This window comes from Symphalangus syndactylus, chromosome 2, assembly GCF_028878055.3.
Source record: "Symphalangus syndactylus isolate Jambi chromosome 2, NHGRI_mSymSyn1-v2.1_pri, whole genome shotgun sequence".
In the NCBI taxonomy this organism is placed as follows: domain Eukaryota; kingdom Metazoa; phylum Chordata; class Mammalia; order Primates; family Hylobatidae; genus Symphalangus; species Symphalangus syndactylus.
In genome coordinates, this window is record NC_072424.2 from 52,359,545 (window position 1) to 53,512,977 (window position 1,153,433).

At 37.3% G+C, this 1,153,433-nt stretch overlaps 7 protein-coding genes, 1 long non-coding RNA gene, 1 other non-coding gene and 3 pseudogenes across 33 annotated transcripts; 7 read left to right on the forward strand and 5 right to left on the reverse strand.

The window, feature by feature from the left end:
* The first annotated feature begins 37,778 nt into the window (after positions 1 to 37,778).
* LOC129462788 (spermine synthase-like) lies at positions 37,779 to 39,720 on the forward strand. Its single transcript, XM_063618667.1, is given in 2 exon segments — positions 37,779 to 38,795; positions 38,798 to 39,720. Coding segments are annotated over 2 exon segments (1,098 nt in total). The 5' UTR covers positions 37,779 to 37,855; the 3' UTR covers positions 38,956 to 39,720.
* Positions 39,721 to 54,872: 15,152 nt separating this feature from the next.
* Positions 54,873 to 79,121, reverse strand: SDHAF4 (succinate dehydrogenase complex assembly factor 4). Its single transcript, XM_055257062.2, has 3 exons — positions 79,027 to 79,121; positions 67,630 to 67,782; positions 54,873 to 58,236 (listed from the first exon to the last, which is right to left on the reverse strand). Exons 1-3 carry the CDS (start codon positions 79,088 to 79,090, stop codon positions 58,127 to 58,129), a joined length of 327 nt encoding a protein of 108 aa, XP_055113037.1. The 5' UTR covers positions 79,091 to 79,121; the 3' UTR covers positions 54,873 to 58,126.
* Positions 79,122 to 84,881: 5,760 nt separating this feature from the next.
* Positions 84,882 to 231,392, reverse strand: FAM135A (family with sequence similarity 135 member A). Of its 14 annotated transcripts, none has more exons than XM_055257130.2 (24): positions 231,101 to 231,379; positions 229,429 to 229,514; positions 221,731 to 221,824; positions 219,816 to 219,931; positions 194,093 to 194,172; positions 171,019 to 171,158; positions 170,835 to 170,905; positions 169,245 to 169,418; positions 165,548 to 165,674; positions 164,436 to 164,589; positions 160,338 to 160,415; positions 155,188 to 155,237; positions 143,314 to 143,469; positions 123,636 to 123,709; positions 122,101 to 122,255; positions 121,030 to 121,290; positions 119,523 to 120,357; positions 117,852 to 118,012; positions 113,093 to 113,184; positions 112,511 to 112,608; positions 109,983 to 110,134; positions 107,988 to 108,098; positions 89,156 to 89,269; positions 84,882 to 86,327 (listed from the first exon to the last, which is right to left on the reverse strand). In XM_055257130.2, exons 4-24 carry the CDS (start codon positions 219,890 to 219,892, stop codon positions 86,122 to 86,124), a joined length of 3,366 nt encoding a protein of 1,121 aa, XP_055113105.2. In that variant the 5' UTR covers positions 219,893 to 219,931; positions 221,731 to 221,824; positions 229,429 to 229,514; positions 231,101 to 231,379; the 3' UTR covers positions 84,882 to 86,121. The 14 variants fall into 14 exon arrangements, with proteins under 14 accessions (XP_055113105.2, XP_055113100.2, XP_063486574.1 ...); XM_055257125.2 differs by having other exon boundaries at positions 121,030 to 121,878; positions 231,101 to 231,353; XM_063630504.1 differs by adding an exon at positions 199,219 to 199,496 and having other exon boundaries at positions 119,523 to 121,878; positions 231,101 to 231,347.
* LOC129478042 (U7 small nuclear RNA) lies at positions 132,552 to 132,614 on the reverse strand. The gene has a single exon (XR_008656211.1). It is a non-coding gene; the product is annotated as a U7 small nuclear RNA (small nuclear RNA).
* Positions 231,393 to 231,503: 111 nt separating the features above from the next.
* COL9A1 (collagen type IX alpha 1 chain) lies at positions 231,504 to 427,560 on the forward strand. 7 transcript variants are annotated; one of them, XM_063630526.1, is made up of 42 exons: positions 231,504 to 231,616; positions 231,741 to 231,829; positions 327,821 to 327,946; positions 337,133 to 337,283; positions 339,326 to 339,374; positions 340,210 to 340,283; positions 341,891 to 341,968; positions 342,104 to 342,236; positions 347,921 to 348,317; positions 358,940 to 359,023; positions 359,846 to 359,866; positions 361,302 to 361,376; positions 361,720 to 361,755; positions 361,885 to 361,995; positions 368,028 to 368,081; positions 368,708 to 368,743; positions 370,647 to 370,670; positions 371,027 to 371,080; positions 372,369 to 372,422; positions 373,078 to 373,110; positions 373,882 to 373,938; positions 375,984 to 376,037; positions 379,473 to 379,526; positions 382,682 to 382,735; positions 386,519 to 386,572; positions 387,937 to 387,990; positions 388,116 to 388,169; positions 388,303 to 388,356; positions 388,787 to 388,840; positions 389,907 to 389,951; positions 391,018 to 391,071; positions 391,160 to 391,213; positions 400,580 to 400,633; positions 401,244 to 401,315; positions 401,832 to 401,867; positions 402,550 to 402,594; positions 404,048 to 404,080; positions 408,386 to 408,532; positions 408,733 to 408,787; positions 410,551 to 410,739; positions 417,290 to 417,367; positions 426,607 to 427,560. In XM_063630526.1, the coding sequence occupies exons 3-42, from the start codon at positions 327,926 to 327,928 to the stop codon at positions 426,789 to 426,791; spliced, it is 3,021 nt and encodes a 1,006-aa protein (XP_063486596.1). In that variant the 5' UTR covers positions 231,504 to 231,616; positions 231,741 to 231,829; positions 327,821 to 327,925; the 3' UTR covers positions 426,792 to 427,560. The 7 variants fall into 7 exon arrangements, with proteins under 7 accessions (XP_063486596.1, XP_063486598.1, XP_055113127.2 ...); XM_063630528.1 differs by lacking the exons at positions 231,504 to 231,616; positions 231,741 to 231,829 and adding an exon at positions 292,438 to 292,462; XM_055257152.2 differs by lacking the exons at positions 231,504 to 231,616; positions 231,741 to 231,829 and having other exon boundaries at positions 361,885 to 361,947.
* Positions 427,561 to 432,061: 4,501 nt separating this feature from the next.
* On the reverse strand, positions 432,062 to 770,799 carry COL19A1 (collagen type XIX alpha 1 chain). Of its 4 annotated transcripts, none has more exons than XM_055257198.2 (51): positions 770,566 to 770,787; positions 756,702 to 756,828; positions 737,629 to 737,703; positions 736,318 to 736,417; positions 708,985 to 709,108; positions 707,316 to 707,591; positions 704,164 to 704,244; positions 700,154 to 700,279; positions 698,957 to 699,019; positions 676,544 to 676,588; positions 673,725 to 673,769; positions 623,654 to 623,707; positions 613,142 to 613,195; positions 611,500 to 611,535; positions 582,859 to 582,912; positions 546,968 to 547,021; positions 526,812 to 526,874; positions 519,601 to 519,642; positions 512,087 to 512,149; positions 508,882 to 508,917; positions 507,947 to 507,982; positions 507,799 to 507,852; positions 507,056 to 507,109; positions 505,613 to 505,666; positions 504,869 to 504,958; positions 499,941 to 499,985; positions 499,755 to 499,832; positions 496,891 to 496,926; positions 496,726 to 496,779; positions 496,585 to 496,638; positions 495,192 to 495,233; positions 490,410 to 490,514; positions 490,272 to 490,325; positions 489,936 to 489,989; positions 484,343 to 484,396; positions 482,893 to 482,946; positions 480,303 to 480,347; positions 478,221 to 478,271; positions 478,075 to 478,119; positions 477,609 to 477,635; positions 474,277 to 474,330; positions 469,705 to 469,749; positions 465,604 to 465,648; positions 465,437 to 465,499; positions 461,270 to 461,305; positions 461,093 to 461,137; positions 457,986 to 458,156; positions 455,000 to 455,066; positions 445,366 to 445,494; positions 437,005 to 437,082; positions 432,062 to 436,832 (listed from the first exon to the last, which is right to left on the reverse strand). In XM_055257198.2, the coding sequence occupies exons 1-51, from the start codon at positions 770,665 to 770,667 to the stop codon at positions 436,705 to 436,707; spliced, it is 3,567 nt and encodes a 1,188-aa protein (XP_055113173.1). In that variant the 5' UTR covers positions 770,668 to 770,787; the 3' UTR covers positions 432,062 to 436,704. The 4 variants fall into 4 exon arrangements, with proteins under 4 accessions (XP_055113173.1, XP_063474747.1, XP_055113181.2 ...); XM_063618677.1 differs by lacking the exon at positions 770,566 to 770,787 and adding an exon at positions 770,201 to 770,414; XM_055257206.2 differs by lacking the exon at positions 770,566 to 770,787 and adding an exon at positions 769,535 to 770,171.
* On the forward strand, positions 547,324 to 550,829 carry LOC129463761 (large ribosomal subunit protein eL37-like; annotated as a pseudogene).
* LOC129469989 (transforming protein RhoA-like) lies at positions 769,641 to 790,967 on the forward strand. Of its 3 annotated transcripts, none has more exons than XM_063618689.1 (3): positions 769,641 to 769,855; positions 775,483 to 775,644; positions 789,416 to 790,967. In XM_063618689.1, exon 3 carries the CDS (start codon positions 789,651 to 789,653, stop codon positions 790,236 to 790,238), a length of 588 nt encoding a protein of 195 aa, XP_063474759.1. In that variant the 5' UTR covers positions 769,641 to 769,855; positions 775,483 to 775,644; positions 789,416 to 789,650; the 3' UTR covers positions 790,239 to 790,967. The 3 variants fall into 3 exon arrangements, with proteins under 3 accessions (XP_063474759.1, XP_063474751.1, XP_055113252.2); XM_063618681.1 differs by lacking the exon at positions 769,641 to 769,855 and adding an exon at positions 770,596 to 770,735; XM_055257277.2 differs by lacking the exons at positions 769,641 to 769,855; positions 775,483 to 775,644 and having other exon boundaries at positions 789,503 to 789,779; positions 789,840 to 790,967.
* Positions 790,968 to 849,652: 58,685 nt separating this feature from the next.
* On the forward strand, positions 849,653 to 973,508 carry LMBRD1 (LMBR1 domain containing 1). The gene is made up of 16 exons (XM_055257228.2): positions 849,653 to 849,928; positions 856,265 to 856,441; positions 866,143 to 866,203; positions 895,192 to 895,289; positions 897,950 to 898,017; positions 905,099 to 905,187; positions 908,981 to 909,054; positions 927,687 to 927,812; positions 933,231 to 933,383; positions 947,165 to 947,229; positions 947,570 to 947,672; positions 948,246 to 948,350; positions 949,922 to 950,071; positions 951,456 to 951,534; positions 972,824 to 972,915; positions 973,094 to 973,508. The coding sequence occupies exons 1-16, from the start codon at positions 849,860 to 849,862 to the stop codon at positions 973,205 to 973,207; spliced, it is 1,623 nt and encodes a 540-aa protein (XP_055113203.1). The 5' UTR covers positions 849,653 to 849,859; the 3' UTR covers positions 973,208 to 973,508.
* LOC129469977 (glyceraldehyde-3-phosphate dehydrogenase-like) lies at positions 900,448 to 901,321 on the reverse strand (annotated as a pseudogene).
* Positions 942,791 to 946,269, forward strand: LOC129469982 (nucleophosmin-like; annotated as a pseudogene).
* A 135,471-nt stretch (positions 973,509 to 1,108,979) lies between the features above and the next one.
* On the forward strand, positions 1,108,980 to 1,132,458 carry LOC134732606 (uncharacterized). Its single transcript, XR_010115923.1, has 3 exons — positions 1,108,980 to 1,109,115; positions 1,109,949 to 1,110,021; positions 1,132,416 to 1,132,458. It is a non-coding gene; the product is annotated as an uncharacterized lncRNA (long non-coding RNA).
* The last annotated feature ends 20,975 nt before the right edge of the window (positions 1,132,459 to 1,153,433 follow it).

Sequence of the window (1,153,433 nt, forward strand, 5' to 3'; positions counted from 1 at the left end):
GGCGCCATCTCGGCTCACTGCAACCTCCACCTCCCATATTCAAGTGATTCTTCTGCCTCAGCCTCCTGAGTAGCTGAGATTACAGACGTCTGCCACCATGTCCAGCTAATTTTTTGTATTTTTAGTAGAGACAGAGTTTCACCAGGTTGGCCAGGCCGGTCTCAAACTCCTGATCTCAGGTAATCCACCCACCTCAGCCTCCCAAAGTGCTGGGATTATAGGTGTGAGCCACCACGCCTGGCCTCTCTCCAGTATTTTTAAATTATCAACTTATTCTTTACTGATACCTTCTAGATAGCTGTGAGATACTCAAATCTCTCCATCTTTAAATAAGTACATACAGAACTTTCTCCTTCCCTCTGAAGCCAGGTACTGGAATAGTAGACTGACATCATTTTTTGGCTTTCTGACTTTTTCCTTTATCTTCCATCGGACTTCTATACTCAAAACTTTACCGAAATTTGTTTTGAACAAGGCCACCAAAGGCTTCTTGACTTCGAATCAAAAGGACTCCTTTAATTTTTATTATGGACTAAATGTTTATATTCTCCTCCTCCTATCGCCAAATTCATATATTGAAGCCGCAACCCCCAATATGATAGTATTTGGAGATGGAGTCTTTAGGGAAAGAATTATATTTAGATGAGGTTATGGAGCTGGACCCCATGATAGGATTAGTGTTCTTATAAGAAAAGGAAGAGAGACCAGAGCACTGTTTATTGCTTCCAACCACATGAAAACATAGCAAAACAGGGCTGTCTGCAAGCTGGGAAGATCAGTTCAAGGTACTGAATCAGTAGGCACCTTGATCTAGAACTTCCCAGTCTCCAAAATAAAATAAAAGTGAGAAATAAATGTCTGCTGTCTAAGCAACCCATTCTATGGCATTTTGTTGTGGCAGCCTGAGTTGACTAAGCTAATCCTTTTCTCACTTGGTAATTCCCGTTTCTTGAAATTCCTCCCTTAAATTCTGAAACACCAGCCTCTCTCTGTTCTCATTTTACTTCCAACCATTTTGACTGTTCATGGCTCCTTTTCATCTGTGCATACTTAATGTTATCCTCAGGTTGTTTTTCTCCTCCCTCAGCGTACTAAGAAATCCCAGTGCCCAGGCTAGAACAAAGTGATATGTGTTCAAATAACTTCTGAACTCATACCTTCAACCCAAACCTCTCTCTGAGCTCTTGACGCATAAATTTATAGCTTCCTGGGTGTCTTCACTGTGATATCCCTGGACACCTGGAACTCAGCCTGTCCAAGAGAAACTCATCTCCCCTCTATATTTGCTATACTCATCTTTATTTTTTGAGATGAAGTTTCGCTCTTGTTGCCCAGGCTGGAGTGCACTGGTGCGATCTTGGCTCACTGCAACCTCTGCCTCCCAGGTTCAAGCGATTCTCCTGCCTCAGCCTCCTGAGTAGCTGGGATTACAGGCACCCACCACCATGCCTGGCTAATTTTGTATTTTTAGTAGAGACGGGGTTTCTCCATGTTGTTCTGGCTGGTCTTGAACTCCCGACCTCAGGTGATCCGCTTGCCTAGGCCTCCCAAAGTGCTGGGATTACAGGTGTGAGCCACCGCACACGGCCCATTACGCCCATCCTATCTCAGGTGGTGGCACCACCATCCAAATGCACCCAAGTCAGAAAACAGAGGCATCCTTTACTCCCTTCTTTCCCCCATATTCAATGATATATCAAATCTGAGGGATTCTGCATTTTTAAGATTTCTTGGCTTTGTCCCCTCTTTCTCCGTCTCCATAGTTCTTCCCTCAGTTCAGGCCTTTGTCATCTTTCTCCAAGGCTATCACAATAGTCTTTCTTTTTAACTATTCCCCCTGCTCCAAGGGTGTGCCCTGTATAGCTTATCTTCTGCTTTGCTCTAAGAGTGATCTTTCTAACACAAATCAGCTTATGTTTTCCTCCACCTAAGACTTTTCATGATTCCTCATTGCTGCAAAATAAAGTTCCCTGCTGCCTAGTGAATAATAGAAGACCTTCCATATCTGGCCCCTGTGTATTTCTCCAGCTTTTATCTCTTACATCCCTTGTTCTCACTATGTTAAACTACTAGCAGTCCTCCAAAGATATCATCTTACTCTTTCTTGCTTTTAATTTCTTTTGCTGAGAAAGCTTCACCTTATTCTCTTACCCTCTTATTCTCCTCTACACACTCAGGGCTTCTCAAATGGTCTGCCAAGGACCACTAGTACATGAGATATAAAAGTACTCAGTCTCTGGAGCAGTCAGAGAAGAGCTGAGGGCGGCCCAAGATGGTAACAAATGGGCAAATTTTCTAACAGTTTGGGTGTGAGACAAAAGAGGAATCAAGATGACTCCAAGGCTTTTTGGCCTGAACAGTGGGAAGAGTGGAGTTGCCATCAATCTTGAAGGAGGAAGGCTGGGTGGTGTAAGTTTGGAAGAGCAGATAAAGTGTCAGTTTGGGATATGGTAGATTCGAGATGCTGACTAGATGGTTATATATAAGCTTAGAGTTCAGGGGACAGATCTGGACCAAAGGCAGAATCTAGGAATCATAAATATACATGCGGCATTCAATGCCATGTAGCTGGATCAGATCACCAAGGGAATGAATGGAGATAGAAAAGAAAAGTCCAAGGTCTGCGCTCTTGGATGTTCAGAAGGAATAGCCAGTGAGATAAAAGGAAAATCAGAAGACTGTGGTGTCCTGGAAGTTAAGTGAAGAAATGGGTTCGAAGATGAAATCCCTGACGGAGTAAAATGAGGACTGAGAATGATGAGATTTTGCAATATGGAGCTTCAGTGGAGTGGTGGTAAGGAAAGGCTGATTAGAGAGGGTTCCAGAGAAAATGGAAGGAAATTTAAAACAGTGAAGATTTTATCAACTCTTTAACAATTTTCTTTCTATAAAGGGAAAGAGAAAGAGGGTAGTAGCTTGTGGAGGGAGCAGGATGAAAAATGGTGATTTTTAAGATGGGAGAAATTACAACATATATCGTATAACAAGAAAAATCAAGAAAAGAGTTTGAAGAAACAGGGGTAGATGGGAGAATTGCTGGAGTGTTGTCCATGGGTGGTGAAAATGGAAGGTTTCGGAGCAAGTGGAGGAGCAAGGAGCACAGTGAGGGCATCACCGGGTCAGCACACAAGTGCACAGACGCTGAGGGTTAGTGATGGGTGCAGACTTAGGGAAGCTCTCTTCTGATTGCTTTTATTCCTCAGCCAAACATACAGAAAAATAGCTAATAGTTAGCTAGGAGTGAAAACCAAGGAGAAGGTAAAGATTTTAGGAGAGATGAGAAGGTCCAGTCACCACGGAAGGTGACAGAGTAATTTTGATGAGAGAAATATAATACCACTGCTGAGTAGAATTATAGGCATCCTTGAGCTGCTGAGTTTAAATTTAACATAAAACTAGTTTAGGCCGGGCACAGTGGCTCACGCCTGTAATCCCTGCACTTTGGGGGGTTGAGGCGGGTGGATCACCTGAGGTCAGGAATTTGAGACCAGCCTGGCCAGCATGATGAAACTCTGTCTCTACTAAAAATACAAAAAATTAGCTGGGCGTGGTGGTGCATGCATGTAATCCCAGCTACTTGGGAGGCTGAGGCAGGATAATCGCTTGAACCCAGGAGGCGGAGGTTGCAGTGAGTAGAGATTGTGCCGCTGCACACCAGCCTGGGCAACAGAGCAAGACTCTGTCTCAAAAAAGAAGAAAGAAAGAAAGAAAAAAATCTAGTTTAGTTGGATGTTTTTCTCCAGCCATATTTGGGACAAAGGGGAAGTATATGGAGAGTTCTATTTAAATAATGTTGGGGCTTTGCCAAATGAGCATGAAAAAGAGATGGGGCAAGGAAGTGGAAGCTATATTCAAGGGGATGATTGTGATTGATCAAGAAATTTAAGCTAGATAAGGAGGAGGTTGAAACAAGAGTGAGAAATATGAGAAGGTGGTAAGCGTAGTGTTAAGAATTGTTGGGATTGACAAAAAACACATGAAGAAATGCTCATCATCACTGGCCATCAGAGAAATGCAAATCAAAACCACAGTGAGATACCATCTCACACCAGTTAGAATGGCCATCATTAAAAAAATCAGGAAACAACAGGTGCTGGAGAGGATGTGGAGAAATAGGAACACTTTTACACTGTTGGTGGGACTGTAAACTAGTTCAACCATTGTGGAAGTCAGTGTGGCGATTCCTCAGGGATCTAGAACTAGAAATACCATTTGACCCAGCCATCCCATTACTGGGTATATACCCAAAGGACTATAAATCATGCTGCTATAAAGACACATGCACACGTATGTTTATTGCGGCACTATTCACAATAGCAAAGAGTTGGAACCAACCCAAATGTCCAACAACAATAGACTGGATTAAGAAAATGTGGCACATATACACCATGGAATACTATGCAGCCATAAAAAATGATGAGTTCATGTCCTTTGTAGGGACATGGATGAAACTGGAAAACATCATTCTCAGTAAACTATCGCAAGGACAAAAATCCAAACACCGCATGTTCTCACTCATAGGTGGGAATTGAACAATGAGAACTCATGGACACAGGAAGGGGAACATCACACTCCGTGGACTGTTGTGGGGTGGGGGGAGGGGGAGGGACAGCATTAGGAGATACACCTAATGCTAAATGACGAGTTGATGGGTACAGGAAATCAACATGGCACATGGATACATATGTAACAAACCTGCACATTGTGCACATGTACCCTAAAACCCTAAAGTATAATAGAAAATTTAAAAAAGGCAGTCTTTGAGACAGAAAAAAAAAAAAAAAAAAGGATTGTTGGGATTGAGATACTGGCGTGAATAAACTAGAAATCTGGAATGTGGTGATCAGAAAGTGGAGTGCTTGAAATTGAAATTATTGGAGTGCAGCATCTCATAGATATTCTCTCTTTATCAGCCACAGTGATCCTTTAAACTGTGTATAGTTTTTCTGTATATGAATTATACCTCAATGAAGCTGTTAATACAGATACACAAGATCATGCTCATTTCCTGTTCAAAACCCTCCAATGACTTCCATCACATTTAGAATAAAATCCAAACACTTCATCATTGCTTACAAAACCCTACATGATCTGATCTGAACTTCCTTCCCCCACTCCTCCCTTGAAACTTTTCACCTACCAAAAACTCCTCATAAATTCTTAATAACACTTGATTTTAAAGCCAACTCATATTTTGTAGCTGAGTAAACTTAGGCAATCTAGTTAGCCTTTTTGGATCTCACTACTGAAGGCAGAGGATATTTTGAGATCTCTCGTAGCTTTAAGAGTTTAATTAAAAATTTTTCAGAGTAACGTACTTAACCTGATACGATGATGTTCAAGGAGGGGGCAGTGAGGTGAGTGTTAAAATATTATGTGCCAATTTCTTCTACTTACTTTTTTTTGTATGATACTGGACTATTCTTGTTTATGAATTATAAATTGTAATATCTGTCCTTATGTGGAAGAGGTTTCTTAGGAATTGTTTTGTAAATACATGTCAGTTAAAGTATCAGGCATGTTTATCCTGCATTTCTGTTCCACAGCACTACCATGGAAGCCAGCTGTTAGGCTAGGTGCTGGAGATATACAATTGCCCAATCCTTAAAAACTGAGTGAGAGGGAAATGTAAACAGATGGTTAGAATATTTAATAAGAGACATATGTCCAAGATACAGAAAAGGTAAATGTTGGGATATCAGGAACCATTTTCTAGGATGTGCACCATGGCTCATGCCTGCAATCCCAACACTTTGGGAGGCTGAGGTAGGAAGATTGCTTGAGGTCAGGAGTTTGAGATTGGCCTGGGCAGCATAGTGAGACTCCCGCCATCTCCATTAAAAAATGAAAAAAAATTGGCCAGGCACAGTGGCCCATACCTGTAATCCCAGCACTTTGGGAGGTCGAGGTGGGCAGATCATGAGGTCACGAGTTCGAGACCAGCCTGGCCAATATGGTGAAACCCTGTCTCTACTAAAAATACAAAAATTAGCTGAGTGTGGTGGTGCACACCTGTAATCCCAGCTACTCAGTAGGCTGAGGCAGGAGAATAACTTGAACCCAGGAGGCAGAGGTTGCAGTGAGCTGAGATCACGCCATTGCACTGTGACAGAACAAGACTCCATCTCAAAAAAAGAAAAAGAAAAAGAAAAAAATTAGCAGGGCTTGATGGCACATGTGTTTAGTCCCAGCTACTCAAGAGGCTGAGGTAGGAGAATCGCTTGAGCTCAGGAATTCAAGGCTGCAGTGAGCTGTGATCACACCACTGCAGCCCAGCATGGGCAATAGATAAAGATCCTGTCTAAAAGAACATATTTTTTTAAAGGAAAGGTTTTTAGAGCAGAAATAACAGCATGTTAATGAAGATAAATAACAGAATACATTGGAGAGGAACATTCATGCAAAGAACACATTTACAAACATGAAATGTTGTATATTCAATGTTTGCGTATTTAAGAAAATGAAAGCAATTTTGTATTACTGGAGTTGAGTATAGGCAGTAGAGGGAAAGGAGGCAGGGTGAGGGGAGACACTAGGAGGTAAGGTTAGAAGAACTCTTAGAAGTGGTTTATTCCAAATTCCAGCCCAATCTGGGGATTTCTTCTAGACTCTATAGCTGCACTCTCCAATATAGTAGCCACTGCTCTATGTAGCTGTTTATATTTCAGTTACAGTGACTTAAGATAATTCAGTTCCTTGGTCATATTCAACTGGTCATGTTTGAAGGGCCTTTTGTAGCATGTGACTAGTGGCTACTGTATTGACAGAACAGAAATGGTACATTTTTGTCACCACACAAAGTTCTAATGGACAGCACTGCTCTAGAGCATCCCTGACAGGTGTCCATTTATCTACTGCTCGAATGGTGGGGAAATGGCTACTTTCCAAGATAGTATATCCTAAGATAGTCTGTGCCATTTAAAACATCGTTTTAAATAATTTAACCCATAATGTATTTCATTCCGATTTCTGTGCAACAAGCCTAGCTCTATGGATAAATATGAAACAAGTTTACGTTTTCTTTCACTTAATGGCTCTTTGTCTATTTTGCAACTTTTGTCCTGTCTCCCTCTTTTGTTTTCTTCCCCAGGTCAGCCCTTCCAGGCTTCCTCCCATGACTGTTTCCAGATTCTGGAAAATTTGATGGCCCTCTTCCATATTTCTCCTAGATTATGTTTTCCTAAACTGAACGCTTTATTTCAGCTGTGGTCTGATCAGCAGAAAACAGAACTACTACCTTCCTGTGCTGCAAGCATTTTATTTCCATATATGGAACCTAAGTTTATTTTGCCTTTTGGTTTTTTTTTTTTAAGCATCTGTCATTCTTCTGTGCATTTTAAGCTCATTGGCCACTAATATCTCACTTTATTTTTAACACAAGTCACTGTTCTAGTGAGTCTCTCTGAGCCTGTATCATTCAAGCAACAATTTTTTTTTTTAACAAACCTATGTTTGATTTCTTGTTGTTCCTGAAAGTCGGTTACATACTTCAGGGAAACAGAATTGGTAAGGGACAGCAAAAGAGTGAAAAAACTCAGAGAGGTAAAAAATAATTCAGAAATAATATGATTTATTAAATCTGTCTCGTAAAAATATTAAATTGGATATAGAGGAAAATATAAAATATAGAAGTGATAACCTTTGGCATAAAATGGTAATAAAATTACCAGCTGAAAATGGGCTGACAATAAAGTGCTCTTTTCCATAAATGACTTTTAAATCCTCCTTAGGTTAACGCATGTGCTGAATTATTAAGCAATACTGTATTTCTCTGCCACATTAATACCTCTTTAGTGCATACGAGTTTTAGCTCATCTTTGGGGATACAGATATATGAGTGACAGTGTGCTCACCAGTTGCATGGGAATGCACACACAGTGTTCTGTCCCTGTACCTGGAAGGCCCTCAAGAACTGCTCAGGGCTAGCTCTGTTTCACCTTCAGTCTTTACCTTACCAGGAAAAAAACTCCCTTTGTTCCTCTCCTTTGGAACCACATGTGGAAAGTGCATTCCTAACCATTAATTAGAGTTATGAGTTATTAAAATTGCCCTTTGATTAGGCCATCTGTCCCTACTCTTCTTGTACCAACCTTTGAAATGACAATTCCCCCAAGCAAGATGGAGTGGTATATTTATCACAGCAACCATGAATCTCTCAGGCCCCAGTAATTGAAGTACCTCAAACCTTATCCTGAGTATTTCTGTACCACTGCATAATCCTAAAATTGCATATTTGACAAACAGCTTCATCTCGGATGTTTGATTCAGGTGCCAGTTTACACACTTTAGTGAGCAATATATCCCTAGTATGTTCTAAGCCAGTAGGCCTGTGGTGGCTTCTCAGTTCTGTCTCCTCAGAAGACTCTAAAACCTGATAATTGAACGTATCTATCTATTGTATCCTTTTTAAGATGTTTTCAATACATACTCTACGTATGTTGAATAGGTAATTGATGTTTAGTGAAATGGATAACTCCTTGGACTTGGCAAGCCTCTTCATATCCATTATCTCACTAGATGCTTCCAACCCCTTAGGAGAGAAGTAGAGCAGAAATAATTCCCTCTTTTTATAAGAGGGACTTTAGGTTCAAAGAGATAAAGTCATTTTCTCAAGGTCATACAGAAAGTAAGTGGTGAGCCAGGATTCAAACCTCGTATGAAGAGCAACACGCTTTCTAGTCTACCATGATGCCTTCAGCTTTCTCACTTATTTCAATAAACTGTCCTTTGTAGATGATTCATTTTATCTTAGAAAGAAATAGCCAGACTTGTCCTGTGGTACATTCTATGACATCCAATCCTATGAGATGAAACTGAACACATGGTTTTTACAAAATAGCAGCACTCAAGTTTCAAAACACATTTATCACCATTTTCTAATGTTCGTACCTCAATTTATAATGGATTCTTGGACATTTTCTTTTGAACAGCTTCACAAAGTATGATGAGAAAATAGAATTTTGAGCCTGGAAGGCACTTTTATCTTTTAAACCTTTTAAAATTAGCTTTTTGTAATTGAAAAGTTTATATGTGCATACAGAGAAGATCCAAATAGGGTTAGAGGGTATATATTTTTTTAAACACACAAAAAAGCCCCTCATCCTAGTTCCTTAATTTTCCTCCCCAGGGGCAATTTATAGATACTCCCAAAATTGTCTAGGCACACACAGAATATAATTGCAAATGGAAGCATGCTGTACACACTATTCTCTATATTGCTTTTTTGTTGTTGTTTAAAAATATTTTTTAGGCCAGTCACAGTGGCTCACGTCTGTAATCCTAGCACTTTGGGTGGCTGAAGAGGGTGGATTGCCTGAGCTCAGGAATTCGAGAGCAGCCTGACCAACATGGCAAAAACCCGTATCTATTAAATATACAACAAATTAGGCGGGCGTGGTAGTTCAAGCCTTTAATCCCACCTACTCTGGAGGTTGAGGCAGGAGAGTCTCTTGAACCCGGGAGGGGGAGTTTGCAGTGAGCCGAGATTGCCACACTGCACTCCAGCCTGGGCGACAGAGTGAGAATCTATCTCAAAAAATATGTATATATTTTTTGAAGGGTGTTTCTTTATTTTCCTTGGCTGTATAGTATTCTATACTACAATTTATTCAACAAGTCTTCTAATGATAGACTTCTTTTTGCTATATTCAGTCTTTTGCTATTATAAACAACACTATAATAACCTTTACATATATATATCTTAATTGAAAGTGGAACTGTAGGTCAATGTGTATGAATTTTTATTATACCTGTTTATTCCTCTAAAGTCACTATCATTGTCTACTTTAATGCTTTTTCCTGTAAATTCAATCTTATCTGTTGTTTGTTTGTTTTTGAGACGGAGTCTCTCTCTCACTCAGTCTAGAGTGCAGTGGCGCCATCTCAGCACACTGCAACCTCCTCCACCCAGGTTTATGCGATTCTCCTGCCTCAGCCTACCAAGCAGCTGGGACCGCAGGCATGCACCACCATGCCCTGCTAATTTTTGTATTTTTAGTAGGGACGGGGTTTCGCCAGGTTGGCTGAGCTGGTCTTCAACTCCTGACCTCAGACGATCCACCCATCTCAGCCTCCGAAAGTGCTGGGATTACAGGCGAGCTACTGTGCCCCGCCGACCTTATCTGGTATTAATATTAGGGTCTCTATTTTCATTTTGTGTGATTTTTGGGACACATTTGTTTTTTTGTTTTGTTTTGTTTTGTTTTTTTGAGACGGAGTCTCGCTCTGTCGTCCAAGCTGGAGTGCAGTGGCGCAATCTCTGCTCACTGCAAGCTCCGCCTCCCAAGTTCAAGCAATTCTCCTGCCTCAGCTTCCCAAGTAGCTGGGACTACAGGTGCCCGCCACCACGCCCGGCTAATTTTTTGTATTTTTAGTAGAGACTGGGTTTCACCGTGTTAGCCAGGATGCTCTCGATCTCCTGACTTTGTGATCCACCCGCCTCGGCTTCCCCAAGTGTTGGGATTACAGGCGTGAGCCACCGTGTCCGGCCCTTTCTTTTATTTATTTTTATTTTATTATTTTTTTTTTTAGACAGGGTCTTGTTCTGTCACCCAGGCTGGAGGGCAGTGGCACGCCCATAGCTCAGACAGCCTTGAGCTTCCAGGCTCAAGTGAGCTCCCCACCTCGGCCTCCCAAATGCTAGGATTACAGGCACGAGCCGCTGTGCCTGGCCCATCCTTTTACTTTCAAATTGAGTCACTTTGTTTTATATGTGCCTTCTATTTGGTGCTTATATTTAGGTTTTGTTTTACAGTTCAAACCGATTTTTAATAAGTGAGTTTACCTGTTTTATATTAGCTCTGTTTTCCAATTTTGTTATGTTTTCAGTTTTTAATGCTTCTTTTTACTTGGTTGCTTCTGAAGTCTTTTCCTAAAAAGAAACACAGGAAAGATAACAAGAAATGAATGAAACTGGTCATATACAGGGCTTGGTTAGAAACGAAGTGGAAAGAGTAAAGGAAGGAACAACAGCTCTCTGAAATGTTTAATACTGATATTTAAATGTATATGAATATTTCAATATACAAATGTTTAAATATTCAAAAAGTAAAATTAAATCGATAAGGATGGAGAAAAAAGCCCAAACTGAATATAAACAAAACAAATGAACCTAATTGTGTCTCAAACAAACATTATAACTACAGAGAAAAAAAAACTAAGTAACTTATGAGCAGTATTTCATTATGCTAAGAGTTTATAAAGTACTGTTTATCTAAGAGTTTATAAACAGTACTATCTGTAAACTCTTAGCATACAATTTTTTTAAACTGCCAACAAATATTAAAGTCTATAATTGGTTAGGCATTTCAGTTCCTTAGTTTTTTACTTCAATTAAACATTTTCTTTTAAAAATAGCTTATAATATATAATTCATATACAATTGACCCATTCAGTGTATACTATTCAATGGTGTTTATTATAGTCAGAGTTAAACAACTATCATTACTATTTTTTTAAATTTTTTTATTTTTTTGAAACAGAGTCTCACTCTGTTGCCCAGGCTGGAGTGTAGTGGTGCAATCTTGGCTCACTGCAACATTCGCCTCCCAGGTTCAAGTGGTTCTCCTGCCTCAGACTCCTGAGTAGCTGGGATTACAGGCACCCACCACCATACCCGGCTAATTTTTTGTATTTTCAGTAGAGATGGGGTTTCACCATGTTGGCCAGGCTGATCTCAAACTCCTGACCTCAGGTGATCCACCTGCCTCGGCCTCCCAAAGTGCTGAGATTACAGACATGAGACACTGTGCCCAGCCTATCATTACAATCAATTTGGAACATTTTCATCACCTCCAAAGAAACCCCACACTCATTAGCACACGCTCCCCATTGCCCCCTAATCTTCCCGCTAGTTCTAGACAACTCTAATATACTTTCTATTTTTATAGATTCACCTATTCTAGACATTTCACACAAATGGAATTATACAATTTCGGTCATTTATGACTAGTTTCTTTCACTTAGCATAATGCTTTCAGTATCTTGTTTCTCTTCATTTGAATATATAATATATTCCATTTTACATATATATCACATTTTATTTTCAAGTAATCAATTTGACATTTGGGCTATTCCCTTTTTTTTTATTGTTACGAATAATGCTGCTATGACCATTCATGTATAAGTTTTTATGTGGATGTCGATTCATTTCTCTTGGGCATATATTCAGGAATAGAATTGCTAGGCCATATGGTAGTTCTACATTTAACATTTAAAGAAACTACCTAACATTTTCTCAAAGCAGCCACACCAATTACATTTCTACCAGCAATGTACAAGGATTCCAGTTTCTGCACATCCTCACCAACACTTGTTTTTCTTTATTTTTTATTTTGCTGTTTTATTTTATTTTGAGATAGGGTCTTGCTTTGTTGCCCAGGTTGAAGTACAGTGGCATAATCTTAGCTCTCTACAACCTCAAACTTCCAGGCTTAAGTGATCCTGCCATCTCAACCTCCCAAGTAGCTGAGACTATAGGCATGCACCAACACACCTGGCTTTTTTTTTTTTTTGCAACGGAGTTTTACTCTTGTTGCCCAGGCTGGAGTGCAGTGGTGCGATCTTGGCTCACTGCAACCTCCGCCTCTGGGGTTCAAGCAGTCTCCTGCCTCAGCCTCCTGAGTAGCTGGGATTACAGGTGCGTGCCATCACGCCTGGCTAATTTTTTGTAGTTTTAGTAGAGACAGGGTTTCATCATGTTGGCCAGACTGATCTCGAACTCCTGACCTCAGTGATCTACCCGCCTTGGCCTCCCAAAGTGCTGGGATTACAGGCATGAGCCAAAGCACCTGGCCCACCTGGCTAATTTTTAAAATTTTTTGTAGAGCTGAGGTCTTATTATATTGCCCAGGCTGATCCTGAACTTCTGTCCTCAAGCAATCCTCCGACCTGGGCCTCCCAAAGTGCTCAAAATTCAGGTGTGAGCCACTATGCCTGGCCTGTTTATCTTTTTGATTATAGCCATCATACTGGGTGTAAAGAGATATCTCATTGTCATTTCGGTTTGCATTTTCATAATGACTAATATTGAGCATCATTTCATGTATTCGTTGGCCATTTGCATATCTTCTTTGGAGAAGTGTGTATTTGGATCCTTTGTCTATTTCCATTTTTACTACTGAGTTAAAAATATTTTTCATATATTCTGGATACAAGCCCCTTGTCAGATAAATGAACTGAAAATTTGTTCTCCCATCCTCTGGGATGTCTTACGTTTGAAATTTTGATGAAGACCATTTTATCTTTTGTCACACTTGTGGTTTTGGCATCATATCTAAGAAACCACTCATTATTTGACTCCAGGTCATGAAGATGTGCTCCTATGGTTTTAACAGTTTTATAGTGCTAGCTATTCCCTAAAGGTCTGTGGCCAATTTTGAGTCTGTTTTTGTATCTAGTGTAAGGAACAGGTACAACTTCATACATTTGTATGTAGCTGTCAGTTGTCCCTGCATCACTTGTCGAAAAGATTATTCTGTCTCCACTGCATTGTCTTGTCACCCTGGTCAAAAATCAATCGACCATAATGTGAGGGTTTATTTTGGACTCTCAATTTTTTCCTTCCATCTATATGTCTATCCTTATGCCAGGACCACACTGTCTTGATTACTATAGATTTTAGTAAAATTTGTAATCAGAAAGTATGAGCCCTTTATATTTTGTTCTTTGTGTTATTGTTGTTAATTGTTTTGGCTATTCTGGGTCCCTTGCATTTCCATTTGAATTTTAGAATCAGCTTGTCAATTTATTCAAAAAAGGCAGACGAAGGCCAGGTGCAGTGGCTCATGCCTGTAATCCCAGCACTTTGGGAGGCTGAGGCAGGCAGATCATCTGAGGTCAAGACTAGACTGATGAAACCCCGTCTCTACTAAAAATACAAAAAAAAAAAAAAATTAGATGGGCATGGTGGCATATGCCTGTAGTCCTAGCTACTCAGGAGGCTGAGGCACGAGAATCAACTGACTCCTGGGAGGCAGAGGTTGCAGTGAGCTCAGATCACACGACTGCACTGCAACCTGGGCAACAGAGTGAGACTCTGTCTCAAAAAAAAAAAAAAAAAAAAAGGGCAGATGAGATTTTAATAAGGTTTGTGTTGAATCTATACATCAATCAGGAAGTGGGAAGTATTGCTATCTTTTTTTTTTTTTTTTTTTTGAGACAGGGTCTCCCTCTGTCACCCAGGCTACAGTGCAGTGGTATGATCATAGCTCATTGCAGCCTTTACCTCCTGAGCTCAAGTGATCCTCCCACCTCAGCCTCCCGAGTTGCTGAGACTGTAGGTGTGCACACCATGCCTGGCTAGTTTTTTGTGTATTTTGTAGAGAGGAGGTTTTGCCATGTTGTCCAGGCTGGTCTTGAACTCCTGTACCCAAGCAATTTGCCCACCTCAGCCTCTCAAAGTTCTGGGATTACAAGTGTGAGCCACTGCACCCAGGTAAGTATTTCTATCTTAACGATGTTGTCTTCTGATCCATGGAAATGGAATGTCCTTCCATTTATTCAGGGCTTTAACTTTTTCTATCAACAAACTCTTGTATTTTCCAAAGTACATGTTTTGCACTTTCCTTAAAGAAACAATCATAGGCCAGGCACAGTGGCTCACACCTGTAATCCTAGCATTTTGGGAAGTTGAGGTGGGCAGATTGCTTGGGCTCAGGAGTTTGAGACCAACCTGGGCAACATGACGAAACCTCATCTCTACCAAGAATAAAAAATTATCTAGGCATGGTGGTACGCACCTGTAGTCCCAGCTACTCAGGAGGCTGAGGTGGGAGGATGGCTTGAGCCTGGGAGACAGAGGTTGCAGTGAGCCAAGATCATTCCACTGCCCTCCAGCCTGGGCAACAGAGTCAGACTCTGTCTTAAAAATATATATATATATGTATAGTTACATACTTACAAGAATTATATTTGCTTTGATGCTATTGTAAATTAAATTGTTTTCTTAGTATCATTTTGATTTGTGCATTGATAATGTGAAATATAACTGATTTTTGAATATTGTTATTGTATCCTTCAATCTCACTGAACTTATTAGTTCTTACAGTTTTTTAGTCAATTCCTTGGGATTTTTTGGTATACAAAATCATGTCATCAGCGAGTAGTTTTATGCCTTCCTTTCCAATCTGGGTGTATTTTATTTTTTTCTTACTTAATTACCCTGTTTAGAACTTCCAGTGCAACATTGAATATGAGTGGAAAGAGCAGACATCCTTGTCTTGTTGTTGAGTTCCTAATCTTCAGGAGAAAGCATCCAGATTTTCACTACTAATGTTAGCGGTGAGTTTTTCATAGATTCACATGGAAGTATTTAGGGATGAGGGCATCCTGTCTGCAACTTACTCTCTCAAAGGATACAGACGATAATAATGGTGTGTGTGTGTGTATGTACACGTTTATGGAGAGAGAGAGAAAGAGAAAGAGAATGAATGAATGAATACAGTAAGGTTAATGTGGTAAAATGTTAACAACTGGGGAATTTTAGAGAGCCATACTCTTTAGTATATTTTCCTGAGCCCTTTTTTTCCAATTCAAAGGATTTACTGAGTGCTGCCTGATCTATCTAGGGCTCTAGCCATGGGTTTGACACTTGTATCCTTGGTTTCATCTTTGCTGAAAACTCAGTTCCTTTCTTATGTTTATCTTTCGTTATTTGGAGTTGAGCAGGATGTTCCTCTTCCAGTGCTATAAGTTCTAAATTTCTGTACTCTCGATTTTCTTTTGTTCTTGCTTATAAACGTGCCAGCTATTTCTGAACCCATCTGTCAAACGCAGCTAATGTTAACCAATCTCTTTCCTTAAAACTGGAAGTTCAGAGGCACAGCATCTGCCTTTGAAGTTATCACAGGCAATAGTTTTACCATACACTTTGCCACAGCATAACATGGATCACCATCTATGCTCAAAATGTTCCATTTTTGGCCAGTGGGAGACCTTTGAAGCTGGCTCCTGTGTCATTTTGCTTATTATTCTTTGAACACATTTCACATTTTTTTTTTTTTTTTGAGATGGAGTTTCACTCTTGTTGCCCAGGCTGGAGTGCAATGGTGCAATCTCGGCTCACCGCAACCTCTGCCTCCTGGGTTCAAGCAATTCTCCTGCCTCAGTCTCCCGAGTAGCTGGGATTACAGGCATGAGCCACCACGCCCAGGTAATTTTGTATTTTTAGTAGAGACAGGGTTTCTCCATCTTGGTCAGGTTGGTCTTGAATGAACACATTCTTACTTTCTGGCAAAACTCTATATTCCAGGTCCACCTTATACTTTCCCTGCCTACCCCTAATCAGGCATTTATTCAAGAGTCCTAGTTCCTTGGGTAAAGATGGTATTTACAAACCAAGATCTTACAGTTTTGTGTACTCATTGCTATAGAAATGTCATTGTTTCTAGACTTTTCACAGAAAAAGGTAAGAAATATATGTTTGTTTATACACACAACTGTCTATTTACCTATCATCAAGTTAGCTAGCTAGCTTGAAAACCGAATGTTTACATTGATACCTCCAATTCCAATTCAATAATCCGGCATGTATTCAAGCTTTCCCCCCTTTCATATTTGTACCTCCTTTCTGTAAGTAAAAAGCCTGGCTGCCGTTATCCTCAACATATTTGCTTATCTGCTCAATCTCTCCATATGGAATCAGCCTTCCAAACATTCATGCTGTCTTCTTGCCCCCAGCTCTTCTGGACTCACAGATCACATTGACTAAGTTCCTTTCACCCAGGCTCCAGTGCTTCTGAGAACTTAAGTCACATCAGCTGAGTGTCCCCAGTCCAAACAAAAGGGAAGGGGAAGTATATTAGTCTGTTCTCATACTGCTAGGAAGAAATACCTGAGACTTGGTAATTTATAAAGAAAAGAGGTTTAATTGACTCACAGTTCTCATGGCTGGGGAGGCCTCAGAAAGCTTATGATCACAGCAGAAGGCACCTCTTCAGAAGGTGGCAGGAGAAAGAATGAGTGCCAGCAGGGGAAATGCCAGATGCTTATAAAACCATCAGATCTCACGAGATTCACTCAATATCATGAGAACAGCATGGGAGAAACAACCCTTGATTCAATTGCCTCCACCTGGTCCTGCCCTTGACAGAGTATTATGGGAATTACAATTCAAGGTGAGATTTGGGTAGTGACACAGAGCCAAACCATATCAGAAGGGACCAAGTTTTTGAAACAATGCTACTATTAAAGAACTAATAATCCTTAACTGAAAGTGTTTGTGACTGTTGGTATCTTAACAAGACCCTTGGGTCTGCAACCCAAGGGCTATTTGTTACCCCAGCAGATGCTAGTCTATCCTGATGATACAAGCAATGAGTGGTGAAAATGGGGTAGGAAAAGAGCTATTTCCTAACAGCAATTTCCTGCTCAACTTTAAGAATACAAAATTTTTATTCCTAATGTGTATATTTTTTTATTTTATTTTATATTTTATTTTATATTTTATATTTTATTTTATTTTATTTTATTTTATTTTATTTTATTTTATTTTATTTTTTGAGATGGAGTTTCACTCTTGTTGTCCAGGCTGGAGTGCAATGGCACGATCTCAGCTCACTGCAACCTCTGCCTCCTGCATTCAAGTGATTCTCCTGCCTCAGCCTCCTGAGTAGCTAGGATTACAAGCATGCGCTACCACACCCAGCTGATTTTGTATTTCTAGTAGAGATGGGGTTTCTCCATGTTGGTCAGGCTGGTCTCGATCTCCTGACCTCAGGTGATCTGCCCACCTTGGCCTCCCAAAGTGCCGGGGTTACAGGCAGGAGCCACCACGCCCGGCTAATGTGTGTGTATATAAATATATGTTCTTCTGTCCCAGATGGCTGAAAGTATGTATTATATATGCAAAAATATACATATTACTAGAAGGCGAAAATTACTAACTGCATTCCATTTTGTAACAAAAGTGGATACAAACCCAGTAAAAGCAGTAACATATTTATTCAAAAAATAATGTTATTGTATCTTGTTTTCAATTTCAACACTCATAAATTGAAATGTAGCTCTGCTTGGAGTTGATGCATGTGTTGCTTTGGATTGGTATTTTTCTGCTCACATTTGAGATGATCCTGTCAAATGCTATTAGAGTAATAAATGCTAGTGAAAGCACAGTGTGTTAGTCCATTCTCACGCTGCTGTGAAGAAATACTCGAGACTAGGTAATTTACAAAGAAAAGAGGTTTAATAGATTCACAGTGCTGCATGGCTGGGGAGGCCTCAGAAAACTTACAATCATGGCAGAAGGTGAAGGGGAAGAAAGCCTCTTCTTCACAAGCATCAGTGAGAGGTGACAACGTGCTAGCAGCCCTCGCTTGCTCTCAGCTCCTCCTTGGCCTGGGCCTCCGCTCTGGCCTCGCTGGAGGAGCCCTTCAACCTGCCGCTGCGCTGTGGGGGCCCCTCTCTGGGGCTGACCCAGGCCGGAGCCAGCTCCCTCTGCTAGCAGGGAGGTGTGGAGGAAGAGGCCCCAGCGAGGGCCAGCACGGGTTCCCAGTGGGCGTGGGCTCAGCAGGCCCTGCACTCGGTGCCGGGCACCTGCTGGGCTTGGTTGGCGGTACGAGCTCCCTCTGGGCTGCCAGAGCGCCGGGCCTAGGTGCCGCAAAATTCCGCTGCCAGCGCCAGTGAGAGGTGAAGCTGGCTGGGCTTCTGGGATGGGTGGGGACTTGGAGAACTTTTCTGTCTGGCTAAAGGATTGTAAACACACCAATCAGCACTTGGTGTTTAGCTAAAAGTTTGTAAATGTACCAATCAGCACTCTGTCAAAATGGACCAATGAGCACTCTGTAAAATGGACCAAGCAGCTCTCTGTAAAATGGACCAATCAGCAGTATGTGGGTGGGGCCAAATAAGGGAATAAAAGCAGGCCACCTGACCCAACAGCGGCAGCCTTGTGCTTTCTTTCCTTGCAGTAAGTCTTGTTGCTACTTACTCTTCGGATCTGTGTGACGTTTAAGAGCTGTAAGGCCAGTTTGCAGCTTCATTCCTGAAGCCAGCGAGACCACGAACCCACCAGGAGGAATCAACAACCACGCCGCCTTTAAGAGCTGTAACACTCACTGTGAGAGCCCACGCTTCATATTTCAAGTTAATAAGACCAGGAACCCACCAATTCCGGACATACTGGGAAGGAGGATACGTGCAAGTAGCGGAACTCCCAGATGCTTATACAACCATCAGATCTTGGCCGGGCGCAGTGGCTTACGCCTGTAATCCCAGCACTTTGGGAGGTTGAGGTGGGTGGATCATTTGAGGACAGGGGTTTGAGACCAGCCTGACCAATATGGTGAAACCCCGTCTCTACTAAAAAAGTACAAAAATTAGCTGGCATGGTGGTACACGCCTGTAATCCCAGCTACTCGGGAGGCTGAGGCAGGAGAATTGCTGGAACCCGGGTGGTGGAAGTTGCAGTGAGCCGAGATTGTGCCACTGCACTCCAGGCTAGGCTACAGAGTGAGACTGTGTCTCAAAAAAATAAATAAAATAAAAGACAAAACAAACCATCAGATCTTACGAGACTCACTCGTTATCATGAGAACAGCATGGTGGAAGCTGCCCTTATGATCCAGTTACCTTCAGTGGGTCCTGCCCTTGCACACGTGGGGATTACAATTCAAGATGAGATTTTAGGTGGAGACACGGCCGAACTATATCATAGTTTCCAAACTTGGCAAAAATAGCCATTCTATAACCACTCAGTTCAGCAAATAAATGTCACTGTTTCATTTGAAAAGAGTTATTTCAAATTACAGTAAGAAATAAATAGTCCAGAGCCCAATCCAATCTCTGAAAACTTCCTGGGATGTGCCCCAGTCGGTATTTTGGTAGGTAACTCATCACTGCCTCTCAAGGGGTCAGCGGTCTCATCCTAGTGAGGAAGACCCTGATGAAGAAAAACTGAATCAAGGAGCACTGCTTTGGTTGGTTTTGTTGCTTTAGTCTCACGCTGGAGGTTGAGAGAGACTGTGCGATCATGTGTTTCCCACACACCCTCTCTAAGCCTCAGTTTCCTTATCTGTGAAACAACACTAGAAACATTAATTCTCTGGTTTCTTCAGGGTGTCAAGTTCTGCGATTCTTCTACCATTAGGGTTATTTATTTTCTTAAGTAAGACCTTCCGTCTTGAGCAGAAAAATCCTACCAGCTGAAAAGATTTGATGAAGTAGGATTCTTGACTTGCAGATATTAAATGGCGAGGCTTGGCACATGGCTCACACCTGTAATCCGAGCACTTTGGGCAGCCAAGGCAGGCAGATCGCATGAGGTCAGGAGTTCAAGATCAGCCCGACCAACATGGTGAAACCTCGTCTCTACTAAAAGTACAAAAATAAGCTGGGCATGGTGGCAGGTGCCTGTAGTCCCAGCTACTCAGGAGGCTAAGGCACGAGAATCGCTTGAACCCAGGAAGCGGAGGTTGCAGTGAGTTGAGATCATGCCACTGCACTTCAGCGTGGGCTACTGAGCAAGACTCCGCTTAAAAAAAAAAAAAAAGAAAAGCAAGAAGAAATTAAATGGCGAATTCATGTGTAGTGCAGGTTCTTGTTTAGTTACAGGGGATTCTCTGGAGCCTCTGAAGCAGTTTCACAAACGGAAGTATAAATATAATGATTTAACACGCTAATTATTCTCCTCTGCTCCAGATCATATTTAGAATTTATAATGCATAGGAGATGCCCAGTCATAACTTCTGAACAACTTGACAAGAGCTTGTGGTGCGTTTCTCTCCCATTGCTTTTTCTTCTTTCCCAGAGAAACCTGGCTTCTGCTGAGTGAGAATCTGGACCTGATGGTGATGCTACCATCTGTCAGAGGGAGTCAGCTCCTCTGAGATCTCTTTAGCTCCGGAAGCTCTGGTTACCAGAGCCATGGTACACCTCCCTCCTCCCATCACCCAAAGCTCCAAATGCTCCCCGCATGTAGTAACTCTCTCCAGTAACATCCTCTCCAACAATTTCTCCCAAGCAGAGTAGTTCCTCAAAATTGTCTTTGAAACCAGAGCAGGTGGGTTTCGTTTCAGTTACTGTATTTTTTACTTCTAGATGCTCTCATTGCTTTTCATATGTGCTCTGGCGTGGTTTATATTTTTGCATTCAGCAAATATGTTCAATTTATCATTTGTTTAAACATATTAAACTTATAGTTAACTTACAATCAATGTGTGGTTGTTCTACTCTCTGAAGTATGTGTAGGTCTGTTTTTGCTTTTGTTGTTTCTTCTGGTTCTTGCTCAGGTTACCTTGTTTCCTTGTGGACCTGGTTATCTTCAGTTGCTGGTCATTATCTTTGAAATATTATCTGTAGAATTTCTCTGGGATTGAGGATAAAGGTATTGTTTTTGTTTGCTTCTGCAGATATATGGTGGAACTAGCAGCTGGGAAACCACATCATACCAAGTTCAAGACTCGAGGTTCCTTGGCTCGCCCTGCATTCCCAATCTCTGAGGCTGATCTCTGGCACAATTCCTCACGAAGAGGGTGTTTTGGGTTTGATGTGGGTGTGTATGTGTGTGTGCATGTGTGTTCACGTGTGCATGTGTAAACTTTCCTTCGATTTTTTTTTCCTGCTTTTCTCAGGCCTAGTCTATATTCCTCTGAGTGTGAAAGAAAAGGATGAATTTAGTTCCACTTCAACCTAACCCTAAGAATATATATATATATATATATTTTTGAGACAGAGTCTCACTCTCTCAGCTAGGCTGGAGTGCAATGGTGTGATCTCAGCTCACTGCAACCTCTGCCTCCCAGGTTCAAGCAATTCTCCCTCCTGAGCCTCCCAAGTAGCTGGGATTACAGGCTTGCACCACCATACCCAGCTAATTTTGTATTTTTTTAGTAGAGACTGGGTTTCTCCATGTTGGCTAGGTTGGTCTCAAACTCCTGACCTCAGGTGATCCACCTACCTCAGCCTCCCAAAGCGCTGGGATTACAGGCATGAGCCACCGTGCCTGGCCTAACCCTAAGAATATACCCTTTTGAAAGGCCTGGCATAATGTAGGGAGGGTCTCTTACAAATTGAGTGACTAGACAATCTAGTTTATTCAGCATAGCCCTAGTTTATACCTGTTGTTCCAATGTAAGTATTAATTATACTCCCTGTATTTGTATATATGTGTGTATACATATGTATATGTAAATGTGTGTATGTATGTGTGTGTGTGTGTGTGTGTGTGTGTGTGTGTGTGTGTATGTTTATTATTAGATTGGCTCTCACTGTTGTGGAGGCTGAGAAATTCCACAATTTCCCATCAGTAAACTGGAGACCCAGGAGAGCTGATGGTATAGCTCCAGTCTGAATTTGAAGGCAGGAGAAGATGGATGTCCCTGACTGAAGACAAGCAGAGACAGCAAGCTGTCCCTTACTCAGCCTTTTGTTCTAGTCAGGCCTTCAGTGGATTGGATGAGGCAGACCCACCCTGGGGAGTGCAATTGGCTTTATTTAGTCTACAGATTCAAATGTTAATCTTATCCCAGAAATACCTTCACTGACATATCCAGAATAATGTTTAACCAAGTATCTGGGCACCACATGGCCCAGTTAAGTTGACATATTAAATGAACCATCTGACCTTCACACCCAAAAGATCCGATTTGGACAACAAATCATTTAATCACCCTTAAAAGATTCCCCACGTTGGGTAGATCCTGGGCCTTGACAAATATGTTAGGGCCAAATAGCTTCGCTGCTCTCATAGCCCACTTACTGCTCTGTCAAGTAATTCCCTACTACCTCCATAGCACTTGGATGCCTTTAGGATGATCATGCATGTGTGTATTGGGTGTGTGTGTTTAAGTTTTATCTAGAGTTTGTCATTGCTTTTAGTAGATACGTTAGTCCAAAAATTAATACCACTCAGCCCATTATTACCATTATAGATAGGTCTATGTACCTGTTAGCTGGAACTTAAAACCAGTTTTTCCATAGGAACTATAATAAGTGAACTTTTAAGTTCTATATGTTAATGAAGCTCATTTACAGGTTAAATAGTCTATTTTTGCCTGGCTGCCTACCCTTACTACTGTTTCAGAGGCAAAACAAATTCCAAGTTCCATTTTCTAAAGAAAAAAATTTTTTAAATAATGTGACCACCCTTTCAAATCCTGGATGCCCGATGGATGAGGCAGCTCTGACTGAAATGCCTGGGCAAAGTCAGGGCAGCCACCCTGCCCCTTCCCTCCTCCCGGAGTCCAGGCTCTTGCAGACTCCTCCCCACCAATGTCCACGGAACACTATTTGCAATAAAGGTAAATGGTTAAAAGTAAATAAATATAATACAATAGCAGAATGCAATATATCCAGGTAACAAACCTGCTCAGATACACTCTGATTCTAAAATAAAAGTTGGTAAAAAAAGTGGGAGAGACAGTAAAAAAATAAAATAGTGTAAAAATGAAGGAGTGAAAGTCTGTGTTATATACCTTCCCTGTATATAATTTTTCTAGTAATTCAGATTTGAATACCCTCCTCCCAGTATGGAACTTGTTTGTATCAATACTTTTAAAACCAATAAATAACTGATAAACTCTATGGAAATGATTTGCAACTAGGCAATTAAACTGCCAATGCTTATATTTCTTGGTGTTAGGGTATGATACACAGATGGTCCCCAACTTGAAATGGTTCGAAGTCCTATTTTTAGGCTTTACAATGGTGTGAAAGTGATTACACATTCAGCACAAACCATACTTCAAATTTTGAATTTTGATCTTCTCCTGGGCTAGCAGAGCGTGGTATGATACTCTCTCATGATGCTGGGCAGTGGCAGTGAGCCACAGCTCCCAGCTAGCCATGAGATCATGAGGCTAAACAACTCATGCTTGCAGTCTACTCTGTTGCCAGCATTTTCTGGATGTTGTGTTTTGTGATTCACATTTCATCATGTCTACACAATGCCCAATTTTGACATGATATTTTCAACCTACAATGGGATTATCGGGATTTAACTTTATCCTAAATCAAGGAACATCTGGAGTGCTAAATGCCCTTCAGAAGGCAATAATAGATACTGTAGGGAAATGAATTCAATCTGATAGCTGCTAGGACAAACAAGCAGTTGTAGTACTAAGTTAATAGTGTTAAGCCAGGTGCTGGAGGCCAAGATAACATATTCAGGCGAGTATGTATAGAATGGATCATTGACTACATCCCTTTAAGTTCTGTATGGAGTTAGGAAAACAAATGGACTTGAGAATTTTGGGAATGGAGGCTAGCAACTCACTTCTAATGTTAAAAAGATATTTGCTTGACTATCAGTTTCATCCATGTCATATTATACTTCACAATGGCTAAACACAGAGGAAAATATAACGTTAGTGATCGAACATATATTTCTCAAATAAAAACAAATTCAAACCAGAAACTTTCTTTTCTAAGTTAGAGATATTTTAAATTTAGTATCAAGAGAAGCAACGGTGGATGGGGAGAGTTAAAAGCACCAGCCAAGATAACTAAGCTCTGGCCTTGGAAAAAGCAGCTGCCTAACCTCAGCTAGGTGATGTATTAATACCTGTCTCTGCACCTCTGTTTACTCAGCTGAACACTACTTTCAACATCTAATGCCTGTGATCAGGATCTGATAGCTATGACTCTTAGACAAATATCTTACCCTCATCCTGCGTCCGTCCTCAAATGCATAGTCTCATTACTCGAAAGATAAACTGGAGCCAGGTGAGGTGGCTCACGCCTGCAATCCCAACACTTTGGGAGGCCATGGCAGGTGGATTGCTTTGAGCTCAGGAGCTCAGCCTGGCCAACATGGTGAAAACCTGTCTCTACAAAAAAAAAAAAAAAAATATATATATATATATATCTCCAGGGTGGTGGTGGGCACCTATAATCCCAGCTACTCGGGAGGCTGGGGCAGGAGAATGGCTTGAACCCAGGAGGCAGAGTTTGCAGTAAGCCGAGATCGCACCACTGCACTCCAGCCTGGGCGACAGAGGGGAGACTCAGTCTCAAAAAAAAAAAAAAAAAAAAAGGACAAACCTGATCCACTCTGGTTCTACTCTTCAGCAATAGACTGGAGGCACAGCTCTCAGTTCTTAAACAACTGAATCCAGGCATGATTCTATGGTTCCCACCCGCCTCCTGTGCTCTTTTACATTCGTTAAAATAATTAATTGGGAGGCATTAGGCTGAGACAGCTCCAGTGCCTTGGGTCCTACCTAACTGAAAGCAAACTGAAAACTGAAGCCTAACTCAGCATGAATGGTTATAGCCTAAGAAAAACAAAGCATAAGCTTAACCAATTAGAAATGGCCAACTAACCTCAACTGAGGACTTTCCATTTAACTAATCAAATATTTTCTTTGTCTTGCTTCTGCAAATGCATTATACAGGCATACCTCAGAGCCCAGAGATATTGTAGGCACAGTTCCAGACTATCACGATAAAGCAAATATTGTAAAAAAAAAAAATCATATAATTTTTTTTGTTTCCTAGTGCATATAAAAGTTGCCTTTACACTGTACTGTAGTCTGTTAAGTGCACAATAGCATTAGGTCTAAAAAATGTACATACCTTAAAAACACTTCATTGCTAAAAAATGCTAATGATTATCTGAGCTTTCAGCAAGTGGTACTCTTTTTGCTGGTGGAGAGTCCTTGTTTGATATTGATGGCTGTTGATCAAGCTGTTGGTTGCTGAAAGCTGATGTGGCTATGGCAATTTCTTAAAATAAGACAATGAACCGGGCGTGGTGGCTCACGCTTGTAATCCCAGCACTTTGGGAGGCTGAGGCGGGCGGATCACCTGAGGTCAGGAGTTCGAGACCAGCCTGACCAACATAGAGAAACCCCGTCTCTACTAAAAATACAAAATCAGCTGGGCATGGTGGCGCATACCTGTAATCCCAGCTACTCGGGAGGCTGAGGCAGGAGAATTGCTTGAACCCGGGAGGCGGAGGTTGCAGTGAGCCGAGATCACGCCACTGCACTCCACCCTGGGCTCGAAACTCCATCTCAAAAAACAAAAACAAAACAAACAAACAAAAAATAAGGCAATGAAGTTTGCTACATCAACTGACTGTTCCTTTCACAAAAAATATTTCTGTAGCATGCAATGCTATTTGATAGCATTTTACCCTCAGTAGAACTTCTTTCAAAATTGGAGTCAATTGGCCGGGTGTGGTGGCTCATGCCTGTAATCCCAGCACTTTGGGAGGCCGGGGTGGGTGGATCACCTGAGGACAGGAGTTCAAGACCAGCCTGACCAACATGGTGAAACCCCATATCTACTGAAAATGCAAAAATTAGCCAGGCGTGGTGGTGCACACCTGTAATCCCAGCTACTCGGGAGGCTGAAGCAGGAAAATCGCCTGAACCCAGGCGGCAGAGGTTGCAGTGAGCTGAGATTGCACCATTGCCCTGCAGGCTAGGCAGCAAGAGTGAAACTCCATCTCAGAAAAAAAAAAAAAATGGAGTTAATTCTCTCAAACCCTGTCACTGCTTTATCAACTAAATTGATGTAATATTCTAAATCCTTTGTTGTCATTTCACCAATGTTCACAGCATCTTCATCAGCAGTACATTCTATCTCAAGAAACCACTTTCTTTGCTCATTCATAAGAAGCAACTCTTCATTCGAGTTTGATCATGAGATTGCAGCAATTTAGTTCCATCTTAAGGCCCACTTCTAATTGTAGTTTTCTTGCTGTTTATACCATACCTGCAGTTACTTCCTCCACTGAAATCTTGACCCCCTCAAAGTTATCCATGAAAGTTGGAATCAACTTCTTCAAAACTTCTGTTCATGTTGATATTTTGACCTCCACCCATGAATAATGAATGTTCTCACTGCCATCTAGAATAGTGAATCCTTTCAGAAGCTTTTAAATTTACTTTGCCCAGATCCATCAGAAGAATCACTATCTGTGGCAGCTATAGCCTTACAAAATGTATTTTTAAAATAGTAAGACTTGAAAGCTGCAGAATGGATGTTGTGTTGTGGGCATTGAAACAACATTAATCTCCTTGTACATCTAAATCAGAACTCTCGGGTGACTAGGTACATTGTCAGTGAGCAGTAATATTAGGAAAGGAATCTTTTTTTCTGAGCTGTATGTCTCAACAGTGGGTTTAAAATATACAAGAGACTGTGCTGTAAACAGATGTGCTGTCATCCAGGCTTTGTTGTTCCACTAATGAAGCACAGGCAGAGTCGATTTAGCATAATTCTTGAGTGCCCTAGTATTGTAGGGAAGGTAAATGACTATTGGCTTCAACTTCAAGGCACCAGCTGCATTAGTTCCTAACAAGAGACTCAGCCTGTTCTTTGAAGCCAGGCATTGACTTCTCTTCTCTATCTTTGAAAGTCCTAGATTGAAAATCTGTTGTTTAGTGTAGACACCTTCATCAGTGATCTTAACTAGGTCTTTTGGATAACTTGCTGCAGCTTTTCCATCAGCACTTTCCACTTCACCTTGACTTTTATGTTCTGGAAACAGTTTCTTTCCTTAAACTGCATGAACCAACCTTTGCTAGCTTTAAACCTTTCTTCTGCAGCTTTCTCATGTTTCTCAGCCTTGATAGAATTGAAGCACAGTGGCTCACACCTGTAATCCCAGCACTTTGGGAGGCCAAGACAGGTGGATCACTTGAGGCCAGGAGTTGGAGACCAGCCTGGCCAACATGGTGAAACCTTGTCTGTAGTAAAAATACAAAAATTAGCTGGACATGGTGGCACATGCCTGTAGTCCCAGCTATTTGGGAGGCTGAGGCAGGAGAATAGCTTGAACCCAGTAGGTGGAGGTTGCAGTGAGCCGAGATTGCGCCGCTGCACTCCAGCCTGGGCGACAGAGCAAGACCCAATCTCAGAAAAAAAAAAAATGGAAGAGAGTTAGGGCCTTGCTCTGGGTTAGGCTTTGGTTTAAGGGAATGTTGTTGCTGGTTTGTTCTTCTGTCTAGACCACTCCAAGTTTCTCCATATCAGCAACACATTGTTTTGCTTTCTAATCTTTTTTTTGGTGTTTACTACAGTAGCGCTTTTAATTTCCATTGCATTCACATCTTGGCTAACTCTTTGGCACAAGAGGCCTAGTTTCAGCCTATCTTGGCTTTCTGTATTTTATTTATTTAGAGACAGAGTCTCACTCTGTCACCCAGGCTGGAGTGCAGTGGCACAATCCTGGCTCACTGCAACCTCTGCCTCCTGGGTTCAACTGATTCTCCTGCTTCAGCCTCCTGAGCAGCTGGGATTAAGGCACATGCCACCACGCCTGGCTAATTTTTGTATTTTTGTAGAGATGGGGTTTCACCATGTTGGCCAGGCTGGTCTGGAACTCCTGACCTCAAGTAATCTGCCTGTCTCGGCCTCCCAAAGTGCTAGGATTACAGGTGTAAGCCACCATGCCTGGCCCCTATCTTGGCTTTCGACATGTCTTTTAATGCATTTAATACGTTAATAAGTTATGGCTAATAAAGGTTTAAGTAAATGAGTCAACGAACCACAGTAATTTTCCCTCAGTTTGCTGTGGATATTTTCAGACACTGGATCACTCAAAGCCCTCAGGGAGGGTGTGGGAATATGTGTGTGTCTGTGTGTGTATACACACACACTTAAACATAAATTGATTTTCTCCTTGTAAACTGATCCTCAATTCAGATTGCTAAAACTGCCTTGATGACTTTCTATTAAAATGAGGATGAAGGGCCATTTCCTATAGCCCCATCTTCTCACTGTTTAAAAGGGGAATTAAAAAAAATTCAATAAGTAAAGTGGTTTAGCAATGTTATTGATAACTTGTTGTATTGCCAAATATAACTGAGATGCATTTATATAACTTATATAGTTTTATAGATATAGTTTATTTATATAGTTTTATAGTTTACCTTACTTCTTGGATTTTTCCTCTGTGCTAGATGCTCTGATTACAGAACAGTATAGAGAGGTTTCCATTTTGTCTCTGAGTGGGAGGTTGCTATTTATGGTATTTAAAATATTGCAGACAGATTTTAGTTTTAAAACTAAAGAATTATCAGTGATGATATTTCAAATGCATTTGAGAAGAAATGGGGCAATTCTCTGATTTTATACAATTGGAAGAAAAAAATCCAGACCCCCCATATTCTCAGCTCCTAGGCACTAACTCTACAGAGGAAAGGAAAACATTTTCCTATCCCTTCCCTGCTGCTTATCCAGTAAGGGAGTAAGTTCTCTCTATACATTTTATATAGGATGTATTTTTAAGTGTTAATATAGTATTTTGTTATGAAGCATGCTGGCTAGGAATGTGTAGCACTTTTGACTAGGAAGTAACCTTAGTTTTTTTGCCAATGCACATATATTTCATAAATGTTTCGACTGGGAAAAGAAAAGGAGAGGAATATAAGGACTGTATTCATGAGGGTTCTCTAGAGGGACAGAGCTAATAGAACAGGTGTATATCAGTGGTAGTTTATTAGAAAGTATTGACTGACACGATCACAAAGTGAAGTCCCACTTGAAGTCTGCAAGCTGAGGAGCAAGGAAACCAGTCCAAGCTCCCAAAACCTCAAAAGTGGGGAAGCCGACAGTACAGCCTTCAGTCTGTGGTCAAAGGTCCAAGAGCCCCAGGCAAACCACTGGCATAAGTCCAAGAGTCCAAAGCTGAAGAAATTGCAGTCTGATGTTTGAGGGCAGGAATCATCCAGCACAGAAGAAAGATGAAGGCCAGAAGACTCAGCCAGTCTAGTCGTCCATGTTCTTCTGCCTGCTTTTATTCTAGCAGTGCTGGCAGCTGATTAGAAGGTGCCCACCCAGATTGAGGTGGGTCTGCCTCTCCCAGTCCACTGGCTCAAATGTTAACCTCCTTCCGCAACACCCTCACAGATACACCCAGAAACAATACTTTACATCTTTCAATCCAATCAAGTTGACACTCAATATTAACCATCACAAGGGTAGAACACTAGCAACTGTGAAAAGTAAATAAAAGAATGAAGCAGTTGGAAACAAAAAACAGCCAGTGAGAAATGAGTAGAATGCAGACGGTCCAGGGTATGTTATTTGTTGTTGCTTTTTGGGTTTTGTTTTGTTTTGTTTTGAGATGAAGTCTTGCTTTGTCACCCAGGCTGGAGTGCAGTGGCGTGATCTTGGCTCACTGCAACCTCCGCCTCCCAGGTTCAAGCAATTCTCCTGCCTCAGCCTCCAGAGTAGCTGGGACTACATGTGAGTGCCACCACGCCTGGCTGATTTTTTGTAATTTTAGTAGAGATGGCGTTTCACCATATTGGCCAGGCTGGCCTTGAACTCCTGAGCTCAGGTGATCTGTCCACCGTGGCCTCCCAAATTGCTGGGATTATAGGTGTGAGCCACCGCACCAGGCTGGCCCAGGGTATGTTAAAAGCAGGGATGCCAAGTGTAATCATCTGAGTATGCCCCCATACACCCAGGGGCAGAATCACCAAATCAGTCCCTCCAGAGAATTGCAAGCACAGTCATATTATTTGTGGGGTGGGAGTGGAGTGGGGGTGGCTTCCTTCTCCTCTTCAAGGTTGTATAAGTGTCCCTAGGTGGGCACAGTGGCTCACGCCTGTAATCCCAGCACTTTGGGAGGCCGAGGCGGGTGGATCACCTGAGGTCAGGAGTTCAAGACCAGCCTAGCCAACATGATGAAACCCTGTCTCTACTAAAAATACAAAAATTAACCGGCCGTGGTGGCACGTGCCTGTAATCCTAGCTACTTGGGAGGCTGAGGCAGGAGAATTGCTTGAACCTGGGGGGACAGAGGTTGCAGTGAGCTAAGATGCCACTTCACTCCAGCCTAGGCAAAAAAGCGAGACTCCGTCTCAAAAAAAAAAGAAAAAAAAAGTCCCTACACAATCTAGAAATATGGGGGAGGGCTTCTGGTCTGCCATTAATCACTGCTGGGCATAGTCATCCAAGCCTGCTTGGCCCATTCAAAGGCTGGTGGCTGCCTTCTCCATACCAGGCTTGGTACAGGGATCTTGTGCTGTGGCTCTTGGTGGGTTGAGTTGTGTATCTCCCCCAAAAAGATATTTTGTGGCACTAAATCCTGGTACCTCAGAATGTGACTGTATTTACTGGAATAGGGTGGGCCCCTAACACAATCTGACTGGGGTCCTATTGCAGTCACATGCACACCTGCTGTGTGACAGACACTCGGGGAGAACACCGTGACTACAAAGGCGGAGAAGGGAGTTGTGCGCCTGCAAACCAAGGAATGCCAGAGATTGCTGGCATGCCATCAGAAGCTAGGACGGAGCAAAGGATTCCCTTTCAGATTTCAGAGCGAGCAGGGCTCTGCTGGCATTTTTGGAGTTCTAGCCTCCAGAACTATGAGATGTCACATTTCTGTTGTTTTAAGTCACGCAGTTTGTGGTACAGCAGCCCTAGACAACTAATTACAACTTTCAAAGTTGTGGATCTTGGCATTTAGCCCCCAGGAATCCCTACCCTAACCCCTGGAAGGCGATTCTACCAGGGATTCTGCCTGGCATGAGGTACAAATGGGCCATACTCCCTCTTTAAGCTAAAGTCTGGGTCCTCTTCCCCTCCACTTCAGAGGTGGTCCAGCTTAAAGCCCCCTCAAAGGACGTGAGTCACAATAACTGTTTACTACCCTGGTGGAGTAAGAGGAGTAAAAAAAGAAGTGGGACCTTAAAAACACAATACCGGCCTCTCTTTCTTGGATTGGTTGGAGGGACAGAGAAACTATTCTTTCCTGATGAGGCCGCAGTAATTCAAGAAACATCAAGAAATAGCCCACTGGTTTGTTTTTTTTTCTTAATAACTTACCCTGTCATGTTACCCAGTGTGCAATTGTTCCCTGTCCTGTGCTGTCTTAAGCACAATCTCAGTCACCCAGACCTTCAGTGAGAGGCTGGCAGGAGAAACTGGGGGCATCAGGAACACAGCAGTACAGGGAGGTGTGGCCTCCTATCACTGTCCTGTAGACTGTGGCCAGCGTGGTGACATCAGTATCCTACTGAAGGGACACGGACAGAGCTGTAAGCTGCAGAGGGGCAAGGGGGACACGTGCGTCGGCAACTAACCCACACACTGTCCTGCAACAAACCCCCTTCCCAAACTTGCTAGTGAATGGCGACCCTTAGCAGGAAGAAGAAGGTATCCATTTGGGTTACAGTTACATTTTACAATAGACAGGGGACTCTGAGAGACTGTATGCTGAATAGTTAGTGAGAGATTTGGGCTGGAATGGTGGCTGACACATGCGTGATCCCAGCACTTTGGGAGGCTGAGGCGGGTGGATCACTGCAGGTCAAGAGTTTGAGACCAGCCTGCCCAACATGGCGAAACCCCATCTCTACTAAAAATACAAAAATTAGCCGGGCGTGGTGGGCACCTGTAATTCCAGCTACTTGGGAGGCTGAGGCAGGAGAGTGGCTTGAACCTGGGAGGGGAAAGTTGCAGTGAGCCCAGATCACGCCACTGCACTCCAGCCTGGGTGACCAAGCAAGACTGTCTCAAAAAAAAAAAAAAAAAAAAAAAAAAAGAAAGGAAGAAAAAGAAAAGCTGTGAGATACATGTTTAAGGAATAAAGCTGTCCTCAAAGAGCCTGATCTCCACTTTTCCAAGAACTGGAAATAAATTACATAATACAAGAGGACTGAACCAATAATAATAATTTTCCTAAATATAAAAGATGATGAAACTTTTGAATGTATTTGCTAGAATTCAGCCAGGCACGGTGGCTCGCACCTGTAATCCCAGCACTTTGGGAGGTCGAGGCAGGTGGATCACTTGAGGTCAGGAGTTTGAGACCAACCTGGCCAACATGGTGAAACCCAGTCTCTACTAAAAAAATACAAAAATTAGCCAGGCATGGTGGTGGGCGCTACTTGGGAGGCTGAGGCAGGAGAATCGCTTGAACCCAGCAGACGGAGGTTGCAGTGAGCCAAGATGGCGCCACTGCACTCCAGCCTGGGTGACAAAGCGAGACTCCATCCCAATAAAATAAAATAAAATCCATGAAATCATAGCCCTTGGTCTTTAAAAGGAGTACGCTGTAAACTGGAGGACTGAGAACCAAGGAGTTACTATCTTGCTTACAACAGGGTGTTTAATCTCCATGTAATTATGAATCTAAAATAAATACCTTGCAGTACATGAATACAAGCATAATCTTCCTAAACTTAAGACGAAACAAAACCTTAAGAGAACAAGATCTTTTTCTTTTTTTTTTTTGGTTTGCAGTCAGATCAGTTGTTTCTCAGAAAATATACACTTTAAAAAATTCATTGAACTTTCAGTACTCTATCCCTAGGCTAGTGCCTCCTTCATCTGACAATACCCCTACTCCCCGCACCCCCACCTACCACCCTCAGCTAGTCAGACTGCCCAGCCAGGGACCCATCTCTGAAATTTGCTTTAATTCGTCTACATCAGGCCAGGTGTGGTGACTCACACCTGTAATCCCAGCACCCTGGGAGGCTGAGGCAGGTGGATCACTTGAGGTCAGCAGTTCGAGACCAGCCTGGCCAACATGGTGAAACCCCATCTCTACTAAACATACAAAACAAAACAAAACAAAAATAGCTGGTGGTGCATGCCTGTAATCCCAGCTACTCAGGAAGCTGAGGCACGAGAATCACTTGAACCCTGGAAGTGGAGGCTGCAGTAAGCCAAGATCATGCCACTGCACTCCAGCCTGGGCAACAGAGCAAGACTCCATCTCAAAAAATAAAAATTCATCTACATCAAAATTTACACATCCAGTCTGAAATCGTTTGCCTTAAAATATCTCAGAGAGGGAACAATTTGTAAGGGGATAAATTAAACAAAGTGAATAACTGTTGATAAACATTGACAACCATTAAATTTGGGTGATGGATACATGGGGACACACAGTATACTGTTCTACCTTTCTGTATTTTGAAAATTTTCATAATAAAAGCTTAATTAACAATAAAAAATGACATTTCTGATCTCTTTCCACAAGAGATTGCATAAGGCCAAGTGGCAATGAATATGTAAAACACAATTAGCATAGTCTCATAAGATACACAAATTCACTTGCACCTTAATACCTTAAACTGTAACAGGTGTGCATCTAGAGGGCCAACTCAGCATGCCTCTAATGTGAGCAGAATTGTAAAGTTCAGTGGGGAAAACTTGGAGAAAAGAAAGTTTTCTGAGAATGCTTAAATTAAATCATGATACATAGGTCTTAAACTCGTTCTGAGTGTGCCCTAAAAATGTTTCTAGTAGAAAAATAGGATATGTCTTATGCTTCAATTACTGGAATAGCTATGACATTTCACGCCTAAGCATCTTTCCAGTGACCTGACTCTGGAGTGGTGACTTGGTTCCCTTGACCGACTACAGAGGGGGTGGTGTGGAGGTGGGTAGGGGGCTGGATTTGCAGGGAATCAACGGCCCCTCATTTGCCCATCGGTGATCATGCCTGTCAGGCTGCTACACGACAGAAGAGGCAGCTTTGCTTTGGCAGAACATCTGAAAATGTCAGTCTTATTCTTTTCTGAAACTATTTTTGCCTTTTACATTTTAATTATTTTAAATTTTGGAAAGTATCTGAACACGGTGAGAATCTTTATTCTGTTATTTTGGCACTGGCTGTACTCATAGATTGATTCGCATTTCTAGTCAATTCTTTTCAGATTTTCTCAATAAAACCCGAATACAAATAATCTGGAGTGTTCTATTAATTGTGAAAAGTTAGTGATGTTGAGCATTTTTTTCATATACAAATGTTGGCCATTTGTATATCTTCTTTTGAGACTTGTCTATTCATGTCGTTAGCTCACTTTTTGGTGGGATTGTTTTTTTCTTACCGATTTGCTTGAGTTTGTTGTAGATTCTGGATATTAGTCCTTTGTCAGATTTATAGATTAAGAAGATTTTCTCCCACTCTGTGGGCTGTCTGTTTACCATACTGACTGTTCCTTTTGCCATGCAAAAACTCTTTAGTTTAATTAGGTCCCAGCTATTTATCTTTGTTTTTATTGCATTTGCTTTTGGGTTCTCGGTCATGAAATCCTTGCCCAAGCCAACGTCTGGAAGGGTTTTTCCAATGTTATCTTCTAGAGTTTTTATAGTTTTAGGTCTTAGGTTTAAGTCCTTAATCCATCTTGAGTTGATTTTTGTATAAGGTGAGAGATGAGGATCCAGTTTCATTCTCCTATATGTGGCTTGCCAGTTATCCCAGCATCATTTCTTGAATAGGGTGTCCTTTCCTCACTTAATGTTTTTGTTTGTTTTGTCAAAGATCAGTTGACTGTAAGCATTTAGGTTTATTTCTGAGTTCTTTATTCTGTTCCATTGGTTTATGTGCTTATTTTTATTCCAGTACCATGCTGTTTTGGTAACTATGGCCTTTAGAGTTTGAAATCAGGGCCAGGTGCAGTGGCTCATGCCTGTAATCCCAGCACTTTAGGAGGCCAAGGCGGGTGGATCATGAGGTCAGGAGTTCGAGACCAGCCTGGCCAACATGGTGAAACCCCATCTCTCTAAAAATACAAAAAAAATAGCCAGGCATTGTGGCAGGTGCCTGTAATCCCAGGCACTCAGGAAGCTGAGGCAGGAGAATCCCTTGAACCTGGGAGGCAGAGGTTGCACTGAGCTGAGACCACGCTACTGCACTCCAAGCTGGGCAACAGAGAGCAAGACACCATCTCAAAAAAGAAAGAGAGAGAGAGAGAAAGGAAAGAAAGAAAGAGAGACAGAGAGAAGAAAGAAAGAAAGAAAGAAAGAAAGAAAGAAAGAAAGAAAGAAGAAAGAAAGAAAAAAAGAAAGAAAGAAGAAAGAAAGAAAGAAAGAAAGAAGAAAGAAAGAAGAAAGAAAGAAAGAAAGAAGAAAGAAAGAAAGAAAGAAAGAAAGAAAGAAAGAAAGAAAGAAAGAAAGAAAGAAAGAAAGAAATCAGGTAGTGTGATACCTCCAGAAGTGTTATTTTTGCTTAGTCTTGCTTTGGCTGTGTGGGCTCTTTTTTGGTTACACATAAATTTTAGAATTGTTTTTTCTAATTCTATGAAGAATGATGGCAGTATGTTGATTGGGATTGCATTGAATTTGTAGATTGCTTTGGGCAGTATGGTCATTTTCACAATATTGATTCTGCTCATCCATGAGCATGGGATGTGTTTCCATTTGTTTGCGTCATCTATGATTTCTTTCAGCAGTGTTTTGTAGTTTTCCTTGTAGAGGTCTTTCAACTCCTTGATAAGATATATTCCTAAGTATTTTATTTTATTTTTTGCAGCTATTGTGAAAGTTGTTGAGTTCTTGATTTGATTCTCTGCTTGGTCGCTGTTGATGTATAGAAGAGCTATTGATTTGTGTACATTAATCCTGTATCCAGAAATTTTGCAGAATTCTTTTTTTTTTTTTTCTTTTTTTAAATTTTATTATTATTATACTTTAAGTTTTAGGGTACATGTGCACAACATGCAGGTTTGTTACATATGTATACATGTGCCATGTTGGTGTGCTGCACCCATTAACTTGTCATTTAGCATTAGGTATATCTCCTAATGCCATCCCTCCCCCCTTCCCCCACCCCACAACAGTCTCCGGTGTGTGATGTTCCCCTTCCTGTGTCCATGTGTTCTCATTGTTCAATTCCCACCTATGAGTGAGAACATGTGGTATTTGATAAATGTCCAACAACAATAGTCTGGATTAAGAAAATGTGGCACATATACACCATGGAATACTATGCAGCCATAAAAATGATGAGTTCATGTCCTTTGTAGGACATGGATGAAACTGGAAACCATCATTCTCAGCAAACTATTGCAAGGACAAAAATGCAGAATTCTTTTATCAGTTCTAGGAGCTTTCCAGAGGAGTCTTTAGAGTTTTCAAGGTAAAGGATCATGTTGTCAGTAGTGACAGTTTGACTTCGTCTTTGCCAATTTGGATGCCCTTTATTTCTTTCTCTTGTCTGGTTGCTCTGGCTAGGACTTCCAGTACTATGTTGAAGGAGCATGGTGAAAGTGGGCATCCTTGTCTTCTTCCAGATCTTAGAGAGAATGCTTTCAACTTTTCCCATTCAGTATTATGTTGGCTGTGGGTTTGTCATAGATGGCTTTTATTACATTAACGTATGTCCCTTGTATTCCGATTTTGCTGAAGTTTTAATCATAAAGCGATGCTGGATTTTGTCGAATGGTTTTTCTGCATCTATTGAGATGATCATGCGATTTTTGTTTTTGATTCTGTTTATGTGGTGTATCACATTTATTGACATGTGTATGTTAAACCATTCCTGCATCCCTGGTATGCAACTCATTTGATCATGGTGGATTATCTTTTTGATATGTTGTTAGATTCGGTTAGCTAGTATTTTGTTAAGGGTTTTAGCATCTATGTTCATCAGCAATATTGGTCTGTAGTTTTCTTTTTTGGTTATGTCCTTCCCTGGTTTTGGTATTAGATGATGCTGGCTTCATAGAACAAATTAGGGAGGGTTCCTTCTTTCTCTTTCTTGTGGAATAGTGTCAAAAGGATTGGTATCAATTCTTGTTTGAATGTCTGGTAGAGTTCTGCTGTGAATCTGTCTGGTCCTGGACTTTCTTTTTTTGGTAACTTTTTAATTACTATTTCAATCTTGCCACTTGTTATTGGTCTGTTCAGGGTATCTAATTCTTCCTGATTTAAGCTAGGAGGGTTGTATTTTTCCAGGAATTTATCCATCTTTTCTAGGTTTTCTATTTATGTGTATAAAGATACTCATAGTAGCCTTGAACGATCTTTTGTATTTCAGTGTTGTCAGTTGTAATATCTCATGTTTCATTTCTTAGTGAGGTTATTTGGATTTTCTTTCTTCTTTTCTTGGTTAATCTCGCTAATGGTTGGCACTCCCCACTGGCCGCAGCCTGACACGTCGCGCGGCCCCCCAGTCTCCCACGGCCGCTCCCCCAGGCATGGCACAGGGCCTCGCCTCACTATGGCAGCAGCGCGGCACAGCACGCTTGACTTCATGCTCAGCGCCAAAACTGATGGTGAGACCATTCTAAAAGGCCTGCAGTCCATTTCCCAGGAGCAGGGGATGGCGGAGTCGGTGCACACCTGGCAGGACCATGGCTATTTAGCAACCTACACAAAGAAGAACGGCAGCTTTGCCAATTTGAGAATTTACCCACGTGGATTGGTGTTGCTGGACCTTCAGAGTTATGATGGTGATGCACAAGACAAAGAAGAGATCGACAGTATTTTGAACAAAGTAGAAGAAAGAATGAAAGAATTGAGTCAGGACAGTACTGGGCGGGTGAAACGATTACCACCCATAGTGCAAGGAGGAGCCATTGACAGATATTGGCCCACCACTGATGGGCGCCTGGTTGAATATGACATAGATGAAGTGGTATATGACGAAGATTCACCTTATCAAAATATAAAAATTCTACACTTGAAGCAGTTTGGAAATATTCTCATCCTTAGTGGGGATGTTAATTTGGCAGACAGTGATTTGGCATATACCCGGGCCATCATGGGCAGTGGCAAAGAAGATTACATTGGCAAAGATGTACTCATTCTGGGAGGTGAAAATGGAGGCATATTGTGTGAAATAGTCAAACTAAAACCAAAGATGGTCACTATGGTAGAGACTGACCAAATGGTGATTGATGGGTGTAAGAAATACATGCGAAAAACGTGTGGCGATGTCTTAGACAATCTTAAAGGAGACTGCTCTCAGGTTCTAATAGAAGACTGTATTCTGGAACTGAAGAGGTATGCCAAAGAAGGGAGAGAATTTGATTATGTGATTAACGATTTGACAGCTGTTCCAATCTCCACGTCTCCAGAAGAAGATTCCACATGGGAGTTTCTCAGACTGATTCTTGACCTCTCAATGAAAGTGTTGAAACAGGATGGGAAATATTTTACACAGGGAACTGTGTCAATCTGACAGAAGTGCTGCCGCTCTATGAAGAACAGCTGGGGTGCCTGTACTGTCTTGTGGGATTTTCAAAGGAGATCCTCTGTGTCCCTTCATACTTGGAATTGTGGGTATTTTACACTGTTTGGAAGAAAGCTAAACCCTGAAGATCAGTAGCCCCTAATCACATGTGCTGCAAATAGCCTTCCTGACCTCCATATGCTGTACATGACATCAAAATGAGTCAGGCAATTGATTGTGAATTCCTTAAAATTTTCCTTTTTTTAATAATTATTTTTAATTTAAAAAAGCAAATGGAAAATGTATATTTTGATGAGCTTAGGATGTTATTTTTTTTGAAAGTCAGATGAAGGATGGTTAGGCAGCACAGCAAAGACTGCTAAATTCACTGACCCCCCCATTAGAATGTGATTTTTGTTCTTTTTTATTTCTCTGTGGGCTTTTGTTTTTGTTTTTGTTTTGGTAGATCTTCAATTTGGATATTTGGAGGAGTGAACATCATTGTTTTGCTGGAGGGAAGATCTTGATGGTGTTTCTTTCCTCAAAAATTGACTTAGATATTAAAATTTGGTGCTTATAAGAGAGAGTTTGAAAAAATAGGATTGCTTCAATTAAAATGACAAAAGAGACAAAAAAAACCTTGCTAATGGTCTATCAATCTTATTTATCTTTTCAAAGAACCTGCTTTTTGTTTCATTTATCTTTTGTGTTTTTTTTTTGTTTCCATTTCATTTAGTTCTGTTCTGATCTTGGTTATTTCCTTTCTTCTGCTGGGGTTGGGTTTGCTTTGTTCTTCTTTCTCCAGTTCCTTGAAGTGTGACCTTAGAATGTCAGTGTGTGCTCTTTCAGTCTTTTTGATATAGGTGTTTAGGGTATGAACTTTCCTCTTAGGATTGCCTTTGCTGTGTCCAAGAGGTTTTGGTATGTTGTGTCATTATTGTCATTCAGTTTGAAGAATTTTTTAATTTCCATTTGATTTCGTTTTTGACCCAATGCTCATTCAGGAGCAAGTTATTTAATTTCCATGTATTTGCATGGTTTTGAAGGTTCCTTTTGGAGTTGATTTCCAGTTTTATTCCACTGTGGTCTGAGAGAGTGCTTGATATAATTTCAATTTTCTTAAATTTATTTAGGCTTGTTTTATATTTTTTTATATTTTAAATAAATATATTTAAATTTTTTAAATAATTTAAATAAATTTTAAATAAATATATTTAAATTTATTTAGGCTTGTTAATTTATTGTCACATGGTCTATCTTGGAGAAAGTTCCATGTGCTGTTGAATAGAATGTGTATTCTGCAGTTGTTGGATGGAATGTTCTGTATATATCTGTTAAGTCCATTTGTTCCAAGGTATAGTTTAAATCCATTGTATCTTTGTTGACTTTCTGTCCTGATGGTCTGTTTAGTGCTGTCATTGGAGCATTGAACTCCCTCACTATTATTGTGTTGCTGTCTATCTCATTTCTTAGGTCTATTAGTAATTTTTTTATGAATTTGGAAGCTCCAGTGTTAGGTGCTTGTATGTTTAGGATTGTGATATATTCCTGCTGGACAAGGTCTTTTACCATTATATAATGTCCTTCTTTGTCTCTTTCAACGGCTGTTGCTTTAAAGTTTGTTTTGTCTGGTATAAGAATAGCTACCCCTGCTTGCTTTTGGTGTCCATTTGCATGCAATGCCTTTTTCCACCCCTTTACTTTAAGTTTATGTGAGTCCTTATGTGTTAGGTGAGTCTCTTGAAGGCAGCAGATGGTTGGTGAGTTCTTATCTATTCCACAGTTCTGAATCTTTTAAGTAGAGTATTTAGGCCATTTACATTCAATGTTAGAATTGAAATGTGAGGTACCATTGCATTCATCGTGCTATTTGTTTCCTGTGTACTTTGTTTTTTTGTGTGTGTGTTTGCTTTTTAACTTGTATTTTTGTTTTATAGGTCCTATGTGATTTATGCTTTACACAGGTTCCATTTTGATATGTTTCCAAGATTTGTTTCAAAATTTAGAGTTCCTTTTAGCAGTTCTTGGAGTGGTGCTTTGGTAATGGTGAATTCCCTCAGCATTTGTTTGTCTGAAAAAGACTGTATCTTTCCTTTATAGATGATGCTTAGTTTTGCTGGATACAAAATTCTTTGCTGATAATTGTTTTGCTTGAGGAGGCTGAAGATAGGGCCCCAATCCCTTCTAGCTTGTAGGATTTCTGCTGAGAAATCTGCTGTTAATCTGATAGGTTTTCCTTTATAGGTTACCTGGTGCTTCTGTCTCACAGCTCTTAAGATTCTTTCCTTCATCTTAACTTTGGATAACCTGATGACAATGTGCCTAGGCAATGATGATCTTTTTGTGATGAATTTCCCAGGTGTTCTTTGTGCTTCTTGTATTTGGATGTCTAAGTCTCTAGCAAGGCCAGGGAAATTTTCCTTGGTTATTCCCCCAAATATGTTTTCCAAGCTTTTGGAATTCTCTCCTTCCTCAGGAACACCAATTATTCTTAGGTTTGGTTGTTTAACATAATCCCAGAATTCCTGGAGAATTTGTTCATATTTTCTTATTCTTTTTTCTTTGTCTTTGATGGATTGGGTTAATTTGAATACCTTGTCTTTGAGCTGTGAATTTTTCTTCTATTTCTTTAATTCTATTGCTGAAACTTTCCAGAGCATTTTGCATTTCTAAAATTGTGCCCAAAGTTTCCTGAAATTTTTATTGCTTTTTCTTTTTTTTTTTTTTTTTGAGACAGAGTCTTGCTCTGTCTCCCAGGCTGGAGTGCAGTGGCGCAATCTCGGCTCACTGCAAGCTCCGCCTCCCGGGTTCATGCCATTCTCCTGCCTCAGCCTCCCGAGTAGCTGGGACTACAGGCGCCCGCCAACACGTCCGGCTAATTTTTTGTATTTTTAGTAGAGATGGGGTTTCACTGTGTTAGCCAGGATGGTCTTGATCTCCTGACCTCGTGATCCGCCCGCCTCGGCCTCCCAAAGTGCTGGGATTACAGGCTTGAGCCACCGCGCCCGGCCTTGCTTTTTCTTTAAGCTATCTATTTCCTTGAATATTTCTCCCTTCACTTCTTGTATCGTTTTTTGGATTACCTTGCATTGGGCTTCACCTTTCTCTGGTGCCTCCTTGATTAGCTTAATAACTAACCTCCTGAATTCTTTTTCAGGTAAATCAGCTATTTCTCTTTGTTTGAATCCATTGCTGGTGAACTAATGTGATTTTCTGGGGGTGTTAAAGAGCCTTGTTTTGTCATATTACCAGACTTGGTTTTCTGGTTCCTTCTCACTCATTTGGGTAGGCTCTGTCAGAGGGAAGGTCTAGGGCTGAAGGCTGTTTGGATTCTCTTCTCCCATGGGGTGTTCCCTTGATGCAGTACTCTCCCCCTTTTCCAAGGGATGTGGCTTCCTGTGAGCTGAACTGCAGTGATTGTTGTCTCTCTTCTCGGTCTAGCCATCCAGCAAGTCTACCCAGCTCCGGGCTGGTAATGGGGGTTGCCTGCACACAGTCCTGTGATGTGAACCATCTATGGGTCTCTCAGCCATGGATACCAGTGCCTGTTCTGGTGGAGGTGGCAGGGGGGTTCAATGGGCTCCATGAGGGTTAGCTTTGGTTTTTTGTTTTCGTTTTTTTTTGAGACCCAGGGTGGAGTGCAGTGATGCAATCCCAGCTCACTGCAACCTCTGCCTCTCGCGTTCAAGTGATTGTCCCTGCCTCAGCCTCCTAAGTAGCTGGGATTATAGATGCCCACCAACACATCTGGCTAATTTTTGTAGATTTAGTAGAGAGGGGGTTTTGCCATGTTGGCCAGGCTGGTCTCGAACTCTTGACCTCAGGTGATCCACCCATCTTGGCCTCCCAAAGTGCTGAGATTACAGGCATGAGCCACCACGCCCAGCCACTTTGGTGGTTTAATGCTCTATTGTTGTGCTGTTTGATCTCCTGCCAGGAGGTGGCACTTTCCAGAAAGCATCAGCTATGGTAGTATGGAGAGGTACTGGTGGTGGGCAAGGCCCTGGAACTCCCAAGAGTATATGCCCTTTGTCTTCAGCTACCAGGGTGGGTAAGGAAGGACCGTCAGGTGGGGGCAGGGGTAGGTGTGTCTGAGCTCAGACTCTCCTTGGGTGGGTCTTGCTGCTGTTAGGGATGGGGGTAAGATTCCCGGGTCACTGAAGTTGTGTACCTAGGAGGATTATCGCTGCCTGTGCCGAGTCATGCAGGTTGTCAGGGACATGGGGGAAAGCCAGCAGTTATAGGCCTCACCCAGCAGTTGTAGGCCTCACCCAGCTCCCACGAAAATCGAAGATTCGGTCTCACTCCCACCGTGCCCCACCCAACAGCCCTGAATCTGTTACCAGGTGGTGGCCGAGATGGGCATGAAAACTTGCCCCAGGCTACCCACCTCCCAGCTGTGAAAGAAAAGAGCTTGGTTCTTCCCCACCTGTGGAGTCTGCACACCAGATTTGCACCTTGCCCCAAGTTCTGGCCAAGAGGCTTCTCACCCCGCTCAAATTGTTACAAAGTTCAGCTAGAGCTTTCCTTCTCCCAGTGGAGTTTTACCCCTTGCTCCTCTGGCCACTCTTCCGATGGATCCCTGTGGTGCCAGGTGGGAATGGGCTGCCTGGGAACCCAGCAAGCTCCCAGGGCCTTTCTGCTGCTTCCTCTACCCCTGTATTTCACTTGGCTCTCTAAATTGACTCAGCTCCAGGCAAGGTCAGAAACTTCTCCCACAAACAGATCTTCAGCTTCTCCAGTGGGGGTGTGTGTTCTAGAGACAAGGGTCTCCCTTTCCCACCTCCACTGTTAGGGCACTCACAGAATATATTTGGGGTGTCTCCTGGGTCCTGCAGGAGCAGTCCACTTCCTTCAGAGGTCTGTGGGTCCTTTCAGGATTGCTGGTTTGTTCTTGCAGTTGATCTGGAGCTTAAATTCACAGTGCGGGCCTCCGCACACTGCTGTGTCCAGAGCTGCAATCTAGTCTTGCCTCCCATGTACCATGATGATCCCTCTCTCCTGCTACACTTTTAAACAACCAGGTCCCATGAGAACTCACTCACTATCACAAGAACAGCAAGGGGGAAGTCTACCCCTATGATCCAATTACCTCCTACCAAGCCTCTCTTCCAACATTGGGGATTACAATTCAACATTAGATTTGGGCAGGGACACAAATCCAAACCATATCAATTAGTTTGACCTCTCCCAGCCTCATCTTCCTCAAACACCTCCCACCTTTGTCAATCATCACTTGCCCTCTGCACTTCGAGGTGGAACTTTTTACTAGCTTTCTTGTATTGATATTAGAAATCTTAGGAGAGTCCAAATCTTTTAGTATTTTGAAAAATGGTGCATTTTATCTAATAACTAAAAAAATTTAGCATAAAACATTTTATAGCAATTTAAAGTTTTAAAGATTTTTCTCATATTTTCTAAATTAAAACAAATAGCAGGCCAGGCGTGGTGGCTCACTCCTGTAATCCCAGCACTTTGGGAGGCTGAGGCGGGTGGATCATGTGAGGTCGGGAGTTCAAGGCCAGCCTGGCCAACATGGTGAAACCCCATCTCTACTAAAAAATACAAAAATTAGCCGGGCATGGTGGCGGGCGCCTGTAATCCCAGCTTCTCAGAAGGCTGAGGCAGGAGAATCACTTGAACCCAGGAGGTGGAGGTTACAGTGAGCCGAGATCATGCCATTGGACTCCAGCCTGGGTGACAGAGCAAGATCCTGTCTCAAAAAAAAAAAAGAAAAAAAGAAAAAAAAAAGCATTATAGATGTTTTTTGAATGACTTTGAATAGGATTAATTATTCTGTATCACTTAAAAGGCCTAATTGGCCTAGTTCTAGTATCCTGAGCCCAATTCCAGAATGTTGAGCTACATAAACTAGAGAAGGGGCTGTTTGAGAAGGAAACACAACCACCTTCTGGGTGGTGAGCAAGGATCAGGCTGTATACAGCTGAGGGAAGTTCAGTCTAGCAGGCCTAACACAGTACATAGATATATATTACATATTATATTATATACATAAATTATATACATATAAGTTACTGCAGTAAGTAGTAGGTGTTAACTCTCACATATGTGGCTCATAGCTCATAGGGAAAGGGGATCTACTGTAAAGTAACAAGAGCAGTATATTGTATGTAGGCAGACATGGCAAGAAGGAATCCAAGAGCAGTAACTACTTAAACTATTGTTGATCAACAGGAAGCTGGCATATGGAAGAATGTCTGTAGGTAGTAGGGCTTCATTTCTCTTGAGAGAGATAGTGGCAAGAGTTCAGCAGAGCAAATCTTAGAGGGATTTTGTGTATAAATAATCAAAATAAGGATCCAGTTACCCAAATTACAAGAAAGGGGAGGACAAGGTCTTAAAGCCTGCCCAGTCATTGCTCTGGAGGTCAATGTCCTAGTAATAGCAATTTGAATACTGTAACACTTTTCTATTGTTGTCTAAGAAATCACCACAAATGTAGTGGCTTAGCACAGCACACATTTATTAGTTCACAGTTTCTTTTCCACAGGTCAGAAGACTGGGAATCAGTTAGTAGGGTCTTCTGCTCAGGGTCTCACTAGGCTGAAATCAAAGTGTTGGGCAGGGCTGGGACCTCACCTGAGGTTTGGAGTCCTCTGTGTTGAACCTCATTTAGATGGCTGGCAGAATTCACAGTCTTAAGGGGGTAGGAATGAGGTCCTTGCTTTCCTGCTGGCTGTTAGCTACAGATCATTTTCAGCTCCTACAGGCCACCCTCAGGTCTCAGCCAATGGTGCTTTCACAAGATGGCAGTTTACCTCTTCAAAGCCAGCAGGAGAATCTGCCTCCAATAGGCTACAGCAGAGTCTTATAAAAGGTAACACGATCCCTGGAGTGACTATCCCGTCACCTTTGCCAGGTAATGTAGCCTAATCAAGGAAATGACTGTCCCCACAAGACTAGTAACTACAGAGTGGAGTGCTGCTGCAGACAAATTCAAGATCTCCACAACTGTATCAGCCAGCGAGAAAAACCAGCAGTGGGAATGTAGTCTTCCCTCACATTCCCTTTCAAATCACAATAAATGCATCTAACTGGCAGAACTTAATTTGCATGCATAACTCACTAGAAATGTAATTTGTGGCATTCTAACCCCTTCAGAATGAAAATGCTCCCCAAAACGTTAGAATGGAGAACAAAGCCAGATGTGTAGAAGGGAAGTGTTCTGCATGCCAGCCATGACATCTACATGAGGGATAAGGGGTTGCTGCAGTGACAGGTTGACCAGGCATGGTCATTGTATTAGGGTGCTCCAGAGAAACAGAACCAGTAAGATACATAGAATCTATAAGAGATGCTTTGTTATAGGAATTGGCTCACAAGATTATAGAAGCCAACAAGTACCACATATGCCATTTGTAAGCTGGAGAACCGGAGAAACTGGTGATGTAATTCTTTCTGAGTTTGAAGGCCTGAAAAGCTGGGAGGCCACTGGTGCAAGTCCCAGAGTCCAGAGGCCTGAGAACCTAGAGCTCTGATGTCTGAGGGCAGGAGAAGATGGATGTCCCAGCTCCAGAAGAGGCAGCAAATTCATTCTTTCTCTCCCTTTTTGTTCTTTCCAGGCCCTCGACAGTTGGATGATACATGCCCACAATGGTGAGGGTGATCTTAACTCAGCCTATTGATTCGAATGCTAATTGCTTCAGGAAACACCCTCACAGACACAGCCAGAAGTAATGTTTTACCCACTATCTGGGCAATCCTTAACTCAGTCAAGTTGATACCTAAAATTAACCATCACAGCCAGGATTAATTAGCTGGAACAGCATTAAATGTATGACATGAGTCATACTTTTTTTCTTTTTTAAAGTAGAGAAAGGCACTTTATGTATCTAATTTATACCTATCCCTATTCCAGAAAGGACTGAAAGAAGAGAGAAGAGCTATGTGTTGGTAGAGAAAGAAAGGGGGCATTCTAGTCAGCATTAATCTATATAAAACTGGGCAATAAAAATACTTGGATTGTTTTGCCTAGGCGAAACATTTAGTACGTAGGTATGGAGGATGATAGAAGGCTGTGACTCATCTCATCAAGGGCTCAGGTTTGATATGAGACAATCTACTCAGAAATCCTGACATTTCCGAGCAGCAGAATTAAAATGAGGGATAACTATCAAAACAAAATCTCATGTAAGCACTTTTAAAAATAAGGAATCTAGCTGAGTCACTGACTTCAGGATGAGACAAAATATGAAAGTCTTCTGGCAAAGAATCCAAATTTTATATCCCATTAAAGTTTCAGATGCCAGTTAGCATACAGTGACTTCTTGTGCTAAGGAAAATACAATGTTTTAAGATAATGGTTACAGGCCACAGTCTATAACATCTCAGTTTATAAATTCAAATTTTTCCAAAGGAGCTACGAAAAGACAAGCCCTGCAAAAACACATTCCTAGTTTCTTCCTTGTGCATGTTTTCAACTCCCAATACTATAAGCTGCTTCTAAAAGCTGTTTTGTTTTTCATTTCCTTGTCACACCTGCATCAATAACAAACTCCATTCTCAATCTGTCCACGATTCCTTTTCACAAGCAACAGCTAATTAGGAGTATTTGTGGTTTCTAGGCATCAGATAAGATTCTATTTGGTAAAACTAAGTTAGAAATACACGGCCTAAATATATATAAGCCTTATTCCAAAAGAATATAGGATGTTACAGAATTTTAAGTAATGTTCATAAGTTATTATTGAGTAACCTTCATATTCATTAATCAATGCTGTGTAAGGCACACAAATAAATTATAGGCTCAAACCCTAATCTCTATGGAAGTATTCTTCAAAGGAAGAGGAATGGATATTGAAGATGCTTTAGGGATTATTTAAATCTTTTCTTTTTCTTTTTTTTTTTTTGAGACGGAGTCTCGCTGTCGCCCAGGCTAAAGGGCAGTGGGGCGATCTCGGCTCACTGCAACCTCCACTCCCTGGGTTCAAGGATTCTCCTGCTTTAACCTCCCGAGTAGCTGGGATTACAGGCACACGCCACTATGCCTGGCAAATTTTTGTATTTTTAGTAGAGATGGGGTTTCACCATGTTGATCAGGCTGGTCTCGAACTTCTGACTTGGTGATCTGCCCGCCTCAGCCTCCCAAAGTGCTGGGATTACAGGCGTGAGCCACCGCACCCGGCCTGGGATTATTAAATTTTATTTTTACATTTCTGCAACACATTTTATATATTTTACACATTTATATTGTATGCCCCAATGAAACTGATTCTCAACTAGATGATGATAGTGGACAAGTAACATTTGTATCCGTCTAAAATCTTTTGAACACCGTCTCTATATCTGACAATTCCTCTGTGTGAAGTCTGCCTTACCCACAGAGTTCAGTAAAACCACACCTCCCAGCCTCCACTGGAGTGCAAGCATCTGACTTCAGTGTTCATCACACGGATATATCAGTGTGATATATCCACACAAGACAGTCATTCAGAAATGGGTTAAACGTGGTGAAAAGGAAGTCACTGGGACACAGGGGTTCTGGGGCCCCTGTGGTGGTGGCTGCACACACAACAACACACTATAGGTTCCTGCCTATAGAGGTAAAACTAGCTCACATTATAGGCAACAGCTACCTTCTTCTCCAGCCAGTGCTGTAGTGGGGTGTGGCTCTGCTAGCTGTCCCAAAGATTCTTATTTAGTATCGCCATTCCTACTTAAACCAGCTCAGCAGTTCTTGGAAATGTGGTTGGAGGACCCTCAGCGCTACCAAACTCTTCCAGTGGATCTGTGAGATCTTCCCTTTTCCAAGTACATAACCATGTGAAGCCAGCTTTTCTTCATCATACCTTTCTGTCAAATACCACAGCAGATCAAATGCAGAAGCTATGAGAACACAGCTGTCGAAATGAAGGCAGAAATAAAGATGTTCTTTGAAACCAATGAGAACAAAGACACAACATACCAGAATCTCTGGGACACATTCAAAGCAGTGTGTAGAGGGAAATTTATAGCACTAAATGCCCACAAGAGAAAGCAGGAAAGATCCAAAATTGACACCCTAACATCACAATTAAAAGAACTAGAAAAGCAAGAGCAAACACATTCAAAAGCTAGCAGAAGGCAAGAAATAATTAAAATCAGAGCAGAACTGAAGGAAATAGAGACACAAAAAACCCTTCAAAAAATTAATGAATCCAGGAGCTGGTTTTTTGAAAAGATCAACAAAATTGATAGACCGCTAGCAAGACTAATAAAGAAGAAAAGAGAGAAGAATCAAATAGACGCAATAAAAAATGATAAAGGGGATATCACCACCGATCCCACAGAAATACAATCTACCATCAGAGAATACTACAAACACCTCTATGCAAATAAACTAGAAAATCTAGAAGAAATGGATAAATTCCTTGACAAATACACCCTCCCAAGACTAAACCAGGAAGAAGTTGAATCTCTGAATAGACCAGTAACAGGCTCTGAAATTGTGGCAATAATCAATAGCTTACCAACCAAAAAGTGTCCAGGACCTGATGGATTCACAGCTGAATTCTACCAGAGGTACAAGGAGGAACTGGTACCATTCCTTCTGAAACTATTCCAATCCATAGAAAAAGAGGGAATCCTCCCTAACACATTTTATGAGGCCAGCATCATTCTGATACCAAAGCCTGACAGAGACCCAACCAAAAAAGAGAATTTCCGACCAATATCCTTGATGAACATTGATGCAAAAATCCTCAATAAAATACTGGCAAACCGAATCCAGCAGCACATCAAAAAGCTTATCCACCATGATCAAGTGGGCTTCATCCCTGGGATGCAAGGCTGGTTCAACATACGGAAATCAATAAATGTAATCCAGCATATAAACAGAACCAAAGACAAAAACCACATGATTATCTCAATAGATGCAGAAAAGGTCTTTGACAAAATTCAACAACCTTCATGCTAAAAACTCTCAATAAATTAGGTATTGATGGGATGTATCTCAAAATAATAAGAGCTATCTATGACAAACCCACAGCCAATATCATACTGAATGGGCAAAAACTGGAAGCATTCCCTTTGAAAACTGGCACAAGACAGGGATGCCCTCTCTCACCACTCCTATTCAACATAGTGTTGGAAGTTCTGGCCAGAGCAATCAGACAGGAGAAGGAAATAAAGGGTATTCAATTAGGAAAAGAGGAAGTCAAATTGTCCCTGTTTGCAGATGACATCATTGTATATCTAGAAAACCCCATTGTCTCAGCCCAAAATCTCCTTAAGCTGATTAGCAACTTCAGCAAAGTCTCAGAATACAAAATCAATGTACAAAAATCACAAGCATTCTTGTACACCAATCACAGACAAACAGAGAGCCAAATCATGAGTGAACTCCCATTCACAATTGCTTCAAAGAGGATAAAATACCTAGGAATCCAACTTACAAGGGATGTGAAGGACCTCTTCAAGGAGAACTACAAACCACTGCTCAATGAAATAAAAGAGGATACAAACAAATGGAAGAACATTCCATGCTCATGGGTTGGAAGAATCAATATTGTGAAAATGGCCATACTGCCCAAGGTAATTTATAGATTCAATGCCATCCCCATCAAGCTACCAATGACTTTCTTCACAGAATTGGAAAAAACTACTTTAAAGTTCATATGGAACCAAAAAAGAGCCCGCATTGCCAAGTCAATCCTAAGCCCAAAGAACAAAGCTGGAGGCATCATGCTACCTGACTTCAAACTATACTACAAAGCTACAGTAACCAAAACAGCATGGTACTGGTACCACAACAGAGACATAGATCAATGGAACAGAACAGAGCCCTCAGAAATAATGCCGCATATCTACAACTATCTGATCTTTGACAAACCTGACAAAAACAAGAAATGGGAAAAGGATTCCCTATTTAATAAATGGTGCTGGGAAAACTGGCTAGCCATATGTAGAAAGCTGAAACTGGATCCCTTCCTTACAACTTATACAAAAATTAATTCAAGATGGATTAAAGACTTACATGTTAGACCTAAAACCATAAAAACCCTAGAAGAAAACCTAGGCAATACCATTCAGGACATAGGCATGGGCAAGGACTTCATGTCTAAAACACCAAAAGCAATGGCAACAAAAGCCAAAATTGACAAATAATTAAACTAAAGAGCTTCTGCACAGCAAAAGAAACTACCATCAGAGTGAACAGGCAACCTACAAAATGGGAGAAAATTCTTGCAACCTACTCATCTGACAAAGGGCTAATATCCAGAATCTACAATGAACTCAAACAAATTTACAAGAAAAAAACAAACAACCCCATCAAAAAGTGGGCAAAGGACATGAACAGACACTTCTCAAAAGAAGACATTTATGCAGCCAAAAATCACATGAAAAAATGCTCATCATCACTGGCCATCAGAGAAATGCAAATCAAAACCACAATGAGATACCATCTCACACCAGTTAGAATGGCCATCATTAAAAAGTCAGGAAACAACAGGTGCTGGAGAGGATGTGGAGAAATAGGAACACTTTTACACTGTTGGTGGGACTGTAAACTAGTTCAACCATTGTGAAAGTCAGTGTGGCGATTCCTCAGGGATCTAGAACTAGAAATACCATTTGACCCAGCCATCCCATTACTGGGTATATACCCAAAGGACTATAAATCATGCTGCTATAAAGACACATGCACATGTATGTTTATTGCGGCACTATTCACAATAGCAAAGACTTGGAACCAACCCAAATGTCCAACAACGATAGACTGGATTAAGAAAATGTGGCACATATACACCATGGAATACTACACAGCCATAAAAAATGATGAGTTCATGTCCTTTGTAGGGACATGGATGAAACTGGAAATCATCATTCTCAGTAAACTATCGCAAGGACAAAAAACCAAACACCGCATGTTCTCACTCATAGGTGGGAATTGAACAATGAGAACGCATGGACACAGGAAGGGGAACATCACACTCCGGGGACTGTTGTGGGGTGGGGGCAGTGGGGAGGGACAGCATTAGGAGATATACCTAATGCTACATGACGAGTTAATGGGTGCAGCACAGCAACATGGCACATGGATACATATGTAACAAACCTGCACATTGTGCACATGTACCCTAAAAAAAGTATAATAATAATAATAATAATGAAAAATAGCTAACAGACAACAGCAATATTCTGAACATTCAGTTAATTTACTATTTTGCCTTATTTTTAAGATTTCTTAGTGAGTATTTAATCTGTGATATATTATTTTTGTGAAAGTAGATATGATTTGGGGTCAATTATTTTTGTCTTTGAGAATGTTAGTATCATTTTTTTTTTTTTTTTTTTTTTGAGATGGAGTCTCGCTCTGTCACCCAGGCTGGAGTGCGGTGGCTCGATCTCGGCTCACTGCAAGCTCTGCCTCCCGGGTTCACGCCATTCTCCTGCCTCAGCCTCTCCGAGTAGCTGGGACTACAGGCGCCCGCCACCACGCCCGGCTAATTTTTTTTGTATTTTTAGTAGAGACGGGGTTTCACCGTGGTCTTGAGTTAGTATCATTTAAATAGTGTTATATAGTGTTTTTTTCTTTTTATTTCTATATAAATATAATTAATTTTGATAGAAACTAAAAAAAAAAAGAAAAAAAAAAGAGAACACAGCTGTCTTCTATTAAGTTAGACCCTGAAGAGAATAAAACAATGCCACTCTTTGCAATTTTTTTTTTTGTTTTGGAGAAGTCAAGTTTCAAAACATTTCATTTTATGTTAATATGTAATAGGTTGCTACTGGCTTATTTTTAATGAGTTAAGTATGTTAAATATTACTTAGCTTTAATTCCTAATACAGTAAGTGTGGATAGATATCGTACATAAAACAATATTCTTTGGGGTCCTAAACAATTTAGGGACCTCAAAAGCTTCTAAGAGTAAAGGGTCCCAAAACCAAAAAGTTTAATCACCACCAAAATAGATTATGTCGTCTTCATTTAAAAACCTTGCATAGAAACAGCTACATTTTTCTTTAATTTGCCACCTACACTTGGCTGATTACAAAACAGAAGTTGGTTTAGAGACAATAGATGATATTTCCTCCATAAAGAGAAGAAGGGGGGAGAAGGAGAAGCAGAAAGCAATATATGTGTTTTAGAACCAATGGTCAATAAGAGTATCGTGGAGAGGTATCTGTTTCTACAAATAAAATATATTTTATTTTTTCTTTATTTTTATTTTTTTGAGACAGAGTCTCACTCTGTTGCCCAGGCTGGAGTGCAGTGGCTCCACCTCAGCTCACTGCAACCTCTGCCTCCTGGGTTCAAGCAATTCTCCTGCTTCAGCCTCCCAAGTAGTTGGGGTTACAGGTGCCCACCAGCACGCCTGGCTACTTTTTTTGTAGGTTTAGTAGAACAGGGTTTCACCATATTGGCCAGGCTGGTCTCAAACTCCTGACTTCAAGGGATCCACCCACCTTGGCCTCCCAAAATGCTGGGATTACAGCTATGAGCCATGACATCCAGCCTGCACAAATGAAAGATCTTAAAGAAGACAGAACAAAGTGCCCACAGGACAATGAATATTGAATACTTGTTAATCATAAATATTTCTTAATTTCACACATGCCCTCATATTCATTGTTAGTTTGATAATCTTTTGTAATTCATTTATAGCAACCAGTTTTTGGGAAGTTGACAGCAGCTTAGTTCCAGAGGTTGTGGCCACCAAAAATGCTCTTCTTGGACCAGGAAGGGCTTAAAAATTTTTATATATCCAGGAATCTTAGTTTTATCACTCTGCCCACTCCATATCTTCTTGATCAATGTCCATGGAGGCTTATATATGGAAAAGTCAGAACACATTTGATTATAAAACGAATATTTAATTAATAAATATCCCACAGAGCCTGTTTAGATTTTAAAAGCTGAAAATCCAGGTCTCTGAAGAGTCATCTGGTACCAAAAGTTCAGAAAGCGATAGTCTCATTAAACTTAGGAAGTTCCCTTTGATTTGTTTGGAGTGAAGTATAGTCACCTGCAATCCTTCATAAAGTCTTCAGTCAGTTGTCTTCTAGAACTGTTTGCATGCACACATCAAAACACATCAGACTTTATGCTAAGGTGGCAGGGGATCTGTTTCATTAATCACCAAATAGAAAGAGCCTAGCAGTGGCCTGATGCGGTGCCTCATGCCTGTAATCCCAGCATTTTGGGAGGCTGAAGCAGGCAGATCATTGGAGGTCAGACGTTTGAGACCAGCCTGGCCAACATGGTGAAACTCTGTCTCTACTAAAAATACAAAAAAAAAAAAAAAAAAAAAAATTAGCCAGGCATGGTGGCAGGTGCCTGTAATCACAACTATTCGGGAGGCTGAGGCAGGAGAATCTCTTGAAACCAGAGGCAGAGGTTGCAGTGAGCCGAGATCACACTACTGCACTTCAGCCTGGGAGACAGAGCGAGGCTCACTCTCAAAAAAAACAAAAAACAAAAAAACAAAAAAACAAAACAAAACAGAGCCTCGCAGAATATCGGGCACGTAGTAGGCAATCACCACTGATTAAATAATCAGTTCAGTGAGTGAATGAACTCATTAGGCACTCTTCAGTTTACTTTCCCTTCTAATTGATCAGTCAGCACTCATTAATATCTCACTGCCATTCTTATCTTTTAATTAGAAAAATTACTGTCCTGTTCTGAAATTATCAAATTACTAATATACTATCATTAACAATTGCTATGACAAAGTTTTCTCACTGCAAACTATCCAATGAATGTTTGTTATTTACTAGCAGAACATGGCTTTATGCTTGCTCTTACAAGTTTAATAATAGGTAATATATATATTTTGACACATTGTAGGTCTCAGCAACTGGGACCTACTAGACATAATTCAATCTAACCAAACACTCAATATGTACAACACTCCATGGCATGAGCCTTGTACATAAAAGATCAACATATAATTTCCCAGAAATCCCCCAAGCGATATAAAAGTGTTTAAACTATGATTATACTAAAAAAATCACAAGCATTGTATGACGTTTTCTGAAAAACTGTCTATAAGTTGTTTTTAAAAAGTTATCCATGTTAATCTAGGTTCTCTACAAAACAGATGGCAAGATGGCGTTAAGTTTGAAAGAGATTTATTGGAGGAGATATCTGTGAATTATGAAGGAGGGGAGTAGGTAGGGTTTGACACCTGTGAAGGAGAGAGTGAAGGAAAGGAGTATGGGGTAGGAAGAATCTCAGACAGTAGCATGTTTCTAAGAAAATTCTGGGCAATCTAGTGGGAAGTCCTTGTGCCAATGTTGCCCATCAGGGGAGTGGGTCAGTGTTAATAGTCCTGCCATTCTCACTCATTGGCTGGGAACAGCAGGAATACAGTGGTAGATCCCATGGGGTAGCAGCTAGGGTTCTCAGTCAACTCTGCTTCTCACAGGAGGAGATCTGGGTGATGCATTTCCATGGCTACCGCATCATCTTTTGTAGGTACCAAATTGACAGTCTTCAAGTTTTTTCATGAATGTTTGATAGACATACAGACCACAAGTGTTTTCATGCCACCAAATTTTACCTATATATTTGATACTGTAATAAAACATGTTACTATTAACAGAGGTTAAGGCAGGAGAATCGGGAGGCTGAGGCAGGAGAATCGCTTGAACCAGGGAGTCAGAGGTTGCAGTGAGTGGAGATTGCACCACTGTAGTCCAGCCTGGGGACAGAGCAAAAAAAAAAAAAAAAAAAAAATCTTTCCTCTCACAATGCCTAGAGACTTGGAAAAATACATTCATAATTTAAAGAGAGTTAACACTTACTGAGAAGTATGTACTGTACTACACACTGCTCTAAGTGGCTAACATGTTGTGTTGGCTAATTTTATGTGTCAACTTGAGTAGGCCACAGGGTACCAGTTTAAACATTGTTTCTGGATGTGTCTGTAGGGGTGTTTCTGAATGAGATAAGCATTGGAACTGGTGAACTCAGTAGACTGTCCTTCCCAATGTAGTTGGGCATTATCTAATACATTGAAGGCCTGAATAGGACAAAAGGTAGAGGGAAGAATTCACTCCCTTTTTCTTGCCTCACTGCTTGAGCTAGGACACCTCTTCTCATCTTTTTTGCCCTCAGACTGGATTTATATCATAATTCCCCTGGTTCTCAGGCCTTTGGACTCAGACTGATTCACATCACTGGCTTTTTTGGGTCTTCAGGTGCTCAGCTTGCAGATGGCATTATCATGGACTTCTCAGCCTCTAGAACTGCATGAGCCAATTCCACATAATTTCTCTCTCTCCTATTGAAGAACCCTGACTAATACATGTTATTTATTCATTTAATCTTCTCAACTTCCCTGTGAAGTGAAAGTGAGACAGGAATAATACAGGGTGGTCACAGAAGAGCAGAAAATTCCAGGCAGCAGTTTTACAGGATTAGCAAAAAGGAAATTGTTGAAATGGCTGCATAAACTAGGGGCTGATAAGATCCTGAAAAGCCAGGGTGTGAGTCAAGTTGGCTAAGACTGACTGGACCCAGCATGGCACTGGATATGACCTAGGTTTCACCTAGGACCTCATTATATGCTCATTAACATACTAAAGCACACACAGAGAGTGCCATGACTATTCCGGGAACACCTGTATTTGGTGTAAAAGTCGGTGGCACCACAATTCCAAGAAATCTTCACCTTTTTCCAGGAATCTTCATGAATATTCCACCTCTTGGTTATAGAAACCCATGAAGGTAGAAGCTCTAAACTCCACTGAGTCACTCTCTCTTGAGTATGCCCACACTCCCCTTTCTTGAATGCGTGCTTTTCTTTTCTCTGCTTTTTATTTTTTTTTGAGACAGGGTCTTGCTCTGTCACCCAGGCTGGAGTGCAGTGGCACAATCTTGGCTCACTACAACCTCTGCCTCCCCAGTTCAAGTGATTCTCCTGCCTCAGCCTCCCAAGTAGGTGGGATTACAGGCCTGCACTACCACACCCAGCTAGTTTTTGTATTTTTAGTAGAGACGGGGTTTCGCCATGTTGGCCAGGCTGGTCTTGAACTCCTGACCTCAAGTGATCGACCCGCCTCAGTCTCTCAAAGTGCTGGGATTATAGGCATCGAATATGTACTTTTTACTTTGCAATAAATCTCAGTACTTTCACTATTTTCTGACTTGTCCTTGAATTTCTTCTCATGATGGTATCAAGAGCCTGGACATCAGCTGGAGTTAAGGTCCCACCAGTGTTTGGGGACCTCCTGCAGCCCACCAGTATCAAAAGTATTATTATCTCCAACTTACACATAAGGATATTGAAGCACAGAGAAGTTAAATAAGTTATCCAAGGTCACATAGGTAGTAAGAAGTAGAGTCAGAATTTGAACTCAAGTGATTGGGTAATTAATTAAGTCACTGGCTCCAAGTTAAAGATTTTCTGTTATTATTGTGGCCTTCTCAAACTATAATGTATTATTTAACTCACATGTTAAAAGCCACTATCCCCTAGCACACAGCAACACAATCATTTTTTAAAAATTATTTATGTGTCCATTTTATAAAAAACTGATTAATTTAAACTGAAAAATGATGAAGTAAAGGCCTACAGCTCTAAAAATCATTTCTAGGCTGGGCACGGTGGCTCACACCTGCAATCCCAGCACTTTGGGAGGCTGAAGCAGGTGGATCAACTGAGGTCAGGAGTTCGAGACCAGCCTAGCTAACATGGTGAAACCTTGTCTTTACTAAAAATGCAAAAATTAGCCAGGTGCAATGGTGGGTGTCTTTAATCCCAGCTACTCAGGAGGCTGAGGCGGGAGAATTGCTTGAACCTGGGGGGGCGGAGGTTGCAGTGAGCTGGGATAGTGCCACTCCACTCCAGCCTGGGTGAGAGAGAGAGAGACTCTCAAAAACAAAACAAAAAAAAACCAAGAATCATTTCTATACTCATTAAATTAATATATGTTAATGAAAAAATATTTTCCCTTTCCTATTTTTTTTTTTTTGAGATGGAGTTTCACTCTTATTGCCCAGGCTGGAGTGCAATGGCGCGACCTCAGCTCACCACAACCTCCACCTCCTGGGTTTAAGCCATTCTCCTGCCTCAGCCTCCAGAGTAGCTGGGATTACATGTGCATGCCACCACGCCTGGCTAATTTTGTATTTTTAGTAAAGGCGATATTTCTCCCTATTGGTCAGGCTGGTCTCCCTTTCCTAATTTATAGCAGCATATTTTCTTTCAAAGCCATTATATATATATATATATATATTTATTTATTTAAACACATTATAGAAACTACACGACACAAAGGATATAAAGAAAGAAAATAATCAGAAATAAGTTAATTGAGATGTACATATTCAGAAAACAATATTGAGGTTAAAGAATAAGCGACTTAAAAATCAATACAGCGTCCTTTTCGTTCCCAATCTCCATATCGGGTAGGTTCTGGGCCCCTGGGTCCACCTTTTTCTTTGGTCACTGGATTAACATCATCTGGAAATTCTAAGGAAAACGAGATATAAATAAAGCAGTTAATGGAGGCAGGAAAGGCCTTATAGTCAATTTAATTTAATTTATTTATGTATTAATTATTTTTTGAGACAGAGTCTCCCTCTGTTGCCCAGGCTGGATTGCAGTGGTATGATCTGGGCTCACTGCAACCTCTGCCTTCTGGGTTCAAGTGATTTTCCTGCCTCAGCCTCCTGAGTAGCTGGGATTACAGGTGCACGCCACCACGCCCAGCTAATTTTTGTATTTTTAGTAGAGAAGGGGTTTCACCATGTTGGCCAGGCTGGTCTCAAACTCCTGACCTCAAGTGCTCTGCCCGCCTTGGCCTCCCAAAGTGCTGGGATTAGAGGCGTGAGCCACCAAGACTGGCCTATGGTCAATTTTAAAGACAGGGTTGCTGATAGGCTAGATCTTACCAACGTGGTTACCATGCAGTCTTTAAATGAACTGTAAATGTGATTCTTTTTTCCTGAGTTTGAGAAGAGAATACAGAGTACAAATTTGTAAGACTTGAAAGGTCCTGAAATAAGATTACTTTGAAAGAGTCACTTTGACTTAATGCCACAGTTTTCTGACCAGTAAAATGGGGAGAACAATCATACTTCTCTCACTGTGTTGATAATTAAACAAGGTAATACATGTAAAGGGTTTAGCGTGGTGCCGGGTACATAGGAATGTCAATTAATCTTAGCTAGAGAATTACTGTTCCTCATCATAGGGTTTTGGCTTCAGCAACTGGTTGGCTGGTACTGCCATTTATAATCATAATAGTAATTATTCTTCTTAATACTATGTGTTCATAGTAGGAATCCCCATCACAAGCCAGGCTCAATTCTCAGCGCTTTATGTGCGCTAATCCATTTACTCTTCCTAACAATCCTGTGGGACAAGAATAATTATTGTTCCAACTTTATAGATGAAGAAAATGAGCCACAAAGGGTTAAGAAAGTTGCTTCGTATCACATAGCTTCTAAGTGATAAAACTGAGTTTGAATTCAGACATCCTGGCTGCAGTCTTGTTCTCAGCCCATACACTATACTGCTCTGTATATGGAAAAAACAGGAGAGGAACCAACTATTAGACAGAGCCCTAATTCTTTGTTTTGTTTTGTTTTTTGAGATGGAGCCTAGCTCTGTTGCCCTGCTGGAGTAGTGGAGTGGCGTGATCTCAGCTCATTGCAGCCTCTGCCTCCTGGGTTCAAGCAATTCTCCTGCCTCAGCCTCCCAAGTAGCTGGGACTACAGGCGCACACCACTATGTGCCTGGCTAATAACTGTACTTTTAGTAGAGATAGGGTTTCACTATGTTGGCCAGGCTGGTCTCAAACTCCTGACCCCAAATGATCCACCCACCTTGGCCTCCCAAAGTGCTGGGATTAAAGGCATGAGCCACTGCACCTGACCCCTAATTCTTGTGTGTGTGTATGTGTGTGTGTGTGTGTGTGTGTGATGGAATTTCACTCTTATTGCCCAGGCTGGAATGCAATGACATGATCTTGGCTCACTGCAACCTCCGCCTCCAGGGTTCAAGTGATTCTCCTGCCTCAGCCTCTCGAGTAGCTGGGATTACAGGTGTGCACCACCATGCCCAGCTAATTTTTTGTATTTTTAGTAGAGACGGGGGTTTTACTCTGTTGACCAGGCTGGTCTTGAACTCCTGACCTCAGGTGATCCACCCGCCTCAGCCTCCCAAAGTGCTGGGGTTACAGGCGTGAGCCACTGTGCCCGGCCACCTGGCCCCTAATTCTTAAACTATATCTATTTATTTATTTATTGTGGGCACTCTCCCAACACTTCCCATTCTTTCCCAGATTTACATTATCTTCAGCAATTATCACTAATTTAGTATATTTTTAAAACTTACTTTGATTATTGTCTGTCTCTCCCACTAAAATGTTAAGCTTCATTATGGTATGATTTTTTTGTGTGTTTTATCCATTGCTGTTTCAGCGTTTGGCTCACAGAGGATACTTAATACGTATCATACGGATGAATGAAGAGATTTATTCTCAACCTCATGGCCATCCTGGGGGCAGACAGTTTCATTCATTTATTCCACTATTACTCCACCAAGCCCTATGATAGCATGTAAAGGTGGGGTGAGGGATACAGTAGTGACCATGCAATAGAAGGCCCCTTCCCTCATAGGGCTCACAGAGTACTGAAGTAGGCCAAAAAAAAAAAAAAAAGGCAAACAAATACATACAAGAATAACAAACTCTCGCAAGGCTTTAAAGGGAAAGTGCAAAGTGCCCTATCATCTCAGTTTCTTCTCATAAGGGCATTCTAAGGCAGGTGTTAGAAGGAAACTGAAACCCAGAGAGTAGAAGCCTCTGAGAGCTCCAGTTCAAACCCAGAACCTAAGTATCCAAACCCCATGGTTACTTAGGTCTCTCTCACATTCAATCCCTAGAGAAGTCAGTTATACTCCTGAGACACAGACCAAAAGGCAACTAGACTTTTGGGGGCATGGGTGTCACATTCCCTCAAGGTGGGTATTCTCTGCTGAGGTAGTCATCGTAGCTACTTACAGATGTTAAAACCTGTTCTACTGAGGAAGCACATAGCTTGGACTCTGGGAGAAGGTGTAGGGGCCAAGGAGAAACATCCTCCTTGCCCTCTGAAGGTCTGCCAAAAATCAACTGACAAAAGACAGATTAACAGAAGAAAAGGCATACGGCTTTTATTTTATCCTGCATAGCACAGGGAAACTGCAGGAGAATGATTACCCAAACTATATCTCTTCAGAAAACTAAATGATCTTCACCAAAATCATAAAGCCCCTCTATAGGCAAAAGAAAAAGGATACAGAATTTACCGTGAAAATTTTTCAAATATTCATTCTTTTATTCTTGTTATATTGTGAATAAACTCTCCCCCATACTCATCATCATTCTGTTTTCAAAAGAATTCCATGCTTTACTGCAATGCAAGTTGGCTTTTTCCTACTCTACAAATTCCCTCGAAGGCCTCTAATGGAAGTTCTTCTTTCTCACATATCTCTGTGGCTCACTGGATGTCTTAGCTTGAGCTTCCATAACAAAATACCATAGACTAGGTGGAGTAAACAGCAGAAACTTATTTTCTTACAGCTCTGGAGGCTGGGAGGCTGAAATCAGGGTGCTAGCATGGTTGGTTCTCATGAGGGCTTTCTTCCTGGCTTACAGATGGTCACTTCTTGCTGTGTCCTCACATGGCGGAGAAAGAGAGACAGCAAGCTCTCTGGTATCTCTTTTTATAAGGGCACTATTCCCACCATGAGGAGATTCCCAACAGCTTTATTAAAGTATTGTCTGCTAATAATAAAATTCACCCATTTTAAGTACGCAGTTCAGTGAGTTTTAACAAATGTCGACAGTCATGTAAATAACACAAAGCGTAAAACAGTTCCATCCCGGCCGGGCGCGATGGCTCACGCCTGTAATCCCAGCACTTTGGGAGGCCGAGGCGGGCGGATCACGAGGTCAGGAGATCGAGACCATCCTGGCTAACACGGTGAAACCCCGTCTCTACTAAAAATACAAAAAATTAGCTGGGCGAGGTGGCGGGCGCCTGTAGTCCCAGCTACGCGGGAAGCTGAGGCAGGAGAATAGCGTGAACCCCGGGGGGCGGAGCCTGCAGTGAGCCGAGATCGTGCCACTGCACTCCAGCCTGGGTGAAAGAGCGAGACTCCGTCTCAAAAAAACAAAAAAAAAACAGTTCCATCCCTTCAAGAGTTACCCTACTCTCATGATCTAAACCTAATTATCTCCCAAGGCCCCATCTCCAAATACCATCACCTGGGGGGTTAGAGCTCCAACAGATAAATTTTGGGGGAACATAATTCAGTCCACAGCACTGGGGAAGAAAGAACAGGTCAAGATGTCCCTGCTCCTCACTGCTATTTCCAGCCTCTCATTCTAATGCCACACCTCTACAGCCTTTCCTTTTTGGAATTCTTACCATTTACTTATCCAGTGCTTTTCTCTAGTTTTATAATAAACTCAAAGATTCTTCCGTCTTCATGGATGGGATCAATATCTGGTTCATAGTTTCATCTATCTCTCCCCATCATCCCTAATATCAACATCCACATTAGTAAATCATCACACATCGAGGCCACAGAGGTCACCAATCTCTTTCCTGATGACTTTCATATCTACTTCTGCTGTCCGCTGGACTTTATTATTTTTTGAGTATGTTCCTCCTCCAAATCCTACACTCTTCTGAGCACTCTTCTTTCTGACCACACCCTTGTATCCTTCCATGTCTCTTCTTCCTCACATTTGTTAACCTAAGTTTTGCCCTTATAATAGCCTACAGTTTTCTGAAACTTTTTGTTCTCACCATTACCACCCTGGTTCCTGCTCTCAGTGTCGAATTTTAGAACTAATGCAACAGAATCCCTCTTCCACATTATACTATGTGAAAGGAACCAGACACCAAAGACTACATATTGTAGAGTTTCATTTATATAAAATCCTAGAAAAAGCAAAACTACAGTGATAGAGAACAGATCAATGGTTGCTGGGAGGAGGTGGGGACAGGATGAACTGCCTTGTACCTCTTTAGGGGACAGAACTATTTTACACTTTGTGTGGTTTCCATGGCTGTAAACATTTGTTAAAACTCACTAGCCAGGCGTGGTGGCTCATGCCTGTAATCCCAGCACTTTGGGAGGCCGAGGCGAGCGGATCACGAGGTCAGGAGTTCGAGACCAGCCTGGCTAACACGGTGAAACCCCATCTCTACTAAAAATACAAAAATTAACCGGGCGTGGTGGCAGGTGCCTGTAATCCCAGCTACTCGGGAGGCTGAGGCAGGAGATTCGCTTGAACCCAAGAGGCAGAGGTTGCAGTGAGCTGAGATCATACCACTGCACTCCAGCCTGGGCAACAGAGCAAGACTCCATCTCAAACAACAACAACAAAAAAAACCTCACTCAACTGTATATTTAACATGGGTGAATTTTATCATATGCAGACTATATTTAATAAAGCTAATTAAAACAACCTCTATCCAAATACATTTCCTCACTGCTCACTGCATAAAGCCCTTACACTGTAACCTGGGATTTCAGGCCCTCCCAGATTTGAGCTGAACCTGCGTGTTTAGCTTTATATTCAATTAATCCAAGCCTGTCTAACCCATGGTCCACAGGCTGCATGTGGCCCAGGATGGCTTTGAATGTGGCCCAACACAAATTTGTAAACTTTCTTAAAACATTGAGTTTTTTTGTGTGATTTTTGTTTTGTTTTGTTTTTGTTTTTGTTTAGCTCATCAGCTATTGTTAGTGTATTTTATGTGTGGCCTAAGACAATTCTTCTTCCAATGTGACCCAGGGAAGACAAGAGATTGGACATGCCTGTATTCATCGAATATATATATAATTTACACTGAAGCCAAAGAGGCCCATTAGCTGTGTCTTATAAGTGTTAATGTTCTGCAGCCTCTTTTTCTTTGACCATAGCTTTCTCCAGTTATTTTGAAATGTCTCCTCACCACACCTTATCTACTTATAAAAATTTTACTTTTCCGGCCAGGCATGGTGGCTCACACCTGTAACCCCAGCACTTTGGAAGGCCAAGGCAGGTGGATCACCTGAGGTCAGGAGTTCGAGACCAGCCTGACCAACATGGTGAAACTCCGTTTCTACTAAAAATACAAAAATTAGCCAGGTGTGGTGCCAGACGCCTGTAATCCCAGCTTCTCAGGAGGCTGAGGCAGGAGAATCGCTTGAACCCGGGAGGCAGAGGTTGCAGTGAGCTGAAATCATGCCATTGTCCTCCAGCCTGGGTGACACAGCGAGACTCCAACTCAAAAAAACAAAAAATTATTTTTCCTTAGACCCCAGCTCAAATGTTATCTCTTTTGTCGACTTTTCTCTGATCTTTTTGTGTATCTCTTATGCTAGTTACCACATGATGTCCTGTTCATCGTTATTTACATTATCTCATCTTCCTTTCTTATTCATCTTTATATCAAGCAGGGTGCCTAGCTACAAACATTTTCCTTTATGATCTTAATAATGAAATCTACTCTTTTCAAGGAGACAATCCACACAGTTTTCTTAGAATAAAGTACATACTAGAGGCAGGGAGACAAGACTAGAAGGAAGGAAACAAGGAAGCAGAGAGGCTTGTTAGGAGACCAGTGGAGCTAGAAACAGCTTGAATTTGGGCCTTACTGGTAGGATGAGTAAGAGGGAATAAATTTGAGAGATGTTAAAAGGGTAGAAGCAACAGGACTTGGTTAGTGATCAGTCACAGGAGACAGGAAGAGGCAAGAGTGAAAGATTATCCCCGGATTTCAGGCTTGGGTGACTTGGCAGATGGGGTGGACTGGAAATCCAGAAGGAAGAGGAGGATATGAGATCAGGCAGGTGGGAGGGCTGAAGGTGAGTTGGAACAATGGGTACAGGATGACTTTAGTTTTAGAAATATTAATTTTGGACTTCTGGAATGTGCAAAGAAAGACATTCAGGAGGCAAATGGAGATAGGAGGGTGATGCTCAGGAAAGAGGTCTGATTATAGGTATAAATGTATGAATCACTAATACATAGGTGATATTTAAAATCATTTTAAGCCGGCCATGGTGGCTCACGCCTGTAATCTCAGCACTTTGGGAGGCCGAGGTGGGAAGATCGTTTGAGCCCAGGAGTTCAAGACCAGCCTGGGCAACATACTGAGACCCTATCTCTTAAAGAAACAAACAGAAAAATTAGCCAGGTGTGGTGGTGCGTGCCTGTAGCCCCAGTTACAGGAGAGGCTGAGTAGGGAACCCCAGGAGGTTGAGGGTGCAGTGAGCTGTGATGGCGCCACTGCACTTCAGCCTGGGTGACAGAGTGAGACTCTGCCTCAATCAATCAAATCAATCAAATCATTTTAGGGAAATATGAAATCTCCCTTGGAATACTTAGGGGGCTAAGAACAGAGGCCTGGCAAATACCCACATTTAGATGTTGGTCAGAGGAGCTCAAAAACGATCCCAGGAAGAAATTGGTGAAGAAATAGGGTGAGAAACTAAAGAAAGCATGCCAGGAATGGTGGCTCACACTTGTAATCCCAGCACTTTGGGAGGCCGAGGCAGAAGGACTGCTTGAGCCCAGGAGTTGAGGCCAGCCTGGGTAACATGGCAAGACCTTATCTCTACAAAAAAATTTTTTAAATTAGGTGAGCATGGTGGTATGTGCCTGTGGTCTCACTTACTCAGGAGACTGAGGCAGGAGGATAGTTTGAGCTGGGAAGGTTAAGGCTGCAGTGAGCCATCTGTTCATGCCACTGCACTTTAGCCTGGGCAACAGAGCAAGACCCTGTCTCAACAAAACAAAACAAAACAACACACACACATACATACACACACAAAAATGAAACTAAGGAAAGCATAATGGAAATCAAGGCAGGAGATTTCCAGAAGCAATAGTTAACACTGTCAAAGGTTGTGGATTGTTCAAATAAAACAAGGATTGAAGAGTACCTGCTGTATTTGGTGATGTTTGTCAGAAATTTCTAAGGGATGGTAGGTTCAACATAAACTTGAGTGATACAAGACTTATGCTGAATGCCTACCATTATGTCAAATAGATGATCAGCTTTTGAAATGTGCTGGTTTTTGCTTTCTTTTTTTTTTTTTAACTGTGGTAAAATATATATAACATAATATTTCTCATTTAACCATTTATAAGTGTACAATTTGGTAGTATTAAATACATTCACTGCCAGACACAGTGGCTCACGCCTGTAATCCCAGCACTTTGGGAGGCCGAGGTGGGTTGGTCACTTGAGGTCAGGAGTTCAAGACCAGCCTGGCCAACATGGTGAAACCCCATCTCTACTAAAAATACAACAATGAGCCAGTGTGGTGGTGTGCCTGTAATCCCAGCTACTCGGGAGGCTGAGACAGGAGTATTACATGAACCTCGGAGGCAGAGGTTGCAGTGAGCCGAGATTGTGCCACTGCACTCCAGCCTAGGTGAAAGAGTGAGACTCCATCTCAAAAACAAAAACAACAACAAAAATACATTCACAAGGTTGTACAACCATCACCACTATCTATACCTAAAACATTTTCATCTTCCCCACAATGAACTCTGTACCCACTAAACAATGACTTCTCCCTTAGTCCCCGGAGTCCCTGATAGCCTCTATTCTACTTGCTGTCTCTATGGATTTGCCTATTCTAGGTACCTTATATAAGTGGAATCATATATTTGCCCTTCTGAGTCCAGCTTATTTCACTAAACATAATGTTTTCAAGGTCCCTCCATGTTGTAGCATATATTAAAATTTAATTGCTTTTTACGACTGAATAGTTTTCCACTGGATGTATATGCTACATTTTGTTTAACGATTCATTTGTTCGTGAACATTGGGTTGTTTCCACCTTTTGGCTACTGACTGTTAATAATACTATGAACATAGTTACAGAGATATCTGTTCAAGTCCCTGCTTTCAATTCCTTTAGATACACACCTAAAAGTGGAACTGCTGGGTCAAATGGTAGTTCTATGTTTGATTTTTTGAGGAATGGCCATACTGTTTTCCACAGCGGCTGCAACGTTTTACATTCCCACCAGAAATGCCTGAGGGTTTCAATTTCTCCACATCCTTCCCAACACTTGTTCTTTTCCATTTTTTTCTATTATAGCCATCCTAGTGGGTATGAAGTAGTATCTCATAGTTTTGATTTGCATTTCCCTAATGATAATGATGCTGATGCTGAGCATCTTTTCATGTGGTTGTTGGCCATTTGTACATTTGTATACCTTCTCTGGAGAAATGTCTACTCAAGTACTTTGATATTTTTTATTTTTATTTTTTGTAGATTACTGGAGTTCTACACATACACACATACATATAATATACACATATATCTGTCATTTATTTATCATACCTCATTATTCATACAGCAAAATATGTAAGTTAAGACTCAAGTGCTTTGCTATTTTTGACTTTTTGTTGAGTTATTGGAGTTCTTTATATATATAATATGTGTACATTACATATATAAAGTGGTTATATTTATTATACCTCATTATTCACATAAGACCTTCTTTGATACAAATAACATAACCTTCTTTGATACAAATAACATCACCTTCTTTGATACAAATAACATCATTTATTTGTATCAAAGAAGGTCTCAACTTATATATTTTGTTATGTGAATAATGAGGTATAATAAATAAAACAAACATTATCAAATACCTGTCAGAGTCTTGAAAATCCTTTTTATTAAGAAATCTACATGTACTGATGGTCAATATGGTGATTTTACTCATTGTTGAAATATGCTTTATTACTACAGAATTTAAGCAATAACATATTTCTTTCCTTTCACTCATTTTCTCAATAACTAAAACACTTTCCTTGATACTTCAAAAACTGAGAGGTGCTTTATTATACTTACTTTCCAGTGGTTCTTTCTCTACGTGGGAATCCTCTGGTGCATCAAAACGACCTTCTGGTAACTTCGGCTTCTTAAGGGACTGTTTGACAAGTTCAGACTTTCCTCCTTGAGAAGAACTTGTTTTCCTCAGAGAATGACACAGAATGGGTGATCCTAGAAGAGTGGAGATAATAGAAAAATAGGAGCTGTTCATTTATTCCACTTTAAACATTTATAACATTTTATTTTTTTTTAGTTTATACATTCACATTTCTCAAAGTTCAAAAAGTACAAAAGGACGTAGAGTGAAAATTCTTCCTTCCTCTCCAGCCATTTCCCTTCCTGGAAGACCACCAGTATGAAAAGAAGGGCTATGAAATAAATTAGTTAATCGTTATCAATATTGCAGAAACTTATATTAAAACATTAATTCCTATCTGAAGCAATGCCAAAAAACCAGGAGTTCAAATATTAAGAGTAACTTAGTAGTACAAACTTTTCAACGACAATATTTAGTATTCAAATCTCTAAAAGTCAGAAGTGGCTACATTTAAATCCTAATCAAGGTCCTCTTTTCCTGTCAACTAAAACTTAAAGAATACATCAAGTTGGGCACGGTGGCATGCACCTGTAGTCTCAGTTACGCAGGAGGCTGAAGAGAGAGGATTCCTTGAGCCCAGGAGCTCAATTCTAGTCTGGATAACATAGTGAGACCATGTCTCTAAAAAAACATTGTTTTATGGGGAAAGAAGTCCCTATTTGATAAATGGTGCTGGGATAGTTGGCAGCTATGTGCAGAACAATGAAACTGGACCCCTATTTGTCACCACACACAAAAATTAACTCGAGATGGAGTAAAGATTTAAATGTAAGACCTCAAACTGTAAGAATCCTAGAAGAAAACCTAGGAAACACTCTTCTGGACATTGGTCTTGGGAAATAATTTATGACTAAGTCCTCAAAAGCAACTGCAACAACAACAACAACAAATTGACAAATGGGACTTAATTAAACTAAAAAGCTTTTGTAGAGCAAAAGAAACTCTCAACAGAGTAAACATACAACCTACAGAATGGGAGAAAATATTTGCAAATTACACATCTGAGAAAAGTCTCATATCCAGAATCTATAAGGAACAACTCAACAAGCAAACAACAACCGCACTAAAAAATGGACAACAGACATGAAGAGACATTTCTCAAAAGAAGACATACAAATGGCCAACAAACATATTAAAAAATGCTCCACATCACGAATTGGTAGATAAATGCAAATTAAAATCATAATGAGAGACCATGTCACATCAGTCAGAATGGCTATTATTAAAAAGTTAAAAAACAACAGATGCTGGTGAGGCTGTAGAGAAGAGGGAATGCATATATACTGCTAGTGGGAATGTATCTTAGTTCAGCCACTGTGGAAAACAGTTTGGAGATTTCTCAAAGTACTTAAAACAGAACTATCATTTCACCCAGCAATCCTGTTACCGGGTATATACCTAAAAGAAAACTACTCATTTTTCACACCAGAAAGACACATGCACTTGCGTGTTCACTGCAGCACTATTCACAATAGCAAAGATGTAGAATCAACCTAGGTGATCATCAATAGTGGACTGGATAAAGAAAATGCGGTACATATACACCATGGAACACTATGCAACCATAAAAATAATGAAATCATGTCCCTTGCTGCAACATAGATGCACCTGGAGGCCATTATCGTAAGTGAACTAATGCAGGAACAGAAAACCAAATATTGCATATTCTCACATATAATTTTCTAATTCTACAGAGTGAAACACTGGATACTCAAGAACATAAAGAAGGCAACAACAGAAACTGGGTACTACTGTCAGGGAGGGAGGAAGGGGATGCAAGGGTTGAAAAACTAACTTTTAGGTACTATGCTCATTACCTGGGTGATGGGATTATTCGTATCCCAAATCTCAGCATCACACATATACCCAGGTAACAAACCTGCACATGTACTCCCTGAATCTAAAATAAAACTTGGGATTTTAAAATATACTGGGTGTCTGCAACGCGTAAATGAGATAATTTTCACTCTAGTTTCTAAAGAGAGTTGAACTTTGAGTGCTATGAAAGTTATCCAAACCCTCGTTGGGATAATATTCAGCAAGGGCAAAACCACAGGGAAAAAAGTGATCTCAGTGTTAGGGGTTTCCAGCTTCCTAAAGAAACTGCTTTAGAAGCAGATAAATTTGAGTACAGTTCTAGCTACACTTCTGTGGCAAACAGAACAACGGCCTCAAAGATCATCAGAATCCAACACCCAGAATCTATGAATAGGTTTGGTTACATGGTGAAGAATTTTGGTAGCAGACAGAATTAAGGTGGCTAATCAGATGACCTTAAAACAGGGAGATTATCCAGGATTATAGGGTGGGTCAATGTAACCACAAGGGTCCTTTAAAAGGGAAGACAGGGTTGGAAGACAGACCAGACCCGATGTTGCTGGCTTTGAAGATGGAGGAAGGGGGCAAGCCAAGGAATGTGGGCAGCCTCTAGAAGCTAAAAGAGAGAAGGAAATGGATGTGGCCTCCAGAAGGAACACAGCCCTGCTAACTCTCTGGTTCCAGCTCAGTGAGACCTCTTCCAGACTCCTGATCTCCAAAACTGTAAAATGTGTTAAGCCACTAAATTTGTGGTAATATGTTATAGCAGCAATAGGAAACAAATGCAACCACTTACTAGGTGTTGGATGTTGGTCAAGTTACCCTTTCTGTTTCCTTCCCTCTAAATAGAAAAATTACAGTACCTATCACATGAGATTGCTGAATAAACGGGACAATTTATGCATTTAGTATAGTGAGAAATAGTATTTATTGTTATTTTGATGGAATTATCTGTAAACTCTTGACAGCATTACATATTAGAATGTTTTTTTCATTACACATATTTTTCTCATATTCTAGTCATCACTACATAACCCTACCTTGTTTAAAGAAACAGACACAAACACATATGCATACAAGTGGTTAAGATAAATACGTGTATGTCTGTGTATGTGTACACATTGAGCAAGTGCATCAATAACTGGAGCCTAACTCTGGGATGTAATAAGTTAATTTGTGTAAGGGTTTCTGGTGAAGAACAGAAAACTGTTATCTTGGGGAAAGCAAGGAGGAGCAAAGTGTAAGTTGGAGAAACTGGTCCCTAATATGACCTTGCAGACTTCTGAAGGACTTTATCTGTAGAAAGAGGGTTTACAAGGAAAAGCTGAAAGACCAGTTTTCTCAAGGGACTCTGAGGCCATTGGAAACATAAACAGAACTATTTGTGTAGTCAGGTAACAGTGTGACAGAACACAGGGGAAGATAATGCCCCTCATTTCTGTACAGTAAAAGATAAGATGGGACACTGTGCTCCTTGGTACCTGCAGGCTTTACAGCTTTCGACACAAGTGTGTGCACATCATCCTGCCAGGGGTGTTGGTAGTGAAGCACATACGAGTAGCTTCAAAGGCAGACCAAAAGGAGCAAGGGCGCGCCAGATGAGGAGCTAAGCCCAAGGACCACTCCTGTTAATTCTGCCTATTAAATAGCAGGTGTTAAGCAATAGTAACTGTATTCATGTTAGTATTACATTTTGGCTATCAGCAGACTTTTGACCACCTCGACTACACGGGAAATAGCTGACAAACTTAAAACAAAAGCCTCTTTTAACAACATCACGAAATAACAACCATAAAGCCCATCTCTTCTACTTCAAGGGGTGGTTTGACTTTATCCAAACCTATTTAGAATTGTGTTTACATGGACATAATAGACAAGAAGAAAACCTTCTAAAAGAAGAAACAATAAAAGCAAAAGAATGACTCTCTCTCTCTCACACACACACACACACACACACACACACACACAAACAACACACAACTCAAAACTTTTGTCTCTGGTAATTTGATAAATCAGAAATGCCAAAACTCTACAGCCATAAAATACCTAAAAAGGTAAAACAAAATCAAACGTCTTCTAAATCAGAGATAGAACCTTTACGAAAGTAAATAATGATAAATTGAAAAGACAGTCCAGTGAGGTAAACACAAAGTGAAACGGCTACACTTACTGTGTCTTTCTTTTCTTTTCTGAACAAAAAAAAATTTAGCCACTACACCCAGCTAAGTTTTTGTATTTTCAGTAGAGACAGAGTTTCACCATGTTGACCAGGCTGGTCTTTTTTTAATTTTTTTTATTTTCAGACACAGTCTCACTCTGTCCCCTCTGAGATGGTGCCACTGGAGTGCAGTGGAACCATCTCAGCTCATTGCAACCTCCACTTCCAGGGTTCAAGTTATTCTTGTGCCTCAGCCTCCCGAGTAGATGGGATTACAGGCACCCACCAATACACCGAGCTAATTTTTGTATTTTTAATAGAGATGGGGTTTCGCCATGTTGGCCAGGCTGGTATCGAACTCCTGACCTCAAGTGATCTGCCTGCTTTGGTCTCCCAAAGTATTGGGATTATAGGCATAAGCCATGGTGCAAAGCCTTCTTGTGTCTTTCTTGCCTAGATCTTAGGATACAGAGCTTTCAGGACAGCAGGGAGATGAGAGTCTCTTAAACTCAAGCAAAATAGAAAGCACAGGAGAAGCCAGGACTCAGGGAGCCTCACATACTGAGAAAAGAAAGTGAACTGGAAGACTTTTGTTGTTTTTTGAAACAGGGTCTTGCTCTGTTGCCCAGTCTTGAGCGTAGTGGCAGAATCATGGCTCACAGTAGCCTTGATCTCCTGGGCTCAAACCATCTTCCTGCCTCAGCCTCCTCGGCAGCTGGGACTACAGCCACACAACACCATGCCCAGCTAATTTTATTTTTTGTAGAGATGGGGGGGGGGGCGGGTCTCACTATGTTGCCCAGGCTAGTCTTGAACTCCTGATCCTCTTGCCTCCCAAAGTGCTGGGATTACAGGTGTGAGCCACGACACCCAGCTGAAAGATTTAAAACAGAGATAAAAACCACCTGGGGGATTCTGTTAAAATGCAGATTCTGAGTAGTTCTAGGTGGGACTTGTGATTCTTGCATTTTTAACAAGCTCCCAGGTGATGCTTATGATGCTGTTCCAAATAGCAAGGAACTAGAAGAAAGACAGTTAAGGAAGGAAAAGTGTCTACTTTAACCTTGGTTCTGAGTAAAGATGTGAAAAAAAGAAGCCCCTCTGAGATTCTGAAGCCACTGGCTGACCCACACCTGTGTTTAGGCCTAACTACACACTAGCTGCATCTTCCAAAAATCCCTAAGCATCTTTTTTTTGAGATGGAGCCTTGCTCTGTAACCCAGGCTGGAGTGCAGTGGTGTGATCTCAGCTCACTGCAACCTCCGCCTCCCGGGTTCAAGCGATTCTCTTGCCTCAGCCTCCCAATAGCTGGGATTACAGGCATGTGCCACCATGCCCAGCTGATTTTTGTATTTTTAGTAGAGATGGGGTTTCACCATGCAGGCCAGGCTGGTCTTGAACACCTGACTTCAGGTGATCCACCCACCTTGGCCTCCCAAAGTGCTGGGATTACAGGCATGAGCCACCGTGCCCGGCCAGCCTAATCATTTTTCATCATCTCTTTTTGCTTAATTACTTTTGGCTTTGCAAAAGTTTTTTTTAGGCTGAGCACAGTGGCTCACACCTGTAATTCCAGCACTTTGGGAGGCCAAGGTAGGAAGATTACTTGAGGTCAGGAGTTCCAGACCAGCCTAGCCAGTAAGGTGAAACCCCATCTCTACTAAAAATACAAAAAATTAGCTGGGCGTGGAGGTGGGCACCTGTAATCCCAGCTACTTGGGAGGCTGAGGCAAGACAATCACTTGAACCAGGGGAGCAGAGGTTGCAGTGAGTGAGATCACGCCACTACACTCCAGCCAGGGCAACAGAGCAAGACTCTGTATTAAAAAAAAAAAAAAAGAAGAAAAGAAAAAGAAAAATTAGGCCAAAAAAAAAGAGAAAGAAAAACACAGAAATTCAGAAATAACAAACCTAAAACACACACAGAGCCACGAGTCTGAACAGAGGAATGTAATTGTATCAGTAATTATAAGGGTAAAGAGACTACTAGTCTGCAAAACAACAAAAAACCCCATACAAACAAACCAGAAACCAGCCATATGCTGTTTATGTGAGATGCACCATTTGCATGTTAAAAAAAAAAGCCATGGAAAATGGAAAAATAAGATAATAAGAAAAAAATGAATATAAAAGATAACATAATTTACAATGTAAAAATAACTTTCAATGTAGTCTTCATTTTTTAATTGATAAATATTATATACATTTATGGTGTACAGCATGTTTGAAATATGTATATATTGTGAAATAGCTAAATCAAGCTAATACATGCCTTAACTCACATATCTATCAATTATTTGTGATGAGAAAATTTAAGACTTTCAGCAATTTTCAAGTATACAATACATTAACTATAGTCACCATGTTGTACAATAAATATCCTTTGCATAACTTATAATAAAGAAGATCAACAATAAACAAAGGTTGGTGCTCTGAAAAGACTGAAAGTGTTCCAGCCTGGCCAATATGGTGAAACCTCGTCTCTACTAAAAACACAAAAATTAGCCAGACATGGTGGTGCACGCCTGTAATTCCAGCTACAAGGCTGAGGCAGGAGAATCACTAGAACCCGGGAGGTGGAGGTTGCAGTGAGCCAAGATTGCACCACTGCACTCCAGCCTGGGCGACAGAGCAAGACTTTGTTTCAAAAAAAAAAAGACTGAAAGTATTGTAAAACCTTTGGTAAGGCTACTATAAAAAAAACAAGAGAAAGCAAAATAGGTAATATGAGAAAAAGAGAGTACATAATTATATGGAGAGCAGAAAACTAAAAAAAAATACCAGAAACTTTACGCCTATATATTGAAACAATACAAAATGGAAATCTTTCCAGAAAAAGTTAACTTACCAAAACTGACTTAAGAAGAGGAAACCTGATAAATATAATAATAACCATTGTAGAAGTTAAACAAGTAATTTAAAGTCTTCCCTCGAAGAGAAGAGCAGGTCTAGACAGTTTTGCAGGTGAGTTGTCACAAACCCTCAAGGAACAGATAATTCCAATCTTAAACAAAATCTAACAAAGAAGGGAAACGGGTGAGTAGAATCCCCAATACATTATATGAGGCTAGAATAACCTTAATATTAAAACCAGGGAAGGCCGGGCGCGGTGGCTCACACCTGTAATGCCAGCACTTTGGGAGGCCAAAGCAGGCGTATCACGAGGTCAGAAGTTTGAGATCCGCCTGGCCAATATGGTGAAACCCCGTCTCTACTAAAAATACAAAAATTAGCTGGGCGTGGTGGCATGCACCTGTAATCCCAGCTACTCAGGAGGCTGAGGCAGAAGAATAACTTGAACCCAGGAGGTAGGGGTTTCAGTGTATAACAGAAGAAAATTACAGGCCAATTTCTAAACAAAATATAAGCACAACAAATACAACATTATATTTAAAAATATAACCACCATGATCCTTTGGAATATTTTCTAGGAATGCAAGTGATTCACTATCAGAAAAATCTGTAACTTATCACCTCAACAGATTAAAGCAGAAAATGATAAACACCTCAGTAAGATGAAGAAAAATCAGTTCAGTAAACTTCAAGATTTATTCATCATTAAAAAACAAATACAAACACATAAACAAAAACAAAACAAAATCCCAAAACTCTACATAGAAAGGGACTTCCTTAACCCAAAAAGGGTATAACTGTAGCTAATACCACATTTTTTTTTTTCCATGTTCCATGAAATTTTATTTCACAAAGGCTTGGACTCTGAAGACCCACAGTTACGGATCATTAAATCCAGTAAGTAAATGTAAATCCAAAATAAAGAGTTTTAACAAAAACATAAGACAGTGATTTTTTTTGTTTAAAAGAACAGAGTTATTTGGGAGATAGCTAGAACTCTTCCCTGAGGATTCGTTTATAAAACATGCCTTAAAAGTTATTAGGAGATGGTGACTTAAAAAAAAAGTAGCAATTTTATCTAAATGACTGCAATATCACACCTTAATGATAAAATACAAATGCATTCCCTTTATAATCACAAACAAGATAAGTATGCTTGCTGTCATCACTTCTAGTCAACATGGTGCTGGAAATCTGAGCAAAGAAAAGAAAAACAAAAGAAAAAGATATAAGGATTAGACAGGGAGGGCGGGGGGCACGGTGGCTCATGCCTGTAATCCCAGCACTTTGAGAGGCTGAGGCGGGTGGATCACTTGGCTAACATGGCAAAACCCCATCTCTAAAAAAAATATAAAAATTAGCTGGGTATGGTGGCGCACACCAGTAATCCCAGCTCCTCAGGAGGCTGAGGCAGGAGAATCACTTGATCCCAGGAGGTAGAGGTTACAGTGAGCAGAGATTGCACCACTGCACTCCAGCCTGGGTGACAGAGCAAGACCCTTTCTCAAAAAAAAGGATTAGACAGGGGGAAACTAGACTGTCACCATTTGCAGATGATATGAATGTCTATGCAGCAAAGTCCCCAAAATCTGCAAAGTAAATTATTTAAATTAATAAGGTAATTTAGATACAGAATCATTAAGCATCATGTTTCTGTACATAAACAACAGCCAGAAAATAATAAGATTTATTACAAAGTTATGGCTATAGTTATCAAGACAGGTAGTATCAGCACAGGAATAGACAAATAGGTCAATGGGACTGAGAAAAGAGCCAAGAAATAAACGTATGCATATATGTATAAGTAAACTTGATTTATGATGGCTGGCATTATATCAGTAGGGGAAAGGTCCTATAAATACATGAACCTGGGACAAGTGTTTGATATGAAAAAAAATGAAAACTGGTTTCCTGCTTCACACCATACACAAACATCAATTCCTGGTAGAATAAAGGCTTAAATGTGAAAAGCAAAAGTATAAACCTTTGAGAAGAAAATATAAGAGATTATGTCTATGACTTTAGGGTACAGAAGGGTTTCTTAGACAAGACCACAAGACAGTAACAATAAACAAAAGGATAAAGACAAAATTTTACAGATAAAATTATAAACATCTGTTTATTAAGATACCTTTTATATTGAAGCTGCATGGTTGCACATGCAGACCCATTATTCTATTCTGCCTAGTAGTGACAGAAACAAACCACAAATTGAGATATTTGACACTTAACATAACTAAAAAAGGTTTAGCATACAAATCTATGTAAAGAATATAAATAAGAAGCAATCTGTTAAGAAAAAAGGCCGTGCGCGGTGGCTCACGCCTGTAATCCCAACACTTTGGTAGGCCGAGGCTGGTAGATCAACTGAGTTCATGGCAAAACATTGACTCTACCAAAAATACAAAAAATTAGCTGGGCGTGGTGGTGGGTGCCTGTAATACCAGCTACTCGGGAGGCTGAGGCAGGAGAATCCTTTGAACTCAGGAAGCAGATGTTGCAGTGAGCTGAGATCTCGCCATTGCACTCCAGCCTGGGCAACAAGAGTGAAACTCCGTCTCAAAAAAAAAGAAAGAAAAAAGAGGTATTTCACAAAAAGTTAATATTTGAAAAGATGTTTTACTTCTTTAATCAAAGAAAAGCAAAATCACAACGAGGTGTCATTTCATCATCCTGTAGGCAGCCAAAAATTAAAACCTAAGGCAAAATTAAGTTTTGGCAAGTTTGTGGAACAACAGGAACTCTAATACACTGCTGGTAGAAGTGAAAATTGCTATAGAATTAGAAAATGCCGTTACACCTTGGCATCATATTGTAATATTGAAAAGACCTAGACCATACTCCAGGAATTCCACTCCTTCCACTAATGCACAAATAAGGTACACAACAATGTGTAGCAGCCAATCCTGGTGTTTCTGGAATTAACCAAATGTCCTTTGAGAAGGGCATTGGAAAATGTATCATATGTTCACACAGTTGAATGAATAACTACAACCTCAAACGTCAATGTGAATCAATCACAAAACGGCGTTAACTGAAAAAAAAATCAACAATATGAAACCATTTATATAAAGATTAAAAACACCAATTGCACAGTTGTATCAGGAAGCAGCAAATAGAGACCTCCTTGGCAATGGGGACTATTTCTTAAATTGGAGGATGAGTTCATAGATGCTGGTTGTGCTTTGTAGCTTACATGTGTGCTACGTGTGTGTGTGTGTATATATATATGGAATCATGCATAATTGTTTAAAACCAGTTAAAGGGGGGTTGTTGAATGAACCCTACAAAATTTTAACGTTATTACCTTGAGGTTTGGATAATGTGGGACTTTCACTTTCTGTATTATTTATTTCTGGACTATTTAAAACTTATACAATTAAGTAAAATATTTGTATTTGGGGAAAATGATTGCACAAAGGAAAACAAATTGCATAGAAATCCGGCGCCATTTGAGGGCAATAATTATGGTTTTCAACTTACATAACTTCTCCAGGTGTCACACATTAAAATTATGTTTTGTGGGCCGGGCGCGGTGGCTCACGCCTGTAATCCCCAGCACTTTGGGAGGCCGAGGCGGGCGGATCACGAGGTCAGGAGATCGAGACCATCCTGGCTAACACGGTGAAACCCCGTCTCTACTAAAAATACAAAAAATTAGCCAGGCACGGTGGCGGGCGCCTGTAGTCCCAGCTACTCAGGAGGCTGAGGCAGGAGAATGGCGTGAACCTGGGAGGCAGAGCTTGCAGTGAGCCGAGATTGCGCCACTACACTCCAGCCTGAGGGACGGAGCGAGACTCCATCTCAAAAGAAATAAATAAATAATATTATGTTTTGCATAGTCTGGGCTGCTAAGTGTATTATCTTGACAAAAATTTCCAACAATGGGTTTAAAAATGTTGGTTTTACTGAAAGCATGAATGCTTTTTCTGTACTAACAATTACTGGCTTCATCTAATTTACGTTATACTTATTTGCCTTTGGCTCACTTCTGCACTTTTCCCATTTTTAAAAGATAAACTGTAAACTGCCACAAATCCTTTTCTGCTGGAGCCTGGACCAGGAGTGCGGATTCCTGTAAATAATGATGTAAATAAATAAGTAAGTAAATCAATGACTCCCATTCCCAAAGGGCCTTCTTTTCCATTTTTCTCAGGGGCATCAAAGTGCGGTGTGCCCTGCGAGCTCCCACAGGAACAACCCGGAACGTGTGTGGTCCTGTAGGGCCACCGCGGGCTCGGTAGGAAGCGGACGTCCCGGGGGCTGAAAGGGCCTTAGCGATCTTCTCGCTCTAGTCCCACCCGAGACCCAGGGCGCTGCAGGGACCTGCCCAGGCCACCGGGTGGGCGGCTGGGCGGGAGAAGCTGGGCAGCCCCTGGCAACACCGAACGGCCGGGACACGCGCGGCTTCCTCCGCGGGAGGCGCTTCTCTCTGCGCCTGGGCCTTCACGACCCCTCCCGCGACCGTGGCCCGAGGCCAGGTGCTTACTTGCCGCTCTCCACGCAGTGGCCGAGACCCAGCTAAGCAACCAGGGAAGCCTCGATGGGGTCATGGCGCCGACTCCCCGAGCCTCCGCGCAGGCGCAAAGCAGTAGGGGGAGGAGCAGGCGGCAGGACCCGGAGCCTCCCTGCAGAGGGTGGGGCCTCCGTGGCCGGTTTTAGAAAAGGAGTTAGAGGCTTGCCTCGGCTCTTTGGCCTAGAGAGACCCAAGCTACCTTGAGCCCGATGTTAAAACGCCAAATCGTGGCTGAAGTTAGAAGAGGGAATAATTCCGTTCCGTTCATGCTTGTCAGTCTGAGCCGAAAGGTCCCGTGGAAGATCCCTTTCATAGTTTACAAAGATTGAGCGCCTTTTACTCTCTCACTCTAAAATGCTTCTTTTACCTAATTCTCCTTGTTTTGTGTTTTAAATCTTTGTTCAGTCAGCTCCTAGTTCGTCCATTCTGACCGGCTAACCAGATGATATGAAAGGCGACATTTTTGAATGAGGTGCAAAGCAAGAAAAGGCTCTCCATCCAGGCCAGGATCCAGTGCAAGGAGCTCTGCCACTTGACCCTTACATCCCACCAGCTCTAATAGCGTTGAGTGGATGTGGCAGACCTGGATGCTTTGTGCAACTCGTGGAAATCTTTACAGAATCATAGCGAAGGCCCCCAGAATTCTGGAATTTTGTCTTTTCTTTTAAAGAAAAGTATCTGGTTAGCTATTGCGCCTTGGTAGTGTCTGACCATGTGACGTCAAGTGGTTATATGATCGAAGCTTCTCATCATGAACTGAGAATTATCTGGTTCTCCTAGATAAGGAGATCCTTTTACGAAGAGAAAGTGGGCCGGGCACGGTGGCTCACTCCTGTAATCTGAAAACTTTGGGAGGCTGAGGCGGGTAGATTACCTGAGGTCAGAAGTTCGAGACCAGCCTGGCCAACAAGGCAGACTCTACTAAAAATACAAAAATTAGCTGGGTGTGGTGGCACGTTCCTGTAATCCCAGCTACTTGGGAGGCTGAGGTAGAAGAATCGCTTGAACTCGGGAGGCGGAGATTGCAGTGAGCAGAGATCCTCCCACTGCATGCCAGCCTTGGAGGCAGAGCAAAACTCCATCTCAAAAACAGAAAAAGAAAAAAGAGAGAAAGTGGGATACACAGAACTGGGCCAGAGTCAAAACGGAAACAGTTTTCGTTTGTAGGGAGCTCACAGTCCTAAGGTCATGCTTTTGACCTTTAGCTTATATCTACAGTTTAATAATGAATTCCTTGTGACTAGTTGACTGAGGAAAAAATTCAAAGTCGGATGATGGCTTTGCTCAATAAACTGGCCCAGCTGGCAACTGACTGCTTTTCATATTTACAGCCCCACTTAACAGAGGCCCTGAAGGAACAGAAGAGGGAAAAAAAATTCTTTCCAGCATGCATAACAGCTTATTTATGTATTTTATGTTTTTACAAGCACGCGTCACCACACCTGGCTGATTTTTCTATTTTTAGTAGAGACGGGTTTTCGCCATGTTGACCAGGCTGGTTTCGAACTCCTGGCCTCAAGGGATCCACCCCTCTCAGCTTCCCAAAGTGCTGGGATTACAGGTGTGAGCCACTGTGCCTGGCCAGAATTTAGCTTATCTTGTATGCTTTGCCTAAAAAGAGACATGGCTTGAGATAAAAATCTACATTATTTCATAGGCAGTGACTGGTTTGTCAAGTGCTGGGAACTGGGAATGTAAAAGTTTTGGACTAGGTCTTTGGAATAGGACCTCTCAAAGTGGTCCCAAAGCATGAAAACATTTGGGTCCTATTGAATGTTAAAAAAATAAATAAATAAATAAATAAAAAAAGGCTCCCATTGCAGAAGGGCTCTTAATCAGAAGATTATTAGTTATCTATTGCTGCCTCACAAATTATCCCAAAATTTATTGGCTTAAAACAATAAACAGTTATTCTTTCACAGTTTTTGTGGATCAGGAATCTAGAAGCCAGAGTGACTATGGTTCTGGGTCCCAAATAAGGTTGCAGCCAAGCTGTTGGCTGAAGTCCGAGTCTCGTATAAATGGACAACTAAGGGAAGATCTGCTTCCAAGCTCATTCGCATGATTATCGGCAAGATTTGGTTCCTTGTGGACTTTGGACTGGAAACCTTCTCAGTTATTTGTTAAGTGAGCTTCTCCAAAAGCTATCTTGCAACATGGCAGATGGCTTTCCACATGACAAATGAACTAAGGAGCAAGAAAGACCACTCGAAATGGAAGCCCTGAACTTCTGTAATCTCATTTCGGTAGCAACATCCCACCACTTCCACTGTATCCTATTATTAAGTCCAGCCCACTCTCAAAAGGGGATTACACAAGGGCTGCAACAGTCACCCATCACTCAGCCTCCTTCCCCCACAACAGGTGTGGACTCAGTAACAAGGTAGCCATGGTGGCAAGAATGGAGACATACATGTACTTTTAACACAGTCTTTCTTCTGCCATGACTGATTGGCTACTACCACTACTTGCCAACTGCAGTGACCAACTTGATCCCCTGATATACTTTTATGTGGTCTGGGTGGCAGGTCCGATTACAATGAAATCCTACTGTTATGAAGGAGGTAGCAATTTGTTCTTACAGGAAGAGACAATTATTCTGCATTTAGATTGTTTTCCCTGATTTATGCTTATTATATACTTCACCTGTGGACTTACTGAATACCTTAACACACTACTCCATATTTAATACAATATCCTATACAACACTGCTTCTTACCGAAGAACTCTTTTTCCTGTGAAAGATGTAAAGCAGGGGACTAATGCCTGCAGGATTCACAGTCTTATGTATTCCATCATCCAAAAGCAACCGATTTTATGGAATGACGGACAGCCTTATTGAAGGTTGTTTTGGAACCAGGTGAGAAAATACACTTTGGGATACTGCCCTAAAGGATTTGTCATATTTTCCAAATGAGTCAACGGTATTTGTTGATATATCTTCTGTTGACAGAATAACAGAGATCAAAGAGTAGAAAAGGGTCTGGCTTCTTACTATTGCATATGACTTACTGATGTAAAATATATTTTGCTTTCCATTGTGGTAGAGAAGAGACAAGCTCCCATGGCCCCTGAACATGCCTGTATATTATTACTGAGTGTGCCAGGCTGCAAGTCTTATCCATCTCCTGATACTAAGCAGTTTCTGTAGCTAGTCATACAGGCACCTAAGTAGGTCAAGGCAATCACAGCATTACTACCATTTAACTGCTGCTCCCTGGGGGAGAGAGACTAGCTTGTTTGTTGTTTGCTCAAAAACTGCTTGATTCTTGATCCTGGATTCTTCTCCTGTAATGCAACCCCTCATGTGCACAGACGTCATCTGGCCCTCTGCATCACACTGTGGGAATTGGGCTACAGGAACTGATGCAAATATGCGGACACTCTGGCTTTTATTTTGCTGTAATACAGCTGTTTCGTCTTTTGCCCAGGAGTATCCTGTCAGCATCCATGAAACTGCAGCAACCTAGCCTGTAACCTTGCAAGTAGGATAAAATCTCAGACCCTTCACTACTCTTGCTAGCCATCTCTGAGTCCAGGTTCTGTTGGTATAGCAATTTTTGTGCCCAGCTGGAATTGCCACCCAGCCATTTTGACCTCATTCCTCTAGGTAAGGTTAGAGAAAGTGGTGATGGTGCTAGCTGGAGTGATTGGCCCTGATGACCATGGAGAAAAGAGAGTAGGGAGAAGAGTATAACCAGAAGTCGGGGGGGGGGGGGTCTCCTGGAATCCCTCTTCACAATACCATGTTTTTATATTTTATTTTGAAAAATAGCATGCTGAATGGTAACATTTACATATAAGACTATTACAAACATATATAGGCAAGACCACCCACACCTCAGATCCTTTGTCATCCACTGGATACATAAATCTGATCAGCAGAGGTGCTGGTTGAACATAAAGAAAACAGAAAATAGTTGGCAGTGGTGAGAAGTCATAACCATCTAGATTCATGACCAGTGACAGGACTGAGTACTGTGTTTGCGACGTGTTATTAGAGAAATTTGGGACATAAAACATGACGCTGCTTTTACACTATCCTGAAAATTCTGATTCAGTTGGTCTGTAATAAGGTCCTAGAATGTGTATTTTTAAAGTAGTCCAGGTAATTCTTGCCACGGACACTTGCAAAGCCCTGCTCTATTTTTTCTTCCTCACTGACTCATGCATTTTTGTAAAATTTTCTCTTATTTCATATGTATATATGTGTGTGTATATATAGAGAGAGAGAGTTGGAGGGTCTCCCTGTCGCCCAGGCTATAGTGCAGTAACTCACTGCAACCTTGAACTCCTGGACTCAAGTGATCCTCCCACCTCAGTCTTCCAAGTAGCTGGGACTACAGGTGCATGCCACCAGGCTCAGTTAAATTATTTTGTAGAGATGGGGTCTTGCTATGTTGCCCAGGCTGGTCTTGAATTCCTAGCTCAAGTGATCCTCTCACCTCAGCCTCTCAGTGCTAGGATTACAGTCATAAGCCACCACGCCCAGCTTCTTTCCTATTATACTGTTATTATGTATAGGGGTGGTGGTTAGGTCACAATTTTGTCTATGAGTTGCAAACTATTGAGATGAGATTATTACAGAATCAGAGAACATCACACTGAGGTCCTGGACTTAAAACTGGATGAGGGATAGTAGTACTATGTCAGAAAGATGCATTTTAAATGTGTAAATATGGAGAGAATTACGCTTGCAGATGTTGGGAAGACAAAAAGATGGACTATATTACACCTGATGTGTTTTTATATTTGGTGCTGGCATCAAACCCATTTCATATGTTTGGTTAACCTTGGTAGAATAAAGGGTCCCATTTTCTACTGTGGAAACTAACGAGGTCATATACATCTGCTGTCTTTGATGCCTGACAGCCCAAGCACTGGCACAAGACTTAAACTTGGTCAGCTGGACATTCTACTACACTTTGAATCTAAAGTGATAAAACAAGTACTTGAAATCCAGTTTTCAGGGTCATCCTGGCTAGAGAAGAATACAGTCGTTTAGCTCTTTTTGTCATCAGAACTTGGCTATGCTTTTGGTCATCTACTTTCCTTTGGCTTCTATTTGTTTTCCAAACCTGGCTCTCCAGCCTTTCCATCAATTCTGTGAGCTACCTGATCCTCTTCCAATAAATTCTTTTTCTGTTTAGGTTATCATAATTTTTTTTGTTGTTTGCAACCAAGAACTCTTACTGGTATAATTCAATGAGATTCATTCTCTAAAGTAAGAGTCAATAATACCATTTCAGATCATCGTTTCCTCTCTCCCCCATAACTGCACCCCATCTCCCACAATCTGAATTTGGAGGTGAATAGTGTGTGGTGGTTTCCCAGATAAATCAAATAAGTTACATTTGTTAGATTTTAAACCATGAACACAGATGTGCTTTTAAAACTGTATTAAAATAAAAACTAATCAACTATGGTAAGAGCAATTTCCACTCAAATACTATTTATATGATTAAGAATGAGTCCTTTGATAAACCTGAAAATTATCCAAACTTTGAATTTGCACATTTCAAACTCAGAGCCAAGATACAGGAATATAAAAAATGTGCTTGGCAAAAATATGTGGTGGCTAATTAATATATTTACATTTTCTAGTTATAATGCACTTGGGATATTAGTTTATAAAAATTTTGAGTACTTTCTAAAAAGTAAATAATTATCAATAGCAATCAAAATTATTTTAACTATAATAATATATACAAAAGATATAATTATAAAAATACAAAGGCTACAAGTTATACAATTAGGCTGGTCTATCTTATAAATAAAATATACACACCTCTAGTATTCTGAGAATAAGCAAAGGATTACAAGTGTTGTAGCTGTTCCTCCAGATAGCCATTTGTTCATTTATTAACACCAGGGGCAATAACACAACGCTAAAAATAAACATGCATCAACTGTACAATAAATACTTACAAAAACCTCTGTCTGTCACAACTAGTGAGTGCAAACAGAACTTCTACCCAACCTTAGTGCATTTTTATTTTCACAAGTAAAACAGAAAAGGAAAATAGTGAATTTAATGCTATTCAGCACCTTTTGTAAAGTCAAAAGACTCAACATCTCCATATATCAAAAACATTTGCATCTGTATCACCAAACATGTAAATTATTTTGTTCCATCTTTAACGTGATTTTATTTACATTACTTTTTAGTTCAATAAATTTTAACAATATTTAAAAATTATCTAAATTCATAAAAGTATTTCATAAATTTCAACATTTAATTATTATGTACACATAAGGAAGTCCATGAAAAAAGTTAAAAGAAAATGTAGTCATAAAGTTCAAGCAACATTGCCAATTTAGCAAAAATCCCAACCAAATCAAGGCAGAGGCATTCAAACATTCAAAAATCTTTATCTGCTGCCAACATGAACAGAAACATTTCCAGTAATAAAAGTCAGTATGAGAAATAATGTGGAAATCACCAGTAGAAAATATATTTTAATAGGCATGACATATGTTTAAGCAACAGTAATGACTTTATAGAAAACTTTTATGACACTGTCATGTATGAACTACCTGGTTTGATTGTATGATAAAGGTGTATTTTAGAACTACAGAAGTTGATTTCAAAAAATATATTGTAGCAGCCATAATTTTATTTCCAGTTAAAACACAGTAAAACGTGAAAAGTAAAATTTATAATTAACTAAATAATACCCCCAGTATTAGAAAATGTTAAATCCCACGCTATTCTAGCAATAATGGTCTCTAATATAATATAGTCTGATGTAAGAATTGTGGAAAGCCAATAATAAACAATCAGACATAGGTATGGGCTTAAAGTTTCACTGAATTACTTAGGTAGCAAAATATATGAAAAATTAATAGAAAAGTAAAAAGATAAAATAAAAAAATATTGCACAGCCACATTACCTAGAAAGTAAAGTTGATGTTTAAAAAGCACTAAACATGGATGATATAAATTATCTTCCATATAAAAAGTATAAATATTTCTTAGAACTTATCAGCATCTACATTTTAATATAATACATTATTTGAAACATTGTTGAATGAGGTAATTGTCCAGTCGCTAACAATGCTTTTATACTATTGGAAATATTTGAGGGCAGCAACCAGAAAGAATTTCTCTAAAAATATTTCCGAATCAAGAACAGCTATATGTGCAGCTCTCCCAATGAGTGAATCAGCTGTATTGGGCAATGCATTGATGACATTATAGCGAACCAAATTACAGTCCTTGCTTTGCAGAACGGGTCGAAGCAAGTTGTGGATCATTTCTGAATAGATCTGTCCTGTGGAACCAACAGAAAAAAGGAAAATTAGTTCACATTAGTAACTGAAAATAAAAAAACTATGCCAATTTTTAGATAAGCTATAAAATTTAGTTACATTATTTCCATATAAAGCAGAAAAATGGCTCTTTTTAAAAAGGTTTAATTTTCCTCCAACTATCATTTTTGGGACTGTTTATAGAAAATATAAGTAATCACATTATCTAGTCAAGTGGAAATAACAAATTTATTATACATTATTCTTGAAATTTGATATATATATATTTTTTTGAGATGGAGTTTCACTCTTGTTGCCCAGGCTGGAGTGCAATGGCGTGGTCTCGGCTCACTGCAACCTCTGCCTCCCGGGTTCAAGCCACTCTCCTGTCTCAGCCTCCTGAGTAGCTGGGATTACAGGCATGCACCACCACATCCAGTTAATTTTTGTATTTTTAATAGAGTTGGGGGTTTCACCATGTTGGCCAGGCTGGTCTTGAACTCCTGGCCTCAGGCGATCCTCCCGCCTCAGGCTCCCAAAGTGCTGGGATTACAGGCGTGAGCCCCCACGCCCAGCTGAAATTTGGTATTTTTAACTCAACGCAATGCCTATAACAAAGAAATAGTTTTCTTTAACGTTAAGTCACTTATAACTCATTAAACAATTATGAAAATAAGCTAGACATGGTAAGACATTTTGATAAGGCAAAATTATAAACTTGGCCTACAGCAAATACTTTAAAAATGTTTCTGTGGCAGTCAAAATTTCCAAATTATTTTAAGAAAGAACAGCAACCTCCTATAGTCAGATGAACAATGTAAGCTTGGCTCAAATAACATGATCTTTTGTTTGGTCTGTAGGTTTATTTAGTACTTGTGTTCCTCTCTCATTTTTGGCTCTTTTGTTTTGTTTTGTTTTTGGAGACAGGGTGTCACTCTGTTACCCAGTGCAGTGGCATGATCACAACTCACTGCAGCCTCCACATCACAGGCTCAAGTGATCCTTCCATCTTAATCCTCCCGAGTAGCTGGGAGGACACAGGCATGCACCACCATTTTAATTAGCCTAGCTGATTTTTTATTTTTGGTAGAATGGGGTCTTGCTATGTTGCCCAGGCTAGTCTCAGAGTCCTGGACTCAGGTGATCCTCCTGCCTCAGCCTCCCAAAGTGCTGGGATTACAGGCATGAGCCACTGCACCCAAACTATGTTTAGCTAATTCTTACAATGGATTTACTGAGGTCATACTAAGCACATAAAAGATAACGATTAGAATACATCCACATAAATGTATAAACTGCCTTCTACGGGGCAAAACATTGTTTACAATGCTTATGCATTACTATATACTAATAAATGAGTACTAACTGCCCATGGAACGTGTGAGCTTTACAGAGGTAAATATTAAATTTCAGAAGACAGGTAGGATGCTGCCTGAGGAATGACAAGAAGGGAAAAGTATACAGAAGCACAATCAGATATAGGAAAGAGAGGTGTTTAAGAGAAAGACTGACTTAATACATACTCATCAAAAAACTTTTTACTCCCACCTCTCCTCTTAGTTTTCATTGTGAGTCAGGTTGGATTTGTGGTTCCATGCTATTTTAAAAATATGTTAATACAGGAAGAAGTCTAAACATGTCTTCATCATTTGATTCCCCTTGTCCCACAATGTCACAGAACCTCACTGTTAAAATAAGGGACATTTATCTAGTTTCAGCTACTCATCTGAAGGTTAAGACTCTTCTGAATTTTTTCCTTAGGTGGACTCTAGCCTTTGCTAGAACAGAAGTTAAGGTTACTTTGATGTCACAAATGTACAATAAAGGAGTACTTACCATGTACCAGGTACCATGTTAGGCATTGTCAATAGAAATGTGCTTAAGAGAGTTCTTGCCTTAAGGAGCTGTTCACCGTCACAATGTAGAAAAATAAAGGATTAAGAGTTTAAAATCAGCCTCATTCCAAAAACGGATCTGAGGCAATATTGAGAGGTAGGAGACCAGGGGTTTTTTTTTGAGACAGAGTTTCGTTCTTGTCTCCCAGGCTGCAGTGCAATAGCACGATCTCGGCTCACTGCAACCTCCCCCTCCCAGGTTCAAGCTATTCTTGAGCCTAACCTCTCAAGTAGCTGGGATTACAGGTACCCACCACCATGCCCGGCTAATTTTTGTATTTTTAGTAGAGACGGGGTTTCACCATGTTGGCCAGGCTGGTCTCGAACTCCTGACCTCAGGTGATCTGCCTGCCTCGGCCTCCCAAAGTGCTGGGATTACAGGCAGGAGCCACCACGCCCGGAGACCAGGTTCTTGACCTAAGTCTGTAATTAACTAACTGACTTCAGCTAAGCCACTTAGTATCTCTGGGCTTTAGTTATAAAATGAGTAAACAGGACTCAAGTTTCCTTCTGGCTCCAAATGGCTATACTTTAAATTTATTTTGTTATTCACAAATAGCAAAAGAAAAAATAAAGTCTTTATCATTTACTATCAGTAAAGAGGGGCAAATCCTTGCTGCCACCTTTGCGTAAAAGTGAGGTACAGCAGAACATATGACAAGGATGACCACAATTGTCAATCCCAATAATTCAGAGGAAATCAAAGTATGAACTACTTCTGAGGCAGCAAAATGGAGAGGCATTTGTAATTAGATGAAAGAACTACTTCATTGGTAAAGGCAGTTCACGTGGCAGGTGAGAAGAATGGAAGAAGGATAGCTGTTAATATAAGTGGGTGGAAAGGAAGTTAACAGGAAAGAGAAGGGTGACAGATACGAAAGAAAGTGACTAAAAGAAAAATTTTGGAAAGAGCTCATTAATACCTATAACTCTTTGAAATACTTTTATTCCATTACCTGACTGTTTGTCCTTTAAAGCTGTTTTACACATTTCAATGCGGGCAGAGTGATAAGGAACATAGCGATCCTGTAGGGATCCCACTAGCACAACATTTTTGAAATAATGAAGCCCTGTGAATAGAATATAATAAATTACAATGCAGTAGTTTACCAGATTTAAAACAAGTTATTAGTATCATATTAAGTGGCCAAAAAATAAATTTCCTTAGCAGTACTAAGTTTCTGACTTTGTCAATACTTGATGAATCCTTTCTCCAAATTTCTATATGTTCTCTACAAAAAAACCCACTTCACTGTTATGTAGTCTTGATGCTGATATGAGAATGTGTGTTTGCACTGGGAGCAAGCACTGTTGCTCAGTGGTGTGGAGACAGGCGAGAAACAGAGTATGTGGACTAATGTTCTATAGAAAGTATTCCATGACATTCTTACCTTCCAAAAGGTATTCATCAATATTTAGGATTATTTCCAAAGAAACAAAATTATACTCTTCCATTAAAACAAACAAAACACCTCACAGAAATCATTTAAAGCTGACTTTTTACTTTCTTTTCATTTATAACACTTGCTTAATATGATTTATATTTACTTTTTTAAAATTATTATTATTTTTTGAGATAGAGTCTCGCTTTGTCGCTCAGGCTGGAGTGCAGTGGTGCAATCTCAGCTCACTGCAACCTCTGCCTCCTGGGTTTAAGAGATTCTCATGCCTTAGCCTCCTGAGTAGCTGGAATTACAGGTGTGGGCCACCACACCTGGCTAATTTTTGCATTTTCAGTAGAGACAGGGTTTCACCATATTGGCCAGGCTGGTCTTGAACTCCTGGCCTCAAAGTGATCTGCCCACCTCGGCCTCTCAAAATGCTGGGATTACAGGAATGAACCACTATGCCTGGCCTAAGGATCTTAATCTTGAGAAGAGTATGGATTCACACACAGCCAAGTGTGACCATATGATACTATCTATGCCAAAAATAAGGCCATCCTTAGATTATACCACTTTTTTGGGGGAGGTGACATTTTGAATGTATACAATCCTAAGGAGATAAATGAAATATCAAGTATCTATTATAGAAGTTAATTGAACATATATTTGAAATAATATTGTATAAAATATTAAGAAAAAATGACTCCCCCCCTTCATTCTCACATCTCATGACACAATTTGACACTAATATCTTCATCATTATTAGTGCTACTTTGGGAATCATCTATGTGTCCTAGAGCACAGGTATTCATACATTTACCCCTGGAGTCATCTAAGACTCTCTATGGTGTAGATAGTTGTGTATAGCTTTAAGAAAACTGATTTCAAGGCTGGGCGAGGTGGCTCATGCCTGTAATCTCAGAACTTTGGGAGGTCAAGGGGGGAAAAGTGCCTGAGCCCAAGAGTTTGAGACCAGCCTGGGCAACGAAGTGAGATCCTTTCTCTATGAAAATTAGCCAGGTGTGGTGCTGCATAACTGTAGTCTTACTCAGGAGGCTGAGGTGGGAGGACCCCTTGAGCCCAGGAGGTGCAGGCTGCAGTGAGCCATGGCTGTAGCACTGCACTCCAGCCCAGGTGACAGAGCAAGAGCTTGTCCTAAAAATAAAAAAGAAAATTGATTTCCAGATCCCAACCTCCAGATGTGTTTTTTTTCTAAAAGTGACTTGACTTTCTCCCACTTTACAAGAGAAAGATATTATCTCTCCAATCTATTTCATATCTTATTAAGGTACATGGCCCTAGGGTATAAAAGTCTCGGGAAAACCTAAGTCTAACTTTTTCTGACAAAAAGTCAATTTGACTTGACTGTTTATGACAGTGAGAAATGGCTTTGCCAATTGGATTTTATGGCACACATTTCCTATAAATTGAATGAGCTAAATCTGTAATTCCAGCAGAATGAGTTGAGATGTTATATTTTATGAAAATATAATTAATGGCTGGGTATGGTGGCTTACTCCTATAATCCCAGCACTTTGGGAGGCCGAGGGTGGATCACCTGAGGTCAGGAGTTCGAGACCAGCTTGGCCAACATGGCGAAACCCATCTCTACTAAAAATACAAAAATTAGCCAGGCATGGTGGCAGCCACCTGTAATCCCAACTACTCAGGAGGCTGAGGCAGGAGAATCGCTTGAACCCAGGAGGCGGAGGTTGCAGTGAGGCGATATTACGCCACTGCATTCCTGCCTGGGTGACAGAAGAGACTCCATCTCAAAAAACAAAAACCAAAAAACCCCCCCCAAACCAAATAAATGAACCTGTACCTGGACCTTATACTCCTCTGCTATTACCCATTTCTTGGCATAGTGTTGTAGCAAAATTCTTCATGAGTTTTCTATGTGTCTCCCTTCTCTTCCTTTCCTCCTGTTCTTTACCGAACCTATTCTCAGAAGTCTTTCTTACTAATTACACCATGTAAATTGCTCTTTTAAGATCACCAATGACCTAGACAATGCTAAAAATTTAAGGATCAATTCTCAGGCCTCATCTTATTTGACCAAATTTTAATTCTACCTGGTAGCCTAAATTTGCATCTGAAGTACAATGGTTATTTCAGGCCAGTATGTCTTCTCCAAGTAAGTCCAAATAAAGTAACTGAGAAATCACCTTGTGTTAGTGATTTGAACATAAGGCAGCACTCTCTTTTCTGATGGGTAATTTTAGGAGAGAAAACAATACTTTGTCTTCAGGCATACATGACATTTTATTCTTTACTCATCTATCTCTCTGCTTTTAATGACCATTTTTATATCTGCTCCTCAAATCTAAATTTCTGGCCTGCTTTTCTTGCCATATAACTTGACACAAAGCTTTGTGTCACTTTAATACTCACTATTCCTAACACCAAATTCTATTTCCAAAATTTTGCTTGCTACCTTAAATTCATTATTCTATAAGCCTATTATTATTCTAGTCCAATGAGAAATATTGGCCACCTTTAATTACTAATTCCCTCATATATACTACATCATCAAGTTTGGCTTGCTTCATATGTAGTGTATGTTGCTTTCTCCTCTTACCAGTATCACTGCTATTCTCTACTTGCTGGTCTCATGACTTCCATTATACATTTCTTTCCTGAGAGTTTTATTTTATATGTTTCTTTCAAATTAAATTTTATTTTTAATTTTTTGGAAAAATTTTAAATTTATATCTGCTTCTTTTTTAAAAAAAAAATTTCATTGTAACGTTTAGAAAATTTCACATCCATTATAAAACTTTAGTTATGCAATATGTCTGGGAGGGATAAAAAAGTGACCATATCTTTATCTGTCCCTGTTTAAAGTATCGGATTAAATTTTTAAATTATAAAGTATATGTCTTCCCTCAAAAAATATCAATATTGGCTCTCACATATTAAGGTCCACTCAATTTAGCTAAGTAGTCTATAACATAAAAATCTGGCCCTAACTTTTGGTGGGAACAAGGAACTTACCAAGTTGAGGCAGTCTAGTTGAGAAGAAAGGACACATTGGACTAGGGATCAGGAGACTGATTAGTTTAGGGTTAAAATGCTGTATCTCTGAGAATACCATTTTATTTCAGCGTAGTATGGAACTATTGTTAATGAATGTAAACAAATCAACAGGTTGAAGGAGAACTTCCTATGGTGTGCAGTTATAGGTGGGTTCGGAAACTGATCTGGTTAGCTTTCTCAGATGACTGGGCATGGCTGAAGTCCCCAGGCTGGTCTCCTCTGCTGGGGGAGCAACATGGTTGGTTCACTGGTTTATCTAATAATGGCTTACTCAATTGTGCTTTAAAAATATAATCATTTGCTATTGATGCCTGATGTGAAAAAGGTTGGTAGAGGAGGCTGGGTTAAACTATTTTTAGTGCTCTATATTGAAAAAAAGATGTAAAATATTTTACTAATTTCTCTCCAAGTTAAAAAAAATTAAAAATATGTTAGTGCTTAGTGCTGAACACACAGTAGGCTCTCAAATATGTTGACTAACAACAGATTTGATTTTTAATAATCCTGTAAGTGGCTCCTGAAATGCGTATTTCTCAAGGGTTCTGGATAGGTGACATATAACTTGTGTTCCCTCTCTCCCTACCCTTTTTTATTTTTAGAACTGAAGCAGTTTGGCTGGGTGCAGTGGCTCATGCCTGTAATCCTAGCACTTTGGGAGGCCGAGGCGGGTGGATCACAAGGTCAGGAATTTGAGACCAGCCTGGCCAATATGGTGAAACCCCGTCTCTACCAAAGATACAAAAAATTAGCTGGGCATGGTGGCGGGTACCTGTAATCCCAGCTACTTGGTAGGCTGAGGCAGGAAAATCGCTTGAACCCAGAAGGCAGAGGTTGCAGTGAGCCAAGATCACACCACTGTACTCCAGCCTGAGCAACAGAGCAAGACTGCATCTCCAAAAAAAAAAAAAAAAAAAAAAATCTTCAACTATTCCCCCTTTACTACCTCCTCTTGCCTTCCCCCTTGCCCCGCCGCCCCTGCTGCCATTCACTAAGGACACAGCTAACAGTTGTGTACAGGCATGCCTCATTTTTTTGCATTTTTCTTAACTGAGGTTTATACAAAGAGTTTATCAAAAGCAGAAACCAGACTTGATTGTATTTGGATTACTTATATAAGATACATTATGTATAAATTAGTGTCATTGATGACTGTTCTTTCTGAAAATTCATAGTAATATAATATTTTGCCAGATGTTTGTTAGTATTGTTTACAACTCCAGAAGATTGTACACTTAAAAGGTTTAACTTTTTCAAATTCAGTATTTTGAAAGCAATCACAGTTTTATACAGGTATACCTTGTTTAACTGTACTTTACTTTACTGTGCTCTGCAGATATTATGTTTTTTACAAATTGAAGGTGGTAACCCTGCATTGATCAAGTCCATTGGCACCATTTTTCCAATAGTACATATTCACTTTGTGTCTCTGTGTCACATTTTGGTGATTCTTACAATATTCAAACTTTTTCATTATTTTTATATCTGTTATGATGATCTGTGATCAGTGATCTTTGATGTTACTATTGGAATTGTTTTGCAATGCCATGAACCATGCCCATATAAGACAGTGAACTTATGGACTATGCTCTGACTGCTCCACCAACTGGCCATTTCCCGTCTCTCTCCCTCTCTCCTTGGGCCTCTCTAGTCCCTGAGACACAACTATATGGGAATTGGGCCGATCAATAACCCCACAATGGCCTCTAAATGCTCACGTGAAAGGAAAAGTCGCATGGCTCTCACATTAATTATTTTTATTTTTTGAGACGGGGTCTCACTCTGACCTAGGCTACAGTGCAGTGGTGCAATCATGACTCATTGCGGCCTCTACCTCCTGGGCTCAAGGGATCCTCCCACTTCAACCTCCCAAGTAGCTGAAACAACAGGTATGTGACAACACATTGGATTTTTTTTTGTTTTTTTTTTGTAGAAATAGGTTCTCACTGTGTTGCCCAGGCTGATCTCAAACTCCTAGGATTCAGTGATTCCCAGCCTCGGCCTTGCAAATTTCTGGGATTACAGGCCTGAGCCACCATGTCTGGCTCTGTTTCTTACTTTAAATCAAAAGCTAGAAATGATTAAGCTTAGTGAGGAAGGCATATCAAAAGCCAAGACAGGCTGAAAAGCAGGCTTCTTGTGCCAAAGAGTTAGTCAAGATGTGAATGCAAAGGGAAAGTTCTTGAAGGAAATTAAAAGGGCTACTCCAGTGAAAACGCAAATGATGAGACACCATAACAGTTTTATTGCTGATACGGAGAAGGTTTGGATGGTGTGGATGAAAGATCAAACCTGCTGCAATATTCCCTTAGCCAAAGCTTAATCCAGAGCAGGACCCTAACTCTTTTCAATTATCTCAAGGCCGAGAGAAGTGAAGAAGCTGCACAGAACAGCTGGAAGCTAGCAGAAGTTTAAGGAAAGATGTTGTCTCCATAACATAAAAGTGGAAGGTGAGGCAGCAAGTGCTGATGGAGAAGCTATGGCAAGTTATCTGCAAGATCTAGCTAAGGTATATGTTGACAAGACTACACTAAAAAGCAGATTTTCAATGTTGAAAAAATTGCCTTCTATCGAAAGAAGATGCCATCCATGACTTCATAGATAAAGAGGAATCAATACCTGGCTTCAAAGCTTCAAAGGGCAAGCTGACTCTCTTGTTACGGATTAATGCAGTTGGGGCCTTGAAATCAATACTCATCATTCCTAAAGTACTGGAGCCCTTAAGAATTATATGAAATCTACTCTGTGCTCTATTAATGGAACAACAAAGCCTGGACTACAGCACATCTGTTTACAGCATGGGTTACTGAATATTTTAAGCCCACAGTTGAGACCTACAACTCAGAAAAAAAGATTCCTTTCAAAATATTACTGCTCATTAACGATCCCCCTACTGAACCAAGACCTCTCATGGAGATATACATTAATCTCCTAGATTAATGATGTTTCCATGTGGGCTAACACAAAATCTATTCTGCAGCCCAAGTGATCCATTAGTTATTTTGACTTTCAAGTCTTATTACTTAAGAAATACATTTTGTAAGGTGATAGCTGCCATAGGTAGTGATTCCTCTGATAGATCTGAGCAAAGTAAAATGAAAACCTTTTGGAAAAAATTCACCATTACAGATGCCATTAAGAACATTCATGACTCATGGGAGGAGGTCAAATATCTACATGAACAGAAGTTTGGAAGAGGCTGATTCCAACCTTCATGGATAACTTTGAGGGGGTCAAGACTTCTGTGAAGAAAGTAACTGCAGATGTGGTGGAAATAGCAAGAGAACTAGAATTAGAAGTGGAGCCTGAAGATGTGACTGAATGGCTGCAATCTCATGATCAAACTTGAATAGATGAAGAGTTGCTTCTTACAGATGAACAGAGAAAGTGGTTTCTTGAGATGGAATCTATGCCTGGTAAAGATGCTGTGAACATTGTTGAAATGACAACAAAAGATTTGGAGTATTACATAAACTTAGTTGAAAAAGCAGTGGCAGGGTTTGAGAGGATTGATTCTAATTTTGAAAGAAGTTCTACTACAGGTAAAATACTATCAAACAGCATCATATGCTACAGAGATATCTTTTGTGAAAGGAAGAGTCAATTAATGCAGCAAACCTCGTTGTTGTAATTTAAGAAATTGCCATAGCCACCTCTATCTTCAGCAACCACCACCCTGATTGGCAAAAACATTATGATTAGCTGAAGGATCAGAAAATCATTAGCATTTTTAACAATAAAGTATTTTAAAATTAAAGTATGCATACTTTTTTTTTTAGACATAATGCTATTGCACACTCTTGACTATAGTATAGTGTAAATATAACTTTTATATGCCCTGGGAAACCAAAAAAATTCATGTGACTCACCTTTTTTTATGGTGATCTGGAACCAAATCCATAGTATCTCCAAGGCATGTCTGTATTTTGTTCCAAATTCCTTTCTTGGTATATACACAATTTATTTTTCATTTTAAAAATATAACTGAGATTATAGTAGTTATACTATTTTATGTCTTTTTTCACCTAATATTTTGGGGACAGCTTTTCATGTTTGTACAAATAAATTTATCTCATTCTTTTAACTACTACATGGAATTACCAGGAATAACTTTTAGTATGTCTCCTATTTCCCTAGCAAAGGACATTTATGTCCATTCCACTTCAGAAGGGAGGGGACATAAAAAAAGTATAACACTGCAATGAATAGCCTTTACCTAATTGTATGAGATTTCTGTAGGAAAAATCCCAAAAGTGGAATTGTTGAGTACATTCTTAAAATTCTGATAAATGTACTCTCCAAAAAGATAATAACATTTCTCCTTCCACCATTAATATATGAAGGTTTCTGTTTCACACACTCATCAATACTGTATAGCATCTGTTAAATTTTACCAACCTAATGGCAAAAATGATTAACTTATTGTTTATTGGCCTTCCATATATATATATATTTTAATTTTTAATTTTATTTTTTGGTAGCTAACTGCCTCTTTTCTCTTTTGCCCATTTTTTTCTGTTGGGTTGTTATGTATTAGGAACAGCAGTACACATTATACCACTCAGGCATAAACAATATTACATGTCACCTCCAGATGTGTGCTCTGTGAATTAATTATGTATTTGCCAGATTACATGATCATTAAAACTTCCTCACAAATTTCCCACTGATTAAGATTTTTAAAAGATTTCTGTATTTGTAAGAATAAAAGGCATTATATATTTCTAAATAAAATTATATTAAAGACATTTTTCAAAATAGCTCTTTGCAGAGATTCTGATGTACTTCTCTAGAGAAACAACACTAAGGTTTGGAATTATTGCTTTAGACTGAGATCCCTGCAAGAAGTGTCTATGGCTCCTCATGTTCACGCAGCTCAGTGGAAGCAGGCAAAATCAGTAAAAATTAGTCAGAGGATTTCAAAGGTACCCTTTCACTCTCAGATTCCATGATGATAAAATAAACTTAAAAATTCTGATACTGACTAAATACACTATGTTGTTATACTTCTAAATGTGATTCTTACGACAGTATTGTACTTTAAAAATGCATTTTAAACTTGGTAACCAGTTTTCTAGTTATTCAAAAAAAGTGTATTAATACTGATATTGTGCTTTTGCACAGAGGGTTTGCTTTTTATATTAGCCAAGAACCAAGTTAGTTAAATATACTATGGCCCTTTTTGAACCTTTTGGCTTCAATTTCTTGTCTAGCAGTGTTGGCTACAGAAGGCAGAAACTCAAAGTGAAGCACAGCAAGCTCCAGAGGTGCAGTGCTGGTAGGAAATACAGCAGTACTTCATCTGAGTTGAAGTACAGCCAACAAAAATGTCTGAAGTCTATTTTGGGAGCTAATATTCTAGGTTTATCTTTTCTACATCTACCTTGATTCTAGCTCCTCAAAGACAACGTAGTTAACTAGTCTGTGGGTGAATACTTCACTGAGCCCCTCAAGTGGCTAATTATTTGTTGAACCTTTAATTTGGGAAAGTGACAAGATTTCCCTATTTATAGGATGACATGGTTTAACTAGAAAAATCTGTAAGTATGTTGTTACTTTTTACCAAGAAAAAGATTAAAATAAATCTTCCATATTGCTCTGGACTATATGATAATACGATTGATATATGAACACCTTAATTGAAACTTTCATCTTCATAATCTAAAGTCTTTCCAATTCTTCTGGCTACTCATTTGTTCTAAAACTTCAGAGTTTTAATGCAATTCACTTTGGGTCATTTTGTGTTTACTTTCTGGAACTGGCTAAAGCAGTGGTTCTAAACTGGTGATTTTCTGCTCCAAGGAATATTCTGCAGCATCTGAAGATATTTTTGGTTGTCACTGCTGAAGCTGGAAAAGTGTATGTGCTACCGGCATCTAGTGGGCAGAGGCCAGAGATACTGCTAAACATGCTACGACGTTCACGACAACCCCTGAAAACAAAGAATTCTCCAGCCCAGAATATCAACAGTGCTGAAGCTAAGAAAACTCTGTACTTTTAAAACTGACATATTCTTAACAATATTAAACTATGCTTATTTTTACTCATTTTAAATAAATTTGAATGAATTTTCTTCCTAAAATAATGTTAGCTGATGCTGGTTCTTTCCTGCACTTTCAGAAACAAAATATACATATTATTTACATATCAAAAGTGATACCTAAGATTAAATCCCTTTGTAACCTCCTGGATACAGAGTACTTTGTGCCACAGTAGGACAGCAGGAGCTTTAGTTAATTTCTATACATTATTTGTCAGAATTCAACAGCTGGTAAAAAGACTCTAAGCAGGTGTTTTTAGGAAGATCTTAAAATAAGGATATATTGCTTTTGAAATTCCAACAATGAATAGATTCTTTTTTGGCGATTTTGAGCCCTCATTATGGAATGTCAGAGTGGCCATGATTCCTCTCTCTGCTTTAGTAATATAATCTTGACTACTTCAACACTGCTGTCATCTAATGTCTATATATTACACATTTATTTTACTTTCCACATTGCTCTAGCTCCTTCATCTTTCTTTTCCCTGCTATTCAATGCTGAGATGCTTGTATGCCACCTGCAAATTATTTACATATTCTATTAGCAATCTGTAGAATACCATAGGTTTTGTCAAAAGTTGCTATAAAAATTTAATGAATGTTTATAATTGCAATTCCTTAATCAAAATAGATAATTTCCCTTTAAAAGTAACATTTCTGTAACCCTTTACCAGATCTATTGTGTTCACAAAAAAGGTAATTTCTCACCCAATAAATTTATGATTTTTATAAAAAATACAGTATTTCTCAATTGTTTTACAAAACACACAAATTATTTTAGACTTTTAAAAAGCTTTCTTCATTTTAAAATAATGAACAGCTTTCAATAAAAGGAAAGCTATTAATTAATGATATGTTGCATAGAAAAAGACTGTTTCAAAAGGAAGACCCACAGAAGAGGCTTTGCTTAAATAAAAAAGGCAAAAGGGCAAATGGCTGGATTTTGATTTAAACAAATAATTTTAGGCTTTTCCAAAAGAATGGAAAATTCGCTGTTCAGAAGAAACTGAAGCAATAATCAAACCAGGGCATCCAAGACTGTAGCTTTAGAATAATAAAATATAAAAAAGAAATGATCACTTTCGATTGTTTTAAAACACTTGAGAATAGCATATTGGTTAAGTACTCTTTTTCTTTGTTCTATGTTTTCCTGTTTTATTTAACTTGTTTGCTGTGAACCTATATATTCTATTTTGTGAATAAAGTAATTATATGTAAATATACAGGCATAGCAACTTTCTAGGGATGGACTACTCATTTCTCACAATTCACTAGATATGCTCCCTCCGAAAAAAACCCCAAAACCCAACATCCCACATGAAATAGTTCGAGAGACTTGTTTCAACCTCTACAACATTATAATTTTAAAATCAATTGAAATACTTGTTGATATTTAAAAGTGCTATTAGAAGTAGCTTTTTAAGTTGCTGAAAATGTATATTATCGGCTTAACATGATGCAGTGTGAACCATGCGCGAATGCTTACTGGCTTTTCATAAAGCTAAGTGACCTCAGGCAAGTCATTCAATCTCTCTGTGTTTCAGTGTCCTCATCTGCAAAGTGGGGACAATATTACTACCCTAGAGGGTTAAATAAGCTAATATGCATGTGTGTTTAAATCATACCTAGAACGTGGTAAATGTTACATGTGTATTAGCTATTATTATTTTTCCAGTATTTTAGTATTAACCAATGCATTAGTCACAATTACTAGAAAATGGTACTCTTTTTCTTTTTGAGATGGAGTCTTGCTCTGTTGCCCAGGCTGGAGTACAGTGGCAGGATCTTGGCTCACTGCAGCCTCCAACTCCTGGGTTCAAGCAATTCTCCTGCCTCAGCCTTCTGAGTAGCTGGGATTACAGGTGTGCGCCACCACGCTGGACTAATTTTTTTGTATTTTCAGTAGAGACAGGGTTTCACCATGTTGGCCAGACTAGTCTCAAACTCCTGACCTCAGGTGATCCACTCACCTCGGCCTTTCAAAGTGCTGGGATTACATGCATGAGCCACCATGCCCAGCCAGAGAATAGTACTCTTTAATGTTTTTTCCCAAAATGGATATTAATTCAATTCAGATATATACTAATAAACTTGTGAGTACAAAGAGAAATCTTAAAACATAAAAACAATTTTAAGTCATTTGAATAATTTTTATAGCTAGTAATATCAGCATTTAGATAAAGTTGTTAAAAAAATTTTCCTAAGATATATATTGTTTGTGTAAAAGTCAACTTCTATAATCTATAATACTAGTGGTTTTGTTTTTTTTTTTTTTTTTTTTTTTTTTGAGACAGAGTTTCAGTCTTGTTGCCCAGGCTGGAGTGCAATGGTGCGATCTCGGCTCACTGCATCCTACGCCTCCTGGGTTCAAATGACTATCCTGCCTCAGCCTCCCTAGTAGCTAGGATTATAGGCACCCGCCACCATGCCTGGCTAATTTTTATATTTTTAGTAGAGATGGGGTTTCACCATGTTGGCCAGGCTGGTCTCAAACTCGTTTCCTCAGGTGATCCACCTGCCTCAGCCTCCCAAAGTACGGGGATTACAGGCGTGAGCCACTGTGCCTGGCACTAGTGGGCTTTATGTTTTTTAAGTTTTTGAGAAAAAGTCTGGCTCTATCCCCCATGCTGGAGTGTAGTGGCACAACCTCAGGTCACTGCAGCCTCCACATCCCTGGTTCAAGCAATTCTTGTGCCTCAGCCTCTGGAGTGGCTGGGATTACAGGTGTGCATGACCATGCCTAGCTAATTTTTGTATTTTTTGTAGAGATGGGGTTTCACCATGTTGCCCAGGCTGGTCTTCTTTTTTTTGGCATGGAGTTTTGCTCTTGTTGCCCAGGCTGGAGTGCAATGGCGAGATCTCAGTTCACTGCAACCTCCGCCTCCCAGGTTCAAGTGATTCTCCTGCCTCAGCCTCCCAAGTAGCTGGGATTACAGGCGTACACCACCATGCCTGGCTAATTTTGTATTTTTAGTAGAGATGGGGTTTCTCCATGTTGGTCAGGATGGTCTCGAACTCCCGACTTCAGGTGATCTGCCTGCCTCAGCCTCCCAAAGTGCTGGGATTACAGGCGTGAGCCACCATGCCCCGTGTCCAGGCTGGTCTTAAACTCCTAAGCCCAAGCAATTCACCCGGCTCAGCCTCCCAAAGTGGAGAGATTACAAGTGTGAGCTACCGCACCTAGCTTAGGATAGTAGTATTATTTTATTTAAGTCACTTCTTCATTTTTTTTTTTTTTTTTTTTTTTTTTTTTTAACCATTTACTAAACTTAGTAAACTTAGTGATTCTGAACTCTACAGAATCACTTTACACATATTATCTCATTTAATCCTTTTAATAATCTTATGAGATACTACTATTCTCATTTTACCAATAAGGAAACCGGAGTTTATTTAAATTAGGTAGCCTAGTCAGTGTTTGAACTATAACTAATATCTATGTGTGATGTCAGAGTTTGGTTCTTAACAGTTTTAGTCTAGTACAACCAGATCATGCATTATAAGGCAAATAATAAATTAACAACTTAAAAGAAAAAAATCGAACTAATCTTTACAGTTATATTTTCTTTACAGTTTAGATATTCTTATGTTGCTATTACTATTGCTAATTAAATTTTACTTTGTATAATGCTGTATAAAGACATAGACCTCAGGAACACTTACGTTCAGCTTTGCCTTTCACACATTTCCTAACTTGTCAGCAAAGGGTATGAACTCCATAGCTCCACACAATGGTACCAGCTAATATTGTTTTTCTCACATGAGAAGTATATGCCATGTTTCATTTTGTAGGAATATCTTGTAATTTGATCAATCAAGTATATATTTCTGTATATTGTAAGAAACTTACCATTGATGCTTTGTATCATTACAAACAAAATCATAAAACTCAATCTATAAGACAATTTTCCTTTCACTGATTCTAATAGTAGACAGTACATGTAATAATCATTCCCAAATCTCTTTCTCATATTAAGAACAACATTTAAGGCAGAATCCTGAAAAAGCTAAAACAGGACTCAAAAGCAGTGGTATTTTCAATAACTACATCTATTAATATCAAATATTTCAAGAGTAGAATGGAAGACATGGGTGATAGGAATGAGGATAAAAACAGATGTAGATTTAAATGGCCAGGGCTTAAGTTCACAAATTCAAGTAACTTCAGACTTAGAACTACCAGTCGCTGAATATATGGGCTAGATTTACATCTTATTATATAATATTTAAACTATTTTTGAATATTGAAAATAATATTAAAAATATCATTGATTCATTTGTTAATTCTATCGGTGTACACTAGAAGAGCTATGGTACATACTGAATGTGTATGTGGGAAATGGGAACGAGTAGTCATGACAGATCCTACTTAAGGAAAGGAAGTTAAGACATAAAAATAACTGACATGAGATAAACTATAATGAGTATGGTAAAAGGTTGATATATAATGCTATGGAAGTTCAGAGATAATATTAACAATTTTGAGAATGGGAGGCAAAGAAGTGAGGTCAATCAAAGATGACCCTAAGGTGTTTCAAAGGAGTAATTGAGAGAACAGTACCATTAAAAAAAGGACAACAGGAGAAGCGGCCAAAGAAGACAGTATGTTCAGTTTTGGACATATTTAGTTTGATATGTAAATTGAAATGTCTAGCAGGCAAATGACGATTGAAATTCAATAATGAAATCAGTCCTGGAGACATAAGATTGGGGACATAAAAGTATATATGGGACAGCTACTTAGGAGGCTGAGATGGGAGAATTGCTTGATCCACGAGTTCAAGGCTGCAGTGAGCTATGATTGCGCCACTGCACTCCAGCCTGGGTGACAGCGTGAGACCCTGTCTCAAAAAACCCCAAAGGTATACAGGGAGTATTCTGAAAGTAGAGGAGCATTAAATCAGATAGGGCATCAAGAAAAGCTTTTGATAGCAGGTGGCATTAGAGTTTAATTTTAGAAGGTAAACAGAATTAGTTCTGAAAAGATGGGTAAACACATGAGGAGGTACAAAACACATGAGGTGATACAAAAACACAATACAAAAACACATGAGGTGATACAAAACCACGAGGTGATACAAAAAGCATGAGAAAATGCAAGCAATCAAAAACCATGAATAGCATGACCACAGCAAAGGGTGTGGGTGTGGGTGTGTGTGTGTAAGATAAAAAGAAAACAGAGAATCAGAGACCAGATTATAGAGGACTTGATGCCCTTATCCATGGAATTTAAACTTCACTGTGAATACCACAAAGCATCATGAAAGATTTTCAAATGAGACCAATATGGTTTGATATTAGATGGCCAATATAATCTATGGCTTCATTGGATGATCATTTCATCTAACGACGAAGTGAGAATGGGGAGAAGGGGGTATATATGTGGCAGGGTAACCAGTTTGAACAATAATTTAAGTAAAAGTGATGAAGGCTGAACTAAGGCAGTGGCAAAGAAGAAGAGAAGCATCCATCAGCCACTAAGAAGGTTAAATGTTTTAAAACTTAGCAATTCCGTAGATATGGGGTATAAATAAGAGAGGAGAGTCAAGAACAGTTTCTAAGCTTCTCACTAGGCAGATGGTGATGCCATTCCAGTAGATGTGGAATCCAGAGAAGTAATCACGGGACAGATGCACTGTCTGAAAACACCAGATTTGAAGCACCCATGAGACATCTCCGTGAAGATGCTAAGTAGGCCTCTAGGTGTATAAGTCTAGAGCACAGCAAAGGACAAGCTAGAGATACATATTAATATTTGAGAGCTACCAATGGTAAAGATGGATATGGAATGATGCTGTCCAAGAAGAATGTACAGAGTGAGAAGAGCAGAAGACAGAGGCTAAAACACAAGAGCAGCTTTCATAAAGGGGCAAGGTAAGAAAAAAAGCCCATATAGGAAGCAGAAAAAAAGCCAAGATGGAAAAAAACCAGGAGAGGTGGATCCCGCAAAAATGGAGAAAGGAAAGTATTTCAAGGAGTTTTCAGTAGTCTTAAATGTCTTAATGTTCAAATAAAAGAAAAGAGATCACTGGATTTGGCAAGCTTCAGTGGAGTGGTGCAGATAGAAACCAAAAAAGTGAAAAAAAGGGGGGAGTAATGAAAGTGACTGTTCTCTTTCAAAAGGTTCAACCCTACCCCCCAACACTCTCAGAAAAAGGGGAAAGGGGGACAAGTACAGAATAAGAGATCAAGAGAAATATTTATTATTATTATTAAGATGGAAGAAATGGGAATAACTTTATCTATTAAAGGATTAATTACTGAAAAGAGAAAGAGTTTAAAGATACTGATGAGAAGGCATGAGTTTCAAAACGGAGAGGGTAATTATTCTTGAACAGATTATAAATCTTTCACTGAACTAAAAGGAATACATAGGTTAATTAATGTTGGTAGGTTGAAAGAAATGTCTTGAATTTCAAAGATAAAGTAGAACGCAAAAACAAAGCTAACTGTGAGAAATGAAGGGAGCAGTGAAAATCTGAAGTTTGAGGAAAGGTGAAAATTTGGGAGTGTGTCTAAGGGAATAGGTAGGAAGCTAACTAGCGATAACTAGATAGGGACCCCATGGACCTACAGTGCTGCTGATTTTGCGTGTCTGTGTGATCTTTTTTGGAAGAGCTCAAAAGCTAGGTATAAAAACAGTAATACAGATTTGCAAGATGACTAGGATAGAAAAACAAAGAGTAATACATGAAAGACAAAAGTAATCCATGAAGTCTGAGACTTGAGTCAGGAAGGGAGTAAAACCATGAAGGGGAGGGAGACTTACGAAAACGTAGCAGGAATTGGCCAGGTACAGTGGCTCACGCCTGTAATCCCAGCACTTTGGGAGGCCAAGGCGGGCGGATCACAAGGTCAGGAGATCGAGACCATCCTGGCTACCACGGTGAAACCCCGTCTCTACTAAAAAATACAAAAAATTAGCCGGGCGTGGTGGCGGGCGCCTGTAGTCCCAGCTACTCGGGAGGCTGAGGCAGGAGAATGGCATGAACCCGGGAGGCGGAGCTTGCAGTGAGCCGAGATCGCACCACTGCACTCCAGCCTGGGCGACAGAGTGAGACTCTGTTTCAAAACAAAACAAACAAACAAAAAAAGAAAATGTAGCAGGAATCATAAATGAGTCTAAAAAGCAGATGAGAAGGGAGTGAGAGAAAAAGAAGGATAAGACATCACAGTAACAGAATGGAATGTTGGCTGAAATTTCAGGAGTACAGTGTAGCCATGGGTATGAGTTCAACATGGAGTGGAATGAAGGGACACTGGAGTTGAGAAAGGCAGGCTGATGCATAATGAATTATCTAAAGGGTTGACTCATCAAATTACCAAAAATGATTCCAGATCTAAGTACGTTAAGATCCAAGAGGAGAATCTTTTCTCAAACATAATCATGTTACGAACATTTGTCAATGTCTTTTTTTTTTTTTTTTTTTTGAGACGGAGTCTCGTTGTGTCCTCCAGGTTGGAGTGCAGTGGTGCGATCTCAGCTCATCGCAAGCTCCACCTCCCGGGTTCACGCCATTCTCCTGCCTCAGCCTCCCGAGTAGCTGGAACTACAGGCACCCGCCAACAAGCCCGGCTAATTTTTTGTATTTTTAGTAGAGACGGGGTTTCACCGTGTTAGCCAAGATGGTCTCGATCTCCTGACCTCATGATCCGCCCGTCTTGGCCTCTCAAAGTGCTGGGATTACAGGTGTAAGCCACCGTGCCTGGCCTTTTTTTTTTTTTGAGACGGAGTCTTGCTCTGTCTCTCAGCCTGGAGTGCAGTGGCATGATCTTGGCTCACTGCAAGCTCCGCCTCCCGGGTTCATGCCATTCTCCTGCCTCAGCCTCCCGAGTAGCTGGGACTACAGGCGCCCACCACCACGCCCGGCTAACTTTTTTGTATTTTTAGTAGAGACAGGGTTTCACTGTGTTAGCCAGGATGGTCTTGATCTCCTGACCTCGTGATCCGCCCGCCTCGGCCTCCCAAAGTGCTGGGATTACAGGAGTGAACCACCGCGCCCGGCCGTGTCAATGTCTTTTACTCTCCTGGGATAACCAGGAGGTCATTATATTAAAGAAGAATAGATGGTAGCACAGCTTGGATGATACAAGCCTCAAATAAAGTGGTTTTATATGACAGTGGAGGAGTAATGATTGCAATTAGAAACGGAAAGCAAGAGGGCTATTTTCCTTACTTTAGGTGGTACTTAGTAAACGAGGAACTGAGCTTCTATAGCAGGTATTAGCAAGACATGGCCTGTGAGATTTGGCTACTGCTGTTTTTGAATTAATAAAGTTTGTCTGAAACACAGTCATGCTCATTTGTTTCTGTATTTTCTGTGGTTGTTTTCATACTGCAATGGTATTGTTAAGTAGTTGCAAAGAGATTGTATGGCTTACAAAGCCAAAATATTTACTATCTGGCCCTTTTAAAAAAAAAGTTTGCCAAACTCCACTCTATAACCGGGGGAGTGAAGACATGGGGGCGAGGAGGGGAAAAAAAAATCTGTTTCAGTTACGTCTCCACTTTCAGAAGTAAGCAGCGATAACATTCTTTGAAGAAAATAAAGGCAGTCTGTTCCCCTCAAATAAGGATTTCAAAGGACACTGGAAAAAATATGCTGGGAAGATGTATGAGGGTGAATTGAGGGAGATCATAAGGTCAGAAGTAAGGTTATTTATAGAGAGTAAAAATGGCAAAGGAGCAGTTGGGAACTTTAGGTTGTAAAAGCCTGGAATATATATGCAAGATGGGGAATATGTTTAATAATTAGTTGATAAGAAATAAGTAATAAGATTCATCCAGTAGTGAGAACTGTAGAAAGCATAATCATTAATAGTTTAGTTTCTGACACTTTCAGAAATGCTTGCTAGCCATATAATATAATATAATATGATATAATATATAATATAATATAATATGATATAATATATAATATAATATAATATAATATGAAGGTAGAAAAACGTGGCAGTTTATAAAAAGGGGTAGGGATTGGGGTGGGAGACAGCTAGAACAGCGGGGATAGGACATGCAGAAACATGGTCTAAAAACAGAGACTAACAAAACTGGCACTGAATTACAAATGCTGAAATTCTTAGGGCAATTTCAAAGTAGCTGTGTAGCTCACAAAAGAGAAATACAGTCATGTGAAAAAGACTAAAGAAATCTCTTTCAACTGCTTAGTTTCAGTTGTGAGTTTGCTATTTCATTACTAGGAAATTACCGTAGAATGACACTTTTTTTTAATCACTAGAAAGACATGTTGATAATTTATTTGCTAAATGTTTATTTTTTAAAAAGTTTTCACATGTATATTTTCCAAACTGTTACTATATACTTACCTGCCTTGTTACTAAGCTTATATAAAAAAGTTTGGCGAGGGTCCGAGTGATCTCGACATGTCAGCTGCAAAAGCGAACCTGATTTTTTCCATTTCTGCATAAACCAGAGGCCTAGAGAGTCATATATGATATAGAAGTATGAAATGAAACATATAGAAACATATGCCAAGATTATTAATTTTAATATATATTTCACTTCAAAAGATGACATTGCCTAAATTAGCATTTTTGTTGGCTAATCAAAAATATATCTGGAAAATATTTCCATGTTCCGATAACATTTATAAACATGCATGCTTAAGTTAATTATGAATTAATGGTGGTTGATGGATGGCTTGCTATTTCTATTTCATTCAGTAATGAAACAGATAATAGCATATGAAGAGCAAACTGGAAAAATTATACCTCTCAATATATTTGTTCAAATGATAAAGAAGAAGATGAAGAAAAACTTCAAATACAGTAGTAGGTCAAATGCCTATGCAGAATGATCAGTCTATGATTACAGTTTAGTTATGACATAATAGACTAATTGCAAAGGGACATCTTAGAATGAAAAATTGTTTAATGTTTTCTAATAACAGCTGAATATCATTTGTTTTATATTAATTATTTTTTTATATTATCAGTAACCCATATTTAAATGCATCTTGCTCTTAAGGAAATTAAGCAAAATTTCAATCACTCAAGCTGGTTTTCAAGACTATGAAATATTCCTTTCCATTTTCATTGCTTCTAATATTAGGGAAACAGGAGAAAAGAGTGGGAAAACAATCCTTTAATTGGTTAAATCTGATAGCTGGAAACATATCTGGGAAAAAGTTTAGTGAAGAATGAAATTCAAAGTACTACATTTGATTTATGTTGGGTTCTATTACACATTATTTAAGGACTTCATTTTTCTCATTTCCTCTTTTTCAAACTGTAAAAGTCTAAAACTGGCTGTATTTTTAAATCACCAACTTGATATGGGATACAGGAAAAATGGTATGGTTTGTCATTAAAAGGAAGTGGTAAAGGAAATAGAAATAAGATTTTCAGGGATCAGTGAAAAGAGACAGAGTTAAATAAAATTAATTCTCACAGTGGGAATCAATTGACTAACTTATAGATCATTTTTGCAAACATCTAAGGGAAAAACCAAGCCAAACAAAAGGCAAATCAAGGCTGGGCGCAGTGGCTCACGCCTGTAATCCTAGCACTTTGGGAGGCCGAGGAGGGAGGATCACGAGGTCAGGAGATCGAGACCATCCTGGCCAATATGGTGAAACCTCGTCTCTACTAAAAATACAAAAATTAGCTGGGTATGGTGGCGTATGCCTGTAATCCCAGCTACTCCGGAGGCTGAGGCAGGAGAATCACTTGAACCAGGGAGTCAGAAGTTGCAGTGGGCCGAGATCGCGCCATTGCACTCCAGCCTGGTGACAGAGTGAGACTCTGTCTTTAAAAAAAAAAAAAAAAAAAAAAAAAAATCAGAGTACCAAATATTTGCTGACGAGAATATAAATACTAATCAAATTTAGGGTCTTAACTTTCATATTAACTTCTTTAGAAATTCTGAATCACCTTCTTAAAAATTATATTCTCATATCTCTTTACTGTTTTCGAACCAAAATTAGCGAATATTCCATATAAAATGTTATAACTTTATAATGTATTAAATGTAGGTGTTTGTTATCTGTTCAAGTAATGGGGTGACAAAATTGCCTATAAGATAAAACTTTACTAAAAATATTTAGAATTTAATGAAAAAAAGAAAAAAGTGCCCTTGTGAATTTTGACAAATACCATCTCAATATAAGAAGAGCCATTTTCCAAAATGACTTTTATCAACTTATTTCATGTGCATAACAAAACAGAAAATTAGCTACATTTTTTGTTTCACGAAATTTCCAGTATGTGACAAATTGGTTCTAAAATAAACACCAGAAAATACTAAGTTCATATTTTTCTCCCTATTCCATATTTTTAATACAGAACAATAAAACTTTTTACCTGTATTAACAAGAGCACTGCTGTTGTAGAGTGTACCAAGGTGAGGTCCAGAAAGAGACAGAAAGGTATGAAGTTTGTTGAGGTAATATTTAAACCTTGGCCTTGTAAGCACTGAACGAATTATTAAATTGCCCAATGAATGTCCAATAAAGCTTTAAGAGGAAAAAAAAATTATTTTTCTCACAGCATTAATTTTAGAAATAAAAATCAAAGCTGATCCACTATAAAATGGATGTGAATACTAACAATTTGAAAATTTCTAATGTTGTAAAAGTATAGTGATACTTTGAAATGATATACCACATTTTGAAGGAAAAAATGTGAGAATGTATAGAAGATCCTCATTATTACATAATTTAAATGTTTACAGAAACAACATATTAATCTGAAAACTTTTACTCATAAGTTTGTAACTGCTTAGATATAAATACATACTAAAGATAATAATATAATGACCAGATTACATATTTGCCTTCTTATGTACATACACAAAATTATTTACTTATTAATCATCATTTCAAACAAAATGATGAAATTGTATTTATAAAGGACAACTTGGAGAAATTATATATCTGTTTCTCTTACTCTCTGGTCTATACTTCAAAGATGGACAGTTTTTGACTAACAATATTTTCAAGGCATAGGTAAAATACGTGCATTTTCCTACTATAAATCTTCGATTATGCAAAAAGAATAATATTTATGTAGCTAGCACTTCACTTTTGTTATGAAATGGTTTAAATCAGTGGTCCCCAACATTTTCGGCACCAGGGACCGGTTTCACGAGACAATCTTTCCACAAACAGGAGTTGTGGGGATGCTTTTGGGATGAAACTATTCCACCTCAGGCATTAGATTCTCATAAGGAACACACAGCCTAGATCCCTCGCATGCGCAGTTTAAAATAGGGTTCACAAATCTAATGCTCACCGATCATCTGACAGGGGGCTGAGCTCAGGTGGTAATGCTTGCTCACCCGCCCCAGTGCTCCTGCTGTGAGGTCTGGTTCCTAAGAGGCCACCGACAGGTACCAGTCTGTGGCCCAGGGTTTGGGGACCCCTGGTTTAAATCAAAAGAGCCTGTTTACTTACTGTTATTTTACAATAGATGGTATAAGATTCCCTGGGGACAATTAGCAGTGAAAGAAGAGAGCTTGAGAGCTGTCTAAACACTGGCTTACAGGTATATCTTGCGAGAAGCTCAGGACAAACTTCCCTCCCGAACTGAACTTCCTAAAGTAGTGGGGGTGGGAATTCTGATGGTAGCCGACAGTCTACAATCAACCAGATTACACTTTTGGAAAATGATTGATTATAACTGACAATCTAACCTGAAAGACAATACTTTTGAGGAGGAATAAATAAGTTGAAATATTATTTTTCTCATCATAAAATAATAAATGAATAAAAGCTAAACAAGATTTTAAGATCCATAAATGAATAATTACAACAAGAAAATAATCTCTTCTTCCAAACAACAAACCTGAACCTTCTCCCATATTTTAACAGAATTCTGTTTTTTAAAAAAATGACTTTAGGTAAAAACTGCTTATCTCCTTCTTATTCCCTATACTTCAAGTTGGAAACAAACTGTCCAAAAGCTTACAGTATGCAGAACCAGCTTCTTCCTCTAACCTAGTTGGGATATGAATATAGTCAGTTTATTCTACCCTTTTTGAAACAAAGACTCTTCTCTCCTACATCTATTAACAAGATCTAATTATATAATGAAACTCATATTGGTGTAATCATCATGTCTTGCTTGTGGAAAACTGACTCACAAAAGTATACGGTAGTCATAAAATCTGGCTGGGCAAGATGGCACATGTCTGTAATCCCAGCACTTCGGGAGGCCAAGGTGAGAGGATCACTTGAGCTCAGGAGTTTGAGACCAGCCTGGGTAACACGGTGAAACTCCCATCTCTACAAAAATTAGCTGGACATGGATGGTGGTGTATGCCTGTAGTCCCAGCTACTTGGTGGGCTGAAGTGGGAGGATCGCCTGAGCCCAGGGGGTTGAGACTGCAGTGAGCCGAGATGGCGCCACTGCTCTCTAGCCTGGGTGACTGAGCAACACCCTGCCTCAAAAAAAAAAAAAAGTATACAAACTTTGAAAGTATTTTTGTTGCTTCATATACATATATGTAACTCACAGAGCCTACACTTCTTCCATTTAAAGTGTACAATTCAATGTTTTAAAATATATTCAGAGTTGTAACTCTCACTATGATCAATTTTAGAACCTTTTTTCCACCTCAAAAAGAAATCCTGTATCCTTTAGTTATCCCCACCATCCCTCATCTTCCCCAGTTCTAAGCAAACACTAACCTACTTTCTTCTCTACAGATAGGCTTTTTTGGACATTTCATATAAATCTTTCCCTAAAATCTTTCCTTTTTTTCACTGTAAATTAATTTGAGTTGTAGTCTCCTATATTTCAGAATAGGACAACCCTACCACAAATTCTGTTTAACTTTTCTATAATTCATAGAAATATAAAAATAAATTGCATAATATTAAAGAAGATACCTTATTTTTGAGACTGTTAGACTATATATCTGAATATACTGTATTATCTCATCCAAAAGACGATCAGTCATGCTATCGAAATCAGCAAAAGTATCATTCTAAAAAGAAAGCAAAGCACATACATTATATTTGGGAATATGTATAATCACATGAAAAACTAACAATATAAACATTATTTTTAATTTAGGAACTGAAAATATGGTTAAGTCCAACATTTTTTAGAGAAGTTAGTGAGTAATATTTTTTATATTAAAATGAGCAAAGAGAGTAAATTTCTAGGGGAAAAAAAGGTTCAGTGTTCTTAAAATACTTGCATTGTTTGTTTAGCTCACTACCAGTATGAAACATAAGATGTTTACAATGGTTTAATTAATGAAATATTTCTATAGAAATGTGAAATTCTAGAAATATTTCATACGTGGAGATCATAAGTCAAAACGTAAATCGGATATACATTTATATTAAATTTCATAAAATCAGAAAAATTATTTCTACTATTACAGGCATTTTGTAGTAAGGCAAAATTTAGGTAGAAACTGGTAAAAAATGTTTGTTTTCACTGAAAACACTGTCATATTGTACCTGATTTCTCTCAGACATAAGAAAATCAATTCTTCCCCCAGGCAGTCCAAGTTCAATGTAAGTTTTTACTAATCGGAGATCTGCACTGTTTCCTAAAAAATGAAAAATGATGTTTAAAGGATGAGATAAAGTAAAAGGTACAAAGTACACCATCATATATTTTTATAGTTTTTAGAGACAAGCTTATGGCCTATGCCATTTGTGAATAGACAATATACAATGAAATAGAGTTCTCAATTTTTACGTCAAAGCTGATTTCTATTAGCCAGGCGATGTCAATTCAACAGTTTTTTTTCTTTTTTCTTTCTTTCTTTTTTTTGAGATGGAGTCTTGCTCTGTCTCCCAAGCTGGAGTGCAGTGGCACGATCTCGACTCACTGCAACCTCTGCCTCCCGGGTTTGAGTGATTCTCCTGCCTCAATCTCCCGAGTAGCTGGGACTACAGGTGCATCCCACCACCCCCAGCTAATATTTTGTATTTTTAGTAGAGATGGGGTTTCACCGTGTTAGCTAGGATGGTCTTGATCTCCTGACCTTGTGATCCGCCCGCCTTGGCCTCCCAAAGTGCTGGGATTACAGGCGAGAGCCACCGTGCCTGGCCGACAGTTTGTTTCTTAGGTGGTTTTGGTGGCTTTCACTTTTCTACCTAACAGTGTACTTATTTATCAAACTGTTAGCACATCACTTTGGTGACTCCTGGCTACAGCAGCTATAAATGGTGCCTTACCATCACCATTCTAGGTAATCATACAGCAAACTGTGAATGCATTTTAGATTTAATCCGTTGACCTTCCTTTGGTGATACTGGCACAGACTGAGAAAAATAAAAATCCATTTAAATATCTAAGAAAGTTTATTTTAATAATTATTAACTCAAAAGGCATCTACACATATACTTACAATACAGATATAAGACACAAGTGTTTCTTCAAAAAGTTCATGGAAAATGCATCATTAAAAAAACTACGTATGGGTTTCAAAAATTTTTTACACCAAAATAAACACATACTAATTTGTTATAACATGTTTGAATAGAGTCTAGTTTGAGGCACTAAGAAGGATAAGAAATCAGTTTGAGGCCGGGCACGGTGGCTCACGCCTGTAATCCCAGCACTTTAGGAGGCTGTGGCGGGCGGATCATGAGGTCAGGAGATCGAGACCAGCCTGGCTAACACAGTGAAACCCTACTAAAAATACAAAAAATTAGCCGGGCGTGGTGGCAGACACCTGTAGTCCCAGCTACTCGGGAGGCTGAGGCCGGAGAATGGTCTGAACCTGGGAGGTGGAGCTTGCAGTGAGCCGAGATCGTGCCACTGCTGACAGAGTGAGATTCTGTCTCAAAAAAAAAAAAAAAAAAAAAGAAGTTTAAAAAGAAACCTTATCAAACAACATGGATTCTGCTAAAATGGAAGCAAGAACAAACATCAAACTTATGGTGAAGCTTCAGTGGAAGAATGGTGAAATAACGGAGGCTTTACAAAAAAGTTTATTGGGAAACGTCCCAAAGAAATCAGCAGTTTACAAATGGGTAACTTGTTTAAAGAAGGGAAAAAACAATGTTGAAGATAAGCATACAGCAGTAGACCACCCACATCAATTTGTGAGGAAAAACTTCATTTTTTTCATGCCCTAATTAAAAAGGACTGACAATTAACAGCACAAACAATAGCTGACATCTTAGACATCTCAACTGGTTCAGCCTACAGAATTCTGACTGAAAAATTAAAGTTGAACAAACTTTCCACTCAATGGGTGTCAAAACCATTGTGCTCAAATTAGCTGCAGACAAGAGCAGAGCTTTCAATGGAAATATTAAACAAATGGTATCATTTCTTCAAAGAATTGTAACAGGAAATGAAACATGGCTTTACCAGTATGATCTTGAAGACAAAACACAATCAAACCAATGGCTATCAAGAGGTAGAAGTGGTCCAGTCAAAGCAAAAGTGGACCAGTTAAGAGCAAAGGTTGAGGCAACAGTGTTTTGGAATGCTCGAGGCATTTTTCTTCTTGACTTTCTGGAGGACCAAAGAATGATAATATCTGCTTATTATGAGAGTGTTTTGAGAAAATCAGCCAAAGCTTTAGCAGAAAAATGCCTGGAAAAGCTTAACCAGAGAGTCCTTCTCCATCATGACAATATTCCTACTCATTACTCTCATGAAGAGGGCAATTTTGATGGGAAATCATTAGGCATTCATCTTACAGTCCTGATTTGGTTCCTCTGACTACTTTGTTTTCTTATCTTAAAAATTCTGTAAAGGGGATCCATTTTTCTTTGGTTTAATGTGTAAAAAAGAAGGCATTGACATGACTAAATTCCCAGGACCCTCAGTTCTTGGAAATTTACTAGAATGGCTGGTATAATTGCTTACAAAAGTGTCTTGAACTAGACAGAGTTTACACTGAGAAATGAAGTTTATATTTCTATTTTTATCTTTTAACTCCATTTTTCCACAATTTTTGTTTGTTTGTTTGAGACGGAGTCTCACTCTGTTGCCCAGGCAAGAGTGCAGCAGCTCAGTCTTGGCTCATTACAACCTCTGCCTCCTGGGTTCAAGTGATTCTCCTGCTTCAGCCTCCCAAGTAGCTGGGATTACAGGCGTCCAGCACCATGCCTGGCAAATTTATTTTTCCACATTTTTTCTGAATTCCTCTCATATATAAATATAAAAATAATTATCTTCAAAAATAGTTTAGTGGATTCCTTTGGTTTACTAACAATATAAGCATGTCATTATCAAATGCTGAATTTTTATTTTACCTGATGTTTATCTTTTAGAATTTTATGATTTAATGCACTGACAGAGATAATTTATTCTTCATTTTAAAAGGCGTACCTCTAATATTCACCACAAACTCGAAATATATATGTTTAATCACATTAAGGAAACAGACTAATCCTATTGAGATCAAAGTTTTGTGCTTACTTGTAATAATTAGGAATGGATATTAAATTTTATAAAGTTTCTTACTTGATTTGCTGATGTAGGGTATTTTATTACTGAAATTCCTTATACTTACTTATCCTTCCATTCTGGGAAATAAACCTTATCTGTTATAGTAACTTACTCTAATATATTAATTCCAGGTGCTAGAGTTTCGTTAAATATATTTGAGTTCATTAAGTATTTTTTTTTTTTTTTTTTTTTTTGAGACGTAGTCTTAGTCTGTTGCCCAGGCTGGAGTGCAGTGGCATGATCTTGGCTCACTGCAAGCTCCGCCTCCCAGGTTCATGCCATTCTCCTGCCTCAGCCTCCGGAGTAGCTGGGACTACAGGCGCCCGCCACCATGCCCAGCTAATTTTTTTGTATTTTCAGTAGAGACGGGGTTTCACCGTGTTAGCCAGGATGGTCTCAATCTCCTGACCTTGTGATCCGCCCGCCTCGGCCTCCCAAAGTGCTGGGATTACAGGTGTGAGCCACCGTGCCCGGCCCATTAAGTATATTTCTGTCAGATTGGTCTACTGTTGTTTGGGGGCAGGTGTTGGTGTGATATCTTTATTGGATTTGGTAACAAGGTTAGGTTAACTTTAAGGAATAAAATGGGCTGCTTTGTATCTTTTTCTCCATTGTTCTAGAACAATTTATGTAACACAGGGATAATTTGCTTCTTAAAATTTTTAAAAAAGAATTTGCCAGAGATTCTACTGGGTCCAAAAGTCTTTCTTGGGGGATAATTCTTTGAAAACTTTATTGTTTGGGGGGAGGGAAGAAAAGTTAGCATTGAGAATATTTTATTTCTTGGAAGTCTGGTTATTTTTTTTTTAAAGAAACATCTCCAATTTTATGACAATTTAGTACCAGGGACATTTGTTTAATATTTTCATAATCCATAAAAATCTAGTTTGTTGCTATAGAATCTCATTATAATACAGTAATATTGCATTGTTCTAGAGATATTTGGCATCTTCTAACAGTTCCTACATCTAGAAAAAAACCGTTGAGTAACCAAAACAGCTGTCATAAAACCACAGCACTAAAGCCAGGTACCTGTATTTAGAATTTAATTTTTATAACTTAATTAATGAAATTTTAACTTCTAGAAATACCGATTTTTCTAGCACACAAAGTTTAAAGCAGCTAGGTAAAAGGGAACCAGAAAGACTATCAAAGGGAGACAAAATAACTGCCATGAGGTGGCAGCTGGCAAAACCAACAATAAGAGAGAAGATAAAAAAAAAATTCCACTGAGTTCATGTCCTTTGCAGGGACATGGATGAAGCTGGAAATCATCATTCTCAGCAAACTAACACAGGAACAGAAAACCAAACACCACATGTTCTCACTTCTAAGTAGGAGTTGAACAATGAGAACAAATAGACACGGGGAGGGGAACATCACACACTGGGGCCTGTGGGGGGGGGTGGGGGACTAGGGGAGGGATAGCATTAGGAGAAATACCTAATGTAGATGACAGCAAACTACCATGGCACGTGTATACCTATGTAACAAACCTGCATGTTCTGCATATGTATCCCAGAATTTAAAGTATAATGAAAAAAAAAAAATCCCAAATTAAACAAAATGTTGGCACATAAGTGTCAGTTCCATGGAAAATTTACTTACGAAGGAATCTAATATTACACTTAGGATAAGTAAAATTAAGCATATTTCTGTTTCAGAATGCATTTAAGATTCAATTAATTTAAGCAATTAAAAAATCTTTTTTTAGTTCAAAGACTAAATGAAACTAAATGAGATCTGTTAGGAAAAAAATATATTGAGTTGCTCTGGGTTACATCCATAGATGTCACATACCATCTAAACCGTGCACACAGACAATCAGATGTACTCCATCTTCAGAACCATCCTCTTCTTCTATGCTAAAATAAGGTACTGAGGATGCCAGCAGAGGAACTTCACTGTACATGAACCCAGGAAGTTTTAGTAGCTTCAGTTCTTCTTTTGCCTGAAGGAAGCTGAAGTAAAACACAAAAGATACTCTTTACTAAGGATCCTATTCAGTTGTTAGAACCCTCCTGAATTTAGAGAATTGTAGAAGTGGAAACCCAATAATATTTGGTTTTAAAACCATGAAAATATGTGGCATCACCTAAGTGATTTAGAAATCAGAGAGTAATTTTCTTTATTATTTGTAGTACATATTCTATCAAATACAATGAACACTTTAAACCTGAAATCACTTGAAAATATTCTTTTAAACTTGAAATCAACTAAGAAAACATTCTGAGTGAAGTTATACTTTCTGTAAAATTTAATACTGTATGCACAGAAAAGCTGGGAGAGGGACTGGAGAGGTGATAATCTGATGTTTATCCTGTAATGAAATCTTATCCCCTTTGCTCCTTTTTAATCTTGCATAAATGGAAGGGAAGGAGTGATTTACAAAATGTAACAGTGAGAATGGAGTTACAGTATTTAGCAGATTAGGTTATTTGTATTTTTCTCTAAAAATACCAATAAGAAGGAGCAGAACGAAGAGTGGAATGTGACTACATACAATTAGTGGTATATACTCGTTTGCAATGACTGACAATCTAACCGATTTGGGGATTGCAAACATCAAAAATTATTAACTAACATACATCATTTGGACTGATAAAGTGAAGCTGGAAGAGGAACCTGATGAACACTAAACTGAGTAGGATAAGCTAGGCGAAAATATTTGGAGTCTATATTAGAGATCATTGCTTTCTGATGACTCAGACAGTCTGAAGTAACCAGATGGTGATATAAACTTTATTTTCCCTGCATATTACAATTTTTTAATTGGCTATTGTTACCTCAGTGGTTTCACTAGCTTTAGACACTATGTATTTTAATTTCTGTGTATAAATCAGAATAATCTGGGAACTTTAAAAATCTCTATATATACATGCCCAGACCTCTTACCCCAAATATTATGACTCAGTCTGGCTGAGGCAACAGAATATTTTAAGAACCAGTACACGCTGGTAAACCTGTATCATCCCCAGATTTTTCTGGATATTTTACTGGTACATGAAATCTCAATTCTGGAAACCACTGACTTGGCTGAAGGCAATCAGCATCTGGTAAGTTTAAGAAGTTTCCACTACCCTGTTACTCATCTAACTAATATTATCCTTATTTCCTAGATAAACTCATAAAACTTGGCTTTTGTCTGGAAGTTAATGGAGGAGAAATGAGGGACTGATGAAAAAAGGGTTTTAAGCTCAATTATTCCATACTTCTAACACAAAACTACCATTGGAAAATCTGTATCAGGAATGTCTAGCCTGTAGAACAGCATGATCATTCAGGAACTATAGGTCTGTCTGGCCAAGGGTATATTATGTTCATTTCTCCATTTCGGATAGTCATCAAAGAAGCACTTTTTGTATTACAGAAACCAGACAACAAAATAGACACTCAATCCTTTAGCACTATCTATGATTTTATATATATGTATATATTTAGCAGCAGGTACTATTATGTTCCATTACTTACGCTTGTATTTGAGGTTTTGGTGAACTTTCATACCAGGAAATTGAAGAAGTGAAGTTGTAAGAAGTACTGCTTGGCTGCTTTGTAATGGCATCAAATTTACTTTTGGAAGAATATTTAACATTACAAGGAGACTCTCGTGGTGCAGATGGGAAGGACAAACAACCAGAAGTACAGACAGTAGGCATATTTATACCATCTCTCAGATAGTCACTGTTTATTTTTTCAGATTTTATAAGTCCTTCTTCCATTAGTTCATCTCTGCTTGTATAGTGAGCATTTATTGTTCCATCCAAAGCTGAATAATCTGTTTCTTCATAGTACCCATTTTGAACCATTTGTTGATCCTGCTCTTCCTCCTCATCCTCTTTACCCTGTTCCTGCTGAAGATTACTAATTTCTTTTTCAGAAGTTTCCTTCTGAGGGCTAAGCGCATTGCTGTAGCTAACAGCACATGTGTCAGAAATATCCGTACTGCTTTGAGAACCAAAATAATTTTCCACAAGCCCTTGCTTTACTATATCAGTACTGGCTGAAAAAGGATCACTTGTACCCAGATGAGTTTCACTTTCAACTGTAGGGATTTCTGAATACATCTGTTTGAGACTTAATACATCACTATTTTTTTTCATAGTTCTATCTTCACTAACATCTGTATTAGTAGAAATGGAACCTGAAATGACACAAGGAGTGCCTAAACAAATCAGTTTTGAATTTAATGTAATTGCTGTCCCTGTAGAGTTATTAGATTTATCAGGACTCTGGAAGCCTTTACACATAGTATCCAAGTTAGGTTTGGAGCTGCAACTACTTTTCACATCACTGGAAGTATCTTCATCTGAAAAAACAAATTGTAAAGGGTCTTTAATGCTTGAATTTAAGGAATGTATTGCGACAGTTTCATTGTCCAAGTTCCCTGAAAATACAACACTCTGCTGTTGCAAAGTGATACTTGACTTTTTAGTATCATCACATTTTGGTAAATCAGTCGTTCCTAGATTTAATACAGTTTTGCTATCATTTAGATGGCATTCAGGTACAACAGATTTCTTAGAATTTTCATCAGGTGACAGTTCATCATCAGAAGGTAGAGAGTTTATGGATGTCAAAGATGACTGTATTTCGCTTATAGCACTTGTACTCTCAGTACAATGATTTCCTAATGAAAATTTTACATTATAATCAGGTTTCATCAAAAGCTGAGGAAATAATCTTTCACTATTGTAAGGACCTTGCCCTTGCACAGTTTCAAAGACTAAATCAGTGTTTGGATGTGTCGCAAAAGAACTTGGTTCACTTTCAACACCTGAATCTGAAAATCTAGATGAGGCATATGTGGCATTAATATCTGGTAACTTAATTGTATCTCCACTTACTACAACATGATATTCTTTCGTAGAAGGGGCAGGTAGATTACTTCTTAATTTAGTTAATGATTCTCCAATAGAAAGACACTTTGCTTCTTGCAACACTTCCTTTTCAAATGTTATTTCTATAGATTTAGATTTACCATTAGATTCTAAGGACTCAAAGTTGGGTAGTAAATTATCCACAAGTATTTCTTCTTGTCGAAGCTCTGTCCAAGGTCCTAGTTTGACAGTTATTTTCTCTCCACTGAAAGGATCTTTATTACTGGGCTTTATTTCAATTGTTCTAACTCCCAAAGATGGGGTTGTTTGATGATCATGGCAATCGTCTGATGACCTTCTGGATGCCAGATTGTGTTCCATTTGTGTAATTTCACTATCGTCCTGGGAGATATCAAGTTTACCTGAAATGGACAAATTTGCACAAAGATTTAGGTTGCCAGAGTTCAAAGGATCAAACTGGTCTGGTTGCATATTTTCAATATCTGGAGACTTTTGTTCAGTTCTCTCTGTATTAGCTGGCAAACAGCTAGCTTCCTTTTGACTTGTCTGTCTCATGTAGGTCTTTGGGTCAAAATTATATCCACATATTGTGGGATCCAGACCTTCCTTCTGACTATGTGAAGGATTGCCTTCAAAGCATTTAGTGAGATCATTTGATGCTGTACTTTTCAAACATTTGTAGCCTACCAAAACCACAGAATCCTTAGAGTTCTGTTTTATTAATTTTTTTGTGTTTTCAGATTTCATTGTTTTCATAAGCTTAGTAACCTTAACTTTGGATTTATTTGATTCTTCATTCTTTCCTTTTAGAGATTTTGTTAGCTGCTTTTCACCTTCTGTATACCAAATACTGGAGGCACCAGCAGGTCTGACTTTCAACTCTGGGCTAGAAAGTCCTGCTACAGAGCTTTCTTCAGTCTCATATTTATCCATTTTACTGGACTCTGATCTCTGAAGATTCTGAATTCCCATCCAGGGTGCATCTAAGTCTTTTATCCAAAGAAAAAAAGATTCAGGTTTAAAACAAAGTGTGAGAACTCAAATGATTAAGACTTCTTTTTCTAACTATAACTTTCTAATATCCTCAAACATAAATAAAACTAGAGAGGGAAAAAAACTATTCCACATTAGGGAATAGTTTTATGTATATTAGGAAGAATATACTGAAAACTATACACATAGCTTGTATATTTTAGTTAGATTACACTTACCTTCAGTAACTGAATCTAAATACCTATCTTCAAAGATTATAGGTAATGAATTGAGATCTCCATCTAATTCACTACATTCAATAGGTAAGGGTGGAAGAGAACTGCAGAAGGAAGTATTTTTGATAGCGGTGCACATCTGTAGATGACTCTGAGCACTGAAAAATATTTCTTAAGTCAGATTGTAATTTAGAAAATTATACCCAACTCCCCTTTGTAGAATCTACCCTTTCCCCTTCCCTCTTCAATTCCTATCCCTCATCTGCAAGACATAACCTTCTTATGAAAGAGCTGCTTGGTCAGCGATAAAAACTGGTAAAATGAAAATGATAGTTTGTTGGCAATAAATTATTGACTTATTAAATTACAGACTGCTAATTATTTATAATTCCCATTATATTCTTCCATACTTTCTTATGTTATTTCAAAGTGAATTTCTATGCTTAATGTCTCAACTTCTAAATCTGCTGCAAATCGCATATAAGAGAAATACCAAAAGCTTAACTGCTTAATAATTATTTGATGATAGTGCTGGGAAAAAGACATGTTTCATTTCCACTGTTTCTACTTCACATATGTTGACAAATAAAATTAACAGCTATTTTAAAACAAGATGTATAACTTTCTAATATAAAACAGTTAAAACAGAAAACCCTGTCTTATGGAAAATTTCAAACAAATCAAATAATAGTATAAAATACCCCACATATATACCTCCGAACTTCAACAGTTAACATATACCCTTTTTATCAGCACTCACTACCTACCTTGATACTCTATTATTATTTACAGGATTTTTTTTGTGGTATAATTTATATGCATTAAAATATAAATCTTAGCTGTATGATTTTGACAAATGGATATATGATACAGAACATTTCCATCTACTCAGATGGTTCCCTCATGTCTTCCCAATCCAGCCCAAGTCAATGCCAAGAAAACCATGCCCTGTCTTTTTCTCATCTTACTTTTGCCTGTTCTATAACTTCATATAAGTAGAATCATACAGTATTCAATTTTTAATGTCTAGCTTTTTTTGCTCAGCATAACGTCCTCAAAATATTCTTTAATGCCAAAGAAAACCAGGACTAAATCTACTCAGTAGGAAAGATGGAAGGCATTTGTTCTGGATATTTTAATTGTAAATCATTTACAATTACAGAAGACAGTATATATGAAAATCTGTAATAAAAAAGGATGAACATAAGAAATTCTGACCTGTGAAAATGAAGACAGAATATGGCTAAATGGATGGCTACAGCCAAAGCTGCATGAGACTACCAAGATTATGGTAGATCTGATAAAAAGGGAGGGAGGAATACAGTGGATTATGCTTCTTTATATGTAAAGTATGGAACTTTAATGAAGTGACTAATAAGATGAAACCTAATTTGATTATAGATGGGATTTCTGAAATTCAAATTCTCCTAATTTCTTATATTGTTAATACTGCATATTCTGTCACTGATAAATTCTGAGACAGGTATCTCATGTAAAAGGAAATAATATCATTTTAATTTTGAATGTATACTACTCACTGAAGTTCCTGGTATGCAATGGCAGCTTCTCTTGGATGCTCAAAACAAAAGAATGCCTCAGAAAATCTGCGTACCTAAAAAATTCCAAAAGAGAGTATTAATAACATGACGTATTTAAAAAGTCAATCTGGCATCTTACGGTAAGGAGAGAAACTGCCTCCATTAGGCCTTCCATAATCACCCGCCAGAATTAAACTTCCCTTCTCCCTCTTCAGTGTTACCAATGTATTTTTGTACTACATGAAATAAATCTGGAAAGCATATATAAATATAAGCTATTATGATTACCACCATAGCCTTTACCACCTTTTATCTTAAAATAAATAATCTCCCCTCCTAAAGTGTAATGTTCTTTAGAAGAGAAGCTACGGGCCAGGCATGGTGCCTCACACCTGTAATCCCAGCACTCTGGGAGGCTGAGGTGGGTGGATTACCTGAGGTCAAGAGTTTGAGACCAGCCTGGCCAACATGGTGAAACCCCATCTCTACTAAAAACACAAAAATTAGTGGGGCATGGTGGCAGGCGCTTGTAATCCCAGCTACTCGGGAGGCTGAGGCAGGAGAATTGCTTGAACCCAGGAGGCAGGGGTTGCAGTGAGCCAAGATGGCACCCTTGCACTCTAGCCTGGGTGACAAGAGTGAAACTCCCGTCTCAAAAAAAAAAAAAAAAAAAAAAAGCAAAGCTATGTTTTGATGACCTTTGCATACCCCCAAAACATGTATCTTGGCATATTACAGAATCAAGTACTTGGTAAATACATGTTGAATCTAGCTGAACATTTCTTCCATTATACTTGTATTTTAACTCTTTCATTTTTAATTATGAAATGAAACGCTTTGTCAGCTACTGGAGCAAAATTAGGCAACAGGAGCCGGAAAAGATGTCTTATTTGGACAGTACAGAGAGGAGAAATTATATTACATCTACAATTATTTTCTAAACAAAGTAAGATCTAGGATTCTTTGGTTTTAAATGCCCAACAAATTAGAGACCTATTTTACTTGTCATCAATATCTGGCCAGGTGAATTTCTGACTTATTAAACTTGTTTCCCTAAGCAGATAAACCTGGGTCTTCAGACAAGTCAATGAGGGAAGTGGGAAAAGAAGATATCAATGAGAAGGATGCATTCTGTGTCTTTACTTTCACATGTGGTCCAGATGCTTTTTTTCCCTCTCCAACATTAAAGGAAAGGTGAGAAAAAAATAACAGCCTGTCTGGCTGTCTATTAAGATGATTTCCTTTGGGGCTATAAAGCATGAAAAAAACGCATCTTTAAGTTATCTGGACTCCTGCGGTTGCAGCTGGACCTACAAAACTGGCGCTAGCTGCTTTTCCTTCTCTCTCTACCTTCTCTAAGTCCTACAATAATGATCATTTCTTGACAGTACTCTACCTCACAGTCTCCAAACTAAAAACTTTATTCTTTCTTTGACTTAAACCACATAAAAACTCAATGTCAAATTGAATGATGAAGAAAAACAAAAAAAAAACCTCTAGGATGATATTATCTTCATTTAATAGGTGAGGAAACAAAGACACAAAGAGGTTAATTATTTGGCCAAGATGACACAGGTATTAGGCGATAAACCTGTGATGCAAACGAAGATTTGAGAAACTCCAATTCCTGTGCTCCACTTACCTTTTCCTTTCTGCATTTAGACTCCTTGTTATCAGAAATCTTTCCTTTCTTGTATGCACCCAAATGAAGTTCTTTCTAAATTCACTCTCAGCATAATTATCATGCTGTAGCTGTTACAACTAAGGGTATTAACTAGTGTGTGGCCATAACTAAGGTGTGACTGCCAACTGATGGCAATACAGCTAATTTTCAGGCAAAAGTTTGACAGAAAAAAATTTTTAATTTACAAATTTAAACTTCAAATATGGGGAATATATATATTGCTGCTTTGTATATGTATGTATTTTGGCATGCATTTTTTATGTTTATAAAAAATGAATTCTCTGTGCCCAATTAAAAAAAAACTTATTTGGCAACATCACTTATTCAAAAGCTAGGAGGAAGACAGCCAAGCATTCAAAATAAGTATTTGTTAATGCTTCACAGAGTTAAATACTCCTGTATCTGTGTTCATTCTAATAATGCTGTTCAAATTGCTAACACAGTATTTATATTACAATTCTATACGTGTGCATTCAGATTAGATTCTAATCTTGAGTGCAGGGTCTATATCTGACAGATTATCTAGTATCTATGCTACCTTGAAAAAAATAAGCACCTTGCAAATGTTCACTGAACAAATGTTTTTTTACGTCCTTGCACTAACTCATAGCAAAATACCATAAAATCGTTTCATTACAAAGCTGATTTATACTTACTAGTTGATACAATTGCACTTGGTTTCAGTTATTTGCTTTCCCAATCCACACCACATTAAAAGAGCAAATTAGACAAAGAAAAATGAAGAATTACAGAGGTAAGTACACAGGCAGTTACAAGAAATGATGAGAACGTGATGAAGAAATATCCATCCTTAAAGCCTAGAATTTCCCTATAAAAGATCACACAAAATAAATAAAAAATTAATACTTGAGATCTTTTAATGGATATTCCAATATCCTGGCATTTTTAATAACATGGAATACCAGTGCATTAAAGTTGAGCACATTAAATAAAATTCACAACTAAATCATTATCATATATATATATCATATATCATATCATACCTATACTAAAGTATGTTTAGTATAGGCATGCCTTGGAAATATTATGGGTTAGGGTCCAGACCACCACAATAAGGTGAATATTGCAATAAAGCAAGTCACATGAATTTTTTTCAGTTTCCCAGTGTGTATAAAAGTTATGTTTACACTATACTATAGTCTATTAAGTGTGCAATAGCATTATACCTTTTTTTAAAAAGCCAATGTTTATACTTTAAAAATATTTTATTGTTAAAAATGCTAATGATCATCTGAGCCTTCGGCTAGTTTTGCTGCTGGAAGGTCTTGCCTTGATATTGATAGCTGCTGATCAGGGTGGCTGTGGTGGCTGTGGCAATTTCTTAAATTACAATAATGAAGTTTGCTGCGTCAATTGACTTCCTTTCACAAAAGATTTCTCTTTAGCATGTGATGCAGTTTAACAGCATTTTACCCAGAGTAGAACTTCAAAATTGAGTCAATCCTCTTGACCCCTGCCACTGCTTTTTCAACTAAGTTTATGTAATATTCCAAATCTTTTGTTGTCATTTCAACAATGTTCACAGCATCTTCACCAGGAGTAGATTCTATCTCAAGAAACCACTTTCTCTGCTCATCCATAAGAAGCAACTCTTCATCTATTCAAGTTTGATAGTGAGATTGCAGCCATTCAGTCACATCTTCAGGCTCCACTTCTATTTCTAGTTCTCTTGCTATTTCCACCACATCTGCAGTTATTCTCTCCACTCATCTTGATCCTCTCAAAGTTACCTATGAGGGTTAGAATCAACCTCTTCCAAACTTCTGTTCATGTTGATATTTTGACCTCCTTCCTTGAATCATGAATGTTCTTAATGGCATCTACAATGGTGATTTTTTTCCCAAAAGTTTTCCTTTTGCCCAGATCCACCAGAGGAATCACCATCCGGGGCAGCCATTGCCTTACAAAATGCATTTAAGTAATAAGGTTTGAAAGTCAAAATGACTCATGGATCACATGGGCTGAAGAATAGATTGTTGTGTTAGCCCACATGGAAACATCATTAATCTCCTTGTATATCTCCATGAGAGGTCTTGGCTGAGTAGGTGCAATATTAATGAGCAATAATATTTTGAAAGGAATCTTTTTATTCCTAAACTGTAGGTCTCAACAGTGGGCTTAAAATATTTAGTAAACCACGCTGTAAACAGATGTGCTGTAATCTAGGATTTGTTGTTTTGTTAATACAGTACAGAGTAGATTCAGCATAATTCTCAAAAGCTCTAGAATTTAGGAATGGTAAATGAGTATTGGCTTCAACTTCAAGGCACCAGTTACATTAGCTCCTAACAAGAGAGTCAGCCTGCCCTTTAAAGTCATGTACTGACTTCTCTTTTCTAGCTATGAAAGTCCTAGATGGCATTTTCTTCTACTAGAAGGCTGTTTTATCTCCATTGAAAATCTGTTGTTTAGTGCAGCCACCTTCATCAATTATTTTTGCTAGATCTTCTGGATAATATGCTGTAGCTTCTCCATCAGAACTTGCTGCCTTACCTCACACTTTTATGTTATGGAGACTTCCTGCCTTAAACCTCAACACCCAATCTCTGCTAGTTTCAAATTTTTCTTCTGTAGCTTCCTCACCTTTCAGTCTTCACAGAATTGAAAAGAGTTAGGACCCTGCTGTTGATTAGGCTTTGACTTATGGCATTGTTGTGGCTGGTTTGATCTTCTATCCAGACCACTCAACCTTTTCCTACATCACTACTAAGGCTGTTTCACTTTCTTATCATTCCATTAGAGAAGCATTTCAGTTTCCTTCAATAACTTTTCCTTTACATTCACAAGTTGGCTGTTTGGTGCAAGAGACCTACCTTGCAGTCTGTCTTGGCTTTCGACATGCCTTCCTCCCTAAGCTTAATCATCTCGAGCTTCTGATTTAAATTGAGAAACTTGCAACTTTTCCTCTCACTTGAACACTTAGAGATCATTGCATATTAACTGGCCTAATTTAAATATTGCTGTTTCTCAGGGAATATGGAGACCCAAGTAGAGGAAGAGAGATGAAGGGAATGCTAGTTAGTGAAACAGTCAGAACAAACACAACATGTATTAAGTTCACTGTCATATATGGGCACTTCTGTGGTGCTTCAAAACAATTCAAAGAGTAACATCAAAGGTTATGGTTAGAATATTTAAAGAAAAAAAATTACCCATTAAAGATCACACTACTGGCTGGGCATGGGGCTCATGCCTGTAATCCCACCACTTTGGGAGGCCGAAGCGGGTGGATCACCTGAAGGGAGGAGTTCGAGACCAGCCTGACAAACATGGTGAAACCCCGTCTCTACTAAAAATACAAAGATTAGCTGGACATAGTGGCGGGCGCCTATAATCTCAGCTAATTAGGAGGCTGAGGCAGGAGAATTGCTTGAACTGGGGAGGCAGAGGTTGCAGTGAGCCAAAATCGTGCCATTGCACTCCAGCCTGGGTGACAAGAGCGAAACTCCACCTAAAAAAAAACAAAAAAAAACAAAAAAAAAGAAAGACGTGCACGCCACCATGCCTGGCTAATACTTGTATTTTTTGTAGAGATGAGGTTTCCCCATCTTGCCCAGGCTGGTCTTGAACTCCTGGGCTCAAGTGATCCACCCACCTCAGCCTCCCAAAATGTTAGCATTATTGGCGTAAGCCACCATCCCCCCCCTAGATAGACTTATTTACTGGAAGTGCTGGACATGGTTTGTATATATACACATAAAGGTGATAAAATATTGTTTATGCTTATAGTTATAGTCAAATTGGAAGTCTGCCTAAACCTTGCAAAATATAAAAGTATCAAATTATATAATATAAATAAGCAATATGTTCCCAGAAAGAAGTACTTTTACTTTATTTAGAAAATAGACATTCACATAGTTATACTCAAAGAATATCAGATCAAGTAGTTTAAGCAATAAATATCTCTTAAAAATGCAAACTTCATAATGTTTTGAGTAGATAATGCATCATTGTAAAGAGGTTCTTTAAGTGGAAAAGAATGGCTATACAAGCTATTCCTAACTTTTTCCCTCTACTAGAATATAAGTTCCATCAATACTGTTGAAAATAAGATTTTATGATATTAAAATCTCAGTAAAAGCTAATAAGAATTCACTGACACTATGGTTTCCTTACTGGAAGGTAATGGGTCCACAACAGAATCTAGGATCCTGCTAATCCATATGGCAGCTTTAAAGTATAAATTTCAAAAACATGCTCCTTCTACAGGCAGATGCAGCTAGACTCCAAGGAGGACAGGCCAAATTTCAGTTCCCACTCTTTCTAGCACAGTTATTCAGGGAATACCCTAACTCTGTTAATCACTTGCAGAACTTTTAAAAAGTTCCCTAGGTCTGGACCTCATTCAGCACTGATCTAAGTTCCCCAGGTAATTCAAATGTACAGCCGGGGCTGAAAACTTCTATTTTAATGTCAACTGAGACCACGAGAGTAGAACTTACCCTCTTCCTTCTGCAAACAACTGTAAAACTGGTTAAAATACATGAAGCGACTTTTTCAAGCACTGAGGAACAAGCACTAGACAGGCAAAGCATCAGGAAAATATAATGTACAATTGAGATAAAATCAGCCAATAGAGAGAGACACCAAGATAATTGAGATGTTTGAATAAGTAGGCAATTTTTAAAAAAGTTACTTAATTTTTTTTTTTACAGCAGTTTTAGGTTTACAGAAAAACTGATCAGAAAGTACGAAGAGTTTCCATATTGCCCTTCTTCCCCGCCCCTACACATCCAACTTCCCCTGTTATTTACATCTTGTGTTACTGTGGTACATTTGTTTCAACTGATGAACCAATATTAATATATCAATATTAAAGTCCGTTATTTACATTAAGGTTCACTCTTGGTGTGGTACCTGGGGCTTGAAAAATATATAATGACATGTATAAACCATTACAATATCATATAGAATATTTTTACTACCCCCCAAATCCCCTATGCTCTACCTACCTGTCCCTCCCTGTGTCCCCCAGAGCTCCTGACAACCTGGATCTTTTTACTGTCACCATAGTTTCACTTTTTCCAGAATGTCATATAGTTGAAATCATACAGTATATGTAGATTTTTCAGGTTGGCTTCTTTCAGCCTGCAATATGCTTTCAAGGTTCCTCTATGTCTTTTCATGGCTTCACTGATCATTTCTTTTTATTGCTAAATAACATTCCACTGTATGAACGGACAACAGTTTGTTTGTCCAGTTACCTACTGAAGGACATCTTGGTTGCTTCCAAGTTTTGATGATTATGAATAAAGCTGCCATATGTGGAGGTTTTTGTGTGGACATAAATTTTCAATTCATTTGGGTAAACACCAACGGGTGTGATAGCTGGACTATAGGATGAGAATATGTTCAGTTTTGTAAGAAACTACCAAAGTGTCTTCCAAAGTGGCCATCCTATTTTGTGTTCCTACCAGGAATGAATGGGAGTTTCTGTTGCTCCACATCTCACCAACATTTGCTGTTGTCAGTGTTTTGGATTATAGCCATTCTTATAGGTATACAGTGGTTATCTTGTTTTAATTTGTAATCCTCTAATAACATATGATAACAGATATTTTATTTCCCCCATACAGAAGGCTAGAGTTGGATTTTTCTGTTCCTCCCAGGTCAGTGAAGCTCTGGTAAGATAGTTTCTACTGAGGCACATTTTGTTAAGGACAGAATGTTCTGGATGTATTTCAAAATGACTACATTCCCTCCCCATCATCTGAAAGTATAAGGGCTTTTCTGCAATTTTCACTGAAAGAAATTGGGAAGGCTCTTGGAAGTGAAAGTCATGAAAAAGTATGGGATCCCCTAAGACCCCCTTCACCCCTGCCAGGAGTTTTTGACTCATCTGTCCATACTGAGTCTCCAGGAATTCATCAATTAGAAGTTTTCCTATTGCAGGACTGGCTACAGTGGTGATTTCTGTTCATAGGTTTTTGTTCCATTAAGATGGGATTCTCTGTAATTGGCTATCTGACTCACCAATTTTGGGGACAGGAGTTTGCCTGTGATCTTAATTCTCTGATAAATCTAAGAAGAGTTGTTGTTTTTCAGTTCGCTCAGCTTTTTTCTGGTTAGGATGGGAGTAACAACTTCCAAAGCTCTCTTACATGCTGGCTCAGAAACTAGAATTCTAAGCAAGCACTTTTAAACAATGATTATAAATTGCCCAATGACTGAAAGAAGCTGGTCATAAACAGTAAACAGACAGGGCTTCTCAGCATAAAAATGGAACTATTATACGTGAAGAGAACCAAATGGAAATTTAAGAAGTAAAATATATAATATCTTAAGTGAAATTTTACTAGATGAGATTAAGAGCAGATTAGTCACTACAAAAAAGAGTTAATGAATCTGAAGATAGAATAACAGAAATTATTCAGTCTGAAGAACACAGAGGATAAACTGCTGAAAAACAAGAGTATCAAATGATATAACATACATATAATTAGAGTACCAGAGGGAGAAGAGAGGGAAAGAAATGGGGCAGAAAATATATCTGAAGATATAATAGCGAATCTCTTTAAAACTGATAAAAATAACCTAGAGCCCCAAGAATGTCAGCAAATCCTAAGCAAGATAAAGACAAAAAAACCAAACAACAACAAAAACAATAAAAACTGCAACAAGGCATATCATAGTCAAACTGCTGGAAAACAAGGACAAGGAGAAAAATCCTAAAGGCAGCCAGAGGGGAAAAACAGTATAAATAACTGACTTTTTAATCAGACTACAGAGGCCAGAAGATAATGGTACTTTTTAAAGTACTCAAACAGAGGGGGAAAACCGTCAGTCCAAGGTTAAATAACGCTGTTGACCAACTTGAGCTGATTGAGATTTATAGAATACTCTACCTAAAAAATTTAGCAAAGCAATAAAGTATAAGCTCAATATGCAAAAATCAATTATACTTCTACATCCTAGTAGCAACCATTAGGAAAATAAAATTTAAAAACCATTTATAATAGTATCAGATAATATAAAATGCTTATGAATAAACTCAAGGCATAAAAACTACAAAAGCAGGTTTTAGAGAAATTGAAGGTCTAAATAAATGGGGAGCTAGATAGAAAGCTATATCATGCCCACAAATTGTCTGAATCAATATGGTTAAGGAGGTAATTGTCCCTAAATTGAGCTATAGATTTTACTTAATGTAAACCGAAATCCCAAGAGGATTAAAAAAAAAAATTGACATGATTTAAAATTTTCTGTGGAGGAAAGATTTTCCAATAAAAACCAGAAAACCTGCTAGACAAATTCTAAAAGAGCTGTTAAAACTTGATTTAAAATTTATATAGAATTGCAACAGATCTAGAATAGCCAAAACAATCTCAAAAAAGAAGAAAACCTTGGAGGACTTATGGCATTACCTGGCTGCAAGACTTAGTATAATATTATAACAATAAAGTTAGTGTGGTATTTATTAACATAGAGATGTATAACAGGCCAATGCAGCAGGAAAAAAGGTCAAGAAATAGACTCATGCTTATTAGTCAATTGATTTTCAACAAAGATTTTAAGGCAATTCAATAGAGTAAGAAAAGTGTTTTCAATAAATGATGTCAAAAACCTGAACAGAAAAAAAAAAGAAAGAATCTTGACCCATACACCTCACACCAAATTAAAAAATTAATTCAAGATGACCCATGGTCCTAAATGTAAGATCTATAATTCTAATGCTCTCTAAAGCAAATACAGAATAATATTTTTCATGACTTGGGCAAAGATTTCTTAGGACATGAAAGCACTAAATATAAAAGAAAAAAGATAAATTGTACTTAGATATTCTCATCAAAATATATCACTGAGAAAATGAAAATATAAACCTCAGGCTAGGAGAATTTAATAAATATATTTGACAATGGATCCATAACTAGAATATATATAAATAATCCTAATAAGTCAGTAATAAAAAGGCAACTTAATTTAACATTTTACAAAACTAAAGTCATAACAAAAACCCTCAATATCAGGAGTCAGCAGAAAAATGCAAAATAAAGCCATAATGAAATTCCACTTTACCCCTACTATAGTAGTTAAAGACTGACGACACCAAACAATACAAGCATGTGGAACAACTGAAACTCTCATACATTAAGGTTAGGAGTTTAAAACTGTATAGCCATTTTGGAAAAAAAAATGATTTTTTATTAAGTTAAAGATAAATCTACCCAACGACCAAGCAATTTTACTCCTATGAATGTAAGCAATAGAAATAAAATCCTATGTTCACAAAAAAGATCTGTAGAAGAATGTTCATAGCATCTTTACTCAGAAGTGTTAAGGGGAACAGATAAATGAATTCTGGTATACGATACCATAAAACACTACTCAACAATAAAGAGAAATGAACTACAAATATATACAACATGGGCTAATCTAAAAGAAATTATGTTGACTGAAGCAAATGAAAATTCTATTTCTAATCAAGACAGTAGGAATTGACCGTAAAGCAGCACAAAGTCATTTTGTGAAGTAATGAAATAATTTTCTTGAAGTATTGAGTAGTTTTCAAAATATGTTATAATGATAATTCAATAAGTTCATATAGTCATGCTCCACATAATGACGTTTAAGACAATGATGGATCGCATATAGGATGGTCTCCCCTAAAATTACAATACCATATTTTTACTGTACTTTTTCTATGTTTAGATAGGCTTAGATACACAAATACCACTGTGTTGCAACACAGTATTCAGTACAGTCACATGCTGTACAGGTTTGTCGTGTAGGAGTAACAGGCTGTATTATCTAGTTTAGGTGTGTAGCAGGCTATGCTATCTAGCTTTGGGTAGTGTATTCTATGATGTTCTATAGTATATTCTATGATGTTCACACAATGATGAAATCATCTAACAAAGCATTTTCCAGAAAGTATCCTAATCATTAACTAACACAAGACTGTATAAGTGTTTATACAACCTAGATCTCCTGAATATAAAGTTTCTGGGCTTTAGCCTCTCTGAGGACTCTCAATTTTTTAAAAAATCAAATATATCCTGATATCAGGCATGAGAATCTATGGTAACATAGATATACACTAATTAAATTGAGATTAGAAATCCTTTTCTCTCCCCCTTACCATGTGGATTTTTTCTATTGCATGTAATAATTATTCCAAGAAAACTGTATTAGTAGCAGATATAAGCACAATACTTTCTCTCAAGGGTTACATTATATCTTTAAAATTTTTTATCATGACGATAACTGCGGAATATATCTATCTTAATTTACAGGATTTCTTTTACTAGGGGAAAAATAAATTTAAGATTTTTCCTGCTGCCCTGATGTCCTGTGCACCAAAGAACATTATCAAGAGAGTTAAAAAGCAACTCATAGAATAGAAGAAAACATTTGCAAATTATGTATCAGATAAGGGCCTAGTTACCAGAATATATAAGTAAAACTCAACAACAAAAAGACAAACGACCCAATTAAAATATGGGGAAAGGACCTGAATATACATTTCTCCAAAGGAGATACACAAATGGTCAATAAGCATATGAAAATGTGTCCAAGGTCACTAGTCATTAGGGTACTGCAAATCAAAGCTACAATGAAAATACCATCTCACCCTTAGTAGGTTGGCCATGATAAAAACCCCAAAACAAAAAGCAGGAATATAACAAGTGTTTGTGAGTATATGAAGAAATTAGAATCCTTGTACATTGCTGGTGGGAATGTAAGGTGGTGCAGCTGCTGTGGAAAACAGTTTGGATGTTCCTCAAAAAGTTAAACATAGAATTACCATATGACTCAGCAATTCCACTCCTAGGTATATACCCCAAATAACTAAAAACAGGTATTCAAACAAATATTTGTATACAAATTTCATACCAGCAACTATTCATAGTAAGTAGTCAATAGGTAGAAAGAACTTAAATGTCTACCAATGACAAACAGATAAAATAATGTAGTATATCCATACAATGAAATTTTGCTACAAAAATGAATCATTATATGGATACATGTAAAACATGGACGAAAGTTGGTACATTATTCTAAGTGAAAGAAACCAGATACAAAATGTTGTATGATTACATTTATATGAAACCTCTAAGATCAGTAAATGAGACTAGCGGTTGCCAGGGAATGGGGAAAGGGGACTTGGGAGTGATTCCTTAATGTGTACAGGGTTTCCTTTCGGAGTGATGAAAATGTCTTGGAATAAGACAGAGGTGATGGTTACACAACACTGTGACTATATTAAATGCCACTGAATTGTATACATTAAAATTGTTAATGGTTAATTTGTGTTACGTAAAATCTGTTACCCTCAAAATTTGTTATCCCCACCCGCCCCCCAACAAAATTAAATCTTAGGAAACAGTTACCTATATATATCATATTACATAACATCTATGCCTTGAATCTTCTACTTTGGTGGTGCTGTCAATAAATGTTTTGATTTCCTAGCTATTAGACCATCGGCAGCATACTTAATGTTCTACAGTATTTTTTTATGATTAATTCCAGTGAATGCAGCAAATGGCATGTTCTCTTTAAATTCAACTGGAAAAAAAATCCAAAACTATATTTTATACCACCAAGTTGACACTGAAAACTATGTTTGAGATTGTATTTCTTTTTGCTTGTAAAACATAAACAGTATAGCAAACCAGCGTCATAATAAACGGTATTCTAATGTTATAAGTTTGTACTACTATTTTGTTTGAAGTCTTAATTTACTTCATTTTTAATACTTTGCAAATTCATGGGAAAGAGATGAAATGTGGAAATATCAGGTCTGCATCTACTGCCTGGGTTCCCATCCAGTCACTACCATGTACAAGTCATGCAACTTTGGCTAAGTTATTTCACCTTTCTATAACCTCAATATTTCTTTTATAAAATGGGAATGACAAAATATTTACTTCATGAGATTATAATGATGATTAAATGAGTTAACATTTATAAAGCAATTAGTGCCTTACACAGATAATAACTGCTATACACATGTTTATTAAGTAAAAATACAAATAAATTACTATGGTTCTTCCATAAACATTCTGTGGGAAAAACAAACAAAACCAAGAGCACAATATAGTCTATCCATCTAAGAAGGTCTCATTTCAATTTTTAGATGAATTCTTGGGCTTACAGGCAGTGGTCCTGGAAGAATCACTGTAATTTCAATAAAGCATTAGTAACAAACCTGTTGCTATGAACTCAAAAACATAAACAGGCAACTACAAGGTGGGAGAGAAGTTAGTCAAAGAATAAAAGAGGCTAACCTCTTAGAAGCAGAGTTCCATTTTATAGTTCAAGGAATGACACAATTTTTTTTTTTTAATAGAGACAAGATCTCACTATGTTGCCCAGGCTGGTTGTAAACTCCCAGCCTCAAGTGATCCTCCCACCTCCACCTTCCAAAGTGCTGGGATTACAAGTGTGAGCCACTGTGCCCAGCCAGGAAAGACATGTTAATGTGATGAATTTAAATGTGCAATATTACAAAATACTAAGTAACTGAATAGCAGAGTCACCATATCAACTTGGATTTTTTTTGCTCTAGGTTAGAACCATAAATAACAGTGCACGCATTTTAAGTAAAGCCATATGTTTCCAAAAGGCCCTGCTTCTACACAAGCATAAGCTTAAAATTTGTTTTCTTCATGAGCAAGGAATTCTTTTCTGTATCTAAGATATATTAATACTTCACATACAGAAATATGTAAAACACAGTTAAACCCTTTGATGCTTTAGTATGCTATTTGATAGGGTTGCACCAGATACACTTATATTGAAATATCATTTGCTGTTTACCTGCAATCCAAATTTAACGGTACATTCTGCATTTCATCTGGCAACCCTATGTATTTGGTTTCAGGATCTTTATTTATAAACATTTGGCATGACAGAACTAAAGATTTACATAAGCTGATGGTTAACATGTCTCTGAAAGAATGTGAACTCAACTGTTACTTTGTCTGACTCCACTAACCCTAACAAAAGCTTGGTTAGGGCAGCAATGCTAGCACAAAGCACAAAATCTGGCTCTCTGATCTGCAAACTGAATATATTATCTCCCTAATATTGGACTTATAATTCCAGACACAAGTTACAATCAATATTAAATATGGCATCTTTGATGTTATAATGGGAAGCATTATAACACAACAAGAAGCATCTTTGGAAGACCTAGCAATAAAGATCAGTAAAATTATTGAGGAAATAAACTGCAGTGAAAGCAAGTTCTCTACAAGACACAGTGTTGAGAGACAATTCTTCATGTGTCTCTTGCATTTCTGAAAGGCTTGTGAGCAGAAATCCTGACTGTCTTTGTTACAGACTATCTTTTCAAGGATGCTCGTATTAGGGAAAAGCCTGGGGAAACAGAGATATGTCTCCCTTTGGAGCAAAGAACAGGTTCACTTACAGCACTGGTAGATAAAGCTTGCTGTCCATTATAAAATATTTTAGATCCCTAAGCACAGAGTTTTTCTCTTGTATTGCAATCCACTAGTGTGAACCTGGCCTTTTTTATGTTGAGCTGTGGAAATCTGGGCTCAAGGAAAGAGAACAAATGATAATACTACCATTAATAAGGTCCTTTGTCTCATGTTTTCTGCTGCTATACATGAATCAATCTATGGTAGGCTAACTTGTTAGCATGTAATTAGGAGCACAAAATCTCAAGATTCTTTACAGTTCTTGACACATAAAATTCAGGATGATTTCAGATTCTTTTTTGCTTTTTATATAAGTTGTCCCACTTGATCATTCCATTTTAGTTTGAAATGACAAAGACATCATTCACTTATCATAAATATATTTTATCTTTTTAATTAGTATGGGTCATCTGTAACTATTCACACACAATAGTCTCTATGATGTAGCATGAATGTGTACGGCATATGACTACAGAAGTTCAACAAGTTTGGATGCCTTAATTTGCCAAAAATTTGAAAACCTGAACTTAATATTAAATAATATTAATATTAAATAATATAGTTGAACCAGTATAAAATTAATTTATTAAATTGTTCTTTCCAAGTATGGATTTACATTTCCTCCTTTTAGTCCAACTCTTTGCTTCATAATTTGCTTTCACACCAATAAGGAGACTTCGTATCAGAGGTTTATTTCTGCGACTTCGCTCAATTGTGCTGCTTCTGAATTCGTTATCAGACAGCCTACATACTTTATTGTAGCTAAGTCTCTCCCTGTACAAACACTGAATGACCTTTAGACTACTTTAGTTCCTGTAGGCTTAGCACTATATTCTCAGAAGAATAAGATATTTTATTAGCAAGGTTCCTCTTGAATTGCGTAAATGGGAGCCAGATAACACAGTATGCTACCATGTCCACAGTTTTTGTGATACCCTGCAGGGAAGGGCAAAGCTTATTCCTGCTTGAGTAACATTAGGACATTTTCTTATTTTGTGTTTATTATCCTTCCATGATCCATTTAGGAATTAAAATAGGCCCTATCTTGGTATCTGGAATGGGGTGAGAAAAGGGAAGCTCTAGGTAAAATTCCAAAGTTTATCTTTGGTATTCTAGTTTTCCACAAACCTGATTTTTGTCTTAGTTCCCTTTCTTTGTCCCTTCTTCTCAAAGTTGTGTTCACCAGCTGCTCTTTTAAGTTTACCTTCTTGTTCCTATTCCACCCAGAATAGCTTCTTTCCCATTGAATATCAAGCTATAAAGTTGCCTCTAATCCTTGCAACCATTCTCTTCCCAGAACTTCCATTCAGGTGACACAAACAGAACAATTTAATGGAACTATAATGTTTCTCTAGTAAAACATAGTTTTTAAAAAAAATACCCTGTCTGCTTGCGGGAACTAAATAAAAACATATTAAAAAAAAAAAGAAAAAACAAAATAAAAAAGAGAGAAAAAAAAAATACCCTGAAGATTACCTTTCCCATGTAAAACTATTTCTTGCTACTGGCCTTTACTTCTACTGGTCACTAAAAATAACCTTCAAACAGACTTTTATTTTGTGGAAGAGGTATCAGCTCTCCTCTTAGCTTTATAATGTAGGGGTTGGCAAACTACAGACTGAGAACCAAATCTGGCCCAACACCTGTTTTTGTAAATAAAACTTTACTGAAACACAGCCACATTCACTTACTCATATACCGTCCATGGCTGCTTTCATGTTACAACAGAGTTGAGTAGTTCAGACAAAGATGTGTGGCTCCCAAAGCCCAAAATGTTTACCATTTGGTCCTTAACAGAAAAAGTTGATTCTTGTTCTACAGCATAGAAAATTGGGTCGCTGGTTGTGTATTCTGACATACTTCTCAAGAAAACTTTGCCTGAGTTATTGGTATGCATTCACCTCATCTCTCTATAGAGGTGGACTGGCTTTCAAGTCTTGTCAGAATCCTAAATTTCCAAAAACAGAATGTCAGTGAGATCCTTTAATGCTTATCAATGTCACTTTAATTTACCCTGAAAACTGGCTACCTTTCTGATACTATTACCATAATTCATTGTTGTTCAAAATCTTGGTAGTGAGAGATGATGTTCCTGAAAATTGTGGAAAAAAATATATTCCATTCATTATGCTATTCATTCTAAATTGCTACATTAAGATGATGCCAGACCATTGGTAAGTTGAATACAGTGATTATGCTATTTTATTCATTGTAGAATCCTTTTTATTTAGCCCTTTAGAGAAGGTGATTGACCTTTATTAAAGAAATTCTAAGAAAAAGTCCTATAAAACAACAGTATTTGATACATGGATCCTGTTTACTACAATATAGCAAAAATAATGAAACAAAACAAAACACACAGGGAGAAAATCAACACCAACAAAAATTGCTTTTTCGAAAAGACAAATAAAATAACAAACTTCTGGTGAGACAATTCAAGAAAAAAAGAGTGAAGGCACAAACAACTAGAAACTAGAATGAAATCAGGAATGAAACTAGAAAACATCAGATATTGTAGATATTAAAAAGATAATTGAAGAATACTATGAACTACTTGATCATAAATTAAAAAACTCAGAATGGGAAAACTCCTCGAAAAATAGAATTTACCAAAACTGATAGAAAAAAAAATGTAGTATCCCCCCAATACTGTGCCATCTTAATCAAATCACTGGGAAATATAATACAAACCCAAACTGAAGAATAGTTCACAAACTTACTGGCCAATACTCTTCAAAAAAGTCAAGGTCATGCAAAGATAAGGAATTAGTCCAGATTAAATGAGTAAAGGAACATGAAAACTGAATTCAATGTGTTCCTGAATTTGATCTTGGAAAAAGTTGTTATGCAAAACATTTGTAAGATGATTGGTAAACCTTAAATATGGGCCATACATTAAATATCAATATTGTATCAATATAAGAAGATCAGTGTATTAGTTAACTTAAGAGAATGTCCTTATTCTTAGGATATATATGCTGAAGTATTTAATGATAAAAGAATACTATGTCTATAATTATCATATTATTCAGGAAAAACAATGTATGTAAGTATATATGTATGCATATATTTATATGTGTATCCACCTACAAAAAAGAGGCAATGATAAAGCAAACGTGCCAAAATGCTAATTTGTGATTCTGATGAAAATTATATAGAAGTACTCTGCACTACCTTTTTTTATTTTTTTTGAGATGGAGTTTCACTCTTGTTGCCTAGGCTGGAGTGCAGTGGTGTGATCTCAGCTCACTGCAACCTCCACCTCTACCACCTGCCTCAGCCTCCCAAGTAGCTGGGATTACAGGCACTCACCACCACGCCTGTATAATTTTTGTATTTTTAGTAGAGATGGGGTTTCACTATGTTGGCCAGGCTGGTCTTGAACTCCTGACCTCAGGTGATCCACCTGCCTCGGCCTCCCAAAGTGCTGGGATTACAGGTGTGAGCCACTGCTCCTGGCCAACTTTTTAAAGTCTTCTGTAAGTTTCTGATTATACTTTAGAAGCTTTAGAGTTTTGCCTTTCACATTTAAATCTTCAATCCACTTGGAACTGAATTTTATTTAATATTTACCACATGGATACTCAATTGTCTCAAACATCATTTATGGAAAAATCTCCATCTTTTACACCGATCCACATATGTTATGTCCAAAAATGGCTATGTCCATGTCTGGCCTTTCTCTTAGTTTCCTTCTATTCTAAAATTAAGACCTCTAGTTCATTAAGAAACAATATAAAGTCTGTGGGGTGGGGGGAGGGGGGAGGGACAGCATTAGGAGATATACCTAATGCTAAATGACGAGTTAATGGGTGCAGCAAAACAACATGGCACATGGATACATATGTAACAAACCTGCACATTGTGCACATGTACCCTAAAACCTAAAGTATAATAATAAAAAATTAAAAAAAATAAAAAAAGAACTTAAAAAAAAAAAAGAAACAATATAAAGTCAATGAAAACAATAAACCATGAAATGAGAGAGAATCTGTTAGTAAAAACACATAACAAAAGACAGAAAAGTATCAGAAATAAAGAGGAAAAAGTAATCTTATTAGAAATAGGCAAAACATTAGAACAGGCACTTCATACGGAGCAAACCTACATAACCAATAATCACACAAAGCAGTGCTCAACTGCATGGGTAATCAGAGAAATGCAAATTAAAGCCACAATAATATACCATTCCACATCCATCAGTTTGGCAAAGTTTAAAAAGCTTGCCAGTATCAAGAGTTGGAGAGTGTGTGGGGTAACAAACTGTGCTGGTGGGAGTAAAAATTGGTACAACTCTGAAAACTGTCACATTAGCTAGTAAAATTGAAGTTATGCATAACCTATGACTCAGCAATTTCCCTCACAGGTAAGTATTTCAGAGAAACTGGTATGCCAGGACATATACATAAGAATGTTCATAGCAGCTTGGTTTGTAATAGCCACCAGTTAGAAGTAATCCAAGAATCTATCAACAGTAGAATGGATAAACAAATGTGGGTATATTCAAATGGAGATATATTACAGCAATGATAATGAACAATCTACAGGTACTGTCAAAAAAGATGGATTAATATCCTAATGTCTTGAGTGAAAAAGCAAGATAGAGAAGAATACTACTGTACAATTTCATCTATATAGAATTCAGTAACAGGTGGAAACAACCTCTACTATTTAGTGTGCATACATAGGTGATAAAACTAAAACAGAAGGAACTCATCATCACAAAAGACAGTATAGTGATTACTTCTAAGTATTAGGAAGGGTATGGTAATTGGAAAAGACACAGAGAGAACATCTATAGTGTTGAGAGTGTTCTACTTCTTGATCTGGATAATAACTGAAAGGCTGTATGCTTTAATTATTTGATAAAATGTGCCTGTTTTATGCATTTTCTGACTTTGATTATGTTATGTTTTATAATTAAGAAAATTTTTTTAAAAAGGAAAAAAATTAATGATGTTTGGAGGAACTCCTAGTACGTAAAGTAAAATCAGGGTGCATGCAGAGTATATAAGGAAATAAGATGGAAAGATAGTTATTTAACAGTAAACCCTCTTGAGATGCTATACAATAAAATTACATAGAAATACCTGCATAATGTCCACACTAGGTCTACAGTAAACATATATGTGTAATGTGTGGACTGCCCCCTCCAACCTGCTAAGTTTATAATACACATTCCTATATTAGGTCAGTGATAGAAGAAGGGAAGGAAAAGGAGAAGAGGGAGATATAAGTTTGAGATAGCTCTCTAGTTCCTGATTCCTGCCCCTAATGAGGCTTGGCTATTAATTCCTATTCTTAGGTTCCAGGGGCTATTCTGTATCATATAGTTTCCTATTTTACTTACTTTTAGGTGGTTTTTCTTAGCAGCAGGGATTGTGATTGAAATAGGTCATATGCTTAACTGTATTGTTCCATTCATTCTATTATTAATTTTGGAAGTCAAACAATAACATTATGATAAATGCCTCTTTTCTGATTTATCAATATATAGGTAAAAATCAGGTTTGTTTTCATAAAAATTTTCTAAAGGTAAATAATACTCATTACAATGCTCTAAAATCACTCCTCTTTAACTTACCCTCAAAGTATGGTGCTCTTGTGCTAATAATATTCTTAGTTCTTCGTGTAGCGTTATAACTTCCAGAAACTGTCCCCATAAGGCCATCAAAAGTGAGCAAAGTTGTGCAAGATTCATATTTATAAGTTCTGCCAGTTCATCAGGATTCTCTATTTTCTGAGATGAAAAGAAAAAAAATTTCACTATTTCCCAAGATTTAATGTAACATACTTAAATATAATGTTATTGAGAATATTAATACAAAGGCAAATTTGTGGTTTAAAAAAGAAATGTGCATTTGTATGTACATGCAAATGTGTAGAGACAAAGATCAATTGACAATGGTTTTTTACTTACCTGATAGTTACTAAAGGAATTTTCAACAACTTAACCAATATTTCAATATCTAAGATGTCTTGTTAACTGAAATGATGTCAATTGTAAACTAAAATTAAAAATTAGGATGCTACAGAGAATGATCAGCTTCTAACACCAAAATACTGGGAATTTTAAACACAGTGTTCAAGTAATGATGAGAGTTATAATTGTGTTGAAAGATAATAAATTCTTAAGATTTTTCTCCCAATTAGCTAAGAAAAATACTTAAAATATCTATGACTCCTTAGAAAAAATTGTGACACTTTCTGAAGTAGTCCTTTTCTCTCACTCCTATATTCTTAGGTTCTACTTCACTTGTGAGTAATCCTTTTACAGAATTGTCAAACACTTATTTTTTTTCATTTCTAACAATTCACTCACTTGCTATTTACTGAACACTTTTTAAATGCTAATGGCCTAGACTCTAGAGATACAAAAATTAATGTGAGAAGTTCACGGTCTAGTGAGGGGAGAAAAGCAGGTAAACAAACTATTATAAAATACTGTTATTAGGACATGATCCAAAGATGGCCGAATAGGAACAGCTCCGGTCTGCAGCTCCCAGTGACACCATCGCAGAAGGTGGGCGATTTCTGCATTTCCAACCGAGGTACCCAGTTCATTGCATTGGCACTGGTTAGGCAGTGAGTCCAACCCACGGAGGGTGAGTAGAAGCAGGGTGGGGCGTTGCTTCACCTGGGAAGTACGAGAAGCCAGGGGACCTCCCTCCCCCAGCCAAGCAAAGCCATGAGGGCTCTGCTACCCGGCCAGATCACTATGCTTTTCCCACAGTTTTTGCAATCTGCAGATCAGGAGGTTCCCTCATGTGCCTACACCACCAGGACCCTGGGTTACAAGCACAAAACTGGGCAGCTGTTTGGAAAGACACTGAGCTAGCTGCAGGAGTTTTTTTCATACCCCAGTGGTGCCTGGAACCCCAGCGAGACAGAACCGCTCACTCTCCTGCAAAGGAGGCTGAAGCCAGGGAGCCAGGTGGTCTCTCTCAGCGGGTCCCTCTCCCACGGAGCCCAGCAAGCTAGGAATCACTGGCTTGAAATTCTTGCTGCCAGCACAGCAGTCTGAAGCCAAATGGGCAAGATCAAGCTTGGTAGGGGAGGGGCGTCTGCCATTACTGAGGCTTTAGTAGGCAGTTTTCCACTGACAGTGCTAAGGAGGCCGGAAGTTTTAGAGTGGGCAGAACTCACCACAGTGCACTGAAGCAGCTGTGGCCAGACTGCTTCTCTAGATTCCTCCTCACTGGGCAGGACATTGCTGAAGGAAGGGTAACAGCCCCAGTCAGGGGCTTACAGATAAACTCCCATCTCCCTGGGACAGAGCCCCTGGGAGAAGGGGCAGCTGTGGGTGCAGCTTCAGCGTATTTAATCATTCCTGCCTGCTGGCTCTAAAGAGAGCAGCTGATCCTGACAAAAGGGATTCTCCGAGCACAGTGCACCAGCTCTGCTAAGGGACAGACTGTCTCCTCAAGTGGGTCCCTGACACCCGTGCCTTCTGACTGGGAGAGAACTCCCAACAGGGGTCGACAGACACCTCATACAAGAGAGCTCTGGGTGGTGTCAGGATGGTGTCCCTCTGGGACGACGCTTCAACAGGAAGGAGCAGGCAGCAATCTTTGCTGTTGTGCAGCCTCCGCTGGTGATACCCAGGCAAACAGGGCCTGGAGTGGACCTCCAATAAACTGCAACAGACCTGCAGCAGAGGGGCCTTACTGTTAGAAGAAAAACTAACAAACAGAAAACAAAAACATCAACATCAACATAAAGGACCCCCACACAAAAGCGCCATCCAAAGGCCATCAGCCTCAAAGATTAAAGGTAGATAAATCCATGAAGATGAGGAAAAACCAGTGCAAAAGTGCTGAAATTCCAAAATCCAAAATGCCTCTTCTCCAAATGATTGCAACTCCTCTCCAGCAAGGATGCAAAACTGGATGGAGAATGAGACTGACGAACTGACAGAAGTAGGCTTCAGAAGGTGGGTAATAACAAACTCCTCTGAGCTGAAGGAGCATGTTCTAACCCAATGCAAGGAAGCTAAGAACCTTGATAAAAGGTTACAGGAACTGCTAACAAGAATAACCAGTTTAGAGAGGAACATAAATGGCCCAATGGAGTTGAAAAAACAACACGAGAACTTCATGAAGCATACACAAATATCAATAGCCGAATCGATGAAGTTGAAGAAAGGATATCAGAGACTGAAGATCAACTTACTGAAATAAGGCATGAAGATAAGATTAGAGAAAAAAAATTGAAAAAGGAATGAACAAAGCCTCCAAAAAATGTGGGACTATGTGAAAAGACCAAACCTACGATTGATTGGTATACCCAAAAGTGACGGGGAGAATGGAACCAAAATGGAAAACACACTTCAGGATTTTATCCAGGAGAACTTCTCCTAACCTAGCATGACAGGCCAACATTCAAACTCAGGAAATACAGAGAACAGCACTAAAATACTCCTCAGGAAGAGCAACCCCAAGAACACATAATCTTCAGATTCTCCAAGGTTGAAATGAAGGAAAAAATGGTAAGGGCAGCCAGAGAGAAAGGTCAGGTTACCTACAAAGGGAAGCCCAGCAGAATAATAGCAGAGCTCTCTGCAGAAACCCTATAAGCCAGAAGAGAGTGGGGGCCAATATTCAACATTCTCGAAAGAAAAGCATTTTCAACCCAGAATTTCATATCCAACCAAAAAGCTTCATAAGTGAAGGAGAAATAAAATCCTTTACAGACAAGGAAATGCTGAGGGATTTTGTCAGCAGGCCTGCCTTACAAGAGCTCCTGAAGGAAGCAATAAATATGTAAAGGAAAACTGGTACCAGCCACTGTAAAAACACACCAAAATATAAAGACCAATGATACTATGAAGAAACAGCATCGGCTAATGGGCAAAATAACCAGCTAGTACCATGATGACAAGATCAAATTAACAGATAACAATATTAACCTTAAATGTAAATAGACTAAATGCCCCAATTAAAAACAGAGACTGGCAAATTGGATAAAGAGTCAAGACCCATTGGTGTGCTGTATTCAAGAGACCCATCTTATGTGCAAAGACACATATAGGCTCAAAATAAAGGGATGGAGGAATATTTACCAAGCAAGTGGAAAACAAACAAACAAATAAACAAACAAACAGCAGAAGATGCAATCCTAGTCTGATAAAACAGACTGTAAACCAACAAACATAAAAAAAGACAAAGAAGGGCATTACATAATGGTAAAGGGATCAATTCAACAAGAAGAGCTAACTATCCTAAATATATATGCACCCAATACAGGAGAACCCAGATTTATAAAGCAAGTTATTAGAGACCTACAAAGAGACTTAGACTCCCACACAATAATAGTAGGAGTCTTTAACACCCCACTGTCAATGTTAGAAAGATCAATGAGACAGGCAATTAACAAGGATATTCAGGACTTGAATTCAGCTCTGGACCAAGTGGACCTAATAGACATCTACAGAACTCTTCACCCCAAATCAACACAATATACATTCTTCTCAGTGCCACACAGCACTTATTCTAAAATCGATTACATAATTGGAAGTAAACACTCCTCAGCAAATGCAAAAGAATGGAAATCATAATAAACAGTCTCTCAGACCACAGTGCAATCAAATTAGAACTCAGGATTAAGAAACTCACTCAAAGCTGCAGAACTACGTGGAAACTGAACAACCTGCTCCTGAATGACTACTGGGTAAACAATGAAATTAAGGCAGAAACAAAGAAGTTCTCTGAAACCAATGAGAACAAAGAGACAATGTACCAGAATCTCTGGGACACAGCTAAAGCAGTGTTAACAGGGAAATTTACAGCACTAAATGCCCACATCAGAAAACTGAAAAGATCTAAAATCGACACTGTAACATCACAATTAAAAGAATTACAGAAGCAAGAGCAAACAAATTCAAAAGCTAGCAGAAGACAAGAAATAACTAAAATCAGACCAGAACTGAAGGAGATAGAGACATGAAAAACCTTTAAAGAAAATCAATGAATCCAGGAGCTGGTTTTTCTGAAAAGATTAACAAAATAGGTACACCACTAGCGAGACTAATAAAGAACAAAAGAGAGAAGAATCAAATAGACACAATAAAAAATGATAAAGGGGATATCACCACTGACCCCACAGAAATACAAACTACCATCAGAGAATACTATAAACACCTCTACACAAACAAACTAGAAAATCTGGAAGAAATGGATAAATTCCTGGACACATACAGCCTCCCAAGAGTAAACCAGGAAGATGTTGAATCCCTGAATAGGCCAATAACAAAGTCTGAAATTGAGGCAGTAATTTATAGCCTACCAACCAAAAAAAGCCCAGGACCAGACAGATTTACAGCCGAATTCTACCAGAGGTACAAAGAAGGGCTAGCACCATTCCTTCTGAAACTATTCCAAACAATGGAAAAGTAGGGACTCCTGCCTAACTCATTTTATGAGGCCAGCATCACCCTGATACCAAAACCTGGCAGAGACATAACAAAAAAAGAAAATTTCAGGCCAATATCTCCAATGAACATCAATGAGAAAATCCTCAATAAAATACTGGCAAACCTAATCCAGCAGCACATCAAAAAGATTATCCACCATGATCAAGTTGGCTTCATCCCCGGGATGCAAGGCTGGTTCAACATATGCAAATCAATAAATGTAATCCATAAACCACATGATTATCTCAATAGACGCAGAAAAGGCCTTTGCTAAAATTTAACATCCCTTCATGTTAAGAACTCTCAATAAAGTAGGTATTGATGGAATGTATCTCAAAATAATAAGAGCTATTTATGACAAACCCACAGCCAATATCATACTAAATGGGCAAAAGCTGAAAGCATTCCCTTTGAAAACTGGCACAAGACAAGGATGCCCTCTCTCACCCCTCCTATTCAACATAGTATTGGAAGTACTGGCCAGGGCAATCAGGCAAGAGAAAGAAAGAAAAGGTATTCAAATAGGAAGAGAGGAAGTCAAATCAAGTCAAAGACATGATCGTCTATTTAGAAAACCCCATCATCTCAGCCCAAAATCTCCTTAAGCTGATAAGCAACTTCAGCAAAGTCTCAGGATACAAAATCAATGTGCAAATATCACAAGCATTCCTATACATCAATAATAGACAGAGCGCCAAATCATGAGTGAATTCCCATTCACAATTGCTAAGAAGAGAATAAAAAACCTAGGAATCCAACTTGCAAGGGATGTGAAGGACCTCTTCAAGGAGAAATACAAACCACTGCCCAAGGAAATAAGAGAGGACACAGACAAATGGAAAAACATTCCATGCTCATGGATAGGAAGAATCAATATTCTATCTATACTGCCCAAAGTAATTTATAGATTCAATGCTATCCCCATCAAGATACTATTGACTTTCTTCACAGAATTAGAAAAAACTACTTTAAATTTCATATGGAACCAAAAAAGAGCCTGTATAGCCAAGACAATCCTAAGCAAAAAAGAACAAAGCTGGAGGCATAACGCTACCAGACTTCAAACTACACTACAAGGCTACAGTAACCAAAACAGCATGGTACTGGTACCAAAACAGATACATAGACCAATGGAACAGAACAGAGGCCTCAGAAATATCACCACACATCTACAACCATCTGATCTTTGACAAATCTGACAAAAAAAAAAAAGCAATGGGGAAAGGATTCCCTATTTAATAAATTTAGTACTGGGAAAACTGGCTAGCCATATACAGAAAACTGAAACTGGACCCCTTCCTTACACCTTATACAAAATTAACTCAGGATGGATTAAAGACTTAAATGTAAGAACTAAAACCATAAAAACTACAAGAAAACCTAGGCAATGTCATTCAGGACATAGGCATGATGGGCAAAGACTTCATGACTAAAACACCAGAAGCAATGGGAACAAAAGCCAAAATTGACAAATGGGATCTAATTAAACTAAAGAGCTTCTGCACAGCAGAAGAAACTCTCATCAGAGTGAACAGGCAACCTACAGAATGGGAGAAAATTTTTGCAATCTATCCATCTGACAGAGGGCTAATATCCAGAATCTACAAGGAACTTAAACAAATTTACCAGAAAAAAACAACCCCATTGAAAAGTGGACGAAGGATATGAACAGACACATCTCAAAAGAAGACATTTATGCAGCCAACAAACATATGAAAAAAAGCTTATCATCACTGGTCACTAGAGAAATGTAAATCAAACCCACATTGAGATACCATCTCACGCCAGTTAGAATGGCAATCATTAAAAAGTCAGAAAACAACCAATGCTGGAGAGGATGTGTAGAAATAGAAACACTTTTACACTACTGGTGGGAGTTTAAATTAGTTCAACCATTGTGGAAGACAGTGTGGTAATTCCTCAAGGATCTAGAACCAGAAATATCACTTGACCCAGCAATTCCATTACTGGGTTTATACCCAAAGGATTATAAATCATGCTACTATAAAGATACATGCACACGTATGTTTATTGCAGCACAATTCACAACAGCAAAGACTTGGAACTAACCCAAATGCCCAACAACAATAGACTGGGTAAAGAAAATGTGGCACATATACACCATGGAATACTATGCAGCCATAAAAAAGGACAAGTTCATGTCCTTTGCAGGGACATGGATGAAGCTGGAAACCATCATTCTTGGCAAACTAACAAAGGAACAGAAAACCAAACACCACATGCTCTCACTCATAAGTGGGAGCTGAACAATGAGAACACACGGACACAGGACGGGGAACATCACACACCAGGGCCTGTTGGGGGGTGAGGGGCTAGGGGAAGGACAGCATTACGAAAAATACCTAATGTAGACGACGGGTTGGTGGGTGCAGCAAACCACCATGGCACGTGTATACCTATGTAACAAACCTGCACGTTCTGAACATGTATCCCATAACTTAAAGTATAATAAAAATAAAAAATAAAATAAAATAAAATATATTTCTCTGTGTGTGTGTGTATGTGTTTGTGTATCCTCAAAGGCTGCTTAGCACATGTGATACTGCTACTCTCAGTTTACTTTTATTTCTTTTTAAATACTGCAATTCAGCAGGCTTTTCCTCCCCAACTCGAATCACACTTTCATTTACCTTGCCTAACTCAGAGAAGATGCTAAACAAAAATTAAACAAAATTATTAAGAAGGGGAGGAATTATGATCATGTCCTATTCACTTTTGTGACTCTAGTTACTGGTTCATAGTAGTAATTCAATTAATAGTTACTGAGTGAATAAATGAGTGAATGAGAAGTTACACTCTTCAGATAAGAAAAAAACCTTCCAGAATTCATAAAAAACATTTACATGTTTACAGAATTTATGGAAAATATTTACATTTTTATGAAAAAGAGCTCCCATAATTTATGGAAAAGGTTTATGAATATCAGAAGCCGAATGGAAGCTAACAGTCACGATATAATGAATAAAGATTCATCAACATATGATGAATTTCCTGCTGTGTTTTTTTCCCAAGAGATGGTTTTATATATGTAGCAGAAATGAAGCTAACAAGTTTTTCATGTCTCTTTTAAGAATATGGACTTTAAAATATAAGCTGACATAAGCTGAAACTTGCATTATTATTGTCCCCAAGGAGGGTTTTAATGGAGTTTAGAAAAAGAAGAGTTGGATAAGTATTTGAGAGTAATTAAATAGCATTGTATAAGACATGAAACACTTTACTTAGCATAGTCTATACAAAAGTAGAAACAATTCTCTGGCCTTTAACCCAGACTAATAAATAAATAAATAAAGTATGCAACTCTCTTTTTATTCTTCCTGAGACCAAGGTTATCTAGATACCTAGTACTTATTAATTTTATTCCCTAGGGATCATGATACCGCAGTTCTGAAAGAGAAAACTTTAGTTCTCTCATTGTTGGAAAAGCATCCTTGAAGCACAGATAAACTATTTCTCTGGTTTTCACAAATCTCTTGTAATAAATACCAAAATAAATAATAATACAATTCTTTTTTATATTAAAAAAGGAAATTAGAATTAAGTTTGGCAAGATCTCTTATATATATAAATGTAGGAAGAAGATTTTACATTTGTGTATTTTTCTTTTCTTTTTTTAAACTTGAGACAAGGTCTCATTACACGGCCCAGGCTGGAGTGCAGTGGCTACTCAAAGGTATGAATACAGTCTCAACTCCTGGACTCAGGCAGTACTCCCACCTCAGTTTCCTGAGTAGCTGGGACTACAGGTGTGTGCCACTGTGTCTGGCTATATTTGTGTTTTTTTCAAATCACATTATCTTATATATATATATTTTCCCATAACATTCACTGATCTTGTTTGATTGCAAAATGCTGCTTTATTTAGAAAATATGGGAAAACAAAAAAAGATGAAAAAAGTTCATTTCAGTGTACCGGCTTCAAGTTTTTTTCAATTATATACATAAAGCAAAAGCTAAAATAATATACAGTTTCATACAATTTTCACTGAATATAATACAGTATGAACATTTTCCTACTTCATCAAACACTTGCTTAAAACATCTTTTTTTTTTTTTTTTTTTGAGACAGAGTCTCACTCTGTTGCCCAGGCTGGAGTGCAATGGCGTGACCTTGGCTCACTGCAACCTCTGCCTCCTGGGTTCAAGCGATTCTCCCTGCCTCAGCCTCCCAAGTAGCTGGGATTACAGGTGCCCGCCACCACGCCCGGCTAATTTTTGTATTTTTAGTAGAGATGTGGTTTCGCCATGTTGGCCAGACTGGTCTCCAACTCTTGACCTCAGGTGATCCGCCTGCCTCGGCTTCCCAAAGTGCCGGGATTACAGGCGTGAGCCACCGCACCCAGCCAAAAACATCATTTTTAAGGCTGTATAACTTAGATTACAAGTATCCCATAATTTGTTTAACTATTCTACCATTGGGCATTTATTAAACATTTTTACAATATTATGAATCTTCACATGAACCTCTGTTTAGCTTTTGGTATACACTAAGAAGAGATATTTTTCTGGCTGTGGATACATACTGCCAAACTAATCCCTGAAAAAGATATACAAGGTATGAGAATTTGTATCTCACCATGTCTCAAGAAGCACAAGTTATAGGTTGTTGATGTTAAAGTTTATGACATCCATTTACATACTGAAATTTAAATATGTATATCTAAAAAATTTACTAGCAATACATGGATACATATGTGTTATTTTTAAACATTTAATATAGACGCATATAAAGAAAATTCCCCCTTACAAACCTTATTCTCCATGCCACTTTTTTTCTGTATTACTGTTAAAAGCTTGGAATATACAGATCCTTTCAAATATTTCATATGTAATCACATAAACACAATAAAACACACAAACAGCTTTTTAGTTTTAACATACTATATGAAATCATATTATTCATGTTTCTTTATTTTTTTCAATTAATATATCTTGAAGAGTTTTCAGCATGCAAACAGTACCTAGCATCATGGATTAATAAATATTTTCTGAATTAAATAATTCATGACAATTTCATAGAGATCCACCTAATGCTTTTAAATGGCTACATGGGAATTGATAATAATTAACGATGTAATTCCTTATATTTGTGCACATTTATGAGTATTTTTGTAGAACAGATTATCAAATAAAAACTGCTGTGCAGATTTGATAACTGCAATATGTAAGTGTTTTAAAAATACACTGATGCACTAATGTTAAAAAATACTGTGCCAATTTATACCATCACCAACAGGGTATGCAGATGCTAGTTTCACTACACTCTTACAAAAAACGAAGATCAGTAGTCACTTTCATTCTTGCAAATTTCATAGGCAAAAAAATAACCTATTAGAATCTGCATTCCCCTGGTTTCCAGTAAGAATGAGTATCATTTCAGGAGCTAAATTATTCTGCTAAGAATTTGTTATTTGTACACTGCCTCATTGTATCCTTTTTTTTTTTTTTTTTTTCACAAGGGTGTTGTTTTAAAATTGATATGTGAGAGCATGTTATATATAATGAGCACTGACCATTAGCCTGTTTTAAATATTGCAAATTGCAAATATTATCTTCCAGTCTATACTTTGCTTTCAAATTTATAGTATATTTTGTTACAAAGAAATTTCAAATCATCAATGTCTTATTTTGTCCCTTAGGTTTTTATTGGTCTTTAAAAAACTTATCTTTTTGAAAATTGTCTGAGGGAGTGATTTCATATCCCAAGATCAGATTGTTTATATTTATATATATATATGTAATTTTTTTCTTCCTAATTTCTCTGGACACTTAAGTCTTCAGTCCACTTAGAACTGTTGCTATAGCATGGCATGACGTTAACTTTACCACAATATTCATAGACCCTGATGTTACTGATATTTTATCATATACTTAGTTATTAAACATAATAGTGACTATTTTAGGGCTGTTTAATTCCACTGACTTTTTATTCTTTTAGAGAAATCCTACCGTATTTCCTTTCATTATTATTATTTTACATATATTTTAGTATCCAGTTGAGCGAGTCTTTCTACATTTGTATTATTTTAAAATTACATTATTTTTAAAAAAAGTTTTTCTTAGCCATCTTTACATTTCTTGAAATGATTTTAAAAACAAGCTTAAATTTCCAGTGGGATTTTGGTTTGGACTCATTAAAATGATTGACTGGAGTAAAATTAATATCTTTTAGTGTTTATCTACAGAAGTATCACATGTATATTTATTCAAATTTTCTTTAATAGCTCAGTGAAACACTGCAGATGATTTCATATTAACTGCACACATCTTAAGATTATTTTTAAATATTTAATGTTCTTTTGAGCAATTATAAGAACATCAGTGACTTTTTTAAAGAAAATATATTACTTGAACTGCAGAGAAAACCTCTAGGACAGTATACAAAACTGATGTATCCTGCATATGTATAATTTTCTAAGGAGAATACCTTTTTGAATAGGTCTAGTCCTCATTCAAATTTATATCCAAAAGTATATCCAAACCAAATACATATTTTTGTTTGATTCACACCTCTGATTTCTTCCATTAATGTAGCTGACCAAGAGTGAATGCATAGTGAAACATGCATTTAAATAGTTAAAGCATTTAGTTTCTCAGAAAAAGAAAGGCAAATATATCCAATTTAATTGCAAGAGTGAACTGAAAAAATGATCTGAGAAGCAAATTGATCTACTGAAATAAAACAAATTTTCATTTTTAAACAGTATGATTTTACAAGTTTAAGTGATGTTTTAAAAATGTGTCCAGAAATTGAGTGAACAGAAGAAAATGTACAGTTTGATCAGTTAATTTTCTTTGCTATTTCATTTATATGAAGAATAATATACTTTTTAAAAGGTAAGTTAACTTCATGCTGAAGCCAAATGAATTTTGACCAACAAAGTTGTGGTTCTACCATGATCAACCATTTTATCTTTGCATTTTAGGAACTATAAATACCTTAAGTTTTCATAGACAAAATATTTAGAATAGGAAACAGAAACCACTCAAATAACTTGATAATGTGAATATAAAAAATCCAAGTACCTTAACTTCTTCACATAGTTCAGTAAGTCGAGCTTCTACATCCATTTCCTCTGGAAGGAGTAAAGAGTAGAGGAAATATTCCAATGTTAGATATTTAATCTATATAAATAAAATTCCCATAAAAAACTGAAAATTAAGAATGATCTGGACTGTATTCAATGAATTAAATTTCAAGGTAACGTATTTTCATAAACATATTAATTACATAGGTAATGTGATTATTAAATTCTACATTCTGATAAATATCATTTTTTAGTTTTCACAAGAGTTAACACTGTCAAGGAAATATTAACTATATACATAAAGTAACTTGCACAACTGTGTCACAGAAAAGACCAACCATATAATTAGATTTTACTGTATTTCATATAATTTCCAGTACAGTTTATTATTTTGTGTTATATATACATATGCCTTGCTTTCTTGTGTTTTACAAAAGCTATTCCTAAAATGCTCAAGTAAAATTAATTTTTATAACTGAAACATTTAAAACATACCTGGGGTGTAGGCTATTTAATAAAAATGAATGTCAAGATCCTTTAATAGAAAGTTAGTTCCTAATACATTTGTTTTTCTATAAAATATTCTTAAACTGAGGCAGATATTTGCCATACAGTTCTGATTTACTTAATGTATACTATAATCATCTATAAAGAGGTGCACAAATTTACAATTAAAATGGTAATATTTACCAGGAAAAACAGAAACTAACAAAATATAAAGATTTATAAATTATTTATCTTTGGCAGGGAAGAATTACACTAAGGTCTGAAATATCTTTACATACACTTAATTTTTAAGTAGAAATCAAACAGGTCTTTTAAAAGAACTGCAACAGCATAGTTACAATCATACAAAATTCCCATAATCTTGTTGTGAAAGAGTTTAATTGATCTTTCTCACACAAAGGCAAGAACACATTCTGTAACATCCCTGAACTCACTCATCAGCTGACTAATTTGTAAGACAGACTGAATGTTTACTACATGATAAAAATGATAAACATTTAAATGTTTAAAAAAGCAATCAAAATAATATGGTACAAACACAACCACAGTATAATTGTTAGAGTGGGGAGACGGCCAGATGTGAGCAGGCAAGGGAGCCTCTGGGCAAAGAAGTCCTGGAGATGCTGCCCACTGACAGCAAAAAGGACAGTGGCTATATTGGCTATACCTGGCCTTGTGGTTGGGCTCCCGCGACCCTGAAGCATGTGCAGTCCTCCATTAACTCACCCTAGAGTGGTCTTTTTTCATTATAATAGTAAAAAACACACCCCTAAGTGGAGATTTTAAATGCTAACGAGACAAGCAACATGTGTACTAGCATGTACAACTACAGAGCATGTATGCCCAAGGGGATTGCCTAAAACATGATTGCAAGTGACACCTCCTCATGCCCTTTCATGAATAATCATGTATTCTTCATACAGTCCCCCAGCACTGACTGCTGCTGGCTCACTCTCTCCAGAAGCTTGCTCTGCTTTATCTTTCAGAGTATGCTACTGTCTCTTTAAATAAATTCTGCTACTTAACCCTTGCTGCGTGTCTCTTGGCTGAATTCTTCCTTCAACAAGAATCAAGGACGCTGTACCCCTCCCAGTAATATAAACAACAAATACTCTGTTGTTAACTAAAAATCAGTGGAACAGATACATTTCATAACTCACAAAATATACAAGTAAAATTTTATTTAGATATTGATATATACCAAAAAATAGATCACTAATTTGGCCAACTTGTTGGTAACTACAGAAATTTGCAATGATTTCGCAAATCATTTCACTGTCAGATAAACCAGTGGCTTCTAATATTGGGTTTTCCAAAACTAAAAAACCAGCAACAGACTCTGCATTAAAACCACCACTCCTATAGGCCAACATCTGTTTTCACATTACTCATGATCTTTTCCTGTGATAGAAAAAAATCAGTAAAATTAGTCTTAGAAATTACATATTCTACCTCTGATTTTTAAAAATTTGAAAATAAGGTTTTGAGAGTTGTGACACATTTTTCTAATGTTTACACAGAAGAACCTAACTGCATAAATGGGTATGTTTGCATTATAGCTACTGAGAGCTACTTTAGTGCAAACAACATCTTTTTTTTTTTTTTTTTTTTTTTTTTTTTTGGGACAGAGTCTCGCTGTGTCCCCCAGGTTGGAGTGCAGTGGTGCGATCTCAGCTCACTGCAAGCTCCGCCTCCTGGGTTCATGCCATTCTCCTGCCTCAGCCTCCCGAGTAGCTGGGACTACAGGCGCCCGCCAACATGCCTGGCTAATTTTTTGTATTTTTAGTAGAAACGGGGTTTCACCGTGTTAGCCAAGAGATGGTCTCAATCTCCTGATCTCGTGATCCACCTGTCTCGGCCTCCCAAAGTGCTGGGATTACAGGTGTGAGCCACCGCGCCCGGCCGCAAACAATATCTTAAAGAATGTTTAAAAGCATAATTTAACTTTAAAATCTTAGTACTGAAAATAATTTCAAAATCACTTAGATTTTTAAGGGAGTTTAAAATCCTATTTTAATTATTTTTTCTTTTTAAAGTGACATATATAACAGACCCGTGAGCAACACAGGTTTGATCTACACAGGTGCATTTATACACAAGTATTTTTCAATAAATATTTTGGAAAGAATATGAAACTTGCAAACTACGTAGTCTAGAAATATTGAAAAAATTAAGAAAGATGACTATGTCATGATTGCATAAAAACATGTAGATACTAGTCTTTTTATGTATTAATCAACTGTTCATGTTATCTGTAAGGCTTTCAGTGAATAGTAGGCCATTAGTTGGTAAGTACCGGAGGAGTCAAAAGTTACAGGCATATTTTTAACTGTACAGGGGTCAGTGCCCCAATTCCGGTGTTATTCAAGGGTATACTGTATATCCATTTATACAATTTTATAGAAATGTATAAATGTGATGACTATCATATTTTTTTGGGGGGGGCTTGGCTCCTATTACTAATCCAAGGTTACAGTCTAGAGCATATCCTTCCATATTTTTCAAATATAATATACATACACACATATGAGTTTTGGAGTCACTGTTTTATAAAAATAGGATTGCACTTTGCACATTTTTTTGCATCTTGCTTTTTTTTCCTCTCAGATTACCCCACAGTATTCTGGTACCTAGCACTAAAGCATTTTTTAAGATGACTACACAGTATTCCTTGATGTGGGTGCATCATGATATATTCTGTATTCCACTCTTTGCCCAAATAATGGGCATTGATCTTTGTTTATACTGTTTTGCCACGAAGAACAATACTGCAATAAACATGCTTGTAGCTGTATCTTTACATACTAGCTAGTATGTTATTTCTATGATACAGGTGAACAGAAGTGGGGATGCTAGGTCAAAGGGTACATGTATCTAATATTTTTTTTCTAAATCTATCCATTCATTCAACAAATATTTGTAACACAGCTCAGGCAATGGCAATACAATGTTAGGTTTAAGGATAAAAGATATCTCAACAAAAGTGTTAACTAACTTCACTATGTTTTAGTTTTGAAAATTAAGTATTTTTCTACTCAACCAAGATCTGGCCCATTTTTAAAAAATAGATCTTATTACATTAAACTGCATTCTGTAAAATTATTTAGAATGCTCACATGTAAACTGATAGGCTGGCAATAAAATAGTTTAAATTAGAAGTATATTTTAATTGCTAAAAAAATGTTAAAATGTCATAAATGGCCACAGTTTCACACTATGAATTCTTTAATTTTACAGTAACTTTATATGAGAATATAATACTATGTTCCAGAAAGAATGACAATAAATTTTCAACTCTTCTTTTTCCTTCCTGACAAGAAAATTAGTTTCTCTTAACAGTCTTAGTGAAAATTAACATAACTCAAATATTTCTGAGTTAGTTTTCACCTGAGAAATGTTGAGATAGATTTTGGTTTTTTAACTTCCTTCATTTCATATCTCTGAAAATTGGGAAAATAAATATTTTATTCCACTTTTTGATTCCTACAGCTTTTCATAATTTTTAAAAAAATTGTGATGGTTTATTGAATGCAAAGTGAAAACTTTTAATATACTTATAGATAATAAACTATTGCTATTCAAGAAAAGTCTAACATATATATGAAAATGTATAATAAAATAATGAGATCAGAACATTTCCTTTACCATGTATAACATATCCAGAGAGTGGTGATTTGATGTTATTTTGCTTTTTAAATGTAGAATGACAAAAAATAAATGCAAATTGACTAAAACAAACAAACAAACAATACAACCCAGATCCTGATAGGATATTTCTCTTCTCTATTTCTTTTTTTAAAGCTTTTTTTTTTTTTTTGAGATGGGAGTCTGATTCTGTTGCCCAGGCTGGAGTGCAGTGGGACGATCTTGGCTCACTGCAACCTTCGCCTTCTGGGTTCAAGCAATTCTCCTGCCTCAGCCCCCCATCTCTTCTCTATTTCTGCAGTGCAGAAAACTAGGTTTAGTTTTTTTTGAGGCAGAGTTTTGCTTTTGTTGCCTAGGCTGGAGTGCAATAGCACGATCTCGGCTCACTGCAATCTCCACTGCCCAGGTTAAAGCAATTGTGCCTCAGCCTCCGAGTAGCTGGGATTACAGATATGCGCCACCACACCCGGCTAATTTTGTATTTTTAGTAGAGACAGGGTTTCATTATGTTGGTCAGGCTAGTCTCCAACTTCTGACCTCAGGTGATCTGCCCACCTTGGCCTCCCAAAGTGCTGGGATTACAGGCGTGAGTCACCGCACCCGGCCTGGTTTAGTTTTAAAATCACATTTCATTATCACTAGGCCTAGCCAAAGATAAAATAACTGAGCAAATTTAAGGTGATGTCATTAAACCAACAAATTGTAGTAATAATCATGGTTTTGAAAAAGTGCTGTTCACAGAAACATGAAAAAAGCCAGAGAGTTTTGCATTTACCGTTTCCAGATTTAAGTAAAAACTTCAATATTACAAATTAATTAGGAAATTAACCAAAATTTATCTACAAACCAAACTGATTTTAAAGGTAAGTTCTTCAGAATGGTGGAAACATACTATATTATTAAATATATATTTATGAAATCTGATGCTAATTTAAAGCAAAATTTCATACTAATTAATTAAAAGGGATCATTTACTTAAGCTATTTGTAAACGTACCTAGATGGTTGTCTTTCTGTGTTCGTAGCTGTTTTCTTCTGAGAAGACGCTCATATAGGAGCTGCATGTTGGCCTTGGCTAGTCATAAGGATTGCACACAGCACTAGTTACTATACTCCTTTTACAACAAAACTTACTAGAATTTTCCATCTTGTTAATAATAGACTTAGTGTTGATCTGATAGTGCAGTTAGTTAATTAGCTTATCAAAATTACAAATGATGTACATTCAAGTATATATTTCTTTGGTTTTTTAATTTAAATGTATGTGCCACTCAACATTTCATAATGCAATATGTTTTAATTAATTAGACTCAGAATTTTAGGTCGGCAGGGATCTCAGTTAACTCCCTGCTGTTACAAGTGTAGATACTAGGGTTCAGATAGGCTATGTGACTTGCCCAAACCCAATTCCAGAACTCCTGACTCTCATGTTCAGTAACAGCTCCTTGCACCAAACCAATATTTAATTATATGTCATCAGAAAATGTACATCATTCATCTAGGAGAAAAGAGAAAGGCAAAAAAGCAGAAAGGAACTCAAGGCGTTATTTTAAAAGAAGGAACATGTTTTAGAAAAGTTTTCAAAGCATAGTCAAGTTTAAGAAGTTTAAATATATGCTTATTTGAAAACTCAATGAAAGTGGTAAGTAATAGAAGGAAATATTCTTTAATCAAGAACTACTCTGTATCCATTTATTAAAACTGGTGAATATAGTGGTGTTTGGTCAATAGTACATTATAGAAATATATTAGTGTTCACAATTTTATTTTGCTAGAATAAAAATAAAAGACATTGATAGTTTAGAATATGTAACAAATACTTTTATTTTTAATAGTTAATAGTATTTTTAGATGTTTTCTTACAAGATGCATTCAAGAATAAACTAAAATTCACAATAAAGAGAAAGGAAAATAAAAACTGTAAAGTTTAAGAACACCGCAATATATTACCAATATTTATTGAAGATGAATCTTGATTTTAAAAATCCCTAGGAAACTGTTAAGCTTTATGTTGATGCCTATACTTTTTCAAGTAACAATGAAAACTGTATTGTGCTATTTCATTCATTCATTCGAGAAATATATTTTAAGTAAATCTATGTGTAAGGTACTAGTAATTTTATTTCTATCATATACTTATTTAAAACTGAAGTCTGGGTTTGCTTTAGAATTTTATTTTCTGATAAAATATTTTAAGCAAATAATTTGGAATAAAGTCGATATTCATTTTGTAATTAACTTCTGAAATTAAATATAAGGGCACTTTTATTATGATACTTTCTATATTACATCTATAAGCCCAAAGTAATATACACGACATAAAAGCCATCCTCACCAGAGAGAAAGTTGAAAATCTTATGAATACATGATCATGCTGAAGCTAGACTGATAAATTAATAATAATTGCTAACACTGTCTAACCCCAACACCCAGGCTGTGGACTGGTACTTGTCTGTGGCCTGTTAGGAACTGGGCTGCACAGCAGGAGGTGAGCGGCAGGCAAGCAAGCACCGCTTCCTGAGCTCTGCCTCCTGTGGGATCAGCAGCGGCATTAGATTCTCATAGGAGGATGAACGCTATTGCGAAATGTGCATGTGAGGGATCTAGGTTGCATGCTCCTTACAAGAATCTAACTAATGCCTCATGATCTGAGGTGGAATAGTTTCATCCTGAAACAATCCCTTCCCCCAATCCCTGGAAAAATTGTCTCCCAAGAAACTGGTCCCTGGTGCCAAAAAGGTTGGGGACTGCTGGTCTAAGCTATTTGAAATAAACATTTGTCTTTAAAAGGAGAAATGTTGTTATTTAATTACTAATTATAAATTTTATCGATCAACTTCCTTTTAGAGAGGATTTTTTTTAAGTTAAAATGTGGTTCATAGGTTTTTCTTTGTAAAGACGACATGTTAAATCTACTTTAACATTATATGCAGATGGATATCTTCCTTATACAGGTATTTATAAGCCCATCTCATATATTAAAACCCCAAGAAGCCCCATTTTGCTGGGTGAATTTCTCCTTCCTATCCCAATGCTGAGCTGATTTCTTAATACTGTTGCTGTGAGAGGAGAGGGAACAGGAGAAGTCAAAGTTCCTTAAAGGCAGGGACCTATTCTTTCCTCAGCACCTAGCACAGTAACTGACACAGGAGGTGCTCATTAAAAGCCCAAGGGAAGTACACTGTTAAGAAGTATTGTTCCTAGAGATCCTTTACACCCTTTTTCTTTTGGATAATCTCACCTTTGCTTCCTGACACAGGTACCACATCTGATTCCCTTCAATCTCCTTACCATGTGAATGGAAACCACTTTGTGTTTGTAGGCTCAAAGTAAGTAAGTGACAGAAATGGTTCCAAATGTGCACTCTTGAACATAAGATAATGCCTCCTTGAATCTACTGTAGTATTCCACATCAAAGCTATTAACACGTTTTTGTTTTTTTTGGTAGAAATGACATTACACACGGATTTTAAGCTTTACATCGCTACTTTTCATCACACTATTTTTCAGGCACATGATATTGTCCTTCATTAATATGATAGTATAATAGTTTTGTGGTCTGGTCATTAAACCTAACTAAAATTTGTTTTTGATTTCCAAACCATCAATAAAGATATTTGAAACATAACTTTCCATTAATTGAGGATAAGTGATAGCCTAAATTAGCTCTATTCTGTAAATGATTCATTCTCAAAAGAGAACATTTTTAAAAATTTACATTTGAGGTAGTAGCCTTCTATAGAATTTTCCTAAGGGAAACAGGAATTCTAAGAACATAAAGTAGCAAGGAAAATAGAGACTGTTTCAGAGAATAATAATCAGAAGATTGTCTTTTCCACACTACCATTTTTGTTTTGAGAATGAATACATGGTCAAAAAAGAATAAACACATTTTCCTATTGCTTATCTATGAAACCATTAGGATTACTGAATCAAGAATTTTAAACAGTCAATTTAGTGATACCTATGTCTAGTCAAGAAAGTGTGAGCTGAACTGACTGAATAGTAGACTTAATTAATTAAATGCACTTGAGTAGTTGCTGATAGTGGCACAACAGCCAGCATTTTCTCACAGCTGAATTTAAGTGGGGTAGAAATTCTTACACTTTCTTGCAATTCCTCTGTAATCCAATATAATTTTTTAAGTAGTCTGATTAGTCTCAAACCCAAGAACTATGTTCAGGAACAGTGATTACTTTAGGGAGTGGACTAATATTGTTAAAAGACTGAAATCTTTGAGGAACAAAGGAATAAAGTAAGAATATTGATTCACTAAATTTTAAAAGGCAATTTATGATTTATTAAAAAACACAATTATAAAACAATATATTCTAAAGAAATTAAAATATATTTTTATAAGCTATTAGCCAATATTTGAAAATAAAAGCTAATAAAACTGATATAAAAAGTCTGAATAAGAACTTATTTTGCCAATCCCCATAATTTACCTTCTGTGAAATAATGCATTTAAAGCATTTTGCAAACTACAAATGGCAGACAAAATCAAGGCAATATGATTTTTTATTATGCACTACAAATATATACAGGTATTACTTTTGAATAAAACCTGAAGTTTGATTTTTTAAAACAATTTCAATGATTTTTAAAATGTTAAAATACTAAGTAATGTTATTATTCCCTAAAATAATATAAAAGGAATTTGAGATCTGAGATAACTATTATAAAATCAAATGTAAACAAAAATGCCCTAAGTACCTACAATCTGATTAGACTGTAAAATATTCGGAAGTATGGATTTAATTTACCTTCCTATGATTCTGCAGATAATTACATTTGCTTTCTAGCATGTTTTTGGGTTATATTTTAGGAGGAACAGTATATTGACATGTTTTTTTAAAAGACTCATTTCACATTTAGCACCAAGAAGTTATTTTTTAGAATTCTGAAAAACATTTTTAAATTGCAAAAAGTGATTATCAAGGTAGAAAAAGATGGAACTGAGAGAGAAGTAAAGTGAAGCACACAAACACTGTAGTTTTAGTATAGAAAAACTATGGCAAAGCTGATAGCTAGCAATATAAGACTGAAGAGAATGATTTGAACTGTAGGATAGGTCTTGCTACTTTTAACATACCCAGTTCTAGTTTCTGACAAGAAGGAATCTCTTCTGTTACTGTAATGAAGTAGCTGTGCAATCCCTTGAAGGCTAGCAGCAAAGTGGCACAAAGTGTATAATGAAAACGATAGGCATGATGTAGGAAGGAGTCTGCAATGATGAAGCTACAACCCTAAACAAAAAACAGATGTAGGATACAGAGTGTCAGTAATACAAAATGTTATATTTGAAACTTGGAAAATAAAGAAAAAATAACCATCTGTCAACTAAATTTATTCTAATACATATAAAAAATTTGGTAATATTTGAGAGTTGTTTATACAATAAACTTAAACATGAAATGTGGCCCTAGTAATTTCTGTTACAGTGGATTTTTATAACAAGTAGATTAAATTATTATTTTTGATAGCATGGTATTTATATAACATTTATACTGAAGGACAGACACTCAGCTTTTATAGTATGTCCCCTTTTCTAATAATAGCTGTACTTGTACCGCTCTTTTTTTTTTTTTAATTTTTTTTTTAGATATAGAGTCTCAGTTTGTCACCCAGGCTGGAGTGAAGTGACATGATTGCAGCTCACTGCAGTCTCAACCTTCTGTGCTCAAGTGATTCACCTGCCTCAGGCTCCCTAGCAGTTGGGACTACAGACATGTGACACCATTATTTTTTGTAGAGGTGGGGTCTTGCTATGTTGCTCAGGCTGGTATCAAACTCTTGGCCTCAAGCAATCCTCCAGACTAAGCCTCCCAAAGTGTTGCGATTACAGGCATGAGCCACCACGCCTGGCCTGTGCAACTCTACGCTGGGTCTCAGCTCTGGCAATTGTTCTTTAAAGGCTCCTTTGGAATGATTCTACCAGTTCTGTTGGACCAAGGGGTGACAGTAACAAGTTAAAGGGCACAGGCTCTCAAAGATGTCTATCCACTAAATCTGGTAACATTTTGAAGTATCATGTTAGTTTTCGTAATAGACAATTAGAACCAAACGATTTTTAAGATCATATTTAATTAGATCTATAAGTTGCTAAGCTGAAATAATTAAAAAAATATAACATTCACAGATAAAATAGTTAAAAACACCTCTTTTAAAATAAAGAAAAGATTTATAAACATATTCAGTTCTTACATCTGGTGATAACTGTTTTGTGTAGTTAATACCAAAGACCACACTTTCAAGAGTAGGAATCACGGAATCTTTGTTTTGTGCTGGTGCATTTCTATTTAACCAAGTTGTCTTCACAGGGCGAGGAAAGCTGGAGGAAGAAGTATTATATTATTACTGTCATAAGAGTCTATTTGAATGTAAGTTAAATATTTACAAAGGAAAATCTTATAGGAATAGAACAGCAAGAGTTTTGCAAGTTTATAAGTTCAAAAGTACTCCTAAAGTAATTTTAAAAAATAATTTGAATAATCATGAAAAAATAAAATGAATATTAAAAAATTAGGGCTAGATGTTTGACATTGCTTGCTGTAATTATACTTCTGGAAGTCTCAAAGAACATCAAAGATAAAACATGGTGGGATTTAGAGTAGCTAAACAACAAATGAAAGCCAAGCTTGAATTTGGAAATCCTGATGTCAGAACTGGTTACCAAATTTACAACGTTAACACTTAATCAAATATGAATGCTATTCACAGAAATAAAGAGCTCGCATGTAAATGTAGAAAAAGAAAAATTACTAAATCTACCCAATGCCTCTGTTTCCCCAAAATAAGTTTCTTTCCCTTAATTCTCTTTACTAAAAGGCTATAAACTCTATTAAAATAATTTTTATTATTCAAGTCCCTAGCAGCTAGAACTACAGTCATGTGCCACCATGCTTGGCTAATTTTTATTTTTTGTAGAGGTGAGGTCTTGCTATGTTGCTCAGGCTGGTCTCAAACTCCTGGCCTCAAGCAATCCTCCAGCCTCCAGCTTCAAGGCACCATCAATTACATATTATATGAATTACTTCTGTTAGTATTAACATTTATATTCCATCGAGGAAGAAGCATATTTCTGTTAGAATGTTGAAAAATCATACACAATTATATTTGAGATAAAGTAGGCCAAAGCATTTGAACTGTTTGATAGTTTGGCAAAAGGGAAAAGACAGAAAAGAAAAATAATGTTGCCATAAGCAGAGTGCAGGTTTTGTTTGCAAAATCCATTTGCTTTGCAAAAGTAAAATGTCTATATCCCAGCAAAGAAGGGAGTCTCAAATAAGTGGTAAATTCCATTTGCTACAATGTGTTTTTCAGAATTGTCATAAAAGTTGTACTTAAAAAATTCAAATATAAGAAACAGTTCAAATAAAAAACAAGCAAAGAAAGAAATCCTAAGCCACTTACTTTAAATAACTGATATAACGTCTATAGATTGGGTTGACCATAAAAATTGTTTTAAACAAAAATGAAAATTTAAAAGATAATGTTATAAATTAAAAATTTTTCAATGATTGGATAAAAAAACCCATCAATAATAAAACTTCAGGAAAAACCTGCTGAAGAATATAGAGTAGGAAATGTTACACTTAGACATGACCCCTTTATCAGCACACCACCAGCAAAAAGCTTCCTCTTCCCCTTTCCTTGCTTTCCTTTTCCGACCTTTTATTTATAGGTAGAGAAAGGCTGGTAAACATGCTGCTGCTTGTACAGCAAAGTTCTAGCAGCAAGAGAGTGTTAGATATAAGGGCCCATGGCAGCTAGGTAAAGAACAGCAACCTCAGCTGTTACAGGCATATTGTTTTCTTTTCTAGTCACTAACCAGAGCCAACAGTTAATCCTCTTGGCTTCTGATTCTGAGCCAAAAATTTCTTCTTCCAGTAAATGGTCTCTAGGAGATGAGCTGCCCCTTTCTCCTATTAGTCTGTGGCAAAAATTGCTGCATTGCAAGAGGAAGCACATATTTAACTCACTACAATGGTGATGTGAATATCCACTCTATTTAATTAGGGCCTTAAAAAACAACATTAATAACCTGAGCTAACCTCCTATGAATTGTTTGTGCATTTTTCAGGAGAGAAACACAGCTAGTTTTATGAAGATAATCTTGGTAAGTCTTAAAAAGAAATAGTTAAAACAGTTTAATTAGGGGTTCTTCTTAAAACTACAAAAAGAAGAGATTTAGAAAACTAGAGTAACACATTTTATAAACAGATAAACATTTAGCATTAAAACCAAACACAAAATCATACAAAAGCAATACTGTATATTATTTAAAAGTTATATTTCCAAAAACACACTTTGTTAGAAAAGTTTCATTCACACATTCTATTTCAGAAAATCTTCCAAAAAATTTTTAAGTTTATAATAAAATTACGTATGTAATAAAAAACACCTTCCTGTTTATAAAAGCTATAATAACTTAGCACAACCTCTCAAAGGCCTAGGAGGTAAGAAAAAGAGAGCAAAACTACCAGTTACAGATCTTTCTATAGAATAAAGAAGGCAAAACAAGTCATCAGGAGAAATGTATGTCTTCCTGGCCTGGTGCTCTAAAAGGAACTAGGTCAAGGTGATCTACATGTAAGAGATGAGAGAGCAACAGAATGAAAGACGTTTTCAATTAGTTTTTAAAACAATGTAAAGATATGCCATAGGAGGTTATCACCTGTGGTCAATATGTTAAATTGTGTTGGGCTTCCATAAATTCTGAGGGTGATTTTGCAAAATGATTTACTTAGTTTTCTGATAAATCAGTTTACCATCATATCCCTTAAGCATCATCCCTAATATCATTTGTCAGAATCAGATGTACATCAGAAATTGTAGACAGTTTAGAAATCAAATAAAATTGGAGACTTTCATATAATTTACTGATTTGAAGCATCCATCTGCTGCCCATACTACAAGGATGATGTTGTAAAAACTGAAGACATTGCATTGTATTTTTACGTTAACGAAAGAAATCTGTCTACCCATGGAAGTGAACAGAAAAAAATAATTATCTCAGTGCATTTATTATGATCCAGAATATTATATACCTTTGAACTAATGGTACATGATATAGTTTTAAAAGGCTGAGTAAAAATTCATAAAATTGGTTAATGACTTGGAAAGCAAGTATCACTGTATGATGTACAGTTAAGCAGATAAAATTAGCCTATCTGGGTAAGAGGCAAAGAAAAAATAAGAAACAATTCACATACTTTTCCAGGGTAATTATAGTATAACATTGCACAAAACATTGCTACAGAATAAACAATGTTGTGTGGTTATTTCCAGATTGTATTTTTTCTTTGTTAACTTATTTGGGATTGACAAAGATGGCTTCATATTTCTGTAATAAAAAAGTTATCAAGCCAAAGTTCCCATACTCTTGAATTTTACTATAAATTTTAAAAGTCCTTATTATTTCAGTTATCTTTAGCAAAGTACACATTTTCACTATAAAAATAAAAAAACGCTACATTAATAAGGCTCTCATGTTGAATTGTAATCCTCAATGTTGGAACGGGGCCTGGTGGGAGGTGATTAGATCAGGGGGACAGATTTCTCATGAATGGTTTAGTACCATGCCTCTTGGTACTGTCCTCATGATAGTGAGTGAGTTCTCATGAGATCTAGTTATTTAGAAGTGTGTAGCAACTCCCCCTGACTCTTTTGCTCCTGCTCCGGCCATGTGAGATGCCTGCCCCCCCTTTGATTTCTGCCATTGATTCTAAGTTTCCTGAGGCCTCCCCAGAAGTTAAGCAGATGCCAGCATCATGCTTCCTGTACAGCCTGAAGAACCATGACCGAATTAAACCTCTTTTCTTTATAAATTGCTCAGACTCAGGTATTTCTTTATTGCAGTGTAAGAATGGCTTAATACAAAAATATTAGTCAAATTTACCTTATTAGTGGCTGGTGTAGTGCAACCAATGATGCATGAACTGTAACAGACACAACAGAAAGGTGGAAGTAATCAAACATAACATTAACATGATGATGAAGGCCTCTATGGGGGCTAAAGTGCAGCTTCAATGTTCGGCTACTTATTAGTTGCAAGGCATTCAGATCATCTGCCCTGTAAAAAGGAACACTTAGCATGTAAGTATGAAATATTTAGTAAAGGCCAATATATTATACAGTAGTTGAAACTATAAAAACTATTTACTTAATTACTTTTTAAAAATTTCGAATGAGAGTAATTTTTAAAGCATCATATTTGCATTAGAAAGCAATATGAAACATACCAATTGAGAAAATAATCAGATCCCACCTATTGTTTTCTATCAGTCCATGATATGATCTATTTTTTCACTAATATCCCTATAAAATGAATCCTTTTTGATACTTCAGGAATTAATCTCATCTTAAAATTTTACCCCATAGAGAATACTGTTTATTACAAGGCTGCAGTACAACATAGGTCAAATACTATTATAATAAATCCCAAAGGATATTTCAAATTATTTTTACTCTACAAAATTTTATTAAGTGCTGCTCAAAAATAAACAGGTCATTGCTTATTTTAAAAAGCAAAACATATCTTATTGAAGATATTTAGTATATCATTAGATTTATACATACTAAAAATGTGAAATAAAGCCATGAAAATTATATCCAATTATACTTAAAAAAATTCCATCCATACATTATAACTATCTACAGGTAATGAACTACCTACTCATTTCAGCTTATTCCACTTAAATAATTCTGACTTGGTTAAAAAAAGACTTCACAAAATTCTTTGTAATGAAAAGTATTACAGAGGAACAGTAGCTACCATATAGTGAAGAGGACATCTAAAGTAGGCCTTTCAGTAATGTGACTTTTTAGTTACTTATCCCACAAGCAGTCTGAATTTATATATCATTTTTGAGAATTGTTCCTAAAACTACATTTGAGATGGGGAAGAAACCCTGCATAAATAAAATTGTTAAGTGAATCTCTGACTCTTGTTTTAAATGAACACAAGCAAAATTTGTTCATAAAACATATGACTGCATGTCCAGGTGTGTGGGTAGGTTGGAGGTAGCCAATCCTAAAACTTCCTCAAGGGCTGTGGAAATTAATGAACTAGAACAACTGTCAAGTGCACATCATCAGTCTTGATAACTCTCAGAATATCAACAAAGTCCTACCTAAAGAAAGCATAACTGATGCCATCAAGAAAGATTAGCCAGTGATACAGTGGAAAAGAGCCCATTTACATTTAAATGCCTCATGGTAGTGGTATTACATTAACAGTGCAATTTCTAGCAGCTAGGAAAAATTGTTCCATATTTCTTTAACTTGTCTGGTTTTGTTATCTGGAGCTCATGGATTCGGCATGGGCACAATAGAGCTGGCCTAATCATTCTCATGGTTTCCCCAGAAAACACAAGGAGTTCAAGACAAGATAGGGATAGGACGAATTTTAAGAAGAAAATGGGCAATCTAATAATAACAAATAACAGTCATAAGTGCCTAAAGGTTTTTTAATTGATTAGCTACTTACGAATAATCTCCATCTGTGAAGTGCAGATCCAAGGATAATAGAAAATTCATTTCCTCAAGGGTTTCTTCAATCTGAAAAGAAATTACACTATGAGATACTTTTTGAAATTTTATAGAAAGTTAGAAATAACACCTTGAGGCATTACAAAAAATATTTACATAAATAAATATGAAGAGATGTTTACCTTTCTTTCATCCAATAGCATTTTTACTTTGAAGATCATAACATCATTTAAAACAACCTCTTCATTTTTGTACAAAATTTGAAATGTTTTACTGCAAATTAGAGAATCATGAACTGAGGCTGGAAAGGCTAAAGTCATACCTAAAACAGATAAGATATGTAATTGACAGATAAAAGTAAAATATAACCCAAGCAAATTAACACTTGTACTTTAAAATACTATATGTTTGATTATATTACTATAGTGTCATTATCAATTTATACTGCAGTATTGGAACATTTCTGAAAGTTTACTTATTTCTATGATTAGAAAATAAATAAGTACATTATTAGTATTGTAAAATTACTGCATGACATCTTAATCTGAAAGGTAAAAGAGGAAATATCGAAGCAGAACTTTTAGAGTGAACAACTGATCTGTATACCACGTTTAAGAGCAATTTAGTTTTCCATAGCTGAATAGTAAAGAATTCGGTTGGCCTTTGTACTGGTTGCTAGGAGTTCAGCTCTAAACACTTGGAATAAAGAATTTGGCTGGCCTTTGTCTCCAGTTTCTGAGAAGTAGCCTCTAAATCCTTGGTGGCCCCTAGTTTATGCTAAAGAGATGACTCAGGATGGGGGCTGGCCACATCACTAAGACCAGCCATGTGATTAGAGAGTTGAGCTTTGAGCCTAGTGATAAAACCTCAATATCCAGAAAGGGGAGAACAGCTAAACACTGAGTGACATGGGCGATGATTCAGTCAGTCATGCTTACATAAGGAAATATCAATAAAAATTCTGAACACTGAAGTTTGGGTGAGCTTCCCTGGTTGGCAATACTCTGCATATCATCACATACTGGATGTTCGAGAGGAGGGAAGTTAACGCGTCCTGACTTAATGGGGAGAAAATAATGGAAGCTTCACCTCTGGGACTCTCTCAGATCAACCCTATACAGGTTCTGATTTGAATCCTTTTGCTGTAATAAAGCTGTAATAATAAGTACAGCACTATGCTGAGTTTGGTGAGTTGTTCTACTGAATTATCAAACATGAGGGAATAATGGGAACCCCCAAATTTGTAGCCAGCTCTTCACAACTGTGGGTAGCTTGCAGACCACTAAACTCATGGCTGACGTGAGGGGAGTCTTGTGGAGGACTATGTCCTTACCATTTGAAGTTTGGTTTTTATCTCTGGGTCATTGATGTCACTCCAACAGCCTACCTGCTGTTATGATCTTATTACCCTGTGCTCCAGAAATAACAGTTGAAACTAGAGAAAAAAAGAAAAAAGAAAAAGAAACTAGAGACCAAGGTAGGTTTGGAGCTCAAAATGGGATATAAGACTCCAACTGGAGTCATGAGGATGTCCACATAAGCTGGTGGATGTCAGTCAAAGGCAGGGTGCCTCTGCAGGCCAGGGAGCACAGGGTCCAAATGCCCATATGAAATCCACATGGGGTGGTGGCCTGATGTGGAGTGAGGAGGGCAGCCAAGAATAAAGAGTCAGAACCTGAGCAGGATGAGGAGGCAACTTAAGTGCAGCGGTGACTTTGAGTAAGGTATTGGGAGCCCAAGCAGGATGAATAGGGCAACTACAAGGGAAGGCACCTCAGGCTGGGGGGTTGGAACCCAAGTTAGATGGAGAGAGTGTCTTTACAGAGGAGCAGCCTGGTACAGGGTGTGTAGGAATCTGAAAGGGATAAAAAGACTTCATATGGGGGTGGGAGTCAAGAAGGGGGTGGGCAGCAGCAGCAGCTTGACACACTACTGGAATCCAAGTGAAGTGAGGAAAAGGAGCTCCTGGCACAAGGCATTACTGAAGTCAAGTGGGGAAAGGAGGGGGTCCACATAACGGAGTAACCTTGCATAAGGTGAAGCCGAACTACTTCAAGGAGACCATCTGTGTGGGAGAAGAAGCAGTGACAGGAAATTGGCACATATAAGGGACTGATCAAATAAGGAAACATATTAAAGGATAAGGGGAGCCAGTTTTCTTACCTATCAGGGAAAGGATGTACACATATGGAAAGGAGATACAAATACAGAATGAGTCCCATGGTACTGGACTGAAACTGAGAGTACTGATATGAACTTATGGTTTTCATCATATATTTAGATAAAGACATGTAAATTTGCATATGTATGTGTAAGTGTATAGGTGTATACAATGTACTTACTATCTTTGTCCACTCAAATGGCCTGGGAGTAGCCCAACCACAAATGTTAGTCTTTAGTACTATTCTCCACTGAAAGGATCCACGGCTTTGTAGAAATGGTTGGTTCCAAAGCTGGGGCACAGACAAGTCTGGACCATCTTTTTTATACCAGAAAGTAAGGAAGTGATTAGAGAATGTGGGGACACAACAAAAGGGCATAGAAGCTAGTTGGAAGAGAATGCCCCGGCCATATCTGGGACAAAGTGAGCATCAAAATAAATTATGACAGTAGTGGATTAACATCCATTGAGTAAAAAGAAATCTGTAAGTCCATACTGATATAAATAAATAAGTGAACGAAAAAATCTGAAGTTTAAGAAACAAGAGACATTAACTGCAAAGTGAAAAAGAGTAACGTTACAGTGGAGAAGCTGGGAAGAGAGCACCTTAATTAAGTGATCCAAGTTAACATTATTAGGAATTGGACAAATAGAAACCACGTATCACCTAATAGGATGTAACAAGAACAAGAAGCATCACTTCTGAGATATTCCTGTCAAAAACACATAAAATGAATCTAATCACAAGGAAATTGTAAACCCATGCAAACTGAAGAACATTCTAAAAAATAATAGGTTTGTAGTCTCCACAAAAGTGTCAGGGTGATGAAAGTCAAGAAAAGACTGAGGAACTGATCTAGGATGAAGGAGACTAAAGAGACATAACAATTAATTACAATATATGATTTGGAACTAGATCATTTTGCTAAAAAGGACTTTACTGGGACAACCAGCAAAACTTGAACGGGGCTAAGGATAAGATGACAGTAACGTGTCAGTGTTAGCTTCTTGATTTTGATGAGTGTATTGGGGTTATGCAGAAGAATATTCTTTAGAAAAAAATAATGCACTAAAATATTTGGGATGATGGAGCAATCATATTGGCAAATTACTCTTACATGGTTCGGGAAAAAAAGTTCTTTATAATGTACTTGGAACTTTTAAGTTTGAGATGCTTCAGGAAATATATACTTAAAGGGAAACCAAGCAGACCAGAAACTTGACTTCTGAGTATGTTAAAAAGCTGAGAAGGGAAAGAAATTTTCCTCAATAAAAGTAAATTTTGTTGAAAGCACCCAGGTAATGTGAGGTGAGAATCCACTGCCTAAAGGTTTCTCTATTGCTCTTCCCTGAAGATGCTGCATCTCTCTCAATACTTCCATGTAACTTCTACCACTGGGCCTGGAGCTTCTTTGTTGCTTACTGATGCTTTGAGACATTCTTTGTCTCTCCTCCCTAAAACCACTTATACCACTGGCTTTGAATCTCCTGTGATCAGACAGTACAGTACCACTCACTTTCTTGCTCATTTTTGTACTCTATAAACCCTGGGAAGCCTTCATTTCTTGAAGGCTTTATTTCCTAATTTAAGGTCACTTTTTCAAAAACTAGTCTAGCCATAACTCTTGAACTCAATAGCTATGTAGGTAAACCTAATATTTGATCTCCTGGGTTCCTTTTCTCCTCTTTTTAAGTGTTCTTGCTCTCTAACCCTCTTCAGCTCCTCACTCTCCAGACTTTTATATTACCAGTGACTGCAATCCATCTGTAATTTGAATTTCTTCTTTTAAATTTCCAACTTTTAAGTTCAAAGGTACATGTGCAGGATGTGCAAGTTTGTTACACTGGCAAATGTGTGCATGGTGGTTTGCTGCACACATCATCCCATCCCCCAGGTATCAGGCCCAGCATCCACTAGGTATTCTTCCTGATCCTCTCCCTCCTCCCACCCCCTACCCTCCAACAGGCCCCAGTGTGTGTCATTCTCCCGGACATATTCATGTGTTCTCATTATTTAGCTCCCACTCATAAGTGAGAACATGTGTAATGTTTGTTGTAATGTGAATTTCACTCAACCTCTCCTCCCATACTTCCACCTGTCTTTCTAGTTCATACCCTCTGAGACCACAAGTTCAATAATCCTTTGACCACATTTAGGAGTAGATTCCATGAACCCTACTCCTTTTCATTATCCCCTTACTTTCTCTTAATTCCTTTTTTCCTTACCCATCTTAAATCCTATGATCCATCATTATAATACACTCTTGCATATAACCTATTAAGGATATGCTACCCTTGCTTTGTCATATTGACCTGGATAAATCCCAACTCCAGCTCTCTGCCCAATCCATACTTGTACCCACAAACTGGGAGAAAAATAAATAGCTATCTTGACTGGCTGTACTTTAAATTCATGACCATCAATTTCAAGTGGGTCTTTAGTGCTGTCTAGCAAACATACTGTTATGTTCCAAATCCATTTTATCCCCATATTCTTAGAAGACTATTTCATAAATTATTTTCTCTCCTCAAACCTAGCCTTCAGTCTCACTGATAAATTTGTTTCTTATTTCATGAGAAAATAAAAAAAATCAGAGGTTCTGTAAGCTCTACTACTGGATCTACCTGCAGATGCACCTAGACAAACTCCCTATTTCTCTGCTCCCCTTTCAGGCAAAACTCAAAAGTCTTTGCTATTTAGTGTGTTTGATTCATCTCCCATTCTCTCTTCAGCTCACTGTGTGATAGCCAGCCTCTAAAATGGCCTCCAGTGATTCTCTTCCTGGTATTCACACTATTGCACAATCTCCTACAAAGGACCAGGGTTGATCTATGTGATAGGAGTGATAGTAGGGACTGGGCACGGTGGCTCACGCCTATAATTCCAACACTTTGGGAGGCTGAGGCGAGCAGATCACTTGGGGTCAGGAGTTTGAAACCAGCCTGGCCAACATGGCGAAGTCCTGTCTCTAGTAAAAATACAAAAATTAGGTGGGTGTGGTGGTGGCCAACTGTAATCCCAGCTACTTGGGAGGCTGAGGCAGGAGAACTGCTTGAACCTGGGAGGCGGAGGTTGCAGAGTGAGCCGAGATTGTGCCACTGCACTCCAGCTTGGGCAACAGGGTGAAACTCCATCTCCAAAGAAAAAGAAGTAATAGTAGGATTTGTGTGAATACAGCAGAAGTAATTGATTATAACCTAATGAGAGATCCTGAGTCAGAGGCATGCAGCTAAATTTCTGACACACAGAAACTGTGAGATAATGTTTGTTGTTTTAAACTAAGTTATGGGATAAATTTTTACACAGCAATAATTCATACTCTAATCAGACTTTAGCCCAGATAACTGTTCTTATCAAAACGACTAAAGATTTCTGCTTTGCTAAATCCGAAGGTCAACTCTCAAACCTCATCTTACTTGACTTGTAATCAGTATCTAACATAGATACTATGATCCATCATATAATATGCATTCTCTCATTCTGATTCTTTTGTTTTTTTTTTTTCTACTTTTTTTTGAGACAGAGTCTTACTCTGTGCCCAGGCTATAGTGCAGTGGCACTTATCTTGGCTCAGTGCAGTCTCGACCTCCAGAGCTCAAGCAATCCTCTCACCTCAGCCAAGCTAATTTATTTTTTATTTTTTGTAGGTCTCATTATGTTGCCTATTCTCTCATTCTTGATACACTTCTTAAATGTAGCTTTCTGGACTTCACACTCTTCTAGTTCTACTCCTACCTCATGGGCCACCCCTTTTCCGTCTCTTTTTTTTGCAGGGGGGTGGGGGTGCTGTTTTTTTCTCATCAAGAAGCAGCATAGTGCAGTGGTTAGGAACATAGATTATGAAGCCAGACTGGCTAGGTTTTAGTCCTGGTTCTGCCACTTACTAGATCTGTGAACTTTGTTCATTCTTCTTTTCTATGCCTCACAACCAATTCTTCAGTAAACCCATTGGTTCTATCAACAATACTAAAAATGATCTGACAGAAAAAAGAAGGCTGCCTTTAGGAATGCTCTAAAGGAATTCTCATGCCAGATAAGAAGTTGTATACAAAATCAGTAATTTTAAATTGCTGTGAATGATTTCAGTGAAAGTTGCCTATATCCTCAACTGACATCAATATTTTAAGCTTTAAAAAAGAAATACCAGTGACTTACATGTAATAAACTTCGTCTTAATTTTATTCTCAAACCAGAAGCAACAGGCAACAGATGTGCAACTTCCTAGTCATTCATTCACTCATCCAATCAACAAATATTTACTGAATACTTACTATGTATCAGGTATTCTCTAGGTGTTCAGGATACACAGTAAAATGAAAGAGATAAAAATCTCCGACCTCATAGAGCTTACATCCTAACGGAGTGGTGTGATAGAGAATAAACATAGTAAGTAAATGACAGAATACATTTGAAAGTTGTAAGTATTAAGTGCTATGGAGAAAAATAAAGAAAGGAAAGAGGGATGAGAAAGATAGCAATTTTAAACAGAAAAGCCAGGCAATGCTTTCTTGAGAAGGGAACCTATCAGCAAAGAAGAAAACTGATTCCTGTGTTCTTTCCCCTACTACATGCCACTAGGTCGCTGTCCCCTCCTTCACCCTAGCAGAAGTCTGGAAGTTTATTCTCTGAAGAGAATAAAAGTCCTCTGAACTAAAAATCACCTGGCAAAACTGAGAGAGCATGAATATACGAGCATAGGCATATTGAATACTAAGTGCAGAGATTCCAGAATTGTTCTCTACTGGGCTCCTAGAAGCCTGTCAGCTAGATTCTTACTCTCTAGGAAGAAGACAGACAAGAGTCTTCTATGGCATTTCAAGAACTATAAAATCTTAGATTTTACCAAACTTGCAACCTAACAAGCTAGCCTGCCACAGTTTCATAGATGTTGGCAGAAGACACAAAACTCTTGGGTCAAAGACAAAAGGTTTGATTATGCACAGCATAGCAAGCAGCATGAGCTTCTTGTTCATGTTAGTTTCCCTTGTATTCACTCTTCCAAGTCCCATGGGAGTGACATGGAGGCAGGCCAGGTGGATACCATGCATGTGGTGGGTTTTTGGTCACAACTGAGGAACCCTAAGCTTAGGAAGCCTCTATCTTTTATAAGGGTAGCTATAAGAAAACCTATGTAACTTTTGCACTGTCCATTATACTGGAAAGTAAATAAATGTACTGTATGTTCTAGACAGAGACACTGTCTATAACTTCCAAAGCTGTTCATTGCACACATATCCTTAAAAAAGATGGTCTGTAAACAGAAGGCTTTCAGTGTCTCTGCTCATAAAATGTTTCTCTCTTCTCAGAAACATGAGAAACCACAGAGAAGAATTCTCAATGATATATACAGTATAATCTCAGATTCTTCACAGTTCTTGACATGGGGAATCTAATGAATTCAATGAAAAATAACTATCAATACTGACTTCAAAGATTCCTTAGACAAATGGCTCACCATTGCCCTAAAATGAAGCTCAGACAAGTCCCCTGTATGCTCTCAGAATTTCCCATCAGCCTTCCTTTCAGTCATGTTTAGACAACTGAGGCCTATCAAATATCAGGAGACTTTTAACATGTTTAAGTTAGAGACTAAAACAAAGAGAAAAAAAGTAACATACGAAAAATTTTTTTAAAAAAGAATACTGTTCTTAGAGAAGATATTACATTCATGAAACAGGAAAACATTGTTATAGCAAAGGAACACTCAGACAAAAGAGCACTTGGATTTTAAAATGAAGAGAGAAGCAATGAAAGAGAGGGAAGGAGAGAAGAAAAGGAGAAAAGAAGGAGAAAGGGAGTGGGAGAGAGAATAAGAGAGGGTAAAAGACAGAAAGCACAAAAGCAAATAGCTCAAAAAAGGGTTAAAAATAGAGGTGAAGAAATACCATAGTAGAGCAATAAGAGAACGGGAAAAAGGAGAAGAAAAAACTAAAACTTAAGAAAGCCAGTAAAGATGATCTACCTTGTAAACAAAAATTCCAAAAAGAAAGAACAAAGAAAACAGATGGGAGATAATTATTAACAAATTAAGAAATTTCTCAGAACTGAAGTAGAAAGACCCAAGGTACAGCATTATGTGCCATCAGAACCCCAGTTACCAAGAGGATATTCTACCAGATTCTTGAAAGGGGAAAAAGGTCACATAGAAGACTAAAAGTCAGTCTTTTTTTTATGGAGAAAAAAATAAGATTAGTAATCAGAATGGCTTTGGAACTCTTAACAGCAATGCTGCAAACCAAAAGATAATGGAGTAATATTTTCAAAATTCCAAAGAAAAAAGATTTCCAATCTAGAATTCTATACTTAGCTAAACTTCCAAACAACTGTTAAGGGTAGAATGAAAAGATTTTTAGATGCTGAAGGCTTCAAAATATTTATTTCCCATGCCACTTTTCTCAACAAGTTAACTATTTATAGGCTCTACGAAACTGAGAGAATAAACCAAGAAAGAGAAAAAATAGATGTTAGGAAATAAGAGATTCAACATAGAAGAGATGCAAAGGGAATGCCTAGGAAGATGGTGAAGGAAGATCCCAAACAGATCCTCTTGCTTAGATATACAGTGACCAATGTAGTTTGGATTTGTGTGCCATAAAAGATGGATATGTTAACATGCTTGCTGCTAGGGTACCAACTTTAACCTGAGGACAGATTAAAAGCTTGGCTAGATTTCTTTTCAGTGCTTGGCTTATTTGAAGGTGTACTAATGAAGTTTCTTGCCTAGATCATCTGATGATACTATTTTCACTTCACTGAAGTTTTCTGCTTTGGCCTGCTCTTGAGAGTTGGAGGAGGGCAATGTTAAGTTTAGATGCAAATCAGTCTGTTCCATATGTTAGATATCCAATATTTTATCACATTACAATCTTGCCAGAAGCCCTGAAAGTGGTAAACTCTCAGTTTTACACAATTCACTCTTGACCTTGCCCAAGAACATCTCCAAAGGGAGTCTTAAAACCTTTCAGGTATAAAGAAGCATACCATAACCCAGAGACTATGTTCAACTTTCCTTCTGGGAGACTTCTTTTAATAATAGCAATATTTACGCTATCTTACACAGCTGGGTTTGTGCTTGCCACTCAATTTTTTTCAAACTGAACCAGATATTTCCTTGGAATATATTCATACTGACAAAATACATTCATAATGATAAAACTATAAATAAAGCAAAAGAATAATTAACACAAACGTCAAGAGGGGTATACAGGAGGATTTTACAGTACTAGTAATGTTCTATTTCTTAAATGAAAGGTTGGGTACCTGGGTGTTCATTTTATTATTTAATAAAATAATGTGTTATGTAATCTTAAAAAAATGTGCAATACATTTCATAATACAAAGTTACACATTCATTATATAGCTGCTTTGTGCCATGGATTGTTCTCAGCTAAGTGGACTGAACAAAAAAACCAACCATCTTCCCTGACCTCACCTAATTCTGTAAATTACATCTACAATAAGTGTACAAAAGACAGAGTGCTATGAAATCTTACAATATGGGGGTGAACTTAGGCTGTGAAACCAGGAAAGGCTTTGTTGACAACATAGCATTTGAATTGAAACACCATGAAAAAGAGTCAAATGAAGATATAAGGGAAGAGCCTTTCAGGAGGAAGAAATGGAGATTTCTTGAAGGCAAGGACCTTGTCTCATTTATTTCTTACTTCATATTAGTATTATGAACATGATCAGCACTTATGGATGTGGAGAAACTGAAACTCTTGTGTACTGTTGGTGAAAACGTGAAACAGTATAGCTGCTGTGGAAAATACTATGGGGGTTCCTCAAAAAATTAAAAATAGAACGACTGGCCGCACACAGTGTGTGGCTCACGCCTGTTATCTTAGCACTTTAGGAGGCCAAGGCAGGAGGAACAGTTGAGTCCAGGAGTTCAAGCCCAGCCTGGGCAACAAAGTTAGGCTCCATATGTACAAAACATATGTGACTCACGGGGCTGAGGTAGGAGGACTACTTAAGCTCGAGGTCGAGGGCAGTGAGCCATGATCGCACCCCTGCACTCCAGCCTGGGTGACAGAGCGAGACCCTGTCTCAAAAAATAAAAATAATAAAAGTAGAACTACTACATAATCCAGCATGTCACTTCTAGTTATTCATCCAGAAGAACTGATAAAAGAGGGTCAAAGAGATGTTTGCACACTCACATTCATTGAAGCATTATTCATAATAGTCAAGAGGTAGAAACAACCAAATGTCTATCTACAAATTAATGGATAAAGAAAATGTGGCATGTACATATTAAAGAATATTATTCAGCCTTAGAAAAGAAAATCCTGTCATAGCTACAACGTGGAAAAACCTTAAGGACATTATGCTAGGTGAAATAAGCCAGTCACAGAAAAGCAAATACTGCATGACTCCACTTATATGAGGTATCGAAAGCAGTCAAACTCATAGAAACAGAAAGCAGAATGTGGGTTGAGAGGGGGTAGGAAAATGGGGAGTTGCTGTTCAATGGTATAGAATTTCAGTTATTCAAGATAACAAAATTTTAGGTCAGGCATGGTGGCTCATGCCTATAATCCCAGCACTTTGGGAGGCCAAGGCGGGTAGATCACTTGAGGTCAGGAGTTTGTGACCAGCCTGGTCAACATGGTGAAACCCCATCTCTACTAAAAAAAAAAAAAAAAAAAAAAAAAAAAAATTGGCCAGGCATGGTGGTGCATGCCTATAATCCCAGCTACTCGGGAGTCTGAGGTGGGAGAATTGCTTGAACTGGGAAGACGGAGGTTGCAGTGAGCCGAGATCACACCACTGCACTTCAGCCTGGGTGACAAAGTGAAACTGTCTCAAAAAAAATAAATAAAAGAAAAATAACTGAAATACTGTTCTGTTATTCCTTTTTACACTTTAATGTTATTATCAAACTGAAGGGTCTGGGAAACAAGAAGACCTAAACGTGTATGCTAAGATTACTGTCTTGAATCTGAAACTTTGTTTTCTAATATTTGCTAGATGATAACAACTCCATTAAGTCAGAAACCACATTAATCTTTTTCACTGCTTTAATTTAGGACTGAGCACTTAGGTTTCACACATAATAGGCAATCATAAAGTATTTATTTAATAAATGAATGTTCGTCTAACTTCTTAATTTAATATCCTATTTCCTTGTTCAAATGACTTGATTTTTATTTTGCCCATCAGTTATCTGCTAACACAAACATTCAGATCTATAGTTTTCAAGACTTGAGATAATTAGAGGCTTCTAAATGCTTATATTCAATCATGATAATTTACATTTTATTTCTATCACTATCTGCATTTCCATTTCCTTTGGTTAAACAGTTAGCACTGGTATCTTTCATTTATTTTGTGAACAAGTGACTATTCATTCAACCATAATTTATTAAGTCTCTCAAATATTGGGAACTAAGAGACATGAACATAAGTAAGAACTCTGCCCATTTTCAGAGCTCCCAGTCTAGTTTGGATAGAAACATTCAATAAATAATTGCAGTACAATGTGATAATCTCTTAACTGCCTATTTCAGCAAGCCAAAGCAAATGGCAATCTAACACTATCTTTTAAACCAGGTAAAAAGACAATTAAAGGGCAATGACAGAAGCAGTTGAATCTGAGGAAAGCAAAATGGAGGCTTGCCAAATGACTTCCATTTTGTAATCTACGTAGTTTAATTGAAGGACCTAACTTTATGGTGAGTTCTCCATTTATGGCTGTTGAGATTATTCAATTACTGATAACAGTAAAGGATTAGTGACATAATATGAAATGTCTCTAGCTCCTTTTCCTCATTTTTTTTAAAGCACTGTTCTTTAATGGTGATTAATGTTTGTTTTAGTAGAATCCCATTTCTGAGAAAAAATTATAACAACATAAGCTAAGAGAGGTACGCAGAAAGTGCTATGGGCCAGGAGTAGTGGCTCATACCTGTAATCCTGGCACTTTGGGAGGCAGAGGTGAGAAGACTGCTTGAGGCCAAGAGTTTGAGACCAGCCTGGGCAACATAGTAAGACTCTCATCTCTACAAATTTTTTTTTTTTTTAAATTAGCCCAGTGTGGTGGCATGCGCCTGTAGTCCCAGCTACTGTGAGAGGCTGATGTGGGATTATCACTTGAGCCCAGGTGTTCAAGGCTATAGTGAACTATGATCACACCACTGCACTCCAGCCTAGGTGACAGAGCAAGACCCTATCTCAAAAAAAAAAAAAAAAAAAAAGAAAAAGAGGTATGACAGCAAGGCAAAGGAAACATCTAACTGCTTAGGGGAGTTACCTACGGTTTTAAAAAGGAGGTAATAAGGAGAGGAGAGGAGAGCATGCACAAAATATGAGCAAATAGAACCCATCAAACCCGAGAAACTGAAAGTGGTTCCATGGAATCCACAAGGAGAACGGTGGGAAACAAAATTCGACACGTAGGATAGGATCAAATCATGAAAAATCTTAACACAGCAGAACTATCCCAACATTTCAGTGGCTCTCAAAGGAAGGCCCTGAAAAGCTGGTGGCTGAGCAAAGCTTAAGGAGACAACTAATAGAGGAGAAAGATATGGTTCTGCTAACAGCACTTCAGAATATTTGAAGCTTTATTCCAAGTAGCTAATTAACCACTGCCAAAATAAAGTAACTGGGACAATCTTTCCTTACTTTTATAACTAGCCCTTATTTCCAGCCTTCCTTTCTCCTTGATGTTAACTTTTTGAAACTGCTATCACCTACCTAAAAGCTGGGTGGTAGCATATAGGAAGAAAAATGAAATACATATATACACACACAAAGAATATTATCCAAGACAGAGAAGTGGCCTTAGAAAAAACCTGGTCAAATATCAATAACTGCATTTTTTTTTTTTTTAACCAACCTGGGTTGATTTCTTGTAAGTCTAAATGCTTATCTAGTTGTAAAGCTTATATCAAAATGGAGAACTTTTTTTATTAAGACCTTCCCCACACATTATCATTTGAATTTTTGTGAAATTTCCCTTTTTTTCTCCATTTCAATCTTATTAGTACTAATATTGGCTACCAAATACTGTGTGCTGGGCACTGTGCTTTATGGAAATCATTATTAATCATTTTGGCAACCTTATATTGTAGGGATTAATATACACATTTTACAGACACCAAGGTTCTGATAATCTGCCCAGAAATCAAATGCCACAGCTGTTTGTGCCACAGCCTGTGCTTGGCCATCAATGTCACACTGATAAACTATTTCAAACATATGTGTTCTCTCATATACACCACAGAACTCCAACACTAGTAAGGAACAGCTATCTCATTGGAGAGAAAAGATGGAAAGGAGCTATAAAAAAAGTTAAACCATATCATTCAACTAACCTGTCTACACGTAGAGTGAATTATTGAAAACTAAGAAGGAAATTACATATAAATGGCTTTTTCTTAGACTGTTTTTCCTTATATCAAGCTGGTTCTGAGATCCTAGAGTCCACCTTATTTCAGCATTTTAACTACTGGGGCAATTTAGGACAGAAAGGGAGGGCAAGACACAGGGAAAAGATATTTACTGAGCATGGTACTAGATCTCTTTATACAATTTTCTAATTTAGTTTTTACATAAACACTGTGAGAAGGATTATATCTATCACACTGATAAGGAAAGAAAGACTCAAATAAATGGAATAATTTGCTTAAGACCAAATAGCTAGTGAGTGGCAGAACAAGATTTGAAACTGGTTATGCCCAAATTAAAACACATTCCACAGATGAAGCTAGCTTTATAAGAATAGAAATGCAGTCCCAGGTACCTAGATTTCCATGATGTATTACATAAATTTAGGGATCTTTCAGGAGTTTTCTTCTTCTCTTCAGTTCTTCCTTCTTGCTCTTGGTCATACTAGTTCATGTTTCCTATCTCATAAATAGTTTTATTGGTTTTCAGAAAAATATGAAATTTTAAAATTATATTTATTAACATGAAATGTTATCCTATGCACTTCATTACTTGCTATATAATAGAAATTATACATAACACGGAAAAATTATGTTTCAGTTCTTTACATAAAATGGTTCATAGCATAATGAGTCAAAACATGACTGTTTTCCATTATTCCTTGTATCTCTAGAACTCTATATTTAACACATTGAGGTATATAACATAAAAGGTATACAGCCCTTTACAGTCTAAGTACTTTCAGTTATTTAATGCACAACAACCCTGTGAAGCAGGTAATACACTGCACAGAGGAGAAACTGAAGCTCAAGGAGGTTAAGTGAGTTTTCCCAGGTAGCACAGTAGGAAGACAGACTCCTGATTCCAAGTCACTATCAGAGCTGCATCTCTGAATTAACAGTTTCTAAACTACATTAAGATTTATCTATCTATAGGCTTGGCGCGGTGGCTTATGCCTGTAATCCCAGCACTCTGGGAGGCTGAGGCAGTGGATCACTTGAGGTGAGGAATTTGAGACCAGCCTGGCCAACCTGATGAAACCCCATCTTTACTAAAAATACAAAAATCAGTCAGGTGTGGTGGTGCGCGCCTGTAATCCCAGATACTCGGGAGGCTGAGGCAGGAGAATTTCTTGAGTCCGGGAGGCGGAGGTTGCAGTGAGCCAAGATCCCACCATTGTGAGACTCTACTTAAAAAAAAAAAAAAAAAAAAAAGATGGCTATCTAGATAGATAGATAGATAGATAGATAGATAGATAGATAGATAGATCTTCTACCTATCTCTTCTTCTCTTAAATTCTTCCTTCTTGCTCTTGGTCACACTAGTTCATGTTTCCCATCTCATAAATGGTTTTATTGGTTTTCAGAAAAATATTCTTAGCTAGCTATCTAACAGTGATCCACATCAATACCAAAGTAACTAGACCTGCCTTAATTGTTTAACTGGACACTTATGATCTTCCTTATTTATGTTGGATAGTCATTTCAATTCTAGAAACGCTTTCCTTCTTGTGTTACCACCAAAGTGCAAATACTTGTTTTCAATCTTTAGAATCAACCAATAGACAACGGACAAAAGATTTAACTAGTTACAAAACAGGATATGAATGTCAGCAACCTTGATAATTCCAACAGAGGTTGGAAAGTAGAAAGACAGAAAATTTGAAAAGAAAAACATGGTAGGACTGTTTATATCCTTATTTCAAAATAAGGAGTCTGTCATGATCACTGAAGTGGAAAATGGAGCTTTAAATATACTGTTTGAAGCTACAGAGACTGGTCAGAAACACATAAGAGAATAACAGTATCTCTTTTAAAAGACTGGGGGAGAGGGAACGAGGAAATGGTGTAAATAAGATAAACAGTCTTCTTATCATAACAGTAAGTCCATTGACAATGTCCATATGGAGGTAACCACAAGGACTAGAGACACGGGTAAAAGTTGTTACATCTAGAAAACAAGATACAGTTTTTACTACAAGTCTTTCTGGACTAATTGATCTTTGTTGTTATTGTTGTTGAGATGGAGTCTCACACTGTCGCCCAGGCTGGAGTGCAGTGATGCGATCTTGGCTTACTGCAACCTCCACCTCCCAGGTTTAAGCGATTCTCCTGCCTCAGCCTCCCAAGTAGCGGGAATTACAGGCACCCGCCACCATGCCTGGCTGATTTTTTTTTTTTGCATTTTTAGTAGAGACGGAGTTTCACTATGTTGGTCAGGCTGGTCTCGAACTCCTGACCTCGTGATCCGCCCACCTCAGCCTCCCAAAGTGCTGTGATTACAGGCGTGAGCCTCTGCGCCTGGTGACTAATTGATCTTTTAACCATATGCTGTATATTATTTTGATAAAAAAATTTTTTTCCAGAAAAAATGATGGATGAATATTAAAAAGCAAACTAAACAAAATACATTTAATCTTAATAATACTATCATTACTAGGATGTCATTATTTAAACTTTTTATGAAAACTGCATAATATTTCAAACTGCAGCCAGATTCCTAAAACCAGCAATGACTTTTCTGTTGTAAAAGTCTATGAATGCTTTTCTTACCAATCAATTTTCAATAGTTCTATAAATACTCATTGTCTTTCATGACTGATGTTATTGCAGATGACAGCTATTTCCTGACTCAAACCTCTCACAAGCATAATCTTGTGCTGGAAATAATTTAAATGTACGGCAATAAGCTGTATAATACCATCTAATTCCCATCCCATTCAACCTGCTCCACTGTAACTCACAGACAGAAATCAATTTTAAACTATTTTTCCTAAAAGTTTTCTCAAAATATACAGAAGGTATATGAATTACGGTAAAATTCAGTGCTGGAAGGAAAAGGTATTAAGATGAAAGTACGAATCAAAGTTAAAAGAAAAATAGAGCAGGTAATAAAAGGCATAGAGAAAAACAAGTCCTTAAAAGAAAAAACGAATTTTTAAGGAACAGACGTAAAAAATTAACACAAAGGATAAAAGAAAATTATCCTATATAAAGCTATTCATGTTCAAGGATAAGACTAGAAATCAATGATATGTATTTATTAAAAGTTAGTTAAATACATGGGAGCAATTTCTTGAGGCAGAAAAGGATACCTTTCCTTGATAATTTACTAATAGTAAAAAGATAACACACTGTAAGAACTCGTTAGTGCTACTGTAAAATGAAATTTTGAGAAGGATATAGAAGGCAGAAACAATATCTCAAAGATTGTAATAACTTGGCGGCCTTCTTTGCCTTGTTTTTTCAGATTGCTGGGGAGGAAATGCATCTAGACAGAAGAACATTATTTTGGTTCAAACTAATACTTATGAGACTCATGTCATAAGTCACCACATCCCATCAATCACTATCCTCTATAATATTCATATTAATTTAACATTTAACAAGATAGAGGCTATTCTGGGGTAAACTGGCAGGAAATACTTGATACTTTACCAGATTTACCTTATCACAGGTGCCCAGAGGATGAAACAACATTCAAAAGCTATGGAAAACGACCTATACATACAAGGTAATCATGTTGGGAATAGTGTCAGGCAGGGGAAAAACAGCATGTCTCACAATTTGTTCAGAGCCACTTTATTGGAAAGGCTTTGCACATATCTTTGCAAACCACAAACAAGAAAAACAAGTTATCATAAATTAGAGAAATAAAAATAAAATACATTAATATAATATTTGAAATATGAAAGATCTTAAGAAGTCATATTTGTTAGCACATTTCAGACATGACAGATAAAAGTTTGCTATTTTCAAAGAGAATGAGAAAAAAGGGTGAAAGAGATTTTATGTATTTCTTTCTTCTTCTGTCCCAAATCTGGTTCTTGTGCTTGCTATTTTGGCTGCTATCATTTAACTAAAAGTATGTAATCTTCTGAAAATCTCTGGTATAATGCTATTAAAAAATACACAGAGATAATGTTTTCACATATGTGAGATTTTCACATATTATATAATATGGAAGCCTATCATTTTCAAACTCAGGCTTCCCTTTTATAGACTGGTGTCTGCCACAAACTATTTATTTTTAAAAGATATTTCCTTTAAATATACTAGTAAACCATCAGATCACTACATTTCATCGTCTATTATATGCAACTGATAGTATCAGAACCTAGAAACTTAATTGGCAGCAGCAATGATTAAATCTAGGCATAACTAAGAAAAAAAAATTAAGTACCCAGGAAAAGGCTAAGAGAAGGTACTCTATTTGGGCATTTCTGACACAGTTTGTCATGTCAAAATAACATTACTTTGTAAATAACATTAATTATATGTAATATTTCTGCCATACCAATGACCTAGAGATTGAATTATAACTTGTTAATTTTTATAAAGATAAATCCTTTCCAACCAGTATTTAGTTGATGAAGAATAGTGATCATGGAACTTGGTTCAAATAGGGTTGTCCATGAAATAAATTCATTTTTATCTTTTCTAGAATATTTTTTTCTCTCAAAAGACAAAGAAAGGACTGAGCAGCTATAAAATGTCCACTTTTCTGGTGAGTAAAACTGACAACGTTGAACAAACATACTCATTTGGAAAATAAAATGTCAGATGGAAGACGTTTCTTGTGTAAGATGAGGCTAAATACAAATATCACAATATTCACATTGTTAATGCACAGATTAGGTGTAACCTAATAAAGGCTGAATGATTTCATGCCCTGAAACTATGTACGGAAAGAATCTTGACTGAGTCTGTAGCACCATCCTGTCACTATCAAATAAAATAATAAATGAACACTCACTAGATCTAAAAGCTCAGTTGCTGCAGTAAATAGTCATTGACAGAAAATGTATCGGTCATGTATTTAGCTCATAAATTACGAAAGACAAAACACTCAAAAAGCCTTGGAAAAACATCTGTAAGATGGGACATGCTATGAAAACACAGAAAGGACATTTCCTTGTTGCCATACAGTACATCTGTGTTCTTTAAAACATAGCATCCACTCTGAGTTATCAGGATAAAAACTGTTCTCAAAGGTCCAGAAGTTGCTGAATGACACACCTGACTTTAGATCACTGCAATGAATAGATTCTGAGGTTCCTGCCCAGAGTCATAATTCTAAACTATTGTTAACCAAGATAATGCCACTACCACACCAGAAAAGGGTGCTCCTGACTGAACTGTAATACAAGTAGCAGCAAGTACAGTCACTCAAGGGCCACTGGACTAGGAAGAGTAATCAGGGGTTACTGTTAAATCTTTTCACAATTTATTTCTGATGCCCTTCCTTATCCTCAGCTCACAAGTTTCAATAAGCAGAGGTAGAGAAATGTTTCCATAAAGTTAGGGCAAGGTAACTTATTACTGAAAGAGGAAGTTACTTGAGGAGTAAGTTAATATTATGAAGAAAATAGTCTTTAATGAAACACATCAACTAAATTAAATACTATGACACTTAATTACATCCTTTACACCAACCTAAAAATCTAACCAACAAGATTTTATTTTCAAATGATACTTTTGTCCACCATTCATTATTCCCAAAGAATAATTCTGACATTCAAAATCTTTCTTGGAACTGATTTGTAATAACTAAGCACAGTTAAAATTTCCAGTCCTCTGAGGTAATTATTTGGAATCTGCGAAAAACAAAGTAGAAACAATTCTCTGTATGATACAGAGAAATGCTAAATGATTAATGATTAACTCAATGATTTAAAATGTTTCATTTGTAAATGTAAAGAATTTCTAAATCTATTCTTTCAGAAAAGGAATAAAGAATGGAGAAATCATGCCTGACATAACAAGGAGATAGTTGGGTTTGATACAAGTAAGACTATATAGTAACTGAAATTTAGAAATCAGCAAATGTTTTCTTCTAGCATACTTCCTTTTGGTCTTTGAATCAATCATTTGCTGAGAACTTACAATTTATCTGGTTTTGTCTGTTTTCTACCATTTCCCCATTTCTCTTTCAAGAATTATCTTTTTTCTCCATTGATTAGATTTTTCTGGGTTAAACTGACTAATTTCACATCCAAACATTTAAAAAGTAATGTTACCTCATTAATTCCATATTAAAATGAAACAAAATATAAAAATCTTAACTTCCGTACAAATTATGAACTCAATCTCAAAAAATCTCTCAGGTTCTCATACAAGGACAACTTTATTGGTCAAGAATCAATATTCAGGCCGGGCGTGGCCAAGGCGGGTGGACCACGAGGTCAAGAGATCATGACCATCCTGGCCAACACGGTGAAACCCCGTCTCTACTAAAAATACAAAAATTAGCTGAGTGTGGTGGTGCACGCCTGTAGTCCCAGCTACTTGGGAGGCTGAGACAGGAGAATTGCTTGAACCCGGGAGGCGGAGGTTGCAGTGAGCCGAGATCGCGCCACTGCACTCCAGGCTGGCTATAGGACAAGATTCCGTTTCAAAAGAAATGAATTAATATTCATAGGTTTGACATTATTTCTCTCGAAACTTTAATAATAAGGAACGAACATATCTTTAAAATTTATTACTTAAAAGTGGTTAGACTATTTAACCTTGCAGAATATATGTCAAGTATCTTGCTATCTTGAAAGATACCTCACAAACTAAAATCTGAGGATTTTCTCAACTGGCAACTTTAGGAGATAAAACTGAGCTAGAAATCTAGTCTACTGGATCCAAGGATGTTCAAAAGAGTACACCAAATCTGTCACGTCATGTCAGCTTGTTTTATTACCTCTATGTTTCGTGAAAGTAGACTTACAAAAGATGATCTGTTATGGCAATAATATATACATTGACATGTATGCCAAGCCAAGAATAAATTCTTTTTCATTTCAAGATGAATGAATATACAAAATATATATATATATACACACATATACATGTATATATACATATGTGTGTGTGTGTGTGTGTGTGTGTGTGTGTATTTGTCATAAGCAACAGACCTCTGTGAGCATTTTAATAGTCTTCAGGAAGATAAACTCCACACTATATATAATTCATTAAAATTTAACATTAGTCTCAGTATACAAAATCAATGTGCAAAAATCACAAGCATTCCTATACACCAATAACAGACAAACAGAGAGCCAAATCATGAGTGAACTCCCATTCACAATTGCTTCAAACAGAATAAAATACCTAGGAATCCAACTTACAAGGGATGTGAAGGACCTCTTCAAGGAGAACTACAAACCATTGCTCAACTAAATAAAAGAGGAGACAAACAAATGGAAAACATTCCATGCTCATGGATAGGAAGAATCAATATTGTGAAAATGGCCATAATGCCCAAGGTAATTTATAGATTCAATGCCATCCCCATCAAGCTAACAATGACTTTCTCCACAGAATTGGAAAAAAATACTTTAAAGTTCATATGGAACCAAAAAAGAGCCTGCACTGCCAAAACAATCCTAAGCAAAAAGAACAAAGCTGGAGACATCATGCTACCTGACTTCAAACTATAATACAAGGCTACAGTAACCCAAACAGCATGGTACTGGTACCAAAACACCATGGCATTGGTACCAAAACAGAGAGATAGACCAATGGAACAGAACAGAGGCCTCAGAAGTAATACTACACATCTACAACCATGTGATCTTTGACAAACCTGACAAAAACAAGAAATGGGGAAAGGATTCCCTATTTAACAAATGGTGCTGGGAAAACTGGCTAGCCATATGTAGAAAGCTGAAACTGGACCCCTTCCTTACACCTTATACGAAAATTAATTCAAGATGGATTAAAGACTTAAATGTTAGATCTAAAACCATGCAAACCCTAGAAGAAAACCTAGGCAATACCATTCAGGACATGGGCATGGGCAAGGACTTCATGACTAAAACACCAAAAGCAATGGCAACAAAAGCCAAAATTGACAAATGGGATCTAATTAAACTAAAGAGCTTCTGCACGGCAAAAGAAACTGCCATCAGAGTGAACAGGCAACCTACAGAATGGAAGAATATTCTTGCAATCTACGCATCTGACAAAGGGCTAATATGCAGAATCTACAAAGAACTTAAACAAATTTACAAGAAAAAAATCAAACAACCTCATCAAAAAGTGGGCCAAGGATATGAATAGACACTTTTCAAAAGAAGACATTTATGCAGCTAACAGACATATGAAAAAATGCTCATCATCACTGGTCATCAGAAAAATGCAAACCAAAACCACAATGAGTCACACCAGTTAGAATGGTGATATTAAAAAGTCTGGAAACAACAGGTGCTAGAGAGGATGTGGGGAAATAGGAACACTTTTACACTGTTGGTGGGAGTGTAAATTAGTTCAACCATTATGGAAGACACTGTGGTGATTCCTCAAGGATCTAGAACTAGAAATATCGTTTGACCCAGCGATCTCATTACTGGGTATATACCCAAAGGATTATAAATCATGCTACTATAAAGACACATGCACACGTATGTTTACTGTGGCACTATTCACAATAGCAAAGACTTGGAACCAACCCAAATGAACATCAATGATAGACTGGATTAAGAAAATGTGGCACATATACACCATGGAATACTATGCAGCCATAAAAATGGATGAGTTAATGTCCTTTGTAGGGACATGGATGAAGCTGGAAACCATCATTCTCAGCAAACAATCGCAAGGACAGAAAACCAAACACCGCATGTTCTCACTCATAGGTGGGAAATGAACAATGAGAACACTTGGACACAGGGCGGGGAACATCACACACTGGGGCCTGTTGTGGGGTGGAGGGATGGGGGAGGAATAGCATTAGGAGAAATATCTAATGTAAATGACAAATTAATGGGTGCAGCAAACCAACATGGCACATGTATACATATGTAAACAAACCTGCATGTTGTGCACATGTATCCTAGAACTTAAAGTATAATAATAAAAAATAAAAATAAAAAATTTAACATTAACCAACATTTTAGTATCCATAGTATGATAAAAAGATAATCCTAAACACTTCAAATACCCAACAAGTTTTTTAAAATTTCAAAATGGACTGAATTATGCTCAGCATAGCTCTAGTGTTAGGTGTATTTTATTATTTTTATGACGCTTTAAAAACTAGTAATTCATACTAGGCTTACATAATAACTCTTTAGAATGTTTCATTAACTGGTTCATTTTCTAACTACATGTAATGAAACAGCATATATTGCATTGGGAAAGCTGAAAAATGACCACTAATTATGTCAGGGCCACCAGTTTTAACCTAACCCCTTTAATGCTGGTGTCTCTCCTCAGAATATGAGTAACTAACAAAGCTGCTGTAACATGTCTATTTCATACCTTCCTACATTGCCTTTTGGCTCTGTTTCATAATTAGAGAACCTAATCCAGAAAAAAAAAGTTGGTTTAAAAAATGTCCTCAAAATGCATACCATAAAACTTTATCATAAAACACCTTTATAAACCTAAGTCAAATTGTATGTTCCCATTTACCGCGTATCTTTTTAGATAGCATCTTATATGATATAATGGATACCAATCCTATGTTTGTTTTCATGAAACTTTAATATACATTGTTTGATGTGCTCATTGTAAGAAATCTAAGAAGGAGACAGAGTATCTATAATCAAGTCTGTTTTACTGAGGCCCCAAATATATTTCTTACAATGGTTATCATAATGATGTTATTTGGTATCTTATATCTATAATGAAAAAAATTTATTAAGTTATTGACCATTAAAATGTTGTTTCAGATTATTTTTTAAATTTGAACGTATTCCTTGGCTTACCTGTTGCATGCAACAAACTAGCTTCTACTCTGTGGGGAATTCTTGATGGAATTTTCATAGAAGCACGAATCTGGTAAAAACTGAAGTAAAATAAACAAGGAAGTTATTTCAAAACATATTTAAAAATATGCAATGCCCCAACTTCCACATTTGTATCCGTATTAAAATAATAAAGTTGGCCTAATTATATCAGTCTCTCATAACATTTACTATTGTTGGAAAAAAAAATCAGACTTACATATCAAATATAAGCATGGCATAAAACCAACAGAGAAACCCAGTATATATAAAGATAAATGAAGGAAACAGATACAATACATATAATATTTCTTACTTTGTATGTGATAGCAACCTGTGGAAATAGAAAAGCATCTAAGAACTTCATTGTTTCATTTGGCTCATTCTTTTCTTTTATAAAATAAAAAGATAATTACTTATAATGTAATTTTGAGAAAATATAAGATCCATTATACATAGTTTTTAAAAACTGGACTCTATAAATGACAAAATGAAGATATCAGTTGGTTTAAAGAATTCTGTTTTTCTTTTTCAAGGTCAGAGCTATGTGTTTATGTACTTTTACTTACTTATTTATTTATTTATTTATTATACTTCAGGGTTTTAGGGTACATGTGCACAATGTGCAGGCTTGTTACATATGTACCCATGTGCCATGTTGATTCCCTGCACCCATCAACCCATCATTTAGCATTAGGTGTATCTCCCAATGCTGTCCCTCCCCCCTTCCCCCACCCCACAACAGTCCCCGGAGTGTGATGTTCCCCTTCCTGTGTCCATGAGTTCCCATTGTTCAATTCCCACCCATGAGTGAGAACATGCGGTGCTTGGTTTTCTGTCCTTGCGATAGTTTACTGAGAATGATGTTTTCCAGCTTCATCCATGTCCCTACAAAGGACACGAACTCATCATTTTTTATGGCTGCATAGTATTCCATGGTGTACATGTGCCACATTTTCTTAATCCAGTCTATCGTTGTTGGACATTTGGGTTGGTTCCAACTCTTTGCTATTGTGAATAGTGCCACAATAAACATACGTGTGCATGTGTCTTTATAGCAGCATGATTTATAGTCCTTTGGGTATACACCCAGTAATGGGATGGCTGGGTCAAATGGTATTTCTAGTTCTAGATCCCTGAGGAATCGCCACACTGACTTCCACAATGGTTGAACTAGTTTACAGTCCCACCAACAGTGTAAAAGTGTTCCTATTTCTCCACATCCTCTCCAGCACCTGTTGTTTCCTGATTTTTTAATGATGGCCATTCTAACTGGTGTGAGATGGTATCTCACTGTGGTTTTGATTTGCATTTCTCTGATGGCCAGTGATGAGGAGCATTTCTTCATGTGTTTTTTGGCTGCATAAATGTCTTCTTTTGAGAAGTGTCTGTTCATGTCCTCTGCCCACTTTTTGATGGGGTTGTTTGTTTTTTTCTTGTAAATTTGTTTGAGTTCATTGTAGATTCTGGATATTAGCCCTTTGTCAGATGAGTAGGTTGCAAAAATTTTCTCCCATTCTGTAGGTTGTCTGTTCACTCTGATGATAGTTTCTTTTGCTGTGCAGAAGCTCTTTAGTTTAATGAGATCCCATTTGTCGATTTTGGCTTTTGTTGCCATTGCTTTTGGTGTTTTAGACATGAAGTCCTTGCCCACGCCTATGTCCTGAATGGTATTGCCTAGGTTTTCTTGTAGGATTTTAATGGTTTTAGGTCTAACATATAAGTCTTTAATCCATCTTGAATTAATTTTTGTACTTTTACTTATTTATTCTAAAAGATTTTTGAAATAGCATACATATATTTAAAAATCTACCAAACATTAGTAATAACTTTAAGAAAAAGATGATTATGAGGTAAAAACTATAATATGACTGTCTTATAACATCATCACACTACAAATTTGTGTATGTAATGGAGGATACATACACCTATACACACAAAATTACCAAAAGTTCAATCAACATTATAAATTAGGGATAAGTTTAGATATATACTGAGGAGGTGAATATTTAATGTTTGTTTTTCTTCAATAATATCCTAGAGAGTAGTTTCAGATATTAAATTTGCAAATAATACAAAGATTAAAAATATAAATATATTAATTACTATTATTCTAGGAAGGTGTCATCTTGGAAAGGATATATCATCAGATCACAAAGAGTAAATGAAAGGTCAGTCAAATTTGGAACAGTAAAAGTCACAATATGGCTTTAAAGGGGCATGAGAAAACTCCATAAAGTTAGATGACTTAAGATTAAGATGAGGACTGCTTGAAAACACGAGAAAACTGTGAAAAAAAATCGAAGTGGAATCAGCGGGAACCTTGAAACCAAGGGAAAGCAAAGTTTTCTAGGAACTCTTCAACTTCCCATGTCGAGGGTTTTGACTAAAGATCAAGCAAAATATTGCTATTTTAAAATATATAGGTATACGATATAAAAGCAAATTAATACTAAACAGTAGTACATGCTTCAATTTAAACTTCCTCCGCATAGAGACCATGTCTTATTCACAGCGTACATTCACAATCCTTGGTTTACACACAGTTAAGTGTTCAATATGTGTTTGCCAAAATTTGGAGACACTTAAACAAAAGTCTGCATTTATCTGGCATCATTTTTCACAGAAATAGAAAATACAATACTAAAATTTGTATGGGACCACAAAATACTGTGAATGGTCAAAGCAATCTTGAGCAAAAAGAACAAAGTGGCCAGACATGGTGGCTCACACCTGTAATTCCAACACTTTGGGAGGCCAAGGCAGGTGGATCACTTGAAGTCAGGAGTTCAAGACCTGCCTGGCCAACATGGTGAAACCCCGTCTCTACTAAAAAGACAAAAAATTAGCCAGGCCTGGTGGCACGTGCCTGTGGTCCCAGCTACTAGGGAGGCTGAGGCATGAGAATTGCTTGAATCTAGGAGGTAGAGTTTGCAGTGAGCTGAGATCACACCACTGTACTAACAGCCTGAGAGACAGAGTGAGACTCTGACTCAAAAAAAAAAAAAAAAAAAAAAAAACTAAAAGGGTCACACTCCCTGAGTTCAAAATAATATATTTCCAAGCAATTGTAATCAAAACAGCATGGTACTGGCATAAAAACAAACACATCAACCAATGCAACAGGACAGAATTCCAGAAATAAACCCACCCATTTATTGTCAGTTTGTTTTTGACAAAGGTGCCAAGAATACACAATGAAGAAAGGACAGTTTCTTCAATAAATGGTGTGGGGAAAAGTGGATATCCTCAGGCAGAAGAGTGAAATTAGATCCTTATCTCATACCATATACAAAATCGACTCAAATGGATTAAAGATTTATACATAAGACCTGAAACTGGAAAAACCACTAGAAGAAAACACAAGGGGAAAGCTCCATCACATTGTTCTGAGCTATGATTTCTTGGATATAACCCCAAAAGCATAGGCAACAAACGCAAACATAGACAAATAAGATTATGCCAAATTAAAAAGCTTCTGCAGAGCAAAAGAAACAATTAACAGAGTGAAGAAACAACCCACAGATTGGGAAAAAAATGTTTAAATATTTGCAAACCATACATCTGATAAGGAACTAATATCCAAAATACATAAGGAATTCAAACAACTCAACTTCAAGAAAACAAATAACCAAATTAAAAAATGGGCAAAGTGCATGAATAAACATTTCTCAAAAGAAGACATATGAATGGCTAACAGATATGTAAAAAATGCTCAACATCTCCATTTCTCAGGGAAATGCAAATCAATACCATAAGAATCACCCACATCCGTTAGAATGGCTATTATCAACAAGAAAACAGAAAAGATAGTGTCAGTGAGGATGTGGAGAAAAAGGAATCATTGCACACTATTGGTGAGAATGTAAATTAGCACAGCCATTATGGAAAACATTATAGAGGTTCTTCAAAAAACTAAAAATAGAGTTACCATATGATCCAGCAATTCCACTACTGGCTATATATTTAAAGAACTGAAATCAGTATATTAGAAAGATACCTGCCCTCCCATGTTCACTGCAGCATTATTCACAATAGCTAAGATAATGGAAGCAACCTTAGTGTTTATCAATGGATGACTAGATAATGAATAGCAAAAGTAGTATATATATACAACAGAATACTACACATAACCTTAAAAAATAAGAAAATTCTGTCATTTGCAACAACATGAATGAACCTGGAGGGCATTATGCGAAGTGAAATAAGCCAGGCACAGAAAGACAAATAATGTATAATGTCACTTATATGTAGAATCCAAAAATCTTGAACTCATAGAAGTAGAGAATAGAATGATATTTACCAGAAGCTGGGAGTTGGGGGTTGGGAAAAGAGGAGATGTTAGTCAAAGAGTACAAAGTTGCAGTTGGACAGGAGTAGTAAGTTTTAGTGATCTATTGCACTGCATGGTGACCACAGTTAATAATAATGTATTGTATATCTCAGAATTCCTAAAAGAATAGATTTAAAATGTTCTCACCACAAAAAAAGTAGGTGAGGTGATAAATACGTTAATTAGCTTGATTTAATACATATATCCAAACATTACATTGTACTCCATACATACAATTTTTAAATTGTCAAAAAATTTCTTAAAATATGAAAAGAGAGCCAACTCTCTGTTAGAATGTATCAGGGAAAGCCCATTCTATATTAACCATTTTGAGCGAAGAAACCTGTTGGGAACAGGCCTCCCAAAATCTGGCCATTAAACTGGCTCCAAAACTGGCCATTAACAAAATCTCTGCAGCAATGTGACATGTGATGGCCATAACACCCACACTGGAAGGTTGTGGGTTTACCAGAATGAGGGCAAGAAACACCTGGCCCACCCAGGGTGGAAAACTGCTTAAAGGCGTTCTTACACCACAAACAATAGCATGAGCGATCTGTGCCTTAAGTACATGCTCCTGCTGCAGATAACTAGCCCAACCCATCCCTTTATTTCGGCCCATCCCTTTGTTTCCCATAAGGGATACTTTTAGTTAATCTAATATCTATAGAAACAATGCTAATGACTGGCTTGCTGTTAATAAATAGGTAGGTAAATCTTTGTTCGGGGCTCTCAGCTCTGAAGGCTGTGAGAACCCTGATTTCCCACTCCACACCTCTATATTTCTGTGTGTCTGTCTTTAATTCCTCTAGCACTGCTGGGTTAGGGTCTCCCCGACCGAGCTGGTCTTGGCAAGTGGCGTCCATCATGGGGGCTCGAATCCAGGTAGAAGGGTCGCTGGAGCAACGGTTGGAGAACGTGGAACTAAGCTGGAGGACACTCGAGTACTCTTAAAGCCATCCCATGGTGAGTAAGAAGGGGAGCTCGGAAGCATCAGGGTAACAATGGCACAAGTGTGGGCTCTGGTTCGTTCCACCTTGGAATATTTTCACACTAATGATGAGGAGGAAGGAGAGTACAATGAAGTAAAAGAAGAGGTTACAGAGCAGGTTTGTTTGCCAGCTAAAGCAGCAAAGGAGGGAGAGGTTCATGTCTACCCTTCTGCATCCCCTCATTATTATTTTAAAGAAAAAGAGTGGCCTGACCCTCCAGATCTTTCTTTTCCAGAGGACACTGGGCGAAAAGTAGTTGCCCCAGTGACTGTTCGAGCAGCGCCTCGAATGACCGCTCTTAGTTTTATTCAGGCAGGAATTCAGCAAGCTAGATGAGAGGGTGATTTAGAGGCTTGGCAGTTCCCTGTTAGAATACACCCCCCCACAGATCAACAGGGAAATATTATAGCTACATTTGAGTCTTTTCCTTTTAAATTCGGGAAAGCACATTTAGTTGATTATATCAAGGCCTGCGATGGTATCGGAGGTAATCTGCATAAGGCTACTCTGCTAGCACAGACAATAGCAGGACTGAGTGGATAAAGGAAATACTCCATTTCCTGGAGCTTGTCTTAACTGTGGGAAGCATGGTCATACTAAAAAAGAATGTAGAAAAAATCAGCGAGTCAGGCTGCCAGATAGGTGAAAAAAGAAAACTGCTGAGTCTGAAATATGTCCAAAATGTAAAAAAGGAAAACATTGGGCTAATCAGTGTCACAATGGGAACCCGATTTCGGGAAACGCCATGAGGGGCCCGTCCCGGGCCCCATTCCAAACTGGGGCATTTCCAGCTCAGACCATTCCCTCACCCCTGTACAATGTCTGTCCCCCACCACAGCCGGTAGTGCCGCAGTAGATTTATGCTGCACAAAAGCTGTGAGCCTTCTGCCTGGGGAACCCCTGCAAAAGGTCCCAATAGGAGTCTGTGGACCCTTGCCAGCGGGGACGACAGGATTACTTCTAGGCAGGTCTTGTTTAAATTTAAAAGGGGTACAAATACATACAGGAGTCATTGATTCAGATTACGATGGGGAAATTCAAATTGTTATATCTACTTCTGTTCCCTGGAAAGCAGAGCCAGGAGTGCAAATAGCACAGCTCCTGATTGTGCCATATGTGGGAATGGGAAAAAGTGAAACTAAACAAACAGGAGGATTTGGAGGCACAAATAAACAAGGCAAAGGCAGCTTACTGGGTAAATCAAATTACTGATAAACGTCATACCTGTGAAATAACTATTCAGGGAAAGAAATTTAAAGGTTTGGTAGACACAGGAGTGGACATTTCAGTCGTTTCTCTACAGCACTGACTGTCCACGTGGCCAATTCAACCTGCTCAATTTAACATAGTTGGAATTGGTAAAGCCCCTGAAGTATATCAAAGTGGTTATATTTTGCATTGTGAAGGGCCCGATGGACAACCTGGGACTATTCAGCCAATTATAACTTCTGTACCTATAAATTTATGGAGGAGAGATTTATTACAACAATGAGGAGCACAAGTTCTAATTCCAGAACAATTATATAGCCCTCAAAGTCAACATATGATGCATGAAATGGGGTATGTCCCTGATATAGGACTAGAAAAAAATCTGCAAGGTTGGAAAACCTGTCACAATGAGTAATTTAATGGTACCTATGATAGTGGTGATCACCACTGCCATGAGTATTCCTTCAACAAGGGCTGACACAGAGAACAATTATCCTTATTGGGCATATTTATCAATCTTGGTTGGTAATAATGCCTTAATGTAATCACTCTGTGACGCAGTTACACATGCTTTCTGATCTCAGTATTTACAATAAATCTGCTCCTATAATCAAGGCATTCTACCCTCAAAAACCTTTCTGTAAACAAAATTGAACCTGGCCAGAAAAAAATGAACTTACTTGTTTAGAAAGATTGCATTGTAGAACAGGCAGAGGTGCTGCACAACGATTCCTATGGAATCACCATTGATTGATCCCCTAAGGGGATGTTTAGCTTGAATTGCACCTCTCAGTCTGCGTGCCACAGTCACACTATGTCCAGATGGTCTGAACAAAACGGTCAGATGGTAGAAATGATAAGAAGTATGGCAAGAGTTCCTACTATCTGGAATCATGGCGGTATAGTGGCACCTCAATCTCAAATTATATGGCCTGTTGTAGAAGCTAAACATTAAGGATTTGTGGAAACTATTAATGGCTCTTAATAAGATCAAAATTTGGGAAAGAATAAAAAAAGCATCTAGAAGGACACTCTACAAACTTGTCTTTGGATATTGCAAAATTAAAAGAACAAATATTTAAAGCATCCCAGGCACACCTGACCTTAATGCCAGGAACTGGAGTGCTTGAAGGAGCTGCAGACAGATTAGCAGCTAGTAACCCATTAAAATGGATAAAAACACTTGGAAGCTCTGTGATTTCAATGATGATTGTGCTTTTAATCTGTGTTGTTTGTCTCTGTATAGTCTGCAGATGCAGATCCTGACTCCCACAAGTAGCTCACTGTGACAAAGCTGCCTTTGCTTTTATCGCTTTGCAAATCAAATAAGGGGGACATGTTGGGAACAGCCCCCCCTGCCCCCCTCAGAATCTGGCCATTAAACTGGACCCGAAACTGGCCATAAACAAAATCTCTGCAGCATTGTGACATGTTCATGATGGCCGTAACGCCCATGCTGGAAGGTTGTGGGTTTACTGGAATGAGGGCAAGGAACATCCGGCCCACCCAGGGTGGAAAACCGCTTAAAAAGTGTTCTTAAACCACAAAAAATAGCATGAGCAATCCGTGCCTTAAGGACATGTTCCTGCTGCAGATAACTAGCCAAACCCATTCCTTTATTTTGGCCCATCCCTTTGTTTCCCATAACGGATACTTTTAGTTAATCTAATATCTATAGAAACAATGCTAATGACTGGCTTGCTGTTAATAAACACGTGGGTAAATCTTTGTTTGGGGCTCTCAGCTCTGAAGGCTGTGAGATCCCTATTTCCCACTCCACACCTTTGTATTTTTGTGTGTGTCTTTAATTCCTCTAGCGCCGCTGGGTTAGGGTCTCCCTGACCAAGCTGGTCCTGGCAGAAACCGTATCTAAATATTCCATACCAATGGTCAACAGCTTTCTTAAAGGGCTTGACAATAAATACATTTTTACTCTGTGGGCCACAGTCTCTGTTGTGACTACTCATTCCTGCTGCTGAGCAAAAGCAGCCATAAACAAAGTAAGTAAATGGGCGTGGCTGGGTTTGGTCCAGTAATAAGCCAGATTTGGTCCAAAGGCTGCAGTTTTCCCATCCCTGTTTATGTATTCCCACAATTAGCACCATGATAGTATCTCACCTAACATTAGATGAAAAAACATGTCTTTAGTTAAAGAATATGCACACTATGATTTGCTTTCTAATTAGATTTTCTGGTAATTATAATTTTAAAATAGAACATGGAAGGATAAAAAACAGAAAAAGTAAACTGCTTTTAAAGCAGCCTATCATAAAATGTGTGATCACTGATTCTGCAGAATGTTATAAGATGCTATGTCAATAAAGTGTTAAAAATTTTTTTAATCTCCACATTTAATGTATACTACTAGAACGTCATATAGTAATTTACATTCCCTGAATACCATTTGTTCATCACTTATTGAAGATCTATGTGATAGGTGTTAGAAATACAGCAAAAGAAACACTAAAAGCAAATATATACATTATTTTAAATAAAGTTCATCTGATATCTATGAAAGCAGTCTACTACTGTAAATACATTTTTAATTAAAATTATTGCTACTTTAAAAGATATAAAATTTTTTAGATAAATAAATTTTTTTCTTTTATTCTTTCTCTTATTGAGACAGGTCTCACTCTGTCTCCCAGGCTGAAGTACAGTGGTGCAACCATGGCTCACTGCAGCCTCGACTTCCTGGGCTTAAGCAATCCTCCTGTCTCAGCCTCCCGAGTAGCTCGAACCCACAGGTGTACCAGGTTATCTTTTTTTCTTTTTTTTGAGACAGAGACTCACTCTGTCACCCAGGCTGGAGTGTAGTGGCATGATCTCTATTCAATGCAACTGTACCACCCAGGTTCAAGCAATTCTCATGCCTCAGCCCCTGGAGTAGCTGGGATTACAGGCATGTGCCACCAAGCCTGGCTAATTTTTGTATTTTTAGCAGAGACAGGGTTTCACCATATTGGCCAGGCTACTCTCAAACTCCTGATCTGAAGTGATCTGCCTGCCTCCCTCCCAAAGTGCTGGGATTATAGGCGTGAGCCACTGCACCCAGCCCAAAAATTTAAAATGTGGATAAGTTAGCTATTTTTAAAAACAAAATATGAAGTAAGAGATAAAAAAACTCAAAAATCAAAGAATAAAACATTTCCATTTTAAGAGCTGTGGTGGGCTAGGTTATTCAGAACAACCTCTTGCTAAAATACAATGTCAGGTAAAGTATAAAAAGTATATCTGTAAAATTACTGAAAAGCTGACAAGATAGTATGGAATTACCAAGGAAAATTTAAAGGAAGGCAAAATTATAGTGAATTAGGCAAAGCAATTAAGCTGCTTTTGTTCTGAGGCCATCTGTTGATATATTCCAGAAAACCTTAACTGAGAAGAAAATTGAGATGAAAAAGACCAATCAACCAATAGAAAGATGAAAAAAAGGTATGATTAAACAGTTTACAGAAAAAGAAATGCAAATGACTCTAAATATGCAAAGAGTTCAATTTCACTTATAATTTTAAAAACTATAAATTTCCACTACAAAAATATATCCATTCTCAACTATCAGACTGACAGAAATCCAACAATTTAACAAAATATAGTCAGTCTTCATTCAACAACAGGAATACATTCTGAGAAAGGCATCCTTAGATTGATTTCGCCACTGTGCGAACAATATAGTGTACTTACACAAACCTGCTGGTTATACTACACACATAGACTATATCATATAGCCCATTGCTGCTAAGCTACAAATCTGCAGCATATGTTACTGTACTGCATACTGTAGGCAATTGTAACACAATAGTAGGTATCTGTGTATCTAAACATAGAAAAAGTAATGTATTGCACTATGAGGTTACCAAAGCTACTACCATCACGAGGTGATGGGAATTTTCCACCTCCATTATAATCTTATGGGACTCCTGTCATATTTGCGGTCTGTCACTGACCAAAATGTAGTTAAAAGGCACATGGGTGTAATATGGTGGCAAGCATATGGGCAAACAGGAATTCTACCACAGCACTAGTGAGATCAAAAAATGGCACAACCCCATATGGAATGTAATTTGGCAAAAAAAAAGAGCAAAAACAAGTGTCATTTACCCTTTGCCTTAACATCCCACTTTTAAGAAGATATCCCAAAGATAATCTGGCAAAAATACTAAATGATATATGCAGATTGTAGTATTAATTGCAATAGCAACTGCAATATTGTAGTATTAACTGCAATGGGAAAATGGAAGACAAAAACAAAATGTCCAACAGGGGACTGGTTGAATAAACTATGGTACAACTATACAATCGTGTAAAATGCAGTTGTAACAGGGAATGTGAAATATCTCTTAGATTTTTGTAAATTTAAATTTGGTGGTTTAATCTAAAGGTTTGATTATGCACTTCCTATAGCACTGTATCAAAGGACATATAATGTCTGGCTGTCTCTTTTTTTGTGTGATATGACGGATTCAGGTGTTACCACCCGAATACTAATCACTCACACTTAGAGAAGTGACCTCTAAGATACACTTTTAAACAACAAAAGCAGGGTACAGAGTGTATGTATCCTATGCTACCTTTGTGTAAGATGGAAGGGTATGACTATATATTTATTTGCCTCTATTTTCAAAAGAAAAAAATAAAAGGATATACCAAAAACTAATAAAAATAAAATGGTTACCTATGAGATGAGGAGAAAGAAGGGACAGGGATCAAAACAAGATCTATCTCAATATAGTGGACTTTACAGAGTTTTGACTTTGGACCCATGTAAATTTTTTATATAATTACAAAACAAAGAAAACGTTAATCCCTAAACAACCCTAAAACAAATAAACTTTATGTGTATCTACTTGATTGCAATTCCACAGAGAATTACTTCAAGTGATTTTTAAAACACAGTATTTTGACTGCTTATTCCTCATGGGATATATCTTGGCAAAAAAAAAAAAAAAAAAAAAAAAAACCATGAAGAAATTTTAAATATTTATGGTCTTGGTGGTAATGTCGTTAGTATTATTTTGAAACTATTCTATATAGAAATGTCCACACACATACATAAAGTAAGTAATGATCTACATTACTAGGAACCAAGATTTTTGCTATAAGTAAAAAGAGACACAAACATAAAATTAAAAAAGTAAAATTCTTGTAAACTTAAACTGGAATTGGAAATATCAGTATACATTAATGATGTATTTTCCTTATAAAAATGTATTTGTGGTGGAGCATGGTGACTCATGCCTGTAATCCCAGCACTTTGGGAGGCCAAGGCAGGTGGATCACGAGGTCAGGAGCACGAGACTAGCCTGGCCAACATGGTGACACCCCATCTCTACTAAAAATACAAAAATTAGCCAGGCGTGGTAGTGGGCGCCTGTTATCCCAGCTACTCGGGAGGCTGAGGCAGGAGAATCACTTGAACCCAGGAGACAGAGGTTGCAGTGAGCCGAGACGGCGCCAATGCACTCCGGCCTGGGTGACAGAGTGAGACTCCATCTCAAAAAAAAAAAAAAAAAAAAAAAAGTATTTGCTAATGCTGTTAACTGAAAGGACTTAGAAGAAATGACCCCAAAATGTGTACCTTTAGTATATGCATTATGATTTCTAAGTACTATTTCCTAATAAAAGGAACCAGGGCTCCTTGGCTGACTCCAGATCTGGATCAAAGAATGTACAAGAGTCTGCAACACCTAATCATAATAGAAAACAAGAAAACTATCAAACACTGCTTAGACTGTCCTGTGGGAAATTCAGAGAAACCAACCTGAAGGGCTCCCTCTAAGCATCAGAAAGGATAGTGACACAATATTTTCTTTCTTTTTTGAGACAGGGTCTTACATTGCCACCCAGACTGGAGTACAGTGGCGCGATCTCAGCTTACAGCAATCTCCACCTCTGAGTCTCAAGCAATTCTCCTGTCTCAGCCTCCAGAGTAGCTGGGATTATAGGTGCGTGCCACCGGCTAATTTTTGCATTTTCAGTAGAGACGGGTTTTCACAATGTTGGCCAGGCTGGTCTCAAACTCCTGACCTCAGGTGATCCACATGCCTCGGCCTCCCAAAGTGCTGGGATAACAGATGTGAGCCACCGTACCCAGCTGACAGTGACACAATATTATCAGCAAATATGTTGAAAATCCATGACTTCATATTGGCACAAAACAAAAAGTGATTATATGTGTAATATGGTACGGCAACAACAAAATATTCTGAATACAAGTAACTAAGGAGAAATAATAAAACATTTATTATGTATTTTCTGTGTAAACTATATGTCAGAATAACCAAATAGTTAATAAGGCAAAATTCTTCACAGAATTCCAGCTAATAAATGCACAAGGAATAACAGAATTTGGATATCTCCATTTTTTTTTTTGAGACAGCTTTCCTGCAAACTTCTGAAGATGTTGTTTCATTATTTCAGCATCTTAAGTAATACTAAGAAAAAGTTTGAGACCAGACTCTTATTTCTTTGTAGGTAAAATCTTTTAAAACTGAATACTTACAGAATTATTTTATTTTTTATATGTAAAAAAAGCTCTTATTGCCCAGGCTGGAGTGCAATGGTGCAATCTCAGCTCACTGCAACCTCTGCCTCCCAGGTTCAAGCAATTCTCCTGCTTCAGACTCCTGAGTAGCTGGGATTACAGGTGCCCACCACCATGCCCAGCTAATTTTTTGTATTTTTAGTAGAGATGGGGTTTCACCATGTTGGCCAGGCTGGTCTTGAACTCCTGACCTCAGGTGATCTACCCGCTTCAGCCTCTCAAAGTGCTGGGATTACAAGTGTGAGCCACCATGCCCAGCCCTGGATATCTCCATTTTATAACCTCTAGTAAAATAATGACTCTGGGTAAAGATCATCAATGGGTACCATCAATTAAGTGATAAGGAACTGTTTAATGGGTCCATTAGGTTGATACAACACCTGAATCAATCATATCACAAAAAAGAGAAAACCAGAAATTACATGTCCTCTGATGCAATGCAATAGGAAGTACATAGCATCACCTGAGGATTCGTCTCAAAAACAATTGGAATTTAATCAATCCTTTAGATTAAACCATCAATTTTAAATTTTGGAAAATGTAAGAGACATACTAACCAAATGCAAGCTATGAATTTTGGGGTGAATATTGATTCAAACAAATAATTAAGAACACACTTATGAGATGACTGAGGGACTGTGTACACTAACTGGATTATTTGATATCAAGGAATTATTTTAAACATTTATTTAAGTACAATAATGATTTTACAAATATGTTGAAAACAGAAGTCCTTATCTGTTGGAGATACATACTGTAAAAACAGCTGGGGAGAACAACAGGTGAAATAGGAAGAAAAAACTTTGATAACTGAGGCTAGGTGATAGGTGTGCGCTTACTATACTTTTATGTTTGAAACTTTCCATTAAAGAAACAAAAGTTAGCTCTAGACTGGTAATGCCCTAAGAGCCTGGCAAAAGTGAATGTCCTCTTGAAGAATAAGCCTGAAATACTGGCAGAGATCAGAACATGAAACAAAAGACTATAGGAGAGCAAATGAAGAGCAGACATAGAAAATACAAAATATGAAATAATGAACATAATCACAAATAAATCAGCCATTACATTAAATATAAATGGATTAAATGTTCCACTTAAAACACAAAAAGTGCCCTAGAAAATGTAAAAGATAAATCCCATTATATGTTGTTTGCAATTAATATAGAATACAAGGAAAGAGAAAGGCTGAAAGTGAAATAATTAAAAAAGGTATATCTTGTAAATATTAACTAAAAGAAAGCTGATATTATAATATTAATATTAGACAAAATAGTTCAAAGCAAAAAGCTACTAGGATATAAACAGGGTCTTTTCATAATGATAAAAGGTTGAATTCACTAAACACAATAGTCCCCCCTTACACTCAGGTGATAAACTCCAAGACCACCAGTGGAAGACTGAAACCTCAGATAGTACTGAACCTGACTGCCATCAATCAGAACATGTTTCTGGGTTCATGTCTCCCACCTACAAACTTAATAGCTTTTCCATCAATTTTTTTTTTTAGATCTTGCTCAGTCAACCAGGCTAGGCTGGTGCAATCATAGCTCATCGCAGCCTTCAACTCCTGGACTCAAGCGACTCTCCCACCTCTCAGCCTCCTGAGTAGCTGGGACTACAGGCAAGCACCACCATGTCCAGCTAGCTGTTTGTTTGTTTTTATAATTTTTTTGGTAGATAGGGCCTCACTATATTGTTGCCCAGGCCGGTCTCAAGCTCCTGGGTTCAAGAGATCCTCCCACCTCAGCTTCCCAAAGTACTGGGATTATAGGCATAAGCCCACCGTACCCTGCTGTCTTTTCCATCTTAAGCACTTATCACGCACTGTGGCTATAACTTGCAATTCGAGGTGCAGCAACAAAACTAGCATGAATTTTTTTCCTTCTTCACAACGTCACAGATAATTCATTCTTACCACAGATTTTAGCAACCTCTGCATAAGAGATTTTTTTTTTCCTAAAGTCGAGAACTTTCGACTTTTCCCTTAAGGGAAGCACTTTACAGCTTCTCTCTGGTGAATCCAAATTGCCAGCAACACTACTCTTGCACTCTTGGGAGACTATTAAATAACATAAGGGTTACCTGAAACAAGCACTGTGATACTATGACAGTTGATCTCATAACCAACACCAGGTACTAAGTGACTAATTGGCTGGTGGTATATGCAACATAGATATGCTGGACAAAAGAATGATTTTTGTCCTGAGAGAGACGAAGAGGGAAGTGTATGATTTCATCCTGCTATTCAGAATGGTGTGCAATTTAAAAACTATGAATTGTTTGTTTCTAGAATTTTCCATTTAATGTTTTCAGACTGAGGTGGACTGCGGGTAACTGAAACCACAGAAAGTAAAACTACTTAAGGGAGGATTACTGTAAGTATTTTAAATTTGTAGGCATTTATTTTCAAAATATGAGATATGTCTTTTATGAACAGAAAATTATTGGACTTAAATCCTGCAAGTCTGTCTTTGAACAAGACAACTTAAATTTATGAGTTTTATAGTCAGAATGGTTTTGAATGTTTCTACTTGTCATTGTATTCTGTATTTTCTGTTTTTGCTACTACTCCCTTTTTCCATTCTTCCTTTTGCTATGTTGACTCTGGCTGATTTGTTTCTTTTTTTCAATAACCACATATAATCTCTCATTTTATCAGACAGTAACTAAAAGTTTCTCGAAAAAATGAATATATGGTATAAGTATCTACAGAAAGAATGATTATTTTTCTTGCTTTTTATGAAAGAAATTTCACAATTCCTCCATCATTCTCCTGTTCCATGTTTTATTAATAAATCTAGAGAAATAAAGCAACTCACTAATCTCTTCAAAATGGAAATTATTTTTCAAAGAGCCTAACATTTGCTTTTGTAAAATTTAGTTTTTTGACTTATTTCAATAACTTTAGCAAGTTTCAAAGCCTATTTTCTACAACTTCATTAATTCCGAGTTCTGAATTTTTACTCTCTCCCATCTTGCTCTGGAACATATCACAAGTAATCTATTCAGAATGAGTAAACAGAAAGTACATTTTCTGAGACTCTATTTTCTCATAGTATCTCCCTATTGTTACAAAAAGATAAAATACTTGGGTCACTACAACTTTCCTGCAAACTTCTGAAGATGTTGTTTCATTATTTCAGGATCTTAAGTAACACTAAGAAAAAGTTTGAGACCAGACTCTTATTTCTTTGTAGGTAAAATCTTTTAAAACTGAATACTTACAGAATTATTTAATTTTTTATATGTAAACTTTTATCCCAATATATTCTTTTAAAATCCATTCTTCAATTTTGCCAAGAAAACAACAAGCCCACTTGTTGTTTCCCCAAAAAAGGTCTTTATTAATATGAAGAAAGGTCTATACTTACTGTCTGATTATCTAGCCAATTTATTGGTTACCTCTTTGAGTACATATTGTTATTTACAGGTGGAACTCTAAGATCCATATGGATAGCCCCTGGGTTAAGTACTACTCAACCATAAGTAAATTTATCCTTATGCAAATTGTTTCATAAGTCACATATTGAAGTTACAGAGATGCAGAAAACTTTTCATTAATATAGAAACACAGTATTATATATATAGTTAATAAATATACAAATTTGTTTCATGTTTCTTTTCCCATTGAGGTTTGCCCTGCATTTAAGTCATGTCATTTATGTTTTGATTTTCATATAGACATTTCTCATAATAACACTTAGTCCTTTAAAGCTAGTTAATTGACAGCATTAAGTAAATACTAAATCTTTTTTGGTTTCGGTAGTAGTTTTTTTTTTTTTTCACAGTTAATTTGATCTCCTCTATTTATTTATACTTTAAAAACATATGTGTTCAAAGCCAGTAATGGCAGATTGTTGGGATATTCAATTACTATTGGCCCCATCATTCACTGTTATGATCCATTATAACGATCCTTCAAAGAGTGCAGACATCCTTTCTCACCTAAAGAATGGTGAAACTAAAAACAAAATGAGTTTCCAGTTTTAAAAACAAAAAGAAGAATACACACTGGCAATTATGATTTTCACAACTATTTTTTTCATATCTCCAACATCAAATTATAAAATCTTCTAGAAAAGCAGAACTCACTAGCCTCTTAAATCCAATACCCTTGTACTCCATTTGTAAACTGCTGATTCAGACTAAATGTACCCCTATACCATAGCACAGATTAAAAAATGAGTAAAGGTCACAGCTAACATAACAAGAAATATTTATATTCCAATAGTTGACATAAATTGTTGTGAGAAAACAAATTGCAGAGTATACAGAAGGTCTGATTCTTAAAACTGAGAAACCAATTAACTTCTTATCCAGTATTCTCAGTCCTTATCTCTTACTGAAGACAGACAATTTCAGACAGTTTTGAAGGCCTTATGAAAAATTTGAGGTAGTTTCTTGTTAGCTCCAATCACCAATGCTTAATCAGAAGTCCTCAATTCCTGAACTTTTTTTTTTTTTTTTTTTTTTGAGACACAATCTTGTTCTTGTCACCCAGGCTGGAGTGCAGTGGCATGATCTCAGCTCACTGCAACCTCTGCCTCCTGGGTTCAAGTGATTCTCCTGCCTCAGCCTCCCAAGTAGTTGGGACTACAGGCACCCACCACCATGGCTGGCTAATTTTTGTACCTTTAGTAGAGATGGGGTTTCACCAGGTTGGCCAGGTTGGTCTCAAACTCCTGACCTCAGGTGATCAGTCTGCTTCGGCCTCCCAAAGTGCTGGGATCACAGGGCGTGAGCCACCACACCCGGCCAATTCATGAACTTTAAGAATACAACACATACATGACATTATAGACAAGGAATCACTTTTTTCAAAAGTTGTAATCAGTTGGAATAAAACAAAATTCAGCTGAAAATTTCTGACTCTTAGCTGATCGTCCTTTTAAATCGAACTACAAATCTTCCGTAAGTTTAACAACCTCAGAATCATAAACAAAAGGGATTTAAGATAATTTTGTTAAAAACTGTGTTACAGGGTGTGGTGGCGCATGCCTGTAATCCCAGCTAATCAGGAGGGTGAGGCAGGAGAATTGCTTGATCTAGGGAGGTGGAGGTTGCGATGAGCCGAGATTGCATGACTGCACTCCAGCCTGGGCAACAAGAGCGAAACTCCATCTCAAAAAAACAAAAAACAAACAAAAAAAACTGTGTTGTATCAAACCTGGTTTACAGGGTTCTACAGAGGTTTTCCAAAAGGATTTAAGTGGCTCACACTTGTGATCCCAGCACTTTGGGAGGCCGAGGTGGGCGGATCACGAGGTCAGGAGATCGAGACCACGGTGAAACCCCGTCTCTACTAAAAATACAAAAAATTAGCCGGGCGTGGTGGCGGGTGCCTGTAGTCCCAGCTACTCGGAGAGGCTGAGGCAGGAAAATGGCGTGAACCTGGGAGGCGGAGCTTGCAGTGAGCTGAGATTGCGCCACTGCACTCCAGCCTGGGCTACAGAGCGAGACTCTGTCTCAAAAAAAAAAAAAAAAAGGATTTAAGTTCCATGGTTTTGTGATGTTACTAAAATTTAAGAATGTAATTTCTAGGCCGGGTGCAGTCACTCACACCTGTAATCCCAGCACTTTGGGAGGCCGAGGAGGGCAGATCACTTAAGGTCAGGAGTTTGAGACCAGCCTGGCCAAGAGGGCAAAACGCAACCTCTACTAAAAACATAACAATTAGCTGGGCGTGGTGGCAGGCACCTGTAATCCCAGCTATTCAGGAGGCTGAGACAGGCAGAACTGCTTGAACCCACAAGGTAGAGGTTGCAGTAAGCCAAGATCACGCCACTGCACTCCAGCCTGGGGAACAGAGTGATACTCCATCTTAAACACACACACACACACACACACACAAACACACACACATATGTATATATATAATTTCTAAATCTATATCCTTACTTTTCTCCATTTCCAAATCATAATATGTTCTTTGTAGTAGCTTATCTTATGACAAGGAAATGGTGGCAGTATATGATTAAGAAAAGTAGGCCGGGCGTGGTGGCTCACGCTTGTAATCCCAGCACTTTGGGAGGCCGAGGAGGGTGGATCACGAGGTCAGGAGATCGAGACCACGGTGAAACCCCGTCTCTACTAAAAATACAAAAAAATTAGCAGGGCGTGGTGGCGGGCGCCTGTAGTCCCAGCTACTCGGAGAGGCTGAGGCAGGAGAATGGCGTGAACCTGGGAGGCGGAGCTTGCAGTGAGCCGAGATCGCGCCACTGCACTCCAGCCTGGGTGACAGAGCGAGACTCCGTCTCAAAAAAAAAAAAAAAAAAAGTAATAGTAGCTACAGGTATTCAATTAACTGTTCTATAGTAATCCAGATAAATAAAGAACAAAGTACCACTTTCAACTTCTGTCTCCAACAGTATTTTCCTCACTACTTAATTTGTTAGTAGTAGCATACTGGATTATTGACTGTTTCAACAATATGTGGAAACAAATCAAACTGATAACATTTCACTTGCAAAGTCTGATAAAAGATTAAAGCATAGCATTTTGTCAAAGTTCTTCTAAATATCTTCTAAATATTTGCCGCTTTTCAAAATGAATGAAACCCAACTCCATTCAAGATGCCATTGCTAATATTCTAAAGCTGTACTACTTCAAATGTGGAACACAGACTGGTGCATTTTTGTGAAATGGTTGTTACCAATCTGCAGTAAAATAAAGTAAATCAACTGTATTGCAAAGCACACTATTTTAGCTGACTTTTTTTTGGTAGCAAAATTTAATGAAGAAAGCAGCATTCATTTCCATTCTGGCAACAGTGCTTCATCCTGAATCAGTCACAAACCATCTGCAGACAAGCTACTGAGAATAGCACTGACCTAAAGCATTTTAGAAAAAGATACTTTAACAATTTTGCAATCATCTCCAAACAAAGAAAAAATTTCCCCCACTTTAAAACCTAATTGAAATTTACTACAACCACAATTTAATTCCATCCTCTTATCCTTTATGCCAATGAGAACAGGTGTTCAAATAGCAATGTTTCTGTATCTATTTAAAGGGCAATATTTCCTTCTCCTTTGGAGTCCTCTTGACAAATGTATTTTGAATGAAGTCATTGGGAAGTCTATTATCTTGTAATTAGATACTCCTAATATAATACAAATCTTAAGAGAATTTATATTACTCATTTATAAGACATACATCATATTTAATAGCATCATATTTATGATCAGTGCTTTACAATTTTGACTTCATTTTCAGAGTTTAAAAATCCACTCTATTAAACAAAATGATAGAATAGAGTAAAATTAAAATAAAACTAGTTTCTTTAGATTGTTAGTATCTGAGCTGTTTACCATTAAGGCAAAACAATGTAATTATAGTAAAAATTAATTATCATGTAAATACGTTAGTAATCTGTTTATTCCTTTCTGAAGGCAAGCACAGATTTTTTAAAATAACTTTTTTTTAACATTGACTAACCTATTACACCCAATAAGTCTAAGCAAAAATACAATTTTCTAATTCAATTAAAGCTAAGAGTTGTTAAGCCCAGCCTAGCCTGTTAGAGGATGAGAGATTACGTGGAGGAGAGCTGAGGAGTCCCAACCAAGCCCATCTTGGACCAATCAGTCCACAGCTGATCATAAATGCTTGGACAAGCTTTGATGACATCAGCCAAGCTCCAACCTAGAGACTCATTAGAAACAACAAATGTTTGCTGCTTTAAGTTACTTTAAAAAAAAAAAAAAAGTTAAGACTTACTTAAGGAATATTTGATTATTACAAGGATGGCCATATGTCCTGGTTTGCCTGAAGCCATCCTGGTTTTCATTTGTCTGGGCCTATTATTAACAATGCCTCCTTTCATGTTAAAAAGTATCTTGAAGGCCAGGGGCAGTGGCTCATGCCTGTAATCCCAGCACTTTGGGAGGCCGAGGCAGGTGGATCATGAGGTCAGGAGATCAGGACCATCCTGGCTAACACGGTGAAACCTCGTCTTTACTAAAAATACAAAAAATTAGCTGGGCTTGGTGGCGGGCGCCTGTAGTCCCACCTACTCGGGAGGCTGAGGCAGGAGAATGGCGTGAACCCGGGAGGCGGAGCTTGCAGTGAGCCGAGATCAAGCCACTGCACTCCAGCCTGGGCGACAGAGCAAAGACTCTGTCTCAAAAAAAAAAAGAAAAAAAATATCTTGATTTGGTCAATAAGTTATACGGACATCCTAGCATAACAGGGTGTTTAAAAACTTATTTTTGTAACTTAAATTACTTATACCATTTATAAACTGTGTAAGTTTTTAAACTAGATGCTTTATATTGTCCTTTTAACTCTAAAAACAGTCCCTACAATTCAGACAAATTAAAAAGAAAAATTATTATGCTAATTAAGTTATAACCTTAAATATGGCAGTATAAGTACTTCTGAATTGTAGGTGTATTTTAGGATACTAAAGAGAATTATAGGGAAAAAAAGTCAATGTCTTCCTTTATATTTAAAAAAAAGTTAGAAAATCTAAGGGAAGAAAATATTTTAATCAGAAAAAACAGAGATATAATCAATTTATCTATAAATAATCCAATGCAATGAGATAAGCACTAAAGCAAAGCAATCTGTTTTTCTGTTCTTATTTCATATCTTATTTATTTCCCATACTCTGTTAAGTACAACACAATTTTAAAGGATCACCTTAGGTAGGGGGCCATAAAGAAGTAAGGATGTCTATTTATTAACAATGTTTTGTTAAGCTCATTATAAAGAATGGTCTTCAAGAAAGACAGAAAGTTGCAAAGGGCCACAAAAACATATTCTCACAGATGAACAGGAAAAGCACTTTACTTAAATTTAATTTTGCTCTTCTATAAGTTATTTTTCAAGTGTAATAATAATGTAGGTCCTTTTCCTGCTTAGATCTAGTTTTTAACATGAAAGATACAAATGAACTATAATAGTAATAAATCTTTTATAAGTAGTCATAAGAGAGAGATGCTCTTTAGTATCTTTACAGAAGTGCAGCAGGTAGAGATTAAGTATACATCTATTTTTTCCATTGTCAGAAAATTTTAATTTATTTTTCTAGAGGAAGAATAGAAAACTGAGGTTAATGGCTAAAAGAATGTGTTTGTGAATATTAAGTTATTACATTTCTATCATTTCTATCCTCTATTCTTTAGAACACATTTATAGCATTGATTGTTAATACACAACACTGTGTTAAAACTGTATGAGGTAAAACAACATGATAAAGCAAGGTGATTTCACATCATGACTTTTTTGTCTAAAGAGTAACATTGTTTTACTTGGAAAGAACAATTTTACATGTTGATATGATGTTTATATTACACATTAAAATATTTTATATTATAATTTTATAATGATATATTTTATATATAGGTCAGAGGACACTACATATATTTGAAAAATATTTTATACAGTAGTTAATGGTTTCCAAATAATCATTTTTTTCATGAATACAACTTAAGCAAGCAATGTGTTTTCTAGCTAGTCTTCAAATCTAACTCCAATACTGAATTGCTTTTTACAGCTTTAGCTTGTCGAAATCATGCTGTTAAAAACAAACCTACAAAATGTAAACTGTAGATTGATTTTAAAAATGTCACTGATATTTTGCTCTTCCTTATTATTCAGACCTCTTACAATGTGACTCCCATTAAGAAGTGGAGTGTAGTTGCCCACCTTTTAAATGTGGGCTGGCCTTACTTATCACTTGCTTTGGCCAGTATCTTGTGGTAGAGGTAACAGTGCATCAGTTCCAAGCCTAGATGATATGAGGTCTGCTTGCATGGTTTCTCTCTTCTTTGGACCCATGCCTTGTCCATGAGAATAAGCTGCAGGATGACAGACTGTGAAACAGAACTGAGACTGCCCAGCTGAGGTCACTCTGCATCCAGCTAGTGCCCGGCCAATCTGCCATCTGACTGTGCATTCATGAAGTGAGCCCAGCAAAGATGAGCCAAGCCACCCCAGATCAGTAGAACCGTTCAGATGATCCACAGACTTAGGAGCAAAAATAAATGTTTATTGCCATAATGCCATTGAGGCTTTGTGTTTGTGGTTAGCTGCATTATTGTGACAATAAATAATACAGAAACCGATACCTAGAAGTGGTGTGTGCCATAACAAAACCTTAAAATAAGTGGCATTAATTCTGGGGCCAAACTAACAGTTACAGCTACAAATGGTGGAAAAATAATGAGGAAACTATAGGAGATGAGGAAAATGGTAACCATGTTACGGAGTGATGTAATATGCTATCTTACACTAACCTGGAATAATTCAGACAATGTATCTAAGAAACTTTTGGACTTAGCAAATTAATTTCCAAGCAGAATACTAAAAACGCCAACTGCTTGCTCCTAGCTAAGTATAATGAGGTTCTGCAAGATAGAGATGAACTAAAGAAAGAGCTAGTCATTTTACAAGCAGAATCTAGAAGAAATCTAGAGCAACTAGAAATTGCTGGGTTGGAAAATAAAACTGTTTCATCTGCAGTCTCCTGAAAATAAAACAAAGCCCATGAACAAAGATCAACTCAAGGATGTAGCTGTAGCTTCCTTTCTTAAGATCACTAAAAGAATTAAGATGTAAGCAGACATTCTCAGCATGACAAAAGGATTTTTAGAAAGTTGATGGGCATGATCCCACAGAATTCTAATCCCCAAGTAGCAGTGATTGGTAGATATGCTATCTAGTGAGCAAGCATGTCTCAAAAACAACTGTGGCTGTGGGCTTTAAAGCATGGAATAAACTTATCAGCCATATGGAAAGTACACAAAGTTTTTTAAGTGAATTATACTGGCCAAAAAGCCACCAGCCTGACTCCTGACCTCACATTGTGACTTGCTTGGCCAATGGAATGCAGTGGAAGTAACAGTGTGTCAATTTAAGGAGACTTGCATCTTCTGCTCTCTTTCTTTTTTTGTTTTTTTAGATAGAGTCTCACTCTGTCGCCCAGGCTAGAGTGCAGTGGCACCGTGTCAGCTCACTGAAACCTACGTCTCCTGGGTTCAAGCGATTCTTCTGCCTCAGCCTCCCGAGTAGCTGGGATTACAGGTGTCCACTACCACACCTGGGTAATTTGTATATTTTTAGTAGAGATGGGGTTTCACCATGTTGGCCAGGTTGGTCTCGAACTCCTGAAGTCTGGTGATCTGCCCGCCCTGGCCTCCAAAAGTGCTGGGATTACAGGCGTGAGCCACCGCACCTGGCCTTCTGCTCTCTATCTCAGACTCTTGTCTCCACCATGAGAACAAGTCTGGGCTGGCCTGCTGAGGAATGAGAGACCATACAGAGCAGACCACAGCACAGGCACAGCTGTTTTTATTTTTTCAACAAGATGGCAAAGTCAAGGCAAAAAAAATAGAGAATCTCTTGCTCTACTTCTTCTGTTAGTCCCACTGCCACCACTCTTTGTATAGATCTCCAGATTTATATCTTGAGTTACTATCAAGTGCCTCTAGACTGTTTCCTAGGTTTCTATTTCTTCTACACAACCATCAGTCTAATGTATCATAATATCCATCATGTTAGTGCTTATTGTAATAATAGTGATAAAATTTTATCCTTACTTAGAAACTATTGATGGTTACCTAAATCCCTAGTGTCAACTATTCTCTAGACATTAAAGTCTTCCACAAATACAACCTTGCCATTCTTTACTACCTTTCTTCTGTAATTCTCCTAGAAAATACCCAATTTCCTAAATGTTCTTTTTTTTTATTTTTATTTTTTTAATGTTCCTTGAGATGGAGTCTTGCTCTGTCACCCAGGCTGGAGTGCACTAGCACAATCTTGGCTCCCTGCAACCTCCATCTCCTGAGTTCAAGCGATTCTCCTGCCTCAGACTCCTAAGTAGCTGGGATTACAGGCGTGCACCACCACGTCCGGCTAATTTTTGTATTTTTAGTAGAGATAGGATTTCACCATGTTGGCCAGGCAGGTCTCAAACTCCTGACCTCTGGTGATCTGCCCGCCTCGGCCTCCCAAAGTGCTGGGATTACAGGTGTGAGCCACTACACCTGGCCCCTAATTATTCTTAAAAATAACATGTTCGTTTCTATTTCCAACACTTGATTCATGTGGCTGTATTGAATCATGCTGTTCTCTTCTATAAATATGATCTTTCACTTTATACTTTGCCTATCCAAGTCTTAGCCATACTTTGATCTTAGCCCTCCATAATGCCTTTTCTAACATACTAAATCAGAAAGACGTTTTTCTGTTGATTCCTAGAGCACCTCTTACATATACTTATTGATCTTAGCCAAAAGGCCAAGAAGTTATTAAATTGCTTTATAGGTACCATTGATAAAGATGATTGTTACAGTGTTTTCGTGAAATAGTGAAAAGATGAAAACAAATGAAATACCCAACAGTGGGTGACTGTTAAATTAGACCTTATACATTTACAGTAAAGTCCTCTCAAGGCTCACTACAAATTCATAAACACGGGTTCAGTATATCCAGCATTATCATTAAATTTATGTGAATAATCCCAAAATATTTAATAAATAAAATTTATCTGAGAAAATAATTACTTGAATATAGTTCATTGTTTTCCTTATATATGCTGGAATAAAAATATGTAATTAAATTTAAATTTAAACTGTACATCTTATGCAAAATATATCATTTTCACAATAAAATACATACCCTCTCTGAAACAAATCCACATTGTAGAACTTGTTTAGCTCCACAGAGAATTCTACCATTGCTTGAACTTCAGTCATTTTTAATTTATACCCAGAAGACTATTCTGATAACAGCACCTTTGTTAAGGAAAGGGAAAAAAAATCATGAGAAGCATAACAAAAATGCCAACTTATAAAAATACTATTATTTACAAATATTTTAGAATATGATACACAGGCAGAAAATAAAAACAAATTATTTTACTGTACTTAACAACCTAACCCAACTAAATAGGACCAGAATGTATACTAAGTTGCACTACTCACTATAATTTAAGATTGTCCTGTCAGAATGTTTTTTCTAAGATTTGTTACCCTTGATGACATTTATGTGATAATAAATAATACAACGTATTGCTAAAAGAAACTCAACTTTATCTCTTATAGATAGTAACTTTTTTAAACAATGAAGATATTTAATTATTCTCTTCTTGTGCTACACTGCACATATAAGTAACTCCAGAGTCAAAAAAAAAAAAAGAATTAACACTCTTCAATCCCCAGTTAAGCCGATGAAAGGTTTTTCTTTAAGTGAAGAAAAAATTCTTAAATCACTTTTCACTTTTAAATTTAAAAAGAGAAAGACATTTTTTCCTTTATTACAAATTCTAAAGTATTCAATTGCAAAGAAGTTGAAGAAAAGAAAACAGACAAGCACAAATAGAAAACATTCACAATTCCATCCACTGAAATACACACTTTGATACGTTCTTCATGTGTGTGCATTTGTAAAATTTTTTAATAGTGGGATCAAACCACATGTACATTTTATCATCTGCTTATTTCACTTAATTATTCAGCGAACATATATGTCAATAAATGTAGTTTTATAATATTAATTTTTTTTTTTTTTTTTTTTGAGACAGAGTCTCACTCTGTCACCCAGGCTGGAGTGCAGAGGTGCGCTCTTAGCTCACTGCAACCCCCGCCTCCGGGGTTTAAGCCATTCTCCTGCCTCAGCCTTCTGAGTAGCTGGGACTATAGGTGTGCGCCGCCATGCTCAGCTAATTTTTGTATTTTTAGTAGAGATGGGGTTTCGCCATGTTGGCCAGGCTGGTCTTGAACTCCTGGCCTCAAGTGATCTGCTTGAGGCCTCCCAAGCAGATCACTCAGCCTCCCAAAGTGCTGGGATTACAGGCATGAGCCACCACGCCTGGCCATTAATTGTTAACTATGACACTGGGAACATGTTATAATTAAACAATCCCCTATTGTTGGGTGATTTCAGTAGTTTCCATTTTTTCACTATTTAAAAAAAGTTATAACAATCATCCTTATCAACAGTACATATTTTAAAAATAACTTCTTGGACTGTTAAGAAAGATAAGTGTAGAAAGCAATTTAGAGTAAGAAAGTGTTGGAAGACAATTCTTCACAAACCTCTCATGTTTCTGCACGTCTCACAAGCAGAGACATAGACAGCCTTTGTTCCAGACTATCTTTTCAAGGATGTTTGTATAATGAACAATCTTACAAGTCAGAGATAGTGTCTTATACTAGAACAAAGGGCAGATTTGTTTACTGTTCTGTATAATACAGATAAAGCCTCCCTCCAGGAAAAAAGTCAGGCAGATTTATTGTCCATTCTAAAAGACTCAGGTTTCCATAATTCAGGGTTCTTCTCCTGTAACACAACCTACTCACATACAGGTGTCACCTGGTACTCTGGCTAGAGCTATGAGCATAAACGATCCTTGACCTTGATCCATGACTCTCACGTCCTGCCAACATCCATGGCACCGTGGCAGACTAACTTGTTAGCTTGCAAGTGGGGTAAAATCTCAGACCCTTCCCAATTCTTGAATCAGTTCTTCATAGAAATTCGGTAAATATTCGAATCTATTAAGAATTAAGTGCAAAAAAAGTTATATTCTTACCTCTGCTTTTCAAAGCCTCATTTTTAACATTATTAAATAACCAATCTTGTACTTCCAGTTACTGATTCCCGTTGTTAAAAATACACCGTTCCCCCTATGGAAAAAAAAAGTAACATCTCAAACCAAATAGTAGACATAAAAAAGTCTATCTTAAGGAAGGCTGTGTTTTGTTACTATTTTCAATTTATATAAAAGATGTATGTCCTTCGAAGGCTTATGAATAAGTTTTAGAGATTTTTTTCATTCACAATTTCAATATCAACATTAATTATTGTATCTCTATTAAAGATTCACTTACATATAATTCAAAGTACAATAACAAATAGAGTACTTTCTTAGTTCAGTAGGAACCCTCATGAATACCCAAAACATTATAAGCTCATTAATTTTTAAGAGGTGGAACTCACCATTTTAAAGCAACTCCCTGAGTAGGTATATATGTATGTGTGTGTATGTATGCATATATGTATGTATGTGTGTATAAAGAACTATTTAAAATATTTTGACACAATGATTGCTTCAATGTGCTATGGTAGTTTTCCTCACATTTCAAATACTGCTTAAATTTTTAAAAAATCTATCTTTTGTCCTTGGTATAATTATTTTAGGTACTAAAAATGTTGGAATAAAGACCATGTTCACTCTTTGACACAGTTTTTCTTCTCTCCATTATAAAGATGTAGACTTTACCAGCTCCCATAACTGCTATTTTAAACTTTAATAATCATATCAAAAGATTTTATGGTAACTATTTCTAAGATCACACAATGCTATCTTTATACAAGATATTCCCCATTTTGTGGAAATGATGTCGAAGATCGCTTCTCCTGTTTCTTGTGTGCAGGGTTTAGATTATGTTCTCGTTTTGATTCTGAGTAAAGTTTGGCCAAGTCTCTATGCCTTAACTTACTCAGGTATAAAATGGGTATTTGTTCATTCAAACATTTATTGAACACCTACTATAGGCTAGGAATTGTAGTAAGTATGAGGTATAGCTAAGTTCTTGATCTCAAAAGTTAACTAGCCATCAGGAAGAGGTATACTCTGTGTGTGTGTGTGTGTGTGTGTAATATATATTTTATAAATATATAAATATATATGAGATATATAGAATATATATATGAATAGCATAATGCTTAAAATGTAGGTTTGGGATTTGGGTCCAGATAGCACCCATACCACCTAACTCAGTAAGCTGGCCTTTTCCTTAATATAGAAATTAATATCAGAATTAAGATACTGCTATAACAAAATCCTAAAACGTCGTACTAGCTTAGTAATTAGGTAGTAGGCAAAAGGAAAACATACTACCACGATACTAATAACCACTGTTATGTGGAAATAAAACAATTGATTAAACTGTTGCCTACAATAATCTGCAAAACTAGTGCCCATAAAAAGCCCATAGCCCCAGAAAAAGTAGATGAAAAATGCCACAATACCAGGTGTTGGTGGTTCTTTGCTATGTGTACTCAAGCAAGAATTGGCGAGTTTGTGAGCAAAGATGGAAAGAAATAAGGCTGCTTGAATGTTGGGCCTTGCAGCCAATACCCCATATCAGGTTTAGTGCCTTGCTCAAAGGAATTCTTGACAAAACAAAGGGATCCAGCTCCGCAGTTAAGATTAGATTAAGGATTCTGCCATTCCACCAACACTTGTTTCAAATAGTTTTAAGACAGTGACCATTAAAATGAGGGATAAGGATGTGCTTCATTAAAATGAGGCCATCAAAAGATGTTGGGTGCATAGACAGAAATAAATAAGGCAGGCTTAAGAATCACATCCAGAAAATAACTTTGGTGTAGTTACTGGCACAGAGAACTGAATGGAGAGAAACGTATAAGAATCCTATTATGTTTCTGACGGAATAGTATTTGTCAAATAAATTATAAGCTAGGGTGCAAAAGCTCGTGACTGTGTAACTTGCAAGCTGGCAAACCTGCAGTAGCAAGAAGCAGGCTATGAAAACTGAATAGCCTTCAAAGTGGGCAAACTTTCAACATCAACTTCAGATGTGGCCATAGAGGTTAATGTAAGGAAGAAACACCCAGACAGCAAAGACAGGGATCTTAATGCAATGAATATTGGCATTCATTCTTACCAGAAAGCAGAACTAAGGATATTAACCCACTGCAAGGGCATGAGATCTTCATCATTCTCATGAAAAGAGTTTTCTCATTGTTTATTTTCCCAAATGGGAGATTTTATTACTGTTTTCCTGTTTCTGATCCACTATAATATGTTGGGTATATGTGGGAGGGATGGAGGAGGAGTAGATAACTGTGATTTGTTTATAGGTCACTGGACTTGCAGATCTGAAAGTACTGTGCCTCTCAGTGAGCTTGGATTAATGCAACTAATGGATGTACTATGGGTTGTCTCCCTTGAGGAAGAAATGTAGGAATATTATCAATAGGTAAGATGAAGGCCAAAGTGGCAGACTGTGGTAGACTGCTTGTCACGTCTGTTTTCTCTTCTTTTTGGCCAAATGGTCACCCAGCCTGAGACTATATTTCCCAACCTCCCTTGATGTCAAGTGATCCTATCCATGGAATGTAAACTGAAGCGAAACATGTAATATCTGCTTCATTTGTTTAAAAGGAAATTCTTTGCTCTGGACTTCATCTGCTTCCCTTTTTCTTACAGGCTGGAATACCAACTTGACAGTGTCCCTAGTTTCGATCACATAGATTAGGACCAAGTCCTCAAGAACAGTAAAGCAAAAAAATGGACAAATTCTGGATTACTGAATGTCTTCCCTACCTAGGCTGCTCAGACTTTTATGTCTCGTAACTCTTTGTTACAGCAGCTATACCTACTCTATACCCTAACTAATATATTCCCCCCTTCAGGCTATTTTCAAAAAACCAGCTTTTGTCTCTCTCCTCTGTTCCAAACCCTCTGTGGCTTCCAATCTTACTGTCTTAAAATGGCTTATAAAATTATATGATGTAATCTGAATCTTCTCTGACTTCATCTCCTACAATTCTCCTCACTCCCGTCATATTTATTTCCTTTTTACTCTTTGAACACATGAAATATATTCCTGCCTCAGGGCCTCTGCACTTGTTGTTCCCTGGAACATTCTTCTCTCCAGATATCCACATGACTCACTCCTTCACTTCCCTCTGGCCTTGACTCAAATACCAGCTTCCCAATTAGGCCTTTTCTGGCTGCACTATCAAAAATATTAATTCTCTATTCCTGGCATACCATATCTATTTAGTCCTTTATTTTTTCCTCAGCACTTATCTCCACCTAACATACTAAATATTTTACTTATTAGTCTTTAATGTTTCTCCTTCACTAAAATGAAAGTTCCATGAAGGCAGGACATTCTGACTACTCTGTTCAATGCTATATTCCTATTGCCTGGCACACAGTACTCAACTTAATATTTAAGGAACAATAAATTAGCATTGAAGATTCCATAAATAGTAACTGTTATTACTTGTCTCCTATTGAAACTCAACCATTATTACACTGATATACTGAAAGCAGAAATATGCATGAACAAATTTTGGTGATAAAATTCCTTTATCAGTATAAGTTCAAGGCCTGTTTGCAGTTTCTTCCACTCCTACTCTTGTAACCTGTTGTGCTTTTTGTTCTATTGTTGCTGCCTAATTTCCTTTAATCTACCCCCTTTGTATTGATTATCCCCTAAATAGAAACATACATGTACAGATATATACATAATGATGCTGATAAATCTATTTTCCACTACCTCCCCTCTGCCTAAAAGAAGGAATATTTTTATTTTTGTGGTAGAAGAAAAAATACAAAGACAGGACTAAAGGAAAAGAAGAGCAGGCAAAAGAGAGAAAGGGAAAAAAATTTCAGAGGACTGTTGAAAGGAGTCAAAAGGGGATCTGTCTGATCCTCTTCTTATAAACTACTTGTTTTCCAGCTATAGGGAGCAACGGCTACTTATCTCCAGTCAGTTCTTGCTGGCATAACACTATCAGGGTTTTCTAAATTTTCGAGAGGTAGTTGGAAGTTTTTGTCCCTAAAGGTGAAATCTCCCTAATTTTAGATGCCACCAACTAGTTATAAAAACAAAACAAACTGTGTATTTCAAACAAAATTCAACAACAGAGCAAATTCATTCTGTGGACTAACTGCAAAATCTCTGGCTTACACAGATTCTTAACGCCACTTTATGAACCAAAAAAACTCAGGTCTGTCCTCTCAAGAAGTTGCAGAAAGAGCTTTTTTCCTTTTACCCAGACGATGCATGGCAGATTCTCCATTGCAAGGAACTCTCTGTACCAACAAGAAGCTAAGAGTTTCATGACCCTCCTGCACAGTCTGCTGGCTGGTTTGGAACCTGTTACTTTAAACCTATGCCTTTGAAACGATTGGAATCAGCTGACTTACTGGAGATTGAATTGTTCATTCTGTTCTACTGGCCCTGGCAAAGTGGCATAACACTGAAATCATCTGGAGGTCTACTCAGATGGGGCTCCTTACTGGGTCATATCCTAGGTCACTAAGAGAGAATCCAGCCAAGTAAACTATAAACACCAATCCAAAAAAGCTAGAGGTGGATCCCAAACAGGAAATGACTCTGAAACTAAGTGAGAAACTTATGTGAAAAGCCCTTAGAGACAAGAAGGGATTTGATTTCTCTGCCAATCAAACCTGATAGGGTAAACAATCTGACAACTACCTTATTAATACCTTGGGGAAAGTTAGCTTACTCTCAAAGAAACAAACTTACTGATTAATCTGAAAGACATCCTTGGTCCTCTAGAGTTGCTCTGTGCAACATGGTGGCCGTTGTAACATGTGTCCACTGAATGAGTGAAATGTGACCACTGTGACTGAAAAACTGAATTTTTAATTTTATTTAATTTTAAATTAATTTAAATTTAAATCCAAACATAAAAGCAGTGTAAAATATTTTTCCATTAAACATAGCTTTATCATTTTGATGGGATTACATTTTACCTTAATTGTTAAAAATGTAGAACACTAAAAAAAAGTAGTGTGGGCCAGGCGTGGTGGCTCACACCTATAATCCCAGCACTTTGGGAGGCTGAGACAGGCAGACTGCTTTAGCTCAGGAGTTTGAGACCAGCCTGGGCAACATGGCAAAACCCTGTCTCCATATAAAATACAAAAATTAGCTGGGTGTGGTAGTGCACACTTGTGGTTCTAGCTACTCGGAAAGCTGAGGTGGGAGGACTGCTTGAGCCCAGGAGGTTGAGGCTGCAGTGAGCTGAGATCGCACCATACACTCCAGCCTGGGCGGCACAGCAAGACTCTGTCTCCAAAAACAAACAAAAAAAGAGTAGTGTGTGCTGAGGTATGCTGTAAGTATAAAGTATACAAAGAATTTCAAAGACTTAGTACAAAAAAGAACATAAATATCTCACTATGTTTTTAAAATATTTATCACATCTTGAAATAATGTTTTGAAAATATGGATTAAATTACTATTAAAATTAATTTTACTTGTTTATTTTTAATTTTTTAAATGTGGTTATTAGAAAAATTTAAATTATACATCTCACATATTTCTACTGGATAGCATAGTCTAGGAATACCAAGCCATCCCTTTAACTGCTGGAGTGTATAGTTAACTCCTTCAAATATAGTACTAAGTACATAAAACCATACAAAGTTCCTAAGACTACAGGGATCTTTGCTCCCATCAGATCAGCTGAGTTACATCCAATATCCACAAAGGAGAGTCCAGGCATGGATATCTGGAAAAATGTGGGAGACGTTCCTGCACCATCCACAGTGATCCTAAAACAATAGCTAACTACCTTGTACATAGTCAAAATTCATGAGTGCTTCAGAACCTAAAAGAGGAAATGGACACATCCGAAACTAAGAGTCACAGGTCCCTCAAGATGGACTGGAGACCACAGGGAATGATCAGATTCTCTCACAGAAATCATGAAACAGCCTTGACTCCTGAATTACGAACCCACAGATGCCCTGAGGATGTTCTTTCTCCTAAGCTAGAGGGTAAAGAAGTTGAACAAATTGGAGATTCCAGACACTCCCTTTTGTCACTTTAAGGAAAAACGGTACTACTTCCATAAACTATGGAATTTAGCACATCATCAATAACCAAGTATGTACCTGTTAACAACTGCCAATCTTTAAAAATAAAATGTGAACCTACTGTGGAGTTGTTTCACTTTATTCCTTCTGAAAAACCTAGACCTGCCTAATCACTTATGCTTTGTAACTTTTCTGAAAAACCATTGAGTCCATTAAGAATGATTTCTTCTACATCACCATTCTGCTTATTATTCCTCTTTCTTTCTTTTAATTAAGAGAGGGTTTCGCTCTGTTGCCCAGGCTGGTCTTGAACTCCTGGCCTCAAGAGATCCTCCTGCCTCAGCCTCCCAAAGTGCTAGAATTACAGGCATGAGCCACCACACCCCACCTTATTCCTAGTCATCTCTAAACCTTCTTTCTGACAAACAACTCATGGAAAAACACTTCAAATCTGTATGCCCTCATCTCCATCCATTTATTTAAATGCACACATGTACATATAAAAAACTCAATGTTAAGCACTTTTTCCTCAATACCTAGAATCAAAGCAAAGGAAATCCTTGGCTTTTCTATCCCCTAAACAGCCCTCACAACAAGGATTTAATGTAAACAAAATAAAGATTTTATTTAATGTAAACAAAATAAAAATATAAAACAGAAAATTAAGGATTAACTAAAGATATAGGTGTAACTCTTACATTTCCTTTCAGTGTCAACTCGTGGCAAACAAAAGGAATATCTGTTTTACAAACTGAATGCTGCATTGTCTGTTTCACTGTGTATGAACATTAACTAATGTTCACACATTAGTTATGTACTAATTAGAAAATTCTAGTACATTAGAACTGCTGCTTCTCAAGGAAGCTTGCACTTCTTCAAAGCCAGGTCATTTTATTTGGTACATCTATCTAGTACATTAGAAAAGTCTAATAGAGTGCTAGTCCACAGTTCACCAGCATTCTACTAGACTTTTCACAGAAGTCTGAAATTTAAAAAAGAAATCTGTTCGATTTGGGATTTAAGCAGTCAATTATACTCTTACTACATAGTCTAAAATTAAAGAGATAAAAACTAAGTATTTATATAGCAATTTTTGTCTGCGGTGGCCCTAAGCATGTTTAAATGATTAGGGCTTGCTTTGCTATTGAGAGATTACTGGGAGGCCACTTTTATTACCCATACTTTACAGCTGGAGACACTGAGATACACAGGTTAAGTGGGTTCTACAAACTAATGTCACGAGTCATCATAAGAGCTCATATCTTCTGACTAGAAATTCTAGTCTTCTGCCTGCTGTCCACCACAAATCCCTATTTATAAGAGCACAGGAACCAACTCACTAAAAATACCAGCAAGAATTTGTAGGCATTTACTTTTTTTAAATGAATGTTTACCTAAAAATAAAAAGACCTGGCTTTGAAGGAAGTGCAAGCTTCCTTGAGAAGCAGCAGTTTCTCTATTTGCATTTGAAAAATCATTTTTAAAAAATCTTAAAAGCTGATGAGTGCATCACCTCTTACCATACACAACAATTGCTAGTTCTTCTCAAAGAAGTGTGGTTTGATGACACCAGAGCCTCCTAGTTTTACTTTAAATCACTTTGAATAAGGAACTACACTTTTTTTTTTGCCTTGGTATTTCCCTTCTTAAAACAGAAACAGAAAACTTAATTCCTACCTGACACAGATAACATAAGGAAGAATTTGTTTGTGGACTGCTTTGAGATTCCAGAACCAAATACATAATCCAGTTGATCTTCAACCCTACAATAAAGACAAACTTCACTAAACATAATTGCTTCAGCAGATGCCTTCAGAATAAGATACTATACCATTATTTATGGAAAGAGAAGTTTTATTTAAGTCAAATCTTGATCACAATGCAATGGAGGAAAAAAATTACAAAACCGTTTAGAAAGTTCTTTTGCTCAATTAAAAAATTTAATACTTCTCACGTATGTCTCCTATAAGCACACTAATTCTAAAGGTAGCAGAAATTGTATGCATTTATTAGAGAACAGAGACTCTCAGGAAAATTATGCAATCAAATGCAATAGCAAATGTATAAAACAAATTAATAATATATTTTATAAAAGAAATTCTGTTAACTTTCATTTAAGATTAGTTCTTGGACAGCTACACCTAATGGAGGACAAGAAAATTTCCAAATTTTAAGTGTATGTTTGTAGGTCAACCTTTAACAAGTCTTAATCCATTATAGTTTCATGAAGTCTGTCCTCAAGTTGCTTTTCCAGGCATGTCAGGTAAACATAATTCTTAAAAATTAAAGCTTTAATCAGTAAGTGTAACCTATTTATTGCTACTGTCACTCTTTTGATGATACTTCCACCAACCGGTAAAGAAAGAAGAAATGTTATTAAACTGGAAGATGAACTAGAAATATTGAGTGGATACCTAGCTTAGGCAGAAAGCAGCAAGGACTAGAAGGGTATGTCACAAAGAAGTCTTCAGAGAGTTAATAAAAAGTAAAACAAACGGAATGAAGTTAAGAGGCTTGACTTATACAAATGGGGGGGAGGGTGGAAGAGTTTTGGTGGGGAAAAAATTAAGATTAGAGACTCACTGGGTGCAGAATGTTAAAGGACGTGAGGATAGGGGCCATTAGACAGAAAGCGATGAAGCAAGGTACCAAAGAAAAGCGAAGGGAGTGAGGGTTTCCGAAGGTAAGATGGGGCATGGAATGAACTCCAGTGCAAAGCGATGCTAAAGCAAAACACAATCGGCAACTAACAAAAAGGGAACCAGGAGGAAGTACCGAAAGGAGGTGGATGAGAGGAAAATAAAACCAAGGAAGAAATTATGGAGGTAACAAGAGTGAGAAACCTGGTCGGCCAGGGTAAGGAGCTCCGGACAGGGAAGAGCCAGGCTAGGGATGGAAGCACAGAGATACGCTGCTTCCCAAAGAGGGACCACCCGGGCAAAAAAGACACGTGGGAGGCGCGGGATGAAAAAGCAGAACCGCGAAAGCGGGTAAAGGAGGGACAGAGCGACGAAGATGGAGCAGGGGTGAAGGACAAACACGCTAGGCGCGAGGTTCAGGAAGACGGGTCCAGGGAAGCGCGCAGGGGCAGGGGCGGCCGCGGGCACCGGGAGAGCAGCGCGCCGCGGCCCCTCGCCTCCCTCAGAGCGCTCCGCACCGCCGTCCCCACCGACCTTCAGCGGGGCCGGGGCCAGGCTCCGACCGCCAGCAGTCGGGTGAGGGGCCGCGGCGGGCGAACGGCGAACGAAGAGGAGGCCGCTTCCTTCCTGGCCCCTGGGAAAGAGGGACGGAGGGAGGGGTCGTGGGTGTCGGGAGCCGGGGGAGCCAGAGGGGACAGTAAGGGGGTTACCTCTCGCCCGGCTCAGCCTCTTCCCCCGCCTGTCGGACGGAGGAGCTCGTTGTCCAGCTCGAAGAAGACGGCCCTAACCGGGTCAGCACCATCCCGCCCCAGGCCCCCTCACAACGCCATCACAGCAACCGCAAACACCGCAACCGCGGAGCCGGTTCGTCACCGCGGCTCGGCTACTGGCCCAGCGCGGCCAGCGAGCATGCGCAGTCGCCCCAGTCCCGAGGGAGCCCCGGCCAGCCGGCTATACCTGCGATCAACAGGTCCCCGGCCGCACGGCCCCGCCCCCGGCCTCTCTCACCTCCTCCTCCCGCCTCTTCCCTCCCCTCTCTGAGGCTAGGCCCCGCCCCTTCAAGCTCCGTGCCCCGCCTTTCAGGAGCTTCAGCTGCGCTTCCAGCTCCAGTGCCAACTGAGATTTCGAGAGATTTGTCCGCCCTACCAGGCTCCCGTTCCCAAGTTCCCGCGAGAATGGGAGGTTTGCGTCAATAAAGAGCGCGCGTCAAGAAAAGGGGCTCTCCTGTGGGTTTAAGGGATGGAACTTGGAGGTGGCTGAAAAGTAGGGAGCAAGAGGGGGGCAAAAACACGGAGTTCGAGAACTTTAGCCGTTTTTCTGACAATGTTGTTTCTCCTTTTCTCTCTTTAGCTCCTCCGTGCAGTCCCGGGTAGAGAGCCCGGTTCCTGCGCTAGTCGATTGTGCAGTAGGAAAGGAGGCTGCAGGGGATCTGCGCTGGGGTAGGACAGCTGCCTTTCGGGACCCAGTGCTTGCATCTTGGGAGATGTGGGTGCTGATCTGGTTGTTTCTCGGTTTATGACGCCAAAAAGGGCGGGAGGGGGCTGGTGAAGTGAAGCCTTTCGCTAATATATTCCGTTAACAGAAGCCCACGAAGGATCATTGATTTATTTCACTCTTCCCTGTTTCTGAACCTTATCTGGCAAAAACTTTTGTGGTGCATAAAGTTCAGTATGTTGCTAAAGCTGAGTTAATGAAAGGAAAATTTCGGCTGCGACTCGTGTGTTAAAGATGAATCTAGGATGGATAGTGGTGTTGGTTGCACAACAATGAATGGATGTAATGCTACTGAACTGTGCACTTAAAAATGGCTAAAATGGTAAATTTTCTGTTATGTATATTTTACCACAATAAGAATGAATTAGAAGGGAAAAGCTTTGTGCATTCATTTGAAAGTATTGATGATGTCTTGTAACCTAGGCCATTTAGGGGACAGGTTTTGAATATATCTTTGTACCAGTTTTGTGTGTGTGTGTGTGTGTGTGTGTGTGTGTGTGTGTGTGAGACAGCATTGCTCCGTCGCCCAGGCTGAAGTGCAGTAATGTGATCTCGGCTCACTGCAACCTCCGCCTCCGGAGTTCAAGCAATTCTCCTGTCTCAGCCTCCCTAGTAGCTGGGACTACAGGCGCACGCCACCACGCCCGACTACTTTTTGTATTGTTAGTAGAGACGTGGTCTCACCATATTGGTCAGGCTGGTTTCGAACTCCTGATCTTAGGTGATCCACCCGCCTTGGCCTTCCAAAGTGCTGGGATTACAGGCCTAAGACACTGTGCCCGGCTTGTACCAGTTTTTACATGATTGGGTGTCCCCTTATCCTGCGAACCAATCTATTTGCATTTGTATGAATGGCCTGCTTTCCCGATTTCTAATTTGTCCCTTCTTTTATAGCCCTATACCATTTTACTGTCCTTGCTAAACAGGCTTTTATTGCTTGTTTTGTGACTTGAACTTTAGCCTCAAAATTGGAAAGGCTTTTTCTGTTTTTTTAGTTCCAGCCATGTCTTAGGAGAATATAGTAAACAACCAATTATTTGTATTTCCACGTCCGTGCATCCCTAAAACACACAGCGTGCCAGGATTCTTTCCCTGTTCCATGTTCTTTTTATTCAAATCACATTGTTAACTCATCTGCTATGTGCCAGGCAGTGTGCTAATCTTGGAAGATACCAACATGAATGAAAAAGAACTTGGGTGGAGTGTTTGCATTATTACCCTATGATGTAATGTGTATAGTGCAGAGATAAATGCACAGGGAGCTACTGAAGCTCAGAAGAAGCAATCCAACTTTGGGAAGAGGTCATGGGTCAGGAAAAACTTCCAGGAGAAAATGATTCCAGAGAGTTGAAGTGGGATGTCTTGTGGTGGCGGTTGGGAGGAGTAAAGGGAAAAGGATTGCTTGAACAGAAGCTGTACAGTAAGAAACTGGTCTTTGTGCTGAACTAAAACTAAGACTTCTATGCCACTGTTTGGGAATGTGAGGCTGGAGAAGTTGACAAGGATCATGGTGAGCCTTTAAAAAAGTCAAATCAGTTCAACCATTATATATGTATTTTTATTGCTTGTTAGATGTTTGCCAAATACTGTGCTAGTTACTGAGGGATATAATGAAGGTTAAGGGTCAGTCTAAAATCTCAGAGTTTGCAATCTAGCAGGGGTAGACAAGCATGTAAAAACAAAAACAAAACAAGTTCTCTACTGAGTTAAAATTGGGGTAGGTACAGGGTTGTCTGGGAACCCAGAAGAGGAGCACTTAACTAACCTAGAGATTTAGCAAGACTTTCTGGTAATTATCTATTGATAGAAGAATATAAAATAATCTCTTAAAGAAATAAGAAAATTCACCTGGGGGTGCGGTGGCTTACTCCTGTAATCCTGGCACTTTGGGAAGCCGAGGCAGGCGGATCACTTGAGGTCAGGAATTTGAGACCAGCCTGGGTTTAGTGGAGAAACCCCATCTCTACTAAAAATAAAAAAATTACCGGGTGTGGTGGCAGGCGCCTGTAATCCCAGCTACTCCAGAGGCTGAGGCATGGGAATCGCTCGAACCTGGGAGGTGGAGGTTGCAGTGAGCCGAGATCGTGCCACTGCATTCCAGCCTGGGCGACAGAGTGAGACTCCATCGCAAAAAAAACCAAAACAAACAGCAACAACAACAACAAAAACAATAAGAAATAAGAAAATTTATGGCATCTACTGAGGTACAGACTACTAGAGAGTATAGCACACTGATCTAATTGTCAGATTACCTGGTTCTAATTCTAGAGTCTACAGTATACTGTGTTATCTTGAGAGTCTCTTACCTTCTCTAGGTCTGTTTTCTCTCACATATAAGAAGATAATGACATTATATAGAATTTGAATTCCTTTAGAAATTTGTCTAGAAATTTCCTGATTCTAAATTTACTTCCCATATTTATCTTCCCAAGTTTGGTGTCACCCATTATGCTGCTAATAAACAGTTTTGTGTCACATTTAATGTACATTAACATTTTATGTTATATGTGTCCTTTTCAATCTATGTTGTGCTCAAGGAATATAAGATTTCGAATCCTTTCTATCTTGTAATTGGTTTACGTAATTTAACTTTGGCATAGAGTGTTTTTGAATGTTTGCCAAACCCTTCTAACTGTGGAGTATTCTCTTAATCCAAAGATTAGGTTATCTCTCCCTTTCTCGGTTGCACAACATTGATTCAGCTAAAGATTGAGAGAGTAGAAGAAATGAATATTGTAAATTTAAAAATAGCCTCATGAAGGCCGGGCGCAGAGGCTCATGCCTGTAATCCCAGCACTTTGGGAGGCCAAGGAGGGTGGATCACAAGGTCAGGAGTTCAAGACCAGCCTGGCCGACATAGTGAAACCCTGTCTCTACCAAAAATACAAAAATTAGCCAGGCGTGGTGGTGGGTGCCTGTAATCGCAGCTACTTGGGAGGCTGAGGGAGGAGAATCACTTGAATCCTGGAGGCAGAGGTTGCAGTGAGCTGAGATTGCACCATTGCACTCCAGCCTGGACAGCAGAGCAAGACTGCATCTCAAAAAAAAAAAAAGAAAGAAAAAAGATAGCCTCATGAAGGAAGTCTCATATTTGTCAGATGCTAAACATTAATTTACTAAAGAAAAAATAAGCTGGCTTTTTCCTTACTGGGCTTTATGATTTTTAAAATATTCCTGTTGTAAGTATGGTCATTATTTGAAAATTAAAAATAAGATATAGGCAAAGTTATTCTACAACTATATATGTATACACATACACACACATATTTTAATTTCAACTTTTATTTTAGATATAGAAGGTATATGTGCAGATTTGTTACAGGAGTATATTGTACCCAGGTAGTGAGCATAGTACCCAACAAGTAGTTTTTCAACCCGCACTCCACTGCCTCCCTTCCTCCTCTAGTAGTCCATAGTGTCTACTGTTCCCATGTTTATATCGAACACAGCTATATTTGATGCTTCCCTTTTTTTAGTTTCCTGTCCATTCCATTTCCATGTCTTGTCTGACCTTTCTTTCAAAATATTTTCTCTGTTTCAAAATGCTTCTGTAGTCCAAGGAAAAGTCAAACTTGAACAAAAAGAGGAACAACTCTTCTGGTGAGACTGGAGAAAAGGATTTAAGGTACAATGTGAATGGAAATTAATGTAATTTGTAGATTTTAAATCTACATTTTACAGCAAAAACAAAAAAAGTTGAGTAAAACTCATAAACTACTATATCTTTTAGTTTCCTGATACTAGTAACAGTAGATAACATCTTGAACCTTTATCATCTGCTGAGTGCTAGTCTTAATATACATTATTTCTGCTCCTTATAACAAAATTTCAAGCAGTAGGCATTATCCATTTCTCTTTGTAGTTTTACGTATGTTTACTTCATGTATTTTGACATGCTTTTATTAAGTGCATATTTGTTTAGGATAGTTAGGTCTTCTCAATGAATTTATATGAATAATTCATCATTATGAAATGGCCTTCATTTTCCTGAGTGAAATTTTTTACTCTGAAATCTACTTAGTATTATATTAATAGTCATTTCAACTTTATTTTGATTTATGTTACTATGATAAAGAATTTCCTATCTTTTTACTTTTAACCTACTTTTGTCTTTATGTTTAAAGTGGATTTCTTGGAGATCTCAATTTGGCTTGTAATTGAAATGTTTATGCCATTTGTACTTAATGTATATATGGATGTTTTGGTTTAAATGTATCATCTTGTTGCTTGTTTTCTATTTGTACTATCTGTTCTTTTCCCCTCTTTTATTCTTTTTTAAACTTATTTTGCATTAATGTTTTTTAATGATTCAATTTTATCTCCTTTGTTGGCTTATTAGCAATTGCTCTTTTTATGGTATTTCGGAGGTTATTTTAAGGTTTATCATTTACAGTTTTTGCTTATCATGATCCAATGTCAAGTGTATTACATACCTTACATGTATTAAAAAACCTTACAACACTATACTTCCATTTTCCATTCCCATGCTTTGTGCTGTTGTCATACATTTTATTTCTACGTGTGTTATAAACCTCACAATGCATTTTTTGCTTTAAATTGTCAATTATTTTTAAAAGACATTTAAATATATGATAAATTCTTTCGTATTTTCCCACATAGTTATCATTTCCATTGCTCTTTATGTTTTAGTGTTGACTTAGATTCTCATCTGGTATTGTTTTGTTCTTGACATTTAACACTTCTTAGGATGTAGGTGTGCTAGTGATGTATACTTTCTGCTTCTGCATGTTTTAAAATGTCATTACTGTACCTTTCTTTTTGAAAGATATCTTCATAGGGCATAGAATTCTAGAGTGACTTTTTTCCCAGTATTTTAAAGATGCTGCTCCACTGTGTTCTTGCATTGTTTCCAACAAGAAATCTGCTGTTATCTTTATTTTAATTCCTAGTTGTGTAATGTGGCTTTTTTTCTCCCTTCTGTCTGCTTTTAAAATCTTTTCTTCATTTAAAAAAGCAGTTTGACCATAATGTGCCCTGGTATAATTTTCTTCACTTTTTTTATGCTTCAGGTTTGTTGGTTCATGGATCTATGGGTTTAGACTTTTCACCAAATTTTGGAATATTTTTGGCTATTATATTTTCAAATATTTTTTTCATTTCCTTTGGGAACTATAATTATGCATATATTAGACAGCTTATAGTAGTCCTATAACTTACTCAAGCTCTGTTCTTTTTTCTTTGGTGTTTTGTTTTCTCTGTGTTTCATTTTGGATAGTTTCTATTGCTATGTCTTCAAGTTCACTTTTCTTCTACGTGCCTGCTCTGCTATTAATCATATTCAATATATTTTCCATTTCAGACATTGTAGATTTACCCTCTAGAACAGGAGGTAGCAAAATATGGCCCGTGGACAATTATCCTTTGGCCCCTTTTTTGTATAGTCCATGAGCTTGGAATGATTTTACATTTTAAAAAGTTTTCGTAAGAAAGAATACTTTAAGTGGCCTGCAAAGCCTGAAATATTTACTTTCTGACTCTTTATAGATAACGTTTCTGACCTTAACGCTAGAATTTTATGTCTTTTTTGTAGTACCCATGTTTCTATTTTACATGTTCAATGTTTCCTCTAGTTTCTTGAATATATGATATAATTATGACTGTTAATGTCCTTGTACATGAATCCTTATCTTGTCACCTTTATCATTTCTGGGTCAATGTCAATGGGTTGGGTTTTTCCCCTTATGATGGGTTATATTTTCCCCTTTCTTTGAATTCCAAATAATTTCTGCTTCAATGGCCAACATTATAAATTTTGCTTTGCTGGTTTTTGACATTTTTATATTCCTGTAAATATTCTTAAACTTGTCATGGGGTGCAGTTAAGTCACTTGGAAACAGTTTGAATCTTTCAGATCTTGCTTTTATGCTTTGGTACATGGGACAAGAGCAGCATTTAGTCTAGGGTCGATTTTTCCCTAATATGAGGCACAACTCTGTGAGTATTCCATGATGTCTTGTTAATTATGACATTTTTCACTCTCTTTGGTAGGAAGAGGCATTATATCCAACCCTGTATGAACACTTGGAATTGTTTGCAATAATTCTTTTCAAGTGTTTCTCCCAGCTTCAGATAGAATTTGTACATAAATGCACTTTTCATTACCCAGCTGAAGATTCATGGGAGATCTGCAGATCTTTGGAATTCTCTATGTAGCTGTTACCACTCCTCTCTACTCCACCCTGCAAACGTTACCTACCATGGCCTTCTCTGACTTCAGGTTTTTCTCAACTCAGAGATGACCAGGCTTTGTCTGGGTTCCTCTCCCTGATCCACAACATAGATACTTTCTCCATGCAGTAAATTAGAGCAATTATAGAACTTCTCTTATTTTCTTTCTCAGGCATTATTGTCTTTCCTTGCCTGATAGACTTTTTCTAGAAAAGCATTATATATATACATACATACATATATGTATGTATCAAGATATATATATCTATATATCTACATATGTATGTATCTACATGTATGTATTTTCTATACATATACGTATATGTACATAGATACATATACGTACATGTATCTACATAGATATATATGTATACATGTATCTACATAGATATATATGTATACATGTATCTACATAGATATATATGTATCTACATATATATATATATATATATACGTATTTTTCATTTGATTTTTTTAAAGGCCCTTCACAATTTAGCACCTACCTACCTTTCCCATCTTAACCTTTGCCTTAGCTAAACCGATCATATTTCAGTCTTGGCACTTTGGCTCACTTTCTACCCCTGCCTAAGATTCCTTCTACCTTCTCATGCACAGTGCTACAGGACTTAGATAACACAGATTTCTAGTCTTTTAGAATCAAAATAGGGGTATCTTCCAATTTCTTAGAGAATTTTTACTTTAGGCAGGGTGTGGCGCCTCATGTCTGTAATCCTAGCACTTTGAGAGGCCAAGGCAGGCAGATTGCCTGAGCCCAGGAGTTTGAGACCAGCCTAGGCAACATGGCGAAACCCCATCTACTAAAAATACAAAAAGTTAGCCAGGCGTGGTGATGCACAACTGTAGTCCCAGCTACTCAGGAGGCTGAGGCATGAGAATCGCTTGAACCCAGGAGATGGAGGTTGAAGTGAGCCAAGATCATGCCACTTCACTCCAGCCTGGACGACAGAGCGAGTGAGACTCTGTCTCCAAAAAGAAGAAAAAAAAAAAAAGAATTTTTACTTTAGATTGTTCTTACCGTAGTATTAGAATAGCAAAGTAGAAGGGATTAAAGATTAAAATATATTTTTTCAAAAACTCTCCTTTCTCTCAAAGATATTTTTATAAATTAGAGAAGACTTGGGCTGGACTATATCTAATTGCAGAAAATAATTGCTATTTCATATTGTTTGGGGAGGTCTATTCTTCTACCTGTCAATGTGGTAAAATGAAAAGACTATTAATAATTTGGGGAATTGGATTCAAACTCTAGTGCTGTCCCTAAACTGTATGAATCTAAGCAAGACATGTTAATCATCTGAGTCCTCAGTTTCTTCTGTGTTGTGAAAAAGATGCTAATGTCATAGGCTCCATCATCTGTGATTCTCCTGTTTTAAGATAACCTTGTCAGTTCTAATTAGTTTACTGCTTTCATTTCTTTCAACATGCCTTTGATATTTTCTCAGGATATTTCATTAAGCAGGAGAGGATGAGTGAAGTAGATTTTGGGCCCAGTTTGGTCTGTTCAATTCTTTACAAGCTGTCAGTCTAGAAGCTGAATATTTTGTCTATCGTGCTTGTGTTTTTGAGATCGTCACAAATGCTTCACGTATACTCTCTTGGCTAAGAAGGTATTAATCTTAAATTGAGTGTTTCTGGGTTATATGTTATATAAAAGTTTCCTGGAGGCAGAGAACATCTTTTACTTTTCTTTCTATCTGCCAGAGTGCTTTGCACAAAGCAGGCTCCAATTAAAGATACTTTATACTCTCATGTACCTTATCTCATTTATGAAACAATTTATTAAGAATGCATGTTAATAATTAAAATTCTGAGCCTTTAGGAAAAAAATCCAGATATAACCCACTTACCTTTTTTATCTTTAAAGAGTTAGTTTATTATTTTTGGTCTTGCTAGACACAGTAAAATAAAGATAAATAAAGTAAAATAAAGGGTAATAAAATTATGTCCTTTCTGAAATCAGTTTCATGAGTCCTTTAAACAAATTAATAGTTTGCCTTTCTTACATGTAGGCAGAGAGCATAAAATTTAATGTTAGATGATTTTTAAATTATAATGAAGATACTATTATTTGCTCACCTTTCCCTTTATCTCCACAAGACAAATAACAAACAGATCTTTAACATACCTGGACTGGAATGTTCTGTTATGACTGATATGAACAATCATTTCTCTAAAACTATATTTTATTTTCCTGATAATAATAAGGCGTAATGTCAGCCTTTCTTTTTTTTTAGTTTACTCTAAATGTCTTCTGCTACCAGTTTATGCCCTTCCAAGCCATCCTCTATACTGCTGAGTGATTTTTATAAAATGTAAATTTTATTATGTTATCATGCTTAGGATTAAAATTCTTTGGTGGCTGTCTAGGGTCAAGTGCACATATCTTAGCAAAGCTTATAAAGGCTTATAATGTCTGCATCTGGGATGGAAGTAACTTTGGCAGAGGGAAATAAAGGGTTCTGGAGCAAATGGAACCAGGAGGAGAGTATGAATAGGATGGCTTGAGGAAGCTTTTCCAGAGATGAGGACTACAGTTGCTTTCCAGTGGGCATCAAGGTTGATATTTAGATAAGAGTATTTCCAAAGTATCAAAACAATGAGACAGATAAAAAATGAAAAGGAGTTATATGTAAGAAATAGAACTCCCCTTTATGTAGTGTGTGTGTACGTGTGTGTGTGTGTGTGTGTGTGTGTGTAGGGACAGTTTGGTGGCTTAAAGGAATTAGAGCTGGACAAGAATGAACCTTCACAATCTGTCCCCTGCTAACATCTCCAACCCCCTTACTCACTCCCTAAAGTCCAGTCTTCTGAATGCATTATGCCTTTCTCTCCTTTGCCTCGAAACCTTCGCAAGTGGTATCCTCTCTTCTAAGACTCAGGTTCTTTCTTCCTGAAACTTTTCTTGGATCTGTCCTCCACTTGGCCATAGCCTGGTTAATTGCTTTCTTTCTGTGTTGTCATAACATTCCATTCACATCTCCCTCATCACACTCATATACTCACGATATTCTGTCCCCCAAAACCAGATACGAGTTTCTCGAGGTCATGCTCTGTCTCTTGTTCATTTTTTAATCCCAAATACTCATCACAGTTTTGGCAGATAAAAATCAATATGTTACTATTGAATGAAGGAGTTTACAAGTTCCTAATCAGTTAATTAACTAATTAATTACTCTTGTAGCTCAAACCAAAGTTTGGTACTCTCTCACCTTTCATTCTGATCCTGTCTTTCACCTCTTGACTCCCCTTTTTTGGTCTGTTGCAGACCAGTGTCTTCATGCCGTTTCAGTTCTGCATAGTCCTACACTCCACCATCCTACTCTCTTTCCCTGCCTATACAAACCCCAGCTCCAAAAGTGGTGATTCAGTTCTATCAGTGAGATTTGGGAAATTGAAACCAAGGTATGAATGATGCTTAACCACTTCCCAAGATATTTGCTTTTCTGTTTAAAATTAATTTTACTGTAAAAATAATACATGCTTATTTTGGGCAAAGTAAATAAATATTTAACAATTATTTACTTGTAGGCACTGAGAGAATACAGCAATGGAAGGGTGGGGAGGCAAAAATCTGCTATCATGGAGTTTAAGTTCTAATGGAAGGTGACACCAAACAAAGGAGATAGGTATATAGTAAATTAAAAGGTAATAAATGCTACATTCCTGTGTGTGTGTGGGGTGAGGGGGAGGGAAATGGGCAGATAGTTTATCATTTTAATTGATATGTTGCTGAACTATAAGGCCACATTTTTATCAGATACAGGAAGAACTGTACATCATTGTCACTTGGAGATCCTGTATTTTGAGCTGGGCATAGTGACTGGCTGGGATTTTGAATTGTCTCTTTTGAGAAGGAGGTTAGCTCTGTGTAGGAAGAAGAATAAAAAAGACTATGTGATAAACAGTAGAATAGGTTCAGCAGAAACTGGCTAACTGTTCACCAAACTCAGTTTTTCATCTGGTACACAGAGAGATTACATTTCCCAGCCTTTTTTGCAGTTAGAAGCAACAATATACTAAGTTCTAATTAGTGGGATGTTAGTGGAAGTAATGAGTGCCACTTAAAATGTCCCGTGTATGTTCCCCTTTTGTTCCCTGTTTGCTGGTTAGATGCTAATTCTCAGGGCAGCCTGAGAAACTATGTATTGAAGATGGTAGAGGCTCCATCAGCCTGAGTATCTTGATCTTGAAGACAGTACCTCACACATCGCACTCTGAAATCATGCTCTCCTCACCTCCTTGACACTGCCACTAGTTGAACAACAGAGGAATAAGAAATCAACATATTTTATTAAACCACAGAATTTATAAGTTATAGCAGCTAGTGTTCCCTTGACTAATACAATAAATAATATTCTTTATTATGTTTGGGAGACATCCATCTACTTCTAGTAGACTGTGGGTGTTTTAAAAATGAGGAATTGGCATTAAATGTATTAGGTACCTTTTGATATCTATTTTTATTTTCTCGTCTGACATAAATGCCACATGGTTATGTCTAGTGTTCTAGATTAAACCATCCTTTAATTTCATGAGAGGAAAATTTCCTTGGTGGAACAGATTTTTCTTTTAATATATATTTTGTTTGTTTGTTTGATTTTTGTTTTGAGACAGGGTCTCGCTCCGTCGCCCAGGCTGGAGTGCAATAGCGTGATCTCGGCTAATTGCATCCTGGGCTCAAACTGATCCTCCTGCCTCAGCCTCCCAAGTAACAGGGACTACAGGCATGTGCCACCATGCCTGGCTAATTTTTGTGTTTTTTGTAGAGACAGGGTTTCACTCTGTTGCCTGGGTTGGTCTTGAACTTCTGGACTCAAGGATCTGCCTGCCTCAGCCTCCCAAAGTGCTGGGATTATAGGCATGAGCCACCACTCCCAGCCTTAATATATTTTTGAATTTGATTTGGCAGATTGTATTTGACATTACTTCATCTATATCCATAAATGCTATTTTGTTTAATTTCTTTTCCTTTCCTTTTATTTCTTTCTCTTCTTCCTCAAGTAGTCTCCCTTGGTTTTTTTGTTTTGTTTTGCTTTTGTCAGCTGTTGATATCAGATTTGTAAACCTGATCAAATCAATTTGGAAGTTTTTTTCTTTTTAGTTATATCACATGGTATTTTAAAAGAATTTGTTGTTAAAAACCATCTTGCTCTATAGTCCTTTTATATTTTCCCAGAAAAAGATTATGTTTTCAGATAGGCTTCTACCTAGCATATATTCTTTTTATTATTTCTGGTTTTCCCTGTGAATTCAGATACAAAGTTGGAAAATAAGGTTCCCTAGGGTATAATCAAGGTAAGGATAATGTCCAGAAGTTCTGCATAGGTAATGATCCATGTTTTTATAAATATATTTCTATGTAAAATATTCTAAACATATGTGAAAAGATAAGAATAATGAACACTTGAGCCACCACAACCCATCTTTGTCAAATGTGAACACTGTCTTTTTTTTTTTAACTTTATAACTTTCAGTAGGATCTGCTTTTGGAACTGAATCTTGATGCTGCCTATGTTATGAATTTTAGCTATGTTTTGATACAGTTATTTCTCATTGTCTTGGAATGATTACTTTGAAAGTTTCATCATGTGATTTTTTTAAAAAAATGGTAAAATTTAATATCAAATCAAGTTATTGTATATATGTTATATATATGTATTATACATATAAAACACAAACTAACTGTAAGGCTACATGCTAGTCACATTAGTTTTCTTTTAATTCCTTACTATATAGGCAATACAACATACTTGCCATTAGCTCTGGCTCTTCAAAAATAACAAAACCTAATTTAATAGTCTGTAAAAACAAATGCAATGAAATCATCTAAATTTGGGCTCAGCTGTGCAACTCTGGGAACGTTACTGTCCTAAATTTCTTTATTTGTTGATATGGTTTGGCTGTGTCTCCACCCAAATCTCATCTTGAATAGTAACTCCCACTATTTCCATATTTCGTGGGAGGGAACCAGTGGGAGGTAAATGAATCATGGGGATGGGTCTTTCCTGTGCTATTCTAATGATAGTGAATAAGTCTCACGAGATCTAGTGGTTTTAAAAACAGGAGTTTCCTTGCACAAGCTCTCTCTCTCTCTCTTTTTTTTTTTTTTTGAGACAGCGTCTTGTTCTGTCACCCAGGCTGGAGTGCAATGGTGTGATCTCGGCTCACTACAACCTCTGCCTCCCAGGTTCAAGCGATTCTCCTACCTCAGCCTCCTGAGTAGCTGGGGTTACAGAAGCCTGTCACCATGCCCAGCTAATTTTTGTATTTTTAGTAGAGACAGCGTTTCACCATGTTGGTCAGGCTGGTCTGAAACTCCTGACCTCGTGATCCACCTGCCTCAGCCTCCCAAAGTGCTGGGATTACAGGTGTGAGCCACCTTGCCCAGCCAGCTCTCTCTTTTTGCCTGCTGCCATTCATGTAAGATGTGACTTGCTCTTCCTTGCCTTCTGCCATGATTGTGAGGCCTCCCCAGCCATGTGGAACTGTAAGTCCACTAAACCCTTTTTCCTGTATAAATTCCCCCTCTCGGGTGTGTCTTTATCAGCAGCATGAAAACGGACTAATAAATCAGTAAAATGGTGAAATAACGCAACATTATGGAGTTGTTGTGAGCAAAAGCATGTAAGGTGCTTGGTTTAGCACCTATTACATAGTAAGAATTCAATACAAATTAATTTTTTTATTTTAGAAGCAATATTTTCCTAAAGAAGATTAAATTTTTTTATGTCTTGGCATTTAGAAAATTAACTCTGTTCATGTTGTTTTATGAATTAGTAGTATCCTCACCTTCCAAGTAGATAAGAACCTATTATTTTTGCTCCTGTGAAAAAGCAGAGGTGCCTAACTTGCTGTGTCTCCTCACATCTCCCCCCTCTTCCTCCCCTCCAAGTTCTTTGGATCAGCTGGAGAGAGGGGTGTCACAGAAGTTTTATCACTTGGCATTGTCATACCACAGTCTACTATAAGGAAAACATACCAGTGAACCAGTGAGTCTGGTCTTTCCTCTTAGTAGAGAGAAGGGCATATGGTCACAATTTCTCTACCAGATGGAAGAGGAGTGGCTTAGTTTTCAGTTTTGTTTAATCACCATAGACTTTCACTTCAGATTTCCCACTTTCTCAATCCCAAAGTAGGATGCTGCTCTGTGCTTGATGGTAACAGCTCACAGACTCATCAGAATTGAAATGAACAAATATTTATTTATCTTTTATAACAAGTAAGGCAATGTTGCTTAAAGGAAAACAAACAAGCATAAAAGATTCCGTTGACAATGCATTTTTTCATCTGTTCGGCACAATGCTTTTGTCATAATGGAGATGTGATAGCAAACTTTCCAGGACATTCAGTCTTCAGCGGCAGCACTTAGGGCAGATGACTGGCTGCTGCGATGTGAATACAAGAATGCCTGACTCACCAAATAATTTCCTAGAATAGTTAGCTGGGTGGAGACTTACCAAGTTAATAACTAAACCCAACCCTCAAGTCTATTGGCAAAGGACATATTTGAGCTTAATGGCTCTGTATACACCCAGAAAGATAAAGGAGGCTTTGAGATCCTGCTTGGTAGACTGGGAAGAGGAAAATGACTCATTAGGTACCTGGAACACTGAATGGCCTGCACTGGAAATATTTTGAAAGGCGAGTTGAAGTACTAAACCAGTCTTTCAGAGACTATACCATATCAAGCCTGAGACAGATGATGATTCAATAAACGACTTTTAAAAGAGAGAAAATGTGCAACAGAAACGTAGGGCAGAACAAATAATCTCTGCGTTATGAACAGGTGAGTCAAAAGCTGTGCTGGCTTAGAAAATGAAAAACTAGTTAAACACCTCCACAACTTTAAAACATTTTCTACTTAACTATAACGTTAAATGACCTAAGGTATATGAAGCATCTATCCCAGTGTCTGGCTGACATATGGTGTCACTCGATATACTTTTCTTCCTTTCATCTCTGATGTTTGCTTTTTTTGATTTGTTTGTTTAAGAGAAAAAAGTACTTTAAGATGATATTGCTGTCTAGTTTCATGTAAGTCCATATTTTGAAGATATTAGTGTCTAAAGTCTAGCACTCTGTTGGTTTTACTATTAACAATAAACAAACATGACAGGAAATTTAGTCATCTGTATCAAACATCTGTCATGTGGTTCAGAAATTATTTTGGGGCAACATTTTGGAATGAAGACTTAGCTCGCTTTGGTATACTCATGACTTTGTTGAAACAGTACACATAGCAAAAATATAAATTTTAAAAGTATCACTGGTAACTCCATGTAGTTATTCATTTTTAAATGCTAAACTATGAGTATTGATATTTTAAGTTTGGATCTGATTTTTCTGGTCCTTTCCCTGAGAAAATAAATGATGCTTTGAAATATTAGTGAATTAGAGCAACTTTTCAACTTTTCCACAATAGATTATTCCTCGGGCTAGAAAAAAATTGATTCCACAAATACCACTCAAAGTCATTTCATTCTGAATCAGGATAACAAACACTCTCATACATAAAATCAAATATATAAGAAATGACCAATCTAAAATATATGGATGCCTCTTTTTCAGCTCTATCCAGTCACCTATTGCATGTTTTCTTAAAGTGTATATTCAATCATTCTGTATATTTAGAACTTCATTAAACTTTGAGATAACCTCAAAATATATTTTGTCATCAACATTTAATCATGTATCTCTCACTTAATGGGGTTTTTACTGAATCAAGGTTTTTCTTTTCTAGAATATGTTAATATCACTATCTTCTAGGACAAAATATCAGTAAAAAATTCATGAGGATTTACTTGACTGAGCATATGTGGAATTTTTAAGACTGGATTTTAACTCTTTCGAGAACTCACCTTATTTTGTACCCTTTCTGCCTCTGTGCTCCAACAAACACTGTTTGGGGCAAGTTTAACCTCAATAGATACAACCTTGTTGGGCCAGTCCGTCTACCGACAGGATGTAACTTGTAAGAAGGAGAGGCACTGGTGTGCGAGAAAGATTGCAGCTGGCAGCTGAGAGACAGGTCTGCCACTTCCCTTCCCTTTGCTTTGCTACCAAATCTATGCGTGCCTCAGAAGTAGGCCATGTAACTCAGGAGTGTCAGGAGCTGTGACTGATACCAGGCTCTTTGTAAGGAAGAGGTGGTGCTCCCCAAAGGAGGAGCAAAGAAAGAATGGTCTGAAGACTTCAAATGCTTGGCAACCTTATTTTTTTTTAGCTAGTGCCAGCATTTGTATGAATATGGGTGCGTGTGTGAATTTGTATACAGGAAGGAACTAGCATTGTGAAATGACCCCAAACACGACTGGTCAGTCTGCCTCCCTTTGAAAAACAACAATAAAGAAAAAAACTACTTTGAATAATCTTATAACAGGAAATAACACAATGGAAACTGGAGAATTTTGATGTGGAAAAATCTAAGCACCTAGAACAATAGAGGCTAAGTAATTAAAATACTGTGCATATATAATTGAAGTTGAAAATAAACAAAGGGAATTTTAGGCATCCAGTTTAGTTTACTAGGCAGCAAGTAAGGTAATGAAAGTATGAGTCACCCATTTGCTAGGTTTTCAAACATATCACAGATTTTTAGTAGTCTCATCTTCAAGTATAATTGTAACCCTTACTCTCTTTGGATTGCAACTTTCTTCAGATCATAGTAGTAAAGAATTGACAAAGGATTGATTGCATACGTTTCAGAAAAATACGTACTGGTAATTTTAAAAATCTATTTTAATAGCAAAGATGAATGGGTTATTGCAGAATTAAAAAGGCTTATGTATCATATTTTACTTTAGTCAGATTAGAGTAAGTTTCTCCTACTATTATGAAGTAGAGATGTCATGTATGTGACTAGTTATTAGACAGCCATCAGATTATTGTGATAAATACATACCTACATGTAACCTAGATCATTACAGGAAGAAGTTACTGAAGTAATAATACACCACAGAAACAATACCATGATGATAAGTGTTAAGGAATGAAGTTCTTTCCCTATGAATTCTAACTAATTCATTATTTTCACAGTCTATCTCATTTCAAGACCTGTACTTCTCTTTTAGACATAGGACACCTGGGTTGTCTGATCATAAACTCTTTCTCCAGTGGCCTTTGGCCTTTTAAGTAGATCTGTTTTGTTTTGGCAAAGAAAAAAGAAAGGAGGAAGTGAGGAGGAGGGACTTGAAGATGTGCTACTGCTGGAAACAAATTTTGATTTTCTAGTTTTGCTTGGTGGGAAGCCTACCTGTCATTTGTACTACTCTTCCACAGTTAGTGTGTTTGAGCAACTTAAAGTTCAGTGGCATCTCCTCATAGACTCATTGTTCAGAGTTTGTTTATTGTGAAGAACTTGCTTTTAACAGTTTATTTATAAAATGCTCCTTACTATTCTTATATTAATTCTTTACATCACTTTATTCTTCATTCTCACTTCCTTTGTTTGCCTCAGTTTGATTGATTATCCTTCAGTTGTTCAAATATCCTTCATTATTCAAATCACTGCTTTACTGACCCATTCTCTAAACATATTTTTTATATTGACAACTGACTCCTTGGAAAGAGTGAAAATAAATATACTATCTATTAGGGAGCTTTACTAATAATCCTATAATGCTTTGTGAATAATGATTAAGATACTTAACTGTATCTTTGAAGTGATCATTGATGAGATTGCTTATTTATACTCAAAACAATGAAACAAACTAAAGTTGAATAAAAATGCATTTATCTACATGAACTACTTGCAATAATTAATTCTAAAATGTCTATTAGGCTAGTAGTACATTGTATGAGAAGTTTAAGCCATATTCAGGTCGGGGGTAAGAAATATTTTAGACTTTTGTTCTAAGTATGAAAACTCAGGTATTAGCCTGATGTTTCTTTGACTAAGCCTTGTACTTTATATAGCTTGTTCTATATTCAGTTATGTAATCTTTTAGAGTAGCTGAAAGGATATTAAAACAGTATCTTTCAGTTTTGCTTTTCTTTTCCAGTAACTAGCTTCCATGTTAATCAGCATATTCAAGCTTCTTTCTCATTAGTTTTTAAGAATTCTAGGAAATACTTTCCATGGCATGTTGTGAGAGATTTTATTATAGGATTAAAATCCTTTCAGCAAACAATAGGCACACATGAGGCAGGGTCCAGGTATTCTGTCTTATAAGCCAACACTACACTTTAGGTAACTCTAGAAATGGACTACATTTAATTATTTTCTACTTTGTTTTTATGGCAAAAGCAGCCATGTCAAACATTTTTCATACCATATCTTACCTCAGATTCTCTACCTTGTTTCAGGACAGTGGAAAAGCTGCTGGAAAAAATTGCAAAAACAATTTTTTGACTTGAGTTCATATCTTTCATTCAATGTCTGCTGGGCCCTCAATGTAATTTTTTTTTTTTTTTTTTTTTTGAGAGGGGTCATCCTTCTATCATTAACTACTCCTAATCTTCACTGCTACACAGAGTTTCCATATTTAGCAACAGATGGCTTTGCTTTTACCTTATAGATGAGGCCAAAGCACCAGGTAGGTGAAATGTTCTTGTATCAGTTCGAACCCTGACAGCATGCCAACACACAATACGAGGCGATGTGGAGCAACATGCTGTTTCAATGAGCGCCTGGTTGCAGGCATGCTGAGGCCTAAAATGGCATCAGCACCAAATGAGGATGGGGCAGGGGTTTTATAGTCTCCTGTAAACAGGAAGTGTCTCAGTCTGATGTAACTGCTACGCGGTACCTGGATGGCCTCTCTCTCGGTCTTTACATGGTACATATCTTCCGGCCAGCTCTCTTCCTGCTTCTGCTATCTTGATGACGCATGCTGCTAGCACAAGTGGCCTTGCACCTTGGGACTGGGCCTGAGGAGGGCGGAGTTATTCATTCCCTTAAGCTTTCAGGCCCCAAGGAGAATCTTTCAGTAGGAGCTCTTTCAGCTTTACCAACTACAGTCTACACACTTACCTGCTTCCACGCACACCCTTATCGTTCTCTTTCTCAGTGGAAAAAATGTGCTTCCCTTGGCAAAGGCCAACCTGTTCATCTGTGCTCCTGAACACAGCCTCTCCAATGTACTTGTTATATATATCTCTGTGTGTGTGTGTGTATATACACAACTATATATACATATACATATATACAACTGTATATGTGTGTGTGTATATATACACAAATATTTATGTATATACATATATATATATTTCCCCCCCACCATGGGGTCTTCCCATTTTGCCCAAGCTGGTCTTGAACTCCTGAGCTCAAGTGATCCACTCACCTTGGGCTCCCTAAGTGCTGAGATTACAGGCATGAGCCACTATGCCCAGCCTGTCCTTGTGCCTTTGATTCATCATTTATCCTCTCCTTCTTTATTTTTCCACTGGTCCTTTGTCACAGGCCTTAGTCTTCTGCCAGCTGATAAATGGGAATGTTCCACAGGTTCAGTTCTCACTCTTTTTCTTCTTTCATTGTGTACATCACAAAGGAGATCTTATCCACATTCATGGCCTCTGCACACACATTAAAGCCATGTACACCTGCCTTCAGCCCTAGGTGAGCTCTAGGAGCCCACAGGACCTCTCTACCTATCTTCTCAAAGATAAGTCAATCTTAACATGTTCAAAATGAATCCATTATAATTGATGTATTAGTCTGTTCTCACACCGCTAATAAAGACGTACCCAAGACTGGATAATTTATAATGGAAAGAGGTTTAATTGACTCACAGTTCAGCATGGTTGGGAGGCCTCAGGAAACTTATAATCATGGCAGAAGGGGAAGCAAACATGTCCTTCTTCACATGGTGGCAGCAAGGAGAAGTGCAGAGTGATGGTGGAGAGCCCCTTATGAAACCACTAGATCTCATGAGAACTAATTCACTATCACAAGAATAGGACGGGGGAAACCATCCTCATGATTCAATTATCTCCACCTGGTCCTTCCCATGACACATGGGAATTATGGGAACTACAGTTCAAGATGAGGTTTGGATGGGGACTATATCGATTGAGAATAAAAAAAAATCATTTCTTCTGTGTTCCCCTTGTTCTGTATTCTCTCTATAGTGAATGGCATTATGATTGTCACATCCTGAAACCTAGGAATCAACTCGTGTCTTCCCTGTCTCTTACTCTCTCACCTTCAGAGAATCACCAAGCTCTGTTGAACTTAATAATAATTAACAGTGCTGAATATGGAAAGGCATTTTTTAAAGAAGACTAAATGTATTTTCTCAATTTTCACAGTCATTGTGTTATGTGGGTGGCTAATATCATCTCCATTTTAAACTTAAGAAAATGGAGGCACCGAGAGGCAAAATAACTTGCTTTGGTCACACAGGTAATAAAGGGCAGGGATGGGATCCAAATCTAGGCAGTTTACAGCGCTGGCCTCTTAACAACCATACCATGGTCGGCTTACTAAATGCCAGGATCTTAAATACCTCTTCAGTTCATTTCCTCCTATTCTTTCTCATTTTGGTAGACTTGGTTCATGTGCTTCTTATTTTCTACTGTGTAACTTCTTAGAATCTTCTGCTCTAAGTCCATTTTTAAGATATCTTACTAATTAACCTTCATCAACATTTTCAGGGTATTGGCTAAGCTATGTCTTTGTAATCTATAGATTTGAGATTTTGTTTCAAGAAAATTATATTCAATTATATATTTGGATTTTTCCCATTCCATATATTATTTTCTTCCACGACAGTGATTATTTGTTTAATGTCCATACCACCTCCTTTCTTATTTTATCTCTGTTCTTTTCCAATTCATTTTATGTTATTTACTCAAGGCTATTCTTTTTGTCCTAAACTGTATTTTTATCCATATCTATGTCTTACCATTTGTTGACTCTAATGAGAATTTCACCTCTGTAATAATTTCATCTTATGTTTCTATTCATCTCTGAGCTCCACAGACCCACTTTTTATCTCCTGTTCTTGCTTCATCTCTCTTTTGATCGATCTCTTGTTATTCTTTCAGGATAATTTTTTTTTTTTTTAAGGAAAGCCAAGTTGCCTTTAGTTTCTTTGAGTCTTGGGAGAACTGTTTGTTTGAAATTGGCCTATTTTTCTATGAATAGGTCCTGAAATTTTGTGTTCTTCATTTGCGTTTTGTTTCTTTTTTTCTCTTATGTATTTTTTCTTTACTGTCTAACTTCTACCAGGGAAATGGATGTTTCAGAAAGAAAGATAAAGACAAGTGATAATTTCTGAAATTAAAAAATAAATGTATACAAGTTTTGAGAGAGAATTTTATAAATTCCTTAATCTTTCCTACTTAACATACCCAGGGCTGAGCCTGGATGACCTAGAATATAGAGTTCTACCATAGTATAGAAAGGATGTCCCTTCAGTCAATGGTAGTGAACTCAGAAAGCTTGCTTTCCAACCGGGAAGGAAGACAGGATGTAGGGAAAGTTAAAGAAGAGCTTGTCTATTTTTCTGGGAATAAAAGGGGAAGGGGAGAGAAGAAAGAGAGAGAAGGAAGAGATTCAGGAAAGATGTGTTTCAGTTTTACATGTGCTAATTAAGTGAGGGCAGAACAGGCCAAGGACTTTTATTTCTGTTTCCTATTTTGGAGTTTGAGAGGAGCTTAACTCTCAGACATCCCTGAAGAAATCTGGAGCGTGGCTACATTGTCTTGGAGACATAGCAGAATCAGGTATTTGGAGGTTCTTAAGTTTAATTTCCCTGCTGTCTTAGTTTGTGTCCCACCAGAGACAGACCTGTGGCAATGAGTGGAAAGGGTTTTGTTTGGGATATGTTCCCAGTAGATAATGGGGAAGTTAAACAGAAGGGAAGAAAACCAATAAAGGTGTGTTATCACATTATCACTGTGGGCAGTTGGAGTCTGATCCTGCTGGGGAACTCTGGGGGACAGTTTACAACACTTACTTCCAGTTTATCCCAGTTATTGGTTGACAACTGCTCCCGAGAAACACTAATACCTTGGTATTTTCAGCCCGTTGTGTGTTCAGACTGAGTAGTCACTGATGGCCAGAGAAAGCCTTCAGGCAAAAAATTGAGGCATTGGCAGGTGAAGGGCTGGTGTATATGGAAATGGCAATTGTTGAAGAAATATTGGCAGTGCCCTGAAAGTATATGATATACATGGTCTGACTGCTGTCACGGTATACTGAATATATAGCATTTAAAATGAATGAAGTAGAGATACATTTATTGATGTGATAAATCTCAAAAGTACAATAATGAATGAAGAAAAGTTATTGAAGAATGCTACCACATGATTTCATTTATATAAAGCTTAAAAACAGGTAAACCAAACAATATGCATGATTATATGTATCATACCTGTGGTAAAGCTGCAAAGAAAAGCATGGAATGATATTCACAAAATTCAGTGTAGCATTTGCCTTTTATGGGGGAGAAAGGGAAATGAAGGTTTTGGTTATGTTCTATTTCTTAAGCTGTATGGTAGGTAAATGGGTGTTTGTTTTATTGTTATTCTTTAAACTATACATATAAATTATACTTTCTTGTTTGTATATTTTGTTAAAGTAATCTAATTAATCTAAAAGAGGCATATTAATGTTAGGTCCCTTTTCTTGCTTCAGAAAATAAATCACAGGAAATTGTAAGCATTTTAACAATTCATTTGCATGGAAACAGCTGAATACCAAACTCGAACTCAGTCACCAACTCTGATACCAAATAGTTTTTATTTTAAGTTTCTAATATTATATAACTTAAATAATGCAATACACCTAGACACACCAAAGCAGTCCTATCTAGGTGTCAAAATACTGCTAGTCAATTCTAATAATGGAGTAATAAACCACACTCATGGACTATATTTCCATCCTTTAATATTTTGGCTAGAGTTTTAATTTAGTCTCTAGGTGGAACATACATAGATCAAACTAGATCAAGGGATATTCTCAAAGTGGCAAAATGACAACCTTCGACTTTTTAAAACTCAGAAATCACTCTTCTCCCCGTGAGGATGTATATTATTTCTCCATATGTGGTTGGAACCATAGAAACCATGGTTGAAAACATTGTTGGGACAAACAAGCATGACTATTTTTAAGACTCTGATGATTTTGGATATAATCAGCACTGAACTAGTAAGTCATATGTAATTAGGTTGATGATCTATTTAATGTCTAATGGATCCTGGCAACTTCTGATCAAATGCCTTTCAATTAAACAACACAACAGCTCCAGGGCATGAGTCGTCTGTGTTGGTACACAAATGGATATTTACATAGACCCACTGTGCAGCTGAATTCTATTATCTTAGTAGTCCACGCGGAGAGACAACCAAATATCTATAATAGGAATGTTGAGTAACTCCTTTCAGCTTTATCTACTAAATGTGCCTTTTAAAAATCTTTTTTAAACTTTGTTGTGAAATACAGTATATATAATAGAAATGCACAAAACAACCAAAAAAATCGGCACCTTATTCTAAAGGCAACACCCATTTAACCACCACCCAAGTCAATAAGTAAAACAAGGCTAGCACCCTTTTAGGCACTCATGTGCCTTCCCTCCGGGCAAACCCCTCGGTACCCTTCAGAGGGAACCACTACCCTGGTGTTTTTGTTTTCTCGGAAGACAAGGGGAAGGGGAGAGAAGAAAGAGAGAATTCCTGAATTCCTGGCTTTGCTTTATAGTTTTGCTACCTAACTATGCATTCCCAAGCAATATAGTTTAGTTTTGCCTGTATTTAACTTTTATAAATGGAATCATACTATTTATGTTACTGTGTCTTGCTTCTTTTGCCCAATATTATATTCCATTAGATTCATCCGTGTTACCCTACATAGATGTTCTCCTTAAGCTTGTAAATGTTTCTTACATGATCTAGCTGCCATGTTTTGTAATTTCTGCAGCACTCTAGGGATGGGAGGTATCAATAATTCTACTTTGGTATGTATGTAATTGTAATTAGCCTGGCCCATTGTAATTAGCTTGGCCCTTCCACCATATGATAATACTTAAAAAAATTATAGAATGTATTGAGTATATACCATGTTCTAGGATTGTATGAAGCACTGTTCATGTGCTATTGCTGTACTCAAGATCATGCTGCCTAGTATGTAGTTTTAGCATACCTTTTTATAGACAAGAAACTGAAATTCAGAAAGAAAAAGTAAATTCAGAGTGTAGCCTTTCTGATATTTCATTATTAGGAACACTTTTTTTTTTTTTTTTTTTTTTTTTTTTTTTTACTATTTTAGTCATGTTAAGGGAGTGAGTAAACTTGCCATCTTATAGTAATATTTTTCCATCTCACTAGCTCTTGGTATTTTGCTCTAATGAGCCATTGGTGCTTGCATACAGATAAGAAACTGAAATTCAGAAAGATGAAGGTAACAGCTTTAACAGCCTTTCTTCTATTATTCCCACAGTGCTTACTTCCTTCTGTCTGTGGCATCTATAGAATATTGTCCGTGAACTTCTTTTCACGGGAGTAATAGACAGGTGACCTCCCATATTGTAGGAATCCAGAAGGGCAGTCTAAACAGTAAGGGTGTAAGCATGGGAAGAGCACAGAACTAAGGATCAGGCTGCATCAGTTCTACACTTGATTGTCATTATCCAGCTAAGTGACCTTGAGTAAGTCACTTACCCTGTCTGGGGCTTAGTTTCATCATGTATAAGTGAGGGTGTTGGTCAGTAATTTTCAAACAAGTTCAAAGACTATCTTGAGTTCTTGTTTTAAATGCAGGTTTCTGAGCCTCATTGAAACCTCCCAGCCTGGGAATTTGTGTATTTAACAAGCTCCCTAAGAGATTCTGATGCTCACCATAAGTGAGAACTCATGGAGTAGGTAGTGGCCCAAGCCCCACTGGTTTTAAAATTCTAAGATTAAATTTGAAGTTCTGGAACTTCAGGGTTTTTCATTAGAGCTACGGGCCTACTTATTTCAGAGTTCTGTGAGTTTTGTTAATAGAAGGAAATACAAAGTCATTAAACTTCATGATGCTAAATAAACACTGGTTATCATTGCTATGAGCAAACAGCAATAGCACAGGTTGAGGATGCTAGTTATCAAAATAGCTTGGGATTGTTTGATGTTCATGAACTAATAAAAATAAAATACTGCCCATGTGAAATTATGTCCACGTCGTTAAAACTATTAATACAATGTTGCAGGAAAAAGCAGCTTAGTCTCTCTACAAGACATAGCAGTATGAGTACAGCTAACAATGGATAATATGTAGAGTGCCATGCAGTCTTATTAGGTAAATTAAGTAGCTGTAGTCTCAAAACAACTTTAAAAGCCAGCTCATTTAATTACAAAATATGCTAAATATATCACCCAACAGATTGGAGACAGTCTGGTTGGCTGATTTATTTTTACTTTGATATTACATTTCTTACATGTTTAAAAAATTATTTTGTGACTATTTAGGGAGGAAAAAAGTCTCCTTGTGTAACATTTACTACTTTCCTGGGTCTATTCTTTATATTCTGAGGAACTGGAGTCACTCAATTACTATAATGTTTTGTATTTTCTTTTTCACAGGAATAACTAACCTCATATTTGTAACCATTCTGCTTTTTGCCACCCAACATACCCTGCAGTGGCTCTCAAACCTGTACCTGAGGAAAGTGGTCCACTCCCACCAGTGAGAAGACTCACAGGTAGGCAGGGATTCCTAGCTAGAGGGTATAGCCATTGAAGGAGATAAAAACGCAATCTCCTGGAGTGTGTGTGATTTCAAAAAGCTCCCCAGGTATTTTTCCATAGTGCTCCAATTGCAAAGCTGAGTCCAAAACTTGTCAATCAGCATCGTTTTCATATTGAATAGTAGGTTAGAAACCTTAATACAGGAGTCGTTTATCCTGTATAAACTAGATGTTAGTATCTGAAGTAAACAGAGAACTTCACTATCAAAAGTATGTGAATGATTGGTCAAGAGTGATACTAGATTCAATATTATATGTTTATTAATTTCTATGTTAATGTAGACCTTATAATTTATTTTCTTAACCAGTTTCCCCTTCTTGTTTCCCTTCTCCCTTCTTTCTAGCCGAGATAAGGTAAGATAGATAAAATCGTTTAGTAATTATTCTTAATTCCTCCCCCTCCTCCTCTTCTATAAAAGGCTTGTGAGTTGATTCTTGAAGGCCAGGTGAGGTTGATTACCTGAGAAAAGTCAGATGGTTTATCAGTCAGAAGGGAGAGCATACTCAATGACTTGGACAGTGAGAAGTCCATCTTGGCTAAAGCATGGAAGGAGATGGTTATGGAATATCTAGGGAGAACCAGTGTCAGCTTGGTCAGATGTCAGGCTGAAGAGGGAATAAGAGTAAATGAGGAACTCTAGAAGTTTTTTGAGCGACTTAATGACATGAGGTAACTGATGTTCTAGAAAATTAGTCTGGCAGCAGGAGGGAGGATTGCTTGGAGAGAAGAGCAAAAAGAAGTAGGGAGGGTCGTTGGGAAGATGGAAACAGGTCTGAGACAAACAAAGAAGTCATGACAGCACTTGAGCAACTGAAGAAAAGGGAGGAAGGGTGAGTTTTGAAAATAATTTGAATCAAATATCAATAGGACATATTTGCTGTTGGATTGTGAGATTAGGGAGAAGATAAAGACTCAAGATCTTCAATCTGGGCCTCTTCCCTCTATCGTGCATCCTTCACATATTGCCATTTTCTCTCTGTTCCTAACTGCCAAACTTCTTGAAAGAGTTGTTCTCACTTACTGTGTTCACAATCTTACTTCTGTCTCACCACTTTAATGAAATGGTTCTGGAAAAGGTCATAAATGACTTAACTTATAAATGGAGTGGCCTCTTTTCAGTCCTCATTCTCTTAGCACCCTATGGAGCATTTAGGAATATTGACTTCTCTCTTCATCCTAAAACATTTGCTTCCATGGGCTTTTATAACGTTGCACCTACTTGTCTCTTCTCCCACACCTCTGATTACTTTTTAAAATCTTTGAATGGCTCTTCTCATTCTGTTAACACCTTATATATGTGGGTCCTCAGAATTTTATTCTTTTTTTTTTTTTTTGTCTGAGACCAGGTCTCGCTCTGTTGCCCAACCTGGAGTGCAGTGGTGTGATCTTAGCTCACTGCAACCTCTGCCTCCCAGGTTCAAGTGATTCTCCTGCCTCAGCCTCCTGAGTAGCTAGGATTACAGGCATGTGCCACCACACCTGGCTAATTTTTGTATTTTTTGGTAGAGATGGGATTTCACCGCGTTGGCCAGGCTGGTCTCAAACCTCTGACCACAAGGGATCCACCCGCCTCGGCCTTGCAAAATGCTGGGATTACAGGCGTGAGCCACCGCGCCTGGCCCAGAATTTTATTCTTACTCTTCTTATCACCTCATTCCCTGAATCCCCCACACCACTGCCAAATTCTAAGTCATCAACTTCTATAACTTTGCCTATCATTTACAGCAAATCCCAAAATTACAGCTTATGCCCAAATGGCTCTCCTGAAGTATAGACTTGTAGTTTCCATTGCCTTCTGAATGTCTCTACTTGGATGACTCATAATCATTTCAAAATCACGATGTTCAAAACCGAATTTCATATATCCTCCACCCACACAAAAAACAACAAAACCCACTTTTCCTTCTCCATTTCCTATCTCAGTTAATGATATTGCTCTCCAATTATTTGACTAAGCTAAATCTGTCCATGCTTCTCCATTAAACACCCGTATATGGTTTGTTTTGTGTTATCCTTTCGACTCTCCATACTCTGTATCTACTGCCCTTGCCTTTTTCCAGGTCTATGTAGTTTCCCGCTGAGACTCCTCCTAACTCATCCCAGTTCATCTAGTTGCTCTACACTCTAATCCATCTTCCACAACATCACCAGAGATATTTTTCTAAAATAAATCTGATGATTTTACTCTTCTTACAAATAGACTGCAATCTCCTTGGCCTTGGGGGGAAATCTAAATGTCTCCTCAAGGCATTCATGGGATGATCTGACTTGAACTGGCCTTTCCAGTCTTGTCTCCCAACAATGCTCAAATGCTCAGTCTCTGCTTCATTTGTGTTAAATGATTGTGTCACTCTCTTTCCTGGCTCTGTGACTTTGCACATCTCATTCCTTCAATTTTTCCCCTGAATTCTTCCTAATAAATATCTATTCTCTTGTCAATTAGCAAGACATAGGAAACCTGAAATCATCTGAGCATTCAGATTTAAGGGGATTAATTTGTATGTTACACACATAGTATCACTGTAAATGAACTTTGAACCAATTTATTAATTTACAGTGAAATGTATAATTCTAGCAATTTTTTTTTTTGAGACAGGGACTTGCTCTGTTGCCCAGGCTGGAGTACAATCACATGATCATAGCTCACTGCAGCAGTGACTTCCCAGGTTCAAGAGATCCTCCCACTTCAGCCTCCCAAGTAGCTGGGACTATAGGCATTCACCACGACACCTGACTAGTTTTTTAAAAATTATTATTTATTTTTAGTAGAGACAAGGTTTCACTATGTTGTCCAGGCTGGTTTTGAACTCTTGGGCTCAAGTGATCCTTTTGTCTTGGCCTCCCAAAGTGTCAGGCAAATTTTAAAGTTTATACTTTTAACTCAAAATGAAATAAATAACCTAAACGTAATACCTAAAACCATAAAACTCCTAGAAGAAAACATAGGGAAAAATCTCCTTGACATCGACCTTGGCATTGATTTCTTGGCTATCACACCAAAAGCTCAGGCTATAAAAGTAAAAATAAATACATTAGACTACATTAAACTAAAAAGCTGTAGAGCAAAGGAAACAGTCAACAAAATGAAAAGGCAATCTGTAGATTGGGAAAAAATATTTGCAAGCCATGTATTTGATACAGGGTTGATATCCAAAATTTATAAAGAACTTATGTAACTCAAAAGCAAGAAAACATATAAGCTGATTTAAAAATGGGCAAAGTACCTGAATAGACATTTCTCCAAAGAAGACACAAAAATGGCCAAGAGGTCTATGAAAAGGTATTCAGCATCACTAATCATCAAGGAAATCCAAATCAAAATCACTATGAGATATCATCTCACATCTGATAGGATAGCTATTAACAAAAAGCCAAGAGATAACAAGTGTTGGCAAGGGTGTGAGGAAAAGGGAACTTTTGCACACTGTTGGTTGGAATGTAAGTTGGTACAACCATTATGGAAAACAATATGGATGTTCCTAAATAAATAAAAAATGGAATTGCCATATGGCCCAGCAATCCCTCTTTTGGGGTATATACACAACAGAAATGAAAGCACTACCTCTTAAAGATATCTACACTCCCATGTTCATTGCAGTATTATTCACAATAGCCAGGGTATGAAAACAACCTAGGTGTCTGTCAGCAGATTAATGGATAAAGAAACTGTGGTATATGTTTATACAATAGAATATTATTCAGCCTTAAAAAAGGAGGAGATCCTGCCATTTCCCACAACATGGATGGACCTGGTAAGTGAAACAAGCCAGACAAAACAAAAGAAAAATATTGCATGATTTCACTTATATGTGGAATCTTAAAAAAAAATGGTCAAATATATGGAGATTGAAACTAAAACAGTGGCTACTAGGCTCAGGTGGAGGGGAGAAAATTGGGAGATGCAGGTTTAAAGTTCTTAATAGATAGTAGCAGATATGTAGGCTGACCAAGTCTAAAGGTCTAATATATAGCATGAGGACTATGTTAAATAATGGTGCATTCTATTCAACATTTTTGCTAAATGAGTAGATTATAGCTGCTCTTGCCACAGGAGGGAAAGGTGGGTAACTGTGAGATGATGGATATGTTAATTTGTTTCACTATAGTAACCATTTTACTGTACATATGTATCTCATAACATCATGCTGTATACCTTAAACATGCACAATAAAATTTATTCTAAAAATTTTTTTGAGACAAGGTCTTGCTTTGTCACCCAGGCTGGAGTGCAGGGGTGTGAACATGGCTCACTGCCGCCTTGACTTCCTGAGCTCCAGCGATCCCCCTGCTTCAGCCTCCTGAGTAGATGGGACTACAGGCTTGTGTCACCATGCCTGGCTAATTTTTAAATTTTTTGTAGAGACAAAAATCTCCTTATACTGCCCAAGCTGGTCTCAAACTTTTGGGCTCAAGTGATCCTCCTTGTTCAGCCCCCAAAGTGGTAGGATTACAGGTATAAGCCACCATGTCCATACCTCAAAATTTTAAAAAAGAAGAAAAACTGTTTATGGTTGCTACTATGGGAACTTGCTTCTTACAGGAAAATCTCCATGGGAAGTGACATTACACTTAAGTTATTAATTGGGCATAGATCAGCGTAAGAGAACTAAGTCAGATGATCCTCATGGCCCACCAAGCCAGGAAAGCCTCATCATTCATCAGTGTTGTAAGAAGGTATATGTCAAGGAGGCAGACTATGAAAACATAGCTAGGATTTTGTCTATTGGGGATAATTCTAGAGATAGACTAGAAAAGTCATTGCTCTCTTTTTCTAGAATGCAGAACAAACTGTGTCCCTCTGGTCCCACATTCTCTGCTTATAGTCATGAAACCAGAACTTCTCAGGTTTATTTAGCTGTACAGTCATGTGTCACTTAACGACAGGAATACATTCTGAGAAATGCATTTGTTAGGTGACTTCCTTGTGTGAACATCATAGAGTGTACTTACACAAACCTAGATGGTATAGCCTACTATATGCCTAGGCTATAGGTATAGTCTATTGCTTGTAGGCTACAAATCTGTATAGTATGTTACTCTACTGAATACTGTAAGCAATTGTAACACAATGGTAAGTAACTGTGCATCTAAACATGTAAACATAGAAAAAGTACAATACAAATAAGGTATAAAAGATAAAAAATGGGCCAGGCATGGTGGTTCACACCTGTAATCCCAGCACTTTGGGAGGCCAAGGCAGGAGGATCACTTGAGGTCAGGAGTTCGAGACCAGTCTGGCCAATGTAGTGAAACCCCATCTCTACTAAAAATAGAAAACTTAGCCAGGTGTTGTGGCAGGTGCCTGTAATCTCAGCTACTTGGGAGACTGAGGCAGGAGAATCACTTGAGCCAAAGAGGTGGAGGTTGCAGTAAGCCAAGATCGCACCACTGCACGCTACTCCAACCTGGGTGACAGAATAAGACTCTGGGAAAAAAAAAAAAAAAAAAAAGATAAAAAAAAGTACACCTATGTAGGGCACTTACCATGAATGGAACATGCAGGACTGGCAGTTGCTGTGGGGGATTGAAGGGGTGAATGGTGAATGAATGTGAAGATCTAGGACATTACTGCTTACTACTGTGGACTTTATAAACACTGTACACTTAGGCTTCACAAATTTATTTAAAATTTTTTCTTCAATAATTAAACTTAGCTTACTGTAATATTATTGCTTTATAAACTTTTTAATTTTTAAACTTTTTGACTCTTTTGTAATAATCCTTAGCTTAAACATACATTGTATAGCTGTACAAAAACATTTTTTTATATCCTTATCCTATAAACTTTTTTCTATTTTAACTTTTTTTGATTTTTTACTTTTTACACTTTTTTAAAATTAAAAATGAAGACACAGAGACACACATTAGCTGGGGCCTACACAGGGTCAGGATCATCAATGTCACTGTCTTTCACCTCCACATCCTGTCCCATAAGCTCTTCAGGGGCAATAGTGTGCATGGAGCTGTCATCTCCTGTGGTAACAATGTCTCCTTCTGGGATACCTCCTGAAGGACCTGACTGATGTTGTTTTATAGTTAACATTTTGTTTTAACCTCATCCCTGGTGGTACATAAACTTTAAAAAATACATATATATAAGTAAATGGAGTACACTTTAACAATAAAAAGCGTAGTGTAGCAAATACATAAACTAGTAACACAGTTACACTGCACATAATTGTATGTGTTACACTTTTTTTTTTTTTTTTAAGAGATGGAGTCTGGCTCTGTCGCCCAGGCTGGAGTGCAGTGGTGTGATTTTGGCTCACTGCCAACCTCCGCCGCCTGGGTTCAGACGATTCTCTTGCCTCAGCCTCCTGAGTAGCTAGGACAACAGTGCACGCCACCACGCCTGGCTAATTTTTTTGTATTTTTTTCTTTTTTAGTAGAGACCACATTTCACCATGTTGGCCAGGCTGTTCTCAAACTCCTAACTTAAGGCGATCCACCCGCCTCAGCCTCCCAAAATGCTGGGATTACAGGTGTGAGCCACCGCGACCGGCCATAATGTTATGCTTTTATAAGACTGGCAGCACAAGATTTGTTTATACCAGCATCATCACAAACTTGTAAGTAATGTGTTACGCACTACAATTTCACAATGGCTATTGTAATCGCCCAGTGGGTTCGCCTTGCCCGCTGCCTAGACAGAACTGATTTATCGAGACAAGGGATTTGCAATGGAGAAAGAGTAATTCACACAGAGCTGCTGTGCAGGGGACTGGAGTTTTATTATTACTCAAATCAGTCTCCCCAAACATTCAGGGATCAGAGTTTTTAAAGCTAATTTGACGGGTAGGGCCTTGGGAAGTGGGGAGTGCTGAATGGTCAGGTTGGAAATGGAATCATAGGGGGTTGAAGTTAGGTTTTTTAAATGTCTTCTGTTCCTGGGTGAGATGTCAGAACTGGTTGGCCCAGATTACTGGTCTGGGTGGTGTCAGCTGATCCATCGAGTGCAGGGTCTGCAACATATCTCAAGCCCTGATCTTAGGTTTTACAATATTGATGTTATCCCCAGGAGCAATTTGGGGAGGTTCAGACTCTTGGAGCCAGAGGCTGTGTGACCCCCTGGGGAGGTTCAGCCTCGTGGACCCAGAGGCTGCATGACCCCCAAACTGCAATTTCCAATCTTGTAGCTAATTTGGTAGTCCTGTGAAGGCAGACTGGACCCCAGGCAAGAAGGGGGTCTTTTCAGGAAAGGGCTGTTACCAATTTTGTTTCAGAGTCAAACCATGAACTGAATTCCTTCTCAAAGTTCCTTGCTCAGGAATGAACAAGGACAGCTTAGGGGTTAGAAGCAAGATAGAGTCGGTTAGGTCTGATCTCTTTCACTGTCATAATCTCAGTTACAATCTTGCAAAGGCAGTTTCACTATGACATCACTGAGTGATAGTTTTTCAGGTCCATTATAATCTCATGGGGCCACAGTCATATATACAGTTGGCCATTGACTGTAACGTTGTGTGGCACATGACCATAATTATAAATATAGTCACTGTAATTGCAAAGTAGCTGGTTGATTTTCCAGCCTGCCCACCTCAGGAATTTGTAAGAATACTTAGCTGGATCCATGCATAAGGCTTGGTCATCGCTCTATGGTATAATCAGCTGCAGCCTTCAGGACCCAGTATTTCCAAAGAGATGCAGCTCCAATTTGGAATTCCCCCACCCATGTATTGATGGAATTGCATGTCTACCACCTAATGACTAGGGTCACTATCATTTCTTGCCTGAAGTACAGCATCTGACAGGTCTCCCTTAGTCCACCTCTGCCCTCCTACAGTCCCAGGGAAGAGTTCATGCTGCAGTTTGAGACTGAAAGTAGGCTACAGGCAAAATCCTTTCTTCCTCCGTGGATACTCAGTCTGTTTTCTTTTAAGGCCTTCATCTAAGCGGAGTAGGCCCACACACCTTATGAGGGATGATCTGCTTTATTCTAAATCTACTGTTTACATAATAATAACATCCATAAAATACCTTCACAGGAGACTCTGGGTACTTTGCCCTAGCCCAGTCAGCCCATAAAATTAACCATTACAGTTCCTCACCTTTGGTTTGTCTGGCCCTTCTCTTCATTTGGGACCTATGGAGAGCTGTTCGTGGAGCTGAATGTTGCTGGTAGCTTGTGTTGAACATTGTGGTTGCTTTTATTTTTTCTGTAGCAGATACACGTACAGAAGCTAGTAACTAACTTACTAGTTAATGGATTACTAACTTGTTTCTACTTTAGCTTCTTACTCAGTCCTTTCTGATCAATAGCTTATTATTGTTCCCATAGCGATGAACTCTTAACAGTCTCATATACTTTTTGAATGGATAAAGACTTGTTTAACTACACATAAGAAACACTTTAGGTTAAAAAGATACATTTGAGGCTGGGTGTGATGGCTCATGCCTGTAATCCCAGCACTTTGGGAGGCTGAGGTGGGAGAATGACTTGAGGCCAGGAGTTTGAGACTAGTCTTGGCAAAATGATGAAACCCTGTCTCTACCAAAAATACACACATTAGCTGGGTATAGTGGTGCATGCCCATAATCCCAGCTACTCGGGAGGCTGAGGTAGGAGAATCGCTTGAGCATTGGAGGTGGAGGTTGTGATAAGCTGAGATTGCGCCACCACACTGCAGCCTGGGCAACTGAGGGAAACTGTCTCAAAACAAACAAAAAAAAAAAAAAAAAAAGAAGAAGTAGTAAAATATACATTCAAAATTATTTCACCAAAAGTTATCTGAGGTTTAACAACAACAACAATAAGAAAGTATTTTGGATTTGACTAGAAAGCAGGTATTTATTTTTTGCTCCACTATTTGCTATCCAGGTTTTCAACAGCATACTTAAAATTTTATTTTCTGAAGTACTGTTCTTATTGTTATGCTTGAAAATTGCTGTTATCTGAGCAGTTGTTGGTTGGTTATTAACTCTTTTGATTATAGCCTAGTGGAGGCCAAGGTCATGGGTTCAATTTTCACATAGTCCAGTTAGCCCCACTTGCTTTGGGGCCTGCAGCATCTCTCCTAGACTGTCTCTAGCCACTGTGCAAATGAACGTATTGGACCCACAGGGCACTGTAAAAGAATGAATAAATGTGTGCAAATCTGTAGTTATTTGTGGAAAATCAATTAGAAGTTCATACACCCTGTTTACAGTATTCAGTAATGTGCACAGAAAAATGGGGAATAAGAGTGCTTTTAAATTGATATCTTTACTCATTTATTTGTGTTTTTCCTTTCAAAAACAGAAGAAAAATACTCCAAGGGAAATCTCTCTTCTAGTCTTTCTCCTAGACATTTTGAAGATTTTCCTAACATTCTATATACATTTTTAAAGAGGGACCTTTCATTTTAGTACCAAAATGATCTCTCAAATTTTCCTTCGGAATACCTTCAGTGAGGTAAGGAGGATGTCTGTAAGGCACATGGAAATAAATATGATTTTACCTTGTGCTTCTAGAACATTTTAGGTTAGGTTATGATTTTGAAAAGGTTTAAAATATCTAGCACACAAGCAAGTGAATTTCTCATTCTTTTTCTTTCCTTTAATTTTTCTTTTTTGAAAGTAATGTTTTAAAAGTGTGATTAGTATTCTGATAAATGGTTGGGATGGTTTTTGGTTCAATGTTAGAAATTTCAGTTATGTATTGAATAACTTAGGGTGGTTTGAATGGGGTGATTAAGAAATGACGAGAGGGACAACTATTTGATACATCAATCTTCGGTTGTGCCTTAACAGCAATTCTTAGAACAGGTCGCCTGTCATTTGTTGTTTCCTATTTGTCCACAGCTAATTTTTTGCAATAGAGGCACCTCAGACTTTAAGGGTTTGAAGCTCCTTATCAGCACTACTGCTTCAGCTAATCTCTTACCAGCTTTCCTGACAGGGACAGCTTTTCAGATTTTATCAAGGTTGGGTGAGAAAGAGCCCAGGACTGTTCATCTTTTGTAGAGAACTGAACTCTAAGGGAATCTAGAATTATCTAATTATGCCATTGGGCAGTATGTGGATAAATCTTATTCCTTCTCATTTCAATAAAACAGCTGATGGTAAAGACTTGTTAAAGTTTTGTGTCAGAATTTGGTAGCATGAATCTGTAAACTTTTAGCCATGACTTCCATAGGTTCACAGGTTGTCAAACTGGGTAACATCACATCCCTATATTTTGCAACTATTTTCACATTAGCACAGTTTCTTATGCAGCTTTTTCTTTTTTCATTCTTAAGTGTTTGTTCAATATTTTTCTAAATAATTAAAAAGTATGTTTAATGATGTAAGTATTTCATGTAAAAAAAAGTCAGACATTATAGATGAAGCCCAAGTCCCCGTTGACCACTCATGTAGCTTTTCCGGAGGTAATCACAGTTATTATCAGCTGGTGTGTCTTCCCCGGCCTTTTCTTCATGTAGTCATATACACATATGTATAGGGTATACCTACATAGGAATACAGTATGTGTGTGAACATACAGTTAAAAATGTATCGTTTTGTCCTTGTTTCTATTTTAGATCTTTTAGTGCCCAGAATATCTATTGTTTGAGTTTTGCTACACTTAGTTATATTTATCCATGGATTTTGTCACATTCCAGACTCCCTTTTTCTTATCAGGTTCTCACACATTTCCAGTGACAGACCTTCACAATTTCTTTTTGTTTTGGTTCTACAATATAGCACAATATGATAATGTAACTTTCATATACTTCATCTTATCACTATACATATTCTAATCTCAGCTAGAAAATTAGTGATAGTACAAGCAATATTGGCCAGAAAAAAAAAAGCCTTTTCTTGTAGTTTCAATCATGAAAGTTTTTTTAAGTGTCATGGAATACCAGTTAGGGATTTTTGGAAAGAGGAGATACAATTTTTAAACTCCTTCCCTTTCCATGAGTCACAGAGGGTTTAATGACCTTGATGGTCTCGAGCTATCTTGGAAGATTCATACTCTGAGACAGAATCTTGTTTCATTGAATGGAAGATAGGTCAGTTGGTCAACAATATCCACCAATGGCCCACTATAGCCAGGCTTTAGATTTGTTCCTAATAAAAGTTGAGTTAAAGTCAGCTATTTGTAAATGGCATTATATGTTGAATGGAGTAGGGGATTGTTTCAGCCAGGACTTCTGGTTGCAAAACACCCACCCAAACCATTAGATTGTTGAATTCTAAGTCTGCATGCTCTCTTGTTTCTATGTTTTGGTCTTCCACTATGTGTCTGTATACCGGTCTGGTCTTTCCCGTCTCCTGACTTGCTACAGTTTCTTTTCCCCATAACTGCAGCAGGTACTTGGCTTTGTTCACCTTGGTATGGTTTCAGGTTCGCTCTCCATGACCTGTCAGTTCCAGAACCTAACACTAGTGGGCTCTCTTTGTCTTTGCTTTATCAACGCTTTTATCTACTAATAAACTTGCCTGCAATCCTGGTCCAATCGCATATGTGTTGGGGGTAGGGAGTGAAATTACATGGTATAAACATGGATGTCTGGGCTGGTTCCTTGGGTGAGATTATAGGTAAAGGTAGTTGTATTCGTCTGTTCTCATGTTGCTAATAAAGACATACCCGAGACCACCCCCAAGACACAGTTACCTCCCACCGGGTCTCTCCTACCACACGTGGGGATTATTACAATTCAAAGTGAGTTGTGGGGGATGGGACACAGAGCCAAACCTTATCAGTAGTTTTCAGAGAAGGGGCTATGGATGGGGCAAGTAATCCCAGACACGTTTACCACTAGGGACACACTCAATTATTTAAGCGAAAAGCACGTTGGTGAATGTGGCAAGATAGTTGATTTTTGTTTTCTTGGAAAGAATAACTCTGTCTTTCCTCCTGTGCATAGCACATTGGTACAATAAACTATGTATCACTCACAGCACAGGCATGGTGTGACTAAAATTATTGGAATGCAGAAACTGATGTGATGATGATAAAATTCTCCGTGGGGATGAGATGGAGAAGAAGAGGAAGAGAGGAAGCAGAGTTTTTCTTTTAATTTCAATAATGTTAGGAAATTTGCAATTTCTATTTTGCAAAAATAGAAGTATGAATTATGTTTTACAGTGTAAGTACCTGGCTTCATGAATCTAACTCTTTCTCTTTCTCACCTGTATATATGACACTTCAACAAGTTCTCTTGGTTCTACCTGTAAAATATATCTTGAATTACTTCTCACCATATTCACTGGCAGGATTATTTTTTGCTTAAAATTCTCTAATGTTTACCCAAAGTGATTAGATTAATAATCAAACTCCTTATTGTGATGGACAAGAGCTTATGCGAAGCCTATTGTCCAGACTTCATCTCCACCACTCTCACCCTCATCTACTATGTTGCATCAGCTATCTCTATCTCTTCCTCCAACAGCTAGGCTCATTCTCACCTCCACGTGTTTTCACTTGCTCTTCCCTCTACCTAGAACTCCTTTTTCCCAGATCTTCACATAGCTCACTCCTTCTCATGTTTTTGGTATGGGTCCAAATATTACTTTCACATAGAGACCTTTGCTGACTCTCTGAGCCAAAGTAGCCCTTCCCCTCTCATACTCTTTATTTAATCATCCTTTTGAATTTTCTTCATAGCTTTTTCACCACCCAAAATGTTCTTATTCTATTTTTAGATACCTGTATTTCTTATCTCAGTCTATTCACTCTCAAGAAGGTCCACGATTGCAAGAACATTGTCTTGTTTATTGATGAATCTCCAATGCCTAGGATAATGTCTAGTTCATAACCAGCACTCTAAATATTTGCTGAATGAATGAATAAAGGAACAAACGATGAATGCTGTCATGCTTCACATTCTGTTATGCTGTTTACAGTTGTATGTACATTTGTAGTAACATATTGGGTGGGGAACACATTTTTGAAATGGGGGATCTTATGTGCCCCTGAACCTCCTCAGTGTTACCATTATAAATACAAATCCTGTCTACTTATCTAGAGACACCTGTGTTAGGTCTTCACAGGGTAATTTAACACAATCCATATTGTCTTCGGATGACGCCATAAAGAGGCCAGCAACATTGTTTTTCGAGTCAGATCTGGGCTTCAGCACAGGTTCCACAGCATACTAATTTTGCCACTCTAGGCCATTAGCTTAACCAGACATAAAGTACCTGTACAATGTTCAATAATTGGTGTTAATTGTTATGATCCTCACATTGTATAACTTTTATTAAGTAAGCTGATGACACATTTTGTATATCATGTGTGGTTGCTACCAGCAGATTGGTTAGTTTGAGAGACAGCACTGATGAGAAATGTTAAAAAAAAAAAGGTTCCAGGTAAATTGGACCACTTAGCCAGATGCTTTTTCAATATATGTAGTCTTCTAAACAAGTTTTCTTACATTAACAACTTTTATCAAGAAGCAAATAGACATCAACAAGCATTTAGTAAATTTACTAGTGTCCTGTATTATGAAATCTCAGAATTTTGTAGTTGGTAAATAAAATATATGAAGCAAAATGAAGGTAGAGATACGTAACTTGATTTTTGAAAACAAATTAAACAGGTTTGTGTGTTTATTCATTTATCAACATTTTATTGCATATCTACTGATGCAAGGCATAGAGTTGTGTTGAAATCACAAATTTATTTGAAATGTGGATAAGCTTTTTGATGTGCTGCTGGATTCGGTTTGCCAGTATTTTATTGAGGATTTTTGCATCAATGTTCATCAAGGATATTGGTCTGAAATTCTCTTTTTTGGTTATGTCTCTGCCAGGCTTTGATATCAGGATGATGCTGGCCTCATAAAATATGTTAGGGAGGATTCCCTCTTTTTCTGTTGATTGGAATAGTTTCAGAAGGAATGGTACCAATTCCTCCTTGTACCTCTGGTAGAATTCGGCTGTGAATCCATCAGGTCCTGGACTCTTTTTGGTTGGTAAGCTATTGATTATTGCCACAATTTCAGAACCTGTTATTGGTCTATTCAGAGATTCAACTTCTTCCTGGTTTAGTCTTGGGAGGGTGTATTTGTCGAGGAATTTATCCATTTCTTCTAGATTTTCTAGTTTATTTGCATAGAGGTGTTTGTAGTATTCTCTGATGGTAGATTGTATTTCTGTGGGATCGGTGGTGATATCCCCTTTTTCATTTTTTGTTGCATCTATTTGATTCTTCTCTCTTTTCCTCTTTATTAGTCTTGCTAGCAGTCTATCAATTTTGTTGGTCTTTTCAAAAAACCAGCTCCTGGATTCATTAATTTTTTGAAGGGTTTTTTGTGTGTCTATTTCCTTCAGTTCTGCTCTGATTTTAGTTATTTCTAGGCTTCTGCTAGCTTTTGAATGTGTTTGCTCTTGCTTTTCTACTTCTTTTAATTGTGATGTTAGGGTGTCAATTCTGGATCTTTCCTGCTTTCTCTTGTGGGCATTTAGTGCTATAAATTTCCCTCTACACACTGCTTTGAATGTGTCCCAGAGATTCTGGTATGTTGTGTCTTTGTTCTCGTTGGTTTCAAAGAACATCTTTATTTCTGCCTTCATTTCATTATGTACCCAATAGTCATTCAGGAGCAGGTTGTTCAGTTTCCATGTAGTTGAGCGGTTTTGAGTGAGTTTCTTAATCCTGAGTTCTAGTTTGATTGCACTGTGGTCTGAGAGACGGTTTGTTATAATTTCTGTTCTTTTACATTTGCTGAGGAGAGCTTTACTTCCAACTATGTGGTCAATTTTGGAATAGGTGTGGTGTGGTGCTGAAAAAAATGTATATTCTGTTGATTTGGGGTGCAGAGTTCTGTAGATGTCTATTAGGTCCACTTTGTGCAGAGCTGAGTTCAATTCCTGGATATCCTTGTTAACTTTCTGTCTCATTGATCTGTCTAATGTTGACAATGGGGTGTTAAAATCTCATTTTTATTGTGTGGGAGTTTAAGTCCCTTTGTAGGTCACTCAGGACTTGCTTTATGAATCTGGGTGTTCCAGTGTTGGGTGCATATATATTTAGGATAGTTAGCTCTTCTTGTTGAATTGATCCCTTTACCATTATGTAATGGCCTTCTTTGTCTCTTTTGATCTTTGTTGGTTTAAAGTCTATTTTATCAGAGACTAGGATTGCAACCCCTGCCTTTTTTTGTTTTCCATTTGCTTGATAGATCTTCCTCCATCCCTTTATTTTGAGTCTATGTGTGTCTCTGCACGTGAAATGGGTTTCCTGAATACAGCACACTGATGGGTTTTGACTCTTATCCAGTTTGCCAGTCTGTGTCTTTTAATTGGAGCATTTAGCCCATTTACATTTAAAGTTAATATTGTTATGTGTGAATCTGATCCTGTCATTATGATGTTAGTTGGTTATTTTGCTCATTAGTTGATGCAGTTTCTTCCTAGCCTCAATGGTCTTTACAATTTGGCATGTTTTTGCAGGGGCCAGTACTGGTTGTTCCTTTCCATGTTTAGTGCTTCCTTCAGGAGCTCTTTTAGGGCAGGCCTCATGTTGACAAAATCTCTCAGCATTTGTTTGTCTGTAAAGTATTTTATTTCTTCTTCACTTATGAAGCTTAGTTTGGCTGGATATGAAATTCTAGGTTGAAAATTCTTTAAGAATGTTGAATATCGGCCCCCACTCTCTTCTGGCTTGTAGAGTTTCTGCCGAGAGATCAGCTGTCAGTCTGATGGGCTTCCCTTTGTGGGTAACCCGACCTTTCTCTCTGGCTGCCCTTAACATTTTTTCCTTCATTTCAACTTTGGTGAATCTGACAATTATGTGTCTTGGAGTTGCTCTTCTCGAGGAGTATCTTTGTGGCATTCTCTGTATTTCCTGAATCTGAATGTTGGCCTGCCTTGCAAGATTGGGGAAGTTCTCCTGGATAATATCTTGCAGAGTGTTTTCCAACTTGTTTCCATTCTCCCCGTCATTTTCAGGTACACCAATCAGATGTAGGTTTGGTCTTTTCACATAGTCCCAAATTTCTTGGAGGCTTTGTTCATTTCTTTTTATTCTTTTTTCTCTAAACTTCCCTTCTCCCTTCATTTCATTCATTTCATCTTCCATCAGCAATACCCTTTCTTCCAGTTAATCGCATCGGCTACTGAGGCTTCTGCAATCTTCACGTAGTTCTCGATACTTGGCTTTCAGCTCCATCAGCTCCTTTAAGCCCTTCTTTCCATTGGTTATTCTAGTTATCCATTCATCTAATTTTTTTTCAAAGTTTTTAACTTCTTTGCTATTGTTTTGAATTTCCTCCCGTAGCTCGGAGTAGTTCGATCGTCTGAAGCCTTCTTCTCTCAACTTGTCAAAGTCATTCTCCGTCCAGCTTTGTTCCGTTGCTGGTGAGGAACTGCGTTCCTTTGGAGGAGGAGAAGTGCTCTGCTTTTTAGAGTTTCCAGTTTTTCTGCTCTGTTTTTTCCCCATCTTTGTGGTTTTATCTACTTTTGGTCTTTGATGATGGTGATGTACAGATGGGTTTTTGGTGTGGATGTCCTTTCTGTTTGTTAGTTTTCCTTCTACCAGACAAGACCCTCAGCTGCAGGTTTGTTGGAGTCTGCTAGAGGTCCACTCCAGACCCTGTTTGGCTGGATGTCAGCAGCGGTGGCTGCAGAACAGCGGATTTTCGTGAGACCACAAATTCAGCTGTCTGATACTTCCTCTGGAAGTTTTGTCTCAGAGAAGTACCCGGCCGAATGAGGTGTCAGTCTGTCCCTACTGGGGGGTGCCTCCCAGTTAGGCTGCTCGGGGGTCAGGGACCCACTTTAGGAGGCAGTCTGTCCGTTCTCAGATCTCCAGCTGCATGCTGGGAGAACCACTGCTCTCTTCAAAGCTATCAGTTAGACAGGGACATTTAAGTCTGCAGAGGTTCCTGCTGAATTTTTGTCTGTGCCCTGCCCCCAGAGGTGGAGCCTACAGAGGCAGGCAGGCCTCCTTGAGCTGTGGTGGGCTCCACCCAGTTCGAGCTTCCTGGCTGCTTTGTTTACCTAAGCAAGCCTGGGCAATGGTGGGCGCCCCCCGCCCCAGCCTTGCTGCCATCTTGCAGTTTGATCTGAGGCTGCTGTGCTAGCAATCAGCGAGACTCCGTGGGCATAGGACCCTCCGAGCCAGGTGCGGGACACAATCTCCTGGTGTGCCGTTTTCCAGGCCCGTTGGAAAAGCACAGTATTAGGGTGGGACTGACCCGATTTTCCAGGTGCTGTCCGTTACCACTTTCTTTGACTAGGAAAGGGAACTCCCTGACCCCTTGCGCTTCCCGAGTGAGGCAATGCCTCGCCCTGCTTCTGCTCGCGCACAGTGCGCTTCACCGGCTGTCCTGCACCCACTGTTTGGCACTCCCTAGTGAGATGAACCCGGTACCTCAAACAGAAATGCAGAAATCATCCGTGTTCTGTGTCGCTCAGGCTGGGAGCTGTAGACCGGAGCTTTTCATATTCGGCCATCTTGGCTCCACCAGCAATCAAACTCTTATAAGAAAACATAGGAGTAAATCTTAGTGACTTTGGGTTAGACAATCATTTCCTAGATACGACACCAAAAGCAAAGGTGACCAAAAAAATGGTGAATTAAACTATGTAGAATTTTTTAAAAAGTTTGTCCTACAGAGGATGCCATTAAGAAAGTGAAAAGACAATCCACAGCACAGGAATAATATTTGGAAACCATGTGTCTGATAAGAGATTTATATTCAGAATACACAAAGAACTCATAGAACTCAATAATAAAAAGACGAACAACCCAGTTACAAATAGGCAAAGGATTTGAATAGATATTTCTTTAAAGAAAATATACAAATGACCAGTGAGCACATGAAAAGACGGTTTATATCATCAGGCATTGGGGAAGTGCAAGTCAAAGCCACAGTGAAATACCATTTCCCACCCTCTAGGATGGCAATAAAAAACAAACAAACAAGCAAACACAAAAACCCCAGAAATAGTAAATGTTGCCAAGGAGAAATAGATAAATTGAGATGTTTGTACGTTGCTGGTGGGAATGTAAAAGGTGGAGCTGTTGTGAAAGTTAAACAGAATTACCAATAACCCAGTAATGCCACTCCTAGGTATGTACTCCAAAATTTGAAAACAAGTTCGAACAGATACCTGTACACCAAATGTTCATAGTAGTATGATTCATAATAGCCAAAAAGTGGAAACAATCCAAATGTTCAACTGGTTAATGAACAAGGAAAATGTGGGATATCTATACATTGGAATATTTTCAGCCCTAAGAAGGAATGAAGTTCTGATACATACTGAAATATGGATAAATCTTGAAAACATTATGCTAAATGAACAAAATCAGTCACAAAAGACCATATATTGTATGATTCTATTTATATGAAATATCCAGAATAGGCAAGTCCATAGAGACACCAAATAGATGAGAGGTTGCTGATGGGGTGGGACAGGGAGGGGATGGATATGACAGCGAATAGACACAGGGATTCTTTCAAGGGGGACAAAAATGTCCTGACATTATGGTGATGGTTGTACAACCCTGTGGCTATACTAGCAAGCACTGAATTGTGCACTTTGAATGGTTGGATTTTATGGTATATAAATTTTATCTCAATAAAGCTGTTAAAAATGTTATTTGGAATGAAAATTAGCATGAATATTTATCAATAAAAAGCTAAATTTAAGGCATTTAAATTGCTCAATAGGTCACCAGATGTTTTCAATTTAAATTCAACTGATTTTTAATCTGTAAGTGTATGCTCCTAATAGTTGCATGCATATATTTACCTGTGTTCATTCCAAAAGTGAGGAAAGGGGGAATCACTGGTTTTAATCCTTCCCTATTCTGTGGTAATTTTTTCATAGCTAAAAATGGATAAATTTCAAGGAAAATATTTTTTACCACCAATTTTCTTCACTGTTCCCATGTATGACAAATTATAAAATTCTTGTATTCTAAACTTTCATATGGAAAACTTAAATATGGTATAGGGAAATATTATTTATTTATTCTTCTTCTTATCCTCTTTGACCCAAGGTAATATAAACTTTTCTTCTCTATGTCCACCATACAAAGATTCTGTGTTTTGTGTTTTGCTTCAACTACTTTTAAGCCAAGGCCGAGTCTCCAAGTCTATGCCATCTAGTGGCAAGATTGAAGAAATGCTGGTTTCTTTCCTAGCTTTAAATATACAAATGTTGGCAGATGTCCAAGAAATGTTAAGAACTATCAGCAAATTAGTGACTAATCTTTATGTTTACTCTTTAATTCAAAGCAGTGATCTATGTGTTTACATAAAGTTTTTATGACTTTATCAATCTTGTATTTTTTTCAAGTTGGCTGCCTGAAATCTAAAACCTAGGAATTCAAGACATACTAATTTATTGCTAGTTTCTAACCACTTACAATTGAAGCAGGCGAGATTTTACAAAAATATTTCTGTTTGCAGTGTAAACAGAAGATAATTGAATAATTTATTATTTTTTCCAGTAATATTAACTACATTCAATCTTAAATTCTGATATGTATGTATATCAAATATTGGTTATATTCACTGTTTTAAATTAAACTTTAATTAATTGAATATAATTTTCCACATTTATATAATGATAGATCTGCATACCATGGGTTTATTTGTATGACTGATGAAATTATGTCTGTCACATTCAAAGCCAAAAACAGTCTGTCCCATTCCTTCCTTAGAATATGTAAAATCCAATATTGGTAATGTCTTTATCTACTGACAACATTGTAATGAAGCCATTTTTACACCGTTTTGTAATAAGCATATTGTATTACTCAGAATATGTCACGCCTACTTCAGAGTGATCTACTTTGATCAAATTGTCAGCATAAAACTTGCTTTGGGTCAGCTGGTTTTATTCAGTGACAGAAAAATACTATTTTAAAAAATAAAAGTGGAACGTACCCAAGGTAAGTTTAAAGGTGAAATAAAGTACAATTATTTAAAATAGAAATGAGGTGCTTCGATTGTGGACTCAGCTCACTTCTGAGTAAATGTTAACTTACTTTAAAAAAAGTTATGTCAGACATGTAGGCAACATGTTCAGTAATATCTTGGATAGGGACTTAAATAAACGCAGCTTCTGGATACTCAGCTGCAGCATTTATAGTCAAATGAACCAAAATCTTATTACTGTGGATGAATTTAGAGAGGATGAGCTTAAACCTTAATCCTCAATAAATCATGCTGTTTGGAACGGACACTGGCAAACTATGAATCTTTCCATCACTTTAGAAAATAGATTAGCATATGTGCATGTTTGTAAATTATTAATGTGTTCATTCTTAACAGGGCTGCACAGGGGTGGAGATGGGGAGGACAGTGAAAATAGCATGTTTGATGCATCATCTTTTTGTCTAAATGCCATTGATTAAGGGCTGCCATGTTTAATTATTACTAATATTCTCCACAATCCTAAAATTATAGACTGCTAGGTGAGAACCTAAAGAAGGGAACTTAAAGAAGTCAACAAATCTGTCCCTGATATTTGTGGGTTCAGTAGCATTCTGGAGGTAAGAACCTCTTTGTTTTGTTAGCAAACCTCAACTCATGGCTACACGAACTAGCCTGGGGACTGACATAGCAAACCCTTTGTCCATACCAAGACAATGTTCCTGTTTTCACTTTTGTCTCATTTGTGTGCATATTAGCCTATTCTTTGGATGTGATTAATCATCATCTCCCCAGTTTTGATAAATTTCCAGTAGAAGTTTCCTGGACATCCACACGGGAAGTAATATTCTAATTTTCTCAGAAAGACCTACACAATTTTCCCTTTTGAGGTCTATATATCATAATCTAGTCCCTAGAATGCCAGGGCCAGACCAGCTGGCTAAACTAACTCCAACCCAGAAATCTGTATAAATAAGGACTGTGAAAAAAAAAAAAAAGTGAAAAATGTAGGACTATAGAGAAAATGAAATGTTAGGTCTCGTAATGTAAATCTATGACTTCCATTGAGGCTATTTTTTGAAAATCTGTAAAGGGAAGAATTTCCCTTAGGAATGAGTATAGAAGGAAAGAAGCAGATGTCCTTGAATTGTCTGTTTGAATATGTTCTTTATTAATGAGATAAAAAGAGGAAATTCAGGAAAGGACTCACAAGTGTTAACTGAGAAGTTGTGAAAAAGTCCAGGAGAGACAGTTGTCTTTGAAGCCAAACCAGAGTACAAAGCAGGAAGAGTTGTTAACAGTTCAGAGAAACATGCAGAGGCCAAAAGGGAAAGAACAGAGAAGTCACTGGTTTTGAGTACAAGATTCCTGTCCAAAAGATGGGGCCAACGTAGTCGTTACTGCTTGGCGACAGAAGGGGGCAGCAGAGAGCTGGAAGGGTGGCCTGGTTGAATCAAAAAGTCAATTCAGCAGATCAGAATGCTAGGTTGAAGCTACGAGAGTCAGAAAGCCTCCCAGTGAGTGTCATAGAAGTGCCAGATGGGCTGATTAAGTGGTTAAGGCCTGCAGAAGAAGCTACCAGCACAGTTTTCTAGCCTTAGAAAGCCTTTCTTTAAAAGACCATTCAAATACTCACTTTAGCATGGCTGGGGGATGAATGGCTCAGGTCCTAAGAAAGCAAGCAGACTAGTACTTCTTCCAGAACTTTTATGCATGTTCATCTATATTAAGGGTGCAACACCATCAGTGATGTTAATAGTGGCAAATAAACTGCTGCCTTTCTATTGGTCGCTTGTGAATATCATCAGGCTTCCATATAGGCACCTCTCATCATTCAGTATTATCTCTTTTTGAAAAATTTATGTATTTATCTGGGATGGAGTCTCACTCTGTTGCCCAGGCTGGAGTGCAGTGGTGCGATCTCAGCTCACTGCAACCTCCACCTCCGGTGGAGTGAGTCTCCTGCCTAGGCTCCCAAGTAGCTGGGATTATAGGCACCTGCCACCATGCCCAGCTAATTTTTGTATTTTTAGTAGAGATGGGGTTTCACCATGTTGTCCAGGCTGGTCTCACACTCCTGACCTCAAGTGATCTGTCTGCCTCGGCCTTCCAAAGTGCTGAGAATACAGGTGTGAGCCACCATGCCCAGCCCATTCAGTATTATATCTGAATGTCATACTTGACATTGATTTTGGCATGACTACTGCTGAACTTCCATCTGCCTCATTTCAACATAATTTCACAAGCAAGGCTAAATGATTTAAGTACTCCAAAAGGAATCTTTTCATTAGTTCTGGCCAATGCTTTTGTCATTTTAGTTCCTGGAAGTGTGATGAACAACAGCATCATTTAGACCAAGATCAAGTCCATGCTAGTGAGCTAAGGTAAGGAAGAGGAAGGCCGTAGTGCTAGAAAAGGAGGGTTTAGCCTCTTTATATTCTGTGAAGTGCAGCACTTCTTAGCTAGATAGATTAACTATTTCATTTTGTCTGCCAGGAATGGGCAGCTGTGGCTTAATCATTGACTGAAGCCAGAGGAAGTTGAAGGCCCTGTAGGTGGTGGTTGGTTTGTTGTTGATGGATCTACTGGATGCTTATTGAGTTCTACTAGCAGTGGTGCACTTGAACGAGCTTATACTAACTTCTGAGAACCAATCATTAGCATCTCCATTATACCACAGTGGTAGCTTGAAATCAGCCACAGAAGCATATTTACACTATAGAAATTGGAAAACCCTACAGATGAGCTCCCCATTCCATTCCTTCCCTGCATACTGGCTGTTAAACATTTGCCAGCACACCACTGGCTATGCAACAAGTACAATGCTAGACCCCTATTCTGTCATCGGCAGAGATAATAGTATTACCTCATTCTTTTTATGTCTTCTCTCATTTTTTTCTTATTAGAACATTCAAAGATGTTCAGTGTTATAAACTATTAAAGTGAAAAGTTACCATTTTCCCACCTACCCTCCGACTTTATAGTCATTGGATGTTGTGTGTGTATGTGTGTTCCTGAATGCCCTACTTCTAATATGAGGCCAAGTGGTTTGAATCTGGTGTCAGAGCTGGCTGTGTGGCACACAGGCAACTTCAAACAAAGTAGATTAGTGGACAAGAAATCTAGCGTTGACTTTGCCCTTAGTTAATTTGGGTGGGACAAATCTTCCCCAAGACCTAGTTACTTAGAGGGGCTTTGTCTAGCAAACTCCAGTTACTTCTGCTCTAAAATTCTGAGTTACATATGTAATTTTCTTTTGGACTGTCAAGTATCTAAATACTTAGGGAGAGTATCAGTCATCATCTCTAAATAATTTGCTCCAAGCCTCCATTTATACTAAATCACTTTTTGTTCTCCCAAACATGCTATGTCAAGACTCTGGGCCTTTGCATTGAATGTTCCCTTTTATGGAATGTCCTGCCCTTCCTTCTGTCCATCTGACAAAATCCTACTCCTCTTTGAAGGGTCACCTTATATGTGACCAGCTTTGTAAAGCCTTCCAGGACTCTCTCAGCAGACTTTAGTGTCTCGTGTCCCTCTGCTGTTTCTTGGAGTCCTGGCAGCTCTCTCCCACTGAACTGACACCATTGAAGACTGTGTAGAAATGAATCTGGGTCTATGTATGCGTACTCCAGAGAATTCCTACAGGCCCCATCTCTTCTTTATCCTCTTGAATCCATTTGCTCTTTCTAGTTTGGCTGAGCTTTGGATTCTGTTTCTGCTTGATTTTTCACTTCTCTGCTCTTCACTCTCCTTTGGACTTGATGTGTTAGAGGATCTCTGTGGATGTTACTTTTGTTACATTTTGTTCCTGAGCTCTCAGGACCCTTTCTCTCATCCCAGTCTGATACCTTTCTCCAGTTCCTGAAATATCAAGCCCAGCCATAGACCTAGTTTCTCACTTGCTTGAGAGGGGAGTTCTGATAAGAGTTTGGAAATACCTTAGAGAGGAGGCTATTCTTTCATCTATGTGTCCTGAGTGCCTATAATCGTGTCTGGAACACAGAAGTGTTCAATGAATGTTTGTTGAATGAATAAATAAATGTATAGGATGAGGAGAACTTACCCACCTAAGGACCTGACTTAGCGGATGAGAGTGAAATGCAAGCTTGATCTCACCTCTTGAATGCTGGTCATTGAGCTTAAATTTTGCCCTAAAGATGGATGATTGTCAGCCTTTTGTAGGACCTCAAGAAGGATTTGAAGAAACTAGATATTTTTACCAGCAAAATAATTCACAGCACACAAATGATTGCACAGAATTTCAGTGCTTTCACAAATCCTCTGGAAACCTTTTCGTGAACGCCAGGTAAATATCCCCTGTTATATACATTGAGGAGGCATTAAAAGTTTTTAAATCTGGGAATGACATGATGAAGATGATGCTTTAAGGAGGTATTTAGTATAGACAGGGGCTGGGAACTCTGAAGAGCTAGGAATTCTGGGTGTAACGTGATGTGGGGCTTGAATAGAGTGTGAGACAGTGTGAGTGAAAGAAGGGGGCAGATACGAGATATTCGAAAGGAAGGAGAGGGGGCTTGATTATTAACTGTATGAAAACCAGTAGATAATTGTTCTGTACTCTTGAAATAAGATCCCTGAAGATGCTAAAGTCTGATCTGTTGATAAGATAACTGACACAAAACCCATCATCTGTTTTTAAAGAGTGATATTGTCACATATAAAATAAATTAATATTTCCAAATCTGTTGAGGGATTTATTGGGAACAGTAAGTTTGCATGGCTACATGTCCACTGACCTGGCCACTGTGGGTTTGGGAATTTAGTGGGAGGGAGCAGAAGTAGAAGGAAAGTGCATCTTACAACTTAACAAAAATTTTAAACTGGTAACTTTCCCTTCCTCCCTCTATCCCTCCTTTTCTTATTTTCTTCCTATTTAATATAAGGCAGAACATATTTTTCTGTAAATTATGTTTTTACAACCTTTTTTTTTTCAAATGCTATGTATCTTTTTCTTCTATCTGATGCTCAATTCAAACAAAATCTCTTTCTGTAAAACCTATGCATAATACTGTTGGACTTTTATTGAGTTCAGGTTGGTAAGCTCTCTCATACCTCAGTAATTCCCAATCTGAATTTATGATATTGCTAGTGTGCATGGAGCATGAATAACTCTGTCTAGTACTGCACTAAAAACATGTAAGATTTAGAAGATATCAGGCTTAGCATAAATTAAGAATAGGTATTACATGTGGCCTGTAGGGATAAAGCCGAATAAATTTAAGCGTGTGAGAGAAGATTAATATAAGCTCAGTCATTTGGAAATTCCTTTGATTACACTTCTATCAGAAGGTGGCTAAAAATGGTCCATTTTGCTGCTTATTACATTTTCTGCAACTTTCAATCATTTCCCCCTTCTGTTTTTTGGTTTCTTCTCCCATTTCACTTTCCTTTGCTCTTGTCTCTGAGCAAAGACACCTTCTAAGATGTACCTCTTCATTGAGTCCTTAATCTCAACCTTTCACTTCTCTTCATGAGAACAGATCCGTCTATTAGCTGCCCTCTTTCTTGCATTGACTGTTTCTTTTTTTTTTTTTTTATTATACTTTAGGGTTTTAGGGTACATGTGCATAATGTGCAGGTTTGTTACATATGTATCCATGTGCCATGTTGATTTCCTGCACCCATTAACTCGTCATTTAGCATTAGGTGTATCTCCTAATGCTGTCCCTCCCCCCTCCCCCCACCCCACAACAGTCCCCGGAGCGTGATGTTCCCCTTCCTGTGTCCATGAGTTCTCATTGTTCAATTCCCACCTATGAGTGAGAACATGCGGTGTCTGGTTTTTTGTCCTTGCGATAGTTTACTGAGAATGATGTTTTCCAGTTTCATCCATGTCCCTACAAAGGACACGAACTCATCATTTTTTATGGCTGCATAGTATTCCATGGTGTATATGTGCCACATTTTCTTAATCCAGTCTATCGTTGTTGGACATTTGGGTTGGTTCCAACTCTTTGCTATTGTGAATAGTGCCGCAATAAACATACGTGTGCATGTGTCTTTATAGCAGCATGATTTATAGTCCTTTGGGTATATACCCAGTAATGGGATGGCTGGGTCAAATGGTATTTCTAGTTCTAGATCCCTGAGGAATCGCCACACTGACTTCCACAATGGTTGAACTAGTTTACAGTCCCACCAACAGTGTAAAAGTGTTCCTATTTCTCCACATCCTCTCCAGCACCTGTTGTTTCCTGATTTTTTAATGATGGCCATTCTAACTGGTGTGAGATGGTATCTCACTGTGGTTTTGATTTGCATTTCTCTGATGGCCAGTGATGAGGAGCATTTCTTCATGTGTTTTTTGGCTGCATAAATGTCTTCTTTTGAGAAGTGTCTGTTCATGTCCATTCCATGCTCATGGGTTGGAAGAATCAATATCGTGAAAATGGCCATACTGCCCAAGGTAATTTATAGATTCAATGCCATCCCCATCAAGCTACCAATGACTTTCTTCACAGAATTGGAAAAAACTACTTTAAAGTTCATATGGAACCAAAAAAGAGCCCGCATCACCAAGTCAATCCTAAGCCAAAAGAACAAAGCTGGAGGCATCACGCTACCTGACTTTAAACTATACTACAAGGCTACAGTAACCAAAACAGCATGGTACTGGTACCACAACAGAGACATAGATTAATGGAACAGAACAGAGCCCTCAGAAATGATGCCGCCTAGCTACAACTATCTGATCTTTGACAAACCTGACAAAAACAAGAAATGGGGAAAGGATTCCCTATTTAATAAATGGTGCTGGGAAAACTGGCTAGCCATATGTAGAAAGCTGCAACTGGATCCCTTCCTTACACCTTATACAAAAATTAATTCAAGATGGATTAAAGACTTATATGTTAGACCTAAAACCATTAAAATCCTACAAGAAAACCTAGGCAATACCATTCAGGACATAGGCGTGGGCAAGGACTTCATGTCTAAAACACCAAAAGCAATGGCAACAAAAGCCAAAATCGACAAATGGGATCTCATTAAACTAAAGAGCTTCTGCACAGCAAAAGAAACTATCATCAGAGTGAATAGGCAACCTACACAATGGGAGAAAATTTTTGCAACCTACTCATCTGACAAAGGGCTAATATCCAGAATCTACAATGAACTCAAACAAATTTACAAGAAAAAAACAAACAACCCCATCAAAAAGTGGGCAGAGGACATGAACAGACTGTTTCTTTACTGGTTACTTCTCGACTATTTATAAGCAAGCTCATACAACTTGTTATTCTTTCATACAATCACTCTCTCTTCTTCCTTTCTCTGTTCAGATATCTCCAGTGTAGCCCATTCTTTGCCTCCTGTGCCTCACTTCTGGATCTATTTTTGTATTAATCACAATAGGCTAGATTATGCCATAATAACAAAAAACTGCTGAGCTCTCAATGGCTTAATGAAACAGAGACATATCTCCCTTTATATTGCAGTCTGCTGCAGGCTGGCCTGGTAGCTCTCCTACACCACTTCCCTTCCAGCGGCAACCCAGGGGCCAGGCTGCATCCAGCTTAACACTGCCATGTTGGAGTTGAGTGCTTTGTTTTTAACCAGCTAGCCTTAGGAGAGAGTCAACATGCAGAGGTCACACTTGATTTATTTTATTTTATTTTATTATTATTATACTTTAAGTTTTAGGGTACATTGCACAATGTGCAGGTTTGTTATGTATGTATACATGTGCCATGTTGGTGTGCTGCACCCATTAACTCGTCATTTAGCATTAGGTGTATCTCCTAATGCTATCTCTCCCCCCTCCCCCAACCCCAGAACAGTCCCCGGAGTGTGATGTTCCCCTTCCTGTGTCCACGTGTTTTCATTGTTCAATTCCCACCTATGAGTGAGAACATGTGGAGTCACACTTGATTTTAACTGCTAGCCCAGAAGGGACACCTCATCTCCCCTACATTCCATTGGTGAGAACATGGAAATTAGATGAACACTACTGGTTTTGGTCTCGGCCACTCTTTCCATTTGTTCAATATCATATTTCTGCTCCTATGGATACAACGATAGAGGCAGGAGGCAGAGAAATTCTAGGCAGAAGGGGCGGGTCCCTAGCAAAAGCCCCACCCTCCAGCTGAAAAGCCTGAAACCGCAGCCCGAAGTGAGAGCTTACATTCCCGTTTTCCTACTTGAATGTTGCCTTTTCCAAAACCACTCATTGCCTGCCCTGCCCTCCATCCTGGGCTTATAAAAAACCTCATGCCCAGCTGACGGAGAGAGGAGAAGCAGCTGGACATCAGAGACTACAGCTGGATGTCAGGGAGAAGCGGCTTGATTCCAGAGGGACAGCTTGACCGTGTAACTTGGGAGAAGAATCTGGTTGGAGACTCCTGGACTTCAGGAGAAGATTACCTTCCAGCTCTGTCCCCTTTTCAGCTCCCCTTCCCACTGACAGCCATGCCCATCGGCAATAAAATTTCCCACATTTACGATCCTTCAATTTGTTCGTGTGAGCCCGTTCCTCCTGGACGCCACAGAAGAACTCAGGAACCACAAGTACAGATACAAAATGCTGTCACACTGACCCTTTGCCCTCTCTGGCAGAAGGCAGCTGCCTCACACGAAAAGGTAGAGGGTCCACTGAGCTGTTAACACTTAAGCTGTCTGTGGACAGCAGCGCTAAAAGAGCACTGTAATAGTCCCTCTTGGACTTCAGGGGTCACAGGTACCCTCCCAGATGTTGCTGTTGGGGCCTGCACAGACTTTGCTCCTGCTGACACCCAAAAGTGCTTGCCCGGGCTCCTGCACCTGCTCACCTGCATGTGCCCTCCCACGAGGGGTGGAGCGCAGTGGGTCCAAGTGAGTGGAATTTGCCACTGCCAGCACTGAAGTGGCTGGCTAGTTTCAGCGCCTGGGCACACCAGTTCCCACCTTATTCGCTTGCATGCTCCCTCCTGCGAGGAGTTGAGAACTGCAGGCTGAGGAAACAAGGCACCCCCTTCGTGAGTCCCATGAAGGGGCCAGGGAAATATCCTGCTTCACTACCTCTTTGAAAGAGTGAAATAACACACAATGGCCTGGCTACCTCCACATCCTTCAGGATGCAGCTGACTAGAGGTTTGGAAAGAAAGGATATGAATATAAATTGAATACTGTATAAGGTCTAAAATATTAAACTGACCTAGACTTAACTGGATTTTTTAATATTCGAAGTCACCAGAAAGCTATGGGATCTACCCGAGATGTTGTAAGGGGTCAGGAAAGGGAGATTTGACAAAGTCAGTCCGAAGGCAGTGAATGGGAAGAAAATAAAACCATTTTATGTTTGTACCTTATTGAGTTCAAGACAATCCAATATGAAACCTGCATTTAGTTTACAGAATAATGAAAAATATCATTAGATATAAATAAAAGCATATATTTTTCATTGTTAGATTTAAGCCGTATGAGGAAACAAAAATTAATAAAGTGATTCTTTTGTCTGTGAATAAGCTTAAACAATGCCTTTATTCAGTTTAGATAACACAAAAGGGAACTTAATCACATTTTAAATTACATTCAAAGATAGAGCTTCTAAAAATAATTGAAGTTTGGTGAATGTCTTTCTGCTGAGTGCTGTGAAACTCTCATAATTAGATTAATGTGGTTAATCGCCCTGGAGTATTACAGTGAGTGTGAATCAGCCCTAATAATAAAGTACATTACATCTAAACAAACTAAATGCCTTTTAATGTACTCTCAATGACCTCCTGAGTGAAGTTTTCAAATTTTTATAAAATTTCATCCACGCTTTTAACTTCTAGAGGCTTGAGCATGAATTATGATTCAAAGACAGAGTTTGATTAATAATGTATGGCTGTGGATAATTAAAAAGAACTCTTCCTTTACGGAAAAAAACACTTTAGGTATGAAGGCAGTGTCTCAGATAATGTTCAGAGGGCAGAAACGTGCCTGATATTTCATATCAACTCTCTCCTTTCTGAAGTCATCTCACTACTCTTGGGAAACGACTTGGTTTTTAAAGATTGCTGGAGAAAAGGATTTCAACATCCCAGTTTAACCATCCTTCCTGCTACAAGTAAAATTGTACGTTATTAATTATACTGAACATTCATTATGTATTTCTTAAAGTTAAGCCTATTACATTCTTATAATCTTTCTTATTTATTACTTATTTGTATAAATTCTTTTGTTTGCTTTTTTTTTTTTTTTTTTTTTGAGATAGGGTCTCACTCTGTCACCCAGGCTGGACTGCAGTGGCGTGATCTTGGCTCACTGCAACCTCTGCCTCCCAGGTTCAAGCGATTCTCATGCCTCAGCCTCCCAAGTAGGCAGGATTACAGGTGTGTACCACCATGCTTGACTAATTTTTTTGTATTTGTCATAGATACAGGATTTTACCATGTTGACCAGGCTGGTCTCAAACTTCTGGCCTCAAGTGATCCACCTGCCTCAGCCTCCCAAAGTGCTGGGATTACAGGCATGAGCCACCATGTCTGGCCATTTGTATAAATTTTCTATACATAAATCATTTAAAATCCTTTTTCTCCTCTGGAAGACACAGACTTTATTTATTATGAAATAGCTAATTTTGGGGATCTAAAATAAGGTCTGGCTTGGAAAACTATTTATATGATTTTAAATGTAAGAGAACCCTACAAGGATATATATGACACCAACTAATCTTACAGAGCTTAAAGAACTCAGAAAGTTCACTTGGTTAGTGGGAAAGCTAATAATCAACTGATTTTCAAGCCAGTGCTTTGTGCCTTATATTGTAATTTCTCCATTGTGTGTGCACCTTTTTATGTACAGAGTTGATGGAAAGGCTAATGTAGAGTCTAAAAAAGTGAGATTAGTAGCAATAAAAAGTATTATAGACAAGTGGCTTAAAGGACAAAGACAAAGTAAAATCCAAATTATTGTTTATTATTATGCACTAATTTGTTTATTTGATTGATATCTGTTTTAACCACTAACTTGTAAGCTCCAAGAAAGTATTAATTACATTTTAAGTTATATCTTGATAACAGGCATACATACAGCTGTCCTTTTAAAAAGAGACATTTAATTTAGCAACTTATAACTCAGCTTTAAATATTTTCTCTAAGGAGTGTCAATGTATTGGCAATTTCATAGATTATTTCCAAGGTGTGAATTTTGTGAACTCTTCTTTTCATCAAGTCATCCTTTAAAGTAATTACTGAACTTTATATATATCTAAATGTCATCAAAAGAGCAGTATTTTTAATACTCTCTTGAATTTCTGATACTGTGCTTCATTCATCTGAATTGAAAGACAAGGTTGTCAGAAAATCTGTAAACTGTTTCCATACAAATCCCTAAGTACTGGGAATAGTGCCTCTGTCCAACTTTTTTTTCTTTTTTCTTTTTTTTTTAAATTATACTTTAAGTTCTAAGGTACATGTGCACAACGTGCAGGTTTGTTACATATGTATACACGTGCCATGTTGGTGTGCTGCACCCATTAACTCGTCATTTATATTAGGTATATCTCCTAATGCTTTCCCTCCCCGCTCCCCCCACCCCACGACAGGCCCTGGTGTGTGATGTTCCCCTTCCTGTGTCCAAATGTTCTCATTGTTCAATTCCCACCTATGAGTGAGAACATGTGGTGTTTGGTTTTTTTGTCCTTGCGATAGTTTGCTGAGAATGATGGTTTCCAGCTTCATCCAGGTCTCTACAAAGGACATGAACTCATCATTTTTTATGGCTGCATAGTATTCCATGGTGTATATGTGCCACATTTTCTTAATCCAGTCTATCATTGATGGACATTTGGGTTGGTTCCAAGTCTTTGCTTTTGTGAATAGTGCCGCAATAAACATACGTGTGCATGTGTCTTTATAGCAGCATGATTTATAATCCTTTGGGTGTATATACCCAGTAATGGGATGGCTGGGTCAAATGGTATTTCTAGTTCTAGATCCCTGAGGAATCGCTGCATTGTCTTCCACAATGGTTGAACTAGTTTACAGTCCCACTAACGGTGTAAAAGTGTTCCTATTTCTCCACATCCTCTCCAGCACCTGCTATTTCCTGACTTTTTAATGATGGCCATTCTAACTGATGTGAGATGGTATCTCACTGTGGTTTTGATTTGCATTTCTCTGATGGCCAGTGATAATGAGCGTTTTTCATGTGTCTGTTGGCTGCATAGATGTCTTCTTTTGAAAGGTGTCTGTTCATATCCTTTGCCCACTTTTTGATGGGGTTGTTTTTTTCTTGTAAATTTGTTTGAGTTCTTTGTAGATTCTGGATATTAGCCCTTTGTCAGATGAGTAGATCGCAAAAATTGTCTCCCATTCTGTAGGTTGTCTATTTACTCTGATGGCAGTTTCTTTTGCTGTGCAGAAGCTCTTTAGTTTAATTAGATTCCATTTGTCAATTCTGGCTTTTGTTGCCATTGCCTTTACTGGAGGTACAAGGAGGAGCTGGTTCCATTCCTTCTGAAACTATTCCAATCAATAGAAACAGAGGAAATCCTCCCTAACTCATTTTATGAGGCCAACGTCATCCTGATACCAAAGTCTGGCAGAGACACAACAAAAAAAGAGAATTTTAGGCCAATATCCCTGATGAACATCAATGCAAAAATCCTCAATAAAATACTGGCAAACCAAATCCAGCAGCATCAAAAAGCTTATCCACCATGATCAAGTGGGCTTCATCCCTGGGATGCAAGGCTGGTTCAACATATGCAAATCAATAAACGTAATCCAGCCTATAAACAGAACCAAAGACAAAAACCACATGATTATCTCAATAGATGCAGAAAAGGCCTTTGACAAAATTCAACAACCCTTCATGCTAAAAACTCTCAATAAATTAGGTATTGATGGGATGTATCTCAAAATAATAAGAGCTATTTATGACAAACCCACAGCCAATTTCATACTGAATGGGCAAAAACTGGAAGCATTCCCTTTGAAAACTGGCACAAGACAGGGATGCCCTCTCTCACCACTCCTATTCAACATAGTGCTGGAAGTTCTGGCCAGGGCAATCAGGCAAGAGAAAGAAATAAAGTGTATTCAATTAGGAAAAGAGGAAGTCAAATTGTCCCTGTTTGCAGATGACATGATTGTATATTTAGGAAACCCCATAGTCTCAGCCCAAAATCTCCTTAAGCTGATAAGCAACTTCAGCAAAGTCTTGGGATACAAAATCAATGTGCAAAAATCACAATCATTCTTATACACCAATCACAGACAAACAGAGAGCCAAATCATGAGTGAACTACCATTCACAGTTGCTTCAAAGAGAATAAAATACCTAGGAATCCAACTTACAAGGGATGTGAAGGACCTCTTCAAGGAGAACTACAAACCACTACTCAATGAAATAAAAGAGGACACAAACAAATGGAAGAACATTCCATGCTCACGGATAGGAAGAATCAATATTGTGAAAATGGCCATACTGCCCAAGGTAATTTATAGATTCAATGCCATCCCCATCAAGCTACCAATGACTTTCTTCACAGAATTGGAAAAAAACTACTTTAAAGTTCATATGGAACCAAAAAAGAGCCCGCATTGCCAAGACAATCCTAGGCTAAAAGAACAAAGCTGGAGGCATCATGCTACCTGACTTCAAACTATACTACAAGGCTACAATAACCAAAACAGCATGGTACTGGTACCAAAACAGAGATATAGACCAATGGAACAGAAGAGAGCCCTCAGAAATAATACCACACATCTACAGCCATCTGATCTTTGACAAACCTGACAAAAACAAGAAATGGGGAAAGGATTCCCTACTTAATAAATGGTGCTGGGAAAACTGGCTAGCCATATGTAGAAAGCTGAAACTGGATCTCTTCCTTACACCTTATACAAAAATTAATTCAAGATGGATTAAAGACTTAAATGTTAGACCTAAAACCATAAAAACCCTAGAAGAAAACCTAGGCAATACCATTCAGGACATAGGCATGGGCAAGGACTTCATGTCTAAAACACCAAAAGCAATGGCAATAATTGCATCACTTTAAAGTAGACAAGTGAATCAATGAGACACCTTATAAACTGGGAGTGAGTTTGATGAAACTGTCTAGTGATGTCTTTCACTGATGGCTCATTCAACCTGCAATTGGTCCCACTCTGAAATTTAAGAGATAATTGAAGGAAGGTGTTATTCCAAATGAATTATGGACTTTTTGTGTTTTTTTTTTCACTTGGTTTTCTTTATTTTAAATTTTAAAAGAATTCATTAATATAGTCTCATTGTAAAAAGTTAAATAGAACAGCAGCTACAGAACAAAAACTAATTTTTTCCTTAATAATTTTATTAGTAATTATACTTGGCCATAACAAAATACCATAGACTGAATGGCTTAAATAATAGAAATACATTTTTTTTCACAATTCTAGGGGCTAAAAGTCTGCGATTAGGGTGCCAGCATAGTCAGGTTCTGTCGAGTGCTCTCTTTCTCCCTTGTAGACGGCCAGCTGCCTTCTCACTGTGTTCTCACATGGTGGACAGAGACGGCAAGATCTCTCTCCTCATAAGGACACTAATTGCACCATGAGGGCCCCACACTCATGACCTCATTTAAACCTAATCACCTCCCAAAGGCCATATCTCCAAATAACATCACATTAATGGCTTCAGCATATGAAGTTTTGGGGGACACAATTCTGCCCATAGCAATAACATTGACAAATATTTGCATAGTATATGCTAATTTATAGATCGCATATTATGCCAAGATATGTCTTAAGCAATTGTGCATGCACACATACATTTTATAGATGAGGAAACTGAGAGATGTAGAGAAAACACACAGCTGGGAAGTGGCAGAGCCAAAACTTAAATTTAGAAGGTTTGGTGACAAAGTATACGCCCTTGAGCACTACTCCATAAAGCTTCCCTATAGCCCTCCTCAGAGGTTAACACTGCCAAGTGGTGTACATTCTTCTAGGCCTATTTATAGACCTTTATTTTTGCTCTGTTTTTGGTCACTAAATTCATCGGGAGACTAATGTTGTAGCAAGTGGCATATAAAACAGGGTTTGCTGAGTCTTCTGGACTCCTTCTCCACCTAATTGTCTCATTAATGCTACCAAGACTTCAGATTTCAAACAAACAGTACTTCATCATGGAAGCCACCCTGAATCTCCAACTCCTTTATTCTAAAAAGGAAGAAAATGAGATCCATAAAAGTTAATTAATGTCCTCCAAAGAGGCATCCTTGCTCTTTCATGTCAGAGTTAGGACTAGAATTCAGACCTCTTGATTTAGCCGAGAGCTCTTTTTCAGCAAGCCATTTTGATCTTCTGGGACACAAACTCACCACTTATGACTCAAGGGAGAAACTCATAAGAGTACTGCTGTCTTGTGATTTGGCCAATCTTGGAGAAGTACATTTTAAATCTTAAATCTGTGAACTGATTATTCTAAAAAGGAGCAGCAAATAATAGAGGGAATGCCAGCTTTCAGCATAAGCACAAAATAAATTTTTGAAATTCCTTCTGTGAAAGACAAAGCCATTTAAAATGATCTTTTGATTATAATTTACATGAAAGTATGGGATTATTATTATTATACTATTAGAAAGACAGTGAGGATCAACTCCTTTAAATGATTTTAATCTCTGGATGTGAATATGTATCAGATGCTCATTGCTGCTGTAACAAATTGTCACAAACTCAGCAATTTAAAATAACTAAATGTATTTCACTATTATATAGGTCAAAAGTCTGGTAGGCTCAGCTGGCTTTTCTGCTCTGGGTACCACCATTGCACAATTTGCACCATTGCACTCCAACCTTGGTGACAAGAGTGAAACTCCAATGGTACAATCTCAGCTCACTGCAACTTCTGCGTCCCCAGTTCAAGAGATTCTCCTGCCTCAGCCTCCCAATAGCTGGGATTACAGGCACCTGCCACCATGCCCAGGTTTGTGTGTGTGTGTGTGTGTGTGTGTGTGTGTTTACTAGAGATGGGGTTTCACCATGTTGGCCAGGCTGGTCTCAAACTCCTGACCTCAGGTGATCTGCCCACCTTGGCCTCCCAAAGTGCTGGTATTACAAGCGTGAGCCACCACGCCCGGCCTTATATCCCTATTTTAATGTCCATAACTGTAATCACATTGGCAAAGTCCCTTCCCTTTTACAATCTAAAGTAACTGTTTTTCTGGAAATTAGGACATGGAAGTCTTTGGAGAGGATGGTGGTGGTGGTAATTATTCTGCTTACCACAGTCCACCTTATGGCCCTTAAAGATTCATGTCTGTTTCATATACAAAATACATTTATTTCATCCCAAGATCACCAAAGGTCTCATCCCATTACAGTATCAATTTAAGTTCAAAATCTCATCTAAATTCCATGAACTCTAAAATCTCAAATCTAATCACCCAAATAATCTAAATTATATGTAGGTAGAATCTGCATATAATCTTTCTTGAAGCACAGTTCCTCTCAATCTTTGGACCTGTAAAACTAAAAAAAAAAAAAAAAAGTTATCTGCTCCAAACATACAACAGCGGGATAGGCATAGGATAACACTTACAGATATTCACATTCAAAAAGGGAGAAATTTGGGAGAATAAAAGGAATCACTGGTTCTAAGCAATTAAAAAACCCAGCCAGGCAAACTCCATTGGATTTCGAGACCTGGGGAAAAAAAATCCTCTGTGGTTGTTGATTCTTCCCTCTGAGTCACACTTTTTTATTTAGGAAAGGCAACACATGTTCGCAACAGAGTAGTTTTATCAGCCCGTGTCTTAGTCCATTCAGATGCTATAATAAAAAGACCATATCCTGGGTGACTTACAAACAATAGAAATCTATTTCTTATAGCTCTGGAGGCTGGAAAGTCCAAGATCAATACACAGGCAGGTTTAGTGTCTGGTGAGGGGCTATTGCTTATAGACGACATCTTTTTGCTGTATCCTCACATGGTGGAAGGGCAAGGCAGGCTCTGAGGTCTCTTTTATATGGGCAGTAATCCTGTTCATTAAAGCTCTGCCTTCATGACCAAATGCCCTCCCCAAAAGTCCCACCTCCTAACACTATTGCCTTGGGGATTAGGATTTTAACATAAATTTTGAAGGGACATGTATGTTCAGACCATAGCAGTCTGTTTTCTGCAGGTAGAATTTTTATGGACTGACAGTTTTTTAAAATTTTATACTCTCCATCTCTTTCAGTCCCAGCTGGCAGAATTTCTGTTGTCCTAATATTCTTAGGAACTTTGTGAGTCTCCCATGTATGTCATGGGATTCACCTTGTACACAGATCTTTCCTAGATAATCCCATCTTTATTTATGGCTTCTGTTGAGATGGCCGAGGAGATTGATCTGTCACACTTTTGATCTCTTCAAGTAGTCTTTTGTGTAACTAAATATTACAACCTTTTGAGTTTTCTGAGGTATTACCAAAAGGTTTTAAAGACACATCCTGGGCTCTTTTTTTATAACATGACTTCCTGACAGTGAATCTCTTAATTTTAGTCTGTTTCCATTTAAATAGGTGTAGAATTTATAAAATCACCAAGTATTGGTTTCTTTTTAATAGGTCCTCCCTCAATTTCCCTCTCTCATCTTTCATTTTACTATAAGCAGCAAGGAAAACCAGGTCACACCTTCTCCATGTTGCTTGAAAATTTCCTCAGCTAAATGACCAGATTTGTCACTTACAAAGTCTGCCTTCAGTATAACTGCAGAACACAATATATATAAGCTTTCTGCTTCTATATAACACAGATTCTCCCTCCTGCAGTCTGCAATATTGGGTTTCTCATTTTCTTCTCAGAGATCACCAGAGCATCCTTCAAGTCCACACTTCTACTAATAACCTATTCAAGGTAATCTAGGCTTTTTCTAGCATGCTCCTAAACATTTTTAGTATCACCACCCATCGCTTGATTATGAAGCTATTTCCACATGGTTAGGTATTTGTTATAGCAGTACCTCATTCCTGGTAACAGAATCAGTATATATATATATATTTTTGACAGAGTCAAAGTCTCTTTTGCCATGTAATAAAACATTCACAGGTTCTGGAGATTAGAGCATGAAAATCTTTGGGGGATCATTATTCTGTCCACCACAGAATCCCACAAATCTCCCAAGACATGGCTAAGAACAGGGAAGGAGGTGGGAACTGAAATAAAAATAGTCCCTAGGAGGCGAAGGAAATTGGGAAGGATTCAGTAGAGTTTATGGTCCTCAGTTTCAGAGTAATTCCATAGGCTAGAGGCTGAGAGGACTGAGCAACCTCTCAGCAGACTAACAAGTCCAGAAAGGCCTTTCTGGTTTGAATAATGAACACAAGGAAGGTAAGTCTAGGCAGCGAAGAAGCTCAAGTGAAAAAAAAAGCCTCTGTCTTTAGTCATTATAAATGCATCTGATCAGGAGTTTGACGGTGAGAGTAGGGAGATAGGGCAGCCCCTGCCCTCTAACCCGGCAGCTTGATAGAAGTAGCAGACAGCAACATGTAAATCATATTAAGATAGGCTGTGATACCTAAATAGAAGACTTCTGAATCCCGGAAGAGTGTGCAGGAATCTATTTAAGGATGCTGCCATTTCCATCTGCTATAATTTAAATTACTTTGAAGTGTGATATTTAAACTTTTACTAGAAAATTAATCAAAGAATCTCATTCATTTCAGTTTGCTTTTCTGTGGCGTTGGCTCACAAGTACAGAAATGTGATCAGATACCATATTTAGTTTAGCACTTAAGTCAAGGTTACAAAGCTCTCTTAAGTATATATACTGATGTTAGTGTGTTCATCATCATTTTCCTGCCCTGATGGCTTGCTTTCTAAATGGGACTCATTTCAAATCCTTTCCACAGGGAGAAATAAAAGTAATTTAGAATTTAAAACAAGCCAGTATCTAGTAGTTCACACAACATGTTTAAGCAGGAAGCTAAATCTTAAATTAACAAAATTTATTCCAGTTATCAAGAAATTGGCCCTAGGCCATAGTGATAACTGAAAGGTTTCTTTTGTTTTTCATTTTGTTTTTGGTGGTGAAATAAAGATTGTGGTCAGGTAATTTTCTGCTTAATTTCTTACCATTGTCCCCCTTGTAAGGCTCTGTGTGTGTGTGTGTGTGTGTGTGTGTGTGTGTGTGTGTGTGAGAGAGAGAGAGAGAGAGACAGTTGGCCTCCCTCTTGGCCGGCCTTCCTTCCTTCCTTCCTTCCTTTCCTTCCTTCCCTTCCTTCCTTCCTTTCCTTCCTTCCCTTCCTCCTTCCCTCCTTCTTTCTATTTTTTTTTTTTTTTTTGCTCTGTTGCCCAGGCTGGAATGCAGTGGTGCCATCATGACTCACTGCAGCCTTGACCTTCCCTAGGCTCAAGCAATCCTCTTGCCTCAGCTCCCTGAATCAGCTGGGACTACAGGTGTGTGCCACTATGCCCGGCTAATTTTTAAACATTTTTTGAGGAAATGGGGTCTCAGGATGGTCTCAAACTCTTGGGCTCAAGCAATTCTCCAGCCTCAGCCTCCCCAAGTGCTGGGATTACGGGTGTCAGCCACTGCACCTGGCCAATTTTTCTTATTTATGTTTTTGCTAAAGAGGTAGTCCTTAATATTTTTATGTGCTGGTACTTACTTCTCGGTAACAACTCTATCCCAGAACACCATTTAGTCTTACATGGGACTGACTTTTCTTTATTATGCTATGATTATCTGGGACAGTGTAGAACAAATCAGGGAAGTGGGGAATGTGTCTTTTGGCTTACCTAAACACATACTGTTTAATTTTCTTATCATTCCTAAGGGCTGGCATACCTACATTTCCTATCATATGCTACAAATTTCTTCCTGGAGTTCATATTATTGCACTAAATTTCATCAGGAAAACATTAGTATAGAATCTTCACAGCAGTACTTTTCAATAAAACTTTCTGGGGCAATAGAAGTGCACTGTAATCTGTCACAAACAGTTTGGGCCCAGATTCCATGTTGAAGGCACAGGCTTCAGAGATTTAAGACTCTTGAGCACTGGTTAGTGTGCTATTGGGAAGTCATAAGTCTCACCTGGGGCCACTTGTCATTTGCTTCTCACCCTGTGGCAGGGCCTCTTTTGTCAGTGTCCCCTAGACACCTCGAGCCTACAGGCCCATCTTGCCTGGTGGCAGGAGCTACAGATGACTTGAAAGCACAAGAAGGTAATGATAAATTTTTTTAAAGTTGTTTATGTAGTGAGGTGAGAGATGACCTTTCCTTATATAGGTACCCCACCACTGAAACTTCAGTCGGTTCTATTAATCATGAGTGGACTTTTATTTGGGGGGGAATTGAAAGTTGATAAAAGCTTGGATTTTTTGTTAAAATTGATGCCTAGTGAATTAAAGACACACTTGTAGATGTGGAAATCATCTGAGTCCTAGGATGGGCTTTGGACTTGCACAGATCAGGACAATTTTAACTAGAACTCAAGGAATAGGGAGACTTCAGTTACCAGCTGGGTTATACATGTTAGCATACTAAGTGTTTAAATGCCACTATCAAAACCTTTACCATCAGACACTGGCGGTAGCTGAAAGTTCAGATCAACAGAAGAATTATCCCTTGCAGATAATTCTGCACAATGTAATCTGTGTCCTTCTGAGAGACAGCTCCAGACACTGTAATCCAATTTGTGAAGATTTGGGAAAACCAGATAGTGATCATCTTCCTGCTGTCTGTAAATATAATTCCAACCCTCATACCATTTCTCTCTTTCTTTCTTTGACTGCCTTACTCTTACTCCAGTCTGTGCTTGAAAATGACCCAAAGTGAAATTACATTCTCTGCCAGAGGTAAGCTATTAATTAGAACTAACTGCTCATTAAAGGGAGCCTGCTGATGGAGCAGCCATGGTGGAGTAACTACACTTTGCCATGTCTTTGAAATCACATTGGCAATTTAGTACAAAATATTCCAGAAAATTTACACTTCAAACCCTGAAGGTTTGTTTTCTTTTCATGATCTGCGAGCAGGCATCTGGGAGCAAGGACCTGCTACTTGCTTGCTTTTAGGCAACTACACTGCTTTATATTTAAAGCAGCTTTAAATATAGAGTAGGTTCTGAGTTTTTAATTTCTCACTGAAATAAAAACATTTTGCTTCTTCCTCTGACCTACTTAGACTTTACCAAGCAGACACTGCTGGAAAAACAAGAACTTTCCTTGTCTGCTGTTAAGATGCCAGAAAAATGATGAAAAGAGCACAGTAAGTCCATTTATAAAATAAAATCGTTTTAAGCCACCACCAACAGCAGTCTAATTCAGACTTTCCAGACTTCATAAATTTCTGTAAATTTGCAGAAACATTTTTGTAACATGTTAAAAAATTCTCCAAACTCTTAGATTCTACATGTTTTTCATTTGGAACCACATTTAAGATATAAATAGAAAAGGAGTTAATATGTATGTAGGAGTTACTAGTTTATATGAATTTCACATTAAGAAATCATTTGAAATGTGTAAAATTGTGGCTACAAATATGTTGTTTTTAGAGCTGGGGTATACCATTGATGGGCTCAGCATATCTTGAAATAATTGGAAACAGGATTTCCTACAGTGATATATTTGTTCTTTTTTTTTTTTTTTTTTTTTTTGAGATGGAGTCTTGCTCTGTCACCAGGCTGGAGTGCAGTGGCACCATCTCAGCTCACTGCAACCTCTGCCTCCTGGGTTCAAGCGATTCTCCTGCCTCAGCCTCCCGAGTAGCTGGGATTACAGGCACCTGCCTCCACGCCTGGCTAATTTTTTGTATTTTTAGTAGAGACAGGGTCTCACCGTATTAGCCAGGGTGATCTTGATCTCCTGACCTCATGATCCGCCCGCCTTGGCCTCCCAAAGTGCTGGGATTACAGGCGTGAGCCACCGTGCCCGCCAGTGATACATTTGTTCTAACTAACTTTCTTGTGCTACCAGGTACCGAAAATAAGAGAGTAAAACCATAATAAAAAAGACAAGGTAAATACATATTCATATAGACTTTTTTTTGCTAAGGCTTCAGCTGAGAAAAAGAAAAGTTGGCAGACTGTGTTAAGATGAATCCCACGTGCTCTATAAATCTTGATGGAATCACTCAAGGTTTGAAATTTTTAAAATTTTGCTGTTGAACAAATTTGACTTGACTCAAAATTATTTGCTCACTTTATAAATCATTATAACTTCAGTATATTTTCCCAATATTTCCTGCAAGTTACAAAAATTTATTTGTTTCAACATTGTTTTGATAATAATTTAATAATAGCATTTAACATGTATTGAGTGCTTCCATGTGATGGGCATATACTAAGCAATTTTACACATTAGTTCATTTAATTCTCATAAAAATCCCATACAATAGTATTATTAGTGGGCGAAATTGGTTTTGTGAGGTTAGGTAACTTGAGCATGTGGCTGGTAAATTGTGTAACTGGCATATAATAATAACAATTGCTAAGATTTATTTAACATATAATTTAACAAACTGAATCTTGACATCAACCCAACAACACGAGAAGAATAACAAAGTAGTGAAATGTGAAACCAGAGTTTGAACCTCAGCAGTTTGACCCCAGCTCTGTGAGTATTCAGTTATTAAATAGCATTGTTCAAAATGGTAGCTACTAGCCACATGCTATAATTTAAATTTAAATTAATTAACATTTTAAAGAAATTTAGCTCTTTAGTCACTAGCTACATTCAAGTGCTCAATATCCATATATAGCTAGTAGGTACCATATTGAACAACACAGATTACAGTGCACTTCTATCATCACAGGATGTTGTATTGAACAGTACTGCTCTCAGTATTCTATACTAATGTTTTTCTGGTGAAATTTTAGTGAAATAATGTGAACTCCAGGAAAAAATTTGGGAAACACTTGAATTTTTTGACAGTACATGAACTGATTATCATTTGGGGTGAACTTATTTTACTGATGGCTCATCTCATTATTTTTATTATGTTTATCATAAATTTCAAGAAAGAAACATTTCTGATCCTGTTCCTTAGTTTGGGGGATTCTCCTTAGTTTATTTATTATTATTATTATTTTAAGAAGGAGTTTCACTCTTGTTGCCCAGGCTGGAGTGCAATGGTGCGATCTTGGTTCACCGCAACCTCTGCCTCCTGGGTTCAAGCGATTCTCCTGCCTCAGCCTCCCAAGTAGCTGGGACTGCAGGCGTGCGCCACCATGCCTGGCTAATTTTTGTATTTTTAGTAGAGATGGGATTTCACCATCTTGGCCAGGCTGGTCTCGAACTCCTGACCTCGTGATCCACCCTCCTCGGCCTCCCAAAGTGTTGGGATTACAGGTATGAGCCACCGCGCCAGGCTTATTATTATTATTTTTGAGACAGTCTCACTCTGTTGCCCAGGCTGGAGTGCAGTGGTGCGATCTCAGCTCACTGCAACCTCTGCCTCCTGGGTTCAAGTAATTCTTCTGCCTCAGCCTCCCAAGTATCTGAGACTAGAGGCGCATGCCACCATGCCCAGCTAATTTTTGTATTTTTAGTAGAGACAGGGTTTCACTATATTGGCCAGGCTGGTCTCGAACTCCTGCCCTCATGATCTGTCTGCCTTGGCCTCCCAAAGTGCTGAGATTACAGGCGTGAGCCACTGCACCTGGCCTCTCTTTAGTTTATTATTTATGTATTTACTATTTTTTTTTAATTGAAACGGAATCTCACTTTGTCGCCCAGGCTGGAGTGCAGTGACGTGATCTCAGCTCACTGCAACCTCCGCCTCTTGGATTCAAGCCATTCTCTGGCCTCAGTCTCCCCAGTAGCTGGGATTACAGGCACCCACCACCACGCCCTGCTAATTTTTTGTATTTTTAGTAGAGACAGGGTTTCACCGTCTTGTTCAGGCTGGTCTCAAACTCCTGACATCAAGTGATCCATCAGCCTAGGCCTCTCAAAGCCCTGGGATTACAGGCGTGAGCCACTGCACCTGGCAGGATTCTCCTTATTTTCAATCTGTGACTTCCCTTGCAAGAACTACATGACTCCTAGAAACTTTCCACTTGGAAGTACTAAGTGGTTAAAATATTTTCAAGGAGACAAGAGATATAAAAGAGTATTAGAAATCTACTCTAAAAATTAGAAATTTTTTCTGATACATATATTTACAGGTTTTTCTTCTAAGGAGAATAACACTGTTGAAATGAACCAGTTCCCTCACCTTGCATTGTCACTGTTGTGTAGTCATTTGAAATATAATCTTCTGCACTTCCTGGGAGGAAGCTCAAGGGGGCAAGGCAGGCTGCCATCTTGGCTGTCTCACAGCCCTTGCTGCTCTTGCCTTCACGCTCTGGAAAGTGCCTGGAGATTAGGGACTAGCATGGACTCTAGCACAGTGCAGCCACCACATGGAAAAGTGGCCGGACTGTTTTCCACATGGGTCCCCAATACCGCTTCTCATCACTGGTCGGGGCCTCCTGACCTGGGACTCCAGCCACCCCCTACCAGGGCTCTAGGGCTGGTACCAGCTCTGCACTTCCCTGGGACAGAGCTCCCAGAAGGAGAAGATGGCTGCCATTTCTGCTGTCTCACAGACCTTGCCGCTTTTGCCCTCAGGTGCTGGAGGGTGCACGGTGATTAGGAACTGGCGTGGATCCCCAGTGCAGCACAACTGCTTCACAGAAAAGTGTCTGTGTGTCCGGAGTTGGTTCCTTCCCATAGGTTCATTCGTGGTCTCGCTGACTTCAAGAATGGAGCTGTGGACCTTTGCAGTGAGTGTTATAGCTCTTAAAGATGGCATGGACACAAAGAGTGAGCAGCAGCAAGATTTATTATGAAGAGTGAAAGAACAAAGCTTCCACAGCATGGAAGGGGACCTGAGTGTGTTGCCGCTGCTGGCTGGGGTGGCCAGCATGTATTCCCTTATTTGTCCCCACCCTTGTCCTGCTGATTGGTCCATTTTACAGAGTGCTGATTGGTCTATTTTACAAACCTCTAGCTAGCTACAGAGCGCTGATTGGTGTGTTTTTACAGAGCACCAATTGGTGCATTTTACAAACCTCTAGCTAGCTACAGAGCGCTGATTGGTGTATTTTACAATCCTAGCTACAGAGCGCTGATTGGTGCATTTTACAATCCTCTTGTAAGACAGGAAAGTTCTTCAAGTCCTCACTTGACCCAGGAAGTCCAGCTGGCTTCACCTCTCATCTGGACTGTTCTTCACTGGGTCCCTGTCCCTGCTTCTCCTCACTGGGCAGGGCCTCCTGACCTGGGACTCCTGCATAACTACTCTGCCCTGCCTGCACACTTCAGTCAGAGGCAGCTCTGCATTTCTCTAAGGAGGAAATCCCAGAGTCAACCCACAACCCCTCCATCATTGCACCTGTAGTGGTACCACCCTAACCACCCTCAGGCTAAGGAAGGAACAAAGGGCTTAGTTCCTGCGCTGGGACCTCCTGCACTCTGCAGCCCCCATCCAGAGTCCTGTCTCTCTTCTCTGTGAACCCCCACCCTCAACTCTTCACCAGGTAGGGCCCCTGGGTCAGGACTGCAGATCAGTCACCCCAACCACAGCTGAGGATGCCCACTGGGAGTGGCTCTGAGTTTCCCAGAGGAGGGGCTCCCAGAGGGAACCAACAGCCCCTCTGCCACAGCAATGGTTCTGCCTCTGCTGCTCTCCCTCTGGGGAAGAAACAAAAAGCCTGAGGCCTTCACCTGCACTTTCAGCACACCACAGTCACCATCAGAACAAGAGCCCAGTCTCTCCTCCCTGTGAGCCCTCCACCCCCTCCTCTTCACCAAGTGGAGCCCCCAACTCAGGCCAGCAATGCAGCCAACCCACCCCCTGGCTGAACACTCCCATTGGCAGTGGTTCTGTTTCTCTGAGGTAGAATTCCCAGAGGTAACTGAAAGGCCCTTTGCCACTGCCGCTGCTGTGGTACTTCTCTTGCTTCTCTCAGACTAAGGAAGGAGCAGAGACCCCAAGTGCTTCAACCACACCTTCAGTAAGCTGAAGTTGCCCTAAAGAGAAGAGGCCAGTCTGTATCCCTCCAGGACCCACCTGATCTCCCTGCTCATCACTAGCAGGGCCTCCCCTTGCCCTTGGGTCCAAAGTGCAGTGGCCCCATCCTGGACTGATCACACTGATTGATAGAGGCTCCACCTCAGAAAGAGGTGTGAGCCTCTTGTCAAAAGACAAGTGAAAGACCCTCTGCCACAGCCACTGCTAAGGTCCCTTCACCTGCTGCCTCCAAGCTTGAGAGGAAACAAAGTTTGAACTCACCCCAGAATTGTAATGTGCAGCCCAGGAGTGCCAAGCCGAGATATGCAGCCAGCACTCAAGTGGGAGAGGAGACCACCCATTCACAGCACTGAGAGAGAGCCCAGCTGCAATCCTGATGAAATACAGAGAACTCATGTGGCTAAGCAAGAGCCTACCTACCAGCCATTACACTTAAGCACCACCTACTGGATCACAGTCCAAAACTTCAACACCAATAACACTTGGCTAACATACCCTCTTGTGAAACCAGTGACGAGAATTCAGCTACAAATAAAGACCCTGCACAAAGACTTGGGCCTCTGAAAACATCCAGAAAAGAAGTCTATTGGCTGTACTCAATATACATTGCAGTTAAAGGAACACCAGTGCACACAGTTGAGAAAGAACCAGTGTAAGAACTCTGGCAACTCAAAAAGCCACAGTGTCTTCTTTCCTCCAAATGAATACACTAGTTCTCCAGCAAGCATTCTTAACTAGGCTGAAATGATGGAAATAGAATTCAGAATATGAATAGGAAGAAAGATAATTGAGATTCAGGAAAAAGTAAAAACCCAATCCAAGAAATGTAAGGATTATAATAAAATGATACAGGAACTGATAGTTGAAATGGCCATTATAAAAAAGAACCAAATTGATCAGATAGAGCTGAAAGACACATGACAAGAATTTCATAATGCAATCACAATTATTAACAGAAGACTAGACCAAGCTGAGAAAAGAATCTCAGTGCTTGAAGACCAGCTCTCTGAAATAACTCAGTCAGACAAAAATAAAGAAAAAAGAATAAAAAAGAATGAACAAAACCTTTGAGTAATATGAGATTATGTAAAGAGACCAAACCTGTGACTCATTGGCATCCCTGAAAGAGATGGGGAGAAAGCAAACAACTTGGAAAACATATTTCAGGATATCATCTAGCTAGGATATCCCAACCTCGTTAGAGAGCCCAATATTCAAATACAGGAAATTCAGAAAACTCCTGTGAGCTACTACATGAGAAGACCATCCCCAAGACACGTAATCATCAGATTCTCCAAGGTTGAAATGATAGAAAAAATGTTAAAGGCAGCTAGAGAGAAAGGGCAGGTCACCTACCAAAAGAATCCTGTTAGACTAACAGCAGACCTTTCAGCAGAAACCCTACAAGCCAGAAGAGATTGGGGGCCTAGATTCAGCATTCTTAAATAAAAGAACTTTCAATGAAGAATTTGATATCCAACCAAACTAAGCTTCGTAAGTGAAAAAGAAGTAAGATTCTTCTCAGACAAGCAAATGCTGATGGAATTTGTTACCACCAGGCCTACTTTATGAGAGTTCCTAAAAGGAGTACTAAATATGGAAAGAAAAGACCGTTACCAGCCACTACAAAAATACACTTAAGTACACAGACCAGTGACATTATAAAGCAACCACACAAACAAGGCTGTGTAGTAACCAGCTAACAGCACAATGACAGGATCAAATCCACATATATCAATAGTGACCTTGAATGTAAATGGGCTAAATGCCTCAATTAAAGGGCACAGAGTGGCAAGCTGGATAAAGAAGCAAGGCCCAATGATATACGGTCTTCAAGAGACCCATTTCACATGCAACACCTATATGCTGAAAATAAAAGGATGGAGAAAAATATACTAAGCGAATGGAAAACAGAAAAAAGCAGGAGTTGCTATCCTAATTTCAGACAAAACAGACTTTAAACCAACAAAGATAAAGAAAAGAAGGGCATTACATAACGGCAAAGGGTTCAATTCTGCAAGAAGACCTAATTATCCTAAATATATATGCACCAAACACAGGAGCATCCAGACTCATAAAGCAAGTTAGAGACCTGTGAAGAGACTTACATTCACAGACTATAATAGTGGTAGACTCCAGTTCTCCTCTCACAGTATTAGACAGGTCATAAAGGCAGAAAATTAACAAAGATATTCAGGATGTGAAGTTGGCACTTGACCAAATGACCTAATAGACATCCACAGAACTCTCCACCCAAAAACAATAGATTATACATTCTCACCTGAACATGACACATACTCTAAAATAGACTACACAATTGGAAATAAAACTATCCTTAGCAAATTAAAAAAAAAAAAACCCAAAATCATACCAACCACATGCTCAGACCATAGTGCAATAAAAATAGAAATCAATACTAAGAAAATCACTCAAAACTGTACAATTACATGGAAATTGAACAACCTGCTCCTGAATGACTTTTGGATAAACAGCAAAATTATGTCAGACATCAATAAATTTTTTAAATACATGAGAACAGAGATACAACATACCAGAATCTCTCAGACACAGCTAAGGCAGTGTTATGAGGGAAGTTTATAGCATTAAACACTCACATAAAAAAGTTAGAAAGATCTAAAATTAACAACCTAACATTACAACTAGAGGAACTACAGAAATAAGAGCAAACCAATCCCAAAGCTAGCAAAAGACAAGAAATAACCAAAATCAGAGCTGAATTGAAGGAAATGTGAAAAACCATGCAAAAGAACAATGAATCCAGGAGTTCTTTGAAAAAATTAATAAGAAAAATAGACTAGTATCTAGAATAATAATGAAAAAAAGAGCAAATATCCAAATAAAAACAATTAGAAATGACAAAGGGGACGTTACCACTTATCCTACAGAAATACAAAAACCCTCAGAGACCACTATAAACACCTCTATGCACACAAACTAGAAAATCCAGAAGAATGGACAAATTCCTGGACATAGTCAACCTCTGAAGACTGAACCAGGAAGAAATTGAATCCTTGAACAGACCAGTAATGAATTCCAAAATGGAAGCAGCAATAAAAAGCCTACCAACCAAAAAATGTCCAGGACAAGATGCAGCCAAATTCTACCAGATGCGTAAAGAAGAGCTGGTACTATTCCTACTGAAACTATTCCAAAAAACTCATTCTATGAGATCAGCATCATCCTGATACCAAAACCTAGCGGAGACAACAAAAAGAGAAAACTTCATGCCAATATTCTTGATGAACATAGATGCAAAAATTCTCAATAAAACACTAGAAAACTGAATCCAGCAGCACATCAAAAACCTAATCACCATTATCAAGTAGGCTTTATCCCTGGGATGCAAGGGTGATTAACATATGCAAATCAATGTGACTAATCAACATAAACAGAAAAAAACCAAAAACCATGATTATCTCAATAGATGCAAAAAAGGCTTTTGATAAAATCTGACATTGCTTCATGTTAAAAACTCTCAATAAACTAGGCGTTGAAGGAACACACTTCAAAATGCTAAGAGCCATCTATGGCAAACCCCCAACCAACATCATACTGAATGGGCAAAAGCTGGAAGCATTCCTTTTGAAAACTGGAAGAAGACAAGGATGTTCTCTCTCACCCCTCTTATTCAACATAGTACTGGAAGTTCTGACCAGAGCAATTTAGTCAGGAGAAATAAATAGAAGGTATCCAAATTGGAAGAGAGGAAGTCAAGCTATCTCTGTTTACAGACAATATGATTTTATATCTTGAAAAGCCCCTAGTCTCTACCCCAAAGCACCTTGATCTTAGAAACAACTTCAGCAAAGTTTCAGGATATAAAATTAATCTATAAAGGTCAGTAGCATTCTCATACACCAACAACATCCAAGCCAAGAGCCAAATCAGGAAAGCAATCCCATTTACAATTGCCACAAAAAGAATAAAATACCTAGTAATACAGCTAACCAGGGAGGTGAAAGATCTTCAAGAGGAGAATTACAAACACTGCTCAAAGAAATAAGAAATGACACAAACGAATGAAAAAACATTCCATGCTCATGGATAGTGATATGGTTTGTCTGTGTCCCCACCCAAAATCTCATCTTGAATTGTAATCTGAATTGTAACCCCTATGTGTTGGGGGAGGGACCCTCGTGGGAGGTGATTAGATCATGGAGGTTGTTCCCTCATGCTGTTCTCATGATAGTGAGTGAGTTCTCATGAGACCTGATCCCTTTATAAGGGGTTATTCCCCACTTCACTCTGCACTTCTCTCTCCTGCTGCCATGTGAAGAAGGAAGTGTTTGCTTCTCCTTCTGCCATGATTGTAAGTTTCCTGAGGCCTCCACAGCCATGCAGAATTGTGAGTTAATTAAACCTCTTTCCTTAATAAATTATCCAGTAACAGGGAGTTCTTTATAGCAGCATGAAAATGGACTAATACAGTAAATTGGTAGCTCAGAGAGTGGGGTACTGCCATAAAGATAACCCAAAATGTGGAAGAAACTTTGGAATTGGGTAGCAGGCAGACATTGGAGCAGTTTGGAGTGCTCAAAAGAATATAGAAAGATGTAGGAAAGTTTGGAACTGCCTAAAGACTTGAATGGTTTTGGCCAAAATGCTGATAGTGATATGGACAATAAAGTTCAGGCTGAGGTGGTCTCAGATGGAGATGAGGAACTTCTTGGAACTGGAGTAAAGGTCACTCTTGGTATGCCTTAACAAAGAGACTGGTGGCATTTTGCCCCTGCCCTAGGGATCTGTGGAACTTTGAACTTGAGGGAAATGATTTAGGGTATCTAGCAAAAGAAACTTCTAAGCAACAAAGCATTATAGAGGTGACAGAGCATACAAGTTTGGAAAATTTGTAGCCTGAGGCTGCAGTAGAAAAGAAAAACCCATTTTTGGGGGTAGAAATTAAATCTGACTGCAGAAATTTGCATAAGTAACTAGGAGCCAAATGTTGATTGCCAAAGACAATGGGGAAAATGTCTCCAGGGCATGTCACAGACCTTCACAGCAGCTGGAGGCCTAGGAGGGAAAAATGATTTCGTGGGCCAGGGCAAGGGCCCCATTGCTGTGTGCAGACTTGGGACTTGGTGCCCTGAGTTCCAGCTGCTCCAGCCATGCCTAAAAGGGCCAAGGTACAACTCAGGCCGTTGCTTCAAAGGGTACAAGCCCAGGCCTTGGTAGCTTCTAAGTGGTGTAGAGCCTGTGGGCACACGGAAGTCAAGAAGTGAGGTTTTGGAATCTTCACCTAGATTTCAGAGGATGTATGGAAACACCTGGATGTCCAGGCAGAAGTTTGCTCTAGAGGCAGAGTCCTCATGGAGAACCTCTGCTAGGGCAGTGCAGAAAGGAAATGTGGGATCTGAGACCCTACACGGAGTCCCCACTGGGGCACTGCCTAATGGAGCTGTGAGAAGAGGGCCACTGTCTTCCAGACCCCAGGATGGTAGATCCAACAATTTGCACCGTGTGCCTGGAAAAGCTGCAGGCACTCAACACCAGCCCATGAAAGCAGCCAGGAGGCAGGCTGTGCTCTGGTATGCCTTAACAAAGAGACTGGTGGCATTTTGCCCTTGCCCTAGGGATCTGTGGAACTTTGAACTTGAGGGAAATGATTTAGGGTATCTAGCAAAAGAAACTTCTAAGCAACAAAGCATTATAGAGGTGACAGAGCATACAAGTTTGGAAAATTTGTAGCCTGAGGCTGCAGTAGAAAAGAAAAACCCATTTTTGGGGGGAGATGGAGGGATGGAGCTACCCAAGGCACGGGAGTCCATTTCTTGCATCAGTGACCTGAGTGTGAGGCATGGAGTCAAAGGAGATCATTTTGGACCTTTAAGGTTTAGTGGCTGCCTTATTAGATTTTGGACTTGCCTGGGGCCTGTAGCCCCTTGTTTTGTCCAATTTCTCCCATTTGGGATGGGTGTATTTAACCAATGCCTGTACCCCCACTGTATCTAGGAAGTAACTAACTTGCTTTTGATTTTACACTCTCATAGGTGGAAGGGACTTGACTTGTCTCGGATGAGACTTTGGACTTGGACTTTTGGGCTAATGCTGGAATGAGTTAAGACTTTGGGGAACTATTGGAAAGGCAGGATTATTTTTTGAAATGTGAGGACATGAGATTTGGGAAGGGCCAGGCACAAAATGATATGGTTTGGCTGTGTCCCCACTCAAAATCTCACCTTGAACTGTAAATTAAATTGTAATCCCCACATGTCAGGGGAGGGATCTTGTGGGAGGTGATTAGATCATGGGGAGTGGTTCCCCCATGCTGTTCTCATGATAGTGAGTGAGTTCTCTTGATATCTGACAGTTTTATAATGGGCTTTCCCCCCTTCACTCTGCACTTCTCTGTCCTGCTGCCATGTGAAAAACATGTTTGCTTTCCCTTCTGCCATGATTTTAAGTTTCCTAAGGCCTCCCCAGCCATGTGGAACTGTGAGTCAATTAAACCTCTTTCCTTTATAAATTACCCAGTCTCCAAGAGTTCTTTATAGCAGTGTGAGAATAAACTAATACAGATAGAAAGACTCAATATTGTTAAAATGGCCATACTGCCCAAAGCAATTTACAGATTCAATGCTTTCCCTATCAAACTACCAATGACATCCTTCACAGAATTAGAAAAAACTATTTTAAAATTCATATTGAAACAAAAAAGAGCCAAAATAGCCAAGGCAATTCTTTTTTTTTTTTTTTTTTTTGAGACAGAGTCTTGCTCTTTCACCCAGGCTGGAATGCAGTGGTGCTATCTTGCCTCACTGCAACCTCTGCCTCCCAGGTTAAAGTTATTCTCCTGCCTCAGCCTCCTTAGTAGCTAGGACTACAGGTGCGAGCCACCATGCCAGGCTAACTTTTGTATTTTTAGTAGAGATGGGGTTTCACCATGTTGGTCAGGTTGGTCTTGAACTCCTGACCTCATGATCCTCCTGTCTCAGCTTCCCAAAGTGCTGGGATTACAGGCATGAGCCACCACACCCAGCCTAGCCAAGGCAATTCTAAGCAAAAAGAACAAGGCTGGAGGCATCCCATTACCCAACTTCAAGTTATACTACAAGGCTACAATAAAACAGCATGGTACTGGTGCAAAAACAGTTACATAGACCAGTGGAGCAGAATAGAGAGCCCGGAAATGATTCTGCATACCTACAAGCACCTGATCTTTAACCAAGCTGACAAAAACAAGCAATGGCGAAAGGACTTCCCATCAATATATGACTCTGGGATAACTGAGTAGCCATATGCTGAAGACTGAAACTGGACCCCTTCCTTAAACCATATACAAAAATCAACTCAAGATGAATTAAAGACTTAAATGTAAAACCTAAAACTATAAAAACCCTGAAAGATAACCTAAGATATACCATTCTGGACATAGGACCTGGCAAAGATTTCATGCTGAAAACACCAAAAGCAATTGTTGCAAAAACAAAAATTAACAAGTGAGACCTAATTAAACTAAAGAGCTTCTGCATAGCAAAAGAAACTATCAACAGAGTAAACAAACAACCTACAGAATGATAGAAAATATTTGCAAAGTATGCATCCAACAAAAGTCTAAAATCCAGAATCTATTTGGAATTTATACAAATTTACAAGCAAAAAGCAAACAACCCCATTAGAAAGCAGGCAAATGATATGAATAGAACCTTTTCAAAAGAAGACATACATGCAACAAACAGGCATATGAAAAAAATCTCAACATCACTAATTATTAGAGAAATGGAAATCAAAACCACAATGAGGTACTACCTTATACTAATTAGAGTGGCTATGATAAAAAAAAAAAAGCAAATGCTGATGAGGTTGCAGAGAAAAGGATACTTTTATACGCTGTTGGTGGGAGTGTAAATTAGTTCAGCCATTGTAGAAAGCAGTGTGGTGATTCCTCAAAGAACTTGAAACAGAATTACCATTTGACCCAGCAATCCCATTATTGGGTGAGTACCCAAGGGGATATAAATCCTTCTACCATAAGGACAAATGCATGCATATGTTCGTCTTAGCACTATTCACAATAGCAAAGACATGGAATCAACCTAAATGCCCATCAACTGTAGACTGGATTAAAAGAATGTGGTACATATACACCATGGAATACTACACAGCCATAAAAAAGGAGATCATGTCCTTTGCAGCAATATGGTTGGAGCTGGAGGCCATTATCCTTAGCAAACTAATGCAGGAACAGAAAATTAAATACTGCACACTCTGATTTGTAAGTGGAAGCTAAACAATGAAAATACATGGACACAAAGAGGGGAGCAACATACACCAGGGCCTACTTGAGGGTGAAGGGTGGGAGGAGGGAGAGGATCAGAAAAAAATACCTGTTGAATACTATACTTACTACCTGGGTGATAAAATAATCTGTATGCCAAACCCCTGTGACATGCAGTTTGCCTATATAACAAACCTGAACACCTAGGTACCCTTGAACCTAAAATAAAAGTAAAAAAAATTAAAAAAGGAAATATAACCTTGTCTTTTCTAAATGGCATATGTTGTTCTATAATAATGTTGTTTACAGAATAAAATAATCAATGAAGAATTTTCCTAGCTTGAATATCTTTCTATTTCCATGTACAGATGGTCCTTGGCTTACAATGGTTTGACTTAGAATTTTTTTTGACTTTATGATGGTACAAAAACAATATGCATTCAGCAGAAACTGTACTTTATGTATCATATAACCATTCTATTTTTTCACTTTCAGTACAGTACTCGATAAATTACATGAGATATTCAACACTTCATCATAAAATAGGCTTTGTTTTAGATGATTTTGCCCCACATTAGGCTAATGTAAGTGTTCAGAGCACATTTATAGTAGGCCAGGCTAAGCTATGATGTTCTGTAGCTTAAATATATTAAATGCATTTTCAATTTAACGTATTTTTAACTTATGATGGGTTTATTGGAATGGAACTGTATCATAAGTCAGGGAGCATCTGTGTATCTAAGTTGGATTCTTTGCCATTGATTTCTTGATTTTAAAATAATTAAATAAAAGGAGAAAATGCAGCTCATTACCTAAACGCTGACATTCTGGGTATCTGTTGGATTGCTTCTAATTTATGAAGGTTTTCTGAATGATAATTTTAGAATTGATTGGATGTATTTCAGATGGAGAACTGTTTCTATGGCAACATATTGGGTTTACAGACTGAAAGACTATTCCAAACAGCATTAACTAAAATTGCACATAAACAGAATGAAACACATTAAAAAACAAAGAGAAATGCTAGAGCAGGCTGAACCCAAACCCATTTGCCTGTAATGATTTTCATCACCTATAGATTGTCCTACATATTCCTGGAAGCGATCAGTTTCATAGTCAATATGTGCTCTCTGAGGGGAGAGGCCTCCTTATCAGGGCAGTAACAGAGTCCCAGTACCAGTTAGATAAGGCAGTTGTTACTGGTAGATTATCTATGGGAGCAACCTGCCAGAGGATATGAGCTAGACACATGAGTCAGAGGCGAATCTAAGATCTGGGGCTACGAGCAAGTAGTTCAGAATGAGGAATGGGCTCAAAACGGAGAAATTGCTGAGGAGCAAAAAAAAAAAAAAAAAAAAGAAAGAAAAAAGAAAAAAGGGAAATTTGGGATTGGAATGGAAAACATGGAGTTTTGAGGTTAGTGCTGTGCTAAGCTTCAGTTGGAAATCTTCAAAGAAAGAATCATGAACCACATATCTTTGTGTGGAGTCTCACTGGCTGGTTAGTGTTGGGAGACAATTCTCCATGGGTCCTTTAAGTTTCTGCACATCTTATGCTCAGAGATACTGACTGTTTTTTTTCCAGATTATTTTTTCAAGGATGTCTGTATAGTGAACAGCCTAAGAAGGTAGCGACAGTGTCTTTATCTCAAGCAAAGTAAAATTTGTTTACTCTCCACTGTAATAAAAGTGCCTACTTCCAGAGCGAGGCCCAACAGGCTTACTCCCCATTATAAAAGATTTGGACTTGAGGTGGCTGGCATGATGGCAGAATAAGAAGAGCTCCGGTCTGCAGCTCCCAGCGAGATCGACACAGAAGGCAGGTGATTTCTGCACTTCCAACTGAGGTACCTGGCTCATCTCATTGGGACTGGTTAGACAGTGGTGCAACCCATGGAGGGCGAGCTGAAGCAGGGTCGGGTGTCGCCTCACCAGGGAAGCACAAGGGGTTGGGGAACTCCCTCCCGTAGCCAAGGGAAGCCGTGAGGGACTGTGCTGTGAGGGACCGTGCATTCTGGCCCAGATACTACGCTTTTCTCGCAGTCTTCGCAACCCACAGACCAGGAGCTTCCCTTGGGTGTACACCACCAGGGCCCTGGGTTTCAAGCACAAAACTGGGTGGCCGTTTGGGCAGACACCGAGCTAGCTGCAGGAGTTTTTTTTTTTCATACCCCAGTGGCACCTGGAATGCCAACAAGACAGAACCGTTCACTCCCCTGGAAAGGGGGATGAAGCCAGGAAGCCAAGTGGTCTAGCTCAGCAGATCCCACCCCCATGGAGCCCAACAAGCTAAGATCCACTGGCTTGAAATTCTAGCTGCCAGCACAGCAGTCTGAAGTCAACCTGGGATGCTCAAGCTTGGTGGGGGGGAGGGTCGTCGGCCATTACTGAGGCTTGAATAGGTGGTTTTCCCCTCACAGAGTAAACAAAGCCACAGGAAGTTTGAACTGGGCAGAGCCCACTGCAGCTCAGCAAAGCTACTGTAGCCAGACTGCCTCTCTAGATTACTCCTCTCTGGGCAGGGCATCTCTGAAAGAAAGGCAACAGCCTCAGTCAGGGGCTTATAGATAAAGCTCCCAAATCCCTGGGACACAGCACCTGGGGGAAGGGGCGGCTGTGGGTGCAGCTTCAGCAGACTTAAACGTTCCTGCCTGCTGGCTCTGAGGAGAGCAGCAGATCTCCCAGCACAGTGCTCAAGCTCTATTAAGGGAAAGACTGCCTCCTCAAGTGGGTCCCTGACCCCTGTGCCTCCTGACTGGGAGACACCTCCCAGCAGGGGTCAACAGAACCTCATACAGGAGAGCTCTGGCTGGCATCTGGTGGGTGCCCCTCTGAGAGAAAGCTTCCAGAGAAAGAAACAAGCTGCAGTCTTTGCTGTTCTGCAGCATCTGCTGGTGATACCCAGGCAAACAGGGTCTGGAGTGGACCTCCAGCAAACTCCAGCAGACCTGCAGCAGAGGGGCTTGACTCTTAGAAGGAAAACAACAAACAGAAACGAGTAGCATCAACATCAACAAAAATGACGTCCACACAAAAACTCTATCTGAAGGTCACCAACATTAAAGACCAAAGGTAGGTAAATCCATGAAGATGGGGAAAAACCAGCACAAAAAGGCTGAAAATTCCAAAAATCAGAACAGCTCTTCTCTTCCAAAGGATCACAAATCTTCACCAGTAAGGGAACAAAACTGGACAGAGAATGAGTTTGACAAGTTGACAGAAGTAGGCGTCAGAAGGTGGGTAATAACAAACTCCTCCGAGCTAAAGGAGCATGTTCTAACCCAATGCAAGGAAGCTAAGAACCTTGAAAAAAGGTTAGAGGAAGGGCTAACTAGAATAACTAGTTTAGAGAAGAACATAAATGACCCGATGGAGCTGAAAAACACAGGACCAGAACTTCATGAAGCATACACAAGTATCAATAGCTGAATCGATCAAGTGGAAGAAAGGATATCAGAGATCAAAGATCAACTTAATGAAATAAAGCATGAAGACAAGAATAGAGAAAAAAGAATGAAAAGGAGTGAACAAATCTTCCCAGAGTATGAAACTATGTGAAAAGACCAAACCTACATTTGATTGGTGTACCTGAAAGTGATGGGGAGAATGGAACCAAGTTGGAAAACGCTCTTCAGGATATTTTCCAGGAGAACATCCCCAACCTAGAAAGACAGGCCAACATTCAAATTCAGGGAATACAGAGAACAGCACAAAAATACCACTCGAGAAGAGCAACCCCAAGACACACAGTTGTCAGATTCACCAAGGTTGAAATGAAGGAAAAAATGTTAAGGGCAGCAAGAGAGAAAGGTTGGGTTACCCACAAAGGGAAGGCCAACAGACTAACAGCAGATCTCTGCAGAAACCCTATAAGCCAGAAGAGAGTGTGGGCCAATATACAACATCCTTAAAGAAAAGAATTTTCAACCCAGAATTTCATATCCAGCCAAAGTAAGCTTCACAAGTGAAGGAGAAATAAAATCCTTTACAGACAAGCAAATGCTGAGAGTTTTTGTCACCACCAGGCCTGCCTAAAAAGAGCCCCTGAAGGAAGCAATAAATATGGAAAGGAAAAACCGGTACCAGCCACTGCAAAAACATACCAAATTGTAAAGACCATCGACACCAGAAAGAAACTGCATCAACTAATGGGCAAAATAACCAGCTAGCATCATAATGACAGAATCAAATTCACACATAACAATATTAACCTTAAATGTAAATGAGCTAAATGCCCCAATTAAAAGACATAGACTGGCAAACTGGATAAAGGGTCAAGCCATTGGTGTGCTGTTTTCAGGAGACCCATCTCATGTGCAAAGACACACATAGGCTCAAAATAAAGGGATGGAGGAATATTTACCAAGCAAAAAGGAGAAAAAAAAACAGGGGTTGCAATCCTAGTCTCTGATAAAACAGACTTTAAACCAACAAAGATCAAAAAGACAAAGAAGGGCATTATATAATGGTAAAGGGATCAATTCAACAAGAAGAGCTAACTATCCTAAATATTTATGCAACCAGTACAGGAGCACCCAGATTCATAAAGCAAGTTCTTAGAGACCTACAAAGAGACTTAGACCCCCACACAATAATAGTAGAAGACGTTAACACCCCACTGTCAATATTAGACAGATCAATGAGACAGAAAATTAACAAGGATATTCAGGACCTGAACTCAGCTCTGGACCAAGCAAACCTAATAAACATCTACAAAACTCTCCATCCCAAATCAACAGAATATACATTCTTTTCAGCACCACATCACACTTATTCTAAAATTGACAACTTAATTGGAAGTAAAACACTCCTCAGCAAATGCAAAAGAATGGAAATCATAACAAACAATCTCTCAGACCACAGTGCAATCAAATTAGAACTCAGGGTTTAAAAACTCACTCAAAACCGCACAACTCATGGAAACTGAACAACCTGCTCCTGAATGACTACTGGGTAAATAACGAAATTAATGCAGAAATAAATAAGTTATTTGAAACCAATGAGAGCAAAGACACAACGTACCAGAATCTCCTGGGCACAGCTAAAGCAATGTTTATAGATAAATTTATAGCACTGAATGCCAACAGGAGAAAGCAGGAAAGATCTAAAATCGACACCCTAACATCACAATTAAAAGAACTAGAGAAGCAGGAGCAAACAAATTCAAAAGCTAGCAGAAGACAAGGAATAAACAAGATCAGAACTGAAGGAGATAGAGACAGGAAGAACCCTTCAAAAAAATCAATGAATCGACGAGCTGATTTTTTGAAGAGATTAACAAAATAGACCACTAGCCAGACTAATAAAGAAGAAAAGAGAGAAGAATCAAAGAGACACAATAAAAAATGATAAAGGGGATATCACTGATCCCACAGACATACAAACTACCATCAGAGAATACTATAAACACCTTTATGCAAATAAACTAGAAAATCTAGAAGAAATGAATAAATTCCTGGACACATACACCCTCCCAAATCTAAACCAGAAAGAAGTCGAGTCCCTGAATACACCAATAACAAGGTCTGAAATTGAGGCAGTAATTAATAGCCTACCAACCAAAAAAAGCCCCAGACCAGACGGATTCACAGCCGAATTCTACCAGAGGTAAAAAGAGCAGCTGGTACCATTCCTTGTGAAACTGTTCCAAACAATAGAAAAAGAAGGACTCCTCCCTCACTCATTTTATGAAGCCAGCATCATCTTGATATCAAAGCCTGGCAGAGACACAACAAAAAAAGAAAATTTCAGGCCAATATCCCTGATGAGCATTGATGCGAAAGTCCTCAAAAAAATACTGGCAAACCGAATCCAGCAAGACATCAAAAGGCTTATCCACCACGATCAAGTCAGCTTCATCTCTGGGATACGAGGCTGGTTCAACATACGTAAATCTATAAATATAATCCATCCATCAAATAAGCAGAACAAATGACAAAAACCACATGATGATCTCAATAGATGCAGAAAAGGACTTCGATAAAATTCAACACTCTTCATGCTAAAAACTCTCTATAAACTATCTATTGACGGAATGTATCTCAAAATAATAAGAGCTATTTATGACAAACCCACAGCCAACATCACACTGAATGGTTAAAAGCTGTAAGTATTCCCTTTGAAAATTGGCACAAAACAAAGATGCCTTCTCTCACCACTCCTATTCAACCATAGTATTGGAAGTTATGGCCAGGGCAGTCAGGCAAGAGAAAGAAATAAAAGGTATTCAAATAGGAAGAGAGGAGTTCAAATTTTCTCTGTTTGAACATGACATGATTGTATATTTAGAAAACCCCATCTTCTCAGCCCCAAATCTCCTTAAGCTGATAAGCAACTTCAGCAACGTCTCAGGATACAAAATCAATGTGGAAATATCGCAAGCATTCCTATACACCAATAATAGCCAAATCATGAGTGAAATCCCATTCACAATTGCTATAAAGAGAATAAAATACCTAGGAATACAACTTACAATGGATGTGAAGGACCTCTTCAAGAAGAGCTACAAACCACTGCCTAAGGAAAAAGGAGAGGACACAAACAAATGGAAAAACATTCCATGCTCATGGATAGGAAGAATCAATATTGTGAAAATGGCCATACTGCCCAAAGTAATTTATAGATTCAATGCTGTCCCCATCAAGCTACCATTGACTTTCTCCACAGAATTAGAAAAAACTACTTTAAATTTCATATAGAACCAAAAAAGAGCCCAGGTAGCCAAGACAATCCTAAGCCAGAAGAACAAAGCTGGAGGCATTATGCTACCTGACTTCAAATTATACTACAAGGCTACAGTAACCAAAACAGCATGTTACTGGTAACAAAACAGATATATAGACCAAAGGAACAGAACAGAGGCCTCGGAACTAATGCCACACATCTACAACAATCTGATCTTCGACAAACCTGACAAAAACAAGCAATGGGGAAAGAATTCCCTATTTAATAAATGGTGTTGGGACAATGGGTTAGCCATATGCAGAAAACTGATACTGGACCCCTTCCTTACACCTTTTACAAATATTAACTCGAGGTGGATTAAAGACTTAAATATAAGACCTAAAACCATAAAAACCCTACAAGAAAACCTGGGCAATACCATTCAGGACATAGGCATGGGCGAAGACTTCATGACTAAAACATGAAAAGCAATTGCAACAAAAGCCAAAACTGACAAATGGGATCTAATTAAACTAAAGAGCTTCTGCACAGCAAAAGAAACTATCATCAGAGTGAACAGGCAACCTACAGAATGGGAGAAAATTTTTGCAATCTATCCATCTGACAAAGGGCTAATATCCAGAAACTACAAGGAACTTAAACAAATTTACAAGAAATAAACAACCCCATCAAAAAGTGGGCAAAAGATGGGAACAGACAGACACTTCTCAAAAGAAGACATTTATGTGGTGAACAAACATATGAAAAAAAGCTCATCATCACTGGTCATCAGAGAAATGCAAATCAAAATCACAATGATATACCATCTCATGCCAGAATGGTGATCATTAAAATGTCGGGAAAAAAACTGATGCTGGAGAGGATGTGGCTAAATAGGAATGCTTTAACACTGTTGGTGGAAGTGTAAATTAGCTCAATCATTGTGGAAGACAGTGTGGCAATTCCTCAAGGATCTAGAACGAGAAATACCATTTGACCCAGCAATCCCATTACTGGGTATATACCCAAAGGATTATAAATCATTCTACTATAAAGACACATGCACACCTATGTTTATTGGAGCACTATTTACTATAGCAAAGACTGGGAACCAACCCAAATGCCCAAAAGTGATAGATTGGATGAAGAAAATGTGGCACATATATACCATGGAATACTATGGAGCCATGAAAAGGATGAGTTCATGTCCTTTGCAGGGACATGGATGAAGCTGGAAACCATCATTGTCAGCAAAGAGAAAACAAAATGCCACATGTTCTCACTCATAAGTGGGAGCTGAACAATGAGAACACATGGACACAGGGAGGGGATCATCACACACCAGGGCCTGCAGGGGAGTGAGAGGCTAGGGGAGGGATAGCCTTAGGAGAAATACCTAATGTAGATGATGGGTTGATGGGTGCAGCAAACCACCATGGCATGTATACCTATTTAACAAACCTGCACATTCTGCACATGTATTCCAGAACTTAAAGTATAATAAAAAATAAAATAAAATAAAAATAAAATAATTAGTGTCACTAACCAAAAAAAAAAAAAAAATTGGTCTTGCTAAACTTTCCTGCAACATACCCTCCTATATGTGCAAATATAACTTTGTCTTTTTGACATCACCCTGTGGGAACTGGGGCTTAGGGGATTGGCAGGAGTGCTTATGCTCTGGCTACATCTATGAGTAATAAACTGTCATTTGCCTCTGACCCAAGAATCTTGTGTCTTCACCCAGCGCCTGTAAACCTGTGGTAGGATATAATGTTAGCTTGCAAGTAGGGTAAAATCTCAGATCCTTCACAGTTCTCAACAGTCAGTATAGCTTGGAAATGATCATCTCCTTTGCTCAAGTATGGAAATACTTTAAAAGATAATATTATCACCTAAAGCCCAAATAAAAACTGGACTTCAGGGCCAGGTGCAGTGGCTCACTCTGTAATCCTAGCACTTTGGGAGGCTGAGGTGGGTGTATTACCTGAGGTCAGGAGTTTGAGACCAGTCTGGCCAATGTGGCGAAACCCGTTTCTTTTTTTCCTTTTTCTTTCTTTTTTTTTTTTGAGATGGAGTCTCGCTCTGTCGCCCAGGCTTGAGTGCAGTGGTGTGATCTCGGCTCACTGCAAGCTCCGCCTCCCGGGTTCACGCCATTCTCCTGCCTCAGCCTCTCCGAGTGGCTGGGACTACAGGCACCCGCCACCACGCCTGGCTATTTTTTTGTATTTTTAGTAGAGACGGGGTTTCCCCGTGTTGGCCAGGATGGTCTCTATCTCCTGACCTCGTGATCGGCCCGTCTCAGCCTCCCAAAGTGCTGGGATTACAGGCGTGAGCCACTGCCCCCGGCGGCGAAACCCGGTTTCTACTAAAAATACAAAAATTAGCTGGGTGTGATGGCCTGTGCCTGTGGTGCCAGCTACATGGGAGGCTGAGGTAGGAGAATCGCTTGAATCGGGGAGAGGGAGGTTGCGATGAGCCAAGATCGAGCCACTGCACTCCAGCCTGGGTGATAGAGACTCAATCTCAAAAAAAAAAAAAAAAAAAGCCAAAAAACTGGACTTCAATTTCCCTAAGTTCCCGTCACTGCAGGAGAGGTGTTGGGAGTGAGTAGAGCTCTTGATCATTTTGACTAGATTTCTAGTCCATTATAAAAGATCTCTGGCTCTCCTGTTTCCCAATATCTCTAGTTTAAGGGGTAGAGAGATATAATCTGTAATTATACATATGTGTTGGCTTGCACTGGATTTTGTATTTAGTAATAGTGCCTAGTTTTACCCTTTTTGTTGTGTTTGTATATTTATGCAAAAGCATCGTATAAGCATTTTGTCAATTTGTTTAGATGGCTTCATCAGTAGGCTATACTGTGTCACATGGATACCGACATCTACTTTGAACTGGATTTTTCCACCCTTCCTTAGATGTGGCTGTTGTGAACTGCCATTCAATATATATTATGTACCTTGCCTGGGTGTGATAATGTGTTTTACAAGCCCCTCCTACAAGATTGTTATGACACATTAATATTCAGGATATGGAGAAGATATTTACATGACAACAGAGAAAGATGAGAATTTTAATTATAAAGTCAAAACTCTTATGCAACAAGAAAGAAACATTATTAGATTCCAAAATTATTTCCTGTTTTGTCCCCTTGCAGAGGAACAAAACAGATCTGATTCACAATTTGCTGCTAGCAGATATAACATATTTTGAGAATCTTTCAACCTGATTTCAACTCGTTTTGCCATTGGTGAAAATTTCAAAGCACTGGATCCAAGATTCTTACCAGTTTATCCCTCCTCCAACCCCACCTCACCCAACACCATCACAATTTATAAGTTTCTAAAAAAAAAATGCCTGTAAAGTTTCTAAAAAATGGAAATGGTAAAAACCAACTTCTCCACTCAGCAACTAGCTGGAGAGTTATTTGTTTTGTTCCCTTTCAAGTTCCTGTGTAACAATGTGACCTTTTAAAAAACACACAAATTAGCAGTTTTAATTTGCAATTTCATTCATACTACAGAAATATGGGAATTCTAATAGCATGGGCAATTATCTTGCCCATCTTTGCCCCATCTTATCTTGCTAGTGTATAATGATTGATGTAGAAAAGAGCATAGATAAATAGGAAACATGACCTATAACTTATAATTACACTTGTGTTGGTTTGCACTGAATTTGTATTTAGAATTAGTGCCTAGCTTTTAACTGTCTGAATTGAGTTTTTTTGCAAAGAATTATTTTATTTCAGAGAGTCTTTTATGTTTATATGGCTTAATTTATATCACTATTCAGAAGGTTCGTGTGTTTTTCATAAGTTCCCAGAATAAAGTGAAACTTGCATGTTATTTTTTTAAATTGAGAATGAAGCAAAATATAGCCAAGGAAGGAATACATCTGCATATTTAATGGCCAAATAAATAAATATAATACAACCACTAAGATTTCCAGGAGTTTACAGTTACTGCAGTGATAAAATTTGGTTTGCTTTTCTTTCAGGTTATTCTTTTCTACTTTTTCCTCTGATAGAGCAGTTGAAGCAGTTAAAAGGATTTCTTAAAAAATCTGACAACACTGTAGATTTATGCTGAATACATACATTATCTAATTTAAAGTAAAAGGAACTAAACTTTTTTTTCCTCACTTTTGATTCTTAATATTCTTTATCAGCTGGTTGAAGAGTTCCTAGCTCTGACTGTTCATGCTCGCAAATGCAAGTTAAAAATACTGTAAGAGTTCATTTAATTTCCACTTAAAATTCATAGGGAGTCATGCTTGTTACCAGGAAACTGTACTTCTTTTAGAGAATATCTAATCCAGAGAGGCTAAATTATATCCATTACACTCTATCATGGCTAGTTGGTAAAAGCTGCCAAGGAATACCTTAGCTATTTTTGATGAGTACAACACTTCAGTGGTGTCTCATTTCCATACTGACATAAGGGCTAAACAGGCTTTCTTCAGAAAAACACCTTACAAAAATCTCTGAAGTGTGCTATGCCTAGATCTTCCTTGAGAAAAAGATATTGTAGAGATGAAGGAAACTCCAGATATCCCAAGACATGTTACTAAACTTTTTTTCAGAAGATTTCAATAGTATTTGGTAAACTGCAATATCAGAAACTTTGGGTATAATTGAGACCCTGACAATTTTAGAGCTGATTATTGATTCTGTCACTTGTAAATCTGGTGGTCTGACCACACCTAACAGTATTCAAAAATTTTTTAAAGTCACTGAACAACCTTAAGATGGGGTGAAGTAAGAGCACACGTTTAAAAAAAATAATTAAAGGTCAGCACCAAAAAGTCTGTCTCTGCTATTCTGCTGAGAGTTTCATATGGAGATGGCAGTAGCTGTCACCTATTGTCAAGACTCACTCTCATGAATTCTGATGGACATCAATTCCTTTTCTTCATGTGTAGCTACTAGAAGGAAATCTCCTTTGGAATGCATCTTTCTGAGGATCCAGTGAAGGCAGCAGGCAATAGGACAAACATGTAGGGAGACATTAGGAGCGTATAAGAAAGTCAAGTAAAAAGCAGCAGACATGAGTTTCTTTAGCAATATCCTTGAAATTATGTTGGTTCAAAAATATTAGCTGGTTTAATTCAGATATAAATGTATGCTGAGGATCTGCATAGTTAGGATTTAAATTATAAATTGGGTTTATTGCATCTTTTAGACAGTTCTTAAGTAGCAGCTTTATGATCCTATTTTTCTTTGTAAGCATATAGGATAAATTAAAATATAAAAATTTATCAAGAAATTATATTTACACTAGACATTCTTACATACCCTGAAGAGAAAAAATTAGGAACAAAATATTTCTTACATATGAATAGAAAATTCTTCTTACCTAAGGTGGCATTGTATTTGAATACTTGAAAGGATGTTATAAAGAATATTAGGAATTTGACTTTGGAAAAGTTGTAATCCATCAAATAGCTGCTGGTTTTCTTATTTCTGCTGTATATTTTGTTGAGTCCATATAGATTCTGATATTTTGCTATTTTTATTCCTACTCTATATTTTATTGCTTGTTTTTTCTTTAGCTTTTATAAAATCTCCTCTATGTAGGTTTTCTTAAAATTTCATATGGTTGATAGAATAGAATGAGCGCAATCTTTGAAGTCAGACAGAACTAGGTTTGAATTTCAGGTACTACTTACTACCAGTGTGGTCTTCGACGGGTCACTTACTTTACCAAAGTTATAATATGGAGACAAAAGCAGTTACCTTACACAATTGTTGGGAGCATCCTAGATAGGACATTAAAATCGTGGTGAGAGATCTTACATGGTGGCTGGTGGTCTCAATCTGGTCCACTTTGACACGTATTATTTATTAATATCAGGGAAGAACACCTGGCCTGAAGGAGACGTCCAACAGGTCAAAGTCAACTCCAGACTGGATTCTGATTCTCGTTGTTTTAGTGTAACCAACGATCCCAGTTTGCCTAGGACAGGGGGATGGGGGCTGTTCCCAGGATGTGAACTTTCAGTGCTAAAACTAAGAAAGTATTGAGCAAACTGAGATGAATTTGTCACCCTGGATATTGTCTTTATATATTATGAAGGATGAAATGTGAATTTTTGCAAAGACAGTATGTGTGTCTGACTGTGACATGACTTTAAGCCTACAAGTTTTAAAGACAAGGAGCCACTCAAACTGAGTGTCATGAGATTTGTGTACATTGAAGGAAAAAAGTCCTTTCCCCTAGAGGAAATGGTCTTAATCCAGTTGCCTAACCTGAAAATGAAACCAACCAGGAATGAAATGTATCTGCAAACAACACCGAGCAATTGTAGAGATCATTGCTGCAGTTAGCTTGTAACTTAAGACTTTGAAGTGTGATTTATTTTAGTTTGCAAACTCTAAATTGGGGTGTGATTCTCCAGTTTCCACTAGTAATTAAAGGGTGAAAAGTTTTGTTACTTTAAATATGAAAAAAATATGAGTTCGCAGTACAAAATACTTGTTTTGTACAAATTTTGTACTTCAACTTCCTGAACATTGCTCTATTTTGTACTTGAAAACTAAAAATTGAGGCAAGGAATGGTTTGCAATATCCCAAAGCTCTCCATATACCCTGGTGTTCAAGGCCAAAATTATGTAACCTCTTTGACTAGATGATTTTTAAAGTACTAGGTTTTATCCTAATTACTTTCAGCAGTAATATGCTTGTTTTACTTTCTTGACTCAGGGCCTTATTACCATGTAAAGATAATTTTCCTTCCTAAACTACTTTGCTACCTCATTAGCAAGTTTAGCAAGATGCCACATACGGGTGGTATGAAGAAGATAACTAGGTCAGGTTGCTTGGTTAGTCCCGTGAGCAGCCCTGGGAGTGCTGTTTTAGTTTAATGTTTGTGTGCCTGTTTGTAGAAAAGGAAGAGACAATTTGATGAATAGCTTTGACTCTGTTTTAACCTCAGAAGCAATCCTTATCCTAATTAAAAAGGAACGAGGTCTGGAATGTATTCTAAGATCCAAAGATATATATTCAAACACCCCTAAAGTTTTTAGGTTTTTGGATTGGCCCTATACTAGTGGTTCTCAACCTGGTTACACCTTGGAATCACTAGCATGATAAAGGAAGGGTGTGGGAGGCAAATACTGATGTCTAGGCATCCATCCCAGACCAATTAAATCTGAATCTCTGTGGATAGACCCAGGCATTTACATTTTTAAAAAAGATTTCTAGATGATGCTAATATGCTCTTTCTTTCTTTCTTCTCTCTTTTTTTTTTTTTTTTTTTTTGAGACAAAGTCTTCCTCTGTCACCCAAGCTGGACCACAGTGGCATGATCTCCGCTCACTGCAACCTCTGCCTCCCGTGTCTAAGCCATTCTTCTGCCTCAGCCTACTGAGTAGCGGGGACTACAGGCGCCTGCCACCACGCCTGGCTAATTTTTTTGTATGTCTAGTGGAGACGGGGTTTCACCATGTTGGCCAGGCTGGTCTTGAACTCCTGACCTCAAGTGATCTTCCTGCCTTGGCTTCCTAAAGTGCTGGGATTATAGGCGTGAGCCACCATGCCTGGCCTGATATGCTCTTTCTAACAGCTATAATGACTCTAATGGATTGAAATATTCAAGGGAAAAATAGTTCCAGAATACCAGGCAATGTATAGTAGCTTCAAATAATTATACTGAGATTAGAACCTACATTCAATTTTAAGGAGGTTCTTGTTTCACTTTCCTGGGAACCCTCTTACCTGCACTTCTAGGGAGAAGTGTGAAGTATATGCACACTTACAACATATTCTTCTTTTGTGCATGTACTAAATGTAGGTCCACACAAGGGCCAGAGTATGAAGACCAGCAAGGTGTTTATCTTTATTCTACCCAGTGACTTTTCCCAGACAAAACTCTACTAGAACCACATTGGAACTTGAAAGGAAGTACTTCTCATATATGGAAACTGGGAATCTAGGCTGCCTTCCTTGGATTTTTAATGTAGAGTAACGAGGAAGCTAAGGGGAATAGATCTCATAGGAATAAAGAGAAACATGAACCTTGGGGATGGGCTCACTACAAGGGAAGGAGGGGAAAGGGAGGAATAGAAAATATAGAAAACAATAATAAAGAAAACAATAATATAAGAAGCCACTTTTGCTTTCTCCTCCCCTAAATAAACAACATCAACAACAAACAACCAATTTCAACAATCAGTTGCTTGAGGGAAAGCTAAATTATTTTAAGATTGAATGTGAAAGACTGCAATTTAATTGATAACTCACCTTGGCCCATGAAAATCACAAGGAAACAAAATGGCAGTATGCTCAAATTATTACTTGGCTATCTAGGTCTTATAATTCTCCAATACAGGAAAATAAGAGGCAATAAGAACAAACCTGCTATCTGGATAGCCCCAGAAGAATTTTCCTATTTTCTAAGGTCCAAGAACAGTGGTGACAGAATGTGATATACTGAGAGGGGAAGTAGAGGGAAGAAAAAATAATTAAAAACAGACCATAAAAAGTTTTTAAAGACAGCAATGTACGGTAGTTAGTTAAATTTTAAGCAATATTAACAAGGGTTTGGGTTTTGTTGGGTTTAATTTTGTTCCCTTTTAAACATACATACACACACACACACACACACACACAACAGGTGCCAATTGAAGGGGTAGAAGAAGAAATAAGGCACCCTTCCTACCTGCAGGGAGCTAATTTCTTATTAGAAATCATATTTTAACACAGAAGAAATATAGAATAATTTAAAAACAATATAAACTATAAGTGATCTCTTATTTTTATATTGTTTAGTTTTCTAATTATGAAAGTGATAATGCAGGCCAGGCATGGTGGCTCACACCTGTAATCCCAGCACTTTGGGAGGCCAAGGCGGGGGGATCACTTAAGGTCAGGCATTTGAAACCAGCCTGGCCAACATGGTGAAACCCCATCTCTACTAAAAATACAAAAATTAGCTGGGCGTGGTGGCACATGTCTGTAATCCCAGCTACTCGGGAGGCTGAGACAGGAGAATCACTTCAACCCGAGAGGTGGAGGTTGTAGTGAGCCGAGATCATGCCACTGTACTCCAGCCTGGGTGATAGAGTGAGACTCTGTATCAAACAAACAAACAAAAAGAAAGTGATAATGCCTATCGTGAAGAAGTTAGGAGTCAAAGAATAGTATAGAAAGGAAAATGACAATCACCCCTCATCCCTGAGTTCTTGCTATTTTGAGTTCCAGGGCATCCTCCCTTTTGTCTTCAATCTCTCTGCACTGACTCGTTTTTCTCAGTTTATAAATGTCAGCTTTCCCTATCTCACTTTCACCATCACTACTGAGGGGTAATTGCACCTACAACTTATGGTTGTGCAATAAATGAATTAATATAGGTAAAATGTTTCTAGCAATACCCAGCATGTAGTAAACAGTACAAGTGTTAGTTATTTTTTAATTTATTATTTTTAAACAAATGAAGAAAAAATATCTTGTCCTCCTTTAACCACTGTTATATCTTTTCCTATCCCTTAGTTCCTTAACCTCTGCTTACACCATACTCTTCTTACCCCATTGCTGTTTGATTTCTGCTGTGGCCTTGTAGAAGTTCCTAACCCACTATTAATATCTTACTTGAGTGTTTTTCCAGCTCAGCTCAATCTCCGCAGTCACCTCCACATCTTCCCAGCATCCACCTGCCTCACAGAGCTGGTCAATCTGATGTCAGATCTGGTCCTTTTCTATCTTGTTTGGAAGTAAAAACTCAATCTTTAGAAACAGTTGCTAAGCTCTGTTATCGCCCATCAAACTTTAGCACTGAACTAGACAAAAACCTTTCTGTGTGTGTATCTACCCAGACCTAATGAATTCCCAGTATGTATGCACTTACTTTACAGTGTTTATCATTATCTGCCCGATATTACCATAATTATTGTGTATCTGTCCTCCCCACCAGATAAGTGACAGTGACCCATCATGTTTGCCTTTGTATCTCAAGAGCCTGTTTCATGAGTATTTGTCAAATTGACTCGAAGTTCTGGGGATATGGCTTAAAGCACTTACTATTTAATACCCTGTGTTTTAATTATTAAGGTAAATGTTTTCACTTCTCTACTATATTTTAAGGTCCATGAGAATTGGGAATCTGCCTTCTTCAGCTTTGATTACTATGCAGTGCTCAAAACTGTGTCCTGCATATAATGATGCTCCCTAAATATTAATTCTGAAATAACAATTACTTTCGTAGAGCACTTTACACTTTATCCAGCTCTCCTGCATGGATTAACTCACTGAGCCTCACAATGAGCCTCTAAGATAAGTCCCTATTGGGCAAAAAAGGAAACAGGCTCAGTAGTGTTACAAGGCTAATGAAAGGAACAAGGGCTCAAGTCTAAGTTTCCTGATTTTAGATGCCCCCTGCTTTCTCTACTGTACCCTTCTGCCTATAAAACAGAATGTAATGTCATTTCATGTAAACAGTTCTTCCTACGATTGAGCGGAACGGAGAACATCTGGCTGGAGGTGCCAGATCAGCTTTGTGGAAGAGGTGGGGGCTTGTTTGAGAAGGGCTTGGAAACATTGGGCATGCAGCATGCTAGAGAGAAGGTAAGTGATCTTTTGGAACTATAGTACATGGAAAGACAAGTCTTGCATTAAAATTAGTTTCACTATTTCTCATTTGAGAAAACAGTAGTACTTGGGTTTCACATGAAGTGTTTATTTTTAAAGGTAACACATGAATTGCAACTGTACAAATTACAGTTGAATTCACAGCCAGTGTAATTCTGGACACAGTAATAGGAATGAACATGGAGGGCTCTTTAGGCAACACAGCAAAGCCTGGAGACTTTTTGAAATCCCTCAATTGCTTTAAAAAAAGGTCTTTTTATGGTTATTTATAATCAAACAAGGGTCAACTAACTTGTTTTTTTCTTTTCTTTTCAAATAACTACTCACAATAACATACCAACAATCTATCATTTAGCCTCTGGATATAACATTAAAGTTATTTATTTCTTGTTTCCTGTATTTATGGTGTGTGTTTATGGACAACTTTATTATGGTAAAAATCCATAGCCAAATGACATTTCCCAATATTGTACCAAGAGACAGATTTCTAGTGATTACTCCTGTGATTCTTGTAATAACATTTTACATGTTCAACAGTGTCCTGTCAGATAACAAAGCTTAAAAGAACATCTACAGTGATGGAAGCCTTGTGGGGCGGCAATTTCTCTGCATCTGCTTCTGAAACCAGCGCTACATAGTAGGTTATGCTTAGCGAGGCCAATAATTCTAGGTCATTTATTCTTTTATTGCTTTTTTACTATTTTGTTCTACTTGACTGAAGAGGTTTTAGGAAATTCATCATGGGCATGCTGATTTCCATCTGAGTTGCTGCAGCTACATTCTGCATTTTTCCCTGTCTCCCTTTGGCTCCACTTGAGAGCTCATTTCACTGTTCAGAGCAACTTCAATTTCAAATCTTTTCCCTGCACATAACACATCTCCCATTCTTGGCACTATGCCTTCGTTCTTGCAGCTTGAAGCCCTCACTTAGTATGTACCCAAGATTCTCCTCGATCTTTATTTTTTTTTAAAAGTAATGTGTACTTTATTTACCCATCAGCTTTCCTCCAAGGAAATGAAAGCATTGCTCTCTGCCTATGCCATTAACCCTTCCTAGCACCAGACTTCAGCAAGCTTAGTAGCCTGTTACTAGTATTAACAGAAAAAAAGAATTGTAATTTAAGTGATAGCAAATAACTTTTTACATCCCAATGAAGACATCTTGCCTCTTTTCCCTTGACATTGACATCAGGGCACCTGGTGTTCTTTATGTCTTGATGGAATCTCTAAACAGAGAATCCGTTGTGGGCCAAAATAAGGGTTCTCCTAGAACTGTGTTGTTCTGTAATCAAAATCCAAATTTTCAGATTTTGGATTTTGGATTTTCACTGTAGCAGATGAATTGTTGATTTAATTTTCAGTAGCAAAATATTAATATGAAAGGTAGGCTAATGGAAGAAAGTCATAAACATTGTTGGCATATTATTTAGTTACTAATATTGTTTAATAACATGCATTTTCTCAACTTCTGGGTTGATGACACGCAACATTTTCAAAAAAGCTAAGTCATGTTTGAAATGTAATTAATTACACTCCATGCATTTTCAAGCCTCTGAGCTTCTGCTCACATTATTCCAACTGCCTTGTAAAACTTTCTATCTTTTTTCTGCCTGTAAAATAGGATTCATTCTTTAGGGTCAAGCTAAGTTTACTTCCTCTGTGAAACGCTTTTGAATCCTTCTGGAGAGTATCAGTCATTTTGCCTTTCTGTCTCAAGAGTACTTTGTTTATGTTTCTGCTTTCTTTTGGGGAGTCCTTTTAGGCCAAAGTTTGTTCCATAATTTTGGGGTGTGTGGGTGTCCCGCCTACTTCCTTGAGGACAGAGAAGACATTATTTGGCTCTGAAAGTCTCCTTAGTAGCCAGCACTGTGCTTTAAATACGATGCTGGTTGAAGTTTGACTGCCTAGGAGTATACAAAATGATTGACTGCGATAGGTAATAAATGGAGCATGGGAGAGATTGTAATCAAGATCCCTAATGTGTGAGAGTTAGAAGCTGAGACAAATTTACATATGGATAGAACCTCAGGGAAATATTGAAAAAAATACCAGAAATACATAAAAAATTCACAAATGCTCTATAAATTGAGTCAATAATAAAGAGTTTATAAAGTCTAGGACACTCAAACAGGAATGATCACTCTCCATGAGATATTTTGTATGAGAGAATTTTAGCACTACTTTTTTGTAGCTTTTAGCAAAGCATTAGTAGGGTAAACCCTTGGACAATTACAGCACCAAGTTGGTGATTAGTACAAGGGCAAGTCTTCTTAGCAAGTCTTGAAGTTTTCCAGCTTGAGAGTTTATGAAGACAGTAATAGTGAACAATTAGATGCAGAGTGAAGCGGGGACTGTCCTTAAAAACATGCATGTGTGTGCGTGTGTGTGTGTGTGTGTGTGCATGTGCATGTATGTATACTCAGAATATGACAAATTATATGAAGAACATCAGCTTTGATGTTAGAGAAACCAAAGTTTGGTTTTGGCCTGCCATTTGGAATTTCCCTTAGCAAGTTATTTAACGTCTTTGAACCTCACCTGTAAAATAGCAAAAATAATGAGAGATATAGATAAAAATATATATATTTTAAAAAGTATGAAGTATAGTTTCTGACATTTCCTCCTTACACTGCACTTCTAGAAAAAGTCCTGAGAGCCCTGGTGAGGCCCTTGGCCAGGACAGGCTGAAAAAATATGAATCGTGATTCTGTTCCTCCTCTGTCACCATCCTGGTACTGCCTGTCTGCCTTTCCATCTCTGCTGCTCCACCCTGGACTGACCACTCTCTGGAATCACTCTAAGTATGCTAATGCTAGAGCCTTTCAGTTTGTCGTGGCTCTAAGTTGAGTCTTTAAGAACAAAGGCTCTTTCTCACCTGCCCACATGTCAGTTGCTACTGCTATTCCTGGAGTTAGTCATGGTTTCAGAGATGTTTGGATTTAAGAAACGGTAGGAGGAAGGACTCTCCTGTGGTTGCCCTTTGGTGCCACTGGAATGTCTACACATGCCTTTGTGGTTTTGTGGTTAGGTGGTTGGCTTCAAGTTTATAGTCCCACATGGCTTTGGGTGAGAAAAAGAATGTCTTTCAAAAACCAAGACCTGCTGGAAGAACCTCTCCCAGTTACTCACTGTCTCTTTCTCTATAGCTGTTTTCTCTCTCAAGGTTACAGCAGTTAGAATTAAAAGCTATAATCTTGACTTCAAGGCAAAGTTCTCATACCTGGGTTTTGCTATCTTTTTGTATGTGCTATATGATTGCATTTAAATTTTGCGAAAACACATGCATGAGTGTTTTAAGTGATGTGCATTTAAGGAAGCTGTAAAACTGTGTAGAGTATGACCACAGCTTGTATGTAGAAAAGGGACTGGAAGAAAACATCTTAAAATGCTAATAGCGAGTTGTCTCTAGGTGGTGAGACTATGTTTTTTTCTCTTTCTTCTATTTCTGTATTTTCCACTTTTCCAAAATGTTCATATATTACTTCTTTAACATTTAATTTTTGTGGGTATGTGATAGGTATATATATATTTATGGGGTACCTGAGATATTTTGATACATGCATACAATAAGTACTGATGATAGGGTAAATGGGGTATCCATAATTTCAAGCACTTATCTTTTGTGTTACAACAATCCAGTTGTACTCTTTTAGTTATTTTAAAATATGCAATTAAATTATTATTGACTATAGTCATCCTGTTTTATTACCAAATACATATCTTACTTTTAAATATAATACATGTTACAAAATACATATATTACTTTTCCATATAATATTTTAAAATGAAAAAACCAATTACATACATGTATACACACATTTATGTATATATACACATATGTATACATATACATATGTGTGGTGTGTGTGTGTGTATGTATGTATATATATATGTGTATATACACGTATGTCCCCACAAGAGGACTAATCAGTAAGCATCGGTCCTCCTATATGCAGTGTTTTGTAAATAGCTGTTTGACTGGTTCACCAGTGATTACTGGAGTTGCCTTTTATTTGTATCTGCTCAGGAGTCAGTCAGTAGATTTGTCACATATAACCACGAACTCATACAGGTCTCTTCACCTGTTTCTTCACCAGGAAAACAGGAGAGTCACATCTGTCTTGCTGGATTGTTGCGAGGTACAAATGAGATTGTGATGAGAAATGTCCTTGAAAAAGCATACAGTATTATGAGAGGGAAGGTATTAATGATGAGAAGAGCTCGAAGGACTTACCAAGGGCAGTATTACAGGAGGAAGAATCATAAAAGTGTAGCAAACAGACAAAGATGTGCATATGGAAGGGAGAAGGGGGCTTTCAATTGGTTTATCTTGCTATCTATAATGGGTTTTTTGAGTAGTTGCATATTGTCTAGGACAGTTTTTAGTATTTAGCACAGCCACACTCTTCTAAGATCTAAATGAGCCACCATTTTCTAGACGGATTGGGGTTGAGTCTAAGAAGAAAGCAGAGGAGCGTGAGTTATAAGAAAAATAGTAGCTAAAATTTATTGAGTGCCAGGTACTATTTTCAGCTCTAGTTTAATCCTTATAGTATACCTATAAGGTGGGTGCTTTCATTACTCATTTTTACAGATAAATAAGATGAGTCAGAAAGGTTAATTACCTCTCCATGGTCTCCCAGCTAGAAAGTGGTGGAGCTGAGATTCGAACCTAAGCAATCTGGTTCCAGAGCCCACATTTTTAACCTTGGGTTTGGCTCTGTTTAGTTATAAGTCTGAAATTGGTGGTGGTTAGTGAGGTCAGAGTGGATGGCTCATCTATGAAGGCAGAGTTAATTTTAATCTTTCATTTAGTGTCTTTCTCCTTCAGTAGGCTTTCATGAACCTCAGGGTGCATTGTATTTGCACATTTTTTTTGAGAGGAACCCTAAAAAGAAATCAATTATAATACTTCAGTTTATACATGTGGGAAATAACCAAGAATGAAATCTTTTCTTAAAATCAAAGTTATCTACTTGAAGACTGGAAATCAAATTCGTCTTTGATGCCTTAGCTTAGGTTTCAAATTTCAGGATTATACTGCCACCTAGTGCAGAGAAAACATTTTCCCAGCATGTGAAAGCTAGTGAATGCATATGGAACTTCATAGATGCAACCTAAAACAAGGTATATTTAAAGTTTATTTCATAAAAGAGAACGAGGTATTTGAGAATCAATGACCTTTTTACATTTTATTGGTAAAGGTTAATGTGCAATTCAGGTACACACTTTTATTATTAGTAGTGGGTTGTTAAAGGACAATAGTGCAGAAGAGAAGGCTTAGGTTTCTATACTTCATTCTGCCATGTAAATTTCCTTAATTAATGTCTAGTAAGGAAATTAATACAATTTCTTTTCATGAGCTCAAAAGTTCTCAGTAGGTGTTATGGATTCAACTGATAATTATTTTAAAATTTTATTCAGCAAATACTCATACACTTACGGTCTACAAGTCAATGCCAATTGTAACAAAGGAGAGGTAGCCTAATGGTGTTGAAAACATGACCTATATGAGCAGCACTTCTCAGTGGATCAGCAGGAGATCGGCATCACCTGGGAGCTTGCTAGAAATGCAAATTCTCAGACCGATCTTCAATATCCTGAACCAGAACCTCTGGGGGTAGTGCCCAGTAGTATGTTTTTAACACGCCATGAAATTGTGGTAAGAAACGGTCTTGAAAAACCATAGAGCATTATGAAAGGGAAGGTATTATTGATGAAAAACCATAGAGCATTATGAAAGGGAAGGTATTATTGATGAAAAACCATAGAGCATTATGAAAGGGAAGGTATTATTGTTGAGGCAAGATTGAAGGCTTTACAGTAGGTAAAGAAACATACTGATGGGCCAATACGTGTGTTTTATTGAAGGGAGCAAAAGAGGCTTAGGACATGAATCAGCTGCTGTAGACCTAAGACTCACAAGGCAGCAAATGCAGCAACAGCTCCTGGAAGCACGTGTGCTATGGAGAGGAATTGATTTCTCTCCTCCTTGGGGAGATGGAAATGTTCACACTTTAGAGAGAGCAAAAGTAATATGCTGAAAAGCTTAGGAGTGGGGGAATTTTACATCAAATAACCTGTTTTTGTATTAATGTTCTATGGTGAGAACACATCTGTTTGTGAGTGATTTCAAAGAAAAATGGCCATCGCCATGGGGCTCTATCTGCTTGCTATAGATGATTAGGCTGCAAGTATTGGGCCAAAATAAGAAGATTAAAAATAGAGCTTTGATTATGGTGAAATTTCTTTACAGTAAAACTGAACCCAATGTAAAACTGTGGGAGTCCTAGTTTTAGCAGCTCTGATTGTTAATCAGCCTCTCAGCCAGAGATTTCTGTGATAAATTTCAGACTCTAGCTGTGACTAATTTGCAGCATCCTCACACAACTGATAGGTGCCATTAGGCATCTTGGGTCTTTTATTTTAAAGTAAAGATAGATGGAATAAAGCTTAAAATTAAATACCATTAGGAAGCTAGTTTAAAAAATACTTCTTTAATTTAACATATGAACTAATCAAATATGGGGGTTGTGGTATGTTTAATTAAAACTCTCAGTTTACAGCTACTTTACTTCAAAAGGATGTTTTAAAAAATATATAGTCATGTTAAAACTAAGGAACTTGCCCTACTATTCTATGAGTTTCATGGGGCATCCCAACTATTGTGCACATACCAGGAAACAAGTGGAAAGAGATCTTTTGGCACCTCTAGTGTCTACTCTTTTCTAATCGAATGTTTTTTAAGCCATGAGTTGTAACCCATCAGTTGATCCTGAAATCTACTCACTGATTTGGTTATCATCACTCAAAAATTAAATATAATAAAACAGAAAATAGAATATATTACATTTATATGAGTAACTATTGCTTTCTGAAACTTTTGTTCTGGTTGTGTATATGTGTACATAGTAATAAAGCCCATTCAATCCATCCTCCAAGCAACACCAGAACTGTCTTTCTAAAGACACATCCAAAAAAGCCATTATTGGCCTCAAACTCTTCTCTCAGTTCCTATAACAGCCAGAATAATGTCTATGCTTTCTTTTGAGGTCATTCAAGATCCTTTACCCAACTCTTCCCCCGTGGTCCTCCTACTTGTGATTTCAGAAAATGACATCACCATCTACTCAGTTGCTCAAGCTCAAAACCAGGTAGTTTTCCTGTCCCCCACCCCTTTTCCAATCTACCCACCAATCTTATCTCTTTATTCTCATCTGGTCTGAGTCAAAATTCATGACTTCAAAGCAGCCTTCCCTAACCCCTCAACCTAGACCAGCTTCTAAACCTTCTACAGTCTCTATAACACATTGTCTTCTTTTATATTTTTCATAATGTTTCCACCTGAAATTATTTTGTCTGTTCTTGTAAATGTGTTTATACCTCTCTTCCCACCGGTGTGTAAGCTGCATAGGGGCAGGGACCTGATCTTTCTCTGGTTGTCTCTCTGGCGTTAAGGTCATTCAGGGAGCATGGTGGAAGAGGCACCAACAGATATTTACCAAATGAAAGGATTCTTTGCTTCCCAAATGTCCTCTTTTACCTTTTTGTTATAGTATCTTCTGTTTTCTCTGTCTAAAACATACTGCACCCACTTATTCTCTTAGTAGCCTTAGTATCCGTTAAGATTTCATGTCTTGTATTAAAAATTTCCTGATGCCCTTGGATTATGCTAATACTTGTTCTCAGTGACAGTACAGCCTTCTTACTCTCTGAATTGTGGTCATTTTCATATTGGTCCTCCCTGCTGGATTGTCAGCTTCCTCAGGGCAAGGCTGTGTTTATTCACACTTTTTGCTTCCTCAACTCCCAGCACATACTTGATACATATACTACTGTATATAGTTATTCAATACATGATTGAATAAAAAAGGGAAGAAAGTAGATGATCAAGAAAGATGATTATTTGTGATGATGTTCCCCGATTTAAGCTTTAAGTAAATAATATTCTTGATTTATAAGAAGAAGGAGATTAGTGTGTGTGCATTCTGTAAAATAGTATATGGGGGAGGGATGAGAGGAGGTACAAAGAAAGGTATAACTGTTCTATACAAAACACTTCTATTTATAAAATGGATCATTTTAAATCTCAAGCTGTCTTCGTTCATTTACAATCTGATATGACTGACCAGATTTCATTTCTACATGGTTTTTCAGAACCAAACTGTTAGGTAAGGTGAGGAAACAATGCTAAGGGTGACAAAGCTTATGCATCTATGACCTTAGGGTGCAACTGACCCAGGCCAGAATAGTGTGGCATTTGCACTGCTGTCTGTGAGATTCTAATGTCGTGTTGGGAAACAAAATTAATAGAAAATGGGAGTGGAGGGAGGAAAAAAAGTTTCCTTAAATAATATTGTATATATCTTTGTTTTCCCTGGATCGACTTTCTTTTTTGTTTTTTGTTTTTTCTTTTCTCTTTTTTGACATAGGGCCTCACTCTCTTGCCTAGGCTGGAGTGCAGTAGTGCAATCACCGCTCACTACAGCCTCAAGCTCCTTAGGCCCACGAGATCTTCCTGCCTCAGCCTCCCGAGTAGCTGGGACCGGAGGTTTGCGCCACTGTGCCCCGGCTAATTTTTGTATTTTTTGTAGAGATGGGGTTTCACCACGTTGCCCAGGCTGGTCTCCAATTCCTGAGTGCAAGTCATCTGTCTGCCTTGTCCTCCCAAAGTGCCGGGACTACAGGCATGAGCCACCCTGCCTGGCCTGGATTTACTTTCTTTCTTTTTGTTACTATTATTATTATTTTTGAGATGGAGTCTCACTCTGTCATCCAGGCTGGAGTGCAGTGGTGTGATCTCGGCTCACTGCAACTTCTGCCTCCTGGGTTCAAACGATTCTCCTGCCTCAGCCTCCCAAGTAGCTGGGACTACAGGCGCGTGCCACCAGGCCTGGCTAAATTTTGTATTTTTAGTAGAGATGGGGTTTCGCCATGTTGGCCAGGCTGGTCTTGAACTCCTGACCTCAGGTGATCTACCCACCTTGGCCTCCCAAAGTGCTGGGATTACAGGCGTGAGCCACTGTGCCCAGCCTACTTTCTTTCTTAAAATAGCTATTGCTTGCTCCTACCATCTTAAATAAAACTGCCAAGCTAGAAAAAAGCCACACCATTTATAAGCAAACCTATTTTTCTCTCTATCCTTTCATTTTTAATTAAAAGGCACCCTCACTTGATTTCAAATTCTACTTGAAGAGGATTCATTACAGTGGGAAGGAGAGGGGCAAATGCGGAACTGAGATCTCTAAAGCAATGAAAGGATTTCCCAAACACTTCATTATAATGAAAAATCCCTCTCTCCTTTCTTACCAGAGTAAGTAATATGAGAGTATCAATCATGCAAATAAATAGCTTCAATGGACAGTCCGTTTGGAAAATGCCTTTTCCCCTGTGAATCTCGGGCTGGCTTACCTCCTGTGACTTCAGGATTTCAGGAAGGTCCCCAGCTGCACAGTTTCTCCTCTGAGGTTAATAGACCGCTTCTTTCACATGAGCCCTGACTGACTTAAACAAATAAGCTAGGATCTGGTCATTTGTAGTTCTGTCACAGAGCCAGGATGGCTGCACTAGGGAATGGGAATTTTGATAGACAGAAGGCAAATGAAAGAGACTTGTAGAAAGCCCCAAACAGCATGAGGAAATGGGTGTCCCTCTGGGAAAGAAAGACAGGACTCCAACAGGTGGGCTATAAGTAGAAAATAAAAGGGCAAGAGCATGGATATTAAGTTTGCCTGATTTACAGTTCATCAGTGAGCTGGGGGAGGCAGAAGCTGAAAGGACTTTTTTGGAAAAAAAATAAACAAATGAAAAATAAGAAGCAACGCTATTGTTTTGTAATTAAATAAAAATTAAATCAATTAGAAAACTAAATTAAAAAATTTCAAGAAGCCGGGTGCAGTGGTGCATGACTATCATCCCAGTTACTCAGGAGGCTGAGGTGGGAGAATCCCCTGAGCCCAGAAGTTCAAGGCTGTAGCGAGCTATGATTATGCCACTACACTCCAGCTTGGGGGACAGAGCGAGACCTGAGACCCTGTCTCTTAAAAAAAAAAGTTCACCTAAAAATTACTTTGCTTGTACTATGATTTTTGAGATCATTGGATCTTCTGACCTTTAGAGTCTTGGTTTTTGGAGTAACCACCCATGTCCCTCAAGACAAGGCCAGAGGTAGGCCATGCTGAGTGGATGGGAAGGGGGGTGATGTGGGGGCTATTGGGGATTCTTTTGAGGTGCTCAGGTTCTGGAGATAGGGCATGGCATGTGTGATAGTGATGCTGATAACATGTCTCTCTCTAGGTTTGTGCTCCTTGTAATTTGCTCTCACCTTGTTAATGGAGGATAATATGTTGCTTCTTTCCAGATACAGTGTCCTCTGCTCAACTCTGGTAGTCTCAGAGTTTAAGAAGAAAGAACAACTAGGGGGCTTGATATTACATTTTATCAGGATTTCCAGCCATGAGGTAGAGAGAGGGAATGTGTATTTAGTAATAGGCATGGCACTTTGAAAAAGTTACTTCATTTTCCAGTTCCTCAACTTTCTTATTTGGAGAATAAGGGTAACTTCAGTCTTACCTTATAATGTTGTTGTGAGAATTAAATGGCATTAAGATTTGAGCATTTTCAACAGAGGGAGGCACATAATGAAGTGTTAGCTATGAGGACGATGACAAATAATGATTGCTGGGTGTTAGACCCTCTGCCTTTGATACCTCATTTAATTCTCAAAACCATTGTTTTAATGTAAGTATTTTCAATCTGTTTTACAGTTAAGGCATCTAGTTACAGAAAGGTGAAGTAACTCTCTCAAGGACACACAACTAGTAAGCTTCAGAATAAACAGTGATTGAAACCTCGGTTGATTGGGCACCAAGGCTCCCACGAGTTTCCACACCTCCGCCTCCCAGTGGGCACATTTTTACTGGAACCTCAGCCCTCTGAAAGCTTCCACTGTATTCCTATAGCAGTTCTGAAAGCTGCCATTGTACTGCTATAGCAGATCTAAAAGCATCTACTGTGTTCCTATAGCACCTTGCCTGGATCTTTCTGGTGAATTTCCCCACATCCTGATTTTATTTTTTTCTTTTCAGCAAACTTTCCCCTGTAAATCCCTCCTTCAGTATAACCTTGTTAGCTTTGAGGACACACCCCTAGGCCTGGGCTTACAGTGCTGCTTCTCCCCACCCCTTCCCTTTGCTTCAGTTTAAAGTGTCACGAGATGCCTCTGGTTCTCTCCCTTTGCTTTTAGCCCTCACGGGGGCAGGAGGGACCAAGGCTGGGCCCAGAACTCATAGTCCTAGGGTGACAGTGAAGGGGTCTTGAGGGGACAGTGACTCCCTTCCAACCCCTTCTTCATAGGGACTGTTGGCAAACAAAGAAAATCAACTGGGAAAATGAAGACCTGCTGGTAAGACAATAACTCTGGAAAGAGTGGTGGGGAGACGGGGCTGGGGGGTCCTCAGAACCAAGGGTCTGTATTTTTGCAGCAGTGGTAAGATGAGAGTAGGTGAGCCTCAAGGTGAGAGACAGAGAGAGAGAGAGACAGATGAGAGAGTAAGACAAGAGGGCAAGCGTGAGGAACCAAAGACAGACACAAAAAACTGAAGACAGACAGAGGAAGGGCGAGAAAGTGACAGCCACAGAAAAAGAGAGGAAGGAAATCAAAGATAAAAGAAACCAGAGACAAAGAAATAGGTACCAAAACAGTGAGATAGATAGATATCGAGAAGATGAGATCAATAAAACAACAGGGACAGTGGGGTCTGGAAACATGAGTTCCTTACATCTCTCAGTAGGGTTTCAAAGTAAAAATGAAGGCTGGGTGTGGTGGCTTATGCCTGTAATCCCAGCACTTTGGGAGGCCGAGGCGGGCGAATCACGAGGTCAGGAGTTCAAGACCATACTGACCACCATGGTGAAACCCTCTCTCTACTAAAAATAGAAAAAGTAACTAGGTGTGGTGGCACGTGCCTGTAATCCCAGTACTCAGGAGGCTGAGGCAGGAGAATTGCTTGAACCTGGGAGGTGGAGGTTGCAATGAGCCGAGATCGCACCATTGCACCCCAGCCTGGGTGACAGAGTGAGACTCTGTCTCAAAAAAAAAAAAAAAAAAGAAATGAAAAAAAAACTATACTGAGATTTGATCACCTTACATTAATTAGGTTTACCAGGTTTGAAAATATGAAAGTAGTTCCCATCTGCAGGGACTCCTGTTTGAGTCACTTTTCTTCTCTTTTCTTCAGGAAAATTCCAGTTTTCTTCTTTGTGTGCAGTTTCCTGGAACCCTGGGCATCTGCAGCTGTCAAGCGTCTCCCCAGTAAGGGCCATAGCTTCTAGACTTTCAAAGATCACTTATTCCCAGAAATGATCAGGCAGGGCTGTGGCTGACTGAAGACTGAGTGAGGCATCCATGGTCCTTCACACTGTCACTCTTCAATCCAGCTTTGAGGCACAGGGATACGTTAGTAGCTGGTTTTCCATGGTCAATGCTGGGTATGGAAAGTAAGTCCTGTCAGTCATCACAGTTGATAGGAAGGCCAATCTGTGTGCTGCAGTGCCTAGTGCAGTGCCTAGTACAGATGGTGATTGGTAAATGTTGGGTGAATACATGGATGAATGAATAAATAGACTGATGGATGGACGGACCTCAAAAATTTGGGGTGAGGAGAGTATAAATAGCATGTTTGATGTACCATTATGGTTAGACCCATGCTTTTTTTATTTTTATTTTTATTTTTTTGAGATGAAGTCTCACTCTGTCACCTAGGCTGGAATGCAATGACACAATCTCGGCTCACTGCAACCTCCACCTCCCAGGTTCAAGTGATTCTTCTGCCTCAGCCTCCCAAGTAGCTGGGACTACAGGCATGTGCCAGCATGCCTGGCTAATTTTTTATATTTTTAATAGAGACGGGCTTTCACCATGTTGGTCAGGCTGGTCTTGAACGCCTGACCTCAGGTGATCCGCCTGCCTCAGCCTCCCAAAGTGCTGGGATTACAGGCGTGAGCCACGGCGCCGGGCCCATGCTTTGTAACTGAATAATACTTTTTCTGAAGTCTAGAGAGTCTCTCTTGTCAGATGAATCTTAGCAAGGCACTGAGGTTGGATATTTCCAAGAAGCCTTCTGCGGTGGTGAAAAAACTCTCTTCCCTTTGACCTTCCATTTGTGTAAGGAGAACACAATTCCATTCTATGATTTCTTATCAAATTGAGGATTTAATCCTTCTCATGATTATTTTCTTCTTCTTTTTACTCTTCCCAGTTCTAAGATGTTAGGAGTAATCTAGTCGGGACCTTTATTTGATCTCTTAGAATGAATTTATGAAATCAAATGCATCCTCTATATTTTATTTTGGATTAGTGAATCTCAAGACTTCCCCAGGCCCCTATATCTGACAAAGATTCCTAAGAACTCTACTCTCCAGAAGCCCCACTGAACTGGACCAAGGTTGGCTCTGGAATCTCATTGGAATCCTAAAATTTGTGGTGTTTAAAGAACATTTTCTAGCCCAAACCACCAGGAATTTTCCGAACAGACTTCTGACCCTGTGCCATTCAGGACACCATTCAGCTTTGGTTTCAAAAGGAACAAATGCCTAACCTCCTCAAAACGAACATTTTCCCAGCCAGATTATTAGAGTAACTTTCTGCCTTGCATCCACCCCTTCCAGGATGAATTGCAGGTGGATGGATTATAATCATAGAGGCATGGAGGTAAAGCCAAACACTTTACCTCTAAGCAAGCTGGTATAATATTGAATTTTAAATATTTATTATTATTGATACATCCTGAAATTTTTTTTGTGGTCAATTGCAATTTTCTGGTTCTAAATTTTATTATTATTATTATTATTTTAATTTTATTATTATTATACTTTAAGTTAGAGTGGATGAAGTAGAATGACATGCTATCTCTTTTGCAGGATTCCCTGTCAATTCCAATTCTAATGGTGGAAATGAACTCTGTCCAAAGATCAGGATTGGCCAAGATGACTTACCAGGTGAGTAGCAATGTACCCTATTGAAAATGCATGCTTTCTATAAACCTGATATATATTTTTTTATCTGGGAAAGTTGTGGAAAGAAATAAAACCAATCTCATTTTAGACTTTTCATTTTGTATTCCCATTCTATAGGGTTTGATCTGATCTCTCAGTTCCAGGTAGATAAAGCAGCATCTAGAAGAGCTATCCAGAGAGTAGTGGGATCAGCTACATTGCAGGTGGCTTACAAGTTGGGAAATAATGTAGACTTCAGGATTCCAACTAGGTAATCTATCAAAAATGTTTTAATCTAATTATCTGACTCAAATGCATTAAAAATGGATAGCTATCCAATGTTAGAGTTTTCTTATGATCAGTGTTTCTTGGATTATAGTTGTATTTAAAGATGAAGAAATTTATTTACCTGCCTATCTTCAGTACCTGAATACTGCATTTCATGTTTTCAGTATGTAATTTAGTTTCCATTCCAGGAAAAAGCATCACTGAGACTGTTATACATTGATTCAGGACATGTTCTTATTACCTTGCTTTCTGTTTTTCTATAATTTGTCTGGTTTTGACTGAAAGGACCCTCTGTGAAAAGCGCCAGAGGGTAAGCATAAATTTAACTAGGAGCCACAGAGTAGTTAAAAAACTCACAATGGTGCTGTTCAAGTGTCCTGGTGCTGAAATAGAGCCGCACGTCCACTGCTTGGCTCCTGGCAGACATCAAAACAAAGCAAAACTAAAATAATTTTAATAGAAACAATGATAGTAATACTAACAACATCAAATCCTCCACTTCACTGATTTCTTTCTCTGGAAGTAAGCCTTTTGCTCTTTATTTATAACCGAGGTACTTTAGTGTGTAAATGTTGAGTCCTGTCATCATTATGAATGAATCTCAGCAATTTAGTTTTGATATCACCTAAATACTTATTTATGATTATGATAATTATTATATGCTTTAGCACACTGTAAAAAAACTAGAATTAAGATTCCTTTAGTAGATAAATGAGACAATTAGGACTTCAATAGAAATTAAGTTATAAAGGTAAATAATGAATTAGAACAATAAGATAATATAGAAACTCAATGTATATAAAAATAAAAATTTTGAACAAATTAGAAGAATCTGATGTGATAGTACCAGATTACAGCTAGAAATTCATATTTTGAACATACTATATATTATTGTATAATACAATAGTACATTATATGAGCCCTTTCTATAAATTTACTAATTAACATTAATTTCATTCTCATCACAACCCTGTAATATAGGGTCATTATTAACCTTTTTTTTCTTAAATCAGGGATCCCCAAAAGTTTAATTTACTTGCATAAGGTGAGTGGGTTGGAATGTGCCGGAAGGACTGAATCCCAGGCAGAATGGTTGCAAAGGTTTTACTTCTAACCACTACTCCATACTGACTCTGGAAAACCATTCACATCTGGAAAGATTGAAACCATGATAACAGTGACATTCACTTTTTTTTCCTCATAATTTCTTTTCACGTATGGAAGTGCCAGTTGTGTTGCTAAATAAGCTTTAAAAATTCAGTTTTTTTCTTTCTTAAATAATTAAGCAAAACACGAGGTCCTCAGTGCTGACCTGATTTTCTCTTCTAAGATTTGAGGTACTGTCATTAACTCTTTTTTTTTTTTGAGACAGAGTCTCGCTCTGTCGCCCAGGCTGGGGTTCAGTGGCGCAGTCTCGGCTCACTGCAAGCTCCGCCTCCTGGGTTCACGCCATTCTCATGCCTCAGCCTCTCGGAGTGGCTGGGACTACAGGCGCCCGCCACCATGCCCGGCTAATTTTTTATATTGTCATTAACTCTTAAGTTCAGAGATTGATCAATTTGATGCCACGTGGCTTCCTTACCTCCTGCTCATCTTCGTTGTTGTCTAGAGCTATCACTAAATAGTGTACCCAGGCTATATTTAATGTCTCACATTTGCTACCTTTGACTCCCTGCCCCCATAAAGACTAAAAAATCTTGTTTTACTGTCAAGGCTTATTAAAAGATAAGGAAAGAAGGAGGAAGAAATTAGGAAAAGAAAGCAGGAGAATAAAAAGAGAAAGAGGAAATTTAGAGACTCAGACATGTGGAATTCCAAGTAAACAGTAAAGTTTATTCTTGGGAAAGTACTTAGACTATCTTTACTTCAGTTCCCTCAGTTTAAAATTAGGAATAATAACTATGTCATGAGGTTGCTATGCAGAGTAGGTGTTCATAACTGGAGAATGCTTGAAGAGCCCAATCCCTACTGGTATTGGGTAAGTGTTTATTATTAGTGGTGAAGAGCACTAGAAGGAGAGAATGCATGTATATGAAAGTCTTTTCTCCTTAGAGGATCCTTTCTTTACAATCTCCCCTCCAAGTCCTGCTAATTCAAAAGCGGATTGACAAGGAGACTAGGGATGGGAATTGCTCTCGGCCGTACAAGGTGTAGACAATGTTCATATAAAGGGACTTTCTGTGTTAGAGAACATAGGCTCCGAGACAGTGAAAGAAGCTATTAGCAGGATCTTTGTGGGAAGAAAATATTACGGTATATGGAACTAATGTGATAGAGTCACAGTTTATCCTTATTTATCTTTTCTATTTTTTTTGAAAGACTTCAGAGACACATACTTTTTTTTTTTTGCTGCTTTTTATTCCTTATTTTAAGCATAATAGTTTTACACTCTCAACTCCCACTAACAAACGTGTTATGTTTATTTTCCTTAAAAACACAGTCTTTTTTGGGTTAAGGTCACAAACAAATGTTTCAAGGTCCAAAGACTATTTAATCTTTCATTCAAACCCTTACGATTCTTCATTTAAGGTACTCTTTGAAGGCTGTAATATAATAAAATAAATCATTTATAGATACAGCTTCTTTTAAATTATGTATGCTGTCAAGTTTACTTATTGATGTGCATAGCATATTTGCAAGAACCGAATTTCAGGTATTCCAAGAAAAGACAATGGAGCTGACTGTTCTGTAAATTAGACTTGTGAGATTTTTAAGTGGTCTTAGGTATATGCAACTACATATATGTTTTATTAGTAAGAATACGAAAATGAATTTTCTCTTCTTACCATGTTGACATACTATACTAGCCTAGTTTAAAAGATCAATAACATGATAATCTAAATTATTTCTACATATATTCACACACGTATATTATCTTCATATATATGGAGAGAAAGAGACAGCTACCATTAGTTTAACAATGTATCTATAATTGAGGTATTCATTTAGCAATCTCAAACCTACCCTCCATCATTTTAAATTAATTATTTTCTTTTTTAGTTTTTGGCATTACATACACCAAGTCAGAGATAAATTAAGACATGTTCTTTCCTACCTTTAACATAATCTCTTCATTGAGTGGGAAAGATTGAATGAAACACAAATTGGGAGAACTCCCTCAGTTAACTTCAGGATGTATTTTCACAAGAGTCACCTAAACACATTACTGTGACTTCCAGAATTGAAACAAAATAGATTTTTTAAAGGAAACTGATTAAGTTCTACAGTTTTGCTCAGTATATCTATAGAGAGATATATAGATAACACAGATTAGGTTATTTTTGAAGCCTGGAAAAATAATGCTTAAGGAAGAGAAGAAGAAGCATTAGATTTTTATCTTCCTTTTAAAAAGCCTCATGCTTCAACAATAACTATCTTGGACAAAAATAAGAAAATAAATTATTTAAGCATCTGGTTAAATCCAAATCATTAATTAAAAATAATAATCGAAATAATATATTTATAATTTAAATGGACACTTGCCCAATTTCACAATTGAGTAAAACTTTGAAAATTTATCTCCCAGCTCCAAATTTATTGAGGTAAGTTAGGTAAGATGTACAAACTTCCATAAGGTTTTATGATTATACAATAGGCAGTGCATTTTATTGTGAATAGTGAATCTTAGCTTCGCTTCTCGAGGTTATTCCAGGATAGATATAATTCTGAAAAATATAAAGTCAAAGAAAATGTGACAAACTGATTGATAAACAGGAAATATATTAAAAACAAATATCTGGAGTCATGTAGTAGACAGTTTCATATGGGGAAAATAGGTCAGTAAATGGTTCTTGTATAATTTTTTTCTTTAGCTCCATATTGAATATTTTAAAACGTCCACTTAATGGATATAAAACATAGGTAGTGAACTGAAAACTTTGCAGTAAGATTAATACATGTCACCAGTGAAAAAAAGGTCTATGGATAAAATAATTCATCCCATACCCTTAATACAAACCAGTCATATTACAAAGTAATAGTTAAAAAAATACTTTTATGATGAAAGAGTATTCAGATGAAAAGTTAACCTTTTTGCTCTCTTTAGAAAACTAACAAGTGACAAAATTTGTTGAGATAGTTGACTCATTTTATTGAGGGCTTGTAAAAATATTTGTATAGAAAAAAGTTAAAGATTTGTTTATGTTGTTATAAGACATAATAAAGTTTTATAATTAAAATCAAAGTAAAGATAGAAGATCTTAGCAAATTAAAGAGGGCTACATAACAAGAATTTGACTTGGAGGAAGGTTATTTGGGATTCTGGGTCCTGGTCCATAACTGTTCTCAGAAATACAAAATTTTTATGGTTTAGCACAGAAAATTCATTAGCATTTAGTTTGCCTAGCATTTCTTCCTTGCTTAGGAATTTTTCTATGCTTAGAAGGAGAAATGTAAAAAGACATAATGTTCAAGTCCTTGAAAGATGATGCTTACATTTAACATGCTGATTTTTAAAGTTCAGTCTTCAGCTTTTAGCAGCTTGGCTTCAGCAGAAGAATATCCAGGTAGCTGGTGCAGCTCTAGACCACAGTCTCTGTATAGGGTAGAGAAGCCTCAGGGACACTACTGGTTTTATTCTGCCATTTAAAGCAGTAAAGGAGTTAGCAATGATACAGACTTAGTTGGCAGATTAAGGAACAACTGGACCGGATGCAGTAGCTCACACCTGTAATCCCAGCACTTTGGGAGGCTGAGGCAGGAGGATCACCTGAGGTCAGGAGTTTGAGGCCAGCCTGACTGACATGGCGAAACCCCGTCTCTACTAAAAATACAAAAAATTAGCCGGGCATGGTGGTGGGCGCCTGTAATCCCAACTCCTTTGGAGGCTGAGGCAGGAGAATCGCTTGAACCCGGGAGGTGGAGGTTGCAGTGAGCTGAGATGGCGCCATTGCACTCCAGCCTGGGCGACAAAGTGAGACTCCATTAGAAAAAAAAAAAAAAAGGAACAACAGAGTTGCAATAGAAGTAAGAATTGGTCACTTTTCCCTTGTCACACATCCAGGGTCAAACTGCTACTTTAACATCATAATCTGAACTCCCTAAAAAAAGACAAACATCCTCAGTGTGAAGAAGCTCCTGAAGTCCTCAGTTACTGATTCTCAAAATACTTATGTGGGCCTGGGATATAATTGTGGAGTGGAATACCCAAGCAATTATGGAAATAACAAATAATCTTAAAATGTTACTTTAAAATAAAAAAAATTAGAAGCTGCTAGCTGCTTTAATTAAATCGTTTCATTCCTAATGAAACGATCAGTACAGCTGATTTACATTCCTAATGATCTTCTCTCTCACTTGTGAATGAAATGTTGCCAAGAACTTTGCAAGAATGTATTTTTTGGCTGAGATGAAATTGCTGAACAGTAGCTCTTTGGGTAGTATAAATAGCAATATTGTTGGGATTATGTGGCATTGGGAACCTTCCTTAGCCATGAGGGAGGGTGTTTTTAAAATGTGTATTTTAAGACGGACCATAAACGTACACAAATGATTGAACTTCTGTAAAGGCCTTTATGAACAGTCATGAAAGAACAAACGGTACATAGGTTTTTACACTGTAGGCTTTCTGTAGGTCTGGCATCTAAAATGGCCTCAAAAGGGAATATGGTAAATACATATGGGTACAGGAAACAAGATTCATATTTACTATTTAAAAATTTTACTCAGGAATTTATATCCCAATGGACTGCCTGAAGAATACTCCTTCTTGACAACGTTTCGAATGACTGGAAGCACACTCAAAAAGAACTGGAACATTTGGCAGATTCAGGATTCCTCTGGGAAGGAGCAAGTTGGCATAAAGATTAATGGCCAAACACAATCTGTTGCATTTTCATACAAGGGACTGGATGGAAGTCTCCAAACGGCAGCCTTTTCGAATTTGCCCGCCTTGTTTGATTCCCAGTGGCATAAGATCATGATTGGCGTGGAGAGGAGTAGTGCTACTCTTTTTGTTGACTGCAACAGGATTGAATCTTTACCTATAAAGCCAAGAGGCCCAATTGACATTGATGGCTTTGCTGTGCTGGGAAAACTTGCAGATAATCCTCAAGTTTCTGTTCCAGTAAGTATAAAACCACACACTATGGCAGATTAAAGCAAAACTGGATTGGTAAAAATGAATATCTCAAGCATCTTTGATAATAAGCTGAGTGTAGCATGTCCCAGATGGAATTTGGAATCAGAGGAAGTTAAGTAGATAGCTTCTGGTCTTGAGGAGCTTAAAGTTGGAAAGTGTTACATGCTCACCTAGTGCACCCAGAGTCTTTCTGAGGCAACTTAGAGAGAAAGCATACTGATGTGGCACATATTGTGTACACATAACTAATGAGAATATTCAAAGTAAGGTTGAGGTGGGTGACAGATTCAGTTAGTCAAGAATCCCATGTTTCTTGGAAGCAATGAACTTTGAAATGAAAGGATTTGGATTGGCAAAAAGAGAGGAGAAAGTACATTCTAGGTGAGGGAAACACCATTAAGGGAAAAAGATAATAAGTAGATCACATTCAAAGGCCTAGGGACTCGCTGATTTGGATGATGTATGTATATGAAAATGTGTGTGTGTGTGTGTGTGTGAAGGAGAGAGAGAGAGAGGAGGGTGAGACATACTATCTTCAGAGTGGTGAGAGATGAGGTTAGAAAGCCATATGATGTCTGGTCAAAAAGAATGAAAGTTATATAGATGCATAATATTGATTTATTTAGAAGTAGGTCTTGCATGACATATTGTAGAAGTGAAGGATTTTAGAGCTCTATTCATGATTTTACTGCAGAGATCCCCAGATATGAAGGTAAGGAATTATATGTTGACACAATAATTGTGCCAACTAGTACAAGATAGTTCTATCATTTTGAATTGTTATACTTTGAGCAATGCTTTAAAAGGATGTTTTATAATATTATGATAGGAATTTAGAAAATATATCTTAGAGGACAAGTGTTCTTTTGAAGGAAACAAAGGAATTTAGAGCTCAATAAATAAACCTTGATGGCAACCTCTCTTTCTCTCATACTAGTATGGAGCTGTTAAATTCTAGCCACAAAACCCATATCATGGAGTGTAGCAGGGTGATACGATGATTTCAAATTGTTTCTGTGCATGTCTCCAAAGAAGAAAAGATTATCAGGGATCTCAGTAATGGAATTGTTCAAATAACCTGTTTTCAAGGCAAGAATTGTGATTAGTGTGAAGGGTAGTGTGAAATTTCTATATTCTGTGATGGACAGGAAGCAATTTGTAACTGCTGTGTTACTACTCTGGCTTGTAGACTCTTGAGAAAGTATTTCTTCATTTAATGAGTTATCACACCTCAAGTGGCTGGGTTAGAAAGCCGATTGGACTATTGTTGTGCCATCTTGAAATTCTGTGCAGCAAGATCTTTGCAATGACACTGGAAAGGTTCTCAGACGACACTGAACTTCTGCAAATAGCTGTTCATTTCTGGGCCGTGGGTGAAGGGAAAGATACTTTAGGTTACCTCCTCACTGTTACAAACATCAGTCAAGTATTTTAAACGTTTATTTATTTATTCATTGGATTAAAAATAGATGTCTTTATAACACTAAATTCTGTGAGCTAAGATGCTATTAAATTGTCTTATTGCCAGAGCGGTAAACTGAAGTCTCACTATTACTTCATTATACTACAGCCTTGCCAATAATGTCAGAGCTGATTGTAGATTTTTCTGCCAACTCTATTCTCACATCACAATGGAGACCAGTTAGTACCAATTACTTTCTATTTTATTCTACCACATGCAGGAGTGCAACCAGAAACCTGGCAGCTGGTTTTACATTCTGCTTCTGGTCCACCAAGGAGCTTTTCTAAATCAGTATACCATAGCCAATGTGAAAAATATTTGAAGTCGTCATGTACAAGTATCTTCCTTCAGACTGAATTCTGACTCCCTTATCAGGAAACACAAAAAAGACTTGAGCCTAACAGCCCATTAACATTCCATATTGGCTGTTGATGGTGGAGGTATGACAGTGACAATGATAGCGAAACTAGATCAAGGTTATAGGCCAAAACAATCCTATCCACATTTAACAACTGGAAGTGATGATGTGAAATTCAAACTTCTCACCAAAATGTATTTCTCAAACTTCATTTTAAGAATTAGAACACTATGTAAGAAAAGCCAACTTACACTTTTTTAAATCATCTTAATATGCTTAATATACCAATTCAAAGTTTTTGAAATGCTTTTATTCCCATTAACTTATTTGATTCTTGCAACAACCTTGTAAGATAGAAAGTAGAGATAGCATTACCTCCATTTCTCAGCTGAGGAAGTGAACTCACAGATCTATTAACTTGTAAGAAATAGTGTTAGGTACAACTTTTCTGATCTACCTTATCTTCTGCTATGCCAACTAGCTTTCCTTTGGGAAAAAGAAAAATATATGCAACCCCATATTTTTCCTTATAGAGAATTTCATTATTCTTACTTTGAAAGACATTTGTGATTTGCCTTCAGAATTTACTTTGCAGGAAAAACCAAATAAATTTTTAAAAAGTGAGAAGTTTGTACAGTATAAAACATGTCCTCAGACATTAATCCAACTTGCTTATTTACCTATTAAACTTTCGTTGAGTGTGTAAATATTGGGTATACAAAGAGAAATAAATCACAGACTTTTTCTTCAGTCTATTGAGGATAAGGAGTTGAGACAAGTAAACGATCATCACAATATAGCATGATAAGGACCATGATAGTGGCCAGTGCTGCATGCTAAGAAGCACATAGAAAAAAAATCTCCTCACTCAGATGAGAGCAGGGAGGCATGAGACTGGGGACCATGGATGTTTCCTAAGGGATTTGATGTCTGAAAGGAGTCCTGGGGATGAAAACATCATCCAGGAGAAGACAACGTACAATGTTCCAGACAGATGGACTCTCATTTGAAAATTCCCACATGGGTCAGTTCTTCCCTTTTCAAGCTTTGTTAGTGTTCCCACATTGTTCCTCATTTTTGAAAACTGAAGGTAGTCAAACACTCATAGAAGCCCATAGACAAAGCCTGTGTGTCCATGAGTTGTCCTTAGCCCCTTGTTTTAATTTTATGGCCTATTTTCTTAGACTTCTCACCAATTGGGTTGAAATCTGAAGTTGCTGACAATTGCTGAAGATGAACAATGACTACCTGTCCCTTAGAGGACTTAGAGAGTGATGGGTAGTGATATGGACATATTCTGAGAGGCAGAAGAACTATACTGATAGGTCACCCTTCTCTCAATTTGGAGACGGCAAATATCAATATTACTATGTTAGAAATTTTAAATGAAAATGAAATAGCACAAAAAAACCATAAAAACAATAAGAAAAAGTGTAGTTTTACGTTTTCCTTCATGCAATTGCATTCATTCTAATCTTTGACACTCTGCATTAATTGAATACTTTTTTTAGAGTCAACCCTTGCTTTTCTTTAGTAAATAAATCAAAAGCAAAATATCCCTTCTAAAGGGATTATCAATGTCAAAAAGTAACCCTAGCAACTTCATAATAAAAAATGCAATTGAAAACCACATTTGATAGATCACTGATGCTAAAAGAGTCACTTATATGGTACTTGTTTGCTATTTCCTCCCTGCCTATCCTATCTTTCATCCCCTTTCCTTTTCTAAGTTAAAAAGGAAGCCAATTTCAAAAGGTTTTCATAACCTTGTGATATAGCTGTTCACGTGGTCTACAACTCAAACATCTTCTCATCATTCATGGTTATTTAGTGGGCTCAGAGCATTTTATATTTTTTTCCCAATGCACTGCTGTAATACATTATTAGTTTGATTTTAAAGCAATAAATCCCATATATTTTATTCTCCTTTGTGTTAATATTTTAGGATGGTGCCATTTATCCCACTGCAAAGCCTGGTTTCCTGGCAGCATACCATAAAAACATGTTATTTTATGGCAGATTCTTTATTGTTTGTTGTCAGCATGATAGCCCAGGAGAATTATCTGGTACAGCTCTATTAGAAAACAAAGTTGGCCTTTCTCCCTTTTCAGAGATACATGCTGGGAGTTTGGGCTTGTTTGAGGGGTGATAAAAGTTTATGTGGCTTAACAAACATATGATTCAAACCATTCTTCTTTTTACCTGTGCATATTCCAAAGAAGCCAACATGGAACGTGATTAATTGGACAGACTTACTGCTTTAAAACGTATATTATCAAATGCGTGGCTCTGTGTTTATTTTCACTAGATTCAGAGAAAATGTGAGAGCTGGCAAAACTGTTGTTGGAAAAGCTATATGTACTTTTCTCCATCCACAGAATTGAATCACACTAACTTCCACATGTAAAAACAATACAAGTTTCATGAATTATAACATGGGAAAAATAAATTATGAGGCTGTGATTAATATTATTTCTGATATTTGAGAAATACTATTGGAAAGTTATGTTTTTAGTGATTTGGGAAATGCCTACTATCTATTATGCATAAAACTATTAAGTCTGCTTATTAAGTTGTTTTTGACAAATACATCTTTTACAAATACTCTTTCAGTTGGAAGAAAAAATTAAATTAAAAAGAAAAATGGCAATATTTTCTATACATATCGATAGGAAATATTTTTATAAAATTTTGATTTGATTAAAACATTTTTGAGAACTGTCCGAACAATTTTATTTTATATTTTGGAGATGAAACTCAGCCTGCTGCATTGTAGACCATATTAACAACCTCAGCTGGATTTTCCACTAGGTGGCAATGAAATGAGGAAACACAGAACTAGAGCTGGTGACACAGTAGAAGCCATGATTGGAAGTAGGGGCTGTGGATAGCTAGAATAAAAACTGAAAAATGATCAAACTTTTTTTTAACAGAAAACTAAAAACACTGAATTTTTTTATTGGCCTCAGCTGTGCCCATAGTGTTGCAATAAAAAAAATCAGTGTGTTATTAGATTTTTATTTCTATAAAAATATACATGGGCTAAGACCATAAAGAAATCTTTGTTCATGTTAATCTCTGCTTGGTTAGTTTCTTTGGTTACAGTGTGGTGTCAGTAGAATCATGGGCTTTCAGAGCTGGAGGAAACTTTGCATCTAATCCAAACCTCTGAGTCTATCATGAAGAAACTGGAACCCGGACAGGGGAAGGGAATCACCACAAATCATGATCAAACCAGAAAGGCAAATACTATCAATTCTTTCTTCATTATATTTCTTATCCATCTCTATGTACTCATTCATTAATATTCAGTAACTATTTATTAAACATCTGCTAAGTTATAGGCCTTATTTTAGGTGGCGGTGAAAGCAGATGAAATTAATGCTCCAATGTCGCTTACATTCTGGGTAGAGGAGACAGACACTATAAATACATAAGTATATGTAGAGTATGCCTGGTGGTCATAAATGCTATGGGGAAAAACGAAGCAGGATATTGGAGTGCCTTGAGTGAGGGCCTCATTAAGAAGAAAATATTTTGGCAGAAACCTGAAGGAGTTGAGAGAATTAGCATCTGGGTATCTGGGGGAGGAGGATTCCAGGAAAAGAGAACAGTGAGTGGAAAAGGGTCTGGTGTAGGTGTGTGATGTCTGAGAACTCCCTGGCAGCCAGTGTGGCTGGAATGAGACTAAGAAAGGAGGTATTGAGGTTGGAGAGGTAACATGATGGAGATGTGGTTGAGAAATTGTGTTAGTACTTTGGCTTTCACACTGTGTGAGATGGGTGGCTACCAGGTGGTTTTGAATAGATAGGCAACATGTTCTCATCTTTTAAAAGGATCTTCTTGGCTGCTATTTTGGTAATATATTGTAGGAGAAGGGAGAGAAGGACATAAGCGTGTAGGAGCAAGGGCTACTGAAGAGCTACTGCAATAATTCAGGCACAGACAGCCTTGGTTTAAACCAGGGTGGTAGTGGTGGAGGTGATGCAAAGTGATCCAAACCTAATATATTTTGAGGTAAAGAAAACAGGATTTGGGGTATGAGAGAAAAAGAGGAATCAAGGATGACACCAATACTTTTGGTGTGAGTAATTGGAAGTATAGACGTGCCACTTACTGACATGAGAAAGGCTGTGGGAAGAGCAGGTGTCAGGGAGAATATAAGGAGTTAGTTTGGATATTGGAGTTAGTTTGATCGTTACTAGACGTCTAGATGAAGTTGGTAAGTAGGCAGATGTATGCTTTTGGAGTTCAACAGATAGGTCCATCTGGGAATAGAACTCTGGGAATCGTCAACATACATACGGTTTTTAAAGTCAGGAAATCACCAAGAGACAAGTGTAATACAGAAGTCCAAGAACTGAGTCCTGAAATATCTCTAAATGAAAACATTTAGAGATTGCTGAGATGAGGAACATTTGTCAAAAGAGATTAAGAAGGAGGAATCTGTAATATAGGAGAGGACCAGGAGATTGTGGTGCCCTGAAAGTCAAGGGAAAATGGTATTTCAAAATGATAGAATAAGAAACGGACTCATATGCTGTAGATAGGTCAAATAGTTGACCATTGGATTTAGAAATCAAAGGGATTGATCTTGAGAAAAGACCCATTGGAGTGTTGGGAGTGAAAGCCCAACTGGAATGGGTTCAAGAGAAAATGAGGAGAAGAATTGGAGACAATAGTTATAGACATCTCTTTTGAATTTTGCATAAAGAGGAACAGAGAATGGCAGCTGAAACGGTATGTAAAGTGTGGGGGGATTTTTTTTTTTTTTAATCTGACAGATAACTCAGGATGCTTCATCATAGTTTAGAGTGTAACACTTCTTGTTGCTTTACTGCGGTAGCCTCCTTCTGCCTCAAAGGATTAGGCATTTATGACCAAATGAATTTCCTCAAAATGCCCTTCTAAATAAAGGAAGCTTTCCCCATCCCTATCTTTTGCAAAAAAAATCTTTTAGTGACAATTTAATAATAATATACCAAGTAATATTTAAATTCCTTAGCCCTGAAGTCAAGGTGAAAAAAAAATCTGATGTCTACTCTGCCCCAGCAAATTTGATCTCTTCTCTATATACCACTTCCTACTCTTGGGACTTGTATTTGTAACCTCTCTATGTAAACCCTAATCTTTACCCTCTGTGTCTCTGCTTATAATAACAGAAGTGGGGCTTTAGGGCCCCACTCATATATGTGCATGCCCATATATGCGCTTGTTATATGATCTCTTCATTGATGACCTGAGCCAGAAAAATACTTCTGTCATCTCCACTGCTATAGTATTTATCATCAAAACATTTTCTGCTTAGATACTGCCTTATATGCTGGACATTTTTGTGTCTTTCATGGTGTCTATCCCAAAGCACATGAATGTGTTATATGAAAATATGTTGAATAAATAAATAAGCATATCACAGGTCTGCTAACTCCAAGTCTCCTGCTTTCTCCTTTTACCATTCTGCTGTAGCCTTTGGTATAATCCAGTGTTGAGTTAAATATGAGTGCTACCTACATCCCTAGCACTATTTCTGGAACAGCATGGTTTAGTCTACACAGAATTAGGAAATTTTCTAATTTTGAGGCAGCCCACAGCCTCCTGCTCAGTAATCAGGAAGCTTCACTTGGAGGAGGTCTTTTATGATGATATAAACCAATATTTGGTCATAAACTGAAAGGAACGATGAAATCTGAGAATTCAAGTGTTCTTTTAAATCTTTGTTGTCACTGAAGACAAAAACTTAATGAAACATCTGTCCTATTAAAGAGCTAGTTTTTTGGTGTTTTATAGTTGTAAAATTTAATCATAATTCGGCTTGCAAAAATCAAACCTTGTGCCAATCTCATTAACATTGAGCCAAGTTTCATAGTCATTAACATTCTCTCTCAGGAGGAAAAGATAGTTCTCTGCAGTTAGTTTTTGTTTAGTTCTTACGAAGGGCTTAAATACCTTATTAATCTTTCTTAACAACCTGGCAAAATAAGTAGAAATCGTTAAGCTTGGTAAAAGAATAGAGAGTTGGGGCCAAAATTCCTTGCTTAAATGTGTTGTCAGCTGAGCATTATTGTAACCTTGTGGATTGAGTTATACCTTTACATTGTCGTATAGAAAATAATTGAATAGGCCAGATGCAGTGGCTCACACCTATAATCCAAGCACTTTGGGAGGCTGAGGTGGGTGGATCAAGATGTCAAGAGATCGAGACCATCCTGGCCAACATGGTGAAATCCTGTCTCTACTAAAAATACAAAAATTAGCTGTGTGTGGTTGCACGCCTCTGTAGTCCCAGCTATTTGGGAGGCTGAGGCAGGAGAATCGCCTGAACCCAGGAGGCGGAGGTTGCAGTCAGCCGAGATTGCGCCACTGCACTCCAGCCTGGCAACAGAGCGAGACTTCACCATAAAAAAAAGAAAGAAAGAAAGAAAGGAAATAATTGAATAATCCTAAATCTGGGCAGATGTGAGGAACCTTACATTCACACACCACTCAGTTCTCCTTGAGACAATGGAGAAACATTTTATGTTGAGAAGGATGGCTTTTGCTAGGACATTTTATGTTCTGTTTAGTAGATTTAAAACAAACTTATTTATTTATTTACTTGTATTTTTTCTTGTCTTGCAAATTATAAACCCAGTGTGGAGAAGGGAATATCTTTGGTTTCACTAGAATGTTTCCTTAGTGTTTGGCTTCTATTGGGACATCACAAATGTTGACTAAAGGACTAAATTAGTTGTAAACACCACTGCACTCACACAAGCCAAAAGGACTAAATTTTTGTCACATATATTTTGTCAGTGAGTATTCAAAGAGAAGAATGATTCCAGGTATGAAAATGAGAAAGGTGTGAAAATCAGCATTTTACATGTATAACGAAAGTGACTTTTACCAAGGCACTCTGCCAGTCTTCCTTCAAAATAGTTAGCATGGAAATTGGAATTCATATTTCATGCCAAAAAATGATGGTTGTATAGATGATTATTAACGCGTAGGTGGTGTTTATGTGGATGCGCAGATGTGTTCGGAAACTCTTGATCTATGTGGCACTCTGAACAACCCAGCCTGTATTCACAGATGAATTACATTTCATTCCCCCATTATCCTGTGCCACAATTGCAGCTCGCATATTTAAACAGGTGTACCAATTTATCCAGAGAGAATTACATATTTGAGAAAACAGTTTAATGAATTACTTCACATTTGCAACAAGTAACTTTAATGAACTATCTAAACAAAAGATATGGGTTTTCTGGTTAGCCAAAACTTCCTTTTGTTAAACTTTCCCTTCCTCTGTGGGTAGGAAGGAAAGACTTCATTCTTCATTGTCTCTCCAATTTTGATCTTCTGTCCAGTGATCTCAACTCTGGATGATTCCAAAACAGTGAAAAAAAACATGTAATTTCATTCTAGATTTAGGAGCTCTAGAATCCATTTGGCAGATGGGATGACATGGACATCTCTATTGCATGAAAGAAAAGAAGTGATGCTTAGATCTAGGACCTGGATACTTACCCAGACATTTGCATAACATCAATGACAAATAAATATGGATCCAATTTGAAATGCCTAGCTAGAAAGCTCCTTAATTAAGAGATACCAGCATGGCTCATGGCTATAGGCTTCCTATGGGCTATGAATTTTAATTTTTTTGCCTTGTCACCTGAGGATCTTTTCAGATTCAGACCTGGCAACACTTTCCTTGCCCTGTTTGTTTGCTGTTACCCTCTTTTTTATCCTGTAACACCTGCTAACAATGTAAGAAGTTGTCAGGACACATTTGGACTTCAAGTGTCTAGAAAGTTACATCTTTTCAACCAATGAATAGGATTATATAAAATTAAATATTTTAAAACTTTTTCTCCTGAGTCTTATATTTCCTTCTGACTACCTTCATCTTCAGTCCTTAAATTTCCATTTTAAACTGTGACCACTCCATGGAGAATATCTTCTCCAATGTGCAAATTTTCTCCAAGTCTAGATTTTCTTTCTTCTACTTGTCCTTCTGATTGCCACTTTTTTTTCCTGTCTGTTTCTAATCTCCCATCTAAAATCTTAAAGCATATATTCCCTGTAGAGTTCAATAGCCCTGGGTTTCAACCCAGACTCTGACACTTATTGGTTTATGACTTGGACAGTTTCTGTTCCCTCTGAGCCTCATTTTAATAGGATCTACTTCTTGAGACTGTCATCAGAACAGAAATAGAAAGTCAGCGCTTGTGGTCTCTTTCCAGGCTAGGGGTATGCTGAAATAATTCAAATCTAAAGACATCTGTACCTAATAATCAGAGAAACTTGTGAAAGGCTTCCAAGCCATTTCCATTAGAAAACTTCCATCATTCTCAGCAAACTATCACAAGGACAAAAAACCAAATGCCGCATGTTCTCACTCATAGGTGGGAATTGAACAATGAGAACACATGGGCACAGGAAGGGAAACATCACACTCCGGGGACTGTTGTGGAGTGGGGGGAGGGAGGAGGGATAGCATTAGGAGATATACCTAATGTGAAATGATGAGTTAATGAGTGCAGCACACCAACATGGCACATGTATTCATATGTAACAAACCTGCATGTTGTGCACATGTAGCCTAAAACTTAAAGTATAATTAAAAAAAAAAAAAGAAAACTTGTCTTCAAGGAAAAGCAAGAGTCCTGGTCCAGTGTGCTCAACCAGTTCAAGTTGATTTCCAATTATTTAACAATTAGACCCAGGTATAAACTCATCTCTCTCTTGAATGACCAGCTTCAATCGCCAAAAAACCTTACCTGACTGTCTACTACCTTTCTCCAGTTTGAACTTCAATGGATGCTGATCCATTGTGACCCCCTGCGGCCCAGGAGAGAAACTTGCCATGAGCTGCCAGCCAGAATAACGGTGAGTCCTCTGACTACCTGCAAAGGCCACTTCTACCCAGCTCAACCCTCTCCACCTCACCACTTCCCCATCTTGCCACCTCTCCAGCACCCCTCCTCCCCACTCTCTTTCCCTAAGACAGCCTGTGCTTTGCTGTACTCACTAGAGAAATATTAGGGAAGCACAGGTTATACTTTCGACCTGGCAGGTAGAAACCACCTGCAGCCTGGCAGGTAGAAACCACCTGCGGGTGTGCGGTTCTCCCTTTGGTGGCTTATGGACCTTCCTCCCTTACTCTCAAACGTATCCAAGAACACTTGAGGTCTACTGGCCAGCGCTGGCACAGGCCACCCACCCGGGAAGGCTCCGAGGACAGCCAGAAGCTGCACTGGGATGGATGGCATAGAGGCAGAGCTGCGTGCTCAGGCCTTGCCTGTGCGGCGGCAGGGAAGGGGTTAAGGGCGACTGTTGTCATTCTATCCGTCCTCCCCTGCCCCCTAGCTCTCCTCCAATCCCAGGACCCTCTCCGGGGCCATTCATAAACAGGGGGGACGCGCGCCTCCCGGGCCCGGACACCTTGGCCACCGCTACTCCCGGGGGTGCTTTTTCTGCATGGGCGAAGTGCCACCTATGCGAGTGGCGGGTCTGGAAGCCTAGAGGGGAATCAAGCTGCAGAGCCGGGCCAAGGGATTAGCGAAGGGCGGCGGGCATGGCCTGGACTGCGCGGGACCGCGGGGCCCTGGGGCTGCTGCTGTCGGGGCTCTGTTTGTGCGCGGCTCAAGTAAGTTGCGAGCGAGTTTGAGGGGTGCTTTTCTCACTTTCTCCCCATCTTTTCTTCTCCAGCCCAGCCAGACCACCGACGAGGTAAGTTGGGGACAGGGAGTGTTTGCATTTTTCAAGCGCACACCAGGACAGGTGGGGGCGCAGAGGTCGGGAGAGCTGTGAGGAGGCGAGGAGCATCCCCAGGGCTCTCAGACCCGCGCTTCCTCCAGCCTCCAGCACCTGCCGAGAGTCCTATGGAAGTCCAGAGCCCTAGATGACCCCTTGGTCTAGGAAGGGGGGCTCCCCGCCACCTGGGTCCTCCCTACTGCAGGCTCTGGCGCTGAAGGTAATAGGTGACTCGAGACCGAGGTTTAATTCTTAGCCTGTTACTGCCTTTTACTTCCCCGACCTCACCCCCGCCCCCGCCCCACCTCCTGGTCACTGTCAAGAGCAGGCCTTGCTGGAAAAGGCGGGAATCCAGGCACGCTCCCTCTCCTGTTCCTCCAGCCCGCGGTAGCTGCACTAAACCCCAAGTCCAGCTAGCGGTGCTGGCGGCTCCGGGATGGAACCGGGCGGCCCTGGCTCCCATCGGCGTTTCAGCAGTTTCCCAAAGGCTCCAGCGCCTCCTGCCTCTTGCGCGGGGGAGGACCCGGAGGGAGCGCATAAGCCCAGCTGAGGTTTGAGGTTTCACTTACAAAGACCCCATTGTAACCTGTTTGGTCATTGGAGTTTAGAAAAACAAAGTTTTCCTTGATGAAAGAGTCTTTCTTCTTTTTCTTTTTTGAATTCAGAACGGTAAAAAAAAGCCCCACATTCCCTAAGCAACACGTTTATACTATTTCAGACGCCAGCATTCCCTCTAGCACCATCAAAACGTAGCTGTTTGCAAGCGATAAAAAGGGTCATGTCCTAGGGTCAGTCTGAAATTTGGTGTAATTTTGAAGCGAGATGCAAAGACCTAATTCAAGGGACTGAGGGAGTGTCACTGCAGGTAAAACTGAAATGCGGCCAGGCACTGGTCTCAAGGCTGCCCTGCCCTACTCCTCCCAAATCTTTTCCTCAAGTATACCCACCACCTCCCCATTCTACTGGACAAAGATCCTGGTGGGGAGTCTCTGTTCTTGGCTGTTCCATTCTGGCCAAAACACTGACCTGCAATGACTGATAAATCGAGGTATCGAATGAGCCCCATTTTCATTTTTGAATCCTTTTGAGAGTACAAAGGCGTTAGACCCTCCCTTTTCCACAGCTCCTCCTGGGTTTAATGCACTCTGCAGAGGTGAGATCCAGTGAAGCCTCCCTCAACCTTGGGAGCGTCAATCCTGCTCTAGCCCCACAGTTTAGCTCATTAGAATATGGTGGAGACCAAAGCTGCGCTTGCTTGGAGGTCTGAGACATTTTTGCGTTGGGTTTCAAAAACCCGGCCTCCTCTGGAAGGTATCTTTAACCTCACGGAGGCGGGGGCTTCAGGGCACTGCGCTCAGTGCACCCTGTTGCCCAATGTGCGCCACTAACCTATGTCTGCTATTTTTGCCAGAGAGGTCCGCCGGGCGAGCAGGGTCCTCCCGGGCCTCCAGGCCCCCCTGGAGTTCCAGGCATCGATGGCATCGACGTAAGTTTCTATCTCCAGGCCACCTCTGTTCCCCAGTCCTGCCCTTTCCTATTCTTTTTCCAGGGCTCCTGTGGGTTTTTTTTAGAGAGGACCAGGGTCTCCCCTTCCTGCCACCCCACTTAAAGGCAGGATCAGACATGGGCGAGAGTTGGGGGTTGGATCCTAGGAGCCCGGGGATTTTTGGAGGGAGAGGTGTCCCTGTTGTCCCTGTTGGTCATGAACCTCCACGTTTGACCCTTATACCATCCCCATCCGTGAAGTGAGCTCTCCTGGAATTGTCCCAATGGGGTCCCCAGCCTACCCCGCTCATAGACTGCTCTCTCTTTTTCTTTTACCCCTCCAGGGTGACCGAGGTCCTAAGGGCCCCCCGGGCCCCCCGGTAAGTTGATTGGAGCAAATGGCTCTCCACTTCCTTCCTTTAGACGTGTTTTGCAGCCCCCTGTTTCTGAAGGGTCTCAACTTTGCACCTTTTTCTCTCCTGCCCCCGCACTCTTCTCCCCCTGCTCAGGGTCCTGCAGGTGAACCGGGAAAGCCAGGAGCACCAGGCAAGCCAGGCACACCTGGCGCTGATGTGAGTAGGCGAGTGCTGGGAGGGCGCCCAGCCTGGACTGTGTGGTGGGTACGCGTAAGTGTGTGTGTGTGTGTGTGTGTGTGTGTGGTGGGTGGGGGGGGGGCGGAGGGAGAGAGAAAGAGAAAGAGAGCGCGCTGTGGCTCTAAACTTGGCCTCCTGCCAGCGCCTGACTGATCATGGAGCTGCTAGCTTTTGCAAAAGGACTTGTGAAGGTGAGGTTACCTCTCTCTAGGAGGCGTTGGCGTTTCCTCCTCCTAGAAAACAGCAGCGGGTAACGGCTTCCTGTTTCTAACCGTGACCTCACAGTGCACGCTTTGAACTCTCAGCCCCACTGCGGGCAGAGGGGGTACGGATGGCAGTAGATTGTACTGGCTTCGGCTTACCTGCTGTGAGCCCACTGGCAGGCTCCTGGAAGCTAGCCTTCGCCCTTGCTCTTTCATCGGCACTCCCTGCATTAATTTAGAAAACGATCCTGCAGGTAGGCAAAGGGCCAGAGCACCCCCAAATCCCAAGGAATGTGAAAAAGAAAGATGCACTTGAAGTGAGTGGGGATGTGCGGGGAATTTAGAAATTCAAAACTAGCTTTTCCTCTTTCCATGGAGTTTTTCTGGCTGGCATTACTGGCAGAAATGAACTGGCTAGGATTGTATGAAGATTGAGAACCAGCAGGCTTTCTCCAGTTTACCCACATCTCCATCAAACGCTGACTTATATGGTAAACCTAATACTAAATAATACTTCTTCAGAGTAAAACGACTTCAGGATTCTCAGCTTCTCCTCTTTCCATGCATTCTAACAATATATAATGAGGACCCACTACAGACCGGTCCTTGACTTTGTCCCTGGAATATGAAGTGAAGTAAGAAATGGCGTCTGTTCGTAGAGAGCGTACCATGGAGCATCACTCAAGTTACTCTTCGAGTTACCACTTCATGTGTTTTCCAAAAACCAAAGACGTTTCAAAAGGAAAGAAAGCACTCGAAAACCTATAATTATGATTTCCAAGAATTTTTGACTACAGTTTAAGACATATCCTTCATTTTGAAAGAAAAATAAATAACTGGATTTTTACTGTTATTAAGGTGTGCTTTCTTTGTCAGGATTCCCATAATGAATGTGTTTGTTTATACTGTGTCTATACTATTTAGCGTTTTTTTTTTTGTTTTTGTTTTTTGTTTTTGTTTTTGTTTTTTGAGACGAAGTTTCGCTCTTGTCGCCCAGGCTGGAGTGCAATGGCGCGATCTCGGCTCAATGCAACCACTGCCTCCCGGGTTCAAGCGATTCTCCTGCCTCAGCCTCCAGCTTCCCGAGTAGCTGGGGTTACAGGTGCCCTCCACCATTCCTGGCTAATTTTTGTATTTTTAGTAGAGATGGGGTTTCACCCATAGTATTTTAGGAAATAGATCTTGGTTTACATTTCAAAGCCCCTAGTTTGAACTTTCTGTGTATGCAAATTAGCAGTACAGTAGGCACCCAAGGACTAATATTTGGATAGTAAAAACTGAATCTCAAACAAGTGTTTGTATTAATATAATATGAACTAAAATAATATAACTTGTTGGCAATCAAACTCTTTGGAACATCGATAATTACTTGAAATTGTCATACCATAATAAAAAGAGTCTGATAAATGCAAGGCTACTGAACAAACTGGTAGCCTAGTGTAGCTTGAATTTATTTCTATTTTCCTTTGAAATTTCAATCAGCCTTTAGTTTTGGATGAAAAGAAAATTTCTGACTAAATTACAAAAATTATTTTGGAAAATAAAATATTTATTTTGTATTTCAAAAATTTATTTTGGTAATTGAAGCATAAATGGGTCATCTGAATCCTTGTCTTGCTATTAAACTGCAATATAATGTCAGACAGAAAGCTAGATTTATCTGTCCCCCAATTTAATAGTGCTTTTATAGCTTACTCAACAAATTCTTCTCTTTACCTTATACCGTGGTGTCATAAAGACAATCCTTGGTTTTGCTTATAATTTCCCCACTCTAACAGAAATTTTGGATAAACAAATGAAAGTGCTTTGAAATCTTTAGAAGTACAACATAGAAAACAATTTCAAGTAAATTTTTCTTTGTCTATATTTGCAGACCCACAGTGCAGCATAAACCAGATTTCAAATATTAAAAGACATAAAAGAATAAGCTGCCTTAGATTATTGAACTTTGACCTCAGGGAGAAAATGATGAGCACATTTAGTCTGCTGAGACAGGAGAGGAAAGCAAAAGAGAAAGAGAGGAAAGGCGAGAAAAAAGGAAATCCCTGTATCTGCCAGTATTTTAGGCATTTTCTAGATCTCGAGGAAAAATTAACTGTACTATTTGTATTTACATAGAACTTTTTCCTCAAGCACTGCCACAAACATTTCTTTTAACCCACAATAACCTGGAAAGTAGATTGGTCTAATATTACTTTCCATAGATAAGGAAACAATAATTATGAAGACAAGTGGTTTCCTCAGAGAGCTAGAGTTATTTCATAGCTAAGATAGCAAAATAGTCCAGATTTCTTGATTTTTAGACTCCCCAGGCAATTCTGCCTCATGCAAATACAAGTGACGATTTTAATAGATGAGAGAGAATAGCGAGAATAGAGAGACAAAGTGATAGTGAATTTTTAGTACCTAAGTCACCGATCAAGAAGAATGATGTGGATAATAACAGCCATTTGTAATTGATATTTTATAATTACTCAACAAATATTGGTATGTTTTATATTCCTTGACTTTTGAATTGAAGCCACATGAGACATCTGGAACTGTAAAGTTTTCTTATTCCACTCTTTGACTGATTTGACATTAAAAAAATCTTTTATTCTAAATTGAGAATGGATATCTTTGAGAATAATGAAACGCAGTAACTGGGTCAGAATTTGCTGTTTGTTTGTCCTTGGCCATAGGGGAGCTAAATAAGTAGGAGAGCTTCAACAATCCTTTCTTGGTAGATGAACCTGAGTGTGCTGGTAGGACCTTAAACCTCGAATCATTTCGTCTTCTGCTCTTTGGGTCATTACAAGGCTTATTTTTTTGATAATGTTAAAAAATGGTTATTTGGATGATGGTTGAAAGAATCACAAAGGAACCCTGTTCAGTGTTCATTATCCTATGTTGAATGGATTTTTGGCAGAAAATGTAAATGAGTCATAGCAGTCATGCTTGTAGAAGTAAGCCTTGAGTCCTACCAGCTGAGCTGTCAGAATGCTTGAAGGAAATCTCCATTGAGGACTAGTTTTCTCTGCCAAACAGTAACATGAAGTTCAGAACACAGTCGGCTTCAATATTATCATGTATAGAAGTTTGTCTGTATGAATTTTCATATGAAGGCACTTTTTTCTGCTACTGGTAATGTTTTCTTCTTTTATTTCTTTGAAATAAGAATTAGGAGGTCTTATTGCAAACTGGATTTTGAAAATTATATATGTGTTTTGTGTGTGGTCTGTATATTTCAACTCAAATCTGCCCTTTTTTCAGGTTAAGTTGATTTTTTTTTGGCTTATGGACATGTAAAATTAGATAAGACAGAACTTGGATCTAACCTTAGGACAACTGTGCTGTTCTCAGCAATTATATTAATAGAGATATTTTTATATGTACTATTTGTTTTGACATGCTCAGAGAGACCTTTAAAAATGGTATTTTATTCTTTTGTTATAACATCCATATGAGATAAGTAGAAGAGGAATTAGAATAAAGTATAAGAATTATAGCTAAACTGTGATAATTTTTACAGGCAGAGGTTAGGTGCTTTGTATTCTCTGAATGTATACAACTATTATCTGTGGCAGGTGCTTTATAACTAGAATTGTGAGTTATTAAGAAATTATTCTGAAAGATCAGTGTAGGTGCAAATATTCAGGCATTGAAGAAATGTGATAAGGACAAGAAACACAGTGCTGTTGTTAATACCTAGATTTGGTTTGTTTGTTTGTAGGACCTTTTTCTCAATGAGGAACAGCATGTAGGACACTGTGCAGTTAGGGACCTTGCCCATGATTCCACAGCTGCTAAGTGGTAGGATCAGGATTTGAGCTGAATATAAAGATGTTGTGGAGGAACAAGTGTAATATCCTGCCACCTGGAAGGCCTCCTTAAACTTACTGTATGCAGTAATCACATCTTGAGTGGTTAGATGCCAGAGCAGCATGTTAGGACTGTAATGGACATGTGATTCTTGTCCTCATGGAGCTTATGGTTTTCTGCATAGTTATTTCATAACAGGTGTCACTGTAACATCTGACATCAGAATCCATTTTCAACTTAGTTCAAAGAACTTTCCAGTGATTGACATAATTTAGCATGTCTTATGGAGGATGTTTTTAATATGAAGTAACCTGAAAACAGCTTCCAGGTTATCCAACTATTTACTTGGTTCTGCTTTATAGTTGCTGTCCTCCAATCTTGTCAGTTATTCCAGTCACAGGTTGAAGAGTGTTAGTTGATTGTGTGTATGAAAATTGACCAGAATTGGTCTTGGAGGGTTTATGCTTTAAGTGGGAATTAGAGGATCAATTAGTTAAATATGCCCAGAGGTTTATAACATTTACATGCCATATGTGCATCCAGAGAGTGCTCCTGGATGTATAGTTTGTTTGTGAAATGCCAAAGCAAACATTTCATTACCATAGGTGCTTAGCAACTAATCATGTTGAGGTTTGTTCCCAAATTACAGTGTTGTAATTAGGCTAGGGCTATTGAAAATCAAAGGCAGTCTGTAAAAAGTTCTTTTGTGTGTGTTTAATATTTTCTTCTTTGGTAAATTTCCAGTAATTAACATTTTCAACTCATTTTTTTCTATTTGCTTTGATTTCACTCTGTGACATTGTTAGGAAAATTAATTAATGTAGAGAAATGTAAAAATGGTGGCCACTGAGCTAGTTTTCTATATGAATTATGTGAAGGAATTTTATGGATGTTTATTCAGACCATGACAGACTAAATATGAATTTTGGTGACCCATTTTTAAGTAGGGCTTTCATATTTTTCAAGAAATCCCTCTCTCAATTAATATTGTTTGAGTCTTCTTCAAAATCTTGATAATAGAAAGGGTTTATAAGATACTTATATAAGCATGTATGTATATGTACACACATATATATCATGTTTATCTTTAGGAAGGTGCAATTTCAAGATTACATTGTAAGTGACAGCATCTGAAAGTGTCAAAGAGCAAAGAAAAAAATTAAAAATAGAAATGTATCTTTACCAAATATGGAAATTCTTGTATATATGTAATATTATCATTCTTTAATATGTGTTTTATATTGAGGATGATGATAAAGTAAGTACTAGTAGGGAAAATGAGAACGTTTAGAATATGTATTTAATAACTGCTTTAGTATTAAATATGATAATTATAAATGTGGTTTATAATAATAGGCTTAAATTTTACATACCAAGTGGCATACATGAACATACATACTTAATTATAGCTATTTTTACTAAGAAAAATAATGTAGAAACATGCATGCTTTCAAATGTTTCTACTTTAAGAATTAATATTCTTTGATAAGCAATTGTCATTGATAGAAGATGGCTAGGGGGCTGTTAGTGGCTATAAGGAAATAATTAGATTGTTTGTGTTTAATTCTTATTGAGGAAATATTTCATTGACTTCCAAGACATTGTTGTCATGTAGAAAGAGACTATTGTCCTGTAGAGAGATACATAGTATTTTTGTTTCATAAATGAAGTAAAGGAGGTAAATAAACCTGAGTAAATGTCTGAACCAAGTCCCACCAGTCTTAGCTATTACAACATTGTAATTGCTATGTTGCATTTTTTTTTCCAAAGCAGAGACAAAAAACACTGAATTATTGAACACTGTGATAAACAATGCAGTTAGCAGGAAGTTAGGAATATGACACAACCTATCAAGAAGAAATAACCACAACAGGCAGATCTTATGTTAATCTTTACTTTTGAGTAAGACTATAGTAAGGTATTTCTTTATAAATATTTGCATCATACATATGTAACCATCCTGTAGATGATTAATAAATAAAATGAAAGTTTTCTACTTAGTGGTTTGCCTAAGGATGTTATGATAGTTCTAACATTGTTGTCTTGCTCTCTTAGGGATTAACAGGACCTGATGGATCCCCTGGCTCTGTTGGGCCAAAGGGACAAAAAGTAAGTTAGCCATCTGGCATTAATTGCTGGTACGAAAATGCTGAAGTATAATTTTATTGTACTGTATGCAAGCCAACTAACATTAAGTTATGAAGCATCTAAAATGCACTTGTTCAACTAAAATTGTGTTTAAAAACACCACGATGTGGAATACTATGCGGCCATAAAAAGGAATGAGATCATGTCCTTTGCAGGGACATGGATGGAGCTGGAAGCCATTATTTTCAGCAAACTAACGCAGGAACAGAAAATCAAATACTGCATGTTCTCACTTATAAGTGGGAGCTGAATAAAAAGAACACATGGACACACGGAGGGGAACAACACACACAGGGGCCTGTCAGAAAATAGGGGGTGGGAGGAGGGAGAGCATCAGGAAGAATAGCTAATGGATGCCGGGCTTAATACCTGGGTGATGGGATGATCTGTGCAGCAAACTGCCATGGAACATGTTTACCTATGTAACAAACCTGCACATCCTGCACATGTACCCTTGAACTTAAAAGTTGGAAATTAAAAAAAAAAACATAATGAGGTGTTTTAATGCTTTCAATATTTATGCAGTTTTCACATTTGCATATTCATGCTATGAAAGGCCAGTACAATGAAAATATTATTATTTTTAGGGAGAACCTGGTGTGCCTGGATCGCGTGGATTTCCAGTAAGTAAATGTAAAGCTACAGAATTGAAAATTTCCTATCTTTAGGTAAAATTCTGCCATTGTGAAATCTTTAGATGCAGTTTTCTGCATAATATACATGACAAATAAGTTGATGACATCTGGTATGGTAAGCATTCCTACTATGAGTGGAAAAGTTTTACAGAAGTTTGAATGTACAGTAGAAAATACATATTCTATTTGCAGGTGGTATTTCCCAGTAGACAATTCCCTCTTTACCTGCAATGATAGAAAACACTTCTTGCATAACAACAGCAAATCTAAGTATTCAATGTTTAGACCATGGTATCACACCACATTCTTCACAACTGGTTTTATCTCTAATGAAATATCAACTAATCAGATATTATCACTTGCCTGATTCCTTGGCTAGTCTTTTTCTAAATTTGAACAGTGTGGCAGGTGTGTGTTATTTGTATATATGAGGACCAGGTTTCTTAGGCTGCTTTTCCTATCTATTTTGCTCTTTGTTCCACTTTTACTCCTGTCATTAATCTGTATTTTTTCTTCTTTTTTCCTATTCGTGCTATTTTCTTTGCCATATTTTAGCATGTCAACTTTTCCATTATAAGCCTATTTTCAGAAGTGAACAGCTTGCTGGCCTTTCTCCCATATTTTTCAACTCAGCTGTTAATCTCAACATCTTATAGAGATGCCTTTTTTTTGTTTAGTGAAATTTGTTGAACATCTAGGTTTCTGATAATGAAATAACTTATTGATTACTTTGGTGTTTTCAAGCATAACACATTTCCTGAATGACCTATGTATTAAAGTGTTCAAACTGGAGTCATTTTTCCAGGAATGCCTTTTAAAATCCCACCGATTATTAAGACATACTGTCCATGTGAAGTTCTTGCTTGTTTTGCCTGTCCAGCTAATTAGAAATAATAATGTCATTATCAGTGCATTGATTCCATGGGATGCTTGGCATATGCATATTTTAGAAAAGCAAATCTGGAGTGAAAAGCTAACATGAATATCGTATCACAGACAGCTGTGAATAAAAGCCATTCTAGCCAATGTAGGAGAGAAAAGAATAATGAGAAATCCCAAGGGGGAAAAATTGAACTTGGAAATTAAAGAGGGAGAATAGAGATCTAGGTAGCTGATACTCAGCTTTAATTTCAACAAGCATATTATTAGGTTTTGTTATATGCGAGGCCCTGTGCTAGGAGTTGGGGCTAGGAAGATGAATAAGGTGTGGTTCAATCCTTGATTATGTAAAGTTTGGTGTTGCTAAAGAGATATAAATGTAAAGAAGAAAATAGAATGACTATCTTAAAAATCAAATATAACATATTAAATTAGCATCCCATTGTAGGTTATTCAGGAGTGACACCATTTTGTTTTCAATATCTACTGGATTCAGTGTCTGAAAATATAGCCCAAACTTTCGAAAGGGAGGTGTGTTTCTGATCCTTTTTTGTCTCTGCCTTTCTGTGCTGAATGTTTGTTTGGGGAACTTCTAAACATAATTTATTATAGATTGTAAAACAAGAATGCTTTTAATGTAGGTTTCCTATAAAACGCTACAAATGAATAAAATCTGTAAACTCTCCAGTTGTGATGCACCTCTGTGAGTTACGGTAAGTTCTCCTGAGGGCAAGCATGGAAGGCTTCTTTACTTTGATTTCCTCAAAAAAAAAAAGTTTAGAAAAATCCCAGTTAGCGTAGACATCAAAGGAGTGTTAGAAGAGCTGAAACAAACTTCTGCTTCCTTTAGAAGCAGAGCCGTGTTTGCTTTTCTTTATTCAGTGCTTTCTTTAGAATGAGCATCATTTTTAGTAATAGAGTTTATGGTTTATTTTAACTGAGTTATGTCTACATTCATATTTATACTAAGTATAAACCTCAAGCTGTAAACATTTTTATTGTACTCTTTTAGGGCCGTGGTATTCCTGGACCCCCTGTAAGTATCACTTCATCATTTATTTTTACACAGTCTATAAAAATGTCCTATTTCTCAAATCCCCACCTTATTCTCCTACTAACGGTCTACTCAGTGGTGTTTATAGTGTTCTACCTACAAGATCTTAGATGGCTACTAAGGATAACACCCTTATTCTGCTAAACAAAATATTTATTAATTTAGGAAATTTCTGCTTTATCTTAAGTAATTAAAGTTTGGTCAAATGAGTTATTGTGTCATTGGAAACCAAAGCTGATACAGAAATGTAATTCTATTATTTATCATATTTGATATCATGTATTATAGATTGTAAAAATATTCATAAATGACCATTTGCTTTGATTTGTTGACTTCAGGGTCCTCCTGGGACAGCAGGACTCCCTGGAGAGCTTGGCCGTGTAGGGCCTGCTGTGAGTACCACAGTGCACTTTGATAGACCTTTGCTGATTTAATTGAAGATGTTACTTGGGAAAGCAAATTACCCTAACTGTACATTTCCACTTGCAAACCAAAACATGGCAGATGAATTTCGTTCCAGTTTATAATATTGATATGAACCACGAATAATAATAATTTTTGCAGAGTGATCTTAACTTTTTCCTAAATTTTTCAGCTAAACTTTTCTTCCCAACTTCCAGATTGTCAAGTAAGAGAGTGTCATCCTCATTTTACAGACTCTCAGCCAGGACTGGAGTCTAGTGTCTTTTGTATTAGGCTCTCTGCACGAAATAAAAGTGAATAGCCTAAAATTATTACCATGTATATTTATGTTAGGATCATTAAGTTATAATTCAGCCAACAAAATTTAACTTTTAACATTAAAGAGCTGGACTTCATAAAAACGTCCCATATAAAATGCTTCATATTGATATTAAGTAAACATTTCAAAAACGTTGACATAGTGATGTTATGTGAAGGTGGGTAATTGTAAACTCACTGTGGGAAGGAGCCATGTATCGTATACCTTGTTTGTTCCTCTACATGTGCTTACTGTTTGCAAATTTATTTAGTGAACAAATGAATGAATATGAAATGATTATAAAGTTAAAATAATTGTGAGGTGCTTCCAACTCTTTATGGCAGAACATCAAGAAGGAAAATGTGCCAAGAGTAAACATTGGATGTTAAGAGTAATTGGAACCCATTTTCATCTGAACGGTTTACTTTGATGTAGCTTTCTTTGATTTTCTGACCCATTGCAAGAGGTGCAGTGACAGACCAAGTGATAGATTGTGGGTGAACAGCACTTGCAAGAGTCAGGCAGGCACTGCAGAGATTAACCTTCCATTTCACAGCTTCGGACTGAGTGCAAGCCTTCTTTTGCACTGGTTAGCAGGATGGCACTAGCAGTATAGGTTGCTCTGGGTCCCCTGTAAATCAACTAGAAAAATAAGTAGTGTTTCCAATTTGTTTTCAGAGTAGATAAAATGTTTGTCCTATAGAGAAGAATTGGCTTTGCTTTTTCCCCTAGCTTCTCTCTGACTTGTTTTATTACCTCGGTGAGACTGGGATGCCTTTATTACTCTCATTTTGTAGAACTAATTGGATTACGGGCCACCCATCGATTTTGGTGGCAGGTCTATGCATGGCTGAGCTCGGTGGGGGTTTCCAGTAATACCATTCTTATGCCTCACTGGTTTTATGTACTGTGTTTTGACACATGTATAACCACTCTGTCACAATTTTCAAATAACTTAGGGTGACCCTGGGAGAAGAGGACCACCTGGCCCCCCCGGCCCCCCAGGACCCAGTGTAAGTTATTTGCAGCTTGAATTTATCTTTGTGTCTGAGAGTTAGGGTTGAAAAAAATCTGAGAACCCAAAATGGAAGTTCCTATTAATTGAGTCATTGTCCCAAATTTCCAAAATGGCTATCAATTTTTTCATGCACCCAGGGCATGGTTCTTTTTAGGGCAAGAAGTAGAGGAATCACAATAATTTAAAAGGTGGTTTTTATAGGGCATATCTTACTCATTACTTTTGAAGTCTTTTGACAGTTGTTATGTCTCAAGTGCTCAAAACTTAGATACATAAATGAAGCATTTTCAAATGAACTAGTTTTTACAAAGGTTTTCACAGTAAGAAAAATTTAAAGAATATGAGTTTAAATAGAAGATAATTTATATTTTTATTTGTAATTCAGAGTTCCCCACATTTTCTATTTTGCCTGTTATTTCATTTCCCTTCAATGTCTTCCAAAATAATCTACTGCAATTCATGGCTCTCCAAAGAGAACATGCCCATGAGTCAGGATTTTAGAATATTAGCATATTATCTGCTCCTATTTGTTTCTTCTATTTTATTAAACAAATATATTTTATATTCTTGCCTGATGAGTGTTCTATTATTAGTATGTTTGAATTCATTATTTAATTGTATTCTGAACCTTAATATTTTATTTACTTTAGGGAACAATTGGCTTTCATGATGGCGATCCATTGGTAAGATGCTTTCCTTTGAACAAAATACAGTTTTAATTCAAAGTCCACATAGTCTGCAGATGACTTTTCTTTAAAAGATTTCCCTGAAATATTTTATGTGTCTGTGTTTTCCTTTCACTCAGATGGCAGAGCAGTCTGTAACACTAGTGGACTAGTGGCTTGCATCTACTCAGACTAATAATTTTTCATTATGGATGTATCTTTGTTCTTCTATAATCTTTTTACTTTATGACTAAGACATGCTTTTCACTAGAGCGTCCAGGTTTTAAAGAGATAGAATTCAAATAACTTCCTCTAGGATTCGTTTTACTCATAAATTAACAGTCCAGTGATGGTGGTAACGTGCACTAAATGCAATGTTGGCCCATCTGATTGGAGACATGAACCTCAGGATGGGGCTAGTCCAGTGGAATGGGAAGGGGAAATAAATCCTGTCATGGTACAATAGGTTATCTGTAAACATATTTTCTTTAATAAATTAGATTTGAAATAAATATTGCAAAATATTAACTTTAATTAAATCTGGATGGTACATTCATGGGGGAGGGTATTATATTCTCTACACTTTTCTGTTAGCTAGAAATATTTCTGGCTTTAAATGTGAAATAATAATAATAAAAAGGAAGGGGGTATTTAGAATTATTCAATGAATATTATTGCAATGGAGTTCTGTAACTGGAATCCCTTAAAAAAAGATTGTCACAAAGTGGGAGCCCTAGTTTATGCACTCTGTCTGTCTGTCTTTCACTTTGTTCCCTCTCTCCCTGGCAGTGTCCCAATGCCTGTCCACCAGGTCGCTCAGGATATCCAGGCCTACCAGGCATGAGGGTAAGAAAATAACTTCCAGTATTTTAAGAATATTATCCACAGATAAAATGGAGCCTTTACTTTAAGCATTAGCCTTCCTGGTGCAGAGACCCCACTTGGATGGATCAGGCAAGTAGTGCTTATTTAGTCCTAGCAATTCCAGCTGCCCTTGACATGTATTCCTACCAAGACATGGATGTTTAATCATAGGATGGCTTTCTAGTTCAGGGAAGAAATACCAATAAAATACATTGGATTGAGAGACTTTAGAACACCAAATTAAGATTCCGAAGTTTGCTTCCTGGCTGAGTGTAGTGGTTCATGCCTGTAATCCTAGAACTTTGGGTGGCCAAGGTGGGAGGATTGCTTAAACCCAGGAGTTTGAGACCAGCCTGGACAACAGAGGGAGACTCCTGTCTCTACAAAAAATAAAAAATTAGCTAGGCATGGTGGCGTGCACTTGTAGTCCTAGCTACTCGGGAGGCTGAGGTGGGAGGATCACTTGAGCTCGAGAAGTCAAGTTTGCAATGAGCTATGATTGTGCCACTGCAGTCCAGCCTGGGTGGTGGAGCGAGGCTTTGTCTCAAAAAAAAAAAAAAAAAAAAAAAACTGCTTCTTATTAAGGGAGATAGTGAGTGGTGGGGGCAGTTGGAGTGGGTTGTGTACATAATGTATTTGAAAACTTTTAGTTAAAAAAATTTTGAAGAACTGTGCAAAATAGTCAGGAAAAGAGACTTCCCCAAAGTATTTTTCTCTGTCTGCCACCATAATTACTTGAAAATTTTCCATACAAACAAAAAATAAATACTAAATTCTGGGGATAAATAGCTTTCTCTCTCTCTAGTCTCTGAGTCTAAAGTGATTTTGAGACATTCCAGACCAGTGGAGCTCTGCTGTGATCTGAAAGGCACTGATTTTCCATTAGGGTTTTTCTAAGGGTAGTTTTGGTGGGTTCCCTCAACTGCAGAAGATTCAGCCTGGACTGGCGTCCTACTTTTCAAAAAGATTTCGTTGAGGAGTGAACATTCCGACAGTTTTCATTTTGAAACGCTTGTCTCACAGTTTTGTCTCCTGTTACAAAGCACACACATGCTTAGGACAGGTGGCCTGACAAGAAAAGATAGGGATCTTCTTTTCATGCAATGCGGCTTTCACCCACTGCCCTTTATTGCTTTCCCTTTGCACTTAAAAATTGTACACAGTAGGCGGGGCGTGGTGGCTCACGCCTGTAATCCCAGCACTTTGGGAGGCCGAGGTGGGCAGATTACCTGTGGTTGGGAGTTCAAGACCAGCCTGACCAACATGGAGAGACCCTGTCTCTAGTAAAAATACAAAATTAGCTGGGCATAGTGGCACACGCCTGTAATTCCAGCTACTCGGGAGGCTGAGACAAGAGAATTGCTTGAACCCAGGAGGTGGAGGTTGCGGTGTGCAGAGGTCGTGCCATTGCACTCCAGCCTGAGCAACAAGAGTGAAGCTCCATCTCAAAAAAAAAAAGAAAAGAAAAAAGAAAACCAACCAAACAACAACAACAAAAAATGTACAGAGAAAGAGGCAGAAAGTTGTGCATCCGAGAAAGTCCCCTTACACCAGCCCTTCCTCCACCACCAGGAAGGAGGTGGGAATGGAGGAGGCCGAAGGGTTTTCAGAGCAGCCTTCAGAGGGCAGGCGATAGCCAGCTGAGCTTGGTCAAGGCTGTCACTTCTGAAAGGTTAAGTTACCGGAACTAGAGAAGACTTAATGCTCCTAACCCGTGTGAGGAAGTTGGAAAAATAGGGAATGGGGATCTAGGAAATAGCAGGCAAGTATCAATGAATCACATTGCTGAACTAGGTAATGAAGTGTGTTATTCTAGAGCAGTGTTTTTCTATTAAGTAAAACTGATATTAATTATATATGGCAGTCAAGGTGCTGTTAAGGTCATTTAAGGCACTAATTTTCTTTGTGACATAATCCATTTCTTAGTAATACATTGGCACTGATTTAGGGAAGCAGGATCACTTTATGAGCCTTCTGATCACTTTCTGTACCAAACTCAGGACAATTATTTATTTTGCATTTGTTAGGGTCATAAAGGGGCTAAAGGAGAAATTGGTGAACCAGGAAGACAAGGACACAAGGTAAGGAAAATGGGTATTTAGTGGATAAATTGTGATTAGGAGTTATTGGTCACTTTCTTTATAAGAAATTAGGAATTATAGGAAATAATGAAGCACGATATTTTACCCTTCTTTTTCAAATAATAATTGATAAATTCTAAGCAGATGCATCAATATTTGACTAAATATCGTATTCTAAAGTTGTTCATTTACAAAAAAACACAAATAAGGCACCAGACATTTTCATTTTTTTCTGTCACTACCTTTTCTTTTCAAATCAATCACACTCAGCTTTTTTCCTTGATGCTATGATAGTCCAACATTATTGAGATAGTTGTTCCACTTCACCAGACAAAATTTTATGACATTTGTAAAATTTTGTGACAAGTGTTGCTGAGACTAGCAAACAGAGAAGTTGGTAATTGGCTTACAGCTTCTCATCTCAAGTTCTGAAACAATTTATCTATTTATTTCTGACCTCATTTCAATATAACCTAGATTCTGAGTAAGCTGGAGGTTAGTAATAACTTATGTTATTATCTGGATAGAAATAGAATCCACAGCACAATTTGCATTGCAGCTGGCATGGCCTGCAGAAAAACCAAGGCTGGGATTTAAAGCAAGGTAACCTATTTGCCCTTTTTTCATCCGCTAGTGTAAGTCATCTTTAAGTATCCAAGAATTTGACTTCCTGCATAGTAGGTTTTGTCTTGGTAAATTTGATAATATTTTACAAAGTCAAGTTGTTCTTATTAACGCAGGTCCTCTTGACTTTGTTGACTATGTCCTTCTACTCCTTTATTGGGTAGTGACAGAAGATTAGTCTTTTCTTTGGAAGTCAAAAACTCGAGAGACAATTTATCAGTCTTCAGGCATGAATACCCTTGAACTTCTTAGCTAAAAAACAGGCTGTTAAATAGCCTCAAATAATCAGGATAAATAGACCAATTTTCTGCACCCTATTACAGTTTGGACATTTATTTTAAAAGTCTTTTATTACATAGGCTGTGACAATTAAGGCATTTTATTTATCTGAAATATAACAACTGGGTTCCTAACATCAAATTGGAGAAAATAGGAAAAAAACCCGAGTGCTTTGGAAATTTCTCTGTATGATCATTCTTCCGTTGAATCTCAAAAATTGTCTTAAAAGTTTTGACAAATATAAAGTACCTGCTATGTGCTAGGGTTATTCTGAGCACTGGGGGCACAGAAGCCAAAAAAAAAAAAAAAAGTCTGAGCACAGGGGACTAAATTAAATATGTCATAGCCATATAATAATAGAGTATTAGTTAACTACAAAAAACAAGTGTGTACGAATATTAAATTACATCAAAAGATATTCATGAGGTATTCCATGCAGTAAGGCAGATGTAGTAGACTTCTGTTATTTTTGATGTTTGTATCCCTTTCTCCTTCTTTTCATGATGCTTTCCTTTGGGGAATTTTCACTCCCCCATACCACAGGATTTGGAGATGGAGCTGTTAATCCAGACACCTCTCCACTTTTCCCATGAAACTAGTCTTTTTAATATTTAAACAAGCTAATTATCCAGATTCTCAAATTTGGTTTGATGTTCAGTGGAAAACTTACACTTTTTTTTGGCATGTCAAGTATTTGGCCAAAATTTACTTTGAAAGTTGTTGAAAATTCCTTTAATTTATTTTACATTTTAGTGTCACTTAAAAGTGTAAGTGATATCTTTGAAAATCAATAGGATGGCCATAGCTCATTGCAGAATGAACCTTGAAAGGTGAGCAGATAGACTGAACTGAAACTGAAAACAGAATGGTAAGAGCTTGGAGGCCTGAAGTTTGGATTCAAATTCACAAATTTGCCTTGAATTTTACCCTACAAATTAGGTAATGAAGATCTTTAAAACTGTGTATGAATATAGGAATGAATAGTAAAATTTCAATAATTAAAATGTTGTGGTATTTGTAACATCATACAGCAGGTCAATACTCATGCAAAAATCATAGTGGAATGATAATAAATTGCTACTCTTAAATTTGTCATTTAACTTCATAATTATGGATTAGTTGTGTGGTTTTCGCCTGTAGGTGAAACAATTCAAGTATATTACTCCAAAGTTTATGGAGAATCTATGGAAAATACCCTGTACCTTGTTATGGAAAAATTGCAGTGGACATATCAAGCACTACTGTTTTGTATCTAGTTTTATATTTTTGTAGGGAAATAGAAGTAGCATTTAATTAGGCACACATGATGATTATCCTTGCCAAGAACTAGCTGATTCTCTGGCTTTCCCATTGGGACTGCCTCTTCTCACTGTCAGTCATAGATTCTAGTGAAATATAATCTGAATATAATTATGAGGCTAAAACCAATATGTATGACTCTCATAATTTGTTTAAAAAATCAAGATAAATGATTCAATATTGTCAATGTTTTAACTCTTGCCATATTAATGTATTAATTTAATGCAGTCCTAGTACAAAGCAAGTAGACTCTGTAAAGATCTGCCCAATGATTCTTAAGTTTATTTGGAAGAGTAAACATTTAGGAAATCTAAAAAATAAGAGTCACTATAAATGAAAAATAAAGATAAGGGAATTCTCTTTACCTGAGATTAAAATATATTATAGAATTTTAGTAATTAACATGTTGTGGCATTGGCGACATCATATAGTAGATCAGTAGAGCAGAATCAAGGTCTAGAGCCAATAACAATTTAGTGTATGTAAGGATGAATTTTGAAACCTGTGTGGAGAGAAGCTATTATTGGAAGAGTGGCCAGTTACTAAGAAAAAAGAAAGAAGATTTCTATGTTTTGTTTTACATCAAAACAAATTACTGATAATTAAAGATTTCTATGTAAGAAGAAATAGAGCAAAAATATAAATAAATGTATATTTTTAGAGTGGAAAAGGCTTTTCTATGAGTGACATCAAAGGTATAAACCATGAAAGAAATGGCTGATTTACATTAAAATATTGTATATGGTGCAAAAATTATAATAAGAAAAGCTAAAATAAAAATCACAATGAAAAAATATTGTAGCTTATGAAAGTTTTCATAGTATAATTACATTTTTCTGATAATACATCCCCCTCATTTGACACACACTTGGAACATAAATGAGTAACTTTACTCTCTGTCTTTCTCTTTATTTTTCTTGATATCTTTGTCTCTCTTCCTCCTTCCCCCACTTTAGAAAAACTTTGAAAGAATAACATCTAAATGTTACTGGTATTTATAGTTAAATGGTGGTATTTGGGTGACTTTTTATATGTATACTTCTCTGTATTTTCTGAATGTTCTACAATTAATTTGGACTACCCATATAAATAATTTAAGAAAGTAGATTAATTCAGGAGTCACCAAGTGAACTTAAAACATGATGAGTTAGACCAAGCCTATTTCTATGTTCATTTGCTAGAATAACATTTGGTGTGCTTTTCTTTTCTTTTTTCTTTTTTCTTTTTTTTTAGGGTGAAGAAGGTGACCAGGGAGAACTGGGAGAAGTTGGAGCTCAAGGACCTCCAGTAAAGTATTTTTTAAAAAATATTTAACTAGGATATGTAAATATTCTTTTTTTCATGACTGTTGGAATATTTTCTATTTAGCAGTTGGATGAATAGCATTACATAAACTTGGTGTCCTCTATTTTCCACCACGCCAGCATTGGGGGATAACTACTTTTTCTTTTTTTTTTTTTTTTTTTTTTTTTTTTATTATACTTTAGGGTTTTAGGGTACATGTGCACAATGTGCAGGTTTGTTACATATGTATCCATGTGCCATGTTGATTTCCTGCACCCATTAATTCGTCATTTAGCATTAGGTGTATCTCCTAATGCTGTCCCTCCCCCCTCCCCCCACCCCACAACAGTCCCCGGAGCGTGATGTTCCCCTTCCTGTGTCCGTGAGTTCTCATTGTTCAATTCCCACCTATGAGTGAGAACATGCGGTGTTTGGTTTTTTGTCCTTGCGATAGTTTACTGAGAATGATGTTTTCCAGTTTCATCCATGTCCCTACAAAGGACATGAACTCATCATTTTTTATGGCTGCATAGTATTCCATGGTGTATATGTGCCACATTTTCTTAATCCAGTCTATCGTTGTTGGACATTTGGGTTGGTTCCAACTCTTTGCTATTGTGAATAGTGCCGCAATAAACATACGTGTGCATGTGTCTTTATAGCAGCATGATTTATAGTCCTTTGGGTATATACCCAGTAATGGGATGGCTGGGTCAAATGGTATTTCTAGTTCTAGATCCCTGAGATAACTACTTTTTCACAATAGGAGAGGGTCTTCATTATATATTCTAGCACTTTTTTAACAGAAAAATTCTATCTATAATTACATACATTCATTTACCAGATTTCAGGGCCAGGCAATTGAAATGCAAATACTAAGCACAAAAGGATTATACATATCTTTTATGTTCTGTCGTATTATCACATGATATAATGAGAAAATTTTGTGTATTCTAAATATGCGGTAGGTATATCATTTATTGGATTAATGTAGCTTATTCCAGTATGTAATCACTATAATGAATTAAAACATTCTTAATTGCTCATATTATGTCTTTTAATAAAAAATTGTCCCCTTGTGCTTTAGCAGATTTCTGCAATAATATTCACAGTAAGGTGATTTGGGGCATCATCAAACTTCAATTTCAAATGTTGTTAAATCAGAATTTGCCTTACTTTTGTATTACATTAAAATGGAGTTTTTACACTTTTTTTCTTGTTAAAATGAGTAATGACAATTTTGGAAATAATAATTGAAGAATGTTAATTAAACATTGCAGCTAGCCGGGTTATAGACTATATAGAAGATGAGCTCAGGTACTATTCTTACAAACTGATGAATTGAAGACAAACACAGGAACACCCTTCACCTGCTCCACTCTTCTCCACAGGACTGGCTGTTGAAAAAGGGTTCAGGGAGCTGCGCAGATTAATGTTTAAGGGAATTTAAAGTGTAAGGGAAATTAAGCTAAAGGAAGTAAGTCAGAGGATCTGGAAGAAATGGTCTCTGCTTTTAAGCCACATGAGAACTTTCAGGGAATCTGTGGTGTCCAGGGTGTTTGTTTCAGAAGTTTACCCTCCCCTGAGTGTTTGCCATATAAGACATTAGGAGCTGGACTCTTTCACAGGTGGGAGATAGGGATACATGGTGTAAGAGACATATGCTTTTTTTTTTTTTTGGATCTGATGAAAATTTGGTAGGGATTTAAAGTTTTTTTTTTTTTAATTTTATAAAAGCCATTCCCAAAGATTCTCAAAACAGGATTTTGCAAACAACATTCTAAAACAGTGTTTTCAGGGATTAAGGATCTATGTTGGGTACTGTGTGGCTCAAGTGGTCCACTGGGAGATACCCGTTAGTGCTTGATTACCTTCTGCTATTTGGGAATAGGTATGCCAAATTTAAAAAGCATGTACTTCTTAAATGTACATGCACAAATATAAAGTAATGCACAACTTTAAAAAATATGCTTCTTGGAATATTTAGAAAAAGCTCTGTTCTTCAAAGTAGACACCTCAAGAGAAAATATGCGGTATTCTCATGTCATTGCTATTGACCCAAATATTTCTTTTTGTAGAAATAACTTTAGAGTCAGTAAATGAGCTATACAAGAAATAGCAGCTTTCATGTGATAGGGCCACATCTCACTAAGTAAATAATATCCTATCATTTAGGATATTCTAAATGGATATCCTAAACTGGATCATCCTGTGTATTTGAATTGGAGGTCATTCCTGACTGATCTACGTAGAATTTGTGACTGGTCTGAATGAAGAGTTGGTCATGGACTTGATCCATTTTCTCTAAGTGAGACGAAGAGGGAAATGCTGGCCTAGAGCTCCTTTATCTTAAGCCAATGGGGACGGTTAGCAGGTTGTCCAGAAGCAGCTACCCCCACTTTCCTAATGGAGCATCCACCCTCCTCTGCTTCCAAGGGTATTCCCAGGCTCACTCCTTCCAGGATCCATTTCTGGATCCTTCCTAGTATGGGGCCAGAGAGTCCAGAATGGTAACATTTCAGTATTGAAAGAGATCCTAGAAATCACACCCAGCCCCTCGTTTTTAGGATTATCCACTCTTATGACTAAGATGGGCTCCGATTGCCCCAAGTTGGAATTCAGAATGCCTTTCGTCATAAGAATGGTATAATGAATAGTGACTACAAGGGGTTGATGGAGGCTCCAGTTCCTTTCTAGGTTATAGGCTTTCATGGGCTAGCCTGGGAACCTACTGCTTTTGATGGTGTCCATTGGTGGGAAAAAAATTATTTCAAGGTTTAAAATCATGTTACATGTAACCAGGTTACATGCCACGAAGGAAATGGGAATGATAGTGTAAGTTCTACATACGAGTTAAAAGGTAAGTCAAACATATTATCACAATTTCTCTTATGCTGGTATTTACTTTTTTGTCATAAGCGATTGTGTCAACTCCAGTTTTGTGTAAGACTTCATAATTTTATAAAAAGGTTTACCATCAGAAGAATTCTCCTTGGACTTTCTAAACTAGAAATGTTTGTCTATATATATATAGTCACTATGCTTAGTATTACGTTTGGTTATGATAATATCCATTGTCTAGATCAGCTTTTGTGATGAGATTTTAAACAATCTTTGCTTCAACTAAAATAATCCACTTCTGTTTTTTACATTTCCAGGGAGCCCAGGGTTTGAGAGGCATCACCGGCATAGTTGGGGACAAAGGGGAAAAAGTAAGATGGTGATGACAATAATATAATATCAAAATGTGTTAAATATTTAAAATTTTGGCTATTTAAACATAACTTTTTATCTTCAACAACTTTCTTTTTTTTTTTTGAGATGGAGTTTCACTCTTGTTGTCCAGGTTGGAGTGCAATGGCGCGATCTTGGCTCACTGCAACCTCTGCCTCCCGGGTTCAAGCAATTCTCCTGTCTCAGCCTCAAGAGTAGAGCAGCTGGGATTACAGGCACTTGCCACCATGCCCGGCTAATTTTTGTATTTTTTAGTAGAGACAGGGTTTCACCATGTTGGCCAGGCTGGTTCTGAACTCCTGACCTCAGGTAATCCACCTGGCTCGGCCTCCCAAAGTGCTGGGATTACACGTGTGAGCCACCGTGCCCGGCCTGACAACGTGACATTTTATGATGCTTTGTAGATGTGTGATTAGGTTTTCACAATTCTTTTGTAAGCACAGATAATAGGAATGAGCAGTATGCATGATATTTGCCATGTATTAATTTATTTTAAATTATATTGAGTAAATCAGAGTAAACAAGGTTGTTACATTTTAACTCATTGTCATGATCAGTGGTTAGCATTGATAACACTGGCACAGTGCCTGGAGTGCTTCTGGTCAGGCAAGGCAAAGACAGGGAGGATGGAAAAAGAGAGGTAAGCCAAGGCAGGACACCCCCAAAGACACTGGAGCCTCCAGTGACCCACCTGCAAGCTGATCCATGAGCCCTGCCCTTAGCATGGGTTATACACTTACGGCTGGAGGACACTAGCCTGCACTTAACCCAGTCTCAGAAACCAGATTCTCCCAGCACTTCCATACCAAGGCACTCCGCAAGGTGCTGGGGAGATTCCAAGGGGAATAAGATCTTTATCAAGTCAGTTATTTATTGGGCAAGACAAATAAGTAGACAGTTAACTACAATGCAAGCAAAAGAGACATGAATCTGAGGGCCAGTGGTATGATGGAGTGCAGTGGAAGCAGGGCTAATCTTGATAGGGAAACTGAGAGGGCCCATGAAGGAGGTGGCATTAGAAGGATGTGGAGCCTGGAAGGATGAGGTGTTGCCGTTGGTGGAGGATGAAGGACACGCTATGCTTAGCTGAGCGATTATCATCACAGCATCATCATGATGCGTTCAGAAGTGTTTTCCTTGGCGTGTATATAGGGGTGTGTTTAGCCTCTCTATCAGATTTTAAGAAAATGGTTACCACTTCTTGGATGTTAGGAAAGTTAATTTATAGGCTTCAGAAAATACAAAAGGCATCTTTGCCCACCATCACTTCTGACACTGACCTCATTCTCTTTATAACTTCTATGGCTAATTGGTGTCAGTTCCCCCAGCAGCACAGAGCCTTTTATTAACAGTTAATTAACAATACGTTGTACATTGTACATGCTCAATAAATGAAATTAAATTTTTCTTTTTAAAAAAGAGATGCACAGCTTGGTGAATGAAGGATGAGGCTTGTTTATCATTTTTTTGTCAATTTAATGTGTTTTTTTTCCAGGCTCTTTGTCACTTCTAGGTATTTTCATTCTGCCTGCTTTCCTTATCCATCTTTTCAATCAATATTTCTTTCCTGAAAACTTTGTAAAACATATTAGATGCATTCATATTTCTATATTTATGTTACCTTAAGTAACATCCAGTGTGTATCTTTTCTTTTATTAGATAATAGATCTCATTTATTTTCAAGCTGCTGATACCTTCAATTTTTCTGGATTTAAATCATCCCCTAGAATATGTGACCCCTCACTTTGAAACCAATTACTGTTCTTGATATGGTCTGCATTTGAGATATTTTTCTATTTGGTATTTTTCAAAACTTCTCATTTCCTCTGAGTTCAGTCAAATTGCTTTAAAAAAGAAAGAAAAAAAGCTCTTCTTGTGAACTCAGACCCATGGAGTGGTTACCTAGTAACAGCAGTTTGGGTCTAAGCTCATGCTGAACAGCAATAAGAGAAAGAGAGAGTGCATCAAAGCCATTCCTATAATGCAAAGGCTGGGTTCTGCTCTAGTAATGCAAGGTGAATGATAAATTCAAGGTCTTTTTCAGGTCTTCAAAATCTCTTCTTCTCAATGTAGAATGCTTTTTGCTCTGTCCTACTTTTTAGGGATCAAAGAATTTCAGGGCTCTCTGGTACCTCTGCTTCAGTTGAGTTCTTTCTTTGATTCTACCTATGTCTGAACCTTCTATCATGGACTTTCTAATTTTTAATTCTTACTACACATGCTGTCCACCTGGTTTTCTTGATTTGACACTTGATTTAAATTTGACACTTGATTTCTTGGCCTGACATCTATCCAGTACTCCTGATTGTTTTTCATTTATTTTATCATCTTCGCATCTCAACCTGGTTCATTAGAAGGCTGCCTCATTATGCCTTTTTATTCACTTAGTAGATAAGAAAAATAAAGACAGGGGTTATATTTTGTCAGATAGCATATGTAGAGAGCACTAAAAACACTTTTTAAGATCTTAATATCACATTTTGATTCTCATGATGAAAATAAAGAGGTGATAGTGTACAATATGTTAGCCACATCAGAGATTATTTCCAGATAATTAGATTTATAAAGCTCTGAGTCATTCTTATGTCATCACTTGGTAGAGTGGATCTGTTCTTGAGAAAATAGGTTGGTTACTTTACGTAAATTGAACCTAATATCTGTCCAGGATGGAAGAGGGTATGCTCAGGTCCTTCCAGTAATTCATTCTTCTGAATCATGTGGCTGGACTTCTTATTCCAGATCTTGATGGGAGATCCAGAGTCCCAGAAATCCCTCTTACAGTTGTGGCAGCAACAGAGCATAGCAGCTGTTCTTAGAGTGGCTCCATGGCCTTCATCGTTAATAAATTCTTTGTGTGTGTTTTTGAGACAGGGTCTCACTCTGTCCCCCAGGCTGGAGTGCAGTGGTGCTCTCTCCACTCAATGCAATCTCCTCCGCTTGGGTCCAGGTGATTCTCTTGCCTTAGCCTCCTGAGTAGCTGGGATTACAGGCATGTGCCAACAGACCCAGCTAATTTTTGTCTTTTTGTAGAGACTGGGTTTTGCCATGTTGGCCAGGCTGTCTGGAACTCCTGGTCTCATGCGATCCCCCCACCTGGTGGTTAATGAATTTCTGTAGAAATGTTAAGAACCCTGGAGAGTGGCTACCAAACTTCTTCTAATAGATTTTCCAATCTATTAATAAGCACCTGTGTTTTTAGCTCATGTCAGCAACTGAGGATGGGTGCAGTGTTAACTTGAAACATATAGAGTGGGCTGGGTGCAGTGGCTCATGTCTGTAATCTCAGCACTTTGGGAGGCCAAGGCGGGTGGATCATGAGGTCAAGAGATCGAGACCATCCTGGCCAACATGGTGAAATCCCATCTCTACTAAAAATACAAAAATTAGCTGGGCATGATGGCGTGCACCTGTAGTCCTAGCTACTCAGGAGGCTGAAGCAGGAGAATTGCTTGAACCCAGGAGGCGGAGGTTGCAGTGAGCCGAGATGGCGCCACTGCACTCCAGCCTAGGCAACAAGAGCGAAACTCTGTCTAAAAAAAAAAAAAAAAAAATACAGAGTGGCATCAAAGATTGTGTTTAAGTACAATTGGTATGCTGAGTAGATGTAAACAAGGAGTAATTACTCCTCAGGGATCACTGTATGTATTACAGGCACAAAACCTCCTTTTCATCTGGCTACTAAATTTCTTTAGAAAGATGGATGCTTCCTTTAACATACATGACTGATCTCAGTTTTATTCCATTGTCTTGTTTTTTTGCAGGGTGCTCGGGGCTTAGATGGAGAACCTGGGCCTCAGGGTCTTCCTGGTGCACCTGTAAGTGATTTTCCTTCCACAAAACCCAATGATAGATTTTTTTTTTTTTGCTATGTATGCATGTGTGTGCAGTATTCTTTACATGTGAATAATTAAAGTGGAAAAATGGACAATTTTTATATATATGTTTAAATTTAAATTTAATTAAGACAGGTATCTTTCTCGGGTACATAGAAATGTTCTTCTGACTTGATATTATTTTTTTTTCTTCACAGATTAAGCCAAATTATTAAGTATTTATGTTTGCATGTTTTCCTTTTCTTTGGTTATCAGGACGCCTTGAGTCTCAGTAACTATCTCGTTTCTAGTTTCTTGCCCATTTGATATTTTTCGTTTTCTATGGTTTCTGACTTCATTACTCCAACATTTTGATTGCCATATGTCCATGTGTCATTATTTTAGGTTTCCTCAAGCCTGTTTTTGGGAGGGAAATAGACAAAAAACCATCCATTGATAACTGAATATGCCACATAAAAAGTAGAAAAGATGTAAGAAAGATAGAATTTCCAACTGTCAAAGTCCTGTGCTCCAATGGGAAAGACAGAAAGTAACTCAATGATAAACTATACAAGATCAAATGCTAGAGCACAGGATAGATGTAATCCATGTAAGAGGACCTGAGAGGGAGGTTGGTTTGAAAGCCTATGGGCAGGAAAGACAGCAAAGTACAGGGGTGGCACTGTTGGTGGTGATGGGGTATGTGTGCTGTCATAGGGGCTGTCACTGCCTGGAGTGGAAAGTTTGGTTGAAAAGATGAGATTGGAAGGATAAGGTAGATATACATCATGGAGAATGTTTAATGCCAACCTGAGTCATTTGAACAGATCCAGTAGCAATAGGGAGCCTTTTGAGGTTTTAGAGTTAAGCAACTCAACAAAAGCTGTATTTTAGGAAGACACAGCCTCTTACCTATTACCACCTGTAGCGTATATCAACATTAGCTAGATCACTTCCACAGAAATCACTAATATTGACTGGGGGATTAAATAATATGAGGGAAAGATTGGCAACTAATCCAAGCCTCAAACCTCAGTCAATGAAAGTTAGCTGATATGTACATGCAGTTACTGATGTCGAAATCCACTGCATGGATCCATTATATGTTACACACAAGAACACAGAGGCATAGTGCATTTAAGGGGAAAACAAAAGACCATCAAGTCTCAGTTATCTCTATGGCAATATCTATTTTTAAGACAATGCCATTTTTATAAAAAGACTTCTTCATCTAGGCTTCCTTGATAGAGCAAAGGCATTGTGGTGGAAGACTAATAGTTGGGTGACGTGGATGATACTTTCTAATTTCTAAAAGTTAATTAATAAGTAACTTTTGCTCATATTAACAAAATTTTATTTTCATACAGGGTGATCAAGGACAGCGAGGACCTCCAGGAGAAGCAGGTCCCAAAGGAGATAGAGTGAGTTTAAATTCAGTCACTCTTGCTTTTCAGTGTCATCTGCTGATTATGCTGATCTCTTTGACAAGTCTAAGTATTATGTTAACTGAACATGTCTTGTCTATTCTTTCTCTTCCTTCCTGCAGGGGGCTGAAGGTGCTAGAGGAATTCCTGGTCTCCCTGGGCCCAAAGGAGACACGGTATGTCCTGAGCTGTAGTCATCAAGCACATTTTTCAGTGATCATTGACTTGCAATAAAACTTTAGAAAATAATGAAGGGAAAAAGAATGTGACTGTGTGTAAGAGACAGTATGTTTCTTTGTGTGTGTTTAGGGTTTGCCAGGTGTGGATGGCCGTGATGGGATCCCTGGAATGCCTGGAACAAAGGTAGGCTGTGTAATTTAGTCCAAGAGTGAGTGGGGCTGTCTCTGCCCTGGCCAACTGAGCATGGCATTTCCATTACTAAATCACCAAAAGATTTATTTAGCTAGCTTTGGCTTTTTCCCTTCCTTTAATTTTTGAATCAAGTGTCAAATATGAAATACTTATTAGAATAGTATAATTATTTGCTTGGCTTCAGGAACTCAGTAAAATTGCCCTGTTGATGAAAGTAGGTTGAGAGAGACTGTGCATTTTGGTTGAATTATGTCCTATTTCCCACCCTACTCCCCCACCCTAAATTAAGTCACTTTATAAAAGTGCATGTAAAGTCAGCTGTTGGGACAATCCTTTTACTTAAAATGTCTGTGCTCCTCCCTTTCTTAAAATAAATACAGCAGCTCATACAGGTTCATGTGATAAAAGCTTTTTTTTCCAGGGTGAACCAGGAAAACCTGGGCCTCCTGGTGATGCGGGATTGCAGGGGTTACCAGTAAGTATTTGATTCTTTGCATGTTAATTGGTTTATATACATGTTTTAAAGATATACATTTTGGGGAGAGACATGCTACCTAATTTGATAAGTTCTGGGGAAGATATGATGTTTTACTTTTACATTTTTACAATTTACATTTGTATTTTATATTTTATACTTTTTCTCTGAATAGCTATTTGTGTAATAACTGTAAATAATAGGCTTTAATTTTATGTTTTGGATTCCTTTTCTCTCTTTAGTTTACTCAGTCTTTTTTTTACACATTTTTTAACCAACCCTAAGCTGTAGGCCAGAGTGATATATTTCATTCCACTTTAAACCGGTTCTAAAGTTCTTGTTAGTAGGGTTAAGCAACAAGAGTGCTGAGAGTATGCTCAGGTGACCCCTTGGATTATGTACTATTTTTAATCATTCAAATTGGTGTTTCCCTGCATTAATGTGTCTGGAAGTTCGTGTGGATTGTATCACGTGTATTCTTGGCTCTTTTGGAGGCAAATCTTTCTAATTAGTAACGAATACTTGGTAATATCAAAGCCTGGCCCCCAATCTTTTATGACACCTGACGCTTTTTAAATAATCACATAATATTAGCACTCCTAATAATATCAAATCTGGGTCAGATCCAGCATCCTCCTACCATTTTCTTTTTCTACTATAAAGCTCAGCATGTTTGAGAGGTCTTCATTTTATTACTCTGTACATGAAACCATGTCACATCCCTGTAGTCTCTGTCCTGCCTAGTAGAGTTCCTCTTGACCTGAAAATAGTACTGGATTCTAATTTGGGAAGTTCGTCCTTGAAAAGTAACTTTAGTTTAAAGACGAGATTTGCTTTAAGGGTATTTAGCTTTAACAAGCCAGATATAGTAAAGTCATGCCCTCTAAACTGTGGGTAATTCTATAAATGACTGTGCAGAGTTTGGGAACTAGGAAGCATCTTCCTCACATTAAAACTTTGAGGTTGCCATGATTCCCTCAGCCTCCCTGCAGTGTGCAGTGGGCTTGGCATCTCATGGATTCTCAGAGGAGGTGATGAAACTCGGATTGTGTATGTATTCTTTTAGGGTGTACCTGGAATTCCTGGTGCAAAAGGTGTTGCTGGTGAAAAGGTAAAATATTTTAAAATTTAAGTTAATATTTTTCTTAATTTCTTTATTATTTACTAACATATTTGTAATTTTTAATATTTTCAGCGTGTGTTTTATTTTATATTTGGCCCTAGGGAGAAATAAAAAAGTAAATGTGTTAAGGCTTCAAATACTAATCTTTTTCCTAGCTACAGAAAGCATACTTTGACAAAATGCTGCTAATTAGATTTCCTTAATGAAAATGTCATCCTTTGCCAGTATAAAACAGAAAATTTTATTGTTCCTTACTACTAAAATAAGGAAGATATTATTAAGCCACAGAATTTATGTCAGAGACTATTATTAGGATGATTCAGCTGAACCTAAAAGATGTTAGGCATTTTTTTTCACATACTGATCGACCAGTGCTTATATTCTACATAAAACAAAAATGTAAGCAGTTAAAAACAATAGGTGGAAAAAATGTTAAGGGATAAAATATAGCTTTGCTTGAGAAGAAAAGAGATAAAAGGTGAATAACGTAGAGACTGGTGGCTATTAGAGTAGCAGGCTGCAACTCTCCAGTCACAGTGGTCTGCAGCGTCTTGAGCTGCACACGAGATTGACAGTGGAGAGGGCGTCTCCAGACGTGTGCTTTCCCTAGAGCTTGCTGACAGGGCTTTCTCAGCAGCACATCCTACTTCCCCATGTTGGTTGGATTCTTAATAATTTCAATAGTTTAATGTGAGGTAGAAAGACTCAAAGAATTATACTGGAGGTGGAAATGGTAAAGGAAAGAATATATTATTAATATTGTGAAGAAAGAAAAATCCTCTAATTGAAGAGGATCCCCTTAACTGAAGGCTAAAATCCCTCATTGTTTGACATTTGACCTTTAATATATTTCTTAGACTTACAGACAATATCTTGAATCTAAAGGATTTCCATGTATCTAACAAGAAAGAGATCCTGCACATTCCCAGATTCTCAGTGTGAAAGCAGGGAATTAATGCTATTCAAATGTAAGAGATCCCAGTCTGGGTAAGGCAGATTGATGATTATGCTTACTTCAGCAAGAGTTACTTTGAATGTTGCACTTTACCCTTAGGGTAGCACAGGTGCTCCAGGGAAGCCTGGTCAGATGGGAAATTCAGGCAAACCGGTAAGACACCATTTTACCTCTCCTGAAGTTCTAACCTGTTGTAATCAGTAGGTGTTAACTTTTATTCTACCTTCCTTCCTCATAACAGGGCCAACAGGGGCCTCCAGGAGAGGTGGGACCCCGAGGACCCCGAGGGCTTCCTGTGAGTATTCCTTGCTGTTCTTTCCTAAAGCACCTTCTCAGGACTTTGTTGGATGTTCTTCCATTCATTCATTCATCCATCCATGAATGCTGTCTGATGTTTGAGCCCATGCTAGTCCAAGACACACAAGGAGAAGAAATGCTATTTAGATGCACAGCATGCCTTTTCAGAAAATGGAAACAAAAATAAAGTGCTTCAAAAACCATGGTGACCCTTTCTGCCCTCACCCCATGTTTAAGGAAATATTTTAGTGTGATTTAAAAAGACCCAACGTTGAGATACAATTCACACACTACATAATTCACCCATCTTTATTGATTTTTAGCATATTGATGGAATTGTGCAACCATCACCCCAATCAAGTTTAGAATATTTCCATCACCTAAAAAAAGAATCTTATACCCACCTCCTACCTGCAGTCATCCATCATTTCCTCTTAATTACTTCAGTTTTAGACAACCACTAATCCACTTTATGTCTCTATAGATTTGCCAATTGTGGAAGTTTCATGTAAATGGAATCATACAATATGTGAGCTTTTTGTTTTTAAAAAAATAAATAGTTAATTAATTTTTTAAGAGGTATGGTCTCTCTCAATCACCCAGGTTGGGGTGCAGTGGCAAATCGTAGCTCACAGCAACCTTGAACTCCTGCGCTCATGCAGTCCTCCCGCCTAAGCCTCCTGAGTGGCTGGGACTGAAGGGGTGCACCACCACACCTGGCTAATTTTTAATTTTTTTTGTAGAGATGGGGTCTTGCTATGTTGACCAGGCTGGTCTTGAACTCCTGGCTTCAAGCGATCCTTCTGCCTCAGCTTCCCAAAATGTTGGGATTACAGACATGAGCTACCATGCCCGGCTGTATTTTATTTTTTTGCTAATGCTTGGCTTCTGTCACTTCGCATAATGTTTCAAGGTTTATCTATGCTGTAGCATGTATCAGTACTTCATTCCTTTTTATTCTTGAATAATATTTAATTGTGGGGATTAATTATGTGGATATATCACATTTTATTGATCCATGCATTGGGTGATAGGCATTTGAATTGTTTCCATTTTTTGGCCATTATGAAAAGTGCTGCTATGAACATTCGTATACAGGTTTTTGTGTGGACATGTGTTTTAATTTTTCTTGAGTGCCTACCTAGGAGTGGAATTGCTGGGTCATAGGGTAGCTCTGCTTTGGAGAAACCACCAGACTTCTCTTAGTGTGAGTTTGTAAACTTGTCTATTTTATCGCAGCCATAGCAATGACCATTTTCTCACTATATACAGTTTAACCCTAGAGAGAAATTGATTAGGAAATTAAATATTATACACTTAAATTTGACTTTAAAACATTCTCTCTGGCCTTCCTTCAGTTTCAGTTCTTATTTTCAAAGGCTGCTGAATAGCCAAAAGAACTCCAAGTGAGAACACAGAAACATTTCCAAATATCATTATTACTTTTCTTGAAGCATTTCTTGGGCATGTTGAACGAAGATTTTTATACTTGAGAAAAGTGAAGTATTCCAGGTGTCTTGTGGCATGAGAATGGAATTTCTCCACTTCTCACAGATATTTGTCAGCCGACTTCCACCAGGTGGTTTCCTGAGGTTTCTGCAGCCAAAACAACCAGCTCGTCATGCCGCTCACTCACTTGTTCTGTGCTTATTTTATTATTTTCTTTTGCTTGAAGCTTGCGAATTTCTAATTAAAATACTTTCCGTAAGTTAACTGTCGAAGCAATGACATTATAGCCAGATCATCTTTCTAAAACAATGAAGATGCTATATGACTAGCCCAGGAAGATTGAGCAGTGTGGGGCCATTAGAGCTTTGCGAGTGTTTACTATTAAATCTCTTATTCATCTTATTTTATTTTATTTTAAACAGAGTCTCACTCTGTTCCCCAGGCTGTGGTGCAGTAGTACGATCTTGGCTCACTGCAATCTCCACCTCCTGGGTTCAAGTGATTCTCCCACCTTAGCCTCCAGAATAGCTGGAACTACAGGTGCACACCACCATGCCCAGCGAACTGTTGTATTTTTTATAGAGACAGGGTTTTGCCATGTTGCCCAGGCTGGTTTCAATCTCCTGAGCTCAGGTGATTCACCCTTTTTGGCCTCCCAAAGTGCTGGGATTACAGGTGTGAGCCACCTCACCCGGCTGTATTAGTCACTTTAGAGAGCAGAAATTTCCATATAGTTAAAGGAACATCGACTGAGCACTTGCTGTGGGCCAGAACCATGCATGAATACAAAACATGATATGGAGTAGGGACAGCTGCTTGGCCAGTCACCAGTTAAGCGCCGTGGGCTGCATAAAGCAATGAAGAACCAGAGGCAGCACCTCAGGAGAGGATGGGGTAGGGGGTTGATTCTCCTATGTGAGGAGAGGCAAATCATAGGAGGCTATGCTGATGCAGGGTTTTGGATCTGAATTTTAGATTTTTGATTTTTGAATTTCTGTAAGAGTCCAAATTCTTGCCATTGCTCCTGTCCCTGAGGCTCAAAACCTCAGCATTTTCCTCCATCACATTTCCTATCACAAATAGGACCTGTTGGTTCTATCCTTTTTCCAAGATCTCTTATATTTGACTCTTCATTTCCATTCCAACTACTACCACCCTGGCTCAGGTCATCACCTACTGCCTGGATTACTGCAATTGTCTCACCGCTGCAATCTTTCCTTTCTCTACCAGTGTCTCCCAAAAGGGTATTGCTGCAACTTGGGCTGAGCTAGTTCTTTGTTTTCCAGAACTCTTGCACATGGCAGGGTGTCTCACATCCATGACCTCTATCCTGCACGAACATCAGTAGTGTCTCCACAGTCACTGGGACAAACAAAAATGCCAAACACAGTTCCAAAGGCCCTGGGGAATGATAGTTCCCTGAGTCTGCACACACCACCGTATTGGTATTTCCGAAGTACAGCACCCATACTCACTTCTCCCCATTTAAAAATCTTCAATGGATTTCCACGGACAGTAATAGAAAGTCTAACATCTTAAACTGTCTGTTAACCTACTCGTTTTACTTCTCATTTCGGCTTTACTCAGATCTTGTGTTCAAGTCAGGTTGGACTCTCAAATACTCTCCGTACCTCTTTCCTGTAGGCCAGACCTTGCGTTTAAATGGCTCTTTTCTTCATTTCTCTGGCTCAACATTCCATAAGCTGTCTCAGATGTAATTGGAATGTTAATTGCATCATGAAAACGTTTCAATTATGCCCTGTCCCCCAGATAGAAGTGATCTTTCCTTATTCTGAACTCTTGTCTCCTTTGTATCCCATGCCATGGTAACTGCAGAAGGTGCCAGTCATGTCTGTTTCACCACTGTGTTTCCCACCTCGCTTTCCTCAGGGCCTGCCATAAGGTAGCGCTCAATCAATATTTCTTGAAACGAATTGAATCGGAGGCGTAATAAATCCTCCCATGCTGTTTTTGTTGGTAATAACTGACTTCTCACCTGCTATAAAATTTTCTGAAAAATGTCATGATAGGTTATAAATACTATAGTTCTGGAGCAGAGTTTTAACACCAAATCCACTTACTGAAAGACACATTTGTTCTTTCACTTTACATCATTAAATTCAGTTTTGTAGATAAGTTCATACATTTTTAACAATGCCTCACACATTTGATCAGTTTTTCCTGCAAATCTAAAACAAGCTAAGAAGAAGAAATGAGCTACTGAGGCATGTGGGTTGGAGTTGAAGACATGGACACACATTTCTAATGTGTCCTAGAAGCACGTATTTGAAATTAAGTAGTATTTCCTTTAATGTTTGCCAATACTACTGCAAAAATATTGTCTGTTCATTTTGGTGCCTCCAGTGATTTCATATGGGCACCTGCCTTTACGACGTAGGCCATGCTTCTGGATTTCTCTATGGCCCTCCCCTTGGTTTCACCTGGTCTGGGTGGCTCCTGGTTTTGCACAGGCACATGACCTGGGCTTTTCATTTGGTCCTACCATGTGGTAGCTCTTGGTCCATTTCTGTCTTCCTGGCTTCTGAGAACTTGCCAGGGCTTTCGCTGAGTGAATTGTGTTCATTCTGCTCTCATGGCTCTGACTGGGATGAGTTTCATGCTGATCCACCTCAGTTTTCTGAAGATGATACGTTCCTTGTATACAGAAGCCTGTCTACGTTCTCTTGTAGTCCTATACCACCCCTCCAATACAACAGCCTCAATGACAGAGGTCCACAAATATACTGTGAATGATCTAAGCCACCCTCCCACTCCGTCTAGGCACTGGCATGTTTTCTCTGTCAATAATTTGTGAAGCTGATGTGTGTGATGGTTAGAGTTCGGACAGATTTTTCTTTCTGCCTCTGTACGAGGGCATATGTAAACCTACACAAGAGAAATGTGCAAACTATATAATGTAAAATTGAATAGATTTTAAAAATATCTTCGTGACAAATCTAAATGTTATCATTGTAGTAGGACTAATATGACCTTTCAATGTTAACATGAAAACAGGTTTATAAAAGCAGCAATCTATAGAAATCATAATTGATCTCCTAGGTTAATCAGCATTCTTTTTGCCAGAGAGAGGCACTTAATATACAGTACAGACTAAGTATAGTGATTTATAATTTCCAACTTCTGAATTGGAAAGGTACTGAGGATAGTGTTCAGTTAGTTAGCATTTTGGGTAGTTGGACAAAGACAACAGCCATTACAAGCTAGAGCATGATGGAATAAAATCCATTTACTGGGAAAATAATTTTGGCAGTATAATTAAGTTAAATCTGTTATTTTCTGTGATCTTTTAAAAGTCTAACAGTTCCATTTTAAAAGGAAAACCTCCAACTTGAATTATTTAGCTGTATGTATTTATGGAAATAATTTTTACAAAATAGCACCCAGTACTTGTTTATAAAGAAGGTGCCTGCTTGATGATCAGTGGTGTTGACAGAAACTGGAGACATGAGAACTAAAGACTTAATTTTTTCCAAGCACATCTTGTGCTTTTAAACAGACTTGGGGGATTTGAAAGGCAAACAACATTTCATTAAACATTTGGTTAAAAATTTTTTGACCGATTTCTTTAGTAATTACCTCAGATCAATGTAACTAACACTTCTGCTATGCTTACTATGAGACAGGCTAGTTCTAAGTGATTTATGTCTTTTAACTTATTCAATCCTCAAAAAAGCCCTATGAGATAAATACTATTTTTATTCCCACTTTATAGATGAGGAAACAGGCACGGAGAGGTTAAGTTGCTTGCCTGAAGTTAGCAGATGCATGGCAAAATCAGCTTCAGACCAGGCCACTGGGCTCAGTGTCCATGTCTTCATTTCCACCCTCGCATGTGCCTCAGTAGCTCAAATCATAGCTACACAGGATGATTTTCAGTTGAAGTTTGTTTGCTAAGTGCTGATGTTACAAGACATATCTAGCAAATTATTTAAAATTTATGGAACTTTGGTGATGGGCATTTAACAAAAGTCAGAGAAAGCTGGTAAACAAACAAATATAACGTAAATGCATACCGATTCCTGGATCTTACCCCAGACCTGCAGAATTAGAATCAGAGGGCAAGGGGCTAAACAAAGATAGGGAATGGGGAGATGGGATTGGGAGGAGTATATCTAGTGCAATATATTTCTAAAGAACTCAGGGGATTCTGATGCATAGCTATCACTGGGAATCAATGATAGAAGGTCTGCATCTTTTTCAAAGCCCTGATTGGCGGCTGCTTCTTCTTTGTCTTCTTCTTCTTCTTTTTTTGTTTGTTTGTTTGAGATGAAGTCACACTCTGTTGCTGAGTCTGGAATGCAATGATGCAATCTCAGGTCACTGCAACCTCCACCTCCCGGTTTCAAGAAATTCTCCCCCCTCAGCCTCCCGAGTAGTTGGGATTACAGGCGCCCGCCATGATGCCCAGCTAATTTTTGTAGAGACAGGGGTTTGACCATGTTGGCCAGGCTGGTCCCGAACTCCTGACCTCAGGTGATCCATCCGCATCAGCCTCTTAAAGTGCTGGGATTATAAGGTATGAGCCCCTGTGCCCAGCCCTGATTGGCTTCTTAAAAAGAGATGAGTTGGCAGATGTGTCTAAATTTGTTGTGGATGTATGTGGCAGCACAAAGCATCCAAGAGAAATGTACAGCCTTTTGTTATGGTTCATCATTATTTCTGGTTTTTGAGATGGAGTCTAACTTTGTTGCCTAGGCTGGAGTGCAGTGGCACGATCTTGGCTCATTGCAACCTCCACCTCCCAGGTTCAAGTTGTTCTCCTGCCTCAGCCTCCTGAGTAGCTGGGATTACAGGCACCTGCCACCATGCCAAGCTAATTTTTGTATGTTTAGTAGAGACGGGGTTTCACCATGTTGGTCAGGCTGGTCTCGAACTCCTGATCTCAAGAGATCTGCCCACCTCGGCCTCCCAAACTGCTGGGATTACAGGTATGAGCCACCACGCCTGGCCAATTCATCATTTTTAATGGTAGGATTTTTGCCTTTATTCCAGTTTCTTCTGATTCCTTTGTTACAAATTGGAATTCTTGTTGTCATGGAGTTTATAAATATTAGCAACTGGGAAGAACAGCCTTTTCCTACCACCCTCTCTTGCCTGTATCTGAGAATATGGTTATCACCATGGCTGTTGAAGACTAAGAGTTTTAGCATTTATTTAGCACACTTGCGGTTACCAGTGCCACGGGTAACATGTTTATGCCTGAAGTTGCAATTTTTTGAATTTTTACAATCAGACCTTGGCGATGACCTTGAGCAGTAGGATATAAATAACTCCCACATGCTTAATTACCCCCTGAGGAATGTGCTTAGTCTATGTTTTCAGAGATAACTATTTATATCTTGATTATTTATGTTCATCTTAGCTTAGGAGATGAAATTCCAGAACTTAGAGCAAGAGTACACATGTTCTTGGAAGACAAAGAAATCACATAAATGGGCATCAGAAAATCTTGCCCCAAGACCTTGTTTGTAACTGTTTGGTCACTCTTGGGAAAATACACATTACTGTTTTTCACAGTGAGGTGATTTCTGTAAAATTACCTGCATTTAGAATGGCCAAGGATTTATAGGATGGAAGCACATGCTATCCATTTGTGCAGTAACAGGGGAGTAAATGCTCACAATTTTACTGATCCTTCCCTCTGTGCTACATATGCTGGACTCTTATGGGTACACAAGTTCAGCAGAGCGTATGTGGGTCTCTGAGCTGTTCATTCATATATATTACCAAGGGTCTGCCACTGGTTGGAAAGCACTTATAAACTGTAATAAGAACTTACAAAAGACAGAGAAAATAAGAGTCCAGCAGAGAAAATCTTTGCTATTCACTGGGAAGATAATTAATCCTCCCCCAAATAAATCAAAGATTATACAATCTCTTATTTTAATTTAGCCCTTTGGTTTATGGAAGAGAAAAAAATGTACAATAATCATCTTTATTTTGGATAAGATAGCATAGCGGTTCATTTATTTAGAAGTGAATACTTGAGAATGTGCCAAGAACTGAGCTTTCCCCTTCTGATATTAACTTTTCCCCACCAATTACTATTAATTGTTCTGTGAATTAAAGTCACGTGCACCCAGTGATATTTATGATGTCAATCATGATGCACTTGAGAAATTATTTCAAAATGCCAACAGAGCAGATATGATGAAGAAAATCTGTCTTGAACTTTGAAGTTGCAAAGATGGGGTAGAACCCAATTTTCGTATTTGTAGACGGATAGAGGAGTCTGTCACAGGGGGTGGTTTTCATCTAGACTCACATTCTCCCAGCGTCCACCCTCATGGGGCCACTGCCTCTGGCTTCCAAACTGCTCGTGAGGTTAAGGACCAATGCATCATCCCAAAGTCATATACCAGACACAGGTTGTTTATATAAAGTTGTTGAAAAATGTTTAAAAGCATTTAGTTTAAATTACCTATAAGTCATATGAAATGACTACCATGAAATTATTGCTAATATTAATTGCTAGATTGTTGTAAATTGGCTAACAGTTCTTAAACCTTTAGAGAAATTCAAAATTCAGAAAGTATATGGATCTTGACATTTTGTTAAACTTAAATAGGAATAAATAGCACGAGTCAGAATAATCTTATCAGAAGCATTTATAAATATTAAACATTAATATGGAGCTGTCATGTCATTTTACAGAAAAATTAACTTAAAGGACTCCTTTCATTTTTATATTCACCTTCGAGGAAATGTGATTATTTATCCAATAATGTCAGTGTTCAGCTTAGTTGAACATGCATTAGAAATAAAATGAGCTAGCCGGGCATGGTGGCTCACACCTGTAATCCCAGCACGTTGGGAGGCCAAGGTGGGCGGATCACCTGAGGTCAGGAATTCAAGATCAGCCTGGCCAATATGGCGAAACCCAGTCTGTACTAAAAATACAAAAATTAGCCAGGCATGGTGGCATGCACCTGTACTCCCAGCTACTCAGGAGGCTGAGGCTGAGGCAGGAGAATCACTTGAACCCGGGAGATGCAGGTTGCAGTGAACTGAGATCGCACCACTGCACTCTAGCCTGGGCAACAGAGAAAGACTCCGTCTCAAAAAAAAAAAAAAAAAAAATTAAGAAATAAAATGAGCTTTTGTCAGATTGCATAAAATTGTATGAAGTTCTCAGGGAAAAAAGTTGAAAAGTTCATGTGTTTCTTTTTCTCAATAGATTAAAAAAGCTTAGCATTTCAAACAAAAATTTGAAAGCTTAGAGTTTCAAATAAAAAATTGAAGTGGGTTCACAAAATAAAATTTTGGTGTATCTTCGTTATAAGTTCTACTTTCTGAAGTCTGTTTAATCTTTTAAGATATGTTTAGAACAAAAATGAGTAGAAGAAAAAATTTTTACTTCAGAAACTTTACAAATTTTTACCATCTGTGTCTTTTTGAAGCTGCAATAGTAATTTAAAGGCAAACATATCTATTCTGTGTTTCTTTTTTCACTCTGTTGAGGTTTAAGATCATTTGCCAGATGTTGCTTTGAAATGTTCTGTAGACCTGAAAATTTATTCTGTGTTCTAGGCACTGTGCAGAATTCCAAATTAATATATAGTAATACCTTAAGAACACATAATCTAAGTGAGAGCTTAAAACATGGACACAAATAACCATAATAAAAGTTAGGATGTGATTTAGATGTTGAAAGTGACCAATTGCCATTTCATATACATGTATAGCTATCATTTCTAAACGTCTGTAATCACAGTAAACAGCATTTGAATCATTCAATGTAAGATGAACACAGGATGCTGTAGGCACTATGTGATGGCCTATGCCTTTAGCTGAAGGAAAAAAAAACCTAGGTAGGATGTTATTTTATTTACATAGTAACCAAGCATTTGAATTTTGGCAAAATATCCAGTTGACAATGTTTGTGTTTTTACAGGGCAGTAGAGGAGAATTAGGACCAGTGGGATCCCCAGGCCTACCAGGTAAACTGGTAAGTAAAAAAGTTTCGTTTATTTGCCTTCTACGAAACACAATACATTTTTTAAAATAAGCAAGAGGAGAAAACAGTTTACAACTGAATAACCTGTACTTGATTTCTCTTGTTATGTGAATATGTGAACAATGTAAAGGGGAAATTTCAAATTATGGGTAGGATACCCTTAGAGGGTATTTTAATCTGTGTGGTTTGTAGCATCCATTTTTAAACCTGGCGAAATACGGATTATGGTTGTTCTTGGAATGGCAGAAAACAGAGTGAATGGTGCCTTTTACTTCCTGTGCGGTGCTTGTTTACACAGGGAGAGGAGCAGCAGCGCCATTGCAGGCAGTAGGGGTGGCGGGGGCTTGACTGAAAGAGCCCACTGTTGCCAAGGAGTGCAAAGGGAACTGAGGACCTCAGGGTGGAGTGAAGGCTGGGAGAGCATTGGCCCCTCCCTCTTCTCCTGAGAATACGAAAGAGAGGCAAACCCAAGAAGCAGAGTTCAATCAACCACAGCACGTTTATTTTAGACACAAGTCAACACACCCAAGGTTGTTTCTGCCTTCCGTGCTTTCAGAGTTGCAGTGACAGTAACTCTGGGGACTTTGTGTTTGTTTTCCAGGGTTCTCTGGGTAGCCCTGGCCTCCCTGGCTTGCCTGGGCCCCCTGGACTTCCTGGAATGAAAGGCGACAGGGTAAGAGCTCCAGCACTCCAGAAAGTTCTTTATTTGGAAGGGTGATTTCTACCATGTTGAGACACAACACAAAGCTTGCTTTTGGTCCTGTGGAGAATTTTCTAGAATTTATCATAAACAACTATCAAGAAATGTATTTTAAATTACTCAGCGTTGAGATTTAGAAGTAAAAAGTCTATTAATATAATTTAACAGAAGGAAAAGAAAGCTGAGAAAAGCAAAAATTTCCGTTGTAATCACACTTTCTACTTAGCCCTCAATTTACATTTCTACTAGTCAAATTTTATGAGGATATGATCAGAGAATGCCCCAAATTCCAGAGCCTCTTGGAAAGTTGTGACCTAATGTGGAAACTTATGTTTTGGTCCTGATTCTTGTTGGGTGGTGAGGAGTGAGAACGTCCTCTCCCATCACATTATCTGTGCTTGTGCTTATCCACCCACCCAATAAGGTCACTTGAAATTATATAAACAGTTGAAAATACTGCAAAAGTATTATATTTTATTTTTATTACAGGGTGTAGTCGGTGAACCGGGTCCAAAAGGTGAACAGGTCAGTCCTGTTATTTAATTGGTATAAAATGCAATGTTTGATATGCACCATTTCACAAGCAAGGGGGAATGGCTGGTTTATGGGTGTTAATGAAACCACGAAGGCTAACAGTTTTTCTCAGTGTGTTCATAGTGAGTGAAACCTGGTGTTGAGTTTGGTCCGCAGCATTGTTTACTATTTTAACAAGCTGGAGCTAGTGATGGCTCTGCCTCCAGGACTGCACTGTCTTTCCTTTGAAGAGCGTGGCTCTGTCTCTGGTTCACGGAATTGGTTTATTCATGTCTGATGGAGCCTTCCACAGCCACATTAGAATGTCTTAGGTTTTTCTTGATCAAGACCTCAGCAAATAAACTGTTTACATGAATTAGACTCAGTCCTTTCCCTGGGTTCCTTTTTCTACTGTAAAAGCCCTATTTCAAGGACTAACTATAAAATTGTTGAATATGGTCATTTATCCTTCATTCTAGCTGAAACTCAACCTCACCTCTGGCTTTCCTCTATGCTATTTTCTGATTTGGACTAGCCACTGACAGCTAGATTGGAAAGCCACTGAGAGCATTTTGTATTTCTGCATGATTCTGGGAACACTGTGGGCACTTATGAATGCTTATCAACGTTGACTGGTTAAAATTGGGCAATGGGACTAAGAATTTATAATGTAACCTTTTATCTTAATTTTTAGGGTGCCTCTGGTGAAGAAGGTGAAGCAGGAGAAAGGGGGGAACTTGTAAGATTTTTTTTTCTGGTTAATGATGAAGCTTTACCAATTTTGAACTGTGTTAGAAGTATATATTTTGAACTGTGTTAGAAGTATATATGTTAGAAGCATATATATATATGTATACTTCTAACACAGTTCAAAATTGGTATATATATATATATATATTCTTATTTTCTGGACACTGTTATCCTCACTGCCTTCTTCAAAGGTTACGATGTTTCTCCTATCAGCTAACAACAGTCTCCCAAGATTGCAGCCAAGATCAAGTAAAGCAGAGAGGAAGCACTGCCAAACTGATAGATCTGGCTTTAAACTTTTGGAGAATAAAAGTGTTCTCTTACAGATGGTGAATCCTCTGTGGCTTTATGTCTAGACATTCAAGGTGATTCTTACATGACTATAGAAAGTCTATGACTAATAGTGCTCTATCATGAAAACAATATTCAAATTTTATTATAGTTAGAAAGCTGTGACTCACAAATCTGACCAAGGGTAATCTCTTTAGTCTAAAACCCTCCGAAGAAGCGACCTCCATCTCCAGAGGAGGCTGTTGCCTCATCTCCAGGAAAGGAATACAAATGAGAACAAGCTCTCTCTACTGCTGGAGCTGCTCGGTTTGCAGGCACATCATTATGGTTTTGACACAAACCAATGTGACCTAATGTGGAAACTTACGTTTTGGTCCTTTGGGGTAGGGTAATAGATTTTCCAGAAAACAGTTTTAGAGAGCTTGTAGGGCAGGGAAAAAATCCTAGTAATGTTGTTTTATTCATATTTTCAGGATTTAGAGCTAATATAAATATAACACCTAAATTAGTCAAAGCTTCCCAACTATTAAGTAAATTCATAAGAGGATTATTCCAGTTTCATTTTCTGTTAAAATTATTCATTTTATAGGGTAACGTGATGTTTTAAATCATTGTTTTGTAGTGGAGGTAAGGTGATATGCCAACATGAGCTGAATTTATATCTAACATTAGTGGTAGGAAATTTTCAAGGTTTTTTTTAAAAGCATAAAAACATGCATATTTGGTTTAGTAGACTTTTGGGGATGACTTTTAAATATTGTTTGAATTACAAAAATGAAATCATCAGGTTTAAATGTCTGTTGTGTTTTATAAGAGAATGCTATTTTAATATCTTTTGCCTTCCACATTTTTAATTCTTGACACCTAGCATTTGAGATCTGGATGAAACCCTGGAAAGCTCTGATTCAACCCTTTTATTTAACAGATAAATTAGCCAAAGGCTGGGAGCCTACATAGCTTACAGAGGGTCACAGAGTTAAGTAGAACTGAGATTAGAATCCAAAATTGGAGTCTAATATTTTTTTGCAGTGCCAGAGTTAATCTGTTCATGGTTTTCTACATTTTAGTAGCACAATAACTTGTAAAGTGTTTTCAGGAAATTATCAAATGTGAACACATTGTTCTAACATAAATTTCTTTTATTGATTTAGGGAGATATAGGATTACCTGGGCCAAAGGGATCTGTAAGTATGGTGAACAGTAATGGTATAAAAAATTAAAAATATTAATAAAGCTGTAGAATATATAATGCTCTGCTTTATGAAATCATTACATAACATTCAATTCTTTTTTTTTTTTTTTTTTGAGACGGAGTCTTGCTCTGTCACCCAGGCGTGAATGCAGTGGTGCAATCTTGGCTCACTGCAACTTCTGCCTCCTGGGTTCAAGCGATTCTCCTGCCTTAGCCTCCCAAGTAGCTGGGATTACAGGCATGCACCACCATGCCTGGCTAATTTTTGTATTTTTAGTAGAGATGGGGTTTCACCATGTTGGTCAGACTGGTCTCGAATTCCTTAATTCAGGTGATCCGCCCACCTCAGCCTCCCAAAGTGCTGGGATTACAGGTATGAGCCACCACACCCGGCCAACATTCAACTATTAAAGGACTTACTTTCATGGAAATAAATGTCTAAATTTGTACTTTAGGTAATGGATTAATCCAATAGAAAAATACCTCACCACTGTGTAAATGGATTTACCTTTTGAACTAACCACTGGAAAGGAAGTGTTTTTTTTTTTTTCATATTGTAAATGACTCAATGAATGTTACATGGTAATACTCTAATGTCCTCTCCAAATGGGTCATTTTTAAAGAACTGACTTGTGTTTTTTGTTGTCAACAGTATAACCAAATTTCATTGGCAGTTATACCATTGAAAAATATTTCAGTAATTGTCATAATCTCTGATGTGTTCTAGTTGGGGAAGTAAGATAGAGGAATAATGCATAAGAAAATATAATAGAGAATTATTAGAAGTAGAAAATGACCTTGCTCATTTTTGTCATTTTTATAGAAACTAAACTGGTGTCCTTAGAGATTAGATGTATTCAGAATTATAGAATCACTTAGTAGGAAACCTGAGATGACTTGCTAATTGGAAAGGAATTCACATCTAAAACAACTAGGAATTTAAGAAAGTATGAGGAGAAAAGATGAAGCTCAGACCTCAATCTCAAATGCCACTACTGCCAGCTTCCATAAGTTTTCAAGTCCTTCCTGTTTCTGGAATCTCCTCAACCCTTCTCTGTCCCTGTCCAACATATTATCCTCATGGCAGCCAATGTCATCTAGATTTTTTAAAAGGATAAAACCCACTGTGTATCCCTCCTCTGTTTAAAACTCTAAGAATAAAATCAGATTCTTAGCGAGGTAAACAAAGCCTTTGATGAAGTGTTCTTTGCTCCATGAATCTCATCTCCTACATACATAGAACTCCATCCATTTGCAGTTCTTTTTACATGCTGTTTAACACCTTGTTCTGGTCTCCTCTTCCTCTTTCCTTGGAATAGCTACCTCCTCCTTAAGCATTTAGATTATCCTTAGCTTCACTTTCTCCAGGAGAACCGAATCAGATGTGGTTACAATGCCTAGCCTTGGGCTCTTTGCAAACCACAGAGATGAATATTATTACATTGTATTAACTTGCCTGCTTCTAAACACCATGTCTCAAGTTTCAAGTAACACTTTTTTGCCCAAGAATTTTTAACAGAAATGATTGAGGATTGAGAAAAATTTAGAGTAAACCTTGATGGAATTTGGTAATAGAAATCCTACGTCACTATCTAGAAATAGTAATGTTCAATAGAAAGAATTCAAGCTGTACCAAAGAAAAGTTAATGAACAATGCAGTGACAAGAATAAGTTAATTGCATTCAAATTTGCATATAATATTAGGAATTAGCCCTTGATTCATCTCCTTCCCCACCTGTGTCTTACCTGACACTGCCTAGGTAATATGAGTGAAATTGAAGTCTACTGTCCCGGAATCAGGGGAAATTGTTACTAACACAAAGACTTACACTTTCTTCATTGATTTCAGCATAGACAAAGTTGTGAAGTAGGCGATGTCTGTAACCTGATTTCTGTTTCAGTATACCACTCCTTAATTGAGGAATTTTTTCCCAAAGACCCAGGGTCCCCCTTAATCTCTTCATTAGGAAGTTCCCAGCTCTTATTGTAGCAGTATTTCAGTCACTATCAGCAGGCTTATACACTCCATCGTGGTCTCCTTTGTTTTCTATCAGTTCTTCAGTATATTTCTGAGTTCATTTTGTCTCTCTTCTGGGTTCTTTTAGAAGTTGTTGGCCGGGTGTAGTGGCTCATGCCTATAATCCCAGCACTTTGGGAGGCCGAGGTGGGCAGATCATCCAAGGTCAGGAGTTTGAGACCAGCCTGACCAACATGGAGAAACCTCATCTTTATTAAAAATACAAAAAATTAGCCAGGTGTGATGGCGCACACCTGTAATCCTAGTTACTCTGGAGGCTGAGGCAGGAGAATCACTTGAACCTGGGAGGTGGAGGTTGTGGTGAGCCAAGATCACGCCATTGCACTCCAGCCTGGGCAACAAGAGCAAAACTCTATCTCGAGCAAAAAAAAAAAAAAAAGAAGTTGTTACAGTTTTGCACCCTAGGCACCTGACAATGTTGCAGCTTTCTATATAGGATACCTTTTCCTTGTCCTGCTGACAGTCTTTCAGGAAGTCTTTTAAATCATAATTTCTTCATAGAAGCAATTTTGGCAAGTTGACTTAGATGAATATCAATTTCTTTTGCATAAAGAGAAATCGGAAAAGCACATTTGCTGAGCTTTATTTGGATGTATCTAGTAAAAGTATTGCTTCACCGCCTTCTTCAGTTTAAAGTATTTGTTTGAAAGAGCCAGCTTTTTCTAGATAAATGATGCATATGAAAAAGAAGCAGGATTAAATCGCTTTATAAACATTCATATCTTGAACACTAGCATTCCCTTGCTGCCTCGTGTTCTTTTATCTTCTCATTCTTATTCTGAACAGCAGCAGTACATTGGAGCTATTCTGCCACAAATTCCACCAGAGGAATTTAACAAATTTTTAGTTTAACAAAAAGTGAATTAATTTGGTCTCTTTTTAAAACATTTATCTTAGATGATTCTTTTAAATGCTTTTAGTGGTCTGCTTTCAGCTAAAAAAAAAAACCTAACTTGTATTTGCTTTTATGCTAAGGAAACACATGGTTTACTTTTAACTTCTTTAATATTTAGATTTTTTAACTTCCTTGGTACTTAGATAAGTTGTAGCTTTCTTTGGTCAAGTATTTTTTTTTTTTTTTTTTTTTTTTTGAGAAGGAGTCTCACTCTGTCACCCAGGCTGGAGTGCAGTGGTATGATCTCGGCTCGCTGCAAACTCCACCTCCTGGGTTCCTGGCTTTCTCCTACCTCGGCCTCCTGAGTAGCTGGGAGTACAGGCATTCACCACTATGCCCAGCTAATTTTTGGTATTTTTAGTAGAGACGGGGGTTTCACCATGTTAGCCAGGATGGTCTTGATCTCCTGACCTCGTGATCCACCCGCCTGGGCCTCCCAAAGTGCTGGGATTACAGGCGTGAGCCACCGCACCTGGCCTGGTCAAGTATTTTAAATGCAGCATTTTAAATGTGGTATTTTAAGTGCAGTGATTTAGTTTAGTAATTCCTGGATATACCTGGCATCTTCACATTCTCTACAAAAAAAAAAGTCGTAAGGGCTAAATAACTTATGGTCTTGGAAGTATCTTTATTTTATGCTTGCTGCATTAGTGATATGCAAAGTAACATATTTTGTAGGAATGCAGGGGCTTTTGTGTAGCTAGAAAATGTTAACAAGCTTATCGAAAACTAAGTTCCTCTTAGAGAGTGGCTTAAAGTATGAAGAATGTAGTTTTAAAAAAAGTAATATTCCAATAAACATTTTGCAAGAATAACTATCCCCGAAAGAAAGATTATAATAATAATAATAATAATTATTATTATTTTTTGAGACGGAGTCTTACTATGTCGCCCATGCTGGAGTGCAGTGGCGCGATCTCCGCTCACTGCAACCTCCACCTCCTGGGTCAAGTGATTCTCCTGCCTCAGCTCCCCAAGTAGGTGGGACAACAGGCGTGCACCACCATGCCCGGTTAATTTTTGTATTTTTAGTAGAGACGGGGTTTCACCATATTGGCCAGCCTGGTCTCAAACTCCTGACCTCATGATCCGCCCACGTGGGCCTCCCACAAGTGCTGGGATTATAGGTGTAAGCCACTGCACCCAGCCAAAAGAAAGATATATTGAAAGATAACTTGAGCTAGATTTCTCAAAGGTGGGTAAGTTGTGTAGCATTATGTGTCTTCACCTTGCAGTGAAAGTTTTGTAACCTCTGAAAGAACACCTGTTAGGATGCAGAATGCAGGAAACCCCAAATTTCACGTATGAAGCAGGCACATTCCTTATGCTTAGCCCTGGTTTGATAGTGTGCAATTGTGTTCCAGGCAGGTAATCCTGGGGAACCTGGCTTGAGAGGGCCTGAGGGAAGTCGGGGGCTTCCTGGAGTGGAAGGACCAAGAGGACCACCTGGACCCCGGGGCGTGCAGGGAGAACAGGGTGCCACTGGCCTGCCTGGTGTTCAGGGCCCTCCGGTGAGTGGTGGGCAGCTTCTGTGGTTTCCCTTTGGAGACTCCATCCCACAGCAGCAGGGCTGTTCTAGGCATCAGCTTCTCAACAAGTTCTCTTGTAAATCCAGCCACGTGGTTCCTTGCAGAGTCTGTCAGTTTACAACTTAACAATGTTCTCTTTATGGTTTCATGCATAAACTGCCTTTTTTTCTTTTCTGTCCCAGGGTAGAGCACCGACAGATCAGCATATTAAGCAGGTTTGCATGAGAGTCATACAAGGTAAATAAATCACAATGGTTTGACTTTTTCCACCATCAACTCTTGTTTCTTAAGATTTTATTCTTGTAGATATGCAAGGGTAAACAGGAGTGACTTTTTGTATGCCTTAAAGATAGGATATTTAGGGTAATATTAATCCCAATTCTGTTTTATCCAATTATTGGCATCCACAATAGTATATAGCCCATGGCCTCAATGTAAAATATTACCTTTCTGGTTATCCTGCCTTTTTTTTTTTTTTGCCATGGGGGCTAATTTATAACAAAGTGCACACGCACACACACACACACGCACGCACACACACTTTTTTCTTTGGAACGCAAATTTTTAGTTGTCTCTCCCCTCCTTAAGACCCTACCACTTAGTGTGTACCTAGCACTGACCTAGGCTTTCGCTACATTTTATGAGAAGTAAATGACAGACTCCATGACCACAGGAAGCATAAGGACATTATCTCCATTCATGTACACATATGTAAAACAAATCAATAACCAGCATTTACCAAAATTATGACACGTTTTCATACTTGTTAACCCTTATCAAAATTTATCTATAGCTATGGCAATTGTTATTTGTTTCAGAATTGGTCTAGTTATAAAAACACACAGAAAATGAAGATGTGCAAAAGCACCCTATAGCTGAGGAGTTCTGTAACACTGAAGCCTACAGTTAGTTATAGTATTCTGGTATAGCTAACTTTGTCATGAAGAGATACTCTTTTGTATGCTCACTAGACAGTCTAGTTTGTCTAGGAGACTTGAGAAGTTTTCCAGAACCAAATGGGAATGAAACGTTCACTTCTATATTTGAAAAGCAATATAGGTCTCTTTTTTGCAGACATTTTGTCCTGGAAGTCTATTTTAGTTTTAAACATTACATATCTAAAAAATTATTATTCCATGCAAACTCTTACTTATATAAGCAAATTTAGAATACTCACATTTAAACAATTTAAAAATGTTGAGTAGAAATTTGTTTCCATTTCATATTCTCCTTTACCCTCTAAGTTTAAAAAATATTACATGAGAATATTTCCCTTAGAAATGGGGAGATTTTGTTGTAGGTCATGGCTTTAGTGAGTGATTCTGAATCTGTTTAATGGTCCCTGAAAAAGCCCACACAGTTATTAATTTTTAAGACTAACTCTGACCATTCCTAAGAAACAAGTTATTTTTAATGTTTGTTGTCTATTTCAAGCATGGAAAAAACTTCTGAGAAGGAGGGTTTATAAGAAGCTGTGACTCCTGGGGATATTTCAGTTTATATAATATCTTCAAACTAAGAATGTGAGGCGAGGTCTCAAATGGTGTCTGAATGTTAATTCTGGACAATGTTCTTGGCTTTTAAAAACTGTCTGGACATCTGCTTCCACCTATGTTAAGAAACTCATTTTTCTTCCCATCCTGGGTTTTCAGATACCCAGCAGGGATTCAGGTGACATCCTTCCAGAACATCGTTCACCCCAAAGCCTGTAGTTTAAGATTTTTGTAAATCCCAACCCCGCTACCTCCCTCCCCACGACCTGACTCTGTCTCAGAACAACAGGACCAAATACATCCAGGGAGAGCTGCATCAAACAGCACCAGCGAAGCTTTCTGGCAGAAAGCCCACAGAGGAATTATCCAACTTTATTCATTTCTTACTGCCAATTTTGAAGATCTGGTGACACATTTAGAAAAAAAGCATTTGGAATACCTCTCTTTTCATCAGAATAACTTTTATGTTTCTGACACTTCTGGGTTGTTTTGTTTATTCTCTTTTAGAGCATTTTGCTGAGATGGCTGCTAGTCTTAAGCGTCCAGACTCGGGTGCCACTGGGCTCCCTGGAAGGCCTGGCCCTCCTGGTCCCCCCGGCCCTCCTGGAGAGAATGGTTTCCCAGGCCAGATGGGAATTCGTGGCCTTCCGGGCATTAAGGGGCCCCCTGGTGCTCTTGGTTTGAGGGGACCTAAAGGTAAGTCATCTTGCCCACGTGGAACCAAAGAACACAACCTTTTTCAGATGTACCAAGCTCGAGGAATTTATGTTTTACCAATTTCTGAATATCCAGTGAGATAAGATGTATTATTCCCTTTTACAATAGTGATGGTGAAGATTCAAAAACTGTTATATAATATTGTCTTGACCCTGCTATACCACAACAGCAGACCAAATACTAGAATTAAAGTCCCGTGTCTTTTAGTACTGATCTTTTTCTATTATACTCTACCTCAATCATGGTTCAAAACAAAGATTATGGGATCTGGTAAACCATCATTCAGCTATTTTTCTTTTTTTTTTTGAGACCCTAAAGTCATTGTTGAGCTCCTCTAACATGGCAACCATCCTTAGGATGTTTGTATTTGTTATTTAAACTAACAAAATCTGTTAACAGGACGTAAGAAAAATATGCATTGGAGCTGCCTCCCTCTTTTAAAACATGACATTGGATATTTAGTTTTGATGGATTTTTTTCAGCTCTGAAGTACAATCTAATTCCTTCTTTAGTATGTAAGATAGCTTGTTTCTTCCATTTTTATTTAAAGCAAGTTAAGCCCTTGCATCCGGATTTTGCAGAAAAATGGGGCTATGAGTGTGTTAGGTACTCAGCAGGACTGGTGGAAGAACTGGCTGCCTTATTCGGAGCTTGCTAGTTGAGGGGAGTAAGTATATCCGCTAAGGACTAAATAAAGTGAGTAGTTTCTATGTCATGATGAGTGACTGGCAGCTTTCTGGGGAACTTCAGAAAGACGTGGCATCAGAAACAAGAGAGGGATTTTTTTTAATTTTTAATTTTTTTTAAGTACTGCAATGCTCCAATTAGGGGTAAATATTATGGTGTGAATGGTCAGAAGGCAAGCAAGCTGCCTTTTTGGATCTATAAATGAATGCTGATGTAGTTGGCTAACTAGACCTTCAGCTGGAACAATCTATTTAATTACATTTTTTTTTTGGCATGTTCAGAGCTTCATGTTAAAAAAAATGGGGTCTAACTGAGACCTCTTGTAAGGCTGGCATGAATTCAAAGCTTTGGGAGACTAGACAAAATCAAATAGACTAGACAAAATCAAATAGAGTGCAGACCGAGGGTAGGGTTTTCCTTAAAGAGAACTGAACATTTTCTTTGAAAGAGTCACATACCTATTCATCTTTGTCCTGCTTTACTAGTTCAGGAGCTCATGCCTTAGGTGCTCGCTCTCTGCTAGTCTCAATTCGCTCTGTAAATGATTTCTAAGAAACTCTACAGCTTAGGTAGATTGTTGACTTCATTGGATCTGTTGTGCAAAAGTGGGTGGATCATGATGACTCGGCCTTTCCTGAGTTCACTTTAGGGTAGTGGTTCTGAAAGAGCAGTCTCCGGAGCAGCAGAGTCACCAGGGACCTTGTTAGGCATGCAAATTCTCTGGTCCACACTGGGTCTGCTGAATCAGAAACTCTGGGGTGGAGGTCTAGCTGTCTAGTTTAACAGGCCCTCCTGGTGGTTCTGCTGCACCTGGTGTGGAGCAATCGCCCATTTTCCTACTGAAAGGGAATGCCTTAAAGGGCCTATAGACATCACAGCCCTATTTTCCTTGGTTAACAGGAAGTCTCCTTGGAGCAGAGCTTAACTTTGAGCTAGTAACAGAACTCTTCTTTAAAAAATGAAAATGCCGATGTCACTTGCTAAGCTAGGACAGTCTAAAGCTGCCTTTGTCAGCCTTGCCTGCACACTGGAATTGCCTGAGGAGCTTAAAACCACTGATATCTGGATCCCATTCTCAGAGATTCTGATTTTATTGGCTTGGGCATTGGGATTTTAAAATATTCTCCAGGTGATTTTAATGTGCAGCCAGGGTTGAGAACCACTGGAAACAATGGTGAATTGTTTGGGGAAGCTTTAGCAACGGTGAATTGTGGCTAGGTTGGGTTGGGTTGGCTCTAGCAGATGAACCTCAGTTTGAAAGAAACAAATTTCTATATTTGGAACCTGGAAAATGTCTCTAGCGCTAAGTTCATTCGTCAAGTATAGCTTGATCATATGAGTTATTTCCTCTTAATTTTTCTTCAGTATTCATGACATAATCTATAACATGAAGTGATACAATTCTTTTCTCTTTTCCAAAGGGTTTTTTTTCTCCCTACCCTCCTCCATCTCTTTCTTGTTATCAGATTCCTTTAAAGCAGTATCTTCTCACAGTTTAACTTCTGAGAATTTGGGGTGGAGGTAGGGAGGGGTAATTAAATTTTTAAAATCAATTAACACTGTCATACTTTTGGAAATGTATGATTTTAGGTAGCTGGATTTGATTCTTCTTGTCCCACCACATACATTAACAGGAGTATTTATTAGAAAACAGCTTTGTAATATCCAAGGAGTTACAGCTGAAATTTCCCTGAGAATAAACATTCCACCGTTTTGAAACTTAAATTTTCAGTCAATTAGAGGAGAGATATATTTCAGTATTGCTTGTTGGCTTTTTTCCCCATCCCTGGTAAAGAAGGGATGGTATGAATCTTGCTCTACCATATAGTCACTTTGAGAGCCTTTTTCCAGAGAAACTGCTACATAAATAACAAACAAGTTTTATTATGAATGCTTGAACAGTTCAGCCTATGTCTTAGTCACTGTTTTTCTCCTAGAAAATACTCTGAAGAACACAGTAGAACATTTTCAATAGGAGCTAGTAGAAATATGCCTCAAATCATAGTCAAAGCTTAGGTTATATCTATAATTTTTCTGTTTTTCAGCGACATGCTTTACACAATATGATACAAAATGTTAGCGCCCAGGCTCAAAACCTGAGAGATATCTAACTGGCCTTATGTTCACTTTGCTTGGTGTTACATCGGTCTTTTGTGTCATAAATACTAGTTTTAAATATTCACAGTTTGGATTAATTTTAAGTCCCTTTGAGTAAGGCTGTATATTTTTAGATATTTTAGTGTGAATCAAACAGGCACTACAATATGTAAATGAAGGTTTGAGAAAACACACATGTCATAATTATGACTAACACCTTTCTCAGTGATAATCTGTTTACATGGAGATAGAGCATCAATTATAGCTCATGAATAAATGAAATAAATAGCAACTGTAGAGCAATGAGAATTTCCACCCGTTCATAATGAGCTGTTTTTCTGCTCAAGCTGTATATTTTTCTTTATATCTTATCTAAAGCTTATTTTACAAGCTCTTTATGCATATTTTTTGATGGAGGAGGCTAACAAAGCTGGACCTTTAGTTCCCTGAGCTGGTTTTTGTACATCTCAAAAGAAGACATGACCAGGGTTTGAAGTAGTAGATTAACCTTGTCGATGGAACCAACCTGTATGCATGGTTTGCTGTGGAGAAGCAGTTTGCAGAATAGGCTCTGTTTTGGAGCTCATCTTAAAACTTGTTTTTCTCTGACTGAGAACCAAAGACAGTATCACAACAAAGACACTGGTCTTATTCCTTGAAGCAACATTAAAAGTTGGTGTGGCTTCATGCTAGAATGTACAAACAAGTTTAGCTTTTACTATCAGTGTAAAAACCACACTTTAATTTATAATCGTCATCTCATATCTTCAGAAAATGTGGCACATTTAGAGATTCTGTTCTCATTGCCAGCCTCCAGAATTATAGTGATATGACACTTAAATTACCAAGTTAACAAGAATGCTTATGCCATTAGTTTATAAGACGTTAATTGTCATATCTTCCTAATATAGTAAGGCCATATTGATGATGAGGGTTAAAAAAACTAGCTTATGTAAATATGACTTCAACCTGAGTTCAATCCATCATAGTATTTATATAAATTTAAATTGTTTTGAAATGTGATGAAATGTAGTTTATCATGAAAACATTCACATGAAGACATTCACAACTAAAATCAAAGTATGGTGACTAAATATTCACTTCAGAATTAGAGATCTTTGACTATCTGAGTGCAGATGGTTATACAGATATTTTTTCTGTTTTTGTTGTGTACATGACTTTGTTTTTAAAATTATAACAAATATGACTTAACATCGAATGAGGCTAAGCTGAAACAAATGTTTGGAAAAAAAATGGTATGTATAGAATTTATTGCAAGATGCCATTGCATTTTCTAACAGCATAGTAGAATAATGATATACTACTGTACTACTGGAATAATGGGATAATGCCTTCAACAAAGAGCAGCAGACATCATTTAGGACCACTTAACTAAGGCATTAACGCCTTTTGTTAATGAGGTCAAGTTGCTGGGTTTGGTGTCTTCAGGGGCTGGGATAATTAATGCAACTTTGTCCCCAATTTCAATCAACTGTCTTGTAAATGTCTTGTAAATCCACATGGTTGGTTGCAATCCAAAGTGTATTCCCTATAAAAGAGTCGGTAGTGAAATGTAGACACTGTGACAACACACTTTATGTTTATGTTTTTAAGACTTGTTAATTTCTATTTCATAATACTAAATTTATACAGTTCCAAAAATTAACAATGTATAAAAAAGATATTTAGTGAAGTTTCTCTCCCATCCCTGTCTCCCATCTGCGTAATTTTCTTTCTCCTTCCCACTAGGTAATCAATACTATTCTTTTCTTACACATCCTTACAAGCAATTCTATATAAGGATACATGAATATGTATTTTTTCTACATCCTTTTAAAAATGAATCATATTGTCCTTTAGCAAGTGTTCTGGAACTTGCCTTTTTCACTGAGCCGTATGCCATGGAGACCGTTCCAAAGAGCTTCCTGGCTATTCTTCACAGCTGCATAGTGTTCTATTCTGTGGAAGTTCTGTAATGTCTTTAACCTTTTAATGGACATAGATTGTTTCCAACCTTCTGCTATTATAGCAAGGCTGCAGTGAACAACATTGTACATATTTCATTTTTGTATAAAATAGCAGCATACACTCCATCTCTATCTCTATGATAAATTCCTAGAAGTAGAACTGCTGGGTAAAAATTTTGATAGCTATCGTCAAATTAGCCTCCAATGAGATTGTACAAATTTATACTCTTATCAGCAATTCATAATAGTGCATTTTCCACAGACTTGCTAGTATATGTTTAATTGAACTTTGGAATTTTTGCCGATCTTATAGGTTAAAATAGCATCCTTTTTTTTTTTTTTTTTTTTTTTTTTTTTTTTTACAATTTGCATTTATTTTGTTATGAGAGTGAAGTCAGGGAATTTTTCATATATTTAAGAGCCATTTTTACTTCCTTTTAGTGACCTGCCTGCTCATGTATTTTGGTCATTTTTTTGCTTTTGTGTTGTTGGCCTTTTTGTGTTGGTTTTAGGAACTCTTCATATTTTGAATCTTAATAAAAAGGCCAATCTGAGGTCATAATTCTCCCTTGTTTTCTTTTGATTCTTAACTTACACTAAAATACTTGATCCATTTGTATTTTATCCTGGAATAGGGTGTGAGGTATAGATCTAACTTTTCTTTTCCAGTTGACTACCCACTTCTTCCAATACCATTTACTGAATTGTTTGACTTTTTCCCACTTTAAGACACTACCTTCATTATAAACCCAAATCCTGTTATGTATTTGGGCCTACTTTTTGGGCTTTCTATTCTGTTTCACTGGTCTGTGTATTCAGGGAGCAGCACCACACATTTTAGTTGATTTAATATCTGGTCAAATTAATTCCCTTCATGTTGCTTTTCTTTATGGAGTTTTTGTGGCTTACTCTGGCTTATGGGTTTTTCTATACAAACTTCAGGATCTTCTTTTCCGATAAAAAATGGGTTTGTATTTTTATTAAGATCATGATGAACATTCAGCTTGGGGAGAACTGGCAATATTTTATGATGATGTCATTTCTATTTAAGAATGATTTTCAAGTCTTCTGGTGTCCTTCAGAAATGTTAAACTTTTTGTCATGTTGGACTTGCCTATTTCTGATTAGTTTTATTCCTCGTTATTTAATATTTTAATTGTTGTTATAAATGGTATCTTTTTTACTATGTCTTATTACTGGTTGTGTTAATATATATAAAATTATAATTTCCATATATTAATTTTGTACCCTGCTATTTGACTGAATGCTACTGTTTGTAATAGTTTTTGAGTTAACTTTCTAGAGTTTTAAGCTATATATTCATATCTCCTGAAAATAGAGATAGTTTTAACTACTCAAACCAAAAGTTATATAATAGTGATAAAGTAGGCGTCTTTATATTGTTCTGATTGTAGTGGAACAAATTCTTGTGTTTCCCATTAAGCATAATGCTAACTTATGGGTTGAGATAGATATATTTTTCATGTTTAGGAAGTGGCCATTGGTTCTTATTTTATCGAATGTTTTATCAAGAATGCATGTTCAATTTTGTCAAATGTCATTCCAGTATCTATGAATATAGTAATTTGATTTTCCCCTCTTAGATTTATTAATAGGATGAACTTGATTTTTACCTTGCTACATACTCACTACAATCTAGTTTATGGCAATTTCATGACCTTTTGGTTTCTGAATTTTAGATTTGCTGAAAGTTTAAAGATACAGAAGTTTATCTTTATAGATATGTAGAAAAATAACATTTCTTTAATGTAATACAGGTGACTTGGGAGAAAAGGGGGAGCGTGGCCCTCCAGGAAGAGGTCCCAAAGGTTTGCCTGGAGCTATAGGTCTCCCAGGTAAGTGTGTTGTATAGCTGAGAGGAGGAGGTAGTGAAATTGGTAGCAAGTACACAGCCTGAATTGAATAAAATTTTAAAATAATTGTTATTTGATCACTTAAGCATATTAATTATTCAGAATGGCTAGCATAGATTTTTCAAGACCAGCTTTAGTAAAGAATTAAATGATCTGTAAATCGTATCTGTATTCTTTGTCAGAAAATAGGTATCAGGACTTGAAATACTAATTTCCTTAAATAGATCCTTCAAGAAAAATAGTGTCAAGGTCCAGGCACAATGCACTTGTTATAAAATTCTGAATAAATTGGATCCTATCTATTTCTAAAGCAGGTGATAGTTTCCTGTTTTTTTAAAATCTAAAATGCCAGAGCAGTAGGAAGATTAACCTGTTTTTAATCTCTTGCACAAGGAGTAAGTGGAATTTTATTTTTAAAGCTCCCCTTTCAAACACCCAGACCCTCCAAAACCCCACATCCCAAAAAAAAAAAAGAAAGAAAATAGAAAACTGAACATTCCTACTCATAACCGCTAAGAGCCACACGCAAGCGACACATCACAGCTGCGTCAACTGAGGTGACAGGGTAGCCCTTGTGTGAAGGGCCCAGATTCTCTCACTGGGCCTTCTGTTCTCTTTATACACTGGCTACCCTGTCACCAGAGTCCAGGCTGGAACACACTCATCCCTTGGGGAATGATTTATAAGCCCAAGCACAGAGGCAACATAGCAGGGCCAAAAGCCAGTTCAGTGTAAGGGCATGAATGATGCACAACTTTCCAGCAAACGCTCTGTTATTGTGGGGAGGCAGTGGCTTAGGAAGGCTCCCAAAGCCCTAGGGGTCTGTTGCTGAGGAGAGTTGAGATGACACTGGCTTCCACAATGGTTTGGGAAAACTTGGTTTAGGGAAGCTTAGGAAAAGAAATTACAATTTTCTAATTCTGCCAGAGGCCTGATGTATTTAATCACAGCTATAATTGTAGCCAAAAACATCATTGCTTTCCAATTATCCATTTCATTGCTTCTGGGGATTGCGTTCTCATTAAAAATTTTTTTTTTAAAAACATGAATGTTTGGAGATAACTGAAACACTGCCTTTCTAAAACTGATTCATGGGCTCGTCAAAATGTTTTCACATATTGATAAATTTTTATAATTGGAAATGGAAGATTTATGATTAGTAATGAAAGGAAAATCTGGCTTAAATTGGATTTAGAGAAGATTTTAATATACGGTAAAGCTTGGATTCATTGATGGGTGTTTAGAGGAGAGGAAAAGGAAATAGAATTTACTAAAGGTGCTTGTCTCCATCACCAGTGGTAGGAATAGGAAGTTTTGAGGCTGATAACATATCATCATCACAATTTACTTAATTATCTATATATTTATGAGAAAGCCTAATAACTCCTTCTTCTCTCATTTTATTGACAAATCACTTAACAGTTCTCGAACCAATGACTTGCACTATTGGCAACATTTTCCTTTATTGAAAATGTATTATGGTTTCTAGGGATTCTCACTTTGCAAACAATCTGTTGGTAAGCCACGTTTTAAATATAAAGATGAGAAGATCGGGAAGATCAGCTCCATGTGTGCTGTGTCCCAGACTGTCAGGAGCACATTATCTCCCACCTGCAGTAAACCATTTTCAGGAGTCAAGTTGATGGGGGGTGCAAACGGGGCACACAGTCAGTCAGAGGGGCTTCCCTGACTTGCTTTTTAGAACATCAGACCATCCACGTGTAGGCAAATTGTGAGGTAGGACAAGATCGTCATTTGCAGCCCTCCCTGGGATCGCTTACAAACAAAATTATTAATTTTAGCTGATCCTGGATTTAATCTTTTTTTTTAATTGTTGAAACATTTTGTGCACCCCCTTATCCAGGGGACTCCTAATACCTGTCCTTTCTGTTTTCCTTTTCCTTTCTTCTTTGGCCAGTCCTTGCCCCTCCTTTCCTGGGATTACCTCCAAAATCGTCGCCCTCCTCTGATCTCTCCCCTCCTCTCACTTTGCTCTCCCCATCAGCTCTGATTATCTCCCATCCTTCTCACCTCCCAGCTGACTCTTCTTTCTTGATTTCCTTGTTCTGGTTACTATGTCTCAACCTCGGTAGCCTTCCTTTTTTGGACTTTTGTTACCTTTTAATTGAGACGATATCTGACATTATTTAGTGACAAATCTGAGTTCCAGATTATTTTTCAGGAATATAGGCTAACTTTCAAAAGCACAGATGCCAGAGAAGAGGGGTCTGCTGGTGGGTCGTTTTCTGCACTTTGGCGCAGCGTCCTCGTGTAGTGCGCAGGTGAAAGCACCAGCTGAGGGCTTGGGTTTCGAGGTTGGCCCACATTCTCTTGTTGACACCGTGCATATGCTTAAGTCAGTCAAGTTCCTGACATGAGCTTTTTGGGTCATTCCTCCCTTAAAGCTAGTACCCGAAAGTGGGCTGTTTGAAGAGTGGCATCTACAATTCAGACATCCCAGGTTCACATTTTGACTATGCCACTAACTAACTTTATGACACTGGGCATGTGACTTAATTTCTCTGCACCTCAGTTTTCCCATTTATAAAACAGTGATAACAAGAACATCTCTCTGATAGGGTAATTCTGAGAAATAAAGAAACTCAATCCACATAAATTGCTTAAGACAGTTCCTGGCTATAATAGGCGCTCAAGAAATGTTGGTTGTTCATACTATTATTAATATATCAAGTCCACTTTTTGCTTTTTAAGGTGGATCAAGGAGAGCTGAGGGCAAAGTTGGACCCTAGTTCAGCCCCTGCAGCTTTTTTCTCTTGCTGTTGATCAGCAGTAATATATTACTCTTTTCTAAATCAGCACTGCCCCTGATGCCCAGACCTTCCCTCCATGAAAGTCTACTTCAACTCCAAATCACAAATGCGAAGTACTGGGTAGCAGTACATCTTTTCACTGGTTAATTGTCCACTGAGGCTAGACTGCTTTTTATTTCTTGATAGAGCTTGAATGTGACTCAGAATGTGATTTCTGATCTCTCAAAAACATAATAGGACTTTAAGGCCTGATGAAACTTCAAAAGGATTCTGTGCAGTAATTTGTCTGGAACCTTCTAGATAAATAAATTATTTTCTTACCTAAAAGAAAGAAACTGCAGAACAGCATGGTCTGCAACCTTCTTTGTTGTTCCTATTGTTGGATTTGGGGCTCAAATCCTCCTGAATAAAAAAAAAAGATAGTTGGATCATTCTTTGTGCTAAGGCATTTAACATATTTTTAACGACGTAACTAATATCATCATTTTCTATTAGTTGTTAGAGTTCCTGTATTCTTTCTGGACAGTTTTAGTTCCCTGTCTCCCCTCTCCAGTGCTGCATCTCTGTTTGTTTAGTGTTAAGTATGACATGCCCTGTAGGGACATAATGCTCATTGCTTGTTATGGAACACAGGTTATTATTATAACCTTTACACTGGTGATCATTCTGGCTGCAGTGCTTTGTTGTTTAAAAAGTACACATACACAATCTAGTTTGTTTCTCACAGCCAGGAGTAGGCTGGGCAAATATTTAAGAAGTGCAAACATGGAGCCAGGCTGCCAGGGCTTATGCACTGTTCTTTTACCTTGAAGTGCTTCAGTTTCCTCTTCAGTGAATGGGAATCACTATGCCTACCTTGTGTTTAGAGCATATATGCACATGTTAATACATGTAAAGCTCTTGCAACAGTGCCTGGCATATGGCAAACAGAAACTCTGACATTATTTAGTGAAATTTAACTGTTATTATTGTTGCTCCCTTTTTTATAATATATTTGAGAAAGTACAGACTCTTAAATTCATGTCCTGACAAAAGTCTGTCAGGTAATAACAAGACAAATATTCATGCTTCCTGAGTCTGTGTTCACAAAGTGGGCAGAATGATTGGCTGGCTGTCCAATCATATGATTAGTTTTTCTTTGCACCCTAGACATGTGAATTGGGCATGTCCCATAATTGCTGAGTGTCTTGCTTCTTTCTCTGCCTCTCTTGCAGAGCTACGTGGATCATATTAGCAATCCCTGGAACTTTAGTCTCCCCCGCCTTCAGTTTTGTGCCACAGGTCAGCTAGTGTTATTGCTTGGTCGGTTGTCTCAAAGACCTCTCTCTGTCTGCCGCCACCAAACTTGCCCATTAGGACTAGTTCCTCATCACTCTGAGAATTTTAAAGGAACACATTTATTAATAATAAAGAGTCCTGACTTCCTCTTTGTGCACTCACTAGGGCAAAACATAAATTAAATGACAAATCATTTGAATGTGAACACCAGGAAGGTGACTTGAGAGCTGAGGTGCTTTTTGCTTCTTGGACATGGAAGTTATAGCTGGCTTTGTGCTGGACTATACTAGGTTATAAGAATATTCGGTTTTCTTGTGCAAAGTCTGCAGAAAGGTGAGCTTTGCTTGAGACTATTGAGTGGAAAAATACACATGCACACATTCAGTTCCGGGCTAAGTTTTTCAGTACCTAATTATTCCATTTCCATTGCTGCAGTTGTTTTATTTGGTTGCTGGGCCTTACATAAACCAATTTACAATTCCTTAAACATATACTGCTTTGTCAAATACCACAACATTAAGCTCAAGAAATATAAGAAACTCCTGGTACATACAAAAAGTCTACATAACCACTGGATTAATTATGAAATACCCTATTTAATGTGAAAATTATTCACTTTTTTTTTTGGACTGTATACACAGTCCCTTTTATTCCATAGCATGTATTAGGTGAGGGGCTGCCTCCAGAATGATCCAGCCAGGATTGGCTTCCATCAGTGTAACATGACTACCCTCTAGGGGTTTCATAGAGAATGACATAGCTGTTCATTTGTTTAAAAAAAAAAAAAACATAAAATGTTTGGCAATCATTTTTAAATATTTTAATTTATATTGACATATAATAGTTATACATATTTATGGGATATGTAGTAATGTTTCAATAGAAACATTATATAATTTTTCAACATTTGTAGAGCCAGACTAGGGTAATTAGTATATCCATCATCTCAAACATTTATCATTTCTTTGTTTTGGGAATATTCAACATTTTTATAGGTCCTTGACATTTCAGAAAACCATGTAATCATTAGGCAGTTAGTGTAAGTAATACACACATGAGGCAGGCAGAGCAGAATAACACTTTAGATCCATGCTTTCTCTTTCTGAAGAGTTACAAAGCAGTTGATAGATATTCATTAATTCAGCTGCTGGGCTAACCATTTATGCCCATTTTGTGAACAGTTATTATGAGTCAGCTTCACTTTTTGAGTGATATGGGCTGTGGACATAGTGTCACCCAACTGAGGCTCCCACATAGTTTAGAACAACCCTGAGAGCAAAGGCCCTGGGTCAGGGCTCTCCAGAGCCTGACAATCTGCTATGTTAAGGCTGGTTTTTCTTCTCTGGTATTTCTACAGGGCAAAACCTCAGAGAAATATCTTAGTTTCTTATGATCATTAGAGCGCCGCAAAAATCGATACTGCTCTTTGATTTTGTGCCTCTGTCTACGTCCTGGTCAACTCAGGCCCAAGGAATTCAAAAAAACAATGACAACACACACACACACACACACACACACACACACCCTGCCACAACCCCCCACACCCTTCCACAGAGTTAAAAAAATCAATAGGTAGGAAAATACAGTTAGGTTAGTGCAGTGGTTAAGGGTCCTCATTTCTAGCTCTATGACTATGGACAATTATTTTACCTTCCTAACTCTCAGTTTATACATGAGAAAAATGGGCTCAAGCATGAGCATAGTGTATGGCACATGGAAAAGAGAAAGCATTCTCATTAAGCATTGGTGGTGGTGGTGATGCCGCTGATGATGATGACATCATCCAAAGCTCCAAAGGGTAAATTGCTGCATTCGCCAAAGGCAGAATTGGATGAGATGCACGCTTCATAAAATAAATCAAGGGTAGACAGGATGGCTTCATCATCTCTTCCTTCAGAGGATAAGCAGCAATTTGGAATAAACTCAGCAAGGTAAAAAAAGAAAGAGAAAAACTTCTCCTGGAGTGTGTTGATGGGGAACCAAATGGGAAAATCTAAAAAGCTATCCTTCTGCTTTTTAATATTGTTTGTGTATTAGAGAATAAATTATTTAAAACTTAAGGTTTTTGGCTGGCTCTACAAATGTTGAAAAAAATTTGAATTAGTTGCTAACATTTAAACATTGGGAGATATTTATTTAAAGACTCAGCTTCCTGGCTTCTCTTGAAAATTATCAGAAGTTCTGGCAACACGGGCCTGTATTCCCCAGTGGCAGCTGTTAGCTGGAGAAGAGCTGCTGCCGGCATCCACTTTCCAGCTCACCACAGGCCTCACTCCTCCCTTTGTTCTCCCCAACACTTACGTGGAATATTAGTGGCCAAATTTCATTGTATTTGTACTTTACGTTTTCACCTCATAAAAACAGTGGGGGAATTCCTTAATCCAGGCTCATTTCTTTATAACATCAGGGATCAGAAAACTTTATTTGTGAAGGATCAGATTATTTGGCTGTGGGCACCATATTGCAGCTATTTAACTCTGCCCTGGTGCTCCAAAGCAGCCACAGACAATATGCAAACAAACGACCATGGTTGTGTTCTAATAACACTATTTACAAAAACAGGATTTAGCTCATGAGCTGAAGTTTGCCCACCCCTGATCTAAATGACCATCCCAGCCCCTGTGCTCATTTGGTTTTCTACCTCTTCTTTGGGCATTTCCTTCTCCTAAACTTGATTTGATTTTAAGGCACACCTGGTATGTCTCAGTGGGCACATTCCTAGTGATAAGCTGCATGAAAATCAGATTTAGATCTGGCTCATCTTTTAAACCTTAAAAAAGTCAACTTCACCTTTAACTGCATCTGGTGTTAAGGATCTTAACAGGTGCTGCTAAAAGCATAGTTCTGCTACAGCTTTATCTATAGATGTTGTGGATTAGCGAGAAGCTTTCTCAGGGGCCTCATCATTAAAAGAAAACACATAATGATCTGCTTCGTACTTACTAGGTATAGTTGAATGAAAGTGTATGGGGTAAATTAGGGAAAATTACTTATATCTCTGCTTATCTGTAGCTTTGAGATGGATAAATTCAAAGATAATTATTCTCCCTTAAAACTTATTAATATATTGCCCTATGACATTGCTTTGTGAGGATCGAAGTGTATGCACCAGAGGAAGAATGAGATGTTTGTAAAGCAGGATCTCTAACCTACCTTCCTTCTAAAAATATGTGAGATATATGTAATAAGACCACTGGATAAGACCATATTACTACAGTAAGACCAACAAAAGACATGTAAAAAGACAACTAAAATAGAAAAAGAAAAGTAAAAACCACAGAGAAAGAAGGAAAGTAACCAAATATAAGCAAGTAAGTAGTTGAACATGTAGATTTGGCTTCCAGCTTTTTGGCTGAAAGACCAAGTTAAGATGGCTGAGATGGAATGAGGATCCCTATATTATTTTGGCATACACAATTTGTTTCACACTGATTTCTCATCACCACTTTTGCAATAATTGTGTGAAAGTGCTGCTGGTGCACTGGGGTAAACATTCAGCAGACATTCCTCTTTGTTATGGGGTGCTGTGCCTCAGAGAGTGTGCCCCATTGAGGGCAACATACAACCCTTAAACACGACAAAAGGAAGACAAGCAAGAAATGTCCCCCAAAGAACCTGCTATTGCAAAGTTCATGTTGGGGTCAGCCCTTCATGAGAAAAATATCATGAAATTTTGTAGGGCACATGGCACAGCCTTCTAAAACACATTAATCAATAATATCTTAATAATTATAATAATAGCCCCTATTAGGTGCTTTCGATTGTAGAATTTAATTATTATTATTATTATTTTATTTTATTATTATTATTATTTTTGAGACGGAGTCTCTCTCTGTCGCCCAGGCTGGAGTGCAGTGGCGCAATCTCGGCTCACTGCAAGCTCTGCCTCCCGGGTTCATGCCATTCTCCTGCCTCAGCCTCTCCAAGTAGCTGGGACTACAGGCGCCCGCCACCACGCCTGGCTAATTTTTTTTTTTTGTATTTTTTTTAGTAGAGACGGGGTTTCACCGTGGTCTCGATCTCCTGACCTCGTGATCCGCCCGCCTCGGCCTCCCAAAGTGCTGGGATTACAAGCGTGAGCTACCGCGCCCGGCCTATTATGATTATTTTTAAGACGAAGTCTTGTTCTGTCGCCCAGGCTGGAGTGCAGTGGCGCGATCTCGGCTCACAGCAACCTCTGCCTCCCGGGTGCAAGTAATTCTCGTGCCTCAGCCTCCCGAGTAGCTGGGACTACAGGCATACACCATCATACCTTGCTAATTTTTTTGTATTTTTAGTAGAAATGAGGTTTCACCATTTTGGCCAGGCTGATCTCAAACTCCTGACCTCAGGTGATCCGCCCACCTTGGCTTCCCAAAGTGCTGGGATTACAGGCATGAGCCACTGCACCTGGCCTGAATTTAATTATTAAGAAGACATTATCCCATCTTGTAGATGAAGAAACTGAGATTAGTGACTTGCTAATGTCACATTTTTCATAAATGATAGGGCTAGAATGTAAAGCTATTTGTCTGTTTCCAAAACCTGTGTTTTTAACCACTAAACTATACTTCTCCCTATTGTTGCTCAACTATTAGAAGTAAGGAATACTGCTACTTGCATTCAAAAGAAATATAATGTGAGCCACAAATGTGAGTTGCATGTGTGATTTTAAATCAAGTAGCCACATGAAAAAGGTAAAAATAATCAAGTGACATTAATTTTAATAATATAATTTACTTAATCCACTGTGTGCAAAAGATCATTTCATCATGTAATAGACACAAAAATTATTAATGAACTATTTTACATTTTTTCATATGAAGTCTTTAAAATCCAGGTGTGTTTGATACTTAGTTCATCTCCATTTGGCCTCATCACATTTCAGCGCTCACTAGGCACCTGTGGCTGGAGGCTACCATGGTGCACGGTGCAGCTCTACTGATGGAAATGGAGGTTAGAGACACTGAGGTCTCTTTCTACTTTTAATTTCCATGAAAACCCAAGTCCAAGGAAGGGATCTTATCATCATCATCATTATCATCTTCATCACCAGTCATCACCAGTCATCATCCATCGTTTCCAAAAGCGTTTGTTAAACCCCTTACCTGAGCGCTGCTGAGCCGTGCCCTCTGCCAGTTTGCATCGATGAGGATTCTCCTGTTCTCATGTGTAATCTTCTGTGTGTTTCAGGTGACCCAGGCCCTGCCAGCTATGGCAGAAATGGCCGAGATGGTGAGCGAGGCCCCCCAGGGGTGGCAGGAATTCCTGGAGTGCCTGGACCCCCGGGACCTCCTGGGCTTCCCGGTTTCTGTGAGCCAGCCTCCTGCACCATGCAGGCTGGTCAGCGAGCATTTAGCAAAGGGCCTGACCCTTGAAAGGCTCAGTGCTGCATGGCTGTCTGCATGAACCACGCCTGGTGAAGGAGCTTGGGTGAGAAACACCATCCAAAGCTGGGGAAAAGATGATTACCTTCAGCATGATTACAATGTATTACCTTCAGTATGATTACAGAAGTCCTACTTGACAATCACATTTAGAAGAACGGTGCTATTCAGTAAGTTCTCTTTCCTTTCCCTTGGAGGGAAGACAGCAGAGTCATCAGTTAAAAAGAAAAAGAAAACCAAACACCTCCCTTGAATAAATTTATACTCCTGTTCCCAGGATCTTGAGCTTTAGTGTGCTATACCTATGTGTCTTATCGTGGGCCACTGTGCCAATAAACAAAAACAACTGTTTGGTTTACCTCAGTTGCAGTAGTTATTTTCATTTAGATGTTGTTCTCAGATTATTGTTTCAGTTCTATAGAGGATTACTAGACTAGTTATGAAGAAACCCCACTACATTCAATGGAATTGGTGCTTAAAATCCCATCGATGTGCTGTCTCTGGAGTGATAAGAAAGGGCTACATCGCCCGAAATGATTTCTTTACATCACGTATTGGTTTCCTTCTTCAGCTTGAACTTTTGTTGAACTGTATGTACTTTACCCCAAACCTGTTAATATTTTGAGCGCTTCTATGTGAAAGTGAAGAAATAATTTGAATACTCTGGCATTCATAAATTTTATTGATGAGATTATTTATTTTAAGGGTTTGAGGTAACATCTCTGGTTGTACCAAAGAAGAAATAAATATGGTTTCTTAATCTCTTGCATGTTTTCTTGTAAATAATCATGTTCAATGAAAAGAAGTTACTGAGCTTATTTAGATACATTAAACATTACTTAACTACTGGTTCTATAGGTGTATGTTTACATTATTAGTGTTTATTCTACATAAAGTAATTTAAAAAGCTGTTCCACAGAGGGTGTTACCCTGTGACAGATGCGTGTGTGTGTGTGTGTTTTAGTGTGTATGGAAAGAGCTTCATGGACCTTTTTGAAATGTTAATTCCCTAGAAAGATGTGCACCTGCATGTGCATGTATATTTTTGTATAGTATTTCAGTGATTTTGTGGACTTTTTTAAGTCTAGCCTTGCTTTGTTTCTAGGTTAAGAACCACTGCCTTCATTCCAATGGCTTGTTAGCTCCCTCCTACTCAGAACTTTATTGCAAACATGATTTATGTTTCACCATTTCTTGTAAATTTTATAAATGCAGCTCAGCTAAAGCACTGTATTCTTTTTTTTTTTTTTTTTTTGAGACAGAGTCTTGCTCTGTCGCCCAGGCTGGAGTGCAGTGGCGCAGTCTTGGCTCACTGTAAGCTCCGCCTCCCGAGTTCACGCCATTCTCCTGCCTCAGCCTCTCCAAGTAGCTGGGACTACAGGCGCCCGCCACCACGCCCGGCTAATTTTTTGTATTTTTAGTAGAGACGGGGTTTCACCGTGGTCTCGATCTCCTGACCTCGTGATTCACCCGCCTGGGCCTCCCAAAGTGCTGAGATTACAAGCGTGAGCCACCGCGCCCGGCCAAGCACTGTATTCTTAACAAGTATTTCCTGACCACTTAAGCACTTTATTATTATTTATGTAATCATATTGGCTTGCTGTTTCATTAACATCTACTTGACTATCCAACAGACTTAATATATTCATTTTCTGTCACAGAGCCTGTGAGTAACCTGTGCTGGGGCATAGAACAATAGTTCAACATAGCATCTTTAGTTAGTTTATGGAACTAAATTCTGTCAAGTCAAAGGAGAGTGAGCCCTAATATAATTTTTTATATATTTTTTCTCATGCGTACTTTTATACATTTTAAATTCTAGTCCTAGTTGTTTGGTTAAATCAATCATTATGTAATCTGTATTTGGATTTCTTTAAAACTGCTTACGGCATCTAGTTTTATGCTTCTAGCATGAATTTTGCTTAAGAAGATTCCAATTTTGCCATATAGATCAGTGCTATTTCCATAGACTGAAAGAATGTTCTTTCCCTTTTTTCGAATATGATTTTTGAAAATAAAGGTCTCTGTTATAGCTCCCTAAAACAATACTTAAAAAAATGGCAAACTTTTTCAGGAGCTGTGACACATAATTAAATAAATGCATAGAAATTATCTTTTCACCAAAGTGCTTTTATTTTAACGAGAGTGACATAATCAAATACAACAAAAGAAAAATTAGATAATCAAACATGTTTCTAAGTTTTGTAATATTCATAAGAAAATTAAAAAAATAAAATTTCAAAGAACAGTTCACTCAACTGTTTTACAAACCTGGTTATGTAAAGGTTGTACAACAAGCTCCACAGATACAGTCAGCAACATTGGCAACAAGCACTTACAAATAGATTATGCAAAACTACCACATTCCAAATGGCAGGAACAATTCGTTATAAATTTCAGTTAAGTGAAGTAGTTTACAGAAGCGGAAGACACTTGACTTAGAAATTGCAAGGAAAAGAGCCCAGCAAATTCCCTCCATGAAAGAGAGTTGATAAATGTTGAATCTGACCAAGCATGTCTCTCTAGCAAAACAGAAATCTCAAATCCTCTCTGAGATATTTCTGAAAGTTGGATGAAGTGGCAACTAGAGCACTCACTGGGAGAGGAGAGTATAGATAAATAAAGTTGGTTGGAACCTGGCATGTTAATTAAGGGCAAATGATTCCTGATTTATTTCTAGCCAGTGCTTCTATGGCAGTATGATACGATTTTCAACCCTAATATCTGACAGGTTGGTTAAGAACTATGGAAATCACTTCCTAGACTGACTGAACACATAAATTCCCTGGCATGGTTTTGGGTAATTGGCTTCTGCACAGCAGAAGAATATGAATGAGTAGTCATATCAGGATAGGTGATTGATTTGATTATTTGGATACTTTACATTTCAAGCTGACTGAACCAATATTGCTATTTTTAAACATCATTAATAAAATCTGATTTATTTGCCAACTGAAATAAGCTTAATATAAATTCCTGCTGTAGAAGATCATCTCTATTGTATTTTTAAAATTTTTTGGTGATTATAGTGTTTCTGAGATATAGTCTCTGAGTTTAAAAGTAAACCAAGGCCGGGCATGGTGGCTCACACCTGTAATCCCAACACTTTGAAAGGCCAAGATGGGAGGATAGCTTGAGCCCAGGAGTTCGAGACCAGCCTGGGCAAGACGGTGAGTCTCCCGTCTCTACAAAAATAAAAACAAATTTAAAAATTAGCCAGGCATGGTAGTGAGCGCCTGTAGTCCCAGCTACTCGGGAAGCTGAGGTTGGAGGATTCCTTGAGACCAGGAGTTTGAAGCCATGGTGAGCTATGATCACACCACTGCACTCTAGCCTGGGCGACAGAACAAGACCCTGTCTCTAAAATAAACGAACTAAACCAACATAGGTGAAAAACCAATAGAAATTCTGATTTCCAAATATCAAGAAAATTACTTAAAAATATTTGCTGGTAACCTGGCAAAAGGAGTGAAAACTCAGTATTAAGGAAAAAATAGTAGCAAACTAGCAATCTTGCTGTTTATAGAGGGTGATGAACATAAATGACTTTAAATATCTTTTTAAAAAAGAATACTTGTGTTCAATAAACATAGGTTAAGTTCTTTTGCACAAAGTAAAATAAATACTTTCAATTGTGTAGTCTTCTTTAGTGAGTTGTGATCCAGGACATGGCAGTATAAAGTACCTATGGCTCAGAAACTATTAAATCAAAATGGGCTGACTGTAGTAATGCCTGTCTGTAAATACACATGCTCAAGTGCTCTTTAAATGCTCAACGAGAGGAAGTGTAACATATTTGATTGATCTGGCTATCAGGAAGAGGATGCTGCTAACTGAAAATTACTTTTAGTCTTAATAAATGGCAATTCATGCTAACTCGCTGCTTAACATGCCTTCACAAATTACTCTTGACTCCAAGTTATCAAAACATAGCTGGAGAGAGAACAAGTGAGGGAAACTGTCTCCAACAAACTACCTCTCTTTCTGAGATATATTTGAAATTCCATTTTGTGTCTAAGTTGAAAATATGTGTGTGAAAAGACAACAATATTCTTTAGAGAGCACCTAGTTAATTTATCCAAAGGGGGCCTGAAGATAGGAATAGTTAAGAACGATGTAAGTTATTACCCGGTATAAGTAAACATATAAATCATCTGGCACCTTTTGATATAATTAATTTCTGTTAAGAAAACCTGCTATGTATTTAACTACTTATTGCCTATTTCCTTATCACTCATGGTGTAAAAGCTTCTATGGATGAGAAAAGTTAATTGCGTTATTTCTTATCTCCCTCAGGGACCTCTACAGCAAAAAGTCTCAAATGATTTTAGTGAGATGGTCACTCTGGGGGACAAAAGTCCCAAAGGACTGCCTGCTTTTGGGCTTTTGTTTATGCTTATAATTCTCATCTGAAATAATTAGACTAGGCTTTTTATGAACTGCCAGGGAGATGGGTGACAAACTTGATTATTTCAAGCTGAGCAATGATTCATGTGACAAAGAAAACTATAATGATGGTACAAACATGAACCCTGCAATAGACCAATTAAGGTTCCTTGGACACCTGTGGGCTCATGGTTAGCCGAGAGTGCTTCTGGAGCATCCCCATGGTTGACACCAAACAAAACGGACTGAAGTGTGGAGCTTCAGCCGTGGCAGGTGATGAAGAGTAGAAATAGCCTCAATAATTGCACCTTAGATTTCCCTGACATAGGGTCAGAACCTTTATTGCTGAGATAGGTGACAAGCTCATTATGCATAATGAACACATAGGAATCAACGCCTCAAAGCATTATACCCATGTGGGATTTTGAATAAAACTAGTGCCATTGCACTTAACGTGAGTATATTCAATTAAACCTTAAAGAGTTTGATGAGGTAAGATAGAGAACAAACAAAATGGGGGAAAACACACCCTAAATGTTATTTAAAAATAAATAGTTGTAAAATACACCCAATACAACCTGAATTTAAAGACATTAATGCGCTGAAAAACATTTACCTCCAAAATGTACATAACACAATAAAATAAAAAGTTGTAAAATAGCCAGCATCTTTACTTACACCCAGAAGCTTAGTATGGTCACACAATACACACACTTCTGATAAACTTAAATCTTATTTACTCCCTCATTTAGTGAAGCCTCCCACTTTATTAGTATTCACTTTTGACAAATTCATGAAGCAAGTAGCTAACTCCTCCAGTTGTACCACATCACTCACTATTGGATCTGAACTTGCATTTTTTTTTTCCATTTAGATTTTCTTAGACTTAGCTTTGGTCTTATAAGGTTGTCTTATCTTTCAGACAAATTTTTGCTGTGCTGGGTCTACTTGTCTGAATGAGTTTTCTCTGTGTTCACTTGGTTCTTCATTCAATTTAACCAAATTGATCAGTTACTCTAGCATTATTTTGTTGAGTAAAACATTTGGATTATAGCTCCAGGTAAGCCACACAATAAAAATGATGACACTCATTTGTCCTATTGCCTGAGACTTTTAGGAGTTGAACAAATTTAAGATAATTAATGCTATCTTAACCAGCCAACTAATAAATGAACACAATTCAATGGACTAAGTCACTTTGAATTACGTAGGCATACAAGATACAAATTCAATTATCTTCTGCATCTCCTCTTCTTCAAAGCCTGCATATAATCTTTGTGAGCAGAGATGGTACAAAAGGGGGATGGTACAAAAATGTGTCAACACTCAAGTATTAAGAAATAACGCTGGAAAACCACGACAGTAAACACTTGTGTGTCTTCAGAAGGTGGATACAGACAAGTGTGAAAAATAATTTAAGAACAAGAGCAATAGACAAATCTGCAAAACTTTTTTGAGTATTCATTAAAACAACCTCAGCAAAACACTTAACTGAGAAATTCTCAATCCCAGTGTATTATTAGTGTTATGAAAATAAAAATGGTACTAAAAAAATGGTGTTTCTAATCATACTTTTGTAAATAGTGATGTATTCTAGAAAAATATAAACGTTATACAAATCTAACTGTAAAATTTTAAGTACACTGAGCAACATAGAGTTTAGACATTGTGTAGTTTTATAAATTGTCTACTTCTTGTGACAAGCTAAATCTTTTTTCTTGTCTATTGAAAGAGAGTATCTGTCCGGTCTAAAAGGTAGGATAATTATTTAGCTGTTTGATCACTATTTGATCACTAAAATATGAGAGTGGTGTATAAACAATTATGAATAGTTAATCTGCATGTTAACTAAGTGTATAAGTACATATATATCCACCGAAGAAATAAAATCAAAACAGTCAACAAACCAAAGGGTACTGTGCCTGTTTCATAAAGATGCTTAAAATTAGGAAAAACATAAATTAACAAAACAAATTAACAAAAATTATCTACAATAGTTAAAAAAAAGTGCAAAGGCAAGAGTCTGATTTAGTTGTCCACTAAACCGTTCGTAGCCTTGTATTTCTGTTAGTTTGTTCAGTTCTTCTGAACAAATTGCTTTAAACACCATCTTGTGGACAAATGGAGGTATATCACAGGTTCCCAACAGATGAGAGAGGCTGCAGAAAGGCTAAATCTTACCCAACTCATAAAACAGATTCATAAAAATTACTTTATAAACCAAATATCAAATGATAATTTTCACAGACAACGTATTTTAATATAATTGCTTAAGTTCTTTAAGTGACTAAAACTTTAAAGTTTAAACAATATCATGAAATAGGGAAATAAACTTACGGGGTTACTTTGATCGCAAAGTGAAAAGTTTAAAAGGTTAAAACTTGCTGTGTTTGTGTTACGGTTAGAAGTAATGGTTAATGTCTTCAGTTGGAAAGAATAATGAACAAATCCATGAATTATTCTTCTGTTTTTCTTTGGATTCCAAAGGCCATAAATATTAATTGAAGTCATACTTTAATCTTTGCATAGAAAGACTTCTATCTGAAAGTGTTTTGAACTTGGTATAAAATGTAAGATTGGAACTCAAACATACTTGTATATGGAAATCACAGTTTTAATATTAATCGTCATGGCCCATAATTATTTTGTATTTAAACACGTATGTTTTCTGGAGTGCAAACAAGAGATAATTCATGAAATTGAATAATTCTTCTCCCCTGCTTTGAACATCATTAACATCTATGTGGAAATAAACACGTTTTGGAATGGAATAAAATGGTGCAAGGGATTTGGCAACCATCAAGTCATTTAGAGGAAAATTTCCCACCCTACTTTGGGGCCCAAATTATTTACTTTCTTTTTATTAAAGGAGTTGGGCAACTGTCAAATCTCAACTTCATTTGGTGTTAAATTAGGTGGACCCAGCATTTCTTGCTGCCCTTTGTTGCATATCATGTGTACAGAGCTGAGGCAGGAAAAAGTATCTGAAGGTAAATAATAGAGTAGGGTGAGAAAGGCTTGTACCATGTGGATACAGCCCTGTTTCTCTAGTTATGTCAAATTTAGTCATATTTCCCAGTTACAAAAAATGAGTTTGTGTCATTGTGACAAGTCCACTTTGTAATATGCATCACATAATATTATATTTCCCCGTCCCATCAAATTACCTGAATAAATCCAAATCCTTGAAATAGGAATTAACCAGTCAAGCATTAATGGTATTTAGAAAGATTTCTAAATATACAATTTATAAAAAAGAATGCAGGATGTATTTTGTAGAATAAAAATGAACAGAGTTAATAAAACAAGAAAATGAATTGTCTTTTTATGTCTATGAAAGGAACAACTCAAAAACCAAAAAACAAAAAAAGTTGATTACCATCAGCAAAAAAGTCCATGAAAACATTAAAATGATAAAATAAATATTTTTAAATTAGCAAACAGGCAAAAAGATAAACAACCTATTAATATGAAAAAATAATCTTTGAAAACATATAAAATGTTTAGCTTTATGACAAATTCAAGTAAATTAATATGAGTGGCAGATAAGTTGTAAGCGTTTAGAAAATTCAACAAATTAAAAGCTCAAGATATACACATAGCACCAAATTTTAGATCTATGTACACTTTTTCGGGATAAATTACCATTTTACTAAGAAAACACATATGTATGTTCCAATTGTGTAAGTTTAAAACACAGCACCATTGTAGGTATTGCACAAGAAAGAAAATGAAAAAAAGATCAATGTCAAAACGCTTACGATAAATAAAATAACCTTGGAAAATAAAATAAATAAACTTGGAATTGAAATATACAGCATAATTCAATATCAAATACCTAAAACGTTATAGGTATGCACAGCCATTGTAGACAGTACCTGACCAGCAGTTCATTAATCTATAATGAAAACCGGTTCAAATCACAGATGCATTGGAACAAACCCTGCCTTAAATTAGGCACGTTCCTCAGACACAACTCTGTTCACAGCTTTTTCCAATGTCAGTGGGCTAGCCTTTCTAAACTCATTTTTCAGTAAACAGACAAAAGCAATCATCCTGCTTTAGCAAAATTGAAATCTGCACTGCTCCTTGAAGAGGTGTGAGTCCTGATTGCTGTGGCTGGCAGGCTCTTGCGGCATGTTCTCACATCTGTGGGACCCACCATCTAGATTTCTGCAACATCCTCATGCCCAGTATTCTAGAGAATCAGTGCCTGCCAATCAACAGTTCCTCAATGAATGTACAGCTAATCAACAGAAAGACTGTTTAGTCATTTGATGATCACTGTATTTTTGTTTCTTTTCAGAGGACATGGTTTTAGAGTGGGTGTGAACTCTTTGGTCTGAGCACTAGTTGCATATCCAGTCCTGTGGTTTTCCTTTGTTGAGCTGTACCTCTTGCTGCAGCTTCTGGAGAAATATAATTCTCCTTAAGAGCTTTTGGGCTTCACCTTCTTAATATGCATTTGCTGACACTACACATTCATCTTCTAGGACAAGTGAGTCCATTCTTTACGTATCCCATCCTTTGTTCTGACGGTGGCTTCTTGTCTTAAAGTCTGAGGGTGATGAGGTCATAAGAATAATGGATACAAGGGCCCAAAGATCTTGCTAGGCCATTGAAGCTTTAAGAGTACCAAAGACAGCTTGGTGACTTCACCACCAAGCACCTTGTAGGGAAAACAGCTTTCTGTTTACCAAATGAGAAACTGAGTGAGGGAACCATAGAGTATTAGGCTTTTTTTTGCAGAACTCATACAAAACTGGAATTGATACTCCCTTTTCATGCAGTACTTATTCATGCCAGTGGTGATTGCTTTGAATTGAGCTCATTACACAGAATTAACAAAATCATTTCAGTGGTTGGCTATGCTGGGTGTTTGGGCTCCCTGATAAAACAGTTTCCTGCATTTTTTTTTTGAAAACATAAGTTGTAAAATGAAGTTCTTATTGCCTATTTTTTCTGCATAAGTAGGATAGATGTAGATGGTATAAAAATTCTTAAGTTATAAAAAGTAGTCAAAAAACATTCAACAGGAGCAATGCACTATATCAAAAAAGTTGACAAGATGTTTAGCAATGATAGTAAATTTAAACACCAAGAAAACTTAAAGATAAGTCTGAAACTTTAAAATTGAGAAATCAAAGGCCAACCACATGTTGATGAGTCTACAAAATGGATATCATCATCAGTCTACTAAGTCACAAGGTGCAATTTCCTTTTGAAGAAGAACTAACGATAAGATTTACTTGCATATTTCATATAAAACTCTGAGTAAAAATCATAGCAATTGTAAAGCAAAACATATGGAATGAATTTGGGAAAGATCAAAAAATGCTGATTTGCAATTGCTATAGGAATAGGATTCAAATGGTTGCTTTTAATGTCTGGCTTACTCCAAAAAAAATAAAAAAAAATAAAAAAAAAAGGAACCCACAGATGATGAGGGTTTGACGGTATTAAGATAGCTCCAATGGCAAGGAAGTGTCACCAGGAACGAAGTCTTCTTCAGGTGTGTTCATTTCCCACCTGTCCTCTGATGGGCATGAGACACAGGATAGAGGCAATCTTCTGGGTTACATCTTCCACTGGGTCCTGGGGGGCCCTGGGGGCCTGGGGCACCTGGTGAGCCTGGCAAACCCAGAGCTAATGACATAAAAAAAAAAAACATCACAATGCAGATCACATATGGCCCTTCCTCTCTCCCACCCTCTAGCCAACATGGATCACTCGAGTTGACATTTAAGGACCCCAGGGGAGAAGCACGGTTCTCATTTTTAAAGCCTTGCTTGTGTTGTGAAGATAATATCACTCTTACCTGAAGTCCCAGGAAGACCTGGACTCCCTGGCAGCCCAATTCCAGGTTCACCTCTTTCTCCCTTCTGTCCTCTGTAGCCTAAGTGAGAAATATATAAAAAAGAGACACACAAAAAGGGTTCTATGGCAACTCAGCACACACAAGAACCATTTTCTGAGTCTGTGATAATTATGTGATACATTTGCTTAACATAAATAGTATATTAGCTAACTGGCATTAACCACATATTAAACTTACATATTAAACAGATTGGGTATAATAGGGCAATGAAGATCTTAAAAAACATGCAATTACTATAAAAAGTTCCAACTAGTCAAATTTTTTTTTTTTTTTTTTTTTTTTGAGACAGAGTCTTGCTTTGTCACCCAGGCTGGAGTGCAGTGGCACTATTATCTTGGCTCACTGCAACCTCCACCCCCTGGGTTCAAGTGATTCTCCTGCCTCAGCCTCCTAAGTAGCTGGCATTACAGTCACTCACCACCACTCCTGGCTATTTTTTTTGTATTTTTAGTGGAGACAGGGTTTTGCCATGTTGGCCAGGCTAGTCTCGAACTCCTGACCTCAGGTGATCTGCCCGCCTTGGCCTCCCAAAATGCTGGGATTACAGGCGTGAACCACCATGCCCGGCCCCAACTAGTTATACTCTTGATAGCGAGATTTTGGCTCTGAAAATGATACCTAAATAAATCAGTCTTGCAAATAGCTATCACAAGCTGTGTGAGCCCTCTTCAGTAGGAATTCTGATTGAAGGCAAGGTATAGGCTAAATGAAAGAAGTATACGGAAAGAGTCTTGCTTAAAATGAGAACAAGATAATATAATAGGAATATGGATCTTATTCCAAGAATTAAAGGAAATGAACAAATAATTCAAGATTCTAATAAATGATAGCGAGAGCATGAGTATACGTGGCTTAACTCATCTAAAAAGTCAGGTCTGTGTTCAGATGACCAACTATAAACATTATATCTGCTCTAAGTAACGTTTAAACATCCACCCCATATTTGAACGTGGCAGTGTATAACTCCAAAGGAGCTTCAGCAAAGCTAGGAAACAAGAGAGGAGACTGACAGTCTCCCAAATGCACTTCATCAACTTAAGATATTTTAACCAAAATGAATTAGGTCTAAGATCTGTCTATATTTTAAAACAAAATTATTCTTACTATCTAATATGCTTGCTATTGGCTGAGCTACAAGACTACAGAGAAATTTGTGTCTCTGGAAGTCATTATCCCTGCTTATAAAAAGCATAAAGCATTTTTATCTGTGTTTTATATATTGGCACCCATGTAATACTTCATTTGAATAAAAGGTTCCATGCTGTAAGAGTTTCACAGTGATGGCAAATAGAGTTTTTATTTCCAACTTTTTCATACTTAAACAGCCCCTTAAAGATCACTCCTTGTCCCAAATGGACAGAGCAGCCATGTAGACTCGTGTGGACACACAGCAAAGATTTCAGTAGAAGAGCATCTCAGTAGGAAACAGTAGGCCGTGATTTAGTTGTGACTTTTCATAAAGGTGTGCTGTTACAGTAGAACATGGCAGGAGGAGAAAATGTAATGCTCCCTATCAACAGTATGTATGATCAATTATTTCCCATTATTATTGAGAATTAGCGGTTTTTGGGGTTATCATTTTCACCTTGACTAGGTCATATCATGCACACATTATTATCTGAACAACACTGGCAATGTAATCACCACACAGGTATTTATTTGCTTTTTATGTATGACCTGATCATAAATGTGAAACTAGTGGAAAAAAGAATATATGTGAAAAATATTTTGAATTATATAGTAGAAATGCACCCACTAGCAGGAAATCTTCACATATTTATATTTGAAAATTGTGTTAAAGATATTCAGTACAATCCTAGACCCTAGAGAGAATAGTGGCTTCGTCTTGTGACATAATAACCACAGTTGATCTATATTCAAATTTAAAATGTTTCCAGGATTTCTTTGACATAAGTGACTTTCATTTAACATATGTGAACAGCAGGAAAAAAATGTATATACTTAGGGTCATTTGAAAGCGCCCTCCCAAATCCATTACTTAAACATTTCTGGAGTAAAATAATATTTATTACCTGAGGTATATTTGATAGTTTAACTCAGGTCCCACTGTTACAGAAAAGTTATAAAGTTGACCCTCAGCTATCTCAGTAAGTACTTAAGATTACAGGCTAAAAATATGAGGAAGAAAGAATAATAATTGAAGATACATGAACTTTTGATTAATAAGAGGATTAATAAGACTGTAATGCAATTCCAAATGAAGAATATATTGGCTAAAACTTACCTATTTCATTTGAATTCAGCTCTCAGATTTGCAAATATAATGCAGAAATATATTATTGCACATGCATTTCAGTTCATGTGGTATTACAAATTAATAAACTGTAAATTTGTGTATTTGCATAAGGTAACATTTACCCTTCTCCTGTCAAATGTAACAATTTCTTTGTACAAATTTCTCAGTTCATTAGGTTAATAATTACCTGTTATTAATAGATAAAGCGACTGAATTGCACAAGTACAGGAGAACTTTCTACTCTTGAATTTCCTATTAAGGTCCCAAGCTCATTCATTATAAAGGCTGCCATAAAGTCGTAGGGTCTTTTTTTTCTTTTTTTAATCATTACTTCATAACAAAACTCCTTGTAGGAATGCTAACAAGGTCAATAACAGCTTTCCCCATTTATAGAATTAAGCTTTTCACCTCTTCAGGGTGGGCCTGTCTTTAAATTTGGAAGAGGCTGGTCTAACATGTATTTACATAGACAATAAGTCTACAGGATAGGCCAGGCCCAGTGGCTCACACCTGTAATCCCAGCACTTTGGGAGGCCGAGGCGGGTGGGTCACCTGAGGTCAGGGGTTCAAGACCAGCCTGGCCAACATGGTGAAACCCTATCTCTACTAAAAATACAAAACTTAGCTGGGCGTGGTGGCGGGCACCTGTAATCCCAGCTACTTGGGAGGCTGAGGCAGGAGGATTGCTTGAACCCAGGAGGCCGAGGTTGCCGTGAGCCGAGATTGTGGCCATTGCACTCCAGCCTGGGCAACAAGAGCAAAAATGCAGCTCAAATAAAAAAAAAATTCTACGGGATGACAGCTTGATAAAACTGTAGCTCACGTAGGAAAACAAATAAAACACCAGCAGTGTCCTAATTGAAAGCATCTAGAGGTACTAGTCATTGATGAAACCTGGTGCTTGAAGTTTTTCAGGTGGTAGACTGTGTTTCTTTCTAGTAGGAAGATTTCAGTTTTGACTCCAGATATTTACTTCTAAAGTTGTAAATCTGTGCACCTGTATACATACCGGAAAAAGGCCAGTAAATGGATGCTATTGGCATTTTAGGAGGGATAGTTGTTTACGGTGGGCATGGTGGGGGTGGGGTTAGGAGTTGCCTTGTGCCTTACAAGTTGTTTAGCCTCCCTGGTTCTGGTCCACCAATTGATAGCAGTGCCCTTCAGTCATTTTGACACACACTCACATGTCCTCCCATATCCAAATGCCCCTAATGCTACTAAATTTGAAAGGTTAAATCTATATATCACAAGTGCTTCCTATAAACATTATGTATGATCAATTACTTTAAAAGTGATCAAGTAAGAACAACTACTCCCACTACTGTCCTTTTGGAACTGATGCAGGGTGCATGGAATGGATGTAGCTGTTTTTTCCTACTGACCCCACATGTGAGGTTCCTTCTGAAATGAGTAGGGCTTTAGGTGTGGTATCTATTCCTTCGGTGGAATAGGTGATGGAAAATCAGCTGTGTTTGAGAAAAAGTTTAAATGAAGTTTTTTCTCATGAAACTCACTCGAAAGAATAAGGTCTGTTAGGAAAATTCGCCTCTCCTGTTTATATAGGGGAAGTCAGCTGAATCATGCTTCTTGGGGTTTCTTTTATTCTGATGTGGCACATTTTAGCTCATACCTGGGAGAACCAGCCATGAGGCCCTGTGCTGCAAGCCCCAGGTGGGAATGCACACCAAGGAAAGTGCTCTCAAGGCACAGCAGGAAGCCAGTACTCAGAACCCCATGGGACGGCTAAAATCTAAACGCTGTCTGGAAATGTTTTTAATTTAAAAAAGACATCGACAATCACCCCTTTAGAAACTTAGAAAAACTGCAAATGAGGTGATGCAACTCAGAGGCCAAATGGTCTTTCTTTTCACTTTAAGAAGGTCAGGGTGCTGAAGGCGGATCCTCAAGCTTTCATGATCAGAATCTTGGTAGGAGCGGCTCTTCCTTTTTTCAACATGAACTGTGTACCTCTCACAGTCTGACATCGATTTTCTCACTGCTTTCTATACGTCTCCTACTTCTCAGAATAAGCACAGGAAACTTTACGAAACCCCTTTATATTTTTGTCTTTTCCTAAAGGTAAGATAATAAAGGACTCATTCCGTAGTGCATATTTCAAACCAACCACTTAATTTTAATTTTAAATTTCAGATTAATTTAGTTAAGCTATATTTAAGATCATATATATCGTAAAGTTGTCATAAGTGGAACAAAGTGTTTTGCCAATATAAGCAATGTTTCGTTGCAAAAACTTTAGAAAACATACGAAAAATTATTTAAAGTTCAAAAGTTACCATCCACAAGCTCTATTTGCAGAAAGGTTCTAAAATTTCTTAAAAATGTATTTCAGAACCAAACAGATTTCTTTCCTGACAAACACTGAAAACAAACAAAACAAAATGTCTCTTCTAAATATTCCAGAGGAGCCACCATCAGACAGGATGAATGAGTGGCAGAACGCACTGTGCCACATTCAGAGGCCATCTTTTCTTCCCAACCTATGTTGCTTTTCTGACTTCGACCCTTTCTTAAACTCAACCACGCTGTGTCATTAAAAGGACTAATTCAGACAATAGCATCTGAGGTTTGCATGGTCACTGGTGATTTTAAATGCATTTTTTTCTTTCCTCTTTGAAAAAAAAAACACTTAAATTGAGCAGAGCAAAGCTTATAAGTTACGTGTATAACTTCATCTTCTGAGCACGTCACACCTATTTATCTACTAGAGAAAAACGCTTCAGTTTCTTGTGCACTTCTCCAGAGGCACCGAAAATTAAACATCAGCCTCTCATTTTCTTTCTTTTCAATGAGATTTCTCTGTGCCTTTAGGCAGGATTATCAGTACAGCATGCCTACTGTACTGATATTCCTTAAAAACAAATATTTTTAAGAAACAAATATTCTTTAAAAATGAATTCTACGTTTTGCAATTTTTATTTTTTTGCTAAATTTTAGGCAAATTTAACAAATACTGAAAAGGAAGTATTATGTAAAGGTTAAGGAGACATCTACTAAGTTGTAGTCAAGATATGTGTGTTGTCAGAAACCCAATGGGGAGACAAAAGTTTTGACAATTTTAGTAAACCTTGGTTCACAAAAAAACTGGAAATCATGTGGGGATATCTTCCAATTTCAAGAATTGCATCCAGAAGCCCTATCAGGAGTAGAAGTAGTCTATAATATCTTTGAGGCACAACAGCAGATGAAATCCATAGAAATCCTTTGCAAAAGGAAGGGCAAGTAGAGTGGTGAACAGAAGGCTTGTTTCCAAAAGCTTCACTGATACTGTGGGTTTAGAATTGCCTCTGACTGACAGCCTTCCAGATGGGCCTTCGCAGCACCTGTGAGGTGTCTGAAGCCAGGTGTTTGAGTGGAACAGGAAACTCCAGTTCCAGAGCTGTTTTCCTTGATCATCTCAATATTCCATTGTTCTTGTCGTCTCAAACCACCACTGTTTGAAGGATCTATCCAAAGTTTTCTTCCTATTGGTGTTAACGCTGCTTATTCTTCATGCGGCTTGAGGCATTACACATTTTCAGATGAGCTTTTGAGATCTGCACACCAGTCTCATATACTCTGACTTCAGAACAGACCCAACTAGCGAAAGATAATAATTAGCCCCCTCTACACAATAGTGTATACATAGAGGGCTACTCCTCATCCTATACTTTTCTCTTTCCTTCATCAATCTGCCAAACTTCACTACAATTTAAAGCTAATGGTGGAATATATGTATGGTTTAAAAAAAAACCAGAGAGATTTTAACTGTTCCTGTTTTATATCGTGCTAATTAAACGCAAAGACTTGGCAATCATGGTTATAGGTTCTAAGGTTATATTAGGATATATATACTAACAGGCACTGCTATTGGGAACTGAACAGATGTTGCTCTTTCAGAAGAGGAAGGGCACATCAATCACCTCGGGACACTTCAGAAAATAAGGCTCAATATTACAGAATAGCAGTAGGAAGGAAACTGGTGACAGAAAAGCACTTCTTTGCGTATATATTATTTTGGACTACATTCTTATTTAATTTTAGTGTTAATTTTCTCTTTTCTTTCTTTATACCAGTTGCTGTTGATTATTTCAAGGAAGGAACCTGAGATCCTCCATGGTTTTTATTTTTTATTTTTTATTATTATTATACTATAAGTTTTAGGGTACATATGCACAATGTGCAGGTTTGTTACATATGTATACATGTGCCATGTTGGTGTGCTGCACCCATTAACTCGTCATTTAGCATTAGGTATATCTCCTAATGCTATCCCTCCCCCCTCCCCCCACCCCACAACAGTCCCCGGAGTGTGATGTTCCCCTTCCTGTGTCCATGAGTTCTCATTGTTCAATTCCCACCTATGAGTGAGAATATGTGGTGTTTGGTTTTTTGTCCTTGCGATAGTTTACTGAGAATGATGGTTTCCAGTTTCATCCATGTCCCTACAAAGGACATGAACTCATCATTTTTTATGGCTGCATAGTATTCCATGGTGTATATGTGCCACATTTTCTTAATCCAGTCTATCGTTGTTGGACATTTGGGTTGGTTCCAAGTCTTTGCTATTGTGAATAGTGCCACAATAAACATACGTGTGCATGTGTCTTTATAGCAGCATGATTTATAGTCCTTTGGGTATATACCCAGTAATGGGATGGCTGGGTCAAATGGTATTTCTAGTTCTAGATCCCTGAGGAATCGCCCCACTGACTTCCACAGTGGTTGAACTAGTTTACAGCCCCACCAACAGTGTAAAAGTGTTCCTATTTCTCCACATCCTCTCCAGCACCTGTCGTTTCCTGACTTTTTAATGATGGCCATTCTAACTGGTGTGAGATGGTATCTCACTGTGGTTTTGATTTGCATTTCTCTGATGGCCAGTGATGATGAGCATTTTTTCATGTGTTTTTTGGCTGCATAAATGTCTTCTTTTGAGAAGTGTCTGTTCATGTCCTTCGCCCACTTTTTGATGGGGTTGTTTTTTTCTTGTAAATTTGTTTGAGTTCATTGTAGATTCTGGATATTAGCGCTTTGTCAGATGAGTAGGTTGCCAAAATTTTCTCCCATTGTGTAGGTTGCCTGTTCACTCTGATGGTAGTTTCTTTTGCTGTGCAGAAGCTCTTTAGTTTAATTAGATCCCATTTGTCAATTTTGGCCTTTGTTGCCATTGCTTTTGGAAAGATAAGACCAGGAAAACTGCTTCTTATTGTTAACCATGGAGTCCTGGTCAAGGACTCCATGGTTAACAATAAGAAGCAGTTTTCCTGGTCTTATCTTTCGTGATATATACTCACTGAATTTAATATTTCCCTTTCAGAATTGTTAACTCTTCTAAGCCTGGGCCTATTTGGCCACTTTGCTGGATTGCTAATCATATTTCTAGAAAATGGCCTTGTCAGATTAATTTAGTCAAGCTATACTTAAGATTATGTTTCTTGTCAAGTTGTCATAAGTGGAACAAATTTTTTTGCCAATATAAGTTGGGTTTTAAGAACTTTAGAAATCATGCGAAAAATTATTTAACATTCAAGTTACCATCCACAAGCTGTATTCAAAGCAGACAGATTCTAAAATTTCTTAAAAATATATTTTAGAACCAAATAACTATTTGTCGTTGAGTCTCCTAAAACTCTTTCTCCAGTTTATTTAAGATACTCAGATGATGGAGACTTGTTTAACTTACACCAAAAGAGGAGGCCTAAAAAATTCTAAGATTCCTAGATAATAATGATATATAAGCACATATTATTGCTGTTATTGTTATAATAAATATTATTATTACAATACATTTAGAATACCAGGTAACTCTCATTTGGTTTTAAATCTGAAGTAGTAATAGTTAAACATCTACTTCTAGAATGTCAAATATTACAAAGAGATTACATATGAAACCATTTTATATATTAAATATATGTATATATGTAATATGTAATACATAAATAAAGTACATGCTTACATACATACTTTTTCCTTAACTGTGACTAACATGTTATAAATACAGAGAGTTAAAAATCAATAAGCCAATATTACCCTTGAAGACTTACCTTGGGGTCCAGGGTCTCCTGGTGGCCCAGGCAACCCATCCTTCCCTGGTGGCCCAGGCCTCCCATGAGCTTGGGCAGCCAACATTGCTGCTGGCAGCTTGAGCTGGGATAGGAATACAGCCATCCTCTCTTCATGTATAGAAGAAAAAATAATATATCATGGAACAGAAATATTTTATGTCAAAAAATTTCAAAATACATGAAATCAAACAAAAAGATTTAGTTTTTAATTTAAGCACATCTAATTTACCAACTGGTCTGATTGCTGAGTTTTTTGATTAGACAAATAAAATCGATTGCACAAAGTTGTTTGTGTATAGATGCAGACCAGCTGTGTCACTCAGAAAGTCTGAGAATTTTCAGTGCTTCTGAGATGTAACAATCTAGCGGACAGAACACTAGCATGGAATCTAACCTCTGGTAATGGCATGTGGAGAGAGTTTAGGTTCACATTAAAAAATGATTTCATAATAACTTTAAGGCACTTTCCAGCAATGTTGTGAACGTATGTGTGGTAATTTAAAATATATTCACGAATTCTTTGGCACTGCCTTCCAAAGTTGGAGTTTAATTCTCCTAGTTTTGAGTGGGGGCTAGACTTTTTATTTCTAGTGAAAAGAAAAAGGCTGAATGAACAGTGGGCAACTAGACAGACGAGGTCATAAAAGACATCGTGGCTTCCTAGTTGCTTTCTCTCTTAGATCACTCATTGGAGGAAGGCAGTTGACATGGGGTGAGAGCACCCAAGAAGTCCTGTGGAGAGGCCCACGTGAGGAAGAACTGATGCTACCTGCCAGTGGCCACGCACATGAACTTGGAAGCAGATCATCCAGCCCTAGTCAAGCCTTCAAATGACTGCAGCTCTGAATGACATCCTGACTGCAACTTCATTAGAGATCCTGAGCCAGATCCATACAATTCAGCAACACTCCAAGTCCCTGACCCATAAAACATGTGCGATAATAAACGTTTATAATGTGAAATGTAAGATAAATGTTTTAAGCCACTAAAGTTTGGAGGTATTTTCTTACGCAGCAACAGATAACTAAAAAAAGCATATTGAATATTTTACTACTACATGAAATTAATTTTGGTAAAATCATTAACTAATTCCAGGGCCATTATAAATACAATCTATCATTGGAGTCTTTCTTGAAATTGCTTGGTTTGTTTATATTTAGTACACCTCACATTTAAAAAATCTAATATATGAACAACTAGATTTCAAACAGAAAACTTGAGGAGGCTCTATCCTTGCCATGACAAGAAGTTAACCGCATTGTTTATTCTTTTTCTTTTTGCATAACTTCTTCAAAAATCTCTTAGTAATTTAAATGGTTTTATTTTAAAATAATTTACACACTATTTTTCAAAGACACGTGTGTAGTAAGAAATGAATATTCAATTTAAAAACTTCAGTCTGGGTTTCGTGCAGACAAATCTTCCAGAAAAGTTTTTTTTACTGAAGAAATTAGTATTTATTTTGTAAGTAAAGACCGAATGACAGGCAACAACGCAGCAGAAACTCTAGCCGTCGGTTAGAAAACACAAAGCCCAGATCACATAGATCTTGTAAAGAGTTCCTTCCATGTTCTCCAGTCTTTTCACTCAGTTTAGTTGATTTAGTTGAATTGCAAAGGCATACTTAAACAGATATGTATCTTTTATTTTACGTAAATTTTTAAATAAAGAGTAAATTACTTCTGAGGAAAATCTGTTTTCCCAAGAGTTTTCAATTAAAACAATCATTTAAAAACAATGTAGGCCCATACTGGTTAAGAAAGAAAAACAATTATTTTTTCATATAGAATTATTAAGGGAAAAGCCCCAATAGACATAGAGCATTAGCTGTCATTATCCAAAAAGTAATCACCTACATTGACATTCTCATGTCACAAAGCATGCAGAATGGAAACATACCACAACCCGCACAGGACTAGAATCTCTGGCTGCAGACTGAAGGATGAGTGGGAGGCCAACAGGGATCTAATGGATGCTGGTCCCAAGGAGTGATATGAAATCACCTGCCCTCCAGTATCACTACCTCACTATCTACCTGGGATGTTTGGTTGATATTAATATATCTTATTCTAGTAACTAATAGATAAAACAAATAGGTAATGAATACATAGTTTTAGTTTTACAAATCATCATATTGAATGTACGTATAATATCTTTATTACATCATATTATGAACTTGGGGCATTACAATAAATATGAAATTCAATAATCACAGTTTGAAACTTTGCATAATATTTGCTGTTCTGCACTTCAAAGAAGAGATGTATTTCAGTACAATTTTTCTTTCTTTTTTTTTTGAGACGGAGTCTTGCTCTGTCACCCAGGCTGGAGTGCGGTGGTGCCATCTCAGCTCACTGCAACCTCCGTCTCCCGGGTTCATGCCATTCTCCTGCCTCAGCCACCTGAGTAGCTGGGACTACAGGCGCCCATCACCATGCCCGGCTAATTTTTTTTTGTATTTTTAGTAGAGACAGGGTTTCACCGTGTCAGCCAGAATGGTCTCGATCTCCTGACCTCGTGATCCGCCCGCCTCAGCCTCCCAAAGTGCTGGGATTACAGACATGAGCCACTGTGCCTGGTCACAATTTTTCTTAATTTGAAACATGTCTCTTTAAATACCTTCAATCTCGAAACACAAATACTAATTTTTCCTCTTTAATATATGAATTGAGTTTAGAAGTACTTTGGTGGTTTTTAATATTTTTAGCAAAACAGAAAATTGTTTTCACTACTTCTAGCTGTAAATTATATGGCTTTGAGATACACTCAGAAACAGTCATTTAGCATAAGGGTAATTACCTCTTCTGAACCCTACCCTAATGCTCTATAATTTACAATAATATGTTTCAGAGCATCCAGATGAATTGTAAAGGCCTTTATTCTTAATTGCTTTTCCTCTGTTTTCAGGGATCTTCAGTCAATTACAATGTTTTTGGCTGTGCTTTCTCATGAGGCAGGAAATTGAAGAGTTCCGATATAAGCATGCATAAACGAAACACACATTTTCCATCTGCCAAGGCAAAGCCACAGCAGTCACCCTAACAAATGAGACCAAGGCTTGGCTTCCTTGGAGAATGGGCTCCTTAATATAATACAGATATTAATATTAATGTGAAGATAAACTACATATTTTAGAGAAGGAAGGAACACACACATGTCATCTGGCCCATGTCTATCTTCTATTTCACAGATGAAATTTGTAAATATTTCAAAGACAGAAATTAATCTTCTAATGCCTATGGAAATGTCTAATTATCCATTTTCTTGGTATAACTTCAATTTATTTTATTTTGCTACCCCATTATGGAAACAGAAAGCAGTTAATGAGTATTTCCCTTGGGAAATCAGTCATATTGTTAACATATTAGCATTCAGATTAAATAACTTTTCCTCATAGGCTTCACAATCTATTTTGCAAATCTCTTTTTGGTTCCATTATTTCAGGGCTTTTCCATAAATGTCTCCTAAATGTGGAAGCCAAAATTAAATATAGTTCTCTCCTAAAGGGCAAAAATATCAGAAGAGTAATTTCCTGTGATATTTTAATAATTATATTCTAGTTTCATTTTTAACTGTTAATTCAACAGCATCATTTGGTGGATTCATATTTATTTTGTGGTTCATTATGACCCAAAGGTGGTCACTACTTCATTTGTCTCTGTCTCAATCATTCGCCACCTTTATGAGTATGTTGCTTTGAACTATCATGGGTAAAGATGGTGGATTAAACACACGGATCTGCTTTAACTACCTCCTGAATCCTAGCAAAACAATCCTCTTAAAGGCATAAACAGACAAGAATGGGGGAACATACGAAAGGAGACAATAGCAGCACAATTTTGGAAGTTGAGAACCAGATGGTTGAGTGATACATTACTTAGCAAACTCAAGAAAACTAAACTCTTAGACTAGAAGTAGAGGAATAACTTGATCTAAACTACAAAATCCTCAGAAGGCTCAGAATTGGCAGTACAAGTTACCTCTGGAAGCGGGGGTGAAAGAGGGGAACTAAAATAAGGAGCACTGATTGAAAGCCTGTTTTAGTAGTTGTTGAAATTCCTCTCTCTATACAGCTAGGCAGGTGCCTCTCCCCATCCCTAGCAAAAGACTGAAGGTTTATTATTATCTGAAAATGGTAAGTAGTCTGCCTCTGCATGGAGGAGCCCAGACTCCATTGAGACTCGGGCTTCCAAACTGAAAATCTGAAGTAGCTGAGCTCACAGCCAGGCAGGAAATGGAATGTCTCTACTGCAGAATCTGACCAGACTGAGAGTAAAGACTTAAAGACAGTGAAATTAAGGGTCCCTCACTTAGAAAGCCCAACTGGACTACCCTAAGTGAAACTCGAGGTTGGCAAGCCCCACTGTTCACTCACAACTTTCAATCGGTTTTTAAAACCCTGCTCTTATGTACGCAGACAGCCAAGGATTCCTGGACACTGAGGAAGTCCTATAAACTGAACAACAGAGTTGCAATCAAAAAAACAGAAAGAAGCAAATTGGAAGAAACAGATACTGTGGTGGAAAATATGTTTTTTAACTCTTTATATATATATATCTCATCAATGATGTCTATTTATCAGATGATGCGTATATAACAAGTACATATATACATACATAAAAATTAATATCTTAGTTGTAGAGAGGTAAGAAAAGATGTTACAACCTTGGAATAAGAAAACAGGATCATACATATTTACACACATCCATATATATGCATATATATATATGAAATATGTATATGAAAAATCGAGAAAACATAGGTAAGGGGATTTTCTGAACACTGGAAATCTGGAGGCAGAAACATTGTTCAGGAATACTTAGCCCAGATCTTTCTTTTCTCCCACAGCTGGAGGTGTGGGCTTGCTGGTCCCATGTTTGACTCAAGAACTTAGAGAGCCAGATGTTGGTACACATTTCTGCATAGGTTGGTAAATTCTTCCTGCATGTTGATGTAAGTTCTCAAGCATAATAGGACAGTGTAATAGCAAGAATTAAACTTCTCAGATCTGGCAAGACCCTCATTTGTGTGGACAGCATCACTGGCAGCTGGAAAGCCCTTCCAAAGCCAAATGCTAAGCTGAGACACATGGATGGCATCTGTCCTTGTCCTGTGTGGTCACTTTACTACCAAAAGGACTTGACTTGTTGGACAATCAAATTGGGAATTTAATTCAACTTCAGAGAGGATATATATTTGTGCATAGTGATCAATCTGGAACCTAGACTTGGGATTGGTGAAAAGACACCTCTTTCCACCACAGTTAGGTTTGGGAAGGGGCACCAGGATGTTGAAGGGAGGTTAGGTGGCCTGGAAAATAGCTCAAGGTTTGAGATTTGTAGGGTGTTGTATCACCAGGTGGGTCACCTGGGAAGCCCCAAAGGGGGTTAAAAGCCACAAGAGGAGAGCCCAAAGTTTGGGTCATCGTGGTCTAGGGTTTCACTAGAGGGTGTAATCTGGACACTTGGGATGATAAAGTTGGAGAGCAGGATCTTCCAAGGACGCCTTCGAGCCCCTGCTGACAGTCTGCGACTTGCTGCTTGGAGAGAATGGCTCTCGCGGCTGCAGATGTGCAGGGGTGCGTGCAGCAGAGATAGCATTAGCTGTTATTGACACTGTCTCTTGTGAAACCACTAAGAAAAAGGGAAGGAGACGGGTGCTACTTAACTGTAGCAGTTAGCTGTCTGTACTACTTAACTGTAACTATTTTAACATGTGAAAATTAATCTTTGCTTTTAGAGAAAAAGCTTTCCGAAAATGCTAATTGTGACCTTGGAGCTCTACGATTTGTGAAAATGGAGTTTTCTTTTTTCTTTTTTGTAAATGGTGTTCAGAAGCCATGGAAAAGGTGATTTCTAAGTGAAAAATTAAATGGAGTGAATTGAAATGATCTTGGGACAAATTAACTTAAATGCTAAATAACTAAATTCTGGGTTTCAGGCACAGTTTTGTTTGGGAGAAGACAGTTTTGCTGGACTAGTGTCAAGAGAGATAAAAGGAAAGGGCTATCACACATGGAGGCTTAGAGTTTAGAAGTCTCAGAAAATAGTTTCCTCATGGTTCACTTTAAAATATTGTCTTGAGGCTAAGACACCTGTGGTTTCTGAGGGAATACTGGCTCTGGTGGGGGTCCAGCCACTCACCTGGACCTGGCCACGCTGGAAGAGACAGAGATGCAGTAGGAGAGATGGGCGTGAAGCCAGAGACCCGGGGAGGACTCTGCACCTGTCAGCTTCCAGGCAGGTGGGCTGTGACAGAGGAAGGAGGGGCAGGAACTCAGAGAGGAAGGATCCAGACTCAGAGGAGGAGCTTCTCAGAAAGCAGAAGTCTGGTGAGCCTGCCCCAACACAGATGGAGAGTGGCCCAACTCCCCTGACCTGCCTCCTCTGAAGACTGATAGCCCTTCATGAGAGTAGCCACAGAATGGCCTGGGAGTGGGCAGCACGGAGCCTTCCCCAGGAGGGAGCAGAAGTGTCTCTTCTGCTGAATGCACGGGGCAGGCTGCCAGGGACCACACCTTCATCCAGTGTCTGATGGACTTGTAGAATGAACACCTTCTATATCTCAACATGTCACTTTTTTTTTTTCTGAAAATGCTTTGTTATATTTTCTGACATTCTTAATCAGCTTCCAGAAAGATGGTTTAATTACTGACTATTAAATATATGATTTTATCTAAAGCCTCTTAAGAGATTGAAGTTCAGTATTAAAGCTCTCTTAGATAAAAGATAAATAAAGACACTACAGCCCATGGGGATTAAGAGTTAAAGGAAACTTTAGATTGCAATTCAAAAGTACATATATGCTGGCATTTGTCTTTTCATGGTTGAGGTCAACTAAATGCATGGATACTATCTGAGATCCTAGATGTCATGTCCCCAGGACTCACATGTCCGCATTACCTATGCAGTCACATAGGGCCCCATGTTTAGTTTACGGCTTTACTATTGCTGTCTTAAAATTCGTAATCATTTTTTAACAAGTGCGCCAGCATTTTCACTGTGCACTGAACACTGCAAATTATGTAGCCACGGGTATATTCTTCAGTGTTCCCCTGAAGAGCTTGAGATGTCTTTTTTCAAACAGTTGCCTTTTTTTTCAAGCTTACTGAGGGGGAAATGAGTGTTTGGATTGCAAACTTTAGAGTCTAGTCCATAATGTTTGATTCAAGGGTCAAAAAAAGAAAGAAAGAAAGAGAGAGAGAAAGAAAGAAAGAAAGGGAAAGAAAAAGAAAGAAAGAAAGAAAGAAGGAAAAGACCTCAAAATTTAAGGGCAACATTAAAATTACTGGTAGCTCAATAAAAGAGTGGACAAATGTATTAGTAAACTGTCATATCAGAGCAAGATAAAGATACTTAGTGAAGACCAAGGTAAATTAAAATCAACAGCATAAATTCACGACCTTTAAAAAAACATTTTTTGCCAACATGGTGAAACCCCGTCTCTACTAAAAATACAAAAATTAGCTGGGTTTGGAGGTGGGTGCCTGTAATCCCAGCTACTCTGGAGGCTGAGGCAGGAGAATCACTTGAACCCAGGAGGCAGAGGTTGCAGTGGGCCAAGATCGCATCACTGCACTCCAGCCTGGGTGACAGAATGAGACTCCATCTCAAAAACCAACCAACCAACCAAACAACAACAACAACAAAAAACCCCATTTTTTTCTGTTTTGTCATTAAAGTAGCTACAAGTCCTAGTGTTACTCTACTGTATTTCTAGTTCTCATATAAAACAAGATAACGTGCATCCAAGCACCAAGATTTCAGTCTCTACTGCTAATTATTATTTAAAATAATCAAGACTCCTTGGAGAAAAGCTGAGTCCATGTTTGAGGCAATGGACTCAAGATCGACTTGGGGCATCTTATAATCTTATTCCTTAAAAAATTCAACAATCTATTTTTGGCTTATGGATGTTAAGCAAAGGAAGTAGGAACCATGAGAGCCAACATGGATTTATTTGTTAAATCTTACAGTTCAGAAGAGTAATCTTGATTTTAGCAAACCATTTGTCAAAATTATGTGATACTGTCAATTCCTTGCAAATAGACAAAGAAATGTAGGGTGAGTTTTAGGACAACGAAATGGATTCAGAGCTCACTAAACAATAGATTAGAAGATGATTTACAAGTGGACAGAAAGAATCCCATGGCATTTAGAAAGACCTAATCCTTGACTCTTGGCTTTTTTAGTCAACATTTTTTTTTTTTTTTTGAGGCGGAGTCTCGCTCTGTCACCCAGGCTGGAGTGCAGTGGCGCAATCTCGGCTCACTGCAAGCTCTGCCTCCCGGGTTCACCCCATTCTCCTGCCTCAGCCTCTTCGAGTAGCTGGGACTACAGGAACCCGCCACCACGCCCGGCTAATTTTTTGTATTTTTTAATAGAGACAGGGTTTCACCGTGGTCTCGATCTCCTGACCTCGTGATCCGCCTGCCTCGGCCTCCCAAAGTGCTGGGATTATAAGCGTGAGCCACCGCACCCAGCCTTTTAGTCAACATTTCTATCAACAACTAGAATGATGACATGCTTATGAAATTTAGCATGACACAAAGTTATAGGGTCAGCCAACCTGCTCTACAAGAGACAACATTTCAAAAGACATCTTCAGGTTGGAACAAGATACGAACACAAATGGTGTGAAATTAATAAGAGGAAACATAAGATCACACACTTAGATTTAAAAAATAAACACACAGTCCATAATGAGAAACACCTCATTTAAAAATATTTTTATAAGGAAGATCCAGGGCTGTTAGTTAGCTGAAAACTCGTAATGAATCAACAGAATAATATGGATGCCGTTTTCAAAAAAGCAATACATCTTAGGATGAATTATTGAAGTATCTAGAGCAGGCGTCAGAACTTTCTCTGCAAGGGCCAGATAGTAAATATTTAAGCCTTTATGTACCATATTGTCACAATTGCTCAGTCCTGTTGCTGTAGTGGGATAACAGCCAGAGAAAAGAGGTAAAGGAATGTGCATACTTTATTTATGGAAACAAATTCAAATTTCAGATAATTTTCACATATCATGAAATATCTTTTGATTTTTAAAAACCATTTTAAAATATAACTCATTCCTACTGCTCCCCACCAAAAAGCAAAAACCATTCTCAGTTTGTAGGCTGTACAAAGCAGGAGGCAATGGCTTTGGCTAGGGGGTACAGTTTGCTGACTTTGGTCTACATAAAAAGACACTACTCTGCATTGGTCAAAATATTCCTTGGCAAATGAGAGTCATTTATAAATTAAACATTTCCCAGGGGTGATAATAGTGGAGGAGCTAGGTACATTTACTCCATAAAAGAGAAAACTAAGGAGGAGTATGAGGGATATTGAAAAATACTCAAAGGGCTGTCATGTGGGTACAAGCAGGTACTTTACCTGTGTTGTTTTACAGACCAGGTATAATAAAAGGAAGTTCCAGGGAGGCGAAAGTTAACTTTGTGTAAAGAAGAATTTTCATCAAAGAGCTGTCCCATCATAAAATGGGCTGCCTCTTAAGGTTTTCGTGGCATGGCCATCTTTTGAGAATGTTGCTGGAGGGATTCCCCATAGTAGGTGGGAGGTGGGAATCAGTGAAAAATTCAAAAATGTTATTAAGAAAATCTAACCTTCAAAAATCCTTAGGACCTCTTGATTAATATACTTCTTTATTTCTTCAAATGAAACTGCATCAGCCTGAAGAAGGAAAAAAAAGGTTGTTAAAATAGAGCATAGCACAAATGAATAAAGAATAGAAATATTGGGTTGGCTTGCCTATTTGAAACTTCTGTAGAGACGCATTTATCAAGAAAAATGCTTTTGGCAATTGATTATATTGGGCAATAAGTATCTGTTGCTTTGACCAAATTCTGGGAAGAAGTTGAAGTGCATAATTGCTTTAAAAGCTATGGGCTGCGATCATAACCAGTGGTATCAACAGGTTTCCTATTAAATGGAGACACATGGCTTTATACAATTAGGGAAGACATTCCTATGACTTCATTTTATAACATTAAGTAATCTAAAAAGTGTAATCATGACGTTAGTAGCCTAACCACAATTTAACTTTTAACCAATCCCTGGATGGCAAAGTCAATATCTAATTGATATAATGTATTTTCAAAGGAAGACAACCTGGAACAGAACTCCAAGTATGCTGGATTATTTTCAAAAATGTTGTATTCATGGGATAAAAGCAAGTTTTACCCATTTCATCATAAAGTTTATTCTGTAATTTACACACTGCAAGTATATAGATACTAAGTAATTTTCTTTTCTTAATTGGGATCTGGTAAAAGGAAGCAGGCAAATAATGTCAGCTGAATTTTCCACCGTTAACAAGTAAATCCACATGCATTTGACAAAGAATTTAACATTTATAACAGTAATGTTTTATCATAGTACCTTGATATTTTTAAAAGAGCTATTACTTTTTTCTTGATGGTTAGAATTTCAAAGTATTTTATTACTCTTTATAGTTGGTGATTATTATCCAGGGGTATATGTGTGGCATTAAAGACAATATGATGAAGATTGGAGGTTGTGACAAAGGCAATAAGCCCCATTGCCAACTATCCACTTTGAGATACATACATGAACAAAGACCATAACAGAAGATGGTCAGATAAGAGAGTTAGAAGCTCTACAGAAAATCACCATGCAATGTGAATTTAAGAATGAAGCAGAGCCTACTTAGATAGTGAGCCTTAATTTATTATAAACATTCTTGGGTACGTTCCTCATCACTCTTCACTGAAAATTCCTCTATCCTGTCTGTGTGTAGATATGTGATAACAGTATTATTGTGGGGTTTCCTAACATAATGGTGCTAGTTCACTTGTAACAACAAACTGACTTGGAATGACAAAAAGTAAAAATAAAAAAAATCTAATGTGATGGGCTTATAAAGTGATGATTCCTGTAGGACAGAATAATTCCAAGAATGCTCTATTTCATTAATGAACTTTAATTAATGCATCTAATACCAATTACTGACACAACCCCGAGAGTGAAGTTACACAGACTTTATTCAAGTAGAGTTTCAGGACAGTGGGCAGAAATAAAGAAATATGTGTGAATTTGATCCTGTCATAAATGCCAATCAAAACCACAGTGAGATACCATCTCACACCAGTTAGAATGGCCATCATTAAAAAGTCAGGAAACAACAGGTGCTGGAGAGGATGTGGAGAAATAGGAACACTTTTACACTGTTGGTGGGACTGTAAACTAGTTCAACCACTGTGGAAGTCAGTGGGGCGATTCCTCAGGGATCTAGAACTAGAAATACCATTTGACCCAGCCATCCCATTACTGGGTATATACCCAAAGGACTATAAATCATGCTGCTATAAAGACACATGCACACGTATGTTTATTGTGGCACTATTCACAATAGCAAAGACTTGGAACCAACCCAAATGTCCAACAACGATAGACTGGATTAAGAAAATGTGGCACATATACACCATGGAATTCTATGCAGCCATAAAATATGATGAGTTCATGTCCTTTGTAGGGACATGGATGAAACTGGAAATCATCATTCTCAGTAAACTATCGCAAGGACAAAAAACCAAACACTGCGTGTTCTCACTCATAGGTGGGAATTGAACAATGAGAACACATGGACACAGGAAGGGGAACATCACACTCCAGGGACTGTTGTGGGGTGGGGGAAGGGGGGAGTGATAGCATTAGGAGATATACCTAATGCTAAATGACGAGTTAATGGGTGCAGCAAACCAACATGGCACACGGATACATATGTAACAAACCTGCACATTGTGCACATGTACCCTAAAACTTAAAGTATAATAATAATAAAATAAAAAAAAGAAAATTTAGAAAATATGGACAAATAAAATAAAATGAAAATGGACCATTAACTTACTGCTCAGAAAAAAAAAGAAGTATGAAAATTGTATGAATGCTCAGTTTTGCTTTATATCTGGTATTGGTTGATTAACTGAGGAGAATGTCTTTAACTGCCCTACTTCACTTCAAGACCCTCCTTTATTCCTAACATGGATATTTTCAGATTAAATTCCTCTGCAGAATAGCCACTCACCACTCCTCCTGAGGATTAATAAAGATATGGGCTTCCTTCACTAAACACTCTTGGCCTAAGTGGTTTCTACTTCAAGGCACTACTCTTGGCAGATTTGTTGTCTGATATTCAACAAAACAGAGTATGAAATGGACGTGTTTCGTAGCAATATGAAACAGGCATATGTGGTGTGTAGTGTAAGGAGACATTAGAGATAGTACCTGTATGTTAAAAGCATGGGTTTGAAGCCATCCAGACCTGGGTCCGACCCACTTAATAAATCTGTGACCTTGGGCAAATTAATGCTCATTTTATGTGTTTATAAAACTGGGCTGAAAAGGACACCAATCCTTCCAGAATGATTGTGAAGATCAAATGAGGTAATGTATAATAAGTGCTTAGTAGAGGATCTGGCACATAACTTTAAATGACAGCTATTACTCCCCTCACAGGGACCAGTTTAGGTTTGTTTTATTTACTGGAAAGGCAGTGTCATTGCTTTCATTGTAAAAGGGATACATGGTCGGTACAAGCCAGGAGCCCTGAAGCGTCTTTGCACTACTTACCGGAATGCCAGGGGTGCCTGGAGAGCCCGGAGGGCCTTGGTGGCCAGGGGATCCCATGGAGCCCTTGTTTCCTGGTGGACCCATAGGACCAATGGCCCCCTTCATGCCTGTAAGGCCTGGTTTTCCCCGTTCACCTTGTGAGCCTCTGTCTCCTGGAATCCCCTGATCACCCTGTTAAGGAAAAAATAATAATAAAGAATAATCTCTTCTAGCATCAGCTGTAGTTGAGAGCAAAAGTTCTGGATTCATACTGGCACTTATTAGCTGTTGGGCCTTGTATAAATAACTTAAACTCTCTGTGTCCTAGCCTCCTCTCCTACAAAGTGGGCATATTAATAGTATCCATTAAATAGGGTGATTTTCAGAACTAAGTGAATTAACCCAAGTAAAGTGCTCAGAGCAATGCCTGGCACCTTCGCAGTACTTAATATATAAAAGATAGAGAGAATGTTAGGTGTACTTGGTTGCCCATCTAGGATGATGGCAGTTTTGAGAGTCAGTACCAGCTATCACTTGAGGTCTGGGTCTCCTTTGCAATGATAAAGGAAGATTGCCAAGAGGATCTCATTACTGAGACTTTTCACTTAAAAAAACTTCAGGACATTCAAAATCTCTCCTAAATCATGTGCTCTCCCCACCCCTGGCTTTCCCCTGTTTGTTTGCTCTTTATTAGACTCTTCAGGTTTGTTTTCTGTATTTGTGCTTTACACGTGTATGCATGTGTGTGCATGTTTGTGTGTGTGTGCACGTGAGTGTGATCACTGTGCCCTAAATATATACCCACAGGAAGGTGAGAAGGGAAAACCATTGAAAAGATCAAAGCAGGTGACTGGGGGGAAGATGTCACTGACATCATTTACTTGATAGTATAAATGAACTATGGAAGAATCAGTTGGGCCAGGCACGGTGGCTCACGCCTGTAATCACAGCACTTTGGGAGGCCAAGGCGGGTGGATCACCTGAGGTCAGGAGTTTGAGACCAGCCTGACCAACATGGAGAAACCCCGTCTCTACTAAAAACACAAAAAAATTAGCCAGGCGTGGTGGCACACGCCTGTAATCCCAGCTACTCAGGAGGCTGAGGCAGGAGAATCGCTTGAACCCGGGAGGCAGAGGTTGCAGTGAGTTGAGATCACATCATTGCACTCTAGCCTGGGCGACAAGAGAGAAACTCCGTCTCAAAACAAAACAAAACAAAACAAAACAAGAATCAGTTGAATAAGATGTCATAATTAATTAGTAAAATATTATATTAGATGTGCCTAAATCTGATATGAAGTTTGCTTGATGCTGTTTTTTATCCTGGCATGTGTCTACTACTGAATATGTTTGTGCAAGAGAGAATGAGAGAGAGAGAGAGAGAGAGAAAGAGAGAGATCATAGCAGTTGCTTCAGTAAAAAATTTAAATATTCAGTTGCATAACTCCAGGAAGTGATCCTCACACCAAATATGATGGAATGATGCTTGAAGCTGTCCTGTATCTCATTATATTATTCTTTTAACTATGACTACTCTGCAGAAGGGCAAACTCAATTTCTCTTGACTTAAAAAATAACAAAAATAAATGAACAGTTACAGAGATTTGTGTGATCATAGAATCAGATATAGAAATAAGCCATGTAGAAAGAAATAAAAGCAGTTGGGCCTAGTATCTGTCACTCCAGCTCACAGAAATTTGGAGAAATTTCTGAGATGACTAGAAAAAATACTAGCATACTTTGATCAATGATTAATACTCTGATCATGTGCAAGATAAATGCAATCTTTAACATATTAAAATTATTTTATAAGTTAGGTACAAAGATGTTCATTGTAGTGATGTTTATTATTATGACAACTAGAAGGAATCCAAATGTCCAGTGGACTAGGTAAGTGAAATAAGGTATAGTCAAATAGTAGAATAACATATAGCAATTAAAAGGTAGATATAGATTTATATTTACAGACAAGAAAATATCAATATATATTGTTAGGTGAAAAAAGTCACTTACAAGACAGCATAAGCTCCTTTTTGGAAAAGTATATGTTTATATTAATACATATAAATATATATGTATATTATGTATTAGAGTGAGAGAGATGGAAATACGTCCAGATATCACAGTGCTTATCTCTGTGTAGTGGGATAAGGAAGATTTATTTCCTTTTAAATTTACATCACCTGTATTTTCACATTTCCTTCAGTTATTATGGATTACTTGTATAACGAAAAAAGTTAGCAAACTAGACACCAGTATACAAACCTGTGCCCACACTCACATACAATAGCAACCCTTAATAGAATTACACTGAGTAACAATGTTTGAGTAACTTCTTGCAGTGGCATCACTCTACTAGAAATTAATTCTATTAATTCTAGTAGAAGTTAATTCTAGTCGAAATTAATTCTGCTAGAAAATGTTGAGGTTCATTAAAGGAAATAAAGAGAAATTGCAATAATGACATTAACGTTCCAAACAACACAAAACCATATAACATAATTGGCATTACTAGTAACTTCACTACACTTTCAGTTACCCTTTCCATTTCTCTAACCCCTCACACCACCTTCTTTACTCTACTTAGTTTTTCTGTATGTCAGTAGTTCTCAATTGCAGTGATTTTGCTTCCCAAGAGGCATTTGGTGATGTCTGGAGACACTTTTGGTTGTCACAATTGGAGGGATGGTGGTGTTACTGCATCTAGTGGATGAAGGCCAGGGATGCTGCTAAGCATTTTACAATTCCAAAACAGCCAACCACAACAATTATCTGCCCCTGAATAATCACAGTGCTGAGGTTGAGAAACCTTACTCTAGTTAAAAAGAATATGGGTGATGGTTATAGTAGAGATATATGTCTGAGACAGGAGGATAATAAAAGCTTTCCAAATTTAAATAGCAAACTATACTTGGCTGTGTACAAAGGCCAACTACATAGATGTACCATATAACTTGCTCTGAGTCCCTTGTCATATTTAATGTCTAGTAGAGATCTTGGATCACCTACACCCTAGCCTTATATATTTGGTGATTTGCAGGGGTCTACACACATAATTGTGTAACTCAAATGATGGGACAGTTGTAACAGACAGACTTGAATAACAATCACAATAGTAATATACATACACGTTCTCCTTTGGGGCCTCTGTCTCCAGGCTTACCCATGATGCCCTGAAAAACAGATGTCAACATGAAAATCACTCCTTGCCAAGATTTTTCATCAGTATGATTGATCTAAATGTTGGTAGGCATTCTGGATGCAGTATGCATTATAACTTTTATTTTAAATTATATTTCCCATACCTGAGCACCTGGTATTCCATCTTTTCCATTTATTCCCTATAAAGAAAAAAAGGATTAATATTTCTAATTCTGCATTAACATAGTTAAACACAACAAAAGCATAAGGTTTAGAGGACAGTTCCTTAATCATATTTCTACTGAGAGCTTGGTAAAGCAAGGTGGTAAAATGGAAAACAAATAAATAGAATCTGACAGTCCTGAGTTCAGATTCTGACTCTGTCACTTACTAGTCCGATTAACCTTTTTGGGCAATTTACTTAACATCAATGGCATCAATCTCTTCACTAGTGAGGAAAATAAATAACCTTAAAACTAAGAATTAAGTGAAATAACATGAAAAATGCATGGTCCTCTATAAATAATCAACAAAGATTATTTTCCTTTCTTATTCTTCTATTAGGTCATCCTGAGAAATAAGAAGGTGCCTCATGGCATAGGTGGCTGGAGTATGGCATTTTTGTTACCTTCTAACAGGTTTTCCAGCACAGAGTATCATTCTCAGTAAATGGTCTCAGTTACTGCTGGGGAAATTTCATAACATGGCCAGAGCATGATCCTACTATGAAATAAACTGTCAGTCAGAGAACGATTGTTATTTTTCAGTTGGAAATATGAAAGAAAAGCAAGAAATGTATAATCATGGTTTTTGACAGTACTAAATAGTCACTTTTTATTAGAAAACTGGAAGTTTCTTGAACTTCAAAAAGGAGTTCTAGAAGTGATAATGAAGCCTAGTCCTGCTTAAAGATTTATAAGACTGAGAGAACTATTGGCTGGGAGACATAAGAAGGAAAAGGATTTGAGGTCAAACCAAATACCCAGGGCCCAACAGCAAGCGTGTTTTTGAGATCTGATTTGAAGAGGGAGATCAAGGTGAGGAATATGATTTCTTAGCCAGCAGGCAATTGCATGGACATGCTCCTCTAAAAGCCCAAGGGACTTTTATTTTACTGGAATGGATGGTGTGGGATGGAACTGCAAAGAACTGCGTGTTTTCACTGCTATAAATTATGCTGAAATCTGTCACAGTTGACAACCCAACCATAGTTCGCCAACCTTTCTGAAACATCCTGGGAATTATTGAGAGTAAGCTAACTAAGAACATCTTACCTGAAGTGTATGGTTCAAAGAATTTATTACATTCAGACATACAAGGAACAAGGATAAAGCTGACTAAGGAGAGGATGTGAAAGAAATGGCTGTGTCACTTGAATAAAAGAAGATAAATCTAGAGTAAAAATGTAGTTCATGTTTTTGGTAACAACGTAAGAAAATAAGCAACCCTATAACTTGTTTTTTGTCTCCAGTAATTTATCAAAGACTATCATGACTGTTCTCTTTTGTATAGGAAGGTGTTACTTTCTATCCACAGACGAGCCCTGCTTTCAGAGATTTTTACCATAACTCATATGTATTTGCTCCTCTCTACCCTCATTTCATTCATCTGGCAGATCCCCTTTCCTGGGTACATTCTGCCTACCTCACGTCTGCATCTGAGCAGCTGATTGGCTGAAGAAAACCACATATCTTTGCTCACTTGTTCCAACCCAAATGTACAACAGCAGATCGCAAGCAGCACCCTTAGCATTACCAGGTCATCCTTCTGTATTTCCCAATTTGACTCCCTTTCTATCTTTCCAAAAGTACTCTTTCACACCTTTTCCTGTCTCTTCCAACCTCCAGCATCACCTCCCTACTCCTCACACTTGGACGACCTCCATTCTTCTTTCACTAACAAACAAAAGAGACCCCTCTCACCATCCCTCCACCAGTTGCGTCAATCTTCATGGATTTGCACCCCAACTTTGGCACCCCCACACCCCACAGTTAGGAAGGGTGAACTGCCCCTGTTCCTAGTTAAGACCAATTCCCACTTGTGAGTATACCAGTTCTGCTCAAAGTAGTCTTCACTCTCCTGTGTCATCAAATTTTCCTCTCTCAACTGGATCATTCTTACCAAGATACTAACATGTTCTGATGCAGTAGAGAATTATCAGCCCTCATATTACTTACCTGTATGTTGATCACTCCTTACTGCTTTCTCCTTTCTCTTAAAACAGTTCACTTGACATCCAGGAAACCTCACTTGCCTGATTTTCTTCCTGTCTCTCTGGCTGCAGTTTCATAGCCTTCTTTGTTGGGTTGCCTTCCTAACAGTTGAAGCACTCTTTTCCCTTCCTATCCACAATGACTCCACTTTTCCAGGCTCAGGTTTAGATATCCTAACTGGTCTCAGCAATCCTGGCCTCTCCTAAGTCTCCACTGTGTACTTGACATCTCCACCTGAATACCTACTAGTGCTTCAACATGAACATGTCCAAAAGAGAACTCTTGGCTCTCCCTCCCAAACCCACCTACCTTCAGTCTGCCCCATTTCACCAAAGAGCAGCACTCTCACATAGTTGCTCAGACCCTACACCACAGCTGTGATTGGTCTCTTTCCCTCACACTTCTCTAGATTAGTCTATCAGCAAGTTTTGTTGCTTGCTGGCTCTCTCTTCAATGTACATCCTAAGTTCCTCTCCTCATGGCTGTTTCCACTGTCATTACTTCTCATGGAGACGATGGTGATGTTTTCTTATTGCTCTGTCTTCCTCTACCCCACTCCCTACAGCCTACTCTCCACACAATATCAGAGTGATCCTCAAAATGTTCAATCATTTTCATTCTTTGCTACAAAAGCTCCAGTGGATTTCCATCATATTTCAAATGAAATCCAAACTTCATTCCCTGGCTTGGAAGTTCTTCATGGTCTGGCCACTGCCTACATCTCCCTCCATATCTTTCCCACTCTTCCTTCACTTCATTCATTCTTGACTTCATGCCTTTTGATGAGGTCCTTGACCCCATTAGGCTTGCTTCTCTCCTAGCCATGTCTTTTTCCTGAAACAATGGTCCCCTGACCTTCCCATGGCTTGACTTCTCACTTTATGCAGGTTTCTGCTCAAATCGCAGGCAAATCTTCTCTGAGCCCACTATTTGAATAATATTCCAGAGCTTTACTCTACTTATATCTTCTTCTACTTGAAAATCTCTGTGTGTGTGTGTGTTGTTTTTATCTGTTTTCCTATATTAGAATGCAAAAGCTATGAGTTGTTAGCACCTAGAACAGTGCCTAGCATGTAGGAGGTGCTCAAGAAATATTTGGTGATGAACGAATTGCTTTTTGCATAATCTCCTGGGAACTCAATGGCAGGCTTTAATGATATGCCTTGCAGGGGATGGGAATGAGGTGGTAAGAGGAGGCAGGGAATGAAACTAATATTATTGAGTACCTCCCATAGCCAGGCACTGGAAATGCTTTCCATATGTCATGGCACTTCAGGACTCATAAAATCCTTTGAACCATAACTCAGACCCAGATCTTCCTAACTCTAAATTACATTTTTTTCATGTCTTCTCTGAGGAAATGGTGGCCACCAACCCTGAAGGTTTCACAGAGGTGCCAAACTGGCTTCCTGAATTTTGCACTGCTTGTTCACCTCGCCTTCTTTCCCGTACACACCACAGCAAATAAATCAGCAGTGACCTTCTGTAAGGCATAACTCTGAGAGTGAGGTCTGTCTTATTCATCTTAGATCCCCTCCCTAAGGGCCCAGCACATTCTTAGCAAACAGCAGTGACTGGATGAATTTATGTGGAACTGAATTAGTCAGAATGATTGCTACAATGTCACATCAATACCACAGATCAGTAACCAAGAGCTCTTTTAGGACACAAGGGGATGAGACATTCACCAGTAGTGATTTATAAGAGTGTAAGAAAACAAGACCTGTATACAAAGGAGGAAATTTGAAAAAATAACTTCTACTTTAGGATTTGGTTTAACATACAGGTCTTTGGTTTCTTTATACTTTAGGATGTGACAGGCCATTATATTTTCTTTAAGTCTGTTGAGAACATTAGGCTTAAGAAATGATGAGTCAGATTTCCTGACACTTAAAACTCTCACCATTTTCAACACTGTTTAAGATATAAAGATACCACACACAGATCTAGGGAGCTCAATAAGAACTCCTGCCCTTGCCATCAAAAATCCATCTGCACAATCTTCTTAGTCCTTGGAAACTGCTTATTCAAATCTCAGAATTTCTGAGGTGGTGGATGAGGAGATGATGTGAGAGCATTTCTCTAGGTGGCAGATTTTAAGTAGGAAGAAGTACTTACTGGCTTTCCTGAGGGTCCTTCTGGTCCAGGGAAACCTATATCTCCGACAGGTCCTCTCTCACCCTATAAACACATCCACAGACACACATTAATTACCAACAAATGTTTTAAAGCTGCATACAAGTACAACACAAGTACAACTGTCATGAAAGTCACTGCCAACTCACCGGTTCCCCTGGAACTCCTGGAGGCCCTGGGGCACCAGGTTTTCCCTGGCAAGGCAAATTGAAGAGAAATGTTAGGAGCCAAAATGCTGAACGACACCAAACACTTCTCTTCCCCCAACCCCACTTGAGTTTAAAGTGCTCCCAACGGTGATGCTCTCCAGTGGCATTTCCGGCCAGGTGTGGTGGCTCATGTCTGGAATCCCAGCACTTTGGGACGCTGAGGTGGATGGATCACTTGAGGTCAGGAGTTCAAGACTAGCCTGGCCAACGTGGAGAAACCCTGTCTCCACTAAAACTAATACAAAAATTACCCAGGCATGGTGGGACGTGCCTGTAATCCCAGCTACTCGGGAGCCTGAGGCAGGAGAATCACTTGAACCCGGGAGGCAGAGGTTGCAGTGAGCTGAGATCATGACATTTCATTCGAGCCTGGGTGACACAGTGAGACTCCATCTCAATAAATAAATAAATAAATAAATAAATAAATAAATAAATAAAGTGGCATTTCTAAGGGGATAGAGACTGGGGAACATATAGTCAACTCCACAGGCTGTAAGTTTCAGACTGGGGTGCAGTTCTTTGAATATATATTTGTGTGGATGGTGGAGAGTAGGAGAGGAGAATATTTTTGAAAATATTAGCCCGAAGTATCATCATTATTGGAAATCCCTCTTGTGCTTATTTTCCTGGCAGCTCTTCTTTACTTTGGGAGTGGAGAAATGGGCACAAGGCATCAAATAAGTTTTTTTCCAGGCTTTGAGTTTCACAAGAGGGCCTTTAATTTCATAGTATGACAACCTGAAAAAATCATGTTTGATTTGAAAAGCCATGTTTTGTTGACAAGAAAACAAACAGATTAGTTTGTGTCACTACACCATGGCTTGGGTGACTGATCCTGGAGCAGACAGACCACAGCGAGGGACGAGAGGGGCAGATGGCCCAGTGGAGATTGGAAGCACACAAGGCCCGAGTGTGCGGGCAAGGCTTGGTTGCCTCTGAGAAGGAACCACCTCCTGTCCCTTGGTCTAATGTGGCTGGGAAAGATAGACGACATGGGATGTAGGTGTGGTGGGGCTGAGACCTGAGAAAGCCAAGTAGGTTTTGGAGAAATATGAAAAGAAATGGGCTTTTTCCAACTTGCTGCTTAGAATTCTGGAAGGAGATCCCTCCACAGGTACAGATACGGTGCTGAATGGCAAAGCTGGGCAGGCAGAAGTTAGAGAGGGCATCCCTGGGTCCCCATAGCTTGCCTGTGCTGAAGTTGTTGGGGGCCTGAGTGGGAAAATGTGTTAGAGCCAAGAAGGCCAATGACCTGAAGGGTCTTATTGTGGGACATGGCGGGTATGGAGGGCTCGGGCCTTGAGATCTGAGACAAAGAGATAAGGGACATTGATGGAAGTCATCCCTAAGGTCAGGTAGGACCAGCGGAGAACTCAGAGCATCCGGGGGAGAGCATGCTGACCGGAGGCCCCACCCTACCACCAGCACTCACAGGCACTTCCTCCTGTAAACCCACACGCCATCCTCAGAGAAAGGCAAAGAAAGAAGCTCTAGGGAAATCCCTGGTTAGCCCTGAATATACTGGAAAGGGAGAGACCGGTCCATTCTAGGAAGAGCAGGATTGGGTCCCCTTGGTAATCAGCTGAGTAACCAGTGTCTCTGCCTGGGCAGGCCCTAGCCCTGCTTCAACTACAACAATCACCATTTTTCAAAAAAATTTTTTATCATGGTAAAATATACATAACCTAAAGTTTACCCTCTAAATCATTTTTAAGTGCACACTTAAGTGGCACTAAGTGCATTCACACTGTCATCTAGCCATCACCATCGTCTATTTCTAGATTCTTTTAACTATTTTATCTTCTGAGCCACAGAAGGGCCAGTTATAAAAATCTAATATGCATCTTTAACTGAACATGTTTGTAGTATGTAAATTTTTTACCCTTTCTTATTTATGTAATTGTCAGTCAATGTTTTTATTTTATTTTTTGAGACAGGGTCTTGCTCTGTTGCCCAGTCTGGAGTGCAGTGACATGATCTCAGCTCACTGCAACCTTTGCCTCCCATGCTCAAGTGATCCTCCCACCTCAGCCTCCAAGCAGTTGGGACTAAAGGTGCCCAGCTAATTTTTGCACTTTTTGCAGAGACAAGAGTTTTGCCATGTTTCCCAGGTTGGTCTCTAACTCCTGGGCTCAAGTGTTCTGCCCATCTTGGCCACCCAGAGTGCTGGGATTACATGTGTGAGTCCACTGTGCCTAGCCAGTTAATGTTTTTAATTATGACATATGAAAACTGCTTTTTTAGTAAATATATCAGATCTTAGACATCCAACTAAGTGGCAGGCTAGCCCCTTATCTCAATAATGCTGCCTCTTTGAAAAACATATTTAGGGCCGGGCGCGGTGGCTCACGCTTGTAATCCCAGCACTTTGGGAGGCCGAGGCGGGCGGATCACAAGGTCAGGAGATCGAGACCACAGTGAAACCCCGTCTCTACTAAAAATACAAAAAAATTAGCCGGGCGTGGTGGCGGGCGCCTGTAGTCCCAGCTACTCGGAGAGGCTGAGACAGGAGAATGGCGTGAACCCGGGAGGCGGAGCTTGCAGTGAGCCGAGACTGCGCCACTGCACTCCAGCTTGGGTGACAGAGCGAGACTCCGTCTCCAAAAAAAAAGAAAAACATATTTAGAATTTCTCATTGGATTGCCTGTTGTCACTGTTGCACATCTTTTAAATACTTTCAATGGTGGCCAGTATTTTTTCCTAGAAGATAAGCTTAATTTAGGGTAACAGCAAAATGTAATTTGTAGACACACCTGGATGAACACAGTGAAAAAAACTAGGCTTTATTTTATCACAAGGAAACAAAAATTCAAATCGCAGGATGTGAGTATAAGAGGAACAGGTTGTAAGGGTTCTCTAAGGACACTTTCAGAAACTGATTTCCAAATATGTTGCTGGGAATGGCTGTGAGTGGGGCAGTAGTGAGGGAATAGAATTAAGTGTGTAGCAAACTTTCAAGAATACTTCCTTTTGTAAAAAATTTGGAAGGGCTTTCCAAAGAAGATATTTTCATGCTACTTTTACAGTCATACAAATGTTTGACTTGATCTATAATGGCTGAGTAAGGGAATGCCATCATCTACGAAGGATGCAGATGATGGATGGGGCTCTATTTTGTGTTGTTAGACTTAGAAGTTAATGGAGTGAAGTAGAGTGGCTCTGAGCACTTTGTGGGATGCCAGTGGGAGATGAGCAGGGTTTTGGGTGGTGTTGGGTGTCAGTAGATCTCAGTGGGTGACTGTGAGTGGTGATTGTAGGGCCCTTATCTTATCTTTCTTATATTCTTGTGATACAAGCCCATGGTTTCCATTGACTTTCCTGTAATGTTATCCTAGATCCGCCCTGCAGGAGCACCTAGCAAGAGGATAAATGGCCTCTTATTCATAAAGCATGACCACAAAATTTTAATTAGAGCATCATGAATGAAGATCAGAATGAGCTCTAGGGCTCAAAGAAATGATTTCAACCTTTCCTGGAGCACTTCCTATTCATTTGAAAAGACCTTGATGAGATTAAAACATTTGACACCAGAGAGCAACAAAAATGATTGAGAGGATCGAAGGGCTAGTTTACGAGGAAACATTAGCAGCAATAAAGCTCTGCTAATAACACTGGGCTAAGGAATAACTCAGGCAGATTGCATTAATACAAGGAACTTGAAGTACATGCCTGAGGATAAGAACTCTGTCTTTTGAAGACTGAGAAACCTTGAAATATGACAAGAATAGAGAAACAGAATAAACTTTCCAAAGCTGTGCTCATAAATTAATGTATAGTAACTGGGTTTCCTCTCCCCTCCATGAAAGTGACTTGGGAAGAAAATAAAAGAGAACAAAAAAACAAAACAAAACAAAAAAAGAAATAGAGGATTGTGGAGGTGGAAAATACAGGTGGCATTATTTATGAAACTAGAATTATCAGGAACCTAATGCCATGGGAGTTATGGTATGCTCTCCTGCCCGTCTTGATCCCTGGCCACAGGTGTATCATGGAGATAGAACCGTTTACCTGTGAAAATGATGTGAAATAAACTCAACTCACCGACATCCCTGCTATTCCTGGGGGACCTGCTGGGCCTCGATCTCCCTGTTGGGATTTAAAAATATTGCTACTTTAATGACATCAATGAAGTCTTTAGTTATGAAATTAATTCTCAAATAATAATTTGGATTTGGTAAAGCTTTCCTTTGGATCTGATAAGTGTTACTGATATTAGATGGGGTGAAGCTAGTGTGTAGATGGAAAAATAGCAAACTAAGTGGCTAATTGCCAACTGAACTTGTTACAGCTTTTTTATTTTCCATAAAACTAGAGTAAATAATAGTTTTAATGAAAACAAGCATAGATGTTATCATTTCTGTGACCTATTTTAATGTCCCCTTACATACTTATAGCTAAAATTAGTCAATATTTTTATTCTACATGTTCAAAAGATCATTACTCTTACTTAAAAGATTAAGCACTTTGAGTGTCTTCCAAAAAGCTTTTCCTATCCTTGTCTCGTTGGATATAGAGTTAGAATAAAATGATCTACAACTAATGATTTTAGTTCTCATTTGGCCAATTAGAAGATCCCTTGAATTGCTCTGAACAACAGAGTGACTCAACTCCTCTTTAAGAGCCCATGTGATATTTTAGATAAAGCTCACAATGCTAAAAATACTAACGACTATATATATGGGATAATAAAATGGCAATTTTTTTGGGCAGAAACTGAATTAAAAAAACTTCATAACTTTACTCAGGGACATAAAAGGCTTGATTTAATGAATGAAGAGATATGCTCTGTTCTTGGAGAGCAAGACAGTGTTGTGAAGGTATCATTGCTAACTAAACTAATTTATAAATTTAATGCAATTCTTACAAAATTGCAGTTTGATCAAATGATACTAAAGTTTACTTGGGATAATAACTGAGAGGATAAAAAAATTAAATGAAGAATAATAAAGAGATACTAGTAATATCAACATTTAAACATATAATAAATAAAGCTATAATGGAATATTGGCATAAGATTAAGCAGCATATCAAAATACTATGACAGAAATATCAGAAACAGACCACCATTTATAATAGGATTTTATTTAACAAACAGTTCTAATAATTGGATAATTTCATTGAAAAAAGTTTGATTCTTCTCTTTACATTATATCCCATATGAATTCCACATAGGTTTATATAAAAATAAAATAATATATACTATAAAAGAGCTCAAAGAATATATTAGTGACATTCTGATTTTGGTCGAAAATAAACGTAAAAGTCATTTTGTCCCTAAAAGCAAAACAAGAAATCATAAAGAAATATAGCGTTAGATTTGACTACATTAGGGTTATATTTACAATAAGATTAAACATAAAAATGAAAGGCAGAGACCAACTAGGATGAAAACTCCAACACATGAGATAGAAGTAATGTCTTTAACGTATGAAGCATAGCCATCATCAAAAAGAAAAAAATGACTGATAGAAAAATGGGTAAAGGACATAAACAGGCAATACACATCAATTTCCCTCTGTTCCTTTTGTATTACAAAATTTTCATTTTTAAAATTAATATACTAGAACTTTTCATTCAATGAAATATTTGCATGTCTCACGCCTCTCATTCCTTAACCACTATCCTCGAATGAACTTGCCTCTTATTTTCACAGTTACACCTGATACTTTGTCAATAAAAATATTTGCTGCCCATCCATAGTCTCAATTTCATGCGTTCCAACTTTGGACCACCATTTCACATCATTCTAACTCACTCTTTGAGTACCTTGAACCCCTAAACCCTAATCCATTGATGGTACAAATTTGTTATCTTTCACTCCGTGGATGGCCTCTCCCTCTTTCTTGCCTAGTTAAAATTCCATGGTTACTTGTTAGAATCATTCCCTTGTGTATGCCAATAAGCCAATAAGGGTCTTGTCGCATTCTTCCTTCCAGTACTCACCGTCAAAAGCAGAACATTGTTTAAATCCAACTCCCCTCCTATTCTGTGTCTTTACCTATTCTGTGTCTGAACATGGCTGGAAAAGCACACGTAGTCCTGTTTTGAGACGGAGTCTGGCTCTGTCGCCCAGGCTGGAGTACAATGGCACGATCTCGGCTCACTGCAACCTCCGCCTCCTGGGTTCAAGTGATTCTCCTACCTCAGCTTCCTGAGTAGCTAGGATTACAGGTGCCTGCCACCACGCTTGGCTAATTTTTGGTAGAGATGGGGTTTCACCACGTTGGCCAGGCTGGTCTTGAACTCCTGACCTCAGGTGATCTGCCCGCCTTGGCCTCCCAAAGTGCTGGGATTACAGGCGTGAGCCACTGTGCCTTGCCAGCACATGTAGTCTTGTTGAGAGGTCTCACTTCAGTTCATGACCATGAACCTCAAGAGGGTCCTTAGGGCTGAGCAGTCATCACACTTCTGTGGTCCCTGAACCCTCTCTCTTTCCTAGAGGACCTTCTACCTAAATCCCCAACCTCTTACCCTACCTTGCTCTCAGATAATGGCCTTGCTTCCTCTTTATCTGAGAAAATTTAAGCAATCAGAAAACAACTTTTGTAGACTCCATCCAATACATCTTCTCACCTATCAGCCTCTGTCCCCATACTCTGCTTTCTCCCCTTTTACTGTAGATAAACCATCCTCTCTGAAGCCAAACCCTCCACATATGCACTAGGTCCCCTTCCCTCTAGGCTACTTAAAGACATTGGTCCAGCACTCTCTCCTTTCTCTCCAGCATCATCATCCCTATCTTCCCCCTCTCTACTGAGTCATTCCTTTAGGATATAAGCAGTCTGATATTTCTATTATCTTCAAAATCTATCTTATAAAACCTCGACCCTACTTCCTCTAGCAGCCTCTGGCCTATTTATTTGCTATCATTTGCAGCAAAACTCTGTGAGCATTATTTATACCGACTTGCTGACTCTATTTTTTTTCCTTGTTCTCTCTTAAACCCATTCAAGTCCACAGTTGCTCCTACAATATAGTGAAATAATAATTTCTCTGGTCAAGGTCATTCATGATCTCTACATTGCTAAATCCAATGTTCAATACTTGACCATTCTACCTGGCTCCATCTCCACTCTACTTGACCTATCTGCAGTATTTGAGACAGAAGATCACTCCTTTCCCCTTGATTCATTATTCTCTCTTGGATTGTAGGATACCAAGTTTTCCTCCTACCTCCCTGGTTACTTCTTAGTCTTCCTTGCTCCTTCCTCCTTTTCTTGATCTCCTAATACTGGAGGGCCTCAGGGCTCAATCCTTGACCCTTTTCCGTTTCTAAAAACTCTATTGTCATTCCCTTGGTAATCTTATCTAGTCTTCTGCTTTACAACAGTATCTCTATGCTTAGAACAGCCAAATTTATATGTCCACTTAGACTTCTTTTCCACATTCCTTACTTTTATATCATACTGCCTACTCAATACCTTCACTTTGCTGTCTAACAGATATCTCCAAATTTGGTCTCATGTACAAAATTAAACTCCTGATAATTCCACCCTTTCAAAATAGGCCTTGCTCATAGCTGTCCTCATTTCAGATGATGTCCTCCCTATTTCACAAACTGCTCAGGTCATAAAACTGAAGGTCGTCTTTGACTCCTCTTTATTCTCTAATAATCCAATCAATCTGAAAATCCTATCAGTGCTACCCTCAAAATATATCCAAATCCAGGCATTCTCACTATCTCCACTGTTTCTGCTCTGATCTGAGCCAACATCAACTGGCACCTGGATTACTGGATATCTTCTAACTGGCTTCCCCACTTCCACCCTTGCAACCCTCTGGCTGCAAGTCCCCTCATGCCAATGACTCAGAAGTCACCGATGGCTCTGTATTTTACAAAGAGTGAAAGATAAAGGCCTTACAATTGCTGTTAAGTCTTTTTATTAGTGTTTCTCAAACTTCCTGTGGTAAAAGAGCAATCTTTTATTTGTTTTCTAACATATCATGAACAAAGATAATTCTACCATCACATGCTTGCTAGACAATTTTAGACAAATTCCTGGACATGTTTTTAGGTGCTTACTCTCAGTCTCTGTACTAACCTTGCCACCGAACCCATAACAAAGGGTCTGCAGACTGGCACTGGTTCTCCACTGGCTATACATTGAGTAGTACTGCTCTACATGACAAGGCCACTTCCCACCTCCACCCCCAGCTCTCTGACCTCATCTCCTATGACTATCTCCTCACTCCCTCCCCTGGTCTCTTTGGATACATCAGGAAATGTTATGTCTCAGGCTCTTTAGACCCGCTGTTTCCTCTTCCTGGAACATTAATTCCTCCAGACTGGAGGGGACTTGGCTCTCCCTCTCACCTCCTTCAGGTCTTTGCTCAGATACTGCCCTCCTATCCCCTCAGCACTCCTGATCCTCCTTAACCCATTCTACTTTTTCTTTCTTTCCATAGCCCCAACAATAAGATGTAATTTTAAAATGTTTATTCTTTTAGTTTCTATATCCTTTTGCTAGAATGTAAGTCCCATGAGTACATACATTTTTGTCTGTTTTGTTCCTTTATATATCCCTAACCTAAAACAGGTTTTGGCACATTAGGTGCTCAGTAAACAGTTTTGAATGTTGAATAAATGAACACATTTCTAACTTCTGTGCTTACCTTTACACCTGGAAATCCTTCTAATCCGGGCAACCCCATTGCACCAGGCTCTCCCTGTTAAATATGAACATAAGAAATGTAGGGGCAATAATCAAAATGTTTTTAAGCATTGGTTTCCAAAGCAAAGATATTTTTTGCTTAACCTTCCCAAACATTGATGTGTAATTTAGCAAGGAAATGATATGCCCTATTTTTAAGCAATGTATTATTGCATTTGGTGTTTGAAAATAGTTTGAATATAAAAGCTATTCTCCAGAGGGGTATATTTTCTGATTAATCATTTTCATTCTGATTCAGAATCTAATCAGAATGAATCCCTCTGCTCAGTGATAACTCCAATTTCAATAAGAACTAGAATGAAAGATGGGGCTTTAATAAAGTTTGCCAATTTGTGAGCTACCTGGTGCTGCTAGATTTTCAGAGAATAAGAATAAACTGTTTAAGAATAGATGAAGATGGAGCACTCAAAGCAGTGTTTATCATCTTTAAGTATTCTCTGCAGCTGGACAAGAATTGTGAATGCTTAAGAAGTTGACCCCAGGATCATTATCTCCAATAACACTAAAAGTTATTGCTCAAGTTGATGAGTCACTGGAAGGGGGTAGATCAGTGTTTTCTATTTTAAAAAATCTTTACATTTTGTAGTGTATGGTCCCAGGCTAACTGGAGCCTGTAGATCCTCAAGAAACACTTTGGGAAAAGCTGTGGTGAGGGAAGTTGCTAACCCTGAACAAAAAAAGCATTAGGGAAGGGGTGTTCAATATTTTGGCTTCCCTGGGCCACACTGGAAGAAAAAGAATTGTCTTCCAATAAAATACACTAACACTAATGATAGCTGATGAGCTAAAATAATCACACACAAAAAAATCTCCTAATGTTTTAAGAAAGTTTACAAATTTGCACTGGCCATATTCAAAGCTTTCCTGAGCTGCATGCAGCCCATGGGCCATGGGTTGGACAAGCTTGCATTAGGGCTTTAAGTTAAGAAAGAGATAAAGTGGGGAGTTGTTTGATGCCTTCTTGTTAATAAATTAATGTTCACTGCAAATATTTTCTCAGGACACTGGATGCTTTAGACATAATCACAAAGAAACAGGAGCTTTCAAATTGTATTCTCTGTAAGTGTATTTTTGCATACATAACTCTAATCTGCTTCAAAAATATTACCAAGGAAATAACTTCATTATTATTTATAACATTGCCCTTATTACAGAATACTTAATGAGTGAGCATATGAATTGATATGCTTTCTATGTTTCAGAAATCTTTTAAAATGCCCCCAATATGTAACTTGACAACTGATTAAAAAAAAAAAGTTCAGATTCCGTTCTGCAAAAAGTTCTGTAGAAGAGGCCCTAGGTTGCTGACAAAGGAAACACACTCTTTGATTCTCCTTGTTTACATTCTCAACAGTCCTTAAGACAGAGGTGCTCAATCAATCCATATTTGTTTGAAAGTAGCTAATAATTAAATATTTAATTAAACATCACTTATAAACTGAATACCAAAGGAATGAAATGGAGCACCTCAGAAGATAATAAATTCAATTAAGGGTAATATTCCTCTAGAAAGGTTTATGGAGAAGATTAGAAATAGTGAGGCAGGTCTATTGTCATGGGATTTGAAGAATGTCGGAAGAGTAAATTTCCAACCTCAAAAAGACTTCTCAAGTTTTTGCTCTGTGATCTACAATTCTATCATTCCTGGATTGTTTCCATGGCAGGAACTATTATTTTTCCCTACAGGACAGCTGGTGGGAGATGATGAGAGTTGCAGGGTGGTGGTGACCGAGAACCCAAAAGTAACTTCAAAGTTTGATCTAGGATGAGGCTGAATGTGTACACTAAATGTGTATTTAATTTCATGATTGCATTTTTCTGTTTCTGTGCTTCACTCACTTAATTCACATCTCTAAAAGCAAGGAACACACTTCAATCAGTTTTTATTCTTTATCCTTTGCCGTAGCTAAGAAATTTGAAGACTAATCTCTTCAAATTCTACTCAAATAGCTCTACATTTTTGTTGCCAGCCCCTTTTCAATGCCAGTAAATTATAATTTATCCTTTATTATAATACTTAAAAAGTTCTTATCTTAATCTGCAGTTATTAATGCAAGAACTTCAAAGAATGTTCCCAAAAAGACAGTGAGAAGCCTAGGTGCTCTTAAATGATTCAGAGAAGCTGTTTTGTGTGTATGAGTATGAGAGGGAAAGACCAGGAGGAAATTCTTATCAACAAGATGTAAGACAATTAAAATTAGAATGAAACATATAGTTGGTTTCAGGTAAAGATAGGGTAGACAGGGTGAATGAATAGAAAAACAAAGGAAACTGAATTACAGAATATGATCCTAACTAGTTGAAACAATGCTTTCAGGGGACAACAATTTGGCTTTTAATATATATTGCCCAATAACAAAATCAAACAGCTCTTTAATGCATCTCTTTAAAATACGTTTTTAGACATAAAAACATTACTTGTTATGACTTGTCCCTTTGCTGGTTTAACATTTATTCATTGAGTTTTAACAAACGGTACTATAACGAAAAGGCTTTAAATTTTTTTCACATGGCAATGGGAAGTGGTTTGAAAATTTATTTCAGCTTTAGGTACATTTGAGTTTCAAGTATATACCCAAAGGTTAAAATATATACAAATGAAACATGAAGGATATGCTTGAAAAAGACATGACGGGAAAAAATGCCCAGCAATAAAGGGCGTCTAATTGAATTTGGCAGAACTTTTATAGAGGCTCCATGGTTGAGAAAGATGCTGAGAACAATTATCGTCCTTTAGGCGGCTGGAGGACAGGATCTCCTTCCATGCTGAGCATAACCTCCTGATACATTTTCTAATAAGCAGCTTTATGACAAAACACATCTCCTGCAGAATAATTGCCTAAGACGTTTAAAGCAAATAAACAGTTCCTTCCTTTTTTTGTTGGGGAGATGGCAGATATATTAAGGGATTTCTTTCCAATAAGTATTTCTCTTCCACAATCTACTTAAAATTGAATCAATCATCAGAAGAGGGCTATTAGAAGAAAGTGTCCCATTTATCAGAGCTTTATATGTGTCTTCCTCCATCACAGAATGATTTTAAAAACACACTGATGGAAAGAGACAAACCTCAAGGGCAATGACAACGTCAGGACTAATGCATCTCAGAAATAGAGAACATATTGCTGGCATTTCTTTTGTGGCCTGCTTGTCACCACCAACATGTTAATTGATGAACACCTAAGAAGGCAGACCATTTTGCCCAATGCTTTTCTTTCAAAATTTAACAAAGACCAGTATTCTAAATGACACAAAACATGGGAACATTCATACCACTGGGCCAGGATCGCCTTTTGGGCCCTGTAAGAGAAACATGGAAAGTCGTTTTTCAAATAATGACCAAAGCAGTTACAGAATAAGAAACACCGTTGTCCAATTTGCTTTAATACACACACAAATATTAGCAAGTTTTGCTTTAATTACAGTTTGAATTTGAAGAATAAGATGAATAAATATAACTTGATGGAAATTTCATGAAAGTGATTGCTTGGACATTGACTTAGTTCTTAGATTTGCAATGAAAAAAGTGACAACACCATGAAAAATGCTGTTTTCCATTATTTTGGCTGCATACATTTTCTCAATTTTATTATAATTGGTTTTACTTGTTTCCTTCTGCTGAAAAATTTGGCTGTACTCGTAACATGTGTTTTTCAGTGAACTTAAGAGGTTTTTATTGTTTGTTTTTCATTGTGGTTGTTCAGCTAAAGTGTGTTTGACGATAAACAACTGTACTTACAGGAGGACCGGGTGGCCCTGGGTAACTGGGAACATTCACACCTCCCTTCAAAAAAAAAATGAAAAGAAAAGAAAAAGAGAAAGATGAGAAGAATTTACAGCAGTCTATAACTGGATTTTAAATAATTACAAATATAATATAAATACCTTAATTTTATATAAACTGCTCATGCCGTTTCCTTCATTAAATGGAATACCCTTAGGAAAGAGGTGAGATACAGAATTATTCTTGGAAGTTAATACTTTGCATCTCTACATTTTATCATTTTACCAAATGATACTATTCCTATTCTATTTTTTACTTTTTTCTATTCTATTTTACAAAGGGAGTTTAATACTCTAAGTAAAATAATACGTTTCAATTTTTAGCTTTTCCAAAGCAAATGCAGGGAAATGAAAAAGGAGTGTGAGCTACACCTGAAGCACATAGATACTTTCAGTTGCGGTTTAATTAATGTTCAGGTTTGACAGATGAGACACTAATACATTTGGAGGAAAATATTTGCTCATTAGAATTCAGTTTCTGAATTGCCAATTTATACTAACTGTTTACAGCCTGCTGACCTGCAGGCTATAACGCCATAGTGCTGATGAAGATGTGAATAGGGAACAATTTGGCTACTGAAAAGCAATTTTTTTCCACAGTCTCTTTTTATCAAATAGAAAACTAAGGTAAATGGGGAGATGACGTTATCCACAACCCTGTGTGGATGTTTCTACAAAAATAAATTCTTTAGGACAAAAGAGAATAAGAACATCTTGAAAAAAATTGACATGTCCTAGAGTAACCAACACTTAATGGAGAACTTATTCTATAGTTTAAAAAAATCACACATTTTAGCATTTAGGAAAAATTTCCATATGAAAATTTTAGTTAGGATCTTTTTTCTTTCTTTTTAAACATTTGTATAGAATCAATAGTCAAATCTGCCTTTTCCTTTCTGCAGTTTTCACACATCAGTTGCAGAGTTGAAGAAGTCACTGTTTCATTGTTTCTGTATGATGGTGGCCAGTAGTGTTCTGTGAAGACAATTTGCATGCATCTTCCAAACACTAGTGATGGAAGAAAAACGCTCCATCCATTTATTACTTTATTATTTAACTCATTGATCCAACAGCGACTGAATGTCTACCATATTTTAGTGTGCTACGTCCTGGAGAGACAAAGGATATTTTCATCTGAGATTTCCAAAGGAGGTTTCCCAGGGAAGAAAACATTTAATCTGTGTTTTGAAGGATGGATGGTTTTGGAGAATTCAGAGGGAAGACAAAGAAAGACATCTTAAGTGCATTATAAAATGATAGATCCCTTTCATGAACTCATGTTATATTTGCTGTTCTGCCCACGGGGGAAGGAGTGAATTTTAGGATTTGAACACTAAATACTTTCTGTCCTGCTTTCCTGTCAAGGGAAAAGGTCAGTAACACAGATGAACAGATTTAGGAAACAAGTTTAGGAAATAGAGTGCTAATCTCTTCATTTACGTGTACAAAGCATGTAACTGCATGCAGATTGATAATAATCCTCATTGTCTTCGGAAAGTCAGGGTCAATTCTGCCCTTTCTATGGTGAGTTTGGTTTCTTAAAGTGGGGTAGAAAAGGGTGTTTGGCATGATGTCTCAGCTCGGCTCGGCTGCGATTCGAGCGTGGCCCCACATGAGGGCAGACTTGCCACGGAGAGAGGCTCCTCTCCTCTCCACCGTTTCCCTGACGGAGCGTGCATCTGTCTCAATCACAATAATAAAAACATCGATGCCTCTTGTACTTTTTGTTCACTAAGAGCTACATAAATAGAGTTTCCTTGCATCTCAGACATCATGAATGGGAATGAACACATATAGCATAATATCAGATTTTCTACCAACTCGCATCAGCGGAAAGGATCTATTTTTCTGGCCCTTCTCTTTTCTGTGAATGAAGCACATTAAGGTTAAATGACTTTCCCAGGGGCCCCAAGCCAGGAAGTGGAGAGTCGGAGCACAAACCCAGGTTCCTAAATCCAAGATGGGGAGACCCGCAGTATGCCCATCTGAGCATTGCACATTGAGGCTGAACCAAAGGGAGAACAAATCAGGTCTCTTTAAAGCTACATTGGCTATCATTTATATTAATATACAAAATTCAGAAGACTTTTATCTTTGAAAACATCTAAATGTAGTCTTACCTCTGAGTTATAAAAGTCTTAAGTAAACACATGAATTTTAAGTTTTAACCCTAGAACAACTCACAGGTGGTCCAGGTGGTCCAGGTTTCCCAGGGAGTCCGTCGCTGCCCTGCAAGGGATATACAGACTAATATCAGAGGCGTAGACGTTTCTACCCCAGGTTTACAAACTATCTTCTGAAATTAATCACAGAGCCATCTTCTGAAATCAGTATGACTTGCCATGTTGTTTCAGCCTTGTAGTCTTATTCAGCTGGGCTCTCCTTTACCCAGGAAATACATTTCTAGACCGCAGGACAGGTAAAGGCCTTTTCCCATACCCATTCAGATTCTCACTGTGTGAGCTCTAGAAATGAAGCTTATTTTTAGATGGAGCCAGACAACCCAGGTGCTCATGTCCTGGACTTCCAGTGCAGCTGGCGGAACTCTCCCAATGTGGAACTCTCCTACAAGCAGGCGATGGGCTCTGGGATTGTGGCTCTGAGTCAGCCCTCACTTTGAGCCTCATTTCTACCACCTTCATCTTTTGGGAACCAGAGGGGACATCCACATAATTTGACGAAAGTAAAAAATCACAACCTGTGTTGTGTCTGCAGGAGGGAAACTTCATCTTCCATTTCCTAAGTTAATATCTGACTTTACATCCAAGTCGGACACATCTCCCTGAGCAGAAGCAACTGTGGTATAGCACTGTTTAAAGCAAATGGTCGCTACAATTTAAAGAGTCTTAGTCTTACAGGAGAAGCAGACTGAAAATAGAATTTGTGAAAATGAATTCAAGTTGAAAGTTGAAAAATGTATTTCACTTTTATTTTTACAAACCATAGATGTTTATCGGTCCATAATAAACAGAGCTATTGAAGTCCCTCTGGTGTCTCTCAGCAGTTCTTCCTATAACTCTGCTTTTCTCTTAGAATAATAGCCTCATAAAATCTTTTAAGTCCTTCTATAGCAGGGGAAATGGCAAGACATGGTTAATTAAAAAAGAATTCAGATAGAGTAAAATTTCTACTCAAAATGTCCAAGAATTTTGAGGGATTTTAGTCCATTCCTATAAATGTAATCAAGGACTTCATTCCAATACCCTGCCATTTTTTGTAACGAAAGTATCATAAAATCTTTTGTTTGTATGTTTATCAATAAAAATAAACTGTAAAGTTTTTCTTGCAATGCTTCTGCCTGAGAATATATAACAAAGAGCAAGCATATTGTTTCTTTTCCCAAACTGCTTTGATGGTGGCTATCTCTCTAAGACATGTCATATTCTGCTGACTGGCAGTGTCCTTCAAAGAATTATGTCATAGTTCTAATGAGTCGACAAACAAGGAAAAATATGTGCCTATTGAAAAGTCTTTTTTTTCCCCTGGCACAATTAAAAGTCATATATTCACTCTCATTTTGTGCCTCAAAGCTCATCTCAGTGTGGAATTCCCATTAACTTCAAAGGCAAGTCTATGACTGAATAATTTCCATAGAGAACAGAGAAAAGAGGCTGGTGGGATTGGGCAAGCTCCTTGGGATAAAATCAGAAAAAAGTCTGCAGAGACTATCTAGAATAAAGGCATTGTTTCCTTCAAAATGTGCTGGGATTCCTTTGCTCCTTGATGTCACTATGTTCCACGTTGGTCAGGGAACTTGTGTCCTGACGAGTGGGTGGAAGCTGCCTAAGTGGCTCATGTGGACTCTTGATTCTTATTTCCCCAATCTAAATAGCTAGGCTTATTCCACTTACTTGCTGGGTCTGCCTGGACTAGTACAATTGAGCCAGTTTAGATCCTAAACAGGGTAAACATGTGAAACTGTGTGGTGTCCTGTCTGAGACTCATCTAATGCTGGTCCTCCTTTCTGACCATGGCAACCCATCTGTCCAATAACTGATCTCCCCAGGAAACAGGCTATCCTGGTTCTTCAGTAAACTTCCCCCATGACCGTCTGGGGACAAAACTTCTCGACTGTCTCTGCAAGCTCTTTGGTTACTAGAATCTTGGTCCTGAGAGCCAGTCTGCTGTCTGGAGCTTTTGGAGGTGCGGCCTTTGGGAGGTGATTAGGTCATGAGGGTGGAGCCTTCATGAACAGGATTAGTGCCCTTATAAAGGAGGCCCAAGGAAGCTTGGTCACCCTTCTACTATGTGAGGACACAGCTAGTAGGTGACATCTATGAACAAGAAGGCAGACTCTGTCAGACACTGATTCTGCCAGCACCTTGGTCTTGGACTTCCCACACCCCAGAACCGAGAGAAATATGCATAAATGTTTGTTGTTTATAAGCCACTCCGTCTATGGTATTTTGTCGTAGAAAACTGACAGCCCCTGTGGCTGGAACTCCCTGGTAGACATCACATTACTTGCATCCTTCCAGGAGGCTCCCCCACCCAATCCTTCCACAAAGATGGTTGACCAGGATCCTGAATCCCGCCTGAACTTTTGTTTTATGGCACCAATGTTCTATTTATCCTTTCTCGTAGGAAAATATCTCCCATGTTTAGAATAAACTTTGGACCTGTGTTCTTCCAAGTCCACTACAAGAATAGCTACTCTCTGCCATCATTTCTACTTTTAGGCTTTGCTTGATTTTATGGCTCTCTCTGTGAAGAGTCTCATCCTGCTCCCACTCCAAGTCCCAGTTTGGATGTAAGTGAGGCTTTTCCTTTGTACCTTTTCACCTTTTGCTCCTGCGGGACCAGGATGTCCAGTTCTTCCCAATAAGCCCTGTAAAACACAAAACTAAGTTTGTTACAGAAACAGCAATTAAATGGCCAAAGGGTATTGGAAGTTGGTTACTAAAACTTACACATTTTGAAGGTCATTTGATCCTAATTAAATAAGCCCTAGAAGCTTATATTTCTTCTGGCTGATACAGCAGCTGTATCCTGCTGATAAGCCCTTGGAAGGGTAAAATTTGTATTTGTGGTCGCTTTTTCACCTTGGTCAACCACATTTAATGACCTTAATTGGAACCTTTTGATACACTTAAGAATCTAGTCTTGCTGTTTAAACAGCAATTTACATAACATTATGCCTTCCTAAATGAGCTATAGTTTTGGTAGGGACCAACATTTTAAATACTTCAAGGTGGCAGAATTAACAATGTGCATACTGAGTTATATGATCTGCATTTTACCACTGAAAAATAAAATTTAATTTTAATCCTTTGGGAACAGAGTTAGCTATAATTTTCATGGTTTCTTTCACAACTCTTTTTCATCGTTTTTAATTTTAGCGAACAATTTAAAGCCAGGTTTGTTCTATATAACTGTGGCGAAAGCATAAATGACACAACTTTAATTATGGAAAATCCTTATTTCAAAACATTAAAAATATATAATTAGATTCCTACTGGTGTGGTAAAGACTCTATGGCATAGGAACTCTAAGAAAGGATGAGGTGGAAAAGTTGAAGCATGTGCTGGGTTGCCAGATTTAGCAAATAAAAACACAATATTTGGGATGAACTTATACTAAACAATTATTTGTTTATCTGAAATTCAAATTTAACTGCATGCACTGTATTTTATCTGGCAACTCTAGAATTAAACTCTGTTTGAATGAGAGATTGGGTTTGGTAAGTATAAAGGAAAAGAGATTCTGTTCTAGGAAAACAAAACAGTGTAAGACACGAAGGCTTTGATGGTGTGTTTGAGGGGCAGTGAAAGCCTTGACTAAAATAGAGGTATTTTAATTTATACATAGGAATAAAAATAAATGAAATCCGATAATCCTTAGCCCACTTTTTTTTTTTTTCCTTTAGAAAATAAATTCTCAGTTTGTGGTGCCATTTGACTATCTCTTCTAAAGGTTAGTGCCAAAAAATTATAAATAAAAAATAGAATGCTCTTTTATATGCAATTTCTATTTCAAACAGACTAGCTTAATCGCAGACTGCTTTCTGGTCTGGTGGAATTCTGATGCAAGTCCCCAGGACACTGAGCAGACTTAAGTAATACTAAATGAAAATCTGAGAGATTAGATGAGGCTACTTTTCCAGGCAATATCTGGGCAATCTACATAGAGGCACAGAGAGCAAAAGGCAATGAAGAAAATTAATTCACCTTGCATCATACCAGCAGATATAAGCTGTGAGTGCAATCATTTTAACAAATACTTACAGGGGGTCCAGTCGGGCCGGGAGCACCTGGAATGCCTGGAATTCCTTGAAGACCCTGGAAAAGATAGTTCCTACCATAAAATCTGTTATATCATTGGGAAGAAGGCATTTTAGTTAATCAAATATTTTGACCATTGAACATTAAACACTTATTTAGCTAACTGAGAAATATAATGTTTGTCATATACAAATATACTTTTTTAATTCTAATTTTTTAATTTCAAAAATAAAACTTTTTCTTTAGGGGTGCAAGTGATTTTCGGTTATGTGGATAAATTGTATAATGGTGAAGTCTGCGATTTTAGTGCACCCATCACCCAAGTAGTGTACACTATCCCCAGTAGGTAGTTTTTCATCCTTCACTCCTCACCTATACTCCTCACTTCTGGGCCTCCAACGTCCATTATATCACTCTGTATGCTTTTGCGTACTCATAGCTTAGCCCTCACTTATAAGTAAGAATATGTGCAAATACTCAGTTTTAAAGAGTAAGAAGGGTGAGCTAAAATGCCATGACATGGAATCTGAAGCAAACATAATTTAATCTGGTGATTCATACAGCGTTTCTTATTTTATAGAGCCATTCCGTCAGCAGTAGTATCTAAGAATCTCGTACTGGTAAAACATGGAAATACAAATTTTTGATTGGCAGAATGCCATTGAAGAAATAGATGATTACACTTAAGCGCCATTCAGCTAGGGAAAAATGGAATATGTTTTATGATATAATATTTATTTTAGCTCATCAGTTTATTATAAGAAGAAATTTGGCTCATTGGTGAATTTAAATTTGGAACCCGTTAATGGCTTAAGCATAACAATGAACAGATTTCCCCTCCCTTCCCTCCTTAGATTTGTAGAATAGCACTAATTATACCAGATAGGATTTAAGATGCTGATACATTTATATATCAAGGAAGAAATGGCAAGATTAGCTAACTTATGTAATTAGTTTTGTTACTTTGATACATTTGCCAACAACAGAATATTGTTAAATACGTTACATATAATTTATAATATGAAATATTTTGCAATTATTAAAATCATGTTTCAAAAAAGTTAGAAAACATGCAAAAATAAAAGTCACAAATCTTATATAGCACAGGGTCTAAATTTTTGAACAATTTTAAATGTACTTCCTAAAAGATGGGAATGATACATACAGGCTTTTATTATTTTATCATGACAAATAGATAAAAGTTTTATCAGAATCTTTAGTGTTAGATGTGTTTTAGAATTCTGGATTATCACTTCATTTCACAGGTAACATGATATACACACTGAATATTATGTAACACTGCAGTGGTGCCCGAAGCAGTGCCCTCTAATAAACACACAAATATTTCTGTGGCAAAACATGATATTCTGACAGAGTGGAAAAGACAAGCTCCGTGTGAGTTAGGCCAGATTTGGCTGCCAAATGAATTTGCTTGGGAAACAAAGCCAAACTTGGGGAACATTTCCAGGGTTTTCAGAGGCTTTGGTTTTGGAATTTATAGATGAGGTGTTGTTGTTATGATTTGGCTCTGCATCTCTACCCAAATCTCATCTCAAACTGTAATCCCCACATGTAGAGGGAGGGAGGTGATTGGATCATGGGGGTGGTTTTCTGCATGCTGTTCTGATGATAGTGAGTAAGTTCTCAGAAGATCTGATGGTTTTATAAGTGTTTGGAAGTTCCTCCTTTGCTCTCTCTCCTGCTGCCTCATGAAGGTGCTTGCCTCCTCTTCACTTTCTGTCATGATTGTAAGTTTCCTGAGGCCTCCCCAGCTACGTGGAACTGTGGGTCAATTAAACCTCTTTCCTTTATAAATTACCCAGTCTCAGGAAAGTTCTTTACAGCAGTGTGAAAATGGACTAACACAGTTGTGGACCATGACATTACTATTACCAGAAGTCCCTCCTGGATAGTGGGAATAGGGAGAAATGTTATCTTTTAGTCCTTTTTTGTATTTTCTCAATTTTCAATAGTGGACTGAGATCACTTCTATAATGAGAAAAAACAATCTTAAAATACCCTTTTGTTATTTCAGATAACTATGTGATACATCAAGTTCTAGATTGAATGATTCCACTCTTTCAGGATTTAGTCTCCTTTACTGAGTAAAATATTCTTTTTGTATTGCCATACCATTCTTTGTCATACTACAATTCCTTTACCTTTTACTATTATGATATATGCATTTCATATACTTTATAAATATTAGATGATGTGGCCATGGAAATATTACTGCATACTGATTATGAGCATTCTATAGGACTGTGAGCTGGATCAAGTTTCTTTGCATCATTGGGATCAAGGACCAAGTTCTTCCAGGTTTGTCCATTCAGTGCCAAATGGCATCATGTGTTACTTCAGGTCTATTCATGTGATATGATATGAAGAAGCGCTTAAAAATTCTACTTGAACATGCTAGAATTCCTAATAAGTCTTCGGCCAAATCTTGTGTGTATTGATGTTAAAGAACGTTGACATATTTTTCTTCAATTTTATCAATCTCATTGGCAGTGCTCTGTGTGTGTGTGTGTGTTTGTGTATGTGTGTGCATGTGTGTATACATGGGCATGTGTACATGTGCAGGCTCTACATATCAGTATGTGGTACTCGTTCTTTTTATTTCCCTAACATTAACTTGTATACAGGTTACACATGCAAGGTAAAAAACATTTCCATTGATAATGGCACCTCTAAATGACTGGAGATTATAAATGTTATACCATAAATTTCTTTACCTAAAAATACCCATATTTCCATAAAATTCTTTCTATATGTACATGCATAAAATATATGTATATATGTATTCCTTTTTTTTTTTTTTTTGCTACTTTTAGTCTCAACACTGAATCAGTCCAGGGATGTTGAGTGAGTTTTTAGATAGTCTAATTTATAGCTTGGGATTCATTAACCTTTGATGACCACATTAAACTTCAAAATAAACCTCAGTCCATAAATAAAAAATCATTCTCAGCAGCCTTTCTCTGAAAAAGCTGAAATTCTGTAGTAAAAGTAAAAGTTACTATGGATGCATAAAGGGCAATAAGATAATTTTAGAAGACAAGATGGTCATTAAAGAAGACAAATACATATTAAAGAGTAAGACAGTCAATTTAACATACAGTGCCAAACTAAAATACAAATTAAAATTTATTGCAGAGATATTCGGAGACCATTGGAGCTATGTTCTTACCCTGCTCTGATATTTCATTTTGCAAATCCTAGCTCAGTTGCTACCAAGAAGATTTTCTGTTGCTATAATATCTGGCTGATGATATTTTTCATTTCTAATTTATCAATTATTATCCCAAAATATTATAGGAAGACCTGCATTTCAAGCAAGAAATCACTCCATCAAAGGTTAGCATGTGTTCTATTAGCATCTCCAAGTTGCTACCTTGAGCTGTGCAACAACGTCTGTGAAAAATGTGGAAGAAAATGTTGCTTTTCTAAGAGTAATAAACAAGCAGGCAACTCCTTTCTCTCATTTTCCAAACAGATGAAAGACATAATAATTAGAAGTCTCAAAGAGATGGGGTGTCCCTCTGTATCTTTTCCACTTAGAGTAGAATAGACATTTGAGATTTCGTAAGATTAGATCTTAAGTCCATACTGTATGTTGAAATGGTATAGTTCATTGGCCAGTTGGAAATGTACATGTTTTTGGTCAAAGTTTTATTCACTTTGACAAATCAACAAATTGTAATTTCAAATAATATCTGAGACCAAGTAGAAGACAAGATTATATTCACTATCTCCCATCTGCTAGAGAAAAAGCTGCACCACCTTATTCCCCCTACAAGGCCTAAAGGAGTCAATAGTTTACTTCAGATTTATTCATATTATTCACATGGTGTGAAGAAACATTCATATTATTCACATGGTGTGCAGAAACAACGGAAAAGAATCTCCTGAACTTGCTGAAACTCCCCATGTAATGAGAATTGTGCACAATTTTGTGAACTGTGTTAAAGAATTTATAAGGGGTACTGAAGAAAAAGCCCACTAAAGTGTGGAGGAATATTCATCTCTTTTTTTTTTTTTTTTTTTTTTTTTTGAGACGGAGTCTCGCTCTGTCACCCAGGCTGGAGTGCAGTGGCGCAATCTCGGCTCACTGCAAGCTCCGCCTCCCGGGTTCACGCCATTCTCCTGCCTCAGCCTCTCCGAGTAGCTGGGACTACAGGCGCCCGCCACCACGCCCGGCTAATTTTTTTGTATTTTTAGTAGAGACGGGGTTTCACTGTGGTCTCGATCTCCTGACCTTGTGATCCGCCCGCCTCGGCCTCCCAAAGTGCTGGGATTACAAGCGTGAGCCACTGCGCCCGGCCTAAGTGTGGAGGAATATTAAAAATGGATTTCAGTTCACCAAGAGAGAAAAGTGCCCTGCAGAATCAATGAAAATTAACTTCTAGTGACTTTAACTTAGAGTTACTTATACAAAACCTGAATTCCAATTATTTCTTGATCTTTTTGTTATTACCTTCTCAATTCCCTCTAAAGCCTACCTTTTGGGTGGCGGTAGTTCAAAGCTGTTGGACTATGAAAATCAGTTATCGTGCTTGTGCTTTAGTAAAACCTTCTGTGGAACATGAGGAAGCAAAAGCACAATAACTTATTTTGAAGATAATGTTTTATTTATGGATGAAAATAAATATTGAATATATTTGGTATTCAATTTTTAACTTGGGAAAAAATCAAATCTCAAAGTTTTCTAGATTACATGCAATATTAATTAGAAACAATAGTACATGATGATTACCGGTAATGTAAAATATAACTCCACCTAGAAAAATAGATTTTCTTTATGTAGTTATGATTTTCCACAATAACATCAAGGTTAATATACGCCAGATGGCTTACTTACTTTCATTAAGAATTATTAGTATCAAAACTGTTTAAACTAACAGCAATTCATCATTCTAATTGGTTTTTCTAAGAGTTAATGTGAATTATGTAGGAAAAAAATGATGTCCTGAGCATCACCATGCCTTAGAGTCAGAAAATTATACCATTATCTCAAAAGCACATTGGACTTGGAAACTTAGTCCAACGGGTGAGCAGCTGATGTAAACTAGAACAAGAAGATTCTTCTGATAGTTTTTTTTCTCCGAAGAATTTGAAAGCTGAGCAAAGACACAGACAATCCAAGGTTGCTGAAGTTTAATCAGAGTTTAGTGGTACCCAGGGAAGCTCTGCTGGGTTCTCAAGCTGCCCTTACTGCTAGGCTGGTCGTCCAACTACTATTCCTTTAAATCTCTTAGCTATCCTGGGAGCCTTTTGAGTAAATTTGCCTTTCCCCCTTTCCCTTACTTTTATTTTGATAGAGCTGGAATTATTATCTGTTAAATAAAAACAGAAAAATTATAACTGACATATTAACTTTGTGCCTTAATTTCATGGTCTCTAAAACTGGACCATTGGTAATAAACATAAACATGTTATTTAAAAATGTGTCAACATTTTAAACGCTCTAAGTGGTCTTTGTTTTTATTGGTTATAGCATCAGATCTGAGCTATAGAAAAATTAACATTTTTACTCTGTTGAGCCACGTAAAGAGAATCAATATTAGGACTATATAATCAGAAAAGAATCTGTTACCTCATCGCCTTTCTCCCCAGGTATCCCAGGGTAGCCCCGCTCTCCTTTGCTTCCCTAAAAAGACAATACATTCAACTAGCACATGCAATCATTTTTCTTATCTTTTGGAAATGAAAAAAATCTCTTCTAAGAACACTTGGGGCATGTAATTTGGACAGGGTCAGGGAACAAATAAATAGCAACATTTGCAAGTGGCTTTTACATCACTTTGTCTCTCTCTCTCTCTCTCTCTCTCCATATATATGTATTTTAAAAGTTGTCTATTTTCAAATCGGGTTCTTTTTTTCGTACTAAATTGAGGGTCCCACAGGGGAAAGTGGAGGAGAGAATTCTTACCTTTGGTCCCTCTCTTCCTGGGATTCCTGGAGGACCCCGTGGCCCTGTATCACCCTAGAGGACAGAGGAAGAACAGAACTGAGAGAATGCACTACATGTAACCCACAGGGATCATAAACATTCAGCCAGGCTTCTCACCTTCCGGGCCATGGAATCATACTTTCCAGGCTCACCAGCGCCTCCTTCTTCTCCTTTGTTGCTTTTCAGCCCTGGGACACTGCCTTGGCAGTTGCCACAGAAATTCTAATGAGTGTAAAGATAAGGTTACTGAGAGAGTCATAAAAGCCATCTCTAAAGGTGAGGTTTCATGTGATGTGAAGTCTTTTTGGAACCTCTGGAGACGAGTGATATATATAGGTCATTCTGCTTTCAGACACTTGATTTATCCAATTTAAAAACATTAATTTTTGTGAGGTAAAAACTATTTACAAAGCTCATCAGTGATATCTGTTTATGATATTGATGAACTTTTATTTTTAAAACAGGTCTCCAATGACACTTAAATAGAAAATTCCAAATAAATAAGGAAAAGACACATAAGTCAGGAACAAAAACTGAGGCTCAATTGTTTAGCAGAATGTTTTAAAAGGGAGTGGTAATAAAGTTTAGAAAACCCAGCAAGATTACAGAATTCAAACAACCTATAGCATAAATCATTTTAAAAACAACAGAAAAAATTGTGAAGAAAGGACTTGTTCTTTTGGGAGCAAAATTAGTTCTCCAACTACATACTAACATTTTGTCAGTGGAGGCACTCGAGAGAAATAATTACTTGACTGACATAAACTTGACTCCTAGTTCAAATCCAAGTGACAATAGGAAATCTAAGTGAAATTACCTTTCCATTGCCTTCTCTGCAACCTTTAGCTGATCTGGGAAGGCTTGACTTCAAGTGTCTGAGCTCATAAGATAAACATAACTCTCATCACACAGCTAAAGAAAGTGTGTGTGAAAAGCTCTATATAGGCTTATTTTTAAATAAATTGTTGGAATAAGAATATGACCAAGAAAGGCACAGAATAAGGGCCACTGAGTGGGGGAGACAGTTTAACAGTTGACAGAAGGTAGGACAACTTAAGTTTCCATTCTTCCATCCTTTTCCCTAAAGGGAAGAATCTTTAAACATGAAAATGAAGTGAAGCTTCTTATTGATAAGAAGCTGGCAAGAAAGCTCATGGCTATTCAAATTCAATATTTTTGACCTAATGAATAGCACTGTCAATCTGATTTTCAAACATGGGCTCCTTGGAACACTAATTTTGCATGATACTGAAAAGCTTACAAGGTGTGATGGTTAATACTGAGTGTCAACTTGATCGGATTGAAGGATGCAAAGTATTGTTCCCAGGTGTGTCTGTGAGAGTGTTGCCAAAGGAGATTAACATTTGAGTTGGTGGACTGGGAGAGGCAGACCCACCCTCAATGTGGGTGAGCACAATCTAATTGGGTGCCAGTGAGGCTAGAATAAAGCAGGCAGAAGGTGGAAGGGGTTGACTTGCTGAGTCTTCTGGCTTTCATCTTTCTCCTGTGCTGGATGCTTCCTGCCCTCAAACATAGGACTCCAAATTCTTTGGCTTTGGACTCTCAGACTTACACTAGTGGTTTGCCAGGGGCTCTCAGGCCTTTGGCCACAGACTGAAGGCTGCACTGTCAGCTTCCCTACTTTTGAGGTTTTGGGACTTGGGCTGATCCACTACTGGCTTCCTTGCTCTTCGACTTGCAGACAGCCTATTGTCGGACTTTACCTTGTAATCGCATGAGTCAATTCTCCTTAATAAGCTCCTTTTCATATATACATATATATTATTAGTTCTGTCCCTCTAGAGAACCCTGATGAATACATGAGGCAAATCATCTAAAAAATGCTGGGTTACAGCAATCCCATTACTCGGTATATACCCAAAGGATTATAAATGATTCTACTATAAAGACACATGCACATGTATGTTTACTGCAGCACTGTTCACAATAGCAAAGACTTGGAACCAACCCAAAAGCCCATCAATGACAGACTGGATAAAGAAAATGTGGCACATATACACCATGAAAAACTATGCAGCCATAAAAAAGGATGAGCTCATGTCCTTTGCAGGGACATGGATGAAGCTGGAAACCATAATTCTCAGCAAACTAACACCAGAACAGAAAACCAAACACCATATGTTCTCACTTGTAAGTGAGAATTGAACAATGAGAACACATGGACACAGGGAGCGGAACATCACACACTGGGGCCTGTCAGGGGTTGGAGGGGTAGGGGAAGGATAGCATTAGGAGAAATACCTAATGTAGATGACGGGTTGATGGGTGCAGCAAACCACCATGGCACATGTATACCTATGTAACAAACCTGCACGTTCTGCACATGTACCCCAGAACTTAAAGTATATAAAAAAATGCTGGGTTAAACAGCTCTCTTCATGGTGGTCTTTCTTAGAGTCTGAATATATAAAAGGGAACTAGGGTTATATGCAATGTTTCCCAGATGAATTTTACCACCTGGATTATTTCACAGGGATAATGTGTTGGCAGGGGAGTTAAATATATATATTTATAGAACTATTACTGACACCTGAAAAACTATGAAGATAAAGAGACACTTGAGAACTTAAGAAAAACAAAAGGATTTCAAAAAGTATGAAAAAGATAATGATCTGCAGACACAAACATGGCATATCAATATGGAGCAAAACCTTGGCATATCAATATGGAGCAACATGTTAGAATAGATTATTCAATAGACTATTTTAGTAAAACATTAAAAAATAATCATTATGATAAATATAATTTTTAAGAGTCATTTGAAACTGACTTCATTTTCTTTGGGTTAGGGTTACCAGAATGGCAAATTTAAATAACTGAGTTTTGTTAACATTCTTGGAAAAATGTCTTAAGATTTTCTCATGGAAAGAATAAAGATGCATCAATTATTAACCAATACATAAAGTCATTCAAAGAGGGATTGATACACTGATTAATCTAGAAGAAGGCCTTTGAAGGTGCCTGTAATTATGCCAGTTCTTTTTAACACTTTAATCAAAGATATTTTTGCAAACAGAAAGCAGGATGATCAAATTGGCTAAAGACTCAAGGCAGAGAGAGATAGTGTTAACATATAGGATAACAAGATCAGGATTTAACATGATGTTATTACATTGGCCTGACAGATCCAACCCACAGTCTAAATTCCTGCGTTTGGATTTTGTTCGGGAAACTACATACCTCCCCTTTCTTCTATAGTATACAGTTTGTGGAGACTATCAGTCAAGATGTCCTGCTCGTTATGGACTCAGAACCTTAGTGAAATGATGTAGGGACTGGAGCAACGGCAGAGCACATACATTAGAGGGATGATTCCCGGGCGAGATTGTCAATTAGTTCCACTTCTGAGAGCCCTGATTCCACTTCCTGTCAGAGCCTATTCATGGTCCTTTTATCTGTTCTGTGAGATCCCATATTCTGCCAGTATATTCATTTCTACTAAAGCACACAAGTTTCTCATCCTTAAAGAACCCTAAGTATTCTGAAATGATATAACTCCGGCAATCCTGCTATTTCCAGCACCACTGTTTTATAAAGAATCTAGGACTTAATGTCTGAGGACCTATGTTCCTGGGTTAATGTTACATTTACTTGCCGTATGGCTCTGAAAAAGTTACTTAACTGCTGAGAACTTCAGGTCTCTCATCTATAGAGTGGGAATGCTGCAACAGCCTGAACTCATAAGATTATTACGGAAATTAAATAAGATGATATAAGTAAAGTGGTATATTGACTGGCATGTAATTTTAACTCAATAAATATAAGATTTTCCTGAAATCCCCACAAATATTCTTCTTGGGCTTATACAAACTGCTGGCTTTTGAAGGTCTTAGAAACTTCTTTAATATATTTTTATATTTATATTCATATTTACACTTATGTTTATATATCTATTCTCAAAACTCTACCTTACAAATGTATATGCTAGAACTCGAGTCTTTTGAATTAAATTAAACAAATATTTCTGCCTGCTTACTATTGTGCAAATAATTGTGTAAATCACTGGGCTAAATGCCAGAAATACAAACTAAATTATGTATATATATAACTATAGTCTGTGTGTGTGTGCACGCGTGTGTGTACACATACACAACGTCCATTCATACAAAGACAGATACAACACACTGTGTTTGAGTATGAAGTCAAGGGCCTGATTTTCATGTGGCCTCACTCAATCTTAGCATACCAGGCAGAAACATGCAAATACATACCCTTACATATGTGCCATTATCATCCCCCCTACCTGTTTTACTGATAAAATACAGGGAAGTGTTAGAGAGATAAAAAAAAAAAAGAGGTAGCAAGACTAATTCCCTGAGATGATAATAGGTAGAGGTGATTTTTATTGAACAGAGTAACAGGTATTAGGGCACTTGCTGACTGTGGAATTTTGTAAAATCCCATGACATCAAAATTCAGCCTTGTAAGTGGCTATTTATAGAGCAGCACTGATTTTCATCTTGGGAATGACCAGGCCAGATATAGTGAGAAGGATTAGGTTTCACAGTAGTGAGCCAGGGTGAGTCAACACCCATTAAGAGAAAGATGTTCCTTCAGAGGAGAGAATAATCTACTCCAGGGTGCAAATGACATAATTCCTTCCCTGTAGCCAGTTCATAACTATCCTACCCGCTGCCCTCCGCCCCTGCCCCACCCAAAATGAGAGGCTGGTAAAGAAGAAGAAGACAGCGAAAGAATTAGGATAAATGGCACAAGATATATAAGATACATGTTTATTTTCCTATCTTAAAGATGTCCTGCCATTTAAAAATTGAATTGTAGTTCCAGCTAAGTAATTGACTCAATTTCTGCTAAATATTTTTCTTTCTGATTTTTCCTGGAAATTAACACATAATTTCTTACACAGCAATAGAGTACCTTGAGCAAAGCACCGATGTCTCCCAAGAGAGGAAGCGCAATCTGTGGTTAAGAAGATAAAACCAAATATATGTATTTATATATGAACACAATACAATATAAACATACAGTATAATGTAGACATTTTTCCTCAAAATGCCATGAAGCTTCTGGTGTCTCACTTTAGAATCACTGGCTTAACATTATGTTTCGTATCAAGAAATGTGCACATGGCACTGATAGAATTCAGAACAAATTTTGAAAAATGTTCACTATTCTTCTCTCTTGAATGTGCAAACACACATATCATAGTTTTGACTGTGCATCCCTATTTTATAGTTTCATGGCAACCTTTATGCCGTCCCTGGTATATTATTGGTTTTAAACAATACCTAAAGATAAATTATTTATTAAAAGGAAATCACTCCTCTGGCGAACACATTATCAGGCTGTTGAGAAATATGTAAAGTACCAGATAAGTTTGCCTTAAAGTTATTTCTCATGGAAGTTCAAAAGAACCTACAGTTGGCTTAAGTGATAGGCAAGACAAACACCGAAGGAACTTGGGCCACATTTTGGCCACATGTCTTAAGATGTTCTTTCAGAGAGACACTATGTAAACCCAAGTAACGTTTTTGCAAGATTCCCAGAAAAATGCACAAGTGATTCACTCAACAGTGGCGTTAAAGTAATGCCAAAATATGCCTCCACGCATAGCTTATAAAGGCACATAAGGCCCAAACACTGTGAGAGGTAGAAAGGATTTGTGAGGCTTAGAACTGAGAAGCCAGATTTGGATTTTATTATACAAGACTCAATACAATATCATGTACCATATGGCCTCTCAAATTATAACTGCCGAGTCTGAGGCTATTTAAAGGGGTTTCACTGTTGCTCAAAGCAAGGTTTAACCTAAAATAAAACTTTGAAACACACATTTGTGCCTAAACCCTTTTTCTAAGAGCCTACTCAAGCCAGTTTTCATAATTTAATCATCGCAACATTTTAAAACTACAGAATCAATGGATCTATAACATATTGTAGGCAACTTGTCTGCAAAATATCATTTAGAAAAATGAAATTCATTTAGCCACTAGCATTAGAAAAAATAGAAATCGTGGCAATATATTTTATCTCAATTTTCAATGGGATCGAGACATTATACGCCAAGGCTCAGCCTGGGGCAAAATTGTACAGTTGAATTATACCCTTAGGAAATAAGTATTCATCACACACACAGAAATGCTGAACCAACCTGAATTTTTTTTCCCTCAACAAAATAATGGGGATAAACAAAATCACCAAGCAGTCACCGAGCATTCTAATTAGTTTGGACAGCAAAACTTGCTTGGTAGGCTGTTTGGCTTCTGGGTGCATTTAAGATATATAAATCAGACAAGGTCTGTCTACATACCGGGTCACCTGGGGGGCCTGGCAGGCCTGGCTTTCCATCTCTCCCTGGAACTCCCTGAAAACAGAGGTATCCATGTTCAATCTTTGCACGTGGCACAGGTGCAGATTAAAATGGGGGAGGGTAGATAAAGAAAGTCCTTACATCATTCCCTGGAGTCCCTGGAGTTCCTGGCAACCCAGGGAGACCTCGAGGACCCTAGAAAAGGAGGAAAATAAAGAAAATTACTTATGAGGATGTTCTTTCAGTCATTTCCCCCAAGTAAGCAAGCTGGCTTTGCTGTGCTAAAAAATTAGTTAAGTAGCTTACCTGAATACCTGGCTCTCCAGGTGGTCCTTGGGACCCCTAAGTACAAATGAGATTTTCTTATTAAAATTCCACCAAGAATGTCCATAAATTATCCAAGTGACATAAAAGACTAAACATTGTAGTTTCCTTAGAGGAACAAAAGGGTTTGCCACTGTACACACGTGGAAAACTGCAAAGTCGGCCAAGACTTTCAGGTCGTAGGTGAATACTTAATCAATACCTGTTGCTGGAAACATCAACATGATTTTGCTCAGGGATTTGGGACATCTATCTCATTACCATAATCTGTCACTGCACATTCATGAGGGCACAAAGAATGCATCCAGATTCCACCTGTCAGAAACTGACCACCCACAGGGGTAACTGGTTCAGGGATTCTTTTCTTTTCTGCTTTCAAATTTGTGTCATTTATCTCTTGGAAGAAATCACCAGAACCAGTGTTCAGTGACGGGAGTAGGAGGCAAAACACGAATCAATGATTTTTTTCTACTTTTAGAAAATTAGAATTTGGGATAAATAAAATGAGGCTGGGAGATTATCAGGGAACTCAATGATGGTAGTTGTACCGCTCTTAGGTAACTATGAACTTCTGTTTGAGGAATTTTCAACCTAAGTGAGTCAAGAGCTGGTTTCTTAGCAGTTAACTTCAGTAACTGCTCACTAATTTTTCCTTTCTTATTTAAATAAATAAATATTCATATCACTGCTCTTGCCAAAGCTACTTTTTCCTCCCTTTCTATTTATCCTGTGTCCCTGAGTGATTTTTTCCTCAACCACCATCACTTCCCTAATAATTTTCTTTTCTTTTTTCTTTTTTTTTTTTTTGAGATGGAGTCTCACTCTGTCACCCAGGCTGAAGTGCAGTGGTGCAATCTCAGCTCATTGCAACCTCCGCCTCCCGGGTTCAAGCGATTCTCCTGCCTCAGTCTCTTGAGTAGCTGGGATTACAGGCACCCCCCACCACGTTCGTCTAATTTTTGTATGTTTAGCAGAGATGGGGTTTCACTGTGTTGGCCAGACTGGTCTCAAACTCCTGACCTCAAGTGATCCACCTGCCTTGGCCTCCCAAAATGCTGGGATTACAGGCATGAGCCACCAGGCCCACCCTCTAATAATTTTCTGATACAAGTTTTCACTTGGTTTAATTTCCATCTCCAATGGTCTTTTATATTCTTGCCCTGGCAAATCAGACAGCCCTCATTCACAACATAACCCTTCACTACTTATGCTTTCTTTTAACTTTTCATGATAACTTCAATATAAGGATGTGATATTGTGATAAAATAATATTTGGTCTCTTTCCCCAGTTCCTGGCACAGAGCTCCTAAAACCCTCGTAAATTCCTTAACAATAGGTTGCTAACATAAAGTTCTGTTCTAATACTTGTTTTTTGGCCCCGGTTCCTGACACAGAGCTCCTAATCCCTTGGGTTTCTTGGGTGATAGGAGAGTCTTTTGTTCCAATGAGGTGACTCTTGGTGGGCTCCTGGATAGGAGCTGATCACCAGAAAGACCAAGCCACAGTTAGAAGCTTGGCCTTTCAGCCCACCCCGCATTCTCTGAAGAGGGGAGAGGGGCTGGAAATATAGTTAATTATCAATCTTGCTGACATGATGAAGCCTCCATAAAATCCCAAAATATGGGGTTTAGAGAGCTTCCAGGCTGGCAAAAACACCCACGTGCCAGGAGAGTGACACACCCCAATTCCGCGGGGACCGAAGCTCCTACACTCAGGGACCCTTGCAGACCTCTCTCTTTGTATCTCTTCTTCTGACAGTTCAACTGTATCGTTTATCATATCCTTTACTGATATAATAAACCAGTAAATGTAAGAAAGCGTTACTTGAATCTGTGGACCACTCTAGCAAACTATAGAACCTGAGGTGGGGGTCATGGATGCTCCCAATTTATAGCTGGTTGGACAGAAGTCATGAAGGCCCAGACATGCAGTTGGCCTCTGAAGTAGGGGTCAGTTTTGTGGGACTGAGCCCTTAACCTGTGGGATCTGACTCTTAACTCCAGGTAGACAATGTCAGACATGAATTGACTAATAGAACATCCAGTTGATGTCCATTGGGGAATTGATGAGTAGGGGAAAAAAAAAACCCACATATCTGGTGTCAGAATTGTATTTATGTTGAATGTTAAGAGCAGAATAGGAAAAAAGTTAGTTTTTCTATTACACCACACAGACCAATTTTCTAAATTAATGTCATTAGAATAACCATTTATTTCCACTTTTCTTGTTCGAAAACCTTTTAGGTCTTTTCATAGTAAATGAAAATTGTACATTTATTATTATTTGATCTACAAGTGTGGATATAGTGGTCATTATTAATAGGGGTTGTTCTAGGCTCTGTCTTTATAGTTTAAATACTTTAAAAACTTCCCATTATTTGTTTTTACCATTGAAAACACTGTCTCTTCACTCTGAAGACGTTACGCAGACCTTTTTGGTGTCATTTCACTTATGCATACTCCATCCAGTTTGAATATTAATTTCTTGTTTTAACTTAATTAAAAACAAGCTGTAATACATAATGACCTAATATTAGGCATTCTTAAAATCTTACAAACATGTATTTGTGCTTTTTAATATATAGAATAGAGGTATAAGGGTTAAATGACTGCTTCTAATCCAAACTTAGTGTATGTGTGACCAGCATCTGTAAGTTAATAAACAAACAGTGGGTACTGTCTCTGTGCTTAAGTGATACAACCTCAATGCCCATCAGTCCTCTCTGGATAGTGTTTATTTGTATTTCCTCCTCTGACCTTTCTATTCTTTTCTCCTTGTTAAAATTTGACACTGGATTTTGTTTCACAATATTGGAATCAACAAGGACGCGAATGAATTTCACTTACTGTTCTACCAGGAATTCCTACCCCTGGTGGGCCTATGTCCCCTGGGGAACCGTGAACACCTGGAAGTCCTCTTTCACCCTGTGAAATGAAAGGCTTCTGTTAGTGCAAGGCTCAAGACACATAAATTTTTCTGCTATATTTTGTTAATTATTAATTCCTTAAAAATTAACTATAATATTTGTATACCTTTGGTCCACGTGGACCAGGTGCTCCAGGACTTCCATCTAATCCCTAAAAGAAAAAAAATGTGAATACATATCTTCTTCTAGAAAGGTTATAAACACATTAGAATTTATAACTAAAATATGTTTCATCACTCTTCATCTTACTTGAATAAATCTTTTTCTATAAAAGAGTAAGGAACAGGGAGTAAAAAATTCCAATATGTTACAGATTTTGTATAGTTGCTTTAAAATATAAAAGATTTTTTTATAAAATGAGGCACCTGATATTGAGAAATATTATTATTATTTAATACATAAAAAGTTCAAAGGAGATGAAAAACAAAGGCATATAAAACATATTTTAAAAACATTGGTTATTTAGATTTTCCAGCAGTCCAGTTTTCTTTTTTTTTTTTTAAATATGTTTTACATTTTATTTTTTTTTATTTATTTATTTTTTATTATACTTTAGGGTTTTAGGGTACATGTGCACAATGTGCAGGTTTGTTACATATGTATCCATGTGCCATGTTGATTTCCTGCACCCATTAACTCGTCATTTAGCATTAGGTGTATCTCCTAATGCTGTCCCTCCCCCCTCCCCCCACCCCACAACAGTCCCCGGAGTGTGATGTTCCCCTTCCTGTGTCCATGAGTTCTCATTGTTCAAATCCCACCTATGAGTGAGAACATGCGGTGTTTGGTTTTTTGTCCTTGCGATAGTTTACTGAGAATGATGTTTTCCAGTTTCATCCATGTCCCTACAAAGGACACGAACTCATCATTTTTTGTGGCTGCATAGTATTCCATGGTGTATATGTGCCACATTTTCTTAATCCAGTCTATCGTTGTTGGACATTTGGGTTGGTTCCAAGTCTTTGCTATTGTGAATAGTGCCGCAATAAACATACGTGTGCATGTGTCTTTATAGCAGCAAGATTTATAGTCCTTTGGGTATATACCCAGTAATGGGATGGCTGGGTCAAATGGTATTTCTAGTTCTAGATCCCTGAGGAATCGCCACACTGACTTCCACAATGGTTGAACTAGTTTACAGTCCCACCAACAGTGTAAAAGTGTTCCTATTTCTCCACATCCTCTCCAGCACCTGTTGTTTCCTGATTTTTTAATGATGGCCATTCTAACTGGTGTGAGATGGTATCTCACTGTGGTTTTGATTTGCATTTCTCTGATGGCCAGTGATGAGGAGCATTTCTTCATGTGTTTTTTGGCTGCATAAATGTCTTCTTTTGAGAAGTGTCTGTTCATGTCCTCTGCCCACTTTTTGATGGGGTTGTTTGTTTTTTTCTTGTAAATTTGTTCGAGTTCATTGTAGATTCTGGATATTAGCCCTTTGTCAGATGAGTAGGTTGCAAAAATTTTCTCCCATTGTGTAGGTTGCCTGTTCACTCTGATGATAGTTTCTTTTGCTGTGCAGAAGCTCTTTAGTTTAATGAGATCCCGTTTGTCGATTTTGGCTTTTGTTGCCATTGCTTTTGGTGTTTTAGACATGAAGTCCTTGCCCACGCCTATGTCCTGAATGGTATTGCCTAGGTTTTCTTGTAGGATTTTAATGGTTTTAGGTCTAACATATAAGTCTTTAATCCATCTTGAATTAATTTTTGTATAAGGTGTAAGGAAGGGATCCAGTTGCAGCTTTCTACATATGGCTAGCCAGTTTTCCCAGCACCATTTATTAAATAGGGAATCCTTTCCCCATTTCTTGTTTTTGTCAGGTTTGTCAAAGATCAGATAGTTGTAGCTATGTGGCATCATTTCTGAGGGCTCTGTTCTGTTCCATTGATCTATGTCTCTGTTGTGGTACCAGTACCATGCTGTTTTGGTTACTGTAGCCTTGTAGTATAGTTTAAAGTCAGGTAGCATGATGCCTCCAGCTTTGTTCTTTTGGCTTAGGATTGACTTGGCGATGCGGGCTCTTTTTTGGTTCCATATGAACTTTAAAGTAGTTTTTTCCAATTCTGTGAAGAAAGTCATTGGTAGCTTGATGGGGATGGCATTGAATCTATAAATTACCTTGGGCAGTATGGCCATTTTCACAATATTGATTCTTCCAACCCATGAGCATGGAATGTTCTTCCATTTGTTTGTATCCTCTTTTATTTCATTGAGCAGTGGTTTGTAGTTCTCCTTGAAGAGGTCCTTCACATCCCTTGTAAGTTGGATTCCTAGGTATTTTATTCTCTTTGAAGCAATTGTGAATGGGAGTTCACTCATGATTTGGCTCTCTGTTTGTCTGTTATTGGTGTACAAGAATGCTTGTGATTTTTGTACATTAATTTTGTATCCTGAGACTTTGCTGAAGTTGCTAATCAGCTTAAGGAGATTTTGGGCTGAGACAATGGGGTTTTCTAGATATACAATCATGTCATCTGCAAACAGGGACAATTTGACTTCCTCTTTTCCTAATTGAATACCCTTTATTTCCTTCTCCTGCCTGATTGCTCTGGCCAGAACTTCCAGCACTATGTTGAATAGGAGTGGTGAGAGAGGGCATCCCTGTCTTGTGCCAGTTTTCAGAGGGAATGCTTCCAGTTTTTGCCCATTCAGTATGATATTGGCTGTGGGTTTGTTGTAAATAGCTCTTATTATTTTGAGATACGTCCCATCAATACCTAATTTATTGAGAGGTTTTAGCATGAAGGGTTGTTGAATTTTGTCAAAGGCCTTTTCTGCATCTATTGAGATAATCATGTGGTTTTTGTCTTTGGTTCTGTTTATATGCTGGATTACATTTATTGATTTGCGTATGTTGAACCAGCCTTGCATCCCAGGGATGAAGCCCACTTGATCATGGTGGATAAGCTTTTTGATGTGCTGCTGGATTCGGTTTGCCAGTATTTTATTGAGGATTTTTGCATCAATGTTCATCAAGGATATTGGTCTGAAATTCTCTTTTTTGGTTATGTCTCTGCCAGGTTTTGGTATCAGGACGATGCTGGCTTCGTAAAATGTGTTAGGGAGGATTCCCTCTTTTTCTATCGATTGGAATAGTTTCAGAAGGAATGGTACCAGTTCCTCCTTGTACCTCTGGTAGAATTCAGCTGTGAATCCATCAGGTCCTGGACTCTTTTTGGTTGGTAAGCTATTGATTATTGCCACAATTTCAGAACCTGTTACTGGTCTATTCAGAGATTCAACTTCTTCCTGGTTTAGTCTTGGGAGGGTGTATTTGTCGAGGAATTTATCCATTTCTTCTAGATTTTCTAGTTTATTTGCATAGAGGTGTTTGTAGTATTCTCTGATGGTAGATTGTATTTCTGTGGGATCGGTGGTGATATCCCCTTTTTCGTTTTTTATTGCATCTATTTGATTCTTCTCTCTTTTCTTCTTTATTAGTCTTGCTAGCGGTCCATCAATTTTGTTGATCTTTTCAAAAAACCAGCTCCTGGATTCATTAATTTTTTGAAGGGTTTTTTGTGTCTTTATTTCCTTCAGTTCTGCTCTGATTTTAGTTATTTCTAGCCTTCTGCTAGCTTTTGAATGTGTTTGCTCTTGCTTTTCTAGTTCTTTTAATTGTGATGTTAGGGTGTCAATTTTGGATCTTTCCTGCTTTCTCTTGTGGGCATTTAGTGCTATAAATTTCCCTCTACACACCCAGCAGTCCAGTTTTCAATGTCGTGGGAATAGTCTGGGTCACAAAGACATTTTCTGCAAATGACAAACCATGGTGATACCTGCAAAGCCTCTGGAAGGGAAATTTCAGGTAGTTTTTCTGTTTTACAATACTGCCCTAGGAAGGTTTATGGTTTAAAACCAGTGTACCTGACTGGGATTCATAGATCTCTACAGAATTCATGCCTAGGATTCAGGGGACCTAGGAATCTTCCAAAATCATAAGCAAAATGTTGTATGCATGTATATTTTCTTCAGAAGAAAGCCCTTTGCTTATCAAACTTTTAAGAGATTTTATCTCTGATTTAAAGAATAAGATGCCTGTAATTCCAGCACTTTGAGAGGCCGAGATGGGCGGATCGCTTGAGCTCAGTAGTTCAAGACTAGCATGGACAACATGGTGAAACCCCACCTATACAAAAAATATAAAAATTAGCCAGGCGTGGTGGTGTGTGCCTGTTGTCACCACTACTCAGGAGGCTGGGGTGGGAGGATCACTCGAATCCTGGAGGTGGAGGCTGCAGTGATCCATAATTGGACCACTGCACTCTAGCCTGGGTGACAGATTAAGACCCTGTCTCAAAAAAAAAAAAAAAAAAAAGAAAGAATAAGATGAATAGATGAATATTTCTTTTTCCCCCTGACTTTTATTTTAGGTTCAGGGGTACATGTACAGGTTTATTACACGAGTAAATTGCATGTTGCTCAGGTTTATTGTATGAATGATCCCACTACCCAAGGAAATAAGCATAGTGCCTGACAGTTTTTCAACCTTGCCTCCCTTCAACTCTCCCCCATCAGTAGTCCCCCATGTCTTTTGCTCCCATCTCTACTATGTTGGTGTGCAACCAATGTTTAGCTCCCACTTATAAGTGGGGACATGTAGTATTTCATTTTCTGTTCCTGCATTAATTTGCTTAGGATAATGGCCTCTAGCTATATCCATGTTGCTGCAAAGGATATGATTTTGTCCTTTTTATGGCTGCATAGTATTCCATGGTTATATGTATCACATTTTCTTTATCTAGGCTACTGTAGATGGGCATGTAGGTTGAATCCATGTCATTGCTACCATGAATAGAGTTGCAATGAACATACGAATACATGCGTCTTTGTTGTAGAACTATTTATTTTCTTTTGGGAAAAGAAACCCAGTAGTGGGATTGCTAGGTCAAATGGTAGTTCTGTTTTAAGTTCTTTTTTCCTTTTTTTTGCAGACCTAAACTTATTCCCATACTTGTGATCTGAAACTAGGAACCCACAAGTAGTAATTAATGAACTTGCAAGAAAAATATTAACAAAACGGCTAATACTTACTGGTTCCCCTGGCAGGCTTCTCCCTGGAGGACCAGCCTCACCTTTTGGACCTGGAAGCCCGGGAGGGCCTATGATCCCACCCGGATCTCCCTGTGGAAAACAAGGTAAGATTCTTACTTTGATGCTCAGGTTCATGGTGGGAAGTGAGGAGGCAGTGGTTTCCATTGTTTTAAGTTGTCATCATAGCCAGTCAAACTTCATTCATTCACTCACTCACCAACTCACTAAACAATATTTATTGAGTACCTAATTCATGCCTGTTCAGTGCATTTAAATTTTGCAGTTAGTTATGTTAGCAGTATCATGAAACATATGCATGTGTGTGTATATATATATGCACAAAAGGGCGTATCTATTAATAAATTTCTACAGATGATCTTTGTGTTTTCTTTAAGTTATTCTCCAATAATTGTTCAATGTTAATGCACTGTTTCCATGTAGATATCAAGAAACAGATCCTGCAAGATTAAGAGACTTCTTAGGTTTATACAAGAATTGGTAACTGAGCTTGACTTTCAGACTCCTAATAACTTCATCTGTCAGTTCATTTTGTCACATGGCATTCCTGTGCCAGAACCAGGGCTGCCAAATGCACAACTCTAGGGGGTGCCATTTACATTGTAGTTAATGTGCACAATCTGCACAATCCCAGAAGCCTTGGGCTGTCCTTTCATCTCCCTTATGATCCTCTGTCTCTTCCTCCTATCTACTTAACATATAAAATGAGGAAAATGTAAACTGTACCTTTTCTCCTTTAATGCCTTGTTTTCCTGGGATACCATGTTCTCCTGGCAATCCCTAGAAAACTCAGAGTTAATAGGAAAGAGTAATGAGAACATCTCTTATAATAACATTTCCCTATATCTGTGAATCTCTGTCAAGAGAACAGAATTTTAACATACAACCTATTAATAGAAGGAGTTGGATTGGTTTTGGCCTTTAAGACCTGGAAAAATACTAGTGATTCTACGTGGTTTGTTGTTTCAAGTGAAGCCACCTGGATGCCATAGGAAAGAAACTAAAGTCGAATTGAACCGAATGTCTCACCCATATTATTGCCATCGAGGAAGGATGGTGGTTGGCAGCATCACATAATGATTCCAAAGGACTCTAGGGCAACTAGAAAAATATATTTTTACTGTGCTTTAGAAACAGTGGCTCTTTCCCTTTTGATTTTGTTCTTTTTATAGCTCTGGCCACTATCACTTAATCTCAGTTTTTGAGCATTGTGGCTCCACTTGTGCCACCAGGATTATCTCTCTTTTCATAAGATCTGTCCACTAGGTTTATCTACAGTGGCCCATTACTTGGCATAGGGGAGTGATAAAAAGCTTTGCTCTATAAACTGGGTATTCAAAGTACCAAGCAGAATATGTGCACCGACCAATAGACAGGAGAGGCTCAAGCGGTGAGCATGGAGAACAGAACGTGAGGTTAAGGGGCTGTTCCCAGGGCATGAAAAAAGGAGAGATCCTAAGAGTTGCCTGGAGGGAACTCTAACCATGGTCAGATAGTGATCAGTCTCCAAGGAGTTATGGCCAAGGATTTTTCTTATTTTGCTCAGTTGTGAACTGATGGAGAGCTCGCAGCTCCCAAGTTGTCAGAAGGCTAGAAGGTTGTCCAAGGAATAAAAAGCTGATCTGGATAATGAATAGAAAGGTGTATTGAATATTTTAAGTCCACTAAAGCTAGGTTATAATGCAATCTGTCGATTTTCCTCCAGACATACTTTTAGCTAAAAGACTTGCTTTTTTTGGAAGGCTTTTGCTAGAAAACGATAGAAGCTTTGGAAATGTCTTCCTTAGATGGAGACTTGAACTAAAAACTGTGAATATTGAAAATGTTTGCTTTCTCTTTGGTGTTCTTTATTTCTTTTGACATTTCCAATCTCCTCTACTGCTGGTACAGCACTGACAAGCATGTCCAAAATGACAGTTTAATTAACTTGAGCTCCAAAAACCAATTTATTAGGCTAATGATACTCAAAAGGACCTCACATGATTATATGAAGGGTCTAGTCTTCCCAATAGCTCCTGACATTAGGTATGATCAGTTTTAGTAGCATAGATGACCTATGTCTTTGCGAAATGAGGGATAACTCAGTTACTTGAACAGATGTTGATGTTTTTAAAAAACATGTCCTACTCTCAATTTCAATTTCAGAAATATCAAAGACATTATACATACAACATCTCCTGGCGGTCCTCTGGGTCCCGTGGAGCCTGCAGATCCTTGCTGACCCTAAAACAAAAGGTGGTATATGCTTTAGCTTTGCTAAAAAAGAAGAAAAAAGACAGATTGTACCTGAGTATTTGTAAAGAATAGTGTGATCTTCATGTATAGGAAGACCAACTTTCCACCATCCCACTTTCCCACTTTATCTGTATAATACTGAAATGTGCTTTGGGATTACCAAGATAGTTTCCAGATACTTCTAATTTATGTGTTCTCACCAGCAGGTGATAACTGGGTAACTTGCCCTACCCATTGTCTGGGAGTACACACATTAATTTCTCCTGCATCTTCCAAAAGCTGCTCTCTTGGGACACTCCTGTGGAATCCCACTTGGGAAACTCAAGCAACTCAAGGTTGCATAATTTTGGTTTAGAAACTGAATCTTGAATTCTGTTCCTTTTAAGAATATAGCTCAAGGTCATAGATTTAGCTCACATTGTTTACTCTTAAAGCTTTTAGGGATGCTATTGTGAATATGCTCTGAAAAAGAGTATAGAAATCCTACTGTGAACCAAAAGACAGTTACTATGTGTGTCACAAATGCAGCCAGTGGGGAAAATCACCATGGAAACAGGATAAAGTCTCGGAGAGCATTTGCGAAGAAAATGAGTGGCACACCAAAGCACCCTGTTTTACACAGAATGGCTATAATTCCCAAATTATTTCCCAAGAAATCTTAGTTATTTCTTATATACCTTTAGTCCTGGACTTCCCATTAAACCAGGGGATCCAGGATCTCCAGGTTCACCCTAAACACGTAGGGGGAAGGAAAGATCAATGTTGTTTTAATTTTTATAATCTCATTAATGTTGGAGATGAAATTGAAGAACGCCAGGAAATTACCTTTACTCCCTGTGATCCTATTATCCCAGGTTCTCCCTGTAAATAAAATAATTACTATAAGGGTAATGCTTAAATTCAGATGGAAATGGACATCTCTGATACTTTTCTACTAATTAACATACAATAAAAAGGGAAATTATGGAAGACACAATAAAATCAAGGAGAGTTCATTCTAAAATATGATTCAAAATACTTACTACTAATAAATAATACTATCTTGATTTCTTCGTTATAATAACTTTTCCCCCAATGCCATTTTTGACACCGTAATTATCATGTCCCATTAGCAATCACTGCATTCTCTACTTAGCTGACATAGTTATAATTTGCCACCAACTAATCTCATGTTCCAGAGAATTAAAACTTCAGAAAAAGAATGAGGGAGAGTAGAATTTAAGGTAATATGTGTTGGTGATTCTACTTTTAGTTATATGTGCTTAATGGTTAGTTATATGTGCTTAATGAAAAAAAATCACAACAAAATTAAGGTTATACAAAAGAGGATGATACTGGCTATAACACGTTTGCTTTTTTAATTTTCTGTGACTTATTAATATATTTGATAAATCCACTTTGTGTCATTAACAGAATTTTTGGAAAAAAATGTATCTTTTATTTTAATTTTATATTTTTGATACCCTACATGGATGTCTTGTATAACATTCATGTCCAATCACTATTAGTAATTGGTTAAACAATGTATTAAAAAACTCAAACCAATGTTGAAGTCTCCTTGCATGGCAACAGTTAACAAGGCTTAAAATTTCTTATTTATCAAAATAAAAGAGTTAAAAATCACAGAGGAAAAAGTAAAACGCTCATGGACCTTATTTAATCAAATCTATTAGACTCCAAAGTAAACATACCAGAAAATCAGAGAGAAACAAATCAATGAAGTAGAAAACCCAAGGTAGTGATAAAAAATATCTACTTACTCTATCTCCTTTTTCTCCTTTTGTAAAAGACTCTCCCTAAGGAGAAGGAGTAGAAAATAAAATTAAACACTCTTAGAAATAAACTCTCCAAACCTGGGTGTGGATAAACCCTACAGGCCAAAGTCAGATCCCCATTGCAAACAGACCTCTAAAAATACCCGGAGTGTCACACAGTCTGCCTTTGCAGCTTAAAGGAAATATATGATAATTAATTTTAAAACTCCTTTATATTCCCAAATGAACAATGAGTTAATCATTCTAATATCATTTATAAAATCCCAAGTGGCTGACAAATTGGAATGCTGCCCAAGGCCAAAGCTTCCTATTGCCTAGTTCACATAGAAAACGATCACACACACACATCCAATTGGATGTGAAATAGGAGTGACAGCAAGAAATTGATAAAAATGTTGAATGGAAAGACATTCATTTGAATTCTTCCAGCTGGTTAATTGTGTGCTTAAATATACAAACTCATTATTTTAAAAATAGTTTTCTAGTTTTCATTTTTACTTTAATGAAAATGACTTGAAGAGGTTAACCATATCTGTAAGTTCTGTGTCCATGGATTCAAGTAATTGTGGATAAAAAGTATTTGAAAAAGAAAAACAATAAAAAATAATACAGCAATAAAAATTATACAAATTTTAAAAATAATACAGTATAACAACTATTTACATAGCACTTACATTGTATTATGTATTATAAGTAATCTGGAAATGATTTGAAGTATACAGGAGAATGCACAGGTGATATGCAAATAAAAATAGGCCATTTTATATTAGGGACTTGAGCATCCTCAGATTTTGGTATCCTCTGAGAGTCCTGGAACCAATCCCCCACAGATACCAAGGGACAACTATATACCCATATCTACCCAACATGATGAAATATCTTAATAGTGGCTAATTTCTATATATTAGATCAAGGCTTTACTTACATTCTTATTTCCCTGCTTGTTTTTGCTTATATGACACTGCTCATGTCATTGCTTATTTATAGCCACTGTAAAGTTTAGTGGCCACATTGACTAAAGTAACTGGTTATAAAAGAAAAAAAAAAGAGAAAAACCCAGAAGCCTAGTTGTCTAGATACTTGATATTTAGTCCTGGCTCCAATGGCTACTATTTGAGGCAAGTCACTTAATCTTTTAGAGCCCCCCTTTCTTTATCTATAAAATAATGGGGTTCAACTAGGTGGTCTTAAGTATATTTTAGCTCTGATGTGTTACACATCAAACCATATTCTTAATGTCCTATGGTGGGGCAAAATTGCCATTTTAGTTACCATTCGGGATCAGTGGTTCAGAATTTACCTTTGAATGAACACTACTCTTCTATTTGGGCCTTCTGATTATTATGCAAAGTAAAGTCTACATCCTGTTCTGGAATAGAAAGGTTGAGACCATAAAAAGCTAAACTGCTCTCCGTAATAATGTAAAATTTGTGTTGTTTTAATGTAGGGGTAGGGGAAGGCGGCAAGTAAAGATGTATGGGGTGGTGGGATAATTAAGGGATGAATAGGGACCTGGTACGGAGAAGAGTTAGGAGGAAAAGAAGCTCTAGTTAAGGAAAACAGGGCTAAAGGCAGTCCCCACGAGATACATGGACTGCCCTTGAATGTTAGTGGTAGGAGAGAAAGCCAGAGGAAATCCCTGCAGGAGGAAAAGGCCTATTACTCCTAGGAACTATGAACTCCTTCAACCTTTGCTGCTTAAAGTGTGGTCCATGGACCAATAGCACCAGCATTACTGAGAGCTTATGAGAAACACAGACTCTCTGGTCTTGCTTCCAAACCTACTGACTTAGAATCAGTGGGATTCAAGTGCATGTTCACATTTGAGAAGCACCGCTCTAACTCACTGAAAGTTTCTCCTTTCTGCTCTAAAAATCCTCGATTTTCCAGTAAAATTTTTATAAATCTTACTGCAGGGTCCTCCATACATCATGTGGAAATTAAGAGAAGGTTGGTGTCTGTGTTCAGGTTTGGAGGGAAGACAGTGGAGACCTAGAGAAGCAGTTAAGAGATGGTAAGAGGAACCTCCAAGTGTGGAGCACCTAGAGAGTTGGCAGGTACCAGGGGCATCCACCAGGCTGGATTTCTGAGACATGAGATTTTCCAGACATTATTGGAAACACTCAGTTGGAGAACCTCATTAAAGACTGCCAAATCCTGTAGTTGTGTAAGAAGGCTTGAACTGAATACTGAGGGCAAGCACGACTCCCGAAGGTAGAAGAACTGGGGTACATAGGCCACAGACTGATGCGAAAGCTGCAAAAATTACTGTCATTGTTAATTTTTTAAAGCTGAAGCATAGGGAAAATTTGGCTTTGTAACACTGAATACTTTAAATAATGTTTCTGTTTGTCATGCAGGCAATTTAGTGACCTCTTCATGTTTTATCCCCTGATAGTAGAGTGGTTTAATAAAATGTATTACTTTCTTTTAAACAAAGATGAAACATTTGTTAAGCCTGATTCTCACTGATTCTTGAAAACTGCTTTTTTAAAAGAAGCATTAAAACAAGTCATTTTTTGTACCTATGATTTCTCTAATCCCTTTAGGTGGTCCTATTTGAATATAAATGATACTGTAGGGTTTTTCTTTTTTCCCCATAAAAATAACTACATTTTGAAAGAAACCGGCCACACTAATACTGAAAAGTGGTTGGGAAGCCACTTTTATCATACAAAAATCAAGAAAGAAAAATAACTTCAGAAGGTACACTGAGAACAGTCGTTTGAGCAGAAAGATGTGTTTCCAATTTCTTTTGGATAAATTTGTACTAGTCTTTTGATACATTGATTTTATTATTTTAGCTGCAGTGTTTAGTTACACCAGAGGAGCTTTGTGATTTTAAACTTTAGGTTCTAGAATCAGCTCACCTAGGTGTGATTCACAGCCCCAGTGCTTAGTACTGTGTGACTTTGGGCAAAATTTTTTAACCTCTTTATGCCTTACTTTCATCATTTGAAGTGTGCAGGTGATAACAGACAACCTTATGGAACTTTTTTATGGATTAAGTGAGTAAATGCATGTAAAAGACTTAGTGCCTAGCATAGCTAGTACTTGCTTGAAGATCTGATCTGTTGCTTCCCATGACAGGATCAGCCAAGGTACGTGGAATGGGGGCTGATTTGGAAACATATTTTTAATCCAGTTTTTTAGATATTCTTCCTCTGTCCTCAAAAGCTAAAATACTTACAGGTTCTCCTTTTTGTCCTTTAGGGCCAACAGACCCTGGAAATCCTGGTAGTCCAGTTTCACCCTTTCAAGACAAAGCAGAAGAGAGATTTTGCAGATGGTTAGAGATGCATCATTGTGACTGTTAGACACAGAATGATTGCTTGCTCTCCTTCTAACTGTACAATTTATCCATTAGCATCCAACAGACAATGCAAAGTTCTGAATCTACTTAGGCTATTTTTATGATAACGTGTTTGCCAGTACTTCACAATGGCTTCATGTCTTTTAGAAATTCATATATTTCATTATGATACTTAAATGTAATGTGAAACAAAGTTAATTATTTTTCCAGGAAAGAATATCTAGAGGAGAAAAATTATAATTTTGTTCTGGTGTGCCAAAACCAATTTTTTTGTGTGTGATCTCAAAGACATCAGACTGTTTAACTGGCACAATAATCCAGACTTATTTTATTTCAGGCACTTTTTTCTCTGTTTAGGTGGGCAGAGTCAGTAGTCATATGAAGCAAAATGAGTCTCTCAGCTGTTTTCAGGGTTTATAATGCTACTTAGATGATTGGCTGTGGGCAAATAAGGCATTCTTGTAGATGTGGTGACAACAGTAGCTTAGAAATGTCTAAGAGGTTCTGGTCAAAAACCTTGAAGAGAGATTTATATGTGACATATAAAGAGTGTTTTTGGAAAACATAATTTGAGAAGTAATACTTAAAGAAAGGAGTTATATCATTAATGAGACTTCAGAGGAGTCTCAGCATTGTGCATCCTTTTAGTGTTTACCAAGATCTCTGAATACCTACACAATTCTTAAATTAAACATAGTCCCTAGAAGATACGTAATGCTGATTTTCCCCCAACCTCAAGAGCATTTTTGCAAAATGATATTCACCATTACATTTCTGAGCATGTGCCGCTTTTGCCTACCTGGCCTATTTTTTTACTTCAAAAGAATAAATAAAGAAAACAATAAAGTAGAATACACCAAGCTTTCACGCACCAGGTACCCGAAATGAAAGAAATTAAAAAATTTACAAAGAAGAAATCCCCTATATTTCCTATTTCCACCCAGAGGGAGCCACTCTCAAGAATTTAGTATTTATATTTTCAGTTTATATTATTGTACTTTTACTGCATATGTGGAATCTAAACAATATATTATTTCGAATATTTGAAACAAACTCCATAAATAGCTTTATCTCATATATAACATACTATGACTTGTTTTTTCCACTCAGCATTGTTTTTAATATCCATCTCTATTGATACATATGATTTCATTCATTCATTATAACAGCTGAGTAGCATTCTAACATGTTAATAAACCAGGGTTTATCTCAGCCCCACCAATGGGCACTTCGGCTGTAATCAGCTTTTCTCTATCACAAACAAGGCTGCAGTGAACATCTCTAATCCTGACCCCTGTGTGGATGTGCCTACTGTTCATTATGAAGCCTCAAACAGCTACCAAAAAGTGCTTCAAGTATAAGTTTACTACAGCCCTAAAATCTTTGGCTTATTTTTATATGTATATCCTAATCCATGTCTTGTGATTTTCTGTAATGGATAGACAAGATCATGTTTGTATTAATTAGTCTTCTAGATTTATGGAATATGTTTTGTTAAATTTAATCTTAATTTTATTAAAATTTTAAAACCTCATGCAATAGTATAACGGTGGAACCAGCCCAAACAGGGCCTACTCTGTTGATAACAAAACGTCGAGTTACCTTTAAGGTATAACAGAGCCCAAAACTGCAAGTCATGCAGCCTAGGCACGCATAACAGAAAAAGCTTTGACTTGTAAAAACAGCTGGAACCAACAATTCCTCCCCTTGGGTGGAACCAAGAAGACCGGGACATGACCAGAACCTGAACTCTTCCAGAAGCAAGGAGGTCCATTAGCCTGGAATATCCAGGGCAAAAATCCGCCTCAACATACCTTACCATAAATGGTCAAATTTGAAGCTCTCCAATCAGATCCTCCCAAACTAACATCCCTAAATCCCGTCCCTTGCCCTCTGATCCTTTAAAACTTGCCCCAATCCCCAAATCTAGGAGGCAAATTTAAGCCCAATTCCTGTCTCTTTGCTGGCTGGTTTTGCAATAAAATCTTTCTCTTCTGAAAAGCTGGTGCCATAGTTATTGGCTTTGGTGCACACTGGGCAGTGAGCCCATCTGCTTGATAGCAATATTGTAAAATACATATTTGGTCTTTGTCCCAGTTTCATGGCATACAACTCATAAAATCCTTGGAATCCCCAAAGCAGTAAGTGTCTTTTTGTATGTTAATGAGTTGACTGGTAGCTGGCAGCCCCTAGGTAGCTTCGGGATTGGGCTGGTCACCAGAAGGACCAAGGCTTGATTACAGTCTTTTCAGCCTCACCTCCAACCTCTGGGGAGGGGAGAGAGACTGAAGGTTAACTTGGTCACCAATGACAAATGATTTAATCAATCACACCTACATAATGAAGCGTCCATAAAAACCACAAGGACTGGGTTCAGAGAGCTTCTGTAGAGCTGAAGTTTAGAGGTTCCTGGAGGGTGGCATGACCGGGGAGGGCATGGAAGCTTGGAACCCTGGCACCCCTTCCCACATACCTCGCCTTATGCAGTTCTTCATCTGTAACCTTTGTAACATCCTTTATAATAAACTGGTGAGCATAAGTAAGTATGTCCCTGAGTTCTGTGAGCCATTTCAGCAAATTAGTGCCGCGGACGGGGTCATGAGGACCCCGATTTATAGCCAGCTAGTCAAAAGCACAGATAAAACAACATGGGGCTTTCGATTGGCATATGAAGTGGAAGGCAGTACTGTGGGATTGAGCTCTCAATCTGTGGGATCTGTTGCTACCACCAGGTAAATAGTGTCAGAATTGAATGGAATTAGAAGACAATCAGCTGGTGTCTGTTGCAGAACTGATCGCTTGCTTGCTGTGTGTGAAAAATTCACATATTTGGACATAGAATTATTTTGTGCTGTGAGAGTTGATACTAGGAAAGAAGTGTTTGTTTTTATGGCTCACCTCAGTACTAATCTTTTATACCATTAGGCTTTCAGCTAGTAATAGTAAGGCCCTGTTGGAGAGCCAAGGAACCAAATGGATAAGAAGCCAATTTGCAGACCTGTCAGTACAAATATTCCAGAGCAGTGTTTCCCAAAGTTCAGTCATCCACATCCCAACTGCGTAATATTCGCTATGTCTACATGCCACCTATATATACATAGCTTATTTTTTTCTCTAAATTCACTCACATTCTTAATTTAAATATTCAATATGCCTTTTGAAACAGTATCCATCAAATTTAAAGTTTAGTGTGCTGGATACAGGCTTTTTCCTAATTCAGAGGAAGCTACATAAGTATTGTTTTTTTCTATGATAGTATCTAAACATCCTGTGTATCATCAGTCTTATTCTTACCACATTATAAGAGAAGCCATTTTTTTCCTAGACATAGTAAATTATATTCAAGGTAAAGAGAGGGAGAAGTTGGGGGATACATTTAGGAACAAATTGTTGTTGGTTTGATAGAGAAAATAAACAATTAGCCTTGTATAGGCATTAGGGTGTACAGAGTGACCTTCATGTTACCCATCTGGTAGGTGCTACAGTCTCCATTGTATAGGTGTGAAGGAAAAATATGCTTACTAGTTAGACTTGCCTAATCAAATAAAAGTAGAAAGCTGAGAAGGGGTCTAGCAATTGCTTGTAAAAATCAAATCTGCCAATATCAAAGGGGAGGGGGAGGAGAATGTACATGGTGAAATAAGAGTAAGTATATTCATAGCTGCTCTACAGGTGAACAGAGGAGGGACAGAAAAGGGGTTGCAGTCCATCTTTCCACATAGTCATTGGATGACATTGGGCTGGAAGGAAATCTTAGAGACCTCTTTCCTCATAAAATTCTGCAAGCAAAAGCATTTTCTACTGAACCTTAGACCCGTATGGGTTTGCATTTTTTATTTAAATTGAATGTTCAGTGATTTATCACTGTAGAGATGAGTTGAAACACAAGTGATCTCCTCCAGTTTGACACTTTCGATGCTATTTGAAAAGCTTGGTGCTGTAGTGACTCCACCTTTTCCCTGACAGTCTTCCCCACAAGACACCTGCTATTTTCTCAGGAGTGCTAAGATATTCTGATATTCTGTTCTACTGTCTCTATAAAGCAGCAGTTCTCCTCAAGAAACTTGCAAGTACATTATCCCTTCACCACATCCTGTCAGTCTCAGTCAAGCCACAGAGCAGGGATCATTCATCATTTCCACACTGGTAGACTGGTCACGTGGACGGTCTCCATGGCCATTTACTGCAAGTTGTGGTTCTCCCTGTATCACAGTGTTCTTGATACAGGATGTGGCTGCTAAACCAGGGGTGATTGGTGTGTATATTCCAGTGCTATTTGTGCTTGTCCTGGTGCTTCACTGTAGTGTCAGGTTCCAAAGGGTTGGCTCTTTCAGTAATTCTATTTTGCTGGTCAGTGCATTGAGAAGTAGCATATCATAAAGGAATGAGGAATCACTTATGTGTTTAATTATTCTTCTGGTTAAATATTTTATTCTACAGCACAAACTGAGTCCCTTCTTTGTCAAAATTATGGTGGGAGATACAAAGATGAGCAAGACCAGGTGCTAAGAATGAGAACAACCATTAATCCTCAAAAGTGCTAAATGAGACCTCATGAGAGGAAGGAAAGATCGATATGGGTGAATAGAAAAGAACAAATTTTTAGTGAGGGCTTTATATGTGTTTTAGTTATTGTGCTATTGAGTAACTTCCTCTTATTTAATTTTAATCCTTCTATCAAATCTTTGTGTAGATACAATTATGCCCATGGTGTGAATGAGGAAATGCATACTTAGAGAAATGAAGTGGCCTTCCCAAAGTGACCTAGCTGTTAATGGCACAATCAACTTTTTGTCCCAAAGCTCATGCTCTTCCTATTACTCGGTGGTTCTTAGCCCTGGTTGTGTATTAGAGTCACCTGAAACACTTTTAAATAGAGATACGACCCCTACCCCAAATCGGAGTCTCTGTGGATGGAGCCTGAGTGTGGGCATTTTGTCAAAGCTTTCCACGTGATTCCAATGTGCAGCCAGGATTCAGAAGCACCGGGGTTCGCCACAGGTGCAAGCAGAGATCTGTGAGAACAGCCTGATGGAGCTTTAAATTTTCACTGTGGTGACTTACATTACATTAAATTACATTATAATTGATGTATGTATTATATGTAAATAATGTATTGATTCAGAAGAGATACTAAGTAGGCTTGCATAGGTAGAGCTGATTTCACTCTTCCAGCAACTGCTATGCTCATGTTTGTGTTTGGTTGGTTGTTTTGAGACAAGGTCTTGCTCTGTTGCTCAGGCTGGAGTGCAGTGGTGTGATTATGGCTGACTGCAGCCTCTACCTCCTGGCTCCAAGTGATCCACTTGCCTCAGCCTCCCTGGGAAGCTGGGACCACAGGTGTTTGCCAGCATGCCCAGCTAATATTTTTAATTTTTGTAGGGATGGGGTATCACTATATTGCCCAGGCTGGTCTAAATTCTGGGCTCAAAGGTTCTTCCTGCCTTGGCCTCCCAAAGTGCTGTGATTACAGGTGGGAGCTACCACCTGTAATTTTTGTTTATTTTATGCATTGTTTATTGGCAATTTCCTGTTAATCACGATTTTTAAAAGTTTTTTTATGTGCCCCTTTATATCATGTATCGCATCAAGTTCCCTGTAGACTCTTCAATGTTATTTATTTGAGTGAGAGGAGGCAACAGTTATGCCACTGGCTTTTCCTAATTCTACTTAAGATTCTGAAGCAATTAGAAAAGATTTTGAGCAATAGAAAAGGTCCTTAGAGTTTGAAATACACCTGTTTTACAGGATCAAATTTCTCATCAGTGAGGTCTTAAGAATGTCTAAGTAACATATGTTTCCTAATGAACACAGCAAAACAGAAGCCAGCTGTTTTGTTTCAAGAAATGAATCATCATTTAAATACTTTAAAAGTCACAACACTCTTCTTTGCTCAGCTGTCCTATGTGACAAGCTTTGTGGCTTTCTTTTCCTTTTTTTCCCCTTAGCCTGCATATGTCCAGAAGTCATTGCTTAAAATGTAATGCGTTTGTTATGGTGGCGTATGGTTTCTGTTAGCTATTAGGTTACAGGAAATAATGCTAATGTACTAGCAATAAAATCTAACTCACACAGATGACTTATCATTGCTGTGTAATCAATTTTTGGATGTCTTTTTCAGAATGTCAAGGTTTTATTTATTTATTTAGCAGAAAATTTCATTTTCAATCATCAGTCTATAAGAAGCTCCTAGTTTCTGGTGAGACTATCTTTTAGCAGTAACTTCTGGTGATGGGTGTACGACTTTTTGAATGGATTGGTTGCACTGATTTATAAGACACAGAAGTCATATTTTCTTGGATTCATGTCAAAATCCCCTGCCCTCAATCTAGAGAATTTTTACAGGTGAATGAATGAAGGTAGCACTCACAGGCCACATTCCCTCAGAGTATTTTCAAACTATTCATCTCTGCCTGTAGATTTAATGTGCATTTTTTTTCTGACAATGGCACATTCGCATGGAATCCAAGGTCATTACAATTTCAGAATCAAACAGGAGTGAAACATCTTATTGAATGGGGAAGTAAATCTGTCATCTTTACAGCTGTGATAATTAAACCTGCAAATGACAAAGGGAATGCAATGGAAATTTATCAGTGTCTTAATCTTAAAACTATTTTGAAATAATTATTTGGTTAAACCACTACTGGACAATATAAAACCCCACCAAAAATGGCTGCCAGGGCAGCTTATGCTTTGGTACTTAGGAAGACACAAAATAGTAAGCCTGGGCTTGAGACATTTTGCCAAAGGGGTCTTCAGATTGTTTTTGCCACCTACATGGATTCACATTTAATTACAAAACAAGTCTTGTGTCCTGATTTCATTTATCTTATTACAGTAATTTCCCCTTGATATGTTCTCTTTCTTGTAGCCAACTGCTACTCAGCAGTCCTTGCTGGACCCTGAAGCAGATTCCAATCCTACTGCCTGGTCAGGAGGCAGGCAGAGGCCCCTGCCCACTGCAGGCTGGACACCCTCCCAGAGATGCAACCCAACTGCTGCCAGGGGGCCGCCCCCTACATGGGAATGTGTAAGTCCGTATAAAATACTGGGCCCTTCTATTCACTTTGAAAATCTGATTACTGCCAGGTGCAGTGGCTCAAGCCTGTAATCCCATAAATTTGGGAGGCTGAGGCGGGTGGATGACCCAAGGTCAGGAGTCCAAGACCAGCCTGGCCAACATGGTGAAACTCTGTCTCTACTAAAAATACAAAAATTAGCTGGGAGTGGTGGCACATATCTGTAATCCCAGCTACTTGGGAGGCTGAGGCAGGAGAATCATTTGAACCTGGGAGGTGGAGGTTATAGTGAGCCGAGATTGCGCCACTGCACTCCAGCCTGGGCAACAGAGCAAGACTCCATCTAAAAAAAAAAAAAAATCTGATTACCTTGTCTCCTTTCAGGCCTCCAGCTTCATGTTCATCATTTCCCTAGGGGTGAAAAACAATTTAAAATACAAAAGAAAAATCCACTAATTTTTAACACATTCAATCTGTAACAGTATAAGTAGTCAGATAATAGTGTTGTAACAGCTTTTTATGATACTAGGTCATTTGTGCAGACATCTTTGTCTCTCTTGCCTGTTGTTAAATATTCCTGATAAATATTCTTCTAAATAATTCCAGCTTTGGACACTCCATGCATCTTCTTCGTGACTTCTTAAGGAGATTGCTTCTGGAGAAACATCACACCTCTGGGGATAAATACTCACTACTCCAAATCCACATCTGGTCACTTCAACTGGCTTCTCCATGTATCTGAGCATCTCTGATCTGCTCTCCCTACTCTCAAGTCTTCTTTATTGTTCTCAGACCACTACATTAGACTCTACAGTCCTAGGGCAAGTGACCTTGCCTGTAACTACACTGAAAAAAATACAAGTTCTCAGACACCACTTTTCTTTTTTTTTTCCTTTTTGTGGAGAATGGTGTCTCGCTATATTGCCCAGGCAGGTCTTGAACTCCTGGGCTCAAGCTATCCTCCTGCCTCTGCATCCCTAAGAGCTGGGATTGCAGGCATGAGCCATTGCGCCAGGCCTCAGTCGCCACTTCTAATTCCTGCCAATGAATGTACCAACCCATGAGCATGCACACCCGGGTGTAGTTAATGAGCTGTCTCATCTCTTATCATGGCGGTTTCCTCTATAAATCCTCTGATTCCCATGCCCTCTGCCTTCTCAGGAGATTTTCCTTATTAATGTTACCTATTGCTACCAGGTGAAATTGGCCAATTTGGTAAAGTTAAGTAAAATGTAGCTAAAATTGGCCAATTTCTTTAACACTTCCCTTTCTCTCTCTGACTACCTACCTATTCTACCTACTTTAAACTTAACACACAAAGAGCATAGAGTTCCCCAGCACACATTTCCCTTAAGTTACTCTCTTTCCTCCCATTTCTGGACAATTTTCTCAAAAGGGTAGTTAGTGCTTTCTGCGTCCACTGACCAAGACAGCCTTAATATTTCCCTCAGCTGGAATCAACTTTGGACAGGCTTGTTCCTAATTCCATACCCTGACCTCTCTTTTTCGAGACCAATCGCTTTAGAAAATCTGTATTTGTAAGTTCTTTCATTATCCCTTTGAGATGTAAATCTTCCTAAAAGCCTCCTGTTAGTTTTACAATCTGGGAACGTCTTTCTCAAGGACCTGGCAGCCATCCCTTTAAAATGTAATCATGGAGAAGATAGTGCCACTATCTTCCAGGTTCTGTGGGAGGGAAGGAGCCTAACCTTAGCCTTGTGCCAAGTTGTTAACCTTCCTGTCACAAAGATATGAGAAAGTTTACTCTTCCTTTGGGTAAAGCCAATTAGCAAACACAAGGAAGTGTGTTCTCTTTCTTACATCAATACTTAAAAACTCTCCTGAACTTTGTTTCAGTGGAATTGAGCTCAGACTAATTCTGCCCTCTCTCTCCTATTGCAATAGCCTTGAATAATGTCTTCCTTGCCTGTTTAACTTTGTCAGGTGCAATTTTTTATTTGACACCACTTATTTAACTCCTGTTTACTCCTAAACACATATGTATTTGACACTGGCCCCAATTAGTCCACTGATGTGGCCCTCTAACGTTAATAATAATATCTTTGCTGCTTATTCTAATGGACTCTTCAGTAATTGACCTTCTTGCTACACTTGTCACTCTCTTGGCTTGTATGATAGCTTACTCTCCTGGTTTCTTTCTATCTCTGTGACTTCTTCCCTCATCTGTTAAAGGTTGAATTTCCTCAGGATTTTCTTTTTTGTGACTCAACATTTTCTCCCCAGCACTCTTATTTACCTTTGTGGCTTAGGTAATATTTACACAGCCAAATTTATAAACCCAGCATATACTTCCCTTCGGAGTTTTAGACCCATATATCTAATTTATATTCCCCCCATATACTTCCCTTATGAATTTTAGACCCATATATCTAATTTTCTACTTGATGTATGTACTTGTAAATTCTAGAAGCAATTCATATTCAACAAGTTTAAAACTAAAACAAAAAATGCAACAAATACACATATATGACAGAACAAAATAGAGTTACATCACACTGTTAACATTGTTTAGTACAGAAGTGGGAGAAAAATAATCAATTTTTTCTAATGTATCTCTGCAGTTTTTCTTGTTAAATTGAGCAGGAATTCCATTCTACAATTGAAAACAATTAAGGAAAGAAAGAAAACCTGAACTCTTCCTCGCTGTCTGAGTGTCATTCTCAATACTACTTGGTTCAGCTGTGTCCCCACCCAAATCTCATCTAGAATTGTAGCTCCCACAATTCCCACGTGTTGTGGGAGAGACCCAGTGGGAAGTAATTGAATCATGGGTGTGGGTCTTTCCTGTGCTATTCTCATGATAGTGAATAAGTCTCATGAGATCTGATGCTTTTATAAAGGGAAGTTTCCCTGCACAAACTCTCCTGATGTCTGCCACCATGTTAGATGTGACTTTCACCTTCCACCATGATTATGAGGCCTCCCCAGCTACATGGAACTGTGAGTCCATGAAACCTTTTCCTTTTGTAAATTGCCCAGTCTAGGGTATGTCTTTATCAGCAGCATGAAAACAGACTAATATAATCACCCTCATCCTTATTCCTTGTACATGATCAGTCATCCAGTTTGGTTGACTGTCTCCCCAAATGTTTTCTCTTCTCTTAAGAGACAGAGTCAACCTGCCTATACCCAGGCAGCCCACCATCATGTCTTGCCAGGATTGCAGTGAGTCTCTAACTGGCCTTTTACAATCCACTCTTGCTTTCCTGACACACATATTCTCTACATAAGATCAGAGAAATACCTTCAAATGACATTCTGGCCTCCGTTTCTCAAAACTTTAACATCACCATCAAATCTCTGCATGACCTGAACTCATTTCCCTCTCCAGCATCATGTTGGCCACTCTTCTTCCTCAGAAGCTTCAGCTGTCATGGTCTTCTTTCAGCTCCCTAAACTGACCAAGGTCATTCCCATCTCATCCTCCAGATCACCACTCTTTGTCCTCACCTTTTTGTCTGGCCAGAAACTAGTCATTAATCAGGTGTCAACTATTATGAAATGCCATTCATGAAAGCCTCCCCTGGCATTCAATAAATATCTGTTGGGCAAATGAGCCAGTAATTCTAATCATGCAGTTTTTCCATTAAGGTTATTTTTCTGATTAAAAATACATATGCTGATAGAAAACCTAAAAGGTACAGAAATATTTAGACAACAAAATATACAGAGGTACCCGTTCAGATCACTATTGCTATAGTTTGAAGTGAAGATGGTCAAGGAACCACCAGAGGCTAGGAGAGGCCTGGAAGACATTCCTCCCTAGTGCGTTCGGAGATAACATGGCCCTGACAACACCTTCATCTTGACTTCTGGCCTCCAGAACTGTGAGATGATATATTTCTGTTGTTTAGGCCACTCAGTTTGTGATATTTTGTTGTGGCAGCCCTAGCAAGTTAAAACATAATATGTGGGCTAGGAAAGCCGTGCTCACTTGAAAATGAGGCCTAAGGCTGGCTCAAAGCCCAACCTCTTAGTTATCTGCAAAAAACCATGTCACCAACTGCAAGTGTCACGAAAGGAAGGGAAGACTCAGGTGAGTTGGGGGGCTGTCTGTAATCAAACCAACATCTGAAAGTCCATACATCTGTGCCTAAGTCCACAATGTCCCTCAAAGCCAGTGGAGCCTGGGGCACAGCGAAGGAGAGTGATAAAGTTCGAACCTAAAGTTTATTTCTCAATCTTCTGGACCCAGAACGGTTGCCTGCAGTGTCTCCAAGGGAGCCTACACTTTATATGCCATCGTTGGGTTTAACTCACTGCTTGGAAAGGCCTTGAATATTGGATTTTGGATAAAGGCTTTCTGTCCTTTCTAGTCTGTGGATATTAAAGTGAAGTTATGATTTAATATGTGAAAAGAAAAATAGATTATTTTGCTAGCAAATTGGTTTTTCTTTTTTTTTTTGGATCAACAATTTGGAGAAATGAATACAAGAATTGGTTGCTGGGAGGCACAGCATAAATCTCCAACAGCTGAGACCCAGTGTGGTGATGTAAGATAACACAACTCTGCATTTTCAATATGGAGCTTTAAAAACAACATCAAATGTAAAATCCGCCAGTACTTGGCCTCTGCAGATAAAACGTATATATTTTTTTTCTCCATCTAAAGTGTAGTAAGGAACTGTGGGTCTGATGGCTTCAGTAGCTGACAGAGCCTATCAAATTTTTATTAAAACCCCCAGAGCTGGAAACAATGAAGTGCAGTTTACTGGATCACGAGCAGATTTTCCTTGAGGGGAAGAATATGCTCAGCATTGTTGCTTCTTTGCAAACAATCTTGCAGAATGGGAGCAGCTGTTTTGCACGTTATTTTTGTGATAGAGAGAGAAGTCTACCTTTTATTCTTTGCATCCATAAGTGGGCATGCAAAAATCCACACAAACACACTCATATCCATCTTCCTGACCTCACTCCTTAGGCTGTCTCTCTATTACTCATTTGCTTTTTTTTTCTTCCTTATTTGGTTTTTTTTTTTCTTCTCCATCCCTTTTTTGATTTGTGCTGTGAGGAGAGAGGGTTTCTTATACCTGAGCTTCTCCCTCCAGATGACATAAGGAAAATAGCAGAGGAAAAGATCGGTTCCTACATGGGGGCCACAGGGCAAGTGAGGATCCTGGGACCGGAAAATGAACCATGGGCTCTCTGAGTTCGGAATGAGGAGGGGCAGTTTATGAGTAGTCTGTTATTCATTCTCCCACGGGTAGTTGCTTCAGCAGAATCTGGGCTGTGTGACTGTTGAAGCCACTGTGAGTTGAAGAGCTGGGGTCCAGGGCTCCAGTGCAGACATCACATAAATCAATGCCAATTTAAAAGGGAAGATTATTTTAACCTTGGAGTGTCACTTGCTATGTCTCAATACACAGTCCATTATTTAATCTCTAGGAAGGTTTCACTCAGGCCCGGCTTCTCTGTGCTTATTTGCTACAGTCAGACTATCCGGCACGCTACAAATTGCAAAATGAAACAACCTCAGTGTCCAAAAACAGACAGGGGTAGGTGGTGGAGACAATGCCAATGGAAAACATCATGCTCGTGCTCATCGTAGCACATTTGGCTTTTCCTTTATGAAGCTGAGGGCGAGGAGGAGGTGGTTACAATACAGAAGCATGGGGCAGTGTGGGTGCTGGGAAGGTGGGTCCCACCACCTCCATCCTTCCTGGTGTGGCCTTGGTGTAAGGGCTCTAACTACTACCAAAGGAAACAGAATAAAGTGTTTGGTAAGTTATTGTCTCAATTCACAGATGGATCTAAAGCCTCTAACGCTAAATGGTTATAGTGCATCATTTGGGATAACAGCTATACTCCTTTCTCTTTATCCAGTCGTATTCCAGCTTTAAAGTCACATTTAGAGAACATGTGGACTAAATACCTGTGGGCCTCTATTCTGTAATGGCAAGAAGAATAACTGGGGTTCTTTTAGGTGAGTTAATAACTAAGTTCAAAGTACTGGTTTGTTACTAGCAAGATTTTCCACTCAGCTGCTCTGGTCAGCGACCATCTTTTTTTTTTTTTTGAAATATAACCTTAAAGTTTAAAAATTTACATTCTCAACTTTAGACTCTAAAATATAAATGCTCCATGTATCTTCATTTAAGGGAAAACTGACTCATCAGCAAGATAAACTGTATAGAGAAGTAGTGTTGGGAGACCTGTAAAGATGCGAGCTTTAAAAGTTTTGCAAGGGACAGCAAATATTTAAGTAGCTAAGTAGCAACTCGGTATATTTTATACCAAGGGCGATAGTAATATAGTGTGTTCTTTAAGTTTTTGTAGCTGATACTGTGACATCAGAGCCAACTTATTCTCATTATTTTGAAGCATTTGTGATAAATCCTATTTTATAACAGCAGGTGTCATTACAGGCGTCATTAAATTGATTAAATTTAAACATGCTTCAGCATTCTTTTTTCACTTGTGCTAAGCCTTAATATTTTGAAAAAGCTAGTACAGTTCTATTAAAGAAGTGTTTAATAAAGAAACATGAAATATATCCCAAACATTCTTCCTAATATAATACTCCCTGGAAAACCTAAATAAAGGAGAGAATTTAAAATAGCATCACTATCAAATTTATAAAGTATAAAAAACTTTCCATTTTGATTTTAAATTTGTCAACCATAAATTATCTAAGTCTTTATGTTGACCTTGTTCTGAAGCAAGAGAAACTGGGATTTTATAATTAGCTAGTCATTTAACAAATTTTTTTGGCATATAGTGTCTCTTTGGGATTTCTAAACAAAGAGGAGTAACAACTGTCAGAAAAAAATTACAGGAAGGGAAAGTAAGAACATGGAAAAGAAAGACATAAAGGGAAATGTCTCCAATTCTTTCTGTGGTGGAAGAAATCAATGATGAACCATTACATATACAAGGTATCCTAATCAGTGGACAGAATGCCTCACACAAAGTGATCAGACCCCAAATATTTGTCATTGAATGATGAATCAATCAATGATCTCACCTAGATCTTCTCTTGGCTGCCACTCTATTATGCTCCTTGTAGAATCTGGAACAAAACTCCCTTGCTTTTGCCATTTGGATACTTCCACGTCAGCATTCCACCTATCCCAAATGTGATTTAAAAAAACCTCAGGGAAATTACACGTAATTCCCCGTGAAAGGTGGAGACTCACATTCTTGAACTGTAGTATGCAAATATTTGCTTGAGATTTTGGTGCAGCACCTATTGGTTTTGATAAGAAGTCTATCACCTGTTGTGCTACCCAGAGCTTCAAAGTATCAAATAATTTCTTTCTGCCCTCAGAGAGGCTAGATCTATGATGTTAGTGATGGTGGAACACAATGTTTTGCATTAACAAACTTTGAACAAAATTTTTAAAAAACTTATTAGGATAAAACCCTAGATTTGTAAGATACTGAGCGAAACACTTTTTTATTTTTGTTTTTGAAACATAGCTTTCGGTATGGAAAGATGTTTAAATACATGCAATCATGTCTAAAAGTCTGAGAAGTTAGGAATTAATAAGTTTTTTTTCAAAAATACAATCACATAAAATTTCTATGTATTATAAATTATGGGAAAAAAGAAGCCATACCTTGTTATCCTTGTTATAATATCCACCAAGAGTTTGGTGTATTCCTTGTATTCCAGGAGGTCCCTGTATTATAAACAAATCAAAGACAGATATATACACATTTACCAAAACAATGAACATTTAAATAGCATATCTAAGAACTCTTGAAATCATATGGTGAAGAAAAAGGAAGTTTCTGTTCAGTCAAATATTCTGATTAATAGAGAAATACATGGGCATTAACTTATCATCAGGCTCCGAAGATATTTCTAGGTTAAATCCTGCATGAATCCAAAAAGAGGTCCTGAGTGGGAGCATGTAACCTTTTACCAGAAGGTCAGCCATCAGCATATTCTTTATTAAAATGAATTATACCCATAAGACCCTCCTGGAGAAGAGGTTATAGCTCTTCAGTTTATTTTTGGCACTTCTCACAGGATTTTGATCAATGTACTATAGAACTGTGTGTTCCTACATGTTATTAACTTAGTAAATACGGGAAAAAATGTTTTTCTATTGCTTCACTTTTTGAATTAGTTGTATGAAAATGGGATGCACATGGACTTTTGGGTCAGAAAAAAGATGTGTGCTATAAAATCTCAGGCTTAAGAAATTTAAATATTGATAGTTTTCAGTTGACCTGGAAATAATTCAGTAAGCACTATGCTGGGCTTGGAGTGGATAGGAAAGAAGCAAATACATTTGGCTGTCCCTAAAGCTTCTAGGAAGAAAGGAAAGAAGACTTTTCCAGGTTTTTCAGGGATTACATTTTGGGGTGAGGGCCATAAAAAAACACAAAGATTAGCATTATTTTAGATTAAGTAATTCAAGTCAAATAGGTTCAACTATCTCAGAAAAGAGATTGCATATTTCATCCAGAACTCAAAAGCTAGGAGGAGAGAAAATATTATAGAGACCAAGCTCTTAACATGTTACTTTAGAAGATAAGAAACAGAAGGAAGATGATTAGCCAAAATCAGACAGCGCCATTACACAAAGATTAATATTTTTCAAAGGGAATGAAAGCTTTGAAAAGTGGAGAAAAATTTTAAGATGCAATCATTAGCTGCACTCACTGATACAGGTAACACCTTAGGTGTACAGAAAAGATTAATGTTGGTTAACATTTACACCAGGTGTTTCTTATGAGCAGCTTGTGACTGAAGATCTCTTCTAATATAAAACCTTTGCATTGTGCCACTAAACATAAAGGGCACAAGAATGAGGTGATGGATACTTAGAAGCAGGTTGGTATAATTCTTGAGAAAATAATGGGCCTCATGAGTAATGGTGTTGCCTATGATTGGAAAGACAAACGATGCTGTTACCTTACTGAAACAATAACGGAGCTATTGTAAGAAGAGAATTCTTATGGCATTATATATTTTTCATGTAACTTTTCAGCAACCAGCATTGTGTAAAGAATTCTAGGTCAGCTAGAGGAAGTAAAGAAAGAAAGCAATCATTGAGTGGGGGGTTGTTACACAAAGTATCTAGCCAAGAACATGCAAGTTACGATCTTATTCTTGAAAGTCAGGAGACATGAGGTTCCATACATATTGATCCTTCTGCAAATATATAATGAGGCAAGGAGGAATTTTAGACACCATATGTAGGAGCATTAACAGGTGGCTTAGGGGTATATGTATAGTAGGCATTCAGTGAGTGTGTGTTGATGACAAGGCTGATTAGATCAAAGAACAGTGATGGAGTAAGTAAATTTAACTTCATACATATTCAATCTAGTTAAAAGAGAGAGTCTTAATTATTACGGCTCTTAAATATAGCATAAAAGTTAATAATACAGTCTCCCAAATAGAGTAGCAGAATCAGTCAAATAATAATAGCAAACTTTTTTTGTTGTTGTTTTTTGAGACAGAGTCTCACTCTGTCACCCAGGCTGGAGTGCAGTGGCACGATCTCAGCTCATTGCAACCTCTGCCTCCCAGGTTCAAGGGATTCTTGTGCCTTAGTCTCCTGAGTAGCTGGGACTACAGGCATGTGCTACCATGCCTGGTTAATTTTTGTATTTTTATTAGAGGTAGGGTTTCGCCATGTTGGCCAGGCTGGTCTTGAACTCCTGACCTCAAGTGATCCACCTGCCTTGGCCTCCCAAAGTGCTGGTATTACAGGCATGAGCCAGCAGGCCCGGCCAATAGCAAACATTTATATGGCGCTTATTATGTGCTAGGCATTACAGCAGGAGTTAACTAATTTAGTCCTTACAATGACACATGAGGAATGTCTCATCATTCTGTCTAATTCACAGATAAAGAAAATGAGGGTTGGAAATGTTTAACTGGTATAAGGTCACACCGCTGGTAAGTGGCAGGGCTAATACTTAACATCAGCATTGGGCCCAAAGCCAGCTCTCGTCTACTCTACTATCTTAACTTAAAGGCAAACTCGACCAAAAATCACTTTTGCAGTAATTTTCTTATCATGATGATGTGTGTACCCTAGAGAATACTGGGTGATCACTCTTCTATGTTCTATTTACTTTACCGAAATTGAAAAAAATCAACAAAACTTGTACGTAGCACTTCTGTCAGGTACTTCACTGTGCTTGGTGAAGGAGGCGAGAAAGTGAACACATTACCTTTTGCTGTAGCCATACCGTGTAGTTGAGAGAGGCCCCTTTATCTACTCCTTGTATCTCCCATCTGTGTTCATACAGTCTCTTAACCCATGTTAGGGAGATTATCCCTGAATATTACAAAACATTTCTCCTAGTCTTTGACTGTATTCAAATGTATCCTATCTTTGTTTGTAGAGATTGAGAGAGCAGGTGGTCTGAGATACAAGAAGTGTGAAGCCTCCCAAAGGGTTCTGGGAGGCAGTAAGGAAAAGAAGCAGGAAAGCAAATGTGTTGTAGGGTTTGCATGGAATAAAACAGGTAGCAGTGTAAATGAGAACAGTAAAAACAATAGAAAGAAAATGATTTGTAAAAAATTGGGTGAAATGGGATATGATCCTTTACAGACTGGTCATATGCACACAGAGGATAGCTGTATTTCATAAGCAAAGTAGATACTTCTCATGCAGGATCCTGATCTGGCTGCTGCTGAGCTTACCACTGGGGGTGGGGTGGGGGAATATGCATGGCTCAGTGCAGCTGCTCCCTCTAAAAACAAAGGCAAGGGCACAACCCACTAAAAACAATGCCAAGAGCAATGAGGCTACAGAAAAGGTTGAACATTATTATTCAAATATCCACAAGATTAATAAACCCATAAAAATTACTTCTACATTTTCATAGGTTCTGTTTTTGTCACAAAATGTCATATCTTCAAAGAAGTACTCAAAATGGGTTTGATCTGAAGTTTTAGGTTCTACCACTTAATCTCATCATGAGCATTTATGATGACATTTTCTTTCTCACTTTTTTAGTCACTGGGATAGTTTGGGTACCACAAATTCCAAGTTTAATATAACAGAAATTTACAGCCAACCGTCTACCCTGCAGGCAATACTTTATACAAACTCTCCTAGCGGTCCAAAGGAACCCTTCAGAGACTGGAAAGAGATGCCAGTTAGAGTCTTCTGGAAGTCCCCCTCTACTCTGACTGTAGTCAGTGAGGCAGTATCTCACTTGGTTGCTCTAACACTGTCAAAGATAGTGGTCATAAATAAGCTATATGCATTTAAATTGCAAAAGCAACTCTGTTTACAGTTGGAACACAACCTTGGGGTTTTGGAATTGGTGGCTATCCTACCAGCCACATCCCAAGAGATGTGCTATTTTTCTATCTTCTATTCTGGTATGAAATATGGCTGGAGAAGATCCAAGGAGTTGTTTCCAAGTTTAGCAAGAGTTGTCTATCCTGCAGACTATCAATCAACACCGAGAAAGAAGTTAAAAACCTGTGGTAAGTGACAGATCTCTCGGCATCACATGGTGGTGTAGATGCTCTAAGGCAGTTGACAGAACCCTTTCTCTGAGGTTTGCATTTACAAGGACTCATCAAAAGACATTTAGATGACCCAGGCCCAGTGGTGAAGAGAGGCCAACTGCAGAGGGCATGTCAGCCTTGGCTAATGCTCTTAGGAGCTCTACTAGGAAAAGTGGTTAAAGGTTTATGGAAAGGAAAAATGTCCCAATATCTTGCTTATAACAGTGACCCACAACATGGTTGTACACGAGTCATGGCTATACAATGCCTATTTTTTATGGAGATTTGCTTTACTCTATTTGTATGGAATTGGGAGATATAGGACATCTGGATTAATGTGGTGGGTATACAATTACAGAGCAGCTAAAAAATGCTAATGAACTCCAGGGAGAAACAACTGTTCTGAACCCAACTGTACTGATTCATAATTATCTGAGAGGCCTATAAACCTGGTGTAGATAGAGATCCTGATGTCGTTTCTTACTGCAAAGAACTACAGCAGGTGTGATGAAGTGAATTAAAGCTATATTCAATTTGGGAAGTATATACTCTCAGCAATAGTTCTAGCAGCTTTTAAATAGTTTTTGGCTTAAATCTTGCTGGAGGTGGAAAACAGAAATACCATGATGTCTGCCACCGGACTTGTCAGATGCATAGTGCAAAAATGATGAGCTATTTGCATTATCATTCCCTTAGTAGATTTCAGTTTTGTCTGCACATTCCCAAAGTTTAAAAGCTGGGAAGAGTTCTCTGTTAAAAACCATAGTCCTTAGTCCTAGTCTTAGCTGCATTTTCACTTTTTAGCCAATTCACCCAGTATACTTAGCTTAAAGAGCAATATTTTTTGCCTTTTTTTCCCTCACTTTTCTTTGCCATAAGCTGTCTGTGCAAGTCAGAGCTTGAGCCTTCTGATCCAGCTTTAGCACACTCTGCACATCGTGAATCAGGATCTCTGTGGCTCCTTAGTCAAATCCCCTGCTCACTCTCTGATCCTCAATCTTGAACTATTTTCCTTTCTCCCTTTTCTCTAAAAGTACCCTGTACCACTTCATCTCTGTTGACTGAGTCTCCTTGAGCCATCCAGATGCCACTTATGCACCATAGCTCTTCAATCTCCTATTGGAAGCTTTTTTCTGGATTCAAAAATACATATTTTCAGGTTACACACGACTGCTTTTGGCTCTGTGGGTTTTCAATTAAATTCAAGAACAATCTTTGAAATACCAAAAACCTCTGTGAAGGAAGTTGTACTAACCAACTCTCTTCAAAAGTGCTAAAAAATCGCTTTTCTGTAAGAACAGATAGAATGCTTGTTGGCAAGTCCTTTGGACTAATTTTCAAGAAAGCTTTCCAGTGTTCTAATGGCTTGTAAAAAAGTAGAGATCAGTAATTATTTTTTCCCTTTGTAGTCAAGAAAAAAAACAGTCATTAGGAAGCCTAAATTCAGACATAGGAATGGTGAGATGAAAAAATAACAATGGTTGGAAAAGGTAACGTCAAATGAGTTTTTCTCTCATTTATGTTTCCATCTATAACACATTATACATAACTTAGTAAAGCACATTTACATTGAGTATAGTGGCTTATGTACATGTTTGTATTCCCAGTTGCGACAAAAACTTTGTGAGGGCAAGGAGTTTTGATCCTTTTAAACTCAGCACACTACAGTCTGCGGTATCTCTCTCCCATCACCAGCACCAAATGTTTGTTGAATTCGGTAGAATCATTGCTTTTATAAGAAAAAGTCTGTGGGGAAAGCCAATTTTTTGCTTGTTGGTTTTGGTTTTAGTTAGAAATGGTATCAAACAGAGCAAAGGGCTTGCTTCTTCCAAATTTATAGAAGACAAGACCAACAGATTTAGATTAACCTGAGAATGTGGCTAGTTAATTGAAAGCATAGCTATAGTGAGCTCCAGTTAAGTAGAAAAGAGCTCATGGATGGATTTTTGGACCAGAATTACAACATGTAAGTTGTAAAGTAACTCTGGGGAAAAAAAAAATCAATAATGTTCTTTAGACAGAAAATACTTGAGGACTCAATTTCTTTTTTTAAAAAAATCACACATCCTTTTCTCTGTCTTAATATTTACTCAAAATGAAGTTTTTTTCAGTGTCTCTTGGGGTTTAATTACATAAATTAAGCAGTTATATTGTAATGGATATTTTTTTTCTGAGAATGCTTCTGCTGCGAATTTTTAGTGACTAAAGGGATACCAACACCTTCTCCCCACCAAAAAAAGAAAACAAAACAACCAAAAAACAAAAAAAAACAACAACTGCTAGAGACTCTTGAACTATAAAATGTGATTCCTAAAGCCAAGAGCAGATTCAGTGAGTATTTATATTATTTTTACATTTCAATATAGAGACCTCAAGCTCTCATACTTGGGATTAAATGGGTCACCCTAGGGAACATGGGCCAGATAGAGGTGAAATTTAAAGGTTCCTGGGAGGAGGTCTTTTTGCTTCAAATATCTTGCCTACTCTCCAGGCTATGCCCAAAATGTCCTAACGAAAGTCTTATTTTTTTGGTGTTAGGTTTTACTGCCAGATCAAATGCGAATGTTCCTGGGAGATACAATACTAAAGGTTCACGTTTTCACAGCTCTGGATAATTCTAAAAGTATTTTCACTCATATTTTCTTGGGTGGTAGAGTAATGTGACTGTAAAATACATTATCTTATTTGATTCTTATAATAACCAACTGAAGTGGGTACTATTATATTTTCCATTTAACAGATGGGAAAACCAAGAGATTTTTCCCCAAACCACATGAATGGTAGAACCAAGTCCAAAATCAGTCCATTCTAATAGATTCATGTGAATTGTTCATTACATATTTCCCCAGAGCAAGGTGGGCAGCACAGGAAAGGAGAAGAATAAAGGGATGGCCCTTGGGGGCTAAGGACGGGAGAAGACAGCACCAACGAGGAGAGGGTGGCTGAGCACTCTGCAGACTGCGTCTCTGCCGCTACCACCGTTAGGCTGAGGGCTTTCACTTTCTGGAAAGAGGCTTTGAGAAATGACTTGTGAGCCAAGTCTTCAGGTTAACTTGGATTGTAAGTGGTGGGGACTCACATGGAAATAAGCTCAGGGAAAATTTGTGTTTCAGTTCTAATCTGAGGGACCTGTTTCATTCATTGGTCAATACAAAAGAATACAGTTATGAAACTTAAATGCTCTCAACTTAAAAGAGATGTTTTCAAGTGTGTTTGTTAACATTGAAAATAGAATCTAATGAATTTTTCCAGATGATGAATATGTATATGTGTATATTTAGGCCAACATTCTTAGATGGATGAAGTTTCTCTATAAAGACTTTAACAGAGGCAAATAGGAAGGAGGGGAGCAAAGCAGATAGAAGAAAAATTTACATGCAGGTGATAATAAAACAGAAAAAATATCAACCCTTTTGCTTTGGAAATGGTAGTTCGTAAATCCTGGGAAAGAAAGACAAAAATAATGAGAAGATGGCAAATAATGATTAAATGAGGATAATGATAACAAAAATATTAATAAATAAGAATAGTTACCCTTTGAAAGTGACAACTGTGTGAGGTACATGCATTATTGCATTTAGCTCTTACAGCAATCCAGTGAGGTGGTGTTTCCTTATTGTATACATAACAAAAGACTAAATATCTGGCTCAAGGTCATATAAATAGTAGACAAGAGCTAGGTTTCAACTCAGGTCTGTCTGACCCCACAGCCTTGATCTTTTAACTCCTTCCCTTAAACCACCTCACAGTGAGAAGGATGATGGGAAAATAAAATACCAATCATCTTAAAGCTGGTTTTTAAACAATTGAGCAGGGCATTGTGTGGTGAAGGATCACAGGATTAATGAGGTATATAATCACTAAGCGCCAAGCAAAGAATGATCTGAGACTTGGTGTAGACATGCCTTTTGAAAGGGCTGGGCACAGTGGCTAACACCCGCAATGCTAGCACTTTGGGAGGCCGAGATGGGCAGATTGCTTGAGCTCAGGAGTTCGAGACCAGCTTGGGCCACGTGGTGAAACTCTGTCTCTACTAAAATACAAAAAAATTAGCAGGGCATGGTAGCGTGCACCTGTAGTCCCAGCTACTTGGGAAGCTGAGGCAGGAGAATTGCTTGAACCCAGAAGGCGGAGGTTGCACTTAGCCAAGATCACGCCATTGCACTCCAGCCTGAGCGACAGAGCAAGACTCCATCTCCAAAAAAAAAAAAAAAAAAAAAGAAAGACTTGGATGACAAGAAGATTCAAGAGGAAAGTGACCAAAATGGGAGGAGGGTAAGGATAAGAGAGAGAGAGGAACAACACAGAGATACAAGGAAGTTCAAAATCATGGAGGGCTTCTCCTAGAAAGAGAGCGGGAGAAAGAAAGATCAGAGTTAGGCTGAGATGGAAAAGGAAGGAAGTCAGCAATCTCAACCAGCATCTTAAGTAACTTTTGAGGTTTCAATAATGCCAAATGAAGGGCAAGGAGCCTTAGCACTTATAAGATGGTGGAAGAAAAGAAAAAATAAATATAGTCAAAGGAGGTGGAATAAAATACTAGCTAATCAAGAGAGTATATTGCTTGGGGATGATTTTGGTGCACAGAAACTCCAATGAGCATGAAATTGCAGTGGATAACAGTTGTGGGAAAGTTGTCTCACTCAGGGAAAATGAAATATCCTTCACTTAAGACTACAATAGTGCCATTGTATTCTGTTGTGGAGGACAGATTGTGTATTAGCATTGCAGGAGTCTGAAGAATTTAAGTGATACAGTACAATGGTTTAAGCATTTATCAAGGACATCTTTTGGGAGTTTCCCCTACAAAAGATAATAACAGTTTCATTGGAAGCTGGCAGCGACATGCTTATTCTTGGTGAATGTCTGAAAATTCTGAGCAGTGCTGTGATCCATGATCTTGTCTTGTGTCACTAGCTTTTCCCCCACCTTGGCATATACTGGCACCATACCTTGAAAGATCTATAGCTCCTAAGTGTCTCAGTCTAAGATATCGCTAGCATCCCTGGTTCACAAGTTCAGAGGCAGTGCGATTAACAGGTGAAGGATTGTAGCAAAAGCAGCTCTGGATCTTGAATGAGAATTTTTCACATCTGCCACTTTGGACATTTTTCAAACTTGTTCCCCCGTGTATTCCAGGAAAGTGATCACTTGAGCTGGGCTTGTCTGCTTCTGGCCTGCATACTGAGCTGTGTAATTGAGGGAACTCAAGCATAGGCCGTTTATGGTTGTATGAATAAGCAAAATACTCAATATGTGATCTGATTGTTTTCCAAAATTGCACAGTCCCTGGTTTCACTTGTCATTTTGGAACAGAAGTGGGAGGATGAGACTGTGACAGTGAACGCATTCAATGCGTATAATTAACCCATTTCATAAAAGCAGATTTTCTAAATTATGCTAGGAAGCTTGTAGGTTTTTTAACACTTTGTTTTTCAAGGCAGAAAAAAATATCTTTAAAGGTACTTATTTCCCCAGATATCAACCTAATTGGTGTAAAGCCCACTGCCTTATTGATAGAGTGGGACATTTTGACTGATTTCCATGGCATGATAGTTAGAAAAAAAGATGATTCCTCCCCTAATGCTGCCGTTCTGCTTATCCATCCATAAAATGTTTCATACTCATCTCTCCCCAGTATGTCCTGAAAAAGGAAAAATATTATTTGTCAGTGTCCTGCAATATAAGGAGCAGCAGGAATCTTTAGAGTGCCTTGCCACCCACAGATGCAACATCAATGACCCAGTACAAGGTGATAAAAGCCACAGGGGCATGAAAACTAGCAAGGAGGGGAATGTGCAAAACAAATTATTTGTATCCAGTGGTGTCCTCAAAAGATCACCACCAACAAAAACCATACCTTAGGAAAAACTGTGCCTCCATCCCCTTGTTTGACCTCAGGAATTTTTCAATATGCCACCAAAATCTGGTGGAAAGTTGGCTTACATGGACCCCACAGGCAGCCTGCACCTATGAATGCTTTGAGTTTCCATTTACTGTAATTAGGTGATAACATTCATTCTCTTTAAAAGTGTTGGTAGAATGACAACTCTTCCTGAGTTAAGAAAATGCAAGTTTCAAGGCACACTGCTGGGACTTAAGATAACCAGGCTGGTGGCACTGGCTTATACACTGCCAAGTTACATAGAGGCCAAGAGCATGTGCACAACTTAAATAGCTGGGGACATTCTGGGCAGCTCTGGAGTGATTGGGTGATTGTGGTCTTCACTTTCAACTCAAATGTGTGATGTTAAGGTCTCTCCCTTATCTATAGGTTGTGCTAATGATAAATCTACAAATGACAATTCTTGGCTCAACTGAACACCATGGTTATAGAGAGTGTGCTCAGGAAAGTTCTAAAAAATAGTTAATAATTTTAGTTTTAAAACATGTGGCCCCATTCCACAAAGGATTTCAGTCAAAGGAGAAGATGCTGATGATATCAGCCAGTGAAGAAGTAATCAGTGATATTAACTGTTACTAATCCCATAGAACATTTTTCCTGCTTCTTAAAATGAATTTGAACTATTCTAAGCATGCTGAAAAGTACAGAAAATAATATAAATTCCAATGAGTCCACAATCCTATGTTGTCAAATATTAACAATTTTGACATATTTGCTTTGGGTCTTTTTACTTTTTAATGAATTCATTACAGACATAGCTGAAGACTCTTCAAATCTTATTTTCTGCCAACATTTCTTCCATGTTATAGGTTCCCTAGACAATGCTGAAAACTTGTTGCTTCTCTAGTTATATAATTTCCTTCAGTCTTTCCTTTGATCATACTAAGCTATAGTTACTGATGTGCAGAGAAAACTGACTGCACAAATTGAGCTGAGCTCCTTATTCATCAGGACCCAGAATATTCCTATTAAATGAAAATAATCTTTTCTTGCCAACCTCACAAAGTTATACAAAAGTAAAATTACATACAGTATGGAGAGCCTCTTGGAAACTATATCATCTAACGCAAACTATAAGATTATTTAGGAAACAAATCTCCCTTTCTGAAAATTAAGGTTCTAATAAATCTGACTGGCCTTTGACTTCTCAAACCTTAATGTTTACCCAACACAAGGAAATGACGTTTAATCCAGGCACTATCACAACTAATTACAAGTTTGGTGACCACAGATCAAGGATTTCAAATATTCTGTCTCATCATTGCTGTAAATGACACGTTAGTCCAGATGTCTTAATAGCTGGTTTCAAGAACATAATACAAGATGAAACAAGCAGTCAGTGGCTGTACAAATAGAATATTTTTCCACCATAATGTTACCACTATTAGTAAAAAACATAGGAAGTCAGAAAGTGACTAATAATGTCCTACTGCTGCTGTCCGTAAGGAGAGAAAAAGAGAAATAATTAGAAAATAAAACCTGAGAGCTAGTTTTCAAAATCTCAACCTGATACCCCCAGCTGCCTCACATGCATGTCTATGTAGTCTGTGGTCACACAAGGTGACACTGGAATTTTAGCAATGTTGGGAACAGCTGTTTTGTCTGGGACCATTACCCCCATGAGGGACAAGTGGCAATAAACATGATTAACTAGCCATGTCTCCATTTTATAGATCTTATGTGTCTATATTTTTAAATCTGAGAAAGTGTCGTCTTACTTTTTTTTAAGAAAGGAAATTCCTATTCCCATTGACTCAAATAAATTGTTAGGTTCATTTTCTCTGAAGATATTACATTGCACAGACTTCAGTCATTTAATAGAAGAGATTGTGGTTCTCTTGCTGAAAGGAAAACTGAGCAACATGACAAAGCCCTGATCAGTTCAAGCTTCTAGAAGGGATGTTAAGAATTTGAATTGGATTCCCATTGATACATGATGAGCTTCAAAATGCGTGTAGTCACATTCAAGGTATTTTGAGGGTATTTTAACAAGTAATCAAATGTTTCATTGAGAGAGTTTTTGTCATCTGCTTTATTCCGCAGTCCAAAAATGTGTTTTGGGACACTAAATTGTTTCAGAGGTGGATCTTGCTATACGCTGAAAATAATAACTTTGCACTTTAAGTTTTCAGTGCATAGTAAATAAAGTCGGAGACGGAAGTTGAGAACAGTGATGGATAACGGGGCAACAAGTGCCAGAAGGCACTTAGTTCTATGGCATTTTGAGCGTATTTTCATTGCCCCAACTGTTCAACTGACTCAACCTACAGCCTATCAGAAAGGAAACATCAGATTTAGCTGTGGGGAAAAAGACTTAGATGTGATGAAATTCTCCATCTCTAATGACCAATGTGATATCCAGTGGATTCCGTCAAGACTGAAATTAAATGGGCTACAATCAAACCTTTGTCAATTTTCTTGTTTTCTTTCAGCAAACAAGCCTATTCCCTGCCCACTCAAAGACTAAAGATAATGGGCTAAAAACAATATTACCTTCAGAATAATTTACTTGAATCAGTAGGAACAGTAATTTCATCACATAAAAAAATCAAACCGCTGCAGATACACACACACACACACACACACACACACACACACTTACAAAACAGAGATGTAACCGGTTATTTCATGGCTACGTGTATCTCTCCACTTGCCCCCCAACCCTTCTTTTCTATTCTTATAAGGCCCTATATGATGAAGCCACTCAGCTCCCAAATCTTTTCTGGCACTATTCTTTTCTTAGCTCCTTGATGTTTATTGAATACATCAAGCTTTTCCCCACCTGAAGCCCTTTGCAAGTCCTGATATTTCTGTTTGGGAAGTTCTTGCTCTGGCCCTCACATGGCCAGCTCCTTCTTAAGGAATGTCTTCTGCTCAGAGACACCTCCTTGGACCACCTCAATTAGATGGTAATGAGAAGAACATCTCCTCCTTCCAAATCATTATCACATTACCCAGTTTATTCCCCCCATAGCACCTCACTCCAAACCGAAATTGTTTTGTCTATTTATTTAACTGCTTATTAACCATTGGTGTACTGCCTCACCACAGACAGTAAGTTATAAAGAAAGGTAGAGACCCTGTCTGTAGTTTGTTGTTGCTTTGTGTTTTTAACCACTGTATATTCAATGTTCGTAATAGTGATTAACACATGGTAGATAGCCCATAAGTATTTGTTTAGTAAATGAATTAAATTTTACACCCTAAATTTACTCTTTTAATTGTGCAAACTGATGTATAATTGTAACTTTCAGGACTGTGCAATGATTCATGCTTTAAAGGTCGAAGAAGTTCTGCATTGAAGTTAAAATTAAAATAGAAACATGAATGTACATGTTTCAAATCAGACTTGTTTTAGAAAAGAAGCATATGTTTTGTTGGAGTAAGCTCCCACAAAATTAATGCTGCAGAGTTTTATTGGTATTGTACAATAGAAGGGCATTTTAGAGATCCATGAAGTAGGTATGGATTTTTACCTCAAAAGAGCATCAAGTTGACATTGAAAATGACTGCTGATGAAATAGCATTTATATTTAAATTTCAAGGTAAGCATAAGTGTAACAAAATCCTGAAAATAATTTAAAAACATCATATGGATTTAAAATAAACTTCAAACATCGAAAAATTTCCATTCCTCTGACATCCTTCAAAGAGCTATTATCATTCTTTGACTAGAGCTTTTCCTACAGAAACAGTAGATGGAGCTGTTGCCCCATGTTACACATTTTTTTGAATTTCTGTTTTTAACCTAAATTGCTATGCACACAAATGTGACAAATGGAGCCCACTGCTCAATTCTCATACTGCAATAATGAAACAATGCATAAAAACAATACCAGAAGAAAAAAAATGAAAGAAAATAAAAAGCCTTGCTTGTAACAGAAGAAATAATAACACATTTTTAAATTAGTGTGGTTTTTAATAAACGTTTTTTCCAGTAATGATGAATGAGAAGGAAAGTTAATGTCAAATGGGTGGGCTAATACCTACTTCCTTTAATGGCTCATTAGTTAAATTCTCCTACTTTCTCTCCTGCTCTGCCTCATTTCCAGCTGCTTTCCTCTCTTTTCTAAAGAAACTAAGAACCAGAATACTTTGAAATAAACAAAGGCATTCCAAGTCTTGAGACTTTCCAAGTCTCATTATCATAACATAAGTCTATTACTTTCCATTGCTTATGCTACTCAGATAATTGGAAGGCTTTTGAAAAAGACTAGCTTTTATTGGAGTGTGAGGAAGGACAGTTGAGACTTAGCATCACAACTAATAAAATGTGACAGCTCAGATGGTAAAGGAACAAGCCCCACAAGCAAGGAAGAGGCTCTAAATCTCAGGAGAAAAAACATCACTGCCTCTTTAGACCTGGTTGTTATTGTTACCTAATTGGGAATAACTTTTGGATCTCTTCATGACGTATCTGGAATAAGTGTGACATATGCAAAGTGATCTTTTATTTCAGCAATTCATTGATAGACATTCAAATTTCTGTTAACTAGATTTTTGGAGAACTGTAAAGAGAGAAAAGAAGTGTTGGTTTAATTACTGATTGAAGACAATCTCATCTCTCTGCAGTGTGAATGGGTGTTCAGAATAATAACAGTGGAACTAAGTTACGTTTAGATAGAGCTTTACATTTAGAAGACAGTTCTTTCACATCAATGACATTTGGCTCTTGTAGCCACTGTGGGAAAAAGTAGGTGGGTAGGTGCTATTATTTCAAATTTACAGAAACGAAAATGGAGACAAGGAAACATTAAGAAAATTGTTCCAGGACAAGCTAGTGAGGAGAAGGACTAAATTCCTCACCGCCATCCTATGCTATCCTATACCATCTCGCTGTCTGGAGTCAGGATAGTGCCATTCATTGCCATGGAAAAATCAAACATTGTTCTAGGTATGATGTTTGAGGAAGACTAATCTTAGTTGAACTGTAAACTAGAAGCTTGTCTTTCACACCTGAAGTCTGGCAGAATAAATGTTTAGGGATCTGTTCCTGTGTTTCAGTTCTGTCTTCACTGCTTGTTTCATCTTGGGTAAGTTACTTGACATTTCCAAGTATCATTTACCCCATTATAAAATGAAGATAATTTCTACTTTTCAAGATAGTTTTAAGGATTCCCTAAGACACTGGAAATACAGTACTTAATGCAGAGCTAGTGATGGTAATAAATTCTCCTGGTCTGCTTCATCCCTCTTTCCTCTGAACCTGTTTCCTCAGGAGTTAGTGCTATTTCCTTCCCGAGGGAGACGCTTAGTCCTTTCATACTGAAAAACTGTTCTCAGTCATAATCTTTATGTATTGAAATAAATCCAAGAGATCTCTATGTAATAGTTTCCCTCCAATGAAGAATATTCGCTTAGGACAAGATGGCAGAAGTTATATGGGAGACTTTGGGAGCTTTTTCCTTTGTATAGGTAAGATCAGCTTTGGTTTTTAACAAGAAATTGGACAAATACTTTACAAAAATACATTGTAGCTAGCTCTGTTAACCGGGTTAGTCACTGTTCAATGACAAGCGCTGTGATTAAGAATAGTTTCATCATATGCATATTGCATGTGTATAAATTTCAAATAAGTCCTAAAGACACAAAAAGTTGCTATTGAATATGGGTTTAGCTAAATTGGAGTGATATATAATGACTTTCCATGAAACACTGATTCACGAAGATAATTTAATAATGTTAGTTTAATAAAACTAGCGTTAGTAAATTTTCCATTACTAGAAATCTTTTTTCCCTAGGAGATATAATGTCTCAGGGGACAAAACGTTGTCCTCTTACACACACACACACACACACACACACACTCTTAGCTATTTGTCGGAAATTATTTTGGTAAACAAGTTGTCCTTTTGGTACAAACATTTTGTAAGAAAGTGAGAATATACAAATTTGGCTTCAGAACAAATAATCAAGTAGAAAGACTGGTTAAAACACTTTAATTGTTTGAATTGCTTCAGGCCATCGGGGACTTAGAGTCCCTTCAATTCAAGACTTTTAAAGTCTTCACGGACACTCCCCTAAATAACAACACTATGTTTGATTTCAGAAACATCTTAAACCCCCAAAGGGAAGAACATTTTCTTATAAAGTATGCTGTTATTAAAAAAATAAAAAATTCATGCCTCCTGGTAATTCCTATTCCTTTGTTCTTTGCAGACAATCATGCTGACTAAAGTCTCCCTCCAGCTTTCCTAAAGACTAACTGCTCAAACATAATGTTTAAATGATATAAAATATTCACTTATTTGAGGGATATTACATAGTATTTAATTACTGTTTGATAAGAGAGACAAAATTAAAATTTTTTAAAAATACATTTCACATTTTCGTAAGATATTCATATTTGGACCCTTATTTTCCTCATCTGTCTGACCACTGCACTGTGACTTTTTTGAACCTCTATTTTCTCACCATTGCTTAGAACAGTCTCTGGCCTATAGCATGTGATTATTGTTTATTTAATGACTGATTAACAAATGAATATATTTTGTAGACGAAAAAATTAAAACCAGGGAAGTGACCTAAAGACCAAAAACACCCTGCACCACCACTAGAGGGCCTCAACCCAGTACCTTAGGAATCTCTTAGGATGTGCTCACCTGCCAAAAATGAACATGATTACTGTCCTGTCATTGATTTCATTTCAATATCCCTCCTGTACAGCCTGTGGAACTGTGAGTCAATTAAGCCTCTTTTCTTTATAAGTTACCCAGTCTCACGTAGTTCTTCATAGCAGTGTGAGAATGGACTAATGCAGATACCCAGCTCATGCTTCCTCACCCCCTCATTCCCCCAATCTGCTTTTATATAACAAATATCAATTGGCACATGCTTCAGGATTCTCACATACTGGCCACTGGGGTGAGGCATACACTGACTCCAATAACAATGAGAAAAACTGTAGATCCTACCAACCCGTCTCTTGTTCTCTTCTTGCCTTCCTTCTTGCCATAAAGTAAGGTGCATGTCACAAAGGGTTCAATGTTGGAAAAGACAAATAAATGAAAAACAACAATGTTTTGATCTAAAAATGTCCACAATTAAGGGGGAACATCTCTTAAGCTATTTGTAAATTGTAATAAAATACAAATAGCTCCCTGGGAAATCCTAAGAGATAATAAGTGCTCTGCTGATACTTTAAAAATAGTGAATACTGGCCAGGCACGGTGGCTCACACCTGTAATCCCAGCACTTTGGGACACTGAGGTGAGTGGATCAGGAGGTCAAGAGATCGAGACCATCCTGGCCAACATGGTAAAACCCTGTCTCTACTAAAAATACAAAAATTAGCTGGGCGTGGTGGTGTGCAGCTGTAGTCCCAGCTACTCGGGAGGCTGAGGCTGGAGAATTGCTTGAATCTGGGAGGCAGAGGGTGCAGTGAGCCGAGGTCATGCCACCAAAGTAAACACTTGGTCTTTTGCATAGATTTTTTCCTAATTTTTCTAACAAATTGGGTATTTTATTATATTTAAAAAGTTAATAAACCATTTTTTTCAAATACTATGTTCCCAGGATTTAATGAACACTGTGTGTCAGACCCATAGCTGAGTTTAAGTTCTAAATCTATATTTGAAATAGAATAAGCACCTCTCTCCCCCAAACACTCTGGCAATAAACTAAAGTCTGTGGAATTGAACACTATAAATCCTATCATACAGTCACATGTTTTTTAATCTTCTGAATTCTTCAGTAAACTCATTTGATCTATAGTTGAGAACTCATTCCAGAATTCGGTGTAATCCTCTTCTCTCCTACACGTTTGGCAAGCTTGTCATAAAGGCCTTCAACATGCAAATTCCTCCTTTGAGACAACAATTATCCTGTCTTAAAAGCAGCATCATAGGTTTAGAAAACTACGCGAAGGTCTAATCTTGCCTGTTAGCATTCACCAGCTTTTCTTCTTTAAAGCATGACACAATTATTTTAAAGATCTTACAATGTGTTCCCTGTTTTGCCTAAAACTTTGAAATAAAAATCAACAAAACTGATTCCTTTAAAGACTAGATTCTAGCATACTGATATGGTTTGGCTCTGTGTCCCCAACCAAATCTCATGTTAAATTGTAATCTCCAGTGTTGGGGGAGGAACCTGGTGGGAGGTGATTGGGTCAGGAGGGTGGTTTCTAATGGTTTAGCACCATCCCCCTAGTGCTGCCTTGTGAGTGAGTTCTCACGAGATTAGGTTGCTCGAAAGTGCACTTCCCCCTTCACACTCACTCTCTCCTGCTGCCATGTGAAGACGTGCTTGCCTCCCCTTCTCCCTTCTGCCATGACTGTAAGTTTCCTGAGATCTCCCTAATTGAACTGTGAGTCAATTAAGCCTCTTTTCTTTATAAGTTACCCAGTCTCACGTAGTTCTTCATAGCAGTGTGAGATTGGACTAATGCAGATACCCAGCTCATGCTTCCTCACCCCCTCATTCCCCCAATCTGCTTTTATATAACAAATATAAATTGGCACCAGTGCATTGTTAATAGGACAATCCACTAGAATGGCTAAAGTGAAATGAAATCAATGACAGGACAGCAATCATGTTCATTTTTGGCAGGTGAGCACATCCTAAGAGATTCCTAAGGTACTAGGTTGAGGCCCTCTAGTGGTGGTGCAGGGTGTTTTTGGTCTTTAGGTCACTTGCCTGGTTTTAATTTTTTCGTCTACAAAACATATTCATTTGTTACTCAGTCATTAAATAAACAATAATCACATGCTATAGGCCAGAGACTGTTCTAAGCAATGGTGAGAAAATAGAGGTTCAAAAAAGTCACAGTGCAGTGGTCAGACAGATGAGGAAAATAAGGGTCCAAAGTAATGTGCTGTATCTGTCAGAGGTGTAAGATATAGGACCATGGGAGGAAACCTCAGATGCTGAGAGCACTGGCAAAGGTTCTACAGGAGAAATGTCTGAGCTGAGTCATGAAGATAGAGAGAAGTATATATAGGCCTATTGGAGAACATTTGCAAGTCATGGCATTTCTGAAATAGTAAGGGAAGATCACTGATTACAAAAGAAGGAAGGGCATAGAGGAAGATAGGCCAAGGCAGGTAAAAGGCAAACCATGGAGGGCCCAGAATGGCATGTAGAGGATGTGGAATCCATCTTTCTTGAAGAGAAAAGAAGCGACTGAGGAATTTAAAATCAAATAGTTTTAAGTTGTTAGAGAATTTTAAGCCATCCAAGCCCACCTAGATGCTGTCATGATTTAGAAGTTTTGCTCCACTTGGAGAAGGTAGAGGCAACGAGACCAGCTCTCAGATGACTTCAAAAATATAGGTTCAAATTGACAGAGGTCTAAACTAAGGCAGTGACAGTGAAGACGGAGAGGATTTGTGGGCTACTGGGATGTAGAACTGATATGATTTAGGGACTGTTTAGATGGGGAGGATGAAGAAGAAAAAAAATCTAGGATTATTTTTAGAGATTAGTTTTGGACATTATACTTCTGTGGTAGCTAGGAGACTTCCAAGTGGAGATACTAAAAAATAATGGAATGTACCAGCCCGGAACTCAGGAACAATGTCTGAGTTGAAATAAAAAACCGGCATTCATTAGTCCATCCAACATACAGGAGGCAGAAGAAAAGCTGCTAATGGAGACAAAAAGATGGCCCCAGGCATAGGAGAAAAAACCCAGTGTTGCTAAACCAACAGAATAGGGAGTTTCAAGGAGAGAGCAGTCAATAGTATACACTCCTGTGTAGCAGTAAAGTAAGATGAAGCCTGAAAAGTGCTCAGGGAATCTGCAATGCAGAGATTGTTGGTGACCACAGAGAGTGCAGTGTCAGTGGAGCAGCTTGGACACAAACCAGACTCTCATAGGCTGCAGAGTTACCAGAACTACGAGAAATTGAATCTTTTTTTTTTTTTTTCTAGAAGCTTGGGGTAAAGGATCCAGATAAGCTAACTGGTTAGATGATCTTTATAGCACTTTTTACCAAACCATGAAACTATACTAACAAAATAGTTTCATATCAAGAAAAGTGGATATGCTTCCCCAGATGTCTAATTTTCTAACAGCCTGGATGTTAAGAAATCTAGAAGATGGTGTCCAGGTAGGTTCAGAACAGGATTCATCTATCTGGACACTTGGCTTGGGATGTTCAAACAGACACTACTGTTATTGCCATCTGTGTAATAAAGAAGTTGGTGAGGTGTATGGACAATTACCAGCCTCCCTCATCTCTTGGTTTGTGGTGATGATGGAGTTAGGAATATAGAAAGTATGAACTACTCATCCAAATGCTGAAACCAGTCATTCTAAACAGTAGAATAAAGGAAATCATTATCTGCAGGGGAGTAAAATAATCCTTGGGTAAACACACAGACATAAAGACTAAAGACAGACTCTTTAAAGGGACAGTCATCTTATTGTTTACTCACAGGTGGTCCTGGGGCTCCTGGTTTTCCGGGAGGTCCTGTTTTCCCTCGTCTTCCCTTGAAACCAAAGAAGAACAGATGATAAATACTGTGACTCCATTACATTTTAATGTCAAACAATATTAAATGGGAATATTGAAGACAGTAGAAATGAACAGAAAGTTAAGAAACAATTCCAATTCCACATGACTGTTAAACATCAATTAATTTTAAAAGCTGTGGGCCAATTTTTAAGGACCATAATGAGAAATATAGTACCTGAAATGAATAAATCTTAATTGTTAATCAGCAGCCCTTTAAATGCTATCTACCTTGGTTCTTTAGCAAAGTAATATAAAGTATATGAAAGATGGTCTAAGATGGGTATTTTATCTGATGATTCTGTGGTTTCAGATGCAATAACAAATACATCTGTCATCTTAAGTTGGTGTTCTCCAAGAGGGGCCTGAATTCTAATTTTGTATGAGTTATTTGAGGGTAAGATTGGGTGTTAAACATGCATATTCCTGGACTTCATCCTAGAATTCATGGTTTGGAATCTCAGGGGTCGGAGCCACGAATCTGCATTTTTAAAACTACTTCAGATAATTTTTATGCTCACTAAAATTTGAAAAGCACTGCCCTAAGCCCTGTTGTAATGATATATACTGTATGAAGCACATCAGCTCTTTTCTTCCTTTTAGATGGTTAAGCTGTTTTTATAAGTGAAGTAAAATGTATAATTCTTGCTTGTTAATCTTCATGATTACAACGAAATATTAACTCTCCCAAGTTCACAACTAGCTAAATTCCAATGGCAAGATGTTGTGCTAACATCTCTAAGTACCCGTGAATCTAATAACATTTAAAAAGCATTTCATTATTTATTATAAAATTATTTTCTTAAATATTTTTTATTTTTTAAATTTTTAACAGAGGGAAGTGAGCTTAGGTATTGAAAGCATACATTTTGAATGAGAAGCATTTATGAGCATATGTTTTCTAAATATGGTCATTCTATTTCATTGTTACTAACAATTCTATTTGATTTTTGTATTGGTAAACTGTCAGTACATATTAAGGCTTATTGATACTTATAAAGTAAAGATATTAGGTTGATCTTTTCAATGCTGTTTTCGGGGAGAATTATAAGTGTAGGCACAGAAAGGCCCATTTTATTCACCAATTTTCTTGCTCTGAAAATGTCAGGCAAAGTTGCCTGATTCCTCTGATTTTCATCCAGTCTTGGAGTGGGGTAGGAGGTCGAAATGCTAGTTGAAACAGTAGAGTAAGTGTTCAGAGATCAACAAGCAAATACAATGCTGTGATTGGATCAGAAATGTGTCCATTGTTCCTGAAGGGAAATTAGGTGATACCATCAAAGACTTCATATGAAAACAGAAGCCTTTTCTATAAATAGCTCTGGTTAACCTCTACAGAACAGATTTAAAATTTTTTAAAAATTAAAAACATAGGCCGGGCATGGTGGCTCACAACTGTAATTCCAGCACTTTGGGAGGCCGAGGCAGGCGGATCACCTGAGGTCAGGCCAACATGGAGAAACCTCGTTTCTAGTAAAAATACAAAAAAAATTAGCCAGGTATGGTGGTATGTGCCTGTAATCCCAGCTACTCTGGAGGCAGGAGAATTGCTTGAACCCGGGAGGCGGAGGTTGCAGTGAGCCGAGATCGTGCCACTGCACTCCAGCCTGGGAGACAGAGACTCTGTCTCAAAAAAAGAAAAAGAAAATTAAAAACACAAATATAATTATTAATAGTAGTGTTTTCTCTTATCTTTCATTTTATAGATCTAAACCATGCAGTTCTTTTGGAGGATTGTAAGATTGAAATGAACATATAATTTAATATTCTGTATACTTAAAACAAGTTATACACATGTACACCATGTTCTAGTCTTGCAGTTTACATTTTCTGAAAATCAATATATTTGGTCTTTTAGTAAATATAAGTAAATTAGCCTCTGAGGACTAATCAATGATAAAAAGTTTACTTAGAAAGTGGAAGCACTGTAATTTATTAATTCACAAGAACACAAAGAAACTAAATCAATGGTATCTAAGTAAGTGATTGGTTCTTTCTTTAAGCATACATTAGGTTGAGGTAAGTTAAAACCATAGGATCAACTTTAGTTTACATTCCCCTTTCTTCAAAGGAGACATGTATATTGATTTGGGCAGGAAGCAGGGAAAATGAGGCTGACTGTTGATTAACTTTTATCACAGAGTTAATGTTGAAACAAACCAAATGTCAGATATTGTAACATAACATTAGCATGTGTTAAGATGAGGAGTAAAAAGCATCCAAGATTCAGGAATATGGTGAGGGCAAGCATCCAGATTCCTGCACATCACTGCTGATTTCAGCCAGCCTTGCCATTGTCAGAGTGTCAGAGTGTCAGTGTGTATGCTGGAAGAGGGCAGAGAGAAGGCTGATTCTGCCGAGTGGACATGCAGGTAAAATATTTTTGAGGGTTGTTAAGTAATTGGAACATATTGTGTGCACACAACTTTGGCCAGCACATATTTTCACATTAAATCTGGTTTCTAGGCTTGAATTTCTATTAGCACCCTAAATCAGATTTGAACAATTTTTAAAGGTGTGCTATACAAAGCAATGCAGTTACCTTTCTGTTAGGCTTACCACCAAATACATACAGGTTGATTATAATCTGTCCCAAAGTGCTTGGAACCAGAAGTGTTTTGTATTTTTTTTTTTATTTTGGAATATTTGCATATACATAATGAGATATCTTGGGGATGGGCCCCAAGTCTAAACATAAAATTCATTTATGTTTCATATATACTTTATCCACATAGTCTGAAAGTAATTTTATGCACTATTTTAAATAATTTTGTGCATAAAACAAAATTGTGACTGTGTTTTGACTGCAACCTGTCATGTGAGGTCAGGTGTAGAATTTTCCACTTGTGGTGCCATGTTGTTGCTCAAAAAGTTTTGGATTTTGGAGCATTTCAGATTTCGAATTTTCAGATTATGGATGCTCAATCTGTACTAGAAACAAGATTTACCTTAGGAAAAACTCTTGAGACTTAAGTCTCAAGTATCAGTGACTTGTGGAGGATAGAGGAGAGGGGTGGATGGATGAGAAATGTGGGTGGAAGCTTTAGAGCATAACAGAGCTATGGGTCCAGGCAGGGCACAATCTCTTTTTTTCTCAATTTTTTTTTTTTTTTTTTTAGAGACAGGGTCTCACTATGTTGCCCAGGTGGGTCTTGAACTCCTGGACTGAAGTGATTCTCCAGCTCTGGCCTCCTCCCAAAGTGTTGGGATTATAGGTGTGAGCCATGGCACCTTTCTTAGGGGCTGCAATTTCTATCAACACAATAGTCCATGCCTACTCCCAGACATCATTGTTCTTCTCTCCAAGGAGCCCTAGGAATTAACTCCCTTGTCTTGTTTCCCTTCTTCAAGGCCCCAAGCTGCACCGAATACAGCCGCACAGTCTTCTGTTCCTCTGAAGGATCATCTATCTTCTATTTAAAAGCATTAGGGAAAGGCAAAAGCCTACCTAAGAGCTAACAACACTCTTTGGTCTTGGCCACAGAAGCAAGATACTGAAGGGAACACCATCGTTTGAAAAGTGTCGCAATAAGACGCACACATTGTGCCACCACTGTGGCTCTAAGGCCTGCCACCTTCAGAAGTCATCCTGTGGCAAATGTGGCTACCCTGCTAAGCGCAAGAGGAAGTATAACTGAAGTGCCAAGGCTTAAAGAGGAAATAATACCAGGACTGGTCAAGTGAGGCACCTGAATATTGTATACCGCAGATTCAGTCATGGATTCTGAGAAGGAACAACATCTAAACCCAAGAGGGCAGCTGTTGTAGCATCCAGTTTATCTTAAGAATTTCAATGATTAGTCACACAATAAATGTTCTGTTTTTTAAAAAAGGAGCTAACAGTAGATTTTTGGTGGGGTGAATTTTACTACTTAAGCTAGGATACTTTGGGGGAATATTTTATTAATAATTAGGCCAAGAAAACAGGCATAAATCACAACTCCCTTCCTAGGACTAAAATCAGATTCCCCCACTTTTCAGAGGGAAGTCTAATTTGTGAATCTTTGTTATTTTCTTTGCAGGGCTCTGGGGAAGTGGATGAAGATACCTGGGGCAGGGCCTGCGGCGGTTGATAGTGGGTCCAGGAAGAAGGCTGCTGATGCCGATGGGAGGAATGTTTGCATGTTTGCTTTCACTTCTATCTCTGGCTGTTTTGGTCCATTCATTACAAGGCTCTCTCTAGACCCAAAAGTGAGACAAAAGGTGGGGACTTGGGTGTGGCTGGAGTGAAAATCCTGGAGATAAGTCAAATAGCTGCTGAGCTGGAATAGGTCTTCCTGGTTAGGGTGGCTATTCTCAGGTGGCCATTTGTTCAGAAGCAACTCTGATAAATTAGTGTTTGGGTGAACTTTCAGATGGATAGAGATCTAGTGTTCCAGCGTTATTATAACTGGGCTAATCCAACATTTTCCTGAAAACTGTGGTATAAAGAGCAAAACACAGATTGACTCTATCAAGTTGCCCTGGAAACCTGAAAGTGCTCAATATGTCAGTTTTCTGTTTGGCAATAGTGTGGAGATTATTAGACAACAATTTAGATATCTGCCTAATGATCTAAACCCAGGAGGGCTCAAACCTGACCATGCATGAGTGTCACCTGGAGGGCTGTTTTAAAATAGATTGCTGAGCCTCACTCGCAGACTTTTGTTTTTTTTTGAGACAGGATCCATGCTGGTCTCAAACAATCCTCCTCAGGATCAAGAGGTGGAAGTAACCCAAACGTCCATCAATGGATGAATGGATACACAAAATGTGGTACAAACATACAATGGAATATTTTCAGCCTTAAAAAGGAAGACAGTCCTGGCCCATGCAACAGCATGGATGAACCTCAAGGACATTATACTAAGTAAAATAAATCAGTCATAGGAAACCTCAGGAGGATCATTTGAGCCCAGGAGTTCAAGACCAGCGTGGATCCTGTCTCAATAAAAAATAGTTTAAAAAAGCTCTTTTTTAAACTTGATGCTTCCAGGATGACTTGCCGTGTGAGAGAACATTTATCTTAAATTAGACTTTTGATTTATAAACACCTGGCCCTCTTAGGAGCACTAAAAAGGGAAGAATGCAAATAATAGACTATTGGCAGTTGTTTGACAGATGGTTTTTGTTGATGAGGATGATGATGATGAAGATGAAGTTAGAGCAGTAATTGGACTTCAAGGATGATATGCAGGCCCCAAACACACAAAGGAAACATATATTTAAGTACTCTCTATAAACTGTCAGGACACGGTAATACAGCTAGCCCCTCTCCTGAGTAGCTGGGATTACAGGTGTGTGCCACCTGCTTGGCTGTTCAGAGTTCTGGATTCAGTAGGTCTGGGGTGAGATCTGAGAATCTGCATTTCTACCAAGTTTGTAGTAACGCTGATGCTGCTGGTCTGGGGACCGTGTTATGAGAACCACTACTCTAAAACTAAAGCTCTTCTTTCATATTTAAAGTCAGGCAATCCTGTAGAGCACCTTATATCTTGTAAGTCTATATCTTGTAGCTCAGAACAAAAGAATTCAATCTGTTTTGTGATTATGTAGAACTTTGAGAATAAAATGCTCATTGTCAAGTTCAAGAGCACCTGGACTGGAAAATTCCTGTGCCCCATTCTTTCTCTTATAGAATCTTTTTGTGCTAAGATTTCATTGATGTAAAATGGTACTTATACTTTGCAACAACTTTGTTAAAGGAATAGAAAGATCACTTGTAAAATTCCTACTGCATATACCCAGTAGTATGGCTACTATCAACAAATCTGAAAACAAGTGTTGGCGAGAACATGGGGAAATTGGAACACTTGTGCAAGGTTGATGGGATTGTAAAATTGTAATCCTAGCACTTTGGGAGGCCGAGAAGGGTGGATTGCCTGAGGCCAGAAGTTTGAGACCAGCCTGGGCACCATGGCAAAACCCTGTTTCTAAAAAAAAGAAAAATACAAAAATTAGCTGGGCATGGTGGCACATGGCATATGCCTGTAGTCCCAACTACTGAGGAGGCTGAGGTGGGAGGATCACTCCAGCCCAGGAGGCGGAGGGTGCAGTGAGCTGAGATGGCACCAATGCACTCATGCCTGGGTGACAGAGTGAGACCCTGTCTCAAAAAAAAAAAAAAATAGAGTTACCATATGATCTAGCAATCCCATTTCTGGTTATATACTCCAAGAATTGGAAACAGTTTTAAGAAGAGATATTCGCATGCCCATGTTCATAGCAGTATTATTCTCAATAGACAAGAGGTGGAACTAACCCAATGTCAACCAATGGATGAATGGATAAATAAAATGTTGTACAAACATACAATGGAATATTTTCAGCCTTAAAAGGGAAGAAAATCCCGTCACATGCAACGACATGGAGGAACCTTGAGGACATTCTACTAAGTGAAATAAACCAGTCACAGAAAACCAAATACTCTATGATTCCATTTATATGAAATATCTAAAGAAGCAAAATTCATAGGACAGAAAATAGAATGGGGGTTACCAGTGACTGAAGAAAAGGAAGAGGAGAAAAAAGGAGTTGTTTAATGTTTATGGAGTTTCAGTTTTGCACGATGAAAATGTTCTGGAGATTTGTTTCACAACAATGTGAATATACTTGACACTACTGAACTGTATACTTAAAAGTGGTAAGGATGGTAAATTTTATGTTATATATTTTTTACCACAATTCAAAAGAAAATAACTATTTTTACCAAATGCCCAGTACATGGTAGTTCTAATAAATATTAGTTCCTTTCCTCATTGCCCTTCTACTACCCTCTCTCCAATTCTCCATTTTTTATATAAAAATGTTAGATAATGTCTCTAGGAAAACCTCCAAAATATGTAGTGTGCATCCTTTAGAAAAGTGTAATCACCTTTTAACCGTGGATATGAGTTTTTTGAAAATCTAAAGTAACAATCAAGATACCCATTAGAGGTATAAATAAAAAAAATGTGGTTTATTCATACAAGGGAAAAGTATATATTTGATAGCAATGAAAATGAATGAAATTGAACGACATGCAACAATATAAATGTTTCTTATAAACATAATGTTGATCAAATCATACAAAGGACAAAATGGGCAAACCTAATCTATCCTATTAGAAGTTATAATGGGTTACCCATGTGAGAGTGGAAAGTGACTGAAAGAAAGCATGAGAGGAGTTTCTTGGGGTGATGATGTTCTGTTGCTTGAACTATGTGGTGGTTGCATAAGTATGTTTATTTTATGAAAAAGCATCAAGCTGTACCCTATGACATTCACATTTTTCTGAATGTATGTTAAATTTCAATATAACTTTTAAAAATGAAACCAGGAGATTCCCACAATGGAATGATTTTATTTGAATGATCCAAAGCTTAATTCCACTTGCATTTTCTGTGCACAAGGACACAGAGGGTCACTATTAACAGCAAGAAAAAAAGATACAAGGCTATTTAAATAAATGACACCTACAAATTTTCAACAGTAAAAATAACTTAATGCTTCCAGGATGACTTGCAGTGTGAGAGAACGTGTATCTTAAATTAGACACTTGATTTATAAACATTTGGCCCTCTTAGAAGCATTAAGAAGGGAAGAATGCAAATAATGGACTATTGGTATTCATTTGACAGATGGTTTTTATTGTTGATGAGGATGATGATGATGAAGATGAGGTTACAGCAGCAATTGGACTTAAGGGATGGCACACAGACCCCAAACCCACAAAATGAAACATGTGTCTAAGTACTTTCTCTAAACTAGCAGGTCACGGTAATTCAGCTGACTCCTCTCTAACATTCCTCTGTTTCCATATGTGTATTTTGCACACTGTTAGGCATCAGCTTAGCCTGAACAAGGTATTAAGGAAATGTCAAGAAAGAGGAGACAGGGCCTTGACTGGCACACACAACTGTGAATGAGGTGTTAATTACACAGGAAAACATTACAGACTATCTGGGAAGTTTAGTTTTCTTTTTTAACTTTGTGAAACGAAATAAGATTTATGCCTGATGTAAAAAATTACATTTTGAACTCAATGATATGTGTAAAAATGAGAATGGAATACTTACTGAGGAAGGCATAATATTTTAAGTACATTTTATCTCTTAATAGATATTTTAAAATCTATCTATGACAGTAACAACACTAATCATAAAGGTCTCATTACTTCAGGGATCTGACAAGTGACTCTCGTAAGGACATGAGAAGAAAATGCAATTCAGCATGAACAAATGACTTGAAATAGGTTCAGAGCTAAGGAAAGATGAACATTATTGAGGTTGGGATCTTAACATTTTTAAATTATTTCATTCCACTATTTACTCATCTCTCTGCCCCTTTCCTTTTAATCCCCCCTTGGATGGACTCTATCTGTAACTAATGTGGCTTTTCAAAACAAGTCAGAAGTTGTGACATCATTATCTCAACCTCTTGAGCTACAGTTCAATGAATGAGAGTCTGAATAAATGATTCGTTAAAACATTAAAACAGGATTAACGTTTCCTTGATGTGGGTATCCTGATCATTCACAATTTAGGTTATTTTGCTGTTATAATTTTTGAGCTTCTCTTCTTCTCACTACCAAGTCAGATTTTGTAAATGTCCCATTTACTTGTTGCTTTTCCCTTTGGAATGTGGATCTTCCTGCTTCTCCTCTGCTTGCCTGATTTCTGCTTGCCTTCACGTCTCTCTACCCTGATTCTGAGGCCAACCCAAACCTTCCATTTAGATTTGTTGGAATGCCTAACTGCCTTGCCACACCACCAACTCTCTAAGGCCCAACTTCTGCCTCTGTTTTCTAGGCCTGTCATTGCCAATATTTGCCAAGCCACTTCATTGGTCTGGTATCATGGATGGGGCAGTGGTAGGGTATGGCTAAACAATTTCCTGAATATACTGTGATGTATTTTAACATCTTTGTGCCACATGAAGCTGGTGGAAGCTGAAAGTTCATTGTGAAAACATTCTTTCCTCCATATCTGGATGTTCACAGGCAGCACACTCCCAGACTGGAGAAGGGGAATTTGGCCTTTATATACACTGCCTTCCTGTCTGAGAATTATGCCGCCAGCCTTCCACATCTCTAAAACATTCCACTTTCACAACGCCTTATGAATGAAGACTTTTCTCCTTCACTTTTGTTATGGGAACTGTTATGTTTGTAGGTTTAGAGTCAACGAAATTGACATGCAGAGGGACAAATAATGTATATAAAATGATAAGTCTTATTTAATAGAAATGTTAAAATAAAAACAATGTAGTGAAGTTCATCTACAAACTTCAGACAGGTCAGAGGCTAGACCAGTGAACAGGAACAAGCTCAGCATCACCAGTGAGCATTGGAACAAATAATCATTAGTAATATTTGGAGATCTTGATTTCAATTAAGGTAAAGTGACAGGACATACTTTCAGTATTTCTGAGTTACATAATCCAAAAGACATACTCAAGGGGTAGAATTTTAGAGCTACATATTCAATGTCTAGGATTGAATTGACTAGTATGAAATAAGTTCACAGAACTACATTTCGCAGTCATTCAATAACTGCCTGACAAATGAAGAGAATGCTAGAGGATCAGTGAGATGGAACTATAAAGGTCACCCAATTTTGAAATGGAAAAATTTTCCTTATGTAATTCTCAATTAATTGAAGTGAATTTAATGGATTAAATTGCATTTTGATACTTAAGTGCTGATTTCAGAAAAAAACCCTATCAAAAAGATGTGAGTAAATTTTATTTGGCAGAAATTTACTGTCTGTTTTACCTGCTGTGTTGGGGAAAATATATTAAGATGATTAAGACCTAGAGCTTGCCTTCATGGTGGAGGAGAAGGGACAATTATTTGCAACAGGTATTTAGACAGACTTGTTCATTTGGTTATAGATGATCTCAGCACTTCCAGTTTCCCTCTGGAGTGGAGGGATCATGGGGATAAGAGGAAAATGTGGGTAGAAAAAGTCATTTACACAACCTCAGCGACAACCTGGGACATTATACTCCCTGAAAAGTCCTCAAACAGGGACAGCTTTCCCTGGATGCACCTGCGGTAACCTGTCTTAGACGTGTGTGCGCTCTTTGGTTCTCTTCTCTTCTGATACTTATCCCCAGCCTTTAGATCAAGTGTGTTCAGAAGGCATTTCCCAGCTCACCACTTCTTTTTCTTGCATGATTGATTTAACTATTTGGAAAACGTATCGACGACCTTTAAAAACTGAACACTTGGGACATACTATTGTACAAAACCGAGAGTATTTTTCTTTATTTGAATACTACTTTTCGCTTCCTTAAACTTAACACCCAATGTCACTTGAAGCAGTAACTGGGTAAAAGTAATTCAAAGTCTGTGCTGTACAATTTACCTTCCCCCAGCTCCCATCAGATCCAACATTTCCCAAAGTAAGGTTAGAGTTTCCTGGGAAAGCTGGTGGCCCAGTTGTTCCTGCCGGCAGCAATTATTGGTCAGTTGCCAGATTCTTTTTATGTTCTTTGATTTTTTCTCTGTTCGCCTCTAGGGAAGTATCCTAAAGGCAGAAACCCTAAATACATCTTGTTCCCCTCATTCTTGCTACATCTAGTACATATGCATTTACATTTACAAAACTCACATAACCAACTCAGCTTTCTCAACTATGTAAAATTTCCATTATGACTTTTAAACTCTTTATTTGTTCACCTGCTGGCTTTTCGCTGTGTTTTTATAAGGTATTTTCCCCACTTTCAGCTGGCATGTGCCCAGAATTGTTCACAAATTAATTCAAGAAGTATTTATGAAGTCCCTATTGCGGGTTAGATGCTTTACCATGCTCTGGAAATACCTTGAATTCTGTCTCAATAGAGCTCATATACCAGTGGGGACAATAATAGTAACAGATGCCAAATATCATTCAAAGAAACTTACACATATTTATTCATTTAATCTTCAAAATACATTTGAGGTATTCCCATTTTAAGGATGAGGCAAATTAGTGACAACATAACTTGCCCAAGGTTATGGGGCTAGTAAATACCAGAGTTAAGACTTGAATCCAGGCAACTTGGCTGTATTGTCTCTGACCATTACCACTAGGCTATACTTACTGCATCTCTAAGAACTAAACAAATAAAGATACGAATTTTGGATAGTGATAGGAAATACAGAAAAATAAAGCAGGGTAAGGCAGTACAGAGTTATACAGGAAGGTGTGCTGTTTTAGATAGAAAAATCAGGGAAGGCCTCAGCAGAAACCTGAACAAAGTGAGTCCAAGGATAATGCAAGGTCTGAGAAAGAGCATCCAGGTGCATCCAGGGAAAGCTGTCCAGTAGAGGGAACAGCAAGAACAAATTCTTCAAGGAATAGCAAGAAACACAGGTTGCTAGAGAAGAGCAAGTGTGTGGTTGGGTGGTAGGCAGGCCAGATTAGGCTGGGCCTTGCAGATTATGGTGAGTGCTCTGAGTTTCATTACCGTGATTGTGATGGGAAGCCGTTAGGAGTTTTGTCTTAAAAAGGTCATATTATATAGGTTGGTATAAGCACCTGCTTAGGTAGATAATAGGCCAGAAGGTAAAACTGCCACTAAATTCATCATTTAATACAGAAGCTCAATAGAACTAATTTTAGGTTATCTGTTTTATATTGCTTATAACACTTCCTTACATGTGTGTAGAGTTGATTATATGTACAGTCATCTCTTGGTATCTGTGGGAGATTTGTTCCAGATCCCCACCGTCCAATACCAAAATTCATAGCCATTCAAGTACCTTATATAAAATGGTATATAATCTGCATATAAGCTATACACACCCTCTCATATACATTAAATCATCTTTAGGTTACTTATAATACCTACAATGAAATGCCATGTAAATAGTTGTTACATTGTAATGTTTGGGGAATAATGACCAAAAAAATGTCTGTACATGTTCAGTAAGATGTAACCACATTTTCTTTTCAAATATTTTCAATCCATGGTTGATTGAATCCACGGATGTAAAACCCACAGATACAAACAGCTGACCATATAACATTTCCATTTTCATTTCCATGTGCAAATCTTTTTTTTTTGAGATAGAGTCTTGCTCTGTCACCCAGGCTGAAGTAAAGTGGTGTGATCGTTGCTCACTGCAGCCTCAACCTCCTGGGCTTAAGTATCCTCCTGCCTCAGCCTCCCAAGTAGCTGGGACTACAGGTATGTGCCACCATACCTAGCAAATTTTTAATTTTTTTGTAGAGATGGGTGTCTCTATGTTGCCCAGGCTAAAAAATATTTTTAATCTTACATTAACATTTTATGTAACTGAATATAGTATCTATTATTCTCTTATATTTACCCAGCCCATTGTTTTTGCCTGGAAAAAAAGATATACAGTATAAGGAAGTGAGATCTATTTCATCCTTCATTATAAACTATAGTTTTTAAAACAGAGAAAGCTGCATTGTGTAAGTAATCCTACAAGACTTACAAAAGGATATTAATAATTTAATGAACTTGTACTCAAGGGAGAAAAGTGTTCTTGAAACATGTCAGGATGAATTTTCAAGGGAAAGGCCTAATTAGCAGTGTCTGAAGCATATGTCATCACATTTAGAAAACACGAACCAGTCCCTGTGGAAAGAATGGTAAGTTGGATTTTGAAGCATTAACTACTCCAGTTAATACGTATGATTAACAATCAATATGTCAGTTGGCTGGCCTAACTCAAGTGAAAGACCTTGCAGGAGAAACAAGGATGTTTAAACTCATCCACAGAAATATGCAAATGTAGTTTATTGTCTCATTTATATTTTGATCAACCAATAATTTAGAGATCTTATGGGAAATAATGCCATAGTTTGGGCATCTTTTGAAATATAGAATCAAAGCTACAAAGATTCCCTAAAAAATACATGCCTAACTGTCCCATTGACTTTGAAAATGAGAGCCTTGAGGGGTTAATGAAAGAAAAAAAGCCCTTATCTTGGATCATGGCTGGCAAACCAACAACTGAGGGAAAAACTATACATTTAAGTAAAGTTATATCGATCTTTTTCTTACACATAATAAAGTATTTTTACCAGACGATTATTTGGAAAAAGTCAAACTGAAGAAACATGATTTAAATCCATTCAAAAGAGAAAACACATGTAGGTGAAATCTATTTGATGTCAAGATCTCCAGAGGCAAAGAGAAAAATCCAGTCACTTGTCTATGGGATTCAAACGTAAAATTACATGGCAATATTCACACGTTCATTTAGATGTTTGAGATCCTGAAGACAGACCCTTAATTTAAATCTTTCAAAAATCAACAATAACTAAAACTACAGGAGCTAATGTTGGAAACAATCGAAGTTACAGATTTGTTTACTACTTTAATGAGAAATCAACTGCCACTTAGGAACACAAATGAATGGGAAAAATAAAGCCACTCTTGTATCAATGATAAGCATTTGTACATTTATTAAGTGTTTACTATATGCTGGATGTTGGAGAGTAAAGAGAAAAATTATACACAGATCTTGCCCTTGAGGAGCTCATAGTCTGGTATTAGAATATTTCTCTTCTTTCCTCAATATAAGTTTTGTTCTGCACACAAAAAAAGGCTATTTAAATAGATCCACAAAAGAGAATAGTAGTTCACCAGTATTTTCAAGAATTATAAGTCTGCATTAAACATGGACATAGTGGCTTTGGATGATTGGAGCAGCAATATTTCTATTTTGGCATACTTTCAATACATGTTACCCATAGTCATGTTTTATATTTTAGAAGGGTGTATATTATATTGAGGTGATACAGATTCTAACTCATATATTTATGACACAAATTGATCATTGACTTAAAAATAAAAAACAGGATAGAAAAAAAATGTGCATTGTATGAGAAGCCAGAGACCTGACCACTAGTACACCCTCTTTCATTTATTAATTAAGCGAATCTGAAAAAGTCACATAATCTCTCAGCCTGAGCAATTTCTACCTTAGGGAAAAAAAAAAGAATAAAAACATACCTGCCTAAAGATAGTGGGATAGAATATATGAAGATCTGAGAGGTATTTAAGAGAAATATATACATTTGAAAGGGGCTTTCTATGATCTTTTCCCCATTATTAGACTATAAATTCCGGAGGGCAGGTATGGCAGCTGCCATGGAATGAACTCTCTGTAAAGGTCTACCCATTCTTCTGTGCAGAAGGTACCAAGCATTCCCTGAGGAATTAAACTGCCTAGGGGCACGGAGAAGGTGGCTGAACACATTCAGATGTAGAGCCAGTGATCAATTACATTCTTGGCAAATATTGAAGAAAAATATACCCCAAATCCTCAGTTTGAAATTTAATGTTATTGAGGCCAACCTACAGGCCTGAAATAAAACCTTACATAGCATGTGCTCTCTAGTGCTGACACTAGTGTGTCATCGTGGATAACTTATGGGATAGATGTGTCACAGAAATGTTTTTCAAACTGTGGTAACATATAGTTACCAGTTATCTTGCTTTCTTCCCCTGGTAGCACTGGTAAGAACTGGCAGTGTGGCGATCCTTACCACTGCTGGTAAGGTTAGAATTGAAGTTTTCAGACTTGAATAACATTTGACCTAAGGAGGCAGTATCTATAGCTTTGGCCTCTGTTTCTAAATGAAATGAATAGTCTAGATTTTACAACAGACAAACGAGGGCCCTTACTCAGAGTGAAAGCTGAACTCCTTACAATGAATGACCCGCAAGGCTGTGCTCTGCCTTTCTGTGTGGACTCCCCAACCTCCTCTCACCTCCCTTCACCATTCTAGCCACACCGACCTCCTAAAGTTCCTTGAAATTTCTGCCTCAGACGTTTGCACCTGCTGCTTCCCCTACCTAGAAAGAGCTTCCCTCAGCTTTTCACATGGCCCTCATCTATTTTAGATCTTTGCTCCACGGTCAGCTTGGCAGCAAGGCTTTCTCTGACTTCCACACAACACTGCATATCCCTTTCCTCTGCTTTCTTAATCTTGGTTGCATGTATCACCATCAACCACACTAAAACTTATTTATTTTGTGGCCGTCTGTCTCCATAATAGAATGTAAGTTCCGTGAGGGCAGAGGCTTTTGTCTATTTTAGGTGTTAACTAAACTTTTCCTGTGAAAAGTAAGAAATATTTAAAGTAAATATTTTAGGCTTCGTGAGACATATAGTCTTTGTCACAACTATTCAACTCTGCTGTTGTAAGCACCCAAAGGCAATATGTAAGCAAATGGGCATGAATGTGTTCCAATAAAACTTTATTTAAAGAAAACACATGGTACACCAGATTTGGCCCAAGGGCTGTAGTCTGCTGATTCCCAGTCTATTGTGTTCATTGGTTTATCCTCTGCCTACAGCAGTTTCTGGCAAACAATAGGTGCTTAATAAATATTTGTTCTTGTTTTTGGACTGAGCTAACCATGAAAATGGAAGTAAATGTAACTTTTTGAAAGGTACTAGACAAATGAGGAGTTTGTACTAATGAGAAAAAGTGTGATCGCATTCATTACTATACTTTTAGATGAGCATCAACATCAAAGCCATGAAACTAATTATGCCTTGAAAGTTCTTTAAGATCTGGTGATGTTTTTGTTTTTATTTTTGTGTTTGCTGTAGATAACATGATAAAACCTTTGTAAATAGTTCGAAATTATTTTGTTGAGATAGTTTTAAAATGCAGATATGTAAAACGAGTAACATAACAAATGATTATTTTCCCACAGCACAGCATTAACAACTAGTAACAGTTTGAGATATTTTCTTCAAGATTTTTTTAATCAACAAAATATCATAGATTAAATAGAAATACTTTTTGACCATCTGTAGTCCTTTTTCCCTCACCTTCCTCTTGGGATAACTACTCTCATGAGTTTACGTTATCTTTCTGTTTCATGTACTCTTAAAAAAGAAATATACGTACTTATGTATTTTTTCTTGTATTCAATATTATTGTTTTTAAGATTTATCCTTGGTGTGTGTGTGTCGGGGGGATGGGGCAGGGTTGTGTATAGTTTATTATATTTAACTGCTGTGAATGCTGAATTCTGTTGTGGATAGGTAACATTTCCAAATGGAACTATTTCTAGAGTAGCAAAATATAGAAATACGAAAAGTATAGGGCCATTTATTATATCATAGGGCAAAGCCTCAATTAGTTTCTGAGGTTGTATATACTGGGGTCTAGTGTTGCTCAAGTCTTTCACCCCAGAAAAGAACTAACCATCCAAGGAATCTAGCAGTTTAACATCATTTTATTTTTCTCTGATAGAAAAACCTTATCCTGCAAATATCAGTTCAGTTATTAATATATGGTGAGTGTTGCAATAGCATAACTCATTTTCAGCATTTCAATTTATCCAGCTGAATTTCAAAATACAAATGGGGTATCATACGGGACTTTTCTCTAATAGCACAATAACATTTTTAAATGGAGTTTAAGATGTAAACTGAGCAAGCTGAAATTAAATTTGGGTCTACTGATCCAGGTATCAGTTTCTTAGAGCTTTGAAATAGAGTATACGTTTTCAAGAGATTAGATACATGGTGACCTTAAAAAAGCCTTCTGACATATTCCATAACATCAAGGAATGGAAGGAAAAAGAATAAAGAATCCTTATGAAACATCTGCAGTTCACAAAACATTTCAAATAGTACCGTGTCAACCTATGTTATAAATAGTTTATTCCTGATATTCGGCTGGTTTTACAAGCATCTATGTGATAACAAAGAGAAAAAAAATCAAAACTGTTCTAGAATATCATTAGAAGTACAAACACTTTAAAGAAACCAGTTGTAGTAAAAGTTTATTTATTCAGCACTTTACTAAATGGAAAAGTCTACTAACTGACACTTCCAACCTTCTGTAGGACAGTGCTAACTGGCTTAATGACTCAGGAGATGGGGCTCCAGTTAGCAGATACAGTGCTTTCCCTATTAGCTGCAGCTCTACACTGAGGTACAGTGTTAGTAGTTAGCAGGACACAGGCTGGATTTCACCCCCAAACACCCACTGGCTAGTTGCACTTCTTCCTGGGCAACTGTGCTAGGAACAAATCCAGAAAAGTCTTCGGATTCCAAAAGAAACACTAAATCTTTTCCATGGTTTTAGTGCTAGAGGATTTTATTATGTTCAAATACTTAGAAATTAATATTATAACTATGATACAATAATTAGCAATTATTGAATACCTAGCATGTGATAGGCTCTGTATTGGCTACTTTACACATATATTTTTCTAATCATCAACTTCGGGTTAGGTACTATTCATTAGTATTATTTCGGTTGTATAACTGAAGAACTGAGACTCAGAAAGGCTAAGTAGTATTCCCTGGGTCACACAGGCAGGGCTCACCCAGGAGTTTGCAAGACTCCAGAATTAATGCCTTTTGAGACTTTACTTTGGTGAGGTTATATAGAGGGTTACATTTTATTAATAAAAATTTCAAGGACCCAGATATCTATCTGAGGCATAAACTAATCAAACAATGAACAGCCCCCCTTATAGAGGTAAGGTCTGTGGGTTGGTTGGCTTCACCAAAGCCACTCTACAGCAGAGGGAGCATCTCCACCCACCACCTAACATTCATGTGCACAAGCTGTACATCTGGAAGAGAAGGAAAATCAAAGTGATTAGTAGGGGAATGAATCAAGGCAGCCTCCAGACAGAAAACGGGCTAAGCAGAGGAAAATAGGCAGAGAAACTTCTGTGTCAGTATCAGGCTGGTCTCTGACAACACTGATTTTCCTCTACATTGGTTAAACCATTTTGTATATTCAATTGTATTCTGGCCATTTATTAATATTTCAAAGAAAATCTGACTGTGACCCACTAAGTTGATTTCTGACTTGCTCATGGATCACAATTCATGGGTTGAAAAATATGGCTATTGGGGGAGCAGAATTTGGCCATAGACTTGAACATGACTACCAATTTCTGGCTTTGTGACTCTGAACAAGTCATATTAACTTCTTTAAATCTCAGCATCCTCGTCCCAGTCAACATTAAGTCTAAACTCGACCCTAAAGTCAGTTATCTTCACCAACTGTTACCTGGATTATCTTATCTTAAATGGTTTCTGCTTGTTTGGCTGTCCACATACCTAAATCTATCAAATAACTGTCCTTTTTGTTAAACTTGAGGGTGTTTTAGCCATAGGTGGTCATACAATAAATTATCTGTTTAAATCCTTTGTGTAAAAGGGATCTTCCAATTTTAAAAAGGTAAGTTGGACTATTCTTCACAAATTATCCATTAACTTTCATTTTATCTTTTTTCCAGGGAGAAAAAGGGTTGAAAGAGTTGAGGGAGGAAACTGCTCTTTCCTCTTATAATACTTTTTCAGAAATTCTATTTATATAATCAGTTTCAGCCCTACTGGCTGTCTTGCCCTGCATATGGACTCCAGGAGAACTAGTCCAGGTAGCCAGGAATAAAACAGAACAGACAGTGAAACATGTTATCCTTGCTTTATATAGAATATGGCTGCCTGGGTTCTAAGTCCTGGTAACATACGTTGTATAGCTGAGAATTCATTGTATATTTTGCTGGTTAATTTTCAGAATTGACCTGGCTAAGTGCACATTTATCTTAATTATTACAAGGCTAAACTGTTTTAAAAAGCTTAACTAATCATACTTCAGTAAAAGGAATTCCTTCTGCTGGTGATAAAGTTTTTGTTGTTACAGTTTTAGCCTATAATCAATGCAACCTACTAAATCAGCACTTCTCTAATTCTATGGGAAAGGACTGGTTTTTAAAATACCCAATCTGTCATGAATCAGTACTTTTATAAAATATAACAAAGCTGAATTGCTAGAAAAAAATGAAATAAACACATATGAAGTATAAATTCCAGTGTATATTACTGAATTCAACAAACAAAAAATTATGCTTTAAAAATATAATTTTAAAACATTAGGGAAAAATGAAAAAAATTACAAAACTGTACACATTATTTAAAGTGTGTATAAGGCACATAAAGATTCCCTATGGCACTCATTAATTTTTTGTCATTTTGTAATTACAATGACACAAAAAATCATGATTGAAATAGTGATTTCCCATACTAAGTACCTATATGCACTCTTTGAAGAAATAAACACTATTATATAGTTTTTAATGTAAGACATGATCCTGCTTTTTGCTTGTTAACATATCTGCTTCAAGTTGAATTGACATTTCTTATAGGGCAGGGGTCCCCCACCAACCCCCAGGCCCCAGGCTGGTACCGGTCTGTGGCCTGTTAGGAACTGGGCTGCATAGCAGGAGGTGAGTGGTGGGCGAGCATTACTGCATGAGCTCTGCCTCCTGTCACATCAGTGGGGGCATTAGATTCTCATAGGAGTATGAACCCTATTGTAAACCACACACGGCGAAGAATCTAGGCTACACGCTCCTTATAAGAATCAAACTAGACCTGATGATTGAGGTGGAACAGTTTCATCCTGAAACCACACCTTCAAACCCGGTCCTTGAAAAATCTTCCACAAAACCCATCCCTGGTGCCAAAAAAGGTTGGGGACCATTGTTATAGAGGATAACTTTTATCTAGGTGCTTCATTGGCTGGGAGTGGTGGCTCACACCTGTAATCCCAGCACTTTGGGAGGCTGAGGCAGATGGATCACCTGAGGTCAGGAGTTCGAGACCAGCCAGGCCAACATGGTGAAACCCGTCTTTACTAAAAATACAAAATTAGCCAGGTGTGGTGGCACACACCTGTGGTCCCAGCTACTTGGGAGGCTGAGACAGGAGAATCGCTTGAACCTGCGAGGTGAAGTTTGCAGTGAGCCAAGATTGCACCACTGCACTCCAGCCTGGGCAAGACAGAGTGAGGCTCTGTCTCAGAAATTAATTAATTAATTAATTAATTAATTAAAAAAGTGCTTCATTATTTTATTTTAATGACATTAAGATAGAAATCATTTTAACAAAGATATGCTGAAGGAAATGGAAGAGATTTTGAAGTAATTTTAGACTCTCAGAATATTATTTACAACTTTTATTTAAAAATGGAGCAAGTGATGCTCTGTTTTCAAAATTAATCTTCAATTCTTCATCAGTAGTCAGTTAAAGCAAATCCCCCTATAAATTATTTATTAAAGTTAATCTCCCAATGAAATAAATAAATTCAACATTCTAGAATTCCTATATATGCATCTTCTTTTGGTGGAAAATAAAATTTGAAATGTTTTATCAAACTTGTTAAATATTTGAAGATAACTTTTCACTGATGTAGAATATCAAGAACATCACTTGTTTCTTTGATAACTGTTGTAAAGCTATGAGAATAATATTGTAACAATCTCTAGAAACTTCAGTGTTCACTCTTTTATTTCTTCCTACCACTAAAAAACACATTACCTTATTTTTTTGCATAGAAATATTGATATTATTTAAAATACTGATGATAACAGACAAATAAGCAAGTCTATAAAACTGTTCAAATTTTATTTTTAAAAAAGTAAGAATAAACTGGTTTCTTAACTTGCAGAAACAATGAATTAATTCTATAATCCTAATAGTTTTGATAAAATTTTTCTCCTCAATAACCATCATACCTCAGCATGCATGGTCATTTTCCATATTATCTCAAAATAAAATAATCTCCAAATTAACATATTAATCTTTACAAATTCACAATTTTTGCCATGTCATTAAGCCTATTTAGTTCTGCTGACATTTCTTTTTAGCAAGAATTTCTCATTGAAGGAAGCTGTGTGTTGATTTACATTCTGGTACAAACTTTAATTTGTGTAACTGCTTCAGATTTTTTTTTTTATTTTCAAAAGAAGTCTACAAGACTTTCAAAGTCTGAACATGAACAGTAATAAAATCTGAGAAAGTTTTACAGATTTGTTCATCCTTCTGTGCGTGTTAATGCCAGAAAACGTGCCTTGTGGTTGAAAATGATGTGGTAAAGAAAGAAAGCAAAATAAATGGTTTGTTTTTAAGAAAGCCCATTATAGGTAATTAGATTTAAATGGAAAATAAGATAGAAAGTAGTATGAAGGTAGAGCATGCGGAAAACAATTAGAAATATTATAAGTCTTAAGAATAAAAGATTAAAGATTAAAGCCCATCCCACTGAATGCTGTGGGGAATTCACCTATTCCATTTTTTTTTTTTTTGCTTTAGCTTTTCTGATACCAGAAATTATCTAATAAAAGTATATTAGACACACTTAGGTCATGCAATTTTGACAAAATTAAAAAGAAAGAGAATAGTGCACCATTTTTGATATTAAATTAGAAGCGTAACTTCTTTTGAATTTGTAATTCTTATGCCATCCTCATTTTACTTTGTAAAGGTCTTTATTTCTATGGCAACAGCTGCAAAGAAACACACAACATTCACTTGCATAAGCTCCCAGTGAAAAAGGTTTTTAAGCCCATAGTAAGTTACCAGTAGAGTATATAAAAATGTATCACCATAACCACAAGGACTTACTGATAAAACACAGGCAGGACTCTTCATATGGTAAGACGGTCCCTTGACATTTCTTCGCTTGGAAACGATACTTAATTAGCATGCTTCAGAAACTTTATACCATTTAAGAAAAAAATAAATGACAGTTTACAGAATGTGCACAGAGACATAAAATGTGAAAATTGCCAAAAGCAATAAAGATAAGAACAATTTAATTTTGACAATATTTTACCCTGACCTCATTTATATTATACTAATAAAACAAAGTTTTCCAAGGAGTTAGAACTGTGTTCTGACAAAACGAATTTGTGAAACAAAATAAATGAATTCAGACAAGTGTCTGATAACAGAAATGCTCTTCTAAGGACCACTGGTAATTTACAAAGGAAAGGAGTCTTAGATAAAAGGGATAAAATGAAATGCCTACATTTTCCCCAGCAGCTTGAAAAACCTAGCAAAACTGAAATTACACTGAAATTGCAATAATAGACTTTTTCTTATCCCAAGGCCTGCCCCTTTCACCATTGTGTAGTTTCACTTCCTCTACTTTTATATTTCTCTCTTTTACTTAAGTTGGGCTTGCTGTTCATGAGGGAAGAAAGTAGTAGGTATATCTATTGGCCTGAAAACTATCTTGAGATTAATGCCTCTTATAAACAGCAAATGTTTAACTAAATCATATCTACACTAAAAAATTCTTTCTATATGAGAAGAATGTGCATATGCAACGTGAATATGCAATAAGCCTTTATTTCTACTTTGTCCTCAGAGTGTCCATGCCCCTCCTTTCCTTTTCCTGTGTCCTCAAGGTAAAGATGCTGACCTATGTTTATACCTGTGCCTTCCCTTTTGGCCTCTTCCAGTATGTCTGGATAATTTATTATTGTTTGCTGTTGCTTGCATCTTCAGTTTCTCCCTATTTACAGACTTCTTTGCTTCAGTTTGTAATTGTAGTTGAGTATTCATATATATATATATATATACACTTATGAGAAAAAAAGAAACAAAGATTTTCCTTGACCTCTCCCAATGTAGTCTTATGCCATCTCTCTTTACACCTCAGCTTTTGAGAATAATAGTTCATACTTCCCTGACTTTCTTAATATCTACTACACTCTTGAGATCCGTGCAGTGTCATGTCTGCCTCTGTGCAACACAGACATGCTAAGAAACCAGCTTCCTTCAAGATCACCAATGGCTTTTTCTCAACCCCTATCCTACCTGATACCTCTGAAGAATTTCCTATCAGTTCGCAGTCCCCTCCCTTTCAAAACTTTCTTCTTATTCTCCCACTTTTCTATACTTTAAACGTTCTGGTTCATCTCTCCACCCCATTCCTATATACAGGTTTACCCAAATTTCAAGGTTCTACTCTCAGTTCTTTTCTTCCTAGTTTCTCCCTTGCACACTGCCCCCTCACCCCACTGTGATGGCTTTAGTTATCACCCTTAAACTGATGACTTGCTAACAGTAAACTTCGTTCTTCTACTCAGCTCACATCTTAAGGGGCTGGTGTACTTTTGATTGCAGATCCCTTCAGTAGCCCTAATGTTGTAGGCTTCAAACTGACTCATCTCTTTTAAAAGAATGTTTTCTTCAAGTGTTTTCTAGTTCATTTAAAGGCACTATCATTTCAGACTTGATATGTCAGCAATAACTTCTGAAACTTAAGTCCTTTGCCTGTTCTATGTTCATTCAATCTCCTTGATGTCATTCCCATCAGCCATTTCACTTTTTATAATCATGCCCTTTATTACTTACTGATTAGACTACAAGGATAGTTTTCTTTTTTTCTGAGATGGTGTCTCCTTTGTCCCCCACACTGGAGTGCAGTGATGTGATCTCGGCTCACTGAAGCCTCTGTCTCCTGAGATTAAGAGATTCTCCTGCCTCAGCCTCCCATATAGCTGAGATTAGAGGTGCACACCACCATGCCCAGCTAATTTTTGTATTTTTAGTAGAGACAGAGTTTCACCCTGTTGGCCAGGCTGGTATTGAACTCCTGACTTCAAGTTATCTGCCCGCCTCGGCCTCCCAAAGTGCTGGGATTACAGGCGTGAGCCATTGAACCCGTTCTGTGAGGTTAATACTATCAAAGTTCTTTTTAAAATCGTATCTTCACTTTCACTCAAAAGCCATCAAGGATTCTGCGTCAGTGATGTTAAGGATCGTGTTTTATTTTACCTCTGTACAGGTGCAGGCTTGGGTGGGCTCAGTTGCCATGGGTGTTGGCTGCTACTAGCTTCTATCTACACCCATTCCTGGAGGGTTACCTTAGTCTACAGGATCTACCTGGCCTGGAGATACTGGGAAGTTACTGCCCATCTCCCCACCTGCTGAGGGCAAGCCTCACCCCTTGCTTCAAGGCAGGAGAAATTCTGTGGTGCTCCAGAGTGTCTTGTGAGATCAGGGAGAGACTTGATGCTCCTGAAACCATATTTTGCCTGCATTCTTCTGTTCTCTTGTCTGCTTCCCTCACTCTCTTACAGATTTCTTCTGTAAATCGCTTATACAAGAATCCCATCTTAGGCTCTGCTTTTAGGGAAGCTTGACTTAAGCCAGCTTCCATGGTATTTCACACAAAACAGGCACTCAAATGTTTCTTGAGTAAATAAATAGGCCCTCAGATCTCTCAGAGAGGCTTTTTGTTCAAATGTAGTTGCCTCACTCAGTATAGGTGTTTTTGCTTATTTTCTTATTTTCTTCTCTTTCCTACTCTCTATTCATTAGCTCTTGTCTTTTTCTCTCAGTGTAGAGATTTTGATTTGATTGCATTTTTAAGACCTTCAAATACTTTCGAAGACAAATAAACTACAAACATGATAGAATAAATGCACAAAGCTATGGAAATGTTTCTGCAGAAGATTTGGAAGACTGCATAAAACACGTGGCCAATGGAGAGTGTGAAGCAACAGCCTTCAATATGGCAGAACAAAAGGTGTAGATTTTTTCCAATGATATCTTGCTCTTTTCATTGTATGTTCTATGATTGATTTCCTTAAAGTGGCATTATTATTGAATAAAAATATTGAATGCACATAAGTTATTTGTGTTTATATTATTGAATTTTATGTGCATTCAAGGTATTAAATATACTTGTAGATACTCTGCAGTCATCTTTCTCATGGTTGCATAGACACATTGCTAACATCTCTCACATAAGAAATACAAACAACAATCCTTTCTAGTGTTCAAGAAGTGCATTGTCTAGTGATTTGAGAGCCACAAATGACACCATAATACAGTGGTCACAACATACGTTGTATACTGTTGTGAATTTAAAAAACACAATGGATAACGCTTACATACATGTACATACATATATGTATATGTTTGTGTTAGACATATTAGAAATGTCAAATAAATATCAAATTAATCTACAATAATTCACAAAAAAAGTCCAAGTAAAAGTTTACTGGTTTTGAGGAAAATGAGAAAAAGTAGTTTCTAAGGTATTTCTGAAGAATTCAAGAGCGACTGTCAATACTACTATTCCAAGAAATTTAGAAATAAAAACACAGTACAATCTACGTATATCATGTAAAAGATAAATTTTCAACTTTTTAAAGAATTATGGCATCACATTTACTTTGCAATAGCTACTCTCTCTATAATTAAACTATAATGTATAAGAAAAACAAAAGTGCTATAAAATTAAAGTTGCTTTGAGAATTATGTGCCATTACCTAAGGTAACTCAAAATACTACAGAGTTTTACAAAGTTGAGGGCTTGATTATTTATTGGAAACATAATTTGCTGGCTTTCAAAGTCATTAGGCCATAAAAATGTTTCATGCTCCGAATGTTTTGCATTTCTGAAAACTTATCTGTTTATATTTTCCAAATTGATTAATAACTTGTGATTAATTCTCGGTTTTGGCAGCCACCCACAATATATTCACTCCATCCCAAATGGATAAATAACTTTCTACTTGACATTTCCAATAGTAAATGTATGAAATAGTTACTAACGTGTTCAGTGTAATGTTCTGAATAAAGATCCTGATGCAGGTGTATTAGCATATCGGCACTTTGGCAGAAAGTGCCTTCTCCTTTTCCATTCTCTTTAAGTGTTTCTGTGGCTAAGTAGGTAATATTTATAAGACTCCTTCATAGAACACCTGTCACCAGAGTGCATTTAAAGTGCTTCCGGCTTAATCCCATAATATACCTGAGGGCTAAGTTATGATAAAACAGATAAATTTAGACTAGAGTCTTGAGTGATTTGGCTGAAGTCACAAATTGATCCAATTGCTCTCCTGAAAAAAAAAGAGCAGTTCTGACTCTCCCCCCGGTCCCTCACTGGTCAGGCATTGCTGGTTCCCAAATGTTGGTGCAGGTTATAGGGACAGAATGTGTGCTCATCACAATGTGTGGAGACCACAAAAGGATCAGCTGTACCTACCTATATTTGTCCCTTCTAGTGTGTGGCTTTAATTAGAAAAATTAAGTTAGTGATTTTTAAGTAACTTTTTTTAAAAGTTAGTAATTTGGTTAAATTCTCAATATCCCTATTTTAAAACATGCAAACCTGGGTTTCGGTGTGATACCACAAAATAGACAATGGGTATATGTTATGCAGAACAGTTAGAATAAATAGCCCTGAAGCCTTGGAGAATTGCCAATGTTTCCTGGGCCTCTGTTTTCTTATTTGGTGGGCTGGAATGATACTATAGTACCCCTTTAGCTCTCAAATGTGATGATTTGATGTTCCTGAAATGGGTCCACCCTCACCTCTCCAGGCTTCTCTCTGAAGCTCTCAGCCACCCGGCTCAGGGGCTGAATGTCTCCAGTTTGAAGGAGTCCCCATTAGATGATGTGCCTCTTCCACATCAGAGAACAGCTCTTGCGTCTATTCACATAAATAAATAAACCATTCAGACTCAGGGTCCTATTTGAAAATACAAAACATTTTTCCTTTACTAATCCATATAAAAGAGAAAATTTGTTATGTTATTTTGTTACAGTACAAATAATGTCATTCAGCTCTCCATTTAAGTGAATGTAAGGACCTCAGCTCATTGTTGCTTTACTATTAAGTATTATTGGAACAAAATCATTGCTTACTATATTTTTTTTCTCATTGACAGCTTTTCCAGGGCGTTTTGTCTCTTCTACCTCAAGTGCACTGCAGAGACCACTAGTTAGAGTGAAATTTACCACAAGGAGACACAGGCACACTGTCAGTAACTAGCTGTGCTGTTTAACTTTATCTAAGGGATGGCCTGTGCTCACAAAGTCTGGGCTACATCTCTTGTTCATCTGATTTTAATTAGCCTGTGCTAGAAGTTGTTTTCCAACATCTTTTTCCTTGATTTATCTTTCCCACCAGTAAGAGAATGTGAGGCAAAAGTAAAGGATTCTCCTTGCTACACAACTACACCCTTGAAGGCATTTGTTTGACATGAACATATATTAGCCTTTCCCCCTTTTTCCTGTCTTACTACATTGCTTCAGTAACTATATTTGATCCAATTTTAGGAGACACCAAGCACCCAAAGTCCACTATGGAGCTCTGCAAACAGAGATGCAGGGATAAATGCAGATTTGCTTATTTTTATCCACCGAGTTTCATATTTGGTTTTGTAAATTCAGACAATGTATTGGAGAAAGCTCTGCAACTGTTGCTTGGGACCTGAACAGGGTACCCAATTTCCCAGTTATTCATCTAGAAATGTCAGACAGAATTAAGGATGGTATCTCTTGTAAACTCCCAAGATAATCCTCATGGAGACATTCTGAAGAAATGTCACAGCAAGTAAATAAAATACGGTGTTATCTGTAGGCCAAGAATTTTCCAACAAGCAATAAGCATGAACCAATAGCTGTAGAATACAGAACATTTAACGTGTTATTTTTAAGGTATAGGTTTACATTTATAGATGAATCCAAGCAAAAAAGACGCTTTTTTTTCTACCTATGACCAGAGTTAAAACTATTATTTAAAGTAATTTTTGACTTTTTCTTGCTAGTAATACAAATTCCTGGTGGAAGTAATACAAATTTCTTGCTAGTAATACAAATTCCAAGTAAAACCAGTCATAGTTTTAGTGAGAGCAGAATTATGAAACACTCATTGTGCATTTTAAAGGTCATTGTCAGTTTTGACACATAAAGATAAGAAGACAATCATATCACCTGTTTTAATGTGAAACTAACAAAATTACTTCCTGTAAATTCATAATTATCCATTCTTTTCTCTGTAAGACTCCTCCCTAAAATTCAAGCCTGTGTAAGGATGTGCAACTGTAGACAATTGTTAGTGGTTTCTACCAGGCCCTGAAATCATTTCATTGGAACAATGAGATCATTTTGTAGCTGTGAAGTTGGTAACTTGGAATAAGCTATCTTAAAGTTAGAAGAAATACTCTTTCTCTTGTTTTTTTTTTTTTTTTTTTTTTTTTTTGAGGTGGAGTCTTGCTCTGTCACCCAGGCTGGAGTACGGTGGCACAATCTCAGCTCACTGCAACTTCCACCTCCTGGGTTCAAGCAATTCTCCTGCCTCAGCCTCCTGAGTAGCTGGGATTACTGGCACCCACCACCATGCCCGGCTAATTTTTGCATTTTTAGTAGAGACAGGGTTTCACCATGTTGGCCAGGCTGATCTTGAACTTCTGATCTCAAGTGATCCACCCGCCTTGGCCTTCCAAAGTGCTGGGATTACAGACATGAGCCACCGCGCCCGATGAAACACTATTATTTCTTTTTTTTACTCTACTGTGAGGCAGGTTTGACCTGCATTACTGTCTTGCTGTGTTCTACAAAGTTTTCACAGAGCATGGCTAGATAGACTACAAGGGCATAATTTCACTTGAAAAATATCCCAAGCCCCATAAAAACAAATAAGCTTAAGGAACATTTTGCTTAAGTGAGTCCTGTTGTATGTGTTGATTTCATAGAAGCAATGACTTTGATGTCCTTTTACCTAATGAGATCAATATACCCTAGTACTTATTAATAACGTAATTCATTACCTATGCTGTCTTAGGTAACGTATATCAACCAGTTCAGAATCAAACCAAAAGAAAAACCAAGTGTAAATTTTACATGAAAATCCCAGTAAATTTACACATGATCAGCACAATTTGTTCATCAAACAAATTGTGAGGTCTCAGCTACTCCACAATGATGACACCAATCTTCATCTCTTTCTTTAAGGAAAAGGCAATAGTCTACTCTACCTTGCAGACATTTTTACATACTTAATTTTATTATCAAGTTAGATCAACACTGGGCCTCAAGCTTCTGGGGCATTGGAAAACGGGCATGGACATCTAGGTAAGTAAGATTCAGGTAAAATTTAAATAAAATAGATCCAACAGAGTAGTAGTGAAAAAAGTCATTTTATCTTAAATATTTTTTCTTGATCAATTAGACATTCTCCTTAATCAAGTACTAATATTCTGAAGCTGTATACCTACATCCCCTTCTATAAACATCTTGAGATCACTAGGCTAACACCAACATGGCATTACTCCTCATCACAGCCCTGTGGGGTAGGCGTCATTAGCATCTCCATTTTCTAAAGGAGGCAAGTGAGGTGCAGAGTGGCTGAGGAATTCACACAAGATCACAAAGCTAATAAGCAGTAAAGCTGGGATTTAAATTCAGGCAATCTGGGCCAGGCGCTGTGGCTCAGGCCTGTAATCCCAGCACTTTGGTAGGCCAAGGAGGGTGGATTACCTGAGGTCAGGAGTTTGAGACCAGCCTGACCAACGTGGTGAAACCCCATCTCTACTAAAAATACAAAAATTCGCCGAGCATGGGGGTGCATGCCTGTAATCCCAGCTACTTGGGAGGCTGAGGCAGGAGAATCACTTGAATCGGGGAGGTGGAGGTTGTAGTGAGCCAAGACTGCACCACTGCACTCCAGCCTGGGCAACAGGAGCAAAACTCTGTCTCAATAATAAATAAATAAATAAATAAATAAATAAATAAATAAATAAATAAAATTCAGGCAATCTGGCCCCAAAGTCTGTGGTGCAATCTGTATGCTAAATTCCAAGTTGCTTGCACCATAAGATGAAAGTGGACATGCTGCTTGCCCTGCCCTCCTGTACTTTTGTAGGCTCTCAGCTCATGGAGGAAATGTGACCCAGCCCCTTTGCCATCAAGTGTGGGCTGGTGCAAAGAAACACATCTTGACAGGGGCAGGGGTAGGTAGGCTGATGTTCTCTGTGCTGTTTAGAATGCAAGGAATCCTGACTCCAGACACAGCTTCAAAGCCAGCTTGGAGCAAGCACTTCAAGGGAAAGTAAAACCTGCACAAAAATGTTGCAAGGAGGCAATCAAGAGGATGGTTGTCCAGAGAGGGGCAAAAGGACAGGCAAAGGCGGAGAGGATAAATTGAGAGCAAGACAGGGCAGGATAGAGGGGTAAGTTACAGGGAATTTAAAGCATAAAGTTTCTGCTCAGGATCAAAATTAGGATCCAGCAACAGAGTGCAAGAGTGAGGTGTCATCTTGGTCCAACCACACAAACTTCTGTTCGCGGCAGTAACTAGTTGATTCACCAGTAAATGTCTTTTTTCAGAGACCTAGAGGAACTTCTTTTAAAAAGACCAGGGTAGCTTCACGCTAACCTTGAGATTATTCAGACGTGCATTTAATGTGACTATAAAATGAAAATTCAAGGTTACATAAAAACAATTATTGCTTTCAATATTTTTGGGGAGAGTCTGTTAGGAATATTAAGAAATCCTGCAAGGAACCTACATCTTAAATGGAATTTTTATAATGCCAGTTCTTTTGCAATGTTTCTCGTTAATATCCATGAACATGCTCTGCTACCTGAAATATTCCACTTTTCACGGAGATACTTCTCTGGGTTTCCACCCAGTTCCTGTCCTTTTCCCTCCACCACAATCTCCATTGTTTGCCTCTCCTTCCTCACAACTCATGCCCTAATTTCCTTACACATTTTCTTGAGATTTTTGTTTCCAGTGCCCTCCTCACTACTCAACCAAACTTCTCTCCACTGGCACCAATTCCAGCCACTTCTCTTATTCACATCTCTCCACTTACTTTGTTCCAAATTTTAATTCTGCTGAACCCTTCATGAATCTAGAACTGCTCTTCTGTTGACTTCTTGGTCCTGTAGTGGCCAAGTTCTCCTGGCCTTTTTCTGCCTCATGATGGATTAAACCCCCTCTTAACTTGCAGGAAGGCTCCACACCCCCAGCGCCATTCTGTTCTCTCTCATCGTGATCTGAAACATTCTCATCTGTAGCTTAGGATCAATATTCAACATTCATTGAATTCTAAAATCTATATGAATCCATAAAGGATGTAAGACTAAAAAATATGTCAACCAAACATTTTGCTTGCAGGGCTTCAAGAAGATAAAGTAAATAAATAAATAATGGCATATAAAAGATCCAAAAAATGAAAATCAGGAAGTTGAGAAATAAAAGAGCCCATAAATTTCACATACATATTGTCACAGAACATTGTTAAGGTTAAGAATAGCTTTTAAGTATAAGAAGCACATTATGTCTACATTTTATTAAATGAACACTTTATAAACTAAGATTTAGCAGCTTAAATGATAATTAAAAAAATAAAATCAACTAATCAAAATTTCAAACAGAACCTTGGCGTGGTATTTGCAAAAAGATAGTGTTGCTATTATGCTTTTTGGAAACTACGCAAAGAGTTAAAGAGAAAAAGAAAAAGAATTCATCGATCAGAATCCTATGTCTTTAATAATAATAATAGCAATATTAACATGTTTCTATAATGTTTGATATTTTTCAAAGCATGTTTAAATGTGACACCCATGTTTGAAACTCACCATAATTGTGAGATATTGGTAGAGTAGTAGCTACTACCTATTTAATCATTGATGAAAACCAACTAGTTAATGATTTGTTTAAAATTAAATGTTCTGCTTTCATTAAAGTCATTATGTCTAGGAATAAAGTGCATAAAACTTCACATATTTTATGTTTCATTTAAATAGCCTTAATGATAGTCAATACCTTCTTGGTCAACCACTCATAATCAAAATACAAGAGTTTTTTAACACTGGGTAAATAAAAATGATTTTAAATTCCTAGATTTTTCTCACTATTGTTTTCTACTGCAAACTTTAGTGAAATAGAAAAATCATTGGTCTTAGCTTTCAGAATGTGCATCTGTATGTATACACACATAAGTATATACATGGGCATACACGTACAAGTACATTTATATGTCTGAAAGAGCTGAGTACTCCTTAAGTATTGAGCTGAGAAGAAATGGTGGCACTCAGGTGGACCTAAATGTAAATATGTAAGAATGCTCATTTTTAAAATTCATTTGTTTCTCATTCAAGTAGCTTGTAAAGTAGAATAAATCACTGAGCATATATGGGTATAATCCAAATGCATATAATCATTTGTAAATGTGGATAATGTCAATGATACCTGCTCTAGCTACTTCTTTTGATAAATAGTGCATTTGGAAAAGAGCAGTAGCAATAATGACAAACTGCCTAAAAGTGTCTATAAGTTCTATTACATTCTTTAGTTTCTGACATTATGTTACTCTTGATAGAAGATAAAATGAAAGTAATATAAAATTATCTGGACTATACACATTTATAAAAAGAGTAAATTTACATAAAGTAGTGGTTGAACTTTACAATTTAATTTCCTTCATTATTATCATAGAAAATACATGTTTAATTTATTCTTTAATCTACTTTCTTATGAAATGCAAGCTTTGATAGGGTAAAATTTTAATTTGAAGCATTATTATTTTTAAAAAGCCTCATTTAAATATTTTTTCAGTTCAGCTAGTATCTAACAAGTCTGTCATAATTATCTTACAAGCCAAATCAAGAAACGTGGATGGGAAGGTGGTAGGGTTCAAATACATTTGTACATGATTTGATTGTCACACCTTAAGGACATCAATGGTGGAAAAGATGGTAGCCTAGGCTGGTGTTACACAGGGTTGTCAGGCCCTGTTCTGTTCAGGATTTATTAACTATTTGAATGAAGACAGAAGGTAGGCTTATCAAATTTTAAAGTAGCATAAGGCTGAGGGATATTTCACTGGAAAACAGGATTCAAATCATTTTTTAAAAGCAAAAAGCCCCCAAAGAATAGAATGCTATTAGGGATTAAAATCAAGAAAGATGAAATTTAACAACAAGGATCAGTTCCTACTCTGTGTACAATAACAGGCTGGGTAAAGACCTGACTTAGCAGTTTTCATTAAAATAAAAAGGGAGGTATTCAATTAGGAAAAGAGGAAGTCAAATTGTCCCTGTTTGCAGATGACATGATTGTATATCTAGAAAACCCCATTGTCTCAGCCCAAAATCTCCTCAAGCTGATAAGCAACTTCAGCAAAGTCTCAGGATACAAAATCAATGTACAAAAATCACAAGCATTCTTGTACACCAATCACAGACAAACAGAGAGCCAAATCATGATTGAACTCCCATTCACAATTGCTAAAGAGAATAAAATACCTAGGAATCCAACTTACAAGGGACGTGAAGGACCATTTCAAGGAGAACTACAAACCACTGCTCAATGAAATAAAAGAAGATACAAACAAATGGAAGAACATTCCTTGCTCATGGATTGGAAGAATCAATATCGTGAAAATGGCCATACTGCCCAAGGTAATTTATAGATTCAATGCCATCCTCATCAAGCTACCAATGACTTTCTTCACAGAATTGGAAAAAACTACTTTAAAGTTCATATGGAACCAAAAAAGAGCCCGCATTGCCAAGTCAATCCTAAGCCAAAAGAACAAAGCTGGAGGCATCACACTACCTGACTTCAAACTATACTACAAGGCTACAGTAACCAAAACAGCATGGTACTGGTACCAAAACAGAGATATAGATAAATGGAACAGAACAGAGCCCTCAGTAATGATGCCGCATATCTACAACTATCTGATCTTTGACAAACCTGACAAAAACAAGAAATGGGGAAAGGATTCCCCATTTAATAAATGGTGCTGGGAAAACTGGCCAGCCATATGTAGAAAGCTGAAATTGGATCCCTTCCTTACACCTTATACAAAAATTAATTCAAGATGGATTAAAGACTTAAATGTTAGACCTAAAACCATAAAAACCCTAGAAGAAAACCTAGGCAATACCATTCAGGACATAGGCATGGGCAAGGACTTCATGTCTAAAACACCAAAAGCAATGGCAACAAAAGCCAAAATTGACAAATGGGATCTAATTAAACTAAAGAGCTTCTGCACAGCAAAAGAAACTACCATCAGAGTGAACAGGCAACCTACAGAATGGGAGAAAATTTTTGCAACCTACTCATCTGACAAGGGGCTAATATCAAGAATCTACAATGAATTCAAACAAATTTACAAGAAAAAAACAAACAACCTCATCAAAAAGTGGGCGAAGGACATGAACAGACACTTCTCAAAAGAAGACATTTATGCAGCCAAAAAACACATGAAAAAATGCTCATCATCACTGGCCATCAGAGAAATGCAAATCAAAACCACAATGAGATACCATCTCACACCAGTTAGAATGGCCATCATTAAAAAATCAGGAAACAACAGGTGCTGGAGAGGTTGTGGAGAAATAGGAACACTTTTACACTGTTGGTGGGACTGTAAACTAGTTCAACCATTGTGGAAGTCAGTGTGGCAATTCCTCAGGGATCTAGAACTAGAAATACTATTTGACCCAGCCATCCCATTACTGGGTATATACCCAAAGGACTATAAATCATGCTGCTATAAAGACACATGCACATGTATGTTTATTGCAGCACTATTCACAATAGCAAATACTTGGAACCAACCCAAATGTCCAACAACAATAGACTGGATTAAGAAAATGTGGCACATATACAGCATGGAATACTATGTAGCCATAAAAAATGATGCATTCATGTCCTTTGTAGGGACATGGATGAAACTGGAAACCATCATTCTCAGTAAACTATCGCAAGGGCAAAAAACCAAACACCGCATGTTCTCACTCATAGGTAGGAACTGAACAATGAGAACACATGGACACAGGAAGGGGAACATCACACTCCAGGGACTGTTGTGGGGTTGGAGGATGGGGGAGGGATAGCATTAGGAGATATACCTAATGCTAAATGACGAGTTAATGGGTGCAGCACACCAACATGGCACATGGATACATACGTAACAAACCTGCACATTGTGCACATGTACCCTAAAACTTAAAGTATAATAATAATAATAAAAAAATAAAAAATAAAATAAAAATAAAAATAAAAAGGGAGGAGCATTTAATTGACCATATGTACTACAAGTCAAAAGTACAATACCAGACAAAGGAGCAGTGGCTCAATCTTAGGCCATAATAGTAGCATATTGTCTGTGGTATGGGGCATACTTGCCTCATTTTACTCTGCCCTAAGTAAGACCACATGTTTCCAGTGCCATTCTTGACACCTCTGGAAAGCCAATGAGTGTTTTCTGGCAAAGATTATTGGCATGTTGGAGAGTCCAGAATCCATATGATAAGAGAACAAGTTAAGAGAATTGGGATTTTATTAACTTGATAAAAGGTAAACCTTAGTACAATACACCACTGACCCTCAAATATTTGTAGTTGAGGAAAGACACTTATTTTACAGAAGGCAGAACTGGGAATAATAAATGAGAAAATCTAAGAAACATTTGGGATTAATAATAAAAGAGAACGTAGGACTATAGTCAGAAGCTCAAGCTTAGGCAATTCATCTAAACTCTCTAAGTCATGGAATGCTCATCAACAAGGGAACAGAAGTTGACAGTATCTGTATTATTTAGTACAAAGACTGCTATAAATAAGCATATGAGAAAGAACACACAAGATTTTTTGAGACTTTAAAATGGTTTGAAAATGATAATAATAACAGTAAACCACAAGAATGGGGTCCCCACTGCTCATATGAAGCTGACCAGTTGTCATAACACTGCAGGGCTTCGTTTTACTGCGGATTGATGAAATTGAACTGCACTAGAAATAGGAGGTTATTGCTCTACTACCAATTCCAACGACGATTTATTTGCTTACTATTTTGTCTCAGTTAAAGGCAATAAATGGCAATGAGAGTTATGAAAAGCCAGTGAAGTCAATAATTTAATTTGGATAAAGAATGTAGTTAATATCCACAACCTTTATGGAATTAATAAATAGGCTGGACCTCCACAAAGATACTCATCAACTTAATTCAAAAACTAAAAATATGACCAAAGTAGTGTAGATAAAATTAGGGCTAATTCATTTTATCCCAACAATACCTCTACACTTGTGCTGCCAATCTTGAAAAATATAGAATTTTCTGAATTGCAAAACCTCTGTCAAAATCTCAAATCTCAAATTTCAGCCTTTGGATAATTGATACTCTCCGTATGACCATCTGCTTGCTATATTTCAGTTTCATTTTCATCAGTGTTCCGAAATAAGTAGCCTCTAAGTTAGTAATGCCCACCAGTTGTTCCAAGTTTACTTACCCTTTGACCCTCTTTTCCAGGTGGACCTTGGGGGCCTTGTATCCCCAGGGAACCCTATGAGGAAAAAGAGACACACATTAATACACTGTTTCAAGTACACCTGCCTCACAAAGAATGCTGTGAAAATTAATAATTATTTTGTTGATTACAACAAACTTTTAAAGTAATTTGAGCTCTTTCAAGGTTGAACTATATAATATAATAACAATGAATTGCCCTTCTTTGACTGGCTTATCTTTGTAGCTAACTCCAGAAAGAAAAAAAGGCAGTCCTGCACCAGGTGTGAGACCAAATGTTCACCGCCAGTGAAGAATCTCATGTGATTGGAACCATGTTTCAACAAACCACCATAAATAAGTGGTAACAATATTTGCAAGCAGAAAAAAATACCTCTTTATACATTTAAACACTATAAATAAAATTATATTTTTGGTTGAGAGTAGCTTTTTAAGTATATTCTAAGGAAATGCATGATTATGGTGTTGGCTTCAAACATGCCTACTCATAACATTGAACTTTTAATATTAAAAATATTATTTACTGCTTTCTCATAATAATATAAAGTGGTAGGGAAAATAAGCATTCTTTTTTCAGATCATAACGAAGTCCTAGGAAATCCCACGTATTAATCTGAAAGTCAAGTCTCCTGATTGTTATTTTAGACAGAAATTCTTATTCCACATGAAATTAAAAATGACGATATTGCCATTTAAAAAAAGCTTCAGCAGTTATGACTACTTCTTTCCTGCTGCTTCTTTCTTCCCTGATCAACCATTAAATGTGGGAGATTTCAGCCTTATTTTCTTCTCAGTCCACATTCTCTCACATTGATCTCATATATCTGTGGGCTTTGGATTCTCTAGACCAGCAATTCCCAGATCTACAACTCCAGTTTATCTCTGAGCTGCATTCAGACCCACCATGCGCTTGACGGAACGGCTGCTACCTCACAGGCATCCACAGTTTACCCCATCAAATGCTGAACTCAGGATCCTCCCTCCAAAACTGGATCCCCTTCCACCATGCCCCAAATCAATAAATCCATACCACACTCTCTTCATTCTCATGCCAGAAATCTAGAACTCATTCTCCACACTCAACTCTCTTAAACTTCTCTCTCACATACAGTTACAAAATCTTGTTGGCTTTATCTCCAAGACACATTTGGATTCATCCATTTCTCTCCACTCCTACTGCTCCCATATTCTTGCTCATCTGTAAGCACTTCCTAGTTGACGCTACACATTCCTCCCTCCATTCGCATCACAGCCAAACCGATCTTAAGAAAACCAGACTTGATCTTCCCTGATTTGCCACTTGGAGACAATGCCTTGTTTCAGTCTCCTAGTGCCTTGCACTTTTCCTCTAAAGTACTTACCACTAATTCCTTTAAGTGATTATTCATGTAATGATTTTTCACTTTCACCAGGCTCTAATCTATAATAGAATCTATATCTTATTCATCATGGTATGTGCCTGTTACTGGCCAAATGACAATTCACATTGGGGAACTCATCCACTTTAATAGAAGTTTTTGGGTAAAGGCAATAATTTTCAAAAAGTTTTCCAAATATTTACAATTAACCCATCATCTATTAAATGCCTTAAATGGTTTGAAATAAATGAAAAATCTGATAATACAAATGCAAATAAATGTAAATTTATTCCCCCTTATTTCAGAAGAAATTCTTTGTTATCTAATTTAAAAATAATTAAGATTCATTTTTATAATATGACCTTTTTCTAAAAAGTGATGGCTATGTTGAAACTAAAATGCCAGATGTACTCATCATGATCCATAGTTACTTATTATGTACATATTCATTTTTAATTTTTTTCATATAAACTAAATTTTCTTTTTTATATATATATTTTTTATTATACTTCAAGTTCTAGGATACATGTGCACAATGTGCAGGTTTGTTACATATGTATACGTATGCCATGTTGGTGTGCTGCACCCATTAACTCATCATTTACATTAGGTATATCTCCTAATGCTATCCCTCCCCCCTTCCCCAACCCCACAACAGGCCCCAGTGTGTTAGTACAAAAGTGTTAGTAGAAAAAATTCTGCATATGTCATCAGTTCTCACTGTTCCCACAAATCTTTGTTACTCCTTCTCCATAATAGTTGAATGAAATTTATGTATTTTTCACTCTCATTTCTTTTATCTACTTTGGGAGCAATTTAATGTTACAGGGGCATATGGAGTCTATGTTTTATTGATTTAGGTAGGAAAAAAAACAAGGGAAAAAAAGTAATCAGTTCTGTTTGTAGTTAAAAACAAAAAACAACAAAACCTGCCAAATGATATACAATCAAGTAATGTTGGATAATTCGGCCAACTTTAAAATGGCAAATTCCTAGTGTTTACAAGAAAAACAAATTTTGAATTTCAAATATACCAAGTATTAATTACAATATATTTGCAGAGAGGTTGTGTCACTTTTTTATAAGACTGACACAATCTTGGCTCTAGATTAAACTCTTCTCTCTTACCCTTAGGAAAACTATTATCATTTCATGAATAGTCAAACTAATATATAACATTTTTGATATTCATCCAAATGCTGACAGCTCATTCAGTGTTTTTAAACATGAGTTACTAAAACATATACACATCAGGGAGTACACTTAATTCTGAGCACATATAATCAAAAGTCTACTCCCTTTACTATTTAAAGAAATTATGTAGCAAAGTCTGCCTAATGCAAGAATATAATATTTGATTTGGAATGTATTTAACAAATGCAAAAAATATTTATGATAGTCTTTGGTATGTGAGACTCAAGTAGTAAGATATGGTACCAACTCACATACATAAATCACTTATGGGCCTCCTAGATGTTATCATGACTCTGATCTCCTCCTCCTCACTTTTGCTAAGTCTAGGACCCAGCTAGGGTTTTGATTAAAAGTTGAGTAAATTCTTTTTTAATCCTTGATGAATCATTCATGATTTGAATGGTCTTTCTAGCCATGTTCTCCTAATCTTCAGAACATTTTGAGCAGAGTATTGAACATTAGTTGAAATTGACAAAGCAAAAATAATTTTAATATTATCATTAGTAAAACACAGATCAATCAACTGTAGAAAAATAATATCTATTCCCAAACTAACAAATTAAAATTCTGGGAGGATTATTTATAATGATCCAGGACACTGTTCCTCCCGTTTAGTAAAGTCAAACAGTGGATTTATCGATCACTTATTATGAAAATTACAGACATACTTAACCTCCGGTTTATGTAAATGGAACTTGGATAGAGCTCAGCATTTGTCTCAGAATCCCTCCCATAATTCTTTCTTATTCTGGTTTTGTAAAAGTCATCATGTGTATGCTTCATTTAGCCTTTTAGTTGACCGTGAGCTCTAGAGCATCGGTCCGCAACCTTTTCGGCACCATGGACAAGTTTTGTGGAAGACAATTTTTCCACGAACCTTGTTGGGGGCATGGTTTCAGGATGATTCAAGCACATTATATTTTTGTGTGCACTTTATTTCTGTTATTATTACACTGTAATATATAATGAAATAATTATGCACTCACCATAATGTAGAATCAGTGAGAGCCCTAAGCTTGTTTTCCTGCAACTAGACAGTCCCTTCTAGGGGTGATGGGAGACAGTGACAGATCATCAGGTATTAGATTCTCATAAGGAGCACGCAACCTAGATCCCTCATGTGCACAGTTCACAACAGGGTTCATGCTCTTATGAGAATCTAATGCGGCCACTGATCTGACAGGAGGTGGAGCTCAGTCAGTAACGTGAGCAACGGGGAGTGGCTGTAGATACAGATGATGCTTGCTCGCTTGCCCACTGCTCACCTCCTGCTATGTGGTCCGGTTCCTAACAGGCTGTGAACTGGTACTGGTCGTTGTCCCGGGGGTTGGGGACCCCTGCTCTAGAGGAGAGAGGCTCATTTTTTTTCTAACCTCTACAACACTTATAGAAGGAACTCAATAAACATTTGGCATATTGTAAAGAAGAAAACACCTAGTTAGAACAATACTGAGTGTCGGTGTTGGAGAACTGGCTTCTGCTCTTTATATAATCATTTTTATCTTCAAAACTTGGACTTAAATACCACATTGGAGAACTTTCAATCTTGTCTGTCTTCCTCAGTCTGAAGTGATCACTCTATTCTCTGATGTCTATGAGTAAAATTGCCTTATAGTTCATTTACAAATTAATCATTTACCACTGTAACAGCATCTCTGTTGTGGAACTTATTCCAATTTTTGACCAAAACTTGATACTTTACAGATTTATATAATTTGTGCAGTTAGAGAATCATATTCTTAATTATCTTTGGACACACCACACATTTGCATAGCCTGTGGATTTTTTTTCTTCTTTGATTTAATTTGCTGAAGAAAAATGCCTATCAATGTTTTCTACTTTTTCATTTACTTAGTCTGCTATAAAAATAACTGCAAATTGAGTTATTTCTAAAATTTTGCACACATACAGATTTACCACTTTTCTGAAAGAGACATTTGAGATTGGATTTAGCATTTTCACGAGGTAAACATCTGCATAGGTCTACAAACGTATTCATTTTCCTTTTAACACAATTCTGGACATTAAAAATATTGACAAAGAATGGAATTCATAAGGCTGTTACCTCTTTTGGCTAAGATAAAAATAAGCAAAAAATAGTCCAAGCCAGCTAACCATTTTAAGTTCCAGTGGATAGCTATTACATGTTACATTTCACACAGCTCTCTCTGGACAATCTGCTGATTATTTAAGACAAGCTAGAGCTTATCATCATGGAAGCCCATGTAAATATTTAACTGAGAAATTACTCAGAATTAACTGGTTCAGAACAGAAGTTTGAAGTGTTTAACAAATATAGCAGATGTTTCGTAGAGTTAATAGGGCAGATTAATTACGTTTGAACACATTTTCATTTGTGAAAAGAGGCAAGATACATTTATAGCTTCTCAATCAAGAAAAGGAGCTGAAGTGAAAAAGGAAAGTTTCATTTTAAAGTATTACATGCGCTCCCTTGCCAGGAATGTTGCAGTGCATATGATACCTAATACCCACTTCAACAAAAATGTTATGCAAGTGTATTTTAAGTGTTATGATTATTGCTTTAGAATATGCTTCATAGACTTGAAACATAAGATTAAGCAGAATCTGCATAAATTCTAAACTACTACTAGGGGATTTTCTGTGTTTCAAATAGAATGTATGAAAATAAAACGGAAAACAGAATTTATCTGTTTTTACAGAAAATTTTGTGCCTTTAACATGGGAATAATAGGAATAAAGTTTTAAGTTAGGGACATCAGAATGAAATTTTGTTTTACATGTGCACTTTTTTCTCTTGAAAATGAATTGTTCTAGGACAGGAAATGAGTTTTATAAAAGAAAAAAACAAATAAGTAAAAATATAATATATAGTCCAGTCTCAAGAAGTAATTTTTCTTTTTTTAATTTTAACTTTCCTCACTTCTCTATTAGTGCCACAATTTTTTTTAACCTCTAGAGCAGCCAGAAAGGAAGTGACTTTTATATTAGTTCTGAGAAGTAGAATTTAAGAATGTTTATCTTAATAAATTAAAGGGTGACCAGCTTTATGTTATTTCCTCCAATTATCATAAGAAAAAAATTTTCCTAAGGGTGCACAAGTGTTTAGAAAAGGAATTCTATGTTTACATAAAAGCCTATCATTTTATCAAAATCAGTAGTCAGTGTGTACTAGGAAATAGATACCTGTGAAACAAGGAACACTAGCGTCTCTTCCACACACTAATAAAGGCCTTGACAAATCTCCCCGGAAGCACTGATAAGAGAGAATAGGAAGAGCTGTGCTAGAAAGAAAATCCCGTGAAATATTAGGGTGGACAAGAATGATTCAATCATTACCAATTGTAGTAAACCAGTTCCCTAATTGGGTGGACAATTTTATCCTGCCTTCGAAAATTTAAAAATTAGAGGTTACACATAGTGCTTTTAAAACTTAACAATTTCATATGGAGCCCTGGAATCATTTCAGACATGGAACACAATGAAATATGATCATTCCATGTGGTTGCAGGAATATATTTTAATCATAATCTTTTCCCATGTTTTTTGAACCCAGAAAACTTATCTTTTTATTATATAGATCCTGAAATAACTTGTTCTCTGTAGCTATTGATTAAGCCAATAAAGCTAAAAACATTTTTAATTGAATAATAGAACATAGAGTCTGTGAATCTGGAATGATGTTGTGATATCTGTACTTCTCATAAACGTTCCTCTAACAATAATTTTTGCTCCTATTACGAGACTTTCCGTTTTTTAAGTTGTGTATGTCCTCACTTTCCACGCTGCATATTATCCAGCAGTGTGCCTTGCAGTTAGTAGGTGTCGAATGGATGAATGACTGCTAAGATTCTGATTCTTTGCACTTCTCTTGGTACTTCTCAGCAGTTAGAATATTAACTGCCATAGCTATGGAAAATCCAATTTAGATAATAATATTCTTCACCTACAAATCCTATTTGATGCCAAAATAATCCAAGTTATTTTTACTTCTTACGTGGCAGTACTGCAAAATAGATGCTATGCTTACATTTGGAGGAGTTTGCCCTTCATTAAAAGAAGAAATATAACCTGCGTTCCTTAATTTATCTCACATTGATTAGGATTAAGTACCTATTTTCTGAAAACACAACATGAACAGAAGAGATTAAAGTATACAAACCATTAATTACTAAAAATAGAACCAATCAAGTTATTTAAAATACTTATATCCTTCTTAATGGTGTAGTTTTAGGTTTGGTAATTATTCTGGGTTTACTAGCACTTATTTATCATAAGCATGTTCATATTTTGGTAATTTCATCTTTTAAATTATACTTGACTATGAAAAACTTTGTATAGATTTGCTATATTTTGGCAGTAACCTAATAAATGAAATGGTTTGATTTCAGTTAACTCTAGGCTCTGTTGACAAGTAAAAAATTGGTAGGTCATGGTCTGTCAAATCCATTTGTATCATCTGTCTTAATGATTTATGTGAGTGGGCGTATGATTGACTCCATTTTAATGATTTATCTGATGATGATAATAGTCTGAATTTTAGAATTGGCTTTGCCAAAGGTCAGTGGCCACGTGAAAACATGGACATGGTTCTACTGCAGACAGAAGGAACAGTCTATACATATGTGGTTTTAAAATGTCTTCCAATGTTTTTGGAACAATTGGCAACATGATATACATGTAATTTCAAATTTAATATCATGGGTAACTTTTGCATTTTGGTTATGCAACATAAATGACTAGACCATGGGAAACTTAATCTAGTAATTTTTGGCTTAAAAAACAAATCAGTACAGAGATACTCACATACTACATGAAAGACCTAGGTATTTAATGCTGATAACTGTGAAGATGGTTTATACAATATCATTCAAATTGCAATTGAGTGAGGTGTTGAAAATCAAATGTTTAAGAGGAGAAAAATACTCCATGCTGTAATAATTTTTTTTTAAGTTTTCAAAATACAGATTGAAGTATTGTCTCTTTTTAACTTCTTTCTACTGGCCTTCTTCCTTTCTGCCAGAAGCATCCATTTTCTTAGGAGGATTAAGATTGCAATAGTATAAGGGTTGTTGAGTTCACACAAGACAATGGTCTGAAAAGTAGGCTCTATTAGGAGAAGAGTGTCTAAATATCAAGTGCTTCATCACTGCGTATAAAGAGATGCTCTCATAGATCATAAGGCTCAATCATGAATCACAAGGCACAGAGGAAGGAGGAGAGGTACGTGTAGTTCTACTCAACCAGAAAGGAAATGTAGAAAACGTCCCTCCCTTCTGCTTTCCTGAATGAAGACTTTCTGGAGAAGAAAGTATTCTTGTTTTCTGGAGAAGAAAGTATTCTTGTTTTCTCTCTTCTTGGGAATCCAAGAGGAAAAAGAATCCACAGGCATTAGACTTCTCAGCAGCAACACATGTTAGAAGACACTCAAGAAAAATCTTTATAATTCTTAGGGAAATAATTTTCAAGCAAGAATTCTATGCTCAGATAAACTATCCATCGAGTGTGAAAGTGAAAAAACAAAACAAAACATTTTTAGATGTGTAAAATCCCAGAAGACGTACCTTCCTTTCAAACTTTTTCCATAATTTGTTTAAAGATATGTTCACAGAAATGAAGGAGTAAAACCAAGAAAGGAGATGACAAGGAAAAGAAGCAGCAGTGGAATCAACTCAGAGAAAAAAATAAAGATAGTCACAGAATGGGAATTCTGCAGATGGCTTAGAAAGCTCCCTACAAGATATGGAATAGAAGGTCTAAATGATGCTCTCGGAAAACAAGAAACTCAATGAGAAAATTTGAAAAATATGGAAGGCAATAACAGGGAAAATAGAAAGAATTAGAAATACCAGAAAACAAGCAAACCAAAACAAACGACAAACTATTCAAGAAAGAAAAGGTACACCACTTAGCTCTGCACATGACAATATTTACAGTCATTAAAATGTGAATTTTTTTTTTTTTTTTTAAATACTGAGTTTTGCTCTGTCTCCCAGGCTGGAGTGCAGTGGCACGATCTTGGCTCAGTGCAACCTCTGCCTCGCAAGTTCAAGTGATTCTCCTGCCTCAGCCGCCTGCATAGCTGGGATTATAGGCACCCACCACCACACTTGGCTGATTTTTGTATTTTTAGTAGAGATGAGGTTTCACCATGTTGGCCAGGTTGGTCCTGAACTCCTGATCTCAGGTGTTCCACCCACCTCAGCCTCCCAAAGTGCTGGGATTACAAGCATGAGCCACCAGGCCAGGCCAAAAAATGTGAACATTTTATATTTGTTTAAATAAAAATAGTTTTATAACTTTATTAACTATTCATCTGTAGCTGGACATCTAGGTTGTCTCTATTTTTTTTTTTTTTACTATTACAAGCAATATGGAAATGAACAACCTGGTACATGTATAATTTTATAAATGAATGAGACTAGAGTGAAACTTTGATAGACAGTATCAAATTGCCCTCCATAAAGATTATGTCTATACCTACTTGCCCTAAAATGTATAGGTATGTTTCTCAACATTTGCTAACATAGTGTACTATCAAACTTTTTGACCACTTCCAATCTTATAAGTGAAAACTAGTATCGCAGAGGTGTTTTAGTTTACGTTTTTAAAATTATGAGTGAATTTAGGTCTATTTCCTATGTTTAGGTCTATTTCATATGTTTAAAAGCCATATTATTCTTTCTTCTTGGGATTTAAAACAATTGATCTGGAGGAGTTTCTCTCTATATTTGGATATGTAGTCCTTTGTTATGATGTGAGTTGTAAATATTTTTTCCCAGCTGGCCAATTGATTTAGCTTAGTGGGGTGTTTTTTCCCTTGTATAGGAGTTGTTTGTTCATGCAGTAAAATTTACTATCTTTTTTCTATTTATACCTCTGGTTTAAAATATATTTTAAAAGTTATGCTTAATTATTTTTAAAATTCTTATGTTTTCTTTAGGACTTTTGTGGTTTAGTTTTCACCTTTAAAATCTTGATCCAGCTGATATTTTTATTGTCACAGTAGTCACGTACAAACCCAAATTTGTGTTTTCCCAAATGCTATGTAGTTGTCCCCAGTGCATTTATTGAAATGGTATTTTTTATTATAAGCCTTTAACAGTACTGTTTGATTCTTTAATCCTGTAAATGAATTTACTTGAAAAGTACTACAATTTTATTTAAAACATTAAACAAGTTAAGGCAAATAAGCTAATACTCAAAGTTTACTTATTACATGCAGATTCAAATTTAGCACTTGAAATAGTAAGGAATTGCCCTAATTTTCATACCTGGCAACTTATTCTAAAGTACAAAGAAGATAAGTTGTCATTACTGTTAACAGAAGCTTTTCTCAAATTGCAGTGATTTGTTAATAATTTGGATGACAAAAAACGGCTATTCATATCATGTGAAATATCTTTTTTTTTTTTTTTTTTTTGAGAGGAGTTTCGCTCTTGTCACCCAGTCTGGAGTACAATGGCGCAATTCCAGCTTACTGCAACCTCCGCCTCCTGGGTTCAAGTGATTCTCCTGCCTCAGCCTCCCGAGTAGCTGGGATTACAGGTGCCCACCATCACACACAGCTAAATTGTGTATTTTTAGTAGAGACGGAGTTTTGCCAGGTTAGCCAGGCTGGTCTCGAACTCCTGATCTCAGGCAATCCACCTGCCTCGGCCTTCCAAAGTGCTGGGATTAAGGCGTGAGCCACTGCACCTGGCCAAAACATCTTTTCATCATTTTGTCATTAGACTCAATTTGCATTTACTGGTGACAGAACCAAGCAGAATGACTTTACAAATTGAACAAGTCTTGTTAATTCTGCAGAACATTTGAAAAAATGCCAGAGTGGATCCTTAAATATTTATAGTTAATTCTTCGTTCATAAAATCTGTGAGATCTCCCTCCCTATGAATTAAGAATTAACAGTACGGCTAATTTTGGTAATATATGCACTAAATAAAGTGAAATGTAGTTGCATTGTTTATTTATTGACAATTTGTGGATGTTAAATGGAAAAATATATGCTGGCAATTTTTATACTGACAAAAAAGACTAAACCTTAAAAATGTTAGAAATATGACATTTAAATACATCTGAGGGCTAACTTCATTGCTATGCAAATTATATTGCAGGTCAATGAACAAATAAGTCTATATACAAATATTTCTTTAAACATAGCCTTTTAGAAACAGGGTTAATAGGTCAAACTACCTAATTTTACGGACTAAATAAGGTAAGGTTGTATCAGTGTAACTCCAATTGAGTACTAATGGCATTAATAAGATTAGTTATGATGTGTTACATATATGCCCAGGTTGTTCCAGTGTCACTTTCCAGTCTATTGGGTTGGTAATATGGGTAGTATGTGACTTCCAAATAATCAGATTGTGAATCTATCAAAGTCAGAAAAAAACCCTAATTTTCAATTTACCAGTCACTAGAAAGTTGGCATGAAAGTAAATTACAATTGGTGTTTTAATATTTCAATGAAATGAAGCAATCAGAATGTTATTTTCAAGTTTCTAAAAAACAGTCCTTGAGTAAATCAAGATAATTTGAGATTCATTATATTCTCAAATATAGAGTGCATATTATAGAACCATAACAAGCAAACAATAGTAAGTAAAAGAATAATGCATAACACACAAAAAGACTTCTATGTTTGCACAGAAGCAAGGTGTGGAAGCCCTAGTGCAACATTTCAATATCATTTCAATACATTCTTTGATGACCTCCACACATTCACAATAGTAAATTAGGAAGGGGATAGATAATTGATATGTATTGCATACCTGCTAGTGTGTCAGGAATTCCACCAGTTACTTTAATATATGATCTTATTTAATTTTAACAACTCTAAGAAATAGAAGCATTCCCTTTATAGATGAGAAGATGAATTCTCTAAAGATAAGATGGTAAATAAATGGTGGAGCTGAGCTCTTAAAGCAAGTAGGTCTGACCCCCAAACTCTATCTACTTCTAATATATTCTACTTGCACTTCCAAATAAATCTTTAGAACATAAGATATATTTGACTGTGTTTTTTCTTTTTTATCTTAATCCATCATTGGGGATTCAGGTCAATATTATCAGAGTGAAGACACAGAGTGACCCTTGACATTTTTGATACATGAAGGTATTATTAAACTTTCCAGAATACATTACATAGGAAACTAAGAAGTGGCTATGAAATAGGATAGCATTCTACAAGAAATGGAATGAAAAATCAACAGTATAGACTGAAGAGAAGTAAGAATAGCAAAATACCAGAAAAAAAGATACTCTGGGACTAGAGCTGACGGTAAGCTGAATGAGTCAGTGGTATAGTTAGCCATGGTGTGGTAAACAAAAGAGCAACATTTGCTAAGATTTGTTCATAAACAAATGCAATGCCCAAGAGCTGGTTGTTGGCAACAATGCTCTGAGTCTTTTGCATTTCTATTTATCTGTGAGTGAGGCACTAACTGCTCTAGGTTCTGAACTATCTTTACACCTGTAGGGTAGAAACCTAGCCAAAAGGGAATCTAGAGGATTCAAACTTAATTCTGGCTCTGCCAGCTGGATATTCTTATTGCCTGACATGGTCCTAAATAAAAAAAGATAAAGACTACTTGGTTTAGTTCACTGTTAGCTCAGTATCCTTATGGTTGCCCACTTGGGCCAAAGTCGGAGACACACTGAGTCTGTTGCAGTTTTCTAAAAAATGTCCTTGTCCTTGTTGATGTTCCTGAATTAATGCCTCAAGTCAAGCAGAAGGCCAATTCAGAAATGTAGGGAGCAAATCATCTGGCTTTCTAAGATAGACTTGGATGATTTATGGGATCTATTCAGCTGTTTGAGTTTGGGATCCTGGGGGACAGGGTTGAGATCAATAGTGCAGGCTGGCCTCATCTACTTGCCTGGCATTCTATTAACAGTAGCCTTTAATTAAATGCTATATGAGACAAATTGAATAGTTTTGGTCACAGTCTCTACTGATAATATTAATCAGGGCTGTTAATGGAGTGGTATACTCATAAAAAATTTGCCAGACACCAATAAATGAAATGAAAAATGGATAGTGTTGAGAGACAATGAGTCTTTCCATGCGGCTTTTGTGCTTCTGCATGTCTTATGAGGGAGGTACAAACCACCCTTTTGTTCTGGGCTATCTTTTAAAGGATGTTTATGCTGCAAAGCAAGGATAGATTTGCTTACTGTTTAGAATGTTAAAGATAATGTCTCCCTTTTGGCAAAGTGCAAGTTTGCCTGCGGTCCATTTTTTTAAAATTTGCCTTCCCTACTCTGCTGTGATGCAAACCCACTGAATATGTGGCACCTACCTGGGTTGTTTCTGGTACTTGGGGGCAAGGGCAACCAAAACAAACATAAGGCTCATGCTGCTTGCTGCCATGAGTAATAATGCCTTTTTCTCTGACTCAGAAGTTTCATGTCTTCTGCCAGGATTGATGAAACTGTGGCAGGCTAAGTTGTTATTATTCAAGTTGGGTAAAATCTCATATCTTTTACAGTTCTTGACACTGGTATGTCTAATCCTTTCTCTATATTGGGCATGTGTCTGACTTAACTATTCCTTACATTTATTCTCTATCCTTTTAAAATAATGTGATAAAATAGAGGGGATTTAAGGAAAAGAACAATACTATTAAGGAGATAGATATTAGATGGTATACAGCTAAAGGAAATAGAATTCCTTAGGAAAGGTAAAAGAGAAAATAACAGAATTTTAGAGTTGAAAATGACCTTAACAACATCCTGTTTGACCCTTACATATTACTAAGTGGTATGCCCAAGGTAAAATAAGTAAATAAATCAAAATAGTTCATATTTAAGGATAGAATCTGGTTTCCTGGCCTTACATCCAGTGTTTCTCTATTTTGCAAAATATGACTTTAGTAACGGATTAAGCTATATAAAGCTTTTGTTCATGTCTGCAGAATAATGAACAGATAATAGGAGTCTTTAATTAAGGAGATAATTCCTGCTTCTCACAAAAAGCATGACTTTCAAATTGATCAAAAATAATCAGGGGTAGTAAGTGATATCAATATTGTTATTGCTGAAAATTTTTAATATGGGAGAAGGTGACCACCTGTCCTTAATTAATTAGGTTTGGTAGCTGGAAGGAGGGAATCTCCTCCTCATTATGATATCCAAGTAAGTGATGTTATAGTTTTCTGTAGATATTTTCACTGTAGGATTGGGTGATATTTTACTATAATAATTTGTTTGTCAGTGAAAAATATTTGTTTCCTCTACCTGTGAAGAAGAAATATTTATTGAGTACCTGTACTACATCAAATACTGTTAATCTCTGGGGATACAGTTGTAAATAAGATAGACAAGGTTCCTATCCTCATGAAGGTTATATTGGTTGTAAAGGGAACACTTAGAATTCAGTTTATAGTTAATAGTTTTCTTAAGATGAAGGAATTCTACCCATAAAAACCCTGTGATTTTATAAAAGTTCTCTATAAACATTTGTCAGCAATTATTTCATAAAGAACTTTAGGCTCATTGCTATTGATATTTTTGCCATTCACATTTAGCATATTAACTAACAATAACATCAATAGCTAAGAGTTAAATAGTATTTACTAGAAGCCAGGCATTGTTCTAAAATCTTTACGTATATTAACTCACTTAATCATCACTACAACACTATGCAATAGGAAATATTAGTATCCCATTTTACAGATGACACAGAAAGGTCAAGAAACACGGTCAGGTTCAAACTCAGGTAGCCTGGTTCCTTGATCTGTATAATTCCTGAGCTAAGCTGCATGGGTTTTTGGTTTGTTAAAATCAGTTAATTGGAATTAATATAATTCGAATCCTTTTTTTAGTTCCATTTAATATATCAATATAAGCATTACCACAAAGATTTTTAAATGCTTAGAATAGAATTGAATTAAACTAATTTTAGTGTAGATTTATGGCTGAAATAAATACATGCTTTGCTGCATATAATTTTTCCAAAGGCTTACCCATTTTATAATTTTCTAATGGCATTTAAAATACATTTTAATTTATTTGTCTAGATTGCTGAGTATTTCAACACGAAATAAAATAACTCTTTTGTAAAAGTCACAGATTGTCAATGCATAGCACTTTTAGGAAAGAAAGTTTTACTGATTGAGGTTTAAAATGCATAATTTGGACTTTTGATGAAAACAATTTAAAATGCCTTCTGAAACAGAAGCAAACTATAAACAGAAGGGCAGAGGGAGTTATTCTCAAATTATTCATCTAACGAAAGAGATATAAATCATCTCCATGTAGAACGAGCTGACTGTAAGTTTTTCCAAAACATAAATCTTCCCTGAGGCTAAAACATAAATATTTCCAGGGCTTTAAGCAACAACTCGCCAGTATTTCTTCACAGAGTAGATACAAATAACTTTGTATTGTAGAAAAATAGCTTATATTTTAATCAACTAATTCACTTACATGTCTTTTGCCCACAAATAAAGAAAAGGATTGATTTTTTAAAATATTTCAACTGCCTTCTTTCTACTGGCAGATTAGGACCTCAGAAATCCCGGTACTGAGTGGGATTACTAGTTTCAGAAAACTAACAATGAATTAAATATAAATTATGCAACTTTCGAAAACTAATAGTATTGATTCAAATTTAGGCAACTCATAAAGTGTCTAAATAACTCAGATTTTTTTTTTTTTTTTGAAACGGAGTCTTGCTCTGTCACCCAGGCTGGAGAGCGGTGGTGTGATCTTGGCTCACTGCAAGCTCTGCCTCCTGGGTTCACGCCATTCTCCTGCCTCAGCCTCCCGAGTAGCTGGGACTACAGGCGCCCGCCACCACGCCTGGCTAATTTTTTGTATTTTTAGTAGAGACGGGGCTTCACTGTGTTAGCCAGGTTGGTCTAGATCTCCTGACCTCGTGATCCGCCCGTCTCGGCCTCCCAAAGTGCTGGGATTACAGGCGTGAGCCACTGCGCCCGGCCATAACTCAGATTTTGATATGTGAGGAATTTTAAATAATCTTACATTGATAGCCTGTTAATTACTATGCTATAATATATACATTTATATGTACATATAAATATTTATAATACATATATGCTACAGAACATATATTAATTCTAGTCAGAATGGAAAGAGGAATTACGCTCTTTGGGCATATAACAAGAACCTTTCTAAATGCCATTAGAAAATCATAAAATGGGTAAGCCTTTTGAAAAGTTATATGCAGCAAAGCATGTATTTATTTCAGTCATAAATCTACATTAAAATTAGTTTAATTCAATTCTATTCTAAGCATTTAAAAATCTTTGTGGTAATGCATTATACTGATAGATTAAATGGAACTAAAAAATGATTGGTCTCTAAAAAGGATTATAATTATATTAATTCCAATTAACTGATTTTAACAAACCAAAAGTAAATTAAATTACAACATAAGAATTCTGGTAAAAAATAATTTTCTCTGAAATAACTAGATGTCTGTGTATAATATGAACAGCTACAGTTGTACAAATACTTGTAAACTTTTTATACACAATTCACAAATGATCATTTTAAAAATGATCAACTTTAACCAATTGGTTGCTTTTTCGTAAACCACGTAGGTTTTCTGAAGGCAACGACAATGATTGTTGTTTGTTTCTGTGTCCGCAGGGCTTAACACAGTATCGGGCACACAGTAAGCATTCAACTAAATGAGTGGCTAAAAGAGGAAGGGAGGAAAGGGAGCATATCGCTTACCGAGCAATTATTTTTGTTTCTTGTACATACCAACTTAGAAAAAGAATTATTTCAACGATTCCCCCATGTGAAGACTATATGATCTCCTGTGCATTAGGGCCATCTGCTAATTGAATGTCATTTTGTTTATAAATAACCAGCTGAGATTTTCTCTCCGTTGCTTATGGTATTTAAGGTAGTTTTCTTAGAGTAAAAGCTATGCACCCTCTCTGTGCCTAATTTCTCACTGAAGCTGGATTTATCTGGGCTCCAAGGAACTGGTATTTAAGTATCATTTAGTAAGCATGTCTAAGGCACTTCTGCTGTTGACAGACTTAACCTTTGGCTTCTGCATAAACATTTGGTGCCATCTGGATGAGTATTTAATAACTCCCCAAAGAGAACGGCCAGAGCAACACAGCCATTTTCCTAGGAACTGAAATTAGTGGATATATTACATGAAATAGCACTGTTCTACCTTCCTTCATCTGTCTCTCCTCTGACACGACACGCAAAGGCCGGAAGAGAAAAGGAGACAGAGATGTTAGTCAACTGTCTCATTTCACTCATAGTCCCTGTCTTGCTTCTGAAGCCTTAGTAATGTATTTCAGTAAAACTTTACTGTAAAAACAGGCTTATATTATTTAATTGAGGAGAATCTGGCAATAGTATGTAATAGGAAGGCTAAAGAACATACACAGTTTGTGAAGTTATATATAAAGACACACTACATTTATATAAAATTAAGGTTTTAACAACAGATGACATATAACCAAAGAATTTGTGCTTACTGTACTTGAGTATTTGAATGTAATGATTTACAACTAATATTTCAACATGAGAGGAAAAGCTAATATAAAATGCAATTTTTCAAATAACATGATTAAACCATGAAATATTTACCTTTAATAGAGGATTTTTATGTCAACATCTTCATATTTCAGAATAATTTATCAGATTTTCATTATGATCTTGGATACATTATATTTGATCAAATAAATTTGTATACTTATTATGATAAACACATTTTTCTTATTCAGCATTGGTTTTAGCTCACATATATCTGCCTTGTAAGTTACAAATATCAACAGAAGAGAAAATTTAAGTTTATCAGTAAGTCACTGGTTAAGTGTCATCTTGACATTAAGTATTTAGTTTTCTCACAATCAGAATATAGTATCTTTAAAAAATGCTGATTCTGAATATACTTTTGTTAATATATTTATGTTAAATAATTTAGAAAAGGAATTTTTATTCTTTAACAGGTTATTCAAAAGTGCCTTTTCTAATCCATCATTACTGCAACTCAATACGTGACAATGATATTAGCAATATGGCTATTCCAGATGTGGTAGAACCCAAATACCTTTTGAAAAAATGTGATTTGGTGATATTTTTAAAGCGTGGAATTTCAAAAAGTTAGTACATATATATGAAAAACATATTTATAGGGGAATTTTTCTTTGTTGTTAATAAGCCAGTTGCTTAGAGAATTTCAGCTGAATCACTGCCCTATTTGACTGTATTTGGCTTCATTTGTGCATTGAAACCATAAGTCTCAAATTTATAGCAAGTTATTTCACATTTTTATTGATTAGAATGCTAAATTTTACCATCTATGAGTTTAACGAGTTGCTGAGAAATGAAAAAATGAATAAGGCAAGACATGGTAAAATCTACAACTATAGATTAAAAACTTATTTTAATTTAAACTTTGTATCATCCTCATTAGACAAATCACAGGAATTAAAACTTAATAGTCATTCATTCTTCACTGTAAGCCTGAAAATACAAACAGCACCAGTGCACTGAATCAGAACAATCCATTTATTCTAATTGGCCAGCACTCTGCTTTAAAAAAAAATTGAATATTGGACAATTTTCTGGAAAAATTACTTTGGTGTAGAGTAAAATAAGAAAGAAAGAGAAGAAAATGAGATGAAGTCAGAAATGCAATGACAGTTGAATCCTGTTAAGACTTTGTAGGCCATTGTATGGAATTTGGGTTTTATTTAATTACCTGGGGAAACACTGGAGATTCCAAAAAGAAGAGTGACAAGGAACATTCTGGCTTCTTGTGTAAATCATGCAAGAAGAGCAACGGGAGAAGGAGGGAGACCATTAATTGGCTACTGAAATAATCAAGAGATTTATAATGGTAACTAGGACCAAGTAGTAACAGTAGAGGTGTGAGAATTGGTCAGATTCTAGATATTTTTTGAAGGCAAGGTCAATAGTAAAGAAATGTGAAGGCTAACTCACTTACGTTTATAGGAGCAAGGTACCTAAGTAAATTATAAGTTAGTCAGCATTGTATTAAAAAAATGGGCTTCCAGGATGGCCCAGTAGTTATATTAAATCAACATGCTCACAGATAGCAACTATAAATACTGAACTACATATAGAACAACTATCTGAAGACACTGGAAACTCAACAAAAGCAGGCAGGTACTGGAAGGGAGTCAACATTTGGAAAAATTAAACAGCATGGAGTCAGTTTTCTGTTTTTAAGATGTTTAGTCTGAGGACAGGCTCAAGTCTGGGTCATGGGTTAGCTAAATAGAAAGCCTACAGACTTGCTAGATTGAAAAACCTGAGGACAGAGTTTAGGGCAAATGCAATTACTGTAAAGTAAAGTGGGGTTGATTTGTCAAATCCTGAAATAAGTAAGGAAGTCCCAAATTCTGCGTATAAGCTCTCCCCAAATCTCTGGCTAACTCCTAACCAAACATACATAGTGCAAACTGCAAGTAGCTCAGCTTAGCTTAAAAGAACAAAACTGGGATTTCAGCTGTTGCCAGCTGTAGGAGAAACAGAGTTTGCTATGTGAGTCAAGCCAATTTAACTGCCTGTCTTAAAAATATATTAAAGCTCTTCAGAAAAAATGGAATTCAGAGTTCCTATAACTAACAATTCATAGTATCCAAAATAGAATAAAAAATTACTTGCCATACGAGTAAGCACAAAAACATAACCCATTCTAAGGAGAAAAGACTATCAACAAAGAACAACTTGATATTACTCAGATGATAGAATGATCGGAGAAAGATTTTTTTTTTTTTTTTTGAGACAGAGTCTCGCTCTTGTTGCCCAGGCTGGAGTGCAGTGGCATGTTTTGGCTTACCGCAACCTCCGCCTCCCAGTTTCAAGTGATTCTCCTGCCTCAGTCCCCCAAGTAGCTAGGGTTACAGGCATGCGCCACCATGCCTGGCTAATTTTTGTATTTTTAGTTGAGATGGCATTTCTCCATGTTGGTCAGGCTGGTCTCAAACTCCCAACCTCAGGTGGTCCACCCATCTCAGCTTCCTAAAGTGCTGGGATTAGAGGTGTGAGCCACCATGCCCAGAAATATTTTAAAGTAGCTATTAAAAATATTCCCAAGGACAGGAAGGAAAACATGCTCATAATGAACGAAAAGATAGGAAATATCGGCAGAGAAATAGACACTATTTAATATAAAACAAACTTCACTAGCTTAAAAATATAGTATCTATATTAAAAAATTCACATGATAGTCTTAACAGCAGAATGGAAATGAACAAAGCAAGAGTAAGCTTGATAAGGGCTTATTGGAAATGATACATTCCCAAGAAGATGGAATTAGATGGGAAAAAATGAACAGAGTTTTATGGACAAGAGGGACATTATTAAAAATCTAACATATCTGCCATTGGCATTTCAGAAAGGGAAGAGAGAGAATGTATGTTCTGACTGCTCCACTGACTAGCCATTTCTCTGTCTCTCTCCCTCTAGCCACAAATTCCCTTAAACCACAACATTCCCTTAAATCAAAGCCTAATCCAGAGCAAGTCCTTGCCTCTTAATTCTGTGAAGGCTGAGAGAGGTGAGAAAGCTGCAGAAGAATAGTTTGAAGCTCCCAGAAGTTGGTTCATGATGTTTAAGGAAAGAAGCCATCTCCAGAATATAAAAGTGCAAAGTGAAGCATTAAGTGCTGATGTAGAAGCTGCAGCAAGTTATCCAAGATCTTCAATGAAGGTAACCACACCACGCAAAGAGTTTTCAATGTCAACAAAGCAGCTAAAGATGCCATCTAAGACTTTCATAGCTGGAGAGGAAAAGTCAATGCCTGACTTCAAAGCTTCACAGGAAAGAGTAACTCTCTAGTTAGGGGATAATACAGTTTGTGACTTTAAGTTAAAGCCAACACTCATTCTGAAAATCCTAGGGCCCTTAAGAGTTATGCTACATTTACCCTGCCTGTGCTCTATAAACAGAATGACAAAGCCTGGATGACAGCACATCTGCTTATAGCATGGTTTACTGAAGAAGCTCACTGTTGATACCACTGCTTAGAAAAAAATATTTCTTTCAAAATATTCCTACTCATTGACAATGCATCCGGTAACCCAAGAGCTCTGATGGAGATGTACAAGGAGACGAATGTTGTTTTCATGCCTGCTAACACAACATCCATTCTTCAGCCCATGGGTGAAGGAGTAATTTTGACTTTCAAGACTTATTATTTAAGAAATACATTTTGTGGCTGGGCGCGGTGGCTCACTCCTGTAATCCCAGCACTTTGGGAGGCTGAGATGGGCAGATCACGAGGTCAGGAGATCAAGGCCATCCTGGCTAACATGGTGAAACCCTGTCTCTACTAAAAGTACAAAAAAATTAGCCGGGCATAGTGGCGGGAGCCGGTAGTCCCAGCTACTCAGGAGACTGAGGCAGGAGAATCACGTGAGCCCGGGAGGCGGAGCTTGCAGTGAGCCGAGATCGCGCCACTGCACTCCAGTCTGGGCGACAGAGTGAGCCTCCTTCTCAAAAAAAAAAAAAAAAAAAAAAAAAAGAAATACATCTTGTAAGGGTATAGCTGCATAGATAGTGCTTCCTCTGATGAACCTGGGCAAAATAAATTGAAAAACAACATTCTACATGCCATTAAAGGCATTTGTGATTCACGGAGGAGGTCGAAATCTCAACATTAACAGGAATTTGGAAGAAGTTGATTTCAAACCCCACGGATGACTCTGAGAGGTTTAAGATGTAAGTGGAGGAAGTAACTGCAGATGTAGTAGAAATAGCAAGAGAACTAGAATTAGAAGTGAAGCCTGAAGATGTGGCTGAATTGCTGCAATCTCACGGTAAGCTGAATAAGTGAGGAGTTGCTTCTTATGGATGAACAAAGAAAATGTTTTTCTAAGATGAAATCTACTCCTGGTGAAAACGCTGCAAAAATTGTTGAAATGACAAGGAAGATTTGAAATATTATATATATTTAGCTGATAAAGTAACAGCAGCATTTGGGAGGATTGACTCCAATTTCAAAAGAAGTTCTGTGGGTAAAATGCTACTAAACAGCATCACATGCTACAGAGAAATCTTTTGTGAAAGGAAAAGTCAATTAATGTGGCAAACTTCATTTTTGTCTTATTTTAGGAAATTACCACAGCCACCCCAACACCTTCAACAACCACCACCCTGATCAGATAGCAGCCATCAATATGGAGGCAAGATTCTCCAGAGCAAAAAGATTACAACTCGCTGAAGGCTCAGATGATCATTAGCATTTTTTAGCGCTAAAGTATTTTTAATTAAAATGTGTAAAATTGTTTTTGCATAATATAAATTGCACATTTTATAGGATATGGTATAGTATAAACATAACTTTTATATACGTTGGAAAAGCAAAAAAAATGGGTGACTTGCTTTATTGCAGTGATACGGAACCGAATCTGTAATATCTCCAAAGTATGCCTATATTCTGCATTCATTAATCTCTAAGTAGTTTTTAATTCGAATTTGATACTTTGAGATAAACATAGCTATCCTGGTCCCTAACCCCAAGCACACTCTATTATCTTACACTGGGCTGCATCACACATTTACATTTCCACCCCATCTCTGCTAGGCACTTGAATTTTTCTGAATTTTGGCTTCAAGATAAAATATTTTATTTTATTTTATTATTTTATTTTATTTTATTTATTTTATTGAGACAGAGTCTTGCTATGTCACCTAGGCTGGAGTGCAGCGGTGCAATCTCAGCTCACTGCAACCTCCTCCTGGGTTTAGGCAATTCTCCCACTTAGCCTCCCTGAGTAGCTGGGATTACAGGCATCCATCACCAAACCCAGCTATTTTTTTGTTTGTTTGTTTTTTTGTATTTTTAGTAGAGTCGAGGTTTTGCCATGTTGACCAGGCTGGTCTCAAACTCCTGACCTCAAGTGATCTGCCTGCCTTGGCCTCCCAAAGTGCTGGGATTAGAGGTATGAGCCACCGTGCCTGACCTGATTTAAAAATTTTAATTTTTTTGGCCGGGCACGGTGGCTCACGCCTGTAATCCCAGCACTTTGGGAGGCCGAGGCGGGCGGATCACAAGGTCAGGAGATCGAGACCATCCTGTCTAACATGGTGAAACCCCGTCTCTACTAAAAATTCAAAAAATTAGCTGGGTGTGGTGGCGGGCGCCTGTAGTTCCAGCTACTCAGGAGGCTGAGGCAGGAGAATGGCGTGAACCCGGGAGGCGGAGCTTGCAGTGAGCCAAGATCACGCCACTGCACTCCAGCCTGGGACAGAGCAAGACTCCGTCTCAAAAAAAAAAAAAATTTAATTTTTGTAATAGTTTAGAACATTTCTGTTTTTTATATTATTTTTTAAACTAGATTTAAATAATGCTTGCAGAATTTAATAGCTTAGGTTTTAAGAGTCAGCCAAATGGGCATTTGAACATTAGCATCTGTGAACCTTGGATAATTTACTTAGATATTCTCGTCCTCAGTTCCGTTATGTACGATGTAGTAATAATCATTTTATACTTCACAGGGTTGTTTAAGGTTTGGTTTAAATAATACATAGCACTGAATAAATGTCTACCATTTATTATAGATATCATTATTACTTAAAATCTAACAAGATGTGCTATTTTTAAAATGGTTATAGCCTGAAATATAAAAAGGATAAGGGAGGAATAATCAGTTAATTTAAATCAAGTTGAAGAATCTCATATTTATTGCTTTAGAACTTTAAAATTTTTATAAGCTTCTATAATGGCTTATTGTGTTAACAAAATAGTTGTTAGTACCAAACTAATTAGTGAATTTGGTATCTTCCAAAAAGTGGCTGAAAAGAAATCAGATATTTCATTAAATGGATATTTCATTAAATTTTTTATTTTCAACTAGCTGTATTTGCTGAAAATATTCCTAGCAAGAGATACATGAAGGTGGGTTTATGGTGGCAACCATGGATTTTTAGTCTTTCTTTTTTTTGTGTGTAATTCAACCACATTCCCACCTTCTGGGCTGAAAGTGTTTTGTTTCTTTTTTTCCATCTCTCTAGATGAAATTTTGTTTAAAAAAAGGATTAAGGGAAGCCTCTTGGACACTGTTTTACAAAATACTTTCCAGATATTCCACTTACAGATTCACAAATTTGTTCTTGAATTTCAATATCTTTTATTGTTAGAATAATCTGGAAAGTCTATAAAATAAGATTTGCAAGTTTATTAATGTCATATCAAAAAGTATAATTCTATTTTTATCAAGTCAAGTAGATTGACAGAATATTTAAAGGTTAAAGGATGTAAGTGACAATTAATGCCATAAATATCACTTTAATCTCCATGACATTTTTACAGGCCTCAGATTTCTTTCTTATTTTTTTCCTTTTTTTTTCTCCAAGGCAGTCACGTTGGAGTATTTTCCATATGACCTGTGAACATGAATCTATAGAAGGACTCAAATGTTATCAAAGGGATTCAACTGTGGAATTTTGAATGGGGTCCCATTTCCTGAAATAATAAAGGAGTATATTGCATCCTGCATTTGCAAACTGCAGCACCATTTTGGTTGGCTTTCTTATTAATAAGTTTCTTATATATTAGAGAGTGAGGAAGCACTGGTCACTGGCAGTAAGAATACTTTCAGGTGATAGGAAGGGAGAGGTGAAACAAAGGGTAAAAGCTATTGTTGCTGAGCCTAACAAATCAAACTGTTTCTAGGACTCCAAGTCTGTTTCACGCCGTTTCCTCAATTTTACCTTTTCCTACTCCTTTTTAAACTTGGTCACCCTCACTTCTTTATTCTCTCTCTTCCACTGAGACCCAATTATATATAGACCCAATGAGTTATAAGAGAAAGTATAAATAAGCAACAAAAGTAACATTTAATGAAATAGATGGTTTTACGTATCAGATTTTTTTTGAACTGGTACTATGTGATTACAAAAAATTTAAGTACCAAATGCACAAGAATCCACAGGGACACGAAAGTAACAGCAATAAACATAATCCCAGCTGGACTCAGTGGTTCCTGCCTATAATTCCAGCACTTTGGGAGGCCAAGGGAGGAGGATCACTTGAGCTCAGGAGTTTAAGACCAGCCTGGGCAACATAGCAAGACTTTGTCTTTGTTTTAAAAAAAAATTAGCTGGGCATAGTGCCAACCGTCTGTAGTCCCTGCTACTTGGGAGGCTGAAGTGGGTGGATCACTTAAGCCCATGAGGTCAAGGCTGCAGTGAGCTGTGATGGGGCTACTGCACTTCAGCCTGGGCAACAGAGTGAGACCCTGTCTCAAAAGAAAAAAAAAAAGAAAAAAAAAAACAATACTTCCCCAAAAACACCATAAAGGATTGCCCCTGCATCACTAAACTCAGTATTACAGTGGGCTCAATGACTATTTCTCTTAATTTCTTATTAAACAAAATACGAATAAAAGTAAAGCAAATATAGAATGTATGGCTTAGAGGGGAAAAAAGTGTTCAGCTCTTCGCCCTTAGTTATTCTGGGCAGTTCAGCTGTGTGTGCTTTGAGAATTTCTGGAATTCTGTGTCCTGAAGCTGTCAATGCTTGTTGTCTTTCTCAAGAAGGATTACTGTTGGGCTTGCTAGTAGCTTGTAAATGTGGATATGGACGTTCATCTATCCTCTATAATGAAGTAATCAGGAAGCAAATTGTAGGTATGACTAGGAAGGCTGGCCTCTCCTGGAAGCTGCTGAAAGTAATCAGGTTGGGTGTTTTTGATATAAATACTAGTGTAATGAGTAATTCCAAAATGTTTGCTCAAGATCTGTAAGAGAAAGCTGTAAAGAAAAGTATTAGACATGCTTTCAGAGCCTTAGTTCTCAAGCGTGGCTGCACATTAGAACTGCTTGGGAAAAATCTCAAACAACTGTTGCCTGAGTCCCTCCCTAGAGATTCTGGCTTTATTGGTATGTGGTACAGTCTGGGAATTAGAATTTTTAAAGCACCTTGGGTAATTCCAATGTGCAGTCAAGAGACAGAACCATTAATCTTTTTTTTTTTTTGAGACGGAGTTTCGCTCTGTCGTCAGGCTGGAGTGCAGTGGCGCGATCTCGGCTCACTGCAACCGCCTCCCAGGTTCAAGCAATTCCCCTGACTCGGCCTCCCGAGTAGCTGAGATTACAGGCACGCACTACCATGCCCAGCTAATTTTTAGTAGAGGTGGGGTTTCACCATGTTGGCCAGGATGCAACAGAGAACCATTGATCTATGGGAAAAGGCAGCTAACTGGGAAGAGGATGCTAAGCCTTTGTGACCAGTGTAGTGCAACAACCAGTAGTATCTGACTCCCTTGGGGCTTGCTAGAAATGTAGAAGCTCAGATCTCACCTCAGACTTAGGAATAAAAATATGCATTTGAGCAAGACCCTGAGTGTTCCTACATACATTAAATTTTAAGAAGCATTAAAGGCACCCAAGCCACAGAAGTACGTGGACATTTAGATAAAGGTTGTAATTAAAGGTATCTTCCTAGCCCTAATTCTCTCCATTTAATGGAGCAGGGTTCAATCTTAACTTCATTTTACTAGTATGCCTCCCTAATGGAAAGAGATAGTTCTTGATGGCTATGTATTAAGTTGGATTTCAAATGAAAGTTGGACTTCTTCAACAATTATATAATTTTTTTGAGTAGGAAGAAAGCTCTTTCCATTCTAGTTCCCATAAATAATGGTTCTCAACTCCTGCTGCATATTTAGATCCACTTGGGGAGCTTTTAAAATATGCTGGTCCCATATCAGGTTGATTGAATTGGAATTTCTGGGGGTGGAACCCCAATATTGGTAAGTTTTTTAACTCTTCAGTAGATTGTAGTGCAGAGCTAGTTCTGAGAACAATTATGGATGAACTCTTGTTTATTGACTCCAGTATATCACTGCCTCATTTAATCCAAATCTAATGCAGTTAGTCATTTGGGCTTCCTCAAAGACTATTATAAATTATTTCAACTAATAATGTACCCACCTGTATTATAAGAACAATTAAATATTTAGTGTATTGTAGGTTGGTATTCATTTTAGTTTATCCCTATTTTGTAGGGAAGAGTTGATAATTTATATTAATAAAGAAAGTAATGTCAAGCATACAAAATAGTAATACCCCAATAATATGAATATTTTACTTTATGAAATAAAACATTTCATTTCATAGTGTTTTTTCCTTGTCATATTTTTAGACAAGTATGAAATTAGCTTGTAATCTCTAAGTGCTTGACAGATGAATTGGTGCAGAAAGGTATCTTCAAGGTGTTCCTTGGCAGAAAGAAACTAGCTGCTATTAAACATCCACAAAATATATGTAATCCAATACAACTTTCTGATTGAGAAGCCAAAATTGTATTTCAGGTGAAATAATATATGTAGATTGCATATCGGTCTTCCACCATGAGTTGACAATGACAAGGAAATCAGATAAGTGAGTAGTTGAATATATAACTTAGTTGAAGAAAAACAGGCATGTGTCTTACATAAAATGAGCAGGTTTAACTAAATGACTGCATATAACTTAGTTGAAGAGAAACAGGCATCTGTCCTAAGTAAAAAGAGCAGGTTTAACTAAATCACTGCCAAATAATTTTTTTTTTTTTAATTCTACAAAGTGTAAGGCTGGGCGCAGCGGCTCAAGCCTGTAATCCCAGCACTTTGCGAGGCCGAGGTGGGCGGATCACCTGAGGTCAGGAGTTCCAGACTAGCCTGACCAATATGGTGAAACCCTGTCTCTACTAAACATACAAAAATTAGCCGGGCGTGGTGGCGGGAGCCTGTAGTCCCAGCTACTCAGGAGGCTGAGGCAGGAGAATCGCTTGAACCCGGGATGTGGAGGCTGCAGTGAGCAACTCTGTGCCACTGTACTCTAGCCTGGGCGACAGAGCAAGACTCTGTCTCAAAAAATAATAAAATAAAATAAAATAAAATAAAATAAAATAAAATAAAATAAAATTCTACAAAGTATAAAAAACTGAATAATATGCACTTAAAACCTCCTCTCAAATAGTCTTTCTTTTCATGCTTAAAATAAAAGCTTAAAGCATAAACTTCCACTGCAAATTGAACGAGTTATCCCCAAGTAAGTTATCTAGTTAGTTCCTTAGGTTTTCTACATATCAAAAAACATTTGTTTATGTGTGAGTTGTAACGATAATTTGTGTAAGACATTATTAATGTATTTTTCATAATGGAATTTTTAAGTACAAAGGTAAATATAAATATCATCAAAATCACACAATTTTTGAGATTCCTATGTTCTGCCTATGGGAAGGGCTCCATCCAGATTACTCGAATACTTTTTAAAATCTGACCTTCTATACTCAGAATAGGTCTTTGAATACTACTGATTTAAATGCTTAATTTATCTCACTAGGTAATATCCACATAAAATTCAAAAGACTTCAGGCTATAGAAGATCTTTTTTTTTAAAAAAAAAAAAAACTGTCCTCTTTTCCATTAGGCTTAGAGTCTTATTTAAATTAAATAAGAATCTTTAATCGCCTATGAAAAAAGTCTGTAAGAGTAAATTGTATCTGAATATAAGAGAATCATATATTTATTATAAAGTGCTTAATACATGATGTACCATTTGATTGAGAACAATCTCATTATGTGCACACTATAAACTTTTCTCATAAATCTGTCACTAAAACATTGCAATTTTATCATCTGCAAATTTTAGAGGCAAATCATAGAGGAAAATAACAATGATTTTGGACAGTGTTGGGAGAATGTAATTACCAGTTTAAATAGGTAGCTGTTTTTATTCGCTGGGTGATTAGAGTTTGTTTTGTCCTTTTACAGTTTTAAAGCAAGTAGGACTGTATCTGATTCCATTTACATTAAACCTGATGTTAAGAGTGCATAATCAAATATTTAGGATACACAATTATGAGCCATATGGAGGACAGAGGAAATTGCTCAGGGTAGGTACTGATTCCAGACTTTATTGTAACTACCTGTATGACCTTGGGTCAGGTATTTCACTGTTGTGGGCAGACGCCCCATCTTTAAAATGTGGAGGTTTGACTACATGTACTCGAAGTCACGTTCAATTCTTAACTCTGTGATTTAAATTCTGGTTTAGTCATGATGTAATATGAATAATAAACAGAATAACGCATTTCAATTTTGAATTTTGATTTCAAGAATACTTACAGGTAAGGCTGGTGGTCCTGGGGGTCCTGTATCTCCCTAAAATAGATTAAAGAAAAGCTACAATTACCACTAGTCCCTTTTTGCACATTATTTATAAATTTCTAGGTGGATGGAAGCAATATATAGAGATAAATCTTGAAGAAGAGAAAAATAAAATTTCATCCTGATAAAAGCCTCTGCATAAAGAAAATATATCATGTCCTTTTTAGCTTTCATGATATAAAAATCACCTTGTATACTCTATGCTTTTTGCAACAGCAGGACTTGTTTTGAAAGCTAAAATAATCTAATTTCCTATTCTTTTGTCTACTAATCCAAAATTAGAAATAATATATTTTCAAGTATGTTTACTTGCCAATGAAGCAGCTGGGAAGTGTCATGGCGATAGATAATTTGTCTGACAAAGTTAGTATGAAGATCAGCAGAAATAATAAGTGGATCTCCCCATTTCATGCCTCCCAGCTGCAAGAAGCAGTCCCATGGCCTCTTCTAAAGCTCTGCTGAATTGGCATTGCATTTGCCATCAACTGTAAGAGGGTTTGCCTGTATTTATGTATTTCTGAACGCTAAAATTGCTTTGCTGATCTATGTGAATACAAATTTCCAGGTGGGTATATCAACAAACTATTCAACATCTTTAAAAAATGGTTCATCTAAAAGTTCACTATTTTCCCATTTCTATGTCACCTTCATGCTTTACTTCCCCAGGAACTTTATTTATTTCATAAGAACTCTCAAACATTAAAGACCACGCATCCTTTCCATGGTTCTTCTTTAGCTGCACATTATGGAGGCCATGTACTATATTGCATGGGGTACCAGGGTGCTGTAGTCTGACATTGAGTATCTTTAGGACTTTCTCTTTTCTCAACCAAAATAGCCACCTCACAAGTTAAAACTTGGTGTTGTGTATTCATTGTGTTTTGGAACAATTGAATTAAAATAGCCAACAGTTGCTAAGGAACACTGATGTGGCTTAAATCAGTCACTGGAGACTCATTTGCAGGATCACCTTTAACACAGAGATAAATATTGAAGATAGACAAGGATTTCTAAATGTGCTAAACACGGAGAACAAAATACATTGCAAAACACATATACATACAATTTTCATCAAATTGGGATCACTCAACTACTTTATTCAAAACAACCCTTGCTTTTTACTATTTCTTAATTTCCTTTTCAAGATCATTGCCAACATGTCATTATGAAATAACTTATTTTATGAGAAAAAGTGGCAGAAAATGGAATGGTTAGATTAAGACTGAGATAACAAAATTAGCTTCTTTCCAAAAGCCACTTGCCTCACCATTATGGCAGCAGCCCAGTGTTATTGGCAAAGTTTTCCAATACAGGTCACACTTGCTAATTTGATGATTGAATACCTCATGCTGTTAAGCAAGGGCGAGAAAAGGGAAATCTTATAAATACAAGTTAATGTCAACTAGCAATAGTACATTTAGTCTTTTCAAACTAATTAAATGAACAAAAACGCTGTTCTTATTCAGATGCTATTAATGTAACAGCCTTTGGTTAATTTTAAAATGCTTTTAGGAGATAAACAGTATCAATGAGAAGTCACTGCATAGGTTGTCAGAATTTTCTTAAAGAAAGGTTGGGCTTGGCTGGGTAAACACAATACCTTTTCTCCTTTTGGGCCAGGTGGACCACGAGGACCCAAGTCACCTTTCAAACCCTGTAGAAAGAATATAACCAATACACAGTTCACAGAAAGCTTTAATTTCTAACAAGTCATTAGTAACAAAATAAATCATAATTTACTGAACTTCCAAATCCCATTCTTCCTTTTGTAGTATAGAGAGAAATAGAGACAACTGGCACTAAAATGATAAGCAACATCTGTGCCGTGGTGGGCACAGATACATTAAATCAGCGCGAGTCCTCAATACTGCATATTTGTGCAACTTTGCTTCCTGCTAAAATTACATTAATTCACCATCTGGGAGAATATCATTTAGATCTATATGAGCTTTTAAGTATCCACTTTGGATTAAATTTGTGGATGTTGTAAATACCTCTGATTTAGCATTGATTTGGCCTTTGTTAAGCTTGCCAAAAAAATTCAAGAGTAAAATCAAAAACATTTTTATATCTCTATCAAGAAATCTAATTGTGAGGGGAAAAGGAATGAAAGATGTATTCTTTTGGAGCTAAAATGTCCTCTCTTGCCTGTTTCAAAGTATGTTTTAGTTATCTAACTCCTTTTTACCTGGATTTATAAAGTTGTCAAATGAAACTATATATGACATAGAATATCAGATAAATATTTTTATAAGTCCTCTGGACTGTTGGATGTTTTAATGGGTATTTAGTTGATCTGACTAAGCAATGACAGCTTTTGAGACTACCACAATAGATTGTACTGGAGGAGATCAGCTCTACAGCTGCATGAATTCACAGTATACACAGAAAGTTAGATAGACACATCCTGACTACATGGTAAATAGAAAGAAAAATCTTCTTTTTTCCTTAGTTTAACACACTGGATGAAGGAAGAACAATAATAGAAAAAAGAAGTATTCTGAAGCCACACAATGCACAGTAAGTCTAAGTGTCTTACTGTTCCTAGCTGAAAGACCCAGCTATTACTGCCCTGACATTTTGTAGTGAATAAATAACGCCAAATGCCATCACTTGTACTCAACACAGACACCAGTGATGAAGTGAAAGAAACAAAAGAAAATTAGATACTTAAAACAATCCTGTTGCAGACAGTGTGTGAAAATTGTAGTATTATACTTCAAGAAAAACATTTTTAATGGATGAAAACAATACCTAATTGGCCAAAAAAACTTCTAGTTGCATAAATGCCTTCACGTATAAAACTCATAGTTATTATTTTTTCCATCATTACCTTGGAATATTTATAGAAAAAGGATGAGTGAAAAATTAAATGATATTTGAGATGTGATACAGTATTGTCTTATTATTTACAATATCCATTTCTTCCCAAATCAAACAAGGCATACTCTATTTATACATGTTTCCAGAGTAGAACTTGGAAACAGAATATTGTAAACACTTGAGGGAAGAAATTTGCCATTTCTGTGAATAGATTTATTATTAATTCCCTTGTTCTTTCATTTATTTATTCAATAAACATTTATTATATACCTTGTGTGAAGTTGCTTCTGGCCTTTAGACCTGTACTGGTAGCCACAGCCACATGTAGCTTTTGAACTCTTGAAATGTGACTAATCTGAATTGAGTTGTACTGTGAGTATAAAACACTGTTAGATTTACAATATTTAGTATAAGAAAAAAAATGTAAAATATCTCACTAATAATTTTAAATTATTATATGCTTAAATGATAGTAGTTGGATATATTGCATTAAATAAAATATATTATTAAAAGTATTTTCTCCTGTCCCCTTTTACTTTTCTTAATTTGGCTACGAGAAAAAAATAATATATTTGCCTTCATCTTGAATTTGTAGCTCTTATTATATTTCTATTGATTAGTACGACTTTAGAGATACAGAAAAGAACAAGAAATTAATGAAGATTCTCTCCATCACCAAATTTTAGTCATGGTTCTCTGAGCCCTCTTCTCAACTAGGCCTGGACCGTGGCCCCCATCCTGTCTTTGGTCTTCCCAGCTCAGTTATAGCAAGAATCTTGCTAAGTATGTTTAGAGAGAATCTCTCACCCTTAAAATCTGTTCTCCATTCCTTACTTTTGAGGAGATCAAGTTCTTCATCCTCTAACTTGATGTCTAAGTCTTTGGCCTGTCTTCAGCAAGAATCTTCTTGGATCAGTTTGGTAAGAATCACCCTATCCTTGATGTCTCCTCTTAGTAATTTTCTATCCAGTGACGTCCCTCCCTCTACCCATTGGCTATAAATCCCTACTTGTCCTTGTTGTAGTTAGAGCTGAACCTGATCTGTCTCCCTTATTGCAATTCCCCTATTGCAATAGTCTGGAATAAAATGTCTTCCTTATCACTTTTTAAAAACAAGTGTCAATGATTTTTTTCTTTAACTAGGTGAAGGTTTCTGTCCTCAAGGAACTCATGTAATAAGAGGTGAGTGGCTGACAATAAACAGGTCAACAGGCTGAATGTGATAAAAGTGAAAGAGGAGAGAGCTGCTACTTCAGGTGGGGTGTCAGAAATGGTCCTGTGTGGTGGTGACATTTGTTGTTTCAGAAGGATCCTAGCAAAGATATGGAATCATTCTGTGTCCATCAACAGATGAATGGATAAATAAAAGGTGCTATATATACACAGCGGAGTACTATTCAGCCATAAGAAAGAATCCTGTCATTTGCAGCAACATGGATGGAACTGAAAGTAATTATATTAAGTGAAGTAAGCTAGGCACAAAAAGACAAATATTCCACGTTCTTTCTTACATGTGGGAGCAAAAAAAATGTGAACACATGGAGGTAGAAAGTGTAAAAATAGATAACAAAGACTGGAAAGGGTGAGTGAGGGGGAGAGGGAGGATGAAAAGAAGTGGATAAAAAGATACAAGCATACAGTAAGGTAGAAGGAATAAATTCAATGTTTGATAGCAGAGTAGGATGAGTACACTTTTAAAAAATGTATTGCACTTGGAAAATGGACAGCCTAAACACCCTGACTTAATCACTACGTATTATATATGTGTAAAAAAATTCTCATGTACCTCATGAATTTGCTCAAATAAAAAAAAAAAAAGGATCCAGCCATGCAATGATCTGTATGGGGGCAGAGGGAACAAGAAGCACAGATGTCACCAAGATAAAAGGAGTGTCATAAGCACACAAGTAAGGGGTAGGGGATTAAGTCAAGGTTTGCCAAGGGTCATGGCACATAATTGCAGTTCATGATGAGGAAGATGGGTTTTGTTCTACATGCAATGGGAAGCCACTTAAGTGTTTTACGTAGGAAAAAGACATGATATGAACATGTTTACAAAAATCCCCACAAACCACTTTGGCAGCGACGTGGAACACAGATTATGGGCAGCAAGAGTGGGAGCAGAAAAGGGGCGATGATAGCTTTTCCAGGAAAGAGAGCAGGATGGCTGGGACGGGCTTGTGCCAATGGAGATGATGAGAAGTGGTCAGAGTTGGCACATGCTGGGAGCAAGACTGGCAGATATGCCAGAAGTGGAGAAGAAGAAGGAAAGTCTCCAGGCTGAGTTGCATTTGACTTAAGTAAGTGGCTAGGAAGTTATGCCATTCACTGAGCAGAGAAATGTATTAAAAAGAGGTTTTCTCTTCTTGCTTGTGTGAAACTATGCAGAGAAAAGACAAACATGAAAAAAGAAATGACTGATAAAAACCTCGAGTATCCATTTACTCAACAAATATTATTGAACATCTGCAAACATGTAAGACTAAATTATATACTCCTTATAAATGTGTAATTGTGAAACATAATTTTTAAGAATGGAAGGAAACGTTAGGTACAACATTTAGAAAAATGGTTAACTCTGGAGTGGAGGACAGTAGATAGTGAACCACACAGGGAGATTCCAAGTGGAGGATGACATCTTAGTTCTCACATTGAGTTCTGGGTACACTGGGGTTCTCATTATAACTATGATTTGTAACCATCATATATGTTATATCTCTTATTTTGTAGGTATAAAATAATACATTAAAAAATTTAAAGATTAATTGCAACAAATTAATCCCAGTTGTAATTTCTAGGGAAGCAATGTATTGGTGGTTGAATCAGGTAACTCTCCCTGGTTCAGTCAACTATGGGCAGGGAGAAGGGGAAGGGATGATGCAGCCAATTACAAGTTGATGTGAATATTGGGTATTATCATTGAAGTGTACAGCAGGTATGACAAAAGCATTTCCCACAGATGCCTAATTCTACTGGAGGTGTCCAAGACTTCACAGATGTGGATTTCAGCAGTTCAGAAGAGGAATGGCCTTTTATGTATAATCATGGGTAAGTTGGGTAAGCTTTCCTATAAAATAGGTATAATAAGTAATAGTTTTCTTGAAGGGTTGTTCTGAGAATCATATGTTGTAGAGACATTTAGCACACGGTAGGCACTTAATAAATGTTGTTTTTACTTTTCAAGTTCAAGTTTAAGGGATAACTGATAGTTCTTTCTTGTTCAGCTTTATACCAGTTTGATGGATATGTAACAACTGTGCTTTAACTCACATAGGATAAAATGCAATTGAGAAGTACTGCATTTGTCAAGCTTCTACTTTTATGACCATTAAAGTTGGCCCATGTAACTCACATCTTCCTGTGACAAAGTACAATGTTGTTAAGGCCATGGCATTGTAATAGCCTCTAAGAAACACATCAGTAACGCTTTTCTCAAATGCAGTTTTTCTCCTTGTGTCACACTGGTGCTCTTATCAATGGTTATTGAGTGCTAGGGAGAAAGGACACAGCATTCACCATAGGCATAAAGAGCCAAATGGAACAGACTCTGAATTAAATATTGAGTAAGATGGGTATCTGTTACGAAGGTTCTCAATAAAATTCATGTATATAAAGATTCTCAAAAGCACAGTAGTTGATTCTACATGTAATGTGGAGGCAGAAACTGTTATCTAAAGGCAAGATAAAAGCCGAAGAGCAGTATGATAACTAGAATTATAAAAGCAGGTAGACTATAAAATTAATTTTTGTTGGAGTACCTAGTACTACTCATGAGACATCTTTAAAATTCAGAAGATAATATAAAAATATTATTTGTTAAAAATTTTTAACCCATCAATTAATTCTTTTCACAAGCTTTCAATGACTTAACGTTATTCCCTAGCAATGTCAACAGCTGTAGCCAGCCGTTATCACTGGTTTTGTGATTTCAATATTTTTGTATTCTCTAGTACAGATTGCATTGGTATAAGGAGATTAACATGATTATTTTAGAAACACCAGATGCTGTAATTCTAATAAGGGATATTTAAAAGATCATAATATAGATTCAGAAAAAGAGACAACTCAACAATTAAGTCTACTTTTCTAAGATTGTATAATCCCACAGAAACAAATAAATAAAAATATGTACCTATTAGAGCTAAATGTGTTTTATCTAACTCGGTTTCTAATAATAGTGAATGTTTATATAGTTCTTGCTCTATGTTGGACACTGTTCTAAATGCTTTCTGTATGATAGTCCCTTTAATCTTCACAAAAAAATCCATGAGGTAATTTTGGGGCACAGAGAGTGATAACCCCAAAGTGTGGTGCTTTGGCATGCTGAGTACTTTTGAATTAAAAGGAATTGAAAAGCCTTAGAAGCTGCCTCAGATCCAAGAACTTTCTAACCTTCTCTTGTTTCTCCTCCAACCCCTCCTCAAGTACAGGGAGGAGCTCTCTCTGGAAGTTTCTTTATCAGACTGAGAAATCTTCTTCCAGAAAAAGCAATTGTCTTAAAACCCCCTTCCTAGGAATCTAACAGAATAATCAGGAAAATTAATCTCTGGAGAAGAGAAGAAACTAAAAGTTGTCACCATGCCCAGACAGACTTAGTCTATTCTTCTGAGGGCAGCTCTGAGAGATTACCTGGGCGTCTTTATCTGCGAAACAAGACAACTTTTGTTCACAGTGCAGGTCCAGCCCTCACCTTTCTGTAACTTGTCCACAAGCTATTGTTAGCTCTTGGTCCCATTCAATTCAAAAAATAGTTTACTGCCTCTCAAAATTGCCTATATCTCCCCATCTCGTTCTTTCCTATAAAGAGGGTTCTATTTAAGCTTCAACCATCTGGCCTTTCTTTGAGTCTTGTATTTTTTATGGCTCCCACTGTATGCACGTTAATATATTTGTATGCCTTTTCTCCTGTTAATCTGTCCATTGTCAGTTCATTTCAGCAGACTGAACCCCTCAGAGGAGAAGGGAAAATTATCTTTTCCCCTACAGTAAGTACTATTGAAATTATCATTCTGTGGTGCAAATAAGGAAACTGAGGCACAGAGAGGCTAAGTAATTTACCGAGTAGTACATCAGCTAGTTAGTGGCAGAGCTGGGATTTGAACCCAGATAGTCTGGCTTTAAAGATCACAATTATAACTTTATATTATTCCCTCTCAAGTCTATTCTAAGATACCTTTGTTAAATATATCTTATATTAGGCCACAGTCAAAATTATTTAATTATACACTAGATTGTGTGTAAAGACAAGGTCATATATTTTCAAGGTTAAATTTTCTAGCAATTCAAATTTTTGAAAATGTTAATATATGTTTTGTATGCATTATTTAAATTAGAATGGACATATGAGCATGCATTTGTTTAGTAATACCACAGACATCAAACAAAAGTTTAGGCATGCACACACATACAAACACAAACACACACACACATACACGGTTAAGATACACTTAGAAAAATACCAGCACATTTTTTCTTGTCCCAGTGACTAGGGGCTGCTACTGGCATTAGATTAGGTTAGTGAGCTTCAAGGATGCTAAACATTCTGCTCTTGCAAGACAGTCTGACTTGAGAAAGAATTGTCTTGCCAAAATGCCAGCAGTGCCACATTGAGAAAGACTGAATTGCTACATACTACCCTTTAAATTAAAGTTTACACTTTCCAAAGTGAGCTGGCTCATTTTGTGAGAAAGCTGGCACAAAATAAGTTATTAAGATACATTGACATTAAGATACATATATAATATGCACAATAAGGATTATTTAAAAGGCTGTGGAATTCATTTAGTAGAAATATTAAAGCATTCCAATATACTCTGACTTAGAAAGTAGCTGGAGTCACCTGGCCCATTGAGTTCATTTACTACACATTCTAAGATAATATTTCTGAAGTTATAATTTCCATCATGGCTTGACTTTAATTCAAATCAAAATAGCCATTATAATACCTTTCAATTTCTAGGAATGTATACCTGGGCTTATTGAAAGTCAGAGTGAACTGTCATAAATGCTGAATTACTTTAGTTTGCAGAGTCAGTTTTTTTAGCACTGAAAAATAAGCAATGATGTGTGGCAGGATTTACTGGGAAAATCAGACTTTTCAGCCAAATATTTAGAGTTAAAGGCCAATTTTAGTATTTTAAAAAAGAAAGTTGCTTAATTTCTGAAGCCTTTAATTTCCTGCTTCTGAAAATAGGAATACTATCACTCCCCACTCTACTAGCCAATTAAGCTGGGTGAGGGTCAAATTTCAAATTCCTTGGGAAAATAGTTTATGAACTATAACACAATATTAACACTCCCCCCATCTCCAACAGTGTAATAACCAAGCAGTTGATTCTTTACTTCTAGTGATAGTAGAGGGGAAAGAGGAGAACTCTTACTACTTTTTGTTATTTCTCCTTAGTCATGACTCCTGAATATCTTTGGCAAAATTAAGGGGAAAAAAAAACATCACCTGCTTATTAACTAAGTAACCAAGCGAGAAAAGTTAATGTGCTTTGTCATGCTTTATGGTTGTACTTAATGAGCTACATCAGACAATAACGGTGCTAAAGGAATGCCCTCCTATTACTGGAACATGTGAAGGACTCTTCCAAGATTCCTCAAAGGGATAGACATTCACACTGCTCACTAGGCCTTTGGGATCTCTCAGTAAGCTAGTGTTACTCAGACTTGGAACTCACACAGTGGCTACCGGAGAGTTTGGGAATATAGCAGGCCCTCAGATATATGCACGTATTGGTTGGTTAATTAAAAAGCCCAATAACCTTACTTTCAGACAATGTAAGAAAAATTTTCAAATCTTTAAATTAATGTGAATATATTTCAGGTTCCAACCTCCCAAATATCTTTCCAGTTTTATTCAAATATTTCAAAAAATCCTTTCTCTATTTCAATTCCAATATTACTTTTATGCACTTGGAATACACTCTGTTTTGCTCCTCTGTCTCAGAGAGCCCACATACATGTAGTTTGGTTATTTTTTGCAACACTGTAATTAATCTCTTTCAACACTCCTGCGTTTCTCACAAGTTAGTATCCTTCTCACACAGAACGGTCAACATGTTGGGCTATTTTTGAGTTTTTAACTCCAATCAAGTGCCAAATCATATGTATTTTACCTCTTTAGCATCATTCTCTGTATCTTCCCTTCCACATCTGTTATTCTAGCTTAGACTCTAATTACTTATATTTTACTCTGTCATAATATTAATAACTGCTCAGTTTTTCAAACTAACATTCAGCAAATAGTTATTTGGAACTTACCCCAAACATGTGCTAAGTACTAGGATTCCAACACTTGGTCTTTGCTTTCATGGAGAGTGTAACAGAAAGAACAGAAAACACAGGCAAAGGCCCAAATTCTATCCATTTCAGAATCCACTGTGAAAGGAATTTTCATTTAAACAAAGTGTGGGCCAGATCTCCCCTTTGTTATGAGGAGGAAGGACAAGCATCCTCACATCCAGTACTTTCTATGCTCTGGCTTCATCTCTTCCTGTTTTGTTTTTCTCACTGTGCCTTACATGTAGCAGGAACTCAATAAACCTGAATGAATGCTTCAAGCCTCATCAGGCTTTTCAAGTTTATAATCTTAATAACTCTTTGCATAAAATCATAGCACATAATAGCGACAGGGGCTTTAGAATCTATCCCAAGTCCGCCGGGCACGGAGGCTCACACCTGTAATCCTAGCTCTTTGGGAGGCCGAGGAGGGCAGATCACGAGGTCAGGAGATCCAGACCATCCTGGCTAACACGGTGAAACCCCGTCTCTACTAAAAATACAAAAAATTAGCCGGGCCTAGTGGCGGGCGCCTGTAGTCCCAGCTACTCGGGAGGCTGAGGCAGGAGAATGGCGTGAACCCGGGAGGCGGAGCTTGCAGTGACCCGAGATCACAACACTGCCACTGCACTCCAGCCTGGGGGAAAGAGCAAGACTCCGTCTCAAAAAAAAAAAAAGAATCTATCCCAAGTCCATCACTTTACAGACTCTGAGAAGTGATCTGCTCTTCTGTGACAGAACTGGAGACAAACTGGGCCCTGGCTTTCTACTCCAGAACTCATCCCACTTCACCATGTGCCTCCAATGACAGGAGTAAGAGGTGAGTCAGTTACTCTATTTAAACATGTGTGACATTCAGTGTCCTGATGTATTACAGGTGATAAAGAAGATGCAGAGACTCCCATAGCTACAAGCCATTGGGGCTTGTGCCTATTCTCTGCTGTAGAAAAATCACTTCAAAGGGAGAGAAATAAGAATGACAGTGAAACAACTATTATTTTAGTTAACATACATAGAAACATTAACTACTATTACTACTAGGGTCTTTCTTTTTTGGGAGACTCCACACACCCCCCCCTCCCACCCCAACACACACACACACGACTTTCTCCACAGGCCGGAAAGATTGGTCTTCAGCCTCTCTTCCACTGTAATGATCTCCTGCATACAAAATGGGTTTCTGAACACGTCTAGGGCATTAGGGAGCTAGACATAGTCTCATAGTTTTTCCTTATTCTTTTATAAGTCATGTGGCCCTTCAGGTCCTTTCTAAAACATATTTATGTAAGTGAGAAAAGGAAGCCGCGGGAAAAACTAATTCTCATTTTGGACACTTCCCCTACAAGTAAAGATAACATATCTATAGTAAATGGTGAGTAAATGTAAATACAATTACATTTCAGAGTGAAACCCACATTTGGGCCATCCTTCAAATTTTATCCTAAAATCTGGAGTGCAATTCTGGGAGGATAACTGTCCTGAGGGGAAAGGGAGAAGATGACTGGGGTCCAAGGATATCACAGACGATGTTATCCCTGAGGCTGCGGAACTGGTGCCACGGAGGGGAGCAATACGGATTTAGTTTCCCTTCACTTCGCCCTTTCTTCCCATCACTGAAAGCCTACCAGTACAGACGCCATCTATAGACTAGATGGAGATTTGGACTGAGATGAAAAGTGAACCACTGATACGAGCACAAGCCATGGCAGAAGATATGTAAGACGAAAACAGACAGAAAAAGACGACTAGAAAATTTGCAAGCAAGAAACATCAAGGAGAAAGGCCTGTTAAGGCTAAGCACAGGTAGAAAATATATAAAGCCAATGAAATGAAACTAAAAACACTGGGCCTCTACTGAGCCATGTGAAAGAACATCATGATTCTTAATTTTGTTGGATCGTGGCTGGCTGGCTCTGCCAAAAATAGGTAAATCTTAATAGCATTAAATAGCATATCTTAGTGGTAAAATGTAAACAGAGTATCAGAAAAAAAGAGTTAGGCTTACATTTTCTCCATTAAGGCCAGCCAGACCCGGATCTCCTTTTTCTCCTTGTTCACCCTAAAAAGAAACAATTTATACAATGAAAATTCTTATATCTGAAAACCTTTGCTAGCAAAAAATAAAGTTATGTTGGTTGGGTATTTATAACAATACGATTACTTTGCTAAACCCTTGAAAGGCACGTTTATTAAAAAACAATCCTGAGTCGTAAAACCAAAGAGAAGTTTAAAAGTTCAAAGAAAAGCTGTAGCCGGGTGCAGTGGTTCACACCTGTAATCCTAGCACTTTGGGAGGCCGAGGCTGGTGGATCAATTGAGGTCAGGATTTCGAGACCAGGCTGACCAACATGGTGAAACCTGTCTCTACTAAAAATACAACAAAATTAGCCAGGCATGGTGGCATGCGCCTGTAGTCCCAGCTACTCAGGAGGCTGAGGCAGAAGAATTGCTTGAACCTGGGAGGTGGAGGTTGCAGTGAGCCAAGATCATGCCATTGCACTCCAGCCTGGGTAAGAGAGCAAGACTCCATCTCAAAAAAAAAAAAAAAAAAAAAAAAGCTGCATAAAAATGATTAAACCATCAAAATGGAACAAGAATATTTTCTTCTATAAGCAACAAAGAACTTTCTGGAAGGTGATTTGGATTGACAATATATACCAAGGATCTCAAATCCGTTCATTTCATTTGAGCCATTTTGAGCTCAAATTTGAGCTCATTTGAGCCATTTCATTTGACTTATTTTCCCCATTCCCTCACTCCTGTATCTTGAGCTCCCTCTCAAATCAACTACGTGTCCTCAAGTCATTGTCTCAGACCTTGTTTCAGGAGAATGAAAGTGAAGACAATGTCTATCAGCCCCCAATGCCTTCACTTTTGTCCATCCATGATCTGTCATTCCAAGTGCTTTGTTACCACCACTCTAAACACCCTTGCTCTACTAGCTTTCTGATGGAGCCAACTCCAGTGTATCACTGTCCACCTCTTGTTCCTACAGAAAAAATATACAATTGGGTAGACTGGTATTATTATAAATTCATAATCACTAATCTAATTCTAGGTCCTTAAAGTGTGCCATTCCCCTCAAATCCTTGGTGTTATGACTTCTGCTTTTACTCTCAAAAACCTTGCTTTCTACCAAGAAAAAAGAAGCCATCATACAAGCCTTTTCTTGATGCCATGAAATCTACAAATTCACTTATTTTAAAACCATTCTTTACTCTTCCACATGGAAGAATTGTTCCTTACTGTTTAATGGTAATCTTTCAACCTGGGCTTTCAATCCCATCTTTTTCTGCTCCCTCATGGAATTAATGATTAAAATTATGGCCCTCTTCTGAATCTTCAGCCTTTTCCCCCTCACTTCTTTCTAACCACACCGAAACATGCTGTTGAATCTTCTGTTAAAACAAAATCTCGCACTTCCTTCTCCTGTCATTTCCAGCTTCACCTGGAAGGAAATCCTTCCTTTTTCAGATAAACTTCTGGAGCCAGGCTCCCGATACTCCTGTTTGCATTCATTACTCCCACTCACTCTGCAGTCCACTCCAGATTGACTTGTACCTTATTTGGTCCTCAAAAACTGCCCACGCCAAGGTCTTGGGTGACCACCAACAGACGCCTTTTAGTCTTTTTCTTCCTTAACCTATCAGAAGCGTTTGATATCTTTATGACAAGCCCCCTCCTAGAAATACTTACTTGCTGTGATGCTATATTTCCTTCATTTTTATTCTACCTCTGTAGCTGCATTTACTCATTTTCATTTTTGCTAGATCCTCTAAGTGTTGCGGCTCCACAGGGATCTGTCCCAGCTTCTTATGTTTTCCCTTTCAACAAACTTTCCCTAGATGTTTTTTCTACTTTTATAGCTACAATGATCATCTATATGCTAATGAGTCTCATGTTCCTACTTCCAGCATAGATATCTTTTTTATTGTTTAGCTAACAGTTTTATTAAGGCATGATTTACTTGCCATAATACTGATAACACTGTACATGTAGGGTGCAATCGTTTCAGTAAATTTATATAGGTCTGCAACCATCACCACAACCTAAGATTAAAATACTTCCATTACCTAAAAAAGCTTCCTTGTGCCCATTTGTAGTCAACTGCTTCTCACTCTTCCAGTCCCAGAAAACTACTGACATACTTTTTGTCTCTATAGTTTTGCTTTTTACTAGAAATTTCATATAAATAGAATTATACAGTATGTAGCCTTTTTTGTCTAGCTTAATTGATTCAACATTATGCTTTTGAGTTTACCCACGTTGCATGGATGAGTAGTTTGTTTCTTTTGAGTAGTATCATTTGTATGGGTACACCATATTTTATTTATTAATTCACCAGTTTCTTATTTTTAGATATTCTAAATAATGCTGCTATGAACAATAAAATAAACAACTTTTTGTGGACATAGATTTTTACTTTTCTTACGTAAATACCCAGGAGTTTAATTGCTAGGTCATAATAGATAAGTATGTGTTTAACTTTCTAGGAAATTCCCAAACCAGTTTCCAAAGTGCCATTTTACATTCCCATCAGCAGTGTATTAGGCTTCCTGATTTCTACATACTCTCACCAACTTTGTCAATCTTTTTGATTATAGCCATTTTATCGATGTATAGTATTTCATTGTGGCTTTAATTTGCATTTTCTTAATGATTAATGATCATTTCCTCTGCTTGTTAGACATTCACATATCTTCTTTGAAGAAGCATCTATTTAAATCTTTTTTCCATTTTTAGTTTGCCTTCTTATTTGTGAGTTGTAAACGTTCTTTATGTATTATTGATACAAGCCACTTATCAGATATATAATTTGCAAATACTTGCTCCCAGAATATGGTTTCGTTATTTTATTCTTGAAATAATATTTTTAAATTAAAAAAAATTTAACAGCTTTATTGAGGTGTAATCAGCATACAATAATTTTCACATATTTAATGTACACAAATTTGGTAAGTTTTGACACATGCATACAGCCATGAAACCATCATAACAATTAAAGTAACAAACATTTCCATGTTTGTTTTGTTTTGTTTTGATTTTCCTAATGACTAATCATGTTGAACAACTTTTCATGAGTTTATTTGCAATTCATATATCTTTTGTGTGGAGTACTATTACAATCATACTCATTTTAAAAATTGTATTGTTTAGAGCTATTTATATATTCTGGATAAAAGTCATTTCATCATATATGTAATTTGAAAATATTTCTCCCATGGTGTGCTTTGTCTTTTTATTCTCCTGGCAGTGTCTTTCAAAGAAGAGATATTTTTAACTATTTCTTTCATTGATTGAGCTTTTAGCGTCATAGATAAAAATCTATGCCTAACCCAAAATCACAAAGTATTTATTCTATATTTTCTTCTAAAAAATTTACAGTTTTGGTTTTTACATTTATTTCTATTACCTATTTTAAGTAAGTTTTCTATAATGTGCGAGGTATGGGTTGAAGTTCTTGTCTTTCTTTTTCTTGAACATGCAAATCCAACCATATAAAAGGGTTGTTGAAAAAAGCTATTTATTATCAGCTGAGTTATTTTTGTTTGAAAGCCATTTGTCTAGATATATGTGGGTTTACATTTTGACTCTATTATTTCCCATTTGTCTATTTGTCTGTCTTTATGCTGATGCCACACTTCCTTGATTATCATTATGATAAATGTTGAAATCAGGTAATATTAGTCCTTCAGTTTTGTTATTTTTTTTAAAATCATTTTGGCTATACCAGGTCATTTGCATTTCCACATGATGGCTAGAAAAATTTGTTGCATTTGCAAAAATGCTTCAGATTTTCATTGAGATTTCCTTGAATCTATAGATCAATATCTAAAGAACTGTCACCTTAATAAAACTGGGTCTTCCAATCCACAAATCATCTCTACATTTATTTAGGTCTTCTTGAATTGCTTTTAGCAATGTTTTTTAGTCACCGTGTACAGGTCATCACCATAAATAAAATTGTTTTCAAAATTTCATTTTTTTGATTGATTGTTGCTTATATACGGAAATCAAATAAAAATTTGTATATTCAACTTGATTCCTGCAACCTTGCTAAACCTGCTAATTAACTGTAATCTTTTACTGTAGATTCTTCAGGATTTTTTACATATAAGATTATACCATCTAAGAATAAAGATGGGCTTTCTTCTTCTCTTCCATTTTATATGTCTTTAATGGCTTTTTCCTGCAGTATTACACTGGCTAGAACCTCCAGGATAATATTGAATGTAAATGAGGATGGTGGATATTCTTGTATTGATCCTGATCTTAGAGTTCAGTCTTTCACCACTAAGTGAAAGATAATACTCACAATTTTTGTTTTCACAAATCCCTCTTATCAGAGTGACGAATTGCTCCTCTATTCTTAATTTGTTGAATGGGTATTGAATTTTGAAAAAACACTTTGTCCTGAATTCATTGAGGTAATCATATTGGTTTTGTTCTTTACTAATATGGTGCATGACATCAACAAATTTTCAAATGTTAAACCACTCTTTCAAGGTTTATAATTGTTTCTATATGTTATTGGATTCAGTTTGCTAATATTTGTTAAGTGGCTTTTTGTGTATATGTGTGTGTGTGTGCATCTGTGTTTATGAGAGATATTGGCCTATGGACTCGTGAGGTCTTTGACTTGCAGTATCAGAGTAATATTGGCCTCATAAAATGAAGTAGGAAGAGTTCCCTCCTTTTTGATTTTTGAAAAAATTATGTGTAGGATTGGTCTCATTTCAAATAAAGATTGAAGACATCTGACAGAATTAAAGAATCTGAATCTAAGCTTTTTTGATAGCAAGATTTTAACTATTACAATGTATACAACTGAAATAGGACTATACAATTCTTCTATTTGTTCTTGAGTCAGTTTTGGTAATTTTTGACTTTCTAAGAATTTGTACATTTTATCTGTATTATAGAATTTATTAGTTTAAACTCATTGATAATATTCCCTTGTAAGCCTTTTAGTTTCTGTAGGGTCTGTAGTGGTGTCCCCTCCCTCATTGTAGTTACTGGTAATTTTTTCTTTCCTTTTTTTTTCCTGATCAGTCTGGCTAGAAGTTCACCAACTTTGTTGATCTTTTCAAAGAACCAACTTTTGATGGTATTACTTTTCTGTATTGTTCTTCTAGTTATTTTTTCCAATTTTTATTTTATTTCCACTCTGATTTTATTGTTCCTGCCTTCTACATACTTGGTTATTGATACGCTCTCTTTTCCATATTCTTGGAGGTGGATACTTAGATTGTTAACATTCAATTTTTATTCCTTTCTAATATAAGCATTTAAATCTGTACAACTAAACTTGTTTTTATTTTTATTAAGCTCAAAATATTTTCAAATTTTCCTTTTGATTCCTTTTTTGACCTACAGGGTATTGAGAATCATATTTTTTTGTTTCAAAACATTTGAAGATTTAATGGAGATTTTTTTTTCTTATATTGATGTCTAATTTAATTCCATTGTGACCAAAAACATACTTTATATAACTTGAATCCTTAAAATGTATTGAGATTCATTTAGTAATGGAGAATATAGTCTATCTTGGTAAATTATTTATATGCACTTGGAAAAATGTGTATTTTATTATCGTTGGGTGGAGTGTTTTATGAATGTCAGTTCAGATTAGTGTACTGTAGGCTTATTCGAGTCTACTATATTCTTACTGAGAGAGGAGTATTGAAATCTTTAAATATAATTGTGTTAATTGCTTCTTTCTAATTTGTATTTATTTCTAACTGCCTATTGTCTTTCATTTCTGACCATCTCTGCTTCATGCATTTTGAGGCTCTGTTAGGTACATACACAATAATAATTGCTACATCTTCCTGCTATATTGGCCCTTTTATCATTATATAAAATATTCTTTCCTATCTCCAATAATGCCACTTGTCATAGAGTCTGTGTAATACTAGTATACTCACTCCGTATTTCTTGTGGTTACTCTTTACATAGTACATCTTTGTATATCCTTTAACTTTCAACCTATTTGTATCTTGAATCTCATCCATATCTCTTGTAGATAGTATATAGTTGGATCTTGCTTTGTAAAATCCAATCTGACATTCTTTGCCTTTCGATGTATTTATTCTGTTCACATTTAATGTAATTATTGATATGGCAAATATCCATGTGCAAAAAATTAACTTTGATTCATAAATCACACCCTACACAAAAATTAACTCAAACGAACAATAGACACAAATGTAAATTCCAAAGCTATAAAAATTATAGAACAAAACATAGAAAAATATTTTCTAACATTGGGTTGGGTAAAGGTTTCTATTTTGTTATTTAATTATTTCTATAAGTGTCATCATTTTTGCTCCCATGTTCTTTCTCTCCTACCTTCATTTTTGTTCAATGAATATTTTTAGCATGCTATTTTAGTTTTTCATAAATTTTTAGCTTTTTTTGAAATTTTTAAAGTGATTCTACAATATGCATCTTTACTTTATCATAATCTATTCCAGTTAACATTGACTTAATTTCAGAAAACTATGGCAAATTTCAGTTTAGATGTATTTCCTCTCCATTTTTTTGTATCATTGATGTCATATATAATATATTCATATCCTATAAATGTAACAGTGTAGTGTAATAGTTATTGCTTTAACATTATATTTTTTAAAAAATTAGAAGAAACATACAAATATAGTCATACATCTATGACTATACAAATGCAAATATATGACATGACAAATAAAATTATAGTAATCTATCTAAATGTTTTAAATTTAAAAATTTGGATGGGGCCAAGATGGCTGACTAGAAACAATGGCAATCGGAGGCTCCCATAGAAAAGAACCATAATAAGCGTGTGAATCCTTCACCGGCAACCAAGGTATCTAGGTTCTCTCATCAGAACTGACTAGGTGATTGGCATGATCCATAGAGAGGAAGGAAGATCAGTGTGGTGCAGCAGCCCACCTGAGAGCCAGGGGAGCCCTCATCCCACAGCCAAGGGAAGTGGTGAGTGAGCATGCTGCCTAGCCAGGGAAACCATGCTTTTTCCACAGAACTCTGCAACCCATGGACCAGAAAATCCCACTCGCAAATTCACGCCACCAGAGCCTAGGGTCCCAACCCCAGAGCTGCACAGATTCTCAACAGTCTCTCAGCTGGAATCTGCTTAAGCCTGCTGAGCTCCCATGGGGAGGGGCAACCAGCCCTACAGCTGTGGCTTACTGTCTAAGCTGTTTGAGCTCCCTGGAGAAGGGGTAGCAGCCAGCACTGGGACTCACAACTGCCTAACACACTAAGTTCCTTGGGTGGGGGAAGGGCAGAACAACTCCAGCCAGAGGCTCAGGGACAGAACTTGGATCTCCCTGGGCATGAGCCCCTGGGCAGGGGGTGAGTGACCACAGTCTCTGCGGACCAGCAGACTTAACCTTTCCTCCTGGTAGTTCTGAGGAATCTGGGCAGCCCAGACGAGTGGGCTTCCCCCTAGCAAAGCACACCCCCTCCACCAAGGGACAAAGTGCTTCATTAAACAGGTCCTGTTCCCCGTGCCACCCAACTGGGTGAGACCCTCCTATAGGGGTTGTTAGACACCCTATACAGGAGGAATCCTACTGGCATCAGGTTGGTGCCCTTTGAGGTCAGAGATCCCAGAAGAAGGAGCAGACACCCATCTTTGCTGTTCTCCAGACTCCTTGAGTGACATCTCCAGGCATAGGAGCAAACCAGATGAATAGGGCTTGAAGTGAACCCCAAGCAAACCGTAGCAGCCCTACAGAAGAGGTACCTGACCATTGAAAGAAAAATAAACAAACAGAAAGCAACAACAACAGCATCATCAACAACAAAAGTCCCTAAAAAACACTCCATCCAAGGGTCAGCATCCTCAGAGATCAAAACTAGACAAACTCATGAAGAAGAGAAAGAATCAATGAAAAAATGTTGAAAACTCAAAAGGCCAGAGTGTCTCTTCTCCTCCAAATGATTGCAACATCTCTCCAGCAAGGGGGCAGAACTGGATGGAGGATGAGATGGAAGAATTGACAGAAGTAGGCTTCAGAAGATGGATAATAAAAAAGTACGCTGTAATCCCAGCACTCAGGAAGGCCAAGGCGGGCAGATCACGAGGTCAGGAGATGGAGACCATCTTGGCTAACACGGTGAGACCCCGTTACTACTCATCAATACTAAAAATACAAAACATTAGCTGGATGTGGTGGCAGGCACCTGTAGTCCCAGCTACTCGGGAGGCTGAGGCAGGAGAATGGCATGAACCCAGGAGGCAGAGCTTGCAGTGAGCCAAGATCGAGCCACTGCACTCCAGCTTGGGTGGCAACAGAGCAAGACTCCGTCAAAAAAAAAAAAAAAAAAAGTACACTGAACTAAAGGAACATGTTTCAGCCCGATGCAAACAAGCTAAAAACCTTGATAAAAGGTTTGAGGAGCTGCTAACTAGAATAACCAATTTAGAGAGGAACATAAATGACTTGATGGAGCTGAAAAGCATAGCAATAGTACTTCATGAAGCATACACAGAGCATTACACTTTGTGAAGTGGAAGAAAGGATTTCAGTGTTTGAAGACCACCTTGCTATCATAAGGCATGCAGACAAGATTAGAGAAAAAGAATGAAAAGGAATGAACAAAGCCTCCAAGAAATATGGGACTTTGTAAAAAGACCAAACTACGATTGATTGGAGTACCTGAAGGAGATGAGGAGCATGGAAACAAGCTGGAAAACACACTTCAGAATATTATACAGGAGAACTTCCTCAACCTAGCAAGACAGGCCAACATGCAGATTCAGGAAATACAGAGAATGCCACTAAGATACCCCTCGAGAAGACCAACCCCAAGACACATAATTATCAGATTCTCCAAGGTTGAAATTAAGGAAGAAAATGTTAAGGGTAGCCAAAGAGAAAGGCCAGGTCACCTACACAGGGAAGCCCATCAGACTAACAGCAGACCTCTCAGCAGAAACTCTACAAGCCAGAAGAAAATGGGGACCAATATTCAACATTCTTAAAGAAAAGGATTTTCAACCTAGAATTTCATATCCAGCCAAACTAAGCTTCATAAACGAAGGAGAAATAAAATCCTGTACAGACAAGCAAATGCTGAGGGATTTTGTTACCATCAGGTCTGCCTTGCAAGAGCTCCTGAAAGAAGCATTGAATATGGAAAGGAAAATCTGGTACTAGCCACTGCAAAAACACACCAAAATATAAAGACCAATGACACTATGAAGAAATTGCATCAAGTAGTGTGCAAAATAACCAGATAGCATGATGAGAGAATCAAATTCACACATAACAATACTAACATTAAATGTAAAGGGGCTAAATGAACCAATTAAAAGACACAGACTGGCAAATTGGATAAAGAGTCAAGACCCATTGGTGTGCTGTATTCAGGAGACCCATCTCACGTGCAGAGACACACATAGGCTCAAAATAAAGGGATGGAGGAAGATCTACCAAGCAAATGGAAAACAAAATAAGGCAGGGGTTGCAATCCTAGTCTCTGATAAAACAGACTTTAAACCAATAAATATCAAAAGAGACAAAGAAGGCCATTACATAATGGTAAAGGGATCAATTCAACAAGAAGAGCTAACTATTCTAAATATACATGCACCCAATACAGGAGCACGCAGATTCACAAAATGAGTTCTTAGAGACATACAAGAGAGACTTAGACTCCCACACAATAATAGTGGGAGACTTTAACACCCCACTGTCAATATTAGACAGATCAATAAAACAGGGAATTAACAAGGATATTCAGGACTTGAACTCAGCTCTGGATCAAGTGGACCTAATAGATGTCTACAGAACTCCCCACCCCAAATCAACAGAATATACATTCTTCTCAGTGCCACATGGCACTTATTCTAAAATCAACCACATAATTGGAAGTAAAACACTCCTCAGCAAATGCAAAAGAACTGAAATCATAACAAACAGTCTCTCAGTGCAAGCAAATTAGAACTCAGGATTAAGAAACTCAAAACCACACAATTACATGGAAATTGAACAACTTCCTCTGAATGACTTCTGGGTAAATAATGAAATTAAGGCAGAAATCAAGAAGTTCTTTGAAACCAATAAGAACAAAGAGAAAACTTACCAGAATCTATGGGACACAGCTAAAAACAGTGTTGAGAGAAATTTATATAACACTCAATGCCCACATAAGAAAGCTAGAAAGATCTCAAATTGACACCCTAACATCACAATTAAAAGAGCTAGAGAGGCAAGAGCAAACTAATCCAAAAGCTAGTAGAAGACAAGAAATAACTAAAATCAGAGCAGAATTGAAGGAGATAGAGACACGAAAAACCCTCCAAAAAAATCAATGAATCCAGGTGCTGTTTTTTTGAGGAAAAAAAAAAAAAACCAACAACAACATAGATAGACCACTAGCTAGACTAATAAATAAGAAAAGAGAGAAGAATTAAATAGACACAATAAAAAGTGACAAAGGGGATATCACCACTGACCCCCACAGAAATACAAACTACCACCAGAGAATACTATAAACACCTCTAACACCTCTATGCAAATAAACTAGAAAATCTAGAAGAAATAGATAAATATATATATATATAAATATATTTTAAAAAACACCCTTTCAAGACTAAACCAGGATGAATAGACAATGAATAGACCAATAACAAGTTCTGAAACTGAGGCAGTAATTAATAGCCTACCAATCAAAAAAAAAACCCCAGGACCAGATGGATTCACAGCCAAATTCTACCAGGGGTATAAGGAGGAGCTGGAACCATTCCTTCTGAAACTGAAAAAGAGGGACTCCTCTCTAACTCATTTTATGAAGTCAGCATCTTCCTGATACCAAAACTGGGCAGAGACACAACAACAACAAAAAGAAAACTTCAGGCCAATATCCCTGATGAACATCAATGTCAAAATCCTCAATAAAATACTGGCAAACCGAATCCAGCAGCACATCAAAAAACGTATCCACCATGATCAAGTTGGCTTCATCCCTGGGATGCAAGGCTGGTTCAACCTATGCAAATCAATAAATGAAATCCATCACATAAACAGAACCAAAGACAAAAACCACATGATTATCTCAATATATGCAGAAATGGCTTTTGATAAAATTCAACATCCCTTCATGTTAAAAACCCTCAATAAACTAGGTATTGATGGAACACATCTCAAACCAATAAGAGCTATTTATGATAAACCCACATCAAATACAATGAATGGGCAAAAGCTGGAAGCATTCCCTTTGAAAACATGCACAAGACACAGATGCCCTCTCTCACAACTCCTATTCAACATAGTATCAGAAATTTTGGCCAGGGCAATCAGACAACAGAAAGAAATAAAGGGTATTCAAATAGGAAGAGAGGAAGTCAAATTTTCTGTTCGCAGGTGACATGATTTCATATTTAGAAAACCCCATCATCTCAGCGCAAAAACTCCTTAAGCTGATAAGCCACTTCAGCAAATTCTCAGGGTACAAAATCAATGTGCAAAAATCACAAGCATTCCTTTACAACAACAACAGGCAAGCAGAGAGCCAAATCATGAATTAACTCCCATTCACAATCGTTGCAAAGAGAAGAAAATACCTAGGAATATAGCTAACAGGGGATATAAAGGACCTCTTCACGGAGAACTACAAACCACTGCTCAAGGAAATAAGAGATGACACAAACAAATGGAAAGACATTCCATGCTTATGGATAGAAAGAATCAATATCGTGAAAATGGCCATACTGACCAAAATAATTTATAGATCCAACGCTATTCCTATCAAACTACCATTTACATTCTTCACAGAATTAGAAAAAGCTATTTTAAATTTCTTATGGAATCAAAGAATACCCATATAGCCAAGACAATCCTAAGCAAAAAGAACAAAGCTGGAGGCATCATGCTGCCTGACTTCAAACTATACTACAAGGCTACAGTAACCAAAACAGCATGATACTAGTACCAAAACGGACATATAGACTAATGGAACAGAACAGAGACTTCAGAAATAAGACCATACATGTACAACTATCTGATCTTTGACAAACTTGACAAAAACAAGCAATGGGGAAACAATCTCCTATTCAATAAATGATGCTGGGAAAACTGGCTATCCATATGCAGAAAACTGAAATTGGACCCCTTTCTTACACCTTATACAAAAATTAACTCAAGATGGATTAAAGACTTAAATGTAAAACCCAAAAACATAAAAACCCTAGAAGAAAACCTAGGCAGTACCATTCAGGACATAGGCATGGGCAAAGACTTCATGATGAAAACACCAAAAGCAATTGCAACAAAAGCCAAAATTAACAAATGGGATATAATTATACTAAAGAGTTTCTGCACAGCCAAAGAAACGATCGTCAGAGTGAACAGGCAACCTACAGTTGGGAGAAAATTTTTTCAATCTACCCATGTGACAAAGGTCTAATATCCAGAATTTACAATGAACTTAAACAAATTTACAGGAAAAAAAGCAAACAACCCCATCAAAAAGTGGGCAAAGGATATGAACAGACACTTCTCAAAAGAAGACATTTATGTGGCCAACAAACATACGAAAAAAGCTCAACATCACTGATTATTAGAGAAATGCCAATAAAAACCACAATGAGATACTATCTCATGCCAGTCAGAATGGCAATTATTAAAAAGTCAAGAAACATCAGATGCTAGTGAGGCTGTGGAGAAATAAGAATGCTTTTACACTGTTGATGGGAATGTAAATTAGTTCAACCATTGTGGAAGACAGTGTGGCATTTCCTCAAGGATCTAGAACAAGAAATACCACTTGACCCAGCAATCCCATTACTGGGTATATACCCAAAGGAATATAAATCATTCTGCTATAAAGACACATGCACACGTATGTTTATTGCAGCACTATTTACAGCAGCAAAGTCATGGAACCAACCCAAATGCCCATCAATGATAGATTGAATAAAGAAAATGTGGTACATATACACCATGGAATACCATGCAGCCATAAAAAGGAATGAGATCATGTCATTTGCAGGGACATGGATGATGCTAGAAACCATCATTTTCAGCACACTAACACAGGAACAGAAAACCAAACACTACATGTTCTCACTCCTAAGTGGGAGTTGAGCAAAGAGAACAATGGACACAGGGCCAGGGGCTGTTGGGGGATGGGGGGTGAGGGGAGGGAACTTAAAGGATGTGTCAGTAGGTGCAGCAAACCACCATGACACACGTATAACTATGTAGCAAACCTGTACATTCTGTACTGTACATGTATCCTGAAACTTAAGTAAAACTTAAAAATAAATTTTAAAATTAAAAAAATACATACATAGTGTACTAACCTGCATATATAAATTAAACAAAGGAAGTTACACAACATAACTGTTCTTTTCCAAATAAGAAATTCTTTTCTAACTTAAAGATACCTGTAGCTTACCATCTTAACAGAGCTTACATAAGATACTAATTTAAGTGCTTTGTTGTTGATAACAATGTAGAATGCTTTATATTGACCCAATATATTTACAAATTTCAGTGCTCTTTATTCCTTCATTCCATCACTTCCTCTGAATTCAAATTATTGTCTGTTATAATGACACCCTGTATCTAAAAAGGTTTTTAAATGTAATCAAAAATTTTTGTGTGTGAAACAGGGTGTCACTCTGCTGCTCAGGCTGGAATGCAATGATACAATCACAGGTCACTGCAGCCTTGACCTCCTGGGCTCAAGTGATGCTTCAGCCTCAGCCTTCCAAGTAGTTGGGACCACAGGCATGCACCATGACATCTAGCTATTTAAAAAAATAATTTTGTAGAGACAGGGTCTCACCTCGATGCCTAGGTTTGTCTTGAATTCCTGGGTTCAAGTGGCCTCCTGCCTTGGCCTCCCAAAGTGCTGGGATTACAGGCGTGAGTCACTACACCTGGCCTTTTTAATTTTAGAAATTAAAAAAGAAGGCTGGGCGTGATGGCTCACGCCTGTAATCCCAGCACTTTGGGAGGCCGAGGTAGGCAGATCATGAGGTCAGGTGTTCGAGACCAGCCTGACCAACATGGTGAAACCCCATCTCTACTAAAAACAGAACAATTATCCGAGTGTGGTGGTGTGCACCTGTGATCCCAGCTACTCGGGAGGCTGAGACAGGAGAATCACTTGAACCCGGGAGGCGGAGGTTGCAGTGAGCTGAAATCATGAATGAGACTCAGTCTCAAAAAATAAAGAAGATAAACATAAACTCTAATTAATGCTATGCATGCTAACATTTTAGAAGTGAAATGTACTGATGTCCGCAACTTTGAAGTACATAACAAAGAGATGGATAGATGTATGGATGTGATAAAACAAATACAGCAAAATATTGTAGAATAGTGATGAATATGAGTGTTCACTGTACAATTCTTTCAATCTTTCTGTATATGCTTCAATATTTTCACAATAAAATGAGGGAACTAAGGTGTGAGAGGAGGTAGGAATGATAAATTACTGTCTAATGAATGAAATTTCTTTTTTCTTTCTTTCTTTTTTTTTTTTTTTTTTTGAGAGGGAGTCTCGTTCTGTCGCCCAGAATAGAGTGCAGTGGAGTGATCTTGGCTTACTGCAACTTCCACTTCCCGGTTCATGCAATTCTCCTGCCTCAGCCTCCTGAGTTGCTGGCATTACAGGTATGCACCATCATGCTCGGTTAATTTTTTTTAATTTTTATTAGAGATGGGGTTTCACCATTGGTCAGGCTGGTCTCGAACTCCTAATCTCAGGTGATCCGCCCACCTTGGCCTCCCAAAGTGCTAGAACTGCAGGCATGAGATACCAAGCCTGGCTAAAGGGATGAAGTTTCTATGTGAAATAATGAAAACATTCAAAAATAAATTGTGGGGAAAGGGGAAAATAAATAAATACATAAATAAAATAATGAATTGTGTTGCAAAAAATAAAATTATTGTCTGTTATAATGTATTTGCATGTGGGACTTCTTTAGCAATTCTTATGGTTCATTTATGCTAGCAAGGAATTCATTTTATATTTTGTTGCTTCAAAATGTCTTCATTTTTGCTTTCATCTTTGATAGCTTCATTGAATACAGAATTCATAGTTGACAATCTCTTTTTTATTTTTGCACTTTGAATATGTCATTCTAAGGCCTTTTGGTCTCCATTGTTTCTGAAATTGCTATATTCTTATTGTTTTCACATACATGATGAATTGTTTTTCTGTTATTGCTTTTAAAATTTACTGTTTGTTTTGGCTTTTAGCAGTTTGATTATGATGTCTAAATGTGGTTCTCTTTGTGTTTATCCTACTTGGAGTTCTAAAATTTCATCTATAAATTAATAGTTTTCATCAAATTTGAGAAGTGTTTGGCTCTTGCTTCTCTCTTATTTGTCTCTCTCTTCCTTCCTCCTGGGATTCCCATTACATACATGTTGGTATGCTTGATGTTGTCTCACAGAATGTTGTGGCTCTGTTCATTTTTCATTATTATTTTTCTTTCTTGTCTTTGTATAGATCATTTCAATTTATCCATATTTAAGTTCACTGATTTTTCCTTCTGCCACCTCAAATCTACTGTGAGTCTAGCTAGTAAATTTTTCATTTGGGTTATTGTACTCTGAAACTCTAGAATTTCCATTTGGTTCTTTTATGATGTCTATTTCTCTATACTGAGATTGAGTAATTGTCATATTTTCACTTAATTATTTGAACAGAGTTTTCTCTAATTCCTTGAACATATTTACAATATTTCTGTAAAGTCTTTGCTAAATTCAGTATCTGAGACCCTGGCCCTCTCAGAGTCAGCTTCTGCTGGATTACAGGCGTGAGCCACCACATCCAGCCCATTTTTCTCTTTATTTTTAATTTCAAACTGGCTTCCTTGGGATCACCCCTGTGTCCAAATAACCTAATCATTGTCTAGTTGTTTGGACAGAAGCTGTGATAGCACCTCAAGTCCATAAGGCTTCCATCCACTTCTGATCAATCTGTGGGTGGGTTGGAGAAGGCATTCAATGTTGCAGTCCTTTCTCAAGGCTTCTTTGCTTTTTCTTTTTGCTGGGCTTATTTGATATCCCCCACATATGCATTAAGTTTCCCAGTGATCCTTCTCCTTTTTCTACTCTATTAGATTCTCTTTTGGTTCTCTCTCTCTCTCTCTACATATATACACACACACACACACACACACACATATGTACGTACAAACATATGTATGTACGTACATATATGTACACATACATATATATGTACATACATATATATACACACACACACAAGTCTTTTTGAGAGAGAGATTGTATACAGTCTAACAAGGTAGAAGAATAGGAATAAAACTAGATTTCACTGAATGTACTGTTTTACAGACTCTATCTATTTAAAGGTTTTAAATAAGCTTATGTTATAGTTTTTAAAGGTTCTAAATAAGCTTATGTTATAGTTTTTAAAGGTTTTAAATAAGCTTGTTATAGTTTTTTAAAGGTTTTAAATAAGCTTATGTTACACGTTTTCAGTAATGTAAATCATTAAAATACATTGGTTTTGATTAATTATTAAGAATCAGTAAGCTAAGGAATATGATTTTAGATAAAACTCCTTTGCCTAAACGTTTTAAATTTAAACATTAAAAAAATACATATATAGTGTACTACTAACCTGCCTACATATATTAGTTAAACAAAGGAAGTTACAAAACATAACTTTTTTTTTCCAAATAAGAAATTCTTTCCTAACTTAAATATACCTGTAGCTTACCATCTTAACACTAGATCCTAATTTAGTGCTTTGTTGTTCATGATGAGTGGCAAATAAATGATTAATTATGTCTCTGGCAGTCAAATATAAGGCTAAGAAAAATAACAGCTTTTCAAAACTGCCAAGCCAAAGCATAAAGCTATAATCGTGATCTAGTGACCTGAGTCTAGTGCTTGGAAACAGGAGGTCCGATTCTAATCACATGTCTGCCTCTATAGCTATCTGAATATACATGTCTTTTTCTATTATTATGCTTTGTGATTTTTTAACAGATAGAAGCAAATAACTCCTAAAGCCACCTGAATAGTATCGTTTCAATACTGAGATAAAGAAGAATTTATAGGTAAGGTACTGTATTGTAAATTATATTCACCTAGATTCTTTTCAAATGATGACCTCATCAGGCCACAAAGATGAACCGAGATGAAGTTTGAGATAAATTTGTGTTCAGAGTCCAGTGCCCATGCTTTTTGAATAGCTGATCTCAAAAAGACTGTCTTGATAAAAACCTACTTGCTATGTCACAAATTGTTCGTAATTCTTTCAACTAAATGAATTAGGGCCAAGATTACTCACCTAATTGCATTTGTGACATATATCTAATTAAGTTCTTTCTCCAAGGAGAGAAAGGACTTAATCTAACAAAATAACTTCTATAAAATCAGCTTATATCAATTCCCTTTAGTAACTACAAATGTAGATATCAATAGATCGTACATTTAACTTGGTTCATATTTTGTATATGAGAATCAAATCTTCTTTCAAGAAACACTTTTATTGAAGTTTCACAAACCATTTCCAAGATCTAGTTGATAGTCCACTACTTCAAAAATTTTAAATGCAAAATTATCTGTATAATTAAAGAATTTAGATGGTTGTTGGAATTCCAGATAGAAAGACATAGTCTTTGCTTTGATTTGCTAACTTACCCAGAGCATACTTTTGGTAAAAAAAAAAAACAACACACGGTTTTACCTAAATCAAACCATCTATCATCAAGTTATCCTTGTCTTGGCTACCTAGTTAACTTGGCTAATTGCTGTGGCAGGAAAGCTACCCAACTGACATTTGTATGACAGTCTAAAATTCAAGACTCTCTTTTAGAAAGCTAGGCTTTTGGGAAATATACTATTAGATAGTGACCATTCACATTGGCTAATATACTCCCAGAATTTCCAGACTTCTTAGAAGCTTATTTTGTGGTAGAGGGATAAAGGAGACATTCATAGAACTGTTGCCATAACTTCTGTAAATACTAACACCTGGCAGTAAACTAATGCATCCATAGAAATGGTCCCAATGGAACATGTTGGCAAGGTGGCATGCCACAACTCACCCTCCCACCTTGTTTAACTTGTGGCTACTACATTTCAAATGACAAATAATGGGGAAAGTTATTTTCAGATTAGCTGAGTCTTAAGAGAAAGAAAGAGTGTGTATGTGAGAGAGAGAACATTTGATTTTCAAAGGAAGGGAGTCCACAAAGGAATAAAAAGTCCTGGGTAGAGAGATAAAACAAGAAGGTGCCTCTTTGGTGAAGCCAGGCGTAAGGTGATATCTGAGGATGTGGGGACACTGTGGGCAGGGTCCGATATGCTAACATAGGCTCATTTCTGAAAATCATTAGGCTGGTCTTCCTCTTCTCAGATGCAAATGGATAGAGGCACACAGCAGATCTCCCACAAATGTCTCCTGAATAAAATATCATCAGGAATCATTTGGGGTAAAATACAGTGACGGCATTTTAAATAATGGTCTCACAGGCTGATTTGGAACTGGTGCCACATCCAGAATGAATTCTCGAAACTGTCAAATCTTCTGTGTACTCATGTGACAATTTCCAAATTATAGCAATGTCTGCAATAATATTTCAGGCCATTTCCAAAATTCTCCATTTCATTTCATTTTGCTGATGAGGAAGGAAGACGAAATTTTATACTCATCTGAGAGAGACAATTTAGTCTGTCACAGCTGTTGCCTGGGAATCCAGTGAGAATGACAGATCTAGAAAGAAATTCTCCACAAGCGTCATAGGCAAACCTCCACTAGGTCCAATGACTCACTACTCTCATTGCTGTCTTTAACTCGTTCCTTGTTTGACCAGGAGACACGGATTAGAGCATTTTCTTCTTTATTTGCATGGGCATTAATACTTCTATAAACTTTCTAAAAATTCTCACTCAATTAGAGTGAACAAGATGAAAAGAGCTAGGAATTTAACATCATTAAAATCACAACTTTTTGGAGCTTCAGATTCCTTATTAATAAACTTGACTTAATAATATCATTATCATCTATCTCCACATTATTTTGAGTTGCTGCCTGAGAAGATGTTTACAAACTATCCATATATGTTATTTACTTTTGTAAAAAGGAAAATGTATAGTGCTAAATACCCACATAATAAAGCTAGAAAAATCTCAAATTAACAAACAAACATCACACCTAGAGGAACTTGAAAAACAAGAGCAATCCAACCCCAAAGCTAGCAGAAGACAAGAAATAACCAAAATAAGAGATGAACTAAAGGAAATAGAGATGCAAAAAAACATACAAAAGATCAACAAAACCAAAAGCTAGCTTTTTGAAAGAATAAATAAGATTGATAGACCACTAGCTAGACTAATAAAAAAAGAGAGAAGATCCAAATAAACATAATCAGAAATGACAAAAGGGACATAACCACTGACTCCACAGAAATACAAAAATCCCTCAGAGACTACTATAAACACCTCTAGGCACACAAACTAGAAAATCTAGAAGAAATAGATAAACTCCTAGAAACATACAACCTCCCAAGATTGAACCAGAAAGAAATTGAAACCCTGAACAGACCAATAATGAGTTCTGAAATGGAATCAGTAATGAAAAGCTTACCAACTAGTAAAAGCCCTGGGCCAAGTAGATCCACAGCCAAATTCTACTAGACAAATAAAGAAGAGTTGGTACTAATCCTACCGAAACTACTTCAAAAAACTAAGGTGGAGGGACCCCTCCCTAACTCATCCTATGAGGCCAGCATCATCCTGATACCAAAACCTGGCATAGATACAATTTAAAAAGAAAATTTCAGGTCAATATCCTTGAAGAACATAGATGCAAAAATTCTCAACAAAATATTAGCAAACCAAATCCAACAGCACATCAAAAAGCTAATCATCCGTGATCAAGTAGGCTTTATTCCTGGGAAGCATGATTGGTTCAACTGTGCAAATCAATAAATGTGATTCATCACATAAACAGGACTAAGCACAAAAACCACATGATCATCTTAATAGACGAAGAAAAGGCCTATAATAAAATTAAACTTCCCTTCATGTTTAAAATCCTCAACAAACTAGGCATTTAAGGAACATACCTCAAAATAATAAGAGTCATCTGTGACAAAAACCCACAGCCAACATTATACCGAATGGGCAAAAGCTGGAAGCATTCTCCTTGAGAACTGGAACAAGACAAGGATGTCCTCTCTCATCACTCCCATTCAACACAGTATTGGAAGTCCTAGCCAGAGAAATCAGGCAAGAGAAAGAAATAAAGTACATCCAAATAGAAAGAGAAGAAGTCAAACTAGCTCTCATCAGAGAAGATATGATTTTATACCTAGAAAACCCCATAATCTCTGCCCAAATGCTCCTAGATCTGAGAAACAACTTCAGCGAAGTTTCAGGACACAAAATCAATGTACAAAAATCCGTAGCATTCCCATATATCAACAAATGTCCAAGCTGAGAGCCAAATCAAGAACGCTATCCCATTCAGAGTAGCAACAAAAAGAATAAAATACCTGGGAATAGGGCCAACCAGGGAAGTGAAAGATCTCTACAATGAGAATTACCAAACACTGCTGAAAGAAATTAGAGACGACACAGACAAATGGAAAAACATTCCATGCTCGTGAATAGGAAAAATCAATATTGTTAAAAAAGCCATATTGCCCAAAGCAATTTACAGATTCAATGCTATTTCTATCAAACTACTAACATTTTTTTCTTTTTTAAATTTTACTTTAAGTTCTTGTATACAAGTGCAAAATGAAACTACTAACAACATTTTTCACAGAATTAGAAAAAAACATTCTAAAATTCATATGGAGCCAAAAAAGAGCCTTGGTAGCCAAAGCAATCCTAGGCAAAAAGAACAAAGTTGGAGGCATCACACTTCCTGACTTCAAACTATACTACAAGTTCAGCATGGCACTGGTACAAAAACAAGCACATAGACCAACGGAACAGGTTGGAGAACCCAGAAATAAAGATGCATACCTACAACCATCTGATTTTTGACAAGGCTTACGAAAACAAGCAATGGGGAAAGGACTCATTCAATAAATGATGCTGGCATAACTGGCTAGCCATATGCAGAAGATTGAAACTGGACCCTTTCCTTTCACCATATATAAAAATCAACTTAAGATGAATTAAAGACTTAAATATAAAACCTAAAACTGTAAAAACTCTGGAAGATAACCTAGAAAATACCATTCTAGACATCAGCCCTGGCAAAGATTTCATGATGAAGATCACAAAAGCAATTGTAATGAAAACAGAAATTGACAAATATGATCTAATCAAACTAAACAGCCTCTGCACAGCAAAAAACAAACAAAAAATACTATTCACAGATTAAACAGACAACATACAGAATGGGAGAAAATATTTGTAAACTATGCAGCTGACAAAGGTCTAAGATCCAGAATCTATAAGAAAGTTAAACAAGTGGACAAGTAAATACCAAATAACCCTATTAAAAAATGGGCAAAAGATGTGAACAGGACACTTCTTAAAAGAATACATGCATGAGGCCAACAGGCATATTAAAAAATGCTCAACACCACTCATCATCAGAGAGATGTAAATCAAAACCATAATGAGAAACCATCTCACACCAATCAGGATGGCTATTATTAAAATGTCAAAAAATAACAGATGTTGGCAAGGTTGCAGATAAAAGGAAATGTTTATACACTGCTGGTAGGAATGTAAACTATTTTAGCCACTGTGAAAAGCAGTTTGGAGATTTCTCAAAGAACACAAACTACCATTAGACCCAGCAATCTCATTACTGGGTATATACTTAAAAGAATATAAATTATTCTATCATAAAGACACATGCACGCATATATTCATCACAGCAGTATTCACAATAGAAAAGACATGGAATCAACCTAACTGCCCGTCCAAGTGGACTGGATAAAGAAAATGAGGTACATACACACCATGGAATACTACACAGTTATAAAAAAGAATGAGATCATGTCCTTTGCAGCAACATGGATGGAGCTAGAGTCCATTATCCTAAGTGAATTAATGTAGGAACATAAAACCAAATACTGCACATTCTCACTTATTAGTGGGAGCCAAACACTGAGTACACATAGACCCAAAAAAGGGAATAACAGACACCAAGGTCTACTTGAGGATAGAGAGTGGGAGGAGGATCAGAATAACAAAACTATCTATCAGGTATTAGGCTGATTACCTGGGTCACAAAATAATCTGTACACCAAACCCCTGTGACACACAATTTACTCATGTAACAAACCTGCCATGTACCCCCAAACCTAAAATAGAAGTCAGAAAAAGGGAGAAAAAGTTAAAATTCAATAAATTATATTTAAGAAATCACCATTTTGCAACTGTGAATGAATTAATTGGCCTAGATATTGATGATCAATGGCTGCAATCATCACGAAAAGAAAGATTTTCAGACATTATGTGGCTCTTGGCACACAACACCATACAATTTATGAAGTAGTCTTGCTAAAAACATCACACCTAAACTGATCTAACCACCCTTTAACCACAGAGGAGAGAGGAACATATTAAATTACACCATGAAACTGCAGTTGGCAAATCCAGGCTACGGAAGATTCTTCAGGACAAACAACCCCGATTCTTTAACAAATAATGTAATAAAACAAATAAAATGACAGAGAGGGAGAAGAAAATTATAGATCAAGAGACCATCAAAAGCACAGCAACCAACTAGAATGTGCATATCTTATTTGGATCCTGACTAGAGCAAATTGTTAACGAAAATTACGATTTTAGGATACTATTGGAAATTTGAACACCAAATGACTACTTAATGATATTAAAAAATTATGTTTAAAAATTTTAAGTGTTATAATGAAATAATGATTATGTAAAAACAAAAGCCTTATCATTTACAGATACAGACTGAACTGTTAATAGCTGAAACATATGCTGACTGGGATTGCCTCAAAATAATACAAGATGGAGTCTAAGTGAAACAAGATTGGATGTGAATTGAAGACAGCTGAAGTATATACAGGTGTTCAATATTTTATTCTGCACACTTTTGTGTTTATTTGAAATTGTCCATACTAACAATTTTTTATTATGCCTAGGACCAGGGTCTTTATAAGTGGGTACTTCACATGCTCACAGATAAAGACATATGCCATTTGTACACATTCATTATTAAGCTTTTTGATATGTAATGAGAATTTTCTTAACAAGATAAAGCTCTAGAAATGAAGGCAAAAATTACTCATTCACAATTGAAGTCTAGCATTTATATAAGATCTTATAGGCATGAAACATTATTCTAAGAGCTTTAACTCATTTACCTCATCATAGCACTAGGGATTAGGTACTACTACTCCTCAGCTTTAGAGATGAGGAAACTAAAGTAGAGGAAGGTAAAGTATTTTGACATAGTAAAGTGTGAGAGCCAGGGTTTGAACCTAGACCGTTCTGTTCTAGAAATTGGCTCTTAAATTTTAGTCTAATTCCGTGGCTATTGAGCAAGTTTCCTTCCATGTTTTAGGTAGGATCTAGATCAGTGGTGTCCAGTCTTTTGGCTTTCTTGGGCCACACTGGAAGAAGAATTATCTTGGGCCACACATAAAATACACTAACACTAACAATAGCTGATGAGCAAAAAAAAAAAAAGTAAAGAACTCTCATTATGTTAGTTTACGAATTTGTGTTGAGTCACATTCAAAGCTGTTCTAGGCTGTGGTTTGGACAAGCTTGATCTATAACAAAAGAAATAGAAGGAGGTTATTCTAGAACAATGGAAAGGTAAAAGAAAAGGCACAAATATATGGATTAGCAAGTTACTTGCTCTAGGTAAGGCACAGGATTCCAAAAAAGGAAAATTCTATGAAAGTAAATTGGAAAGGCAGGCAGAATTAGGTTGTAGAAGACCACGAAGGGCACGTTAGGGATGTCTGGACATGTTCTTTCAGCCACTGAGGAGGCACTGACTCTTTTTGCGTAGAATCCTGGCATTGTACTTTTTGGAGAGTAATGGAGCTAGTTATGTAGGAAAAAATTATTGGGTAAAAAACTTAGCGATATGTAATTTAGTTAGAAGGCTATTCCAACAACCTAGGCAAAGGCAAGGAAAGCCGGAACTTAGGGAAATGCCATGGGGCTGAAAAAGAAGGGCGGCTATGAGAAATGAGATGTGACAGGAAGAGAGGAGAGAAGCAAGAGTTAATAAAAATTACAGGTTTCAGACCTATGCAAAGCCCAGGAGGATGGCGATGTTATCAGCACAAATAGAAAAGAGCAAATGCAGGAAGAAAAGCAGATATGAAAGGAAAGCAGAAGGGTTTTGTTTTGAACATGCTGAACCAAAGGAATAAATGGGACATCCAGGAGGAGATGTCTAACAGGTAGTTGGGTAAAGTAGACCAGACTCCAGGAAAGATACCGGGTTTAGGTTATAGATTTAGGAACCATCCTCTTGAGAGATGATGATTGAACTGATAGACAAGTTGAGACTGCTGAGGGAGGAGGGGAAGAGGTTTGCTTTGAATCTCCAGTGGTATTATCAGTCTCTCAACACGTGGGTGTTGTTTTCTAGTTCCTTTTTATTCCCCCAGAGCATCTAGCACAGAACTCAGTAAACTTTCTAGTCTGATACATGGAAAGGTATAAGAGGTGCTAGAAGTCTTTTCATAAGCAGTAGTGATTTCCCAAATGATTCCAGTAGAGCACTTATTTATCAGTAGCAACGATCATTTGTTTTATTACTTTCTCATCTGGGAGCTAATAAGGAAAAGCCAACTATTAAAAGCCCACATATGGTGGAGGGCAGAAGACCCTTTTCAGATACTTCACGCAAAATCCTACATTACACTAAGTAATGCTTATCTTTTGGCCTATATTACTTTAATAATGGTGGTGTTGTACTTCACTATTGAATTTGTAGTCAAATCTAGCGAATAGGAGGAGTACAGGAAATGACATGTAACCTTTTCGCTGCCTTTGGTGTAGTAAACCACTGATGAGGCTGCAGTTAATTGAGAATGAACATATAGGAATGGGGAAAGAAAATGGTAATAATGCTGCACTTTTGCATATTTAAGTCATTTCGAATTTGGTTTTTAAAACTTCTTTAAAAACCAAAGTAAAGATTTGTTTCTTACAGCAGGGTCAATAGTGAACCATTTTTGAGTCTTTTCCAGAACCTGTATGAGTCAGAGTATTTGGTTTAAAGTTTTAAGGGTCCAAATAATTATCTTTCTTACATGCTGCACTAAGTTTATTCCTCCCATGTCAGAACTAGATGTTCATACTTAATTCTAAACTTTTCACATTTCCCTTTTACTGCAACCCTGCGTTGAGAAAGCCCACTACTTGAGTAAATTTTATAGGCAATTTTCTGGTATTAAGAACTCTATTCCATTAGGGGTTCTCTCCAGGTGAAGGAAGAATGTTAGGGGGCTCCTAAGTAAGCACGGCAGGGAATCCTTACCAACAATCAAGAACCAACCCCACAAGGCAGTTAAGCACAGCTGGGAGGCATTTTGTCAGATTCAAGTCTTTGAAGCCAGTGAAAGAAAGAGCTGTGATACAAACGGTGGTGCTTATGTCTTTCACATTTGGAAAATTTCACAAGCATATAAGGACCTCTGGCCGATTCTAAATGTTAAAAACACAGTGTTGTTTGTGAAACCAGGCAATCGTTTTAAGGACTTTCAAGTCTCTAGTGTGAGATTTGTTTCAAATTTATTTCAGCTATCAGAGTTGATCCTTCTCAGTAGCCAATGATGAATTTTCCTTCAGTATAGCCATATGTCTGGGTCAAGAATAAGTCTAATTTTCAGTGAGTCGAGAGGATAATGTTTGCATTTATAAAATGAGAAAACAGGAAAAACAAATTTAGACATAGAGTTATTAGTAAATAATAAAATTCCATTTTTTATAATTCCACTTGGAGGAAGACTGTAGGATAAATGAACATAACAGAGGGATTTTATTTTGCTGTGTTTTGTTTTGTGTTGGTGTAGCTAGTGATGTGCTGCAGATAAGAGTCAGTTATCATTGCTGAATATCCATAGGCCTTGAGTGGACACCTTTGGGATGATGCCTCTTGATTTTGAACAACAACAACAAAAAAAAGATTTTTAAGGAATATCAAAAGTCGTGCCTGTAGTCCCAGCTACTTGGGAGGCTGAGGTGGGAGGATCTCTTGAGCCCAGGAGGTCAAGGCTGCAGTGAGCTGTGTTCTCTCTGCTGCACTCCAGCCTGGGTGACAGAGCAAGACTGTCTCAAACAACACAACACAACACAAAATGAAACAAAATACAAAAAGTGTCCAAAATCTTAGAAATAGAATTTCTAATGGGCAATTGCACTCAAATATCTTATTAATGCATTTTCCAATTGCAGCTACAAAGTTAGAGCTCCATGTCTCAGTCTTAGAGCCAGAAAGCTCAGTGGCTTTCTAAATAAGACCAAGTTGGGCAGTGGAGACCAGGACTGGTTTCAAAATAAGCATTACTTGAAGAAAGTTTAAGGAATTGTAGTATAAACTCTGCAGTCAAAGTATATATGCCCAGAGAGCAGAGTTCATTCTAGATAGGGCTTCGCATATTTAGTACATTATGTGTATAGGTTTGTACATTAAAATAATTGCTCTCAAACTTTAGTTGTTATGCAACGATCTCTAAGGGAGTTTATTAAAATGCAAATTCCCAAGGCACATGCCTAGACTTCTGATCCAGGGGATCAGGAATGAGGCTCAGAAACAGGCATTTTAAGCACCCACGAGATTGTGATGTAGGTGGTTTTTCAGACCACGTTATGAGAAACACTGGACATAATTTATACCCAATGCTTGTCTAATCCGTTGGTAACTAACAATTAATAACCTCAGCTTAAACTGAAACATATAATCCCTCACATTTCTGACTTATAAAAGGAGGATTTATATATATATGTGTGTATATGTATATATATATATATAATGTGTATGTTATTTGAAACTAAAAACTATAACTATAAAAACTAAAAACAATGTAATTAGCGGCAAAATTTGCTTTCTTCCTGACTTTGTAGACTGTCTTACTGAAAAAGAAAGACTTCTTTATTTTCATTTTTCATAACTAAGCAAGACAAACATATTCAAATTCTAGGTTACTGAAGCAAGCTCCTTAAGTAGAATATGACATGAAGAATATATGTTTTAACAAGGCCCTGAACTGTATTTTCCAAAGACCCTAATGGGCCCACTAGACTTGTTATAATCTATTAAGTTCAATTTATGTAGGTGGAAAGTCCTTAAATATGCATTTTATGATAATATGCATTTTAAGATGTCCCCTGATGTATATTACACACACTACTAGACCATAATGGCTATTAACTCAGTAAAATTAATAATATGCATTTTTAAATGGCCTAAACTTTCAAAGACTCTCAGGAGAGACATTTTTGAGCAAAGTTTTGAAATAAGGAAAATTTTCACAGTTTTTTAGACAAAGAAATAGAAGTTTAAGGAATTTTTGAAAACGTTCAGTAATGGTGAAGGAAACAGGTTCCAGGGTCCTGGCTGTTTGCATATATACTCAGCTACTTTTTTTTCAGAAGCCCTATCTTCTTATTAGTATGTCTCTACTTTCCACTCTTGATACTCATTTTAAAGTAGTCCTAATTTTCCTGATTAAGCTATCTCTTCAGTAGACCTGACTGAAAAGTCTCTGAGTCATCTCTCATCCTTCACCCCCTTTGCTAATGTTGCTGAACTCGCCATTGGACCATAGACGTCTGGATGGCAGTAAGGGTGTTTCTCTTCCGAGGAATGAGTAAAGAAATGATGATGCTGCTTTCATGTTTAGCATTAGTCATTTTCAATTGATTCTCTTAAAGTATCTTCCTCTGAAAGTTAGTACCTCACTACTTAAACATATGAAATCATTCAGTTAAAGGTCCCAAAACCATCCCACACAACAAAACTCATATTGAATGCCATTTTTAACCTTGTACTATTAAAATTTCAATAGTGAGGAATTCAGTTTCAAGTTTTGTCTTACCCAAGGAAACAATTCTTCCCTTAAAAGACATGTTTTGAGGTGTACTTTATATTCTGATCCCAACTACAAGTGGGTAGGGAGACATTTTGTACCTACCCAAATTAAACCTAATGTTTCTTTCTTCAAATGTTACCAGTTCTTAAACGCAGTTCTTAAATTACACATTTGGTTATTATATTTGCATTAATTCTTTCTTTAAAATGAAGAAAATTATTGGTCTCCTATGGAAATAGGTTTTAGGCTGGCTAATCTCAGATAACTCCCGAGCAACATTCAAACACTCAATGATAAAAGACTAATGGCTAAAATGTCCCCAAGAAAACAAATAATCTTTCAAGAACTATAAACACAGCTAAATCGTCATTAAAGTATAAAGTGAAAGCAAAGTTTGGGGGACTTCCATGTCCTTCGCATATATATATATCTCATTAACTTTTTGTGAACAAACTAGGAGGCAAACATCAGCCAACCAAGAGAATGATACAGAAACTTCAGGCAAAAGATTGACAATGAACATAGGTTTCATTTAGCTACAAGACTAAAAATAAGAGAAAAATTAGGGCTTGCGATTTAAGAACAGGATGTAAATATTATGAATACCAAAAAATGCTAAAATTATATATCTGACAAAAATTGGAAGGAGAGGAAAGAGGGTGGAAATATGGGTAGTTTAAGTCCATTATCTTTTGTAGTGAGGTGTTAAAAGATTGTCTTTAAAATCAACTTAAGTTGCCTTTAAAACCAAAATATGTAACAAAGATAAGCATATTAACAATACCAAGGTAAAACTAAAAACATATCATTCATTGACATCAGAGAGTGGCAGGGATGGAAGAAGTGGAAATACGTTAATTCAGCCATTCTAGGGAAGGAAATCAATAGACATTGACTACAGAAATAGAAACTTCATTATATTTTATGTAGTTCTCCTTATAAATATAACCACTGGGCAAAAATTTCAAATTTTCAGGAGAAACAGAAACAAAGCAATCAAAATAAATAATTAAACCCATAATGTAAAAGTCTTTCACAAAGAAACCTTCAGATCCTGTGGCTTTTTGGTGAATTCTTAAAAACACTTAAGGAAACATTAATACAGATATTACACATACCCCTTCCGGAAATAAGAAAAGGGGTTCTTCAGTATTCAACTCATTTTATGATCCTAGCATAACTCTGATAGCAAAGTTTGACCAGAAAATTACCAGAAAAAAAATTCTTAAATTTTTATAAACATAGGTGCAAAAATCCTAATCATGATAGTAGCAAATTGAATCCACTTATATACAGAAAAAATTATGCATTCTTAACAAATGAATTTTATTCTAGGAATCCAAGGGTAGTTTAGCATTTGAAAATCAATCATTATAATTCACCACATTAACAGAATAGAAAGAAAATTGTATTACCATCTCATAAGATGTGGAAAAAGCATTTTTAAAGTTCAATATTTGAATAGTATTCAAAGAAAATTCAGCAAATTATATTCTCAATATTCTTATTCTGAGAAAGGGTCTCTAGAAAAGCCTACAGAATATTTAGTGATGAAATATTGAATTCTTTCCTCTTAAATTTAGAAAAAGATCAAGAATGTACACTATAACCACTTCTTTTCAATATTGTAGTGGAGGTCCTAGTCAGTAAAAAAGGCAAGAAAAAAAATCCAAGAAATAAGATCTGTAAAGGAGAAGTAGAACTTTATTCACAAATTGCATGTTAGTCTGTGAACTATTGGAATTAATTAGTTAATATAGCAAGGTGGCCAGACACAGGTCAATAAACAAAAATCAATGTATTTTGATATACTAGAAGCAATTGGAAGTTAAAATTTAAAAGTATTCAAAATAGCATCAAAAACATCAAATACCTAGTAATAAATCTAACAAAAATTATGTAAGAACTCTACAGTGAAAATTAAAATACATTACTTACAGGCAATACAGAAAACCTAAATAAATAGATATATTATGGATTGGATGACTTTATACTATTGCAAGGTAAATTCCTCCCAAACATCTATAGATTGAAGAAAATTCATTCAAAATCTCAGCAAGTTGTGTGTATGTAAGTGTGGAAATTGGCATGTTGATTTTATTTTATTTTTATTTATTTATTTATTTATTTTTGACACAGAGTCTTGCTCTGTTGCCCAGGCTGGGGTGCAGTGGTGCGATCTTGGCTCACTGCAAGCTCCACCTCCCGGGTTCATGCCACTCTCCTGCCTCAGCCTCCCGAGTAGCTGGGACTACAGTTGCCCATCACCAAGCCCAGCTAATTTTTTGTATTTTTAGCAGAGATGGGGTTTCACCATGTTAGCTAGGATAGTCTCGATCTCCTGACCTCGTGATCTGCCCGTCTCGGCCTCCCAAAGTGCTGGGATTACAGGTGTGAGCCACCGCCCCCGGCCCAGCATGTTGATTTTAAAATTGATAGGAAAATGCCAAGGTTGTAGGATACCCAAGATAATCTTAAAGAGCCTGGTGAGGAATTCTCCCTACTAAATACTCACTATAAACATCAGCTATAATATTTTGGCAATATTGTATTGTTAAAAGTGTAGGCCAGGCGCAGTGGCTCACCCCTGTAATCCCAGCACTGTGGGAGGCCGAGGCAGGTGGATCATGAGGTCAGGAGTTCAAGACCAGCCTGGCCAACATAGTGAAATCCCATCTCTACTAAAAATACAAAAATTAGCCCGGTGTGGCAGCGGGCGCCTGTAATCCTAGCTACTGGGGAGGCTGAGGCAGGAAAATCGCTTGACCTGGGAGGGGGATGTAGCAGTGAGCTGAGACTGCACCACTGCACTCCAGCCTAGGAGACAGAGCAAGACTCCATCTCAAAAAAATAAATAAATAAATAAATAAGTGTAGACAAATAGACCAATGCATCAGAACAGAAGAATTCTTCTTAACTCCCCCTTTTTTTCTTTCTATATCTTTATTTTTGTTCTTAAATTGCTGCTGCTTCCACCATGATCCTCACATTGTCATTGTCATGACGGCAACAATGATGGCAACAATCCTGGCATTATGTTTGTCATGCTCCTCAGTCATTTCATTTGTGTATTATTGTAGCAGCTACTTTGCTGCTTTTCCTATCTTTAATCCATTTCTCTTGTGCTTTTCTTGTAATTAAAAAATTACCTAAAATATATATGTAACTTTATATAAATCCTTAAACACATGAAACATATATTTTAGGACAGATTTTAAAATGTTTTCTTCACAAGACTTGGCATGGGCACGGGAACATATGCAATGCATGTATCTATGTATGTAATGTGATATATATTTATACCTATATTTTATGAATATAAAATTTATAAATTTAAAAGTTTATAAATATAAAACAAACACAAAATTTATGAATGTAAAATGTTTTTTAAAATATAAAGAATATATATAATATAATGTAAGTTCTGAAGTAAGACAATAAATCATACTCTCCTCTCACTTTTTAATTTCTTTTACCCCTTCTCTGGATGCCAGACTTTTGTTATTAACTTTTAAGTTTGTAAGTATTTTTCCAAATTTTTACTCCAAACTTATGTCATCATAAGTTACAATAGATGCACACATGCATACATGCACAATCAGGATTTTAATCACTTTTGTTTTAAAAATTGGCTATATTATATACATTTTTCTGCAGTTTTTATTTTCTCCCTCATCATCACATTCTACATATCAATTTAGATTACCCAGCAGAATCCTAATTTATTCAGTAGTTCTATAATACTCTATGATATAGATGTTCCATAATGTATTCAGGTGTTTTCTTGTTAATGACAGTCACTCAGTTCCAGTTTTCTGCCCCTACAAAACACCATTATATTCCACATTGACAAAAACTCTGTATGGTTTGTTTTTTGTATACCTAACAAGTAATACTGTGTTATAACATTTGTGTGCCAACTCTGTGAGCACTGTTCTAGGAACTCAGCAAATGTTTGAATTTAACAGAATTTGTGTTAGGAGTTGTATTAAAGCTTTATACCACTTAAAAAAATAAAGGCCATCACATGCATGTATATATTTATATAAGTCAGATTTTCAAGAAGGTGATTTCTAGGTAGAAAGATTATGCATTTTTTTCATTTTTGAATAGATATTACCCAGTTGCTTTCTAAAAGATACTGTAGCTCTACACATACCACCAGCAATGTATGGGAATGCCTTTGTCCTTGAATCACATCCAGCAACAGGTGGCAGGCTAATGGGTGTAAAGCCAAATCTCATAATTGCTTTACATTACATATCACTGACTACCAGTGAATCTGAGCCTTATACATGTTTACTAGCATTAGAATTTTTCTCTTTAGTGAGCTGCCTATTCACAAATTTTGTCCATTTTCAAATATTGAGTTGTCTTTTCTTAGTTTTTAAAAACTCTTTGGAAAGTACAAATGTTAACTGGTCACCTATTAATTATATTTTATCAGAACAATTATTTCCTAATTGATTTTGATTATGACTTTACCACTGAAACATTTAATTTTTATATGTCTAATATGCCTATCTTTTACTTTACAGTCTCTGGGTTTCAAATCTTGGTTAGATATACACTTAATCCTGGATTACACAAATGTAAAGTATTTATTGCTTTGTTTTGATTTTTATATAAGTCCTTCATCTATCTGGCATTTATTTTTATATAGGGTATAAAATAGTTTTTCGTGGATAGACTCAGTAGTGCCAATACACCTGTAGAATAACCCATCCTTTCAACTGAATAACTGAATAAAAATACAAAATTTATTAAATTAACTTCACATAACTTCTGAGGTCAATTTCTAGATTCTCAGGTTTAGTCTATCTATCTTTATTCTACATGATGCAATATTTATTTTGTTACTATGACATTATAGAATGTTATGATGTCTGGTAAAGCAAGTTCACCCTAAATTTCTAAATTACTAAATTTCTCTTTCTCAAAACGTTTTTGACTATTTTTAGTTATTTATTTGTTCATATAAACTTTAAAATATTTTACCAACTTCAAGACAAAATTTAAAACATGTTGGAATTCCTGTTTGTATTGCATTACATTTACATATTAATTTTGAATTACTGAACTTTTAAGGTTATAATTTTAAAGAAAATGGTGTATCTACATACATTCATTTAGATTTTATTTTATGCCCTTTGATTTTGTTTGTATACATCTTGTCCCTTTCTTATTCATATTTTTCCAAAATTCTTATTGCTTTTACCACTTATATTAATGGAATATTTCCCATTACATTCCTAGATGTTTAAGGCTAAAATAAACAAAATCTATTGTTTTTTAAATATATCCCTAGTATCTAAATTCTAAATTTTCTCCCAAAGTCTCTTAGATTTTCTACCTATAGAGTCAACTCATTAGTAAAAAAAGGTAGTTTATCTCTTTTTTCTAGTGCTACACAGGTTACTTAATTTTCTTGTGAAGTAATGGTTATGGCAATTTTATCTCAAGTCTAAATTCTGCATATTTCATTACTAATCAAGTTTTGCCCTTTTAAGAATAGTATTTGCGGCCGGGCGCGGTGGCTCAAGCCTGTAATCCCAGCACTTTGGGAGGCCGAGGCGGGCGGATCACGAGGTCAGGAGATCGAGACCACGGTGAAACCCCGTCTCTACTAAAAATACAAAAAATTAGCCGGGCGCGGTGGCAGGCGCCTGTAGTCCCAGCTACTCAGGAGGCTGAGGCAGGAGAATGGCGTGAACCCGGGAGGCAGAGCTTGCAGTGAGCCGAGATTGCGCCACTGCACTCCAGCCTGGGCGACAGAGCGAGACTCCGTCTCAAAAAAAAAAAAAAAAAAAAATAGTATTTGCTGCTGGCTTTTAGTAAAAATATTTCATCAATTCCTATTTTACTTGAAGATCTCATTAGGAATGAATATTGCATGTTATTAAAAGCTTCAGCATCTACTGATATAATCATTTAACTTTCATGCTTTAATTGGCTGACGTATTATGTTGATATATATAATTTCTTAACATGAATCCACCTTGACTTCATAGTATTATCCTACTTGATCTTTCTTTTGCTGAATGATTGAATTCTATTTGGTAATATTTATTTAAAAATACTTGTACCTATAATAATAAATAAAATATAGTTATATTTTAAAAATTAGATTTAGTATTAACATTATGCTGACTTCTTGGAGGCTGTGGATCTTTCCTTCAGCCTAGAATAGTTAAAATAACACTGGCTACATAAAACCATGCTGAAAAACCCAATTAGTCCTGGTGCTTTATTCAATGGTAGATTTTGAATCAACTCTCCAATTTCTTCCACAGTAATTAGTGCAGTCATATTTTGCAGTTATCCTTGGTCAATTTTTTATATTTTTTGAGGAAATCATCCATTTTCTCTAGGTGATCAGATTTTTGTTTCTTTCAAATTACACATATAACAATAGTCTCAGAATTCTTTAAGTCCATCTACTACCTGTGGTCATTTTTTTTTTCTTATTTCTAGCTTGTCTTTTTTCTATTTTCTGTTTCCTTAATTGAATTTTGTGTATTCATTTTCTTAGTCATTTATTAAATCAGGTGTTTGATTTGTTTGTCCCTTCTACAATTTTTAAAATTTTCTGTTTCATTGATTTTAGTGACCATATTTATCAATTCCCCTCTACTATTTTGTTTGGGGGCTATTTATTATTATTATATAAGATAAAAGCATATTTTCATTATTTTTATATTTTCTTCTTTATAATAACCAAATTTGACACTATGTATTTTCACCTTCCTTATAGCTTTGGATATGGTCCATATGTTTTATATAAAGTATTTTTCTTGTGCATTGATTTTTATGAATTTTCCTTTTCATTAACTCTTTGGTTCCAGGGTTATTGAGGACTGTTTTCTTCATGTATCGGTTTCTTTATTATTCTTTATATCAAGGAATGAGTCTTACAAAATGTCTACTTTTCAACTTAAGGTGGGTTTTTTTTTTTGTCCAAAGAATCATAAATTTTTCAAACTGTTCCATGAACATATAAAAAATTGTCTGTTGGATAAAATGCAAAACATTATCTCTTTGTCTTTGTGTCTCTCTCTCTCTCTCTATATATATATATATATATGTATGTATATGTATCTATATGTATACGTGTATCTGGCAACAGCTATACTTCAACCTAACTAGCGACATAGCAAAAGTTTCAGGTGCCAGCTCAAATTATACCTGAAATTTCTTACTCCTCTTCTCAGGAATCAGGAGGGAATGATAGCAAGGCCTGCTGTTGACTCATATACTGATCAGTTCACAGAGGTAACACATACAGAATCTCTGGGAATTCTTGTGACAATTTGAGGAGCAAGATCACAGCAAAAGACTGCGTTTCTGGCTAGTAAATTATTGAAATTTAGATAAGTAAAATGTTTTTTTTTTTTTCAATATGACCATGGCCATTTATTAGCAGGTAAAGCAAGAAACTTACCACTTATTCTTGATGATCAAATATAAATCTTGTTTGATTTATGAAAGAAATGGCTACATTTCATGTTCTTTCTTTTCTTTCTTAATGAAGGACAAAGTAAAATAATTTGGATTAAGTTGCCTCAGGAACTTAACTAGCAAAATAAACCTAGATAGAGGCCACATCTATTATCTTCCACTGGATTGAAATGTTCAGTTTCTATAAATTGCAAGAATAATAAAAATAGAAAGTTTCAGAAATTCCTGGGAAATGCCAAGAAAAAGGCTTAACTAAATTGTTACCTAAGCCAGCCTGAACATTTCTTTTCTTTTTTAATTTTATTATTATTATACTTTAAGTTTTAGGGTACATGTGCACAATGTGCAGGTTTGTTACATATGTATACATGTGCCATGTTGGTGTGCTGCACCCATTAACTCGTCATTTAGCATTAGGTATATATCCTAATGCTATCCCTCCCCCCTCCCCCCACCCCGCAACAGTCCCCGGTGTGTGATGTTCCCCTTTCTGTGTCCATGTGTTCTCATTGTTCAATTCCCACGTATGAGTGAGAACATGCAGTGTTTGTTTTTTTGTCCTTGCGATAGTTTGCTGAGAATGATGGTTTCCAGCTTCATCCATGTCCCTGCAAAGGACATGAACTCATCATTTTTTATGGCTGCATAGTATTCCATGGTGTATATGTGCCACATTTTCTTAATCCAGTCTATTGTTGTTGGATATTTGGGTTGGTTCCAACTCTTTGCTATTGTGAATAGTGCCGCAATAAACATACATGTGCATGTCTTTATAGCAGCATGATTTATAATCCTTTGGGTATATACTCAGCAATGGGATGGCTGGGTTAAATGGTATTTCTAGTTCTAGATCCCTGAGGAATCGCCACACTGACTCAAAGGGACATCAGCCTCTAATCTTTTGTCTGGCAGCTTCAGATGGGTCTTCTAGTAAGAGGATTCCCTCAAGCTTTTGGTCAGGCGGTATTCCCTACCAGGGAAGAGTGAGCTAAACATGACATCACCTGAATGCTCAGAGCCACCCTCTTGATGTTATTTCCTGGCAATTGTCTCCCTTGGGTGTTTTGCCTGAAACTGTGACTCAGGCATTTTTTAAAAGTCCTTTTGATTTTTTCTGTGGTGGTCACTGGTTTTCTTTTTCTCACACAAGACACTCCATGTGGTTCCTTAAACATCTCATACTTTGTTCTTACTCTATACCTTACAATGAACTGTTTCATTTGCCTCTTCCTTGTTCTGGAGAACTCTTACCTATGTTTCAGGACTCACTAAAGAATCTTAATCAAACTCCCCTCCTTCTCCTAGGGAGCGTTATGTACTCACTCCTCTTTTTTCCCACAAGTCCTATACAAAACACCATCAAGCACTTCATATCTGCTCCCTGAAAGGATGTTTTGTCTCTTTCACATCTGCTACCTTAGTGCTGAACACAGTATCTGGTAAAAAATGGGTCCTAAATGATCAAATAAATGAATGATTGAATAAACAAATATATTCTAAAACCCAGCATATGTTTCAAAGGGATACAGTATCATATTGGATTATAGTTGGCATCAAACTACTTTGAAAATAAATTGAAGGCCTTTTAATTCACTAATTCTAGATAACCACTCTTGAGACCAACATAGACATTAAGACAGGAGAGGACAGATTAAGGGCAGATAACTAAGAGCTCATGGAAATTAGCCACTGAGATGAATCTCTGAGAATCCTGGAGAAGGAAAGGCCTAGACACACTAATCCTTGCTCATTTAAAAAACATACATGAATGATAAGTAAGTTTCATATTGATTCCTAGCAAAATTCTAGGTTTAATTATTAAACAAATTGGTTTGAAACTCTTAGTTAAGAATAAGATGATTATCAATAGGCAATACCATGTCAGAAAACAAAAATCATGTGTTATGAGTTTGGTTTATTTAATTCAGTAAGACATTTAATAAAGTTTCTTAGGATGTGTTTGATAAATGTTGGTTAAATTTCAGTGAGGTAAATAATGCGCAGTTAAATAAATACGCTCATTCCACCTTCATTTCTATTAGGCCATCACCCCTAAAAAGAGAACTCCAGTGCTGTGTCACAGTGCTGCGTTCTGGTCATGTCTTATTCAATATTTATATTAGCTACTCAAGGCCTAGAATTCATGTCTACAAAATTCAAGGACCTAGAAATTATGTCTACAGAGCTGATAAAAGGTTACCATTGTAATACCTGCCAGAATCAAAAGTTTAACGTTAACAAATAGAAACACCAGGCTTAAATCCCCAGAATAAAGGCAGCACGTATACATGTAAATGCTTACATTTTGACTCAAGAAAACAACCGCCTGACCATATTATAAACTCTCTATATTCTCAGATTCACTCTAGCTCTAAACATGTGTGATTCTAGGCCTAATCTAGCCTCACTGTCTCCTTTTACAGGTGAAGACATTGAAATAGCCATGGATAACTTGAGCTGTCCGGGAGCCAGGATGAGGACTCAGCTCCACAAAATCCAAGTGCCTTCATTATATTAAACTGCCTATATGAATCACTGCTCACAGTGCTAGAATAATTCTATCCATGTCTGAGCATTACACTAACAGTACACTGATGAGTTATAACATTACAAGATGAAGGTTATGAGGAAGACAAGGGATCCATATGCAGTGATCCATGAAGCACAGTGAAACACTTGCTCAAAACTGAGATACTTACATGAAAATGTTCAGGAGAATGCATCTTCATGTTTAGGAGACAGTTTAAGAAGCTGTCTTGGCCGGGCGCGGTGGTTCATGCCTGTAATCCCAGCACTTTGGGAGGCCGAGAGGGGCGGATCATGAGGTCAGGAGCTCAGCACCATCCTGGCTAGCATGGTGAAACCCCGTCTCTACTAAAAATACAAAAAAATTAGCCAGGTGTGGTGGCAGGCGCCTGTAGTCCCATCTACTCGGGAGGCTGAGGCAGGGGAATGGCGTGAACTCGGGAGGCAGAGCTTGCAGTGAGCCGAGATTACGCCACTGCACTCCAGCCTGGGCGACAGAGCAAGACTCTGTCTCAAAAACAAAAACAAAAACAAAAAAAAACAAAAACAACAAAAAAAGGGAAGCTGTCTCAAACTCTCCAAAAGATGGTCAGTCATTTGCAAGAACATATAATCAGAGAAAGCATTGGTCCAAAAGATTAGAACTGGGATAGATTGCTCAAAATAATAGGGAATAAATTTTGGCTTAAAATAAAGAACTTAGAATTGTCTGTTATAAACATTAATGAGCAGAGCCTGCTGGGCCACCTGTCAAAATCCAGATAAAGGAACAAAGTCAATTTAGATGACTTCCTAACTTTCCACTAACTTAAGGAAGAATCCTTGATTTGCTCTGTGATTACTGGGTGCTATCATGTGCTCCAGCCTTGTAGTTCTCACCAAGACATGAACTCCATGATTCATTTGTACACATAAGTAAACCTTAAGTGGGAGGCAGAATCACTATCAGTGAGTTCCTGGAATACAGCCAGCTAAAGCCATCTGCATTGCCACACTCCTCCCCAGGGCTGGACAAGTGCAGGTAATTAAAATAACATTCCACAAAATGTTTGCACAAAGCGTTATCGCTTTACCATTTTGCCTTGAGTTTTGATTACATAAAATGATTAGCAGCAGAAAATGAGGAACAATAAGGAAAAGTGAAAAAAGACAAAGCAAACTGATTATTTGATTTCTGTCTTGTTTCATCGATCCTTTACTGATATTAGATCATTGAAGGGGAGGTTCTTAAAGGAGATTGTAAGGATTATCAAGGAAAATAAAAACCAATGATTTATTTTTAAGATATTAGACTAAGAAGCAATAGACCACCATAAGCCTAGACAATAACTTACAAAACAGCTAGTCACTGTGCAACATCAACTTGGAACAGCAGCTGCACTAACACCTCTGTTTTCTGTGCGGTGGAATTCTGCTATTTTGGTCTGGTAGGACACACTTGTTCAGCAATTCCTATAGAGTGAATTGCTTTTACATTGATTGTGAAAGAGGTTCACATACCAGTAGCTTCTAAATAACAATAACACACCTGTCATGTAATATTTGGTGACATTGAATTAATTATCTTTTTACCATCTGGAATGTACCTCCAACAAAGAGATTTGGTTAATAAAGCAAATTTATTAATTGAGATTTACTAAAAACAGTTAGAAATTATGAATATTTGATGATTGTATTAAGCAGAAGCAATTGCTTGATTTTTAAATCTATTCTGTTTTTCTTAATTTAAAAAAACACATCTTTTTTTAATACATTAAAAACCCTGTGTGTATAAACCTCACAACAAATGTAAGACTTGCCTTTACTCAATTTTTTTTTTTTTTTTTGAAACGGAGTCTTGCTCTCTCTCCCAGGCTGGAGTGCAGTGGCGCAATCTCAGCTCACTGCAAGCTCTGCCTCCTGGGTTCACGCCATTCTCCTGCCTCAGCCTCCCAAGTAGCTGGGACTACAGGCGCCTGCCACCACACCTGGCTAATTTTTTTGTATTTTTAGTAGAGACGGGGTTTCACCGTGTTAGCCAGGATAATCTCGATCTCCTGACCTCGTGATCCGCCCGCCTCGGCCTCCCAAAGTGCTGGGATTACAGGCGTGAGCCACCGCGCCCGGCCTACTCAATTCTTAATTTAAACTCAGCTGCATTCAGAAATGCTCAGGGTCAGTGGTGGTGAGGGACTGCCGAAGAGATCTGTTCCTTGTTTTTCAATACAAAAATATGCGAAAAAATGAAAGAAAGTAACCTGAAGTAGAAATCAGGCTTGATGGGAGGAAAGTCAAACAAATGAAAAAGAAAGCAGTGGGGGTGATGAGATTAATGAGCAGCTGAGGACAAGGAGCCCAGCAGAGAGCAGAGGAAGTGGAGTCTATGGCACAGGCAGATCCTGAGAAAGGAGAAAGGGAAGACCAAAAGCTAAGAGGAGAAACCTGAGGCAGCTCCAGAGCCTGGAGTGAAGAAATAGGATAAATGGAGTAAAGGTCAAAATAAAAGCAAAATGTAGACACGTTGTAAAACCACCCTTTTATACTCAGCACTGATTAAGGAGAAACTACTAAAAGTCAAGTTGCCTTAATCATTATATAAATGAGGATCATGGTTTTTCTATTTATTCTTTCTTATGTGACCTCAAATTTTGATATTTATTTGTCCTTAAATTACATAAAATAGTGGGCGAATAAATTTCCTTAACAAAACTAACATAGGTTCACTACAGTCAATAGCCCAAAATTCCACTGTAATTGGAAACTAAAATTATATGATACAGGAGCCAGTAGACAACCTTTAACATTACTACTAAACTCAAAAGACATTGTAATATCTGGTATTAAAAGAACTGTATTTTATTTTATAGAATAATGAGCTAAATAGTGCCTGCCAAAAGGCAATGTGATTCACAAATAATAAAAAATGGAAATATACTAGGTTAACCAATTTTTCCTGTGTAAATTTTAGTATACTATTAAATATATTAATGTTTTATATATTGTCTTTTTAAACACAATTCTAAGGGCCATATATGTAAAATTAATTTTTATCCCTAGCTATATCTCACAAATTCAATAGTAGGAGTTTGAAAAAAATAGGGTTAATACTGAATTGAATGCATCAAGATAATAATTATTAAACACTTCTGGAGGCTGAAAAGAAACACTACTTAACTTTCTCTATACTACTTCCCCACAGTAAAGAATTGAATACTTTTATGTGCTAGGCATTCAACTAGGTGTTAGAGATAAAAACGTACACAGACAGACATGGTCTTTGCTTTCTTGAAGCTTCTACTCTATTGGAGAAAGAAAAACAAACAAACAAAATCCTCATGCCAGTATATTTATAATTATAAATTGTGGTAAATGTTATACAGGTGCAGTGTAGTGTTAAAGGTACAATGAGAAATTATAACAGAGGGAGCAGATTTTGACTAGAGAGTCAAGGAAGCCTCCAAGAAAATGACTTTTAAGATGTGCTAAGTGGATAGAGGGAAGCTAAATGAAGGGGAAAATATTCAAAGCAGTGGGGACACTGATGGACAACTGTGAGTCAGGAGAGCACCTGGCACATTCAAGTAACTGAAAGAAGGTCAGTGTGGCTGGAATAGAAGCAGAAAAGGTGAATGTGGGAAGAGGTGAGTTCTGAGAAGCACATCTACGTCCAACTTTGCAGGGCCTTGTGGGATTCAGGATTTTAACCTAATGGGTAACAACTAAAATATTTTTAAAATAGAAGCCACATGAATAGTTTTGTAAAGATGCATCTGACTATAATTTGGAAAATGAATGAGAAAGAGTGAGAACAGGGAGATTAACTAGGAGGTGACTAATGATTATAGTTTGGTGACACTGGGGTAGATGGAGAGAAATAGACAGATTTACAATATGATTTGGAAGTAAAATTGACATTGGTCAGAAATTCCAGAATATTGTTAAATAATAGCAGTTACACCTTTGTCTTAGTCTTGATTTTAATGGGAATTCCTTAAAGATGATGGCCTAAGTCTGACATTTCTTAGGAAGTATAAAACGTTTGGAATTCTCTGTATTAGTGAACTAGTCTGTGTTTTTCTTTTGGGTCCTAACTTGTTCAAGAATATTTCCTGCCAAGGACCTTATGATTGCTTTGGATTTTGGTATAAAGTCTTCTTCTTAAATGATCCACAACCTCTCCAGCTACTGTCCTATGGCTGTTGTCCTCTTCACAGCTAGTTCTTGTGAGGGTTTTTCTGCGTGGCCTCTTTATTGGTCACCTGTAATTTAACTCTTCGGCAAACTCCAACCTGGCTTCTCCTCTCTATTCCATCAAAATTATTTTGCTAAACTCACCAGTGACACAAATAGGAAAACACATTTAACAGATGTTGTTAAATTTCTAACAACAAGGGAATGCTCAAGTAAAATATTACATATCTATATAGTGAAATATTATGCAATCATTAAAATAATACTTTAAAAGACTAATGTTCATAAAATATTATAGCCCTTTATAGTTATTCTTCTCTTATTTATCTCTCTTTCTCTCTCTCTCTGGACATTTTAGTTTTTCTATAACTACTAGCAAGTGATGCAACAACAGAGGGTTAAACATATTTCACATAAATTAGAGTTATTCACGAGCACTGTAAGGAATTAGGAAAATAATACACAATCTGTAATGACTAGCATTAAGCCTCTGGCTTGGCTGTGGGATTACCATCACTCTTTCCCAATTGCCTGCTACCATGGATAATTGAAAGTTGGCATGGTTACTTCTATACCAATTATCATTGGCCACAGATAAATTGCTATGATTTTTAAAATCATAGTTATTATTTTGCTCCATCTGTTCTCTTTATTTTTTAAGTCAGCTGTCAAATCAAACAAGTAAGTCCTTCCTAAAAGTTGTAGAAGTTTAGTTTACATGTTACTAGGGTAAAGGAAACAATTGTATAACATGCTGATGTTCAGTAGAACTCTGCAAGGTGAACCAAGAGAGAATTCACGGGAAGTAAGGTAACATGTAGACAGTTGCTTTAGAGTGATGAAGGGAAAGTGCTATATTTATAATAACAGTATTTAACATTCTTGCGTTAGTTTTAAATACTAGGCATAATCACCAAGAAGCTTTAATCATGAAATCCTAAAAAAAATTTCAACTTTGACTTGTTTTTTCCATTTATTCTTGTATCAGTTTTAGTTTAGCTAAAGTTAGTAAGTACATGTTGCTATGTAAAAGTACAAAACCATTCCTTGGTTTAATTATTTGATATATTGTGTTTCTTTTTTCCCATTCTAATTAAGATTTTTAAAATAATATTTTCCTATTACATATAAAGTGTTTCTACCATTTCAAATTCAAACTATGTTTTGACACAGTCTGCAAGTCCCACTATATAAACCTAACTTTAAGAATTATATTTTGGGCCATGGGAGAAGGAAAAAAATGAAGTAAAGTTGATAAACCTGTTTAAACTTTCTACTCTACTGTTAATTTAAAATAAAATTTTATATCATTTGTGTTAGATTTATTATAAAATGGCCCCTTTTTTCACCCCTCCACGTATTTACACCCTAGGCAATGTGACCGTGCTGCTTCTCTCATCAAGAGGTGGAATCTATTTTCCTACTCCTTGAATCTAGGCTGGGTTTGAGACTGGCTTTGGCCAATAGAACATGGTGGTGATGGAGGTGGGGCAAGCTAGTTCTGAACAAGGAGGCTAAAGAGGCTTTATATGCTTCTGCTTCCTCTTTTTGGATCCCTGCCTTCACCTTGAGGACAAGTCCAGGATAACTGTTGGAAGATGAGAGATCATCTGGAGTAGAGACATGTTGTCTAGCAGAGGCCAAACTAGTCCAGCCACCCTCAGCCAACCTGGCAACTGAGAAGAGATACACACTCTTCCCCCAGAATCTGCTGGGGATTGGTTCCAGGACCCCTGCTGATAACAAAGTCCATGGATGCTCAAGTCCCTTATAAAAAAGGAAGTAGTATTTGCATATGTCCTCCCATATACTTTAAATAATCTCTAGTTTACTTATAATACCTAACACAATGTAAATGCTATGTAAATAGTTGTTAGATTATATTTTTTTATTTGTATTATTTGTTATTGTTGTATTATTATTTTTAATTTTTATTTCTCAATATTTATTTTTGATTCATGGTTGGGTGAATCCACAGATGCATAATCCCTGGATGCACATACTGCAGGTAACACAGGCGAATTTTATGAACGAACTTAGATAAGATCAACTGAGACCAAAAAAATATCACTGAGCTAAGCCTAGTGTAAATTTCTAAACCATATAATCACAAGCTAAATAAATGAACATTTTAAGTCACTAAGATTTGGGGTGATTTGTCACATATCAGTAGCTAACTACTATATCCTCCTGTCTTTTATTTACCTATTCACAAGAAAAATTAGGAATTAATGTTACACAAATAAAGATATATAATAATTCTGCCAAATAAATTTTTGTCAAAATATTAAGATTTTATATTACTTTTGTATATTGGCTGTTGAGGATATTAACATTTATTGAACATCTTTTATTCACCAGCACTCATTTAATTCCTGCAATCATTCTGTGAGGTAGAAATTAACTTTATTTTATAAAAGAGGAAACTATGATAAAGAAAGCTAGGAACATATCCAAGTTCACACAGCTGCCATTACAGAGCTGGACTAGAACACAGAACACAAAAATGTGTGAATCCATTTATTTTATGATATGTCACCATCACTTTCAAAATAAACATCAAGTCTAGGCTCTTTTGGGAGTGGTACTCCAGAAACTAAGAATGTTGGTTCCTTGTTGAGTGATCTAGATGCTGCCCCAGAATGTCCTGAATAATCGTTTATGTATATTATATAAACATCGTCATTTGGGCTTTTTCTCACTCAATACCAAATTTTAAGTGGCCCAAAGTCACAACCACTCATTCAAATTCTCATGTCCTGTGTGTAATTACCATAACAATTGAATGAGAAATTGACAAAAGTAAAAAGATTTTTCAGGGTAAAAATCCTGATTTATTTAAAGCCATAACTGTTGTTTCTAGTAGCAAATGATCACTATTGATTTTCTGAGTTACTATAATTTCATGATATTTAATGCTAGAAGTCAATATTTTAGAAAGTTGCTTGCAGGCAACATTATTTATTTGTGGTACTAGTATAAAAATAGTCTGATTATCTAACTTCTGCTGTTACAAGTTAAATATAAAAGTTAAATCTATCTATCTGAAATAAATAAACAAAATGCTACCAAGTAAATTATCCAACATGCTTATGAGCCTAGGACTATATGAGACATATCATAATTGCTGATATATTTTTAATGCTGAAAACAAAAAAGCAACAGAATAACAAGAATGAATTCACTGCTGCTGTTGTTAATATTCATTTGATAAGGAACCAATATCAATGATTAACCTATGAAATAGATAAGTGAAGACATTTTCTATTGAGCATTTTCCATTCTCCCATCGCATCTTCAAAAGTAACCACTGAAGGCAAAAGGTGGCATATAAAATTAGTGCTAATAAAATCAACACTAATACAATCAGCACCAAGCCTAAATATATTCTATTTTAGGCTGGCTTACAAAAATTTGAATTATGTCATCTGAAAATTAGCTGATGTTGACTGGTGATAAAAGAAATACAAATGTTTCGATGCATGACTTAATTATAAATAACCCCATACAGTTTGGGGATAGGAAAGTATATGTGTACTTTACGCTAGGTTATAATAGACATTTAAATAATTGTATTCATTTGAATATTATATTTTGTACAGAATTTTATAACAATATAGAGTTCAATAAATCAGCTAAGAATATGGGTCTGTGGAATGTTTTTCCAGTGGATTCTGTCTGGTAAAAAATATTTGCAGCCACTATAAAACCAGAGTAATAAATATTTAAACACAGTTTTCTAATTTAAATACATATCTCATGGCATTTTAGGACCTAGATTATATTTTGGTAAGAAGAAGACAATAAAAAAATCACAAGTCACCATAAATTTACAACTAGTTTTCCAACAACAGTTTTAAGAGATGAGTTAAAGCAGGGACCATATGAACTTGTTAGTTTTGTTTTTGCATTTATTGTTATTAGTATAACCCAGAGTGGAAGAAAAGATCAGCAATAAAGATTATCAAAGTAGATAATGCCCAGAAGCCTAAACAAGAGAAAGCAAGAACTTGCTGAACCATGGACTCTCACAGCTGCAGAATATGCCACATGTTTGATGCTCTCCACCTCTCCTTCAGTCTTACGATTCACGAAGAAGTGCTCATTTGATTGTTTTTTTCTTTTCATCAAACTTAAGAGGCCCTCAAGAGACCAGAAAACTTTCATTTTCCAAATGGAAAATTTCCACACCAGCAGAAGCATCTTAGATCCAGGTAAGAATTTGCCACCATATATGCCCAAGTTAAACATCACTCTTCAGTGAACCAAATCGACTACATTTTAGGTAATAAATCAACAAAAGTAAGGTATAAGTAGCAGTTGCCACTGGATGTTTCTCGCAATCAAATGATATTTAGCAACAGGTTCTGCAGTTAAGTTTAACGTTGAGAAAATTGGTTCTCGAACTTCAAGTTAGAACTTGAGTGACAACATAAAATAATCATCGTTTTAAAAGCAAACTAAATTATATGATTTGAAGCAATTACTTAAAATTATTGAGGTATAATGAGGCAGATGTTTACCTTTCATTTTCTATTTGCTGCTTCTTTTCATAAACACAACCAAGTAATATTTCTACCTTCACAAGGACATAAAGTAAAAACTTGAGCTCAGGGTTAAGGAGTGAAGAGCACATGAATGAATCCTTGCTAAATGGCCTTTTTCTAATGTAATGTAAGAGCTTAGTTCATGCATTTACATTTGGTTACATAACAAGAGTTTGATGAAATCATTGCTGGGAAGGCTGACAGATAGTATGGGGATAACTGTTATCTGAGGATTGAACTCTGTATTTTGTTTGGAGTAGCAGCCTGCACTATAATAATAGTACTGAAGGAATCTAAGGAAGATCCCCAGAAGACCAGTCTGATAGAGAGAAGCCAAAATACAACTCTCAGCTGTGGGGAGGGTCCTTCATCCCTCCTGCCTCATGAGCTATGCTGTTGGAGAGCCCAAAGATCCTTGGGTGATACACACCTAACTTTGCCAGCTAGGGATGGTGAAGTGGGATGGGGTCATTCCTATAGGTCTACATGATAAACCACAGCATGGTAAACCTGCAAATAGCTGTCATCTGAGAGAGTCATGTCAGCACCAACAACCTTTCTGAGAGAACTAACTACCCCTTAAAATAATTTTCACTTCAGGACTGACTTGGCTGAATTGTGTTTGTTCAGGAATGTATGAGGCTCTGCCCTGTGGTTACAATTTTCTATAGATGCAGAAATATACTTTAAATGAGGTCCGTTGTTCTTGTGCCACAGGTTTTCCTCAGGACTAAGGACAGAGTGCTCAACTCTTTGAGGAGCTACTTTGTCAGTCTAGTGAGTTCGATTGGCCTGAAGGCTAGTTTTTTTTAGCCATAATGGGAAGAAGCAGATTCCTCCACTTAGTTTCCACCGCATTATAGAAATGTCACCTGAAAATATCACACAGTATTTTACCTTTTGCAGTTGACATAATTTTTATATTTTGACCAGTAACTATGTGTTTCTGGAGGATATGACATCTCTGATCAATAACAACGTCCTGAATTGTATTTTGCAACTGGTGACTTGTCACTCAAACAGTCAAATTAAACACAGTAAAGGCCACAGTAGGGTAATTAAAGAAGAAAGTGGGTTTTTAAAAAATGATTATATACTCAGTTTTCCACAAAAAATTAAAGTCCAAGGTAGATTGACTTTGTTCAGAAAATAAATTATGTTGTGAGTAATCCATGCTGTTGTCACACCAATGTGAATGTTTCATAGACTTTTCTTGTTTAACTCTAATCTGGAAATAAAGTGAACTACAAGACCTCAGTTATCTTATGAAAAAATACACGTGGTTCTGGGTCAGAATACGTAGCATGCTAACATTGAAAAAACTCAAAAATTTAATATACAGTAAATAATAAAGCAGAACATCATTTTTATTTGGTTGGTGTAATGTAATTACTTTTGCACCAATCAAATTAACATAAGGGTTATTACATGAATCTTATATCTGACTATAAATCATCTAAATTGAGATTCTCATTCAAGGTACATATTGTCTTTTCTGTTTGATGCTTTATTTTTTCTAATATATTTAAATCATTCTACAAACATATTTCTACCTTGTGGTGAAATTGACTATTTAAATGCAACAGTTAATAGATACGTGGAACTAGAAGGAAAATCCTTGAAGCCAAATACGGTGAATGGTTTTCTAATGCCTTATAGCCTGTGAGAATCTATTTATTATTGAGCTATACCAACTATGTATATAAACTATCAAAACAACTACTAAGACTTTAGTGTATTGGTGACTTTAAATTACAGAGACTATATCTGTTCAGGCTTATTCACTACTTATTCCTACAGGTAAAATCCCACTTAATAAATCAGGAATATGTATAAATAAAGCATTTATTTAAAGACATGGCCTTCCAAATGACTGTTATTCTAAAGCAAAAATGTTCAAAGGATTTCTAAGAAAAGATATTCACCTTAAAAATAGTCATCATTTAGTGAAATGATCTCCAAAAGTATGGTTATTATAAGGCCATTCTTTTTTCTTTCTGAGTTCTGTGAGGAAAAGTAATTATCATGTAGTTTGTAACATGTGTAATTTGTCTTATAATTATAATAGATGCTCATTCTCTCTATAAATACTTATTGAAAACGCAAATAACTGATCACTGGCAAGAAAGCGAAATACAGGCAAGACTGTCCAATTTGAGATTATTCTCCTTTCTAGCTCTCCTGGCCATCCAATTCCATACATACATTTGATGTACACAGAGTTATTAAACAAAAGAATGGTACTATTTTTGTTTTATTTAAAAACAAAACAAGATTTTTGAAATGAAAAAGGATTCAAATGATTATCTGAAGGAAAATTTTGGATGACCAAGCACTCTATTCTCTGTACTTTCAATAGAAAGTTGTAAATTTGTAAAACAATGATTGCTTAAGTATTTTCACTATCAAATGACTTTCAGTAGTTATTTGTTATAATAAAACACTCTATTAACATGTAAAATTAAGCACCTAGAATTTAGTTTTGTAAGAAGGTGACTTTAAATGAGAGCACTTAGATTAGTGGGCTGGCATCAGCCATTGGTCTCTCAAGATCCACTGTCCACCCTTATACACCTGCTCTGGACTTCGGGAGGCTGAGCCTTATAGGTTTCCTCCATTCTGGCTCTCAATTTGGTTTGGCTGGTGGGGGCTAGTAGGAGAGCTGAGTGCTAGAGGATAGTGGGATGGAGGTGTTTATTGCCCTGACTTCCCCTTTATGTGCTTATCTTGGGCTGACTGCTACCCTCAGCTCCTGTCTCCAGCCTTCGCCACACAGTTTTCTCTGCCTCTGGGTCTTGTAATTATGTGGGGTTTATGGAGTCTGCTGTAACCTGACCTGGGATACTGCACAATCCCTGTGGTTTTCTTATACCTTGTCCATACTTTTTAAACCATGCCTTTATTAAACTCTTCGAAATTATTCCAGTTTTAGTATGCCATCTCTTTTCTGTGGGATCCTGACTTTTATAGTTAGTTGTTCTTATTTATTTCTTCAGGAAAAAAATTCCACTGATAAACCAGATGTACATAAAAACAAACATTTATTTAAATAATTGGATACTTAGTGAGTGAATGATTTCATAATATAAAAATATAATGCTTTATAAATGTTTAAATCATTTCCATGTCAAGGAAACAAATTTAACTAGAAATATCTAACTATTAATACCATCCAAATAAGTTTTGAAAGATTTCTGGCAATCATTAATGCATTTATTCTACCTCAACGGAAGCAAATATTTTAGTTATGTCTATAAAATTATTGAATTGCTTATAGGGAATGCACAAAACAAGTTAAATATTCTATTTCAAAACATTTTCAAGAACAATTTGTTTTTACAGATGTGAATGTAAAAGGGGATATTTACCTTTTCACCAGTTCCTCCTTTGCTGCCTTCAAAACCTTGCTCTCCCTGTAGAAGAGGAATATGATGTGTACAGTAATAAAAATGATACTTACAACACATGCAATTTTTACAATAAAAATTATGTTTCAAACAATGAAAAATCAATAATTGTAAATAACCATTTCTAACATGTAAGCTCTAAACCAATATTAAGTTACATAAGATTTAACTATTTCTAAGTACTGAAGGAACGATTTTCTAGGGTATAAGTTACAGCTTCACCACTTCCAAGGCAATTTAATCTTGATAAGTCTGAATTTTCTCAGGTATAAAATAAGTATGATAATACTGTCTTCCTCAATGGTTTGTTTTGAGAGTTTGATTCAGCCTCATAGTTCCTGGCAAAGACTAAGTTAGCCATTCTTCTTATAATTACTATTTATTTTACTAGATTCAGTGGAAACAGCCTTCTTAGAAAGCTGACTTCTATGGCATACCATTCTGATAAGTGTCTTATGATGAATGAGTTCAGATTTGAACCCTTGGGTTCTGGCTCTACCTTCGACACCAGTGCTATGCTTTTTCCTGTCCACTATGCTGGCTCAGTCACAGAAAGAAGATTGGTGCTTGAAGGGCTGCTGGCTCTCAATCACCATATTTACACTAAAAGGTGTACATCTCCCTTTCTTCATCTACACCCTCTCTGATCTGACAAGCTTATTTCCCCCCTTAACTAATGTTTCATTCATACACTCAACAAAAGTTGATTGAGTGCCTCCTACAGGCACTCATGACAACTTAGCTAGGAAGTGAATATTGGGAACAGGTCATGTGCATCTCTCCACCCATGGAGGGCCTTCAGCATAAGAAGCATTCAGCAAGCATTTCCTGGGTGCACAGAGACAGGAGATAGAGGGTTTCTGATCTCTAGAATTTTTTCTGTAATGCCTCAACAAGGTGACCCTTGGTATATAAAATGTATACTAATTATATGAAAGGGAATGCCAGCTTTTAACTATATAGAAATATGCATGCATGTGTACATACATATTTAGTTTGTGAGTATGTTTTTTATATATATACCCACATAATTGCATATATGTTTATGATTATATAATTAAATAGTATACATAATTAGATAATACAATTATATGATTAAATAATATGTGTGTGTGTTACATGCATGTAATTAAATAATTATTTTTGCTTCATCTACCCTCTAAAAGTTACCAGGAATGAATATATGTCAATTGTTAGGTATTGTTTTTTACCACTGAATGCATGTTCTATATTTTTTTCTACCATTTTTCCTAAAATATAGACTTTAACTTGATCTGTTAATTCAAGCTGACATTGAAGCTGCTAAATGCCTCCAGTACATCAGCCACAATGTCAGCATGATGCAGCCACCACAAACAGCTGCTGGAAAGTCCAAAACTATTTCCAAGCAGATAAATCTGCACATCCCTTGGCTTGCAACTCAACTTGCAGATGCAGCACATGCTATATCAATGGGTTTTGTCTAGAGCTGCTGTGAAGAAATTCAGAAGCTTGCCATTTCATTGCTGCCAGTTCAATCTTATTATCTTTATTGGGCCAAGTAAATAAATTCTTTAACACAATCTGTAACTATAAATAAGTGCATATCTTTTTAAATGATATTTTCAGCTATAGAGAAAAACCTACACGCATAGTAACTTCTGACATGTTGTTGCCAAAACCAGTAAAACATCTCCAGAGCATAGAAATGATATGCTTGGCTTTGGTGGGCATCTAATATTACATCAATAATGCTCTCTCCTGTGGTGGGATTATCTGGATGGTATCATGACAGCTGGCCCCACCTGAAGTGGCTCCCCATCCCTCCAAGAAGCTGGAATATAATGGTCTCTGTGTTTTCAGTAATGCTTGTCACAGATAACCATGCTTCTTCCTACAAGAAGAAAGTAGCCCCGGCCAGGCGTGGTGGCTCACGCCTGTAATCCCAGCACTTTGGGAGGCCGAGGCGGGTGGATCACGAGGTCAGGAGATCGAGACCATCCTGGCTAACATGGTGAAACCCCGTCACTACTAAAAACATACAAAAAAAAATTAGCCGGCCGTGGTCGCGGGCGCCTGTAGTCCCAGCTCCTCGGGAGGCTGAGGCAGGAGAATGGCGTGAATGGAGGCAGAGCTTGCAGTGAGCCAAGATCGCGCCACTGCACCCCAGCTTGGGAGACAGAGCGAGACCCTGTCTCAAAAAAAAAAAAAAGTAGGGGGGGCGGGGCACAAAGGAAGTTCACCTTGGTAAAGAGAAAGATACTAGGCACAGAAAGACGCAACCTGGCCCATGCAAAACTCCTTGCTTATTAGGAATCCCTTGTTCTGAAGGAAAAATATTTTTGAAGAGATAGTTGTCTACAGCATCTTTGTAATATATAATACTTTATGTCATTGTAACTATTATGTTTAGCTCTATCTGGGATATACAAAAAAGAAGATAAGCAAGAGGTAACCAAAACCAGTCAAAGGAAGTACAATTTGTTGTATTTTACATTTTAGACCCTGACTCATAAAAGTAGACACGTTTCCAGAGCAGCTATCACGGACCCCAGAAAGCACTACCATTTAGTTCTTTGGAGAAGCATGTTACTAAAGCTCTGTGATAAAGCTTCCTCCTAGAATGGTCCCTTCAAGAGGGGATTGCTTCCACGAGTTCTCTTTGAAAAGACATCCATAGCTTTCTAAAAGTCTTTGAGTGAATTCAGCCTAATCAAATAAAATTTCAGAATATTATGTGCAAATTTATTTTTAACATGTTAAAATTCTTAACTCAGATGAAACATTCAAGAACTCTTTACCTTTTGACCAGGTAATCCTGGAACACCATGTAAACCATTTTCACCCTAAAAAAAGTACACAGAATAATGTTTATGATCCATAAAGATATACGAACATAGACGTTTTTGTGGTCTTTAACAAATAGCTCTCGTGTTGTGGGGAAAGGTAGCCTAATACTGAATATCTACCATGCACAGGGACTTTCCATCTATCCCTTATTTCTCAAATCCAGGACTGTCACTTCAATTTTTAAAACAGGGAAATGGAGGCTCCGAGAGGTTTGGTAACATGTCAAAGGTCACCTAACTAGTAACTTAGCTGAGATTGGGACTGAGGTCTCCTACAGCCTATGTTTTTCCACATGTTATTTAGTATCTCATTTCATTTTCTCTCTTTGAAACTTCTGGGAATAATATTGAAGTCTGACATCGTGCTTTCTATGGGCCAGGCACTGCTGTTTTGACAACAAAACTATCAGGCAGATAATACTGCCTTAATGAACTTCTTACAGGTCATTGCACAGTAATAGGTGGTAGACTCGGAATTTGAGCCCAAACACTTCAACTCTGCATACCTAGCTGCCTTCCTACAGTGTCTTTGGAAAAAGATTTAATTCTGGCTTTAAGTGACTTCTTGCCTAAAATTGGAATTTTTTCTCACTATATATATTATATATATGTGTGTGTGTGTGTGTATTCTTATATATGTACAAGCATGTTTACTTTATTACCCATATCTGCTGATTGCCATTAGGTCAATTTTGAATACATACCCAATGCCATTTAATATAAAGCAATTACTTGGAAGACTTTTTAGTTCTTCCAGTTCATCTGGTTTCTGTCTTGGGTAAAAAGACAGATGCCTTTTAGTTTCCATTGCTGGAATCCTGGGTTCATCTCTTTGACAAGTCTGGTTTGTAAACAGCACACAGGCTAGAATGAGATACTCCTGAGAGGATGTGCATATTCTCAATAGAGTTTTAGGAATTTTCCTGCTTATAGGAATTTACTTTGGCTTCTGAGTTTCCAGGTTTAGACAGCTCAAAATACGCTAACAACGTCATGAAACTGCTTTATTTCTATCAAATATTTACAATTAATTTATAAAATAACAGTTTTTAAACATTCCCTAGAAAGCAGTTAGCTATCATTTATTTGAATTATTTAAGCAAAATTCAAAAGCTATGAAGAAAAATTCACATCTTTAAACTTTAAAATAGTAATATTCTGTCTAAATCTAAGGAAATTTTCATTATTTCATTAATTAACACATTTTAAAGAAAGTTTTAGTGGTTCTTACCAGAGATGTCTGCTACATACATGCACACATATTATTTTAAAGAGTGAGGTTTTTCTTAGATTAGATTAAATTATCAAAGTATTCTACGGTATAACAGCTATCATCACAGTATATACTAAACACTAAAGTAAAACTTTGCTGCTAAATGTAATTAAATGTTAGAGAATCAACAAAATATAATCTACTTATCTATATAATAAATACATTTCTATCATTAAACGAATTGTTATAGTTTTAGACCTCAGGCATCACAGAAATCTATTAGAAACTTCCAATATCATTTGATAAAGTGATAGTGAAAACACATTAAGTATTTGGTGCCAGGAAACAGTCTATGGAAATGGAGCTCCTGTTACTCATCACAGAAGTATGTCCACTTGTCCATAAGGAGCAGATTATTTTCATCAGTTGATCCAGTATAATGTTTTATATCATATTACTAGTTACACACGATCACGAGACATGGCATATTATCCATTAAAGTATGCCAATATGGTATACACTGCCAAAAATACTTCTTTGGGAAAAAAAGTTGTGATGGTATCTCCTCTTTTTCTTTGCTCACAGCCCACTCATGCACCAGGTGCTCTGAGTACTGGCACCCAAAGGCCTACCCCGCCATATGTCAGGTTAGGATTACACCCAGATGCACTGTTAATTGGGTACCAAAACTCTCTAAAGCTGTGATATTGAGAGTATGTCTTTAATGGACACAGGTTTTATGATTGTTGTAATTAAAATACTGTGTTTTCCTGTGGCCAGCATTAAATGGTCTCTGCTCTTTCCTGACTGAATGTGTTTTATAAACATAATTCTAGACTCAACGATAACTCAGTGGACATCACTGATTAACTCATATGAAATGTGTTTATCTAAAACCTAACTTATGTCAACAGGAGAAGTCTTTCTTTATGCTCCCTCTGACACCCAGGTTAGGTGCCACAAGCACTTTGAGGGCAAATTTAGTTCTATTCATAAAATAAATATCCTCCTAAAATTACTGGAAGGTATACATTAGTTTTCTTTTCTGAACTCCTGCTGCCTCTCCTTCCTCAAAATTTCTGTCCAAGGAAGAAATAAGATGCTTCTTCTTTGGCTTCCAATCAATACTTTAGTTCATTATTGAAAGAAAATCACAATAAATGATTCCCATAGAAGCCATAACTTTCAAAACTTATTTCTGAGGGTTTTTTTTTCATTACAGGGTTTTCTATGAAAGGATTTGTATTCCTTTTCAGGTACAAATTCAAACTACAGGAAGATAAGTTAATAAATATGTGTAATATAAAGCAGGCGAAATCTAACGTTGCTGCTGATAGTATCGTTGCCTGGGTTATTACTATAACACATAGCATGTCTTTAACTTCACAGGACAATTAAAAAGTACCCTTGCCAAAATTCAAAATAACCTCTTTGAGAAGTTTTTGGGACAAAGTTAGTGATGTTTAGGGTCAGCTGGTTGCTTTCTGAGAAACTGATCACAGGATTTAATTTTACGTCCTTCTAATCACTGCATATTTTTCAACAGTAAACATAGCTAGTCATAAACTATAAATTATTAGTCTTCTTGATTCTTTTGACATTGGAAGCAATGTATTTCTTATTGTGCAGGAAATATATATTGTCTGAAGGACATTTGATAAAAAAAATCACATTCCCTAGGGCTATAGTTTGCAAACCCAGTACTAATGAGACCAAGCAAATAAAGATAAAGCAAGCAGGTAAACAAAAAAATTGCAAATAACTAGCATTTGATGCAGAAAGTAGAAAGTTACATACTATCTTGTGGTGATTTTTTTTTAACAGTTAGACATTCAGCCTTTGATTAAAATGTCTGAGATCCTATTATAACATTTCTGTATTGAAAAAATTGACCTATCATTTTACTTAGAGCATATTTTTCTAGGAGCATAACCTTCTATATAAATTTAGTGTCCACTTGAAATATATCATACTTCGCCATTAATTGGTTCATATTTATTAAAAGAAAATTCACTTAAGTTGAATATTGCATGAAATAACTAGAAGAAATATCAGAAGTGGAATGCCAGGATTCTAGGACTGAAACTAATAAAACAGGCAGAAAAAAGTAAATCTGATTTTGATTTTGTGTATTACTAAGGTGACCTCTACGTTACTGACTATAGTCCTGCTTTATTCAGCCATAATCTTTAGAAATTGAAATATTTTATAGTTCTTAAACTGTTGGCAGTCCATTAAATGTTTCAGGAAATTTTTAAAAACCTATATTTTTAAATTTTTTTCAGATATCCAATCTGAATCCTTTTATTTCAAGGGGATAATTTTTTCCTTCTATATTTTGGGACCTCATTCTAAGAAATAAATTACCAAGTTAAAAATATATATAGCAAAGAGTTTAAAATCTCAAACTTTTTGAATTCTTTATATTTGTTGGATCCTTAATGCAGCTAATGCATAGGGATATTTTAATCACATTAATGCTCAGGATAAGGCCAATTTAAAACTTTAATCTTAAATGAATGAGATCCTATTATTATTTATTCTTATGGGTCAATACATGTCTTGATCATGGTAATGTATGTATGGGTGGTTAGTGGTAGCTAACTCAATATCTACTCTCTTAAAATCTATTATCCTGAGTGTATATGTATATGTGTGTACATATGTATATACAGGTGCATATGCCTAGAAAACAAGCAGGATGGGCATTCTTAAATATAAGGACAAATATAAACTCATGCATTTATGTATAACAACTCCACCAAAGAATCTGATGAGGCACCAACTCTATTGAAAGCTTCTTAAAGTCGAATACTTTTGCTGCTTAATTGGCATTGTGGAGAGCAAAGAAAAAAATTCACTGTATGGTTACTGAATAAATGCTTTCTGAACGCAAATTAACCTTCCGCATATTTTGCCCATCAGTCTTATTTCTTCTATCTGCAATTACACAGAAAAAAAAAGTTATAGATCTTATACATGACATCCCTTTGTGCCACTATCAAGCCTTCTATTCAGTAAACCACTCATTTTTCAAATGATAGTTTGGAGTCTCTTAATACTATGGTCCCTGTTTTCTGGGCACACACTGGTCGGTCATGTCTTTTAAAATGTGGCACTCAGAACTCAGCACATCATTCCAGAAATGGTCTTACTCACACAGAATACAGAACAGGACCATCTCTCTCTCTCTCTCTCTCTCTCTCTCACACACACACACACACACACACACACTTTGTTGTGGATACTATACAGTTTTGTACTTCTATTAATACAACGTGCTTTTTTTTTAAACTAAATTGTTTACATATGCTACATTTGTTGTCAACTACAATCCTTAAGTTTTCCTGTCAACGGGATGTTATTTTAGAATCCTTTTTCAAATTAATTAAATACAAGTTGTACTAAGACTTATTCAAATAAAAAACAAAAAGAAAACCCAAGTAATTTTGAAATGTCTTGGAGAGGTAAAAATTTCTTCCTATACATAGCGAAGCTAGTGAATTAAGCCTTAGTCAGTGTTGTAGAACCCACTACAAAATCTGGGCTCCTATGTAACTGTGAGGATTTTCTGAAAGTGTCAGGAACAAATGTTTGGGCTTTTCACTTTATTATGAGACTAACTGTAAAACAGTCTTTAAACAAAACTTAAAACTTCATAAAAGTACTACAGAAATACTTATTTAATGTGAATCATGTACCGAAATACCTGAAGTATAGTGATTGACATCTGAATAGAGAATTCTAACAAGTGAAAGATGATTTAAGATATAAAGAGAAGGACAGTGTCATCAGTCAGCTCCTAATTGAGGACAATGATATAGCAGTAACTGCAAACTATTTCCTGCCTGGAGTATTCCTCGTGATGAGTAATTTATAGTTCTATTCCATATCAATTACTTCTACAGGACCTTAAATGCACTGAAGCCATTGGTTACTTATCTTCAGCCCTGAAGTAAATGGTTATGAAGATATGGAGAAGGAACACACCCTAACGATGTTGTAAGAAAGTTAGGAGATTTTCAAATCTAGTCTGGATAAAAAGAAAGCAATATAACTTGAATATTTGTGTTTGAGAGAGTGAGAAGAGCATACTTTCTCCAAGAGAAAATGGAAAGCAAATTCTGGAGATGCACACACTTCTATTATATTTAATTCTAGAAAGCAATACCTGTAAACTTTGTTGTGCAAAGAAGATATTCCCTTGTTTCCCTAAATTATGCTTCTGCAGAAAGTATGAAGGACTTTCACTGAAGTGTTGCTGGCATTGGGGTGCTTTTCCGATCTTTCCTCAGCGAAGTTTTCTAACAGTCATTCTCTATTTCTCTTCTCTATTTCTGGCTTGGGGCTAAGTCCTCAAATTCTGAACAACTCAACAAACACTTATCCAGAATCAGCCAGGTACCATATGCTGGGTCAGTTGCTGGGATTAAGATGAGACAGACCCCAAGTCCTACTCCAGGAGCTCACATTTTAGCAGGGTGTATAGACACACACTATATAAACAAAGTGCTATGTGAGCAGAGTGGATAAGCTGTAATTTTGCCTGGTGGCCTGGGAGAATTCATGAAAAGAATGCATGTGTTTTGAGTTTAATAATCTGAAAATGCAGTGATGGAGATAGAAAAAAAAGATACCAATCATCTGTGATCATCTGCTCAAATCTTCTAGTCTTCCCTAACAGGTTCATTCAATACCTTACACTGGCTTTGGCAGTCCCTGATGTCTCTGGCTAAAAGCTCCTTTAGATAGAGCCACTTTAAGGAAACTCTAATATCTAAAATCATAGATGTCTTTATAAAATACCAGTTATATGTTTAAATCCACTGTTCAGTATCTACACCAAGAATAAAATAATTAGCCACTTAACTATGCAGAGAAACACAGTGTGAGCTTTCTTATGGCAATATTTTAATATTTACGTGCTAGAAGCTGGTAGTACATTAAACCAAATAGGAACATTAGCAGACTAGGTTCTTGAAATCTGACTGTTTAGCAAATAAAAGTCAAGTGCCTGGGTGCCAGATACACAGCATGTGTTGAGCTTGTCATCCATCTGTTGTGTTCCCTGCCAACTGCTCCACTTGGGGTGAGTGGAAGGCATTAGAAGGGAATAAGAAACCATTAAGAAATAAAATCAGCTGCAGAGTGAGCAAGTTTCTTTTTCTTTTTCCTGTCCTTCTATTACCTTTGTCCTTCTTATGTTTCTGTTTATTTTAGTGCTATATTGTATCAATATATGTCTATAGACAAGACAATTAAATGACAATTATTCCATGTAAGAGCAATAGTTTTTCACTGATAATTCAAGTTTTATTCTCCTGCCTTTAACAAGTAAAGCCAACAAGTAGGCTTACAAAACTGTTTTCTTTGTGGTCATTTTTTTCTATGAATACTAGTTATGATTAAAAATTCAATCCTGTGTGTAGATTTGACTATACCTTCACTCATTAGAGAATTTTCTAAATTACACAGATATACAGGTGATTCTCTGCTTCAGACGTATTTTTCTCTAAAGTGGAGATCACTCTTGTTTTATAAAGCCTAACAATTTCATAGGCAGGAAGTATTCCATTGTTAGAATAAAGCTGTCTTTTTTTTCCCTCCTCATTTAATGGTCTCAATTTCTAGCATAAATTGTCACATGCATTAGGCATTTTAAATTATGTTTTAAACTTAGGAAGTCTAAAATTAAGCACAGAAAAATTAGGTGAGGCTAGAAATATAGAGAGGAAGCCAAATGGCTTAAAAATTCTCTAGCTTTTATACTACTTGCCTATAAGTTTCTGAGTCTCTGAAGCATTAATGCTACATCTGGACCAGCACTGTTAGAAAGTTCATTATAATTCACAACAGTGACTGGCCTTGTCTGCACTTACATAAACTGTAACAGCATCTGCCTTTATTTTCTGAAGCTGCAGCCTTCTCATAAAATGTCTTTTTAGGGAAAATCAAGATTCAAAGATCATAGTCATTTCATTTTCCAGCAGAAAAGAAATACAAAGACTGTTAGGGAACAATGGATCTGCCTCATTCAGTCTCATCTCACTGCAGTGCTGAGGGCTTCAGAGTTTATGGTGAACAGACCCATCATACAAAGCATACCCTCATATAATGACGATAGTTAGTCCAGCTATTTTTAAGACATGCAGCTTGGCCACTCTCTCATCATGTTATCAGATGTACTTCTTAAGTGCCTTAATGCATACAGCTTTTTTTTACTTCTAGAAGGTTGATTTATTTTATATTTTTATAAAGCCATGGTACTAAGTTAAACAATTTTGTTTTTGATAAATAAATTATATACATTTATTTAGTGGAGAATGTAAAGAGAAAAAATTCTACATTAGGTGTTGCATTAAGGTTAATCTGGAGACTGGCCATGATTGAGCTGCCTGGACGTGGGCATGCAGGGTAGGTTAAGAATCTCCAGAGAGTCAAGCGTGGAACGTTTGAAAACACACTTCAAATGTAATCTGTACTTGGAAACCAAGCAAATTTTTTTCCATAATACTTATTTTGGAAGGTAAAGCTAGACAAAACCCTCTCATTTGGTGAAAAACCATATGCATAATGATTCTTAACAGGTGAACACGATCTTATGAAGGTGGGGGAGTCAGAATCCCTAGGGTCAGATACAGTTTAAAAGGGGTCCATGGATTTAAAGAGAAGGGACACAGCCCTCCTTGGAGCAGGATGTCCGAAGCAAACTGCAGTTCACTCACTAAACTGGCAGGCAAACAAATTTAAGATCTAATTCAGACCTGCCTGTGTAAATGAAATCTGAATATTTGAGGAGCTATCCAGATGAGGTAATATGGCAAAGGGGCAAGAGCTATGGATTTCCATGGATAGAGATTCAAATCCTGATTCTACTATTTTCTCCGTACCAAGTTAGGGGAAGTTTTTTATATTTTTATAAAGTTTTTTATATTTTTTTCCTCTCTCTCTCTGTTTCCTAATCTGTGAAACAGTGACAATAAATCTTACCTCACAGGGGTGTTGTAAGGATTGAATGAAATAATGTGAAGAAGGCTTCTGATAGCATTTAGCATATAACACTTTTTGAGTAAATGGGTGTTATTATTATTATTGTAAAAGTTTATATTCTTGTACATATTTCTATTAAGTGAGGAATTCATTGGTTTTCTAACATCTAGTTTGTTTTAAGAGGTCAAGGTTACATAAGATATGTGACTTTAACATTTTCCTGTAAATATATTTTGAATAAATAATATAAATTCCCCCAAGTGTTTGCTTCTTGGCCTTTTGGCTAAGATGAAGTGTATAAATTCCTTCAGATAAGTTCCAATCTGATCCCACAGTAAGGCTAGAATAATAGAATCATCAAATTGTTTATTGTTAAAATTATATCTGTTGTTTACCAAATATTTATATACCAGGTGCTGACACTTTTATGAATAATCTTGTTTAATCCTTAAGATAAAGCTAGAAGTAGATGCAATATAATTCCTGTTTTATAAAAGAGAAAACTGACATGTAGAGAGACCAAGTGTCATGCTCTAAATGAGAGAGTAAGATTTTGAGCTGGAATTCAAACCCAGGCAGTCTAACTCTGAGTATTTAATATTAGCATAGTAAAGTAATGATGGCCATGATTTACTTCATACTTACTCCATGGGGAGCAAAATTAACTTAGTAAAAGTTTTCCTATTAAAATAAACATTTTAGGGCAAATTTAATTTAGTAGATAGAATATGGGTTTTAGCATAAATTAGGCTCTATATTTGTTCAATTTTTACTATCACATTATTAGGATAAGATTATTGGACAATAATTATTCCTGTTTAGAAAAAAATCCCCACTTATAGAGAAATATATCTGTTATGTTTAAATACATAAGTGAAGTATGAAATGAGGTACTTTTTTGTTTGAAGTATTCAGGTAATGAAAACAAACATGGTTTGAGTGTTATATTTGGGGGCAAAGTGGGCAAAATTTGCTCATAGTGTCCAAATCCTCATCTCATTTTCCTACTTCATACCATGAGGATGCAAGGTGTGAACATGTATGTATGTGTGTGTGTGTGTGTGTGTGTGTGTGTGTGTGTGTATGGCTGCATGCATGTGATCTTATGCTTAGAGTCATTCACTTCTCTTAGAAATGGAACCATCCAGGCCGGGCGCGGTGGCTCACGCTTGTAATCCCAGCACTTTGGGAGGCCGAGGCAGGCGGATCACGAGGTCAGCAGATCGAGACCACAGTGAAACCCTGTCTCTACTAAAAATACAAAAAAATTAGCCGGGCGTGGTGGCGGGCGCCTGTAGTCCCAGCTACTCGGAAAGGCTGAGGCAGGAGAATGGCGGGAACCCGGGAGGTGGAGCTTGCAGTGAGCCCAGATCGCGCCACTGCACTCCAGCCTGGGCGACAGAGCGAGACTCTGTCTCAAAAAAAAAAAAAAGAAATGGAACCATCCAGTTTACTCATTTTGATTGACAGAGGCTTCTGTCCATCCAAGCTTACCAGAAGTTGCCAGCTACCTAATAATACTGCTACACAGAACTGATTTTCTTAAATGAACTCATAACAGAACACTTACCAAATCTCTTAGGCAAAATCATAGCTGTTCTGAATAAATGTAAAGATGACAGTTATTTTTATGCAATGTTTAACAGTAAGGCTTTATTAGATTAGAGCTAATATTAGATTAAGAATGTCTACTGCAAGTCTGTACTGGGTGATAAGTATTACAATTACAAAAGAACATAACTAAATGCTATACTTCATCCTTAGAGTCCTCATGACTCCCATTCCATAAATACATTTTATAAAATTGTGTTGTTTAGTGTACTATTTTTCTCCTTGGTGTCAGAGGAAAAATGCCACCACAGTATATTAATGCATTGTTCAGAGTCTTGATTTAAAAAAATTTACTGCTATTACCTAGCTAAATTTCAAAGTGTAGGTTTATTTTAGAATAATGTGATTTATATGCAAATCACTTAATTTATTGAAGTATGACATTGATGTAAGTGTATAGTTAATGTACAAATTAATACTTCATACTGCTCAGAATATGCTTCACTCCATTAATAAAAATCAGTTTCCTAGCTTAAATATTAACTTTAGAAAAAATCTTCACTTTGAGAATATTAGACCTGAGATACCTATTCTACGGTATTGTACATATGTTTTTGCTCCAAGTGAAACAGTTAAACAATTCATCCTAGTTATTTATTTTTTAACAGTACTCTTAAGTACTCCTAATTCTGTGTAAAACAAAACAAAACAAAGAATTATAACTGCTGACAAGCAGAGTCAAAGTTAAGGGGATGCTGGATAAGTTACTCTGGAAGATGCACATATTTCACGTTGAAGCAAATGTGGGATACAAAGCCCTGAGGTGACACACATGTTAAGAACTGATAATTTTTCTTTGGAAATTTACTTAGAAAAATATAACAAACTATTTTTCTTATAAAATAACAGAAAGATTTCACCCCAGACATAAACCTCACGAGGATGATTTTAAAATTTTGAAATTTAAAAAATTTTTTACAATTTATTAACCTACTGTTAGATGATATGCTAGTAACTTTCTTGTTTTCATTTTGTATACATTCCTTAGAATTACTTTCAATAAGTGGTAACCTGTGGATTATAGAAGGGAGAAAACACTATTGAGGCAGCATTTTTTTTCACTCAAGAGTGTCACACCCCTTTAACAGCTAAATGAAGTGACAAGTTAGAATCATAGCTGGCACCACCAGGGACTGAGACCTTGGGAAGAGAAAGTGGTCAAAGACTCATTGCTTCTATAGGTATTGGAAGGATATTAACCACTAAGTAGGGTCTCTGATGATGTATGAATCCGAGAACCAAGAGTTAAATGTAATCCGTTACCATATTTAGCACCACTGGAAGTTACATGAATTCTCTAACTGTCTGTGAGACCCTTTAAGAGTAACTCAAGTAAATTAGACCCAGAAGAAAACTGCTTAAGGAAACTCGAAAGAGTATTTGCCGGGACGATTTTGCCATGGTTTTAGAACACCATAAAAACAGCTGCTGCTTTATGATATTAGCTTCTTAAGTTCTCTGGGAACAGTGTCTTCACACAGACACACTCATTAACTGATTCTGCAAGACTCTCTCAGTCACCATTTTGACCAAATAGGCACCAAGAGCTGAGGATTTCGGTTTTCAGAATGACTTCATCTAACTAGATTATCAGTATATTCCTTTATATTCACTGAAGTTTTACTTTAAGTGAAATATAGGATGAATCACCACACAAGATTCATTCTACAAAAGTGGACTTCTGGGAAAAGAAACAAAACCTTTAGTTCTGAGTAGCGCCTGTCTCTGAAATACTGACTTGCTCCAGTTCCTTCATGTTGCCCCAAATGCCCTCTCTTTTCTAAGAAACTCTCTTTTCTTCTAGAGAATTTCTTGGCTTGCATACTTAACTTTCTAGACTTGTTTTCTTACTATCACGGCCCTGGATGGCAATTCCTTTGATCAACTTTTGACAGGATTGATTCTACTGAATGCTTCATCTAGTCCTTACATAGTCTGTGGACATCACCTTTTCAGGAGTTGAAAACCTGTTCCACAGCCAATCAGTAGCAGTTTGCATCTGGTTGTCATACATAAGGATCCAAGGGCTGTCATTTTGGAGTGTTAAAATTAATGCTATTTTATACCAAACTTGATAAATTCTGTTTTAAAGCATTCAAAGGGAATTCTATCCTGCTATGCCATAATTTATTGTGTAAATGTACATAAGTCTCACGTTACATCCCACAATAAAGTCAAACAATCTATTTTATAGTTCAAGTGCTTCAGTGATTCTGCATATGTTTTTAAAAAGATTCCCATGTTCATAATAAATCAAAAACTCCTAATGATCTGAAATCTAAACAATCAGATTATTGTGATGCATTTTAGAAAGAGATTGGTAGAATAAGGGTACAAGGTAAATTTGGATTTGGCCATCTCTTTAGGTGATCAAATAATAAACTCTAGAGAAAAGATATTTTTAAAGAATTAGACCTTTGAACAAGTATTTAAAGAAGCTTTTATTTATGATGAAGAATCGTCAATTAATGCCATCAGTAAGCTTAAACAAGAAGATAGCAGCCCAAATAAACATCAACTTGCAGCAAGGTATTGTTTTTCAATAGAGTTTGTTGGACTTTACTGAGTCCAACAGTTACATTCCTATAGGAGTAAATAATTTGCATATCAGACTGAATAATTTATGAAAGGAAAAAGTAGCATCAATGAAGCCATCAGATACCAGAGACACATTTAAGAGGGTCTCAAAAAATATCTGTCTGACAACCTCCGAACCTCCTACTGCTTCAGCTTCAGTTATTGCTGTGCCAACTTCAGGTGAATAAAACCACAATGGTCATGGCCTTCTAGATAATGAGACACAATGGACTCACTTGATAATCAGTGCAGCTAGAATGCTACAAAAACTTATACTAAGCATATTTTCATAAAGAAGATAATTTTCTTAGCATGAACATATGAGAACTTTAAAAATTTAGCAAAGTTATTAATATTAATGTAGGCATATATAGTGAAAAATATGACAAGGTTATTGCAGTTTAATATACAAATACAACAATTTTTTAAATATTCTACAAAAACTGAAGTTGAATAAGATGCTAAACTGCAACAGTAACTTCTCGTGAGTGAATTTATTGTTTGGAATCATCTTTGTGGTATTAGAGGAGAAACACAAAAATCAATCATTTTATGAGCTATAGCCTACAGTATAGCATTTTATTGATAGACTGAAATATATTTCTTATATTTTTAATTATAGTATGTCTTATAGTCTATATTATAAAATGTTTACATAAATTACCTAATTTTTGTCTGCAGTGAAACGCATATTAAGACACCATATTATATATAAAATGGTGAATTTAAGAAGCCCTGGGGCTAAGAGAATAGCGGCCAATGTTCTGGAGCAGGGATCAGCAAGCTTTTTCAACAAAGGGCCAGAGACTAAATATTTTAGATTTTGTGGGCCACACAGTCTCTTCCACAATTACTTAACTTGGCCATGAAGCACAAAGGCAGCCTTAGGTAATACAAAAACTAATGAGTGTGGCTGTGTTCCAGTAAAACTTTATGCACAAAATCCTACAGTGAGAGTTTCTGGCAACCCTACTATAGGGCCACAGTTTGATTACCCCTAAACTACAGGACTTGTTCTGTATATTTTCCTATCCTATCTGATACAACTTTATAAAATAACCATAAATTTTGATCAAATAGTAAACCATCATATCTTTTCCCCAGGAATTCCAGGAGCACCAAATTCACCTTTATTACCAACTGCACCCTAAAATACAGAAATGCTTATTAGGAGATTACTCTTAAGAGGTGTGTTAATTACTAATGTTGTCAAAGAGAATCTACCTCTTCCTAGATAAGTTGGTTTTGCTTGCACCAAAGTTTGTGCTTCAAGTTCCTTCCTCATATTGCCCACAAGCCAAAATAATAAATTGTAAAAAATCAGTAATTCGTAAATATCTAAGTGCTAATCATAACTAAAATTAGACATATTCACACAGAAATATGTAATTCAGCTTTGTAATTTATCAAATTTTGAGTACTCTAATATGCTAACCCAGAGATGATGGGTAAGTTTCCCCTCATTTTCTTTCCAATCTGACATTACTCATATGCCCATTCTGTAGCCATACCACAACAATAAAAATTAATTAAACCAAAATATGTTCATAATTTTTAAAAATAAGGATACCTTCTCTTAGTAATAACCTCACAGAAGTAGGATTTAATTTTTACCAAAAGCACATTTACCAAAAGTAAAGAATAATACTATTGTTGTTACTTCAATTAATATGATAAATGAGTTAAAAGCTACATCCTATCCGATGCTTTCAATTCAAGTAGGTCATGAAATTTCAGATTCTAAAATATTCCTATTTGTTTCATTTAGTATGCCTGACTTTCCTTTACATCCTCCAGGAAAAACCCCAAAGCTGGGTCAATCCAGTGATCAGCTTCCTTGCTCTTCCACCTGACTGCCAAGCAGGGATGGAAAAACAGGTGCAAGGAAGTCTATGGATCATCTATGGCTTCCTTAAAAGCACTATCACAAATTCAGTCTAATAAATTTATCCTTGAAACAGTGGAAAGTAATATATACTTTTTGAATGAGTTTCTCTGTCACTAACACTTGGTAGAAATTAAGAAATATATTGTAATTTTGTGAATATGTAATACCATTATTATAATGATACTATTTGTTAATTTCAGATGAAGACCCACAAGTAAATTTCACCTTCAAGTGAATTCCTGTAGATTACATGAGATTATATCAAATTGGGTAAAACTGATCCAAAAAAAGGACTTGTCAATTACTTCAATATATTCAATATGGGATTAGAAAGGATAAAGAAACATTATTATTTCTTATATTGACATACTAAGTCAAAATAATAATATTAAATCCTACTTCTGTGAGGTTATTACTAAGAGACGGTATCCTTATTTTTAAAAACCATGAACATATTTTGGTTTAATTAATTTTTATTGTTGTGGCATGGCTACAGAATGGGCATATGAGTAATGTCAGATTGGAAAGAAAATGAGGGGAAACTTACTCATCATCTCTGGGTTAGCATATTAGACTACTCATAATGGAAACCTCTATAGTGGGATTGGAGGGCAGGAGAAGTTGAAAGAAATCAATACCAGTTTCTGACTAAGAAGTCAAATAAGCTAACTTATTCATTTTAAACAGTTTTGATTTTCTGTCAAAGCATATCAGCAGAGCAATCATTTCATAAAGTCAACACATTTTGGCAAATTAACTGGAGACGTGGAAGATAATAATACAAAAATAAACTGGAAAATTATTCCCAAAATGGAGCTCAGATAACACTTCCCCTTAGGTTCAGGAACATTAAAATCGAGCTAATATTTTATAAAATTCTGAGAGAATTTCAGCTCTGAAATGGGTGAGGGTACTAACAAGGGTCTTAAAGAACTGAGAAAGTAATGCAGTTGCTAAGGAATTAGGTTGCTAACTACATTTGCTAACAAAAGGGAATTAAAAGATTCAGAAAATTATTACAATTGAGTCTAAATGAAAGAAAAGTATTGATTATTACTTCAAATAATGTTATAGAGAGTTTAATGTTAAAGAGCATGGTTAAAATCTCCTGATTAGGTTTCCTGATATAGAATATTGATCACATCTAGATAATTAAATACAAGCAGTAGTACTTAAAACTGCATTATTCCATGAGAGGTGATCATCACCTTTATAAAAAAAGAAAAAGTAGTAAATCATATTAATAAACCATCATAGTGGATAAGAAAATAGGCAAATAAAAATATATATTAAGTTTTGCCAAAACTTCTGGCTTTTTGCAAAATATTTTTGATGCTTCATTACCTTGGCAATACTAAGCTAAACCTGATTAAATCAATGTGAAAAGAATTTTTGTTTTTTAAAAGAAAAAAATGTAGTAGAACAATAGTTAACAATATAATATTATTTAACTCTTTCCTTGCAAATTGACTTTTGCTCAGCAGAGTCTCCTGGGCAATTAGGAAGGAGAACTTACAGTTTCTAGAAATAGCTGAGTTGATTATTTAAACTTTCCTTGAGGTACAGTGTTCATTCATGCATTCAGCATATTTTTAGCTCCTATTATTTATGTGTTGTTCTATGTATAGGCTCACAGAACTCATTTTCCAACAAAGAAAGAAATAGATGCATGATGATAGTGTGTCAGGTGGCAGTAAAAGTGCTAAGCAAAGTAAGAGGATGGAGGTGGGAGTAAGGATGCTTTTTATATAGAGACACCAGAAGGTCTTTTTATTTTAAAGTTATTTTTGAGCAAGGGCCTAAATGATGTGAAGAAGAGAGCCACGTGGATATGTACAAGGACACTTCAGGCATACATAACTGGAACAAAGGACTTGGAGCAAAAGTGAACAAGGGAAGAGGGTACGAGACAATTTGGGAGTGAGGAGTCAGGTAGGGGAGAGCTCTACACATTATGTGAAGCCTCACAGCCCATGGTTAGAGCTTTAGGGTTTATCTTAAGACAGACAAGAAGTCATTAGTAGGTTTTGGCTCAGGTGGGACAGGATTTGCTTACATGATTATTCAGAATAATTGTCTAACTCATAATGGGGTATGTGTATAAATAAGAATAAAATTTTTCTCTATGAATTTGCTGCATTAAAGTAAGGATGCTCAAAGCATAACACCTTAGATTGTCATCAACAGTCATATAGACCAATGGAACACAAAAGAGAACCCATAAATAAATCCATGTATTTACAGCCAACTGATTTTCGACAGAGGTGCCAGGAACGTGCATTGAGGAAAGGACAGTCTCTTTGACAAACAGTGTTGGAAAAACTATATTCAGAAGAATAAACTAGATCCTTATCTCTCACCATATGCAAAAATCAACCCAAAATGGATTGAAAACTTAAATGTAGAGCCCAAAACTATGAATCTTCTGGGGGAAAATGTAGGGAAAATGCTTTGGTACATTCGTCTAGGCAAAGATTTTGTGGCTACAACCTCAAGAGCACAGGCAACCAAAGCAAAAATAGACAAATGGGACTATATTGCACTAAAAAGCTTCTGTACAGCAAAGGAAACCATCAAGAGAATGAAGAGACAACCTGCAGAATGGGAGTAAATGTTTGCAAGGTATTCATCTGACAAGGGATTAATATCCCCAATATACAAGGAGTTCAAGCAACTCAACATCAACAAACAAACAAACAAAAACCCCAATAATCTGATTTTAAAATGGGTGAATGATCTGAATAGACACTTCTCAAAAGAAGACATACAAATGGCCAAGAAATACATCAAAAAATGCTCAACATTAATCATGAGGGAGCAGCAAATTGGAATCAAAATGAGATCATCTTACCCTAGTTAGAATGGCTATTATCTAAATGACCAAAAAAAAAAAAAAAAATGCTACCAAAGTTGTGGAGAAAGGGGAACTCTTGCACCCTTTTAGTGGGAATGTAAATTAGTATAGCTATTATGGAGAACAGTATGGAGATTCCTCAAAAAACTAAAAATGGAACTACCATGTGATCCAGAAATCCCACTGGGGATATGTATCCAAAGGAAGGGAAGTAAGTATGGTGAAAAGATAACCGAAAGCCTGTGTTTATTACAGCACTACTCACAATCGCTAATATATGGAATCAAAATGGGTGTCCATCCAGGAAGGGGAACATCACACTCCGGGACTGTTGTGGGGTGGGGGGAGGGGGGAGGGGGGAGGGACAGCATTAGGAGATACACCTAATGCTAAATGACGAGTTAATGGGTGCAGGAAATCAACATGGCACATGGATACATATGTAACAAACCTGCACATTGTGCACATGTACCCTAAAACCCTAAAGTATAATAAAAAAAAAAAAGTGTATCATAAAAAAAAAATGGGTGTCCATCAATTAATAAATGGATAAAGAAAATGTTTTATACACACACAAACACACACACATACACACAATGGGATGACATTAAGCCATAAAAAAGAGTAAAATCCCATCATTTGCAGCAACATGGACAAGTCAGAATGACATTGTCGTAAGTGAAATAAGCCAGGCACAGAAGGATAAATACTGCATGTTCTCCATTCTATGTAGAATTTTAAAAAGTTAATCTCATAGAAGTAGAGAGTAGAATAATGGTTACTGGGGCTGGGAAGTGTGGGAGTGGGGATAGGGAGAAGTTGGTTAACAGATACAAAATTACAGCTATAAAGAATAAATAAGCTCTGCTGTTCAATAGCACTGCAGGGTGTCTGTGGTTCACAATAATTTATTGTATATTTTCAAATAGCTAAAAGAGAAAATCTTGAATTTTCCCAATACAAAGAAATAACGAACATTTGAGGTGATGGACATGCTAATTATCCCAATTTGATTAGTACAGATTGTATAAATGAATTAAAATATCACACCGTACTCCATAAATATGTATGATTGTTACGTGTCAATTAACATATTAATAAAAATCTTAACACCTTTAGAAATACTGTAATGTAGTGATATATAATTTGAAAGAGATGTGGAAGTTGTATTCTCAAATCTTTTCTCACTTTATTACATTGGGCCAAAAGTAAAATGCACCAAAAGACTAATATTATACAGTTAATGAGAAAAAGTAAATTATAATTGTGTCTGAATGGCTTCTAATCGACATTATCTAAGTAAAACAATGCAAGGAATATATTTTAAAAACTAGCACATTGGGCTGGGAGCAGTGGCTCACACCTGTAATCCCAGCACTTTGGGAGGCCAAGGTGGGTGGGTCACCTGAGGTCAGGAGTTCGAGACCAGCCTGATCAACATGGTGAAATCCCATCTCTACCAAAAAATACAAAAATTAGCCAGGCATAGTGGCAGGTGCCTGTAATTCCAACTACTCAGGAGGCTGAGGCAGGAGAATCGCTTGAACCCAGGAGGCGGATGTTGCAGGGAACAGAGATTGCGCCACTGCACTCCAGCCTGGGTGACAGAGCAAGACTCTGTCTCAAAAAGAAAAAAAAAAAAAAAGCAACTAGCACATTGTATCCAGAGAAGGTCAGATAATATTGGAAATAAAAGATACAGAGTTGAGTGAAATATTCAAGTAATTGAGTAATCTTTTGAAGAAATTAACTATTGATCAATTATTACTATTTACCACAAGTAGCATGTGATAAATCAACTCAATATTAGACGTATTTTTACGTCTAATAAATTGAAAATTCTAAGGCAGTATCTCACAAATGAAGATTCCTTTGTTCTTCATCAAGCCACAAATGAAATTAAACTCAACCTAAAATAGTTATCTCCACCTCTCCTTCAATATATGGACAATTGTATGGTGGATAAGAAAGCAGGGGAAACATATATTTGTGGAGTACCTATAATATGCCAGTTTCTAAGTGCTGTATATATATTGTATTGTATTCCTTCTTCACAATCAACCACTGGCTAGGTATTATTAAGGATAATTTTCAAAGCAAGTAAGAGGTGGAGAGGATTCAATCCTAAGTGGTTCAGGCTCCAAAGTGGTACTCTTTCCAACATACTGTTCTACCTCCTCTAAATATTCTTTCTTGGGCTTACAGATCAAAAAGAAAACCTTTAGAACAACATCTGATTCCCTTAGTAACACTGCACTTCTGATCATTTCACAAAATTTACTACTGAATATGCCTTAGAACAAAATGACTTTCGATCTTCAAGTTATGTAGGCATTATTTTGTGCACCTGCTCTAATAATGACAATTACATGCCAGAATCAAAAATGAAGGAAGGCCTTCTTTATTTATTGCACATTAAAGTTGCAAGATCACATAGTGCAATAGGAGTAGAAATAAACTCATCCTCCATTCCTTAAAATGAAACAATACATCCATGTTGATTTCAAGTGCCAGGAAGTTTGAATGCATTCATGGTCATGGTCATCTAATGTAATTTTTACAAGGCAGAGTATATGTTGGTTTAATCAAATGTGGGTGCATGTATCAAAAAGATAAGGGAAATACACAGATTAGTTATTTGTTGTGTAGATTATAAATTTCTTTTATTCCAGCTGTTTTTACATTGCCACTAAAATCTTTTGCCATTATGAATTATCATGGAATTTAAAACAAATGTTAATATTCTTAAAACATACTGCAGATGAGAAGTCATACAATGCATTGTAACTCTAAGATACATTTTTGTGTGTTTTATAGATTTGACATACAATAAATTGGCTAATATTTATCCATTTTTATTAATTTTTCCTAGTTCTTTTCTACTGGTTTTAGCTTCTATAGAAGGAGAGAATGTTCTGTGAACAAACTGTCACAAGATTGTAAACTCGGTGAGAGCAGGCCCTGTATTTTATTATTACTGCTAAGGCTCCAACATCTGGCACATTTTTTATTATAACAGCAGGAGCTCAATAAATAGGTGTTGATGGATGAATGAATAAAGAAAAATAAATATTTAAATGTTAAAGTGAGAGATGTCTATTTATGATTAAAGGAAATCGAGGGGAAAATTCATCCTTAAGAGGTATAGGCTCTAACAACAGTGACTAAGCACTTAATCTTTAAAAAAGAATTTAAAGTCGATTTAATGATTTTTAAAATAATTATTCAAATAGGACTGTACTTATGACATAGATTTTTTTTTTCAGTGGGCAGGGTATTTTTCCTAAAAGCAACACATGAAATTTCTTCCTGTGCCAGCAATCTTAAATATGATGGAATTGATAAATCAAAGAAGTGAAAAGACAAGTTAAGAAATGTGTATGTGAATGTGTATAAATCACAGTCACCAACAATTAAGCCACATGCATTTTTTTCAAGGCATTTTTGTGTCACTTTATAGTATAAGCAGAACAGATAAGTGAGAACACCTTCCGTTGCAGATAAGAAAACTTATGTATGGAGAGTCTGAGTGGCTTGGCCAAATTCACCCTCTAACCAGAGAAGAGTTGGGATTAACTCAGAGATCTTTCCACTTTCTGAGTCCTCTTAATTGTGTTACCTTGGGCACGTCATTTTACCTATGTGTGGCTCTCAGCTGTAAAATGAGGATCGAGATATTAGTCTGGCATCTTTAAATGATGTTTTAAGAGTAAAATGTCGCAAGTGGAAGTACCTGATCAAAGAACACAGATACATAATACTGAATTGCTTTTAGAATATAGTGGCAGCCTTAAAAATGGATACTGGTTACGAGTAGTCAACAGACATACTGGGTTCAGCTCCCAGTTTGGCCACAAGCTATGTGGCACTGGGCAATAATTTAACCTCCCTAAGCTTCAGTTTTTCCATCTGTAAAATGCTACCATGAAGAGTGAGTGTAAGGATCAAGTACAATAACATAACTAAAACACTCTTCTCGGTGTCTGGTACATGTAACCATGAAACAAATACTTGCTATTGGTATAAAGATTTGTAAGTTTAGTTTGATTGAAGTGGTCTTTAGAATCAGATATTGTTCAATTATTTTGAATTTTCATAAAATGATATTGAAAGTAAAGGTACCCCAAGCAGTGCATTTTAAAGAACAATAATAAATGGCCTGTCCGTCCTCAAAAATCTTTTTCAAACACCTGCTGAGTTGTCAGAAGTTCCCATGCAAGGTACCTGGGAATACATTCCTTCAGGAATCAAACGACTAGCTTTGTTGAAGCTTTGAGGGATCAGTCATTTCTCAGACTTCGTCTCCTGTCTTTTTAAGGGCGGGGGTGGGGGGGCAATAGATTATACAAATAATTTAGAATCATGGACTTCCCAAGTTAAGGCATTAAAGGAATTAAAATCTATTTTACCTTGGAGAGATAACAAAAACAGAATCAACTTCTAACAGTGCACATTCATTTACCTGATTAGCTGACAAAAGATGTACTCAAAAGAGTGAGAAACATTACAGTTAAGTTTTGAGTGGTGGGAGAAAGGAAAGACAAATCTCTAAGCATGGGATACAGCCTAGAATTACACACTTAGAGGTCCAGTCCACTGGCCATTCCTCCATTAAATCCTTCCTAGCTCCCCAGATCATTTCTCCAGGACACTTGCAACTCTCCTACAGCACCTAACACATATGGCCTTGTAATTTTCCACAATCTCTTTCTAGACGTAAAATTATTGAGAACAGGGAATATATCCTATTTGTCTCTACGTGCTCTACAACACCAAGCAGCATACCTCATACACAGAAAGTATTCAAAAAAAGTTGGCTGTTTTAAAAAAAAAAAGGTAGGGAGCTACAGAAAAATCTCTGGTGGGGATGTATCAAAAGGCAAGAGAAGCAAGAATTCAACAGGGATTTGGGGAAGGGAATGCTAAAGAAGGCTAGGGCACAGCTAGAAAATAGACTTTCCTGCTTCACAGTTTTGCTAGAGCTTATAGGTACAAAGACTTGCAGTTCCAGATCTTTCCAAAGTTCACACCAGCCTACCAATATGAATTCAAAAGCTGACTAGAATGCTGATAGTCTTTCTTATTTCAGTAATCAGCATTTTAATATAGTCTTTGATAGCCTTTTATAGAAACATATATTTGTACAGAATAAAGAAAAATGAGATGAACACATTTTTAAGTCATTTTTTAACAAAACCCCATTTTCTCCATCAGTATTTGCTTTTTTCTTACCGGCTCTCCTTTATCCCCTTTCTGCCCAGGTGAACCCGGAGCTCCTGGTAATCCTGCTTCTCCCTGAGCAAAAATGCATATCTGTGTTAGCAAACATTCTGTCACATTGATCTAAAGCCAAATGGTTTATAAATGTGAAGCTGGCAATAGCAAGATAACGCTTTGTTCTCCTCTGAGCTGATGCTTAGAGTGAGGAATAGTGAGCCATGTGAACAAGGGAAAAAGGGCATGCCAATGGAATTCCATTCACTGTTCCTCACTCTTCCAAACACCATTTAGCATCATCTCCTCCAGACCTTCCATGAGCTGGAACACAAGCTGTTTCTCTATGGCCCCCCGAAGCTTGCCTTTCTCGTAGAGCTTACTATGTAATATTGGCCACTAGAAAAAATGAAAGTTTCCCTTAAACTTTCACCCCATCCCCATCTGGCTCAGCCAGGAGTTGAAGTGGTGGTGGATGAGTAAGTCAAGGTGGATGAGTAAGTCTTAAGTCACAGTGCTAGGGCACACTCTGCCCTAGAAACTGGGGCAAGTTCTCCTTTCCTCAGGTATGAGCACTGGAAAAAGCCACCAAGACACCACTCATCCTTTTAGCACGGGCTTTATGACTGCCATTAACATCCATAAAGGAAGTTCACAAAGGTCCATGGCACAGCCTTCTTGACCACGGGATCATATTGGTGCAGATGAAACAAATTATTTGAGTAATAACGGAGCCACTCTGTATATTCCCCTAATAACTTATGGTGGATGGAGACAGCCAGTTGAAAATTTATGGATGCTGGAAAAATACAGTCTACACAGAAAAAGAAATACAATGTAGAGTATTTTTGTGTATGTTTTTGAAGAGCAGGCACTGTGTTTTCTTCAACTGTGAATTCCCAGAACTTCAGCCTATTCCTGGCACATGCTAAGTACTCAGTACTTGCCTATTGTACAGGTAGTTCCTCCCTTCACTTTTCTATTCATTCTAGTTCACGCCCTGGAAGGAAGTTCAGATGGGCTTGAAACTATCCAGGTAACAATCCAGGAAGTCCTATCTTCAACGCCTTTTTCTTAACCCACCCCAGTGACTGAGATATTTACTTCAACAAACACTGAAGGGCAAGACACATTCTGTGAACAGAGGCCACATTCAAGGAGCTGGGCTCATAGTCTGGAGTGGCTTTCAGTGTGCACCGATAAAAACTAGCATACCTTGTTTGGAATGCACTGGCACTGGTCTTTAAGTTCCTGCTTTGCTGGCAGATATGAAGACATTTTACTGGCATGAGCAGTTACCGATGACGATGCAATATTTCCAAAGCCATCCTGCTCTGGGCACTAAAATCCAAAAAGAGGCTTTAGGAAATGGGGTCAATTCCAAACATTCTGATGTTCCAAACACTGGCTCCCACTAAACTAGGGATTGCTGAGGTTGCCTGCAAGAATTGCTTCTTACTAACCAAAAGTTGACACCGGTGTGAGAATGTTTATCACACTTTTGCACTTTCCGCCTGAGCCCATGTGTTTTCTTATACTGACAACATGCAAGAAAAATATTTAAAATAATGGTCTTGGTAAGGAATTACAAAGTTACATTAGGTAACTTTTTGATAAGTACAGAAATTTCATACATTTATAATAATTGTATTGTTGCAATAAAATAATTTGTACAAACAATATGTGAATACATCTTTTGGGAACAAAAATTAAAGTTGAAACATGTAATTTGAACCTATAAAATATGGTTTCCTTCAACAAGATGATTATTAAAGCATATAAAGTAGAAAATAAATTCTTTTTACACTCTTAGACAACATTTATTAAATCAAAGTATACTTTGTTCTAGTCTACCGTTCTTTTAAGATATTAAAAAGGTCTCCACTACAACAGACAAGTAGTGCATTTTATACTTATCCAGTGGGTTCAGAGCATGCTGGACAACGTGAAGTGCAATTTGGTTACAAAGCAATGAACATTTAAAAAAAAAAATTAACCCAAATGGAGAATCTGAGGAGGATAAACACATTGTTTTTTCTCAACATCATGTACCAGACTCCTCACCATAGTTTTCCACTCTGAATTTGCAATTTCATGAAGAGAAAGCACTACGAGAGAGTTAATACATTACTTTGTATACCACAAATTATAAATGCACGGTCAAGTATTTTCAGGATACAAAACTAAAATATTATCTGTGGTTATCTACTGTGGTTGCAATTGTGATTGATATTTATTTTCTTTTATGGATTTAGCTATATTTTCCAGTAAACATAGATAACTTTTGTAACAAAAATTCATTTTGATGATCTGTGCAGGAAACCATCATGGCACATGTTTATCTATGTAACAAACCTGCACATCCTGCAAATGTACCCCTGAACTTAAAAGTTGGAAATAAGAAATAAAAAAAAAATTTGGTAGTAGTTGAATTCTTTGATAATTACAATAAAAACTGTAACAAAACCAACACCCAGAAATACAGCAACTAGTTTACTGTATCCACCACTAGTTCTTTCAAATCTACTCTCTCCAGATTTCACAATCATTTATCCTAACAAGTTTCCAAATTTGAAAGTCTAAAAACTATTGTATATTTGAATGGAACAAGGTTATTACCAAAACAGTTCATTCATCTCATTTGATTTGATATGATTTTTCAGCCAGTTCTTACTTCATGGCTTCCCAGTCAGATAACCAAGACCCATTTAGAATTCACAATTCTGCTCTGGATAACTGAGTCACTATATTAAGTTGAGGATTTAAATAACTTTAAAAGTATGTCTCAGGCTTCACCATAAACCTGTCCACGCTCCACAAAAAGTGCCTAAAGGCAACACCAAACATACAAGTAAGGACTCTTCTCCTCGTAAAACCTCTGGTTTTGATTTGACATGTATTCAGTATTAGCCCTTAAAAATTTAACCACATTTCTCATTTATTTTCAACAAATGTTACTGATTTCATCCTTCTCTTAATATTTGTTCTTCATTCTTTTTATATCTAGAGTCATGAAACAACTACTTTAGAAACTGAAAATCTATTAGAAACAAAGAAGCATGTTTATAGGTGATCTTTAAAAAATGTTGCCTTTGAAATGCTTTATAAAATATTGACAACCAGAAAACATGTGTGATTTGAAATTCCAGGACAAAATTAGATATTTAAGCAACTACATTAAAAATTTCTGAGTTCAAAACATTTTGCAACAAAAAAGAAAATAAATACAATTCGTATCAGAAGTAGAGAAGATGCATTTAAATGGCTTTTATATAATTACTTATCCTTCCAACTGTACATTCCTATTCATAAAATGTAGTATGTTTCTATTTTTTGTTAGTCATTAAATGAATGGTGATATCCCCTCCAAATAATTGTCAGCAAAAATAGTCTTTCCTTATTTTTTCCATAGTCAGAGATAAATTCCTACCTTGTGTTCTATTCTTTAAAACTAACTCCCAAATAATCTTTTCAAAATATGATTTAAAAATCTTTTGTTCATAATGTGTGAGATCATGTCACTGCTTTGAATTACCAACCATTCCACCCAATTTATCTCCTATACTTCTTAAACAATTTCCTCATAAATCAGGTGGAAAGTTTCTATTACATTAATATAATGATAAAGGGCAGTGATTACTGGCAAATTATATAATATTCAGATATATCAAAATATCATTATATTACTTTACAATCAAAGAAAGTTATTAAAAACTCTGACATCAAAAAAGCATAATTAAAGACAAAATTTTGGGGGAATTAACATCTTTAAGATTTAAATGTGTAGCTCCAGGAAGTCTAGGTATTCCAAGTCTGTAGATTGGCATTCTAAATTATCTTTTCAGATATTTATAGAAAGATATTTGGCTGGCTTGCATTTTACTTGGAATGAGATACACGAAGTGGATTGAAGATATGCTTTATAAAGCCAAGTTACAAAAGCAAAACATATAATATTTGAAAGACTTGGCTATGCTTGAAGTCACTTGGTCACATTCTTATTTCACTACCCAAAGTGAGCTACAAAAATTAAAAATATTTTTGAATCATAAATTGTTGATAAAATTTTCATATAATTTTCTATGGCAAGTATAGAACATTTATGAAATCTAAGATCCAAAGAAAAGACATTTTCACCTTTTATTTTCACTTTTCATATGTTCTTTCTGTACTTTTTTTTAGAACTAGTCCCCTTTGAATATCTTTCTGTCCCATTTATCTTTTTTAGTAGTTGGTAAGTCAATAAATCAAACAATGATTGTCTACTTTCTCCAAATGAAGCATTAGGAATAAAAAAGTTTATCAAGGTAAAATTTCCCTCACTGAGTCTGAATTGTACTTAAATCAATTTAAAAACAAATATAATTATACCTAGTAATGTAAGATAGCACACACGGCCATTACACTGAGAGATACAGAAAGTATTGAATTTAGTATTTCTCTTGTAATGAAAGATTGGTATAAGAAAGTAACAGTTGTATGGTGAGGTTGGGAATATTTAGAATGAGAGGCTGAGGAACTGCATTTATATTTCACTTCCAACAGGAGTCACTTAAGAGAAAGACATGAAGAGAGGGCAGGGAATGTGCCTTAACCATGTTTGTTAGCCCTGTTCCTTAGCACAGTGTTTAGAAGATCAGTGTTTCTGAATAAAGTGTTTGCTGGAAGAGAGTGAATGAATATACAAAGCAGTGACTCAGATTTATTCTGGTTATGCTGCAAAGTAAAGGGGCAGGACATAGGGAAGGCAGTTGATCCAATAATGATTGATATTCCAGACACGAGGTAAATGTACACTTTGGCAGTAACAGGAAAATGGAAGATGAGGATGAAAAGTCTATGTCAAAGGAAAGCTAGCCAGGATGGGTGACAGGGTGGAAAAGGAAAATGAGTGAGAATAAAGTATGATCATAGATTTAAAGCTTCTGTAACTGGAAATGATGCTGCTGTCAGAACATAGTTTAGGAAGAAAGGCAAAACTTTAAGTTATATTGAGTTCAAAGTGAGGATATATTACTCCCAAAATTAAGGGTGAAATGCTGGGATTAAAACTGTTGAAAGTAACCATGAGAAAGCACTATGAAGGCTTTCTTACTTGGAATAAATTACCCACCTGGTTTCAACAGAACACACTCAGTGCTACCCTACATTTGGACTCTACAAACTATGCCACTAAAAGATAATTGGTGTTCTTCATTCTTCATATGCAAAGAAAATTAACTTACCTTACTATCTGATATTTCACAACATGTTTCTTGAGCTATGAGGTTTGCACTGCAGTAGATTTGAAGTTGGTGAAGTTCAATCTATTAAAAAATTAGTAATAAGAAACATCTTTAGTTTTTTGGAATCACATTCAGGCAATTAAGAACTACAGTAATTTAATCGAAAGAAAAAGGAAGCTAATATAAATAAATTACTGGTGGATATTTTAATGTTTTTATTAAATGTAGGATTCATTGTTTTATGGACTACTTGAGCGACATAGAGTTGGATATAGAGACGGATCTATAGATAAAGGAAATCAGGTAATGAAAGCAATTGCAAACATTGGCTAGCTGTTTCAAACAATAAAATAGAAGTACTTAATTTTAAAAAGCTATTGTTTTACACTACAATAAAGAATGCCCACAAAATGAGGCCATTTCAAAATAAAAAAAAATTGGAGAAAAGGTAAAATCAAAGATATGAGCACATGATGAGAAAGGCTTTATTTGTACTTCCAGACTCCTATTTGAGGCACTGAAATAGGTGTTCACTTACCAACAAGGAAAAAAATTTTTTATCTATATTTCATGAATTCTGCCTAAAACCTATTGATTTTATATTATATTGGTATAATCTAAGCAAGGCTAACAACCTTTTTACAAAAATAATTGATTCCTTCTATTTGCTTAGCAGATTTCTCTTTTTTTGGCATTTGGACATGAAATTAACTGTAGTTCAAGGAAAGTATAATCATGCCTTTAAATGCAAGATCAAATCACCACCTAAAAAAAAGTAAATAGTACTGATTATTGATAAAATAGCAATATAATAAATTCTTAAATAGGCTGTTTGAATTCTTTAAGCACTGAAATGTTGTATAAATAATGCATTATTTTGAGGTCAATAAGTACTTTATATAGAAAGACCCAACTCTAATCTTATAATAATTAATCGTATAATAATAGAAAGCAGGCATTTGTGATTAGTGGTGAATGTCTACTCCAACTTTAAAAGCAAAAAGGGGGGAAAAGAGCTATAACTTTTACTTTTCACCTCAGATGAACAAAATCAATTCAGTTCATAGAATGCATTAAGAACTCCAGACATCTTACAGATTCATGAGCAGCCTAAGAGTTGCAGAAAATGCGAAATCATGAGACTAAATGAAATGTAATGATTTATGTTCTGTAACTTTTTGCAAGGTTATTAAGGTTAATTTTTATTTATAAAATTTAAATACACCGTCTTACATAGTATAATGAAATACCCGCAGTAACATATGAATTATTTAGAATGAAGAATGAGAACTCCAGTTAATTAATATTGTTCTTAACTAAACTTATTTATTATCACTGTTATCAAAATAGTCAATAAATATTGAAATCCTATTATGTACCACCCATTGTACCAGGTCGTGCTTATGAATTGTTTTACTTAACTAAAGATAGATGATCAATTTTCAAAGGATTACAACCAAATTGAGTTCCATGACATTGAAATGACAGTCAGAATAGTTTATGCTTTGTTTATTCATTCATTACTTTAGAATGCTTCACTGATATAGTGCTTTAGAAGGAGAATGCTTAAGGCTAGATCTGTACTGATGCTTGTCAAAATGCTGAGTTGACTTAAAAAAAAATCTTCATATCAGTTTTGTCACTTTCTCACAAAAACACACAGGTGGGATACGTGAAATAAAACTAAATCATGATAATTTTTTTCAATAACACACAGCCCAAATAAACACATTGTCACACCATAACAGATCTTATGAATCACAGAGCTTGTACGGAGATGATGAAAACTTAATCCACTCAAAATTTCAGTAGAACCAAGAATCTTTTATAAAAATATGTATTTTGTTTGTTTAACTCAAACATTGACTATCTCCAAAAATACTGCATCATTGTGACACGCCTTCAAGTTTATCCTCAAATGAACCAAGAATCCACATGAAATTATGAAACCACGGTTTTTACCTATATCCTTTTTATAAGGATTCACGTGATATTCTTTAGCCTCAAATTGTGGGATCAATTCTTTTTTTTGTTTGTTTGTTTTTTGTTTTTTGAGACAGAGTCTTGCTCTGTCACTCAGGCTGGAGTGCAGTGGCATGATCTTGGCTCATTGGAAGTCCCCTCCTGCCTCAGCCTCCCGAGTAGCTGGGATTACAGGCGCATGCCACCACACCTGGCTAATTTTTTGTATTTTTAGTAGAGATGGGGTTTCACCGTGTTAGCCAGGATGGTCTCGATCTCCTGACATCATCATCCGCCCACCTCGGCCTCCCAATGTGCTGGGATTACAGGCATGAGCCACCGCGCCTAGCCCGGGATCAATTCTATGCTTGGGTGAGAAGTTAATGAGACACAGGACATAGAACACTCAGTCTTCTTAGATTGAGGTCCAAGACTGGATCCCATTCTTGCAAAAACTCCAAGAAATAAACTATAAACTGTTTATACATAATAAACTAAGAAAACGTGCGGCCATCAAATTTAGATATATCCAACATTTTTAAGATTACAGACCTTGTTCTCTAGGGAAATCAATAATAAATCTATATCATGTTAGCTTCAAATGTAATATTTAAAGGAACTTTTTATCCAAAAGGGTTTTACTAGGCAATTTTTCTCTTTCAAATGACCTACTAATACATTTAGTGACTTTTTCTGTACAATAGAACCCTGAAAAACCATTATAAGTTTATAAAAAATAGTCTGCAATACAAAGTAATTGCTATTGTAAGGATGAATAGTCTATTGTTCTTGAATGAAAATAGCAAATAATCTGGAACCATTTAATTTAAACTTCAGCTGTTTCCAGTCCTTTCTATTTAAAACCTATGAACTTAGACCAAGATTATATTTTGTATCATACTTTCAATTTTTACTTTTAATAATCTAATTTTTTAAGGCATGACCTAATTATTTTAAATTCCCAGGCTGGAGAAAATGGATATAAAATGGAGTGAAAATAATATATGTGAAAATACAATTGGAAATAACATAGCTGTTCTTCACACATCTGATGGCAAATTAATTAAATTAATAAAATTGATGAGAAGGGAATCTATTACACAGTAATAAAAGGAGGATGTTTTTAATAAGATTTTTTTTTTTTTACTTAGAAATTTTAGTTCTCTCTCACAACCAACATCACAACTTACATCCACAGGCTTGCCATCTGAAGCTCGCGTAGCAATAACTGTCCGTCCATGGAAATCCACAGTGTCCTTTTCATCAGTCTGCCTCCTCGCAATTAAATTACAATCCATATAAAGTGAAATGACCTGGGATTGTATACTAATGCCAAGTTTGTGCCACTGACGATCAAACAAAGGACGGAGTTCTCGATTTCTAAAAATGTAGTTCAACACATCTCCCTCTGTGGCTTGAAACATAAATTCCACCACCTTCTTTCCACCGTCAACTACTATAGAAATCTGCAAAAATGTAAAGTATCTTTAAATGTTTTAAAAATCAATGTTTAAAATTATTAAAGCATACAAAGAAAAGCTCAAGATGCATATTAGTATAACTGAGGCACTTAGTAAAATATTTTAGATGACACTTGTGTCCACCAGGTTTGTTAAAATAAAAGAACAGCAAACACCACTACAAAAATGGTTTAGAAATGGAGCATTCTGGTGAATGTAATATGCTCCTTCCTAAGAGAACATCTAAGAGTGAGTGTGTGTGTGTGTGTGTGTGTGTGTAGTTATTTTAAATGTTTATATGAACCATTTATAAGTTTATATATACATAATTTATATACATTATAGATAAAATTTTATAAGATATATAAATTATTGCTCTGTATTAGTAACACAGGAATTTAAGGTTACCAATTTAAGAAGACTAAGAATATGATCATTTCCCTAAGTAGGGAAGCTAAGATCAATTCTTTCACCATTGATACTTTGCAAGGTACAGAGAAAACACATTTTATAGAGGATATACTCTTCGTTGATCTACTCATCATAAAATTGTATTAACAGATTAAAAGATCAGTGATGATTTAAAACATTTCAACAGATATGTATACAAGTAAAAACTAATGTATGGTGCCAATAAGTAATTTTGAGGTTCCTCTCCCCTCGCTGGAGTGCCAGCATTCCCTCTTTTCAGCCCAAATGCCATCTCTTCTACATGCTCTCCTAGATTCCTGCTCTCTCCGTCCCCCAGTTCCGATGAGCTGCCCTTTCTGTGCTCCCATTTTCCACGCCCAACACTTAGCTTAACTCTACCACTGCACCTGTCCTACTGTATTATAATTATGCTATATTATGTTGTTCTCCTAGATGTCATCTCCTTATGCCTTATGCTCCCTGATAATACAAATTCTGTTTTTCAGATCTCTTTTCTTGTCACTACCTAGCATATAGCATGTGTTCCATCAATTTTTATTGATGGGATAAATATTTAAGTCTCCACTCTTTATTCACCAAGAGTTGTCCAATGAAACAATGAACTGCTTTAAAAATAATATATAACATTAGAGACAACAGAAGGTGAAGAATGTGTTAGTTAGAAAGAATTAGTTAATGAAGCAGTTGTAAAGAGAAGGCAGTTTTACATCTTTAAACAAAATATGGACCTAGAAGTAAAATAAAAACAAAAATTAACACTATGTTATCCACTATACTTTCATATTACGGATCTCAGCAAGACCATCCTAACTACGAGAATACTTGCATTTTCTTGTTGATGATACCTCTAAAGGATAGAACATTTGGATACTAGATCTACTCGCAAATTTGTGCACACAGTTCAAATAATTCACCTGGCTTAATCACACAAGGAAAACTAATGAGCACAACTCTAATGGTACTTTACCTGTGGAATATTCTGCTGGTTTAAAACCTGCCACAGAAACCACCGTTCCTTTTTGGCGTTTCTTCGTACTCGAAACACGGCAGCTACTGAGTACTCCTCAGGAAGGCCTTTGGGAAATATCTTTCTGTGGGAAGAAAACAAAGAACTTCTGTGAGGAAACTGGAGATTGCAAGAAAAGAAAATCTAGGTATAAAGTTCTGTGTAACATAATATCTCAGTCATATTTTTCTCAGTAAATGTGTAACTTATGCACTTTTCTCTTTCCTTTTAAAAAATCTCCTGGTACAGTGTTGTTAAATGTTGGAGTGTATAAAAATGAGTGAAGAGATTACAGTATTAAATTGTGACATTTCCTTATTCAACAAGATATTGAACAGAAGAAAATCTCAGAATTCACTGCAGTCTGACAAACAGTAGAGATTTATCAATGAAATAAAATGGTATGACTTGATTTTGTTAGTAGAGAGAGGTACAGAGAATTTTAAAGAACACTAGTAATAAGTAAATGAATATTTTCCGAAGAAACTTTTTCATATTAAATTCTTACAAATGAGTTCCTAATACTGATTTCCTAGTCCCAGCTGAAGACCATGCTAAATATAACATGGATATTTTAGCTTATTTTTCACTTTGCTTCTATATACCTGTTAGTTTTTCTTGCTTTGTGCTATTGTCATACAAATAAATCACATCTTTATATTTTATATTCCCATCAATGAAGATTTCTAATATTGCTTTATGTATGTATGTATTTATACAACTGTATTTTAAATCTTATAAGAAAATAAAAGAAACACAAACAAAGTACATTTATTCTGGCTTTTATATTTATCTATGTAATTAACTTTTCCAGTGCTTTTTATGTCATTGTTTGGATTTGAGTTACTGTCTAGTTTCCTTTCATTCAGCCTAAAGGAATTTCCTTCCTATTTCTTGTAGGGCAGATGTGCTAGTCTCAAATTCTGGGTTTTTTTAATCCTTAATTTCACCTTCAGTTTTGAAGGATAGTTTTGCTGAATACAGAATTCTTGATTTACAGTCTTTTTCCTTGAAAACGTCGACTATGTCATCCCACTGCCTTCTGGTCTCCATGGTTTCTGATGAGAAGTCAGCATACTCATATTGAGAACTTCTTGTTTTCTGTTTTGGTTAACTACTTCTCTCTTGCTGCTGTAAAAATTCTCTCTTTGACTTTTGGCAGTTTGGTTATCATGTGACTAAGCGTGGATCTCTTTCAGTTTGTCCTTCTTGGAGTCTGTTGAGCTTCCTGAATGTATAAATTAATAATTTTTACCAAATTTGAGGAATTTGCATTTCTTATTTCTTCAAATAGTCTTTCTTTACTCTCTCTCCACTCCTAGAATTCCTATTATGCATGCTTGCTGGTATCACACAGTCTTGAGACTGTTCATTTTTCTTCATTCTTTTTCCCCCTTATCTGCAGACTAATTGAACTATCTTCAAGTTTCTGGATTCTTTCTTCTCCTACCTTAGATCAGTTCTTGAGCCCCTCCTGTAAATTTTTCATTTCTGTTTTATACTTTTCTATTCAAAAATTTGATTTGCTGCTTCTTAATAATTACTCCTTATTGATATTCTCTATTTGGTAAGACATAATTCTCATACTTTTCTTTAGTTCATTACAGTTTCCTTTAGTTACTTAAATATATTTAAAATAGCAGACAAAGTTATTGTTAAGTAAGTTCAATGTCTAGGTTTCCTCAGAAAAAGTTTATATTGGCCACTCTTTTATCTGTACATAGTTTTGCATACCTTGTTTTTTGCATATCTTCTAATTGTTAATTGAAAAGACCACAGCCAATATCATACTGAATGGGCAAAACTGGAAGCATTCCCTTTGAAAACTGGCACAAGACAGGGATGCCCTCTCTCACCACTCCTATTGAACATAGTGTTGGAAGTTCTGGCCAGGGCAATCAGGAAGGAGAAAGAAATAAAGGGTATTCAATTAGGAAAAGAGGAAGTCAAATTGTCCCTGTTTGCAGATGATATGATTGTATATTTAGAAAACCCCATTGTCTCAGCCCAAAATCTCCTTAAGCTGATAAGCAACTTCAGCAAAGTCTTGGGATACAAAATCAATGTGCAAAAATCACAGGCATTCTTATACACCAATAACAGACAAACAGAGAGCCAAATCATGAGTGAACTCCCATTCACAATTGCTTCAAAGAGAATAAAATACCTAGGAATCAACTTACAAAGGATGTGAAGGACCTCTTCAAGGAAAACTACAAACCACTGCTCAATGAAATAAAAGAGGATACAAACAAATGGAAGAACATTCCATGCCCATGGATAGGAAGAATCAATATCATGAAAATGGCCATACTGCCCAAGGTAGTTTATAGATTCAATGCCATCCCCATCAAGCTACAAATGACTTTCTTCACAGAATTGGAAAAAACTACTTTAAAGTTCATATGGAACCAAAAAAGAGCCTGCATTGCCAAGTCAATCCTAAGCCAAAAGAACAATGCTGGAGGCATCATGCTACCTGACTTCAAACTATACTACAAGGCTACAGTAACCAAAACAGCATAGTACTAGTACCAAAACAGAGATATAGACCAATGGAACAGAACAGAGCCCTCAGAAATAATACCAGACATCTACAACCATGTGATCTTTGACAAACCTGACAAAAACAAGAAATGGGGAAACGATTCCCTATTTAATAAATGGTGCTGGGAAAACTGGCTAGCCATATGTAGAAAGCTGAAACTGGATCCCTTCCTTACACCTTATACAAAAATTAATTCAAGATGGATTAAAGACTTAAATATTAGACCTAAAACCATAAAAACCCTAGAAGAAAACCTAGGCAATACCATTCAGGACATAGGTGGGGGCAAGGACTTCATGTCTAAAACACCAAAAGCAATGGCAACAAAAGCCAAAATTGACAAATGGGATCTCATTAAACTAAAGAGCTTCTGCACAGCAAAAGAAACTACCATCAGAGTGAACAGGCAACCTACACAATGGGAGAAAATTTTTGCAGTCTACTCATCTGACAAAGGGCTAATATCCAGAATCTACAAAGAACTCAAACAAACTTACAAGAAAAAAACAACCCCATCAAAAAGTGGGCAAAGGATACAAACAGACACTTCTCAAAAGAAGACATTTATGCAGCCAACAGACACATGAAAAAATGCTCATCATTACTGGTCATCAGAGAAATGGAAATCAAAACCACAATGATATACCATCTCATACCAGTTAGAATGGTGATCATTAAAGAGTCAGGAAACAACAGGTGCTGGAGAGGATGTGGAGGAATAGGAACACTTTTACACTGTTGGTGGGACTGTAAACTAGTTCAACCATTGTGGAAGTCAGTGTGGCGATTCCTCAAGGATCTAGAACTAGAAATACCATTTGACCCAGCCATCCCATTACTGGGTATATACCCAAAGGATTATAAATCATGCTGCTATAAAGACACATGAACACATATGTTTATTGCGGCAGTATTCACAATAGCAAAGACTTGGAACCAACCCAAGTGTCCATCAATGATAGACTGGATTAAGAAAATGTGGCACATATACACCATGGAATACTATGCAGCCATAAAAAAGGATGAGTTCATGTCCTTTGTAGGGACATGGATGAAGCTGGAAACCATCATTTTCAGCAAACTATCACAAGAACAAAAAACCAAACACCGCATGTTCTCACTCATAGGTGGGAATTGAACAATGAGAAACACTTGGACACAGGAAGGAGAACATCACACACCAGGGCCTGTCATGGGGTGGGGGGAGGGGGGAGGGATAGCATTAGGAGATGTACCTAATGTAAATGACGAGTTAATGGGTGCAGCACACCAACATGGCACATGTATACATATGTAACAAACCTGCACATTGTGCACATGTACCCTAGAACTTAAAGTATAATTTAAAAAAAGAAAGAAAAGTAGACATTTAAAATAATATAATATGGTAACATTGGAAATTAGACTCTACCTGTCAATGGTTTGCTGTTGGTGCTGTCTGTTGTCTTTATTGTTGCTTTTTATTTTCTTAGTCACTTTCCTGGACAAATTCTGTAAAGTGTGTGACTCCTGCAGTCTCTGCTCATTTAGCTTAGTAGTCAACTAATGATGGAATAGTTAAACACCTTTGACCTGAAAGCATCCCAGCCTTTGCTGAAGGCCTATGTGTGTGATGGAAAATACCTTAAATGTTCAGGCTGGTAGTTTATAAATCACCCTAGCCTTCATATTCTGCTTGTTCAGAGCTTGGAGTTTGGCCAGAGATAAGATTTTAAGGCCTTTTCAGGCCTTTCCTGAGTTTTCACACAGCCCTGTAACATAGAAATATGTGTCTGGAGTCCTACAAATATGTTGGAGCTTTCTAGTGCCCTCTATGGATGTCTTCTTCCCTAGTTTTTTCTTTAAAAATTTTTTTGATCAGCTTCTTGTTTATTCCAGTTATAACTGCTGCCTCAGGCAGCTGCAATATTAAACAATTGCCACTGATTATTTTCAATTAATGTCCAGAGGAAAAGGCTATTCTTACAAGCTCTGATCAGGTTGAATAAAGACCAACTAAGAATTGGGGTTTTTAGGGAACTACCAGGCAGGAAAAATAATGGCAATTCTCTGAAAATGGAGCTTTTAATGAACTTCACACTCTTTCTTCCCTTTCCAGCAGCTGCTAGGCAGCTAGTTTTCACTGTGATTCTGAAGCTACTGGTTTTCAAGCCTACCATGTGTTGGAGAGAGAGGGATATGAATAGGACAAGTTAAAATGCCATAAAGCCTGCTAGTCTTACTGAGATTCAATGTTTTTCTTGAATAATCACTCACTAGATTGTGAAAGCCCCTTAAAAAGTTCTGAATATATTGATTTTGACAAATCTTGGCTGTGTTCTTATTGCTTTTTTTGAGGAGTAGATTTTCTGAAATCCTTCAGAAATAACAAATTGTTATTTTTAGCCCCTAAGTTTTGTAGTGGTTTCTTACAAAGCAAAAGATAATAAAAACATTTTTTCTCTTCATTTTCGGCTTAGGATGATAGTCATGCAGTCACCAGTCCATCTGTTACTAAGACTGAAAGCTCTTTGAAAGCAAGGACAGCATTTAACATATCTTTGTATCACTCACAAAGCGTAAGTGCAGTCCCAACGGGCACTTTATCTGTTGAATGAGTGAGTGATCCAGAAAATGAGAGACAGAGACGTACTTAATTTTGATATGATACTTTGATGTTTAATAAACAAAAACTAAATAGAGGTCGGGTGTGGTGGCTCACACCAGTAATCCCAGCACTTTGGGAGGCCGAGGTGGGCAGATCACTTGAGGTCAGGAGTTTGAGACCTGCCTGGCCAACATAGTAAACCCCATTTCTACTAAAAATACAAAAATTAGTCAGGCATGGTGGCACGTGCCTGTAATCCCAGCTACTCAGTTGGCTAAGGCAGGAGAATTGCTTGAACCCAGGAGGTGAAGGTTGCAGTGAGCCGAGATTGCACCACTGCATTCCAGCCTGGGTGACAGAGTAAGACTGCATCTCAAAAAAAAAAAAAACCTAAATAGAATTATTTTTCAATAATTTATAATCTAGTTCAAAAGCTGAAAATATTTTTGCATCTCATGAGTAGTTTCTACTGTGAGAAAAAAATAAGAGTATTATCAATATTTATATATAACAATTATATTTTAAAATATACATTGAAATAAATTTAGTTATATTTAAGGAATAATTGATTTTTTAATCTAAGTTTATAATGAATGAAAATCCTTATAATTACTATATTTCCTTTTCAGAAATTCATATTGTGCTTTCAAGACCAAATATGATTTTGCTTGCCAAGATTATGCTATTTGAAGAAAAACTTCTGCATTTTAAAAATAAAATATTAAAAAAATATATCTACTCTTACAAACTATGCTTGTTGTTTATACCACACAAGCACAAACACTTAACATGACACAGAATAGTTTCTCTGGGTCTTGCCAAAATTTCTGTTATAAAAGAGGCCATATTGGGTTACCAGAGAGATATAATGACAGCTTGCTAGGTCTAAGATATCCATGCTTGAATATTTTGAATGGAGTGTAATTTCCTATAAGAAATCCTATCCATTGCTTATTCAGTGATACTACCATTAAGAAAAATATCGTTGATCCTTACTTGCTAAGTTCATTCATATATGAATATATATGAATATATATATGAATATACATGAATATATATGAATATATACATGAATATATACGCATATATACATGAATATATATGCATATATATGAATATATACGCATATATATGAATATATATGCATATATATGAATATATACATGAATATATATGAATATATACATGAATATATATTCATATATCTATGAATATAGATATATGAATATATATATGAATATAGATGTATGAATATATATATGTATGTGGCTAGAAATTCTCAATGGGATATTTCCTGCCTTCCCTCCATTTTATACATGTTGTATGTAGTTCAATGTCATAAATAAAAATTTTATCCACATAAATTAATACTAACCTACATTTGAAGAGCCTAGACTCAGTGAAATTTAAGTGTAATTTATACTTTAAATTGTCTACTTTTCTACACATTAATTAAGGTCATCTAAATATTCATGGGCCTATGACGGCACAAGTATATCAGATTAACAAAATGTTCAATATAAAATCAATATTTTAAAAATATGGCTAACTAAACATCATACAGTCAACTAAAGTTGGTTGAAGTGCTCCAAGCATGTCAAGGGAAAATAGCTGCCTGGGAGTCCACTTCACACTGGCCTCTGAGGGTGGGAGCCAGCTCTAGATGTAATCTGGAGTATCTCTGAAGCCTTGTAATTCATATATCTTGGATTCCTTTAAACTTGTAATTCACTTCAATGTTGCAGAAATCTAAAATGTAGCTTGCATCTGCTCTCTGACATTCTCTATGTACAGCAGCCCTCTGTTTAATCATAAAATGGAAGAAAACCATATGAAATGTCGGGGAAGTGACCAGGGGATCAGAAATAGGGCTCCTTAAAAATGACTAACTATAATACAAGCAGTGTCCAGGTGTCAGAACCACCGCCAGTAAGGATTTGACCCCAATAAAAAATTTATTTCATAAAAATCTTAACATTAAAATGTTTCTTTCTTGGTGTTAAGATTAAGAAAGATTTTTATTTTTTTCTTTATATTTTCTCTACTTTCTCAGTTTTTACAAGGGGCCTGAATTCTGCTGATGATCAGGTTTTTAAAAATTACAACTATTCCCATCTTGGGAAAAATAACCCTAACATCTGATGTGACCTGTAAATCATCCCTATATTCTTCAAAGACAGAGATGATGGAGAATTGACACATACTGCACCCCCTCACACACCTAAAAGGCCATATGCCTCAATATGTTGGCAGTGAGGCAAATTCTTTAAAAACTGATAAGGGCACTAACAAATATTACTTTTTTCTATTTTGGTAGGTAAAAATTAAGTTGCAAAAGTCTAGAACTCCCAACCTCTAGCCTTTATAATAAGTAAATCACTGAAGCATTAGGAGAAAAAGCAAAACAAAAAACTTTCAAATAAAAACATACCTATGACAATATTTCACCCATTTACTTAAAACGGAATATCTAATTACAAAGTTACTAGTAGTAATATACATGGAGTTGGATAAAAAATAACATTTTATTAACTCTGAAGCAATTCCACTGTATGACTTTAAGAATGAATTATATTTGTCCAAATTCCATACTAACTTCATTCTCTAGATTTTTTCCTACCTGATTAATGAAAATTTATTTTCTGGTCAAAATTTACTTAAAACCATTAGGAAATACAAACAGAATAAAACCTAAAAGATTTCTGTATTACAGAAAAGATCTTGGCATGAGATAGAGGAAGCATTTGATCACTCTATATTTGTATAATTGTTATTAAATAGATTGTACATTCAACATTCTTCCTATGAACTGCTTTCACTAACAAGCCAAAACATCTAATTGTCTACTTTTAGAGCTTTCTTCCTGTCTGGAAAATCCTTGTGTTTATAAAACACAAGCTCTGTTAATATTGAGATAGTCCCAAAAAGTCAGTCACACATTACTAATAAACTGTCTAATAATTAATTCTCACCTTGGAAAGCACAGAGCAGAGATCTGTGGGGACTGCTATGAAGCAAAGAAGTTCTAAGAGGGAAGACACAGAGAGAGAACAAATCCAGAGCAGGAAGCTCTCCTGAGTTAGACAGACAAAGATGAGATGCTGAGTCTTGGGCAGCAAATGTGTCACCTTAAGGCAGTGGGAGTTTGGGAGGAAAGTTCCAAAAAGGAGGGGATGTGAGATGCAACCAAGATAAACTTTGTCTATTTCTCTCTCCTGTGCTCTGGACTTACATACCTAAGTCCCTAGTAGGCATCTCCACGTAGAGGGGAAAGGCATTGTAATTAAATAACTGAAATTGAACGTTTTATATTGCTGCCTCAGCACATTCCCCCACAAGGATTCCACATCTCAATAAAAGACATGGCTATTCCCTCAGGTGCCCCACCCAAATCCCTGCAAGTTATCCTTTATTCCTGCCTTTCCTTTATTATCCCCCATCCTAGCTAACCCATCAGCAAGTCTTACTGGTTTTTGTGTTTTGTTTTATGGGTTTATTTTTTTGAGGCAGGGTCTCACTCTGTCACCCAGGCAGGAGCGCAGAGGTGTGGTCATGGTTCATTGCAGCCTCAACCTCCCAGGCTCAAGTGATCCTCCCACTTCAGCCTCCTATGTAGCTGGGACTACAGGCACGTGCAGCCATGCCTGGCTAATTTTTTGTATTTTTTTGTAGAGATGGAATTTCGCCATGTTTCCTAGGCGGGTCTCAAACTCCTGGCCTCAAGCGATACATCTGCATTGACCTCCCCAAGTTCTGGGATTACAGGCATGAGCCACCACCCCAAGCCCTTACTGTTTTTATCACCAAAACAGATCTTGACTCTGGCTACTTCTCTCCATCTCCACTATCACCATGCTAGACAAGCGGCCACCATCTCTCCCCAGGACTCCTGTTATAGTGTCCTGATTGTCCTCCTTCTTTGCCTTTCCTTACAGTCTGGCCTGCACATAGCAGCTAGAATGAGCTTTTAAAATCACACCAGGTCCCTCCCTTATATAACCTTCTAAAAGTGTTGCATGGTTCCTAGAATAAGATGCATTTCTCTGACCATGACTCATAAGGTATGATGTGATCTGACACCTGCCTTCCTCTGACACATCATCTCCTATTCCAGTCTCTGTGTGGCACCCAGGCTGCAGGCACAGTGACTTGAGTTTTGTTCCTTGAACACACTAGGCTCATTGAGACCTTGGGCCTTTGTACTTCCTGTTTCCTCTCCTGGGACAGTCTTTCCCAGAGGTCTTCATTTACATCAAGATTACTCAACCCGCTGCCCACTGGCCACATTCAGCTCAGGATGGCTTTGAATGCAGCCCAAACACAAACTTGTCAACTTTCTTCAAACATTATGAGTATTTTTGGGATTTTTTTTAAGCTCATCAGCTATCATTACTGTTAGTATATTTTATGTGTGGTCCAAGACAATTCTTCTTCCAAAGTGGCTCAGGGAAGCCAAAAGATTGGACACCCTTGATTTAGATGGCTTTTCCTTACTGTTCAGGTCTCAGCTCAAATATCACTTCCCTTGAACAGTCTAAGATTGTCCTCACCCTAGTCACTATCTAACACATTACCTTGTTCTATTTTCTTCATGGGTTTGTGCCTACCTGACTTTTTAAGAATTATTGGTTTACATATTTATTGCCCATTTTGTGGAATGTGATTTCCACAAAAACAGGGTCCTGCAAGACTTGTGGCTGTAAATCAAGCATCTAGACTAGTACCTTGCATATAGGAAGCATTCATAAAAATTTGTTCCATTCATGAAAATCGACAATGATGCCTATAACCTGTCCTAGTAGGTGCTTAACACTTATGTTGCTCAGCATAAAATCTATGTTATCTTGCATAAGGCCTTAACATGGAGGCCTTATGAGACTGTGCTATATCACATTCATCAGGAAAACAACAGATGGAAAAGTCAAATCCTATGTGATTCTAAAGCAGGTTAATCAAAAACTTTGATAGAAAAAGAAGTCCATTAACAAACACATCAGTTTCTTAATTTCAGAAAGAAGTTTAAAATCTCTACAGGCTGAAGCAAAATATAATAGCTGCTCCAATATTTCACCAAAAGTGTCTTCATAGAAGTCTTCAAGTCCTTGGAAATGCGTTAGTCATAAGAAACCACACATCATAGTTTCCTGTAGTTCTGTACTCCTAAAGCTGAAAGGGACTTTGATAGTAATTTAGATCAATCATCTCACTTCATAAATGAGAAATTAAAGCTGCAGATGTTAAATAACTACCTCACCTTTACTCTGCCAGAGGTCAGGTTGGAACTTGAACTTATGACTTTTAATTCCAAGGTTAGTTTCTTCCAATATATCAAGTTGCTTGTATATTTTTGAGCTTTCTTTTTTAGTTAAGAGTAAAATTCCCCTCATCATTACCAACCTGACTTAAAAGTAGTATTTTGGCACTATGAGGGGAAAAATGTCTCTATTTTCCTAAGTATTAAGGAGGGATATAAGTAAATATATTAATTTCAAGAAATGAATAAATAAAATGTTTACAATCACACTATAATATTAACAACAACAATGAATCATATTTTGGGCTCCAAGCAAAGTATTTATTCTGACATTTGCACATCCTATGTGGCTAGTAGCCCTGAAAGGTAAATTATTACAGTTCCTTCCTCTAATGATATTTTGAGCATAGATGAGGAAGTATCACAAAACACACAGTTATGACTTCAAAATAGAAATTACTGCCTATTGGATTTTGGAAAAGATAGCCATGCTAAAGAAGTTGAAAACAAATCAGGAATATTTTCTCTCTAATTCCTTAGATCATTTTCTAGAAAACTTAGAAGTTCTCACCAAACATTTCTTTTATTTTTAATTTTTATTTTTATTTTAAGGTCTGGGGTACATGTGCAGGCTGCACAGGTTTGTTACATAGGTAAACATGTGCCATGGTTCACCAAGCATTTCCTTAAAGATGAGCGTGATTTAAAGCCGGGCACAGTGGCTCCCGCCTGTAATCCCAGCACTTTGGGAGGCCGAGGCGGGCAGATCACAAGGTCAGGAGATCGAGACCATCCTGGCTAACACGGTGAAACCCTGTCTCTACTAAAAATACAAAAAATTAGCCAGGCGTGGTGGTGGGTGCCTGTAGCCCCAGCTACTTGGGAGGCTGAGGCAGGAGAATGGCGTGAACCTGGGAGGCAGAACTTGCAGTGAGCTGAGATTGCGCCACTGCACTCCAGCCTGGGCGACAGAGCAAGACTCTGTCTAAAAAAAAAAAAAAAAAAAGATGAGTGTAATTTTCAGGAAATGGTAGTGAAAATTATGAGAACAGTATTTATACTAGTAACTAGGTAATGTGAAGAAAGGTAAAAAGTGTTCTGATAAATAGTACCTCTGTATTTATTTTCCTAATGAAAAGTAATACATTGGGATTTTAATACTTTGGGAAGAACAACAGTAGAGTGGTAACCTAACTAAAAGATAAGTAATTTCTTAAAATGTGAAAATAATGATTATGTGACTATCTCCAATGATGACGGAAAGAAAGAGAAACTTTTGCACCAATCCTACGTTATGGTTTTCCTGGCATACGGTAAACTTTCATTCTATTCATTCCCTGAGTTGTGAAATCAGGGCCTGCCATTGTTATCTACAAAGTTAACTTAATGAAGGTGAAGTATCTGGTCTCCCAGGAACAGAGGGTATCAACTGAACAAATAATGAGCATTCCCGGCTGTCCAATTAATCAGAAGCCAATAAAAACTGCCTTAAGAGGATAAACTTTGCTTTTCAGACTCCCTTCCAGATGGTTAGCATTGTAAGTATGACAAAATTGGGGAAAAGCAGAAAATTTTAAAATTAATTCACTATTTTAAAGTACATGCTCATATTTATTGACAGTTGTTTTATGGGGAGATAGAAGCAGACAGCAGGTTGCATTTATTCTCCATGACTAGGCTTGGTGGGTTGTTGTCAAGAAAAATAAAGACAATAATGAAGCTCATAAATTTGTTTACTTATTAGTATATTAAGTAATTAGCAATTTCATTGTATAGCAAGTTCAAATTTGATGTTTTTGTTCAGTGTTCCTAAAAGAACCACAGTTTGTAATATGGTTACATCTCTGTGTAGTAACATTTCGGTTTCAAATATACAAAAAGGAAAGGATGAAACCAAGTTACAGAACAAGAACGGATTAGGAAGAAAAATTCTTGATTACCAGTTTCCTGTTTGATCTTTTGCTTAAATAAATAATAAGGAATGCGAGACAAGAACTAAAATATAAAAAAGAACAAAGATGAAGAAACTTTTATAATTTCAGTGCTCATAAACTGAAAAGCAAGATGTCATTATTATTCTATGGAAATTTCATTTCATAAATGATGTTCTAAAAATTGAGTGTGAGATACATTCACATAGCAAAGTGTTTAAAAAGTTTAATTACTGATTACAGTGGTTCCGGAGGTAATTCTTCAACCAGCTCAAAGCATAAGCCTTGAAAGCAAAGTGCTATTTTGATAGAGCTGGAGTGAATTTTCCAGATCATATTTAAGACTAAGCTTCATTTATTTATTTAACAAGACCAAACTTTATTTATTTAATTTTGCTTATAAAATTAAATGGCTAAATGGAAAAAAATCTATTTTTAAATATCAAGAACTGGCTTCCAAATTAATTCTGCCATTCTGAATAAGTGTGAGGCAGGGTTTAGGAAGAACTTCCGTATTTACAAGTATCAGTGAGGCCTCTGACTTGCTGAATATCTTCCAGGAAGAGAAATATGATACAAGTTACATTTCCTGAGAGTGAAGTGAGAGATGCTTGGAGTTTATAGTAAGTCATTTCTTTCCCAGCTGACACCCACCATCACCTGTCAGTTACAAGCAATTTGGCTAGCAGGGCCTAGAGGGTTTGTCTGAAATGCTTTCCTCCCAGGCTGGGTGATGATGTTGGAGTTCCACAGCCATAGAGACTCTGAAATCTTAGCCCTTTTGTGTTTGCTGAGGGGATTCGGGCAGATAGGTTGTTAATGGGAAAACAAAGCTTGGATGACTCTCTAATAATCTCATGCCTGATCTGATTAGCACTAGTTCAATGTGGCATTGTAAACAACTTCCCATTGAAAACAAGTCCCCCTACTGGATGCCATCCAGATAACAAAAACCAAGGATAAATTAGATAGTCTGCTCTTTAGAAATGAGGATACTTTGAAGGTTAGTTTTTTCTGGTGTCCCTCAGCCAGGAAAGGTTTTTTTTTTTTAACCCTGGATTAAACCCAACCCTGCCCCCAAAAGGTCCTCTAAATTCTGAAGCATCCTTGGGTCCGAGAGCTCAACTGTTGCTTTAGGATCAGCCTGGGAGGTCCTAGACCTAATTGAAAGCTGCGATTTTCCCAATGGCATATGCACTCAGCTGTTTTTTTCTAGCATGTAGTGCTATTGCTACTACACCTCCACTTTTTTTTAAATGTGAATAAAGTTCAAACCCCTCATGCCAGCAAGTAAGACCTTTCAGAACAGCCCACACTTTCAAGTCTTCTCCACCTCCAGACATTCTTCTCACCTGTGTTCATTAACCACATGGGATTCCTCACTATTCCTCAAATTGCTTTGACCTTTAAAACTACCATGATGCTCCCTCTAACTACCACAACACACATTGGCCCCTTGGCTCACCTGGTAAATTCACACTTCAAGGATCAACTTTTCACTTCCTCTATGAAGCTTTTCCTGGTTTTATCTGTTCTCTCAGAGTTTATCATACATATATCTAAAAATTGCTATTACATTCCATAACAGCTCATTTTTGGCCTGTCCTTCCAAACAGAAATAATTCAATGGAGGGGACTGTGTCTATTCATCCTTAAATTCTCAGGGTTTAGCATATAGTATTTATTATCATTTGGAAACTGAATGAAATACTTTGCTAGTATTTCTTCTTTCACTGGCATCAAAGCTGAACATAGAAATAATAATGACAATATATCATAAAATATTTTTTCTCGATATAGCCCACTTAACCAAAAGAAACTTTACATTCTTATTGTGGGTAAATCAGAAGAGAGAGGCAAACATGAGGATAACAGAGAGAATTGCCTAGTATTCATACCTTTTATTTTTTAATTTTTTGAGACAGGGTCTCACTCTGTCACTCAGGCTGGAGTGTAGTGGCATGATCAGGGCTCACTGCAGCCTCAGCCTCCCCGGGCTCAAGCAATCCTCTCACCTGAGGCTCCTGAGTAGCTATGACTACAGGCATACGCCACCATACCTGGCTAACTTTTGTGTATTTTGTAGAGACAGGGTTTTGCTATGTTACTCAAGCTGGTCTCGAACTCCTGGGCTCAAGCGATCTGCCTGCCTCGGCCTCCCAAAGTGCTAGGATTACTGGTGTGAGCCACCGTGCCTGGCCTCTACTGGCTTTTGAGCCTCACAAATGATGGTGAGCCAGGAGTTGATAGGACTATATTTATTAAACACTCTGTGAGGCTCTGTGCCCAAGATACACTGCCTCAGGGCCCAGGGGACAGTTAGAGAAGAGGTCTTTAGATCTCTGCCACCACCTTCCAAAGCACACATGCACACCTCACACAGTCATAAGCCACAGGGTAACTCTGGCACCTGTGGGCCAAGAATGAGCAGCCATGAGCAGAGGTTGGTTGGGTCTCACAGAGCAGCATTTTCATGGAGAGAACTCCCAGCAATGGCAATGGCAACATGCATTGATAAGAAAATTAGAAAACAAGAAGAAAAGCATATCTGCTTTTGAACATGAACACATGTGCATCACTTTTAGGGCTCCCAAAAATAACAAGAGTAGGTTTTAAGCAGTTATGTATGTAGAAAGTAGAAGTCATATCAATTTACGCATTGATGTTAATATAATATCACTTAAATCCACATATTAATGAGGCCTGAGAACATTTAGATTACACAAGTCAGAATGAGATCAGAATTATGTAAGAATTATAGAAAAAGTGGTATTGGACCACCAAAAAAAGAAGGAAACTTGAAGGACATTAGTGAGGGCTGAGTGTAGAATGTAGCATGTGTACTAAGCTTTCTAGGATATGTAGGATTCCAATGGGCAGAAAAGGTGGGCATGGTATGATAGAGACAGAAATGGGTTCACAAAGGAAGTTTAGTGCAACACCTAGGTCAACGCTGGCATTGGAGATAGGACAGCTGTCACCGGCAACTATGAGGGAGAAATTTCCATAGTGTTCAAGAAGTCCTAGTCAGATTTTATGGGCTAAGGGATGTGTGAAGAAGTAAAAGTGGACAGTAACATTGTTCCTTTAAGAAGTCTGTGAGTAAAGGGGACTGCCCAGGGAAAATGTTTCTATAATAGGGAAGGATTAAGTATATATTTGTAGAGTAAGAGGCCAGGATACTGTGGAGAGGAGCACTGAAGACCCAAGAGCAGGGGGATCATGGGTGGATCAAGGTCTTAGAGGAGGCTGGCTAGGAGAGGATTAACAGCACAAGTGAAGGGGTTAAACTTTGAAAGAAGGGGGGTTGCCTCCAGGGACAACAGCTGAAACTAAGAAATTATGAAGTAGAGAGAAGAAGTTGAGATTGTTCAAATAAGAAAAATAACTTGAACACAAAACATCTGGTCAACTCAGTCTCAAATTCAACCAACCAGATGTTAATTCTGCATGGCATCACCACATGTGTTCATATTAACATTTTCACTGAACTTATGATTGTTTCCAAATTACTTAGATATAGTCATGGTGAAAGGAATTAATCAAGTCAATTATTTGAATATTTTATTACTTTAGTCTAAAATTATTAAAATGTCACCCAATTTGGAAAAAAAAATTGTCTTAGGAAACATAAGTGCTGACCTAAATGAGATAATGAACAAGATGTAGGAAACTTACAGGAATCACATAAAATAACATAAGCATAGTTTTTCTGCTACCATGTTTATTTTCTAATTAGCATTTGTGGCTAAGTTGAAAGAATTGAAATGACAATAAAGTAATTATTTATCAGTTGGCACAATTATTCTTCCTTGGTTGACATAGATTTCAAAGTTTATTATTGAAATTATAGTTACATCCTACAATCTGATTGTGTCTGAGAAGGAGGATTAGACTATTTAATGCTATTTTATGATACACAGAGTCCAATCAGCCTACAGAAAAATCTTTAGAGTTGTTATAAAGCTATGCTGAAGCACTAGTATAACAAAGCATCATGCACTACTAAGGTCAATTCTCTAACTCATAAATTTAAGACCATGCTTATTTGTAGGTTAACAACCATTATAAAAGCAACACATTTGCAACCACCTAAGGATAATAACTAATTAGTCCTCATAGCATTTTTATGAGCCAAATTAAGATTAAAGATAGGACTGAAGTACATGCTTACATGCCTTTCTTTTGTACACTCTGAAAACCTGCAGTGTACACTGCACAGATACATTCACACAATCCTACCAAGCGAAAAGCTCTGCTGTCCCTTACAAGATTGATTCACTGGATAAAAGAATGATTGGAAAAAGAAAAAAATCTAACATATAATCCAACAATAGAGGTAGATTAATCAATGCCTATTAGACTGGCCCAAGTAATTATCAAAATAGAACACTTTAGTTTCATTACTTTATGAGAACATTTGCTTTATTATGACTCCTAAGTAGTACATTTAGCTGGTACCTCACTACTATCAAAGTAAATGGCATATAGACATAACAAGATAAGATAATTCACATGTAATTAGTCATAATAAAGTAGAAATTAATTCTGGATTTGGAGACAGACGAACTGAGTTCTAGACACAACTGTTTATTATTTTTGAAATTTTAGGTGAATTACTTAATGTCACTGAACCTCATTTTTCATCTATAAAATGGTGATAAAGTACTACATCACAGAAGTCATTGTGGTACCATTGATACAAGAAGGCAAAATGACTTTGTAAATCATATAACATTCATAAATATAAGGTGGTATTATAAGAATAATTATCATTGTTGGAAACTGGGTAGTCACATGTGCTTTGTCCTTAAGTCTTCTTTGGTGAAAAGATCTAGTACAAGAATTAGAGGTAAGGTGCCTTATTTTTTGAGGTGCTGGTGAAAAGAAATTCTTGGTTGCCTAAAATATGCAAGTAGCTGTACCAATAAATTTCAAATACCCCTTCAATTTAAACTTAAGATCATATCAATTCAACTAGCACTAAACACCACTGTGTGTCAGGTACCATGAGGGACACAAACATGAATCAGTTGGATGTAATCTCTACCCTGTAAGGCTTATGTATCTGAACAATTTCCTGCCTGGCCAAAGAATGGGAGTTCTGATGTGAGCAATGGAGTCTAAAGAAAAATAATACCTTTCCGATTATATGATACAATATGAGAGGCCTATTACCTATTTTGAATGACCGTAGACTTTCATTAGAACTTAAGCCATCTGGATGTTGTGGGGAAAATCGTATATCAGTTCTTCAAAATTTTTGCCAGGGCTTATGTAATGTTTGTGAGCATCAGAGAAAATCAAACTGCCTGCCACCTTGGATATGGATAAATTGGGTTGTCAATGTTCTTCTCATATAGAAATTATCTCATGTAATTATATTTATTGGACTTTTCCATGTCTTAACCTCCTAGGACCTTCCCTCACCTTAGATGTCTTTCCTCTCCCCAGAACTTGATTCATCTCTGACTCTCAGTAGTCTCTTCAGTCTTCAAAGCCTAGTTTAAATCCCATAGTCTTCAAGATATTTTTTTATCATCCCAAATATAAGGGATTTTGTCCTTATATTTGTCCCACTGAACATTTAAAGCATTAACTGTATGCTTAGAATTATAATTATAATTAAGTTTGCCTTCATTTCTTGCCCCTAAGAGGAGATATAACACACTCCCTAGAGGCAAGAACTGTATCTTATACCTCTTTCTGCAAACTCTTTACTAATGTTCTGTCTTGTGTTTCAACAAGACAAGTGAAAAACTACTCCTTTTTCCCTCAGAAATGAGAACCTACCCTCTTTTCCTTAGAAAGTTTATGTACATTTGAGGCTAGAAAATGGATAAGTTTGTAAATGAATTGCAGCTTCTCACTTTCATTCCATTTTATGTGAGGCTTTTCTGGGTAATTGAATTGTTAAGAATACATTCTTTGAAGGCAATAATAGTGACATTATTGTTTCTTACTATAAGAACTTTAGTTTCTTAAATATATAAATCGATTTATGGTTTTTCCATTTTAACTCATGTGAAACACAAATATTTTAATTTTATAAGATTTTATCTACTAATGTTCACAAATAGACATTAAACTTAAAACGTTTCTGTACCTTTTAAACAAAACTTATTTCTCTCTGGCTAATAAATGAATGTTCAAGTCCAAGAAAAACTTTAAGTCATATGAATGTTGTAGAATTTATACACATATGATTAATTACTGATATGTTCTACTTTTCCCAATACTGAATTATATGAAATCTGAAAGAGGAAAATCACAACTTACTTAAATTTGATGATGATAACATCCAATGCTTCCAAAATCAGTAAATAAAAATACTGACCTAATAATATTTCATATTGCATTACATCTTAATAGCTATTTCTATACTAAGAAATTTATTGCTGCCTATTAACAATTCTGAATTTTCTAGAAAAAATAAAATAGGCTCTTTTGACTACTGAGAAGTAAATATTTGTATATGCTCTTTCCATTTAAAAAAATATGACTTAATGACTAACCTCAGATTCTTGGTATGCCAAACTGCAATGAAGGAAATACAGTGATGACATAATCATGTATAACAGTCATACAATCTCATAAAAACAGCTGGACAACTTTGTAACTAAGTCACCTATCCTTATATAGGAAAATTCCTATCTACACAATGAAGGAATGCCCCAAATGAAAACCCAAGGGATGCATAAATAGGCATTCTCTAGAGCTTAATGGAATCGTAAAGTAATCCTTCTAAAACACTCAGCAAGTAGACACTTCGATATCAGAGTTCTGAACAAGTTTTCAGCCTCTGAATTTGTTTTGAGAACTTGGAGAGGACTCAAAGAAGAACTATGCGTTACAAAATAGTCCTTAAGAGGGAAGGAATGAAAACATTGAAAATTAGCCTTGTGCGTGATGCTTAAGGAAGTTTAGCCTTTATAAGGGGTGAAATTTGAGTCATGCAGTCTAAGCTTGAACAATAGAAGGCAATACATCTCAGTTGCCTTCTATGAAGGCAAAGCAAGGGTGAAGTGTAGCTTTTCCTTGCACTGTGTATCTTTCTAGCAGGTTCCAGGAAGGAAAGACTAGATCCACATGCTTTTACCAATGTAAGCTTAGAACCTAGCAAAGTACCTGGTCCATGGTACTTTGGTCCGCTCAACAAATGCTTGCTGAGTAAAAGGATAAGCTCTAGACTAGACTGCATTCATTTCAGTGACTTACCAAATGCTACCTCTTATTCACCCTTTAGCAAAACAGAAACATTTTAGGAACGTCTGTGAAAATTATACAGTAAACTACAGCTTCTATTTGTAACTGCACAAGTTTTAAGTTAAACAAAATACAAAATCTTAACATGATAATTCCTAGTGCTACAGAAGATATTGGAAAATATGCAGAATACATGGAGAAAACAATGATTGAACATAATTAGTAGTATATATCAAGATCCCTAAATATGAACAAGTAATTTTATTTCTAAAAATCAATTGTATGAAAATAATCCTAAATACAGAAAAAAACAACTTTCTTGTATGTTGTAGTGTTATTTATAATGATAAAAATCAGCCGGGTGCAGTGGCTCATGCCTGTAATCCCAGCACTTTGGGGGGCCAAGGCCGGTGGATCACCTGAGGTCAGGGGTTTGAGACCAGCCTGGCTGACATGGTGAAACCCTGTCTCTACTAAAAATACAAAAATTAGCCAGGAGTGGTGGCATGCACCTGTAATCCCAGCTACTCAGGAGGCTGAGGCAGGGGAATCGCTTGAAACCAGGAGGCAGAGGTTGCAGTGAGCCGAGATGGTGCCACCGCACTCCAGCCTGGGCGACAGAGCAAGACTCAGTCTCAAAAAAAGAAAAAATAAATAATAATAATAATAATAATAATAATCTGAAGATAGTGTAAAGGTCCGTGTAGAAAAGGTAGTCCCATGGGATAAATCATTCAACAGTAGAAAAGACAAGGTAAACATCATGCTACAACACATATAACAGTTTTGTCCATATTTTGGATTATTTTCAAGGGAACTGTTAAAGTCCAGAGTTCAAATATTTCTGAAAAACATTACACATCTTCCAAATTTATAGTTTGGGTTTCCTACTTGCTAAAGATTATTATGGTTATAAATCCATAAACATAAATTAGAATAGCTCCTACCAGGTACCTCTTATTCTCACATAAAGCTATGAAACTAAATTGTCTTTACTTTGATAAAGTAGACACCAATTGAATAAGAGAGATACAGAGACACAGATAAAGAAGACTCCCCTTCACTAGAGATTTATTTATTTGTAACAAATACTAAGGGGATCATATATGTCATTTATGTCACTGTGTCTAGCTATATTATTCAAGCTCATAAATCGTATTAAATTTAATCTGTGTTATTTTTTCACACGTAGCCTCATTTCCCCTCATTCTTAGACACTGCTTCAATTGCAAAAGCCAGCAGCTTACAGAAATCATCTTAATTCAGAGACGCTATAGATATGGAACACATATGCTCACTCCTCCCTCCCTCTTTTTTTTAATGGGTCATAGCACTTTAATCTCTACACCCACTATGGCCCCAGAATCCTTCTCAACATAGCATTCCAGACAGCCAGTAGCTATCAAGAGCCTAAGAGATAAGGCTCTTTACCATACTTGAATTAAACAATGAATCAGAAAACTCACTTCCTTGGTACATTTGAAATCAACTTCTTCATCGGCCAGTCAAGCTGAGTGTGTTGCTCCTTCAGAATCAACAGCATGTAGAAATTCAACATTCATCTAAAATATTCAATTCTAAGACATTTTATTTGAATTTTCTATTGAAGCAACTAATGGAAGCCAGATAGAGACTACATTATGCCAAGAAAATAAGGTACTCCATAGTATGTGTGTTTGTGTGTGTTTTTATCTGTTTTTACTCAATATTTTACCAATTTCCCCTGATAACTGCCAAAACACAATTTTAAAATAATCAAAATATAATCTTCTTTGCTATAGCTCTCAATATGTATAAAAATAATGAATTATCTCTTTTAAATAACTAGGGATACTTGTAGATATAAAAAGCCAAGACAATTTCCTCTAAACAAATAACTCTAGAGAACTAGGTAGCATGCCACCCAGAATCTTCTAAAGCCCCCAAATACTTACCATTTTCTATCCCATAAATACTGAAGAAATGGACATGAATTTAAAGCCAACAAAACACATAAAGCCCCTCAAATATCCCCCGAGCCTGTGCCACCTCTAAGTGTACAATGATGTAAGGAACACGGCTGTGCTTTGGTCAAGGATAGACCAAGGTAAGCATCCAGAGTGACTCGGTGAGTTTAGAGCACAGGCGTATAATTCCACTTGTTATCAAAACCATGTAGCCATAACATGGGAAGGCCATCCCTTGGCCCTATGCCACTATTGTCTGTGAAAGGTATAATTGCCCTGCTGACACTGTACAAGTGCACTTGTGCCCAGAGAAACAGAGAGTCAAAGCTGTCCATCTTTGCAGATGAGCAGTGGGGAGCCAGGACACAGCTCAGCTCACTCATGCCCAGAGAGAGAAACAGTTAAGCTGCTGACCCTGAAGGGAGAGCTGTCCATGTAGCTGTGTGTGGGACCCACCGGATGAAGCAGCCAAGACAGGGCGAATAGTGTGAGAGACCTAGTGTGTGTAAGCTGCTGATGAGAGAGCTGCTGAATAAAACTACCTTTCACCTGCCTACAGCCCTCCAAGTGTTCTTTCAGCCCTCTGCTCACCCACCCACTCCCTTCAGACCTCAGCATGAGCTGGAACCTGACCCCAGCATAACATTTGGCGTAGTCATGGACCTGACAATTGGCATAGTTGGCAGGATAAGGCGAGTGGGTCTTTGGCCCCTGAAGGCTCCCGGGTTGGCTATGTGGCTGCAGCATGGGCTGTGGTACCTGGTGTCAGTGGTGCTGCTTGGATGGGCCCCAGTGGAAACGTGGGAGGCAGTGGATAGGTCTCCTGTGAGTGTGGAGAAAGCACCGAGGCAGCTGGAAGCACGCAGCACCAAGAAGGAACGCACCTGCACCAGCAGAGTTGGATGGGCATTTCTGACTGCACTCTGTGAAATACATGCTCAGTGCCACAGGTAAGGGACCTCCCAGCACAAGCCGTCTGCCTAAGGACCCAAGTGCACAGCTTGAAGCAGAACCGGGGGTGAGGGACCTTCAGGTGCAAGCAGGGCACTCGGAGGCCCAGATAAACAGCCTGGAACAGGACTTAGCAACAGCTGTTAGTGTAACCTTGAGCCCGTCCTCCAGGCTGGACAGTCCCATTTGGTCTGATCCTGAGGAGGAGGGGGCTCCACCACTGCGGGCTCACCCTATGATCTGTCAAAAGGTACAACATGATCATCTGATGGGAACCCAGTGGAGAGCCCTGGAGCCCCCCACAGTAGTGGAACACACCTCTTATAGTGCTTATACACCCATCGAGTTGTGAGAGTTAGGTAACAGTGTCAGCAGCACCCGGTGACCCTCCCTGCCTGGCTACTCTGTCTTTGGGACAAGGGGGCTGGCAGCATTTCTTGCTCCACCTCCGAGATGGAAAAGCTGGCTTTTGGGCCGGGCGCGGTGGCTCACGCCTGTAATCCCAGCACTTTGGGAGGCCGAGGCGGGCGGATCACGAGGTCAGGAGATCGAGACCACGGTGAAACCCCGTCTCTACTAAAAACACAAAAAAATTAGCCGGGCGTGGTGGCGGGCGCCTGTAGTCCCAGCTACTCGGAGAGGCTGAGGCAGGAGAATGGCGTGAACCCGGGAGGCGGAGCTTGCAGTGAGCCGAGATTGCGCCACTGCACTCCAGCCTGGGCGACAGAGCGAGACTCCGTCTCAAAAAAAAAAAAAAAAAAAAAAGCCGGCTTTTATCACAACTCACCCCTCCTTTCGTCAGTGGCTGTAGCTGTGCTGATGGTTGGCACAAGGGCATGGTGAACACACATTAATCGAGTGGCTAATGGCAGCCCCATACGGACTGTTTGGAATGATGCTGGAGAGATACTAGAAACTGTGAGTAAATGGCAATCATATACTCATTTTGTGCAAATAGTCTGGAAGATGGGTATAGAGCAGACCATTTGATCTGAATACCTGGGGGCCAGATGATGAACACTTTCCCTCCCACATGAGGGATCTTGTGCTGGGCTCAGTGCCCCCGAGTGATTTTGGCTCTCTAGCTGCTGTTCTCACCCCATATGTGGGGCCGCTGCCTACATGAAGTGACTACTGCTATGGCAGCCCTCAGGGAGGCAGAAGGCCGTCAGTTTGCCTTGATGGGAGGTTGACAATGGACTTTCAGTGTTGCTGCGGGGCTATATACATAGCCCCACCATGTGTCATGATCTTATTAATGATGTTATGTTAACCTCTGATTCTCTTACAGATTTAGAAGTGGCAATGCTCCCCTTGCCTAGGATTGGGATGATGCTGCTGAGCCAGTCTTTCTGGTAGCCAAGCAGGATAATTAGCAGGCATAAGCCCTACAGGTAGTTGACAAGAGGTGCCCATTTAAGCTAGATGTGCATGTGACCACAGATAGTTTCAGTTATGGCCTATGGCAGTGCACAGAGCACCGGAGAATATCAGTAGGCTTTTGGTCCCAGCTATGGAAGGGAGCTGAGCTCTGGTATTCCTTGATAGAAAAGCAGTTAGTAATAGCAGGATGGGTGCATTCATGGATAACAACGCCCCGGACTGGGAAGCAGTTAGTAAGTGTCTATGCTGCCCTTCAGGCTCATAAAAGCATGGCAGAATGGGATATAGTCATCATGCAGAGTGTACCCAACAGCGTGGTAGGTACACTCATGGGTAACAACCCCCTGGATAGGGAAGGTGCAGACATCCACTTTAGCGAAGTGGGGCCCCTACTTGCAGCAGTGAAGTATGCTGAGTACAAGTCCCTTAGCACAGATTTACAAGAGGTCTTGAAGCCTATAGGCCTAACGCAAGATAAGGCCATGGAACCTGAGGCACCCCCACCACTCCTGATGGAGCATGGTATACAGATAGGTCTAGCCAGAGGACTGCTGCTGCCTTGATTGCTGCCGCAGTCCAGCCTAACACTGACAACATATGGTTTAAAACCAGGTGTAGATAAAGTAGTTAATAAGTTGAACTCAAGGCAGTGTAGCTAGTGATCACCAAGGAGGTGACACCTGTGGTAATCTGAACCGATGCTGGGCAGTTTATCAAGGCTTAACCTTGTGGTTCATTGCCTGCAAGTTATAGAATTAGCTAGTTAGTCACTGACCCATGTAGGGCCAGGCCATGTGGCCAGATCTATGAGAGGAAGGATGACCTTCTCCAACCAGGTACAGAGATGAACAGTAATCTGTTATTGCCTACCCCAACACCCCTAAAAGTAGGGAAACAATAACAAAAAAACCTGGTGTTGGCCATGGACCCTCCAAGCCCCTCACTGTAGATGGCTGGCTATTGTGGCCCCCTGGGGGGAGATTCTGCAGTATAATTTACAAGTTACTCCTTGGAAATTTAAAGTGTGGCCTCCACAATTAACCGTTGGTAGGGGAATGGCCGGGGAAGGGACCCTCCTCCAGGGAACATATGTGCTGTCTGTGTGGCCTCTCATAAGCTTCCCTATAACTTTAGCACGGGTACAGGACCCAAAAGAACCATGGACAACTGATAAGGTGTGATACTATTGCCCAGAGCAGAAGCTCTTGGTTACTGCATTGTTATCCAGAGATAAAAGGTGACTTGTATTTTGCCTGAGACTCACGATTTACCCTTGTTAGTACCTGTGTTTTGGACCTGACAGATGTCTATCAGGAAGGCCCCTGCAAAAGCAGTCTTTGGAAGTTTTACATTAAGCAAGGCTCAAGGCATTGAATATGCCTAACAGGTATCAGACCAACATACTCATTAGGTCTCTCCTCTCATGAACCTCACCTGGGATATGCCAGAACAATAAAAGGAAACTCAGGCACAGAAAGCATCCCCGTTTTCCATATAAAACATATATGAGAATACCATAAAATAGTATCTGCCTTTTCCCATGCTGACTCTGCAAAGCAGCTTATTTACAAATATATAAATAGCTGCAACTTTACTCCAGTCTCATTGAAAAATCAAAATGGCATCATGCAAGAGAAGCATCCTAGCATACTTGGCTCAATAAGTGAAATGTAAGTGGAAATGAGCCAAGCTACTTGATACTCACTGGGCAGCTCAACCAGATACCTCTGGTTTCCTATAGTGGAGGTACCAGGTTCTGCTCCACAGAATCAGAGAATTCACTTACATTCATTACCCATGGATTGGGCAGTGATTTAGAACCCAAAATTCGGAAAACAAATTCCAAGTCTTGCCTAATATTTATAATCACATAAATTCAAAAAGAAATAGCATTGTCTAAATGTGGCAGCAAGTTTTCCAATGTAGCTATGTAAAATTAGCTAAGTCTTCTCACATGTAGTCCAATGAATTTTAAAAGGTTTCACTCCTTTTGCCAAAATCCTTTTGCCATTTGGCCAGAATTACAGGGGTTTAAATCCGAAAGAAGGTGGGGAGAGAAAATGCATCTTAATTTTTAAACAGAATGTATCGCCTTTCTTAAATTTATTAATTAAAGTTATCTACTACTAGTTAAGAAACATCTAAATATATACATGTAAGAAATACTGCGCCTCTCATCTTTTCTTTATGGCATATGCACACCTAAGCATGGAACTGCTGTGCCCTGAGAGTTTAATGCCTGCTTATGAGACCACCCAAACAGCGGCTGCCGTAGCGCAGGTCCATACAGTTACATCGGCTGAAGTGTCCCACCTAACAATCGCCCATTATATCCCCTGATTTGAAATTCCTTCCTTCCTTAATATTCTTGTTTCCTACCAAGTATTTAGCAGTTTACTTTTAAGGAACCATTTCGGTCATTAAATGAAAATTACCAAAAGTATCACCAAATAGGTTTGAAAGAAACTTTTCTCAGGGAAAAAGTGTAGGTTATGAACCTCATTTACACAGAATGTCTGAGCAAGGGCAATGAGATGATTAATGCTATTTCCCTTTAAGAATTCAAATTTTGAGATTCTCCACAATCTTGTCTGTCTTAAATATTAGGCTACTGCCCAGGAAGTGAAAACATACACACATATTTTCACACAAAAACATTTGTGTAGCATATTAAGCCAAGTAGAATTTTGATGGGTTTTTATTGCAGTATATTCATACATGCGAATATTCATCTTGGACTCCAGGAATAATTAACCCGACCATATGTGCTACCTGCCTGCCTGATAACTCAGCTTTCTGAATTACTATCAAGTCATCCTTTAATTATTGCCAACTATATGGGAAATCATTGTTGCCCTGTATGGTTGCTGACCAATTGTCACTATTTGAATGGAAAGTGATTTTTTTTTTTTAACTCTAAGTGTATCTGTAGAAAAAAGAAAGAAAAAGTAAGGGAAAACTTTGGTAAATCTATTTTAAAATTAAATGAGCATCAAGACCAAAAATAAAAGCACAAAACAGCTTTTTATTTACTATGTACTCTGTACAATAGATAAGATGAACATCTAAGAGCTAGATTCTTTTATTTTAACTTAAGAAGCATCATAGAAAATCTAAAAATTTATACAATAAATATCAGTCTTTTGGCTCTGAATCTATATAGTGCCTTATGTTTTAATGTTTACATTGAAAAACCTAATATTGGTTATGTCTACTTTAAACATAAACAATATTTCTTCAGAAATGGATTTAATTACTAATCTCTAATGATTGTGCCTTTTTCTGTACATATAAATGGTATTTACACTGTAAAGATTAGATTGCAATGATTTTTATAAACAACAAATACATTAACAACACATTTACCACTGCATTCCAGTGAGGATGATGCTACTGAGAAACTATTTTTAAAACAAATTATTTGAAATCTCATTAGAAAATAATTTATGGAGTATTATTAAACATAAAGAAAATAATTTTTTACTTACATAGTGTCTCGAATAAGAAGTGCACTTCCCAATTTGAAACAGGTTTTATCACTTTCACAAAATGCACGTCTTAGAGAAAAGCTGTCTCCTAGATCAAAACCTGCAAAATGTAACAAATGATTCAATTTAATAAACTAATAGAAATGTTAATTTCTAAACAGGATTTTGTGTTGCCCTTATCTATTAATTGATCTACTTCAAATGAAATCTTGCTGCTTGGGATCAGCAAAATTTCTTGATTTTATTTTTCTCCTTTTAGGGTAAAAGAGAATGAAATTCACTTTGCATATAGAACGTGTAGCCATTTTTCTAGAAAAAAATCATGAATATATTTAAAAAAAACTCAATTTTAATTTCCTTTGACCTAGGAATTATCTTAAGTAAAAATTGGAGTAACTCATTGCAGAAGCTCTGATGTCTAAAGTAAGAAAATTAGATTAAAAATAGTACAGCCATTCAGTTTAAATCTAAGCAGCCTTTTACAAAATTATGCTTTAAAGAAATGTGTATTGATGAGAGGAAATGTGTACACATGAAATGTAATATAAGAATTATAACTGTGTGTGTGTCACACACTCATTAGCATTTATGTGGGAGACAGAGAACAGGAGGAGGAGGAAAAGAAGGAGAAAGAAAGATAAGAAAGATTTATGAAAGGAAAGATAACAAGGATTACCAAAATGGTAATCTTGTCTTTATCTGGGTGGTGACATCTTCCTTCTCACAAATATTTTTCTTCTTCCAAAATTTCTACAATGGACACAACTTTTATAATTATAAATAACTTTTTTTTTCTCCAAGAGGTTGAGGTATTGTTGATCACAGATTAAACATATAGAGCCCTGCTCTCAGAATTTTTTCTACATCATCTACCTTAAATTTTTATGGGTCGGGCGTGGTGGCTTACACCTGCAATCCCAGCACTGTGGGAGGCCAAGGCAGATGGATCACTTGAGGCCGGGAGTTCAAGACCAGCCTGGCCAACATGGTAAAACCCCATCTCTACCAAAAATACAAAAATTAGCCATGTGCCTGTAGTCCCAGCTACTTGGGAGGCTGAGGCAGGAGAATTGCTTGAACCCAGGAGGCGGAGGTTGCAGCAAGCTGAGATCACACCACTGCACTCCAACCTGAGTGACAGAGTGAGACTCTGTCTCAAAAAAAAAAAATAAAAAGAATTCTTAAAATTGTTACGTTAATGCTATGATCTTAAATTGCAGTATCAAAGATTCACCTATAATGTATTCCATATCTAGCATTTGGTGATAATTTTACATAAAATATTACTTTGCAAAGGATTATATTGCCTACCTGAAACTTCAAGTTTGTTTATGTCGTCATATGTCAGCTGATGTCCCTCTATTCTCAGGATAGGGCATGACTCTTCTATTTAAAAAGAAAAAAAGCATAGAAGATTTGCATTATGTTTTCTATCAAATTCTTCAAATGAATTTTAATTACACAGTACAATCAGAAACTTAAGATAAAATGGAAATAAATTAAACCATTTATTAAATTTCTGTAAAATGAGGATAAGAACATTACCCACCTCAGTGTTTTTGTGAGGGTTACATGTGGTTACTTATGTAGAGTGCTAAGAACACTGCTTGGTTCACAGTAAATACTTGTTAGTGTTAGCCATTATTATTATAACTATTATTTGAACACTTTATGTATCCTTGACATTTGGAAATAAGCTAGTTTTAACATCATTAAACTTTCGTATTCAAAGTACAATAGTAAAACAAAGGAACTACTACTATATTTTATCACAACTTTAATTCAAGTTTTGGTGTTGGGTGATATTAAACTTTAAAAACTAAAGGGAACATATATGGAAGTTATTAAAATAAAATTTAAAAAGCAAAGATCTCTACCATACAAAAGTGGCCTATAATTTTAAAAAAAGAAATAAAATCATTGAGAAAGTTTACTTACGTGCTACGGCACTTAGTGATATTCAGAGAAATAAAAGATAGTCTCAACTCAGTGAATGTACATGTTTAATACTACCACTACACACTAATACAGTAATGGATATGCACACACCAATTTTTCAACATCTTAGGATATGTTTAAATTGAATCAGGCTAATTCAGTTAATTCAGACAAAATTACAGCCAATTTTTGAATTGTGCCAAGATAACTGTACAACTGGACAGTTAAGACCATTAGTTTAAGATTTTAAACTAAATTGATTAAATGTTTTGGCATCATGCAATCACAACTTTAATTCTCTATGTCTAAAATTGATGTTTGGGTTTAATAACTTAGAAGTTTTTAATATAGAGAGGAGATAAACTACTTAAAACCAAATTGAAATTGCTGATTCACCAGTTCCCCCTTCATTTAACAAATATATCACAGACCTCAGGCATGGCAACAGGGTATCATCTTAATATATTTAACCAGAAAATAAATCAGATTCTAAATAATGCTACCACCTAATCAAATTTAAAAATAAGAAGCAAATATACTGCAAAAAACATTTTGAACACAATTTGTAAAGTAAGTGAAATTATAGTACTGAGTACTTTTAGATATTACTTAGCTAATATGGAAAATTGCTATCTCAGAGATCTTAATACAATTGCAGGCTCTATCTAAATAATAGTAAAATTATTAGAGATTTTGTAAACATTACCAATTAATGATTTGGATTAATAGTCATTTTTATAAAACCCAAGCACCTCATTTAAGATCTGAACACTAAAATCTATAAAACATGCCTGAGAGAAATTAAAGACCTAAATAACTGAAGGGATAAACAAAATGCTTAGAATGCAAGACTTAAAATTGTTAAGATGTTAGTTCTTGGTTTTATCTCTAGATTCAGAGCAATGCCAATTAAAATCCCAACAGTATGGGGTGTGTGTGTGTGTGTGTGTGTGTAAAACTGACAAGCTGATTCTCAAATGTATATGAAACTACAGAAAACAAGCTAAAATAGTAAAAGGCAAAATTAAAGAAGAATAAGCTAGAGAGCTTTAAACTATCAGATACAAATTTTTTTATACTGTGGGGTTGGTACACATACAGAAAAACACAAACATAACCCAAAACGTATGGTCTCCTTATTTACCACAGAAAGGCCACTTGATTCAGTGGGAAAAGGATGGTGATTTTACTAAACAGTGCTGGATCAATAGAATATCCATATAGAAAAACACTGAATGTTGAACCTTACTTCACACCATGCACAAAAACTAACTAAAGATAATCATAGAAATAAATATGAAAGGTAAAACAGTAAAGCATCTACAAGACAACAAAGTCTTCATCAACCTGGGATAGCAAAGATGTCTTGAAAAGAACACAGAAACCATTAATCACAAAAGAAAAGATTGCTAAGTTGAAATTAAAATTAACATTAAAATTAAAATTAACATCTTTACTCAAAAGACAACACTAAAACAGTAAAAAGTCAAGCCATAAATTAGGAGAAGTTACCTCCAGTCCAAATATGCAATAAATTATCATTTCTAGAATATACAATGAACTCTCACAAATCAATAACAAAAAAGATTGAAAATCTTATTCTAAAAATGTGCAAAAAGATTTAAACACTTCAAAAAAGAGAATATCCAAAAGTTCAACCCACATATGAGAAGGTGCTCAACCTCATTAGTTATCAGGGAAATGCAAAGTGAAACCACAGTGAGAGATCACTAAATGGCTAAAATTAAAGCACTGAAGATGCCAAGTGTTGATGAGGATATGGAGCAACAAAAACTATTCTACATTGCTTGTAGGACTGGAAATTAGTACACTTCAGAAAACTGGCAGTATTTACTAAAGCTAAATATATATGAACTGTATGACTTGAAAATTCAATGGAGCAAGAGAAAGGAGTGCCAAAAAATGGGTGTAATGGCCCTTTTAGGCAAGAATATTCATGGCAGCCAAGTGTTGATGAGAATGTGAAGCAACAAAACCTCTTCTACATTGCTTATGAGAATGGAAATTAGTACACTTTAGAAAACTGTTTGGCAGTATTTACTAAAGCTAAATATATATGAACTGTATGACTTGAAAATTCAATGAACCAAGAGAAAGGAGTGCCAAAAAATGAGTGTAGATGGCCCTTTTAGACAAGAATATTAATGGCAGCGTTACACATAATAGTTTAAAACCAGAAACAACCAAAATGTTTATCAACAAGAAGGAGCAAGATAATTAAATTGTGGCATATACAATGAAAAACTGTACAGCAATAAAAAAGAATAAACTATTGATACATGCAACAACTAGATAAATCTCACAGATATAATATTAAATAGAAAAATGTCATTCACCCAAAAAATATTAACGAGACAGCCAAGTGGGAGGGGGTCCCTGGAGAAACTCCAACCAGCCTGCCCACTGAGGTGGAGCCTTGGGAAGCTCACACTCTTTGCAGTGGGGAGGAGCCTGGCCCTTCCTCTTCCAATGTGGAACCTGGGATTTGAACAGTCTGGCGGGAAGTGCTCTAGCAGGCACTCTGGCCTAGAGAGAGTCCCTGTTTCCCTCTTTCCTTCCTTTTCACCCAATAAAACCCTGTCTTACTCACCATTCAAATTGTCTGCAAGCCTGAATTTTCATGGCTGTGGGACAAAGAACACCATCTTTAGCTGCACTAAGGAAAAGTCCTGCAACATTTTTGGTGTGCAATATGGGGGCTCAAGACGTGGTGAGTGAAATGAGAACACAAAACCTCTCACTGTGGCTTTCTAAGCCTTTTCATCCTTGGACTTCTGGGCTTATGGGAAACCACACCACCACCCCCTGTCACTCCCTGAGGTTGGGAGACTTTTCCTGGCCTTTTTCTTCCTTTTTCAGGACAGACTGGTGAGCAGCAGCTCCAAGCCGATCCCCACACCCTGCGCAGGACTAGGACGCATGGCTCAAAGGTCCCCCACAGCCAGTTGACTGGTTCCCAGCCACAGACTGCTGCCACAGCCTTCCTCTTCCCTGGCTAACGGGTTTAACTCTTTTGGACAGTAATTAAGCTTAATCTTTTCTCCCTGGTGGAGGAATCAGTTGCATAAGAATAAGAGGTTCTTCCTCAAGCATTAAAATAATTTTTTTCTTTCCTCCTCTCCACTCCATCAGCAGTTAAGCCTTAAAGATATTTTCCCCCTTTGCTAGGCCAGATTCCCCAACAATAACTGTTTATTTTTTCTGTAAAGCTTAATTGTGAAACAGGATTTGTGGGGCTAGTCTTGGGCTGTGGCCAACTGGTGTGCTTTGTATGTCTCTATGGTTTGTGCTGCAAGCCTCATCTTGTTTTACATCCTGGGGGCATGGCCTGTAACTGCTTGGCAAGGCTTTGTTTAGCAATCCTGCCTTAGGGAATAAGTTTCTTTCTGGTTTGATATCTGCATGTTTTCCCAGGCCTGTCCTTTAAAGGGCCCCACCCAGCGACTGGGTTTTCTTCTGCATGTCTCTGTACTGTGTGTAAGGCCTGTCAAAAGAGCTCTAATTAATTTGGCCTAAAGAAAGACAAGCGCTTAGATCAAATATTTTTTAAAGGGAATATAAAATCTGTAGTACCTTTTAGTTCACATGACTTTAATCTTTGAGAAATTAAAAAAGCCTTGGAGATTATTGGTAAACTGCAGATCAGATGCAAGGTTTGCTAAGTGTTTTAAGGTTACAAACTGCTTTTTGGGTTTTGAGAACTGTTTGACTTGCTGGCTTCACAACTCTTAAGGCCTGGGGACATATGGAATAACCAGGCCCTTAATTAAGAAAGCAAACCTTGGCTGCAGTTAGCACACAAAGCAACTTACCAAGTTTTATCTTAAAGTTAAAGATGCTAGGAATTACTATTATAACACATAATTGAAACTACTGTCGATGAAAAGAGTCAAATTCCATAGAGTATTTTCAGAGATTTATTCTGAGCCAAATATGAGGGACCATGGCCTGTGACACAGCCCTCAGGAGGTCCTGAGAACATGTGCCCAAGGTGGTAGGGGTACCACTTGGTTTCATATATTTTTAGAGAGGCATGAGACATCAATCAAATACATTTAAGAAATACATTGGTTTGGTTCAGAAAGGTGGGACAAGTTAAAGTTGCAGGGGGCGGTGCTTCCAGACTATAGGTAAATTTAAACATTTTCTGGCTGACAATTGGTTGAGTTTATCTGAAGACCTGGGATCAATGGAAAAGAATGTTCAGGCTAAGATAAAGGATTGTAGAGACCAAGTTTTATTGTGCAGAGGAATCTCTCAGATAGCAGAGTTATAAAATATTTATCAGACCTAAAAGGGTACCTGGCTGTTAGCTGATTATCTCTTGGATCTGGAAACAAAGGAAAGAAAACAAAGGAGAAAGAGGATTTTCTATAGAATGTGGACTTTTCCCACAAGAGATTTTGCAGGGCAATTTCAAGGTATGGCCAGGACATATTCTTTGGGGTAAAACATTGTAATTTTCTTCCTTGTTATGCCACAGTCAGATTGGAAAGTAAGTCACAATATACAGGGTTAAATAAAACCCATCTGATGAGAATTTATGGTTTGTAGGGCATGACTCCCCAGACTCCTTAGAAAGGAATCTGGGCAAGATAAAATCAGAGTTTAGTCCTCAGTTGCTATTTTAAGTTACTGTAAACCATTAGGGAGATAACCAAACTTTTTTGTCAATTGTGTTTCTAACTGTAATTACCCTGGACATTTTGCTATTCACAGACGATTGTTGTCTTTTATTAATCCTTTTCAAAAGATGGTTTCTAATAAGCTATAGAACTGTAACAGGTGCTCTGAAATATAGGTTTATGATAACTTTGGAAATTGTAACCTTTGGAATAAAGGAAAATAGTACAGGACTCATGAAGAGCTGAAACATTCACGAATATCAAGCAAAACAAGAGTTAACTAAATGGACTGAACTCAGCTGAAGCAACTTTTTTGACTTTTGGTTGGAATATTGCTGATCCTTGTTTGGGTTTTCATAGTCGAGGAAATTTATTTTGAACTATTTACGGCCTTTAATAATTGAGTAAGCTATACTCCTATGAACAAAATTTGGAGCATGTTTGTTTCTCTCTGCCTGGTTCCTATAGAATTTGGAAACTCTCAGTGAGTATCCTCAACTTATGGTAATATAGCCATTTACATCAGTGGAATAAGAATCCATTTTTCTTTTGTGGCAGGACACAAGTGGAGAAAGTGGTTGTTTTACCAAGGCTTTGACTGGAAGGGTATGCTTCCCTTTAAGGAGTCAATCTCAACTTGCAGGGATGGTAGAAGCCCAGTTGCCTCATACCCTTGTCTACACAGTTCCTGTACAGGGTTCCTGACCTGGAACGGGTTTAACTCTTTTGGACAGTAATTAAGCTTAATCTTTTCTCCCTGGTGGAGGAATCAGTTGCATAAGAATGTCACTTTCTAACAGATCTAGGAGCTCCAAGTTTATTATGTGACCTTAAGAGGAGAGGATCACTCAACTTACAGGTATTGGAGGATAAACTCATGGCTGAGCTCAGCTTTAAAAGGTCTTATCTGAGATTCCTTGGGGAACAGGGTTCCATCAAAGCCAATCCAAAAAACGTATGTAAAAATAATTATGCTTGCTATATTTTTGCAAATAATCAGGCCAAGTATAAAAGTAAAGTCTATTTTGCAAATCACTCAGTCCTATGATGATTTGTTTTTTAACAAAAATGAGGACCGGAGAGAGAGAAATCATGTTTCAAAACGTATCAGATATTTGTCATTAAATTCTAAACTCACTAGTTGTTTTTAAGTTTTTGCTTACATTTTAGGCTAACCCTGCTTGTTACTGTGAACCAACCAGCAGTCTCTAGCTGCAGCTCAGAAAGAACAAAAGGGATGGGTAATGTAGAAATCTGGATCAATATTCTAGTTCTGAGCAATTATCCTGCAAATCCTGCCAAGCAATTGGGATAAATAGGATACCCATCACTCGGAGGTTTCCTTTTTGGGAAAGTAAGACCAAGAAAGCTAACCAAAGCCAAGTACCATGCATCCAAATCTTAGCAAGCATAACTATAGCTACCAGTCATCTGGGTGTCTCACAAGACATCCTTTCCCCTCCCTTGTTGGAGGAGGACTCAGTTCCACAGTTTTAACTTAGCATTCAGCTTATGATAAGGAGTCCATGCAACCCCCTCAAGACAAATTTTCATCCCAGACTCAATTCTGTAAGCCCTAGGATAGAAAAATGAATCTGAGGGATCCAGAGGCAGACAATAACGGAAGTTAAAAGGTACAGCAAAGGTGAGCATGTGTGACTGATTCCTGCTGATTAAGCTAACCCCAAGCTTCCTGTTTCATGTATAAAGGCCACATTAATATCCATGGCATAAATGAGGTGTAGGGAACTCCAAAGCTACTGACAGTTGGGGGGACAGAGGCATAGGTGAGACTGGATAATTCCTATTCTCTAGGTCCTTCCTGTTTCATGGGTGAAAGTCACTTTGGCACTCATGGCGGCAGCTGCCAAGGTTGCTGTGACTTGGGAATGCAAGTATGGAAGAGGGAAAGAGGACATTCTTCTGTCTCTCCCTCAAGTACCCCAGGTATCTGCTAGGAAGAGAAGAAAACCAGGCATGCCTGCTCCCCTCATTCTAGATGTGTAGCCATTCATCTTTAGTCTGTACCCCTTTCAAATGCATCCTGAATCCCTGGGACTCCTTTAAAAGGTGCCCTCTTATTTTCCTTTCTTCTCATCTGTCCTCTCTTCACTGATAGGTAATTGTGTCTCTGTACTATGTGACAGTCCCCTCAGATGCATCCTTCAAACTAAAAAGAGTTAATTTCCCAAACCTTAAACTAGTTGGCTTAGGATTGGGCTCCGGGAAAGGGAACCCAGAAGCCCAACATGCTGGCTAAAGGGTAAAGTTTTTTTTTTTTTTGCTAGTTGGGTGTTTGGCCTCCCTCTCTGTGCAAACTGGTGAAAGGCCTTGGAATTTTTGAGCTGTCCTTATCCCTCCCCTTGTTTCATTTTGATACGTGTTTTCTAATAACCGGGTTTGTCTGTTCTTGCCTTCAGGCCATCAGACTCCAAATGGTCATGCAACTGGAGCCTCCGACAATGGCCCCTTCTGCTAGGAACCCTTAGATAGGCCTCAGGGAGCTCTGACTTCCGTTTCCCCAAAACAGCACCCCCTATCAGCAGGAAGAAGTTGAGATCAGACTTCATCCTTATCCTTAATGTAACGGCAATTAGATGTACTTTTTTAGACGGAGGAATGAGACAGCCAGGTGGGAGGGGGTCCTTGGAGAAACTCCAACCAGCCTGCCCAGTGAGGCTGGAGGGCAGCCTTCCTTGACCACTCTGTGTAATAAATAACCTCTTCTCCCTCACATATATAAAATTACCAAACATAGCTAATAAAATACAGGATTCCCAGTTAAATGTGAATGTCAGATAAATAAAAATATTTTTAGTACAAGTATGTCCCACACAATATTTGGAACATACTTATACTAAAAAATTATTTATTGTTTAAACTTCAAATTTAACTGGGCATCCTGTATTTTACCTGGTAAACTTAGTCATACGGCCACACTCTGTGACGCCAGATATGATGGTAGCTTGGACTAGAGATGACACTGAAAATGGAAAACATCTTCAATTTCATGGGAAGGAATTGAGAGATACAAGAACCAACAGGAGATGATAAGGGATTGAATGTAGGGAGGAGGGAGATTAGTTGACTGAAATAAATCCCACTAGAAAAATATAAGAAAACTTGGCGAGGAGTAAGTTAATCTATAGTGGGAAAGAGGAGAAATTAGAAATGTTAAATCTCACATGCCATTAAGAAATTGAAATGATGGAGTTATCAAATAGACAGGAATGGAATTCAAAAGACAGGTGAGGGCTGTGAAGTACATTTGGGAGTGAATGACATATAAATCCTATGTAAAACTGTGTCCAGAGTTGGTTCCTTCTGGTGGGTTCTTAGTCTCGCTGACTTCAAGAATGAAGCTGCAGACCTTCGCAGTGAGTGTTACAGCTCTTAAAGATGGTGTGTCTGGAGTTTGTTCCTTCTGATGTGTCCAGAGTTTCTTCCTTCTGGTGGGTTTGTGGTCTCACTGACTTCAAGAATGAAGTCGCAGATCTTCGCAGCAAGTGTTACAGCTCTTCAAGGTGGTGCAAACCCAAAGAGTGAGCAGCAGTGAGATTTATTGTGAAGAATGAAAGAACAAAGCTTCCACAGTGTGGAAGGGGACGCCAGTGGGTTGCCACTGCTGACTGGGGTGGCCAGCTTTTATTCCTTATTTTTCCCCACCCACATCCTGCTGATTGGTCCATTTTACAGAGTACTGATTGGTACATTTTACAGAGTGCTGATTGGTGCGTTTACAATCCTTTAGACACAGAGCGCTGATTGGTGCGTTTTTACAGATAGCTGATTGGTGCATTTACAATCCTTTAGCTAGACACAGAGCACTGATTGGTGCATTTACAGTCCTTTAGCTAGACACAGAGCGCTGACTGGTGCGTTTATAATCCTTTAGCTAGACACAGAGCGCAGATTGGTGCATTTTTTACAGAGTGCTGACTGGTGCATTTATCATCCTTTAGCTAGACAGAAAAGTTCTCCAAGTCCCCACTTGACCCGGGAAGTCCAGCTGGCTTCACCTCTCAAAACCACAGGAGAGATGAGATCACATAGTGAGTGAGATAAAAAGAGAACAGGAGCAAGGGGTATCTCCTGAGAAATTGTAACATATCACTTGTCCATTTTTCCTGCTTTGGTTTTCCTATTTCTTCATATCTTCAGAATTATCATACATGAAATTATTATCATTATTACATGTAAAGTCACGATTAAAATCTGTCTAGTCTGATACAAGTTCTATTTAGCAGTCTTCTCCAACATGCGTTAAGAAAAATAATTTTCTTTACAAATAGTGACAAAGCTCATGGCACTTCTTTCCTCCAGGTTAGAGTTGGGGAAGATAAAGAGCAACAATATACCATAGATACAGAACTGGCTTGTTTTCCTTTCATAAACGAATCAAAACAAGAGCCTTTAGGCATTTTGCATTTTTTAAAAAAGGCTTCTTAAAAAAAGAAAGTCTCTTTGTTTCTTTGTTACTAGTTCCCCTCAGCCCCCCTGTACACATCATACTTTGCCAATATATCTGACAAAGGAATATCAAGTATATCAGGTTGGGAAAAAAAACACTAGTTAACAAAAAATAGGTAAAGTAACACTGGACAAGAATAAAACAAAAATAATACGGAAGTGTGAATAAACAAGAAAAAATGGGAACACTACTTTTTTTTTTTTTGAGCTAGAGTCTCACTCTGTCACCCAGGATGGAGTGCAATGGTGTGATCTCAGCTCACTGCAACTCAAGCAATTCCCCTGACTCAGCCTCCTGAGTAGCTGGGATTACAGGCACAAGCCACCACGCCTGGCTAATTTTTTTGTAATTTTAGTATAGATGGGTTTCACCATGTTGGCCAGACTGGTCTCCAACTCCTGACCCTCAGGCAATCCGCCCACCTCGGCCTCCCAAAGAGATGGGATTACAGGTGCTCTCTTGTTTTTCCTTTCTTCTCCTCTGTCCTCTCTTCACTGATAGGTAACTGTGTCTTCGTACTAGAGGACAGTCCCCTTAAATGCATCCTTCAAACTAAAAAGAGTTAATTTTCCAAACCTTAAACTAGTTGGTTTAGGATTGGGCCTCCGGGAAAGGGAACCCAGAAGCCCAACATGCTGGCTAAAGGGTAAAGTTGTTTTTTTTTTGCTAGTTGGGTGTTTGGCCTCCCTCTCCCTGTGCAAACTGGTGAAAGGCCTTGGAATTTCTGAGCTGTCCTCATCCCTCCCCTTGTTTCATTTTGATACGTGTTTTCTAATAACCGGGTTTGTCTCTTCTTGCCTTCAGGCCATCGAACTCTAAACGGTAATGCAACTGGAGCCTCTGACAATGGCCCTTTCTGCTGGGAAACCTCAGATAGGCCTCTGAGGGAGCTCCACCTGCCATTTCCCCAAAACAGCACACTGTCAGCAGGAAGAAGTTAAGATTGGTCATCATCCTTAGCCTTAATGTAACGGCAATTAGATGTACTTCTTTAGAGGGAGGAATGAGACAGCCAGGTGAGAGGGGGTCCTTGGAGAAACTTCAACCAGCCCGCCCACTGAGGTGGAGGCTTGGGAACTTCACACCCTTTTTAGTGGGAGGAGCCTGGCCCATCCTCTTTCCTGTGTGGAACCTGGGATTTGATCAGCCTGGTGGGAAGTGCTCTAGCAGGGACTCTGGCCTAGCGAGAGTTCATGTTTCCCCCTTTCCTTCCTTTTCACCCAATAAAACCCTGTCTTACTCACTATTCAAATTGTCTGTGAGCCTGAATTTTCATGGCCATGGGACAAGGAACTCATCTTTAACTGAACTAAGGAAAAGTCCTGCAACATTAATACATACTGTGTAATTCCATTTATACGAAATTCTAGAGACTATACAACTAATCTGTGTCAGTGTAGTGGCTACCTTGGTGAAATGTTAACTAGGAGCAGGTACACAGAAGGCTTCTGGGGTTTTGAGAATGTGTATTTAGGTCTGAGTAGTAGCTACATAGGGGTATAAATATATCCATAGAAATTCACTGCACTGTGCACTAAGATTTGTCAACTTTGGTGTGTGTAATATCTCAACAAAAGGAGGAAAATAGCATCTCTGTGAGAAAATAATTTAAGCTAAAAATGACTCTTGAAAAACTCAAAAAGACTCCATTCTTATTATATTTTTATAATGACTACGAGTGACTATGTAACCATAATAAATAAGATTAAATTACTCACAATGTATGTAGGGAAGCCCCAGTAGGTGATTAGCAAAACAAGTCTCAAAATAGTGGAAAGGGCCTTTCCATTATGACACTTTGGTTGGCTTATTGCCAAGTTGGAAACAGTATATATCTTATTTAAATTCTTCTGAGGACTTAGCAAATATATGATGATTTCAAAGTAATAAACCTATCACTTTGAAATGAATGGAATTCAACATTTCTAGCAACATTTATGAAAGTCTTTCTACACTAAAAGCCTTTATAAAAATCAAATGCCATTTCATATCTTTAGCATACGTGCTTTGTGGTGAAAAGCTGAAAAAAATAAAACTAAATGTTAATTATTTAGGTGTAAGATTTAAGGCACAATAATCTGAATACATGAATATCATGGATTCATTGCACAAAAATGGCAAGGCAGTGGAAATAGCTATCACAAGGTGGATATGTTCATTTCTTTAAGTATTAAAATATATACTTTAATATAAAGTAAAGTGCACTTTTGAGTAAATGTGCATGTATTTTGAAGAACTACAGAAAAGACTCAAATATCCAAATATTATGTCAAGTAGACAGAGGCAAAGCACCGTGTCATTTCAAAGGCTCTCTGGACTATTGCAAAAGTAATGACTAAAATTTCACCACAAAAAAAAAAATGCACTGCTTTTTCCATTCATCCATCCACGAGCATTTAGGTTGTTTCCATGTCTTAGCTATTGTGAATAATGTTGCAATGAATATGGGGGTGCAGATATATCTTCACAAGGTAGGGATTTCATCTTTTTTGGATGTAGACCCAAAAGAGGGGCTGCTGGATCATATGATAGTTCTATTTTTAATTTCTTCAGAACCTCCATACTGTTTTCCATAATGGCTATACCAATCCACATTCCCACCAACAGTGTGCTAGAGTTCTCTTTTCTCCATATGCTTGCCACGTTTGTGTTATCTCTCGTCTTTTTGACAATGGCTATCCTTATAGGTATGAGGTAATGTCTCATGGTGGTTTAATTTGCATTTCCTTTATGATTAGTAATGCTGAGCACTTTTTCATATACCTGTTGGACATTTTTATCTCTTTTTTGTAGAAATACATATTTTGATCCTTTGTCCATTTTTAAATCAGATTATTTGTTTTACTGATATTGAGTTTTAAAAATACTTTATAAGTTTTGTATATTAACCATCAGATAAGTAGTTTGCAATTATTTTCTCCCAGCCCATAGGTTGTCTTTTCATTTTGTTGATTGCTTCTTTCACTGTGTATAAGTGTTTTAGTTTGACTTAGTCCCATTTATTTACTCCCACTTTTGTAGCCTGAGATTTTCACGTGATATCCAAAAATGATTGCCAAGGTCAGTGTTGGGGAACTATTCCCCCATGATCGCTTCTGGGAGTTTTATGGTTTTTGTTATTACATTTAGATGTTTTATCCAATGGAATATTATTCAGCCTTAAAAAAAGAAAATCTTTCCATTTGCCACAGCACAGATAGACCTTAAGGACAGTATGCTAAGTGAAATAAGCCAGACACAGGAAAAAAAATATTGTGTGATCTCACATGTGGGATATTTTTTAAAAGAGCTTAAATATACAGAGATAGACAATAAAAGAGCATTTATCACTGGTGTGAGGTGGGGAGGAAATGGAGAAATGCACTTCAAAGGGCACAAAATAGCAGATATGTAGGATAAATATATCTAGAGATGGAATGTGCAACATAAGGACTAACAAAATACAATAAAATTCTATTGCATTTGAGATTTTCATTAAATAAGATTTAGCCACTCATTACAAAAATAAGTAACTATGTGAGGTGATAGGTGTGTTATTCTGTTCACTACAGTAGTCATTTAATTATATCCATCCCATAATATGCTATAGACCTCAAATATACACAATAAAATTTATTTTTTAAATTTTTATAATTTTTTTAAAAGATGCACTGCTTAGAGAAACTTAACAGATCTTTTTCAAAAGCAAATGCAAATGTTTTTAACAAATTCATACTAAGATGTTAATAACTATCAGCCCCACTTTCCTCCTGATTTGGCTTGAAGGACCTGGGCAACTTACAGAGTTGGTGGGGGGTATTGAAAAGAGCCAAAGGGGCCCAGCGCATTGGCTTACGCCTATAATCCCAGCACTTTGGTAGGCCAAGGTGGGCGGATCATTTGAGGTCAGGAGTTCGAGACCAGCCTAACCAACATGGTGAAACCCCATCTCTACTGAAAATACAAAAAATTAGCCAGGTGTGGTGGCACATGCCTATAGTCCCATCCACTTGGGAGGCTAAGGCAGGAGAATCGCTTGAACCTGGGAGGCAGAGGCGGAGGTTGCAGTGAGCCGAGATCGCGCCACTGCACTCCAGCTTGGGCAACAGAGCGAGACTCAGTCTCAAAAAAAAAAAAAAAAAGAAAAAAAAGAGAAAAGAGCCAAAGGAAGGCAGCTAGATCATATTTGGGTATATCATTATTTTATCTAGATTACCTACAAAGAAAATACATACTTCAAAAAAGATGTTTACCCCTTCTCCTTCCAAAAATTAGAATCCTGAGCACCTAAGAACAAGTCATCCAAGAGGAGTTAAGATCACAAAGCCAGCCTCTCAATGGTAGAGTGGAAAGAAAACACAAGTGTCCTATAACCAACTTTTCCCCCTCTGTATTGAACATTGCTTCTTAAATACATATTTTAAACAAAATAATAGCATACCTAAGAAATTATCTTCATTCTTTAGTAGAAGTGCATTATGCTCCCACCCTTAGTTTTAAACATGTGCTTAAACACACACACACAGAAAATCACTTTTCCCCTTAATCTCTGTTTTATCCTACTGGTTTGACCTCCTATTGTATTGCTAGGCATTCTAATCTTAAGATAACATCACATCTTTTGTTAAATATTTTTCCTCTCATTGGTCTGAAACTTTTTTTTTTTTTTTTTGAGACGAAGTCTTGCTCTGTCGCCCAGGCTGGAGTGCAATGGCATAATCTCGGCTCACTGCAACCTCTGCCTCCTGGGTTCAAGTGATTCTCCTGCCTCAGCCTCCCAAGTAGCTGGGATTATAGGCGCCTGCCACCAAGCGCAGCTAATTTTTATATTTTTAGTAGACACAGGGTTTCACCATGCTGGCCAGGCTGGTCTTGAATTCCTGACCTCAGGCAATCCGCCTGCCTTGGCCTCCCAAAGTGCTGGGATTAAAGGCGTGAGCCACCGAGCCCGGCCAGGTCTGATACTTTCTATACCCATTCATATAAATCTTCAGTTTAATACAGTATTCATCAAAGGTATGTTGAAATCTCTCCTTTACACTTTTTTTTGTTATTATTCCCTGAAAGTATGTTGAATTCCTTTTTTCTCCTCTCGAATGGCTAAGAAGCTCAGATCAGCTAAAATCCATTATTTTAATGTTTTGTTTTTTCAACTGATTTAATACCTGAAAGATCTGTGTATACTGCTGATACTCAGACTGAAAACGGACTAGTTGTTCTCTGGACACAGAGGCTTCTGGCCTTAGGAAAAGCCAGGGGATTAGGTCATTCCTTGGGTAATACAAAAACAAATGGGAAAATCAAAGTTATAGTCATCATGCAAAATAAATGTAAACGTGTTCTATTATACTCTTTGCAGTTTAGTGAGGGTTCTTGTATTACTTATATTATATACCAGTTTGCTGATTGCAGGGAAAGAAAACATAATTTGTCTGGTCAAGATATAATTTATATTTTAACTTTGCTAAAATGCACATATCTCACACATCCGCACTTTAATAACAATGCATTATGAATAATACAATATGACAATATTCAATTAACTGTGACATAAGGCTTCCAAGAGGTAATGAGGGGCATACATTCAGAAGCCTGCCTGTTCACCTGATATCCGGGAAGGGTCCTACTTGGCAAAGGTTGACCATCTTCCAGGTCTCACAGGACAGGATTTATTGCTTTGGTGAATTTACCAGTGTCCAAGGTCTAGCCTTTGACCTTGCAGGCTTAGAAATCAGATTTTGACAACACAGAAAGCACAGATGCATTTCTCAGGAGCATGTACCCTCATACCTCCTCCCCGTCATTCACTTGGCTCCAGTCTCCCGGTTTTTCTTGCTATTTCTCCCACATGCCAAGCATGCCCCCGCCTCAGAGTCTGGGGACCAAGTGACTGCTTTCCAGGTGTTCACGTGCCTTGCCCTCACACTGCCTTCATGCCTCTGCTTAAATGTTCAATTCTTCCAAAGGAAAATACCTAGTTAGAAGCTACATTATTTATCTAATCATTGTGAAGCTTTCTTCCACTTTCAAAATTTAGGAGTTACAAAGTACATTTGTCAATGAAGGATTTTTACGTGGTATCAATGTTGAACACAAGAATTTCTTAAAAAAACACAAAATAAAATTCTCTATGTAACAGCATACATTTTACTCTAAGTTTAAGCGTGAAGTGTTTGCCAACTAGTAAAAGCCACATTTTGGAATAATAGGTTTTTTTCCTTGTAATTCCTTGTAATTAATAGAAAACTACCTTAGAAGGGCTTATATGAATAGTTACAGGCCTAAATTTAAATTTATAATCAAGTCAATCTGGACACTTAAACTGAAAATTTGTCATAATGAAAGGAAAATGTGTTATTTAAAAAGCATTCTGTCATTTCTATTTATTTAGCCTGTTTTTTTAAACTCTGGTTTTCTGTTTCTCATTGCTTTTTATGATCATATAGTACTTTTGCCTTAGAACAGATTAAAGAAAGTAGATGAAACTTTAATTATTTGATACATAGTCTATATTAGAGGAAAGAGTTTTAAGCAACTAATTAAAGCAAGTTTTGAGATTTTCTAGCATTGTATATATTTTAACACAATTCTCTTCCCCACCTTCTTTTGACAAGTAACTGAGCTGAAACTGTCACATTCAAATGGAAGTTCATTTGCAGTGGGAAAATAAACAAATATACCTTATCCCATGATCTCAATATAATAGGCAAATTGATGAAAGAATATGAAATGACTGAATTCCTAATACCTTCAAAATTTTAAAATTCAAGTTATTATTGAATCTCTCCATATTACTCTTAAATTCTGTCCCAACTGCAACAATTCCAGGTAACTATTAAACATACCATAATGTTAAGGTACAGCAATTAAAAGGTCCAATCTATCCGTCATATATTTAGGTTTAATAGTAAACTGTTGACAACTTCACAGACTCCAGCCCTGAAACCCTAGCCTGTCTCTCAGATTTGTTATCTTTTATTTTTAGATGTAATCACTTCCCTCCGGTAAATGGTTAGTGACCACACTCGCAGGTCTGCACATGAGGAAACTAAAAAGGGAAGCTTGCACTGTGAACCAGATACACGAGACACAAGAAGGGTCTCCTTCCAGGCCATGCCCAGCTTGTCATATTCTTCAATAATCCCTTTGACAGTGCTGTGCTGACATTTTCAATTAATGCAAACGATACTTGAAGTTAAGCAATTTCCATCACACATTCAGTACGTGTTGCTTTATGAACACCCTCTACCAAATAGCATGATAAAAATAAATGTAATTTTTTTCTTTTATTAATTTCCCTTAATGCTTCATGTTAAGTGAATCGTGTTAGAGTTCAGATTAATTTTGAATTCACACTGTTGGGAAAATCTTTCAAAAGATTAATTCAGCAAAGTAAATTGGATCAGAATATATGCATTTTGGTAGTCCTATACATCATGTAACCTGATTAAAGAGTTGAGATACTAGAGCTACAAAAGCAAACATTCAGGGGAATCCCAAGATGGGGAAGTGTTAGTTATGCAAGATGATTACATTCTAGACATCTGCTGTATAATACCATGTTTATAATTAACAGTACTGTGTTATACACTTAAAAATTTGTTAAGAGGGCAGACTTCATGTTAAGTGTTCTTATCACAATTTTAAAAAGTTACTAAAGGCAAACAATAAAATCAAATAACAAAAAAAAGGAACCTTGGCATAAAATGGTGCATAAAATGCAAGGTAACCAGGTGAAAAGGAAAAAGAAAACCAAAATGTCTGTTAATTATCCCAAAGGTAAGTGTTTCTCTAAGAGTTTTCCTCAGATAATCCTGCATTAGATTCATCTGCAGAGCTTGTTAAAGATGTAAATTACCAAATCCCACCCCAGTACGACCTGCAAAATGGGAATATGCGATAGGAGGACTCAGGAATCAAATACGTCAGGTGATTCTTTTTCATTCTAAAATTGGAGAACCGTTTATTTAGGTCCTTCAAATCCTTACTATCATCAAGAACATTTACTACCCACTAGCAAGTGCCTAAAAACTGTCCCTATTCAACCAAAGATTCATTCTTCCTTCTAAAAAAAGTCCTGTCGTATCAGATTAAATTGCACAGCACATTACCTACTATATTTCTTTACAAAAAGAGACAAATTCAGAAGAGTAGAAATAGTATCAGAATAAACTCTGCTGCCCTAACATCTCTTTTCCTTTTTTGCATAGTTGTAGTTGCCATGAGTCACAGCTGATTAATTTCTCACTGAAGAGTTTCCCCCCTAAATTGTATGACAGCCACAGGATGTCTTTTGTACAATAACAGAATATTCAAACTTTCATGTGGATTATTTTAGGAAATGCACCTTCTTCCAAATAATAAAAAATCATAAACACTTGCATAACACTCTGAAAGACTACGATGTGTTAGATCTTTATGAGTAATTATATTTTATGTGTGTCTCAAACTCAAAAGTCTCTCTAGAGTGGGTTTATACTTGTTTAGCAAGAATTATTGAAAAAATATTCAAAAGAATAGGCACAATAATACAGTCTCAGAGTACATAATCATACGTGATTATCATCGGAATACATTATATGTGATCTTTTGCATAGGAGAGATGAAGTTCCTCTTTCCCTAGCAAATGGCTTCTCCAATGTGTCTAATTCAACCTTGTAATATAAATTACATTTAGCTAAGTAACTTATACACACTCAATGTTCAAGAAAAGTCTTCCAAATTAACCACATAATCAATTTCAAAAAGCAGAGGTGAAGGTAAATATTTCAAATTGCCCTTAAGCCTTTTGGAAATATTTATGAAAAGACTGATACATTTAATAATTGCAAATATTGTCTATTTAGTTCAAAAGGTGCTCTAAAGATCTGTCAACCTTTTGTTTGCCTCATCTGAGATACCACAAAATGAACATATAATTAAACTACATTTCCTTTTATACCTCCTATCCGATTTTTCACTTTTTCCTAATTAAGATTAGATATGTCCTTGTTAATCCTAATTAGTAATGAGTTTCCAAACTTATAACTTGAATAATTATTGAAGAAGAAAGGGAAAGATATATAATGTCATATACACACACAGAGGCACACATGCATGCATGTATACTTGTAAATATTGAAGATGAAAGGAAACATAGACTAATATACTATGCATATGAAAAAAATGAGGTAATTTTAGGAATTCCTAATGTGCATCATGGGAAGATCAATGGAAGAAGGCAATGAATTGTCATTTATTCTGTTACAGTACATTAATCTATGGTCTTTTCAATCTTAACAAGATTTGTTTTAATGACTTAAAGGCTATAAATAACATTTGGTGATTAGGCAAAGAGTTGGCCTGGATACCTGTCTTGTCCCTAATGGTCACGGAAGTGGAAGCAGGAAGCAGGAATATTGACATCCAAAGCCAAAGTTTCCAAGGGCCAGTGAGTCTCATTGTGCCTTGAAACCATGTGAACAAGTGGTCACGGATCTGCAACAGAAAAAAAAAACTTGAATCAAGTTCATTGTATGCAGCCCCTTTCAACATCTCCAGAAAATGTTACCAAAGCAAAAACAATCAATGTTACATCATATATCATCATATAACAGGAAATATGATTATATATGCAATGGTGTATCTCAATATATACCTTAATCTGTATGATAAGAGCTCTGAAAAGATTTTCAGATTAGTTTCTAGTTGGTTATTGATGTCGATACAGCTTCTTATCAGTTAAATTTTCTCTGCTTTTAAATTTTTTTAAGCAACTACACTTACTCTGACTTTTTTATTTTTAAAAATTGTGGTCAAAGACACACAATATAAAATTTATATTCATAACCATTTTAAATACAAAGTTCAGTGGAATTAAATAAATTCATATTGCTGTGCAAACATCCCCACCATCTGCAGAACTTTTTTCATTTTGCAAAACTGAAACTCTGTGCTCATTAAAAAATAATTTCCCATTTTCCTCTCCCCCAGCTCCGAGCAGCCTTCATTCTACTTTCTTTCTCTATGATTTTGACTAATCTAGATACTTCATATAAGTGGAATCATTCAGTATTTGTATCTATATGACTTTATTTCACTTAACATATGTCCTAAAGGTTCATCATGTTGTACATTGTTTCAGAACTTCCTCCTCATTTAAAGCTGAATAATATTTCATTGTACGTATATACCACATTTTGTCTGTTCATCCATCAATGGACATTTGGGTTGCTCCCATCTTTTGGCTATTGTGAATAATACTGCTATGAACATGGATATACAAATATCTGTTTGAGTCCCTGCTTTCAATTCTTTGGGGTATATACCCAGAATCAGAACTAAAATTGCTAACAATACAATAATTCTATTTTTAATTTTCTGAGAAACCAGACTACTGTTTTCTATAACAGCTGCACGATTTTCATTCTCACTAACAATGCACAAGGGCTCCAATTTCTCCATATCCTAGATAATGCTTGCTATTTTGTCTTTTAAAATATATATATATATAGGCCGGGTGTGGTGGCTCATGCCTGTAATCCCAGCACTTTGGAAGGCCGAGGCGGGTGATCATGAGGTACAGAGGTTGAGACCATCCTGGCCAACATGGTGAAACCCCTTCTCTACTAAAAATATAAAAAAATTAGTCAGGCACGGTGGTGGGCACCTGTAGTCCAGCTACTTGAGAGGCTGAGGCAGGAGAATCACTTGAACCCGGGAGGTGGAGGTTGCAGTGAGCTGAGATTGTGCCACTGCACTCCAGCCTGGGCCACAGAGTGACACTCCATCTCAAAAATAAATAAATAAATAAATATATATATATATATATAAAATTACTATCCTAATGGGTGTCAGATGGTATCTCACTGTGCATTTGATTTGCATCTCCCTAAGTATTAGTGATGTTGAACATCTTTTCAGGTGCTTACCAATCATTTGTATATCTTCTTTGGAGACATGTCTATTCAACTCCTTTGCCCTTTGCCCTTTTATTTTATTTTTTTTTTCAGAGACAGAGTTTTGCTCTGTAGCCCAGGCTAGAGTACAGTGGCATGATCTCGGCTCACTGCAACCTCCACTTCCTGGGTCCTGGTTCAAGCAATTCTCCTGCCTCAGTCTCTCGAGTAGCTGGGATTACAGGCACGTGCCACTATGCCCAGCTAACTTTTGTATTTTTAGTAGAGATGGGGCCAAGCTGGTCTTGAACTCCTGACCTCATGATCTGCCCACCTTGGCCTCCCAAAGTGCTGAGATTACAGGCATGAGCCACCATGCCCAGCCTCCTTTGCCCATGTTTTAAATCCAGTTGTTTAAGTTGCCTATGCTTTTTGCATTGTATAATATACAATGATTCATATTATTAAAATATAATTATTCACAATTCTGTTTTTTCTTCTGAATATTAGTTTTACATATTTTGGCTTAATTGATGTCATGTTTTCTATAAACTTAACTGTGTTGTTATTGGATTGAATAATCACTGTTACTGAAGTGATTACTGCACATGTTAAAAGTAATCTTGCCTTCTGTTTATAAAGAATAAATGAATACATGCAATGCCTACCTCACCTGAGCCTACCATTGACATCATATTTAATATTAATGTATTACCTCCAATAATTGTTTGTCTTTCTGAATTTACACTTCTACTCCTTTGGTACTGAAATAAAAGATTTAGTAAATAGGACCCCTGTAATGGAAAACTTAAATATCATTTAAATTAATTTTTTTAGTGAAGCAACTAATGTGGAAATAAGTTGCAAGTGAAAATATAATGGCTCCCTCAGTGTATTTGGTAATTAAAATATTATTAAAATAGCTATTCTGAGAGGTCTAAATATGCAAATAAATGCTATATCACTTGCGTGCCATCATTCAAAGTTTAATCAAGAGTCAAATATAGAAGAATTCATTATACCAGTGTCTAAATTCTATCGGTAGACACTCTTTGGAAAAAAACTAAAGCCACCATCTTCTTTGGTATTCTGCGTGTGCCAAATACCCTAAGATCAGCATTTTAAAATTAATTCAAGATTTCAGATCTTTCTGGATGAATAGCTAGAAGTGGCAATTGCAATATTAAAACTGTATGTGTAGTTCTAAATATCAAACAGCTGGTTTTAAGCCTTATTTCTTTTGAATTCGCTCATCTAGATATAGTCCCAATCCTCATATGACTTTGCAAAATTATCCTAGCTATTATTTCAAGTCAGTTGGTAACTGTTAAAGAAATTAATTCTATTTCAAAGGAATGAACTCATAAATATTGATCTGATTTTTAGAGAAATCCATGGTTATATTTTTAACCAAAAGTGATTTCTACTGGTTGATAAATTAGTAGTTTGGCACAGTGGCGAATCATGGCTTCATGTATGGACTCTGCTACTTGTGGAAGAGCTATGTACCTTCTCTAAGCCTTAATTTATTCATCTTCAAATTGGAAATAATACTAGGAATAAATTATTTAATGCATGTGGATTATATAGGGCCTTCACTTAGTCAATATTCAAAAGGTACCTGATATTATAATTGTTTGCTGTACATATTAATAAACAATAATTGGAAAAATTTAGTTGTACCTGTCTCTTGAGCTTGAGGTTGATATTGATATTTGGACAATGGAGAAGTGTCAAAGCAGCCTAGAAATTTATGTTCACTGAAGCTTTGGTCCCTGTTAAAACAACAAAGAACCAGAGGGCTACAAAGCTATAAGCATATGAATTCGATCTTGACATCTCCTAGTTACTTCCTTGAGCCACTTAGCTTCTATCTCATTTATCCAAAGTATTTGCAGAATAAGATTTATGGCTAGTTGACTAAATGTTCTAGTTATTGAAGAATTGCCATTCTGCTACTCTAGTGAAATGTCTCTCACCAAGTTCAGCAGGAACTTGAAAGAAGAATCCTTTTCTCTTCCCTTCTCCAATTCTTGGTGGCACCTCCAATAGCCGACAATTCTTTCCTTCCTGAAACCCTCTTTTATTGGCCTCCCTGATCTGACATTCTCTGGGATTTCCTTTTAAATATTCTCAGACCTTTCTTCTATCTGATTTCTTAATACTGGGATCTGTGAGCCCTCTTTTCCTCTCTTTATAATGTCTCCTTAGGTGATGTCACCATTCTCTTGGCTTTAAATATTATCTGTAAGATGATTAATCTAAAATTTACATCTCCCATCCAGTCCTCTCGACTGAACTTTAGACTGTGTGTCCAGCTGCCTATTCGAAATTCCCTCTTAGATGTCACACAGATATCTGTAACTTAATACATCCAAATAAATTACTGATTTCCAACCACAACTTGTTCTTCTCATACTCTTCCCAGTCTCAGTAATTACTACCCATCAAAATGATCAAACCAGAAACCCAAGGACCCCACTGATTCTTCTGTCTTCCTTATCCCCATCTCCTACTTCCAAACCATCAAGTCATGTTAGTGTTACCCCAAACACATCTCACATCCACTTATTTCTCTTATTTCTCTGCCACTATCCCAGTTCAGATCACCCTGGTCTAGACCCCTCAACAGCTTCCAATTCATTACTGAATTCATTCATCACTGAATTCTGACCACAATTATTCTCTACATAGCAGTAGAGAACTTTTCTTAAAATGAGAGTTGCTTCATGTCACTTCCTTGCTTCAAACTGTTTAATGGCTTCCCATTGTACTTTGAATAGTAGTCCAAAAGCTGTTCTACAGCCTAGAAGTCCCAAATAACCAGGCCCCTATCCACGTCTCCAGCCTCATATGGTACCATTCTTTCCAGTGATGAAATTGCCAGGCTGTTTTCAACCTCAAGGTTTTTGTGTATGTTATTTCCTCATCCTGGAACATTCTGTGTTCATCCTTCAGTTTTCAATTTAAATGTCACTATGTGGAAAAGCCCTTACCTGACCAAGAAGCACACTGGTCTCTAGCTTAGACATTATTTTTTCTGTATACATAGGTTTATTGCTCCCCACTCGATTCTAAGTTCCATGAGAGCAGGGACTATATCTGTCTTGTCCATCACTGTATCCTAGGTGCCTTGCACAGTACTTGGAAAATCAGAGACTCAATAAATATTTGTTGAATTTTTAAAAAGAGACTGCCAATTTACAAATCTTGAGATACAATGAAATATACTTATTTTGGAATCTGTAGTGATAATTCAATATTTAAAAATAATTCTTAAGGCATTACAAGATCTTATAATCTTTCAAGGTTCATTATCATGAATATTATTTCTCTTTGCACATTTCTTTTTTTTTTTTTTTTTTGAGATGGAGTCTTGCTCTGTTGCCCAGGCTGGAGTGCAGTGGTGTGATCTCGGCTCACTGCAAGCTCCACCTCCCAGGTTCACACCATTCTCCTGCCTCAGCCTCCCGAGTAGCTGGGACTACAGGCACCCACCACCACGCCTGGCTAATTTTTTGTATTTTTAGTAGAGACGGGGTTTCACCATGTTAGCCAGGATGGTCTGGATCTCTTGACCTTGTGATCCACATGCCTCGGCCTCCCAAAGTGCTGGGATTACAGGTGTGAGCCACCACACCTGGCCTCTCTGCACATTTCTAAAATGTGTTCACTATTTGAGGGTTCTATTGTTCAGATCCTGATAAAATGGAAGTGTAGCCCACTCAGCTAGAAACATTTGAAGAACTTTTCACCAAAGTCTCAAAATAAATCCTTGTATATGTTTTAAAAACAAATTGTTCAGATCGTAAACCTTGCTGGAGGCACTGGCAGGTTGATCTCAACAAAACTGACAAGGGCAAAGTTTCCCTTGGGTTTTTCGGAACCTCTCCTTTTCCTTACCAGAAACCTCTCACCATCCCCTGACACCTGCTGTTCTCAGGCTTCTCCTTGATGCTCTGAACACATCTCTGGTACCTTCCCTGGATTTCTCAATTATTGGCTTTGTCCACAACCTCCTTGCTCATCAAGACTTGCCACATTTCCTTCCTGTCCCCACAGGTCCCAGCTAGGTGATTATCAAGATAGATTTACAAATGAACCAAGCCAATGTTGTCAGATTTTAATGTGCTGCTCCTCCCAGATAAAAGTTAAGCTATAATATAGATCTTTAATGCTTTCTCAATGGAGTGGCTAATGAAGAACCTCAAGCTAATATATGTGGATCCTGAGGTTTCTTAAGGCCCTCAAATTTTTTTCTCAAACTTGTCCAAAGATGGCTCATAGTACATATTAAGAAGGCTATGGAGAATATTGGTGCTATGATTTGAATGTGTTGCCCAAATTTCATGTGTTAGAAACTTAATCCCCAATGTCACAGTATTAGGAGGTGGGGTCTTTAAGGCGTTGGGTTAATTACCACGAGGATGGGTCTGTTATAAAAGCCAGTTTGACTCTCAGTGTGCACCTCCTGCCTTCTGCCATGTTGACACAGCACAAAGGCCCCCACCAGATGCAGCTGCCTGATCTTGAACTTTTCAGCCTTCAGAACTGTGAGCCAAAATAAAGCTCTTTTATTTGTAAGTTACTCAGTCTTAGGTATTGTGTTATTGCAACATAAAATGAACTAAGACAATTGGTCACATATGGTCTCATTTTCTGAAGTAGAATTTATTTTATATATTATATTTTATTTTAATACTCATAGTAACTCGAGAGGCAGGCATGGCTGCCCAAAACATTAACAGGGTGCAGGGCAAGAGGTCTGCATACCATATGTTTAAATATTTGAAAGTTAAAATAAAGCTAATAACACTTATAAAAAATAATATGCTTTCTCATTTTACTTCAGCAAATACCTTCATAAAGTCTTGAAAGTCCATGTCAAGTTAGAATGTAACAGAGCAGGTGATATGGGATGAGTCGGCCTCTGGCCTGAACCAAAGTTCATCCCTCATTTTTTTTCTTTCTTGGATCCACCTGCAGCTTGAAAAGCCTCATACACGCATATGTAAATATGCCAGTAAGTCAAAGTTGTGTCCATAATGCCTGCAAACAGCTAACTCTTGACCATTCCTTGGGCCTAGGAGTGTTTACACCTGTGGTCTTTCCCTGGGAAGATGGACCCAAGGACAGGGTCTGTTAGACTCTGCAGGGGATTAAGGATCTTTTTTTTTCAGGGAATTTCAGGATCTTGGTTATCCAGAGACTCGTCTAGAAGCTCAGGTTTTAGGTGGGCAGGTCCCCTTAGCTCTGTAAACTCCTAACCCTGAGAGCAGGTGCACATCCAGAGCAAGACTATAGTGGGTGTTCTAAAACGTAGGGTCCAGAGCAGGCCTAATGTTGGTACTGAAGACAGGTATTAGATCCCCATATTACAGATAAAAACACTAAAGCTCACAGAATAATCCCAAAGCCTGGGATTCAAGTCCAAGTCTGCCTGACTAAAATGCTTTTACTGTTATACCATGATGTTTTCTCTCAGGATGTGGGTCAGACATATCACATTCCTACATGCATTCTCTTAAATTTTCAGCTATTTCTATCAAGATTCTGGCCAGACCCCTGAGAATTCCTCAGTGCTATAAAGCACCAAAATCACAATGGTGAGTGTGCCCAGCACTGGCAGTCTTGAGTAGCCAACATTGATGGAGCCTATAAAGCCTTAAAACCATTCAGACAGCCCTCCCTGTAATATATTTCTTATGGCAACAAAGAGATAGTAAATGGCTGAAGGCCTAGCCCTAAGCTCTACCCCATCCTATTATTCTCACCATCATTTGCCATATGGAATAATTTTGGGTACCAGTTGGGTAAGTGAATTTTAAAACGCCATTGTCCCTTCAACTTCCTTAATCTAGCTCCTGAAATCGTTAAGGCACCTATCCAAACCAAGGATATTTGAATAAGGATATAGATTTTTTTAAGTTCTTATTAATCTGTATTTGTATATAGAAAACACAAAATGAATAGAGAGGGACATTAAGAAACCTTAATTATTACTCATTACCATTAATCATAGGCATTAAGAAACCTCATCCTATCAATAGATATTCTATTGATGTCTATTGATATCCATTGATATCCTATTAATACTGGGCCTCTAGACAGCCTATTGATATCTATTGATATCCTATTAATACTGGGCCTCTAGACAGCCTATTGATATCTATTGATATCCTGTTAATACTGGGCCTCTAGACAGCCTGTTGATATCTATTGATATCCTATTAATACTGGGCCTCTAGACAGCCTGTTGATATCTATTGATATCCTATTAATACTGGGCCTCTAGATAGCCTGTTGATATCTATTGATATCCTATTAATACTGGGCCTCTAGATAGCCTGTTGATATCTATTGATATCCTATTAATACTGGGCCTCTAGACAGCCTATTGATATCTATTGATATCCTATTAATACTGGGCCTCTAGACAGCCTATTGATATCTATTGATATCCTATTAATACTGGGCCTCTAGACAGCCTATTGATATCTATTGATATCCTATTAATACTGGGCCTCTAGACAGCCTATTGATATCTATTGATATCCTGTTAATACTGGGCCTCTAGATAGCCTGTTGATATCTATTGATATCCTGTTAATACTGGACCTCTAGATAGCCCGTTGATATCTATTGATGGGATGAGGTTCCACTATGTAACAATCACTGATAAATCAGTGAGCCAAATAGGGAAAGTCGATTGTGCCACTCTGGTCACAGAGCTCAAAAATAAACAAACATCATGTTTTCTTTGAGAGATATACATTAAGGAGTAAAAACGAAAAACAAAAAACAAACAAAAACAAACAAACCAAAAACAAAGAATAATATGTACAGCCGGGCATGGTTGCTCACGCCTGTAATCCCAGCACTTTGGGAGGCCAAGGCAGGCAGATTGCCTGATGTCAGGAGTTCGAGACAAGTCTGGCCAATATGGTGAAACCCCGTCTCTACCAAAAATACAAAAATTAGCCAGGTGTGGTGACAGGTGCCTGTAGTCCCAGCTACTCATGAGGCTGAGGCAGGAGAATCGCTTGAACCTGGGAGGCGGAGGTTGCAGTGAGCCGAAAGGTCACAGCACTGCACTCCAGCCTGGGCGACAGAGCAAGACTCCGTTTCAAAAAAAAAAATGGTGGACTTGCTAAATAAGATGGTCAGGAGCCTCTCAGCACCAGTTTTTGAGTGAGCCAAATCAAATCTGCCTGTGAAACATTAACATTTTTACTGTTATGCCATCTAACAATTTAAAGTGTTCTTTGTGCATCTTTGAAACTTGGTGTTAGGTAAAAGGTCAGAGTATTAAAGCCAACACCAAAATAGAAAATAATATGGAAAGGAACCATGAAAAAAGAGAGGAAGAGGAGGAAATAGAGAACACTTATTTACTTTACATAGGTTGTTACATTTAATGTACATGGCATCTCAACTCTCAAAAAAGTAGATTTAATTTGTTAAATGACTCAAAGAACTCATGTTTTCAGAGCATTTATTATAAAGGGAAATAATGTGTGACTGTGTAGGAGGTTGATTTTTAAATCAAAACTTCTTGACCACCATCCAGTATGCCTATACATACATAACTCCACCAGGAAAATCTGGTCATACTGTTATGAAGTGACACATTGTGTAAATAAGCAAAAACAACAGGTGTTACACATCTGTTCTTTCACCAATCTTTAGCATCTGTCTTTAGTGAAGCTATAGTAGAGTCTGTAAACTATTAGAGAAAACCAGCTGAAGAGCCAAGCCTATAGAGTAAAAAATTCAAGCCAATAATCAGGCAAAATATCCCTAAGAGTTTATGACTAGGTCTAGCATTATTCCTTAGTTTTATCAGTGGCTGGAGTAATTAAATTGAAGTAAGTTTGCAGACGTCTTTTGCAATTTAGGCATAGTTTCTGCCCTCATTATATTCTACAGAAACCTCATGACTTACACGTTTTAATTACAGGCATCATCATCAACTTAGGAACTCAAGTTAAAAATTTCAAAATCATCTTCAATTTATTCACCCCTTCCCCATATCAAATCTCTGTCAAAGTCTATCAAATCTATTTGTAAACGTCTTTTGAATCCATTCCAACCTTCTCATCCTCGCTGAAACTGCCTTAGTTCACGTTTTTACCATTCCTAATCTGGAAAATTGTAATAGACTCCTAACTGGATTCCTTTTCTCCATCTTGTTCCCTTTATTTCCACCTCCCAACTTCTCAAGAATTCTGTTTCTAAAACAAAGACCTAGTCACTTAACTGCCCTGCTCAAAGGTTTCTGGTGGCTCTTCATTGCCCACTCCAAAGTGAGGCACTCAAGGCTCTTTTACACTGGGGCCTCAACTCATCTGTCCAACCACCTGTCCTGCTACCTCCTTCTAAACACTCTCCGCCATCAAATTATTAACAATTCACAGGTTTCTGCACGTGCTTTTTTGGCTGCTGGAAAGTCCTTCCAATCTTCTCCGATCTGGAAAACACTTACTCTGCCTTCAACGTGTAGCTCAAGTGCCATGTCCTCTGTGAAGTCTGTGAGAATCATACCAGGGAGAGTTCACTACTCACTGTCCTGTGATTCAACAGAGCTCAATACCCACTTATGCTTCTGCACACTTTATACTGCACTGCTGTAACTCCTTTGCATTCTTTCTCTTCCCTATATTGAACATCTTGGAGAAAACAGATTGCATTTTGTTTATCTGTGTCTTCTTTAAACTTGACATTTAGTAGGTAGTCATGTGATCAATCTGTAGAATGATACAGTCTAAGGCAATACATTTGGACTAAAAATAAGCAAATGAAAGGTTGGGAACCATTAAGTAATATAGACAGGTATGGGCTTAACATCTGTAGAATGATGGGCATAAAGAAAAGAATGATGGAGAAATGGAGTAAAAATTACTAAAAGAAAGCTCAGTGAACATAATTTCAGTTACTTAGTGGGACAAAAAATAGTACTATTGAAGTTTCTCTCTGCCTCCACAGAAAGCATACTCCCTAGTTCCTAATGTTTGTACTACTTTGAAATATGTCCAACTCTATTACGTTTCCTCAGTTTTGTTATTTCTTCTGTTACTTCCAAACTAGTGTCTACATTCCAGAGGCTCTCAAACCTGGGATTCCCTTTGAGCACACTTAACCTATTCTCTCCATTCTTATCAACTTGTCTGTCTTACCGACTCACTTCTCTGAACTATGATTTGTTTCCATCAACTTTTCCGGTACCATTCTCAATTTCAACCATCACAACTGACCTACATTTTTTTCTGATTACAATTCTCTTGCTCTGTTGTTTTCCACAGAGATATCTATATCAATGATCCAATATCATCTTAAATTAATATATAATATATGGCCATATTTTCAAATTCATCCATTTTTCCCATTTTTTTTCAATTTGAAGGGCGCTACTGGTTTTCTGATCTAATAATCTTAAAACTTCACAATTACTTTTGATTTCTCTTAAAGAGAGGAGGTCAGAAATCCTTTGTGCTTCATAATGTATGCATAGATAAGAGAGGCCTAATAGTCCACTCTGCATTCATCATCTATCAAATTTAATATGCAACTTGCTCATCTGATTATTTTATTATTGGCTTACAAAATAACACCCTAAAAAGCCTATTGCTTCTTAGCCAGTCCTTTCCAATCTCTCCTTGGCAGGTGCTATCTGCTCTACTCATCTCAGATTTCACCCCTGCTTGGATTTTCTGTCTTACCAGGCACATGACTGTTTGCTCCTACCTCTAAGCCTTCACACATGCAATTCCTTCTGGCTGGAATGCCCTCCCTGCTGGATCTCTTCTGCTAAGCTAGTTATTCTCTGCCTGTTTAAGATGTACATCCTCAATGTGGCCTGCCTCAGATGACTCAATTCTGGTCCTATTCATTCTGTGTTTTTTTTTTTTTTCAGCATCTTTTCAGGGTTATATATTAGCATATCTATAGCCCTGCTTTCTTGCATTTCAGTTTATTTTTCATTCTTCACTTGAATTTTCATTTGTGATTCCACTTAGTCACACTACCATGGTTTCTAACTTCATATTTTCTTCCGCCTCTAGAACCATTGACCCTGTGTACCCACATTGGCATTTCTGCCTGCTGGAGAAAATAAACTGAAATTTCAGCAGGAGAGATTAAACTGGAGGACCAGAAAGTAGATGGAAATTTTCCATTTTTGGAAAATACCAACAGCTCCCATCTGTTTTGGATGGTTTTCTAGGAGGAGAATGATTCAGATATACAGATGATGTCCCAATTGTGACAGTAATCACATTTGGGTTTCTTTCACCTTTTTGCTCTTTCTTAGACCTGTCCATTTCAGTTTCAGGTTCACGTTCCTGCTCTTTTGCCATACTGTCTCCCTCGTTTCCCAGGAAACCCCGTTTAGGTCCCTTAGCACTTAGAGAGCTCAGGTAGGACAAAACCTAACGGAAGCACCTGACAGTTACTTTCTCCACTTTCTATCCCCTAGAGAGAGCATAAATTTTCTACCTCTGGGGGTCACTCTCCTCTTTTTCATCCTGAAGAGATATTCCTACACAAAAGCTCTGTCAGCCCTCCTCAGGAAGGGGCATTTATGCATGTTTTTCACCACTGGAATACCTAAATATCTCAGCTTTGCAGACCCATATCAAAGATCTCTCTACTTAGAGAGGGTCCTGCAAGTTTCCCACCACTCAACAACAAGGAGATGCCAAGACCACACATATGAGCAGCGGCTCTTTTCTTTCTTTTTTTCCCTTTAGTCTCCTAAAGAATTATAGTAGTGTTTGATTAGGGCAGAGGGGGAGGCATTGGTGTTCTCTCCTTTTTTGGAGGGGGGCAGGGTGGTTGAAAATAGATATTGGAGTGCGTTTGTTTCATCTCCCCCATTAACAGGCAGATGTAAATTCCCCTAGAGCAGAGCGATTATCCTCACATCTTAATCCTCCTCAGACTTATCCAAGCAGAAGATGAGACTGAGTCGTCTTGGAATTGGGGGTTGAGGGAGGTGGCGCAATTCATTTTCCTTACTCTTCCATCTCCCAATCTCAAGCTGTGGCCCATGATCACTCCCTTGCCTCTATTCCCGGATTGTTCTATTAAAACTACTTATTATCGGCATTCTAGGCCCTCCTCTTTTTGCCCTCCAGCCCACTGTCCCCTGAAGCTGACAAGGCACGCTGGTCCCCTCTGCCTCTTCACCTTCTCATCAAATGAAGCTCCTCGGGGGCTCCTGTGTCACCTGCCTGTACCCCAGCTCCTCTGCCCACCCTCTTGCCGGCTTCCCGCTCCCTCTGTAACCTCTAAGGGGGTTCGCTTACGCGCCCGCCTGCTCTCGGGGAGCTAGCGTGCCCGACGGCGTGCTTGGTTCCGGGCCAACAAACTTCCTCGCGACCCTGCAGCGCCCTAGCTGGGCCGCCCGGCGCCGCCTCCTGGTTCCCGGCCGCTGTGGCGGCGGCGCCGGCGCGCTCTCGGCGGTGACCGCGGGACTCTGACAGCGGAGGCGGCGGAGGCTGGGGCCGCGTCTTCCTCGCGCCGCGACTGGGACGCTCCGGCGGCGGCGACGGCGGCGGCGGTGGCTGCAGCGAGGACGGCGGGGACGGCGGCGGCGCTCTGGCCGGCCGCGCTGCGCATGCTGCAGGGTAATTAAGGAACAGGGCCGGACGCTCCGGGACGTGGTGGGGCTGGAAGTCCGGGAATCCCCGCCCGCGCCCGCGCCGCCCCACAGAAGCCGCACTTGGGAGAAACACCCGCATGTGGAGTAGGTAACCCTGGGCCCGAGGGCACCGCACCGGAACCCCGCGTCTCTTAGCTTACGCCCCTTAACTGGCTGCCTCGCTTCCAGGGCTAACACCGTCAAAAACAAACAAACAAACAAAAAAAACAAACAAAAAAAAAACGCTCTAAACGGCATGAATTGATAGTGAGTTTGTTTTGCTCCTTTAACCCCCCATTTTTTTTGTAACGTATTTGATGTCTGTCCCTACCCGCATCAGCAGTGCTCCATAGTTCCGCTTCACAGACACACATAGCCAGAAAAACCACCTAGAACTTAAGTGTAACGCATGAAGCCTGCATCATGTGAACATAGGAACACGAACTACATGGTATGTACCACTTGAGAGTGGCCGTCTCCTGCCAAACGTTTTTGGTCTCATCCTTAAGGCACCTATGGGAACGTATGCAGGTGTGCATTATTTATCCACCTAAACATATTTCCATGTGTAGCACAGTTTTTACATTTTCTTGAAAAGCAGATGCACACAGATAACCAGAAACACGAGCAGATGACATAGCCCGGGCATGTGTGAGAGGGCAAATGCAGAGCCGATCGCAAAGCCGCGCAGCTTACCTTGAATTCGTATTTGAGCCCCTCAGAGGCGCAGTGGAGTCCTGACAGGGCTGCGGCACCGCCGAGGAGTGAGCTCCCTGCGAGTGGGGAAGGGGGACGCATCTCTGCCCTTATTAGTCTCTCCCAGTGTGACCCTCCCACTCCGCGAGGACAGAGGACTCTGCAAGAAGGTACTCAGCCAACTCAGGCACAGGTTTTCTTTAATGACAGCGATGTCGCCTTAGAGCTGGGAGTAATGCCTTTCAGGTTTATGTTTTACTAGCAGTTTCACAGATAAAATGACGGTTGGATGCAAATGCCTAGAGTTTCTCACTTCTGATCATGAAGTGTCTTCAAAGTATTATTGTATGTGGCAAACGTTCACGAGTAGGTAATTGGCTTTTTAACGGTTGAGCTAAGAAAAGATATCATTTATGTTTCATTTTTTCACTTTTATGTCAAGAGTTTATATAAAGTTAATTAAGGCAGTCTGCCCACCTTCTAATCACGCTCACATGTAAACGTTTGTGTGGCTTGGTTTTTCTCAGTGTCCACAGAAGTATTTTGTGATTTTAAATACATCTTTCCATGGGTTGGTGCTTCCAATCTTGCCTTTTGAACTCTTTTGGGATCCCTTTGAATATGTGAAAGTGTCATTTTCCTGCAGATTTCTGTGTAGGTGCATGTATGTGTGTGTGTGGAGAGAGTATATATATATTTGTAGGCATATATAGTAGGTTTATGTACATATATAGGAGGTATATATGGATATTTGTAGGCATATATATTTGTAAGTATATATACATATATAATAAATTTATATATATGTATACATATAGTGTATGCATATGTATGTGTATATATGAAAAACCGAATGATTTATAGAATTCAGAAGAGTAAACCAGGCATTAGAAAACAGATAAACTGGTTTTACATTTTTATTTCAGTATTGCCACAGTGGGAGAAATAGGATAAATTATATTATTGATCCACAATGGTGAAAATCATCAAGCTTAAAAGTTACCTTAGAACTATAGAAATACACTTCACATATCAGAGCTCACAGATCAGGGAATAAATAAAATCAGGCAGGCAAAAAATGAAGATGTTAAGAAAAATGTTAAAATATAGCTCCTTTCCACTTCATTGGAGTGAAACCATTAAAGTATCACTTGTGATTTTTTAAACTTGTCTCTCAACCTAATCAAGATACCTGCGGTTTTAGAGTTCGGCATTCATGGGGATGCAAACCATGTTTCTATGTCAGGATTTAAAACCACTTGATACATTTCCTTCTCATATGATTTTCATCACTAATTTTTGGCTGACTGTGGAAAGAGGCCAAGGAGGGAGGATATTGCATGAGTCACGCTACTCAAATGGCCATTTGAAAAACATGATTCACAAACCTTCATTAGACTTTTGGTGATCATTCTCTATTTTTTTGAAGTATTATCCCATTTGATTTTTTTCTTTCTCTAAGCAATTTTACTTTATATACCTTTCCATCACTAGTGAATTGAACTAAGAGCATCCAGGCTTTATTTCTTTGTCAGACTATTAAACTCACCTTAGTTACACTTAATTGAAACTATTTAAAGTAATGCTTTAAAACTACCTAACGGGAAGCCCACAATTTTGTCTCTAAGTTTAGTTTTAATACAAGTAAATCAAGTTTATCTTCGAATTATTTTCTTAAACATTTTAATAATTTCATAATTGTTAAGATATTTATGAGAGAGCTCAACACTTACATTTTTGTTTATATTTCAAAATGGCCCTTTTCTTATTTGTAACATTGACTCAAATAAGATTTTGGAAGAAAGTGAAAAATAAAGAAATAAAACTTCAAATTATAATTATCTGTTGCTTATTCTGTTTCTAGATACACCAACATCCCCAGGCCAACAAATATTTCTCTATTTTTCTTTTAGGAAAGGAGTTGAATCTAGGCTGGTTTCATGATTACAAACTATTGTATACCTAGGGTTTTCTTCTTTAGCCAATTCTTTTTATTGAATTTTAAAATGACTTCAATTAGAAAGAACCCTTAGCCAAACACCTTTTATTTCTCTAAGCCAAATCCAATTATAAATGATCAGGTTTTCTTCTTGCTTCTGAAGCTACTGCTGGTAAACAAACATCTGAAAATATTAGGGGAATCTGACAGCACTCTAAGTTTTAACAAACAGCTTGCAGCACTTCTAACACCAAGTTCATCTGTGTGCATGTATGTACTTAAAAAATTTAACAGATTTAAAAAACGAACTTCTTTCAACATTTATGCCTAAAGGAAGATACAATTAAATGTTTTTATGTCATGTAAGGGATAAATTCCATTGAAAACATTTTTAAAAACTGTTCCATATTTGTAATGCCCCACTGATATAAATTTAACAATTTACAATGATCATTGTACCATTTTTGATAATTTGGATTTAATAAATTTTTAAAATGTATTTCTCCTAACCCTTAGTTGTCAGTCTCGTCTACTTTATGTCTATTTCTTTTTTCTTTTTTTCTATACTTCTGTAATCCCAGTCATGTTGCTCTTGTTCCCTTTTGTAATGTCTTTCACTTTTCTCCCCTTTCATAGTTTCCATTTTTCAGGAAGAAAGAATTTCACCATTGCCCCCAGCTAACTTCTCAGTTACCAAACCATAAGAGTGTTCATTCTTTATTGAATTTATGGGGCACAGCTATACATGACTCCCTTACATATCCCATGGAAATACTTCAATGCATCAATAGTGGATGAACAGACGTTACTGTTAACTGTAATTACCAAATCTGACTTGTCATCCCTAGCATGCACTTCCCATTATATTCCTTTTTAGGCCAGCACTACGTATGATGTTCTTAAGGGTAAAAAGAAAGTAGTTATATCAATTCTAAATTCTTAGTAATTGCCAAAAGTAAATTAGGACATCTTTTTATTTTAAATGCTGTGTTTACCATTGTTTCTGAAAATAATTCTCTTCATAGAGAAAATAATATTCCACTGGTTGTTTTTAGGTTTGCTTCCCTTCCTAGAAGACATTCTAGTTCATGACATTTACTCAGTTTAGAAATGAAAGGAAGAGGCGATCATAGATGTGACTTTCACTTAGTTTATTAGACTCTTCCTAGGGATCAGTGACTCTGAAAGGAAATATGGTAAAAGACAAATGACTGGGGAAAATGTTTGTTAATATACATCCAGTTCTGAAAAATCATTTGAGAGACAGAGTGAAAGAGAGAGAAAGAAATACCCCAATAGAAAAATAGGCCAAAAAGCAAAGAGGCAGTTTACAAAGGAAATAGAAAAGGTCAATACATTTATAAAAAATATTCAATTTAATTAGTATTCAAAGAAATGCACATTTATAAAGGAACTATTTTCCCCTACCCATTCTGCCAAGATTAATATTGCTGATTAGACGTGGTGTTAGTATAAGCGAAGAGCATTCTCAACAATTCCAGGAACATATAATAGTTCAGTGTTTCTAAAGGGCAAATTAGCCATGTTTATTAAAAGCGTTAAAAAAAAATGCACACAGACTGCATCGTAAACTACCCTAAAACAGTGGCTGTGGTTACTTACAGTTTGGGATTTTGAGAATTTTGATTTTTTCTTTTTGCTTATATGTAATGTGTAAGGTTTCTGCAGTGAACATGTGTTACTGTTGTAATAAAAATATAACAAACATGAAAAAATGTGATGTTTTATCTCCAACAAATTAATAAAGCAGTGGTATTAAGAGAGCCGAGAAATTGGCCTTTTAAATAAGATTTTCAATCATTTTCAACAAGAATCTTCCAGGTAAAAATTAGTTTGTAATTTAAGCCATTTAAACTGAGTCTAGTGATTTCACTAGGAAGCAGATATTAATTAAACTGTTTATTCATTCAACATATATTTTTGAACGCTTCTTAAACTGACCACTGCACAGTATACAAAGATACATTCAACATGGGCCCCATTGTCTGGAGTTGAACATTCAGAAAAAAAAAGGAAGAAGAGGACATGTATAAATATGTAATAATAATAGGACATGAACATGCAAAATGCAATAAACAAAGTAGATGTAAAGTTCTAACTGAGTTCTAAGGTGGAGGGACTATGTTCAAATGTGGAGGCATTGGAGTCAAAAAATTTCAGTGGACAAAATCCAACCATTTCTTGTTAGTCTAAATAAATATACTTACAAATAATTATAGAATCATAGTACGGGGAAGGGCTTTGTAACTAAATAATTATGAAATTATGGGTTTACTGTTTCTTTAATGTTTGTTGAAAGAATCCACAGAGAACAAGCCTACTTCTTATTCAGATGAAGAACATAAGACTTCTTATTTCCTGCTGAATTAAAACCTTTTGCCAAATTCAAAGTCCTAAACAGTGTCACCCAATCTACCCTTATCAGTTCCCTTAAATGTACATTTTGCCACAACCAGATTTAGTGACTTGTAACCACAGAATGAGCATGTCTCAGTGTACTCACGCTGCTGCCTCCCACTGAAATGCAAAGTGGCTTTGGGAATTCTGCCAGTCAGTCAAGGCTTACTTCAGGTGTTAGCTATAAGATGATTCCTTTCCTGCCCTCCTCCCATCAGACAAACTCTCTTCTGCCTCTGAACAGCACAGAGCACAATTTGTGCCTCTTTAATGATGATCTACATTCCCCGGCCTTGTTTCAGAAATATTTTTGTACTTCGTCCTCTGACTTAACTGTAAGCTCCTTGAGGACTGGAATTGGGTCCTCTCATTTTTAATAATACCCAGAGCATCAGTATGATGAATTAATTCTCCTTAATATAGTCTTCAAATATTTGTCAAAATGAAACCTGTAGAGGTTAAATAATCAAGGACATAAAATTTTGTAATGATGAAGTATGGACTGAGTCTCACAGTTTGTCTGGAAAAAGTGATGGGTTCCTTTTTGTGTTATATCTAAGGGAATTATTCTACTGATAAAAGAATCACAGGAAGAAAATGTTCTCACCTATAAAAGACTCCCAGAGCAGGAACTCTGAGGACAGCAGCACAGGAAGACAAGACTGTCATCAATTGAAAACGTCCTCATCATATGTTCTCTTCATTCCTTTACCAAACTTAAGGTAAATTTACACTGTCAGTAATAGAGCACAACCCTGTTTAATCTCTTATTATCATTAGAACACGAAAAATGGTCTAACTCCTAAATTTTTTAAACAACCAATTCTATCTACAACATTTTTTAAAAGAATAATGCAACACTGATGTATCATAAATGATCACTTGGCTCATATATTATGTCAAGTTTATGTCTGTAAAATTGAGCTTCTCTGTTGTAACTTTTTATTGGAACATTTATTTTCGATTTAGAACTGATTTAGCTTATTCCGTGATTCTCATAGAATCATTTTGTAAAAATCACCTTGTGCTAGCCTAGGCACAGTGCTAAGTGCTTTACATACTTCATCTTTTTTAATTCCTTCGGTAATTTTGTTGTCCTACTTTTATAGTATAATAAGGCTATGAACAAATCTCCGATGTAGCCAGGATTTGCACCCAGATCTGTCTCATTCCAAAGTTCAGGGTCACATTCACTATGCTCTAGTACCTAGTCTTCAATCACTTCTTCAACAAATGTTCTGCAAGCACCTATTTGCAATCTAGAGCTACAACACCCAAAAGAACAGCTCAGTGGGTGCTCAAGCAGAGCAGAGGCCTCAAAGTTACCTGGCAAAGTTACATCATTCCTCTTATAAGATATTACAAAAAAGAAAAATATGTATACAACAAGAACCAATTTTTATGAAAAGAAAACCATAAATGAATTAATTGGACCTAGAATTTTTTTATTCATATGCTGCAACATGCTTTAGTCTTTGCTGGCTTAAAAGAGAAAAAATGACAACATAGCAGACTAGGCAAAGAGCTTTGCGTAGTTGACTATTCAACTAAGGCAAAATAAGATAAATTGGACTTGTCTCTGTTCTTTATCAAAGGTGACAGATTTACCTGTGTTTTTGATATTTGAAGACATTCTTGCTGTCAAATTATTTTACCAGAAACCCATTTTTACCCATTTGAAATGTAAACTTCTATGTTTATAAACCCCTTTTAAAGTAATTATGAGAAGTCATAAAACATAGCTAGTAAAGGAAATAATGATAGTTCATAAATCTATACTTCTTTTAAATCACTTCAGATGTTAACCAAAAAGTACAGAATTGTTTTCCACACAGAGCAGTTTTATTTTTAATAGAAACCTCATAATAACTTCTAGTGCTTCAGATAGCAACATTAAAATCTCTTAAGTCCACTATCTTTTATCCAGAGATTTGCTTGCATTGGCTGCCAGACAATGACTCTCATCCTAATCCTATCCCTAATCGTAGTTACTGCTCAGCTGGTTCTGCTGCAGTGCCATCACTCAGTTTTGGCCCCAGCCCTTGGGATGCTAGCTACATCCGGAGCCAGCTGCCATCTGAGGCAGAACACTATGATATGAGTGCTTTTTGTCCTTCAAAATTTGTATGTTCAAATCCTAACCCTCAAGGTGATAGTATTAGGAGGTGAGGCCTTTGGGAAGTAATCAGGTCATGAGGGCAGAGACCTCATGAATAGGGTTAGTGCCCTCATAAAAGAGGACCTGGAGAGGCCCTCTCCCTTTCCACTAAGTGAGGACATAGCAAGGAGATAGACATCTATGAGGAAGCAGACTCTCACCAGACACTGAATCTGCTTTGATCTTGGACTTCCCAGCCCCTAGAACTATGAGTATTCAGTTTCTGTTGTTTACCCAGTTTATGGTTTTATGTTATAGCTACTCAAATGGACTCAGATACAAAGGAAAGATCTGTTTTCTCCATCAGTGTCAGTCTGATGGTGGTTTCTTTTAGAATGACAGTTGCATAGAAGGTAACAAATGGTATTCTCAAACAGTATTCAGCTTTTTTCACCCACGTATCATTAGCTACTGCAGCATAATAACCTATCCCAAAACTCAGTAACTGAAAATAATAACCATTTGTTATTGCTCACAAGTCTGCTGGTTGAAATTCATCTGGTCTAGGCTGGGCTTGGCTGATCTCAGCTAGGTTCTCTCATGTGTCTGCCACCAGCTGGCAGGGCATAAGAGTATTGGCTGGTAGGAAGGTGGATTACTTGGAAAAGCCATCTCTCCTCCATATGATCTCTCATCCTCCAACAGACTAGCCTGGTCCAAGAGATCCCAGGGGTTTAAGACAGAATGAAAGCTCATAAGGCCTTTTGAGCTTGGGCTCAGAACTGACACACAATCACTTCTACCAGATTTTACTGGCCGAAGCAAGTCACAGGCCAGGTAAGAGTCAAAACTCCATCCCTTGATGGGACAAGCTTCAAAGTTACATTGCATAGAGCACAGATATAAGAGGGTGATGAATTGGGGACATTGTAATTTTCTGTGGTTAGGAGGATGCACAAAGGGCGTCTTCATTCAGCTCCCACCAGTGGTATGTCCTATATCCTCTACTTAATGTCTCTTGCCTCCAGAAATCCCACTAAGCAACTACCAGTTCAGCTCTACAAGTCCTATCCCTTCGCTAATGCCAGTCGCTTTCACATGAGATCATGGAAACGGAAGAGATCCTCTACTTCATCCTTTCCCAGAAATGTGGAGAACTCTGATGTGGACATCCCTAACCTTTCCTTCTTAGAAAACCTGAACTGTAGTTTCCACATGCCCTGCAGGCATCCCTCCTTCAGAAATTTCAAGGGAAGCAGTGAGTCCTATCATTAGGTTTCAGAAACACAAGCCCCAGGGGAGAGAGATCCAATACCCCAGATGTGGTGAGAAGGACTCTTTGGCTTATCTTCAATCCTTTCTCTCCTAGAAGAACCCCTTTTCTTTTGCAGTTTCCACTGATTTGCCGGTGACAATGACTATTAAGCCAGTTTAGTCTTCTTTAGACCTTGAGGGGCCTGAGAGAGGAAGTTACCAGAACTGTTTGCACCTAGCCATTACAAATTTAGTCTCAAAAACAAAACAAAACAAAACAAAAACCCATTTGCTGTCTCTACAATAATGTGGTGTGATTAAAAGTTTCCAGCGGAGGTTGCAAGGGACAACTTTAGATGGAATAGCCATAGAAGGCCTCTCTAGAGTGGTGATAGTTCAGCTGAAACCTGAATGCCAAAAAGGAGCCAGCCCTGAAAAGATCAGGGGAAGGTTAGGCAGAACTGGGTCTGTCCAATGACTATAGAAATGGCTTCATGCCTAGAAGCAGGTAAGCAAAAGAGGGCATGGTAAAGGTAAAGGGTGATATAGTCCGTGGCTGAATCCTTCGGGGCCTTTTAGATTCCAGTGAATTGTGTATTTTGTACACTAGCAAGGTAGGAATGTATTGGAGTGTTTGAGCAGGGGAATTATATAAACTGATTTTTGTTTTAAAAAGATCACTGCCTTCTCTGTGGAGAATAAGTTGTAGCAAGGCAAGAATACATATAAAGAGACCATTTCTGAAGCTGTTGTCGTACCCAGGCGAGAGAGGATGATGGCTACAATGAGGATGATATTTGTAGAAGGTAAAAAGTAAACAAATTGAAGACACATTTTAGAGGTAGACTTGAAAAGACTCACTGAAGGGCTAGATGTAAGGGCTGAAGGAAACAGAGAGGCATAGAACAAACCTATATCTCAGGGATACAACAGACTTTTAAAATGGCTTGAGCCAATCATGTTTCTGTGCTCCCTTTAACCAATAAAAATTAAAGTTGCTTTGTTTTCAAATGCTCATCCTTTAGAAAAGAAGGAAAAGGAGAGAATATCGTATATAAATGACAGTCAAGGCCATGCGTTACAATTTGCCTTAGGGTGCCAAGCAAGGGCACGAGCCCTTCCAAGTACTTTCCTATCACATTGTGAGGAGAAAGAGCGGGGCAGGGCATAGGAGCGGCAACCTAGAATTGCACGAGCTTCTCCGAGATGGAACAGACTGAAGCAGCAAGTTCTACAAATGAAACCAGATTTTTCCCACAGAAGGTAGCATATTAACAGCTTTCCTTAGTCCCTGAACCCGAACTGGAGTTGCTATAGCCCTGGATGACTCGTGTCCAATCACCTTAGATAAACTGAGGAAAGGAAAAAAGGAGACAGTGGGGGAAAAGTAAGGGATTCCAGAGAAAGAACTTCAGTAATGAACTTTTTGCTTTTCATGAATCATAATTATAATTATGAGCACAGAGACTCTTACAGATATATAGACATGGTAAGGACAATTAAACACTACATTTTAGAGTTGTTTTACGGGCTTGAAGAAATAAACTAAAAATGTCTGTGTGGATCCAGTGTTTAGGTTTCTTTTAGACTAAAGTCACTTGTATAAGACTTGGCAAAATACTATTTTAATAATCCAGTGATTTGAATATCAAGTTAAGTAAATGACCATATTTACTCACATAATTTCCTGATACAGCAGGTAAGTTAATTAGTGAGTGGCTGAGGTCTGAGCCATTACTCAACCACCTTCAGTCATCTTGGAGATTTTCCACTCTGTGTAAAGGACCAGATCTCCAATGTCAGGTTGCAATCAGTGGAAAAAATAGTCAGACATGATTTCCTAACATTTCTTCCTTTATTTAATAATCTCTCATTGTTTATGAGGCTGTGGGTTTATTTTGGGACGAGAGAACATAATAATAACCCAGTTATTAAAAAATACTGGTATTTGGTAAAATATATTTTTTAAATATTGAAGTCCCAGTAGTGTTCATATGACCAAGGCTAAATTTAAAGTTAAAATTGTCCATATTTTAAAATCATGTATATACACACATGAAAACATAATTTTGAAATTATTTTCAAACAGCAAGAGGTATTCTTTAAATGATCAAAGTAAATCAATTCTTAGGCCTTTTTGTGTCTTTCATCTTAATGAGTCTCTCCAAGGGTGTGGTCTGCAAAGAGAAGATCTTGGATGACTCCTGCTTCTCAGATAAAGAAGCTTTTCACTTGATATATGCAGAAGGGTTTATATTGGGAGGCCAGACAGTTTATTCCCAAACAGGAATATTTTCAAGAATGAAAGGAGGCTTTATGAATATTATAACAGGAATATAGGCATTAATGCCTGTATGGTGACCCAAGATGCAAAGCATGTAACACACCAACAAAACGTCAAAAGATAGAAGGGCCTAGTGCACTCATCTTTTTACTTAGGATTCACTTTCAAAAATCTGATTTGGGACCTAAGTAACCGTGGATCAGTAAAAGCCCCTGAAAGCTGTTCTAGTATTGTAAGCTTTTGTGCAAGTGTTGTTAATTGGCCATCTTATCCCTAGGGCCTAACACTGCCTCGGTGCCTACATTACTGCACTGTGTATCTTACAGTTCTAAAATAACTTCCTGGATGCTTGCAAGAGTTAAGTGCTTCTCTAAGCGCTTTCTATCAGAGCGTGACTTGTGCTCTAAGCAAAACTGAGTCTCCTGTTCTAACATCTCTTTGTTGTGAATTTAAGGTAATGTTACAGTTTTAAATACTGTTGACCAACTTCTTCATGGTTTTACGTTGGCACCCATATAAATGTCTTAATTAGTATCTCAGGTACTTTTTTATAGAGAAAGTTAAAACATCAGTCCTTTATTATGTTACCACATGCTGTATACAAATAATGGACTTTTAAAATGAATGCATTTATGTGTGTGTTTTCTTCAGAGTATGTTGAATACATTACTGGGCTTCAGGAAACCTGGTGAAGAAGATTATGTGCTATTAAAAAATTGGAAGGCATGAACAAGAGATATCAAATGCTATATAATACCAGGAAGAACATATGCCCAAGTTGACTTCTTATAAAAAGGGGGGCATTTATAAGTTGCAGTTGGCTTTGGTGAATACCTTGGTAATTTACAAGGTTGGAGCATTTGGCCTTCTGTTTTAATTAGAGTCACAAAAGAAAATAGAATATTTCTTCATCAAATAAACAAGAGGTTCTAATGTCACAGAACTTTGTCTGTAATAGGATATATGCATTCTATGTGTATATAAACATATATATGTTCTGATTCAACAAATATTTATTACGGTCCCTGCACTGTTTTTACTTCTTTGGAAACAACCATCAAAATAGGACAGGATTCCATGTTCTTTTTTTTTTTATTATACTTTAGGTTTTAGGGTACATGTGCACAATGTGCAGGTTTGTTACATATGTATCCATGTGCCATTTGGTGTGCTGCACCCATTAACTCGTCATTTAGCTTTAGGTATATCTCCTAATGCTGTCCCTCCCCCCTCCCCCCAACCCACAACAGTCCCTGGAGTGTGATGTTCCCCTTCCTGTGTCCATGAGTTCTCACTGTTCAATTCCCACCTGTGAGTGAGAACATGCGGTGTTTGGTTTTTTGTCCTTGCGATAGTTTACTGGGAATGATGGTTTCCAGTTTCATCCATGTCTCTACAAAGGACATGAACTCATCATTTTTTATGGCTGCATAGTATTCCATGGTGTATATGTGCCACATTTTCTTAATCCAGTCTATCCTTGTTGGACATTTGGGTTGGTTCCAAGTCTTTGCTATTGTGAATAGTGCCGCAACAAACATACGTGTGCATGTGTCTTCATAGCAGCATGATTTATAGTCCTTTGAGTATATACCCAGTAATGGGATGGCTGGGTCAAATGGTATTTCTAGTTCTAGATCCCTGAGGAATCGCCACACTGACTTCCACAATGGTTGAACTAGTTTTCAGTCCCACCAACAGTGTAAAAGTGTTCCTATTTCTCCACATCCTTTCCAGCACCTGTTGTTTCCTGACTTTTTAATGATGGCCATTCTAACTGGTGTGAGATGGTATCTCACTGTGGTTTTGATTTGCATTTCTCTGATGGCCAGTGATGATGAGCATTTTTTCATGTGTTTTTTGGCTGCATAAATGTCTTCTTTTGAGCAGTGTCTGTTCATGTCATTTGCCCACTTTTTGATGGGGTTGTTTGTTTTTTTCTTGTAAATGTGTTTGAGTTCATTGTAGATTCTGGATATTAGCCCTTTGTCAGATGAGTAGGTTGCAAAAATTTTTTCCCATTCTGTAGGTTGCTTGTTCACTCTGATGGTAGTTTCTTTTGCTGTGCAGAAGCTCTTTAGTTTAATTAGATCCCATTTGTCAATTTTGGCTTTTGTTGCCATTGCTTTTGAAGTTTTAGACATGAAGTCCTTGCCCATGCCTATGTCCTGAGTGGTATTGCCTAGGCTTTCTTCCAGGGTTTTTATGGTTTTAGGTCTAACATGTAAGTCTTTAATTCATCTTGAATTAATTTTTGTATAAGGTGTAAGGAAGGGATCCAGATTATCTCAATACTTGCAGAAAAGGCCTTTGACAAAATTCAACAACCCTTCATGCTAAAAACTCTCAATAAATTAGGTATTGATGGGACGTATCTCGAAATAATAAGAGCTATCTATGACAAACCCACAGCCAATATCATACTGAATGGGCAAAAACTGGAAGCATTCCCTTTGAAAACTGGCACAAGACAGGGATGTCCTCTCTCACCACTCCTGTTCAACATAGTGCTGGAAGTTTTGGCCAGGGCAATCAGGCAGGAGAAGGAAATAAAGGGTATTCAATTCAGAAAAGAGGAAGTCAAACTGTCCCTGTTGGCAGATGACATGATTGTATATCTAGAAAACCCCACTGTCTCAGACCAAAATCTCCTTAAGCTGATTAGCAACTTCAGCAAAGTCTCAGGATACAAAATCAATGTACAAAAATCACAGGCATTCCTGTACACCAATCACAGAGAGAGAGCCAAATCATGAGTGAACTCCCATTCACAATTGCTTCAAAGAGAATAAAATGCCTAGGAATCCAACTTACAAGGAATGTGAAGGATCTCTTCAAGGAGAACTACAAACCACTACTCAATGAAATAAAAGAAGATACAAACAAATGGAAGAATATTCCATGCTCATGGGTTGGAAGAATCAATGTCGTGAAAATGGCTATACTGCCCAAGGTAATTTATAGATTCAATGCCATCCCCATCAAGCTACTAATGACTTTCTTCACAGAATTGGAAAACACTACTTTAAAGTTCATATGGAACCAAAAAAGAGCCCACATCGCCAAGTCAATCCTAAGCCAAAAGAACAAAGCTGGAGGCATCACGCTACCTGACTTCAAACTATACTACAAGGCTACAGTAACCAAAACAGCATGGTACTGGTACCACAACAGACACATAGATCAATGAAACAGAACAGAGCCCTCAGAAATAATGCCACATATCTACAACTATCTGATCTTTGACAAACCTGACAAAAACAAGCAATGGGGAAGGATTCCCTATTTAATAAATGGTGCTGGGAAAACTGGCTAGCCATATGTAGAAAGCTGAAACTGTATCCATGTTCTTTACATGAATTGTGATAGAAAAGTTAATTGAGATCGGGACAGTTCCCAATCTTTCCATCAATACTTTTGGTTTAACCATTTACAGATATGCATAATAATTCTTCTAGAACAAAGTGAATGCATGGTGATTTTTTTTTCCTGTGCCAATGCTATGTTTTAATTGGAAGAGTTAGCTTAATTTCTGTGAATAATAATCTCCTGTTGGCTTAGAAGAGTTGAAAACCTTCTGAAAATGCTTTCTTATGCATTTAGTACTCAATTGTTCAATAAATATCTATTGAAGGCTGCCATGCACCAGGTACTGTGGTAGTCATTGAGATACCAAAGTGAACAAAATAAATTTTCTTTCTTCGTAGACCTTATATCCTAAGGAAAGAGATGGATATTAATTGCAGAAATAAACAAATAATATGGAGTATATCCAATGATAACACAAGTGATAAAGGAAAATAAAGGAAGGCAAGAGATAGTGCCAGGATTGCAGTTGAGAGTAAGGCAGGGCATGGATTACTCTTTTGTAAAGGGTGGTCAAGAAAGCTTCACTAGAAAGGTAACATTTGAACAGAAACCTGAAAGAAATAAAAAGGTAATCTATGGAGATACCTGGGGGCAAGAATATTACAGGCAGAAGAAAAAGCTAGTATGAAAGTCCTGAGTTTTAAATGCTCTTGCTGTATACGAGGAGCACCACAAATGCCAGTGATGCTAAAATGGAGCAAACGAGGAGGAGAACTGTAAGAGATGAGGTCTGAGACTGTGTTGCCTCCAATTGCTACACAGTGATCTATTGTAGAAGATAAGCTGGCAATAGAAAGAAGTATTCATTTTAGTCTATTTATCCTGTTATATTCTTTCCAGGCTTTTTTTTTTGAATCCTTGTGCTAAAACCGTGTTATCTTCATATTATATATATATAAAATAAGATTTCTTAACTGCTTTCTTGAGATTTTTTTAATTTACTTTTTGCAATAGGATACAATAACCACTCACCAAAGTGTCATTTGAAAGAGAAACAAGAATATTTATTCTAATTAATTCTGGAAATTATAATATGTTTGATTACTGGGCTAGTGAAATATTTTCTGACTGATCTGCTACGCCAAGGAAAACATATTCTTTCTCTCCTGTATATGCGTGTAATTATGTGTATGTAATACGTATGTTTGCATTTAAAAATATATTTCTGCAATATTAAGAATTGAACCTTGTCCTATATTACATAAAATTTTTAAAGATTCTGTACTCACTGGCAGTTGAGTTATGGATTTATGAAGAAGACATAATATATTCTCTTTCAGGGTAGGAAAAAACACCAAAGAAGAGGGAAAAAAAAACCCTCCAAAGGCAAAGAATATTTTTCTTTTTTTTTATATATGTCAATCTGTATCTATCTATCTATCTTCATACATCTAGGTTTACAGATTTTTAATTGTCCATGAAAAGATACGTTTTTCTGTCTTTCTGCCTAAAACTTTAGGCATCATTAAATAATGATTATAAGCTTTAGTGTCAGACCAAGCTGAGTTTGAGTCTCACCTTTGCCACTTTCAGGTAACTTAGCCTTGCTCTAATCATTTACCTCAAAGAGAAACTATAGGGATTTTCTGGTGTAATGTATATGGCACATTCGGAACAGAATCTGATACATAGCAAACGCTCAATAGAGTATAGTAATTATCATCTCCTTACCTCTTCCCTATTCTTTCAATTCATATGTTCAGCCAATCACTATTTTCTATTAGTCCTTCACCAAAAGAGTATAAGCTCTGTCCCTTTATCTATATTTCTAATACAATTAACCAAATTACTCATTTATTCATTCAATCAGTACTTAATGAGCACCTGCCCTGTGCCACCGACTCTACTAGGAGACAAGGAGAGCAGCAAAAAAGATAGAGAGGTGCCATGAGGCTTTCAGTCTAAATCATATTCTCTTGAATACTAAATTTGGATAAATATCCCCACAGTACCTAGCATAGTACCAAATATGGAGGATATTTCAAAATAGCCATAGACTTAGTCTTGTAGAATTAGAAAAGAATCTAGAGATAATCTTGTGTAAACCCCTCACTTTTAATTAAAATTTATGGCTAAGTGCAGCTCAATATTATAAGGTGATGCGTCAAGTACTAAGAGCAAAGTAGTTTTGTTTATCATAATAATAGGCCTCTTTATTTGGTAGATGAGAAACAGTGACATAAGAAGTTTATATTGTCCAATGCTAGAAAGGTACTTAGATTCAGAGATGGAATTGGAATACACTGGAGTTAACAGACATGAATTCTAAAATAAGTATGAATAGTATGTTCAAGAAATTAGATGAAAAGATGAAGAGTTTTTTAGCAAAAAAAGAAATTGACAAATAATCAAGTGAAAATTCTAGAAGTAAAAAATGGAAAACCACATGCATGATAATTGAAGGTAACTCAATAAATGTGTTTAACAGTAAATTAGACAAAGTAGGAGAGAAGATTGGTGAAACTGGAAAAAAAGTCAGTAGAAATAACTGAACAAATGTATGAAGACCAATAAATAGAAGACAGCCAGAGTCATCTGAGACAAAATGCAAAGTCTAACTTACGTATAATTAGAGTCCACCATGGAGAGGATATAGAGAATAGATCAATAGTGTATTTGAAGAGAAAATGGCCAATATTTTTTCAAGACAGATGAAAGATATAAAGCTACAGATTCAAGAAATGGTATAAAATCAAAGAGAGATAAATATAAGGAAAACCAAATATATGCACATCATAGTAAAACTTCAGAAAATTATAAGCATGTGGAGGGAGATAGACAACATAATTTCAAATGAGCAACATAAAACTGATGGCTCACTTCTCTGAAAAAATAATACCAACCAGAAGACAATGGTACGAGGTCTTTGAAGTGTTGAAAAGAAATGACAGCCAACCTAGAATTCCAGACCCATTTATATTTAAAGGAAAGAGAAAATAAAAGCACCTCCAAACAAACCAAAGTAAGATATTTAACAATGAATACATCTTAACTGTAAACACTAAAGGGAGTTTTTTTAGACAGAAGAAAAATAATCCTAGAAGGCAGCACAAAAATTCGAGAAAGAAGGAAGATCCATAGAAAGGGTATATAAATGAGTAAAGTAAAATCAATTTTGACTGGCAAAACGAAAATGCAATAAACTTTTGAGTTAAAATGTATAGTATGATTTTAAATATATATATACTACATAATAATAGCACAAAAGAAGATTAAAAATAAAGTGTTCAAAGGTCATTACCTTGGTGGTAGTAAAAGAACTGAAGTTTATGGAAACTTTCATACGTTTCCTTTTTTTATGCTTTAAGATATCCGCTTTGAAATAATAGCAAAAGAATACATAGCTAATGGAATAACAAAGGGGAAAATAATATCTAAAGAAGACAAAAAAATATAGAAAGATTAGAAAGAAAAAAAGAACTCTCAATCACCATAGATAACAATTGAATGGCAGAAAATTTAAAAGAAATTGTAGATAGACTACTAGAATTAATACATGAATTCAACAATATTAATCATCAATATATAAAAATTAATTATATTTCTTCACTGAAAACATATAGATATAAAATGGCATTTTCTTTTAAAAATTTACAATAACAATAAAAGCTAAAAATACTAAGGAATAATTTTAATCAGGTTGTGCAAAGCCGCCACATAGAAAAAAATACAATAATAATAGAGGTAATTTTAAGTGCCTAAATAAATGGAGGTGTATATGCCATATTTATGATTTGGCAAACTTGGTATTATAAAGATATCAATTTTCCACAAATTAGTCTATTTAACTGTTTTCCCAGTCAAAATCTCAGAAGTTATTTTTTAAGTGTATGAGCATCAACCAACAAGCAGGTTTCAAAATGTATATAAAAATACAAAGAACCAAGCAATCTTAATGATGATGAAAGCTGGACTTCCGCTTCCAAAATTCAAGATTTATTGTAAAACTACAGTAATTCAGACTGTGAAGTGTTGGTACAAATATAGACAAATAGACCAAAATTGAGGACTTAGAGACAAACCCATATATACACGATTTATGTGAAATGTGGCGAGGTGGGAAGCAGAAAAAGGAGAGTCTACCATAACATGTTTTTAATAAATGGTGAAAGGTGCCTATAGATGTAGGCGGTGACTCCTACATGATACCATATTTTTAAAAAATCAATTTCAATTTGATTATACACCTAAATATAAAACATAAAAGAAAGCTTTTAAAATACAATGTCACAAAATATGCTTACTACCTAGTGATAAGCAAAGATTTTTAAACAAAATACACAAAAATATACTAATCCAAAAATGAGTGAACTTTGCTTTATATTTAATGTAACTTTTCAACTTAAAATTTTATCTCTCTAATTAGACTTTCTCTAATTTTTACTACTACAATGCGTTGCACAAAGTAGGTATTTTTAAGAAATCTTGTTGAGTGTTGAGTATCTATTATTTTGCTTTTGCTCAATAATCCTTTCTTTTTTATAACTTTTCTATATTTTTTGAAATATTTATTAATGCAATAAATTTTTAAAATGCATTGTTTATGTTCTTATTTATGAGCTATCCCACCAGATGGCAATGCTGTATTTCCACGGAATCTTAGTAACGACATTTTGAAAGAAGTCTAAAACTAAATCTCTCATATGCTCATTATTTATAGATCATAGATTACAGAGTTTTAGAATCTAGAAAACTTGAATGAGGGATTATATTGGATGATATCTATAGAGAAGAAAACTGGGGTTCAGAGATATTCAATTCTGTCCCCATAGCAATTTTCTTTCTTTATACACTTAGCCGTTAAACAAATATTCTGACTACACTGTTAGTATTTGGAAACTAGAAAAATAATGCCTGATACCCCTATGATTCTGACATTATCTTGTTTCTTAAAAAACGTATATTTGTCATTAGGTATAACAGTAACATTTATAAAATATTAGAATGACTTCTTTTCCTTTTTGCTTTGGTCCTAAATGCCTTCATAATATTTAAACAATTAGGTATAGTTAATCATTCTCCTGCTTTGGAATGCTTAGGTTGTTTTTACTTTTTTACTACTAAAAAACATGATCAACATATTTGTAAACCCAGAGTTTTCTATATTTGAGGTTACTTCTTTAAGTTATATTCCTGAAAACATCTACTGTCTTATGAATACTGGTAAATTACTAAAAAAAAAGTTTACAATTTCATCAGCAATACAAAATATGCTCTTTCAATAGTGAGAAGGGGTCTTTTTATATTTATATAAATCATTTGTGTGATTTATCTTTATTAAAACTAAAGTGAATATTTTCCAGATTTCTTTTTTCTTCTTTTGTAAATTTTCTATCCATATTTTTTTTCTTTATACGTAAGTATATATTTCAGTGTTTTGCCCTATTTATGATCCTATTTTCAATCATCTATGTATCTGGTATAAGTAGAATATTCATCCTATACATGCTATATTTATTAAAACTTTTTTTTCTACTTTCTTCTTTAGCCTCTGTTACTATTTCCATTACAAGGTAAGCTAGTTTTAAAAAATTATAATCGCCCGCCGCCGCCCACCCTCGCTCTCTCGCGCTCCCCTCCCGCCGCCCGCGGTGGGTGCTCCGTCTGTTCTCCGGTTAGTACACGGTCTGGTCTTCAGCTACCCGCCTTCGTCTCCGAGCTTGCGCCTCGCGGACCGGCGTCCCCGGCGCGAAGAGGCTGGACTCGGATTCGTTGCCTGAGCAATGGCTGCCATCTGGAAGAAACTGGTGATTGTTGGTGATGGAGCCTGTGGAAAGACATGCTTGCTCATAGGCTTCAGCAAGGACCAGTTCCCAGAGGTGTATGTGCCCACAGTGTTGGAGAACTATGTGGCAGATATCGAGGTGGATGGAAAGCAGGTAGAGTGGGCTTTGTGGGACACAGCTGGGCAGGAAGATTATGATCACCTGAGGCCCCTCTCCTACCCAGATCCCGATGTTATACTGATGTGTTTTTCCATTGACAGCCCTGATAGTTTAGAAAACATCCCAAAAAAGTGGACCCCGGAAGTCAAGTATTTCTGTCCCAACGTGCCCATGCTCCTGGTTGGGAATAAGAAGGATCTTCGGAATGATGAGCACACAAGGCGGGAGCTAGCCATAGCCAAGATGAAGCAGGAGCAGGTGAAACCTGAAGAAGGCAGAGATATGGCAAACAGGATTGGCGCTTTTGGGTACATGGAGTGTTCAGCAAAGACCAAAGATGGAGTGAGAGAGGTTTTTGAAATGGCTACGAGAGCTGCTCTGCAAGCTAGACGTGAGAAGAAAAAATCTGGGTGCCTTGTCTTGTGAAACCTTGCTGCAAGCACAGCCCTTATACGGTTAATTTTGAAGTGCTGTTTATTAATCTTAGTGTATGATTACTGGCCTTTTTCATTTATCTATAATTTACCTAAGATTGCAAATCAGAAGTCATCTTGCTACTAGTATTTAGAAGCCAACTATGATTATTAATGATGTCCAACCCGTCTGGCCCACCAGGGTCCTTTTGACACTGCTCTAACAGCCCTCCTCTGCACTCCCACCTGACACACCAGGCGCTAATTCAAGGAATTTCTTAACTTCTTGCTTCTTTCTAGAAAGAGAAACAGTTGGTAACTTTTGTGAATTAGGCTGTAACTACTTTATAACTAACATGTCCTGCCTATTATCTGTCAGCTGCAAGGTACTCTGGTGAGTCACCGCTTCAGGGCTTTACTCCTTAACAGATTTTGTTGGCATAGCTCTGGGGTGGGCAGTTTTTTGAAAATGGGCTCAACCAGAAAAGCCCACGTTCATGCAGCTGTGGCAGAGTTACAGTTCTGTGGTTTCACGTTAGTTACCTTATAGTTACCGTGTAATTAGTGCCACTTAATGTATGTTACCAAAAATAAATATATCTACCCCAGACTAGATGTAGTATTTTTTGTATAATTGGATTTCCTAATACTGATATTTGTCATCTCCAAAGAAAGTGTATTGGTTTTTTAAAAAAGAAAGTGTATTTGGAAATAAAGTCAGATGGAAAATTCATTTTTTAAATTCCCGTTTTGTCACTTTTTCTGATAAAATATGGCCATATTACCCCTTTTCGGCCCCATGTATCTCAGTACCCCTATCTGGAGCTGGGCTAAGTAAATAGGAATTGGTTTCACGCCTGAGGCAATTAGACACTTTGGAAGGTGGCATAACCTGTCTCACCTGGACTTCAGCGTCTGGCTCTAATTCACAGTGCTCTTTTCTCCTCACTGTATCCAGGTTGCCTCCCAGAGGAGCCACCAGTTCTCATGGGTGGCACTCAGTCTCTCTTCTCTCCAGCTGACTAAACTTTTTTTCTCTACCAGTTAATTTTTCCAACTACTAATAGAATACAGGCAGTTTTCTAAAAAAAAAAAAAAAAAAAAAAAAAATTATAATCTTTACTAGGGCTGGGTGCAGTGTCTCACACCTGTAATCCCAGCACTTTGGGAGGCCGAAGTGGGCAGATCATGAGGTCAGAAGATCAAGACCATCCTGGCTAAGACAGTGAAACCCCATCTCTACTAAAAATACAAAAAATTAACCAGACATGGTGGCGGACACCTGTAGTCCCAGCTACTCAGGAGGCTGAGGCAGGAGAATGGCGTGAACCTGGGAGGTGGAGCTTGCAGTGAGCTAAGATCGTGCCACTGTACTCTAGCCTGGGTGACGCAGCAAGACTCCATCTCAAAAAAAAAAAAAAATTATAATCTGCTAAATCTACCTGGACAAAAAGGCAGCCTTATGAGGTTCAAGTTCATCCTTTTATGGCACTAATATCACACACAGAGATCCCAGCTAAATGTCTATGAGTAAATTAAGTGGCCCCTTGCTAGTGGCCAATAGTATAAATTCACATTTAAAGCTAATTCATTCGTTTGTGTATCAGGATTTACACATACCACAACTTGGATGTGCATATCACATGACTTCTTTATTTCTCTATAAGTGATCTAATCTTTATGACCCTACTCAGCCACACACTAGGAAGTAGGGTTGAAATACTGAATTTGGTTTTCAAATATTAGTACAATCCAACTATCTGAAGAGATTACATGGGTTAATCCTACAATAATTCTGCAAAAACATTTCATTCTCCTTTCTCTATTTCTCTTTAAGATGGCATTTGAATGTGTGGGAGAGAAGTGTAAATCACTCGATAGCATTGGGAAACAGGGAGGAATGCTGGCCTCATGCTAGTCCTTGGATATGCACTGAATGTCATTTAATTGATATTGAAAGTAAAAACACAGAAATCAGTAAGTACAATGCAAGTACTTATGAATACAGACACAACTATAAACTACCAGCAAAAACTACCAGTACAATCATACTCTGCATGCTGGCTGACTCACAGCTCTGCACCTGCTGTTAGTGTCTGATGTTAATAAACCCCTTGTCTATCCCCTCTCAGCTTAGTAAGGATCCAATGGCTTCTTTCAGCTGACTAGATCTCTGCAGTCTGGTGCTACAGCTCCCTCTCTTACCTTTGCTTTGCCAGTTCTCTGCACAAACCTCTTGACAATGGAGGCAGGCTTCCCATTACATTATAACCCTCTTCTTCCCAAGAAGACATATACTATCTCCTATTTATTTGCCTGGAACTGTAATGGTGACCTTCATGTTGGAAGAGAAAACCAGCTTATAAATAAGGGGAAAAATCAGGAATTAGTGGGTTTTTAAAATATTATACTTATATCCAATGATAAAATACAAAAAGTATGTCATATAAATACTAGAATACTAAGACTTCATGTATGCCTTAAAACAGTGAATTGAACTACTTAAAATCTTTGTTTCCTTTATATCAACCTGAGACTACAGAGACAATTTCTTATAAACTTGTTTCCAGAGACTGTATGTGCCCTTTATTCTGATACCATAAAAATCAAGATGAACCTACATTCTTTTTTTTTTTTTTTTTTTTTTTTTTTGAGATGGAGTTTTACTTGTTGCCCAGGCTGGAGTGCAATGGCAAGATCTCAGCTCACTGCAACCTCCGCCTCCTGGGTTCAAGCGATTCTCCTGCCTCAACCTCCCGAGTAGCTGGGATTACAGGCACCTGCCACCACACCCAGCTAGTTTTTTGTATTTTTAGTAGAGACAGGGATTTCACCATGTTGGCCAGGCTGGTCTCAAACTCCTGACTTCAAGTGATCAACCCATCTCGGCCTCCCAAACTACTGGGATTACAGGCATGAGCCACCGTGCCCCGTCAAACCTCCATTCTTAAGGCTAGTCATTTGACACCCAAATCAATATCATATATGGGGAAGAAAATGAGTCAGTAGAAGTCACCTATCATTAAGTAAACTAAAATCACCTGAATTTGAAAGTAAGGTAGATTTAAAATTTTTTTTTTTCCTATTAAACATCTTTCTTTGGGTAACTTCATCTGGTTTTCCTTTCAGTGATCAAGTCTTCTCCACTTTCAGTCTAGGTTGTTTAAATGGAGCTGACCATAGCTCTCTCATCTAGGAGTAGGCATGTGACTTTGCCCTGCATAGCGAGCATATCCTACCTCCTTGGTCATAGCAATTGGTTCAAGGGTGTGTGTGTGATCCAAGTCATCCAGTGATATTTAGTGTTGGGATTTTGTTGGGATTATTCAGAAGAGAAACCGTTTTTCACTGGAATAGTTAGCAGTAAGCCTAGAGTTTCTGGAGGCCACCTCAAATAGACAGCTTACTCGTGGAAGATAGCCAACACAAAACAAACTAGAGCTAGGGAATAAAAAGAGAAAGATGACTTCATTTGAGTCTGAATTTAGCAAGCCCTGAGGCAGGATGGAACCCTTGAATTTTCTATGATGTTAGTCAATGAATTCTCTTTTTCTTGTTGTTGGTTTAGTTAACTTGAATTTAAATTTCTATCAGTTGCAGATAAAAAGACTGCTGAGTAATATAGACTGTACTATTTCTACTGCATACCACACCATTGCCAAGAGTTTATCACCTCCCTTATAGTTTATTTAGATTCTTTCCAGTGGGCTAAATTTAGATTTATGAGGAAATATTTTGTATGTCATTGATACATGTAAGAGAAATAGAGTTTCTGTTTATTATTTCTCAGAACATGTTATTGTAATTGAGTCAAGAATGGTGTCCTGGCTGATTGTGCAACAATTAAAAACAAAACAAAACAAAAAAGCAAGTAGTAACAACTTGACTGGAAATTACACACTAACTTCTGCTGGTTGTTTGGAAAGCCAAAAGGAACAGTTTTTTGCTACCTCAAACATAAATGCAAGTCTAGTGATAGAAACTCCATCAGCAGCAGGAATAATCAACTACAATATTTTAAATATGGTGGTAAAATTTCAAAATTTATAAATCTTGAGAGCTTTTAGTAGTATTTGCTTACAAATTATTTAAAAATTGTATTCTAGTGCATTTTTGTATATTCCTAGATTATAATCCAATTTACTAACGTTAAACAGCAGCAGCAACCTTTAACAATTATAAAAAGTGCCTTTGTCTAGATTAGGACTTCTGTAAATTCTGCAAAAATAAAGATTTCCATATTTTTGCAGCTTTGATCACTCAGGCTCAAGTGATCTTCCCACCTCAGCCTCCGAGTAGCAGTCTACCACCTCTGTGAGCCACCGCACCCAGCTAATTTAAAAAAAAAAATTTGTAGAGATGCAGTCTCACTAGGTTGTCCAGGCTAGTCTCAAACTCCTGGGCTCAAGCAATCATCCTATACTGGTCTCTCAAAATGCATGGATTACAGGCATGAGCTATGACATCCAGCCGAGATTTTCATTTTTAATAATTCAAGCATAAAGACATTTTGGGCATCCAGAACACAGATAGAACTACCAGCAAAATTTTAGGGTTCTGGAGTATTTCAGAAATAATATTTATCTTAAAAACATATGTTGTGTTCTACCTTTAAGGTACTGGAGGATGGAAGGATAGTCTAGTTGTATTACCAAAATTTTTTGGGCACACTGAACACATCCCTGTAATTATGGTATACACATTATGTATTGAACTATGTACACTCTATTTTACAAATTAGATATGCCTGACCTGTTTTGAAGTCTGCTTTATGCATAACAATTCTGTGTAGTCTCATTAGAAAAAAAAAAGTGTTCGTGTGTCCTTATTGCTATTTATATTTTTGAAAGATAACAATAAAGATAAGTTTTAATAAAATGGAGACTATGTAATCATCAAAATTCTAATATGAGAAACTTAGCATTATAAAAATAAACCAAGTTTGAAACTACTATATTTAAATTCAACCTAATTTTAAAGAGACTTGGAGTCAACGCTGAGTGTCTGAATTCATTAATAAAGCTACACACTACTTTAACTCCATGTAATTCAGTTGTCAATGTATGTTAAACAATAACTTCATATCTTCCTTTAATAAAAATTGATTGTCAGAATTGGAACTTTCTTTTCATGAATAATTGATAAAAACAACAAATACGCCTTCCTAAAGTGACTTAAATTACACTAAATTGAAGCAGCAAAATTAGTACTACCTCAAATTTCAAACTTTCTTTAAAAGAAAAACAATGTTTAAAAAGTATAATAAAATGTAGCTTTGTATTTATTTATTTTCGTCAAACACTGTACCTGAAAATTTTAATAAAAATAAATACATTAGCTGGTCCAGTGGCTCACAGATGTAATTACAGCACTTTGGGAGGCCAAGGTGGGTGGATCACCTCAGGTCAGGAGTTCCAGACCAGCCTGGCCAACATGGCGAAACCCTGTCTCCGCCAAAAATACAAAAATTAACCAGGCATGGTGGCGCGGCTATAATCCCAGCTACCCAAGAGGTTGAGACAGGAGAATCGCTTGAACCCAGGAGGCAGAGGTTGCAGTGAGCCCAGATCCCGCCAATGCACTCCAGTGTGGGTGACAGAGCAAGACCCCATCTCAAAAGAAAAATAAAAAATAGATAAATAAATAAATAAATACTTTTTTTTATCTAACCCAAAATGTTAAATGAAACAAGACATTTCAAGTAAAACTTGGTTTTGCCCACACTTTTAGCACAAGTGTAAAGTGAAAATCTTTCTCTGCTTGTCTAAAATGTTGTTGACAAGATTTTTAAAAATCTGTTGAAATTCTCCTAAGTTGAAGAGGAGGCTATGTGGCAACACTGATGTGGGAATCCCACACACACCAACATGACTACTCTTTTATTATCTATGCCATTATGTCATTCCATCAATTATAGTTTGTTGTACAAGAAGCACTTTGAGAGCAAATGATGGTTTATTTATTTTGTCCCAATGTTTTGTATTCCCGGGTCTATTCAAATATTTGTTAAAGAGATAAATAGGTAAATGGAAAGGTGAAAAAAAAAAGATCCCAGTTTTACACTCTTGGCTGTTACATGCCACCAATGTTGGATAAGTCATCTAACTCTCTGGATTTCAGTTTCCTAAGCTGTAAAGTGATGAAGTTGGACTAAATAACGTCTAAGTCTTTTCAGAATGCTCTATGGATCCCTAAGAGAGCTGCAGCCAAACAATCAGACACCTTTAAGGCAAACGTATACCCTATGCTAATGTTTTATAATTTATAATAAAAACTCCCTGAACTTGATATCTCTTTACTATCCTATATAAAATCCATTAATATCCTCTATAATACCTTTTTTCACACCTATGTGATACAAGTAGTAAATAAACGTAATATAATTGTGAGCTCTGGGAAAGTAGATTCCTTTCAGGGCTCAATATTTTTAATATCCCCTCTTAGTGATTATGGATAATATGAATTCAACATCTGTTTATTGGGTAAGTGGCTAAAGAATCCTGATTTTTTAAACTTATTTTATAATGCTTTAGTTTCTTTCCATTATTCTTTTCTCAATTGATATTACAATTCTAACTATATAAGGGTGCTATATATTGAAATCATATTTCTATTTTTAGTATAAAATTTTAAAGTTTAAATGCAGATAATCATTGACTCATAAACCTTGCAAATAATCATCCATATATTTTCCTAAATCAAGTATACCAACATGGGTGAATAATTATATTTTGGTACCTAATTTTTAGTTAGCATAACTGGGCCTACACACATCTGCTACTCACAGATGAAAATAGAGAAAATGATTAAAAATAAATGTAAGGAAATCAAGAAAAACTAATCTGAAAAGAAATCCAGGCAAGAGAATTCAGACATTAGCAATTTTCTTTTAAGACTCATAAAAAGACGTGTATAGAGTGGGAAAAAATAGAACAGAGAAGAATCAACTCACTGAGAAAGAATATGAAAAAAAAAAAAAAACAAACCACAACATTTCTTAGGTCCAAGCCTATCTTGGCAAATACTTATGTTGAAAATGGGTGCCTTTGTTCACAATATTTTTTCATATTTCTTTTTCTGTTCAAAGACAACCAATAAGAGAAGTGACAATATTTTGAACTTCTTAGTAGGCATTGATTTTGCAATGCCTCTAAGCGCTGGATCTTATCTGGACTGGAAAAATCATATTAGGATGTCCAGTTATGAAACCACTAAATAAGAAAAAGGGAGCTAGAAGACAGAGAAATTTGAACTTTTAGGAGATATGGACAAATGTATAGCACATGACCTCATCAAAACCAAGGGTGTGGAAAAATTATAATGCTTTGGACATGTTCAAAAACTGAGATTGGAGCAGAGGCAATTTTATGAATAGCATGCTGAAATGTAAGCGATTCAGAGCTTGACTGGTGTTAGAGTAGGTGAGAAAGAGTTACCCCACACATTAGCCACAGATCAGAGAAATAGACACAAATACAGAGAAGAAAATGGGAAATAATTCATTCTAGTAAGATAGGTGGTAACACAAAACAGAGAATCACAGAGCACTAGTGTTACCAAAATAATCTTGTAGAAAAACATTAGATCTGACAGGAATTTACAGGAAGCACCTGGTTTTGAGAGTCCCAGGCCAAAACCAAATAGCTGAGTGACCACAGGCAATAAAAAAAGCCAAATTTTTTAATTGTCTATAATTATTCAGTAATATTTGAGGTTCCATTTACTCAGTTCTGAGCAAGGCACCACCAGGAGTAGGAGGATGCCTGGAAAAGGGATGGAAATAAGTGAGGTCCAACTTTGCCCCCAGGGAGCTTAGATTCTAAAGGAATAGACTAACTTGTGACAAGGACTTTCTGGTTCAAAGTAGAAAGACATGAGTGGTAAAAAGCACATTGAGAGTCTAGAATAAAGAAACAATTCTCACCTAGGGGAGCAGAACAGAAAGTTTTAAACTAGGTTAAAAATACAACATAAGCAAGGATTCTGAAGTAACAAAACGCACAGTCATTTTAGGGGCTAATGAATAGACTAATGTCAACTGAAGGCAAGGTGCAAAAAATCTGAAAAGTTGTTAGGGGTCAGATCTTACAAGAAATGTCGTACTTTATTCTTTTTGCAACTGACTGCAACTACAAAAGTTTTTGCACCATGTGTAATCATTAGTCTCAAAAATATTTTTCAAAATTGACTATTTCAACAGCTGAAAGTGCATTTCTGGCTATTTCAAAAGTTATTTAAACAATTGCTATGCCATCTGAAGATTGGAAGGTAATAAAGCACATTGTTTAAGGACAAGCTGTAAAGTCAGACCGACTTGGTTCAAATCCTGTATCTGCCACTTACTAGCTGTATGACTTGAGCATGCTACTAAATCTCTCTGTGCCTCAGTTTCTTCATCTGTAAAAGACATGTTAACGGCATATAACAGTAATTCCACAAGGGTAGCCTCTAAGAAAAGAGAGACAATGACCATTGCAATGAGTACAAAATGGAAAAAGAATAACAAAATTCATGTGCAAAGTAAAAAATCCATCCATTGGTCTTTATTGTTTTTAACATCTTCATTTTTAAAAATCCACGTTCCCAGCAAGAAAATAAAAGCAACTTATCAGGAACTTAAGCATATATTACTCAGTTATATGCATAAAATTTTTTGATCAAGAACAAGCAAGTAAATAAATACCCCTACTCTCATGCATGAGGGCACTGCTTCTCAAAGTGCTCCTCCAGAGCAGCGGCAGCAACAGCATCCCCTGGGCCTTGTTAGAAATGCAAATTATCTTGCCCCACCCCAGACTTACTGGATCAGAAATTTTGCGAATGAGTCCAGCACTTGGTCCTTTAACAAGCTCTCTGGGTAATTCTGATACTGATGTTTGAAGACCAAAGCATTAGACATAAAGCTTTGCCTCAATTTGTAGGAAGCTATCTATAGGTACTTAGGGAGAGGAATCCCCTGCCCCCTTTATTGGAAAAGGTAATGGAAAACAGTGTATATGGGGTGGGCAGAACTTTTTAATTTGAGAACCATTTGAGAAGCTGCCTTGTGTTTCTGTGAGGAGATGCCATGCCAGTTATGCCAAATATATTTACATATCATCTTCCCAGGAGACAAGGCAATTTTTTTAATGTAATCATGTACATTCTTTTAAAATTCTTAGCCAAGTTTATTATAGTGCCAAAGACAACTTGAGATTTGTAATGAGAAAAAGAAAAATGTTAATGAAAAATAAATACATAAGAAACAATCCATGCTCTTCCTAGAAGAAAACTTAGGGGAAAAGCTCCTTGATACTGACCTTGATGATTTTTTTGATATCACACCAAAAGTTCAGGCAACAAGAGCAAAATTAAACAAGTGGCACTACACCAAACTAAAAAGCTTCCCAGTAAAAGAAACAGTCAATAAAATGAAAATGCAACGTATAGAATGGGAGAAAATATTTAAAAACCATGTATCTAATAAGCGTTAATATCCAAACAATATATGAAACTCACACAACTCAATAGCTAATAAAAGCCAAATAGCCAAATTTACAAATGGGCAATGGACCTGAATCAAAATTTGCCAAACAGGATATGCATATGGCCAATAGAAATGTTAAAAAGTGTTCAACATCATTAATCGTCTGGGAAACGCAAATCAAAACCACAATGAGATATCACCTCACACAAGCTGAGAGATAACAAGTGTTGGAGACAGGGTGTGGAGGAAAGGAAACTCCTATATATTGCTGGTGGGAATGTATATTGGGACAGCTATTATGGAAAACAATGTGGGGGTTCTTCAATAAATTGAAACTAGAAGTACCATATGACCCAGCAATCCCTCTGTTGGGTATATGCCCAAAGGAAATGAAATTAGCACCTCATAGAGATATCTGTGCTCCTTTGTTCTTTTCAGCATTATTTATAATAGCCAAGATACGGAAATAATTTAAGTATCCATCAACAGATGAATAGATTTTTTTTAAAAAATTGTGGTATATATCTACAATGGAATATTATTTGGCCTTTAAAAGGAGAGATACTGTCATGTGTAACAACATGGATGAACCTAGAGGACCTTATGGTAAGGAAGTAAGCCAGACACAGAAAGAAAAAGACTGTATGATTTCACTTATATGCGGAATCTTTAAAAAAAATAGTTGAATAAATAGAAACAGTAAAACAGTGGTTACCAGGAGCAGGGAGGGGGAGGAAAAGGGAAGAAGTAGGTTAAAGAGTACAAATTTGCAGTTATGTATGATACGTTTAGAGATACAATGTACAACATGAGGATACAGTTAATAATATTATATTGTATACTAAAAATGTGTTAAGAGAGTGGATTTTAGGTATTCTCAATTCACTCACACACCCACGGTAACTATGGAAGGTGATGGATATGTAAATTTGTTTGTAGTAATCATTTCACTCATTTCATTATGTATATGTGTGTAAAAACACCATGTTATACATCTCAAATATATACAATAAACATTTTTAATAAGCAACTATAAACAAAATGTATATTAAATGACCACAATGAAAAAAAAAACTTTAAAAGTCAACAAAAGCAACCAACTTTAAAAATTTCTGATGTGTTAAATCTATTTTTTTTTATTTTTTTTTATTATACTTTAGGGTTTTAGGGTACATGTGCACAATGTGCAGGTTTGTTACATATGTATCCATGTGCCATGTTGATTTCCTGCACCCATTAACTCGTCATTTAGCATTAGGTGTATCTCCTAATGCTGTCCCTCCCCCCTCCCCCCACCCCACAACAGTCCCCGGAGCGTGATGTTCCCCTTCCTGTGTCCATGAGTTCTCATTGTTCAATTCCCACCTATGAGTGAGAACATGCGGTGTTTGGTTTTTTGTCCTTGCGATAGTTTACTGAGAATGATGTTTTCCAGTTTCATCCATGTCCCTACAAAGGACATGAACTCATCATTTTTTATGGCTGCATAGTATTCCATGGTGTATATGTGCCACATTTTCTTAATCCAGTCTATCCTTGTTGGACATTTGGGTTGGTTCCAACTCTTTGCTATTATGAATAGTGCCGCAATAAACATACGTGTGCATGTGTCTTTATAGCAGCATGATTTATAGTCCTTTGGGTATATACCCAGTAATGGGATGGCTGGGTCAAATGGTATTTCTAGTTCGAGATCCCTGAGGAATCGCCACACTGACTTCCACAATGGTTGAACTAGTTTACAGTCCCACCAACAGTGTAAAAGTGTTCCTATTTCTCCACATCCTCTCCAGCACCTGTTGTTTCCTGATTTTTTAATGATGGCCATTCTAACTTTTTTTTGAGACGGAGTCTCGCTCTGTCGCCCAGGCTGGAGTGCAGTGGCACAATCTCGGCTCACTGCAAGCTCCGCCTCCTGGGTTCACGCCATTCTCCTGCCTCAGCCTCTCCGAGTAGCTGGGACTACAGGCGCCCGCCACCACGCCCGGTTAATTTTTTTTTTTTTTTTTTTGTATTTTTAGTAGAGACGGGGTTTCACCGTGGTCTCGATCTCCTGACCTCATGATCCGCCCACCTCAGCCTCCCAAAGTGCTGGGATTACAAGCGTGAGCCACCTTAACACACATGGAATTCACTGGCTAGAAGATACTGAAGCAAATAGTTTTGTAAGAGTGAAAAATGATACACTTATATAGCTAAGAATAGAACTAGCAATTATAGTACCTAAAATAAAATTATAAGGACTATAAATCTTTATCCTTTAGGGTATACTGCTGGGATTAGAAAGAAAATCTACTTATGATTTATGGTCTTAACAGTTCTGAGATTTCTATGAGTGTTTTTTCTTCCTCACTTCTTAAACTTGCTTTGGCCAACCTTACTATGGCATTTGGAGATTACATTTTATAGTGGAAATATACCATGTAACCATGATCCATGTTCAGTGTCTCAGTAACAAATATTCCTTATTAATACATATTACCAAAATACAGCTTCTTGTGAAAAATAAATTTGAGTCTAAGTATTTCAGAGTATAGCAACAGGAAGTGCAAGAAAATGCGGTCCACTATATGTGGATTGAGGTGTTTTATCAGTCAAGTGAGAGTCGGTAGACTTGGCTTAAAGGCACCGTGTCATAAAACACAATAGCCAAGTAAACCCGTGTAGGCAGGTTATATATAGACAAAGCATAGCATAGACTATTGCAAAAATATAATGAGAAAAAGGGATGCTTTCTTTCAGGTCATTTATCAACAGCCCTGAAGCTCGATCTATAGAGAAATTAAAGTGCTGAAGTGAGACAATTACCTGGAAAGACTGGCTAATAAAAGCTTAATTTTTTAAGTTATTCCAGCTTTATCTATTTTGGTTGTTTACATTCAGATCACTGAATAACCACCCAATTGCCCAGGTAGCTTTGAGTTATAAATGAGCATAAGTTGTTTACCCAGGGCAAAAATAAATGAGTTTTCCACTGTAAGACAGAGCTAGGAAATCAGAAAGGGAGTTGATCAGAACTAAATGTCCTAAAAAGCTTGATGCAGAAATAGTCAAAGTTGCAGTGGCACACGGGCGGAAGTGATGTTAAAAAAAATCTAAAATGAGGGAAAAATGATTAATCCTGTGGTGAAATTTCAGTATTTGTGGAGTCTGAATGGAAGAGATATTTTTGTTCTTTCAAAAAAAATTTTTTTTGTAAGCCCCTGAATTTCCAAGCAGGCAATTTAAACCAGTCTTGATGAGAAGGCAATAATTTAAAAACAAAAATAGGAGCAGAATTAGAGTAGATTAATAATAATATGAACTAGACCTGTGACCTCCAATATTTGCATTTCCTGCCCTTAAAATTTTTGATCTAGATTCCTTAACCATCTCAAAGAAATTCTGAAGAAAAAATGGTAAATGAAGGAAAAGCTGTTCACAACACATATTCTCTGGGGCTGTCTGTTGATTATAGTCTTATATTCTTTATCTGGGTGGAATATGCGTCATCAGTATAATGTACATGTATTTCATTTCTGACCTCAAATTTTTTTTCACATAGTCTGATAAACGTTTATTCCTTACAAAGAGCCATGATACATTTTATGCCATTAAATTCTAACAACACCTCTATGAGATGCCAAAGTGGTTATTAAACCTATCAAGTAGTATACAAAGAGTTAGCAAAACAGAGGTCAGCCTGAATTTGAAGCCAGGTTCTGCCTCTTACTAACTGTGGAAGTTTGAGAAGTTACTTAACCTCTTGATGCCTCAGTTTACTCATATGTAAAGTGGGGACAAAAAATATTCCCTCCATCAAAGGGTTGTTGTGAGATTTGAGTTAATGCTTGTAAAGTACCTGGAGCCATGCCTGGAACATAGTAGGTGCTAAATAACTAGGAGCTGTTAGTACTCTATTTAGAGTTAGGTCTAATTTTGAAATCTCAATTCTATGTGTCTTATAGCTGTGTGCCCTGGGAAAATCCCTTCATTTATTTGATGGCTTCTTTCTTCTTGGATAATTCGGAGATTTAAAAAAATCAAAAAGAAATTTCACAGGGGTGTCATGAAGACTTAATGGGATAAAATGTATCACAGTTCTTTGTAATGTACAGGGAATAAAAGTTGACCTAGATGGCTAAGAAGTTTTGGTGCCAGAAATCAACTGTATGTATATAATACTAACCTACTTAGACACCAATGTTCACTGACTTTCTGACTCTGGGAGTACATTCCAGACTTGTTTTGTAATAAAGGAAAGTAAAATTGATCCTTAACCCATCAAGGCTAACCTGTACTTACCATGGAAAATGACAATGTTAAAAATTACACTTCTGACAAAAGTTACATGTTAACAATAGCTTTTCTTTTCAGTATGAGCATCATTCTCAGTTATGTGATAGTATTGTAATCAAAGGTTCAGAAAAGCTAATGAAATACTATAAAATGTCAACTGTAAAATTAATTTTAGTGCAACGAATTGGCGCAGTGGAAAAGACAAACTGGTTGGGAATAAGATCATCCTAATAATTAGCCATCAGAAAATGGTCTCACTGAGCAAAATAAAGGTCACATGGGGGTCAGCTGCTAAGGTTCTGAATTATGAATCAGAAAGTGGATAATATTCAGAAATCAATGGAGAAACTAAAGACTTTAAGCCATGCAACATAATCAACAATGAATTACACTTATATAAACACTTTCTTCAAGTCTCCAAATACATGGCAATCGTGACAAACGAGGCAAAAGTAGGTGGAAGGTTGAGGAGGGAAGAAACTTGGCTTTACATCTGGTGATGGGGCAATTTTAAGAGTCCCTCTTCTGATATGGCTTTTGAATATACCAAACAGGAAATGAAGATCTTATCCTGAATTCAATGGCATTTCCCTCAAATGGCAAGTGGTTTCTCCAAGATTGTGTCTAGACAAAGGAACCCATGACTGGGTGTGGCGGTACTTGGGCACGTCCTTGTTCATGAGTCCTTTTGTTCAGGGGCTCTGACTTGGTTGTCCTTCTGGCTCCGGCAGTGTCGAGGATGGTTTTGCACAATAGTCAGTAAATAAGTGTTTAATGAATGAATCTTCATACATGTCTTACCCAGTCATTTATTAAAATCTTGACGGAAAAAAATAATCTTCTATTTGTTTATATTCTTCACAGTATATATGGTATAATAAATGTAAACATAGACAATTGTTAAAAATTTAATTGGAAGAGTTTTTATTTGTATTTTTGAGAAATGATGGTATTAATACATATTGTTGATCTGTTATTGACTGGGAAAATTGTAAATTAAGATCATTTATATCAATTTTAAGAAATAAAGCAAACAGTAAAAATTTATGAGTTGATCATTAATTATTATGAAAATACTTAGGCTGTTAACTAGGCACTGCCACTGATCAGCGAGTTAAGCTTGGAAATTTCACTTTTATTCATAGTGTGACAGAGTTGGCTATTAGATTAAATGAGATAATACATAGGACAGTACATTGAACAGTATAAACCTAGAATCATGCCATGCTCAACGTAAACAGGCACTAGGAAAGAGACTATAACCAATTTGGGGTTTTCTTTTTTTTTATGTCACAATTGTAGTTGTAGAAAACCCCATTGGTTCTAGAATTAGACAAACTTGTGGCCAAATCCTTAGAATGGCACTTACTTACTGACTTTGAGGAGTTATTAATCTGAGTGCCAAACTCCTCATATGTAAAAGGGAGGTCATTCATTTATGCCTTCTTAGATTTCTTTAAAAATAAATATGACAACATATGTAAAATGTTTAAATCAGTGCCTGGCACACGGAGTATGCTTGTTTGTGAACGTTTTATCCCCCTTCCTATTCTTTTTTTCTGCTCTTCTATCAACATATCTTCAGAAGGGTGGACAGGGAACAATGAGCATATTCAGGAAAGGGAGCAAAAACTGCTATGAAGATGGAAGCAGCAACAACCATGTGTTACTACCGGCTCTTCTCCTTCCCCAGAATGAATTTAGTCTTACTGCCTGTACTTTCTCGCCTTGTTAGGTAAGGTAGCTAGTCTTGATAAATCAAAGGCCTGAATGTTAAGTCTGGCCAAGAGTTTGACTTGCATAACACCAAATATTTCGCTTAACTATTACTCTAAGACTTATTTCTTCATCTGATACTAGTATGTCTGATAATTTTACAAGTGATGGGTAAGGGCTGAGAAGTGGGGCGGGAAACAACTAAGGCAATCAAAAGCGCCTAGAGCCATGCTAATTCTGAATGTTATCCACTTTCTTATTCCCTAAGAAAGTCTGTGTAAGAAGAAAGAAGAAGAATCAAATATGAAACTCATGAAATACATCCTTAATAAAGCCCTTAAATCCCATTACTCTAAACGTCTGGAATTGACTTGAAGTACTGACAACTGTAGAGCACCATCTAGTTTTGGCCTCTAGAACTGCAACCAAGTCTTCTGATTCTCAATGGTATGTGAAGTTAATTCCCAGCGGGGGGAAGGAACACTTACTTTTTAGTGTTTTTAGTTTATTGATTAAAATTCTAAATTGGCTGTTTTTTTCCCATTCCCTCAGAAAATAAGTACACTTTGCAACAGCTGTTGTTCATTTGACATACTAGAGTTTCTTATGGAAAATAAATCATTCATAGGTAAATATGAAATATAAAACAGATCATAATAGCAAAGGTTTATGTACATTTAAACACAATGATGTCAGTGGTTTCATTATGAACTTCTTTCTCTGGTGCTTATGAATCAGCAGCATCAATTTGCAGTAAGTATAATCTTGGTGTATAATGAACTCCAGTGTATTTTAGAAACAATCTAGTTTTAATAAAATCAGTATTTTATAAAAAGAACAAGATTCCACTTAACAGTTTTAATACCAAAAGTATCTTTTAGTATTGAATGGAAAATTAAGTTTTTGTTCTCTGAAAATATTTTAAAACAAAATGTTTTTGCTATCTTCATTTTTTCTCGGCTTAAAGATTACATTATACATTTCAGCTAATCGTTTGTACTGCCCTTTTTGGTCAATTTAAATATTCCTCCAGTTGAGTTTATTGTGCATGTGTAACTATTTAGAAATAATTAAAAGAAAGGAAATAAAATTTTACAAGGGTTTTTAAAAGAATGAGAACACAGATTGATTTAGTTAACTGGAATTTTGTTTATAAAAAGATATCCTTCATGCTTGACAACTCATCATAGTATTCATGTTATAGTCCTACATAAGCTTTAAAAATATTTATTAGCTACAAAAAGAGCAATCACTTTTGATTATTCTGACAAAAATCTTTGGAAGTTTCACATTGAAAAATGTCATCAGTGCTTCAAAATTTTAATACTTTAAATTTATGTAGGACGGTAGTATCTCAGAACACTGTTTAATACATCACCCATTATCAACAAGCTTTACATAAGAGGCCACTTTGAGTGCTTTAACCTATATCTTTTCTATTTCTTAATTGTTCTACCTATACTTAATTAAACTTCTGGTTTATTTTTTTCTTCTTGCCATGTAGTTGAAAATGTGTTTATTACTCTAGGAAAATATTTAACTACCTGATGCCAGGATTCAGTGGCTACTGGGAGCAGCGAAGTCTTAGTATTCAGGCCATTTGACACTTCTCAAGAGCTAAAACATAATTAGGCAATACTGAACCTGATGAAGGGCAAAATAAAGCATCCTTCAGTATAGCCACTTCTACAACACCCTGAAGAATTAGTCTCATCCCAACTCACCCAACCATACACTGCTCTGAAGAGGATTCAACACATTTGTCAGTTGTTCTTAAATAATCCCCTTAGTCCAGTTCCAACCTTTCAAGATTGTATCATATTGTTAATTTCTATAGAAACTCTATTTCCAATCTTTTCAAAAATATTGTTTAGGACTCTAATCTAAAGCCAGCATTACTGAGCCACTTCTGGGTAAAAGGTGCACGTATCAGACAATAAGAAAGCAAATTTAGGGGAGCAAGAGGAAAATTGTCAAATCACTGGCTTTCCAGATAAGACAACTCTCAGGTTTAGTAAGGTACAAAATGTGGAATGATCAACTCTGTCAAAATTCAACTAGAATGTTTTGGACATTTGAATAAAATTGGCAGATTTAATTATGCTTTTTATTTTCAAATTGGTTTTTGAGACTCAAGGCAAACATTTGAAATGTCAAGGACTTAAGCTATTTGTTAACCAATTTACAAATAGGAGCATATATATCCTACTTTGCAAAGAGTCACCTAATATGCTTTTTAAAAAGATAATTGATTTGTAAATATATATTCTTTTCTCCAAAACAAAATTGCTCTTATCTTATGGTTTTCTACAATACAGAAACAGTCTCTGAATATATAACTGCCTAAAGGTTTCTACTTTTTTATTTTTACTCATCTAGATAAAAAATTCAAAACTAATATATGAACTATAGTGCTCCTGTGCAGTGAGTGCTCCAAAAGGGCAAATTTCTTAGAATCAATAGAAATACAGAAGTTAAAGGGAAAAGCAAATAAAAGTTGGGGGGGGATCGAATCTTTATGGAATTACTGCAGCAGTTGGTAGATAAGACAATTACGCCACATTGATAGAGAAACAAATGCACAAACACATGGAACTTTGATCAATCATCTAAAGTTGTTTCTCTTTAGATCATGGTGAATAAGCTTACAATATCTGATCAGAAAGAATCCTAAAACAGGTACAATCATCCCTTGGTATCTATGGGAGATTAGTTTCAGGACCTCCCTCAGATACCAAAATCTGAGGACGCTCAAGTCCCTGAAATAAAATGGGCTACTATTTGCATGTCGCTTATGCACATTCTCCTGTATACTTTAAATCTCCCATAGATTACTTATAATAGCTGATACAGTATAAATGCCATGTGAATAGTTGTTAGACTGTGTTCCTTAGGGAATAATGGCAAGAAAAAAGTCTGTATAAGTTCAGTACAGATGCAAATATTTTGATCCACCGTTGGTTGAATCCAAGGATGTGGAACCCATGAATACAGAGGGCCAATTATACTATGTTTTGGGAACTTCTCTTTTCTTATATAGTTTTTTAAATTAAAAACAAATAAATAAAGACGAGGTCTCGCTATGTTGCCCAGGCTGGTCTTGAACTCCTGTGCTCAAGCGATCCACCTGCCTAGGCCTCCCAAATTGTTGGGATTGCAGGCATGATCCACCTTGCCTGGCCAAGGAACTTCTCTTTTTTTGTCTTGTTTTTCTTAAGTTGGTTTTGTCTCTGGTTATTGCTAGAGGGAATTTCTCTCTAATTCTAAATTTCTCTGGGAAAAGCAACTTTCTATTAGTAAAAATGTTAATGAATTACCAATGCTATCTTGAAACTACAAAAGTGTTCCATGTTAAATGTGCATTTTATAATGATAGAAACAATCCAAATCTTGAATTACATGGAATCTTGTCTATCAGTGTTGATTTGCTATCAGAGAGTGACCAGACAGTGACAAGAGCAAAAAATTGAAAGCAGGCAGAAAGAATCAGCTAAAGCACAGAGTTGAAAGAGGTGCAGAGGCCAACCTCAGCAGCGAGTCATATCTGACAGAATGTGTAGAATGCTGGCATAGCAGGATGAGATATGTCATCTCATGTCTCTTGAGAAACATGACAGCCCCATAGACGTAGCACACTTCTCATTGATTTCTATTTATCCCTTAAACTAGAATAGGCAGCACAACACAGAACTGTAGTAGTCTATCCAAACATTTTCCCTTTTATATTTACATTTTCCATGAAAATAAATTCAATGAAACCTGAACAATAAACCTAAATAAAGCTAATGGAAATGATTAAATCTATCAAGTGAAATTTAATTTCTCATTGGTTTATACTCCTCTTTATCTATAAATTCTGGAACCACTGGACATCTATTGGAATGTTCAGTGGTGTAAATTCTGGAACCACTGAGCATCTATTGAAATATTGAAAAATTGAAAATCCTCGTATCATCCCTATGATACTTTTGGTCCAATCCTCTATAGTTTTAAAACAAGAGTCCATGATTTATCATTTTGTTCTGTTATAAATTTATGTGACACATGGAGGTTTTTGCTAATTATTAGATAGGATATAAGTCATTCAAAATTAATATATCTACTAATATACACTATTAAAGAATGCAGACTAAATCAAGGAGTTTGGGTTTTTCTTTTCTTTCTTTTTTTTGTCTGCCACAGTGTAGTGCACCTTATGGTCATCTAATACAAGAGCTTCTTTTCCATGTTGGTAGAATTCCCACCACATGAGGCAGAACTTGCCTCCCACCATTAAAGTTGAAAATATGAAATAGTCTCTTTCCCAGCTAAGTGCACAGCACAGGTGGCAGTTGTGTTTTCACCAGACTACTTTTACGGTGTGATTTAATCATTGTTTCTTGCTGTATAGCCTTTAAGTTGTGTGAGTTACCCAACACCTGTTTAACAAATCCATTTTCTGCTTAAATCAAGCAGAATTAGTTTCATTTGCTGAATGATAGAGAGAGCAAATGAAGAGACATGGTTGCAGACCACAGTCTATCATGACAAAGGAGGGAAGCAAAGGGTCTAATATCTGCCCTGGTGGGATGGAAAGCAGTGAAAATCTTGTTTATATTAATTGATAGGACTTCAGAAATCACAGCATCAAATTATTTACTAAATCATCTAGGATGAAATACCCACTGAATACAAGGCTTTGGGGAAATAAGTGGCCAATCCCCAGGACTAGTTTGAAGGGCTTGAAGAACTAAGAGACTTAATTCTTGGCAAAGGGTAGTTATTTCTAACAGTACCACTTACACATAAAGAGAATGACAAGGTAAGGGAGGATAGCTAAGGATCTCTCTGTTCTACATTTATGGGGCAAATTTATGCATTTGTCTGATTTTGTTTCCTGGACATGTATTGCTCTCAAGAAAATTTACAGTGGCATAGGTGCCTGATGGAGCACTAATGTGGGCTAAAGTCACTCCTTTCACAATATGTTCAACTTGAATTTTGAATGATTTCCCCCATATTGGAAAGAGTCAGGTACAATTAAATAATTAAATCCAAGATAGATAAGGAAGGAAGTAAAAGAACATGTAATCCTTAACTGTGTTAAAATTTCCACGTCAAGATAAGTGAATTGTGTCATTAGTTAGGCAGGTTAAGGTATAGGGTATGCTTCAGTACTTGAAAATGCAGAGTGCAATAGAGAAGTTGGGAACAAAGAGTGAGCAGGAAGCTGAGGATAAGTATACAGCAGAAAGCTAACCTGACAGCAAACACTGGCCTCAGTGAGAGGAACAAGTGTTTAAAGACGACTCAAACAAGACTCAAGTAAGCATTGACACCAACTTAATCTCAAATGCAGGGTTTAGCAGCAAGGGAATCTGATTAGTTGTTCAATTTGTAAGTTGGCAGAATCCCCACCCCTTCACATTTCCTAGGGAACAGGGATTTACGGTATTACAATTCGTTAAGTCAATGAGACCTCAACAACTGGCTTTCATTTAAGTTGGTGTCTCAGGAGGCTCAGTTGTTTAAGATTTTTAAAAAAGAACTGAGATAACTAAGGACTAACATATACATATGAAGGTGGGAACCCAACCTATTAACTCAGGCCTATATTGAAGATCAGTAGGGAACACAAGGATTTAACATTACCATAGATACTTTACCAATAGCACAGGAGTTTTTGGTCAGCACAAGAGTTGTGCAGTGCAAACAGATTCCTAATGTCAGAGATAAGGCCATTTCCAAAGTCCCTGATAACAAAATTTCCTGCTTCAACTAGGACTCTTCAAGACCTAGACTGAAATTGATTTTTTAAATTGTGTGGCATCCATTTGTATGGCACAGCATTCACTGAAGAAAACAAAACAAGTCTAGGGTTGAAAAATTGCCTAAGATGTTGTTTAAAAGATTTTGCTGTCATGTTTTAGAGATCACAGGGAATGAGAGTTTTTCAGAAGACCAGAGATGGTCATTGTAGTCTCCACTTTGAAAAAAGAAAAACAGATAAATCATTTAAAAGTAGATTAAAAAATAGAGGTAGACTTTGCTTCTTGAAAAAATTCCATTTGGATCATTAAGCAGAGAAATTTTCAACTTTGGGGAAATAATGTAGTAAACATTACATGAATTAATGAGTCATTTAGATAAGATATACCAAGATAGCATCATTTCCTTTTTAAAAAAACAGGGTTTCTAGACTGGTGGTAAATAAAAACGAAATGTGTAGTCCACAAAATATTTGATTGAAGCCCTTTTTGATAACCTGTGAAAAAGATAGTGAAATATTAATTGAGTAATAGTATATGTATTAACAATGTAAATTGTTTAGAAAGATATTACACACTGAATATGAAGTCGAAACTGACTTTTTCTGACTATACAATTCCTTATATATTAAGGACATTAATTATTTAAATTTTTTATAGAAACATAACTTAGGCCAGGCGGCCCAAGATGGAGATAATGCAATTAACTTAGAAGTATATAATCATCAAATACCTTTTATTGTCCCATTTCTTTATAATTTTCACATTTTCATTACAGTTACTTCTGTTAATAGGCTTTGAGAGAAAAGAACCAGATGGAATTGAGATTTTTATCTTGCTTTGGCCTGCATTTCATGGCACCTTTGTGTTTCCTTTGTTAGATGTGTTACAATAGATAACGCTTTTTCCAACATCCTGACATTTCTTCTCTGAAGACAGGACCACCTGGAGAACATTCTGCTTTTTCATTTCATGAGTTCTGATAAGAATGAACTTTGATGGCAGTCTCTCTATTTAGGTGAATGGTTTGTGTGACCCCATTGCTCCTCTTGCTTTGATCTGTAGACATTCATCCTGAGTAGCACACTTGGAATAGAGAATCTTGTGTGCCTGAGAGATTCTGAAACTTTTACCAGGCTAATGATAGTTCATGCAGAGAAGTAGAAGTCACAAATATTGTATAGATTTTTAAAAGTTCCCCACTTGTCTTTCTAATAGAAGCCCACCTGTTCATCATGGAATGTGAGATGGGAGCCTGAACTGCAATGGAGCTGGAGAAGATACTGCATTACAGTTAGGGATTTAGCTCGTTTTAGGTTTAGGTCCTAGGCTTGTGCTTGCTAGTGGTCATCCTGAAGCCATCATGTTTCATCAGTGTCTATGAGACACATTGTGAGACACAGTGTCTTCTGCAACCCTGGGTTCTCAGGGTAGACACAATTTTAAAAGTGTAACTTTTCTCTTAGGCTTCCATTTTTCTATTTTCCTCATAAGAGTATTTATCTGCTTATTAGATTGTTACTCTTGTTTTCCAACCTTCCAAAGGGTGGGTTTTCCCCACAAGAAATTATCTTTTAGCCTCTTTTTTCTTACTGGTCAACCCTCTGCCTTGACGATCTTAACTAATTTCATGCCTCCTAACATATCTCCTCTGTGAGAATGACTCCCACCCACCATTGCTAGTCCTGATCCCTTTCCTAATCTCCAAACTTAGTTTGGACTGCCTACGCAGCTTGACATAGCGCTCAACTCAACATTTCCAAAACGTGTTTTCTATTCCCATACTCTCAATTCTCAGAAAATGCAAAGGAAAGAAATCTTGTTTCTCCTGAAAGAATAAAATAGGCCAGACGAAATGGCTCATGCCTATAATCCCAACTTTTCAGGAGGCCAAGGCGGGCAGATCACTTGAGCCCAGTTCAAGTCCAGCCTGGGCAACATGGCAAAACGCAGTCTCTACAACTTTTTTTAAAAAAATTAGCCGTTTGTGGTAACACGCACCTGTCGTCCCAGCTACTTAGGAGGCTGAGGCAGGAGGACTACCTGAGTCCAGGAGGTTGAGACTGCAGTGAGCCATGATTGTGCCACTGCACTCCAGCCCAGGTGACAGAGTGAGACCCTATCTCAAAAATAATAAATTAATTAATGAATGGCTTTTGTAACTAGTACCACTAATACTATATTCCCACTCATCAAACATGAAGTTCAGGATTTTTTTTTAAAATTCCGTCGTCATAGACTATATAACCTACTGTAATATATTTTACTTGTAATATTTTTTACTCTGCCTTCTGTTGTTCATTTTAAAACTACTCCCTAGTTCAGGCCCATTTTGCTTTTTACTATTATGATAGTTTCCAGTGGATTCCCTACCTCCAAAGCATGTTATATATTGCTGCAACATTTATTCTTAAAATGTAGGAGTAATTATGTCACCTTCCTGCTTATAATCCTAAAAGGCTTCCTATACTTTACCAAATTAAAAATAAAATCCTTGTCTGACATCTTGACAGCAGCTGTATCCTACTTTGTAACTTTATTTTTCATCATTTATACCAGAGATGAGGACAGTTTTTGCATCACTTGTGCCCAAATCCCTGGGTGCTTGTCAAGATGTGCATTTCTAAGGTATGCTTTTTACGTACTGAAGCAAAATCCCTAGGTGTGGAGGCTTAGAATTTTCAGTTTCAAAAACCTTCTTATACATTTTAAAGTTGTAGAAACATTATCCAAAATTCAGTCAAAGTTGTCAATTTGCTGATTGTCAAATATGGCCTATGCCTTCTTGCCTCTTTCTCTTCATTCATACTCCTCCCTCTTTCTGGAATCCCCTTTTCCTTCTGATCTCTTCTTATTTAAACCCTATGCATTCTTCATGAATTACCCATACCACATACCAGGCCCATTGTAAGTGTTCCCACTAAATAAATGACTTTTTTTCTTGGCAAGTTCCTCAACTTCTCTAGGTCAGAATTTCTTCAAAGTCAAAAACACTGTTTTAAACTAAATGATCTCCAAAGTAATGTTCTTCTTCCAAACTGTGATTCTTGTTTTTACATCTGTTTTGGTACTTAGCAGAATCTGTCTAATGTTATGTATTTGTATGCTTGTCTTTTGATCTTTATACTATAAGGACCTGAAGAATACAAACTACGTCTGTTGCTATCTATACTCTGCAGTGCTTTGCAACATGTGTGTCACGTAAGTGGCTTAGAGGAGGTAGACAGATATGAAATTTTTCCTATGCTTTTGCATCCTGGATTTTCCTGCCTTGACCATAATAATTTGGGCATATGTGCTTGATTTATATTGAAAATGAATCTGATGGTCCTTCTAAAAGATTAAATATTTAGTATTAATTAAATACTACAGTGTTAATGACATTTACTATGGTATTAACATAAAGGAATGTGCAACATGAGACATGGACATCAAAATTCCATTATAAGAAGTAACATTTTTAGTTCTCTTCAGAAGCATTTTGATAGTTCAGGGCATTTATGATACTAGTAGCTTCTTAACATGCATAATAGGTCAACTGTAATTCAGTGTTATCAAAGAAAAAGATCTGTTTGAAAGAAGTCAACACATAGAAGTTAATTACATTGATTTCTGTAATGCAGAAATGACTATTTATATTTAAGTACTTTGAGAAATGTGTCTGAAATTTAGCCTGCAATATTAGCAGGCTGTCAAGGGATTTTACTGCTTCTGGATATATGCTGATATATTCTCTGATAATGAGAACAAATTTCCACTAGTGTATTCAAGAAATAATTAGACAAATGAACTATAGCAAGAAGAATGATGGTTAGACATCAGGAGAAACTTGATATCACCATGAAGTCTATAAAGTCATAAAAATAATAATAGGAATAAAAATATTAGAAATAATATTAGAATAAGTATATAGCCTCTTTATAGAAGATGAAAAAAATATCTTTTCATTCTGCATTATGCAAATGGGTCAAAAGCACATACCACTTACGTCATGTGAACAGATATAAAATAGGGCTTACTAGGGGAAAACATAAAAAGAAATAGTAGAGGGTATACAAATAACTCAAATCTCATTGCTAAGGTCAGACAAAGATAGTTTGCACACGCTGTGTCTGACAGTCCAGATAAAACTCTCCTCCTCAACATTCTGCAGATGTATAGGTTGGAGAATCAGGAAACATCTATATAACCATGTAATGGCGGAAGCTCCTGTTTGAGCAAACGGCATTGTTAGAAAGCGGTTAATTTCTGGAACCCAAGGTATGGTAACCGCCAGTTTTTCAGTTGCACTAACTCTGACCTGTAGAATCTGCTCACTCCCTAGCTGAATGCCCTGAATCACAGTCAAAAACGCATAGCAAAGGCTTTGAGAACAAAATTGTGAGATAACCCACTGTACAAGACCTACACTAACTTCTGAGTGGCTCAGCCAAGGGACAGACACAAAGAGCACAGCAAAAGTTTGCTACTAACCCAACATTGCATACAAGAGATAAGCCAGAACTTTGCCTGTGCGCACAAAGAAAAAAAACACTCTCCAGAGGATTTCAACAGGATCCAGAGTTTCACAACATAATGTCTAAAATATCCAGGATACAATGCAAAACGACTTAGCATACAAAAAATGCAATGAATTTTCAAGAGAAAAAGTAACCAACAAATGGAAACTCCAAGATGATCCAGATGTTAGAATTATCAGGTAAAGGCCGGGCGCGGTGGCTCACGCTTGTAATCCCAGCACTTTGGGAGGCCGAGGCGGGCGGATCACGAGGTCAGGAGATCCAGACCACGGTGAAACCCCGTCTCTACTAAAAATACAAAAAAATTAGCCGGGGGTAGTGGCGGGCGCCTGTAGTCCCAGCTACTCGGAGAGGCTGAGGCAGGAGAATGGTGTGAACCTGGGAGGCGGAGCTTGCAGTGAGCCGAGATTGCGCCACTGCACTCCTAGCCTGGGCGACAGAGCGAGACTCCGTCTCAAAAAAAAAAAAAAAAAATTATCAGGTAAAACTTTACACTAACAATTTTAACCGTCCTGCTTGAGGTAAAGCTGAATATTCTTGAGATGAATGAAAAGTTAGAAGGTATATTCTGCATTTATTGGTTGTCATATTCTGTCATGTTTCATATATGTCCTTTAGGTATTAACTGCATTCTTTAAACCTTCCGTATTCTTATTTTTATTTTTATTTTACCTGCATATTATAACAATTTGAGAGAGACTCTATAATTATAGATATTGTTTATGCCTTTGTGGCTCTGCCGGTTTTAGGTTTATAAATTTTGAACTATTATTAAATATATACAAATTTGATATTTGATATCCTATTTAAAAATTGAACATTTAGGCCGGGCGCGGTGGCTCACGCTTGTAATCCCAGCACTTTGGGAGGCCGAGGCGGGCGGATCACGAGGTCAGGAGATCGAGACCACAGTGAAACCCCGTCTCTACTAAAAAATACAAAAAAAAATTAGCCGGGCGTGGTGGCGGGCGCCTGTAGTCCCAGCTACTCAGAGAGGCTGAGGCAGGAGAATGGCGTTAACCCGGGAGGCGGAGCTTGCAGTGAGCCGAGATTGCGCCACTGCACTCCAGCCTGGGCGAAAGAGCGAGACTCCGTCTCAAAAAAAAAAAAAAAAAAAAAAAAAAAAAAAAAAAAAAAAAAAAAAAAAAAAAAAAAAATTGAACATTTATCATTATGAAGTTACACTATTCTTAGTAAAAATTTTAGACTCAAAGCCTATATTTTATATTTATATATTAATCATATTAAATATACATGTTATATATTATGCACGTTAATTATATAATTCACTCTCTTTCTTACATTTTAATTTTAATTTTTTACCAGGAAAGTGTTGCGGCCTAGATAATTTATTCTTTCATTTAGAATTATCTGTTATAGTTTTGTCTTCATTTTTTACTTTAATCCTATTTCTATCTTTAGTTTTTTAATGTATCTGTTGTGATTAGAATTTTTAAAATCTAGTCTGACAACATTTCTTTGCAGAAGTATTTGGCCCATGTATGTAGAATGTAATTCTGGAATCATTGGGCTTTAATCTTACACCTTATTTTCTGCTTTTTATTTGTTGCTTGTTTCATATTTTGTTTCTTTTATTCCTTTGAATTAATATTTTTTAGCATTTCATTTTTTCCACTACTAGTTTTAAAATTATATACTATTTTTTCTTTTGTGTTATTCTAGAAATTATAATGTGCATTACTTCTCAAAGTCTAACATTAATAAAAGTTTTTATTCTTTACAAATAATACTAAGAGTTTACAACATTAACCTGATATTTCACCTTTCTCCAGCATAACTGATGAAGTTATTTGTGTGTTTACCTAGTCCTTGTATTGCTTCAACATTGTATTTTTTTAAAAAAATTTACAATTGTGAAATATGTAAAACATAGGTAAGTGCATGTAATGCATAAGTACATTCTGAAGAATAATACTAAAATGAACACTTAAACATCACTGAGTGATATGGTTTGGCTGTGTCCCCACCCAAATCTCATCTTGAATTGTAGTTCCTATAATTCCCATGTGCCATGGGAGGGGCCAGGTGGGAGATAAGTGAATCATGGGGCGGTTACATTCATGCTGTTCTCGTGATAGTGAGTGAGTTCTCACGAGATCTGATGGTTTTTTTTTTTTTTCTTTTTTTTGAGACGGAGTCTTTGTCCCCCAGGCTGGAGCGCAGTGGCGCGATCTCGGCTCACTGCAAGCTCCGCCTCCCAGGTTCACGCCATTCTCCTGCCTCAGCCTCCCGAGTAGCTGGGACTACAGGCACCTGCCAACACGCCCGGCTAATTTTTTGTATTTTTAGTAGAGACGGGCTTTCACCGTGTTAGCCAGGATGGTCTCGATCTCCTGACCTCGTGATCTGCCCGCCTCGGCCTCCCAAAGTGCTGGGATTACAGGCTTGAGCCACCGCGCCCGGCCGATCTGATGGTTTTATAAGGGGCTTTTCTCCCTTTGCTCACCACTTCTCTTTCCTGCCACCTTATGAAGGAGAACGTGTTTGCTTCCCCTTCTGGAGACTGAAGTGTGAGTCAATTAAACCTCTTTTCTTTATAAATTATCCAGTCTTTGGTATGTCTTTATTAGCAGTGTGAGAATGGACTAATACACTGGGCCTAGAAAATAAAGCTTTAAAAATCTGTTAAAGCTTCTTGTGAGCCACTCCCACCTCCCCATATTAGCTTCATTTTTCCACAACAGAGGAAAGCACAATTTTTATCTTTATTGTGCCTTTGCTTTGGTAGCTTTACTACATATGTATCTCTAAACAATATATTGCATAATTTTGCCCATTTAAAAATATTATATTACTAAAACTATACTACATATATTCTTTGGTAACCTGCTTTTTTGCTCAACATTAATTTCTGAAATTTTTCATAGCGATGTGTACAGTAGTTCATTTTCATCACTATGTGTATTATTGTAAAGGGAGAAGCATTGGATGGGCATTTGGGTTGTTGCCATCATTTTTGTTACTATTTTTTTTTTTTTTTTTTTTTTTTTTTTTTTTTTTGAGACGGAGTCTCGCTTTGTCGCCCAGGCTGGAGTGCAGTGGCTCAATCTCGGCTCACTGCAAGCTCCACCTCCCGGGTTCATGCCATTCTCCTGCCTCAGCCTCTCTGAGTAGCTGGGACTACAGGCGCCCGCCACCATGCCCGGCTAATTTTTTGTATTTTTAGTAGAGACGGGGTTTCACCATGGTCTCGATCTCCTGACCTCGTGATCCGCCCGCCTCGGCCCTTTGTTACTATTTTTAAAAAGTTGCTAAAACATTCACGTACATGCATTCTGGTGAACATGTGCAGAAATTTTCCTCAGGTATAACTCTAGAAGTTAAAATGCTAGGTAGTCTGGTGTATGCCCATGTTCAATTTTATAACATAATAATGCCCCGTTATTTTCGAGACACTGCCAGAGTAGTTTTCAGTACGCTACACCCTTGCCAACACTTCAAGTATCTGTCAACTTTGAAGTGTTTTTCCATCATGTAGGTGGGAAGAGTTCTTCATTTTTTGGTTTAATTTTTATTTCCCTGATTACTAAAGTGTTTGAACATCCTTTTATATATTATTGGCTATATATCCTATGTGGGTCCATATAATATTAAGGTAAAAAAATAGGCAAAATTAATCTATAGTGATAGAAGTTATAATAATAATTATCATGTAATGAGGAGATAGGCAGTTGCCAATTTGTAGAGGTCATAAGGAAGCTTTTTGGGGGGCCATAAATGTTCCATAGCTCCATTTGGGTGTGGTTACGAAGTGTATGCATAAGTAGAAATTCATCAAGATATAAACTTAAAATTTGTGTACTGTGCTGTAGATGTTATATAGCAATAAAAAAATGCTCTCAGCTGAAAAGGGAAAGGTAAATAACATCACAGCATTTCTAAAACAATAATAATAAAAACACCATGTAAGGGAATATTGGAGATGCAATTGAATTAGAAATTTGAGGCAAAAATCATCACCTTAAAACTATGTCAATAAAAATAAGTAATAAAGATAAAAGCAAAAATGAATGAAATGAAAAAATAATAAAACTAATAGATAAATAAAAATATTGAGTCTTTAAAAACTCAAGAAAATAGGCAAATATCAAGAACACAAAATAAAAATGATTAGGAGAAAATAACCATTGAATAAAGGACTTTTAAAAGTTAGTGAGACTACCTTTCACAAACTTCTGCAAATAATTTTTAAAACATGAATTAAATGGATAATTTGCAAGAAACATACAATTTGTCAGAAGCGACCACGATATAGAAAATTCAACACACTATTTCCCATGGCATATAGAATATTTTTAGCAGTCTGTATTAAAATTAGACATGTATACTTTAAGACCAAGTTCATATATATATATATATAAAACTACCTACCCACAAAACATTTTACAGGTACTTTTAATAAGGGAATTATATAAAATCTTTGAAATCAATAATTGAATGATGTTTCAGAATTTAGAAAAAATAGAGACAACTTATATTTTATTAAGCAGGTTTAAAAGTAACAAATAGCCTTAAAATGTACAAATACTATTTTTTAAATTTTAAAATATATAATATATAATATTATAGGCATGAACCACTGCACCCAGCCAAAATGTACAAATCATCAGTTAGAAAAAAATGTAGGAAAAAACTCTATTTACAATTAAAACAGAAAAGATAAAAATACTTAGAAGTAAACTGAAAATAAATTTTTAAACCCTATGTCTTTGTTTGGGCTGTTATAACTAGTACCATAGACTGGGTAGCTTATAAACAACAAACATGTATTTCTTACAGCTCTGGGGGCTAGGAAGTATAAGACCAAGGTGCCAGCAGATTTACTGTCTGGTGAAGGCCCATTCCTCATAGACAGCACCTTCTTACTGTGTCCTCTCATGGTGGAAGGATTAATGAACTTCTATGGGCCTCTTGTATAAGGGCACTAATCCCATGTATGAAGGCTCTGCCTTCATGGCCTAATAACCTCCCCAAAGTTCCCACCTCCTGATACCATCAGCTTGAGGTTTAGGATTTCAACATATACATTTGAAAGGGACATATGCACTAAGACTATAGTACCCTATATGGGTAAATCCTTAGATATTACTAAAATATGTAAAAGTACACTTGAAACTTGAGTACACAGAAACATCTTATGTCTATATAATTACCAAAATGTTTTATTTTCTGGAGTTAATTTTAAGTCAAGTCAATTTTAAAATTTATGCAGAAAGCAAAAGCAAGAGTACTTAGAATAATCCTGTAAAAGAAGAGAAATAAGGAATATGTTAGTTTGCTAGAATTTCCGTAACAAAATACTACAAATTGGGTGACTTAAACAATGAAAATTCGTTGTCTCACAGTTCTACTCTCTAAAGATCCAAAATCAAGATCTCGGCAGGTTTAGTTTCTTTCTGAGGGCTGTGAAGAAAGGATGTTCCAGGCCTCTCTCCTTGGCTCCTAGATGGCCATTTTCTCCCTATGTTTCTTTTTCTTTTTTTTTTTTTTGAGGCAGAGTTTCACTCTTTCACCCAGGCTAGAGTATAGTGGTGCGATCTCAGCTCACTGCAACCTCCTCCCTTCAGGTTCAAGCGATCCTCCTGCCTCAGCCTCCCGAGTAGCTGGGATTACAGGTGCCTGCCACCACACCTAGCTAATTTTAGTAGAGACCGGGTTTTGCCATGTTGGGCAGGCTGGTCTCGAACTCCTGACTTCAGGTGATCCACCCACCTCGGCCTCCCAAAGTGCTAGGATTACAGGTATGAGCCACTATGTCTGGCCCTCCCTATGTTTCTTTACATCGTCTTCCCTCTATGCAGGTCTGTTTCCAATTTCCAGTTTTTATAAGCACACTGGTTAAACTGGATTAGAGTCCATGCTGTTGACTTCATTTTACATGATTCCTCTGTAAAGAGACTGTCTCCTAATGAGGTCACTTTCCTGAGGTAGTGAGCATTAAAACTTCAACTTATACATTTTGAGGAGACATAATTCAACCCATAACAAGGGAGAACTAGCATTTCCAAATAATACAATATCCCCTAAAGCCAGTGAGATACTGGCTGATATGAATAGGTAGACCTATGCAACAGAAAAGTAAGTACAGAAATAGACCCAAGCACATAAGCAAATTTTCTTAAAATTCAAATTGAAACCCACATCAATAATTAGGAGTCCATGGTAAAAGATTATGCTATTAAGAAGTAGTAAGTGCTTTTACTTTAGCAAAAAATGGGATTGTCCACCAGCTTGAAATGTAGAATAATAATATATCATGGATCTATCATGTATTATTAAGGAAAACCAAGATATTTGGTGTGGAGCACTAACCTTTGGAGATTATAATCACAGAAACAAATATCATTGTGCCATGCTCTGAAGTTTAATAATGGGCTAGATGGACATAGCTCCTAACAAAAGGCAATGACTAAAATGCCTTGGAATTTGGAATTTGGAGACTTCCAGTCTGTCCTTTATGGCCACTGGACAAAGCAGGGAAGTCAGGCAAGTGTGCCTGGGAGACAGCATATGGTTGTGAGAATTTTTTAAAGTGTCAGCTGGGGCACCCCCAGAAAAGGCAAACAGAGCAGATGGGCATATGGCAGTAGAGGAGGGAGCACTGGGAAATGGGCAACAAGGCTGCTGGCTGGCCTGGGCCCAGGACATGTGGGAGTGACAAGCTGGATAACACACCAAAGCAAGAAAGATAATATTCCCTGTTACAAACAGGTTCATACGGAAAAGAGTAAAGCAGAAGAGATCGTAAGGAAAAGAAAAAATCAAATATATACATAAAGAGACAAAAATTGTTCAAAGAAATATATCTAAACTGCTCCACAACATTGGAGTACACTGTAGTTGTGTCTCTTTTAATGTTAAAATGAATTATTAAATCTCCAATGTGTCTATTATCAAGGATTTTAGTATCACCAACCATCCAATAACCTCAAGGGCATACTCATTCTGAAAGCATCAGTATGCTTCTAGCCACAGAGAGCCAGGGCTAGAGAGCGAGTACAGTACACAACTCCATTGCTTACTGCTATTGCTCAGTGTTGTCATGAGAGACTGGTTTGATAGAGCTTCAGAGTCCTGTCCATTGCCGCAGGGCAACTCTTGCTGGTTCAGGGCCATGCACAAAGTCATAATGGTGGCCCATGTTGGGAGGCAAGGTGGTCTTTCTTTTAAATTAACTTTCCCTTGCTCAGTTCTTGTTATCTAAAGCCTAACCACTGTGGCAGAGTCAGGAGGCACCTTCCGGGTCAAGTCAGAATAATCCTCACATAAAACTTGAGGACCAACTTAGTCACATTTATTTGTATAGGGACCTAATTTTCCCCAAATGACTTAATTTAAAAGGTTTCTTGCTTTCCTTGAACCGTGAGGCCTAATTAAAAGCACTGTGATGGTCCACATAGCTGAGTTTCCCAAATTTGTATCTCAGGGAACAAGGTTGAGGGATTGATTCATTTTTTATAGGAGAAGGCCTTGGATTCTCCTCCCCAGTAACCACCTTTGGTGTACCAAGACCTTTGGTGAGTAGTTGAGGGGCAAAGAGGAGGCTGAAAACAGTGGGAGTAGCATTGGTCCAGTGAGTCTATTTTCCCTGCTTTTATATAAGTGAGAGAGACCCTGAATGATTCTTCATAGGAAAAATAGCTATTTGAGAGAAACTTTCTGTCTCGCATTTCTGAGTCAGCAGAAGGAGCAGTCACTTCTCTTATTAAAATATGTGTGTGTGTGTGTGTGTGTGTGATGTATTTGCCACATTAAGCACCCTATTTTATGAAAATGAAGCACTGTAAATAGGGATGATTAAAGACTAGTGCGTGTGTTTGTAGTTTTTTAGAGTGACTGTTTCATTCATTCATTTGACAAAAAGTTACAGATAATTGCCTGTGTCTCAACACTCAAGATGTGGATAACATGCATAACCCCAGGCCTAGAGGCTAAAGTCGAAGAAATCGATAAGTTAAATGCACCATTTTAACACAACACATAAATTCATATGCTAGCTAATGAGTACAGTGTTGTGAGATTATTAAAAAGGTTGTATTAATTAGGTCTCTTTCATTGTTGCAAAGACAGAAGTTCCTTGAGAATATCTTAACTCATGTGGAGCTTATTAAAAGGAGAAAAACAGAAATCATGCTCATTCATCTTGGCCTCCTTGGGGAGTCAGGATATTTCCCCAAACCAGGCCCCACAAAAAAAAAAAAAAAAAAAAAAAAGAATCTCCTTCTGTAGGGCTGGTTTCATGGACTTCAGAACGTAGAAAGTCATTCAGGAGCCAATCAATTCTATCGATTCTTACACTAAATATACTTTTTCATCCTTTCTCTTATTTGCCACTTTGATTAAATGTCCACTTACCTCCTTCTTTTGGATTCAGAGCTTGCATTTCCTCCTTTCTCATTTTTGATTACTCACAACCTCTGCCTCTTTAGTTCTATTGCCAGATATTTGCTATTACCTTCTTTCTGTACACCTTTCTCCTTCTCTGTTTACTAACTGGCCAACTACTTCTCTCCCTCTTTTTTCAAAATTCAGAACTTCATGAATTTGCATTCAGTTTATCCTCATTGTCATTTTGGGCAAAACTCTTGGGGCTGACCCCCTTGTTTCCTACTTTGCAGTCTACAGACTGGCTGTTCTCCTCTTCCCCAGTTTTATCATCTGGCCAAGAAACCAGACTCATACCAGGTATAACATGGCCACTAATGTGTTCTGCTAGTCCCTGCAACAAAGGATTACGAGCAGGGTTCAAAGGGCTCGCGGACATGAGAGGCAGTTGGCAACTATGTCTGCCCAAACAAAGATGAATGTCAATATTTATAATGACTTATATTTATAACAACATTCAAACTACCAATCACAAAATTTTGTTGGCAATATAACACCTATGTGTAGAGAGGTTGTCAAGATAAGTTATAATGTGATGCCCAGATACTTTTAGGCTTCTATCTTGTAGATTACAAACCCTAAGCTTTCTGAAGCACAGATGAGTGGTTTCCTGTGAGTGGATTTGTGTGAGTCCTAGTGTTATAATTTTTGGTTATTCAGGTATTTTCTTCTAGAGTCTGATTTTATATGTACACAACACATTAAAAATATGTAAATAATTGTTTTGGGAGCCTATAAAATATTTTAGCATAACTATTACAATAGAGTAAATCAATAGTAATAATTTTAGCGCTAAAATTACAAGAAGCATTTTATAATTATCTTATTTAATAAAGCAAAAAAACAATAGTTGAGAATTCTCAAAGTCAATTTTTTATTCTGCATTTTTATTTTCACAAAAATTTTACAAAATTACTACAAGCCTATATTAAATCATCGGGTTTATTTGAAGTACCTGATAACTGAGTACTATCTTGCAGTTTATATTTTCTGTCTCTTTTGCATGGAGTAAGGGTCAGGTAACAAACTGAATGTGTGAAAGTAGTTCCTTGGTTGGAACAAAAAAATGTCATGGTAGAATTGATAGATCCTGTGACATATGATAATACAGGCTTACTAACCTCACAAGAACCTCTTTAGTTAGTCAATGTTATACAGTATTCACATTGTGAACAAATGGTTTTAAGAATACTACCATGGGCCGGGCGCGGTGGCTCACGCTTGTAATCCCAGCAGTTTGGGAGGCCGAGGTGGGCGGATCACGAGGTCAGGAGATCGAGACCACGGTGAAACCCCGTCTCTACTAAAAATACAAAAAATTAGCTGGGCGTGGTGGCGGGCGCCTGTAGTCCCAGCTACTCGGAGAGGCTGAGGCAGGAGAATGGCGTGAACCCGGGAGGCGGAGCTTGCAGTGAGCCGAGATTGCGCCACTGCACTCCAGCCTGGGCGACAGAGCGAGACTCCGTCTCAAAAAAAAAAAAAAAAAAAAAAAAAAGAAATACTACCATGTACATCCCATTTTGTAATTAACATTTCATTAGCAGAAAATATGCAATGACAAATAGTTCTATTTCCAGTTCCAGCAATAATTAGATTACATACCCATTTAATACATATTTCAATAGTGCCAGTACTCATATTATCTCCAAGTAAAAACAAAAATTTATACAATTATCAAGTGACTCCACCATAAAACTGGCACTCCAGGATTGCTCACTGGCAGAGATTTAGTTAAGCATAAGGCCTGATTATACTTAATTTGCAAACAAAGACTTGAAGTTATTAATAACATTTTGTACCACATACTTATGGGAACAGACATTTTCTACATTTGCATTATTGAAATCAAAATGCCAAAGAGATTAATTATAAAACCAGACACGAGTCTGCATCTTTCTACTATTAAATTCAGGACTGGATGATTTTTTTTCAGCCAAATGCCACTATGCATCACATTAAAATAATATTATTAACATGATTTTATCTTCTTTTTAAGTTTCATTTGAATTTTTATTTGTTGTAAAGTTGTATAAGGCCTATAAAATTAAGGCATTCATCCATTGTTTTACATTTTTACTTATTTAAATAGCATCATGAAAATAAGTTGTCATTAGATTGCCCCAAAATGTTTTCCCATTTAAAAAGGGCTAATTAAGGGGTGGAGCCAAGATGGCCGAATAGCAACAGCTCCGGTCTACAGCTCCCAGCATGAGCGATGCAGAAGACGGGTGATTTCTGAATTTCTATCTAAGGTACGGGGTTCATATCATTAGGGAGTGCCAAACAGTGGGTGCAGGACAGTTGGTGCAGCACACCCTGCTCCAGTCGAAGCAGGGCGAGGCATTGCCTCACTCAGGAAGCAGAAGGGGTCAGGGAGTTCCCTTTCCTAGTCAAAGAAAGGGGTGACAGAAGGCACCTGGAAAATCGGGTCACTCCCACCCTAATACTGCGCTTTTCCAAGGGGCTTGGAAAACGGCACACCAGGAGATTGTGTCCTGCACCTGGCTCGGAGGGTCCCACGCCCACGGAGTCTTGCTGATTGCTAGCACAGCAGTCTGAGCTCAAACTGCAAGGTGGCAGCGAGGCTGGGGGAGGGGCACCCACCATTGCCCAGGCTTGCTTAGGTAAACAAAGCAGCCAGGAAGCTCAAACTGGGTGGAGCCCACCACAGCTCAAGGAGGCCTGCCTGCCTCTGTAGGCTCCACCTCTGGGGGCAGGGCACAGACAAACAAAAAGTCAGCAGTAACCTCAGCAGACTTAAATGTCCCTGTCTGACAGCTTTGAAGAGAGTAGTGGTTCTCCAGCACGCAGCTGGAGATCTGAGAACGGGCAGACTGCCTCCTAAACTGGGACCCTGATCCTGAGCAGCCTAACTGGGAGGCACCCTCCAGTAGGGACAGACTGACACCTCACTCGGCCAGGTACTCCACTGAGACAAAACTTCCAGAGGAACGATCAGACAGCTGAATTTGCGGTTCATGAAAATCCGCTGTTCTGCAGCCACCGCTGCTGACACCCAGCCAAACAGGGTCTGGAGTGGACCTCTAGCAAACTCCAACAGACCTGCAGCTGAGTGTCCTGTCTGTTAGAAGGAAAACTAACAAACAGAAAGGACACCCACACCAAAAACCCATCTGTACATCACCATCATCAAAGACCAAAAGTAGAAAAAACTACAAAGATGGGGAGAAAACAGAGAAGAAAAATTGGAATCTAAAATGCAGAGCACCTCTCCTCCTCCAAAGGAACGCAGTTCCTCACCAGCAACGGAACAAAGCTGGACGGAGAATGACTTTGACGAGTTGAGAGAAGAAGGCTTCAGACGATCAAACTACTCCGAGCTACAGGAGGAAATTCAAACCAACGGCAAAGAAGTTAAAAACTTTGAAAAAAAATTAGACGAATGTTTAACTAAAATGACCAATGCAGAGAAGTGCTTAAAGGAGCTAATGGAGCTGAAAGCCAAGTTTCGAGAACTACATGAAGACTGCAGAAGCCTCAGGGGCCGATGTGATCAACTGGAAGAAAGGGTATCAGTGATGGAAGATGAAATGAATGAAATGAAGTGAAAAGGGAAGTTTAGAGAAAAAAGAATAAAAGGAAACAAACAAAGCCTCCAAGAAATATGAGACTATGTGAAAAGACCAAACCTAAGTCTAACTGGTGTACCTGAAAGTGATGGGGAGAATGGAACCAAGTTGGAAAACACTCTGCAAGATATTATCCAGGAGAACTCCACCAATCTAGCAAGGCAGGCCAACATTCAGATTCAGGAAATACAGAGAATGCCACAAAGATACTCCTCGAGAAGAGCAACTACAAGACATATAATTGTCAGGTTCACCAAAGTTGAAATGAAGGAAAAAATGTTAAGGGCAGCCAGAGAGAAAGGTCGGGTTACCCACAAAGGGAAGCCTATCAGACTAACAGCTGATCTCTCAGCAGAAACTCTACAAGCCAGAAGAGAGTGGGGGCCAATATTCAACATTCTTAAAGAAAAGAATTTTCAACCAGAATTTCATATCCAGCCAAACTAAGCTTCATAAGTGAAGGAGAAATAAAATACTTTACAGACAAGCAAATGCTGAGTGATTTTGTTACCACCAGGCCTGCCCTAAAAGAACTCCTGAAGGAAGCACAAAACATGGAAAGGAACAAACGGTACCAGCCACTGCAAAAACATGACAAATTGTAAAGACCATCCAGGCTAGGAAGAAACTGCATCAACTAACGAGCAAAATAACCAGCTAATATCATAATGACAGGATCAAATTCACACATAACAATATTAACGTTAAATGTAAATGGGCTAAATGCTCCAATTAAAAGACACAGACTGGCAAATTGGATAAGGAGTCAAGACCCATTAGTGTGCTGTATTCAGGAAACCCATCTCATGTGCAGAGACACACATAGACTCAAAATAAAGGGATGGAGAAGGATCTATCAAGCAAATGGAAAACAAAAAAAGGCAGGGGTTGCAATCCTAGTCTCTGATAAAATAGACTTTAAACCAACAAAGATCAAAAGAGACAAAGAAGGCCATTACATAATGGTAAAGGGATCAATTCAACAAGAAGAGCTAACTATCCTAAATATATATGCACCCAATACAGGAGCACCCAGTCCTTAGTGACCTACCAAGAGACTTAGACTCCCACACAATAATAATGGGAGATTTTAACACCCCACTGTCAACATTAGACAGATCAACGAGACAGAAGGTTAACAAGGATACCCAGGAATTGAACTGAGCTCTGCACCAAGCAGACCTAATAGACATCTACAGAACTCTCCACCCCAAATCAACAGAATATACATTTTTTTCAGCACCACACCACACCTATTCAAAATTGACCACATAGTTGGAAGTAAAGCTCTCCTCGGCAAATGTAAAAGAACAGAAATTATAACAAACTGTCTCTCAGACCACAGTGCAATCAAACTAGAACTCAGGATTAAGAAACTCACTCAAAACCGCTCAACTACATGGAAACTGAACAACCTGCTCCTGAATGACTACTGGGTACATAACGAAATGAAGGCAGAAATAAAGATGTTCTTTGAAACCAACGAGAACAAAGACACAACATACCAGAATCTCTGGGACACATTGAAAGCAGTGTGTAGAGGGAAATTTATAGCACTAAATGCCCACAAGAGAAAGCAGGAAAGATCCAAAATTGACACCCTAACATCACAATTAAAAGAACTAGAAAAGCAAGAGCAAACACATTCAAAAGCTAGCAGAAGGCAAGAAATAACTGAAATCAGAGCAGAACTGAAGGAAATAGAGACACAAAAAACCCTTCAAAAAATTCATGAATCCATGAGCTGGTTTTCTGAAAAGATCAACAAAATTGATAGACTGCTAGCAAGACTAATAAAGAAGAAAAGAGAGAAGAATCAAATAGGTGCAATAAAAAATGATAAAGGGGATATCACCACTGATCACAAAGAAATACAATCTACCATAAGAGAATACTACAAACACCTCTATGCAAATAAACTAGAAAATCTAGAAGAAATGGATAAATTCCTCAACAAATACACCCTCCCCACTAAACCAGGAAGAAGTTGAATCTCTGAATAGACCAATAACAGGCTCTGAAATTGTGGCAATAATCAATAGCTTACCAACCAAAAAGAGTCCAGGACCTGATGGGTTCACAGCTGAATTCTGCCAGAGGTACAAGGAGGAACTGGTACCATTCCTTCTGAAACTATTCCAATCAATAGAAAAAGAGGGAATCCTCCCTAACTCATTTTATGAGGCCAGCATCATCCTGATACCAAGCCTGGCAGAGACACAACCAAAAAAGAGAATTTCAGACCAATATCCTTGATGAACATTGATGCAAAAATCCTCAATAAAATACTGGCAAACCGAATCCAGCAGCACATCAAAAAGCTTATCCACCATGATCAAGTGGGCTTCATCCCTGGGATGCAAGGCTGGTTCAACATATGCAAATCAATAAATGTAATCCAGCATATAAACAGAACCAAAGACAAAAACCACATGATTATCTCAATAGATGCAGAAAAGGCCTTTGACGAAATTGAACAATGCTTCATGCTAAAAACTCTCAATAAAGTAGGTATTGATGGGATGTATCTCAAAATAATAAGAGCTATCTATGACAAACCCACAGCCAATATCATAGTGAATGGGAAAAAACTGGAAGCATTCCCTTTGAAAACTGGCACAAGACAGGGATGCCCTCTCTCTCCACTCCTATTCAACAAGTGTTGGAAGTTCTGGCCAGGGCAATCAGGCAGGAGAAGGAAATAAAGGGTATTCAATTCGGAAAAGAGGAAGTCAAACTCTCCCTGTTTGCAGGTGACATGATTGTATATCTAGAAAACCCCACTGTCTCAGCCCAAAATCTCCTTAAGCTGATTAGCAACTTCAGCAAAGTCTCAGGATACCAAATCAATGTACAAAAATCACAAGCATTCTTGTACACCAATAACAGACAAACAGAGAGCCATATCACGAGTGAACTCCCATTCACAATTGCTTCAAAGAGAATAAAATACCTAGGAATCCAACTTACAAGGGACGTGAAGGACCTCTTCAAGGAGAACTACAAACCACTGCTCAATGAAATAAAAGAGGATACAAACAAATGGAAGAACATTTCATGCTCATGGGTTGGAAGAATCAATATCGTGAAAATGGCCATACTGCCCAAGGTAATTTATAGATTCAATGCCATCCCCATCAAGCTACCAATGACTTTCTTCACAGGATTGGAAAAAACTACTTTAAAATTCATATGGAACCAAAAAAGAGCCCGCATCGCCAAGTCAATCCTAACCCAAAGGAACAAAGCTGGAGGCATCACGCTACCTGACTTCAAACTATACTACAAGGCTACAGTAACCAAAACAGCGTGGTACTGGTACCAAAACAGAGACATAGATCAATGGAACAGAACAGAACCCTCAGAAATAAAGCCACATATCTACAACTATCTGATCTTTGACAAACCTGACAAAAACAAGAAATGGGGAAACGATTCCCTATTTAATAAATGGTGCTGGGAAAACTGGCTAGCCATATGTAGAAAGCGGAAACTGGATCCCTTCCTTACACCTTATACAAAAATTAATTCAAGATGGATTAAAGACTTACATGTTAGACCTAAAACCATAAAAACGCTAGAAGAAAACCTAGGCAATACCATTCAGGACATAGGCATGGGCAAGGACTTCACGTCTAAAACACCAAAAGCAATGGCAACAAAAGCCAAAATTGACAAATGGGATCTCATTAAACTAAAGAGCTTCTGCACAGCAAAAGAAACTACCATCAGAGTGAACAGGCAACCTACAAAATGGGAGAAAATTTTCACAACCTACTCATCTGACAAAGGGCTAATATCCAGAGTCTACAAAGAACTCAAACAAATTTACAAGAAAAAAATAAACCCCATCAAAAAGTGGGTGAAGGATATGAAGAGACACTTCTCAAAAGAAGACATTTATGCAGCCAAAAAACACATGAAAAAATGCTCATTATCACTGACCATCAGAGAAATGCAAATCAAAACCACAATGAGATACCATCTCACACCAGTTAGAATGGCCATTATTAAAAAGTCAGGAAACAACAGGTGCTGGAGAGGATGTGGAGAAATAGGAACACTTTTACACTGTTGGTGGGACGGTAAACTAGTTCAACCATTGTGGAAGTCAGTGTGGCAATTCCTCAGGGATCTAGAACTAGAAATACCATTTGACCCAGCCATCCCATTACTGGGTATATACCCAAAGGACTATAAATCATGTTGCTATAAAGACACATGCACATGTATGTTTATTGCGGCACTATTCACAACAGCAAAGACTTGAAACCAACCCAAATGTCCAACAAGTATAGACTGGATTAAGAAAATGTGGCACATATACACCATGGAATACTATGCAGCCATAAAAAATGATGAGTTCATGTCCTTTGTGGGGACATGGATGAAACTGGAAACCATCATTCTCAGTAAACTATCGCAAGGACAAAAAACCAAACACCGCATGTTCTCACTCATAGGTGGGAATTGAACAATGAGAACACATAGACACAGGAAGGGGAACATCACACTCCGGGGACTGTTGTGCGGTGGGGGGAGGGGGGAGCGACAGCATTAGGAGATATACCTAATGGTAAATGACGAGTTAATGGGTGCAGCACACCAAATGGCACATGGATACATATATAACAAACCTGCACATTGTGAACGTGTATCCTAAAACTTAAAGTATAATAATAATAAAAATAAAGTTTGACAAGAAAAAAATAAAAATAAAATAAAAAGGACTAATTTATGTATTGCTCAAATTTGAGAAACAATGGCTAATTGTGGAAGAGATGGAGGATTTTATTTACGTTTAATTCCAAAACACAGAGCTACTTCTCAAAAAGAAGGAGTTAAAAGAGGAAAATAAGACCCAGATACTTAGGAAGATACTTGTGAGTGAGAAAGGTGTACATAAAAATGCAACAGAAAGGCGGAAGCAGTGATGGGAGCACTGTTAAGCAGGAGGTGGTGCTTAGTATGAAAAGCCAGCCTGTCTGTCTGTCAGGAAAGTTTTCTGGGAAGGAACCAGTGAGAGGGCAGTGAGAATTTTTTTCTCATCTGCAAGGCAGATCCAGGAGACAAACTTTTAACTTTGTGGGGGCTCCTCCTCAAGAAAAAGAATGGAAAATTATGAATACAAAGTTAGACTCAAAAGTAAACTTTAATTTAGAATGAGAAAAACAGATTAGAAAATTTTGACAGATGCCAAATACCACAGAAATCACAAAATCTAGAAAATAGCTTTCATTTTGGCTCCACACTTTCAAAAATAGTATCTCATCCACTACCCACAAACTTCTTGGTTTGAGATATATTCATGTCATAATATACAAACCTCTGGTCTTGCCTTTGTGTCATAGTGCACATCAAATTGGAATCATGGGCAATAAGAATATTCCTGGAAGCCATTGCTACAAATGGATGCTTAGCAATAACTTAACTAAACATGAGACTAACTCCATGTAAATAACATCCCACTCAACCTGAACTAAATGCATCCCTAACCCTACTTAACCTGAGCTGGAGCCTCAGAATGCCTGCAGCCACTCCAGTGATACTCATATGAGGCAAAATGTGAAAGTGAAAATGGAAAGAGACAGTGGTTTCAACAGACTGAAGTGAAAATACATTACTTTCAGAAAATTTACAAAAAAGCCACAGGTCCCCGGGAACACATTGCTGGGCCTTTTTTTCCACAGGACCATGGAAAACACCAGTGCAAGTGGATCATTGACGTTGACGCTCCATTAACATGATGGTAAATCTGCCCCTGCAGACATGTGAGAGAATATGAGAGTGAGGTCTAAAGAGAACTTAAAAGAAGTATAATTACCCTAATTACCCTTTGGTAATTTCTCATGGGCGTGAATAAACTCTCCCTTGCTTCTAGTTATATTTTTATGCCCAACTGTGTTTCTTTGAATGTGAGCCCATGAGACTGGATTACAAGTAGCTCCAGAAACATATAAGTTACAACATAATTAGATAATGGTAAACAGATGATTGATTTGGGTACATGGTAACGGTAAAGACTGAATGGTTTTCAAGAAACTTGTGAAAACTTGTATTTGCACATCAGGAAAAAGAAAATCTGGCCTGAAGAAAGATGAGTTGTAATCATCAGAAATGATGGGACAACTCCCTATCTTTCACGAAGCTCCATCTTCCCTTGAAAATTAAGCTTATTCTAGTACTGGTCAGATGTTAATTGACGGACTTAGCATAGAAAAAGCTGTGTGTGAGAGAGAGAGAGTGTGTGTGTGTGTGTGTGTGTGTGCGCCTGTGTTTGAGTTTGCTTAAAAGATATAAAAAGGAAATTTCTTGAGAGTTTTCTGTTGACAGACCAAAGTGAGTGACTGAAGCATAAGTCTCAGATCATTGATGTTCTGAGGGTTCACCTGGTTAAAATGCCAAGTCACACACGCATTCTGTGACTGTATTTTCCAAAGAGGTTCTCAGGAAGTTTAGTATTTACATATTTTCCTTTAAGAAAAGGGGCGGGCAGGTAGCAGTGAAACTAATGATTACATACTTGTGATAGTTTTAGTTAGTGCGTAATAAATGTACATTTTACATAAGATAAGGTGAACATGTGAAGAAAAAGGGAATAGAGGAAGCAGACATCTCAGGCAAGGGTAAAAGAACAATTGATTTCGTCTTGTCTTTGTTCTATACCTGGGAAGATAAGCTAGTGATCAACATTATCAGTGTGGAGTCTTGAAAGGGCTAGTTTCTGTTTAGCCCTCAGCGTAGAAAGCCTAATGGTGGTTAGCAAGGGAGGGGGTTATAATGAGGCATGTCCGAACATCCGTCCTGTCATGACTGTGAATTCTGCTTCCAAGATTTCTCTGGAGTCCCGTTGGCCAAGAGAGACGTCCATTCAGTCAGTTGGGGGCTTAGAATTTTTTATTTTTATTTCTCACTATCAAATATAACTACCCAATGTGCACTCCCTTTCAATATGAGAAAAGGCTTCTGTGAAATGACAATCCATCTAGAAAGTATGCATGTGGACATATGTTTATGTATTGATAAAAGTAATTTTAAAAGTCAAAATTTGACATCTTATTGGTGCTAGATTTTTTTTTCTAAGTTCTCATTTGCAGAAATAGCATTGGCTTTTTATTTGGTACAATTCTTAAGCTGTCTCAGCAAAAGGTTATCTATATGTGATGCTAAAAAATGAAACAGATACAGAACCAACATTACTGAAGTCATTTTGTCTGTCAATATTTGATTAAGTACATAACAGAGTAAAATAAAACAACCCATAATTTAAATGAACAAACCTTTCGTTTCAAAATTAAATGGAAATACTAAAGGCCTATACAAATTTTAACATTGTTCCTTCTTTTTATTCAGGGCTAAACCTAGCCAGCAGTATTTTTTATAACATCAATTTATTCATATTTTTAAAATTAGAAACATCCTTTTAATAGGAAAGCTGTATTTTAATATAAAGCTGAAACATTATATACTTAGTTATTCTGCAAATAATTAGAATCTTTTTTGAACTATAGACATCAGTGGCTGTCTTCATTTTGCACAATACAAAATGAACAATAGACTTTAATTAAAACAAGGATATTGGGCCTTTTCTTATTTAGAAATATCAGTTTCTCATTAACTACTCAAAAATTGAAATAGCATTGTTTTACCACTATTGCTAGAACATAAAGTATCTATGAAAAACGCCCTCTTTGTCTTCACCAGGAGTCCTGTTTTGCTTGGTGTTATTCTGTTTAAACAAGTCTTTCCCCTTCTGCTGAGTGTCTTCCGTTTGCTCCTCCAGATACGTGTTCCACCCTTCTCCACTCTGTTCTGTGCCCCAGGAGGCTGATCATTATGTTTGCAATAAATAGGCTCCCATGCCCTCTCGTTTCCTGTTAAGTACATTCAAAAAGAGTAACAGAATATTTATCCCCTGGCTCCCTTCTTGAGGGACTGTAGGTGACAATGGCTACTAGAAAGCTCTTTCCTAAGTGTATAGGTCTTTTCAGATTCCAGTAACATCTTCTGAGACAGGGAGTGACCTTTCAGTGGTGATAATGGTTTCCTGTTTTGACAACTCTAGGGTTAGTTTCCCTTCTTCCTGCTCACATCTTTGCAAATAGTCCAATCATTGAACTCTTCTTCTGAATCACCCTTTTAGATGTACTACCCTGTTTCTTGCCAGAAACCTGACTGATTGACTCCTCCTTTTTTTCTGACTACCTCATTTCTTCGGAGTTCAAGTTGTTAAAAAAAAAAGATCTGATAATCAAACTTAAATTCATGTGTTAAGTGAGACAAAGCAAGAACCTTTCTTAGGGGGCTGCTGCCTGCTCCCCTTTGCCAAGCATGGAAATAAAGAAAAATATTGAATTCCTTTAAAGGGAACTTCCAGACACCTGGTTAGCCCTGACAAGTAAGTGAGCAACTTGATAAGCAAGAAGGCAACAGTAGCTTAAAACTATAGCCAAGGGAATTAGAGTTTTGAGATGTTTGGTTTCCTTGTAACTGCTCAATGGGTTCACCTTGCCCACTGCTTAGACAGAGACGATTTATCAAGAGAGGGGAACTGCAATGGAGAACGAGTAAGTCACACAGAGCCAGGTGTGCAGGAGACCGGAGTTTTATTATTACTCAAATCAAGTATCCTTGAGCATTTGAGGATCAGAGGTTTTAAAGATAATTTGGCGGGTAGGGGCTTGGGAAGTGGGGAGTGCTGATTGGTCAGGTTGGAGATGGAAATCATAGGGGGTCGAAGTTGAGTTTTTCTTGCTGTTTTCTGTTCATCTTGGTGAGATAGTAGAACTGGTTGAGCCAGATTACTGGTCTGGGTGGTGTCCGCTGATCCATCTAGTGCAGATTCTGCAAAATATCTCAATCACTGATCTTAGGTTTTACAATAGTGATGTTATCCCCAGCAATTTGGGGAGGTTCAGACTCTTGGAGCCAGAGGCTGCATGCCCCTAAACTGTAATTTCTAATCTTGTAGCTAATTTGTTAGTCCTGCAAAGACAGACTGGTCCCCAGGCAAGGAAGGGGTCTTTTCGCGAAAGGTCTATTATCAATTTTGTTTCAGAATCAAGCCATGAACTGAATTCCTTCTCAAAATTAGTTTGGCCTATCCCCAGGAATGAAGAAGGACAGCTTAAAGATTAGGAGCCAGATGGAATCAGTTGGGTGTGATTTCTGTCGCTGTCATAATTTCCTCAGTTATAATTTTGCAAAGGCGGTTTCACCCTGTATAAACTAAAGAGAACATCATAATATATGTCCCTGAGTTGTTTCTTAGAAGCTGGTACCCTCACCAAATGGATCCACTGGCATGTAGACCTCAGATAAGAGGAAATTGAGGACTGAACTCTTTGCTTTAAATTTCTTCCTGAGGGGCATGGAGGAAGTCACGCCCACAGGCCAGACTTAATATTTCTTTCTTCTGATCCCAAATTTTTAAACAAAGCTTCTCTTCTTCAACCAATTGCAAGTCAGAAAATCTTTGAAATCCAGTTATGACCTGGAAGCACCCTGCCCCACCTGACTCTGCTTCCACCTTTGCAGGCCAAACCAATGTATTACCTCTATGGGTTGATTTATAATTTTGCCTGTAACTTCTGCTTTCCTGAAATTTACCTCTGCCTTTAAACACCCTTGCTTGCAAGCCATCTGGAAGTTTGGGTCTTACATTTCAGCTGCCCAATTCTCCTTGCTTGGTACCCTACTAATAAAGGCCCTCCTTTCTCCTGCTGCAAAGCAACCTCGGTGTGAATATTTGGCCTTACTGCACTGGGCAATGGGACCCCTGTTTGGTTTAGTAACATAAGAGTGGCCCATGCCTTTTCTATGTTTCTTAGAAGTGAGTTCAAATCTGAGTCACTTCTGCAGAAATTACCATTGACCTTATCCTCTCTATTTAACTTTTTTATTATTCCACCGCTTTTTAGTCAAGCTTCCTGAAAGAGTATTTTACATTCATGACCTCTGTTGTCCTAATTCTCCTTCATTCCTCTAATCCAGTGCAACCTGCCTGCTTCCTATCCACTCCAGTGGAAATATTCTAGAAAATTCATTAATGACCCCCAACTCATGTTGCCATACTCAGTGGGCACTTGCTAGTCCTCTCACTACCTTTAGTATTGACAGCTACTCATTAGTTTTAAAAAGTATGTTCTCTCTTTGTTTCTATGATGTATTCTGATTATTAGTTCTAACCACTCTTTTCCTTTTATTCTCTCCTTAAAGTTTGCTGTTTTTTTAGGGTTGTCTATTTAGCTGACTATTATTCTCACTTCTACCAGTTTTTCCTGGGAATTTTTTGCATTTTCATTGCTTCGGCTTTCACTTGAGTACAGATGACTCATACATCTGTGGCAGGTCCCTTGGCTGAGTTTCCTGCCTATACATTCTATGAACTAGAGCTATCCGTGTTCCTCAGGCACCTCAAATCCAAGGCACCAAATAAAATCTACTACCTTGTTTCCTTCAATCTAAGGTGACATTGACTGTAAGATGCACCATCATTTTATAAACAATGAAGAACAAAATATACCAATTATAGTGGTAAGATCCCATCAATTTAAAGGTGAGTCCTAACATCAGAGATGTTAAAATGTAAAGGAGAAAAGTACATCTTAGAATCTATGAAATACAGTTTATTTCTGTCATTCCTCACTCTTAATCTTCTCTTCTTCATATGTTCCCTGTCTTCATTAGTGGCATCATCATTCTCCACATCTCTCAATTTACAATCCTGAAAAGCATCTCTAATGTTAACTCAGCTTGGCTATAATACTCAACTATTCAAATGCTATGTGTTGCCGTGAAGGTATTTTGTAGATATGATAAATATCTACAATCAGTTGACTAAGTACAGTTGACCCCTGAATAAGTTGGGGTTAGCCCCAAGCCTTGGTAGCTTCCATGTGTTGTTGAGCCTGCAGGTGCACAGAAGGCAAGAATTGAGGTTTGGGAACCTCTGCCTAGATTTCAGAAGATGTATGGAAATACCTGGATGTCCAGGCAAAGTTTGCTGCAGGGGTGGGGCTCTCATGGAGAACCTCTGCTAGGGGAATGCAGACGGGAAATGTGGGATCAGAGCCCCCACACAGAGCCCTACTGGGGCACTGCCTAGTGGAGCTGTGAGAAGGGGCCACCATCCTCCAGACCCCAGAAAGGTAGATCCACCCACAGCTTGCACTGTGTGCCTGGAAAAGCTGCAGACACTCAATGCTAGCCCATGAAAGCAGCTGGGAGAAAGGCTGTACCCTGAAAAGCCACAGGGACAGAGCTGCCGAAGACCATGGGAACCAACTTCTTGCATCAATGAGACCTGCATGTGAGACATGGAGTCAAAGGAGATTATTTTGGAGCTTTAAGATTTGACTGTCCTGCTGAATTTTGAATTTGCATGGGGCCTGCAGCCTCTTCATTTTGGCTGATTTCTCCCATTTGGAATGTCTGTATATACCCAATGCCTGTACCCCCTTTCATCTAGGAAGTAACTAACTTGCTTCTCATTTTGCAGGCTCATAGGCAGAAGGAACTTGCCTTGCCTCAGATGAGATGTTGGACTGTGAACTTTTGAGTTAATGCTGAAATCATTTAAGACTTTTGGGGACTGTTAGGAAGGCAAGATTGGTTTTGAAATGTGAGGACATGAGATTTGAGAGGGACCAGGGGCAGAATGATATGGTTTGGCTGTGTCACCACCCAAATCTCAACTTGAATTATATCTCCCAGAAATCTCACATGTTGTGGGAGGGACCCAGTGGGAGGTAAGTGAATCACGGGGACTGGTCTTTCCTGTGCTATTCTTGTGATAGTGAAAAAGTCTCACAAGATCTGGTGGGTTTAGCAGGGGTTTCTGTTTTTGCTTCTTCTTCATTCTCTCTGCTGCCACCATGTAAGAAGTGCCTTTTGCCCTCCGCCATGATTGTGAGACGTCCCCAGCCATGTGGAACTGTAAGTCAAATTAAACCTCCTTTTCTTCTCAGTCTCAGGTATGTCTTTATCAGCAGCATGAAAACGAACTAATACAATAATTTTAATTTAGAATATTTTTAAAAACAGGATTCAGATATAACAGTTTAAATTCCCTACTTTATATCTTTATTATATTAAAAACAATGTAATAAAGATTACATGAAACAATAAATTACGGAATATATTTGGCAGCAAATGATAATGTAAAGATAGATGATTCTAGTCTATCAATTGTTTAAAAATTTAAAGATCAATTTTAAATTATTTCACATAGTGCTACACAAATGGTTACCTAGAAATGACTTACTGTAGTCTCATAAATTCTAATAAGATCAATTGGTTTTATAAAATGTTATGAATCATTATATATTATAAGTTAAACATTATAAATGTTATAAGTCATTAACATACAGGAATTGAATACTAAAGGTTACACTTTGAATTCAAATATAAGCTGAAAAACTCTGCCTAGAAATAAAACAAACAGAATCATACTATGAAAAAGAATATATGCTTGAGTCAGGAGAGGGATCCTATTGTTTAAAAAGAGCAACACATGCTACAAAAAAAGGAGCATTTTTTGTTAAAACTATTGAGTGTGCTATAGATCATTTTTAAGTGTCATGAATAAAAAGCAGTTGTTATTATAACTTCTACTCACATTGTAAACGGACTTTGACATCACCTTATGGTTGAGTAGTATATGCAAATTTATTTTTATACCTTGAAATACACACCAGATTTAGGAATTGACACAATAAAAAATACTTAGAGGTACTCCATGTGTCTAAATTATGAATAAATTATTTTTTTCATATGCAGAAGAAAAATCTTAAGAAAAAGTGAACATTTAGGCCAGGCGCGGTGGCTCACACCTGTAATCCCAGCACTTTGGGAGGCCGAGGCGGGCAGCTCACGAGGTCAGGATATTGAGACCATCCTGGCTAACATGGTGAAACCCCGTCTCTACTAAAAAAATGAAAAAAAAAAAAAATTAGCCGGGCGTGCTGGCGGCGCCTGTAGTCCCAGCTACTCGGGAGGCTGAGGCAGGAGAATGGCGTGAACCCGGGAGGCGGAGCTTGCAGTGAGCCGAGATGGCACCACTGCACTCCAGCCCGGCGACAGAGTGAGACTCTGACTCAAAAAGAAAAAAAAAAAAGAAAAAGTGAACATTTATTAGTGTACATGGAAATGTTTGTTTTATTAGGAGAAGAAAAGTTTAAAAACAGTAGCCATTGAGAGCTTATAATTATAGAAATATGGAAATGTAAAGTTTACAATCCACATTATGATACTGTGTGCAATCTAATTTTAGGATAGCAAATTAGAAAGTTGTCTCTGTGTTCACAAATAAAACACCCAGATATTAACATTTCAGTGGCATTCTTCTTCTTCTCCCTGGCATTTTTTTTTTCTATTCAATGAAATAGATGAACTAGGTTTTTTTTTTTATTTTTTATTTTTCTATTTATTTATTTATTTATTTATTTTGAGAACTAGTCTCTCCCTGTTGCCCAGGCTGGAGTGCAGTGGCGTGATCTTGGGTCACTGGGTCACTACAACCTCTGTCTCCCGAATTCAAGCAATTCTCATGCCTGAGCCTCCCAAGTAGCTGGGACTACAGGCATGAGCCACCATGCCCAGCTAATTTTTGTATTTTTAGTAGAGATGGGGTTTCACCATGTTGGCTAGGCTGGTCTCGAACTCCTGACCTCAGGTGAAAGTGCTGGGATTACAGGCATGAGCCAGAAGTAGGTTTTTGAATATACTTTATATGTTGGGCCTCAAAAAAGCCATTTTGATTTTGAATAACAAAACGTAGACCATAACTATTTAATTTTTCATAGATTGGCACTTGTGCAAAACTTTTGGCTTCCTACAGGATTATATGTAAATGAGCAAATGTTCTAACAGAACCAAATGTGTCTCTCAACCATACATTCCTATGACCTTATAAACACAAAAAGCCTTATCACAAAAGAAGAAATGTCTTAGGGTTGTGACGGTTTATTTAGTTAGATGACATGGAAGGATTAGGAGGGAAAAGGAGATCGTGTAGTATGGGCAAGAAAAGGCAGGTGTGCTCAAACATCCTCAGCACCACATTTAACGTTCACCTTGGATCATTGCTAAATCCTTTTGACAGATCAAGTATAGGCACTATGTAGAACACAGCAGAACGCTAAATTCTAAATCAACACATTATGGATCATGACAGACTTGCACAAAGTCACTAGGATCTGAGGCCAGTAATGTTTAACTGTAGCCCGACTAAAGGAATTAAAATTGCTAAGGAAGGAATCTGTCAATCAGGAGGATTATTGGTTAGCAATGGAAGCACAGAAAAAAATGACAGTTGGAAAGAGAAATTTTAAGGTTTTCCAAGAGTTTTATTTGGACTTTGATAGTTCAGTGTTTTCAGGTAACAAATTTTAAAAATTTGGTATATAATCATCAGGTATGTTTTTAAAACATCAGCATGTTAACATCCAATAGTACAACAAACATAGTGAATTTGGACGCATAGTTAAACTGTGGTCTAAATATATTAAATAATTTCAGATTACAAACTATATCCCTAGTTTAGTCCCCATTATGCAGTTAACTTGACTCCACTTTCAGGAGCTAAGTTGTGAAGTCATTTCTATAGGGCTCTTTTAGATTGCAGACCCTGAAGTAGACTTACAGTTCAAGCCCTAGTTAAGTCTCTATGTACCACTTCTTGGTTTTGGGGTTTTGATAAGAAAACAGTCTCTTTCCTGATTCTTTTTATCTCTTTTTTGTCTTGTTAAAATAAATTTATTCTTCCATGCTGTTCTTCTTTCCTGTTAACACTTTCAGTATTCTTTTTGTTCTTTCTACCAATTCCTATGTAAGATTATTTTTATAAATTTTGTCTCCCAGTTTATGCCACTTGATCAGAATCCTATCTTTAGTTTTTGTTTGTATGTTTGTTTGTTTGTTTTTTGAGACAGAGTCTCACTCTGTCGCCCAGGTTGGAGTGTAGTGGCGCTATCTCGGCTCACTGCAACCTCCGCCTCCTGGGTTCATGCCATTCTCTCGCCTCAGCCTCCTGAGTAGCTGGGACTACAGGCGCCCGCCACCAAGCCCGGCTAAGTTTTTGTATTTTTAGTAGAGACAGGGTTTCATCGTGTTAGCCAGGATGGTCTCGACATCCTGACCTCATGATCCGCCTTCCTCGGCCTCCCAAAGTGCTGGGATTACAGGTGTGAGCCACCGCACCCAGCTCTATCTTTGGTTTTCTAAAAGCACCTCATAAAGGGAATGAGACACCACTCATACCTCCCCTCCTGGCCCTCAAACCTACCCCCAATCCCCCAGTTCCTGAGGGGCACTCATTGAATGCCATGGAGGGTAAAGATCGGGAGGATTGTCCTTACTTCATGAACACTTTTCTTAATACCTTTGGCATCTATGTTCATGGTAGTCTTTTTTTTTTGGTTTTATCTTTGCCTGGTTTTGGCTTGAAAATGACCTTTCTGTAGGCCGCCATTGCCTCGTTCGGTTCCCCTGCTTGGGGCTGCTCCCCAACTTTCTGGTGTCCATGTGTGCCTCCCCTAGCAGAGGATGTTCCATCTCTCTGCAGCTTCCACAGGAATAAGCACATGAATAGGGTGACTCTCAGGGGCAATCCACCAAAGCATTCAGTGAGTTCAATGGGCGTGTGTGTGTGTGTGTGTGTGTACGTGTGTGTGTGCGCGCGCGTGAGTGTGGTGAGAATATGGGGAAGAGCTAGTCCATATTCTTTCTGCAGCAAGATACTGAGAATTTCTGTGTGCTAGCCACCCACAGCAGTTACAAGAGGCAAGGCCTCTCCCAAAATTCAGGTCACACCCTCCCTTCAAATTCTGTCTTCCTTCAACTGGCTCTAGGGGAGGGAAACCATTCAAAAGCTGAGGGATGGAGAAACAAGGGCAGAAATAGTTGCTCCTTCATAAACTTTGCTTTTCTTCAAAGGCCACTAACTCTCTTAATATAGCCAAGGGAGTCTAGGTTTTGATAGTTTTTCTGGAATGTTCTATGACAGACACACCTGACAGCAATAACTTAACTTGCGCACACTCTGAGAAAGACTCTATGGTCTAAGAAGAATGTACGTTCAGAATTACAAGCTAAGGAGTCTACAAGTGGCCAACTCAGGGATTCATTCCTTATCTATGAGGAATATCTGAACTCCCAGCCCATTCCTGTGAACACAGGCCATACAGGGGATTAAAGCCCTTTGTTTTGGGTTAAATGAAGGTTGCCCGGTGGTTGTTAGGGAGAGAGTGCTGAGTGAAAATGCTGTATAAACTGCATGCTTTTTACAAATGGTAGTGTTCCTCCTGTATGTTCTCCCTATATGTAAGTTCCTCAATAAACCCTATGTCTTGTTCGCTGGCTCTGGGTCTCTTCTTAGGCCTCTTGAACATAGTGCCATTCCTACTGAAGTCAATAGGGGTCTGGCATGACAGATATCTTCTCTTAATAAACCTCTTGGGGTTGACTAGCTTTTTTGACCATTTCTTTGAACTTAAAATGGAACAGAGTCCACAGAAATCCTGGTATCTTTCCATGAGTTGTTGGGTGAGGGGTTAAGTAAGTGCATTCTGCAGTAACTACAGGCGAACAGGAAAGGGCTATTAGTTTTCTACATTCTCACTGAACACATCAGAATGTGTATACAAAAAGCCCCAGAAGCTCTTAAAGGGAAGTATTTTAGGGTAGGAAGGATTGTGTAAATTTATAAGAGTGATTTTTGTTTCTAAATTATTCAAATTCAAATATTTATAAATGAGCATGTATTCCCTTTGTAATTGTAAACAGCAAATAAAAATATTATTTTTAAAAAACTCTGGTCTGATTAAGAGTCTTCTTAGATTTAAAAACATCATTCAAGAGAATGCGTTCAGTCCTTGCTGGTCTGATTTATATGTTAAATGACTAGACTAAAGAATAAAGAGAAGGTTGATATGCATGCCTATACCTACCCAAAATGACTTTTTCTTCTCACTCTACTCATCTTGCTGGTTCAAATTACTATTCCTCTGTAACTAGTCACTCTTGTCAACAACACAGAAATATGAGGCTTTTCTGACCTGAAATTCAAGCAACTGCCCAATACAACTTTGACAGTCAGAGGCAGCAAAAGGGTTCAGCCAGTTTATTTAATGGACTTAATTCAATGGAGGGCGCATCAGATGTTAAAAATATTTAGTCCAGATTCAGTAAAAGCTCCAATTTCACATATAATTTAAAGCAGTGAGGAAGATTTTTTATCATAATAATTTATTTGACCCAATATATCCCAAATATTATCATTTTAATATGTAATCAATATACAATTGTTAATGAAGTATATAGCTTTTGGTACTAAATCTTGGCAACTCTGTTTATGTTTGAAGTTCTCAGCACATGTCAGTTCAGAGCAGCCTATTCCATGTGCTCAGCAGCCCCACGTGGCTAGTGGCTGCCACACTGAAGTGCAGCTCTGAGGGCTGTGACTCTCTTGATCTAAGGAAGGTGAAGGGCCTGAAACACTCGTTTCTGCCAGAAGTGAGGGAACAGCCTCTGCCTCCCAACAACTCTCCTCAGGCCCAAGGGTGAGAGATTTTGCCCCTAGAAAGCAGGAGTTGCAAGAAGAAAGTGTCCACAGGTACCACTGCTGCCCACCTGGTGTCCATCTTCCTTCCAGAGATCAGACAGTAAACAAAGGATGACAAGGCCCCCCAAAAAGGAAACTCAATGATCTGTCTACATCCTTGATCTCCAAAGTTTAGGTATGGAGGAAATAGATTAAAGGTGAACTTCTTATTTTGCTATTTGCTATTTGGCCTTGGCCCTAATGGTCAGGCCGTGGCTGTTTCCTCCTGTGGCATGGGGGACTGTGTAATTTAAGCACCAGTCACATGCACACATCTACATGCATTTCGGTATAACTGACCACCATCTAACAGGAGATCCAACTTTAAATAAGGGGGAAAATGAAATCTGTACCTGTAGGGTGCTTTCTGTTTGCAGGTAACTAGTAATCAACCTGTCATTGAATCCGGGCATCCCATTCACACTGGGTACATGTATTAGTTAACTATTGCATAACAAACCATGCAAGACTTACTAGCTCATGATGGAGTTGCTCAGCCATTTGGGCAGGGCTCAACTGGGCCATTCTTCTGGGCTCAGGTGGGCTCCTTCAGGCATATGTGATCAGCTGCTGTTGACTAGGCGGCTGTGCTTCTGAGTGTGAGTTGGCTGTCAACTGGAGCAGTTTGGCTTTCCTCCCCATGGTATCTCATTCTCCAGTGGGCTAACATGGGCTTGCAGTCATGGAGATGGCAGGGTTCTCCAGAAATGGGACACTTCAGCAAATTTTGACCGTCCTCAAAATCCTTAGGGAAGTCTTTTTCCTTTCAGCTCCAGAACCCTCTCACTGGGTCCCTCCTCTGGGCTCCCTTTCTTACCTCCAGGTAGGCAGGAGACCTGGATCCCGGTCCCCAGAAAAAACAGAGGCCACAGGGCTTCCACGGAGGAGGGACAGATTTTTATCTTTACTTGTCTGCATTCTAACTATGAATTCTCCCTTATATGCATAATTAAGAAGGGATTCAAGAATTTATTCTATAACTCTTAGACTCTGAGCCAAATAAAATTTCTACAAATGTATTAGCAAGAGGAGAAGACTCATATACAGATTTATTTAATGAGAACTGTTGCTGATCTGTGGAATTCCATCCTTAACTCCAAAGGGTGGTGTATTTGTGGGTGAGGTGGAGGGGTGGGTGGGTTGGAGTGGGGTGTTACCTTCTAACCCTTAGCCTAGTAAGGGAGGCCTCAAGGGAGCTACTTGGAGAATTTGAAATATGGCCCCCGAAATTGAGGACACAGAGGGCTAGTGTCTGACCCAATAGACAGAACTACAGTGGACTGTAGCGTCAGGGGCTGACTTTCTGTCTAATCAAAAAGGGCTGATTCCTTTGATTGTAGAACTAGGAGAATGGAGCTACATTGGGATTGGCCTGTGCTCCCAAAGCTGTTGGTGCAAGGTATGTATCATCATTCCTACAGAGGGGATTTAGACTATTTGGGGAAAGGGGAAGAACTGGCTTGGGGTTGTCTTAGGCCTCTCCTCCAACTTAAGTGAGCTTCTAGAAGAAGATTACAAGACCTCAGCAGGAAAAGGCATAATTAAGTACACCTCAGTATGCTCTGGGGCTTGTGGAGGAGATATAAGTGACTACCTGTCAGTGGCTCAAGTCCCTGCAAGTTTGTGTCTTTCCACAGTCAGACTTTCGTTGATGCTATTTCAATCATAAAAGCCATGAGCTGTATGAAGGTCTGAAGGAGATAATTTTCCTTAGTAGTACCCATTCATTTGGTAGTCAGAACCAAGGACACAGAGCTCTAGCCACTCCACAGTCAGTCAGTAGTGCAAACCATACATAGTAGTATACTTAATCAACATATAAATATTATAGGCTAAACATTCTAAAAGAAAACATTTAATACCAAGAGAAAGGTTAGGAAAATGGGATTAACCAATCCAAGGAGAGCAACATGGACAAGGAGAGTGTCCTGGGCTGATCAGGATGCATATTAACATTTTGCAAGGAAGAGTCTTTGATTTGAGCAGAGCCTTTGGTGGCAGATGCTAGATGCTGATCATGAGTGACAGTAAGACAGTGTCTGTTAAGATGGCTATCTCGAGCTGGTGAAGTTCTACTCTTTTTATAGCCTCAGAGTCCTCTGGTGATGACTGATAGTAAAGAGTGTGCCTGCAATAGCAAAGACTTGGAACCAACCCAAATGTCCATCAATGATAGACTGGATTAAGAAAATGTGGCACATATACACCATGGAATACTATGCAGCCATAAAAAAGGATGAGTTCATGTCCTTTGTAGGGACATGGATGAAGCTGGAAAACATCATTCTCAGCAAACTATTGCAAGGACAGAAAAACAAACACCACATGTTCTCACTCATGGGTGGGAATTGAACAATAAGAACACCTAGACACAGGATGGGGAACATCACACACTGGAGCCTGTTGTAGGGTGGGGGAAAGGGGGGAAGGATAGCATTAGGAGATATACCTAATGTAACAGACTAGTTAATGGGTGCAGCACACCAACATGGCACATGTATACATATATAACAAACCTGCACGTTGTGCACATGTACCCTAGAACTTAAAGTGTAATAATAATAATAAAAGAGTGTGCCTGGTTATGTCCTTATCTGGTTGGGTGCAGTCTCTATTGATTAGGTGAGCATCTAGTCCCTTTTGGCATGATTCCCTTTGAAATGTAAACGGAGTCTTTTTCTAAGAAGTAGTTACGTATGTCAAGGGTGCTCTATACAACCTGGAATAGACATATCAACCTGGAAGCGATATCTCTCCTCACTTTAAGAAAGCTATGACAGAGGTCTCCAGGGATATGAATTATTAAGGGAGAAAGAGTGAAATTCAAACATTTGCAGGTCTAGAGGGCTTAAAGCCAGCTTATGATGGTACCAGTTCAAGTTAAAACTGTATTCGCCCCTATTCTCTTCTTCCCTTCTTATTCTGTCCAGAAGGGAAGGACCATCCTACTTTTTCCCTACAGCAGGCTTCCAGCCAAAGTAGATTCTAGGTAGAGGATAACTCATCACCACATAATACATTGGAAAAAGATGATGGTATTTTTTCTCACAGAGTTGTTTCTTGACTACATCACAGTGGTGAAACATGCACTCACACCCCTGTGGACTCAGGTAAGCCATCCCAAGAGTTTCCTCCTTCTTCTTCATTGTGGGCCTATGGCAGTGTGTTTTGTTTGCTGATGCATATACCTTTATGTACAAAGCTATCGTGGAAATTCACAGGCATGCATACATCTGAATAGAAAGACTACAACATCATGTGATAAGTTCATGTCCAGCCAACTAGTTATCCCGGCTGGGAACCAGTGCCAGTAGATTAGAGTGACTTGGGCAGCTAGTCAACTTTGATTATTCAGAGTCAGCTGTCTTACGCGTTCCTGTGAAGAGACCACCAAACAGGCTTTGTGTGAGCAACATGGCTGTTTATTTCACCTAGGTGCAGGCGGGCTGAGTCTGAAAGGAGAGTCGGCAAAGGATGGTGGGATTATCACTGGTTTTTGTAGTTTTTCGGATTGGCGGTGGAGTTAAGAGCAATGTTTTGGGGGCAGGGGGTGGATCTCACGAAGTACATTCTCAAGGGTGGGGAGAATTACAAAGAAACTTATTAAGGGTGGGGGGGATTATAAAGAACATCGATAAGTTAGGGTGGGACAGAAACAAATCACAATGGTGGAATGTCATCAGTTAAGCTATTTTCACTTCTGTGGATCTTCAGTTGCTTCAGGCCATCTGGATGTATACATGCAGGTCGCTGGGGATATGATGGCTTAGCTTGGGCTCAGAGGCCTGACATCAGCCATTCTTGCAACCTGGTAAGGAGTTCTACCAATCACACACATTCTGCCTTGTACAGGAGGGCCAAACTTCCTTTTGGTGAAGAAGTATAAACCTCTAAAACTGACTTGGATCTCCAGGTCCACCTAGCCCATTCTTTGTGGAGTTCCCTTGCTGTTCCAGTCTATCAGCTTAGGTTGAGTCAAATATCCCAATAAGGTTGCCCTGCTATGAGCCAACACCCTGCTCTGCAGCCCTCCCACATCTCAGCTGGCACGGAAGCCAGCGCAGGCAGCGTGGTGATGTCACTGCGTCCGGACGCGCCCCGCCCCTGAGCAGTCGTTGCTGCCCCGCCCCCGCTCGGCTCGCCGCCAGGGGACGCTAGTGGGTCCAGTCTCCTTGGCAACCACTTACTCCTCCCGCTCCGCCCCTTTAACCTTTAGGGTGCGCGGGTGCAGTGTGTCTCGTGCTCTTTCCCCTTTCCCCTCCCCTTTCCCCACCCCGGGCGCTCAGGTCGGTCTGGACCTTCAGCGAAGATGGCGACTCCTGGCGCGGCCTCGGCGGAGCTGGTGATCGGCTGGTGCATATTCGGCCTCTTACTACTGGTAGGGGAGGCACTTGGAGTTTTCCCCATGTTTGGACTGGCGGAGGAAGGGAGGGGCAGGCCCTGCAGTTGGCCTCTCCGGGCCCCGGAGACCCTCTTCGCCCCGCCCCGCTTTTAGCTTGGACTGTGGAGGGCTCCTTAGCGTTGGGGGCTTGGGCGGGCGGCGGGGGCAGGGGGGTGTCGATTTCCGGTCCCTTTTGCTTTCGTTTCCCCGATGACGTCTAGGGTTGAAGGGTCCTTTTTGGAAGCTCTTGCCGTCATCCCTGACTTGGGCAATGGGGCCGGTGGGGTTTGGGGGGTAGAAGAGACCCTCGGGGTTGAGAAGCATGTGGTGGCCTTTCGTCCCCTGTAAAACAGTGGCACACGGTGTGGGGCGGCAGCGCTGGATCTTTGCAAGTTAAGTAGACGCTGGCGTTGTTTACTTGTCGCCTTCTCTGTATGTTTTTTCCCTCATGTCCCCTACCCTTGGGGCTAGTGAGTCTCCAACCTCTGTGCCCATTGTGTGATTCTGCCTTGATGACGTGAGTTGCTCGTTCTGACTTCCAGGTGTCACATTCTCTTCTAATCTTTTTTTGATTGGTGTAGATACCTGTGGAGGGCGGAGCTTTAGCCCTCTTTATTACCAAAGTGTATACTACTACCTGTCTGACCTTAGGTGCTTTCTTTTCCAACGATCTTATTTCTGCATATTCAGTGAGCAAAGTATAGATAGAAATGGCTCAAAGTGGCCTGGCTATTACTTCCCTATTCATATTAAAACGCTTTGGTTTATTTGGGAGTTCAATTTATTTCCTTTCATAACTTCTCTACCTTCTCAAATCTTCTCTTTTCTCATCGTCCGAGCCTGTAGTTACTTTCTGTTCCCATGTATTTTGACCTTTTTGCATTGCAAAACAAAAACCTCCAGTTCTGGAAATCAGGCTTGTTTGGTTTTACTTTTAATTGTCAGATCCAGTCGGTGTTTGGTACCTATGTAGTGTGTTCTAGTAAATTTTTGCAGTAGAGACTAAAAAAGAAAAGAAAAGAAAAGAATGGTGTGAAAATTTAAGAAAAGGATCCTCTTGTTACTGCCATCACTGTCACAGATAAAAACACTGCCTTTACCCTGGAACATGTTAGTCCTTTCTTGGAGGAAATGAAACCCTAAAGGTTGACTGTGGTGTGGTCTCTGCGGCCACCCAGTCCTGTATTTGGAAAGCCCCCTGGCTTTTCCAGTCCATCAGATTTAGTTTGTTTAGAAGAAAATAAATAAGCATGTAATGTATGAAAGTAAAGTGAGACTATCTTGGCAGTTATAAATTAATAAACATTTACGGTACGGAAGTGGTGTGAATTGTAAGAGGATGTAAACCAAACAAAATACGGCTTTAAAGAGGGCCTGAAGTGAGAAAACTGAAATTCTTGAAACATGTATTTTATGGACCGAAAGCCAAAGTATGACTATAAATAAAGCAGGACTTAAGAGAATAGACAACAATATTGGAAGAAAATGAGAATTGTGGTAGAGTTTGGATAGATGAAGAAGAGAAGCCATTTAAGTTGGCAGTATTACAGCAAGGACAAATAAAATCAGAAGGGAATTAGGAGTTTGACACTTGAATGTTGTCGTGGATGAAAGCATTAGGAAGAAGGACTTTTGTTTAAATTTCTGCAAATCTCTTTAAATCCTGCTTTGTTAGAAGAAAGGCTGGTTTCTTTGTTGGCTTCTACATTCAGTCGTTTGGGGTATGTTATTTTAGTCGAAGTGTATGGAGAAAATACAGCTGCAATGATAGGTAGTCAGAAACAGAGGAGCATTTTTCAGATAATTGGGGATGTTTTTTGATACTACACCAAAGCTCAACAAGTGGAAGATTCTTGTCAGTTGCAAGGTGGAATCTGAAACCCTATCAATGAGCTTTTCATTCATTGTTACATTAAAATCCATTAGCCCATCTTGCACTTTGAAAGGATCTTTTACCCATGCATGGTTTTATAATATGATGCCATGGCCACTTAGAAAATGTTGGTTTACTGAGTTATGCACATCTTTTAAATATGGATACATTTCATTACACAATATCAAAATACCATATTTCATTAAGTCACAACTGATCTTGTCAGAAATGTCTCTCAAAATTCTAAGTATTGAAGAGTTGTCAAGCTCATAGTTGTGGATGTAAGTCTTTCAAAATCCAATTTTCATTTGAAGTTTGATTCATAATTATCATTGGTATCAAATACTGTCAGTTTTTCTTTAAGTGATAGATTCCCTTTGTTCATTTGACAAAATCTGCCAAAAAGCGAAGTCTGAATAAACAGTTAGACAATTCTTTCAAGTAAAAATGGTGTCCTTGAAGAGTGGTTGGTTTAGCTTTTAAGTCTAAACTTTTCCTGGAGATAGCCGTCACATCTTGGTATGCAGCAGAAGGACTTTATGTATGCATGCTTCATATTTTACCCCACAAAGTATTAAAAAGAGTCAAAAGTTGAATTTCAATAAAATAAATTTATACTGCTTTATGAAGCACAGTCTTAATTTAAATTGTCCCTTTTTGAGCTTGTGGTGAAGAATACAATGATTACTGGTGCAGTTTGGTGCCACTGTCTTGATTCACGCTAATGCACCAGTAGTTTTACCCACTGTGGCCATGAACCATGAGTGCAAATGTCAGCACAGTGAAAAAGGCAAATAGCATCTTAGTATTTATTATAAGAATAGTTTTCAACTTCTGAATCTCCAGAAAGTATTCTGGGGACTACCAGGGCCTAGGGATTTCACACTTGGAGATCTTCTGCCAATCATCTACTAAAGATTCAGGACATGGGCCAGGTGTGGTGGCCCACACCTGTAATCCCAGCACTTTGGGAGGCTGAGGCAGGTGGATCAGTTGAGCTCAGGAGTTCGAGACCAGCCTGGGCAGCATGGCAAAACCCCATCCCTACTAAAAATACAAAAAATTAGCCGGGTGAGGTGGCAAATGCCTGAGGTTCCAGCTACTCGGAAGGCTGAGCCTAGGAGGTGGTTCGTGGAGGCAGTTGCAGCAAGCTGTGATAGTGCCTGGGCGACAGAGGGAAACCTTGTCTCAAAAAAAAAAACCAAAAAAAGAATCAAGACATGAATGTTGCCTACTTTTGTGATTTTGGGCAAAAAGAATGGACTTCAGTTTCTTCACACGTAAGGAATTGTTAGATTTGGTACCTCATGCCTGTAATCTAACTATGTCTGTCTTTACTATATCAAATCTAAACTGTTCTATCTAGCTTCAATGTCCTCTGTAATTTGGCTCACACCACCTTTAAATTGTATTTGCCATTACAATAGGAGACTCTTATTTTTGTAAAGCAAATTTATTCTTGTTCCTTAAAGTGTGGGCATCATCTGGGAACTTGTTAGAAATACCAAATATGTGACCCCAGTCCCACTGAATCAGAATCCGCAGTTTAACAAGATCCCATACAGTATATCATCTATTCTCATTAGTTTAATAAAGATTCATCTCTTCTCATTCCTTCTTCTGCCCCAGTGGTTTGCAACCTTGACCTTTCATCAGAACCACCTGGGGAGTTTTAAAAATCTCAGTGTTCAGATCAATTTATTTTGAATCTTTTGGGAGAAGCTGGGGGGACTATTTGAAACTTTTCCTTATAATTGTTAACAGAGTTATATATTTGTTTCTTGTATCAAATTCTCTAATAACAACTACTACTATTCGTTAAGCAGTTACTATGGCCAGCCACTATGGTAAACCCTTTATATCTCATTTAATACTTATAACTTGTTATGAAAGAAGTATTCCTATAGACGAGGATACTTGATTTTATTTTATATTGTAGTAATGATTGTTAACATGAACAAAAAGCTCTTTAAGGTTATCAGTTTTAAAACCATTATAAAGGGATTCTGAGACCAAAAAGTTTGGGAATCTCTGGCTTAACTCTTCTGCCTGGTTGCCCTTTCCTAGCTTGTCTGCCTGATATTGGCAAAATCCTTTGTTTGCAGTAATACCTACAAAATGCAGGTTTTCTTTCATTCTTGAAATCCAATAAATTTATTGGAACACTTTCTGTCAAGTACTGCTAAGGATATAAAGATGAGGCTCAGCTTTCAAAGACTTCAGAATAAATTTGGGGAATGTTAAAAATATTTATGAGTTCCTTTAAAAACAAGCTCATTCAAATATTAATACAAAGTAACATTTTATGAAAAATAAATTTCCCAAAATCAAGAAATTGAGCCTAGACCCTTTTTGTTTGTTTGTTCCAAAGTCTTAACTCCCTTCTCACTCAATTCTTTCCTGCTATTCTGTCACCAGTTGAAGGGCCAGCAGTATGAAGGAATGACATGCAGCAACTTGGATGGGTTTTAAATGCACTGTGCCAAATGACACTAGCCAGACTGAAAAGACAACATACTATATGAAGGCATTATGATATTCTAGAAAAGGCAGAAACTATAGGGACAGAAAACAGATAGTGGTTGTCAGGGTGATACTGGTGGGCTGAGGGAGATCCCCAAATACTGGTGGGATCTCAACCCCAGCTGGTTTTCAGGCTCTTGACACTGTCATGAGAAGACATTAAAGGGCAAGTCAGAAAATAGTGTTTAAGTGTGGAGATTTATTAAAGGGAAAAGTGCACACTCGTGTGGGCATTCTTAAGAGAGAGACACACAATGAGATTTGGAGTTTCTACCTTTATGGGTTTCTTTATCCAAGGAAAATATTCAAGAAAATTCCTGGAAAAAAGTAGAGACTTCTTGAAATTGTGGTGCCACCCATTTTTACATCAAATATGAGTGGTCTTGGAACTGCCGTGGTGCTGGTAGGTGTGTGATTGAGCATGTTAATGAGCATATAATGAGGTCCTAGGTGAAACCTAGGTCAAATCCATTGCCATGTTGGGTCCAGTGGGTCTTAACCAGCTTGGTCCACACCCTGGTTTTTCAGGGTCTTATTAGCCCTTAGCCTCTAGTCATGGAAAACTGCTTTCGGGAATTTTTTAGCCCTTGTGACCATCATGCATTATTCCTGTCTCAAGGGCTGGGGGCAGAGAGAGGGGTTAACTACAGGGGGACAAAGGAATTTTCTGAGATGATGGAATTGTTCTTGTATCTTGCTTGCCGTAGAAGGATTTGGAAGCTGCAAAACTAGTTTGGTGGTTTTATTAGTTTCATTTGGGCCCTGGAACTGTAGGATGCTCAGAAAGAAAGTAACCAATGAATCTGTTGAAAAAGTGAAAGGTCAAAACAAGGCTTTAAAAACTACCAGAGCTCTTATTTAGAATAATGGTTCTCAAGTTTGGCTCAGATTGAAATCCTCAGGCATTTAAAGTACTGATGCCTGGAGGAGCCTTATTCTCCATTGATAGAATTGATTGGGGAATGTAGGGAAGGTATAATGGTACTTAAAAGTTACCCAGGTGATTCTGACTCACAGTGAAGGCTGAAATAACATAGTCTCTGTCTGCAACTCCCTATGAGTAGAGTAGAAGTTCTCAAAATATAGCCCTGGACCAGCAGCAACCTCACCTGGGGAAGCTGTTACAAATGCAGATTTTCTGGCTCCACTCCAGACTTCTTGAATCTGAAACTCAGAGGTTGGGGCCTAGCAATCTGTGCTTTAACAGTTCCTGCAAGTGATTCCGATGGCTCCCAACATTAGAGAATCATTAAAGTCCTATGCTCTGTGTTAGTCACTAGAATGGCATTGGGAACTATTAAGAGTACCTGGCTGACTAGAGATGTCAATCTCTACCTCTGAGTGAACTTTTTTCACTGGAAAGCTCCTTGCTGTGCACATGTATCCATTTTCAGCATTGACTTTTCGTTTCATGCTCTTTAAAATTTAAATTATAGTATAATGTGATAATTGCATGGTGATTACTGGCAGTTAATCTTTAGCTCAATGCTATTCTTGCACTGTCAGAACAGGACAGAGGTTAATTTTCATCCGAGTTATATTCTGTAATGCTTCAGTAATAAGCTTAGAATAGAACAGCTTCTACTTGTATCTCCTTTAGGTTGGAAAGATCTACAGGGAAAAAATATTCAAAGCTAGTTATAACTGTGATGTGTGAAACCGTTAGTGTTTGCACCGTGTTTGATGAGGAAATATGTAGCTGAGCACTGTTATTAATAGTATTGTGTGGGTATGCCTACGTGATGTACTGCATTCATGAAGTAGGCTTTGAAAATTATACATCTTGGGCAAGTTTTTAAGGGATAGTGGGCTTTCCTTACACAACTAAAATAACCTTTACTTCACATAAGGTTTCCTGCTAGAAACTTTCAAACACATACAAAAATCAGAGAAAATACATTGGGTAGTAACAAACATCTCTTTTTGTTCTATTTCAGGCTATTTTGGCATTCTGCTGGATATATGTTCGTAAATACCAAAGTCGGCGGGAAAGTGAAGTTGTCTCCACCATAACAGCAATTTTTTCTCTAGCAATTGCACTTATCACATCAGCACTTCTACCAGTGGATATATTTTTGGTTTCTTACATGAAAAATCAAAATGGTACATTTAAGGTAAATATAATCTTACTTTGCAGATTTTTTTTTCCTTTCAAATTTCTGGCACACTTGGCAGTCTGATATATATTGTGTTTTATTTTTGTATCTGGGAATGAATGAGAATGGAAATACAACATAGAGGCTGAGAATGTGACATCTAACCTGATAGACTAGAAGCAGACTTAAAACTGACATAAGAACTATTAATTCAGCAACCCTGCAAATGCTTTAAGTAATCATAATAGGTTATATATTTTTTGCTGCTTGTAACTCCCTTGAAGCTTATTTGATTTGCATTAATGCAATAAGTAAATAATTGAGAAGGGCTTTTGTTAGTGGCAGATCAGGATCCTAATCTCCGTTTCATATTGAGTACTTTGAGTCAGTATGGTGTAGTGAATTAGGCTGGGAATTATAAGATCTGAGTTCTAGTCTTGACCCTTAACTGTCTAGCTGTGGACCTTTAGCCAAACCACTTAACTTTTCTGGACTTGAGGTTCCTCATTTTAAAAATGAAGGGTGTGGACTAAAGGTTTCTGAGTTTCCTTTAAATTATGCAAATTACTTTTAAGTTTCTTACTAGCTTAAGCTTCTGTGACTCAGGAACTGTCTCTTTTGTTATAGCCCCAGTATTTAGCTTTAGTACTTAAATATTTGAATGAAATAGTATTTCATTTATCTTAATAATGCATGATTATAAAATAACTTCCTGAATTGGGCTAAATTGGGTAACTGATTTTTATTTTATTTTATTTTATATATATATATATATATTTTATTGCTGGAGTACAGTGGCATGATCTCGGTTCACTGCAACTTCTGCCTCCTGGGTTCAAGTGATTCTCGTCCCTCAGCCTCCCAAGTAGCTAGGAATACAGACATGCAGCCACCATGCCTGGCTAGTTCTTTTTGTATTTTTAGTAGAGATGGGGTTTCGCCATGTTTGCCAGGCTGGTCTTAAACTCCTGGCCTCAAGTGATCCACCTGCCCAGCCTCCCAAAGTGCTGGGATTGCAGGCATGAGCCACGATCCCTGGTCCAAATCGGGTAAATAATTTGAAAATATTTTTGTAGTTAGGTTTAAATTTATTCTGATTACTGTGAAAATTAGATATACTCTGATTGCTGTGAAAACCACATTTTTTTTTTCTGTACACCATTTATTTAGCAAATTTTAATTGAGCACTTAGTGTGTGCCAAACAATATGTTATAAAGATAGTAACTAACATCTATTGAATATTTGCTATGTGTCAGACTCTATTTTAAGTGATTTACATTTAGTAACTTCCTTTGATCTCTCAAACAATCCTGTGAGATAAGTAGCATTATCTATGGTTTTCATGCGTGAAAAATCAAGGTTCAAAGAGGTGAAGTAACATAGCCTGTAAGTGCCGAAGCTGGGATTTGAAGCTCCGCAGTTTGGTTCCAGAGAGCTTTGTTCATGAGGTTTCTTGGGAAGATGGCTTCTAAATGAGTAAGAGATATTTTCAGGTAGCTTAGTAAATAGGATACCTACCAGTGATTCTACATTTTTTCAAAATATAAACTTAATTCACATTTTATATTTTGGGTTGAAACATTATTTCTAGAGAAAATGACTAATTTTACTGATATCATTGGGTTTTCTCTGCTTTTTATTATTGGGCAAGAAGAAATACACTTTTAATAATGTTAGACATAGATAATTAAATGATTGATTGTAACATTATGAGGTCATTTTCTCTGAGAAATAAGTGTCATTTTAGAATTAAATTCTATAAAAATGTGTAATTTCTTTTGGCTCTGTATATAGCTGTGTTTCTTGGATAAGAGATTTTGACATTTTCAGAATTTCTGGATATTCTTTTTATTTTAAAACAGTGTAGTATAATTCCAAATGTACAGTACATAATTATAAATTTCTGGGATATTTTTCTTTCTGAAAGCTGTTAAATTTAAATAGATAATGATATATATGTATATGTGTGTATTCTAATGTATAGAGGTCATATAATTATCCGTGATATAATTACTGTTTGAATTGGAGATTTTTTTAGTTTAGAATTGAGGATGTTTGATTTATTTAGATTTTGTGGGAAAACATTTCATCTTTATACATATGTAACAAACCTGCACGTTGTGCACATGTACCCTAGAACTTAAAGTATAATTAAAATTTCTAAAGTATTTTCATGAAATTATGAACTTTCTGTTAGATTAAGTATTGTTTTGGGCCCATGCTTAAATTAGTGGTCACTTTCTGGGAAATAGGTTTGTTTTGTTTCTTTGTTTTTGATATTTAAATCTGTGAGATTGCATTATACTTGTTTGAACAAGATTTTAAGAATCCATTCACTAAAGAAGCAAAAATATTAACTATAAAAATCCAGGGTGCTTGTTTTAATACATGTGCCCTTAAAAGAAAAAAAAAGTACGGCTGTAGTTAACACACTATATTTGTTAAATCTAAATGTTACACTAATATTTAGAAGGGGAATAAATCTGTTACAATTTTTCCCTCTACTTTTTAAAACTTTGTTTCATTATTAGGATATTAGTTATTCATCAATTGTTGGTTCTCGTTTTTTTCTACTTTTCTTTTTTTGAGACGGAGTTTCACTGCAACCTCTGCCTCCTGGGTTCAAACAATTCTTCTGCCTCAGCTTCCTGAGTATCTGGGATTACAGATGCACACCACCATGCTCGGCCAGTTTTTTGTATTTTTAGTAGAGATGGGGTTTCAGCATGTTGGCCAGGCTGGTCTTGAACTCCTGACCTCAGGTGATCCACCCGCCTTGGCCTCCCAAAGTGCTGGGATTACAGGCATGGGCCACTGTGCTTGGCCTTTCCTACTTTTTGTTACTAAGTTGTCTCTAGTTCTGTTTGTTTTTAGCTTAGATAATGTATCCGTTTTTTCTTGGTAGTTTTTTTGATACCTTGAAACATTCTGTGTGTCTGTATTTTCCCTTCTCATTTTGGGGGGCTTGGTGAGGATTAGTGAAATTCATGAGTTTTTATTTGAAACTGGACTATTTGCTGACACTCAAAAGTAGAACTGAAAAAATTTTTGAAAACATTTTCCTGATAAAGTCTAGACAGTAGTTTTTCCTAAAGTTATTACTAAATTCAGGTGCCTAGTGAAAGATAATTTTAAGTATTTAAGAATTAATTCTTCAAACTTCATGCCACGATTGTAAATGTAGTCAGAGTAAAAAGGATGCCGGCGTGGTTTTAGTCTATTCCAACTTTATTTGTAAGGATGAATGTACAAGTTGACATTGTTTTCCATGATGAGTGCTAATGTATACTAATATTTACAATGTGCATTTGAAATTCCTAAATGAATATATGCATTCTCTAACTTTCTCTACTTCCACCTCAAATATTTTGAAGCCTCTCTCTAATTATGCACTTGGCTTGTAAGGTATAATTATTTGGAAACTCCACATATTAATGATTGCTAACATTTTTCTTAAAAACAGAAGGTGCCCAGGCTTTTCTGTGAGCAGGCAGTCATTGCTAGTTTCTTTATTTTTGTTTTAGTTACCCTTCTAACTTTCTCTGCCTTCTTATGGCAGGGGTATGTTATAATGCCTGAGTTATTTCTGTTTACCTTTCTTTCAACATGTGGCATTATTAATAACTTTAGCTAGATAATTTGTTTCTAGCTTTTTTCTAAAATAATTAACTTTTTAGATAACAAAAAAGAACCTTTTAGAGTACAGCTGGAAGTGCTGTCTTTAACAGTCTTTGATAGTCAATAACATTGGATGGGGATATACATGAAATATACTGATCCAATGGAAAAAAAAAGAAATTGACATTAATATGAATAAATATTCTTTCTTTTATACAACATGTAAAAATAAAAAAATTAGTTAATATTAAGGTATGTCATGAAAACATTTAATGTTTTGGTGTTTGTTCATATCTTACTCCTGTTCCCTAATTGTGAGTATCTTTATGGCCTGTTATTAGATGTCTGGGCTAAACTCTACTGCTGCCTCATTCCTATTTTCAAATGGTGGGAATTGTATCTTAGAACTTTGTGCTTTTTTATTGCACCTTACTTACATATGTTTATTTATTTAATATTTACTAAGTATGTAGTATGTGCCTGACAGTTGTAGGTACTGGAGATTAATCATTAAGGCAAATGAGGTTGCTTTTCTCATGGAGCTTAGTCTGCAAGGCCTGATCAATAGTCAACAAATAAAATAAGGTAACTTTATAGTGATAAATTCTATGAGGAAATACAACAGATTGATCTGAGAGTCTAGTCAGGTTATCAGTGTTTTGGAGAGGGGGATAGGAAGGCAAAACTGCTGAGGTTTCTTGCCATGATACCTGGATGAGGAGCCAACCTAGTAAAGAGCCGGAGGGAGAGAGCCTTCAGGGAGAAGCAGCAGCAAATATAGAGGCTTTAAGCCAGGATGAACTTGGCTCATTTGGCTGACATGTATTGTTGAGGGTTTTGCTTTGGTAAAAGCTGAGATCCAGAATAAGGCAGGAGCCAGATTGTTCATGACTTTTAAGTCATATTAGTAAGTTTTGATTTTCTCCTAACTGCAATATGAAGTTAATGAAGGTAAAAGATAAAGGTGACTTGGGCTAGAGTGGTGCTGGTGGAGAAAAATGATTAAAATTGGCATGTATTTTAGAGGTAGAGCTGCTGGGATCTGCTGATAGATTAGATATAGGGGGACAGGTGAAAGAAAAAGAAAATTGGAGCACCGGTGCCTAGGTTTTTGTATACCTTAGAGAAATAGGGAAACCTAGAGGAATAAGAGGGCATGTGCATGTGCATGGGCAAGTGAGGGGGTGCAGAGAAAAGACTTACAGTTCGGACAGGCTACCTTTAAAGTGTGTACTGTACTATCTATCCAGGTGGAGGTGTTAAGTAGGGAATTGAAGCTCTGTGAAGAGCTTAGGGCTGGAGAGAAGTATTTGGGAAGCAACATATGGATGATATCTATGATATCTACAGTTATGGACTGATTAGGAGCTGGGAAGACTGAGTACTCAGAGAAGCCTTGACATTGGACCGAGGACTGGAATTGTCTGTTGTGTAGAAGGTCAGCTGAAGGGGAGAATCTGCAACCTGAGAGATAAGAAAAACAGAAGGAGGAGGCTTTATGGAAGTCAGAATAATGTGTTTCAGGAAGAAAGAATGATAGCTTTTTTCAGTGGTGTTGAGAGGTGAAGTGAACGGGGTAGAGAAGTGACTGGTGGCTTTGGTCAGTGGTGACCATGAAAAATAATTTCGGCAGAACAGTAGGGTGGTTAGGTTGAGTGGGTTAGATATGGACAGAGAAGTAAGGAAGAAGTGATAGGGAATACTGACAACTTTTCAGGAGGTTTTTGCTCTCTATGAAAGTGAGAAGAGGAGTTAATGGAGGTGTTTTTATTTGTGGTGTTTGTGTATCTCTTTGTGTTTAATAGTTACTAGAATTTGTATACTTTAGAATTCAGTGCAGTGAGAGAAATTTTTGAGGGGAGAGAAGGTATCATTGCAGGTGCAGTTTCCTCCAGAAGGGTGAGTGAAAGTGAAAGGGTTGGGTGTAATAGGAGTATGGGTACTTCAGAGGAAAGAAGGTCTAGAATTTGGATACAAATGGAGATATGTTTTAGATTTAATAGTAAGTTGAGTGAGCTCCTGTCTTGGGGCTGCAAATTATTTTAGAGACCTCTAAATCAGTATTTCTCAATCACGGACATTTTGCCTTGGATAATTCTTTGTTAGGGGGCCTGCCCTGTGAACTGTAGGTGTTTAGTGGCGTCCTTGACCTCTTACCTCCTAGATTCCTGTAGTATACTGACTCTGCCCACCATGTCTCCGGACATTGTCAAATGCCCCATGGGAATCAAAATGGCTCCTGAATGAGAACCACCATTTTTATGGTGAAGTTATCAGGTAAAAGTGAGGAGAATCATTTTGGAGTTTTGGGTTATGCAGCACGTTTCAAAAGTCAACTTGAAAAATGGGGAATGGAATTTACATATGCGACCACATTCTTGTTCTGTGGAATTCTATCTTTGTCTTCTGAAATATTCTTCTTTAATATTCTTTATTTAGTTCTTGATTGTCTCACATTCCTTTGTGTCCTAAATGACTCTGAAGTTTCTTTTAGTTTCTACTTTGACAGGCAATAGTTTATAAAACTTATCAGGGTCATAGTGGTTCCCAAAATTAGAAGGAAAGTTTTACAAACTAAGCTCTCTTGACAATACATCAAGTATCTTGGAGGCAAGAGAGTATGTAAAAGCCAAATACACTAACAGTACTTGAGTGATGTTGTATATCTTACACATATTTGTAGCTTTAAAATAGTAACAGCAATACTCTTGTTGCCACAAGAACTGGTTAGGCAAAAGATCCTTATAGAGTAAAAGATGCTAAATTTCAGTGATTCTTTTGCTTCAAGTTAACCTTCAGACTTTGTATTTTTAATATTTTTTTTGAGATTGGGATTTTGTCCAATTTTAAACTAATTTTTAAGTGATTCTCAGTGGAGACATTACTACCTCCTGGGGCTGTCTTGAAATTGGTGGGAAGTTTGTATAACATATAAAAAGTAGAAAAAAGATAGTTGTCATTATTCTCTGGCCCATTGATACATTGTTCTTAATTTGCTCATCTTCAAAATCCTGTTAGTCCAGGCACGGTGGCTCACACCTATAAACCTAGAGGCTGAGGCAGGCAGATCACTTGAGTCCAGGAGTTCAAGACCAGCCTGGGCAACGTGGTGAAACACAGTCTCTATAAAAAATACAAAAATTAGCTGGGCGTGGGTGGTGGCATGCACTGTGGTCCCAGCTACTTGGAAGCCTGAAGGTGGGAGGATCACCTGGGCCTGGGAAGGTCTAGGCTGCAGTGAGCCATAATCATGCCACTGCACTGCAGCCTGGGTGACGGAGAGAGACCCTGTCCTGTTTTGATACAGAAGTAATCACTAAAGAAGCACAGCTCTTAGGAATTGAAGGTTTGGTTATGTACATATTCATTTGGATACTTGAATCATTGCTGAAAAAATTTTCAGTCATTGCACAGAATTCTCCCCAGTGCTTTCCCATTCTTTGTGGTAAGCGCTACTTACATTTTCTTTTCATTTTTTCTATAATATGTTTGGATATTTCTTTCATTACATTTTTTAGACAAAGATTACATGTGTTAAAACTTTTGGTTGTGATTTGTTCTGTTTCCTCCTACTCAAAAGTACTTCATGGATATCCCTCTATGCTAGTTTATATAGGTCTCATTGTTTTTAATGTCAACATGTTATTCTATGTTATGCATGTACAGTAGTAAATTTTACTATTTCTATTCTGGCATTTAGATTGTCTCCAGTTTCATTTTTCTTTTAAAAAATATTTTAAACGACCCTACACCGAATATTGTTGGGTAAAGGACTCTTGGCCAAAAACCAATAAATGTTATTACTTAGTACAGGCTCTAATTTACCCTGACAAGGGTCAGCAAGTGCTCAGGTTCTTTTGTAACTTTACATTAGGCAAAGAGAGAGACTCTCCCAAAGTGCAGGTGCTTTAGTAGAGGCATATAACCTCCTAGTCTTTTCTCTCTCTCTCTTTTTTTTTTCTTGAGACAGAGTCTTGCTCTGTCGCTCAGGCTGGAGTGTAGTGGCATGATCTTGGCCTGCTGCAACCTCTGCCTCCCAAGTTAAAGCAATTCTCGTTCCTCATCCTTCCAAGAAGCTGGGATTATAGGTGTGTACTACCATGCCTGCTCTCAAACTCCTGACCTCAAGCAATCCACCTGCCTCAGCCTCCTAGAGTGCTGGGATTACAGATGTAAGCCACCGCACCTGGCTTCTTAAGAATGGTCTTGCAGATAGAATAAACACCTTGGACTTGGGTGCCAAAGAATATGAGCTGAGTAGGTACAAGTGGTTCACTGAGTGCTAGGACATACCGATTGCGGAACACCTGGAGAGTTTGGGTCTCTTAGTCCAATTAGTAATGGAATTTGGTACAGCTCCTGCTGTGTGGGAAAGGAAGGGCCCATTTGGGCTAGCTTATCGCTTTGTAAGAGCTCTTGAGGTAATTTGTTGGACAAGTAGTATTGTCCAGTGAATAAAATATCTATGTACTAATATCCATCCTAATTTGTGTGAATATATTTAGGATCGATTCAATAAAGAATGTCTACATGGTAGACTATCTTATTGTGTAGCAGATGGCTTTCCCTCCACATTTTGGCATTACTGGATGTTACTGTTTTAAATTATGCCAATAGGTAGGTGAAAGGTTATATAATAGTAGATTTTCACGTTTTATTAGTGAAGGATAGTAATTGGGAAATTCCTCCTTATTGGTCTTTTTCAAATTTATTTTTGGCCCTAGATTGTTTTGTCAGATGATTTTTAGAATCAATATGTTAATATACTCTACCTCCTAGCACAGTGGGATTTCGATTGGTGATATATATTAATTTTAAGATTAATTTGAATGGCAATTGGTATTTACAGTCTTTACATGTGGGAACAGGTGACTTTCCATTTATTAAATTTTTTATATCCTGTGATTTATTTTTTATATGGTTAACATAAATGTTTCTATTTGGCCTATTAAGGGTTTGTTACTATTCCTTTTTACTATTGGGAACATATTGTTTTTATTGTGCTTTGGATATCAAGGTTTTGCCTTTGTAGAAGTAAGTTTGGATTTTCTACATTTTTTTATATTTTACCAGCAAGAAATTTATAGCTACTCATTGCTAGAGGTGTTTATGGGCAAAAAAAAGGAGAAAAGAAAAGAAAAATCCTGAATTATCTTAAGAGAATTAAATATTGATCCCCTTTTTTAAGAGCACTCATAGAATGTTGACACTGACTTGAGCTCTTTAAGTGTTTATAAAACATTGACCTGGATTCTAAATTTTGCTTTATACTTAATAGCAGTGATAAGTCCTTTAGATTCTCCACGTTTAATTTTTCACATGCACAGAATTTAGAGTATAGGCCAAAAGGCTTGACATTGTACCTTAGTTCTGACATAATAGGGTATAGATTTTTTTTTCTATTGGAAAAGACTAATTTGAATTATTTTTTCTAAGCTTAGTAATTTGAACAGCACTTGTGTGGGATGAATGCAAAGGAGATTAGACTGATTTTTCCTGTAGGTTTTTAAAAAAATGTATAATATGTTCAGATATGTTCTTCTGAGGTACTAATCACGTTTGTTACTCTCTGCATAAAATTCATCACTATTTTCCATTGCTCTTAGGACAAAGTCCAAAATACTCAACATGACTCACAAGCCCCTGACATACATGTCCTTCTCTTCCCTCTCTCCACCTGCTTTCTCTTCCCTTTCTAAAAGCTCAGTTGAATCTATATTTAGCTTCTTGAAGTTTTTTTCAAATGTTCTGTGTATGTTCTTTTCTCCCTTCTTTCCTTCCTACTATTTTCTCTGTTTCCCTGAGATCATTCTCCCTCCTTTCAGGTCTCAGTTTAGTCATTTTTGAGAAGCCATTCCTGATCTTCAGTTTGGGTTAGCTGCCTTTTGTCTTTGTGTTTTGCCAGAACTGTGTTGTCTTATCGCAGCATTTACATACTGAAATTTGTCTATTGTCTGTCTCTCACTTATTGAAGACATAGATTGTTTTTATTTGAGTGGATAGATTTTGGAAGTGATATTCAGTCGTATTAAAACTTGACTCTTAATTGTTAGGCAAATGGATGTTTCATTAATATTTCTATTGTTTCCTTTTATCCTAGGACTGGGCTAATGCTAATGTCAGCAGACAGATTGAGGACACTGTATTATATGGTTACTATAGTAAGTATCTTTCAGTTTCTCTTCCTATTTGGACTGCTAACTAAAATATTGATACGGCTCCGATGAGTGGAGAACCCCAGGTTCTTCCTCTTGGGTTGAATTAGAAAAAAATGACATGGACACACATGGAGTAGTTTTAAGGAGCAGGGAGTTTAATAGGCAAGAAAGAAGGGTGAAGAAAGAAAGAAGAAGCTCTCCTGTACAGAGACAGAGGGAGGGGAGCTCCAAAGCCAAGAGAGGGAACCCCACCTGCCATGGATACCAGTCAGGTATATGAAGAGGCTGGAGGTGGCAGTGTTTGATTTGCATAGGGCCCAGGGGATTGGTTTGACCAGGCATGTCATCCACATAGCCTGCAAAAAAAAAAAAACAAAACGGACGCTCCCACCCTAGCTTTTAATATGCAAATACAGGGTGCCATGATGTTCTACACAGGTGGGGATATGTGGGGGTGGCCATGTCGCCAGGAACATGTGGGGCAAGGGCAAGAAGAAGAGTGCGGGTATTGCCATGTTTGGGTGGACCCAGTTTCTAATGGCTTGTATTTGCATATCAAAGGTTGCCGGCCTGGCTCTAAGAGCCAGGGAAGAAACTTTTCTGGAGATGCTTTAAAAAATGAAAAGGGTCCTTCCTAAGGACGCTTTTCCTCTCTATCTGCCTACAATAATTTCTTAATAACTCCTACAATATAAAGCTACATATAAACTTTTAATTTTGAAACCACATATGAGATTTCTGTTTTCTACAACAGGAATAAATAATATGTATTCATTCTCAAAATCCTGAAACTTCTTGAACCTACTTTGCTTCATTTACATTCACTTTGTAACACTTCTTTGTAGCAGTTCAGTCAAGTTACTTTAAATCTCACCTCTCCTTTTATGATTACCAGTTTCTCACTCTTGTTTTCTTGATTTTAAATTTCAGTTTTCTAAAACTTTTTTCTAAGTATTGCCATTGGTAGACTGCAGTCTTCGAGCAATTTGTACTACCAACTTTATTCTCCACAGAGTCATTTTAATCCCGGACTTAATGGTTGCTTGGCTTCTCCTCCTTCCCTCCCTCAAACATCCTTCTCAGTATTAGATTATAAAAGCTTTATAATAATACAAAAGCTAAATGTTTCCAAAATTTTCCCTTTGAATAAACATGAAACTTGTGTTTTATAAAAAAAGTGTAGTTGTTGAGTTAGGAGAGGGATGTCACTTTTTTCAGCAATAAAGATGCTGAATAAGATTTCAGTAGGACATTAAATGGGAAACTGAAAAAAATCTACAGAAGTTTCTATGGATAGGATATATTTTCGAGTTCCATTGAATTTTTTTTTTTTTTTTTTTTTTTTTTTTGAGACTGAGTCTCGCCCTGTTGCCCAGGCTGGAGTGCAGTGGCACAATCTCGGCTCACTGCAGCCTCTGCCTCATGGGTTCAAGCAATTCTCCTGCCTCAGTCTCCCGAGTAGCTGGGATTACAGGCACACACCATCACGCCCAGCTAATTTTTGTATTTTTAGTAGAGATGGGGTTTCACCATGTTGGCCAGGCTCGTCTTTAACTCCTGACCTAGTGATCTGCCCGCCTTGGCCTCCCAAAGTGCTGGGATTACAGGCGTGAGCCACCGTGCCTGGCCCCATTGAATTTTAATTCAGCTGCTTTGCTCCTTTGCCTTTATCCTGATCTAAAATCTGTAGGCCCCATGAAATTTTATTTCTTTTGGGTAGATTTTAGAATAAGGACTATAAATCATGCTGCTATAAAGACACATGCACACGTATGTTTATTGTGGCACTATTCACAATAGCGAAGAGTTGGAACCAACCCAAATGTCCAACAACGATAGACTGGATTAAGAAAATGTGGCACATATACACCATGGAATACTATGCAGCCATAAAAAATGATGAGTTCATGTCCTTTGTAGGGACATGGATGAAACTGGAAAACATCATTCTCAGTAAACTATCTCAAGGACAAAAATCAAACACCGCATGTTCTCACTCATAGGTGGGAATTGAACAATGAGAACTCATGGACACAGGAAGGGGAACATCACACTCCGGGGACTGTTGTGGGGTGGGGGGAGGAGGGAGGGACACCATTAGGAGATATACCTAATGCTAAATGACGAGTTAATGGGTGCAGGAAATCAACATGGCACATGGATACATATGTAACAAACCTGCACATTGTGCACATGTACCCTAAAACCTAAAGTATAATAATAATAAAAAAAATTTATGAAATTTCAAAATATAATTTAATATTTCTGATGAATATATTAAATATAATAAAATACAATTTTGACCTATTTAGTAAAAAGTTTTGAAATGGAGCTATATTAAGTAGAATGTTGCCTTTTTAGTATAAATAGAATATAAATACTTCTACACAAAGTTTTAGGGGGGAGGTCTGTCACCTGTATGACACTAAAGTGTAGTGATTCTGTAGAAGATATGATGAGATAAGCCAATTTATACGTTAGTGAAGTCAAGGTCTGTGAACTGTGTCTTATCGTTGAACCTAGAGGCCATTGGACTAATCCTTTGTAACTAAGTTCGCAAAAGACTTGTAAACTGGAATGTTAATTCATGCAGCCTTTTTCAGTTTGTTCTATGGAGAGAATTAAGCCCACAGAAAAGAATTTTAGTAAGTATTTTTCTTAGTCCTTCCAAAGACGGTGTGTTCTCAATCCACTCAAGGATAATATGCCCTTAGTATCATTTTAAATGCCTGAGAGATAAGGTAATCATTACAAACAGTAGATGTCTTGGGACTTAAGGCTTGATTTCCTGTAGAACTTAATTTATAGTGAGAAATATAATTGCTTTGAATAGGATAGTTGAGACACTGATCTAGGAAAAAAATTTGTTTAAAAAGCCAGATTATGAATTGAAAAATTTGTTTTATGACCATGGAATCAAAACAAGAAAATTTAATTGGATAATATGAATGGTTAGTGGTATAACATTAGTCATCTCCATCTCAGCTATGGCTAATAGGCCTTTGGCTCTGACCCAGCGGTGACCTATAGCTAGGAGCCTGAAAGGATTCCACAGCTTCGAAGGTAGTTACTATCCTGAAGCTCAGCTGTTTCTTTTGAAATGCTAGGTACTATCTAACTGCCCTAATAGGAAACATCTAATATGTCTTCTCCTGGATTTTGAGGACTATACAGAGTTCAAATAGAAAACACAGTTTTTGTCCATCTCTTCTGTCAGAGGCTAAGTTCGTCTAATCCTTCCTATCCCTCCTAATATATCAACATATTTTCATGATCTAACCTTGCCAGGCCCTGTGTAAGACTTTTACATTCAAAATCTTATCTGGTTTTCATGAATGACCTCTCTCCCTTTTTTTTTTGTATTTTCTACCTTTCACAGATGAAGAAATTGATGTGGAGAGATGCTGAAAATCACTTTGTTAGTAAATGGCATATAGCCCAAAGTAGTTCTTATTTCCTCAGCTGTAGCTTCTTACTGTTAAGTGAGCTGCCTTTTGATAAATAGTACTGGGGATGTTACTTATAAGAATGATTAGCAGCACTGAACTCCCAAGAGCAGCTTCAGAAATCATCTAGGGACTTTTTTTTTTTTTTTTTTTTTTTTTGGTGACAGAGTCTTGCTCTGTTGTGCAGGCTGAAGTGCAGTGGTGCAGTCTCGGCTCACTGCAACCTCCGCCTCCTGGGTTCAAGCAATTCTCCTGCCTCACCCTCCCTAGTAGCTGGGATTATAGGCACATGTCACCACGCCCGGATAATTTTTGTATTTTTAGTAGAGACAGTTTCACCATGTTGGCCAGGCTGGTCTCAAACTCCTGACCTCAGGTGATCCTCCCACCTCAGCCTCCCAAAGTGCTGGGATTACAGATGTGAGCCACTCATTGTGCCCGGACCCCTTTTTTATTTTTTTGAGACAGAGCCTCCTTCTGTCATCCAGGCTGGAGTGTAGTGGCACAATTTCGGCTCACTGCAACCTTCACCTCCCAGGTTCAAGTGATTCTCTTGCCTCAGCCTCCCGAGTAGCTGGGATTACAAGTGTTCACCACCATGCTCAGTTAATTTTTGTATTTTTAGTAGAGATGGGGTTTTGCCATGTTGGTCAGGCTAGTCTCGAACTCCTGACCTCAAGCGATCTGCCTGCCTCAAAGTGCTAGGATTACAGGTGTGAGCCACTGCACCTGCCCACTGGGGACATTTTAAATAATACAGAATGGTAGATTGTATCCAGAGAGATTCTGATTTACTTTGTTGTGATAGGCAGCCTGTGAATCTATTACTAAAAATTTAATGGTGCTGATTCTGATTTTAGCACAGCCAAGTTTAGAAACCAGTGGCCTGTCAGTGGCTTTTCTAAAGAGTCTCATGTGCATGTGTAATGAGATAAAGGTTTGAGGGATAAGGTGGCTAAGCATTGACTCCATGGGACCTACTTATGCTTTAATTGTCTTTTATGTTCGGGTTCCATGTGTGTTTTCAAAAGAAGAGCTTTCTGTTAACAGATCATGTGATAATCTCTTTTCTAGAATATTAAGATTAATGTTTAGATGCTTAATTTGTGATAACTTAGAGTAAACTGTATACATATTTTCCTTCATAGAGTTACTAATGCAGGGTTTTTTCTGTATGTGTCAAGTTTTCTTAGGCACCAGTTTAGGTGCTAGTTTAGATGCTAGTTAGTTTTCCATAGAAGAGAAACTGATCAAAAAGGTTTAAACTCTTAAAACTCCTAAAGAAGTTTTAGTCATCTTCCTCAATGAAATTGTTTAGGAGTGTTAACTACTTTCAAACTACTGATTCAAATTTATTGTCTCACTGCTTTTTCATACTCCATGACATCGAAATCTATTGGCCCATTTGCACTTTGAATGGATCTTTTGTCCATTTGTCAAATGCCAAATAAGACAGTTGACATTATGCCTCACTCATTTGGAAAATACTTGTTCAGTGAATAATACAGGTCTTCTGAATGTTGACACATATCATTATACATTGAAAAAACCACATTTGTTAATACCGCCATTACTCTTATCAGAAAAGTATGTATTGAGAAGCTGTAAAGCTCAAAGATAGATTCAAGTTTTCCAACATTGTAATTTTCTCTTGAAAGCTTCAGTTTTATCATTGGTAACAAATACTGTCACTTATTTCCTTTGGAGTGACAGTCTCACTGTTATTTTTGAGAAAGCCTGTCTAATAATCAAGTCTGGATAACCATTGCTTATCTGTCAGTTGTTCTTTCAAGTAAAAATGATGTTCTTTGAAAAAAAAGTGGCTAGTGTAGCTCACAACTCAAAGAGCGCAGACAAAATTGAGATGCGAAACACAAGTACAGCATGATTTATGTGTATTTCCTGTCACACAGAATATTAAAAGGATATATATGCAAATGTGGACACTAGAATTTTTACTGCTTCAAAAGGGACTTTTGTGAATAAAAGGCTCAAATCTCCCTCCTCCCTGAAGAATACAATGACTGCTAGCGTAATTTGAGTCTACTATCTTGATTCCTGTAAAGGGGCAGCAGTTTTATCCACTGTTGTTTTTGCAGCATTAGTTTAACTGTAAACATAGTGGAAAGGCACATAACATCTTAGTATCATTATGCAAATAGTTTTGATGTTGTGAATACCCTGAAAGGATCTCTGCAAATCCTAGGGTCTAGAAACCACATTTTTAAGGATCTTCTGTTACATTAATGGAATTTGGGGTGGTTTGTTCTGAGAAGCTGGCAGAAATCAGGCTGCCTGCTGCTTCTCCTTGTGAACACTCCCCAGATGTTGATTAGTTATTAATAATCCTCATTAACTGAAGCTACTTACAAAGCAGATTCAGTTTTCTGGAGCTTGTTGAAGTATGAGAGGGTAAAGTTGTTCATTTTCGTCCTATTCCCTGCACACCTAAGTACTCTGTGATCAGGAGACTCCCTCATCTGGGAAGGTTATGCCCGCCCCAGAAACTTTAAGGATTCGTAATTTGTACCTTTTGTTTCTTTTGAATGTTTTAGTCCTCCCTCCCTCCCTGCCTCTCTCCCTGCCTCCCTCCCTCCCTCCCTCCCTCCCTCCCTCCCTCCCTCCCTCCCTGCCTGCCTGCCTTCCTTCCTTCCTTCCTTCCTTCCTTCCTTCCTTCCTTCCTTCCTTCCTTCCTTCCTTCCTTCCTTCCTGTATTTTGGGCAGGAGTGCAGTGGCATGATCATAGCTCATTTTAAACTTGAACTCCTTGGGCTCATGCAGTCCTCCCACCTTGGCCTCTCAAAGTGTTGGGATTACAGGCATAAGCCACCACACTCAGCCTACTATTTTCTTTTATAAAACTGCCCTTGTGTGAGTTTTTAGTTCTGAGTTTTGTTTAATTTCGTATTTAGACCTGCTATGCAGGCTTAGCAGTGACTTCTGAGTTCTGTTTAATTTCATATTTAAGCCTGCTATGCAGTCCTTTTATCCCTTATGTTATCTGTGTTTTATTTAGCCTTTTATCTAAATTGTTTTCATTTCAAATTTATTTTTATCTTTATATTTGGCTTTCCCTATTTCTACAACCCCTGCAGGCATGCAAAAATAAGAAGTGAGAAAAAACATTAAGTAAAAGGAAATTCATGTAAAAGAAGTTAATGAAAGGCAGGGGGTAAATGAATTAAAACTATCCCAAACCCTAAGCAGGAATTATTTGAGGCTATTTTTGATTAGTTCTTCTGTAATTGGCCTATCAATTCCTCATGTTATTAGCCTTTTCTCCTATTACTAATAAAGACATACCCAAGACTGGGTAATTTATAAAGAAAAAGAGGTTTAATGGACTCACAGTTCCACGTGGCTGGGGAGGCTTCATAATCATGGTGGAAGGTGAGGAGGAGCAAAGGCACATCTAACATGGTGGCAGGCAAGAGCATGTGCAGGGGAACTCCCCTTTATGTAAAACCATCAGATCTCGTGAGACTTACTGACTGTCATGAGAACGGCATGGGAAATACCTGTCCCTATGATTCTTTTGCCTTGCACCAGGTCCCTCCCATGACACATGGGGATTATTACAATTCAAGATGAGATTTAAGTGGGGACACAGAGCCAAACCATATCATCCACATAGACTTTCTTCTCTTGACACTAGTTTTCAGGCTATCATCTTGTGTGTAGATGTAAATTGAATCATATAGTTCATAATGTTTTGTGTTTGGCTTCTTTAGTGCGTAACATTGTATTTGAAACATCTATATTGATGCAGGCAACAGTACTCTGTTGATTCTTATTATTATATTAACATACCGTAGTTTATTTATCCATGCTAGTGTTGATGAAAAATGGGGTTGTTGACAATATTTGGTCTTTTCAAATGCAGCTGTTAAGAAGATATTATCTATGTACATTTAAAAGATTTTTACTGCATTGCTTTCCATTGTATGGATGTTCATAGTCAAAAATCCAAGTTTATTAGATGTTTAATAACATTTTTTTTTGCTGTTAAACAATTTCGTAGTAAAAATAGGAGTGAGTCAAAGTGTACACATATTTAGATGAATTAAGTTATGGAACTAAGGGAGAATAAGATGGACCAGGAAGCTTTTCAGTCCAGTTTCTATGCCAGACTTTTAGAGCACCTAAGAGAGTTTTTTGGAAGTTTCTTTTCATTCCCTATCGATTAGGTGCTGATAATTTGTATCTGGAAACTTTTTTATGTATTTTGAACTTAGGTTTATCTTAGTGTGTTTTGTGCTATTAAAATAGAATACTCAAAACTTGGTAATTTGTAAGGAACAGAAATTTATTGGCTCACAGTTTTGGAGGCTGGGAAGTTCAAGATGAAGGAACTGGCATCTGGTAAGGGCCTTCCTGCTGTCATCCCATGGCAGAAGGGCAACGGAGGAGAGTGCACACAGCCTTTTATAATGAACCCACTCAGGTGAAAATGACATGAATCCACTCATGAGCGGTCACCCTTGCTACCCAAACACCTCCCATTAGGCCCTACCTCCCAAAACTACCATATTGGGTAGTGATCATGAACTTTGAGGGACACATTCAAATCATAGTAGGGTTTACAACTCCTAGAATCTAACTTAAGAAGAGTACATGAGACCTTTGAAGTTGACTTCTTTGTGATTTCTCCACCTGTGAAATGGTGATAAAGTAGTACCTACTTCATAATGTTAGGAGTGTGAGACATGTGATTAGTGCTAAATAGGTGTTATTCACTGCTGTTTATTCAAATCAGATAAGAGAACAAGAGAAATTTTCTCTGTTAATGCAATGATATAGGAAAGTTAATATTGAAAGAACTGACTAGTATCTCATCAAATTTCAATCTTCTTGATACTATTGTTTTGAAAACATCTCTAATAATATATTTCAGTGCTTTTCCAGACAAGATAGAAAGACTGAGACTGATTTTGAGATTTGTTTGATTCAAAATCCTTTTTATAAAATTTTGTTTGATAAGATACAGTTGTGTCCTGTCTCCTGCCCCCTTTCCCCCTTTTTAAAAGAAAGTATTCTTAATTAAAGGGGATGTTTTCTAAGTGGTTTCTGGTTAAGTTTGCTCAAGAGATTATCTAGATAATCTCTAGAGACCTACTAGCCTAAGAATTTGTTTCCAGTTGGAAATACTAAGAAAGCAAGTGATCTCTTGGACTTATAACTAGTGTGACTTGTACTTTTTGTCTCCAAATGAACTGGTGATTTCTCACGTTAATATCATAAACCTTCCTTCACACTCCAGATTTTGGAGATTGAGACATATGTTCTTGGTTTTTCTTCTTATGTTCTTGGTTGTGCCTTTTGAGTTTCCTTTCTTGGTTCATTCTCTTTTTTCTGACCTTTGAAAATATTTGTATGCCCCAGGGGTTAATCCTTGAACCTGTTATGTTTCAGTTAACCTTTTGGTGCTTTTATACCATTGCTTCCTTCTAAATATCACCTATATGCCCATTCCCAGTTTCGAATCTTTGTGCAGACCTCTCTGGAACGTCACAATCCTATGTCCAACCGTTACAGAACTCTACCAAAAAATCAAAGACATCTCAGATTGAACATTTCTAAAGCAACTGACCTTTAATCTGTCATACAGTAGGTTTTTTTTCTGTAGTGGGTAGCAACAAGAAGGATAGAGTTTCTCAGGCTGAAAACCTTGGGGTCATCCTCGAATCTTTACTTTTTCACATTTTATGTCAAATATGGCAGAAAATTCCCTTGTGCTTGATTTTCAAAATTTATCTAGAATCTGACCACTTCTCACTACCTTTTTCTTTCTGGCTATAATCCTGTCTAAGACACCATTGTCTCTTTTGGGGTTATCACAGGAGTCTGTCTTTTCTACCCTTGTTTTATTCACAATATAGCAGTCAGAGTGATTCTTTAAAAATATGACACTTCTGTTCCTTATCTGCTCAAAACCCTGATGTAGCTTCCCATGTAATTCACAGGAAATGACAAAGTCATTACTGAAGCCTGCAGGGCCTTATGTGATCTGACATTCTTCCCCACCCCACAAACTTCTTTGTCCTCATCTACTATTTTGCTGTGCTAGGCAAACTCTCGTGATGGCCCACAATGCTGTCCACCTCCTAATATTCATGACCTTATGTAATTCCCTCCTTTTGAGTGTGTGCTGGACCTCGAAATTTGCGTCTGCCAAAGAGAATGTGGCTAAAATGATGCTGATGGGATGTCACTTCTGAGATGAGGTAGAAGACAGTGACTTTGTCTTGCTTGTACTCCTTGGCTTTTTCTCTTGCTTGCTCATATTAAGCAAGCTGCCACTTTGTGTACTGCCTCATGGAGAGGCCCACGTAGCAAGGAACTGATAGTGGCCTCCAGCCAACAGCTAGTGAGGAACTGAATCCTGCCAAAAACTCAGTGAGTGAACCTGGAAGCAGGTTCTTCCCCAGTCAAGCCTTGGGATAACTGCTGCATTGGCTAACATCTTGATTACAGCCTTGGGAGAATTTCTGAGCTTGGGGACCCAGCTAAACTGTGCTCATATTCTTGACTCATAGAATCTGTCAATAAATGTTTTTTTTAAACCACTAAGTTTTGAGTAGCCTCTTACATGGTAGTAGATAACTGGTACATCTCTCCATCACTGTTATATTAATGTTGTTATTGATGTACCTTGAACATTTCAGTTTCACTTCTACCTTAGACCCTTTGCTTTATGATCCCTTTGCTTAGAATGCTTTTCTTCCAGTTATTTACTTGACTAATTTAACTCCTTTAGCCTTTAAATCTTTGCTTACATGTTATCTGTGAAAGAGGCCTACCTTCAGTCTCTGGCTCATTTTATCCTAGTCTATTTTTTTTCTTTACAGCCTTTAATCACATTCTGATGCCTTATATAATTTAGTTATGTTTATTGTTTGTATCTCCCTGCTAGAATTTATACTGTGCTGGGGCAGGAATCTTTATCTCTTTTGGTCTTGATGTGTTGTAAGCACAAAGAACAGCTATTGGCACATAGTAGGTGCTCAAATATTTGTGAAATTCATGAATTTTTTATTTTCTATGTAATTTAGGGAAACTCACTTGAATTTCTTACTTTGTTAATGAGAGAGAATAATGTGTACTTCCGTGTTGTTAAGATTGAATGAGTGGGGTGGGATTTCAGCCATGGCCAAGTATGAAAATTGGCAGATTCTCTCACCAGAAAACAAATATGAAGTTGGACAAAACTGAACAGAAAACAACAGCTTCAGTTCTTTAGCAATCAGTGAAAAACATACAACAGTCTGAGAAGTGTTTATGCTTAAAAACTGCTAAGGGACAGTGGTAGTTTCTTGTATTTCAGCCTAGGGCTGTTATGTTTCCCTACCCCCAACTTCCAGCTTGGTTATTGCAGAAGATCTGCCAGGGCAGGGTGGGTCCAGGGAGGACCTACAGCTGTACTGCTGTATTAGAAGGGGACTCACTCAGTTGGGTGGTGCTCACTTCTAGTGCTATTGTTTATGGAAGTGACAATCTTGGAGTCAGGTGAGAGGAGAGGACCCAGGATTCTACTAGCAAGGGATTGTGGTCATAATTGGGACAAGCATATGTCTGGCTGAAGCTGCATACATGTGTTTTGGAGACTGGAGAGGGCTCAACCTAGTCATGTACTCCTGGCTCCCCTAGAAGCTCTACACATGTGTGTAGGAGACCAGAAAGGAAAAGCCAGGGGCAATTGGCCTGAACTTTAATACACTCTCCTACCAATATGCAGGTTCATTGGCAAGGGCTGGAAGCCTTACTGGCTTGAGTTGTTTGAGAAAAGTTTCTTTCTGGTTACTGTCTGATTATTAAGCTATATAGACACAGGAGCAATCCCTAGGAAGCCAGGCTTAAAAACAGTAATTTAAATAAATATATATATTTTTTGAGCTGGGATAAAAACTAAAAAAATAGTTAAAAAAAAATAGAGACATCAGCAGTTGCACACTGTGTGGAAAACAGATTTTACAGACTTAACCCTGCCAAATAAGTGAACGAAGGAATTAAAGAGGCAAACTTCAGGAGCAAAAAGCACAATGCAGAGTTGCTACAACATATTGTCTAACATTTCCAGTTTCAATAAAATTACAAAATATGCAAAGAAATGGGAAAATGTGAACAATGCTAAGGAAAACAGCATATAGTGGAAACAGTATTTCTAGATATTAGATTTAGCAGACAAAGACTTCAAAGCAGCTATTGTAAATCATTTTAAAGCAGCAAAGTAAGCTAAGAATGAAAATAAAGTGTGACAAATAGAGATGTTCAAAAAGGAGATAGAAATGATTTTAAAAACAACAAAATGAAAATTCTGAGATTGAAGAATATAGTAACTGATGTGAAAAATTTACTAGAGTCTTACCAAAGGTTTGACATGACAGAAGAAAGAAGCAGTGAATTTCAAAGGTAGATGATCTAATCTGAAGATCAGAGAGGAAAGAAGATTAAAGAGAAATCAATAGAGCCACAGAGATCTGTGGGTCAGCATCAAGTTTACCTATGTATGTGTGATGGGAATCTCAGAATGAAAAGAGAAAAAAGAGGGCAGGAAACAAAGTTTGAAGAAATTATGGCCAAAAAGCAATCTACCCATCTAAGAAGCTCAGTGAAACCCAAGTAGGAAAAACAGAGATACAGACCTGGACAAATCAGTGTTAAATTATTAAAAGCCAAAGACAAAGAGAAAAATTTAAAAGCAGCCAAAAAATTACATGACAGCATCTTTATGATTAGTGACTAACTTCTAATGTGAAATAGTGGACACCGGAGGGCACTAAAATGAAAAGAAAAAAAAATAAAGATTTCTGTGTCCTCTAAAATCCTCTAAAAATGGAGGTGGAACAGGACATTCCAAGATAAAACCTGAGAAAATTCACTGCAAGAAGCCCTTTCTTACAAGAATGCTAAAGGAAGTCTTTAAGGATGAAAGGAGATGACACTAGGCAGTAAACCAAATTCATAGGAAGAAAGAAATCAGAAATTATAATGGTTAATATAAAGGCACTATATTTTTTCTCCTTTTCTTACCTTTGTAAAAGATTTAAGATTGTATAAAGCAATAATTATAACACTGTAAATGTTGGGTTTAGGGTTTATAATATGTAGACATAAAATATATGATGAGAATGGCACAAAGAAAAAGAAGTATTAGAGCTATTTTGGAGCTTGTTTTTAAAAATATATATTTTGCCTGTATTGTGTGAATATTAATTGAAGGTAAATTGTGATAAATTTAGGTATGTAGTATAATCCCCATAGCAACGACTAAGAAAATGACTCAAAAATATACTTATTTTATAAATCTATAAATAGCTATAAAATAAGTCAGGAATTGGTAATGTTGAAACTAACTTTTAATACAAAATAAGGTAGTAAAGGAGAAGCCTGGAACAACAAAAAAGACAAATGTAATTTCAGCCATTTCAATAATTGTTATATTATGTGTAAGTAGTCTAAATACCCCCAATCAAATGAGATTGTCATAGTGGATCAACAAATGAAGATTCGTCAATGCGTTGTCTATAAGAGAAACACCTTAGATTCAGGGACACAAATAGTATACGGTTAAAGAAAAGGTTAGAAAAAGATGTCATGCAAGTAGTAACTCTGACAGCTGAAATGACTATATTAATATCAAATAAAATAGACTTTAAGACAAACATGGACATTTCATAATGATAAAATGGTTAATCATTAAAATGACAGAAAAATTATATATGCACCTATTAACAGAGCTTTAAAATACACAAATTCAAAATGGGCAGAATTGATAGGTGAAATAGATAATTCAACAATATTAGTTGGAAATTTGAGTAACCAACTCTTCATTGGTTAGGAAATAATTGTTTTCTGATGGAACAGTTAGAAAATCAGTGAAGGTTAAGAAGATGTAAACAACAATATTGATGAACTTACAAATATAGAAAATTGTATCCCAATGGATGCAGGACGCAATTGACTTAAAGCACACAAAGAACATTCTTCAGTATAGACTATATGATAGGTTATAAAATAATTATCAGTAAATTTAAAAAGATTAAAAATCATACAAAGTGCATTTTCCAATCATAATATAATTAAATTAGAAACCAGCAATGGAAAAAAATCTTGGCAATCCACAAGTATTTGGCATTTAAACCACATACTTCTAAATAACCCATGGATCAAGATGAAATCACAAGGTAGATTGGAGACTATTTTGAACAGAATGAAAACAAAAATGTAACATATCAAAATTTATGGGATATAGCTTAAGCAGAGCTCAGAGGATAATTTGCAGCTTTAAACTCCTCTGTTGAAAAAGAATTCTCAGCTGTCTAAATTTCTACCTTAGGAAAACAGATAAAGAAGAGCAAACTGAACTTTAAACAAGCAGAAGAAAAATAAAGGTCAGAGCAGAAACCAATGAAATAGAAAACAGAAAAACAATAAAGAAAATTCAAACCAAAGTAGGTTCTTTGTAAAAAAAAGAAATCAGCGAATCTGTAGCTAGACTTAGGGCATCGGGAAAGGGGGAGAGAAAGGGAAAAAGGATATAAATTATCAAAATAAGGAATGAAAGAAGTGGCATTACCAACTTTGCAGAAATTAAAAGAGTTACAAAGGAATGTTGAGTAACTTTATACCAACATATTAGATGAATTGGATAAATTCCTAGACAATTTTCCAATTGAATCAATTACCATAACTGATTTAAGAAGAAATAGCACTGTAGCAAGCATAGAAGTTGAATTATTTATTTAAAATATTCCCACAAAGAGAACCCCATACCTAGATTTCGTCACGTAAGAAATATGTGAAGAATTTCACATATTATGTACTTAAATAATTATACCAATTATATATTTAAATAAGAAATTACACCAATTTCTATTTATGTATTATAGATAGAAATTATACCAATCCTTTATCAACCTTTTTAGGAAATAGAGGATGAAGGAACACTTCCCAACTCACTTGAGACCATTGTTTCCTTCATACCAAAATCATGTAAAGACATCACAAGAAAGGGAAACTGTGGACTAATATCCCTCATGAATGTAGACACAGAATTCTTAAAATTTTAGGAAACTGAATCCAGCGTCATATAAAAAGAATTATGTGACAAAAATACAAAAATTAGCTGGGCATGGTGGCAGGCTCCTGTAATCCCAGCTACTTGGGGAGGCTGAGGCAGGAGAATCTCTTGAACCCAGGAGGCAGAGGTTGCAGTAAGCCAAGATCACGCCACTGCACCCCAGCCTGGGTCACACAGCAAGACTCCATCTCAAATTAAAAAAAAAAAAAAGAAAAGAAATTGTATGACAAAAGTGAATTCATCTCAGAAAAGTAAGTTTGCTTTAATATCCAGAAATTAATTTACTTAACATACATGTTAGCATACATAGGACAGAAATGAATGATCATCTCAATAGATGCAAAAAAAAATTCCAGTATCGATCATTGATTAAAAATTATCAGCAAAGTAGTTACAGAGGAGAACTTCCCAAGCTGACAAAGGACATCTGTGAAAAACCTACAGCTACATTATACTTAGTGGTGAAAGATTGAAAACTTTTCTTCTGAGATTAGGAGCAAGATAACTATGTCTGCTCCCAACATTGCTATTTAACACTGTACTGGTGATTCTAGCCAGTGTGATAAGTCTAAATAAATAAATACATATACATAATTAAATGAATAAATTTACTTAAATATTAATTTTTATTATTTAGTTATTTAAATATTTACTTAAGTAAATACATCCAAACTGGAAAAGAAGAATTATTACTGTCTTACTTTCACAGGTGATATAAGATTCTATAGGTAGAAAATTTCAGGGAACCTATATATGGACAAATACAACCAGTAAGTAAGGTTAGCAGGATCACAAGTATAAGATTGATATGAAAACTAGAAACAGACAATTCAGATGAAATGAAAAAAGCAATTCCAATCAGAAACCATCAAAAAGAGTGAAAAAAGTACTTCACATTTAACAAAAAAGTGTAAGATTTCTATGCTGAAAACTACAGAAAAATTGCTGATAGAAATTAAAGAAGATTTAAATAAACAATTCCATATTATGGGGTTGAAAACACAATGCTGTAAAGATGCAATTATGTCAGTTTTCTCTCAAACTGACCTATAAGTTGAATGCGCCTCTATTAAAATCACGCAGACTTTTAAAAATATTTTTGAAAAACTGACAAGCCAATCCTAAAATTTACGTGGAGGTCAACAGGATCTACAGTAGCCAAAAAACATTTGGAAAAGAAAAAATGACATTAGAGAATTACATCCTCAGATCTCAAAACATAATATAAAACTCAGTAAACAAGACTATATAGTATTGCAGATGGTCAGGCATATAGAGCAATGGAATAAAATTCAGAGTCCTAAAGTAAACCTTTATATTCATGGTCAGTTGATTTTCAACAGCTGTGCCAATTCAGTTTAATTCCATTCAATTAAAAAATTTTTGTTGGGAAAGTTGGACTATTATATGCAAAAAAATGATTTTTTTTTGAGCCTTACCTTATACCATACTCAAAAGTCAGTCATAGACCTAAGCTGTAAAAGTATAATACTTTTAGAAGAAATTAAGGGAGGGTGGGCACAGTGGCTCACTCCTGTAATCCCAGCACTTGGGGAGGCTGAGGCCGGCAGATCACTTGAGGTCAGGAGTTCAAGACCAGCCTGGCCAACATGGTGAAACCCTGTCTCTACTAAAAATACAAAAATTAGCTGGGTGTGGTGGCAGACTCCTGTAATCCCAGCTACTTGGGGAGGCTGAGGCAGGAGAATCTCTTGAACCCAGGAGGCGGAGGTCGCAGTAAGCCAAGATCACGCCACTGCACTCCAGCCTGGGTCACACAGCAAGACTCCGTCTCAAATTAAAAAAAAAAAGGAAAAGAAATTAAGGAATATAATCTTGGTGACCTTAAGTTAGAAAAAGAGTTCTTAGATATGGCACCAAAAGCATGATTCATAGGAGAAACCTTAATAAGTTGTACTTCATCAATATTAAATCTTTGTCTTTCAAAAGACACAATTAAAACAAAAATAAGTATAAGCCATAAACAAGCCAAACATATTTGTAAATCATGTATAAAACATAAAGGGCTTATATTCAGAATGTATCTTACCAATCATTAATAAAACCATTCAATTAAAAAATAAGCAAAATATTTGAATAGGCATTTCATCAAGGAAGATTTATGAATGGCTTATAAACTCATAGAAAGATCTTCAACATCATTAATGATTAGGGAAATGTAAATTATGTTTTCAATGAGATATACCAGCACATCAACTAGAATGCTGTCTTATTAGTTAAGGCTGCTATAACAAAATATAGAGTGGGAGTCTTAACGAACATGTATTTCTCATAGTTCTGGAGCCGGCAGATTTGGTTTGTAATGAAGGCCTTCTTCCATGCTTATAGGTAGCTAGCTACCTTCTCCCAGTGTCCTCACATGGCATAGAGAGATAAAGAGAGAGTGAAGTAATGATCAAGTGCATGTATTCTGGTCTCTTTCTCTTCTTATAAGGACACTAATGCCATCATAGGGGCCCTAACATCATGCCCTCATCTGAACCTAATTACCTCCCAAAGGCCTCATCTCCAAGTACTATCACATTGGGGTTAGGGCTTCAACATATGAATTCTGGGGGGACAAACTTACTGCATAACATTCCACTCCTGGCAGCCCAGAATCCATGTCCATTTCCTATGCAAAACACATTTATTCCATCCTAACAGCCCCAAGAGTCTTAAGTTGTTGGGGCATCAACTCTAAAGTACAAAGTCTTGTCTAAATATTTTCTAAATCAATATGTGTGTGACCACAAGTAAAATTTATCCTGAGTCATAATTCTTCTCTGGCTGTGAACCTCTAAAACCAGATAAGTTATTTGCTTTTAAAATATAATAGCAGTACAGGTATAGGATAGACATTCTAAGGGAAAATTCAGAAGGAAAAAAAGGTTTCAATAAAGTAAAAAACCTAGCAATGCAGATACTATTAGAATTATAAGATAGCTCAAGAATAATCTTCTTTGGTTTGATGCTATGCCTTCAGGACCCACTGTGGTGATGGTCCTCCCTCTACCATTCTGTGGGGCAGGGTTAAACCTCAGCGCTCTGCTGGGTAGGAGTTGTACCCACAAGGCTTCGAGGCAGCTATTCTCTGACATGTTGAAACCTAGACAATCCCCTCCCACCCCCTTTGAAATGAGGATGCAGCCTTGATCTCTTAATCACCTTTGGGGACATTCTTTTTTTGTCTTATAGAGTAGTACATTTTCATAGCCAAACAACTTTATGATCTGGTCCTCTAGGATCCAAGAAGCCTATCAGCCTTCCTTCATTTCATCCGATCTTCCTCCCCTTCAGTTCAAACTGGCAGTGTTTCTGCTGGGATGGCTGATTAGGTTCTTCTTGGTTCATATTTTCACTAATCTGCTTATCAAATACACCCTTAGTGTTCTCTTCAAGCTTTTCCATTTTTTTTTTTGCAATGTGGATAGGCTGAGAATTTTCCAGATCTTCAAGTTCTGGCTCATTTTGCTTAACAATTCCTTTTTGTTTTTTTCTTTTTTTGTTTTATTCTAAGCAGACAGGAGGAATCAAGCCACTTCTTCAACACTTTGCTTAGGAATCTCCTTAGCTAAATATTCAGTTTCATCAATGGCAAACTTTGCCTTCCACAAAACACTAGAACACAGTTCCCAAGTTCTTTGCTATTTTATAACATTACTTTAAAAAAAATTGTCCAGTGGCATGTTCCAAAGTGACCTCCATATTTTTAGATACGTGTTAGGACAGCAGCCCACTTCTCAGTACCAAAATCTGTCTTATAGTCAGTTTGGGCTTCTCTAACAAAATACCACATACTGGGTGACCTAATCAATAAACATTTATTTCTCACAATTCTGGAGGCTAGGAAGTCCAAGATGAAGGTCTCAACAACTTCAGTCCCTGACGGATACCCTTTTCCTGTCTTGTAGATGGCCACCTTCTTGCTGTGTCCTTACATGGCAGAGACAGAGAATGAACTCTGGTCTCTCTTCCTCTTCTTCTGAGGACACCAGTCCCATGATGGGATCCCACCTTGTGCCTTCATTTAATCCTAATTACCTCCCAAAGACCCCACCTCCAAATACTATCACATTGGGAGTTAGGGTTTCAACACATGGATTTTATGGGCTCACCAACATTCAGTCTGTAACAGGCTGTAATAAGAACCACAGATAATGCCCAAGTGCTGCCATGAATAGAGAGAAACTGGCATCTTTGAACGCCGCTATTGGGAAGGTAATGTGGTGTAGTTGTTTTGGAAAAACAGTTTGTAACTTCCTTTTTTTTTTTTTTGGTAGAGACAGGGTGTCTACTGTGTTGTCCAGGCTAGTCTCCAACTCCTGGCTTCAAGTTATCCTCCTGTCTAGGCCACACAAAGGGCTGTGATTACAGGCATGAGCCACCACACCCAGCCATTTGTAACTTCTTTAAAAAGTTAAATTTCCTTTATGGTCCAGCAGTTCCACTCCTAGGATTTACCCAACAGGAATGAATGCAATGTCTTAGGCAAAGATGTTCGTAGTAGCAGTTTTTATAGTAGTCCCGAACTGGAAAGTATTCAAATGTCTAACAACTGGTGAATGTTTAAATAAAATGCAGTATGCCCATACAATGGACTATATTAATATATTCAGCAATCTAAGTTACAAGTCAGCAAATTATGGCATGGCTTCTATAAACCTGGCTGTGTCTATTTGTTTATGTGTTGTCTATGACTGCTTTGCTACAGCAGCACAGATGAGTAGTTGCAACAGAGATGTATAAGCTGCAAACGTGAAAAATATTTATTATCTGTTAACAGAGAAAAAGTCCCAACCCCTGTGCTTAGTGAAGGAAGCCACATGCAGAAGACTGCATCTTATATAATTCTATGCATGTAAAATGACCAGAAAAGGCAAATCTCTAGAGACAGCAAATCAGTGGTTACCTCAAGCTGGGGGTGGGATTGGGGATTATTTGTGAACTGGCACAAAACAACTTTTTTCAGAGTAATGGAAATGTTCTAAAACTGGATTGTAGTGATGGCTATAGAACTTTATAAATTTACCAAACATTATTGAGTTACACAGTTACAATTTGTGAATTTCAGGATATGTAAATTGTGTATCAAAGTTGTTGGGAAAAGTATCGAATCAGCTAATGTAAGTGAAGATTATAATACAGTTCTGTGTATATTATGGAGAGTCAGTAAAGGATAGTTGCTATTAATATGACTTAAAATCTTAGAGGATTTGCATATTTATTATTTGATTTTCTAGAGTTTTAATCTTATCCCTAATTCACAGATGAAAAAAATGAGGTTAAAAAGTTATGAGGGACTAAGGCTTATACATTGGAATGTGATTCTTTGTTGCTATACAATTGTGAATTATAGCATGAATTATTTAGCCTTTTGTCTGACCATTTTATTTAACAATTTTTTTTTTTGTTAAAAAAATGGCATTGCAGTGTAAACCTTGAATAAATACCATTGAGGGGGGAAATAACCAAAAATATCCATGGGGAAAACGACCGTTCTTCAGAATACGAAGTCTCAGTTCAACCCTGTAAATGATTTTTATTCTCAAGTTATGTATTCTTAGAACTTACACAGCAGATGTGTGACTCACTTTGCTATACTGTCAGCAGTTGTACTAGTTATCTACTGTCATGTAAGAAATTACCTCAACATTTAGCAGTTTAAAACAGCAAACCTTATTTCACAGTAGATTTGGGTGAGGAATCCAGATGCACCTTAGTTGGGTGGTTCTCTTGTTGGGCTACAAGGAAGGTGTCTGGTGGGACTGCAGTCATCCCAAGACTCCACAAGGGGGATGGTTGACATGTAAGCTCTTTCACATGGGTTTAGACAGGCCTCAGGTTTTATCTCTGTTGGCCTGTAACATCAGTTCTTTGTCACGTGGACTTTTCTATAGGGCAGCTCACAACATGGCAGCCAGGGCGTCTTAGAGTGAGAGCAGGATAGAGCAATAAGATGGAAGCCAGTCTTTTTGTCACCTAATCTCAGAAGTAACTTCCCAATATTTTTGTTCATATTCTGTTCCTTAGCAGTGAGTCACTAGTGCCAGCCCACACTCAAGCTGAGATTACACAGGTCATGAATACAGAAGCGGGGTTATCAGGAGCCACTTTAGAAGCTGCCTACCACAGCAGTCTTGCCAATATCAACATCTTTGATGTTTACTTGACATACACTTTTATGCTTAGCAGACTATTTATTGATCATAGAAAGTATGAAGTTTGAGATAGTCATTTTGAAGTCTCCTGTGTTTTTCCTGATGGTATTTCTTCTATTTCCCCCTTAGAAATACACTAAATTTAGTTTGTGTTAATCCCTTGCTTTGCCTTTCAGTTTGACCATGTTATGTTCATACTTAGTTTTACATTTCTGAACTTTATATGAAATGGCTTGCTTGCTTTCATTCATCTTCATGTTCCAGACATTTATACACATTATTGAAGAAAGTATAATTTCATTGTGTATGACTATGCCGCATATTAATCAGTGTGGACATTTAGTTTTTTGCTGTTAAAATTGTGCAATGAACATTCTTGTACATGTTTTCTGTTGTATATACAGAAAATATATGCGCAGAGTACATACATACATACATATATGTGCAGAGTACATACATAGGAGTCAAACAGATAGATCATAAGTTATATACATCTTCAGTATTGTAGATAATGACAAGCTATTTTGCTGTTTGTACTAATGTAATTCTCATTAGAAGAACATAAGCCTTCTAGTTGCTCTATATTCTAAACTTTGATATTGTCATATATGTTTAGTTTTTGCTAGTCTGGTGAGTGTGAGAGTTCACTAGTCTATGTTTCACTTATTTGCAAATGAAGTTGTATGTTTTTAAAAAATTTGTTGGCTTTTTCAGTTTTCTGCTTAAAGTAACTTTCAGTTGGGTTGTGTTCTTATTGATTTAAGAAATTTTTTAAAGATAATTTGAGTAGTACATACTGCAATTTTAAATATTGTGTCTTTTCCTCACTAGAATTAAGTCTCATGAGAGGCTTCTGTGTTTTGATTTAGCTGTATACCTCTCCCTAGAATGATGGTTGAAACATACTCAGTAGGTATTTGTTAAATGAATACATTTAAAAGGGACCTTTTCTGTATCTATTAAGATACAGAAGTATCTATAAGATATCATATAAAGCTTTTTTTTGTTTTGGTTTATTCTTTCAAGTGGTATATTATGTATTACGTGGCTAGATGATACTTAAACAAATTTTGCATTCCTAGCATAAACCCAAATTCTCCATCTTGGTGTTTTTTTTTGGTTTGTTTTTTAAATGTATTTTTGGATTTGGTTTGCTGCTCTCTTAATTGGGATTCTTTTAAAAAATCAATTTGCAGGTGAGACTGGTCTGTAATTTTTCTTTGTCTTATTATTCTTGTCAGGTGTGAGTATTAAGACTGATAGCCTTGTAAAATGAGTTGAAAAGTCTGTTTACATTTTAAAGAATGCTGGGGACCAGTGAGCACTTATGTTTCTCTTTCTCCCATAAAATATATACTTGTTACCGGTAACTAAGAAGTAGAAGTGAGCATAGAAGTTTACACTATTATTCCTAATTCAGTATTGAGTAGTTCATTTATTAGTAATTTTGAGTGGTTTGTTACTCACAAAACTTTTGCTTCTTACCTTGCATACTGGTTTATAATTCTTACTAGACATCTGGGAGTACTTTCACTGTAGGATGAATAATGGTTCCCTTCAATTAGAAGGTATGATTTCTACCAGGCCACTTTGATCTTCTTATTCCAGTGAATAGTTACCATATCAGATGGAGTGATTAACCCTATTAGGGGAAGTAGGGTTGCTGCTACACAGTTAATGCAAGGAGAAGTGTATCTTGAACCCATGGGATTCTGTGGCACCTCATGATATTACCATGTTCAGTGGCAAAAGTTAGTTGAGATCTATTATACCTACCCTTCACAGACAAGATGACCAAGGGCTTGGAATAGCTCAGGAATAAATATTTGAATTTGCCCATTTCTAGTACCAAATTCTGTTTCAGGAATTACATGTGGCTGCTATTAGCAGTGCAGAAGTTCCTGGCTTAAATAGCCATATAGTGTTTCAGTCTCACTTAAAGTAAGTATGGAGATAGGCTATCCAGGGCTGGTATGGCAGTGCCATAACATCATGAGAGTACTAAGCTCATTCCTTCTCTACTCTCCATCCTTAGGACATAATTTCCATCTTAAAGTCACCACAGATTTTAAAATGGTGCTAGAGTTTAAGCCATCATGGATGAGTTTCAAGTAGGCTGCAGTAGGAAGGGGGAAGGTCAAAAAAGGGAGTGCCAGCTGAAAGGAAATGGGTATAGATATGCAGCTATCAGCCTTGACTCACGAGTTTTTCATCTGGGTAAATAGATAATTTTAGAAGGCTTTTAGAGTTCCCAGAATATCTTTATACTTTGACCTCTAAAACAAAAAGCTTTGTAATGACTAATTATTCTGTCAAAATATTGACTAAGTTTTTCTTTGTCATTGTGTTTTGATGTAAATGTTAGCTATTTTCATTGGTAGCTGGGAAGGATACTTTTAAAAAAATTTTAACAATTTAAAAGTCTAATGTATCCAAGTTAATTTTCATGTGAGTAATAATTTAATGATACGTGGCTTTTGAAAGGTAGATTGTTCCTTCTTGTATGTTTAAAAATTTTAGGAATTACTATATATTCTTTGGTAGTTTTTGTCCATGACCTTTAAGTGGCTCTCTATTCACTTGTTTTTTGCTAGTTCTTGATAAGTTGTTTTAAAAAAACAACTTGTTTCACGAGTTTAATTTCGCTCAATTTCTGTGGACATGAGGCTTAAAAATTTTTTCTTAATGTGTTCTTTGATGTTAGCGGGTCTGCTAAACCAAAAATCTGTTTGTCTTTTATTTGCTAGTAGCAATCTTTTAACAAAAACATTTATAAGTAAAAGCATATTTTATAGAGATGTTAGGATATGAGAGTGTGATAACTTAGAGTTAAGAATAATTTGCCTTTGAAAATGGCTATGAGTTTGATGTAGAACTTTTAAAAAAGCAATTTTTCCTGTTTCATGATAGTGGAGGCAGCAATATTTTTTCCCCCATTTACAGATATATAAACTCAACTTGACATTAGAACTGATCATATGATAAATGTTATAAAATGAACGTTCATTTAATTATAATTCTGTCTTTGCAGTTCAACATTTATGGACTAAAAGAAGAAATCTTTATAAAGGACACTGAGAAAGAACAGTTAGATTATTAGAAGATAGCTTAGAAGGTTGTATCAGGGAAACAAATACTTAGAGCAGTTTTAAACCTATTTTGAATCATTGACTACTAGAGGGATATAGTCTGTTGAGAATTGTGTCTGTTCTCCACTTCATTTCCCCAGAGGTTGATTGCTAAAAACTTATGGGCACTCTTACCAGCAACATGAGAATTTTGGTTGCCATACATCTTTTAAGTCAATAGCTGCCCCATTTTTTTTTTGTTTGACTTCTCAGATTAGTGTTGTCCATTCTAGAACTTCCTTATGTTCAATTATAGAAAGGAACTCTTGTGTCTGGGCTTGTTTTAGTCAACACAAGGTCTATGAGATTCATCTGTTTCTCATGTTTCTTTTTTATTGCTGTGTGATCGTCTTTTATGTGAATATATCACTCAGTTTGCTTATCCATCCACTTGTTGATGATCATTTGGATCATTTCCAGTTTTTGATCACTGCATATAATGTTTCTCTGAACATCATTCTTGTGAAAGAATTAATGCAGCAGACCTAATATTGCTGAATGCTTGTATGTTTTCAGGGAGGTCCTGCTTGTGTGGCTTACCTTTGACTAACTCCTAGGAACTTAGCCCTTGGTGTGTGTTCTCTATGTTACTAATTGAAAGGTGGTTTTGTACAGCTGGATATGGAACCATGCACTACCGGCTAGTTTAGATTGTGCAAAAACATGATTTTTGGTGAATTCTTGCTTTCCTTTTTGGAGTCTGTAGTTTTGGTAATCAAAGCTGGTCACTTAGGCAAATGTGCTTGTTTTGCAAGTCTCCAATAAATGCCCTGGACTCTGCAAATCAACCAAACTTCTCTGGGCAGAGGTCCTTTTACATAAGTTGTTGTACTTTATTGCTAGAGGAAGAAAATTGTTGGGTCACGTGATAGGTACATGTTTAACTTGATAAGAAACTACTAAACAGTTTTTTACAGTGTTGTACTTCACTCCTACAAGTAAAGTATGATGTTAGTTGTTCTGCATTCTTGGCAACACTTGATATTGCCAGTTTAATTTTAGCCATTTAGATTTACTTTGCACTTTCCTGATGACTATGGTGATGTGGTGATGAGCATCTTTTAAAATGTGCTTGTTGGCCATTGTGTATATTTTCTTTTTCTTTTTTTTTTTTTTTTTTTTTTTTTGAGATGGAGTCCTGCTCTGTCACCCAGGCTGCATGCAGTGGCGCGATCTGGGCTTACTGCAACCTCTGCCTCCTGGGTTTAAGGGATTTCTCCTGCCTCAGCCTCCTGAGTAGCTGGGATTATGGGTGCTTGCCACCATGCCTGGCTAGTTTTTTTGTATTTTTAGTAGAGACGGGATCTCATTATGTTGGCCAGGCTGGCCTGGAATTCCTAAACTCAGGTGATCTGCCTGCCTCGGCTTCCCAAAGTGCGAGATTACAGGTGTGAGCCACCATGCCCAGAAATTGTGTATATTTTCTAATGTGAAGTATTGAAGTCTTTGCCCATTTTTTAAAAGAGGTGTCTTTTTATTGAGGTACAGGAATTTGTCTCATACTTTGCTATGCTAATTAAATATAATGCTAACTTAGGTGTTCAAAAGATTGTTTATCACACAAGATTAGAAGCACAAGAAATGCTTATAAAATAGTCATTACGCTGTTTTGCTATCTAAAGGCCAAGCCCACCAAGTAATAGACACAAGGGGCATACTCAGGCTGAAGCTAAACCTTACTCCACCTATCAGTTTATCAAAGTTTTTGCTGTGAGGCTGTCAGCCTACTCAAGTCTGTTGTGCTAATTCAGTTTTTTTTTTCTATTTTACACAAATTATTTTATTTGATTATTTTAATCCTAATATTGGCATGGTATTTAGGGTGATTTACAAATGGCATTTTGTATTTAAGTTTTTAAAGCTTTGGAATACTTGTTACCTTTTTTTTTTTTTTTTTTTTTTAAGTTCTGGGATACATGTGCAGAATGTGCAGGTTTGTTATATAGGTATACGTGTGCCGAATGTGCAGGTTTGTTACATAGGTATACATGTGCCATGGTGGTTTGCTGCACCTATCAACTCATCATCTAGGTTTTAAGCCCTGCATGCATTAGGTGTTTGTCCTAATGCTCTCCCCTCACCTTGACCCCACCCCACAACAGGCCCCGGTGCATGATGTTCCCCTCCCTGTGTCCATGTGTTCTCATTGTTCAACTCCCACTTATGAGTGAGAACATGAGATGTTTGGTTTTCTGTTTCCTGTGTTAGTTTGCTGAGAATGATGACTTCCAGCTTCATCCATGTCCCTGCAAAGGACATGAACTTATTCTTTTTTATGGCTGCATAGTATTCCATGGTGTATGTGTGCCACATTTTCTTTATCCAGTCTATCATTGATGGGCATTTGGGTTGGTTCCAAGTCTTTGCTATTGTAAATAGTGCTGCAATAAACATATGTATGCATGTGTCTTTATAGTAGAATGATTTATGATCCTTTGGGTGTATACCCAGTAGTGGGATTGCTGGGTCAAATGGTATTTCTGGTTCTAAATCCTTGAGGAGTCACCACACTGTCTTCCACAATGGCTGAACTAAACGCTCCCACCAACAGTGTAAAAGTGTTCCTGTTTCTCCATATCCTCTCCAGCATCTGTTATTTCCTGACTTAATAACCATTCTAATTGGCACAAGATGGTATCTCATTGTGGTTTTGATTTGCATTTCTTATTGACCAGTGATGATGAGCTTTTTTTCATGTGTTTGTTGGCTGCATAAATGTCTTCTTTTGAGAAGTGTCTGTTCATATCCTTTACCCACTTTTTGATGCGGTTATTTCTTGTAAATTTGTTTAAGTTCCTTGCAGATAAATGTTTATGTCTGTTGGCTCTTAGATTTGCAATAGAAATGTTAAAACTCACTACTCTTTGGTTTGTAGCAGAAACACCAATATTCATTGCCCTAACAGATTTATTGTCATTATTAGTTGCTCCTAATATTAAAAGCCTGCATAAATTTCATTAAATGTGTATATTGCCAAATGCAGTATGTTGACATTTTGTGATTGCTAAGTATAAATTAACTCTGCCCCTCTGTTGATTATTTAGGGTCCTATTTGATTTGAGTTTCTTTTATCTGTTTTGCATGTAGTAGGGCTGTTTCATAAGTGTCCTCCAGATAAATGAGATAGTGCTAGCAAATGTTAAGAAAACTCTTTAAAGTCATTTCTTCCAACACCATAAGTAATTTAGATTTTATTATACATTACTAACATGCATTTTTTCCATGTTTTTTTTTACCATCTTAACCATTTCAAGTGTACTATTCAGTGATATTAAATATGTTCATAATATGCAGCCATTGGTGCCATTCATCTCTATAACACTTTCCATCTTGTAAAATTGAAACTATACCTTTTTAACAGTAACTTTCTATTCTGCCCTTCCCCTCTCCTTCTGACAACCACTGTCCTACTTTCTGTATCCTTGATTTTGACTACTCTCAGTACCTCATATAAGTGGAGTCATATCGTATTTGTCTCTTTGTGACTGGCTTATTTCACTTAGCATAATGTCCTGGTTATGCTAAGTTCATCTGTGTTGTAGCATATATCATTTCCTTCCCTTTTTTTTTTATTTTTATTTTTTTGAGACGGAGTCTACCTGTGTCGCCCAGGCTGGAGTGCAGTGGTGCGATCTCGGCTCACTGCAAGCTCTGCCTCCCAGGTTCACGCCATTCCCCTGCCTCAGCCTCCTGAGTAGCTGGGACTACAGGCGCCCCCACCACGCCTGGCTAATTTTTGTATTTTTAGTAGAGATGGGGTTTCACCGTGTTAGCTAGGATGGTCCCGATCTCCTGTATAACACATTTTGCCTCTATCCATCCATCAATGGACACTTGGGTGGCTTTCATGTTTTAGTTACTGTGAACAATGCAGTTATGAACATGGGTGTACAAATAACTCTTCGAGAGTCTGTTTTCAACTCTTGTGTGCATACACCCAGAAGTGGAATTGCTGGATCATATGTAACACCATTTTTCATTTTTTTTAGGAAGCATCATACAGTTTTCCACAGCTGCTATACCATTTTACATTCCTACCAGCAGCACACAGGGTTCCAGTTTCTCCACATCCTTGACAACACTTGTCATTATTATTGTTTTTTGTTGGTAGCCATCCTAATGGGTCTGAGATGGTAACAGTTGCTTTCTTTTATAAAGAATACAATGATTATCATTCTGTAATTGCTTTATATAATTATACTGGTACTATTATTTTTCATGAATATGTACAAACGAATGAATGTGAATATACAGATTTTAAAAACAGGTTTCTTAGGCTTAAGTCTCAAATGTTCCTTATTCTGTTTTTATTGTTAAAGATACTATATCTTTGGCTTAACTTAAGCTCTATATTGAATTTAGATAAATATTTTGACTGACTGCCAGTTAAAAGTATGTCAAATCTAACATTTTTTTTTAAAAAAGCAGATAAATAGTAATTCCTATCAGTTAATGTTGAATCTGATTTTGAATATAATCTAAGAATTGAAAACAGGGTCATGAAGAGCTATTTGTCCTTCCATGTTCATAGCTGCATTATTCACAAATTGCAAAATTTGGAAGCAACCCCAGTGTCCATTGATGAGTAAATAGAGAGTCTGATTTTACTGTTCTACTATTCTTTCTATCGTTTCTCTATTTTGATTTGTGTAAGATTGGTTATATAATACTGCATATTTTTTTAAACTTAAGATGAGAAAATTATTTATATCAAAAAGACAATATTATTTATAGCTGTTTCTTTAACTTGCCGGAATAGCAAATGTTGTGTTAGGTGTACTCAAATTTAAATTGGAATGAACGCAAAAGTTAAAGTTCATTTAAATGAGATGGTTTACAGGAAGTTCTCAGCATTGTAGTTAGTACAGAGTAAGAGCTCATATGTCAGCTGTCACAATTGTTCTTGACCCAGTTATTACTATTGTTAGAAATTGCTGTAAAGTTAACTTGAATTATGGGTTGTTATTCTGATAATACTGTTGATTTACTGGGACATGGGACAGAGAAGGCTATTTGGGCATCATGTACTATATAGAAAGTTATGAGAAGAGGGAATCAGATAGGGGAGTGAATTTGTTAAGTGAATAGATATACATATATATATACATGTAGATAGATAACTGTGATTAAGTACATATGTATTTAGTAAAACTCGGTTTATTATTTATTTCCACAGCTTTATATTCTGTTATATTGTTCTGTGTGTTCTTCTGGATCCCTTTTGTCTACTTCTATTATGAAGAAAAGGATGATGATGATACTAGTAAATGTAATGTAAGTATCTTTTATTTTAGAGGCCTTAGTTTAGGAAAGAAAAATAATATTTCCTACTTTTTCAGAGAATGAATGAATGGATTTTTTCTAGAGCAGTGTTGTCTAATAGAAATACAATGTTAGCTAAATTAAAATAAAAAGAAAGTTGAAATTAATTTTAATTATACATTGTATTTAACATAATGTATTCCAAATATTATTTCAAATATAGTCAAACAAACTATTAATGAAATATTGTTTCTTCACACTAAGTCTTTGAAATTTGGGTTGTTTTTTACACAACAATTCAAGCTAGCCACATTTCAAGTGCTTTCTAGCCACCTGTGGCTTGTAACTATTGTTTTAGACAAAGCAATTCTAGATCAGGCATACACAATTTCTTCTGTAGAAGGCCAGGTAGTAAATAATTTAGGATTTGTGGGCTATACGGTCCCTGTATTAGCCACTCAAGTCTGCCATTATAGTGTTAAAAGTATCCAGAGACAATGAACATTTTATGATCCAGTGAAACAGAAGATGAATCAGATGTGGCACACTGAATGTAGTTTGCTGGCCCCTGTTCAAAAGCATAAAGAAGGAGCACTTGTAGGTTGTTCTTACTAATCCAGGATAAGGCTGACTTTTTTTTGGCTGGGTGCTGTGGCTCACGCCTGCCTGTAATCCCAGCACTTTGGGAGGCCGAGGTGGGCGGATCACCTGAGGTCAGGAGTTAAGAGACCAGCCTGACCATGGCGAAACCTCGTCTCTACTAAAAGTACAAAAATTAGCTGGGCATGGCTGCGGGGACCTGTAATCTCAGCTACTCCGGAGGCCGAAGCAGGAGAATTGCTTGAACCTGCGAGGCGGAGATTGCAGTGAGCCGAGATCGCGCCACTACTCTCCAGCCTGGGCTACAAGAGTGAGACTCCGTCTCAGAAAAAAAAAAAAGACTGACATTTTAAAAACCTGACAAATACAGCACACATGCATGTTCAGAACTGCAGACTATTATCACTTAAGTATTGGTATAAACAACTAAAATAATAGTAAATATAATTCAGGAGCATCTTAGAAATATATTAATTTTATATAACCGAGTTGGGCCTCTCTCTCAATTGCATGGATGACTGAAAATCAGGAAATCTATTAATATATAGTAATTAATAGGTCAAAGAAAAAAATATGTTAAAAGGTATATGTCAAAATCGAACACTGTAATTTAGGGGAACAGTTGTACAATAAGACTAAATGTCTTTTTGACTTACAGGATTTTGTTTTATACCTTGTTTACATTTATATTTAAATACAGAATAAATGTATTAAGTCAAAAGCTAGCATCATGCTTAATCATGCTTAAAACTTCAAGAGCATTTGCATTAAGATTGGAAGCAAGTAAATTAACAGTATTTTAAATGACTCCTAGAGTGATAATCAATGCATGTTAGAGAAAAAAAATTAGATATTTAAATATTTCTGAAGAGAGTCAAAATTGTTATTTGCAGATACTATATTACTCTATATTTGGAAAAACCAAGGTATTTAAAGTAAGGTAGCTAGTTACAAATTTAACAAAATCTCCATGAGATTTATGCAGTCTCTTTCACTTCTTCCAAAGTGCACATTCTTCTACCCTTTGGTTGATCTTATGATCTTCTTTACGTTTTCTTTAGTTTTTTTCCTAAAGAATATCTTACCCCCTTTGTGAATAAGAACTATGTGAAACATTAATTCAAATTTTAAAAGATGATTTTTAGATACTTCATTAGTCTGAGAGGACAAATGTTATTTCTGACTGATTTAAAATGAGATTATTATTAACTTTTTTATTCGTATTCAGAATGTCCAGCTTTGTCTTTATTTGCTTTTCTTAGCCTTTGGAGTATATTATAGGCACCAAGCAAAACATAGTTTTTAAATTCCCAAGTTCCTGGTCTTAAGTACTTATTTAATCACTTATGACCTATGTGCCTTAGGACAGATTATTAACTTCTCTGGACTTCATCTTCCTTATGTCTAAAGTACAGATGAGAACAACCTATCTTAGAGTTGTTATGAGAATTAAATGAGTTAACATATGTGACGTTCTTATCAGTGCCTGGCATGATATATGTTATATATGTATAAAATATATATTAATGTATGTAAGTATATATACACATATATGTGTGTATATACTTATATATGTATATATGAGTATGTATATATACAAATATATTTAATATATACTCATGTATATACTGAAACACAAACGTGTATATTGTGTTTATTGTTGTTATAAACCATTTTGATGTATTGGGTTGGGGCATTGTAGATTCTGATTGCTGTCTGGGGGAATATTTTATTACATATTCTGATACTTTTACTAAAGATGCCTACTGGAGAATTAACTATGCTTTAGGTGGGTTGGTTTTTACAAGGGTCTAACTATTGAAAAGATTTTAAGAATCTCATGTTTTGCAAAGATACTTAAGATGTAGTATACCCATTTTCTTTAAATTTTAAGGTTGTTTTTCAACCTTAGTTTCAATAGTGTAAAGTTTCAAGTGAAACTTGGAAGTGAAACTTTACACTATTGAGTGTAAGCATGTATCTGATGTGAAGGTACTGTTAAACTGTTGCAAGGATATTTTATATTTTAAAGGGCTTGCTAAATGTTATACTTTTTTGTCCTTGGCACCTAGCAAATTAAAACGGCACTCAAGTATACTTTGGGATTTGTTGTGATTTGTGCACTGCTTCTTTTAGTTGGGTAAGTCTTGATTTTTTTTTTAACCATGAAATGGAAATAGAATTATTTGAAAAAAAATAATAAAAGGACCATTCAGAAAAACCTAGGAAAGAAAAAAATGTAAAAAAAAGAACAATCCACTCTCTATATCTCCAAGGAACAATAGCCACAATTTAACAGTTTTGTCTATGTTGTTCCATCTAGACATCTTTATGTGCTTGAATGCATGCAGAGTTCACCTCCCTTCTTGCATGCACTCTACATGTTTTTTACACAAATGTGATGATGTTTTATATAATTCTTGGTAATCTGCCTGTTAACATATTGTGGGCGTCTCTTCAGGATAGTAAGTGTAGATCCATCAGTTTTGACTACATTGCATTTCCTTCTGAGGATACAAAAATATATTTAACTGATCTTCTAGTGATGACTGCTTAGACATTTATAATGTTTCCCCATTATTATAAATATCCTTATCTGTGCATCTTTTCAGATTTGACCCTATCAGTCTTTTAAATCTTTGTCAATGAATTTCCTTTCTTAATTCTTCTTGTTTTTATACTAATATCAATAACATTTTGCTTATTTGTTTGTACATCTAAAATTTATCCTTGTTAATGGAAGACATTTATCTTTGTTAAAAATAGGTCATTAGTCTTTCATTTTTTATGTTAGGAAATACATTAGGAGTTAATAAATTTTTTAAAGTTTCTGTTTATAATTTAATCTCACAATTTTCAATAAATAACTTTCCATAAATAAAAAAAATTACTTATTACATGTAACTTGTAATGGGAATAAAATTGTTGAGTAACTTTCTGTAGTTCCAGGAGTTCTTAGGATGCATGTATTTTATAGGCAAGTCATATTTTCAATTCTTTTTACCTGCCTTGATGTGTCATGAAAAAGAGTACTTTTTGTAAGCACTTTTTTTAGTGGTTTTTCTATGTATTTTAGCTCCGGAGTATATTTCTAAAGTATGTTTTTGGCTTTTTAAAGAAAGCCAAATCTACTTATGTTAATTTCCCTTGTTAACATTGAGGTCTCTTGTATGTAAACCTGAATTATCTGGAGCAGGAATCAGCAAACTTTTCTTAAAGCATAGATAGTAAGTATTTTAGATTTATTGTCTGTATGGTTTTTGTGTCTCTCTTGTAGCTCAGAAGTAATCATAGACAATTTGTAAACAAAGAACATGACTGTGTTCTAGGAAAACTTTATTTATAAACACAGGCAACCAATAGTTTGCCAACTCCTATTTTAGAACATGAGTGAGAATCATCAATAAAACTACAAATCTTTACAACAGTCAGAATAAGAAAATAGTGAATTAAAGACTATTAGTATTTCAGCCATCTAGGACAGTGTTCTTCTCATCATATGTAAATATTTGAATGAGGTGTGCATTTAGGTTAAGTGATTGACAAAAGGTCTTGAAATATTTTTGAAGGTGGCATATTCAGAGTTTCTTTTAAGTGATATGCTTTTGCTAATAAAACTAGATAATTTTATGGCAAAGCTGTGATCTAGAATTAACTAATTCATGTAGCTCATACGTTTTTGAAACACTTATGTGTTGGATACTATGCTAGATCTTGGGGCTAAAGGTAGAGGACCATGGTCTCTGTCCTCTAGGTTTACGTTGTGGAGGCATGCAGATACATACCTTGAATTACAGTGTTTAAGTGCTCTGATAGGAGATACATACCAGATGTTGATGGTAGAGGAGCAGGTTCTTACTCTGCCTTGCAGAATCAGGAGATCTAAGAGGATGTAATATTTGAGTTGAGATTCGAAGGGATGGGAATTGGTCAGCTGACTTGACAAATAAAAAAGATGAATAACATGTATAATGTTTTCGTCTGCTTTGGCTGCCATAACAAAGTGTCATAGACTGGGTGGCTTAAATAACAGTGATTTATTTTCTCATGGTTCTGGAGGCTGGAAGTCTGTTAAAGGTGCTGGCAAATTTGGTTTCTGGTGAGAGTTCTCTTCCTGGCTTATAGAAGGCCACCTTCTTGCTCTGTCTTCACATGGCCTTTCCTTTGTGCTTGCAGAGGGAGAAGGTGAGGGGGAGAGTGAGAGGGTGGAGGAGAGAGAAGGAGCACTCTCTGGTGTCTCTTCCTCACCAATGCCATGGGATGATTAGGGCCCCACCCTTGTGACTTCATTTAACTCTAATTCCCTTGCTAAAGGACCTATATCCAAATACCATTACATTGGGGGTTAGGGCTTCAACATATGGTTTTTTTTTTTTTTTTTTGGAGAGTTGAGTACAAAGGACTTTATTGATAGTACATGACAAAGTGGTACTCCCTAGGTCCCTCCTTCAGGGGGTCTGACACAGAAACTGTGTCCAGGGGAGATTCTCAGTGCGGCAGGGACTCCCCAGCCGCTGAGGGCCTCTCTCTCCCTGTTGTGCTCTTGCTGGGGCTGGTGACCCAGGGGCTCTTACCTGGAAGCCAGGTGGAACATGAGTTCCTCCCACCCTGTTGCTGTAGCCAAATTAATTGTCATATCAGAAAATGAGTTTGAAAAAGTGGTTGTTGAAGGCAGTGCCAGCCCCAGCATCGAAGGTGAAAGAATGAGTATCACTAGTAAAGCTGGAAGAGACAACCTGTTGCTCAGTGTAGTCCCGAATGCCTTTGAAGGGACCCTCCAATGCCTGCTTTACCATCTTCTTTATGTCATCATATTTGGCAAGTTTCTCCAGATTGCATATCAGGTCCACAGCCAACACATTGGCAGTGGGAACATGGAAAGTTATGCCAGTAAGCTTCCTGTAGCTCAGGGATGACCTTGCCCACAGCTTTGGCAACACAGGTAGAGGTAGGGATGATGTTCTGGAGAGCCCCACAGCTGTCACACCACAGTATCCCAGAGGCGCCATCCATGGTCTTCTGAGTGCCAATGATGGCATGAACTATGGTCATGAGTCTCTCCGTGATGCCACAGTTGTCCAGGGTGGCTAAGCAGTTGTTAGTGCAGGAGGCATTGCTGACCATCTTAATGCCATTTTTCTACTTCTCATGGTTCATGCCCATCACATGGGGGTATCAGCAGAAGGGGCAGAGATGAGGATCCTTTTGGCTCGCTGCTCTAAGTGAACCTCAGCCTTCTTCATGGTAGTGAAGATGCTGGTAGACTCCACAACATAATCAGTGCCCAAATCACCCCATTTAATTTTGGTGAAATCTTGCACCTGTAAGAGGGTGATGGGATTTCCATTGATGACAAGCTTCCAGTTCTCAGCCTTGACAGTGCCCTAGAACTTGCCATGGGTGGAATCACGCTGGAACATTTAAGCCATGTAGTGAAGGTCACTGAAGGGTCAGTGATGGCAACAATATTCACTTTGCCAGAGTTAAAAGGAGCTCTGGTGACCAGGCACCACTATGGCCAAATCCATTTAGTCTGGCCTTCACTTTCACCATGATGTCTCAGTGATGTGGCTGGTGCTGCTGAGAAGATGAGGCTCTCTGTAGAATGGGGGAGCAGAGAGCCAGCAACATATGAATTTTTAGGGAACACAATTCAGTCTATAAATTGTATTAACTGGGAGGCTGAGGTTAGCATGGAGTGTTTGAAGAATGATGTAAAAAATATGATGTGAATTTAGATTTCCCCTCCCCTCAAAAAAAGAAGGGTAATATGATGTTTCAAGTGTTCCTGTGGGCAAGTGACAGGATATGATGACATTAGCCAGGTAAGTAGACTCTGGGTCTTACATGCCATGTTTAAGAAATTTTTAATTTTGTCCTCCTCAGTAATTGAAAGACAGTGAAGATGTGTATATATTTGTGTATATGAATGCATGAAAATAAGTATATATGACTTTGCTTTAAGAGTTACAGCACTGTGGGCCGGGCATGGTGGCTCCCGCCTGTAATCCCAGCACTTTGAGAGGCCGAGGGAGGTGGATCACAAGGTCAAGAGATCAAGACCATGCTGGCCAACATGGTGACTTCTACTAAAAATACAAAAATTAGCTGGGCATAGTGGTGCGTGCCTGTAATCCTAGCTACTCGGGAGGCTGAGGCAGGAGAACGGCTTGAATCCGAGAGGCAGAGGTTGCAGTGAGCTGAGATTGCGCCACTGCGCTCCAGCCTGGCAAGAGTGAGACTCCATCTCAAAAAAAAAAAAAAAGAGTTACAGCACTGTGAAGGATGTATTGCAAGAGAATTTTGGGTGTTGGGTTGGAGAAGTGGTATGTAAATAGTAGGTAGGAAGATCAGTTAAGTAGCCATTATATAAGTTCAAGTGAGCATTGGAACTACAGTGGTTACAAAGAGAACAGAGAGGAAGAAACATAAGCTATTTGGAAGATAAATATGAATTGACTTGGTGATGGAGTGTAAGAAGAGAACGTCTTATTTTCAGTTCTGCTGAATTCATCATTTGCATTTCATGTCTACTGAAATTCATTAGCTTTTCCTTTGTCTCTCTGAAGAGATAATGTGTGTTAATTCAATGAATCAGATTGGGTAGAAAATATTTTTACTAAGCAGTTTTTTAGTTTTATTATTTTCAAGGGCATGAGGGAAAAGTATAATCTTACTAGGCTCTAGTTTGTATTTTAACCCATTTATGCCAGAGGTTGCAAATTTTTTTGGTGAAAAATCAGACCTTGGCGATGACCTTGAGTAGTAAAATATAAATAACTCTCACAAGCGTAGTATTCCAATAATGGAACACTAGGCATAAATGGCTTAATCTAGTACTTTGTGTTTTTGGAAGCTGAGGTGCTCGGTATACATTTTGTTTTAGAAAGGCTGAGATTTTAAAAGTATGTGCACCTTTCTACCATACAAATCTCATTGTATTCTAACTCTTGGTTACTTTAATGTCATCACCATTTCATTTCGTATACTTTAGTATACCTGATACTTTAGTAAATACTTTAGTATACCTGATGATCTTAACTGCTGTTTCTTTCCTCAGAACTGACATATCTATATTATAACTTTATTGGACTTCAATTGCCTTTTCATCTGTTGGGAAGTTATTTCTTTTTCTTTATAGATCTTTGTCTATGGGGCTGATATTTGGTCGATGAACAGTGGTTTGTTCCTTCTGGTGGTTAAAAGGTTGACATGCTTTTATACCAGTCAGGTGCTGCTCTGCCCTCTGGATCTTCTTACCCTACCTCAGCTCCATTGAAAGAGAAAAGCCTGGTTCATCAATGTCCTGCAGAATTAAGGCCAGGGTCTGTGTTGATTAATTAGTGCCTTTGCCGTATTTTGAGTTCTACTTACGGATGTTTTCTTAGTTTATGTGAAAATATTTTAGGTCTGTTTTTTAGATTATAAAATCCTGATGGTAAAGTAATTTAAGAACCTGCTTTGAATTTGTGCTTTCGTTTATACCTAAAATACTAAGTGCTCAAATGTTTAACCCTCTGATGGATGCTTTCAAAGTATTTTCCTCAAGTCATTCTGATAGTAGTGTGGGTCACTTAACTTAGTCTTTTTAGTTTTTTTGGTTATATAAGGTTCCCTCTGGTGTTACTCTTTTTTGAATATTTGAACTGCTAGATAATTCTGCTCAGGAGTTGAATGTGTGTCATCAAGAGCAAGGGTTAATTTTCTTCTCTTTCTGTACAATATCTTTGATTACCTAAAACTGACATACTGAGTTTTAGAATAGTGCATATTGAACCCTATGAGAATGAATGCTATTTTTAGATACCCTAATATGTATTTCTTTTTTAATAGTATGATAGGTGGTATTTTGTACAACATAGAAATTTTTGTTTTCCCACTCTCACAGATTGGTTAGTCCCAACTAACAAGTTCAGAACATACTTTTTGGGATATCAGAACAAACTGTCCAAATAAAGGAATATCATATAGGTAGTTTTTTCTTGCTTAGTTTATATTTCTGTTATGGATGTGTAATATACAAAAATGTTATAATTTTATTTCTTGATTCCACACCTCTGCTTTCATGTTTGATTTCATACCTGGGGCAACAACTAATAAACTTTCTACATTTATTGCTCTATGCCTGTGAATAAGCACTTTTTTTTTCTAAAAGTGGTGATAAATAAGTCTCTAGGATTAAGAAGAATATAGTAAACTGAAGTCAATGCAGATAGTTAGAAATTTAAGTAACCTCCTGACATGCTGTGCCCGGTGATTTTTTAAATAACAGTTATCAGTAGCAACAGGAAATTTGGATTTTTTTTTTAATTAAAAAGAAAATTTTAGAATAATTACTTTGTTTTACATGAAAACATTATTAGAGCAGGTACCTTAATATATTATTGAACTAATTAATTTCCTCTTTACAACAGAAGATAAATCTTATCACTTTGCTTACACTTAGGTTGGGAAGGACGTGGTATTAGTTACTTCCTACACATATACAACCTAAGGGATACCCAGCTCTTTACCTTAATCTCTTAATTATCTTCTTCTTATTGATATGGGCTAGATAATAAAGTGAACATTTGTTTATTCTATCTTTTCCCAGTCTAAGATCATAGAGCAGGTCCTAGGATGCTAGCTGTCTCTACTATTTCTACAGTTCCTCTTCACCTGCGGGTTGAAAAACAAATAGAAACTACTTTCATTGTGTCTGTTGGATAGAATCTTGAAAGATATATTAATAGAAAAATACTAATAAGAAAGCAGTAATCACTGCCGATTCCACAGTGAGACATTTACTGCTTATTCTAATGTATTTCTTTTGTTTCTTAAATAATTACATATATTTACATTCTGCTTTACTGATTTAATACAGATGTCCTTAACCTTTTTTGTGGATTGTTTCGATCATCTTAAACCTGTGGTCCATTCTCAAAATATTATGTATTTATTTTTTGTTTTTTACCAGCTTTATTAAAGTATAATAAAGTATTTTAAGTGCAAAAAACATACGAGATTACAAAGGAAACTAATTTTACTGAATGCAGTAATACAACTATTAAAACAAATTTGCAATGAAGTAAATGCATAGATAAGAAACTTTTCACTCCCCTCTGTGCATAGTACAGATTTTATTTATTTATTGTTTTGGAGAAAAATAATTTGAGTTTCAAACCATTTAATTTAACTTTTTATCTTTAAAGCTATTAAAACAATTATTTTCTCTTTTGTAGTGCCTTTGTTCCATTGAATGTTCCCAATAACAAAAATTCTACAGAGTGGGAAAAAGTGAAGTTCCTATTTGAAGAACTTGGAAGTAGTCGTAAGTATTGTTTTTTTAAAAAACATAGTAATTTATATTTCCTGATACTTCAGACTTTTGAGAAGCAGTTTATTTGTATTTTGTTAAGAATTTAACTCCAGCTGGGTGTGGTGGCTCATGCCTGTGATCCTAGCACTTTGGGAGGCCAAGGGGTGGGAGTGGATCACGAGGTCGGGAGTTTGAGACCAGACTGGCCAACATGGCCAAACCCCGTCTCTGCTAAAAATACAAAAATTAGCTGGGTGCAGTGGCAGGCACCTGTAATCCCAGCTGCTTGGGAGGCTGAGGCAGGAGAATCACTTGAACCCAGGAGGTGGAGGTTGCAGTGAGCTGAGATTGCGCCATTGCGTTCCAGCCTGGGGGACTGAGCAAGACAGAGCGAGACTCCATCTCAAAACAAAACAAAACAAAACAAAAAGAATTTAACCCCACAGTTTTTCTAACTCGTTGTTTTGAGCCTAATGCTAAACAAATTAGAAGTGTTACATTCTTAAGGCTTGCTTTTAGCCATCTAGCTATTACATAGCTATTTTCTTGACTTCTTCATAAAATTACCATGTTGAAAGAAAATTTAATCTTTTCTTCAAAGTATTTTAGCAGTGAGGCTCTTATAATTTCTATGTGATTTTTAATTCACTTAGGATAATATAAAATAATATGTTAAAGAAATGTACTGGATATATTGAGTTTTATTTTTAATTAGTAAGAGAGGACCTTATGTTTTTGTTTGAGATTAAATCATCTTTTATATAAAATATAAATTACAGAGGTTTTATATGAATTAAATAATGTTTTATTATAAATTCACCTCATCAAAATATTTTGGCATTGCTTTTCTAGAAGTTTTTCTTAACTTACTCTGTGTGACCTAGGTTTTTACAGAAAAAAAAAAGGCTCACGGATTAGGTTAAGAAAATTGCTTAATCATTGAAAAAATAACTTTGCCATTAGAAAGTGATATTAAAATACTGTGTATCATATTACTCAGAATTCCTTGTGCATTTGAACATAGTAACCTAATTTTCAAAGATACCTAGTGTACTTATTTCTATAAATACTATGCAGGAAAATTGCTTTTTTGACTATTCTAATAGGTACTGTACACTCGTTGATCAGCACTTCTTTCTTTTTGCCCAGGTACAATACTAAACGATGATTAAATTAAGTCTCACAGTCTGCTGTATGAGTTCTTAATTTTCTTGCTTTCCACTTAAGATCTCATGTTGTAAATTGTGATTGATTAATATCTTACTGATACCAGCAAGAATAAGGGTAGCAGGCCTGGCATCTACTAATACTGAATTGTCAGATTTATGTACCTTGATTCTATTGCTGATAAATTAATGGCTTCTTTTCTTGAAGTTAACTCCTTTAGATATCTTGAGTAACTACTCTTCTACCCTAAACATTATTTCATAAGTTATACTTTGAGTATTAGTATAACTTGAATTGGTGATTAGATAGGTAGCATTATTCTGTTTTTTGTAATTCCATTCTCTTTAGTCTTTATTTTTTTTGTCTCCAATGTTAAACACCGTATTCTAGAATACATGTTACTTATCACTCTGGATCAGCTATCTAAGTCCAAAACAATTACCCAACTATTCTTAATTTTTAGTTCTTTCGTCTCTCATCCCACCTCCTTGCATTGCATTTTTCAGGCATCAAGGGTATATGACCTTTTTATTGATTGATTGATTGATTGAGACGGAGTCTTGCTCTGTCACCTAGGCTAGAGTGCAGTGGCATGATCGTGGCTCACTGCAACCTCTACCTTCTGGGTTCAAGCAATTCTCCTGCCACAGCCTCCTGAGTAGCTGGGTCTACAGGCACCCACCACCATGCTCAGCTAATTTTTATATTTTTAGTAGAGATGGAGTGTCACCATATTGGCCAGGCTGGGTTTCGAACTCCTGACCTTGTGATCCGCCCACCTTGGCCTCCCAAAATGCTGGGATTACAGGCATGAGCCACTGTACCCGGCCTATATAACCTTTTTTTAAAAAAATGCTTTATATGTAGTAAAATGCGTAGATCTTATGATACATGTATATAGTCATTGTAACTGATTGCAGTGAAGGTGTAGAACACATCCATCACTCCAGCAATTTTTTCGCAGTATTCCATTCAGTTAATATCATCTCCCATGAGAGGCACCATTGTTATAATTTCTGCCACTATATATTAGTTATATTAGTTTTGCTTTTTTTGAATATTGTGAGTAGAATTCTGATTCCATTTATTAATGATTCTTTTTTGTGTATACCTGGCATCTTTCATGAAATAATGTTTTGAAATTCATTTGTATTAGTAGTTCCTTTTTATTGCAGCAGAGTAATGCATTTTATGACTATACTACAACTTGTTTACAATAGGATTTATTTATTATATCATAAAGATGTGTGTACCCAGATCATAGACCTCCTAACATATAAAGAGAATGCATCTTCAAATATCTTCAGCATATGTTTATTCATCTTTTACCCAAATGGGAATAATTAATAATGATCAATTTTGAGTTATTTGGTTCAGATGATTTTTACTATTAGTAATATTAACGTTTCAATTGGCCAAATATATCAGCATGTCTATTTTATCATTTCTAAGACACATCATTTTTCAGATTTTTACATCGCTGTTTTGGAGATATATTTTACAATATATACAATATATTTTACAATAGTACCTTAAAATTATCAGCCAGATGTCAGACCCCTCCTAGTTGTATGAACACCTTCTCTTGATGCTTCTGGTATGATCAGTTAAGTAACAGCATCAAAATGACTTTGATTTGATAAAAAGTAGTTTTAAAAAATTAAGACTTAAAAATTTGCCTTGCATGATTGTGAATTTGTTAATAATATGCTCTCTTTATGTAAAACTGAGACATGAGTTTTAAGATGATAGATCATTATAATTTTATTAGTACTCATAAAAGATTAATGTCAATACATTAAATTAATCAAAACTTTGTATTTGATTCCACAGGACTTACATTTAAACTCGATCAATACAGGCCTAATAGGACCTGTATTACAACTTGAAAAAGTATTGCTCCTACCTAAGAATATTCAAATTTGCATAGTATTTTATTACATAATTTGATATATTTATGTGAAAGTGTCATTCCTGCCCCTCACTCTTTGACCTTCCTTTAGATAATTTCCTAAATCTAATGCGTTAGAATAGTATTTTGTGTGTGTGTGTGTGTATTTTTTAACCTATTTTCTCATTGTGTTTGCTTTTATTTTTCTGCCAAGTAGGCAAGCTTGTCCTTTGAAGTGAAAAAGTGAAATAAATCTTTAATTAAGATTTTAGTTTTTGATTATCTATTAAGAACTGATTTGAAAATTAAGAACAAAGAAACTGGAAGTATCAGGACTGAGGGGAGAAGGGAGAAAGAGTCAAGGTCAGTAGCTTTCCTATGAAATGTTATTTCTCAGGGTCTGCCATTGAGAAAGGTCGTGTGATCTTTTTAATCACCTTTTGAGCATCTGATATTTTACTGATCTCTTTTTGGGCCCAATAATTAGCCAGTAATTTTCCTCTTAATTTTAAGAGGTGTAGGAAAGAAAATCTCAGCTAGTCCGAAAGATTTTTTAAAAATCAATTTTTAAAGAGTCCTTTAGAAACTCTTCTCCACTTGGAGTTAACACTTCAAGAATATGGTAATACATATTGGTTTTTATTTCTTCAAAATGTATAAGCAGCTCAGCTTTCTATGTTGATTTGCTAAATATAAGGATTTGAGTAGTATATATGTACATTTTTAACACTTTTTCTTTCTTCACAGATGGTTTAGCTGCATTGTCATTTTCTATTAGTTCTCTGACCTTGATTGGAATGTTGGCAGCTATAACTTACACAGTAAGTGAAATGGGGATAATTGAGTGAAAATTGCCTTATAAAACAATTTTTTTACCTTAGTAATTTATTAAACTTTATTCTGTTTTCCTTTATAATATTTTGAGTCTTTTTCAATTTTTCTTCAGTTTTCTTAAGGGTAAGATTTTAACTATTTAGTCATCATCATTTTAGCTGTATTTCTGCAATTTAATAATCAGAAATTTTATAACTTATGAACCTTGAAGGTGGTTATATACTGTTATAATAATCTATGCTTATAAATCTATATAATAGATTTATAATATCTGATATGCTTATAAATCTATAAGCATATAGATTTATAATATATAATCTATTTATAAGCATATTAATAGATTTATAATGTAAGCATATAATATATAAGCATATTAATAGATTTATAAGCATGCTTATAAATCTGTATGCATCTATAAACATACAGATTTATAAGCATATTAATAGATTTATAAGCATATTAGAACTCTGAACCATAGACCATATCTGTTACTGATTTTGCAGATTTACTCTGCTTGGAGATATACGGCTTTTAAAATCAGATACTTTATATAACTTGATACTTCTCTTTTATATGAAATCTATTCTTATACTCTCAGACTTTTTTTCCCCTCAGTGTTCCTGGAAGTGGTAAGGTGTGAATTATAAATGACTGACCAAGTTGTATACAGACTTCTCTTTCACATTATAAATAAAAAGCTAGTAATAAATGCTGCTTTGTTACCTATCTTGTAAGTTGTATAAGCATCATTAATATTATCTGGAACCTTTCAGATTAATGAAGTTTATGTCGAAGCACTCTTAATTCTTGCAAAGATGAAAATTCTGATTACAAAGGAAACATTTTTGGGTATTTTCTTAAGATGTCTTCCTTTAGACATAAAGGAAATGGCTATTATCGTAAGAGCAGAATCTAGTTTTGTCACATGATCATTCACGTGCTGTAATGTATAATAAAAGAACCCCAAAAGACATACATTTCAGTATCTTACAGGTGCTTATTTGGGTACTCAGTTTTATTATTCATTGACATTTTTGTGTTTTTATGTGATACCACATAAGGAATTTGCCATCTAATATCAGTGGGTGATTATCCTTCTATCTCATAGAATGTACAGCATATTAGTTGTCTTTTAAGAAGTAGTCACAAGTTAATAACAAATTAGGAATTAGACCTGGATTCTAATTGCTATTATTCTGTGACTGATCTGTTATGCTAATCTTGGGTTTGCCCTTTAACCTTTCTGGATCAGTGTCTTCCTTATTAAATGGAAATAGAAAATGTTCCACGGGGATTTTTGAAGGTCAGATGATACTGTTTGTAAAAGTGCTCTGAAACCTATAGAGAAGTGAGGATATAGCAATCAATGAAACATAAGTCAGCAGAAAAATATAGAGAGAAATTCAATATGTAATGTCAATGTCAAGAATTGTGAAGGACCTAGGATATTTACCCTACTTGTAACCTGCCAGTTTTGTGGATGGCAACTGAAGATGTAAGACTTCTACTCACAGCAATAGCAGTAGCCATAGGATCAACTTTTTTGTGTGTTGGTTCCCTGAGTCCCAGTTCCCCTGGGGCAATGGGGAGAGAACTAGATGAGACCTGCACGTAATAGAGTGCATTGTAGAAGAGGAACCCTGAACTTAGGGAAGCTGAATCTTTTATAATGGATGGTAAGCATGCCTGTCCTTTGCTCCAGGGAAAGATATTTTCTGTATCTACCAAGACTATTTGCTATACAAAGATCTTTGAAAAGATAGTACAGAAAAAAAAGTGGTGGGTCAGGGGGTCAGTTAGCTCCTGGCTTGCAAAATATGCAGAAATGAAAGATGCATGGAGATGTGTCTCCCAGTGGTCAATTGGTAGATACTATGAGGAAAAATAAGGCAGCATAAGGAGATAAACAGTAGTAGAGGCTGAGACTACTGTAAAGATCAGGAATAGTTTCTAACATCTGAACAGAGACCTGAATGAAGTGAAAGTAAGCCATGATGGAAGAGTAAATGTGAGGATCCTGAGGTGGGCACGTACATGCTATATTCAGATACTAGCAAGGAGGCAAAGCCATTGTGGCTGGAATTCAGTTGACAAGGGGGAGTAGTAAAAGTTTCATTGAGAGGTAGCAAGAGGCCATGTCATGTGAGCTTTATAGTCCACAGTTATGGTTTTGAATTTTATACTGATTGAGATTAGAAGCCACTGGAAGTTTTTAAATGGAAAAGTCATGGGCTCTGACAAACATTTAAACAGTATTACTCTGGTGGCTCTGAATTAAATAAGCTATGAGGGTAGCAAGTGGGAGTGGAGAAAATAAGTTGTTATTAAAACTATTTGAAAGAGACCTTCTTTGTGGGAATGATATTATTGAAAAGAAACATTTTAAACTAATATTTTATATTTAAATGGAAACTTTGAAAATTATTTAAATAAATTAAACTAACATAATATTCATATTGAATTAGTTAAGCTATCCTTAAAAGAACTTCACATTTCTAGAATACAGCAGGTCCTCAAATAACATCTTTTTCATGCTGTTTTCCTATAATGTTGATGTGAAAAAAGAACAGTTTCTGGCTAGGGCCACTGTGTGGAGTTTGCGTGTTGTTTCCATGTGTGCGTGCGTTTTCTCTGGGTACTCTGGTTTCCTCCCACATTCCCAAGATGTGCGCATTAGGTGAATTGGTATGTCTGAAATTGTGCCAGTAGGAGTTAGTGTAGGTATGTGTGAGTGCACCCTGCAGCTGGAATGGCATCCTGTCCAGTGTTGGTTCCTGCCTTGCAACCTGAGCTGGTGGGATAGGCTCCAGCCACTCCTGACCCTGAACTAAGAGTAAGTGGGTTGGAAAATGAATGAGTAAGTGTATGCAAATTATTGTAAAATAAAAATTCATAAAGTATACTACATACAAATGCATAACAATAATTGCAATGCAAAAACGTTCAGCTAGCCCAACATTGGTGTTTGTTTGTTTTTGTTTTTGAACTGTGTGGTGGTAGGAGGAGCTCTTTATAATTTTCACTTTGCAAACATTTATTCCTTCATTTAACCTACTGCGACCACAACCATCGTCACTCACTAATTCACCAAAAGTTGAGTATTATTTTGTTTTTATTAATCTTTCCTAAATGTATGTACAGCTTACATTTACTTCAGTATTTAATATTAGAAGTGCTTTGAATCTTTATTTAGAAGTTTGGTGATGTTCTTATGACCAGAAATATGCAATAGGAAGTTAGCTCTTGTTTACATCAATTAGTCTGTAGTAAAATTGGTTTTGTTGCCAGGCGCAATGGCTCATGCCTGTAATCCCAGCACTTTCGGAGGCTGAGGTGGGCGGGTCACCTGAGATCAGGAGTTTGAGACCAGTCTGGCTAACATGGTAAAACCCCATCTCTACTAAAAATACAAAAATTAGCCAGGCTTAATGGTGGGCTCTTGTAATCCCAGCTACTCTAGAGGCTGAGGCAGGAGAATTGCTTGAACTCAGCAGGCAGAGGTTGCAGTGAGCCGAGATTGCGCCATTTCACTCCAGCCTGGGCGACAAGAGCGAGACTCCGTCTCAAAAAAAAAAAAAAAAATTCTTTTTGTTATACATCATTTCACTTAAAGTCACAGTTTCCAAGAATCCATTGATGACGTTATGTGATAATTTACTGTACAGAGGGCTGGGCTGAAGGACGTTGATAAAACAACCAGAGGACTTTATAATGGGGTTGAGGGTGGGAACCAGGAACACATAGAAGAGTTGCTAAATAGGTAGAGAGGGGCCACTTAAGGCCTAAGGCCAAGGGAGAGATTCCAATGTAACAGCCCACTAAGATCCAACTTCCTAGCAGTTATTTGTTTTCTTTAAGCAGCATAAACAATAAAATTATAATAATTGGTATGGAGAGGCTGAAATGTGGATCTCAAGTCCATGGGCCTCCTGACCTACTTTCCCATCTGAATTTCTTAATCTTTATAGTGGTATAATATTTAAGTAATAAAGTAGTGAGGATTTAATTAAATAATCCACCAAGTCTTGGAATCTACTGGCCACTTAATAGTCACTATTAGCTTAAACAGTTGAATATTCACAGTTTCATATGGTTCAAACTATAGTTCCCACCTCTTTCCTCTCTCAGTGAAAATAAACCAAATGCAAAAAGCAGTTGTATCATGATCAGCGAGAATGTTCCTTATTCAAAGGTAAGTCAAAAAGGCATTCATAATTGAATGGTGGTTAGTTGGGGTTAGGGGAGTGTAGATAGAGAGATAATATCATTCGAATAGCACTACAAGTACTCAAAGCTCAGATTTTGCTACCAAGCCATGATTTGGCCAGTTTTAATACCTATGGTGTATAGTGGGAGGGAAGAGGAAGGTAGATGGTACCCTGTTTAAGAGGGGCATCATGGTGTGTATAGCTGAGCTCCAGTCGTGAATGTGTTTGTTTAAAATCTATTACCTGATCCCAAGCTTCCCCATCTGTAAAAATGAGCCAATAATACTTACCGAAATTTTAGTAAAAATTCAGTGAAAACCAACAATTTATAGATATGTAGTTTTATTGTAGATAGGTGGTTAAATAGTATAATTATCATATTTGCTTGTAGTTGGGATACAAAGTTTTCTCCTAACTTACCTTGGAAAAGATTGAGAACTGGACTTTTCTTGTGGCAGATTGAAAGAGGGTATAGAAAATATTCATGAGGAATAGAAGAGGTTTAATCTTAAAATACCCAGAGTGGGAAATTAATACTTGAGTACTTTGACCCTAAATATAATATGAAATGTAAAAATCATGTTTGTTACAGAATTTGTAACTAAATTTTTTTTTGTATTGAGGCTAGAGAAGTTTTTTTATTTTATGTGTCAGTCAAGTGTGAATTTCTTAGTTATGTATTATTATTTATTTTTGAAACTAGTTGATTAAATTTTACTGATTCTGACTACTGTACCCTGTATTAATGAATGCCAAATAATTGGACAGTGAGCTTTAGGAGAAGAAGGTCAAACAGCATATTAGTTTGCCTATTATTTTCAGCTTACATTGAAAGGGAATTGATACTTATTATATTTAAAAAAAGTAAAACTTGTAGGCACAGATATATATGTAGATATTCTAATTTTTTGGTGCCACCAAGTGGGGAAATGTTGAATAATGACGTCTTCAGCAAAATGTATCGTATGGACCAGTGAAGTGCCTATAGAAGCAGTGACTGCTAAATTGTTTACTATATACCTTTATCTGTAAAACTTTAAATCTGTCCACCAGGATATTTATGATTACAAATACATATTTACATATTATTATGCTAACCTTTGTACATTTAATGTAAAATATAAACTAATTGGTTAAAGAAAATTAAAGTGATAAAGATTCAAATATAGAAATAAAACATTTAATATTTTCTTCTTGTACCCATCAAATGTTGGTTTGCCTCCATGTCTTAGTTCAGGTCAGTATAACAGATGTACCATAGACTGGGTGGCTCAAACAACAAACATTTATTTCTCATGGTTCTAGAGACTGGGAAGTACAACATCAGGGTATCTGGTGTCTGGTGAGGGCCCTCTTCCTTGATTTGCAGTTAGCCGTCTTCTCATTCTATGCTCATATGATAAAGAGCAGGGAGAGAGACGAAGCAAGCTCTATTGTGACCCTTCTTAGAAGGGCATTAATCTTATTTATAAGGGATCCACCCTCATGACTCAGTTACCTCTCGAAAACTCCACCTACAAATATCACACTGGGGATTAGATTTCAACATACGAATTTTAGGGGAAAACAAACATTCAGTTCATGTTACAACACCTTATGAACCACAGCAGTGGTTCTCAATAATATTTTGAGAAAGAAATTCCCTTTAAAAGTCAAATTTCTCAGCCTGTGTGATAGCATATTTCACTGAATATATGCTACTGATTGTAAGGTGCACCATTACTTTATGTGTCACTGTAAGGAAAAATCTGACAATTTTTTCTTAATCATTTATAATCTTTGTTTTATATTTAGTGAGTGAGATTTGTTGGATTTATCTGCATTCATAACAAGAAAAATATGAAACGAAAGGCATTCCTAAAACTTTATATTTGGAGTGTGAGAATGCTAAATCACTTTTTGAATTGGTTATTGATATTCATGTTTTACTATATGACACAGATGGTTTTTGACTTACAGTGGGGTTACATTCTGTTAAATTCATCATAAAATGAAAATATTTTAAGTTTGAAAATGCATTTAATACACCTAAACTACTGAATATCGTAGCTTAGTTTAGCCTATCTGAACACAATAGCTTAGTTTAGCATATCTTAAGCATGCTCAGAACACTTACATTAGCCTACAGTTGCACAAAATTATCTAACACCAAGCCTGTTTTACAATAAAATATCAAATATTTTCTTATGTAATTTATTGACTACTGTACTGAAAGTAAAAAAGAATGGTCTCATACCATCACAAAGTATGAAAATCCTATGTTGAACCATTGTGACATGGGAACCAACTGTATTGTCTTTTATTTTTATTGATACATAATAGGTATACACATTTTCCAGGTACATGTGATAGTCTGAGACGTTCATATAATGTGTAATGATCAAATCAGGGTAATTGGAATATCCCATCACCTTAAACATTTATCTTTATGCTAGGAATATCTGAATTATTCTTTTCTAGCTATTTGGAAATACACAATAGATTATTGTTGACTGTAGTCACCCTACTGATGTATCGAACACTAGGTTGTATTTTGTCTATTTAACTACAAAAGTAGTTAATCAAGCCTCTCTTCATCTCCCCTCCCTACTCCCTACCCTTAATGGCCTCTACTCTCTTAGTCATTAGTTTTAGTCACTATGTTAGGTGAAATAAGCTGGGCTCAGAAAGACAAGTTTCAGAAAGAAGCTAAAAAAGTGTATTGTCTTTTATGCTTTCAAGAGAATTGATGTGCAGCTTTTCTTGTATGTTCTAGTCTTATCTCTGGGATCTTTGTTGAAGCCGCCGACACACCTATCCTGCAAATTTAAGGTGTTTTGTTGTTGTTTCTTGTCTTGCCATATGGAAGGGAATCCTTTTGCATATACCTAAGCAGAAAAATGCTTCTGTTTTGGATATCTCCCTTAAACTTATGAAGCACTTGACTGTTGCTTTTTAAGAAAATACAGAATTATGCCTATTGTTCTAATGAATATTTTCTTTACTACTGATGCATCTTCTCTTTCTCTTGACATACACATTAACTTTTTGCTTTAATGTCAAATCATATTTCTTTTAAGACATAAGTGGCAATTAAACTCAATAATTGTACCAAGAATGCATGTGATTCAACTGAAGTGACGGTAATGTAACTTGCTGTGACCAAATTTGTGAATGTGCATGTAACGACAACTATGTCATGGCTTCTGCCTAGCCTTCAATTATATGATGCCTTCAATTTTTAGATGCATCCAAATTTCACTGATATTAAATGTAAGAAAATATATACGTCTTAGACTCAGTGAATACTTAAAAGGAAAGTCTTGAGTACCTGTGTTGTTTCGTTAATCATAATAGCATGTACATCTTTGAATAATAGCTTTCACAAATATGTGGAAGACATTTATTAAGTCTACAGGTAGTATTTGGTGTTGACCTTTTACAATAATCTAAGGCCTGCAGAGTTGGAAACCATCATTCCAGATAAAGGAGAGAGATATGTAAAGAAAACGTGCCATTCTAAACTGAGCAGTAAAAGAAGTTATTAGGAATGTAGTTTGTATATATTATTTTAAAACATTTTAGTTTTCAAATAGAGTTGGTGATTTATTCTTGGAAGTCAAAATAAATAAATTTGGAGACAATTATGGCCAACCTATTAATAGAAGCATTTAAAACTATACAATCTCTTTAGTTTTCTGATTTTTTTTTTCTGGAAATTCACTAGAGGGCAGTAGTAAGTAATAAAAGTTTTGTGTTTCTGAAAAGGATAGCCTTTTTGTGCATTAAAAAAAAAAGTCTGAAGTGAAATTCGTGAAGTTCAAAAGATTGTTGTTTAAAGACCTTAAAAGTTATAATGTTTTATATAAGGTCTATATCGAGCTTATCATAATCTAAATATTATAGTTAAATTTCCTGATAATTATTGAAAATGCAATCCAAAAACAAGCTAAAAGCTTGATAACCAAATGATGGCACCTTTCTTCTACTTGTTGTCTTCGGACAGTTAAAAATTTAAAAATAGTGTTTTGTTCTGGTCTTATGTTACTACAAGTTGTTACCAGAAACTTTTTTATTTTATAAAATATTTTAAATTAAGCTATTTAGAAATTCAGCTCTTCTAATAAGTATATCAATTCCATTTAAGGAAATAACGTTGTGTGAATTAAGAGCTCCCTCTTCCTAAAAGCTTACTGGTCAATTATTATCTTCTTGGAGAAATTATTTTATTAATTTAATAAATTTTTGTTCTTGAAACAAAGGTAGGAGGAAAAAGAACTGGGATCTAGTCATTACATACCAAATAGTCTACTGTAGTTGTTATTAGTCTGGCCTAGAAATCTGTTCAGCCAAGTTTGGCAGATCTAATGATAAAACAAACGTGCAGATGAATAATGTTAATATACCTATGCGTTATAATTGAGTTACAAGCAAGGGACATTTACAAGTCAGGGAGGGTTTCTCAGACATATTGTAATTAAGCCGAGACCTGAAGGGCATTAACAGTTGTTAATGAAATAAGATGAGAAGGTGGGCGTTCTAGATGAGGGCACTACATGGAGTAAAATGTGTATGTTGGACAAAGCCTAAAGTACCATAAAATTGTAGTGTTTTAAGAACTATGAACAATTCAGAAGCATGAGATAAAGTTAACAAGTTGGTAGGGATCAGGTCATGAAGTGCTTTATATGCAGAATTACATTAATTAGAGTCTATTCCCAATACCAACCAATAATTGTAACTTTCATAAAAAAATAGCAAAACAACTTTTTAAAACAATTTTATATGTTCATGTACATATAGAGGTTGGAAACAAGTAGAATTGCTCTGGTTAAAGTAGCAGCAGATTCCTGCATGGCTAGCTGCCTTATCTTCTGTAGTGGCCCTAGTGGCACCTTTCCAGATTCCTAGGAACTCATACCAGAATGCTTTGAAAAATATATTTATTAGTCCTGTAGAATCTTAAAGGATGTTAATTAGAGAAATGACATATACTGACTTGGGTATTAGAATGAGATCACTTTAGAAACAATGTAGAAGATGGATTTGTAGAAATTGAGACCAGCAGACCAGTTTAGGATAATTCAGAAGGCCTTGTGTTTGACAGTAGATTGTAATTAAGGGTCATGTTGTTAATATTGACTAGACCAAAAGGTTCCTTGGGAAACAGTATTGAGTACTGCAGTTAGTGCATTCAGGGAACCTAATCCATCTAACACAGAATAACAAGCATTGAAGACAAATAGGCCTAGATTGGAGATGGTTGAGAGGACAGGGAAACATACCTGCATATAAACTGGGTTTAGCAAAATATTGCCATGGCATTTTGTTGTAAAAAGCAACATTCTATTGGATTATGAAAATAATATGAATGATATGGTTTGGCTGTCTGTCTCTACCCAAATCTCATGTTGAATTGTGATCCCGAGTGTCGGCGGTGTGGCCTGGTGGGAAGTGATTGGATCATGGGGGTAGTGTCTAATGGTTCAGCACCATCCTCATAGTACTGTCTTGTGATAGAGTTCTCACGAGATCTGGGTGTTTAAAAATCTGTAGCACCTCCCACTTCACTCTCTTCTTCCCGCTCCAGCAACGTCTAACGTGCTGGCTTCCCCCCTTGCCGTCTGTGACAATTGTAAGTTTCCTGAGGCTTCCCTAACCATGCTTCCTGTACAGTTGGTGGAATCGTGAGCCAATTAAACCTCTTTTCTTTATAAATTACCCAGTCTCAGGTAGTTCTTTATAGCAATGTGAGAACGGACTAATACAATGAGTAATGAGAATTGGTAAATAATCATATAATGCTATATATTAATCAGAGTCTTAAATTATTCTGTAACTTTTTATTAATAATGTTTAAAGAATATGGAAGTACTAGAATAACCAAATCAAATAGGTTAAAATGATAAGGATAGGAAAATCCTATAAGGAAATGTTAAAGGAACTATCAGGTACTTTGGTTCCCATAGGCTTTATTCTTTGTATTTTTCAATGTTTTGAGGATATAGAATTTAATATTAAAAATATAAACGAGATGCTTTTAAGTTTTAGAAATATATTTAGAGGGTGAAAGTGCAGATTTCTGACATGCATATATTGCATTGTGGTGAAGTCTAGGCTTTTAGTGTAGCCATCACCCAAATTGTGAATATTGTACCCAGTAGGTAACTTTTCAACTTTACAATATACATTTTAAATCCAATTATATATTTTTCCTTTTATATTTTACCAAAGTATACGTTTTGAAAGTATACATTTGATAAGAATTGAGGTAGAGGGAAATTACTCTACAGGTTGAGTATCCCTCCCTAATCTGAAAATCCAAAATCTGAAAGCTTTCAAAATTTGAAACTTTGAGCTCAAAAGAAGTGTTCCTTGGAACATTTTTAAAAATTATTTTTAATTTTCGTGGGTACGTACTAGGTGTATAGATGGAGTACATATTTTGGTATAGGCATGCAATGCATAATAATCACACCATGGCAAATTTGGTATCTATTCCCTCAAGCATTTATACTTTGTGTTACAAACAGTCCAATTATATTCTTTTAGTTATTTAATTTAATTCAATTCAATTATTTATTTTTGAGACAGAGTCTCACTCTGTTACCAGGCTGGAGTGCAGTGGCGCGATCTCAACTCACTGCAACCTCCACTACCCGGATTCAAGAAATTCCCTCTCCTGCCTCAGCCTCCCAAGTAGCTGGGACAACAGGTGCTCACCACCACACCTGGCTAATTTTTTGCATTTTTAGTAGAGATGGGATTTCACCATGTTGACCGGGCTGTTCTCAAACTCCTAACCTCAAGTGATCCACTCACCTCAGCCTCCCAAAGTGTTGGGATTACAGGCGTGAGCCACTGTGCCCGACCAGTTATTTTAAAATGTACAACGAAATTATTATTGACTATAGTTCCCCTGTTGTGCTTTCAAATACTAGGTCTTACTCCTTTTTTTTTTTTTTTTTGTACCCAGTAACCATCCTTACCTGCCTCCCACTGCCTCACTACCCTTCCCAGCCTCTGGTAACCATCCTTCAATTCTCTGTGTCCACGAGTTCAATTGTTTTGATTTTTAGATCCTACAAATAAGTCAGAACACATGATGTTTGTCTTTCTGTGCCTAGTTTATTTCACTTAGCATAATGACCTCCAGTTCTATCCATGTTGTTGCAAATGACAGAATCTTACTCTTTTTTATGGCTGAATAGTACCCCATTGTATATATGTACCACATTTTCTTTATCCATTCATCTGTTGATGGACACTTAGGTTGTTTCCAAATCTTGGCTGTTGTGAACAGTGCTGCAACAAACATGGGAGTACAGATAGCTCTTTGATATATGGATCGCCTTTCTTTTGAGTATGTGCCAAATAGTGGGATTGCTAGATCATATAGTAGCTCTGTTTTTGGTTTTTTGAAGAACCGCCAAACTATTCTCTGTAGTGGTTGTACTAATTTACACTCCCACCAACAGCGTACAAGGGTTCCCTTTTCTCCACATCCTCACCAGCATTTGTTGTTGCCTGACTTTTAGATAAAAGCCCTTTTAACCAGAGTGAGATGATAATCTCAGTTTTGATTTGCCTTTCTCTGATGATCAGTGGTGGTGAGCACCTTTTCATATGTCTGTTTGCCATTTGTATGTCTATTTTAAGAAATGTTTATACAAATCTTTTGCCCACTTTTTAATATGATTATTAGGCTTTTTTCTATAGAGTTGTTTGAGGTCCTTATATATTTTGGTTATTAATCGCTTGTCATATGGTAGTTTGCAAATATTTTCTCCCATTCTGTGCCTTGTCTCCTAATTGTGTTGATCCCTTTACTGTGCAGAAGCTTTTTAGCTTGATGTAATCCCATTTGTCATTTTTTGCTTTGGTTGCCTGTACTTCTAGGGTATTACTCAAGAAGCTTTATCCAGACCAATGTCCTGGAGAGTTTCTCCAATGTTTTCTTGAAGTTGTTTCATAGTATGAGGTCTTTGATCTTAGGTCTTCAATTCATTTTGATTTGATTTTTGTATGTGGCAAGAGATAGGGGTCTAGATTCATTCTTCTACATATGGATATCCAGTTTCCCTGGCACTGTTTATTGAAGAAGCCGTCTTTTCCTCAATGCATGTTCTTGGCACCTTTGTCAAGAATGAGTTTACCATAGGTGTGTAGATTTGTTTGTGGGTTCTCTATTCTGTTCCATTGGTCCGTGTGTCTGTTTTTATGCCAGTACCATGCTGTCTTAGTTACTATAGCTCTGTAGTAGAATTTAAAGTCAGGTAGTATGATTCCTCCAGTTTTGTTCTTTTTGCTCAGGACAGCTTTGGTATTCTGGGTCTTTGGAATTCCGTATACGTGTGTGTTTTGTGTGTGTGTGTTTGTGTGAAGATTGTCATTGCTATTTCGATAGGGATTGCATTGAATCTGTAGATTGCTTTGGGTAGTATGGACATTTTAACAATATTGACTCTTCCAATCCCTGAACATGGAATATTTCTTCATTCATCAGTATTTTATAGTTTTCATTGCAGTGATCTTTCACTTTTTTGGTTAAGTTAATTCCTAGTTATTTAATTTTATTTGGGGCTATTGTAAGTGGGCTTTTTAAAATTTATTTTTCAGATTGTTCACTGTTGGCATATAGAAATGCTACTACCGATTTTTTGTATGTTGATTTTGTATCTTGCAACTTTACTGTATTTGCTTGTCAGTTATAATAGTTTTTTGGTGGAGTCTTTAAGTTTTTCCAAATATAAAATTATATCATTGCAAACAAAGGTAGTTTGACTTTTTCCTTTCCAGTTTATATGCCCTTTCTTTCTTTGTCTTGTCTGATTGCTCCAGCTAGGACTTTCATGTTGAATAACAGTGTTGAAAGTGAGCATCCTTGTCTTGCTCCAGAACTAAGAAGAAAGGCTTTCAGTTTTTCACCATTCAGTGTGATACTAGCTGTGGACCTGACATACATGGCTTTTATTACATTGAGGTATATTCCTTCTATACTCGGTTTTTTGAGGGTTTTTATCATGAAAGGATGTTGAACATTATCCAATGCTTTTTCAGCATCAACTGAAATGATCATGTGGTTTTCATCCTTCATTCTCTTGATATGATGTATTACAATGATTGATTTGTATTTGTTGAACCATCCCTTGCATCTCAGGGATAAATCCCACTTGGTCATAATGAATGATCTTTCTAATGTTGAATTTGGTTTGCTAATATATGGTAAGGGTTTTTGTATGAATATTCATGAATATTGGCCTGTAGTTTTTTTTTTTTTTTTTTTTTTTTTAATGTGTCTTTGGTTTTGGTGTCAGGGTCTTATAGAATGAAACTAGAACTATTCCCTCATTCTCCATATTTTGGAGCAGTTTGAGTAGGACTGGTATTAGTTCTTCATTAAATGTTTGATAGAATTTGGCAGTGGATCAGCAGTAGGTCCTGGGCTTTCCTTTACTGGGAGGCTTTTTGTTGCAGTTTTGATCTTGTTACTCGTTACTTATTACTGGTCTGTTCAGGATTTGGATTTCTTTGTGGTTCAAGTTTGGTAGGTTGTATGTGTCTATGAATTTATCCGTTTCTTTTATATTTTCCAATTTATTGGCATATAATTAGTTGTTCATAGTAGCCACTAATGATCCTTTGAATTTCTGTGGTATCAGTTGTAATGTTTCCATTTTCATCTTTTATTTTATTTATTTGGGTTCTCTGTCTTTTTTTCTTAGTCTGGCTAAAGGTTTGTCAATTTTTTCTTTTTAAAAAACCAACTTTTTGTTTCATCAATCTTTTTTATTGTTTTATTCCAAACTCATTTATTTCTGCTCTGATCCTTATTTCTTTCCTTCTCCTAATTTTGGATGTGGTTTTTTCTTTATTTTTCATTTCTCTAAAAGGCACTTAGAGCTGTAATTTTCCCTCTTACTGCTACTTTCGCTGTATCCTGTAGGTTTTGGTATGTTGTGTTTCCATTATCATGTGTTTCAAGAACTCTTTCAATTTCTTTTTTAATTTCTTCATTGACCCACTGGTCATTTAGGAGCATATTGTTTAATTTCCATGTGTTTGTATAGTTCTCTAAATTCCTTTTGTTACTGATTTGTAGCTTTGTTCCATTGTGGTCAGAGAAGATGCTTGATATTATTTCAATTTTTGTGAATGTGTTAAGACTTGTTTTATAATCTAACATATGGTTTATCCTTGAGAATGATCCATGTGCTGAGGAAAAGAATATGTATTCCACAGACATTGGATGAAATGTTCTTTAATTTTCTATTAGGTCCATTTGTTTTGTAGTGCAGGTTAAGTCTGATGTTTCTTTGCTGATTTTCTGTCTATCTGTCCAGTACTGAAATTGGTGTGTTGAAGTCTCCATTGTTAATGTAGTGGGGTCTCTCTAACTCTAATAATATTTGCTTTATACATCTGGGTGCTCCAGTGTTGGGTGCATTTATAATTGTTATATCCTCTTGCTGAATTGACCCCCTTATCACTATATAATGACTTTCTTTGTCTTTTCATACAGTTTTTTGCCTTGAAATCTATTTTCCCCAATATAAACATAGTTACTTTTGTTCTTTTTTTGTTTCCATTGGCATGGAATACCTTTTTCCATTCCAGTCTGTGTGTGTCTTTATAGGTGAAATGTATTTGTTGTAGGCAACAGATCAATGGGTCTTGGATTTCTTATCCATTCAAACAGTCTGTCTTTTGATTGGAGAGTTTAGTCCATTTACATTCAGTGTTGTTACTGATAAATAAGGACTTCTGCCATTTTGTTATTTATATTCTGGTTATTTTACAATCCTCTCTTCTTTCCTTCTTTCTTGTCTTCCTTTTAGTGAAGGTGATTTTTGTCTGGTGGTATGCTTTAATGTCTTGCCTTTATGTTTTTAAGTATTCGTTGCATGTTATTTAATCTGAAGTTACCACAAGGCTTGCGTATGCTATTTTATAACCCATTATTTTAAGCTGATGAAAACACTGACTACAAACACACAAAAAGAAAACAAACAGAAGCGATACAGTTTAACTTTATCCTCCTGCTTTTAAACTTTTTGTTGTTTCTCTTTACGTCTCATTGTACTGCGTGTGTCTTGAAAAATTTCTTTTTTTTGATTGGTTCATCATTTAGTCTTCTACTTAAAACAAGATGAGTTTACACACCACCATTGTAGTATTATACTATTCTTTGTTTTTCTGTGTGCTTACTGCTCCAGTGAATTTTGTACCTTCACATGATTTCTTCTTGCTCACTAACATCCTTTTGTTTGAGATCGAAGAACTCCCTTTAGCCATTTCTTGCAGGGCAGGTCTGGTGTTAACGAAGTCTGTTAGCTTTTGTTTCTCTAGGAAGATCTTTATCCTTCATACTTGAAGGATATTTTCACTGGATATACTATTCTAGGGTAAAATTTTTCTATCTCCAGCACTTTAAATATGTTATGTTGTTCTCTCCTGGCCTGTAAGTTTTCTACTGAGATGCTGTCCGGGAGCCAGGAATTGGAGTAAAAACCTTAGCAGTTTACCTGATGATCTGTGGCTAAGCTGACATTCACACCACCACAATACAAAGTCCTACTTGCTCTTCCCTCCCCTTTCCACAGGCAGAGGAGTCTCTCCCTGTAGCCACCATCGACACTGTTCCATGGGGTTCCACCAGGCCACCACTAATGTTCACTTAAAGCCCAGGGGCTCTTCTGACAGCTTGTGGTGAATGCTGCCAGGCCTGAGACTCAGCCTGCAGGGCAATGGGCTCCTTTCTGGACAGGGAATGTCTAGAAATGCTGTCCTCTAGGAGCCTAGACCTTGACTTGGGGACCTCAAGAGTCTGCTTGTTGCTCTGCCTTATTGTGGCTGAGCTGGTACCTGAGGTGCAAGACAAAGTCCCCTTTACTTTTCTCAGACAGAAGGAGTCTTTTACCATAGCCACCCACCATAGCTGGGAATGTGCTGGGTCACCCCTGAAGCCAGCAAGTCCCAGAGCCCAAGGCCCACAATGTACTTGGTAGATAACACTGCTGGTTATTCAGGGACCAGGGGCTCTTTAGTCAGCAGGTAATCAATCCTGCCTACCCCTCAAGGCAGCAGATTCCCTTTTGGTCCAAGGTGTGTCTAGAAATGTCATCTGTGAGCTAGGCCCTGGAATGGGGGCCTGACAACTCTGGCACAGTATCCTGCTGTGGCCGTGCTGGTATCCAAGATGCAAAACAAAGTTCTCTTTACTCTTCCCTCTCCTTTCCTCAGGCCAAAGAGTCAGTTTTGTTGAGGTGAGCTACACTTAATGGGGTTGGGAGAGGGATGGTGCAAGCAGTTCCTTAGCTGGTGTCTCCCTGGGTCACATGCCACCCTAGTCCACTGTAAGCCCAACCTAGCACTAGGAGTTGCCTAGGAATTGCAGTCCTTGTTTCCTAGACTGCCTTTTGAGTTTACCTAGGATGCCAGAGCATTTTGCCCACAGTGGCAAGGCTTGCCGAGAAACTCCAGTTCCAACCACTGGGATGAGTGATTCCCCTCTGGCTGGGGTTGGTGCAAATGTTCCTTCTATGCGTGGGCACTAGCTGAGCCCAGCACGGCTGTATTGTCAACGGTGACAGGACAGCACTGAGTTCAATGTAAAGTCCTCCCAGTCACTGTGCTGTCCCTCCTGAAAGCGAAAAGATTCTCTTTCCATGATACCTCATGGCTGCTGCTGGGGGATGGCGGAGGGGTGGCATTGGTAATTCAAGACTGTCTCTCCTGACCTCCTCAATGCCTCTTTTAGTAATATGAAGTTAAAACCAGGTACTGTGATTGCTTACCGGAATTTTGGTTCTCGTGACAGTATTTTTCTGTGTGTAGATATTAAAATGTGGTGTTCCAGTGAGGATGACGAATGGTGTAGGCTTCTATTCCACCATCTTGTTTCATCTCTCTTGGAGCATTTCAGATGTTGGATTTTCAGATTAGGGATGCTCAATAATGCAAATATACTAAAAGTTCAAAAAATTCTGAAATCCAAAACACTTCTAGTCCCAGCCATTTAGGATGAGGGATACTTAAAGTGTATGGTATCCAAATTGCATTTTCATCTAATAGTAACAGAATCTTCTTCCACCCCATCCTTTTTTGGGATAGAAGGGAAATAATGAGAACACTAACTTGTGTTTTACTAATATTTAAAGTGCAAGGTTTTTTAAGTGTTTCTCCTTTGGAAATACAAGGATTTGCATATTGGGTAATAATTTCAGCTAGGTAAGTATCTAAATACAACATACTGTAGAGTTGATATTACATGATAGAACTAGTTGATTTCGGGATATTATTTATTCATTTTTTTTTCTTCTCCCTTAATTAAAAAAACAGCTGATTTGTTAGAATTTATGCTTTGCTATTTGAATTGTGGTTTAAGCAATGTTTAATCATTGCATAAAAGAGACTTAAGAATATTAGAATATTAAAATAATTAAAATTAACACTAAAGGTATCTTAAGTCATTCTTGGAGTTGACAGCTAGGTAGCAGAGAGCATGAGAAAAAGAATTCAGGATCACCCAGGATATTTTGGTGTTTGGGGTCATGCCTAAAAAGTGGCATTTATCACTTCTGCCCACCTTCATTGTCCTGAACTCAATCTCATGGCACATCTAACCGGGGGCACTGGGTAAAGTGTGCCAGAAGGAAAATGAAAAACATTTAAGTACATAATGTAATATCCACTTCAGAGTTTGTTGCTGCCGCCAGGAGGTGATAGTTGTCAGTGTTTCTGCTAAGGAAATACGGTCAGTAATGATTCTGAATAATGGTTTTGTAGCAGATGCCATTAAGTATTATTAATGGTTATATTAAAAAGCTGTCATTTGGGACTGGAATATGGAATTGGGTAGTACATATAATAACATGTTTATTCTTAATGCTGATTAATAAGTTAAAATTACTTGGAAAATATTTAAAATAGCGAAAAGATTGGTTGTAAATATTTAGAACTTTTAAATAAACTTTATAATGTAGATAATTGGTATGCTAATCAAATAACATGTATATATTAAAATACTTATTTTACCAAAGGTTTAATATATATACTTGGAGAAAATTGTTGTTTTTTATAGAAAATCATTTTTAAAAATTTTTTTACTAATTTATAGTATCTTAACCTTCGATTAGTCTGAATTTGTAATTTTACTTTGATATAAAGTATTGTACAGTAAGTTTACAGTAAATTTGCAACTTAACCTTTGAGGAATAGTATTATAAATTTGACTCTGTTTAAATGTGATGCAAAATAAACGGTAGAATTATGAGACGATGTAATGTTCACTCCCATATACCACGTTTTCAGTGACTGTACTCTTTCACAGCTGCTGACTCTTATGACTCTAAAAGATATTTTTAACCTAAAATTGTGTATAATATGTTTGAAACATTATTTCTAAAACATTTCAATTTTTTTTCTTTTAGGCCTATGGCATGTCTGCATTACCTTTAAATCTGATAAAAGGCACTAGAAGCGCTGCTTATGAACGTTTAGAAAACACTGAAGACATTGAAGAAGTAGAACAACACATTCAAACGATTAAATCAAAAGTGAGTTGGTTTTTTGATGTAATTGGGAAGCATAAAACTACTTTGTCTTAGAACTGCTTTCTGATGTGACTTAGACATTGTCAACCCCATAACTTTTTACACTGTTTGAATTTTTTGCAGCGTATCTGGTACAGTTTGGCTGTGTCCCCACTTAAATCTTACCTTGAATTGTAGTTCCAATAATCCCCCGTGTTGTGGGAGGGACCCAGTGGGAGGTAATTGAGTCATGGGGGCAGTTACCCTCATGCTGTTCTCATGATAGTGAGTTCTCATGAGGTCTGATGGCTTTATAAGGAGCCTTTCCCTCTTTGGCACTTCTCCTTCCTGCCACCATATGAAGAAGGACGTGTTTGCTTCCCCTTCTCCCATGATTGTAAGTTTCCTGAGGTCTCCCAGCCCTGCAGAACTGTGAGTCAATCAAACCTCTTTCCTTTATAAAGCACCCAGTCAGGCTGGGCGCGGTGGCTCACGCTTGTAATCCCAGCACTTTGGGAGGCCGATGCGGGCGGATCACGAGGTCAGGAGATCGAGAATACGGTGAAACCCCATCTCTACTAAAAATACAAAAAATTAGCCAGGCGTGGTGGCGGGCGTCTGTAGTCCCAGCTACTCGGAGAGGCTGAGGCAGGAGAATGGTGTGAACCTGGGAGGCGGAGCTTGCAGTGAGCCGAGATTGCGCCACTGCACTCCGGCCTGGGCGACAGAGCGAGACTCTGTCTCAAAAAAAAAAAAAAGCACCCAGTCTCGAGTAGTTCTTTATAGCAGCATGAGAATGGACTAATACAGTGTCTTTACAGAACCATGTCTATATTTTTAAAAATTTGTCTTCTTTGTAATATAGGACACTAGCAATTTGAGAATTTCTATCGTTGTTCTAACACTTAAAAAACAAAAGTTTTTGTTATGTATGATTAAGATCTTACTAGTTCTCAGGTATCATCATTTAATATATAATATATTTTACTATAATATTTATGTTCAACTTTTATTTACTAGTTGAATAAGCTAAAGATTACATGTAACCCCTTGCCAATTAAATGTACTTCTAAAAATAATGTAAAAAGTTTTTCTTCCTCTGTCATCTTCAAGTAACAGATAAATCTTATTCAAAGATCATGGTAAAAAAATGGCAAGTCCTCTAAGTTAGTCTCCTAAGCGAGTATGATTCTGATAAATAAACCAGACAATAACAGCACACAGAAAAGAAAACCATATACCGGCTTTTTTACGAAAGTAGAAGCAAATATTTTAATACAAATAAAATATAAGTGGCCAGGTACGTACTGGTGGCTCACACTTGTAGTCCCAGATTGCTTGAGCTTAGGATTTTGGTACCAGCCTGGGCAATATGGCAAAACCCCATCTCTACAAAAAAAAAAAAATACAGAAACTTAGCTAGGTGTCGTGGCATGCCTATAGTCCCAACTACTTGGGAGACTGTGTTGGGATGATCACTTGAGCCCAGGAAGTTGCGGCTGCAGTGATCCATGACCGTGCCGCTGCACTCCAGCCTATCCGGATGACGGAGCAAGACCCTGTTTAAAAACAAACAAACAAAAAATAGCAATTCAAAACCTATGCTATAATAAGAGAATATTTCATAATCATCAGATTAGGTTTATCTCAGAAATGCAAACATGATACATCAGAAAATACATTAAAGTAGTTTAATATATTGAGATTAAGTGTGAAACAAACATCTTAGTAGATGTTAGAGTATTTGCTAAAAGTTAATTTGTAGTTACATTTTTTTCAAAAGTCTTTTCAAAATAAAGATAAGAAAATATGGAAAGGAAGCCTCTAATGAGCATAATACTTAATAGTGAAAGAATAGAAACATTCCCATTAACGTCAAATACAAGAGTAATGTTAGTATCCTTGTTACTTTTAGCATATTTCTGGCAATCTGAGTCAGGTAAGAAATAATTTAGAATTTACATATAAGCATGGAGAGGGGGGGAAAAAAGGAAAATAACGTTTTTTGTTGGCAAATATCATCTACCATGATAATCTAAAATAATCAACTGACAAACTATTAGAACTAATAAGAGTTTATCACGCTGCCTAGATGTAAACATAAAAATCATTAATTAGTTGGAAGATGTAATAGAAAATAATCCTATTCACAATAGCCACAAGCTGTAAAATAATATGTCAAGAACAACTCAATATATTTTTAAAAAGTTCTTTGGACCTCTTTTAAATTTTTATCTATGTCAAATTTTTATCAGAATTTGGGGATTAGACTGTTTGTGAGTATATAAAATATACAACTTTTTTAAAAAAATTGGATGTTGTGACATGTGCCTGTACACATAAATACATACCTTTTAATAATTAAAGTTTAATCTAACAGTTTACCTCTAGGAAATTATCCTACTGAATTGTATGTACATGTTTGTACCCAGGTATATAAGGATGTTTATGGCACATTGTTAATGGCCCTCAACAAAAATTTAAAAAGGAAATAATCTACATGTTCAAAATAAGTTATTTGTTAAATCTAGATACCATCTTGTAATGTGCAACGATGAAAAGGAATGAGACATATTTATAAATCTATATGTAGCTTGAAGAATATGTCATGTAAAATCAGACTATCTCAGTTCAAAATCTAGCTCTACTGATCGTGCACATAACATCTGTAGGCCTTTTTTTCTCATTTAATAAACGAATATAATATTATCTGCCTCAAAGAGTTATTCAGAAGATTTACGAAAAATAAATATAAAAAGAGAAGACCAGTTTTATGCACAAGAAAGGTGCTCAAGACACTTCTCAAAAGAAGACATACATGTGGCCAAACAATCATATGAAAAAAGCTCAACATCACTGACCATTAGAGAAATGCAAATAAAAACCACAATGAGATGCCATCTCATACCAGTCAGAATGGCTGTTAGTAAAAAGTCAAAAAATAACAGATGCCAGCAAGGTTGCTGAGAAAAGAGAACGCTTATACACTGTTGGTAGAAGTGCAAATTAGTTCAACCATTGTGGAAAGTGGTATGACGATTCCACAAAGAACTAAAAGTAGGACTACCATCCAACCCCAGCAATCCTGTTAGTGGGTATATACCCAGAGGAATACAAAGCATTCTGCGATAAAGACACATGCACACAAATGTTCATTGCAGCACTGTTCACAATAGCAAAGACATGGAATCAATCTAAATGCCCATCAATGGTAGACTGCATAAAGAAAATGTGGTACATATACACCATGGAATAGTATGCAGCCATAAAAAAATGAGATCATGTCCCTTGCAGGGACATGGAGGGAGCTGGAGGCTATTATCCTTAGGAAACTAACACATGAACAGAAAATCTAATACTGCATATTCTCACAAATGATGAGAACACATGGACACATAGAGGGGAACAGTGCACACTAGGGCCCACTGGAGGGCAGAGGGTGGAAGGAGGGAGAAGATCAGGAAAAATAACTAATGTATAACAAGAAATCATAAATACATTCGTATATGTGTTTGTGTGTATGTGTGTGTGTGTGTGTGTGTGTGTGTGTAAATAAAATTTGCTGAAGGATATTTAACTGCTTAACAGTAAAAACCTTAGGAAAGGGGAATGGTAATATGGTAATTGGAGACAGTGAGACAGTGTGAAGGGAAGCTTTCATGTTTTACTTTTTTTCTTAACCAGGGGTTTGTTATACCTTTTAACTACATTTTAACCTGTATAACTACGTTTTTTCTTTCAAATGAGGTAGATATTCACTGCTGAGTTTACATCTTAGTATTTGTTTCTCTGATCAAAATTATTCTTATATTCATTTAGTCAATTGGCAATGCAGAATGGAAATTCATCCCTCATTCCACTGAAGCATTCACCAAGTAGGCAGATAACTTAGGTTTGTTTCAAGTGGATCCTTAAATCAGTTTACTATTTTTTTTCCTAAAATAGTGAACACTAGCATTGAGACAAAATTACCTCATTTGTAGTATCCTTTTGATACGATAATGGAAATTTTGGGGAAAATTGTTATGGTTAAGATATAAAGTGCCGAATCCTTCTCATACCACACACTTGAAGTATTGTTACCTGAATTTATCTTCCAGAAGGGAGTGTTCATTTTATTACTCTGGTCTTCAGAAAATCCCTCTTAGTTTTCATTTTCTGGGATCCAGTGATAATACCCAATGTACTTAGAGGAATGAAATATAGTCTGTAGTATGTAATGTGTGGTCTCTGGACTAGTAGCATCTGCATCTCCTGGAAATTTGGTAGAAATTCAAAGTCTAGGCCCCACCCAAGACCTACAAAATCATATCCTCTGGGGATAGGGCCTAGAAATCTGTATTTAACAAACTTTCCAAGTGATTCTTATGCATGCAGTTTGACAAGCAATAAGATAAGGCGTGGAAGAGGATGATTGGTTCCAGAAGATCATAGTGATGCCGATATGTAAAGAGATTGTTGTAACTGTGTAAATCTCTTTATTAAAGGTTACGTAGGTATTCTCTGCATTATAGTTATGATTTCAAATTGAGGCTGCACTAGGATATATGGGAAGAGCAATATGTTGTGTATCTGCTAGGAACCTATTTAAACCTTAATAGGAATATTAAAGACATTCTAATACCTAATGTATCTATACTTTAAAAATGTAATCCTATACAAGTATTTTTCTTGTTCCTGCCAATAAAAACAATTTTATATTTTACCTTTTCTGTATTTAGTAGTTGTTTTATTTTTGTACCCAACTGAAGACAGGAGCAGGAGAGTTCAGTGTGAAAGTGTACCTATGAGATATGATGAGAAAGGTACTGCTCATGGTTACAGAAAGTATCACGTAAAAATAGATGGAAATTATCTGTCAGATAGGTTGGCCAAAGAAAGCTTGACTCATTTGCCAAAGTACTTGCAAAACAAGGAAGTATCAGTTCTTAGCAATTGTTACAAAAACCTCTGCATGCCATCTGTGCTTGTGCTGCTTCATTCTGCTAGTATTTGAATTGGGCTGAGAAGCATCAGTTCAGGTAACATAACCACTTGATTATAGAGAGGGAAGGGGCAGAGCCAAATATATTGAAATAAGTGATACAGTGAGTTTGGAGAGGAGGGAGAATCATTGAGCAAAGTACATGGTAGTTAACACTTCTTATCAAACTTACTTTTTGTGGAATGTTTTTACAAATGGTTATCTCTCTCCACATTCCTCTACCATGTATTGGGATCAAGAGGAAGGTAGGCATAAATGTACACACATCCACATTTTTATGCTGACCTTGGTTATCCTATGTTTATTGTCATATTGCAGTTGTCAGGTTTTTTTTAGTTTGTAAATTTGCCTAAAGAGTGTCCATCCTGAAAAGCTTTTGTCGCCTGATCTGCTAAATCTGCTGGGTACTTTATTAAGATGTTAATGGTAAAACTTTTATTTTGTTCTGTTATTTGCAGAGCAAAGATGGTCGACCTTTGCCAGCAAGGGATAAACGCGCCTTAAAACAATTTGAAGAAAGGTTACGAACACTTAAGAAGAGAGAGAGGCATTTAGAATTCATTGAAAACAGCTGGTGGACAAAATTTTGTGGCGCTCTGCGTCCCCTGAAGGTAAATTAAGTTTTTAAAAATTATGCTGTCACTCTTCTCCCAAGTTTATGTAGTACCTCTTGGAGAGATTGAGCTCTCCTTTTGAGGCATTACAGCATGGTACTTAAAATGGATTTGGGGGTTTAATCTGGTTTTAAATCACAGCTCTCTTTGGTATTTTGGGTAAGGTGCATAACCTTTCTGAGCAATGCATTACAACAGTTGTTGGGAAATTAAAATAAAAATATAGATAAGTATTGCAATATGCTGCTAGCATATTCTTCAAGTTTATACTTTCCTATAAATTGATCTGGGACTCAGAGCTTAGGAGCCTATGCTTTCTCCTAGTAGATTTACAGTTTCAGGTCTTATGTTAAGTGTTTAGTCTATTTTGATTTGTTTTTTGTGTATGGTGTAAAATAAGGGCCCAGTTTCATTCTGTTGGTGTGGAGTTCATTTTTTCCAGCACTATGTTGGATTGACTATCCTTTCCTTAGTATGTATTCATGGTACCCTTATCAAAAACAAATTGACTAAGTTTGAGGATTTATTTCTAGGCTCTCTATTCTTTTCTATTGCTGTACATTTTTGTTTTCATGCCTTACTACACTGATGTTTCCTCCCACTTTTATGGAGATACAATTGTTTCTTTTAAAACTGCACATAATTAATTAATGCAATTTGGTGAGTTTAGACATACATATTCATTTATGTTGCTATCACCACATTCTGGGTAATGGGCATATCCATCACCTCCAAAACTTTCTATATTTTCCTTTGTTGCTGTTGTTGATTTGTTAACATTTAAAATGCGATCCATTCTTTCTAAAATTTTATATGTACCACATATTATTGTTGACTGTAGGCCCTCTCATGGCAGACCTCTGGAACTTATTCATCTTGTGTAACTGCATGCATCTTTATATCCCTTAGATGACAACTCTTCTCTCTTTTCTGCATTCCCTGGTAGCTACTATTCTAATTTCTATATCTATACTTTTTCCTATTTTAGGAGTCTCACATAAGAATTGTGCAGTGTCTTTCTGTGCCTTATTTCACTTAGCATAATATCTTTCAGGCACATCCATGTCACAAATGAGAGGATTCCCTTATTTTTTACAAGGCTGAATAATATTCCAATTATGTATATGTGACATTTTCTTTATGAATTTATCTATTTTTATGGGTTGTTAAAACTGTGAGAAACAAAATGACTTTAATCTAAAAAAAAAAAGAACATAGGAACTCTGACTGACAGTAATAGAATTTGCCTCATTGTTAGATAATGTTTCTGAAAGTATGTTAAAGATATTTTTTGACATGGAAAATTATTATTTTCTTTTTTTGGAAACCATTGTTTGCCAGCCTTGAATTCTTGGGACTATGGTACTTAAACCTAATTACCTAGAATGAATTAAGATCATTTTAATATGGCTCAGACTAAAAAGTAACAAAAACTATTAGCCACAGACTTCCAGATATGCTCATTTTATATCTGGAAGCATTTCAAACACCAGACCTTTGTATACAATAGCATACAAGTTGTAATTCAGAAAATTCAGTCAGTGGACTAACTTGAAGTTAGGCAAAATGAAGCTACAAAGTGGGTTTGGGCTAAATTTTAAAGAAGTGTTTCAACGTGGACAGATAGAGGGAAACAACACACACTGGGGCCTTTCAAAGGGTGGAGGGTGGGAGGAAGGAGAGGATCAGGAAAAATAACTAATGGGTTCCTTGCTTAGTACCTGGGTGATGAAATAATCTGTACAACAACCCCCATGATGCAAGTTTACCTATGTAACAAACCTGCACTTGTACCCATGAACTTAAATGTTAAAAAAAGAACAAGAAATGGTTCAAAGAACCATTCAAAGATGAGTCAGTCAGGTTCAATTTGGATGCTGCTTTCTTCACCTTTTATAATTAGAAAGAAATGCCCTAACTGCTCACCCTAAAAAGCCCCTGGTTTGAAAGAGATTTTTAAAAATATACCATAATCAGTTAATTTTTCTATATAATCACTTTTTAAATCTTCTGTTAGAATAAATTTTTAAAAAATTCACCCCATTTTTTTTTTCCTCAGGGTGATTTGTCTTCATAGCACTGAAAGTATGATGAAATCCTTTCCAGCTTTATTTTAATCCTAAATTGTTTTTAGGTTTTTATAAATATTTATAATCTGGTCTCTAGCATCAGCTGCCTTCTTTTATATATGCTATGTTCCATTTCACCAAACATAAGTTTAGAAGGATTTTTAAATCAACTTTATTAAGTGTACAGATTGGTTTTGCCAAATATAGATAGATAGGACATCCACATCACTCGAAAAATCTACGTCGTGCCCTCTCTTGCTCCCCTGAGCTCAGACTTTAGGTAACTATTGATGTCCTTTCTATCATTAGAGGTCAGTTTTATGTGTTCTGGAATTTTAAATAAATGGAATCATAGAGTGTACAATCTTTTGTCTGGTGGCTTCTTTGGCATGGCGCACTTTTTGAGATTTGCTCATGTTATTATTTAATACTTTTTTTGCCCAGTGTTTTATTCAGTTTTATTGTTCAGTAGTATTACAGTGTGTGTCTGTATCACAATTTGTTTATTCAGTCACCCCTGTTGGTGGAAATTTGGATTGTTTCTGGTTTGAGACTATAATGGATAATGCTAATATGAACATTTTTGTACAAACCTTTGTGTAGATGTGCTTTCATTCATTTCTTTTGGATAAATACTTGAGTAGAATTTTTGGAGCTAATATTTAATATGTTTAACTTTATAAGAAACTGCCGAAGTGTTTTCCAAAAGGGTTACAACCATTTTGCATTCCCACAGCAATAAGAGATTGCCCATTGTTTCACATTCTTGTCAACTCTTATGTAGTGTCTGTAAGAGTTATTCTTATGAATGTGCAGTAGCATCTCAGAGTTTTGCTTTGCATTTCATTGGTGACTAAATGATATTTAGCATCTTTTTGTATGCTTATTGTCTATTTTTTGTAAAATGTGTGTTTAAATCTTTTGGCCATTTTCTAAATTAGGGTTTTCTATTATGAGTGAGATGCAAGCATTCATTATATAGTATGGATCTAGCACTTTGTCAAACATATGTATTGTATCATCTCCTAGTTCATGGCAAGTTTTATGTTTTTGGTTTCTTAACACTGTAATCCAGATGTTTCTTAAATTTTGATGAATTCTAATTTATATGTCTATTTTTGGTGCATATTTTTGTGTCCTCAGAAATGTTTGTCTATCCTAAGGTAACAAACATTTTCTTCTAGAAATTTTGTAGATTTACATCTTATGCTTGGAATCATGACCCCATTTAAGTTACTTTTGTGCTATGGTATGACTTAAGGGTTAAGGTTCATTTTATTTTCTATGTGGATATCCAATTGTTCCAGCATAATTTTTTTGTCAAGACTATCTTTTGCTCATTGACTTTCCTTGGAAGTTTTGTCAAATAAATTGATTGTAGTGTAAGTGTGGGTCTATCTCTGGAATCTCTATTCTACTCATTGATCTGTATGTCTTTATGCTAATACTTGGTTAATAGATTTTTAATGATGGCCATTCTAACTGGTGTGAGATGGTATCTCACTGTGGTTTTGATTTGCATTTCTCTGATGGCCAGTGATGAGGAGCATTTCTTCATGTGTTTTTTGGCTGCATAAATGTCTTCTTTTGAGAAGTGTCTGTTCATGTCCTCTGCCCACTTTTTGATGGGGTTGTTTGTTTTTTTCTTGTAAATTTGTTTGGTTCATTGTAGATTCTGGATATTAGCCCTTTGTCAGATGAGTAGGTTGCAAAAATTTTCTCCCATTGTGTAGGTTGCCTGTTCACTCTGATGATAGTTTCTTTTGCTGTGCAGAAGCTCTTTAGTTTAATGAGATCCCATTTGTCGATTTTGGCTTTTGTTGCCATTGCTTTTGGTGTTTTAGACATGAAGTCCTTGCCCACGCCTATGTCCTGAATGGTATTGCCTAGGTTTTCTTGTAGGATTTTAATGGTTTTAGGTCTAACATATAAGTCTTTAATCCATCTTGAATTAATTTTTGTATAAGGTGTAAGGAAGGGATCCAGTTTCAGCTTTCTACATATGGCTAGCCAGTTTTCCCAGCACCATTTATTAAATAGGGAATCCTTTCCCCATTTCTTGTTTTTGTCAGGTTTGTCAAAGATCAGATAGTTGTAGCTATGCGGCATCATTTCTGAGGGCTCTGTTCTGTTCCATTGATCTATGTCTCTGTTGTGGTACCAGTACCATGCAGTTTTGGTTACTGTAGCCTTGTAGTATAGTTTAAAGTCAGGTAGCGTGATGCCTCCAGCTTTGTTCTTTTGGCTTAGGATTGACTTGGCGATGCGGGCTCTTTTTTGGTTCCATATGAACTTTAAAGTAGTTTTTTCCAATTCTGTGAAGAAAGTCATTGGTAGCTTGATGGGGATGGCATTGAATCTATAAATTACCTTGGGCAGTATGGCCATTTTCACGATATTGATTCTTCCAACCCATGAGCATGGAATGTTCTTCCATTTGTTTGTATCCTCTTTTATTTCATTGAGCAGTGGTTTGTAGTTCTCCTTGAAGAGGTCCTTCACATCCCTTGTAAGTTGGATTCCTAGGTATTTTATTCTGTTTGAAGCAATTGTGAATGGGAGTTCACTCATGATTTGGCTCTCTGTTTGTCTGTGATTGGTGTACAAGAATGCTTGTGATTTTTGTACATTAATTTTGTATCCTGAGACTTTGCTGAAGTTGCTAATCAGCTTAAGGAGATTTTGGGCTGAGACAATGGGGTTTTCTAGATATACAATCATGTCATCTGCAAACAGGGACAATTTGACTTCCTCTTTTCCTAATTGAATACCCTTTATTTCCTTCTCCTGCCTGATTGCTCTGGCCAGGAAACAACAGGTGCTGGAGAGGATGTGGAGAAATAGGAACACTTTTACACTGTTGGTGGGACTGTAAACTAGTTCAACCATTGTGGAAGTCAGTGTGGCGATTCCTCAGGGATCTAGAACTAGAAATACCATTTGACCCAGCCATCCCATTACTGGGTATATACCCAAAGGACTATAAATCATGCTGCTATAAAGACACATGCACACGTATGTTTATTGCGGCACTATTCACAATAGCAAAGAGTTGGAACCAACCCAAATGTCCAACAACGATAGACTGGATTAAGAAAATGTGGCACATATACACCATGGAATACTATGCAGCCATAAAAAATGATGAGTTCGTGTCCTTTGTAGGGACATGGATGAAACTGGAAAACATCATTCTCAGTAAACTATCGCAAGGACAAAAAACCAAACACCGCATGTTCTCACTCATAGGTGGGAATTGAACAATGAGAACTCATGGACACAGGAAGGGGAACATCACGCTCCGGGGACTGTTGTGGGGTGGGGGGAGGGGCAGAGGGACAGCATTAGGAGATACACCTAATGCTAAATGACGAGTTAATGGGTGCAGGAAATCAACATGGCACATGGATACATATGTAACAAACCTGCACATTGTGCACATGTACCCTAAAACCCTAAAGTATAATAAAAAAAAAAAAAACAACAACTTGGTTAATAGAGCTTTATAATCTGCCATGAAGTTAGGTAGTATAAATTATTAAGTTTTCCTTTTCCAAAATTGTTTTGGCTTTGCCAAATCCTTTGCATTTTCATAAATTTAAGAATCAATTTACAATTCCACAAAACATCCACTAGGATATCTACTGGGATTACTTTCACTCTTATAGATACATTTGGGGGAGAATTGTTATATTCTATCCATGAACATGATATCTATTTATTTACATCTTAAATTTCTCTCAGGAATATTTTGTAGTGTTCAATGTAGAGGTCTTAAAAATATCTTGATAAATTTACCTCTAAGTATTTTTTATACTCTTGCAAATTATGTTGTTTGATTTCAGTTTTTAATATTTGTTGTTAGTATGTAGAAATTTGTCTTTGTCTCTTACCGTTATATCCTGCAACTTGGTTGAACTATTAGTTCTAGTACCTTCATTGTAGATTCCTTAGGAGGTTTTCTTTTGTACATGATCATATCAGCTGCTAAAAGACAGTTTTACTTCTTCCTTATAAGCTTTATAATTGCTTTTATTTTTTACTTTTCTAATTTCATTGGCTGAAACCTCCAGTACAGTTATTCTTTTTGTTAGTAAATGTGTCATTTCTGAATATTGATCTAAATTTTTACCCATTTTTCCATGTCTGGTCCTAAGTTAGGAATAGGGTAATAGGCATGCCTGAAGGAATCTCTAGGGGTACAAACTGATCGTTACGTAATTGCGGGTTTAACATGTATTATGATGAGATAAACACTGCTTTTTTTCCTTAAATGAGATATGAAAGTTGTTGTTCATTTATCTCTGTGTTTGTCTACAATTGGTGTAATTCAGAAAAAGAAAGCCAAATTTTCATTTAATGTTTCTTTTCTTTTTTTTTGTGAGGCGGAGTTTTGTTCTTGTTGCCCAGGCTGGAGTTCAATGGCGCAATCTTGGCTCACCACAAGCTCCACCTCCCAGGTTCAAGCGATTCTCCTGCCTCAGCCTCCTAAGTAGCTGGGATTACAGACATGCGCGTGGCACCACGCCTGGCTAATTTTGTATTTTTAGTAGAGACGGGGTTTCTCCATGTGGGTCAGGCTGGTCTGGAACTCCTGACCTCAGGTGATCTGCCCGCCTCAGCCTCCCAAAGTGCTGGGATTACAGGCATGAGCCACCGCGCCCAGCTCATTTAGTGTTTCTTCAACATTAGCATTCAAGTCAAACTAGAGGAAGAAAGTGGATCTAGGTCCACTTGCCCTTCTATACAGCTCTCTCTGTGTATACTGAAGGTAATTTAAGACCTTTGAGAAGTCCCTGACGTTAAATTTCTTAGAAGTTATGTTCTATCTCAAAATTTTGTGCCAGTGTTAACATTTATTCTCTACTATAATTCGTTTGTCTTATTATGAAATGAATTAAATTTAAATTTTTGCATATGTAAAAAAAATTTACAATTTTTAAAATTAGTAGAGGATTTTTTTTTCATTCCCATGAAGATGCCTGTTGATCTTGTGATTGCCATGCATTTCCCTAGCATATACATAACTTATTTCAGAAGCATAGGCTTTGTGGTCACCTAATCCTGGGTTTGAGTCCTTGCTCTGCTCCTTACCAACTCTGTAACTTCTTACTTAAGCTTTTTGAACCTCATTTTTCTCATTCTTAAAATAGAATTATATACCTACCTTATTTTGTTGTGGGAATTAAATGAAATAATGTATGCAGTACAGTTCCTTTTGATGTAAACAGCTCAGAAAATTGCAGCTGCTGCTGTTATAGTTCTATATGTAGGATTTTTCGAGTTCTTAAATCCTACCATGGAAATGAAGGGAGATTAGTTTTGTGCTGAAGACAATTATAAAAGTAAGCACCTAATTAGAATAAGTTAATAGCTCTTTAAAACAGCCTTTATATATAATACTGAACACATTTCTAAGCATACAGTGTGATGTTCATTAAATACTTGAATAAACTCTTCCCTGACAGAAGAGTATACTTTGAGCTTATACAGCTAATTGGCCTGAGTAACTTATAGATCATTAGGTTTTAAATGTAACTTGAGATTTTACCATATATACTTCTTATGCTTATACAGAAAATTATAAATTCATGTTTGTAATTACATTGCATATATTTTTTAGATTTTTTTTATTGTAAAATATATATGCCTCAATCTATGATTTGAAATATTTTTAGGTGTATATTCACTAGCAGTTAAGTACATTCACAATGTTGTGCAACCATCATCACTATTCATTTTCTGATCTTTTTCAAATGGAAACAATGTATTTATTAAACGGTAATTCTCCATTCCCTAGTGATTTCTCTTCTGCTCTCCATCAGTTTGCCTATTCTAGGTACCGAGAGTAAAGAACACAGGAAATATACACAAAATTATCTAACAGTAAGATATTATTCAGACTAAATATGTCCATAATATCAACAAACGTGAATAGACCTCACTCACCATTAGAAGAAAATTTTTATTTTCTTCACAAAGAAGATACATCCAATGTAGCTAAAGAGACACACCTAAAACGGTAGTTCAAAAAGACTAAAAATAAACGGGTGTTTAAAGACATACTAGACAAATGGAAACAATAAGGAAACAATGATCCTATTAGACAAAATAGAATTCAAGCCAAAATACACCAATTATAACAAAGAAGGAAACATTTTGTGGTAGATACGGTGCCTTTTTCTTCACCTAATGATGCCCTCATCCAGGAAACCTGTGACATTAAGTGGCAAAGGAACCTTACAGATGTAATTAAGATTATAAACTTTAAGATACAAAGATTATCCTGGGTTATTCAGGTGGGCTCAGTCTAATAACATGAACCCTTAAAAGCAGAGAACTTTCTGGACTAGAGTCAGAGAGAAGTGATAAAGGGTACATCAAAGATATTCAAAGTGTGAGAGTGACTTGACTTGCCATGACTGGTTTGAAGATGGAGGGGGAAATGTGACGAGGAATGCAAGCAGCCTTAAGAAATGCAGAGATGGTCCCAAATGATAGCCAACAAAGAAATGAAAACTCCAGCTCTACAACCTTAAGGAACTGAATGCCAGCCAACAATCTGAAAGAGCATGAAAGTATTTCTTTCCCAGAGTCTCCAGAAGGGAACATAGCCCTACTCTCGGTTTTGGGCCTGTGAGACCTCAAGCAGAGAATCCACTGAGCTGCACTGTGCACAGACAGCTGACCCACAGAAACTGAGACAGTAAGTGGATGCTGTTTTAGGCCACTAAGTTTGTGGTGGTGTGTCATTGGCAGCAGTAGAAAATTCACACACTTTTTAATATGAAAAGCCACAATTTAGAATGAAGATATAATAACTGTGGATATCTATGTACCAGTTAACACAGCAGCCACCTTTATGAAAGCAAAAACTATGGGATATTCCAGAAGATAGAGATTGAAATATAATAGTAATAGGAGATTAACAACATACTCAGGGTAAGACATTTCAAGTGGATGAAATAGAGTAAGAATATAGAAGACCTAATAATCAGTAAGGTATAACTTACAATTTTTAAACTTTACATCTAGATAATAGAAAATAACCTTTTCTCCAAATGCACGGGGAACACAAAAGTTGATCGTATTATTAATTATATCCTGAAGAAAGTATCAGGAAGTTTCAAAGAGTAGATATATTACAAACAACTTTTCTCTGATTCCAGTGCGTTAAAAATAGAAATTGTAACAAAATCAATAAACTAACATACTTTTCACTTGAAAATTAACCTTATATTCAGCAACTTTTGAGTGAAGAAAGAGGAAATAAATTACAGAATTTCTAAAAGTTAATGATAATTGAAACATATTAGAATCTGTGGGATACCTTTAAAATAGAGATCAGTCCCTGATGTGATTCTGTCCTATGCGGCTGTTCTCTTGAGCAGTGGTTGTTTATCTCCGTCTGCCTTCTCTCCCACCTAAGTGTGTGCCGCCACCTGATGGAAGATTCGATGGACATGGACATAAGCCCCTGGAGGCCCCGGAACTATCTTTTTGGTTGTGAACTACAGGCTGACAAAGATTATCACTATAAGGTGGATAATGATGAAAATGAGCATTAGTTATCTTTAAGAACGGTCAGTTTAGGGGCTGATGCAAAGGATAAATTACATATTGTTGAAGCAGAGGCAGTGTATTACGAAGGCAGTCCAATTAAGGTAACACTGGCAACTTTGAAAATGTCTGTACAGCCAACAGTTTTCCTTAGGGGCTTTGAAATAACACCACCAGTGGTCTTATGGTTGAAGTGTGGTTCAGGGCCAGTGCATATTAGTGAACAACATTTAGTAGCAGTGGAGGAAAATGCAATCAGTAGATGAAGAGGAGGAGGATGTGAAACTCTTAAGTATATCTGGAAAGTGGTCCGCCCCTGGAGGTGGTAGCAAGGTTCCACAGAAAAAAGTAAAACTTGCTGCTGCTGCTGCTGCTGCTGATGATGATAATGATGATTTTGATAATGAGGAAACTGAAGAAAAAGCACCAGTGAAGAAATCTATACGAGATACTCCAGCCAAAAATGCACACAAGTCAAATCAGAAGGGGAAAGACTCAAAACCATCATCAACACCAAGATCAAATGGGTAAGAATCCTTCAAAAAACAGGAAAAATCTCCCAAAACACCAAAAGGACCTAGTTTTGTAGAAGACATTAAAGCAAAAATGCAAGCAAGTATACAGAAAGGTGGTTCTCTTCCCAAAGTGGAAGCCAAGTTCATCAATTATATGAAGAATTGCTTCCGGATGACTGACCAGGAGGCTATTCAAGATCTCTGGCAGTTGAGGAAGTCTCTTTAAGAAAATACTTTAAACAATTTGTTAAATTTTTTCTGTCTTACTTCATTTCTGTAACAGTTGATATCTGGCTGTCCTTTTTATAATGCAGAGTGGGACATTTCCCTACCATGTTTGATAAATGTTGTCCAGGCTCCATTGCCAATAATTTGTTGTCCAAAATGCCTGTTTAGTTTTTAAAGACAGAACTCCACCCTTTGCTTGGTTTTAAGTATGTATGGAATGTTATGATAGGACATAGTAGTAGTGGTTGTCAGACATGGAAATGGTGGGGAGACAAAAATGTACATGTGAAATAAAACTCCGTATTTTAATAAAGTTAAAAAAAGAGAAATTCATAGCCTGAAACACACTTACCAGTAAAAGTAGAAAAAAAAAAAGAACAAATGTCCAAGCAAGAAATTCCAATCCCAAAAAGCTAGCAGAAGAACAAAAGGAATCACACAGAAGAAAATAAGATAAAAGCAGAAAGCAGTGAGGTAGGGAGAAGAAAAACATGAATTACAATAGTCCCTCTATATCTGCAGATTCTGCAGTTGCAGATTCAACCACCCATGGATTGAAAATAGAGTCTTAATTTAGTACTAATAAAGTAATGATTTCTGAATATGCGTATGTTTAAATTAATAGACCACTACCTAACTTCATTAAAAGGAACCAGGGCTGCTTGGAGAAATGTCTGATTCTAGGACTATGGCTGGAAAAGCACTTAATAAGCTTGGAACATCTGATGCCAGAAAGTAAGAAGTGCTTAGAGAATAGTGAGGGTATAATAAAAGGAACCAGTTTGTAGGGGCTCCTATTGCCTAAATCTGGGACCATTTAGATATCAAAATAATGATAATAACAGATGATAACTAATTGAATAAAATAACTTATAAGTCTATATTGACATAAGTAAATACATTAGTAATTGATGGGGAAGGGAAAGCTCTTCCCTACAGTAGAATTCCAACAAATATAAATATAGAAGCAATTAAAAAACCAGCATTTGACAAATACCACAGAAAAAAACATTGTTTCTGGGAAGAGGCATCAGTGGATACTAAACTTGAAGTTAAACGTTTGGTGAGAACAAGATTTTGCATGTTCTCAAAGTATCTCACCGCAAAACATACTAGTTACAGAGGGGGGAATAATAATTGTACAATGGAGAAACCTGACTGAAACCACCTTACTAGATGATTTAAGTTAAGCTCATCAGTAGTGGGACAAATAGACATGACTGTGCCACTTGATATGATGTACTGAGAAGGACTCAACACTTCTCTGTCATTTCTGCAAAAAAGCATAATGTAAATATAATCATGAGAAAATAGGCAATCCAAATTGAGAGACATTCTACAAATTAACTTCCCTGGACTCTACAAAATGTCAAGGTTGTGAAAGACCTTCTTCAAGAGAAATTGATATTATATAATAATTAAGACTTGTTCAAAAGAGAATGATAAAGTAAGGTAAAATGTTAAAATTTGGAGAATATGAGTGAAGAGTATAGTGGAATTATTTGTATTGTTTTTGCATGTGTCTTATTCCATTTTTATTGATGTTACCTCTATAGTTTAATTTTTATTTCAAAATTGGCATTATAGCTAGAGTATAATATGTAGCATTATATACTAAAGGTCAACCCATATAATATGTAGCATTATATACCTAAAGGTCAACCCAATGTGGTCATCACTGATATGATTTTGTAAGTACTAATTTAAGTTCTAGTATTTAAGTATGTATAGTTTTCTTGGTCTTTATAAAATATTTATATTTTTTACATTTGTTCTGTGTTCTGTTAAGTCACTGCTTAAGCAGTCTAAGTCTGGGTCAGTCATCTCTACAGATTGGGAAGATAGCTAAGAGGGTTTTTTTTTTAATTTAAAAAAAATTTTTTTTTTTTTTTGCCAAAATGGATTTCAAAGGGAGGGAATCTTAACTTCAAATGCTGTTTCTATATCATGTTCTCCTACTACTAATTGGCACTTCATAGTTATACTGCCTCATGCTACAAACTATTTTTTGTTAACAGCTATTAGGAAGGAATGTTTTTCACTTGAGAATCCTAAGTCTGTGTTGCCTTTTGGTTCACCACAGTACCAAATATAGATGCCTGAATCTAGTAGAAAAAAAAGTATAACTCCTTTATACCCTCTACTAATGAACATTTGTTACTATAAAGGAGTCACTTCAAAATCTTTTGCAATGAAACCCTTCTTAAATAATGAATTCTCTTGCGGAATCCCAGCATGAAAAATAGTACATGCAATATCACTCTGTTTTCAAGAGATGACTATAGCCTTCTTGGTCCCCTCTCATTGTCAACTCTCTCCTTCCCAGTGAGCCCCAAAGGCACCCTGCCATAACTGAAGAATTCCCCAGAGCACAGGCCTAAAATTACTTCCAAAAATCATCTTTTCAGGCTAGGAAGGTTCATACGTTACTTCTTTTATTCTCTCAGGATTCTAAAATTTACTTCAACAGTCATGTGAAATAAGATGAAAAAATCTCCCTACCATTCATAATTTCATAACATTCATTGATCTATTTATATCAATTCCAGTTAAAGGAGGAGCCCAACACACTTAACTGTGCTTACTGGGACTCTTCTTTTTGGGTCTGGTCTTGACAACTCTTTAGCCCAGTTGTCCTTGGAACTTGGGGAAGATTTCGGGGGAAAAAGAGCTTAGGTTTTTGCTAACATAGATTTCACCTCTTTTATATTCTGAAACTTTTCATTCGAGACTCAGTTATAATATTTTTCTACCTCTTTTTCTACCTTCTTTAATATAAAGTTCATACAATTGGGAGAAATGTGTTCCACTACTTACAGTGCTTAGGACATTTTTCCACAGAAACATTGTTTTACGTGACAATTTTTTCAGTGTTGTTAGTATTCTGTTTCAGGAATAGTATCACTTGTATAGGCTTTTATGGATTGTAATATAATTTAACCACTATATATATCATTTATATATACTATTACTTCTATGGGACAATGTTCTAAATTTTCTGTTTTAACTAACAGGGTAATATAACCTGCATTTCATGGTTTTGGGGGGTGTGTGTGTGTGTATGTGTGTGTGTCTGTGTGTTAGTCATAATGTACTTTTCAGTCTCATTTCAGTGTAATAGAATAAAAACTTTGTATTTGGTCTAACAAAGAGTTTCATTTGTTTACTTATTAGTGAAGACTTTTCAAATGCTTTGTCTCTTTTATGTACATGTTCTCGATCAAATAGTCTCATAATGAAAATTCAGGTATAAATGCCTGGAATTGTATACTAAATTAAAATGTATCTTAGATTGTTTTTGTTAGATCATTGTCATATTCTAGCAACTCATATTGAATATAATGGTTTTGTGCTTTTAATATCAACTTTTAGAACTATATTTTAATGAATATAATTTTGCTTTTAGATCGCCTGGGGAATATTTTTCATCTTAGTTGCATTGCTGTTTGTAATTTCTCTCTTCTTGTCAAAGTAAGTACAGTAGACACATTTTCTAAAGCACTTATACAAATTCTGTGATAACATATATTTTGTTGCTGAATGCCATTAGTGTAGGCTATTCATCTTAAGTAGCTTTTTTACTTGAAGTGTTCTATAGCATTAACTCAAAGAATGGCTAAAACGTCCAATAATAGAGTGTTTCTTTATTCTCCATCAATTGAAGAATAGCTGTGAGATATAAGTGAGGTTTAATTTGTTATCCATTGTTTTCTTTGACTCAGCTGTATTTGCATGCTTAAATTATATTTTTTCTAAATTTGCTGAAAATTTGATAGTATAACATAAATTTCATTCTTTATAATTTTTTTAGCTTAGATAAAGCTCTTCATTCAGCTGGAATAGATTCTGGTTTCATAATTTTTGGAGCTAACCTGAGTAATCCACTGAATATGCTTTTGCCTCTACTACAAACAGTAAGTAAAATATCAATCATTTTATACTGTAGCAGCTACAGTATAAAATGCTAGAGTCTAGCAAACATTCTGACATCCTGTTGCTCATAAAATTATTATGCTAAAAACCTATGAATAGTTTGACATATGCTTATATTATTTTCTAGTTTTACTTTTTATTTGCCTGTAATTTATACATTGACATGTTGCTTTAAATATTATATTGATATATTCCTGGACTTTTAAGTTATACATAATTTGACTTGGGATATATTATATAACGAGGTGACCCTCTCCAAATTATTTTTGGCATTAATATATAATCAAGTCTTTTATCTCATAGATAAATGCAATTTTAGTTTAATTTGCTTTAGTATTTTTCTTAGGATAATGGTATTAAAAATTTTGGTAATAGTTTGGTATTTGTTTGTTTTTTGAGGATTTTTTTTTTAAACACAGTAGCCTAATCTAAATCAAGGTTGATATTGTAAACATTTGCCAAATGGGAATAATGAAGTTTTTAGTTTATTTTATGTGACTGTTAGGAGTGCTTATAGTTTATATGTTAAATTTAATTTCATCTTTTTTTTTCAGGTTTTCCCTCTTGATTATATTCTTATAACAATTATTATTATGTACTTTATTTTTACTTCAATGGCAGGAATTCGAAATATTGGCATATGGTTCTTTTGGATTAGAGTAAGTATATATTACAGTATTATTTTTTTCTCATCATTTTGTGTGTAATGTCCATTATTACAAATTATGTTAGATTTAGAATATAGTAGCTATGTCTTTATACCACAAGTGAGAGAAATACTAGCCTTTTCACTTCATGTTGACATAAAAGTACTTTTTATCTAGAGCAGTGGTTCTCAAACGGGGGTGATTTTGCCCCTCTGGAAACATTTGACAATATCTAGAGATATTTTTAGTTGTTATAATTGGGGAATGCTACTGGCATGTAGTGGGTAGGGGCCAGAGATTCTATTAAAAATCCTGTAGTGCATAGGGCAGACTTATCTAGCCTAAAATGTCAATAGTTCAATGGTTGAGAAACCCTGGTCCAAAAGTTATATTATTTCTTAGTAGAAACACATTCGAATATAATAGATACACTGAAGCTCAAAGATAGCCCTCCCTATTAGTAAAGATTACCATATCATTGGTTATTTTCTTCAAATGCTTATTTTGAGATAAATTAACGATTTTAAAATGAAACTGTATCAGGTAGACACTACTTCCAGCTGTGGGTAAAAGAGAACTCAGTTAAATAGTGGCTTGAACTAATGAAAGATTTCTTGCTATGGAAAAAAAGAATATTAGTATTGCTTCAGTAGCTCAAAAAGTCAGATCCAATATCTCTGTAATTCTTTGAGTATCTCTGTCATGATTGTGGTATGGCTGCTGCCGTTCCTTTTATCCTGTTCATATTCTGTGAAGAAAAAGGTAGTTAGGAGAAAGGGGTATACAATTATATCAATAAAACAAGACTTTTACAGAAATCCCTAACAGACTTCTGCTTTCCTTTTCGTGTTTGATATTTTATCACATGGCCACTACTGGCTGTGAAGGAACCTGGGAAATGTAAATTTATGAATGATCTTATTGTCATCCCATCTAGAATTGGAGTCTGTACTACAATAGTATAATTGTAGTATACTACAATCTAGTAATAAAACAGGGAGGTGATACCTAAGTTGCTAAAATAAAAGTATTTGCTATGCTATTGAAATGAAGCAAGTTACCTGGTTCCTTATATTTCAGTTACCATATGTTTTCATTTCCCTTTAGTATAGATAAATGTGAAAAGCTCTTTAGTAAGATTATCAGAGTTTTTCATAAATTAATTTTTATAGCAAAGTATAAGGATGTCACAAGTATTTCATAGAAATAGATGTTTATAAACATGACATTGTCTATTCTTATGCTGTATTATAAAAATTATATAAAAACCATAGTATGTTACTGATACTTATAGTTTAAATTCATACTTCTAATCTTTAGATAGAACTAGAAGTAGTTCACAGTTAGCTCCATGAACTTCTAACAGATGCTGTTACACAATAAGTTTAGAAGATTTCTCTGGAAATAGACCATGTGAATAATCTTAAAATTATTTGGGATGATTAAGAACTTTTAGTATTTACTTTGGAAGAAAAAAAATGGTTGATTGAACTGTGTAAATCATTTGCCATAACACAAGAACAGGATTTAATGCTTTACAAATGAAATATATTGCTGAAATTTTGTCACTCTTTTCTTTCCAGTTATATAAAATCAGAAGAGGTAGAACCAGGCCCCAAGCACTCCTTTTTCTCTGCATGATACTTCTGCTTATTGTCCTTCACACTAGCTACATGATTTATAGTCTTGCTCCTCAATATGTTATGTATGGAAGCCAAAATTACTTAATAGAGGTAGGTGAAATATTTAAAACTTGATTATTTTGACAGTTTAAAGATAGTGATATTTAAAATCAAATTTTAATTGTGATGGTTAGCATAGGCTATTAGCTCATCAGATTAAATTTAATATTGCTAAAACTTTTTTATTTCTATTTTTAGCATATTTATATTTGTTTCATACTGTTGTTTTTCTGAAACACACAGAATTTCATTACAGTAGTTCCTTAAATGGGTCCTATGGTGCTCTGAGCTTTACCTTAGTACTTTACTGAAACTCATAATACTTCCTCTAAAATAACATTTTAACTAATTTTAATGACTCCCAAAGAACGTTTTGGTGAGCACAGCATGTCCGTTCATTGGTACTATGAATCCCCTAGAAGAGGCTTTATAAACATTTTATATGTAGATAACTATACATTCTTTTAACATGATGGATATCCTCATATACTGATTTATTGATGTTGTCGATCTCTCAAAAGCCAACTGTGGCTTTTAGTTTTAATAGAACAGTAAGTTTGGATTTTCTGACGTTTCAAAATATTCTGACCATATCTGATTCAAACTTTGTTTAGTTTTTTTCCTTTTTTTAAAATACCTTTTGCTCTACTTCTTAACTGTTCAAACCATATTTATGTTTCAGGGCCTGATCAAGCATTGCTTTAGTGGAGTCTTTCATGATTAAATCAGTGTGCCCAGATCGTTTCTTTTTTATCCTGTTCTTCCTTCATTCTTTCTTCACTTTAACATGCAATTAGAAAGAAAAATCTAACAAACATATCAACCCTCAATCAGTACCATCCATAATATTGGTGAGTGTTAAAAGGCTGTTTGATTGAAAAATATTTAGTTATAATGTAGGTGAAACAGATAAAGCACATATCATGATGGAGGTACATGAATGACCTGAGTTTGGGAAACACCATGCTGGAAAACCACCTGAACCATATTTCTCACTTCTTATACCTTTTTATTCTCTTCTTGACTCATACCCTTCACCTGCCTCACTAGGTCATGCTTATTAAACATCCTCCTGTGAAGGAATGAAGGAAGATTGTGCTTTTGCTTGGACAAAAGATATTCTTTGCATGTTCCACAGTCTGAAAATAGCATTCCTTTCAGATGCTATACTTTGTACTAAAAATGGAATTTGTTTGTTCTGGGAAGAAGCCCTGTTGTTCAACACAGGACCTAAAGGATTATTGCAAAAAGCCTTAATGTTTAATTTGCCATAATTATTTTTCTTCTAAGAGCAATGTTGCACAAAATTTACATTTTGGAATGTTAGATAGATGTAGTTAGTATACAGAGTGTACAGTTCATAGTGATTACTTTTTAAATCCAAATGTATTTATTAATGTGGTTTTTATATTTTAACTATATTTTTATCTTTCAGACTAATGTGACTTCTGATAATCATAAAGGCAACTCAACCCTTTCTGTGCCAAAGAGATGTGATGCAGATGCTCCTGAAGGTAAAAGCAGCTTGTTTTAGAACTTACAACTTTGTAGGAAAAGAACTTCCTGGCATTTTGCTGTGTTAATCATTTGATGCATTTGTTTTACTACGTGGTAAGAAGGAAACATTAGCAAGTAGAGGTTGGTAAATCTCTTCAGTAGAATTTCTTGTTGATGAAAGGATTTGCATTAGAGAAAGAACCATTAAAATTACTTAGGAAGTAATTTTTTATTTATTTATCACATTTGCTAGTGTAATAAGAAATCACTCTTTTTTTTTTTTTTGAGAAGGAGTCTTGCTCTTTCACCCAGGCTGGAGTGCAGAGTGCAGTGGCGTGATCTCGGCTCACTGCAGGCTCTGCCCCACGGGGTTCACGCCATTCTCCTGCCTCAGCCTCCCATGTAGCTGGGACTACAGGTGCCCGCCACCTCTCCTGGCTAATTTTTTGTATTTTTAATAGAGACGGGGTTTCACCGTGTTAGCCAAGATGGTCTCGATCTCCTGACCTCGTGATCCACCTGCCTCGGCCTCCCAAAGTGCTGGGATTACAGGCGTGAGCCACCGCACCCAGCCAAGAAATCACTCTTAAGTGATTTTTTTCCTTAAAAACATAAAGGAGTTTGGTGGAATCTACAGTTCTTAGTACCAAGACCAAAAGTACTTATGACCTAGAACAATTTTTAATTCATCCATGTCTGGTTATTTAATTTAATAATAATAGTGTTAGTTATAATAGCAGTTAACTTTAAAAACATACAGTTGTTTTCAAGGCACTGTGTTAATTATTATATGTGTACTCTGACAAAAATTCTGTGCTCTTAACCTCTGTGTATTTTTAGAGTATCTTTTTTTTTTTTTCTATGTGAGTCGTTTAGGTGATTTTTTTTCTTTGAATGTTATAGTATTCATTTCTGATTAAGGATTCCTGATTTATTCTTTCAAAATTTGTAAAAGTGTTTTCGAATCTTGCCTTCAACATGCTTTTATTTTATGGTAAAGTAATGTGTCAAATATAGTGTATTTCTGCATGAATCATTCATGAATACCATTATGAAAAACACAAATTCTGAGTTTTTTATAGCAGGGTCAACTATGTAATGTAATAGAGTATTAGGAACAAGTATAGGGTACAGGGATAGGCCAGAGGAAGACACAGTTAACTCTGCCTGGTGGGGATCACTGTGGAGTAGTAGTCAAAAAAGAAACGTTTCAGAAAAGAGATAGCAGAGCTACATTTTAGGGTTATCTGGTATGCACATCAAGGGAAGGCTGTTCTAGGCAAAAGAATAAAGTGTGCAAACAATTACCTTAAATGGCACAGGCGTGTGTTCAAGAGAGTTTGAAACATTGGTTTTGTTTAGGGGTTGGAGGGAGGAAGGCAGAGTCATGAGTCAGATCATAAAAGGTTTTAGAAAGTGACTAAAGAAGTAATGAAGTGTTTCAAGTAAGAAAGTAGAAGTTATGATCTGATTTATTTTCAGTAAGTTAATTATAGCAGTTATCTAGATAATGGATTTGAGAAATTGAGACCAGAGTATGGAAATCACTTAGGGGAGGGAGAGCTATCTAAAATAATCCAAGAGAGTTGAAAGCCTGAACTAAACAGTGGTCATGAGGGTGTGAAATAAAGAAATTTAAGGAGTAAATTGGAAGAATTTCTGATTGGTTGTAGAGCAATGGTGAGAGAAACAGGAGATTCTAGAATGACACTGTAGTTACTGAGTACTTTGATTAATTTTGGTGTTACCAGCTGAGATAAAAAATACACTTGGAAGCCGAGGCAGGCGGATCACCTTAGGTCAGGAGTTTGAGACCGGCCTGGCCAACATGGCGAAACTCTGTCTCTACTAAAAATACAAAAACTAGTTGAATGTGGTGGTGCACCCCTGTAATCCCAGCTACTTGGGAGGCTGAGGCAGGAGAATCACTTGAACCTGGGAGGTGGAAGTTGCAGTGAGCCGAGATCATGCCACTGTCCTCCGACCCAGGCGACAGGGCAAGACCCTGTCTCAGAAAAAAAAAAAAAAGTACTAAGATTAGAAAAATAGTAAAAAAAATGATTAGTTGACTTGAGATGTCTCAAAAATGTTCAGGTGGAGGTCTCATAAGCAGTTGGGTATCAAGTTAGCCCTCCATATTCATGGTTTCCAGATCCACGGATTCAACCAACTTTGGGTCAGAAAGAATTTGGGAAAAATAAAATAAAAGATAACAAAGCAACAATTTTAAAAAAACACAAAAAACAATACAAGTATAACAACTATTTACATAGCATTTACATTGTATTAGGTGTTATAAGTAATCTAGAGATAATTTAAAAGATGTGGGATGATGTGTATAAGTACATCATTTTATGTAAGGGACTTGAGCATTCGTGGATTTTGGTTTCCAACAGAGTCCTGGAACCAATCCCTCAGGGGTGCATATGAGTTCCTGTATATGTGAGAAACTCAGAGGGTAGAGAGTGAGAAGAGAAGGGACACTGGAACCCAGGATAATCATTATTTAAAGGCAAGCTGATAAGGAAGGTACAGAGAAGAAGGCTGAAAAAAGAGAAAAAAATTAATGTTAGAGATAAAAATTAATTCCATGAAGAAGATGTGCAGGGTCAAGAACTTTTTTTTTTCTTTTAGTTAGGAGAGACTTCAGGGATAATGGGATGGAACTAGTGGAGCAGGAAAGATTGAAGAAAGATGTCAGAAAGGATGAATGATGGACCAATATCATCCAATTCTGGGGGATATGGTATTAAGAATATCCAGGACAGAATGCTTTAGATAGAATGAGGGATATTTCCTTCTGTACATTGCAAAGAAGGAAGCAAGGATATGGCCTCAGATAGGAACAAGTTACTATCTGAGGGTAGGCAAGAAGTGGCATATCTGTATAGTTGTCTCAACTGGCTATAAAGGGTGAGCTCAGGACATGTACTGAGAATTAAGCAGGCTGTGGGGTAGACAGTTGATGAAAGTAGCAAAAGCTTTTGATAGCCTATGAAGGGGATTAGGAGAGAGTCTAACTGAAGGTAAGTTAATGATAGGTAAATATGTCAAGGGACAGAGGTGAAATTATCAATTTTATATTATTATTGAACAAGTCTACACAACTTGTATAATTTTTCTCCATCAGTTCTTAGGTTGTTTAGGGGAAGGAATGGATTGAAGAACTGAAGGAGAATTGGGGATTTAAGGATGGAAAGCAAAGGACAAGTTGAAGGTTAGAAAATAAACAGTGACCACAGAGTCCAGGATTTGTAGGGAAATAAGGGAAGAGACTAAAACTGAGAGAAAGGATTAAAATCAAGAGATGAGATAGATAAACATCTGATGGGGATAGCTTTATTTTGCCTGAAGAAATAATAGTAAAATGTTGTTAGTATAAATAAATACAACAGAATTTGCCAGTTCTACTTAATGATGTTAGTTCAACATTTTTTACTTTGAAATGTATACGTACATCACAAGTAGGGTTGATAGTTGAAGTGCTTTGAGTTGCCATATTTAGCTGGATGAAAACAGATTGAAAAATTAGTGTTTAATTGGTTTGTAATTTGTTTTTAAACAAGGAGTCAATGATCTTGGAAGATCTAAAATAGATTCTGTAGTTCAAATTGTTCCAGTAGTATTGAAACATTAGCTGTAAAACAAAAACAAATTGTAGTTTCAAAATTATGTTGAACTGATAACGGGGCCTTTAAAATGCCCCGATATTACTGGACTGAGTGAATTTTTTATATTGTGGGTCAATAAGATTTAATCAAATAATACACTTGACTATAACTTTTTTATGAATCACATTCAGTATTTTTCTTTTTCAGTCTAATCTAATTTATAGTAGTTAAAAATGATTCCCTTTGAACTACTGAATATTTTTTCTTAAACATTTTAGTTGACTCATTCTTTGAAATGTTACTTTGCAGTACAAAAACATACCCTTTAGTTTTATGGGTTTATCTTTCCCAACTTTGTTTTGTTCTATAGCACATCTCTAAATGTTAAATTTGCCAGTACATACTTAGAAGAGGATGGTAGAGATAGTATAACTAAATTTGGGGTGGCAGGGTAGTTTTTTAAGTGAATAATAATGATAAAGATAAGTAGATTAGGACATTGGATTAGACACATAAGGGTAGGGATGGGGTTGCATCCCTACCCTTAGGGCGAGGGATGGTGAGGGACTTATATAGCAGTATACACTATTCTTTACGACGTATTTAGTGACAACATTTGACTAGAGTAAATGATACTATAATAAATAACTCATAAGGCATTTGATGGCACCTTTGCAATGTGTCCGTTGCAAGTAAGAGAATTTTAGAGAATGATTTTTAGATTTAAAAACAAAAATTTTAATTATCAGTGTTATAAAATTCTGAGAAAAGTTAATCTCCCTGGAGAGATACTAAAGCAGCAATTTCCAAAAATCCATGTGTTGCTGTCTTATCAATATTAAATATATTTTAGACTTTTAAAATTAATATTTTGTTTATATATGAGGCGATCTGACATTTTTTCAACAGAAAATATTGCTGGAATCCTAGTTGTGTTTAAAATGATTAGGTTTCAAATGAGAGTCATTTGTCTAAAAATGATTTAGGTACTTTGTGTTTAAAATAATCCGTTAAAGAATAGAATAATTTAGCAGTAATCCTATAAAGAATGCCTAGCTTACTATTTTTATGAAGTTCTCTTAAAATGACAATATTACTTAATTCATCCTGACAGGTAATGCATAGTTTATGTTCAAAGTGAGTCAACTGAGCAAATTAGGAATCAAGTTTTAAATTTTACATGCTGTTACTCCAAGGGGACCTTTACATGTAGACAATTTGTGTGTAAATGTGAATATAATATGTAAAACAAATAATTATTTAAAAGACCATGTACATTTGGAAACTGTAAATATTTGAGTCAAAATAGGAAGATGAAAGACCAGTATACCTTAATGGACAAAAATAGAAGACATTGTCAGTACTGGGTTTGATTTTGGGAAAGAGAAAGTACCAGAGAAAACACGTGTACAGTACTTACCTTCAAAAAGCATGTAGTCTAATGGACTTGGATAGGAAAATAAATAATTACAATAAGAGAAAAAATAAATGGCAAGCTGTAATGAAATTATAATCAAAATGCTGTGGTAAAGCAAAAGGAGATGGTGATTTATTCTGCCCTGGGGGGCAGTATAACCTTTCTGTGGACCCAAAAGAGTAAGTTAAATCTAAATGAATAAACAGAAAATAACATGGATATTTCAAGCAGAGAAAAAAACCTGCATTAACCAGGCATAAGGACATAAATATATTTGGTATGTTATAATGGCAATGAATGGTGGCAACACCATTGAATATTTGGAGACTACAGTTAGGGGTGAAGCAAGATAATATGTTTCCAAATGATCATTTATAAAAATTCATTAACCTAAATTTTTATTTCTGCTGCCCTGCTTAATTATTTTACCTTTGTTATTGTAAACTTGTGTTGTCTTATTTGGACATTAAAGTGACTAGAAATGGAATGATCTCTATAAGTCAAAGTTGATTTTTGTGGTTTTATTCAGATTAAGTATATTTGCTTACTATATATATGTAGAGAGAGAGCGAGAGAGAGAGAGCGCACCTTAAAAAATAATCACAGGACCAATAGGGTTAGGATTTAGCTTTAGGATACCATGTTACTAGGGCAGATGATTAAGACAACTTAGCAAATGCTAAAATGGAAACCTATGTGTTAAAGCAAACTACATGAATTATAAACAAATGAGCAGACAAAATTAAAAGCTAAAGCAGGCTTATAATTATATAAATAGGAAGTACAAAGGGGGAAAATGAGAATTATTGTAAATAATAATGTAAGAAAGAATAAGCAAAATGTGTATTGATATCTTACATTAAAAAGTAATTGAACTTTAAGTTCTGGAGTAAAAAAGGCCATCATCAAGAGATGATTCAAAGTACAGTCTCTATAAATAAAACTTGTTTACCAAGCTGTCTTTTTTTTTTTTTTTTTTGAGACGGAGTCTCGCACTGTTGCCCAGGCTGGAGTGCAGTGGCGTGATCTTGGCTCACTGCAACCTTCGCCTCCCGGGTTCATGCCATTCTTCTGCCTCAGCCTCCTGAGTAGCTGGGACTACAGGCACCCGCCACCACGCCCAGCTAATTTTTTGTATTTTTAGTAGAGACAGGGTTTCACTGTGTTAGCCAGGATGGTCTCCATCTCCTGACCTCGTGATCTGCCTGCCTCAGGCTTCCAACGTGCCCGGCCCAAGCTTGCTTTCTTTAGGTAACAAGTGAGCACATTGACTTATGTTCACAGAATCTCAAGTACCTATCCTTCTGAAACCATTTGTCTAAGATATTATGTAAGTCAAAGAATCCCCTCATTTTTTGTATGAGAGTCATAGATATGGGAATAAAGGCCATAAAGGGCCACATAAGTTGTAAACAGTTTTAAAAACATGAACTAGAATGTTAAAGAAAAAGAACTTTAAAAAGATCATTTAGCTAGTTTAATCATTTTTGCAGATGGAGACACTAGGGCACCAAGAGATAAGTTGCACAGATAGTATAAGACTTAGGACTTTTAATGCAAATGTCTGGATTCCAGTTTTTTTTTCAACATTTAACATTTTTGTGTTTTGTTTGAGTGCGAGAAAATGAGACGTTATTGCATCATCTGTCCTTTAAATTGTTAAAAAAAAAAAAAAGAGAGAGGCCGTTGCTGCTTTTTAAATATAATGGAAATGGTTGTTTGAAGCAATAAAGGAATGAAAGTCATAGACAATATGAAGAAAAAGCAAAGGTCGAAAGGCTAAACCTGGGTTATTGGAGGAGACATAAGAGTTTGGAAGAGGAAAGAGAAAAAGCATACTGTGGCATTATAATATGCAATAAAGTATCATGTTTAGAGATCAATAGTGTTGATGCTTTGAAGAGAAATTTAGCACCTAGCAAGTCTTAAATTGTTAGGAAATGCAGTTTTAGTAGGATTGTATGGACTGAAGTAGAGAATTAAGTGAAGAAATTTTTAACTGAGGAGAATCCCTTAATGTGGTTTTGGTTTGGGATTTTTTTCTTAAATTTTTGTAGATACATACTAGGTATATATATTTATGGGGTGCACAAGATATTTTGATACTGGCGTGCAATAAATAATAATCACACCAGGGCAAATGTGGTATCCATTACCTCAAGCATTAATCCTTTAATTGTATTACATAACTAAAAAAGTATAAATGGATTGATTTGGGATTTTTTACCACATATTTAAACATAACCTTTAAAAATCCCACATACTGAATGCCACATGAACTAAAAGCATGAATTTATTACCAACAATTGTTGGTAAATCTAATATTTCATATGGAATCTTACTGAACAGCATTCAGGAGATTTCTTGTTGGCTAATTCCTCTTGAGTCTTTTTGCAAAGTAATTGTATTCTTTATTCCATCTTTCTATTGTTTACATATACGTATTGAGGGAGAACGTAGAGTTTAGTTTTGAGCATTTTTGTTTGAGTCGTTCATTAAACATCAAGTGGAGATCTTGAGTGACAATTAAGTTGTATCTGGAGTTCTGGAGAAAAAATTTATACTGGATTACTCAGGAATAGATGGGAAGTAAAGTTGTGAGACTGGATGAGAGCTCACCAAGAGAATGAGTATAAATAGACTTGCAAAAGTCTGTGTTAGAATTATCAACACAGATTATGACCCAGCCAACTGAAGGAAAGGAATAAGATCAGCTCAAAATATTGGCAGAGGACAAGAACTAGTTTAAAAAAAAATGAATGAATGAATGAATGAAACCCTCGCAGTACATTATATGCTAATACTATTCTGCTATATAAGGGGCTTGAGTATCCATGGATTTTGGTGTCTTAGGGTGGGAATGCGAGGGTGATTCCCGGAACCAACCCCCGTGGATATTGAGGGACTATTGTAAATTTACTGCCTTCTCTCTGGTTATTTTTCAGATTTACCTGTCTACTCCAGCACATCATTGCAGAGTACCAGATTTAATTTTAACAATTCATAATAAAGTCTAAAACATTTTTAAAGCTGATCAATAAATTTTAAAAGCTTTTTAATCCCATAAAATGGGGGGAGTTGGCGCCAATATAATATTACTATGATAAACAATTCTGGGGCAGGAATATTTCCATGCCTCTATGCTAAATAATACTTAGAACAAGCAAACATAGTTGTATGCTTGCTTTAGGAAATTCTCACTCATGATGGTGAAACAACTAAAATAGCTTATTTGTCAAGACTGATTTCCCAAAAAGACTTGCTTCAGGACTTCTCATTTCATCATCCTTACCAATCCAAAACTATTTTGTCGGTTCTAACCAGGTCCTCACCTTGAAAAATGTTGATTAAAGTGGTCCAGCCCACCCAACCCTAAAACCTTATAAATATCCTTCTCTGTCTTTCCTCTTCTTGTTCTTCCTCACTGAAGTTAGTCTGCTAAACTTAGCTTTGCTAGATCAATGAGGTTTTTTAGTGTTGTTTGGAGAGTTGACAGTATATAAGCTAGTTATGCTGAATCATATAAGGGGAATAAATCAAGAATTCAGAATCTTACATTTCTTTTCTTATTTTTTAACTGTCTGCTAGGTTATCTGTATGCACATGCATGACTGACCAAGCTATGAAACCTCTATTCTTAGACTGAACTTCTTTCCTTCTCGCCTCCATTTATTTTTCTCATCTACCCCCACCCCAAGTCATGGGGTAGGGAGAGTTGTCCTATTCCTTTTAGTTTACCCTGATAGAAGTCTTGAAACCAGATTCATATTTTATCTCATTTTAGTAACTAGTATCCACATCCCACCAAGTTTACGTAAGAAATAGCAAAACAAAAGGAACCAACTGGGTATTTATCTACCAATGAAGATACTTTAAATAGCAATACATACAAGGTAATGATATAACTTTGTATGTTTTGACATAGAAAAGTAAACACCGTGATGGTAGGTGAAAGTGTATGTATTACCTCATTTTTAAATGCTTTCGTGCAGAAACAAAATCTGAAAGTCTGTGTGCCTCAGGAAAGAAGTAGATAATCACTTTATTTTTTTAAAATAAATATCTTGTATTACCTCTGCAGTTAAAAGTATTACACATTTTTAAGGATGAAACAATGAGAGACACAATGATGACATACATCTGCCAAGTAGATGCTGATTTTAGAGAAGACTTTTTTCCCAGTTTGTTGAAAAGTATGAGTTAGTAGGTAGTTACTGAAGGTAACAGAAGGTAGTTACTGAAGGTAGATACTGAAACTTTTAAAAAATTAAATTCTTAAAGTCTTGGTACCATCTTTTCCCAGAATATGGAATATATCTTTCTACTTGAACTTCTGAGATTCCTAAAGCAATACTGTTTAAACACTTACATTGTCACTAACAATGGATTTAAGTGAAAAAAAAAAAAAAAAAAAAAAATCTCTGCCCTTTAAACTTTGGCCTGTGAGCTAAATAAATGAATACAAATACATAAAGAATGTGTTTTGCCAGAGAGGCTTACTTTTGTTTAAAACTGATGATAGTAAAAGAATTACTACACTAGTTGATACCTGATGTTGGATTTATCCAATTAAAGTTAAAATGTTCATGTTAAGAACAGCCAATTTTAACAGGCTAAAATGAAGCTGGTCAAGCAATTTCACTGAAACTAAGTCTTAAAGGGTGAAATAAAAAGTGACACTGATGCTTTGTGATGGCAGTCTCCTAATATCTTCGTTAATATCTTCTGTGGTGCTGTGAGCCTAATGGTAGTCCCTAAATATAATGCGAAATGAAATGGTGCTAGATTGTTCCTGTCTTAATATAAAAAGCAGGTTTGAATATGGACTATCTACTTCACACTTCCTACCCCATATTAAGCTTTAGCTTTCTGAAAGTATGTAACTTTCTAAGAAGATAACCTCTTCAGGAGAATGTAGGTCATCTGGTTCTTTAGACGGAAGAACATGGGGCAGACACCTTTAAAAAAACTATGTGGTCCTTTTGTTATATGGTCTGAAAATTTGGTAGTGAGGATGAGAAAGTTAAGGATAGTTAGATTTAGCTTATAAGATTAATATAAGTCATCAACTCTACTAGAATTTTGATAATTTTGATAGCTTTATTTAGAAAGTTACCCTCTTTATTTGTGGAATACAATATTAAGTAATGACTGTGTTGCATTTCAGTCACCTTTCCAATATATTGACATATCTTCTTTAGTAATACTGAGAACCACAATCCTGTTAGTCATGAAATTCTAAGATAAATTTATAAATGTCTTAATTTCCAGTATTACATAGGTCATTTAATTTTACTTATCTATTATTATTGTGCTTTCTCATTTAACATATATTTATTGATGTCTGCTATGTGCTAGGTACTATTCTAGGTGCTAGGGATACAGCAGTGAACAAAACACTCTAGTATCCCTGTCCCCATGGAGCTTACTTAATATAAGGAGACAGACAAATAAATATGTCAGGTGACAAGTATGATGGAGAAAAATAAAGTGCCAAAGGAGATTAACTGGTGTTCAGAAGGAGGAATGGTTTGAAATTTTAGGTACAGGAGAAAGGGAATTCTTACTGGGAAGGTGACATGACTTTAAAGAAGTGAGGAGTAAACACAGTATCTGGAGAGGAGTATTCTAGATAGTGTTAACAGCAAGTACACAGCAGGAGTATGCTTGAGGAGGTAGAGGAATAGCAAGCAGATAATTTTAAGGACATCAGCTTTTACTTTCAAATGAAACGTATCTGGAAGATTGTGAACAGAGGAATGGCATGATGTGACTTATGTTCTCACAGGATCACTCTGACTACTGTGTTGCATATAGACCAAGGCTTGGAACCTTTTTGCTGTAAATAGCCAGATAGTAAATATTTCAGGCTTTGTGGGTCATGCAGTAGTCTATGATAACCACTCAGCTCTTCCATTGCAGCATGAAAACTGCCATAGACATTACTTAAGGGATGGCTGTGGCTATGTTTCAATAAAACTTACAAATGATAGGCTTGATTTGCCCTGTGTGCCATAGTTTGCCTACCTGTGATACAGATCATAATGAGCCAAGGGTAAAAGCAGGTTGACAGGCGGCTTTTGCAATAATCCAAGGGAGAGCTTATGGTGGTAGTGGCAGTGGCAAAAAGTGGTCAGGATCTGAATATATTTTGAAGGTAGAGCCAATAGTATTTGCTTGATAGTTTGAGAGAGACAGAGAAGGGAGTCAGGGGTGATGCCCATTTTTTAAGAGTTTTAATTAGAAAGTATTTGTTTAATATTTCACATTATAATTTTGATAATATCTATAATAATTATCTTTAAAATTTATGTGTACCTAATAAGGTTATACATTTCTTTTTTCCTCTGGGCCTGTTTGACTTTGTTTTGTTCTGGATATTCCTTCATAGAGAACTAATAGTGTAACCTATTAAGTTCTGAGCACTGCAGCTGGTTATTGAACATTATCTCATTAGGTTTCCCTCATGGATGAAAGCATGTGTGTAGCTGTGATGTAGTATGTAGGTTAGGGTGTTACCTCAAGGTCAAGGAAGAAAAAATAAAGATGCTAACCTGTTAGCTCTGTATGGGAAACTCTAAATGAGAATTATTAATCATGTAAAACTAATATAAAGAACTTTGCTTTATTTTGGTAATGTATTTATAAGAATGTTTATAATGAATAGCTCTTGGGGAAGATAATATAAACTATTAGATAAAGACTTTGGACTATACTGACTTAAGTATTTCTTATACTACCACATTCTTCAAAGTAGTTATTCACTTCTTCTCCACACCTAATCAGTTACTAAGAGCTGCAGAGTTTTTTGTTTTGTTTTGTCTTGTTTTGTTTTGTTTGCCATAATGACCCTTACATCCCCTTTCCATCATATCTCCCTTAAATTACTGTACCTTTTAGTGATTTTACCTTAACTTAGAGTAAAAGAAAGGTTATCAAACTTTTGCATGCATCAAAATCACTTGGAAGATTTGTGAAACCGAGATTGCAGAGTTGTGTGTGTGTTTTTGTTTGTTTGTTTTTGAGACGGAGTCTCGGTCATCACCCAGGCTTGAGTGCAGTGATGCGATCTCAGCTTACTGCAGCCTCTGCCTCCCGGGTTCCAACAATTCTCCTGCCTTAGCCTCCTGAGTAGCTGGGATTACAGGCACGTGCCACCATGCCCGGCTAATTTTTGTATTTTTAGTAGAGACGGGGTTTCACTATGTTGCCCAGGCTGGTCCTGAACTCCTGACCTCAGGTGATCTGCCCACCTCAGCCTCCCAAAGTGCTGGGGTTACAGGCATGAGCCACCACACCTGACCCAAAGTTTTTGATTTAGCGGATCTGAGGTGGGACCCTAGAATTTTCTGGTCTGGGAACCACACTGTGGAAACCACTCTTCCAAAGTACTCTGATAATGCCATTTCTCTAGTAAAAACTGTAAGTGCTCCCCTCACATCATCTGATAAATTTAGTCTAGGATTTAAGGACTACTACTATTTAACACAAGTCTCTAGCTTTTTTTCATACATGTTCTGGACATGGCCAGATTCTTATCTACCTTTGCTTTTCAATGATTTGTTTTTGAAATATCACAAAAAGTCTTCGCCCTACCCCTCCCATTTTCATCAGTCAGAATCCTGATCTTCTTACAAGGTTAATTTCTAACTCAGCCTTCTTTTTTGAATCTCTAAGCATGTGTGTGCTCTCTTTTTTCCTTTGAATTCCCATAGCATCTATACTTTTTATAATGTTACCTTATTCTCTCTCAATGTATAGTCTTTATATATCTTAGCTCTATTCTACTTTTTATAGAAATGTAAGTTCCTTGAGGATAAGAAAATATATCTTTGTCTCCCTTAAACATGCGTAAAATTGAACCACATTTTGAAATTTGTTCCTTTGTCTTTTCTCTTTCTAAATAGTATTATTAAAGTAACATATTAGTATGCCTAATATTTTCTAGCTTCTTGCTCACTTTATCTGTTGGATGAAACCCATTGTAATGACCTGAAAACTTCCTTCTGGGAACCTACTGACTTCCTGTTTTTATTTAGATTAATTCCTTTCTGATTCTGCTGCTCAGTTTTATGAATCACAATTATATATTATAATGCTACAATTTCTGTCCATTAGACTTCTGATGCATTGTAAATCATATCTTCTTTCTTGGTGAATTCTCCCAAGCCCTTAGTTTTACTAGGGTAAAAAATAAAATTCTTTATATGAAATACATATCTGAAAACTGCTCATATATCTGAAAAGTATTCTGTCCTCACAATTAATGGATAGTTTGGTTGTGCTTAGAATTCTACATGAGAAGTCATTTCTTCTTAGAACTTTAAAGGCATTATATTATCTTCTACTTTCATTTTAACTGGTAAGAAATCTAATGCCAATTTATTTTTTCTTCTGAAGCTACTTCATGGTTTATTTTTATTTTCTGTTTTCTCTTTGGGGAATTCTCTTTTATTATTTATTGAATATCTTCAATTGATCGTTTGTATTATCTCATTTTCATATTTTCTGCCTACCATTTGCTCTATGTTCTTTGGTATGTATTCAGCTTCGTCAACCATATTATGAATTTTAATTTCATATAATAAATTGTTATTTTCCCTGAGTATTTTTTTGTTCTGATTGTTCTTTTCAAGCGTCTTTATTTTATGGATATAATATCTTTTATACCTGAAGATAGTAAATATTTTTCTTAATGGTTTCCTTTAAGTAAAATTATAATTTTGGTTATCCTAGTACAGTTGTTTATCTTGTTTTCTTTTTCCCTCATGCTGATTGTTTTCTACATATATTTGATGATCCGTTCACATTTATGCCAATTTGTATTTAAATATCAGGAACTGGGAAGCCTCATTGCTGGTAACTGTGCATGCGTCTGGGACTTCCTGATCCTCATATTATATTTTAAAATAAATGGGAGGAAAACCATCTGTTTTACTGGAGACCTTTTAAATGTGGCCTTCCGTCTTCCGGATTATTGTTGGAACCTCTCATCAGCTGATGGTTCTACTTCCATTCTCTTTGCTGATAAAGGATTGCTCCTGGCTTTATTTCTATACTAGAACGGTAATGAGGTCCTGAGAAGAATAAGAAACAAATGACTGGGCTAAGTCTGTTATCTTGAACCAGTAAGCTATGGTTTCAACAGGTTAAAAATTTTTTTTGTGGTTAAATACTATACATTTCTAATATTTTATTTGACAAATAATAAGTTTGTGTTGATAACCTCATTTGATTTGATTATAGTAAACCCATAAGATGTGTAGCACAATAGTAGGTAACGAGATCGAACTATTTCTAGAAAGTGCCATACTTTGGTCTCCAGCATCTATATTTAGCTTCATATGACTGAACAGAGAACAGCCAAGAATCTAATGTCACCCAAATGGCAGCTTATTAATTTACCCTAGAAAGTTTAACTATTAAATAAACTAGATGATCAGGGTTAGTGAATTATCACCAGAGAGAAAGAATTTGCATAGAAAATCAAATTTATAGTCATACAATGTCTAGGTAAACATGAAGTTAGAAAGAGGGCCTCAGTGATGTTATTGGCTGGTATCTAGCTGAGATAGCCTGATGTATTATGTCTATTGTCAAGCAAGATTGTGATGCAGACTGGAAAATTGAGTATTGATCAGAGCATCATTTTTCTTGGATGTTGCTGGGGATCTAGAAAGTCTCCTGATGTTGAGGTTCTTTTTCTAGGTGACATTGCAATTGTGTTGATAGAAATTTAACTAAAATAGTATAGTAAAGTTGATTAGCTGTGTGCTTTCTAAGTTCTCCAGTATCTACACCAAAGCCAACCTACATAATTTTGTGTAACTTCTCAGCTACTCACAGATTATGGCTTAAGGTGGCTAACTCTGAAAACATCAATCTTTTCTTTCAAATGCAAATTTCTCTCTAAATTCCCAGAAATTTGGTCTAGCACCATATACCACACATAATCTGTATGTCACTTACAAAGAAACTGATATTTAGAAGCTAAATGAATTACCTCAAGGGTCTCATAGTAAATTAGTGTCAGACTCAACTAAATCTCAGTTTTCTGTTTTTAACTTTAATATTTTCTAGTATATCCATTTAAACTACTTTTATTTTATCAAAAGATAAAGTAATAGAAGACAATTGCTTTATATCTGACTATCCTTGGACAATTACAACCAGCAGATAGTAAGTCTCAGTAGAGTTCACTCATACAGATTGTGATTATACCATTTCTACATTTTATATGCTAATACTTACCTTGTACTCCCTTTTAATGAATGTTATATGGCCAATTAGTAATAAAATGAAATTAGTAGCATTCTTTCTTAAAAGGCAAATATATATTATAGCACCTTGGAAATGCTTTAAACTTACTTAAATATAACCAGAGCTCAACACAAATTATACTTGTTCTTAAAAATGGTTTCTCTGAAGCTTATTCTTAAGTGCAAAACATCTGGCAAATATCTTTATTAGCCTGATACAGTTTGTGTATTCTTAAAGTATAAGAAAACTATGTCCTTCAAAATTTCTATTAGTTTTGACGTTCATCAGTTCTCTTCCCCTTTACCTGTATCTCCCAGTGAGATTTAACAAAACATTGATTTAACTGTATGTCACATGTTAAATTTTAATATAAATATACAACTTTGGTTTTTATTATATATTTTCATTTTTTCTACCTTCCCATTTATTTGGATGTATTTCATTAGTTTCCTAAACCTTTTTACGTGTATGTATTCCATCTGATGATAAAACATTAGGATTTTAAATCCTAAAAATCTCTCAGATCCCAACTTTTTTCTTCCCATCCTTGAGCTCATTTTTCCAGTTGTATAGTCTTCTAACTTGGTAAACCTCTTTCTACTTTCAATCTCCTCTTCTAGTCTGTACTCCACTCATGTTATTCTTTCTTAAAACCATTTTATAAATAATTTCAAATCATATCACAATAAAATCCAAGCTCCTTAGCCTGTATGCAGTTAAGATATATATGTTCATTATAAATATTCAATAGTAGCAAGACCCTAATCAGGAACCAATTGGCACAGTCATGGGCAGCCAAGAGCTATGAAGTGGCTTCTAAATAGTCTAGGTTTCTAACAGTTTTTTTGGTCACTAGTCAAATAAAATGCTTGTTTTAAAATTATTCTCCATGTTACATGAGTGTTCTCAAATGTCTTCTATATATATACACATATGTAACATAAGGCTTTGTTTTATAAAATGCAAAATTAATTAATTATAAATTGATTTCAAGTGAAGGTTTAACATGATGACTCAGTTGTGGCTTAAACATTAAATGTTTTTAAAATATGTATTTAAAATAAAAGGTATTATTTATTCTACTGAACCAAAGTTATCTTAGTGGCAGTCAGGATACATTAAAAGTGACATAACAAAGGAAACAGGAAATATATAATATAAAATTTATCAGGTAAATCCTTAAAGACTGCTGTTAAATTACAAAAAAAATGGTGTACTTGCATTTCCTGTTATTTTTCTGTTTGATGATATGTGAGAAGAGATGAAGGAATGGTGGTAGTAGCAGGATTCAAAAGTCTTGATTTTATTCATGTGCTTCAGATGCCCCTTTTTGGCCCTTTGAATTCTTTTTTGTATGGCCACTTTCTCATCAGAAAAAAAAATTATCTGAGCCTCCCTCCCCCATGTTTAGTTTTCACTGTTAACATCTAATCTTTAGTTTCATTGGAAGTTTAATCTGTAATTCAATTGTATGTTCTTTTGAGGAACAACATTCAGAAGTTTCTGGAATACTTCTGATTTTAGAACACAATTCCTAAGTGAAATGTCCAACAGTTTAAATTTACTTTGAAGGTAAAACCAAATTCAGAAACTTTATTGTGACTTTCTTAGTTGGATAATTGTAGAAAGAAATCTATAGATCTCCTAGATATCTGTGATTCAGGTGAGCAGCTGGAAGATGGCAGATGGTGAAGAACGGCACTCCCCTCCATTTGTTCAGTGTGGAATTGTCACTTGAATAGGAAATATATGCATGCATCTTATTAGCAAAAATTTTTATATGGGTATATCCCAGTTAATAGAAATAAAATTATATATATGTATAAAGATGAATATAAAGAGCTGTTACTTATTGTGTGTGTGGATTTTTAGCCTACTGTCATTTTTCAACAACAATGCAGAATGATGGTACCTTTTTATGGTATTTTAAAAGGCTTCCTTCAAAGTCCACAACCTTTTAAAAAGGTAAACATGTAAATTAATGTGATCAAAAAAAGATTTAAATATGGTTTAGGTGGTGGGCAAGAGTCAGAGAGTATAAGCCAGTTTACAGTGTCACTGAGTGGATTGTTAGATATCCGGAGAAGAATGATTTGATTTATCTTGCTTCTGCCAGCTCAGCCTCTGTTTTTTAGCCCTGTTCTGGCCCTGAAATTTCTAATTTTGTCAAGTTCTGACTCCCAAAATATCTTTAAGTACGGAAATGAGTAAAATAACTTTTATTTTTTAAGTTTACAGCATTAGCAGTATTGAGAAAGTTGAGTTTTTCACAGGCTTGTAAAATGAAGCTAAAGTAATACTTAAACTATGAATGATACCATTCTTGTTTTTAAAATAATTATGAACAGGCATTTTTTGGGTAGGTCCAAGCGTATCCCACTCTTCATTTTTGAAACATTCAAATTGGTTATTTAAAGGTATATTACTATTTAGCAGTGTATCCTGATACTGATTATACAAATTTGAATTTTGCCAAATCCATTTGTGTCCGTTTCAACTATAGAGACAGGAAAATAATGGGCATGCACAGAGTAGTCATGATATTAATGACTAACCAATTATTTTCCTACTGTTGGACATGAATGTCTGAAATCTTAAGACTTGCAACCATTTGAGTAGCTCTTCACAATTGTTCTCTATACCTTTCAGAGGAAAAAGGAAGAAAATTAATATTAAGCGCCACTTTGCATGGGGCTTTTGATGTATATGTCATATGATCTTTATAGCAATTCTGTGAGGAAAGATGGTGATATCCCGTTTTTATAAGTCCACAGGCTCCACAGTTCAGATCTGCCTGTACACATGGCAAAAAAGTGACCAAACGCTATTCACCTCCAAGTCTGTCAGAGTCTGGAGCCTGGGCTCTTTGTTCACCATGCTGGACATTTTAGTTATGCTTTAATTTCAAGATATATTCAATTTTCTCATTTTTATACCTTTGGAATCTTGTCAGATTTTAATGTTTAAAAATTAGAAAATGGGCTATTTAACAATATGAATTTTAAATAAAATATCCCCTTTTAAATTTATTTTACATCAACATCATTGAATATGAATGGATTTGAGTACTCCAATGGTACTTTAGGATACTCAGTGTATCTACTGGAAAAAAAAATGATAAATTGAATATCTATATCACAGTGAAGTAAGTTCTATAATAAAAGCGAGAATAAAATGTGGTGGAAGCACGAAGTAAACAACAAATAAATTTTCTATCTAGGAGTCTCTGCTGTGAGTCTGAACTCCCAGTACCTAGTGTAAAGCTGTACTCATCTATGGTAACTACAGGAGACAGAAATATGTCCAGCTAATGCTGCTTAAAGGCTTTCTGGTTTTCTTAGAAAACTGTGAATATTCCTTCTAGACTTTTCTGTTGATAAAGAGAAGAAAGACTCTGAAGGGAGCCTTTGGGGGATCAATAGATAGGAATGAGATTGGTAGTCCTTGCTCCTAAAAGGAAGAGGTTGCTTCTTTATTAAACTGTGTGTTTTTTTTGTTTGTCTGTCTGTTTTTGTTTGTTTGTTTTTTTGTTTTAACCAGAAAGAGACAGGTTTGTTCAGTTTGGTGTTGAGCAATTCAGAAGTAAATGCTGAAGTACAGTGGAAGTGTTTAAGAGTAGTAGATTATCTAAATCTTTACATAACATATCTGAAGCTTTATATAACAAGTCTTATATGTTGATAAAATGTAACTTTAATGCTATTTTCAGAAAACCATGTGACAGGAACAAAAAAAGTGTTATTAGATCCCTTATGTAATAAGCTGGACTATGTAGCCCTCAGCTCAATTTTATGTTTTGAGAGAAAAGAACATTTACTTATTGAAGCTGAGAAGAGAGCTCAGAAAAATATAAATAAAAGGTGTGTTTTCTTGATTAGTAATAGGATATGAGATTGGTCTTCTAATTGCATGTAGGATCTTTTTGCCATTGTCCATTTTGAATAAAAATATGTAGAAATTATAATTTATTTTGTAATGAACAGACTGAAAAGAAGTAGGCCCTCTGAAATTTGTGAGGTTGGTATCCTCTATTAGATGCAGCATATATAATTTCACACTGAATTACATAATGTAGTTCACCCTTGAACAACACGAGTTTGGACTGCATGGGTTCACTTATGCAGGATTTTTTTTCAATAAAAGTTGCAGTTGCCTCTCCTGCCTCCTATTCCACTTCCTTCACCTCTTCCACCTCTGCCACCTGAGACAGCAAGACCAACCCCTCCTCTTCCCCATCCTTCCCCTCCCCATCAGCCAATTCAATGTAAAGACAATGAGGATAAAGACCTTTATGATAATCTACTTCCACTTAATAGTAAATATATTTTCACTTTTTATGATTTTCTTAATAACATTTTCTTTTCTCTAGCTTACTTTATTGTAAGATCACAATATGTAATACACATAACATACAGAATACGTGTCAATCAATAGTTCGTGTTATCAGTAAGGCCTCCAGAAAACACCAGGCTATTTAGTAGTTACGTTTTGGAGGAGTCAAAAGTTATATGTGGATTTTTGATTGTGTATGGTGGTTGGCATCTCTAACCTGTTTTGCTTGAGGGTCAACTGTATGGTGTTGCCACAGGCCTTTCTGAATGGCTTGAATATGTGTAGATGACTTTGTAACTAATGGAAATAATGTATTTGGACAAAACTAGTATGGGGTTTACACAAATATCAAATAACCAGTCTGCTACTTTCTCTTTAAGAGTTAACATTTTATTTGAAGGAGAAAAATGTATTATTTATTTTTAATTACAGCTATAATGCTGTCTAAAGTTCAAAGAGGAATCACATCAGTAAATAATGATTTTCTTATTTCTTTAGAAGGAGTAGTCATCCATTCAATAGCAGTCATAAAAAGATAAAAGCTAAAAGAAACCTGTCAAGCTTGAGCTGCAGTGAGAATTGGTTTCTTAGAAAAGTGTGTTGGGGATAAGAAAATGATAGCACACACTATAACATGCTAAGTACTTTGAACTGAAGGATATTGGAAGACCCCCAGAAGCAAAGTATCCTTTCAAACTTCCCTTGCCCTTCTTTCTTCTGTTCCCCTTTCTCTCCCAAGGCAGACCATAGAAACTATAATTTCTCTTCCCCCAACCATGTCATAGAAATTAGAACCCCACTTCCCCAAAGCCAGCCATAAACCTAGAAATATTATTCTAACCTTCCCCTGCCTTTCTATATAGAAGCTGGCCATAAAGAAATTCTGTGACCTACCTTGTCTGATAGTAGGTCATAAGACCCTCATTCCAAAAGGAGTTCTACCCTATACCTTGAAGGAGGGGATGCTACGTAGAAAGACCAAGAGGAATCTGAACATACAGACCTTGCCAGCTTTCCCTCCTCAGTCTGTTACCATTCCATTATACACTTTTGTCCAGTTACTCTCTATTCTTAGCTCTTAGCTCTCCATTCTTCATTGACTAAGCTTGAAAATACACAGTTTTCCCTTGAGTCTTCATTTCTGAAGCCTCCTGTGTCATGTAAAACTGATTAAATAAATTTGTTATGCTTTTCTCTTGTTAATCTGTCTAATGTTATAGGAGTGTTGGCAATGAAACTTACAATGGGTGAGGAAAGGTATTAGACCTTTCTGCCCCTACAAGTGCAACTTAATACTGACCACATCTGATTACTTTGTTCTTTTTTCTTGATGTTCATCAGGAAAACTTTTTTTTTGTTTTATATGTCTGACACTCCAAGTAAAAATGATTCTTCTATTTCCAATAAAGCAAACTAGTCAAAGTGATTTTTTTATACTTAAGATCTGGATTGCATTGGTGGCATTCTTTTTTTTTAAATATGTCATATTAGTTGGCAGTTTTTAACACCACATTAAGGTAATTGGAAGAGTGGGCTTTGGAGAAAGACGTAAGTTTCAATCCCATCTCTGACACGTATTAGCCATATGATCTTAGTCATTAGCTTTGGTTAATAATCTTTTAGAGAAAGTATTAATCATTTTATGAAAGAACCTATCTCACCATAGTGTTTTATTTCCTTTTACAGATCAGTGTACTGTTACCCGGACATACCTATTCCTTCACAAGTTCTGGTTCTTCAGTGCTGCTTACTATTTTGGTAACTGGGCCTTTCTTGGGGTAAGTACAGATATCCCACGCATGATTTGACCTTCCTTTATAAATTATGGTTAAATGTGTAAACTCTTTGTATCTTAGTAATCCATTTGTATCATAGTACTGTCATTGAATTTTAAAGCATTACTTTCCAAATGATTTTAAATTTGAAAAATAACACATAGCTTATTTAAATTTACAGGTATTTTTGATTGGATTAATTGTATCCTGTTGTAAAGGGAAGAAATCGGTTATTGAAGGAGTAGATGAAGATTCAGACATAAGTGATGATGAGCCCTCTGTCTATTCCGTTTGATAGCCTTCTGTCTTAAAGGTTTTATAATGCTGACTGAATATCTGTTATGCATTTTTAAAGTATTAAACTAACATTAGGATGAGCTAACTAGCTTTCATCAAAAATGGGAGCATGGCTATAAAACAACTATATTTTATTATATGTTTTCTGAGGTAACATTGTATCATAGTTTAACATTTTAAATTACCATAATAATGCTATGTAAATATAAAACTACTGGCGTTGTGAGGGAATATTTGTGCAAAATTTTTTCCTCTAATGTATAATAGTGTTAAATTGATTAAAAATCTTCCAGAATTAATATTCCCTTTTGTCACTTTTTAAAAACATAATCATTTGTATCTGTGCCTTAGGTTCTCCAGAGTGATGTGGAATTTTAAAGTGTGTCTCTCTGATTGCCTCCAAATAATATTTACAATATAGCTGGTGAATGTTACTCCCATATGCAACTTGTTTTCAGTTTTCTGCATAAAATCCTTAGCACCACTCAAGTAGATTTCATGAAAAGATTTCAAACTCTACTTAGTGCTCTAAGAGCATGGCATTCCAAGATGTGTTATATTGTTCAAATATCTGTCCATTAGATATCTTACAACCTCTACAGTATTTAAGGCATACATATTGTTATAGGTAGCTTTTGTTTTGCATCTGACCTCAAAATTTGTGTTCCAATATAAATAGGGGTATTGTCAAGAATGATTAATCCTGGAAAAAAATCAGTTTATGGATTAATTTAAGATATATGGCATCATATTTTGGTTTTAGAGATATTTTTTCATTCTAAAGATTTGAAATTTGCAAAAGATATAATGAAAGTTGTATGACATCAGTAGGGTATTTTGAACACATTCTGGATAGTGAGAAATAATAAAAATTTATATTCTAGTTTACTAACCTAAGCACATTAGAACTCGTAAAGAAGTATATATCATGATCCTTGAGGTAAAATATCATTAAGTTTCTGAAAAAAGGTTTAGGAATTAACAACTATATCTAAGTTAATTCTCCTCTCCCTTAATTTTTGTGCCATTTTTCTCTGTTCTGATTCTTCATCTCTCTTGATAAACCTTCACAGCTTTCATATTTGGCTTCTGCTTCTGTTTCTGCTTCTGCAACTACTCTTTAGCATTATTCACCAGGATTTCACTCCCTTCTGTTCTTATTTTACATTTTCTTTTTTTTTTTTTTTTTAAGATAGAGTTTCACTCTTGTCCCCCAGGCTGGAGTGCAATGGCACGATCTCAGCTCACTGCAACTTCCCCCTCCTGCGTTCAAGCAATTCTCCTGCCTCAGCCTCCTGAGTAGCTGGGATTACAGGCGCGTGCCACCACGCCTGGCTAGTTTTTGTATTTTTAGCAGAGACGGGGTTTCACCATCTTGGCCAGGCTGGTCTTGAACTCCTGACCTCATGATCCACCCACGGTGGCCTCCCAAAGTGCAGGGATTACAGGCATAAGCCACCACACCCGGCCTTATATAATTACATTTTCTTTGTGGACAATCTCACGTACCCTTGGCTTCTATTTATACTACTTGTTCTTAATCTCTGAACTTTGACTTATCTTTTAGCTAGAAATTACTGCTTCATCTGTAACATTTTAAAAATTGAAGTATTCATTTTTGGGGGGGCAAACTAAGGCTTATTCTGCATTCATTTTTTTGACAAATGGCACCAGCAGACACTTGATTGCCTAAACAAAAAATCAGGTAGATCTCCATATCTCTTCTGTATAACCGACTCATCAAACAATCATGTCATGTTAATTTCTACTTCCTATCTTTCCATTTGTCCCTTCTCCACTTCTATGTTATAGGCTGAATTGTATCCCCTTACAATTCATATGTTGAAGTCTTGTCCCCTGGTACTTCACAGAATAATACTTTATATGGAGATAGGGCCTTTTAAAAGTAATTAAAGTAAAATGAGGCTATTGTGTGAAGCCCAAATCCAATATGACTGGTGTTCTTATAAGAAGAGGGAGAGACATCTAGAATGTTTATGTACAAAGAAGAGGCCATGTGAGGATACAATGAGAAGGCAGTGGTCTGCAAGCCGACAGGAGAGGCCTCAGGAGAATCCAGTGTTGTCAACCCTTTAATCTTGAGCTTCCAGCTTCCACATCGGTGAGAAAATAAATTTCTGTTTTTTAAGCCACTGAGTCTGTGGCATTTTGTTATGGCAGCCCAAGCAGACTGATAAACTCTGGTTCTTGAAATTCCTCATTGGGCTTTCTGCAAAGTCTTGACTCCTTTCAGTCTTTTCTGAACATTTAAAATACAAGTCTGATTATTTCACTTCTTTACTGCAAAAAGCTTTCATTTATTTTAGAATGAACTCCATAAGCCTTCATGAGATAGATAATGCCTTTCTGGTGTGCATCTCTTCTGACTCCAAGTTCCCTTGCCATCCCCACACCAGGTATATGATGAGGCAACTAACAAATGGCTCCTATTATTCACATGGCTATGAGTCTTCACATCCCCACTCTGTTGAACTATTCCTTCTGCTCGTGATGCCTGTCCCTTCCTTTTGTCTTTTAAGAAAATCCTTATTCTTCAAGTCTCAGCCTTAGCATTATCTCCCTAGGTCCCTCCTCCCCTAAGTTGCCCAGACACAGGTGCTAGCTCTTCCCTATCCACACTGTACGGTATATTGTGCTTTATTGCCTTCATGTCTGCCTCCACTAGACTCCAAGTACTTAAACACAACATCTGGTTTTTCAACTTTGTCCTTGGTGCCTAGAATATCTTCTTCCACATGGAAGGTATTCAGTTGACAGGTGAATTTGTTAGAAAGAAGCCTTAAGCTTGTCTATATGGTTTAAGCATACAAAAACTATTTTGATTAAGGAGGAATATATATTTAGCCTGTTTTTGAGGCTGATTTTGAAACCTACAAGGTTAGAAGTATTGTATTTGTCTTGAATACTCCATATACTTTTCATTACTTTTAGGAATGTTTTGTTGGTTTCTGTCAGCCCAACTTCTTAGCTTTTGACTCTGTTAGTTGTATTTTTTAAAATATTTTTTCATCCTAGATTCTATAAACTTTCTACATATTTAGAAGTTTACTTTTGTTCTAACACTAAGGTATTTTTTTCCTCCCAGTCATATGGAATGCCTTTATTAACTTTGTATTTTCATGAAGCTGATTTGTGTTATGAATTCCACTAATGAAGAACATATTTCCTTTGAAGTCCTTCTGAAAAATACCTAAATTAGAGATCATCTAGAATGACAGCTTTCCAAAAGGCCAAGGCTGTCATGTTCCATGTGAACTTCAAACAAGTGATTATTCATCCGTGCAACAAGGTACTGGCAGAATGAGGACCCTGGAACTGACTTCTAGCTCAGTGCTACCATACCAAAGGAAACAAAAAATGCATATTGCAAAAGAAAAGGAAACACAGGAGCTTCAAGAAAGCAAAAAGCGATACAGAAAATAATGTTTTCAAAATATACTACTGAGCTCTTCAGTGAAAGATATGTACATAGTTCAGTAATGTACTGTTTTAGAATCATTTCGTAGGCAAAGCGAAGTAAACACTGATTACAGCACAGAATTTAAGTATTGACCTTGACCACATAAAAAGACAGTTGTTAAAACCTGGAAGAATGAAGAAGAGGGGTGGAAAGAGACCTAAGGGGGAAAGAGTCATGTTGATATCCTCATTTTATGAGAGGGATGATGGGGAGAAGAGAGAAATTAAGAAATACGTCTCTGGTAGAGGGAGTATATATCTTGAAGGGTAGCAGAGTATGCCACCCCAAAATATGCCATTTGGGCATACAAATTATTTTGAGCTTATAACAGCAGATGCAAGAAGGATGCTTTGACCACCCCTTTTTCTTCCTAAAAACCAGGACGTAAAACTCCCATATGGAAGATGTCCTGTCTATACCAGAAGGAAAGTAACATTTTTGTCACAAGGGCTGAAAAAAACCTGTACAAACAAACCTTGTTAAAGTAACCCTTATTGTATTAGTCCATTTGCGTTGCTATAAAGTAATACCTGAGGCTGGATAATTTACAAAGAAAAAAGTTTATTTGGCTTACTGTTCTTCAGGCTATACAAGAAAGCTGGTGCCAGCATCTGCTTCTGGTGAGGCCTCAGGAGACTTAATTATGGTGGAAGTAGAAGGGGGAATCTACGTATCACATGGTGAGTGCAAGCAGAGGAGGTTCCAGGATCTTTTAAACAAGCAACTCTAGCATGAATTGATACAGAACTCACTACCACTAGGACAGCACCAAACCATTCATGAGGGATGTGCCTCTGTGACCCAAACACCTCCCACCAGGCCCCTCCTCCAACACTGGGGATCACATTTTAACATGAGATTTGAAAGGGACAAACATGCAAAATATGTCTCTTATCTTCCCAGTTATGTTCCACCATTTTCTGCCCTAGCCCCAGCCCCTTTGTCTTGTCACATTTTCGTAATTTACTACTCTTTGTCCAATTCAGTATATAAGTATTCAACTCTTACTGATTTGTTGGCTTTTCTCCTGTTAATCTGTCTTTTATTACAGAGCCCCAGCTGGGGCTCCTAAAATGGACAGAAAAGATTTTTTTCCTCCCCTACAGTTGATTAAAACTATGAAGGTAATCAATACAGCACAAGTTGAGTATCCCTTATCCAAAATGCTTGGGAACTGAAGTGTTTTGGATTTTGAGTTTTTATTGTAGAATATGTGCAGAATACATAGCAGTTGAGCATTCCTAATAAAAAAATATGAAATCTGTAATGCTTCAATGAGCATTTCCTTGAAGCATCATGTTGATGCTAAAGAAATTTCAGATTTTGGAGCATTTCAGATTTCAGATTCTCAAATTAGAGTTGCTCCATGTGTATAACAATGTTAGGAGATGGAATAAAAGGGAAGCAAGAAGAAAATGTCTCAAGAGAAATTCTCTTGAGAGAATATAAGAAGTCAATAGACAATATTTAAATATATTAAAGATAAAAAATATTTAAAGGAGAAATTTTATCAGAAGATAAAATAACAGCCATTGTGATTATATGTAAATATGTCTTGGAATTTTCTGGCAGCCGAGAAAAAAGATGGTGGATAATGAAGATTTTACATTTGATAGAAGGAAGCACTCAGTTTCCCTCCTGATAATTTTTTCTGGCACCAAAATTTAGAAGGAAGTTACATTGTGAATTCTTATATAAAGAATGTTAACGAACAAATGTCTTTGCTAAAGTTTAAATAGAAAGACCATATGCAAGGAGACAGAATATGGGATCTCCAGGAAAATCATTTTGGCTATCAAGAAATCGCAACATGGATTAGCTTTGTGTGTATGTAATTTATTCACTCAGCAAACATCTAAATTTGTAGTTATTTCAGGCACTGGATCGTGGCTACTGAATTTCTACAGTTAAAGAAGATAAGACCCATCATTTCAGAACTTGATCTAGGAATTGGTAGCCAAACGGCCTTTGGTAGTAACTGGACCTTGTCAATATCTACTAAGATGGTATGTGTCTGATATGATAAATAAATATACATAAAAGAAATCACTTTATCAAGTTAACAGTTATAATCAAAGATACCCCAATTACCAGAATTTTCATATCTCCAAACCACAATGCATCCTCTCCTGGTAGCATAATCAGAAGGTTACTTGACGACTGTGGGATTGAAGTGATGTGAGATAGGTAGCAAGGGGCATTTCAGGCATTTTGTGATGATGCTTGATTAAATATCCACCCTTCTTCAGCAGAGACCACTCTAAGGGGACCAGATTGCCCAAGTTGCCCGGATTGAGTTGTGCTGCCTCGGACAGTTCTCAACACATATATTGGCTATGTTTAAATCTCAAGTGACATACTTTATTAGATTTGTACATATAGATTAAGCTACACCTCAGTTCTAGGAAAGTCACTCTTCTGACCTTTCTCCTTCTCCACGCATATTTTAATTTGGTAAGTTTTATTGGGGGCTACCTTATTCCTCTCTGGCAAAATCACGAGAAGCACTTCTAATACCACCCATAATCTTCACCTGTGATTTCACAGGGAATTTGAACACTTTCTTTGTAGAACAAAACCCATAAACAAAGATTAACTTACAACCTAGGGATAGGATAGCATTTCTCTGGAGAACTAAGCTTTTATGGTCAGGAATATAGTTTTCTGTGTGGTTCCCCCATAGGCTCATATCTGCTTCAGCTCTACACTGAAGCTGCTGGATAGTGCTCAAGACAACTATGTGTGTAACGCAATGTCTTCTGTTGCCCTAGAAGACACTTTTGATAGCAGATAAGCAGACAACAAAGTTAACACTTGGGGAAATTAGGAAGCACTCAGAGTACCTCATTTCCACATCAAGAGGTGATGTTTCTGTTGACCAAAACAAAATTTGTATCTAGAAGATATTATTTTTTTACTTGTACAGAGTTCATTCAGTGGCTCCCCAGGAGCATCTGTGATATACTAGATTCTATTCTGGACCTTATTCTAATATTTAATGAAAAGCACTACCAAACTTGATATCTACTTCCCTTACCAGTTCAACTTCCACTTTCTACTATATTTACCTGAAGCTTTTTCAAAACCTGAAGTGTGTGTATAAGTAAATATTTATACACACACAAAATCTCCATTGATGTGAGGGAAGACCAGTCTTCCCAGTAAAAGAGTAATTTAAAGGAAATCTAAGTTTATCCCTGATGCATACAATAACTCAAATGCTGACAAAACTAATCAAGCCTTAAAAGACTTATGTAATAAATTTAGTGACTCATTCACTTGAACCAATACTTGAGTGCCTAGTATGTATTGGAAACTGCTATAAAATGGCGAAACAAATGAAAACACAAAATCGTGCCTATTTTCAAATGTGGTTTCGAAGCCAGAGGGGCAAATAGACTCAGAAAATTATAATGTCACAAATGCTATAAATGAGAATGCAGTGAGGCTAAAAGTGATACTCCCTTGAGCTTAGGAAAGGCTCAAAACTCTTGAGATAAGCAAATGCTAACCAAATTACAGGCAACAAATTGTCTTAAGCAGAAAGAATCTGGCTTTGGTTTATTGAGTCTCTAATGGCTTTAGACAGTGGCAAGGAAGTAACAGTGGGGAAACGTCCTGAAGGGGCTGTGTGACTAGGGGCTGCGTGACCAGGGGGCTGTGTGACTGGGAAGCAGGGCTGCTGCATTAGAGGTGAGACAGATGGGAAGCCCGAGAGAAGAGTAGGGCCGGTTTCAGCAGTACAAACACGTGAAACATGGTAACCAGATGTCTCCCTCAAAATTACACTCAACCCTGGGAAAAAGGGAAACCCCAAATCAACTGACATTAAGTTTCTGCTCCCTAAGTGGTATGAGAAGCAAGTTAAGTCACTACAGACATAAATTCTATTTCTTACATGCCTATGTTTGCAAAATAAAGTTGTTCATAACCAAAGCTAAATATTCTTAGTTACATCACTAGTAAATATTCTGATTTTAACTTGCCACTTAATTGTTCTGTAAATTAGTTACTCCACTAGTGGAACAGAGAAAACATTTTTATACTTACATTGTCAAAGTAAAACCTCCTTAAGTTGTACTTATTATTTCAGAATGTTTGATTATTGTCAAGGTTGGTGAACTTTTTCTATGAAGGGCCAGATAGTAAATAGGCTTTTCAGGATCACACAAGTACCCTGTCCCCCCCCCCCCCCTTTTTTTTTCCTTTTTACAACCCTTTAAAAATAAAAATAAATAAAATGATTGGATTTGCTCTCCTGGCTGTAGTATGCCAACCCCTGAATTGTTCCATTAATCACTTTGCTTAAGGTAGTTTGAGCTTGATGGAACAAAGACAAGTAGGCTAAAGACAAATACAAACTTAGAAGGGAGATTGTTAATGAGAAAGAACTTTTTTCAAACACTTTTAGCACATTTCACAATTTTTTTAAAGGCTAAACAACTTTTATTCTGAGTTTAAAGGTGATAAGAACTTGTAAAATAATTCAAACTCAGAAATTGTGGCTGAACAAGAAAGTGAGTGAGCAGAATGTGCATTGATATTCAAATTTATTTGGGGACCCATTCGTCCCACATCTTCTCATATGGAACCCAGTTGGAGAAATGATGGACAAATTGATCTCTAAGTGACCTTCACCTCTAATATTTGTGACCGATTTCTTTCTTTTGGTTAAAGAGAATTATAAGTGAGACTCCAGGGTTAAAAATTGTTGAGTAAAAGGGGTTTTCCTCTTTGTGCCAGTTTCCTCATCTGCAGAATTGGGATAATAATACCGGTTCATGGGACTATTGAGGGCACTAAATTTGTATAAAGTGCTTAGTATAATGCCCATGAAGTGGTAAACTCAATATTTATTAGCTACTATTGTTACTATTTCTAAGATACTTTATTTCATAATGCTCTTCAACCATCAGGACTTCAAACCCTTTAAGAAATGCACCTAACGACCCCTTTTTCACTTTGCTTCATTGCTTGTCTTCCTGTACCTTAAACCTAGGTTAAGTAACTAATGAGTCAAAAACAAGCACTTAGTTGTATTATGAGAGCTCAAAGCATAAAGAACCCTAAAGAGTAAATATTTTTGAGACTTAAAAAAAAGTTTTTGTAATGTAAATCATGCCTATTATCATCTCTATATTTTTTGTTTAATGATCTTATTTCCTTCAAACTGTATTTCAAAACTCCAAATAATGAAATGCAAGAATAACGCATTACAATTATTTCAAGCGTAGAAGCAGTCAGAGCACTTAATTACCAAGAACAAGCCGTTGTGTTCCACCTTTTTCACACTGCTATCTTGAAAAGACCACAGTGTAGTCTTTGCCTACCAGTTTTGTTGTTCTGTTTAATATACGGAATGAAAGCTTTCTCTTCAATTCTTCGTGGGAACATTGTGAATTCACAACTAACATTTTTAAACCTTTTTTTTTCTTTTTTGAAACAGAGTTTCGCTCTTGTTGCCCAGGCCGGAGTGTAATGACATGATCTCGGCTCACTGCAACCTCCACCTCCCGGGTTCAAGTGATTCTCTTGCCTCAGCCTCCCAAGTAGCAGGGATTAAAGGCACCTGCCACCATGCCTGGCTAATTTTTTTGTATTTTTAGAAGAGATGGGGTTTCTCCATGTTGGTCAGGCTGGTCTCGAGCTCCTGACCTCAGGTAACCGCCCGCCTCGGCATCTCAAAGTGCTGGGATTACAGGCACGAGCCACCGTGCCTGGCTTTGTAAAACTTACTTTTTTTTAGGGAATGAATAAAAAAATTGTGTACATACCATCATTGCAGAGTACAAAAAGTAAAATGGAATGAAACATTTGCTGTCACTTGACAAGCAAAAATATGCAATTTAGTACATAAGCATCTGTTTCCTCATACACCTCCAGTAAGCTTACTGCCCTCAATAGGGCGGTAAAAGTAGAAAGAGAAGACTTACCTGTGACTAATGCCCATCCTCATACTGCTGTATGTATGAAGAAATACCCGAGACTGGGTAATTTATAAAGAAGTTTAATTGACTCATAGTTCTGCATGGCTGGGAAGGCCTCAGGAAACTTACAATTTGATGGAAGGGAAAGCAAACCCAACCTTCTTCCCATGATGTCGGGAGAGAGAAGTGCAAGGTGAAGGGGAGAAAAGCCTCTTATAAAACCATGAGGTCTCCTGAGAACTCATCATCACAAGAACAGCATGGAGGAGCTGCCCCCGTCATCTAATCACCTCCCACAATGTCTCTCCTTCCACACATGCGGATTACAATTCGGATTGTAGTTCAAGATGAGATTTGGGTCGGTACACAGCCAAACCCTATCGATATCTAACATGGGTTGTTTAATAACTGAGTGATTTTGAGCAAGTTATTTTGCTTCTGTAAGTCTGTTTCTTCATCTGTAAAATGGAATCACGTTACCTATGCTGTTGCATTATCAAAAGGATGTACAGCACCCAGAACATAGTAGACACTCAACCAATATCACCAAGAACCACTCTAAACATAAAGTTGGAGGCCTAAAATGGAAAAAATTGGAAAGCACAAAGTTGGAGGCTAAAACGAAATTGAATGCTTTTGAGTAGGGTATATAAACTCCAGTTGGCCACTCTCCCCACCCAGTAGTGTCATACATTTGCAAATACATACTCCATACTCCTAGAAGGATTTTGCCTTGGACCCTGGGTCCTTGGTTCCGTCCCTGGAATTCAAATGGATAATCCTCCCAGAGGAGTAGTTACATCAAAAACACTCAGATCTCATAATACCCAAAACACAGACACATAAAAACACAGATCTTTCCCCATCTAGCATTTTCTGTGAGCTGACTGAACAGAAGAAGAGAGCTACGAAGACATATAAAGCATGGGCCCTGCCCAATAAAGAACTTTTCCATTCACTGACTTTTTTTTTTTTCCTGAAACTTGGAATTAAAATTACATACTATAAAGCTCACAGAAACAAAGCAGAAGGGTGGTTACCGGGGGCCAAGGGGTGGGAAAAAGAGATATTAATCAAAGAGTACAAACTCTCAGTTTAAGATGAATACATTCTGGAGACCTAGTGACTATAGTTAATAATAATGTAAATTTTCTACATTGTAAGTATTCTCACCACAAAAACACACAAAAAACCTGTGAGGTGATAAATACATTAATTAGCTTGATTGTAATAATCATTTCACAATGTATATCAAAATATCACATTATACAACTTATATATAATTTTTGCCAATTATACCCCAATAAAACTAAAGAAAATAAATTTTAAAAGTTACATAGTATATTATGGCTAGGACAGAATTACATAGTATATTATGGCCAAGGCAAATAGATGCAGTAAAATAGAAAGGCAAAATATAATGAATTAATTATCTGTCTTGTCTTTAATTCTTCTCAGTCCTAATCTTTTTCCTCTTTCTCCTAACGCTGTAAAAACTGAACCTCTCCTTTTTCGTCTATGCTACTTAAGGTGTCAATTTTCTGTGTAAAAAATATAGTTTCACAGGAATCAAAGATGAACAACCCGCAGTAGCCTTTCTCAACGTGGTAGCTGTCTGTTATCTCAACCTCTCCCAATTTAGTTGTTGAAGTAATTTCCCTGGGGGATTTTTTGCTTCTCTCTTTCAAAACTGTCTTTCTCTTCCCTTTGGTTTGACAGAAAAAGAAGAAATTTCAACTACGGAAGTCCCACATTTCCCAGCATGACTCTATTTTTCTACTCAGTAAAAGCAGTTTCTCACCTTTTCTAAGCCACAGTCAACTCGATCTCTACTGGATTTCTTTATGCCTATTGCAAATTTTTGCATTGATCCAGGCTGCTCATATGTAAAAGGGCCATACTTTTCACTCAATACATATCAAAGCAATATTGAAACATGTATCTACCTACTCAGCATATTTAACCTGTGTATGAATTTGTCCCCCTGCCATAAATTTTTAAATAATCAAAAACCATCCAAACAAAAAACAGGGTTTGCTCTCACTACCAAAAAATCACAGCAACTTCAAAGTTACACTTTCTGTTCTGATTGTCCTTTTGAAACAGAGATATAAAAATTTATGTATTTATAAAACTAAGCGCTTTTAGAACCATCAAAGAAGATGAGAGTCATTAGGGGCCACAGAAATTTCTAAAGGCTCCATAAAAGAAAGCCAGGGGCAATGCCCTGGCTGTGACCTCAGAAGCCCCATGAGAGGAGTTTCCAGTTCTGCAGTAGCAATTTAAACTATTGGCCCAGGAGCTTGACTGGTTTTTAACAACTAGCATGAGCAACCTTGCCTTTGTCATTTCTCTTTGTCATATGCCTTTGTCATACCTGGTTTTTGCTTAGTCCTCCATCTCAGTCTAGGAGTCTCATTTCCACCCATTCTCAGCACCTTACCTCCATCCCCCTTTCGTTTGCTGATGCTCAGCAACCTCGCTTGATCCCTCTTTCCACCTTGGCTTTACTGGAACAGCCCCTAGAGAAGTACACCAACCTGGAAGACTGTGGAGCCTGGCTGACCCTGGGCCTGGATGCAGCTCAGTTGCTTATTAACTCTGTGATCTGGGGCAATTCGCTCTGAGAATTCTCAATAGTATATACATATCACCTACTGTAATGCCTTGGCTTTTAGTAGGCATGCAATAAAAGGTAGTTGCTATTATTTTACACATTGGTATTTCTCCAAACAGAACTAATTCTGCCCAACCATCTCTCCATCTTAGTGGTTGGAATAATGGTTTGCTAACTTCTTTCATCCAAGCCTCCCCTCTCCCCTGCATCCTTGGATAAAAATTATGTCTGTTGGAAATGTTTAGTCATTTAGGCACAGCAGATGTTTTCCATGAAAATAAACTTTGGCAATTGTTTCAAGAGTCACAATTTTTGAGAGTGTAGAGGCCTTAAGGAGTCTCTTGTCTGATCTTCAGTTAATAGATACTGAAGAGGTAGTCTAGCTGTGATATATGAATCTTTCAGGATATATCTTTCTTTGTATTTACAGCAGCGTTCCCATGATATTATTTGCCTGAGAACAACAATTCTTATAAGGAGTTACAGTCATCAAATGCAGAGCTCTCCTTCACTCAGAAACATGTGGTGAGCTTTTACTGTGTGCCAGATTCTGGATGAAGCTGGAATTACAAAGACTAGTAAGGACCACAAAACAGAATCCTGTCACACCTTTGAGGAAGTCACATTTCATAAATGGGCTCACTCAAGAGCTCTCAGAAAAGCACACATGTGAGGACTCTAAATGACAGTGTGAGGCCAATAATATCAACAACCTTCATTGTGAAACCTTCTGTTCACATTTTGTTGGTGACATTGTTTCCAGAATCTCTCATCATCTTCACTGCAAATAATTTGTGACCTTCCCTCCAAAGAAGCTCTTTATATCATTGTGAGCCATTTGATCTGTGATGGTGTTTCTCAGCCATCAGCAGGTGTCCTAGACCCCACCTCGTGAGACATATGTATATAGTTTTATTTAAACTCATAGCTGTACCCAACAAGCAAGTAATCAGAAAATTCCTAAATTTTTTCTGACCAGAATGCCAAGTAGGGCTGTTTATTCCACCTCATGGAGAATCAGACATGAAAGAAGTAAGGATTTTTACAAACAAATAAGCAAGAATCCTTTTAAGTACAAAAAACTTTGGATAAACACTGTCAAAGGTAAAGGATTGGGAAATATTAAAACTGGGCTTTGACTTACAATGTTAGGATTTTAAAAATAAATATTTACAGGCAGTAAATAGATTCCTTCATACTAGAGAAGCACACTGCTCCATTAGCTTACCTGCTGAAATCACTAACAGAGCGCTTCCACTCCTGTTCCCCAGTCTCTGATGTTCCTCAAGCTGTAAGGCTTTACAATTTGGGTATAGTGTAGTTAGTGCATTATTGTAAATAATGCTAAAAACATTACACAAATCCACTTTTTGAAAACATTCTTTTTACCTAAATGTTTAATCTTATTTTTCCATTTTTATTAAGATTTGGAATAAACAATTTTAAAAGGAAAGCATCTATAGTTAAAAGGATCAAAGTGGGGGCAGGATATGCCTCCGTTTTTTAGAAATTCACTATGAAAACAACTTTTTGGAAATTTAAGCTGTTCAGGGAGACACATCTGGGGTATACATAAGCATCAGTTTATGCTTTTGATGACTTAAAAAGTAATGGAATCTTGCAAACTTGGATAATACTTTCAAGTTAGACTTGTACTGTGTCCTCACTTTTGGAAAAAGGGAAAGGCTGGTTGGTATGGTGATTTGATGTTTCTGTGATCTTTCTCATTCTAAATATCTTCAAATTTCTACTTGGGTATGGGATATTTGTGTGTGTGTGTGTGTGAAGTTTGTATCATTAAAACTAAGTTACATTTACAAGGCAAAGAGGCAGCCTTTGTACTAACTATTTTGGTACTTACTTTGACTTCTGTAGCCTTGTGGTTTCCAAGTTTGGGCCTTAGATCAGCAGCACAAGAAAGTGGAGAAAGAAGGAAACTAATGGAGGTGATTTATTCAGATGGCTCCCTGAAAAGTCTCCATATTTTCCAAGTTTTTAAAACAGCCCTTCCTTTGTCCTTTCTATTCTATTCAGCTCTCTCTGTTTAGTTCTGTGTTTTTGACTCTTTTCCAGACTAATAAGACTGTTCTTGGCTTTGACCATCTTCTCTTTTAGTTTGTCTGTTGAAATTTTTAATTGCTTATTATACACATATATTATGTATGTATATATTTAAATTTTAATTAAATGATTGAGTTATACATGATTATATGGTAAATATATTAAAATCAATTAAATTACAAGTTTTTTTTTCAGAAAGTCCATTTTGTGTTCTTATTTCATCTCCTTATGATTTATTTATTTTTTAAACTTTTAGGTTTGGGGGTACATGTGAAGGTTTGTTACATAGGCAAACATGTGGCATGGGGGTTTCTTGTACATATTATTTCCTCACTCAGATATTAAGCCCAATATTCAATAGTTATTTTTTCTGCTGCTCTCCCTCCTCCCAGCCTCCCCCCTCAAGTAGACACCCTTCTTTGTGTTCATAAGTTCTTATCATTTAACTCCCACTTATAAGTGAGAACATGCAGTATTTGGTTTTCTGTTCATGTGTTAGTTTGCTAAGGATAATAGCCTTCAGCTCCACCCATGTTCCCACAAAAGCCATGATTTAGTTCCTTTTTATGGCTGCATAGTATTTCATGGTGTATATGTACCACACTTTCTTTATCCAGTCTGTCATTGATGGAAATTTAGGTTGATTCTATGTCTTTGCTATTGGGAATAGGGCTGTAGTGAACATTCACGTGCATGTGTCTTTATGGTGGAATGATTTACATTTCTCTGGGTATATACCCAGTAATGGATTGCTGGTCTAATGATAGTTCTTCTTTTAGCTCTTTGAGGAATTGCCATACTGCTTTCCACAATGTTAGAACTAATTTACACTCTCACCAACCATGTATTACTGTTCCCTTTTCTCTGCAACCTTGCTAGCATCTTTTATTTTTTTGACTTTTTAATGATAGCCATTCTGACTGGTGTGAGATGGTATCTCATTGTGGTTTCGATTTACATTTCTCTAATGATCACTGATGTTGAGCTTTTTTTCATAAGATTGCTGGCCACATGTATGTCTTCTTTTGAGAAGTGTCTGTTCACGTGCTCTGCTCACTTTTTCATGGGGTTGTTTTTCTCTTATAAATTTAAGTTCCTTAGAGATGCTGGATATTAGACCTTTGTCAGATGTATAGTTTGCAAATGTTTTGTCCCACTCTGTAGGTTGTCTGTTTGCTTTGTTAATAGTTTCTTTTGCTGTGCAGTAGCTCTGAAGTTTAATTAGATCCCACTTGTCAATTTTTGCTTCTGTTGTGATTGCTTTTGGTGTCTTTCTCGTAACAACTTTGCCGTTTCTATGTCCAGGATGATATTGCCTAGGTTGTCTTCCAGGGATTTTATAGTTTTAAGTCTGTAATCCATCTTGAATTAATTTTTTATGTGTGGTGTAAAGAAGGGTTCCAGCTTTAGTCTTCTGCATATGGCTAGCCAGTTATCCCAGCACCATTTATTGAATAGGGAATCTTTTCACCATTGCTTATTTTGGTTTACAAGTGTCTTTTGAGGATTTTTGCATTGATCTTCATTAAGGATATTAACCTGAAGTTTTTTTTGTTGACGTTGTTGTGTCTCTGCCAGGTTTTTGGTATCAAGATGATGCTGGCCTCATAGAATGAGTTGGGGAGGAATCCCTCCTCCTCCATATTTTGGAATAGTGTCTGTAGGAATGGTACTAGCTCTTTTTTGTACTCTGGTAGAATTTGGCTATGAATCCATCAGGTCCCAAGCTTTTTTCAGTTGGTAGGCTATTTATTACTGATTCAATTTTGCAGCTCATTATTGATCTGTTCAGGGAATCAATTTTTTCCTGCCTCAGTCTTGGGAGGGTGAATGTGTCCATGAATTAATCCATCTTTTCTAGGTTTTCTAGTTCCTGTGTGTAGAGGTGTTCAAAGTAGCTTCTTATGGTTGTTTTTTTTTTTCTGTAGGGTCGATAGTCACATTCCCTTTGTCATTTCTAATCATGTTCATTTGGTTTTCTTCTCTTCTTTATTAGTCTAGCTAGTGGCCTGTTTTATTATTTTTTTTCAAAAAGCAAACTCCTAGATTCGTTGATATTTTGAATGGTTTTTCATGTCCCTATTTCCTTCATTTCGGCTCTAATTTTTGTTATTTCTCATCTTCTGCTGATCTGTTCTTGCTTCTCTAATTATTTCATTGTGATGTTAGGTTGTTAAGTTGAGATCATTCTAAATTTTTGATTTGGGCATTTAGTGCTACGAATTTTCCTCTTAACTTTGCCTTAGCTGTGTCTGAGAGATTCTGGTATGTTGTATCTTGGTTCTCATTAGTTTCAAAGAACTTCTTGATTTCTGTCTTAATTTAATTACTTACCCAAAAGTCATTCAGAACCATGTTGTTTAATTTCAGTGTAATTGCATGGTTTTGAGCAATTTTCATAGTCTTGACCTCTATTTTTATTGCACTGTGGTCCAAGAGTGTGTTTGGTATCAGTTTAGTTCTTTTATATTTGTTGAAGATTGTTTTATGTCCAGTTTTGGGGTAGACTTTAGAATATTTGCCAGGTGGTGATTAGAAGAATGTTTATCCTGTTTTTTGTTTGTTTGTTTGTTTGGGTGGAGAGTTGTGTAAAGTCTTATCGGATCCATTTGGTGCAATGTTGAGTTTAGGTCCTGAATATCTTTGTTGATTTTCTGCCTCAATGATCTGTCTAATAGCATCAGTGGAGTGTGGAAATCTCCCACTATTATTGTGTAGGAGTCTCTGTCTCTTGGTAGGTCTCTGTGATGGTTAATACTTAGTGTCAACTTGATTGGATTGAAGGATCCTGAGTGTGTCTGTGAGGGTGTTGCCAAAGGAGATTAACATTCCAGTCAGTGGGCTGGGAAAGGCAGACCTGCTTTTAATCTGGGTGGGCACCATCTAGTTAGCTGCCAGTGTGGCTAGAATATAAAGCAGGAATCAAAATGTGAAAAGATGAGACTGGCTTGGCTTCCCAGCCTACATCTTTCTCCCATGCTGGATTCTTCCTGCCCTCGAACATCATACACCAAGTTCTTCAGTTTTGGGACTTGGATTGGCTCTCCTTGCTTCTCAGCTTGCAGATGGCCTATTGTGGGACCTTGTGATCATGTCAGTTAATATTTAATAAACTCCCCTCTATTTATATATCTATCCTATTAGTTCTGTCCCTCTAGAGAACCCTGACTAATACGGTCTCTAAGAATTTGCTTTATGAATCTGGGTGCTCCTGTGTTGGGTGCATATATATTTAGGATAGTTAGATCTTATTGAGTTGAACCCTCTACCATTATGTATTGCCCTTCTTTGTCTTTTTTTTTTTTTTTTTATCTTTGCTGGTTTTAAATCTGTTTTGTCTGAAATTGGGATTGCAACCCCTGATTTTTTCAGTTTTCTATTTGCTTGGCAGATTTTCCTACATCCTTATATTTTGAGCTTATGAGTGACATTACATGTGAGATAGGTCTCTTGAAGACAGCATACTATTGGGTCTTACTTTTTTATCCGGTTTGGCACTTGGTGCCTTTGAGTTGAGCATTTAGTCCATTTACATTCAAGGTTAGTATTGACATGTGTGAATTTGATCCTGTCATTATGATGTTAGCTGGTTACTATGTTGGCTTGTTGTGTGGTTGTTTTACACTGACATTGGTCTGTGTGTTTAAGTGTGTTTTTGTATTTGCTGGTAGTGGTCTTTCCCTTCTAGATTTAGCATTCCTGTCAAGATCTCTTGTAAGGCAGGTCTGGTGGTAATGAATTCCCACAACATTTGCTTATCTGAAAAGGATCTTATTTCTCCTTCACTTAGAAAGCTTAGTTTGGCTGGATATGAAATTTTTGGTTGAAGATTTTTTTTTTAAGAATGTTGAATATAAGCCCTTAGTCTCTTCTGGCTTGTGGGGTTTTGGCTGAGAGGTCAGCTGTTAGCCTGATGGGGTTCCCTTTGTAGGTAACATGCCCTTACTCTCTAGCTGCCTTTAACATTCTTCCTTTACTTTCAACCTTGGAAAATCTGATGATTATGTGTCTTGGGGATGACTGTCTTGCGTACAATCTTGTGGGAGTTCTTTGTATTTCCTGAATTTGACTGTTAGCCTCTCCAGCAAGGTCGGGGAAGTTTCCATGGACAATATCTTGAAATATGCTTTCCAAATTGTCTGCTTTCTCCCCCTTTCTTTCAGGGATGCCAGTGATTAATAGATTTGGCCTCTTTACATAATCCCATACTTCTTGGAGGTTTTGTTCATTCCTTTTTATTCTTTTTTCTTTATATTTGTCTGGCTGTCTTATTTCAGAGAACCAGTCTTCAAGTTCAGAAATTCTTTCCTCACTTTGGTTTAGTCTACTGTTAATACTTGTGATTGCATTGTGAAATTCTTGTACTGTGTTATTCAGCTCTGTCAGAACAGTTAGGTTCTTTTTTATACCAGCTATTTTGTCTTTCAGCTCCTGTATCACTTTATTGTGATTCTTATTTTCCTTGGGTTGAGTTTTGCTGCCCTCCTGAATCTCAATGATCTTTATTCCTCTCCATATTCTGAATTCTATTTCTCTCATTCTAGCCAGTTCAGCCTGGTTAAGAACTCTCGTTGGAGATTTGGTAAGGTCATTTGCAGGACATAGGATACTCTGGCAATCTGAGTTATCAGAGTGCTTGTGTTGGTTCTTTCTCATCTCCACATGTGGATGTTCCTTTAATTGCAGCATAGATTGAGCACAGACTGAAGGCCTTAGTGGAGTGGGTTCACAAGGAGATCTCCTGACTGGAGGGTTGCAAAGATCCATCAGAGAAGCGTAGTATTCTGGGGTCACACATTCATTCACTACTACTTCCCTGGGCAGGAAGTTCTTTTTTTCTTCTTCTTCTTTTCTGGATGTTTTCAACAGGCTGAGGTTTTGTGCAGGGTCTTTATTTGAAGCTGACTTCTTGTCTCTGGTTTCAGAGGGGGATATGTTAGTGAGGTATTTTTGGTGTTGAAGCTTTGGGGTGTGATCCAGCAGGTGGTGCTTAGACTTATTGGTCAGTTGGTGGACTCTTGCTTAGTTATGTGGCTCCCCTATGTTTTCTCAGTTGCAGTCACATTCCGTTTCAATGCTCTGAAAGTGTGGATTCCTTTCCCCCTTGAGTGCTGGCTGTAGATTGTGACTTGGAACTCCTGGGGTGCCCACTGCAGCTCTGGGCTGATTTCAGTATTTATGTTCCTTCCCCAACTTGGAGGCAGCGAGCAAGAGACTTTAGTATGATTATGGCCAAGGGTTGTTTGCTTGTCTCCTGGGTACTCCACCTCAGGGAGATGCAGGTCAGTAATTGCTCAGTAATTGCCCCCAGGATGAAGGGTCTGTGCTGAGGGCCCCAGCCAAGGTTTTCCTGTCTGGTGTCAAGCAGCGGAGGGTACGTGGGACCCGTGGGAGATGGACTGGCTTATTCTCCTGGGGTTGTCTGCAGCATGTTGGGGGTGTGGATAACGCACTTTGGGTCTTTGCTCCTTTAATAGTCTGAGGGTGGCAAGGGCAGTTCCGCTGCAGAGGCAGTGGCGGAGGAGGCTTTCAGTTGCCCCTGGAGGCTCTGTCCAGGGAGTTGCTGAGTTGCTACTGGCTCAATAGCTCTAATGGGGGGTCGGGGGGGGTGATGACTGGAAGTCCAGGCCTGGAGAACCTGCCTGGTGAGGAGATAGAGGAATGGGCACCCACGTAACAGTCTGGCCACTTTTCTGTAGGGCTGCTGTGGTATGCTAGGGGCCCACTGCAGTCCCTAGTCACCTTAGATTTTCCAGTATCTGGAAGTATCACCAGTGAACCTATGAAACAGCAAAGATGACAGCCTATCCTTCCCTCTGGCTTTGTCCCAGGGAGGTACAGACCTGTTGCCATCCCAAAGGTACCTGTAGGAGGTGGGTAGATATCCTGTTTGGGGGATCCCACCCAGTGAGGAGGAATGCAATTGGGGATTTACTTAAAAAAGCAGTCTGGCCACATTTTGGTAGAGTACCTGTGCTGTACTGTGGGTCTACTTCAGCCCTCGGTTTCCCCAGACACTCTGAAACCCAAAGGCTGGAACAGCTAAGCTGCCCAAGCAACAAAAATGGTGGCCTGCTTCTCCCTCTGGGAGCACTGTCCCAGGGAGAATTCAACTCTCTGTCATCTGGAGAACACTGGCAGGGGTTGCTGGAGGCCCCGTTTGAGAGGTCCTGCCCAGTGAGGAGGAGTGGGATCAGGGACCTGCTTAAAGCAGCAGTCTCTGTTTTGGTAGAGCAGCTGTGATGTGCTGAGGGATCCCTTTCACCCCCAGTGGGCTCAGACTCTCTGAAGCCTGAAAGCTGAAACGGCTCAGGCACCCAAACAGCAAAGATGGCAGCCTGGGCCTCCCTCTGGGAGCTCCTTCTTAGGAAGGTACAATGCCACTACTTGTGGCTGGCTGGAATTCCAAGCCAGTGAGTCTCACCTTGTGAGATGCCATGGAAGTGGGGCCTGCTGACTGTCACTGCTCAGCCTCCTGGATTCAGCCTCTTTCCTATGGGTATGTATGGGGGTCTAACATCCCACTTTGCCAGAATTGCAGCTACTTTTGCCAGAAAGCTCAAGTAGCTAATGCTCCAGGGTCTCCATGCATGCCTGAGTGGCTGCTTTGCTGAGATTCCACATAGCTCTATCTGTCAGACAGGAGGCCCTAGTGGAGTAGGTTCACAAGGAGATCTCCTGACTGCAGGGTTGCAAAGATCCATCAGAGAAGCATAGTTTTCTGGTGTCACACATTCACTCATTACTTCCCTGGGCAGGGGAGGTTCCCCTGGGTCCATGTTGCTTCTGGATGGCCCGTAGTCCTTTTTTGCTTTTCTTCATTCTCCATGGGTCAAGTTGTTTCCTTGATTAGTCCCAGTGTGAGTACCTGGATATTTCAGTTGCAGATGTATTTACTTGCCCCTTCCATTCCTCTCTGTGAGAGCCACGCACACTAGCTGCTTCTAGTCGCCCATCTTGGCCACTCCCATCAAGATTTATTTTTAATTTCTTATGTCTTCACTTATTCTTCAAAAGGAAGTCCTTGTCCTATATAATCAATTTGCCTTGCTTTTTTGGATTACATGGTCCAAGCATATTCTGATTTTGCTCTTCTTGCTGAGGAGGTTATATTTCTTTAACATTCAAATTGTTTTAGACCCTCCATTACCAGCAGCAGTGAATGTCTATTCTTGTGGGCCAGTGGTGAATGAACTGTCCAATCATTGTACTTCTGCTGAGATTCTGAGAGAGGGAGCTTTGCTAATGGCTAATAATGGTGAGCAACTTTTTGTATGTTTATTTGCCATTTGAGAGTCCTTTATTTATTCCAAGTACAAGTTATTTATGTGATTGGCAAATATTTTCCCAGTTTGTGTCTTCACTTCTCATTTTCTTCTCTGTAACTTTCAAAGAGCAGTACTTCCTAATTTTGATGAAATCTCATTTATAAATCTATTCTTTTATGTTTGATGTGTCATGTCTAAGAAACCTTTGCCTAAATATTTTTCAAAAATTTCCCCTAAATTTTCTTCTTAAAGTTTCAGTAGTTTAGGTTTACTTTCAAGTTATTTTTATATATGGTACAAGTTATACATCGAGGCTTATTATTCTGAATAAATATAGTCAATTTTTTCAACACCATTTGTTGAAAAGACAATCCTTTATTCACTGAATTGCCTTGGCACTTCTGCAGGAAATCACTTGTCCAATACTTGGCTGTATTTCAGAACTCTATTCTATTGAACTATTTTTCTGTCTTTATGCCAGTGTTACACTGTTTTGATTACTTTGCACTATTAAAGTAAATTATTGTAAGTTCTACAGCTTTTATTCTTTCTCTTGCTTTTTTTTTTTTTTTTTTTTTTTTTTTTTTTTTGAGATGGAGTCTCGCTCTGTTGCCCAGGCTGGAGTGCAATGGCATGATCTTGGCTCACTACAACCACCACCTTTGGGATTCAAGCGATTCTGTGCCTCAGCCTTCCGAGTAGCTGGGACTGCAGGTGCCCACCACCACACCTGGCTAATTTTTGTGTTTTTAGTAGAGACAGGGTTTCATCATGTTGGTCAAGCTGATCGCGAACTCCTGACCTCAAGTGATCCACCCTCCTAGGCCTTCCAAAGTGCTGGGATTATAGCTGTGAGCCACCACGCCCAGGCTTACCCTCATTTTTTAAAGTTTTAGTTTCTCTGTATTTTCATAAATATTTTAGAATCAACTTGTCAATTTCTACAAAAAACTTCTACTGGGATTTTGATAAGATTGCACTGAATCTGTAGATTAATTTGGGGACAATTGACTTTATTTTATTTTATTTGAGACAGAGTCTCACTCTGTTGCCCAAGCTGGAGTGCAGTGGCATGATCTCAGCTCACTGCAACCTCTGCCTCCTGGGTTCAAGCAATTCTCCTGTCTCAGCCTCCCTAGTAGGTTGAATTACAGGTGCCTGCCACCACACCTGGCTAATTTTTTTGTATTTTTTAGTTGAGACAGGTTTTGCCATGTTGGCCAGGCTGGTCTCAAACTCCTGACCTCAAGTGATCCACCCACCTCAGCCTCCCAAAGTGCTGAGATTATAGGTGTGATCCACTGCCCCCGCCTACAATTGACATTTTAAATGTTAAATATAAGTATTTCCTATTTTTAATCGTATTGTAAAATGACACTTGGTTCTATTTAAATTTCTGATAGTTTGTTGCTACTATAGGGGAATTCAATTGATGTTTATGTTGACTTTGAATTGTTCAACCTTATTTAACCCACTTACTTGTCCCAAGAGTTTTTTTGTAGATTCTATCTACAAAGATAGTTTTATTTTTCCTTTTCCAATCTGGATGCCTTTAATTTCTTTTTATTGTCTTTTGCTGTCTCCCCTTTGAAGTGGAATTCAGAGGTCAGCCAATTACTTAAAAAAAGGTTTTGTTGTTCTTGTTGTTGTTTTTTATCTTACTAATTTGGGGGCTTCCTCCAAAGAATGGCTTTCTCATTTCAGATTTTTTTCCCTCTCAATTTTTAGCCATTCTGGTAGCCCCCAATTGTGTCCTTTGGCAACTTAAACCAAGATGTTTTCTTCTTGAGTTCCAGTGGCTGTGCTAAAGTGGGCTGAAGAGGGCTCTCAGAGAAAGTCTGTCTAAACTTGGGTCTTACCCAATGCACATCTTTTTTTTCAAAACTTGAATTCTTTGAAAATTTTGCCTGCTTTTCATCTCTCTCCAATGCCCTCAAATATTTTAATTTTTTACATTTTGTTTAGAATTTATAATTGTTCTTTTCAGAAGGATGTTGCAGAATAATTCTCCATGATGTTCCTATACATCTTATGATAGCTATTGTCCCAGAAAGCCTTTACTAGGATGTTTGAGTAGAAAATGGCCTATTGTGCCATGAATAAGAAAGTTGATTTTGTTTTTTTTCTCAGAGTCTTGTTTCTTCTGCTAGCATCTATGAAACTGTGGCAGGCTAACTTGTTACCTTGCAAATAGAATAAGGCTAAGAGCCACTGCAGCCCTTGATAGAGGGCCAGTCCTACATCTATTACTTCTCTATTACCAGAACCTAAACCAATTTCATTTTTATGTAGTGGATATGATATCCATGATGTGATAGTTGTATAAATATATTTCACTGAACCATTCCCATACTGATGGCCATTCTATTTGTTTTTGGTTATTTTTTTCTGTCTTTCTCCTTCTGCCACTGTAACCAAACCTAGGTTTGGCTGATAGCCTCTCAAAAGCCAGACACAAGAGAGAGAGTTGGTGGGAGGAAAAGCAGGTTTATCCAGAAAGTCAGCAAAACTGAGAATATAGTGAAATAGTGTTCTGAAGTATCATCTTAAATTTTTTTCAGTCTGGCTGGAGGGTTTTTATGGGAGAGAAAATATGAGAAAACTAAGTTCAGGGGTTGGGATCAAAAGGGACCAAGGACCACAGACAACTGAGTGCCAATGAGGGTTTGTGGAGATTGGGAACTTCTTTGTCCTTGGTCAGGTCACAGTGCTTCTGTAAATCTTTAACAAAACACAGTTAGTTGTTTATATCCTTCCTTTTAATCCCAGCATTCATTTCAAAACTACATGATAGCTGTTTTTGAGTTTTATCTCAGTGCTTTAAAATTATCCTAGCCTATGTGCAGGAATGGGTAAAGGCCACTTAAACAAATATGGAGCTAGTTATGTTAGCTCTTTTGCTCTTTCACTGTTACACAACTACAAATAAGGTAGCAATAAATATACCCTCATTAAAAAAAATACTGTTTTGGTTTGGGTTTTTTTTCCAGTTTATAGATTGCCATGAATATAATGATTTTGTCCGTATTCCAGTTCTGTTGTTTGTCTATTGACTATGTGCATGTTCTTTTTGGCCATACAAAGCATTTTTATGTAGTCAATTAAATCTATCTGAGCTGGTTATTAAATGATTTTTTTTTCAGTTCTGAAGCCACTGAAAATGCTAGAGCTGAAACTCTATAAATCACTTTTCTTCCTTGCAACTCACTTCATACTGGATCTGAGGCTCGGGTTTCCAAGACTCGTAAGTTCCTATGTTTTGATAACATCAACCACTTCTGTGTGTTCTTCCAGCCCTGGTTATGAAGTTGCAGTAGTAGCGGTGGTAATAGTGGTAGAGAAACTGCTTTCTGCAATTACTAACTCGAATTACCTCCCTCTATCCTTTCCTTTTCTCTTTTATTTCCTTATTTTTCATTGGGAGTTACATTTTCTGTTCCTGTTTATTTTACTTCATACTCTGAAAATTTAAAGTCTAGATATAATAAACATATTTATGCTTCTCTTAAACCAGAGATTGGAAAAATAATGTTCTGTAAATAGCCAGCTAGCAAATATTTTAGGCTTTTCAGGCTATAGGGTCTTTTTGTAACTATACTACATAAACAAATAGATGTAGCAGTGTTCCAATAAATATTTATAGAAATACATGATAAGCGGCCAGTAGGGCCCTCAGGGTGGGTCCTCTACTGCTGAGGGCCCAGGAGGTGGAGTATGAAGCCATGGACTTCTCCAAGTACAAAAAGATCTGTTGGTGTCCTAAGTTTCAGGACCTGTGAATATTGCCTTATTTGGAAATAGAGTCTTTCCGGATGTAATCAACTTAAGATGAGGTCACACTGCATTAGGGTGGGTCCTAAATCTAATGATTAGCTTTTTTTATAAAAAGGCCATGTAAACACACAGACAGACACACAGAGGAAAGATAGCCATGGGAAGACTGAGGCAAAAATTGGAGTGATGCAGCCATAAACTATATAACACTGGAATTGCTGGTAACCACCAGAAGCTAAGACAACATAAGGAGGGATTATTCCCTAGAAACTTCAGAGGGAGCATGGCCTTGACAATCCCTTGATTTTTTTATTTCTAGCCTCCAGAATTGTGAAAGAATAAATTTCTGTTGTCGAAAAATAAAAGGAAATAGATAATGGGTAATGTTTTGCCTAAGGCCTGGCGTTTGCCAATCCCTGTCTTAAACATCAATGACTTTAGAATGGTTCAATTCTAGTCATACCACCTGTTTCTGACTTACATTCAAATGTTGCTAAGCAACTTAGCTATATTCTTTAAAATTCTACAAATTGGACATAATTTTATTATTAATTCATATATTTTATATATATATATATATATATATATATTTTTTTTTTTTTTTTAGACAGGGTCTCACTCTGTTGCCCAGGCTGGAGTACAGTGGCATGATCTCGACTCACTGCAATCTCCACTTCCTGGGTTGAAGTAATTCTCCTGCCTCAGCCTCCCGAGTAGCTGGGATTATAGGTGTTTGCCACCATGCCCAGCTAATTTTTGTATTTTTTGTAGAGACAGTGTTTTGCCATGTTGCCCAAGCTGGTCTCAAACTCCTGGCCTAAAGTGATCCACCCACCTCAGCCTCTCAAAGTGCTGAGATTACAGATGTGAGCAGCCTCTCAAAGTGCTGAGATTACAGATGTGAGCCACCACACCCAGTCCATAATTTTATTATTAATTTGTTGTTTTCATTTATCTATTTGTTGTTTTAAATTAACATTCAGATGTATCCACATGTTTATTATTTTCTTTACTTACTATTATTTATTTCCCAGATCTTACTTGTGGATTATTTTCTTTATCTTGAATTGCAAACTTCTGATTTTCTTTTACTGAATACCTTTTGGTATTATTATCTGCAAATGTTTTGATTTTACTATCATTCTCAGAAAGTAGTTTCACTGCGTACAAATTTCTAGGTTAAAAGTTAAAAATTACTCTACTGCATTCTGGTTTCTATTGTTGATGTTGAGAACTCAACTGTTTACTAGTGCCCTTTCTCTCTGGCTGCTTCCAATGTCTTTGACCATTTCACTATGATGTGTCCTGATGTGGATTTCATTTATTTAATAAATATGTACTGTACCTACTGTTTGCTGGGAACTCTTAGGAATTTGGGATAAATCAGGGAAGAATAATAATAAGACATTAAAAAACGTACTCTGTGAGAGTAGAGGGAGACACAAAATAAAAAACAGCATGTCAGAAAAGTGCTATGGAAGGAAAAAAGTAGATCATAGTAAAGTAGACCAGGACTGCTGAGCGGATGGGTCAGAGGTAGTCAGAGTATGCTTCATTCAGAAGGTCATAATTTAGAATCTACAATGAACTCAAACAAATTTACAAGAATAAAACAAACAACCCCATCAAAAAGTGGGCGAAGGACATGAACAGACACTTCTCAAAAGAAGACATTTATGCAGCCAAAAAACACATGAAAAAATGCTCATCATCACTGGCCATCAGAGAATTGCAAATCAAAACCACAGTGAGATACCATCTCACACCAGTTAGAATGGCCATCATTAAAAAGTCAGGAAACAACAGGTGCTGGAGAGGATGTGGAGAAACAGGAACACTTTTACACTGTTGGTGGGACTGTAAACTAGTTCAACCATTGTGGAAGTCAGTGTGGCGATTCCTCAGGGATCTAGAACTAGAAATACCATTTGACCCAGCCATCCCATTACTGGGTATATACCCAAAGGACTATAAATCATGCTGCTATAAAGACATATGCACACATATGTTTATTGCAGCACTATTCACAATAGCAAAGAGTTGGAACCAACCCAAATGTCCAACAAGGATAGACTGGATTAAGAAAATGTGGCCCATATACACCATGGAATACTATGCAGCCATAAAAAATGATGAGTTCATGTCCTTTGTAGGGACACGGATGAAACTGGAAACCATCATTCTCAGTAAACTATCGCAAGGACAAAAAACCAAACACCACATGTTCTCACTCATAGGTGGGAATTGAACAATGAGAACTCATGAACACAGGAAGGGGAACATCACACTCCGGAGACTGTTGTGGGGTGGGGGGAGTGGGGAGGGACAGCATTAGGAGATATACCTAATGCTAAATGACGAGTTAATGGGTGCAGCAAAACAACATGGCACATGGATACATATGTAACAAACCTGCACATTGTGCACATGTACCCTAAAACCTAAAGTATAATAATAAAAAATAAAAAAAAAGAAGGTCATAATTAATGAAGGAAGACATAAATGAAGGCATTGGATAAATAAACATGTAGGGGAAAACATTCTGGGCAAAAGAAAGAACTAGACGAAGGCTTCAGGCCAAAACATCCTTATTCTACTGGAGTAACAACAATGAGGTCAATATGGCAGGAGTCCAGCAAACACAGGATGGCATAATAGGAGATCAGGTTAAAGAAGTGCAAAGGGCAGACCACGTAGGGCCATTATAAGAATCTGAGACTTGGGAATGGTGTGGTGGCTCACGTCTGTAATTCCAGCACTTTGAGAGGCCGAGGTGGGCGGGTCACCTGAGGTCAGGAGTTCGAGACCATCCTGACCAACATGGAGAAACTCAGTCTCTACTAAAAATACAAAATTAGCCAGGCATGGTGGTGCATGCCTGCAATACCAGCTACTTGGGCGGCTGAGGCAGGAGAATCGCCTGAACCTGGGAGGCGGAGGTTGCGGTGAGCCGAGATCACACCATTGCACTCCAGCCTGGGCAACAAGAGCGAAACTCCATCTAAAAAAAAAAAAAAAAAAGAATTTGAGACTTATTCAAGGTTCTACACAAAGGAGTCACAAGAAGTGATCAGTTCTAAAATAATCACTGTGATTGTGGTGTTGAAAATAGGTGTTGGGGCTGAGGGTAGAAGTAGGAAGAACTGTAGTAATTGAATACAGTAATTAGGTGAGAGATGATGGTAGTTGCAGCAGTGATAATGATGAGATGTGGTCAGATTCTGGATATATTTTGAAGGTAGGGCCAATAGGATTTCTATCAGATTATAATTGCAGTGTGAGAAAGAGAGAAGAGTTGAGGATCTGAGTAATCAATCAGTAGGATGGAGTAGTATATCAATCTCCCTTGGAATTCATGGACTTCTTCAAGCTGACTAATACTGGAGAATAATTCTGGTACATCCTCAGCAATTACCTTATTTCTTCTTTCCGTAACTCCAATAAAAGGTATTTTAGAACTTTCTGTTTTCCATGTTTTTACATCTCTTTGTTCATATTTTTCATCTGTTTGAGCTTCATTCTGGATAATTTCTCCAGATTCATTATTTACCTTTGTTAATTTTGTCTTCATCCAGGTGTAATTTATTCGACCTATACACTGAGTTTTAATTTCATTAAAAAATTTTCATTCCTTGTTTTTTGAAACTCCAGGAAGTGAGATGGGACAATTTCAGTTATCTCCATTCGTTTTCTGGTTTTCAGAGATAGCTGTCTTTCATTACCTAAAACCAATACCTTAAAAACCAATGTTAATATTTTCTGTTTTGATTTTTAGTCATCTCTGTAGAAGAGTAAATCTGGTCCCTGTTAGTATGACTTAGAAGCAGAAGTGACCTCAAAAATGACATTTAACCTCCCTTAACAGTAAGTGAAAGCACATTAAAGACAGCAAATAAAAAGAGTTGGGATGGAAAGGAACTTGATGTGTTCTAATGACTAATAGAGGGGGTGTTCTAATAACTAAGCAAACAGTCAATAAGTGGAGAAGTGGCTTCTGATGAGCATGAAAAGGAATGCAGGGCCCCGATCATGCAAGGACTTTCTTCCTGCATTTTTAGAACTGTGTATAAATTGGCATGTATCGGATTGTGATTATTGTATCATCTTTATAAATTGTGCCTTTTACTTTTTTATAGTGTCCTTTGATTCTGCTTTGTCCTTTAAGCTTTAGTTCTACCTAGTCTGAAATTAATAGAATAACTACTTTATTTTTGTTGCATATGATGGAGATCTCTTTACTTACCTCTTTATTTGTAATACATTCATACATTGATCAATGATAGATTTCATATGATGATGGTCCCATAAGATTATAATACTGTATTTTTGCCATATTTTTTCTATGTATAGGTATGTTTAGATACACAAATACTTACCATTGTGTTACAACGGCCTACAGGATTCAATACAGTAATATGCTGTACAGGTTTGTAGCCACAATAGGCTATACAGCCAGGTGTGTAGTACGCTATACCATCTAGGTTTGTGTAAGTATATTCTGTGATGTTCACACAATGACAAAAATCACCTGATGACATGTTTCTCAGAGTGTACCCCTTTAGTAAGTGATATATGACTGTATATCTTTATAATTTTGTTTTTACTGTGGCTTTTATAAATCATACTTTGCCTGGGCTTGTTTTTTAAATAAATCTGACAATTCATTTATTTTTAAAGGCAATTTATTTGATTTGCTTTTTCTCTAAGAATGGAAATATTTTATTTGATGATTTGTTCTGTTTTATGATTTGTTTTCTGTTGCTTTTCCCTCAGTTTTTCTTTGCTTTATTTTTGTAGTTGGATCATGTATGGTTCGATTCATTTTTTTTTGTTTGCTAATTTGGAAAAACAACTATACTTTTCCATTCCATTAATTATTACCTTACTTTTTTATATACTTATAATCTTCCATCTATTTTTCTGCTATTATTTAAAAATACATTAGCAGTTATTTAATCTAAGGTGTTCTATTACCCCCCCAAGTTATTCTGTTTTCCCCTGCTCCCACTCTTATTAGGTGAGACCTTCAGAATATCTTAATTTCTAAATTAATAAACTTAATTTCTGTCTACCTCATTCTATAAACAAATGTCTACCTCACTCTCAACTACATGTGGAAAAATTTTATCTTCCTCTTTCCATATCCACTGGATCAACTGTTAGATTTTGCTAAACTAATTTAGTATTTTTTAGGTGTAGATAATTATTGGAATTTCCACTGAGATTATCAGAAGCTACTCTGTTTTAGATGCTTGTTTTACATTTAAATAACACTAACAATAATGTCATTATTTAATATAATATACAATAACATTACATACATTTAAACAACACTTTCTTAGAAAATCTAAGAGACAAATCCAATCAGGCTTACCTATCTTCTCCACTGTTTCCTTCTTTCTCATCAGTGCTCACTTTGAGGTCTCTGTTTTGCATCATTATCTAGTTTGAGTGAAGTCTTTTCTGGTATTTTTTTTTTTTTTAGTTGGGGTATGTGATCTGTTCTCTGAATTTTTGCATATCTAAAATATCTTTCAGGCTCTCTGGTGAATAATTTTTTGGCTGGGTAAAGAATTTTGGATTGCAGTACTTTTCTCTCATTAGTCTCCCGTAGTCTGTTTAAAACTCACTTTATGTTGAGTTTTCTTAAGTGCCACTGGTGATAGGAAAGATGTGGACTCTCAGAGTCAAGATTTATTTTATTACCTTCTCCCACTACCAATGTTATATATGAAAGTCTGATGCTAACATGAGTCTTTTCTAAGTAACTTACTATTGTGTTTAAAGTTTTTTATTTATTGTTCCTAATAGCTTAAAAGTTACCAAAATATGCCTAGGTGTGTATTTTTTCACCATCCTGCCGGAACTCATCAAGTCACTTGAATTTGCAAATTCAAAATTTCTTCAGTTTAGATAATTATTTTCGCATTACATGTTTAATCAATTTCTTATCCTCCATGTGTTCTTTTTTCTCTTACTGGAAACTCTTATTACTTTCATGTTATATCTCTTGACTCTATCATCCAACTCTCTTATCTCAAAGACGTCCAGGTCCTAATCCCTGGAACCTGAGAATATGCTACCTTGCAGATGTAATAAAATCAAGGATCTTGAGATGGGAGAATTATCTTGTATTATCTAGGTGGGTTGAAGTGACAACAAAGGTCCTTTTGTAGGGATGTTTCCTTTTACAAGGGAAGCAGGATATCAGGGAAGAGGGGGAGGATGCTACACTACCTGCTTTGAAGATGCAGGAAGGGGCCATGAGCCAAGGAGTGTAGGTGGCTTCTAGAAGCTGAAAATGGCAAGAAACACATTCCCCTTAGAGCTTCCAGAAGGAACACAGTCTTGCAGACTAATTTTAGACCTCTGACTTCTAGAACTGTAAAATACATTTGTGTGTCCTTAAGCCACTATGTTTGCAGTAATTTGTTACAGCAGCAATAGGAAATTGATACACCATCTTTTTATATTTTTAAACTGTGGCTTGAAATGTTTTTATGTACTGATCACACATGCCTCTAATTCGAGTATCAAAAATGTTAGCCTCTTCTTCATGTCTCCTACTAAAGTGATTTTTTTTTAACTCCAGAATCTTTTTTCTATGTATTCTTGAGTCTCTGAGTGTGCTCATGGTTGTTTTATTTATGTTGTTTTATGCCTTTTTTAAATGAGTATCCGGTCTTGCCTAATATTCCTCTTTCTGGTTGCTCGGCCCTATGTGATGTGGTACTATTTTTCTTTGCCAGCCCACTGGGAATCGTGCAGGGTATGGGAAGTACAGCTGTCTCTCTCCCTGGTCCAACTGTTTGGAAGCAGGAAAGTTGTTCTAGCCAAGACACCTGGAGGAAGCCTCTCTACTTTCTGGTCTCCTTATACTCTTCCAGGCTCCAGGGTCAAAAGGACCCAGTCCACCACTGCAGCCCTTCCTTGGTCTGTTTGGAGCCAGAGAGATTCTTCACATGCTCATCCAGGGTTGTGTCAAACTTTCCACCAGGCATTCAGAAACAACTCTGGTTATGATTGTCTCCCTGGGGCTTGCTGATGCTTGTTTCCAGAACTTACTCAGCCTCCAGGGGTTAGCTCCATGCCACTTCTTCCACCTAGGATGTCTACTGAGCACAAGGTTTCACTTGGATTTGGTTTTCTCTTGGCACCAGCAGCTATTTGACTCAAGTGGGGCAGAATGATTGGAATTAGTACAGGAGACGAAGAATGCTACATTATCTTCCTGGAACCCCAGGGTCTAGTATTATTTTTTTATCCTTTTGAATAATTATAATTTATGTGTCCCACTTTTTCCCATTAAGTTTAATTTATATAAGCACAATTATAATTTTTCAATGGTGTCATCTTCATTCAAAAATTAATCTTTACTCAGAGATCTCTCTTCACTTGGCTCCTCAGAGAAGGTTAATACATTTTCAGATATTTTGGAGATCTGGGAATTTCATTTAAGTGACGTTCCACATAATCAATGTCTTGAATCATTCTTTTTGACCGTTTATAAGAGAGATTGCTTCAGATATAACTCCTTCGTTCTGGCCTTGATTCATCCAGAGGAGAAAAAATGTCTCTGATTTTTCATTTCCTCTTCCTTTAAATATAATGCTCATTTCAGATTGTAAGTTTGCAAAATCATTTTTACTTGTTGCCGATTATTTTTTAAAACCTGATACAAGGTGATGCCTATTTTTAATCTTAGTTGCTATTTTATTTATGTTTAGAGCTTTTTTCTATTTTACCTTTTTATCACTGATCCTAATATCTGTTCATTCTGTGTTCTTTGGAATGTTGTTATTTGTAGGCTAGATTACTATGATTTACCCTCCTTGATTGACATCTTTTGCAAATTTTTAATATTTATATTTATTCCTTCAGTGACCAGAATATGATTGTCACTTTTGTCTTCTATTTGCTGATTGTTTTGTCACAAAGCCTGCATTTTTATGTGAAATGAAATTTTATGTTTATATGTGGAGTGCATTTTATGTTTCAAGTGAAATGAACATGTTTGAAGTGCCTACTATGTACTAGGAATAGGTATATAATAGTTTTTTTTTTTCATGGTAGGACTTTAGCCTATTATGTTATTCAACTCGAGGGCACCATCTACTTTATATTTCTCAGGGTTGTACAAGGAGATGTTTCTGACCAGCCTGGAATGTACCATTAACCTCATTTTACATATGAAGAAATTTTATACTCAAGAGGTTGATGGATTTTTTCATGATCGTGTAGTGAATAAATAACCAAATCAGTTTTAATTCAAGTATTTCGGAATTCGACTTCCACACTTTTTCCATTCCATATCTAACAGCTTCCTGTAATAACCAGCTCTTGGCTGCTTTCAACAACAATTTTATTGGGTCTATTGTGGATTTCATTTTGTTTTTATTTTATCCTGAACTGTTCTTATTTAATAGCCTGTCCCATCTTATCTTTTTGAGAATAGATTTTATACCTTTTCTAAAATTTTCTTGCAGCAAATCTATTTCTGGGTTGTGCTTATCTCTGAGCTCCTGCAGTTTTGTTCTGCTTTAGTATAGACAAAACACTTCAGTGAAAAACAAGTTTTTTGATGATCCAGATTATTTTTTTCTGTTTACTCATACTACCTTGAATTTAACTGATGGAGCTTTGTGTTTCTGTTGAAAACGGTCTTTGTGTGAGCTATTTCACAGTCATATACGTTTTTTAAAGGCAAGAACTGAGATGTAGCTATCTGTAGTTTTTGTGTGTTTATTTATTTATTTTGAGAAATCCACATCTGCATAACATGACAATTCCCCAACCTTATATTGATATTTCAATGTTTTGAAAAGGATGATTGCCCCTTGAAGAAACAATATTCTTTTTGTTGTGCATCCCTGAAATTTTCCAGCCCCATCTAAGGTAGGGCTACTTTCCCACAGGACAATCAGCATCCTGTGACTTCCAACAAGTTCTACTAATATTATTATTTATTATGATAATTTTTTGAATTCTGTATTCTAAAAAATGCCCTTTAAATAATGAAGGTTGACTTATTTTGGAAACTAGATTATTCTCAGTAGATGTTCTCATGTTACCATGCATAAAAACCTGCTCTGTATCTGCAAAATGTCCACTTACTTGACTTTTCTTCAAAATGGATATGGGTTTATTTTATTAAATTTTCTGCTTGTCTGATAATACCAGAGGAATATTCTATTTGTTCATTTAAACAACTTTGTTCTTAAGTGTTTGGCTTGGAGCAAAGGAACTAAATTAATCAGGGTTGCATGTTCCTGTCCAGTGACTTATACGAAATGAAATTGATGGCCTGGTCTTAAGTTATACAGGTGGCTCTTGCTATTAAAATAAATTCCACATATAAAAATTTACTTTAACCAGACATGTAAGGAAGGGAAACATTTATCTATTGTTTCCAAACCCAATTTGTTTTTTAAGGTGTCCGTAGTTCAACCTTACTTCTGTTGTTAAACTGTTCTGCTAAAAATAGTTCAGAATAGTTCAAAGCCACATCTTTGCTGTTCCCATTTATAATCTGTTGAATTTACTTCATTGATGAATAAATGGATTAAATTTTAGGGATGAGTACTTTTCAACAAAGTAATTCAAACATTATTAAGCCCTTTCTAATTATATTTGTGACTTCAAACAACATGTCAATGTTTCATTTAAATAAGTTTTTAACCGAGATCAAATTTTGGTGTTTAGATTCCTCTTTCTTCCCTTCCAGGAACAATGAAATAAAGGTTTACTAAATCTACTAAGGTACATTACCTGCTAAATACGTGAATCAGGTCACCTAAAAATGTCAACTAGTTGGCCAGGCATGACAGGGATCTTGAATAGATCTATTAAAAGATGTGATGGGTAGTAAAGGCAAAATAGCAAAAAAGGTATGAAGAGCTGAGAGATAGAGAGTGACAAACCTCAGAATGGGAGGTGTTTTTTTTTTTTTTTTTTTGAGATGGAGTCTCACGCTGTCACCCAGGCTGGAGTGCAGCGGTACAATCTCTGCTCACTGCAACCTCTGCCTCCTGGGTTCAAGCAATTCTCCTGCCTCAGCTTCCGAGTAGCTGGGACTACAGGTATAAGTCACTATGCCTAGCTAGTTTTTGTATTTTTAATAGAGATGGGGTTTCACCACGTTGGCCAGGCTGGTCTCAAACTCCTGACCTCAAGTGATCCACCCATTTTTGTCTCCCAAAGTGCTGGTATTACAGTGATGAGCCATCGTTCCTGGCCAGAATGGGAGTTAAGTGATTGATAATATGCTCATTAATAATGATGTCTGTAAGAGGCTGTGCCTGTCTCAACCTCAGCTGACCTGGCCTTGTGAATCACCACACCGGGCCAAAGCAAATGGGTCTCATAGAAATGAATGTGCACATCAAAGACATCAAGTATGAATAAGTTAGGAAACCTCTGGTACTTACATATATTGGTAGGGGCAGCTTAGATAGAATGGAAAGAGTATACAAAATTGAGGAATTCCTAAATGTGGAATTAATTGGGAAGAAGATTTCTTATAGGAAGTTTTAGTTTATCATTTATAAGAAGCTATAAACCACCTTCCTTACAGCAGTGGGTTTCCTTATGCAAAACTACACTTTGTGCAGCTTTAGTAAATCATGCACCTTAACAGCACTGGCTACAGTTCATCACTCTTTGGGGATAAACAGGAAAAGAAGAATGGAAATTTATAAATAGGAAATAGAAATAAAGCAAATGGTAAGAAGAAAAAATATTCCCTTAACAAAATATTGGCAAGATGAAGGAAGCTGAGGGTCCTAGAACTTAGATTTAACAGTACTGCTAGGATGCTTTCATGGAGACAGCTAAGCTACATAACCCTGGGGTTTAGAGAAGACCCTTAAGAAATAACTCTTAAAATATCCTGAATATCTAAAATGTTACCCCAATAATCTCACTATTTGTTCATATTTGACCCTTTCTGTTCATATTTGACCATTGGGACAGGCACTCCTCACCCCTAAAGATGTCAGTAAATGAATAAAAATTCATGCAGGTAGCAAAATTCCCATAGGCCCCTTCAAACCATGACCACTTTTGCTTTTAAATTTCCCTTCCTAGTTCCTGTTCTCATTAGGTTTTGGTCAACAACTCTCAGTTTTGGCAACATCTTATTCCTTTACACCAGAACTTCAGCCAGAAATCCTCCCTCTTCCTGGTCTTTATCTTGGATGCTAAATTTGTGTAGAGGAAAAGCGAGTTCACAACTAAGACATCAAATCAGAAAGAAATCGCAAGTTCGTATGTAGAACCAGATACAGAAAAAATATCTCTCAGTATGTATTTTATTTTAAATTAAAAGTCCCACCTGTCTTAGATCCAAAATGTTAAAAGAAAAAAAAAAGTTTGAGAGACATGAGTTGTATAGTTCTCTGTCTCCCAGATGGCCAGAGCCACATATAAAACTCTCAGGACCATGAGATGATACTTTTGGAGGAAACCATTGCTCTTATCCTTCCAAATCTCCATGATCAGTTCTGGTCTATAACACACTAGAAACAGAATCTTTGCTGCTTTTGGGAAAAAGAAACCCTAATTTTTTCTGCTTAGAATTCTCTGGCTTTCTCTTGCATGACTCCCCTTAGCTGGGTTCTTTCTGGGGGTATTTCTTCACAGCCTCTTAGGTAAAATTGATGACAGAGGATCTCAAATTTGCCTAGAGTGAAAGACTTGACATTCATTGTAGAATTAAAAGCCCTACATGATTTTGCTCCTGCCTGTGTCTCCTACCTCACCACTTACTTTGCTTGGGCCACATTAGCCATTTTTCCTTTCCTCAAAAATGTCACTTTTCCTCATGGATCTTGTACTTGCTGTCCCTTTGCTTGGAATGCTGTCTCCAGCTCTTCACATGACTGTATCCTTCCCATCATGTTGTCACCTCTTCAAAGAAGCCTTTCCTTATCACCTTATTGAAAGCAGCATTTCCTCACCCAGCAGCGAGTTGTTTTCTGTAACCACTATTCTAATTTATAATCTTCATAGCAGTTATCAAAATTATTAGGCTTATTGATTATTTTCTATCTCTGCCCACTAAATTGTAAGCTTCATGAGAGCAGGGCTCTAATCTGTCTTGTTTATGGCTGTATCCCCGGCACATAGCACAATGCCCAACACATAGTAAGTGTTCAGAAAATATTTTTGCATGAATAAATAAATAAAGAAGTGAACAAATGAGGATAGTTGCAACCTTTCTGTCCCACCTCATACAAGGTGAGGTCTTATGTGTTGGAGAACTCAGATGATCCTGAGAGCCTGGAGATACAGTCAGGAAAGAGCATCAACAGGACCCTTTAGTGAAGATGAGCACTTAGATGCTGTGTCTCCTCACTGCTGCCTCACAAATGGTAAATACAAAGAGAGTGGGCTGCTGGCACTCCATCCATCAAAAGGCGCCTGCATCTGTCTGGGTTCTTGAGGAACTTGATGAAAATGGCTAAATAAAGGGAATTCTTCACAAAGGACGGGGCCACATGTAAGAGAAGCAACAGGAGTGGTAGAACCTCAGGGATTGAGAACCACACCAGTCATTACCACCCCAGGCATGAAGGCACAAAGAAATACTCATTGAAACCTGACAGCGCCTGAGGCCTTCAGTAGAGAGAAGTAGCTGACCTCCAGTGACATGGTGAGGGGGGCATGGAGGTGGTGGAGGAGAATACCTTACCCTTCTTTTCTTGCCTCCTGATCTCAGGACGGCAGGGGAGCCTGCTGAGGCATCAAACAGAATAAAGTGGATCTGGAGGAGCTAATGAAAGATCCAGAACAGCACCCCTCACTCAAAGTGTCAGTGAAAGCCAGGAACTCTGATATACTCACAGGGTATCTGGCTTCTGTATTAGATACAAAATTTTTCCTGGCAAAAGCTAGGGAAACACAGTCTACTGACCAAAAGGCAGGGCACTGGAGCTGGACAGCTGTTGAATGTTGGTTCCTTTACAAACTAGTTGTGTAACTGAATGTATCAATTCCCTCACAGGTAAAATGGGATCAGAGAGATTCGTTGTGAGGATTAAACACCTTGAGTAACTTAATATGTATAAATGCTTCGAAGAGTGCCTGACAAATATTGTGTCTTTAATAAGTGTTCATTTGTTTATTTTGTTGTTTCTATTTTTAGAGACAACATCTTGCTCTGTCACCCAGGCTAGATGGAGTGCAGTGGTACAATCATACCTCACTGCAGCCTCTAACTCCTGGACTCAAGCAATCCTTCAGCTCAGCCCCCAGAGTAGCTGGGATTACAGGTGTGTGCCACCATGCCCATCAGTTTTGCTATGGGCTTCTTGACTTCAATGTCTTGACATAGTCTAGTCCCTAAGCTCTCAGAACTAGCATCAAGATATATAATAAATTGTTTGGCTGAGTTGGTAGCTTAGTTGTAGGACTTTAAACTGAACATTTGTCAAATCCTTCAGTTTGGGGTCCTGTTTGGGATTTCCTCTTTATTAATGCCTGTCTTACACTGTACAACATTACATTTGATAAAAAAAAGGTGACTGACTCTCTTGGAATGTTCTTTTACAAACCTCCTACAAACACTGAATCCAGGACTACCTTTGACTATCTAAATTAATAGCTTGGATTCCATCTTTTCAGAATTGAAACTCATTTCTTGTAACTTCCTAATTTCCTGCAGATTTTCCTCGAGGCTTAGCAGAATGAGCATTTTTCAAAGGACAAATCCAAAGAAGCCCAGTGCCTTCAGGAGAGGATGATCAGGCTCTTCCAAGGTCCTGATGAGGACACTGATGTCATCTAAATTAATTAGCACTCCCATGAATTAATGTCCAGGTCTCTTTTTTCATTAACAACTAGAAGGTAGCAGAGTCCTCTAGGATCCTTTGCAGCATTCTCTCATATTCCCCAAAGCGAGATGAAAGCTGTCTTTTCTTGGCCTCTTCTACTCTAGACATTCACTAATGACTTCTCATCAGGTCGAGCACTAAATCCACTAAATTTCCAGCAGCCCTAGCATACATTGTAGAATGCCATTCCAGTGATCAATGATGCACACATACCTAGATTTTATCCATTTTTCTCAATTGTAAAATAAAAGCACTTGAGCATATACATTTTTAAAAAACACTGTAGTTTCTGATACGTGTGTATACATATACACTGCAGCTGCCAGCCCCAAATAGCACTTTACCTAACATCACATTGGAAGAAGATTAAAATTTAACAATGGATGGTAAATTGAATGTCAATTGTACAGACCTATTGTTAATTTGTGTGAAGGGTCTGTCTTGCCTTTTTAGTTAATATAAATATTTAGTTAAAATAAATATTTCTTGAATTCACTTCCAACATCAGACTGCTGATGTTGAATTCAATTCCGAAATCAGTTCAGGAGACTGATGTTGGAAGTGAATTCAAGAAAACCCTATTATTGCTGTCTTCTAATTTAGGGGTTTTCAGAAATCTATCTGGGTACTGGGATTACTGTTCTTTCACTGGATAAACACAAGAAACCATCCTTCATAATTGATGGCTTAGGTTATAAGGACAATAGCCACAGAAGCCAAGAATCATGTGTTCATCAACCTGTGGGATCACCTGAGATAAGCATGGGAGGTGGGATGGAGCAAAGAGGATTAAGAATTCTTGAAGTCAGGCCAGGCGCGGTGGCTCATACTTGTAATCCCAGCACTTTGGGAGGCCGAGGCGGGCAGATCACAAGGTCAGGAGATCGAGACCATCCTGGCTAACACGGTGAAACCCCATCTCTACTAAAAATACAAAAAATTAGCCAAGCGTGGTGGCGGGCGCCTGTAGTCCCAGCTACTCGGGAGGCTGAGGCAGGAGAATGGTGCAAACCCGGGAGGCGGAACTTGCAGTGAGCCGAGATCGCACCATTGCACTCCAGCCTGGGCGACAGAGCAAGACTCTGTCTCAAAAAAAAAAAAAAAAAAAGAATTCTTGAAGTCAGAGTAAGACAAAAACAAAGATAATGATCCACAAATATCATTAATTATCAATATTTTAAACCCCTTGAGTTACAAAAAAAAGAACCAAATGTTCATTATCTAGCCAAGATATTAAAACATAATGTGACTAGAACAGGAAGTCTTGGGAAACCAAAAATGTCAAATATAAATGAAATTTTGGATAAATGTGCTCAGTATTTATATCTCCAGAACGGACAATGTACATGGTACTCTTTAACGACACATGAATACATTTCTTACCCCAAAATAAGAGACCATAGTTCAATAAATACAAAAGTGTACATGTTACTCTACTTGCAATTTGTATATAATACATATTTTTAAATGTCAGCCTACAATTTGACTCAACTTTCTAAAATTCACAATTATGCAAACAGTAAGTACATTTAATTCTCTATATAATTACAGTGTAAAAATACTTTTCAAAAATATAAAATTTATTTTTATTATATAGGACAGATTTATTATTTTGGATTTAAAATGTAAGACCGCAGTTTCTTTATAAAAATACCAGGTTCCAATTTTACAAGTTATTCTATTGTCTGGAAGTAAGTAAAAGTTTGTCTTTAATGAGATATTTGATACCGAAGTTTTAAAATTCTTCTTAAGGCTTCAAGAAGCTACCCTTCTACAATATAAAACAATGTATTATTTTGATAGATTCTGAGAAAATAAGAAGATAGAGATTAAAAGCTGAATAGTTTCTTTTCCCAGGTCTTAGCATTTGCCAAGCAACTGCTCTCTGATATTGACAACGATTTGAGAAAACTACATCTTCCTTTATATTTCTTTTCATCATAGGGATCCTATACACTTTTCTGAGTTGTTAGAAATTCTTTTTTGATCAGGGGCTTATTTCCTATTCTGCTATGAGCACATACACAAACATCTACTCTTTCCTCTAGAACAATTAGAGTCATTTGCTAGCTGGTAGTTTCAACTGGGTTTTAGAGTGGGGACTTAGGACACTTTTTATTGTTATCTAATTAGTTGGCTGCAAATTAAAGTGTGGATTTGGGTAGTCTTGCTTGGACTTCCTATACTTTTCCTATAAAGTGAGAATTCATTAATCTTCCTCTTTAAACATAGGGTCTGGTCATTTCCAGCAGGCGCGGTTATTTTTATGTGTTCGGTTTGCTAGAAAAATGCTAGCATGGGCCCATTTAATGCATCTTTTTATTCTAATTGTTGAAATGGGATGCATCAAAAGTGGTGAGCCTGTATACAGTTAGTGAGAAATAGTCTAAACCTAGAGTGTGTTAATAGAGAAGAGGAAATTCAAGTTGCCATTTATATCACCTTTTTAGGATTTAGGTATATAAAGATTTAAGGTAGTAGCTAGTGTCTTCTTCACATTATGACCTTCCTAATGCCTACTACCGAAAGAAAAGGAAAGGAAACAAGAAGGAGAAAGAGGAGGAGGAGGAGGAGGAGGAGGAGGACAATGAGGAGAAGGAGGAGGAGGAGAAGAAAAAAAAGCACTTTCTCCTATCTGGGATGAGAATCAGCACAGAGAAGTAGGAGTAAGTGATTTTGGGTTAAGAAAACCAATCTGCTCAGGGCAACATTTCCCAAAGTGTCTGCCTTTTGAATTTGTTCAGAGAAAAAAAGATTTCATGTCAATTTAATGACCTTGGAACCTGGGCAATTTGCTTGACTTCTCCAAGCCTCAATTTCCTAATCTGAAAGATGGAGATAGTTTTCACCTGTGGCATTAGATTGTTATGGGGATCAGATGAGATAACGGGCTGAGCATGAGCCCCATACAGCATCAGCTTGAACAATGGTAGAATTTTCAGGATCCTTGATATCCTATGTGCACTATAAACTTTCAGTAGACTGATGTATAATTTGCAGTATGTCTGTACTGCATTTGACAATAGCATTTCGTGTTTTTTTTTTTTTTTTTTTTTTTTTTTTGAGACAGAGTTTTCACTCTGTCGCCCAGGCTAGAGTGCAGGGGCGCGATCTCGGCTCACTGCAAGCTGCGCCTCCCGGGTTCTGCCATTCTCCTGCCTCAGCCTCCTGAGTAGCTGGGACTACAGGTGCCCGCCACCACGCCTGGCTAATTTTTTGTATTTTTAGTAGAGACGGGGTTTCACTGTGTTAGCCAGGATGGTCTCGATCTCCTGACCTCGTGATCCGCCCACCTCGGCCTCCCAAAGTGCTGGGATTACAGGCGTGAGCCACTGCGCCCGGCCGACAATAGTATTTCTTATTTTATGTCATGCATTTGTGAGATTATTATCTTGTGTAAAAGTCTTTAGAAGATGCTTCTCAAATAAGTGTTTTATATACAACATAAACATACATATTCTAATAAAAGAAAGTAATTTACAGATAAAACAAATACATTTAAAAATAAGTTATAAAACATTTAACAATAATATCAATTTATCTTAAACCTATTCCCAGTTATTTTAAACACTTACAGTACAACCACTAAAGTAACATATGAGTATTTATTTGCCAAGTCATCAGACAACATTCTCTCTTGCTTTGATTCCTTCTTGCTTCTCGTAGCCCTAATCTCTATCACATACTGGCTTTCATTCTTAGCCACTTACAAAACTGACTATGGGCTTCCTTTTCAAAAAGGTCTACAAATCTAGACTTTTTTGACATTATCTCCAAGGCTGTACAAATAGTCAATGTGACTTTGTGTTTGCGTTTATGGAAAGCATTAATTTATCATATAACTTTAAACTATGTTCTGTTTTGATATTTATCTGTGTTGTAATATATTAGCAAATGGGGAGTGGGCGTGGAAGTGCTCGGCTCTGTCTCCCTCTGAGTGGCTCTGTGCCTTCCACCAATTGTGCTAATATGCTAGCCCTGATGAGATCTCACCATGTTGCCTTCTAAACCTAACCTTCCTCCTTAGGGCCAATAGTGACTCCATCATCCCCGTAAGTTTGTTCACTTTTCCTCTAGGATTAAACAGAGGCCAAATGCTGTTGAGTCTGTCCTCCTATCTGCCTTTCCATCTGCATTGCTACAGTCACTGGGCTAATCTACAACTTTTTCCACCCCTCACCCGGCAATAACTTCCTACCTGCTTTCCTTGTCTCTAATCTCTTCCTACTCTTACCCTGTGTAGTGCTGATAGATTAAGATCTGCAAACATGGCCCTAAGCTTGCTACTTGCCCTGCTTAACAGTTACCTGTGGCTCCTCACTCACTACCAAACAAAGCTCTTATAAAGTCAGTGTAAGTCCCAGTACTTCATCATAAATATTGTTTCTCCCATATCTCCACAGATTGAAAAAAATTCATCCCCCATTATCCCGCTAAAATCCATTTCCTCTATAAAAACCACTTTGACTCTCTTTTCTTCTGCCACAAGCACTTTATCTTTACCTGGACACACACACACACACACACACACACACACACATGCACACATGCACACTATCTATCTATATATATATATTTGTATTTACCTGGCACATGCTGGTTTATTCTTACCTTTATATATTTACCTGGTGTGTGTGTATACATATGTGTGTATATGTACTTACTAGATGAAAAATACTTACATATATAAATGTATAATATGTATATATATTTACACAATACATATATTATATATATATGGTCTTATATGTATATATAAGATAGATATATATTATGCATATATATATATATATCTTCTTAACTTTAAGCATCTTAAAGGCAAGCTCTTATCCAAATCATTTTTGGTCTCCTCCACAGTGAGAAAGGTAAAATCTACTCGCAAGTAATTATATAAGGGAGAACGGACAGGCAAGGGAGAAAGCAAACTGGAGTGCTATATTATTTGATTAAAGGAACTAACATAAAAATATTTAATATGACTTTTCCAATGTTGTCAGTTTAGACAATCACAATGCAGACAGAATGTGCATGCTTGCCTCCTCCATTGTATGTTTTTTAAAAATCTCCCTTAATGACTCCTTATACTCTGGAAGCTCCAAATATGGTTTTGGGTATCCTGAGCAAGCAAATTAAATGCTTCATATGTCAAGGCTCGAATCAATATTACTATTTTAGGCAAAGATTTGGAAACTCCAAATTGGGTTGAGTCAGCTCTTTTCACTGGAAGGGACTTTTTACACCTAGAAACAGATGAAGAATTGAGGCCCAGAGACCTAACTAACCCAAGGCCACACAGCTATTTAAATTATCATGAGATGCAGCACCAGTATCCAGAACTAATGATTCATCTTTCAGTGGTCCTTCTCAATTGACAAACACGGCAGAAGCCATCTGCTTTGGATTTGCCTAGGCCTGCCTTTTCTTTTGTTTGTAATGCTAACTCTGGTACTAGTGCATCAGCTGTGATGTAGATTGGACATGGACTGGAACATTGCGCTGTTTCTTCAAAAGTGAGGCTCTTGTCCCTTGACTGGGCAAAATTGTATTTTTTTTTCTTTTAGATTGAAAGTGCTTTATATTCCAAGGGGTTGAGGCCAGGTAAGAAACTATAAGACAGAACAGGAGAAACAATACTAGGTCCCAATCAAAGCACCAAAGAGAAAATGTTAGAAACTAGACCAAAAGCATTTTTATTTTAGCTATATGAGGAAAGGAAGATTATTCAGTCTACACAGTAACTGGCCAGATCTGCTTTAATTATGAATTTTGAATCACCTTCTATGCCAGCCCAACCTCTGATTAATGAACTAAATGGCACTAAAATTAATTTGCCTATATTGAACATGGCTTAATGAGATTTCTTTATATAAAAAGATATTACTGGCCTCCCTCTTCCAAGAATTTAAAGAAAATCTTTAAGTCATATGATCGGTAGCCATATTCTGTTTTTTTGTTTGTTAAAAAATTGCCCTAGTTTCTTTTTTAATTCCTTCATTTATAATCTATTGAGCACCTACCATGTAACACCTACTCTTTAAAGCAGCACACATCATCCTTTTTATCAAAACTATGAACAACTGCATTCAAGCTGATGTCTGCTATTTACTGACAAACAACTAAAAACAGTCACATCACTTCAAAGCTGGTTTCTCTTCCTGCGTCTCCGTGGGTGACACAAGTAAGCCTGCATCTTTCCTCTTTTTCTATCTCAACTTCTTTTCATGGTCTGCCGTGTTTTCTCTGTATCCCTTGCTGCTTTTGGTTCCAGGCCCTTCTTTCTTAAGATAAAGTTTCTGAATCACTGCTATCAGCAGGGAGTCAGGCAGCATGCAGAGTAGTCAGAGCAGATCCTTGGAAACTCGTGGCTTTTTAATTTAAAGGTTGACTAGGTTACCCTGCAGCAGAGAGGTGTGTTTTTTCATTTGTTTGTTTGTTTCTTTTGTGATTTTTCTTTTCATAGGTTCACAAAAAGGAGGTGAGCCAGATGGTTCCTGGAAAGAAAAGAACAAAGAAATTGCAGTAATCACAAGCCCTGGGCAGAGATAACCACAAAACCTTACCTTAAGAAGCAGATCTGAGCCACGGGAGTGAGGTTTTTCTTTTCTTGGATGATTTGGCAAGCCTCTCCCTGCAGAGCTTGTACTGCAGGCACAAATGTCTGCAGATCGGCCTCCAGCCCTCAGTGAGCAAATGAGAACCTGGGTCATCACCCGTTCCATTTCTGCTCCACTTTCTGCTTCCCAGGAGTTCAGGCTGGGCTCACATTTTCCCTCAGCAAGGACTCAATCAGTCCTCTTCCTTCTAAATGGTGCCTTGTGTGCAAAGCTGAAAAAGGATAGCTCTCTGTAGGGACTGATGGGGCATTGCCCTCAAGCCTGCCCTAGGCCCAGGATCTAGAGACTGTGTGGTGAAATGTGTGTGGGAATAAAGGGAAGAAGGAAGTCTTTGAAGAGAGGAAATAAAGTGGTGGTGGGTAGGGAGTGGGGCTTTGGGAGGCAGGTATGGGTGACAAAACCTACTGCATTAATTAACATATTACTTGTTGCTACAATAGATAAATCCATACATTTCAGTTGCTTAATCCTAAGAAAACTTATTTCTTGCTCACAGGAAGTCCAAAACAAGTATTTCTGATTGGCAAGCAGTTGTCTTCCTAAGCTATAGTTCAGGAACCTAGACTCCTTGAATTGTGTGGTCCACCACCTTTAATATGTGGCCTCTAAGTTCCTCTCCATCAAGCCAGAGGAGGGGCAAGAACCTGGAGGGTCAAGTGTGAGGGCTTTTATGATTCTGGGCTAGAAGTGTCACACAGCACATTTTCTCACATTCTGTTGGCTAGAACCCAGCCACATGGCATGCATAATGGATAGAGAGGCTGGGAAATGTAGTCTAGTTGAGTGCCCAAGAAAAAAAAAGCGTTTGGTGAGCAACTAGCCAGTTTAACATTGCCTATTTAATTTTGCACAAGGAAGATCCTGAAGATAGTTCTAAAGTACAGATCTACAGGTTGGAGTTGTCATATTCCTGGAATTAAAGGAATTCTCAAAAGTCGAATACAATATGGAGAATCCTTGGATTGTATAGTTGACGTTGATGTCTTTTGATTATCTTAGTGTTTCATGCCAAGATATTTTGGCTTCAACTACTGGTCATCAAAATGTTGCTGAATCAAAGACCTGAACCGATTATATTGAAATTTGCTTGTGTTGTTTGCTAAGAGGACCAAACACCCTGTTTAATTATGAGCAACAATGGACTTTTAAATATTTCCCCTTCAAGACAAACTATCACCACATATCTTTACGAAATTTTGACTTATAGTACGTCGCCCTGCTTCCAGCAAGATGTACATGTTACCAATGTATATCTTTTTAAAGTTATTTTAAAGATAAAATGGTAAAAAGTTCTGATGCTGTACCCCAGAACTTAAAGTATAATAAAAAAAAGTTCTGATGCCCTAGGAAAATTAATTCATCATCAGATTTAAAGATGTGCCTCATTATGTGCCAAGAATTGTGTTAATAGAGATACGTTTCTCTGTCATTCAGTAAGTTTGCTTAGTCCAGAGCAGAACTCAGGAGTCTATTTCTAACTAGATATTTTTACTGAATGTAGAATTTTGGGTTGAAATGTCTTTTCTTTCAGCACTTGAAAAATGTGTCACTTCCAAGTGGTCTTCATGGTTACTGATGAGAAATCTGTCATTTATTCGAATTTTTTTTCTCCTGTAAGTAAGGTGTTATTATTCTCTGGCTGCTTTCAGGATGTTTTTCTTCATCTTTAGTTTTCAGAAGTTTAATTTTGATGTGTTTTGGTATGGATTTCTTTGGAGTTGTTCTTTTAGAATTGTCTCAGCCTGACTCTGTAGGTTAATGTCCCTTGCCAACTTTAAGAGGGTTTCAGCCATTATTTGTTTGAGTAGCTTTTTTAGCCCCTTCTTTCTTTACTTCCTCCAGGACTCTGATGACACAAATGTTAGAGCTTTTATCTTTAAATCTTTTATTTGTGCAATAGTCACACAGTTCTCTGAGGATCAGTTTACTTATTTAATTTTTTTTTTTTTTTTTTGAGATGGAGTCTTGCTCTGTCGCCCAGGCTGGAGTGCAGTGGCGTGATCTCGGCTCACTGCAAGCTCTGCCTTCTAGGTTCATGCCATTCTCCTGTCTCAGCCTCCCGAGTAGCCAGGACTACAGGCACCCACCACCATGCCCGGCTACTTTTTGTATTTTTAGTAGAGACGGGGTTTCACTGTGTTAGCCAGGATGGTCTCAATCTCCTGACCTCGTGATCCGCCCCCCACAGCCTCCCAAAGTGCTGGGATTACAGGCGTGAGCCACTGTGCCTGGCCCAGTTTACTTATTTTTTTTATGTCTTCTATTTGTTTTTCATATTGAGTGATTTTTATTCTTGTATCCTCTAGCTCATTGATTCTTTCCTCTCTCCCCTCCATTCCGCTGTTGTGCTCACTCTCTGAACTTTTTATCTTGGTTATTATATTTTCCATTTCTAAAATTTCTATTTGGTTATTCTTTATGTCTTCTAGAGATCTTTCTATTTGTTGTTACAAGTGAGTTTTCATTGAAACTGGGACATTTTCATAGTAAGTTATGAGACTCTCAACCTCATTTGAACTGGCTTTCTTTGATACTGCTATGGCAGAGGAAGTGGGTGGTGGGGGAATGGGGGAGAATGCTGTCACCAAATGTGATCACAAGTCCAGATATCCCATTCAGTCTCCACTGACACCTGAAGCAGGAGCTCTTCATTAGTGTTGGACAAGGGTAAGAGTTCCAGCCTTCCACATAATTCCCACTGATGCCATGTTGGCATTGGCTGCACTATCAGTGGGCAATGCTGAAGTTCCTGACTCTCCTTCAAGCCTCCTCTGACACTCCCAGCAAGGATACCTCCCAGAAGGGAGGGATGAACCCTCATTACTGCTGGGAGGCAGTGGAATCCAAGCTGCTAAGTGTTCTCCAGGGATACCATGGAATGGGGGTTGTTACCAGATGATGAGGATAAAAGTTCTAGCCCCTAGTAGGCCTTCTCTTTAAAATCTTAGTAGGGCTGTTGGGAAGTCTTGTTGATAGCCTTTTGAGGGTAGAAGTCCCGGCTCCTATTTTGTTCTTGCTGAGTGAGTAGAGATAGGGAGATATAAATATATGCATGTTTAACCTGTGGTGTGGTGCTTGTCTGAAGTAGAACAATTATTGTCTGAAAGTTTTCTGTCTTCCTAGACTGGCTCTTTTTTTTTTTTTTGGTTTGCAACTTATGGCATTTCTGAGTTACCAGCTTCTTCAGCACCAAGTCTAGGATATATGAGGCAAAAGGAAAATCCAGGGAACTTACCACTAAGTCATTTTTCAAATCAAGGCCCCTAACCTTTCTACCTTCTTCTCTCCATCTTTTGCAGTCTTAAGTTTTAATATATATAACATACAGGGGTTTTAGTTGTACTTAGTAGGGGAATAGGAAAAAAATTTTACTGCATTTTCCCAGAAGTGCAAGTACAATTTTTATGCACCTTTTAAACATGATCAGATTTATGTTAAAAGGACCACTCTGGTTTCTCTTACGGAGAATTGACCATGAAGTGGATGGGGGGTGGGGGAGAGTGGTGGGGAGCAGTAGAAGCAGGGAGACTAGGAAGAAGGCTATCATGGGCTTTTGGTCTAGGGATGATGGTGTCTCCTATTAGGATGCTTATGAAGAAGGTGGTGAGAAGTAGTCAGATTAAAGATATACTATATTTCGAATGTAGAGCCAATATGGAAAAGCTGGTATAACCACACAGAGTGAGAGACCATATGTCCAAGTTCCTACAATTCCTGGGTTTACATGAAATACTTTGGAATATGTCTAACAAATTACATTTTTGACACATGTGGCAGGAGGGGTTTTCTTTCCTCCCCCTTCTTCATCCAATTTCTAGAAGAGTTTTAGTATGACAGAAAATAGAGATGAAAACCTTGTTTACAAAATGATGCAATAGTTATGCATTGAAAAGAAGGTCAGCATTAGCAAGAGAAATTTGACTTATAGATGCTTCTTATCAAAACTTGGAGAGATTCAAGGCCCCCCTTTGATTGACAGGAGAGATAAAAATCACGGTTCCATCAGCTGCATTTCTAGTCTGGGTCTGGAACGTGATGAAAACTTGGTGGCTCTCTTTCAGGATGTACAACCAGGTTGTGGAGATGGGGAAGAGGACAGAGAGACAGAAAAGAAGGGAGAAAAAAAAAATCAAAAGCAAGACCAGTGATACATACCCTTTTGAGGTATGTTCTGGATAAGTGTCTGGAAATGTAATAATACGAAAGGTTTTGCAACATTTTCTGAATTCCATGGAATATGTTATCTTCATATAGTAAGAGTGTCCCTGTTCACTCTTCTGATATTGTAAGCAAATTGAAGAGACATTCATAATTTGAAGTGGTCTTCTATAATTTGCAATCAAAGAGTTTTAAACTACAACAGTGCTTTGAAGTAAGACCAAAAAGTGTAATTCAAAGAAGGAAATAGAATACGAATATAAAGATCAATACCTCCTAATGAGATACAATAATTGAGTCACAAATTTGGCTCTAAACTTTCTGGTAACAGAAGTAAAAGGGTAAACATAATCTGTTATAGAGGTCTTATTTCCCATTAAGATATAACTGGTCCTAAAGAGAAATAAATGTTACCATACAATTTAACTCTGAAGGATATTTCTTACATACGTTCACAGAAGGTAAGCCAATTTATTGGACGTCAATTTGTCAAGTGGCCAGTGTATTCTTGAATATAGTCTTTTTTTTTTTTTTGAGCCAAAATTTTGTTCTTGTCACCCAGGCTGGAGTACAGTGGCATGATCTCAGCTTACTGCAACCTCCACCACCCGGGTTCAAGTGATTCTCCTGCCTCAGCCTCCCAAGTAGCTGGGATTACAGGTGCCCATCACCACACCCCACTAATTTTTGTATTTTTAGTAGAGACGGGGGTTTCATCATGTTGGCCGGGCTGATCTCAAGCTCCTGACCTTAGGTGATCCGCCAGCCTCGGCTTCCCAAAATGCTGAGTTTACCAGTGTGAGCCACTGTGCCCAGCCGAATATAGTCTTAAATGCATTTTTGACCATGAGGCAGTCTTAGGAATGAATGAAATGAAATGGTATATTCATAAGTGTTCTGCAACATTTTCTGAGAACATTTTCAAAGAAAATTTAAAATGTTAATGTTTCAATGTAACATTTAAACATTAATGTTTCTAAGAACATTTTTAAGAATATATTCCAAGAATATATTCTTTAAAAAATGTTTGTAATAGACAAATAAAAATTGTATTTTTGGTATACAACATGATGTTTTGAAATATGCGTACACTGTGGAATGGCTAAATGAAGTTAATTAACACATGTGTTAGAGTAGGCAGATATCCAGACATGGGCAGGAGAAAGGAGCGCCTGCGAAGGGAAAAGTCTGGGAAGGCTAATGCTTGAGGGACCACCCAAAATTCGCACACTAGTAGCTTCTCTAATTCTAGAGTGGGTGGGCTCTTAGTCAAATGTGAGCAGGAAGGAGAGGAGGTACCTATGCAGAAAGGGACGCCTCTTAAGATGCCCCAGTAATCATTCCTCAGCAGTTAAAATGTTAGAATATTGCTAGCTATAGGCCGGGCACGGTGGATCACGCCTGTAATCTCAGCACTTTGGGAGAGTGAGGCGGGCGGATCACGAGGTCAAGAGATCGAGACCATCCTGGCCAACATGGTGAAACCCTGTCTCTACTAAAAATACAAAAAAAGTTAGCGGGGTGTGGTGGCGCATGCCTACAGTCACAGCTACTTTGGAGGCTGAGGCGGGATAATTGCTTGAACCTGGGAGGCAGAGGTTGCAGTGAGCCAAGATTGCGCCACTGTACTCCAGCCCGGTGACAGAGTGAGGCTCCGCCAAAAAAAAAAAAAATATATCGCTAGCTACATGCTGGTAAGAAGGGCAAAGGGTGACATTCCTAAGAAAAACCTGGTGTCTTAAGTACAGATTAGGGCAGAAAAAGAAATTGCAAAGAATGATGCAGGCACAATAGATACAGACTTGGCTGCAATACAACCTTCCTGAGTTGGTAGTAATGAACAGGGCTGCCATCGGGCAGGATTTGTATCCAGCACGGGGCACATACATGCACACCAACTAACGATAAAGGAGGGTCCCTCAAGCCTAGGATAAGAGCTAGGTGGAGACAAGGCAGGGACTTAAGACAGGCGTGGGGAAACTAGACAAGAAAAAAAAGGTAGAGACTTGAGACAGAGGCAGAAACTTCAAGAAAGAGTCTGACACAATAAAAATCCAAGGCAGAACTCTCGAGCTGCTGCTGGCTCACCTCCTTCAGCTGCCCACTCTGCTGCATCTTTGCAGAATGTACTATCTCTTTAAGTAACTCTCTGCTCTCTATTTTGCTTCAGTAAATTCTCTTTTTGGCTAAATCAGTTGCTTGGCAGAATGCTTTCTCCAAATAAGACAAAGAACTGAGGATCCCTGCACTTCCCAGTAACATGCCTTACCTTACATACTTTTATCGTTTATTTGTGGTGAGAATACTTAAAATCTACTCTCAGCAATTTTCAAGTATACAATACATGGCTGTTAACTATAGTCACCATGTTGTACAATATATCTCTTTGAATTTATTCCTTCTGTCTAAATGAAATATTGTATGTTTAACCAGTATCTCCTCAGTTCCTCCCCTCAACTCCAACCCCTGGTAACTGTCATTCTACTCTTTGCTTCTGTGAGTTCAACTTTTTTAGATTCCTCATATAAGTGAGATCCTATGCTATTTATCTTTCTGTGCCTGGCTTATTTCACTTATCATAAGGACACTCCAGGTTCATCCATGTTGTCACAAGTGATAGGATTTCATTCTTTCTTTCTTTTTTTTTTTTTTTTGTGAGACGAAGTCTCGCTCTGTCGCCCAGGCTGGAGTGCAGTGGCGCAATCTCGGCTCACTGCAAGCTCCGCCTCCTGGGTTCACGCCATTCTCCTGCCTCAGCCTCTCCGAGTAGCTGGGACTGCAGGCGCCCGCCACCACGCCCAGCTAATTTTTTGTATTTTTTTTAGTAGAGACGGGGTTTCACCGTGGTCTCGATCTCCTGACCTCGTGATCCGCCCTCCTCGGCCTCCCAAAGTGCTGGGATTACAAGCGTGAGCCACCGCGCCCGGCCGGATTTCATTCTTTCTTATGGCTGAATAGTATTCCACTGTATCTATCTACCACATTTCCTTTATCCATTTATCCATTGTTGGACATTTAGGTTGATTCCATGTCTTGACTGTTAGGAATAGTGCTACAATAAACATGAAAATACAGATTTCTCTTCAGCATACAATTTCATTTCTTTTGGATATACATCTGGCAGTGGAAGTTCTGGATCACGTGACAGTTTTATTTTCACTTTTTTTGAGTAAACTCCCTTCTGTTTGCTTTCCATAACGGCTGTACTAAGATGTGAAGTAAAGGGAAGCCCTTTATTTTCTCAACATTTACCATCTTTTGTCTTTTTGATGATAGTCATTCTAATAGGTGTGAGGTAATATCTCATTGTGGTTTTAATTTGCATTTCCCTGATGATTACTGATGTTGAGTGTTTTTTCACATAATTCTTGGCAATTGTTTGTCTTCTTTGGAGAAATGTCTATTCAAGTTTGCTCATTTTTCAATAATACTGTTTTCTTTCTATTGAAATGTTTGAACTTCTTATATATTTTGCATAGTTACCTCTTATCAGATGTATGGTTTGCAAATATTTTCTCTCATTCCATATGTTGTCTTTTCATTTTGTTGGTTGTTTCATTTTCTGTGCAGAAACTTTTAAATTTGATATAATCCCATTTGTCTATTTTTGTTTTTGTTGCCTGTGTTTTTGGGGCCATGTTAAAAAAAAAAGTCATCGCTAAGACCAATGCCATAGAGCTTTCCTCCTGTGTTTTTTTAAAGTAGCTTTGCAGTTCCAAGGATGTATTTGTATGCCCTACATTCTCCCCTCTCCTTGTTCCTCAGTCTTCCTCCCTCCAAACTTGAGTGTTTCCACTCTCTGATCCTCAAACCCTCTACAAGAGTGAGAGCTAAGCTGAAGACAATAGAAATATTTCTTATAATAATTTTGTAAACAAACATGAAATAAAACCTGGTAAATGAAAGCTAAACAGTTAAACAAGCAAGCTGTCTTGCAAATTAGACATTTCTTGAATTGACTTTCAGTGAATTGATCTATAACTGTTTTATGTAGGCCAAACAGTGAGATTTAATAGCTATGGTCTTTAGGAAAATCCAATAACTGATTTCGTGAGACTCTTTCTTGTCAATTCTCAGTATAATTTGATATCTTAACTCTAAAGTTTAACTCATGGAAAGCAATTTTGAAAAAATAATACTCATAACCAAACAATGATAACACTTATCAATCGCTAAATATGTTTAGTTACTGAAGTGCATGGGTTTCCAATGTCTGATATGATCCATTGACAATGGTTCAGGACATTTTCTGGGTCACTGACTCCTTCGAGAATCTGATGAAAGTTAAAGAAACTCTGGTGGAAACAGGCTCATGATATTTTAGCTGGGGCACATCATGTTTGCATAATGGCTGTTGGTTGATTAGATTGATCAGGCATACATTCTGACTGGATGATATCTGAGCCATACTGGTTGTTAAATATTTTAAAAATCAGCCCTGCATTATTGTTACAGACTACAGGCTGTTAGGCTCCCCATGTAATGGAAATTAACACAGGGCCAGCTGGATTTCCCAGACAAGGCTTTATTGTGGGGCTTGTGCTCAAGCACAAGGGGGACAGCAGAGGTACAAGGATTTTTTTGGCTGGCTCTCTAAAAAGAACCAATAGGAATTTTTCATTAGGCAAAGTGAGGGAGTTGACATCAGGAGTAAGTTATGCTGGCTTGGCTGCAATGGTTGTCTTGAGTAATGGCCACCTGGTGGTCTGACCAGAAGCAATAAGGCTGTAAATCAATTGCAGCATTCCTTCCCGAGGTGGGACCCTGAAACCTTGCTTCAATATTTGGATCTCCTAAGGCCAGTTTCTGGAATTCTTTAAGTAAAAGGCATAGCTAAACATTATGAAAGCATAGAAAAAGGACTATTTTCTTTGTGTAACTAGAGCCTCAGGATCAGCAGGTAGAGTGTCAGGTAGTAGTGTGGGTTTTGTGAAGAGAAGGAAAAAAAATGTGAAGGAGGGGGACACGTTCCACTCTTATTCTATCTCATTAGCACCCAATTGTGTGTAAAGTGTCCGGAGATTCTCGAGCTTCTCCAAAAATCTATTTGGGGACCATTCAGGCACAATGGGCCTCAAGACAAGGGCTCCTGATCCATAGTCTGAGATAAGTGTATGGGCTACTTGACTTTCAAACTGATAGAGGAGTTAAGAAGAAATTATTTGGGCAGATAGTGAGGCTTTGGGAGTTCTCAGTAAAGTTTTCATTTTAATAAAAAGCAGCCCCCAAAATATTTTCTTTTCTAACAAAAAGCAGCCTGTAAAATTTAGCTGCAAACATAGACAAGCAAGTTGGAAGCTTGCCTGGGTGGATGCCAGCAGTTGTGCCAATAGGAAAAGGCTACCTGGGACTAGGCATGCTCAAAATGGCAGTTCCACCTTTCCTTCTCTTTGCCAGCCATGTGTACAGTAAGGAGCAGGCAACATGGCACCAGCCAGGCATTTGCATAGTAAGATTAGGGTGGGTGCAGCCAGCTTCCCTGTGCATTATGTAAATAACACACCTGGTCCAACCAATCTTTGGGCCCTATGTAAATCAGACACTGCCTCCTCAAGCCTGTCTACAAAATCCTGTGAACTCTGTTGCAGCCTTGAATTCCCATTTAGGCACCCCTTTCTTTTGCAAGAGAGAGAGGTGTTCTCCTTTCTCTTCCTTTTGCCTATTAAACCTCCACTCCTAAACCCACTTCTTGTGTCCATGTACTCCTCAGGTATTTACCCCAGATGACAATGCTGCTTCAAAACCATTTTTGTTTTTTGAGATGGAGTCTTGCTCTGTGTCGCCCAGGCTGGAGTGCAGTGGGGCAATCTAGGCTCACTGCAAGCTCCGCCTCCCAGGTTCACGCCATTCTCCTGCCTCAGCCTCCCGAGTAGCTGGGACTACAGGTCCCCGTCACCACGCCCGGCTAATTTTTTGTATTTTTTTTTAGTAGAGACGGGGTTTCACCATGTTAGCCAGGATGGTCTCGATCTCCCGACTGCGGCCTCCCAAAGTGTTGGGATTACAGGCGTGAGCCACTGCGCCTGGCCTCGAAACCATTTTCTATAAATACCAATATTTTGACCTAGGTTTTTATTACTTATTTCAGGCAAAGGTTATGTACAATTAGAAACAGTTTCCGTATATTCTCAGTCAGTGCTTAATCAAATTTTGGCTATATTCCCAGTTTAAGCATAATTCACTTACCTGATTCTCAAGGCTCTTCTGAGACTTGAGTCCTTGACATTCAACAACTTTTCTTGGTATCAAACCTTGCACAGATTCACTAATATGGATTGCTTTACTCCAGTTCCTTGCTTATCAAAGAGTGGTATGTGGACCACAGCAGGGTTGGAATCACCTGGGAGCTTGTTTGAAATGCAGAATTCATTCCTACTTAACCAGAATCTGCATTTTAACAAGATCTTAAAGTGATTTGCATATTTTTAAAGTTTGAGAAGCAATTCTCTAGTAAAGGTTACTTTGATTTTTTTTCAGCAAGATTGTGGTTGCTGCAAGTAACTCAGAAAAGTTAGTGACAGGCTTTGAAATAGGATGTCAAGTTTCCCAGTGACTTTCTTCCCAAATAAATCTACTTATAACATCAACTAAGCTGTTCTGTCTGTTGATTTTGCTTTTCAGGTGAAAATTTGTTCTTGAGCTTGCTGTTGGAGAATGTATGTAGCTGAGTATCTCTTAACAACAATCCCCTTGAGACATTGCATGAGAATATTGCAGTTTTCCATCTGGCAAAAATAGAAGTAACTGAAATGATGTAAAAAGGCTCAGCTCTTTTGTAAGCATCAGAAGCAGTGTCTCTAATGCTGATGCTGGGGAGGGCTGGGGTATCCAGATAAAATACAGGACACCCAATTGAAACCGAATGTCAGATAATTAGCAAATTTTTTTTAGTATAAGTGTGTCAGGAGGTTCTCGAACACCCCCAATTATTGCATGAGACATATTTACACTAAATAGCCAAGGACATACCTATACTCAAAACCAAACCAAACCAAACCAAAAAAATTGAAAACCATTCATTGTTTATCTAAACTTCAAGTTTACTGGGTGTCCTATATTTTTATTTACTCAGCCTGGCAGCCATAGGGTGAGCAAAGCATGGATGAGGCATAATTAATGGGAAATCAGAAGATAGTATTTAAATATCCGTACTTACACTTTGAAATAAAACATACAGGTGACTTTTGAGACTTCTGAAATCATTTTCTGGGTGTTGGGACAGCCAAATTTATTCCTATCAAACTGAGGAAGAAAGCGGATGAAAAAAGACTTTGATTTTGCATTAGTACAGGTTTTACTTTTTAAGAATGCATATACCTTTGATGCAATACATCAAGCACCAGTCCAAATCTCAAATCAATTGCTGTGATGTTAGAAAACCAGGTATGCCACCAGGCAATTAGCTGTTGACAGCTGCTAAGTTCAGTAGATATTTTTGCAGCTATGTCCTTCGAGATGTTAAATTTTGGTAGCCTTGACTGCACAGCTGGAGAGGGTAGGATTACTCCAACACGTTACAATCAACTGTCCTGTAGAAGACACACCTGTGGCTCTTTAGGCACAAGAAATAGGAAAATGCTTGTTAATTTTGCCTTACAACTCAACCAAATTAAATTTGACAAGTATTCAAAAAATACATAATTTTCCAGGTAACCAGTTTCTTCAGCAGCTTAGATGATACGAAGAGTAATAAATTGAATGGTAATTAATTCCTTGGGTAACTTATTCCTATGAATTTAGACTAGCTTGGGCTATGAAGTGCTCCTGGGTAATTGTAAAATGAATTATGCCAGAGCAGTGTTTTGCATCAGCAGTTTTTTTATATATAAAATTAAATGCTGCAAGCAAACTGTTAAAGAGACTAATTCATTTCAGTGGACTGTGTTTTGCATCATCTAAAAATGGGGAAGTTTTGTCTATTGTAGATGGCAGAGTCGAATACTTAATTGAGAAATCCATACTTCAGTGTGTATTTCCCCTTAGGAATTCCTTTTTGTTTATTTCATCATCATTATTTTCATCGAAAAAAATTTACTCCTGTTTTTAAAAACTCTTTAGTGTGAAAAATACAAAACAATCACAAAAGTAGAGAATTACATAATAAAGCCACATATACCCATGACCAATTATCACAGCTTTCTCTCTGTCTTTATTCCTCTTCCAATGTGGGATTACTTTGAAAAAAATTCCAGACATCATATTTCACCTCTTTATATTTCAGAATGAATCCAAAAGACAAGACTTTCCCTTTAAAACAGCCACTATATTCTCATTACACCTTCTGCCAAATAAACAAAAACTCTTTAATATCAAGTATCTAGTGGTCTTATTTCCTCTAGTCTATAGATATTAAATTTGTTTTTGCAGTTCGTTGAAGTTGATATCAAAATGATGTTTCATTTAATGTGTAGGTTCTGCATGGCAGACGTACCTGACAGCAATAACTTAAGCATACCCTGAAAATGACCCTATGGTCTAAAGAGGATATATGTTTGTATCTCTGGGCTTAGGAATCGGGGAATGGCCAACCTGGAGATTAATTCCTTATCTATGAGGAACCCTTGAACCCTTGGCCCATCCCATTGAAGTCAGGCCATAGAAAAGGGGAATAAGGCCTTTTGTTTTGAGTTACATGGGGGTTTCCAGGTAGACATTGCTAGGGGAAGGGAGGAGGGTCAAAGTGCCATATAAACTGCATGCTTTCTACAGCAGTTGTACTCCTCCTGTCTAGCTTGCCACTACTGGACTGCCCTGTTTGTAAGTTCCCTCAATAAACCCAATATCTCATTCACTGGCTTCAGTCTCTTCCTCAGCCTTTCAAACGTGGTGCTATTCCTATGGAAGCCAATAGAGGTCCAGTACAACGACTGGCACACTAGCCAGAACGTTGGAGAAAACCTTGTGAGTTCCGAGATGATGGGACTGGGGAAGTGGAAATCCGGGGGGAGCAAATCTCGGGCTGGCCATCCATGTCTATGTGTGGCCCAGTAAGTCGCTATCCTTGATGGCTGGGGCCCAACACGTGAGTACAGGGATGCCTCTAAAACACTGAAGGGTCTGGAAGAGTTGTTGCGGGGGGTGGATCTAACTAAGTGAAAGTCAGGTGCCTGGGCCATTTTAGCCTCAATTTTCTGGCCACTCCTGCTGCACTCTGAGCAGTCACCAAGGCGGCATTCACAGCACAGACGAGGGTTCATCACTTACAGCATGAAACTGAGTGTAAGGGAGAAAGGAAATAGGGAATGACAAAGAGAGAGAAATAGAAGAAAAAAATAGCAAAACATTGATTAGAAAAGACAAAAATCAAAGAGAAACGCAAAAGGTGAAACTGGGGAAAGAGATAATGTAAAAAGGAAGAAAGAGTACAAGAGTCGGTGAGAGGATGCAGAGAGGTTGGCAAGGCTGGGTGAAGGTTCTGGGGCTCAATCAACAAGGAGGTGGTGCAGAGAAAGGGTGCAGTGCAGCCACTGAGGAGGGACAGAGCCCAGGACCTGGGGGATGCAAGTGAGAAAGGGATGTGGAGGAGAGTTTAGGATCAGTCTGCTTAAGGAGTAGTGGGTTGCCTACAACAAAGACTAGATGGCTGGTTGTTAGGAGGCAGTAGAAAGATTCAAGTTATGGAAGGGTAAATGGATGAGATAACCATTAAGGTTTTGTTGTTGTTTTGCTGAGAGGCCATAAGTCTGCCAGGGGCAGCTGTCACTAAGACTGCAAAAGGGATGGGGGGGCTACATAAGGAAAATCAAAACTAGGGTTGTAAACTCAAATGACTACAGGGCCAGCAAATAAGAAGAAGGGGGGCTGCAGGGCTGGGTGGGGGAGGATCCTTGCAGCTGAGGAGGAGGAAAAGCCACTGACTGTCCTCCCAGAGCAGGATGAACCAAAGATCCTTTGCAGTTGCTGGGTCATCAGAAGGGGCGTCATGGAATACAGACCATGGGGGATTCAAAGCAAAGAAAGAGGGAGAGAGGGAGGAGCCAGGAATGTCTTTGCTAATGAGAATGCCCCCCAGGGAAGGTGCCACAGGCTGGCAGCTCTTCAAACCAGCAGCTCTTGGCCCAGAGCCAGACCCAGCAGGGCCCAGACAGAGGCAACCTGGGAGGCCAACTTGTCGGTCCCTTGCTTCCCCAGGTCCCTCCTGGGGTCCATGGGCCCTGGGGAGTTGCCTAACTTAACTCCAGCCAGTTTCTTATGGAAAGCAGAGGAGAGTAAGAAGACATCAAACCATAACTGTTTAGATATCATAAAATATCAAACTAAAGTTAAACCAGACCTTAAAAGAACTTCACTACACAACGCGATAAGGCTGTTTGTAAGTAAGCCATCCCAAATAATAGATGATAAAAGAAACAATGGCCATGCTGTCATTAACAGAAACAAACAATCCTTACGTAAATAAAAGGTAAATGACCCAATAACTGCTCAACCCAAACCTGTAAATTATATGCTGTTAACCAGGCCCTGAAGCCCCTAAAAGGCCAAGAAGGCACTATATATATATAATATGTATATATGTAGATACTTATATATATATTATATATATGAGTATATATATTAGTGTATATATATTAGTATATATATAAATATAAATATATATATATATATACCAATTCCAAATATGTCTATGGAGTAGTACACACCTTTGGAAAAATCTGGACAAATCGGGGCCTAATAAATAGCAGGTGGAAAAAATTGGTACATGGAAAACTGGTCAAACAAGTTTTAAAAAAAACCCCTGCTTCCAGCAGAGACAGCCATAGTTCATGTAAATAACCATCAGAAATGAAATACTATAGAAGCTGCAGGGAACAGGTTTGCAGATAAAGCTGCTAAGCAAGCCTTCCTGGAGGAAGAAGTTCAACTGTTTAGCCTAATCCCAGATATCCCTAAGGTGATATTAAGACCTCAATTTTCTAAAGAGGAGGAGGAAAAACTGGGCAAGACAGGGGCTGCTCAAACTGAGGATGGGAGGTGGGTGTTTCCTGATGGGAGATAATCACCAAACCTGGGCTGGGCGCGGTGGCTCACGCCTGTAATCCCAGCACTTTGGGAGGCTGAGGTGGGCGGATCACGAGGTCAGGAAATCGAGACCATCCTGGCTAACACGGTGAAACCCTGTCGCTACTAAAAATATAAAAAAGAAAAAAAAAATTAGCCGGGCGTGGTGGCAGGTGCCTGTAGTCCCAGCTACTTGGGAGGCTGAGGCAGGAGAACAGCATGAACCCGGGCGGCGGAGCTTGCAGTGAGCCGAGATCGCGCCACTGCACTCCAGCCTGGGTGACAGAGCGAGACTCCATCTCAAAATAATAATAATAATAATAATGATAATAATAATAAAATAAGCAAATCCATAATGAGAGAACTAATGTCCATATCACATAAAGGAAGTCATTGGGGTCCCCAGGCCATGTGTGATGCAATACTCGAAAATTATGGCTGTAAAGGGACTTACACCCTTGATAAACAAGTGTGTGGGGGTTTTGTAACCTGCCAGAAAGAAACAAAAAGTAGTTAAAAAACAAACTACTGGAGGAAAACCTCCTGGGTTAAGGCCATTTCAAAGCATTCCCATATTTAGGCAGGACTACTGACCTTCCTACTATAAAAACCAAAGATCAATTCCTAGGAAATTATATACTGGCCACATCCTCCACCCTGTCACCCCTTAGGTTAAAAGGACTTCTAACTCAAACTCTGCCTCTTGAGTTCACCGTTCACCACTTCCAGCCTGGCGACTTAATTAAAACTTGGAAAGTAGAGAAGTTCTATCCAAGCTGGGAAGGTTCCTATCACTGAAATAGTCGTAGGAACAGCTAAACGGGGGTGGACACATTACACTCGGGTCAAGAGACTGGTAAAAGAGCACCCACAAGGAAGGAAAAAGGGTGAATGGGAGGGATACAGGTAACCTAGGGAGCCCCTAAAACTAACCCTAAAAGAGTAGAAATAGTTAAAAGATTTAAAACAAACATTAGAAATTAAAACAGAATATGGAGGTATGAATGCCTGGGTTAAATTTTCAGTACAAGCCCTTAATAAGAGTAACTGTTATGTGTGTGCTGCTGGTCAACCTGAGGCACAGGCGGTTCCATTTCCCCTTGGGAAATGGGGATATCCCCTTGGATAGGATACTAATCCCAAAGGAATGCACTGTATGTTGGCTCTATTCCAAAACACAAATGCATGGGGAAATGAAACTTGTAAGAGTCTGTCATTGCTCTTTCCCGCCTTGTGGAGAGCAGATCGCAGAGCAACCCTCTCGTTCTCCGTAGGGGTATAAATCACTCCTCCTGTCTCTGTAGACAGGGGTGGGGTTCAATAAGCCCGTGGGGGAACTCTCAACCTGCACCCACATCCTAAATGTCACCAGTAAGCCAAACTGTGGCAACTACTCAGCTCTTTATATGCCCCCGGCAGGTGTTTGGTGGTATTGCTGGAAAGGGAATCTCTGTAACTTGTTACTATCTAATTGGACCAGGACTTGTGCTTTAGTGCAATTGGCCATTCCATTCACCCTGGCATATATATATTATATAATATATTCACCCTGGCATATATATATAATATATATAATATATAATAAATTCATTATATATAAATTCATTTGTATATAATATATATATATATATAATCCATAGAAGTTCCCAGGGGAGTGCCTAATAAATTTAAGGCTTAAAACCAAATAGCTGCTGGATTTGAGTCAGCACTTTTCTGGTGGTCCACTATTAACAAAAATGTAAAATAAATGGATTACATCTATTATAATCAGAAAAGATTCATCAGTTATACTCAAGATGCCCTTAAGGGTATAGCCAGCCAACTAGATGCCACCAGCCAAATGGCTTGGGAAAACAGAATTGCATTAGACATGATATTAGCAGAGAAAGGTAGTGTATGCGTTATGTTGGGCAAAAAATGTACTTTCATTCCCAACAATACTGCCCCAGATGGAACTATTACAAGGGCACTACAGGGACTAACAACTCTGGCCAACGAGCTGGCAGCAAATGCAGGAATAGATGACCGTTTTACTGATTGGCTAGAAAATTGGTTTGGAAATGGAAATAAATGGTAGCTTCAATACTTACATCTCTTGTAATTGTGGCGGGGGTCTTAACAGCTATAGGATGTTGTATCATTCCTTGTGTGAGGGGTTTAACACTAAGGTTAACTGAAATAGCTATCAGTAAGCAGATGCCCCTAATGGCCCAACCCAACAAAACAATCTACCATTACTAGAAACCAAAGTAAACTCATCCTCCTATGAAGAAGAAAGTAAACAACTTCTAGAACAGTTTAAAAAATAAAGTAATTGAAGTAAAAATGAGACCAGAGAGGGTAAAAAGAAAAAGAGGAGGGAACTATAGAAAATAATCTATATATGGTGGTCCATTTTCAATTCTAAGTGCCTTAGTGTAGGTTTAAGCAGGCTACATGGAAATAAGAAAATAAAGAAGCAGAGTGTACTGAGCCATCACCACCCCACCTTCTCCTTCCTGCTTTCCTTTCACACAGCTGCCAGGTGTCTATTGGTCAGATCCCTCTTAACTACCCTCTCCCCACCCCACCGAAGAATTTAGTTTAGGCTAGATTGCAATATAAATAATTGTACCCTTTCTTTTTTTTTTTTTTTTGAGATGGAGTCTCGCCTTGTCACCCAGGCTGGAGTGCAATGGTGCGATCTTGGCTCACTGCAACCTCTGCCTCAGATTCTCCTGCCTCAGCCTCCTCAGTAGCTGGAATTGCAGGTTCCTGCCACCACACCCAGCTGATTTTTGTATTTTTAGTAGAGATGAGATTTCACCATGTTGTCAAGGCTGGTCTTGAACTCCTGACCTTGTGATCTGCCTGCCTCGGCCTCCCAAAGTGTTGGGATTACAGGTATGAGCCACAGTACCTGGCCAATTGTACCCTTTCTTATATCATCTAAGTGCAGCCACTATGGCCATAAGTCAAATATTTGGAAAGTCCTAAGACAGTCACGATGCATAGTGGGCTGCAATAAAATGCAGCAGAGAGACCCTAAAGAACATACTTCAAACCTTAATCCAACTACCAATAGGCAATGACCAGGAAGATTGTAACCCCATAGTACTCAGCTAACAAGGAAGTAGGGGAGGGACCTGTGCACTAGGGAATATAAATTCACTGTTAACACTGTGCTGGGTGTGCCTGCATGTCAAATACCCGATCTTGTAAGACTGTCATTAAAAGTCTCACTTTCACTGTTCCCTGGGTCTCCAAGTCTATTCTTTGGGTTTGGATGGATGAGTTTGTTTCTCACAAACCCACCACCCCTCCTGCAGATGGACAGCCAGTACCAATCCCTTTAGACTAAGATAAAAGCCAAGGCCTTGGAATTCCCATAAGAGCAGTGGGGGTCAGGGTGGCCAGGACCAGAAGCTACATGTAGAGCTAACTATTTATTGACATTGGTTACCCAGGAATAAACAGACTATGCTTGCCCTAGTGGACACTAGAGCCAAATGCACCATCATATATAGTGACATTCATATGTCCCAAGAGTCTATAACAGCAAAAGGTAGTTATGGGGAGGTGGGGCATGAAAGTCAGACAGGTTGGACTAGTATTTCAAGTTGGAAGACTGCCACCAAAATCCTGGTTAGAAAACATAGCTCCCATCCTGGAATATATGTTGGGAATGAATTTATTATCAGGCCTGAGCCCTCAGATAACTTGCTGGGGAACTTCAACAGAGTTAGGCTGGTGAAACTTGTGATCAGGGGAATGCAAAATGGCCACTGGTACTGTTACCCTACCCGTGGGTCTTTGTTCTTAGAACTTCCAAGATGGTGGCTGACCACTCCCAAGATGGTGGCAAGCCTTTTGTTCTTTGACCTGGGGTTCTTGGCCTCACGAATTCTGAGGAATGGAACCTTGGGATATGCAGTGAGTGTTATAGCTCTATTAGAAGCTGTGGGTCACGGAAGAGAACCGTGGAACCCAGCTACTAGTGTTCAGCTCGATTGGGATGAACCCGGGCACTTAGCCATGCAAGAACAATGGTGAGCCTCTAGCCCAATCAGGAGCAGCAATGGGCGCCTGGCTGGATCAGAAACGCAGTGGACACCCTGCCGGATCCGGAGGGGTTGAAGTTAGTGGCAGGTCTGCACGAGGGAGATCAGCATTGGTGGACGGCAAGCAAAAGCTCAACTCCAGCCAGAACAAACACAGACCAGAAGAGTGTGCAGTTGCAAAATTTAATACAGTGAAAACAGAGCTCCCATACAACGCGAGGGGACCCAAAGGGGGTTGCCTGATCCCGCTCGAATGCCTGGGTTTACATCCCGATCATTGTCCCTCCCCCTGTGCTCTCAGGTGATAGAGGATTTGACTATTTCTTTACCTCCTGCTTTTAGCCTAATTGGTATTTTAGTGAGCTCTCTTTACTACCTGATTGGTCAGGTGTGAGCTGAATTACAAGCCCAGTGTTTAAAGGTGGGTGCGGTCACCTTTCCTAGCTAGGCTTAGAAATTCTTAGTCAGCCTAGGAAATCCAGCTAGTCCTGACTCTCAGTACTGTTGCCAGCCCCACAGTGAGTAGTAGCACTGGAGCAATACTGAACGCTGGGGGTGCTTGATGAAATAAATCATGCGGTTGTTAAGGAGTTAGCCAGGGTAGGCCGTATAAGACCATTTCCTATACAATGGCCCTATGTGGTTCGTGCAGAAGCCTGATGGGACATGGAGAATGACAGTAGATTACCAGTAATTAAATAAGATGTTCCCCTTAATGTATGTAGCTATTCTCAATATCATCTCCCTTCTGATGAGGGTAGGAGAGGTGCTTGGCACATACCGTTTTGTTACTGATTTAGTGAAAGCCATCTTCAACATCCCCATTGCCACAGTCAAGACCAATTTGCATTCACCTGGGAAAAAGAACAATGGATCTTTACTGTCTTGACATAGGGATATCTACGTAGCCCCACTATCTGTTATGGCCTAGTGGCTGCAGACCTCAGTTGATGGACCACCTGAGAGGGGTAATCAATGTTTTGCATTACATTGATGATATCATGTTAACTTCTGAGTCTTTTTCCAGCTTATAAACTGCAGCTCCCTCTTTACTTTCCTACTTGGGAAACAGAAGCTGGGAGGTCAACACAGAGAAAGTCCAGAGTCTGGGCTTGTTAGTCAGACTTCATATTTGGGTGTCATCTGGTTGGGTAAGAATAAAGTCATTTTGTATGCTGTTATGGATAGGGTGCAAGCCTACCCGTGTCCTACCACTCCAAAGCAGTTGCAAACCTTCTTTAGGCCTCCTAGGGTATTGGCATCCTTCTATCCCCCATTTGCCCACCTCGAGTTCCCTAAACCACTTACTCAAGAAGGGGGCCCACTGGGACTGGTCCAAAATAGAGGATGAGGCCGTTGCCACACTAAAGTCACAGTTAAAGGAATACAAACTTTGGGGGTTCTAGTGCAGGGATAGTCCTGTGTATTGGACATAGCCAGTTACCCTGAAAGATTCGGGTGGGGCCTGTGGCAAAGGCAAGGACATAAATGTGTGACTTTAGGATTCTGGTCCCAACTATGGAAGGGGGCTGAACTTAGATACAGTGTCAGCATCCCATCCTTCCTTTCCTTCTTCCTTTTTAACTTACTTTTTGTTGTTGCTGTTAATAAACTGGGTATTTGTCCAATAGAATTTGCTGCTTGCCTGCCTGTATTATCATTTGTCGTGTTCTTCTGTCCCGTATTTTCTGTAAATTGGTAGAGCTGGAGGCTTCATCAGAGTTAGGCTTAATTATTTTGGCGAAATTACTTCATAGGTGATGTTGTGTACTTCTGTCAGGAAGAACCTCAAGTCTGACTGTTTATGTTTGTGTCATAGTAGGTGTAAAATAGGACTGTGAAATAGTGATATGAAAATTCATTTAATAGCTAGAATAGTTCTATCAAGAGGAACTTCTCATTAACCATTTGCTTATACTGAGCTATAGTACATATAGAGGAAAGCAGAAAAATGTGAGATTCTTTCACTTTATTTACCAATTTTCAAAATATATATTTTTGCGATAATCCAAAGGTGATCAATGAGATTTTTTTAACTTTATCATTATGTACCCATAGATTTAAACGTATGTCATGTGTTTTAATCCATTGTGGTTAGTATCCTTATTGGTGTTCTAACTGTCCCAGTAGGAGTCTATCAGAATTGACTCTGGGGTCCTTTTAACATGATCCTAGTAGTTTTTGTTTACCTCTTTTTTTTTTTTTTTTTACCCCTCTAGGATACCAAGATGTTCCAACACCATTCTAATACATTTCAAGCCCCATACCTGAAACAAACCATTTCCCCAGGGATCCCTCATTTATTTTAGTGGAAATGTTATTTAGAGACAAGATGGGCACTAGAGTTATTCTTTGCTATCACATTTCTTAAGACATTTTAAAGAATTATGAAAGGTCTGATATTTTACCCATCTGAAAGATATTAATAATAAGTTAGCTTTCCACAGTTTCATAGATATTGGTGGAAGACAGGAGACTCCTGATCAAAGATGAACAATTTATCACTCTGAAAGTAGCCAAGAGTGTCAGCATTTTTGCATCAGTATCTCAAACCTCATTTACCAGAAGTGTTATGAAGAAGGCCAGTGATACCTGCACGTGAAGTAAGTGTGGGACAGGAGAGGAATGCTGACTGTAGAGAATCTGAATGTTTTCTCATGGGCAATAGCATACCTGCCCATTGCTCTGAAGGGAGACCATGTCTATCTTCCAAGGCTGTTCTCTGTACAAATATCCTCGAAATGACAGTTGGGAACAAAAGGCAGTCAGTTCCTCTGCTCATAAGATGTGCAGAACCATGAGATACCTACACCAACAGGGGTTTTCAGTGGACATTTAAAACTGAATAATAAATTGGCACTGACATTTCCAATTCAAATTCAGAATGACAAGATTTTAACTTAACTTTGTTGATACTATATCTGCATTTTCTTTTTTTCCATGCCCCATTTCCCAGTTCTTATTGTCACTAACATAATTATCCATTTTCTTTATCCAACACAAGAGCGTCAGGGTAAAGACAACACCACCACCATGGAAATATAATTAAATATGATTACCATAAGAGTTAAACTATATTTTTTTCATTCAAAAAGGTATATCCTACAAGGGATACACAGTCAAATTACTATGCACTAAAGTCACTTGGATTAGTTCCTCTTAATATGGTTATTACATCAACTGGATACACAGTATGCTTTTATGTTACTTTCAGTTTTTAGGGATTGCTCGTTTGAAATTTAATTTGGACTTTTAAATATGTAAAACATTTACATGGCTTCAAAGTAAACTATACCCACAAGGTAAATTCAAAGATGTCTAGCTTCTATTCCTGTTTCCTTTACAACAAATGTCACGGACATAAAAAGGCCTGTAGATTTATCTTTTCAGATTTTTGCCAGTCTAACTTAGGATAGATGTCTTGAAGTGGGATTGCGGAGTCAATGGGCAAATGTATATACAAAGCATCCCAGAAAGCTTGGTATGTTTTAAGCTTTAATGACAACAATAGAAATGTTAAAAACTTACAAAACCATACCATTTGCCAGTTTAATTATTTAATTTTGAGGAGTTTGAAATAAATATTTTTAATTTTAAATTTTAAGTCAATGCTTACCTTATTTGGAGGGCTTAAAGAGTAAATAAAAATTATTTAAATTTTACAATCCTAAGTGGTTATATAAGAAATATAAACATTCAAATTATTTTGTAATCTTTTGCATGCATATTTCTGAAACTGTCAACACTTTAACTGCCCTAACGCTTCTGGAACATCCTTGTAATTTTGTTTGTGTATTAGTTTACTAGGGATGCCATAACAAAATACCAGAGACTGGATGGGCTTAAACAGCAGAAATGTGTCTACTCACAGTTCTAGAGGCTAGAAGTCCAGGATTAAGGTGTCTGCAGGTTTGTTTTCTTCTGAGGCCTCTCATGGGCTTGCAGATGGCTACCTTCTCTCAGTGTTCTCCCATGGTTGCTCCTCTTTGGGCACATTCCCCTAGTGTTTCTCAAATTTTCTCTTAGAAGGACACCAGTCAGATGGGATTAGGGCCCAACCTGTTCACTTCTTGAAAGATCCTATCTCTAAATACAAACATTCTGGGGCACTAGGGGTTAGGGATTTAGCCAATGAATTTGGGTGTGTGTGTGTGGGGGTGCACAATTCAGCCCACAACAGATCGTGTCAAATTCTCCTCCATAGGGGTTGAGACATATAGCATTCCCACCAGCACTGCTTGGGAAGGCCCCTTTCTCCACAGCCTCACCAACATAGTACATTGTCCAACTTTTGAATTTTGACAAACCACAGGAGAAAAACAATATCTCAGTGTAGTTATTTCTGTAAATTATTTTATGGAAGTATGACGTGCATAGAGAAAAGTATACAAACCTAATGTACAGAACCCCACTAATTTTTCCAAAGTAAACACACATATATATTCACTACCCAGATCAAGACAGAATACTCCATTTTCCCAGAAATCTCCCCTGTTCTCCCACTCATTTACCTCTCCCTGAAATGATACTCATCTGACTTCTGTCATCACAGATTCTGTTTGCCATTTTTTTGTACTTACATAAATGATATCATATGGTAGGCACTCTTTTGTGTCTGGCTCATTTTGTTTATTTCTGTGAGATTCATTCACATGCTTAGGTAGCAAAAAAAAAAAAAAAAAGTATCTTCATTGTTGTATAATACCCCATGATGTGGATATGCAAAAAGTTACTTATCCATTTTATTTGTTGATGGCATTTAGGTTGTTTCTACTTTTAGGCTATTATGAATAACGCTGATCTTAAAATACAAGGATGTTTAGCTTTAATAGATAATAATTAATTTTCCAAAGTAGTTGTACTGATATGCTGTTGGGACAACAGCAGGGATGATGACTTCCAGTGTGTGTACATCCCCACCAACACTCTGTACTTCTAGTTTTTAAAATTATATCCATGTGGGTGATTGTGAGATGATTTCTTATTATAGTTTCAGTTTACTTTCTCTTGATGAATAATAATGTTGAGCACATTTTATATGATTATTCACCATTATCCTCTGTGTGAAATACTCAATTAAATTGACCATTTTTCCTCAGCAAGTTGTGTTTTTCATTATATATTCTGGATTCAGGTCTGTTCTACATATACTTTATGAGTTCTTTCCTGAATATAGGTACTGCAAATATTTGCCTCTGTCCTGTGCTGTAAATTATTTTTAAAATAAACTTTTATTTTAGAAGCATTTTAAGATTACAGAAAAATTGCAGAGCACAGAGAGTTCTCATATATCCCCACATGGAGTTCCCTCTATTATTAACATCCTATAATAGTACGGTGCATTTGTTAAAATGAATGAATAAATATTGATACATATACATTAACTAAAGTCCATATTTCATTCAGATTTCCTTGGTTTTTACCTAATGTTCTTTTTCTGTTCCAGAGTCCCATCTGGGTTATAACATTACATTTAACTGTCCTGTGTCCTTGGGCTCCTCCTGGTTCTGACAGTCTTCGTGTTTGATGACCCAGAGTGTTGAATACTACTGGTTACATGTATTGCAGGATGCTCCTCTACTGGAATTTGTCTGATGTTTTTCTCATAGTTAGACTGAGCAGGAAGACTACACAGATAGTGCCATTTTCAACACATCATATCAAGAACGGCTACTATTAACATGACGTATTATTGTTGACATTGACCTTAATCACTTACTTGAGGTAGTGTTTGTCAGGTTTCTCCACTGTAAAGCTTTGTCCCTTAGGAAGGAGGACACTGTGGAAGGAGGTCACTATGTGCAGTCCACACTTAAGGAGTGGAGGGTTATGCTTCCATCTTTGAGGGTAGAGTATCAACATAAATTATTTGGAATTCTTCTGCATGGGATAATTGTCTCTTGTCTCTCATTTATTAATTTATTCAATCAATATCAATATGAACTTAAAGGTATTTATCTTATACTTTGGATTATAATCCAATAGTATTTTTTTTTTTTTTGCATAAATTGTTCCAGCTTTGGCAATTGGGAGCCGTTCAGCTGGCTCCTGTGTTCCTTTGAAGTACCCCCAGTTGTATGGGCTTTTCTGTTGTTTGAGCACTCCCTTAATTTCTGGCACTGCGAAGATGCTCCAGTTTCAGCTCATATATTTCCTGCCCAACTCCCCTGACCTTTTATTAGAGAATAGTATTAGAAACCAAGATCTGGGTTTCTATGCTTGCTCCCAGGCCCTCTCAGCTGACAGAGCAAGTAAATATATATGTGTATAGTAACCTATTATATTAGTTCATTCTCACACTGCTATAAAAAACTGCCTGAGATTGGGTAATTATAAAGAAAAGAGGTTTAATTGACTCAGTTCTGCATAGCTGGGGAGGCCTCAGGAATTTAATCGTGGTGGAAGGTGAAGCAGGCACCTTCCTCACAAGGTAGCAGGAGAGAGAGCATGTGAAGGAGGAACTGTCAAACACAGAACCATCAGATCTTGTGAGAACTCACTCATTATCATGAGAACAGCATGGGGGAAACTACCTCTATGATCCAATCACCTCCCACTAGATCCCTCCCTCAACACATGGGGATTATGGGAATTATAATTCGAGATGCGATTTGGGTGGGAACACAGAGCCAAACCATATCACTTATGTATGCACAATTATCCATAAATATTTCCATGTGTAAACGTGTATCTGTGACATGAAAGACTTCATACCAATTAGTTCACACTCATCTAAATGAGTTCGTAGTCACACTTGAATTCATTACCACATTACTCACTCTAGTTTCTTCCACTGGGTTATCAGTAACTTTCTACTCTAGCAGTGAGAAAGCAGGTTCCACCACCTACCATCCATTTAATTGTTCAATTCCAATATACACATAAAATGATATCAGAGTTATTAACTTGTTACTCCTGTGGCATGCACTTTATCAAATAGAGCACAATTTATTTTGCCTTCAGTATTACAGACTTTACGTGTTTCCAAAGATACTTACTTCAGCATTCAGCTCCTTCAGTGAGGCTGTTTCATACATGGGTAATACAGTTAAATTGTTGTGTGACAGTCTGCAATCCATCAGTTTGTCAAAATCACCATTTAAGTTTATGGCTGCAGTGACTTTTCTAATGACTTGTGCTCTAGGAAAACTCATCTCAGGTGATGTATTTCTCTGCCTGGATCTGCTTATCCAGATTTTGGAGTGGCAATTTGCCCTGCTATCCAATTTCTCTGATGGGTTCAAGAAAATTTGGTGATATATAGTTTATTCACCTTTTTCTTGTTTAATGATGGAGATGATGACTTCCAAGTTCTTTACACATTGGAACTTTGGTTTGACTTTTTACACTCTCAGTGATATCTTTTGATGAATTAGTGTACTTTTTTTATACTTTAAGTTTTAGGGTACATGTGCAGAACGTGCAGGTTAGTTACATATGTATATATGTGCCATGTTGGTGTGCTGCACCCATTAACTCGTCATTTAGCATTAGGTATATCTCCTAATGCTATCCCTCCCCCCTACCCCCACCCCACAACAGTCCTGGGTGTATGATGTTCCCCTTCCTGTGTCCATGTGTTCTCATTGTTCAATTCCCACCTATGACTGACAACATGCGGTGTTTGGTTTTTTGTCCTTGTGACAGTTTACTGAGAATGACGGTTTCCAGCTTCATCCATGTCCCTACACAGGACATGAACTCATCATTTTTTATGGCTGCATAGTATTCCATGGTGTATGTGTGCCACATTTTCTTTATCCAGTCTATCATTGTTGGACATTTGGGTTGGTTTCAAGTCTTTGCTATTGTGAATAGTGCTGCAATAAACATATGTGTACATGTGTCTTTATAGCAGCATGATTTATAGTCCTTTGGGTATATACCCAGTAATGGGATGGCTGGGTCAAATGGTATTTGTAGTTCAAGATCCCTGAGGAATCGCCACACTGACTTCCACAATGGTTGAACTAGTTTACAGTCCCACCAACAGTGTAAAAGTATTCCTATTTCTCCACATCCTCTCCAGCACCTGTTAGTGTACTTTTAAATGAAGTCTGAATTATCAATTTTTCACTTTATTGTTATTGCTTTTTTCTTAATAAAACATTACTTTTTCAAGCTTATAAAGCCATTTTTTTCTGTGCTTTTGTCTAACAGCTTTACTATTTTGTCTTTCATATTTTGGTGTATGATCCATTTGAGATGGATTTTTGTGTGTGGTTGAGGTGGGGTTAAAAGTCGTTAAATTTTTCATGTGGATTTCAGTACTGTTTATTGAAAAGTTCTTCCTTTCCCTACTGCATTGCAGTAGCAACTTTTTGAAAATTAGGTGATGACTTATTTAGGCTCTGTTTCTAGATTCCTTATTTCATTCCAATGGTTTGTTTAAACGATATCACATTGTTTAGTTACTGAAGCTTTATAATAAGTCTTAATATTTAGTAGTGTAATGTCTTTATATTTAGTAGTAGAAGTTACTTAATTTTATTTTTCATCCAGATTGTATTCTCTATACTTGGTCCTTTAAATTCCCCCCAAAAATTTAAAATCAATTTGTCAATCTTCACAAAAGTTTCTGGTGAAATTTTGAATAGAATTATACCGAATCTATAGAGCAAATTAGGGGAAACTGATGTTTTAAAAATATTGAATTTTATATTCCATGAATATGGTATATCCTTTCACCTATTTTGGTCTTTAACTTGTTTTTTATCTTTTTCCTGTAGTTATTTTGTGTATCTCTCAATAAATTAATTCCTAGTTAGTTAATATTTTTTATGTTAACTTACATTTTTTAAAGTTCATTTGATAATTGTTTTTGGCTACTACAAAGAATAAAAATTTTTTAGTAGACTTTATTTTTAAAAGTAGTTTTATGTTTACAACAGAACAGAGCAGAAAGTACAGATTTCTCACCAATTTTTTATAATGCCCTTAAATCTAGTTACATGGTTAATTTTACCTATTAATTTTAATAATTTATCATAGATCCTTTACATTTTTCCATATACACAAGCATATCATTTGTGAAAATGGCATTTGTATTTCTCACTTTCTAGTCCTTCTGCATTCTCTTTGTTTTTCTTGCCTTATACGGCAAAGAGGATGTCTATTATATTGTTGAATAAGGTCATAATAGCAGACATCCTTTTCCTAATACCAGAAGATAAAGTTACAATATTTTAACTTTAAGTAAGAAGTTTGCTCTGCAGTCTTTTTTAATGAATGATATCACTGACTGTATTAACTAAGGAATTTCTGTTCCATTTTTAATTTATTAAAATTATATGTAACAAATTTTAAGTTTTTATTAAATATTTTTATTTAGATGATCCATATAGTTTTTCTCCTTATCTTGTTGATGTGGTTAATTATATTAATTAATTTTATATTTTAAAAATAATTATTATATAAATCCAACTTGATCATGATATTTATTTATTATTGAATTTGATTTACTAATATTTTTAGATGTTTTTCATCTATGCTGTAAGGAAAATTATACTTGAATTTTCCTTTCTTGTTATATTCTTGTCAGTATTGGTATCAAGCCTATGTTGGCCTGATAAAATAATTAGGAAGTATACAATCTTTTAAAATCTCTAGAAGAGTTTGTTTAACATTGGTGTTATTTCTTTCTTAAATATTTGGAAGATTCACTAAGGAATTCTCCGGGCCCTGGAGTTTTCCTTATGAAAAGGTTTTAAATTGTGGACTATTTAATAGATAAATTATGGACTGTTTAAATTATGGATTCTTTAATAGATATAAGAGTATTTAGATTTTCTATTCACTATTGTGTTACTTTTGGTAAATTGGACTTGTAAAGAAATTTGTTCATTTAATATTATCTTTTTAATATCTGTAGGCTCTTTAGTGAATTCCTTTTTAAAAAATTCCTAAAATCCGCAATTTATGTCTTCACGCTCTCTTGTTTTGTCTTGATCAATTTTTCCAGGTGTTTACCAATTTCATTAGCTTTTCCAAAAATCGATTTTTTGCTTTTTTAAAATCTTCAATTAAAAAAATATCTATTTCTGCTTTTTTTTTCTTTTAAGTTCTCCTTTCTAACTTTTTGGGGGTCTTTCACTTTTTCTGTTCTTCTCTGTGTCCTTTTTCTTTCGTTTGTTTGTTTAGCTTCTTGATTTAAGTCTACAAATAACTTTTTTCTCATTATCAGGAACTCAAGGCATCAATTCCCAATCAAGCATTAAAGAATGATCTGGGCCATACACACACATACACATACACATACACATACACATACACATACACATACACGTACACATACACACACACAAATACACACATACACATACACATACACACATACATATACACACATATGCATATGCATACACATACACATACACACTGAGACGGGTCTTGAGACCACAGCACTTAGGATCAATTGTCTTAGGATCATAGGGGTGATTACCTGTTAAATATTGTCATAAGAGAAACCCAAATATTTTAGGGTGAGAGGCAAATTTATAAAATGTTAATTTTTTCACTTAATGATATATGTCAATATTTTTACATAACAATACAGTAATTTTTACAACACAATTTTTTTAAAAAATTATTACACTTTAAGTTCTGGGATACATGTGCAGAATGTGCAGGTTTGTTACATAGGTATACATGCGCAATGGTGGTTTGCTGCACCCACCAACCTGTCATCTAGTTTTAAGCCCCGCATGCATTACATATGTGTCCTAATGCTCTGCCTGCTCTTGTACCCCACCCCCAGCAGGCCCTGGTATATGACGTTCCCTTCCTTGTGTACATGTACAACACAATTTTTAATGGTTGAATTGGTATCTTAGCATATGACTAAAACATAAACTATTGGTACATTTAATAAATAATTCTCTATTACTGGACATGTAATTGTTTCTAATTTTTACCACTATACATGAGTCTGATATCATTACAAAAACTGACTTGCATCTTTATCTTATAGGAATGATGTACATATCATGAAATTACCTTCAGATTTTTGTTTGTTTGTTTGTTTGTTGTGGTGTTAGGTTTTATTTTAGAGATGCTCTCGATATGTTGCCTAGGCTGGAGTGCAGTGTCTATTCACAGACATAATAGCACACTATAGCCTCAGACTCCTGGGTTCAAGCAATCCTCCCACCTCATCCTCCCAAGTAGCTAGGACTACAGTATTGCACCCCCATGCCCAGCTTAGTTTTTTTTAAATATCATTTTTTAAATTGTAACCTGACAAAGTTAAATTTTCACAGCTGTTGTGAAATAATTTAATCAAGCAAATTAACATATCTATTACCTCAAATATTTAGTTTTTGTGGTGAAAACAGGTAAAATTTACTCTCAGCAATTTTGAAATTCAAAGGACATTATTATTTACTATATTCTCTATGTTGCACAATATATCTCAAAGAAATAAAAATCTAATTGAGGCTTTTTACCCTTTGACTATCTCCCCGTTTTCCTCAGCCTCTGATTAGCACCATCCTACTCTCCTTCAGATGCTTTCTTTTTTTTTTTTAATTTAAATGGTTTTTAAATTTTTTTTATTTTTTTTATTTTTTATTTTTTATTATTATACTTTAGGTTTTAGGGTACATGTGCACAATGTGCAGGTTTGTTACATATGTATCCATGTGCCGTGTTGTTTTGCTGCACCCATTAACTCGTCATTTAGCATTAGGTATATCTCCTACTGCTGTCCCTCCCCCCTCCCCCCACCCCACAACAGTCCCCGGAGTGTGATGTTTCCCTTCCTGTGTCCATGAGTTCTCATTGTTCAATTCCCACCTATGAGTGAGAACATGCGGTGTTTGGTTTTTTGTCCTTGCGATAGTTTACTGAGAATGATGTTTTCCAGTTTCATCCATGTCCCTACAAAGGACATGAACTCATCATTTTTTATGGCTGCGTAGTATTCCATGGTGTATATGTGCCACATTTTCTTAATCCAGTCTATCGTTGTTGGACATTTGGGTTGGTTCCAAGTCTTTGCTATAGTGAATAGTGCCGCAGTAAACATACATGTGCATGTGTCTTTATAGCAGCATGATTTATAGTCCTTTGGATATATACCCAGTAACGAGATGGCTGGGTCAAATGGTATTTCTAGTTCTAGATCCCTGAGGAATTGCCACACTGACTTCCACAATGGTTGAACTAGTTTACAGTCCCACCAACAGTGTAAAAGTGTTCCTAATTCTCCACATCCTCTCCAGCACCTGTTGCTTCCTGACTTTTTAATGATGGCCATTCTAACTGGTGTGAGATGGTATCTCACTGTGGTTTTGATTTGCATTTCTCTGATGGCCAGTGATGATGAGCATTTTTTCATGTGTTTTTTGGCTGCATAAATGTCTTCTTTTGAGAAGTGTCTGTTCATGTCCTTTGCCCACTTTTTGATGGGGTTGTTTGTTTTTTTCTTAATAAATCGTGCTGGGAAAACTGGCTAGCTATATGTAGAAAGCTGAAACTGGATCCCTTCCTTACACCTTATACAAAAATTAATTCAAGGTGGATTAAAGACTTAAATGTTAGACCTAAAACCATTAAAATCCTACAAGAAAACCTAGGCAATACCATTCAGGACATAGGCGTGGGCAAGGACTTCATGTCTAAAACACCAAAAGCAATGGCAACAAAAGCCAAAATTGACAAATGGGATCTAATTAAACTAAAGAGCTTCTGCACAGCAAAAGAAACTACCATCAGAGTGAACAGGCAACTTACAGAATGGGAGAAAATTTTTGCAACATACTCATCTGACAAAGGGCTGATATCCAGAATCTACAATGAACTCAAACAGATGCTTTCTTAAAAGGGGTTTAGAAAGCCACAAGCAATTTTAATGGGATAGCTTGATTACCTTTCTTGGCCATCTGAATACATCCTTATTCTCTGACCTGAGAGCATAGCTATTGGGTTCAACATTGCTTCCGTGGGAAAATGTGTTCAAGTGTTATCAAATTTAAAGAAGGGTTTAGTATGCATGAAACTCCTTAAGAGATACGGTGATAATAATATCATCTCCGTGATCAAAATGCCCACAAGTTTTTAGAAACACCTTTGTACACGTTTAACTATAACACAAGGCAATGTCATAGATGTTTAAAGGCGATATGGTGTTTAGCAAACTGTAGGTGTTCAATTAATGTTGAAATAAATTGTATTAAACACAATTCTATGATATCCTAGAGGAGTGAGTGAATAGGATAGGGAGAGAACCAGTAAACTTTTTACGCAGCACCTGACCCTGAAGCTCTTCCGTTGCAAGAACTCCACAAGCGGAACAGTGTGACTGAAGCCAGAAGCGGAGGCTCCCAAGAAAAAGGATCTGCTGCAGCTGTGGATTATGTGAAACACAAGCCCTGAGACACGCTGTGCATGTATGAAGGATTCTGTTGAGGCAGCGAAACTTCTTCTGACAACCTATGTACAGATGTGTCTGAATTTAGTAAGTAGGTATGTTCCTAAACAATTATGTGAAACTGAAGTTTTTGTGAATTATATACTACAGGTAATACATAGAGAAAAAGCTTAGTGACTCCTTGTGTTAAAATGAAGAATTGGTTTTTTAATATGTCTGTACAGAAATCTAAATGTATACATAATTGTTTGGCCTAAAGTTGGCTACCTCTATAATATTATGCTCTTCAATGCATTGAACAAAATTGGTGTTTTTTTCTTTTTCTCTCTCTCGAATACAACGATATACACTGATTTATATATATATATATATATATATATATATATATATATTTTTTTTTTTTTTTTTGAGACGGTGTCTCGCTCTGTCACCCAGGCTGGAGTGCAGTGGCGCAATCTTGGCTCATTGCAAGCTCTACCTCCCGGGTTCACGCCATTCTCTTGCCTCAGCCTCTCCGAGTAGCTGGGACTACAGGCGCCTGCCACCACGCCCGGCTAATCTTTTTGTATTTTTAGTAGAGACGGGGTTTCACCGTGGTGTCGATCTCCTGACCTCGTGATCAGCCCGCCTCGGCCTCCCAAAGTGCTGGGATTACAAGCGTGAGCCACCGCGCCCAGCCCACTGATTCATATTTTTGAATTTGGGATATTTACTTTATACACAATGATGCTATGCTGTAGAAGACTTGAATTATATTCTAGAATTTGTAAAAATTAGCACTTAGACTTAGGGATAAAATGTCATAAATTGTAACAAGAAAAATATCACAACCTTAAAGAAAGTCTGTGCTTTTCATAATGTTTACCTCCTCCAACTCAGCCCCTCCTGTGGTGACTGGCAGGACATTTGGTTTGGAACCTGCTGGTTTCCCACTTTTCCCTGTGCTTTGGGAGGCACCTAACTTTGCCCCTTTATGGAAAGTTTCTATAGTATTATTCCAAGGGGTATGAAATCATCACCCTGTTACCTGATACCATAAGGTCAGTGCCCTTGAAGGGCTAATTAGAGCATATTTATAAACCACTTCAGAAATTAAAAAGTGTTCTACAAGTGCCAATGTTATTAAGATTTTGGCAGAATATATCAAAATGTGGAAATTTTTATGCTGGCTTAGGTTTTGCTTCATCTTTAAAAACGAAGGTGTCAAGCACTCAAATTTCAACTTGAGTCACCAAATGTTTATTGAATACATGATTTTCAAAGTTTGTGGAGCAAAGATGAGTAAAACTTGTTCTTTCCCCTTAAGGAGTTTGTTTAGTAGCTGGATAAACATATATACAGCTTATTATAATTCGTGATAAGCTCCTAAAGTTCCTCAGAGAGGCAAAACTGGGTACTGTGGAATATCAAAATTAGAGGCTATTTCCAATTGGAATTAGAGATTGGGTCATGGAGGAGAGGATATTTGATCTGAGATTTGGGGGATGGTAAAATTTTAATAGAGCAGGATACTAGGAAAAGTGCATTTAAGCAGAGGAAACTGTGAGTTGAAAACTAGGAAAGGTATTTCAGGGAAAATACAAGTAGTTTGGTTTTGTGCATCAAGAGCAAAGGTGAGGCTGAGAAGGCAGGATGGGGGTCATACAAGAGAATCCCTTTGTTACCAGGCTACGGAGGCAGCAGAGAGCTGCTGAAGGCTTTTGAGAAGGTGGGTTGGTGAGCAGAGTGATACACCAGGCTAGCCTGGACAAAAAAAGTAGGTACTTAGTAATTATTCATGGAGTAATCAATGAATTACATTTTCTTAGGTACATTTTAATGCTAACAGTAGTTTTTTTTTTTAAAGATAATTCCTATTTTTCTTCAAGGCCTTAGGCCAAGTTTTTACTCAAATTCAAATTTTGTCTTAAATATATTTATCTCTTTCTTGGAGAAATACCTCTTTTTATCTTATGGTACCCTCCAATTTTGATCCCTTCTAGTTTGATCTCCTGCTAGCTTCTCTTGGCCCTATCTCCTCCCAACCCCCTTGAAGACTGGGCCAATTTCCTAGTCACTGAAGTGCTGGCATCTCTACTTGGGTCATTTTTCTTCCTGATTCTAGGTTCTATTATTTCCCTTCTGATAATGGAGAGCTAGATGTACCTGTGTGTGTGATTCTTTTCAAGTCTTCAATGCTTAGCATGAATCAGTATAGAGAGAAGTGAGTGCTAGAGGAACAAAAACAAAGCCCTGAGGGAGCATAGAGTAGGAGGGATATCTTTGAAAGCATTTTTTCCCTGACTAGTTATTAAACATGATAGTATCACTCTGTCTCAGCTTCTTCATGTGTCAAAGGAGTGTAATAGATCTATGGCATGGGGTTGTTAACAAAGATTAAATGAGTTAACATTTTGACAAAATGTTTGCAAAGTGACTGGTGCATGGTTACCATTCAGTAAAGGTTAACTTAAAAAAATAAAGACTAGGCCAGGCGTGGTGGCTCATGCCTGTAATCCCAGCACTTTGGGAGGTAGAGGCAGGCAGATCACTTGAGGCCGGGAATTTGAGACCAGCCTGGCCAACATGGTGAAACCCTGTTTCTACTAAAAAAAAAAAAAAAAAAAAAAAAAAAATTAGCTGGCTGTGGTGGCACATGCCTGTAATCCCAGCTACTCAGGAGGCTGAGGCAGGAGAATTGCTTGAACTCAGGAGGCGAAGGTTGCAGTGAGTGAAGATCGGGCCACTGTGCCCCAGCCTAGGTGAGAGAGTGAGAATGTCTGAAAAGAGAAAAAAGAAAGATTAACATCCCTTAGATACTCTAAAATTACTTTAACATAAAAAAGTTTACTATTTATACCGTCCCATTCTAGTTCCCCTTGTTTTCTTTTTCCTCCACTTTGTTCCAGATCTTTCAAGTATTCAACAACTCTTCATGCTAAAAACTCTCAATAAATTAGGTATTGATGGGACATATCTCAAAATAATAAGTGCTATCTATGACAAACCCACAGCCAATATCATACTGAATGGGCAAAAACTGGAAGCATTCCCTTTGAAAACTGGCACAAGACAGGGATGCCCTCTCTCACCACTCCTATTCAACATAGTGTTGGAAGTTCTGGGCAGTCAGGCAGGAGAAGGAAATAAAGGTATTCAATTAGGAAAAGAGGAAGTCAAACTGTCCCTGTTTGCAGATGACATGATTGTATATCTAGAAAACCCCATTGTCTCAGCCCAAAATCTCCTCAAGCTGATAAGCAACTTCAGCAAAGTCTCGGGATACAAAATCAATGTACAAAAATCACAAGTGTTCTTGTACACCAATAACAGACAAAGAGAGAGCCAAATCATGAGTGAACTCCCATTCACAATTGCTTCAAACAGAATAAAATACCTAGGAATCCAACTTACAAGGGACGTGAAGGACTTCTTCAAGGAGAACTATAAACCACTGCTCAATGAAATAAAAGAGGATACAAACATATGGAAGAACATTCCATGCTTATGGGTTGGAAGAATCAATATTGTGAAAATGGCCATACTGCCCAAGGTAATTTATAGATTCAATGCCATCTCCATCAAGCTACCAAGGACTTTCTTCACAGAATTGGAAAAAACTACTTTAAAGTTCATATGGAACCAAAAAAGAGCCCACATCGCCAAGTCAATCCTAAGTCAAAAGAACAAAGCTGGAGGCATCATGCTACCTGACTTCAAACTATACTACAGGATTACAGTAACCAAAACAGCATGGTACTGGTACCAAAATGGAGACATAGATCAATGGAACAGAACAGAGCCCTCAGAAATAATGCCACATATCTACCTCTATCTGATCTTTGACAAACCTGACAAAAACAAGAAATGGGGAAAGGATTCCCTATTTAATAAATAGTGCTGGGAAAACTGGCTAGTCATATGTAGAAAGCTGAAACTGGATCCCTTCCTTACACCTTATACAAAAATTAATTCAAGATGGATTAAAGACTTAAATGTTAGACCTAAAACCATAAAAACCCTAGAAGAAAACCTAGACAATACCATTCAGGACATAGGCATGGGCAAGGACTTCATGTCTAAAACATCAAAAGCAATGGCAACAAAAGCCAAAATTGACAAATGGGATCTAATTAAATTAAAAAGCTTCTGCACAGCAAAAGAAACTACCATCAGAGTGAACAGGCAACCTACAAAATGGGAGAAAATTTTTGCAACCTACTTATCTGACAAAGGGCTAATATCCAGAATCTACAATGAACTCAAACAAATTTACAAGAAAAAAACAAACAACCCCATCAACAAGTGGGCAAAGGACATGAACAGACACTTCTCGAAAGAAGACATTTATGCAGCCAAAAAACATATGAAAAAATGCTCATCATCACTGGCCATCAGAGAAATGCAAATCAAAACCACAATGAGATACCATCACACACCAGTTAGAGTGGCGATCATTAAAAAGTCAGGAAACAACAGGTGCTGGAGAGGATGTGGAGAATTAGGAACACTTTTACACTGTTGGTGGGACTGTAAACTAGTTCAACCATTGTGGAAGTCAGTGTGGCAATTCCTCAGGGATCTAGAACTAGAAACACCATTTGACCCAGCCATCCCATTACTGGGTATATACCCAAAGGACTATAAATCATGCTGCTATAAAGACACATGCACATGTATGTTTATTGCAGCACTATTCACAATAGCAAAGACTTGGAACCAACCCAAATGTCCACCAATGATAGACTGGATTAAGAAAATGTGGCACATATACACCATGGAATACTATGCAGCCATAAAAATGATGAGTTCATGTTCTTTGTAGGGACATGGATGAAACTGGAAACCATCATTCTCAGTAAACTATCGCAAGGCCAAAAAACGAAACACCGCATGTTCTCACTCATAGGTGGGAATTGAACAATGAGAACACATAGACACAGGAAGGGGAACATCACACTCTGGGGACTGTTGTGGGGTGGGGGTAGGGGGGAGGGACAGCATTAGGATATATACCTAATGCTAAATGATGAGTTAATGGGTGCAGCACACCAACATGGCACATGTATACATATGTAACAAACCTGCACATTGTGCATATGTACCCTAAAACTTAAAGTATATTAAAAAAAATCCAACAGTTTGGAATAGTTTATTCATATAGCATGAGAGTCATCTTAATGTGTAACAAATCTTAATAATTATTTCTATGGATCTAGTTTTTTTTAGGATGACCTGTAAAGTTTTAAAGTTGTTTCTCTCTGGTTATTGGATTCTACCAGTTTTTTTTTTTTTTAAAGTTTGGTTGGATTTTAAAAGTATGCCTAATCAGAATGTGATGAACAGTCCTGGGCACATAACTTGAAGAACAGAGATCTTGGTAGGCACATTATTTTTTTCTTAACCTTGTTTTCGGTACCGTCTTCCTGTTCACAACAGTTCCTGACACCTGCCAGTCCAGTCCTCTGCTTTACCTTCTTCGGGGGGAAACCTCTAGTTTACTGCTGGGTGAGAGAAAAGCAGTTGGTTGGCTGCAATTAGGGAAGGAAACTGGGGATTTGTTCCTTAAATAGTCTTACAACCAATTCTTTTGCTTTACTCTTGTCTTCAGAGGTATGTGTATATAAGATATGGTATGAGCATCATCTTTTAGGTACTGTGGAACATTGAACATTAAGCCACTATAATAGAAGTAACTTAAAATAGTCTTTACAAATTAGGTATTCCCTGACATAAAATGGAAACTTTATTATGAGCTATGAACGATTCTTTTAAAATGCTGTCTATCGAGTTATTTCTTTCCAAATAATTTGCTACATTAGAGAACTGATTCTTAGTAAAATCTGATTAGGATGTCAACATGAAAGAATAATAGACAAAATCAAATCAGGAAACAACAGATGTAATATTTTATTTATAAATTACCAGAAGGATCAAAAGTAACATTTAGAAACAATTTGCATTTATTTCCCCTGCCTTTTAAAAAGCACTTCTTGTCTGTCTTAGATTTTCTTTTTGACCCCAGTGGCTGATAATTTTTATGTTATATAACATACTGTCCCTTCTGCCATCATGGTGGTTTTGAGGTTTATGAGGCGGGGGGCTGAGAGGAAGTGAGAGGGAAGTCTCGCGGTAATGACACAGCCTCACCAGCCACCACATTTAGGAATCCAGCTCTTTGCTGATCATCTTTTATGCTATAATTAGGTTTAGAAGAATCTGATTGTCACCTGTGAATGCCAAATATGCTTCCACACCACGTTTCACATTTTAGCTGCAGAGACAGTGCATCCAGGAAACAACCAGCTTTAAGAATGTGCAAATTCACACCACTGAACTGCTGAGAAATTCTTTAGCTCTAACTCAGTAACTGTCACAGTGAGCTATATTTGCTCTCCCTGACTGACATGTAACAGGAGTTCAAGAAGTCACTTATTTTTCATTTCATTATTACAAACGTGACTGAAAATAGAAGTAGAACTCCTGGTTTTCACTCTGCAGCTGAAGCAATCACAGTGAGGGGCGCCTGCCATACAGGGCGTGGTTAATTAGCTTGGAGATTCCAGCTGGCCTTTCCTGGACTATTGAGGCCTTCCAGACAGCCAGTGAGGGTTATTTTATCCCCTGAGCACGAAAGCCAGTGAGGAAATGCTTTCCTTCAGCTAAAAGACTCACCAGCCAACGTGGGTGTTCTGGATAATTTCATTAAGACAGGCCACTCTTCTGCACAATTTCAATTCAGTCACCATCTACAAGATCTCTCTTCTGGTTTTGACATTTCCTGGGAGTGATTTGAAAGAGTGGAGGCATAATCAAGGAAATGAAATATTTCTAGTTCTCTACTAACTTTAGAACTGCAGAAAGAATAAATGCCAAGGCTGAAACCTTGCAGGAAGGTGGAATGTTCCCAGAAAAGAGGTAGTTGCCACTTGATGAGAACAAAAGGCAGAGACTAAGGAGAATGTCATCTAACCACAGACATCACAAAATTGAGCACAACATTAAGAACGTTGTGGTCTCAGCACATAACTTCAACACTGAGTCTAGATTTATTTCATAGCATGCAACGTGGCCAGAATTTAGCCTACAATCTGGAGGTGAGTGTGTATGGAAGCAGCTGGATCTTGCAAGATTACTCTTTTGCATTTTATGAGTCTTACTATGTTGACAACTCATATCAGGCAACCAGACTCCAGCCTAAGTAATGGTGGGGGAAAGGAACTAGTGTAATGAAGCTGAAAAGGACACAGGAAAGCAATTATTGCTTCTGAAATAAATGGGTGTTTTTCATAGCAAGTACATTGAATTTGCTGCTGGATTACATACTAAAGAAACATTTAAAATGTTCTTCCTCCCTCCTTTCCTTTCTCCCTCCCTCCTTTCTTCCTTCCCTTCCTTCCTTCTTTCCGTTGTTCTTCCATCCCTTCCTCTCTTTTTTCTCCTTCCTTCCTTCCTTCCTTCCTTCCTTCCTTCCTTCCTTCCTTCCCTCCCTCCCTCCCTCCCTCCCTCCCTCCCTCCCTCCCTTCCTTCCTTCCTTCCTTCCTTCCTTCCTTCCTTCCTTCCTTCCTTCCTTCTTTCCTTGTTAGAAAAGCCATGATTTGTACTGCTTCCCTGCTAAGTGGTGATGTGTGTGGGTTGATCATTCGTTTAGTATTAAATTGAGGTCATGCTGGTTTCGTTCTACTGATAAAGGCTGTGTCTGCAAGCGTCATATTCCATTCTTTCTCCCCTGTCCCTTCCAAATGCAGAATGGTCTTCTACTTTCTTTACTCTTTACCTCCTCCACAGGCTCAATCACTTTACTTATTAACTGTGACACTGTGCTCTAAATCAATCTCTCTAGAGCAGTGTTTTTCAAACTGCAGGTCCTGACCTATTAGTGGGTCTTGAAATCAATTTAGCAGGTTGCAACCAGCATTAAAAAAAAAAAAGAAGTAGGAGAGAACATATGATATTAGAATGCATTGCTCATAGGAATGAGTCTTGTTTTATTTAATGACTGGTTTAGTAAAAGATGTATGTATACTCTGAATACTATGCAAAATATATTACTTAATGTGGGACAAAAAAAAGAAAAATTGAAAAACACTGCTGAGGGATAGTAGAGATTCATTGGTGGCCACTACAAGAATCTTCAGTGACAGTGGCCATCGTGTCCCACAGACATTTTTTTCTGGATGACTTGAGGTGGTATCTTATTCAGATGTTCTGCTTCCTGACCCTCTTGGAGTTGCATTAGTTTCCTTCTGTTTTCCAAGCCTTGTCCCTAGATTTTTTTTTTTTTTTTTTTTTTTTTAGGTGGAGTCTCACTCTGTTGCCAGGCTGGAGTGCAGTGGTGCGATCTCGGCTCACTGCAACCTCCGATTCCCTGGTTCCAGCGATTTTCCTGCCTCAGCCTCCTGAGTAGCTGTTGGGATTACAGGCACGTGCCGCCACACCCAGCTAATTTTTGTATTTTTAGTAGACCCTGCAGCTTGTTACTTTCCAGGGTGAAATTTGGCCCTTGTTCCTTGGACCAAGTATATTTTGGCATATTGTGAGATGGCAGCGACATCTGTTTTATTATTTTGCATAGAGTATGACCATTTGTAAGTGTTTCTACAAATGGTGCGTATTTAAAACATTAAGTGTGCACAAATAAAAATCCCCAGAGATGGGGACTCAGTTGTTGTCATAATTCATTGGTGCTTCTGGCATGTTGGCCAGGATGGTCTTGATCTCCTGACCTCCTGATCTGCCTGCCTCGGCCTCCCAAGTGCTGGGATTACAGGCGTGATTCACTGTGCCTTGTCAGAAAAGCCATGATTTGTACTGCTTCCCTGCTAAGTGGTGATGTGTGTGGGTTGATCATTCGTTTAGTATTAAACTGAGGTCATGCTGGTTTCGTTCTACTGATAAAGGCTGTGTCTGCAAGCGTCATATTCCATTCTTTCTCCCCTGTCCCTTCCAAATGCAGAATGGTCTTCTACTTTCTTTACTCTTTACCTCCTCCACAGGCTCGATCACTTTACTTATTAACTGTGACACTGTGCTCTAAATCAATCTCTCTAGAGCAGTGAGAGCAGCCCCTTGACATTTTTATCGGTTCCCAATATCCTTCTAGTAATTCTTTTGCTGCCTAAGTGAACCATAGTTGAACCATTGTAGTTTGCAAAGGTCTCTGAAATGTGCTCTCAGATAGAGAAGTTAAGTGTTAATCTGCCTAATATTGGTGCTGCAAGAGTTCTGAAATAAGAAAGGTCATAAGTGATGCCACAAATCTATAATTAATGTGGTTTACTCCCTTCCGCTTTTTTTTCCCCTAGAAAAGACAAAGAAAGCCAAGTTGAGTTCACTAATTAGGGTCAAACAGATCCTCAAATAAAGGCAATATTTTGAATATTGGCAATGTCATTTAGAATTTTGATGAAATTTAATATGCCACATCACCCTTAATTACACTTCACCAAGAACCTACTGTTATACTTGGCAATTGGTGTTGGAAAGGATTGTAAGGGGTAAAATCACCAGATGAAACGGTCTCAAGTATGACAATGTGCTTCTGTGCTATTTCAACCAATATATTAAATAATTAGAGGGTTTAGGATCTAAGCAGAGTCCAAGGCTAGAAGTTATATATATATATAGCTTTGTTTGTTTATAATATATATATATGTTATATAGCTTTGTCTATAATAGTACAAGATGGGAAGCGATCTAAATATTCATCAATAGGGAATTTTAACAATTAATTGGATACCTATATAATTGACCATTATGCAACAAAAAAGATTTTCCCTGTGTACTGACATGAAACAATCTCTGAGATAAATTGAGAAGAGCAAGGTGTAGAATGATGCATTTAGTGAGCCTCATTTAGTTTAATAAAAGGGAGAGAGAAGCATATATTTGCTTGCTTATGCATGGAAATGTATCTGGAGTGATTCACAAGAAACTGATGCCTTTGTCAAAGGAAACCTGCTAGGGGACAGGGGAGGTTATTTTTTTCCTATTACCTTTTGAATATTTTGAATTTTATATTAAAAAAGTAAATTTAAAATGAAAAGCACCTTTTAACATGATGATCTTTAACACTGAGTATCTGGTGTTTTTTTTTTTAAGTTCAGTTTACTCTTTCTTTTTTTTTTTTCCTGAGCCTTAACATGATGAGAATTATAATCTCCAAAACTCCTCATTTGGGAGAATGTGGAATTGAAGTGGAGTAATTAGCCTTGATGATTACTGAAATACTAGAGACCCTGCAGCTTGTTACTTTCCAGGGTGAAATTTGGCCCTTGTTCCTTGGACCAAGTATATTTTGGCATATTGTGAGATGGCAGCGACATCTGTTTTATTATTTTGCATAGAGTATGACCATTTGTAAGTGTTTCTACAAATGGTGTGTATTTAAAACATAAAGTGTGCACAAATAAAAATCCCCAGTGATGGGGACTCAGTTGTTGTCGTAATTCATTGGTGCTTCTGAAATAGACCATTTTGTGACATCCAGGATATCATTTGGGAATATTAAACTGTTGCTACTACTGTCCACTTCTTGTCACAGACATTGCTATGAATATATGCAGTGAAAAAAACTGTATTTCATATTTATAAAAAAATGAAAAAATCTGGTGCAATATGCTTATTTTTTTAAAGGCACTGTAAACTACAGCTAGTCAAACAGCACTTGGACTTTGATCTTTTCAAGAACTTAAGAGAAAAGAAAATACTTATGTGACTTTTAGTGAGATGCAGATCTATGCATTAGATGAATAATTAAAATGCCTATGCTCCCCATAATTTCTGTTTCCATTCTCAAAAACTTTTCTAGTACCCAGAGTAATAATAAATACAACGTGGCTCTCTATTTTTTGAGCTCTTATTTACATGATATTAGCATATTTGTCCCATAGAAATAAATATCATATTCATTCACAGTATATTTCAGGAGCCTGAGTTAAAGTGGTCTAAGTGGGTGTATTAATAATATTCTATATTCTGCAGAGTTTTATTAGTAGAGGTATAAGTGTAAGATAAAACCAGTTTAAACTTTCAGTTTCAACCTTATAACATCTAACTCATTATATGCATTTTAAAGAAGTGTCATATTTTCCACTGATACAACTTGCATGCCATCTGTTTGATGAGGGGATATTTGAAGTCATGCCAATTGGCAGCAATGCTTATTGTTGAAGCTGAAATTTGGCACTTAACACCCTCCTCTTCTCCTCCCCTTCCATTTATACATGCATCCACAAATAAACGTACCTGAGGTATAGTGGATAGGTTTAAACAGTTCAACCAACCACAGTTTTTCTCCCTTCCATCCTCTATCTTGTTTCCACCACCACCTTCTTCCACCCCACCCCACCCACCTTTCTCTCTCTCTCTCTCTCTCTTTCTCTCGCTTGTAGACAGTGATTGTGTAGACTCTGGAGTAAAGATAATTACCCCTTTCAACACTGCCTATAAATTTTGGAATAGAAGATGCTGTATTATTATGGGGTGAGGCTTCAGAAGAAAGCAATAAGAGACATAAAGCACTAATATTAGGATTAATGAAAATTCTCAGCTGAAGCAAACTGGTGACTCTAGAAAAATGAGGTGGGAAGAGGGAGGAGAGAGGCCATTTGCAGAGTAACAGATGTCTTAAAACTGAAATAGATCTTGGATTTGGCAAGAATTTATAAAAGCTTCAGAGTTAACCTCTCCCACCAAAGTGACATTATCTTTTCTTCTCTAGCAGTCGGTTAACTCCGGTTAACTTCAGCAGTAATAGCACTTTGGGCCTACAATTTGATGAGGAATCTGATTTAACTAGAATATAGATATTAACTTTTAAATAGAAACATCTTTAGATTTTATATGGTTATAACATTATTTTAAATAATGCAAACAAAATTTCAAATTAGATATTGCTAATGCTATTATAATTTCAATTTCTTCTTGGTAGTAATACATGCCTAGTGGTACTTTTGCAAGTTCAGATTTTTTTTTTCTTTTTTTTTGAGACGGAGTTTCGCTTTTGTTGCCCAGGCTGGTGTGCAGCGGTGCAATCTCAGCTCACCGCAACCTCTGCATCCCGGGTTCAAGTAATTTTCTTGCCTTAGCCTCCCGAGTAGCTGGGATTACAGCCATGCACCACCATGCCTGGCTATTTTTTGTATTTTTAGTAGAGACGGGGTTTCTCCATGTTGGTCAGGCTGGTCTCGAACTCCCGACATCAGGTGATCCACCTGCCTCGGCCTCCCAAATTGCTGGGATTACAGGCAGGAGCCACCACACCCGGACTGAGTTCAGAATTCTTTAGGTGGTTATTGTTACTTGATTTCTGGCTTCCTGATAAACTGTGCTATATAGGATGAAACAATATTCAAATGCAATAGTGCATTTAATATTTTCTCACTGAGATATGTACATTTGTTTTTCCATTTGCACTCTGAAAACATGAACTCTCATATGGGTAACATTGGACTATTTCACTAGCAAAAAGTGGTAAAAATATGCTCTGAACTAATTAGGTATAATGACCTAATCTAGAAAGGAGACTCAGAAAAATGCTACATCAATTCATCAATTACATGTGTAAAACAGAGTTTTCTTCAATTTTACTTTTGGTAGTGACATACTCTTACTGCTATATTACATATTTATGTAGAGATATACAACAATATCTAAAAATACATAAGGCCTGGAGTAAACTAAATTTTTAGTTTAGATCTCAGCTTACTACTTATTGGCTTTTTGATCTTGGGCAATCTACTGATTTTCTCTGAGTGTCAGTTTTCATCTCTAAATTGGGGAAAAATTATATATGCATCAAAGATATAATTAAATGAGTTATGTGTGCTTTACCTTTTTCTCCTGTGGTCAGTACATTTCCTTTGATGTTTTTCATTTAACATCTTAATGTTTTACTTATTGATTTGTAATTGTGTTTTGTATACAATGCTAATAACTCCTTGTTTTATTTGTTGTTGATGATTATTCAAAACTCATGGTCTTGCATTTTGCTTATATTTTAAAAGTGGACTTTTAGAATTTTGATGCTGCTGACAAAATTGCTTCATCCTCTCCGGATTATTTCCTCCATTGTGCCTTGTGTGAAAAAAGTCCTTCCTTAACCAGGGATCAGGTCCTCCCAGATACACACACACACACACACACCCGGACACACATGCACACAGACACACACAGATATGTGTTTTTTTATTTTTATTCTTCAGTTTTACATCTCTTTCTTCAATTTAATTGTTATATATTTAGCATATGTGTCAGATAACATCTTAAATAAATGTTATTCCAAATAATTAGCTTACAATTTACTCAATGGCATTAATGAATAATCCCTTTACTTTTGCGTGTTTTTGATATAATATATTATTTTGCTCAGATTGAATCTTAAGTGATTTTTTCTTTTGCACTGATCACTCTGTTAATTCTTCTGTCAGTTCTTCACTGTTTAAGTTTTTCTGTTTATAGCAGGTTTCACCATCTGGTAGGGTCAATCCTGCATTAGTCATTTTCAAAATGTTGAGCATTTTGTCCTCCTGTTTTTCCAGATAACACTTTGGAATTTATGGAATATTTGAATAATTTTTGTTTGCATGTTTTAAAAAACTAATACATGCACATGGTAAAAAGGAAAAAAATAAGGTGGAAAATAGATATTTCTCTCAATCCTGATCCCCAGTTTTCCTTTGCCAAAGGTGAACTACTTGGTGGTTAAAAACACTGGCTCTTGAAACAGAATGACTGGATTCAAATTACAGCTTGCAATTGCTAGCTGTGGAACCCCAGGCAAATCACTTAAATGCTCTATGCCTCAGTTTCCCCATCTGGAAGATGGGGATAATAATTATACCTAACAGATGAATTGTTTCCATAATAAAATAAGTAAACCACTTAGAACAATGCCTAGTTCATTGTAAGCATGCTGTAAAACTCAGCTATTGCTGTAACTAGCAAAAGTTTCTTGTAAATACTTCTAGAGATAGTCTATGCAGACAAAAGCACATGTGCTTTATGCAAACAAATGGAAGCAAAGTGTGCATATTCTTCTGTACCACTTTAAAAACATTAATAATGATGTAGATCATTCTATATCAGTATATATCGATCTTTCTTATTTTTTCAAATTACTTCATAATATATCATTGTATAGATATATTATTGTTTATGTTAAAGGTCTTGCTAGTGAAAATTTAGGTTGTTTCCAGTATTTTACTACTACAAACATTGTCGCAATGAATAATTTTGTCTTTATGTACCTGTATATTTGTTGATCAATTCCTAGAAATAGAATTGCTAAATCAAAGCATTTTTCACTTGACCCCCCTAGATATTGTAGCAACTTGTACATCCATCAATAATGTGGAATAGATTCTGCATCAACACACTATCATTAGCTCAAAAGATTGTCAAATTCTGTCTTTGCAAGTCTAAGATGGGAAAAATGATGTTTCATGATTTTAATTTGTATTTACTTAACTATGAGTAAGGTCTATTTCTTTTGATATGCTTTAAAAATTGTATTTTTTATTTGAGGAGTCTACAAATGTCTTTTTCCCATTTTTAATTGGGGTTTTGTCTTTTTCATATTGATTTGTAAGAGCTTTTGGATATTAAGAATATTGGGTCTTTGACACATATGTGGTAAACATATTTTCTCCAGTTCTTCATCTGTCTGTTACATCTTTTATAAATTTTGTTCGTGTGATCTAGAAATTTAAAGTTGCTATGTGGTTAATTTCTTCTGGATTTTGTTACTGGCTTCTGATTTCTTTTTTGAGTCACGGACTTGAGAGTAGGTCACATCTGTTGTTCTCTGGATCTTTTGTGTGATATTGAGGAATGTGCTTAAGAGAATCAAGGGTTAGAAGAAAGATGTTCGAGTTCTGATTGTGATCCATCACAATTTAATAGCTTTTAAGGCAACTAACCAGGAGATTAAAGGTTATTAAAGGTTAAAGAGGAAGGCAATTATTGTCACATCTGTCATGGGAGTGAAGTTAGAGCTTTTCTCTCTAGACCAAGGATGCTTGCTGGTGGCCTAAGTCATGGGGCATTAGGTGTAACCTCCCATTTTGGTCTTCATCATTAGAATTTATTTCTAAGTTTGCCAAGGCATACCAGGGACTTTCAGTAAAATGTGAAAATCTCTTTTTTGGAGTGTATATATTGAAAATATTTGTATATTTTTAATTTATATTATCGTTGTAGATATAGGCAAAAATAGATAATGTCCCTCACTTTGCTTATCAAATAAAGTGTCTTTTTAGTGCATTGGTACTATTAGTGTTCTTGAGATTTTGTGATGTTTATTGCTCACTTTACTGAAGAGAAGATTGGAAAAGAAAATACAGAGTACTTGGATGGGATTTCTGCAGTACTGAGCAAGTATATCAAAGAAGATAGATTTATATGTCTTATACAGGAAAAAAGGGCTCATGTTTCTTTTCTAACCCAGTAGACCTGATGTGAGCATTAAGTTTTTTGTTTTTTTTTTTTTAATCCATGGACACTCTGTTCTTGGAACTGCTTCATTGAGCTATGAGCAAGTTTTTTCCCTGCTCAAATTTTTAAATATTTCTGTCCCCAACTCCTTTGTTCTTTACTGTGATATTTTACAAAAAAACCATTCAACTTAATAAAAGTTAAGCTCATTTAAAATAATCTTAGGAAATTGAAAATCAAAAAAGCTCCAATAATGTAATAAATACATTATTAGCTCATTTCCCCCGGCACCATCTAATATTCATATAGTGTAACTGCATATGGTCTTTTATGACTTAATTAACCAATCTCTTTATTTAAATATTTACATTGTTTTCAAGGTTTTGGTTTTTATAATCAATATTGGAGATGTTTGTACATATAAGATATGTGTACATACAATATTTTCCCCACCCGGTGGCTGATTTTCTTCAGGCAAATTATTAAAAGTAGAATTTTGGATCAAAGAAGAGGCATATTTTTAGGGCATTAAGATACCTATTCATATAGTGCCCTCCATAACTTATGAAAACTGATACCAACAATAGATGGCATCCTCTTTCCTAGCGCCCTTATTAACACTGAGCATTCATATTAAAGATCTCTAGAAATTTGTAGATGAAATATATGATCCCATTGGTGGTAGAATTTGCATTTATTGGTTATGAATGAGGATAAACTTTTTTTTGCTTATTTTACTTATTCTTTTAGAAAATGTGCACTTAAATCATTGAAAATTTTGTGCTGTTTGATTTTTATTATTGACTTATAAGAGCTCATTGCATATAAAGGATATTTATCCTTTGAATGTCATGTAGTACACTGAATATTCAATAATCCAAACGTTCTTCTGAATTTTGCTTATATATGTATATACTGACACATGTGTATATATAGTACTTTTACTTTATTTTTACATATGTCTGTACACACGCATCATTTTGCTTTCTTACATGCCAATGCTTATTCATGTATTATTTTATTTTAGATTTTAATTAACAATATAATAAAAAGGACATTAATTTATTGTGATATATATAATATAATATATGTAATTTATATATATATATATATATATATATATATATATATAATTTTTTTTTTCCTGAGACAGAATCTTGTTCTGTTGCCCAGGCTGGAGTGCAATGGTGCAATCTTGGCTGACTGAAACCTCTGCCTCCCAGGTCAAGCGATTCTTGTGCCTCAACCTCCTGAGTAGCTACAGGCGTCCACCACCATGCCTGGCTAATTTTTGTATGTTAGTAGAGAAGGGGTTTCACTATGTTTCCTAGGTTGGTCTTGAACTCCTGAGCTCAGGCAATCTGCCTGCATCAGCCTCCCAAAGTGCTGGGATTACAGGCGTGAGCCACCGCACCTGGCTGTGATATATTTTTTGAAATATGTTTTAAAAATAGTATCATTGTAAATCCTTTTGTTACATTTTTTAAAGTAAGCTTTGGAAGTTCTATCTCTTAAACTTGTATTAAAGCATTAAGGATATTTTATCTCCATAATGTTGCTTCAGATGATTTCTTTTATTAACTCACTTAAATAAGACTGCTATATTTTGAAGTATGCTTCTTTAGGAATTCTGCTGCTTTGTGCCCAATTACTTTTATTTATATACAATTTCGAAACTGAAAAATGCTTCAAAAAATCATTCTTCATGCAATTGTACATGTACAATGCTCTCTTAGAACAAATCATGTTGGAAGCTTATTTATATAAGGTATTTATGTATCTATTTCATAATATGCTTTGTGGATCAATTTTAAGTCATTTTCCTGTGCTCTTTTTGATACTTGCCTCATGATTCTAAGGGTCAGTTTGTTAAATGCAACAGCAAGTATTATTAGTCCTAATATCCGCTATGTGTTACGTAGTTACATGTGCCAAGTATTGTTACAGGTAATTCCAGTCCATTGCCATTTAATCCTCATAAAAGTTCTGTAAAGTAAGTTATATTATTAACAGTTTTATATTATATGACATATATGATATAATTGTAATTAATATATCATATACAATATATGATATATTAATATCACATATCATAAAAATTCTGTAAAGTAAGTTATGTTATCAACAGTTTTATATTATATATGATATGTAATATATATTTAATTATAATATAATTATAATTATAATTAAATTACATATCATATATAATCTAATAATATATTGTTAATCCCGTTTTATATTGTATGTAAGGGAATTTAGACATGGAAAGGACAACTTGCCAAAGGTCATTCAGCTAGAGGAGCCTGAATTAGACCTTCAGAACCCCAAGTGAATCAGAAAATTATATTTTTACATAAAATCTCTAGATTTGTTAATGTTGCCAGCTAATTCAGATACATTTTATATATTGTGTGACTCAACAAAATGCAGTCCAAAGACAAAATATCTGCACACTGAACACAGCCCATTGCTACCATTTTGTGACTTCTGACTTACGAGATCTTTTATTCAGGTACATTGTTCCAGTACTACTGGCTTTGCTCACCACTGCTGCCCTTTCTGGATCTTTCTATGAGGCATTTTATCATACTTTGGTCTCTACACTGTTAAATAGGGTTTATTTACTGGTTTCTTTTCATATTCTTGCAAGTAATTAAAAAGGACAAACAGGCCCATCCAAAGAAGAAAGAGCGCATGCGCACGCGCGCGCGTGCGAAAGACAGAGAGAGAGAAAGAGAGAGAGCGATAGAAGCTGTGTTCATTTGAGGTACAATATACTAAAATGAAAAAGCTCTTGATGAGTTTAGGAAAATGAAACTATTGTTTTGAGAAGAATCAGGTAATCTTATAAAGGAGTTGTTCTTTACCTCTTATCCTCATTGGAAATCTTTCACTCTAAATACTGCAATGCTCTGTTTCATTAGTGGAGTGTATTGTGTTGGTTGCAGGGTTATGTTACCTCTCATCACCATCCTGTTGTCTATACGCTCCTTTTTTTTTTTTTTTAGTCTGAAAACTCCTCATTTGAAATTTTTTCCTCATTCATGAAATTGTTTTTTTGTGTGACATCGGTCCCATTTATGCCCTTTTCTCTTTTCTTGGTATATATATGTAGCTAGTGGTACTGGTCTTTGCATTTCAACTGCACTTTAATTGGTTGGGATATTTCATTTGTATCCTTAAGCTTGGAGTTTTACGCTGTCTTACTCACAACATCCAGCAGAGAAATCAGTCCTATCAGCCCTTTCCTTGCACAGTTGACATGGTTGAAGTGCTCTACAAGCAATGGAAGCTTTTATTCCAGAAATAGAGAGAAACTTCATGAACTGAAGGACAGGTGTGTGACCTGCAAAATAAACAATGAGATTGACTAAACTGGGACATTTCTGCCTCCTCCTGCTGAACTAAAATAGAATACATTCAGCCAATCCCATTTGCAGTCTGGCGTTGGAGTGCTCCTGTGATAAGGGCTACATAATAACATGGAATAAAATCTAAACAATTGCTAGGATTACATATATATGTATATATACACATATGTACATACATATGTGTGTATGTGTATATGTATATATATTTCCTTTAAAGAGATATCTGATGTTATGTTATAATTTTTAAAAAGATAATCATGATTGAGGATCTACTTTTGCGAAGTTAAAAACCTTCCTTTTCAATTTTTGTAAAAGATCCCTTTTGCCTCTTATACAATGTTAAGAAAACAGATATATAATACGAATTATATATTTTTCTGATTGTTTAAACTTTTCGTTTATATTTGTCTGAGGTTTAGAATAAAAAAAGACCTTTAAGGGCAAAGAAAAAGAGCTGGGGGCGGAGCAGAAAGGAGATCGTTTAAGTATCCTCATCTATTGTCCCCTATAGCAGGCCTCCCCAGACAGCCAAATTACAAATTGCACAGAAGCTAAGAAATTTTGTTCCCTTTTTAAATTGCTAAAAATCAAACAAGAGAAGAATAATATTTTGTGGCACGTAAAAATTATATGTAATTCAAATTGCAATGTCCATAAATCGAGTCATATTGGATTTACGTGTGGTCTATGGCTGCTTTTCTGCTATAATGGCAGAGCTGCGTAATTGCAAAAGAGACCATATGTGTCTCAAAGTCTAAAATATTTACTATCTGGCTATTTACAGAAAGGTTTGCTGACCGCTAAGTCACAGTATTGTTTTAATTATAATATATTGTTCTTAATTTAGAAAAATAAATGTTGTGGATTGCCAACTTGCTCTTCTAGTTCAGCTAGAGTTTTTCCTCCAAATTATTAATCTGCATATATCTGCTCTGCAATTTTTTCAGTTTTGTCTTAACTTTATTAAGATATGCCTATCATTCCAATTTCTGTCTATATTTGTTTCAAAACAATATCGAGACTTTAATCAAGTGTAAAGGAAGAATTGGAAGTGAGATTGGTCCCAGTAAATGTACTCCTCAGCACGTATCAATACCTTTAACTCTTTTATTGAGTTACATTACCACCTAATAAAAATCTCTTGAAATGCCAACTTGTTGTCCAGCAATATTAAACAGCATTGTGATGTATAATACACATCTCATAGTCCTTATATTAGCATACAACGCCTTTCGCAATGTTGCCGCAACGTACCCTTATGTCATTTTTCAGTCCTCTCCTGTTTATGTGTTCTCTTCTGCCACAGTGATCCTCACACTCTTCCCCAACCAGCTGTATCTAATTTCTATACATTCGTTTTACCTGGAACTCCCTATCCACCATTATTCATCTCTAATTTTTAATCTGCTCCAAATTTGAGATGACACCACTCTATGGCCCAGATTACATATCACTTTAATTAATTTATTTTCAATGCTCTGAAAATTTTAGGTGTTCAAGATCAGAAATTCTTTAAGGTCTATGAGTTTTTACCATTTGTCCGTTTGTTTTTCATTAATGGCCATTTGTCCATTTATTTGTCTTTCATTAATGCCCATTTTCATGAATGTCCATTGTTCATTATTTGTTTTTCATTAATGCCCATTCTAGGAGTAGAAAATGAAACCATCCTAGGTCTAGATCTGTTGTTGCTTCAGTGTATACAGTGAAGCAGGGTGTATTAGTCAGGGTTCTTTAGAGGGACAGAACTAATAGGATAAATGTATATAATGAAAGGGAGTTGTTAAGGAGAATTGACTCACACAATCGCAAGGTAAAGCCCTGGGACAGGCTGTCTGGAAGTTGAGGAGCAAGGAAGCCAGCGGTGGATCAATCTGAGTCCCAAAACCTCAAAAGTAGGGAAGCTGACAGTGTAGCCTTTAGTCTGTGGCCAAAGGCCCGAGAGACCCTGGCAAACTACTGGTGTAAGTCCAAGTCCAAAAGCTGAAGAACGTAGAATCTGATGTTCAAGGGCAGGAAGAATCCAGCATGGGAGAAAGACGAAGGCTGGAAGACTCAGCAAGTCTAGCCCTTCCACGTTCTTCTGTCTGCTTTTATCCTGGCTGCACTGGCAGCTAAGTAGATGGTGACCATCCAGACTGAGCATGGGTCTGCCTCTCCCAGTCCACTGACTCAAATGTTGATCTCCTTGGGCAACACCCTCAAAAACATACGCAGGAACAATACTTTGTGTCCTTCAATCCAATCAAGTTGACACTCAACATTAACCATCACACAAGGAGTTACAGGCCCTCAACTCCAGCAAATGCAGGTGATGTCCTGGTTTTCTCTCTGCATTTTTTTGGGGGAGGGGAGCATAAAAGGGCTGATGTTGTGGCTGCCAGTGAAATTATTTACATCCTTCTTGAGAGTTAATCCCATTAACTCCTATCAGGAGGCAAAGATTTAAGTGAATCCTTAAACTGCTAGAGGGGACCTTGATACCAAGTTCCCGGAAAAAGGAACCTTAGGCAGAGGAATTTACACGTGTTAGTCTTCCTTCTTTAGTGCAAGCATGCAAACACCTCACAGAAAATAATGGGTGAAGTAATTTTTGACATGCTGTCTTTTGGAATGATGGTCAGCTATTTATTATTATTTACTCTAATAAGAATAAAAAACTCATATAGCAGGGTGACAGGAAGTTTGAAATTTTCTTTAAAATTTCACATAGCAATTTGGAAAATACTACTTGTGTTTTAATTTCAGCTTTTATTATACTCCCTAACTCTGCCAGGCAGAATTACTTAATCTGTTCTGCACCATAGCATTTTGTTTAGTCATAGCACTTACTGTGACGTTTTGTAATTTATATTTCTCTCTCCTCAAATAGACTGTTGAGCTTCTTGAGGAATATGTGGTTTGCAACTCAGAGAAAAGGATCTCACTAAACTGTTAACAGTGATCACTTTTGATAGTGAGGTTATTTGTGATCCTTTAAAAAATTCTTTTTGTTTCTGCTTATCTAATTTTCTATTCTTTATCTAACTTTAAAAAATTTGTTCAGCAAGTAAGTATTGACTTTGTGACAGTTTACATTCTAAGCATTGGGTAATATGCAGTAACCAAAACAGAGCAAAATCCCTGTTCTCATGGAGCTTATATTCCTGTGAGGAGACAGAACAAAAGAAAAGTAGGGAAGAAAAGAAGGAGGAGGAGGAAAAAAGAAAAATATGATGAGACAAAAGAGGAAGAGAGAAGAAGGAGAAGAGAAGGAAGAGAAAGTAATAGTAGTAGTAGAGGGTGATCAATGACTGTTGGTTATTTGGAGGTAAATGCAAGGTAAAAGATAGCTCCTAATGGTTAAATCTTGTTAAGCAGAGAAGAATATATAGAAGATGTAAACATGTTAGTATGCCAGGAGTTTCTTTAACATCCTTTCTAGCAGTGAAAATTTCTCAAAAAAAAAAAAAGTGCTGGAAACTCCAAACTCAAGATGTATAAAATCTTGTCTACTGTTGTGGAGAGTGTTGATGGATGAGGGGTTAGACGCAACCCTTTCAGTCACATTCTGACACATCTACTAATTGCCTTTGCCTCTACGGAAACTTCAAGAAGACAATTATTTGTAGAATTACCAGAGGAGGTTAATGGACTATGTTTAAAATTATATATTTAAAGTATGAAAGAGGGGACAATTTATGGGTCAAATTCTTTGTAGGGATAGGATAGGATGTTAAGAACACAACTTTGGAAAGCACGATATAGCTCGTTGGGAGAGAAACAAATAAGAGAAAGGGAGAGGCCTACAAAAATGTTAGGACGATGGCAATGGTGGGTTGGAGTAGTTTTAACCTCATCTGCTAACCCCTAGAAGTACCACCAAAAGCAACATAAACAATAATAACAAATCTTTAAAATGAGTAATTGCTTTTGTTAATATTATGTAAAATTTGTGTAAATAGACCTTTACAAAGTTCTATGATTATAGATCCAAAATGTTATGATATAATTGAAACCAATGTGCTTGCTTGCAAAGGCAGTTTCAAGATTTGTCCCTTAGCCCTCCCTTTTAGCCAGATTACCATGCTAGGCCACTCCTGTTCAGTGATCAAAAGGAATGAGAAAAGAGAAGTCACATTGGTTGGCTTCATTTTTTCTCAGGAAAGTAGATGGTTGACTCACAGGTTGACTTGTAAACTTGGAAAAAAAGGGAGCAATATCTGGAGTAGCAATGAAAGGCATGGCATAAATAAAATAAATTTGAATAATGTGGATTATAGACATTCTCAGCTCTCACTGTTATGGATAGGTGCTCTTTTTATTGCTTTTCTTCCTTATCAGTAGTAACAATAATTAATAATTTGCTACTCTACTGTAAAACTCAAACTACTATTTTAACTTTTGAGCTATTGCTATTATTCTTACTTAGGTTATTATTATTTGCACCTATGTAACTATTAACTTACAACACCAACAGAAGCAGTCAGAGTAGAACTACGTAGATGGATACCAGAATTCTGATAAAAGGAAAATTTAAATGTAGGGTAGAGATAATGTGGCCCCTTTAATATATTGGAAAAAAGTCAAGAATTGGACATGACAAATAATCCAATGTACTAGGTAGGTTTTTGCTGTTAGCATCGATTCTGTACTGGGACCAAAACGATAATAAATTACTACCCCTCCATCCAAGGAAGGTAATTGTTAAATCTAATGATTGCTTTAGGGAAGAATAGGATGGCAAATTCTTAGGTGAAATTGATGCTTCTATTTTAATGCAGGTCTGGGACAAGGAATTTAGTGGGTGTGACAGATCCTTTGCTATAGCACACTACTTATTAGCCCAGGAGTCAGGAGGTAGTTAAAAGAAACAGGTAACATTTGAGTTCTACTTTTTTTCACTCTGTGTGAGAGAGAAATTGCTTCTGTGTGGGGAGAAGATGATGTTATTTAGTCAAGTATGGAAAAAGGAAATGATAAAACAGTGAGGCCTGAAATAAGAGACAAACTATGTATAACGGTAAGGTTCATCCCCCATAAAATCCCATCATATTCAGAGTTAAACATCAGCCTTTCCCACCTCTTGGTTATTCTCCTCCTTATTTCTAGTGAAGCTTTCTTCCTCTATGACCCAAGGTGCTAGAATTTCTCACTGGAATGCTTACCTTTAGATCTGCCATTTATAAGAGGTTTCTAGAACAAGTCTGCTCCACTTTCCTTATCAAATAACCAGGCTTTCTTCTTTCTCATCATGGTGACATAGTGAATGGCATGGGCTGAATGGTGTAACCTCTAATTCATATGTGGAAGTCATAACCTCCAGCAGCTAAGAATGTGACGTTATTTGGAAATAGGGTCATTGGAGATAATCAAATTAAGATGAGGCTGATAGGATGGGCTTTAATTCAATATGCCTGTGGGCTTATAAATAGGAGAAATTTGGACACAGGGAGAATGAGGTGTGAAGATGAAGGCCGAGGTTGTGATGATGTTTCTGCAAGCCAATGAACACCAAGGACCAGCAGAAAACCACTAGAAACTAGGAAAGAAGCCTGGAACAGAGTCTCCCTTACAGACCTCAGAAAAAAACACAATCTTGATGACATCTGGATCTCAGCCTTCTAGTTTTCAGAGCTTGAGCTACTCAATTCATGATACATTCTTATGTCAGCCCTAGCTAACTAACACACTTGGAAAAGCAATTCCTCTCTAAAGTATTAACAACATGTAACAAAGGCATTACCAACCCAGAACTTTCAGTTTTTGACAATTTAAGATATATATATATATATATAAGATATATATATACATTTGAATGTGGGGGAGAAAGGTAGAGTAGAAAACAGGCACTTTGAAAAATCTGTACAAAAGCCAGAAGGTGACCTCTACCACTCACATAGATGTGCAACTATTCCAGCTAAAGCCAGGACACTTGTTCTTTAAGCAATTGACCCAGAGAAGCCCTGGACTAAGGGGCAGAAAGCACAGCTGAGGGGAAAGAAGAGACACTGAACAGAAAATTTGAAGTGTCAGTGAAAGTATATGCATTGAATGGTGAGACAACCCCATCCACAACAAAATTCTCCCCTTTCTCAGCAACCAGAATACCAGGCTTTTTGTATCCATCTCCTTCCAAGTAAGAGACTGACTGTCTTTGGAATCTCTTCATTCCAAGAGAAAATATCTACTTTCTTGTAGCTGGGTTCCCCCAATGAACGACTAGGTTCTCATCAGATTACTCTACAGAAAATTCAGAATATATAATTTTTTTATTATACTTTAAGTTCTGATAAACATGTGCAGAACGTACAGGTTTGTTACATAGGTATACACGTGCCGTGGTGGTTTGCTGCATGCATCGACCTGTCATCTACATTAGGTATTTCTCCTAATGCTATCCCTCCCCTAGCCCCCCAACCCCTGACAGGCCTCAGTGTGTGATGTTCCCATCCCTGTGTCCATGTGTTCTCACTGTTCAACTCCCACTTACGAGGGAGAACATGCAGTACTTGGCTTTCTGTTCCTGTGTTAGTTTGCTGAGAATGATGGTTTCCAGCTTCTTCCATGTTCCTGCAAAGGACATGAACTCATCCTTTTTTTATGGCTGCATAGTGTTCCATGGTGTATATGTGCCACATTTTCTTAATCCAATCTATCACTAATGTGCATTTGGTTGGTTCCAAGTCTTTGCTATTATGAACAGTGCCACAATAAACATACATGTGCAGGTATCTTTATACTAGAAGAATTTATAATCCTTAGGGTATATACTCAGTAATGGCAATGCTGGGTCAAATGGTATTTCTGGTTCTAGAGCCTTGAGGAATCGCCACACTGTCTTCCACAATAGTTGAACTAATTTACACTCCCACCAAGAGTGTAAAAGCATTCCTATTTCTCCACATCCCCTCCAGCATCTGTTGTTTCCTGACTTTTTAATGATCACCATTTTAACTGGCATGAGATGGCATCTCATTGTGGTTTTGATTTGCATTTCTCTAATGACCAGTGATGATGAGCTTTTTTTTCATGTTTGTTGGCTGCATAAATGTCTTCTTTTGAGAAGTGTCTGTTCATACCCTTTGCTCACTTTTTGATGGGGTTGGTTGTTTATTTCTTGTAAATTTGTTTAAGTTCCTTGTAGATTCTGGATATTAGCCGTTTGTCAGATGGATAGATTGCAAAAATTTTCTCCCATTCTGTAGGCTGCCTGTTCACTCTAATGATCATTCTTTTGCTGTGCAGAAGCTCTTTAGTTTAATTAGATCCCATTTGTCAATTTTGGCTTTTGTTGTCATTGCTTTTGGTGTTTTAGTCTTGAAGTCTTTGCCCATGCCTATGTCCTGAATGGTATTGCCTAGGTTTTCTTCTAGTATTTTTATGGTTTTAGGTCTTACATTTACATCTTTAATCCACCTTGAGTTAATTATTGTATAAGGTGTAAGGAAGGGTTCCAGTTTCAGCTTTCTGCATACGGCTAGCCAGTTTTCCAGATGCCATTTATTAAATAGGGAATCCTTTCCCTGTTGTTTGTTTTTGTCAGGTTTGTCAAAGATCTGATGGTTGTAGATGTGTGGTGTTATTTCTGAGGCCTCTGTTTTGTTCCATTGGTCTATATATCTGTTTTAGTACCAGTGCCATGCTGTTTTGGTACCAGTACCATGCTGTTTTGGTTACTGTAGCCTTGTAGTATAGTTTGAAGTCAGGTAGCATGATGCCTCCAGCTTTGTTCTTTTTGCTTAGGATTGTCTTGGTTATATGGGCTCTTTTTTGTTTCCATATGGAATTTAGGTAGTTTTTTTCTAATTCTGTGAAGAAAGCCAATGGTAGCTTGATGGAGATAGCATTGAATCTGTAAGTTACTTTGGGCAGTATGGCCATTTTCACCATATTGATTCTCCTATCCATGAGCATGGAATGTTTTTCCATTTGTTTGTGTTCTTTCTTATTTCCTTAAGCAGTGGTTTATAGTTCTCCTTGAAGAGGTCCTTCACATTCCTTGTAAGTTGGAATCCGAGGTATTTTATTCTCTTTGTAGCAATTGTGAATGGGAGTTCATTCATGATTTGGCTGTTTGTCTGTTATTGGTGTATAGAAATGCTTGTGATTTTTGCACATTGATTTTGTATCTTGAGACTTTGCTGAAGTTGCTTATCAGCTTAAGGAGATTTTGGGTTGAGATGTGGGGTTTTCTAAATATACAATCATGTCGTCTGCAAAGAGAGACAATTTGACTTCCTCTCTTCCTATTTGAATACATTTATTTCTTTCTCTTGCCTGATTGCCCTGGCCGGAACTTCCAATACTATGCTGAATAGGAGTGGTGAGAGAGGGCATCCTTGTCTTGTGCCGGTTTTCAAAGGGAATGCTTCCAGTTTTTGCCCACTCAGTGTGATATTGCCTGTGGGATTGTCATAAATAGCCCTGATTATATTGAGATATGTTTCATCAATACCTAGTTTATTGAGAGTTTTTAGCATGAAGGCCTGCTGAATTTTGTCGAAGGCCTTTTCTGCATCTATTGAGATAATCATGTGGTTTTTGTCATTGGTTCTGTTTATGTGGCAGATTACGTTTATTGATTTGTGTATGTTGAACCAGCCTTGCATCCCACGGATGAAGCCAACTTGATCATGATAGGTAAGCTTTTTGATGTGCTGCTGGATTTGGTTTGCCAGTATTTTATTGAGGATTTTCACATCAATGTTCATCAGGGATATTGGCCTGAAATTTTCTTTTTTTGTTGTGTCTCTGCCAGGTTTTGTGTCAGGATGATGCTGGCCTCATAAAATTATTTATGGAGAAGTCCCTCTTTTGCTATTGTTTGGAATAGTTTCAGAAGGAATGGTACCAGCTCCTCTTTGTACCTCTGGTAGAACTCGGCTGTGAATCTGTCTGGTCCTGGGCTTTTTTTGGTCTGTAGGCTAGTAATTACTACCTCAATTTCAGAACTTGTTATTGGTCTACTCAGGGATTCAACTTCTTCCTGGTTTAGTCTTGGGAGGGTGTATGTGTCTAGGAATTTATCCATTTCTTCTATATTTTCTAGTTTATTTGCATAGAGGTGTTTATAGTATTCTCTGATGGTAGTTTCTATTTCTGTGGGATCAGTGGTGATATCTCCTTTATCATTTTTTATTGCATCTGATTCTTCTCTCTTTTCTTCTTTATATTCTGGCTAGCAGTCCACCTATTTTGTTAATCTTTTCAAAAAACCAGCTCCTGGATTCATTGAGTTTTTGAAGGGTTTTTTTTGTGTCTCTATCTTCTTCAGTTCTGCTTTGATCTTAATTATTTCTTGTCTTCTGCTAGCTTTTGAATGTGTTTGCTCTTGCTTCTCTAGTTCTTTTAATTGTGATGTTAGGGTGTTAATTTTAGATCTTTCCCACTTTCTCCTGTGGGCATTTAGTGGTATAAATTTCCCTCTAAACACTTCTTTAGCTGTGTCCCAGAGATTGTGGTACATTGTGTCTTTGTTCTCATTGGTTTCAAATAACTTATTAATTTCTGCTTTAATTTTGTTATTTACCCAGTAGTCATTCAGGAGTTGTTCAGTTTCCATGTACTTTTGTGGTTTTGAGTGAGTTTCTTAATCCTAAGTTCTAATTTGATTGCACTGTGGTCTGAGAGACAGTTTGTTATGATTTACATTCTTTTGCATTTGCTGAGGCATGTTTTACTTCCAGTTATGTGGTTAATTTTAGAAAAAGTGCGATGTGGTGCTTAGCAGAATGTATATTCTGTTGATTTGGAGTGGAGAGTGCTGTAGATGTCTATTAGGTCTGCTTGATCCAGAGCTGAGTTCAAGTCCTGAATATCCTTGTTGATTTTCTGTCTCATTGATCTGTCTAATATTGACAGTGAGATGTTAAAGTCTCCCATTATTATTGTGTGGGAGTCTAAGTCTCTTTGTATTTCTCTAAGAACTTGCTTTATGAATCCGGGTGCTCTTGTATTGGGTGAATATATATTTAAGATAGTTAGCTCTTCTTCTTGCATTGATCCCTTTACCATTATGTAATGCCCTTCTTTGTCTTTTTGGATCTTTGTTGGTTTAAAATCTGTTTTATCAAGAGACTAGGATTGCAACCCTTGCTTTTTTTTGCTTTCTATTTGTTTGGTAAATATTCCTCCATCCCTTTATTTTGAGTCTGTGTATGTCTTTGCACAAGAGATGGGTCTCCTGAATACAGCACACTGATGGGTCTTGACTCTTTATCCAATTTGCCAGTCTGTGTCTTTTAATTGGAGTGTTTAGCCCATTTACATTTAAGGTTAATTTTGTTATGTGTGAACTTGATCCTGTCATTATGATGCTAGCTGGTTATTTTGCACATCAGTTGATGCAGTTTCTTCATAGTGTTGACGGTCTTTACAATTTGATATGTTTTTGCATTGGCTGGTACTGGTTTTTTCTTTCCATATTTAGTAGTTCCTTCAGGAGCTCTTGTAAGGCAGGGATGCTGGTGACAAAAATCTCTCAGCATTTGCTTGCTCGTAAAGGATTTTATTTCTCCTTCACTTATGAAGCTTAATTTGGCTGGATATGAAATACTTGGTTGAAAATTCTTTTCTTTAAGAATATTGAATATTGGCCCCCACTCTCTTCTGATTTGTAGGGTTTCTGCAGAGAGGTCTGCTGTTAGTTTGATGGGCTTCCCTTTGTGGGTAACCTGACCTTTCTCTCTGGCTGCCCTTAACATTTTTTCCTTCATTTCAACCTTGGTGAATATGACAATTATGTGTCTTGGGATTGTTCTTCTTGAAGAGTATCTTTGTGATGTTCTCTGTATTTCCTGAATTTGAATGTTGGCCTTTCTTGCTAGATTGGGGAAGTTCTCCTGGATGATATTCTGAGGAGTGTTTTCCAACTTGGTTCCATTCCCCCCGTCACTTTCAAGTACATCAAATAAATGTAGGTTTGGTCTTTTCATATAGTCCCATATTTCTTGGAGACTTTGCTCATTCCTTTTCATTCTTTTTTCTCTAATCTTGTCTTCATATCTTATTTGATTAAGTTGATCTTCAGTCTCTCATATTCTTTCTTCTGCTTGGTCTATTTGGCTGTTGATACTTGTGTATGCTTCACAAAGTTCTCATGCTTTATTTTTCAGCTCCATCAGGCCATTTATGTTCTTCTCTAAACTGGTTATTCTAGTTAGCAATTACTCTAACCTTTTTTCAAGGTTCTTAGCTTCCTTGCATTGGGTTAGAACATGCTCCTTTAGCTTGGAGGAGTTTGTTATTACCCACCTTCTGAAGCCTACTTCTGTCGATTCTTCCAACTCATTTTCCATCCAGTTTTATTCCCTTGCTGGTGAGGAGTTGTGATCCTTTGGAGGAGAAGAGGCATTCTGGTTTTTGGAATTTTCAGCCTATTTGTGCTAGTTTTTCTTCATCTTCATGGGTTTATCTACCTTTGGTCTTTGATGTTGGTGACCTTCGGGTGGGGTTTCTGTGTGGACGTCCTTTTTGTTGATGTTGATGCTATTCCTTTCCGTTTGTTGGTTTTCCTTCAAACAGTCAGGGTCTTCTGCTGCAAGTCTGCTGGATTTTGCTGGAGGTCCACTCCAGAGCTTGTTTTCCTGGGTATTACCAGTGGAGCTGCAGAACAGCAAAGATTGCTGCCTGTTCCTTCCTCTGGAAGCTTCGTCCTAGAGGGGCACCTGCCAGATGCCAGCTGGTGCTCTCCTGTACGAGGTGTCTGTTGACCCCTGCTGGGAGGTGTCTCAGAGTCAGGAGGCATGCCCACTTGAAGAGGCAGTCTGTCCCTTAGCAGAGCTCAAGCACTGTGCTGGGAGATCTGCTGCTCTCTTCAGAGCTGGCATGCAGGAATGTTTAAGTCTGCTGAAGCTGCACCCACAGCCGCCCCTTCCCCCAGGTGCTCTGTTTCTGAGAGATGAGAGTCTTATCTATAAGTCCCTGACTGGGACTGCTGCCTTTCTTTCAGAGATACCCTGCCCAGAGAGGAGGAATCTAGAGAGGCAGTCTGGCTACAGTGGCTTTGCTGAGCTATGGTGGGCTCTGCCCTTTTTGAACTTCCTGGCAGCTTTGTTTACACTGTGAGGTGAGACCTAAAACCATAAAAACCCTAGAAGAAAACCTAGGCAATACCATTCAGGACATAGGCATGGGCAAGGACTTCATGTCTAAAACACCAAAAGCAATGGCAACAAAAGCCAAAATTGACAAATGGGATCTAATTAAACCAAAGAGCTTCTGCACAGCAAAAGAAACTACCATCAGAGTGAACAGGCAACCTACAAAATGGGAGAAAATTTTTGCAACCTACTCATCTGACAAAGAGCTAATATCCAGAATCTACAATGAACTCAAGCAAATTTACAAGAAAAAAACAAACAACCCCATCAAAAAGTGGGCAAAGGATATGAACAGACACTTCTCAAAAGAAGACATTTATGCAGCCAAAAAACACATGAAAAAATGCTCATCATCACTGGCCATCAGAGAAATGCAAATCAAAACCACAATGAGATACCATCTCACACCAGTTAGAATGGCCATCATTAAAAAGTCAGGAAACAACAGGTGCTGGAGAGGATGTGGAGAATTAGGAACACTTTTACACTGTTGGTGGGACTGTAAACTAGTTCAACCATTGTGGAAGTCAGTGTGGCGATTCCTCAGGAACTTAGAACTAGAAATACCATTTGACCCAGCCATCCCATTACTGGGTATATACCCAAAGGACTATAAATCATGCTGCTATAAAGACACATGCACACGTATGTTTATTGCGGCACTATTCACAATAGCAAAGACTTGGAACCAACCCCAATGTCCAAAAACAATAGACTGGATTAAGAAAATGTGGCACATATACACCATGGAATACTATGCAGCCATAAAAAATGATGAGTTCATGTCCTTTGTGGGGACATGGATGAAACTGGAAACCATCATTCTCAGTAAACTATCGCAAGGACAAAAAACCAAACACTGCATGTTCTCACTCATAGATGGGAATTGAACAATGAGATCACATGGACACAGGAAGGGGAACATCACACTCCAGGGACTGTTGTGGGGTGGGGGGAGGGGGGAGGGACAGCATTAGGGGATATACCTAATGCTAAATGACGAGTTAATGGGTGCAGGAAACCAACATGGCACATGGATACATATGTAACAAACCTGCACATTGTGCACATGTACCCTAAAACCTAAAGTATAATAATAAAAAAAAAAGAAAAAAAAAAAAGAAAACCACCTACTCAAGCCTCAGTAATGGTGGATGCCCCTCCCCCCACCAAGCTCAATCATCCCAGGTTGACTTCAAACTGTTGTGCTGGCAGTGAGAATTTCACGCCTGGGGATCTTAGCTTGCTGGGCTCCATGGGAGTGGGAGCTGTTGAGCAAGACCACTTCATTCCCTGGCTTCAGGTCCCTTTCCAGGGGAGTGAATGGCTCTGTCTCGCTGGCATTCCAGGTGCCACTGGGGTATGAGGAAAAAAAAAAACAAAAAAACTCCTGCAGCTAGCTTGGTGTCTGCCCAAAGGGCCACCCAGTTTTTTGCTTGAAACACAGGGCCCTGGTGGTGTAGGCATCCGAGGGAATCTCCTGGTCTGTTGGTTGCAAAGACCATGGGAAAAGTGTAATATCTGGGCCGGAGTGCACTGTTCCTCATGGCATAGACCCTTATGGTTTCCCTTGGTGCCCCTGCTTCTGCTCGCCCTCCGTGGGATGCACCTGCTGTTTAACCAGTCCCAGTGAGATGAGCTGGGTACCTCAGTTGGAAATGCAGAAATCACTGACCTTCTGCATTGATCTTGCTGGGAGCTGCAGACTGGAGCTGTTTCTATTTGGCCATCTTGCCAGCCACCTAGATAATTTAAAGATATTTCAAGTATCCCTTTAAGGCCTCACTCTTCCTGGCTAATAATGGTCATTATGTCCGATGATACTTTTTTCTTAACTTTAACACTGTTTTTTGTTTTGTTTTGCTGTAAGGCTTATTAATATTTGGATTTTAAAATGTATACATTTACTATTTTGAAACCAAAAAAGGAAGGAAGGAAGGAAAAGAGGAAGAAAGGAAGAAAGATAAGAAAGGAGAGAGGAAAAAGAAAAGAAAGAAAAAAGTAAAATAAATAAAAAACAGGCAGGGAGGAAAGGAAGGAAAGAGAGAGAATGAGGGAAGGAGGGCAGGAAGGAGAAGGGCAGGGAAGTGAAGGAAAAAAGAAAGGAAGAAGCAAGTTAGCTCTAAGCAAATAATAGAGTGATGCATACTTTAGACCTGCAGGATCACCTATTTGTGTGTGTTGAGGGTGTATGGGTAAAGAAGAAGGGGTGGTCTATTCTGTATTTTTTCCTTTTAGGAACTACTAATTCCCAAATTCTTGTGATGATGGTAAGAGTTCAACACCCAGCCCCACCTTCACTGAAACAGAGGAAGCATATACCATAGGCTAACCGGTGTATCTCATGATTCTGGACAAAGTAATTGGCTCAATGATAAAGACATAATTGACACAGATCGATAAGAATACTGGGGGAGAGAGTGTGTCTCATTCTTTTCTCTGGGTTTCTTAGCTGTAACCCTCGAGCTGCTGAGGATCATCTTTGCAATTATATAATTGGATTCTTCCTGGAATAAAACAAACACAGAGGAAATCAGAGTGTAGAAATAGATACAGCTTCAGATATATGAAGATACTGCACATGGATTCAGCCATGCCTAAAATGGGTCTAATATTTCTTGGTTATCTTGGCCAATGCATATCTTTTGCACTTTGGCTAGTTTGAGTTGGTTTCTGTTACTTGGCACCAAGAGTTCTAAGTAATACAGAGCCTTATCTCCACTTCCCAGTCCCTTTTCTCTTTGTCCCTGACTTGTTTGCAACACTAACTCCAGGCACCCACAGTACTCCTTTATAAAAATCTATATTAAAGAATCATAAACTTTGTTTTGAAGGTCAGTTAGTATGTTATCTGGGAATATTTGAATGTTGAATTGGCATGAAATTGAAGGTGAATAATAGGATGTTCTTTTGAATTTGGTTTTATTTCTTTCGGACATTTTAATCAACAATCCAGGTGATCATTATTCAAGCTTTATCTGTTAAATTGCAATTTTATGCAATTCTTTATAAAAGAGGCAGGAGTTTAGTTATTGCTAAATAATTAAAATAAATTAGCAAAAACACAGATGATCTTTAAACCATTGGCTTCATCATTTCAGTTGAAGACAACTTAATTCAGCCAGTTATTTGTACTTTTTCAGAAACAATATTATATGACTAAAAATTTGTAAATAACAGTCTAATTGGTTTTTAAAAATTCAGATATATATACACATAGTGTACATAACTATATTTTTCAAACACTTTCCTTCTCAATCATTCTTTAACCTCTCCTATCATTGCTACAAATTTTAAGCCAGGTGAGATACATTTTTTTTGTCGCTTTACCTTCTCTTTCTTCCTCTCCTTTTTGTCCAGGATGAGGACCCCGATTTTGAGAGAAGGTGATGGTGATGAGAATATGTGTGACATTAGCTTCTTGGATTGTTACAATGTTTGACCTACAGGTCAGTTTCCTGAGTGAACTTTTCTGGCTAAAAGCAAGCAGAAAGAACACTTAAAGAAGCATTAACAAAGAAGCCACTTTGTAGTCTTTAGGCTCATTATATTAATCAAAGGAAATCACTGAATTGAGCTTTTTAATCTTTTAATTGGAAAGATCTTAGAAATCAGCTCTAATATAAATTCCCACTTTGAAAAACTGAAGATAAACAAAGTTGAAAAGCTTAACTAGATAAATGCATTCGTTTTATTTTACCCATTCTGATTATAATTATGAAATACTTATTATAAGTAGGGTAAAATCTTTGGAAACAGCCTAATTGTACATGGTTACTGCTGACAGAGCCATTATTTAGATTTTATATGAAATTTATAATACTTAGTGACATAGCCTGAAACAACATTTTTGTTTGTGTGTATGGATGGGAGGTTTATCAACTCAAAACTCACAATGAGAGGTTTATCAACATTTTTGCAAATAGTACTGTTATAATCTCCTTCCTGTGATAGGTAAAGGTCAAGCTCAGGAACTTCCTGCTGCTATTACAGATATAATTTTGTGTGTTCCATCACAGGAAAGACAAAGGTCAAAATGAAACTGAGCCATCACGCACTTTATGTGGAGGAAAAATGTAAGAACCAGACAGAGAATAGTGTAGATTATACCATGATATAGGGGTGACATCATCACTCTTGAATGATACTACAAATTGGTAATGAGGAAACCTCTGTGGGTAATGAATGCCAATTTCTCAGCATACAATATTTGTGACACATTCAATTTACGAAGTTCTCCATCTTTAAGTTTCCCCAGAATTTAAATTTAGCGATAGCTGCTCGTCACTACTCACTCTTGAGATCCAGTATTGTGTGAGAAGTGACCTTCAGAATTACAGAGGAAAGAATGAGAAAGAGATGTGCTTTTTTCAAATTAACCTGTAAACGTAGAAAAGTTACTTTTAACAACGCTTTGGTTTCACATCTTGCTCTCTCTTCACATCATAGAGTTTTTTTTTTTTTTTTTTTTTTTTTTTGAGACGGAGTCTTGCTCTGTCGCCCAGGCTGGAGTGCAGTGGCGCAATCTCGGCTCACTGCAAGCTCCGCCTCCCGGGTTCACGCCATTCTCCTGCCTCAGCCTCTCCGAGTAGCTGGGACTACAGGCGCCCGCCACCACGCCCGGCTAATTTTTTGTATTTTTAGTAGAGACGGGGTTTCACCGTGGTCTCGATCTCCTGACCTTGTGATCCGCCCGCCTCGGCCTCCCAAAGTGCTGGGATTACAAGCGTGAGCCACCGCGCCCGGCCCACATCATAGAGTTTTTAAATAATAAATACTTGTTTCTTAAAATAGCCAATATTCCATACACTGTTGAAATATAAAGTCATTATTATTAAGAAAAAAGCTTCCCAGAGTCACTGAAAGTAGAATTAGAGAATCTTAATTCTTAAGGGACCCCTTATGTGCAAACTGCTTGGACAATTTGCTTTGATATCAAAGCAACTTCAGATAGATTACCATGCATCCTATTCTAAGGCCTCACCCTCTCTGAGGGTGGAGATTGTATTTATTTCTGCAGAAGCCTCTTTCTGAATATTAGAATCTCTAAACAAACTTCCTTTATCTTTAGTGTAAATCTCCTTTCAATCACAACTTAAACCTGTTTTCCCACCTTATGTAGCTCTCAGAGTATGAGAAAAGCTGGGAAGTACCCTTTTTATAAAAATTATCTACTTTTTAAATTAGTTGTCATTTCATAACCTTCATTTCAGCAGATTGAATAACCTCACTTTCTTTATTCTTTCTTAACATGTTTTATTACCACTCTACTCATCATTTTGGCCTACCTTTTCCAGAGTCTTTTTAAAAATTCTCCAAATTGCTCCTAAAATATGGAAATCAACATTAAACTTATACAAGTGCAGTCATGGATCGTTTAATGACAGAAATATGTTCTCAGATATTTGTCATTTGACAATTTTGTTGATGTTTTCAAACATCATGGAGTGTATTTACACAAATTAGATGGTACAGCCTACTACAGAGGTAGGCTATAAGGGATAACCTATTGCTCTTAGGCTACAAACCTGTACAACATGTTACTGTACTGAATACTGTAGGCAATTGTAACACAATGGAAAGCCTTTGTATATGTAAACGTATCTAACATAGAAAAGATACAGTAAAATACAGTCTTACAATATTATGGGACCACCACTATACATGTGTCTGTTTTTGACTGAAACATTGTTACATGGTGCATGATTGTAAAGGGCGTCATTGCTGGTTCTCACCTAGCCAACTGCAGTTTAAAATAACCTATTACTGACTCATAACAAACTCATGATCTGTTATCATTTCCAACTTTAAAAAAATGTGGTCTCAATATCTAGCTAGTGTCTTCCACAATTAGAGTTGAGTTTGATTTAGGACAGAAATGATTAGAGATAACTGGCAAGAAATCTTCCTTTTCTTCCAGCCTGACATGGATAACATATTGTACCCCTGTTGAACTGTCACATTTCTTTATTTCTTTGGTGAAGATGGCCTCATTAAGAACATTAAATGTTTAAATACTTCAGGAAAAGGAAAGCTGTGTTTCAGTCCACTTGATATTGTGATGTAAAGATACTGTATTAGTCAGAGTTCTCCAGATAGACAGAACCAATGGTGGAGTGGGGAGTGGGGGGAGAGAGAGAGAGAGAGAGAGAGATGAGATAGGATTTAGTAGGGGAATTGGTTCATACAATTATGGAGGCTAAGTCCCACAGTAGACCTCTGCAAGCCAGAGACCCAGGGAGGCCAGGAGCAAGGCTCAGTCCAAGTCTGAAAGCCTCAGAACCAGGAAACCTAATAGCATTAGGTCTGAAGCCAAAGGCCTGAGAACCCAGAGGCCACTGGTTCAAGTCCAAAGGCCAGAGAGCCTGGGGTTCTGATATCTAAAGGCAGGAGAAGAAGGTTGTCCAAGCTCCAGGAGAGAGAGAAAGAATTTGTCTCTGCTCTGACTTTTTGTTCCACCTGGCCCCCCAACTGATTGAACAGTGCCTGCCTACATTGAGGGTAGATCTTCCTCACTCCGTCCACCAACTCACATACCAATCTCCTCTGTAAACACCCTCACAGACGTACAGAAATAATGCTTTACCAGCTTTGTAGGTATACCTTAAACCAGACAAATGGGAACCTAAAATTAACCATCACAGATACCTTCTCAGTAAGTAGAAGAAAGCCAGTGGTTATGTCAAAAAATTTCCAGCCTGAAACTCTTTTCAAACTTCATATATATATATTATATTATATTATGTACATATATACACAGATAATTTGTACCCAACTGTATTTATGAAATTAATATATTTGTGAATATATTTGTGTGTTGTGTTTATTGTGCATGTTTAGATTGCTATCCCTTTGATGTCCTATCACTTTGCCAAATTGCAGCATGACACAAATAGAATATGGATCTATATAGTCATATGTATTTTAAATATATAAATACCATGATTTTGCTTTTTCTATTCTGGACTTTACTTTTCATATTATGTTTATTAAGGAAATCCAGGTAGATATACAGAGCATTGTATGTCTCAGACACATGAATCTATCTCACTCCTTTCCGAACTCCTGTTTTTTTCTGAAACGAGCTTGAATTTAGGAAGATTTTTAATGAAGGAGAAATGATGGTTTAACAGATGGCAGATGGGGGCTTGTTCTGGCTTTCTGAAATAGCATAAATTGTCCTGTAAAGCTTCTATAGAAGGGGAGAGGCAGAAGGAAAGATGAGTGGTATTTCTTGATTAGCGTGTTGGAAGCAGGTGGAAAAAATGATGGAGGTGATATTGGTAGGCGGGTGGGGAGAATAACATGGACACCCAGACTGATTGGCAATATAGGATGGAGTGCCACTGTACTTTTGAGGAGGAAGATAATTTCTGCAGCAGCAAAGGAAGAAGAACTAATTATTTAGTAAGTGAAAAGAGAACTATAGAAAGTAAAAAGAGACTTAGCATATGGCGAATATTCAGCCCACGAGAAAGCATGCCAGCAACCCTTTCTAACTTCCCATTGTTGATTTCCCCACCTGGGAGCAAGCCTCTGATTTAAGTGCAATGAAAAGCAAGTTAACAGGAGAGTCTATACTTTTAAAAATCACATATTCATCAGCATTCCAACACATGCATTCTACAACTACATGGTACTGTGTTTACAATTGTGAACAAAATAGTGATGGTCCCAGTTCTTGTGGAGCTTCTAGTTTAACTGGGGTGGAATACAAAAAGAAAAGTAAGTAAACAAGTAAGTACTTTACAAATTGTGCTGGATGCTTTGAAGGGGAAATAGCAATGTGCAGCAAGAGAGACTACATGGAAATGTAGGGGGCGAGAAAACTAGGCAGAACGATAACAGTAGTTTTTAGGAGGAGGTGATACTTGAGATTAGACATGAAATTAGAGAAGTTGGCGCTCAGGGAAAAGAGTTCTAGTTAGAAGGAAGAGCCTTTGTGATGATTTTAAGGAAGGAAAAATCTTAGTGTGTTTCAGAGGTTAATGAAAGTCAGTATGTCTGGAACATGGGGCTTAAGGAGAAGAGTGGTGAACATGAAACTGGGCCAGATCACACTGGGCCTTCTAGACCATATTTTTTTAAATTATTTTATTCTAAGTGAAACAGGAGGTGACTGGCAGGTTTTTAGCAGGTGTCTGGCATGACCAGAATTATATTTTTAAATGAGTGTCTTGGCCTTTGTATTAAAATTGATGAGGTAAAATAGGCAGAATTATAAACAGATATGATTATTTAGGCAAAAAGTGATGATGGATTTCATTATGGCAATGGCAGTTGAGATGAAGATAAGTGAATGAAATCAAGATATGTTTGTAGTTAAATTGACAGGACCTGGAGATGGATTAGATATAAGTGATAAGCAAAAAATGAGGAGTCAAAAACAATTCTCAGATTTGAGCAACTGGGTAAATGGGAAAAAGTTGGGGGATTGAGAAAATAGGCAGTATGTTTTAGAAAAATGAAATTCAAAATACCTGTAAGATATCCAATTGGAGATGTCAAACAGCTGCTTAATATGCGAGTTCAGAGGAAACGTCTGAGTTATAGATAGAAATTATTGACACATAGATGGTATATAAAATATTTATACAGACATACATAATACAACATACGCTTATTCTGTAGATATTAAATATGCAGGATATAAAATCAAATATATTTTACCATAAAGTTAAATTGGCCATCTTTGATGTCTCAGGTAATATAAGCTTTAGCTTTTACTCTAGAATGGGCATTAGTACTTAGTCAGATTTCACTTAAACAGATATTTGTGGAGATATCAGAATACATTTGAAGACAGAAGACTTAATAGGTTTTTAAGATGATGTTCTGCTAGGTAAAAAGTGAGAGAGAATTCAAGTAGCATTCTCCAGTGCAAAGTTTTTAGCTCTCATCAATTATTCATTTGCTTCCTTACCTCTGCTGTTGGGTCCAGAGGGTGTGGGATGTGTGTGTGTGTGTGTGTGTGTGTGTGTGTGTGTGTGTGTGTTTTCTTCTTTACCCCTTTCCTGGTTAAGGACGTGTTCTGTATTATTAAGTCACCAATTAGGATCACCGCATTATTTTTCGTTCCTCATGGCTATTATAATAGTAATCACAATTGGCATTTTGGAGCAATCTTTTATACCTTCAAATTATTTTTGAAAACACTATTTCTTAGTACACTTCTGTGTAAAATAATAATTTTATGGATGCAAGAATGAACGAGCAGGTAAATTGATGACATTGTGACAGCTGTTGTTTATTTAAACAATCACTTAAATGATTTGATAGGTAGAATATCTTAGCTGGTGAGTTCATTGCATTTTTTTTTTTTTTTAAAGAATAGAATGGCAAATAATGAGTTCGTGGTCATAGGAAAGTTAAACTTCACTTATCCTATAGGCTGAGAGACTGAATCCTAGGTACCTGGACTTCAGTCTAGTAAGTATATAACTAGGTAAGTACATAACAATATAAATAAATATATATAGCTAAATATTACTCTATATAAACTGTATAAATAGCTACATAATTATATATAACTTTATATATAAAGCTACATGTTTGCCTCTATCAGACTTAGAACGTCAACCATTTTACATAAAATATTTTGAGACAAATCTTTCATCTTAGTCAGATCAAAACAAGTATAATTTGATCTTTTCTAGGTGATTTAGGATCAACATTATAAACATTTATTATTGTACTACACTAGAGTAATGTGAGGCCTACCTGCCAGAAGCTATGAAAAGTTTGCTTTCTGACCTCTCCACAAGAGGGCCACAGGGGAGTGCACTCTTGCCTTTATCTGCTTTAAATATTCCTTATTACCCTGTTCCTTACCACAACTTTTTTCTTAACTTCTTCATTTGCTTATTTCTCATAGATCTCATCAGACTAAGTCAATGCTTAAGGAACTTAATTTTATTAAACCCACAGATTCCTCAGGGTGAGGTGGCTCACACCTGTAATCCCAGCACTTTGGGAGGCCAAGGTGGGCAGATCACTTGAGGATAGGAGTTGGAGACCAGCCTGGCCAACAAGCTGAAACCCCATCTCTACAAAACATACAAAAATTAGCCAGGTATGGTGGCGTGTACCTGTCATCCCAGCTACTTGGGAGGCTGAGGCAGGAGAATTGCTTGAGCCTGGGAGGCAGAGGTTGCAGTGAGCCAAGATTGTGCCATTGCACTCCAGTCTGGGAGACAGAATGAGACTCTGTCACAAAAAACAAAAACAAAACAAAACAACAACAACAAATTCATAAATTTGAGTACATTTAAATCTATTTTGGTTGCTTTTTTGCCTATTTGGTTTTTACTGAGCTCCTTACCTTTGTTTAGAGAAGTTAGTTATAATCAGAGTAATATAAATTCATCACATTACCTATCTACTTGCAGAATAATTCTAGATTATTTATATCTAGATTCTTATTTGGACTCTCCTCATGGTGTCAAAATCCTAAGCTGAGATAGTAATATAAAAACTGTCTGAAAATATTAAACTCTATAGGGCTATGAACAGAGCTAATTTTTTGCCAGTATGGGTTGCCATATGGGTTGATTCCAGGAATGCAAGTGTGATTTAATATATTTTTAAATCAATAAATAGAATTCACCAAAGTAACAGATTAAGGGATAAAAATAACACAACCATTTCAATAGATGTAGATAAATATTTGCTAAAACTCAACACATGTTCATGATAAAAATTCTCAGAAAACTAGAAATAAAGGGTAATTTTCTAAATTTTATAAAAGTATCTATTTAAGATCCTACAGAACACCACATACTTAATGGTGAGATATTGAATGTTTTCTTCTGAGGTTGGAAAAACGTCAAAGATGTCAACTCTTATAACTTCTATTTAGCATTTACTTTAGAAATGCAATAAAACAAATATAAAAGGAAACGTATAATGATTAGAAAAGAAGAAGGAAGACAGTGACATGATTACATTCTTAGAAGATCTTTAAAAACTACAAAACTAACAGAAATAAATAAAGTTAGCAGGCTCCTGAATACAAGGTCAATATACAAAGACAATTGTATTTCTATTTACAAGCAAAAAACAATTAAAAATTAAATTGAAAGCAGTATCATTTACAATGGCACCAAAAAATCATATAGCTAGAAATAAATTAGTAAAAGTACACAAAATACTACAAAATATTGCTGACAGAAATTAAGAAAAGCCAGTATAAATAAAATGACATACTATGTTCATGGATTTAAAAATGTAATATTGATAAGATGTTGTAATATTGATAAGATATAAAATTTCCCCAAATTGATCTGTAGATTGAATTCAATCACAATCAAAATGTGATTGAATTTGATCTGTAGGTCAATTTTGAGAAAACTGAAATTGATCTGTAGATTAGATTCAATCATAATTAATATGCGAATAAACTTTTTATGGTAGAAATTGCCAAGTTGACCCTAAAATTTATATGGAAATTTAAAAGACCTAGAATAGGAAAGGCGATCTTTTCTAAAAAGGAAAAAAACTGAAAAACATACTACCAAATATAAAAACTTATAGCATTTACCTTTCAGTGGATACTGACTAGGAGGAGGCAGGAGAGTGCTGGAAATATTCTGTATCTTTGTCTGTATGCTGGTTACATAGGTATATACATATGCAAAAATTAGTCAAGCTGAACACTTCATATTTGTGTATTTTACTGTATATACGTTGCTTAACTTAAAAATAGCATAAAATTGGTAATAGGGAAGGCTCCATAATCTGGAATGTGCATTTTGTTAAAGAGAAGTTCACAGACAAAATTATAAAGCACACATGTAATCCACCACCATAAGAGGAAGAATGTACTCCCAAAGAACAGAAAATAATAGAGCAATATGAAAAGATGGGTTGGGTGCGGTGGCTCACACCTGTAATCCCAGTACTTTGGGAGACCAAGGCAGGCAGATCACGAGGTCAGGAGATCGAGACCATCCTGGCTATCACGGTGAAACCCCATCTCTACTAAAAATACACATAAAAAAATAATAATTAGGGGGTGTGGTGGCGGGCGTTTGTAGTCCCAGCTACTCGGGAGGCTAAGACAGGAGAATGGCGTGAACCCGAGAGGCGGAGCTTGCAGTGAGCAGAGATGGTGCCACTGCACTCCAGCCTGGGCGACAGAGCGAGACTCTGTCTCAAAACAAAACAAAACAAAACAAAACAAAACAAAACAAAACAGACAACATATAACTATGTTTAAACTGAGAAGAATAAATCATAAATCCAAGGTTTATCAAAGAGAAAAATGAAGACATAGAATCCATAAAATAATGACAAACTATATTCTGTCTATTTATCTGTCTATCCATCCATCATCTATTTATACCTATCTCCTCCCTCCAGGTCTGTTTAAATCTAAAATTTATGATCTGTTTCTTTATCCCACTAAATTGCCCTCATGAATTATTAAAGAGATTAAAGAATTTTAATTTCCATGTTGTTGGTGTTTAAGTTTTTAGAGTTAGATCTTAATAAAAGAAAGACTTAGTAAGTGTAAATCAGAAAGTTGAATCCTTTTTATTATCAAATCTAAGAAAACTGAATTTACTTTATATTTTTATTTAAAACCCTTTCATATCTTTTTTGTTTAAGAAAATGGTCCTATATATTTTAATTATTATAAAATATAGTGCCTATAAAATTGAAAGTATCTATAAGGTGCAAATATTCTTGCATATATTATTTCTAAAAGTATCAAGGTATTGGCCAAGATACAAACTAATGACATAGTTGCTATCAAATATAAATAGTTGAATCCAAATATATTATAAAATTAGCCCCTTTTTATCTTAAATTATAATCCTCAGGTGTAAATTGACAATTACAAACTTATTTTTAAAATTGTGTCTTTTTAAACATAAATATTAATATTTTCCCAGGAAAATAATAATATAATAGGTAAAACATATAAACATGGTCAACACAGTATTTTGCTGTTTCTGGTACATGTACTCCAAAATATTTTAATCCATTTTGGCATTCTAATTTGGAATATGTGATCTGAACTGTACAAAGAAAGGCTGTAGAATTAGCGCCTTGTAGTAGTTTTTCTGAAGGAATAGAAATAAAATATTTACAAGGTTCCAAAAGAGTTTATTCTTCTTATACCAGTATGCAGGATCCTAAGTCATAAGAATCCAGTAATGTAGCTATAAAAATAAATCAAAATGCAAATATTGGCCTTATACCCAGAAGATAAATCACTTGAAAGGCTCAGCAGTATAATAAACTGAAAATTCAAGAAATTGTCAAGATACATTCTTATCTTATGACACTGACAAACCATAAATTCAGACTATAGGCTATAGTTGCCTTTTGTTTTTGTTTAGGAAATTGTTACTAAGGGTTATTTATGAAGAATATTTAAGCTCGATGACTTTTTTACATTAGTGATGAATGCTATAATTTGAAAATGTTGAATATAGCTCAGTTCCTTTTTTTTGTATCCTGAAGATTGTTGGTAAAGCTGCTCTCAGACCCAGAGAATATAATTAATCCCATGAGAGATAACATCCATGTTTTCATATATTTTCCTTAACACTTCATCTATGATTCATGTTAACTACTCTGCAAGGCAGACTGTGGTACACTGCAGTAGAGACAGCCAGGATTCACCCAGGGAGACCCGGGAGTTGAGTTACCTAGGATGGGGATATACTCCTAAGAAATTTCATTCCTGGGCTTGGGAAAATTAGTCCAGTATTAGGAGCACTGTGGGAAGAAAAGGCCTTCTTGCATTAACAGCTGACATTGTCATATCTGGCTATCTCATAGTAAAGAATGAGGATTGATTTCATTAATTTTAGTTTTCACACATATTTTGGAGGACAATCAGGGTTGGATAACTTCTAGATACATAGTTTTATCCATTAGGAAGGAAAAATCATAGATTTTGGATCTGAAGCTTGGGTTTAAGACAAAGAGAGTAACACCCAATCATGAAGCTCTTCTGTCCTCGCTTTCCATATTGTTGAAAAACCCCTTAAAGTACAGGTAGAGGAATAATGATAATAATAGTATCTATTATTGAACACTGACTAGCAAAACCTTGTCTTAACTTAGTTGATCAAATAAAGTTGATCGATGTGGACTTATTTCAGTTTAAGTTTTTCTGTTTTTTGCTTTTGTTGTTTTATTTTTGCATATAGCTATAAAGCATGTTTATATTTATGTTCACATTTTTGATATAAATATATATAAGCTTTACATTTTAAAGTAGAGTTTAAAGTGTACAGTAGTTGTGCCATATCTTTTATGGTCCAATGTGAAGCCCAGGGCAATATTGTCATTTAAATTATTTTTGAAACTAGTGTCACTTATTACTAGTTTTGTAATCTTGGGCCCATTCCCTATCTCTCTGACTGTGTTTCTTCATTTGCAGAATGAAGGTAATGATTTTGCCTACTTCACTGGGTTGTTGCAACACATTTAGTACAATTTGTGACAAGGAGTAATACACAGCAATAGACAGCTGTTAAGATTACTCTTTCTCGTCTCAAAATTTTAGCAAGGTCTTATTTTTGCAAACAAAATTTCCAGAGGTCAGGGATCACATTTAAAAAGAAGTCTCTTGGTAGAATTCCCAACATTACACAATGTGCCTGAAGGCTTCTGATAAATGCTGTTCGATTGCGTGATTCCGAATGACCAGGTAAGAAGGATTCAGAAATGAGCTTTCTGGTACCTCACATGAATGAGACAGTAGAAAGCACAGCAGTAATAAATTCAGTGATTCCATGGCATACTTTAGCAGGCTTTAAATGATCTGCTAACTGCTCTTTAGTAATGGTATTGCCTTTCCTTAGCCAAATTTACTGCTGACATTAAGCGGGCGAATTAAAACTGAACTTACAATCTGACCTAGAACCTATTATATAACAAGATATTAAATCAAAATTTTAAAAAGACAGAATATTCAACCATATTGTACTCAATATTATATTAAAAATAGTATTCATGTCATACTATTCTATCTTGAATTAATGTTATAATGTATGCAATATAGTCATGTAAAATTATACATAAATAAATATACACATATTAGGACTATGTGATGAAGATTTTTGTACTAATAGAAGAACATTATAGAAAAAGCTTGAAGACTGTTGATTCAGTAGAAAATTGGAGGTTAGAATGAGAGATTACCTTTTGGTGGATAATGATTAGAGTCATTCAGGAATTGCATGTTAAATGACAAAAGCACTGGTCAGAGTGCTCCTCTGTCTCATGACTATTTGGAATCTAATTATAGAGTAGAAGCATATGAGAAACATAATCCACAGATTCTACAGTAGAAACCAGTATGAAAATGCAAAGGGCTCTGTGTTCAGCAGTCCTCAGTTTCAATTCTGCTTCCACCATTTCCTAGTTGTATACTCTGGGCAATTTATTTCTCAGAAACTCAGGCTCCATATACATAAAATGTAAATAATAACTACTTCTTTGAATCTGAGCATTTCTGAGACAATATGTGTGGGATACTTAGCCTCCGGCCTGGCACGCAGTAGGTAACCAACAAATGACAGTGTTTGTTATGGCATTTGCTCAGTGTGATGTCATTGAGAAACTGAATTTCCTAATAGTTATCATATGAGGCTGAATTTCATTTGAGAATAGGAGTCATTCTCATTTCTTTTGTTTTGTTTTCATTACCACAGTGATGTGAGCTGGTATTTGCCCAAATTTTGTGGTTTTGGATGCATATATTTCTCTTCTGTAGGTAGGAATCTAAAAGATTCATATTATCTGTGGTGTTCTCCCAAAAGCTTATGCTTAATTTTATGTCTGATCCCAATCCATCTTGCATCTTAAATCCTTTTATTTATTAGACATCACATCCCTTTTATTGTTCCCCTTCGCTATTTATTAAATGATGCTGCTTTATAAAAATATTCCAGTGCACTTTTATCTTGGGCTTTGATCTCTCCATCTATCCCCATTGTGCTTAAGACACTACTTTTAGACCAGCTGTTCTTTGGACAGAACCCTGCTGCCAAACAGTGCTGCCCACCTACCAGGAAATCTTGAAAACATCTTTTGTAGGCTTTCCAGTTTATGTGCAGATGCTAAGAAATTCATATTTTCTCAGCCCCAAGGGTCCTAATGCTATTCAGAAAACCCAGCCCTCAGCCAAGCTCTGTGCTTAATTATTTCCGTCAATCACCTGTCAGCAGAAGTGGTGCACTCACCTTTGGCTTTCATCTATAAACCTGAGCCTCTGAAAGAAGATAGTCAGGAGGTTGAAGTTAAGTGTAATGGCAGACTGATCTGAGTCTCTAGAGATCTCCAGATGTCCCCTTCCCACTCCCATCTCCTGGAAGTATCCTCTCCTTGTGAGACTCCTGTAGTTACTATCTTCATCTCCTCTGAAGCCCTGGAGCCTTTTCTGACACCCAACTCTCAAACCCCATGTCACAGGTGGGAGGGAGGTAGGAATTGTCTGCAGCAGCTGCTCTTTTTTCTATGGTAGGAGATTTTTAAATTCGCTTTTAAAAAATTCAAAAGGAATAGCCTTTGTTTATTTCTTTATTTGTTTACAACTATCGGTATTACCTATTTTACTTATTTCTGTTTTCTTTTCACTAAGATCTTAGGCCAGACTCTCTAGGACTAACTCAAGGGAAAATTAGACAGATGCTCACATCGTTACATCCCGTCAGTGTTTCCTAAACCTGGCTGCACAGCAAAATCATTTGGGAAAGTTTTTTCTTTAATTATATCTTCTGGAAATGAAACTTGAGTTCTTAGAAGTTACTGAATGAGATGTCTGAGATGGGGCCTAAGAATCCTCACCAAGAATATCACCCCTTAGTTACAATCAGTAAGTGTTTCTCAATTGTATCCAAGAACTATATTTATCTCCTACTTGAGAGCAAAGTCTATGCCTGTGCTTTTCCTGATTTCTCCCCACCTCCCCCTGTTTAGAGCTTTTTCATTACTAGCCTCCAGACCTTTCTTTCCTCCCGCCCCATGACACGTCATTACACTAGGTAGAACAAGGATGCTAAAGTTAATGTATCATTGTAAGAACAAACACAAATGAAAAATAAGAGTGTAATTCTCCCTATAGAAATTAGAGGAAGAAACTTCTACCCCGTCCTTTTTTAAGAACATTTACTTTAGAAAACTTGAAATTTTATGTTATTTCTGCTCTCTTTAAAACATACATAAATCCTTTTGAAAACTAAATAGGGCTTTTCTCAGCTTTATGATCCAGCAATGTCTTTCTCAAGGACCTTGGCGCCATCTCTCTGAAATGTAAACATTAAGGAAGAGAGCACCTCTGTCTCCCAGATTCTTTGAGAGGATAGGAGCCTTAGTGGGTGCCTTGATCCAAGTTGCAAAACTGCCTCTTGTCATATAGATATGAGAAGTTTATTTTTCCTCTGAATAAAGCCAATTAGCTAAAACAAATGGTCACCCCAATTACCCATTAAAGTTAGGATGAGCTATGTGGGACAAATTGTGCCGTCAAGTCTTCTTACTTAAAGACTGGGTATTGTTTATTCTGAAACATACATGTAATGGGTTGTATCTACTTGAATAAAAAAAGGGAGATTTCTTTCTGTCTTCACAATCTCTTAGCACATTGCCTATAATATACATCACCTTCTGGGCCAGGTGTGGTGGCTCACGCCTATAATCCCAGCACTTTGGGAGGCTGAGGTGAGTGGATCACGAGGTCAGGAGATTTAGACCATCCTGGCCAACACAGTGAAACTCCGTCTCTACTAAAATACAAAAATTAGCCGGGTGTGGTGGCACATGCCTGTAATCCCAGCTACTCAGGAGGCCGAGGCAGGAGAATCTCTTGAACCAGGGAGTGTCAGTGAGCTGAGATCGCGCCACAGCACTCCAGTCTGGCGACACAGTGAGACACCATCTCCAAAAAAAAAAAAAAAAAAAAAAAAATACACACACACATCACATTCTGGTTTAATGCTTTGTCAAAAAATAATATTATTTTCTCTTTCTCTACTACCTTTGTGAAGGATTTCTGGGTTGGGAGAAGATTTTGGTTTTTAATGGTATTTCCCCAACATAATCAGTTAAGGAGGATTTGTGAAGGAAGAAACAGTGTTTACTATAAGTAAGAGAAATTTAACTGATTGGAGAAAGGCCTGAAGAAGATAGGGAGGAGAAATGGGGTAGAATGGACGGGGTTAGAATATAAGAGTGATAGGGCAGACATTTAGAGGTGAACTAAGACACTTAAGAAGAACCATCTTAAAATAAAAGGCAGTGCCTTTTCTTTCTATTTTCGTATTTACTTTCCATTTGAGGGAAATGTAAGAGATTTCTGCGGGATATGGCTGTCCTAATGCAGGCAGGGCTGGGCTGAAGGCATGAAGCAAGGTGAAGGGGTAAGATTTCTTTCCCAAACCAACACTGGTGAAAACAATGCAAACACACATAACTTAACGACACATTCTCTTTAAAGGAAAGAAAAATTCTGAAAAAGACTTCAAAAAAGAAACAATAACTGACAAAGAGATCAAGGAGATGAACAAAATGTTCAGTAAAACTGGAAGAATAAGCTTTTGCGGATATGCACAGGAAAAATATTGCTAAAACAAGCAAAAAACTCAAGAGCCACCATCTGTTCCCATGCCATCTGACAAGTTTCTCTTCTTCCATGATCTCGCTTTCCTCTGCAGATAGGCAACTGTCTGACTCCCCACGGAAGGCTGGTCATGCAGCTACCTCAAACTGTAAGTGCAAGGAACTGGGGGCAAGCAACCTTCATGCTCTCAGAAACATCAGTGCCCATATGGCTCTAACTCAGTTTTCTCTTCAGCAGCTCCTGGCACTTGGCTGTAGATAGGCTTTGGCTGACACTGTAATCAATTCATTTGTAAGAATGTTCTAAGAACTCTGCCATAAGCTAATGTGAATAGACAGAGTACACATCAGCATTTAAGAACTACAGGCTGGGCTTATACAAATGACGCTATGCCTTGTAGATAAACAAGATGTACCATTCCACAGGGGCAAACTGCTTGGATGTAGATTTAGGAAATGTTTGAGCACTGACATTCAAACTCTTGACAAGCCACTATATTTCTGTTTGCTTCATGAACTGGGACAAGTATGAACAGTATCTTACTAGCTTTTTGACTTTAGTTTACGTTTATCTAATATTCTATTATTACAGTTAGGCAAAAGGTTTGGCTGGCTGGCTTCCAGAGCTACAAAGCATCTCATAAATAATAAAGGAGAAAACTAAATGTGGAATTATACCCACTTACTGCAATGAGAGTGTTATGGTTTGAATGTATGTGCCCTTCCAAATTCCATACCTTGGAACCTAATACCCAATGTGATAGTATTAAGAGGTGGGTATTTTGGAAAGTGATTAAGTCATGAGGGCTCTGCCTTCATAAGTGAATCAGTACTCTTATGAAAGAGATTGAAGGAAGTGCCCTCCTACCTTTTGCCATTCCATTCCTTCTGTTTTGTGAGGACACAGCCTTTGTCCTCCATAGAATGTGGCCATTGTGGGAAAAGAAAGTAGCCTTCACCAGACACCAAATCTACTGACACTTTGATCTTGGACTTCCCAGCCTCCAGAATTGTGAGAAATAAATTTCTATTATTTACAAATTACCCAGTATATGGTGTTTTGTTTTAGCAGCAGGAATGGACTAAAACAGAATATGTGGCATATTTGTCTAATTTACCATACGTGACAGTAGTATAAATTATCTCATGGTGGCTTTACTAGGAAGCACATAATTTTTTTTTGCCTAAATGTCCATCATATGCCATTTTGAATGGCCTCTTCTGGGACAAATCTCCCTTTGGTTGATTTACACATCATGACTCAGATGTTGAAAACATATCTGAGTTTAAAGTATGAGAACCTGTGAACTCATGGCTAGGTTTGGCTTACTTTTGCCCAAATTTATTAAAATAAATTCAACAAATATTTTGTGGTTAGCTACAGTATTGGGGCACTGGAAACAAAAATAAAACAAATGGTCCCAATCCTGTAAAAGTATACATTGTCATTTGGCATAAAAAAACAAGACACATAACTCAAATAATGTAATTCAGTGTGCAGTCTCAGTTGTCCAAACATATTGTGCTTAGCTCTAAATGGGAAAAGAGAAGTAAAGTGCTTCAGAGTGGAGGTAGGACTTCAACTGCTTTGAAGAATTAGTAAAATGTAGCCAAAGAAAGGAGGAAAGTGGGGGCAGTCCAGCATGAGCTAGCAGCATGAGCAAACGAATGGAGGTGTGGGAATAAGCATTTCCAGTTCAGCAAACTATAAAGATATTGGCTTGTGTGGAAGAATAAATTTCTATTATGAAGTGTATCACTTAGGATTAAGTACAAATGACAGAAAAATCCTAACTGGCAGAGGTTTGTTTAACACAGAATTGTATTTCTCACTCATGTAAAAATCCAGATATATGTGGTCTGAGGATGGTAGAAACACTCTGACGTGAAGGATCCAGGATCTCTCCATCTTGTTGCTCTACCATGTATTAATTCTAGGTCCAAGATCATCCATATGTGAGATGACTTTTCGGTTATGTTGTCATCATTCTAGCTAGAAAGAAGGATACCAAGGAGATGAGTATACTTTCCTTAAAGTGTTCCTGTAAGGACATTTCCTGGAAGTTGCAGGTGCAAGTCCACTGACGTCCCATTTATCCCACTGAACACACCAAGATACAAAGGGAGCTGAGAAATGTAGTCTTCAGTTCAGTCTGCCATGTGCTTGGTTAAATTAATCAGAGGTTTTATTGCTATAGAAAGTAAGAGTAGATATAGAAAACAACAAGCCATCAGTGCCACAGAAAGTGATAAGGAATGAGATAGAATACTTTGAGTGGTCTAGGTCAGGGCTCTTGATCAGAAAAGCAAACTTTTTCTGGAAAGAACTGGCTAGTCAACATTTTAAACTTTGTGAGCCATACAGTCTCTGTTGCAACTACTGAACTCTATCATTGTAGTGCAAAAGCAGCCATAGATAATAAATAAGTAAATGATTGTGGTTGTGTTTCAATAAAACTTTATTTGCACAAGCAGATAGCGAGCAAAATTTGTCCCACAGTCTATACTTCTCTGATTCACAGCCTAGATTATAAACTTGACTTAATCAATAGGAATCTTTGAAAATTTCATAATGCGTACAACATGGAGACAGTATGCCATGAGTATGACCAAAGAATCACTGAGCTATTTTTTGGGAGAGAGTCTAGTTCTAGTTGATCAAAAATTGGATTTGCAAACTGGAGAAACTCATTTGCCTCACAAAGTCACAGGTTTCCTCATTTTGCTAATGAGGGGATTGAACAGAAACTCTCAAAAGTTATTTTCAATTCTAAATGACTATAGAGATATGAGAATGAAGATGTCTAATAGCGGGAGGCTGAGATGGCAGGATCCCTTGAGCCCAGGAGTTCAAGGCTGCAGTGAGCCTTGATCGCGCCACTGCACCCCAGCCTGGGCTAGAGTGAGACCCAGTCTCAAAAAAAGAAAAAAAAGAAGAAAATGAACTAATTGGAAAATTGTTATTGGGATCCTGGTGTAATTTGAAGACTTTTTAAGGAACAAATAAACAGAAAACAAATTATAATTAATTAAATAAGGGGTTAAGGAAAGTCATAAAATTCCTGCCTGGTTTTGAGTGAGGGCGAGGGGTAGGGAGCTGAGAGAATGGTGGTCCTACAACAAAGACAAAACGATAAAGGGAGATTCTGTCTCCAGAATAATCCCAGGGAGAATGCTTCTTCCTCAACGCAGGTGTTTCTTTTATGTAGGTGTCAGCAAACTTTTTCTGTAAAGGGTCAAATAGCAAACATTTTAGGCTTTGTGGGCCGTAGAGTCTGTCATAACTACTCATCTCAGTCATTGTAGTGAGAAAGTAGCCATAAACAATATATAAACAAATGAATATGGCTGTGTTCTCATAAAATTTTATTTATGGGCACTGGAATTTGAATTTCATATAATGTTCATGTGTCATGAAATCTTCTTCTTTTGATTGTTTTCAACCATTAAAAAATGTAAAAACCATTCTTAGTTTGTGGGCTGTACAAAAACATGGAGTGGGCCAAATTTTTCATAGAGTGACCCATTTTATGGTCTAAAATGGACCATAATTTCTCCCTTCCTGCTCTGTGTGCAAGCAGTTCTCTTGCAATAAGACTTCTGACCTCTCTTGACATTCCTATCCTGTTTGGGAATCTGAAGAGAGAACCTGGGCATATGTAGCTCTAGCCCTTTTGCTTCCTTATCATTAGGAGAAAGGAGCACATTCCATTCTTTTCCCTTACAGAGATGCTCTGCCAATTTCAGGGTCGGGAACAGGAAGCCATCTCTGGTTCAACACAGGTTATGTCTGTTGATTTCTGGGATTCAGTTTGTGGGAAAGTCACTTGTCCACAGACATAAACTACATTCACCAACCCAGTTTTATCTGAGTGATATTTTGCAACAGACAATCTTATTTGATTTAGAATTTGCACAGTAAGAGGAGAACTATTTATCAGGCTACCTCAATGACCTTGGGAAGTGCTATCTGTTTCCAGAGTCGGACAAGTCATTGTTTCAGAGACTTAAGTGCCTGAAAGTGCGCCTGGAGACTCCCTAGCCATAGACATTAGAGACTGGAAGAGTGCTTAGAACATATTAGTTAATGGGTGAATTAATGAATATGTAAATACTAAAGCATGGGAATAGGATTCTGAAATGGTGGTGGAAGACACAGGTAAGTTGACTTCACCTAAACTGGGGCTACATTTCTGCAATTTTGAAACTGCCTATCAGCTGACACATACAGTTGTCACTGGTTTTTACTCAATCTATTAGGATTAATAAGAAATACTGAGACAACTGAGAATTTAATTTATACCATGAATCTCTTTGTCTTACAGAAATATTGAATTTATTTGAGAAAGAAGAAGCATAACTAAGATATATATATGTATGTATATATATATTTAACTTCTGAGGAGCTGTTTGAGAAAAATAAAGTTAAATTCCTTTTAATAAAAGATGTTCTGTTGCTTGTCTCAGAAACAGAGAGAAGAATCCATGAAAAAGAGATTTATTTGGATTCCTAATTAATGCATGTAAATACAATAGGCAAATCGTCAGCAATTACTGAAAGCTGCCATGTAGATTTAAAACCAATACTAAAGGATTTTACATTGTAGCTTTGTCAGCAAGTTGGCATCACCTTTTCATTTACTCCTTCTTAAGATCTCTCCTCTGTTCTAGTTAAATTGGTCCATAAAAGAAACTGGGCCTGTATCCCAACATGTGGTATCTATCTGTGTGTGTTATTTCCCTTATTTGGTATACACTGAACCTTGTCAATTGCCAAATGCCACTCTTTCTTCAACCATAGCCAAAGGACCAAGGATGTCTTCCTACCCCAACTCTTATTCATTTCCCCCTTCTCCAAACCCTTTTGGCACAAAAAATCTGTTCTTTCTGTTCAGCGAGATGGATATTATTAACATTCAAGACCACTCAGATTTTGACAAAATAATAGAGGCATTTTCTGGATCTGCAAACTTATTTTGTTACATAGTATTTGTATAATCATTTTATGTGTATTGAATAACTATAAACGGCACACTGGTAACAATTACTGTTCGTGAAATTGGGCCTAATTAAGACAGGTTGTGGGTTATGTTCATTTTCTAGGATGTTAATGTAACTCCATCCTTTTCTCTCCTATTTAAGAACGCCTAGCTTAATACAAGTAAAAGTTTGTCATGATCGGGTGTTCTAGTGACCTATTGCTGAGAAACAAACTAGCCAAAATTTAGTGGGTTAAAAAAGACATTTATTTTGCTCACGAATCTGCAAGTTGGACATGGGTTGGAGAGGTAGGTCCTATGTCAGTAGTGGTGTTTCAGTGGGGGCGCGACAGGGTCCACTTCAAAGAGGGATCACTCATATCCATCGATGCAAAGTAGTGCTGGCTGCTAGCTGGAAGCTTAGCCAGGGCTGGGGTTGCTGGCTGGAGGCTGAAGGCTTGGTGGGTAGGGGTCTTGCTTTTTTTCTATGTGGGCCTCTCTACAGGCTGCTTGGATTTCTTCATAACTTGTTTCCAAGAGGATACATCCCAGGGAAACAAGGCCAAAATACATGGCACTTTTATGACCTTGCTTCACAAATCATATAGTGTCACTCTGTCCTACTTGTTGGTTGAGGCAGTCTCAAAAGCCTGACCAGGTTTAAGGGCAGGGATATAAATGCTACCTCTGGATAGTCATTGACGATTCTCAGAGAGCTTATGGGATAGGAGGTATTGCTGCAGTCATCTTTAGAAAATATAATCTGTCAAAATCAAGTTTACTTTGAATGAAACTAATAATTGATTGCAACATACTGTTACTTTAACCACACTTTGGTATAAACCACAGGGTCTCCTGGTTTATAGTTCAGTGTTTTGTGTTTAATATTAAATTGGTCATAAATTATTTTCTCATTGTCTCATGCTATGCATGCTTTATACCCCAAACTAGATTAAAGGGAAAAGACCATGTCTGACAGTTTTTTAACCACTCACAATGAGTGTCAGAATGCTGGACATGTAAGTGAACAAGTGTGCAATCTTTCTGTGGTCAGTGGCCTGTGTGTCTGGCTCACTGCTGTGTCTCCAGTGCCCGGAACAGCACTCAAATGAATGAAAGAATAAAATTAAAATATGCCCTTATATTTATGTGGTACTTGATTAATTTAAAATGTGATATAACATACATCCTCAAAACAATCTAGGAAGATATCCTAAAAATAAACCTGGAAAGTTGACAGGGATATATTATGTACTTGAATAGATTCAGTGATGACCAATATTTCATGTTTATTATGTTTTAATGCATGTCTATAACTATTAACACGGCTCACCTTATTATGTGTTTACAAAGTTTCAGGCATTGAGATAAAAACTTTATAGGTGTTATCATATTCACTTCAAATAACAGATGTTATGTATAAGTTACATAAAATAATTTTATTTTACAGATGAGAAAATTAAGGCTTAAAGCAATAACTTGCCCAGTGTTACTCAGCTAGTGACACCGATCTGAACCCAAATGGCTACCCACTACACTAGCTACAGAATAGGTGCTGACGATCAGGGATTCCCAAGCATGGCTGTGAATCAGAATAACTTGGAGAGTTTACAAATGATCTTAACATTTCAAACCAAAACCTATGTGCCAGATTTTAAAAATGTACTGATCACAGGTTTTTGTTTTTGTTTTTTTTTAATTTTCTTGACCATGGTGTGGACTTTGCCGCAGGTGGGCACCCACAGATCTCAGAACAAAGAAGTCATTTGAAGCCGTACATGGATTGTTTGAATTCAAAGCAGATACAGTAATTCAAAAAAACAAAATTGTGGTTTTGAATTCCAAAACAAACCACTTAATAAACAAACCTCAAACCCTTGATTAAGAATACTGGGGTCCGTATTTGTGAAAGAAACTTTATCAGATTCCACTCTGTGGATTCCACTATTCCACAGAACAACAGACTGGAAAAAAAAAAAAAAATAGACCAGGAGCCTTTTCCATTTGGAGAAGAGATTAAAAAAACTCTTTAGGATTGGCCATAAAAAGACTCCGGCCCACATCCTTGCTCTCTCACCTCACCCTCATCATGGAGTTGCCTTGTACCCTGGGGAATGTAAAGTTCTGAGAATTTGGGAAGCAACTATGATGGGGCAACCATGATCAATTACAGTGTGACTCCACCCCCTGAACCAGTTGATGACCATTCCTGGCTGGGGCAGAGAGAGGGAAGCAGTTATAAAGGTCAGACAGCTGCTATTTCTATCCTAAGTGGCATTAAAAAATTTTAAAACAGCTTTATTCTGCTCTTATCTTAGAACTCTAAATTCCAAGTTAATCTCTTTCTCTTGTGTGTGTAATATCTTAGAATCACTGTATACTGTTGATAAAAGTTACTTTAAGATTGGAAACAAGACAAATAAGATTTGGTTTGTAATACTTCTCGATCTTAGTATGCTTCTAATTCACAATGTGTTACTGTGTGTGGTAGACAGACTTCTAAGATGGTGTTCATACCTTTGTGTAATCCTCTCCTCTTGAGTGTGGGTTGGACCTTGTGACTTGTTTCTAAAGAACAGAATACATCAAAAGTGATGGGACTTAACTTCCATGATTAAGTTACCAAAGACTTCGACTTTCATCTTTGTAGGATGCTCTCTCTTGCTGGAAGACTCTCTTGCTTTCTTGGCTTTCTCACTTTGATGAAGCAAGTTACCATGTGAGAGAGACCCATGTGGCAAGAAATAAGGGCGGCCTCTGGCCAACAGCCAGCAAGGAACTGAACCCCTCAGTCCAACAACCCACAAGGATTAAATCCTACCGTCAACCACATAAATGAGCTTAGAAGTGGTTTTCCCCAGGAGTGCCTTAAGATGACTGCAGCCAGCCAATGCTTTGATTGCAGCCTGTGAGCCAACACTGAAGCAGGGAATGCAGCTAAATTGCATCTGGTTTCCTGACCCGCAGAAGCTATGAAGATACTAAATTTTATTGTTTTAAGACACTACATATTGGGATTAATTTGTTACACAGCAGTAGATAACTATGATAATTAAAGCAAGTCTTAATTTTAACATGTATAAGAAATTAAGAAATGAAATACAACCTTACTCTGGAAAATATAATAACTACCTTGAACAAGGTATTGATAAGCAACCTAGATATTTATTTTGCTTTGTATGACATTTCACTCCTTTCTTTTTCAAGATTGAAGAAAAGAACACCTTTTCCTTGAAAACGAAATGGAAAACTAGCACTGGATTGAAAAACAAAACGTAGTGACTTTACAAGTTTCCAGCATAAATTATTTCAAGCTTTATGCACTGAGCCTTATGCTCAGGGTATGTCAGGTGGCAAGTTTTGGTAAATGTTTCCGTTAGTGTTTTCTTTTTGCTCTGCCCCAAATGATATGAATTTGTGTTTGGCCTTCATGATAATTCTGTCGGTAGGTTTATACTACAGGCAAATGGCAATTAAGCAGAAAACAATTAACGTAAGAACAAGAGTGTAGACGGTTTTGGGCCTAAGTACCTTGAGCTGGTGATCCATCTTGTGGGCAGCTATGCATGCATGTGTGTGGGAAATCCTCATAGCAACAAGAATTCATATTTTATGAAGATTTCATTGTAATTGTCCTTAGAAATTTTTCCTCACATCTCATGTTGGAGGAAAAGCAATAAAGGGGATTCCTCCACCTCCAATACAGAATTATAGTCTGGTGATACTAAAATGATGATTGTCTAGTTACCCTTATTTCTCACAAATCTTGGGTCTTACAAATAAAAATTTCGGTTTGCCAATTAGCTTTTACTTAGCTTTCTAGGGTATGATGAAATATAATTTCTAGTATGACAAGCTGCATATGGAGGAGTAAAAAGCCCACAAGAAGTAAGAATAATTTAATTTTCCACCAACAATAGGCAGTAGCTTGCAGTGGTCTTTGCCTCATATTGATTTTTAATAAATATGAACGCTTCATGGTTGGAAACATTTATCCTGTGCTATTTGTACCAGATTCATATTGTTTAACAGTCTTACTCCATGAACTAGATGTTTCCTAGGAGATAACTGTTATGAGTGAGTTATTAAGATAACCTCACAGGAAAAATAAAAAAGAATAATTGCTCTTCAATGATGACACTTTGTTTAATGGGGCAATATTTTTTTCTTACAGAGCCCAGTGATTTCTCGCTAAGGGTAATGATTGTACACAGCAGAGACGGAGCCTGACATCAGTTATTTTCAAGGTACAAGGGGTGGGAAGTTTCTCCCCAACATCAAACATAACTGACAGTGGAATAAAACTGCTGCATGGGGCTGGCTTACTGTTTTTTACTTTCGTTTTTGCAAACTAATCTGCACAACAAAATACATATGAATAGGGAACCTGGGCTAAGTGTCCAGAATTTGGTACAAAAATATACATATGTAGAGGAATAATATGCCTTTGCCTTACTTATGATTAAGTAGGCATTTTTCCTTCTGCTATCACAAGAAACATTAATATTTATCTTAACAGTTATATAATTTTTTGGATTTGTTAATATCTGCTCATTTCAGGAAATTTGGAGAATACAAAACATACACAGATATGTAAATAAAAATAACCCATAATCCCATTGCTCAAAGATAACTATTGTATTATTTTCTGGCATAAAGCTGTGCATGTATGTGTCCAGCTTTGCCATTTACTGTCTAATTTTAGGCAAATTACTGAATTTCCCTGTGCCTTGGTTGCTTGGTCTATAAAATGGTGAAAATAGTAGCAAATAGGATTGTTGTAAAGATTAAATAAATGTGTATACATGTATGCCTGGCACATGATAAGTAAAAGCTATTATTCTTATGTACATGTAGTTTGAAATTGAAATTATACTATACATATGGGTTTTTAGACTTCACCAATATTTCAGGAAAATTATTTCTAGTTCATAAAATAATATTTTACAATATGGTTTTAAATGGCTAGATAGAATTTGTCATATGTATGTATCACAATTTATTTAACAAATTATTTTTTATTATTAGATGTGTAATTTCTCTCACTATAAATAATGCCATAATCAATCTCCTTTTATCTCCATTTTTACCACAGATGTGACTCATTCTTTAAAATAAAGATTACATTGAAAATTCTTTAGTCAAACAGCATTTATGATTTAAAGGTTTTTTTGCAAATATTGCCAAATTGCTCACCAATTTATATGTCTTATTGGAAATCCATGAAAGTACATCTTTCTTAAATCCAAACCACACACACACATGCACACACACAGTCTTATTTTTCTTTCTCCTCAAAAAAACCAAACCAAAACCAACACCCAAACCAAAATCCTATAACAATTTTATATGGGTAAAAATCCTTTTTATTTTTTATTACTAATGAAGCTGATTTTTATGTGTCTATTGATAATTTCGAATTCTTTTATTTTGGTCTGGGTTACCATTTTTGAAATCTTTCTTTAGTTGCCTTTAGATAGAGATTTAGAGACACTGATAAATAAGAAGAAAGGAAGTATTCTCTTTCTATATATTTAATTAAGTACAAATAGCCAATGTCACAGCAACCTGCTACTCTGTTAAAACATAGGTAAATTAAGTTTCAGAAGTTGTCAGTTTAATTAGAAGCTGACAAGGGTGATTAAATCAGTTGATGTCTGAGCTGATCTAGTTTAAAAAAAAAAAACAAAAACAAAATGTAAATAGAAGCTTTACTTGACTTGCTTCCACACGAGGGCTCTCAATACTGCTAAACTTCATTTCTAAAACTTTTCTTTTTAGAGTAGATGTGAACATGAATATTTCCTTAGTACTTAGTGAATTCCATTTTCATGGTCAACTACCTTAGTCTTTAGGAATGTTCCAATATTCTATGCAAAATATAATGTAAAGCAAAATGTCACAGATGATGTGACTGACAACATAGAAAATCCAAGAGAATCTACAGGCAGACTATTAGAATTTAGATCAGTAACTTTGCTGAATATAACAATCATTACAGAAAATCAATATCATTTATATATACCATTAAAATCAATTACAATATGTGATTTTAGAAACTCATTTAATAGAGAAAAAAACTGTATATCTAGAAATAAATATCACATAAGTCATTCTTTTTTTTTTTTTTGAGGAAATCTTATATCTTTACTGAAGATAAACCTAAGTAAATGGAGAGAAATACATACAGTGTTGTGGGGAGAAAGACAACACAGAAAGTGTTTCTATTTTGCCCAAATTTATTAATAAATTCGATACTATTCTAATAAATCTAAAAGTGCTTTTCTTAGAACTTATTAAGAATGAAGGGCAAAGATCAGTCAAGACAAATTTAAAGGAGAAGAAAAAAAAGGAAATGGAGTAGCTATTTGCCCCACCAGATTTCAATACTTATAAAACTATTAAAACAGTGAATATTGGTACTAGATTAGGTTAATAGGCCAAATTGAATAGGATAAAAAATCCAGAAAAAGTTCCATTTTTATAAAACTTGTAGAAGGATAAGTTTTCACTATAAATTAGTGGAGAAAAGTTGACTATTAAATATATGGTGCTCAGATAAAATCACTGTTTTTATGGAAAACAGTAAAATAATATTCCCAGCTTATACTTTATTTACACAAAAATTCCAGGTGTATGAAATGCAAATATTAAGAAACCCAAAATTCTAAAGCTTCCATGAGAAAAATAGAAGATAATCTTTATAACATCAGAATAATGAAAACTTTCTTAAATAAGACACAAATGTACAAAATACTGCTTAATTTCTTTGTGACAGAAGACATCATTGAGTGTGAAGAAAGTCACAGGTTTTGGAGAAGATATTTGCTAGGAATAGATCTGATAAAGATTTAGTACCCAAACACACATAAACAAAATCTACACCTTTATTAAAAGAAAGATATCTCTATCTATCTATCTATCAATCTATCTATCTATCATCTATCATCATCTATATCATCTATCTAATCTTGTCATCCATCCATCCATCCATCCAATCCATCCATCCATCCATCCAATCCATCCATCCATCCATCCATCCATCCATCCATCCATCCATCCATCCATCCATGAATCCATCCATTCTTCCACATCCTTACCTATGATTTGGGGAAGAAAGCTGAATAAACACATGAAAATATGTTCAGCCTCACTGGTTGTTCCAGTCAGGATCCACTCAGGAGACAATAATAATACCAACAATTTTAACAAGAAAACTTTAACATAAAGAATTAACTAGTAAAAAGTGGCTAACTACTAAAAGAAGTTAAAAAGGACCCTTAGGGATACAGAAGAAACAAATGCAGAAAATAGCTACTACTTCTAGGCTGCAGGGGAATAAACAAGAAAGGAATTAAGAATTTAGAATACTCTGGTATCCCCCTCCCCTAAATCTACCAGTGGGAAGAAGAATCTCACCAGAAGGCATGGGCTGGAATTGGCCCATAGGTGCTTCCAGCCAGGTGGCTGAGAAACTTGCCAGAGGGCATGGGCATGTTGGAGAAGGACCATGCATACAGCTGAGGTGGATTTGCTACCAGGCCTCTTGCACATCAATTTGTTGGCTACTGTGCTGAACAGGAAAAGCACTATGGATTGAGGAAAGGAAACCCCTTTATGCTATGGTTTTGCACTTCATTCAGTGGCCTCTGTTGACAGAGACCAACATAAAAGGACAGATGTTTATGGAGCCTTGTTCCAGTATGACAGAGCAGGACAAAGAAGGGTGGATTTGGAGGCAAGAATCAGTAAATTGATAACTTTAATCAAATTAACACTGTTAATCAGAAAAATGCAAACAGAAGAATAAGAGGATATCTATGACCAAAATTAAACAAGTGATAATAGCAAGTATGTAAGAACAATCATACATTTCTTGTGATAATGAAATCAACAAAGCTAACTTGAATAACAATTTGACAACCTTGAGCAAAGCTGAAGATGTGCATATTTTATAGCTAGCAATGCTACTTCTAGGTACATACAAGGGAAGAAATCTGGCACATAGCACAAGGAGATGTATACGAGGATATTTATCACAGATTTATTTTTAATGACCAAATATTGGACACAACCTAAATGTCTATTGATAGGCACATTATACAATAAATTGTGACTTTTCCATTGGTATTTTAACTATGCAGCAGTTTGTAAAAATGAATTAGACCTACAGATATCAACACTGATAATTCTCAAAAACAATGTTGAGTGAAAAATGGAAAGTTACATAAGGCTTTTTTATTATGAGATCATTTATATAAATTTTGATAACAGATAAAATAACACTCAGTATCAGGGATCAATAAAATATCCTCTAGAGGGCCTGATAATATTTTGGGCTTTGCAGCCCACATACATTCTTCTTTGTTTCAAGACTTTAAAAATATAAATCTATGCTGACTTATGGGCCATATGAAACAGGCCATGGCTGGATTTGGCACACAGGTTATAATTTGCCAACTTCTGCTTTCTATTGTTTATGCAAACATAAGCATGTGGATGGTAAGGCTGTATAATAACTTCACAGTGGTGGCAACTTCTCAGAAGGCAGGGAGAAAATCAGACTGGGAAATTATGATAGAATATTAATATTTTCTGGCTTTGGGAAGTGAGTACATACATATCTCCTGTTATTTTTCTCTTTATTTTTATGTCTATTTAAGGTATTTTATAATTAAACATAATTTGAAAACAGTATAATAAAAACCATGGGCATGTATAATTTGCAGATTAAGACTAGTAAATTGCAGGTATTGTCTATTGACTAGTAAATTGCAGGTATTGTCTATTGTCTATTGACTTAAGCAATAGAATTATTTTCTAATTAATTTTTAGTATTGTTAATATTTTTTCTCCAAATTATTTTTACTCTTTTTTTCTTCTTCTATTTTTATTTTACATTGCAGAGGTACATGTATAGGTTTGTTACATGGATAAAGTGCATGTCTCTGAGGCTTGGTGTATAAATGATCCTATCACCCAGGTGGTGAGCATAGTAATCAATAGCCTTCCAAACCATGTCTCTCTTATAACCTCCCCTCTTAAGTAATTCCCAGTGTCTATTGTTCTCATCTTTGTGTCCATGTGTATTCAGTGTTTAACTCCCACTTATAAGTGAGAACATGCAGTACTTGGTTTTCTGTTTCTGTGTTTGCTTAGAATTATGGCTTCCAGATACGTTCATGTTGCTGAAAAGAACATGATTTTGTTGTTATTTATGGCTGTGGAGTATTTTATAGTGTATGTGTACCACTTTTTCTTTATCCAGTCCACTATTGATAGGAAGCCAGGTTGATTTCAAATCTTTGCTATTGTAAATAGTGCTGTGATGAACATAAGAATGTGTGTGTCTTTTTGGTAGAACAATTTATTCTCTTTTGGGTATATATCCAGTAGTAGGATGGCTGGGCTGAATGGTACTTCTAAATTCTTTGAGAAATCTCTAAACTGCTTTCTACAGTGGCTGAACTAATTTACATTCTCACCAACAGTGCATAAGTGTACACTTTTCTCCACAACCTCACCAGCATCTGTTGCTTTTTGACTTTTAATAATTGCTATTCTGACTGATGTGAGGTGGTATCTTGTGGTTTTGATCTGCATTTCTCTAATGATTAGTGAGGATGAGCATTTTTTCCATATATTTGTTCACTGCATGTATGTCTTCTTTTTAGAAGTGTCTGTTCATGTCCTTTGCCCGTTTTTTAATGGGATTGTTGGTTTTTTGTTTGTTGAATTGTTTAACTTTCTTATAGGTTCCAGATATTAGACATTTGTTGGATATATAGTTTGTGAACATTTTCACCCACTCTGTAGGTTGTCTGTTTAATGTGCCAATAGTTTATTTTCCTGTGCAGAAACTAGTTAAATTAGGTTTCGCTTGTCAATTATTGTTTTGTTGCAACCGCTTATGGAGACTTAGTCATAAATTATTTGCCAAGGATGATGTCTATGATGGTATTTCCTACATTTTCTTCTAGGGTTTTTTGTTGTTTTAGGTCTTTAAGCTAATTTTTGTATATGATAAAAGGAAAGGGTACTGTTCCAATCTGCATATGCTAGCCTGTTGGTATAACATTTCAATAAATTCACTATTTACTGAATAGTGAATTATTTCTCTCATTGTTTGTTTTATCAACTTTGTTGAAGATCAGGTAGTTGTAGGCAAGTGGCTTAATTTCTGGGTTCCTAATTCTGTTCCATTGCTCTATGTGTCTGTTGTACCTGTAGCCTGTTTTGGTTACTGTTGTCTTGTAGTATAGTTTGAAGTCCACTAGTGAGATATCTCTGGCTTTGTACTTTTTGCTTAGGATTGTTTGGGTGATTTGGGCTCTTTTTTTGGTTCCATATGAATTTTAGAATAGTTTTTTTCTACTTCTGTGAAAAATGACATTGGTAGTTTGATAGGAATAGCATTGAATCTATAAATTGGTTTGAACGGAGTGGCCATTTTAACAATATTGACTCTTCCTATCCATGAACATGGGATGTTTTCCATTTGTTTGTATTGTCTCTGATTTCTTTCAGCAATGTTTTGTAATTCTTGTTGTAGAGATTTTTCACCTCCTTGGTAAGATGTATTCCTAGGCATTTTATTCTTGATTTGGCTCTTGGCTTGGTTGTTATTGGTGTATAGAAATGCTACTGATTTTTGTACATTGATTTTGTATCCTGAAACCTTACAAGATTCAGGTTTACAGATTTTTGTCATTTATCGGATCTAGATGCCTTCCGGTGGAGTCTATGGGGTTTTTCTAGGTATAGAATGATACTGTCTGCAAACAGAGATAGTTTGACATCCCCTCTTCCTATTTAGATAGTTTTTATTTCTTTCTCTCACTTGACTGCTCTAGCAGGGACTTCCAGTACTATGTTGAACAGGAGTGATGAGAATGGACATACTTGTCTTATTCCAGTTCTCAAGGGAAATGCTTCCAGCTTTTGCCTGTTCAGTGCAGTGTTGGCTGTGGCTTTTTTATGTGTGGCTCTAACTATTTTGAGGTATGTTCCTTCAATGCCTGATTTGTTGAGAGTTTTTACCATGAAGGGACATTGAATTTTACCAAAAGCCATTTCTACATGTCTTGAGATGATTATGTATTTTTTTAAATTTTAATGGTCTGTGTGGTGAATCACATTTATTGATTTGTATATGTTGAACCAAAAGCCTACTTGGTCATGGTGAGTTAACCTTTTTTTGTGCTGCTGGATTCAGTTTGCTAGTGTTTTGTTTAGAAATTTTGCATCTATATTCATCTGGAATAGTGACCAGCAGTTTTGTTTTTTTCCACTGTGTCTCTGACAGGTTTTGGTATCAGAATGTTGCTATTTTCATAGAATGTGCTGAGGAGGAGTCCCTCCTCCTTGATTTTTTTTTGGAATAATTTCAGTAAAGTTGATACTAGCTCTTTTTTTTTTTTTTTTTTTACATCTGGTAGAATTTGTCTATGAACCCATCTGGTCCAGGGCTTTTTTTTTTGGTAGGCCTTTTGTAACTGATTAATTTTATAACTCATTATTGGTCTGTTCAGGATTTCATTTTCTTCCTGGTTCAATCTTGGGAGGCTATGTGTTTCCAGACATTTACCCTTTTCTTCTAGGTTTTCTAGTTTGTATTTCATATTAGTCTCTAAGGTTTTTTTTCATTTGTTTGTTTGTTTGTATTTCTGTGAGGTTGATTACATTGTCACCTTTGCCATTTCTGATTGTGTTTATTTGGATCTTCTCTCTTTTCTCTTTACTAGTCTAACTAGCAGTCTATATACCTAGTTTAATCTTTCAATAAACAACTTTTGGTTTTGTTGATTTTTTTGTATGCATTTTTGTATCTCAATTTCATTTGGTTCAGCTCTAATTTTGGTTATTTCTTTTTGTCTACTATCTTTGTGGTTGGTTTGCTCTTGTTTTTCTAGTTCCTCTAGGCGTAACATTAGGTTGTTAATTTGGGATCTTTCTAACTTCTTGAGGTGGATATTTAGTGCTATAAACTTTCCTCTTAATACTGCTTTAGCTGGGTCTCAAGGATTCTGATATGTTATGTCTCTGTTTTCATTAGGCCCAAAGAATTTTTTTGATTTGTGCCTTAACTTTATTCTTTACCCAAAAGTCATTCAGGACCAAGTTGTTTAACTTCCATGTAATTGTATGGTTTTGACAGATCTTCTTGGTATTGATTCCTATTTTATTGTTCTGTGGTCAAAGAGTGTGATTGGTATGATCTTGATATTTCTGAATTTGTTGAGACTTGTGTGCATGTGCAGATAAGAATGCGTATTCTGTTGTGTTTGGATGGAGTGTTCTGTAGATGTCTTTCAAGTCTGATTCATCAATTGTAGAGTTTAAGTCCTAGATATTTTTTGTTAGTTTTCTGCCTCAATAATCTGTCTAATGCTGTCAGTGGGAGGTTGAAGTCCCCCATTATTATTTTGTGATTGTCTAATCTCCTTGTAGATCTCTAAGAATTTGTTTTATGAATCTGGGTGCTCCAACATTGGGAGTATGCGTGTGTATTTCAGCTATTTGAATCTGGTTAAGAACCATTGCTGAGGAGCTAGTGTGATCACTTGAAGGTAAGAAGACACTGATTTTTAGAGTTGTCAGAGTTCTTGGACTGGTTCTATCTCATTTGTGAGGGCTGATGTTCCTTTATTCTTTGAAGCTACTGTCCTTTGGACAGGACTTTTTGTTTTTACGTTCTTTATTGCTCTCAAGTGTTTGACTGTGGTACAAGTTGGGTATAGTTGAATACTTTTGTTTCTGGATTGTGTATACATATAACATATATATATATAGAGAGATATATGTATATATATTATATACATATAATATATATAGTGTATATATATTTTATATATATATATAGAGAGAGACCCCAATAGACCCCCAGTGTGTGTATGTGTGTGCGCACACACAAATATTTCCTGCATTTGCATGTGTATTAGTCTGTTTTCATGCAGAAAGAGGTTTAATTGGACTTACAGATCCACATGGCTGGGGGGGGCTCATAACCATGATTAAAGGCAAGGAGGAGCAAGTCACATCTTATGTGAAATGGCAGCAGGCAAAGAGAGCTTGTGCAGAGAAACTCCCATTCTTTAAAACCATCAGATCTCATGAGACCCATTCACCATCATGAGAACAGCACGGCCCCCCTGATTCAGTCATCTCTCACTGGCTCCCTCCCACAACACAAGGAAATTATGGGAACTATAAGATGCGATTTGGGTGGGGACACAGAGCCAATCCATATCAGCAAGTTTTCTCTAGTGAAATTGAGAAAATTTTTGTGAACTGTATTCTCAGATATGTTTTCCAAGTTGTCTGTTCTCTCTCATTCTCTTTCAGGAATGCTGATGAGTCATAGATTTGGTCTTTTTACCTCTTTACACAGTCCCATTTTTCTCATAGGTTTTATTCGTTTTTAAAAATTGTACTTTTTTTTTCTGCCTGTGTTGCTTCAAAGGTGTGGACTTCAACTTCTGAGATTCTTTCATCAGCTTGATCTATTATGCTGTTAATGCTTCCAATTATATTTAAAAATTTCTGTAGTAAATTTTTCATTTCCAGAAGTTCAGTTTTGTTCTTTCTTAAAAAGGTTATGTCATCTTTCAACTTTTGGGTCATTTTACTGTTTTCCTCAGATTGGGTTTTAACTTTCTCTTATATCTTCATGAACTACCTGGCCATCCAGATTCGGCATTATATGTCTGAATTTTCAGACATTTCAATCTGGTTAAGAACCATTGCTGGGGAGCTAGTGTGATCATTTGAAGGTAAGAAGACACTTCGGTTTTTAGAGTTGTCAGAGTTCTTGCACTGGTTCTTTCTCATTTGTGTGGGTTGATGTTCCTTTATCCTTTGAAGTTACTGTTCTTTGGATAGGGCTTTTTGTTTTTATGTTCTTTATTCCCCTTGAATATTTGACTGTGGTACAAGTTGGGTATAGTTGAATACTTTTGTTTCTGGATGCTTTCAGAGGGCCAAGGCTTAGCTCTGCACTCCTAGGCTGTATGCTCTAACCCTGGGTGGCTGGGACCAGGCCCATGGCTTTTTGTTCTTGTCTATTGAGGTTTAGCCCCAGCTGGGATGGAGGGGCCAAGGTCCTACCAGACCACTGGCAACAGTGGTCTATCAGGGGTGGCAGAGGCACTGTGGGCAAAAATTGCTCTGGCAAGGGCAACAGGGGCTTTGCAAATGACAAGCACGGTGGTAGGGAGGTTGCAGAGTCACAGGCAAACACACTCTGGTGGGAGTGGGTGGAAGTCTCTGGAGAAAGTGCTATGGTGGTAGCCACTGGCAAAAGCACTCTGGTGGAGTAGCTGAGGCTATGCTGCATTTAATATTACTTATATAAATACATATATTTAAAATTAAAGCTGCATTTTTTTATTTGTAATTTCAGTTTGTACTTGTGTTTCATAATATTTAGGAAGACATAAGAGACAAGCTATTTAAGAAAACAAAACATGAAGTAGTAATTACGTGAGGTTTAGAGATAAAATTTTTTGAGGTAGATATTGCCTTTGAAATGGAGAAAGATGAGGTAGGCATAATTTTAGGGAAACCGGTCTTTTAAAATGATGGGTTTACATTTTGGGACATGAAGTCCAAAACTAATTCTCACCTCATGAATTTGTAGGATAAGGAATTTGTTTCAATTCTTAAATTCTTGCAGGGAAGCAGCAATAGTTAAGACTAAACTTCATGACAGATTTTAGCTAATTGGTAGTAGCTGTGTGCATTTAAAAATACCTTGGGATTCAGTTGTTTCTGTTGTTGGTTTGGTAATGATAAAATTCTTGTCACAGAGAGCAGTGCTCTACAGAAATGCCAAGGTGATAGCCATATTCTCTTTTCAAATGGGTGGAATTCTTAGGTTTCTATTATGTCTTCATTGAAGGTCGCAGAGCATCTCTCCCTTATGTGCAATGTAATGTAGTCTAACATTAAAAATGAGTAGTCTTCTTTTAATTTTAATTTACCGAATATTTTATTCCAATATCTTTTGTGGAAGTCATTTTAAAGATGATTCAAAAAATAATGACCAAACCAAAAATAAAGATCATTATACAAAGGCTAGTACATGTTTAAGGAGGTCAAAAGCTCTTTAAAAACATTAATTAAAAATTGTTGCTCTCTAGAGAAGTAAATAAATATTATTTTTCTTCTGGAGCAGTAATCTTCACCAAGTAGAGGGTTGTGCTGGTTGGAACCTTAGCTCAAAGTCAAATGGTGAGTCATTACCTAGGATGCACAGAAAACTCAAGGTTCTTTTTCCTGTTCTCTTGCTAGGCTACTGCACAACTAAGTCTCTAAGTGCTAATTAAGTAAATGAACCAAAAAATTCAAATAAAAAACAAGCAAAGAAACAAAAAGGCGAATGAACTCTAGAACTATGATGTTAATCTTTATAAAGCATTTACTTTATCATAAGTAAGGATATTCACCTAGTTTAACCGTGATTGTCTTATTACCCCTAGCTTTGACTTACCTGAGTGTAGTTCAATGATGATGATTATTGCTAAGTAACTTTTAGGCATTCTTAGTTTATAATATGACACGTATAAAATATCTTTAGCTTTGGGGGAAAATGCTCTAGAAATATGAAGTTCATTCAGGATGATGAAGCGGGTAATACAGCTACCGATGTAAATGTATGGCTCACTAACAGCGTGTGCACGGTTATGTTCACAGTAAAGTAGAAGCCATTCTTAATAATGAAGTTTACCAATTTGCATAAACTCTTGAAAAATATGGTTTTTTAGAACAGTTTAAAATGCAGATCATCACATTTCAGAAGAAAATGGTGATTTTTTGCAGGTTCTAGGATATACAGTCAATAATCATTCAGCAATATTGCAACTCAGGGAGCTATATAAGAAGTCTGTTTAAAAATTATAGGGTTTGCAACGTAGAAAAAGGAAAATATTAATAAAACATTTTTGGTTGGTAATGGAAGATTTCATGAGACTGATAAATGATGATCACCCTCTAAAGCTGATGAGCCAGATGAGTTGATTATTAATATATTAAATATTAAATCAATAGGTTTTCATGTAGGGGCTTCATTCGGGATTTGTTTTCCTAAATATGTGTTACTACTGCTCCAACCAATTTTAAAACAAACCCTAAAATCCAAAGAGTAAATCCAAGAAAAGCATCTGTGTTAGAGTACGATTTAACAAATTTCCCTTGGTAATCAATTTCATGGAATATTGCTGGGCTGGCATCGTTGTTCTTCTAGTGCTCCTGAGAATATTGGAAAGACAGGAAAGCTACACTTAGTGAATGGTTATAATAATAAGTTTAATTAAGATAAAACAACATTAATTAAATGGTTTGGCTATGATGTTGGCAACAACTCTTCCTTTATCCTGCCAAAATCATAATCTCTTGAGGGTGTCTGTCAGCTAGCTTAGAATAGCTGAATGTGGGGAGTTTTACTTTCAGGCTTCCTTGAGGAAGGTGTGCTTTCCTCTTGTTCAGGCAATTTTTCTATGTATTTAAGACAATCACTCCTAAACCTCTTGAGACTGGAAAAGTCCCACAGTAACCATCTCAACTTCATACTTAGCCAGAATTCACAAATGTAGATTCTAGATTTCTAAAGACACATGGAATTAATTAAGTCCACATGCGTTCTCATTTCAGGAATGCCCTCTATGAGATTGTTCAGAGATGGATCTTGTATTAGTCGGCCTTGCTAAAGTAACAAATAATCCCCAAACATATATTTCCTGTTTATTTTAATATCGATAGCTGTGGCCCTGCTTCACATATCTTGTTCTAGGACCCAGGCCAAAGAAGTAGAATAGATTTGGGACTTGTTGGTTTTGTGGCATGGGGAAAAAAGCAAGAGAGAGATGTGAAAGTCATGATGCCTCTTAAACCTTAATTGTAGTATAAATCCTTGCTACTCAAAGTTGTCCTGATAGCTAGCAGCTTCAGCATTACCTGGGAGCTTGTTAGATATACTGCAATGCATCTCAGGCCCCAATCTAGACCTACTGAATATGAATTTCATTTTAGCAGGATCTTCAGGTAATTTGTAAACACATTAAAGTTTCAGAAAAACTGGCATGTAAACAGGCCCTGACAATCATTGATCAAAGCACTTCACATGGACAAACTCCATATGGGTCAAGGAAGCACACACCCACAGAGAGACACTGCAAGTCACATGGCCCTCGGTAGGGATAAATAATCCTCTTTCAGGAAAGGAGCAAAACACTAGAAACTAAAATACAATCTACAGCCCCTAAAGCTTCTGCTTGTGACAAATGGAACCAGTTATTTATTGAGGCAACTCATTTTGATTATTGAACATATTCGTTAATTTAGTTTTACTCATTGATTCTACTTTGGTTTTCTGCAGTGAAGAAAACATCTACTTCCTGGTCTATGTAACATTTATTCAATAATTTGAATGCACTCCCTATGTCCTTCTTCATTTATCCAAGTATTATCCAAGTTAAACAGACTTTCTTTCTTCAGCATTATCAGTTTGTCTAGCTCATTATCCTGGTATCCCTGCGTGGTAACCACCTACTCAGGTTGGAGATACTAGAATTGAATCTGATATTTTGTTATCTGCCAAGCATAAAGAAGAATAGGGACATTTAATCTTTGTTGATCACGATATAGTGTTTGTAATCTAAGTTTACCTTGGTCTGATGGTTAATATTAGGCATCAACTTGACTGGATTGAGGGATACATAGATGGCTAGTATCGTTTCTGCGTGTGTCTGTGGGATGTTGCCAGAGGTGACTGACATTTGAGTCAGTGGACCGGGAGAGGAAGATTCACCCCCGGTGTGGTTGGGCACAATCTAATCAGCTGCCAGAGCTGCTAGAACAAAGCAGGCAGAAGAACTGGGGTAAGCCGCTTGCTAAAGCTTCTTGTTGTCTCTCTACCCATGTTGTGCCAAACACTTGGCTTCTTCTGCCCTTGGACATCGGACTCTAGGATCTTTGGCCTTTGACTTTGGGACTTTCACCAAAGACCTCTTGGGGATTCTCAGGCTGTCGGCCTCTAACTGAAGGCTGCAGTGCTGGCTTTCCCGGTTTTGAGGCTTTTGGACTTGGACTGAGCCACGCTACCAGCATTTCTCTTTCCCCAGCATGTAGACAGCCTATTGTGGGACTTTGCTTTGTAATCATGTGAGCCAATCCTCCCTAATAGACTCATATATGTTGGTTCTGTCCGTCTGGAGAACCCTAAATAACACACTTTTTCTTTTGGTAGAGATGGGGATCTCACTGTGTTGCCCAGGCTGGCCTTTAACTACTGACCTCAAATGATCCTCCTGCCTGGGTCTCCCAAAGCTCTGGGATTACAGGCACAGCCACCGTGCCTGGCCCTTGCCTTGGGTTTATAGCAGTTGTGTCATACTGTTAGCTCCTAGTATGTTTGTGCTACCATCTTAGGACTTTTGAGCTGCTGTCAAACCTTCCTTTTCCAGTCTGTATCCAACAAACTGATTAATTTAAATGAATATTAGGGCTTTACATTAATTCTTATAAATTAATCTTGTGATGTTGATTCATTCTTTTGGAAATTGAAGATTTTTAAGTTCCCAATTTCACTAGGTCATAAATTAAATATCCTACCCAGTGTCAGTTAATGTATGGATACATTAAAAGCCTGCATTTGGGGCAGAAGCATATCCTGTATATGAAGATCTGAAACTCAGTAGATTTCTTGGTACTCTTTTTTTAAAAAAAGAAATTCAAAATACTTTATTTTTCCAAATCTCACAAAATCATTGTTAAGACTCTGCTAAATGTTTTGAAAGTGACCCTTGGGTGTGAGGGGCCCTGAAAATTAAGCATTATTAGTTTTATGATAATTCTTCCACTGAACTTGGGAAACAGTAAATGAGAAATCGAGGAGTTAAGTGTAACATAGGAGGATGACAATGCATTTATTAAAATGATAGCTCTTGAAATGGCAGTACAGGAAGAATATGGGTAGAGACGATTGAAAATGAGTTAACCGACCGGGCTCAGTGGCTCACGCCTGTAATCCCAGCACTTTGGGAGGCCGAGGTGGGCGGATCACGAGGTCAGGAGATCAAGACCATCCTGGCTAGCACGGTGAAACCCCGTCTCTACTAAAAATACAAAAAATTAGCTGGGCAAGGTGGCGGGCACCTGTAGTCCCAGCTACTCGGGAGGCTGCAGCAGGAGAATGGCATGAACCCTGGGGGGCGGAGCCTGCAGTGAGACGAGATTGCGCCGCTGCACTCCAGCCTGGGTGACAGCAAGACTCTGTCTCAAAAAAAAAAAAAAAACAAAATGAGTTAACCATCAGTTGAAATTAGGAACCTGAGTGAAATGAGCAGTTGAAGTAGGATTAAAACTCTGTCCTCTCATATCTTTCAGATTATGAACTAAAATGACAAACCCAACAGGACCATTTGAAAATTCAGTCTGCAGGTACCAATTAATAAAACCAGTAGGAATATGTAATACACATGCACACACATAAAACCAATAGGAATATAACACACACACACACACACACACACACTTCCCTCTCCTCTTTCATTCATTTAGAGTTCTCTTACTTACATCAACAAGTTTCCCGTCAAGCTTATATTAGCTCTACTTCATACAAGACAATTTGTCTCTTGCCAAAAGTCTGTTATTCCAATGCCTAAATTTTTCTTAAAAAACACACATATTCTGTTTCCATTGCTTTAATTCCATTTATAATGTATTTTTTACTAGATTAGCCAAAGATTTTCAGAAAAATAGAACCAATAGGATATGTGCCTATCTGTCTGTCTGTCTGTCTGTCTGCCTGTCTATCTATCTATCTATCTCTATTGCTATCTCTATCTCTATTTGTCTCTACCTTATCTATCTATCCAGAGAAATTTATTTTAGGGAATTGGCTAATGTGGTATGGAGGCTGACAAGTCCACAGTCTTCAGGTGTGGGGTGGCAGTCTGGAGATCCAGGGAAAAGCTCAACTGCAGTTCAAGTCTGAAGGCTGACTGCTGGCACAACTCCTTCTTGGTTAGAAAAGGACACTCTTGTCTATTAAGGCCTTTAACTAATTGGATAAAGCCCACTACATTATGGAGGGCAACTTACTTTACTCAAAATACAATTTAAATGTTAATCTTGTCTAAAAAAACACCCTCATCCAGAATACTGTTTGACCAAATATCTGAGCACTGTGGCCCAAGCAAGTTGACATATACAATTAACCAGCATATTTACAATGGAAGAAGACTTGAAAAGCATTTGTGTCCCCAAGTCATGTCTGCTACTCAGAACTTCGAAGCCTTGAGAGCCGTGTTCCACATTCCTTCCAAGATTTTCCCAGATTCCCTTTATGAAAATGAACCCAAAGTTTTTCAGAGTTTCACAAGACTCTGAAATTTCCATAATGTAGGGAGAGGTCATCTGGGGAAATCTTTTTTTTCTAGGGTTCAGGCCATGATATATATAAAACCAAGTAATTAGTGGAAGAGACTGAGACTACTCTGGTGTAACATTTCTGGTGATCTTTTGTCAATATTATGTTGAGAGGTCAAGGCATCAGTGTGTGAAAGTTCACCAAAGTGGGTGGAAAGCCTACAATGATTTCTTCTAGTAATTTCATAGGTTCAAGTCTCAGATGTAAGTCTTTAATCCATCTTGGTTTGATTTTTTTGTATAATGAAAGATAAGGGTCTAGTTTCATTCTTTTGCATATGGCTATCCAGTTTTCTCAGCACCATTTATTGAGGAGACTGTCTTTTTCCTCGTGTATGTTCTTGGGCCTTTGTCAAAAATGACGTGGCTATAAATGTGAGGATTTATTACCAGGTACTCTGTTTCTGTTCCATTTGTCTATGTGTCTGTTTTTATGCCAGTACCATGTTGATTTGGTTACGATAGCCTTGTAATATATTTTGCAGTAAGGTAGTGTGATTCCTTCAGCTTTGTTCTTTTTGTTCCATATTATTTTGGCTATTTGGTGTCTTTGGCAGTTCCATAAAAGTTTTAAAATTTTTTTCCTATTTCTGTGAAGAATGTCATTGATATTTTCCTAGAGATTACATTGAATCTGTAAATCGCTTTGGGTTGTATTGTCATTTTAACAATATTAATTCTTCCAATTCACAAGCATGAAATAGCTTTCCATTTTTCATGTGCCCTTCTTAATTTCTTTCATTAGTGTTTTTATAGATTTTCATGTATAGATCATTCCCTTCTTTGGTTAAATTGATTCCTAGGTACTTTATATTTTTTGTACCTATTATGAGATTACTTTCTTGATTTTATTTCTTTTTGAGACAGAATCTTGCTCTGTCACCCAAGTTGGAGTGCAATGGCGTGATCTTAGCTCACTGCAACCTCCATCTCCCAGGTTCAAACAATTCTCCTGCCTCAGCCTCCCAAGTAGCTGAGATTACAAGCATGCACCACCACACCTGGCTAATTGTTTTGTATTTTCAGTAGACAATGTGGTTTCACCATGTTGCCCAGGCTGGTCTCAAACTCCTGATCTCAAATGATCTGCCTGCCTTGACCTCTCAAAGTGCTGGGATTACAGGCGTGAGCCACTGTGTCTGGTAACCTTGATTTCTTTTTAAATTGTTTGCTGTTGACATACGTAAATATTATTGATTTTTGTATGTTGATTTTGTATCCTGAAACTTTACTGAATTTGTTTATCAGTTCTAATGGTTTGTTTTTGGTGGAGTCTTTAGGTTTTTCTAAGTATGGAATTATTTTGTCTACAAACAAGGCTAATTTGACTTTTTCTTTTCCAACATGGATGCCCCCCTTTTTTTTTTCTTACCTAATTGCTCTGACCAAAACTTCCAGTATTATGTTGAATAAAAGTAGCAAAAGCAGGCATCCTTGTCATGTTCCGGGTCTTAGAGGAACGGCTTTCAATTTCTTTCCATTCAGTATGATGTTTGCTGTGGGTTTGTCGTATGTGGCCTTTAATAGGTTGTGGTATGTTCCTTCTATGTATCATTTGTTGAAGATTTTTATCATATAGGGATGATAAATGCATTGAATGCTTTTTCAGCATCTGCTAAAATGATTATATGGCTTATATTCTTGGTTCTGTTAATGTGATGTATCGTGTTTATTGATTTGCATATGTTGAACCATCCTTGCGTTCCTGGGATGAATCCCACCTGATCATGGGGAAAGATCTTTTTAATATTGTTGTTGGATTTAGGCTGCTAGTATTTTGTTGGGGAGTTTTGCATCTATGTTCATCAGAAATATTGGCCTGAGGTTTTTGTTGTAGTTATTGTATCCTTGTCTTTTGATATCAGGGTAAGGCTGGCCTCATAGAATAAATTTGGAAGTATTTCTTCCTCTTCAATTGTTTTGAAGAGTTTGAGTAGAATTGGTAATATTTCTTCTTTAAATGTTTGGTAGAATTCAACAGTGAACCAATTGGGTTCTGAGCTTTTATTTGATGAGAGACTTTTTACAACAGCTTCAATATGATAACTCATTAGTTTGTTGAGGTTTTCTATTTTTTCATGGTTTAATTTTGGAAAATTGTATGTGTTTAGGAATCTATTTCCTCTAAGTGTTCCAATTTTTGTCATATAGTTGTTCATAATGGTATGTAATGAACCTTTGTATTTTTGTGGTCTCAGTTGTTACATCTTCTTTTTCATTTCTGATTTTATTTATTTGGGTCTTCTCTCTTTCTTTCTTAGTTAATTTAATTAAAGTTTATTGATTTTGCTTATCCTTTCAAAAAAACCAACATTTGGTTTGGTATATCTTTTATATGGTATTTTAGTCTTTGTTTCATTTATTTCTGCTCTGATCTTCATTATTTCTTTCCTTCTACTAATTTTGGTTTTGTTAGTCCTTATTTTTCTCATTCCTTGATCAAATGGTTAGATAGTTTATTTGAAGTCTTTCTACTTTTTTAATATACACATTTATTGTTATAAACTTCCCTCTTGGTACAATTTTTGCTGTATCCCATAGAGTTTTGTATATTTCTACTTTAATTTGTTTCAAGAAATTTTTAAATTTCCTTCCTAATTTCTTCATTGATCCATTACTCATTCAGGAGCATGCTGTTTAATTGCCATTTGTTTACATATGTTTTGAGGTTCCTCTTGTTATTGGTTTCTAGTTTTATTTCAGTGTGGTCAGAAAATGTACTTGATAAGATTTCTACTTTTTTGATTTTGTAATTTATTTTGTCATCTAAGATATGGTCTATTCTAAAGAATGTTCCATGTGCTGATGAAAATAATGTGTATTTTGTAGCTATTGGGTGGAATGTTCTATAATTGCCAGCCTCTTTAGAGCTAATGTGTAGTTTAATGTACTGCAATCTATCTCTCCCTTTATATCTATTACTGTTTGCTTTATATATTTGGACCTCCAGTGTTGCGTGCATTAATATTTATAATTTATATCCTCTTGCTGAATTGACTCCTTTATCATTATATTGTGACCTTCTTTGTCTCTTTTTCAATTTTTGATGTGTAGTCTATTTTATCTGATATGAGTGTAGCTACTTCTGCTATTACTCTTTTTTGGTTTCTAGTTGTAGAGGATGTCTTTTTCCACCCCTTCACTTTCAGTCTATGTGTGCCTTTATAGGTGAAGTAGGTTTCTTGTAGGTAGAATATAGCTGAGTCTTGTTTATTGATTAAGCTACTATATGCCTTTGAATTAGTAGAGAATTGAGTCAATTTATATTCAGTTTTGTTATTGATAAGTAAGGACTTACTACTGCCATTTTGTTGCTTGTTTTCTTGTAACTCTTTTCTTCCTGTTTTACTGTCTTCCTTTGTGATTAGATGATTTTCTCTGGTAGTATGTTTTAATTCTTTGTTTATTATTTTTAGTGAATATAATTTTTGCATTGTGCTTACCATGAAGCTTACAAAAATATCTTATAGATATAAAATGTTATTTTAAAGAGACAACTTATACTATATAACAAAGAAAAGAACAGAAACAAACAAAGACAAAACACTGAATTCTACACTTTCACTCTAACCTCCAGATATTTTGACTTAGTTGTCTCATTTTGCATATTTTTATACTGTCTTCTCTTAGAAGGTTTCTGTAGCTATTATTATTTTAGATAGAGTTGACTTTTGGGTTTCATACTGGAGTTATAAAAGGATTGCATACTATACTTATACTATTAGAGTATTCTAGGTTTGTATATGTACTTAATATTACCCAGGGGGGTTTATACCTTTGAGTGTTTTCTTTTTGCATGTTTGTGTTTTTTCCTTTTAGATTGATTAATAAATTTCCTTTAGCATTTCTTGTAAGATGGGTCTTAAAGACCATCTTGTAAGAATGGGAAATTCTCTGTTTTTGTTTTTCTGGAAAACAGTTTATCTTGCCTTCATATTTGAAGGATAGTTTTACTAGATACAGTAATCTTGGATGGCAGGTTTTTTCTTTCAGCACTTTGAAAATGTTGTCCTACTCCCTTCTTGCCTGTATGGTTTCCATTGAGAAGTCTGTTGCTAGATAAGTTGGTACTCTTTTACATGTCATTTCCTTCTTTTTTCTTGTTGTTTTTAGGCTCCTTTCTTTGTCTTGACCTTTGAGAGTTTAATTTTTATGTGCCATGAGGTAGTCTTATTTGGGTTGAATCTGTTTGGTGTTCTCTGACCTTCCTGTACCTGGATATTTTCCTCTTTCTCAAGTTTTGGAGAGTTTTGTGTTATTTCTTTGAATACAATCTCTCCCCTTGCTCTTGCTTAACTCCCTCTTGAACACCAGTAATTCTTAGATTTGGCCATTTGAGGTAACTTATTATATAATTTTGTAATTTTTAGGTATATTTTATAGGCCATCTTCATTCCTTTTTATTTTTTTCTTTTGTATCCTTTGACTGTGTATTTGAATCTCTTTTAAACATTTCTCTGATAAATTTCTGAATTGCTTTTCTGTGTTATTTTGGTGACCACTGAGTGACCATCAAACTTGAAACTGCTGTTTTGAATTCTTGGTTAGAGAATTCACATATTGTAGTCTTGTTAGAGTCAGTCACTGGTTCCTTTGTCTGTTTGGAAAGACATGGTTTCCTGTTTTCTTCTTTTTTTTTTTGTTTTGAGTGTCTTTACATTGAATGCTTAGTCATTTTGTCCAGTCTTCTCTATCTGGCACTTTTTTTTTTTTCATGTGATGCTTAGAGATTTTTTTTGTTTGCCTCAGTTCTAGTAAACAGAGTGCTGTCTGCCCCCGAAGAGGGAGGTTCCAAAAAGGATGTCCCAGTAGTGTTGGAAGGCTAGCTAGGGATTAGTGCCCAGGGGACCTGTGGAATCACCTCCTGCAGTAATATGCTGCTGCTCAACAGCCACTCTGATTTGGTGTCTCCTTTGACCAAGTAACAGGGCAGAGTTTCCAGGTCTGGGGATGGTAGCCCTGCCTCCTCTGTTTGTTTCTGGCTGTCCTCAGGGACATTTCTCTCTTCAGGCACTCCTGATGCTTCCTGTAGATTGAGGCAGAGACAGGTTCTGATCGGGAAACCAAGATGATGGGGAAGTTGGCTGTTTACCTCAATCTCACTTTTTCCAGTGTAGAAACCATGAGTCAGAGGGAAATTTTCTGCATATTTAGTGCTGGGCAGACTGGGGAGAGAGGCATTGTAGATACAGAAGTCTCATTCTCTTACCATCTGTTTGGAGTTTTTTCATTTCTCTGTGACCCTGGGAAATGTTTCCTCCTCATATTTGAGCTCTGGGTTATTTCTGGTGATAATTTTAGCACTGTATATTTGCTTTTGGTTTTCTGTAGGGAGTGGGAGAGTTAAGCCAACTTGTTTCTACACCACTATTTTGGAACTGGAAGTCATCACAAAGCCTTTTTGTGCTCTACTTTTCATGCTGACTAGACTGTCATTTCATCTTGTTGCAATATTTTATTTTTGACACGACCATACTAGTACATGTCAGAAGAGGAACATTTACTTCTTTAGCTGACATGTGCAGTACTTTCCCTTTATCCATAGAGGATATGTTCTAAGACCTCCAGTGGATGCCTGAAATTCCAGATAGTACTGAGGTACACACTATGTTTTTTTTCCTATACATACGTAAACCACAAAGTATCTGAGACAAAATCAATTTAGAACTGTATTTTGTTAAGGTTAAGTACATGCCCAGGAGAGAGGTCTGTGCATTTCTCCAAAGATGATTTTGAGGGCTTCAGTATTTAAAGGGAAAAAGTGGGCTGGAAGGGAAAGAGGGAGGGCATGGTCATGTTACTGAATCCACATGGTGTCAGAGAAAAGGAGCAGGTAGGGGAATAGTCAGTTATGTTTTCATCTCATACTCAATAAATTGGCATTTTACGTAAGATGCAGTGAACACAGAAGAGGTATGTGTGGAGATATTTAACCTTTTATCTGTAGCTATCTGCTTAGGAACAAAAGGAAAGGCAATTTCTTGCATGACTCAGTTTTCAGCTTAACTTTTTCCTTTTGGCATAGTAAATTGGGGTCCCAAGCTTTTATTTTCCTTTCACATATACATACCTATGATAAAGTTTAATTTATAAATTAGGGAAAGTAAGAGATTAACAACAATCAATAATAAAGCAGAACACTTAGTATAGTGGAATAAAAGCTATGTGAAGGTAGTCTTTCTCTCTCAAAATAATTTATTGTACATATTTTCAGACCCTGGCTGACCATGGATAACTGAAACTGTGGATAAGGGGGGACTACAGCACCCATTTCAAAGACTATCCATGTTGCTCTGTGAAGGTACTCCTGGTGACCAACCTTGGTCCAGATTTCAGAACTCTGCAGCAACAACCTCTTTACAACAATGAATTCTGTATCAAATAGATCTCTGCTCAACAGCCCCAAGTCACTTTCCCTTGCAGAAGATCTTCATTCAAACAGAAGTTTCAGAGAGTTCACATTTCTTTAAAAGTGGTGGAAAATACAGTTGGATTTAAATGCTCATGTCGAATTCTATTATTTGCCACTGCGTGGTTTAATTTCTAAAGCTACCTGCCATGTGCGGCTTGTCTCTGTTGTGTACTGGTTAAGTATGCAGGGTCTCCAACTAGGCTAAGTCACCCTATATTCTGGCTTCATCATTACTTGTGAAACTTAGGCAGATTACTGAACCTCTCAAAGTCTTAGCTTATTCCTCTGTAAAGTGGGCATCATGATTGCATCTACCTCATAGAATTGTGTGAATTAAATAAAATATATATAAAGCATTTACTATAGTGCATAGCACATAGGAAGAACTCAGTACATATTAAAAGCTATCGTTTTATTATTAGATATAAACATATGCCTATATTCCTTTATGTACAGCATATTAGGAAAGAGCATGGGCTTCAATGCAAGGTCCACATTTGCTAGGTATGTGACCTAAGAAAAGTTCCTTAAGCAGCCTGACCCTTAGCTTCCTCATCTGTCTAATGGAGAGGAGTAGGTACTTTATAAGGTAGCAGGAAATAATTTGAATTATCTTAGATAATATACATAAAGCACTTACTGAAAAACTGAATAAGCATTGCTATTGTTATTCTTATTATAAAGTTTTCCTCTCTGGATTCATCTAACTGTGATAGTTTTCTCTGTAAGCATGTGAAGAGCATATGACTTTATTTCTGCAAATATCACATGCTGAATTGCATGGTTTAACTCGTTATACGTGTATCCTTCCCTCCCTCTAGGTTGTAAGTCCCTGGATGAAAGCCTTTATGTTAACATTGCCATCCACATAAATTGCCCTACACATATATTCATTTAATACATATTTGTATGTGGTTATGGGGTTCATATACTATATAAATATGAATGCTTTGAGAATCAACAAGTTTTGCCAAATGACTAGTAAAACATTCATTCATTTAAGATACATATTGAGAATGCACTGTGTTCCAGGCACTGTTTTAGGCTCTGGGGCTATCACAGCAAACAAAGAGATTTTATTTCAAAGAATAAGGGGTGTATTTTACTCTGCAGCAGTTTGGTGTTGAGCACATGCTGGTGAAACATGAAAGTGGAAAGATGGGGATGAAAAAGTTTCAGTGTTGAGATAGTGAGGTAGATCATGTGAGAGGTCAAAATGTTGATTATGTTGTAGAGAGAACTGAGATATTGTTCCTTCAGATCTTGAACTGCTGTACCATGTTCCCTTTAGCAACTTCAGTTTTTGCTTCCTTGTCTCATTGCTGCAATTCTGCCTCTGGCCCTACCTGTCTCCTTTGTCCATCACTCATGCCTATGGCACTTATTGGACCTCTCACTGTGGCTTGGATGTTCGCTTAAATTGTTTCTGTCTTTTGATGTTTGTCTGATATTCTAATGCACGCGGTTGGGGGAGGGAAGAAGAAATGATTTACCCATTCTTAAGCTTGGTAATTATTGATTAGAGGTAATCTATAAAAGAAAACAGAATACTGGGGTAATCAAATCCACTCCATATGAAGTTTTTGTTTATACAATAAGCATTTGTTCAGTTTGTGAAGACTAGTCTATACTTAAAGTGCCACATAATATACGCAGTGCCACATGCACATCAGTTACATGCTCTTTGTGTTGCTTTGCAGGGAATTGGGGGTGGAGAGGAGAGATTACAAGGAAATGAGATCTTCATCTGAAAGCAGATGTGTAAGCTACTGGCCAGCCAGGGATTACAGAAGGCTTTTCTCCTTGTTGCAGTTCTAAGAAATCTAGGATCAGTGAAAAGCCTGTGCAGAGATGCTCTATTTTACTCACAAGATTTTTGGGCAGACATGCGCCACAGCTATGGTTTTATTTTCCTCCAATTTTATCATATTCTTTCTCTCATCTAGCAGCATCTGTGTTTCAAGTTATTTTTCATTCATTTCTTTATATCCTGGGACACTGGAATGTAATGTTCAAAGATCAGTTTAATATTTTCTGGGAGATCTAATAGTGCTGAATGACATACCTATTGGTCACTGTAATACGTTTAATGACAGAAACAAAGATATTGGATCAACTTCTGCTTTTTATTCTGACCTAGGCAGCTCCTGCACTTCTTTCTGACTCAACACAAAATGGATGAACCTTAAAAATGACTTATCAATTTTTTCCTAATCCATCTCTACTGCTTGTGAACTCGAATAAGATCTCTGAAAGGAAAAATCAAATACTTAAAAAAAAATTTCTTGCCTCAATTTAAGCCTTCTTAATTGAACAGGTAGCATTTCCAAACATACAAGATATCCTCATAAAGCTAAAACTCTGCCTTATCTATAATCTTGAAATTGTTCCAGAAAACACACAGAAATTCCACAGGAAGCAATTAAGCCAAGCAGTTTAATTTAATAACAAAAATAAGATAGAAATGAGGTTGAGTGACTGTATATTAAACATATACTGTAGCCATGTCTAGCGTGTTGCCAGTCATCAGATATTTTCAGCATATCTACCAGTCCAATAGACTGGAAAAAGAAAATGTGGAACTTATGCCCCATGGAATACTACGCAGCCATAAAAAAGGAGATTGTGTCCTTTGCAAGGATATGGATAGACATGGAGTTATCCATAACAAACTAACACAGGAAAAGAAAACCAAATATCTCATGTTTTTACTTACAAGTGGGAGCTGAATGATGAGAACACATGGACACATGGACCCAAAGAGGGGAACAACACACATGAGGGCCTATTGGAAGGTGGAGTGTGGGAAGAGAGAGAGGATCAGGGAAAATAATTAATGGGAACTAGGATTAATACCTGGGTGGTGAAAAAATCTGTACAACAAGCCCCCGTAATACAAGTTTACCTATGTAACTAATCTGCTCTTTTACCCTTGAACTTAAAATTTTAAAAAGTTAAAGTCTTATACAAATTATAGAATAAACTTAGGGGCTTAGTGTTGGGGATGCATAGGGTGGATGTAATCTTGAGATGTACTGTGATTTTTCCTCTGTTCTACAGTTGACGTTGAGGAGTCAGAACTGGGGATATTCTATTACATCTGTAAAAACCTAGTTGCTTCTCAGATTAAGATTTTGAAGGATCAAATTACCAGTAAAATAATTTATTTGGGGCATTGGCTTACTGAAATGACTGATAATGAAATTATCTGTCTGATATCTAATTTTTAAAAGTGTGTTTTTTGACTAAGACTTGTCCATTATCATTTTAGGCAACAGTTTGGAAGTTCTTTTTTAAAAAAATATTAGAGGACACACATTTGTAAGACAAAATTTTAAATAGAATTCCAATTTTCAACGAGGGACTAATCTGCCTGTGATATGGTTCCTCCTGCTTCCCATTACATCTAATGGAGCACATGCAAAGAACCCCAGGCCTCTGTAGATAAGTGTGAAAGTCACTGTCCCAGGTTTTAAACTCCCAAAGGCCACAATAGACCGGTGGTCAAGGAATCCTGCTCTGAAGCCGGATGGATTTGGGTTCTAATCCTAGCCCTGGGAGTTACTGGACTTGTGAACTTGGGAGAGTCGTTTAACTTTACATGCTTCATTTTCCTTAGTTCTAAAATGGGGATGATAATGTCAATGACATGATGTTATAAGGAGTAAATGAGATATTTCAGGGATTCTTAATTTTGGAGGGTCATGGAAGCCTTTGGTACAATTGGAAAACATCATATGTAGAGTTATAGAGAAAACTAGTTATATTCAATTATATTGAAATATAGTTATCAAAATATTAAAGATTATGTGAAATAGTAATATATGTGAATCTTTACACATTAACAAGTTCTAATCATGAGTCAAATAACAAAATTTCAATGTAGTCATGAACATAAACAAGTTTTTAGAGATAGTTGTTGTAAGTATAATGTTTGATGAAAATAATTTGTTATTTCTATAGAGGGAAATAATAGATTTCTATTGAAAGAAATGATAAATTTCAGTTAAAGTTTAGTAAAAATGACGATGTAATTTTTCCCAAACATATGGATTCCTAGATTCTACTGAAATCTGAGTTAAAAAGTCCTGTATTAGAGGGTTTAGCATAGTATGTTTTGAATAGGGCCTTAAGATATTTGGTGTTATAATTATTACCAACATCATCATGACCATTTTCATCATTTCAGAAGGCAGGAATATGTATTTGGAATTACTAGTTAAGTGATAATGTTTTAAGGTTCTTCAATGACACTAGAAAAAAATTAAGAAAATTGACGATATTGAGTGAAATATTTTTTCCTAAGTTATACATTCATGTGAGCTATATATAAGTGTTACCTTTCAAAACCTTAGTGAAAATAAATGAGTATAAACTAGTGATGGAACTAGTGACAGAATGATCTCCTGTGCCTGTAATTTTAGTTCTTCCCATCAGGTGACAGTAAAGCAATGTGAGTCAGTTTTTTACATACTCAACCAAAAAAACTCCACTAAAATATGTTTGATATATCATTAAAACTCCATGCAAGGATATTTTCTTAAAGCCAAATAAAAAGCATTGGAACTATTAACAATTAGATGACTTGTCGTCTCCAAAGTTTTTATCTGTTTGACAAGTTTCTTTTTTCCTTTCAATTATAATCCTAGTATGTTTTTGTTCTCATCACTCATCTCCACGTTTTGTCACATTGAACAGATACATTATCTGGCTTTAAAAAACACTGAAAGTTATATGCATCTCTTCAGAAGCCTGTTACAGAGGCAACAATGAAATAATTTTATAACTCAATATCTAGTTTGCATTTTGTCTGTATCATATATTAATTGTGCTTTATATAAATAGAAACATGCATAGTAATATATGTGAGTCTTTACACATTAACAAGTTGAAGTCATTAACTCTTGAATAGAATTTCATTGTGTGAATATACCACAATTTATTCATTTTTCTGAATTGGCATTTGATATTTTCCAGTTTGAGACCATTAAGAATAGTGCTGTTATGAACATAACAATTCCAAGTTTTAGCAGAGCACAGTGAATGATTTATTTGGCATTTACCTAAGAGTAGAATCATTGGGTCTTATTGTATACATATAAGCTAAGACACAGAATGAAACTATCAAATCAAACTCAATATATCAGAGATCTTACACCTTAGCAAGCTTTACTAAGTAATTTCAATTTGAAAACAATCATTTCAGAAAAAGCAGAGATAAGATAGGGGCATTGAGGCTTGCTCCCCAGGTCCTGTTTTCTTCTGTGAGACATGTCTTTCTGGCTCAGAATAAAAGATGAGATCTCTATATTAAGTTTGCAGCACCATTTCCCACAGCAGAAGCATTTAAATTGTGAAGTCAAAAAATTTTGAAGTTGGGGGTGGAGCCAAGATGGCCGAATAGGAACAGCTCCAGTCTACAGCTCCCAGTGTGAGCGATGCAGAAGACGGGTGATTTCTGCATTTCCATCTGAGGTACCGGGTTCATCTCACTAGGGAGTGCCAGATAGTGGGTGCAGGACAGTGGGTGCAGAGCATCGGGCATGAGCCGAAGCAGGGTGAGGCATTGCCTCACTTGGGAATCGCAAGGGGTCAGGGAGTTCCCTTTCCTAGTCAAAGAAAGGGGTAACAGATGGCACCTGGAAAATCGGGTCACTCCCACCCCAATACTGTGCTTTTCCAATGGTCTTAGCAAACGGCACACCAGAAGACTATATCCCACGCCTGGTTCGGAGGGTCCTATGCCCATGGAGCCTTGCTCATTGCTAGCACAGGAGTCTGAGATCAAATTGCAAGGCAGCAGCAAGGCTGGGGGAGGGGCGCCCGCAATTACTGAGGCTTGAGTAGGTAAATAAAGTGGCCAGGAAGCTCGAACTGGGTGGAGCCCACCGCAGCTCAAGGAGGCCTGCCTGCCTCTGTAGGCTCCAGCCTGGGGGCAGGGCACAGACAAACAAAAAGATAGCAGTAACCTCTGGAGACTTAAATGTCCCTGTCTGACAGCTTTGAAGAATGTAGTGGTTCTCCTAGCATGCAGCTGGAGATCTGAGAACAGGCAGACTGCCTCCTCAAGTGGGTCCCTGGTCCCTGAGCAGCCTAACTGGGAGGCACTCCCCAGTAGGGACAGACTGACACCTCACATGGCCAGGTACTCCTCTGAGACAAAACTTCCAGAGGAACAATCAGGCAGCAGCATTTGTGGATCACCAATATCCACTGTTCTACAGCCACCACTGTTCTGCAGCCACTGCTGCTGATACCCAGGAAAACAGGGTCTGGTGTGGAACTCTAGCAAATTCCAACAGACCTGCAGCTGAGGGTCCTATCTGTTAGAGGGAAAACAGACAGACATCCACACCAAAAACCCATCTGTATGTCACCACCATCAAAGACCAAAAGCAGATAAAACCACAAAAATGGGGAAAAAACAGAGCAGAAAAACTGGAAACTCTAAAAAGCAGAGCACCTCTCCTCCTCCAAAGGAATGCAGCTCCTCACCAGCAATGGAACAAAGCTGGACGGAGAATGACTTTGACGAGTTGAGAGAAGAAGGCTTCAGATGATCAAACTAGCCTGAGCTACAGGAGGAAATTCAAACCAATGGCAAAGAAGTTAAAAACTTTGAAAAAAAATTAGACGAATGGATACCTAGAATAGGTATCCAATGCAGAGAATTCCTTAGAGGAGCTGATGGAGCTGAAAGCCAAGGCTCAAGAACTACATGACGAATGCAGAAGCCTCAGGAGCCAATGCGATCAATTGGAAGCAAGGATTTCGGTGATGGAAGACAAAATGAATGAAATGAAGCAAGAAGGGAAGTTTAGACAAAAAAGAATAAAAAGAAACAAACAAAGCCTCCAAGAAATATGGGACTATGTGAAAAGACCAAACCTACGTCTGATTGGTGTACCTGAAAATGACGGGGAGAATGGAACCAAGTTGGAAAACACTCTGCAGGATATTATCCAGGAGAACTTCCCCAATCTAGAAAGGCAGGCCAACATTCAGATTCAGGAAATACAGAGAACGCCACAAAGATACTCCTCGAAAAGGGCAACTCCAAGACACGTAATTGTCAGATTCACCAAAGTTGAAATGAAGGAAAAAATGTTAAGGGCAGCCAGAGAGAAAGGTCGGGTTACCCACAAAGGGAAGCCCCTCAGACTAACAGCTGATCTCTCGGCAGAAACTCTACAAGCCAGAAGAGAGTGGGGGCCAATATTCAACATTCTTAAAGAAAAGAATTTTCAACCCAGAATTTCGTGTCTGCCAAACTAAGCTTCATAAGTGAAGGAGAAATAAAATACTTCACAGACAAGCAAATGCTGAATGATTTTGTAACCACTAGGCCTGCCCTACAAGAGCTCCTGAAGGAAGCACTAAACATGGAAAGGAACAACCGGTACCAGCCACTGCACAAACATGACAAAATGTAAAGACCATCCAGGCTAGGAAGAAACTGCATCAACTAACGAGCAAAATAACCAGCTAACATCATAATGACAGGACCAAATTCACACATAGCAATATTAACTTTAAATGTAAATGGGCCAAATGCTCCAATTAAAAGACACAGACTGGCAAATTGGATAAAGAGTCAAGACCCATCAGTGTGCTGTATTCACGAAACCCATCTCACGTGCAGACACACACATAGGCTCAAAATAAAGGGATGGAGGAAGATCTACCAAGCAAATGGAAAACTAAAAAAGGCAGGGGTTGCAATCCTAGTCTCTGATAAAACAGACTTTAAACCAACAAAGATCAAAAGAGACAAAGAAGGCCATTACATAATGGCAAAGGGATCAATTCAACAAGAAGAGCTAACTATCCTAAATATATATGCACCCAATACAGGAGCACCCACATTCATAAAGCAACTCCTTACAGGCCTAGAAAGAGACTTAGACTCCCACACAATCATAATGGGAGACTTTAACACCCCACTGTCAACAATAGACAGATCATTGAGACAGAAAGTTAACAAGGATATCCAGGAACTGAACTCAGGTCTGCACCGAGTTTACCTAATAGACATCTACAGAATTCTCCACCCCAAATCAACAGAATATACATTCTTTTCAGCACCACACCACACCTATTCCAAAATTGACCACATAGTTGGAAGTAAAGCACTCCTCAGCAAATGTAAAAGAAAAGAAATTATAACAAACTCTCTCTTAGACCACAATGCAATCAAACTAGAACTCAGGATTAAGAAACTCACTCAAAACTGCTCAACTACATGGCAACTGAACAACCTGCTCCTGAATGACTACTGGGTACATAATGAAATGAAGGCAGAAATAAAGATGTTCTTTGAAACCAGTGAGAACAAAGACACAACATACCAGTATCTCTGGGATACATTCAAAGCAGTGTGTAGAGGGAAATTTATAGCATCAAATGCTCACAAGAGAAAGCAGGAAAGATCCAAAATTGACACCCTAACATCACAATTAAGAGAGCTAGAAAAGCAAAAGCAAACACATTCAAAACCTAGCAGAAGGCAAGAAATAACTAAAATCAGAGCAGAACTGAAGGAAATAGAGACAAAAAACACCCTTCAAAAAATTAATGAATCTGGGAGTTGGTTTTTTGACAAGATCAATGAAATTGATAGACTGCTAGCAAGACTAATAAAGAAGAAAAGAGAGAAGAATCAAATAGATGCAATAAAAAATGATAAAGGAGATATCACCACCGATCCCACAGAAATATGAACTACCATCAGAGAATACTACAACACCTCTATGCAAATAAACTAGAAAATCTAGAAGAAATGGATAAATTCCTCGACAAATACACCCTCCCAAGACTAAACCAGGAAGAAGCTGAATCTCTGAATAGACCAATAACAGGTTCTGAAATTGTGGCAATAATCAATAGCTTACCAACCAAAAAAAGTCCAGGACAAGATGGATTCACAGCCAAATTCTACCAGAGGTACAAGGAGGAGCTGGTACCATTCCTTTCGAAACTATTCCAATCAATAGAAAAAGAGGGAATCCTCCCTAACTCATTTTATGAGGACAGCAACATCCTGATACCAAAGCCTGGCAGAGACACAACCAAAAAGAGAATTTTAGACCAATATACTTGATGAACATCGATGCAAAAATCTTCAATAAAATACTGGCAAACCGATTCCAGCAGCACATCAAAAAGCTTATCCACCATGATCAAATGGGCTTCATCCCTGGGATGCAAGGCTGGTTCAACATACAGAAATCAATAAATGTAACCCAGCATATAAACAGAACCAAAGACGAAAACCACATGATTATCTCAATAGATGCAGAAAAGGCCTTTGACAAAATTCAACAATCCCTCATGCTAAAAACTCTCAATAAATTAGGTATTGATGGGACATATCTCAAAATAATAAGAGCTATCTATGACAAACCCACAGCCAATATCATACTGAATGGGCAAAAACTGGAAGCATTCCCTTTGAAAACTGGCACAAGACAGGGATGCCCTCTCTCACCACTCCTATTCAACATAGTGTTGGAAGTTCTGGCCAGGGCAATTAGACAGGAGAAGGAAATAAAGGGTATTCAATTAGGAAAAGAGGAAGTCAAATTGTCCCTGTTTGTAGATGACATGATTGTATATCTAAAAAACCCCATTGTCACAGCCCAAAATCTGTTAAGCTGATAAGCAACTTCAGCAAAGTCTCAGGATACAAAATCAATGTGCAAAAATCACAAGCATTCTTATACACCAACAACAGACAAACAGAGAGCCAAATCATGAGTGAACTCCCATTCACAATTGCTTCAAAGAGAATAAAATATCTAGGAATCCAACTTACAAGGGATGTGAAGGACCTCTTCAAGGAGAACTACAAACCACTGCTCAATGAAATAAAAGAGGATGCAAACAAATGGAAGAACATTCCATGCTCATGGGTGGGAAGGATCAATATCGTGAAAATGGCCATACTGCCCAAGGTAATTTATAGATTCAATGCCATCCCCATCAAGCTACCAATGACTTTCTTCACAGAATTGGAAAAAACTACTTTGAAGTTCATAGGGAACCAAAAAAGAGCCCGCATCGCCAAGTCAATCCTAAGCCAAAAGAACAAAGCTGGAGGCATCACGCTACCTGACTTCAAACTATACTACAAGGCTACAGTAACCAAAACAGCATGGTACTGGTACCAAAACAGAGATATAGACCAATGGAACAGAACAGAGCCCTGAGAAATAATGCCACATATCTACAACTATCTGATCTTTGACAAACCTGACAAAAACAAGAAATGGGGAACAGATTCCCTATTTAATAAATGGTGCTGGGAAAACTGGCTAGCCATATGTAGAAAACTGAATCTGGATCCCTTCCTTACACCTTATACAAAAATTAATTCAAGATGGATTAAAGACTTACATGTTAGACCTAAAACCATAAAAACCCTAGAAGAAAACCTAGGCAATACCATTCAGGACATAGGCATGGGCAAGGACTTCATGTCTAAAACACCAAAAGCAATGACAACAAAAGCCAAAATTGACAAATGGGATCTAATTAAACTAAAGAGCTTCTGCACAGCAAAAGAAACTACCATCAGAGTGAACAGGCAACCTACAAAATGGGAGAAAATTTTCACAACCTACTCATCTGACAAAGGGCTAATATCCAGAATCTACAATGAACCCAAACAAATTTACAAGAAAAAAACAAACAGCACCATCAAAAAGTAAGCGAAGGATATGAACAGACCCTTCTCAAAAGAAGACATTTATGCAGCCAAAAAACACATGAAAAAATGCTCATCATCACTGGCCATCAGAGAAATGCAAATCAAAACCACAATGAGATACCATCTCACACCAGTTAGAATGGCCATCATTAAAAAGTCAGGAAACAACAGGTGCTGGAGAGGTTGTGGAGGAATAGGAACACTTTTACACTGTTGGTGGGACTGTAAACTAGTTCGACCATCATGGAAATCAGTGTGGTGATTCCTCAGGGATCTAGAACAAGAAATGCCATTTGACCCAGCCATCCCATTACTGGGTATATACCCAAAGGATTATAAATCATGCTGCTATAAAGACACATGTACACATATGTTTACTGTGGCACTATTCACAATAGCAAAGATTTGGAATCAACCCAAATGTCCAACAACGATAGAATGGATTAAGAAAATGTGGCACATATACACCATGGAATACTATGCAGCGATAAAAAATGATGAGTTCATGTCCTTTGTAGGGACATGGATGAAGCTGGAAACCATCATTCTCAGCAAACTATCGAAGGACAAAAAATCAAACACTGCATGTTCTCACTCATAGGTGGGAATTGAACAATGAGAACACATGGATGCAGGAAGGGGAACATCCCATTCCGGGGACTGTTGTGGGGTGGAGGGAGGGGGGAGGTGGGGGTGGGGGAAGGGGGGCGTGGGGGGAGGAATAGCATTAGGAGATATACCTAATGCTAAATGATGAGTTAATGGGTGCAGCACACCAACATGGCACATGTATACATATGTAACAAACCTACACATTGTGCACATGTACCCTAAAACTTAAAGTATAATAATAATAAAAAAAAAGAAAAAGAAAAGAAAACAAATTTTGAAGTCAAATAATTATGTAACTTAAATGACATTCTTATGAGAGCCATTTCTTGTATATCTTGGGTTTGTTTTTATAGGTAATCCTGAACCAGGACATCCTGCCAGGGTTATAGGTAATCCTGAACCAGGATATCCTGCCAGGGACATTTTGGAGATAAAGTCACTTCTTCCTAGCAAATGTTATTAATCTATTTATTTGGAGGTCCAGTTATGAAGATTAGAGTGGATGGACTACAGAGCCTTTCTGTCACCCAAGAGCTTCCCTTTGTGAGAATAATGAATGAATTAAAACCCAGCTACTTGAACTCTTTCTTCCCAACATGGGTGGCTTTAGTAGATACTGTCAAAAAGTTTTACAAAGTGATTGTAGTATTTTACTCTCCCAGGAGAAGTGTATAAGTGTGTAAGATGTTATCAACACTTATTTTCCATTTTTGTTTTGTTGTTGTTTATTTTCCTCTTTACCATTATGGTAAGCAAGTAATAAAACCTTTTTGTAGTTTTAACTTGCATTTCTGAGATGAACTATGAACACCTTTTCATGTCTTTGTTATCTTTGTTGGCTTTTTGAACATTGTCTTTTGTAAAGTGGTTGTTCAGATTTTTTTTTAAAGAAAATTTATTTTATTTTTATTTATTTAAATTTTACTTTAAGTTTTAAGGTACGTGTGCACAATGTGCAGGTTAGTTACATATGTATACATGTGCCATGTTGGTGTGCTGCACCCATTAACTCTTCATTTAACATTAGGTATATCTCCTAATGCAATCCCTCCCCCCTGCCCCCACCCCACAACAGGCCCCGGTGTGTCATGTTCCCCTTCCTGTGTCCATGTGTTCTCATTGTTCAATTCCCACCTATGAGTGAGAACATGCAATGTTTGTTTTTTTGTCCTTGCAATAGTTTGCTGAGAATGATATTTTCCAGTTTCATCCATGTCCCTACAAAGGACATGAACTCATGGTTTTTTATGGCTGCATAGTATTCCATGGTGTATATGTGCCACATTTTCTTAATCCAGTCTATCGTTGTTGGACATTTGGGTTGGTTCCAAGTCTTTGCTATTGTGAATAGTGCCGCAATAAACATACGTGTGCATGTGTCTTTACAGCAGCATGATTTATAGTCCTTTGGGTATATACCCAGTAATGGGATGGCTGGGTCAAATGGCATTTCTAGTTCTAGATCCCTGAGGAATCGCCACACTGACTTCCACAATGGTTGAACTAGTTTACAGTCCCACCAACAGTGTAAAAGTGTTCCTATTTCTCCACACCCTCTCCAGCACCTGTTGTTTCCTGACTTTTTAATGATGGCCATTCTAACTGGTGTGAGATGGTATCTCATTGTGGTTTTGATTTGCATTTCTCTGATGGCCAGTGATGATGAGCATTTTTTCATGTGTCTTTTGGCTGCATTTACAAACCTTGAGCTAGATACAGAGTGCCGATTGGTGTATTCACAATCCCTTAGCTAGACATAACGGTTCTCCAGGCTGCCACCACATCAGCTAGACACAGAGCACAGACTGGTGCATTTACAAACCTTGAGCTAGACACAGGGTGCTGATTGGTGCATTTACAAACCTTGAGCTGGATACAAGGTGCCGATTGGTGTATTCACAATGCCTTAGCTAGACATAAAGATTCTCCAAGTCCCCACCAGATTAGCTAGATACAGAGTGCCGATTGGTGCATCCACAAACCCTGAGCTAGACACAGGGTGCTGATTGGTGTGTTTACAATCCCTTAGCTAGACATAAAGGTTCTCCAAGTCCCCACTAGACTCAGGAGTCCAGCTGGCTTCACCCAGTGGATCCCACACCAGGGCCGCAGGTGGAGCTGCCTACCAGTCCTGCGCCATGTGCCCGCACTCCTCAGACCTTGGGTGGTTGATGGGACCGGGTGCCGTGGAGCAGGGGGCAGTGCTCACTGGGGAGGCTTGGGCTGTGCAGGAGCCCATGGCAGGGTGGGGGCGGGGGAAGGCTCAGGCATAGCAGGCTGCAGGTCCCGAGCCCTGCCCTGCGGAGAGGCAGTTAAGACCTGGTGGGAAATTGAGTGCTGTGCCGGTAGGCTGGCACTGCTGGGGGACCTGGCACACCCTCCACAGCTGCTGGCCCAGGTGTTAAGCCCCTCACTGCCCAGGGCCGGCGGGGCTGGCTGGCCGCTCTGAGTGTGGGGCCCACCAAGCCCACACCCATCTGGAACTCTGGCTGGCCCGCAAGCACCAAGCACAGCCCCAGTTCCTGCCCACGCATCTCCCTCCACACCTCCCAGCAAGCTGAGGGAGCTGGCTCCATCCTCAACCAGCCTAGAGAGAGGCCCCCACAGCACAGTGGCGGGCTGAAAGACTCCCCGAGCGTGGCCAGAGTGGACACCAAGGCTGAGGAGGCGCCAAGAGCGAGTGAGGGCTATGAGGGCTGCCAGCACACTGTCACCTCTCAGTATGGCAAGTGGTGCTATTATAGCTCTTCAAAGGTTAGTTCAGGCTGAATCAGCTCTCTCACCAGTGCCTGGACATGACAGGAATGAGAGTATGGGGACATGGATAGAGAGAATTGACTCGAAATTTTGCCAGGAGGATACTAGTAAGAACTAGGCAGGGCATCAGGGCCCTAATTAAGAAAACTGGGGGCCAGGTGCGGTGGCTCATGCCTGTAATCCCAGCACTTTGGGAGGCTGAGGTGGGTAAATCACAATGTCAGGAGTTCAAGACCAGCCTGGCTAACATGGTGAAACCCCGTCTCCACAAAAATACAGAAAAAATTAGCCAGGCATGGTGGTACATGCCTGTAATCCCAGCTACTCAGGAGGCTGAGGCAGGAGAATCACTTGAACCCAAGAGGTGGAGGTTGCAGTGATCCCAGCTACAGAGGAGGCTGAGGCATGAGAATCACTTGAACCCAGGAGGCAGAGGTTGCAGTGAGCTGAGATCATGCTATTGCACTCCAGCCTGGGCGACGCAGTAAGACTCCATCTTGGGAAAAACAAAACAAAGCTGGTGCATAGGGTAGGCACTGATTGCAGTAGTGCACAAAACCTGAAAAACACTCAGAAAATCAAGGCAAAGTCATGAGGAAGAACTGAATAAAAAAGGACGATTCAGTTTGGTGTATATGGGATGCTGAGAACCCCCCTGAGGTATAGCTAGATCCCAGTAGAAACACTACCTCTGATCCCACTATTAATATTTTGCTGAGGTGCTGGGAGGGCTGAACTGACATGAGGAAGCCCTTTGTTGCTTAGAGCTTAAGACTGTTGGGATAAACATAAAATTATGGAACTCAGCTTATTTTTTCTAGTTCTATCTACATAATGCCAAATGGTGAAATCCTATCAATTATGTTAATGTTTTGTCCACACAAGCATGTAAATTAAAGCAAATAGCTGACTGCTGGGCTCATTCCAACATGTTCTCTGACATCTCAAAATAAAACTGTAATTTCTAAGTGTTAGTAAAATGTTGAGATAATATGTTCCTTTTAAACAATTCAAATGTTTATATGCATTGTAACATGCTTTCTATGAGGCAGATAGTATTACATTAGATGAGAAAGCTGTGTGATAGAGATGCAAACTATCCAAGCTCACAAAGTGGTGAGTGGCAAATTCAAAACACAATTCTGGTTTTAATTCAGTAAACACTTACTAAGTTGCTGGGTGTCAGATACTCTGCTTAGTGTTTTGTTTTTGGCCTCATTTCTAGACCCATACTCTTTCTGAATAAAGAGATTCTCTTAGTCAATTCAGGCTGTTATAACAAAGTACTATAAACTGGGTGGCTTATAAACAACCAAAATTTATTTCTCACAGATTTGGAGGCTGGAAGTCTGAGATCAATGTGGCAGCATAGCAGGTTCTGGCGAGGGCCATCTTTTAGGTTACACACTACAGACTTCTCACTGTATCCTCACGTGGCAGAAAGAGGGCCAGAGAAGTCTCTGGGGTTCCATTTATAAAGACATTAATCCCATTTATGAGGGCTTCACTCTCATGCCCTAATCTCCTCTCAAAGTCCCCACCACTTAATACCATTGCTTTGGGAATGAAGATTTCAGCATACGCATTTCGGGGAGACACAAACATTTAATCTATTGCAAAGATCATCTTGAGAAAGTTTCCATCATCAAAATAACTATTTTTATGCTAAATAATATGTAGTGATTCATCCTGTATTCATTGAAATCATATTATGAAAATAATGTCTGGTTAAATCTGCAAATATTTCTATAAGGATGGGCTATAACTACTTCTCCTGCAGAATTCCAATGTCATGTTCCATTTTTTTTCTTTAAAATACCATCTGTGCAAGAGTCTTTTATACAATGAAGACTATTTTCAACTTGTTTGTCAACTAAAAATGCCTTGGTGTTCTTGGTATTAAGGCAATGAATACTAGTGAATTCATGTTCTGCCATTTCTTCAAGGAATACTCTGTTTTTGCCTGCAGGCTAGTGTGCACAACAGAAAAAAAGAGGCAGTTAGAATATAGTACTATTTTTGCACCTGCATCCATTTTGTAGGCGGGTGTTTATAGCTACTTTAAATGAGTGTTTGGATAATATGGTGCTGCACTTTGTCATCACTATGCCAGGGCAAGTAATCAGACTCAAGAAAGAGGTCTGTGCTTAAAGAAATCTGTCAATAAGTTGACAAAGTTGATTTCTATAAAGCTAATGGGCTTCACCATTTAAGCGCTTGCTTGGGAGACCATTATGAAGACAAAAGTTCTAACAATGCCTGTGGCAGTGCTGGCTAAAGCCTCACTTATTTACTGTACTAGTATTTCAAGATCGATATTCCTTTAATTTATATAGTTTGGAACCGAGATAGGACTTTATGTGTCTGAATTACACTGCTACCTGGACAAGGTTGTTTTTAAGAATGTACGTGACTATTTGGAAATTCCATCATGATGAGTGAAACTTGGTATAAGTGATAATAAAGCACACACACACACACACACACATATATATGGCCTTTCATTAGGAAATATGAGGTTAGAAATTGGTATAGTTGTTATGTTTGCAGTGTATTGATCAAGTTCGCTGATTCTCCTTTGCCTAACCTTGTTGCTTTTCTGAAACCTGAGTGTGACGCAGGTACTGCATAATTACTTTAATAAAGAGCTAACACATTAGAGTAAAATCCTAAAGGAATTGTTAGAAACTCTTATTTAAAAGGTGATTTTCAGTTAGAAATCCTAAACAAACCAGAATTGAATGGCCAGCTAGTTCCACTGCTAAAGATAGTGTTTAGTGGTTTTTTTAAAAATGTAGGTTTCCTGTAGCTTCCCTTAGTACTTCTTCATTTCTTTAAATATTTATGCTTTTTAATATTTATTTTATCCATTTTTCTAATAAATAACATGTTTCAAACATCAACATAATATAAAGAGGTTTACATTGAGAAGTTTTGCTCCTACTTGTTTCTTTCCATCTCCTATAAGTAACCATTTTTTTCTGTGTGTGTGTGTGTGTGTGTGTGTGTGTATCCTTTCAGTGTTCTTTATGCAGATACAATGAAATCCTAATACGATGTCTATTTTCTCATCTGCTTAGGTACACTGACCTGAATCTTGAATTTTTCACTGAATCTGATCTTGGAGATCTTCCCATGTCAGTATTTAGAAAGCTTCCTTTTTTTTTTTTTTTTTTTTTTTTTGAGACGGAGTCCCGCTCTGTCGCCCAGGCTGGAGTGCAGTGGCGCAATCTCGGCTCACTGCAAGCTCCGCCTCCCGGGTTCACGCCATTCTCCTGCCTCAGCCTCTCCGAGTAGCTGGGACTACAGGCGCCCGCCACCACGCCCGGCTAATTTTTTGTATTTTTAGTAGAGACGGGGTTTCACCGTGGTCTCGATCTCCTGACCTCGTGATCCGTCCGCCTCGGCCTCCCAAAGTGCTGGGATTACAAGCGTGAGCCACCGTGCCCAGCCTAGAAAGCTTCCTTTTAAAGAGTTGTATAGTATTCCATTGTGTGAGTGTAGCATAATTTTCCTTATTCATGAACATTTGAGTTGTTTCCAATTTTTGCTCTTACAATGTTGCAATAAATAACTGTTTTGCAGTGTGCAAGTAAATTTGTAAGGTAAATTCCTTATTCCTTTCAGATTTGCTACTGCCAGTCAGCCTATAGTGGAATGAGCATGCAGATAACTACCAGACACCCAGATTATCACATTTAAAAATAATATATTGTCTGTGAAAAAATATTTCATCTCAAGATAATTTAAGTACTGTATGTTTAATGACCACCCCCTCAACCAACTGTCAGGAAATAATGAAAGAAATATTTAAAAGTCATTGAAAATAGTAAGATAGGAGCTGGAAAACAGGAAAGCTGACTGAGAATAAGTCATGTGTCTTCAAGATGCTGTGCAGAGAGGGCCAGAGTGAGGAAAACAAATAGCCCACAATAAAATACATGTCTAGGAAAGCCCTGCTTGGGCATAAGTTAATGCCATCTCTCATAGTAATCTCAACGTCTCCCCTCTCTGAGAATGGCCATGCCTGGAAGTAAGAAGGAGTCATGGGTGCTCAGCGAGGGAGTAGGGGTCATACTTCACTCCATTGGGATTTCAGAAAGTACCAGCAAACCCCAGACTGATTGAGTCACTGTTTCTAAAATTTTCCTCTAGCTTCTCAGTGCTCTTGGAAAAATGTGAAGATTTTTAGCATGACTGACAAGAGCCTGTCTGCCTCTCTTGTCATCTCTTGAGTCATTCTCCCCTTTGGTTACGATATTTCATTTGCACGATCAAATACACGTGCTCCTTTCACACCAAATACTCTTTTAGATCTTTCAGGTCTCAACGTGAGTATCACATTCCTAGAAAAACCTTTTTTCATCCCCTAGACAGAGTGAAATATAATTTAAAATGCTTTTAATGTATACTGTAACTGTTTATTATTGTGATAATCACAATCATAATTAGGTAGTTATTAGTGTAATATCTATTTTTCTCACAAGACTGTAGGCTTCATGAAGCCATGAAAATGGATTTATTTTATTTGACTGCTATATTCTCAAGATCCTGTTACATAGTTTGTATCTATATACTTTCACATGGTTAAAGTTAAATATTTATAGAAAGCATAATTATTCAAAAAACAACTAGTAAAAGCACTCGCACTACTTGGTTACACTTGGAGTGGATCCTCATTGAAAAGGAGGGCTGCAGACCCAGATAGCTGAGAGATGCTAAACAAATATTAAAAAAATTAAAATGTTTTCTTCATAGCTAGTCTTTGCTATTTAGTTGAAGTTCCTTTTATACTACTCAGGCAAAACCTATAGAAACACCAAGATTTCCTTTTCCCCATCTTGTCTAAATAAAGACATGAACATATCTCCAACAGTGGAAAAGTTTATATCTTTTCTCTCTTTTTTTTTTTTTTTTTTTTGAGACCGGGTCTTGCTCTGTTGTCCAGGCTGGCATGCAAAGGTGCAATCATAGCTCACTGCAGCCTTTAATTCATCAGCTCAAGTCATCCTCCCACCTCAGCCTCCTTAGCAGGTGGGACTACATGTGCACACCATCACACCCAGCTAATTAAAAAAAAAGTTTTGTAGAGAGGGAATCTTTCTATTTTGCCCACAGTGGCTTTGGACTTCTGGCTTCAAGGGATCCTCCTGCGTTGGCCTCTCAAAACGCTGGAATTACAGCATTGAAAAATTATATGAACCACCATGTCTGGATGAAAAGTTAATTTCTCTAATGGCTTATAACTACAATAAAATCACTGTATATGTGACATTATTCATTAATTCAAAGGAAGAAGACAAGTCAGACATGGCTCCTGTGGATCTGACATCTTTAGGAAAAATGACAAAGTTTTTCTTAAAAACAACTCAACAAGATTCAACGGGACCTGGCATTTATGAGGAATTAGAAATTAGGAAAAACTTATTTCAGGTGGCCCATAATTACTGAATCTGAAAAAAACAATAGAATCATTCAACATCAGATACCACAGAAAACTGGACCAGTGAATTGGAAGGCAGTTCAAGAAATGATCAGAGAATGCAAAGAAAGAAAAAGAAGAGTTATTACAAGGAATGGGGCATATACAACATAGAGAATAGAGCCAGAAAATCAAATCTCGGCAGAATGAAAAATACATGAAACTGTTTCCCAAACATATGAGGGTAACAGCCACTCACAAACTTGTTTAAAATTCTGCGTCCTTGGTCTCTCCCCAGAGACACAAGTCAGTATATCTGGGATTCAATTTAGGCATATTTATTTTTCAAAATATAAACATTAAATGCTTTTAATGATAAGGAAATTTGGGGAAACACTGCCACAAATGGAAAAAAAAACTGAGAACCTGAAAAGAAAATTTAAAAGTTTTAAAAAATCACAAAAGATCATTTCCAGGAGTTTATAAAAGACTTGGTCTTCATAATAAAAAGACCCATAAAATACCAAAAATTAAAATAAAAAGACATATTTTAGCAAGTCAAATTTCAGAACAAAAGGGGGAAATTATTCTAGCATCCAGTCAGAGGTTCTCATAAAAGACTATGAGTCGTTGCCGTACTTTTATAAAACCAAATGCTAGAAGACAAAGAAGAAATGTCAACAGAGTTATGGCAGAAGAAACTATGCTTCCTGATGAGCTATTGTTCATTGCAGGAGCAACCTAAAGGCATTTGCAGACAAGCAAAAGCTCAAAAAGAGTTTTATCTCTTACCTCTCCTGAAATTGTTACATAAAGATGAATGTTAATTAAATATTAGAAATGGGTTTGAGGTAGGAATGATCTCATCACCCAGGTAGTGAGCATAGTACTCAATAGGCAGTTTTTCAGCTCTTGCTCCCACCTTTGCTCCCCCACCTAGTGGTCCCCAGTATCTATTGTTGCCATCTTTATGTCCATGTATACCCCACCTTTAGCTCCCACTTACAAGTGAGAGCATGAGGTATTTGGTTTTCTGCTCCTGCATTAATTTGCTGAGGATAATGGCCTCCAGCTGTATCTATGTAGCAGCAAAGGACATGATTCTGTTCTTTTTTAATGGATGTGTCTATTTCATGGTGTACACATACCACATTTGCTGGTATGTATCCAATCCACTGGTGATGGGCACTTATTGATTCCATGTCTTTGCTATTGTGCATAGTTCTGCGATGAGTGCAGATGTCTTTTGGTAGAAGGATTTATTTTCCTCTGGGTATATACATTTACCCCTTGAATCTAAAATAAAAGTAGAAATTACACA

Coding starts and splice junctions, on each gene's coding strand:
- LMBRD1 (XM_055257228.2), top strand. CDS start 849,860: ATGGCGACTCCTGGCGCGGCCTCGGCGGAGCTGGTGATCGGCTGGTGC. Junction 895,290..897,949: donor ATGATACTAGTAAATGTAAT/GTAAGTATCTTT, acceptor CTTGGCACCTAG/CAAATTAAAACGGCACTCAA. Junction 947,230..947,569: donor ATTTCTCTCTTCTTGTCAAA/GTAAGTACAGTA, acceptor TAATTTTTTTAG/CTTAGATAAAGCTCTTCATT.
- LOC129469989 (XM_063618689.1), top strand. CDS start 789,651: ATGGCTGCCATCTGGAAGAAACTGGTGATTGTTGGTGATGGAGCCTGT.
- FAM135A (XM_055257074.2), bottom strand. CDS start 219,892: ATGACTGAAGTTCAAGCAATGGTAGAATTCTCTGTGGAGCTAAACAAG. Junction 165,675..169,244: donor CTACACCAGCCACTAATAAG/GTAAATTTGACT, acceptor TTCTTCCTCCAG/CTTTCCTCGCCCTGTGAAGA. Junction 160,416..164,435: donor TTGTCAGAAACTAGAACTGG/GTATGTTAAAAG, acceptor CCTTATGACTAG/CCAAGGCCAACATGCAGCTC.
- SDHAF4 (XM_055257062.2), bottom strand. CDS start 79,090: ATGACCCCATCGAGGCTTCCCTGGTTGCTTAGCTGGGTCTCGGCCACT. Junction 67,783..79,026: donor CACTGCGTGGAGAGCGGCAA/GTAAGCACCTGG, acceptor CCACTCTTCTAG/GATCACCCATTCTGTGTCAT. Junction 58,237..67,629: donor AGAGAAAGAACCACTGGAAA/GTAAGTATAATA, acceptor CGTTTTCCTTAG/AATTTCCAGATGATGTTAAT.
- COL9A1 (XM_063630526.1), top strand. CDS start 327,926: ATGCAGCATGCTAGAGAGAAG. Junction 361,996..368,027: donor CAGCCTGGACTGTGTGGTGG/GTACGCGTAAGT, acceptor TTGCTCTCTTAG/GGATTAACAGGACCTGATGG. Junction 391,214..400,579: donor GAGGACCCCGAGGGCTTCCT/GTGAGTATTCCT, acceptor GTGTTTTTACAG/GGCAGTAGAGGAGAATTAGG.
- COL19A1 (XM_055257206.2), bottom strand. CDS start 769,969: ATGCGGGTGTTTCTCCCAAGTGCGGCTTCTGTGGGGCGGCGCGGGCGC. Junction 482,947..484,342: donor CCGGCCCGACTGGACCCCCT/GTAAGTATTTGT, acceptor TGTGTTTTACAG/GGCTTATTGGGAAGAACTGG. Junction 461,138..461,269: donor ATGGAATACCAGGTGCTCAG/GTATGGGAAATA, acceptor TCTGTTTTTCAG/GGCATCATGGGTAAGCCTGG.